Genomic DNA, 1,153,433 nt, shown 5'->3' with positions numbered 1-1,153,433 from the left:
TATCGTGCAGAAATTTTTGAAATTTTTGAAATCCATGTCCGTGTTTGGTAGGTGACTTATACTTTTTAATCTTGGGTTAAACTCGTGCCTGGCAATTGGACAGCTATTTTTATGATTATTTTAAGATATTAAGTTTACTCGAGATCAATGTGCTTATTCCTCGGTTTTATAAAATCAGATTATATTTAAACTTGAATACCGAAGGCCACTTGATATAAATCATGTCTTTTTGAGTCGCGAGTCACGACTGATCACTGATCTGCATCTCGGCACAATGGGTTTATCAAGCAGATCTTATGGAATGTTCCTTTATTTATAAAAATAATCAAAATATATCCGTGTTTCGGTAGGTACGTTGACCCTTCAGTACCGGTTGTTATTATTGGATAGCAGTCGTGAAGTCTTGTGAGACCTTATGAGAGTTGTACATATTCGGTGCGAGTTGGCTTATCTCTAGTAATCGCCATTGCAATAGCAGGGCGGAGCATGCATCAAGCCTCCTCTAATTATAAGAATTATTATAATTATTATTAATAATCAGCTTAATGCCATTCAGTTATCATAATTTAATTTGTCAATAATTTTATTTTATAAAAAAATGTTGTATTTTGCATACCTAATACAGTTATGACACACTGGACTATAGTATGTACATAATATCTGTGTAATAACTGTATTCTGGTAAACAAAGAATTTGAATTTGAATTTGAAGAGATTTTTGTCCAGCAATAGGAATATACAGAGTTGCAACCATTTCAACCTTCAATTTGAAATACAAAATCATGTAGAGCTAGACGCTAAAAAGCCTTAAAACCTAAGTCTAAATTTCCCAGTTACGAGACAGTGGCATGAGTCATGAGCATGCTGCGTGTCACGGGAGGGCCCGAGTCGCGAGTCACGATCACCCCGCCCTCTATTGTGCGAGCTTTGAGCTGTCTCGGTATTATTAAAGCGAATTCTCATGATCTCTTTTCGTAGGGCTGAGTCTAGGCGATTGCGGTACAGAAAAAGAGACTATTTGTCTGTGGTTTCAAATATTTTTTTCAATATGTTATGATATTAATACACATTTTTATTTAATTCTGTCTTTGAGAGATATAACTAAATTGAATGTTAACAATATAGTAGGCAAAGGAAATTGCAGAAAGAAATATAAGTTTTTATTTATCCAGAGGGAAAGTCAAAGAGATGAAAGCTGATAATATTATGTAGTTATATAAGACTTCTACAGTGATTCTACTGAGAACGATTTAAAGCCTAAACCTAAGTCTAAATTCCTAGTTTATGATTTTAGACTAAAATTATCGCGGAATTGAGACATTTTATTATGTAACGGGTACTCACGATATGCGTTTTTTATTGCCGATATTTCGACCCAGTTGCATGGATCGTGGTCACGGCGAAACTGAGGTGGAGGGGAGAAACCGTTGACAAGTACTAGTGGTAGATTAATCTATCTACCCTACGTCTAGTTCGTTTTTCTTTTCTAGGTTTCATATCACGACACACAACACTGACAATATCCTTACGCTCCGTACTTTGCACTATTTGTGACTTGCATAAACTAACCACTGGATTCCACGTTTGGGCTAACTTAAAACCATCTTCTCTATTGAAGTTCCTAGGATGTTTCTTGATCTCTATTGCTTCTCTTACTAAACGAGGAAAGTAATGACGCTCAGTGGAGATCACCTGAGGTTTGTGTAATTCAATCCAGTGGTTACAACCTGAACTGAGGATGTGTTCGGCTACCGCAGATTTCTTAGGGTCATTATTTTTTTTTTTTTTTTTTTTTTTTTCAAGGAACATATCAGCGCAGTCAAAAATAATGACCCTAAGAAATCTGCGGTAGCCGAACACATCCTCAGTTCAGGTTGTAACCACTGGATTGAATTACACAAACCTCAGGTGATCTCCACTGAGCGTCATTACTTTCCTCGTTTAGTAAGAGAAGCAATAGAGATCAAGAAACATCCTAGGAACTTCAATAGAGAAGATGGTTTTAAGTTAGCCCAAACGTGGAATCCAGTGGTTAGTTTATGCAAGTCACAAATAGTGCAAAGTACGGAGCGTAAGGATATTGTCAGTGTTGTGTGTCGTGATATGAAACCTAGAAAAGAAAAACGAACTAGACGTAGGGTAGATAGATTAATCTACCACTAGTACTTGTCAACGGTTTCTCCCCTCCACCTCAGTTTCGCCGTGACCACGATCCATGCAACTGGGTCGAAATATCGGCAATAAAAAACGCATATCGTGAGTACCCGTTACATAATAAAATAAATTCCTAGTTAACAGAGCACATGAGTCATGAGCATGCTGCGTGTCACGGGAGGTCCCGAGTCGCGAGACACGATTACCCCGCCCTCTATTGTGGTGCTTTGAGCTGTCTCGGTATTATTAAAGCGAATTCTCATGATCCCTTTTCGTAGGGCTGAGTCTAGGCGATTGCGGCACCGAAAAATCGACTGCTTGTTAAGAAGAGATCTTTGTTCAGCAGTGAGATATACAGAGTTGCAACCATTTCAACTCTCAATTTAAAATACGAAATCATCTAGAAATTCTAGAGAAATAGGGTCAAGATGAACGTCGGTCTTAAGTTAATTTCACTGAGAACGCTGTAAAGGCTTAAAACCTAAGTCTAAACTTACCAGTTACGAGACTACAGTGGCATGAGTCATGAGCATGCTGCGTGTCACGGGAGGGCCCGAGTCGCGAGTCACGATCACCCCGCCCTCTATTGTGTGAGCTTTAAGCTGTCTCGGCGCTATTAAAGCGAATACTCATATATATACTTTGCATATATGTATAAAGTAATGTTTTGTCTATTGTTTCAAAATAACTTCACTTATTGAACAATTCACGTCAATCGTTACCGGCATAAATCAAATGGGACATACCTTTAGTCAATTGTGTGCATAGTATGCAGTGTTGTACATTTATTATAATGCATACGCTTTTAATACTTATGTGATTTTCATTACTTTCACAACTCATTTTATCTTTTTTGTCTATCTGTCTATATCGGTTGTTTTTTGAAAAGAAATATATATTTTGAGCGATATTATTGGGAGAAGTAGGTACTATTTATTAAGGAGGAGAAAAAGCGTGCCAGTCAATCCGCGACTCAAAGTTATGCACAGATACATTAATAATTCATCATTTAGTAGCTAATGATAACTAATTTAAATATGTGAGAGTTTAAATCTGGAGCTTATAAATATAGTTTAATTTCAATGTCAGTCAAAAATCATATTTGTGAAATATTGCTTTAATTATAAACTTCTTGCAAGAGATGGCAGGATATATTAAATGCAAAGTAAGATTTGATTGATTGATGTCTGTGATTGATATATGGAGGTAGGATCCGTGCGGAAATTATAAGTTGTAGACAAGTAGATAGACATTTATAGGTAGGGTTTTAGATACTTTTGCAATTACAGATACGAGTATACCTCACATGAAGCATTCTACGTTAGGCCTTGGGGTAATTATTATTACCCCAAGGCCTAACGTAGATCGTAACGTAGATCCTAACGTAGATCGTAACGTAGATAAATCTACATCAAGGCAAGTAAATTTTTGTAAAGTTTTACTTTTGGATATTCATATTTCAAAATAAATTAAGGATTGTTTGTTATTTAATTCAGGAGCTAATCCACGACCCACCTGCGACCTGTGATTAGAGAACAGGAATGTAAAGCAAGAAACATGAAATTTTTACCAAGTATTGCAAACCAAGAAAAATATAACAAACGGTTAAGTTGTCTCACAAACGTCAACAATATCAAAAGTTTGGTGAACTCGTACTTACCATCAAAAATATATTCCACCGTATTACTCACCGAAAATCACCTCAAACATTTAACGCACGAATTATAAACATTTCTTTACGAATTCGATGAAGAATTTGAATTTAACTTCGTTACCGCGGCGACGGCAAGTAAATCACGGAACGTGAATTTCACCTTCACAAATTCCGAGGATTGCGAAATTGTTCCCTCGGCGAACAAGTTAAAGTTTTCAAGAGTAAAACGACTTCAGAATTTTTATCGACAAAATTACTACCGAGACCTTAAAGACTCTTTAAAGTCATTAATGTTAAAACTTTGCCACCATTGACAGCTTAGGGTAAAGGCGGCTTATTCTGAGAGGTTCTGAAATTTGAATGAAAATCCGAGGCACGTAAGGAAAATGTTGCAAAAAATTTAAATTTTACAAGAAGATATTTGACTAAATTCATAATTTATCACTCAGAGGACAGACCAGAGTATCAGACCATAAAGGTTTGTTGAAAGTTTTTTCCTTACATTTGTGTTATCCATGCAAACAACCATTGCAAGGACATTTAAAATATAAAATAGTTATAAGAATATCTTATGAACAAACTAAAAAAGGGTAAAAATAAGTTCTAATATGCGACATTGATTGCCAAATATTAAATATTTGTTTGGTTTCTTAAAGTGATGGTACTTTAGATATTGATAATATTATCCAATTCTTGAGTTGAGCAAACACCTAATCTCCGATGTTGTTTCTAGTTTTAGTAAAATACCGTGGAAATAGGTGCGCTTACCCTAAATAAAATCTTCAAGCTTTTGACGACAAGAGAATCAAATAAGGATAACTTAGGCGGTAATTTTAAGGATTTCCATAGTTCGTGAAGGCTTTGTTCGAGGTCTCAATTTAAATTGACTTGGTCACTTGATGCCAAAGTCGTGTTTTCCTTACTTTTAGGTGCATTACCTAGCATTATTCAAATATTTAAGGCCTTTTCCTCAACAGTTATTATAAAGTGCCGACTGTAATGCTATGTGACATGAGTATTTTATTTGTATTAAGAGAGTATACACATTGGATATATACACTTATATATACTAGGTAGTATGCCTAGTATATATACGTAGGCTCCAATGTGTATATAAGTGTATACTTATACGTGTATAGTTCCGTACCTCTTAACTCAGTCTCTAGAGAAAGAAATCTATCTATTTAATGTAAAATTCCTGATATTTTTACTCAAATAAGTTATATACTTATAGGCATAAGCTACAGTATCCATATAACATATAACATTACATTAAATACTTAGGACTTTAGGGGCCTCACTAGTCTATTTTATACGATCAACACATTCTTCACTTTACATTTACTTACAATGGCCTTAAGGATCTTCTCCGGGATTGTACAAAGCCAGCGATAAAAATAGACATAGCCTCATTTAATGCTAAGTTATTTAAAGCTTCGAGCCTATTTATAGAGGCTCAGGTCTCCACGACAAAGTAAGCAAAAAGTGATAGCGCTTTGTGAGAATAAACGACGTATATTTTACAGTCAATTATTCTGCTTATATCTAGATGACAGTCAGGTTCGGGAAACTTCAGAAAATGAGAACTATTTCTCGCCATTAGTGTCAATCAGACCTGATATGTTTGAGATTAGGGTTAAAAGGCAGTTGTACACTTCCTCGGTGTTTCGTCTTTATAATAGGTATAAGCAACAATAAGCAATAATATAATATAGAACATTGAGCTCATAATTGACGTGTATTGTGATTTTAAAGTAACTGCCATATTCTAAGCGCATATATAGATTTCATTGTGTGATAAACTGGTCAGTTTGGAACATTCGCAATAAGGTAAAAGCTTCACTGTTTTTGTATCTGTGAAAGATAATGTTAGTAAATAATGAACCTATTTAAATTGTATTCTCACATAAATGTTGTTTTTTATACCAATGTTATGAGTTCTTTAACTTAGATAAAATATTATGATGAATTGCTCGTTTTCATACCAAAACTATTCGTGCATTGACATTTAAAAAAATCTGTTATAATTGTTTTAATGGTTAAGTGCACAACATGCGGTCATTTGCAGACACTTCTATACTCAGTATGTACAGATACTAATGTTTTGAATAATCCACCTATTTAGTATAACTGTACTTCATGGGCTGTAACCGCTCCCACGCCATCAACCGAGCGTTTTTCTCAAAGACCCACTTAAACATGATGCTGTATAAATCAATCATTCCACTTCCTTTCGCTGGAACATGGCTTGTGTATTTAAATGATAGATTAATGCGAATAACAAAAAATATGGAGCACGTATTAGCGGTCGTTGTGGTGACTCGTCGCTACACGGTATACAGTTACTTTTCTTCTCAATCACAAGATTTTGCCCGTAATTAATGTAAAATAACCTGTATTATTATTGGATCGAATATTCTTTCGCCAAGAATTACCTTACACTAGATATAAAGAAATGTGAGAGTAGAGAAGAGACCGATGGCGAAGAAGATGCGTTATTAAAAATAGCATTAGAGACTGTGTGAGTAAGAAAAGAAGATAAGTAGGCGAAAGCGCGTTATTAAAGGAAGATATTATGAGGGATTACGCGCAAGTTAAGATAGAACATACCGAGGAAAATGGTCTATTGCTAAATTCGGGATAACGTAAAATATTCACTATTATTTAGACTTTTCTTCTTAGTCCAGGTTAGTTCTGTCTTGTTAGTATTATTTTCATGTTACTAAACCTACCTTATGAGTGTTTATATTGCATTACGTAATAAAGTTATTTTTTTCTACTTTCTTTCTTTAGAAGTTAAGTATATTAAAATTTACAACGCATTCAATTTTGATGCTTAGTAATGTATGACGCGCCTTATATACAGAAAGGATACTGAAGCAAAATTTTAGCAGAGAGACATTCAGAAGCAGAGAAAATACGGGGATGCTATTACAGTCAAATTCTGCATGAAGAATTTACAACCTTACAATAGACACATATTTCTACTTCACGGGGTATTGACCTTAAGGAAGGCCATAATAACTTAGGATATACCTACTAACGATTGTAATAATATCCTACAGCCGTAAACTTCGATTGGACACGCCGTCTGGCGGTGATTTTAAATATCTACGTGGTCTACGATATGCCTACTAAGGTACGATTTTTTTATAATATTGAAGTTGCAAGAAGCATTTAGGTGACGGTAACTGGTTACTGCTGCTCATAGACTGTTATCAATTCCGGATAAGATTAGATTCCTACCTAATTGAAGGTACCTAGACGGAGGTGGTAGACCCCTTTCTGTTTCGACTCCGGCGGCACCACCACCACACCTATTTCAATCTAATATATTTGCTGAGTTCTGGTTTGAAGGGAGTGACAAACTCTTCCGAGGTTTTCCAGCTTAGTCCTTAAGGTTAGCAGCGCATCTGTGGCTGATCTTAGATAGGAATACAATTCTATCTGGGGTTTACTACAGATGTCCGTGGGTGGCAGTAGCCACTTACAATCAGGTGGACTGCATGGTCGCCTGCTACTCTCATATTATTAAAAAAACTGTCTGTTGGTCTGTAGGTAGGCCACAGTTGCATGTTTACCTCTAAGGACAAAGTTTATTACATCCTTCAAAGTGTAACATAGCAACGTTTGACACTGATATTGTTAGGCAGAAACTGGTGCGGCGATGGTGCTTCGGAGTCGAACCACATAGGGTTCTACCACCGTCGACGTTGTCGTTAAATTTACCCCAAAGCAATGATGGCCTCGGTTTTAAAGTCCACCTCGGCACTTGGGGTTCGAGGTTCAAATACCAGGTATGTACTTTTGATTTTTCGAAGCTAATTGCGTATTAGAATTAATTACTATTCATCACACGTGAGGAATCCTATATGCTTGAATGTTCTTTAACATATTATACCTTATTATTATAAAAACTAAAAATACGACTGATTAATAATATCGCCTTTGTCACATCCACTTTCTCGACAAATTCAAAAACTTCATATGTTAAAATCCCTCAAGACTCAAAGAACGAGATATACGCAAACATTCCCCTCTGTAGTCGAGTAAAAAGAGTGTGTGTCGATGTACAGTAGTTATCGTAGCGTAATATGACCTAAAACAATCTCACTCTAACAGGGCCCCAGCAGTGGGACAGTAATGAGTGGACATAGAGAAGCTAGATACGAGACTACACATGTATCACGAGATCAGAAGCAGGATACTACGTATGTGTAGTGTCACGCGTCTAGTAATCTATAAATACAGATACATGAATTGCAAATGCAAATATTAATTGCTTTCAATGAAATCCATGTCGTGTTAGCAGCTGTTAACCTTAATCCGGTTAGTCTCTGTTACCGTTAAGTGCTTATTCTGTGTACATTAATTAAACATATTACATTATTTATTATCCATAATATTTCCATATGCCCCATTATTATTATTCCATTGCTGGGCTCGGGTCGGTCATAGTTAAAAGGTTTAAACCAAGTGTGAATTGTTACATTTCAAACATCTTTTACTTAAAAGAACTTTCTTTTACTGAACTCTCATGGATTCCTCAACTTTTCATATTATTTTTTTCGTGGGGAAACCCTGCTTGGACGCTGAGGATGCTTGCTGGACCTGTCTGTGTAAATCCTCATGGTGTTCTTCTGAACGCCCTAAGTTCGGACCACGGATGCGCAATCATATTCTTCCGCAAAATGCGTTGGCTTATACCTAGAACTCTGTACGGATTACCGGACTTCTTGTATATCCGTCAAATCGTAAAAAATAACTTGTTAAGCAATAAAAAAGTATTATTTTAATTTTACTACGTATAGATATCTAGGATCCGGATCACGATCGCCTACATTCCACAATTTCTAATTTCCGATACGGTGATCTCATATCAGTTTTCACGTCTCGCGCTCTCTAGGTTGACCACAGCCTACATCTAGGCCAAGGCATATACATTCGTTTTAACCTTGGCTTTCCAACTATGTTCGGTTAGCTGTTTCTCAGAAAGCTACAAGCGCGAACCATTACGTACGAGAATTGTAATGTACTCAACATTTTACGCTAAGGACGTCACTAATCTATTCTACACTTTTATGTAATGGAAATAGCTAACAGCAATGAAGAGTACATGTTGTTGACTGCAATATTAAATTAAGATTCAATAAACAGTATAACAGCTCTCTCTTAGACCCGAATTCAGCGCATGCTTTTATTTAAATTGACTTAAAAGAACATTTTTTTAGTTGCTTGACACTTTTTTAGCAAACAGTGTGTGATTAAAAACTAGTTAAAACTAGATCTAGTGATATCCCTAAGAACTCGAACCACTAAAAGTTCTACCACCGAATTAAATCAACGTCTATTTTTATTTCGTTTCTAATACTGTCCATGTGTGCGGGAACTTATAGATTGCTAACGCTTTAAGACGACAAGTATAAGTAGGTGTCCAAACCAGTACCACTACTCTATATTCATACGTAATTATACTAAAATGAACTTTTAAATTTGAATACCAACAGCCAACAGATCGAAGGCTTGCAGCGATTTCGAGTCTCGAGTATTTAATTATTAGTTGCTAGAGAACCGGTTATTTCAGTATCGCGAGACCGCCTGAACCGGCAGGACGTATAAAAATTTTATTAATATAAAAGTAATACGATGTTGTTTTCGGAACGTTCGCGAAATCGCACCGAACCCTAAACCGGTCGCCGCGGCCGCCATTATGAAAATTCGGCCATGTTGTTTCGCGAAAAGGCGGCAAGCGCACCTAACCTAACTACGCCGGCATCGGCGACCGTTGCCGTTGAGGTTACTCGAAATTCGAATTTTGAATTGTCATAGGATAGTTTGTCTGTGGTCATCGTGAATTTTGACTCGGTCATCGGTGACGTCAGCTCGGTTCGTGGCGCGAGAGGGCGGGGGTGGGCCCGGAGGAGTAGAGGGGAAAGGTGGGGTACGGGGCGCGGCGCGGGCAGTCGCCGGCCGCCGCCGCCCGCGCACTGCCGCGCGCGCTCTCCACGCACCGCACGACTCTAACTCGGTGGAGCCAGCCTGCGCCTGCGTCATACCGCCGGCAGACAAAAAACACAGTAACTAATGTTCTACGTTAAATACTCCTTCGCAAATGTAAAGGAATAAAATATCGATAAGTTAAAACGATTGGTTACTGTGTTTTTTGACTGCGGTGGAACTAGGGCCCTATTTATTAAAGTCAGTTCGAGTGTCCGAAACATTCGCGAAGTACCCGCCAAATCGAAGGAAACGTCAGACATGAACCGAGTTTCCAGGCCGGGATCACCGGATGCGTGGTCCGCTGTCGAGGTAAGTTCGTTTTTCCACATTTTGCTATCCAATTCGTTTAAATCTCATTTTCTAAATCAGTTTACATTTTTTCTCTTAAATCTATTAACGAATATTAATTCAAGTTATTTCCCGCTAATAATACTTAAAGTGATTCAAAAGCAATATTGTCTGAATCATATCTAAGTATACAGCATACGACAGATTTAAAGCTATTGGGTTTTTTCGGCGGTCCTTTGTTTTGCATCCGGGTTCGTTGTCTATTGCGGCCCACGGTGCGGCAGGCCTTGACCGCAACGAACTCTGTCTTATGCTTCACCTACAGTCATTCCATGTATCTCTTTCCTTCTACATAAAGTGTAAAAAGGACATGAGACATATTTGCCAGAGCCAAAAAATCATATGGCACTCTCCAAGTTTGAGGGTAGACGCACAAGCAATTTTGCACAAAGACTGGTTGATTTTAGAAAGTAAGTTTCTACTTCCCCGACAACTTAATGAATAAGTTGTGAAATGTAAGTCGTTAAGTATCATTAGGCCATTTTCTCGTTTCGTAACGTGAATGTGAGCACCTTCTCGATCAATCATTGCCGCGTCTGGTTTTGTAAGCGATTTTCTATTTCAAGACACATTATGTAACTTGGTAAATCTTACAATGATGAAAATGGTTATGATTTTTCCTGGTTGCAAATAAATTTAAAATTTTTAAACATACACAAATGAAATATAAACTGAATTTTATATAAATAGAAGTATAAGAGAAAAAATACTTGGGAAACAAAAATTTAAGAATCGTACGAGTTTTCATTTATTCTTTTTCATTGATGCTTCACTCTATTGATTCTTCCTTTACATTCTGTACCTAAAAAAGTACTTTAATACGTATTCTGCAAGTAATTTATAAAATATTTCATATACTATTTACTACTTTATACAAACACTTGTAATACAAACCAATAAATTGATAAGGCGTAGCGCGCGTTGATGTCTAACGTAGGGATAGCACGGGATTCGGGACCACTACGTTAAATAGAAGAAAATCTATTCCATACATCTGTAAACTCATTATTCCTGAAAGACTATTTTATATAATAAAAGATTCAATAACAAGTCCATTATTTATTTTCTTTGACAATTCATTCTATGAGATCTTATTCTCTAAAAACATATAAAATCCTTCTTTCTTTTTATATAGTTTCCCGCTACATTGCTTGTCACCAGCAATTAAATAGACTCTTATTAACATAAATTAACTAAAAAGTATTGTAATGAAAATATACCCTTAAACAACTGTATATGAGTTTTATATACATGTATATAAATTCATATGTAATTTAACACAAATAAATGCTTATATTCATACTAATGTTTCTTTAGTATCTGCTAGGTTATATAAAACGCACGGCTATTGGTTCAATGTATAAGGAAAAACTTCTTGACTTATTTAATTGTGAAGTCATCTACCAATATGTTAGAAGGTAATATTTACAACAAAACAACATGAATATTTCTTCGTCGTCTGGGTTTTTTTATGTTTATAATAAACTAATACGTCAGTGAGTGTGAATAAAATATAATTAAGTCAGTAAAATATATTTAATTACAAATGACATTTAGTATATTTGATAGTTTGGTTCTGTCAACTCGTAAAAGTAGTTTAGGGGTGGAATGGAGTCTTCTTAACTAGGCCTAATAATATTTATTAATATTTAATTTAAAAGTTCCAAAAAAAATATCTTGATTTTAGGCGGCAAACCGCAATTCACATAATTTATCAGTTTGCTCTTAAGTCCACAACTAGACATGGACTTCCTCTACAAAGAGGAGTTTAGTCTTAGTAATTGTATTTAGCTGAACCCACGACACAAGTTACTATGTAACTTTGCAGGCACACACTATTCTATATCCTCCGACGTCTCTTACAATATTCGCGGGAAAGGAGGTGGTGATGGTATACGGGAGCGACACCATACGGCAACTCGTGCAGGTGTTTAATGTAGAAGTTGCAAACGAGCATGCTTATCATCTGACGGTAGTGCTTACTGTAGCTCCTGGACATCTGTAATTACTTCCGGATAAGATTAAAATCCTGCCTTAGGTCGACCTCAAATGCGTTGCTACCCGTAAGGATTAAGCTGGAACAGATGAAGTATATCTTCCTTACTAAACCGTCCAAACTGGAACAGACCAGAACTTAACACTTCTGACATTAGGCAGAAGTCGGTGTAGCGTTATTTCTCCGGACTCGAACTAGAAATGGTTATAACAAGTTTAAATTGAGTAGTATTAAATATTAATTTACAGGAAATTTGTCACTGCTTTAACGGCGAAGGAAAATATCGCGAAGTGACTTGCATACCTGAGAGATCTTAAAAAAAAAGTTCTCAAAGGTTTCCTAATTCGCAATTGGCCAGCGCGGTGGAGTATGGCCTTATCCTTCTCATTCTGAGAGGAGACCCGTGCCCAGCAGTGGGACAGTAAAGGGCTGATGATAGAATTTAACAAACAAGACTTAGTTGCGCAAAGACTGCTACCTTTATGGACAAAGTTGGAACGGATTAAAATCAGAATACTGTAACGATGAATAATAAATACCTCTGCTATAAAACAGATTGGTCTGACAACCACCGCAATGATATCACAAATACTCTTACCGCAATTACGAGATAAAATGTATTACCCCAACTAATCACGAGTACTAAAGATATACAATACATATACTATCTATACTATATATAGTATAGTATATATTTATGAGTTATCAGTCAATGAGTATTGCGACATATCGTAGTATGATACACGACGGATTTTATAAATAGTATTACGTACGTGATTAAAGTGTTGCAAGCAATGAGTTACTATAATTTTATTAACGGCAAGTTTCCTCTTATGAGCCGTATGGCGCAAATTCAGGACAGGCTTTTGCGTTTTAAGATCGGTTGTCAATTCACTGTTCAAGGGAAAATAATTGTGGTACAATTGGCACTTTTTTGTCGCTGACGTTATCTGAAGCTTTTTTTTTTAATTTGAGCCTAACGATAAAGCAAACGTGCTACCTGATGGAAAGTAGTCAACGTCGCCTATAAACATTTGCAACACGAGAGGAGTCGCCAATGAATCGCCGGCTTTGAAGGAGAGCTCTTTTTGCACTTTTTTTGAAGAGCCTCATATCATAGCGCTCTGGGAATACCTCAGGAGGAAGTTCATTCCACATCTTGCACGTTCGTTGCACGGTCGTTCTTTCGTTGTGATGTGACGACGTTTCGTTGTCCTATTTAAAATATTAATCGCTCCCAAATTGGCATTTGTCATTGTCACAAATACTATGTTGCATTCAATGCATACGTTATTGCGTAATTATGTACGTAATATGATTGTCATTTTTTTTTAATCCAGTCTCAACGAATGCGGTGCGTACAAATACTACAAATATATTTTTAGTAAAAGAGGGTTAAACGCCATAGACTGCTTCCGAAACTTTTTAGAGCATTTTCGAATTTCTTTCTTCATGATGTGATTACTTCGCTGTTAAAGCAGGTGGTAAATAATTTAAAATACGTTATATCCAATAATAATAATTATACCCAATATCTCATATGCGTACCTATGCTTACAATAAAATCTTCTATATCTTCTAAATAACAAATATTGTAGTATCTATATATGAATATGAAACAATATTTGTGTTAAATTACAATATGATTCAGATCGCCAAAAAATTATGTATGTATCTATATACGTATTTAGTCTTGGTATGACACCATTTCTTGAAAAATAGTCGTTATTTTCAAATGAAATACTTCAATATTATTCGTTTTCTCACATTATATTGAGAGCCTTTATATGGAACCACCATGTAATTTAGTGATTATTTATAAAATTTATTAACCAACAAAAATTTATCCAAATATTCAGTGTACAGGCTAATTGCTTCGTGAGCGCTTGTTAACAAGGCTCCAACAATTTCCCTCAGTAATTGGAATTTCTCATCGAAACAGTGTTCGGGCTTATAAATTATCATTAGAGATCAAGATAAGAATGATTATCTCAAAAAAGGAAACGTCCCGTTACGCTATTGTTCAAACTGAGTAATAATATTCTTGGGGTCGAGTGTTCCAGTGTGTGTTAGCATTCAAATCCATATTTACATACTCACTGACCGTGAATGTGTATGAGTGTCCGTGTGAATCCACTCGTCGAAGAATGTGGCTGGAAAAATCTAACAATCCGTCAGGTGACCATGCTTCGTTGATTTTTTTCAAAACTTGTTAATATTGACTTGTTAAACTTACGAACAATGTTTACGGTTATAGGATAACTAAAGTAAATATTATTTTTCACGTTATATCTAAATTTAAATTGTGATCTATCTTTATACAGTATTATAAACAGTAAAACTGTTTTTTTTTCACAATATATTCACCATTTAAAGATCATTCTTTTTGGTTGGTCTTAAAAGAATATAGGAACTTTTTTTTAAGTAAGTCTGTTATTGATGATTTTTTAAGGATTGTGTGTGCGTATTTCTAGTTTACTTCTAGGATTATGAAGTGTGAATCCCAGTGTCGCATAACATTTATAATTAAATAAGCGTAATACATTAATCTTCTTGGATTTCTCACAGAAATGATGACTGCAACGGCGCCAGTCATTTGTAATATGTTGGACGTTAAGTGCATAAAAAGTATATAAACGATAGTTTTATAGCTGTGGCAACATTTATGTACACAGCGCATTATATTTATCTGGAACAGAGTGTCGTTAGCCGCGTTTCGCAAAGATGTTGCTGTTTCTTGCAATTCTCCTCACTGTGTCTCGAGTGCTTCACGAAAGCGTCTCCAATTTTTATTTTATACCTTTTCACTATGGCTACGTGTTGTTGGGCTTTTATAATCTGTTTTACTAATTAGGGGCAATATTACACTAAATAGCCTCAAATATGACGGAAAATGTGAATGCTATATGAACAAAAAGTAAATATTTAAAATGAGAAACGTTTTACCGTCTGCCACTAAGTTATGTGTATCAAATTTTGAAGATTTTCTTCGCGAATACCTAATGTCGATAGCTGTTTAGTAAATTGTTTAGTGCTCGTGGTTCAATGTACTAGCACTATTTCGTCTCCCTAAGAATTAGTACGTTCTCCATTTACATAGCCACTGACCGTGAATTTCTCGTGTGAAACCGACGAGGCGGCCGCCGGAACGTTCAGTGCCCGTACTGCCTTGCATCGTTTCGTTTACTTATTTCCCAAATTAAATTAGAAACCAGACCTCTTAGAACTTCCTGTATGGAAATTTAGTTTTTCGTTAACACCCGGGCCATTAATGTGTCTGACGTTGGAAATAATGATAGTAAATGTTTCACATTTCATGTCATTCGTAAAATGAGTTCTGTAATAGCTATGCGCTGTAATAAAATGCTTCTAGATTTAATGTACAAAGATTTATGATTTATATTTGTACTAAATGTTAATGTTATGATAAAATTGAGGAGTACATAAGTCTTCATTACATTTTTGACGATCAAATTAAAAGAGTTTAGAGTGTAAAGCTTCGGTTAAAACAAGCGTAGATTCGGTCTTAGGAAAACGTACCGCATGGTGTCCCTTCCTCGCTCCTCATAATGGGGTGCATTAGAAGTATGATCACGATCGTATACCGAGTGACTGTCTGAATATAGCCATATCTGCGACGGGATCGCGTCGGTCGTTCGCACGCTCCTCTGCCGCTACCAGCATGCACTTTTCACTCCTGTGCCATTACACACAAGGGCCATAACCGTTTACATGTGTCAGCTTAATTAAAACCGCGTAGTTTTATCGATTATTATTTTTTACAGTCATTAATAACCGCCGATGTATCAATAGAATCTTTGCGTGAAGTACGATGGTATATTTGTGAATCGTAGTCATGTATGCGTAAGTTAAGCTTCACGTGTGGGGAACTATTCTCTTTGTAGTTGAATTTCTATGATTACATGAAAGAAATACGTGATACTTACGTTATTTTAGTTTATTTTACCTAGCATGTTCGCACCTCCGTGCGAAATATTCAAATTCAAATTCAAATCATTTATTGCCTGATATTGGGTAGAAAAGATCGACGGTAATAGAATAGGTCCGCCAAATTCCACCTGTCAAGACATGCAATTAATATTATTAAGATTATTAGCAGTACGGTATTTATTAATATGAAGACTAACTTCTGCTTTATAGATATTATATTTGGTGCTCACATAAGTAACTCTAGACTATTTTAATATGGAACTAATTTAATTTAACAAACTTTGTGTACCACCAAATAGTTATATTTTGTATATGTTATCTCCTGTGTTTATAGATTGGTCTTAGCTGTAATTTTCGACTCATATGTTCTGCAACTGTGTTTAAGTAACTAAATTACTAAACATACCAAACCACTGTGAGTTACAATATTATATTATAAAAAGAATGTTTTTATTTATGTGAAGTCTACTAACACGCACTTGGCCAGCGCGGTGGACTATGGCCTAATCCCTCACTTTCTGATAGAGGACCCGTGTCCAGTGGGACAGTAATGGGTTGATGATGATGATGATTATTATTAAAACATTAATTAATTATTTGTGTTTTAAAAGCAATAGATGTTAGTTTTTTTCCTCAATTGAAAGCAATAACAATTTTTCTATGTTACCCATTTATTTCTCGACATACTTATAGTAAGCCTAAGTTAATCTCGGAAGCAACAGAACAAAGCATAATTCAGGCGGCTAATACATTTCAGAGAACTATTGACTTTACTGTTCCTAGAATCACGAACCCTTCAGCTTAGCTACCTGGATGTTAAGTTGAACTTTTTATGTCCGTCATTGTTAAGCTTTAAGCTTTGAGTGGATTTAAAATTTCAAACAAAAGGAACAATTAAAGACATAGAGACCTCTCAGAGTGTAAAGATAAAGTTCTATTATATGGTTTTGAATTGTTTAAGACAAAAGATCTTTTGGATTTAATAATAGGAGTTTAAAGTGCTATTTTTACACATTTTTATTACCAGTGTGGTCATTTTCCAAAAGGCGATATTTCTTTGGAGACTTTACTTATTTTTAAGTGCTTTATGAAAGATTATTACAATTGTTCGACGTAACAAAACTTTTCTCGAAAATTATAAATTTAATATAGAACGTGGCCACTATTTTGTGTAAAAATTGTGAATAACGCGAATTATAGTGTAAAAAGAACTTTTAAGTAAAGTATTATTTGAATGATTATTATGCTTTATGTGATATCGAACATTAGTGGTTTTATAATGCTTAACCTGAGGTTATCATTGTATTAACAATAATAGTAACATAATATAAAAAATGCTAAAATTCAAAGTAGTACTTAAAATTTAAACGCCATGACGTTAGTGATTTGAATAAGTTGTTCATATTTAATGAATAAATTATACTCGGAATAGGCGCCGAGGTATCTCACGTCCAAACGTATTAAGTTTTAATCGATTAATTATTTACATATCATGCGTAGAAGCCAGACTATATGATGAAGTATGACTCTGTACTACGTTTCTCAAATACCTACTAGCTATTAATATTTTTGATGTGAAACATCTATAGCCGCACGTAAAACCGATTTCTGGCGTGGCGACGCATGCCGTGTACAGTAGTGTGTACGGTGTGGCGACGCGTCGCCATGCGCAATCGAATTCAATAAATAGTCATCGTTATCTGGAAAAAAATCGTAATATTTTATTTTATCATTATGACATATTTAGTTCCTATCACAATATGTTCTTTTCTGCATATTACTTTTACAAAATAATGTCGATGTTTCACATCTGCCAGGCGTCCCGTGACGGCTCACATTTTTTTTAATCGCAATGTAGATTAACTTGAGCTGTCTGCAAAAAGAGGTAAGTTTAATAAACTTTTACGATTTCATTACGACGGCAATAAAATAAGTTTTTCATATTCTCGTATGTATTTCTTTTGAGAAAGTTTAGAGCAGTATTATTCGGCGGCTCCCTACAAGCTATAATTAAATGTAATTATCATGAACAATTTATAAGGACTTCTTTCGAGAAATGTGCATATTAATAACCACATAAAATTACCGGTCGTCGAGAATATGTATGTACGCTTTCGTAGAGGCAGATGTTGCTAGTGACTTTATTATAATTGTAGTACTTATGCACTAAAATAGTTAATTCTGTAAAATAAATAAATCTATAAAGATATTGTTTTAAGCATAAAATATATTTGTGTTCTGTTAGCAAAATACGACCATTTAATAACATGTTGATGTTTACTTGGTCTGAGCAAATTAGGAATGTAGTCTTACTACGAAAAATTGTATGAAGGTGGTAGAACCCTTTGTGGTTCGACTCCGGCGGCACCACCGCCACACCTATTTCTACCTAATAATAGCGGTGTTAGGCGCTGCTGTGTTCCGGTTTGAAGGGTGTGGTAAGGGAGACAGACTTTTCCGAGGCGTTCCAGCTTAGTCCTCAGGGGTAGCGGCGCATCTGTGGCCGACCTTAGGTAGGAATATCTAATCCTATCTGGGGTTGATTACAGATGTCCATGGGCGGCAGTAGCCACTAACCATCAGGTGGACCGCATGCTCGTCTGCTACTCCCATATTACACAAAAAAAAATGTTGTTACTAATTTAAAACAATGTTAAAACGAATTGACTGTCGTATAGATAATATCAACATTCCGCATAATATTTAACCTTCTACAAATAAAATCTTACGTAAATTTCTTCCCAAACTCCTTCAATATGACGTAGGTAGAATATAGCGTACAATTGCGTCTCAATTTACGTTGCCCGAATGTAAATTTGAGCTAATTTCTCCGGTTAGCGAGGCTAATGACTCGTGAAGCGCCAAGTAAGGTGGAATGACGGCTACATTAGACGTAGGCGGTTAGACAAAATGTGGGAACAAAGATTTAATGGATCGCAACGTTTTGAATTGGAGGATTTCAACCGCTGACGACGCCAAAATTAAAAATGAACACGGATCATTGATTTCGTGAAATTGTCGCGGAAATTGACGACTGGGCGGTGTTTTGTAATCTTTCTTTCCGGGATTTTTAGTCTGAGTTAATTATCGTGTTTTACTATTCATGTCTATTATTTGGAACCTCACTGACATGAAGAAGAAGAAGAATTTAAAAAGCCATAAAAATATTATTATTAATATTGTCAGACATTACTATGAGAGCTACAAAAATTAAAAGTGAAATATTGAGTTATAAAATTCACACGATATTTTAATGACACACACCTACGTATGTGACACGTAGCAGCTTGTCCTACCGAATTAATATCAACCGATTCATTCCGAGAATAAGGCGGCGGCCATCTAATATGCAAATGTACAAAATATTAATGATGAGCTCACGAAAATTCCAAAGTTATTCGTAGTAACTTCGTAGTTTCGGTTACCAATTAATTTGTAAGGACCGGATCGCAGGTAAGTTTCTTTTTAAAAAGCAGGTAGATGTACCAGTGTCGGACACCTGCCTTATCTTACCTTGCCCCACATGTAAATGTAGCCATGATCCCTTGAATCTATCGGTTTTCCCCTCTATCGCCCTTGCGTGCAATATGCGCGGGGGACAGGGCAGTCCACGCTAGACGGTCAGTCTTAAGCGGCCACCTGTGAGGTTTACACGGCTTTGTGTGTATTGATAGAAGTGTTATTGTGTTGTGGTGCATCTGGACGCCGGTTGAAGGTAAGGTTTTCTTTCTTTTTGCAAAGCCTTTGTGATTGTGTGACTTATTGTCAATGTTGCATTCACTCGCAAGGTGAGGTTTCAATTATTTTTTGTATGGATATCTACGTCCTTTATGACCCATGCCAGTACAAGGTGTCATTATTGTGACAAAAGTTTGATTATATTTTTGCTTTCGTACTTAGTACATCTGTCTTATTTATGCTCAAAAATTTTTATGTACTGTGTTGTCAAAAAGTTTACCTGTTTAATTATAACCTGTCTCATTGCTTTGTTAGTTTTAATTACTTTGAAGTTTTTATTTTATCAACGCTCTATTTGAATCCCTTTTTTGGCTATGATAGTACTTTTACGAGTACCTTCCATTTCAGACTTATTCAAGATTTTCAGTAATAGTTGTTGATAAGCATTTTAGATACTACGCCACCCCCAGCTTTCAATTAAAACTTGCGTTTCGATTTCACCGATTTATTTCGAAGTATAAGTAGTATGAAAGTGTTTTTTTGATATTACAGAAAATGGTATTATTTTCTGTAGGTATCTTCACACAGGATACTGTCATAACTATACTGTACTGTACTTACATACAGGTACATCATTATACAGGTATTTTGCGACTCCATTCACCTGCCGTTTCCTTCGCAAGCACCTGTGTCCCGATTATTTTTTATTCCCTGTACGTACCTATTTCTGCATGCTTCGCTCTTGTAGCAAAAAGTTAACTAGCTATTCGAAGTTGCTTGATCCTTTCAAGGTTACTCACGTGTTTTATCGAATGATAAGTGATTATTTATAATAATACGTTGGCTAAGCAAATATCTGAATGATTAATTTTCATTTATGTTCTAAAAACCGGTCTTTATGCATGTCATGCCTATATTTATAGGAATCCACGACATAATGAATATTAGTCTGGGGATAGTGTAAAAAGCGATACGGAAGATATACTGATATTATCTATTGAATAGAAGTGATCATTAGGAATCTAGCTATATACATATAGCACTCGAAAAGCTAAGATGTTTCGAATAAATTATTCAATATACTTATAATCGAATATTACATTTAAAAGCAAAAATTAAAGTATAGTAGAATTACGCAAATCATTATGCAAGATTTAATGATCAAAAAGTAAATGACCTGCTACTATTACAATCAAAATCTGTAGAGGTCGTCAAAAGCACCTGAATACAAATCACGATCCGAGACGGGAAATTATCATAATTTTGAAATTGTAATTAAAGCGGCAATTATAATCATTTGACGCGGCGACCGCAACCGACAGCCGTGATGCTAAGGGCGCACGCACACTGTTGCTAGGGCAAACTTCTGTCACTGTTTCACTGTAGTATTATTGTTATACTTGAAGGTGAAAAAACTAGCAGTAACTAAGTTAATAGACAGTTTATGACAATGTAGTATATACCATTTTAGTCTGATGATCTCACTGGACCGTTTCTTACGTTTAATTTTTGAGCAGGAGTATATATGAATACAGTTGAACTGCGGGAGGCCTGGACAATACTCTAACACGTTGCTGCAATGGAGTTGCGAGTCTGTGCTCTTGCACGGGTTAGCAACATAAAATTTTCAAATTTTTACATTCTTCCAGGACTGTTAGAGAATGCCATCAGGCATTAAGTTTGCCCTTTTGTACCATAACTTTACATTAGAGGTGCTAAAATAAATTAAAAAAAATCCAAAAACCTTTTTGGCCTTCAAAAAATAGAAAGTTACATTTATTCCGAGACAGTATACTCGAATAGAGGATTAATTATATATCCACATTTAACCAATCAGATTTAACGACTGCTATTTATTGATAACAACATTAACCGGAGGCTTAACAAGATCTAATTTAACAAGTAATCCAACAATAACAATAAACTAATTCAATGATAGCAATATAATCCAGTAATAACTTAACATTTCTCAGTATATCTGTGACTTGGGATCATTTCCGTTGGCGTGTAGGACATAATCAACTCTGTGGATGTTCTTCATAGGTATTTGTTCGAATGGTTGGCGTCATTAAGTAACAACCCTTTTATTCAGCAATAATCATCTATATATACATAGATAAGTAAAGATATCTCACCGCCTTGTAATTGACGAAGTCAAAAAAAATATCAAACAGCTTACGGGTTTCGTGCATGTACACGAAATTACGCACACACTCACGTAAAACAGTTTACGGTTTTTCCCATAACGTTTCCGACCGTCGTGGTGTAATGTACGCGGAAAAATGCCGACATGTGCAGTTAAAGGGTGCAAACACAGCACGGAATCTAAGAAAAAGCGCGGAGAAGTATCATTTCATTCGTAAGTGGTCTAAAAACTACATATTTTTAATATTTCACAAACACGAAAATACTAAGTGTTGCCAGTACCTTATTGTGAATTACTTTATATGTGGGAAATAACTTGCAAGTAAAATTAGATATTGATTATGTGTTTTATTTAAATTTAACAGAAATAATAGCTACGTACGAGTAACATTAAATTGAAATATTATAATATTATTAAATTATAATTAAATTTTGGAAATATTTTTTTCAGTCGAATCATAAGGGGTAAATAATAATAATAATCACCTTCAAAATATTCATACGTAAATATCGACGTAACTTTTGTGTCACTTTACTTTTGGAAGGAATACATTGTCTCTTTCTAGTCAGTAACTTAATCATGGCGGATCAAACACGAAAAATAATGAAACAATAATATCTCCTCATTTACTTGTGATTTGTGATTCCATGAAGCTTGTTTATTTATTTATTTTTTGATGTGAAACATCTATAGCCGCACGTAAATCCGATTTCTGGCGTGGCGACGCATGCCGTGCGCTTAAATTAATGCGATTAAACGAATTAAGTAGTCACGATTTGAAATAAATTCGTAAATTTTTCTATTTAATGAAAATAAATGTTTATTCAATAAATAGTCATCGTTATCTGGAAAAAATCGTAATATTTTATTTTATCATTATGACATATTTAGTTCCTATCACAATATGTTCTTTTCTGCATATTACTTTTACAAAATAATGTCGATGTTTCACATCTGCCAGGCGTCCCGTGACGGCTCACATTTTTTTGTTTAATTTGTACATTTACGGATTTAGTTAATCGTTGTTATAGCAATTGTATATTTTGTGTTTGTTGTTGTCACTGTCATATATTTTCTTCTGTGTATTTTTTGATAATTTTTAATATATTTTACTTTTTATTGCTTATTAGTTATGGTGTGGGTTGAGTATATTTCATAAATAAACATTACTTTCGTAATACATATTTAATTTAATCCCTTTTCCCTTGCTACTCTAAGCGCCTACTAAATTATACTACTAAGAAAACAATTCGTAATGTGGTGTAGATACAGACGACGGGATTGGTCATTTTATTGTTTGAATTCTTGACAAATAGAACCTTTTTAGAGAAAGTTAACGTATAAATAACGAATACTACGTAATTAACATAATTAATAAATACGTATGTCAAATATTTTAGGGAGACTAGAACGGAGACGTGGCAACACTTTATTATCACGCACACAATTCCAACTGTCAAAACTGGCTTCATTTACTTGTATGGAGTGAGTTATCTTTACTAATCTATGTATATATATAAAAACTATCCGACCCGGCAAACGTTGTGTTGCCATATAAATAAAAAAAATGTTAGGGTGTACAACCCTTATCACTTAGGGGTATGAAAAATAGATAGTAGCATAGTAGCCGATTCTCAGACCTACTGAATATGCATATAAAATTTGGTGAAAATCGGTAAAGCCGTTTCGGAGGAGTACGGTAACTAACATTGTGACACGAGAATTTTATATATAAGACAAATGTTTGTTTGTATGTCCTTTATGGAATCGTAAACTATGCATTTGATCATGTGATGATCTTTAGCACAGTTTTTGTACATGACCTCACGAAGGTGTCTGAGTTGGTACGACCATTTTTCGACAGATTGCGTCACCGTCATTCCAATGAAGGTACAAATTTTCAGTTATATGTATGAGTGATCGAAGATGTCATGTTATTTTTTTTAAAACATGGGTGAAGACGCGAGCACTTCTAGTGTACCATAATGTATAGCAAGTGTAATATGACTATGACCACCGGGTCGGTTAACCCTATAACATTATTAATTTATACATTACCTGTTATAATATGGAGTCTCGAACTAAAAAAGAAAGATAAAGCCCTTTGGAACTTGGCATTGAAGTATATTTACCATGCACTTTTGTTGACTTTCAGCGTGAAGGTTTTTTGTAATGTAGTGAAAGTGAACTTTTTAACTTCTGATACGACGACATTATAATTTATATTTCTAAAGACTTTTTCGTAATTCTGTGTGGAATTGTCGCGAGCTTTAATATATTGTTTGAGAGGCTATTACCACAGTTTGAAATATGACAATAGTGGTAGGAAAATTGAATTTCGGACTTGGACAAAATTGATTTTACTACATACAACTCCTCACCTATACAATCTTAATGATGATATTAATGAGCTCGCTAATGAATGAATCCATTACAAAAGCAATGAATGAACACTCCATCCATTATTACGATGCTATTGTAATCAATGCAAATGAAACTGTCATTGGAAACGAATTTATAGAGACGTAACTCAATATTAATTTATGGTTAAGCTTAGTTCTCATTTTAAGTCTGACATCTTCTTTAAACGTCGTGTAAACAATAATAAAGTGACATTCAATGACAATAAGATAAAACATTATCTGTATTGTAACTTAAAGGCAATGGCATACAATTTATAGTCTGTAAATTTTAAATTATTGTCTTTTACTGAATTATCTGTGGTTAAACAGTACAGCTTATATTATTGGCGGGAAACTTATTAATGCTATTTAACGTAATTTAAATCGGTTATTCAATATACACTAGCTCTTCTTGTAAGCGCTACTCACATCCAAACGAGTACAAACAAAGTAACAACAACCGACATCTAAATTTTCATTGGTGTTAAAAAAATCGTAGTTTACTAAAGTTATAACAAAAATCCTACATTCATTGCAATAAAACGAGCAGTTTAGGTACGCATATTATTATATAGGACTAACAAGTAAGCATAATTTTGTATATTTAAGTAGATTTAAAAGACAATAAAAATAAAGAAACCACAGATTACAAAGCCGATAATGATGTGGTGTTACCGCGAATACCTCGATTTAGAATACGAATGCGTTTTCCAAATTTAAATGGACGACGTGATTTGGATTAGGAATACGTCATGCAGGTGTGTTTTATATTTAACTCAATTTGCTACCCATCCAAGTAAAATCCACAGATAGAATTTAAATTGCCATTTAATATTAAAATTACGGCTCGGTAGCGTAAGTATTCTACGAATGGGATTAAAACGCGAAAAAAAAGAGAATTAAGATGGCTTAATTAAATCTGTCGACGATTTTCTTTAATAAAACATTTGATTTATTCTTAGTTCAAAGGAAAAAATACTTTCAATTGCTACTTGTAGCATCTTGTTAATATTCTTTTTGTATCTCGACTTGAAAACTCTCAACTTTAGTTTTAAGGATTATATTGTTATGCTTTTTAAAAATTGGATTTTTATGTTCTCAATATTCGTTATCTCGTTATTACTATTTCTAGTATTAAAAAGTAAGAATGTGTTTCTATTACGTTAAAAAGAAAATAGGTACCCATTACTATTCGAATAATAAGTTTAGTGCATGACAATACAATTTGGTCTATTAGTTCGACACAAAAAACTACACCAAGGTCTCGAACGCGCCTATTATTTTGCTAGGGCACGTGTCAAAGTATTTAAAAAGAAATATTAGGTGGTGTACTAAGTATCTTACAGCTAATAGACTAAAATGGTTACGATCGTGCTTTAGTATACGCCACGTTTGAGCATGGGTTCTGTTGGTAAATTATGTTAAATCTAAAAGAGTTATCGTATTTAAAGTCAGGTGTATTGATTGGCGATCTCAATGCTCCCGTTGTCAAACATTATTTGAGCACCTTTAAGGCAGATTGAAAATTAAACTAGAAAATGATGATGATAGAAAACGTAGATTTAAGGCACTGGGTTTTTCAATATCGAATGTTTCACTCGACAAGTATCCGTTCAAGGCATTTTGCTATTTTGCCCTCGAAAGAGCTTAAGCACGTGATAGTTACAAGCAAATTTTAGGCAAGGGTTGATCATAACTAATATCAAGCGTTTTAGTATCTTAGCCTGAGCGCCGCAAAAGGCTGTTCACAAACTGGTTCTCAGCAGATTGAATAAGCCATTACTTGAGTTTCTACATCAATTACAGTGGCCGTAAATGGGCACGGTCTAGTCTAGTCTAGTCGCATAAAATTTATATTGCATCGGCCGGCCCGAATTGGCCAATTATTGGCTGCCTCAACTCTGTGTGATGAAATGAATTCCTTTGAGCGTTTCCGATTGTGCTCGTGATTGCAGCTTCATCTGCAATTTTGTTCAATTTTCGTTTGATGGATGAATTAGGGCTTGCTGGATATACTGCGAGGTGGGCAGTAGTAGTAAATTAGTTTGAGTTTCGGCCGCCCAAGTTGAAAAACCTCATTTGTTTCGAAATTATGTTCCCGAAGTCTTTTAATTGTCGCTTGTATTAACTGTGTGTAGTCCATCATCGTTTAGGTTTAGATCATTAATTATATCTGATAAGGTCACTGCGCCCTGGAACATAATAGCTATCTATATTTCTATAGGGGTTCCATATGAATTGGATTATTTGAAATCAGCCACAGATGCCTTTCTGCTACTTATAAACTAAATAGGATCGCGTTGTCTTTCCACCGTTGCGCAGACCAAAACGAGGTAGTGTTTAATACTGTTGTTAGGGCAAGGTGTAGCGGAGGTGCCGTTAAAATACCTTAATCACTACAATTATATACATATTCTACGAGCTTACAGTTGTGTACGAGGTGTAAGATACGTAATGTTTAAGTAAATGTCGTGTAAATGTCAGTATGATCAATCTATGTATTTTGTAGTATTACAAATACATAAATTACGATATAATCTTTCATAATTATAAGGACATTAAAGGATTTAACCTCAATATTAATGTTATTATTATTAATAGTTGCTATTATTATTGAAGAATGTGTTTATGACAGTACACTTTGTGCTTACTTAACATGTAATTTAACACATTGTTTTGTGTTCTATGACTTTATAAGTTCCTGTGACTGTACTATTCATTCAATGGCATGTCCTTTTAAGTTGTATTTTATCTTTCGTGAATCATGAATTGAATGAAAAACTAATTGTATGATCAATTTTACGTAAATTGTGTAGAATTCATTTAAAAAGAATTTTAGCAATTTATCAATGTCATTACGGATTGGTATTAAAAATGCTGAATGACTTCAACGAGTGTGCATTATGATTTCATCTGTGCCATAACTTAGGTAGGGCGTATCCGAATATTTATCGATTACCGATACCTCGATAAATACGGGTAGGTGAGGAATTGCTAATCACTTGTCATTTAACTGTTCTCGAAATTAAAGCGGGTGTATTCGTCAGCAGGATGTCACGACCGTGGACGTTACGCATCTTGTCAATTCTTGTCCTTCGGCACGCGTGAAGTGTGTGTAAAAAGGTACGATTTGAATTCGATTCCGCTCACCGATTCTATTTGTATTCATAGGTGCGTACCGCGTTTGAATAAAGGTGTTTTTGTCGTTCCTCGTCGGAATTGCCTTGTGGGGACGTGATGTGAACGAACCGACTTCGGATGGATCGCCCGAGTTACGGTCCTTGCAGACTAGCTTAAGCATCGGCGTTGCGTTTTGGCGATTGCATTAATGCTGCATCGCGTTTGATCGCACATCGAAAATATGCTTTTAAGCTTAATGCTTTATGCGTTAAGTTTTAGCGCCAAGCGACCAAATGTAGCTGAACCGACGCTCAAATGTGTGCGCTGTATGCTTTTATATCATCGACTGTATAGAATTTGATCGTTATATGTAGCTCCCGAAATGCAGTTAAATCGTTTAGTCGATGCTAAATGTGGCGTCTGCTGGGCCCGTTACTTCGCGCCTGTCTAGACTGAAGTATTGTATGGTTGAATGGCCACCGTCAGACCCTTATTTTGTTCTGAATCGAAAGAATCTTATTATATTTTCAAAGTGAATTGCATTTTAATTTAATTTGTGATGTACAAGATAAGAAAGATGAAATATAAACTTGCCACTTGCCATAATACGGTTGGTATTAAGATATGGAGCATGGGTAGTTTTTTATAAATCTATTATAGTCGTACATTTGGGGTAGGGGTTATTTATATAATGAGAGTTTTGACCACTACGACCATGACCACGGCCAGATTTGGTAGTATTTGCACTTTTGTAACATTTGTTAAAAGTCTTAGTCATATAAGTTTCTTTACATTGCTACAAGCAAGTGATATCAGTATCTAATTCTTTGAGAAATACTAACAGTATAATAATGTAGTGCATCTCTACTAGAATAAATACGTATAATTTATGCTGGGTACCTAAGTATAGTCATATGACTATAACCGGTATATACCGGTTTATGTAAATTATACCGTTATAAAGTAATCTTAGCAGACTGAACGAATTCCCGATTTAACCTCTGTTTGAGCCGCTAAGAATAGCAGTTTGGTATTAATCTTTATAAGAATGATTTAATCAGGATAATCTCTACAAATCTAAGATTGAGCTATGTACTGAGGCGTTAATGTATCGATTAAGTTCATAGATTAGTAAAGATTACTCACTCCTAACAAGAAAATGTGCCCAGTTTTGAGAATTGAAACAGTTGCGTAAAAAAAATTTGCCACGTCTCCGTGCTAAAATGTCCCTAAAATATTTGAAATTATTATTATAAATTATTTAATTATCATGAAAATTACGCAGTATTAGATATTTATTCGTAAATTTTCTCTAAAAATGTTTTTATTTGTCAAGAATTCAAAAAAAGAACTTACTATAATAAGCTATTTGCGGCTTCATTCAATTTCAAGGCGGCGAAGTATCTTTACTAATCTATGATTAAGTTATATCTGAACACTTTTCGTTCCCTAAAGCTTAGTTAACATTTTAATTTAGATTTTTCCTGCGAGTGGAAAAGACTGCGACTATATCTAAAATTTTATTTTAAAAAACTGACTGACGTACTGGTACTAGAAATTTTACACTTATCTAGCACTAATAAAGATTTTTTAAAAGAGAAAATGGCATATTTTTTAAACTGAGTAAGTAAATATGTTAATGTGACATTGATATCTATAATATGGACTATCTTGCATAAAGTATAAGTGCGATTTAATAATAGTTTTATTTGTGAATATTAGGTGTGCTCCGATTTTCAATTGTTTATTTTTTTTCTTTTCAATGAAATGAGCATTGAAAAATGTAGGCAAATAGTAACTTGATATATCTTTTTATTCTGTGGCACTTAAAAAAACACTCATGATTTCGAATAAAGAATACTTGGCCAGATAAAATAAAAATGACACTACTACCAGCCAGACTTTTAGGTACAGTTGCATTTTTTGTGTTTTATTTGATTTGGCGAATAAATTCTTTTATCCAGTGAGGGTTCAGCCTGTTTGTCTAGCTATCTAGATGCAAATGGTCACGCCGGTGTCACGGAGAGCACGAGAGGTCGCTTCGTGACTGGCGGAGACAATAAAACACTTAAATTTAAACTTCGAACGCTAAAGTCACGTGCAAATGCTACAAGCCCTATTACGACGTGAAACGTAGCACACGTTGACGCGTAACTGAATGTAGACTAGTTGTGATTTTAATGTGCGTTTTTATGTTAAACTTTGCGTTAAATTTTACGTTAATTTTTTTTTGGTTTCTTAAATGAATTAATATAAATAAATATTACTTGTTATTGTAATTTACATATTATAAGCATTTCTGTATGTATGTATTTTATTAACATGATATGGAACACGCCATTTCGCGTAGAAAAAATCTGGCATAGTCTTAAACTTTTTAAAATAAAATCCCAGGCTTAGGATTGTTTCTCTATTAAGGCTGTATAAATACTGTTTTTGTCATTTGCTCTTTAAAGTAGCCAATACTTACTAAGTTGTTAGATTTGTTCTATACGTTTGGATCTTACTAAAATGTAAGAGTACAGTATCTAAATACAGTACAGTATCTAAATACAGTACAGTAACAGTATCTAAATATATATAACTCAAAATTGACTAGCTGACATAGTGATCTATCAACGCACAGCCCAAACCACTGGACGGATCGGGCTGAAATTTGGCATGCAGCTAGATGTTGTGACGTAGGCATCAGCAAAGAAAGGATTTTGATCAATTCTACCCCCAAGAGGATACAATAGGGGATGAAAATATTACTTCGTAACGCGAGCGAAGCCGCGAACACAAGCTCGTTCTATATAAAGATTGTCACAAAACGAAAGGTCTGATACCTGTGTAGCTGAACTCCAAGTTTCCCAATCCCCATTCCGCTCCGACCTCAGAATAGTTTCAAGATATCAAATTAGTTCGAAGGATTAGGGTCCACTTAGTTTCACCGCTGTCCCGAAGTTACTTGACGTTGAATTGTTAACGTGATACAGAATTGAAAACGGTTGTACAACTCTGTTTTGGATCTGGTTGTGTGAATAAAATATTATTGGCAACATTTCTAACTGTTGACATACCAGTGATAGTTATATAGTCAGTGTAATCGGGGGATTCAAAGTTAGGCATTAAAAAAAAAGAATTATGAATTGAATCCGTGGAACTCACCTTTGATTTTCTAAAAGTTATGTGTGTGTATGTGTATATTAGAATTAGAATTAAGTTATCCCTTGTTTAAAAGGAAGGAAAGTAGTGAGGAAACGTGCACGTTTATGAGCTCTAAAAAAGTTACAGGTGTATGAAGTCTACGAATCCGTATTTGTCCAGCGCGGTGAAGTATGGTCTATACGGTCTATACCCCTTTCACTTTGAGAGGAGTCCTGTGCCCAGGTCTTTACTACAACGGAATCACTTTAGTAATCATTTCTTGTAAGAGTGGTGCTAGGATTCAACCTTGCACCACTCTTACATATATCGTTCGTAGATTTGATCATATCGCAGAACAAATACATTCTAAATTTTAGAACACAATTTATCCGCCCTGCTATTGCTAGCCTAACTAGCATAGCATACTAACTAGCCAAGCACGATAATGCGAAAAGAAATGAAAACTGAAGCACAATTTCCTACAGCATTATCGAAGAAAAACCAAGGTTTCTTTCCAACAAGGAACGGGAGATGAATGCCTCCAATGAGAAAGCCAAATTGTCTAGTCATCATTAATGCTCTGACGATTACGGTTCATATTTCATATTATCATTTAATCATTTAAATTTAAAACTGCCTAGACCCTGTTACATAATAAAAAAAAAAAAAAATATATAATGATATCATCTTTGTTGAGACTGCCGTTAAATAATAATTATTTATTGCGATTCTCAATTAAAAGTTTAATATTAACATAGTATGCTAATAAATAATTATCTGATTTCATGAAAACGAATAACAGTAGGTATTACAAATAAATAATGCAAAATCTAATTAAATTCTTGGATAAGCAAATGTTTAATAAATAATTAAAAAATGTAGAATAAAAGTAATATTATCTTATACAAATTTATTTTTATCAACCCTGTCTCAGTTTTAAAATGAAGGGGTTAATGTAAAAGGGTTTAAGCATTTGTTATCTGTGAAATATTGCCTGACTGAACATAGGGGTAATTTTTCAAAGTTAATGTTTGGAGATAAGTAGATTGATTCTACCAATTTGTAAGGTACGAAAATATCCAGCGATTATTTTCCAATGAAAAAGTAGTTTATCGAAATGTAATTATACTAAATAATTTGAATCCGAGATTCAAATTATTTAATCACATTCAATTTTTATAAGTTGCCGGAATATAGTATATCCATTTATGATACTAGAAAATACATTTTTTTTTAAGCAAAAGCTACTCAAGTTATATAACCCATTTATTTAGTTCATGTTTAGGTTTTTCAAACACAATAAACTTATGGATTTTTGAAAATAGTTTTAAATGTTGTTACAAATAATTTCAGTTAATTACATTTTAAAGGACGTTATCACTGGCATAATCCAACGAGAAATAAGAAAAAGAAACATGTCATAGACAATGGCCGTTGTTTACCATAAAAATCCATCTTTTTACATAACAAAACCTGAGGCCATAGAATTCTCCGCAAGGCCGTTTATGGTCATTGCCTTCAGTCTTGTAAAGTAGACCGTGTGACGTACGAAACGCACATCTACATAGACATTTTGAACGCACACATACGAGTAATAAGACTTGGAATATCAGCAATTAAGGTGTGAAGTATTATTACTATACTTTAAGGTTATGTAGCAGGATTTTTTTTAAACTTAATCTATAGCAACTCTTTATTCTATCATTTTGATTCCGGTGAAAAAGTAAAAGCTAAAAGTCAAGAGGCTAAAGAAGTAAAAAGACGTATAAAAAGCGAGAATCGTAATTTGTTTCAGAATATTTCCTTCTACAGCCGTAGAATGGGCGCCATGACGGTAAAGTTTTTAACGTCTTTTCTAATATTATAAAAATAATCGAGATTCTGTTCTGGAGTGTTGTTTTCTCAATAATATTTCACAATTTGTTCGTCAAAAAGTACATACTAAATTTATTTTTTAAACGAGTATGACTTATGGAAATCTTTAAGAGGAAGGAAAATTCAGCTATGAGAGGTTGCATAGTTTGTAGGCCGCCGTTTCCTCAGTCATGGTCACGTGTGTGCCGCTAGAACAAGGTATTTCATTGTACATTAGGGTTGTTACGACATTTTTTGTATATTGGTTAAAGTTACTGTCGCGGTGTCGTGCGCTAGGCGATCATGTTATCAGGGTTGCCAAAAACACTTTTTTCTTCTGTCTGTCACGGTCACGTGTGTGCCACTAGAACAAGGCATTTCATTGTATATTAGGGTTGTTACGACTATTTTTGTATATTGGCTAGATTTATTACTGTCACGGTGTCGTGTGTTAGGCGAGCACGTTATCAGGGTTGCCAAAAACACTTTTTTCAGCTATGGCAGGTTGCATAGTTTGTTCCGTCGTTTCCTCCATCTGTCACGGTCACGTGTGTGCCACTAGAACAAGGCATTTCATTGTATATTAGGGTTGTTACAACTATTTTTGTTTATTGGCTCGATTTATTGCTGTCGCGGTTTCGTGTGTTAGGCCACCACGCTACCAGGGTTGACAAAAACACTTCTTCCTTGATTTTTTTCTTATGTCATCTTATGACTATATTCCCACTGTTGAGAATAAGATTACCTTTGTAATTCTAGAACGACTAGCGTAATCTTTGGCATACTTTAATGTTTTGCAGTGACTAGTTGTAAGTATGAAACTGCTTCAAAGTATCGAATAAGTTTCGGCTAACTTTGAAAGATGAAAATTCATGAAAAATTGCACATAGCGGGTAAACCTTTCAAGTAATATTGACTTCAAAACGAGGATCTTCCTTTCCTTCGTTCTTTTCTATGCACTAATGATTAAATTTTAATGTTCACACATATGAAATGTATTTTCTAATTAAATATAATCTTTTGAAGTACAGATGCGTTATATACGACATTTACATTTTCTCTCTGACATTTACATGTTGATTTTAATCCAAAATTTCCAATCTGAGAACCCTAGTTCTTACAAGCGTTTGTGAATGACGGGGCTCAAGTTACACTGGTCGGGTAAACAGAATGTATTAACGTAACAAAAAGGTTTCCGCGAACCCAACTCTGACGAATATCTTTACACAACTCATTCGCGCCTCGCCAATTGTACTGTGTTAGGTGCCATAGATGATATGTCGGATAGAAGTGACTCGTTACAAATATTTCCGAAATTGTTCTTGGTTCTTTCTCACCCTTATTTTGTGATGTTTTTACATAACATACGCTCTTTTTTAATAATTAGTGTATCTAATTCCAGCCTTTGCGATTTGTCAATTTCTGCCTGTCAAATTTATATCTATGATGATAGTCAAAATATTGGTCAGATTAATTATATTAAGTTGGTTAGTCGATTATGTCATAATTTGTAATACAAAATTTGTATATACAAATTTGGTATTTACACTTATCACACCATTTAGACTAACATAAAAAACTGACTGTTGAACGAAATAAATTTAATTAATCTCTAATCTGATTCAGATTCGGGAAAATGTATAAAGAATACGTATATTACTTATAGAGGTCTTTAGTATGTAAATATGGATAAATCTTGTTAAATAGAAGCACCATACGATTTATAGGTGTTTACCCACTCACCGCAAATTGGTTACGTATTCATTCGACCTTTGAACGTAAATTGCTCGTAGGTTTTATAATACCTTCTTGCTTAATGTACTGGCTGTTGATTTGATTTCTTATAGGTACTTTTATTAAAGGCGCTTGATAATTGGTTTGGAAGTTTCAATTTTTTCATCGACAGCCTATCGTACAAATATGCACCTACACCTACTTACCTGCATAATTTCTATATATCCATTGGTAATCGTTTTAATAAAATAATCAGTAATATTTTTTTTAAAGTCACAGTAACTTTTCTTTATAATGTTAAATCATAAAATAAATATAATCAAAGCGTTTTGTGTGGTTTTGTATTTTTCCGTGGTGGCAGTGGCCACTTGTCATCGATGGACTGCATATTTATTAGCTTCTTAAAAAATCATTGTATAAAACTCATAACGACAAAACTCATATATAAATATTTTATCTGCCTGTTCAAAGATACCATCTGCAATATGATCACCGCCCACGAATTAAAGCCGAGCTAAAAGAAAAGCTTAATTATAAGATCGCGTGGGAACGGTGCGCTCGCCGTGTTCCTTTAATTTTGCGATCGTGTTCCCCCGAGCCTCAAAGTAGGTTCACAAGAACATGCCCTTGACAAAGTTTACCGTTTCAAATTATTCTCTCTTTTTACATAATCGTGTTGTTTCTTAGGCGGCGTCTGCATTAGGCGAAATTGCGGTTTTACTGACTGACGTACTAAAAAGTAGATTTCCATAAAATCAATATACATAAGGTTAGTACCTGACTGACATATTTTTGGCTGCAGTGCACTATGTGTTTAGGCAGAAAATCTAACCTAAATTAATTAAATCCTTAATTTTTAAACTAGATTCCATTGTTCAAATTAGCTGTTAATATGCTAAATAATGCTGTAGATTTGTATTATTTAGATTTTTTGATTATTTTTGTGAGACTTTCATCAATAATCTTAATTTATTTAATATTTTATAATAGTATAAGCTGTTTTACGATTATCCACAGTTGAATCTTTTGATGTAATAATGAATACGTAATCAAAGAAAACAGTAAATGCACGTATAGCCTATCTGATTTAAGTGATTACAGACGTCTAATGAATACGTAATGTAGCTCTGATGGGCTTAATATGGATTTACGGTTAAATGTATTAACTCCTGATCACTAAGTTTATATTACTAATTCATCGCCCTCGAAACGAAAACCGAGCTGAGGGATGACGTCATTGCAGGCTTCTATCATATTAAAAATATTACTCTAAGCCAGCCGCATGCATTTCGAGCCTAAAAGCAAAAATATGCTGTTAATCTGTAATCGCCATGTACTATAATTAAGAACTTTGAAAATAAGCCTTTTCAGTATTTAGTTCCTGCTTTTAATTTTGATTTCGCTGATAAAATAAAATTGAAGTTGGTTTTTCAATTAACATTTAAAATCTGTGAAAGCGTACAGTATAACCTGATCGCCGCAAAATGATTCTATTTATATTGTATAAGACATGTTTTGGTTTATTTTTAAAAAATATATTTTCTCATTTCCAGGTGAATTCGAGAGGCCACCTGCCGTACCTGCCTCGCTCCGCAAGAAATGCAATTTATTTTGAAAAAGCAGGAAGAAAATTGTGTTCGTTGTGCGAGAAAAACTAATGACGTTAGAAATATTAAGTTAAGTTTGGTTGAACTTTCATATTATTGTTTTATTTTCCGTTTAGTTTATAAATATATATATATATGCATTAATTACAAAATTAAGAGCATGTCACCGTTTTTTTATGTTTGTCATGTATAGTGTAAATGTAATTAATACATTATTGTAATTGTAAAAAGCCTGTAAAATCAGTTTCATATTTATCAAGGCTTTACTTATATGGGAAACTAATCACCTGAAGGCAAATAAGAGAAGACAAAAGGGAGAACAAAAGAAACCTTAAGGAAAGTTAAATAAGAAATAAAGAAGAAGAAAGAAATAAAGAAGAAAGAAGAAGAACTACATGTAGATTGGCTTCTTTCTTTGGTTATCTAGCTGTATGAGTATTGAGACATCATAAAGCTAGGTTACCGGAGTTAGTGCCGTCTACGATACGACCGGTCTGCGACACGATTCTACGACTACGATAGGTCTACGACACTGTAGTTCTACGACTAGTCCAAGTAAAAAAATAGAGTAAAAATTGATCTTCTTTTCTTAATTATTGTTTATATTATATTGATTACGTTTTCAAAGACTAAACGTTTCTTTTATGGTGCAGAAATTTGGTGAAAATTGGTAAAGCCGTTTCGGAGGAGTGCGGTAACTAACATTGTGACACGAAAATTGTATATATAAGATATTACTTTGTGTAATAACATTTATGCACTCTTTGTTACTCTTACAAATATTGATTTTTTGTAGAAGTGATTCACGTATTCTGTCATCGAAGGGACGAATGAGCCGTTCAATTTCGTATGCATGTAGCATGTTAAGGTTTGTCGCTTTAGTCCCTTGTACTTGTGGAATTATTCATTAATTTGTACCGAATCGTCATTTTTATGTATTCCATTCACCATTTAAATAAAAATATGTGACTTATTTGTTTTAAAACAATGTATATGATTTTTAACGTCAGTTTTACATAAGTAAAGCGGATTATATATACGATGACTAATGTTTTATGCCGTTCTAGTTTAGAATTTATTGAACGAAATAAGTGAAAATGTAGTATTTAAGTATACTGTTATATATGCATAAATATGTTGTACGTTTTCTTAAGTTAAAAATAGTTTATATTTTTGAGTCCAGAATATGTTTCCCCCCGTATTTACTAAGTAAACGTATCTACCTATTATATAAAATAATATGTAAGCCTCAAAATTATACAAAAACTTACCTAATCCAAAACCGAAAAGGCCATAAATTTATACTTCAGACCAGAATACGGCAAACTTTTGTTGTAAAACAACTAGATCTTACTAAAAACCACTTTACAATTGTGACATTTTAAAATGAATACTCGTAAATTACGTATTGCTAAAAGATGTAACTATGCTGAGAAAAAAATATTACAAATCATATCACCAAAGCAATTATACTTGTTAAACAAATGAAAAATAGTTTTTAAGCAACGATTAATTTATAGCCGTGTAAACACTTGCACACGAGGAATGCTCGAATTGTAACAAAAAATTCAATGAAAATTCAATTAATAATTGCTTGTGAATCTTGAATATTTATGGACGACTAATTATCATCGGACCCTCTTTGAATTCGAAGTAGGCAGAGTACAAGCTGTTGTAAACTCTGAATTGGTAATATTAAGGGCTATTATAATGTGATAGTGGTTTATTTTATGGTTGCGACGAAGGGTTGCGATTGAACCTGAGATCGTAGGGGATTTCTATTTTCGGAATTCTTTAAAATATTTGTTCTCTCTCAGAAATACGCACCATTTTGGCCAAATACCACCAAACCAAAATCTGGCTTTGGCTGCAACTCTTAATATTAAGTACCGCTGCGCACAGCGAGTTCTAAAATATAAGTAGCATAAGTTACTCCTTATTACATCAACTCCCTGTCAATAAAAGTCCCGTCAAAATCGGTTCAGCCATTTCAGAGATTAGCCGGAACAAAGAAACAGACAGACCAAAAGTTGTAAAAAATATATTTTGGTGTTTTTTTACCGTATGTATATGCATGTAGTAAAAAGCGGTTATTTCAATATTAAAAACAGACACTCCATTTTATTTATATGTATAGGTTGGGTATAGTGTACTATGTGAAATACCTTCTATTTTTTTATTATCTTCTTCTTCTACTTCTATCTTTACATTACTTGAAATATGTCAGCAGCCAATTAAATCTATATTAGGGATAAAAATATAAATTGTTGCTGCGATATTTCAACACTACAGTTATATTGCGTTATTTCTTGGCTTTGAAAAGAATGTTTCAAGTACCTTTAATTTTTGAAACGCCCTAAAACAAAAGAAAGTAACAAAATACTAACTAATTTAAAATACGGAAAATGTCTTCTCAAAGACTATTAAAAGACAAAACTTAATACATTTTTCAGAAAAACGTTATAACGTACCGACTTGAACAAAGTAAAATGTAAGCTTAGTAAAGTATGTCAAAGGCATAAGCTTTTCATAAATAATGAAGAAAATATCATCTTTTCTGGCGAGAAACAGAATACAAAATAAATTAAGGTACCTTAAATTTCCTGAAGTCTGAAATTTATTCGAAAGTCTATTTAACTACTTTAGAGTTAGTGATACCTATTATGTAAATAAATCCAAAACTGAGGGTCCTTTTTAATATTTGAGTATTTTGATATATTTTAAGACCTGTTGAATTTGTGCTGATAAAATAAGTGATGATGTTTATGGTGCGTTGAGCGTAAAAAGACGCTTTAAAATATGGTAACGGCGTTACCGTTGAAAGAGTATTTTTTTTGTAATTGCTTTAATTCCTTTAATTATTTGTAATAGGTATATTAATCTATAATGTATTTGCAAAATTTAGAAAATAAAAACAAACCGTGTGACATACCGTTGCGTACCGTTTTTATGCATACTGTATTTTTTGTTGCTCATTGTTAAATTTTTAGGCGATGACCAATATATTGTCGAATATCTATTTCAAATATGTATACCGATTTTTAATGTTAATACAGAAATATTTCATATCAAAAGCTATTGTCTGGTAAATGTTAGTATTACTTTTTAAAATGTAAAAGTAAGAACAATGATAATAATATTTTATTGTCGTATACCGCAATGCGCTGCTGGGTAATGGTTGTTTTTGAATAATTTAAAACAACAGTATTTTCTCATTAGTTTGTTACTACGTTTAATTAGTTCTCAGCTGGTTCCCGTCTCGCTGTCTGTATTCCATAAGGATGGGAAATTATTTAAGCAGAAATTGTAATAAAATCCTCTTACCATAAATTCTAAGACGTCTTTTTTATAACATAGGAGTAGCAGAGTGATGAATATGAGTATCAGTATGAGTGCTGCTGTGTTTTTCATAAAAACGTTTTTGTTTTAGTTTTGGTCTGCTGACGACGACGACATAAAGTGTAATTGAATAAAATATGTTTATAGTATAAATATATACAGGATGTCCCGTAGGTACCACGACAAACTTGGAGACAAGATAGGGTCTGACTAGGATCGATAGTGCAGAAACGGTGATACTTTTACTAAAGATTTTTTTTCTCAGAGAGGTCAGACCCTAACCTATCTTCTCCAAAAGTTTGTCGTAGTATTTACGGGACACCCTGTATAGTGAATTTATAAATGAAGTTATTTTTTATTTCTTTATACCAGCCAATAGTGGAACATTATGGTGCCACTTGCTCCATAAATGTAATAACAGTAGTAGGAATTCGCGCTGCTGTGTTCTGGTAAGGGGTGTAGTAAGGAAAACATACTTTTTCGAGGTAATCCTGCTTAGTCCTCAGAGGTAGCGGTGCAACTGTGGCTGACCTCTGGTAAGAACTTAAACGTATCTGGGGTTGATTACAGTTGTCCATGGGCGGCAGTAGCCACTTACCATTAGGTGGACACGCTCGTTTGCTTCGTAAAAATAAAAAAATCGAAACATACAGTTAATTTTATATAACGAAACGAAGGGAATCCCATCTACTCGTATTAAAAAAAATATTACTCGAACAGTGTTTGCAAATAATTTAAACGAACAGTATTTTCCCATTACGGATTGCACAGCGCTTAATTAGTCGGCAGACGATCCGCAGCGTTCAAGCAAAGTGTTCAGCGCTGCTTTATGTATCATGAATTAATCTCTGGTCTTTCAATGTGAGTCGTGATGCTCTTTTGTTTATGTTGCTTATTAGTGCTTTATAACAACAACGCAGAACTGATGTGTGCGGTTTGGAGCGTAGGCACACATTCTTACGTGAGGCCTTCCACCTTAATTTTAGAAATAACATCCCAAATGTGGCCGATTTAATGCGCTATCATAAATATATTTGGTATTCATTAATGATATCTGTCGTTTAGTACTTCTGTACGTTAAAGAATTAATTCGGAAACATAAAAGGGACAGATATAATATAAGCAAGGAACACGTAAACCTAGTATTAGAATACATTAATTATAATATAATACAGCAAATTAAACAAAATTTTAATAATTTATGTATACCTCACTAAGATCTTTTCAGACGGAGCCGAGGTGCTAAGCTTGTTTATGACAAACCATGTAACGTGAACAAGAATATAACATTTAAATAAAACTATTTATAACGAAACGAATATTTTTACCTACTTTTCGCAAAATTCCCACTTCATAAATCTTTCGGACCATTTTTCAAAGTACTCGCCTGAAAGCGAGCAGAATTTTTAACTGAAAGTTATTTCAGGAACTAATGAAATTTTATATTTTTTCCATTTAATGTTCGGAATAATAATATTTGTGAGAGGCTGATGAAGAACTTTTTCGGTGTGGTCTATTTACGCCTGTAATCAATAAATCAATCTACCCATTTTTTCGTATTGAAGATAGAACTTTGACAATGTTTAGTAGGAAGTACTTGTGAAATGTTGATCAATACGGACAAAACATCGGAAATATTGAATTTATATTAATAAAGTGCGTTAGCAGGTTGTCGTTGATTATTTCTACCAAATAACGAGCATTTTCGGTTTGAAGACTGCAGCAGCTATACCTATATATGGGACTTTTAAACATCTTGTGTCCAGGAGAGCTGTAGTTACCACTTGCCCTTCACGAGAGTTGCATTATGAAGATTCTCCAATCTAAAATTAGTTCCATAAAAATGGGTATCGTAGTAGAAACAGTAGGTAAGCTTTTAAGAAATTAAGAAGTATGCTCCAAAGCAGTACGTAAGCTAATTTACCAGCGATATATTCTGTGCAAGATTGCATATTACCTTCGAAGGCAGTTCCGTAAAGACCGTATTTCTCCATCAACGTACAACGGAATAACCGTGCAATTGCGTATTTTGTTCCGGAAGCCTTCAGTATTTTCCGAAACAATTTACTAAGGTTAAATTCAGTCCCGACGGGATAAACGCAATATGAGCCCGCAAGAGCACCTCCCGTGCAATCTTCCTGGATCCCGTGATTGCTTCCTTTCAATTCGCTTGTGGCAACTCGCACAACATTGTCGGGCACTTGTATTGACGATTGGGAAATTAAGAGGTCGTAGGCATTATGATTAAAATTTACTGAGAAATTGACTTGTGAATAAGATATTGAAAGGTTTCGACATATATGACGAGAAATAAATAAATAATAGAAAAATTAAAGATCAATTAAACATTGATTCTACGACGATTGACCAAAAGTATAAAATTAAGAAGGAAAATGCAATGATAAACTAGTTTTCTCAATGACAAGTATAACGTAACACCTAATAGATTAAATTGAGAATTGCGAAAAAAATAATAATAATTAGAATTTAAAACATTGTTTTGCAGGAAATTGGCAACTATTTTACAAAATAGCTTCATATTTTATTCCCTTTTAAGGTTAAGCAAACAGGTATGCTAGAATATTGTACTACTCTAAAGAGTGATGTTCTATCATTAAGAAACCTCAAATAAATAGTATACTGAACGCGAAGAAAATACTACCATGACGAAGACTGTTGAAAATCATTGATAAATTATAGATATATTCTACTACTTAGTTTTTATAAAAGAAAAGAACTGAATAGTCTAATGAAAAATCCAAACAATAGAGACACAAAGTGGCTGCCAGCGGAGAAAAGATCTCGCCAGAGAGATAAGTCCCCCTTAATGAAACTAAATCGTTGGCACAGCCAGTTGTTTCTTTAAAGTAATTGAAATACGTGAGCTCAAGCACTTTGTGATGGACTTCTTTTTAACTTTGAATTAAGTTAAAACGAAAATGTCACAGTTTAAAAAACGTTTTTTAAACAACGCCTGATATTATTTACGAGCAACATTGACAGATAACAACAAGGCACTTGGTTTGAAAGCACAGACCCTTAGTATAAGTTTATACGTTTTTACAAAAATTACTGTTTTTCTATTTGTTTACGTATTTCCCATACATTTCCAATCAGTTCTGATACCGTCCCCTAGGGGCGCTGATTGGAAATGTATGGGCAAATACGTAAACAAAAACAGAAATTTTCGTAAAAATGTAAAAACTCATACTAAGGGTACTGAATAGACTAATGAAAAATTCAAACAATAGAGACACAAAGTGCCTAGTGGCTGTCAGCGGAGAGAAGATCTCGCCAGAGAGATAAGCCCCGTTAATGAAACTAAATCGTTGGCACAGTCAGTTGTTTCTTTAAAGTAATTGAAATACGTGAGCTTAAGCACTTTGTGATGGAGTTCTTTTTAACTTTGAATTACGTTGAAGTGAAAATGTGATTCAGTTTTTAAAAAGATTTTTGTTTCAACGCCTGATAATATTAACGAGCAACTATAACAGAATATAATAACTAGGCACTTGGTTTGAAAGTAAATAGCTACGTAGCCATATAGTTATTTTGATAGTGGTTGAACTCTTTCTGGTTCGACTTCGACGGCGCCACCGCCACACCTATTTCTACTTTATAACAACAGTGTTTTCTGGTTTGAAGGGTGTAGTAAGGTAAATATATTTTTCCGAGGCGTTCTAGCTTAGTCCTCATGGCTCATCTGTGGCCGACCTGAGGTAGGACTTTAATCTTATCTAGGTTGAATACAGATGTCTATGCTATTACATGCTCGCTTGCTACTTCTATATTATAGAGAAATAGTCATAAGGTTTGCCGATTTAAACAATCTAAATAACCTTTGAAATACCAAAACCAATTACAGATCTGATTTACTTCGCCAACATAATGCTCAGTGCAATATACGAGAAATCTACTCTATCAGCCCATAGAGTAGATTTCTCGTAGATAGACACAAGGATTTCCGATACGCGGTACAAAATCTAGCAAAGCTTGTTACAACGAGAAATTGTATTGGCTGTTCAGCGCGGCGCCTGTTGCAACATGCATGACTATTCTGTCTTCATAATATACTACCTGCTACTAGCTATAGGGCTGGATTTTAGAGAGGACAGGCGGGGCTACTATCCCGGTACTCCAAAAGTCAATGAAATATCCAAATGTTGACTGGTCAGTAATTTTTAAAACAAACGATACATTTTTGAAATACTTTAAAATAAGTTGCCTGTGTTTCTTCGTTACCCCAAAATCTCCAGTCCTCCAAATCTGGCCCAGACTTAGCTAGTCTGGGCCAGATTTGGATGGATTTGGAGTGTTATAAGAATAGGTATATTTATTATTTTTGTATATGTATATTTTAAAACATAAACCTATTTCATAAATATTCCTTTTTTATACAACATTGCGTTCACAAACAGAGCTATCCTCTGTTTGAAATCAAATTAGTTTTTCAGTACTTTCAGTACTCAATATATCAGTAAAGCGAATCAAATATTATCTTCACAATATTATTAACGTCACTAAATAAAAGAAAGTCGTGCGTCAATTTGTAAAAAACGGTTCGACCTCCGAAAACAGATTATCCCAACTTTAGTCTTTAATGTACTATTGGAAAGCCTTTGTCCACCGAAGGGTGTAAATTGAGTGACTTTTCGTCTTTCCCTAATTTCCTTTTCTACCTTTTATCTTGAAACACTCGACTGAACAAGAGATAAACATATCTTTGTGAGTTGCTCTAACGAAGTTACGAGGACGAAAGTTGAAAAAAGTTTTTTGGAACTAAGTTAGTCGTCGTCGCTTGATTGGGCGAAAATATAGTTGCTGAAGTTATAGAAATATTTTTCTTGCTTGTTCATTGATATTTAAGTGATCCGTATTTCCATAAAATATGTACCTATATCTAGTATAGGTAAACCTATGTATATGTACGATATGTAGGTAGTTACGAAAATATTTCTTATAATCACACTTCGTAATAAAACAATGAAGTTATAGACTGGTGTTCAAAGATTGACTCTTTGAATCGATTTGTCAAAGTTATGTGCGCATTAAAAATTATTTACTATATATACTTGCTATAATGGTGAAGGACTACATCGTGAGGAAACCTGCCCGCCTGAGAGTTTTAGATTAGCTTCTTTTACTAAAGCGAAGTTGGAAAGCTTTGTAACTTAGTATTATATTCAAAACAGAACAACTGAATTTGCAAAATTAATCGTGTATATATTTGATGTTTGATAGCCCAGTAGTCTGACTTAAGATCTATTATGCTGGGGATCTGGGGTTGACATCATGGGGGTTGTCACTCATTGTCTTTTACACATTACATTCTCTTTTACACATTACACATTACTTGTGTGTATTACAAATTAGTCATGACTTGCTTTAATAGTGAAGAACACATTGTGCGGTAACTTTAATAAATGAGAGTTCTCTAAAAAAACTGTTTCTACTATGCCTAAAATCCAATTTGTAAGTGCCCAGCTGTTGTTCTATTTATAATTCTCTTGTCATGTCCACGAGTCTCGTACCTAACTTCTTAAATGAGATTTCAATCAGCAATGAATTTATTACACCAAAGTCCGATACGGCACGAACGTCAATTGGAAAGGTCGCTACGGCCTGACCTTTCCGAGGACCTTAGATACGATCACAAATCTTCGTTTCGTGAGGACCTACTTGAACGGAGAAAGCAATTAAACTTACGTAATAGAAAATCGTCGATAATTGAAACTATTACTTTAATCATATTGTACCTAACTGCAATTGTACTTGTATATTTGTAATTTAATTTTGTGGGACCAAATGACATAATATTTGAGTTTAATAAGTAAAATCTAAAGTAAATAGAGTAGCAGCATCATTATTTGTGTGTGTTACACATTATTGATTATTCGCTAAAGGAAACACAAGCAAGAAATCTAAATGCCTGAGTTATTTTAAAAAGTGTTTCTATTGTGCCTAAAGTCCATGTACGTGCGCAGCTGTAGGACTATTTATAATTCTCTTGTCATGTTCACGAGTCTCGTACCTAACTACTTAAATGAGATTTCAATCAGCAATGAATTTATTACACCGAAGTCCGATACGGCACGAACGCGTCAATTGGAAAGGTCGCTACGGCCTGACCTTTCCGAGGACCTTAGATATGATCACAAATCACGTTTCGTGATTTCGTGAGGACCTACTTGAACGGAGAAAGCAATTAAACTAACGTAATAGAAAATCGTCGATAATTGAAACTATTACTTTAGTCATATTGTACCTAATTGTAATTGTACTTGTATATTTGTAATTTAATTTTGTGGGTACAAATGACATAATGTGTGAGATTAATAAGTAAACTCTGAATTAAATAGAGTAGCAGCATCATTCGTTGTGTGTGTTTGAAATTATTGATCATTCGCTAAAGGAAACACAAGCAAGAAACCTAAATGCCTGAGTTATCTTAAAAAGTGTTTCTATTGTGCCTAAAGTCCAATATGTACGTGCGCAGCTGTAGGACTATTTATAATTCTCTTGTCATGTTCACGAGTCTCGTACCTAACTACTTAAATGAGATTTCAATCAGCAATGAATTTATTACACCGAAGTCCGATACGGCACGAACGCGTCAATTGGAAAAGTCGCTACGGCCTGACCTTTCCGAGGACCTTAGATACGATCACAAATCTTCGTTTCGTGAGGACCTACTTCAACGGAGAAAGCAATTAAACTTACGTAATAGAAAATCGTCGATAATTGGAACTATTACTTTAGTCATATTGTACATAATTTTAATTTTCTTCTTGTATATTTGTAATTTAATTTTGTGGGTACAAATGACATAATGTGTGAGATTAATAAGTAAACTCTAAATTAAATAGAGTAGCAGCATCATTATTTGTGTGTGTTACACATTATTGATCATTCGCTAAAGGAAACACAAGCAAGAAACCTAAATGCCTGAGTTATCTTAAAAAGTGTTTCTATTGTGCCTAAAGTCCAATATGTACGTGCGCAGGTGTACGTCTGTTTATAATTCTCTTGTCATGTCCACGAGTCTCGTAACTAACTTCTTAAATGAGATTTCAATCAGCAACGAATTTATTACACCGAAGTCCGATACGGCACGAACGCGTCAATTGGAAAGGTCGCTACGGCCTGACCTTTCCGAGGACCTTAGATACGATCACAAATCTTCGTTTCGTGAGGACCTACTTGAACGGAGAAAGCAATTAAACTTACGTAATAGAAAATCGTCGATAATTGGAACTATTACTTTAGTCATATTGTACCTAATTGTAATTGTACTTGTATATTTGTAATTTAATTTTGTGGGTACAAATGACATAATGTGTGAGATTAATAAGTAAACTCTAAATTAAATAGAGTAGCAGCATGATTCGTTGTGTGTGTTGGAAATTATTGATTATTCGCTAAAGGAAACACAAGCAAGAAACCTAAATGCCTGAGTTATCTTAAAAAGTATTTTAATGTGCCTGAAATCCAATACCCCCCGGCTGTGGGACTATTTATAATTCTTTTGTCATGTCCACGAGTCTCGTACCTAACTACTTAAATGAGATTTCAATCAGCAATGAATTTATTACACCGAAGTCCGATACGGCACGAACGCGTCAATTGGAAAGGTCGCTACGGCCTGACCTTTCCGAGGACCTTAGATACGATCACAAATCTTCGTTTCGTGAGGACTTACTTGAACGGAGAAAGCAATTAAACTTACGTAATAGAAAATCGTCGATAATTGAAACTATTATCTAGTTTAGTTATGTACCTACTTGTAATTTTATTTTGTGGGTGTACAAATGATGGAATGATGTAATGAATAGTTTAAGATTAATAAGTTTATTCTAAATTAATTTGAGCTTTCAAAACTACATTGAAATGTAAGTTTCAAAGTTTGCTATATAAAAGAGAAACGAATTAAGTATTGAAGTAAAACTAATAATATCAGAATTTTTGGAAAAAATGAAGTTTTAATTACAAACACTCTTCTACCCAAGAATAATTAAATTAAGAAAAAGACGAGAAAAATTCAGTAAAACGTAAATTGAATTGCCCGAGAATATTACAGGCACAAATTAATTTGTTTGTAATGGGAATTAGATAAAGTTAATTTTTAGTATTCACCAATATAGGTACATATACCTGCATAGATATAATTATTTTAGTTCTAGTATATATAACATTGAATGAAACTAAAGTATATCTACACAATTTAAGACTATTCTTATGAAAAGGAACAACGTTTACGAACAACGAATAATACGTCATTATTTTTAAAACATTGACACTATGTCATAAGAAACGTATTAAACATTCGATTACAAATTTATATTTACTTTAAACAGAAATACTAGAAATCTAATATTTTGTATAATAAATCAATCATTATTTCCCCTAGCCGTCGATATTTCCTTGCGGTCGGAACAAGTGGTGATCAATTTAAAATTTGTTTTAGTAATATCGAAGCTTCCATTAGTTAGATTGGTAATAATTTTAATGGGCCCCAGATACTGCAGACGTGCTTAGAACCACTTCGGTGGCTTCACTCTTCATTAAGTAATGCGAAGTATTAAACAAAAATAAAATGTTAGTTACACAAATGCTCTTAGAATCTTATGTACTTCTGGTGTATGTAAATGAGTGTAGATTTTTCTGATGGGCGTTTTTCGGTCGATATGTAGGTATATTAGTAGATTAGCTTTAGATATTCCCCCTCTTAAGTTGATTACAGATATCCATGGATGGCATATACCATCAGGTGGACTGAATGGGTTTTATACCAGTTAAGACCGACAAATTGAGATGCAGTATTAGGTGGAATATGTTATATACTTAGCCTTTTTAAACTTCTTTTTAAGGCGTGTGGGTAACAGTTTTTGATTTATTTACAGATTTTTTGACGGCCGTTTCTTTATTTTAAAATAATAATTATTTTACGGTTTTTATGTTACATGCATGACGCTCAGAAGTCATATTTAGTACGTGTAATAGAAAATAATCTATGTCTAATAATTTAGTTACGGCGAAGGCAGTGGTGTGTTAAATATGCCAAGCTGTAACTGGTCACTTTTTTGGATTCAACTTTAGTCTTAGCAGTTCATAATTTAGAGCGATCCGAGTATCAAATGATGTGGCATAAAATTAGATTAACTTGTGAAGCTAAAAAGTTCACAATCTCATCAATCATTTTGGAGGTTTATCAAAGTTAGTAAAGTTAATTAATGGCACATCTCAGCAAAATAGTAACATGGTAGTAGTAGAAGTTCTTTGGTTAAATGAAGTCACGTGAATGCCCGTGTCAGACACGGGCTGTGCCAGACAAATTATATTCCTTGTTTTTATCTTTTAACAGGCATGGAGGTGGTAGAATCCATTGTGGTTGAAAATAGTTTGCTTGCTCGTCTTCTACTACTATATAAACGTATGAAACGTGTACATGCGCGGTTGGTTACGGAAGAGCTGAATACGTCAATATAAAATATAATTTCATGAGAAAACTTTTTAGTTTGCCACATGCGCTATATTTTAAATGTAAACCCTTACCATTACGTGCATGAAGCAATCTCTTATCGAATTCTCTCTTTAAATCCTAAATCGCTCATAACAACAACATGTGAATATAACTTAAAGAACATTTCGCTCACTTAATACCAACGCGTTGTTATCTAAACATCAAAAAGAAGTAATCAAAGTAAATAGCGGGCACGAGAGCCCATAACCACCCAACCCTGCTCTTGTTGGCTTGTCAACGTTAAAGCACTCTGAAATACCTGCAAACAGAAAACATAAAACCAAAGCATTGCCGAAAATGAAACTTTATTTCACAATTTTAAAGCTCGTTTTCCACTCCAACTAGAGGGGAATGTAGTACAGTGAAACTTGGTTAAGTGGGACCTGGATAAGTGAGAAACCTCCATAACTGGAACTCATGCTGAGGTCCCAACACTTTGGCACTGAATTACCTCTGTTAGTGGGACGAGGTAAACCTCTATATCTGGGATTTGTTCTTTCGATTTATCATCATAGTTACCTCTATAACTGAGACAGCGAATAAATTTTATATGCATAAACCTCTGTAACTGAGATAACATTGTTTGTTTACTCATTCTTATTCTACCCACAAATTCCACACGTAATTCCAAGTACGTAAGTACAAATTTTGAGCTTCAATTACCTTCAGTTTTAGTTTCGCTTTACTATCATACAGATGTTTATTTGAAAAATGTCAAAACGAAAGCTACAATCGTTATCATTACGTGAAAAACTAAAGTTAATATCCGTTTATGAAAGTGGGAAGACACGCGAAGAAGTTTGTGCCGAATTTAATGTGCCAAAATCTACTCTAAATAACCTGTATTCTCACCTCTATTAATGGAACCCTCTGTAAATGAGACAGATATTTATTTATACCTGTATATCTGAGACACTGGGTAAGTGGAATACCTCTATAAGTGAAACGACATTGCAGGTCCCTTGATGTCTCACTTAACCAGGTTTCACTGTATTAGAAAAACCCAACTGCAACATGTCGCGGACCGTAAAAGCTCTTTGCTTTATACAATTTTTCAACGCTACTCGTTTTTCTGAAAACAGAGCACGTGAGAAGAAAAATGATTTAGATTAAGTGCTGAGATGCGGCTACAAATGTAATTCGAAAGAGTTTTAAACGCTCTTTGCAATGCCGTAAAGCGGAATATGATAGGAGTGTGTAACATAAAAAGAGAGACTGAAAATTGCAACAAGCTGCTTCTTTTGTGTTTTTTTTTTTGAGAATTCAAATATGGAATTTTCTTTTGATTGGATTGGAGAGCATTGATTATATCATAATGATGGCAACAAAATAATCATCATCAAAACAGCATATAAACAAGAAAGATGGCACGAATTAGTTGTCAGGAAGTATACAATGGAGCTTAAGTTTCGGAGCAAATAATTACAGAGAAGAACAAAAACTCATATAAATTCTTTACTACCTATTCAAGATGTAACCTTTTTATTAATCTACATAATTTCTGTTCATCAAGGGTCCAGTTTTCAATTTATGGACAGAGAGACTTAATACGCTTGTCTAGACACAAAATCTTATTCCGTTTCCACAGTTTTATTGAGGAATATTCGCTGAAATAATAAAAATTCTCAGGCGAAATGTTTTCCATGAAATCTACCATTCATACACTTAATAAAACGAAGCCTTAAATGTTTCTTGGAAAGGATATGCTATGTGGGATATTTATCTACGTTATATGTGAACTACTTGAGTTTTTGTTTATACTCGGAATTGCTATGACTTGTTAGAAACTGTCCGGAGCCATCCTATGTGAGGGTCCTTTGGGATATAGACCAAGATGCGCATGTCAGCAAGATAATAGTTGGCAACTACGTAGAATGAGCATATTTGCGGAAATTGTAAAAATACGTTTGAAACATATTCGTCTATGCTTAAAATTTTCCTTGGAATCAACCATTCATATACTTAAGCTTAACATTTTCATTGTAATTTAGCGTTCATATGTCTAACAATAAAATGAGGCAGCAATTGTTTCTAGGAAAGGATAATTAAATACGAGTACGTTATAAGATTGGAAACTTCTTGGATCTGAAAGTTTGTCGTTAGAATAGATATGTTAGTTCTTAAAAACAGTCCGGAGCTAGCCTGTGTGAGGGTCCCCTGGGATACAGAACCAGATGCGCGTGTCAGCAAGATACTAGTTGGCAGCTACGTGGGATAAGCATAGTTGCGAAAACTGTACAAATACATCTGAAACATATTCGTTTATGCTGAAAATTTGCCTTGTAATCAACCGATCATATGTTTAACAATAAAATGAAGCCTCAAATGTTTCTAAGAGAGGATATGTGGAATATTATGTTCCTTACGTATGTATAGCTACGTGACTGCTTTGAAACTGTCCGGGGCTATCCTGTGTGAGGGTCCCTTGGGATACAGACCAAGATACACGTGTCAGCAAGATAATAGTTGGCAACTACGTGGAATAGGGATATTTACGTAACTTGCACGAATACGTTTCAAGTATGTCTACGGGTTAGTTTTGTCAGTGCAAAGATAAAGTTGTATTTATATGATATAGGAGTAGCAGACGAGCATGCAGCCCACCTGATGGTAAGTGGCTACTGCCGCCCATGGACATCTGTAATCAACCCCAGATAGGATTAGATATTCCTACCTGAGCTCGGCCGCAGATGCGCCGCTACCCCTGAGGACTAAGCTGGAACGCCTCGGGAAAGTATGTCTCCCTTACCACACCCTTCAAACCAGAACACAGTAGCGCTTATCACTGCTGTTATGAGGCAGAAATAGGTGTGGCGGTAATGCCGCCGGAGTCGAACCACAAAGGGTTCTACCACCTTCAAAAAGTTGTTGAATATTCAATAAATTAGTAAATTTAAATTGAGTCATTTGTGTGATTTTATCAAATTATCATCAAATATGGTCTTGACGGAAAATAATAAGTACAATTATAATTGATCGGTAATCCTTACTAATATTATAAATCCAAAAGTAACTCTGTCTGTCTGTCTGTCTGTCTGTCTGGTTGTCTTTTCTTCACGCCTAAACCACTGAACCGATTTTAATGAAATTTTGTACAAAGATAGTCTGAGGCTCGAGAAAGGACATAGGATAGTTTTTATCCCGGAAATCCTACGGGAACTAGGGATGGCGATCTAAGATCGATTAATCGGAGAATCGATCTTTTGGACCCAAAACATCGATTATTTTAATAGATATTAGTAAGGATTGATTCGTAAAACAATGCATTTGACCAAGTGATCTTTAGCAAAGTTGAGGTACGAATTTTCAGTTTTATGTATGTTAGTATGTTATATTATTTTCTTTTAGACGCGGGCGAAGCCGCGGGCAAAAGCTAGTATACATATAAGCGTCACATAATACTATGAAAAAACTTGAGTGATGTTTAATACTTTAAAAGTTTTTTTGCAGTTTCCATACTATTTACGACAACAATTTTATTTAATGTATAAATTATATAAATATAAGTGGAGCTGCGAGTAAATTATAAAATTAATTACTGAATGTCAGATCGGTGTAGCGTCCACTCTACGTAGAGTGGACTCTTGGCCGTCTGCAATGCCGATTTTGCACGAAATTCAATTAGTTATCGTGTAATTTCATTTCGTAAAACATCTGGAAAATGTATTAAAATTATTTTGCATTAAATCTCGTTTGGTGCTTTCGAAATTGTGTCAATTAATTTATAATTCTGTAATGTTTGCCTAAGCAATGTATATAAAGTTAAATAAATAAATAAATAATTATTTAATTTCATAAAATTTGCGTGTTCGATTAAAATATCACTTGTGGTCAGACAGTCCAGTGACTGTCTTATATGTTAACGAGTTTTTGCCCGCGGCTTCGCTTGCGTTACGACGTAATATTTTCATCCCCTATGTTATCCCCTTAAGGGTAGAATTGATCAAAATCCTTTCTTAGCGGATGCCTACGTCATAACCTGCATGCCAAATTTCAGCCCGATCCGTCCAGTGGTTTGGGCTGTGCGTTGATAGATCACTATGTCAGTCAGTCACCTTTGAGTTATATATATTTAGATATTTTATTCTTTGGTCAGACATACAATACACCCATACACAAACATACACATACGAACACAGCGTATACGCACGTACACAAATACATGCACATACAGACGACCCGCATAGCGAAGTGGTCAAGATACCGTTCTGACTCGGTTCCGGATTCAATCCCGGCCAACCAGAAGTCTAGTTGTTTGTGTATTAGTATTTATCCGTGGCACTCACGACGAACAATGAATGCAAAAAGCATTACTTATGCACTAAAACATGCACAACGTTCTAAAACAATATGACCACTATAAGGAAATAACGTGAAAGATAATATCAGCAATAAACGACTTTTGTGACTAATAAAGCTGAATAATATAAGGACTCCCATACATTTTTATTGACAAGCGTGGCGTCATCCGGAGTATTGTTGTCGTAAATAACGCATAATTCAATTGAACTGATGCGATTTACGATATTGCTCGTCTGGAACGGTTTAATGTAGGGATGTGAACGAGTGAAACAATATTTAGTAATCGAGTAATCGGCCTTCAACAAAAAAATCGATTTAAAATCCATTATTGTAGATAATTTTAATATTTCTTATAATAGATTTTTGATATGTGAGTCAAAATTGGCTGGCGAAAAAACGTCGTCAATAGGGGCAAAAATTTGAGGGTCACGCTCTCGAATTGTAGGTGTGCCCATTGCCATCGAAGCTCATTAAAATAATAGATGAAATAATCGATTTCTAAATCACAGATAATAAACAACGATTATTACTTTTTTTTAAATAGATTAATAAAAAACGATTATTATAAAATCGATTGTTTTTCACATCCCTAGTTTAATGGAGCTTCATAATTCTACAGATGTATTTGGTAAAATTTCGCTCGTTTCCAAATTGGATTAATAATGAATTTGGAGCGGTCGGCTCGAACGGATTTGTGCGGAATAATCAAATGAAATTTATGCTGGTGAGCCCTTTTGAATTTATAAGTTATCCGTCATTATTTTATAGCAGGTAACAGGGAATCCCACGTGAAGAGTTTAATATACAGTATACTCCGTTAGATATTTCAGGATTCATTTCAACAAAATATTTAACTTATTTAATAAGTAGTAACCTGATAGTAGTATAGAAGTAACAGACCAGCATACAGTCCACTTGAAGTTAGGTGGCTCCTGCTGCCCATGGACATCTGCAATCAACCCCAGACAAGACCGGACTTCCACCTGAGGACTGCCACAGATGCGCCGCTACCCTTGAAGACTAGGTTGGAATCCCTTGGAAAAGTATGTCTCTCTAACCACATCCAACTAGATGTGGTACTTGTGCCGTCGGAATTGAACCACAGAGGGTTTTGCCACCTTTAAAACTTGTTACTCGTACGATTCCAATGTTATATGAAGTTAGTTAAGAATGTAATAAACTGATTACTATTTTACTAAAAATATTAGTTAAAGTGTATAATGACTATTGATCGGTTGCATACAAGGTTGTTCCCCGAGAAGGACGGCGGTATGTGTGGTCGCATATCGTCGTGCCCACCAGACGGTGTGGCGAGCGTCAAGCTCACCTGGGCAGAGCCCGATGGGGCAACGCGCTAAGAGGACTCCGGTTGCGTTTCTTTGGAGATCCCGGAGTTCTCTACGCAGCGCCGAGGACGGCCACCGGGGGGGTTTTAGTGCGGTAAGAAACCCACATTACCCCGTGCCGCTCTCCCACGGCATAGGGTACCTTTTGAAGGTTTCCCCCTCGTTACCAAAAAAAAAAAAGGTTGCATACAAGGATTAATTACAAGTACGATCTTTACTGTTGAACCTTCACTTAGTAATTTGAGATGAATGGATGCGTAGATCTTAGTTACCGAAGATCTTGTAATAGCTATAGTCCTATTAATGTGTTAGACTGTAACCAGGCCGTTTTGTATATATTAATTTAGTTTAAATACTATTCTAAATAAGTAATATAACAAATAAATAAATAAATTGAATTGTAACAAAGAAATAAATTGAATTATTACTTTTAATGTTATTTTAAATAACGTGTTAACATTCATAATACTTAAGCGAGGTAATTGAAGCGTAGAGCTATGGTGGTCAATTTGTCTACAAAAGGTCCATTATACGAGTACGATAGTTCTTTAACTCCTGAAAGTCGGGAACTCGGTATAAGCTCGCATAATTAAGGTTAAGTTGAGGTTAATCTACACGGCTAACCTCTGGCTACTTAACAACATTCTTTCTCTGGGTATTGTGTAACACACAATTGAAATCAGGTGCTTATAGGAATTAAACTTAGTACAAAAGTACTACTTACTAAAGGAAGCTATTTTTTATGTAATGAAGTATATTCTCGTACTTCAGTAAGTAATATCATATAAAGAATTCATAAAAAAACAAATAATATCAGAATATATTCAAATATTTATAGTTTTATTTCATGTTTATACGTGTAAAAAATATGATAAGATTATTGTGTCGAAATAATAAATATTCATACGTATAATTCCAAGTCATTATGCAGTAATAACGTTGTACCCGTAGGCACCACTGTATTACGTTGAAGGTTGTCAAACTAAATGAAAATGCTGATTCATTCGCATTCAATAATTCAAGAACGCTTACGTGGCGTCTACGCGTGTCTACAGTTTTACTACGATGCTACGAGTCTACGGCGCAGGACATTAGGTCGTAGCTGCACTAGGCAATCTCCTCTTCGGGAAGGACGGCGGTACGTATGGTCGTATTCCGTCGTATATACAAGACGGCGTGGTGATACAAACTCACCTGGGCGGTGCCCGAGGGACATTGCGCTGAGAGGACTCCGGTCGCGTTCATTTTGAAGGTTTCCCCCTCGAGAAGAAAAAAGGCAATTTTTAGACTTATCAAAGTTAATTTGGAACATTTAAATCGTTTTGCAATCATAATAACCTTATGTTGTAAAAGTTAGATAATGACGGTTACCTAAATTTGTTAATTGTTGTTATTCCCTTTTAGCCAGTTCAGAAAAGGCTTGGATTAAAAGCTGACACAGGAATTAGTTCAAATTAAACCTAAAAAACGAGCTTCAAGTAGTAACTATAGAAATATTATAAAACTGCATTCAGATAGTCGTTATTAAACCGTTTAGCTTACAATACAGTTACTATACAATAGTTAACTTTCAAGACAATTTTCATATTATAATGTAATTTTTTATCTTAATAAGGTGGCGTTCAAGTTGTCGTGATACGCCTAGTGCGTAAGTAGCTTAATTTCAAGTAAACGATACATCGTTATATATTACGCTGTCAAAGCGAAATGTTGATGTCTAAATATATATTTATATATATGACACCATTATAATGCTACATGTAGTTGTTTACGAATACGTACTACTGAAATGTGAGGTTGTCATGTATTGGAGTTGGTGCTACCCATGCATACTAAATACTACCAAGTTTTTATCAGATTTACAAGTTAAATTAAGTTTAGTTATGGTATTCGATTTACCAGTTCTAATTATGCCATATCTTCCGTACAAATCAGTGATGATCATGGAACGATTACCATTTCAATCAATTAAGGTGATAATTGATAGGAATTAACGTTTAAAGATATTTTAATTGTAAATGACTAACTAACGTTTTAATAGTTTTAAGGTCTCATTTTAAATCTGAAATTAATCTGAAGTTAATAAGGAAATCCTAATTTATAAATTTCCTTAGTACAATATGAATCATATACGATTTCAGATTGTAGATGTTCTATTATTTGATGCCAACTTAATTAAACTATTAATGATGATGAATTAATAACCCCCATTGGTACTTAGCAATTTTATAAAGCTTTACTTTGAAATTTAAAAAGAGTAAAAATATAAGTATATTAAACAAACCATGTTGTGACTGAAAACTATGAACTAAAGTTCAATTCTAAGCACGATTCCTTTGTATTATAAAGTCTGCAATATTATTGTGGGTTTATACATTGCATTGTTATACGCTTAAGTTTCAAAGCTCGCTAGGAAATTCAATATCGAAAGTTTATAACAAAGAGTAAAATACAAGCGTAGTCCTCGTCTAGAAATCCCGTACGATCCCGGGCTAAACGGGATTTGCTGCATGCGGGAACGTTATCTGCGGGGGTTAGTGACTAACTGGCTCTTACTACGAATAAGAAAACTTTGTTGCTGCAATTTTAATGTCCCACTGTTGAGCATGAGTCTTTCCCCTAACTAGGAGTGGCTTGGACTTAATTTCAAATTCAAATTTGCTACTTCAACCATATAAAATTCTGCCCTAATGCGGATTGGCGAGTGTGTGATTTTTTGATCCTGCAGAAATACTGCTAGTTCGTTATCATGCATGTCATTTGATGTTGTGTGGCCACGGTGATCGTTTTTGTTTGTCTTTCTCATGGTCACGAGATCCATGCAATTGGGAGAGGAAAAGGCATAGCACACTGTCTAATGCGAATGTGCCATTACATGCGTCTGATACACACAGAATTTGATCCTTATAAGCAACACTATCCGATAGTAGAATAATATAGGGTGCCTTTTTTTCAAAATGTACTCGTTTGATTCCCGTTTAGAGAAATAGTTTTTTTTTAATCTATTGATGCAGTTTTAGTTTTTATCAAAATCGGCCTCCTAACTCCTTTCAGCATTTTTTGTTTATCCTTATAGTTTTGGATTTGGCCCTAAAGGCCCTTTTGAAAAATTCACCCTGTATATAAATCAATACACATTGTGTAAGTATAAATATATCTACCATAATATAACGGCACAGACACGGGACATGCCTGTGCCGTTATATTGTCTATTTATCTGTCATGGCCCGTGTCTGATACGTTTAATGTCTGTAGATATAAAGTGGGTCTCCGCTCAATTTAAACCGGTTTATTTACGAAACGTAAACAAAAAATAAAAGTAGAGTACAACAGTGTCGAAAGATTAGTGAAAGTGCTTTAATTTTACAGTCAATGCTCTTATTTCGTTCATTCGGTCACCCGCTCCGATAGCCGTGATCGTCTAGTGGTTAGGACCCTACGTTGTGGCCGTAGTAACCCAGGTTCGAATCCTGGTCACGGCAGCGAAAGCTGTCTCGGCGGAGCTTCTTTTTTATTGTTTTCTTTTTGTGGATAATATATTTGTTAAAAAGTGACTGCTGAAATTTCAGCTAAACATAAGAATCTTGTCTTTTACCCTTAAAACTATTATCATTATCATATTCTTACATATTTATCATTAAAAGTAAAGTTTTTTTTGTTTTCTATTTACTCGTATCTTTCTCCATTATACCGTTGATAAAGGAATTATTTTTAGGGTAATTTTGGATAAACTTCACCTTATTTGCGGTTGGCTGAGTCTATTAATACGGTTACCGTACGAATAATTTATAATTATTAATACGGGTACTGGACAAACAATTTATTATTATCCGATTCGAACCGGTAGATTTTGAGAAATCTCAAAAAAAGTACAAAAAAATTTTTTTTGAAATGTTTTTTTTTAATAACTTTAAAAAAAAAACCTAACCTAACCTAACCAATTGAATAAATGTACGAATAAATATATTAAAAAAAAAAAAAAAAAAAAAAACAAAAAAATAAACCTAACCTAACCTAACCAATCGAATAAATGTACGAATAAATATACTTAAAAAAAAAAAAACCTAACCTAACCTAACCTAACCTAACCAATTGAATAAATGTACGCATAAATATATTTAAAAAAAAATTGAATTTGTCACATTGTTTAAAGAAAAATAAATTGAATAAATGTAGGAATAAATATATTAAAAAAAAAATTGAATAACTGTACGAATAAATATAATTTATTAGTCCAGTACCTGTACAAATAGTCACATTGTTTGCGGTTTACCTTAAGGCTATCGCAAAAACATGTCTTGTTAAGCGAAACAAAGCAAAACCTTTGAAAACTGATTCTTATTTGTGTGGGAGGTTTGAATGAAAAACATTTTCAACAAACATGCTGACAAATGTTTCTTTGAGTAACAATGTCGTAGATTCTCGCTAGTGTGCTATATGATTTAGTAACAATGTCTTCATACTAGCGTTTTACTTAGCGTTAAGTGTATGTGCTTAACATTAGCGCCGTGTATGCGCATATCGCGACGACAGCTATGCGCGTACACGATGTAAGCGTTGCTGCAAGCTATGTTATGCTTACGTTCGATGTTGCTGCGTTTGCGCTGCGTGTACGACAATCCCTGTACCCTTACCATGAGATTTCAAAACATCCCACAATTTTAAGTTACGATAACTCAATCATTTATTCTGTTCCGTAGACTGAGTAAACGTTACAATAAGTAAGTGCTCAAGTCTTTTTGTCTGCTCACATGTTCGCAAAAAAGAGAGACAAAACATAAAGCGCCATTTTGTGAATTTAGACATTTAATGTAACGTTACTAACACTATAGTTCTGATACAATCCGCTAGGGGCGCTGATTGGAAATTGTATGGGCAATACGTAAATAAATACCAAAACAGTCATATTAGTCAAAACGTAAAATCTCATGGTAAGGGTACTGATACTAAGAAAATCAGTGTGAAGACACTCTATATTTTAATAACATGTTCTACGCAATAACTTAAATTTCATATTGTTGGAGTTTCAATTGTTATTGTTAGAACATTCGCGTATACCTAATGGGACTCTTCCTCATTAATAAGATCTTAGGATAAGGGTTATAAACTTATCAATACAAAATACGTTTGTCCTCCTTTACTCCTATTTTAATAACGTGTTTGTATTAATAAATTAGATAAATCATTTTTAAAAGTGGGAGATATATTTGTCGTTCAAAAAATGTTGGCAATGAAATCGAGTAATTGGAAGTTTGAGTTTTATATTCGAGTGTAATTCAAATTAAATTTAGTTTATTTGAAATAATGTTTCACGAGGGTTTTCACGTGAACTACTCGTAAATTAATTGAGCGCATTGCGGTAATCATTAATTCTACAATTTGTCGACAGGCACGGCAGGCGACTGTACGGCAAAACGGTAAATTTGTAATAATGTTTTGTGTCCCACCGCTAAAGACACGTTACCCCTCAGGATTAAAAGGGTTCATGGACACTACGTCAACAACGTACGTGTTGGCAGACTTTACTAGTTTTTGAGAATATTCAAAATTCTTCGTGAATTAGAGGTCTGAGTCCACTAGAGAGCTGCAGTGGACTGTAGTTGCAATATATTATTTTGTTTTATAGACACAAATCGTATAGAAATAGGCTAAGAACATATAAATAGGATTTTCTCTTTTGTCTCTCAACCGAATTAATTTGTACGATTTTATTTTTTAGCTATTGGCATACGTTATAGCATGATGAGTGTAAACATACATGTCTAATATAAAACCTAAGTATACTAATATAAAGAATTTTCGGCATGGAAGCATAGATGCTTTTCTAAGTAATGGTAATAACGTGATATGACTTTATAATTACTCTTGTAGTAATACCGCCATTAATATGTAGCACACAGCCTTATAACTCGTACACTTAACACAAGAGCAATATCCGCGGTACATTATGTCGTAAGTTAAACTAATGTGTGTATTCAGGCTTATTCGTGAAGAGAATTAAGCGGAGTTGTGAACATGGAGGGTACAATGCGTTATTATAAGGACGTAGGGTCGACTTAAAAGTTTAATATCTTTTCTTTAACTTTAAAAAGTATTCATATATTACTCGTACAACATAATTGCATATAAATTCAAATATGACCTTTATTTATTTGTGTGTAGAAAATATCGTACACTTTTTAAGAGGTAGAAATTTTGATCTTTGGTAAAATATAAGATGTTTTTCAAAATTAATTTAAATTAATAAATAGTTTTTACAACGTGGACAAGAGACGGTATCTCTAATTGAACTTATATAATTTTTATTTACAAAACTTTTTACAAATAATTATATCTCTGATATTTTCAGGACTATGACAATAATAATACGTACTTCTTTGTCAGAATATACTTTTGTTCCTCGTCTCATTAATGTTCCAGTTGGGTAGGTTTTATGTAAATATATTTCCAACCATTTCACTCCCATTATAGTGTAAAAGATATATGGTATAATTTACTGGGAATACTGTCTCCAGGCTCGTAAAACTGTTTTATCTTCGCAGTAAGTACTCGTCAGGTACTATGGGTATATTTGTAACTAAAATATCGATATTTATATCAATATTAAACAAAATGAAACATCGATATCTAAAAAAATAATATTTTATACAGTAATTAGCTGACCCGGCAAACGTTGTGTAGCCATATAAAAAAAAAAATGTTAAGGATGAACAACCTTTATCACTTAGGGGTATGAAAAATAGATAGTAGCCGATTCACAGTAGCGATGCGCGATTGTTACTAAAAACAATCGAATTATTCGATTGTTATTGTGTTCGATTGTATTCGAATAACTATCGAAATTCTTCGATTGTATTCGAATAACTATCGAACAAGCGAAATTGTTCGATTGTTGGTCGATTGTTCGATTGTTCGTCGATTGTTCGATTGTTCGATTGTTCGTCGATTGTTCGATAGTTCGATTGTTCGTCGATTGTTCGATTGTTCGATAGTTCGATTGTTGGTCGATTGTTCGATTGTTCGTCGATTGTTCGATTGTTGGTCGATTGTTTAGTACACGCAAAACTAGTAACAGCGCAGTCAAGCGATACGCGATTGTTACGTAAAAATGGAACTATCGAAGCTATTTGGTTGTTGGTCAACTATTTAGTATACACAAAGCTACTAGCAGCGAGGAGCCCCTAATTTCTGTGTTTAAGAAATCTGAGTCAGTCTTATATATTTGGTGGAGGAAGCGCACGTGCGTCGTGCACCCTTCCGCTGCTTCGTTGCATTACGTTATTTAATGGTGCGTCCACACCTTGCTTCTCGCACTGCTCACTGCGCCTCGTGGCCACACACTCTCACACCCTACTCGCGTTGTTAACATTATTTTTCTTCAAATATATAGTATTTCACCGAGTAATTTTAATGTAACTATGAGTACATAATTTTTTGTGATAACTTTTATCTATAATATACGCTAAAAAGACATATTTTATATTTTATGTTAATGTTTTTCTATAATATGCGCCATGGAGACGTATATTATATTTTTCAGATGACCTTTTTGAAAACGTTGTCATGAAACGAACTTAGGGGATGACTACGACATCTGGATTATCGATGATACTCCATAGTATTTGATACAAAATGATTTATGGTATAATTATTTCTCAACAATATATAGTACAATTGACTAAAATGTAATACAATACTTTACATTTTCCAACCAGTGGCAAGTGACGATAACTTTGCAACACGACGCACCTGCACATTGTCCTGAGCACACGCATGTGGCCGCGCGGTATAATTTGTATTCGGTCGTCGATTGTTATTCCAAGGTCGATTTTTATTCGTACGTCGATTGTTATTTCAAGGTCGATTTTTATTCGAACGTCGATTGTTATTCGTACGTCGATTGTTATTCGTACGTCGATTTTTATTCGAACGTCGATTGTTATTCGTACGTCGATTGTTATTCGTACGTCGATTGTTATTCGTACGTCGATTGTTATTCGTACGTCGATTGTTATTCGAACGTCGATTGTTATTCGAACGTCGATTGTTATTCGATTGTTTTTTTGTTACTACGAATAAATCGACAATCGATTGTTGATTCCGTCGATTGTCGATTTATTCGATTGTTTTTTTTAGAACAATCGCCCATCGCTAATTCACAGACCTACTGAATATGCAGATAAAATTTGGTGAAAATCGGTAAAGCCGTGTCGGAGGAGTACGGTAATTAACATTGTGACACATTGTGATAACATTTATATATAAGATAAGACTTGGTCGGCGAAAAAAAGTCGATAAATTAAAAAATATATATATATATATATATTTTTATAGCTTTGTATTTTTTGATATAATCAGAATATCGATATTTTAAGCCTTTAATATAAATATCGATAATTTCTAACCAATTTGCATCCTTACTCTTAGCATGTTGACATTTCGTAATGGCCCGTTACGTTAAAGCATCTTGGAAATTGATTATCTGTAAACCTTTTTGATGTAAAGTTGACAATATATGTAACTCTGTTTTTATTAATGTTTTTAGCGTATTAAAGCATGGTAAAAATGTGTTAATTGTAGTGTCTGATTTAGTTTTATATGAATAATCCTCAGCAAAAAGAGAGTAAGTTGTCCTGGGTGTACGTATGTGTCACGGAACAATAAAACTAAGTATGTATCTATATATTGACATCATTGTTTCCAGATTTTTGTGATTTAAAATACACTTAATGAATCCTGTGGTGAATTTTTCTTCCTCTCGAAAGCTAGATTGCCTATACGAATGTACTAGGCAAGTACAAATTTTAGGTATCATTTGGAGATTTTTTCTGGCGTCAAAGTTCACTCATATAATTACAGCAGTATCTTTTTTAATTATTTATATCTATTTTAGTAAATATTGTACTCGGAACCAATCAATTATAGTGGATCAGTTTTTGTAAAGTATTGCAATCCGATAAGTGAAAGTGTCACATCGAGTGCGATGAATAATTAAATTTTGGTCACTCTGTCACCCGCTCCGGTAGCCGTGATCGTCTAGTGGTTAGGACCCTACGTTGTGGCCGTAGTAACCCAGGTTCGAATCCTGGTCACGGCAGCGAAAGCTGTCTCGGCGGGGCTTCTATTTTAAACAAATAAGGTTTAATTTTAGAATGTGTAATCAATGTTTTTGGTTCCTTATTATTTTTCATTTTCTTTGCGTTTTAGTATAACCTAGTTCAAAAGATTCAATATTTTAAAACACATCCCACGTTTTAACATTGAAGAAATAATGTAGCGACCCGCGTCTACGCTCCGTAGACGACGAGTCTTTCTACGGTTGTATTATTGAAAGCTACGCTAATACGATTTTATGTACATGGTGGGTAAGACCAAGCTTATTTTAAAGTGTATTTTCTATACGATTGAAGTACGAGTAGTAAGTGTGCATGCAGTCCACACAGCAGAAAATGTTTACTATGGCTCATGGACATCATAACCAACCTTACACGGAACGAGAGTAAAACATGTCAATAATGGTTGTATTGCTACTTCTCAACATTGAGATGGCCTCATAATTCATAATTCTTTTTTTACATAATAATCATAAGAGTCAGCCAGCATCCAAACTACTAGCGAAACTCAAAAACGGCTTCATGTTAGAAATATGCAGTATATAGTATTCAGGTGGTAGAACCCTTTGCGGTTCGACTCCGGCGGCACCACCGCCACACCTATTTCTACCTAATAACAGTAGTGTTAAACGCTGCTGTGTTCCGGTTTGAAGGGTGTGGTAAGGGAGACAGACTTTACTAGGCGTTCCAGCTTAGTCCTCAGGGGTAGCGGCGCATCTGAGGCCGACCTCAGGTAGGAATATCTAATCCTATCTGGGGTTGATTACAGATGTCCATGGGCGGCAGTAGCCACTTACCATCAGGTGGACTGCATGCTCGTCTGCTACTCTTATATTATAAAAAAAAAGTATATTGTTGCGGCTGTACCTCCCCGGCCGAATTATATTGGAACCTTACCTTTTAAAATTATTTGTCATGTAATTCTCTATTATAAGTATTTTATCACAAATGAGGCATTAAGTAAATAATGGTTGTTATTAGGAAAAATAAAATTTAACTCTATGGCCTTGGTCTATGGTTCTTGCAAATGGCTGTCGCTGTATTGAGGAAGAATAAAGTCTTTACTAGTTTCAAACAATCGTTGTTTTTAATTTCGTTGCCCATAACCCAAGTGGTTATGGGCCCAGGATACTCTGAAAATAAAAATACAGAAGAAAGTTGCATAGAAAAAGTTACAATCGTATTTGAAAGAAATTTGACAGAACAAATGCAACATGGATTCCACGCGGGCAATGAATCTAGAAAAATTTGATGGAAATAATTTTCGTCAGTGGAAATTTCAGATAAAATGTGCTCTAAAAGCGAAAGGAATAGATATTTCGAAACCAAAACCTCATGGAGAGTGTACAGAATGGCTCAAAAATGATGGCATGGCAATGTTCATCATAACCTCTTCGATGGATTTCAAACAGATAACTCTTATAGAAAATTGTGAAACTGCCGCTGAAATTATGTTAAAATTAGAAACAATCTACGAACAAAAAAAGTGAATTGTGCAAAATGTTAATCCACGAAAAATTCTATCAGTACAAGATGTCACCATCTGACAGTATAGCTCAACACATTTCAAAAGTGGAAACCTTAGCTAAACAATTGAAAGAAAGTGGTGAAGCTATCAGCGACATGGCAATCATAACTAAGATACTGGGAACTTTACCTTCGAAGTATAGAGCACTGCGACAAGCATGGATGTCTTTGGATCCAAAACAACAGACTATTGTTAACCTAACTGCACGTTTATTAGATGAAGAGGCGAGCTTAGCAGGTGAAGAAGAGCAGGAGACAGCTTTCCTTGTTGCCAATAAAGGATGGCAAACAAAGCCAAAACAAAGTAAACAAGTAGCGAGTGACAGAAATACAAGTCAGAGTAATAAGTCAAGTAAACATAGGTTTGAATGCTATAACTGTGGTAAGAGGGGGCATTTCGCTAGAGAATGTCGTGCTCCTAAAAAATCCAATACTAGAAAACCTCGGCAAGAAGGTGCAGATATGTTAGCGTTTTATGTGGAGAATAATTCATGTAATACTGAAGAGAATATTTGGATTTTAGATAGCGGTGCCTCTGCCCATATGACTTTTAGAAAGGATTTCTTTTTGGAACTCTCTGAATGTAACCAGAAGACATTGACATTGGGAAATAAACAATGTGTGGAAGTATCTGGCATTGGAAAAGTATTGATACAGAGATATGTCAATAAACAGTGGGAGACTAGTGAACTGCATGATGTGTTATATGTTCCAAGTTTAAGAAGAAACTTATTCTCTGAAGGGGTGATAATACGAAAATTATACTCTATTGTGAAGAAAGACACAAGTGCACTGATTTACAAAAATAATAAGGTTGTGATGAGTGCAAGTATTAAAGAAAACAATTTGTACGAGTTGAATATAAAAACAGTGGTTCCAGATACATGTAACTTAGTTCAAAATAGTCAAAGTGATATGAAAATGTGGCATGAAAGGTTAGGACACATTAATCTTAAACAAATTAAAAACATGAGTGCAAATAGTGTTGTGACAGGACTAAAAATGATTGACAATGGACAAAGTAAGTTTGTGTGTGAAGCGTGTGCATATGGGAAGCAAAGCAAGTTCCCATTTCACAAATCTGAGCGAGGTGAACTACAGCCTGGTGACCTGGTTTATTCCGATGTTTGTGGACCTATGAGTATCTCGTCTGTTCAAGGTATGAGATATTTTGTACTTTTCAAGGATGCTGCAACGAGTTACAGGCATGTATATTTTATTAAACACAAAAGTGATGTCTTGGAAGTCTTAAAAAAGTACAATGCTATGATTAAAAATAAATTTTTGCATAATATCAGAATATTACATACCGACAATGGAACAGAGTATGTAAATAAAGCTTTTATTGAGTATTTAGACAGAGAGGGGATAGTTCATGAGCGTACTGCTCCATATACTCCAGAACAAAATGGACGGGCAGAAAGGGAAAATCGTACCATAGTAGAGAGTGCACGTTCAATGTTATATGCGCGTGATGTTCCATTGGAGCTTTGGGCAGAAGCTGTACAATGTGCTACATATATATTGAATAGAATACCCTCCACTCAAACTCCAAATACAACAGCTTATGAATTGTGGAACGGGATCAAACCACAATTAGGACATGTTAGGGTGTTTGGTAGTATTGGCTATGTTCATGTTCCAGATCAATTAAGAACAAAGTTAGAGAAGAAAAGCAGGAAAATGATACTTGTTGGCTACGACAACATCAACTATAGAATGTATAATATGGATACAAAGAAAATAACTATTTCTAGAAATGTAGTGTTTGATGAACATCATATTCCAAGCATAAGGAAAAATATTGCACAAATAAGTATTATTGATGAAGAAGATTCAAATATAAATGGAAGTGAAGCACAAGAATCTAATGCGCATAATAAATTGGATGATACTCTAGTGAATAGTTCGGCAATAGATAGTGAAGATAGCATGCTTAGTTGTGATGGGAGTAACACTGATGACCCTGACTATGAACCATCACAAGAATTGTTAGATACAACAGCACACACAGTTAATTTGAGACCACGTATCAATAGAAATTATGAAGCAAATCTTGTAGAGCTATCATTGCCTCAAACATATGCAGAGGCATTGAATAGTCCACAAAAGAACAAATGGTCTGAAGCTATCAAAGAAGAGTTGTTAGCACATAAAGAAAATAAAACTTGGACTGCAGTTAAAAGGTCTGATCAACGAACCCTTACTACGAAATGGGTCTTTACCTTAAAGAAGAATGAGAATAATGAAATTGTGCGCTATAAGGCTCGTTTATGTGCACGAGGATTTAATCAAATAAAAGATATTGATTATCAAGAAATATTTTCTCCAACAACCCGTTATGATTCTATTCGAGTTGTACTTGCTGTTGCTGCAAAGAATAATTTACGAATTCAACAGTTTGATGTAAAGACTGCCTTTTTAAATGGGCATCTTGAAGAGGATATTTTTATAGATATACCTGAGGGTTTGTCAATTAAAGGTGATTTTGTATTGAAATTAAATAAATCACTGTATGGTTTAAAGCAAGCACCTAGATGTTGGAACAAAACATTTACCGAGTTCTTGTTTAAATATGGTTTTGTCCAATCTCAGGCTGATCAGTGTATTTACATAGGCCTTTTTAATGGTACTAAAGTATTCTTAATAATTTATGTTGATGATGCCCTTGTAATATCATCAGATGAACAACTTATAAAAGAGATAATTGAATATTTAAAACAAGCTTTTCAAATTCAAATATTAAATTTCAAATATTTTGTGGGCATGCAAATAGAACATATTAATAACAATATATACATTCATCAGGAAAATTATATTAATCAGATTATTGAGAAGTTTTGTATGAGTGATGCAAATCCTGCTAACACTCCTGCAGATAGCAATGTTATTATTTCAAAGAATTCTGATGAAATTGTTGTTGATTTTCCTTATAGAGAAGCTATAGGTTGTTTATTGTTTTTGTGTTCTGTCTCAAGGCCAGACATTTCATTTGCTGTTAATGTATTAAGCAGATATGTAACCAATCCAGGTCCACAACATGTAAATGCTCTTAAACGTGTAATTAGGTATTTAATAAAGACTAAAAATTTGTGTATAAAGTACAGTGGAGAAAGCAATGATCTTGTTGGATATTCAGATTCAGATTTTGCTAATGATATTGATACACGTAAATCCACTACAGGATATTTGTTTATGATGAATGGGGGACCAATCACATGGTCCAGCCAGAAGCAGAAGACCGTTGCTCTTTCCACTACAGAGGCTGAATATGTTGCTGCTAGTGAATGTACTAAAGAGATATTGTGGTTGAAGCAGTTATTGTCTGATTTAGGTGAAAGTTATGATTGTATCACATTATATGTAGATAATCAGAGTGCCATCAGATTGATAAACAATCCCGGGTTTCATAAGCGAACTAAACATATAGATGTCAAATATAACTTTGTACGGGAAACCGTTGATATGGGTTTAGTTAAAATTAATTATGTTCCAAGTAATTGTCAATTAGCAGACATTTTGACTAAAGCATTACCCACTCAAAGTTTTACTTGTTTAAGAGATCAGATTTTATTTGATGTCAATTGATTTTTTTTTTTGTTATTAACTTGTAAATGGAGTTAAATTGTAGTGGGAGTATTAGGAAAAATAAAATTTAACTCTATGGCCTTGGTCTATGGTTCTTGCAAATGGCTGTCGCTGTATTGAGGAAGAATAAAGTCTTTACTAGTTTCAAACAATCGTTGTTTTTAATTTCGTTGCCCATAACCCAAGTGTTGTTTATTTTTAATTAAATACATAAGCATAACATGTATATATCTAATTATTGAGTTAAAAATAGTGTATTGATTAAATATTAAAGTGTATTAATATTCATACTTTAACAAAAAAAACATCATATACTTATTCTTACATGTGACGTTTATTTAAAAAAAAAAACGCGGAAAAAATGATCAAAATAATTGAACATGAATTATTTTTGAACGAAAAAAAGTGGCTAAAAATAAAGCTCCGCCGAGACAGCTTTCGCTGCCGTGACCAGGATTCGAACCTGGGTTACTACGGCCACAACGTAGGGTCCTAACCACTAGACGATCACGGCTACCGGAGCGGGTATCAGAGTGACCGAAATTGCTGTACATTATCGAGAGTATCAATACTTTCACTTCATCAATCCACTTCATTTCACGCTAATTTATTCGATTTTGATATCTTAATAATAAGTACATACAAAAAATAAACTAGTTCAGTTACTCTTTCTTACATAACTTTTTAAAGTATTAGCCTGTCAAATAAAGTTGTTGAATAAAATAAATCAAATCGGTTAAAAATAATTTAAACCCGATGTATTAAATATTTGCATTTTTTTATTACACACATTTTTTATAAATAAAAGCGTGTTACATTGAAGGAGGTAACAAATTAAAAAAAAACATTATAACACCTAAAACGTGTTTTGTTTGTCAATCACAATGCTGATGCCCATATTGGGTGGGTTTCTTGAAATATGTACACCGCCATTATGTTACAGCGGTCATATTGGATTGACAACAAAACTAAATTTATATGATTGCATTGTCACGCGTAATTAAGATACATGCTAAATTTCAGCTCAATCAGATACTGGGAAGTGGTTGAAGTTTAGATTGCAAGATTTGATTACAAACACCCGGACAGGTGAAACTAAATAAAAGCTTGTAAGAATTAAGTTTTGACAATAAAATGAAATAATTTTTTAATTGACAATATTTTTATAAAATCCTTAATAGTGGTGTATTTAAGTCATTGTTATATAAAAGCTGACAGACTGCATGCACGTTTACTATTTCAATCTTATAGAAAAATACTTTTAAGTTAGTTCGCTCTTGCGCATCACATAGGTAAAATCGTTAACGTAACTTAAACGAGCGTAGTAAGAGCCATATTGCACGTCTACGGAGCGTAGACTCGGGTCGCTACATTATTTGTTCAATGTTAAAACGGGGAATGTTTTTAAAATATTGAATATTTTGAACGTGGTTTAACTAAAACGCAAAAGGAAAAAAATAAAACAAAATCTGTAAAAACAACGAATATAAGGAATATTATTTATCAAATCCAACCTTAAAAAAAGAAGCTCCGCCGAGACAGCTTTCGCTGCCGTGACCAGGATTCGAACCTGGGTTACTACGGCCACAACGTAGGGTCCTAACCACTAGACGATCACGGCTACCGGAGCGGGTGACAGAGTGGCCGAAATTCTACATTATCGAGAATATCGATACTTTCACTTCACCAACCAATTTCATTTCACGCTGATTTGTTCGATTTCGATATCTCGTCAATAAATACATACAAAAAATCAACCAGTTCAGTTACTCTTTCTTACATAACTTTTAAAGTATAAGCCTATCAAATAAAGTTGTTAAATAAAAGCAAGCTATGACAACAAATTATATGCTTTTTCAATTGGCAGTATTTTTATAAAATCCATTATAGTGGTGTATTTAAGTGATTATAGTATCTGCTCCGATAGCCGTGATCGTCTAGTGGTTAGGACCCTACGTTGTGGCCGTAGTAACCCAGGTTCGAATCCTGGTCACGGCAGCGAAAGCTGTCTCGGCGGAGCTTCTTTTTTGCAATAATAAAACAATTTAAGCATTCATTATAAATTTGATTAAATATGTGTTAGTGATGTACGGGTAATGGTGGTAAAATGCAATATTATCTATTTTATTATCACATTGAAGGACCAAATAATTAATAGTGGTATATTGTTTAAACCGATATAACTCGTATAAATTTTAAAAGTAAAACTAAAATCTACTTTCAAATGACGTTCAACAAAATAGTCTTAGAGTTTATAAAATAAGTTCTCAATCTAACGTGGTTAATATTCTATAATATGAACCGGTCTATCTGTCCATACGAGCTCATGAAGCGAAATCGTAAAACATGAGAAAATGGTACGGTAAACATGTCTTCATGTTAGAATATGTATTTTCCATAAATCTAACAATAGAATAATGTTTTCCTTTGTGGCTTATTGCAAATTCAATTTTGCCAGAGACTGGAACAATTTCAGTATTTTCGAATATACGTTCTAAACTTTTACGGTTTAAGCTTTTAGTATTGAATTTTTAAGCTCGCACAAAGCTCTTGTAAAACAATGTTTGATATCATATTTGTGGGCATGAAGTTGCAGATATCAAGTACCTAGTCATTGTCTTTATTTTTATTATTATAGAAATAACAAACGAGTACGAAGTCAACCTGACAGCAAATTGCATCTATTGTATAGACAGTGTGTAGGGACGTTTATAAACAACCCTAGGTAAAAATAAGATTGCTATCGGGGGTTAACCACACATGTGTTATTACCCTAAGAACGTAGTTGGAACGCGTCGTATTGTCTTACCCTTCATCATCATCATCAACCCATTACTGTGTCCCACTGCTGGGCACGGGTCTCCTCTCAGAATGAGAAGGATTAGGCCGTAGTCCACCGCGCTGGCCAAGTGCGTATTGGTAGACTTCACATACCTTTGAGGTTTTTTTTTTATATATATCTCAGGTATGCAGGTTTCCTCACGATGTTTTCCTTCACCGTTTAAGCAAGCGATAATTAATTTCTAATACGCACATAAATTTGAAAATCAGAGGTGCGTGCCTGGGATTTGAACCTCGGACCGAGGTTCAAACTCTCGATCGAGAGGCCGCGTTTCTTAACCACTAGGCTACCGCTGCTTTTTACCTTATCACAGTACAAACCAAAACATAGCAGCACTTAACCTGATGTTATAAAAAATAGACGCGGTGGTAGTCCCGCAGTCGAACCAGCAAAACTTATATTACCATTAAATAGCTATGGCTATTAGCGCTTGGAGACATACATTATAATTGTATCATTATTGAAGGAGCAAGTGTGAACACTAATCTACATTGGAGCAGTGAGCAGGTGGTAGTCCAGACATACATTATAATTGCATCGTTATGGAAGGAGTAAGTGTTAACACTAATTCATACTGGAGCAGCGAGCAGGAGGAGTGAGCTTCAACCCGCCCCAATTAAAGGAAAAGAATTGTTGTGTCACTCGATCGCTCCTCTCAGTCCACAATAAACTATCATATCGCACGCATTTTTCTATTCCAATATAATTAAGAACAAAACCTTTGGATAAAAATAGGTCATAAATAAGTAAGAACATTTCATCAAATTATTTTAGTTATGATACCCTTAAAACTACAAAAAATACCTTACGTTTTGTCTAATTTGGTAAAGCATTGTAGATCACGTAAAACTTGGCAAGTAACAATTTTTCTACAACTATAAATATTATCCAGTAATGTAAATCTTTTAATAGATTGGAGCGACAATAAAATGCTAACTTATTACAGTTTTAAAGTGTTCCTGAAATTTGTTAGCTTGCCAATCGCAGTTCAATGGCCTCTGAGCCAAGTGAAGTTAGTCACAGAGCATATTTCAACTAGAAATGGTATAACACCGTAATTAATAATACCTGCTACGCTCGGGGCAAGTGTTTTCATATCCGGACAGGTAACAAATGACGTTGACAGATAACAAATGTACATGAAGCCTCGGTTGTTACCATTTCCGCTTTTGTACATGAAGATATATAATTACTAGCTGACCCGGCAAACGTTGTGTTGCCATATAAATAAAAAAAATGTTAAGGGTGAACAACCCTTATCACTTAGAGGTATGAAAAATCGATAGTAGCTACTAGTAGTTACTAATAGTAACTGACATTCTGACTCGAGAATTTATATATATAATAACCGACTTCAAAAAAGGAGGTTCTGTATTCGAGCTAGGTATGTATGTAAGCTTGTATATCTGCGATTTTCTCAGAAACTACTGATCAAATTTAGATGGAGTTATGTTCATTAATCTACGACTAAAGAATCTACTACATTCTTTTATTTAGACTAATTCTAGAAAGGCAATTCTATTTGGTATAAGTTCTATATTCGTAAATGTGTTTTTGTTGCCAATTGTATGATGAGGATGTAGTTTTGGTAGTAATAACGAATGAGTACAAATTACAATGCTATTCGAATAATTTAATTATACAGGCAATGTAATTAACAATACTATAAAGGGAATTGTATAAAATATTAGTATTCGTACAGATATATTCATTGGTTATATGTATATAAATAACTTTATTTAAATATTTAAGTGGTTCCATTGAGTTGATGTTATCTTTAATATACTTGTGCATTAATATGCATATGCAACATTAGTTAATACTAATGTTTAGTTTTATATATTTATTTACTGAACATAATTAAATATAATAAAACAAATTACAAATTATCATAAAAACAAAAAAACCCGAAGTAATGTACCGTAAATATAATCTAATATTATCTGGGGTTGATTACAGATGTCTATAGAAGGCAGTAGCCATATACCGTGATGACTGCATGCTCGTCGGCTTGTCCTATATTATTTAAAAACCGCACATACAGGAGAGTAGGTACATAATAGTGGTGGAGAAGCTCATAGGAGGTGACCTCAGGTCAGCCGCAATCCCTATATAACTACTCAAGGAAACCGGCAACGGTGACCAAAACTATCTATTCCTTCCAGCACATAGTCCTGGCTGAGCTTTGGGCTCGCCACTAAAATTCGGTAAACCTGTGTAGACCGCTAGGGCTACCAGTAACTACACAAATCGAAAAAAAAAATGGTGAAGAGTGACGGCATAAGACAGCTTCATGCCGTTTGTCGTCACGGCATACGAGTGGATTTTATTACCACGGCGCGCCAATAGATATTTCACATCAAAAGCCCCAGATATTGTACTATTTAAGTAGAATTTTGTATGAAAGGATTTTCAACAGAATCAAGTCAATTTATCAAAAGGAATATAATGTAAGTATTCGTAGTATTGAAGCGTGCTACAATAGATATGGTAATGCTGTCTAGTCTTGCCACAATCTTTTCTTAACTTCCAATTGAATTTTCTTCTCGACGGATTTTTTGTAGTTTAATTTATTTTAAGTTATACAAGTGATATTCAAGAAAAATGTCAAATGAACGTGACTTTTATAGTCTTTTACTCTTTTATTGGTTACCTGTAGTTATTTTTTTAATAGCATTATATTGAATTATAATTCGGGACATACCTTTATGTCTTATCTTAAGAAGGACAACGAACGATAATTCTATTAAGCTAACTAGTACCTAACATAAATAGCGTTAGTTAATTGTGAATGTGTACAATAGGCAACAGTAGTGCCACATCTATGTTTGCATTATAATATAAATGCAGAGGTGCTATGTTAACACATAATACTTCTGCATTTATATTATAAAAAATGAAGTTAAAAGAGTGGCTTACCTTACAAACATACGATGATCATTAACAAAATATTTTTGTTCTATGTAGGAACAGATATCTATTTGTCCACAGCCAGTAGTCACTTAACATAATTCATCATTCACATACAATAAAGGAGGCAAAATCATTGATTAAATCATGTACATAACAGAAATAATATGATTTAATTAATGAAAATGACAGAAAACATCACTTCATTAGGCTTCGGTCTAAATGAGCCACGTTACCGACCCGATATGTTCCCGACACGATTATTAATGAATCTAAAATAAACTTATTTAACGCTTATTGGCAATTTAGAAGTTAATTAATCATAGGCAAATGACTGCTGATGCAGTTTATTACCCCGCCGTTAGGCCGATTGGGCTACGCGTCGATTAAATTATTAATTGATGTTCAAGTAATTTTACATCATTATGGCTCTACCATACTGTAACTGTAAAATGTCCATTTAATATTCCATACTTATACCTATTATCCGTTTAAGTTGCGTATAAGGATCTATATTTATATGTGTAATTCAATATTTCCCATGAAATTTATCACATATTTTTACTTTGTTGTTATCAAGAAATCAAACATTAGCATGAAAATACTTTATCAGGATTTTTAAGGAGAACCTTAGTTATTTAATAATACTATCTACATAATGTATCAGTCAGCGACATCAGAATGTAAAGTAATATCATTAGTACTACCGTACAAAATAATATATATAGTTATATACCAATTTGAAAACCTTTACTGCACAAAACATAGGTGAACCTGAACGTAAGGACGCAACAACATTACATACGATGGGAAAATTCAAAGCTTCGTTAATCCGGTCAAGCATCGGATCGGACATCCCTAATGAAAATATCGGACCCACATCAAATTCCCAACATATGACCCTAATCGGACAAGAAAAATTACTCTTTTAAAGAGCCATTACTCGCGACCCACATTACGAGGGTTTGTTTACGGCGAAACCGTCTTGTGTGAACCACCCCTTTCTGAATTCAGTTTCAGTTGACGGGCGCTCGCCGTACAGTATGGACCGGTCTGTGGGAACGTACTTGTGAAAACGCGCGAAATAACAAACAACAAACTAATTTAAGATACAAGTGTAAACATACTTGAGTGAATCTGCAACGTTTGCGGAAGTTCGGCTGTATTTGTGTGCATTTATTTATAAAAGTAAATATAAACTTTTCGGACTGTTTGTGTAAATACTAGTTCGTATTTCTAGTTCTATTTTTCGGTCGCCTATTTCGATTTACGAAGGAGCTTAAGAAGATATTTTAATTAATCCGCTGCGATGGAAACCACTTGGAGTATTTACGGAATTCGCCACGAAAATTCGACTAGTATCGGATTCGAACGCCGGTAAGTCGAATTTTTAATTAATGTTAGATTGAGAAAAAAAACATTTTTATCGACATTATTAAATCACTTATTGGTATATGATGTGCCAGGAATTAGTATATATTTCTCTTTGTATTCATTTTCAGGAAATAGTTCCGGTTTAACTTTACCTCGTAATTTTATTGTCATTCACAGCTTAATTTTAAACCATTAAGATTTCTATTATTCTAAGTATTCGATGGCTTAGGTTACAAAGGTGGCATTATCAGGGTAAAAGAAAAACTCTGATCTTGCCGCTCAATCCATCTGTGAACAATGAAGAACACAAGACTATGTAATTGCATGCCAATTTGTATGATGACTATTACTTACACTACATACAAGTCCGCATACATTCTCACAATTTTCAAATGTAAGCTCATTTAAACTTTACCTTCTGAACGAAAAAGACTTACAGTTCACTCTTTGATGTGGTTACGGACTTGTACGGACTTTCAGCGTACGATGTACAAAGGGTACAAGGAAAGAGTTGATGAACTTTATCTTCATTATTTATATTTTTATAAGATTCTAAGTAGAAAAAAGCCTCTGCCGCCACGGGCATCCCTAACTAACTCCTTATAACAGCAGTTCTATAACAGTAAGTTATTACTTCTAAGAATTAAAATGTTGCACCAACACCCTTCTATCAACCAAGTTGCGGTGGTACCTTCTTGTTAAACTGTAATAGTTCAACAAGTGAAAATCCTGTCAAAGTCGAGTAATTTCAGAGATTAGCCGGAAAAAACAGACAGACAGACAAAAAAATGTATTCTGATACTTATATCAATATCGAATATACACTCATGCTCAATTAGTAAACAGGTTTTATTTTGACATTACGAACAGCCACTTTTATTATTTGTATAGATAATTTTATTTATTTGTAAAGATAAAAATATACTTTGATTTATTGACAAGATTCCAAATAAATTCGACATTTACAAGTGGCTAAAAATACTATCAATTTAATACGTAAGCAAAGTAATTTTATTTGAGCACCTCTGCAATTTGAATTAAAATGTTTGAAATCTGTGAAAGGTCCTTTATTATTATTCAAGTCTATCACTTTCATTCAATGTCTGTTTAAGAAAAAAAGAAATGGTTTAGATACTTAAATTAGTTTCCAATGCCGCCTCTAACAGAAAATTCAAGAGATGTCTGTCTTAAATTAAAATATTTATGTCCCAAAATCTTGTTTAAGTTTCAAGAGCATTTCTTTTGAGACTTTAAATAAATACAAATTCTAATTATTTTTTCCAACATTTCAGACGAGAGTAATTTAAAGAGGTTTTTAACACATTTTGAGAAGGTATTTTTATTAAACTCGTTTCTATGTGAGGATGCGGTGACTGGGTACATATTTTATTGTATAAACTACAGATCTATATAACGAATAATAATATACAATGAATATATAATATTTTTTTATTCGGATCTTTTTTCTATGTCGAAATATTGGTATAGTAAGTGAGGTTACGATAATTTTTCTTTTTAACATTAATTGAAATATTCTTGATATTTATTTGAAATATTTTAACATAATTACATCTTACAAGATTTTTGTATCTATTGTGTCTTGTTTATCTTAATATATATATTATTTGTTACGTTTTATGAATAAGTATCAGTGTTGACTGGTCTAATTTGGGATCCAGTTTGTGTAAAAGTTTTCATCAACTGCTCTTAGTGCCGAATAAAAACGTTTAAAAGTAACTTCCGTTCGCAGCTCTAAGCGCATTTATAACACCAGTATTCAAACAGTAATTGAAATTAGACCGTAATTAAAATGTTTTTATTAAAAGGAGGAAAACAACATATAAGAATTTGCATGTTTCCAAAAAATATTTTGATGGAGCTTATGTTTATGAACAAGTTTTGGTGTTTAATGTGCTACCAACCAATAATTAGACAAAAAAAGGTGCAAAATTGTTTTGTCTTTGTCCATTTATGATAACATAAAATAATGGGTAATGAAGAGAAAATACATAGTTTATTGATTTTGTTACGTACAAGTACATCCTTTAAAATAGTAGTTGTTTTTAATAGCAGCGATTTTATTAAAATTTACCTTATACCTTATAATATAAACCGTAAGACAGGTAATTGGCTAAAAGTATTCTACGAATCTTCACGTAAAATATTTTGATTTTGACTTTAATTTTCATATGTATATAGCAACAACGACCAATGCTTTGCCAAGTGGGCTTCTGTCCAACGATTGGCCACGCTTGACTATGACCACATAATTAAAACTTTACACAAAGGAGCTTTCCGTCCATCAGACGTATTGCATGTTGAAAAACTCATTGAAGTTACTCTACGAAAGCCATAAAACTTACGATCTCACCCATTAGGTCATCCGGCGCTACGTAAAGCTCGTTCTACACTATCTCTAAAAAAATGGCGTTTCTTTTTTTATTTAACAGATTAGACTTTTTTATAATATAGAAGTAGCAGACGAGCATGCATGGCATGACGATGGTAAATGACTCCTGTTGTCCATGGAAATTTGTAATCAACCCCAGATAGGATTAGAAATTCTTACTTGAGGTCGGCCACTTATGCTACACCTGAGGACTAAGCTGGAAGGCCTCAGAAAAGTATGTCACCCTTACCACACCCTTCAAAACGGAACACAGCAGCGCCTAACACTGCTGTTATTAGGCAGAAATAGGTATGGTGGCGGTGGTGCTGCCGGAGTCGAACCACAAAGGGTTCTACCACCTTCAAAAAATGTATATTTAAAAATGTGTATATTTCAAAATGGATAAACTCTACTACTATTGAGTTATTTTTTCCAGCATCTAGCATCTGGCGTCCGGTTTTTCGGCAATTCGGGGTTATCCGGCATTCTGGCAAAACGGCACATAATTACCTAATTAGCGGTGATAGCATAGTGTTATGAATTTTAGCGTTTTATTCTGGTGTCCAGCTTGTTTGATAATGATCCATTTATTGTGATACAACACTTTTTTTTGTTAAGATATTGTTACTACAATTACTTACAATGGTTTTTCTAAATTTCTTACAGTTTCGTTATCAATTTTACAAAATAACCTTGTAAAATAAAATACCGTATTGTAATATAAAATACCGAGTGTATTTACGTACCCACATATGTGATTGGTACGTGTCGTATCGTATAGTATCGGTCCGTAGGCGTAGTAGGCGTATTATATATCATACCTAAAAAATATAATTGGTTACTTTCTTGGTAATTTTCTGCATTTTTCTTTAACGCGCCAAAAGAAACATACCTTCAAAAATCGCTAGCTATTCATCGTCGTCCGTGAGTTCATTACTTTAGACTTTCCCAATATTTTCCATGACGGGCCCGCCTAAAATGCTTAAGATTTTATCCTCGTCGGTACATAACATTAATATTTACGATGTTTCTCTCAATACGGGAGTTTTAGAATTATTTCTTCATATTTCACGACACAAAGCGGCTTGACAAGTATCGAGCAGGTTTTAATGTATCATACTTTTTACATGTGTAGAAATATATTTGTAACTTTTTTTATAATATAGGAGTAACACACCATCTGATGGTAAGTAGGTTCTGCCGCCCTTAGACATATGTGATCAACCCAAGATAAGATTAGGTTCCTACTCGAGGTTAGCCACAGATGCGCCGCTACCTCTGAGTACTAAGCTGAAATGCCTCGGAAAAATCTGTATTCCTTATTGTATAGGTATATGCTGTTATTAGGCAAAAAAGGTGTGGCGGTTGTGCCGCCGGGGACAAACCACAGAACGTTCTACCATATTCTAAAGTTTCCTTGGGAATTAGCCAACAAAGATACTTTTGCAAGCGTTTTTTAACTTGCATTCAATTTTATACCAATTAACCCCAACCGATTGAGATGAACTTTTGCATAAACATTTGGTTTGGATGACAATGCATTATTAGATTCGTTGCGTCATTCTAAGTCGAATATGGCCTTAAGATAGCCGACCAATTATTTGTTATGCACTCCTATGTTATGGGTATGAAATGAAAGTTTCTGAAAATAATACAAACTTCTTTTTTAACTTTTTTAACATTTTGTTTGTTATTGAAGTTGCAGACGAGCGTGTAGTCCTGCTGCTAGTCACTGCCATCTTAAAATCCGTAAATATATTCAAAGAGGATAATAGTTCCACTTGAGGGCGGTCAAGGATACATTGCTTCCTCTAGAGAATTACCAAAGCCCCGCGTAAGCATTATCTTATAACCGTTCAAACGAGAACACAGCAGCGCGTAATGTTGCTATTGTAAGACGGAGATTGGCATGGGAAATAGAACTAAGTGACAGATGACACAAAACTTACGCCGTTCGTTCGTTCGTTTATATCAGAATAGCGTTTCTGAAAAAATGGTCTACAGGCCACTCTTGGTCCGCATTGACACTAGAATTAATCCTCGAAGATTTGCAGGAATTTTTACTCATTATTTTTATACTAATTTGGACGTCGACGCGACAGAAGTACCATTTCTTTACCGACTTCCTTCAGAGAAATATTACAGGAAAATCTTTTTTATTCAAGTGGCAAAATAATTTGCGAATTCATTCGTGGCAAGACAAAAATGTATTAAAGGGTCCATTATGATGAAATGTTTAAGAACCTAAGATCATAAAGCACAAAATTTTGCACATGATTTTTTTACGAGTCAGACGAGTATTAGGGAATATTTTTGTAGAGAAAACCTTTATGACGTTAAATCGGACGAAATATCGTAGAATAAATTAGTGTGAAAAGTTTCAGTATAGTATTAGGAAAACGGTTTATAGAAAATCCAGGGTCTTCCAAACATAGACTTAATTTAACGCTAGATTCTAGTGGCTGACCGATGGAAGAGAGGACGTGGGGTAACAGGACAAAGGCTTTATTAACTGCTTGGTCGGCGCTAGCTAAATTATAGTCTAGCCCGCCTTTATATCACCCCGGAGAATAATCTCAATAATAGAAAATTTAACGCTAGCAAATTGCTTTAGTATTTTACCCGTCCGGCGATAGGAACCGGTAGGTATTTTAGGTTAAACGACTATCGTTTGGGCAATTATTAAGTTTAGCGATTAAAGTGTGATTAACGCGACCAATAAAACGTCGTCGTTAACCCATTACTGACCCACTGCTGGGCACGAGTCCCCACTCAGAATGAAATGGATTAGACCATAGTCCTCCGCGTTGGTCAAATGCGTATTGGTAGACTTCACATATCTTCAGTAAGGTATGCAGGTTTTATCATGATGTTTTGCGTCGCCCTTAAAGCACGCGACAATTAATTTCTAATACACACATTGCACTTTGGAACCCCACGATTGAGGCCAAGTTTCAACTACCACGCTATCACTACTTATGCTTCTATTCTATGCACGTTTGCTACTTTTATGTTTTTTTTTTTTTTTTTTTTATAATATAGGAGTAGCAAACGAGCTTGCAGTCCACCTGATGGTAAGTGGCTACTGCCGCCCATGGACATCTGTAATTAACCCCAGATAGGATTAGATATTCCTACCTGAGGCCGGCCACAGATGCGCCGCTACCCCTGAGGACTAAGCTGGAACGCCTCAAAAAAGTCTGTCTCCCTTACCACACCCTTCAAACCGGAACACAGCAGCGCCTAACACTGCTGTTATTAGGTAGAAATAGGTGTGGCGGTGGTGCCGCCGGAGTCGAACCACAAAGGGTTCTACCACCTTCAAATTAAATGTCATTAAAAATTACGTCATTAAAAAGTATTTCGGTTTGTTTATATTTATATGTATAACATACATCTGTATGTAATTGTATGAATTTACTGTACACTCATTAAATTTCAGCACAAACTTTCCGGAAACTTTCCCTTTATGCACTGTTTGCCGCTTTTGTGGCATGAAATTACATTTTATAATTCGACGCCGTGAGTAATGATATTAATAGAGTACACAAATTATTATGTAGATATAATACATAAGGTGTATGTAATGTAAGTATTAACCTCAATTATGTATAATAACCTTTACTTAACAAGTTAGCTTCCGAATTACTTTTGAGCACAGCTACAGGTGAAAGCGGTAATAGCTTAGTGCTTAAACCGAGATTTAAATTTAGTCGAGGGGTCAAAAGTTCTAATTCCTACCTACCATTTCAAAATTTTGGGCTAATTAGGATAAATAATATCATTTGATACAATAACAGTGAAGGAATTAATCATGAGGAAACGCGGCTGAGAGTTCTTTGTGAGTTTTATGAAATCTAACAATTGACCAGCCTGTGACCTTTCACTAGAAAATAAGTCCTTTGTAGTATGAACTTCCTTATCTTTGTGACATTTGATTTGTCTTGTGAATACAGAAGCATGGCCTATAAATGTGATAACGCTTCAAATTTCTGTTGGTTGTGCATTTGAAGATACCCCTACAGATTTTACAAATTTATTTTAGTACCGATAAAACATATTTCCTCTTTGTTTCTGACGAGAACAATACAATGCAATCGCGCGAACACTGGCATGTAGGCGTTCGTTTGATTTCGGATAAAAGCCAATGAAAAAGTTTTGTCATTGACAAAGCAGTGTTTGAGTTAACGACGTGCATAATTTTATTCCATTACTAGCTTTACCCGCGGCTTCGCTCGTGATCAGTACCTTTACCATGAGTTTTTACATTTTGACAAATATGACTGTTTTGGTATTTGTTTACGTATTTGCTCATACAATTTCCAATCAGCGCCCCTAGCGGAATGTATCAGAACTAAAGTGTCAGTAACGTAACATTAAATGTCTAAATTGACAAAATGGCGCTTTATGTTTTGTCTCTCTTTTTTGCTAACATGTGAGGCAGACAAAAAAACTTAAGCATTTTCTTATTGTTACGTTTAGTCAGTCTACTGAAGCAAACGGCTAGAATAATGGATTGAGTAAACGTAACGTAAAATTGTGGGATGTTTTGAAAACTGGTACGGGTACAGAGGTCGTTGTCAAGTTGTTTTATCTATTCCACGGGACCGGTACTTTTTATGTATAAAAGTTACCCTATGTCCTTTTCTGGATTCCTGAAAACAAAATTTCATGTCAATCGGTTTGATTAGGGCGTGAAAGCGTAGCAAGCAAACACACTCACTTTTGTATTTGTTATATTAGTTAGGATACTGATAAGGTTATGATTATAATAATTATTGTACTGTTTATATTATAACATACTAGTTTATGTAATTTTATGGGAGTCAATTTCCTTGGTACATTCGGATTCGGATAATAAGGAAATGACGTTGAATTAAGTTTTTTAAACACGTTTTAAGCATGATAAGTGATTTATATCAGACTGAAATGTAGAGACCCAGGTTCGAAGTCCGTCCAGGCTTTCCAAATGAAAAATGTAAATATTTAATCTGGGAAGGCTTGTTCGTATACTTGTTGAATTTTGTTTACTTTGTAATGTTTTGTTAATGTATGTAATTAAAACTATGCAGATAATTTTAAAATACAACATACCCGTAAAATACTCGCTTAACTATGTCCTATAATATACGATATTTGCAATTGCATACGACACAAAAACTACGCTTTTCCCCATTTATCAAATCAGTTTCGCGTATATTTTCCTGTTATTGTTTCCAGAAAACCTCAGTCGTTAGATATAAGGGGGATTTTCACGAGTTTAGCTTTGTCGTTTTGGAAGCAAAAACTTCATTTCTTTTGTTCCAAGAATTAGTTAACCACGCCGAGCGTCGTTTGTTTTTAAGATAATTGACCATTTATGACGCAATGATCAGGATATTGTAGAATTGGTCGGTACTTAAGTAATTTACGTAAATACATCAGGAAGGAATCTAATTTTATCTGGGGTTGATTACAGATGGCTATGGGCAGCAGTAGCCACTTACTATCAGATGGCCTGCGTGCTCGTTTGCTACTTCTTCTTAATTATAAAAAAAGTTTTTCCTCAAAATGTTTTTTTTACTACTGCCGCCCATAGACATCTGTAATCAACCACAAATAGGACTAGATATTCCTACCTGTGGTCGGCCACAGATGCGCCGCTACTCCTGAGGACTAAGCTGCAACGCCTCGGAAAAGTATGTCTCCCTTACCAAACCCTTCAAACCAGAACACAGCAGCGCTTAACTGCAGCCGCCAGAGTCGAACCACAAAGGGTTCTACGACCTTCAAATGTAATTACAACCTTAATCTATTGCATCATTATCATTAAATCTACGTATCAAACGGTAAAGGTCAAACGACGTGATCATCCACGCAAATCTCTCGATTTCATGCGACATTCCGCGCTCAATTACCGAATGGAAATCCGGCTCATTTCAAATTCAAGCGAGCAACACGATTCGCAGATCAATAATGTGTTTCGTATTAAAAACACAGCCTCATACGTAGATGAATAAACAAATGGACGCCTAATGGACGGTTTGCATTACGGATAATTCTTAAATGTGCCTTGAAAAAGGATCGAAGATTAAATTGTAGACAACTGAATTGAGCTGAGTCATAACTGTCCGAGCTTAAGCAGATAGCAATATTATTTATAGACATGTTCTAAAATCTATTTGACTAACAAACTAAGTATATGACACGGCCATTGTCATATCAACCTGGTGGGTACAGAATTCCTCATTTTATTCCTGATCAATTAGATACGTTTAAATTCTTTGTGACTGATTATGATATACTTATGTGTGGGTACTCGGCCCCCTTTTTTCTTGTGAGTGTTCACTCATTCGTCCTATTACCTGACACAACAGATTCGGAACTCATGTTTTCAGATCGGACGAGTCCTTTATGTTCTGCAGAAGGTTAAAAGAGTCGTAAACGCGGTTATAACGTCACATTGTTGCAAGGAGTTCGTTATGCCTGGACCGTTGAGCTTGACTGAGCAAAAGAACCTTATTACGAATCTATATAGTTCGTAAATGCATGGCAGGACATTTTCATGTTGCTATTTAAGGGATAGAAAACGGCAAATAAAATATACAATAATGAAAAAGTAGCTGGTAAAAGACAAGCAACTGTAGTAGCTAATAAGTGGTCACTGCCTCTTATGGACATCTGTTTTTAAACCAAAAATAACATAAGATACCTACGTCTGTACGTGTATTAGATAGGTCTCTTATTTGTGGATACACAGTTGCGCTGCCAGTTTAGAAATACTTATTGTATACTTATTAAATACTTAAATAATATTTTTTGAAATACATTTAGAAATCTATGTATACAAACTTGTTGAACTTCAGAAGTATAACAAAGTGCTGCAAAGCCGAGAAAGACCTATTATAAGATCTGTGGGATCTCACTCGTCTCACTACCACTGCCACCCTTACCACAGAGAGTTTAGCCACATACATAATGCATTTTCAACCAGGAAAAACGAATTGCGCTGAAATATGTCAGCAATGCGCAATAAAATATCTTACATTGTCTCAAGGAAATTGTCTTCCCTGGTGCAGATAGCAGACATTCCATTTCAGGAATAAAGGGAATTTCGAATTGAATTTTCAGCTTATCTTTGTATAATTTTACTCCGTCCACTTTGAATAAATTGGGTTTAACAAAACGCTAAGATCAAGTTAGGGTTGTAAACTCGTTCGAAATGAATGAAATTGTGCATCTGCAAACTAAAGTTCATTTCTGACGAGTTAATGAGATAAGGTGAAAAATAGGGACTACAAAAATTCACTAAATTATAAATTAAATAAATAAATATGTAAATTACACTATGTGACTTCGCATAGTGGAATTTACCATTAAGTGAAAGTCGCGAAAACCCTAGGACGATTCTTCCTGTCAGGCGTGTTTATGCTCGCACTCGCGTCCAACGCGTTAGGCGTTTTTTTTTATAATATAGGAATAGCAGACGAGCAGTACCCCTGATGATCAGTGGCTGCTACCGCCCATGGACATTTGGAATCAAACCCAGATAAGATAAAATTTCCACCTGAGCTCGGCCACAGATGCACCGCTACTCCCAAGAACTAAGCAATGCCTAGGAAAAACATTTCTCCCTTACCACAGCTTTCTCCAAACCAGAATACAGCAGCGTTTAACACTGCTGTTATTAGGTGTAGCGGTGATGTCACCGGAGTCGAACCACACAGGGCCCTACCACTTTGTAAAAACTGTATTTTCGCAAACTATGTGCATATATGTACGAAATGATATGATGTAAGTCATGCGGCCCCAAACACGCGACTGTAATAGCGCTCTTTAAACCAGCTTTAACCGTTAATAATAATTCAGATAAAAATATAGAACGAAACCCTACACATGCGTGACAAACGCTGATACAATTTCCATCAGTATAATTAAGTTACCCAAACTCGTAATTAGCATAATCTGCGAAAATAAGGTGGAAAGAATCCGTAGGAAAATAAAAACAGAATCTAATATTTTTTGGGACATTAGCGTGAAGAAAATAGGCGTTCGTCTACTTTGTTCTTATTGAATTATGTCTCGTTTCCTTTGATACTATGTAGGTGCCTTGTTTGTTTTATCTTTCCGTGTTATACGAATAAATGAGTCCTAATGGCTACAAAAATTCTTATCAACGAGCTCATTAAAATTGAGTTATAGACTGTGTCGAGAAAAAATCTTCGAAACAGTCGTTGATCTTTAAATGATTTCGATTTGTATTTTTTTACCCGACTACATTACTTTACCCCTTTTTAATGTTTAAAAAGTCAAGTTTTCCGTTTTTATTATAATTTGAAATTGTAGTGGTAAATGAGTGTATAGTCAATAAAGCCTAAATAGGAACGGTTGTTAGTGTGTTTAATACAATTTTCAAAGTAGAACACAGTCACGCCATAAACTCCTTTCTTCATAGCGTAAAATGAAAATATTTCTCTCTATGTCTCGCTTTTCTAATAAAGTCGCTATGTGCGTGAAATATTTTGATATACTTAATAATATTTTTAAAGAAAATTCTTGACAGCGATATTGAAATTAATAAATATTTTTGCTTTTATTTAAACATTTAAGTAGCGAATGAGCATACTGACTACTTGACGGTAAGTAGCTACTGCTGCCCATGACCGACCCCAAATAAGACTAGATTCCTCTCTGAGGTTGGCCGCATTGCTACCGTTGAGGACTAAGTTGAAACGCCTCGAATAAGTATGTCTCCCTTACCAAACCCTTCAAACCGGAACACAGCAGCGCTTAACACTGCTGATAATAGGTAGAAATAGGTGTGGCGTTGCTAGGCAGAAATAGGTGTGGCCATGGTATCTTCGGAGTTTTTTTTTTTTTTTATAATATAAGAGTAGCAGACGAGCATGCAGTCCACCTGATGGTAAGTGGCTACTGCCGCCCATGGACATCTGTAATCAACCCCAGATAGGATTAGATATTCCTACCTGAGGTCAGCCACAGATGCGCCGCTACCCCTGAGGACTAAGCTGGAACGCCTCGGAAAAGTCTGTCTCCCTTACCACACCCTTCAAACCGGAACACAGCAGCGCTTAACACTGCTGTTATTAGGTAGAAATAGGTGTGGCGGTGGTGCCGCCGGAGTCGAACCACAAAGGGTTCTACCACCTTGAAAATGTTTCTATGTAAGTTATATATTTATTTAAGAGCATTATGTTAAGAGCTTATTTATTTAACTAACCTTATGACCTTATTTGTTTAACCTTTAGCTGCAAATAGTAAGTATATCTCACCGGCTTGATAACCAAAATTGGTAAGACAGAGTACGAACCTTCAGCTAGAGAATTTCCAATATCATAAATGGAAAAACGTCACGTGATCGATGTCACGTCAGCTGTACACGCTGAACAATTTTCTTATATTGAGGAAGTGCCAAATATATGCATACAGAAGCGTGAAGGAAATACTAATGTTCATTATACTACAAAGAGGTTAAATATAGGTAGAACAGACATCGCCATAATTTTCACACAAAATCTTTCATCTCGTTTCATATTGACACGATCTCGGCTTGATTGACTTTTCACGTACACTTCAGGAAAATTTCATTATCAACCCATCACCATGCCACAGCTGGGAAGTAGGGAATAAGTAGGATTTGGTCACAGTCCACCGCTGGCCAAGTGCGAATTGGTAGTGTTTCATACCTTAAAGGTTTCCTAAGCCTTCTTTAAGGTTTCCTCTCGATGCTTTCCTTTACCTTATTGACTTGAATTACTTGAATATGATTAATTATAATATGCGCGTAAGTTTGAAAAAACAGTGTGTGCCTACAATTTGAACTCCAGACCTTTCAATTAAGAGGGCGAGTTATAACCACTGCCGTTAATAAGGACAAGTTATTATCTAAGTTATTTTATTATTGGTATAATTCGTGGGTGATACTTTCCCTCCTTATTCTCGACCTTCTACTACTATATAAATATGTAGTTTCAACAAAGACATTCATGACTTTATTATCCTCTATATTTGGACGGGAGCGGTCTCGTCGATGAAGTTAGTTCGGCAATCTTCCCGACGGTTGATTGATTATTCTACGATGATTGAGAAATACCACTCGTGAGTCAATTTAATAAAAAGTGCATTAACGACTTTCACTGTAGGGAATGTATTGTTCTAAGAAAGTAGTTTAGGTCTTCATTCCAACTGATTAGGGTTGAGCCCGTAGGACTACCACTTTGGGGAAGTGTGGTTTGATATCACCAACTCTTACCTGCTCGTAGCGCTGTCTCTTAGGCCAGTATATACCTAAGAGACCGTCTATAATATCTGTACGGGTAATACGCAAATACTGATTATTTATATTTCCATATTTCATATTTTTAATCTTCGCTTTTTTAATATTGTAATCATGATGACGAAAAGATCTTCATTTCGCATCAAAAGGCGTTGGCGGCTTCCATTGAGGTGCGGCAACAGTCTAAATTAAATTCCAGATAAAATATATTGATTTGTCATCGAAAGTTATATCATCTACGACGTTGACACGACGTACGACGTTGACAAATTAATAATGGTGGCTGCCCACGTAATTTTGCAAATATATTCGATAAGCTGATCGAACCTTTAATAAAGTATAACTTCCATTATGCTATCACTTTCATTCTTTATTCTTTCAATGCTTATTTCTTCGAATAATATTAGAATTGATTAATCGGTAAGATTGTTGTGCTTGCTGGAAGATGTTTTTCTGTATTATTTGTGGGCGCGCCGGTAGGTAGATCTACAATGGTATTTCGATTCAACTAATTTAACCAATATTTATAAAAATATAGTTAAAATAATTAAATGAATAAGCGTTAATGCCACCATAGTAACAATAACACCCAAGCAAAACACCAAACAGTTCAGAGCACCACCGTGCCGTGCCCACTATTGGACAACTTCTGATCTGTTGACAGTTGCGCGCCCCTTTTTTATACCATGATACGGGTAGCCAATTGTTAATACGGAGCGGTAGTTCGAAATTAATATCATGTGATTTTAAAAACGGAATATTTATATATATGAAATGAAGCATTCTCCCACATATTATGCAGGTGCTCATTTATTCGATATATTCTATAACGCAATGATTATCTTCTCTAATATTGAGAGAACTAGAACTAGTCAATTAAATGAATTTGTTACATTCAACTAAGTAGGATTCGGTTTCAAAGCCGCTTTGAAACAATGCGCCTGATATCGTTTGAAACGACACAAACGCAAGTTAGCGGCCGAGTGAGGTGAACCGCAACTGGCGCGCTGCCAGCTCGTTCGTACGTGCCAATAAACCTGGGCAAACTTTGAAGGTTCATCGGAATATTATGAAATAAGCTGCTTATATGAATTCAATTGATGTGTCTGTCTGTAGTTTTTTAAATATTTGGCGTTTTGAAACCTTGTGATAATAAGCTGAAACAGGTAAAACACGATTCCTGTATGTATAAATGTTTCATATATCTACGTATATACTTTTTTCTGAAGGTCGTTCGGGAAATGAACATAAAATGGGCATTAAAGTAAACGATGCGTTTTCTCTGTGAATGTATTTTCACTAGAATACTTCCACAAATGTATATTATGCAGAGCCACAACAAAACGTAGTTAGAGTTAGTCATTGTATAACATGAATTAGTTGCAATCAACTTAGTAGGATTCGGTTTCAAAGCCGCTTAGAAAACAATGCGCCTGACATCGTTTGAAACGACACAAACGCAAGTTAGCGGCCGAGTGAGGTGAACCGCAACTGGCGCGCTGCCAGCTCGTTCACACGTGCCAATAAACCTGGACAAACTTTAGAGGATGGGAGTATCTATGTAGGTACAATACGCCATTTATGAAAACAAAACTGATTTTTTTTATGTTGTGTTAAGATATTTGAATTTTATAACCTTGTAATACTAAGCTTATATAAAAACTAGGTATCGCGTGGGTGCGCGAGCTGCAAGCAGCTCGCGGGGAAATGTCTTGTTTAGTTTTGCGTGCAAGGTTTTTTACAATTTTTGTTTCTCTATATTTATTGAAAATTTGTTAATTTTAGGGGTCGTTTGTAAAAGATGTGAGTAAATATTTACAAAATACCAAGAATTTGGGTCCTGATTTTTTTGTCTATAAGCCATACATTTTAAAAACATAATAAGGAGACAATAGCTTGAAATATTACATACAAAAATACCTATTTATAAAACTTGTTATTATGTCTATTAGTACATACAAACGCGTCATACATTATAAGGCGTTCAAAAATATACAGCAACTTGAAAAATTACATAAAATAGTTCATATCGACCCAGGAATGCGTTATTGCTGTTACTCCAAAAAATCTGGAAATACGTTATATACATATTTTTTACAGTAGTACAGTTACAGTAGTAGTATTTTAGGTATAAATTGAATATTATAATTACAGTCTTTGTTTAGAATATAAATAAATTGTAAAAAATTACGCGATTAAAGGGAAAAAGCGCTAGGTATACTTAAAATTATTTTATATCACGGCGTGCGTAAATGGACGTTTTACGCACGCTTCGCGTGCGCAAAACCCCCATTTCCGACCCCGTAATATAAAATTTTATACAACACGCGGACGAAAAATGTTTTTCTGACTCGTGTGATTGCAGTCCTCGCCTGCGGCTCGGCCTGCAAACTCACACTTGTCAGAAAAAAATTTTTCGTCCTCGTATTGTAATGTACTAGTTTCTACCCATTTTTTTAACGCGGGGAAATCCAGAAGAGCATCCATGAGGATTGCATATCAGATCAGAAGATCGGAGGAACAGAGGGGGTACGTCAGACTCTTACCAACTAAAACTCTGCGGCGTTCCTCAGGACGTTCAGAGGCGGGTCACGAGAAAACGTTAGCCGGGCCGTCTATTCGAGGCAATTGTCACAGTGATGGCACCTGGCCATCGACACCCGCCCGATCCGGCACAGATAATTCCAGAAACAACCATATACCTAAAGAATGTGTGTCCGACGGAAAGACAGGACGCCCTCGCGCTTACCTAAGCACTACTTCAATAACGGACGAATTGCCTCAATAGTCCTCAGGACGGCGCTAGGACGCACCAACCTTGAGTTCCACGTCTCGGTAACCCATTGGCGCAGCTCAGCTCTGTGTCTCTTCAGTTCCTGTCGCACTGGCGGGCGGCCAGTATCGGTGTGCTTCCTCGCGCTACTAACGTAGCGACGCAAAGGTCTTCGCTCCCAAATCCCAGGGCAAACTTCCCGCCAACACGTAGGCTGCCTCACATGAAAATCTACCCAAGGTCGCCGCCGACCTTAGGCGCTGAGGGGTCCATCCAAAGCGGGGTCCGACATTTCACCGGCTATCCAGGATGAATCTCAGATACGTCCGCAACGGCCTCACGGCGGTACGAACTCCGGAGACGACGATATGAGCATCCTGGGGCGGCGCCTTTCGAGGGCCATGCCATGAAGCATCGCCATGATCGCCATGAAGCACAGCCTCGGATTTTTCAAGATTTTTAAACACAACCGCCGTATGCGGCCCACTATGAATACCGTACTGGCGGTGACGCGCAGGAAAGCATCCCCAAGGTTTCCGCTACAGGCAATCATTAGGGATGGGGAGCTCTTTGCAGCACTCAGTTTTAGCCGATATTCCACAAGAGAGGACCCAGCATCAAACCCTGTGGAACTCCGCACGACATTTCCCGCCGACACCACCGGTCTTGGCCAGGGTATACGACCATACGCCTAAATAAGTAGTCCCCAACAATCTTCTCCGGGGGGAACATGTTGGCCATATCAAGTGATACCGCCAACATATCCTCACCCCGGGTAACTGTATTCTTCGCCAGGGACTTCACCTACTTAGGTATCGCCACCTATATAGGTTCTCTACGTAGCGTAAATAAGTACTAAGAAAGGCCTTTTGAAAATTCTACCCCTAAGAGGGTAAAATGGGCGATGTCACTTTTTTGAAATCCTTTCATTTTGAAGCAACTACTAAAAAATTTAGTATTGACTTCCTGGATGGGAACAAGGACATACCCATTTATCCCCTCCCTAAAAATAAACCCCGTAGAGGGTAAAATAGGGGTTAAAAGTTCATTTGAACAACCGTCAATTTTGAAGCGAACACTATGAAATTTTGTATCTGGCTTGCTGGATAAAAATAATGAAATTCTACCCCTAAAGAGGTAAAATAATGTCTGGAACTTTGAATTACTGAAGTTATATATTTTATAGAGCATAAATGGTGATTCTTTTTCGCGAAATAGTAACACGTGTTAAAAAAAGTTAACCAAACCTATCGAATAGTGTATCAAAATAAAGGAAATCAAAAGGAGATTACACGTACATTATGACAGTACAGTCTGACTAAATGAGTAGTGTTACTGTGCCAGAGTTCTACGCAAAGGAAACCGCTGAACTTTAGAGTGCTGGAATTTTACTCATAGGTTCTTTATATAGCGTACTAAATGAGCACTACGAGGATAAAATAGCCTGTTTAGTGATTTTTTAATTTAATTACTTGTTTTTTATTTTCTTTTATGTTCTAACCTAACCTAACCTAACAAATTCTACATACCTACTATATTTTTCTGTACTAATGTTACAAAAGTAAAAAATTATTTTTTTATCATGATTCAAATATATATAGTGATTGAAGGTGGTAGAATATTTTGTGGCCGAATAGACAGGTGGTATCCCTGTATCATCAGGATTAAGGAATTTGATATTGAATTGCAAGCTCAAATAACTTACTTTTATTAAGTTGAAAATAATTGTATATTAACAGGGTTGAGTAGGTTAAATTTGTGGTCAGTACATGGATGGGTGATTGCCACGTAATGTTACTTGTCTCCTCAAACGTTTTCGTTCTTTTGAATTTACGTTCAGCTGTGGGTTCCAGATGCTAATATATAAGTCTGGTGAAAACCTCAAAAATTATTGTTTAAAAATTAAAAGGTTTAAGTTATTGGATATCCACAACCACTGTTTTTCTTATATGAAGTAAAGGATTTACTTTACCTATTCGACTTTCGTTATTATATCGGACCATCGAATCTATATAACCTGTAAAAATCTAGACTGTATTTTGAACTTCACGTCAAATTCAATTCTGATTATTCTGGAATATCAAATTCTGGGAAGTAATGATAAATGAAAAACTAAAGGATAAGCGTAAATTTTAAGAATGTACATATTTTTTCATATTAATTTGGTAGTTAAGTTCCCGCCATTCATTAATTGATGAAATGACGCGAGATGTCTATCGCGTATTAACAATGTTTTTGGTCTAATATTTCAAATCATTCGGAAGCGGACGTTTTGTTCTTCTAGAATTTATATTTTTATGTTTGACTTAGTTAAGGTTATCTTTAGGACCATTATAGTAGATTTTCAACTTGCTCTGCGCGGAGTGTCGTTTAATACAAATGTAAAATTGACAATTTGCGAGTATGACTTTTTCAAGTAAAATCCTAGTCATTACTTAACAATGACATATGGAAAATCATATGTAACGTTGAAACGAAGTTGTAAACAATAAAAAATAATAAATTACATATTAATAAATTATCTATTTTTATTTAAAATATAAATCCTAAAAACGGCGGAAACTTAGTTGCCAACCTATTAGTTATACTAAGCCGTATGTCACGGTCATAACATCGAAGAATTAGTTGATTAACCAACAAATTCTTCAATGTTATGACTTATGTATACTAAGAATTAAATATAAGTCATATGTTATGTATAATCTTTAAGGATCAGTATGCCAATATATGAAAAAAAATATATATTTTCAGAATTTGATCCTTATAAGAGACACTATCAGGTAGTGAAATAATATAGAGCATGTATTATTTTTCAAAATTAACTCATTCGATTCTCGGCTAAGGAAGAAAATATTCTAAAAAACTAATGATGCAGTTTTAGTTTTTATCAAAATCGGCCTCGGAACTCCTTTCAGCATTTTTCGCTACTCCTTATAGTTTCGGATTTGGCCCTGAAGGCCTATTTGAAAAATTCACCCTGTATAGGTGTATCTGGAGGTTGCTAGCATGATCGGCTATTGGGACCACATATCATAAGCCAACGGTTGGTCAATGCTATCGTACTGAACTTTCGGCTTGGCTCTTCGCGAAAGGTCATGCAACATACCGGTTGACCCAGATACTCACCGGACATGGCCGTTTCGGTGTGAGTATCTAAACTGGATAGAGGGAGATGAGGGCCCAGTGCCATCATTGAGGACACTACGAGGATTCCGCATAGCACACGCTGCAGTACTGCCCAGCGAGGGAGTCTCAGCGACGGATCCTCGTGTCAAAAGTGGGACCGGACCTGTTTCCAGCGCCATTGTTGGATAGCTCCAAGATATAGCATGATTACCTGCGACATTGTCATGAAAACGGAGGAAGACGCCGAGCGAGCCAGGGAGCGCACAGCTCGGAGGAGGATTCGCCCGGACCAGAATAGGGTTACGGTATCCTCTGCCTGTCTTAAGAGGCGACTAAAAGGGGCTTTCGGGGTTGCGGGTGGCAACAGTGAGAGCTCGAACCGCCCGGGTTACGACCCTGGGAAGAAGGGCAGTATGTGTGGTCGCATACCGTCGTACACCAAACGAACTGGTGAGCGTCATGCTCACCTAGGCGGAGCCCGACGGGGCAATGCACTAAGAGGACTCCGGTTATGTTCCTTTGGAAATCCCGAAGTCCTCTACGCAGCGCCAAGGACAACTACCGGGGGATTTTAGTGCGGTAAGAATCCCACATAACCCCGTATCGTTCCCACGGCATAGGGTACCTTTTGAAGGTTTCCCCTTTTCTCAACAAAAAAGGTTTATCTTGAGGGAAGTATAATAGGTACCTTTTTATGTAATATATAGCAGACGAACATGCAGTCCAGACAGTAGCCACATACCATCAGGAGGACTGATAAAGCCTTGCACTAAAATAAAAATATTGTTTAGAAGAAACAGACGACGAAGATGTTGATGTATAAGAAGAGTGATAACGTAAGAGACAAATTAAACAATTATGAGATGAAAGGTTTTATGAGTTGAGTTGAGGCGTTAAAAAATCAGAAAAGTTTAATTATAACGTTTAAGTGAAAATTATTTAAAATTACGATCTCATTTTTTTAAGATTCCGTTATAATGTACGATTTTTTTCTTAAGTTATTTCAATTATATTTAAAACGTTAAAGAATTACATTTTCATTACCTGCAATAAAAAATAAAGTAAGATTTTAAAGTGTTTTAGTTTTAGACCAGATCCCTAAATACGTCATTTTATTTTAAAATTAATTTTGTTTATGCCACAACTTACAGCATTTTTTTCGCGTAAAAAAATAAACTCATCGGATTATAGCTTTTTAAAGTAACAATGACTTAAAAATATGATGTTTACAGCATATACGCTTCCCAAAAAAAGAGATTACATATGCATAGTGCATATTTTTTTCGTATGGCAACACTCAACATTGGATATTGTATTTTTTTACGTAACGATCATTTTAAGTAAAAAGTTTATCTTCTGTCAACGGTTCTCCCTCAACTATTCAAAAAGTGAAAATCATGAAAAAAAATCTTTATGCCAGTGTTGTCAGTTGATTAATACGAAAATGGTCAAATGTCATTACGGCATCATGAAAATGTCCAAATATACATCATAGATTATGGCCCTTCTTTAGTAAATCTTATATTTTAAACCTCTTTAATAACTCACAAAAATGTAGAAGATTATTACATTTTATATCCTTTACTTGAGTACATACAACATCCACAAAATCTGTTTCTCTGTGTCTGTTAATAAATAATTATAAATTATTGCGTAAGAAGAGAATCTAACATCTTACGTCCCTTCCCACTATGTGCATGGTAGGGCTACACTCCAAAAAGAATAATCACGAGTAAAATTCATATAGGTAACGTAAGCCACAAACAATTTAACTCAAATAAATAGAATACTCAAAAACTCAAGTCATAAATAATTTCAAACCAGTTATTGCTTTCTTAACATACCAATAAGTTAGCTAATTAAGATTGAATCATATATGTACCTTTTTAAACGACTCATAAATATATTATACGAAATATACTTATACTTATATACCCTGTAATCGATAACCATTACTTCTCTCCAAATAATTTAAACAATTTGACTTACTTTTCTTCTTTCATATCTTATGACTCTTCTATGAACTCTGACTATGAATTCTTCTCCTCCGAAATGGTAACAAGTGATTTAAATATTTTAGTGTTGAATGCCCAGTCCATTATTATTACATTCCAAAGACCACAGGTATTCTCTATTGTTTGATCCAATATAAACATGAAAACAAAAATAAAACTTGCAGTTAATTTTATTTAAAAATGTAACTAAGTAAGTACAAGCTGTAACCATACTTTTCCAATTGTTAGTAACGTAATGGACACTTAGGAATAACGCAAATAGAACAAAATTTCAATAACCTAATCCCTTTATTATTATTATACGGATAATATAATGTTAAACAATATAACATCGATAACTTTAAAAATCAATAATTACTTTCGAATATTATCAGCACAATAAGCCCTAGTATAAGCTATAAGCCATAGGACTGTTATATATTCGTAATATACGTATAAATATTTAACACATACTCCGAAACGTTAAGTGTTAAATGTATAACAAAATATTAATAATTTGAAGCCTGCAAAAGTTGCCTTATAATATTAAAGTTCTTCTAAATAAATATAACATTTGCTCATAACAACGGTACTGTCATTTTATATCTCGACTGTGTAAGTAAGAACTTCTTATATAGTGTTCTTATGATGTATATCAAAAAAAGGTAAAATGAGAACATAAATATTTGACCCAATCAAATTTCTGAAAACGGCCTGCTAGGCCTACATACTACTACATACCTATTTAATAAACTCAGATAGCAAACTTAAGACAATCTGTACCAACCAACATTTGTATCGATTCTTAATTTGTTGTATTTAAATATATCCAATAAATTAACTTACGCAGTCTTACGCAGGCGATCCGTCTGGCTAAATTGTTGGGGGTGTCTCCAATGAAAGTCTTGAATCAAGCTAGTTATTTTTATTTAATTCCAAGACCTCCACAAACATCGCTCTTGACATCTGCCGTTTCCCGCCATAATACCCTTTTTTTTTTTAAATCACGGGTACAGCGTTACAGCCAATTAAATATGTGGCCAGCATTATTTTTCGAGTGAAAGATTTTAAACTAATTTTAATTTAATTTATTTTTATAATGTTGAACTAACGCAGTAAGGTATAATAATAAATGTGACCTTACAATAAATACTAAGAAAAAATGTAAAATGGTGCCGGTCATCGTGGTGGTGGTCATTAAAGTGAGAGAAAAGCCTGAAACATTGCATACAAAAACGCATATGTATGAAAAAATATTTTTTTGTTTGACAATTTTGATATATTTTTTTTAACAAAATGTTTTTTTTTCAGACTATAAATACCTACAAACACCTCATACTTTGTAATGATATCAAAAGAATATAAGTTTGAAATATTACATGCATATGAACTTTTATATGACAACACTGATATAATTTTTCACCATAATATTCAAACTGTTAAAATCGACAAACACCTCATTAATTGGAATGACGTCAGAAGGAGACAGCAGCTTGAAATATTACATACAAAAATGCACATGTATTTTTTTTTGTATGGCAACACTGAAATATTTTTCCACAAATTTGTACAGTATATATGTACCATTAAACGCCTCATACAGAAAAAAATACATTAAATGGTGCCGGTCCTTAAAGGGAAATATTGCATATAAAAATACATACATATGAAAATTATTATTTTTTGTATGGCAACACTTAAATATTTTGTTACCTAAAGGTAAAGTCTATTAGTACCCACAATCGCGTCATACATTATAAGGTTGGCAAAAATATAGTAAAGCTTCAAATATTACATACAAAAATGCATATGTATGAAAATTATTATTTTTTGTATGGGAACACTGAAATATTCTTTTACCCAAATGTTAAAACTGCTAGTATCGACAAACGTCTCATACGTTGGAATGACATCAAAAGGAAACAATAGCTTGAAATGTGACATACAAAAATGAACATGTATGAAAATTATTATTTTTATATGGTAACACTGAAATATTTTTTCACAAATTTGTACAGTCTATAAGTACCATTAAACGCCTCATACAGAAAACTGACGTTTAGTGATGCTGGGAATGGTGGTGGTGGTCTTTAAAAGGAGACAACGGCCCGCAACACCACATACAAAAATACAAATGTATGAAAATTATTATTTTTTGTATGGCAGCAATAAAATATTTTTTTACCAAAATGTGCAGATTATTAGTACCTACAATCGCGTCATACATTATAAGGCAGTCAAAAATATACAACAGCTTGAAATATTACATACAAAAATGCATATGTATGAAAATTATTATTTTTTGTATGGGAACACTGAAACGTTCTTTTACCCAAATGTCTTAACTGTTAATGTCTACAAACGCTTCATACATTGGAATGACCTCAGAAGGAAACAACAGCTTGAAATGTGACATACAAAAATGAACATGTATGAAAATTATTATTTTTTATATGGTAACACTGAAATATTTTTTCACAAATTTCTACAGTCTATAAGTACCATTAAACGCCTCATACAGAAAACTGACGTTAAGTGATGCTGGGCATAGTGGTGGGGGTCTTTAAAGGGAGACAACAGCTCGAAACACCACATACAAAAATACAAATGTATGAAAATTATTATTTTTTGTATGGCAACACTAAGATATTTTTTAATCAAAATGTGCACAATATTAGTACCTACAAACGCCTCATATATTAAAATGACATCAAAAGGAAACAACCGCTTGAAATATGACATACAAAAATGCACTTGTATGAAAATTATTATTTTTTATATGGCAACACTGAAATATTTTTCCACCAATTTACACAGTCTATAAGTACCATTAAACGCCTCATACAGAAAACTGACGTTTAGTGATGTTGGGCATGGTGGTGGTGGTCTTTAAAGGGAGACAACAGCCCGAAACACCACATACAAAAATACAAATGTATGAAAATTATTATTTTTTGTATGGCAACACTAAAATATTTTTTAATCAAAATGTGCACAATATTAGTACGTACAAACGCCTCATACATTCTAATGTTACCAATACAAGACAACAGCTTGAAATATTACATACAAAAATACATATGTATGAAAATTAATATTTTTTGTATGGCAACACTAAAATATTTTTTTACCAAAATGTGCAGTCTATTAGTACATACAAACGCGTCATACATTATAACGTTGTCAAAAATTTACAACAGCTTGAAATGTGACATACAAAAATGCACATGTATGAATTTTATTATTTTTTGTATGGCAACACTGAAATATTTTTTTACACATTGGTACAGTCTATAAGTGCCATTAAGCGCCTCATACAAAAAAATGACGTCAAATGGTGGCAACAGCTTGAAATCTTCGATAATCCTGTAGAAAATGCATTTGTATGAAAACATTTTTTTTGTATATGGCAACATTGGATTTTCGATTTTTTACATAGGGTCCATTTCAAATAAAAAATATCTCCCATACATAACTTATATGCTCTGTCTACGGTTTCCGCCCAAGTACTCAAAAAGTGAAAATCGTGAAAAAAAATTCTGTATCCCAGTGTTGCCAGTTGATTAAGATGAAAATGGTCAAATGTCATTACGGCACCCAAAAAAAATAGTCCTGTGAAAAAAACTCATTAAAAATATTTCTCCTTCTACTTTTTACATTTTTGAATGAAAAGTTCCAAAAAATGTATGAACGATGAAAAAAAAAACTTTACCTGGCAACACTTCGAGCCGAGCTCCATGACCGCCCTGTACAAAGCGACGCGCTCAAATGTTGCCAACCTCAAAATATTTCACTTCGAAAAATGCATTTTTTCGTACATTTTACAAAATGGCTGACACAAGGTGCGCCATCTGATTTAAAAAAATTAGTATTGCCATATGATAAAATTGAGGATACATTCCGGCCAATAAATCAAAAATATCGAAAAAGTATTAATAAAACCACCGCGCTACGACCCCACAAACAAACCTCGAAAAATGAAAGATTTCAAAGTCAAATATCTCGGCGGCCATCTTGTTTTTCCATTTTTTTCTAATTTTATCGTAACAGTCGTCCCACAATTAGCCGAAAATGACACCAATCTCAGATAGGCGCGCAGAATAAAAAAAAAGTTGAAAATCGCAGGAGGGCCGCCATCTTGAATTTTGTATGTTTCCCATTTTTCCTATAACCACCATAATATACCGAAAAAATATCTCATACATTATTACTACCCCCCACCAATAGTTTAGGCTGGGCTACTCGAAATGTCAAAAAAGTGAAAAAAAAAATCTAGCTCCCAGTGTTGCCAGTTAATTTGGATGAAAATGGTCAAATGTCATTACGACCCCCCTGACAAATACCCATGTAAAATATTTTCATTAAAAATGTTTCTCCTTCTACTTTTTACATTTTTGAATGGAAAGTTCCAAAAAAAGTATGAACGAAGAAAAAAAAACCTAAACCTAGCAACACTTCAAGTCACGCTCCACAACCGCCCCATACAAGGCGATTCGTTGAAATGTTGCCAACCTCAAAATATTTCACTTCAAAAAATGCGTTTTTTCATACATTTTACAAATTGCCTGACGAACGATCCGCCATCTGGTTAAAAAAATAAATAAATCCGATTTGGTAAAATTGAGCATATATCCGAGAAAAAAAAAGAAAAAAATAAAAAAAATATTTAAAAAAACACATCAGTGCAACCCCGCGAACACACCTCGAAAAATGAAAAATTTCAAACTCAAGTATCTCGGCGGCCATCTTGTTTTTTCAACTTTTTCTAATTTCATCGTATCAGTCGCCCTCAACTTAGCCGGAAACGATACCGATCTTGGATAGGTGCAAAATAAAAAAAAAAAGTTGCCCAATCCAGCTCGGCCGCCATCTTGAATTTTGAAAGTTTCAGATTTTTCCCATAGACACGGAGGCAAATAAAAAATTCCACTCATACATCAAACCCACCCCCCACCACTCCTTCAGGTCGAGGAAGTCGATTTTTCGTAAAACTGAAAAAAAATTCCTGCGGCCAGTGTTGCCAGTCGACATCGACGAAAATGGTCAAATGTCATTACGACAGCCAAAAAAAATATTCCAGTGAAAAATTTTCATCAAAAATATTTCTCCTTCTACTTTTCATATTTTTGAATGAAAAGTTTGAAAAATTGTAAGAGTGGGGAGAAAAAAACTCAAACCTGGCAACACCTCGGACCGAGCCCCACGACCGCCCCGAACAAAGCAAATCGCTCAAACGTTGCCAACCTCCGAATATTTCACTTCAAAAAATCTGTTTTTTTCATACATTTTACAAATCGCCTAACAGACGACCCGCCATCTTGTTGAAAAAAAAAAAAAATCCGATTTGGCAAAATTGAGGATATATCCGAGAAAATTTTAAAAAATGGCAACAAAATATTAAAAATCCCAAGAGATACGACCTCCCAAAAACACCTCGAAAATTGAAAAATTTCAAACTCAAATATCTCAAAATATCTCAATTTCATCGTAACACCCACCTGAATATTATTCGAAAAAGAAACAAACATCAGCATAAAGTCAATAAATGAAAAAGTTAAAAATTTTAAATCGGCCGCCATCTTGAATCTATGGCATCTCATATTTTTCCCTTTGCCTCGGGGGGGAGAGGAGAAAACCCGCCATAGACAACAAAGTCGCTCCTAGACGGCAACATGGAGAACGCACGTCATTCCTTACAGGATTATATATATATAATAAGTGTGTAAAATCTGATTTTGTGTGTCTCTGAGTGTTTTTTATTTACTTTTATTATAAACACACACTACACCTATATATTTTAGTATCCATGGATACGAAAAGTAATGTAGGTACAATTAATGAAATGATGAATTTTGCTGGTTAATCTATGTGCACTAGAAATCCTTTACTCCATGTCTTTCCTGTTAATGGATATGAGACTAAAATACTACAACAATACGTAGCTAGAGTTAGTCATTTTATAACATGAATTAGTTGCAATCAACTTAGTAGGATTCGGTTTCAAAGCCGCTTAGAAAACAATGCGCCTGACATCGTTTGAAACGACACAAACGCAAGTTAGCGGCCGAGTGAGGTGAACCGCAACTGGCGCGCTGCCAGCTCGTTCACACGTGCCAATAAACCTGGACAAACTTTGAAAGAGCGGAATACGTACAATACCTAATCATTATATGTAAATAAAGTTGATGTGTCTGTCTATAGTTTTAATATTTGGCATTTTAAAACACCATACTGAGATGAAAAACGCGTTTGTTCATATTATGAGCTTTTGTGTGTTTTTTATTTGAAAACTTTATATATATTAACATCACATACTTTGTTCTACTCGAAAACTTATTTTAAAAGGAGATCTATGTCCAGCAGTGCGCCCGAGATGGAGTTATGGTACCGACCGCAACGTATAAGCAAGGCATGCAGTACGGCAGGCAACACGTTATTCTATTTATTATTATTATATAAATTATTATTAATATCATTACTACTGATCACCAGGTGGAATTCATAATAACAATAAACGCGTAATCACATGTGCGCATAGAAATGCAGTAATTAGCGCAAGTAAATTGAAGTGTAACCAAACGTTAATTGAATTTGCAATGCACTTACCTGGCTATTACCATAGCGTTCACATTACGTATTATAAGTTGATGATCACATGCTGAAACGGTGAAGAAAATAAACGTGAAGAACGCTACGTGCTTGAGAGTTTTCAAAATGTTCTCATGGGCGTGTGAAGAGACATACACTAGGCCAGCGAAATGGACTCTGGTCTGAGTTCCGCTCACTTTGAAAGAAGACCCATGCCCAGCAGAACAGAAATGAGATGACAAGATCATAATAAATCCGAGTTCTATAATCTTTAAATTAAGATACTCGTAATATACCTTACTCCTACAGAGTTGAAGCCTGTATCCAACAGTGGACTACAAAAATGAAACAACTACACTACACAATCATAGTATAATTCAAGTCAATCATCAATTTCAGCAGTAGTCCTAGTCGAATAACAAACAGAATTATCGTTATAATTGAATATTTCAATAGGAAACAGTGAAATTAATATTAAATACGAAGCTTAAGGTCAATGAAAGCAATACGCTTTGAACTTTAACATTTGTTTATTAATTTGTATTGAATTCGCAACGTTTGAATATATAATTAATTTTCACCGCATACCAATTTTCTTTATTTTACCTTATCGAGATACGAATTTCCTTTATTGTATTTACTGTTTATCAAGGGTCTAGTCTCTGCATATTCTCGTTATAAATTTTAAAGTGGCAAATATACACTGCGCACTGCCGCCCACTTCTCTCGACAATTCTATATAGAATAGGCTCTATATAGAGCAGGTAGAATCTAAGCCAATCACAGATGCTTTGCCACTCTTAAGGCTATCTTAGTGGCATATGCAAATCAGCCGGCACACTCTTCCATCGAAATGCAAGAAATGATTTACGCTAGGCATACGAGTTCTCGGTCAAACCACAATCTTTCAATCGTCTTAAATACAGTAAAAATCGTCTTAAATACGTCGCTATGGAGGAAAATAAAGATAGTGTAGGCTGAAAAGGCATTTTTGTTAATACCTATCATACACTTTGTTTCTTAGCAGTTTTTGTGGAGAGTCAGCTTGTGAGCGATCGTAAAAGTTTTATTGGCTCGGAAACTATGTAGTTCACACGCGTTTCGAAGATTCGGTGTCTATTTTCTTCGGTTATGAGTTTTTTCGCCGGAATAATGTGGATAGCATGCGTTTGAATAATGTATGGGATTCTTTGTTTTGAATAATAGGTGCCAGTTGTTCTTGCGATTGCGGTTTGTATTATGTCGCACATGAAGATGTGTAATCAACCCCAGACAGGATTAGAGTTCTACTAACAGATACGATTCTACCCCTAAGGAACATGTAAGAACGCCTCGGGCAAGTCTACCTTATCACATTCTTCAATATGGAAAACAACGGAGCTTAATACTGTTGTGTGAGGTAAACTAAGTAAGTAAAATGGACAATATTTTATTTAAACATAAGGCAAAAATAACTTACTAACGGTTTGAAAAAAATGACACGTGACGTGAGTGCATGCCAAACACACTTTGTAAAAAAATAGCTTGGATTCCATATTTGAAAAATACGCGCCGTATTTGTGCTCCATATTTGTTTGGTGCATGCATAAAAATTAAATTTTATCAATATCCGTTTTGTCAACTGGATAGCGAATTCCGATATGAGTTTATTGAATATCCGCTTAAAAGCTGTTGAAATCCGCCCTATTGTTAACTGTTGCTATGTGATCGTCGATTTGTCGAACGCTTTGTGTTATAAGCCCGGCTGTAACATAAATTAAACGCTGTTTCAATAGTATGAAACTGGTGCGTGAAATTATTTCTGTCTAAGCAGTATTAGGTGCTGCCGTGGTCTTGTCTCTGTAGTCCCGGGACCAGAATAGGGCTACGGTATCCCCTGCCTGTCGTAAGAGGTGACTAAAAGGGGCTTCCGGGGGTTACGGGCGGCAAGATTGGCAGCTCAAACCGTCCAGCAAGCAACCCCAGCAGATGGCAACGTAGCTGTGACTGAGAACATGTAGTAATGTATAGGAATACTATATGAGGTTGATTACAGATGTTTACAGTCCGCGCCAAACTGCTAGTCCGCTCTAAAGTTGTTGCTGGTGTAGTCATACAATTTGCTATGGCGACGCGATTCATTTCTATATTCAGGGCGGACTAGCAGTTTTACGTGGACTATAGCAGCTTACTTATTAGGTGGACTGCACACTCGTTTGTTACATCTACCTCTTAAAAAATGTTTTATAACTGAAACATATTGTATCACAAGGTAAATTATTCCCATATTAAATATAATATTGTACATACATTACGTTATTTATGTCAATTTAGTTAAGAAAATATTATGATTTTATCTGTAATTATTTTTTGAGTTATTTTTAAATTTTACAATTGGCCATGATTGCACACCATTGTAATAGAGAATGTACGAACTTGTTTTGCTGTAACTATCTTCGTGTACTACATTCTTGCAATAAATAAATTTTATTTCATTTCAATGATACCTTGAATGTCGTGACATGTAAATGGAGCGCTAAATAAATCTCATTATTGAAAAACACAAGAGTTAGGGATCTGGGCAGAGCTTATTCTACTGATTTGGAGTGGCAGGATCTGTAGTACTGTGGTTCCTCTCTACTTCGGTCACTTAACAATCGAAGTAGTTAGCTATCCAACTAAGTAAGTATAATCGCTTACTTTGTGTAGGCACGCTCCAACGAGACATGAGTTAATTTGTCGTTCACCTGCTAAATTGTCAATTTGTCACTGCTATAAATAGTTATTAGAACTACATGAATACCACGACGAAATCTACCAGTGCCACTGCTTCGTTATTATTAAGAAACTTGTTACCGTTATATAATTAGTAATTACTAGGTTTTACCCGTGACTTCGCTCGCGGTCATAGATTTTATCTATCCCTCAGGAACGTTCGTTTTTCTGAAATAAAGTTCGATAATGTATAACAAGTCTATTTGTGTTTAGGTATCTATTCGTTATTCTTACTATAGGCGGTGGTCCGTAACTAACTGTACACTAGTATCTCTTGAATATGTTGCCACCTTTTATGACTTTCAGTTTAGAATTCATTAAGTTAACGAAATAATCACATTTATGCGACTTCTCCTTTATGACTTTTATGCGACACAAATCTCCATGTGGGGTAAATTAATTACATTATTCGCTCGCCCCATTTGAAAAAATGTAGGCGTGCGGTGAATATTAAATTATAACTCCAAAATTTACGCCCCTCGTACAAACATGCCCGTTTACAAAGAGTTCATTTACGTGAGTTTGTAAGTAAAAAATATATTATTTGAGGTTGAAATCTCCGGTTTAACCTACGTAGAAGTATTTACGTTATAGAAGGTTGTAGTACGTATTGTATTGAAGGTGGTAGGAAGTAGGTGGTAGGTTTTATTTCCGCCCATAGATTAGTAAAGATTACTCACTCCTAACAAGGAAATGTAACCAATTTTGACAATTGAAATTGTCACTGTCATCTATTTTCATGTTTGAAAAATATTAAAAAAATGTAGTTTTAGATCATTTATTTTGAAACGCTATTTTTCCGCACTTTTACTTCGATTTCGTGTTTTTGCACCACTTAACTGCGCATGTCGGCATTGTTCCGCGTAAATTACACCATGACAGCCATTAAATGGCTTCCTTCAATTGCAAGGCGTTGAGACATCTATACTTATGTACGTTTCCGCCTAATAACAAGAGTGTTAAGTGCTACTGTGTTCGGTTAAGGAAGACATACTTACCCAACGCGTCAACGTTCATGGGCGGCAGTAGCCGCTTGCCATCATATCACTAATATTTACCGAATTATAATTCATCCATTTTACAATATAAAAAATAAAATCAACAAAAATGAAAATAAAATTCATTACTCAAATATTACGACCTTCCATTACAATACTGCAAGGTTCATGAAAGTCTCCGCCATTATCATTACGCATTAATGATTACTTTTTTCTACGGATTTTTCATTCAGCTGGAGAGGATTAGATTGAACAAAGAGATATAGATGATTGTTCGGTCATGGGGAAATACGTCGTAGCTTCGTAGCATCACAATAGAATATGTAACATGAATTTGTAAAAAACTCACCAATAATTCCACCTTTAATAATTAAAAATATTGTTTTTTAAATAAACCTATACAACTGTTTTATTTGCTTATGAAAACAAAGAGCATTAGATTTTAAAACTGCACATTTTATTTCTTCGTATTTATTTTTAAAATGTTTTCTTTTTTCTTTTTCTAAGCATTAAATCTACTGCCAGTGGTAAATAAAAAAAATAATATAATGTAAACGGATAAGATACAAAAGATTTATAACACAACAATTTATATAAACCAAACAGTAATATAAATTGCGTCGCCTACATACAACATTTGAAGGAGACAGTGATTCCTTGTAGATATTTACTGGCAACACTGTTATATAATCTGTGCACATACGTTATGATTATACTCGAAATTGAATTTGAATTTGGAATAATTTCCGGGTAGGTAACACCCCTTGATATGCGATGTGGTTTCGCATCCTCGTGTGGTTTTGTCCTAATGCGTACAAAGCTTCAATAATTAATACCTATAACTGCTTTCTAATTAATATTATAAAGGCTTTATGCATTGGAATAAGGAACAATCCTTGTTTTGTACATAGACAAGTTGTTGCGAGCAGATGTAGTCATACAATTTACTAGTGCGACGCAATTCATTTCTATATTCTGAGCGGGCTAGTTTTACGCGGAGTATACTACCGCAGATTAAAAACATTTAGAATTCCCATGGTACCTTAGTCGTTGAATAAATCTTGTAGTATCGAGACCGTGATGCACGCCGTTGCGTAACGTACTGCAGTAAAACTCAGCAGTTAGGAAAGGAGTGACATTTCATACGTAGTAGGAATCGTATTTTATAGTTTTATTCCTTGTCACTACGGCGGCATTACCCCAGCTATTTATTCGCCTTATAAAAGCAGCATCGTACGCCCGGGAATGGCTAAAACAGTATGGTAAGGAACAAATACTTAACGAATTGTAGTGGTCGTCATATTCGTCGTTCAGAGGATTATAGTCCACTGATGGTAAAGATTAGATGGTCTGTGGTACAGTCTAACTATATAGGTGTGAGTCTGCGCGATACTGTATTTTTGTTGGTGTCTATGGCATCTATGACTATGACGAGTCTTTGTGCAGAAACACACTAATTCCAATTTAGTTAGTGGTAAAATTACGCTCTTGTGACAGATTGTAGTATCGTGGTGAGTGAAGAGAGTAAAGTTTTTGTTTATTTACATTCTTAGAATTCAAACATTCTTAAGGATTCACTATTCTGCTGTTATATCCAATTATACAGTAAAATGTTGAATAATAAGATTTTTATAGTTATTATTGACGTCACGGTAATTGGCTACTGACGTCCCTGGATAACTGTTAGCAAGCCCAGATAAGATTAGATATATGAGTTCGGCCACAGAAGCGCCCCTACCCTTGAAGACTAAGCTCACCATAGAGAATCTCTAGTGTAGTTACACATTTATATCACACGAATGTAGAAATATATTTTCATTGCGACGTCGCTACGTAGGCTCAATCAAGCACGAGCTTTCAATAATAAATTGCATTTGTTCAGTGTTGGAATTTTTCTGAACTGCATGTGTCTGTAGTTTCAATTCAATAGGGATGGCCATATGATATAGGTTAATCGAAGAGAAATATAGAAATTGATTTTCGATACTAGAGAATTGGCATTTGATTTTTTCTGCTGCAATTCCATTTTTAGCAAAGTTTGCTTCTTATTGTACTGAACTTTTTTGGCAACCTAACTTTTATTTGTTCATTTGTTTTATATATGTAACCGAGGTCAGTGACATTAGAGAATCAAATAATGGACAAATATATATTACTCAAATTTCGATTTTCTTGTTTTCAATATATTTATAAAGGTCGATTGTTCATTTGAATTTAGGCCGACTTAGAAATCGATATTTCTAAAGAAGAATCGCCAGCCCTAGCGCACTGTGTATGTGGTATATGTGGAATATACACATGCAATTCGTCAGCAGATCGATACTACACAGATACTGAGTTTCGCTTACGCAAAACAGACTTCATTTGATTGATAGGTTTGTTTCGGATTTTGTGTTTATTGTTGGAAAATTTGATATGGTTTATTCAAGATATATAATTATTCGGAAATTCGGGTAAAAATACAGGCAAATTTTGTTCTTTTTTAATGTTGTTTAAAAACAAACTTTGCAGGGATCAACAGAACAGGCTCATGACCAATTAACCCATGTCTTTAGGTTATATAACATAGGAGTAGCAGACGATAACGGTACCTGCCACCTGGTGCCACCTGATGGTAAGTGGCTACTGCTGGCCATGGACATCTGTTATCAACCCCGGATAGGATTAGATATTCCTATTTGAGGTCGGTCACAGATGCGCCGCTACCGCTGAGGACTAATATGGAACGTCTCAAAAAAGTATGTAAGTCGGATGGTGAGAGACGCACTAAGTAATGGAAAATAAATAAGCATATTTGTCTTTGTGCATGAATACTCAAAAATACAAAGAAAGAAATATATAAAAAGGGGCATAAAGGACACAGATAACTTAAACCATGAATAACAACAAGAGTAGAAATAACATAAAAGCATAAACAACATAAAAGCGAACAAAACCTTGAAACTATGCAAGTCAAACTACGAGTAAATCGCATGTCCATATAGTTTCCATAGTGACTCAGCTATTCAGGCACTAAAACAATATATGTAGATGCGAATACCATTCATAATCATATATAAACAATTTAATGTGATGCATAAAATAGTTTCTGCACCAACTATCAGTTGAACAGGAACTGTCGTAAATCTGGCTATACATTATACGATCTACGCAATACGTCATAAATCAACACTCCGACATCCGACTGCTACTGATTACGCTACTACAAGTACGCAGATGTTTATTGCCCGTTATTATTACTCAATCTATGCAATTTTGACCTACCAAAGATTCAAATTTGACAATTTCTAGTACGCCGAAATTGCCAAGCTTGAGATGTACTTAGCAAAACATTAGATAATTATGATGACATTAGATTAATTATATTAAGAACATGCAAAATATCGACAAGGAATTATATACAACTTAATTTCATCAAACATTGCGTTTTATATTATTAATAAATTGTTAAAATTTTCCACCTTGTCACAGAGTTTTATCGAGCCCTGATGTGGAGACGAACGAGCCCTACCCCCTATATCTCCAATATACTATCCCAATAGGTATAGGTTTTATATGCCCTAGTACATAATAGTATAAATGGCCTTAAAATCTCGAAAAAAGCGCTATACGTATTAAAATTAGAAATAATAACTATATTCTTTGGTATTGAGTCTTAACTATTTCTTACCTTAGACAAACATCTCTAAGCTACATCGCTTCCGCAGCCAAATAATCCTAGGTCCTGTAATAAAATGTTCTTATAACTTTCAAAACTAATAAAATATTATTAACTTTGAAACTTTCCAGTTCTCGTAGCTCAAAACAATACACAAAGTACCTTCTATTACCCTAGAACTAAAACTAACGAGATCACAGGGTTGGTACAATACGAACACCGTGAGTCGAACTTTGAACACGTTCCTCTACATAATTAATCCGTTACAGTTTAAGGCTAGTGGACGGTGTACTATAACTAACTTATTAATATTGTTATATTATTATTCGCTACTTAAAATTTTTGGTTTAATTCGTTTTGAAAACTCTTTTATAGCCTACAAGCTTTTATGCCTCGTTGAGTGTCGTTAGCGATGGATTATCAGAACTTGTTTCTTATTTCGCATAAGTTATTACCAACTTTCTATAAGAAACTTTTGGGTGATTTTTTTTCTAAACCAAGAAACTTGAGCTGTGTTTAAGGATCACTTACTTATAAGTAGGTTTGTTGTTATAAATATGTATTACAAATGGTTGTGGACAATGAGAGCACCACTATAAAAATATAAGGCTTGTTTCTATATATTTGAATATCTTTATTTGAAAGAATGAATGTGTGAAATTTAAAGTATAAATTAGTTTGTTAGTACAGTTTAGTTACGTACCAGTATATTTTTGGCACAAAATCACAGGAAGAACTTAACGCTACGAAAATTGACTCAATTTGCCTGTTCTTATTAAAATTGCTTGACTGAGTGGATAATTGATTGTAATGTTACTTTTCACACTTAGTCTTTGTCTATTCTCCTTAAAACTTATTTATAGCTGAGCTATAATTAAACTTCTAGTATCAGAAACAATTATTCATCCTTACTAATATTATAAATCCGAAAGTAACTCTGTCTGTCTGTCTGTCTGTCTGTCTGGTTGTCTCATCTTCACGCCCAAACCACTGAACCGATTTTAATGAAATTTTGTACAAAGATAGTCTGAGACCCGAGAAAGGACATAGGATAGTTTTTATCCCGGAAATCCCACGGGAACTAGGGATGACGATCTAAGATCTAAGGGATATCGATTAATCGGAGAATCGATATTATTTTCTTACAAACGCGGGCGAAGCCGCGGGCAAAAACTAGTTGGTTATATAATAGTAATAAATTTCGTGAAGGACAATATTAATAATCCTTAATGTAAAACATTGCCGTTTTTTAGTATCTTAGAACCTCTAAACTAAATGATTGAGTATCCAAGTTTAACATTGTGTTGGTAAAGCGAATATATCTAGTATAGGTTTTAGTTCAGCTATTCAGATGTTATTAGCCCTTACAATGTTTCTTATGAGTCCCGACGGGTCGTGAACTGATAAATCTTAGGCCATAACTCATTCCGTTAAGACGCAGCTAAACAAAGCCGTCTCATTTACTTGGTATTGTAAAAAAGATTTATCATTTTCGTGTAGCTTAAGGAGATTGGCGAAACGAATCGCGGATTACATCTTTGTGGCTTAATTACATTGAATTGTAATAAGACATTTCGGATATGTTTATGGAAGTAAGTATTTTGGCTGACTGCCATGGTAATTCGTGCGAGTGCGAGTTAAATTGGTACATTGGGCGTCTTACCACCATGATAAATTTAACAGTACGGACTCTTACCGAACCTTCTAATTGAGGACTCTATATAAGGAGGAGGAATTATTGCGACCATCTCATAGTATTTCATCAGTTGAAATGTTGAATCATGTCGAATGGCTCTTGGATGAACGAAATAGAATAATAATTTTATTTTTAAGTGCCTTTAGCTTCTGAGTTTCTGAGTTGGCAATTAGATTCCCAGAATGTTTTCGGGTTTTTAATGAATACCTACAATAAAATGAAATTGCAAAAATATATTTATTACAATTCTACCTAAAATGATATAAGTTCTTGTCGATATAACCATATTCATTTGATTTTTTTTCTATGTGTGGTTATTAAAGAGAGCGATTTAAACGCGTGTATACAAGACGACTTTTTCAGTAATTTAGTAGAGATATAATGACAAAAGGACTGCGGATACACTTGCGCTCTAAGGAGGTAAGTAATACCCGATAGGCAGCGAGTGAGCTGACGACAGACAGTGATGTTCAGAGACAATTGTTAAGAACTAACGGCGACAATCGGCGACTGTTGGCGACAATCGTCGACTTGAACTGTCGCTCGTGTAATTAACTCCCTTAGTTAGAATATCTTATTTGTTATATTAACATTTAAAAATAACGTACGGTTAAACCCTTTAAATGTGTGTGTGTAACTACGAGTATGTATTTTTATGTGAAATGAAATTAAATGAAATATATTTATTTGTATAGGCCAACGACGGCACTTACAAATTGTCAGGTACAATATTTTTCTTAAACTACTACCGGATCGGAACGCGACCTCTATATGTATATTTAAAACCATAATACAACAACATATACAAACACATTAGCACTATGTAGATTGTAGGCTTATTGTAAAAACATTTGTACCAACTAAAAAGGTAATTAAATGAATTAATTACGTATAAACCGAATTGGTACCGTACTTATATTCGATTTCCTTCCAAACCAGCGGTGTAGGAAATGTATTCCGCTTCCGCATCAAGTGCAAATCTCACGTCGCAATAAACATTGATCATCTCCGTAATGCGTTTATATGAGCCGTGATCCGTCTTCCGGGTAACGTGCATGGTGCATAAACACTGCTGATATTCCAAGGTTGAGCTGTAATTTGGTAAGATTGTTTTAGGTTTTGGGTTTCTAAGTTAACTAAATTGTGATATAAGAAGAAGAATGCTTGAAATTAAATTATGACGAGCAAGATAAGAATATGCTTGAATAAGATTTTTTATCGTTTATAGAATGATTAAATAAAGCATCATTTCATGAAGAATTAAAAAAACACGACTTTTTGACTAAAGAATCAGACATACATACATACGCTCGGAAAAATTTACACAACCTGAGAAAAAGTTAAATAGACACATTTTCACTGATTAAAAATTTACAAAGACATTAATGAGAAACCAACCAACACTTTGTAACTGGAGACTTTGGGAAATACAAGTCTCAAGTTACAAAGTAATATAAATAAGTCTCGAGTAATCGACGATTGATTTACTTTGATTGCTTTGTGCGACCTGCCGAAGACATTTTAATATAACAACCCCTTTATATTCCGATGAAATGTCACTTACATTTTGTATGTTGTATGTTGTATGTTGTAACGAAACAATCAATTTTATTAATTGAAAACCATCATTGGCTACCTATCTTAAATATACGTACGAGTAATTATTAAAAATAATTTCTGCCTCATAACAGTAGTGTTAAGCGCTGCTGTGTCCTGGTTTGAAGGGAGACATAATTTCCGAGGCGCCTTAGTCCTCTGTGGGCGACCATCCATCCAATCCAAGTCTAATCCTATCTGAGTTTGATTACAGGTAGGCAACAGTAACCATTTAGCACCAAACTGCAAGCCCATTTGCAATTTCAATCTTTGAAGAAAATCTCTAAACTATAAAACCACAAACAATAAGGAAAGGTCAATATACAAAAACACAAACAAACACAAAGCACAAACAAGGTACAAAGTGATCCTAAGTCAATATCACAAAATAGTAAACGACCTTTACGATGGCTGGATTTAATGCCAGAATTAATAGCTAAAGTATTTCCTGATTCCCGACCAAAGTTTGCAAGTGGTTTTCTTGTACAAAGCTAGCGGTTAAAGTTCTCCTTCAAAGATACTTATAGACTTTGTTCAGAAGATGTCAGATTAATCTGCCTTATATTTCGGAATTTTAGGAGTCGGCTGATTTTTAAGTTCGTTTCATGGATAGAAAATTAAATGTAGAAACTTGAAATTCGACTGTGGGGAGGCTCTGCTGTATTGTTTGAAAGACGTGTTAGGATAATTGACTTGTGTGATTTGGACTTACATAATTCTTTTATATTGATTCTTGTACTCTACAAAATAGAAATTTAGAGTGTCGAATTAAAAATATTTGATATTATAAAATTTTATTTACCTACAATAAGTCAATTTCATTTTTACAAATGTAATGTTTTCAAAATAGAGACTACACGCGGTGTACTAGCCACAAACTCCAAACCTCTAAAAAATTTGGCTTGATTTGGAGAATAAAGAACTGGACTACAACCGCTTTTAAACCTGCACAAACTAAGTCAAACAATCTATCCACATATTTGAATTCGTAATGATTTTTAAGGTTTGCCACACTGATAGCGGTATAGTATTAATGTTATTTAGTGTACTTAAAAACTAAAAATAAACTCACGTAAGCAACTCAGTTTTTACTCCTTTTTGGCATTTTGATAACATTTAATTCATGTTTAAAGACGCGGATAGACGCTAACGAATTTACACGAAAGCTCAGCTGTACAATAAAGTTAACGACGTGTTCAAAGCTGTCGTTGTAATTGATGGCAATCACGTTGACGCAGGATTTAAAGCGCAACCAAATAGACGTCAATTTAAATTCCCACTCTAAATGGAATTTCTTGGTTGTTACAGTGTCGGGCAAATGACATGTTTCAAGGTATTAAGCTCTTAGTAGACATGCTACTTCTAGTATAGAAGATTGGCGTTTTAGTGGTTACATCGATGCCTCATCATATTCTAGCGGCTTGCTACGGTCGGTGGTGGTATCGAAAACGCGCGTTTTTATGAGTACCTATGTTAGTTCCGCGTTCAGACGCTGCAGTCAGTGCTTAAACTTTTTCAGTAACGTTTGATTGCTATATGTCGATCACCGTTGATCAAGCTAAAGTGACACACATACGCGGATCAAATTTCACTCTCAACCTTCCCCTAAAGAACTTCCAAAAGTCTTTCAAAAGTAACCTATCCCGAACATAGGTCCCAGAAATATTAACAAAGTTTCATGCTCCACGAAAAACAGAAGAAAACAACAATACAGCAGAACAAAAGGCTCATTTAATTTCGCAAACAAACAGAATACGTTACGTAAGCACCCACTTACTTCATTACCAGACGCAATAGCGTTACGTTGTACTTTGTATGTGCCATTAAATAATGAAATTGGAAATGCCTGTTGGTTTTACGGTTAAAATTTTCCGTGGAACCTACTTTACAAAGAGCATCCAGAAATTGGAAAGTCAATTTACGTATGTATTTACACAGGTATTTTTTTGTACACAGGTATTTTTGTGGGAATTAATTTTGAGTATTTACCGAGTAAAAAATACCTTAACAAAAGGGTATAGATTGACCCCACCTCACAGACATTAGCAAATTAAACTTGCCATGGGCTGGCCACATGGTTCGTAGTATGATATCCAATGGGTAAAAAATTCTCGAATTGAGACCACATCTGGGAAAAAGGAGTACAAGACGCTCCGACTGGAACGATAACCTGAAGAGGACGACGGGAAATCGCTACATCCAGACAGATTAGGACGGTCGGAATACCGCAGATTAGGGGAGGCCTATGGTCAGCAAAAGACTGCCAAAGCTGATGGTTGGATGTATAGATACACCCAATTGCTTCCTTGCAAAAGGAAAAGGAATTGGTTTATTATTAAAAAATAACTTTTAATTTTTTATGGCTACTTATTATTAATAGTTGACTGTAAAAATACTTACCTTCAATATACTTATTAATATATGGGTTGAGCAGACACTGACTGTAGACCATATATTACACGTCTCAAAGCATCCCACGCTGCAACGAAACTTCCTCAGATCCTTTGAGCTTAAATCACGTGGAAATCATAACGTGGTAGGGAAAATAGGGATGTTGGATAGTATAGATGGGCGATTTACAGTCAGATCTTAATTTGAACCTTTGTAGGTAGGTAGTGTTAGTGTTAACAGAATTACACAAGTAACCACGCGCGACAAGAAAAGCGTCTATCTGTCTATCTTAATTCATGTGTGCTGTACCCTTACCATGAGTTTTCAAAACATCCCACAATTTTACGTTACATTTACTCAATCCATTATTCTGTTCCGTTTGCTAAAGTAGACTGAGTAAACGTAAGAATAAGAAAGTGCTAAAGTCTTTTTTCTTCCTCACATGTTAGCAAAAAAGAGAGACAAAACATAAAGAGCCATTTTGTCAATTTAGACATTTAATGTTACGTTACTGATACTATAGTTCTGATACAATCAGCTAGGGGCGCTGATTGGGAATTGTATGGGCAAATACGTAAACAAATACCAAAACATATTTATATATTTTTTTAGTTATTTGTCAAAACGTAATAACTCATGGTAAGGATACTGATGAGACGCGAGTGCAGGGTTAACTCGAGCGACAGCGCCTGAAGTCGCTTTGGCCTAAATTCATGGTTGAGATACCATAAGTAAGTATAATTACCATGATACTTAAACCAGAATACAGATTTAAAACCTTATTAACAAGCTGTTACTTACTTACTGAATGCCATGCAAAGAATTATATTTATACCTACTTGAAATATTAACCTAACCAGATAAATATTTTTGAAACCTGGTAACATAGATAAGTAAAGATTACTCACTCCTAACAAGAAAATGTAGCCAGTTTTTTTTGAGAATTAAAATAGTTGCGTAAAAAAGTTTTGCCACGTCTCCGTGCTAAAATGTCCCTAAAATATTTGAAATAATTATTTATTTAGTATGTAAATTACGTAGTATTAGTTATTTATTCGTAAATTTTCTCTAAAAATGTTTTTATTTTTCAAGAATTCAAAAAAATAACTTACTAATAAGCCGTTTGTGGCTTCATTCAATTTCAAGGCGGCGAAGTATCTTTATTATCTATGCCTGGTAACATGAAATTATTAATATTAATAATTACTTACGAAATAACATGCGTAGAAATATTTACGTCTAAAAACTTAATTCATACTTTTTTAATGACGAGGCCAAGCACTCTTATCGCTAAGAGCTTTGGCAAAGCGTATGATTTTAACGATAATTTACTTAACTTTGACTTAAAAGAACTTTGTGACAAACTTGGTCGTCGACTATCACTAACGATGGTTATGGATGTTAGAGCGCGTGGTGCGTACCTCTTAACGCCTTAGACTAGTAATTACTAGGTCTTTTGATCTTTTGATATATTTGTAGGTTCCGTATCTACCTGGTAAAAATAGAATTATTAGTATTTTATTTTGTCTATGAACCTTATTGAAGTTTGATATGAATTTAATTTAATAGTTCATGGCTAATTAGTTATTGGAATCACCAACGATATTCATCACATCCCTACATTTTGCAATTATATAGGGGATACAAAAATGCTTTATTTATGTAATGTTATAATAATAATCTTTTATTTCAGAATTAATATAAATATAATTATTATAAATATAAATTAATCACAAATGTCAACAAATAAAATGAATTTAAACATAAATAAAATAAAATAAATTAAAATAAAATGAAGTAAAATAAAATATAGTGTTAATAACTATTTTACTCACGACTATGTTAGTAAATTACACTATGGAGTTATGAAATGCAGATTTTTTGGAAATAAAATATCCAACCTGGTTACGGAACTCTTTACTATCGTTTGTCGTCATGCACTTTCCTTCTTATTATAGGTTAATATTAATAATAGTATCGTTTCTTTAGAAGTAATAAACGGGTATCACTAATAGCTGACATCGCTAATAAAAAGTGATTTATGGCGAACCCATATCCATCACATAGGACCTAAAATTGTGTCGGTGAGTTAAAAAAATAGAATACTTTTTGTGTGATTTTAGAAGAACGAGTTTTTAAAACAACATGCATGATTTTTTTTTATAATATAAGAGTAGCAGACGAGCATGCAGTCCACCTGATGGTAAGTGGCTACTGCCGCCCATGGACATCTGTAATCAACCCCAGATAGGATTAGATATTCCTACCTGAGGTCGGCCACTGATGCGCGGCTACCCCTGAGGACTAAGCTGGAACGCCTCGGAAAAGTCTGTCTCCCTTACCACACCCTTCAAAACGGAACACAGCAGCGCCTAACCCTGCTGTTATTAGGCAGAAATAGGTGTGGCGGTGGTGCCGCTGGAGTCGAACCACAAAGGGTTCTACCACCTTCAAAATGAATAAATCATATGAGTCTGTAAGCGCTTAATTTTTGATTAAAGCAACAATATACAATAAAGGACCCTGTAAGCACAGACTAGCAAACGCAATTAAAACATTTAGTTCAATTAATGCGAGGCACAAAGTTCAGGTGAGCTCCTAATTTGACGCAATACTAAATTTAAACTTTCACGGCGAGATTTAAACATTTAAGATGACATCATTTATGAAAGTCTGTTTTAATATTCAAAGGTAACGTCTCTTTCGTTTAATTAGAGGATTTCTTAATAGATTTCGTTAGCTTTTATAATTTTATTACACTTTTATGCCAGGTTTACTTACTCGCCGAGTAGAGACGAATAGGAGCCAATACTCATTTGGGTATACTTGGCACTCGCTACGACGCTCTTTCGTCTTCCGCGGGGGTGTTTTTCAGCACAAATGAAAATATTATGTCCTCATACGCAACGTTTACATACTCATTATTATTTAACTAGTTACTCGGCAAATTATTCGCGAGTATCTAAATCTGGCTTAACGATACACTTATAATATGTGGATATGAAAATGAAATAAGTATATTATTTACTTAATTTTAAGCGTAATAAATCGTAGGTATGAATTCATAAAATCATTTCGGATACGTAGGTCACAGGTGATCATAGATCTGTACTAGGAGTCTATTTCTACGATTACAAAGAGAACCGAAAAATTCTTCACAACGAATAATATGTACATAATAGAGCGAATCTGTATACACTCCACGTGACCCTATACAGAATCTATCAAATTGTTAAGTGATACAATAACGATGCCTATCGTACTGCTACATATATTGTGTTAGGACTCTGTTTTTATCTTCGTCTACGGTATCTACGAGAAGCGTAAAATTCTCATCACAGCGAATAATGTGTAATAGAGCCTCCGTATACGGTCCAGAGCGTTATCTTCGTACGATCTTGTACGGTTAATCTCGAATGTTTGCAACAATAGTAAATCCACCTGCTTTATCTGCTGGAGGCGCCATTCAGTCCATTCGTTGTATTGGCACTTGGCCAGATTGGAAGCTTTTTCACTAGGGTTTGTTCATAGGCTGTCTAAAGAGTGGTTTTTATCAGTTTTCATTGTTTGTTTAACTAGAGCAGTTTTAGCGTAGTAGAAAAAAACTGAGCTTTTTAACCGTTGGCCCAGGGTTCATACCTCTATTTACCGTACCTACCGTAAAAAGTTTTCAAAGGTATGTGAAGCTGAACATGCACTTCATGAGCGTAATGAATTATGGCTACAACCTTTTTCATTACAAGAAGGCTGCGGAGGTTTCACCTGCGTTTAACAGCAGTGCTCAAAAGAATTCTAGTGGAATGCTACACAGCCTAAAACATTTGTCAATAAAAGACTACTCTCAGACATAAGAGGGTTCAAACAAACTAATATTCTGTTCAGTTTTATAATACATAGTAATTATTAGAAACGTATAACATAAAAAATACAATTAAAAGTAACATCAAACGTCGTATAAAGTACTAAGAGACTCAACTTCTGCAAAATCTCAGACACTTGGAATATTCGATACAAACGCCACAATTCCCAGATTAACATTTCAATGCCGGACAAATGTATACAACCCGACAATGTGGCCAATCACGCCTCGGAATAGGGCGTTCGAGGGAAAATGTGGCTGTAAATATCATTCAGGTTCCCTTAGAAAATGGTTTTCCATTAATAATGGCATTTTAAGTTATTAGCTTTGGTGTGACTGCTTTATGATGATTTTTTGTGGTTCATTTTCGTATACACGCAGGTATAACTCAAGTACATAATTATTATGCTTAGAATACACACATAATCTTATATATAAAATTCTCGTGTCTCAATGTTAGCTACCGTACTCCTCCGAAACGGCTTTACCGATTTTCACCAAATTTTATATGCATATTCAGTAGGTCTGAGAATCGGCTACTATCTATTTTTCATACCCCTAAGTGATAAGGGTTGTTCACCCTTAACATTTTTTTTATTTATATGGCAACACAACGTTTGTCAGGTCAGCTAGTAAACATACAATGATAGTATAATATTACCACATAATGCAAATGCAAAATGGTATAAGCTGTTACGCCCATCAAATAAAAAAGTACTTAATTTATTCCGTCTTTTATGTTTAAAACTTATACCAACTCGAATACATGTATGTAGTAGTACATTAAATTATTTCTAATTCTTGATGCTTTAAGTCGACACAAACTAATTTGTACGCTTAAAAGTTATTAATATAACTTCACTATGAAGGTATTTTAATACCCTCCAGTAGAGTGAAAAGCGTAAAATAAATAGAAATACATTTCCTCTGAAAGATAGTGAGCTTTATTCTAAATGCAAAGCAACAAGTCTCATTTATTAGCTCTTTTCAGCTACCCAGCTTTCTTTGTACGAGAACAGTAATAAACCTCCAGTTGTGTCCTTTACATCTTTTATTTAAAGTGCCCAAGTTTGTTTAATTTGGTAGAGGCATCACCTAAAAGCCGTTGTTTATTTTAGGAAGAAGTAAGGTTTAATTAATTAAAATAATTTATATCTTTGGTAGAACCCATGTGTCAACCAAAGAGAAACTCATCGTGAATCAGTGTTACGCTGAAAGTGAGTGAATGAATGAAGGAATAGTCATCATACCTTTCTTATGAGTTATTCCTATTTTTATTAATACAAAAATGGCTACAGTATCAATATTGTATTTTATTACTTCTCTCTCTCTCTCTTTCATAATTTATATCTCTGGTAGAATCCATGTGTTAAACAAAGAGAAACTATATAAATTAGTGATGCGCTATGGAGTGCGTGAATGGATGAAGGAATAGTCATCATACCTTTCTTATGACTTATTCCTATTGTTATTTATACAAAAATGGTTACAGTATCAATTTTGTATTTTTATTACTACTCTCTCTCTCTTACCAATATGACCTTTGTAGGAAAGAACTTAGAACTAATCACATAGTTATTACACTCCTAATACTGCAGACCTAATACTCCGCGAACGAACTGTTGAAAAAACAACATTGACACCTCTATATAAAAAATATAAAATAATAACGAAGACAGTTCCATGTAGAAAAATACAGAGTCGACGATAATGCAAAAACAATTTAGAAGTTAACAGCTCGTTGAAAGTTCAAGATAGCGGAGTCGGGCCACGTCGCGAAATTGTCTACGAAGTTTAGTTGGCTTTTTTCGCAATTTCATCACCCGGAGGACTTTGTACAGTTTAAGACGAATGTCAAGTTAATAGTCGTCGCGGACTGGATGATTAGTGGGTGTCTTACTTCGTTATTTTACACGCATATTTAATACTGTGATGTAATTACTATCTTATATTGTGTGTCCGTTAATCCATGTGACTGTCTTACGTACGTTTACGTTTACTTCTAAAGGCTGCATCTTCTGAATCATATTCAGTAACGGGACTTCATTTTCTCAAACCTTAAAGTGATATTAATTTTAGAACATCCTAACAAACCTAGGATTTCCTAAGCAGCATTAAGAAGAGGATATGAACAATAAGGATTTTTTGGAAAATTAACTTAAGAATGATCTAAACCGGCAGTGCGTATTTCACCACACTTTTTATTCTTATGCTACATATACAAGCTTATTATATTATGTTAATGATATAAATTCAGAAAAGAGCCGCGAGCTATGGCTCGTTATATGAACACTGTTGCTATTACGAGAGTAGAAAAATACGAGTTTTTATAATACACATTGTTCTGAAGTTCTGTAGTTTGAAATAAACACGGCATTTTTTTGTTGATATCAAAGACCTGTTATTTGCTATTTGATACATAGCAGTGAATTCACATTGAATACACAAATCGGGCACGTACGGGTATTGTTTGTTTTGAATGAAAACAACTGTTTGTTTGATAACACTCAACAAAGAGTAAACTGTAAGCGAAGATAAAGATTTTTTTGAAAATGGCACCGTGTCTCGCTGAATGATTATAAATAATGTTTCATAAAAACAATATGGATAATTACAATAATATTTTTTTCATAATTAAAGTACATAATAAAATAATGAAAATAATAAATTCAAATATTACAAAAAATATACCGAATAAAGTTCTATATATTTATTCCGAGTATATTGAGTACTAGCATTTATTATAAAAACGAATACCCGATACATAAAAAATATAGCATATGGTCACTCCCTCATTTTAGACGAATCCAACGCCACCTCATATGTTAAAATCCATCAAGCCGTTTGGGCTGAAGGACATTCCAAAAAATATGATTAAAATGTTAACGTTAATTATTGTAAGCAAGGAATATGTTAGTGAAATGAAAATGCAAACAAGACATTACAACACAAACAGTATTGGCAAACTGAATCTCATTTCCGTAACATTTACGTTTGAGGAACTGTCAGCTTAAGAAATTCGGCCGGATATTAAAATGTTAATCTCGGGATTGTGGGCTTTAGATTATCTTCATGACGATGTGGTTTCTTTTAACACGCTTTTATTAGCTTGGGTTGTATGTATGTATGTATGTAAAATAGTAACGGAATCTTTAAACCAGATTTCTATCCACTTTGAACATTCAGGTTAATTCGAAATTTTGAAAAATTATCAAAAACCTATGACTATACACGATTTTAATAATTTTGTACCATTTTCCTTATCAACATCCTCAGGATTAACGATTTTCGAGGCGAGAGAAAGCGCCTTAGAGAAAGTTCACGCAAAGTTACTAGATTGATTTTTAGTTTTGAATAATATTAATGTTATTTCCCTATAACTCCAATGTACTGAAACATATCTATAATGCCATCTTGTAGAATTATTTTTAGGATTCCGTACTCAAAGGGTAAAACGAAACCCTCCGCTGTCTGTTCGTGAGTCACAGGGCTTTATCTCTTAAACTGTAATAGATAGACACTTGATTTTTTTTACATACCATGGCATAATGATGGTCGCTATAACAACAAATACTAAAAATTAGTAAAATAAATATGGTACAAAAAACTAAAAAACACGCTTTTATGATAAAATCAACTAAAAAGTAGAAAATAATTTTCAATCTAGCAATCAATTAAGGAACAGTAAATAGTATAATTGTGAAAAAAGCGTGGGGTGCTCCACTTATCAGTTTTCGAAAAGCACCCCACACTTTTTCCACAATTATTCTTTTTACTGTAAAAGCGTGTTTTTTTAGTTTTTTGAACTATATTTTTTAAATAAAAAATGAGATTAAGGTTTTAAATAGAGTGTTGATGAAAGGCTTATTCTTTGACACTCACTGCAGCTCTAAGGTCTTGATGGAATTTAACATAAGACAGACAGTCAGTGTTCTGACTTCGGACACCAGCATTGGCCTGTTTCACACGGCACCTGCTGTATTTCGTAGACCAGCTAGCGACTATGTTTAATCACTTGCGAATTCTTGTAAAACTAATTGAACGCATTAGGTTAAGTAAATTTGTAATGTTTATTTCGATGTAAAATATAAATAAATTAATAAATATGAGGTTTCTTCTTTTAATACAGGAGTAGCAGACGAGCAATCAGTTCATTTAATGGTTAATGGCTATCGCCGCCCAGACACGGCTGTAATCAACCCCGGATAAGATAATATTCCTACCTGAGGTCGGCCGGATATGTACCGCTATCCCTGAGGACTAAGGTGGAAAGCGGAAAAGTATGTCTGTATTTATCAAACCAGAACACAGCAGCGCTAACTCTGCTGTTATTAGGCAAAAATAGGTTTAGTACCACATGTCGAACCACAAAGGGTTCAATTCAAACCAATTCAATTCTAGTTGGATTCATCTAAATTGTATTGTGACTATTATATTAGTACATTTTCAAGTACTTTTGCAACAGAACATGTAATTATGACTCTTCAAGGGAATTTTCTTAGGAATATCAACAAGGAAATAAATCAGATAAATTATTTGAAAGATGAGAGTCGAATAACTTTGTTGGGCTTAAATTGATGGATGGCTTGTGAAATTGCAAAGCTGAGACGTTTATCCTCTCTGTTTGTATCTGTGGTACGTACTTCTAAGGAAATTAATTTTTTAGAAATATTATATTATATTATGAAATATTATATTATGTAGGAAGCGAACGTTGTAAGCATCAAATTAAAGAGATAAAGTCTGACTTGGGGAGTGACTTTGCGGGCCGAAATAGATCATACAAAAGCTTTACAAATTTTATCATATGGCAAAATATTTCAAATGAAAGGACTTGTTCTAGGTATATTAAAACTATTTTTGTTATAGAACTACAAAAGATCATTTGAAAATTATTTTACAGAGTTAAATTTGTACAGAACCTATTCCACAGGAGCTTACCTCACATTGGCCCTGATTTTTTATTACGGATATTTTGTAATTCTGTTGTCCTGGGGGTTGATTGCAGATATACATGGGTAGTAGCGGTCTCTACCACCCGGTGTCATTACTTTACGAGCACCATTTGCTACTTCTATAAAAAAGTAATAAAACATTGATTGTCACTTCCCGAAACGTTACAATCAAACATTTTAATAAAGATCATCTTGAACTGTTTTTCCGTTTCTAATTCCCCATTTCCATTCGTGTTCCCTTTCTCGTTAACTCCGCGTTTCTGGAGTATCGAGGAAATGTTTAAGTTGCTCTTAATTTTAATCCCGAGGGTGCTCGAAGCACCTTTGAAGTGTATTGGACCGATCGTGGCAATAATAAATCAACCTAGCGGGTATTAAAGTTTAGATTATCTCCTGTTAATCTATATGTGGGAGAATGCTTCATTTCATATATATAAATATTCCGTTTTTAAAATCACATGATATTAATTTCGAACTACCGCTCCGTATTAACAATTGGCTACCTGTATCATGGTATAAAAAAGGGGCGCGCAACTGTCAACAGATCAGAAGTTGTCCAATAGTGGGCACGGCACGGTGGTGCTCTGAACTGTTTGGTGTTTTGCTTGGGTGTTATTGTTACTATGGTGGCATTAACGCTTATTCGTTTAATTATTTTAACTATATTTTTATAAATATTGGTTAAATTAGTTGAATCGAAATACCATTGTAGATCTACCTACCGGCGCGCCCACATATATCTATCCTGTTAATCTATATATATGTTATCTAGGTGAAGTACACTATAGTAGAATTGAATTTGTAACCTGTAATTCTAATATAAAGTGAAAGAAAATTTAGAAACCTAATTTATAAGATCGAATGTTTGTAAGTACTTTATTAATTTTTTTATTTACTCTTTATTGACCATGTTACAAACAGTGTGGTACAAAAGGCGGACTTAATGCTAAATAGCATTTTCTCCCAGTCAACCTTAGGGATGTGCAGAAAAATTGAAGGCGGTACAACTATACTAAAAATGATAATAATAATAATAACTTTAAGTGCTTAAAATATTTATTTAAGACGCGAATATTCAAAGCTAAAGTATAACATATCCACCATCATTATGAATATATTGTTCATGTTTTCAATAACAGCGGGTCTTCCCTCAAAGTGAGGAGAGGAGATATTTTTTTTTTTTTTATAATATAGGAGTAGCAGACGAGCATGCAGTCCACCTGATGGTAAGTGGCTCCTGCCGCCCATGGACATCTGTAATCAACCCCAGATAGGATAGATATTCCTACCTGAGGTCGGCCACAGATGCGCCGCTACCCCAGAGGAATAAGCTGGAACGCCTCGGAAAAGTTTGTCTCCCTTACCACACCCTTCAAAACGGAACACAGCAGCGCGTAACACTGCTGTTATTAGGTAGAAATAGGTATGGCGGTGGTACCGCCGGAGTCGAACTACAAAGGGTTCTACCACCTCCATAATGTCATAATATACCGCGATGGCAAGTGTGAATTGATGTAGTACACACACATTTACCTTTTTTGAAAAATTCTTAGGCGTATAGGTTTCCTCACGATGTTCTTCGATGATGATTTACCTTCATGTGTATATCATGTAATAAATAAATAATAATACGCCGATATATAGGGTGGCGCAAAATTAATCACCCTATTTAAAGTAAATATAAAGGTAAAGATTTAGATTGATAAGGTAATAGAAGAGATAAAGGTAAAGATTTCTATTACTCAAAATCACTTTTTTATTTTGTGCAAAAGTTATTCAAAAACAAAATAGGGTGATTAATTTTGCGCCACCCTCTATTTGAAAATCGGAACTTCGTGGCCTGACGAGGTGATGTCATCTCGTACACGAACCTGGGATTCCCTGATTGAGAGTCCACGTTTCAGCCACTAGACTATCATTGCATTACAAAACTATTACATTACAACGTAACATTTATTTACAAAAAAGTCTTTTACAAGTACAGTAAATTTACAGGTAATATTCGTTTCACACAAAGATCTCTAGTTTAAGAGCCCGTAGGGTGTAAATGGGGCACGTTTTCCTTTGCATATCTTAGCGATTTCATTACAGATTAACGTCATGGAATCCTTGAGACTGGAATGAGGTACGGAGCTCAAATGTTGTGATTTTACTGCCAGTATTTATACGCTCCATTTGGTTTTCTCATTGTACTGATTTATAATCTTCAGATTTAGAAATTAATTTTGACTTGCTTAAATAGGAAAGATAATATTGTGAAGAAAACTGGGAGCTATTGTTTAAGTTTTCACAGTATTCCAATATACACTTGGCCCGCGGTGGTGGTGTGTACTCCTTTCGGACGACCCGTACCCTGTGATACAAAGGGTGCCGATGTCCGAATGAAAACCTTTTCGTAAATTTTCCAAAACTGGTATGATTGTTTCCTAGTTGACCACATTTTTGAGCAGTTGACCACATTGGTCACCCTCCCACTATGTAACTACTTGCTATAAACTGTATATATTCGTTTTGATATAAATATTTTATACGGACTAAATTTGACTTACCAAAAGAGGTTTTAGCAACGCCTGTTGACTGAATGTAAATAATGCTTCTGGAAGCTTAGGAACTGGGAACAAAGCACCACCCCTCACAGTTATATGCAAATACAAACGAGAATGTTTCCAGCACGTTCCTGAATAAATCCGACGGAATAATTTGACTTATCGCTGGTTCCGTGTTGTAAAAATAAAACTATTTCTTCAACAAAGTTACAACTTTTTGTCGCGCTTAAAATCCCACTGAAACGTCAGGAGGCGTTCTTTTTATTTTTTATGCTAAATCGTAAAGTCGTCGAGCCAGTGTTTATATAAAAGTGAACTTATTATTATAAAAATAACACATCATGAAAATAACACAAAATAATATAATACTAAACTAAAATAATTTGAATAGTTTTCTAATGGATTTACCGTACTAGCTGTACACCTGTGATTGTGACGCCATTTGTATAAATAGATGTAATTTACCTCAGTTATCACGTGCTGCATTGAACACCTTAAATGTGCTAGATGCAAAGGTTCTGGGTTTTATCCCTGGTTAGACGAAAAACGAAATAATAAAAGATGTTTGAGACGTGCACGAAAGGTGTTAGAATTTTTGTGGTTTGCTGTGACATGGACAATGGACTGTCAGAATTATTGAAAATTCTCGTTTATTTGTGGAACAAAGAATGTTTTTAACTTTTAAGTACATATCATGCTACATGTACTCCAACAACTTTTTGAAACCCAATTATAGTGGACGTTATTAGGACCCATTACAAGATATTACATCCACAATAAAGTTTATTTTATTTGAACATATTATTGATAATCCCCCTTTGATTGTACTACCTACTCGTACATCTAACTTTTAATGATACCTTATAGTCGTGTGGTCAATCACTTCTACTATTCATCAATAAATAGAGACCACATGGCTTATAGCAAGAGCATACGCCTCAACTGATTCAGTGATTAGAATGTGAAGTGCGTGGATTGAACATGTTACCTGCAAGAAAGCCAATTGAAAAGCAAATTGGCCTAACATCGTACAGAATTGAATGGGCCTTCGCTTCAAGTCTTGAATAACGTATTGAGCCAAAAGCTTGTTCATTCGTCGAAATGGATTTGCTGTCACTCATATTGACTTCTATTTTGTGTCCTCTTATTCGCTTCATTGAGGATTTATTTATACGTTCATGTAGATTTGTTGATGTGTATTTTGCATGTTATAGATTGTAATTTGTTGAAGTGATATCAAAGGTTAAGATTAGCAAGAGCATACGCCTCAACTGATCCAGTGATTAGAATGTGAAGTGCGTAGATTGAACATGTTACCTGCAAGAAAGCCAATTGAAAAGCAAATTGGCCCAACATTTCGTACAGAATTGAATAGGCCTTCGCTTCAAGTCTTGAATAACGTATTGAGCCAAAAGCTTGTTCATTCGTCGAGAATGGATTTGCTGTCACTCATATTGACTTCTATCTTGTGTCCTCTTATTCGCTTCATTGAGGATTTATTTATACGTTCATGTAGATTTGTTGATGTGTATTTTACATGTTATAGATTGTAATTTGTTGAAGTGATATCAAAGGTTAAGATTAGCTAGAGCATACGCCTCAACTGATCCAGTGATTAGAATATGAATTGCGTGGATTGAACATGTTACCTGCAAGAAAGCCAATTGAAAAGCAAATTGGCCTAACATCGTACAGAATTGAATGGGCCTTCGCTTCAAGTCTTGAAGAACGTATTGAGCCGAAAGCTTGTTCATTCGTCGAGAATGGATTTGCTGTCACTCACATTGACTTCTATTTTGTGTCCTCTTATTCGCTTCATTGAGGATTTATACGCTTATGTAGATTTTGTTATGTGTGTTTTTTATCGATTGAAATCTATTGAAGTGTATATTGATTTGTAGGTTTTAGAACCTGATTGTACGTAACAACTAATTTCAGCAGTTCTTCTGCTTTGATGAAATGACGTGGATTCCAGTCGACTTATATATGGAGCGGCTGTCTTACTCAGCTTCAGATAGAGCTGGCAGCATTAACAACTTAGGAAAGAGGTATCATTCCAAAATTGAATTCATTGATGAGAAAACTATTTATTGCATAAACTCATCGTTGAGTAATGCGAATATCGATAAAGCATAAGAGCAGTTCAGAACATTCCAGCTTTTCGGAACAGTTCGGATATTCGGAACAAGTCAGATTTCGGAGCACTCTAGCTCTGAAAATAAATGCAATTCGGAACACGGCTCATTTATAACGGTTCCCGAGTTGACTTTTATCGCGGGATTGGTCTCTACGACTATTATTAATGATTTTTATACATACTTCACTTAATATTTCAGTACCCTTAGTATGAGTTTTTACGTTTTGACAAAAATGACTGTTTTGGTATTTGTTTACGTATTTTCCATATATTTCCAATCAGTTCTGATACAATCCGCTGGGGGCGTTTTTCGTGTATCTTTAAAATGAGTACAGATTTGTATTAAACATTGGAATCTTAGGTTAATATTTTGACACTAACAATAATACACCAAACATGTTGATTACAGGATAATTAATTAAATTTGATTAATTAATTACGTTTGTTTCAAACATCCATACATTATTAGTGCGTAGAGTGTAGTACACTACACTGAACTACACAGTCCTACGAACATCCAAAGTTATTGTTCCGAAAAAATAAAATGTGTTGATAAAAATATGCAAATAAAAGTAATTGATTGTACACCAATTGGTTCCAGTTTCGGTTCGTTAGCACACGATGTTCGTTTTGTAACGAGTTTTTCAATAACTTTCACAATTTATCTTATCATTCGAAATTTCGGTCCCTCTCTCACCCGCTCCGGTAGCCGTGATCGTCTAGTGGTTAGGACCCTACGTTGTGGCCGTAGTAACCCAGGTTCGAATCCTGGTCACGGCAGCGAAAGCTGTCTCGGCGGAGCCTCTTTTTGTATTTTAAAAATATGTATAAAGATTGTATTTGAATAAACCTCTATATCTAATCAAATCATTGGATAAACATAGATTTGTTTAATTGTTCTCATCACATTCTTCCTAGTAGGTAATTTATTCTCATACTTCTTAAAAATATGAAAATATACATATACCATATCATTCTATTAAAAGTCGTGTGAATGTTCATAATATTAATGCAGGTAATTATATTATTTATTTACTCCCTTTTATTTAAGAAACGGGCAAAATAAACCACGCCTTAAAGAGGCACATATCAAAAAAGTTTTTACAAAAATTATTTGAGAAAAACAAACTATAAATATCACTTTGTACCTGCTTAAAGCTCTCGTTTAAAGTTCACTATAACTAATCCTTTAGCCTCTAAGCGGATTAAATTAACTAAGATAGCTCGTTGAAGACACAAAGCGTCAGTAAGTAGGTATCCTATCTCCTACGAGACGAAGCTATTTTAATTCCTGTTCAAAGAGCTCTCAACTCGGTTCCCGAGGAACTGGTGCATACTGAAACTTCACATTTAACTTAGTTTCAAGACTGAACTGACCTTTGGATTGACTAATCAGGTTTGCTGCCACTTTTGTTACTTTCCTCTTAAAGTGTAATCTAATTTCCTATTCGGTCGGTAGTTAGAAAGTTTGTGAAAAATCTGCTACGTATTAAGTGATCACTGTCGCCCATTGATAAGTCGAACTAACCTTAACCAAAAGATGCAAACCAGTTTAAAATTATATAAAAGTGCCTTACATTTATTTATTTATTTTATTTATTTATTTACTCATATCTTACATCTAACATTACAGGGTTGCCTAATACGTTAGTGTACTTCACCTCAACCAGTTACAAATCTCCGATACGATTATATATTATTAAATTTAAAATAATTACAAATTAAAGCAATTACAAAACCAAATTAAATCCAATGAAATGCTTATTTACTTCTGCTAATCAGCAATGGTCCGCTACTCACGGTCAAGCATTACTCGAGCTGCTGCATTCGCTGGCTGCTAGTCTCATAGCCTAATTACTAACAATATGATAATACATTATACTTTAGCTTAATTTAGACTACAGTGTTGAAAATGTTCAATCGGATATAAGGCGTGCCAATTTAGTTTTCCAGGATAACAACGTATCTGTAGCCGTACTCAGATAGTACTACAATCTCATTTAAGCCTATTAACATTAAGCGTAAATTGAATATAAAGCGTAAATTGAAATAGTAACCTGTTATTTAATTCCCTAAAACAACCTTTCAACCTTATCATCAGGTTTAGTTATATAAATGTTTGGTGTTCCTAAGAATGATACAGTAAATACAAAGCGTGATAAAGGTCCAGTGTAGATTAATGGATTAATATATCGGCCGTCTGGCACAAATGGACAGAACGGGACATTTTTCAAGCGAACGCTGTCACGTTCTTACGGGACACGCCGTATTGGGTCCTTGATAGCGACGTTTTTTGTAAATGGCCGAATCTAAGATACTAATCCCTTTGTTTTCTCAATGTCCAAAGTCCCATTTAATTTCTAACTAATATTCCAATGTCCTCTAATATTTCGAAATTTTGTGAGTTAGAAACGAATTAACATGGGCTTTTTTTAAGAAAAACTAGCATAAGAAAATATACGTTTCTAATAATCTTTATAAAAGTCTACCAAATTACATTAAACTAGGCGATGCTCTACTTATATTTATACTTTGAATAGTGAAAGAAAATATCGTCCGAAAACCTTAACGTCTAAAAATAAATATCTATAAATAAAATCTTCAGACAGAAGCTCTGTTCTATATGGAGTTGGTTACGGAAGTTTATGAGTACAATGATGACAATGATGTATAGTGATGGAGCCACGGTATACAGTCACAAGAGCATTCATTTGCCACTACAATCTTACACGACACATGACCTTAACTTAGCTCAGCAGTAGGATGTCTTGAAGACGAAACTAAATTACATTTAGATACAAACGTCAAGCCGTCGAATCGAATCAGATATCACTACCTGGCCCTTAATCAACGGTATGTGGCCCGGATTATCTCCCGTCTTAATTGGCTCACGAATTGGAACCGTAATTAAATACCACAGGGCCACCGAGGACTCACACGAAATAAGCCTCTATGAAGTTAAGAATTAGAGTGGGTTCGGTGTCACAGATAATAAGTGTGTGTAAAAAAGGACAGGTCTGTCCGTGCATGATTGGATCCACTTGATAGATAGCGTTCTACTAATTGAAGCAAAACAACACGCTCCTAACAACAGAGGATAGAAAATGCTGTGTATAGATTTCAATTACAACGCCGCTTTTGTTGTGTTATCATTAATTTTGCTGTTGTTGTGGTTTTTTTCAGTATGATCGTAATGCCTTGTTAAGTTTAGCATCGACGCATTGACGTTTTGCAGTAATTATGTTAGAAGCATAAGAACCTGACATATAAATAATGTTATAATGTCATATAAATTTTCTGACCATAGGGGCTGCTGGAAGAAATTCCAGGTTGGAATAAGTAGTCCTTTGCACTACATTTCTTTTTAATGCTCCATTTCTTTGTCTGTGAACACAAATTTGTAAAATGAATAAATAAAATAAATAAACCTTTTTGCCATAGCTCTACTTTTTACTTTCCATTACTGGGCACAACTTTCTTGTCAACCTCAAAAATTGTCTCAATGTGGACTCTGTAGAAAAGGAAGATACGAATAAGTGGCCATCGTGTATTGGATGTTTTTATACAACCCAAAAATCTCACGCAAGGCTTAAGACCTACTGTTCCTACTGACCTGTTCCGGTTGTGACCTACGACTGGGTTCGAAGTGTACACACAAAATTAGGTATGACAGTGGTGTCGCCACAGTAGAAGCACATTTAAACTTAAGAAACTGTGCTCTTGTCCAACACCACATGTTATGTTCCCCTAAACATAATAGTTTATGCATAATCATTATATAACTTCCAACTTGTAACATAATATATACATAAATGAAGTCCAATCTACGCAGCTATCCAATATACAATAATTAAGCCTCTATATCCATCTGTATTTGACCTGCCATTGCATATTCAACGCTCGTGTGATCTATTTACGTTGATTGCGGTTCATACAAAACAAACTTGGTTACAAGTTGTAAGTCGAATTGAGTCTGAACTTGTTGAGGCATGTGGGTACGGCAAATATTGATCGAGTTAACACTATGTTCGTCACAGATAGGATCACAAACTTCATTTTCCTCGTGTCATAATGAGTAAGCCTTTGGGTCGCTCTCTACCTTTGTGTTGGTACCTTGATTGCTTGTGGGGAGGATTGCTTATTTTGAAAAAGTAAACCAGCATACTCCATGTGTAGTGTTAATTAACGTTCATGGATTATAATCCTTATATTCCTGCTTATATTAATAACATAAAATATTTTCTTGGTCCAATTTACAACTTTTATTATACCCGCGTAAAATCAAGACTCGCGCCAAGCGCGTTCTTTTCTTATTTTATGCTAATGCACACAATCTATAACCCATACAGCCTGTGACTATATAATTGGGCACTTATTATTATGAAAATAACTCAAAATAATTAATTAAAATAACACTATAATTAAATAATTAGAATATATTGCTAACAATATATATTATATTATCTTTATAGAATAACATATAGAATATACTATTGCTTTAAGACGGAAATGGATTTGGCTGTAACACTGCAAGCCTAAAGAAGTATACCGTTGCTTACTACCTATTTTAATATTATACTACTCACTATTTGAACGGTGGTAGATTATAAATTATAATTTAATATTAGCAGGTTATTAGCAACTCATGACAGTTCGTACTCTATTGATAGAGATGTTTTCACTTAAACATTAAATATTAATTTTATGTACCTACTTCCATTGCATTTTACTAATTCATTCGTTCACAATTCTGGAATGAGGGGGATTATGAGGGATTCAAATAATATTCCAAATGGAACGCATTATAATTTTCATTAATGTACTTAATCCAGTAATACCCAGTTTTAACTGGCCATTTTCATATCTCACAGCGGGGCACGTATCTCTCTTAACTATTGTTGAGAACCTGAAGCATGCAGGTTTGAAGAAGCTATATGTTCAAAGCTTGTTGAATAATTAATGATCAAAGAAACTTACCGAGTGAAGTTTGATGTTAATTATACGAACAGCTTCGTTGGAGCGATTTATTATTAAGATGTTTAGCAATTTAATTTTATACAATGATTGTAGTGTGTGGACTTTAATGTGTCTTCCGAAGCATCAAGTCACAAATTTAGCTAGTAGTGGTCGCATCATCATCACTCCTAACAAAGCTGGTTATGATATACACAAGCCGGCTTACAATTTGTTTCATTGAATAAGTTTGTACACAAACTAATCGCAATACACAAAGTAAACCATATGGTTTGGATGTGGGAAGTACCTACCATCACCACATTTTCTAACGTGGAGCAGTTCTTGCATTACAGTGCTAGGGTAGTGACGCCGGAATGACTTACGTACAAGGCGAACATTTTAGTCCTCTGAAGTAAGTATTAATAACTTGGGTAAAAAATCTCTCGCTGAAAATAAATCTTCAATGCCTGACTTATAGATCAAATCACAGGAAAATCCCCAAATTGTTCGGTCTGATAGAAAGCCCTTATAAAATGATCTCTACTCTCGCTTACTATAAGCCGTCAACAGTATAGGTGGGAAATATCGGGAACCGCAATTTTCTTTTCAGGTCGGGATAATAGAATTGATGGCGGGACGGGGAGCGGTTTGTGGACAGCGGGGGTGCGACGCTATATAGAAAGAGGATTATTAGTTCTGTTGATGTAATAATGGTTATAATGTGAGGAGTCGTTCTAAGAAGTTTTAACGTTGTTGTATGTATGTCTACACTAATATTATAAAGAGGAAAACTTTGTTTGTTTGTTTGTAATGAATAGGCTCAAAAACAAATGAATCGATTTTAAAAATTCTTTCACCATTCGTAAGCTACATTATCTACGAGTAACACTGGCTATATTTTATGAATATATTTCATAAATAGATTTTGAGGCGGTACAAAGTTTGCCGGGTCAGCTAGTAATTAATATACACTGCGATTCCGATCAGGTAGTATTTTAAAAACTATAACAAAAAAATTGAAAATACCATCGTAGATATATACAAACAAATATATTTCACTTAATTTCTAAATGAAGTCCTTCTGCATGAAGCCTCGGTGTAACAACGCAATTGTAATCAGCTTTGGGTAACATATTTTTTCTATATAGAATCATAGGTTAGTAAAGATACTTCGCCGCCTTGAAATTGAATGAAGCCACAAACAGCTTATTTTAGCAAATTCTTTTTTTGAATCCTTGACAAATAAAATCATTTTTAGAGAAAATTTACAAATAAATAACTAATTTACGTAATAATTACGTAATTTACGTAATAAATAAATAATTATTTCAAATATTTTAGGGACATTTTAGCACGGAGACGTGGCAAAACTTTTTTACGCAACTATTTCAATTCTCAAAACTGGGTACTTTTTCCTGTTAGGTGTGAGTAATCTTTACTAATCTATGTATAGAATTGATTACAGATATCTATGGACGGCAGTGACTACTTAACATCAAGTGGACGGTATGCTCATTAGCTAGAATCAGAAAATAATTTCAAGAATGTAAAAAATATAATATAAATTAATATTTGAATTATTTATTTATTACGCATTTTTTAATTAAGTAACATAATTATATATAATCTATCTATCTATTTACAAACTAAAAATATAAATTAATAATATTAATTATTTCCAAAATGGAAAGGTTTCTTTTGTCCTCGTTAAGACAACAAAAGAAACAGTGTTCAAGAAATTTTCCTTCAACGTTACCGAAGTGACAATTAAGACCAACAATGAGAACCAAGTGTGGATCTATATGAAAGACTATTAGTGGAAGTATTTTATTTTATATCAATCTGCCGCCGTCAGCCAACAACCTCACTTCAGAGTTCGAGACCCGACATCGCGAGAAGGGATTTGTCGGTTCATTTGTCTCCGTCCCCGCCGTCCCCTTCGGATCCGAAAAGATCCGTTAACGTGTCCTAATTCCGGTCTACAATTACTTATGTGGGTCACATTTATTTAATCTTTGAGAGCTTATGAATACTCACGTCATCATATTTTTTATTTGCTTTTTACGGAATCGAAGTAATTATTGAATATGTAGTCTATCTTTTAATATGTGACCACTGCCACATCCGGACATCTATAGTCATCCCTAGATTAAATTTGAGTCGTATCTGATGTCAGTTACAGATTCATTACTACCCTTGAAAAACTTCAATGGTTTACCTTGTACTGTCTCTCACATTCACAACTTTCAAATTAGAACACAACAGTTTTATTCTTAACACTGCTGTTATTAGGTGTGCCAGTGTTAGGCCACGAAGGGCTCTATCGACTATAAACATATTCGGAATATATTTAAAGGATCCTTTAGCTCTCTACTATCTCTTATCTTAATGAACGTAAAATATTTGGTTTTGTTGAAAGCAGTGGTTAGCAAATATCAGTAATCCGCTAATTATATTAAGTGAAGCGTGAAAATTAATTAGCAATTAGCAATTTCGTTTGTGAAACTTTCCTCCAATTATCAAAATTCCCGACCTCCATTGTCCGCATCCCGATTTTAAATTCAATTCGTTGTTTTAATCGTGTGTTTTATCACAAGCGAAATAAGACAAGCTTTATATGGTAGATGACGTTTTAAAGGATTTATATATATATATTTTTATAATATAGGAGTAGCAGACGAGCTGACGAGCATGCAGTCCACCTGATGATAAGTGGCTACTGCCGCCCTATTATAGCCGCTATATTATATTAGATATTCCTACCTGAGGTCGGCGACAGATGCACCGCTACCCCTGAGGAATAAGTTGGAACGCCTCGGAAAAGTCTGTCTCCCTTACCACACCCTTCGAACCGGAACACAGCAGCGCCTAACACTGCTGTTATTAGGTAGAAATAGGTGTGGCGGTGGTGCCGCCGGAGTCGAACCACAAAGGGTTCTACCACCTTCATAAGCTACCTTTACGGAGCTACTTAATTTTAAGTAACTAAATTTGTACAGATTACTGGAATCTACTTAGTTCTATTATTCTAATGATTGTTAAATTGCAAGATATCGAACGTCAGAGACTACGGGATTTTAAATTTCTCTATCAATCGGATACTACTATAATTATTGTTACAGTCAAGAGAAAATCACTGTCGTACCTCATATGAGAATTCCCAATGGTTTATCTGTAATTCACACTAGTTTGAATACAAATATTCAGGCCCCCAGAATACAAAAAAAAACATAGTACTAAGCTTAAGCACTAAGGCATTATTTCAATCTGCCTAGCGACGCACTTCTCTTTTAATCATCAAACACTTTTTTATTTCATAAATGAGTACATCGGTCAGTTATAATCCTCTTTATGAACCACGACCTTTTGCCCGCGGCTTCGCTCTCGTTACGAAGTAATATTTTCATCCCCTATTTTATCCCCTTGGGGGTAGAATTGATCAAAATCCTTTCTTAACGGATGCCTAAGTCATAACATCTACCTGCATGCCAAATTTCAGCCCGATCCGTCCAGTGGTTTGGGCTGTGCGTTGATAGATCACTATGTCAGTCAGTCACTTTTGAGTTAACTGTCACTTTAATTCAAAAGTGACTGACTGACATAGTGACTACGATTAGTTGATCAATACCCGGTCGTGGCCACAGATACCTCCCTAAAATAATGATTTGAATATTTCGCCGCCTGTTCGCTGTCTGTTTAATAATTGACTGGAATGGAAACGAATTGAATGCGTTACTGGAAATTATTTCTAATTTGCGCGGAATCATTATAATCATTCCGGATTTTCTGTACATTATGTATTAAATATTTGGCTGATATTTCTCTTTCAGTACTGTTTAGTAGGAGTCCTGTTTTAGCCCCTGACGTAAGTATAAGTATAAGTATCATTTGGAGATTTAGCTTCTTTCGATTTTAGGATGACTTGATCAAGAGTATATATAGAGTCTTTTATAGATAGTCAGTACTTTTCTAGTTAGAGACGGACATGTTCTAATAATTTTAATTTTTATTGTATTCAAACAGTTATGTTTAATATTGTTTCAATTTTTGCAACCATATTGTCTAAAAACATTAACTATATTTCATAACTGTTACATTTTTCAGAAAGCAATTAATTATATTTTTATTTATACACAAATTGCTCGTTTTAAGTTTCAATATTACGTATTCTATGCTAAAAAGGGTTATTTTATAAATTTTGCTCAACAAAACCTTCGCGATCCCTTTTCTGAAAGGTAAAAGGGTTTAACGTATAAACTAAGGCATGAATATGTGGTTTCTTTGTGTAGTAATTGGATTTTTGTATTTTCCTCTTCATTGAATTTGATACTTGATGAAACAGGTATTTTGCAAGAACGCTTATTGAAATATAATTATTTTTAGCCTATAAATCGTTAATTACTTATTGTCCCACAGTCTTTCACCTTATATATAAAATTCTCGTGTCACAATGTTAGTTACGGTACTCCTTCGAAACGGCTTTACCGATTTTCACCAAATTTTATATGCATATTCAGTAGGTCTGAGAGTCGGCTACGGCTCCGTCTGTTTTTTATACGCCTAAGTGACAATCCTTTGTTCACCCTTAACATTTTTTTATTTATATGGCAATACAACGTTTGCCGGGTCAGCTAGTAACCTATAAAATACAACCTATTTATACGGTATAATAGAAATAATATGTTGTCATGTATTTGTTTAACAATCGAAATGAATATTTAAGTAGCAATTCTCATAATGTTCCTCATAGTTTTGCATATAAATGCCCGATGCATAATTAGCATGTTTGCTTTGTATTATTAATAATATTTCGACTTATATTTTAACGACGTGAACCATATTGTATTCAAAATATGTTCACGATTATAACATTACCATTATGAAAGGTGGTAAAATCCGCTTGAATCAACTGGGGAGGCACTTATTTCTGCGTTTCATTGGAAGGGTTTGGATTCCGGCTATTTTTTTTAAAGATTAAACATTTATTGAAACAGTAAACATTTTGACAATTTTCATTCGTAAACAACTGCAATAGTAAGAACTGTGTCGCAGCCGATTACGCCCCCTCTGACCACGAAGGAAGTTAGTTCCAAAAGCTATACAATACGGATAATTATAATCTAGGTAAATATTCTATAACATGTATTACATTTCTAGAAATTGATACTTTACTAATACTGTTAGGATATACATATGAACACACTATACGGACCATCGTAGTCCTCAGGAATGTCAACGCATCAACAAAACGCAGGTAGAACCTTCTAGAAGGTTCTAGGACGGATGGAGTGGGTGACAGATGTATATGGGCAGCAATTACAACTTGCCTTGGATTGCAAGCGATTTTGCTACTCCAATCTTTGAAAAATATTTTCATGTCAGGCAAAATATATCTAAACGAAATAAAAATAACAAACTTAAGTTATGAACACAAATTGGTTACATGTCCACAATCATTTCATATCTAATTCAAAAAACGGAATTCTGTACCGCTACGTACTGTAGAATTACGAAATAATATACCTAGCTCTGATTTTCCAAATCCGTTTTCCCGTGTAATCTTTAAAGAGAATATCTATTTACTCTGCCAACGTTATCGAGCAAAAATAATGATGTGATGTGACATTCCGCGCCGAAATAAGCTCGGGGCCTCGTTATCAAAGAGCCTAAAAATATTATTTTAAGAAAATGTTTTCATTACCTATCTTTTTACGCGTATGTTTACTGTTTACGTTAAAATTTAAATGAAACAGTGCCTCACAGATTATCAAAAGTATAATGAAATGTAAATATATACATTTTTTGATCATAAATGTAAATACAACAACAATTATTTATACACATAAGTATTTATAAAGCACTAAAAATTAATAGTTATTACTAATACAAATAAAAAAGAAGCTCCGCCGAGACAGCTTTCGCTGCCGTGACCAGGATTCGAACCTGGGTTACTACGGCCACAACGTAGGGTCCTAACCACTAGACGATCACGGCTATCGGAGCGGTTACGGAGTGATTGAAATTGCTCTACATTATAAAGAGACTTGACACTTTCACTATTATAATGGGCAATCGTCGCGTGCTGGCAACGTTACACCAAGATGGTTATGAAATATAATTTTCACTCTCGAAATAAAATAACTTAACGATGTTAGTAAAACTTGCTATACCTGCCTCCGAACGACTACGCTATTCGAAGGTAATAAAAACCAGCAAGGCAGCATCAACTTACCTATTTCTACCTAAAAACAACAATGTTAACCGTTGCTGTATTCTGGTCTGAAGAAGTAGTTCAAACTTAGTTCTCTAAAATAGACAAATGTGGCTATCCTTAGTTACGACTTTAATAATATCTGGGTTTGTCGCCACCGCATTGGAACACTAATGTGTTGAGAACGACAACACGACAATAAAGTAATTAAGTTGTAAAGTAACAAAATAAATTTGTTCATCTGAATTTGCATATCATTTGTAAGTACAAACGCCAACACAAGTTCGCTACTAGCAATGACTCTATTATAAGGTATGTAATCCATTATGTGATATGTTCAGAAAATGTAGAGACATTTCACGTACTTCGCCACTCAGTGACAATGAGAAAGAGTTGACAAGATGTTCACTTACCAAGCTAATTAAATTATATAGGTTGTTGTTGTACTAATGTTCGTATTTGTAGGTAGTAGAATTGTTATGGTTCGACCGCCACCCTTATTTCGATGGAAGAGTTTGCATACTGACTGCCTTATATATGAGCCAACCCTTCTGGTCCTTATAAGTAGCAATGCATCTGAGATCGGCTTCAGGTTGAGCCCCTGTACTATATGAATTTGGTTTCAGGTAACCTTGTGCAGCAGATAGTGGGACATAGAAAAGCAAAAAAAAATTAGGGTTGCAGCAAACAGTATCAAGTCAGTGTAAAATGAGAGAAAGTATAGTCTAGTTAATATAACCCAGTCAAGTACAAAATACAATCGTTTACTCAATAAATGTTACGGTTACAAGCCTTTCCATTTTAGGCGTTTTATTTTTAAAATCATAACGTAATCGTGAATTTAAGAGGCAAAGATATCCGCTCCGGTAGCCGTGATCGTCTAGTGGTTAGGACCCTACGTTGTGGCCGTAGTAACCCAGGTTCGAATCCTGGTCACGGCAGCGAAAGCTGTCTCGGCGGAGCTTCTTTTTTGTATTTAATAAAGTATTCACCCGCGGTACCGCTTGCGTTCACGCCTTTTAGAGGAAATAAATTTAAAGATGTTTTTGACCCTTTAGTTGAATCCTACATATATTTCAAAATTATACCTAATTGTGGTAAAGACGTTTCGACTTAATCAATATATGTTGACGCTATACCTACTTATTTTATAATAAAAAAAATATAAAATATATCACAAACAATAACTAGGTAATTTTTTTATTTTTTATATTTAACCTAACGATAAGGCAGACGGGCTACCTGATGGAAAGCAGTCACCGTCGCCTATGCAACACCAGAGGAGTCGCCAATGCATCGCCGGCTTTGAAGGAGAGTTCTTTTTACACCCCTCTTGAAGAGCCCCATGTCATAGTCCTGAGGGAATACCTCAGAAGGAAGTTCATTCCACATTTTGCACGTACGCGGTAAAAATGACCGTGCAAACCGAACCGTGGAGGACCGCGACGGGTCAAGCTGATGTGGATGGAACCTCATCCTTCGGCGAGTGGTGCGATGAAGGAAGGGTGATGTAGGCACCCGATCGAACAGTTCCTCAGAACACATACCATTGTAAAGCCGGTAGAACACACAGAGGGAACCTATGTCCCTCCGCAGGCTTAAGGGTTCTAACCGATCAGAGATCACTGGGTCATTGACGATTCGCACCGCGCGTTTCTGTACGGAGTCAAGTGGGTTAAGCTGATATTGTGGCGCCCCTGCCCAGAGTTGCGAGCAGTACTCCATTTGGGGCCTCACTTGTGCTTTATAAAGCAAAAGGAGTTGCCCCGCAGTGAAGTACTCCTTGGCTCTGTTCAGGACGCCCAGTTTCTTTGATGCCAGCTTGCCTTTAACTTCCAAATGACTCCGATACTGCACGTCACACGAGATGTCAACTCCCAGGATCTCTACACTTTTACCAATGGTGAGCTGGATCCTTTGGAACTTAGGCGCTATGACGAATGGGGGTTTTTTAGCGGTAAACGCACAGACTTGTGTCTTCATGGGTTTGAACTCAACAAGGTTAAGACGACCCCATTCCGAGACCCGCTCCAGAGAGTTCTCGATTTCAGACACAAGTCGGATTCTTTTTTCTTCCACGAGTGTCCGAGAGGTGTTCGCACGGCCTGCGTACACAGCATCTCCCGTGCTATCATCTGCATAGCAATGAATGCTACCGGTTTGTAGCAGCATATCATTGATATGCAGAATAAAAAGCGTGGGAGATAGTACAGACCCTTGGGGCACGCCAGCATTAATGGGCTTCGTGTCAGAGCAGCACCCGTCAACTACGACCTTAATATGCCGCTCAGACAGAAAGCTGGCTGTCCATGTGCATAACCTCTCGGGAAGACCGTAAGATGGTAACTTCGCGAGAAGGGCTCTATGCCAGACCCGGTCAAAGGCTTTAGCGATATCTAGGCTTACAGCCAATGCCTCCCCGTTGCTCTCAATAGCCTGTGCCCATCTGTGAGTGAGGTACACTAGAAGATCACCAGCTGACCGGCCCTTGCGAAAACCATATTGGTGATCGCTAATCAGCTGGTGGTCCTCAAGGTACCTAAGGAGCATCGAGCATCGTACCTAAGGTACATCGAGGGACAATAGAGCTCGCCTGACAGCCTTCTGCGTAAAGCGAATATCCGGCATAGAACTCTCACACCGCGTGATGGTAGGCGGTGTGGCCCCTCTGGCATCGAGAGTCGAGTTTGAGGTAAAGAGGGTACCAAGAAGATCGGCTTTCCCCTTTGCTGTATGGGTCAGAGAGTCATCTGGTTTCCGCAGGGGCGGTAGTGAGGACCGACAGAAATTACCCTCGACAGCTTTGGCCAGCGACCAAAAGGCTGGACTCCCGGAGGGGTAACCAAGTAGCCGCTCGGGGGTATTTGGGTCCCTGCTAGCGTGTGATGATGCCCAGGTTTGGAAGGCCTCCTACTTAAGGCTTAGCGCTGTAGCACATACAGTACAGTAATACATCTATGATCACAAACCACACTGAAAATATTTTATAACACTCAGACAGTGGGGACAGAAATTTTCAGAATGACAATATCTTTTATGAAAGCACTTTGGTGTCTAAATATTTTACTTCATATTTTCATACTTCTAGTATTTGTATTTGTAAATTAGGTCGGGAATATGACGAATGTTAGGGAATTAGAGCCCTAAACATTGTAGAATGAGAGCAAATAGGAGCTTAAACTTACAAGGGAAGGTTTGTCAAACAGATGTGGATGTTTGTTTTGTATGCGAGAACCAACATTATCATGAATCTCTTCGGCTTAAACTGCGGTGTGAACAAGTAGAGAATAAGTAGCTCTAGAATTAGGTATGTCAAAAAATCCGAAAATGTTATAAACTACATTAGTGAAGGAAAACAGTATTCGTCTCTATATTTTGTACGATTATGTATCTCTATACTCAATCTTATATATAAAATTCTCGTGTAACAATTTTAGTAACCGTATTCCTCCGAAACGGCTTTACCGATTTTCACCAAATTAGGTCTGAGAATCGGCTACTATCTATTTTTCATTCCCCTAAGTCATAAGGGTTGTTCACCCTTAACATTTTTTTATTTATATGGCAACACAACGTTTGCCGGGTCAGCAAGTATAATAATTCTATAAGTAGAATTATTGAAGGTGTATGAATTTTTTCTGTGACCTAAGCTCTTCTCGCTCTGAAAAAAACACATTTCTTAAAATAATACGCATCCATGACAGTTTTTAAAAATCTTATTTTTATTGAACATGGCTCTTATAAAACAAAAATATAGAAGACAAATATTTTTTCCATATTAATTTCTATAACATTTGGAAAAATACCGCCAACATAAGGAATATCTTCGTCTAGACAGACAATAATAGTTCTTCACAAGTTTTGTACTCTTATTCTACAGTTTCATAAAACTTTCTTAAACTCCTAAAGTTATAATAATCGACATAAACTGCGCTTGTGGTATATAAGAAAACTAAATGAAATATTTTAGTTATATAACTTGAAATATTTAAAACTTACTTTTAAAATATGAAGATATAAAAGATATGAGATTTTTTATCATCTTTACGGTTTGTATATATGTTTTCGTTAAATAAAATTTGAATTTATTTGGTATACAAAATAATTTTTTAGTGTAGTTTAGAATATAACTTTTTAGTGGAACCCTAAATGGAAATATCGTTATTTTAAAAAAAGAGCCACTGTTAGCAGTACCGCGAACGGAAGCTCAAATAGAAAAGATAAACAAAACAGTAGCTCCGCCGAGACAGCTTTCGCTGCCGTGACCAGGATTCGAACCTGGGTTACTACGGCCACAACGTAGGGTCCTAACCACTAGACGATCACGGCTACCGGAGCAGATATCTTTGCCTCTTAAATTCACGATTACGTTACGTATTTAAAAATAATGCGCCTAAAATTGTAATGCTTTTAACCGTAACATTTATTGAATAAACGATTGTATTTTGCACTTGACTGGATTATACTAACTGTACTATACTTTCTCTCGTTGTATTCTGTTATACCCTTTTATATCCGACTATATATTATAGTGCGCTTGATTACCTGGAACCAACTACATATAGTAGGTACATGGGTTTTACTTAAAGCCGATCACAGGTGTATGCTACTCATAAGGACCAAAATGGTCGCATATGTAAGGTAGCCGGAATCCACATCATTCTCTAAAATGCAAGATTTTATCCACGATGGTACATACCTCAACCGTCGTACCATACTACTTCTACCATCAAACACGCGTATGTATATAATTTAATTTGCTTCGTAAGTGAACATCTAACTCTTTGTCATTGTCACTGAGTGGCGTACGTGAAATGTCTCTACATTTTCTGAACATATCACATAATGGATTACGTACCTTATAATACTCATTGTTAGTAGCGAACACAAGTACGAGTACAAATGACATGCAAATGTAGATGATCAAATTTATCTTGTTATTACTACAAATTACTTTATTGTCGTGTTGTCGTTCTCAACCCATTACTGTCCCACCGCTGGGCACGGGTCTCCTCTTAGGAAGGTAACACACGTGCGACACGAAGCTGTTTTCTGTGTATTACGTCAAATATATATGTCGTCAAATGATTTTTTAATGGCATAAAAATAGTCATATTTGAAGGTAGTAGAACCCTTTTTGGTTCGACTCCGGCGGCACCACCGCCACACCTATTTCTACCTAATAACAGCAGTGTTAGGCGCTGCTGTGTTCCGGTTTGAAGGGTGTGGTTAGGGAGACAGACTTTTCCGAGGCGTTCCAGCTTAGTCCTCAGGGGTAGCGGGGCATCTGTATCATCATCATATATTATTATACTACAAAAATATTAGAATGAAAATTAAGTATTTAAGTATAATAATATAATCGTAGTAATTGAACTGTGATTTTCCGAGGTTCTGAAACTACGCACGTTGTGTGAAATCATTGCTCGGTGCGTGAAATAGGGCTGGGTACGGAAAACCTTTTTCGATTACCGCCGAAGCAATTCATTCGTAACAATTCTGGGGTGAGGCGCGTGGAACAGCGGCCACTATACCGGCCTGATAGAAAGTTCCGAATTCGAACCCCAACTATACATACGACGATTATTTTAACTTTTGTTCTGGTCTGGTTACTTATGCTCACCTATGTGTATATTCATTTGATTTAAAACACAACGAGACCTTAAAATATTTTTTTATTAAAAGTTGTTACTAGTTTACTTTAAGAAATTAAAGTAAGTAATACAAATGCTCCCGTATTGGGTTATATAAACAGTTGATATACTGCCTTTTATAATATCTTGTTACAAAGTAATCAAACTTTTTGTGTAAGTGGTAGAGACAGGGCTTTTGTATTCGAAGCGAGAGTCTACAAGAATATATTGAAGAACAGAAAAACTTGAAGCAACTTCGTGAATTATAAATGAAAAATAAAAATATTGTGTTTTCAGGTGGACCTATTTTGACTCATTACATATTGATTTATGAAGGAAACATCTATGTAGTTTGTATTAAGGAATTTTTGAGATACATATTCGTAGTGTTTAAAGATCACGTGTGTACTATAAATAATAAGATAAGATAGAAAAAGATAAAATACTTTTTATTGCACACTTACAGTTGAATTTAAACAATAAGCAATGTACATAACAGGCCTATATATAATACTGGCATATGAATATTTGCATTTCTCACCCCATCAAACATTCCACCTTAAGAGTCCACTTCTGGACCCAGGCATCCCGAATATCTCGCATATCTCGTGCTTATTGGTGACTGCAGTAAAAAAATACTTTATGCTCTTCATGGATCAGAAAGTAATGTTGCGGTATGGTTTTGGAAACATATAAATGATACATAAACTTAAATATGATTATTGTTATATAACGCACCATAACCATTTCCGTTTCAAAAAACGTACCTCCAATCCTTTTTCCGTCTCACGGCTTAAAGGTGCTTCACTTCATTAACCGTTAACGTGTAAGAAGCTTGATATTTGACTCCACAAAATATTGCGACCCGCACTGTCATTTCAAATTCATATCAAAATAATTACAAGCGAATATGTAGCCCTTAAGCAAATACGAGTGGTGTAATTAAGACGTAAATGTTCTTGAAAGGTACTCATGTCAGTTAAACAAAATGATCCTTTGAAATGAAATGTCTTTTAGTGGTATAGACCTCTGAACTTGCTCACAAAGATAAGATACATAAAGTAAACTTACTTATACTTATACAGTTATAATCTTGTGGTGCTGTTTGTGTGATTCAGATTCTGTTATATGCCAAAAAAGCTTTTATATTGATACTAGCTGACCCGGCAAACTTTGTGTTGCAATATAAATAAAAAAAATTTAAGAATGAACAGCCCTTATCACTTAGGGGTATGAAAAATAGATAGTAGCCGATTCTCAGACATACTGAATATGCATATAAAATTTGGTGAAAATCGGTAAAGCCGTTTCGGAGGAATACGGTAACTAACACTGTGATCCGAGAATTTTATATTTAAGATTATTTTTAATTTTGACAATTCCGATGGTATGTATGGTAAGTGGTCACTGTCTCCAAAAAGCCGATCAGATGCGCTGCTACTGAGGACTAAGACGGTCGCCTCACCTAAATCTTTTTTTTTTTTTTTATAATATAAGAGTAGCAGACGAGCATGCAGTCCACCTGATGGTAAGTGGCTACTGCCGCCCATGGACATCTGTAATCAACCCCAGATAGGATTAGATATTCCCACCTGAGGTCGGCCACAGATGCGCCGCTACCCCTGAGGACTAAGCTGGAACGCCTCGGAAAAGTCTGTCTCCCTTGCCACACCCTTCAAACCGGAACACAGCAGCGCTTAACACTGCTGTTATTAGGTAGAAATAGGTGTGGCGGTGGTGCCGCCGGAGTCGAACCACAAAGGGTTCTACCACCTTTCAAATCAACTGGCATTCACACTATTCCACCGAAAAACAGAACTGCTTTACGCCTTAAATGAGTGTATTGTTGAAACATACTTGCTCTAGCACCTTTGAATTTTATTATATTATATTTTTGTATATCTATATTCGCCTCTTGCTTCTCTATAATGTATGAGCGAAAAAATATATAAAGCCATTTTTCATTACAACATTTACTGAATAAAGTTGCACCAACGCTTCGCTTTATTTTCTCAATTTTCTATAAGCCTTGCCGACTACACGTCTAATCGACTTTATAAAAAACACGTAACCTTTAAAAAGGAAGCGACAAGGAAAGTCTGGGCGTAATCCGTGGTGTTAGCTCTGTAATAAGATTTCCGTCGTGTACGTCGTACGTTGAGTTAATTAACAATTATGACACTTTAGGTTCGTACACACTAAGCGTTGAACGGAAACTAGCAATAGATAGATAGAATATTCTTTATTGCGTACTTCAGTAGATCATAACAATAATACAATTGCAATAGCAATAGTAGAATTGTTTTTAATAATTTAATAATAATAATTAATAATTAATAGTCTGGTAGAAGGAAGTTCGTTCGATGATCAATCAAAATGGCTGTAATGGTAGCAATGTAGTACCAGTTTTTAGTTGAAGCTTTTAGATAAATATTTGTTTTAAGAGATGGTAATCTTTCGCCTTTTGGCAGTAACGCGATACTTATTTCGAACTTTTATCAGTAGTTATAAACCGTATATTGCAGAGACACACAGTCAACTTAATAATCAGGGTTTAGCATTGCATTTGCGACTGACATCATATAGAGCTACAAATCTATTTGATGTTAATTGCTAATGAATGACTATTTACCATAAAATGCATTTACTACTTACGTTTTGTCAAAAAAAATAAACTCTTTTGAAAATAAGTCGGCTGTAATTAGTGAAGAAACGTAACGCTATTTTTTCCAGTGCGAAACAGGCTTAATAATTACGAGACGGTTACTTAGCGCATAATCTGCTATGGCACTCGTAAGAGAAAGTGCTCCAGTTTGGATAAGTCGACTAAATTGCGAAGGCTTTATATTGTGCTATAATACATTTTCGTGCCGTTACTTTTTACATGGGCCGCTTAGTTTCATTGAGGTGCTGTCGTTTGTGTAATTTGACCAAATTTCGAAGTCACCATTTTTTTCTGATGAAAGCAAGCCTCTGTCACGCTTTTTATTTCACCAGAATTTTAACATTGTAGCACTGTACTCGTTATAAAGCTGCTATCAACAAGTGCTCCGATAGCCGTGATCGTCTAGTGGTTAGGACCCTACGTTGTGGCCGTAGTAACCCAGGTTCGAATCCTGGTCACGGCAGCGAAAGCTGTCTCGGCGGAGCTTCTTTTTTTAAATTTAAATATTCTATCTTGTTCAATAACGTTTATATCAAAAAATTATTTTATTTAATTATATTTTTGTTTAAGTATCATTTATTCAAACAATAATATTATCATTAAGTTTAGCGATGCGACATTAAAGAACCCACAAAAGAAAATTTAACACAAAACTTTTGTCAGCTTATTGAAATTCAAATTAAAAAGAAAATTGAAAACTTCAGAAAGAAAAAAGGAAAGGAAGAATTTTGAAACAGAATTATTTCCAAGTGCGTAGATAAATAAATTGAAAACACTACAGAAATAGCCCAACAATAAATTAACACAATAATTATGTAGAGTTAGTTCGTGAAAGTAATATAGAAGTTATAATAAAAATATAAGTTACCAAGATTAAAATTGTGGGAAGACTTATTCGGAGGGAAATTGCTTCGAAGCCGACAAGTATGTCCCGTTACGAGCCCGATATTAAGAAAAATGTACCGCATTTTCGAAGTAAAGTAAAAATTACGTTTAAAATTCTTTGTTCTGGGACGTTAATGGAATAAATTTTGTTTATAAGAAATTTAAGGAAGGAAATAATTTATTGTTTATAAAAATAAGTATATTTTTATGCTAGCTTGGAAATACAGAATACGGTACATCTACGCGGCGATTGATAATTATAATACTATAACAGCTGACTTACATATAAGGTGATCATTGTAGTTTTCAGAAATAGCAACGCAATTGTGATCGGCTTAGGTAAAACCCCTATATTGAGTTGCTTACAGGATCATGGGTGACAGTGTTTCCTCGCCATTACTGTAGAAGGCATAACTGATCAACCATATCTTCAATTTGGTCCGTAAAATGTGTCTGAAACACTACATGTCTAGAGTTCTTTATATTCTACAATGTATGTATGTGTATCAACAGGCACTTGATCAACATAATGACCTATAAACCTTCAAATTATCATGTTACACCCGTCCAACCGAACTAACAATCAAACAACGATACGACGTGATCTGAAACCTACCATATCACATAATACGAAACAAAACAATTTTCATCATGATAAGTTTTCATGCCACTTTCATTTTCATTGCTATAAAAACATTGTCTTCACAGTAGCAACTTGATTAACAGTGAGCGTAATGTCGACGTAAACGTGAGCACATTTTAAAGAGACGTAGATAACAAAGCGCCTTGCTAGATTCATGAATAAAACATTCGCTCAGTTTTCATTTTTCTAAACATCTGGCAACCTCAGCTACCATTCTATGCAGACCTCAATATCCTTGTCTAGACGAGCGTCGATTCAATCGTAATAATAGCATCCGATTTCTTTGTATTCTTTCCACAATCATGCCCTGACTGATGAAGAAGACGCTTAGAGAATAAAATGAAATAGTTGAAGAATGAATAAATGGAAACTGTTTCTCGGAGCTTATTTATAGTTTTACAGTGAAACTACTGCAAAACTATAAATGGAAAAAATAACTATTAATTATCTGTAATCATCTTTGTGTCATCATTTGTTTAATCGGTAAATAAAATACTGTCCCTAGTGAGAAAGACTGAATTTGAAACATTGCTGTATGTAATTAGGAGACAAATAGCGGAAAAATGTGATATTATAATATGGTAAAATTGGGATTTTGTTTTGTACTCACCACTCTTAATAAAAATATGAATACCTCTATTTTTTATTTGCGAATGTCTTTCGATGTTAATATAAATACGATGTAAACACTTTCTGCAGTACACTCGCAGCCCCACACTGCATTAATATAATTGAGTTAGTTGTTCTATAACTGATAGAATTATAATAGGTACAAAACAAAATAGTTTCAGAATGTTGCGAATATTTCCAACGCATGCTCAACCATAATAATAAATTAAATTACAATAAACTATATAAATAATTTATCAACACATATTGCACTTAAAATAAATTACTGAATTCAGGCTTAACATTCCATTAAATTAATTGCAGCATAAATTAAAATTAAATTCCACTCTAAAATGCTTTTAAATTTCGAATCCTGTGGCGCGATTCGAAGTCAATGTTCTAGATTTATATTCAGATTTTCTCTGGCGGCAACTAATGGCGGGTAATACATTGTGTTCAGCCAGCATTAGTCGCGTGCACGTTCAGGATTGATGTAGTCTGCACAAAGTTGGGACAAATGTGCCAGCTTTAAAGTAACAACGTTATTTGTCAGTCTGTCACTAAATTTCCTAGCAAAAATCTATATATTTTTTAGTTTCCTTAAATCAATTTATTTATTTACTAAATATAATACCAAAGGCTGGCTGAAATCCTATACGTTGCGAAACGTCTTAATTTTTTTTATATTACCTGTATTGGTATCCCGCTCTTTTTTATCTTTACAGCAAGTGGGTAAAGATAATACGATACGCTGTATCGCGGTCAAACAACAGCTGCAAAATGGAGCCTATCTCCCTCTCACAAACTTCAATTAATAATGAATCAAGCAATTTTTCTATATCTGTTTTTCGCAACTTTTTTAACGATTGTTCTCAGTTGCTCTCGAGTTTTTTCGCCGCAGTACAATAGCTTTTTGTTTTGTGAAAAACGTACATCAATCGGACGAGATTGCTTGTTTAAGGTTAACATGAGAATAAAGGGAATGAACCAAGTACAATGATTGATTTAACTGCGAAGTTTACTTAGTATAATAAAAAGTATATAAAGCTGTGTGTATATTGGCTGTGACTCAATATTATTCTTATCCATTATACAGTAAAAACATTTTATGTAAACATGTCTTTGAAACTCTAGGTAAGTAATATCATAGATAAGTAACTAATCTATGTTGAAACTGTAGTACTTATTAATTGCTGCAGTACCGAACAGCTGTGTTTCTTAATTAATCAATTATAATACTATTGCAACCCTTGTCTGCAATTGATGGGTCCATCTGGATTTTTAAAAATTCAATGAACTTGCCATTTCATCGATACGAGCACATAGATTAGTAAAGATACTTCGCCGCCTTAAAATTGAATGAAGCCAAAAACGGCTTATTTTAGTAAGTTCATTTTTTGAATTCTTGACAAATAAAAACATTTTTAGAGAAAATTTACGAATAAATAACTAATACTGCGTAATTTACATAATAAATAAATAATTTTTAATAATAATTTCAATTATTTTAGGGACATTTTAGCACGGAGACGTAGCAAAACTTTTTTACGCAACTATTTCAATTCTCAAAACTGGGTACATTTTCTTGTTAGGAGTGAGTAATCTTTACTAATCTATGTACGAGCATGAAAACAAGGGTATCTTTAAATATTCTAAGTGTATTTTTATTTACGTTTGTAAGCGTCCATATTTGTACTCAGAAGTGCTAACGCATCCGTGATCACTTTTAGATACATTATATATGAAATTGTGGTAAATATTCATGAGCGGCGGTGATCACTTACCATCTGGTGTACTGTAAGCTCGTTTGCTAAGTCTTATAAAAAACTGCAGGACATTCTTATATTGTGTTACTATTAAATTAGAATATATATACTTTATTATGATCACGTATTTGATTGCTCTGTGTGACTGTTTAAAACTGAATACAACTGCTACCAAAAACAAAATGCTAAGCGCTACTAAGAGATTTTCCACAACTCTTGTAATTTCCAACGACTTGCTAGAATATTACTTTAATCATTTGTTTTTCTAGTTGAATTTCTCTATTTTAAGCATGATTCCGTCGACGTAAATGTGAGAATAAAAGCATCTTTCTAAGTTCATGAATAAAATAATCACTTAAGTTTTCATTTTTCTACCCATCTGGCAACTCCGTCTCGCATCTATGCAGACCTCAATATCCTTGTCTAGACGAGCAGCGATTCAATTGTAATAATAGCATCGGGGTTCTTTTATATTGTCTTCACTATCACGTCATTACTAATGAAGATCTCGCTTATTGCAATGATGAATGGTGATCGCATATTAAAAATAAAAAAAATAATGAAAGAATGAATGAATGAAAGTTTATATAATTTGGTCGAATTAGAATTAAAAAATATTATCTAAATGACTGATATGTCGATATTTACTTAGATATTGTTTTTTTTTTAGCAAACAATAATAATATTATTAAGTTACACAAAAAACAGTCCCACCCTTACATGGCAAAAACAAAAAATCTCAAGAGTCATCTCTCAATTATGTTATTGTATCTGGCTACTTAGTATTTCTTGTCGCGTGATCTGCACCCTTACCATGAGTTTTCAAAACATCCCACAATTTTACGTTACGTTTACTCAATCTATTATTCTGTTCCGTCTGCTTAGTAGACTGAGTAAACGTAACAATAAGTAAGAGCTCTACAAGTCTTTTTGTCTGTTCGCAAAAAAGAGAGACAAAACATATAGCGCCATTTTGTCAATTTAGGCATTTAATGTTACGTTACTAACACTATAGTTCTGATACAATCCGCTAGGGGCGCTGGGGCACAACGCACGTTTTTGTAATTATATTCTATACACAACTTGACAAGTTTTTGTAAATGTATATGTCGGAGAAGGATGGCTCTCATCGACATCATTGATAGAATCTATGGGTTTTGTGGGCGTTGTCATAGGGTAGATGCAGGCATAAATACAGTAATCACAGTATTTATTGTTCTTACGTTTATAACTTCGGATTTACAAAATAACTATACTATACTACTACTATTACTTTACAAACAAAGGATTTGAGCAGCAGGTTTAAGGTAGTGACTACACGCTCCAAAGCACAACGAAATAATGATCCACCTCGATCACTCACATCAGTTCTTATCCATGTTTCCCCACCGCGCCGCCACATACCTCGACTCCACTAGAGACCTCTTAAAGTCTCTGCTCTGATTCTAATACAAAAGCTATACAATACTGTTAATTATAATTTAAAGCAATTAACCCTTCGATTGATCAAGTACCAATAACATTACTAAAATACTAAAGTAACAGTATAGCTAAAGCTATATTAAATAACTCTGACTCTTCCTCCGACATATATGTAATATTGTTTGTTGTTCCAGTGTGGAGTAATGCGGTGCGATGTACGGCAACGTTAGCGATGCGGGCGCGGGCGAGCCGCGGCTGCAGGCGCACCTCGCCGTGCTGCTCGCGCTCTACGTACTCGTCTCCGTCATAGGGATCATTGGTAACTTTCGTAATCTTGTTTCATCCCAATAGATGAACACTGTTTCTAGATAAAACGTAGATAATCTCTGAAATATGTTATCTTGTTATTATAAAGTAGGAATATTTTTATGTTTTGGGTTGTAATGTAAAGTTTGAATTCATTTTTATGAAGTAGCAAAAAAGCAAGTACTCCATGTAACGGTCACAATACAGTAAAAAATAGGATTGAGGTAACCGAGGGACCGTGTCTCAGGGAGGGACGACCACAAACACGCTGCTGTCCTTAACTAGGTTACGAGTATGCCTTGTGTTAGTTTTACCACACTTCAAAGCAATATACACTTACCTTTTTCCAGAAATAAGATAGAAATACTCGTAGGTGGACAGTCTTACAGTCAGTTTTACAGAAATAATATAGAGATAGGTGTTGTCCTCAAATTTTAAATGTTCCACCATTTTGAAGGTGGTACAACCCTTTGTGGTTCGACTCCGGCGGCACCACCGCCACACCTATTTCTACCTAATAACGGCAGTGTTAAGCACTGCTGTGTTCCGGTTTGAAGGGTGTGGTAAGGGAGACAGACTTTTCCGAGGCGTTCCAGCTTAGTCCTCAGGGGTAGCGGCGCATCTGTGGCCGACATCAGGTAGGAATATCTAATCCTATCTGGGGTTGATTACAGATGTCCATGGGCGGCAGAAGCCACTTACCATCAGGTGGACTGCATGCTCGTCTGCTACTCTTATATTATAAAAAAAAAAAAAAAAAATTCTTTCATTTAATAATTTAATTTAAATTTAAGATCCATTTACTTATTAATTTTCATTGTTCTCTTCGTGAAACCAAAACCGACCTTGGTAACTTCCGTATATACTTGTTTCCTAACGATTTGTATGTCACGCAGTCTCGTTACAAACTTTCCTTTTAACTACCGGTTGTTTATCTCGGGTCGGAGTTTCGGCACACATTAACCTACATTTTAGATATGTGACATCGCCGTACTATCTTAGAACCTCAGATTTTGGGTCCCCGAAACCAATGTGTCGTTACGGCAGAAAACATAAAGTTTGTAATAGAATAGTCTGTTGGGATCTGTTTTCGAGATTACATGTGGATTTTCTTCTCGTCTACATGTTTTGCCGTTTTTATTTTTGAAGAGTATGTTAATTCAAAGATACTAACATGAACGAGTTCTTGCGTTTCGATAGAAGTGTGTGAAATACATTGTAGTAGGTTTGCGAGAGTAATTACGTGACTTACGTAAGTCACCAATCTTAGTCCTCACTAAACGCATCTTTGATGAGCATCCGGTCGAAGGTCGGCCGGTAGAATCACGGTCCAGGCATGCAGGTAGAATCTTTTTATGGAGTTGACAATGACATTCGCCTTCAGGTGGACTGCATGATCATTTGCTACTTTATTGTTATTACCAGACGGAGGGTAACGTGTTTCGAGAATATTTACGTCTTATTCTTAAATATTTTGCGAATAAATATTTTTAAATTGTGCGAATGTCACAAGTTATATTTTTAAACAGTCAGGGTTTTGTTAACGCGCTTTTATTGGCTTGGTAACTATTTGGGATGCATGATATAAAGGATAGTAATTTATTAATATCGATATCTCAAAAAAGCACTCTTCGCTTTTTTTTAATAAAAATATGTTTCGTTACACAAATCTTAATTCAAAAAGGAAATTCATTTTTCTTGATACTTGGATAATTTTATAATTAGTATTACAGTTATAATTTGCATACCTCTAAGAGGTGGAATACAGAGTACAATTTTGTTATAACAGCTGTATTTACCTAATAAATAAAGCAAAATAAATTATTTGGTATGATTCGATTTGATTTTCCATCTCTACTTGGGTCTTCAATAAAAGCGTGTGTTTTACTATTAGTAACTTTTATAAATCTTTAACAGAACCAGTAAATTAGTAAAGATTACTCACTCCTAACAAGAAAATGTAACCAGTTTTGACAAATTGAAATAGTTGCGAAAAAAACTTTTGCCACGTCTCCGTGCTAAAATGTCCCTAAAATATTTGAAATAATTATTTATTTATTATGTAAATTACGCAGTATTAGCTATTTATACGTAAATTTTCTCAAAAAATGTTTTTATTTGTCAAGAATTTAAAAAAAGAACTTACAGACAAGCCGTTTGTGGCTTCATTCAATTTCAAGGCGGCGAAGTATCTTCATTAATCTTTGAGCAGAACATAAAATGAAGTTGACCCCTAAGTCGGTACACAGGTAATGTGAGCCTAATGGCGGCGCTGGCGTCGGGCGGCGCGGCGCGGTTGCGCACGCCGCAGCTGCTGAGCGCGTGCGCCGCGGACCTGCTCGTGTGCGCCGCCAGCGCGCCGCTCGCCGCTACCCGAGCCGCGAGGATACACCACTTGCCGTGCCACGTCACGCATTATATTGAGGTATATGCTTCACACTTTCCCCCTTTTAACTTTATACGTGTTTTTTATATGTATAGATATATACCTATCGGAAAGGCAGACGGGGTTTTCGCTGGAAAGAAGTCACCATCGCCTATGGATATTTACTACACCAGAGGAGTCGCCAGAGCATCGTCGTCTTTGAAGCAGAGCCCTTTTTGCACCCTTATTGAAGAGCTTCAGTCAGTGCTCACGGAATACCTCAGATGGATGTCTTTATTTCTCATAATGCCTATATATTGGATGTCATAGTGTCATTACTGTACTACTGCTGGGCACGGGTATCCTCTCAGAATGAGAAGTATTAGGCCATAGTCCACCGCCCTAGCCAAGTGCGAATTGGTAGACTTCCCATACCTTTGAAAACGTTTTTTTTTCAAGATTTATCAGGTATGCAGGTTTCCTCACGGTATTTTCCTTAACCGTTTAAGCAAGTGATAATTAATTTCTAATACGCACATAACTCAGTACCATAGACCTATATTTTTAGATATACGCCTGTGCTTATTGCCATAGTGGGTCCGAACTTGAACCACAAAGACCACCTGCAAATTCTTTGACCTATATAATAGTTCTAGCCCGCTGACAAGAAGCGGCTGATTAAACGTTCAGTTCGAACGCGCACTTATTGCATGACTTGTCCGTGATCAGTCGTTCCCGGTGGCGGCGAGCACGCTGTCGCTGGTGGCGATGGCGGCGGACCGCTGCGGCGCGGTGCGGCGCGGCCGCGGCTCGCTGTGCGCGCGGCCCTTCCTCGCCGTCGCGCTCGTCTGGATCGCCGCTATACTGCTCGGTGAGGAACATGCCTTAGATATATAATTTAGATGAGAGGCAGACAGATACGTAGATAGCGCTATAGCTATAACGGTGCCTCTAATAGTAAAGCAATATTTGTACGGAGTAAAGTCTTAAGCCAGAACACTTATACAAAGCAAAGACTAAAATAACAGAATGCAAGATATATTTTATTGCAAAGGCAGCAATTTTATTAGAGAGTCTTATTAGGAAAACAAATCAATAATTAATAAGTAGAAGCGAAACCTAGTACCTATATATATTTTAATGCTATGTATGTAAGTTATCCAAAAGTTAGTAGCTTTTATTAAAATAATTCCGCATATGAGACAATTAAAAAATGTATTAGAGATAATGATATAAGCGTCTATATATAAAAAATTATAATCACGTTATTCCCCACGCAGGAACGATAACAGTGATAGCAACGTGTGCATCGTGTCCGCCTTTAGCAGCCGCACACGCCGTCGTCACGTACTACATCCCAGCCCTCGCCGTGGCGCGGTGTCACTGGGCGGTGCGCGTTAAGCTCACGGCGCTGTCGCTAACGGCCAGAGCGGCACACGGCGAGCTACCTCTCCCGGTGCCGCTGATCCGGCGCCCCACACACGTCATAATCGTCGCCGGCGTCGGGCCCCGAGAGCGGCGGGACGCTGTCGATGTTGGCGACGTACGGTCTAAAAAGCTGCAGCCGAGTTTACTGGGCCCGCAGCCGCAGACGTCAACGCTACGCTCGCGGCGTCGTCTCGGCAACGTACTCATCGGGATCGCGGCGATATTCGCGCTGTGCTGGTGTCCGCACGCGGGCATCGTGATCTGCGGCGCGTTCGGGCTGCACGCGCCGGCGGCGGTGGCGCAGTTCGCGCTGCTGCTGGGACACGCGCACTCGGCGCTGAACGCGGCGGCGTACTGGGCGCTGAACCGGCACGCGCTGACGGCGGCGTGCGCGGCGTGGCGCATCCCGCAGCTGCGCGTGCGCGAGGAGCGCCCGTCCTCGACTAACGAGGCGGCGCTCGGCGCCTTCCACCCGCGCCTCGCGCGCCCCGCGCCCTCCCCGCGCCCGCCCCCCTCCAGCTTTCTATATTGATGTCCGTCTATCTTCTAATGTAACATTTATGCAGTTAGATACTAGCGAACAATCTGAGTAGCTTGCCGAATGGTGCCGAGTTTGTAGACGACGCACACAAATACAGACATACAGACATTAGCGCTACAAAACTTGTGTGTAATGGACGAACAATGAAGCTAGCACCGAATACCCACGAGTAGGTTATTTACAACCGACTAACAACGAACAAGCGCGATTATATGTATGTAGAGTCGGTTATGAGTCAGTATTCGAATGTGGTTTTACATATTCATCATTATTCGGCAAATAATTCGGCGATTGTTCGCGAGTATGTTTGTGCATAAGCTCTGTCGATCTGTGATTCCTGTCTCTCAGTGCCTCGTATAGTCTAAGCGCGCTTGCGGGAGCGCTTTCGTTTCGTCGTTATAAACGTGATTGTTTGAGATTTTATGGAGATTAATATCCGTGAAGCAATAAAGTGTATGAAACACTTGTGATCGTTTTATTATCAGCCTTTATTTCGATATAAAAGTTAAGCACAATTCGAAATTTGGCAAACAATCGAATTTAAAACTTTCATAAGCGAAAATTTATTAATACTGATTTACCATTAATGAGCATTAGACTTATATATATGATCAAATTATTATAATTTGATATAAATTTCTTCTTCCATAATAATGTGAAACTAGCAACTTAATAATTTCACTGTAAAATGTACAGTCAGAAGAAAAGCAATATCGGAGATAAACGATGTATTCACTTAATAATTACCATTTTGCAATAATGTTTAAAGAATTTCTAAGACTCCTCATTGTAGAAATTTTATACATCGAAAAATATAAATGTAGATATTAAACTTTAAGAAAACTATAATAGGGTATTATCCTAACTAAACAAACGAGACTTAAATAAGATAATATTTTAACAGCTTGATTTTTTCGATCGATTTTTTCGGTAGATCGCAGTACATCTGAGAAATAATAGAAGGGTGTCGATTAGAATTCTGTCTCTTACCATCCCTTACACCAAAATACACTATCGCCTTATACTGTTGCGATAAGACAGAAATGAATTACTGAATTAAAATCAACGTTCTACGGAAACAACCCCAAACAAGAATAGATGCCCACTTGAGGTTGGCAACAAATACGCCTCTTAACAACCAAGTCATGACAAAATCACCTCATCTTCCAACATTTTGAATTCGACAACCTATTCTTCGATAAAGGTAAAAATAACCTGGAATGCCTCGAAAAAGTATGCCACCCTTACAACCCTTACACCCTTCAAACCAGAACATGGCAGCGCTTACCACTGCTGTTATTATAGGCGTAGTAGTAATGTATAAAAGGTGTGGCATTGTCGCCGAAGTCGAATCACAGAGGATTCTACCACCTTTGCCTTGCGGTGGACTTTAGAATTAGAATAGTTTGTGACAAGATCTACACATAACTACAAACAAAACTCCTATTCATGTAAAATTCATGTTTCCCCAGAGAATAACTTTAAACCTCATCTTAGTAATTCAGATCGGAAACTCCATACCGTCCCGCAACTTGACGAAGGTAGTGATGTTACTTCGCGACATTAGACATCTTATCTCTCATTTTCATCTTCGTTTACTATTGAAATCATTGTACTTCTAACTTTAGAAACTTTAGAATAACCTTTATCAATTTAATAAAATTAATAATTATAACAGACTTATAAACAACCAAGTCTGACAAAATCATCCATCTAACTTTGATCAGCACCCAACGTTTTGGATTCGACCGCCTATTCGATAAAGATACAAATAAGTACAAAAGTAAATATACTCAAAAATGCTAATGACTCTATATTAATATTTTTTGAGGTCATTTAGCTGGTATGACATTAAAGTTCGTATGGAAATAGGAAGCAAGGAGGTCGTCATAAAATGTCCGCTCTGGTAGCTGCAAAATTGCTGCTGACATGACAAAGTAGAGACCAATATATTTTATGATAAAATGATGTTCAAAATCTTTTGATGGATCTCTTTATTGACAGGATCTCCACTTAGGTTTAAAGAATTTATTCTCATACAAAACAGAGTTTCATTTACAATGAGATACAAAAAGAAATAATGATTACAAAAAAGCTTCTGCCTCTGGAGCAGTAAATTTTAGCAATATGTAGTAGATTAACTTAGGATACATTATTATATATTTTTTCTAGTTAATACAAAATTTTTCAGTTTATTTTTATACATTTTTATATTTTCACAATTTTTTATATGGTTAGGTAAATTATTATATAGCCACTTCAGTAGCCCTATGTGAGCCTGAATACATTTTACCAGCTATCCTGAATAAATTTATATATACTGGTTGAGCTCACGGACCAATATTGTAGCTCAATCGATTATCCTGTGTATACCTCAATACTTGCATACATAGTTTGTTTTCCTTATGTGACGGAAGAAACACGAATATAAATTATCAATAGATAAATACGGCCATGCGCACATAATATATTGAAGAAAGTTTATAACAATGATTTATCATGGAATACATAATCTAGTCTCTACATTCATATGTTTTATTACTGGACGCAATCATAAATGGGTAACTACCGCATCTGGAATAAATTGGAACGCCTCACATGTCAGTATTATTTCCTTACCACGACCTTAAAATATAACATACATTACAATATATATCACACATATGTTACAACAGCTTTACATTGCTGCTACAAGAACAAATACATGTGACAGTGGTACCATCACAGTCGAACCACGACGTATCTTTGAGATGACATCATCCTTATCCTTACTAATATTATAAATCCGAAAGTAACTCTGTCTGTCTGTCTGTCTGTCTGGTTGTCTCTTCTTCAAGCCTAAACCACTGAACCGATGTTAATGAAATTCTGTACAAAGATAGTCTGAGACCCGAGAAAGGACATAGGATAGTTTTTATCCCGGAAATCCCACGGGAACTAGGGATAGCGATCTAAGATTGCTTAATCGGAGAATCGATCTTTTGGACCCAAAACATCGATTATTTTAATCGATATTAGTAAGGATTGAATCGTAAACTATGCGTTTGATCAAGTGATGATCTTTAGCAAAGTAGAAGGTACGAATTTTCAGTTTTATATATGTTAGTATGTTATATTATTTTCTTTTAAACGCGAGCGAAGCCGCGGGCAAAAACTAGTTTCTGATAAATCCTATCTATATACTTTCCTTTTATGACAAATGACAATTTCTCTTATTATTGTGGGTGACGTTATCATATATACGAAGTCACAAGAAAAGCCTCTGACTTCTGTGATATATTACAGGCGCGGAGTATGTGACGGGCCGGAAGACACAAAACCTTGTTATTTTTTGTTCCAAATAACATCTCCGTACATTTATTCATGTGGATTATTACATCGTATTATAGAATTGAACAAAGAAAAGAAATAATGTTTCCAAATTAATACTGTTGATGGTATATTAATATGGTGGGTATATTATTAAGATTTTACAGTGACTTGAAACATACTTAGTAATAGTAATTAAATTATATGTCTTTCATTCCTATATTTTAAGAAAGACAAAACTAAATGAACAAATAATGGAAACTTCTAGTTTATTAGTAGTACTTATATGAGGGCGATACCTTATAGTGAAATTATTTTTAGTGTGGTTAGAAATTTAAGGAAAAGAAAAAATAGGGAATTCTGACAACATATTTTTAGAGATATAATTCAACGTCGCGTCGACGTTCCAATTTCAAGTTCTGCGGATACATCCTTCCAACAGATAAGCACATCGAACAGGTAAGAAATTAAGTAAGCGTTGACCTATTTCCACAGATTATAGAATGAAAAGGATTTTGATTTGAGCGCGCAGCCACTGGACTTAATCCACAGTGAGACGAACACCTGGTGAAGTTTAAGATTCAAAATACTGGTAATTCATTCACCAATTTCCTACCTATTTTTCTATTCATCCCTACTATAACTCCTCACCTAAAGGTTGTCTGGAAGAGATGGCTGGTCAGCGATAAGACCGCCTTTTGTATTATTTGTTAATTCAGTTATTTATTTTTATATGTATTTTCTTTTATTGGGTACAATAAAGAGTATTGATTTGATTTGATTATAGTGTACCTGGTACATATGTATATAAGTATTTCTAAAGTAATAGTAGTATTATTATAGGGCTCTTTACACTAAGTAGTGTCCAAAATTGTATAGTTAGGGTCCAATTCTATAGTAAAATATATCTATGATACGAGTGTTAACTGAATTCAAGAGGTCGAAACACAAGAATTCAGGGCCAAGAAAAGAAATATTCTCAAACACTGTTAGTTTATTGTTCAAAAAAAAAGAAAGAAATAAAAATTCCCCGTGTAACTAGAATAATAATAATATAATGCGCTCGAAATAGTATTCAATCGATCAATAGTTCAGTTCTGTATTCAGTGCTAAAACAGTCTGAAGTGCCTCACCTGTAAGTTTGTGTGCATATTTGGATAGTATCGTGATAAAGCTTATGTAAGTAGATCCATGATGAATACAGATTACAAAATTATGCGCTTTGATCAGTTCATGAATGTCGTTTCCATACTTCTGAACCACTAACATCAGAAAAGGTCAGTAATTTTAAAATTTGGGATGTTCTGACTGATGGATCTTGCGAATTTAACATATAAATTGTTAACTGATTTAACATTGTAGTATCGGAATTAACCAGTTTACTCGTGTTTCTAGTACTTCATTGCAATTTCAACTTAACTTACTTCTGTAAATTGTCGGTTAATATTTTTTTAATTACATGATTGACACAACATAATTAATAACTTCATATATAATATACTTTTACTTATATTTACTATAAAATATGAGACTAAGAATATGTTAATAAGAATTACAACAGAATTTAAGACAATAAACATCAATATTATAATTACTTAATAACTTACATTATTATTACTAATACATAGATAAGTAAAGATTACTCACTCCTAACAAGATAATGTATCCGACATTGGTTTCATTATCTTGTTGGTTTTGAGAATTAAAATAGTTTCGTAAAAAATTTTGCCACGTCTCCGTGCTAAAATGTCCCTAAAATATTTGAAATACTTATTTAATTATTATGTAAATTACGCAGAATTAGTATTTATTCGTAAATGTTCTCGAAAATGTTTTTTATTTGTCAAGAATTCAAAACTATCTATAAGTGACAAATCAGCCTTTTGGGGCTTCCTTCAATTTCAAGGCGGTGAAGTATCTTTACTGATCAAAGGCTTAATAAATAGCACATATTTTTTCGGTGTACCGAGTTGATAAAGTAACTAGATAAAATACATGGAGTCCTGAAGGGTCAGCGATAAATTCCCGTGAAGAGGGTTCGAGGCGTTAAAAGCACGTGATTCGGGGAAGATGGAGGATATAATGGCTTTGATATTACAAATTCTCTCCACTTGCGGGGAGCCTGTCACTTAGGTACGACTTAACTGGCTTGATTTCTGAAAGAGCTGAATTACACGCGCTGATTCATGTAGGTATATTTTAGTACCATTTTTCTTTTATTCTTTTAACAATTTAGAAACTAAGCCGATGAAGTTACGATAAAGATAATCTGTAAAGCCTTATATTAACAGTATTTCAAATTTATATTCTTCTGAATAATAATACATGATTAGTCATTTAATTATTATAGAAAATATATTAATATATTAAATATATTATTATGACGTCATATCTGCGATAACTGAGATGCGACCGTCAGTCTCGTTGTCAATTCTATATTGTACTCGAATATATAATTATGAAGTATGTACATTAATATTTTTTCAAATACTTCATTAAAAAATAATTAAACACTTTCTTACAATATAAAACATTCTATTGTAATAAAAAGTAAGACAGACGACCATAATTTTAAATTCCCTTGAAAACAATCAAGAACTTTCTCGTATGTCATTCTGAGACATGTTTCACTATCACAAAGATATTGAAACTGAAGACCCTATAAATGTTAATCGATTTCAGCCAACTGCAGCCGCGCCGTTGCGACAGTTACTGTCCAAACTTTTACTTGACAAGTTAGTTGAGAAATTGCGCCATATTCAGCACCTTCACACGAACAGCGTTCAAATTCGATACGAAGTGCATTTACTTGCGTATGAATTATATGTTGTAAAATTAAATGACTTGTGGAAGTCAGTATTCCATGAAAACCTTACCCTTCATCGGCGTAAAAACTTTGAAAAATATCAAAGTATTCCATTTCATGGCAATCGGCCAAACGACGTTAAATATAGATTATTTTAAATATACATCTTCTTGTTTTAAACAAAAACTGTTTTGAATTTGATCTACTTTGCTAAATCAATGTAGCGAAATCTATGAATGTCTGATATAAAATTTGATAGCGCATTTGGGTGACAAGAGAATTAATAATTTAATTTAAAATCGACACAACCGCTATACATCTGAAGCAGCCATTTTCTTGCAAAAAAATTACTTGCAGGTTCACTGAAGCATAAACCAATTTTCCAATTTAGTAGATTCATTGCATCATTATATTGAGTATGATCAATATTTACACTTCGGTAATCAGTGCTCCGATAGCCGTGATCGTCTAGTGGTTAGGACCCTACGTTGTGGCCGTAGTAACCCAGGTTCGAATCCTGGTCACGGCAGCGAAAGCTGTCTCGGCGGAGCTTCTTTTTTTGGTTTTTATATAAACATGCACGTGATTACACAATTATTCATATCTATAAAACAGTTCAATATTTTTTTATGCCACAATGTGTTTTTTTTGCAGTTTTCCAACACATTAATTGAAACTAAATTGATGCATATTGTTTAAGTTGGTAATTGGCTTAAGGATTCCTTCCTTTTGATTTACCTTTATTGACTTCTACTTTTTTTCCTGTCTTATTACCCGACTGCCAAGGAAGGGTTATGTTTTTCGCGCGTATCTTGTATGTTTGTCTTTCTTTATTTGATCCAATCTAACAAACGGCTGGATGAATTTCAACAGTTAAAGTGTCATTATATTTGTCTCAACGACCCGAGTGTCCTTAGATAGGTGTTAGTAAAAAAAAATCAAAATGGCGGATTTCTGGCGCGAAATAGTAACACATTTAAAAAAAAAAGTTAACCGAACCTATCGAGTAGGGTATCAAATGAAAGGAAATTAAACGGAGATTATAAAAACATATTTGTATATATATAAAACAGTAAGTGACTGACTGACTGACTAACTAAATGACTTTTTCATTTTTCAGAAATCAACGTACAGCCTAAACCAAGGACCTTACAGTTCTGAAATTTTGCACACAGGTTCTCTATATAGCTTGAATAAGTACTAAGAAAGGCCTTTTGGAAATTCTACCCTTAAGAGGGTAAAATAGGGGAAAACAGTTTTTTTGAAATCCTTTAATTTTGAAGCAACTACTATAAAATTTTGTATTTGGCTTTCTGAATAGGAACAAGGACGCACTTATTTATCCCCCTTCGAAAAATCAACCCCGTAGAGGGTAAAATAAGGGTTAAAAGTTAATTTGAACAATCGTCAATTTTGAAGCAAACACTATGACATGTTGTATCAGGCTTGTTGGATAAAAATAATGAAATGCTACCTCTAACGAGGTAAAATAATGACCGAAACTTTGATTTACTGAAGTTATATATTTTATAGACCGTAAATGGTGAATTTTTTCGCAAAATAGTAACACGTTTTAAAAAAGTTAACCAAACCTATCGAGTAGGGTGTCAAAATAAAGGAAATTAAGAGGAGATTACACATACATTATATAATATATCTTATATATAAAATTCTCGTGTTAGTTACCGTACTCCTCCGAAACGGCTTCACCGATTTTCACCAAATCTTATATACATATTCAGTAGGTCTGAATTTCGGCCACTATCTTTTTTTTTACACCTAAGTGATAAGGGTTGTTCATCCTTAACATTTTTTTATTTATATGGCAACACAACGTTTGCCGGGTCAGCTAGTACATATATACTCGTATATACACATCGAGATGACTGTCTGACTAAATGAGAGAGTTGCTGTGCCAGAGATCAACGCAAAGGGAAACCGCTGAACTTAAGCGTGCTGGAATTTTACACATAGGTTCTTTATATAGCGTAAATGTAATTATATTCGTAAATACACAAATTAATATTTTATAAATATTTTAACAGTGTACAAAATTTGTTACATTGTAAACAGATACCTATGAGTGATACTGATAATAATTAAACGTTAATAATTATATCCATTAACTTTAAAGTAATAGAGGAGTAAAATTAAATGAGTTTCATAAAGTTGATAGACGCCATAAGAAGGCTTGGGTTCTAAGCGTCGTAAACGTTTTACTACGGGAGTGTAGCTGTTGACAAGTTATTAAACCTTGTCATATAATTTTATTAAAATTTAGAATAACGTGAGGGATTTTTGTTATTTTAAACCTTTACGAACTGAATAGAATATATAAATAAATATATCTTTACTAGCTGACCCGGAAAACGTTGTGTTGCCATATAAATAAAAAAATGTTAAGGGTGAAAAACCCTTATCACTTAGGAGTATGAAAAATAGATAGTAGCCGTTTCTCAGACCTACTGAATAAGCTTATAAAATTTTATGAAAATCGGTACAGCTGTTTCGAAGGAGTACGGTAACTAACATTGTGACACGAGATTACATATATAATAGTGGTAATTAAGTCAACATATTTTAAGAAACTTATAAAGATATAGATATTTACGTAACGGATGATATCATAAGTTTCAGCTATATAGAATAGTATTATAGATATATTTTTTTTAAATATGTCAACACTCCCTGAATGAATTTTCTAAGTCTTAATATACTTCTGAGTCTCACGAAGTTAAATTTACAATTCCTTAGAATAATGAAATTTAGAAAGAGCATCTATAACTTGGTAATGTGAGCGGTGCCTCGGGCAAGTGGCCTTTACGTAAAATGGATATTTGGGATGGCAATAACAGTCTACCATACGCCGAAATGTGTGCTCGTTTATCCTTAAATACTGCAAAAAAAACCTTTAAAACGAAACAGCGTATTGTAGCGTTTTGGTCAATAATTTACACCGGTGACGCTCATTAACGAACCCATTTTTTGTTTTTTTTTCGCCCCGAATTTTTCAGTTGCACACTCGCCAGGCGCAATTTCAAATGTTTATAAAATAACTAGGAATATTTCAAAAATAAACTAAACTGATATGAACTTAATATTTTTTTCTTTTACACTCTGCTTGAGGTAAAAGAAAACATTATGTAACAAAACTCTACATGAAAGTAATCGAAATAGTACCTGTACTTTGAGATGAAATGCTCCCAGAAAGTTACATTAAAATTGTCGTTGCTTCTGTAAATAATATGTTTATTAACTTATGTTATTTTTGAAATTAATTGTTTTACGTAACTAATTGTTTTATGTAACTTACAGAAAAACAAAACTGTAATAACGCTACTCATAAGTCATTCTTTCCGGGTGTCACAAGTGGTTTTCCCTGAAAACTGGAACTAGAATTTATTGCACATATGTGAAACTCGATATTATTTCTTTTTATAAACATTATTTCCATCCATCATAATGAATTGAATCATCTGAGGTTGTGGTCGATGATGACAACTGACGATCGCCGCGTACGCAGATAATAAAGTGAAAGTATTGCAACTCTCCATAATGTAGAGCGTTTTCATTGACCCCTTCACCCGCTCCGGTAGCCGTGATCGTCTAGTGGTTAGGACCCTACGTTGTGGCCGTAGTAACCCAGGTTCGAATCCTGGTCACGGCAGCGAAAGCTGTCCCGGCGGAGCTTCTTTTTTGTTAATTTTAATGTAACACTCTATCTTATAAGTACAAAATACGTGTATTTTTTTATTTTTAAAAGTTTCCACTTCATTTGTATCATATTTTATTAACATTTCACGTAACGCATAATGAAATACCTTTTATTTTCACGAAATTAAAACAAATCTAACTTAATTACATGTAATTCATATGTTACTGTGATTTATTTGTCTTATTCTATCATGTAAGTGATAATTTTATATAGTTGAATAGACGTTTTATCAAAAAGGGACAATTTACATTGATTTCGGACCTTAATGCAAAATCCGCTACAGTCACTAGAAAATTTAAGTTTTTTTAAAAGGTAATTTCTTGTCAATACTAGCAAAGCTAGCTTCTCAACGATTTTCAACGAAAGCATCATTCCTTCGAAAGGTGTCCCTTGTGCCTGCGACGAAGCGGTTAGAAGGATGCTTCTTCCTCTCTTGCCTAATAAGTACCCCAGGGTATACTGGGTTCATTGAGAAAATCGCTACAGTAATGACACCTGTACGTCGGCTCTCGAATTACCCGACACAAATAACTCCCAAAAAAATATAACTGAATGGTACCTATAATTATGTGCTACTCACATTGGCGACTACTTCCTGAATATTACCCAAAATAATTCTATACATAGATGTCACTGGCAGGATATTAACATAAATAATTAAAACTGCAAAATTAAGAGCATAGCTAAACCGAAGCAAGTAATAAATACAATCCAGTAAATTGATTTTATCGTATTACAACCATTACATAGAAGTAGGTACCTACTCGTAATTACAAAATACACTTTAGAAAAGACGTGTGTCTGTCTATCCAAATATATTAATTTCGACTATTATTTGTATTGTTTCTCATATAATAAACTCTTTTCAAAGCCTAAACTTCATTTTACATACTTAAGTAAATCATTTTTGTATCTATCCGCCAATTTAGTCCTCTTCCAAAGGCTACCTCATAAAAAACAAAACCGTATTTAATAAACAATAATAAGTATTCACTTCTCTATACTAATATTATAAAGAGGAAATCTTTGTTTGTTTGTTAATGAATAGGCTCAAAAACTACTGGACCGATTTTAAAAATTGTTTCACCATTCAAAAGCTACATTATCCACGAGTAACATAGGCTATATTTTATATGAAATATATTTGATAAATAGATTTTGAGACGATACAAAGTTTGCCGGGTCAGCTAGTTTTACATATAGAGGAGGATTTTGTAAAGGATATCGAGGGGTAAACCATCGGTTTTACCTTAGTTAGGTTAACCTTAGTAGCCTTAATACATTCCTACATGTAATAATTCTTGGAATAATTTCATTCGCACCGAAGCAATTATTTAAATTAGTTCAATAGTAATTTTTACGTAACAAAGATAATTAGCGTTTATGATGTGTGTGTAAAATTGCTTAAGATTAAAAACAAACATATATACATGAAATTTAAAACTTAAATATTCCTCAATACCTAACTTATGTCATTACAAAATGCCACGCGTACTGTGCTTTACTGTGATGATAATCATCGCGCTCCAACAAACCAACGCTAGTAAGCGTAGCATCGCTTCGGGTCTAGTCCCGGTTATTGAACCAATGCAATATCTATCGATGATATCAAATGGATTGCCCAGCCGATTAACACAAATTATCAATGGAAAAACTGAAGAGTTTAACGTCATCCAATCCAAACCAATCCGATACCGAATCTATCGTTAATTTACGTTGATTTACAAAGGCAGTGTTAAAAGGAAACAAATTTAAATTTTGGTGTAATAAAATGTCCAACAAACACACTTTTCTTTTAATTTATTTTGGGTTTCGTGTAAATGTTTTAATTTAGATTTGTGCCGGTTTTATTTTATGTGTTAATATTGCTAAGTAAATATTGCTATATATTCTAGCACCACCTGAAGTATGTCAAGTGAGAGCGGGACCTAAGTACTGCCTCGTAGAGAACTCTGGTTATAGTCACGACATAAATATTATATTTTATTTACTTTTAAATCAATTTAACTATTTTTTAAGGTAATATTTTTTGTGTTGATTAGACAGACTTCTAAAAGATTTTGGTATTTAGGTATGTACCGCAACATTCTACATATTATGCATAGAAAATAGCTTTCATATCCATTGATGTGATAAGAAATAAATTATTACTTGCTATAACATTGAAGAAAAACATAGTGACGAAACCTGAACGCGTCAGAATTATGTTATAAGTTTTATAAGGTGTGTAAATTCTTGCGAGGCGGGGAGAGTAACCAGCGAACTTAATAAACACTGGAAAATATTTAAAAATTGAAGGTGGTAGAACCCTTTGTGGTTCGACTCCGGAGGCACCACCGCGACTCCTATTTCTACCTAATAACAGCGGTGCTAGGCGTGCTGTGTTCCGGTTTGGCAAGGGAGACAGACTTTTCCGAGGCATTCCAGCTTAGTCCTCAGGGGTAGCGGCGCATCTGTGGCCGACCTCAGGTAGGAATATCTAATCCTATCTGGGGTTGATTACAAATGTCTATGGGCGGCAGTAGCCACTTACCATCAGGTGGACTGCATGCTCGTCTGCTACTCTTATATTGTATACAAAAAAATTAAGCTTGCGAAATATAAATTAAAAAAGAAAATCAAATATATTCTTAGGTACGAAACCAATTGGGACGCAAGGGAATGTTACATGATGAAATGGTCCTCCAGTTGCCCAATCCCCGTGGGACTGAACAACTTCGAGGACTACGACACTTGTTACAGAAAATGCTCGGGATAGGCATAATTCAGCGCAAAGAGCTGACATGCAATAAAATAACAGATGTCAATTCAATTGAGCTTTTATTTTCAAATACCAATCACCATGCACTTTCCTTTATATAAAGGTCGGGAAAGAAAAAATAGTTCTTTTACTCTTTTGAGGAACTATAATTTCCCGATACTTTTTTGGAAATTTTATGGTTATTGTCAAATTGCCACGGCAAATATACATGAACATAATAAATAGAAACAGTGCAACATTGGGATAATTTAAAAGTAATTCATATTAAATTTATTTATTTATCATACTTGCGGTATGACGTAATTTTATGTAGCCTCTTACTAACCAGTCGTCTTTATGTTTGTTCTAGTTGTAATCCGATAAATAAGATAGTACCTTTTTAACCGCCAAATCCACATAAATAAAAATAATTAAAGTGTCTGTCCGTAGTTGCAAACTGTCGTTTACTAAAGATCACTTGAGTATTGGCACGATACCAAACATAAAATCACATATTTTATCTTCTGACTGCCCGTAAATCTAATCTAATTATCTTGGAAACGGCTGAAACAATTTAACAGGACTTCTCCCGATCCCGATTGTTCCGATGGACAAGCTAAAAAATAAAATCGGCTAGTTGCGAATCGGCTTTACGCACATTGTGCTATGCCATCGGTTCCCTTTCCCGTATCTGTGGTCCCAAATATTTTGCATTATATTATGATAGTGTTTACCAAAAAAATGTTTTCTCTAATTGTATCGGGGAGCGTAAATCCGACAGTCGCATATCAGTCGGAATCCACATCCTCCCAACAAAACGCAAGAGCTGCATCAAAAATGGGTGTGACAATGGTAAGTACCTCGCCAGTCGAACTATGTAGTATGACTTCCATTATTACACCGCATGAACAAAAAATGTCAAGGAAGTAGGTAGGTATATACGTAAGTACTTACTATAGGTACTCTAATATAGCAGAGTCTATGTATCTTGTAAGACTTGATCGTACATTAAATCGGAATGTTAAAATAAATATAGTTAGACGGATTTTATGTAAACTTTATATTATTTAAACTCGGGAAATATCTAGATATAACATTCTATAGAGCTATACCATCACACTATATCCCACTTGATAGTATTCTTTTCAGGATAACAAAAAAATCTAGGGTTGCTCCCAGTAAAATATGTTCTGAAAATAATGTAGGAGTATTACAAATACGTATTTTATGAATATGATTGTAGCCCAAAGGCTTAGATAGAAACAGCCTCGGGCAGTTGGAATGACAAATAAGATTTGAAAGAAGTTCGCTCGTGACCTCTGGGTAACATGTATTAGAAAAATGTAATTTTAGTAATGTGATCCGAACGAGATATGTTATGTATGTAAAATTGAAGGATAATATGGCAACTTATAAGTGATTTTCTTCCTACGATTTCTTACAGATGATATTTAAATAACGGGATTTTCGTTTAATATTGTTTTTATTCTATTGAAGGCGGAATCAAGCGTCCAAACCACCTGGTAACAACTCAACTGCCGCCCAAGGATATCAACTCTAGATTGGATTAGAGTCCTATTTGAAGTCAAAAAAATGCCCATAATTTTACTACTCGTGACTAACTTCGAGCCCCTTCAAGCATAATAAATATAATTCAAAAAACTAAAAAACACGCTTTTATGATAAAATCAACTAAAAGCTTTCGGTACTCTATTTCATTCTTTCATACATGCAGGGTAAGATAAGGATGTATGTTGATCTCTTTCTACTGAAAAACGGAGTTACTCACTGACAAACATACAAGTGAAGCTAATAAAGCGTGTATAAACAGCAGCGCTTAATATTGTTGTTATAACTTGTTAGGCAGAATATACATTCACGTACAGAAGGCGGTGTGGCGGTTGCCCCTGAGAGGTTGAACTGCAAAGGGCTCTATTATCTTTTAATTCTATATGTACCTACGAGAATGTAGCAAAATTTTGTTCACGTTAATTACAGAACACATGAGTATAATGGAAAATAATCATGGTTGCTTAAAAATTTGCACGTACATCGAGCAACTTGGAATATATTTTATATATGTATAGTTGTCGTAAGTTGTTGTAAGGTTAGCACTTGTTGCATTTCTTTACTAAAGAATACACGTAAAATTTTTAATTGATCAAAAATAAAATTACATTGTGAAATTTTTAATTGAAAAAGTGACGGAACATTTGCAACGATATTCATGCGTATAAATCAATTTAAGATAATTTAACATTATCCGATATATAAATAAACGTTAGTTTCATGTAAAATTTAATTATTGATAACCGTTATCGTTAAAATGTTGCGCATTACTTGCCTTATCTTTGTGGTAATGGTCTCGCTGCGTCTATCCGAGGCAAGTGAGTATTACTGACTTACATTTGTTGTATTATTTCTTTGGGCGAAATAAGAAAAACGAAATATACTAATGTAGAAATTGTTTCCTTCAATGACTGAAAATTTGAATTATTGTCATAAGAAACTATACAGGGTGAATTTTTAAAACGGGCCTTCAGGGCCAAATTCGAAACTATAAGGATTAGCGAAAAATGCTGAAAGGAGTTACGAGGCCGATTTTGATAAAAACTAAAACTGCATGATTAGTTTTTTAAAATATTTTTTTCCTTAGCCGGGAATCGAAAGAGTTCATTTTGAAAAAAATTACACCTCTATATTATTCCACTATCTGATAGTGTCGCTTATAAGGATCAAATTCTGGGAAGTAATGTTATGTGACAAATTATAGGAAAAGGAAAATTTTGAAGAAAATACGTATTGTTCCATACATTGGCATACTAATCCTTAAGGATTATACATAACAAATGATTTATGTATAATTCTTTAGAAACAGACATAAGTCATACCATTGAAGAATTTGTTGGTTAATCAACTAATTATTCGATGTTATGACTATGACATACGGCTTAGTATGAGAAAGTAATAGTTTGGCAAATAAGTTACCGCCGTTTTTAGGATTTATTTTTTAATGAAAATAGATAACTGATTAAATAGTAAATTCCTATTGTTTGTTGTTTACAACTTCATTTCAACGTTAAATATGATTGTCTATATCTCTTTTTTTAGTAATCACTTGGATTTGACTCTAAAAAGTAATTCTCGCAAATTGTCAACTTTACATCTGTATTAAATGAAACTCCGCCCATAGCAAGTAAATCTATTTTAATGGTCCTAAAAATAACCTTAGTTAAGTCGGACATAAAAAATATAAATTATTGGGAAACAAAACGTCCATTTCGAATGATTAGAAACATTGAGCCAAAAAAAATGTTTAAATTAATGAATGGCGGGAACTTAACTGCCAAATTAATATGAAAAAATATGTATTTTCTTAAAATTGAGGCTTTTCCTTTAGTTTGTCATTTATCATTACTTTCCAGATTTTGATCCTTATAAGCAACACTATCAGATAGTGGAATAATATAGAGGGTGCATTTTTTTTCAAAATGAACTCGTTCGATTCCCGGCTAGGGAAAAAGTTATTTTAAAAAAGTAATGATGCAGTTTTAGTTTTTATCAAAATCGGCCTCGTAACTCCTTTCAGCATTTTTCGTTTAGCCTTATAGTTTCGGATTTGGCCCTGAAGGCCCGTTTTAAAAATTCACCCTGTATATACAGGGTGAATTTTTCAAACGGGCCTTCAGGGCCAAATCCGAAGCTATAAGGATTAGCGAAAAATGCTCAAAGGTGTTATGAGGACGATTTTGATAAAAACTAAAACTGCGTCATTACTTTTTTTAAAATAACTTTTTCCCTAGCCGGGAATCGAACGAGTTCATTTAAAAAAAAATCACCTCTATATTATTCCACTAATTGATAGTGTTGCTTATAAGGATCAAAATCTGGGAAGTAATGATAAATGACAAACTAAAGGAAAAGCTTCAATTTTAAGAAAATACATATTTTTTCATATTAATTTGACAGTTAAGTTCCTGCCATTTATCAATTTAAACATTTCGCGTATTAACAATTTTTTTGGCTCAATGTTTCAAATCATTCGAAACGGACATTTTATTCCCCAAGAATTTATATTTTTATGCCCGAAAAATATATTTTAAACAACGAACGAGTTTGAGTTTTTATCAAAATCGGCCTCGTAACTCTTTTCAGCATTTTTCGCTAATCCTTATAGTTTCGGATTTGGCCCTGAAGGTCTATTTAAAAAATTCACCCTCTATATATTTTTAATACCTGCGTAACAGGTAGGTTATTTACTAAAATTAAAAAGAAAAACATAATAGATACGAATACATGCACTTTTTTTTATCGGAGAGTAATATGGCGCATGGTGGATTTCAACATATTTATGATATAAGGTACATTACCGCCCTTTTCAGCAATTTTAGTTTATGTATATAGGTATATGAGTTCATCGAACATATATTTTTTGGTTTTTATTTGTTTTTAGCGTCTGCGGAAGCATGTCAAACGGCAATAAAACACAATCATTGCGTCATAGAATATGCCTCAAAAGATCGGATAGCTCATACCGAGAAGTAAGTTATACTTTAACCATAATATAAAATTGACATCGCTGTAACTAATAGGATAATATATACTAGAAAATCTGGTGGCGTAGTTTATCCCTGTAGTTATGTCGATTAGTTTTGACAGTGCAGTGAAAGTTGTGAAAAATACACCCTCTATTCCACTTATATACTTGCCCGGTGACTTGTTTAATCTTTCATAGCTATTTTAATGTCGGTATGAAAATTATTTATTAGGATAACTTATTTGATTAAAGCATCCAAATTTTGTCATCCGCTCTATTACCATTACTAAATGGTGGCACCGCTCTATATGCATATTTAACGCTGAACACAGCTGTTATTAGAGAGAATTAAGAGTGGCGGTAGTGCCTCCGGAGTCCAATAACAAAGTTTTCTACCGTCTTCAAACTTACTTACTTATTTATTTATTTTCAGATACACATATAACACATTGTTTAGAAAGTGCACTGTTCTGCGATGGTCGACGGATTCTGAGCGTTGTCCACTACCCACAGGAGATGTGAACTTGTTCGATAACGAAGATACGTGTACACAAGAATGTAGTGGACATGCTTAGTATAATGTCATGAAATGTAATGTTATATGCCGTAATGATTTGTACAGTGTACAGTGCAAATTAGTACGGAGAATAGAATAACATGCCGTTTTGAATTATTATGTATCAAAATTGTATACCATTAACCACTATGTATTAGCACGTAACAATGATGTATTTCGCACGTTTCATTACTGCTAGATTGTCAGCTAAACATTACCTAATGTACATTGTAAATGATTATAAAAAGCGGTAATATTATGTAATTTTATTGATTAATAAAGGTTATTAATATTATTATTTAGTTTAACCTTGTATTTACCACGCATTGAAAAAAATGCGAGTAGATGTAGGTCCGTGCAGAATTCCTTCAAAATTTTATCCACGTACTTATTCCATTTCTTTTTTCTTAAAATTTGTTTTAACATTGCCTTGGTATAAAATGAATTGGTGGAATGACATCTTTAACAAGAGACGTGGACCCTTATGGATGCGTGAGGCACGGGAACGCGATAAATGGAAAAGTTTAGGAGAGGCCTACGCCAGTAGTAGGGATTCACCGGTTCTGGGGCACCGATTTTCCCCCTCCCCTCTCTATTCACCGGTTGTGGGGCACCGACTTTCCCCCCTCGCTTCCCCGTCCCCCCGCTGCCCTGTTTGCCACGATCGAGGGGCGAGCCCGGCTAAAAAAAAAAAAAAAAAAAAAAAAAAAAAAAAAAAAAAAAAAAGTTTGGTGTCAAAATGGGGGTTTCCGACCACGCCCGATCGATTGCACGCATTTATTTTACGCTATCTCCTTTGCTTACGAAGTTAGCTTTTATGAATAACGACCTCTAATTCATTATCTAATCACCTCCTTATCTCATTAAGCTCGCTATGTCCATATAACAATACGGACCTTACTTTTCTAATCACCACTCGCTGTCCTCACAACATAATAGGGTCATTATCACTGTGTCGTTAATGATGGGGGTATGCGCATGGTAATGCAATAAAAAAAACTTCGTATTGACATTGTTTATTATTTCCAAAACAACCTTTTGAACAATTGCGATACTACAATATCGTTTATCAATTTATCCTCACAAAACAGGCTTAAAAAATCTCTGAGTGTATTTCCATAATACATGTAATGCAAGTATGTAAGACTATATTCTCCACAAACTGAAGACCAATCAAGTTGTATTCTATATCTATTAAAATCCCAATGCTTTGCGTTCCTTCTGAAAAAGGCTTTGTGATGGCCTGTTGGTGGTCGGCCATATGAATCAAAATACCCACCGATGCCATTTCTGTCTATGTACATGCCTACCCAGTGAGAGCCTGGTTCACTGTCAGGGTCCAAATTACTTATCAAGTACATTGGAGTCTTAACGTATAGCGGTAATCGGTTTGCCGCATAGACATTGTTTTTCAAGCTACAATGAATTTTATTTAAATGCTTCTGAATCTCGATTGTATCCATTGTGCATGCCTACTTATCGATACCTCTGATAGGTACAATACACTATTTACAAATGCAGAGCAAAATTATCCAAACCTTATATTTAAAGGGATGCAATATGGTTTAACTCGAATGAAAGACTTCAAATAGGTATAATATATTACATTTATTAGGCTTTTACTTACATCTAAGTATATAAATTTATCTTAACTACTGTAGTCGACGGTTACATTTCGGTTCTTATCAATTTCAATAACGTTATCAAACTCTGCATACACTATACAATTAATAGTTTCGGTTAGAGTTGATTCAAACCGAACTTCTACCCTTACACTGCCATGCTTTATAAGATTCCAATGAGTCATGGAATTTGATGACAAATCAGGAGTTAGGTCAAACGCTAATAGGCAGTAACCTTTTGCATATTGCTCCCTAGATATTCCATTACCTTCATTTAGAAAATGTATACCAGTCCCCGAAAATAAAGTGTGATAGGCTGCAGTAAAAATATCATTCTCGAATGATGGTTGCAATGCTTTTGAAGGTATTTGTTGGCCATCAATATATAAACAAAATGTGTTCATAGCATAGTTTTCAAAATTGAATGGATTTTTAGTAAGACTTCCATTGAATGCTGTGTTGTTTACAAATCCAACTATACATCTTTTAGGTACTTGCCCCAGAAATTTTGCCATATTTTGCCTAATGGTATTGACACATTAGCTTGGGGTCATTACAAACTTAGATAACAACGGTGAAATATTGGTTTACTTGCAAATATGTTTAATGTAATTCTTTGAACTATATATTATCTTAATTGTGTTTATAAATGTGTATGTCTAGTTTATAATTGTTAGTTTGGTAATGTATTTCAATGTTTGTTCCTGTAAACCATTTCATGTATGTGTTCTAGTTTTAAGACAAATTATACTTGATTATTATAAATGTGTATTGTTCATTAAATTATGTTCATTGTTAAATAATACGTTGTGCAGTCAACTTGTTTTAAAAATGTTTCATTTCATTCATCCCTTTACTGCAATAGTTGCTGGTCCAAGTGGATGTGGAAAGTCACAATTCGTTACAAACTTCTTGAAATATGTAAAAGATATTTGTAGTACAAGTTTCGATCAAGTTACATGGTGTTTTGATGAAATGCAACCTTTATACAACTTGAAACTTGTTAATTACCATCAAGGTATGCCAGATCTTAGTATGTTTGATGGGAAAGGTCCCCAGCTTGTTATCATCGATGATCTTATGAGAGAATCGGATGGCCGCATCGTTGACATTTTTACAAAAGGAAGTCATCATAGAAATTTGAGTGTGTTTTATATAACTCAAAATTTGTTTCATCAAGGTAGAGGTCAGAGGGACATTTCCTTAAACTCGAGTTATATAATATATTTTAAAAATCCACGTGATAAAACACAGATTCGACACTTAGCGAGACAAGTATCACCTGAAAATACTAAATTCATGGAAGATTCTTATAAAGATGCAACGAAAGAACCTCATGGATATTTAATGATAGATTTAAAACAAAATACTAGTGATATATGTAGATTAAAAACAAAAATATTCCCTTCTGACTGTTACTGTACTGTATACTTACCTACAAAGGGGTTTAAATATGCAAAGCAACAAGAAATTTCCGTCATTTATTAATAATGTCTCGAACCTTGAAGACACATAAAAAGTTTTTAGAAGCTCTTCATATTCTTAAACCAAAATACCAAAAAGCACTCTTAAAATCCTGCAACGAACAAGAGATAAATTGTATTTGTGAATGTATCTATAACGTTTTACAAGGTAAAGTACAACTCCCAGAAAATGAGAAGAATAAATTAAAGAAATACAAACACTTACTTCGACAACTGGTGCGTAAAACTACAAACAAAGTCCGTAAAAATATTATAATTCAAAAAGGAGGATCATTTTTACCAATAATATTAGGTTCAGTTCTGAGTGCACTAGTAAATACCCTAACATGAACATGGAACACGCTAAGAAAATGTTACTTATAGATCCAGGTATAATAGAAAAAATTAATCAACAAACAATGTTAGACAGTCCCATGTCTAGACTGGATGCCGAAATGCAAAATATATTAAAAAGTAATATTGAAGATAGAGAAAAGTGTATTCTCTATTTACAAATTTTACAAAGGTACCTACACCATACTCAAGAAGACCGAAAACCTTATGAGTTACCTATTGTTACTTATTTTTCTGATGTTAATACTGGTGATACAGATAATATCAAAATGAAAATTGATAATAATAAACTGGAATTAGATACGAATAATAAATTTAATTTAAAGAAAGATTTTAGTGATATAAAACTACAGGAAGAAGCTAAGACTAATATAGTTGCTGAACAGACTCCAAAGCGAACAACAGTTGATATAAATGAACACGAAAAGGTTAACTCACCAACGTATACACCGAAACAAATATTGAGAGTGATACCTAAAACATATTTAAAGAAAGGTGAGCTGTTGCTAGGTCTCTTGTCTGATCACAAGGATAAAATTAATTGGGATGGCGAGGGTACTGTATTCATAGACAAAGTTAAAATTCCTGGAAGTAACATCATAGACTTGGTGAGTGATTTTATTAGACCAAGTAGAAAAATTGATCCAGTAGGATGGCAACAATTTGCAACTTTATTGAAAGATATCAATACACCAGTTACCTACCTTGGTAATACTAAAAGAACTGGCTTTATAACTCAGCTAATATTAGATGAGCATAAGAACTTTACACCTCGAAAAGATCCGAATTCAACACCAACTAGTACTGAAAGAGAAAAAGTAAAACCCAAGAAAAAATTAGTCTGGGAGAAATGGAGCCCTTATTAGAAATAAATAGTATTTATTATAACCCTTCTCATCCTGCTGCATTCGGTAGTATTAATAAATTAGCCAAAGCTATGAAAGGTAAAATGAAAAGAGAAGATGTAAAAGATTGGCTACGCTCACAAGAAACATACACATTACATAAACCTGTAACAAGAAGGTTTTCCCGTAACAAATACATACTGTCAAATTTCAATATTCTTTGGCAAGCGGATTTAAGTGATTTGAGAACATATTCTAAGTACAATGATGGATTTAACTTTATTCTTTGTGTAATTGATGTATTTAGCAAATATGCATTTGTAAGAGCTATGAAAAATAAAAATTCATTTAATATTAAAGAATGTTTTGAAAGTATTTTCATTGAAGCTAATGCAACACCCATACATATTCAGTCTGATAAGGGTACAGAATTTATTTCCAAAGATGTGCAAAGTTATTTAAAAAGTAAAAATATAAATTACTATACTACTAATAATCCCGATATTAAAGCAAGTATTGTTGAAAGATTTCAAAGAACCCTCAAAATGAAGATGTGGCGTTATTTTACACACAATAATACTTATAAATATATTGATGTTTTACAAGACTTGGTATATGCATATAATCATAGTTATCATTCAAGTATTAAAATGTGCCCCTGTGATGTTAACTCACATAATATTATGACTGTATGGAATAATTTATATGATAGAGATAAGAAACAAACAGAAGCAACAACACAATTACCTAACTTCCACATCGGTGACTATGTAAGAATAACCAAGTATAAGCATATATTTCAAAAAGGATATGAATCTAATTGGAGTGATGAAATATTTATTATATCCTCAATTATAGATCGGTCTCCATGGGTTGTATACACTTTGAAAGACTTACAAAATGAAACAATAAGTGGGACTTTCTATGAAAAGGAGTTACAAAAGGTATCTTATAATCCTACCTCAAGTTATAAAATAGATAAAATAATCAGTACGCGATATTCTGGTGTCAGAAAGCAAGTGTTGGTGAAGTGGAAAGGTTATCCAGATAAATTTAATAGCTGGGTGTTGGCCTCTGAATTAGAAAAAATATGATGAAAGAAAGTTTCTATTTAACATTGCTAAGTAACAGTTCTATGGAGTACTTTCCTGATAACAAAACAACGAAGTTTTCAACAAAATTACCAAAATCCTTAACGCTAGATGGGGAATGGTCAGTTGGAGTTGCCGAATTTCAATATCCATGTACCATGTTTACTGTACAAGAACATGAAAATATTATATATATTACAAAATCCATGACCATGCCAGGCGATCAAATACCATCCTTAGTATATTACAAGACTCATATTCCAGCGACGAATTATGACAACATAGATCATATTTTGGTAGCTTTAAATAATACAAAGGAAAATATAAAATTTCGTTATGATGAAGTATCAAAATTAGTTTGTGTTTCTGTTACCGATAAATCAATAAGATCAGTGAAGCTATCTCCTAAGCTGTCGTTTCAACTTGGGTTTGAACCTGACAGGAATCTCATTGAAAGAAACACAGGAAAGTGTCCTGCAAATTTACATTTAGGTCTACCATCACAATTATTTGTATATTGCGATATAGTTGAACCACAGATAGTAGGTGACGTCATGACTCCTTTACTAAGAATTATACCATTAGATCCAATGAAATATATTTATGGGGCGAATAAAATGCATGTTTTTTCACCTCCTCACTATTTACCAATCATGCGACGAGAATTTGACACTATTGAAATAGATATAAGGTCAACCACTGGTCAAAAGATACCATTTCAATTTGGAACTGTGTGTATCAAACTTCACTTTAAAAAACACAACAATGTTTTCTCATAATAATAATAATAATAATATGACTTGCCCCTACGAACATTATTATTCCCATCAAGCTGGTTCTGGTATTGGAGTAATATATAAAGGAGCCGCGTTTCAACGTGGTCATGGCATTGGCAGTTTTTTAGGAGGCTTGTTTAGATCAGTTTTACCTTTGCTTTCAAGGGGTGCTAGAGTTATAGGAAAAGAAGCACTAGGCGCTGGAGTTGGTATTTTGTCGGACTTAGTGAATGCACGACCCATGGAGGATTCAATAAAATCTCGCCTCAAGGACGCTAGTTCCAATTTAAAACGAAAAGTTGATGAAAAAATTGATAGAATAAACATGTCTGGATCGGGGTATATAACGAAGAGAAAGCGTCTTTCCTCACTCAGTGCACGCTCAGCTGCTAAAGTGAAAGCTATTAAAAAATTGGCAGTTTCTCGTGCCAACATAAAAGATATTTTTTCATAACTAATAAATTTAAGGAATTATGTCTTTCTTACATAGTCATTCTTGTGAATGTATAAAGTCTGAACTAGATTTATTTGCATTGCCATCAACACAAACAAGTATTGAAAATGGTATTTGGATTCATTACAAACCAATTTCGTCTCTTGCTGATGATGGACCAATAGAATTTCAAGTACCAGGATCTGGTGACGATTACCTAGATTTATCGCATACGTTAATACATATTAAAGCAAAGATAGTTAACCTAGATTCATCAAAAGTGAGCACACCCACAGTAATAGCACCAATAAATAACTGGTTACACTCACTATTCAGCCAGTTAGATGTATATTTAAATCAAAAACTTGTGTCACCACCTAATAATACATATGCTTACCGTGCTTATTTGGAAACTCTGCTGAACTACTCTCCTGCCGCAAAGAAATCTCATTTGACTTGTGGTCTTTGGTATGAAGATGCAGCTGGTCAAATGAACTCAACAGACAACACAAATCCTGGATTTCTGAAACGACAAAAACTAGCATCTGAAAGTAAAGAAATAGAAATGATTGGACATCTACATGGTGATATATTTAACCAAGAAAAGTTTTTAATTAATGGGGTTCAAATGAGTGTCAAATTAATTCGCTCAAGAGAATCGTTTAATCTGATGGGTTCTTCTACTGATATAAAATGTAAAGTATGCATTACGGATGCAACTCTTATTGTTCGTAGAGCACGAATAAATCCAACTGTACTCCTCGCACATCAAAAAGTCTTAGCCTCTACTACAGCAAAATATCCTATTACTCGAGCTGAAGTCAAAGTTTTAACTATACCATCAGGGGTTCAGGGAAAGACTCTTGACAACATTTTTCTGGGGCAAGTACCTAAAAGATGTATAGTTGGATTTGTAAACAACACAGCATTCAATGGAAGTCTTACTAAAAATCCATTCAATTTTGAAAACTATGCTATGAACACATTTTGTTTATATATTGATGGCCAACAAATACCTTCAAAAGCATTGCAACCATCATTCGAGAATGATATTTTTACTGCAGCCTATCACACTTTATTTTCGGGGACTGGTATACATTTTCTAAATGAAGGTAATGGAATATCTAGGGAGCAATATGCAAAAGGTTACTGCCTATTAGCGTTTGACCTAACTCCTGATTTGTCATCAAATTCCATGACTCATTGGAATCTTATAAAGCATGGCAGTGTAAGGGTAGAAGTTCGGTTTGAATCAACTCTAACCGAAACTATTAACTGTATAGTGTATGCAGAGTTTGATAACGTTATTGAAATTGATAAGAACCGAAATGTAACCGTCGACTACAGTAGTTAAGATAAATTTATATACTTAGATGTAAGTAAAAGCCTAATAAATGTAATATATTATACCTATTTGAAGTCTTTCATTCGAGTTAAACCATATTGCGTCCCTTTAAATATAAGGTTTGGATAATTTTGCTCTGCATTTGTAAATAGTGTATTGTACCTATCAGAGGTATCGATAAGTAGGCATGCACAATGGATACAATCGAGATTCAGAAGCATTTAAGTAAAATTCATTGTAGCTTGAAAAACAATGTCTATGCAGCAAACCGATTACCGCTATACGTTAAGACTCCAATGTACTTGATAAGTAATTTGGACCCTGACAGTGAACCAGGCTCTCACTGGGTAGGCATGTACATAGACAGAAATGGCATCGGTGGGTATTTTGATTCATATGGCCGACCACCAACAGGCCATCACAAAGCCTTTTTCAGAAGGAACGCAAAGCATTGGGATTTTAATAGATATAGAATACAACTTGATTGGTCTTCAGTTTGTGGAGAATATAGTCTTACATACTTGCATTACATGTATTATGGAAATACACTCAGAGATTTTTTAAGCCTGTTTTGTGAGGATAAATTGATAAACGATATTGTAGTATCGCAATTGTTCAAAAGGTTGTTTTGGAAATAATAAACAATGTCAATACGAAGTTTTTTTTATTGCATTACCATGCGCATACCCCCATCATTAACGACACAGTGATAATGACCCTATTATGTTGTGAGGACAGCGAGTGGTGATTAGATAAGTAAGGTCCGTATTGTTATATGGACATAGCGAGCTTAATGAGATAAGGAGGTGATTAGATAATGAATTAGAGGTCGTTATTCATAAAAGCTAACTTCGTAAGCAAAGGAGATAGCGTAAAATAAATGCGTGCAATCGATCGGGCGTGGTCGGAAACCCCCATTTTGACACCAAACTTTTTTTTTTTTTTTTTTTTTTTTTTTTTAGCCGGGCTCGCCCCTCGATCGTGGCAAACAGGGCAGCGGGGGGACGGGGAAGCGAGGGGGAAAAGTCGGTGCCCCACAACCGGTGAATAGAGAGGGGAGGGGGGAAAATCGGTGCCCCAGAACCGGTGAATCCCTACTACTTACGCCGAAGAGGCGACTACTATATTTAATATTTAAAATTACTTTTACTTACAATGTTTTGTTAGAAATAGTTTATTTGTTAAAAATCACTAAATATTTATTTTATAAAAAAAAGTATGTATAGTAATATACAAGTAAAAAAAGTAAATTGAAAGTTGCTATCTTAAGTAACATTAATTATAATATGTAAAGTATAGGATATAGTAGAAATAAAGGCTATTTTTATTTTATTTTATTTTATTTTATTTATGGTATAAAATACAATTACTTGAAAAATGCATAAATACAAAAACATAAAAATAATTCTGAATACAGTGACATAAAGAATGAAAGATCGCAATCAAATGAAGAGAAACGCAACCGAGGTCGGGGCGCGGCGGCTAATGGGCGGCCCGCCTAACTAATACATAGTGTCAATTAAAACAGAGACACTCATGTTAATGTTAAATATTTTTTAAATGTTTACTATACCTGTATATAATACATTATATATGAGCTTATTTATATTTGTAAGATAAATTATGTAAAAACTTGTGGAATAAACAATAAACTCAATTGTAAAATTATGTAACAGGTACAATAAATCCAACGGCAAAAAAAATCTTCACGTTATTTTTTATACTCTTTGCCCCATTTGTTTTATCAATGCCTCCTGTACCTTTGTACTATAACAATACTTCTATACACCTTAGCATTATTATCGTTTTTTTTTTTCATTTTGTCTCAATAATAAAGTAGGTAAAGTTCTGTTACCCATCTGCTCTGTGGCGTCGCGCCCTAATCCTAATCAAACGCAACAACGCCAGTGTTTTGTAGCCGTCGCGGCAACAGGCTGCTTTGACACCTAACATTTACAATTTGTACACTATTCTAGTTATCCACAACATAATATATTTACAAGTATTTGCGACACATTCGCTAGAGGATATAACAAAAATACCTAGCTGAAACAAAGAGGAATGGGAAATAAAGTTGTTACCTTTACAGAGCAGCAGCTGGAAGACTATCAGGTACGTGATTTAACATATGAGCTTACAAGTATAATATTGACGACTAGACTTTGTCGTGCAAAAATCCCTATGTAGATCTGAGTTCCGGTTGAGTTTCAGTCTTCAGTTATGTTCTTCTCCACCTATTGATATACTCTCTCATAATACAATTAAACTTAATTTCTTATTTAATATTTTAATCTTAGCAATCAATATAAATTCCAAGTGCGGATTTTAAGGTAAATATTACTTACAAATTCTATATGTCACATCGATGTTTTGTAAACTTGAAAACACTACTACTTGCTAGTAACCGAAAAATCTGTAGTTGGGAACGCCCTGAGTTTGAACTATAATTTTCAGCGTGGGTTGCTGAAATGACTATCTACAGCTAGACCTATTGTATTATCCCACCAATCGCAAGAACTGTACCTAAAGTAAAGTTTTCCGTGAAATATGCTCTAGCAGAGTTTTAACGCTGCTTATTTCATTGGTTTCTCGATTCATCTTGTACTTATTGTACTTACGTATAATTTCAACTATGTAATCAAAGCCTTTTTAAACAGGACTGTACATTTTTTACCAGGAAAGAGATATTAAGGTAAGATTGAGTAAATTACCTAAGTCATTATAACATTATTTCTCCAATAATTATTTCAATATTACACTGATATTTCGAATGAGAGGTAGTGATTAAAAAGCCCCGTGACCCGGTCGTCAAATTACTATATATAAATGTTCATTGGACAGACCTTCGATCTTTATCCATTTTGGATTCATAGCGCAAATGATCTATTTATACAAGGAACTTTATACTGTGAATTTACTTACCTATAGATGTTTGGTCTCATTTAAAGACAGTAGGTTTAAACAGAGAAACTCAGAAAAGTGAGAAAAACCAAATCACAATATTAATCCTCTCATGCGCATTGCACAGTTCGAGCAGCTCGTAATCAAAGTGCGTTGGCTCACATGGGGATTTTCCTCAAACAGGTTTTCTTCATCAGAATAACACATACAGCGTCTAACAACTGATGTATTAAAGAGTAATAAACTGAGCGCTTCATTGCTGCCTTAAATTAAAAAAAAGTAATGTTATATACTTAATAACATGTCAATGCAGAATAATAAAACCCATCAAAATTTATTCGTTTCAATTTAAATAACTTTATAGAACGATGTTTAATCTATTAGTCAGTTAACTATTTTTATACAACTTTTATATGTAAGTACCTAAACGATTTACTGTTCAATAGCAAAACCGATATTTGCTTATAATTTTGTTCCCCAATAATAATAACATATATCAAAAAGAGCATGGTATCTAATCTTCGGTATGTATCTGGCATAATAAATATTCGTTGTATGACCGTTAGATGTGTATTTATTTAGGGTTATATCCCTACCCTCCGGCAAAACTCAATTACAATAACTGCGGACGAGAATATATGCGATGAACGTTTTATTTTTATATATATATTTCTTATGTGCGTGTGTATGTCACTGAACTCCTCCTAAACGACTGGACTGATTTTGATGAAATTTGTTGTGTGTGTTCAAGGGGACTTGAGAATGGTTTAGATTCACAATTTAGTCCGTGGGAAAAGGGTTTTTCAATTAATTTTTAATTCGTAAGTAGTTGTTGGTTTTGGAATGTTTCACATTGGATTCGACAGACTTCGCTACCATCACAGTTTTATAGAATCGGAAACTATGCATTTCATCAAGTGACGATCTTTAGCAAAGTTTTTGTCCAAGAACCCACGAAGGTTTGGGAGTTGGTAAGACAAATTTTCGACAGATGGCGCCACTGTCATTCCAATAAAGGTACAAATTTTCTGTTTTATGTATGTCATATTATTTCTTTTAAATGCGGGCGAAAGCGCGGGCACCACTAGTCTTTATATATATATATTTCTTATGTGCGTGTGTATGTCACTGAACTCCTCCTATAAGACTGGACTGATTTTGATGAAATTTGTTGTGTGTGTTGTATACTTATATAAAACCACTAGTTTTTATATAAGTATAAAAAGATAAAAATCGCAATGATAGTATGTGTTTTTAAATACATGAATACTGTAGATATTGCCACTTAGGATCGATAGATAGCCCAGAGGTAGAGAAAATAATGTACTATAATGTGTAGTCATGAAAAGCTGTTTGGCATTAACCTACCTATAAAATTTATGGCTAAGATCTTTTTTATTTGTCACTCACTCTGTTATACAAGGTGTTGCATCAGACATGCATAGCTACTTATTGTCATGAACTAACTAAAACTATACCGTGTATGACGCAATACACAATTTAATAATCTAAAAATATACTTGTGAATTTTCCTTCTTCCGTCCTTTTTATATTGCTATATTTTTCATAAAAGATCCAATTTCTCACTAGCTTGTAAATTCCTACTGCGTAATTTATAAAACGAGTTGTGAAACAAGATCATATAAATTCCCACTCCGTAATTTAGCAAACAAGTGGTGAAACCGGACCCTTAATAAAATGAATGAAAGGAAAGTAGGGTTACCTGTAGGGTAAATGGAGATTGAATTGCCGAAATTCTTGATATAAATTACAACATTATTTGGATATGGGTATTTATCGAGATAAACCTTTTACCTGTTGAGTTTCAACCTATTGAATTTATTGTGCGAATTTTAGATAGTTCCTGTCATTAACTAGTTAGATTGTCATTAATTTAAAAAAAGATTGTAAATATTACAATCATTACAATAAACCACTCATTAAATTATACAGAGAACCCTATGTAGTTCGACTACGGAGGCACACCCGCCATACGTAATAACAGCAATATTAAGAGCTTCTGCGTCCCGCTACGAAAGGTGTCGTACGGGAGACATATTTTCCCAGGCGTTCCAACTAGTCATTAGAGACAATGCATCCATTACCAACCTCAAGCAGGAATCTCATCTTATCTGTGGTTAATAACAGATGTTTACAGCCACGGTAGCCACTTACCTTAGAGTAAACTCCATGCAGGTTTGCTATTTCAATATTATGAAAAACAATACTACAAAATCCTTTTTCATGGATAGATTACGTAGGTGCATAAAATATATCGCAGTATATTTCTTATTAGACTATATTTACAATAGGTTCACTTCAGTCCCGATGTTCTATCGACAGCGTTTATTGCTATCTGACTAGTTTTCATTTTCACTGTATCACAAAAAGGCTTTCCGAGAAACGTAAATATAAGTCTGTTCGAATAAAACACCGAACACCTGTACCCTTACCATGACTTTTTACGTTTTGACAAATATGACTGTTTTGGTATTTGTTTACGTATTGGCCTATACAATTTCCAAGTTCTGACACAATCCGCTAGGGGCGCTGTTTGAAAATTGTATGGGCAAATACGTAAACAAATACATAAACAGTCATATTTGTTAAAATGTAAAAACTCATGGTAGGGGTACTTCGATTTTCACCGGTTTCTAACAAATATATAGGGAAATAATATTATAAAGCCAACTAGCAATTTTATATTGTAGGGTCTTCAAACGCTTCAGAGAGGTGAACCCCGAACTTGTGCCGAAACGGATGACAGAAAACCAAGCTCAAACTATCGTCGTTCCTGTAGAGGAAATAGAGAAGCTACCTGAGCTAAAGGTACATTAGCAGCGTAAATAAAATAAATCAGCCAATGAATGTTTCTATTAACTTCAAATCCAAGAGGCCTGAATCTATAATGTGATTGTATCCACCATCATAGAATAAAGTGTTGTTAAGACATTCTTGTTGGTAATAAATATTTAAAACAATATTATTTGGTATATCGTATATCTATCTCACCCAGACGTGTATTTATTAACATTCTAAATTCGCTTCTAAATATTTCGCAATTAAATGTTTTCAGGAAAATCCTTTCAAACGCCGAATTTGCCAGGTGTTCTCCCACGATGGCTCTGGGAACCTTACTTTCGAGGACTTCCTCGACATGATGTCTGTGTTCAGTGAAGCTGCTCCGCGAGAAATAAAGGCCTGGTAAGTAGGTTTAAAATTCAGGTAAGAAGAAAGAAGGTACAATTAAGTGACGGAAAATACAGCAAATGGTTGATCGAAGGAGCGATAACCTAAAGGTCCAGAATTAGACCACGGCCATCCAATTAGGATACCAAGATAAGAATCCTAAGTACGAGTATTTATCTCTGATTTACTCAAAAGTTTTACATAGACATTACTTATCTGAGTTACCACGTTTGTGACGTACAGAAAAGATCGCATGGAAATCAAATTGCCTGAAATTAAAGAAAAAGTTCTCAAAGGTCTTATTAATAGAGGATATTTTGGTTAGCAGCTCTTTTTTACTAGGTAACTAGATACAAATATTTCTGCATTCTTTGATAAATGTAAGAAAATAAAAGCCATCTGCAAAGTTTTGTTGCTGGTTAATGTCGGGTCGTTGCGTTATCACGGTGTCCAGGAACCGCTACAATACTGCTTCCGACCCACACCGTCTTTTGTGTCAGTACCACATCTGAAACTTTTCCTTTCATTTCTATCTTTGTGTCATAGAGAATAGTCCGCTTATCTTATAAAGTAACTTATTAATACATAAATATTTGTTATATCACACATACTCGTAAATCGTTTGCTTTATCAATTGTGTATAACTGTATCGGATACATTTCGATGATTAATTATAATTGTATATACTTAAAAGCGAAACTACTTACTACAAATAACTGAACAAATCCGTGCATCCATGTTCTTGAAGTAATTAATGAATAGCAACTAAGCAACTTTATTTTCGGCAAATACAAGTACCTACTATAGTTTTTGCGGAAATCGTTAACAAATACCTTTCAGGTCTGAATCAACAATACTAACATTGGTCAAAAATAGATGGAGGTCAAGAGATCCTCAGTCAGTTCTAGACAAAGAATATTGTGCTACCACTATGAGTAATTATTTGTCACAGGTATGCGTTTCGTATCTACGATCTGGATGACGACATGTACATCGGGCGCGAAGACCTGCTGGAGGCTACGAGACTGCTAACGAGGGATGAGCTGCAGGCGCACGAGCGCGATGACATCGTGGCGAGCGTGCTGGACGAGGCCGACGTGGACGGCGACGGCCGGCTCTCCTACATGGACTTCGAACATGTCGTCGTCAGAGCGCCTGACTTCCTCTCCACCTTTCATATACGAGTTTAAATAAAGATACTGTTTCTTGTTATTTGTTTGTAGTTCCACTTACTTTTGTATTACTGATACACACAGTACCCTTAGTATGATTTTACGTTTTTACAAAAATGACTGTTTTTGTATTTATTTACGTATTCCCCATTTCCAATCAGTTCAGATACAGTGCGCTAGCGCCGATTGGAAATGTATGGGCAAATATGTAAACAAATACAAAAATAGTCATTTTTGTCAAAACGTAAGAACTCATACTAAGGGTACAGTACACGTCACGTACAGTGACACGTCTCTGTATCACGTGTCAGTAATGTTCATATTTGAAATGTATGTTATCTGAAAGGTTGACAAAGCGCCCACAGCGTAATACAGGTACAGGGTAGGTACACCTCTAACAAAACTGTTTATTCCACCTTTGTAAAATCCGCACTGTCGGCACAATGTAGCAATGCAACTTCAGACTATTCATTTTTTATAGGTACGGACTTACTTCTAAACTCAATAAAACTACAACAAAGATTATAGATAATTAAACTCTACTAAGAGTAGTTTCCGATAATTATAAAGGCAATATCCCTGAAACAAGATCCAACGTTCAAGTAGCAATTCATTGTTACGATTATAATTAACTTTATTTTATAACCAACATTATTGGTACACCGAGCGGTCTTAAAATAAAAATTTAATATAGCCCCAAGTTTAAGACGTCGTATAATTTATTTTTCGTAACAAAAACCCGCTTTAAACTTCGTTTGGTATACGTTCAAAAAAGTCTTCGTGTCGGATTATAGATAAAAGTTTTAGTAATTACGGAATTTATAAGGATTCAAAATAACACGTAAGTATTCTATAATTTATTAAAGCTAAAGAAAAGATAAAATAAGAAGATAATTTAAGTAGGAATAGAACTATATGAGAAAAATTACAATTTATGGATATAATACAAATATCCTAATGTAGGTATGACAATTAATATTTTCATAGACTATGAGCCCGTACATAGTTAAAAAACTAAATGTTTATACGCGTATCGTCTTAAATGTGCATAGTTATAAACATTCATTGGAAGAATGTTTGGCGAATACCAACAGGTCGCTTTAAAGGCCTTTGTAGACGGAATAAACAATTCACACGAAATACCACGATCAGCCTCCACAGCTGTTCCGTGTTGTTTAGGCATAAACGCTCACATTTGACCTATGAAATTCCGTTTTCCAGCTAAATTGCATCCGTTTCTGTTTTAAATATAAAATATACGAGTAGGTATAAAAGTAGACAGAGACTCAAATTTTTTCTCGTTTATATTGCATTAATTTTTACCTTTAATATCAACTATCTTTAAATACTTTGTAACAGCTGTTGTATGTTTTTTCCTAATTAAAATTGGATAAAGCTCACTTTTAAATTCGTACAAAGTGTCGGTTCTATCAAAATTACTTCAATAGGCATAACATGGAAACAATAAAGTTAATTATTACTTTTACGTGACATTCAGACATTGCAGCGAGTACCTCATTTGTCTTTTTCATAATAAAATATCTGTAAGTGCCTGACAAGTCGTCATGAAAAATGTGATAAGTAACATTACTCATATTATACCTAATTAGCTGACCTGGCAAACTTTGTACCGCCTCAAAATCTATTTATCAAATATATTTCATATTATTATAAAATATAGTCTATGTTACTCGTGGGTAATGTAGCTTTCGAATGGTGAAAGAATTTTTAAAATCGGTCCAGTAGTTTTTGAGCTTATTCATTACAATCAAACAAACAAACAAAATTTTCCTCTTCATAATATTAGTATAGAAAAGTAGAATAATTTAATATTGTCAAAGTAGTGTAGGTAATCAAGTAAGGTGAAGGTTGACGTAACAAGCAATTACTCCGGACTCTACGAGCACGTCCCTCTCACGACTACGTAAGTGATTCTCGACTGAACCAGAGTCAACGTGGGGTCTATCAGACTTTCCAAACGCGCAAACAATACATGTCTCTGTCAACCTGTTCTCTGTAGAAATGGGTTAGCTATGACCTTTAAGATATTACTTAGATTTAAAATATTATGAGTGTAAACAAAATTTTACGTTTGTAACCGGCCAGTATGTGTACGTCACTAATAATGAATATGTGTTACACTAAATTTATTATAGTTTTTTCTGTAAATTAGACACTATTTTCCTTTTTTAATAATTGGCTTCGAACGTAATCTTTCCATTAAAAAGTTAAAATTTTAAAGATGTAGACAAAGTAACGAGAATAAAATGAGAATCTTGCGTTTAATGAAAAGCATAGGACATGATCAACATAATTTCGAGATTATCTTGGGACGTTAAACGCAGACATAAATTTGTATAAGTAATAAAAAAATAAGTCTATCGTGAGGACAAAAAATAGGACCACTTTAATAAAACCGAGTTTCAGCACTTACCTGTCTCATTATTTTAGCGATGGCCCCGGGGACAATGTTGTCCTTTGCGCATGTATATTAAATTTATTAAAGCCGAAATGTTTGTACTTGGAATTGTTGAAAAACTAGACCAATTTAATAATTTAATAAATTATGGACGTAGTCACGTAGTGAACTCAACGCTGTTATAATTAAATTCTGGGGATATTTGAATTGGGGATCCTTTGCGTTCCGGTCACGTGGAACAAGAGTCCACTTACTCCACACAAGTGTGCAACATATAACTACCCACTAATCAGTCTAAGGGCATTATTAGTTTACTCTATCTCTATATCTATATTATCTCTTTTACTGATACGTAAAAATGTTGTCAAAAGGAAGACGTAACCGAAACCATCAAACCCCACCCACTACATATTATGGAAAATGTCTGTAAATGTAGCCACGCAAAAATATCCCAGATTTATTAATTCCTTTTTTGTTAATCTAGAAACCAGAGTAATTAGTTTTATAGTAGATAAACTCGCCATACTAAAATAAGTATTACCTACCTACATATAACTCGTACCAAAAACTCTGGAGACCAATTAGGTATTTCAATTTAAATGTTGAAGATTTGTTGTTTCACAGCAATAATTAACATTTTATACCAACTACTTATGCACGTACAAAAACCTTTTGCGTGTTTAATGTTTTTGCATTTATTTTTATCTATTCTATTCTTCTCCTGGTTTCTATTTCTTCTATTAAGAATGTTACAATAAACTCATTAAATTAAAAACTGTTTTAAAAAGTTAATATCTCGACTGAGTCGCTTACTGATGGCAGCCATGCATAGTTATATTAATTTCTTATAATAAGTAATACCTGGACGTGAATACCGTAAAGGTAGAGTGAATTAGAAGTTAAGTGAATATAGAGAGTTAAGTGAATTATGTCCACAAATTTTATTTTAGCGTGTCTGATTCACTAAAGCGCAAAAAAGAAAGATGTGTAGTTCTGTATCACTTCTCTTGGAAACACTGTTATTTTTTATGAAATCCTGCATTTCTTACGGATGGACATAGATATTTTCATTATCCTGACCGCGATTCTCGTCACGCACTCATTTCGTTTCTTACAATCATCGTCTCATCGAGTATTCAACGTAGGTATTGGGACGCGCCAAGTATAGTGTAAGTATACTCCACGCTCACTTAGCCACCTTATCAAAGCTCACAACTTGCTTACAATAGGCGATCGTGAAAGGTTCCCAGCGGCGTATGAGGGACGGAAATCGGATTTTTCACAAAGACCTATATCATGCTACGTCGAGGCAATGGAAGACTGAAACGGTTTAACGCAGCTTATACTTACCAACGTCAATAATATTAGGTATCGTAATATATAACTTTTATTGATTTGTATCTAAGATATGTTTATCAATGTATATAATTAAAGTAGGTAAGATTAAAGAAAGCTACTAAGTATTACATTATTTGAATCTTTACATTCTTTTTTTAAAAACAGCGAACTTACTCTTTACCAAATGATTAATTACGTAGGTATATTATTATATCACAAATTAAATCAAAACTACCATGGGACCTACTAAAAGTAACTGACTGCTGTGAGTGCTGTTAACATTTCCAAATCAAAAATTCAACCTAATTATTTGAATTAAAAAAAATGCACTAATATACGGAGCCCACTCCTATAGAAGAACGTAAACCATATTTCCCGCCGAATTCCCTCAATCATATATTGTGTAAAGCTCCATCTCTTGCGGGTTGTCGAAACTGTTTTCTTAATTAAGATAAAAACATAAAAACATTATAATCTGTATACGTTACTATACTCTTTGCATTGTAATAATACTGTCTTCATGATTGTAGATTTTTTTGTCAGTAAGAATATACTACAAACGATTAAGCAAATAAACAGCAATAATTATGATTTTGGTTTAAAACAGAAATTTAAAATATTAATTTATGTTTAGAGAGCACATTTTACAATAATTTGTGAACGCATTGCTTTCTATATTGCACGTGTTCTCTATGGTAGTTTGAAATTCTATAATCTATAGATAAAAAATTGAAGTTGGTTGGTACTTCGCTTTTGTAGTCGCGTTTTCAGCATTATCATGGCCAATATGCTGTTATAACTTGTTAATCTGAAATACGTGCCTCAGAATTTGTAACAAACACGTGCAGTGAAAAGACTATTAGATATTTTATACAATTATATGATTACCTGCCTTCATTTGACAAATTGCGCTAGACCGCATATATAAAATGGCAGCCCTACCACGTAGAATAATCAAAGAGACACAGCGATTGATGCAGGAACCCGTGCCGGGGATCAGCGCGGTGCCCAGCGAGACCAACGCACGTTATTTTCACGTAATCGTCACCGGCCCGGAAGACTCGCCATTCGAGGGTGGACTATTCAAATTAGAATTATTCCTGCCAGAGGACTATCCTATGTCGGCGCCTAAGGTTAGGTTTATAACGAAAATATACCATCCGAACATAGATCGGTTGGGGCGCATATGTTTAGACATACTGAAGGATAAATGGAGCCCTGCGCTGCAGATCCGCACGGTTCTGCTGTCGATCCAAGCGCTCCTGTCGGCGCCCAACCCCGACGACCCGCTGGCGAACGACGTAGCGGAGCTGTGGAAAGTGAACGAGAGCGAGGCCATCCGGAACGCGAAGGAGTGGACGAGGAGATACGCCATGGACAACTGAGCCCCGCGCGCACGCCGTGCCTACCCCACGCGCGACCACAAGTGGACAGATCAAACATATATATCATGATTTTAAGAGTGCAAGTTATGTTCACACCCTAGACCGAGTAACTTGTGAAGAGACTATTGTGGATAAAATTAATCAGGGCGGGCTCGGGCGCCGCCGCCGGGCGCCGTCGGGCCGCGCGTCTCCGTAGCCTCTGTCAGTCCCACAGACCATTGTTTACCCTCTCACATGTAGCTTCGTTATGATATTAGGTATGCATATTTTTTTACTATAATTAAAATAGCGAATATGAAATTAACTGGAGACTTAAATGTATATATTCATGGTTATCGAATTGGTTAATTTTATACAAAGGATATTGTGTGTTGTCACAGAGTTCGATGCCTTCGCAGGGTTCTTATCAGACAGTTGCCCGCTGCAAGACTTACTATGTAATATCAGATAAGTGATCTCTAGCGATACTGAATGTTTTGTTTCTTTTTTATGTCTTAGATTGTGAAAGAATAGTAAATAATTTATGTTTTCAGTGCTCATCCGCATCAACATGATTTACTCAGAATATTTGTGTACCGTTTCTGTCTTGTATAAAAAGTTATCACTAAATTGTATTTATGTAAATTTAATTTGGCTTTGTGAGCAAACTTTAAAATACATAATATACAAATGCTAACCATTATTTTATTTAAAGCAATTATGTAAGTGAAGGTAATAGGAGTTTTAGCGTTTAGTGATGGGACTCGGGTTAATGCATTTAAAGAATTGCACATCTGAACATTTTACTGCCTTAAATGTGATGGATTAACACAATGGTAATGAACCTAACATAGTGCTTAAATGTATTTTTACATATACAATTGTTATAGATACATTTAGATAATCAGACTTGAGGTAGAAACAAGAGCTGATCTGATGAATATTTGCAGCTTTTGTTTTGTTACACCCGCAATTAAAGGGTCTGTGATCTTCTCAGTACAAGGTTGTTTACCAAAAAAGATGTGAAATTTTATTGTTGAGATGTGTATTCTGTCTGTGTGTCCTGCTATTTGTCATCTGGAAAGGTTACACATTAGACTGTCATGCAGCGTTTCACCAACCTATATGAAAGTAAATTATTTCTCATTTAAATTCTAATTGTTATATTAATAAACCTTGTGTGCTTATTGCATAGATTTTAATTGAATGAAGTTTTTATTTCAATTTTTTTTCAACCAATTATTATTTCAGATGCTTATCTTATCTCTGCAATCTATTTGCAAAGCCTTGACCATGACATTTGACATTTATTTTCGTACGATTGATAGTAGATATAGGACATGGGCCATATTTCACTGATATTGATTGGTTTGTACATATATTGTTGTTATATAAAAGTAGTATATGAGTAGTCCACCTGATGGTACTTGGCCACTGAGGTCCATATACATCTGTAATCAACTGCAGATAAGATTAAGAGTTCAATCACAGATGCATTACTAATCCTACGGACTAAGAATTTGATAGGTATTTCTCTCTACTTACCTCACCTTTAGAACCAGAACACAGCAGCGCCTAATACTACTGCCATTAGGTAGAAATAGGTGTGAGGTGGTGCCTCAAGGATCAAATCACAAAGGGGTTTTACCACCTTCAATGAACTTATCAATGAGTGAATATAGGTTTTATTAATACACATACTACATGCTTCAAAATGTAGATACATGGAAACATATCTATGATTTTATGAAAGTTTTTCAACGCTTTTGACAAATTACAAATGAATAATGAATACACAGAACAGCTTAACATTCCCTTTCAATATAAGTAATAAAATTAAAGCCTATAAATAGAATTGCATTTAATAGAAGAAAAGACTTGGTAACATGTTACCTAAGAAGCTCTAGAAGTATTATAGGACAAGATAAACAACAATATTAACTTACTCAGTCTTAGACAATACTGTGTTATGCCTATTTTAGTAAAGTTACAGTACATAATGTTCATGTATAATATATTTCATTGTTTTTATAAAATTAACTAGCTGACCTGGCAAACGTTGTGTTGCCAGGTCAGCTAGTTAAAACGACCTGGAAACGATCACAGCTACGCTGCTACTATTACAGACTACGATTTTCACCTCACATCTAAGTCGTCTGATCGGCCAACAGCCCCATTGAAAAACTTAACACCATCATTTTAACTTGCTGACTTATCTCATTCCCCTTGACATTCAGAATATATTAAGTACAAACAACAAAGTGTTATTGATGGTTTATAAATAAGAAGTATTTCAACAATAACAGTCTAGATGACAAAAAAATTATACAGTACTGCCTTTTTGTAAGTGTACGGCATGTTTGTACAAAATAACTATTTTGTATTGGTCATGCCATACTTTGTACTTTTCTTGGTGTGAGGACTACACAACTACGCATGCAAGAAACAATCCAATTGAAGTTTTCAGTGCCAGCAGTAATCAAGGCTTAAAGTACAGAACTCTATATACATAAAAGTGTTATGTACCATTGCATAAAACAAAAATGCCGTAATCTTCGACATTATTTTAACGACGCGACTGTGGAGACCATTGCTACCTACTGTGATAGTAGAAACAATTTCCGCTGCATAGTTCCAATGGAAGGATGTGGTAAGTCGTTTAATATGAGAACTGTATCAGAGGAGACTAGGGAACTACTCCAGGGCAACCAAGCATCTGTGCTTAATTCTAAATATATAGAACTATTATTATTGAACTATTTACCGTTAGTTATAGATGTACATGGACTGCAGTAAATTACTTGGCATCAGATAATTGCCTGATTTATCAAAAAATATCAACAAACTATAAACAGTGGAATATTTAATGACTGTTATATTGATCCGTGATATCCTTGCTGTTTTTCATGATCTACAAAACAAATTATTCATCATAAGGATGGAGAAGAAGAGAGCTTTGGGTGCAAAAACCAAACTCCGTATGACAACAGTTCAAAGTCAAAACAGGTGAAATGGAAATTATCGATTTTTAAATCGATTCGAATCGAAGCGCATAGAATAGATTCACAAAAATATCATGGACTACTTAAGAAATATTTTCGTTCTTGATTTATTTTATTACTATAATAAAGGTCGCCTGTCTTTCGTGCCGAATATCGATTTTTAGGTAGGGTTCGATTCATGGCTTAGTATCAATTCAAAATCCATATTGGTTCAATAATAATCTCAGATCGACATCTCTAATAGGAGGCCATAAAGGTGCTAAGGTTTGATAAAAACATATTTTTAGTGAAACAAAATATAAACAAATATTCAACCTGAACTGGTATGATTTTTTTCTTACCTATTGAATTGAATGTTTACTTCTCGACAATATGCTTTTCCTATTTCTATTATGTAATACCTATCAGTTCTAGTTCGTTATAGCAGTGGGATATCAAAGATTTATTCAGGGCCACTTAAAGGTCATCTGTCTGAATAAGCGATTTCATTCAAAGCACAGTACAATCACAGTATAAGAATATAGATACAGTGTAAACTCCATGTAACGTCACTCGATTTAACGACAAACTCTCTAATGCGTCGAAAACAATTGGCGTAGTTGGTTTAGCTTGTATTCCATACAATGATACACTCTACATAGCATTACACCCACTCTCAATAACGACCACAATTAAACAAAAAGTACCTTTTAAGTTGCTAAAATTAGTAAAAACTGCGCACCTGTGTACGTTCTTTTGTCGCTTTATTATCCTAGCCCGCAATAAACTCGTCTGTCGGCATCATGCATACGAAACTTTCTAAGAAATTCGTTCTTTTGTTTACAAATTGGATTGCTTGCACAAAATTATTGGAAAATTACTTCCTTTGTCACCAAGATGCCTCAATATCAGAAGATATGAATAAAATAATTTAAAAAATACACCAAAATTACTGGTGCAGCAAAAGACGTCAGACAAAAATAACAAACTACTCGCAATAGCGTTCAAATAAGATTCTTTTTTATGTACATAACTATTAACACTAGACTGAAATAAATTTTTCTTTTTCTAATTCAGATTTTTCTTCTCTCCATTTAACGACCACTCTCTATAACGCCATAAAATGCACAGTCCCTTCAGTGCCGTTATATAGAGTTTACACTGTATTTGTACTGTGGTACAATTTAGTGCAAGATTTGCAGTATCTATTCTACATGTTAGTATACAAAGTTGTGTTCGACATTACCAATGAATATCTACAAAAATACACTTAGTAATTCTAGGCGGCTTAAAACGTTTAATTTAAAAATAATTTGCTCATTTCTGGCACAAAAATAAAACGGACAAGTACTTATAGGAACATCCAGATCTGAACGTATGACAAATGATGTTATTTAAATGTCTGTCTTACCGGGGATCGAACCCGGAATTTTGTATGGACGCGAGATGCCTGCCACATACGACTTACCGCGCCGTAGTGATCAGAGCATTAACATTAGGTACTCTTTTCCACTAATTTTCCTTACATTAATTAATAATTACAATGTTAATTAATTATTAGATATGTATAAATTGTACAAATTATGTTTTTTTTTTCAAATATTCGTGTACATACGTTACGTTTTATTTTCACTAAGGTACTTTAAAACAGGGCTATTGCAGCTGTTCACACTTTATCGTAAGTAAATACCGTTGGAAATAATTAGGACCCCATCTTTGGGTCTGAAGATCGTGTTAATTACTAAGTAGTCCATAGTCTACAAAGAATTAGAAATGTTACGGAAAATCCTCAGGATCGTAGGTGTTTTCCTAATGCAATAAAAGGAGCCAGTGATAGATATAATTTTGCACAATGATTTTCAAAATCAAGTTGATTCTGATTCTGTTGATCTGGACCCGAAGCAAGAATCATCATGCTCCTTATAATCTAAGAAAATATTGTTTAATGTGTACTTGTGTACTGAAATTATTTCATTTTAATTCGTGTTACATTTTGTTAATTAAAGGTAATCAGTAGGCACCTTACATTTACCTTAATTAAATGCAAAAAGTATATTTTTTACTTTATATACACTATTTTAAACTGGAACATCCCGACTGCACTTTGTTACTGACTATCATTGTGAATATTTAAATATAAAAATATAATGGTTAAGTTATAGTAGTAAGTGGCTTTTGAATTATCAGTCGTAATAGATACGCAATAAATAATAATACGATCGTAGTAATTAAAAATAAGTATGACTACGTCATTAGACTAGGTAAGTAAATCCCCAATGCACATTACTGGAAATTAATTAATGTAGGCTGGATTTTCAAATATTATTTCCTAATTGTTTATTATTTCTTATTTATTAGCTACACTTCCCAGTAATTATTATAAAATAATTTCCTTATGTATAGGCAGATTTTTTTTATAACTGGTTAAATATTTATAGGATTGAATATATTAAAGTCTGTTTACCTTATTCAATATGATATATATTCTTTATAACAAGTAGAACTTCGTTAGCCGTGAGATAAAAAGGGTTGCATTTTCTTATAATATAGAAGTAGCAGACGAGCATGCAGTCCATCTAAAGAAAAATGGGTACTGCTGCCCATGGACGACTGTAATCAAACCCGGATAAGATTAGATTCCTACCAATGTTATTTTATTACTATCTATGATTCCTATTTGAAGTCGGCGACAGATGCCCCACTACTCCTGCGGACCAAGCTGGATAAAGTGTCTTCCTTACCAAACCCGTTAACTGTTAAACTGATACCCTACTTTTGACATAAACTCAATCCAGTTAGTCATATTTAAAAAAAAGCTATTTTATAGCATTTAAATTTTTGAATTGAAATCAATCATTAATTACTGAAGGTATTCTTATGAGCCCTTTGGGAAAAAAACGAAAGTATTTTATTACAAAAAAAATCGACAAATTTTAATTAACACCGTTATTAATTTTGCAATACAATTTTTCAATACAATAGTAAAATGTACCAAGTTCAGGTACCAGGGTAACATAACTATCGAGGAGGTCATTTTTCCAAAGGTTCATATTATTATGCATCCCTCTCGCTCTACACATCTGCAACAAAGTGTGAATACAGAATGCAGTGGGTCTTTGCATATCTTGTATCTCACTCGCACTTTAGCGAATGAGTGAGACGCAATATGAAACAAATGAAATCTATTGAAATATTGAAAAACGTAACTACTTTTTAGTTTATCAGTTATCGTGTTATTTTATATGGTGAAAAAACAAATGTTGCTGTTAGATAAACAACTTTTCTAAATAAATCGAAAGTTACGACGATGATGCTGGTATTTAATAAGTTATGGAATGTTCGTTTAATTTTATGTTATCTATGAAATTATTTATTTTTTACATACCACTTTCTTTATTCGTCAAATTATTAGACGATATAAATATTATTTCCTGTCTACCTGTTTACTGTGGGAGCTGTTAGCAGTGGGACAAGACAAAGAAAAGAAAGCATAATTTGTTCAGTTTATTCTTAACTTTAATGCAGACTAGAATAATACTCTTAGAAATGAGAACAACAATAGTTATTTCACATGTTACAGTGTACCTACCATATACCAGCTTCACAATAAAAGGCTATTTATTATCTGTGTTCCTCAATGTAAATAAATCTTATTCACAACAGCTAGCAATATAAAATTACATCAGACTGTATACCTATATTTACTCGAACATAGCTCACAAGAATACTGAGCGTGACGTGAAGAAGGGCGTGACCAGTGTCTAATTCTAATTTCAAAATATGTAAGTAGGTTTTTTTTTTATATAATAAGATAAAACAATAACGTTTTGTTTTTATCTCTGTGAACAAATGTCAATCAATGTGTTTTTTTTATTTTGACATGAGATAAAAATTAGTTTGAATTAAATTTTGTTATGTGTATTAATTTTTTGATAGTTATTTTTGGTTGCAATAATTATATTAATCAGAAATAAATAAATCATTTATGGTAATTTGGCTGCCGTATGCCAATTTACATAACAACATGACGTAAAGTTATAAAATGCGATTAATTAGTAAAATTTACAGAAATTAAACACTGGCCGAAGGGCAAAAAATACAAAACGTACAAATAGAATAAGATAGAGGTACCTACACATTTGGAAAGCATTAAAACTTGGGATAGTATGAGACAAGCGGGATAAATTTTGTGGGTACTAAATGGTGTTATTACATTACAATTAGATAATGTCAAAATATGGATTTTTATACATAAATAAAACTCGTCCTCAGAGCGCTAAGCTTAACTAAGAACAGGACATATAATATAGGTTACATAGTAATGCTATAGCCACACTATAAAATTTACAAAATATGACATATCTTTTGAAACGCTACACGAAATAATGCTTTATCATTAATAATATATCCACTAATCAATTCTTTTATTCATCAATATGATCACTTGAGATTCGTGGTCTGAATTTGAGGTGCGGGTCGGGTACAAAAATGGTATAATGGCACACACAGTTCAAAGAATGAAAACGGCCTTTCCTTTCCAGTTTTTAATAATACTTTCACTCTTCATCTTTTTGAACTGTATGTGAATTACTTTTATGAATTAACGAACAAGTGCAAAAATATTTACTTAATGACAAGAGTTAAAAAAATAACAAAATAAAAATTTTCACAAACAAATGACTATTAATGGAATGATTATGACAAATGATATAATTATGAAGATTTAAAAATAAATATAAAAAAGTATAACGTAACAACTAAGGTGGCAACATTATGACAAATTCGAGACAAGTTATGGCAATACTGGCGTGCAAAAGTGCATTATTTTTATATCACTCTGCAGCCTCCATACAAACAAATATAACGATAAAATATCGTCGAAAGTTTTTTATCATCTAAGCAGATATGATTTGCGGTGATCCTCAATTTATAATCACAATCGTAAATTAATTATTAAGATGGAGTAGGTATGTATACAATGTCATGATAAATAAAGGAACGATCAGTTTTTTGGATTTGTCACTGATTCCATTGTGATATTACCATTAAAATATGACTTTTAAGAAATAAACGATCAGACCAACAGTTACCTAAGTACGTGTATGAAATGCGTTAAAAACTTAAGTTAATAACTTAATATTTATATTACGTTTAATGTGTAACAGATGCAAAAAACTGATCTTACAGATATACAACTTATGCTACCTTAAGTTAGCCACGTAAGCATTGTAAGCGTCTGTACTGAGACATCACATTCCTCTCGGATCACTTTGAGTATTTTGTTCGACAGCCAAGCTTATTGAGCCCTAGAACAACTTACAACAGAATTAAAAATTAAATCAATACTCGGACTTTATTACGCCACAAATAGACACGATGACGTAAGTTTTGTGGCTGTGGGGTGACTTATTTAATAAAATTATGAGGCAACCAATTTAATATTTCAGAGTGGCAGCCCATCTGTGATAGGATTAACCATATGTTATATATGGAGTTGATTACAGACATCTAGTCATAATGTAACCACTTACCATCGGATTTGCATATAACTTTGGTAGTGATAAAATGTAATTTAACCTTCACTTACATTACTACAGAAGGCAGAGATTAAGATACATTCATTTCTGGCAGTGATTCAAATGGTGACACACACTTCATCTTCATCTAGAAAGCGAACACTTGCATTGTTAAAGGGCTCAATGTATTGTCCTTATATATTTAAATATAAGCGAGACCGATACACACCTCTACGCGCAAACTTTTCAAGAACAACCGATGTTTTTAAGATAATGCACCAAATTATAAAAATAAACTAAAACCTAACAAAATGAGCATTATAAAACTTTATAAACAGAAATATATTTTTATTATCCTAAAACTTATATAAAATCTACAGATCTATAGTTCAAACTCTGAGAATAAAATAAAACTTAAACAAATCTGGCAATACATTATTAACTTTTGTTCTGTTTTTTAGTTTTAAGTACTTATTATTCGTTAGAAGGCAAGAATAATAATAAGAAATAAATGATATAGAAAATAAATAAAAAATACTGAACATTTATATCACAATTACGCGATTAGTTATATTATTTAATCTTGTATCATTATACATATTCTTATAGACAATTTGATGTTCATATTTCAAAATGCTTATTGCCGGAAACTATACTAGATTTATATTTACTACTAGTATGGCAATAAAATAATCGTAATTATTTATATATAAGTAGCAGTACCCTGGATATGACGCGGGTAGAACGTTGAACTGTACTAACGTGTTATTTACTTAAATAAATAATCGATGGGTTTAACAAAATCGAGAATTGAATCTATTTATCGATTTTATATCGATTAACCGATTTACCCCTAAATGTAGCTTAACGTCAAAAATGCCTTTCGAATGATAGCAGTGCACTAAAAGTATAGACACATTTGGTTTATTGTTCGTCATAGCGTTTGCGCGTAGGAGCGTTACCGGCGGCGGCGGGGCGGTTGCGGGGCGGGCGCGGGGCGGTTGCGGCAAGCAGGCACTTGTGGCGCTCAGATGAACACGGGGTTCTCCTGCCCCGTCAGCAGCCGGAACATCGACGTGGGCATCGTTTTCATTAGGATCTGAAATTTATAATTGTCATGTGTGAAAGAGGATTTCAATTATTGCCGATAAAGGCGTGTTACTGTATTTGTTGTATTTTTAACCGACGTGGTATGTAAAACACTTATGCAATAGCATAGTTACCACATAATAATTCGGAGAATTTGTTATGTAATTTTACAAAAGTACTAAAAACTGTAAAACAACAAAACAAAAACAACTTAGTTTAATTATGATAAAATCGAGCGACCTTTAAACCTTTATTATCAGTAAAAGAAAATATATTTGTATTTATTATTAAAGACACAAATGCATGGGTTGTACCCTGTCACAAGAACTTAGAAGTTCGGAGTATTTTACTTTCGCCGCATCGAAACACTTGTATAAATACAAAAATAAGGATACGTTTAGTTACTTTACTTTGTAAATTGTTATTTTTTTTAAGTTATTGAAATTGCTGCATTGATCTCAGAGATATGTCAGCGTGGATAAGTAACAGTTTTTCTCCGTGTTCGTGTGACAACTTGCTAGTGTGTGTTCGTACGGTGTGCACAGTGTGTGTGTGCGTTTGAGTGAATGATTGTCCGATTCCATCACATTCCTTTTTCTTTTCTGTGTCTGTCTATCAATTATCTGTGTGTGTTTGTGTCTGTGTCCGTGTTTGTGTTTGTGTGTCTGCCTGTGTCTGTCCGTGTCTGTGTGTCGGTGCGTACCTCCCCGACGGAGGTGGCGAGCAGGTTGACGATGCGCTCGTGCGGCACGGCCACGACGCTCTGCGCGTTGATCTCGATGATGCGGTGGCCCACGCGCACGCCGCCGCGCTCCGCGATGCCGCCGCGCAGCAGGCTGCAGATCTACAATACAAAAATATATTTCAAACAATATATATTTGTGACTTTATTCAGTAGTTTCAAAATATAGCAATAATTATAATATGGTACTGATCTTGATCTCGACGACGAGCGTGCAGTGCACCACCGTCACATTCACCACCGTCTGGTTCTCGGAGTTATTTAATCTTCCCAGTCAAAGCATCAAATGCATGCTGTTGGTAGCTTCTGACGGTAGGTTGTCGCCACCTACACCACGACCACACCTATTTCTGCATATTGACAGTAGTGTCAAGCGCTGCTTTGCTATGGTTTGAAGAGTGTGGTAAGGGAGACATACTTTTCCGAGGTATTCCAGCTTAGTCCTCAGTGGTAGTGGCGCATCTGTGATCGGCCTCATGTAGAAATATCTAATCCTATCTGGGGTTCATTACATATGGCCATGGGCGGCAGCAGCCACTTACCATCAGATGGACTGCATGCTCGTCTGCTACTCCTATATTATAAAAAAATGCTGCTTTTACTACTTTAAAATAATAAAAAGCTACTAACCACGCCGTTCTGCACGCTGAAGCCGAGCTGGTACTTGGTGTCTGGTCTCTTGATCTTGACCTCGACGACGGGCGCGCACGGCACCACCGTCAGCTTCACCACCGTCTGGTTCTTGGAGTTCTTGATGTACGTCTGGCACGTCGACAGCGGCAAGCCCACCAGGCTCACGCCGTTTATTGCTATTATCTGGTCGCCTGTGGAACGTGTGTAAGAAAATAAACTACTATCTACCAAGTTTTATTTTTAAGCTAGTTCTAAGACAACAGACACCCAATTTTTAATTCGTAAGTAAAATGACGTCAGAAAAGAGGCCAGGCGCGATGCTATGGCATAGATTAGTAAGATTAATCACTCCTAACAAGAAAACGTACCCAGTTTTGAGAATTGAAAAAGTTGCGTAAAAAAGTTTTACCACGTCTCCGTGCTCAAATGTCCGTAAATTATTTCAAATAATTATTTATTTATTATGTAAATTACGCAGTATTAGTTATTCATTCGTAATTTTTTTCTAAAAATGTTTTTATTTGTCAAGAATTTAAAAATAAGAACTTACTAATAAGCCGTTTGTGGCTTCATTCAATTTCAAGGCGGCGAAGTATCTTTACTAATCTATGTGCTATGGCGTGGCGCGATGGCAGACAACACTACGCCTACAGCGTCATATTTAGATAATTTTAGATTCGATTGTAGTCTTAAAAAGTGTGGAATTACATTATTCCTATATTATAAAATGAAAATATAAAATACCGGGCTATTCTTTATCAAAATACATATTCAATATTTATCCCTGCTCTACTTTACGTGGAATTATTCATTATTTTATTTTCTGTAATAATGCTACAGGTAAGTCATTGTTACAAGTCTATATACCACCTTCGAATTCTGTTTTAAAGTGTAACAATGGCACATCTTTATTATTTATCATAATAACAGATCAAATATTAAGTGCCCTATAAGTGACGAAATTATACAAATATATAATAGGTATAGTCCGCGTAAAATTGCTAGTCCGCTCTGAATATAGAAATGAATCGCGTCGCCATAGCAAATTGTATGACTACACCTCCTCGCAATAACTTCAGAGCGGACTATACACTCACTATTCTCCATATTGTAAATCGTTTTTTGTAGTTAGCCTACTCCGGCAGCTTCATATATAAGTGCAAATAAAAAAAATGGTTCTTACCAATGTTGAGTTGGCCGCAGCGGGCCGCGGCGCCGGCGGGCGCGAGGTTGGCGATGACGACGGTGGGCAGCATGGAGCCCCAGCCAGACTCCACCACCACCACGCCCAGGATCTCGCCCTTCGTCTTCGGCACCACCACCTCCTTCTGCAGCTCCTGGGTGCCACGCGCCGTTGTATTTACATTTTTGTAAGGGTTTTAAAAAAGACTAAAGCCAATTATGGGCGTTTTTGTTGTAAAAGTTAGAAGGATGAATTTCTGTTAGGCAATTATGCTTAACAAAAGAAATTAGTACACGGCATATGCAGTTAAGTAAATAACAAAATAATAATAATTATTATTTTAGTATGTCGTAAAAGCGATTTATTTATACAAGACGAAATATAAACACGATAAAATACAAAAGACATACAGAGGGCATATTATAAGTATTGGATGTATTTAAATTTCTTTACAAATCTCCAAGAAAATCTTTAATTCATATAACATTTCAACACATCTTTTCCTGTCCTGTTTATATTTTAAAGGTTGCTTTATTTAAAATTTACTAATTAATTGATTTTATTATTTAACATCAATTAAGTAAAATACAATCTTACTTGTATTCTATGATAGGTAAATTTACCATCGTTTTAGAGAATACAATTTTTAAATCAATTTAATTAAGTGGTTTGCCACGGTTTCACACTAATTTACATTTTTTATATGATTTATTTTCTCTTGTCCTTTTTTTGTCACTAATTCAGAAAGACTATAATTTCGCTACACCGACCGGTAAATTGATTTCTTATACTAAATGTCCAACAAGTTTTATAATTGAACCAACACCACCCACCTTCTTAGCGAACATCTGGAGCTCGTCCCCGAATATCTCCTGGCTGTTCAGCACCTCCTGGTAATCCATCTCCTTCACGAAGCTGTGGTCCTCTATCCCATTCGCCTTCAGGAACTCCATGTATGCCACCTGGAACGCTTGCCCGATCGACTGCGCTATGAACTGCGCCTGGAATCCGGTCGACACCTTATCAATTTTTAACATCATTTTTGTTATTTTTCTCTTCTAGTTATATGTATGTATGTATGTACTTTGTACCTACATATTGTTCTTAGATAATTTCATATATACGACAGGTTTTTATCATATGGACCTTAAAACAAAACAAACGGTCGAACATGTCTGGAATATTAACCGACCAATTTAAAAATACGTCAAAATAAACACAAAAGACCACAAACCTCCTCGCTTTCAAAGACATGGCATATCATCTTCGGCGTGCGGTTCAGCTTGGGCTGGTCGGAGTCGCTCTCGTGCGGCACGAACCGCCGCCGCGCCATCAACACGACCAAGTCCCCGATGTCCGCGATGTACGAGATGGTCCGCAGCGCGTGGTCCATCATGATCTCCTTCAGCTCCGTGTTCAGCACCATTATCTTCTCCGTCGATATGAACAAGTCCACCTCCGTGCTCGGCTGGTTCTCGCCTTCTGGTGCCTGGAGAATGTTTTGGAGCGATTGAGCTACAGATCTACACGTAATATACATATATTTGAGCAATTTTAGCAAAATTTCTACATTTAAGTTTTATCTACAATGTAAAAATGATAAATTGCGTTATGCGGGGCAATACTGACTTTTTGTACAAATAAAAACTCTTTAATTGTACTGTAGATGACTACACACCACTTGGCTAGGATAGGAACGTCAAATAATAGAGGTAGAATAATTGCCAATTGATTTCTTACATTATGTTTGATTACAACAATATATATTCATTCATACTTCGATTTGATACCCTGTGTCTTGGATGCTATGGACACAGATACAAACCCAGAATTATACTAAGTATTAAAACATACTGAGCGAACTACTGTTTTTGTTACTACGCCGATGAGGTAGCAAGTATTCACTGACTGCTCCTTTTCAAATAGTCTTAACGAACTTAACTAACTTACCTTACTAACATGCTTAGTCTTATTCACAAATATAAGTGTAACTTACCAAAGCCTAAAGAGAATCCAAGGAAAGCAAAAAGACAATATGTTAGAAATTAATATATTAGTATTGGTAGAAAAAGAATGGTACAATTAATGAGTATTTTAAAATATTGGCAATGAGAAAGCTAGTGTGATTTTAGTCGGTTTGAGCTACAGTAATCAAATTATAAGCCCTGCTCATGCAATTTTAACGTTGTTTCTATACTTTCCTAAATCATAAATCTGTTTGATAGATTACCTATAGGTATAAACACATTCTAGAATCTACAACGTGGTTTAAGTTTTCTTGTATACAAGTAATATCCGATTAATTTGTCAACAGAACCATATAAAATAAACAATGAAACCTTAAGATTGTAGGTGAAATCTATTTCTAAAACTGATACTTTTCATTTTACATATTACACGGAAATAAAAATTGAGTAATCTGACTATCTATTTTATAATTATATATTCACATCAATCATTTTTTTAAATTATTTGGCATTTCTCTGCCTCGTTTAAACTTAGTACTAACACTTTGGAGGTGCATTTTTCTTTTATCGGAAAACAGAAATGTGTTTTATCGAAATATATTTTGATGAAACTCGTTTCCGATTCTCTTTGTAGATTGCTAATAAATAATACATATGCAGGTATATAATTTTCAATTTGGGTCGTTATGTATCCGTTTTCAAATTAAATTCCAGTACAATTTTAGTTTCAAGTATATTTTTTTAAATTTAAAATAGTATAAATAAAATTAGCGCTATCAATCGCACACATCGCCATCATTAATATCATGTTTTAAATTCAGAAGGAAAATGCACCACCAAGGTCGACCACGCCTTGAAAAATTACATGACGTAGTAAGTGTAGCGTACACATGTACGCAACGTCCGTACGTATATACGTACGCAAAGCCTATAATATACTGTATAATGTTTTGACAAATGTCCATAACATTTTAAACGTAAGCAACACTTACAGTGTACCTACGTAATATTATAACACACATCCGTAACGTTCGCATTTAACGTTCAAAACGTGCGAACGTCACGTGTGTGTGCGCATCACACGTACGTGACGCGAATATAGGACGTTCGTGACATTCTTAAAGTTGTTTACAAACGAGTATTCGTAACAGCGTTGTATGCAACAACCTTGATCTTAGTGACGGCTTCCTCGACCATGTTCTTTTTGGGCCTCTTCTTGCGGCGGCGCGAGTCCTCGTCCACCTCGACCGAGCCGAGGAACGCGAGGCGGAACACGGCCGCCGGCGCCGCGTACACGCCCGAGTACGGGCCCTCGCACCCCCACTGCGGGACACACCGGCTAACCTCCCCGATCGGACCTCTCGCTCTCACAATTTACGTCACGTTTTACGTCACGCGGTGGAACGTCTTTTCTACTTTGTGACGTCATTTGACGGTTCGTACGTCACGTTTTATGTCACGCGGTGAAACTTCGCTACTTTGTGACGTCATTTGACGTTTGACAGATTCAGTATCATTGCAAGAAAGAAGTTTCACGTGAGTTTTAACTTGCTTTTGTTTAGCCGGTTTGCTTTTAACGTAATTGTGTGCAAGTTTCAATATTTCTGTTCATTATCATTTTTTGCGATTTTGAATTTGATTACAATGTTATGCGGTTATACCATGTTGAAAAAAGTGGCGTTGGTAAATATTAAACTTGTCAGATTAAATTTATAATATAATTTATTAAATTATAATTTATTAATTTTTTCGTAACGTAAATAATTATATCCAACTGCACGCAGTCAAGCAAAAAATAACGTTCGTTTTACATATTTGTGACAACTTCTTGAACAGTAACGCACGGCAGCGCGCATGCCAAATCGTTTCATTACTCAATGCGATACAATATTTGCGTACATACATAATTTGGAAGCGAACCCCAAAACTGCACACACAAGCCAATTAACACCGTCTGCGCAAAAGCAAGCAAAACAATCGGAATACATCACACAAATTGACAATGATATGTGAGAAGCGAGCGATCCCATCGTCATTATGAAAGCTAACGGAAATCAACGTTCACAGTATTATATTCGGTTCATGTTGTGCGCAGGCGTAAAGCTGCCGATGTCTGTGCGTACGTCGTGTTCGGGCCAGCGGCCGGTGTGAATCGGGTCACGTGGCATGCACCGTGCAATGGTATGGACGATACTGACAAGCTGAAGCACAGCAAAACAATCCTACTATAGATTAATTCCATACGAGATGAATACTCGATATTTATTTTAATGGACTAGCAGTAAGACAATTTCCTAACGTCGTTGGAATACCACCTGATGTTGAGGCTCTGTTCTGCGAAGATATTCAGCAACAAAAATCTCTGAGATTCATAAACGACACACTGACACACACATTACTTATTAGTTTACTCAGTTCATTGGTAGAATTGGTAATAATTTTTGAAATGATCTTTCACGCGGAAAAAGTAAAAAAATACCTATATAGACTACAGGCTTATTTAGATTAAAACATCTAGATGTAGAATAAATCGTTTATCATACGAATTACATTATACAAGTTACATACAAAAATGTATGGAGTTACACTATATAAAGATTGTTCTACCGTGGATGAATACATGCGACAATCGACTTTATCAAGAAGTCCAGCGAACCGTATGACATCTAGCGGCGATAAAAACTTACCATAAATATTTTAAAATACTTTAAACAAGGAATTACTGTACGAATGGTAATATGAACATGAATATAATGAATTATCTTTTGTAGTTCATAGAAATAGATTAGTTAAAAATACATTCCAAGTACTACCTAATTATGGTTAATTTTATTAAGTTTTATTTTACCTTTGTAGATTATGTATTTCCTATACAATAGGTACATATGTTAAAATTTGCCGTATCGTATGATTGAAGGAATGCCCATTTTCCGAGTAATATAATGTGTACGTAACAGAAATAAATTATCAGTAATTATTGTTTTAAGTTCAAGGAAAAATATTATAAGGAAATCGCATTCATTGATAATATTAGTTTGATATTCGACGAAATAATAAAAACTGAAGTAATAGGTCGAAAAATCTTACTATAGCATGTTTCTATATATTTTTTTGCTAATCGATGATCAAGTGATCAATATCGATGAGTAATAAACCGATATATCTATCAATTTAACTATATCAGAAATAGCCGGTAAATAAGCGTCTCAATTACTACTGTATAAGCAAAAGCAGAAACCTGGTCTATAAAAAAACTATAGAGCCGCATGCGTAAAGTTAAAATGTTATTCACTTTACATTTCCATACCTTTTATTTTACTTAAATAATGATACAATGTTTTGATATTGATTTAAAGTAAAATTTAAATTGTATCAATGTAAATTGATATCAATTTCAACTACTGACTTAGAAATTATTTTAATGATCATACTCATTACGATATATAAGATTTTTTTATTAAATTGACGTTCTAACTTCGCACGGAGTGATGATATATGATTAAGAATCCATATATCATCTCACTATACACAGAAATAGCGGCTGGTCACAGTTGTGTTGCCAAAAGCTAAGTTGGAGCACCTTGTAAAACTATGTTTACTTAGATAACACATTTTATGGGAATTATTTATTACATGTGACCATTTTATATTATGTTTTGAATCTGCGGTATAAGGACTTCTTGAAATCACACAAGCGACCATACAGTTTAGAACCTGGGACCCTTGGCGTATTTTCCGCACTACTTATTTTGGCAACTGACGTTGAACAATTTTCAAATTTAATACTTTTTAATGAATACTTTATTATGATGATAAAATGAAATAATGTAGAAAATATTTACCCCCTTGAAAATTTATCCGTGCTAAAATGGTGTGAACTCGACTGGAATAATCCTAACCCGCCCTTTAATGTGGATAATCTTGTTATTAAATTAATTCACATAAACTGCAGTCGGAAATTTGTCCAACGCAGCCGCGCATTTTCATATTTGACACACACATAATGTAGATTATAATGATGAAACTAATCGTAACGATGAGATTAGGTCAAAAAACAGCGGCAGTTCGTCCTGGACATCAAAAATAAGGGTGCATTCAAACAAGCAAGCGTAACAAGCATAGACAAACATTTCCAGAGGAGGCTAGCCGGCATACGGGACCCGACAATCTTCCTGGGTCGGTCGAGGGGTGAGGAGCACACTGAAAAAAATACTCTAGTGCCATGTCAATACACGGATTCCGGAGCCACATCACATCATACTGTGTTCCCATATCTCCACTATAGTAGGCGTCGGGCGTAAGGTATAGGATATCCCACTAGCATTCTCAAAAACTAAACCTAGCGAGCATGAAATCACGTATACTTTATTATTTACAATGTTTTAAAAGAGTTAAAAGTGTGACTGTGCTTTAATTGGCAGTCTTTTAGCATTTTAAATAGATTTTTATTAACAAAAGGGTACGGCATGCATACAGATTTTTTATATTAACAGACATAGATAGTGACAGACACGGACCGTAGCAGAAAAAATAATATTCTTCTATACCATATTTACATCTGTCGTAACACGGCCGACGACGACAGACACATAGTATAGACGAATATTATCTTGCCTGTTACGTTACGTGTCTGACACTCTCTGTGTCTGTAAATATAAACGAACTCAATCCTTCGAAAAATATCAACGATGCCTGCAATAGGTATAGACGTGAATTGAATCAAAATTATTATTAAAATTCGATGAAAAGCGTGTACTTAGTTTGCTTATAAAATATTTATCACATACGTGCGTGGGCGTGGAGTACGGTAATTTCATGCTCATAGTAAAACATCTACAAAATAATGGTTATGTTACCGATTCACACAGGCGGCTATCGGTCACTGCCTTACGTGAGAATGCCTGGATTTATATGTTTTGTTTTTTGTTATTAAAAACGTGTACCTAATAGTACATAATTAGAACAAGAATTCTATTCTAAAACAAAACTATAATTGTAAATATATTTTACAGTACTTTTACTGTACTTACTAAGTATTATTAGTATTAATGTTTTTAATATTAGTATTACAAAAAGGGGTAAAAACAAGTTAGATTAGTTTTTAAGGAAACAGTCAGAGGTTTAGTAAAACGGTAAATGGTTATTCTAGCATACGATATTATGGTTTTGGTGACACACGTTGAAAAAAACAGTTAACAATTTTCCTTCCACACTAAAAATAAATGCAATATTTGGTAATTGACTGATAATTATGTAATACCAAGTAAAATAGGGATATTTTTAAAACAGTGGAAATATCTGGAGGCACGGGTGTGCCCCCGCCAAGTCGAAGAAAAAAACGCTACAGCCGTACCATTCTTTTAATTGTATCTTCAGGGTAAGATTTTAAAAATCTTATTTCCCATCGTTAAAGAATTTCTTGAAAGATATCATTATACTATGTTTACAATTTACTCTATATATTAGTCAGTCAGTCAGTATTAGGTAAATAAATTTATAATAATTAATTGGTACTTATTAATAATAAACCAAAAAATAAGTCAAAATAAATCAACAAATAAACTTCAGTTCTAAGTTATTATAAGCTACGCTCAATAAAATACTTGAAATAATTAGTTCCTGCTTATTTTATTTATAATTTTCTTGTATATTTTGTAAATAAGTCCTTTTTTAGTTTATAGTTTATAGTTTATTTTATTACTTAAAATTTCATATATTTAGTAATTATAATTGTAAATAACATAGATAAAATGATAATAAATTCAATTGACAGAAAGTTCCTACGTATAATGAAGAAAAATGAAAAATGATTCAAAATAAATTACCAAATAAATTTCTGTTTTAATCAGTTCATATACCTTATTAAAAATTGTTGAAAATCCTAACAATATAAATCAACAAATAAACTTCCAGTTCATATTCCTTATTAGCAATTAACAAAATATGTACGTGCCTGTAAAAATCTATTAAAAACTTCATATTGTCCAACATAACCAACACTTAATTCTTCAACAAACAACATCACCGTGTGTCACCAACCCCAGCCCCAGACCACAGTCCACCGCCCCCACCAGCATACCTTGATCCTGGAGACGGCCTCCTCGGCCTGCAGCATGCGCGTGGCCTTGGTGGGCTGCCCCTCGCACGCGAGCTGCGTGGAGCCCAGGTAGCGCGCGCGGAACAACACGCCCTCGATCAGCACTGAGTGGTTCACGTCTATAAAGGAAAAAAGATGGTAAAACTTTGGAAATTGATCAACTTGTGTGTAGATTGAAGAAATAGAAAACGTCGGGGACGGAAACAATATCGTTTATCATCAACCCATTACAGTCCCACTGCCGGGCGCGGGTCTCACAAAATGAGAAGGATCCTTCACCGTTTAAGCAAGTGATAATTAATTTCTAATACGCACATAACTGAAAAATTAGAGGTGGGTGCCTGGGATTTGAACCTCATACCCCTCGACCAACAGGCAGAGTTTCTTAACCACTAGGCTAACACTGCTTTAAAAAATCGTTGTTGACGATGTTTTGAAATTTATTAACTTGTATATAGATTGAGTAGTAGATACACATTTAAAGGAAGTACACTAACACCTAGACCCAGTGGACGCAGCAAAACTCATCATATTTGATGATATGCAGTGATAGACTTTAATAATATTCATTGAAAATGTTACATATGAATTATTACTTTATTTACAGTAAAGGAAAACATCGTAAAGAAAAAAACTTCTGTGAGTTAGTGTACGTATCCTACCAATGTGCGGTGTCCATATAGTAACTTATATTTTAATAATGACTACAATTCCAGAATTAAGAACTACAAAAAAAGTCATTGAATTCCAAATTTCCGGAAACTTACCATAAGATTATCCAAGGAATGCACAGAATAAAATTAAGTATTTTATTAATAATTATTTATTTTATTTAATAATATAGAATAACGTGAAGATGAAAGGTCACACTTACCTTCTTTATTTTTGCTTTTCTTTTTGCCATCTTTGTCCTGGAAACAAAATAAAACATTGTACGTAGAATATATTTCGGTACAATTTAAGACATAATAGACATAATTCAATAAAATACAAGAAATAACGCTAGTGTTTATCCGTTTATCTTATGTATCTAAAGATATTGTTTAAATTTATACCCCACAGTAAATTACTAATTCTAATATACTGAAAGTTAAGTTTTTACTTTTTATAAGATTGAAGTAGTGAACGAATATGCAGTCCACCTGATGGTAAGTGTTTACTGCCGCCCATGGACACATTTGTAATCAATGCTAAAAATAATCCAGGGGGTATTTGACTACCTGAGAATCTGTCCGGGCAAAGAGGGTATCTTCGAGACCAGAATTTCCTTCTCATCGCCTTTATGTTGACAATGACGCCCGTATATGTGCGCCCGAGGGGGTAAGACATCCCATCATAGTTAGAACTCTTAATTAAACGAGATTCCAAAGGCTGGCCACGGATGCGTTGCTATCCCTGAGGACTTTTAGAGTTGGAATGTCTCAGGTATGTAACCTCACTTACCCCATCCTTCAAAGCGGAACACATCAGTGCTTTTATTACGTAGAAAGAGATGTGACAGTGGTCCTCCAGAGTTTAACCATAAAAGCTTCTACCACTTTCAAAATTTTTCGATGTTTATTAGTCCCTTTGTGGTTCGACAACAAACACAAGCAACTTTTATATAAAAAAAAACTGTTATGACGTCATAGCATACCTTTCCGTTGTGCAGCGCGTCGTCGTCGCGCGCGTCGCCGGGCTCGTGCGCGTGTGCGTCGCGCACGCTGCCGCCCGCCGGCATCACCGTGCGAGACTTCGGCTTGCGCCAGCCCTGCAACCAGCATATGATGTGACATCACTAAAGTCGTAGTCGTAGTAAGTCCTACGCTAACCACCACCTCAGCGCTCTTTGAACTTTCCAATACTTTTATTTTCCATATATTGTTGCGCTACGTTGAAGGAAAACATAGTGAGAAAACATGCATAATGATACATACCTTAAATATCTTTAAAAAAAATCTCAAAGGTATGTGAAGTCTATCAATACGCAATGACCTTAACCTAAGAGGAATTGACGTGTAAACGAACGTGTAGTGTAGGGGAAACTAGGGACACTTGATCCTTACGGGAGACTTGGTACACTGGATTTATAGAGCTTCTGTGAACACAATATGATCTTAGTGTGGCAACATTGGTTGTCTATGATACGTTATAACTTTCTAAACTTGATACTCTTGTCCAATTTGATATTTAAGCAGATGGCGGATGATTGTGTGTTTCGTGTCGCAGGAAAATATTTTTCGTAAGTTTTCATTTTGATTAAATAATTGGTTAGTAAACTTATTTTGGGTAAGTAACACTTTTAAACTATTCATTATCTATGTTTTTAAACGTCCGTTTCATAGAATAGTGTTAATAGTAGTGGATTTTTTTACAATATATTTTTATAACCACAGTATAGCTAGGGTACACTTGGTACACTTTCTTATGGGAGATATGATCCCCCCGCATCAAGCATCCTCTATTGATTATTTTTGAATAATTTCAGGGTTCAATATGCCTAGAGTATATAAAACAATAGAAGGTACAAGAAAAAAAAATATCAACCATAAGATTCTGTGATAATAGGAACATTAAGTAATGTTAGCTGAAAACATAGTTACTCGTATATGTGATTTATCAAAACAGTGGATATGTTGTTGTTGTTGTTTCTACTTTATCTACTAAGCAAATAAATCAATGATAAATCAATTTTTACATATTTTTTTTTCATTTTGGTATCATATGAAAATATAGGAGACTTATTTCCCTCAGGGGGGGGGGGGATCAAGTCAGACATGGGACACATGGTATACAAAGTTTTTGGGCTGGTTACAAAATTTATATACCGATATCATTAGCTTTTATACTTAGTATAGCCAATGAAATTCCACGTATTTCAGTACCAATATATCTAAAATCGGATCAATATTTACCAAATAGTGGTCAAAAAACAAAAGGGGGGATCAAGTGTCCCCAGTTTCCCATATCTGCTGGTAAAGTCACTAACGCCTATGGACATCTGTAATCAACGTCATATAGAGCACGTATTCTACCTGAAGACTGTCATAAGTTCATTGCAACTCCTGAGGATTAAGATGATAGCCTAATATATTAGTCAGCCGCAATCCATACCCTTCAATCGAAACGCAAGAACTGCTTCATGCTAGAAATAGCTGTGACGATAATATCTCTCAGATCGAACCATTCTTTCTATGCCTTTCATATTCTGGATGCGCACTTATACAAGAGACACTTATTAAGAGGTATTCCAATTTTGTGTAAGTTGCTTGTTCTATCAAGAAAACTGCATGCCCTTTTACTACTTCTATAGTAAGACACACACAAATGTGTAAATGAACGATCTAAGCCAATAACAAGAACCTCAATATTTTTTTTTTTATAACTTAAGAGTAGCAGACGAGCATGCAGTCCACCTGATGGTAAGTGGCTACTGCCGCCCATGGACATCTGTAATCAACCCCAGATAGGATTAGATATTCCTGAGGTCAGCCACAGATGCGCCGCTAACCCTGAGGACTAAGCTGGAACGCCTCGGAAAAGTCTGTCTCCCTTACCACACCCTTCAAACCGGAACACAGCAGCGCTAAACACTGCTGTTATTAGGTAGAAATAGGTGTGGCGGTGGTTCCGCCGGAGTCGAACCACAAAGGGTTCTACCACCTTCAAAAACCTTCAAAATTATAATTCATATACGCCTGGCCATGAATCGTACTTGGAAATCTTTACTATACATATAAAGCGATATATTGACCACGGCTCTAGTAGTAATTACGTCTTCAAATTATAAATATAAGTGATAATGAATAAGATTTGTGTTCTAAGCCTGTGTGTTTATATTACACTGTTGACACATGTAATACTTGCAGTTCTTGTAGTCTAAAAATAAGATGTAATATTTACATTTTATGTCACTTCCTTAGGTCTAAGATACCATCAATAAATGAAGTACTATTTAGTTAACAGAGCCAAATCCATGAGGATATAAGTATAAACGTACCATATTACAAAATCTAAAAATACTAAAGTTTTAACATTTTAAAAGAAAACGTATATTAAAAAAAATATATGTTAAAGCATTTACTTTTATTGGGTAGTAAAAACTCCATAAAACACCCATAAATTGGAAATGGAACCCATAAAAATATGAAGGAATTTCTCACATACTACAAAGTTATAACCAACTAACCCCGTCATTTTGCGCTGAATCAGTACAATCGTCATTCGGCTGTATTGCATCAACTTGGCGCATATCTTGATTGCCTGACGCATCAGACGCACCGTCAATGCCAATCAACTCATTAGTTTTTAAATCATCCACTAATTCTAAATCATTTATCACTTCACTAACGCTAATGTCGCTTTGGCATCCAATGTTTACATTCTTATCACTGTTCTCACTTAACTCGTTATCAATATGTTTATTACAGTTAGTATCAACGACCTTTTCACTTTCAACCATTTTTTCACACATATCGATCTGCGAACCGTCCACACGTTCAATGTTTTCGTCACAAACACTTGTATCAACTGTTTCGTCACTTAAAACTAATTTTATACGTTCCTCCTCGGCCATTTTAATGTTGTAATATTCTTTATTTACGATAGGGTTTCCATTACAAAACGGTTGCCCGTCAATACGCAGTTATCAGTACATTTGGTCATTCCCAGCGATAAGCTATCGTAAACACATGTGGCCGCGGAACGGGTTATGATAATACTGGCGGGCCGCCACCGGCTGAGCGCTGACTTAACACTCGTCATAGACTAACCGGTTCGTTTCCTATCAGCTGATTGTTTTAATTTAATTCTGTTGTTAGGAAATTAAGTCTTTTGGTACGTAAACCGACTGATGGATTATCCATGTCAACATGATTTTCGTTTTATTTTTGGCGATGTCAATCAATTCCTCATTTCTTAATATATTTGCTTATAAATGACGTCATTTGTAGATACGTAATTGTTGCATGGAAACAGTTTAAATATAAAGATTTAAAAAAAAATCTTAAACTTATTATATCAATAACTTTATTCACTTAAGGCTTTAGTTAGGCAATTTATCTTATTAACATTACCAGATATTTGACAGACAATATAATCTCTTAACAAATCAAATTTGTACGACATATTAAGATTCTCAAAAACTAAAAGTTCTAATAGGCATAAAACAAACGTAACACAGTAGGCAGTACTGCATTGTTAATCGTTGGCCAAGTGTATATCAGAGCAAGGTCGCGCGTGCGAGCATCAGTTTTACTGCGCGGGCGCAGTTCAACTGTACATCACGATATGCTCTACTGACTCATCGCTAATTACACAATTGTTTATAGTCGCGATGTGAATTTCATTGATGTAATAAGTATTATTTTAAAAAGAGGTGTTGTGGTAACAGTAATTTTAGATATTCAATTCATTATTAAAAGGATAAGTTTTCATTATAGCATAAACTTTATGTATTATAACATATGGTAACAATTTTTTTTTATATTTTAGATCAATATGAGTATCACGTGATGTAAATAACGAAAAACGAATTTATTGCGAAAACTTAATTCCAAATCAAGGTGCGTGCGCCGCGCGCAATTAACATATAAATATAATGAGCCTATGTGCGTGAGAATTATGTACACACAATTTTATTATTTCTTCACAACTGTAGTATTTTAACCTGCCGCTATCCATATACGTATTTAAAAATATATATTCACAGAAAAAGATTGATTTTGGTAAAACGAGTTTAATATTTTTCAATAAGGCGATGAAATCGATGTTAATTATTAAACTTTTTTTTAATTGATGCAACACGTCCTATTTAGCAGACAGTTTAAAATTTACAATACGGTCAGCTATGTAAGTACGAGTAAATCGAGATTATTCAATACAGACATAAAAACTCACTTTATCATCAAAGAATCCTTGGTCGTCTGTCCGTTGCTGGCCCAGAAGTCTGTCAGTCTCGAGATCAGTATCCGCTTCATCTGGAAACATTCAAAAGTAATTAATGTATAAAATCAAATAATTGGTCAAGTATATCAATCGATTTTCCTTTCATAGTATACTTTTAAAATGTATGATTTGGAAAAATACCAATTAATTGATTTTCTGAGTTTCGGATTAGAGTACTGCTATAATTATCGATTATTTCAGTAACTGTTTGAGCATAGAGGTGTTTTATATTTTGTTCCTCTCGATATTTATATTTTAAATTTTTATATTTCTATATTTTTACAAGAACCTACCTTCGTCGCCGCTAGCGGGTTTAATTTCCACCGATTCAGTGCTTTGAGCTGAAGATGGCCTTTTTCTGAAAGTTAAATAGTAGAACGTAGTATAAAATAAATCAAACGACGTCAGCTATTACGTACATTTCTGTTTTGCAGATAAACTATACCTCGGATAATTATTTTGTCATTTGGAGTCTAACAATCCATTATAGCTTAGGACTATGATGTTACTACTACTACCATATTTTTCTAATGATAAGAAGAAATTTTGTATCATATTTAAATACGATGATATAGTAAAATTTAAGATGATTTCTGTAATGTATTTTTATAATTCAACAATATCTATGTATATTTTGATAAAAAGCTGTTTCTTTCAATACAATTCGTATACCTGGGCGGATACACATCATCATGGGCGACGTGCGGCACGTGGTGGTGGTGCGGCGTGTGTGCTGAGTGCGGCGTGTGTGCTGAGTGCGGCGTGTGTGTAGAGTGCGGCGTGTGTGGCGCGTGCGGCACGTGCGCGTGCGGCGTGTGCGCGGAGTGCGCGGTGTGTGTGGAGTGCGGCGTGTGTGGTGCGTGCGGCGTGTGTGGTGCGTGCGGTGTGTGTGGTGTGTGATGCGCGAGCGCGGGCGCGTCGGCCGGCGGGCGGTGCGGCGCGGGCGCGGGCGGCGGCGGCGGCGCTGAGCTGCACGCTGCGGAATACAATTAGTAGATCAGTTGAAACTAGCTGTTATTTTTAATTGAGACAAAAAAGTAATTGTAAAATCACAGAAAAAAACTATTTTCAATATGGTCTTTATGTTTATGAACTGTGTGAAACAAAGTTTTTACTTGTATATTATTAAAGTGGGACCACTTAACTTAAGAAGGACTTTAGGCTGGGTTAAAGAACTTTTAAAAAATTATTATAGTTACGTAGTTATTGTTTTAAATAATTGTTTATTTGAACTATTTTCTTTTTCAACCTTAAGTTTAATAATTATGTAAGTTTATTTTTGCATATTACATACCTAATGGATCCAAAGAGTGTAAATCAGCATCAGTCAACAAGTGTGGGTCGCTGTTTGTTCCGTTATCTACTATTTCTTCAATAATAACTGAGGTATGTGTCTGTAAAAAATATATAACTTAATTATTATTTGATTTATTAATATTATATAGGCAAAGTAACGTTGCAATACAGTAGGATCACTTAAAAGCAAAGGAGACGTAAAAAGTTCCTTAATACAATATAGCAATGTACCTTGATTAATCGCAAATAATATTATAAATTAAATTTTGTTATTGTTTTGTTGCATTTAATTTTGTGGAACCTTCCTTCTCAGGTATTTTTGAAAATAGTTACCCACGTCTTTGGTCGACTTACATGATCACTAGTTTAGTTAAAAATATTAAATAAAATGTAGAAAAAATGTAGAAAATTTGTAGCAATATTTTGATGTTACCTGTATAGGTGAAAGTTGGTTATTATTGTCTGTGTCAGAAGCATGGCCCGACGAAAGTCCGTCTTCCACCAGCGGCATCTGCGTGCCCGGGTTGCGGGGGTCCATTGCAACTGTAACACAATCATTACGATGAAAATTTTAAGACAATTATTCCGTTTTATTAGGGAGCCTTTTCACTACATAGTATGTGCGATGTAATTAGGGTATGGGTGAGTGTCAAATCCGCCAGTAGTTACATGATTTTCATCGTACATTGTTGTTCATTTACATTGCCTTAACGGGCACCGGTTTACAATACACTATTCTCGTAAGAATCGCAAAACTTTGTTTAGATAAAAAAACATTTTCTAGTAGTTATTTAAGTACTATCTACACTCTCATTCTTATGCCCGCTATGTTGCCCGCACACATGTCCGGTGGGCTTAAACTGAACATCTGCCATGTTACGACCTTAATTTTTAGTTCAGACAAAGCGACGACGTGTCGGACGAACGCGTCGCTGGCGATAAGCGAGTCGCTGACGCTGTCTGTCAAATCCGGGCGTGAGTTACGCCGCTATGTACATGCCATCCATTCTTCAGTTTTTACAGCTCGTTCTCCACGCCCGCAGCTCCGACAGGCCGGCGGGCGGGAGCTGCGCACTGTGTACACCCACCTTTCAGCTCGGACAGCTCGTTCTCCATGAGCGCCAGCGAGAGGTCGCTGGCGGAGTCGCTGCCGGCGGAGGAGAGCGGCCGCGGGCGCTCGCGGCGCGGCGAGGGCGTGGCGGGCGAGCGCGACGGCGAGCCGCGCGCGCTGTCCGCCCGCAGCACCGACAGGTCCGGCGCGGCGTAGCGGCTGCGCTGCTGCTGTGGATTTATAGTCAACGTTGTAGAGTGCGTTTCATTGAATTTAGTAGCGAACGAGCATGCCATCCAAGAATGCCCATTATAAATAATTAATATATCCAATGCGTGACTATCAAAGTTTGGTGGGCGAAAATTCCATAAATTGATTAATTATTATTAATAGGTTAGTAAGCCCTCACTTTCACTCTTAATAAGACGAGATGATCGTTCATATCATGACGACGTTTAATGATCACGGTAAAATGATCATGAACCTTGCAACGGAGTCCAAATATCATCATTCATTAATCAAAAATGACTTATCGTGAGAATCGGTTAGAAAGAAAGAATTTATTTCGGTAAACATCAGAGTATACAGGCGAATTTTTCAAACGGGCCTTCAGGTCCAAATCCCAAACTATAAGGATTAGCGAAAAATGCTGAAAGGAGTTACGAGGCCAATTTTGATAAAAACTAAAACTGCATCATTACTTTTTTAAAATATCTTTTCCCTAGCCGGGAACCAAACGAGTTCATTTTGAAAAAAATACACCCTCTATATTATACTACTGATATTGATATCTGATAGTGTTGCTGTTGCTGGACAGCGAAGTCTTAGAAATAGGTTTCCCTTTTTACGCTTTGAGTACGGAACCCTAAAAAGCAACAAATAATGAAAACATAACAAAAACTAAATCAAAATAAAAATAACAGGATAAACACACAACGATAACAAACATGATAAAATATTTTATTTACCTGTAATCCTAGGAAGTTAGTATGGTTATTGGGTGCATGAGGCGAGGTGATGGTTTCCGCGTGCGGCCACTCGGTGTCGCTGCCGTCGACACCGTTCTCCGACGGACACTCCTGCGTCTGGCGCCGTAGCTCGTAATCCAATTCCTGGAACGTTGCGATACAGTTCTTACTCTTCGTGATTATATATATTATATTACATGAAAGTTTAAAGTGCCAATGTTATCTTAAGTTTAAAATAATTATTTTTGATAATGGAACCTCACTTAGGTTTGACAGCGGCGGCATCATCGTCACATTTATTTCTACCGTAGAACACTAGCGCTAAACGCTGATGTTTTGTTTGAAAAGCGAAGTAATTTCATTTTGAAAAGATCTTGGTTCTCAGTTATAGAAATGGTTGATCTCAGAAAATATTATGATCTTATTTCATTCAAGTATTGTTTGCTTAACAAAAATGATGAAGATAAACTAATCAGCATAAGAAAACAAAAAAAAAATAAGATGAATTTTCAAAACTAACCTGAAAGTTAACAATTTCATCGTTACTGTTGATCATTTGTTGTGCGGTGCCCCCCGGACACCTGAAGAACTCCTCCAGTACCTTCCGCGTTTCCGAGAACTCGTATAAATAGTCGAATGCAGCTGAGCTGGGCGGCGGCGTGGTGTCCCTGCTGTCTGTCATCACTCTCTGGAAGAAACGAGATGGAAATACATCATATGATCAACAGTTACATTTTGAATTATTGTCTGTTCTCTCAGAATAAAATGAGATAGCTCCTTAGATCAAAAGCCTGACAAAAATTACGTAGAGAGCGTAAAGAAGTTGAAAATACAAATCCAAGCAAGACAGTAGTAAATGTTGATGAAGACCAGTATCGTCAGTAATTTGTTAGTATTTCTATAATCAAGACCCTTTGAAAATAAGCTCAACATACAATTACCCTGTACCATATTAAAATTGCAAACCTGTGGAAATCCTGGTCTTGGCGATCTGACTTGGCTCTTTTGCGTTCCGATGCCGTATCTTCTCGGCGAGCCTTCGTACTCAGCTATGGGCAGCTCGCCTATCACCCTAGTAACCCTGTTCTTCTCCTCGTCCCCCGACAACCACACCCCCGTGGGGCTGGCGTCACTGAGTCTCACGTCCTCCCTGGAGGGCAGGGAGTCACTCCCATCACAGCTGAGTTCACTCTTATTGTTCATCACATCACTATCACCATTTTTCATACTGTCTAAAGTCCTTTTAACACTCATATCTATTTCATCGTCACTAGCATCCGGTTCCATCCTCAAACCTAGAGACACAGAATTCAAAATCACTGAAAATAAAAGAAAGAAAAAACAAGATTTTATGAATGTGGTTAACGGGTTAGGATGAAGGTTTAAACGTTTAGTAAACATCGATCATACGAAAAGCAATTTTGAAGTTAGTGCCAATATTGTAAGTATTTTTGTAACAGTTACTTGTATGACAAAAGTTCACTTAAAATAACAGAACGGAGGCGAAAAGGTAAAAGAAAACGAAAGCAATAGCGATGTGGTTAAAGCGAAGTTAGGGCGACATGAAGGTGAGAGAAAAGTAAGCAATACAACAACAAACTAAGTCACACATACACGACACGCAACTTATACCTACACGCAATATTTACAATAATTAAAAAATATATTATTTTTAAGTCTTCACTGAACAAGTAATTAAGGAAAACTTTAATTGCTATTTCTTGAACTTTAGACGTATTATAAACAATGTATACAAACAATTCTATTCTAAGTTAAATATAATATCGCTTATATTTGTCTGGCAACGCCTGTATAAACAGATTCAAATAAAATGGAAACTCCGATAGTTAGCGTGGAGTTCGAAACCCTCCATTGAAGTCTTCGAAGCCTCACTAACTTCATGCAAATATCAAACAAATTGAGTCATTTTGAATAATATACCAGTAAAGTAATCAAAACTTCATGATATTCAACTGATAGGGGTTTAATTGTCTGGCATTTATTTATTCCATCTCGTACACCGATAAATTATACTTTTATCAATCCCGATTCTTTTTATAATTTAATCCAGCAATGGCATATATCAAAATATTTCTCAATTACCTTTCCAATCGTCATTGTCATCAAAGACCATGACTTCCCCGTCCGCTACAACGGCAATGGGACTACTCTTGGTACTGACGTTACTAGTCTTATGAGGGTCTAAAATAGGAGAGCTGTTTTTAGGTATCCCCATGGTGCTCTGCTCAATAATAAGTTCTCTGTCCCCATTCGTGTACGTCGGGGACGTATGGCGCGATATCATCTTCTTCGGCTCGTTATTTATCCTGTGCAAGGATATCTGAAAAATAAATAACGTATTCTACATTATACACCAGACTGTTAACAATAATTGTATGACGATAAAGCAGAAAGCAATTAAAAAAATATTAAAATCCAGAGTTACGTTTTAAATTAAAAGTTTCAATAAGAGTTTCCGGAAATTTTATTAATTATTTAATGTCATGCACCACTGCAACTTAAATCACATTCTCATCATGTTTCTCGAACATATCGTACATCGATAGGATATAGGAATCATGCTGGCGAGACGTGCATCGAATACTAGTGCCAATGCTGAATACTTGCCTCATTGGGCAGGTTGTCCGCGTAGTCGACCGTGTCTTTGGTCAGCGCCCGCACCTTGTTCCTCATGTTGTGCTTGTGCGTGTTGTTATGCCGGAGCTTCCGCACCGCCTTCGTCCTGCTCTGGGAGTACAACTCCCTACCACCCGCTATTTCTATTATCCTAGTACATCGAAATAGAATATTTGCTTTAATTTCAAGCAGTCTGTTATTAAGCTTAAGCGATATTTACACAATAAAGTTATTAAAACATTGTCGTGTAAGTAATATAAATTGATTTTCATAAAATATTTATCGACATAATATAGATATAGACAGAGAAGTAATAAACAAAAACTAATAGAAAAACTTCGGTTGTCGAATGAAAACTATGAAAGCAGCATTAAAATAATTAAAATTACGTGCATACAAATTAATATGATTCTGGAATATTTGATGAACACACATCCATTATGAAGTTTACTAGGTATGTATGTATATCATCTTCCTTCGGTACCTGATACTGTTCGTGATCGAATGAGATACGCGTTTAAGTAGATAGAATTCTAAAATTACCTAGAGTCCCTCAATTTATAGGTGCCGCCCTTAGAGTTAAGTATAACCAACTGGCTGTCATTGCGATCTTCGTCAGAGGAGCCGTTGTTGATGTTATTCATGTCCCGGCCCTCCAAGCCGGAGTTCAGTCTGGAATGGAAAATAGAAAAGTTAAAATAAATTTATAATGTAAAGTTCGGATGGAAAAATAAAATATAATCCACACAAAAACATTGGAAATATTAGACTTATGAACTTCATGAAGTTTACTAAGCGAGAGTGTCGTAGCCCATTTCCGATTATTCAAAAATAAAACATATATAAGAAAAATACCAAAAAGTCGATACTAAACGAAACAACGATGAAGAATAATTATTAACACAAGGAAATAATTTAATCAACATAAAAAGGATACAAAAAAGATCAAGAAATTTGTGCCAATCAACATCGATCGCTCCGTGGTCGTCTTTAATTAGATTGATATTCTTAAAGATAAGTTCCAGCTAGCGGTTTGGCGTTCGGAATCTTAACTAGGCCATTACGAGGGGTTTGGCAATTGGTGCGGTGGAACGTCACGCGATACGGCGATTACGCTCCATTTCTGCCGCTCACGGGCTTACAATCCTCATTGCATCGATCGATGGGGTTACGGCGAAAAGCTCATTTCCACCTCGAAATTGTTCGTTTTTAGCGCTATTGCGCTAGTGTCGTGACTGGAGGAAATATAGTTTGGGTTGGGTAAACATTTTAGTTCTCGTAGATTTCGTTTAATTTGATTTGCTTTTGTGTTCCTCTATTAGCTTGTCGATATTAGCAGCATTTTTTGTGTTTGTACTAATATAATAAATTGAATTGTAAGAATTGATATGAAAACAAGATTGCGGTGTTCCAAACAATATTTAGAATACATTTTTTTCAGGCAACACTTTAATTTTCCATACCTACAGTAGGAGATGCTGGTATATATCACACAATGTATTGTTTCTCCAAACGGTGCAACACTCAACAGACATCTATTTTAAGCAGTTAAGCTTTGATTAAGAAAGTGCATATATTAGGGTACTTTTAAGCTACGGTTCAATGCTTGTATCTAAAGTAAGCTTTTGCACAATAAAGCTTTATTACATCAAGTACATACACACGCAGAGGCAGGGAATAGAAGTCTTAATTCATTATCTAGAAAGGTTCAGCTGGTGATCGAATGTAGAATCATCGGTTTTGAGGACCGGTATGGTACATACATACAAGTATGTATGAAAGCCAGTATGTTTATTGTTATTAAATGTGTACAGTAGGCAGTACCAATCATCAACAAAACAAGCTAACAGTAAGACTAACTACACACCATAAACGGGATAGAGATAAACGCAGAATTTAGAAAGCTCACAACATATTATTCCAAAGCATTTGAAGCAACAAACGGCTCTGCAGTCCACTTAATGCCAGTGGATACTGCAGCCTTTAGACATCTTAAAGCAATTACAGTTAAAACCGAAGATCGGTCTGAAGACGGTCACATATGCGAAGCTGCGTTGGAAGACTTCATATAAATAGGTCTGCCTACCACAACTATCAAAGCGATAAACAGGTAGACCGGCACTACAGGTATGAGGTAGACATAGGTGTGGAAATAGTGTCGACTTACACAGACCAGACAGATAGCCTTAAGATAAGCTGTTGAGTTTAGGACGTTCTTAATTCAAAACACAGCAGGAAGCTCTTATAAGGCAGATGTGACCATACAGAACAACAAGGAGTTCTATCATCATCGTCACATATAGAGTTTGCAGTGGCATTCGATCTTTTACCGTGTGCTGATAAAAGGCAGAAACATATAGCAGCTGTCAAGCCACCACGAGTTGTTCCACCTTCAACATGTGCAGTAGCAGTAATCAAAAGATCACCTGTCGTGTTGGTGCTGCATATTTTTCGGGCGACACTTGGGGAAGAGGCGCGTGATGCGCTCGCCGACGTCGGAGCCGGGCGTGGAGTCGCCCGCGCCGTCCGCCCGCAGCGCGCCCGCGCTCATGTCGCCGCCACGGTCAAGCCGCCCACGCCTCTACCGACAACACACATTACTTAGTTGACTGCCTAGCTGCCAGTAGGACCCACTGTTGATTGTGGTCTCTTAGCTTGCAGAAACGTGGAACACTGCAAATTGACTGCTTGTTTTTCCGAAATTCGAAACCCAATGTGAATTTCGGCTGTGCCAATTTTGGCCGAACTTGTTCAGGACCTAATGCCAAATCACTTGCTTCTCTACAATGAAAAATATCAACCAATTCAAGTCTGGCCGGCGTGGAGAGAATGATTTGAAGGTTGCCAAAACTTTTTGAACCTTCACATCAAAGGAGACCCAAGGCTAACAGTGAGGCAGTTAAGAGATAAAAAAGTATTTTTACATTTCGCAGAGAATACTCCCTGAAATTGCTTTTATTTTCAGATAACAAATTTTTGGCACCGAAGTAAAGGTCAGAGTTAGATGTAACGCAATAAAATTTCGAAAACCAATTGCTAAAGTATATAAGTCAAAACTACAATAACTATTATCATGGATAGCTAGTAACATGAGATAATCTGTTTCTTCTATTTACCAACGAAGTTCAATGTAATAAGTTTCTGAAATATTGAAGGCATAAATCTTTAACATAGACAAAGATAGAACGACCTTGACATCTACGAATCAACGTTCTAAAGGAGGACCTTGATCTACGAATCCGTGTCCACTAATCAAACATGGAACATGGCGTGCTGTCTCGTAATTTGGAACAAAGAAGTGACATACTCGTACAATCACGTTCGGTCAAGCGGACTAGACTAGACGTCATGAATTATTGCGACGACGCGCCGTATGGCTACACGCACCGTGCTGTATGTAACCCATGCAGTAACACCCCTACCGTTACATTCTCAGGGCTTTGCCTTGGATGTCCGTAAGTGTCAGTACAATAGAAAAGTATGCTAAGAAAACTGTAAAAGTGAAATACAATGCCTAATGGGGCAGCGACAATAGGATCTATTTTCATTACCTACAAATACATTTTTCCAAAAATATATCTGTGTTATACTTATGTAGCAAAACACATTGGTTATTTTCATTATACTTAACTTACTAAGCTTAACTTGTTATCTTAGCGAACGATAAGATCTTACATCATCATCAATTACTCTTGAATCGGTTAGCTCAAAAATGCTGTACAGCTGCGATCACTTTATTTGGTGTAAACAAACAAAAGTACAGCTCAAAAAGACGAACAATGAACTATAAGAAAGGGGAGTTCGCTTTGCCTACGCGACCGGGTCGGGCGGGGCGGCGCGTGCTGCTGGCACCAACTGTAACCGCTGCCAAACGCCCGATCGATACCAGATTCATTACCAGCACGCACTCACTAGACGAAACTAGTGGTTTGTTATACGATTCTAAACTTAACCCCGCTTAGATGAATGCAGTATTTAAAGGTACAATTACAAACGTCAGCTTTCTTTGCTTATTATAAATTCCATTGGCACTGAATGTAAACAGACCATGGCATCGGATGTATCTGAAGTAGCGAGCACAATCTAGTCGCTAGAGCTCAACTATCCAATGGCAGACCACCTGACGTTGCATTACTTGTTGTGTTACAGTTATAAGTTACATAAGACCCGGAACGTAACAATCTTTTACTATTAACTTAATATCTAATTTTAAATACATAATGTCAACTATAACATCGTTTTGTACTATTGTCCCTTTGCAACATTTAGTTAACAAAAAAAAATATGTCTGCGGTGTTATCTATTTTATTTTGACTGTTGTAAAGTAATGGCAACAGGACCGGAAGATAAAAAGCGGTGTCGCTTGGCACAGAGTGTAACCGGCAAAGTTACGGGTCGATACTACATTAGCAGCACGCCTACCCAATTAAACGAAGCCAGAAGTTTGTCAGCGCGAATAGACACGATGTTATTTACTTAACTGAAACAGCTACATTTGTTACAAATTAAGTTATCAATGAGACAAACATCTGTATCAGCGATGTGTCCCGTTCAAATATTAAAAATGGTTCGTGCATTAAAACGATGATTGGGTCTAATGGACTGAGAAATTGAGCACCCATGTAAAATAAAACTTACATTACATTTTGCTTTTTTTGTATTATATGATTTTGGATATGTCATAGGTCCTCAATTGAAGGTGAATTGGATGATTGGATGCTTAACTTGACTACAAGGTTCAATGCACAATCTCTTAAGTTAAAGTTTGTGTCAGTCTTTCGAAAATTGAAAACTAGCTAAATGTTTTTTATATTATGCTATTGAAGCACCAAAAATTTGATCACATAGAGAAAATATGATGTCATCGGATAAGATAATTTTGGCCTCGTATGTCTCATGACGAAGACGTCATTATTGGAGCCACTCGCAATTTTCGTGTACTACACGTTGTTCGCAAGTAACGTCGTAAACCGAAATAAAACGATATAGGCCAAGGCTGTAACTGGTTCCCGAGCAAGATGACAACACTTAAAACCATGCGGCACTGCCAAACTATGCGGTCGATATACATTACGATTGGCAGCACGCGCATAGCGGCGAACAACTTCAATAGAATAAGAAAACTAGTTTCAAATACTGCAGATTCGTTTGAAAATTTAGATGCTGTTAATACTTCGATAAAGCGTCGATATTATTTGATGGTTGATTAGAAGGTGCAGCGCTGAGGACGGCCACCGGGGGGTTTTTAGTGCAATAAGAGTCCCACATAGCCCTGTGTCGCTCCCACGGCATCGGGTACCTTTTGAAGGTTTTCCCCCTCGTGAACAAAAAAAAAAAAAAAAGAAGGTGTAATAATCTTTCGTCGTTCGATTCTGGAGGCAATTCTATTTTGTCTTATAACAGCAATGCTAAATGCTTTTGTGTTCTAGTTTGCAGAAGGCTACGGAAGCACCATCGCTACTTCTAATTCGTCTTATAACAGCGATGCTAAATGCTTGTGTTCTGGTTTGAAGAACACGGTTATGTAGAAAAAATATAGCGTATGCCAAGGCTGTAAGTAGTTCCCAAGTAAGATGACAACACTTAAAACAACGCGGCACTGCCAAAACTACGCGGTCGATATACATTACGAGGCAGCACGCGCACGACGCCGAACAACTTCACCGGAATAAGAAAACTCGGTTCAATATTGAAGATCCGTTGCAAAATTTAAATTCTGTTAACACTTTGCAATACCCTTGAAAAGGCGTTGAAGATACATTTTATTTGATTGGTGATTTGAAGGTGGTAAAACTTTTTGTGGGTCGATTCCATCAGCATCACCGTAACATCTGTTTCTATGTTATAACGGCAATGTTAAGCGCTGGTATGTTCTGATTTCAACGGGCATGCTTAAATAGATAAATTAATTTGAGGTCTTCCAATTTAGTCATAAGAGTTAGCATCTGTGTTCCATCTCAGGTAGAACTCTTGTGTTAGTGTTAACTGATCTCAACGGACCACATCAACCACTTACCATGAGAAAGACATCTAGTTTGTTATTTCATAAAGTACATACGATCACGAGCCTAGCAAACGCATTACAAACTTAAAACCGAGTATCACTTATTTCACAATCACAATATTATCAGCACGCGGGCGGAGTTGTACCACCTCCTTCACCTTAGGGGAGGATTTACAATACGGGGCATTTTTATTGCTTCGGTCGATACGCTAGCCGTCGGCGCCGCGTGCGATTGGGGTGATACTAATCTTTGAAGATTTGTTTGTTATACCTACTATATGGCACTATGAGAGCTCATTTCTCCCATACCTTACTTACTTTAAATGTTTGCTTGTTTTACGTGCTGCTGTGTTCTTGTTGTAATTCTGAGTATTTCTGAGGGGTAGCAAGTAATCTGTGGCAGATTTTAGATAGGACTCTAATGCAATTTGGGGTTGACTACAAAGTCCACGGGCGGAAGTGAGGTAAACTACGAGTATAAATGTTGCAAACTCGTCTGCTTTTTCTGCATTATAAAAATATATGAGAGAATAATCTAACAACTATTACTTTAGTACTTCATACCTCAAGTTATGACAATGTTGTTTATTAGGTAAGATTAATTCTTGTAAAGGAATTGTAACAGTTGTTCTAGATCCAAGCAATTTTCTTTCTACGGGATTGTCCAATCAAGTACAGCAGCATTAGGGCGGGCAGGGCATACGTTCACGATGTGAAGCACCGGTATTTGTACTATTTTATTAATTAACTGGAAATTGCCTCACGGTTAATTATCATCTTATAAAAGGTGCACTAAGGGTTTTTTGGCCGGTCTTCGGTTAAGAGTTTTGTCAATTTAAAAAAGTATTATTTAGGTGTTTAATGTATATTTGGAAATGAAAGCCTGACCTTAGAATCTATTGACTCACTGGTCGAGGAACAAACGGAAAGTAATTAAATTAAATTTGATGGAATTTAATTCGCACTTTGACTTCCAAGGGAGGCAAGAGATTGTAGGGGAAATTTGGTTAAAAGTGAACATTATGTTGCGGAGAATATGATCTAATTTGGAGAAAGTTCCTCTAATTGATGAAGGAAAGTGAGGGCGAGGACAAAGGTTCCTCAGGCATCTTGCACTTTGGCGTCTCTGTTGATTAAGGGACTAATTCCACTATCATAAGTAAAGCGAAAAGATGTCTAAATGGTAAATTCAGATTTTTCTATTTGTGAATATTTGGATATTTGTCTTTGTGTGTGTTTTATGGCAATCATCATATCTTAGTGTGCAGCTATGAGTGCAAAGAGCATTAATTATTAATATTTGTGCCAAATATACATAAATCAATAGTAAAAATACATACAACTATATAAAAATATTGACCTCATAAGCTTATACGGTCATAATTTCCAATGACATTTCATAATTATAAAAAGCCCACAATTAAATTTAAATCACAAATTAAAAACGCGCTTAATATAAATTTGAATTAATACTAAAATAACTAGAAAAATCATTAGTCTTTATTTCGCGTTTGACGTGCGTGACGTGACGTGCGTGCGACAAAAGTAATTTATCTCGATCAGAAGAAAGCATTATTATTTCATGTTCTTAGTTGAACAAAACAACTGTAGACATTTACAATTTTATTATAACAAATAAAACTTTATAATGCTTAACAGAAAGCCGAAATACTCTTATCATTACGAGCCATCAACGGTTATCCTAGGAGCCGGGTCATTATAAATTTAATGAAGGCAGAAGAATGGCGTGCTTGTCCCGTCCAGAAGTAATTAAAACCATTTATAGAATAGGCCTGTGGCTTCATTCCATTGTCAGTGAAGTTGAAGTCGGACTGCACGAAGCCACGAGCACAGCCAACGCATATTGTTATGTCATTTGGGAAGTCCTATTGTTTTACGTCACGAAAACAATGGGTAGTATAATTTTTAATTAAAATATTTGTTTTTCAGTCAGATAACTGTCGAGTGTTGAATTCATTGTTAAGTTGTATGGCCATTACGCTAAAATTTCCGGGTTCTGGAATCTGTGTTACAATTTCTTGACGTTTACAACTTTTTAATAGTGAGTAAAGGAATGGATAGATTCGACCGTTTTCACATAATTGTTTTATAGAATATGCACAAACTTGAAAAACATTGGAAGAAAGCTTTTAAAAGTACAGATGCTCTTGTGAGCATTGTTAAAGATAGTTCTATTAGGCGGATTTCAAAGCATTTGTGTTGTACTTCTTAACTGGAAATGTACAGAAGTTTCAAAATAAATAGATGTTACGTAATAAAGATTTATTTCTACAAAAAAACTATGAATCTTGTGTCATTAAAAATTCTTACTTATTTTTCAAGCAGACGGCGGTAATAATTTAAAACCATGCTATTTAGCATATCCTTTTTCGATCTACATTGGTATTATTAATCAGGTATCCTTATATCCTTTCGCTGCTCGCTTATCATAGTCAAACCAGAGCCTTAAATATTTAAAATGGATCCTGCAGAAGAATAGCGGACACTTCGCTTCGAGATGTAATTAAAACCCATTTAGAGACAGGCGCGGTGTTTCACACTTTTTGCCGGCCATTCAGACTACTACAGACATTGAATATTGCATTCACCGCTGGCTGTGAGAAACTTTAAGTTTTAAACAAATTCGGGAAACTTTAGTGCAGTGTAAAATAGCGAGAAATTTGTGTAGACAAGTGGAGAATACGAATGTAGATATTACCACTATTGTTCTTTTTAAAAATATATTTTTAAAGAAACATAAATATGAGATGGAGTTTAGTGCTAAGTAAAAAGATTTTGGTCTTGTAGTTGCATTCTTTTTGTGCGGGATTCTTGGAAGGTATCTTGCCCTTACATCATCATTATGAGAAATTCAGGAGTCCAATACTAATCACTATAGGCATAACAGTTATAATTACCAATGCCTAGTTCTTTGTCGAGATCGTGGTGTTCTTTCGAAGCCACTTACTACACGACACGGTGATACAGACTTATACATATTTTTTTAAAAACGCATCATCTACTAAAAACGGACTAAAATAAATACCGGACTTTTTATAAACAGTTTTTTATGATAAAAACGTGTTAAAGAATTTACCGCCTTTAACTATGTAACTAAATAAAGATGTACAAATTCGCACATATAAAATCAACCTACCGACATGACCACCAATTGGCCTATTTTTATATTTAATTTATGGAACCGTGATATGATTCCAAGCGTCCAAATGAAAAAATTGGAGGCAGAGCTTGATCCCATCCAATTAAGTAGAAATTATATTACCAAGAAAATTCTCCCAAAACATTATTGCCAGTACGAAAAATCCGACTTGCAACCGAGGATTACAAAAAATAATAATTTATTATGTTCTCTGTTGCACGATACAGATAATGAAATTAAAATTATAATGGCAACGTGAAATTATATTTCCGCAAAAACCGAGCAGATTATATGGACATTTTAATTTGTGCTTTTGAACCGTAAAATGAGAGTAACCTTGCTGGGCTCTTTAATAATTGAAAAATGTAATTTTGAAAGTGAAATAAGTGACAATACCAATCATTGTTTCTTTTTTTAGACATGGCAAATAAATGTAATGTAATATGTAATCTTACATAGATATAATACTACGTCTTTATTAGTGGTATATCTATGTATTCTTATATATTTTTTAGATTTTCATAGGCAAATAAAGATTTTGTTTCATTACGTATTCCCATTAAATGAATTTGAAAGGTCATAGAACCAGTATAGTTTGACACAGAGGTACCGCCGTCACACCTATTTCTAGCATAAAGCTAAGTTCTTGATTTTCGGTGGAAGGGAATGGATGCCAGCTTACTTACATATGAGGCGACCACCTTAGACCTCAAAAGTGGAAACGCATCCATGGTCGGCTTCAGATAGAAACCCTGTTCTATAAAAAGTATATTAAGCCCGCTCCACATTCTCGCGAGATTCTCGCGAGAAAGTGAGAAAAACCCGATTCGTATTGGCTCCACATTCTCGTTTCTCGTGTTTTTCTCGCGTTCTCGCGAGAATGTGGAGCGGCCTTTACACATGTCTATGGGCGCTATTGCCCACTTAATATCAGATAAACAACATCCTCGTTTCTGCCAATAAAAAATAAGTTTAAGGGAATTCAAAACAATTAAGCTCAAAATCCTCATTAATTATAATTACACTCTAATTACACCGAATTATACAAACCCTATTAATTATTTAGCGCAATTACAGAGCACAGTGGCATGAGTGACGTCACAAAGCCTTTCCAATTTGATTTATGTCACATGTTGCGTTCAGGCCGCGGGCGCCCGAGCATCCGGCGCAGATATTAAATTACGAACAACTGTTAGCCAGAAGACAAACTATGTATTGTACATACGATATCATGTTTCATATATCTGTAGATACAGGAATAAATTCATATTCTAGAAACAGCGCCATCTGTTAGCAAATAAAAAAATCAGGACAAGATACTTCGTTTCGTATTTATTCTTTATCGTGTTGGCGATAGCTATTCTACAAACGTTTTTATTGCGACCGCGTCGTATAACTTTTTTTTTATAATATAGGAGTAGCAGACGAGCATGCAGTCCACCTGATGGTAAGTAGCTACTGCCGCCCATGGACATCTGAAATCAACACCATATGGGATACTACCTGAGGTCGGCCACAGATGCGCCGCTACGAGTACCTCTAAGGACTAAGCTGGAACGCCTCGGAAAAGTATGTCTCCCTTACCACACCCTTCAAACCAGAACACAGCAGCGCTTATCACTGCTGTTATAAGGCAGAAATAGGTGTGCCGGTGGTGCCGCCCGAGTCGAACCACAAACGGTTCTACCACCTTAATTAAATTAAAACATTTTAATTGTATTAATTATGCTTAATTTTTTTAGATTTCTTTGATGATAACGATTGTAGATTGTCAAATAAGCTAGTTAACGAAACCGATTGTCTACCTTCTATAACTGAAGAGACAGACAGAGGAAATAATTGTATTATTTTTGTAGTGTACTCTTTTAAACAATAGAACAATATAACTATATCCGTGAAGACAACATAAAAACACATTTTGTGAAACATCACTGACTCAATAAATAACTGTATTTTTTCCGCACACTAGGCAGCTCTGTACCCTTACCATGAGTTTTCAAAACATCCCACAATTTTACGTCACGTTTACTCAATCCATTCTGTTTTGCTTAGTAGACTGAGTAAACGTAGCAATAAGTAAGTGCTCAAGTCTTTTTGTCTACCTCACATTTTCGCAAAAAAGAGAGACAAAACATAAAGCGCCATTTTGTCAAATCAAATCAAAAAATCAAATCCAAATTTTTTTAAATTCAAAATAGGTTCTTTACAGAGCACTTTTTGAACGTCAAACTACCACCACTTCACAAGGTGTTTCGTTATGGAGAAGAAGTCAATTTAGACATTGAATGTTACATTACTGACACTATAGTTCTGATACAATCAGCTTGGGGCGCTGATTGGGAATAGTATGGACAAATACGTAAACAAATACCAAAACAGTAATATTTGTCAAAACGTAAAAACTCATGGTAAGGGTACTGGAAGCTACTACTAAAACATGAACGCTAAGTAGTGCAGGAAGTACAAAAAGTATCTATCGAACAAACAATTGTTTCCGCAAAAGCGTTATTACCTTTGTTTCGATTATATTTTTCTTTTTAGTATACATTTGTAATTTCCTTTCCGCGTTTATTAATTCGCATTTTCCATTTCACAGACCCTAGATTACGCTGAAAAGTATTTCCCCAGGGAGTTATAGAGGCTTTGAGAGGAAATTCTGAGGCAGTCGTGACTTCAGTGAATTCGAATTGCTTGTGTCGAGATTTTAATAATTCTATCCTTAATTTGAAAGGGCTTTGAAGACGGTTATTATTGCCTGATTTTGTTTTTCGTGGGATGTTTTGCATTTGAAACAATTTGGGGTTGACTACAAAGTCCATGGGCGGCAGTGAGGTACACTATAAATGTTGTAAACTGTCTGCTTTTTCTGCATTATAAAAATAGTTGAGAAAATAATCTAACAACTAATACCTCAGTACTTCATACCTCAAGTTATGAAAATGTTGTTTATAAGGTAAGATTGATTCTTGTAAAGGAATTGTAACAGCTGTTCTAGATCTAAGCAATTTTCTTTCTACGGGATTGTCCAATCAAGTACAGCAGCATTAGGGCGGGTAGGGCATACTTTCAGTGCCATCTGTCTTGTGAAATCATTCTGTCTGGAATAAAAGTCTAACATGCAAAGAAGCCTTGAAGGTGGTAGAACACTTTATGGTTCAACTCCGGCAGCACCACCGCCACACCTATTTCTGCCTCATAACAGCAGTAAGTAAGCAGTTAAGCACTGTTGTGTTCTGGTTTAAAGGATGTGGTAAGGGAGACATACTTTTCCGAGGCGTTCCAGCTTAGTTCTCAGTGGTAGCGGCGCATATCTGGCCGAACTCAGTTAGGAATACCTAATCCTATCTGGGTTTGATTACAGATGTTCATGGGCGGTAGTAGCCATTTATCATCAGGTGGACTGCATGCTCATCTGCTACTCTATAACCAATCTTTGGTAAAGCCTTTTATTTGGTGTTGATAACAAATTCCTATGTACACCGCATTTGCAACTTGAATCTTCAAGACAGTCCACGTTGAAGACAGTCAATAACTACATAGACCGCTACTGTTAATTGTGTTTAAATTCCATTTAATCCAGTGTTATAATGACTAACTTTAAACTGAGTGAGCTTCAACAGTCAAATGGAGGCACTTAGTACTCAGAATTTCTAACAATTCAAGTAGTTTACTCACTTTGAGTGTTTGATCCGTTGCTCGCTTCAGCTCGGCGTTCTGCTTATCGAGAAACTCATAACAATAATCGAGATTTGAAGCACTTAGTACAAACACTTCAGATTATATGGACTCGAAGCCATTATACTTTAGTCTGATTGCCGATACTACAATCTAATCGTAATCTTAAATGAATACAGCGCCATCTATTGTTGCGTTTGGAGCAATGCATGTCGAGACTGAAGTTTTAACTTCTACCGCCAAAATAAATGTTGATCAATTTTATTATTGGAAATAAATAAATAAATTTTAAACCATTTTGGAGAAACGTTGATCGGTTCCATTTCTGGCTTAACCACGACGTCTGTAAGCATTTGTTTAAAAATCTATAAATTAAATGTATAATAACTTTACAATTTATCATAATTATGTTATTATTTAAGGGCTCCTTGACAGTTCTTATGGTGTCTATAAGGGAAGGTATTACTACTAGTAGGTTACCTTTTTGTCTAATAACTAGGATGAATAAAAGTTATACTGAAGTATATACGTATAGTCAGACTTTATAATATCTATAATCTGACTAAATAAATGTATAATCAAATTAAGATAAGTACACGAGACTGTTTAATGCTTATACCAGTGACCTAATTTCAATTAATTAGATTACCCAGTCTTGCAATACTTTACGTATGAATTAAACCTCGTTAAATAAGATAAAAACATTAAAGTTACCCTGAGAGATTTATAAAAAAAAATCTCAAAGGTATATGAAGTCTACCAATACGCACTTGGCCAGCGCGGTGGATTATGGCCTAATCCCTCTCCCTCTCATTTTGAGAGGAGACCCGTGCCCATCAGTGGGACAATAATTGGTTGATGATGATGGGTATATGGGTTTGAGACTTTGCAGCTAATCTGCGGTTTTATTCATCTCTTATATACAATGTGTATACATATATAATAGTTTTGTTTAAGGAAAAAGTTAACAGATATCACTGCTCTTCCACTATCCCTTTATCCCACTCTCCTCAATAAAAATTTACTATTGACTCACCACATACTCATATATGACGGCGCTTACAGCAGAGAGGTACGAGTAAAACTGTGTTTTCAAACTCACATTAGCAAGTTTTTCAAACATTAGCTTATAATATTTTTCAATAAATTACCCTATCAAATTCAAAAATTAATTTTCAAATACGACTGGCACTTCCAAATATTAGCGTCCAAATTTCAAACAAAAAAAACTTTTTAACATTGATATGAATGTAGATTCCTATTAATAACTTATTCGTTATTAATAACTTATTCGTTATACAAAACTTATTTGATGTTAGTCTTTGTTATTCAAATATCGAGGTCACGCTCTGAATGAGCCGGACTTAAATTGTATGGAATAAAGGTTATTATGACAAACTTTTAACTTTTATTACCATGAACCTGATAAAAGTTTGTTTTATTACAGTAAGTTTTATTATGCAAACGAGTATGTAGTTTATTCAACTGAAGGGGTTCCTGTATGAAAAAAAAATGTCAAAAAAAAAAACACTTGACAGTCACCATAGACCACCTTTAAACCATAACACGGCAGCGCTTAACACTGCTGTTATGAGGTAGACATAGGTGTGGCGGTGGTGCCGCCGGAGTCGAACCACAAAGGATTCTTCCACCACCTTCAAACTCATTTAACCTTTTGAACATTACCATTTCACATCAGGTAAACTGTATGCATCAGGATATAACGAGGAAAAGTCAATAAGCTTAATATGATTGGCCAAAGAAAGATACAATTGTATCTATTAGAAAGCAATAAACCTTATACTGTATTGATAAGGTTATTGCCTTATCGAACAATCATCATGCCGGATGAGTTACGCTTTTGATTAACTATGTATGAAATTCATCCAATATTTACTTCCCAGTATCGTTTTTATGTAATAGTTGCCAATCCGAATTCGGCCAGCGTTGTGGACTATAGCCTAAAGAGAGACTAGTGTCCAGCCGTGGGAAAAAAACAAGCACTGATGCAACCCATGTAATGATAAGTGATCACTACTACTCAAGGTACCTCTTGCCAAATTCATATGTAACAACTAAGAATGCATCAACAAAAAATAATCTGTCTTACTTCACCCTTCAAGCCAAAACACGCGACCGCTACATCATTGTAATATTATAAGGCTGAAATATGTATAACAATATATTTTTTTAATGAAAGCAAACATTAAGGTTTTCAAAATTACGACTCCAATATTGACTCGCTCAGTCGTGTCCAATATTGACATCCTTCTTTCATCCACATCCGCATTTTTTAATTAAGGAGGTCACTTGTTTGATTTGTTTGGCGTTTCTCCAATTCAATATTCCAGTATGGAACTGTGAAAAACAATTGGTTTATTAAGTTAGTTAAGTTTTAATCAATTCACGTTTCGCATTTTGAATATCTTTGATTTCGAATTGATGAAACAATATGTTGACTTTGACAATAACATACTAACGCTATTGTAATATCTTGTGTTTGGTATCCTTAAGTATGTAGGAGATACGTAGCAATGAAATTCCTTTTCAGTCTTACGCATAAGCAAATATAATATGCTCGCTGTACATTGCACGCGCACTATACACGTCCGCACTCGTCGGCGGCTATGAGGGAACTGAGTGACATATGCACTTGCCAGCAGGTACGAAGCCGTCAGTTTGACAGCTCTCGCACATACATCACAGAAATTAAAAAAAAAAATAAAAAAATACCTAATTTTTCCATCACGTTAATACACATGATTTTAACGTCGCCCTTAAATTCTGACCATCGACGGATGTGCAACCTTCAACCGCTACCGCTACACCTACTTTTGTGCTATAACAACGTTGTATAGCTTTTTATTTCTTTTCTAATTTGTTTGGTGTGATAAGGTATAGATAATAATAATAGACGTTCTAACCAGACCTTTCGGGCAGCAAAACGTCACTGATTAATGATAATGATGAAATGTTTTTGCCATTTGCCATCAGGTGGGCAGCATGTTTCTTTGTTATTTCAACTTCAGTAAAAAAGAGGCACTTCAATATCGTTCAGACTTTCAGACATCTGTGATCGATCTCATGTAGCACTCTTGGCTATGAACACTAACAGTATACAGTACACCACCCAAAATGTTTATTAAAAAAGTTCAACGTAACTATAAAATGTTCGCCCGTTGCCATTGCGTCGCCGGTTGTACTGGTCATAAAGGAGGCTCATTAGGGCGCGCGGAGTGGCGAACCAGGTAAGGCAATATCCACAAAACAAAGCTCCGGCGAGAAAATCTCATTTTATCACTTGCCTCATTTCTACACAACCTCGTTGAATCAACGAAAATTTTACTGTACATAAATGTACGTATACATTAAGTATGTACAATAATGTACATATATTAGGTACACGTATGTACGTAACTTTGTAAGGTGGTGATCTGCTGATATTATTTTTAAAAACTTTAAGCCACTTTCTCGTTCAATGAGTCAATTAAAGATTTATTCTTGAAAATCGAAAAAAACATTCCGTTTTGAACTTACATAATTTGCTCAAAATAAAAATGAAACATCGCGAAATTCTCGCAGTGCAAAAAAGATCGAACCTGCTTCAAGCCTCAGATGAAACAATGACAACAAACACCCCAAGCTCGTTCGGATCAAAGAGGAGTGACAGGAACGTCACGTGAGAACAAACGAGCAGACCTCCCGACCTCATTACAACACGTGCGAAGCGGATGGTACGGAAACGCCGCGTTTTTATGTATGTATATTTGCACTTCGATCTATCGAAGTATTAGAAGCAAGAAAAGGGGAAGGCAATAACTGATGATGAGCGATAACGAAAAACCATTCATTTTTTTTTGCGGGATCAATAGATGAAGTTGAACGACCACAAAAAGGAAATGTATAAATAAAAAAAAAACTGTAAAATTTGATTAATTATTATTATTTTTTAATTTAATGAAGACCAACCAAATCGTATCCACCAAAATAAACATAATATAGCAGAAGGTAATATGGGAACTGTATGTGCTAAAGGCTTATAAAAATAACAGATACTATACAATATTATTAAACCACCTTTCAGGCAAATCTAAACTCAGGTATTAAGTCGTTAAAACAATATGTAGCACTCATTAAAGTATGTATTTTGCTATTTATCCATAACTAGATCAAGCCGTGACATAAAACAAAATGGACGGAGTATAGCATCTTAAACTTTTACTGTAGTACTAAGTAGGTACACAAACTCGTCTCAGTGCACTATACGCCGCCGTATTTTTCGGTAAACTGCGCGAGGGCGTGAACTTTGAACAAGGGAACCCTTCCAGGGAATTTTGTAACACAAACTCCAACCAACAGAAATGTTCTGAACAACTCAATGTTGTTTTAATGATGTTACAATTTCAACGGGCCCTAACTCTTAACAATTTTTGGCAATCCTCCTCTTTCCGTGAAACTCGCGTTCAAAGAAATAAAATTTGAATTAACAACGAAAAATACTTTACGGCACTTTGGAAGAAAACAAAAACTCTCTTAAAACTTGTACACTAAAACAAGAAATTCTAAATAACCATAACATTAATACTAAAGAATTAAGATTGTACCCACCTTCCTTCAGCATTTTCTCTGCCTTATATCTGTAACAACAAAGAACAATTTTATAGATCATAATATTATTATTCATTTCTACGTTTTCACTACCAGTCCTATAGATTGGAATATTGAAAGCGACCAATCAAATTTAACTTTAAGTAAATTAATTTTAAACAAAACGATACCATGTAATCTATACGAGAGAAACCATATTTTAATTAACTGTAGGTACATCACTAAAATTATTAAATTTACCCCATAAAATTAAATTAGGGGAATAATTCCCTTTACAGAAACCCAGACCATTACAGTACTTTGGCGTAAATTGCAAAAACTACCTGATATTTCAGAAAAAATATATGGAATTAATCACAGATATTCTTTGGCGGTAGTGACCATTTACTAAGATGGGCTGCCAGCCAGTTTGCCACCAATATTATAAAAAAACTAACTTCAGAAATGAGTCATAAAAAATACAATGTTTGGTGCTTCAAGATTCCGTTGCAAGCCGAATGTGACATTTCCCCGCATTGGAAATTTACTTTTCGTAATGTTTACAATGTCATTAGGCATTAAGTTTATCCTTTGTAACCCTTAGCTTAAGGTGTACAAAAATAAATAAATCCCTTGGATTCCTTGTGGATACCACAGACATATGCAAAGACAAGCAAATATCCTTTCATACCTATTAAAACAAAGATTTGTTTTGTCCATAAGACAATATGGCTAGTCTAAGTACATAGCACCATAGTTCGACATTACTGTTGCAACTACTAGTAATGGAACCAAAAATCTACAAATATAAAGTTGGCAATCTTCATTGTAAGCGTAAAGTGCCAAACGATTTCGCTCTCACACACGGCGACTAGACTCCGCCACAGGGTCGATACATACAGATGGTCCATTGCGATACCATTGGCGGACAGACACACGAGATGCTATCTTTAATCTGAATGGAAGCTGTATTGCACTACTCTTTTGTGTTCGTTTAATACGTTTTGCGGAAGGAAAATACAGAGTTTGAATTTAATGAAAAACATATTGTAACAATAAGATTGTTAATCAAGAAGCACGAAGTGCGTTATCAATAATTTGCAAGTAACAAGAGAATAAAAAGTAAAAAGTAACGTGTATGGAACAAATATTTTTAAAACCTCAAACAAGTTTTCATCTCATTAATTTTGAAAAACCCATTCTTATTAAGTTATTACCGATCTGCGATGTTTCAGGAACTTCTGTATAAAAAAATAAAACTACTAGGTGTAGCTCCCAGTCAGTCAGCGTTAAAGTTTTATTAAGTAGATATCCTAACAGTACTAAAAATTTAGTAACACAAAACGGCCTACAGACCGGGTACCCTTAAACACGAGTACCAGTACATCTTTAATATAACATTTCTGTAGACCCATAAAGCTATCGTTATGTTAAATGGGCTGATACTCAAAGGACTGTCGCTTCCCTTTGTAATGTTCCAAGTTATACATAAAGGAACAAGAAAACAGCCTTTGATGCCGGAAAACGATTCTATCTCAGATTTAACATACTCCTAATCCGGAAATTATATTTGTAAAGGAGCATGTTGATTTATTCCTACGGCTCGAATCTCTTTCATATGTGATAAGGTTGATACAGTCTTTAAGATTAAAAGGTCCTCTATGTCAAATCTTATTCATCATGTGTGATAGAAATTAGCCTTTCTATCATCTATTTCTACGTTGTCCTAAACATTTTTATAGTTTTCAATTTCAATGCTAAAGGAATGCACTGGCATTACTTTTCTCGTACATGTTTTATGAGTTCTGTACTTTGAATAATTATTTGGTCATTATTAACACTAATAAACAGTAGCGGCTGGTAGCAAACTCTATTAACGCAGCTTAATCTTCATGAATTGTATAAAAATATAACAACAGTCACCGATTGTTCTTTTGTTAAATAATTGATCTGTCTATATCTTGGTCGACTTTGGCAGACCGCAGGGATCGAAATATACTAAGAATTACGCTTAAAATTGTCTAGGATTTCCAGGCGGAAATTAAAGCTCCCAATACTCAGGCGAGCGTGAAATTCCTACTTAATATATTAGAAAATTTTCATAATTTCCGAATTGCTGTCTTTTGCGGCCTTCAACTCATTTCCGATGTTCCCCAAATCAGTATAAAGGCAAACCGCTCATCGGTACAAAATTGGGGCATCCCACGACCTAATTCTCGGCAGTTTTACGAAGAACTGGTTCGCCAAACATCACCCATTTTAATAGAACTGATCCACCACAAACAAGGAACTAATAGCGATTCCATCCGCAAATTGGGAAACAGCTTTGAGGCATTTTCGGAAAATTATAATATATCGAAAAACAAAAATATCATAAAAAGTAATATGACGAATAAATAGAGAAAAATGTAGAGATATACATACATTATGCATTCTCCGATAGATATCGAGCGATTTTCGACGCAATGAACGGTGGAGTGATACACAGTAGTGGGACAAAAAGCTTTCAACTTTACCGTACACCTCGTTTCAAACTTTATTACCCTAATTTACATATTAGTCTTCAGGAGTAGCAACGAATGTGTGATCGGCTTTAGGTAAAACCCCTATATGGAGTATCTTATATAGATCCAATGTCCAAGGCTGACATCAGCTTGTTTTCCAAATCAAATTTATAAAAAGCAATCCGGTGTGGTAAGGTTCCCGGTAGATTTGGCACGAATGTACGACTAAGACTGGCACTATTTCTGGGCTAAGGAAAACAAGCTATTAAATTAAAACGACGGTGCGCGGTTGGAGGAATTATGACGTTAGTTCCAGGAGTTCGTTACCGTATTTCACAACTGTAATGCCGTCTTTATCTTTGCATTGTCTTTTCTCGTCTGAATGTGAGGTTTGAAATAACCAAGCTTCCAATCCAGCTTCATATACCCCATTAGCGTGTGGTCTTAAATTGTAAAAAATGTTTATATTGTTTATGGAAGGAGAGTTTTTATCGACGCTTCGTCTTCGTCCGTAAAAGAAACATTCTTACGAAGAAGTTAGGCTATAGACGTTTAAAAATAATTCTGTATTTTTACATTTAAGTAGTAGCAGCCGTTGATGGTAAATGGTAATTGCAGAACATATATAATCGACCCCAAATTGGTTTAGAGTCGTTTGAGATCAGTCACAGATTCTCAAATATCCGCAGATAGCAAAGAATAAAATTATAACGTTTCTTGATGTCCATGAGTCTTTCAGAAATTCTGCGCTACACACCCACAAGTTTAATTTATACATTGACAGTCAATTAGTAGATATTACTTTAATTAACTAGACACGACGCGCCACCGATTTTTTAAATTTATTAGCAAAAATGTTAAGTCACCTCGACGATGTAAAACACTGCACCCCGTACAAAAACCTTAATTATGCCATAACCCGGTCTCGGGTTACGTATCACGGTGTGACCGGGCACGCACTGCCATCTGTTGTGGGACCCCCTGCCATCATGTACAACCGCAAGTTTGTTTCGCCCAAACATGGACCGCATACAAAACCCTAAACAAATCCTGCTGCGTTCATTAATTAGCGAAACTTTACATGCAAATAGCCTTGTTATTTATAAATTATGTTATATTGACTTAAGTTTTAAGTTGACAAAATGTTAATCTTAAGTTTTCAAGTTAAACATTTTGATCAAGTAGCAAAGGACCATGCAGGCTTCTTGATAGTAAGTTGTCATGTACATCTCCAAAAAACTCTGTTAGAAAAGACGTTCTCCCTGAAAACGATGACAGATTGCTACTTATGGGAACTGAGATTTTCAAATTTCCACCGAAATACAAGAACTATTTCACTAGAGTGGCTGTAGTTCCTCCCCGTTCGATCTTTACTCGATATACCAACATTATATAAAAATCATTACCACTTAAAATAAATTAGACATCAATATCGCTGCAGAGAACAGAGTATCACGTATATTTCATAGCCGTATTCATGAAAATTCATGAAAAGTCACCTTATGTAAATGCAATAATTTGGCGCGTTTATACCGCAATGTAGTAAGTAGGCCCGGTTCACACGAGCCCTGCAATAGCTTCAAGTTGTTTGGCACCCGCCCAACAGGTAGGCATGGCCCACTTTCCAAATAAAATCATAGTGCTAAATAAATCAAAGTGGAGACCTCGTTGAACGCTTTGGAATGAATTGCAGAAGAGCGTATTTTTTTTGTATTCATTTAATTCGGTTCTAGTGTTGTATACATATATGCAAGTTATGTGATAAAAAGGTTTTACATCCTGTTTAAAATTTTTAATTAATTTGGTGATAAAATAAGGACGTATTCAAATAAAAATTTAATGCTATAATTTTTGATGTTAAGCTTATTTTTGTGTTGTATGTTTAAATGACGTATTAGTACATATGAATTTAGCATATCCCGTTCATATTGCATCGTTCATAAAATACATATGAACGATGCAATATGAACGGGATAGCATAAAGTCTAACTATGAAAATCAATACATAATTTAAAATAGATTATTTAATTACTTAAAGCCAAAAGAGTAGGTACTTGATTAGGATATCTCAAAAATAGGTCAAATTAATGTAGTTGCGTAATGCTTATTAGTTTATTTTTAATGCAAGTAGCCTACAGTCGTTTCACCGGGCATTCTTTTAATTCCGTCCAAAACACTTATGTGAATAAAGACCAAATTCTTATACAAAATGGGCCTCATAAAGTATTGAGATTTATTGGCTGATGCACTCCATGCTTCTAGATATACCACAAAAACTACAACGTTTCATAGAAATAAAACGCCACAAATAAGTAAAACATTAAAAGCAAATCGTTGTACTGTTGGCGTGAGTCCTAGGATATACGTCACGCTTCGGGGTAGCTACAAGCTACACAACCGTCAAGCTGAGGTCACTTGGCACCCTTCCAGCTAAGAAGCTGGAAATAGTGCATTATTTTATTCGACCCTTACACCTATGTCATAGAACGTTTAAGATTTAAAGATACTGTAGGGCTAAAACGTCAACACTCTCGTGAGAGATTTTAGCCACGTGCTGAAAGGTAGCCTTCCCATACCTTTGAGAACTTTTTCTCGCGATTGATTTCCTTCACCCTTAAAGTCGGCGAAAATAAATTTCTAATATGCACATAATTTCGAAAAATGAGACGTGTTTGGGATTCCAACCACGGATCTCCCGCTTCAAAGGCCAAATTTCAAACCATGAGGCTATAAGAGGTTTAACTACATACCCTACTATAATATTATACTAATCTAGATCTACATTAGAGTCTGGCTCAGAATATCTGGCGCCGGATCTAATGCTCGCTACTTTATATGCTAACGCTTCGCGACTCGCACTACATACATATGAGGATACGCGAAGAATTCCTACAGCTTTGTATATTGATTTCAGCTTTTTGTATACAAATAAGTATACAAAGGCGGCTCAGCGCTCTAAGCTCTGTCAGTCGTCAGCTTTAGGGATATGAGAACGATCGTAGTAAAAAGAAAAATAACAAAAAATACGCAAGAATAAATTCCTGCCATATGTGTTAAACCATTTATAATTAATAAAATAAGACATTTGTACCAATCTGCACTGAAGCCGCATCTATTTAAGTGATTGTTCAGTAGCATAAGCGACAAGACGATAGTTTTTACAACTCTATCGCTCAAGCGATAGTAGCGAATGGGTGGTTAGTTATAATTATTATTAATTCGATTATAACTGACAATTTGTAACTGTCGCCGTTAGCCTATACAAAAAATATATAAATAAAAAAAAAGATTCCCATTGACCATTATGTCCATGACCATACATATAATTAATTTAAGAGAGCAGCTCTGGCTATAAGTTTACGAAAGCATGTATCTATGACAATGTAAGTACGACACAGACGGGCAGATACTAACTATCTCAAAAATAATGAAGAAACGATTAAAAAAATCGAGAACACTTAACAAAATAGGTCGATTTAAAGTTGTAATTGGGGCGTGGTGATTGGCCGGTGTCCTGGCACATTCGTCACGCCTGGGGCCGCTACACTGGCGTTAAGCTGCTCGTTTGGCGCGCGGCCAGCGGGCAAGGGTTAGGACCAGTCTCCATCGACACTTGCACTCATAAGAAAATGTTAGTAAGGGCACAGCAGACACTCTACTTTTACCATCGGATATCAACGATTGAGCTGCTCCTCGGAAGTTAACTGTAGCGATCAAACGCTACCCGCACACATTATCATGCAGGTCGCAGATACATGTAGATGCTTGATGCAGTAACTGACCGCGAAAATCGCGATTCTTTAGTGCAGCTGTTATAACGCATATTTTTGATATCGTAAGCAATTGCAGCTAATCGCCAAAATTGAAGCGGTGCTGGAACCTCCAAAACGCGAATTGACGATACTACGAGTAAAAGCGAAATGTGTGCTACGGCCGTGAATGTATGATGAATGATTTGATTTTTGTATGTCGCAGTACCATCGATCATGCACGTCATCGTTATTTTGTTGTGTTACTAGTACTCGTATGATAAGTGTTTTTTTAAGCAACGCATCTATAACATTTTTTTTGGGTATGGTGGTGTAGGCCGGAGTCCTGGCACATTCGTCACGCCTGGGGCAGCTACACTGGCGTTATGCTGCTCGTTTGGCGCGCGGCCAGCGGGCAAGGGCTAGGACCAGTCTCCATCGACACTTGCACTCATAAGAGAATAAGTAAGGACTCCAGCAGACACACTACTTTAGCATCGGCTCGCGACGATTTAGCTGCTCCTCGGAAGTAAGATGTAGCAATCAAATGCTTTGATGCAGAAATCATTTTCTTGCAGGTCGCATCTACTTTTCGTTGCTCGGTGCAGTAACTGACCGCGAAAATCGCGATGCAGCTTTAGTGCAGTTGTTAAAACACATATTTTCGATATCGCAACCAAATGCAGGTAATCGCCAAAACATGATGAAGCGGCGATGGAACCTCCAAATTGAATGATTTGATTTTTGTATGTCGCGGTACCATCGATCTAGCACGTCATCGTTGTTTTGTTGTGTTACTAGTACTCGTATGATAAGTGTTTTTTTAAACATATTTTTAACAATTTTTTGGGCATGGTGGTGTAGGCCGGAGTCCTGGCACATTCGTCACGCCTGGGGCAGCTACATTGGCGTTAAGCTGCTCGTTTGGCGCGCGGCCAGCGGGCAAGGGTTAGTACTAGTATGGATCGACATTTACACTCGAAAAATAATGGGAATAGTAGGAGACTTTCCAAGTATGATTGTCGAAGGAAAATTGTTCAACATGTCGTGATCGTGCCGCTAAAACAAAATAGATTTTATATTTAGGCTAGAAAAATATTAGCTATAATCGATTGTGTCTAACTCAAGGATAGCCATTATAAACAAAAAAACTAATGAGGACAATAAAAAATGCCAAATATTAAGTGCCTATAAATACATTTTATTTAAGAAAATTTGAGTCCATTTGGCAATGATTTTGTTGAAATTATGTCACATATAATATTTTTCCTCTAAATGCGTCTAATAAAATATTGACTAAAATGATAAAAAGAAAGAAAAGATCGACAGTCTTATGTAACCTTTTAAGCTGAGGTACTTTAGTAGCTAAAATGGAAGTCTAGTTTCCAACAGCGATATTTCGTAAAACCATCGATTCGAAGCAATCCAGAAATAGCTTGGGCTAGACACGCGAGCTTTGTTTTATGGTATCTCACATTAAGTACAAGTTAGAACGCGAACTGACTTAAATATATAGAAATCTTGAAAATATGATATGACGACCCAAGTGGCGGCGCGGTCATCATACCGGTCTAACGCGCATAGGGTTCCGGGTGCGATCCCCGGTCAGACTGATATCTGAATGACGAATTTAGATATCTGTTCTGGGTCTGGGTGTCTGTGTCTGTGTCCCATTTTACTATCACAATATTACACGACGTAATGGAATTAGCTCTCCGTGCGAATTGTCTAAGACGTGCCTTTTAAGTAAAAGCTTTATAATGTTATGTCTAAGATACATTGCAGCAAAAATGTTTACGCTGCTTACTAAAGATTGATTTTGATCAAACAAATCCTCAGACGTAAGAATGACATAAATAATCCCATAAATCTGAAGCCATATTCAAACTTGAAATTAAACGTTAAATTTACAGGAAATCTATGTTTTTCTATTTAGGATAGGCGAGTACTGGTTGTTATAACAGTAACATATCATAGCGTTATAATAGCCTCACTTAATTTAAACTCACTAACAAAGCATTGTTGGCATGAATGTAGCGTCATATAATTAAGCGAGATTTATCACACATTCTGTTACCAACCTCACATCAAACAGTCCGCACACTTGCTTCGTGCCTTAAAACAAAATACTGTAAAAGGTACCAACATTTACCCAAAACAAAAAGATCCAAATGAAGCAACAATAACAAAAACAACACTACTTTAGGAAAAAATTACAGCAAAAGCTGCTCCTAAAAGGAAATCAGGCGTCATGAAGCACATCGACATTAAAAATAAAAGGTCAAACACCCCACACGAGCAAACTGCGCCGCCTCGTTACAGTCCCTCTGTGTATACACGTCCTAATAAGGCCCACGGTAACAGCACTTATCTCCTTTAAAACCCTTTAAATGAAGCAATAACGGGAGACAATCCCCCGTTCACATAAAATGTAGGTGCTGAAATGTGTCCCATTCGGAATTCAGCAAATTATATCGGGTTTCGCAAGGGATTTTTTTAGAATACGCGATGATCGTGACAGTCCGTTTTAGGACTTATGAAATTGCTTTTTGCTACCTTTGGCTCTTTATTTGGGGATTTAATTCCCTCTTCTTCAACGACGAAAACTCGTCTGTGCCATAGGATATGAGTAGTTTAGCCTGTCAGAATCCAAATAGGCCTCGTAAAGTCATACATATCAAACAGTCTTTTGTAGTGCACTGTTACAAGATCTCATCTGAAAAGGTATTTTAACATTAACTGCGTTTGAATATGCGTGTTCGTGACGCTTACTACGATCAATATTGTTAGGAGGTACTGCTACCCATCTCTTGGATTTAATCGCTTAGTCACCTCCTTTGATACCCGCGAGAAGAAACAAAGCTATTTTAAGCTAGCGATCACATAACTGATACATAGCTGTATAGACTCTGTATACTCGTGTACCTGAATCGTCATTATATTTAAGGTTCTATTCACACCCTCGCGACCCGAGATTAATTCCGGCCAGGAGGGTATTTGAATGGTAAGACTCGAAGGTCCCGGCATTTGTATACCAACTTCTCTTAGTATTTTCGTGACAACCCAGGAAATTAAAGTATGCATTAAGTTTAAATTTCTAAGATACAAAGAAAATAAAAATTCAAAAAAACTATTTGTTTAGAAAAAAAATATCTTCATTTTTTCCGCAAATGTGTTTTTTTTTTAATATTTAACGTAAGCAGATGAGAAATTGATTTAATATAATAATTAGTTTGAGACCAACCAATTCAATTTCTACAAACGGTTATTATATAAAACCAATTATGAAAATGTGTTCCACATCCCTAGCTATAGAATGCGTACGATCTGTTTGCCCAGTGCAAACCTTTTAGCTGATACGGACCCACATTAACACCTCGCGTTATGAAGTAATAACCAACGCCCCGTGACCATAAACAAACAAACTTCAAACAAGCGAGAAAATCAAAGAAATTTTAAAAATTAAAAACGCCGTCATTAATATTTTAAAAGGCTTTCCTTGAGAGGGTGAGGGTAAGGGAGACATGAAGGTTATAGCCACCTGCCGATGGCCGTTCTCGTTTAAATATTTTAAATGTGTGTGACGTCAAGGAATTTTAATGTGTTTTATTTTTATTTTTTGGCTGTCTTGGAGGTGATAAGCTAAATTTATAAATGAGGTGTGCAAAATGAAGACTAGTAACGCATTGGACAGACTTTGGTTAGAGGTACTACAGTCAAATGGTAATTAATGATATTATAACTTATAACACTTATGAAATGATTACATAGTTTCTTCACTGGATAAATAAAAGGAATATGACGAGTAACAATTATGTAACCAGGAATTATCATAGAAACTACTGCTAATAAATATAGGCTATGTCTCTACCACGCGGGTGTCCAAAAATATCCATAGAACATAATATATACAGAAACATACATCGTCAATTATCCCCAGAGAGCTTAGTGCGGATTGCTCTGCAAGATTAACACAAACAAAATTGTTATTTTTGATCTGTTTTCCAAGTATTTTCTCACTGAGGTCTCCGAGCGAGCAGCAAACCGGCTTAGCATTAAGCGCTCCGCTCTATTCCATTAAGGTCTTAGTGTAGCTGAAATGGAACTTTCTGTTAAAAACTGTGAAACTGTTATCGTGAGGTTGTTTCTTGTTATTCAGTTCGGATAAACCGTTTAAGATCGATTTTACCATTCGTAGTCTTATGAACACATTTGAATTATTGAGGATATGCATACAAAATTATTTTTGATAAAAGGGTTTTCAGTATTTATACTCGAAATATTGTAATATTTCTTTTGATAAGTCGTCCTGTGGTACATGAAGTTAAAGAAGTAGGAATTACAGTAGTCCATAGGCGGCAGTGTCCATTTATCATCGGTACATTTACAATCTAAATCTCGTTTGATACTCGAATCATACAAAAACAAATTTTAATGAACTATTTGTACATAAGCAGCGATGAAAAACCACGAAGAAACCGTTCCACGAGAAAATGAGAAAGTACAAAGCGCAATTAATACTAATACAAGAGAAATGATTGCAGATATAAATTCACCGGTTTACCGCAAGCAGAAATTCTCCGTCTCTCTCGCAAGGAAACCTGTTCAATTATGTAAAAGCTCCAGAGGCCCTTGATAAAGGTCCTGTTTACACTCGGCTTATGAATAAATATCCTGTTACGTGAACGGCTCATCGGGATACGCTATCGGAGATCGAGTTTTTACGACTTGTCTCATCTCTACATAAAGATACTTGTCTCTATCTTTTTATGTGTGTCCGTTCTGATTACATAACTCTATTTTTATATAATGAATTATTTATTTAGGTCTTAGTGTACATGTGGTGATGCTAGGTAACACATAAAATTCATGTTAACGGTATCGTGCATGGTTTTCGAAATTAAAACTACGATAAAAACTATCAGTCTCGAATACAAATAAATATAAATAAATGTACAGTCTACATAAGCGAAGTCACACGGATAGAACTTGCTGTAACTAAACAGCTAGATTCTGGGTGAAAGAAAAATAGTTATAGTTATAATATATGTAGGCCGGAACTTGGTCTGGTGCACTGTCGTGCGCCAAAATCTGCCTTTAATGCCCTTCCCCGCACATGATGGAAATATTTTTTTTTTACATTTCGACCACATAAATTTGCACTGTCCGTAAATAAATCACATTTTTGCAATTATTTCTGTCTGTCTATTGGATATTTTTTTTTAATTTTAAAGCCTGAGCCAATTTTAACAATACAATAAAAATGAAGCAAATCAAGCAATGAGAAACCGGCCAAATACGCCAAAAGGTCAATAATATTTTTTAATTAAAAAATGTCCCTGTCACTGCCAGGATTGATAATAATGAGTGAAGTGGGTCCGAGCAGACACAACATGGCAGCGGTGTGAACACCGATATATTATATGTATTTAATTTTGAATAAACTGAACTGACATTAATTTATTTATTTTTAAGAAATCAGGTTTATGCATTCGTATTATAGAGCCTATTCCTCAAAAGTATATAGAAATCTGTTATGATTTTTTTCGATTTATATCTTCAACAAAATCATTTATTTACAAATTTCATTAATTCTTCACATTCACATTTCAAGAGTAAATATAGTTAACTTATACTAGTTGATTAGAATTGAATAAAACGGTGATATATTCATAATTAAAGTATCCTCATTGATACTTTTTTACATTTTAACATTTACCACCATAGAACAAGTTCTTATATCCCTCACAAGCAACAAAATAAGTACATAACCTACATTCATTTGTTCACCAAGAAATCATTAATACTTTATCTTTGCATAGTAAGGAGTGTATTTCTCAAAGAACAGACATATGAGCGTGCACGAGAATGGAAACAGGCTTCATCTTGGAACAAGGCCAACTTAATACGTATCTGAGTCCTCTCTATACGCTGTAGGATGTAGCTCTCATCCCGAAACTGAACAGTAGATAGCTCTCGACACTAGATGCTGGGACTAGATTGTGCTATCCTGTAAATCTTGTATCTGTTTTGTTTGGGCGGTAATACACGAGCGAATTGAGTCGTTCATGTCGACGACATTCGCAAAATCGCCTGTCGCTGACGACAAACGGCGATAGTCGTTGATGGTTGCTTACGACAGGGGGCGACTGTGGTTAGGGCATACTGTCGATAGACAGCAACAGTCCCTGCCCACTCGCTACGTTGGTTTGCGACTTTCGCTGACGACTTGCGGCGATATTTGACGACACTAGGCGACATACGGCGATACGAACTGTCACTCTTATTTCATTTACTTTCAGTTTTAGCTAACGGGACGGGACGGTTTACTGATAATCTTTTTACCCCATAAAATAAACGAAGAGAAACACTATGATAACAACAGCTTTATCTCCATTCCCGTACCATGGCAAAAAAGACATTGGTCTGGAGGGCTACCAATCAGAAATATGAACAACAACACAACAGAGGTAAACCGAACCCCAATACCTTTCCAATCCCGCTTACCACTGATTGCTCTTTGAAGTCATGCATGAACACAATGCCCAGTCCATCTGGACGATTATTTTTTTTTAAACCTTTCAATCTATACCAGCTGTCCATTGACGCACAGATGAAGTATAGAAATAGACTCTTAGTGGACGATAATGTTTTTTTAATAAACAAACAAAACGTGTGGATAGGAGAAGTAAACGGGCATGCGTTGCACGTCGGTTCCACTTTCCACGTGGTAAGTGGTCATTCCAGTGGACTCCCTTGGATCTGTAACCAACTCCATATAAAGTAGGATTTACCTGAATTATATTACAGATACGTTGCCATTCCTTAGGATTCAAAGGTGGCCTCATATTTAAGTCATGGCCCCAAATGGCCCCAGGGTCAACCAGCATTCATTTCGGGTGAAAAGCAAAGCAGACTTGACATCGAATAATTTAGTGCCGCTGCAGTGTATAGTCAACCATGTAACAACAAATTGTCTTTGACAAATGTGTTGTTGTCACTAGGGATTGAGTCGAAACACTTCATATCGTACTGTCGCTGTCAAACTATGAGTTATAATTTAGTTATAGTTGTAAAATACTTACTATGTACTATTAAAAATAGCTTGAACTTATGTAGAAAAAGAAAGTCTAACGTAGCTTTTTCCACGTTCGTTTTATTGTTTAAGAAATAATATTTAAAAAAACAAAAGTAATTCGCGAAATATTACAGTAGGCACTTATGTCACACACCACAAAGCCAAAATATTAATTAAACTAAGCTTTGACAATGGAGCTTCACCCGGTGACGCGGTCAACGGCGCTTGACCTATGCAATGCCGAGAATATATCAAAACGTTACTAAGTAATATTTAAAAAAATAAAAGAAAAATCTCGTTGCCTGAAATTTGAGAAAAAGAAAGTCTAATTTAACTTTTACCGATTTCTTTTTATCTTAAATTATTTTTATAAAATACAAAAGTAATATAAGGAATATTACAGTAGGTACTTATATAACACACCACAAAGCCAAAATATTAATTAAACTAAGCTTTGACAATGGAGCTTCACCCGGTGACGCGGTCAACAGCGCTTGACCTATGCAATGCCGAGAAAATATCAAAACGTTACTAAGTAATATTTAAAAAAAATAAAAGAAAAATCTCGTTGCCTGAAATTTGAGAAAAAGAAAGTCTAATTTAACTTTTACCGGTTTCTTTTATCTTAAATTATTTTTATAAAATACAAAAGTAATATAAGGAATATTACAGTAGGTACTTATATAACACACCACAAAGCCAAAATATTAATTAAACTAAGCTTTGACAATGGAGCTTCACCCGGTGACGCGGTCAAGAGCGCTTGACCTATGCAATGCCGAGAATATATTAAAACAAATGTATAGCTATAAATAATACCATTTTCATTGTTAACTCACTGTGAAACGCTGTTTTAATATTAAATGATTTTTACTCTTTTGTTTAAAAATGAATCATATTTTTTTGCATGAAAAAACTTACATAAATATTGTTGGAAAGTTTATTTTAACAAACAATCAACGACATTGCTCGTATATGTTCAATATCAGGTTTCTTTTTTATAAATAACACACTGCCATATTATATTTATATAATTTATATTAGTAGTTTCAAATTCACAGTTAAAAGCTTTGAGGGTTGTGACAATATAATCCCATATTACAACAATTGATTTTTTTACTTTTTTTATTAAAACCTTGTTGCGCATTGTGGAAACATAGGATATACTTATGACTCACGTGTAAAATATTCATGACGTAAAGATGCCGGCTGACTTTCATAGGACGCGACTGTGGCGGACTTCAGATAGGACCTCTGTTCTATCAGTAGTTCGTTATAGATCCTTGAGTAGCAGTGACCACTTGCCATCAGATTAACTACACGCTTGTTTGTTAATTCAATTAAAAAACGTTATTTGTAGGTATAAATACATAACTGGATAGTTGGATAATTCATAGGTAACTCAATTTCTAGGCCACAATTAAGGCTGGATGGAACGGTGCAAGAGTGCTTGACACGCTTATCCTGCGCTGCCATATACCGTCGGATATATTCTACGGCTACAAAACTTTATTTCAAAAGTTCTTCAATTTAGCATATGCTTAGTTTACCTCGTAGAATACCAGGGTTAGAGACAGTTTTCTTTGGAATTGAATATTGGAGAACTCATAAAACGCTTAACATTGCAGCATCGCAACAAAAAGCTGCAGTACGTTGCTGAAGGATAACATTTTCTGACAAATAAAACTACTACATGACAGGAATCCTGGAATGAGATGGACATAGAAAAAATATAGCATAAAGCAAATCTTTAATTAATATTTATTTTAAAAACGTACATAGCTATTACAAAATAGTTTATGGCGTAAACTATTTTCTATCATAAAATAAGTGATACAACAATTAAGTTATAATAATTGAGAAACAATTATACACAAAAAAGTATTTATAAACGGTGGACCCTTTACATGCGGCGCTTGACCCTGCTGCAGCATCGAGCCAGACACATATTAACCGCGCCGAGCTGAATCCACTAACTTTGGGACGGAAGTGCTCTAATATGATAATGACGCAACACGTTCGGTAATTAAATAACTAAACTCGAGAACCAATTACTGAATCTCTGTCTCCTATTATTACAATGAAAGTTAGATAATTGAGCTTCAATTATGTCGCACACCAGTATTTGTAAACGCTGCAGGACTCTTGACACGCGCGAGGCGCTTGACCCCGCTGCAGCATCGAGCCAGATACGTATTAACTGCACCGAGTTGAGTCCACTAACTTCGGGACGGAAGTGCTCTAGCGTGATAATAACGGAGCACGTTCGCTAATAACAAAACTAAGACTCGACTCGAGAATTAATTACTGAAGCTCTACGCTACTCAAAGTCTGCATGAGAAACGTATTCGCCTCACGTTGTGTTTGATTAGTTTACATACATTTATACAACACAACATTAAATTACATTTGTTAATCATCAAAATATGCTTTAGAGCTGTACACGACATATTTCTATCTGAACCATTAAATAATCACAGTTTTATGGTACAGTTCGAATATTGTAGTAAAAAGGTTGCAGATATCTACAGGCTTTAGTTAATAGCGATTAACATCAGGTTAACTGCAAGCCCGTTTTCTCGTTACAGTCGACACATAAAATTATAAAGCTCTTACTCGAAAGGCACGTCTTACGCAATTCACACTGAGAGCTAATTCCATTACCTTCAGCAATATTGTGATAATAAACTAAGGTAGGACAATTAAATGCCCGTGCAACCATTCCAACCCTCCTTAATCAGGCCTTAGCTTAACATTATACACCAAACCTCACATTTCCTTAAACTGCTCCAAATAAAAAAGGCCATTCGTTAAGTCTATTTACTTCCCGACGTTTATGACCCAAAGTGCGTTAATAAAATTACGTTTCTCCTCCTGTCGCTTAATAAGGGTGACTTTACAAGTAGAGTTAATTCGTGTTAACGGCTTAAATACCTAAATTATCAGTTATTGTGCACAATGCTTTATATTTATTGGAGTAATTAATTTCTGTTTCTAATTTATCGCATCATTCTATCAAATAGTACTTCAAACAAATGCTTGGCTAGATTGCGGGATATCTAATCAAATATCAACGGTGAAAAAATAATTATGGTTATATAACATTCAAAATAAAGGATGTGGTTGGTTGACTAGGGTATCAACAATGCAAAGCCAATACCAATTGGAATATTGCACTAAATATTGAATTGTGTGATGTTGGGATTGGAAGCCCAATGACAAAAATAGTTCTTAAAGGAGAAAAAATAATAGATATAGCTGACGTCCCTAAATAATCCTCATATCAGATGACTTTTTGCCAACTACATACTAAAAAACAACTACAAACGACGAGTGAAGCCGCCAGCCAGAGCCAGTAAGTAACGTAAACGAGAAAGCTATTTATACGAAAAGTAAATTGAGTGTATCGACTAGATATAACACGGAGCTCTTCAGCCACCGAGAAATCCATGTATAAAAAGCTTCTGCAAACGATGTAGTCGATTACAACTCATTACTCTCCTTCCGGCTGACTAATCCGGAATAGCGATTCAATGACAGATAACTAAATGCCGCACAAAGGCCATTGGCTCGATGCTTCTTGTTCACACGCTGAATAATATCCGAGGATCATTAGCTAAAATAATCTATTATACCAAGAATAAGAGAAAACCTGTCGTTGTTATAAATAGATATGAAGCCAGATAGCATACTAAAAGTGTTTATTTGAGATAAATAATTTTATAAAAAACAATAATTGAACTAATTAAGAATAATTAAACTATTGTATGTACGTAATGTATAAAAATACAAAATTTAAACATTTATTTTTCATGATGAGCTCATTATTTTCCGAACCTAATAACTAGAGAAAAAATAACGGACTGAAACTCCAGAACAGGAGCAGATTAACGTCTGTACTTTAATTAATCAAGAGTGGATTACAAAATAATCTGTTTAAAAGGTTTCTCTAGTCTTAATCTAAAATGCGAAGAGAAATCGATCAATATAATTACATAGCATACTAAAAGTGAAATATATATAATTTAGTACTCGTACATATTTAAACAACAAACATATTTAAACTAATTAAACTTAATTGTCCCCGTTTCTAGTTACATATCACGTTGAAACCTACGAAGGTACTTAGGGACCGGAATCTGCGCCGTTATGGCGGTATGGTTCAGTATTTAATGCTATCTAAGTATTATCTCCTGCTTTAACATTACCTGTAATGTAATATATGCAAACCGCCATATACGTTTACCGTCCATTATAAAGTTCTGAATCTGCCATTGAAAAGTATGTATTTGTACCATCTGTGACAATGTTGATATTTGTCAATATCGATCAGCCTCAGCAAACATCATCAAATTGATTTTGGTGCAATTATTTGAAAGAAGAACCTTTTGTGGTTCTACTCCGGCGGCACCACCGCCACAACTATACCGCCTCTTAACAGCAGTGTTAAACGCTGATGTGTTCTGGTTGGAAAGGTGCGGCAAGAGAGACATACTTCTCTGAGGCGTTCCAGCTTAGTCCTCAGCGGTAGCGACGCATCTGGCCGACCTCAGGTAGGAATATCTAATTCTATATCTGGGGTTGATTACAGATGTTCATGGGCGGCAGTAGCCACTTACCATCAGGTAGACTGCATTCTCGTCTGCTACTCCTACATTATAAAAATATCAGGTATACCTATACAGATTAAGAGAAAAATCTCATTTAATAACATTCTCCATTGTAGATAGTTTGCGGTAAAACCACCTCCACTCTATTTCTGTAAAATAACGTTAAAAGCGCAAATGTACCTACGAGTACAATAACTCACAAAGAACAATGGAATCCTAGCTCAACAAATTTCATTTCGAGACAAACAGCGCGGAGAGGTTGTGATCCGCCCTCATCCTCTGGAGAATCCTCCTTATTTAGAAACTGTCCAACTTTACACGTAAATCAATTCGCCTTTCTCATTTTCTCAATTCCACGAAAGAATGGGGAAAAGTTAACTTTTCTTTTATTACTTTCATGGGAGTTGACACTTTATGGACCGCGATGTAATATTTACAGGTTTGCTAAAGTAAAGTAAAATAAAATAAATTGTCTATTGACACACGATATGGGTTAGATTCCCGATTGAGTGAATTGAAGAGTATCATTTTGAAAATGGTACAATAGGTACGGAAAACATAACGTTATCTTCAAATAAAAATAGAAGAGGCGGTAGTGTCGGTATGCGTATTCAAACCATGAATATTTATCCGACTTGTTTGCCTTAACAGCAGGATATAGTGCTTTAGCCTGCAAGAGATGCAAAAATAATAAAATAAATAAAAATCAAGAAAGAAATCCTATAGACAGCTTTGACATTCACCTTCATCGTACTAAGAATATAATATACCAATTTAATAGGACAATGTAGTTTATAAGGTGACTGTATATTTTGCACATACAAAAACTGATCTTCCAAATGGTACTTCAACCAATATTTCTGTAACAAATGTATCAAATCTCCTCACTTTGTTTACCGGCATCTTATTTAAAAATAACATTTGCGCATCTTATATTTTCTAATTAAAGTGAAAGACTAAGTAATTAAAGTAGAAGTCTTAAGTGCTAAATGCTTTCAGCGTCGGCAGCTTAAGAGTAATTTGCAGTTAAGCTGCCCGTTGCCGTCTTAATAATTCATTTCTTAGAGGCAAGGACAACACGGTATTATTATACGGTTGGTACACCTTGGGAAGTGCATTAAAATTGATTGTTGTGTAAATATGTAGACGGTTATATCTACACACTGGCTAGCCACATATGTATGGAAGAAAAAAGTAAGTAGCTTCGATTATGCTTGAAAGATAACAAAACATGAATTAACAATTAAAGGTAGTAGAATCCTTTATGGCTGTCCCTGTAGTTCCGACCCAGAATAGCTACGGTATCTGGTAGATTGCGTTCCCTGGAGATCCCGGAGTCCTTCCCGGAGTCATCCTAGTTTTCAGGGGTATCAGACAGGACTTACAAACATGTGGACTGGACTGTAAAACTTAATTAAGACCAAAACGCACCTGAAATCGACCACAAATTCTATCTTATTTAGTCTCTTGTAAAAAGAAGAATGAAGCGTTGAAATGAATTCAATGGCTTAGGAAGTTAATTTTTTTGACGGCATTCTTATTTAAATTGTCACCTGTTTCTTCACCAGTTGTTTTCATATGAACTACGGACAGCAAGCGTATGCATGTAAAAAAATCATATTGATCCTTTCCCCAACGTGCAACGACGTACAACGAAGTACAACTTCAAAAACAAACTACACTCACTTAAAATTAATTCATAGTAAAATTTACAGCGATAGAACAGCAACATTTTCCAACAACTCCTTAATCCGTTCTCATTACAATGCCTCAAAGTTCGCCATCGCATCCACTTGAACACTTTTCCTCTCAACAGCGCGCTAAGTTTATAATTACTCCGCAAAACAATATTCAAAGGCTAATAGAGTCAAGAGTAAATTATGCCCTACGAGTTACTTTTACAGTACTTAGTGCTTGTTGCTTTCTTGTGCGATTAAATGAACAATACTTGGAAATACGCCGTAAAAGATTGTTATTAAAGTAATAAAAAATCTCAGTCTTTATTTTACCTAAGTCAAACGTACAATTTGTTTTATATTCAGGGTTCATTGCAAGCCGTGGACATGAATCATTGTTTTTGCCACCAACGTGAAGAACTTCCTCCTGAGGTGTTTCCACCGTCCGTTCCGTTCAGAGCCCTACATCACAGCGTACCGCTGTATAGGGCTCTTGACGACTCTTCTGCTGTTGTAAGTATCCATGCCGAATGTGACTACTTTTAAAACGACGGGCTACGTGGTACAAGTAAATGGGCCACCTGCTGGAAAGTAGTCACTATCGCTTATTGCTAAAACCAAAGAAGCTAATGTATCTTTTTGAAGAGCCTCGCGTCATAGCAATCTTTTGTGGAAGAATTTATATAGTCCACATTTCGCATGATCGTGTTAAGAAACAAATCAAGTGCTAAGTGACCCGAAGCCATGCCTTCCTACACTCTTAAAGCCAGAACAGTAGTGTTGTAAAGTAATCATAGCTATGGTAGCACTGAATTTTATTAATCGAAACAATATATCGGAAATTAAATATATTTTTATCCTTCTAGTATGTGAAAACAATTGTTGTTTTACCAAAATGATTACTAAAATTCCAACAAACATAAACGTCAGCATTCAGTTCGGTATTTAATTGAAATGGAAATAAATAGTTTACAGTTCTCGCGACCCATGCCATGTAGTTTAGAAATTAGATTTTTAGAGAAGCTCTTTGTAATTACAAAGTTCTCAGACTACGGCTAAGTTTTAATAATGGTAGGATAGCTAAAACTATTTGTTATTCTAGAATAATCACGTCGATTGTTCCACTAGTTTTATTAACAGACAATGGAAACGCCGCGAACAAATTTAAAGTTTTACTAACGTTTGTAACAAAAAATGTAATTTAAATAATATTTTATTTATCTTGTCCTTGTTATATGAGATTGAAGTAGCCAACGAACTTGCAGTCCACCTGATAGTACTACAGGACCTGAGGTCTAAAATGGGTGCCTTATGTCTTAGTTCAAAATCTTGTTCCAAAATTTGGCACATAATAATAATTTAGTAAAAAGCTTATAAAAATATTTTTTTACATATTTTCGAATCCAAAAACGCAGACGCATTAGTTTAGAAAATAGCGATCACTTTGAAATCGCACACAGTACTGTATACTATTGTTTACATACTCGTTTATCTGTGCAATTGAAACTTCATGTACTTTAGATCACTTAACTGAAGATCAATTATTAACACTCCATACTAACTCTATTAGCATTCGTTAATAACTAAAACTTCATTACAACGCGCTCAATAATTCAGTTCGGATATAAGTGTTTCTGCCGAGAAAATGACGCCACATAGTTTGTAATCAAGATTTAATCTTCGATTAGTAATGCCGCGAGTCTTGCAACTTTCACCGCCCTCATCCACGTTAATCCTGATGCTTCGTGACTGATTCTAGCCGATGGATCACTGAGTGGCTTAGCGATAAGGGGCGCGATTTTTGGCCGCTCTTCATTTGTTTTGGACAGCACACCACTGTCTCCTGTCGCTCATCCGCGTGGCATGCTTCAGACGAGCCGCGTGGCGGAGTGGTCACCATACCGGCCTGGCGCGGGTTCGGGTTCGATCCCCGGCCAGACAGATATCTGGGCGGTCTGGGTGTTTGTGTACCTATTCGTTTTTGTGTGTGTCCATGGCACCCACGATACAGGGAATCTTAGTGTGGGGCTAAGTGTAGAAAGTGTTTATTTATTTATACATTTGTTCTTGTTCCTTGCAGTCACGCTCTTAACTGTCGCCTGTCGCGCCATTGCAAGGCCGAGTGACCATCAGCGACTCGTCGTTAATGGTCACCGATTAAGCCTGTTGTCAGCGACCGTTGCCGACTATCATTAACTGTCGCTGCTTGTACTCAACAACCGCCACCGACTGTTAAATACCGTAAGCGTAACACTGACAAAAACAGTCAGAAAATTTAAAGTAAAAATCCACAGCGAATTAATAACCAATAAACAAAAAAATATTATGAAAAATGTAGGTACGTCTGATAATGCGACAAGGCCCGGACTTTCGCCGCCCTAATCCAGGGTTCACTGTTGATTATTTATTTAATTTTTTTCATATCTCCCATCGGCGTTCCCCCAACGGGATGTCGCGGAAAATCTCATCTCATTTGGCAAAAATGGATCTGAAAAATAGGGATTGACTCCGACCGCGACTCAATTCCGCTGACATTTTTTATTTTCCGGTAATTCAATGATACAGCTTGTTGTTCCTCGTTGAAAGCTCGTATTGCAGGTTTTAACGTCGTAGCTTTTGGAAATAACGCAAATGGTTTACTTTTTCTGTGGAAAAATTCAATTCGCAAAAACGATTCTCAGAACTAAAGTTACGTTTTTGACGTGTAAACATCGTTAGAGAGAAATTCTGGTGAAATTGTAATGACAAATGTAAAATTCTGGTGAAATTCTAATGACAAGTGTAAATCTCCGTTAATATTAAGTGCATTCTGTATTCAGCAGCACAGTAAAATAGATCACCAGTTATTATCTGCACAAGTCGTTTAATTTCTTTAATATTATTATTCTTACAGTATAACTGTATAGAAACTGAAAGCGTGTGTGTTCTTGTTTAAATTACTTTTCCGTCGTTTATTTTTTTTACTATCATTTATTTATAACGCGTCAATTTCTTTTGCAGCTTTCCTTTGCGTTCAATATATGAATGTTGCGTTGCGTTGATAATTTCATTATTTGTTTAGGAGTTGTCTTTGCCTATTTACCGCATATTTCCTTCCATATTCTATGACCATGCAATGTTGATATAACACGGGAACACATTCTCGCATCCGGAACCGCCGACCTTGACTAGTGGAAGAGGAAAGTCGGGAAGGATGTACTAGTAGTGCATGGAAGTGTGAAGATACAATGAAGGAAATTAAGAATAGTGAAGGAACAAGTGGCAGGAAAGAAATGGAAATTGAAGAACTGTAGAACAAATATTTTCGAAAACATCATTGTTTTTTTTTAATCTACAACGAACTATAAGGCAGATTGTCTACCGGCTAGAACATAGTCACTTTCGCCTTTCACCTGCAACATCAAAAGAGTCGTTAATGTATTGCTGGCTTTAGAGGACAGCTTGTCTTTTTCCACTTATTCAAAGAGCTCCATGTCATAGCGCTCCGGCAATACCTCAGGAGGAAGTTCATTCTACGTCTTGCATGCTCGTTGAAAAACGTCATTGTGTTATCAACAGGTAATGAAAACAATTTGTTGTATCCTGATCAACAAAGGAAATCCGGTAAACAAGCAAGTACCTAACTTCAATCAGGTAAAAATAACGGACATCTTACACTTACAAACGATTCGATATTCCCGGTTCGCGACACAGCTCACTCTTTATCAACAATCTCGTTTCCTTACCTTCAAAATACCCAATAAACTTCAAAGACCTATTTCTTGCATATTACAGCGCCCGCCTCCATAACACACGATAAATTCGCCAGAGGCGCGTTAGATGTCACTACACGCGAGAATGAACGGCGGACGGAATTATGCATACATATAGGCTCAAATAAGGTGAGCGTTTTTTACGAAATAAGATTATACTTGGAACTCTTTTTCGGTAGTTCTTTTCGCGAAATAGCCGCTGATATATATGATGATGAAACTAGCATAACTCCGCCGCTTGTGTGGATATCAACTGATATAGGTATGAAGTTAAGCAGTATTGAGTTGCAGTAGCAGTTGCGAGTAAAGACCCATGCCCAGCAGTAGGGCGCAAAACAAAATGCAGCCATGTTATATATTGGCCTTAATCACCATAGTTAGAAATTCGCCTTAAACAAAATTATCAAGAAGACATCCGATCCTGTACCGCCGCCGTGCCGTGGGAACGCTGTCTCCGCACCACCGCTCCGTTTCCATCGTATAGTCCCGAACGTGGGAATTCACTCTGGGCGCTAACATTGCCCCAGCAAGTCACTTAGGATAGTTAGTTATAATTTAGGTTAGATTTAATCCAAAACATGTAACATTCTGTTTTGATTAAATACGTATATATAAGTAATTCGGTCTTTCTGTATCCTGGCTGCTGCATCCCGACGCATTATATAACTGCCAAGTAAATATTGCCATTGCAAATAGATAATGTCACCACAGTCAAAACAATCAGATTAATGATCAAAGTAGCTAGTAGGAACCGTAAATACTCCGTAGCTATTCCTACTTAGATAGCGACTTTAGTTTATTTTACAGCTATTACTGCTATGAAGTTTGTTATCAGCGGGGAACGCTTAAGAAATTAGCATAAGCTGGCGCTGATATGTTTATGACATGAATACCTTAGCGTTCGCGATCAATGATTGTAATACGTGCGACACTGTTGGCAGTTTACTATTTAAATTACAGTATGAATTTGTATTCAATAAGTATTTCAGATGCATTTAAATGTATTAAGATGTGTTTTGAAGGTGGTAGAACCCTTTGTGGTTCGACTCCGGTGGCATCACCGCCACACCTATTTCTGCCTCATAACAGCAGTGTTAAACGCTGCTGTGTTTTGGTTTGAAGGATGTGGTAAGGGACATATTTTTCTGAGTCGTTCCAGCTTAGTCCTCAGGAGTAGCTGCGCATCTGTGGCCGATCTCAGGTAGGAATATCTAATCCTAGTTAGAGTTGATTACAGATGTAGATACTTACCATCAGGTGGACTGCATGCTCCTCTGCTGTTTCTATATTATAAAAAAAAATACGTGGTGCAACACTGGGGGCACAGCCGCCACTACTGCCGTATCTAATTCTTCCAAACGTGTTAAGCTGCAGTGTTCTGCTTTGAAAAGTGTCATAATGAAGATTAGGGACACATATGAATGTAACGTTCTAATTTATTCCTCTGGTCGCAATCTGCATCGCAAGCTTGCTCGATCTCAGATAAGACTATAATCCTGTCTGGGGTTCATCATAGATACCCATTGGAAGGTATTTGACATTTTCCTCGTTTGCTATGCTCATAACTAAAAAATACAATTGTATTATTGATGTAATATTGTTGTATTAATGTTATATCTCAATATCAATGTTGGCTGCCATATCAAATCTTTACGCGAATGGTAAACATTTGATACCATGGCACAAAACAATGTTTTGGGGATAAATTCGTGTAAAAAATGTTTTGGGGAGAATTCTGCATAAAGTTCTGATGTCTTCATTTCGTAAGTACATGGCCGCGCAGTGTATTTAGTTTCGACGACTTCTTTTACAAAACGATTTAAGGAATGCCAAGATTAGCCCTAACACCAAACAAAGGTAGCTTCACACTAGAAAACCCCACACGTGTTGACTTTAATTTAACATGGAATCCACTAGAACTAACCCCTCGAGTTCTATATATCTTTCAAACTAAATCCCGCTCAACATAATAAAGATTCGTTACGTGTGACGTCCTGAGAGCGACGACCTTTTTCTATTAAAGTGTGGAAATCCCTTTATACCACTGTTGTGACTTAAATGTACACAAGTATAGTGTACACTTTCAGGGGATGCGGGGGTGGAGGGGAGGAAGTTTATATTATGATAGCAACACATGTATATTCTTCCTCACCTATGTTCGGTGATCACTGTCCTATGGTGAAACGATTAAAATATATATTATTTAATTTACCGTTAATTTAACGAAGTTCCAGGGAATAACTGTGGACCATGAAGATTTTTTGTCATAATTTTAGCAGTGGTTTGACTACGACGACGTCATCACCACATATTTCTCTATACTATTCGACTTCAAAAAAAGAGGTTCTGTATTCGACTGTATGTAATACATACATAGTGGTCGTAAGTATGTACTTATGTCCGCGATTTTCTCAAAAACTACAAATCCAATTAAGATGTAGTTTATGTTATTCAAAACAGCCGTGTTGTTTTGGTTTAAAGCATGTTGTAAGAGACGTTCCAACTTAGCAGAGGTAGAATATCTCATTTTTAGTACCCTGAATACACAAAACGGCTGGACGGATTTTAACACATGTGATGTTATTGGGTCCGTCTTGAATTGTCCGTGCGTCCGTTCTGAAACTGTGGGAATGACATAGACTTTATTTTACGCCGTCCAATTTTTTTAATTACTCTTTACTTCTAGGATGTTCATGACCGAACCGGCCGTACTGTCCGATATAAAATCAGACAAGTGGCAACCCTACTGTAATTATGTCAGAAAGTAGTTGTTTAGAGTCTTATATCATCGATAGTGTAATAAATAAATTATTACTGCAATATAATATTGATAACATAATTATTATGGCGACAATGCTGACGTGTGAGAGGTCGCACGCCAGGTTACGTGACACGTGTGATATCGAAGCGTGACACTTGAAGTTCAAGGATATACTTTATTACTTACACGAGCACTGGCAGTTAGACTTTACTCACTTAATTAACGTCATCCGTTTGTTGAGTTATCGGGTATTCCCCGTTATAAGTCTGAACATGCGTTTTTTATATTGCCGATATTTCGACCCAGTTGCATCGATCGTGGTCACGACGAAAATGAGGTGGAGGGGAGAAACCGTTGACAAGTACTAGTGCTAGATTAATCTATCTACCCTACGTCTAGTTCGTTTTTCTTTTCTAGGTTTCATATCACGACACACAACACTAACAATATCCTTACGCACCGTACTTTTCACTTTTGTGACTTGCATAAACTAACCACTGTATTCCATGTTTGGGCTAACTTAAAACCATCTTCCCTATTGAAGTTCCTAGGATGTTTCTTGATCTCTATTGCTTTTCTTTCATGCTCAGTGGAGATCACCTGAGGTTTGTGTAATTCAATCCAGTGGTTACAACCTGAATTGAGGATGTGTTCGGCTACCGCAGATTTCTTAGGGTCATTATTTACTATTAATCTAGCACCAGTACTTGTCAACGGTTTCTCCCCTCCACCTCAGTTTCGCCGTGACCACGATTCATGCAACTGGGTCGAAATATCGGCAATAAAAAACGCATATCGTGAGTACCCGTTACATAATAAAATGTACCAATTCCGCGATAATTTTAGTCTAAAATCATACCTTGTTAGCTTCAAAATCTGATATACCTTAAGTCCCTATTATACTTGCTTGAAGACGTAGGCGTGAATGAAAACTTACCTGTAACAAACATAATATATTATTATTAATTTAAAATTATAAAAAATGGTTAAAATATCATCATCACACATACTATAGATAATAGTTTTTTATTTTATTTTATAGTACCTAAGTACCTATTATACTAACTAGAAAGTGTTATTTGACAGGATCAAACTAAGAGCTGTTAGTGTAACTAAGATGTTTGACCACAAGAAGCGGCGACTGTCGTCGACATGAACTGTCGCCCGTGTTAGCTTCCTTAGATAAGATATTCATGCACTCGAAATATTTAATTGTTTAGTTACAGCCAAATTTACTTGCATGTAAATCTTATATAAGCGTCCCACTCTAGCCCTTCACACACGAATACCTCCCTATACCAGTCACTTCACTGTAAGCACTTGCACGATATCCTATCGATCCTAGTTTAACTAGAGCATCGTACTTACGATTTGCTCGATAACAATATAAAATCGTAACGTACATGAAATATAAGTAATAGTAGTTTGATGAAAAAATTTAGGACTTATCCCACTGTTGGGTTGAGTCTCTCCCCACAACTGATGGAAAGGGTACAGATTAGTGACCAACTTACTGTCGGATATTTTCAAATCACTTGTTTAACTTCTGGTATAGAATGATAACAACAGACCAACGGCTTAGCATGCCCTCCTGAACACAAATGCAGTTTTATTACTCCTATATCATACAATACTTTATCAGTATGATTTAGTGTAAGACAAGAGTATAATATCTAGCGTTATAAAGATTTAATCTTGAATCTACACTATACTGCAGCTTCCTTAGCTGAAAAGGTCTGGAACACGTGTTACTTTTTATCCTGTACTACGAAAAAGGGAGGAAAGTAGAAAGTTTTTGCCAAATACATCGCGGGCGACCAATATCGACGCTGTGTAATTACTTTCAGACCGACGGCAAGTCCCGACAGAATTATTAGAGCTGATTAAAAACTGATTAGTAATCGATTCCCCTAATTGGTTTATTTTTAGTGGCTTCTTTGCCACTCGCTTCAGTCTCCGTACACGGTATGTTTGGGTAAAAATGTATTTTTCAGCCTCCTTTGATACGGACATTTTAAAACAATACAAACTTATAATAAAAAAAGTTAAATTGCTTAAAAATAATTAACTAAAAAGGGAAGTAATGTAACTATGTCACTCGCACACAATTTAGGCAAATCCAACGACACATCATATTAAGATCCGTCAACCCATTTGGGCTACAAGGCGTGACAAAGAGTAAGACATATGTATGTACATACGCTTGAAGAAAAATACCCTGCGCTGTTGGATAAAAATAAATCGATCATATCAAACTCCTTTTTAAGAAAAAGTTTGAACAACAACGTTAACGACAACGATGAAATATCCTACAGATAACTAGATAAATACCACGAAAATAACATGAAAATACCGAAATTCCACTAGCGTGCAAACATGACAAATATTACCCGTTCTCATCGGCACCAATTTCAGAGAATCCAAGAATTATGAAAGCACATCACGGGGCAGTGTGGAGCGTAGATACATATTGATGCGAGCCAGCCATTAGTAAATGAGGCGAGTCATGGAGAATAATAGAGTTGTGCCGCAGCTTTGTCCGGGTATTAGAAAGGGCACAATCGAAATAGGTTGTGTGCCAACCCCGCATGCAGCGAGTCAATGACCGTGTTAACGATCGTAGGCATATCGTGCGGTTTCTACACACGGGGACAGCGGTTAGATAGCTGTTGAGTTTATATTTTGCCCGCTAAGTTCGTAAAAGGAATTTATTTTGCGTAGGTTCATCATTTACTCATCAAAATGCCTTTGCCTTTGTGACATTTGATTACCTATAGTTTGGTATTATGCGCCTTTTCATTTCGTATACTAAAATATTTGTTACACGTCTATATACAGTAAAAAACATTGTTTATACATGTCGTAAATAGTTACATACCTCTCTGTAACATCAAGAAGTCGACGAAGCTATCATTCTCAAAATAAATAATTAGTACATTACAATACGAGGACGAAAAATTTTTTTCTGACAAGTGTGAGTTTGCAGGCCGAGCCGCAGGCGAGGACTGCAATCACACGAGTCAGAAAAACATTTTTCGTCCGCGTGTTGTATAAAATTTTATATTACGGGGTCGGAAATGGGGGTTTTGCGCACGCGAAGCGTGCGTAAAACGTCAATTTACGCACGCCGTGATATAAAATATTTTTCAATATTTTCTATTCACCATTATAGTTCAAGTCATTGCCGCCCATCTACATCTGTGACCAACTAAATATAAATTATATTCTACCTGAAGCCGATCAAAGACCGCGTCTCTATTCCTGAGGACTGAAATCTGTTGATATGATTGTTTAAAAAGTTATCCGATAGTCATAACCGTGTGTCACCGTTTGCTCGCTGGGCAGCGGGGTGGACTGACGCAAGCAGACGCTTGCACCGGCTAGAGGACGTTCACTGTGCTATTATAATGTCATGCACGCTCCACTACGCCAATTGCATCGATCACCACTTGCTACAACAAAAAGGGTTGATTTTGAAAGATTTTTACATCAAGATACGTTTGTCACGTCATATTCTGCTAACTGTATTAAGTAGACCTTCGACCTACTTTGGTCACATTGCTAGACACGGGTCTCTTCTGACATTATGAATAGTTTTGGGTTTAGTCGACTCCGCTGGTATACTGATCACTAAAATTCGCACCATTTTTAGAACATTTTTATATAACTCTTATGTCGATTTGTTCGCAAAATATTTCGCCATAATCAAATAATAAATAATTATTTTATAATACGTTCAAGTATAACTTCGAATTTGAAATCACTATATCACTTACGTACGCAATCTTTAGATAGCAATCAAGTATTGAATAACTAGATGTAACCTTGTGTTTGCTGACAACGAGTCGTATCGGTTATAACGTAATCGTTGCAGATACTATAAAGGAGACGTTTTACGTAAATATGCAAAGTATTACTGTAAGATTATGTGTCCCTGGTAACGTATGTAACTTTAGATATAATTTCACAAGTTATGTTGAAAGGTGGTAGAACCCTTTTCCGAAGATCATACTTTTTCGAAGCGTTTCAGCTAAGTCTTCAAAGGTAGCGGAGCATCTGTGACCGACCTCAAAAATATCTAATCCTATCGGGGTTGATTACGGATGTCCATGGGCGACAGTAGCCACTTACCATCAGGTGGCCTGCATGCTCGTCTGCTACTCCTTCCTATATTATACAAAATAAAAACCCGTAGAACCATTCTAGTTTGATCGGGCATGTACCATCGCCATACCTATTTCTAACGTGAAGATGTTTCTTGCGTTGCGGTGGAAGTGTGACGGTGGATGTCGCCTGACTAACATACGAGGCAACCATTTTACTCCTCAAAGTCGTAACGCATTTGTGATTGCCTTCAGGTGGAACCCTTGTTTTATAGGGTTAAACATATCTTAAGGAATTACTTCATTCCCACAAGATTATACTTACGACAATATTATTAAATTTAACACACCGACAATGTTAATTATGTATCAACCCAGCCTTGAATCTGATTAAATGTACCGAAGATAATGCAATACAGACGCAATCGACTATAAATTACGTTCCCGACTGTAATAACTAAGCTAGCAAGAAGACACACACATATATATATACAGATATACATATACAGATGTATAACCGCTAGTGCCTATTTCCTAAGCCTTGACCGTCACATTTGACCTTTGCTATGCATGTGAAATGTCAGAGATTAATTGAATTCAGGGAGACATAGGGGTTCTAATTAAGTTCAATCAAATCTTGTGCACCAACAAATGCCAGAGTAGAGAGTATGACAACATATATTTAATTAATTATGTAAAACTTTCTTACTCCGAAGGGAATGTTAAGATGTTTAGCCTAATTATTTGGTAGTAATCGTTAAATAAGATCTTATGAACCAAAAACGTTCGATACGGGTGAGGAATTGACCCGTACATTCATTATTATACTCCACCATACCTATACCATGTATGCTTCAGTTCTGAGAGGGAAGTTGTGAAAACAGATATTACAGATAAACAGATATCGGAGTATAAATAGTAATTGCAGTGAGCAATTATATTAAAAGATCAGATTATTACGGTATCCCCTGCTTGTTCTTTTAATAATAGACAAAAAGAAATGCTTAAACAATAACTATAAATCTAACAGCTGAAAATTGTTTAGACAAGGAAAACTAACAATTTGTTTTGTGTAATCAATTCTTAAGTAGGTATCCTTACAGCATCATATGTAACCACGTCCCGATGAGACGCTATATAACTTCAACATACACCTAGTTACCCAAATCTGGAGATATTAAAGAGGTCGCCACTAAAGCAAATTGATTGCTCCAAACTCGGAAGTCACTTGGCACATTTGACCTCTTCAATCAGATGCACGTGAATGTCAAACACAGTTCAATTAAATTTAGATGGACCGGTTTAAATTAATTCGGATCAGATTAAACCGCAGATGGTAGATTGCAGGGTAAGACCAAAAGTTGATTAAAGTTAGTGATGTGCTGGATATTCGTATCCGCGGACATCCGAGGGAGAGGGATCTGTGTCAGTATTTCACGTTTCACTTTTTGGAAGCTCTCGTAATAAAACTCTTTTAAACACTCTTTGGGTATTTTTTTCCTTAAAATCACGTTTGACACGTTTATATTGCTTAAAATTCTAAATTATTTTTGTAATGAGTTACTTATACTGTAAGTAATAATGTACCAAATAATTACAAGTGCACAGCGTCAACTGTCACTTCAAAACCATTTTCACCAAAATTGGAGTAAAAAGTTGTGATCCGTATCACTATTTGCGGATCACACGTGATTCATAGACACTAATGATTCGTATCCACAGATCTACCCATGATCACATCACTAATAGAGTGGATCACTCCAATCCCTTGCGTCTCTTAACTAAGTTACTAGCGAATGTTACCTAGTACAATTTCCTCTCTAAGTGTTTAACTTTTCCACCACTAGAATTTCCTCAGCGATAGTTTAACTTTGTTGGTGTTGTCTAATACTCTTGCAGTTATATAGTAACTTAGAATATATACAAAAACCTTGCATAGGTAATCAAATGTAAAATGCTGTTGTTTACAACAATATTTTGCATTTAACAACAATACAAACTGCAACAATACAAACTGTTTGTGTTTGCAACAATACAAACTGATTGTTGGAAAAAGGAGCGAAAAGTAGTAGAAAATTTATGCTACCAATGTCGTGTAGCGGTCTTCAAATTTTACAATAAATTCTATAGCAGAATATTCCGAGTTCAAACCCCGCCGAAGCAGGCATCAAAATGATAAATTTAGATGTCTATTCTACCGTGACCACATTAAATGCAACTGGGTCGAAATATCGGCACTAAATAAAGTAGAAACCGCATATCGTGACTGAATAATCACAGGTGGTACCGCGGAGTTTACGTATATTAGTTTAACATCATACTTAGTAATGAGTTTTATTATACATTATATTCTATTACTGAAAGATTTTTCTACGCTACTACACTAGGATTCCCTGTGTCATTTGCGCACCCACGACACAGGACACCGTGCCCCAGAATAGAAATCTAAATTCATCGTTGAGAAAAATATCTGCCTGGTATGGCGACCGCCCCACAGCGCGGGTTGTCAAAATTACTGTAGAGTTGCAACTATAGGAAGGGTTATTTTACTTTATACCCACCAAAATATAAATTGGAATACAAAAATAAACCATGAGTAGAATCGAGTGCGCGCAAAGGGCCGTAATCATAGTGATCAGGGCCTGTGTACGCGGCGCACTCCGGCGGTGATTAGAGGCTACGTACCTCTCATTTACATACTAACAGAACACATACAATTTGCACGCTATTACTATATTATTTATTGTGTAAATGCGACTGTAAGTGTGCAATAAAGAGCACTATATTCTATTCTGGAGCACTGTGCGCCGTGCGGTTACTCGCAGGATACACAAGATAGAATACGTGATGACGGTTGAATCACGTTTCGAAAACTGGCTAACGACGATATAGGTATATGAATACAGTGTTGGTTCAAGATTTACTTACTGAAAATTTCTTGTGTGATCAGAGACAATGTGACTTCAAAAGTAAGTTACCACTTTCAATACTATTCCCGTTAAAATCATGTCGTAATAAGTTCAATTTTTTTAATAATTAGCCTAAAGAAAAGATAGTTATTTCAAAATTACATATACTCTATTGGTACATTTGCCGTTAAATAGACATTTTCATATACAAAAATGCGTTGGTAAGGCATCCAATTCAAATATGTGTCTATGTGTTCTCAATAGATAGATCAACAGAATACCCCAAGTAAAAAAATACTAAAAATATTGATCGGTTATGAATATAAATTATTTATTGGAAAATAAAAAATAAAACACTGATGTGCAGCTCAAAGGGCCGTAATCATAGTGATCAGGGCCTGTGTACGCGGCGCACTCCGGCGGTGATTAGAGGCTACGTACCTCTCATTTACATACTAACAGAACACATACAATTTGCCCTCTTGTTACTATATCAAATCACTATCTGGTTACTCGCAGGATAAACATGATGGAATACGTGATGATGAAGCAATCACGTTTCGAAGATCCGTAACGTAAGTATACGTAATGTTAGTCTATGGAAGATGGTAGAACCCTTCGTGGTTCGACTTCGGTGGCACCGCCACACCTTTTTCTGCCTCATAACAGCACTGTGAAGCTTTGCTGTATTCTCAGTTGAAAGGTATGGTACCATTACCACAGATATTTCCCTGGATATACATATACCTATTTCTACCTAATAACAGCAGTGTTAGGCGCTGCTGTGTTCCGTTTTGAAGGGTGTGGTAAGGAAGACAGACTTTTCCGAGGCGTTCCAGCTTAGTCCTCAGGGGTAGTAGCGCATCTGTGACCAACCTTAGGTAGGAATATCTAATCCTATCTGGGGTTGATTACAGATGTCCATGGGCGGCAGTAGCCACTTACCATCATGTGGACTGCATGCTCGTCTGCTACTCCTATAGGTATTATAAAAAAATATATATATACAAAGTGTTTCAGCTGAGTCTTCATGGATAGCAACGCATCTGTGACCGATATGTAGGATTGTAATCTTATCCATGGTTAATGACAAATATCCTTGTGGGGCAATGGCCACTTACCATTAGGTAGAAAGCCAACTAGTCTGCCACTTCTATCTTATAAAAATACGCTTTTCGTGTTACTGATACAATAATGTTTCAGAAAACGCAACATAGATTATACGAGTATTTCTTTGTGCATTTGTATATGTGAGTGCTGAAGTGGAATTGTGTAAATAGCTGAACGAATGTTATCGGCAGCCGTGTTAAGCTTAAGAGAGAATCTTTTCAAACATATCTTTTATGTTTTCTTTATATACTGTCGCGAACTGGCAGAACGTCTGATATTAAGCGCAAGTTATTCAGCCTATAGAGATGTCTATCTAGATCGAAACTCAAATAAGATAGAACTTGAAGAAGATTAATGACGTGTTGACGTTTGAGGACTATTTCTGGAGTTTAATTTAGAATACCGATAGGACGAGTCATATATCAACTTCGACACCATCGCCATACTTATTTCTGCCTCACAACAGCAGTGTTTACCGTTGGGTTTAAAGAATCTTTATTTTTTTCTCATAAGACATACATGGTCACTTAAAATGAGAAAACTTAAACTATTTACATAATAAAGCTGTGTCCGGGAGCCGTGAGTATTATATAGTGTAATAGTAATTTATGTGTGTGTGAGTGAGTCTGTCTGTCTGGCTGTGTGTGTGTGTGTGTGTGTGTGTGTGTGTGTGTGTGTGTGTGTGTGTGTGTGTGTGTGTGAGAGTGAATGAGTGAGTCTGTGTGTGTGTGCATGCGTGTCTATTAATTGCGTTGCTATGTCCTACTTTAATAAAAGCAAATCAGAGATACTTACATACATGAGGTCGACAAATTTGATCCTTAAAGAATAGCATCGTATTTGCAGCAGACATCGTATAAGACTCCAATTCTAATTTTGGTTTATTGGTATAAGATGTCCAAAGACGGTAGTGACCACTTCACTGTCACTGTCTGCATGCTTTGTTATATCAATTTCTTAAAAAATCCATAGGACTTTTTACAAATTGGAACACATGGGCTCCAAAAACAATGATACGGAGCAGTAACAGCAGGTGTAGTGGTGCTGGTGACAGTACCGCAGAACAACGATGAACTCTCACAACTTCACACCGTTGTAAGATATTAGTGGATAGTGGCGGACGTATTTTTGGCACAATATACTCATGAGGCATAAAAGCCTCAGAGCTTTCTATATCCTTTTAGTAAATTTTATACATTTAATATGAAATGTGGTGATACTCAACAAATTTTAGCCTTGATGTCATTATTTAATATAACAGTGGAATAAAAAGAATATATTACTGGTTTTGGCAATGCGTTTCGATTTCTTCTATATTTAGGCTGACCGTGGCAACGCCTTTCGATTTATTCTATATTTAGGTTGACCGCCTATTAGATACTATCGCATGGGCGATAGGGTCCTTACTATTAAGTCGCTTAAGCTACTGAGCGTTTGCTTATAACGTTGCCGTTCGGACATGCAATTTGTTGTTTGAGCGATCAACGAGCAATGATGAGTCGGCTACGCGTCGTGTACATATGTACAGTACTAAATACCAGCTAAGGAACTTTTGAGATCCTGACTGAGCTTTAACAAAGATGTAATCTTAAATCTGCCATTTGCTAAAGTTGTAGCCTATGGGCAGTCAGCCTTAAAATTAACAGAATAATTTAAATCTTTAGTAGATGATTAGCGTGGAGGATCATCTCACCAATAAGATGCACGAAAAATTTCAAATTTGATTCTCGGCTTGTAACTAGATGTAACTAGAGAAAAATGTCCTTGTAACTAAATAATAAATTAAAAATTGAAAGTGATAATCGAATAAGCGGAAAGCAAATTTATTTTACTCGTTGAATAATAACATCAATAAGAAACGTTAAACTACAGTTTAATAAATGCAAATAGCGTTTAATTTAATCGTACATGCAAAAACATGTTACTAGAGCGGAAAGCCGTTGTGCAGTTAAACGAAATGGTATGTAATTTGACATGTCTTGCAATCTTAGACTTTCTAACTGAAGGCTTAGAGGAAAGTTAGGAAGTGAAAGACGGTTATTATTCACGTGTAGTGTTCTAGGGAAAGGCTTTAAGATTAAAGATAATACCTTGAGATTTCAATGTAATGAAAGTAGGAATACAGTACAAATATCGAACAGTATGGAAACTAAGCCTAGTTGATAAAATAACTACTTACACTCCATTGAAGAACAAGGTTGTCACTATATTAGTTTTTAATAATAGTGTTGAGTATTTATTTCTATTTTAGCATTTCCTGTGCTATTATGATCAATCAATCGAATTGTAATAACTACATCGCGGAAATAAATAGCAAACAAATAGCAACGTGACCACTCCATTTGATGCGACACTCGCTACTGTAGCACTGCGAAAGCCGCTTAGGGGCCTCGTCGATGCGCATGTTTGTGTGAGTGTGCCGTTTCGAACGCTTTGTAGGGAGTTTCCATACTGTTCCATATTTTTACTGTGGTATGAAGGTGCACACTCTTTAAAACAACACATCAACGCTTGTATTGACTCTTCTGTCATAAAGTAGAAATATGTGCGGGGGGAGAACCTTAAAAGAAGGACAGAGAAGACAGATGCTGTAGATGTAGACTGATCCATCCATTGCTCAATAGTTATCGCGTCTCAGTAAAAGATATACCAAATAAGCTAATTTAAGAAAATATACACTTTCTTTATCATTTTATGAATAACATATTTTTTTACAATCGAGAAGCTATAGCTGCAGTATTGTGTTAATATTTATGCAAAATTGATTCAAACATATAATACATAACAGAGAAAGTGAAATAAAACCTTAACAACATCACCAAACCAATCACGACTCTTATTTATAAAGACAACCTTATTGATAACGACGAATAAATAACGTCATTTTAGAAAGTCAGTTAAAAGTACATCCGTACAAAAACCTCACGTAACCCCCAAACACTACCATTTTACCGCCAAATAATTTAAAGGTCAATATTTCCCCTCGTTTCACGATGACAATGAGGGGTCGCGCCTACCTACACGATAATTGCTTTAGCAAATCCCCCTCGTTGCCAAAACGCACGGGCACACACCAAATTACATTTAGCACCCGTATATACACTGGGCACACGTGACAATGGAATGGAATCTAACGAGACTACGGGAAGTGAATCGTGTGATCGAATAAAGTGATATAAATATAAATGCATTAACTGTAATATGTTATGTTTAAAATCATAGTTAAAATTGTTAAATCGTCTAAATGGTACAACCCTTTGTGGTTCGACTCTGGAGGCACCACCGCTACATCTATTTCTGCCTAATAACCGCAGTGTGGTCGTGGTTTTTTTTTATAATATAGGAGCATGCAGTCCACCTGATGGTAAGTGGCTACTGCCGCCCATGGACGTCTGTAATCAACCCCAGATAGGATTAAATATTCCTACCTAAGGTCGGCCACAGATGCGCCGCTACCCCTGAGGACTAAGCTGGAACGCCTCGAAAAAGTATGTCTCCCTTACCACACCCTTCAAAACGGAACACAGCAGCGCCTAACACTGCTGTTATTAGGTAGAAATAGGTGTGGCGGTGGTGCTGCCGGAGTCGAACCACAAAGGGTTCTACCACCTTCACCTGGGTGTTGGTGGTGGGTGGTACCTTTCTGATCAAATCATACTGGTTTTAACACCTTTATCGGTTAAACAATTGGTTTTTTTATACTTGTAGGCACACACTAGGATGACTTGTATCGTGAGTACTACAAAAAAGATACAAAAAAGTTTCAAAAATCTAAATTTACTATTACACTGGTCGGAAAAAATGTAGTGGCACTAAAACTTAAGGTTACTAAAACTTTTGTGATAATTTTAATGTAAAGTGAATTTTCAGACTAAACCACAAGTGAACTAACCGTGAGTTTTGTAAATAATTGCTTTTCCCCCGAGAAGCCAGACTTATACGTTTTATTTTATTCCAAATAAATCCCAACAACTTTTTATCCAACACAATAGCTAATCAATACGAATTCTCCTAGCTTATTGTATCCGAGTATACACTTACTTTGCCCATAAAATATACCATAGACTTCGCAGTATTGAGGCCTTGTCGAGTCACACGACATACATTTTCCATAAACCCACACACTATGCTCCTATTCACATGTACAACAACTACACCATAAATATGCTATGGTTAATGTGGTTAACAGGAAAGCTATTGACGCGATTGCGTTAGGGAGGCCAGCCTCTTGTGAGCTTTTAACAAGCTTTTATTTACCTGTCACACTGTCTGTCTGTAATTTATATTTTTTTATTATATTTATATATCTACTAGCTGACCCAGCAAACGTGTTGCCACATACATAAAAAAATGTTAAGGGTGAACAGCCCTTATCACTTAGGGGCATAAAAAATAGATAGTAGCCGACCCTCAGACCTACTGAATATGCATATAAAATTTGGTGAAAATCGGTAAAGCCGTTTCGGAGGAGTACGGTAACTAACATTGTGACACGAGAATTTTATATATAAGATATTTATATGGAAGTATCAAATGATCATGCAGTCCATCTGATCATAAGTGACTACTGCCGTCCATGAATATCTGTAATCAACCTGAGGTCAGGCACAGTTTCGGAGCTACTCGATATGTATATCTTCCTTACCACCCCTTGCAAACCAGAATATAGAAGGCTAGCCTACTCTGCTGCTATTAAGCAGAAGAGGTGATCGTGCACTGTTGATGTGGACGGCAAATCATTATAAAAATCGATTGTCCACGCAATTGTAGTTATACTCTCGTAGTGGTACGTGTGAATAGACACTGAACGGGACAAAATTCTAATGTGGATCCATTATACTATAATTCATTGTTTCAGTTGCTGGGTGCTGAGAAAAACAGTAAACTTAAGAACAAGTTCATAAAACCCGCAATATGACAAAAAGGGGTCTACGTTGTAATTTACTGTTTTATACACATACATAGCAGTGATATCCTAGTGGTTTAACAAACTCGGCCTCTTGATCGAGGAGTCCAAGGTTCAAATCCTAGGCACGTAAATACTTACCTCTGATTTCTCAAAGTTATGTGCGTATTTAAAATTAATTATCACATTGATAAGGGTACAGTACCCTTACCATGAGTTTTTACGTTTTGACAAATATGACTGTTTTGGTTTTTGTTTACGTATTTGCCCATACAAATTCCAATCAGCGCCCCTAGCAGATTGTATCAGAACTATAGTATCAGTAACGTAACATTAAATGTCTAAATTGACAAAATGGCGCTTTATGTTTTGTCTCTCTTTTTTGCGAATATGTGAGGCAGACAAAAAGACTACAGCACTTACTTATCGTTACGTTTACTCAGTCTACTGAAGCAAACGGAACATAATAATGGATTCAGTAAACGTAACGTAAAATTGTGGGATGTTTTGAAAACTCATGGTAAAGGTACAGGTCATGTGTCCTGACACGAGATTAGCATTTTTTACCCATCAAAAAAAAGTGCACAACACCGCTAAAGAAGTTTTTACTTCAAAAACCCCTGCAATACGACAAAAAGGGATCTTAGTTGATAAATTTACTAGTACATAATATGTTAAACGCTCTAGGTAAGGTTGAAAGGTCGCATACATTGAATTTTATGGCATAATTCAGTTTTGATGCTGTAATCAAATTAATAGCTTTCCGATACGGCCCTTTGTTTACGAATTACCTTTTATGTTGTACAACTGATACAGTTGGAAGGGAAACTCGAATAATTTTATGTTAGGTATGTCTTAGGAAAACTGAAAAGTAACAAAACAATTTTGTTTGCACGAAAAACAGTTATTTTCAAAGACCTGTTAAATGCGGGTCATAAAATAATTTCCATGATTTTCTAAAACTTTTCGCTACTGTTAGAAAATAGAAAACTTTTGGATCCTATTGGTAGAAGTTTTCTACGTTCATCCTTAAACTAAGATTCTATGTATTACTGAATGCTCACACACAAAGACGAGAGAAGACGAAGGGTGAAAACAAATTCGCCGGAAATCGAACCCGGAATCCTATGCGGTCAATATGAGTACACATGCATTTAAAAATACGCATATCTCAGTCAAGCCAACGTCCGCTCTATATCTAAAAATACTTTACGATTAAAATGTCAGTTGTATGTAAAATACATTATAGTAACCATTTACCTAAACACGTTTACATACGAAACCTGTGAAGGATTTAGAAAAGGAACGGAAAGGGAATGAAAGGTCATCTAATCTCTCGTCCCCCGCCATTGGCAATGGTGATGCATGTCCCATAACTAATTCCATTCAGAACTTCACCGAGGGCAGTTACCCCTCGGATAAAATATAGACTCGAGCGTGAGTCATCAATTCATACGCTTTCTCGGAAAACCCATGTTTGCAATGAAAATATTTATTCATAAGACTTATTGAATACATTTTTAATGCAGAACTGGTTGATCTTTGTGTTTTAAAATAATACATTATATATATTTCTATTATAGAACTTGTAGCATATATACATAGTCCGTATCAAAATTTATTCCAATTCAAAATCAAAGTATTTTTTTTTAAATATTGCATGACGTTTATGTAGGCTTATCCGTAACTTGATTTAACATTTATTGTGTTTATTTTATTTAAGCCGATCCACTGTATCAAAATTTATTACAATTTAAAATCAAAGTATTCTTCTAAATATTGCATGACGTTTATGTAGGCTTCTCCGTAACTTGATTTAACATTTATTGTGTTTATTTTATTTAAGCCGATCCACTGTATCAAAATTTATTACAATTTAAAATCAAAGTATTCTTTTAAATATTGCATGACGTTTATGTAGGCTTCTCCGTAACTTGATTTAACATTTATTGTGTTTATTTTATTTAAGCCGATCCACTGTATCAAAATTTATTACAATTTAACATCAAAGTATTTTTTTAAATATTGCATGCCGTTTATGTAGGCTTATCTGTAACTTGATTTAACATTTATTGTTTATTTTATTTAAGCCGAGCTACTGTATCAAAATATATTACAATTTAAAATGAAAGTATTTCTTTAAATATTGACGTTTATGTAGGCTTCGTTACCTTGATAGATAGCGTTATAAAATTGATTTTATATTCTGAATTCGCGAAACAAAGTCGCAGGCACAGCTCATATTTAAAATAAATTCCTTTTTGAAATTGGTACAAAAATTTTATCATTCGTAAAAAACGACACTCTATTACCTCCTACCTCCTTCAAAATATCAACGCCAAATACTTTTATATAAAAAAAATAAACAAAATGTCTTATAATCTAGTCTCGCTGCGGTGCTATACGTTCCCTTGGATAAAGTACGTCTTAGTTTCGACCCACCCCAGTGGGGTGGCACTACCCCTGCAAATAAACCCCGTATGAATCATCAAAATCACATAGACATGGAATTAACTTCTCCTGAATCATTTGATAACTTAGGTTAATTAATTTTCCTCGAAACTGCGAAGCTTTCGTACGAAGCCCGATCATTAAATTTCCGGATAATTGTCAAATTGGTAATGGAAATTAATGAATTAGAAACAGCTGGTTAACAAAATATAGAATAATGTAAATGTAAAAATTGTTTATGTCGATACCATCTAAATAAAATTACATATAGTATCAGTACCTTCCTCCAGCAAAGGTTTGCCCTAAGGTAATAGAATATGTTGCAGACCTTTCTCAATAGGTAATTAAGGGACTAGCAGCGGATTCTACAAGGGATAGTAGCAATTACATACATTACTACAATCTTCAGACAAGTGATAGAAGAGCAAATACTGCAGAAATGGAGTAAAAAACAGACATGGGTTGCATTGCCGCGACGGAACCACAAAACCTTTAACCAAAAACATCGGATAAGCTTCGGGAATAAATGGTCACCTAATCCTACGCTTCCCCTAGAATGCACCCGCACAACCCTCCTGTAATCCCTTCGCGGAGGGTGGATAACTATCCCCTGGCTAATCACAAACCCGCGTTGCCAGCACGAGCACGAATGAATCACCAATTCCAATACAATTGCAGTCAAAAATTCCGAGATGTGATTTTTCCAAACTCTATCTGATGTAGTTGGAGTTAGTATTTTTCTATCATATAGATGTGGCAAATAAGTATGATGTCGAGTAGTGGTAAGTGGTTACAGCCACCACTATACGGCGGAGATCGGCGTTTAGGCCATGTAGGCCCAGGGCGGATTATAAGACGTCACTAAACCTTAAAAACGATTTTTTCATCTGTCAGACGTGAAAGTTTCTTCGCGATGTTTTCCTTCACCGTTTAACAAGTGATCTTGATTCATTTCTAAATAAGTGCTTCATCTTTGAAAAATCAGAAGTTCACTTCTAGGATTCGATCCTCCAGTCCCCGATTTAGAGGTCGAGGTTCTAACATCAAATAGGTGTATGAAAGTCGATACATTTAAATTGCGTCACAAAGAACGTCCTTGATTACTATACAAGTACAACTACGCACGCATATAAAACAAAGCAAATGATCAATAGCATAATAATTACTTTCAAAACAAATATATGTTTTGGATCTAAAACATACAAATTAAAATGTGTCTTATAATTAAATATATAATTTGTATTTTTGTATTTCAATTTATTATCTTATTTGATTACCTAGTATTACTAAAAGTCAGTTCGAAAAACTCTAAGTTGGATCAACTTACTCTATCATATTCTTAACGAATTTAATCAAAATTAAAAAAAAAGCCGAATAAGACAAAATTAGGGCGCGTGAAACGATCATACATACATACATTTGCTTCAAAAACATTACATTTTGAAGGTGGTAGAACCCTTTGTGGTTCGACTCCGGCAGCACCACCACCACACCTCTTTCTACCTAATAACAGCAGTGTTAGGCGCTGCTGTGTTGTAAATTACAGAATTATACAAATTTAAGAGACTGAGACTGAATTTGAGAGATTGAGTCGAGGCGCTATCTTAGTTGTTAATTTTTTTTATTACCAAGCTTTTATTAGCTTGACCTGTATGTATGTATGTAAAGGAATCTTTAAATTCGATTTTTACCCGCTGTGAATGGTCCGATTAATTTAAAATTTTAAACCATTATCAAGGTATACACGGTATTAATAATTTTATCCCATTCTCCTCATCAGGATCGTCAGGAATCAGGATTAATGATTTTCCTTGTGCGATGTTAGCGTGGTCTTTAGTTTTTAATCTATAATTATGTTTTTAATCAAGGTCTGGGAAGTCTGAGCAAAGTCGTAAGTTACATTTTAACGAAGAAACGATTGTAACATTTCTCGGTCAGCTGTAAACCGAGACGTCGGTCTCTGTTCTAGTAATTACTTGGTTAACCACAGTGTTATGCAACCACCGACAGCAGTACGTGTTTTTATTCAGTAACAGATTCTTGAATGATTTTTATTCTTGTTATTTATTTAAGTGAATAATAATCGGCCAAGTGCGAGTCGAACTCGCACGCGGAAGTTTCGGCACAACCAAATTTTCTTTTATATGTTTTGTATTTATTAGTTTAGCAGTTATACAATAACATGAGTGTCTTCTTTTACCGTTTATTTGCTATAAACGAAAAATGTCAAAATATCGTTTTCTTGTATAGGGATGGGATGGGGACCCCATTATTTTAAGTGTTTTTTTTTAAAGCTGCCATAGCAGTATTAGCCTCGTGCATAAGAGGTTCGGGATTCGATCTTAGACACCTTTGGACTCGCCAAGTGTATGTGCATATTCCAAATTTAAACGTAATTATTATCACTTGTTCTAACGGTGAAGCATAGGTACTCATAACGACAAAATCTACATATCTGAGAGTTCGTTAAAAAAGTTCAAGTTTCCAAGAACTTGTGAAGCCTACCAATTAGCACTTGGCTAGATACGAGGCTATGTACTTCTTATTTCAAATCCCATGCCCAACAGGGGGACAATGTGAATAGTTGACGAACAAAATTTAAAAACTGAATCGTGAGTAAGAAGTTCAATTGATACAACACGTAGTTAGGCTACATTCAAAGAGAACACTTTAATGTACGTCTATCACCAATATTGCATAAATCTACAGAGATTTCGATTCACAGACATCCTTGAAAACTCGTGAAAACGACTTTCGAAATTTTATTGAACTCTTCACTACCAGTAATAGATGTCTTCGTGCATTTATTGCTTGCGTTCGTGACAAAAATTCAAGGAGGCGGCTGTCTAGCCAAAGCCTATTTCCCTTCTCAAAGGCTTTCCGAATTCCGAGACGTGACAAGTCTTTGAATCGCTCCACGTTGTAGGTATGTTACGTATACTTTTATAGCGCTTTGATTCCCTAGAACTGCCATGAGTTTTTCAGTAAGCGAATCTACGGTAAAATGATATAAGTGTGCAAATGTCTTCTCTTGTGAATCTTACTGCTATAACCAACATATTTGATATCTAATGTATACCAGTACGTAAGGTTGTAATGATAAAGTTTACATTTATATAACTTTGTATCCAATGTTCATAAGGAGCAGATTAAATGACGCATACACGTTACGATTACGAATTTATTAGTCATAAATTTGTACTGTATGAGAATGTACTAAATCGGGCTGTCCTTCAAATCCTTCACGAGACAGTTGCGTTGCTTACATAAACGTTACAGACACGTCACTGCTACTTTCCCCGCAACAACGTCTTCGGCCAATAAACGTCTGATCTGTCAACACACCAACCGTCGGGCCAATAACAGCCTTATCGACCTCTGAATAATTCACTTTAGTAATCGATTGAACTTACATCACATGGGCCGGAGTTCGCTTACAGGGGGAATCCATTCGCGTTGGTGGCGATCATAATCACAGCACTACACAGGGTCCGTAAGGTTATCGTTAACTTGGTTCACTGCGGTGGCGACGGGCCCCGGGTTACGTGTTAGTCCTCGGCGCTTGGGGGGCGAACTGCGACGGGCGGCGCGCTGCCCGCCGCGCATGCGTGGCGCCCTGCGTAGGGGATGGATTCGCATAATACTTGTGTCAAACCTCCTCGGTTGCCGAATTCCGATAGCGCGTTCGAAGCCCCAATTCCAGATGATACCAATGACGGACTTAATAGTGAACAATGGCGTTTCTTTAACACAGATCTTCAAGACAAAGATGTCTTGATAATATTAAAAAAACGACTTTCTATTAAACATTGAGTTCACTTACACTGAACAGCGCCTAATGCCGTACTATGGTTAATAAATTAAAAAGTAGTTTCTTAAAGCACTTTAATGAAATAGCTTTACGATAAAAGATTAACTAATAAATTGGAGATGGATAATAGATAAACAGTACAAATAAGGATTGATACGTAACATCGTAAGTAAACAGTATAAAGATCACAAATAAGACGAAGCTACGTATCTTTGTTTAGGACTGTCGTAACAATACTTATCGGTTACAAAAACGAAAGTTTCGGATTTCGAGACGTCAAACAAAACCCGACATGGATTGTAAAAACAGCTTACAGCGGCTACATGGAGATCCGGTCACTTTTCCCCTTATACATTACTTCCTTACATATACTTATTCCTTCCTTATACATGTTTAACATTACAAGGAATGAAATGTTTAGTCAACTGATGACTAATACGCGAAAAGGTTCTGGTAAAAGACCGATTCCCAAGGTACTTCGCCCTAAATGACTTTATACAAAATTGGAACAGAACATGAGTATATAATCCTATAATTAAGTCAAACTAAGGTTGTACATAATGCTAATAGTTTTCTACTCTTGAGGACTAAGTCGCATTTCGTGTAAGTGTTTAGCCTCATTATACTGTACAAATCGATTCGGAATACAATAGCGTTGAAAATTTCTAGTCAAAAATCCAGAATGGGTTCCACCTGTAATTGGTTACGTATTATATGACCAATATAGCAACTAAACACCTATTGGTCCTTTAATAATATCACATGGCATTCATAATTTCAAAAGTATACAATGTTGCGCGGAAGCCTTCAATTTTTACAGTAGCTACGAAGCATAAACATCTTTGAACGACGGATGCGAGAATATGGAAAATGCTAGCGTTTCTTCGCTGTGATATGAACATAATATCACAATATGCTGCCCCATTTAAATGTAGCACTTGGAAATATTAAGCCAGTTTCATGTTTTAAGTAAATGTAAGGTACTGTTTTGTTTTAAAAAATAATGATGAGTAAATAGTAGTATTATACGTATTAACGCCTGGGTAATAAGCAATCTATCCATTTTGTGTCTGTCAAAGAACCAAATTTGACAATTTCTACTTACTGGTAACATTGGATCGAACAATTATTAGCATCACAGACGTAAAACAGTAATATACGACATATAAGTTAAATGTTTTGCTATCTAATTGTTTAATGAAATAAAAAATAAACCAACACAAAAATAGTTAATCAAAATTAAAAATAAATTATGTCCATTTACTCAAAACTGATTTAAAAAAACTGTTTTGAACATCAAACTGATACTGTGGAGAACTGACGGCGCAAACACTCTGTAATAATAAAGTCATAAATATGCCATATCGAAATGAAATTACTAACTATTGTTCTTTCGTTCTTCATTAGAAAATTATCAGCGTTAAGCCAAGCAAAAACAAATATCCTACTATTCAAATTCCTATAGTCAGAAGCATCAAACAATTAATCAGCTACACATACCAAGTGTAATCGAATAGTACGCTTCATGAAGCAAAACAGTCTATTAAACGTCGATCCCACCCGTGAAGTCAATGGCCAGCAACTTGGAACTATTAGTCAAAGCAGATGTGGTTATTTGCTCTATATAACTCTAAACTCAAATAACAAGAATTACTCTAAAATTGAAACCGATACATCTGTCCATACAAATAAATATATAAGATGTCTTTATCTATCTATACTAATATTATTATGAGGAAAACTTTGTTTGTTTATTTGATTGTAATGAATAGGCTCAAAAACTACTGAACCGATTTTAAAATTTCTTTCACCATTCGAAAGCTACATTATCCACGAGTAACATAGGCTATATTTTATATGAAATATATTTGATAAATGGATTTTGAGGCGGTACAAAGTTTGCCGGGTTAGATAGTATCATTGAAAAATAAGTGCAATTAATAATTTGATTAATATAAGATCAGTTTTAATTATTGTTACTCTTCCTATCTGTACGAGTTAATCTTAAAAACCGCCGAGTTAACAACAACAACAACAATAAATTGATTACCAATTTCAATGTAATGTTTACAATAAGGAACTATGACAGTTTTTGTCATATAATTATTTTTATCAGCAAGAATATAAAAAACAATATTTAGTTTTCCTCTTCGCAAAAAAAAAAAATAATCTTTTTTGTAGATCTAATTCAGTCCCTGTAGATTCCATCTAGATCATCCGTCATCGTTCTTAGGAGCATCTTATTTCTTGAAACAGTGATAGGTCAATTAAGGCAATAGATATTCAGGACCTTTGAACAATGAATCTGGCTTACATTACGCTCCACGTAGCAGAATCAGCAGTCGAACATTAATTTGTTAGAGAATCGGATTCGCTTCTAGTAAACAGCCGATAGCCAATAAAATACAATCTACAACGATTAGTTAAATTAATCTAGAGCATTTCTTATTATTTAATACAAAATTTAGCCACGATAATTATAGTTGTAATTTTTATCCACGTAAAGATATGGGAGGATTAGTTCACAGGCTTGAAAGGTAGTTAAACTATGACTATGAAAGGTAGTATGACTGACTCCCTTGGGGAGGTATCATCGTTTTGGTGGTAAGGTGTGAAAGCCTGCTGACTCATATGAAGTGACTATCTTAGTCTCCAGTGTAATCTTATCTGGGGTCGAATACTGATGTCCAGCATTGAGTACTACACTCAGGTGGATTACATGCTCGTTCTGCAAGCAAAGTAAAATGTAAGTCAGCTACTATCTTCAACCTTTTACTGAAACGCAAAACCTATTTCACGATTGAAATGGATGTGGGTGATGATATCACTCAGTTGAAACCACACTGACCCTTCATTACTAAAATCATTTAATATTTTGGATTGGTTATGCTAATGATGAAATTCTGTATCGAATTATTGAGTCGATTACAATGGTGGCAGCTGAAATAGTACAATCGGGATTCAGTCACAACAATGCAATGAATGATTCTCTAAAATACCAAACATTTTGCGAGACTAACGGATGAAACAATGCAACCAAAAACACTGTTTCTTTGCATTGATTTGATTAAAGCTCTTGGTTATGATCGTCATTATAATTTTGAGCGGATTGCAGAGGGTAATGTTTTTCGAGTATGTATGAATGTGTTATTCTTTGGCTCCGGTTGTAGCGCAAACGGCTTGACTGATTTTAAGGGATGATTTGAATTCGTCTAAATTGTGGCAGGCTAGGCTATATTTTAATTAATGTTTTTTTTTGCCTTTTTAGGCATATAATAATAAAAATTGTTTGCTTTTATATGGCTTTTATATATATTATAATGTATACCAAGTACGCAATCTAGCCGACGCAATGCGAAATGCAGTCCGTGAACATTTATGAGGTTTTGTTCCAAATGAGAGTGCATTTTGAAAAATCCTTTTTTGTGTTTAATATTTTTGTGTTAAGTTTCACGCTTCTACAATTGCCACTTAGGTAAAACAGACACACAAACTTAGGCTTACCTATAAAAATTTAAAAAAAGTTATAGTTACTGAAACACATTGCTTACGATCGATGTGTATTCATAGTACCTAAGTTTTGGTGTTACTTCATTGAAATACTAACAACTACTTAAGCAGATAATTGCTCCTTAGCGCTATAGTAAGGTATATTTAATTCATGCTGGATCATTCTCCGAAACGTGTAGAAGCTTGGAAAATACAAACTTACGCGTTATCAAATTACGTTAATTAAATACTAATTTAATTATACACATAGGCTCTGAGTCTATGTACCTCATAATGTAAGATCCTTTCAATGCATTCCCAGTATATCTGCACGTAATTTCCTTATAGCGACAGACAGTGCGCCTGGAACGAGTAATTGTTTCATTAACTGACGTCAGAATGAAAAAACGGGAGAGCCTTTCATACTACTTCATTTCAAAAGGCCCCCGACCTACTCTTGCAGTTCATTATTATAGCGTAATAGTAACTCGGAAAACGCTCCAGACAAAGGACATTTCGAAAATTAAAAGCCGTGCGATGAGACCGGGAATGATGTGCCACAGTGCAACTGAGTGCAGCATGTCAATGACGTGACGGAAGTAACGTTACACGGCATATATATTTTTATCTATTAAAATTGAGACATGATTTTTTGATTGTATCTATAAAAGTATCTAATGATCTTACACGACATACATGCATGTTGGCATGAGTAATATATTTTTAAACCACCGTAATTGTTATTTTCGCTTACTAATATAAAGAAATGTTTCTAATAAAATTTATACAAAATGTAGATAGTAAACATCACATTTATTTAAAATTATGCTCTTGACAAATCAACCAACTTGGAATTTATTGTTTGGTGTGTGGTGTGGGACCAACAAACAATAATGTGCTTCTACGAAGATAACCTTCAACTACCATCACCAGTACCTACGGTTCTGGCGACGGCGCATACCTCCCCTGCTGCATAAAGGTTTACCTAGGTGTTATGAATGTAGAATAACTGCAAAATGCAATTATTCTGCATAAATTGTGATATTCAGCTAGGGACTATGCACTTTAAAAAAAATATAGTCTTTGAACGCATTGAAAATAGACAAGTGACGAGAGATATCCCACAACGATAACGACTAAATGTACGAGTATAGGATAGCAGTACTAAATCTGGTTAAACTTCATACTAAAATTTTATTTTATCGTTCGTAAGCTACGAACCGCGTAAAACGCTCTAAAGCATACGAGTGCTGCGTATCGTCATGGCGTCATATCGTGTCTATAAAAAAGATAAAATTTTCGAAAGCAACTAATATTGTACATATTGTGCCCTGGACAAATAATTTGAGATTACCGAATGTCAAGTAAAAGTATTGATATTCAGATGAAGCTCTGTAGTATGTAGTCATTTTCCTTTTTCATAATTTTCATCATTCCCTCGAGATCTGCACTATTTCTCAGGATAAAGTAATAAAGTTGTATATTCGCCCTATTAAACTCTCCAGAGCTGCCAAATTTAATGAAGATTGGTAGGTTTAATTACGTAGTTGACACGAAAAAGAGGAACAAATTACCTGACATTCTCATTTGTAATTTTACTAAGAAAGTAAACATAAACTAAATTAGTCAGTAATACAAAAAAAGAAAAAATATAATAATGAAAACTTTAGACAAAAAAACGCACTATTTATGTGCTTACTGATTATTTTACACTGTGTGCCCAGTTATTGTCGACCTGAATCTCTGACATTAAAATATAAAATTTCATTCCCGTATTAAAACTGTACACCGTTTTAGTGATGACAATCATTTTACTATTTTTGTATCATTATATTTCGTTTAACAGCCTATCATTATAAATAGTAGTAGCCTTGGAGATTGTGGTATCACCTACTTACATATGTATATTGTACCACCGAATGATAGAAAACACTATACTTAACTCGGTAAAGCTGAAAGAATGAACATTTTAGAAAGTTCCTTACAGTCAGCATTAAAAACATTTTTTCGAAAAATCACCCGCTTAGGGGATTGAATAAAGAAATAAGGGGTCGTAAGGAATGAAAGCTCGTTAAATTAGAAAAACATATATGGAAAATATCAACTTGGATACTTTACTCAATCATTTCAAATTATTGAATTTCTACATTTCCATAATCTTCAAATATGTTTATTACTTGTATTTTTTATATTAGATTTAAGTAGCAAATGAGTATGCTTTCCACATTATGATAAGAGATCACTGTAGCACATAGACTACTGTAACCAATTTCATATAAATCAAGATTCCACCTGAAGCTATCGCCTATTTGTAAGTGAGCTGTGTGTCAAATAATCTGACACAAATAGCAGTAAAAGCACAAACTCGTGTAGGAGTATAAGAAGCGAAATTTAATCCGTATTTAAGTCGCCAAAGCTGCACCTTGCAAGCTCAAATAGCGTAAGCCGTTAAAAAGCTCGCCCACAATCTCACCTACTTGAAAAGTCGTAACGGCAACTGAAATGAGATATTTTGCAGTGAACGATATGGGTGTATATATAGAAAAAGCTACATAGAATAGATTCCTACCTGAGTTCGGCCACCGATGCGATTCTCCTCTTGAGAACTAAGCTGGAACGCCTCGGATAAGTATGTCTAATTGTCTACCTTACCCTTTTTTTTTTTTGTTTTCGAGGGGGAAACCTTCAAAAGGTACCCGACGAAGTGGGAGCGACGCCGGGTTATGTGGGATTTTTACCGCACTAAAACCCCCCCGGTGGCCGTCCTCAGCGCTTGGTGGAGAACTCCGGGATCTCCGATGGAACACAACCGGAGTCCTCCGAGCGCGATGCCCCGGTCGGGCTCTGCCCTGGGGGAAGCACTTTACGCTCCTCCCGCACACCTGGTGTTTACGACGGCATGCGACCACACATGCCGCCGTTCTTCCCGGGGTTGCTCTCCGGACGGTTCGAGCTCCCACTCTTGCCGCCGGCAACCCCGAAAGCCCCCTTTTAGTCGCCTCTTACGACAGGCAGGGGATACCGTAGCCCTATTCTAGTCCCGGAACTACAGGGATATGTCTACCTTACCCATAGATTAGTAAAGATACTTCGCCGCCTTGAAATTGAATGAAGCCACAAACGGCTTATTTTAGTAAGTTCTGTTTTTTAATTCTTGACAAATAAAAACATTTTTAGAGAAAAATTGCGAATAAATAACTAATACTGCGTAATTTACGTAATAAATAAATAATTATTTCAAATATTTTAGGGACATTTTAGCACGGAGACGTGGCAAAACTTTTTTACACAACTATTTCAATTCTCAAAACTGGGTACATTTTCTTGTTAGGAGTGAGTAATCTTTACTAATCTATGACCTTACCACACCCTTCAAATCAGACCAGCATTTAACAATTCTGTTATTAAGTACAAAAAGGTGACAATGGTGTCTCCACCGACCACAAAACGTTCTCCCACCTTCAAACTATCTTTTTCTCACTGTAAAACCCCTGTTACAATCTTGTAATAGTTTCCCACTAAGTAATATCGTTTCCAGTGAAACGAACTTCCAATTTTTTCGCCAAAAATGCGGGTAGACAACAAAAGAATGAGGTCGGTACCGTGACAAAACCAAACCTCGTAAAGCAAAAAGTTTCTAGTTTGCTGGTGTTTTACACTAAGTAAAAGGGAATGGAGATAGCGTGGTATTAGATTCGGTATTCCGCGCCGGAGCAGGAGTTCGATTCCTGGACACGCAAATATAAGATTAAACAAAATGTACTTTGTTTATTTTGTATAGGTCTAAAAATTGTCATTTTGAAAATACCACCGGATCAAAACACAAGTTCAATTGAGACGGTATATTATGCTAATTCAGTTCCTGGGATTTGAACCTTGGACTTCTGCGAAAAAAATCCAAATTCATATAGACTGTCGTCTATAACTTTGGAAGCTGGAAAAACATTAAATCATTTCTATAATGTCTATATCGTTTTATGTAAAGCGTGAATTGTATGTTCCGCAAATACAAAAATCGGTAAATTTACGTAACTAAATAAAAATGCTTATCCTATTAAAATGTGCGTAATACACAAGGTGCGGTGGTTATATTGTTAGAATTTAGTAGAAATAACGTTGTAGATACTGGAAACCGTTCGTTTTAATATCAAAATCACCCCCTGTATACCAGAAGCCTGCACGAGGCAAAGCACGAACTAAAAAACGGTAATCGTAGCGATGAAACATTATAGCTTCGCAGGGCTGTCGCTAAATCATTGCTCTTTGTAAATATGTGTTTGTTGCAAAAATACAAAGTGATATAAAAATAATCTGACATTAGTGTGTTAGTTTAGCTTTAGAATATCACTTCTGTTAGGTAATAAGAACTACAGACCTTTTATTATTTTTTTCTCGAGGGGGAAACCTTCAAAAGGTACCCGACGACGTGGGAGCGACGCCGGGTTATGTGGGATTTTTACCGCACTAAAACCCCCCCGGTGGCCGTCCTCAACGCTTGTTGGAGAACTCCGGGATCTCCAACGGAACACAACCGGAGCCCTCCAAGCGCGATGCCCAACGGACTCTACCCTGGGGGAGCAATTTTCGCTCCTCCCACACCATGTAGTGTTTACGACGGTATGCGACCACACATACCGCCGTCCTTCCCGGGGTCTCTTGCTGGACGGTTCGAGCTCCCACTCTTGCCGTCCGCAACCCCGGAAGCCCCCTTTTAGTCGCCTCCTACGACAGGCAGGGGATACCGTAGCCCTATTCTAGTCCCGGAACTACAGGGAAAAGTACTACAGACCTACTAACACAAATAAATATACACTGTGTAAAAAAATTATAAAAGTTGATATTATTATAAACTTATAAAATAAAGTAGGTACGTTAAAACTACTTATAAAATACTGTTAAATTATAAATTATTAAATTTGCTTGTATATAATTCAGAAATGTATTCACAATTCAAGTATTCAACACAATTCTTTATTGACATGTATACATAACATTTTAAGATGCCATTCGATCATTCCCACAAGGTTTCCAAGCAATTAAATTATGATACAAATAATACAAGATACTCGACTTTTATGAACTCTTGCAATATTTTCTCAACTTGAAATGAATTATTCCCGTGGGGGTTTGAGAGTCCAATGACTTTAATAACTTGAAAGCATAAAAATATTTTGATTGTCCTTCGTCTGTCATTTTATTATCTATATACAAACTTATTTTGTGAAGGTACCTAGATAAAAAAATCATCAGTTAATTAAACATGGTAAATATTTCTGTAGTTGAAGTAGTTTCTGTTATTTATCAGCAAACAACTAACCAGCTAGACTCACCTTTTTTATTATAACTGGTGAACTTTGTAGTATGCTAGCAACATTGAAGAAATGATATTAGCAGGCAAATATACAAATCAGATATGTAATATATGTCGATAAATATAAATATTTTCATAAATACTACTTGCCCTACATTTCATACAATTTTTGCAATAATTGAAAATGATTTTAGAATTTAAATTATAGTAGAATCAGTAAGATATATAAAAGGAATATATCAATATCTACTAATAATATTATTTGCATACACTATGTTTCCAATATAATATTTTTTTTCGTAGAACTATTAACATTATTTATATTATGTGGCAGCCCTAGACCACGAGGGCTGCCGGTCGTCGGCCGGCCGGCGCCGTCCCGCCATCGATTCAGCACGCCACGCGATGTAGGCGACGTAGCATTCCATATAGGCCGCCTAACAAATACTAGGATTAACTATTACATACGTTATTCTTGCTATTCGCAGATTCAGCGGAAAAGTTCTATATATATTTAGGACGTTTAATATAAAGTAGAAGACTTATAATGGTCAGTCCAGTCCAATTTCGCGAACAGTTAAGTCCGCGAAATTGGTCTGGACTCACGTAGCCCAGGAACTGATTTTATTAAGGCGTTTTTATACTCACATCTCTGATGACCTCTTTTATGCTGCTTAACGGTATTTTATCTATATATTTCTAATACAATATATATTGTGATGTGTGTATTAGTCCTAAATTATTGTATTTTATTATTTTTCCCTCCTTTGTATAGACTGTTTTTTCATATCACTCATGTTGGAGAACTACGAATTTATATCACTTCTACAACTTTTTAAAGAATTATCTGCCATGCAAATTCCATCATCATATTTTCCTACTCTATTTAAACAAACGAAAATAACTTCTAACCCCATAACTTCTGTATTGTAATACCTTACACAGTGTTCTTCTAACTTCCTTTTTTAAAAACATTCAATAGAGTATTCCACGCCAGTTCCGTCAACATGATTTAAGTTGCGGCGGACCGCTGGACCCTGGACGGATGGCAATTATTTGACTAAATCCGCTACGTTGGCGTAGACGCAAACAGCTGCCTCAGCCTCTACGAGCACTCGCTCTACGAGTTTGTTCATATCAAACGATGAAAACTCAATATTCAAAAGGTTTAAAACACATTTATTTTAATAATTAATATCACTTTATTAATGCGGTTTAACTATACAAGGTGGTGCCTTTTTCGTGGTGGTAGCTAAGCTATGATGTATTAAATCACTAATAGGACTGCTTCATTATCCTTTGTTTAGCTTAGCTCACACTCCGGTAATTCCGTAATGTTTTAGTATGGAGGGATGCGCTAAGGATCGCGACTCGTGTAGCTAGACGCATATTTTCATAGCACATGTAGCACTTAGCCTAGCTTATCGCTGGTAGCTGCACTCTATTTTTTATGGAGCAATGTGGGCTAAGGATTGGAGCTACGGATGCGGGCTAAAGATCACCCGTGTAGCTAAGTATTATCATAGCACATTATTGCTTAGCTACCTCGCACATTAGTCTTATTTTTTTTATAATAAAGGAGTAGAAGACGAGCATGCAGTCCACCTGATGGTAAGTGACTACTGCCGCCCATGGACATCTGTAATCAACTCCAGATAGGATTAAATATTCCTACCTGAGGTCGGCCACAGATGCGCTAACCCTTGAGGACTAAGCTGGAATGCCTCGGCAAAGTATGTCTCCCTTACCACACCCTTCAAAACGGAACACAGGTGTGCTTAACACTGCTGTTATTAGGCAGAAATAGGTGTGGGGGTGGTGCCGCCGGAGTCGAACCACAAAGGGTTCTACCACCTTCATAATCACGCGGATTTATGTCCGTAACCTACAGTCTATCCGTGCCCGCGTGCATGTGTCTTACATGATGAGTGGTAAGAACTGCACGCCAGCACTAAGCCGCGTGACAGCCAAAAAGGTCCTTAACCCGCAGTCTTACCAAAGTTGAATATAGGTTGAAACCGTTCAAAAACCCTATAAGTAGGTAACAATGATAAACACCTGGATATTGCATAATTCCAATTGACGCTGCAGCAACGAAAATAGAATTACCTCACGAATCACGAATGCGTGGATCGCTTCAAATTAATCCATTCAGCGTTAAACCAATTTCCGCCAATCGATCTCGAATATTATCCGTTTATTAACGCTCTTTGCAAGTTGCTGCGGATATTTGCTTCTGTAGCGGGCTTTTTGAATATATTATAAAGGTAGCAAACGAGCATTCGACCTGGGGGCCAACCAACGTCTTTTAAAAACCATCTTAGTTCAGGAAAGGTTTATTTCAATATTGCATCAACTTTATTTCGTTGGCACAGTGATAGGTTACTAATAATTTTCCCGAACACACAAAAAGGTTCCAAGTTCGAATTCGAGAAGACGGAAATAAAATTATGATTTTAGAATCCGGATGATTGTTTTCCATGTGGGTGTTTGTCTACTCGATTGTGCCCTACCACACAAGGGACATAGTTAAGAACATACCATCTACGAGTTTACAAAGGGACATCTTCACAAAAGCTTCGAACCCAACAAAGCCAACTACGTTATGTTTCTTGTGAAGCCTAATGTATTTCGTTGAAGTATCAGTAAAACTTATCAAGACTAAATGTTCTCTTGACAAAACGGCTCAATTTGCATCTGTAATTTAGCTGTCTGTAGATTACACTGCCGAAGGTTCCCGACATAGTGGCCGTGATTACACGAACTTGATTACCGAGGTCTATGTAAATGTTGATGTTTGTGAAAGACTTATCTTAATAATATAGCCAAAATATCACATATTGACTAAGGTGGACATAGACCGGTGGTTGAAAGCAGATCTCTTAATCGAGTAGTCCGAAAATCGTATCCAAGACTCTGATTTTTCATTGAAAAACTATTATAGTATTAATGAATAAACTAGTATTAATGAATTTCTAATATGCTCATGCATATAAGAAATTCATTAATACTTGTTATCATGGAGAAGAAAAATATCACGAAGAACGCTGCACCTGCACGCCTGAGAATTCAAACAAATTTATACGGTCTTTGATGCCTACCATTTCGCTCCTGACTGTCGCCTGAATCCCTCTCACTTAGCGACGATCGTCGGTAAATTGTCTTTCATCAGTATGCTTTCAAATGTACCACCAGGCAAATACGGAGGCAAAATCTAGTAATTTAAAACAGTGCTCAATATGGATATCAGTTCCTATAATGATTCGATACCAATAAATTTAGTTGAGTGGGAAATAAATATAAAAGAAAAATAAATAAAACAATGAAAGCATTCCATTATGCAACAAGGTTCTATCTCTTAAAGACACACTTGCAAATTTCATTCGGGATCGAGTACCACCGACACGAGCGAACAAACTTTACATTTCCCTCGTAACATGTTGTGTTAAACACACAACATGTTTTGTATAAATAAATATGTTATAAATGTTTTACAACCACCATTTACCTGACCAGGGATTGAATCTGGAACTCACTTAATAGTCGATAAGGCGAGCATTCAACGACGCAAGACATATGAGACATATGAAAAAAATGCCGCATTAAAAATTCGGTAACAATGATTACGATATTATCGTGTTTTTGAAACACAAACAAACAAAGTATCAACGTGCATGCAGGTCACCTTATATTAAGTGGTCACTACCGTAAAGAAAATCAAAGGAAAGGAAGTTGCTATCTTTCAAAACTGAATCGCAATATCTGAAACCCTTAAAAGAAAAAGGGTGTTAAATGTTGACATTCTGTATTGATACTCTGTTAGGGATTTAAGTCTCTTTTAGGAAAGCAAATATTTGCATAAAACTTTTCACCAACTAATGTGTCGATATTTATCAACCTGTTTAATCATACTTACATTACTATTGATGTGATAATCTGAACGTTAATAAGTCACGTGGCTTAGTTAATTAACATAGTGTTAAAGCAGGAAGTATTTACATCCGATTAAGCTTTTCATGTAAGTAAGGTAAGTGCAATCTTTTAAAGAGGTGGTGTGATGTTAATTAGTGTTTTATATTTTAAATGATTGAATTTAATTAAATTAAGTCATTTTATGTAGAACTTTAAAGTTATTAGTAGTATATAGCAGTTTTAGCGGTGCTGTGTTCTAATTAACTTAGTTATCAGTAAGTTAACTAAGTCATCAGGAGGAGTAAGGCAACCATGGCCGACTTCAGTTCTTTTTGGAATAAATCGGAAATGTTCATGAGCAATAGGAAGCATTTAACATCTAGTAGGTTGCTTCATTTATTCATTATTAAAAAACTGAGCGTGAATTTAGAAATTGTTAGTTCATTTTCCAGATCGGAACACGACCTTGGTTCAAATATCTAACAAGAAATGGAACGTTGTCTTTTATTAATTTATTTTTAAATTTTTCAATTTATATTCTATTGAGGAGTAATCTGAAGGTTAATAAGTAACGAAGCTCTTAATTAATGTAGGTAGAGCGCTCCGGAGCGGGAGATGTGTTTACACGCGATTAAGCCTTCCATATAAGTGTATTGTTAAGGTGAGTGTAAATTTCTGCTTTATATCTATTATTGACTCGTTTCCCCGCGTGACTTTACCCGTGTCACCCTCTATGTACGGTTATAGGATTTTTCTCGGGAACTCCACATGTTTTAGGTGAAAATAGGCTATGTAATTAAAAATGTGCGAAAATGAAATAATCTTTCTAAGAATAATCGGCTTAGCTGATTTCAAGGTTAACCAGTAGAAGCAGCAGAAGTATAGATACACAAATAGAATCAATAAAAAGGATTTCCTTTTTTATATCAATATAGTAATTAAGTAATGTCTGTAAGAGCCTTTTTCGTGTCACGCGGACCCGCAAGCGTGATTCAACACTGCTTCTTTGCGACCCCCATGTGTCAGGCATGACAGGAAAATAATCTATGAAATAATAGGACGCGAATGATAAGCATATCCTCACGCGGTAACAAACCAGTATCATTAGAAAGAGTGTCCTAATCTCCCTTGTTTCCTATTTGTGGTTATTATATATGTGACACCAGGTGGACTGCAATCTCGTTTGCTACATGCGTAACAGAAAGAGTATTTTTTATACAATAAGCAACGCGAAATAACATTACTGTAATTATAGTGTCGCGGGAGCTACTCCAGCACGCATCACGCTCACACACACTCCAATCACCCCTCAGCCGCACATATCAGAGTTGCGTTGCTTTGCCACAAAATAATTACGACGGGCCCCAATCATACCGAACACTAAAAGGTAAATTAAAAAAGGCAATTAATTTAGGTACAATAACCTGTTAAAAGATGCGATTTCGTATAATATTTATATGAAAATCTTGCTTGAATACGTCGATTCGGAAGCTTTATTAACAAAAACTAAATTAAATAGTACCTAGATTACTCTACTCTTTTGTTTGTTAAAATGAAATGCTTATATATAACATATTTAAATTTGCCACCGCCTTAAAACTAGGACCATAATCCACATTATAGTATCTATACCATAGATTAGTAAAGATTACTCACTCCTAACAATAAAATGAACCCAGTTTTGAGAATTGAAATAGTTGCGTAAAAGAGTTTTGCCAAGTCTCCGTGATTAAATGTCTCTAAAATATTTGAAATAATAATTTATTTATTGTGTAAATTACGCAGTATTAGTTACTTATTCGTAATTTTTTTCTAAAAATGTTTTTATTTGTCAAGAATTCAAAAAAAGAAGTTACTAATAAGCCGTTTGTGGCTTCATTCAATTTCAAGGCGGCGAAGTATCTTTACTAATCTATGTATCTATACTATAAAAATTGTAACGAGTCGTATTTTCTCATCTAGTTTATAGTTCTCATGAAAACAATGACAACATTATTCTCGTTTTATTTATTTATGTAGATAAAGCGACACATAGGGACGAATACCTACTGCTAGCTTTTAGGAACATCAATTTCTTATGAGAGATAAAGATTTCACAGCTAAAATTGTTAAAGTTTCACCCAACAGCGAACTTAAGCGCCGTAAAGTTGGTATTAATCAAGCTCTTCTAATTGCGTCTAAGCACAGGCGTGAGCTATGGCTCCGGCAGGAGGTATTCGGTAAATGTCATTAGCGCCGGCTGACACACGAGGCATCCAGCACCTACGCTCCAATTACACTCTTAGTACCGGTGGTGCAAACGAGCGGTGTAGCCGCCGCGTTTTTATCTTGAAGACAATGCATACAGTATAATGAGACTTAAAGATTTACGACACTTCATTTTGTTTACTAATTATATCTGTAATCTAGCATAATAACTTAAAAATATAGTTTAGTAAATAGATACGAGTAAATATGTATAGATTGTATAGTATATATACTATTTAGTTATTATTGCAAACGAGTGATTTTATTGTAGTATTTGTAATTTTTTTGATATGGTTTATTTTTAATGAAAATATTCTTTAAGCTTTAATACAACTCAGACAGATTGAAGCAGTGTAGAGTACTTAAGTTGAATGTGTGTATAAATAGTGTTTGATAAATAAAGTTTTTCTTGTATGTGGAGTATTATAAAATACGCTTTTTATATACACAGCCCCACATACTAATCTATGGCCCCACACAAGAATTCCCTCCGTCACGGGTGCCATGGATACACAGACAAATACATAAATACTCAGACATAGAGCAGATATTTAAATTCATAATTCAGACGTTTGTCTGACCGGGGATCGAACCCGGAATATTTGCGCGTCAGATCAGTATCGTGACCACTCCACCACGCGTCAATTACACACGGATCCCACACATCCCTGGGAACCCTGAACAGTGCTACGAGCGAGACTAGTGGTAAAATAAGGTGTAAATAATGTATACAGCGTCATAAAAAACGTTATAAAACGCTCGTGTAAGACATCGAGGACGCGTTAAGGCGACGGGCTTTAAGTTTTTATTGTGGCGCGTTACTCCAATTACTTAAATGACTGCAATTCATCGCCGGGCGTCTCTATCCGTGGAACAATGAATACAAAACCATTTTTAACGCTGCGTTTAATCCCGCTGAGATGGACATTATTTTACGACGAATTTTATACGCGTATTGAGAATACGGAAAAGTGTACTAAACTTCATTCGCGTTATTTCTTTTCAGTTGGCATTTTTTGTTGGCATTCATCAACATCGTTGACATCGTTATCAATAATCAATCTGTCCATTTTTTTCTACTACAGATCTGTATTTGAAAATTTCTACAAATTAGACATTGTAAAGATCTTTGGTAGGAAAAAACATATTTGACAATGTCTACTTTAAAAAAAAAATCAAATTTAGATATTTCGTAGGCAAAACATGGCATAGATTAATCATTAAAAACGTAAGCGTTTATATTTAAAAGAAATCAATTTACATTGGGATACATGGGAATACAGCTTTTTTGTATGAAAAAGTACCAATGTAGGGTTGTCTGTTCACAAAAGGTTGGTTACAGATACTTTACTACTGAGGACTAAATTGCACTGCCTCGTGTAAGTATCTCTCCCCTAACACGCCCTTCAAACTAGATCACAAGAGCGCTTGTCACTGTTATTAAAGCCAAAATAGGTATGACGGCGGTGGTAACTTTTAAAAATAAAAAAATCGGTTGTCTGTAAAGTCGGTTTACTGACGATAGTTGAACGTGACAACGTCGTAAGAAAATACTGATGGAATGGTTGCATTTTTCAAAAGAAAAAATTAATTTTATTTGTTTGATTGATATTTTGCATGGATATAGAGAAGAAGGTAACTACGCGGAGGCCGATTGCGCCTCTTTGTCGCTCGCTTGCAATTCAAGCCTTAAATGGATCGCCTCAGAGCGAGGTAACGCCGTATGAGTCATGTTTTTTGGTGCGTGCAGCTGGCTCCATCGAATTATAAGACGTTGTCACATCAAAAAATAAAATAATAACATTATTATTTTCCAAAGCTAAAAATCAATCTAGTAACTTTGCCTGAATGCTCCATAAGCCGCTTTCTCTCGCCTCGAAAATCGTTAATCCTGAGGATATTGATAAGGACAATGGTACAAAGTTATTAAAATAGTGTATTGTCATCGGTTTTTGATAATTCTTCAAAATTTTTAATTAAACTGAACGTTCAAAGTGGATAGAAATCGGGCTGAAAGATTCCGTTACTGTTACGTACATACATACATACATACAAACGTACAACCCAAGCTAATAAAAGCGTGTTAAAATTCCTTTATTTCAAGCAACTAAAGACCCATATAACGTGTTAGTAACAGTTTACTTATAAGCTATGTTAGCACCTGTTATAATTCATTACCATTTATTAATTTTATTTCGAAATAGAAAGTATCGACAAATACTTCTACAACATTAAAAAACTGAATTCATACTTATTTTGTTTCATTTTTTTCGTAAACTTCAGTACCTATCAAATATTGCTTTTAAACGCAGAAAAATGGAAAAAATATGAATAAAACGTGAATAACATGTTTATTAAGAACAGGAACTGCCTTTTGGATGGCCATCGGCATCGAAAACACTTCGCATACGCGATCGCTTTTATCAAAGTACAGTACTTAACTATATTTCCGTTTCCGTTTCATAACGCATAAAACTTTTCAGGGATTTTATTGGAACTATTTTTACTTTTTCGTTTTTTAATCAGTACCAAACGTGTATAGTCCGCGCCAAACTGCTACTCCCCTCTGAAGTTGTTGCGGGCAGGTGTAGTCATACGAGTACAATTTGCTATGGCGACGCAATTCATTTCTATATTCAGAGCGGACTAGCAGTTTTAAGCGGACTATATGTGGTTATTGTCACACGTACCCATGTGCAGCCAATTTCACATAGGCCAGGGGTTCTATCTGAAGCCAACTACAAATGCATTGGGACTCCTGAGAGACGCCTCATATTTAAGTCAGCCTACATCCACTCCTTTCACCGAATCGGTGTGGCGGTAGTATTAGGTGGTAGGTACCTGTCTGATAGAAGTAAATAGTGTCGAAAATGTTACAGTTTATAATATCATAATCATAACAGAATTGTGCGGTTATTACTGCAATATTAACAGTTCAAAACACACTGATTTTCTAAAAAGGTGTGGAATTGAAAAATCGCAGTACATTTGTTCGATTCCCAGCTGAATAGCATCGAACGCTTCCCGTGTCCAATTAGACTGTAGTGTAAAACTGCTTTAATGAAGCTCCCGATCGAAAACAGTTTCATACTTCTTTGTTCACAGTTTATATCATAATGAACTGTACGTTTAGTTTTAACGAACTATTCAACGAGAACTTGGTGAAAAAACTTATCGTAAATTATTCTTTAAGATGTTATAATTTAGTTTGGTTTTCTTTCAAGAAGTATAGTATAAGCAACAGAAAATAATTCATTGTTCCGCCGTATAATTCAAGTAATTAATACAATAACTTACAACAAAAATATTAGGTTATAGTCTACCACACTAGCGAATAGGTAAACTTCATACATCTTTGGGAAGTTTTTCTTTGATAAACTCTTGGCAAGTAAGTTTTCTTATAAAGCTTCCTTTCACTTTTAATAGAAGTGATATATCATTTCTACGCATTACTTCGAATAATCTGAACATTTGCGCCTAGGATTAAACCTTGGAACCTTATGGTGAATGGCTGATATTATATTATTTACCCATCCATTTGGGTAGTAAGGCAGATATACTTTTCCGAGGTGTAACGACGCATCTGTGGTCGACGTCAGGTGGAAATCTAGACTTATCCAGGATTGATAACAAACGTTTAAGGGCGGTAGTAGTCAGCCTTACGATCAGGTGGACTGCATGCTTGTCTGCTATATAAAAAAAATATATGAAAAAAACTTTTTAAAATGCGACTCTTTCGCAGGTTACCTGCCTGGTTATTATCGTTTAGGTACACTTACATTGAAATAAACCTAAAATTACAAAAAAATAGTTAACATTAACTTAAAATTTTAGTTAACATTTTGATCTTCGTTTTTAAGTGAATGTTATTTACCTGAAAACCCCGACCTTCTCAGACATAGATGTTTACATAGTCTTAACACCCATTGTTTACTCTATTTGTGAGCTTAACTGAGTAAATAAACAGATTCCACGCGCCTAATTGTATCGTAACAGTAAATATTTATTGAAGTGAAACTTCTTTAGGCGCGCTACAAGTGGAAAAATATATTGAAACTATTTTTGTAACAAAAATATATTTCATTATTATCGGTTTATAGATATGATACGAATATGATATGATATGATACGCAACAATAATTTAGTAATATATTTTTTGTGATACATAGTTTTACTTTTTGAGCATATACAATAATACACACACAAGCACTTCTTTTTCTAAGACAGAAAGTTCTAACAAACGTTCAATCTTATATATAACATTCTCGTGTCACAATGTTACTTACCGTACTCCTCCGAAACGGCTTTACCGATTTTCACCAAATTTTATATGCATATTCAGTAGGTCTGAGAATCGGCTACTATCTATTTTATACCCTACCCCTAAGTGATAAGGGTTGTTCACCCTTAATTTTTTTATTTATATGGCAACACAACGTTTGCCGTCAGCTAGGATAAATCTAAAACATCAACCACTATAAAACACTTTACACACACAAACCGTCTCAAAACACTTCCAATTACGTTCCTTTTCTCAAAATTGCAGACATAAAACACTGTAGTCGGACAACATAAAAACGCGGTGACATTCCCCCGTTTGCCAGCTAGTTTCGGAGGGTGTAAATATCCCCCCATTGTGAGTCAATAAATCCACGTCACGCACACCTCCCGTTAGCGGCCACGTTATTCATAAAAATTCGCCAAGTACGTCGAACTCGCACATGGCGGGTTCCGTACCACCAAATATTCATTATATTTTACTTATTTTTATAAAATAAATAACCGTATAAAAATGTGTTTTATTGTTCTTATTTGTATTTATTATAGTATTAAATGAACTAAATAATTCAACTGTCTCTCTAGTACGTTTTAACAATTAGATCGAAAAATGCCGAAAAATATCTGTTTGTTGTATGAAGACCCCATTTAATATTCAACTTTATTTTATTTTTAGTATTTGTTGTTATAGCGGCCACCATTATGCATCCTCTGTAATCCTCTATAAAATTTCAAGTATCTATCTATTACGGTTTCAGAGATAGCCCTGTGACAGACGGACAGACAGTGAAGTCTTAGTAAGAGGGTTCCATTTTTACCCTTTGGTTATGGAACCCTATAAATAACGCGATACTCTGTTGGTTTTGAAGTTGAAACAGCGTACATGACGTATCAGTAACATATTGTTACTGTTAAAACCACACTGTATTCTCGCTAATATTGTCAAAGTTTGACATATTACATCAAGAGTTATGATTTATTGGTTCGACCTTTACCCATGGCGGGGAGAAGCCTGGAGCGCATTCCACCACGCTGTTCTAATGAGTTATTTTGACAAGTTTTAACAATTGGGAATGACGACATCCTAGCACTTTATTTAAGTGTATTCCGACACGTAATATTATCCAAAAGCTAGTCACTAGTGGTCACCCATCCCACTTCCGACCGCACCCGATGTTGCTTAACTTTGTTGATCAGTTACACAATCCACGGGTCGCAAAGAGCTCTGTCCCTGTAGTTCCTGGACCAGAATAGGGCTACGGTATCCCCTGCCTGTCGTAAGAGGCGACTAAAAGAGGCTTTCGGGGTTGCGGGGGGCGGCAAGCGTGGGAGCTCGAACCGCCCGGCTAGCGACCCCGGGAAGGACGACGGTATGTGTGGTCGCATACCGTCATATACACCAGACGGTGTGGTGATACAAACTCACCTGGGCGAAGCCCGACGGGACAGTGCGCTGAGAGGACTCTCTACGCAGCGCCAAGGACGGCCACCGGGAAGGTTTTAGTGCGGTAAAAGTCCCACATAACCACGTGTCACCCCACGGCACCTTTGAATATTTCCCCCTCGAAAAAAAGGGTCGCAAAGAGCTTTGAGATTTCTTACGGGAACAAAACGCATTCCACACCTTTCTGCCTCAGTTGACGACGATATGACTTCTGTATCAAGTAGTCTATTTGAGAAAATGATGAGATTTTGAGAAATGAAACTTTAGTTACGAATAGATTGTATTAGATCTATAGACAGCTGACAGAAACGTGAAAAATTGCAATATAATACAGGGGAGAGCTAAATGATCTTTTTCCACCACCAATGTTCGGTAGAAACAAAGACCGGGTGTTCTTAACTGGCAGGCAAATTGGCAGGAGCGACGTCTATTGGACAAACTAAATGAGAAAATCAATAGCCGTAGACGCAGACGGAAATAATTACCGAAACTCAGCGGTTTCGGGAGAATTTTACCTATAATCATTATAAGAAGCAAACGGACATACAGGCAATCTGGTGCTCACCGTAATAGTCCTAACTAAACATTAGTTAAAAGCGAATAAATAAAAGCGAATGAGAATTAAAACAAAAAAATAATAAAAAAAAAGAAACGCTTTCTACACTCACAGCCCCACACTAGGATTCCCTGTGTCGTGGACATGGACACACACATAGACAAATACACGAATACCCAGACCCAGGAACAGAAATCTAAATTCATCATTTAGATATCTGTCTGACCGGGGATCGAACCCGGGACCCTTTGCGCGTCAGACCGGTATGGTGACCGCTCCGCCACGCGGGTTGTCAAGTTTGTTTCTTTGTTACACTTTCACGCCTTAATTACATAACCCATTGTCATGAAATTTTGTACACACGTTGTCAGGAGTGCAGGAAAGGACATAGGGTACCTTTAATCCAGAAATATTGTGTCGTTCCTTAGGGATAGATAAACGTCTCTGAATACGAGTGATGTGTAGGTAAAAGCTAGTTTCTTATAATATTCAAGTATTAAACGAGCTTTCTGTCCATCTGATGGTAAGTGGTCATTTTCGTCACACCCGTAAATAACTCCATATAGAGCATGGACTCTGTGTGGTCTTAGGTGGTTGCCTCATATGCAAGTCAGCCAGCATCCACGCCTTTCCGCCTTCTTTTATGCTAGAAATAGATGTGTCAGTGTTACCTTCCTGATCGTTCTACTGTCGAATACTACGTGTAGATTATGGGTTTTCAAATAAAACTCCAACTTGAATCTTCAGTTCTTTTCTTCTTGTTTTTATTCCGAGGCGTACACACCTTTCCATACAAAAGGGCGAGCTTAAGTACTTATTTTGGGTACCGCAACAGGCGCAGGCTCAGTCAGCAACCGCGTCCTATTGCCGTCCCTTTCTAACATAGCCTGTCTTACTCTTACAATTCTATGCTTACACTCTATTGCTATCCTACTCTTACATATCTATTCTTATTACGTAGGACTTATATCTATTGCAATAAAATGTCTTATTTACATAGTCTTAATTACATACACAAGTTACATTAATCAACATTTACATTTAAATTCTTAGGCCGTTGTCGTCCGTAATATTCTCCCCCCGGCGTAGATTCTTCGAAGCCTCCTCCATCTGAAGGACGGCAAGCTTCGTCGCTGGCCTCTGGAACACACCTCCCTTTGTGCGGACGTCTGCAGACCGGACGATGCCATCAGGTCCCGGGTGAACTCGCTCGACGACTCCTCTCGGCCAGGTATTGCGGGGTAAGGCGTAGTCGACCACAATTACGAGATCGCCTTCCCGCAGTTGTGACGCCTGTGCGTTGGACGGCCCCCGCGGAATGAGCGTAGGCAGGTACTCTCGCAGCCATCGCTGCCAGAACTGGTCCGCCAGTGCCAGCGCCCTTCTCCACGTGCTGCGGTCCGCCTCGGTGCATGGCCCCGTCCGCGGTAGCCCCGTCGATGAGCCGATGAGGAAGTGATTCGGCGTTAGTGCTTCCTCGTCCTCGGGGTCCACGGAGACGTGCGTGAGCGGTCGCGCGTTCACGCTGTACTCGGCCTCGGTGATTAACGTCTGCAGTACCTCTTCTTTTGGCGACTTTTCTTTGAGCGTGGTGCTTAGTGCGGTTTTTACTGAACGCACTAAGCGCTCCCAGGCTCCTCCCATGTGTGGCGCCCCCGGCGGTATGAAACGCCAGTCGGTGTTGTACTGCAGACCGTAGTCCCATAGTGCTGCGATCCATGCTCCGTATGTATTTCTCAGTTCGACGTCGGCCCCTCTAAAGTTAGTGGCGTTGTCGGAGTATATGACGCGCGGCCAACCCCTTCTGGCGGCCATCCTTCGCAGCGCCATAACAGCTGAGTCCGTAGAGAGCGACTGGACGATCTCTAAATGAATGGCCCTTGTGGTGAGACAGGTAAATAGTGCACACCACCTCTTTTCGTGTCTTCGTCCGATAGTCACCGTTAGGGGCCCGAAATAGTCCACGCCACAATAGGTGAAGGCGCGGTGCCCCGAGTCCAACCTCACTTTAGGTAGGTCTCCTTTCGGTGGTGTCGTCGGAGTCGCCTTGTACACGCGACAGTATTGACACGCTCGTGCTACTTTCTTGACTGTAGGCCTCAAGCGCAGTATGATGAATCGTTGACGGAGCTCGTTGACGACTCGTTCGTTATTCGCGTGTCCCGCCCGGCGATGATAATGCTCGACAAGCAGGTGAGTAAAGGGATGCTGCCCGTCGAGTATTACCGGCTCATTAGAGTGCGTTGTAGAATAGAGCGCACCTATACGGCCTCTTGCGGTTATTAGCCCGTCGTTCAATACTGCGTCGAGCCTTTTAAATTTGCTGTGTCGTTGTAGCGGCTGGTTGTGACTTAACCGCGCTAAGTCTTTGCTGAAGGAGTCCCGCTGCGCGCGTTGAAACCACCGTCGTTCGGCCGCTTCTAAGTGTGACACTTCTAAGTGTAGAGTCTTGTCTCTAGATCGAAGCTTCTCGACGAATAGCTGAGTAAGTGCCGTCGCCCTTATAAGCTTCAGGTAACTGGAGAACCTTCTAATGTCGGGTAATGAGTCGTTGCGGTCCGAGTCCTCTTCTGAGACGGTGTAACACGTCTCCCCGGTCTCTTCACCTTCCCCGTTCTCCGTAGGCCAGTGCTCTTCTGTGGCTCGTAGGAATTGCGGTCCCGTGAACCACCGGTCCCGGCTGTCGATCCCGTCGGTTTGAAGCCTGGTCGCATCGTCGGCTACGTTGAGTGTTGTAGGCACCCATCGCCAATCCTCTGTATGTGTGAGCTCGGCGATCTCAGCTAGGCGATGTGAGACGAACGGCGTGTATTTTTTCGTCTCGTTTCTTATCCACTGAAGGACGGTGCGGGAGTCACTCCAGTATATGACTCGTTTGGGTTTCCAACAGCTGTGCTCCCTGACTATAGTGTTAGCCATTCGTGCCCCGATTAACGCAGCTTGGAGCTCCAGTCTCGGAATGGTTAGTAACTTCAGTGGAGCCACCTTCGCCTTGGCCATTACTTGTATTGTTTCTATGTGATCGCCGTGTGCGATCCTCCAGTAGGCCACCGTAGCGTAGGCTTGCTCGCTTGCGTCGACAAACACGTGTAACTCGATGTGAGTTTCCGGCGTTACGTTGTAGCTATAGCACCGCGGTATTGCTAGTGCTGAGACATCTGGGAGTCGCCTTATCCACTCGTCGAATAGGTTAGCGTCTTCAGATGGCAATTCCTGGTCCCAATCAACCTTCTTGAGCCACAAGCGTTGTAATATCATCTTGCCGACGATCGTATATTGACTGATAAGCCCCAGTGGGTCGTACACCGACATAACCGCGCTTAGGGTTTCGCGTTTAGTCGGTGCTCTCAACCGCAGTCTGACCTCATCGGGAACCCTCTTGATGTCAGTGTTGAAGGTGAGGGTGTCGGAGCTCGGGTCCCAGCGCAGCCCCAATGTCTTTTCCTTCTGGTGTGCTGCTAACTTTACATTCGCGCTTTCAGACTTCTTATCTTCGGGTATGCTAGCTAAAACTCTCTTGCTATTTGAGTTCCATCTTCTTAAGTTGAAGTCCGCTTGTTGATGGATGTAGGTAACTTCGTTCACCATTTTAATAGCCTCCTCTTCAGATGGGAAACTGTCTAGGTAATCGTCCATGTAGTGTCGCTCCTTGACCGCCGTGGCCGCCTCTGGGTATTTACTTTCATAGTCGACGGCGTTGCGGTTTCTTACGCTGTGAGCGAGGTATGGCGAACTGCTGGCTCCGAATATCATGGAGACCATTTTAAATCTTCTCGGAGGGTCCGTAGGCTTGTCCCTCCATAAAAACATCTGTGCCGGTTGGTCCTCGGGTCTGATTTTAACCCTAAGGAACATTTCTTCGATGTCCGCTGTGACGGCGATTCTCTTTTCTCTGAACCCGAACAATATTCTTGTGAGTGAAGCTAGTAGGTCGGGTCCTTCTAGTAGGAAGTCATTGAGACAGACTCCCTTCACCTTAGCCGCCGCGTCGAAGACCATTCTAACTTTTCCCGGCTTGTTGTGATTGGTGACGGCGAAGTGCGGCAGGAACCATTTTACGTTGCTATCCCTTTCGCTGCCGTCGCATTGCACCGCGTAACCCTTTTGTATAAGGTTAGCGATCTGAGCCGCGTATTCCTTTTTAAACGCCGGCTCCTTAGTCATCCTCTTCTCGAGCGTGTGTAGTCTCTTAAGGGCAGACTCGTAGCTATCTGGGAACGTGGGGTTATCTATCTTCCAGGGCAGACCCACTTCGAAGTGGCCGTCCTTTCTTGTGGCGGTCGCTTCGAAAATGTCGTTGGCTCTCTTCTCATGCTTATTAATTTTTTCTTTAGTCGATACGCCAAGCGAGTCCACGTCGAAATGTGACTCGACGAGCTTCTGTAGTTGGACGTCGCTCGCGCAGATGTGAAGTACGGCCGCCTGGTCTTGATAAATCGATTTCCTGGGTACCGACCCGTGCAGTACCCATCCCAACTTCGTTCTCGACGCGGCGGGTTCATTTCTCTTGCCGGCGCGCAGCTGTCGCGATATTATTAGATGCCAGTTGTCGGCACCTATCAATATGCGAGGTCGAGCTTCTCCCTTACTGATGCTATCTTGTACAACTCGCAGGTGCTTGTACCGTTCTAAGTTGTGCGGTACGCGTTGGTGATGTAGCTGTAGTCCTTTTACTGTGCGGGCTGTCACTAAGTAGGCTTCTTGTTCGTGTACCCCTTTGACACGAACCTTGACCGCTTCGCTGTCGATCCTTCTCTGATCGTTAATACCCCTTATGTTCAGAGGTCGATTCGGTCCGCCGTTAGTGAGTTGCTTCGCTAATTCTTCGTCTATTAGCGTCACAGTAGACCCTTCGTCTAGGAGGGCGTACGTATTTACCTCCCCCCGTGGACCGCTGAGTTTCACCTCGCAGGTTTTGAGCAGTACTGATGTAATAGGCGACCTCCTTGTCGTGACGCTCATTACTAGCGCGGCTGCTTCGTCTTCCCTGCCGTCGTCCGGAGTGCTCACTGTAGTCGTAGACTCCGTTACTTTTTCTTTATGTAGTAGCGCGTGATGTTGGTAGGTACATCCGTGGACTCCGCAGGCCTTGGCTTTGCATGTGAACCTGCTGTGCTTCCTTTTCATGCATTTGAAGCACATCTTGTTGTCCTTTGCCCACTTCCATCGCTCGTTGACGTCGAGTGCTTTGAGTTTATCGCACTCAGTAGTGTAGTGTCCCCCAGTTGGACACATGAAGCATTTTCTTTCTTCCGGTTGACTTTCCCCCGCAGTGTATACGCCCTTGGTAGCAACCCGCTTTGGTGCTACTTCTCTTCTGACGGGTACCGGAACGCTTCGCTTCGTTGTGTGGGTGTACCTTATCATAAGGTCCGCTTCGGCCATTAAAAACTCGGAGAGTACTATCATTTCATTATCTTCCATGATGCGTGCTTCGTTATTGGCTGCGTACTCCGCCCATTTGCTTATGAGATGAGGACTCAGTTTGTCCATTACGTCTCGAACGAGTAGCGGGTTTCGTAGGTAGCCTCTTCTATCTATACTTTTTATCGTATAGACAATATTTTGAATTTTCACCGCGAACTCATACAGATCGGTGCTCGCGCTCCCTAATTTCGGGATCTTTTTGAGCTCTTCCATGGCCCGATCTATTATGAATTCCGGTCTTCCATATTTCATCTCTAATGTGCGCATGATGATATCTGGGTTAGATGCGGTGAATAGCTGTGACAGCACGGTTTCTCTCGCTTCCCCTCGCAGGCTGTTTCGCAGTCGAAGGAGATTTTCCGTTGGAGAGAACTTAAAGAGTCTTGTAGAATCTTCCATGGCGGCCTTATACGGTAGCCACTCGGCGACGGCTCCCGTGAATATAGGTAGTTCCGCTGTTTGGCGAGGCAACGGTCTTGAGGCGACTAGTTTTTCTAAGGTGTCGGCTAGCCGTTGAATGCCTTGGAATTTCGCGTTCTCCCCCCGTTGCTTACTAACGGGAGGGCGAACCTCTTCCGGTTCTTCCCTGTATTTCGTCGCCGTTGGTTGTTCCATGCTTCTATCCACCCAGTCTTGTACCCTTTCGTTGCATGAGCTCGCCGCATATTCAGATTCGGCTTCGATTGCAGTCATTTCGGCGGCTAATCTCGATTTGATTAGCTTTTCTTTCATAAGTAGCCGCTTCTCTTCTATAGCCGCGAGTTCTTTCTCCGCTTCGTATTGTGCCATCTTCATACGTGCGTCGATGCTTCGCTTTGAAGTGTTACTGCGAGCGGTGTGTGCCGGCGACGTAGGTCTCCGCACCGGCGATGTAGGTCTCCGCACCGGCGATGAAGTTTCACGCCTTGGTGGCGTGCTAGCTGGTCGTGCAGGTGGCCCCATGACGGACGTCCGCGTTGACGTCGCTGGTGCTGTCTCTCTCGCCCCTTCTGGCGGAGAGTGCTCCATCCTTTTTTCTTGGGAATTTCCTGCGACCGTCGACGGCGACTGCGGAGAATCTTCATAAATTCGGTGTAGCGATGGCCCTGGCGCACCCTTAGCGCCCGGGGCTGCTTCTGACTCGCTGTACCCCGATTCGGAGCGAACACGACCCCTTGTGTTCATTGCGATCGGCGTATTCATCTTGAGTCTTCTTTAAATCCGGCTTCTCGAAGGACCAATGTAGATTATGGGTTTTCAAATAAAACTCCAACTTGAATCTTCAGTTCTTTTCTTCTTGTTTTTATTCCGAGGCGTACACACCTTTCCATACAAAAGGGCGAGCTTAAGTACTTATTTTGGGTACCGCAACAGGCGCAGGCTCAGTCAGCAACCGCGTCCTATTGCCGTCCCTTTCTAACATAGCCTGTCTTACTCTTACAATTCTATGCTTACACTCTATTGCTATCCTACTCTTACATATCTATTCTTATTACGTAGGACTTATATCTATTGCAATAAAATGTCTTATTTACATAGTCTTAATTACATACACAAGTTACATTAATCAACATTTACATTTAAATTCTTAGGCCGTTGTCGTCCGTAATACTACGATAACTACGATATGTTTATATTTAATAATATATCAAGTTTACAAAATCACAGAAAATACTAATCATTATGAAGGCAATGTCCGACCACTGCAAACAAATCTCTCACAAGAAAAACTTTTCTCAATATATACTTGTGAGTATTAGGATTTTGTATGTATTCACAAGAAGTTATCCCAAGTAAAATCCACGAGTAGACGGAAGTAATTATCAAAACTTCCGCGGCGTCATCCAGTCAGTCGTTTGGGCCAAACTCCAAATACCTCTAGAATACCCCGGGTTCAGGGGTCAGGGACCCAGACGCAGACGGGGGGTTCCGAGCTCATACGTTACAATCCTTAGTTTTTCCACGATCAAATAGTTTCCCTATAGTGTTTAATGCCCTTTACTAGGGATGCCACGCTATATCGTAATTTCGATATCTCGCAAAGTATCGATATAGATAACGTAGATAAGTATTATGGTATAGAAAGAAAATTGTAAACTATCGATATAGAAAATTAAAAACAATGCTGAAAAAAAGGTCTTCAAAATTGATATAATATTTGTAAATTCAAAAAAGGAAGGTCCTCTTACTTGACTATTGAATTATCAATAATAATTAAATATCACCTAAAATTCTTAATATTCATACCGATAATTAATATTTTAGACACTCGATATAAATATCTATATTTTTATCGATAATATCACATATTTACATCCCTTTAACTGTAAGCGTAAATGATTGCGTTTTAGAACAAAGAGAGCGAAATCTCCCGAACAATATTAATAAAGACGTAACAGACGTTATTATCGCGTTTTGTTTAATATATTTATTTTTTATGAACTTGTAGTATCTAACGAGCACACATTGCATCTGTTGGTAATTGACCGTCGCCCATAGACAACCAACAGCAAGAACTATGTCCTATCTGAGGATAGACTTACCAAGTCTTTGCTACCCAGGATGACGTTGGATCGCATCGTAAAATTATTCCTGTTCCGGGCCAGGCCTACCCAAATGATTAGAAGACGAATGCCATAAATGTTGCAAACAATAACACTTCTACCTATAGTAATTTTAAAATTTTACTATCGGAATATTTAAATATATTTACTTTCATAAGAGTATCTTCATAAAAATATATCCATCTGTAAGCAAAAACAACCACAAATCTCCTTCAGGAAACATGTTCTTATAAATCAAGCGCTATCGATGTTTATCTAGCGGATCCAATATAAATCTTTTTACGGACCTTCGTATTTCCATTTTTCCACACTTTTAAAGCGCTTCATCGTTTATTATTGTCACGAAGATCACTAGTAGCTGACAGGAGGCAATGGAATGAAAATGCGCTGTTATTGAGGCGAACTGGCGGCAAAATGGAACATTAATAAACGTTATAAAGACCAGACCGCGTCTGGAAGCCGAAATTTTAATTCGTAAACGACGCGCCATTTGATAAAAAAAAAACTCTGCTATTTTTACGTCGACAAAACCGGTATTTTCAGTAAACTTTGCCACATAAATGTGTCCCATGAAACTCGATATGCAGTGTTGGCGAACGGCTAACTTTTCGGAACATCCCATTCTGGTCTCGCGACTTCCGAGTTCCGACTTACACCGAACAATACACCTATGGTATTTCCAAAAATGCAAAGCCAAGCGTGGAGAAAACAGTTGTATTTTTTAGTCGCGGTTGAAAGCTTTGTTCGAAAACAGAGCATGGCAAAAAGAAAACAATACGACAGTTGGTAAGCCATACGAGACAAAATAAGACCGCTCTGGGGTCATTAGGCTCGAAATACTTTCCGAGATTTGGCGGTCTTTGTGCTCCACATACCACTACTCACTAAACGCGTATTGGGGTTATAGCAAAAAATAGCATCATGAAATTATTTACCTTAAGTTCATAAAACAGGATACTCTTATTTGTGGTAAACGTTCAAACAGTGACTTAATGACGATTTTCTTATACATTCAAATACACAATAGTTTTTGTATCACTTTCTACGAGTATGTTTGTTCCATAATTGCATTACAATTTTAGTAATAAAGCTTTGCATTACATTATGTTCCGGTCCAAGGTTGGCAACAGGAGCGTTCTACCCCTGAGGACCAAGTTGGAAAACAAAGCACACACAAAACATCTGATATTGGGCAGAAAAATTTGTGGTGGTGGTACCTCAGAGGTTCTAACACTTTCAAATGCATACAAAAACAGATAGAACAACTTTCATAATTTAGTATCCCTTGAATCGAACACGTTATTGCTCTACGATCTTATCGCCACATTTAACAACGAGGAAAACTCATCCACACCTATTTATATGTCCTTTTATATAGCTACGTACCAATCGTCGAAACCTTCTGATCTGGTCGGATAATTGCGTTCCATTCTAATCCGGCCAAGTCATTCCGTAACGATATTTACATCGGGAAACTTTTTGCTGATCACAAATGCCGGGCGTGTGACGTAAGCAAGATGCCCAAGAAAGAAATATGCCGGTTCACGGTACATGACGGGAATATTAAGTGAGACGCCAGACCCTTCGGTCTGGGTCTCGATCCTAAGAACCTCCTTGAAATTATTATAATGCGCTTTTTGTACGTCGAACGCTGGTTAAAATTCGCTGATGCGCCGAGTGGACTAGCTGAAGCGTTAGTATGTTGCGAATATATAAATCCACTCCATTTTATTATGTAACGATCACTTTCAATACAGGTTTTAAATAAAGATACGAGTAACAAATTTAAAAAATTACCTTGAATAGTTATATATATATTTTTATAATATAAGTGTAGACGAGCATGCAGCACTTGATGCATGCACCTGATGGTAAGTGGCCACTGCCGCTCATGGACATCTGTAATCAACCCCAGATAGGTATAGATATTCCTACATGAGATCAGTTACAGATTCGCCGCTATGAAAAATGAAAAAGTATGTCTCCCTTACCACACCCTTCAAACCATAACACAATAGCGCTAACATCGCTGTAGGAGGCAGAAATAGGTGTGGCGGTGGTGCCGCCGGAACCTAACCACAAAGGGTTCTACCACCTTCTAGTTAGTAATACACGTCTTTTTTTAGTGATTGCCATCAAGTTATTCTTTTTTCACATTTCATTATACACTTTCATTTATTTACACAATACAATACCTCCATAACTTGGTTGTATCAATTTCTATATAGAAAACAACTAAATAGATTATGACGTTACTTTCCCGGAAATCCTAAGGTAAACGTACCTATTCATTACTACTGTTCGTCATTACTTCTTACTACGAAGTAGTAATTCTACGTAAATACCTTTTTTTTTGTTTACGAGGGGGAAACCTTCAAAAGGTACCCAGTGTCGTAGGAGCGACACGAGGTTATGTGGGATTCTTACCGCACTAAAACACCCCCGGTGGCCGTCCTCAGCGTTGCCAAGAGGACTCCGGGATCTCCTACGGAACGCAACCGGAGTCCTCTGAACGCGTTGCCAATTCGGGCTCCTAGGTGAGCTTCAGGACTCAAAACACCGTCTGGTGTTTACGACCGTATGCGACCACACATACCGCCGTCGTTCCCGGAGTTGCTTGCTGGACGGCTTCACCTCCCAATCTTGCCGCCCGCAACCCCGGAAGCCACCTTTTAGTCGCCTCTTACGACAGTCAGGGGATACCGTAGCCCTATTCTAGTCCCGGGACTACAGGGACATCTACGTAAATACCTACAAATCATGCTATAAAACCTATATTTATCTGCACACTACAATATCACAATAAACAAAATTTTACGAATGTTTGATGTTGAAAAGACTTAAATCGATGTTGATGTCACATTCCCGGAATTAATAAGCCTTTTACAGGAAATGACGTACCTATTTATCATTACTGTTCGTCATTACCATTAATTGCAATTGGTATTCCTACGTAATCACCTACAAATCAGGATATAGATATAATTATTTGTATACAACGTTTGTATTTCTTAATTAAAACTCAAAATTTAAAAGAAACTAGCAACTTTTGGAGAATGTTCAAAGTTTCAAAGGTTGCCGACCTGCTGCCCAAAACAAAGAAACAAACCTTGTAATTTACAAATGAAATATTTCACAAAGAAAGTTGAAAAGTTTCAAAAGCGCTAAGGTAAAACAGTCTTGTAAAAATTGCCAAGTGCGAATCGGAATGGACAAACACACAAATGTTTAAATTATATTAATTGTTTATGTGTCAGCTACTTATTACGATAAAAATTATGATTAAGAAATCATCTTTACATTGAAACGCAAAAGACAATGCCACATTAAAAGTTTATATGTCAGCAATTTATCACAATTAAAATTATGATCAAACCCGAATAATCTTTATATCGAAACACGTAACAGAAAGCATCACAAAATATCTCAAAAGAAAGACAAAACTCAAAGTCACCGCAAAGAAATACATAAACGGAAAGCACCCTGGGCGGCGACTAACGTCGTCATCACAATCCCACAAACTGTTGCCGATTGCAATGGCCGCCATATCGTGATTTCCCGGGGGACTGCGGACTTGGAATCGTTAGAAAACCGCTCGTATCGCGTAAATTTTATTAGAGGCCGCTACTCATTTAACATTTTGGAACATAAAGCATGTATTCCAGGCATCTAGAGGTCAAATTGAGGAATATAAAGCATGTATTCCACGTATCTAGAGGTCGAATTCATATTGGTATTTTATAAGATACTAGAAAACAGGAGTAGGAAGTAGAGTATTAGATTTGGAAGATGGTAAAACTAATAGGGTTCGGCCAATCACCACAACTATTTCTAAAGTGAAGTAGTTCTTGCATTGCGAGGGAAAGTTGTGGATGCCACTGACTTACGACTTACTCGTACATACGGCTTCGAGTAAAGCCCGTGTTCTATGTGCAGTTGTTCATAGGCGAAATTAACAATTAGTCATTAGGTAAAGTTCAAACTTATTTAGTTTCCTAATCCTTCCTTTTATATTATAAATATTTCCATTAGTCTTCAGATTAAATTCGTTGTAAGTTTCAGGAATAGACTAAGTCTTATCTTTATCTTTATATGAGTTTTGCAGAGCAGCAGTATGATTTCCCGAGGGCCAGATGCGACATATGAGCATGAAGTCGTGAGAAAACTTCACTCTCATGACGTAAACATATTGATTAGACTCGATTGCATCTTAGGTTTGCGGCCTTTGTAAAACAAAGTTAGTCACATCCATGTCGTAATCTAACAACTTTTCATACAATATTAATAGCATGACGGTGGAATATTGTCATCTTGTCATGGAAATCTTGGTAATAATTTTGAAAGCATATACAATTTACGGATAACAGGTTACCTACAAAGGGCTTTGGTCAAGTTCTTACCCTCGTGGGTTACCCTCAGTATAAAGGTTAAATATGTATATCAGTATTAGTTGACGATGAGATGACTTCGATCTTGCGTCGTCATGTAACGAACAATCGAACACCATTTTTCGACCTTTGAACCATTTTAGAAACTTACATAAAATTGGACGAATTTATAGTTGTGGTTGCTATAAATCCAGAAATCACTCATGAATGTTGCCTCAAAATCCCAAAACAGCTCGAGAACGTGGAGCCGCACTGGAACCATCGTAATTAATATTTATCGATGGGAAACTCAAGCTGCACTTCCTAGTAAAACTACGCTATTCTTCGGCGCAGTGGCGTGCGATAGCTTCACACAGCAATCGCTGGAAGTTATCTGCCGAACTGATGAATATTTCATGCGGCACTTTCGAGAAAACTAGGCACAAACGCAACGTGTACTACAATTTAATATCGTTTTAATCGAGCGATATAAGCTAATTTTAGAGCGATAAAGTTCTGTCTTTGATCTTATTATGTGATAGTAGCTATTTTATAGGTAGTGTATGGACAGTATGGGATATTGGTCACCACGTGCTCATCAACGCCAAATTCGAAACGGACAGGAGCCCTGTTTGAAGTGTATCATAAATGTATCACACAATCAAATTCACATTATATCTATTCTATGTATTTATAGACGAAGTTTCGGTTTCATTAGAAAGGGGATATTAAAACTAGACACATAAAATAGAAGACCTTCAGTACACTGTAGCGTATTCATTTCTACATGTCTCTCATATCACCGTCATTTACCAATTACAGGGATACCTACTGTTGCAAACATATTACCAATTATATATTGACGGTCACGTTGCAAATTTTATAACACATAGGCATATTCAGTAAGTTCTAGGTCCAAGACTGAGTGAGGAAGGACTGAAGAACACTCCAAAACAAAGTTCCACTGACAGTTACGGGGGTACAGTTTAGTTAAAATTTGTAGATAACCATATCGAAACAGGGTTATTAAATTCCTTGAATGTTTATAAAACTGTTGCTAACCAACAAACATGTTAAAACCATAAATAAATTAACGATTTATTATTTCTTGATAAAAGATTAGGCTCCATTTCATGGACCACACATATTTTTTAATCGTCCTCTAAAACATGTAGGTAAAAGTATTTTATATAGGAGTATATTATATAGGAGTAGCAGACGAGAATGCAGTCCATCTGCCAATAATTGGCTAATGCCGCCAATGGACATATGTTATCAACCCCACATAAGATAAATTCTTACCTGGGATTTCAACCTCGGACTCCATGATTGAGACGTCTAGTCTCAACTAGATAACCGGAATACGGCGCTTATTGCGGTCGTGTTAATGTAGCCAAATTCCTGCTTCCAACTTTCCGATCAAATGGATTCCGGACGATATATTGGATTTTTGGCACCACGCTCACATAACCATAGGAAATAATATAATACAAGGAATGAATCAGTAAGTAATTGCTTATATAATCTTAAGTTCTATGATGTCGATCGTGGATATATCAGAGATAAGTATGTGAACACCCGATTTGATCACAGGATCTGATGCTTATATAGATCAACAACTAAAATACCACAGCTGAGCATACGACTGCCATAGAAGATGGAACTATGGCATAATCACCCTAACTGATCAAATTAGTGACCGAATTAAGCTACAACCAATATCTTGGAAGACTAACGCCCGTTAGAAATGATCAGGCTTAACTAATTTCTGTCCACCAAGGTTTGAAATTTGACATTTTTTCTAGAGAATAATAGTAATATTTTAGAATTTGGCGTTTTCGGCGTTAATCGCCTCCTATAATATACATTGGAAACGAGAGAGTGCTATTTTAAGTCAAAGCTAGATAATATACCACATTGAACACTTTAACACATCATCATCATCATCATCAACCCATTACTGTCCGGCTGCTGGGCACGGGTCTCCTCTCCGAATGAGAAGGATTAAGCTATAGTCCACTGAGCTGGCCAAGTGGCGTATTGGTAGACTTCACATACCTTTGAGTTTTTTTTTATATATCTCTCAGATATGAAGGTTTCCTCATGATGTTTTCCTTCACCGTTAGCAAGTGATAATTAATTTCTAATACGCACATAATTTCGAAAAATCAGAGGTGCTTGGGATTCGAACCTCGGACCCCTCGAGGAAGAAGCCGAGTTTCTTAACTACTAGGCTATCACTGCTTTAACACATAGAAATGATAAACGTAAATGAAATAATAAAAGCAGACAAGAAAGAGAAACTGAGACGGCAGAAAATACGAGTATGAATGAGATTGCGTATTTAGGTTAAGAAACAAATAAGACAAAGGTCAACAAGTTTCCAGCTCGTTTCATACGCAGTGTGGAACTGGGAAAGCGGTATGAAACATATTTAGATTTTAATTACTGGCGTTAATGTAGGCTTCATAATGATTAAGAGCATTTCTTTTAATAAGTTAGCAAAATACGAAAATAACATTTTGAATACTATCTTGTTGCTAATTCAAATGTTTAATATATATATGGAATGTATATATATGGAAACTAACAAATTTACATAATGCCGTCACTATCAATCTCGAGGATTCCTAAAACTCTTGAGATGATTTATTAACAGACAAATAACAATTGATTATGTTCAAATTCTTTCGACACATTTATAACTGAATACATAAACCTAAACATTTTAGATTAGCCTACCAAAACACCTCCACAGACACAGAGTGCCTCCAGTACATTACTGTAATCTAATGAAGTTATGAAGTCACGATAGTACGAATAGTGCGAGAATTTAAAGTTCCTAGCTCTTGAAATAACCCAAAAGAATCCTCACAGACAAGTACTCTCAAACCTCGAACCGTGAATACGCGAGCGAAGTACAGTTTGGCGCGACGCCAGCTTACAAGCAAATATCCTTGCTCTAAGCACTGCGTGTTATCCAAAGTGCAAATTTTATAACTCCGTGTGATCCTTTCAGACTGCTGTAAATATCACATTTGTTACCAATGACTATTATCCACTTAATCCTTATTCATAAGTCTCTGGCAGTGTATTTTGTACTTCGTGTCTTTGTCTATTTCGTGATATTTCCACTGTTAAAAGAAAAAGGTGTCGTTACATCAAATTGTTCATTTTAAAATTTGACAGGACCCTTACTGGGTGGAAAGCGACAACTCCATCTCCACGCCTATTTCTAATTTATAACAGCAGTGTTAAACGTAACAGCGTGCAATTCAGCTGATAGTTGATTAGATAGCCTGAATTTAACTTTACCATTTTTAACACCAAACTCAGGAGAGCCTAACGCCACTTTTACATTAGTAGCACACATATGTATTTTAATGTTTATAACGCCTGGGGTATAAAAGGATACAATATGTTTCACAACAATGTTTATAAAGGACAAATAAATCATTTATTATTTTATTTTCCTTCCTGTATCATCTGCAGATTCACTAAAGCTTCATAATCGTTGTTATAATATTGAATGTTTACTTAACGCGATGGTTCTATAAAATGGGAAAACTAGAACCACCGCTCCCGATCTATTATGGATCTCGTGAGCATAAATTCGTAACGAGTATTTGAATTGCAACGAGTTTTTGTGTGGACCGATCATCAATATTCAATTTTGTCTTTTTGGTCCAAACCCGTCATGCGTACGAGCTCTGACCTGCAATCATTTTTTGCGATTCAAAATTTCATCAGCGTATGGATGTGGATTTAAATTCCCATTATTTGATTTCAAAACAAACACCGAATGAATCGAAATAGAAAGCGTTCAACGAACCGATTTTGGTTGGCAACGCGATTGATGCACTGACCGGAGTACTATAGAAATGCAAAGTTTTGCATCTGGCCTCGATATAGAGTTGATTAAATATATTTAAATATTTAAACATAGAAATAAATTTATTTGTGATATGTGATTTATGATTTTATGTTATGATACAATGTAATTTGTTTAATGTAATAAACCATAATCCCCATAAAACCATATTGGAAAAATTTAAAGTGAATTTACATTATAATAATTTATAATAATTTATTTTAATAATTTATTATATACAATATTCATATATGAGCGCATTCTAAGAATTGAACTACCATTCTCTTAACTTAAAAACCTAGACTATAGCGATTCCCTCTACAATGGAGCCAAGTTCGCTAAGAAACTTAGCAATGTGACAAACACATTAATCAGGGCTAGAGCTTCCTATTCGCCGGTGGTGAAAGCCGAAGAGCCCTCAAGGCACAAGGCACGCTCGTTTATAATGCCACGCACGCAACTACGTCGAGATGGCTGCCGTCATATATTCGTTTTTATTACGTCAGATGAATGTATTAAAGAAATAATATGCCTATTCTAAAAATGAAACGACTATTTATTTCTTTTTTCCTGTTTTCTCTCGCTTTAAAATAAATAACTACTTGAACATAGATATATAAGTAAACATAATGTGTATTTTTACTAGCGAATATAATAGAAGCTTTATTACAAAGAATACAAGCTTATTAAGATTAAATTAATAGCAATTCATCAAACAAGATAATAAGCATATAGTTTTAGAAGAAAAGTACCTAATGCAATATTTTTGAGATGCCATAAACCCAGACTAATGCGATTCATTCTACAATGGAGCCAAGTTCACTAAGAAATTTAGCAATGTGACAAACACATTGATCAGGGCTAGAGCTTCCTATTCGCCGGTGGTGAAAGCCGAAGAGCCCTCAAGGCACAAGGCACGCTCGTTTATAATGCCACGCACGCAACGTCGAGATGGCTGCCGTCATATATTCGTTTTTATTACGTCAGATGTATGTATAAAAGAAATATGTCCATTCTAAAAATGAAACAACTATTCGTTTGAATTGTTTTTTTGAGTTTTCTTTCCCTTCAAAACACATAGCAACTTGAACAATTTGAACATAGGTAGATAAGTGAATGCAATATCCTTTTTCTTACCAATGATTACAGCAGAAGCTTTATTACAAGGTATAAAAGTATACTAATATTCAATTAACAGCAATTCAAGAAGCAAAATAACAAACATGTAGGTTGAATGAGAGAAAGTAATGCAATATTTTCGAGATGTCATAAACGCAGACTATAGCGATTCTTAGAGCCAAGTTCACTAAGAAACTTAGCAATGTGACAAACACATTAATCAGGGCTAGAGCTTCCTATTCGCCGGTGGTGAAAGCCGAAGAGCCCTCAAGGCACAAGGCACGCTCGTTTATAATGCCACGCACGCAACGTCGAGATGGCTGCCGTCATATATTTATTTATTGCATACGTGCCTCCACTGACAAATGTGCATCATTGTGGATTTTAATTTATAGCTCCATTAAATTATCTTTCAATAAATCAGGCAATGATTCTTATTCTCATTTATTCATTACCAATTCATTGCTGGTCAATAAATTGTTATTGTAACTAATTTAATTCACGACGTGTTCGTATATTTTTACAATATGTTTTAAACAATAACGTTTTGCATCCAGATTGTTTTTAGATAAAATGGAAAAATTGAAATTCTACCCAATACTATTGTTTCGAAATATTACTGTTACGGACATTTATTTCATGTTTTGACAGAGTTTGCTCATGTTCTAAAATATCTACAAAAATTTGGGACAGGTATATCCATAACAAAATGACGTCATCAAAGATGCGTCACTACGAAGAAAATACAAACACAGAATTTTCCTAACATCCATAAACAACGAAAGACGTATACGGAATCCTGAAATAACTGCGATCAAAGTAGTGCAGTATATGCAGCGTGCAAAACAGCAAGTCAGCAAATTAGGGTTGAAATTCGCGCAGTCGCACTCACCTTATTAAATTCTGCATTAGCCCGGCGCAATAAATCCAAGTGTCGTGTTGCGAGGCGCCGGAATGTACGGATACGAGAAAATGGGAAGACTTGAAAAATGCTAATTCCTTCAGGGACCAATATGCTGCTGTCTTTAGCTAAGCCTTAAACCGGTTTGATAAAGATGATTAATGTTGTACACATTAACAATGATGATGTTACAAGCAATAATTTCTTTAGCACAGCTATATTTAATAAAGATAAAGCACTGTAAAGGAAAATGTAAATTAACGTTAAGGTATGCTCGTTCTATTTACAAATCCTTTAAGTTGATTTAAGAAAGATTACTGATGCATCTTAAGAGTAAAATAGTGATAAGATAAACCACATATTGCTGCTATATAATCATTTATAAAAGATGGATACCCTCCTGGGATTCTAATTCAGTTCCCTCTGAGTAAAGAGGGTTACGGCTAACACTGTACATTTTCATGCATTTATATACGTTTAGACTATGTTCCAACACTTTTCAAAATAATACCCCATGGTTACACTATACAACAGTAACGTACTCTTTTATTTATTGAATACCTATAACAATACAGTTAATCGTCGACTACAATACACAAGCACTTATAAAACCAATAACTTCACTGGAAACAATAACAACACTAAATATCGTCGGATCGACAAAATAGCTAATCTAACAATGCTTTTATTACCAACTGCCCGTCATGAAGCAACTGATCCAGAAAAAGTATTTTGTAGCACTCAAAGTTTCTCCGATGTATTTTCCGCGCCATCAGCCTCATTTTCCCTTTTCATGAAACTGACAAAGTATCGACTGGTGCCTAACAAAAAATGGCCTTAAATAACTGAAGGATAAACCCGCTCCGTATTAACTGTTTACAGAAGCCGATAAACATTTTCTTCAGTATTTTTTAGGGACGAGAACAACTTTGGTTTAAGCGTCAGTTATAACAATGGTCTTTACTTTTGATTACCAATTATCTTTAACCACAATATTATAGTAAGCTCATTTTTTAAAACCCAAATTTAAATTTGTTTTTTTTTTGTCTGTCTGCAAATACTAGCTTGAAAACTGGTGAATCAATGGGACTTTCATAAATACTTGCTATATTTGGTGTAGATCCATAAAACTGAGAAGTAAATAACGTAATAATTGAAAATCCGTGAAAAATGGATTCTTGAATCGGGAGTAGACGATAATGTAAATGTAAGAGCGATTGATTCATTGACAGTTGAAATACAAATGGAACCAGTCAATGGCTGAATCGATGAAGTGCAGCGCCGACGTGCCAACCGCCCAAGCCGCAGATTGGCTTCGTTTAGGAACATCAGAGTCCAATGCCTGGAACACAACTGATATAGACTGTATGTACAGTAGGGTGGGTTGCATCATGTAACTTTAACGTCTACAAAAGCATAACCAACCGTCAAATCAATGGTTAAAAAAATAATTAGTTGCACCATTTTAGTTGACGTTGAAATTACGTCATAACTAACACTTAAAATTAACCTCTCAATTTCGATCGGTCAACTTCCCTATCTGTGAATTTCGAATAAAAATTGCGGTGACAGCGACACAAATGACGTTAATGACAAAGAAATTGGTGCAACACAGAATTTTTACATCCCACCGCTACCGTCAATGTTAGTGTTATATTTAACTTTAACGCTAACTTTAAACGGGCTTTCGATGCAACCCACCCTAAGAGTATTAACCTCACTATTTTAACAACCCTTCATTAACATAAGCTTGCACCTATCGCGTCAGTTTGCTATAGTTAGCTCAAGTTTATGCAAATTACTTAGTTGGTTTAGTACACTTAAGTTAAATAATGGTTTATACGTAGCCGTAATAAGTCACACGCTTTTTTTTAAAACTCCAGAACAAAATACCTTATCACCAAAATGGTCTTGGTGTTCCATTTACATATTATACAGAATTTGAGGATTTACAAGTTTATATAGTTAAGAAACGATTTTATAAACTATATAAATGGGATAAAGTTAGTACGATTACAAACTATTAAAATGTTATTGTTTATTATTATATATTATACGATAATCTGCACTGACGACCATCGCCGACTGACGCTAGCAGTCGCTAACGATAGACGGCGACAATCGGCGACGCGGGCAATTGCTGGTCTATCAGTACCCTTAGTAGGAGATTTTACGTTTTTACAAAAATGACTGTTTTTGTATTTGTTTACGTGATTCCCAAACATTTCCAATCAGTTCTGATAGTCCGCTAGGGGCGCTGATTGGAAATATATGGGCAAATACGTAAACAAATACAAAAACAGTCAGTTTTGTAAAAACGTAAAAACTCATACTAAGGGTACAGAGATCTATTTTTCCGCAGTAAAACGATAAACAAAAATTTCAAGTGTCTATCTACTACGGTTTAAGCGGTAGAGCCCTGTGACAGACGGGCAGACGGACAGACAGCGGAGTCTTAGTAATAGTTCCGTTTTTACCCTTTGGGTACGGAACCCTAAAAAGTAGCTACCTTTATAGCACCAATTTTGTGCAGCAGCATTAAATCAGTGTAAGTGCATTACGTAAAAAATAAAGGCTTTAATTTTCCTCGTTGTCAGTGGCTCAATGGCGTTGATTGGCTTCGTTTATGAATGTCAGATCGGTTGGTCGATAGAACACGTGAATGATGTTATCAATTTTGTTGTAAAATTAATACTGTGGATGAAAATGTAAATTCCCTCTCTGCATTTAAATTTCCATAAAATGTAAGCACTTTTTATGTAGTAGGAGTAACGAGGGAACGAGGGGCTACTAGACACTTGTGGTAATTTTTCCGCTTGTATAGTACTAGTATAAAGCAGTGATAGTCTAGTGGTTTAAACTTGCTCTCCAAATCGGGGGTTCGACGTTCGAATCCCAGGCCACTTTTGAATTTATGTGCATTTAAAAAAATAATTATCACCTGCTATAAAGTGGGGGGAAACATATTTAAAAAAAGTTATCTAAGCTGTCTACCAATTCAAGTCTAACCAATTCACCCCGCTGAAATTGCGAATTTCATTTTCATGTTTATTGTAGGCACACATTTCATCCGGGTAGATTATAAAAATAGGTGAATAATTTAACATCTTAATTAATACTGATTACTGCTGAAGTTTTAAAATTATCATCATTCTTGATTCAACTACCCTTATTTTGAGTGGTGAGTAGAGTTAATCTCCCCTTTGGTGGAATAAAACATTAGTCTTATATTTATCTAAAAATCCTTGTACTGTTAATAGGGAACTTGGTATATCAAGCAAAGCCGAGGGCTTCAATCCTTTGCGCTTATAAAGGTGCACCCGTTACACGCAACAGATAATGAAGCCCCAATTACGTGGAGCCCGTGTCAGTACATTTTCCTCTTGTTTCGATGGCTTCTAAGGCCATACCAGGATAATTCTTTTACACATCTGCTCACGAAAGTAGACTAGATTGTCTTAGCGCGAAAAATTGTTCAGTGGGAGACATGTAACACGCTGAAACGCATCTTTTAAATAATTAGAAGGTTTCACATTTTCTTACATATCTGCTCACGGAACTAGACTAAATTCTTTTACCGTGCAAAAACGTTCAGTGGACATATGTGACAATCTGAAATGCATCCGTTTGTAAATAATTAGCAGGTTTTCCATATAATTATATAAGTACAACTGAAAACGATGTGAAATTTCCAACTGCTATTCTCTCTAGCCTAACATGCTTAACTGCAAAACTACAAATAATCTGTTATTAAAATATTTAACTACATCTATATGTTGAGCTGACATTCTGGATATCCAGTGAGTACCCATTACACATCAAAAAGAGTCAGTAGTTTCTAAGAAGTGACTTGATAAAAAGTGACATCTACTAAAAACTTTTTCGCTAATGTTATCTTCATCCCCAAGGACTTCAAGTATAAACTTAACATATAATGAAGCTAACTACGTAAAGCACTCCAATACACTACTCTCATACCCCGATGACTCCTGGGCGGAGCATAAGTTTAATTCCGCGTGTGATAATATGCAAATCCATTCATTATACACGCGCAAGCTGTGCGCTGTATCGTACCGCCGAGATTCATTAAGACGAAACGAACGATTTGTAATGATGATGTAATTGGTTTAGTTTGGTGAAATCTGCATGGTGAGACGGGGAAGAACGGTTACAAACGTAAGGGCAAACGCTTGGTACTTAGTTGCTCCGGAATTTGATCCCGGCGTTTCGGATCCTGTAAGGTTTTACCATGATAACCAAGCTTAACACGAGTTTACGAGGGAAAGATCCATTAAGTGTTTAATTATCCTCCCGAGAATTACGATATGTGTACCGTTTTTACGGCTACAATACAAGTACGTACAAAATGCTTTCCTAGAATTAAAAAAAATATGATTAGGTACTACCTTCAAACACAACACGCTTAGCACTGCTGTTATAAGGCAGAATTAGGTATGGCGGTGGTATACGAGTTGTAACTCAAATGATGCTACATCTCTACCTATATAGGAGTCTATGTTTTTATAATTAAACACCGCTACAGGTTATATTACAGCTGTCCCTGTAGTTTCGGGACTAGAATAGGGCTACGGTATCCCCTGCCTGTCGTAAGAGGCGACTAAAAGGGGGCTTCCAGGGTTGCGGGCGGCAAGAGTGGGAGCTCGAACCGTCCGGAGAGCAACCCCGGGAAGAACGGCGGCATGTGTGGTCGCATGCCGTCGTAAACACCAGGTGTGCGGGAGGAGCGCAAAGTGCTCCCCCCAGGCCAGAGCCCGACCGGGGCATCGCGCTCGGAGGACTCCGGTTGTGTTCCATTGGAGATCCCGGAGTTCTCCACCAAGCGCTGAGGACGGCCACCGGGGGGGTTTTAGTGCGGTAAAAATCCTACATAACCCGGCGTCGCTCCCACGTCGTCGGGTACCTTTTGAAGGTTTCCCCCTAGTAAATAAAAAAAAAACAATACAAGTACCTACAAAATGCTTTCCTAGAATTAAAAAAAAATTAATACCTAGTACCTTCAAACACAACAACGCATGGAGTTGTAACTCAAATGATGCTACATCTCTACCTATATAGGAGTCTATGTTTTTAAAATTAAACACAGCTACAGGTTATATAACAGCATCACGTACAGAAACGGGGACGCTTCAACCCCGCCGCGTTTAATTAAAACGAATTGTTCGCAATAATACACTAATTGTTCCAACGATGTATTTCAGTTAGGAGGCTCTTACTCAGGATTTACAGTAGTACCTGTATCTTGTCTCTAATAACAACTTACCTTGTATACGTTTTAACTGTTTACTATACTGCTATTTAATGGAGATAGCTGTCAGAATTTGCGATACTTACTCCTGAGGCCTAAGATGGCCTCAGACGACGTCAACCGGCATCCACAACTTACACCGAAACCCAAGAACTGCTTCACGCTAGAAACAGGCGTGTCTGTGGTAACTGCAGTCATAATAACACTACCACCTTCTACGACCTGTACCTAATACTTTTACACAAACACAAACCAATACAAGTCGTACAGAGTTGATTAATGCATTAAATTGGAGGCACGTGTCGCCGCTCGTCGTGTCGAGTCTGCGGTGACTCGCCTTACCCTCAGATAACGCTAATTGGAGCGATGTTTTGCCGTCTAATTATCTGTAAATATAATATGAATGAGTGATTGAATTTATCTTACTTAGTAACAGCGATAAACATGCGCATCGTGAATTTGCCAGGAACGTGTAAGAAATTTTGAGCGCGGTAGCCTATGGCCAATTTGATAGACTTCACATACTTTTGAATTCCCTTGCCTTCTCACTCTGGAGAGGAGCCCCGTGCCCAACAGTGGGTTGATGATACATAGGTAAGTAGGGTAATAATACGATAATGTTGAACTCAAATATAATATCTAAAGGATTATGAAAAACACTGCAAACTTTGTGACTTCAGAATTACACTGGTGTAAAGCTTTCAGCACAAAGGCTTTGAAACGTTCATAGCACGAGATTAATATAATCCAGCCGTCAGGGACACGAGAGGCTTTTGCAGCGCTTCATCCATCGCGACCCACATATTGGAGTAGCCGCCTGTCAACGCTAGATAGAGAGCAAGCTATACATTACAATAGCTTATTCACAGAGACTGTGCACTGCACGTTGTGAAGCAAGATTTTTATTAATTGCCTTTTATTTTTACCGACCCTCAGGGGATATTGTAATAAGTTTGGAATCCGATTTATGGAGGCATATTTGGATTATTTTTCAATACTGTTTTTTAAATGTGATGTGTTGTTATTTCTAAGGACAATTTGGAGTGCCTCATTTACACTAATATTGCTGTTAAGGCAAAAGCTGTGACCGTGCCCCCTTCGTGGTCGAACAACGGAAGTTCTTGGCTGCAACCGTTTTGATATACCACTGCAGGGCACAGGTATCTCCCCATAACTGGAGGAGGCCTGAAGAACACAGTATCACGCTCCTCCGATGCGTAGGTATTGGTAGAGAGGGTAAGTATAAGTAAGGGTTAGTGTATTCAAACAGGGTCACCGGCTTAACGTACCATACAATAGGTACTATACAATAATAATAACATATTCTTTTACTTTAATATAAAACAGATAACCCAATTTATCATCAAATACGTACGTGTCCCGTTAATTTTTATGAAGTTCTGAATTAAATGCATATTCTCCCGATATAATTAACATATTACCATTGAGTATGTCACCCGCAGTTCCTCCTCAGTATAATTTCATAGCGCCGCTTTGAGAGCGTGCGTATGATGTTAATGTGTGGCCAGATTAATGAAATCATTTGCATGTGACATATACTTATAGACCAGGGTCGATAATTTTTAAAACCAATTAAAATCGTAGTAGGATGAAACCCATTAGAAAAGGAGGGGAATATTATAAAAATGAAGGGAAAAATAATTTACGGGCGATCTGAGGTCGGGAAGGGGATGGGGGTGAGTCTTTAAGGGTAAAAAACGGTTTTTCTCGATTTCCGGCAAAACTAAAAGTCCTATCGAAAAAAGTCAAATGGCAAAGTTGTAGGTAATAAAAAGATCTAAAACTTTTGTATTTACACTTTTTTCACATAACCTCAAAATTTATGTGAAAAATTCAAAAAACCAAGTTTTTGGTTTTTTATTTTTATCTTTCACAAAAAAATTTTTTTTTTAACGAAATTTGGCGAAAACTTACCTTTTTATGTTCCAAATACGCTGTAATTTATTTGATTAAAAATATTTATTTTTTCACCTTATTTTGAATTAATATCGAAAAAACACCCTAATTTTCAATCGAAAACTCACCCGTCAAAATATCAGCTTTTTTCAAAAAGTTGGTATGTTTTCTGTTCGTTGAAATCTCTACTTTTTGATGGTGAAAAAAAAAATATATGTTACTATAGTAAATCTTCTCAGAAAATGCAAAAAATAAAAAAAAACTCGAACTCGAAATTTGGATTTGAATTTGAAATTTGGAAGTGCTGGATACCACTAAACGACTCAAAGCTGCTTTTTTTATTTCATACACTTGCTTATCATCTGCCTTATTGCAGATGATACAAACAGATTCATCCATACTGATAATCTGAAAAGACAGAATCGAATTAATAATGCCTTCACTATTTTATCGTGAATATACCCCCATAAAAAAATATATTAAAGAAATAAATGTCAAAATGTCTAAAAAATATATTAAAAATCTATTTAAAATGTATAAATATATAAAAAATTTGTATAGTAAATATATTTTTAATAACTAACTTTTGGCTGATTTTCAAGTATATTTCATATATTTTGGATACTTCTGAAATATATTTGAAATGTAAAAAATATATATGAAAATCGGCCAAAAGTTTGTTATTACAAATATATTTATGATATATATTTTTTATAGATTTTTAAAATATTTTTTATGTATTTTGAAATATTTTTTTTTCCATGGGATTAACTAAATTTGTTTGTGCAAAATTAAGGAGACTATTATTTTTTTATCTTGTATTAAAACATCATTTAATTTCAATCTTTAGGTTACGTTACGTTAAGTATACTATTTTTTAAAGAAAATATTACGATTTTTATGTTTGAGTTGATTGATACAGACAAAAATAGATATAGTAATTACCTTCCTATGCAGATTCGAAAAGTTTTTTTTTTAAGTAAACTTGTCACAATTATCTTCAAGAAACTCAGCGTGCACGTGTATTTTTATAAACGATGTTGTATATTGTACTGTATTTCGAATACTGGTTAGGCTAACGGTTGTAACAGCTGCTACGAAATAGTAGGTATGTATGTAGTAAGACCCAGACTCGCCTAGCCCCTTTCCCACTTCTCCATGAAATACCTTTTGATGGGCTACTATTTTTCGTAGGTCACTCAGGTATATATTTTTTCTTAAAATAGTTATAAATAGACATCTACGCATATAATTTAAAGAAGATTCGACAACTTTCTCCAAATATTGTAAATGTCTTATTAAATATTAATTTTATTAACTGATTTGTTTGTTAATTATAGTAGTATATTCTTATTTGCAATTTTTTTATCAATGTAACATGTAATCTAATGTTTTTCGAGTAATTAAAGTGGTAATTTTAATAAATAGCTCAAATTTTTTTATAAAAATTAAAAATAAAAATCGAATTCGAGTTTTTTTTTGATTTTTTACATTTTCTGAGAATTTACTATAGTAACATATATTTTTTTTTTCACCATCAAAAAGTAGAGATTTCAACGAACAGAAAACATACCAACTTTTTGAAAAAAGCTGATATTTTGACGGGTGAGTTTTCGATTGAAAATTAGGGTGTTTTTTCGATATTAATTCAAAATAAGGTGAAAAAATAAATATTTGTAATCAAATAAATTACAGCGTATTTGGGACATAAAAAGGTAAGTTTCCGCCAAATTTCGTTAAAAAAAAAAATTTTTTTGTAAAAGATAAAAATAAAAAACCAAAAACTTGGTTTTTTGAATTTTTCACATAAATTTTGAGGTTATGTGAAAAAAGTGTAAATACAAAAGTTTTAGATCTTTTTATTACCTACAACTTTGCCATTTGACTTTTTTCGATAGGACTTTTAGTTTTGCCGGAAATCGAGAAAAACCGTTTTTTACCCTTAAAGACTCACCCCCATCCCCTCCCCGACCTCAGATCGCCCGTAAATTATTTTTCCCTTCATTTTTATAATATTCCCCTCCTTTTCTAATGGGTTTCATCCTACTACAATTTTATTTCACTTTTTATTATTTTTAAAGGCTTCTACCCTAGTCTATTATGCCTCATCTGTTACGTTTCATTGTACGCTTCTTTAGTGCGACGACACGACACCGACACCGACACTATAGACATAATATAAATAGATTATTTCGCGTATCAAAATTGAAAACAACGCTCGATGAGATTAAATAGATCTACTCATTTACAGATAATAAATTGCACAGTCTGATCTGGGTCTTGGTGTTGGGGAAACTGTCATTGTCCTGTGTGTAATGGAGCAGAAATATAAGTCATATTCATAGAAATAAAAAACAATAAATGTTTAACTCAGGCATCAAGATTGGCAACGAATCTGTGAAAAGCTTCAAGTAGAAACACTGTTCTATATGGAGCTGTTACAGATGGCTATGGGCAGCAGTGACTACTTATCATAGGAGAACTGCACACACGCTTGCTAATCCAATCTTCAAATAATTGGATTCAAATATACTTATGTATACACTCACTTAATTCAAATCAAAACATTGTCAACGAAACGATGTATAATTTAACAAATGGAAAGTCCAAAAATTATTGCTATTGATTGTTAAAGGAATAACTGAGAGAAAGTAACGAGTTTCTCGGAGGCCAATATCAATATTGTCTCGGTAATTTCTCTTCTCAGAACAACTTCTGGAGTTTCCATCGTGTCATTCACAAATACAATACCGATTATTAACAATTTATAATCTAGAAAGCTTACTAAGTTTAAAGGTAAATCAACAATACCTATGTAATTTTTGTTTAAAAAAAATGTGTAATGTGTAATAATGGTCGAAATCTCTATCATCCCAGGTGAATGGCCATGCACCAAAATAACAATAAACAAATATGTAGGGAAGAATAAATCTAATGTCCCCTATGGATCTCAACATTTTAAGTATATTACGTGCGAAACCAGCTAATACAGTTTCCAAGATAAGTTGTAGCGACAACTTTTGAATGACGCTTTGTAGGCAAATTTTTCAGGATGTCAGAACAAAAGTGTGTTTTATTCTCATCATACCTGATGTTTATTGCTATACTACAGTTTCCAAAAGCTAAGTAGATCATGTTATAGCGAATATAAACAGATGTGAATATAAACAGAACCATAATTTAGAAGACAAGCGAGCAGATGAAGCATGTCGTAATTTCCCTCTATAGATTAAGGCCTTGGCGGAGTTTCATTAAGTCAGCTATCATAGACGTGTTCTACTCCGCTGAATTGCTTAGATTTATAGCTTCAATACTGACAAGCCGAAGAGCTCGGTAATGTAATATTAATTTAAACAAACACGCAAGCGTTCACGTGCTTCTATCCTCATTTAACACTGCTGTCATTGTCATAAGGGAGGGAAGACAGGATTCTCTACCACGCTCCTTAAATGCGAACTAGTAGATATACCCACCCGGGTCGAATGTTTTCAAACTACTCATAAGTCCATCGACACATTGTATATGATAGAAAAAACAAATAGTACATATATATGTACGTATTTAAATAAAAGATCTTGCTTATTTAATTTACATACCAAATAATGCAAACACTCCTATTATAATACGGAGAAAGAGGCGACCGAAACTACATTTTCGCAGTCATTTCTCTTTGCCAGTAATGTCTAAAACAGCCGAACAGCTTTACGCGGAAACAGGTAAAATTATTATTGCAAATTATATTTTGCGAGTTATATTCATTTCAGCAAATGTGACCTGGTAACGATTGCAAATAATTATCAAATTGTACTCAACTAATTACAAATCCACAAATGAGATGAAGCAATATTCGTAAATTCCCTTTATAGACTAAGAGCTTCTGAATTTCATTTAGACTATCAGAAGACAGGGCTTTACGCCGCATAGGTATCGTATGCATTTATAGCTCCAATACAATTTGTGGAGGGCCGGGTTGGCGCAGGAATGTCGCGACGTGACGCCAGAAGCCGCCATACAAAACTATAAATACGAGGTTAGAAGCAATAAAAATAGGCAACGAATAGCGATAGTGTATTTTTGAGGAAATTCATCTAACTTAATAGTTAACATAAGGATTGGCCCATTCTTGAAGGATCACACAGAGATTTAACATGGAGTGCAAATTCGACTTATAATTTCTCTGAAGTAGTATTTTGCTGGTTCTGTAGTAGTAAAGATCACCAATAAATACAACTAAATGTTGTTTTTTAATTCTATTTCATTTTCCAGCATAGAGTTATTAGGTAACTTCTGTACTGATGACTCTATTTTGAACTTCATTAATCAGTGATCGCAGGGAAATATGAACTTATGTAATTTTTAACTCTTGTTCTACCTTTTTCCCATTTTCTACCACATTGAAAACAGTAAGAAAGATAGATACGACTATGAAAATGATATGAATATAGAAAAACTTAGAGCATCTCAACATAAACTCCCAGGACATAATAACAGAAGAAATTTCGTTTTGTTTAAAAACGTCGAGCATGCAGAACAGCAGGACTGTCGTGTCTTGACGCCAAATGCACAATATGCATGTAGGTTGCACATACATTACTAGTACGGGTATATGCTATAAGTTGTACGTAGCATTTTATTGCTAACGTGCCGTGGAACTGCCGTCTTATAGCTTGACCTATTTTAGAATGAGGTGTAGAAAGTATTAAGGCATTAGCATAGTGACGGCGCCGCACTAAATATGCATTACAGAACCGGATATGTGACGTGTACATTACGAATACGTAGTGCAATATTCAGATAGTTTGATGTGAAGTTTCCAAGAACTGGTAATAATAGATATTATTCATGTACGAGGACAAACAACGATTGTTTATCAACACGCACTTTAAAAGCTTGATAGACCAATGTTTTTTTTATTCTGAGAGAGAATTCGTGCCCGAGGGACAATAATAAGTTAATAGTAGAAGATAACAATATCAAAAGGGTTGCAGCTAACTGGACGGTTACGTGACTGTTTTTGTAAAATCAAAGTCCGTTCCAAAAAAGATTAATTTTAGAGCCGGCAGCCTTCTTAGACAAAGAGCTTTTATCATGAAACTTCTATGAGAAAAATATTGTCTGAATGCCAAATAAAATGCTACTTAGCATTAAGTCCGCCTATTGTACCACTTGTTTTTATTGGTCAATAAAGTGTAATAAAACAAATAAAACAAATATGCTCAACTGCCAAATGCTCAACATTCTTAATAAGACTTCAGTAGGGTGCAAAGAAGATTTTGAGGCAACGCAATAGCTTATAACCCCCAAAATAGTTCCTGTTTAAAAGTTAAGATAAAAGATCCATGCATGGAAGTGCACACGAGCGGAGCCGTGCGAAATTCGTACTCAACGGAAATGTAAGTAAGAATTACCTTAGCACTAAGCTTGAGTGCGACGCATTGCAAAACCGGCGGAGCGTCGACAATAGCCAACAAACCTCCGCTCGGCCAGTCACTCAACTACCATATAATCAACTTTCTTCATAAGACTTCAGGAGGGTGCTAAGGGTTTTCGAGGCAACGCAATAGCTTATAACCTCCAAAATAGTTCCCGTTTAAAAGTTAAGATAAAAGAACCATGCACGTGCACACGAGCGGCGCCGTGCGAAATTCGTGCTTAACGGAAATGTGAGTGAGAATTTCCTTAGCACTAAGCTTGAGTGCGACGCATTGCAAAACCAGGCCAGTCCCGCTGCTACTTTTCGGAAATCACGAATTTCTTATCGAGATTGGACGAAATTCAAGCAATGTATCGAATTGCTTGCTGCTGCGGAATTTGATCTATTCTGAGATATTTCCTTGTTTTACATAATTCAGATCTTTTGTGTTCCTCAATGTGTTTTTTATAACATAAGGTTTAACGGCATTTATAGTTTATCTCCATTTCACCAGACTCCAAACAATAACACACTTTTGTGGTATACAACTAAAAGACAGAAATGTAAGCGGTATAGATACAACTAAAGTCGACTCGAAAATCTAGTAACGATATCATAACATGCCAGAAAACTTCGAAATTAATTTTATATTATAATGAAAGAATATAAAAGAATTAAAAAACAGTAAACAAATTTATTTTAATGTATTGTAAAAGGAATAATTTGCATGATATTTATAATAAAACAATTTATTGAAATGTCCATTTTGTTTGCCAATTGCCGAAGGGCTATTATAAAACAAATACATTTTATGTAATATAATTTCGTTTTACTTCATTTGATAAATTGTTGTACGAAACATTTTATGTTATTAAATTCGTTGCTATTTCAAATCTCTTTGAACATAAGTGTGTTGGGAATAATTCAAATGAATTGAATGATTACAAAATCCCTTCAATTGTCGCCCAACGAGGGACACATTGGAGCACAAGCATAAATGACTAAACATTATTACAATGATCTTGGAAGTCGAATCGTTTCGTTATATGCATGACATGGAAATCATTAATCAGGCATTAATATATGTCAATACATAACAGTGTACGTTGATGAATGGATGGATTAAACAATTCGTAGAGTAGCGCCCAGCGTGGAGTGTGTTCGAGCGTAAATGATTTATTGTCATCAACCCATGATTATCCCATTGCTGGGCACGGTCTTCTATTAGTATAAAAGGGAGTTTTAGACCATAAATACGAATTATTGAACTTTACACTCCACTGAGAACATTTTAAAATAACTCTTATTGCCGCCGTATTTCAAACTTTAGACAATTACAATCATTATAAATAATGCAATGCGAAAATTACACTATCGTTCATACCTAAATCATTGATCAGGTTATCTTACGAGAAATGATGTTCTTAAAGAGGAATTCTAAAATACATCTGTAAACATGTGATGGCACTAAATCGGATAAAGGGATTAAGGCAGCTTTTACTGGCGCCCAACGTGGGACCTACTCAAGCATAAATGACTAAACATACCGAGGCACATTTCAGTCCACGCTGGAAATTTCTCCTTCGGATTTCTGCAGGATCAAACATTCTCAATTCTTTTTAATAAATCACTCAAGCAACTAAGTAGGATTACTTTCAAAAGATTTCAGGTTCCTTCCATACCGATAAATATTTGAGAAAAGCTTGAGCTATTGGGTAAGTAAAGCGTAAATAAGTTTTACGCTTCAACAATTTTTGGAGGTAAGGAATTTTATAACATACTGTTTTAGATGATGTAGGGCAAAGTATCAGAGAATATCAATTTCAGAATGGAAATATTATTAGGATTTGAATTTGAAAATTATTTTTATTCTGTGTAACCTTATTCTAAAATATAATAAAAATTAGTAAACTAATAATATAATATTCATAAAATATAATTTTTACCTTCATTAAATCGTAAAGTAACTAGAGAGCCAAGAGAAATTGTTTACAGAAAGCGAGTGATCTTAATCCAATTAACACTGAGGGCTTATTGCGTTAAGATCATTAATTAATTTCTACCTGAAAATCGTACAAATACTTTTACACCAAGTAAAAAAAATATGGAAGTGGAAAGAAAATTAGAATGAATTAAAATATGAAATATTAATGAAAAATATTTCGATTTCATGACTGGCACTACTCATGCCTACACTACACATCACTATACTACTCATTAGAGGTGCGCATTATATATCACTGAAGTGAAAAGAGAGAGATATATCTTTTCAACTCAGTGATATATATCACTCTTTTAGCTCAGTAACTCACTTTAGCTCAGTCGCTCTGTAAAGATATAAGCGACATTTTATATCAGTATATCAGAGAATTAGATCAAAATGTTTTGACAACATTTTTGATTCCTATAATTAATACAAAACTGGCAAGAAATTATATATAAATTTCACAGCCAACACTATTTGTATATCCCTATTTTCATATTCTTAGCAAAGAAAAAAGATTTTAATTAGTGTTTAAGACGTAATGCATTTGACTCGAATCAGACTCTCTCAGTCAGTCGCTCATTTGACTCATAACTCACTCGCGAGCGAGTATAAAACTGTTGAGTTGAAGAAGATCTTATATCCGGAATCGTATGAACCTATGAACTCAACCATGTGACGCGGATATAAAGATATAATTCAAATTCGTCGGAGTTGATGAGTGATTAGCTCTTTGGTGAAGATATATATCTTTTATATCACTCACTCGCGAGCTACTCAAGTCTACTACTCATATCTATATAAATAAACTAGAACATAGCAGCGCCACACTGCTGTTTTAACAGAAATAGAAGAGAATTTTTCTAATAGGCCTTCATGGCCAAATCCGAAACCCGTGCCCAGCAGTGGGTTGGCAGGTCGGCAACTAAGTTCCCGCCGTTTTTTTAATAAAAATAGATAAAACGCAATGTCAAAATTCGATCTGTTATTTTATGTTGCATTTCTACAAGCTAATTTTGGAAACTGTCAAGCCTATTTCAATTTCATTGGCATCGGTTATGCTCTAAACGGATTGATGGATTTTACCCTATGAGGTGTCCTGTGTGTTAAGATCCGTTTAGTCGCGCTTACTTGGGTACATTAAAATTCAACATCATTAAAATTTCAACTAGTAATGATAATGAAACAGAAACCAGACTGCTTTAAAATGTAACATTTGTCACTGATGATGACCTACGATATCATATATGTTTACCCGTCAAGTCAACGGCTTTAGGGCGTGCCAAATAATGAGACATACGTTCATATACACGCAAAAGCATTACTCTCTATAATCGAATAAAAATCAGAATGACGTCCATAAAGTATCTTCTACTAGTTAATAATGTACAATTTTACGCCCAGTTCAGTAACATTAATCGCATCTGTTCAGAAACCTCATTGTGCTAGTAAATAACTCCTCTCTTCTTTACTACGCTTTTTTAAGTAGCATCATTGTTTACTGGATTTTTATTGTTATCTGTCACTATTCTTCCAGCTTACACAAAGGCAGTCTGCAGAACTTTAGACTTAAATTCTGCGTTAATGACCTCTCCAGTACGAAACGAGATAAATGAACATTAGTCTTTTAAGGCATGAAATTTAAAATATTTTTATATTAAAATTGGGAGCTAAAATAGCTTTATCTTTTTTCACTTTATTCGTTAAATATTTGCAAATTATATACAATGCATTTTGAACTATTGTGATAGTTGTTGAGGCGCCTTTCAATCGAGGGGACCGAGGTTCAAATCTTGCACCTCTGATTTTGAATGTTATGTACGCATTATAAATAAATGATCACATGCGTTAAAAGATCAAGGAAAACCTTGTGAACAAACCTGCACTCCTGAGTTTAAAAAAAAGTTCTCAAAGTTGTGGGATGCCTACTAATGCGGCCAGCTATGGCCTAATCCTTCTTCAGTGAGTAGACTCGTGCCCAGTAATAAAGCAATAATTGTGATGATCCAATGTAAATTAATAATAACTGTCATAAGTAGATAGGTATAACATGGGGGTCTGTGAGTAGCTTTAAAATGTAATATGAAACGTTCAGAATATGACGCTTACAGTTTCGCTGACTCAGCGAGTTACCGTGCACATTCAACTTTGCATTCGATTTTCATCAGATCGGATCACGAATATTCCAACTTTGCACGAAAGCTTTACCATGCATCAACTTTAACGTACGTGATATTAAAGCCACACGTGAATCACGCCACATTAGGATTTCTTCTCATGCGGATCACGGTACACAGACACACCAACATTATATACACATCTGCACACACGTGCAAATAGAAGCCTCAAAAAAACAAAAATGAGTGCATTGTAAATAATATATTAAAATTATATACTTACAAACTTATTTACTTTTGCATAATTTCATTTACGAAACTGCATTGATATTTGGTCCGTAAAGGTTTATGTATGAAACTGAGTGTCTCAAACGCATGCCGTAGCTATAGATTAGTAAAGATACTTCGCCGCCTTGAAATTGAATGAAGCCACAAACGGCATATTAGTAAGTTCTTTTTTTTAATTCTTGACAAATAAAAACATTTTTAGAGAAAATTTACGAATAAATAACTAATACTGCGTAATTTACATAATAAATAAATAATTATTTCAAATATTTTAGGGACATTTTAGCACGGAGACGTGGCAAAACTTTTTTACGCAACTATTTCAATTCTCAAAACTGGGTACATTTTCTTGTTAGGAGTGAGTAATCTTTACTAATCTATGGCCGTAGCAAACATTAATTTATCTTCTTATACCATGTATATTAAGATATTTATTTCTACCGTAATAGAACCGCGCAGACATAGGTCATGTCTGTCAAAATATTGCATATCTATAGTAAAATATAATTTTGTCTGACGCGGGCGAAAGACTGTCATTGAAGTGTAAATCAAACTTTTTTTTATTTTTTTAGCACTTTTATTTCTGACGAATTGAGCACGAACTTATCAGCGAATTATTAATAGATCAAAGCCAGTTGCCATATAATTTCATGAAAAATACTCTTAGCGCTTATAATTTCGTCCACGTCTATATTCCGAGTTGGAAGTTTGACAGCAGACCAACTTTGCATTCATAACTTTGGATCGGATCAGACCACGGATTCGAACTTTGCCTTACCGCAAGCTTTACCTTTCGACAACATACTGGTGCTGTATTTTGGGTAGTAGGGTGTCTAGGACAACGTCTTGTGCTCACTCTCGACACAGCAAGATATTTTTATGCAACTCGCATAACTGTAACTTAACAGTATAAAAATAAAATAAAAATTAGGCATGTGCTTGAACTATACCATCTAAGAGTCCTGGGATTCGAATCACGGAACGCTGGAGAGGCGGAATTCCAAACCATTATGCTATCGCTTAAAAATCCCTACAATAAGCCTGCCACCATCTTTTTAAAATCGTCATAGTTCAGTAAAGTTTTAATTAAATATTGCATCAACATTATTTTGTTTCGTGCCATGGCATCCTTAAAACTATTTTGTTTATTCCTGCCGAGTAATGTAAAAGAATGACTAATTTGTCTATTTCTTATCCAAAAGGAAACAAGACATCGAAACAATAGTTTCGATCTCTAATCTTTTTCGTACCACGGTCTTGATTGTGTTCCGTCATACACAGTTAAACTACTTAAACCCTTATTCATTTATCGCATAACCATTGTATAAAACCAACGGAAATTGTCATATTTGAAAGTTAAAGAATGAATAATTTCGATCGACATAATACAAAACTGTTTATTGTAATATTATAAAAACAATCTTACTTTAACGAGGTCGTGGTACGAAATATCAACGTATGATTAAAATAATAACGTTATAAGAGATGGTAGTAACCCCCCAGGTATCATCTGTCCCAATATACTATGTAAGCCAAAATAAATCTTTGTTTTTTTTACTTGCTTACACAGTAGAGAACACGCAAAGCAAACTCCTATTTGCATTCTATACTGGCGTTGTGAATTTCATTGATACAATTTACAACAGCGGCGTTCCCGCAGAGGAACTGCAGGAGTTTTACCACCTTCCTGTCGGCGATTGTTCTCTGATGCTCGTATAATTTTATATGAAAAGTTTCGCACCAGGGATGTACTTAGCTCCGAACTATCGGATATGCGAAATAAAAATCTATCCGAAACCATAACCGATATAAAATTTCGTATAATTCTCGATAGGGGGCGGAGTTTTAATGAGAAACGTTTATAGTAGTTGCACGATTCGTTTAAAAAAAACGAATCATTACCTTTACATTATATTTCCTTAAAAATCTAATATCCGAAACTAAAACTATCTGAAACTATCAGATAAATCGAAATAATTTCGTATCCGTAACCGTATCTGAAACCTGTATACCGACTGCGGAGAGTAACCTATTTCGAGCGTATGCATGTACTATGTATGTGTCATTCTTTGGCATGCCCTCCAGTCCAAAAGGCTTGACATATTAGTAACATATGAGGAATTATAGATGTCGTCTAAATTGAGAGTAACATAGGCAATAATTTTAAAGAGTCGTCGAGAGTTTTTATTCTTTATCTGTATCGTATCCAGATCCGAAACTACACATCCATACATCCCTATTCAACCCGTCGCTCACTGCTCGCACATATCGTTCAAGTTGTACCACGCTCCGACTCCGTCACATAAAACTTTTTATCGGATCACGAATTCTGAGTTCACGTACAAGCACGGTAGCGTTTCAATCAATGACAAACGGGAGCTAGCAGATATATTTATTGACGAAAGTACCGTTTCGAATAAATCAAGATTAAAATAGTGTTTTTATGGAACTTGAATATCCCGAATAGTAATAATTAAAGCAGTAATAAATCCTATAGAACTTTATTAAAATGTCAACTACCAATTTCGAGAAAAGTTTAAAAATATATGAGTAAGTAAGTCCATTTAGTTAAGATGAAAATAAAAGAATATCCTTTCTTTGCCTTGATAGCGAGGATGGCATAGGCGATTCCTTATGGCGTATTGTTTTCTTTTTTCAGTCCACCTGATGATAAGTGGTTACTGCCTCCTATGGACATATGTAATCAATCCAAGGTAATATAGGCATTCCAAGATTAATATGCGGATGCATCAGAAACAAAAGTCGCATGTGTTCTAATACTTTATTGATTTAGTATATAACAGAGTTTGGGCACATAAGCCACGATAACTAATTTTGCTACTTATATGAAACCTGCATATAACTTCAAATTTCGCTTCGCATCCAAACTTTCAGGTAACTTCACGTTAATCTGAAAGTGCTACAAAAGCAAACATAGGTAGGTTTGCATATTTGAACCGTTGAAAGTAGTTTAATATGACGTCATGACTTAAATTTATTTTCCTAACATTCCCGCGCGATGCAGCTAGTGTTCACCTCCATACAGAGTTTCAAGATTGATATATTCGATTTAATCCTATACTACCGCATTTGAAAGACAGATTCTTTCTATACGTACTATTCGTATAGACACATAAAGAGAATATAAATTTTCTTCTATAATAAAAACTTTTCATATTATGGTCATTACATATGGACAAAATTGCAATGTCCTGAAATTATAGATAGTTTTACTTACACAACATGATGCTTTACTTTTAACTTTGAATAGATTAAGGAATGTCCTGGTAATCGTACTTAATTTTATTTGTTTTACCTAAACCACAATAACGTCATATTTATTTAATAAAGTCTACTCTCTTCTCTATTTAATAAAGTCTCTCTTACAGTTTCAATCAAGTAATGTACCAAACATTCCAAGAACTGCATTCGGAATGCAAGACACGTAACGTATAAATTCACCTTAAAGTTATTTCGTAATGAACGAAGAACTAATTGACTTCGTTTTCGTCATGGGGTCTTAAAAAAATGTAAGAGAATTTAAAGTTCATTATAATAATGGTAAAAATAAATGTAGAATGTAAATATACGACTTTCTACAATAGATTTATACCGTCGTTAAAAAGGCTCACAATACAAAGAGTTACATATGAAACTGACTACAGTAAACGTACAATCGTAATGAAAGCAAACAGGAGAGCCGTATGAGGAGAAAAGTAATCCCCGCCGGCGATGCGGGATAGGGATGAAAAAGTGTGCACTAATAAACCAAGACAGCTCAACTCGTGCGAAATTTAATAAATATACTGGGAACGGAGCATCCGTCTTCACAACCATTGGAGTCCGAAACGTCCGCGGAAGCAACAAAATGTATTGACAACATAAACCAGCTTCGACGACTCCCTCGGGATTTTAAATCGCATCCGAGCATGCATCCTTGTTTCAAACAAATCGCTCGAGATCGGGGCGGAGTGATCGAGTTATATGAACCGTGAAACGTATCCTTGGTCGCAATATCATAAATACGGACACTGGAGCGGGAAGATAGGTTCTGCCGTCACTTTATCCGATAGAGGAAACTCTCAACGATGCTTCAACAAACTGAATATATTACATGTTAAGGAACAAGGATTGTGGAACACTGTTTGAGATGAAGCTTCGTATTTTAATAATGGAACTACTCGTATCGTAATTTGACGAACGCTTTATCAAAACCATCCTTAAACTAAGGAATGGGAGGTTAAGACTTTTCTATCTAATGAAAAGAAGAAGTAGATACATGACAAGTAAATTCTTGACTAAGGAGAGTTTCCAGTTCCACGTTATAATTCATCTGCGAACACCGTACTGTCATTAAAAGACGCGGCAAACACTAATGAATTTACATGAACAGCGAAGCTTGGCAACGCCGCAACTTCGCCGTGTGTTGAGAATGTTGAGATCCCTAACTGATTTATTACACGTCAGCGCAAACAGGCATTTTATTGCCTTATTTGGGGGAACATAATTAAGTATACCTACTCAAAAGTTGAATCATAATGATGTAACCGGTTTCTTTGCAGAAACAGACAGGAATGAAACAGGAACGTCAGACAGACGTAAAACTGTAGTTGTGGAACAAAGGTGGAAAATTTCCGAATTCACATAGCGTGCAGCATATCTACGAAAACTTGCAAATGATATCCGAGTGTCTGCATCGCACCGCGTGATTTACGCGACGTCGAGGAACGGGCGACGCATACTTATGAATTTAATGAGTCTTGAGAACAAATTATGGGTCTGCGGAACTACGTTAATAGCGCGATGGTAGTTTATTAGGTTGCTTGAAATTATAAATTAAGTGACGATGTGTGCTTAGCTTATGGTTTATTAGTTAGTAATAAAATGAAGCATTTAGCTTAGAAATAAGAATGATAAAATGGTAGAAAAGTGAAAAGTTTTATTGTCTTGAAGAATAAATAGCAAAAGTCGGAAAAGTATCAAATGTGCACAATTTATTATATTACTATTTATTATTGTGAAATATTTATACAATTATCTTACAATTTCTTTCCCACGACACCTCATATTATGGTAAAATTGGTCGATTGGATTGTAGGGCGTAGAAAAAAAAAGATATATAAATAGGTACATATGCTACAAATACATTACCCTCCGCAATTGGACAATAAGCAAAGCTCCGCAGATTGTACATAAGAAAAAGATTCCAGTCCAACACCGAGTTCCTTAGCACTGTGGCTGCCAACAGCTACACTGCAGAGTTTATTAAGTTCCCGCGAAGCTCTCCTAATCGGATTACTGAGACATTCTTGTATTTTATACGCCAAGTTACGAGCTGACACAGCGACGCGATTAAATTGACAATTAAGATGGATAGATGCTGCGATCCCTGAACACTAATGAAATGGAACAACTTGCGTCAAACTTGCTTCAGACTGAGAGACTTCCTTAGCTGAAGGGCGTTCAAAGTTTTAGTGTTCAAGTTTTAAGCGCTAAAAATGTTGGGTAATTTTGAGAAAAACTTTAAAGCTGTATACAGTTAGGTATTCTAACTGTATACAGCTTTAAAGTTTTTATAAATTTAGATAAAAAGTAATCTAAGTTACCACTTTTGAAAATTTTTAACTTAAATTCTGCAGTAGGTATCTACTAAACATCTTCAATTAATAACATCATTTACCTTAAGGTTCCTAAACTGATTTCTTTTTCAATATATGATTGCTATATCAACATCTTCAACAACTTAAGCTCTGCGTAAGTTGTTTGTAACCTTTTTATACCCCATGGTGGTACAATAGGGGTAGACCTAGAGCAAACTTAACGAAGCTGCTCCAATGCAGATTAATAGATAATGTGACCAGGTCATTCGATTTAGTTTATTATTCACATACACGTCTCCTTAACTAGTTCAAAAAGTGATCAGATACGCACAAAACTTGCTAATAAACAAAATAAATCAGTCAGAATAGGTCCATCCATTTGAGAAATGGCTTTCAAACCGCAATTTGGTGTTTCCGAACTCAGGAATAAAACGTTAGCCGACTTGAATGGAACTTACGACTGTCTGGCCGCATGACGGGGAGAAATATTACCGCAGACGGGTATTATGACAAAATTATGTACCATTCATTTATTTTCCAAGATCCGCCGGATAAGATTTGCTTAAACCGAGACAAGAAGTTTTAAGCATTAGATTTGTAAGTCCCTCTTTATATTTAACAGTCAAGGTTTCGTGTCAGACTAAAGTATAATTTTGCCTATACAATATTTGGAAAGGTATGGCCTGTGTCTGCACAGTCGCGCTACATTTCTTTTTTTGTACGTTGTATAAAATCATATTATTTATCTGACACGATCCGTGTCTGACACGTTACATGTCTGTAACATGTAGATGTATTTAAATGTAGCTTTATATAGGACCTTCCCAGATTTAGTCTAATAATTGGTTGAATATTAAACTCATGTTTTTATTTTACCTTTGTTAATAACAATTAAATATCTGACCACACTCTACGGAAGTTTTTAGACAAGTCTTGAATAAACCGAAAGTGTCTAGCCCTCTCTGGATTACAGTGGACTAGAACTTGTTACAATTTCCAACCCTTCCATTTTCCTGTCAGTTGGGCGATATTTTCCTGTCGGGAGTTTTATTTAGAGATTCAACGCCAGCAAAAATGGGAGGCTAAAAAAATATACCTTGTAACCCTAGTGCTTATATAAATAGCCAATATATAGATACAGAAGACCTCTTCGCTATTGAGGGCATAAAACCAACTTGATTCCTAAAAACTTTCGAACTTCAAAATCAAAATTTTATTTGTATGAAATCGAGTTAAAAATTCTTTAGGTAGATATCTTATGTCAAAGTAATATAATTATTCTGGTTTTGGTTTTCAAACTTATGTCATGGTAGACTTATCTACATTTCATGTCAATCCCGTTAGAAGAAATTTATAACTGACACAATAAGGAAAGGAACTCCTACCTATGACGCCTATAATCCTAGATAAGAACCTAAGATTGGTTACAAATGCGATGCCGTACCTAAGGGCAAAGTTGTGGTATTGCAGTCGACCACGATTAATCTATACCTACTATATTTAGAAATATTTTAGACTTAATATAGTAATACATTTAATCTTCTTGTATTTAGTTCGAGATTAAAACCATAATAGTATAACAGTTTGTTAATAAATTTATCATCATAATAATTACGCACGACAATTCTCGAAAGCATATGTAACCAAAATTTGATGGAAACTGGAATTCGACCGCGAATTGAACATTTGCTACTGCAATGGTAACCGCAACCGCAGATCAGGATATTACTGCCGTTTCTCCGGTTTGATCCATTTCCAATACAAATTGATCGATTTCCATATAACATACTGCATATTGCAACAAATTTGACCTTAATACATGTCAATTTTTTAATATTTATAATCCAGCATTGTATAAATGTTTTAATTCATTATATTTTTTTTATTAAAAGGCTACAAATATGCAAATGAGTCAAAAACCAATGTTCAGAAGAGCATTCATAAATATGCTGAGAAAATTATGCCTGTGTGCGCGTGTGCCTGCATTTGCGCCCGCGCATGTGTGTGCGTAATGTGTGTATATGAATATAAATGCACATGTGTGCCCTTGTGCGTTCGCGTGTGCATGTATATACACAGGCTTACGTCCTTGTGCATGTATTTTAAAGGCGATTTCAAGTGAACATTATCACAAGGCGTTTCTGCATGCGTTCTTGCGTACGTATATCTATGAGTGTACGTACGATCTTATGTACGTGCGTGCGTGCGTTTGTGCTTCCGTGTGTATATATACATATGTTCGTATGCATCATTCGACGTGTATTTAAAGCATTTTCAAAATTTCCTATCTTAGTGTAAAGTCTCGCAATCGCAAGTTTAAATCGCGCTATTCCGGGTTACGGGATACGGCAGCGCAAACCGATTGCACAGTAGGTTTACAGCAAACGCGTTGAAAAAGGGAAGATGTTCAGTCAAAATGATCTCAAGGCAATCTGTTATTGTGTGGTGAGCGCGATGTGGAATGTGTTTGCATATGTTACTGCATGCGTTTGTGCGTACGTATGTGTATGAGTGTGCGCCCGTGCTTGCAGCGACCGTACACACGTGCTTTTGTGCATGCGTGCGTACGTGTATATACGTAAATATATATATCCTTTTGCATGTATTTAAAGCGTTTTAAATTCTCCTATCCTAGTGTAAAGTCTCGCGTTAAGTTTAAATCGCGTTATTCCGGGATACCACACAATACAGATTAGCTGCGTTACGAGCTATCTCTCGCCGGCAGCGCAAACCGATTTCACGGTAGGTTTACAGCAGACGCGTTGAACAAAAAGTGGCAATTTCAAGTGAAAATTATTTCAAGTGCTACGTTCGTGAGTGAAGCCTTATACATTTATTCCGTACAAAATATATCGGTGTTTAAAGTTCTAGCTTTTATTTCGTCGAATGAAATAATTGCAAGCAATGCAAATTATATAGTAAACCTTTGTTCTGTGAAAGCAAACTGTATTTTACTAATACTACCTTGCTTCGTAATAATTACATGAGGAGTTTCTGTCAATAATAATGGTGCAATGTACACCGAAGAAATAATGGTTTTAAGTTTTAATCACATTGTTCCATTAGTACATCACAGCGTGAGGCCATTTATAAGAAAGGTCCGATATCCAGCTCTAGAATCCAAAATCATAATTTACATATCTGCTTATCGAAAGCATCGAAACTAGAACCCTTGAGCGTCTCCCTTGCATTTGTAATTAAAAGTAAACTAGTTTTTATTATTTACTCTGTACGTTTCTGTACATCTAAATTACAAATTATATCAAAGTGAATTGCGATTGCTCTATTGCTCAATACATGGCGCTTCACTTACTCTTAAAACACGTCATCAACGATTCTAAATTGAAAACCATAATCGCCATCATCCTTATTCCTCCATCAAGTTACAGTTTCTCTCGGTACAGGTACCGCAATATTTTTACGGTCTACCCATGAAATCATAATAGATTCCTTACGAGCTACTATATCTTCCGCAGACGCGATCCGATTTCACAGCTGGTTAATTTGAAATGGAAATGGCAATTCGAAACAAAATCGCTTAGTGAACTATTCTTCTCCGTTTATCCGTGTTTCAATTGCAGTGGCTGTTATCTACTATTATTATCTGACTGCATTTCGCAGGATGTGAATGGGCTTTTTAACGATGAGTAATCGTCGTGGATCCCCTTCAGCTCTCCCGGGCGTAATGGGTATGTCTCTTACCGACTTAACTCCGCGGTGTGCCTCTGGTCGCTCGATGACGGTTCACGAGAAGCGTTAGTATAAAGTGACTGGCGTTGCTAAGTCACGTCCCGAGATGTAGGGCCCCTCCAGTGGTATCCCTCTTTAGATCAGAGTCGCACGTATACACGATATCTCGGGCCCCACAGACGAACAAACCGTTTAGTTGAGCGGTAATGATACCGGTCTGACGTGCAGAGGGATCGAGTTTCTATTCCTGGTCAAACAGATATCGAAATGATAAATTTAGATTTCTGATCAGGGTGTTTACACTGTCCATCGTCTCCACGTCACAGGAACCTACCATGGAAGGCCTTATTTATGAATTCCAGGAATTGATTTATCCCACTATATGTAAAATGAAATTGGTCCGTCGACACATCTACCTTACTTCTAACTATATCTATCTATATCTCAGCAAATAACGTTCTATCAGGGACTATTCGCAAACATACATGAACGTAAGAGAAGCATAGCAAATAACACACATGGGAGCCGATCCGTTTGAAATAGGTCGAACAATTTTCTTTTGCAACGGGTGAACTACTTTCATAAAAGAATATAGACTAATTTGTGTACCATTCATATTTTCTTATGTAGCTAGCAAAAACGTTATGTTCTCGTGTGCACTGTTATGTTACGTAATGAACATTAAGAACTATTTGATACAATTGATAAATAATCTATTGAATTCGATACATGTTCTTTTTTAATTTCAGTAATGCAAAAGCAATTTCAATTCTTTATCTAAGGTTTTCAACAGATGCGTTTTAGCCCTGAAGATTAAAATTGGAAACCGTCTATACGTTTCGAGTACGTGTTTCAGCAGAATACGGCAGCATTTTAGAATGAAATAATAAAGAAAAAATATAAAATAAATATTTTTGAATAAGGCAGAAATAGGTGAGGCGGTGCGACCGCAGTCGAACCACAGAGTTATACCACCTATATACCGCCGCATTTCAGAATTTGATCCTTATAAGCTACATGATCCAATGGCGTAATAATCCAGGCTGTTTGTTTTCTTCAAAATTAACTCGTTCGATTCTAGGCCAGGAAAATAGATATTTTTAAAGTCTGAATACCCTGAATATCATCCACACCCACTTGAAAATGTTATATACATATAAAATTCTCGTGTCACAATGTTAGTTACCTCCTACTCCTCCTTAACGGCTATACCGATTTTCACCGATTTCAATTTTATATGCATATTCAGTAGGTCTGAGAATCGGCTGCTATCTAGTTTTCATACCCCTAAGTGATAAGGGTTGTTCACCCTTAACATTTTTTATTTATATGGCAACACAACGTTTGCCGGGTCAACTAGTATACTATATTAACAAAATACCAATGTGTTTTTATTTTTTAGTTCCATCACATAAATATATCCCATCTATACAAACTATACACACAGACATTGCCTCACTTAGCTTAATCACGAGTTGTGAAGGGTTTTAACAGTTTACGTTCCATTTGTTCTTCGGATAATAGAACCACTATAATGGACGATTGGCCCGGAGTTGATTTATTGTGGCTGTTCAGTCCACACGGTCGATGGACAATGAGTCGATGAACAAACAAACTTTTCATTAAATTGCTTTGTTTAGACAGTAGCAAGGCTTAATTGTTTGTATTAATCTATCGACTAACCCTCGCAATTTTTTTGGCAGTTGTGGAATACACACAAACTTTAAGACTATTGATTTTTCTTTACTATTGAAACGCCAAAAATATAGCAGGCCGGAAGAAAGTATAGTTCTTCAATACGCCTGAGCAGTTTCCTGAGTATTTTCAAAGGTGTGTAATGTCTAGCAAATTATTATTAGTAGTATCTGTATCGTTTGCAGTCCGACTCGTATTTGAGCATCGCTGTCGATTATATCCATCTTACCATACTCAAGTAAACCAATTTTGCAAGGATTTAGGATGATAACTATATTTTTTTGCTACATTTCTTTAACTAAAGGTCTAGAATTACCTGAAGCTGCTCCAATATCCATGAGCGAAAACACTAATCGCATATATTCAAAATCATTCAAATTAGATTCTGTTAAACAATCAAAAGTAGCTGAAGGCGATAATTCCTTAACAGGACAGTTTCCCAGTGTTAATTAGGCGGATAGTCCGTTAATGGAGCAAACAGATTGCGCTTACGGCGATGTGTACGATGTGTACACATCGCTGTACACACTGACCACATCAAAAGGCTTGCAAATGTGCGTGTACACGAACCAGGTGCCGATTCTGTACACAGAGCTCAGAACGCACAGGCACTTGTTTTCACAGTTGAAATAAAGACTAAATAAATAGCGACAACATTGTGAAAGCTTTTTTAAGGGTACTATAAAACTGCGCCGTACTATATAACTAAAATGAATTCCTGCGAAGTGCTTCCAGAATGATGCCATGGGGATTTTAAAAAAGGTGCGAAAATTCCATGAGATAGTTCATCTCACATTTTTAGCGTGTAGTTACGCTAATCGCTAAAAATGTGAGGCTAAAAACGCTATCATTCTATGGCGCGCTCTACAACCAAAACGGCATCTCAGATATTTACATATGAGATGTCCTTAAATCAAATCTAAATTGTCTAAAATAAGCTTTATAATATGAACAGATGGGTTTTCGTTTTTCTAATAATTCTGTAGTTATCTGATTATGAAATATCATCCTACATAAATGCATAGAGCGATTCTTGGGAGTAATCTGGGAAAATGAATTTCCTTTGTCAGATTATTACCTATACCCGTACGAGACTAAGGAGATTGTCATGTGAATTCACAAGCTAATATACCTTTTATACCGTTACTACAGAAAATGCGATATTCAAAGCAATCCTGTTAAATATATAGGGATTGTACCTCGTAGTTGCGCTGCAATGTTATTGCTAGTTGGGTTTATATAACCATAATATTCTCTCGGTGGGTTTACTATAGAAACTCAGCTGCCACACCCATTTTCGTCTTATGACATTACAGCAGTGTTAAACGCTGTTGTGTTCCGCTTTGAAGGATTTGGAGAGAGAGGTATATCTATCAGAGTTATACCAACTTGGACCTCAGGGGTTTCAATTCACCTGTGGCCAACCTCAAGTTGTCATCTCCAGATAAAATTATATTCCATTTTATCTGATTACAAATGTTCATGAGCAGCAGTAACCACCTAGCATTAGGTGGACTACACTGCTAGTTAGTTACTTCAGTGTAAATGAGTATTGAAGACAGTTGCAGTTCCACTGCAGGCTGCACTACCTACTCGTATGCTACTGTATTCTATAAACAAGTAACAAAAATCTCACAAAACGTTTCAAATCAACGACGTTAAATCCACAGGGACCATACCTGATAGCTACATTGTTATTCACTACCTGGGTAACCCTAAACCACGGACCGTAGAGCGCTCCGAGACAGAGTTTTAGTGATGGAAAGCGATTGGACGCACAATTTGCTGCAGCCAATTTCCGCTTCCGACTAAATTGAGGCTTTTGCTCAAACATTTCATTTGGTCCAATGTAACGTGAGAGTAAAAAACTTTTGCCGGGGTTTCATTACGCGGTTGGTGGTAGAACCTTTCGTGGTTTGACTGTAGAGGCATCGATGTTACACCTATTTCTGGTTTAAACTGTGATATGTTCGCTTTTGAAGGGTAACGGAAAAAACTAGGCGTTTCAACGTAGTCCTCAGTTCAGATACAATTTTACGTAACAAAAATAATTCAGTAATTTGGCGTTAATTACGATGTCTGGCAGCCACTGTGATTAAAATACTCTATGTTCATTTACTACTTTATAAAATGGAACAATCCAGTGAATTACGGGTTGGGTCTCCGGTCAGACAGATCTTCAGATATACTGCTGTGTTCCTATTTTATTTGTGCTAGCGAAAACTTACCGCTAAGAAACGTTCCAATATCATCATCTTTAAGCAATGCTATAAACAAATGCCCATGGGCAATTACTTTGATGAAATTCATCAAATAACAAGGATGCAATACTTGAACGGCAAAGTCGAATAGTTTAACCGTAACTGTGATACTTACATATCGACATACAATCTCATTAAGCCCAGTTAACTTCCTTTTGACATTCTGCATTTCAAGGTCTAGCGCGAACAACCGTAGCGATGTCGACGTTCGACAGCGTATCGATATCGTTAATGCGAGGCAATTACGACCGGTCGCAAGTAGGCGAACAGGATACCGCGGTCGCGTAACTGTTTCTATAATGAGAACATACTTTGAGGTACTTACTTCAGTTTAACGGCCTAATAACAATGATTTTACATCACAGCGTATGGCGTTTATTCTGAGGTTCACGTCAGGTTGAGTGGTTAATGAAGACAGTGAGTCTTCATTCGTGTAAGTTCTCTGAGAATATACTTTGAGATACTTACTTAAGTTCAACGGCCTTTTTTTTGTTAACAAGGGTAAAACCTTCAAAAGATACCCGGTGCCGTGGGAGCGACACAGGGTTATGTGGGACTCTCTTACGGTGGTCGCCCTCAGCGCTGCGTAGTGCACTCCGGGATCTCCAACGGAACGCAACCGGAGTCCTCTTGGCGCGTTACCCCGTCGGGCTCCGCCCAGATGAGCTTGCCGCTCGCTTTACCGTCTGGTGTGCACGACGGTATGCCTCTTGCCGACCGCAATCCTGGGAGCCCCCTTTTAGTCACCTTTTACGACAGGCAGGGGATACCGTAGCCCTATTCTGGTCCCGGAACTACAGGGACAAAGTTTAACAGCTTAGTAACAATTTTACATCACAGTATAAACGACATATGTGTTTATACTACAAGATTCAGGAGAGGTTGAGTCGTTGAGTGGTTAATGAAGGCAGTGGGTATGTATAGCTCTTGATAGTTCTAACTAAAGTTTTTTTACCCGACTGCCAAGGAAGGATTATTATAAAAAATTGTTAGACTTAAAAAATTGTTTGGAATATTCTATATGCTATTGAAAGAGTTCTAAAGTTAGCATCTCCCTCAAGAAGATAGAAGTCCGTGATAAGAATAGTCCATTGATATCTAGTACATCTCATGTTAAAACAATTAATGTTGACAGCCCTAGAATATTTATTACGATCACAACATAGAAAAAAAACTTGTTAATAAACAAAATTGATTAGACTAGGCTGTCGTCTAGAAAACGTCTAAAGAGTTTGTTTACCACAATGCTATTTATAAGTCTGAAACAAATGAGAACATAGTTTTATGTATTTTTTGTACAAATAATGTTTGTCCTGTAGAGGACTTTTTATCCCATCGGCCATCCCTAATTTTAAACTTGGACAAGTTCTACAGAAAACATAAATTCGCAAGAATAATTAAGTAAGTAAGAATACTTACGAGTAAGAATGCTCACTTAAAAATAAAATACAATATCGAATTTCTATAGCTACTTTTAGTATTTAAAGTAATTTTCTATCATACCTCACGAAATCTAGCTGTTGAGCTCTCCAACAGACATGCACGATTATAACTTTTATTTTAAAGCGAATATTACTGTCAGCGCCAGACCAGAGCATTAAAGAAATTTTAGTACGATATAACCAAGCCTCATGCACGTCAACCATTTTTCAAGCTTCTTCTTTTTGTAGCTTAGTAGCAAGTAGTCACTACCGCCCATTGACATCTATAAACAACACCATTTAGAACACGTTCTACCTGAAGTCGATGAGGTAAGTTACAATTTCTAAGGACTGGACCTAATACAGCAGGCATCCACACCGTTTGACCGGAAAGCAAGAATGACTTCACTTTAAAAAGGTGACGATGGTACCTCCCCTTTCGAACTACACCAACTCGTTATACCACCATTCATTTTACAAAATACATTATATACAACTTATCCTTTGTTATAAGTTATAAGTATACAACTTATCCTAATATATATTTTGAGCAGGAAGTCCGAAGACGCTCCCAGCCGCCTCCCATCCGATCTTATCTGCATTATACACACGCCATTTCCACAATATCGCTCGCAATTTTTCACTGTAAGCGAAGGAATTCATACCGTTATCGTGGACATGATTCCTACATTAGTAGAACACGCTAGCCCTGCTATCCGGGTTCTGCCGGATATATTCTCGTTTGCAACCGGCCCGAGTATGGAAGCAAATGTTTTCCGGGTTTGAACATTTGCTGTGAAAACTGCTATCTATTACAGATAGCAGTTTTCACGTAAACGATGTTTCCGTAACGATGAAATTCGCATGAGGACCAAAGTCACCGACATAGCTCTGAAGGCTAGCAAGTTGAAGTGGCAATGGGCTGGCCACATCTGTCGAAGAGCCGACAACCGCTGGAGTAGACGGCTCTTGGAGTAGAGACCGCGTCTAGGCAAACGTAGTGTGGGACGCCCTCCTGCAAGGTGGCGCGACGATCTGCGCCGGGCGGCGGGAGCTAGTTGGATGAGAAGAGCCGAAGACCGGGCTCAGTGGCGTACCTTGGGAGAGGCCTATGTCCAGCAGTGGACTAACGTGGGCTGAAGATGATGATTACAGATAGGCGACATAATTGACGAGAACTAGGTCGTCTTGTGTCAACTTTTGGCTGTTTTGTGTGTTGCGAAGTAATGATGAAATCTGGAGTCTAAGTTTTCCAGTGAGATAAGTTTCAAAGTTAGAACGAGTTTATTTCGACATTGTAGGACAGCTGCACATATACCTTAACATATTAAAACAATTCTTTCGGGAAGGGTGTAGGTGCCGTCAGACTTACATGAGAGGACCATCATTGTGAAATGTTGCAAAGCGTCTGTAAACACACACACAAGCTTCAGGTAGACAGGTACTCAGGTACTCCGTGGGTTGCAGATGGACTGTATTCTTTTCTACTTCAACGTTACAAAAAGGTATATAACTAATTATAAAATTGAACCGTATATATGAGGAAATTTATTTTGAAGTAGTTTCTTCATATTTGGGTTTCATCACAACCTGACTACCTAAAGACATAGTTAAAGATACTCGTAGTTGAAATGTAAAATCATGGATGTGACAAATTGAAATGTTAATTTCAACAAGTACCTGAGCTGACAAGGTTTTAATTGAAATTCTTTAGGCGAAATTCATTTACATGTATACAGGAACAAGTTCTGCACAATTTCAACAATTTCGACATAGATTACTAATTATGGATATGGATCTTATCAATTTTACTTTTAGGAATAAGGAATGAGCACTTTTTGTTGCAATTGAGTAAATTTAAAGCGCGACAAACGTCTTAAAGCAAATGAAGCTTAGCCGTAAATACCTTAATTAGTCCCGTAACATAAATTGATATTAATAATTAAAGATTACATTTTAAAAAATGTAATGTTTAAAAACATTTTAATTAAACTTGTTTGTATGCAGGAATTGTATGTATCAGCCGGCTTGTTAATTATGCTTCGAGTCAGGGCCGGATTTATAGGAGGGAAGGTAGGCTACTGCCCTGGGGCCTTCACAAGACAGGGGCCTCTACAAAAGAAAATAATTTGCAACTTCAAATGGCCAGAATAAAAAAAATCCAAACAGTATTTTTTCGTATTTTTACCGACAATATTTACAACTAATTATTACATTCTTTCCTTTGTTGAAATTATTTTTCTTGTTGGCAATAATTTTTTGAGGGAAAGAATTGTTCATTTTATTCGCAAAACAATGAGGGTCCCCCACTACTTCGTTGCCCCAGGGCCTCCAGTCCGGCCCTGGCTCGATACACGTTACCACACCATTCGCTCTTAAAATAAATGTCATGTTTCGCATGACAAATAATTTTATGCATTACTACCTATAATTGAACAGTAGGAAACAATAACTTGATTGTATCACATTACATTAAAATAGATTGTAACAAACCAATTATATTGTAGATTAATGTTATGTTGATAATAAACATAATGGCATACTAACCGGTACTGGTGTATTAATATTCTTGTACTCATATACTTGTAATAATTATGATTTGAATTATATATTTATCCTCCAACTTTATGTTCGCAATGTAAATAAAATCGATTTAAGATTTTATATACCTCTTTTATAAGATTGATGTAGCATACGAGCACGTGCTTGTGGCCTACATAGTCCATCCATCCATCGTTCAGCATCTTAATGTCCACTGCTGGATATAGGCCTTATAACTGGCGCCACTCCACCCGGTCCCGTGCCCTTTGAAGCCAAAGGTTTCCTGTCGTCTTCTTCAGGTCACCGGTTCACCTGGTCGGGGGGCGGCCTGCACTTCTTTTGCCTACACGTGATCATACATAGACATGGTGGTGGTAGTCCACCTGATGGTTAATTGTCACTGCCGCCCAAGGACATCTGTTACCTTTCCATATCGCACGGAGGTTCGACCTGAAATCCATCACAAATGCGTGTGCAAGGAGTGCCTAAGGACTAAGATTCCTCATATTAAAGTTAGCATCAATACCTTCCAAACGAAAGAATTACTTCACACAAAAAATATAAAAAAAATATGGTGACAGTTAAGTACCTCCCCGGTCGAAGCAGCTAAAGTTCCCATTAAAATTTGATTTATAAGTAGACCAAACTACAAATCGCCATTTTTATCTTAACTCTCTTTACTTTACTACAAAGACGCCACAATTCACGACAACGTTAGCTAACGTAACTGGCAGTAACACAAAAATACTGTTAATGGCTTAAAGGCGTTTAAAGCAATCTCGGCTAAACGAAAAATGCAACCCGACGAGTTCTCGAGCGAAAGCAACGAACACTTGATAAAAGCCGGTTAAAGATACGAAAACATTCGTAATTATTGTTTATTCTCGGACACAACGCCGACGGATGCAAATTGGGCCGTGCCAACTGGGAATTACGTTTTAAATTTCAATTAAAACGAGCAGTAAATTCGAGGAACAAGCAAAAAGGGTGGAAAGGGGGCAATGGAAGGGTCCTAGAAATAAATGACGGCGGAAGACTCAGCGCGGACAACGGCCCGTCTGTAACTAGATTACTCCGTGCAATTAGCTTTCGGAAATGTTTTGTGGAAGATAAAACGGCGCAGAACTAATATTTTCGTAGCGACTTTATCCCTTCTCTGAGATTAATCTAAAAATTCCTTCCTGACAATGAAAAACCATTTTTATAAAAGCCAATTTCTATTCTGCCCTTATATTACTTATTATAAGTTTGTTAAGATCTAACGACTATTTTGCAGTTAACAATTTTCAACAGACTGAATTAATAACAGTCATTCGACCTTTTTTACCTTGAGCACATTAATCTACTGGGACTTGTATAAAACAAAAGTTTAAAGTACCTCGAGTAGTATCACTTTGTTTACGACACTTCTTCTTTTGAACCACGTAATACAATATTTATAAAAGGATGTCGCCTTCGTCGTTAATAACTCCCAGAACAAAAGAAGCAAATTGAAAATGGAGGAAAACGACAAAACAAACGAGAGAACGGGAATTAGATTCAAAGGCGATACCGCTCGCTATCGTTCAGAGCTTTGACAAAACGAAGTTTGATCCAGGCTTTATTAGGGTCCGAGATGCTGTGAGATCCGATCTTGAATTCCCCGCAGTAGACGTGCTAATCCATATTTCGAATCCTCAAATCAGACTTCATTTAAACTATGAAACGTGACTTTGATTTCAGATGCTGATGGAACTGAGGGAGACATAACAATCTTAAATAGTAAAAAAAAAAAAAAATTTCAACAACCTGGCAGTTCTTAAACTTTCTTCATTAACCAACTTTTTTCTCAGGAATTCTTGGAATAGCAAGACGTGGGCTATTCAAAAAAAATTCTGTCTGGGCCGACAGATAGGTAATATAAATTCATCAACAAAATACATAATGAAGAAGCTCTATCATAAAATGGCTCTGTAATCTTAACTTAGCTGTAGCTTAAACGACTCGTTTTCAACTTTTCTGTATTCATTTGTTTCGTTAATCAGTTTTTGAGTCATGTAGACAATTTTACAAAGTTCAAGAAAATTGGTCTTAGCCAACGTAATATCTTCGAGACTGCCCAAAGCACGTTATACGGTAAGGTTGCGCCAGTCAAAGGCCTACCGGGCAATAAACAACTTTGTTACCGCTAAAGGAAATTGAGATGCCATTCCACCCTTGTGATTTTCATACCGCCTTATACAAATAAGTTGCGTTCAATGATCTGTAACAGGGTAAGAATATATTTCTACCGCAGGCCGTTATTTTTCGCGCTAATGTTTTTGTGCAAAAACCTGAGAAATTGAAGGTCGCTTCGTAACTAAATGGTTATCTTAGACTTTGGCTGGACCATCACAAGCACATTTTAATGAATAAAATACTTTGCTGTTAGATTAGCTTTAAAGGAGATAAGATTAGCCATTAGATGGTGACGGACATTTTAATTGTCAATACTCATTTTCGATATAGTCGTAACCATTACAAAAATTTGGTAGGTACATATCGTTTGCTAAATTAAAAGGTTCTGAAGATCATCAAAGATAATAAATAAAAAATCTATTACAAACCCTCCAATAAATATCTTAATTATAATTTATTTGATAAAGTGATTGTTGTTGACCATGGCGCAATCCCCACAATCTGAACTGAATGCTATCATGTGTCAATTCTCTAAACTAACTTGATTTATAAAAACATAAACCCAACTGCTTAAAATATCCCAGTATTCCAATAACGAATAACGAATACAATAACGAATCCAACACCTCATATATTAAAAAATGCGTCAAGAGTTCAAGACGTTTGAACTGTAGGTCATACCAAAGAATGAGACATACATACATTTACATTATGCTCGAAAACCCTCTGCCGTTGAGCAAAAAAAATTCTATTTCTAGCGCTGCGATTAAGGAAACCGCCGTTATTCCGGTTAAGCGGCGTCATCTGTCAATTACCCCGAATCGATATCCCTCGTAACCTTCTTTCGGGATGCATTAGCCGGTCCATTACTGACGCCTCCAGTCTATCAGTCTATGATAAATGAATTTCTCAAGCCGTCGAAGCTACGAGTGCACTTCTCGGAAGGCGAATTAAATTTTTGCAGTACAAATTGCGAACGGAAAATCTACATCGGCGTTCGCTTCGACATAAACTGTTAGTGGAAAGGCATTTTATGTGACACCTTTCACGGTGCCCCGGTTTATGGGCCGCCTTTTACGTAGATGTTGGTACTTACGCTTCTAAATAAATGTAATGCAGTTCCAACTAAAAGATTTGAAATGTCTGCACATTTCATAGTAAAACTTACGTTGAGGTTGTGCTAGTAAAAAACTAAAATTATTCTTCGTTATTTCTGGAGTGCGCGAATCCTATTTCTGGAAAAACTGAATTTGCCTCTTGAACAAAATATTGTAGAATACAAAGTTGTGCCGATTTGTTTCTTAAGAGGGTGAATCATATTTCTGGAAACAAGATTGAATCTGCCTTTACTGAAGCATACCAAATTCTACTTTTATTAAACAGATGTGAAATAATGTATGATATGAACCTCTTAGAAAAAAATACAAAAGATCCGTCATATGACATGGTAATTGACATCATTTTGTGAGGAGACCATGCCCAGCAAGGTGCAACAGGTTGATGATAACGTAATGAAATATTGTTAAAATCTTACTAGTGTAAGTTATGCTTCAAAACAATATTCCATAAGACTTTGTTTATCCCTTATTTTAAATTTCAACAACGTTCCTTGACTAATAATTTTCTGCCAGTTGTTAACTTCAGAACCTTACATTGCAAGGCAATTTAACTAGAACTTTCGAGGACAAATATCCAGCAATTTCCAGAATGGTCCCACAAGCGATCGGCCGATACAATAATCTTCTCGGTATTAGTCAACTGTCAGCAACAGGGTCGCTGTAACTTCGCTGAAATAATTTACTGCGGCAATATTTTTGACATTTCAACTGGTATATTTGTGGCTATAAAATAGTTGGACTCGAACAAATATTTTGCATTTCACAGTGGTTACTGATCGTCGTGTAATGCCGGCGTGGCGTTGAATAATGATTGCTATTATAGTGCTATTAGTGAGTTTATACTGTCAGATATAGATTGGTATTGAATGTTTGCATTAATCAATATTGTAACCCTTGTCACACTGCCGACCATAGGTCATCGGTCAAAATATGAAGGGTTATATTATAAATAATGAAACCACACAATTCACACATTTTTTGCACAATACACTGCATACAATGCGATGCAATGCAATGCATTCACAATACGTATTGTATAGCGTTCTCCTGATTGTTCTAATAAAAATGTGGACAGATGATCCGTTGAAAGGATTTCTTTTTACATAATATATTGAAATTTCTTTTATACCTAAATAGAAAATGGACTGTGAACGATTGCCAATCATTTTCCAAAACGGTCAACCCGAGCTACAGTAATCCCGCATAAAATTTCTCACCGATACCGCTCTAGTACGGATTTAATCCTTTGTTATAAAATATGAATGAAAATCCATAAATTTCCAGCTCAGTTTATTACTGATTTTAATCCTATTACTCATCAACTTTAAACAACAACGTGAAATATTATAGTTTTCCAGTATTTCAAATCATCTGTAAATAAAAAAAACCGAAACTGTTAATACTGAAAATCCAACAAGTCTCATGTTGGATTTTCAGTCGGATGTCAAAAAAAGACAAACACGAATGGGTAAATAAGTATCATAGGCTGCACTGGAATAATAACTTTTTGAACTTTGAACTTTGGAAGAGCTACTTTTTGATTTTTTTTAATTTTGATATTACCACCGTCACTCGTATTACAAAGACTGTTGAAAATTAAACTTAACCCACGTAATTATAATAGCTGTAAATATAATATTTACAACGCAAACAAAAACAAAAAGAAAGTAAAACCTACGAAACAGCTTTGCACTTTATATACTGGAGATCATAACAATAAAATATTTGCTGATCGAAAAACGACATCATATAGCGAGACTCAATCGTATGAATAAGATATCGTATATATTGAGGATTGCCTAGATTATTTACGATAGGAATCGGATCGTTTGGGGAGATAAAACAAAAACATGCGGCGTCCAGGAAGCCGTGATAAATAAAGGTGGGCGAGTGTAAGAGTGAACAGAAAGCCCATAAATCAGACAATGGCCGAAAGAAAAGGCAGTATCGAGGACCGTGGCCCCACGTGAGACAAAAGATATCGAGACGGTTGCCCTTAAGAACACCCTGATAAATGGTTCGCGTACTATAACGAATAACAATAGAGGTGTGAGCTAAGGAGGTATAGATTGCGATTTTGTCAAAAATACCACTTCTGTGGAGTGTTCTCGAAAAGTCTTTAAAATCGCGAAGACGTAGCTTATAATGAAGGGAGCGGACCCTTTCAGTGGGAAGGGACGAGGTGGGGAACAGCTGCGGTACGAAATGAGTGATAAAAGTAAAGCGATTTCGCCGAGTTCGTGACCGGCAAAAATATTAACGGTCCAACGTTATCGATTCGTCTGGAAGGTACAGTACCTTAGGAAATAACTAATTTCAGTATTGCTTTTCACGTTTAGTTATTATTGTTTCGGATTGTCTCGATTTCGAATTGCTTTTGACGCTTTTAATCAAGCAGTTACTAACTCTTGACTTTAGATATTAAAAGGTTCTAAAAGAAATCAAATCAAATCAATTTTTTTATTCAATATAGGTTCTTTAGAGAGCACTTTTTGAATGTCAATACAACTACCACTACTTCACAAGGCGTTTCGTTATGGAGAAGAACAAATAAATGTACTTGTTGTTTTACAAGTTTTGATTAAACTTACTTTTAATTTGTATGTTACAAACATTTTGATCCTCACATACATACGAACTAAACTTTAAAGCAGTTCACCCCAACCGACTGAGCTGAATTTTTTCATACACGTCCGGTTTGAATGACAATTCAACAGTGACGTCATTTTAAATCCAATATGGCAGACGCCCGAAAGTAGCGGACTAATTTATTTGTATGTGCCCCCATGATATGGGTATCAAAATTAAATTAAAGGGTTATGGGTGTGCTCATAAGTGTAGGAAAACAATAATATGTTATTAAAAAGATCGATTTCCTGTATACTAATATTCAAGAGGTTGAGCAAACGTACATTTACACCCGAAAGCATGAACAGTTTCCCTGTTATTATCTTCGTTCAATCACCTTCCTTTCATCTCCTATGACTTCCATCCCTTTCATATGGAATTATCACTAAATTGTATCCCTATTGAACATAGACCAGAAACTCCACACTCCATATAATTGGTGTGATCTATAGCCATCCTGCGGTCCTGATTTCAATGATTGTTCTCCGAAGAACAAATTTGTTCACACTTCACCGACTCCTTTGTGGATTTAAAGTGCTAATAGCGCGATTTTAGATCAGTAAGTGGATGGAATGGAAATCTTTTTGTTCTCTAACGTTTAAGTGTTATTAAGGAAGCGTTTATATAAATGATAGGAAATGGTAGAATTTCCCGTGGTTCCCCTAGGTGATCCGTACCATCAAGATTATATATCATACAGCATCAAAACTGAACTATACTGTAAAATTCTATGTGTGACCTTTTAACCTGTACTAGATTGCTCAATATATTATGGTGGAATAAATTTACCAACACAGTGTAGTGATTGCTGCATTAAACATTTTAAAATATGACTTTTCTATTTAACAAAACTTTATAAATTGAATTGGATATAAAAGTTAATTAGCAAACATGATCCTTTAATATCCCGTCCGCATAAACAACACAGAAATCAGCTAACCAAAAACCTTAGCTTATAAACAGGAAGCTGAGCAGAAGCGATCCATTACCGTAGAGCCACGCAACCAGTGAGCCCTGGATTGGATATAAGTGCCCATTAGCAGACATGATCCTTAATATCAGTTGGAAATAACACCCGCTCGCATAAATACCACTGAGATCAGCTAACTGAAAACTTTATCCCATAAACATGTAGGTGAGCACAGAAGCGATCCATTACTGTGAAACCACGGAACCAATGAACCCTGTATCGACAGCTTTATTGACTGCGGGAAGTTTAAATACTTATGAAAGTTATAAGGGAGGATTTAATAGGTATGAGTATGAGGGAGGAGCAGATGAACTTCGGGAGTTTCTATGAAGGAACTTTACAGTTCTAATGAGGAAAGACGATCTGTTAAATATTCCTAACTTTATTGCTTTGAAATTTTACTTTTAAATACAATAATACCATTATCATATTAACGGGTTTACTAAAAAAAAGTATTTCATTAACATACGCCCTTCATTAAAAAAGGAAATGCTAAGGATTCAAAAATCAAGTACATAACTTTTCTTAAAGGTTCGGTTGACGAACATCGAATGAAGATGAATGAAGATATGGTAAAAATTGTTATCTCCTTGAATAGTTACAAGACCCAATAGGAGGAGCGTGGAATTTTTTTATATATTTTATATTTTTTTAATATCATAAAATAACTTACATGAATCCCATTAATAAGTGAAGATGTAAAAGAAGCTCGAGACAAAGAAGAACCTGGAACAAAACACATTAAATTATTAGAAGTTAAAAGTTTGAAGAGTCTTGGAGCCAGTTGGCATCTATAGTTTGTCAGGGGAGGTACCACCACCACAATTTCTATCGTAAATGAATTGTTTTAGTGGATGTCGGCTGACCTACTTACGAGGCTATCATCTTAGTCCTCAAGATTGGCAAAGCAACTGTGATCGACTTCAGCTAGAACCTCATATGGGGTCGATTAAAGACGTCCAGAGGCGGTGTACAACATTAGGAAGGTCACATTCTACACATAAAAAATAAACATAAAGAAAGTAACTGAAAAGACGAGATATATAAAAAGAAAACAATAAATCCTTTTCAAATAGCCTTTGTATTTGTTTATGGCGCAGTAAGCAATTCTCGGAGTCTATGGGCGAATAAATTTGGGAATGAAACTGATAACTGGATCCGACGAATGGCGGTCGGAAAAAATAACGGATGCTTCCCTTCAGCGAGATAACGTGAACCCACAGGCGCTGAGACTGCTCGTTTATGTCGTTTTAATAACAGCTTTTATTAAAGTTAAATAAAATACTTCGCAACGGAACCTAGGTACTGCGAAAAATTAAAAGTTTACTTGGTAATCAATATTGTTATCAGGCTTAGACAGTGTGTATGGCAGACTAGAAATGTTTTACCACTTTTGAAAACATACAAAATATTTTTTTATACTTACTGTTTAAACATTGGCCAAAGCCGAGAATCAATACAGGTACCTTCTCTGCATGACAAACCGTTATAGCGACTACAAAATCGGAGGGGTTGTCTAAAACATGGTGTCTTGAGCTTAAGTATAAAATACCAAGCGATCGTGGTATTATCCAATTTTACTAGCAATACGAAATTTCATTCGGTAGCAGTTTCATAAATTTTCCGGTCAATTATCCAAATTCTGTTTTAAAACTGTGCATACAGTCCATATGACAGAAAAAGTTCTATTAATAAGTAAATGTTCAGACCTCAGCGCTCTCACGATGAGGAGGATTTGCCCGTCTTGTCATAACCTAAGGAATATTTCGCAAAATTTAATAACTTCTAGCAAGGGTTAAGCGCCCAGCTAAATCTGAGGTTGAAAGCTGGCTATCAAGAGCTTATACACTGGCAGCTTAGCTTCATCGGGGCAGCACAATGTATCGACAGAGATTCGAGAGCACAATGGACGGAGAACAGACTGACCTACAATTTAGGCTTAGACTACAATGGATTCACGACCGCACTTCACCACAGTATGTAGATTCTTCATTTACTCTACGTCAGCTACGATATCTGCTTAATAAAAACCTATGTACAGGTTTCTTGAGTAATCTAAATGAATAAGAGTTTTTTAATTTGACATTTTTTCCTTATTTTTCTACACTTTTTACTTAAAACTTTCTTATCCAAGTTTATTCAGCAACTCTTAAATAATTATTTCTGCAATTATTCTTGCTACTTGCATGTCCAACAGACAGCTGTAATCAACCCTAGATAGGATTAAATATCGGAAGTCGGCCACAGTTGCGTCGCTACCCCTGAGGAATAAGCTGGTACGTCTCGGAACAGTATGTGTCCCTTACCACACCCTTCACACCAGAACACAGCAGCGCTTAACACTACTGGTTAATTGTACATGGTAGTGTTTATAAAACTTGAATTTCAGTTGTAGAAAAGAACTTAAACTTAAATACTTCTTTGAAAGTAATGAGCCGAAACACTTATTCACAGTTCCGTGTTGAAGAGAAGGAGCTTTACACAGAATGAGGTCAAATAAACCTTTAAGTTTACAAAGTAGAGACCCAACTAAATCACTTTAGCGCGGTTTTAAATCTCGAGACTTTATATTTCTTTTATTCTGAAAACAAAGTAGAACAAACGAAGAATGAAACGAAACCTTTTGGTATTTAATTGCAACGACATTTTAATTCTTGCCAAATAAGTTTTGTTTATTGAGGAAGTAAGAAACTATATCATTGTGTCGGCATAGAAGAATAAACAAAAGTATAGGTAGGGCGTCTGCCCTACCTGCCTAGGTATTTACGTAGGTAACTAGGTAGGTAGATATAGTTTCATTATGAGTACCTAAGCTTATCCTTACTTACCAAATTATTTTAGAAGTTAAGAAAATCACATCAAGTAACTGTGTCTCTAAAGTACATTTAGTCTCTGGCTAAAGTATACATACTTGTGAGGTTAGAAGTTAGAAGTTTCTAACACGTTTAAAATATCTTTACGTAACACCATTACGTGTAGTTTCCCGATAACGTGAAAGAAAAACATACAAAAGCAGTCATTAACCTCACAAGTCACACATACCTACCTATTAAAAGTGTGCAATCTTTTATTTTTCTTTCATATTACAAAGTTTTATAACTTTATAATTTTATAATGATTAAGGTAAACATAAAACCTAACAGTGTTGTAAACCTGCTTAAGCCTTAACTTTAACAGGAACATTCCGGTTAACTACCGGTATAAGAGAGAAAGTAAACATCAAACTTTTATTTTTATTCAAGCTCGTCCCGGGAACTAAGAAAGTTAAATTATAGATTAAAAAGTTTGCGAATCCGGTTCCTACAACTACGTACTAGTTGCTAAACTACAAACTGAGTTACAGTAACAATGTAGTACCTAGATTGCACTAGTAAGAGTAAAGTTAATATATTACCGGACTTGATGTGAAGTACCGATTGAAAAGTCCTAGAGAGCCTAATTTCAAACAATTTAGCTCAATTTGAGGGGTCTAAGATTTGACTTCCAGACATAATTTCTGACTTTTTGAAGTAATGTGCGTATTAGAAATTAATCCTTACTTGCTTCAATTAAAAAAAAATACATCGCAAGGAAATCTCTGAGAGATTTTTTAACAAAATGCATAAGGAATTGCAATGCAAATATTTATGCTTCGAAATCCAAAACACGTATGAAAGTTCTACATAACCTTATCAAGGTTGAATTAAGAATATGTTATAGGTACTAATAGGAGTAAGACAATAATAATATCATCCGATATTTTGTAATACAGATAGTTATCTGTGAGTAAGTTTACTTAACGGGCCAATAACTATTTCAACTGATGTGTTCTGAATAAATGATTCAGAACACAAACCAATATCACATAGTACCTATAACTGGAATTAAAGCTACAAACAGACTTCCAGTAAACAAAGAGGACTTAAATCTGTAGCTTGTAGCAAAGCCTGCTTTAATTTATTACCTGTTTCTGTCGAGGGTGAAATACGGATTGAAAATGTAGTGTACCCGAAACTTTGAATTTGCTCAGTAACCGCTTACGGCTTCTCTTCAAATATTCAGTGCGTATTATGAGTATATGATACGCTTAATTCAATGTGTCTCGCCTAAAGAGTAATATGGGATTTGCGAACAAATAATACTAGAGTTAAACAATGTTTAACGCTCTTTCTATGTTGGTTTCGTCTTGTCAGGCAGAAAACTAAATAGAGAATAAGATATTAGAGTAATAGGTCTGGATGTTTCAGTAATTGTATATATTTTTTATACATACAAGAGTAACAGACGAGCATGCAGTCCATCTGATGGTAAGTGGCTAGTGCCGCCCATGTACATAAGCAGAGCTAAGCGTTGCTGTGTTCCGTTTTGAAGATTGTGGTAAGGGCGACAATCTTAACCGTGGCGTTCCAACTTCTGTGCCGACTTCAGTTAGGATTCTAATCTTATCCGTATTGTATCTTATTCAAATATTATATCACTTACAACCAGATGGACTGATTGTATTAAAAATATACTGTTTAAGTTTATAATATCTTACTTTAGGAGTAACATAATCAAACTACTTTGTAAATCTGCACTACAAACAGAACAGTTTTCCAAAGCTTCTGCGTAAGCTCCAATCTACAGCAGAGCTTTGCTGTCGAACTTACTTTGCAACTTGTGCTACAACCTCATTATTACTTTTTGTGCATAAACCAACATGGCAATTTGCAACGTTGAATTCCTCCCAAAGTTGCAAAATTTAATTTTCCCGGAATATTAAACTATATTATGTTACATTTTAATATGCATCCGGATATCGGCAATATATAAATTAAAAACCGCGTATCGCGAGCATCCTATAGGTATATTAAAATGTCTCAATTCCACATTAGTTAAAAAATATTAGTTAAATTTATAATAGTACCTTTGTAGTAATACGGTCACCTTGGTATAAATTTCGAAGTATAAAATTTACATTTAAAATTGAGCCGTAAAATGCCATATGCCACAGATGTACATGACGATGTACACAGACTGCGAAAAATACAAATGCACAGAAATATCTCTAGTAAAACAATTTAGACGGGTTTAAAGACAGTTTGGTTAAATTAAAATAAGTAATCTTCCAAAATGGATAAATATATTTCATTACATAATATCACTGAGTGCGTTACCAAATTTGTCACCAACGCAAGGAGTAGGTACTGTACATAACACGAAAGGTTCAGCGTGATTTCCCCCTTTCATTAACCTTTTTACAAAATTGAAACTGCAATTGCATACATTGTCACCAAAATGTCATCTAGCGCTTAGAACTCCTTAACTAATTGTGTCCGCACTCCACAACAACAAATTTTCCTCGGGCACTTGACTACGACAACAAACTTCGCTTAGTTACGAAGTTTGGACAATGTGCTGAGCACGAAGCAGTTTCTCAAATGCATGTTAAATGAGTTTTTAAGGTTGTAGTAGCACGTACAACTATCTACCCCAGATAAGATTAGAATCCTACCTAAGGTCGGCAACAGGTGCGTAGCTAAGCTAAGGATTAAGTTGGAACGCCTAGAATATGTATGTATGCCTCCATTAAAACACTGCCACACCTATTTCTGCCTAATAAAAAAATGTTAAGGGTGAACAACCCTTATCACTTAGGGGTATGAAAAATAGATAGTAGCCGATTCTCAGACCTACTGAATATGCATATAAAATTTGGTGAAAATCGGTAAAGCAGTTTCCGAGGAGTACGGTAACTAACATTGTGACACGAGATTTTTCTATATAAGATTATTATTTTTAACTCTACATTTAACAACGACTTTGTTGGAATATAGCAAAAATCCAAGCCTCTCATAATGTATAATATTCAAGTAGGTTGTATATGATAAAGCTGGCAGCTGAAAAACATATATTTTACTTCTTCTGTTTTGTTATTTCTGTCAATGATTCGATATAATAAAACATTTCCGAACAGACTTCATTTAACTAACGTATGTAAAATGTTTTTGTTCTCAGTTATTGTCGAATGCATGAAATGAAATCAGTCTGTTTGTTTAGGTTACCTAGGGGTAAGCCTTCTGCTCTAATTTGGTAATATTTGTGCGATCCAAGCCTAAGGCCTCATAACAAAATTAAATAAAGAACTTTTGGGCATTTTTATTACACTCTGTAGTCATTAATTCTAATTTAGCCTGACTTATGACATTAGCAACAGGCTGTAATTGAAATTTCTGGCATATCTCGAGTTGCGGCATACAATCTCAATAAACTGGTTTGTTTTAAGCGAAATTAAAGGTCAGAATATGACTTTATATATGAAAGATCTTACTATTACAAGAAATCACATAAATCATAACATGCAAGATATATATTACAATGTTTAATTATTTATCTAATAAGAATAACGTCATCTTATTTCCGATTTAATCCGTAATTGACTAGCCGTCTTTGGAGAGGGGATCTAACTCCAACATCATCATCAACCCGTTACTGTCCCACTGCTGGGCACGGGTCTCCTCTCAGAATGAGAAGGATTAGGCCATAGTCCACCGCGCTGGCCAAGTGCGTATTGGTAGACTTCACATACCTTTAATATATTTTTTAAATCTCTCAGGTATGCAGGTTTCTTCGCGATGTTTTCCTTCATCGTTTTTAAGCAAGTGATCATTAATTTCTAATACGCACATAAATTTGAAAATCAGAGGTGCGTGCCTGTGTGATTACTAACTCCATCAGCGGAACAGTAATGGGTGACAGGTCGTTCATACTCAATACACCTTTATTGCCTACCGATTCGCACTTGGCCAGCGCGGTGGACTATGGCCTAAATCTCTCTCACTTTCAGAGGACACACGTGCTCAACAGTGGGACAGTAATGGGTTAACGACGACAATTTTATCAATATCTACTTAGTACCGAAATTTTAAACATGAGATTATCTTCGCATGCATATCTATGTACAATATATAGGCAATATACGTAATCAAATCTGTGTTATTTCATAATAATTTCATAATAATATAATTACAACATAACTTTAAAACTAGTTTTTATTCCTAAAAATGTATTGAAATTCAGTCAACATAGCTTGTTTTATTTTCAAAGCATCTTTTTAGCTACAATTAAGAATAACAACAACACGACGAAGTACTTTTTAAATTGACGACAATAATTACTAATTAGCATCCCGTCGTATATATTATAAAACCTTTCAAAAGATGCAGTAAGGATGCAGTACTGTTTTATGCACAAAAAGTAATACGCGCAGTGCCTCGTTTAAAATAAACAAACTCTAACGAAGTGTGCAAAATAGGGTATTATAATAAAAAGCACAAATAAGCCACCTGCGGCTAAATGGCTTACACTTACGTACAGCATAATAATAGCTTTCTGAGCACCCTTCTACTCGAATGACGTAATTTTCTTGCTTACAGAAATATTTCGTTTAGTTTTTGTGCAAATTATTTTAAGATATACGAAAGTAGAACACAAGTAGACCAATATGTTTGTGTATATCTATACTAATAATATAAAGAGGAAAACTTTGTTTGTTTATTTGATTGTAATGAATAGGCTCAAAAACTACTGGACCGATTTTAAAAATTCTTTCACCATTCGAAAGCTACATTATCCACGAGTAACATAGGCTATATTTTATATGAAATATATTTGATAAATAGATTTTGAGGCGGTACAAAGTTTGCCGGGTCAGCTAGATATAAATAATATCTTTATACTTAGCCTTCTATGTTAATACTTTATTAATTACCTATATAAATATACATAATAATCAAGTTAAAAGTAAACAGGTTTGTTTGTGATATAAATGGAATATTAATATTGAAACATACAAGATAATTAGCACTAATTAATAAATGCAACTTGAATATTTTATTACTTCTGTACGCAATCATATCATTTCATACTGCAATTATTTTTACATTCATATATTTTACTCATGAGGTTATTGTTAATTATTTTTCACTTCACTAGAAAGTAAAAAACCGTCAAAAACAATCGATTTTTATTTTAACAAGAAACAAAAACTCTTTGTATATATAAACGTTCTATGATTCATCACATGTGCAAATAACTCACTGTAACTTTTTTGAATCAATGGTCCTTTTTGGCTGTGTATATCTTCGTCGTAAAAGGTTCTTCGAATTTCAAAGCAATCTCGTAAATCATATGCACTATAAGTGTTATGACCAAACCCGCTGCTTTTCCCTGTAATAGCGACAGTCCAAGAAACGTCAACGTGGACCCTCGATACATTGGATTCTGGCAAATGTTAAACGGGAAATCTGTCACTCTGTTCTTCATCAATATCCCGAAGTAATCTCCACAATATGTTCCAATGATACCCAACTGATACATGGATGTCAGAACCAATATCTGGCCTAGAATTATAAATATCGCTCCCAATGTTTTCGCGATATCATTCTCCAACACCATAGACGCGTCCTGCTTGCTCATTGCCTCTTCGAAGTAATAATGCCTCACCATTCCCAAACTGAAGATTGTGAAGGCTAATATATAACATCCCCTTTTCGGATTCTTCGTTAATTTCGTCAAGAAGTGCGTGTAATATTCCAATCTGGAGACAATATTCCAAAACATGGGATTGAATATTACGAAGAAGAGCGAAATCTTGAAGTAGGAATCACAGAAGTCTATCGACGACACTAAGTCTATCGCCGACTCGTGAAACTTGTCACACTTCTCGACAAAAACTTTCATTGTGGAGGTTCACGCGAATTGGTTTGGACACGACTGGGTCAAGAGCGCGGATTCGCGAGTAGAAATACCCCTCGTGCATCATACGTGACGCGATTAGACATCATACGATGCCTAGTTCCGGGATATACTCTCTGATTATTTGTTTGACCAATCACAAAGCGTGTATTGTAGGGTAGAGCGGGGAGAAACAGTCCATGATTAAAGGAACAAAAAACAGAGACAGCTGTTGCGGTGGTAACGTTAATGGCCAAGTAAAGAGTTCTACCACCAGAATAAGGACAAAAAAATATGTTTTTACCTGAATCGTACCTATATTGAAAATTATGGTTTACCTATGAAATATAAAGTGAGCAGTTACAATGTATGAAAAAACGAATAGAAATAAAAATTCTAAACCGAGCAGAGAATGAAAGATTTATTTTTAAGATACAAGATAAAAGATAAAATTTTCTGGACAGAATATTTTAGAAAAAAAATCGTTTGATAGAAACAGAAAAGGGGTACTGAACAAAGAGATCAGAGATATTCCAAAAAAATCCAGACGTTGGAGCAGAAAATACGCAAATTGTATGAAAATTTAAAATGAAACGTTTTTTTGCGATTATATTTTGTATAAAATTAAAATAATTTCAATTGAAAAATAGACTTTGGCCCCAGTGTACCCTTCTTAATTAAATCTCCTTTATAATATAGATAACAAAATAGATGTAATAATCACGAAGTCAAAAGTCAATCACGCGGTGTGCGAACGGTTCATTCAACCTCATTTATATGACGACATTTAATTATTAGTTATGAGATCGAAGTTACCTTTGGAAGTTACCTTTGGAAGCCAGAGTCCGCTCTGAATACAGAATTGAATCGCGTCGCGACGCTCGCAACAACTTCAGAGCGGACTAGCAGTTTGGCGCGGACTATATCTGCGCTACACCCATTTCTTTCGTAAAGCAGTTCTGCGTTGTGATGTGGATGCCAACTGATTTACTTTTTCGGCGACCATCTTAATCCCCAGGAGTGGCATCTGTGATCGGCTTCAGGTAGACACTGTTTTATATGGAGTTTATCATAGGTGTCTACGGACAGTACTGATCACTTACCATATAGACTGCAAACACGGTTGCTAATTCAGTCTTATACAAACATATTATATTCAAAAAATCCAAGAATTACTGCATCATGAACCTTTTAAGTGTGGGGCCAGAGGTCCATTCATAACTGTAGTATGTGTCAATTTAGTATCGATAAAATCTAAATTTTCCAACAACAGTTAAATTTAGAGTAAATTTTCCAACAACAGATTTTTTATACCAAACTACTGACTTCTACAATTTACAAGCTGCTTAAGCACAAGCAGCAGACAGCAAAACTTTGACCAGATTAAGTGTTCATTTAGAAACATACTTCGTATTGAAATACAACACGACGGGGCCCCGACAGTAGGAACTGTGAATTTGACAAATGTCGAGTACACACCAATCAAGGAACATACTCTAGCGAGAGCCAATGGACCGTGAACTCGCCCATCGGGTGCAGGCGCCTGTTCCACGTGCAGAGTAAATAACAGCTGCTGTATCAGCTAAGGGAGTTAATAAACGAGCGACAGTTCAGTCGCTGTGCCGATGACTGTTGCTGCCTGCCGTCAACATGTCGCTCGTGTGTTACCTCCTTTAGCATAGAAATACTATTACTGCACATAAAACAAAGTATATACTTTGTATTGCCTTCGTTTAGACTTTGACTATTGAAATATTGTCGACAAGTTTGAAACATTACCGCATAATGTAGCGTTTTAAAAAATTATTTTTACATACCTTCCGCCTTACATCTAACAGCACGTAACCATGATATGCAATTTGACATAAGCTTCATCATCAACCCATGACTGTCCCACTGCTGGGCACGGGTCTCCTCTCAGAGTGAGAAGGATCAGGCCATAGTCCACCGCGCTGGCCAAGTGCGTATTGGTAGACTTCACATACCTTCGAGTTTTTTTTTTTTTTATAAATCACAGGTATGCAGGTTTCCTCACGATGTTTTCCTTCACCGTTTAAGCAAGTGATAATTAATTTCTAATACGCACATAAATTTGAAAATCAGAGGTGCGTGCCTGGGATTTGAACCTCGGAGCCCTCGATCGAGAGGCCGCGTTTCTTAACCACTAGGCTATCACTGCTAAGCTTAGTTACTCGTAAATTATCATACGACTATGTCTTCCTCACACCTAATTCTGCCTTATAAGGGTTAAGCTTGCTATGTTCTTGTGTGAAGGGTATGGTAATGGAGACATCATTATCCGAAGTACTCCCACTCAGTCCTTAGGGGTAACAACCTAATTTTATCTAGGGTTGATTATACTTATCATCAAGTAAACTCGTTTGTTACTTCTATTTACATTATATATATAAAAAGCTCTATAATAGAACATGGTCCTTCTTCAGCTGAAAACGTACTTCGCAAACACAAGCCTATCCCTGATCGTGTAATCGAAACGAGTGTAATCGATCTACGTATTGAAATATAAAACGGAACGTAATCCAATGGAGTCGCGACAATGGCCGCGCGAACACCCGTTGTAAATCTTCCTTTGCGGTGCCAATGCCAGAAGGGCCACCTACCTATAGTTACAGCTCCATAAGTGTATTAGTATTGAATTCACGTTAACGATTGTTATTATAATTTTATTGTCATATCTTTACTACTTTGATTATTGATAGCGCTATTCAATAGCGATTCTTTGAGATGGAAAGGTAAGATGGGCAATAAATCTTAAGCAGCAGCAATGCTGATGCTATATGAGAAATGGGTAATAAACAGATTATTGAATGACGATTGCTTACCACATTAAAAGACCAAAAGATATAAGATCCACTGTATGTATTATAGTGCATTAATGCCACGTTTATTACATGAAATGTATCTCCCATTTTTCGATTAAACGTCTTTGAGCTTGAGTAGATATACTACCCAGAATGATAGATAGTCACTCGACATGGTAGACATAATTTCATTCAACAATACCTGCATAGTTCCAGATTCGAATCACTGCCAGACTAAATACAAGAATATAAAATTCAAAGCGTTACAATTGAAGAACAATAATATGAAAGTAACAATACAAAGAAACAGATATAAGGGTAATTTCCTTTATATCGTACAGCAAACAGAAATAAAGGTACTATCCTTTGTAACGCACATTAGTATCATATTACCAACCGGACTGCTATAGGTAAACCCATCACAGCGCGACAAGAATTCGCACTCAGAAAGAATGATTAACAGGGTGAAGCGGCCGAGTGAGAACCCTATCCTCGAAGGGAGGAATCGTATTTGTTTAAATACCCATCCATCATGTCGCCCTCAATATAAAAGTTATTTTGAAACACATTCCCTATACAAAGCGTCTAAACACATCGTCTCACTGTAGGGGATAAGAGTAAATGGTATATTTTTATAAATATTGGGCGAAGAAATTGTCAACTTCTTGAGACTCTCATCAGCTCCTGACTATCCCATTCTGGGCATGTGTCTCCTGTCAAAGGTTTGGGCCATCGCGCTTGGTATGTACAAATTGATAGACTTCACACACCTTTAAGAACTTTTTTACCCCATTACAGTATTTATATATGTCCCATTCTTTGGCACGCCCAAAAAACAGCCTAATGGATTTTAGCACATGATGGATTCTTCTAAACATGAGACTGACATGGTGTAAATTTTATGCAGTCAGTTTTTTGTATTTTTTCTCTATTTTTAATTATTCAATCGAAAAAATATAATAAATATTTTTTCGATTGCGGTTAAACCTTACCCTACAGCACTGTCAGTATCAGTTAATTCAGAGATCCATTCGCTAAAAGGTTTTCGCAAATGAACCGTGACAAAAATGAGGCGAAGGGTTGCTAAATTTCATCTGATAAGTTGAGTGGTGAACATTTTTACAGGCTTTTAAATCTATTTTCCTAAAAGTAAAATTGGTTTTGTGAGTGCCAGGGATGAGGATTTTAAAAAGGTTGTACGATTAGTAGAAAAAGTAAGTTAAGTTCCAACATCAGTCTAAATTTATTTACTAATTATTATAATTGTAAGCTGTTTATTCCTAAAATACTATTTTATATAATAAAAGACTCAATAACAATTCCATTATTTATTTTCTCTGACAATCCATTCTAGGACATCTAATTCTATAAACCCGAGCTCTAAACAATATAATATCCTTCTTTCTTTTTATATAGATTCTCGCTAGATTGCTACTCACCAGCAATTAAATAGACTCTTATTTACATTAAATAATTTAAAAGCATTGCGATGAAAATATACCCTTACATAATATAATCAAAGAACATTTTATACGGATGCAAACTTACTTAATATTAACGGTTTTTTTTTATAATATAGGAGCAGCAGACGAGCATGCAGTCCACCTGATGGTGAGTGGCTACTGCCGCCCATGGACATCTGCAATCAACCCCAGATAGGATTTGATATTCCTACCTGAGGTCGGCCACAGATGCGCCGCTACCCCTGAGGACTAAGCTGGCCGCCTCGGAAAAGTCTGTCTCCCTTACCACACCCTTCAAAACGGAACACAGCAGCGCCTAACACTGCTGCTATTAGGTAGAAATAGGAGTGACGGTGGTGCCGCCGGAGTCGAACCACCACGGGTTACTCATTAATGACTAATTTTCCTATATATTTACTATTTCTTACAAAAGCTATAAAATAGTATGATATAGGTCAGAATTAATGAAAAACTTAGCAAAAACATTGGCCCAAAATATCCTATTTTGAGAACACTAACAACTGCCAGACATCGAGAAAATAGGATAAGAAACAGAACAATATCTTATAAGGAGATAACAAAAAGCTTACATCTAACTTTGTTATTAGGTCTCTATCTCCCTTATTGTTGTAACATACACTGCTATTATTTCTTTGGATATTTGTTCAAATTAATACGCCGAATTCTATCAAAATGTTTTCCGAAGTAAAAACAAAGTTTTGTTTTCATACTCAAAATATTTGAGTTAATGAATTGTATACAGCTCGTTGAATCACAAACATAGTTACTCAAAATGTACGTAAAATTAAGCAATAAACATATAAAAATTGTTGCAAGTTTTTTATATATGTACACTAGTATACACACTACTTAGTATACATTTTTGCAACTGGCCAATTTTATTTAAAAGATATTCAATATCATTATAACTCACCCAAATATCCTAGTCTGGATGAGTTAAACGTTCTATAAAGAAAGATGCCATCCAGGTATAACTAATAAAGTACTTCTGGTCAACGGAGAACGTTGGCCAGAACAACTTTATTGATACAACCATTGAGAACCTTTTAAAGACTGCTACTATAATTGTGGAAGGTGAACACAAACATCCACCAACAGGACGACCAGTGTCTGTCGAATAGCCGAAGCTATCCAAATTAATTGATCATCGTTCGATTAGTGGGTTGGCACCCTAAACTGTCTATTTATATTTCATCCCTAAATTAGAAAGACTTTCGAATACGTGAGCATTTTATTGGCCACAAAATTAGCTAAATATATCTCACAGATTCTAAAAACAAAGTTATTTCTGCGGTCGCTACACTCCAAACGCGGCAACAAAATCGCTTAGCCACTTCTAACACGAAAAGAAAATCAAGACTTCTATGCCTCGAGGCAGATTTAAGGAGCCAGCAAAACGTTTTCATATTACCTTCGTTAATAAAACACACAATAATTTATATCATAGAATTGAACACGCACCACTCCGCATTACGAATACGTGATCAAAATATTGTAACGACAAACCGAATTTTGTATTCAGAACCATAACAATAAACAAGGTAAGCGTTTGGATAATTTAAATTTAATGCGTATATTTTTTCATCTTCATCCTTTATAATTTTGCGATAATAAATCCTATTTATTTGACAAGCGGGGTACGGTGGGCGAATAATTGCGTTTACAGGTCGTTATGGTATTAATATTTCTATAGATACTACTTTCTATTTTGCTCTGGGTTTGTAAGTGAGTCTGCGATTAGCCTGAATGAAATAGGGAGGGGTCCTTGAGATTCGTCTGGAACTAACAGGCACTATTCATTTGTAAGACGACAATAAAGATTCGTCTAAATGAAGATATATAATTTAATTCGAAGCCGCTACAGCTTCTGTAAGTCAGACATGATAGGATAAACAGAAGTAAGTCATACAGATTATAAACCGTGTTTATAGACAACAAAAATACCAGAAGAAAAGTGATAAACGAATTCGGAAATTGGTACCATAATCTAGTGAAAATCCCATACGAACAATATGTATTGAATTGTATGTATTGAAGGTGGTAGAACCCTTTGTGGTTCGACTTCGGCGGCACCACCGCCACACCTATTTCTACCTAATAACAGCAGTGTTAGGCGCTGCTGTGTTCCGGTTTGAAGGGTGTGGCAAGGGAGACAGACTTTTCCGAGGCGTTCCAGCTTAGTCCTCAGAGGTAGCGGTGCATCTGTGGCTGACCTCAGGTAGGAATATCTAATCCTATCTGGGGTTGATTACAGATGTCCATGGGCGGCAGTAGCCACTTACCATCAGGTGGACTGCATGCTCGTCTGCTACTCTCATATTATAAAAAAAAATGTAGCAAACAAGATAATTCAAGCAGCTTAAAAAGAAAACACTACGTTTAACTGATCCCAGTATGTCTGGATTAGACGTACATGGCGTTAGTTCGCTCGCTCGTTAAGTACATAAAACAATCCGAAATCGAAGCTAAGCTCGTTAGTCCAATTAGCACTGCAATCCGGCACAGGTTGGCAACAGCGTTTGTTGTAGCGAATATATTTTTTCGTTTAACTAGCTTGATATATACGGGATGGGTCGACAATGTTGCTGACGACTGGACGAACATGTAAAGTGTGATTTTATTCGTCAAGATGAATGTTATGAAAGTATATCTATAAGAAAGTATAAAAGAAGCGTTGTTTTATCTAATGGCTTTTGAAAGATACAATCAGTATGGTTCGAGGAGGGCACTGGTAAGTCTTTTTCTACCGTAGACTAGTTTTACAATTATGAAGGGTGTGAATGCCGGCTGACTTCACATGAGACAACCATGTTTGGAGTGCCAACGCAAAATTGATCAGCAAGCTATATTATAGAAACACATCTACCTCAAGCCACAAACTGCAGCTAGAGCTTATGTAGAGGTTTAATTCAAAAGCAAGTTCTATGAATTGTGGAGATAGCGCGTTCTGAATGTTAACAGCCTCTCGGAGGGAGATCTATTCTTGGGGTGAATCGTATTATTCGGTGTAACTTTTACGACGGGTTTATTTAGACATTATTTATTGTCGCCGGCCGGGAACCGCCACCTGCCTCTCATATTTCGTACCAATTACTTAAAGCCTTATTCGTTTTGTTCAGATAGCTGGCAAATGAAAATTCTCCGAAATAAATTATAATAATGATCTTTCTTACGAGCGATAAGGATTTTAATTAAGGAGATGTTTACCTTACGCACTTTTTGATTTAATATAAACTTTATGTTGTGGAATACGATAACAAAAACGCAATAACGTTTATGCAGTAAATAAGAAGGAGCCTTAAATCTCGGCACAATATGAAGGACCATAACCGTTTGGCCAAGTGCCTGCCGAACTCGTTGGCAGCCAGACGCAGTAAGAACACAAAGTATTCGCATATGCCATGAGAGTATGCGTTGCTTAAATGCGACGTCTAGCAATGAAACATTAAAGAGGTAGTAAAATACTGCCACAATATACAAGATGCCATTGAAATAAAATGTTACATCTTGCTCGCGTCAACCTGCTGTGAAGTGCGCACATAATTTATGCGAAGGGTTTCGTTTAGGAGTCGTTGTCCGGAAAACATAAAACCTTTTAACGTCGCCTCAACACTCCAGAGATATATGTAGGCACTTACTGTCTGTTGCTGTTCAAATTCCATTAAACGAATTGTGGACATCAAACAGAGGGGCATTAAAAAATGTTACTGTCGGAATAAAATACCTAACGAGCCGATGATTTACAAATGAGACTGGAAGCTGACCGTTCAAAACTCGGTTTAATCCATTCGATAAGTTTAAGTGCTGCTCTCGCTTAGAACGTGTCGCTTCAACTATTAATCTTGCAGATGTTACCCGAAACAATTTATTACGCCGACAGCGAAACGTTAGCCGCGGCGGGAGCAAATTGGGACGTCGAGATTAGGAGGGTCAACATACTTACAATGCGCGGTTTAATGTTAAGATGGATTGAATAGTACTGCGAGCTCACCTGGCAAACTGCGGACAAAAGGTCTAACGTGAATATTCATAAGCCCATAGAATATGATGGACTAGTAAAACGTGAAGCGTTAGCCTAAGCGAGATAAACTTGTTTGTGAAACTCATGATGCTTCTCATGATGGATCAAGTTAACGGACACTCGAGGATCTCAGCATACGTACATAGTTTCCCCGAGTCATGTGTGCACAATTAAAGTTCTCGCTGAAGCTGTACTAACGCGCCGAAATCCTGCTTTGTAATGAACTCAAACACGAAACTAATGCCAACACTCCAATATTAATTTACTAGCTGCTTAGTCACTCCCCAACTATACTAGTCTGAACAAAAGGCAATTTTGGCGCACCAAATACGGCAGGACCACTACCAAAGAATAAAATCATATGGATTCGCAAATGATATCCGTAAATCCTTACTTGCTAATAAGATGTTGAGCTTTTTCGACAAACTTAGTGAAGTATACTTAATTACTTATGACCGCGAATAACAGCGGTTCGGGAAAGATACAAACAAAGAAAAAAAGGGATCAAAATGTACAGTCTAATGACGAAAGTTTGACAAGCCTAACGAAGCCAATGATTGATGAGAGATATAGAGAGAGTGGATGGTTGTTCAGAAAATCAAAATCATTTCATAATTAACGACCTCTGATTCAACTTTGATTGAAGGTGATAGAACCCTTTGTGGTTCGACTCCGGTGGCACCACCGCCACACCTATTTCTACTTAATAACAGCAGTGTTACGCGCTGCTGTGTTCCGTTTTGAAGGGTGTGGTAAGGGAGACACGCTTTTCCGAGGCGTTCCAGCTTAGTCCTCAGGGGTAGCGGCGCATCTGTGGCCGACCTCAGATAGGAATATCTATCCTATCTGGGGTTGATTACAGATGTCCATGGGTGGCAGGAGCCACTTACCACTCTACTGCTACTACTGCTACTCCGATATTATAAAAAAAAAAAAACGTTTTCGTGTCCCACGCGCATGTGGCACGCATGACATGAAAAGTATATATTACACGTTAAGATGCATATTGCGCGCGTGAGGCAGGGGCACGCATGTGGGCGCACAAGCGTGTGTATAATCCGCGTAAAACTGCTAGTTCGCTCTGAATATAGAAATGAATCGCGTCAGCATAACAAGTTGTATGACTACACCTGCTCGCAACCACTTCAGAGCGGACTAGCAGTTTGGCGATAAATATACATCCGTGACAAGAAAAGCCTTAACGATGTATAGTCGTCGTCGATTATGGATTTATAACATTACTGTTAACAATATGCTTTCGACCTCGTATGAAAATTTCACTGCAAATTTTGTCATCTCCCATGTTTTCTGTTTTATTACGCAACCTTATTGCGATTTTATTGGGTAACAAATACAATGTGTGTAGCAGTTTCCGACTAGCATTCTCGAGATATAACTCCTTTAAGTTGTCTCAGTTGCATACGTTTTATCTTTTGAAAAATTGCAACATTATTTTGCAACTGTATACGTACTGATACAATAACTACGATTCTGTAACGACGCTTACGGGACCGAATACCTTTGTTGACTTCAACAACTAGAAGATTGAACATATATACTGAATAATGGTATATTATTCTGCACACGAGTAAGGTGCGATATCTCTAGCGTTACTTTTTATGTAACTGCTCCTTTTTATGTCTATCAGATATCTTTGTTATGCTCTGTATTATAAAAGGCTATATTTTTTCCTTACAAGGTGTAACATTTATTTTATCTAACGGATGTCATACTCATAGACTCTGAACTTCGATCCATTATTGTTCCACTGGTGGACTCTCTTTGACTAATGTTTTTAAGGCCATAGTCAAAACACTTTCTAGAACTTTTTTTAATTTTCCAGCGCGTAGATTTTCTCTCGATGTTTAATTCTAAATAATTTCTAATACTCACATAACTAAAAAAATACTTACTTACTTTGGCTTCCCCGATTGAAAGGCAGAGTTTCTACCAGCAGACTATCACTGCTATCCTAGACTCTATTTTATATTAATAGCCTACGAGTCCAAGCAAGGAATTCAAAATCTTTATACCTAATACGAATAACCAAATGTAACATAACGCATTTTCCCCGCACAAAGTCTGACGGTGTCGCGAACAAGTCTAGTGGATAAATGCCTGCGCTGATGCCAAGGAACAGTTATTGACGTCTCGAGACGTCATAGAAATGTCGACGCCACTACTTCCCTGCGAAACAACAGGAGCGACGGAAAAATGGCGACAGCGCATCAAAGACACTCGTACTTAGTTCTGAAGAGTTCGACTGTTCGCTAAGTAGTCAACTTGTCACATTGACGACGAGTAACGAGAAATAAATTAAACAAGAACTATGAAAGTAAATAAATTAGCGGTGATCTGGCCCGACAGTGCTCCAAGAGTCTAAGTTCGCGTGCAAGATTTTGAGAAAGCTTTGATAGCGTGATTCAGAAACGTGACGTCATCTCTTTATGACTGTAGAAAGTCAGCATAACTAGATCTTGTCAAAATATAAAATTATTTTTATTTTGTAATTTACACATTGAAACAGGCACAATTTGTTTAAGTGCCCTTTCATTTCAAAATCTTTACAACAGTGACAAACCTTTTAAATTAAAAATGTCAATTTCGTATTTTACTAAAAGTTATTGCGGCATGTTGTGAAATTCCATACGCAGATTAACCGTCTTTTTACGTACGTTGAATGTACGAATTTCACTCAAACAAAATGGATGAGTGAATGTTTGATTTGACAGCTCCTGTCAGCCAAATACGAGAACATGATGATATACGTACAGAATGAACGTGACTGTGAATGAATCCCTTTATTTATTATTTTCCTTTGCGGATAATAAAGGTACGAAGATAGCTAAATATGCATATACCTAGAAAATATCTTGTAGCATAACAACAGGGTTCATAAAGGGTTATAGCTTTTCGTGGTTAGTGGACTGGCACTGGACGTCACTGGAATGGGCTGGCACTGGAACTGGACTAGGTTAACGGCCCCACCTATTTCTGATATAAGTGTGAAGTTTTCCTTAGGTTGGGTTATTATAATCAGACAAACTTTATTGCATGTATAGCGGTAAACAGCTATGTCTATGGTCTATGGTCATTTTTCGTCAGTTTATCTGCGAATTTTGAATTTTCCCATGGTTTTACATCTTTACGTTATATTAACATATTAATTATTATTTAATATTAATATGTTGAATTTCTAAATTTTATCGTTAAACTTAAGTAGTTTTGAACACCTAGCAACGCTAAGATTGATAGTGATGCTCTTATCACACGCACAAACAAGTTTATCAGACTACCATAAGACGTTCGTTAGTTATTACTTTACAATAAGCCTTCAGTAAGACAAGTACCCACATGTTTTTATAATATAGGAGTAGCAGACGAGCATGCAGTCCACCTGATGGTAAGTGGCTACTGCCGCCTTTGGACATCTGTAATCAACCCTAGATAGGATTAGATTTTCCTACCTAGGTCGGTCACAGGTGCGGCGCTACCCCTGAGGACTAAGCTGGGACGCCTCAGAAAAGTATGTCTCCCTTACCATACTCTTCAAAACGGTACACAGCAGCGCTTAACACTGCTGTTATTAGGCAGAAATAGGTGTGGCGGTAGTGTCGCCGGAGTCGAACCACAAAAGGTTTCAATCTAAATTAAGCCATTTCACCGTGACAATATTGCCTGAATATAGATCGCTCTATCTACTAAATTGACCACTAAAGGACTTCAAGAGTGCACTATCGATATTAAAATTGCTACAATGGAGGATCACTTATGAATGTTTGCCCGAGCCATGATCCATATTTGTATAATAAAGTTATGCATGAAAATCATTGCAAAAGTAAATAACTGTGGTATACAATTTAGGCGTCTTTTTTATTTGCACTAATTTGCAAATAAAATAACATTTTTGTTTAAAATAATATTTTTGTGTGTAATTTAATTAACCTGAAATTTCGACAATTTATCTGGTACTTTTTGTAAGAATTTAATAATCCACAATAATTCCTTACTACACCAATGGATAATGCTAAACCATATTAACGTAACATAAGGCTTTACGTTAGGTTCCACACCGGAAGCCTATTTATGAAGTTCCGTTTCAGGACCTTTCCGTTCCACGTCCGCTCTGTTAAATGGACCTTTGAGTGGTATCTAATAAATAATCTGTTTTCCTAACCGCTTGCTAATACTATTACATCACTAACCTTATATCTTTGACCCTTTTAAATAATACTGTCACTATACAAGCTTAGAGTCGTTCAATAAACAACGATCAGTCTAAACATGCTTTATCAATTACTTCGCTAATTATACATAGGTCATAGGTTATTGATACAACTCGTTTATGAGAAAATTAGTGTACTCGGCCACTCGGGTCCATATCCGTATCTTTCGACTTGGAACCAATGACAAACACAAAAATATATTTAATTCGGTTGAGAGCAGTACCCTTACCAAGAGTTTTTACGTTTCGACAAATATGACTGTTTTGGTATTTGTTTACGTATTCGCCCATACAAATTCCAATCAGCGCCCCTAGCGGATTGTGTCAGAACTAGGAAATCGTATGGTATCGTACCAATACGTAATCAAATACCAAAACAGTCATATTTGTCGAAACGTAAAAACTACTGGTAAAGGTACTGAACACTTAGACATTCGATTTATAAACAACAAGATTATTGTAAAAAAACTTACATAATGTTTGCTACTTAATCATATAACAGTGGATTTTCATCAGCAACTAATGTTTCGTTAGTAAAGAAGATTAAGTTGGATGAACTCTTGCTACATGCAGTAGATTGGATGCACTCGTGGCAAGTGACAAACGACTGCAGTCACTCAGATCCTGTAAACGATACCGTACTGAGGAGATCCATACAAGCGTAAGTCTTTTACCTCACCTCATTGTACATATAAATACTTTTATAACGTATCCCCCAAGCCGACTGGTCATCGTGGGGGAAAATGACCACGACCCTCTAAGGAAGAATTGCATCACATACAAAAAAGCAACTAATATCTACATAGCTACCCTCAATGCTAGATCATTAAGAACCCCAGAAAAACTTTTAGAACTCGAAACTGCTTTAGAAAATCTAAATTGGGATATACTAGGGATCAGCGAAGTAAGAAAACTTGGAGAAGGTATAATAGACAATGGACGATATATTTTACACTATAAAGGTGAGACACTAGGAATGCATGGAGTAGGATTTCTTATAAAAAAGGACATGGTGGACAAAATAGATGAAATCAAAGGAATTTCGGAAAGAATAGCTGTTCTTAATATAAAACTACCTACACAGAAAGACTATACATTGTGGACCATAATCCAAGCATACTCACCAACCGAATCTAACAAACCCGAGGATATCGAAAAAACTGAAAATTTCTACAGACAATTGCAAACTACTCTAAATAGTGCTAACAAGAATATCATCATAATGGGTGACTTCAATGGACAAGTCGGACTATGCAATAAGGGAGAAGAATACATAATAGGGAAACACGGATGCGGTAAAAGAAGCAATAATGGCATAAGACTAGTCACATTTTGTTCTGAAAATAAACTAAGCATCCTAAATAGCTTCTTTAAGAAGAAAACTGCGAAGAAATGGACATGGGTCGCCCCCAATGGATTGTACAAGAACGAAATTGATTACATTTTATCGAATAATCCGAAAGCTTTTAATGATGTAACTGTAGTCAAAAATTTAAACTTTACACGGACACTTTACACGGACCATAGAATGGTTCGAGCAACACTCACGGCTGGGAATATAAAGAAAAGTAGGAAGTTCCACAATAAATATATAACTCCTATATTCACTGGGAATAGCGATACATATCTGGATAACCTGAACAGTTCATTAACTAAGAAAATGAATAGAAATATACCAATCCAAGAAAAATACGACAGGCTAGTAAATATACTTAAGTCAGAAACTAGAAGTACAAATGCAGCCAATAAAAATATGATATCGTTAGAAACTCAAAATTTGCTTTACGAAAGGAAAGAACTTATAAGCAGGAACAAATCAAATATAAACCGGCAAAAAATTACTGAAATTAGTAAAAAAATCAATGAGCAAATAAGAAAAGACCGAAAATCAAAAAGAATAAATGTAATGAAGAAATATATTGAAAGAACGGGCGGTATTACAAAAGCCATTAAAGAATTAGACCAAATAAAGACGTGGATGCCAAATATGCTAAGAAAGGACGGAAATCGCACTGCAAAAAGATCTGAAATTATTAAAATTGCTACAGATTACTATCGGAATTTGTATCAGAATCACAATCTAAAAAAATCCGCGACAGAACAAACAATAGTAGAACAAGAGGATCCACCTGACTTATTAAAAGAAGAAATAACCAGAGCTATAAATTCCTTGAAACGTGAGAAGGCTACCGGCCCAGATCGAATTACAAACGAAATTCTCAAAATGTCAGTATCAGCCATTACTCCGCATTTAACAGAGCTATTTCATGAAATCATAAGATCTGAGTATATCCCAGATGACTGGACGAAATCAACAATAATACTGTTGCACAAAAAAGGGGACAAAGGTGATATTGGAAATTATAGGCCAATAAGTTTGATTTCGAACATCTACAAGGTATTCTCCAAAATACTACTATCTAGAATTACCAGGACTCTCGATGGAAACCAACCGAAAGAACAAGCGGGTTTTCGAAGGAACTATTCCACTATAGATCATATCCATGTAGTAAGACAAGTTATTCAGAAATACCAAGAATATAACAAACATTATTACTTAGCTTTCGTTGATTTTAACAAGGCTTTCGATTGCTTGGATCACCAATACATATGGGAAGCACTAGGTAGGCAGGGTGTAGAATCAAAGTACATTAGACTTTTAAAATATATTTATGCAAAGAGCACTGCAATTGTAAGGCTGGAAACAACAGGAGAGGAATTCCCAGTAGGCAGAGGTGTCCGCCAGGGCGATCCGATATCTCCAAAACTATTTTCTGCGGTTTTGGAGATGATTTTCCGGGCCCTGGATTGGTCCCAGAACGGTCTGAATATCAATGGGGAAAATCTCAATCATCTTCGTTTTGCGGACGATTTGATCTTATTCTCAGAGTGTCCAAGAAATTTAGAGCAAATGTTACAACAGTTGTCGGATGAAAGTGCTAAAGCCGGGTTATCAATAAATACAACTAAAACTAAGATAATGACAAATTTCATACAACACTACATATACATATACTACACGAATAAATAACCAAGAAATAGAATATGTAAATGAATATGTGTACTTAGGACAACTGATATCGACATCTAATTCCATGCAAAAAGAAATAGAAAGAAGAGTCACAAATACTTGGAAAAGATACTGGTCTCTAAGTGAAGTTATGAAAAACAATGAAATACCTATAGCATATAAAAGTAAAATATATAACACGTGCATTTTACCCTGCTTGACGTACGGTTGCCAAACATGGGCATTGACAGACCGGCTATGCAATAAATTAAATGTATGTCAAAACGGAATAGAAAGGAGTGTAATCGGAGTTAGGAGAAGAGACAGAATAAGACTGAAAGAAATCAAAAGCAAAACCAAATTTAAAAATGTACAGACAGGGTCGAAAAAACTTAAATGGAGATGGATAGGGCATATGTAAGAGAAAAGGAAGAGAAATGGACAAGATCTATAACAGAATGGTACCCACGAGAGGCGACAAGAAAAAGGGGAAGACAATTGAAACGGTGGGAAGACGATATTAAAAAGATAGCTGGCCCACGATGGATCAGGATAGCTAAGGATAGAGATGAATGGAAATCTTTAGAGGAGGCCTTTGTCGGAAGACAAGCTGCTACAGGGGAATAAAGTTTGCCGATTTTAAGAAAAAAAAAAAACAAAAATAATAACAAAACATTTAAAACATATACATGTGTAAATTTCAAAGTGTAAAACCTCAAAATACTTAGTTTGTAACTTGTGCAGTTATAAAGGCTTATTTTATTTTTTATTTTATTTTATAACGTATATCTTATACATGACAGCGAAAAATGCAGCGTCACATTATAAAACTAGCACAGTTATTTTTACTTATCTTGGTATTCTCGATATTATTTCCTGCGCTTTATGTAGCTACACACTTTACATTTGAAATATTCAAGATTTCTTTATAAATAATGAAATTGTTTAATGTAAATCGTTAAATGAACAAGGTGACACTGAAAGCAAATATCCCAAAAGCTTTTCTTTACTTTTAGGAGCATTTACAGCCACCTAAATGGGAGTAAGTAAATACAACGTCTGCATAAAAGTCATTCTTCAAACAGAACTCCTTTCATCACCTGCACTGGCCTGTAACGAGCCTTAGCAGAAGTGACAAGAAAAGGCAAACGGCGGATCTGGGGCGAGAAAAGCAGGAATGATAATGTAACAAATGCTTTTAAAATAAGAACCTTTTTATAAGAAAAGAAAAATCACGAGCCACGGAAAGAACTAGAATTCAAAGTTTTTTTACATCTAAGCTGGAAAATACTTGGTAAATGGAAATTCATGCAAAAGCAGTTCTGCAAACAGAATTCTTTCATTTACTGCACTGGCCTGTAAGGAGTTGTAAGAAAGGCAACAGCGCGGGCGGATCTAGGGCGGGCGGACGCTGAATAATGGCTTATTCAAATTTAACGCAGACCGCGGCAAAACGATCGTACAACACCTGCGCCGGGCGTAGAAACTTTTAGGAGTTTTCCTCAAACGTTTTACTGGTCAGTATTGTAATAATTCCATGGGCGTATGTTACATGTTTTACTCGTAATATATTTGGACGTATAATTTATGGGGGTCTGGCATACGACACAATTTAGATATTGTTACTGAAAAATAAGCTTTAAAAAGTGAATTTTGATATTGGTGAATTTAACTGATGTAGACAATAAAATATACGTATAGTCTTCGATTGAAATTAATTATTAAATACTAAGAGGGTGTATAGTTACTTATGGTAATTTCAAAGCCATATTTTTTATTTGGGTGACATAATAGACCACGGTGTGGATAAGAGGTACGGTGCATGGTTTTTTTAAAATATGACCAAATTAAGTTCAATCGGCTTTACCCCAGCTCCATTAGTACCCCAACTAATCATATATGGAGATGTAGGTATGTCTTACAGAATCGTGATATCTAGGCTCCTTTATAATCTTCTTAGCTCCATGGCGCATCTATTATTCAAATGTATACGACTAGGGTACTACGATCAAAGATATTAAATTATTCTACACCTCACATGGCGACGTTCAACGTATTTGTGTACGGGAATTTACACTCAATTTTGTATCTATGTCCTTGAGTTATTTGGAGACTAAGGCTGATCGCCCATTGGCTACTGTAATTTAAGCGTCCGTTATTAATAATCAATCTATGAAACATTTTGGTTTTCTAAGTCGATATTTGACCATTAGTTCCTACTAAAAATTATCAAAGCATCGTAGCCAAAAATTGGATAAATTGATCATACGAGTACCTAAACGTGCGCTAGTGATTAAATAGTGATTACGCGATTGTCAATTGTAGCTTAGCGACTATACAGATACGTAGACATGTTGATAGATTTTTTTAACATTTTTTATATCCGAGAGGCGGCGGCTTAAACAATTGCACAGTAGCTTACACAAGATAATAACCTACGCAACTATCGCTCACTGTCGGCCTAAACAGAAAAAGCAATATACAACTTCTTTGACGGCATTATCAAGAGTAATCCGCAATATTAAAATGTTTAACGTTGTTGACAGAAATTGGGCTACTTTTGCCAACCAACCAGAGACCCATATCATATCTTTTACAACAGCTCACAATCCCCCGCAAACATTTCAACTCAAACCCTCCCAAAAATTTCTCCACGCTTTCAAGGACATTAAGTAATATAAAAGTTTAAGGTATATTATGATGTCACGCACGTCTGATACTGGTAAACAAACCAATTAAAATTAATGCTCAAAATTAATGGTGTAATTATTATCGACATTCAAATGCAGCTTTTGATTGATAAAACAAAAGAAAGAATGAATTTTGGCAAAATAGTTGGCTTTAACTATATTTTTTTCTCCATAAATAATAAGTAACATTTAAATGAAACTAATGTTTCTTTAAATATTATTTTTAAATTGTGACATAACATAAATATAAACTAGAATATCATTTATGTTACATTCTGCAAAATACCATTACACTAATAGTTAAACGAGATAACATTTTCAACAAAAGAATAAGCTTCCTGGCGCTATCAAATTACGTACTGACCCAGCTAGTTATCCAATATCGACAATAAACTTCACAGCAGGACATCCCTTTGTTCAGGCAGCAAGTGGATCGTCATAGGAAATTGAAAATGCCGTGCTGATAGCTTGTAGGCGGCTGTGTGGCCTAGTTAAGAAAATATCCACACATTTTCATCATTTCACCTATTTAAATGCTTTTGAATATATTTCTTCGTGACCTTACTATTTCACTGACTTGTGACGTGTTACATGTTATTTTTATTATGAGACTTTCGCTTTCACGTTGGCATTTTTCGTCTATTTATTGCAGACGCTTATGCAGTGCTCAAAATATTGTGACACTATTCTTGAAAACATTTACTTTCTTCACAGTAACAACTCCTATCTAGTGCTGCTATTTTATGCTATCCAGTAACATAATATGTTATCCTAGGAACCGTTTTTTTTAACACGCTTTTATTAGCTTGGGTTGTACGTTTGTATGTATGTATGTACGTAACAGTAACGGAATCTTTGAGCCCGATTTCTATCCACTTTGAACGTTCAGTTTAATTCAAAAATTTGAAGAAATATCAAAAACCGATGACAATACACGATTTTAATAATTTTGTACCATTGTTGTAGAAAATAATTTTCAATCTAGGAATCAATTAAGGGACAGTAAATTGTATAATTGTAAAAAAAGTGTGGGGTGCTTTTCAAAAATTGATAAGTGGAGCACTCCACACTTTACTTTAGTTGATTTTATCATAAAAGCGTGTTTTTTAGTTTTTTGAACTATATTTATTAAAATTAGTCTTAATTAATATTCTGGTCTAGTGCTGCTTGGAAAATATATTGTACAGGCTTTTAAAACTTTCCTATGGTTTTAGGTATATTAATCCTTTTTTTCTGTGTAAGTAGACATACTAATGCTAAGTAAAATCTCCAATAAATACTTACTTACATATACAATTCGGAAAGACCTTGGCATAAAACCCAAACATCGAGCGTAAGTGACAAATATTATACATATCTTACATAACTTATATTTGTATGGAATAATTTATTTTTGTAATATGTAATGGATAGTATAGCTGGCCGGAGAAATTCTGGATCTGGATAGTACCTACTTGGACACAATCGATTTCTTTTAAACGCCATTAATTTAGCCCATACAACCGTCATAAACAAAGATTTTGAAGAGTGTATTTAAATCCAATCCTAGGTGTGTAGACATGCACCTATCACATATGCTATATACAATACGACAACCAATAAATACTACTTCGACAACTAGTCGAATCGATTATTTCGTCTATATACTTAATGATCGCCCTCATTCTGCCATATTTATTATCCAGTATTCTACTGTATTCTATGTTTATTCTATGTTGGTAGTTCAATTTTATTCATCCTATTCTCTATTTAAACTTCTCAATCAGACCGGTTATATCGTAATGAAGGAAACAGCGCGCATTATTGACCATTCCACTTCAATAAATGAATAGAACGAAATCTGAGGAACGCTTTTTCCATCAAATTAACAATAAATTACGACCCGCTAATGCTTTATGTCATTACGGGGCTATTAATCAAAAAGCTTGGAATGAGAAAAATACGTTTCGACGTAATAAGTATTTGTGTATACAACACAATCGTTAGTATTATGATGTTTGCAATTTATATCATTAAATTGTCCATTAGTATGCAAATAAATGTGATGACGAGATTGTAATAAATCGAGTTAAATGTTCATTGCTTTATTTTCATAATATCGAATCGAATATCGTTTACGACGTGATTACGACGTACTTTTAATAAACCTATATTTAATGATTTAACCGCATAATATGTTCTCTTTTTAAAATCCTTCGGATTTCAATTAATTTAGAGTATCTATGATTAGGGTAGATAAGAATGAACAAAAGTGTACGACAATAATAAAACTATTTTTAAATTGAGCTAGCGCTAAAACTCGTAATTTTTCCTTTTAGCACACTTTCTTAACTTAACTTAACTTAAAGTTGCTCTTGATGTTATTAAAGTTTGAAGGACAAATCTAGTCTTAAATTTTCTTCAGACATCCATGAGAAATTTGAACTAAAATTCAATTACTTAAATTACCCTATTCTTTCAATTGCAATTATAGAATTACCAATATATTTTTAATGTACCTATTGTATAGTGTAACAGAATATTACCTACATTATAATAGTCAAAATGGTTACACGAGGTAATATAAAATAATTAATTTGTAATTTTTAAAGATAAACTACTAAATTTCAACCTCTTATTGGCAAGTTCTTGTGTTGTAACTCATACTAGAGGCAGAAATACTTTCGAGTCCTGCAGGTGCTGAAGAAAATCTAAGGTTCATTATGCATATAAATCTCCTATTAATATTCAATTTAGGTACACTACAAAATGTTTAGTAACCAAAAAGGCCACCACATTTTGTTTTATTTACTAACAGTTTTGTAAATATTTAATAAACAAAGAGGTTTGTTGGTAACAAAATGGAAAATAACTATAAGTGTCCTCGAAAATATCAGAATTGACAGGGCTACAAAGTGAAAATATCTTTTAAGGATCCAATGTATTTTGGAGCCTCTTCTTCTGCTTAACATAATATCTTGTGAACTGGTGGTAAATTTATTGATGTTCAAAAGGGTTCTGTAAAGGATCCATTTTTAATAAAATATGTTGTTTTGACTTCGTTTCATTTGAATGTTCTTATGTATCTCCTGAATGGATAATAATATAATTGATGATCAGCATAATATAGTAGTCACTGTTTGCAGTTGACATACTTATCCTGCTCAAGCAAATATTTAAATAACAAATTGAGTGCCTACTATGTGTTATTTATCTTTCAGTGCATCGAGAGCAGTTAACATAAAGTATCCTAGTGTAGAAAGCACTGTGTAACATAATCACAAAGACCCAATCACAGATGTGTTGCCACAAAATGCAACTGCTTCACACTACAAGAAGATATGGTCATGGATATCCTAGTACCTCTTTCTTACTACCTACCAATCTTCTAATTTCAAATATGGATTCATTAGTTATATAATAAAGAGTATGTAAATGTATCCTTCCATTTCCACACTAATTATATTTATTATTCACATATTGCAACAGTAACAACTGCAGTGAAACTGGTGCAGTATCTAAATGAATGTAATGGTTTATATATATTAATATAAAATCATCATCAATTTGATTCTATGAGAATTGTTTACAGGAGTGTTAATCTGGCAATGAGCAAAACATTAAGGTTAAAGAAAAAAGAAAAGCATATTTCTACTTCAATATTGCATACCACCTTGATAAGTTAGACCAAAACACAAACTTACAATATTCAAGCACTTAGGTAATATAAACTAGGTAGTATAATATACTACTACTACTTCTACTATACTAGGTAGTATATATTATGTATACCATTAATGATAGCATAATATAAATATTTTGTTCATTTATAATGTCAACTTTATTTTAAAATACTATATATCTCATTGTATATTTTACAAGGGTTTGTTCTTGTTATGTTGTGTAGACAAGAGAGTAGATCCTATTTATATGTTTGATTGTTTATAGACTGATATTCTTAGTTAGGTAGTAATATTCCTTAAACCTTTTCAATCCGCGAGAGTAATGTATGTCAATAAAGCTTATAAAATACTTGTAAACATTCTTCTTTATTCATTGTTGGCTTGTTATACAATTTATTATCATGGAAGTTAACTTTAGACTGACTTTTACGTAGCAAGGGATATGTGTTAATTCAAATTAAGAATTTCAGAGCTCTTTAACAAACAAATGTTTTTAATACATAAAGCGCTAAGAAATCAATAGTTTCCAGCCAGGTCACAATGTCAAAGTATGAATTTACGCTACTTGATTATAACGAATTTTAATGCATACGAATGTGTATATTAAATATTTAATTTCTAATATCGGTCTGCTGTTACTGTTCGTGTCTGTCTGCACTACTATGTTACTATAAACTTACTTTCAAATCCCCTGCAGCCGGTACACTTCGTCTAATATTGAATGGCACAAAATGTCAACAAAATATTTAAGCAGCACTTAAAACAAATGCACGACACACTTGTACTTATATCTTCTCAATGTTTTTGTATTTTATCAAACGAAACAGAAACAAATCGCGATTACAAAACACTTGCGAAACAAACGAAAACCAACTACGGCGACTCTACTGGGCAAACGAGTGCAATGACATTTTTAGTGCGGATTGCCATTGAAAAAAACGGAATTCTTCGTCATTAATCCTTTGGACTTTAATTTTAAAACCAAGGCGATTTATAGCATTTTACCTTTAAATTTATAGTGTTTCATTTATAAATATGATACTTTGTACACATAATCTACATATATATAGATTACTATACATATACGGCGTATGCAAGTTTAGTAGAGTGGGGTAAAAAGGTAAAATTGTTATTCAGTAAAATGAATATTTACAGAGGTTCTTATTCAGATATTTAAAATCAAACTATGTTTAATTCAAACCGTTTAATTAACAGTTGAAGGTGGTAGAACCCTTTGTGGTTCGACTCCGGCGGCACCGCCGCCACACATATTTCTACCTAATAACAGCAGTGTTAGGCGATGCTGTGTTCCGGTTTCAAGGGTGTGGTAAGGGAGACAGACTTTTCCGAGGCGTTCCAGCTTAGTCCTCAGGGTAGCGGCGCGTCTGTGGCCGACCTCAGGTAGGCCTATCTAATCCTATCTGGGGTTGATTACATATGTCCATGGGCGGCAGTAGCCACTTACTGTTGGACTGCATGCTCGTCTGCTACTCTTATATTATAAAAAAAGTATTAAAACTTTATTTCATTATGTATTCACATAACAAAAATGTTACATTGGCAATACTTTTCAGGTATTTCCTTTTTATGTATGTAATTATCCTTAGTTCTTTACAATATAAAATATTTTTCTATTGCCTAAAGGCTTTTAACTTGTATCTCATTAAAGCTAATAAATAACAATAATAAATAGCTTCTGAAAATAATTATAATTTTGAATTTGTAGATCACAGCATTGTAGGATTAACTATTATTAATCATCAGAAACTGGGAGATACCATCATAAAATAATTATGGAATAATTCTACAGATTATACTATACTATATTATACTAATACTATTAGTTTACTAACTATATCTGCCAATGTTACTATTATTTTATCACAAGTGATAGCTTAGCAATTATAGCTTAGTTATAGTTTATTGTGCTACTTTAGAGACAATAGCTAAGATACATCATATTATAATTTATTACAACATCTATAAAAAATCTAATAATCTCGTTTCTTAAGTATTATTATTTCTCTAGGAACATTTTTTTGTTTATTGATGTCTAATAGTCTATATTCAATGATTACCTACTGTATGGTATATTCCAACTTCAGAGGACAATATTACAATAAAGTTATATCCTACCACTTGCATATCAACCTTTTATACATTTTATTGAAGACAACTAGACTCTAAATTTAATTATATTTCTATTAATAAAAAATATAAATGCAAAACTAGTTTCTGTCTTAATCAATTTGTCCTATTATCACTTTGCAATACATTGTTATAACCGATTAACCTTATGATATGAACATATTCAATAAGCTGGTTTAATCTTTCAGATATTATACTGTTGTCAAGTACATAAAATACCTAGATATTTCTATATAGGTACATACTTAAAAATTAAGCAGACTTTGGTACATCAATATAAGGGAATACACTTTTAGGAATGATATTTACAAGCAACAGAATGGAGGTCCTCTTGTAAAAACTTTGAACTGGATACATAGATAAGTATGACTATGACTGGATATATAAATTACAAACACTGAGGCAATTGCAATTTTCCCCAAGTATTATCAACTTGAGATATTTTAAAGTTAAAATAAATACTAACTAGATTAGGTTTGTAGGGGTAAAATCAGAGGTGGGGTGAAACATTAGAATTGGCTACATTTGTTCGCCATACTTTATAAAATGGGCTGACGAGAAGATGATGACGATGTGTATGATATTGGCAATTTTTTAAAATATGGCCATATAAGTGTGCAATTTAATATGGTTTTACCCACATGCCTTTTTACCCCCAATTAACCCTATATATGAGTATAATTGAGCTATACTTACTTAACTATTTACTAAATAAACATGCTTAACTATCTAAAACAATAAAAAATATTACACATAAAACAAAATTAGGCAAAATCTACTCCTGTATCAAGTAAATCCCGTATGAGTACAGTTGCTTTACGCGGCAGAATACGCAAAATGTGACCGAGGTATAACAGATGTTTAGGTACTGACGCTTCTGGGTAGTTCCGGCGTACGCTCTCCAGGATCGAGGCAGCTGCCTTTTCCGGTGTTATTGTGCCGAAGTAGCTTGGAATCCTGCAAATGCATAAAAAATATAATATACACGATGGTTTTAAAAAACTAATGATGTAGTTTGAGCTTTGATCAAAAAAGTTTCGTATTTGGCCCTGAAGAAGGCCTACTTGAAAAATTCACTTTTTTGTACAATATGTTGGTTACTTATAAAATTAACATATTTTCTACACCTATAAAATAAACTGATGTACTATGTATGAAATAAAAATTAAAAATAAGGAATTTAAAACTTACATCATTGATTAATCTTATCATAAAAATATTTTTATGAAATATTAACATGAAGATCGCGTCTCAATAATTCAATAAATAACAGAAGGTAGCATACAAACATTTAGTATTAATATTTAAAAAATGATAAAGTATATAAGTAATACATACTTCAATCGCAAGTCTGAACTGTCTTCAACAATGAATGGATAGATATGTGTTAGGGTGACATGAACACCATTAATTCTGCTTATCCTGAGATCTTCCATCAGAGATTCGGCTAAGCCTTGAACAGCAAACTGGGCTACACTGAGTGGCATCTGATCCTTAATGTAGCTGAGGCCTGCTACAGACGTCAGAGCCACTATATGACCGTGGTTCCTTGATTTCATGTCTGGTATAAACTGATCAATTAGCTGCAAATAAAAGCATATTTATTATTTTCCATAAGCGCTTTCCATAAGCGCTGCTCTAATTTTTTTTATTTAGTTATTTATTTTACTACAAAAAAGGAATAGTAGCTAATCTAATATATAAAATTCTCGTGTCACAGCTTTCGTTGCCATACTCCTCCGAAACGGCTTGACCGATTTTGATGAAATTTTTTGTGCTTATCCGGTATCTATGAGAATCGGCCAACATCTATTTTTCATCCCCCTAAGTGATAAGGGTTGTTCACCCTTAACATTTTTTTATTCATATGGCAACACAACGTTTGTCGGGTCAGCTAGTAACATTATAAAAATCTTTTAAACTTACATTTCTGTTATTTAAAATTTACATTTTATACAAACCATTGTAATGAGTTCATGTAATATTATCATTATGATTCACATAATATTATGCTCAGATATGTATGTATTATGCTACATACTTACATAAAAGTAAGAAGTCAAAGTGAGATCCAAGGTAGCATGAATATTTTGCGGCGGTTGAGTCATCAGAGACCTGGGGCTGGGGATGCCACAACAATAAAACAGCATGCTGACATAATCTATACCACTCAGTTGCATTGCCAGGTTAGCAATATTCTCCCTCTTGGTAACATCACATGTAAAGCTGTAGGCCTCGCCACCCTGTTGGTTTATTTGTTCAACAGTCTTGTTGTTGTTGGTTTCATTAAGGTCTACGCACAGTACAACAGCACCGAGGTCAGCTAGCTGTATGGCAAGCTGCTTGCCTACTCCTCTTCCTGAACCAATGACCTGAAATTTAAAATGAACACTTATAGTAACCATGGCAGTGACGGCAGTGTTTAGAACAGCTTACACCTCTGATATTTTAATATGTTGAAATTAATTATTACTAGCTTAAATAGTGAAGTAAACCAGCATGGTAAACTCACCCTAAACTCTACTTACTCTGTGAAGAAACCCACACCAAGCATGAGATTGATGATGACTTATTGTAACATGGCATAAAAAGTATATAGTAGACTAAAAGTAAAAACTGTCTAATAGGACATCTAATTGTATCAATAAATTAAGGTAAACTTTTGTTGATTAACGACATAAGTTCTGTGTTATTTAACTGATTTATTTACTATATTGTATGTTACAACTAAAGAAACTAAAACAAAACAGAATTTTACCATAGCTGTTTCCCGTGACAAAGACTTCATGGGAGGTGGACGGACCATCTCATACGCAGCCTGGGCGATGGCATACATGGCATTAACAATAACCCATGCAAGGTCCACCATCAGAATGCACATGGAATACATCCTCAGCAACATGTTGATAGGGAACATAGGATTAAGTACTGTGCTTAGAATATTTGATACTGCGTTTGAAGCCTGGAATAAAATAAAATAAAATAGAAGTAATATTATATATATATATATTTTAATATTTGTGTAAGTTTGTATAGTCCACGCCAAATTGCTAGTCCACTCTGAAGTTGTTGCAAGCACATGTAGTCATACAATTTGCTATGATGATTCATTTCCACATTCAGAGTGGACTAGCAGTTTTATACAGACTATACTAAATATATAATAATCAACAGTATATACTATTCAAACTCCTAAAGATATTTACTACACTACATTACAGATACCAACGGCATTTTGATTAAGCAAAAAAAACTAACTACTTTACAATAAAAAGTATTAAAAATAAGTTAATTTAAAGCTCACCATAATTTATACACGAGAACACCGCATATCACCTGAAAAAATAAATATTCCGAGTGTTATTTATGATATATTGTCAATTAAAAGGTAGATATCCTTTAAAACCGTAATCCTACTTTGAAAAGAAATTATTAATAGTTTAAGGCGAGAACCGAAAACTAAGAACTGTTGCAGGATAAAAACTAAATTTGAAACTTCAAGGTGCAATGTGCATGGTCGATAACCTACAGTGATATCCGATTAACTTTGAAACAAGGATAGACGAATTGATTACAGTAAGATTACAAAGATAGCAGACGTAATCTAAAGCTATATTAAATACAGTCAATGTCAACGTTTATTTATAAAATAAATACCTACCTTTCGATAGATACAAATACAACACACAGGACAATGCACTTGCAATTTTATTTCATCCAAAATTTTATTACAGTATAACTGCAACCACAGAAAATTACAAACTCATCGAGTACATAGAGCGGAGCGAATTAGACGGAAGTATTTTCCATACAATGCTTAGAGTATGTTATAATATATCCACCCACTACTGATTTGTTTTATTGAGATCCGTGATGGAGAGATAAAATTAACCAATCAGTTGACAATTGACAATTTATAAAAAGCGCCAAATCAGCTGGTTCCGCCGGCCGGCTGATCACAGAGTATACTACAACCTGACATTAAATAAAACTGAAACGGCCGTGTGACGAATATCGGTCCGATATCTGTAATCGATTTAAAATATAATAATTCATATAATAAGGTATACAATATATATATGTATGTTAATACATGAGAGGAATTAATGCCTCGCATACAAATTAAAATTGACGAAGATTGTCCTATATAACTTGTGGTTAGAATGGAAGTTTTAAGAACTTATCTAAGAATCGTTATGCCAGATGCTTCGATCAAGAATATGAATATCGTTAGTATTGTCGATCGAAGGCCAGATGACTTGCACAGTTTTAATTTTAAGAATGCTTTTGACGATTTACGTAAATAAAGCTGTTTGAAAATATATTCTGTCAACTATTTGTAACGTTGCTTAACACAAAAGCACTTATGGCACGACTGTTGTTATTAGGTAGAAATAGGTGTGGTGGTAGTGTCTCCCAAATGAAACCTCGAAGGCTTCTAATCGGTCCGATAATACATCCGGTTTACTTCAGATCCGGGCTCCGGCTCTACGGCATTGTCAATCAATCGCACATCTCTATTCTCTAATTCGCAGTATGACATTGACATAAGACATTTGTCATTCCCATTTTCGACTCAAAGTTCTCAAACTCCAAAACAAATTTCGTAAATTGGATTTGTTTACTATTCCTACTTTATAGTTAATTCCTATTTGTACAAATACAAATTAAAATATTAATGTTCTAAAAATCTAACATGGCATTTGTATACCAGGGGGATCCAGAATTGGAAGCCAAAGCTAAGAAAGGTACGTCTCTGAAACAATGTATATTTCAAATTTGTCTCACAGTCACATACACTTCATTTACATATATTTTCAAACCTTACAGCCGCAGAGCGGATATCAGAGAATATGCATATAGTCGCCAACGAGCCCTCACTAGCGCTATATAGACTTCAGGAGCATGTAAGGAAGGCTCTGCCGCCCATGGTGGAGAGGAGAGTAGAGGTCACGAAACTACAGCACGAATTGCAAGGACGGTGTTATGATGTCGAGTATGCTCTAAGGTAAATATCTTATTTAAAATGAACACTTTTTTATGTGGCCATATTACTACATTACATTGTTTGGGCAGTGCCCATTGTGCTTGTTTGAAGTCAAGAAGCATTTTATTCTTATAAAAAAACATATTACAATCACTTACAGTTTTGATCTTGTAGTAGATTAAAAGAAATATTATAACAACTTGTATATTTTGTGTAAAAAATATTTACATTTTATTGGAATGCTATATTAGATTTATGACATTAAGAAGTCTTGAACAACACATTTAAAATTTTAAATTTCTGAATCCTAAATAAGTCAAATGTTTTTCCTTTTCCCTTTCAGTGCAGTGAAATCAATGGACGGTGCTGCAAACAGCTTCCAGAACATTCAAGACATGTTGAAGCAGTCTATATTTTTAAAACAACAGTTAAAGTATGAGGAAGCAAGACGAAATAAAAAAGACTCAAGTTCTGTGTACAAACGTCTCTCGGCTCACATTGTTCTTGATTTGCCTGATCTGTCCGACTTCTCAATGGTCCGTGAGACCACGAATAGGATAGAGAACATGATGGCGCATGCTAGGGGCTCTAATGCTGAATTGCACAGGTCTCATACCACATTGCACTAATGGGGGAAGAAAATGTTTGCTTATTAATCCACTGGGATTCTATTGTGGTGTGGGTGCTATGCACACAAAGATATACAAACAACATATCAATACCTTAATTCGCAAATCAGCCAACTCCACTTTTTGTCAAAATGTTTTTTAAATATTTCGTAATTGGCGTTGAACGAAATCAAAATAAATAAAAAAATATTTTGACAAAAAGTGGAGTTGGCTGATATGCGAATTAAGGTATTGATATCCTAAAAAGATACTTAAATGTATCATTAAAATTGGGGCCTGGGATTTAACCTGGAATTTCATGTGAAATCAGTATTATGGCTGCTGGGGCAAGTCATCATTCATTGCACTAACTATAATCATTGATTCTTCATTCCAGTGTAATTATCAAAGTAATGTGCATCATCATTTCTTAAAATTTGACTATATCTAAATATAATTCAATAACTGTTATCCAGAAGAATTAAGTTATTCTAGAATGTAATTAATATGATGAATTTTTTTTCTAGAAATTGTACTATACCAGTAACTACGGCAATTAATTTTTGCCAGATATTTTAATTTATATAAATGGCAGTTTATCTAAAGTAAACATTATCTTAGAAGAAGAGCAACTCATATTCTTGCTTATTAAAAATAATTGATTCTTTTCGAATCTCAGTGATCAAATGATCTCATAATGTTGATTAGTAATTGACATAAATTAGCTTTTAGCTAACTAGCTAGCTAGCTAGCTACCTGGATAACTATATAATATTGTTTTAATTAATCTAGGATTGTAAAGGAAGTTTTATTAGTAAAGGCATTAAATAGTGAACCATGCTAAATGCCAAGTTTACATTAGCAGACTTTGTAGTTACAGTGCATAAAGTATTTCTTGCGTGAAATAGTTATTTTGTTTTGGCGGAAAGTATGCAGATGCTGGTACACCTTAGCCCTCAGACGTGGTAATGCCTCTTGGTGCGCCGCTACCCCTGAGGACTAAGCTGGAATGCCTCAGGAAAGTATGTCTCCTTTCAAACCAGAACACAGTAACATTTAACACTGCTGCTACCACCTTCAAAGTGGTGGCAGTAACCACTTTCCAACGGGTGAACTGTATCCTCATTTGCTATTCAAATATTACCAAAAATTAAGTGTAGCGTGTCTTTCAGTATTGTATAACTACTTTCTCTGTTAATGTAAACTTGAGAACCATTCAAGAGCTTGCTTAATGTCTGTCCTACATTCATATTATTTGTATGATGTGTAAATTGTATATATGCTTTTGTATGTAAAACAAGTATTAACCAGTATTACATATTATTTATTAAATCTTGTCAATCATCACAACAATCTTTATTATTTAAATTAACTAAAATACTACTAACTTATTATAAAATAAAGCTTAGTTCACAGCTTTCGCTTTCAACCAAAACCTACAAGAATCATCTTGCTTAAAATTAACAAAACATGCTTACAACAAAACTAATCTAAGGGCCTTTTTCTTGTCACGCGGATCTGTTGCGTAAATTAAGATTGCAGTCGCCGCAACCCGCGTGCATGAAACAATATGGTCTAAGATCCGAAGCTAAATCGAACTGGACCGAGCTGATAATAGAATGAAACTCATTTTATAATGAAATTAGTACATTGGGTAATACATTAAAAATGGGTTTGCTAAAAAAATCCTGGACAGGATAATTTTAATTATTTTTTGAAAAATTAAAATTTAATTGAAAATTAAATTTTGCAACATCAAGATAATAAGAAAATTCTATTCTGAGTGAATGTTAAAAACATACAGAATGTGCAGGCTTTGGGTTGCCTATTATTTACGTGGACGAACTACTGGGTTGTCAGGTATAAACAGGTATTTCGCTGGCAACTACTTTCACTCATGATGATAATAGATAAAATTTTATATCAGTAGAAGCGCTGTTTTATTGTGAACACGTTGATATAGGGTTGTCTGCAAAATGAAAATTAATTTTTCAAAAAATAATTAAAATTATCCTGTCCAGGATTCTTTTAGGAATCCCATTTTTAATGTATTGCCCAATGTACTAATTTCGTTATAAAATGAGTTTCATTCTATTATCAGCTCGGTCCAGTTCGATTTAGCTTCGGATCTTCTACTAATACAAGTGACACTCGTGTGGACCGAAACCAACTCGCGTGACAGGACAGAGGGCCTACATTGAAATGTGGAAGGTAGCTCAAACCTTTGTATAGGTGGCGCTAGCACTCTGATAAGACTACCTAGCATCAAAAAATATTTTATGATAATTATCTGTTGAAAATAACAGACCAAGGCAGTTCCTTAAGCTTGGTTATATAGTATTTCTTCTCGAACGGCATAAGTGCTTTTAACTTTTCCTTCGAAGGCCGCACCTTGGGTTTATGTGGCAAGAGGCACTTAAGGCACCAGGACTTTGGTTTTACGGCTACTTTCTTACCCGTCTCGTTGATAATGATTGTGTTGTATATGTAATCTATTGGGATAGCTGATACGACATATGAGTAGACCACATGGTGATCCGCTTGTAGCTTTTCCATCTTCTCGAATATAGTCGCCCAGTTGAGATCGCTATCCAATACTTGTATATTGACTAGGACCTGTTGAAAGTTTGTATAAAATATGACTTTCAGTTGGGTATCTACTGTTTGAGATGGGGACTCACAATTCAAGAAGTACGGATCAATTATGTTTTGGTGTGGATTGGTGACTGTTTTGATTTTGCTAACTTTTATCTTACATTTATATTTTAATTCTTACTATGGTTAATACTGAAGTCCAAATTCAAAGATGAACCAAACACAAGCATTTTAATAAGTAAGTTTGAAAGATGCAGAAACAAGATGAACAGTGTGGATGCTGGCTGCAGATACATATAAGGCGAATCTTAGTCCACAAGTACCTATAGCGAAGCATTTGTGATAGACTCAACTCAACATAGAACTAGAACTCTTGTTCTTTATATTTTATAGAGATGGTTACTTATGTCCACGGGCGGCAGTAAGCACTTACCGTGCGTTTGGCCGTTATTTTGAAATAAGTGTACCAAACTATATATATATATAGCCAGCTTACATAGTAACATTGCAAAGGAACTATTCAACCTCAACGAAGTAGGTACCTCAGTGGAGTCATTGATCGTGAAGCTTTTGAAGTACTTCGCGAATATTCTCGTGACGTCCACCTCATATTTGAGATGCACTACCACCGTGTAACCCTTGGTACTGTACCGCTCCACCAAGTTGTCTATTTGGTCGATGTCGTATATGTGACCGTCCACCAGAATGGCCAAACGGTTTGTCACTGGCATATGACTTTCCACACTGAAAAAATTATATACTTTTTATATATTTTAATTACGATGTGTCTATAAGCGCTAACAAGTGGCGTGGCGTTGTCGTTTTGTTCGCTGTGATCGACGACAACTTAGATCGGCGACGAAAGTTTTTGTAGGAACTACTAATTTACAAAATGAAAATCTATTTTGTAAGATTTTGCCAAAATCCAATGCTTCCCACAGCATGTCATCCCTTTATAAGACGTTATAAAATGATGGAGATGACGCAATCTTAAAAGGTAAAGATACAGACAGCTACGGATTCTAGCTGTTATTGAAATTAGAAAAAAAAACACATTTAAAATTTTTCGTGATCGTCTTAACTGAGATTTATGTAAAGACTAGCGGACCCGTTGTGTTGCCATATAAATAAAAAATGTTAAGGGTGAACAACCCTTAACACTTAGCGGTATGAAAAGTAGATAGTAGCCGATTCTCAGCCCTACTGAGTATGCATATAAAATTTGGTGAAAATCGATAAAGCCGTTTGGGAGGAGTACGGTAACTAACATTGTGACACGAGAATTTTATATATGTATAAATTAATCCGCGCCAAACTTCTAGTCCGCTCTGAAGTTGTTGCGCTCAGGTGTAAGCAATGCCAAGAGCCAATGGGGTCGAACACAACTACAAACATATACTCCGTAGCGACAGCAAGGGCATTCTAACACAGCTATGTACCCGCGGGCGAGAGCGCGCAGCGGAGGGTGCCGGGGGGGGGACGGGACCCGCGCTGTTTTCATCCTGCTAATATCTACAATTTGCCGTTGCGACGCAACTCGTTTCTATATTCACAGCGGACTAGCAGTTTTGCCGTTCTACCTGCCAGATGACGTAAAGATAGCGTGACCACGTCGTCTGAGATGGTAGAGGATGTAGTACATGGCGCGCCGGACGGAGTACTTCTGGTAAGCGGTGGCCTCGTCCAGCACGATGACGGGCGGCGCGCCGATGATGGCCGCCGCGAAGTTCACCCGCTTGCGTTCCGTCGTACGGAGACGGATGATATACGTGTCCGATAAGTCGTGGAGCTCTAAGAAATAGGTTAGGTTAGGTTAGCCTATTATAATATTTTTACCCGACTGCCAAGGAAGGGTTATGTTTTTCGCGCGTATCTTGTATGTTTGTCTTTCTTTATTTGATCCGATCTTACAAACGGCTGGATAAATTTCGACAGTTAACGTGTCCTTATATTCGTCTCAATGACCCGAGTGTCCTTAGATAGGTGTTAGAAAAAAAAAACAAAAAAGGCGAATTTTTGGCGCGAAATAGTAACACATTTCAAAAAAAAAGTTAACCGAACCTATCGAGTGGGGTATCAAATGAAAGTAAATTAAACGTAGATTATAAAAACATATTTGTATATATATAAAACAGTAAGATGACTGACTGACTGATTAATTAAATGACTTTGTCATTTTTCAGAAATCAACGTACATCCAAAACTGTTCAACTTAGGGTTCTGAAATTTTGCACATACGCTTACTATATAGCGTAAATAAGTACTAAGAAAGGCCTTTTGGAAATTCCACCCCTAAGAGGGTAAAATAGGGAAAAACTGTTTTCTTGAAATCCTTTAATTTTGAAGCAACTACTATAAAATTTAGTATTTGGCTTTCTGGATAGGAACAAGGACACACCTATCTATCCCCTTCCGAAAAATCAACCCCGTAGAAGGTAAAATAAGGCTTAAAAGTTAATTTGAACAACCGTCAATTTTGAAGCAAACACTATAAAATGTTGTATCAGGCACGTTCGATAAAAATAAAGAAATTCTACCCCTAACAAGGTAATATAATCACCGGATAGATCTTTTATAGGTCATAAATTGTGTTTTTTTTTGCGAAATAACACGTTTTAAAAAAATACCAAACCTATCGAGTATGGTATCAAAACAAAGGAAATACTCATAGGTTATTTATATAGCGTAATTTCGCACTACGAGGATAAAATAGGATAATATTGTTTGAACATCTTTTGATTTTGAAGCAGATACCTACTATGAAACTTTGTATTTAAAAATAATGAAACGCCTATTTCACCGTTTTTGGAAATTCTACTTCAGCCTGTTTAGTGCAGTCGGGTTTTTGATTTTTTAATTAAATTACTTGTTTTATTTATCAATGGCGTAGGAAACTAGAATAGTTTCCTCAGGACCTTTCCTATATATAATTTGATATATAGGAATTGCTTTCCTAATAGCCTATGGGTTTTCTATACCTAACTACTGTCAAAGGTAGGAGAGGAAGGAAGAATTTTCATTGCGGATTGAAAAATCAAAATGCTGTTATAACTATTAGTATTAAAATCCTTGTTGTTAAGTATTTAATTTATAGTTTTAAAGTTTGACATTTTTTGCAATAATTGGTCGAGTTGCTATACTATCAAACCAAAAAGCAGCACATACTTTGCTAATATTTAAGGAAAAATACGAGTATATGTTCTAGCCCTGGCGATGCTAACAGTAGCTCTTTCATACGACGGTCACCTACTTATTTTAACTGTGAGCTAATCAAAATAGATAGATAACCTAAAGCATCTATATATTTCATGAGTTCTGTCTTCATATGTTCCCTAGGGACTCCGCGTAGTCTCCCAATCATCTCCAGAGCGTCGTACACAGTCATCCAATGCGGCAAGGAATCCAGTTCACAGCTTAGAGACACGTTACGGGAATACTGAAATAATTCGTGTAGAAAATTGATATGTTTTAACGTTGCATTAGGTTGTTAATTTATATTTTATTTACACTATATAATATTGAATTTATATTTTATTAACGAAATTTATTACAGTATTATCGATTAATTATTAATTTATACCCTTAAAATTTACTGTTGATAATACGAAGTGAAAAAAGACATAGTTCTCTGTTTTTAGGTACTAAACAAATTAAACAATAAACTGACTTAAGTTGATTAGATATACCTGAGGTCGGCCATAGATACGCCGCTACCCCTGAGGACTAAGCTGGAACGCCTCGGAAAAGTATGTCTCCCTTACCACACCCTTCAAAACGGAACACAGCAGCGCCTGACACTGCTGATATGAAGCAGTAATAGGTGTGGCGGTGGTGCCGCCGGATTCGAACCACAAAGGGTCCTACCATCTTCAAAGTAGATACAGATATATATTTTATAATGATGGTGGTGTAAACAATTGCAGAATCTTATCTCCAATTAGTCTATTTAGGTACATACGTTTACTAAAATTTATCACTTCAAACTGTAAAACACCTTAAAGGATGACGTAGACGTACGTGATAACATCACTTACCATATAAGGTTGCATCTGTAACTTCCATTTGGACATAGCCCACAGCTGGCCTTCGCTGGGCAGCAGATGCCCAGCCAGGATCTGGCACAGGTGATACCTCCCTTGATGCCGCAACCCCGACAACGCCAGCGCCTCACCCTCGCTCAAACCGAAATTAACGTTTTGTAACACATACCGCCCCATGTGCTTGTATGACACGTTTTTGGCAAGAATATAGTTGCCAAAAGTGTCCAATTTACCAGCTGGGAAAAATGATTTTTTTGTCAAGTTTTAATACATTGTATCATAGTTACTTGAAATTTACGGAAAATTTAAGTAGTTTGTGTTCTTACAATGCTGTGGTAAAAACTTGGACCTATCTTGATTTGCTATTGTATATGTAAGTATATTAAACTTACATCCTTAAGATCTTAGTAGTTCTACCCACCCAATAACATTTTATCAGCTCTGATGACTTTTTGAATGAAATTTGTGAAAAATATCATTACGTGGGACTCAAATAAAAGGTCCAAAGAGAATCATCATTGAATGTCGTTACATTGACGACTTCTCTAGTTACAAACGTCCATAGGCGACGTTGACATTATCCATCAGATAGCCCGCCTGTCTTCGTTAGATCTGTCTATATTAAAAAGATTGGCTACGCGAGATTTACATTCTTCCTTGCTATCTCAAAAAAGTTTTACTAGTAGCAATAATTAAGAAAATGACACAAGATAAAATTATACAAATATTCTCACGAGTGCGCTGTTTAGTCCTCAGCTCCATCACCTTATTCTGGACGTCCTCTTTCTCATGTTTCACACCTAATGCATCATCTTCCATAGACTGTTTCTCAGTGTAGATCCAGTGAGACGCAATGTACTTTAACGTTCTTTGAAAAACTTTGTACTCCCATAAGAGCAATAGAGTCGTGTACACCAACGCCGTCGTCAAAATTGCGTTTATTTCCATCATGACTCCCGTATCCCGGGACCAGAAGCTCTTTCTCGTGAAACATTGCTGCAGTACTCCACATTTATCTAAAATAACGAGAGATGTCGAAGTTTACTTAATTACATGATATACGAAAAATAATTTCAAATTTAAATAACAAACACGATATAGATATTAATTAGGTACATTGAAATACAAAAAAAAAGAAAAAATATATAGGTACGCGACAAACAGATAACCTCTCTCCTTTGGGAAGTCGGTTAAGAAAGAAATCAAATGGGGGTAAATATTATATCAAATCGTCATTAAATTGTTTTGAAATCAACTTGAAAATCAGATGGAACGCCTGATATAGCTCTGTATAATAAATGTAAGTCTGGTTTGCACTCCTTCTTGCTTCTCACTGAGCTTACATTTTACCCCCCGCTAAACAGGGTTGGTATAATTTTAATGTTGTCTCATTATGGTATATATAATTTTATAATATTATATTATTATGAAAGAATATTAAAAATCCGGGGGGTATTCGCCCCTTAGAGAATTTGCCCGGGCAAAGAGGGCATCCTCGAGACCCGAATAATCCCTACCCACCCCCATATTGCAAGCGCTGACGCGGCATATGAGAGACCGGTGGGTATGAAGTCCCACATTGCTTGCTTATATTTTTTTATTTTAACATCTAGTTTACTTATTTCGGTTATAATGAGAAATAAATGCCGTAATTTTTAATGCCGAAAATACATAATTAAAATTTCTTTAGCGAAAGTCTATCCAAAAGTTAGTTGAACACATTAAAACTAACCACAACACTTATGTAGAGTTTTCGATGTGCAGAGATTCTTTCTCTTGAATACAACACATTCGCTGTTGTAGAAGAATATTTCCTTAATCTTGACGAAAGCGTACGCCATATTGAATTGAGGGGAGAGGCTCATGAAATGCAATACGTAGTTCAGTGCATTCCCATAAAGCAGCTTTGCAACCACTGTGGTTTCGCCTAGAATATAAAAATTAGTATAGCACCCTTGTGACCTTAAATTCAGAAAACAGATTTTAGGTATTTCTTTTATGTTTTTGTGTGTATCAAACCACATTTGGTATGCGTGGCGGAGTGTGGGCTATTCCAGGGGTTCCCAAAGTGTGCGCCGCGGCGCCCTGGTGCGCCGTAGAAAGTAAAGAGGGGCGCCGTGAGTCGATCCTCTAATTATTGGACACCACAAATATTGGCGTTTTGGTTATCGATTCAAAATGAATATCCAAATTTAACATCCAAAGCATTAAAAAAATTCATTCCGTTTGCAACATCATATCTATGTGAAGCTGGGTTTTCAGATGTAGCTGTGATAAAGAACAAATATCGGATCAATGTGGAGCAAGAAATGAGAATACCAGTGTCAAGTGATAACTAAGCTCACCCTTCACATTGATTTGACTGAATAAATTGTAGGTGGTAGAACCCATTGTGGTTCGACTCCGGCGGCACCACCGCCACACCTATTTCTACCTAATAACAGCAATGTTAGGGTGTTCCGGTTTGAAGGGTGTGGTAAGGGAGACATACTTTTCCGAGGCGTTCCAGCTTAGTCCTCAGGGGTAGCGGCGCATCTGTGGCCGACCTCAGACAGGAATATCTAATCCTGTCTGGGATTGATTACAGATGTCCATGGGCGGCAGTAGCCACTTACCATCAGGTGGACTGCATGCTCGTCTGCTACTCCTATATTATAAAAAAAAATATATCGTATTTTATTTTTGTTATCCTCAAGTCTTCCTTGTTGTTTTCCGTTTAAATTATTTTATAATAACGTATTGTACAATTTCATATTGTGGTGTTTTAAATTCGTTTCGGTCAACCTAAGTTAACTACTATTATTGTAGTTACCTATTTCTTTCGACTGTCTTCTTCAAATAGTTAGCTAGGACAGGGCACAGGGCGCCGTGAAAGAATATTAAACTTGTAACTGCGCCGCGGGTTACAAAAGATTGGGAACCCCTGGGCTATTCCAAAAACCATTCCATGAGCAGTGGATTAAACATAAGTAATTATGAAAAATTTCGAAAACCTCATTCTGATGTATTACATTATGCCAGTTAATAATTAATTCATTTATTTATGTTCCTATTCCAATTGCCAATGTTAAGTTGACATTTTTTAAATCGTAAATATTTATTATTTAATATTTTATATTACTTACCGAACAAAATGTTAACAATCACAAAAGTCATAGAATTGAGTGCTGACCATTTACTCAGGCTGAAAAGGTAAGCCTGTGGTATGCATCCTATTCCATAAAACGTCAGCATAAAAGGAATTATGACTGTAAAATGATAAAATCAAAATTGATCAAAATATTGGCATTAAAAACTAGGACATCTCCATATGTAGTTGAAAACAATTGATTTCATATTACTGTGGCACCAATACCAAGATCTTATTGTGGAGCCAGACATGGTACGTAAAATTTTTGGTTAGTTTACAGCCTTTATACATTGCATTAAAATTAAAACATGACTTTAATAAGAAAATGATGAAGTATTGATATAAACTTTAATGGAAGAAATGTCTCTTTGTAAATATCTCTTTTACATTAATTTACTCATAAAATACATGAACGCACTTTTTAATACAACTTCAGTATATGTACCAATTTATAAATAATGTGCTTATTGTGGTATCTATAACGACTCCAGTCAAAGTTCCCATACCAAGATCCATATAATTAAAGTGAGTCGGTGCAATCAGGAACATGAGCAGGATCATGACAGCGGTCATTATCACCACCAGCATCCAATACAGCACCAGGTCACATATGTACAGTGTTATCCAGTAGCTGACCGGCGAAAAGTCAAACGCATTGCTCTATAAGTAGATATGAAGAAAAGCTTATTTTCAAATTGTTCAAGTATTTAAAAACACTGCAGAAATCGTTTTTAAAAATTCAACCAGATTTTAACTGGATTTGAACAATAAACTTCTTTTATACGTGCACAGCATATGGTTTGTTACAATTGAAAAATAAAATCAAATCATGAAAATAATAATAGCACATAATGACGATACTGAACATGCTGAACATACGAGGATGAACTGATAATTCTGGGCCAAACTAAAACTTTGTCTCTAGTACAATGAGATAAGTTCTTAATAGATAAGTACTTTATAGAGCGGTATGTACTCACCTGAGTATGTCTTATAAGTCCATATTCCTTGGAAGGCAGAAGTGTTATATGAGAAATCGTTAATATGAGAAGGACTTGAATCATTAGAGGAGGTGTGGCAGCGTCACGTAACCACTAAAATGAAATGCAACGACAAATCGAATTGAGACATAAGCATGGACATTGGGCATATATCATTTTATTAGGATCCTGTTGAACTTGGGGAGACAAAAAATCCATTTCATTCCCAGGGCAGTGCAAAACCACGCCAGCGCTTTGGAACTCTACATTATACTTTAAATAGATATGATAAGTTAATCTCCTAGAAACGTACCGGTGTCAAATCCAATGCGAGAGGGTCATCAGTGACCTCAATAGTGGCATCCATCGAAGTGTAGTGCCTGATGAGGGCCATGTGGGCACGAGCTATTGACCGCGCAGCAGCTCCGTCGTCGTGATGCATTGGACTGTATAGAGCTAGGACCTGAAGATGTTATTATATTTATATAATACAAGTAGAGAGCATGTAGGCCACTAACGCCCATTAGTAGGTACTACATAATCGTAATTATTTTTAGCCAACCGAAGTATAAAATTTGTCAATTTTTGCATAGAAAAAATGACAAATTTCTAATTTATTAATCAAAAATTTATTATGATTGCTTATTTAATGACATCGTGTAAAGTGATATAAATAAGGTATGGTTAAAGGACATATGAGTTACAATGAATTCTAGCTCACACACCAGTCAGTACATATGATGGTAAATGGAAATCATAGCTTAAGTAAACTACACTTTTTCTATACGGTAAAAATAAGAGGATTAAAATGAAAAACCAACATTTAGGGTTCCATTATCATCAGTGAAAACGTCCATTCCATAAGCGAACATGTAGACATAGTGCTGAGGAGAATCAATTGCACGTGTAGCCAGATACTCTGTTATGCTCTGAAAGATCAAAACTTTTTTTAATAAAATTTAAATTTAACAAAACAAAATTCAAAATGCACTGAGTAAAAACATTCTTACTTCATTTTTTGAAAGAGCTGTGTACCCCATGTTCTCTATTTCCTTCTCTGTCGCTCCCGTTTCTGATAGAACGTAACTAAAATATTTTTCAACATCATTCAGCAATTTTCCAAGAGTAACAATTTCGGGTACAAGTGTCATATCAATGTATACAATTAATATACAGGCAAGATTCCTTGAGAAACTCCTCAAACTCTATGGTATTTGTAAAGTTATAAAAGCGCGAAGTGCCAAAACATAATTATTTAGTATTAATTAATCATTGTCTTCTTATATGTGTTCCTTGTTAAATTTTAAGAATACTAACGCATTTGCAACAGATATGGCGTCTCTGGAATTTTCTAAACGTAACACTAAGTTCGTCTTCTGCTCTAAGGCCTCCACTGTCATTACCTTAAAGCAATTAAAGCAATATGTAAAATGCAGGTTCTAACATTTCATAATATAACAGCAGTGTTAGGCGCTGCTGTGTTCCGTTTTGACGGGTGTGGTAAGGGAGACAGACTTTTCCGAGGCGTTCCAGCTTAGTCCTCAGGGGTAGCGGCGCATCTGTGGCCGACCTCAGGTAGGAATATCTAATCCTATCTGGGGTTGATTACAGATGTCCATGGGCGGCAGTAGCCACTTACCATCAGGTGGACTGTATGCTCGTCTGCTACTCCTATATTCTATTTAAAAAAAATTCAAGGGTTAGAGCTCTTCGTGTTTCGACCATAGAAGCACCACCACCACATAATCAGCCTAATTAATTATTCAAGGAATTTCAATTAGGTCCTCAAGGGAAGTTAGGAACATTTTTGCTGTTTATAAGAGCTTTTTAATTTTTATAATTACCTGTCCATGTAATAATATTTTTGTTGCTTGATCTTTTTCCATATCACTGAGCAATTTGGATAATGATAAACCGATAAATATACCAGCCAGGATAGCAGAGATTACCTGTGAAATTCATCAAAAAATTAATAACTCGCTGCTGCTGCGAGACTTAACTAGGAGTGGCCAAGGAATTATTTTAACATCTGTTTGATTCGTACATCGTGGTACCGCGATACGGTCGGTACAGTGATACTGTCACACATAATTTTGTAATTTTCCATATCACGGGACATACAAAAGTATTAAAAAGCAAAATTCTAATATGTCCTATAGGCAAATCTTCCAAACATAATTCGCATCCCCGGCAGCACTTTTAGACTACGGCACAATTTTTACATACCCGAAAATATAAAATATTATTACATATGTGTACGCTGACTCAATTTCAAACTAGCACATTTTGTAATCAATCTGAAATATCTAGATTTATAGATATATATATTTACAGATATTGGTAGGTATACTTAGGCAAGAGATGATATATTATTAGGATGTGTGTCCTTATAACAATAAAAAATGCGCTTACCGTGACAATCAAGTAAAACCTGTAGTAGATGTAAAAGGTAATATATTTCCAAGCAATGCTCTTCATGTGTATATTTCCAAACAAGCTTACATTCCTTCTCCACGGTGCAGAATCTAGATAAATAGGATAGGATAAATACATGAATAACGAAGATATTTATTTATTTTTTAACCGACTTCGAAAAAGGAGGAGGTTACTCAATTCGACCGTATATATATATATTTTTTTTTTTTTTTTTTTTTTTTTTTTATGTTTGTTCGGCGATTTTTTCGCGATGCCGCGACCGATCGATATGATTCATACACCATTGTATGCGGCTAGTTTCACAAGGGGTCCCATTTCGAGGAAATTTGAAAATTTCCGCCAGTTTTCCCGGAAAATTGGAAAAACCAGATTTCATATAAACTTCAATAAGTCGAGTATTTCTTAACCAATTTCAATGAAAGGGTGTTTCGTTGCGGTACTTTCCTACCTTAACGTTAGTATACTCTGATGATTAGAATTTAAGTTATGGGGTGGAACTCATCATCACTACCCCTGCTTTTTACATATTTTATGACAACTTACCTTCTGCCCACTCAATTCTCATGAAACTTAAAATGAACATTGAGTATCTAGGTTAACATGATATGATGGAAAATTTAACCTTCAACTCTTTAACCCTGGTAATGCAGAAGTGCCTCCTGCCTCAACCACATAAGTTAGGCATTTGGAACTTATGGATATTTAATAAAGTCGATAAGCTGAGATATATGATGGAAAATTTGACCTTCTACTCTTCAACTCTGATGATGCAGAGGTGCCTCCTGCCTCAACCATACAAGTTAGGCATTTGATGCTTATGAATATTCAATAAGGTTGATAGGTAGAGGTATATGATGGTAAATTTTTCCTTCAACTCTTCAACCCTGATAATGCAGAAGTGCCTCCTACCTCAACTATACAAGTTAGGCATTTGGAGCTTACGAATATATGATAAGGTCTTTAAGTAGAGACATATGATGGAAGATATGACCTTCAATTCTTCAATCCTGATGATGCAGATGTGCCTCCTATCTAAAGTATATAGAATAGACATTTGTTGTAATGAAGTTGCTCGACAGAGATATATGATGAAAAATTTGACCTTCAACTCCTTAGATCTGATGATGTAGAGGTACCTCCAGCCTAAACCACATGAATAAGCTATTTAGTGCTTTCACACATATTTTACAGGTCCTAACCAGGTACATGTAATGAAATAAATGACCTCAACTCTTCAACTTGACAATTACTTCTTACAAATATAAAATATGATTAATGAATACGTTGTAGTTTTTCTTAACTATTAATTTAAGGTAAATTTGACCGACTCACTCGCAGAGTTTTACCACCTAGTTTGATTTATTTACTTTTCTGTTCCAACCTAATCCAATAATATAGTAGTATATAGTATCTCATATAGCCTCGCCTATAGTGTTTCGTATTGAATTGGTTAGGTTAGGTTGGAACATATAAGACAATGTAAAACTAAGCGAGAAGGGCGCGGTAGCGCCCTGCGAGCGGGTGGGTCCAATCCGTATGAATTCAGACCTTACCTTTATTCATGATCACCTTTATACAATTTTACATAATATTAATACAAACGTTAGCATATCATCACTAAAAAGGGTGAAAAAAAAAAATTTTAACAAAAAAATAAAACCGACTTCTATGTCACTACACAGTAAAAAAAAAATTTTAACAAAAAAATAAAACCGACTTCTATGTCACTACAAAGTAAAAAATAATTGAAATAAATGTTGGTTTAGTACATATTTCTGAAGTCGGCGCTCAATATATTTCGTTTGATAACAGCGTAAACAGCGTGTCCAATATGAGCGCCGACTTCAGAAATATGTACTAAACCAACATTTATTTCAATTATTTTTTACTTTGTAGTGACATAGAAGTCGGTTTTATTTTTTTGTTAAAATTTTTTTTTTACTGTGTAGTGACATAGAAGTCGGTTTTATTTTTTTGTTAAAATTTTTTTTTCAATTCATTTATTTCTGATACTTATGGTTCTTTACCAGCGATCCTTCGTAACGCTTGTCTCGATAAATCGTGTGAAGTAGACATCTCATGTCCTATAACCCTTGACTGATGAATAGCCCTATAGGTAATTAAAATTGAAGAAATAACTTTACAAAATAAATAGAATTTAAAATTGAAGTAATAAAGTTTTAAAATAACAATAATTTTACCTTCAAAATATAAGTTAATAGTGAATTAAAAGATATTATTGAAAAGCAGGTATTTTCAAGCAAAACTCTTTACCTGTTACAAACTTCTTCAGAATCTGGCAAACTGATATTCATGGAAACGATGCCATATTTATCTGAATTGTCAGTTAAATCTTTTATTAGAGCTGCAGCCACAGAGGTGGGACTCGCCGGTAATCTCAGGATCAGCAGAGAGCCGAGATGAGCTCTGATAGTCGCATTTGCTTTAGCGGCTCGGTCTAGCAATTCCGCGATGGCCTCCACATCAGTGGGACTGCCGTACCGGAATGTTATACGCACACGGTATTCACGACCTGCGCAAAGAATATATATATCTCTCTGTTCAATTCTTGTCAGTGACAAATTTTCCATGCCTATATGCAATTGCATATTTTTAGACCCAAAGGTTTAAAAGCTAAGCATTGAGGTAATAAATATTAAAGCCAAGTCGATTCATTGGTATATTATTCCTCGTCACACTTTACTCACAGAATATACAGGCCGACATACTTTGTGAACTCTAATTCAACCCACGCAGTACATTATTTTCTATTATTACCTTTTAAGTTTAACGATGGATTCTGCAGATATCAGGGGATGTTACCAAAGAATAGAAATTTTAAAACAATATATAACTGGTAGCAATTGATAGAGCTGAAGCTATGTGCATATATCATAGTTACCGTATTTAAAGAACATGTAAGCAGGGGTCCCTCCGAATACTAGTACTTTGCTGTCGAAAAGAAATACTCGATCAGCAAACTCCAACTTGATACTGGACAAGCAGAGTTTGACAATGGTTAAATATTGTTTATGTTGCTGAAAACAATAGCATTCATAGATTTCTCAATAAGACTTTTGGAATTCATGATTATTTGAAAAAGCTATAAAAAGTTTCTTACCATGATCTTGTCTTTTATAACTGACACATAAGTTGGTTTATCTTGAAAACTTGGTATCAGAATAACCTGAAAAAAAAGAAAATTTCATACTTACCTAATTATACTTAAGTACTATAACATCAGAACGTTCTTCTATGTAATTTTGTTTCTAATGCTTCTTTATTTATTTATTTATTTATTCTTTTGAAAGTCATCTTCATACATCAACTATACTCTGATTCATAATTAGATGTCCAAAATGTAAACAAAGGTGTTGACCTATCAAGAAAATACGTCAGAAATTGTAGTTTTTATTTTTGTCGATATTAAAGTAATACAACAATAATAAAATAATAATCTAAATAAATTAAGATTAATTCACATTTTCTAATAATTAAATCACCTCAATTTCGTTCCATACAGTAATAATAATAAAAAAAAGTTTATGGTAGAAAATTAAAATGTGATAATGGTAACACAATGGGAATCCAAGACATTTCTTGTGCTGTCATTTTTAAGTTTCGTAACTGATATTATTCATTTTCGTGATTGTGATGGAGCTCTAATGTTTTCTCGTTTACATAACGCGTTTGTTAAATTGTGTATATTTGTTAAATTTTCGTTTTTTGTTGAGTTTGTTAAAGTTTTTGTTTCTTGTTAATTTTGACAGTGACATTTCTTTGTTTACATTTTGGACACCTAATTATGAATCAGACTATAGTTATTATATTATGATGCCGACTGACTTACATAAGAATAGGCAACTGAGGTCTTAATGCTCAGAAATGACAACGCGTACGGTAGAATTCCTGGTTTATATGGAGTTGACTACTTACTAACGTCGATGTGCGGCAATGACCACTAACCATCAAATGAACTGTATACTTATTTGCTATTTATCTTATAAAAAGTTTATCAGTAGTCTTTCATACCTTTGGTTCCAGCAGAATACCTAGAGCCCAGCACAACTGCGCGCGGTAGTATTGGTCCACATTGCGCACATACTCTTGCCTCACTCCCTCCAGATCGCAATCAGTTAGGAGTCTCGTTAGACGGACGTGCCCATATTCGGTTATGTATTGATCGGATTCTTGCCATAGACAAATCTGCAGGAATAAGTAGATACATAAGATTCTTTTTTCCATTTGTCAGACTATACTTTTGTTTTTCACTTTTATTCCTAAGAGGTGAAATTATAATGAAATACTAGATAGCCGTTAATACGATCATCTCCAAGATTAATCCGAATAATAATTCAAATGATAAATTTTGACATCTCGCAAATAAAATCAAATGATGAAAAATTAGAATCAGTCACTTTTTAGGAGGGAACATTCTAAAAGTAGTAACCGGTAGGGGAGTGAATAAGGTTGTCTTGGGATTCTACAACAGGTTTTGGAACTCCAGGAAACGCCTTATTTGTGACTCATGCGCTAGCGAAATGTCCATCTCTTGCCGCTACCCAAGTAGGACTGACTCGAATCGACGGACTGATGCAATCTCACATTTATTATACAAATCGTGGGTAGTTTCTATACGCCTTCATATACAAACGATATCACAAATAATATTGATATTTATGTAAGGACTCCTACGGAATTTTTGTGACCTAAAATGTCCTAACATTTTCTTACATGTACTAAATAGTAGGTAGGTACTATATTAAAAACATAGACAGCTAAAATACTTTATAAGGATTCCACTATAATTGTAACCTAACAAGAATCTGACTGTAATACATACTCCAAGAAACAAATTGATATGCTCCTCCACGGTGAGGTCCTCGACGAGGAAGTTGCTGCGGTGGCAGTAGCCCGTCATGTGCGGCCGCGTCATCAGGTTCTTGCCGGCCGCCATGTTCTCGCCCAGGATGTTTACCGTACCCTTATCGGGGTATGTTAAGCCTGAAAGGATTTATATTTTCTAATATGGTACATTTTATTTTTTTTATAATAACCAACCATAGATATGTTAGATATCTCACCGCCTTGCAATTGAAGGAAGCCACAAATGGCTTACACATACGTAAAATGGCTGACTGTTTTCCCATTACGTTTCCGACTGTCATGGTGTGTCATTTACTAACAATGCCGACATGTGCAGTTAAAGGGTGCAAAGAAAAATTGCAGAGAAATATCGTTTCATTCGTAAAAGCTGTAAACACTACATTTTTTAAATTTTTTTAAACATGAAAATAGATGACAGTGACAATTTAAATTGTCAAAAATTAAAAAGCACGCTTTAATGAACAATTGCCCTAGAGAGTAAAAAATAATTTACAAACAACAAAATCATTACCTAGAAAATATTTTTCATACGGGCGACAACGCTCAGTTTGACATTGCGCTGTAAAATCTACAGGCGTTAATATAATAAGTTATTTTCTGTTTTTTTTTTCATGATACTGGACAGAAAATCAGGATAATGTTATAGACATACAGGTGAAGCTTATATAAAGCGTGTAACGAAAATATATGTAGCATGTTAATCCATCGAAAACTTTCAGTTTTGTGGAAACATTCAGATTCTGAACCTTTATAAAAAAACTAAAAATACATTTTTTTAAATATTTTTAAAACTACTAAATATCATTCTTACATGCCACCAAAGTTTATTTTGCGATAATAGGGCAAGGTTTGTGCGATTCGTCTTATATTTAAATGAACTAACCTGTCAACAAATCTTCAACAGTGATGATCATCCGTTGCTGTACTTGTTCAGCGTACAGCATCGTGAACTCCCCGCGGTAGATATCGAAGGTTACATTGTTCAGTACAGTATCGCCCATTATAGTCTGAATTCAAATTATTTTCATTTTAATTGCCTATCTAAGTTTATAAAATGATTTCAATTAAGTTACATCTACTTTTATTTAATCGGCATAAAAATACGTCGTTGTCATCGTCAACCCATCACTATGCCACTGCTGGGCATTGGTCTTCAATCAGAGTGAGAGGCAATTAGGTGACAGTACTGACAGTCCACCGCCCTGGCCAAGTGCAGTTTGGTAGACCTTACGCATCTTTAACATTTACTCTTAAATAATTCATGCGTGTAAATCTCACGATTTTTCCCTCACCGTTATAGCAACTGGTAATTAATATCTAGAATACAAAAATATAAATATTATATTATATACCTTAGTAACGTTACGGAAACTAATAGCTTTTGCAACCAATTCGTCCACTTCCTGCAACTGTTCCCGCTCTCTCCCGGTGGGTGTATCTAACCGACGTAATCTATTTAAATCCTTTAATTAAAATTTAAATAATTAGATTTACATTGCTCAGTACTTATTTTAAATTCCAGAAACACTTTTACAACAGTAAAACATATCGCACCTCCACTTCCTTAAATATTATAGATTTCCAAGACACTTGGCCTCCTATAGATCTCTCTTTTAATGTCCTTTGCATAACCATCAATACCCCGAAATAGAATAGTATCATTACAATCCAAGAAAACAATATGAATATTGTGGAATGTCCTTCACCACGGATGTTGGCCAATTCTGCAAAATAATACGAAGCGGAAGTATTTATAAAGAAATTAAAGAATCTGCGTTACTATAATGTATAAGATTAGACCACTCATTGATTCAGCTATCTGGATAGCAACCTCATACCAGTAACCTGGATTTATCATAATAAAGATGAAGAAATTATAAATAATGCGAAGAAGTTGCAGAGGAGGAAATTAAAATAATTGCTTAGTTTAACTAACCTGACTGTGATCTTATTTTGAGCGTTAAAGTTAATTTACTTAAGCAAAACCTATATTATTATAAAGCAAAAACTTTTAGCAAAGCAAAGCAATTTTACTGAAACCAAACTCCTAAGCAACTTTAACACAAATAAATAGAAAAAATACTCACTCCCCGTTTGCAAAAGAGCAAATTCGTTAAACCCATGCACGAGGCCTAGAGGGGGTATAATAATATGGAGGATGAACGTCAAAACTGGATGTGTATCGTCAACCCGGTGGTGCACTAGCAGCTCTGCTAGGAAGGTCTGCAGGAAGGTGAAGAGCGTAGTCCAGATGCAAGCAATGAGAGCTGAAACGAAAATAAATCAATTAAGAAAAAAACAATAAAGAATATCTAGCAAGTTGGATATATTATAATATATGGATTATGACACCATTGCAAAATGAGAACGGTTTAGATTAAAACAATAAGCAAATAAAATGCGCATTTGAACTTGATAAATGTTTAGATTATAACGACATAAAGGCACCTATGAACTGAATGGAATGTTTTACCACAAAATAAAACTTACTTTCCAAATATCTGAGCAATCTTCTGGAATTTAAATCCCGATTCTCCATATCTAAATTTACGATAAGAGGTCTCAATTTACAATATATTCCACAACTAAATAAGGAGCCACAAAGTATTATAATCTTAAATTTAAAACCCTATCGTACTATACGTAGGTAGGTAATCAGAATCAAAAGCAACCCACCTCGATTATGAAACATGGCCATGATGAGCGCGAGCATGATCATGAGCGAGGTGTACGCGAACACGAGGATGAGGGTGTAGAACAGGTGGATCCAGCGGAACACCAGGATGAGCGTGATGGAGCCGAGCACGCACGCGGGCAGCGCCGTCAGGCACGCGTACACCACCCACGCCACGTACATCGAAGGGAATGATACGTCACGAATACGGAGGGCACGCTGCCGATAAAAGAAATAGGAAATACATTACAATGATTTTTTTTACAATATAGACGTGGCAAACAAGCATGCAATCCATCTAACTAGATGGCAGAACCATTAACTAGTGGCTACTGCCGCCCATGGACGTCTGTCAACTCCAGATAAAATGAAAGACCTCCCTAAGTTCGCCACAGACACGTTGTTGCCCCTGAGTTCTAAGTTGCAATGCCTAGGATAAGTGTGTCTCTGTTATCACACCCGTCTAACCAGAATACAGCAGCGCTTAACACTACTATTATTAGGTTGAAATAAGTGGAGCAGTAGTGCTGCCGGAATCGAACAACAGAAGGTACAACCAGCTTTAAATCTTCATCCATGCTCCTGCGGTCTAGTTTGACGGAATACTTACTTTGTTACTTTAATCCTCTTTATTACGTAAGTATTGCTAGATTCGCTACCATATTTATTCTTGCTGCATTGTTTTTAGTATTCTTTAAGCATTTCAACTTCATCCTCAGAAAGAGTAACGCCTACGACCGCCCTCAGTCAGAATCGAGGTAGAATAGGAGCTTGCAATTATTTAGAACTTTTATCGCTTGTAATTTGCACTCACCTTAAACCTGCTGACCGTCTCCGTGACCACCAAGGCTTCAGTTTCCAGCACCGGCGGCAGCAGCGCCATGGTGAAGCACATCAGAATATTCGAGATGGCGCGCCGCACGCGTGACTCTTGCATCAGTGGCGACACTGGCATTGATCTAAGACTTATCTGGGAGAAAAGTTTAGAATAGCAGATTAGTTTTGTTGTTGACTCGTACAATGATAGGCAGGTGCACATATTGGGTTAAACTTCACAGCTACTATACTACCCGTATAGCGGAGCGGTCCCATACCACTCTAACATGCAAAAGGTTCCGGGTTCGTTTTCCGGCCTGACAGATAATCAAATGACATAGTATGTATTATATTTCTGTGTTGTGTCTCAGTGTTTGTGTATTACTATATGTGTGTCCTGTGATACTCACGACACAAGTAAAATCCTAATGAATGACTATAAGTATAGTAACTGAAAAGTGTTGGAAATTAATGTTTCCTTTACATGTTAAGCGTTCTGCAATCTGCATACAAATAAAAAAAATACTGAAATAACTCTACAATCAGATAAATCCACAAATGTGTGCCATATTGGTATGCGCTATGATTATAAAGTAAATGCAATGCAATGCAAACACTTTCATTATAATGTTACTTTAAGGACGATACAAAGTACATTGGTAACAGACATAAATGGCCCTAAATATTATATTTTAATAAATAGAATGAATTGCAGGAGGACGAAGATACAACAACAATACAAGGAAGATTTTGCAGCGATATTCAAGTTCTTCGAAATACAAAACGACATTGAGTTACCGATTAGTAAGTAACACGTCAACCATATTGCGTAATTACGTGTCATTGACCTACACAGATACTGCGTTCAATTACCTGATATTGGACAATAATACGATAAAAGATTGATTGAACAAAAAGTTTGTAATTATTAAACCAAAATCATTTCATTTAGGATTATAATTAAGTTTAAGACAATTTTCTCTTACATATTAATAGTTTGTAAAAATAACTCTTGTTTCAATTTAGTAAACCTACTCTTACGCGTATACGCGTGCGGAATTTTGAACTTTATTCCGTGGCGCTTAAAGATTAATTTATTCCCCCGATATCGTAACCTCATTATACATGATAATATATTCATGAACAGAATACAGTACAATGGTAAATATTTTTTTTTAACATTAAATTTTTATTTGTCAATGTCTTCCTTAATTTCATCAAAACATCCATAGCCGAAATAGCTCAGTTGGGAGAGCGTTAGACTGAAGATCTAAAGGTCCCCGGTTCAATCCCGGGTTTCGGCAAAAATCTTTTTCGATATTTTTATTATTTTATAATTCACTAAAATACAGTTTTTGATTTATATCTTTTTTTTATTGCCAAAAAAAAATCTAAAATTAACAAGAAAACACAATTCCATACACAAGTTAATATTTTTATTCTTAGTATTTTAATAAAGAATATCATTAACTACATTAATTAACTTTTCGATTTTTCCTACACTTTTTTTTTATGCAGGTACATTAAAGGCCAGGCATTATTCTACCACAGCAAAGTATTTAAGATCTCGACTAGAGCGTCCCCTATGAGGTTCAAAAATATCCTTCAAGTTGTCACCCATCTTTCACACTCACCAATATTCATTATATTACAAGTGATTTCAAAAAATAAAAATAGCGCGTACTTAGACATTTCCACGTGATTTACCTATATTAATTAAGATGATATAAACCAGAATCTTTCAGATATGCCTAATAGTTAATAAAGATAGAGTTGAGATAAACCAGAAGTCTACATCTATAAGAGTTACCTCGTAGTCGGGCTGAGATTCGCTGACGTGCTCCAGGATGGCCTTGCTGACAGCCAGCTGGACTGCCAGGAAGCCGCTGCGAAGGTGCGAGTTCTGGTTCGAGGTGTGATCGAGACACGTGGCGTAGCGGGCGCGCTCTGTACTCCGTATGCTGAACCTCCAGATGTTATTATCCTAGGATGTAATTATTTAAATGATTTAATTATGGCTGTTTGTAGACTTACGTACTAATGCTTATTTAAATGAGGCTGGTCACTTTGTCTAAGAAATGAAATAAAATGGAGTAACATTTGAAAATAGAATTCTTTGTGTTTCGACTCCGGCAACACCGCATTGACCATAGACTTATATTTTTTTCGCTATAACATTGTATATCTATGGCATAGATATTCGAGTATTTATAATATTATAAACTTATAATATACAATGAGGCATTTTAATGACTTAACGTGTTGTTTTTAAGAAAACATACCTGTAGGAAAATCAACAACAATTTCACTTCTCATTGAATCGCGATGTGTTAATTGGCCAATTAAAGTGTACGTCTAATTGACTTAGTAAAGGATAACTAGGAAACGTAATAATGTTGTCGATTCAGATTTTATCAGCTCACAGAAATATTTAAACAAAAAATTGATATACTGTTTTATATAAAAACCTAAAATTGAGTTCAGTTAAGATTCTTGTCATCGGAGTATCGACGACTTCTTCTTTTTCTTCTTTCATTCATTCTTTTTTTCATCTTCTTATCATGGACGTTTGCAACTATTAAGAAATAAAAAGTTCTAACCGTAGGTCCCCATATCACCCAAATAACAGGATTCTTCATAGAAGTCCCTCTGGAACGGTTGTACAACAAATCATTCAGGTCGTCTTGCGTTTGTGCGCTTAGTATTTCTGCATGTAATAAAGTTACTATAATAGTAAATGTATACATTAACTTATAGCTATCTTTTTGCTTTCCATGGCTCCACAACTCTATCTCATGGCTATAGCCAGCAGCCAAGCAGAAGTTCTTGGGAATTTTGCTATTTTCTCATAGGTACTCAAGAAAATATCTACTATAGGAAACCGTATCTATTATTTTATTTATTTTTAGTATTTGTTTAGTATTTATTACAATATTGTAAAGACTAACATAGCAAAAGTAAAAAGATTATATATTTCAGTAAAAATCACAGGTGTTGCTGATATTTAGAAAATCATACCGAGTCCCAAGAGATCCGAAACTCTCAGCATAATAGTTGTATACGGTGGAATACTCGGAGCATATCCTAAAACGTTCTTGTTTTGTAGAGTGGCTAGGATTGCTCGAGAGCTGAGGGGTGGTCTGGGTTCCACTTGGAGCGGCGTTAGGAAGACCGGCTTCGCGACGAACACCGCCACAAGGAACAGGACGCCAGCGAATAGCGTCTCTACCAGCAGAAGGCGCCATCTTCGTCTGTGGGTAAACAAATATAAATAGGAGTAGGTATAAAAAAATACACAAAGATCAGTTGCATTGCTAGGCTGACTTTTGGGAAGAAGGATGAAAAATGTACGATGGTTGTAATGACTTGTATTTTCGTCTCTTGAAAGTTATCTTCTAACGACCATTGACTATGATGTCTGATTATCATTTAGAAAATTTAAGAATCATACTTAATCCGACATCGAAATTTTGTTTTGCCATAATTAGGAGAAACTTCATATTGCTATGTGCCGTTTTGTGATGTTCTTATTTCATTCCAATCCCAAAGTAGCTATGAACACTTGGATACATCATCATTTTAAGTTAATCTTCTTAGGAAGCCGCTGGATATTATATTCTAGAGCAGCCATGACATGACATTACTTGATCTACCTTATCATAATTTCGGTTATTAAATTGGGAGGTACAAGTACAATGAAATAATTTAATTGGTATGATTATTGGCGGATCACACTTATTTAATTAGCAATAATTTTGATGCAGCTGTTAATATCATTTAGCGAGTAAATATCGACAAGGTTAATAAAACCCGAACAAATAACGCACAATACTTCAAAGTTCAAGGATTTGACAATATTTCCTTGATAACTTATAATATAAGCTAAACTAATCTATCCCTTTGCGATGGTGGAAATTTCTGAAATTCCGACACATTGAGACGTTCATATTACACCACCTTCTGATTTATATACGAGTCATAGATGTATTACCTACGAGTCAGTACGAGTAAATTAAAACTACTCTGCTCTCTGTCGGGGCTCTGAGGTTTGAATCTCAGTAGTTATGTGTATTAGAAATCATTATAAATAGTAGTAATAAAATACACAAGTTTAATCTATGAACGAAAAATTACTTACTGTCTTTGCAAGTAAGACTTCCATATTAAACTATTGACGTGCTGGTAGAAACGATTTCGCGTCGATTTTTTTGTTTCTTCCGTAAACATTTTATCTCTGTTTTTGTAAGAGATGATATAAAATCACAATACACATTCTGAAAGTAATATTTTATATATTGACAATAACTTGAAGTTTTGCAGTGACGTTGATTAAATACGTGAAAAATAAAATACTTACCTAGGTGGAAAGATTTATTATAAACGAACTTGTAAAATGTTACATACGTACTCGTTATTCAGGGTAATCGTAATGGTTATTCAGGGTAATCATAGAGGGTTACGACCTATGGTTTTTATATACCTAACTTCTATAGATGTAGAAAACGAGCATGCATCTGAGATTAATTGGCCACTGCTGCCCATGGACATCTTATAAAATCATCGCTTTATAATTATAAATTTAAATTATAACTTTTAAGAAAATTAATTCCAGTAGTATTAACTATAAATCGTGAATGTCATTGACCAGGCAAATGAAAAGCAAATATTTTTCAAATTCGTCTACAAATACATAACCTTTAGCTGGAAATCTCCGTCACTAGGTAATCCCCCGAAATTGAGTGCGAAATAGACTAGGGCGTGTAAATAACAATTTATTTGAGGCTGTTAGTAAAAAATAAAATTTATGATATATTAAAAGTCTATACGACAATACATAAAATATAAGTACCTATAAGGCTTAATAATAATTATTATATTATAACACTATTTTTTACATTAAAATGAAGACACTATTTTTTACACAATCTGTTTATTTGCCTATATGATCAAAATTATAATAGGGATGGATTATAAGAAATGGGATAGTTTAAATGATGAATGAGCCCTTAGTTTTAAATATCTTTAATAACATCTTTATTACCTAACTTAATCCATAATATTATTATGTCATATTCTAGTACACACAGGAATGCATTATCTAAATATTTTTTCTATCGGACTTGTCCATAGTTTGTATTTAAAAGAGTTTCATAGTGGAACCTCAATCAGAGATCATTAATTGCAAGAGGACGGCTGCAAAGCAGACCAGCCTAGGATGGACAAACCCTACCAGCTTCCTTACACCAAAACACTTAACAAAACCACAACGCCTAGGTCATTTTGACAAAAAGTACACAAACGACAATTCGATTTTAATGTATGTTGACATATGTTTTGTGGTATTTGCCGTGCCAATACAGACAATTAATACGTACTTACGAAGTAGGCAGTTTATAGTACATGTATTGATATATAAATTGCGGCAATTTGAAAACGGAGCAACAGTACCTACAGCGCGTTCGAACAAGATGGCTCTCATGAAACTTGTGTGCTTCCTAGCCCTTGCCTTCTGCTTGGCACTTGCCCATGGAGGTATGTATTTTAATGTAATAATTATTTAGTTATCTAAAATAAAAATATTAGTGTGATTGTTTAACTCATGTTTAATGTTGAATATGTGTTTGATTTTAATGTTATAATGTCCAGAAAAGATATGTAAATAAGGATAACATTTATTAATTAACAAAGGTACTTTTAAAAGTGTTGTACCGAATAAAATTAGCGTTGAATTATATGGTTTTAATTTAATATAATCAGTAATCTATAAAATATTGTCAGTTTAACCGTTCATTCTTTGATATGTTAGGCTAATTCATACGTAAAAGTCTTTATAATATTTTCATGGTAAAAAAATGGCTGGCCAACTACTAATTCGTAGACTTCACACACATTTGAGAATTGTTTTTAGAACCCGCAGGCGGGTTTCCTGTGCTATATAGATAAATGTAGTGATTATGGGCACATACCTATTTTGTTACCCTTTGACCACTCGCAAGTGCAAGATACAGCCAATATAAAAATCAAAAAAGTATTTAAGTTTAATCAATCCCAAAATAATATTGGACCTGTTGTATTTTTACTGTTTTTATGCATTTTTTGCCGAACAAAATATGCAAGCTGCAAGTTGTAACGATAGCAACATAATAGATATAGACGACCCGCGTGGCGGAGCGGTCACCATACCGGTCTGACGCGCAGAGGGTCCCGGGTTCGATCCCCGGCCAGACAGATATCTAAATGATGAATTTAGGTTTCTGTTTCTGGGTCGGGGTGTTTGTGTGTTTGTCTTTGTGTGTGTACATGGCACCAACGATACAGGGAATCTTAGTGTGGGGCTGTGAGTTTAGAAAGCGTTATTATTTTTAATTATAGCTTTTTCTTTCATTCCAGCGGTTCGAGTAGCTAGATCGCCACAGTTCGGAGGCGGTGGGTTCAGTCAAGCGAGCGCACAAGCGCAAGCAGGCGGGTTCGGCTCCCGTCCTAGAATATTCGGACCAAGGCCACCTATATTCGGCGGATCTGGCTTCGCAAGACCTGGACCTTCGATTAGCATCTCCAGGAGTATTAGCATCGGTGGCGGCGGCGGCGGCGCTCAATCCAGTGCTGGCTCTTTCGGAAAATAGAATTTTAAAGACCTTTCATTGTACTGTGTTTTGAACTAAGTACTTATTAAGCTAAACACCAATCATTGTACCTGTATACTTACAAACAAAGTTTTAATAAATTCGAAGAACATTAATGAATTTGGCAAGCCAACCGAAATTATAAATTAATTGTGATGGATCAAAAAAGTTTCCTAATAAAATAAAATTTAGTTTTTTTTTGTAAATAAAATCTGTCTTTTTTATCTTATGTGCCTACCTCCTCACCTCGGATGATTTTAGTCACTATCACGACAATTTTAAGAGCAATGGTAGTAATTATATCAGTGAAAGACTGAAAATTATAATATGACCTACAGACATAATTTTATATCTTATGAGATAAAGGTAAATAAAGAATTCTTTGTAGTCGTATGCAATGGTAATGCAGGAATGATTCTATTCTCTATTTACTCAAGCAATAAATATAGGTACCTAATTATTAAAACTTTGAAGATTTTTTATTGATCAGAGTTGATGTCGTCAAAAAAAAGTTGACACACGAACAGATAAAACTCTTCTTTGTCTATAAAAACCTTTACAGTCAGAGCCTGATGCGAGGAAATACAACTCGTAGCGCAAGTCCATAGAATTTTTTCGCCATATATCAATGCGCAAATCAGACATTCATTGTACACGTTGGACCGTGTTATTCGGGTCATTATTGTATTATTATAGCACTATTAAATATATCGTATACACATCGAGAGAATCGCTTAATGCCTCGAGTGTCGATTATCACATTTTCAAAAGATAACTGACTTCGACAGATAAGTAACGTAGCACCGAACACTAACAAATGTGTGTTATCTAGAGATGGGCAAAACACCCGGTTTAAACCTGGGTTTAAACCCGATAAAGGGTATTTATTTGGGTATTTAAAAATGATTTCATAAAATCTGTAGAGAGTTTTTAAAATAGTTCAAATATTTATTGAATAGATGTACTAGAAGTTTCTACGGTATTTTCAACGTTTTTACATTTTTTAATGTTATTTTTGAGGTTTTACCCATTTTTTTACCCGACTGCCACGGAAGAGTTATGTTTTTTGCGTATATTTTGTATGTTTGTAAATCTTTTTAATACATTCGGATCTGGTTGGATAAATTTCGACAGTTAAGGTGTCGTTATATTTGTCTAAAATATCTAAGTGTCATTTTTTCATAGATAGGAGTTTGAAAAAAACTGAAAAGAGTTACGAGGCCATTTGTGATTAAAACTAAAACTGCATCATTAGTATTCATTAAATTCTTTGAAAATCGGGGAATCGAACGAGTTCATTTAAAAAAAAATCACACCCTGTATAATTCCATCATCGCATAGTGTCGCTTACGAGGGTCAAATTCTGGAAAGTAATGATATATGACAAACTAAAGGAAAAGTGATATTTTGAAAAACTAATGCAGTTTTAGTTTTTCTCAAAATCGGCCTCGTAACTCTCTTCAGCTTTTTTCGCTGATCCTTATAGTTTAAGATTTGGTCCTGAAGGCTCACTTCAAAATTTCGCCCTATAATAAATAGTTTGTATACTGTAGTCAGAGGACGACATACTTTTTATCAGGGAAACATACACGTTTGCTGATACAAGTCGAACTCACACAAGGAGGGTTCCGTACCACCCAATTGTCATATATTTTTTCATAGCAACCATAGAAGTAAATGTCTTGTGAAAATTTGAACTGTCTACGTATTACAGTTCAAAAGATAAAGCGAAATATGCCGAAAAAAGCGGGTCCTTGTATAGCGTCTCCCATTTATTTTGACGTTTTTTTTTATTTTTAGTATTTGTTCTTATAGCGGTCACAAGATATTAATATAGAATAACAACGGGACGTGGACATTGTTTGAAATTTGCATCCAAAGCATAGGCTGATTGGCTTCTTACTTAAGTCTGCATCTATAATGGCGTGATAAAATGGCATTTTGGCGCTGTAAATGTTTTTTTACAGTCCATATTTAGTACAGTATCATCATCAAAGTAATAATTGCGCTTAAAAAAGGATAGATATGCATGAAAATAGTAAATACCCGAATAAAAACCCATTTTCGGGTTTATTTCTTTCCAACGACCGGGTAAAAACCCGGTTTATTCCCGATGGGTTTAAACCCTCTGCCCATCTCTAGTGTTATCACAACGATCGCGGTGACCAGCGCATACGACTCACTTGTTCTAGTAGTACTGGTGTACCTATAATTACTAATAACAATTACAAAGTCAGTAGACAGTAATTTTATAGTGATAATGGATTTATATTAAAAACTTTTTAAACATTAACATCGCAGAAAATTATTTCATTTGATATCCATATAATAGGGGTGTATAAAAATAATTGAGACGCAATCCTGGCTCGCTATATATGTATCTATATGAAATTTCGGAAGGGGCACCAAATACCTATGACTATTATATCCGAATATGGTATTAAGTGAAAATATAATAAAGAAGAATTTAAAAAAAAATGCCTCTCTATTGAATTTGGTATTTAGTCTGTTAGAATAGGTGTAATGGTATTTTAATAGAGGCATTACTTTAACAAATGATTTAACTACAAATAGAAACTTATTTTCCTACAAAGCATACTGTTACAGACTTTCTTAAATGAGGTATCCAACGATGTTAATAGCAGTTTCAAAATTCAAAAAGGTTTCAGAAAGGATTTTTAGTGTCCTATTTAGAACTAGCTACGTATGATTTGGTTAACAATATTATAAATGATAATGTAAGGTTGTTTATTTGCTAGACTTTCACACCGTAACTACATAACCGAACCGTTTGTAAAAATGTACTCACGTTGTCAAGGGTTCAGAAAAGGACATAGAAAAAAAAGTACCGTTCCCGAGGGACAGATAAAAACCTCCGAATACGAGCAAAGCCGCAGTCTGAATATTATATAAATATTATAATGGTATAAATAAATACGTTATAGAATGTGTCATAACTATCAGACAGAAAATTGATATACGTTGAATAACTTATCTGAATTAAATGCAGTAGAACCAGTAGTTCCGATTTTTTTTTTCAAATTCAATTTTTCTATTCAAAATAGGTTCTTTACAGAGCACTTTTTGAATGACAATACAACTACCACCACTTCACAAGGTGTTTCGTTATGGAGAAGAAGCGGCGAAAGAAACTCCATAACACACATCTTTTAAAAAAAAATGTTTTTTACAATGTTAAACTTAACCTAATGGTACATGTGGAGCTGGAACTACTTCAGACCACACCGTTTTGTCAGTCAAATAATCACTTAGTTTATAGTACGCTTTTTTACATAGCGTTTGTTTAACGACATGTTTGAACTTTTTTTCTGTGAGATTCAAAATGTGGTCAGGTATTTTATTGTAGTAGCGAATACAGTTACCCATGAAAGATCTAGCCACCTTGCATAATCTATGTTTAGGAATTGATTCAGTTAGAACTCCAGTTCTATATACAGTTCCATGGGCGGCAGTGAATAATATGATCAGATGGACTGCATTGCTTGCAAGAATAACAATCTTACGCTGCTTATACAGTCAATCCCCTGGATTATATCGTATAGTCCCCTGCTATGACTGCAAGTGGAGTTATGCTATTTAAATCAGTACCTGCCGCACTTAGAGATAAATCTATTTAAAGAATCAGCAAACGAAAACTACATACAAATCTCGGCGCGTCTACGTCAAGAAACGCATACAAAATCGATTACATAATCATAAGGCTATGATATCATTTCTCTCCGGTTTTACCATACTAACTTTAATGCAGTGTAAATAGATCGAATTTCCTAAAAGGAGTGCTATGTTTGTGATTTACATTATCACAGTGTCTCGCTGATCATCCAAGGACAGTGTTCGTGGAAAACGGATATTATCACTTTGCATCCAGTGTGCCTATAAAATGTAAGATGATGTTCCACGTCTGTCAGAAGATATCGATACAACATGGTCAAAGCAACGGTTGTTTGTGGGTTACTTAGCCTTCTGGCTGTCCAGGGCGCTGTTTTAAGCAGTGGAGGTATATTTCTACGTTTTGTTACGATTTTATATACTATAAATATTAAGAACAGTTAAATTAAATTCAATTTAATTCAAATGATAATTAAAATTAGACTATTATTAATGAGGTAATGTAAATAAGTTAACGTAGAATCCATATGATGATTCATAAAAAAATGTTTGATATTTTCAGACGTTCCATTACAACGAGTAGCCCGTTCTCCTCACTGTAGCGAGTGTGACCACTTCGGGCCCCCGCCACCTCCAGGCCCTCCTCCTCCGCCACCACCGCCACCAATCTTCCACACTCACCAATGGACTGGAGTTGAGAGAGGTGCCGATGGTAGTAACGGTGTGTTCAGCGGAGCAGCTGCAGCAGCGGAAGGCGGTCTTCAAACAACAGGAGAAGCGTTCTCCTTGGCTTCATCCGGAGTAGGAGCTGGCTTAGGTGCTGGTGCGGGTGCCAGTGCTGGGGCTGCCGCTGGCGCTGTAAGTGGCACACGCTCTGGAGGAACATATGGAGGTGGAGCTGGTACGGATCTTTCTGATATCCAATCTACTCAGTCTGCCTCTAATGGATTTGGACAAAGAAATTCTGGTAACTTCGGCGGTGGTCATGCATTTAGGTCATTCAAGGAATCGCATTACACTTACGGAAGCAAACATTTCGGCGGTGAAGGCGGAAGTTTCCAGGGCAGTGGCCAAAGCAGTGGTTACAAGAGTGGAAGCCAAGGCGGTGGTTACCAGGGTGGTAGCCAAGGCAGTGGATTCCAGGGTGGAAGCCAAGGCGGTGGTTACCATGGTGGCAGCCAAGGCGGTGGTTTCCGGGGCGGTAGCCAAGGCAGTGGATTACAGGGTGGCAGCCAAGGCAGTGGTTTTGAGGGCGGTAGCCAAGGTAGTGGATTCCAGGGTGGCAGCCAAGGCGGTGGTTTCCAGGGCGGTAGCCAAGGCGGCGGTTTCCAGGGCGCTGGCCAACAAGGCGGCTACCAGGGCCATAGCCAAAGTGGTCGTTATCAGAGCGGTAGCCAGGGCCTTGACCAAAATATTCAACAGACTCAATCTACTGGGTTTGATGCTCAATCAAGCGCCTCCGCACAAAGTTCTTCGGGAGGAAATAGCGGCAGTTTAGGAGGTGGTTACAACCAAGGCCACGGATCAGGTTTTTCCGGAGAGCGTCGAGGTCATTATGGCAGGTTGAGTGCCGATAAAAGTTCATTCTCAAGTGAACAACGGGGCGCTCAGATTGGATCTGCTGGTGAGGGCAATGAGCAGCAGTTGCAGTCTTCAGGACAAGGCGGCGGAGAGTGGCAATCGGGATCTAGTTCTTCTGGGTCTAGTCAACAAGCAAATCTAGATACACAGTCCGCTCTTCATGGGGCCCTAGACCTTGCTTCGCAGGGCGTGCAGGCCGCTAAACAGGCCCAACCCAGCGGTTGCAGCACTTGTGGCAAGAGCAACTACGCTCTCAGCAACGCTAAGAGCCACAGTGGTAACGCCATCGCTGTTTCCGTCGGCGGTTAAGACTATTGTACCTAAATCGTATATTTTATTGTGTGTTTAGAAAAACGATGTGGATAGATTCGACCTTATTAATATAGAATGTTTAAAGTTTTGTTTTGGAGTTATAAAATATATTTTTTATTATAAATCGTTTTGTATTTCATTGTTAAAATATGCCCATAATATTACTGGAAATAAATCTCCCCAACGGTACCCCATGTCTTTAAATTTTGACAAATATGTTACACGTTAACATGATATATAGTTTCGGTATAAATAAAAATATCTTCTCATATATTATTTCTAACTGTTAAGTATAAATAATAAAGTTTACTAATAAAATATTCAAATGACAGCGAATTTCTTATCTTAAGCTTTAAAATCTAAATCTGCCAAATTCTTATAGTTTGAATCTGCTTTATGAAATAAGTGACCTTACTTATTATAGGAATATTAAAATCAAAGTCGAACCAAATATAAACATGAAGCGAACCTATCCTTAAACGATTAAAGGTTCCAGACCTTTAATCGTAAATAATCGTAAAGCATAGATTAGTAAAGATTACTCACGCCTAACAAGAAAATGTACCCAGTTTTGAGAATTGAAATAGTTGCATAAAAAAGTTTTGCCACGTCTCCGTGCTAAAATATGCCTAAAATATTTTAAATAATTATTTATTTATTATGTAAATTCATGTAAATTACGCAGTATTAGTTATTTATTCGTAAATTTTCTCTAAAAATGTTTTTATTTGTCAAGAATTCAAAAAAAGAACTTACGATAATAAGCCATTTGTGGCTTCATTCAATTTCAAGGCGGCGAAGTATCTTTACTAATCTATGTCGTAAAGTAATAATTTATCGCCGCAGAAAGTTTTGATAATTATATTATTACACACTTTCAACTTCCTTTGTTAGTTATGTACGAGTATGTAAGAACAAATCTTGCAAGTTACATTTGACCTACTTACCGGTATCCGATTGAACTGAAATTTTGCATGCAGTTTAGTTAAGATGACAATGCATGATTAGATTATTGACGTCAATCTTAATACAATAAGGACTATTTTGGACGATAGTGGAGTGACTATATTGGACGCCACATCAAGTTGATATGGGTACCAAATGAAAAGATTGTAGAAGAAGAATACTAAAACCAAAATGAGTTTACTAAAATAGTTGTTTTTAATATTTTAATGCAAATATACAGGGTGAATTTTTCAAACGGGCCTTCAGGGCCAAATCCGAAACTATAAGGATTAGCGAATAATTTTGAAAGGAGTTACGAGGCCGATTTTGATAAAAAATAAAACTGCATCATTACTTTTTTTAAATATCTTTTTCCCTAGCCGGGAATCGAACGAGTTCATTTTAAAAAAAATTACACCCTCTATATTATTCCACTATCTGATAGTGTTGCTTATAAAGATCAAAATCTGGGAAGTAATGTTATGTGACAAATTAAAGGAAAAGGAAAATTTTGAAGAAAATACATATTTTTTCATACCTTGGCATACTAATCCTTAAGGATTATACATAACACATGACTTATGTATAATTCTTTAGGACTATACATAAGTGATAACATTGAAGAATTTGTTGGTTAATCAACTAATTATTCGATGTTATGGCCATGACAAACGGCTTAGTATGAGAAAGTAATAGGTTGGCAATTATGTTCCCGCCGTTTTTAGGATTTACTTTTTAATAAAAATAGATAAGTGATTAATCAGTAAATTCTTATTTTTGTTGTTGTTTACAACTTCGTTTAAACGTTGACTATGATTTTCAATATCTGTTTGTTAACTAATCACTCGGATTTGACTCGAAAAAGTCATTCTCGCAAATTGTTAACTATACATCTGTATTAAACGATAGAGTTTCGTATAATGTTACAATGGTACAAGTTGAAAATCTATTAGACGACTATTAGACGACAGGACCATTAGGTCCTGAAAATAATCTTAACTAAGTCGAACAAAAAAATATAAATTCTTGGAGAACAAAACGTCCACTTTCGAATGATTTGAAATATTAGGCCAAAAAATTGTTAAAACGCGAAATGTTTAAATTAATGAATGGCGGAAACTTAACTGCCAAATTATTATGAAAAAAATTGAATTTTCTTAAAAATGAGGCTTTTCCTTTACTTTGTTAGTTATCATTACTTCCCAGAATTTGATCCTTATAAGCAACACTATGAGATCGTGGAATAATATAGAGGGAGTTTTTTTTTCAAAATGAACTCGTTCGATTCCCGGTTAGGGAAAAAGATATTTTAAAAAACGAATGATGCAGTTTTAGCTTTTATCAAAATCGGCCTCGTAACTCCTTTCAGCATTTTTCGCTAATCCTCATAGTTTTGGATTTGGCCCTGAAGGCCCGTTTTAAAAATTCACCCTGTATAGTATAGAATTACTTCGGTCTTACATTTTAAAAGATACTTTCTACACTCATTACAACATAATATTAAGATTATCTGTGTCATTAATGCCATGGACGCAAACAAAAACAAATAAACAACACCCAGAACAGAATCCTAAATTCAACGTTAATATGTCTGGTTGGCCGGGGATCGAACCCGAAACCAGCTGCGTATCAGACTGGTTTGTTGACCGCTGCGTCACTTCACTCATCACATCTATAAACATTTATTACGGGAGCACTTACCCTTAAATATCTATGTATATCTATAGTTTATTAATCTATATACAGTGTACACACCTACAATAAGAAATTTACTTATACGGAAAAATACGATACATTTTAATATTTAATTTACATAATGTTAGGCGTTTTATATCCTGTGCCTCTTAAAGCGCATACAATTCACTAAAGTTCTTGAAATCTCTGTGAAATATATTTAAGTGCAATGTAAATATATACATAGGATAAAACTATCAGCAGTGCTACCTGCTGTAAACGTTAATAGTCTAGTGGTTCGCTCGCTAAAAATCGTCTGAGGTTCAGATCTTGATAGAAAAAAATATTACTTGCTTAAACGATGAAGGTAAACATCCTGAGGAAATTTGTACACCTTTAAAAATAATAATAAAAATGTTCTCCAAGGTATGTGAAGTCTACCACTGCGCACCTGGCTAGCGCAGTAGACTAGGCCTAATGCTTCTCATTCTGAGATAATTAATTTTAGCAGAAGTTCTCTTATTTATTTTAAGTCAGTTGATTAATCAGTCCGTTTTTACATGAGATACGCAAGGATAAAGGCGTAATATTAGCAAAGTTTTATATTATATAATTGGCCAATTGCAAGTCTAACTCGCACATGGACAGTACCGTACCACCAAAAAATTAATTATTTTTTTATTTTTACTACTTGTTTTTATATCTACCCATCACAGTTCAATAGATAAAGCGAAATACGTTAAAAAATAACGGTTTTAGTATTTGTTCTTATATTGGCCACCATTATACATACCCTGTAAAAAAAACAAGTGTCTATCTATTACGGTTCAGGCGATAGAGCCCTGTGACAGAGGGACAAACAATAGGGTTCCGGTTTTCCCTTTTCCATACGGAACGCTTAAAATACCACCTTTATGCGAAGAATATGCAAACGGAGTCGCAAACACGACTTTGTTAATAACAAAGCAATATAGACCATAGGCAGATGTGATTTTGATATTATACTTACATTTAGATCTTAATTCAGTATCAAGGTTTTGTTTAAGTTCAGATACTTTTTTATTTCCAAAATAACCAATGCCAACAATAGATACTAATCATTTGAACGGATGCTAGAAAATCCGGGGCAAAATCCCCCACAACCGCGGGTTTTATTATCAAACAGATACGTAATGATCGCATAAAAATAATAACAGAGGTTTCGCACCTTCCGTTTTAGTATACACAACTTTTTATCACTTCGATGTGATGTAGGAACTGATTCTTGGTATTTTCAGTCAATTTACCCATCGTATCAACAACGGGGGTATAAAATTGTAAAACATACTCGATATTTGGATTCACATCGAATCATCAAAATGTGGCGGACAGGCGCGCTCTTGTTTACGTTTTTCGTTTGCGTCCAATTCTCCTCGGCTGTTGTTAGAAGTAAGTACAGAAATATCTAGTTTAACATACTTTAAATCGTTCAAAGTTCAATCCAAAGTTAAAAATATCACTTCACATAACATTGGAAGAGACTCTACATTTTTAGTACATGCTTTAAATCACAGGTTTAAACAATTTAAATGGCAATTATAAATATTTTAGAATTAATAAAATTATATTTTGATAAGATCAAAAGCTACATCGTTTAAAATTAAATCATTTTGCATTACAGGTGACTTTAAACTATTAGAACGGTTAAAACGCTCACCGAATTATTGTGGGCCGTATTGGGCGCCACCGCCACCTCCGCCACCGCCGCCGCCACCACCATACTGGCCGCCTGGTCCGCCTGGTCCACCGGGTCCGCCACCATTCTGGCGACACCGCCACCACGATCACGGATATGGTCGCGCTGAAGCCGCCGCTGCAGCCCAGGCGGCGTCCGCAGCACAGGAGTCCGAAGCGCAAGCTGCAGCCGCAGCGCAAGCAGAGGGTAGTGCGCAATCCCAAGCAATTTCGGCCGGTGGCGTGAACCAAAATGGCAACGCAGGTGGAGGTTTCCCGTGTACGACGTGTGGTGGCTCCGGCAGTTCAGCTGTCAGCAACGCGAACAGTAACACAGGGAACGCCATCGCCGTAGCTATTGCAAAACCAAATTATTAAACTTTATACTTTACAATACATTAAGCTCAATTGTTAAATCTGTTAAGCTCGATGCTTAAGGACTGTTAAACTTAATATATAAGTTCCAACATAATATAACTTATTATTGCCCTTATACCAACCACAATGTGAATTGTGAAAACCTGAGAGATTACTATTAAATATAATCACCTATTTTAATTCAGATTTTAATTGTCTTTGATAATTTTGTTCAGTTATTTATGAATTTGCTTTTGTAATACATTTTACTTCGATTCGTTATTTGAATGATTTTTTTGTTAATAAACGCTTGTTTTATCATTTTTCTTTTATTTCATTCATCAACTTTAAAAGCTTTGAACTAAGGTAAAGTCACCTAATGCCGAGGGGTTCTGAAATTGGCACCAAATTCCGTGGTATTTACAAAAACGGCTTTTATAAACTATTTACGAACTCATTTTTACTGAAAGGTATGTTATTTGATAGATAATTTATCACTCTATTGTCATACGGCTATCGTAATAGTATTATGTGTATGGTTTTTTAAATAATCGCATAGTTTTGCTTTAGTGCCTCCAACAAACGCATGCTTCATACATTTTGGGCCTCATGAACGTGAATGACACGATTTCTCAAATAGTGATTTTTTCAATAAATATGCATGTGTGGGATAGTGTTTCGATGAAAACATTATATTGATTATATATGGAATCAATAACATTTAAATATTGTGCTTATTTCTTAACAGATAATAGTAAAAATAAGTTTAAAAATACAGCGGCATTAGGTGCCAAATATTTTGGGCTGTCCCTTAAAGCGAGGTATACCACGGAATAACAATTTCATAGACTTGTTTTTAATTTCAATTTTTGTAGTTGTTTTTATGAATAAGCATGTTGTGCTTCGAATTTGATAAATTTAATACTCAATTAATATCGAAATCATTTTCCGAGGTACTGCATTGTACTGCATTACCTAATTATATAATATCAAAGATGACCTATTTATGTACTTTCCTAATTTCTTCTATGGGACAACTAAGGAGAGAAAATGTAGTTCATCCAGATATCAATGGAATATTGAACAAGTATTTTATCTTATTATGTACATATTTCAATAAAGCATCTTTCTGCCTCTAAATTGTGTAAAAGTCTGTTATTGTTTAATAATCGGAATTTGGAAACGTGATTTTTAGTTATGAAACGCAATTCCGATGTATATAAATCGGAATTAGGTTATATGGGCACATTAATCCGCGGCATAATCGCAAAATACTATACAGGGTGTTTAAAGTTTTCATCGGTTTTTAAAAAAAAACATCTATTGTTTGTATCAGTAATTCACTTAATCCTAATTAATGAAGAATTAACATTGTCATATGATTTTAATAGCTATTTAAATAAGAACTAGAACATTTTACGACATTTTCATTTGATTAAATTACCCAAAACAAAATAATTCTATGAACCTGATGACGATATTCCATATTATTATTATTTCTGGTGTACGATAATAAACCCTAGTATAAAGTACACGAAGAAGAATGTCCAAAATTGTATTGCAGATACACGAATCTACTGCATTTTAAAAAATACATGATATACATATACTGTAAAAAAGTTTTATTTCGGCAGCTTCCCTTTAATCATAGCTAAGAACACTTTTGATAAAGCTACTCTTTAAATAATAAAAAAAGAAAATTAAATCAAAATTGAAACTAAATTCAATAAATAACATTTATTTTTAATAATTTTTATACACCATGTAGGTGTCGTTCTATCTCTTTCACACCCTTATTTTGCGTACTCGGAATTAGGAACCAAATACATCGGAATAAGGATTTTTACATCGGAATTAGGGTTTTCTGACTTGGTTCATATTTATTTGAAATACACATTTAAATCAATATTTAATTGTAAAATGTCGAGTCTATTTTAAGAGTACAGATAATAAAGCTTCTGATAAAATTATCTAATTCATTATTAAGCCGTAGTAAATGCTTAATATCTGACGCTCTTTCTAGTTTTGGTGAAAATACCGCGGAAATAGGTGACTTTACCTTATTTATAAAAGTAGTATATAAAATAATCATCATCCCATTAGATTTTCCACTCGGAATACAAATATTTAAACCACACTGCGTCATGCTGGTGGTACGGCAGGCTTCACTCAAAGTTTACTTAAAGCATGTAATAAATTTGTAATACACACATTGCCTTACATCGAAAAACCAATGGTGCTTGAGATGTTAGACTGGACCCCCAAAGTGACAAGCAAGAATTAATATTAACTGTAAAATATCCAATCAATCATTCTATTTCCGATGAAAAAATAATTTATTATTAGGCCTATCATTTTAATCGCAAAATCTTTAATTGATTTTAACTTCGGTCGAATCACTGTTGCGATCCGCCGCGAGTTCAAGTTCACATGATTGAAGGCTGTTGGGATTCAATCCACTACAAGTTGTAATATTACAGGACGATTAAAAATATAACTACAATAAATCTTTAAAATGTTGATCACTAACAGCCATCGACGTATGCTATTCGTAGATTATAGATTTTTATCAAAAATGTGGGCCTATGGTGGGCCGTAAATGGGTAGCTGCAATTTTTACACTAACAATATTAAGTTAGTTTTTCTTTCAATTTCGAATATTTAGTACTACTTATTAAGAATTATAAGTATTCAGTTATTTATTCTAATGTTTACACAGTGTGCCTTCTCTTAAAAGGTTGGATTTGTAAAAAATGTATCTTGCCTTATAATGTAACCTACATTACATTACCTATTTAATATACACTACGACGTTAAAAAGTATAGCATTAAGTACACACTAACCTTTAAACATACGCCTACTTAGAACCTTGCGTCAAAAAAGTAAAATTGCCAAATTATGCTAATCTATCGCGTGATTTGTCGCGGAAATTGGGAAAACCAGAATTGATTCAATTTACACTTCCGCTATGCAAATAAATAATTTTTGTATTTATAACTTTTATATAATTACGCTGTAGTTAAGTTACCCTATTAAGTATATCATACGTACTGTTGTAACCCATTGCGTCCTACACTTAAATAAAAAAGCAGTAGTTAACAATATAAAAATAAGAACTGCTACTGTTTAGATGATCTTTTTAAGAAATCACAGTTTTAACCACCAGTCTGAAATGGAGTATAAAAAAGTAAAGACGCCAGTAGGTACTCAACGAGCACATAAGTTCCTATGTATAGTAAGTAGATAGGTAGCTACTTTTACTGGAAATTTTACCCAAATCTTCTTAAGAATGACAGGAAAATCCGTGTTACCTAACACATGTATTACGTCAAAATTTCCATTTACATCCGGATTTTGATAATCAACCAGATAATTAATAGCCCAATATACCATAAAAGGTATTGTTACCAAAACAGTAACTTAGCACTTCCGTGGGAACCTCAACGGATTCAATGTCTTGCGTGGGGGCCGACCTCGCATCAATTTGTATAAAACTACTTTGGCCCGCAAAACATCAACATATTACAATAACGGGACTATCAGATCAACATGGCAACGACTTATCTCACCTTACCCTACATTCTCGTCATCTTCGCTGGATGGATTGCCAACGCCGAAGGTTGTAATTATTTTGTTATCATCAATTTATTTAAGGGACTCAATTTAAAGAAAGAATGTGTGGTTGAAATAAGCTCCAAGTTTTTGCTAGGTTCAGAGAACGTTACTAAGACATATATTTGATAATTAGATAATCGATGGATATATCGTAAGATTTAAGATGATTGTTATTTTTTAAATGAACGCAGTGACAGGTAGCACCGCTCCGCTCTCTGGTGCCACGCATATCTGCTTTGAAAGAATATGGCAGTATCGTCGTAGCACTGTTATAATTTAAAGTTTGTTTAATTAATAGTTCCAACTCAATCCTCAGGAGTGACACAATATTTTTAATTGCTAGCACGATGTGAAAAAGCTTCCTAATATAATTATTGCCTAATAATTTCCCTTCACGTTCTCCAACGTCTGTGAAGTCTACTAACCCAGCATTTAACCGGTGTTCTGGACAATGGTGTCAACCATTCTCATTCCATGAGATCCGTTATAGTCTATATCCCTTAATAGCCTAAACTCCAATTGGGAACGTATTTTTATCAATAATCGACTGTTCGAACGATCCCATCTTATGATCTACATCTTTATGACTTGCACCGTTAGGATATGAACCATGATGGGCAATAAGATGCAATAAAATTTTATGACCTATCTGTTGCAAAATCGAATTATATTTTTCGATTGAATCAATACGAATAATCTATTTTGAAATGGAACCAGAAATTGATACAAAAAATAAAATATTACATTTGTCTGTGTCTTACATGTGTGTGTAGGAAGCTTATTATATGAAGCACATTTTAGTAAATTTTATCATAACAATTAACTCATACTTTTCTTGCAGAACTGTTAGCAGAGAGTAGTGCTGTGAGCTACCATCGACAACCACGTCACTTAATCCAGTCGAAACTGTGCTTCAAATTCGGTGTTTGCGGAGGGGGTCACAACCAGGGCTATGGCGGTCATCAAGGCGGGTATCAAGAGGGTTATGGTAACCAGGGAGGATATCCGAATATAAACATTGGCATCAGTCAATCCCAATCGTCTGCGAGTGCTGGAGGTGGTGGATATGGCTCTGGCTACTTCCCAAACAACTACCAGTATAACAACCACAATAACCCAGGATACCCAGGATACGCGGGGTACAACAGACCCGGGAACTTTGGTAACGGATTCGGCTCGTACAACAATCAATTCAATGGCAATTACTACGGTGGAGGTCCCCAGAGTGGTGGTTACGGATTCCAAAGACCGTACGGCAATGGCTTCCAAGGACCCTTCGGAAACTACTATGGTGATGGATATGGTGATGAGAAACCTGTGTACGAAGACCAGGAAGAATATTCCCGATCAGCTAAATCGAAAGACTAAACAAATATAAGTCCTAGCGTTGTCTGTGATATCAAATAAATTAATAAATAATGTCTCTTTAGTTTTAGGTACTAAGTTGTTATTTTCTTTACTTTCAGTAATTTTTGTTGTTTAAGTTTTTATGTACATCTGTGTACTTTTATAGTTTGATTAACAAAAGTTTCGTAATTAAAGGAAATATAAGCTAAATAAGTCCATCTTTTATTTAATTTTCATACATTTTAAGTATTATTTAATCTGATACAATTGTATTGAATTTTGTTTATACTTGTACTTTGTATAGCATAAGCATCAAAAAATAAATAATTGTAAATCTCGACCAACTTCAAAATCCATGCCGTCACTGAGAAATAATGTCTAGCTAGTTTATAGTTTTACAAAAAAACGAAAAAAGTCAGTATTTCTGTTGACGACAAGATCCTTAGAACATAAGGAAACCGCTTCTAATTTGGGTCAATTTATAATTTTATTAATTACAGCCGTTTTTGGTCAACAGGACCACTTAATTTAAAAGCCTTGTTATGATAAATAGGCTATTAATATTCGCGGTACCGTTTTAATACATGACTAGTATGAAAAGGTTTTATCATGCTATGTTTATATCATCAATAAAAGCTAATAAGACATTTTACGATCTCGAACTATTTGAATGAGTCCGAGATCATAATTTATAGTTAGCTGATATTTTAAATATGAGAACGATTGTTGTGTATAATATACATATGTACAAATAATAAATGTAAATCGTATAATTTGTATTGTATTTTCGCAAACTATATAAATCTACCAATTATATTGGAGCAGAGTTGTGCATTGTATTCCAGGCGTCCCCTAGCAGGCGAAAGATTCCTGCCCAACAGTATGCTATGTTGTACCTACAAGTAATAAATAAAAACAAATGACAGCAAATTGAAAACGGTTACCTAATGTTAATCAGAAAATCTTCAGTAGGTATATAGTAGTCCTTACAAAAATAATACTGTAAAAAATCCGTAGAAAAACACCAAATTTTATTTAATCAAAGTCTTTCCAATCAAGCACAAGTCAAACTCTAAATAAATAATCCACCAATTTTTTTGTTTATAACGCTGATTAAATATTTTTTAAATTTTATTCTACCCTGTTTAAAGTATAAAATCTATGACCAGCCATGAACCAGCCTGTTTATTTTTACGATCAGCATTAATTACGAAATGATTATGAGAATCCTACTTCGCTTGTTAATTTGTACGTAATTGCTTTATTTGTCAAACTAGCTTCTGACACCGACTTCATTCGTTGGGACGACAGTAACAATACTGTTATTATCAATCTTATTTTCAAGATCTATGAAACAGATGTATTTCACCTGATGATATATCATAAAATAATATCTAATTTTTCATCAAAAAGATGAGAAAATTAAAGAAACTAATGAACGAAAACTCATAACTTATTTTAAAGAAAACGATTAGGCAACGTAAATGATCTAAAAAGTTCTGTATCCAATCCAAAAAATATATAGTGTTAAGACACAAATGCGTCCTACAAACGTTTATATTTATATGATGAGTTAGAATTTTATTGTATCAGAGCATCCCGTCATCAAATCTATTTACCGTAATATTCTAGATAAATTTACGAGTGTCAATGGCTTTAAATGGATCTCTGTGATTCTTAAGTGGGGGTATCTTCCCACTATATATACTCGAAGAAATGATTCACAATCAATCTTATCTGCCGGCGAAAGGTCCCTCCAAACTTTCTTTTATATAAAACAAAATGGCGGCTAAGCTCATAATTTTAGTTGCGACTGTCGCGATCAGTAACGCGGTTCCCGTTTGGATGGGTGAGTCGATGATCTAATCGTAGTTCATTCCTACCAGAATAATTATGCACAAACCAATATTTTAAAAGATACAGTCAATTTGTTTGCTCAATAGAGTATTAATCTTCATTATGCAAATTTGTTACTTTATTAATACGTCCTTTTTATTTCCAGGTAATGGATATATTCCTGGCGTCATCTATAGAACGGGTCGTTCGCCCAACGTGGCATTTGGTTTTGGATCTGGTTTTAGTAGTAACATTGGAGGAATCAGCCATTCTACGGGCATCAGTTCTTCCTTCCAAAGCGGGGACGCCCAGGCGTACGGCGCAGGCTTTGGTTCATCCAACGGCAACGTCTACGCTAGAGGGATAGGATACGCTAACGCAGCGCCTTATTATCCATTCAACCACCAACAAGCAGTAGCATCCGCCTTCAACAATGGCTTAGGCCGCTCATTCGGGTCAGCTGTCTCGTCCGCTCAGAACTTCGGCAACTTCGGCGCTGCAACATCATCTGCACAGTCGCACGGCGGATATGGATCTGCCGTATCAGCTGTTCAAGGTTTCGGACCCTACCAATCCGCCGTGTCCTCAACTCAGAATATCGGCCGATCAGGATACGATTCGGCCGTATCTAGCGCTAATGGATTAGGCTACGGTTCAGCTGTGTCCTCCGCTCAAAACGGCGGAAACTTCAGATCTGCGGTGTCCTCAGTACAAGGTCATAACGGCTTTGGCAACTACGGCACAGCTGTGTCCGCAGCTCAGGATGTCGGTGGATACAGAGCCAGCACAGCTCAGACTTCCCAGCAGAGAGGCCTGTCCTTCCAGAACAGCGGTGCCAGCAGCATCAACGGACCAGGCATCCAAGCCGCTCAGTCCCATGCCGTTAATACCTTCTAGAAGACATCCGCTTAAATTATTTTTTGGGAGCCGAGAAGTAATTACTAAGTAATTACTTTTAATTTTAAGTAATGTAATACGTAATAGTTAATAATATAGTAGTAGTATTTTGTAATAAGTATAGAAAGATATGGAGATGACTGTCAAACACTTATCTCAATATCTTTACAATGTAATGTCAAAGCACATTAATAAAAGACTGTCCAAATATCTGTTTCGTTTTATTTATATGTTATATTTAAATCCATATTTTTAAATTAAACCCAACGACATACGCACTCTTAATAAATCAAAATATCTTACAAAAATAAAACTAAAGTGTCACTGAGATTTTAAAATAACTGTCATTTTCTAAATCCAGTATTTATTATCTGCAACATACTTATATATTTTTTATTTTTAATATTTCTTCCGTTTTTGTAAAAAGTGTTTGCGTAATGATTAAGAAATTGAATATCTCTAAGTACCTATTACATGTAACAAATTCTACACGCTTGGAACACACACAAATTGAGTGCCCTCCTTTGTGTGTGTTTCGCACTCAACAAACAATTAACAAATACACACAACGTGCACATATAAAGATAACACATTTATAATTGAGTATAATTAATATATAATAAATATGATATATCCCATAAGTTTTATAAAATGAAATTATAAGTATTTTATTAGGTATATTCTGGGCAGAAAGCGTTTAAATCCCTTTGCTTTCATTGCACGGGAGATTATTACAATCTTTCATAATATTGTTTTATTATTATACGCCCAATGATATAATACGTCTATGGGTACGCCTTACACTTTATTTTCAATTATTATTTAGAACACATTCTTAACATGTGTCATTTTATTCCATATGTGGTTTTGAAGTTTCCTAACGGAAATGAAAGTTGGAAAAATCATGACTTAGGTACCTTTTGATGATGAGGGAGAAAAGCGCACAACCTCTTCCACTTTCGCCTGTGAACACATAATACGAGTATGTAATATTGTACATAGATCAAAGCTGTTTCACTATTGATTTATAAATTTGAAAATGTCACATGCCCAATGGACTAAGCCTTATGATTAAACATAATATACGAAATATTAAAATAATACAATAGTGTGTTTATGTTTGTTAATAATGTAGCGTGAAAGATTACATTGAAAATTATCTTACGTTAATATTCTTATATATAAAATTCTCGTGTCACAATGTTAATTACCGTACTCCTCCGAAACGGCTTTACCGATTTTCACCAAATTTTATATGCATATTCAGTAGGTCTGAGAATCGGCTACTATCTATTTTTCATACCCCTAAGTGGTAAGGGTTGTTCACCCTTAACATTTTTTTATTTATATAGCAACACATCGTTTGCCGGGTCAGCTAGTTTACTTATGATAATACACAGTTTATAACAAAAACTTGTGTTTAAAAAAATAAAAGAATGCGAAAACCAACGTTCCTTTTTCACAAAAAGGTATAAGTTCCTTCGAGTGATTTTTTTAAAATGACGTACATTATTTTGGAAAAGTTTTAATTATGAATTTAAATCAACACATAAAGCCATAATATATTTAATTGTTTTACTTTCCATATTCTTTACGAATCCTTAATACGAGATATGGATATGGACTCGGAGATACGTTAGGCTTTATATTTTATATTAAAGGTACGTATAGAGCAAAGACCAATACAAGATGTCCCCTTAATTTTGTCATTTTAATACAAGTTGCTCTGCGGTTTCACCCGCGTTTAAAAGTATAAACAATTCGAATTTTTTAGGGTTTTAATCTTTTGCGCTATACCTAAATTGTTTGTAAGAACAATAAGAGTAAGAGTTTTTAAGAAAATAAAAGTAGCTTCAATTGCTCCTTATAACACTAGCTTACTGCTAGTGAACAGTTTAACAACAATGTTAAGTGCTACGTATAGTTCTGACATGAAGGGTGCGGTAAGGGAGATATATTTATACGCAGCATTACTACTTAATTTTCAGGGATAGCGAAGCCTCTGTGGCCAACCTCAGGTAGGATTGTAATCCTATCTGAGATTGGTTATAGGCGTTCATGACCGTCAGGTAAACTACAAAGTACAAACTTATTAACTACTTCAATATGAAATATAAAAAAGAAAACTATATTTTATTAGATATGTATGTGTGAATTTGCAGTAATAAATGTATATGTGTCAATAGCATGTTATGTGAAAGGTATACAAGCGATAACAAAAGCTTTTGGTTTTGCACATATACTAGCTTTATACGACATAAACCGCCCATAAAGATACAGTTAGAGGTCAAGGTGCTGGCACCACGCAAAAAATAGGTACCGACCACTAGACAGAGTATAAATATTTGCCGTGGGTTTGTGCGATTTTGGTAGAACTACTCGTAGTATGGTTTGACCGCAGAGGTAGGCACCGCCGCAACATCTACTTTTAGTATGAAGCAGTTTTGATGCATACTATGCATACCCTTCCACCAAAACGCAACAACGCTCACTACCATAAAATAAGACTAACTTAGTCCTCAGGAGTTGTAACGCTCTATGACCGCCTGGAGGTCTCCTGTTGAATAAGTAGATTGCTAGAGAAGCCCATGGGCGGCAGAGACAATTATCATCAGGTGGACTCTATGCTTGTGTTCATGCACTCCATGTTACTTAAAACCTTTAAAGAAACTTGACGGACTACAACATGACTCGTCTAAATTAACAGATGAACACGCATATTTTTTTTATGTATACTGTATTCAATAGTTCAAATACAGCATAAGAAACACAGATAACAGCTTTTAAAGCCGTATCCATCGAATCATATCTTAATAATAGAGAAATTAAACTATAATTCAGTGTGTGCAAAAGGATCTGTTGTCGTTCTATCGAAATTTATTACGCTTCAAGTTTTTGTGTCCCAAACTAGTAATTTAAAAGAGAGATATAAATTGGGATTCGTTGAAATCATTTGCATTTGACTCTCCGTTGGCACCATGGCGACACTTTCGCGTCTAATCCTGTTTTATGTGATCCTAATGATAAGAAACGCCGTTAAATCAGGTATTTGATATATTTTTGTAGTTTTCGCTTACATTGCTTGCTATGAACGACTGACAACTAATATAAATGATATATGGAGTGATGACTTAGATAAAATAGGCATGGATGTGACAACGCTTTGTATTTTTTGTGCAAGCCGTTGTGTGATAGGTTTTATTAAATTATCCACCAAATGATGTTTAGTCATCGTCAGCATATTAGAGTCCCATTGCTAGGCTACTCGTCTAGAATGAGAAGGCTAGGCTATAGTCCTCCGTGCTGGCCATGTGCGAAATGGTCGACTTTACACACCTTTGAAAACTTATTTTAAAAGATTCGCAGGCGTATGGTTTTCCTCATGGTGTTTTTCTTCACCATTATATCAAGTGATCATTAATTTCTGATATACACATAACTTTGAACTTCAACCTCTTCATAAAGAGGCGTTTTGACCATAAGGTTATCACTGCATTTTTATTATTATATTTTTTCAGAATGAGAATGTCTCGTAGAAAAGTCTTGTATGGCCAATGGCTATATTGGGTGTTTTTTGTCAAAGTGCTTTTTAATGCTTATAAAATAACTAACAAATTTAAATATCATTCATTCAAGTACCGTTAATAATAATAACTAATTAGAAAACGCATCTGTGAACCCTATATGATATTAGTTCCTTCAAACTCCTTATATATAATTTAGACACGAGTTTATCTTACGAACAATAATAATATTGCTATTGAAATATCCTCAGTATATCTAAATAATATATCTAGACGAGCTCCTGACATTTCTCAATTATTATATAAAATGTTTTTTTAATAAGTAATAAAAACGGAAAGTATAAACTAATCCTCTAAATTCAACAAGTTTTAAATTTATAATATTAAAAACGGTTTTGTTTTAATTTCAGTTAAACAAGTAATATCTATACTTAATTTAGAAGTTTATTTTTTATGTCACAAAACAGATAACTATATTATACGACGTTCCTAGCTCAAAAATCTGTCTCATCCTAATAAACCCCAAATTGTTCCGCAGATTCCGTTAAACCTCAAAATGTATTTGAAACAAAAACATTTCGCTCGAACAATGGGATAGTGGGCGTAGCGAGCGTCGCTGAAATAACATCGAGGAACGGCAGGGTTTCGTCCGTGGGAGGGGTCAAATTCTTCCCAGGAACCGACGCCAAATCGGACAAAAATTCAAAAAGCACGCCGTGGACATTTTCGAAAAAATCTGATGACGGCTTTACAGTGGGTGCTGTTCAAGTATACCCTGGAGCCGTGTCAGTGGTGTCCTCAGTAAGTTCCGGAAACACAAAAGACCACGGAAACCTTGGACAAGTTAATCCCTTTAATTGGCCTCCAATGAATACCTTTATGCCTCAACCGGGAATTTCGCCACGATCCAATATGTATTCGATGTTCCCGAAAAATGTCTTCAAAAATACGGATCCGGGGACACCAGACTTTGATAACATGTGGTTCTATCCTTCTTATAACCCGTTTTTAAATATGTGGCAATAGATTAATTAATTATAAGCTTAATATATATTTACGTTAATTAAATTTATTGTGATCTTAGATAGGTATGTGATACAATAAACGTATGTTAAACAGTGACATGTTTTATTTACCTACAATATACATTTATTATGTACGAAGCATAAGTATAAATTTTATAGTACCACAGAGGCATAATAAAAATAAAAATAAATTACAAGTAAAAGTATAAAGTCTTTTTAACCACTTCGTCGTTTTTCTAGCGCAAATTATTAAAGTCATTGAAAGACTAGAAAAAACCCAATACCAAATAGTTTTAGTAGTAAATATAAGGAATGCGTCGAATAATTATATTTACTACAATGTCACAGTTCAAGGAAAGTTTAGTTGTTTACAAGATACTATATTCTAAAACTAAAAGCCGTTCAACCTTTTTTAAACCCTCTTTTGGGCAATGATGTCTTACTGGCCCCATGCGTGGATAAGGCGTAGGGCATACTCTACCAAACTGCTCCAATACGAATTGGTGAAAACTAACAACGGCTTGTAAAAGTATATAATATACACAACATCAAACCAGACCGACGACAAAAACAGCCTCTGCGTCACAAACAACTATATTCTACATGATTATAATTATATTGTTTTGTATTATGATACTATCTCTTTCGCCTCTCTCCCCACACGGCCCATTAGAAATCGCACGACCTGTGTCACTGCGTTATGCAACTGTATCGCAGGGTCATTCCGACCTCACATTTATTAATTTAAGTACCGAACGACCATGGAAATATTTTAGTATTATTACAGCCCACACATAACATATTTATTAACTTAAAATAAGACATTTATTCAATTTCAGCAATTTCAGTAGGAATTCCACATATTTTTCAACTTAATTTAAATTTAATGGAGGAGCAAAATGTTTATCAAACCAATATATCTCTACTACGTTTAAGTTACTTCTACGTCTGGTAGGTACTAATAAAATGAAAACTATCTGAACCGGTTTTATGACCCATAAATTTGCCATTTAATCTTCTGCGGATAAACTTAAAAATTGTAATTTCATTCGGACTTTTACTAAAAGGCTTCCTGTCAATTGCAGAATTGCTTTTTTTGTAATCTTCGTGATTTAAAAAACAGAATATTCCTCGTAAAACCGTCTACTAGTTGGAGAAATGGTTGGATTTAGTGACAGAAATATTTATCAGGTAGATAGAGTACCTATAATTATTCAATTATAAAATTCTAGTCTAGGTTTTTGTACCGCTTGAAATTATAATCTTAATTTCTTGCCGTACAAAACCTTGCCGCAATCAGGCTCGCGCCATTATCAATTACTAATTCACCATTTTATTTCACTTCGTTATATTAAACTATAAACATATTTTATGGCAGGTATATTCAACATCGTATTGAAAAGCTAATAACAATTAAAAATAAATGTTGAATGCAAATCGTTTAGAATAATGCTTCAGAGGTCCCAAGTCATACCGCGTCAGTAACACTCGTGGACCGGCGGAGTGCACGCGTCAAGATGCGTGCCGTCCTCCTCCTTGCACTCTGCCTTGTCATCGACCTCTGCGTCGCTGCACCGCAGTCCAAACTGCAGTTCTCTAGTCATGGTAAGGTTTTTGTTATATTAAACTTAGAGCTACTTCTTTAGGCGCGTTAAGATTGATGGGTGAAATTATATAACGCGGGCACTGTGCGAATATTGTCAGCAAAAAGTTCTTAAGGGTTTATTTACAACTTTAGGCATAGAGCGTGTCACACACATGTAGTAAACGAAAACTATAATTTTCGTCTACTACTACTAAGTATATTAAGTACTAAGTTTATATGCAACGACACAGCCGCAAAAACACGGGCCATGCCAATTTAAATTGTCGAAAATTACGATTACATCACTATAGGACCTAAGATTATTAATTATTGGCTACGCTGTAAAATAATTTATCGTCAAAACTTTAAAATATCACTCGCAAGTAAACTAGAGTAACGATAGAGGGCTTTAGTGTTTTAGATTACTTATAAAATTACTGTTATCGTAATTTAGATTACCTACTAAAGATTGACACACGGGACACTATTTTTGATACCAATTTAATAAGCATCTACCTAACCTAACTTCATTTGGATATCACTCATAAACAAGCTACCTACTTAGGTCCATTGTTCTTTTCTTTAGTGACCTCATAATAATATGCGGAAATCGTTTTCTTTGTTTGCCTATTTAAATGTTGTGTAACTTTATACCTACTAGTGATTCACTATAGATAATTAAAATAAGCTATTAAGCAATACTAGAAGACTTTTTGCGAATATTATCGTTTGGGGAAATCATGAGTCACGACTTCGTAATCTCATCCTCTCATATATATTATTCTGCTACTCATAATTTTAACAATGATAGAACCAAAACATCTTAGATCTGAGTTACAACACATATGTGATCGGTTTCAGGAAGACACTCTATATGGACTTGGTTAAGGATATCCATGGGCGGTAATGACCACTTACCATTGAGTGGTTATTTTAAAAAATCTTTCTTCCCCAAAACATAATCTACAATTTTAAATAAAAAAATAAATAATAACAAAATTAAACTTATAAAATAAACCGTCGTCCAAAGCCCTTTCTTGTGGCTTAGTGCCCAGAACACTGGCAGCGTTACCTCGTTGAATAGCGAGGCTAATTTTTTGTGCGAAATAGATTATTAAATTAAATTATTATTTAAAATTGTAGATTATGTTTAAGTACTTTAATTATTTATCGTTTCTGTTAAACAAAAAAGTAAAAAAAAAAAAGTAAAAAAGTAAAAGTAAAGTGTTGTTAAGTAAAAGTTATTTTAATTAGCTAAAAAAAATCTTCCCTAAACAAATGATATCGCCACTGATTTATAACATGTGATAATAATGATCGTAGACTGTTTGTAATGCATGTTACGGCAAGGTTCAATTACTGACTGCATAATGAAACATAGTGTCATGGACTCATGGTACATACTCTACTATTACACGAAGTTGTTACTTTATAACAATTTATGGACACATTTCTTACTCATTGTCAACTGTCAAGTCTTGGACAATCTAATGATAAATTTAACTAAAATTAAATAATTATTATATACGTTTCTCAAAAATACATCCAGAAAAACAATTTCGAAAAATCACAACAAGGAAAAAATCGCTTAAAATCATTAGCATAAATGATAAACAATCTTTTGGTTTAATTTGCATATAATATAGCTAAGCTACAGACGCTAAATTACATTTTTATTACTTATACTTAAATTATCATTTTAAAAATGTACTTGAAAAATTAAATGAAACTTAAAATGCATCTAAGGTACCTACTTCATTTGAACAAAACAAATGATTGTTTTTCTACACTTCAGTATTTTTTGTTGAAAGGGTAAATGAACCTGCAGGCGTAATAAAACTTAAAAGCGAAAAAAATATATGTTCCAGTACTGAAACAAGTATTCAAGAGGACATTACTATCTCATCTTAGGTTTATTGGTCCGATGACTTGCACTCTTCTATTTAACAGGAGTGCAGAAATAGTGCACGTCAGGGTGATTAAAATAAACGAGTTCTTTACAAGCGGGGGCGAAAGTTAAAAATAAAATAAAAGTGGCTCAGCTAAGTTTTACCTATTAAAAGTAGTATCTAGAAAATCATAATAAAAAATTAATTAAAAAATGTCATTAACAATTTTATTAGGTATATTTAAAAAAAAATAGATTTGGGAACAGAAGGTTAAATTGGTAATTTTAAGTGGTTTTTTATTATTCAAGTCGGTGTCATAAGTGACATATTCTCGAATAAGCAAATTTACAAGTGTAGGGCAGCGAAACGTAGCGTGAGCAAACATTGCAAATGATTCTCGCTATTGCAATGTTTCAAGTATTGTCGGTTTTTAGCGTACATCAAGGTATCATACATACAAGGTAGCGTACATCACAAACATTTGCGTAGTCTCCTACACACTAACAGGGTCAGCCGAAACTAAATCATTAAAATTTTATAAAGCTTCACGATGAGGAGCAAAAAAAATAATAACAAAATTAAGATAAGATAATAAGATAAGATTGTTTATAAAAGTTTTCAAAAGTTTTCAAAAGTTGTTTAGAGACTAATAAAGTAAAGTCATAAAGTTGAAGGTATAGAGCATAAAAAGTATGTCATAATTAGAGTAGGGGTAATGCATGTTGATTCCTTAAATATTTAAGGACCCGTTACTCATTTATTTAATAGTAAAATAATCTTATTACAGATTCCATGTCTCGCATGAGAAGAGTAACGAATGCAGTTTACCCGTACATAAATACGAATATACCAGAGCAGTGCACCTCAATCTATGTGATCGTGGTCATTACCAACTTGTCCTACTTACCACGCATTACGCTTCGCTTTGAACAGGCTCTAAAAGAAATAAATCGAAACATGCAAAACTAGTCGCCAATGAACGCTTAATGATGCAACTGTCTGTAACGATGCAAACGAAACGAGCTCAGTGTTGGCAAACTGGCTCTATATTTCAATATACAGCATACTGGATCATAATATTAATCTGTTTGTGTCTGCTACAGTGAAACTAGTATTATAATATGGACTTAATTATAAATACAAACCATAATCTATTTTTTATAATATTAAAAAATCAACGAGCATGGAGTTAAGTGATGGTGACTACTTTCAGTCACGGACATGGATATATTCAATTCCGAATAAGATTAGATTCTACCCTGAAGTTGACCACACATGCGAAGTGTCAGAACTGAGAACCAAATTAGAAAACTTTGGATATGTTTGTCTCCCTAACCCTCCAACGCTAAACACAGCAGCGTTTAAAATTGCTTATAAGGCAGATATAGGTGTGGCAATGATGCCTCAAAAGTCAAACCACAAAACGCTATATCTCTTTCAAAATCATAAAAATTAACCGTAATTCCGGTAATTTTCAGATACAGAGGAGAAGCCGTTCATCGAAGAAGTGATAGTGCAGTCAGTGCTCCACGTCAGAAGCCCGACGTCATCCGCAAGGCAGTCCCGCACCAACACACAGACGAGCCTCACAGATGGCGCTAGAGTCGCGGAGACGAAGAACAACTAGCTCTACTACTTAGTATTAGACATTTCTACTTAATTCCATAAGATGCTGTTAACAGTGTATTCACTAGTATATGTTAAGTAATCATGATTTTAGAATATTTTAAGCAACTTTGAGTACATAAGAGAACATAGAGCATCATGAGGATAGATGCTCAATCCTAACCTACATGGCTAACATATGTATAATGTAGAAAAATGTTTTTCATTAAAATCAAAGGGGGTTACACACTACATGACATAAAGAGATTGACAAATATGATGTAGAGCTTTAAAGCGCAAAAACCTTCGCCATATTATATAAGCACCATCAATTAGTGTTAGTATAAACTAGGTCAATTTAATATTAATCTAAGAGTAAATGTAACAATTTTATACACGACTATGCTTAGTAGATAAACAAAGACGAAAACAAATATAATATGTTATTAACGAATTAAACAGTCATAATGTTTTCAGTAACAGTAAATGAAACATACCCTTGTTGTTTATATACATTTATATACAAATATATTATTGTTTTATTGATACCTAAACTTTATTATAAAATATATATTATATAATAAAATATATAATATAAAATATATAAAATAATTCATTTAAAAATGACTTATTGAATAATGAAACATTAATGCATGCATGCAATTAATCAATGCAATACCTAATGAGGTATTTTTTCTAAATAATTGCTAATTCAATCTTGTAAAAAATTAAACGTAATCTTTTACCTTTACCTCTCAACTTAACTAATGAGTAAATTACAAGATTGAATTAGCAGCCGAGCATGCAGTTTGTCGTCGTTTGTCGGTTTACCTGAAAGTTCTTGCCACGGACGTGTAAGATGTGGAATGAGCTTCCTCCCGAGGTATTCCTGGAGCGCTATGACATAGGGCTCTTCAAAAAAGGTGCAAAAAGAGCTCTCCTCTAAAGCCGGCGATGCATTGGCGACTCCTCTTGTGTTGCAAATGTCCATAGGCGACGTTAACTACTTTCCATCAGGTAGCACGTCTGCTTTATCGTCAGGTTCAAATATATATAAAAAAAATGCAGACCATCTGGTAGTCAGTAAACACTGCTTCTACCTTTTTTTTTTTTTTGTTGACGAGGTGGAAACCTTCAAAAGGTACCCGACGCCATGGGAGTGACGCCGTGTTATGTGGGATTTTACCGCACTAAAACCCCCCCGGTGGCCGTCCTCAGCGTTTCGTGAAGAACTCCGGGATCTCCAACGGAACACAACCGGAGTCCTCCTAACGCGATGCCCTTCTATCGGGCTCTGCCCTGGGGGAGCAATTTACGCTCCTCTCACATCCCCTGGTGATTACAGCGATATGCGACCACACAAAACCGATGTCCTTCCCGGGGTCGCTTGCTGGACGGTTTGAGCTCCCACTCTTGCCGCCCGCAACCCCGAAAGCCCCTTTTAGTCGTCTCTTGCGACAGGTAGGGGATACCGTAGCCCTATTCTGGTCCCAGTACTACAGGGACAAAACACTGCTTCTACCTAAAGCCGATCACAGATGCGTTACCACTCCTCAGGATTAATTGTCGCTTAATATATAAGTATGCTGGCATCTATTCCACCAAAGACAGAAGTGCTTCACACTAGAAAGAGTGTGGCGGTGGTATTTTCGGTTGCACAATACTGGCTCTACCAAGTACCTTTCAAAGATAAGAAGACAGCGCCTTAACTCGAGTGTTAGCAAAGTTTTAAATAAAAATCAATGCAATTTATTTAAATATGAAATGGAAACCAAGTATAATTAATCTATTGTTATTATTTACAGAAAAGGTTATCATCATCATTCACAAATTATAGTCCCAGGTTTAGGGATGTGGTTTTTCTCAGAAATGTTTAAATATGAGTACTTAAGGCCCAGTAAGTCTTTATTAAAATTTGCAAGAATACCTTTGTTTAATGAAAAAAATATCAAAATAGAAGATTTATTTCTCCAATCTTCATAAATATATACTCAGACTTAGGTATTTCTAAGTGAATTTTAGTCATAATTTCATTAAACCTTTAATAGTAAGCGGCAATTTAACCCTTATTCTTTTTATAACCTATCAAGACGACAAATCTCCATAACTACTGTGTATTTGTAAATTTATTACATAGTAGGAGACTTGCCGTCTCGTGTTTGGCAAAACGTGCCCTACTCGAACACGGTATGATATGAATAATAAACACAGTAAGTACAAAACTACTGGCAGAGTAAGTAATGCAATATGCTGATATAAGATCAAAGTCAGTTTGAAGTTTGTATAACGCTTTGTGGTTCGACTCCGGCAGCACCACTATACCTCTTTCTGCCTAATAACAGTAGTTGTAAGAGAGACTTAAGAACTTATATGATGCGTCCCAACCTTGTCCTCAGGGCCAACCGTTGTGGCCAACCTCATACAGGGATTAAACCTTATCTGGGATTGATTACAGGTGACCATGGGCGGCAGTAGCCACTTATCGTCTGGTGGATTCAGTTATCCTTAATCATCTAAATATCCTATTTATCTACTATACACCGTTGTCACTCCATATAAAACAGTAGTTTTACCTAGAGCCGATCACATTTAAGCACTAACGCCCCTGACATTCGCTATGCTATTCCTATAAAAATATGTATAACCTGGAACCCTTTGTATTACTAGGATAGTATAACTGCTTGTGGTACCTACCTAACCAATATTTGCATTCGTGTCTTCTGTATACCGTTTACAAAAAGTTATAGAATGAGATGATGATCAGACAACGTTGCGGCTCCTGTTTTGGACTAAATGATATAAATTTTAAAAGTATGATGTAGCAATTTGATAAAATGAAGTTAACAGCTTTATTATATTATTTATCACATGCGCAAACGTGAGGAAACTTACATGCCTGAGTGTTTGAGAAGCTTTCAAGGGTGCGCAAAGTCTACTTCACAATTGGCCATCGCGGCGGACAGTGGCCTAAACCTTTCTAACTCGAGAGGAGAACCGTACCCACCAGTACGACAAATGGTTTGACGACGATATAAATATTATAAAATAACGGAGCCTTTTTTTACAACGAAGGGGAAACCTTCAAAAAGTACCCGGTGCCGTGGGAGCGACACGGGGTTTTGTGCCATTCTTACCGCACTAAAAACCCCCCGGTGACCGTCCTCGACACTGCGTTGAGGGCTTCGGGATCTCCAAAGAAACGCAACCGGAGTCCTGTAAGCATCTTGCCCCGTCGGGCTCTACCCTGGTCAGTATAAAACTTGCCAAACCATCTAATGTGTACGACGGTATGCGGCCACACAAACCGCCGCCTTTCCGGGGGTCACTTACCGAGCGGTTCGAGCTCCCACTCTTGCCACCCGTGACCCCCGATGCCCCCTTTTAGTCGCCTCTTACGACAGGCAGGGGATACCGTAGTCCTATTCTGGTCCCGGGACTACAGGGACAAAAATAACCGAGCCTACATTTTATTGAGCGAGTGATTGCAATGAATCAAAATTTAGGAGCCTTAAGTAGCTATTGTTTATTGACTGTATAAAAAAATGGTATAGATCAGATATACATCATTTTTTACAACTACACAGAGGGATATAGGACACCCCTGAACGGGATTGTGATGTAATACCGACAGTAAGAACTTTAGGTGAGGTAAGATTGGTGAACACAAAGATGGCGCTTTCTATCTCTTAGATTGATTCCCTTATTTATGTCATGGGATGTCGAGGGAATGGTAGGTACTATACATATTTGTCCACATTCACTCGTACAATAATTTTCTGTACTTTTGAAATCAGGAATATATAGGTTTTTTAGACCGACATAGCACTAAAAACCCATGGATGAAACATATAGAATATAGTCTTAAAAAATCCTACCATTTAGAAACCACGCACAAACACTTCTATTTATTTACATAGAAACAAAGCTAGCCTATCTAGGTAGGCGTAATAAGACGCCATGGAATTTTAAAATCGGCTTGTATGATAGATTAAAAAAGTGCTAAACCCGATAATAGTATTCATAGAGCGGGACGCGCTTGGGCACGACAATGAGATGCGCACGCGTCGCGCATAACGTCCACCGCCACATACAGGCTGAGCTATTTGCATACCGCGCTACAAATAACCAAATATAAACAGCATTAAATGTACAGAACAAAACATGGTTTATTTTTAACAAATTAGCTGTTTTAATAGGAGTAGCATAACGTCCACCGCCACATACAGGCTGTAGTATTTGCATACCGCGCTACAAATAACCAAATATAAACAGCATTAAATGTACAGAACAAAACATGGTTTATTTTTAACAAATTAGCTGTTTTAATAGGACTAGCATAACGTCCATCGCGTATACCGCGCTACAAATAACTCCAAATATAAACAGCATTAAATGTACAGAACAAAACATCGTTTACTTTTAACAAATTAGCTGTTTAATAGGAGAAGCATAACGTCCATCGCCGTATATACAGACTGAGCAATTTGTATACCGCTACAAATAACTCCAAATATAAACAGCATTAAATGTACAGAACAAAACATGGTTTATTTTTAACAAATTAGCTAATGTTTTAACAGAAGTAGCATGACGTCCACCGCCACATACAGGCTGTGCTATTTGCATACCACGCTGCAAATAACTCCAAATATAAACAGCATTAAATGTACAATGTACCTACAGAACAAGACATGGTTTATTTTTAGCAAATTAGCTGATGTTTTAACACAAGTAGCATAACGTCAACCGGGATAATTACAGGATGTGTTATTTGCATACCGCGCTCCAAATAACGCCAAATATAAACAGCATGAACGATGTACAGAACAAGACATGATTTATTTTTAACATTTGTTTTTTTTTCGAATTGCGTAGTTTACTGGTGGCCCTAGCAGCATCTCCTTCGCCGGGTTTTGTGGCGAGCCTAAAGCTCGTCGGGAAAAGAAGATTATGGGCTGGAAGCGAGGGATGGTTATGGTCATCATTTCCTAGACCGTCCACCTTCGCTAGAGGGAGGGAAGATTGCAAACCCGGCTTTTGCCAGAGTCCTAACCATCTGACTCTTGTTGTACAGGGATTACGGCTGACCCAAGGGCACCTCCTATGACGTCCTCGGAACTAAAGAAAGGGTTGTTTCACCGTTAAACATCGTTTAATACTGTGTCACTGTCGCTCTAAGACACGCCTCTCTATGTCCTATGATATCAAGAGTTCTACTGAATTACAATAATGCTAAACACGCACTATTTTCCTATATATATTGTTTTTTATGGCTTAGCCAAATAATTATTTAAAAAATACTTAAAAAAAGAGTTATAATTTATTAAATCCGTTTTAATGTATTTAATGAAAGGATGATATCATGAAAGCTCTAAAAAATATCGAATTATTTGTTTAAGACTTCAGCGCTATATTTGGAGTAGGGTTTCTGTACAGAGCATGCTGTAGAAATGTCCAGAATAGCCATATTTGAATACAATCAGTGGCAGGCTGGAGGAGCCGCCCCGTTAGAGGCGCGCGCGCACCATCAACGATTACTTATACCATGCGTATGCGCGGAATACGGTTACGCATAGCATATAGAAGGGTACAGTAGACAGTACAAAAAATGAGCAATGGTAGGTATATTAATTCTATGAAATGATTTGGGAAATAAAATAAAATTATTTTACAATTATGTTACTTTTTCACCCGATTCAAACAAACTTACCTCACAGTGTCCTAGTGACGGACAAATAAGATTATGGATGTTGTTCTTGTTTAATGAATCAATGGTGCTACTTTCGTGGCCCCATTAACGCCCAAAACTCTAGTGCAGGATTGATAACAAACCAGGCAAAAGTACACACAAAATTTATTGCTTACAACAGAACAGCCATTTTTCAGTTACGAGTAAGATACAAATTTAATAACAACTGGTGACACGAAGAACTACCAAAACATACTTATTTACGCCATATTATTTCAATAACACCTAATTCCCCCACTGTTACGTATGTTCTATGACCACAGCTTCTTAGAACCGGCCATCACGCGATTTTCATGCGAGAGTTGTCATTGATTTGTTGTAATGTCCATTTTTCGCGAAATCTATTCCGCGGATAAGTCGACACATCTTGCCGAACTACTTTGTTGTGGAGTTTACGACCAGCTCAGAAGTCACGTACATTCAAATTGGTGATAGGTTACTCTTTTCCACAATCGAAAAATTTAGTCAATTATGGGTACATTGCACTTTGGTGAACGATAATGAAGTAATCGATCGATATAGGTACGAAAACACGTGTCTGTTTGGATATGAACACAAGTTCTTTGTTAGAAAATAAATGAACGATTTCTTTGAAGACTGCTGAAAAATATATAAACATTTTTTTAAAATTTTATGCTCTTCGAGGCATTTCAATTAAGTTCTCAGGGAAAGCAGTAGCACTACATACCTATTGCGACTCTAATCTTATCTGGGGTTGATTAAAGATATTCATAGGTGGTAGTATAGTCACTTACCATCAGGTAGACTACATGCTCGTTTGCATCTTCTATATTATAAAAGAAGAAAGTTAAGGAAAACAATGAATCAAAACGACGAAATAGAGCAATTAGGAAGTGAACCATTTTGCAAATGATGGAATATTTTATTCGCACTTAAACTACAATTGTAACACAGGAAATAAAGTACATAACCTACAATTTATTCAACAATCCAACGTGACCTTGCCACAAATCACTGAACGACGTAACCCTTGTAGCGTCCAAAATGTAGCGCCATTCCATCCATCTTAGTCTAAATCATTGGAAGAGCGTAGAATTACAATATCAAACGCTTCCGTAAATATGGCAGTTAATTGTGTCACCACTTTACAAATGTTTTTTTTAACAGGCATATAGTCCACTTGATACCCACTTGCCACCCATGGACATATATTATGTAATCAATCCCATATAGGATCGGTGTCCTATCTGCAATCGGCCACCGTTGCGTTGCTACCCTTCAGACTATGTTAGAATGCCACGCATTAAGCGCTGCTGTACCTACTCTGGTTTCGAGGGTATGACGAAGGATAGCCTACTTGGGACGAATATCGTTCTCTGTAGAGTTGCCACTTACTTTGTAGATGGTAGAACTCTTTGTAGTTCACCTATGAAAACACTACTACCTGTTTCTGCCTTATTACAGCCGAGTTATGCGCTGAAGTGAATTTTAAGGATGATAATGGCTCTTCATTTACCTACTACAGAGACACTTATATGAGGTTTTACAATCAATTCTTTAGGAGTAGCGCTGGAATCGATCTCTGGTAAAACTCTAATCATATCTGAGATTGATTATCGACATCCATGCCCGGTAGTTGCCATTTACCATCATGTGGACCGCATATTCGTTTGCTATTTTCCTTAATACAAATAAGATGTAAAAAATTACATTAATAATTTGCATCTGTATAATATTAGGAAGATCTCACAACATGACAGACATCTGCAAATGATTGTGCAGCATACAAATATATAAAATATCAGATGTCAGATGGTGGTTCTGATTTGATACAGATTTTGTCTATTTCCTGTCCACTACAATATTTGAATATGTAATGTACCAATGATTGAAATTATAATAGATAATAATCATAAATTAAAATGTGTCGAAAATTTAAAATAGTTCCTATTACTAAATATAGGACATTATCTTTTGAAATACCACCCATTGCCACGCTGGCCAAGTGTGCAGACTTCACTAAATTTGGGAAATCTGCCGCTTTCTTAATTTAATATCGTGTCTCTATCAAGTTGTTTTCAGCGACATGATTTACTTTTTTAAAGAAAAAATATCGTCTGTGTCTAGAAGATAATCTTTAAAAATTTTCTCTTTTTTTCAGGGCATTCGATTCTTTCTAGTCTGGAAATCTATCACGGTCAAAAAAAAGTTCCTAGAATCCTATACTTATTTCATATTTCCCCTCATACTCCTGCTGTATAGACATTTTTTTCACATAGGTATTTGATGATTCGATTAATCCAATCAATTATTTATCGATAACATTTTCAGACTTTTAAAATCTATCACTGGTACATAGAACTTAATAATTAAGGAAATATATTTTACTTATGTCTAGCCTTCTAAAAATATTCAAATTAAATGTATGTTACTATTGTATTAGGTACTCGTATATAAAATAATACTACCATTTACATACAACCAAATTGTTTTCTAGTCAAATGCCACAATTAAAATGGACGGCATAGTCCGAAAGGTTCGAATATTTTAATTTTAAATAATTTCAATTGCATAAATAAGTACATGAAAACACCTGCCTAGGTAGGTGTATAGGCAAATATTTGCATAAAAAATTAATGAAATATTCATTACCTAATTGGTCGTAATACCTATTGTCTAAAGGCAATTTATGGCACAGGAGTCACAAAGCTCCATTTTTTTTGTAGAATTCAGAACGACCTCGCCAAGGATTTATATTCTGCCATCAGTTTGCAGCTGTTCTTACGAATTTATTTCATCGAAGAACAATAAAAAATCGGGAGACGCCACGCGCATCTTAACCAATGCTGAATCAATGAAGTCATAAATTAAAAATGTTGCGACGCGTCAACCTCAAAGCTTCCGTCCAGAACGTTGACAGACTAAACAAATAGGCTCCTAATCCAAGACAATTTTCAGTTACTATATCAACAAATTGAAACTCCGACTACAAGCGATGGGGTCCGAAATTCGAATCCCAGGCCTCACCTCAACATGAGACATCGCCTGAGATTTTTCAAAGTTATGTTAAGTAAGTGAACTTAATTACGAGTATCTCTTGCTTGAGGCAACGGAGAATAGAAACATGGTGCGGAATACTACACTCCTGAGTTCTTTCATAAAATTCTGAAATATGTGTGAACTCTACCGAAAATCTAATACATAAACCCAAGAACGACTAATTATTTTTTTACGCACCCAATTACGCACCTCTCTGATATGGATACCAAATGAAAGGGTTTTCTGAAAAGAATAAAATAAATAGAATAGCGATACTAAAAAGCTTGTTTTAAAATCTTTTTTAATTATTTTTTTTTTACAGACTGACACTTAAAATTTATTAACATGTAATATTTTCGGAGTCTATTTGATTCCTTCGCGTGTGACCAGGTATTCCCGACAACAATGCGTGTATATTGAGAGTAAAACCCGATGTACATAATCTATTGTGAGTTGTTGACGACTCACGATGATATAATCGCCCAGGTTTGGTGCGCGAATGCGTCATACTCATAACTGCACGACGGGAGACTTTGATTGTAATTGGAATTGTTTTTTGTCATATTATTGTATATTCGTTTTTATTTAATGGAATGTAGTCTGTAGTCCTTTTGAGTCAGCTAACATTAAAATTATATATATGGGAGACATTGGAGTCATGACTCAATAATGCCCGCACATAGTGGTTTAATTTGCTTTATTATTTCGTATGTATGTAAGGGTCAAATCTTTCAACTGAATTTTAAACCAGTTAATACCCACCAATTAAGCTAATTTTCCGTACACGTTTATTTTGGATGACCCATGATCCAATATGGCGAACCTCCCAAGATCGCTATTCAGTCATTTCTTATGCACCTCCATGATAAGGGCGTCAATTAGTATCAAATAAAACGAGTGTTTCATTATAAGACACGTTATTCAAAGCTTGTTTTAAAAAATATATTAATTTTTATTTCATAATCTTATCTTTAGTTTTGAACATGTTTTTATATGCGCAGCCTAAGAGGTTCACGAGTAGAAAATGTTCAGAGTAGTAAATAACTGCGTTTTTAAACCATTTCTTAGACACCAGAAGTTTAAATTAACAAATAAAGTTACAGTTAGTTTTAAGTTTAAATAAATAAATAAGTAAAGCAAATATTTGTAATCAGGTAACTTATTGGCGATACGTTCGTTTCATAAGGAGGTGCTTTAGCTGCGGCCTGCAAGTGTCGTCATTTCGTCCAGAACCGCTCGTCAAATAAATTTGCTAAACGTGACCAATTTTTTAAAAACTTCCAAAATTTTTACCGTTACTATGAAAATAAAAATAAACAAATTACCATTATATACTGACAATCTTCTATTTTTTATTCCATATAGAAAGGAGGAATTTTATAAGAGGCGTTATTTATCCCTATCATATTTCTGATCCAGTTTTATATATTAGAATTATATTAACCTTTATATTCACCATATATATATTTACTACTAGCTGACCCGACAAACTTTGTACTGCCTCAAAATCTATTTATCAAAAATATTTCATATAAAATATAGCCTATGTTACTCGTGGATAATTTAGCTTTCAAATGGTGAAAGAATTTTTAAAATCGGTCCAGTAGTTTTTGAGCCTATTCATTAAAATCAAACAAACAAACAAAGTTTTCCTCTTTATAATATTCGTATAGATAATAGGTGCCAACGTATCCTGGATAATAACACAAATTAAGACCAGGTGGACCGGTGACATGTAAGTAGGAGTCGGCGGAAACCGCTGATTTAGAGAGCTCGGCAACGATCGGGGTGACGCCAATTAGTAGAGGGCTATGTCCAACAGCGGACCTTAAAGGTTGATGAATAATAAATTAATAACAATGTGACTATTTGTACAGGTACTGGACTAATAAATTATATTTATTCGTACATTTATTCATTTTGTTTTTTTTTATATATTTATTCGTACATTTATTCAATTTTTTTTTTCTTTAAACAATGTGACAAATTCAATTTTTTTTTTAAATATATTTATTCGTACATTTATTCAATTGGTTAGGTTAGGTTAGGTTTTTTTTTTTTTTTTTTAAATTGATTTCGAACGGGCTGATGGCGATCGCCGTCATTTTTTGAGCTTAGTTTCTAAAATCGATCGGTAGAGCCGTTTAAAAGTTATTAAAAAAAAAAAATCAAAAAATTTTTTTTTGTAGTTTTTTTGAGATTTCTCAAAATCTACCGGTTCGAATCGGATAATAATAAATTGTTTGTCCAGTACCCGTATTAATAATTATAAATTATTCGTACAGTACCTGTATTAATAGACTCAGCCAATTAATAATATATAACTTATGATTATCTGTGACCAATATTCCAAAAAATATAAAAATAAATGGTAAACATCAAATATAAAATAGTTATTTAATAAAATTCAAAGGATATAAGTTATACGTTTCAATTAATAATAAAATGCATGATGTAAGTTTTTTGTAGAGGCTATGTGATTTAAAAAAAGAAAAAAAAAAAATTCAAATTATTTAACTTTTCTTTGGGCTCCTAATAAAAATGTGTTCGAGTAGCCTACACATACAAACATACCTATTATTCTATAACTTATAGACGTTAACTAATCTTGGCAAAGGTTACACAATACATTTAAAAATACACCACAATCGAACAAATATATCAGATCGATCTACTAAACAGGAAAATAAACAATAGCGTTTGTTCGCTCGTCTGGCCCAAGATGCATTGAACGAACCTAGTAAATAATAACATTGATCGTGAACTTAGGCACGTATACTCGTATCGAGTAAATGCTAATTTCCAGAACAGGACAACACAAAGAACAGGAAAATGTCGGATCTGTCTCACATAGAGCACCTAGCAACAGAAAATTCCCTTATTTACACATTTGAAATTTAAGGTAGCACCTATAGTGTACCTACTCTGTTACAAATTGAACATAGTAAGTTTACACAATAATGCCACGCCACAAATATCTCTGAAATATGAACGAGGTTCGGCATACTAATGCCCGAAAACTTTTGAAGACTACATACATACCAGTATTTCAGTGTTTCCATGCGTTAAGCTTTAATGCTTAAATCGTTAAGGTTAGTATTTTCAAAGGCATATGAAGTTCTCGTCGCGGTACTTTCAACAAAGGTTTCGTCTATCCTTTTTTTATTTGACAGCAAAGAATTGATTGCTGAGTTACATCTGCAGCTAGCTCGCCTATGTTCATTTGCGCGTACGTGACGTCAATGCCGTCGATATGCATTGAATAGGCGGCCAGCCATTCCTGGACGAAAGGGTGCGACTTTGACGTCACAGTCGTTGGAAAGTAGCCCGTGGGACACAATCACAATACCTTGGCTATATCCAGAGACGATGGCTCACTGGTGACCCGATTGCATTCTCATGTTAATTTTTCTCAAGGCTCTTTAAGGGCTGGCGGCGGAGTCTTGTTGATTGTTATGGTACGCGATTCTACTGAATGGAACTGTCCACTCAATTACGTGAATATGATATCATCGACCATATGAAATTAATTATGAATAATTGATACGTTTGCAGACCACATCCCCTCGACGGAGCTTAGTTTTACAGTGAGGAATGCATCTGATGAGAAACAAATACTGTGCGAGATATAGTTAACTAAATTCAGTAACTAAATAATTATTTTACATACTTAGGCTTCTGGGATAGCAACACTTATTTCTAGAATATTCTGTTTGGATTTGTTAATATAATGACTATGATTTACTGCTATAACAGAAGATTCTAAGATCGATTTACCACTTTTTGGAGTTATTTATTTTAAGGGAAATATAAGTTTCTCCCTTCCAAATAAGACCCCTGGAGTACTCACGCATTTGCAATAAGTTTTAAATAAAATCAAGTTGATTAAGCACGTTCGCTACATCCACAATAACGTCGAATGCTACTGATAACGTCTTCCAGTCTTTTTCCTTTTATTCAAGAGGATAACTTCGCCGTATAAAGATAGGGCGAACCCTTCGCATATGATTTGCATTTAAACGCTTACATTCAAAGATTGAACGTCTATCTAGCTTGCAATTCTTGGAAAAGCTTTTATTGCACGAACAAAAGTAAATGTGATCTATATACAGTATTTGCTATTAATATTGCTAATACTTTAGTGGCAAATTTTATGCTAATGATGGTATTAGGTGCTAGGTAGATTCTAATGTCGTCTAACGGATAAATTGGTATTGGTTCTAGGTGTGATACCTGGGTGTCCATAACAAACGTTTTTTGTAGGTTTATGAGCAAAATTGGTTATACGAGTATAAAAATATGCCACCTAAATCCGGGCAGGCTTCATTGTGGCTCTTATATTTTCCGTGAAAAGTTCGAAGTAAAAAGTACTTAGAAATACTCTAATATTCAAACGCATCATATTAAAGCTTCAACTCAATCAATTTATCACTTTTTGGAGTATACGAACACAAATAAATTAAACCTGAATTCTTATTTCTAATGATTTTGTGATTTTAACAACAAAGCCACAAATTCAAAATTTGTTTCATTTACAACATTTCCTCGAAGCGCGTGTAGGTGTAAAGACATAGACAGATGATCTAGACGGGTGTGCTACTAATAGTGGAGTAACGGTGGTATTAGGAGGTCCTTGCTCCGCTATCGGGCCATCTCGGCTGACGGCCGCGCCGCAGCCAGAATGTCTGCCGAGGTACAGGTGCAAGCCACTGCACTCGTATTTACCACAACATAAAATACCTTTTTATTTTGTATCTTTTTATTTTGTATCATTGCATTACATTTTGCTTACACTTTTCTGAGACTCTACATCGAAATAAATACATTTTATTGTCAGTCTGTAGTTTAAAAATCACTCCAAATGTTTTTAAGTTAGATCCAGATGATTTATGTTTGTAATATTTATATTGCAATATCCAGAACATAAATATAGAGTACGCCGCGCCCAAAATTTTGTAAATAAATCACTACTTCTCAACAATGACACTATGTATTAAATTTAACTTAATTGAACTTAGGTAATTATGAATATGATAAGAGACAATGGAGACACTAAATTTTTGAGCATTGCTTTAAAAGATTCTATCTCGAAAAACTAACAAGGATTTTTATTCGCCTTATAATTTACTGGTATGCATATTAATGCGTAAACAAAACATTTTACTTTACTAAGTCACCTTACCGTCAATTGCACTGATTGATTAACAGAGATTTATCGGTATTAGATTTATTATTGCTTAATACTAGAGTTTAAATTCATTGCGAGTAACGTTAGGTTAGGGATTTGTTGCAAATAAATGCAATTTCTGGTAATAATTCTGAAAACGACCCAAATTAATATTGCTTTCTACGTTTATTGCCCTACAATGGGATACCTTGTATGCAATGGATGATATGAAGACAAGAGCACAAGCTCGACCTAAAATACCTTTGCTGCTTTGTTCACAATTGGTTCGACCAGGAATATCAGAATTTAGAAATTCCATTATATGAGGAAATAAAAAGACTCGTTGGAAATATTTTAGTCGTAATACCACATCAAATTGCGCTTCTACATATATATAATGAATATGATATAGCGAATAATACTATCCCTGTAAATATATCTTATACATAAAATTCTCGTGTCACAATGTTAGTTACCGTACTCCTCCGAAACTGCTTTACCAATTTTCACCAAATTTTATATGCTTATTCAGTAGGTCTAAGAATCGGCTACTATCGATTTTTCATACACCTAAGTGATAAGGGTTGTTCACCCTTAATATTTATTTATTTATATGACAACACAACGTTTGCCGGGTCAGCTAGTATACATAAAAGAATACCTTTAAACTTTTTGGGAAAAATCGACTAGAGGGACATAGATAACCTGCAGCCATACACAAATATTTATTAATTCTGATACAAAAATGAGGAAAAACATTGTTGACCTAATTTATTCGCCTTTACAGCGCGCAAAAAATCATGTTTACATTAAATATAGAACAAAGAAAAATTTTGAGAACAAAGAAAAAATATTTTGGTATCCTGAGGCTTCAAACTCAGGGTGTGTTTTTCTTCCGACGCCACACGATAAAAGATACTTGTCATTTTCAAACTACTACTACTACTACTTTACTACTACTTTCAAAATAACTAGATTTTCGTGACTACTTGCAATTTTCCTATAATATGCTATCGGAGCTGTAGTCAAGAGCCATAAGAACCACAATCAGCTCACTGATCAGTCATGTGTTTTGCACCAACTTCAAACGGGCACGCAGAAAGCTAATCGCGCATAAAGATGAAGCAAAACTATATTTCACGGAGCCCACGCGAAACAAATCAAATGTTGATAACATCGGGACGGGAGCATCAAGTGAATCGCATCTAGGGTTGCCAGATGCTTGGATTTTTTCTGGATTTCCATACGCGACATACGTTGTGTCGTGTAGTAAGAAAGTCAGTAAGTAGTAAGTAGAAGGCTTTCCAAATCAGTCCTCAGTAGTAGCAACGCGTCGGTAGTCCACCTCAAATAAGACCTTATCTTATCTGAAATTGATTATAGAAGCTCATGGATGACACTGTGGTGTGGTGAGCACTTCCTATCAAGTGGCTCGTTTGCTACTCACATAATATCCCATAAAAAAGTATGGACAAATAAAGAAACATTTTTTTTTCCATATAAGTACTTCTCAGGGATCAATATTGGAGCATTCAGTGATACCGAATGCCAATTACATGTAGCAAGTGAAAAAAAAAGTGTACACGTATACTATTTATATAAACGTATTACCTGTTTATTTCACAACAAAGTTGTGTAATTATTTTAATCTTTATCGTAACTTTTAGATTTCCAATTTTTTTCTTGTAATAAAAAGTTACTTTTTGATTTGTAATCATTAGTTCCGCCGATAATCCCAAAATCTAGACTTTCTAAAATTTACCCCGGTTATTTTATTTATCCCATCAGGCAACCCTAACCGCACCCCAACCATACTAATGCCGTACCTTCCGGCACATATCTCACTAGGTTCTTAACGCAAATTTGACTGTTATGACCACTTAGCGAGCTACACCGTGGGCATAGATGTTATCGGCAGCTCTCGATGGTATCACGGGACCCGTGTTCGAAATACGAATCGAATCTGTGTACCTAAAAAAATAAAATCGAAATGTCTATTTGTAAATCCTTAAAAAGCCTTTTCTATGTTTCAAATTGGTAAATACCAATACAAACTTTTACAATTAGGTAATTATGGATATCTTATTCCTGTATTAGGCGTAAGTAATATTGCGAATCCATTGTAATTTAGTTTTCATGGAATTTACACTGAAGGTAGTCTTTACACGGAGTCTTGTAAGGTATAAGCAGTATGGTTTGATTGGGGAGGTACCACTTCCGTACCACGCTATTTCTAGCGTTTCATTAGAAGGCTGTAGATGCCGGCTGACCTACATTTAAGGTGACTATCTCAACCCTAAGGAGTAGGAACGCATTTGAGAGAGCTTCAGATAGTACCACTCATCCATTTGGAGTTTGATACAAGTGTCCATGGGTGGTAGAGACCACTTATGAGGTGAACTCTATGCTTCTTAAATCTTATAAAAAAATATTATAGACTACTATCCCTGCGAAAATCAGTCGGATTTCTGAATGCAAAATCGAAAATCCGATCGCAAGTGCACACAAGCAAAGCCACACGTGCGAACTCGTATACACTAAACTTATACCTTAATGTGTGTCGCCCGCCGCATATCATTATGCATATCTAGTTCTCGATGCCCGTTTTCGGGAATTTGGACACCTCCGTCGACGTCTTATGAATGACTTCTGTGCGACCTTTTTCTTTTAAATTTGCTTCGAATTCATCGTAACTGGGCCGGTTTTTGCTTCTTAGTTAAACACCTGGCCACCGGCCAGTGTTTTAATGTATTATAGTACTTACAACTTAAGTATGCCGTAATACAATTTTTTGCTTATTTTTTGTATTAAGACGCCCGCCCGCACACATTCATTAAGTTAGCTTATATTTTTATATAAGTAGCAACTGAGCATGCAGTACGATCTGATGGTAAGCGGCCTCTACTGCTCATGGACATCTGTTATCAACTGGAAACTATGTAAACCTCGGCTAAGTATGCCTCGCTTACCACACCCTTCAAATCGGAACGCAGTAGCGCTTAACACTGCTAGTATTAGGGAGAAATAGGTATAGCGGTAGTGCCTATAGCAGTGGTATATCACCTTCAAAATCTACGAAAACTCTGAATGACTTTGATTTTCTTGTACTAGCATTACACTTGAACTCTTTGTCAAGTCAGCGCCCTCTAAGGAATTCCACAATAAACATTTCCCCAAGCCATTAAACATCGCAAGATCCCATCGAATGGGTTCCACGAAGTGCTCAAAACTGCGTAAACGTATCAGGCGGGTGTTATAAATCGTCATGAATGAACTGCTTGCCGATGCCACGCAGGGCGTAAGGGCACCCACGCATAATGCAAGTTTACTTTGCGCCAACTTTGTGTGCTAACGTCTTGTCTATACGACACTTTTAGGGTGAACTTCATAAATACTTACTACTCTGAAGATGTAATATATATGATACTTACCTCAGTGATTAGACTCCGGCGGCACCACCGCCAAACCTATCTCTGCCTCATAACAGCAGTGGTAAACGCTGCTGTGTTCTGGTTTGAAGGGTGTGGTAAGGGAGAGATACTTTTCCGAGGCGTTCCAGCGTAGTCCTCAGGAGTAGCGGCGCATCTGTGGCCGACCTCAGGTAGGAATATGTAATCCTATAAGGCTTTGATTACAGATGTCCATGGGTGGCAGTAGCCACTTACCATCAGGTGGACTGCATGCTCGTCTGCTACTCCTTATATTATAAAAAAAATCATAAGTATTTGAGCGAAAATGGAAAAGCTAAACTAAACAACAACACATTAAAACTATTAAAGACGCAAGTATTCATCTATGCTTACAAGAGCTTTCAAAGCTCTCACTAGAGATGTTAAGTTAAATGTGCATTCAAAATATTTTTGTAATTATCATAAAAAAAATTGTATGATGAGACCTAGTGTGAAAAAGTCTTTATGCTTTATATTTTATGTTCGCACGAATGTAAGCATGATGTTCAAAATGTAGAGAAGTTATGTGCTTGCGGCTTTTATTGAACTAAAGGCGACGGACCAATTCGGGCGAAGCATGGAAAAAAAGGATAGAAAAATGACTTTTCAACTTTCAATGACTTTCATAGAGGTCTCATGTAAATATTCAAAAATATTACCATTTTTAAAAGCTTCACAAGTAACATATTATATGTACCTATAACCAACAATATACAAAACCGAGGATCTACTTGAAACTAATAACAAATGAAAACCACACCTTTCCAACGAAGCAAACTTCACGCTAAAAGTAGGTGTTTAAAAACTGTTTTTAAAATCAAGTTTAAACTTAATTCAAATCCAAAAGCCGTAGTAAAAGAGATAGGTAATGATGTATTGCTAATACTCGGCGTCGCTTCATAAATATTAACCACTGATACCAGCACTAATGGTGTATTTGTATGATAAGTTTGTACGATTAGTGGAACCCGAGAGATAGTACCTATTTGTGCTATCTGATAAACATTTGAATGGATTGAACCAACGAAATAATATAAGATGGATTGAGTTTATGGGAGGACGTGATAGCTTTCTACACTCACACTCGCAGCCCCACACTTGGATTCCCTGTGTCGTGGGTGCCATGAACACACACATAGACAAATACACAAACACCCAGACCCAGAAACAGATATCTAAATATCTGTCTGGCCGGGGATCGAACCCGGGACCCTTTGCGCGTCAGACTGGCATGGTGACCGCTCCGCCACGCGGGTCGTCAGTTTATAGGAGGACGTGATAGCTAGACTTCAGTTTTGAAATGTGTACAATACAACTGAACACCACACAGTTTCTGTGTTCTTTGTTAGCATTTTTTTATGAAACAGAAGAAGTCGACCATCTTTATGTTTACCTGTTAATAAGTCACTGCCGTCCATGAAAGTGGGTAATCAACTTCAAATTGGATTGAAATTATAACTGAAGTAAACCACATATGCGTTACTACCCCTAGACTTAGTTTTATCTAGAAGCGTACGGTTATGTTATATTATTACAACGTTTACACCACAACTTAATATAACTTTTAGTATGTTTTTTATTAACCATAAATGGATCTATACATTATAGAGAACATAAATACAAAGAGCTCTACCACCCATTCCATACCAAACCATGTCCCACTGCTGGACTTGGGTCTCCTTTCAGAGTGAGAGTGGCTTAGCCCACCGCGTTGGCCAAGTGCGTATTGGTAGACTTCACACACCTTTGAGAACTTTTTTGTCTTTTTGAAAAATACTGGTCGGAAGCCACAAATTTAGTCACAACCCGTAACAATGAGTCACATGTGCAATAAACAAATCTGGGATGTAACAGTGCAGCGGGCCAGATAGATGAATACGTGTCGAGCATTCACCGGCCTAATAGGATGTCCAGTCCCCTAACGGTTGGGGAGCCTCCGAATTCTGTAAAATGACGGTGGCAACATGCGCGGGCGCAGGCTCGGCCGTGCCCTGCATCGCAATGAGACCAGCCAGACTGGAGTATATAACGCGACGGCTGCCCCTAGCCAACACTGACTCGATAGCAGCTTGCCGCACAACACCCTTCGAACACAAAGGGTATCAGTGCAATCAGAGCGAAATGAAGGTCTTCTTATTCGTCCTTGCTTGTGCCGCCTGGGAGGCCAGCGCCTACCCCTACCCCTACTATGGCGCTAACATGGATACCTGTAAGTAGCTGAACTGTTACGAAGTCGTGTAAAGGTCAATTCACGTGTTAATTCTGAACTTGAAATGCCCTTTGTATGTCGACTTTATAGTTTTTATAAAGTTCATTTTGACTATTATGTATTTTTATAACAAATTGGAAACAAGCATAAAAATTTAAAAAAGATTAATAAAAAAGGACACGTCCACTTAAAATCGATAATTTATAAATTCACGTTACAGTATAGAAAATAAAATATATTTTGTTTATTTGGCAATCAATATAATTAGTTACACATCTGGCCAAAAACTACCTAATATAATAATAAGTATTAATAAATAGTATACAGGTTTCAGGGAACCTTTTATAATTTAAAGAATTATAACAGGGTATCTTTTTCACAGTTTCATATGGCTCCGCCGACCGCGGTATGGTGATGAGTCGCTACTACAACCCGTACTACAGCAACCCTCGCTCCGTCGGCGCCGGCATGGCCGCCTTCATGTTCAGGCCGGAGGACCAGTACCAGCCCAGCAGCCAGTACTACTCGCCCGACAGGCGCCGCCAGACAACCCAGGAGAACTACATCCCCCCGCAACAGAACGAAGTCTACTACCCCCAAATACCAGATCAACTGCCCGAACAACAGCCTGAGCGCGCAGAGCAACCCGAGCTGAGCCCGGCCACCGGGACCCTGCCCACGGAGCTCGCTGACCCTACCGAGAAAACTGAAATCGCCACTGTGAAGGCTACCGCTGTACCTGAGATCGTAGAACCCGAGGTAGAGGAAGTCCAAGAACCTCAACCTCCCAAAAAGAGAGTGACGAAGAAGAAACAGGTTAAGCGCCCAGAAGAGGAAGAGGAAGCCGTAGAAGAGGAGCATGCACCGAAAATACCCACTGGTGCCTACTTCCCAATGTTTTTCGGATGGGGAGGAAGATCTGGCGGCGCTCCCGGTGGCGCCACGGCCATCGCCAACGCCTTTAGCACAGGTCGTGGGGGCGTAGCCACTAGCCACGCGACGGCATACGGCCCACCGAGACCAGAAGCTAAGCTGTAAAACGTTCAATACTATTATAGTTTCTTTTTTCAAGTTAAACGATAGATTAGTTACCAACACGTTTGTTACGGAATGATTAAAGCCAGCACCATCTAGTGAGTAAATTGTCAGTTGATCTCGCTTGTCGGATATCTTAACGAAGACGCGCGAGGAATAATGTTGTAACATCATTGTGATTATACCTCTGAATAATAGATGGCGCTCAACACAATAAGTGTATCAGCAAGTTTTAATGCAAAGTGAAGTAAGATTTTTCAAAAAAGGACAATAATTTGGGATTGTGACTAAGCCGAATTATTTTAAACGCACCTAATTTTAAGATGCCATGTCAATACTTTTTAAAGATTATAAGATTATAAAAATTGTTGAAATAATTGAACCTTTTATTATACATCAGCCTTTACGTTACATAATATATCGAATAATTTAGAATTATTAATTGACATAATTGTAAGTTATATACAATTCTAATTATAATTGGATGTGATCGTGGTTACTCATTTAATAGCAGAATATCAACTCAGAAATGAATTACGACTTATTGACCCATTAACTTTACCGGTACAATTATAAAAGGACGAACAATTATAAAAGCACATAACAATGTAAAATGAATACAATAATCTAGTTGTAGTACCTGTGTTGATTGGCTACTTATAAAAAAGTGTATTGCACAACACGGACTTGCATTTCTGGTGACTAGGCTGTCAACTATTTTAAAATTAACTTTAATATTTTTTGGAGCTGGTAATAGATAGAATGACAGGTGAAATGCTAATTTCATATTTCGATTTCAGAAATTTTCCGAATATTCTACCTTTACCTATTTTTGCATGAAAATATTATATTGCATAAAGATTCTGTCAAGAATTTTCTTCAATAACATAGACAAAAATAAATCTATACGCTTTTTGTAATTTAGTGTCTTGCACATAAGTATTACATAACTGTAAAAAAGGCACTTACTTATTTTATAACCACAAAAAGACTAAATATTCAATTCAATAAACTAACACGTCTAATTAAGAAAAATATATGTAGACATTTTTATGGTAAACACTATAAAATTTCCTATGACGTTATTTTACATCTTCAAAACCTGTTCAAAGCACTAGAAAACATTTGAAAACAGAGTAGACATTATAGCCAGTTCATAAAAACTTGCCGACAGATATAATTATATACATTTGTCACCAGAAAAAAAACGTAGTGCTAAATATCATAAAACACCATTTAATGCAAATCTGGACGTACATACGGTTGCAAAGTAGGTATCCATGATTGACTTAAGAGAGCAAAAAAAAGTTAACAATTTTAAATAGGAACCATTCAAAAAGCAAAAGTTACAAATTAGAGTTTTTCGCAATATATGGGCGCAAAATAATATCTAAGGGTGACGTGGGCCTTTTGACGATCGATGTCTTTACAAAATGTAGTTACCTAGTTAGTTAAATGTAGTTAGTGAGTGTAGTAATTTTTACTTATATGGGTATAAGTGAGTATTAAAAATGATTTATTCTCTCTATAATAATTATATTAAAACGGAAAGATACTCACGACTTACTGATTAATCATCGTAGACCCTAAACTAATAAAACCCAAGCTAAGCTAGAACCTTGTAGACAATGGGCTGATTTTGTAGGAAACCATTAAGGAACGGTTTTTTGATATGACACCCTCAGCCAATTTTGAAGTACACACTATGAAAATTTGTAATACGCTTAGTTATAAATAAATAAACACCTGTTTCAATACCTTTGGAAAATCAACTCCTGAGGCGGCTAATTAAGGGTTATTTTTTATAAGTAGAAATAGGAGTATGTAGTCGTAGGTACGAAGACGGGGCTAAAAGGTAGTTAAATATATTCCATAGTGGAACTTATATAATATATGACATTTTTTTTTACATAATATAGAAGTAGAAGACGAGCATGCAGTCCATTCCTGATGGTACGTGGCTACTGCCGCCCATGGACACCTGTAATCAACCCCAAATAGCATTAGATATTCGTACATGAGGTCGGCCACAGATGCACCGCTACTCTGAGGACTAAATGACTAAGCTCAAACGCCTCGGAAAAGTATGTCTCCCTTACCACACCCTTATAACCAGAACACAGCAACTTAACACTGCTGTTATTAGGCAGAAATAGGAAGATAATACATATAATATATATACATCTATGGGCCTTTATATCATAAAATTCTTCGTTTGAGAAAACACCTGTTACCATTCCGGGGCACTGCACCCGTAATTACGGTTTTTAGAACCATAAAAACCTTAAGCAAAAAACCCGCAGTTAGTAGTAGTTACCGCGAATACATTAACTTTAACAATTACGCTAACTCGCAAAAACTTGGTTTTTGTTATTCTTAATAACGCTTAGAAGCATTGTTATACATTAAATAATTAAATATATCGATCTTGTCAGTGTATGAAAACTTACTTAAGCAAACACGTTTAATTGGAACCTTGACCTGTCTGAATCATTATTATTTTTAATACGATTTGAAAGATAAAAACGAAACATACTTAATAATATATCCGTATTTTAAAAAGAGCTTTTTTTGCACCTTTTAGAAAGGGGCTCCCTTATAGCGCTTCGAGAGTACCTCAGGAGGTAAAGTAATAAATAACAAATAACATGCGTACCGAACCACAGAAGATCACCACAAATCTGTTTGAAGTGGACAGAACTCCATAATTCTATGAGTGTTATTATGAAGTAAAGGTACCTACCACTATCTAGCAGTGGACATTTAAGGGATTTGGATGCTTATACTTAAAAACCATGTACAACCTACCTGAGGTTAGCCACAGAAACCATGCTATCCCCGCCTCTAATGGAGTTTTCGGAAAATTCTTTTCTTTTGGAATACCACCATTTGGATATAAGAATAATATAGACGCAGAATTCTACGAGACTACGTTTTTTTGTATGTTTTCTGCAGCTTCTAAAACAAAAAGTTAAGTACGTATTGAGAGCTGTTTTCAGCATTTCAATTAAAAAAAAAATTGAATATGTTCTTGAATATATTTATTACGCCAATGTGGCAGCCAACTAGCTTAGTTCGACGTTTGATAATCTACCCAATCGAATGACGGAAACATAAATTCATCTTACTTTCTTAGAATTTTTATATTGTTTACCTCCATAGATTAATACTTACCTCCTTTCTTTCTTTTGATATCCGAGGTTTTCGATGAGATCCTTAGAAGTTAAAACACAAATTACATTTTAAAGATTTAAAGATTTAAAGATTATTACACTATTTGAATTTCATTATTTGAATTTCGATCAAAATTCTCTTCAAAGTATAATACACAAATCTGTCGTCATTTCTTGCTATTTTTGCGTTACGTAAATATTTTTACGTAAAATGTACGCATATATATAATAAAAATATGAACACTACCGCCAATTTTTCACTCACCGGCGCCATATTGAGAATTACAAATAATGTATATACTATCTGTGAACTGTCACTAACAGCGACTTACAGCGCCAGGTGGCAGAGTAAGGAACTAAATTTGAAAGACATACACAAGTGGTTTAACACAGACACAACAGGTCTATGGGTTGAACGTTGTCACATTTTTTTTTTTTTATTTTGTGACGTATTGTCAAATGTCAATAGCCGTTTGGTAAAAAGGCTAGACTGGTAATTATACGGCCTGCGACACCAACATGCAGTATTCTCGAGAACCTTCAAACTTGTTTAGACTTTTAGACGTATAAAAAATGATGCAAAAAGTAGGAGTGCGTAGATATTATTATAATTGTCCAATAATGTTCATAATTTTGGGATTGGCTGCTGCCAGTATATATCCACTATCCCATTGTTGGGCTCAGCTCTTATGTCAGAGTAAGAATTTAAGAAGTAATCTATGGCTTCCTTCATACCAAAGACTTCAACTATACATATAGTGGCAATAGACTGAGCATGGGGAGTAAATGTGCCGTCCACGAGTTATTACCAATTGGTAGTAAATCGATTTGTAATATTGTTAACTCTCACTGAATCATGTTGGATTTTTGATAGCTTTATTTTAAAACCTAGCCAATATATTTAAAAATTTCTTCACACACTGGAAACCATTACACCGAGTTGTGAAACTGTCATGTCAGTTTCCTTGGTTTTTCCTCCGCCAATAATCGTGACCATTAATTTTAATACGCACACCACGGGCCATCGACATAATATGAGATAATGACCATTTATTTAATTCACCAACGTCTCTTCTTAGCGTCACAGATTTCCGTAGAAAACGAGATCTATATTGGAATCATGTTTTTTGGTGGTAAGTATGTGGTAGAAATGGATGGCCACAGAATATTAAAGCATTTACTTACGCATAAAAATAAGGAAAACTGCCAGCTGGCGGTTGTGTATTTTTTGCTGAAATTATTGCTTGTAATAAGATGAATGCTGCTTATACTTAGGTAAATTGCAATGAAACAGAACTTTGAAACTTGCGTGCTATTCCTATTCCTTTTTATTAGACTAGCTTTTACCCGCAGCTTCGCGTGCACTCAGAGGTTTTTATTTATACCTCGAGAACGGGACTTTTTAGGAATAAAATGTACCCTGTCTTTTTCTGAACCCCACGAAATATCAATTTCACGATAATCAGTTATACATATAGTTAGGGCGAAAGGGTGTAGCAAACAAACAAACTCACATTCGCATTTTTTTTATATTTATACCTAAACGATGAGGCAGACGGGCTACCTGATGGGAAGTAGTCACCGTCGCCTATGGACATTTGCAACACCAGAGGAGTCGCCAATGCATCGCCGGCTGTGGAGGAGAGCTCTTTTTACACCTTTTTTGAAGAGCCCCATTTATAACGCTAGTTAGGATTGTATTTTTTTACGTTCACATTTTATTAACATTTCAAAGAAGATTATCAAATAATTTCATTTTAATTACTTTAACATTTGCTTCAACCTTAACCTAAGAATACTTCCAACGAAGTGAACAATAATATGTACCCGGATGTGGTATTTTTTGCATTAACCAAGATGCATTTATCATGTTCGTGACGATGCTATACGCTTTGGCGTACTACGAAGAAATATGTAGGCGTTACGGCCTGGGAAGGACTAATAGATCAAAAGATCTGCCATTCTCAATACTAACTTAACGTAAGCACGCTATCTCCGTTTCTTACCAGTTAACTACATGGAACAATTCATATTCTTGCATCACTATCGTTAGGGGTATCTATGAATTGTCTGAAAAAAATAAGGGTGGGGTGGGGTAGCCAAATCTCACCCAATCTCACATAGGAGAGGGGGAAAATCTCGGAAAATATCACTTAGCTTTTTCCCTAATAAAGAAATACTGTAAAATTGCGAGAAAACTGGGTAAATAACATATTATAATGTAGGCCACCCACAGTTGTTGGGAGTGTCATAAATATTTTTACCTTATAATTACCTCACTATACTAATATTTGTTGTTACTAAACTGTTAAAGATTCTGTAAAGTCTAATACTGTAAGGAAATCCCACGCCATAATTTTACCAAAACAACTTTGAATATTTGTGAATGGGATTTCCCAGTGTTTAGTTATTCTTAATTAGTCTTACATAGATAACCCGACGATAATTTTATTATATCTTAAATATTTTTACATATCGTGACAAAAGTAATACAACGTAAATCTGAATGTGCGAAGTATCTAATATAGTAATATTTTATTGAAATTATACTTCTTTTGGGTAAAAAAGTTTAACTTCATACTGTAACTGTAATATTTGCATGGGAAATCGCGCAGCGATGCAGCGATGTAACAGACGACACATTTTCTTACCATAGGTCCATAGGACAAAGTTCCGCGTGCCGATATAACACACATTTTTACCGGACAAAGTCGCACCGATAACATAGTTATTTATAATATTGACTTCCGTTCTTACTCCTCGTTTTTAGTTAAGATTTGTTTGTTGGAATGATATTAAATTATCATTTTTTTAATACGCCAAAGAAGTTTACTTCTTACCTACGTGCGTAAATATGTAGACGCTTTTATTATTCTTACTATGTAGGTCACAAAATAGTTGCAAATACTCGTATATCAAGTGTTAGAATACTGACAAGGTTGAAACTTTATTAATATATTATCTGTGTATCTAATATAAGATGTTATAATAAATTGTACCATAAATAATTTTATCGCATTTATATGATGTTCGTTTCTTACTTATTTCAATGAAGATCTAAGGAAGTATAGACACAAAGCTATAATTTGAAATTAAACGTAATAAACAACGGTAATTATCGATACAAATGATACAAAGCCATAATTATTATATCGCGCCTACTCAAGACTAGTTGTTCATCAACATGGTAGTATTACTACCAATTAGTAAGAAGTAATTTAAGTAGGGACGCAACTATATACCGAAATTTCGATAATATCGAATCCTAAATATATTTTTGACATTTCATGGAGTACTAGGCTAGGACTAGGTCGGGTCGTCAAAATGTAGTAATCTTTGAAGTTTTTAGGTAAAAACTTCCCTTTACCTTTTTATATCTTATAGTATCGATACATCGACACTACAGTATATAATTTTCAATATTATCAATCATTGATATTTTCGTGCCTGCGATATAAATACAGATATTTATACCGACATTTTTAATTAATTATCCTTTATTTTTCTAATTAGTTCTAAGTACCTTTTACGCCTGTGACTAGTTACTTTTATGAATTAATCGTTGTTTTACACTAATTATATTTTAATACATAGGGCAAATACCATTCGCTAATGTAAAAAGGTGAAATAGTTTTTTAATAGTTCTCTCAGAGTGAGAAGGATTCGGCCATAGTCCACCGTGCTGGCCAAGTGGTGGTTGAGAGATTTCACGCACATTTATGATTTTTAGGATGTCTCACGCAGGTTTCGTCAGGATGGTTTCCCTCCCTATTAGAGTAAGCAATAATTATTAATTTGTAAAAAATAAATAACTTGGAAAAAAATCTCTTTTTGGACCTTTTCATTATAAGGCCGAGCTTCAATCACTAAACAATGAGCATTTTTTCAATACGAGGAAAATGGTTGAAATATTTTTTTATCTATAGTATTTTTATTAACTTTAAAATAAAGTCCGCTGTTTCGAAGATAACCTTTGTGGTTACAAAACATGATAAGTTTGTTATTATTAATTAGAAGTTATGTGGAAACGATAGAGATGTTTTCTAGAAATTGATTAAATTCTATTTATTTGCAGATTTTCTCTTCCAATCGGGTTGTACAAAATACAAACAAAAACTACAATATACTAAGAATAAGCGTAACTAGGATTTTCAAACTAGATACAGGTTCATTAATTAAAGATAACCTTACGAGTCACAAGCCCATTACCCATGACTTCATCGGAAATCAGTAAGAATGCATCGTCTACGTTTTCGAATCCGCTCTATTTACGCTAATATCGTAAATAATTAAATTATATCTACAAATAAATTAAATTGACTTATCTCACAGATACGGGAATCGTAATAAATATTACATACGAATGTGTGTTTGTTTGTCTGATAAATTTTTACTTTACTAAATAACTTATTATCGTGAAATTTTGTACACATATTGACAGTAGGTACTAATCTATCGTGGTACCGAAAAAGGTAACTTTTTATTTTATCTCGAAATAAGTACCGAAAAAAACAGATTTATTTTATTACTTTGCCCTGTCTTACCCAGAAAACTTGAAGTTTGAAAGTGAAGAATCGTAGGTTCGTAGGTCGAGGCCGATACCACGACCGGCCAGTTATTTCTGCCTAATAACAGCAGTGTTAAGCGTTGCTATGTTCTAGTTTGAAGGGTGTGAAGACCTCAGGCCAATCTTATCATATTTGGGGTTGATTACATATGGGCGGCAGTAGCTATTTACCATCAGGTGAAGTCGCTCGTCTGCTACTCCTATATTATTAAAAAAAATCATCCTTATAATCAATGGCTCATCATTTAAAAATTAGTATAGTCTGCGCCAAACTACTCGTCCGCTTTGAAGTTGTTGCGAGCAGATGTAGTCATACAATTTGCTATGGCGACGCGATTCATTTCTATATTCAGAGCGGACTAGAAAATAAAAACATAATGATGTACCTACAGATAACAGTTAGGTTTTAATAGTGCATATTGCTGTTCAGTAAACAATAACATACAATGTCAAGGCGAGGCGAACCTTGGAAATACCCCGCTAGCGAATTGATCCTATCTTTCTAACTTTTAACTGAACCGCCTCCTAACAATATTAACAAAAAATGCAACCGGTACATCCGAATTATTATTAACCGGCCGTGGGAATGTGTATGCGTAATATAATTATTCTGTCAGTATGTTAAATGATTTGCTTGTTAATTTGTACAGATAAAACCTTTTTTTTTTCTTCTCGAGGGGGAAACCTATAAAAGGTACCCGACGACGTGGGAGCGACGCCGGGTTATGTGGGATTTTTACCGCACTAAAACCCCCCCGGTGGCCGTCCTCAACGCTTGTTGGAGAACTCCGGGATCTCCAACGGAACACAACCGGAACCCTCCAAGCGCGATGCCCAACGGGCTCTACCCTGGGGGGGCAGTTTTCGCTCCTCCCACACCATGTAGTGTTTACGACGGTATGCGACCACACATACCGCCGTCCTTCCCGGGGTCGCTGGCTGGACGGTTCGAGCTCCCACTCTTGCCGCCCGCAATCCCGGAAGGCCACTTTTAGTCGCCTCCTACGACAGGCAGGGGATACCGTAGCCCTATTCTAGTCCCGGAACTACAGGGACAGTACAGATAAAACCTAGTCACGCTACGCTGAGTCTCAGGTTCCCCATGTAAACTTCGGGATACATAAAACACTCTTATATAGAAATTTAACATTTAAAAAATTAAGTCAATCTACGTACCTGGGGAATCTTGGACCTGACTGAGAGGCCGCGTTTCTACCCAATGCTAATTAAAGCTGAATATTTTATTTCACATTCAAAGTTCAGAGCATCCCATTGCACAGTTTTCGCCTAAAACCATACAGAGGGGCGATGGACATTTTTAGTTTAAAGTCACCCCTGTAAAGGGGTTACATTTTAAATAAATGATAAATTTTACCACTTCCATCATAGTGGGTAGTTGTATTAAATTTTTAATTACATTTCTTCTATCATTATAAGATTGATCAAAACAAAAAAGCTGAAAAACAAAATCCCTACTAACGTAAGGATAGAGCTTTAAAAAGTATAAAATAAGAAATTTTAAATGAAAACGTTATGCACAATAAAATAAAATATTGTAATACTAATAAATGAGACAAACAAACCCGCGATCAATGAATAGTGAATGATAAAAAACCATATGATTTCCCAGTACGGAGTTGTTCTCACAAACTCGTTCACGATTACGTAGCTTTTATAAAGTAAAGTTGTATAAAAGGATGCTTATTTTCAAATTGTCTACAGTTAAGAGTTAGCCAGCGATGAGACAGTTGTACATCTTGTTAGGAATAGTAGTAGCCTTCGGCGATGCCTCAGGTAATTTCTTAGTGCAGTACACTCCTTTATACATAAGAGGTCATATTTACGTTTATAGTGCATAGTTACTATAAATTAAATTTAATAACAATATTAATTATATATTCATACGGCTTATAATACTGGTTTTTATAGTCTATGAAATTGTTAGGTTCAAGTTTATGGTTCTCTTTAGTTTATACGGCAATAATATACAACAATTATGTAATAAAAACTTTTAAAAGACTATTTTGATATAATTAACGTTATTTTTTAACTTGAACAAGGTGTTTGAGCAATTAATACAAAAACTCTTTAACTGCTTATAAATTAAGTAGAGCTCAATGAACATTAGTGTAAAAAGTGCCGTTTTTATAATTTTATAAATATGTATATGAATATTGGATCCTTTTTATTTTCAGAGCGAGTTCGCCGAGGCTACGGCGGAGGCGGCGGTGGCGGTGGCGGTGGATTTGGATTTGGCGGTGGTGGCGGTTTCGGATTCGGAGGCGGTGGCGGCGGCGGCGGAGGGGGCGGTCTTGGCCTCGGAGGCGGCTTAGGCGGCGGCCTGGAAGTTGTAAAGAGTGGTGTACATGATATTCTCGGAAAAGTTGGCTCTGGCTTCAACCATCTCGCTGGTGGATTCGGAGGAGGACTCGGAGGAGGCGCTGGAGGTGGACTCGGAGGCGGTGGCGGAGGAGGTTTAGGAGGCGGCGCAGGCGGCAGTGGCGGAGGAGGATACGGCGGCAGTGGCGGTGGAGGATACGGCGGTAGTGGCGGTGGAGGCTCAGGCGGAGGCCTAGGAGGAGGCAGTGGCCTAGGAGGAGGCAATGAAAAAGTTATATACACAAAGTCCAATGATGGCAAGTCTGGCGGATTCGCATTCACCGGTTCGTCTGACAACGGTGGTTATGGAGGTGGCGGCGGATACAGCAGCGGTGGTGGTGGATATGGAGGCGGCGGTGGAGCTGGCTTCGGCGGAGGCGCCGGTGGAGGGAACGGTGGAAGCGGCGGCGGTGGCAAGGGAGGATACGGAGGCAACGGTGGCGGAACCGGAGGCGGTTTCGGCGGTGGAGCTGGCCTCGGAGGCGGCATTGGCGGAGGAGGTGGTGCTAGTGGCGGATACGGTGGTAGTGGCGGACACGGAGGAGGCAACGGAGGCGGCTCCGGTGGTGGTCTCGGAGGAGGCAATGGAGGCGGCGGCGGTGGAGGCCTTGGAGGAGGCAATGGCGGCGGTGGTGGCCTCGGAGGAGGAAATGGAGGCGGCGGTGGATTAGGTGGGGGCCACGGTGGCTCAGGGGGTTTGGGCGGCGGCGGTAGCGGTGGCTTCGGTGGATCTGGGGGTTTTAGTGGTGGCCTCGGAGGTGGCGCTGGAGGAGGTGGTGGATTAGGAGGCGGTGCTGGAGGTGGTCACGGAGGAGGTCATGGAGGATCAGGAGGGCTCGGAGGAGGCCATGGAGGACCAGGCGGGCTCGGAGGAGGCTTTGGAGGATCTGGTGGATTTGGGGGAGGCCTTGGAGGTTCAGGTGGAAGCGGAGGAGGCCATGGAGGATCGGGTGGATTCGGAGGCGGTAGCGGTGGCTATGGAGGAGGAAATGGCGGAGGAGGCGGTGGCGGCCGTGGTGGCGGCGGTGGTCTCGGGGGCGGTCACGGTGGCTCAGGCGGTTTAGGCCTGGGCGGAAGCTTCGGTTTGAGCCTCGGAGGTGGAGGCGGAGGTGGCGGAGGACTCGGTGGAGGCCACGGCGGATCGGGCGGTCATGGCGGCGGTGGAAGTGGCGGTCTCGGGGGCGGTCTCGGTGGCGGCCTTGGCGGAGGCGGTGGACTAGGGGGCGGCCACGGCGGATCTGGCGGATTCGGCGGCGGTGGAAACGGAGGTGGTGGTCATGGAGGATCCGGTGGCTTTGGAGGTGGTGGCTCCGGAGGCTACGGCGGCAGTGGTTCTGGAGGCGGTGGCCCTGGAGGCTACGGCGGCAGTGGCTCTGGGGGCGGTGGCTCCGGAGGCTACGGCGGATCTAACGGTGGAGGTTGCGGCTCCGGCGGATGCGGTGGCTGCAGCACGTGTGGCGGCGGAGCACACGCCAGCTCTGGAGCGTTCGCTTCTGCCAGCGCTAAAGCCTCCGCTTCAGCTAGCGCGGGAGGTTACGGACGATAAGAAGATTTGCTCAACTAAGAGTGACAGCTACTACATTTAAAGCCTTAAATAAAGATCTGCTTGTAGCTAAGAAAACAAAATTTAACGCCATTTTATATCTCATTAAAATAGGCAATTTATACTCAAATACAAAATTAAGATCGCACAAGTTGCCATAATATCTGTTATCTGTTAATATAAATAAATGTAAATCTTTCAATAATGACTGTGATCGACTATTATAATACATAGGATTAAGTTATGTAGATAATAAATAAAATTAATGCAAGTTTACGTCGTGTTCTATTATTATCATGTCCGTGAACCTTAGCTCATTTTAATGGCAGCATCTTAGTTAAAATATTATAGATAATAGAGAATAACTATTATATCTCCTTATTGAATCGTTAAATAACATCGTATAATGTATGTAATCTGTAAATCGCGAGAATAGTTGTTTGTGAATTGAGGATATTAATAATTGAGGTCTGAGCAATATAATTATACATAAGCGTCATTTTTAGCGTTCCCTACACAAAGAATAAAAACGGAACTCTGTTACTAAACCTCTGCTGTCTGTCCGTCCGTCACAGGGCTCTATCTCTTGAATCGTAATAGATACACACTTTCAATGTATACAAAGTGTGTAATTTGTATGTAAGTGAATTTTCGAAATAATGTTTTTTTCTTCTTTCTATTTGTGTATTACTATGACCTTATAACAACAAATACTAAAAATTAAAAAGATAAAAATAAATTTAGATACAAAAAAGGCATTTTTTGTGGTTTTACGACTTATCTATCGGACCGTAATAGGTACATTTTAAATTTTCACAATGCATTTGAGTAGTGCGTCCTTTACAGCTGATATTATAACAAATATATGTATACTCAAATAACAAATATGAAAATGTGTGGTATGGAACTTTATGTATTCACTTACTTGGCCAATTGCTTGGATAAATGAAGTATGTTTTACAAATTGTTTGGTGTTTCAACTTTATTTGTTAATATTTCAAATTACTCTTGCCTATGTAAGACCGTAAGCCGTGCAGAAAAAAAATAGAAGAATTTTAGAGTTGAAGTATTAACTAGGATTGCAACTCTAATCTAACCGTGGGATGTAAGTAGGGTTTTGGCCACAGACCTGAGGTGCAATACAAATACAGGTCTTTGGTTTTGACAAAACAAATAAATCCAATAACTAGCTAAACATACATACGTACTTGTTCTATGAAACAGAAAAATCGTAAAAAATCTTAACTAAATGCCAAAATATCTTCATTTACATTTTCTTATATTTTACGTAAGCAAATACATACAACATTTTTAAAATAAAGTGTATAATTTATTTGTCCATAACGTGAGACTTCATAAAAACGCGGTATCTTAAATCTTAATTAACTTTAAGATTGAAACTCGCAAGTTATTATTGAATTCAAGTTCCTTTTTTACAAGTTTTTTTTTGCATATCTAATAAATATTATACATAATAAAGAAATAAGTCGTAAAACCTGAATTTAATATAGACTTAGCTTGGGATTTTTTATAAATTAGTCAATTTGTTAAGATTCGAGGATCAAAAAAGCATGGAGTCCACCTGAAGGTCAGTGGCCACTGCCACGGACATTTGTAATCTCCAGGCAGGGTAGGAGGCCTCCATGTAGTCTACAGATGCTTTGTTACCCCTGAGACCTAAGTTAGAACATCTAGTGCAAATGTCTCTCTTACCACATCCTTCAAAATAGAACTTAGCAGCACTACACTGCAGTTATAACGCAGAATAGGTTCCGGAAGAGCTACGCTCGAGCTACGATTATGCCACCTTGTAATCATTTATTTTAATTTTATCTAGAACAGACTGTATATAAGGATTTTCCAAGTGGTCATCACACGGCAAAATACTCACATTTTTAAAGTTAATATTACGAGTAGGTATTATCTCAGATGAATTCATTTTAGATGTTTCCTTTACAGTTTTTGTTGTCGTTAGCAAATTTTGTTCATATTATTATATACTGACAATCAATTTACTGTGTCTTTAGTTGATATTCCTTGTAGAACCTACCTTCTAAAGTACCTAAAATAATTAGGTATGCAACCCAAGTACCTGTTGCGGCAAATCTGTATCTGAAGTGAAGTCATGCATTTAACTGTGTGTGACTGTAACCTTTAAATAGATTACTTCTATAAAGTAAAAATATAAGTAAACTGCACAATACTTTTGTATGTGTGTACGTGCGTAAAATTAGCAATCGATTGGGCAATCAACCTGATGCAAAGTGGCAACTACTGCTCATGCACACCTGTAAATACAGATCAAATAAATAAGTTGGCATTTTACAAGCTTTTTTGTATAATATACGAGTAGAAGTAGCAAAGGAGCATGCAGCAGATACTTACCACCTGAAGGCCTACCACGTTTTATTTCCTCCTTAAAACAATAAAATATTCCGTCATACACAGTTGAACAAACTTAAACCCTTATTAATTTTTCGCTTATCCATTGTATAAAACCAACTGAAATTGTCATATTTTGCTGAAAGAGTTTAATTTCCTGCAAAAAAAGTAAAAGTATGATTAGAAAATATTGTTTTAAGAGATGGTAGTAACCCCCCTGATGGTAAGTGACAACTGCCGCCCATGGAAAATTCTAATCGACCCCAGATAGGATAAGAGGCCGCCAAAAGAATGTCTCCCTACTACCTTTCAAACCGGAACATAGCATCTCAATTATTGTAAGTTTTAACAAATTATCCACAAATAGGAAACCTTTGTTAATACATCGATGACTTCAATAACCACGAGGTCTAAGGTATGACCTTTTAGCTCCTCGGCCTATAAGAATGGATAATAAAACATAGTACTTACATTACAATGATTTGCGTATTAAGTAAAATACCATCGCATTTGCGTTTCTTAATAACCCGAGCATTTATTTTTTCACACATTACGCTATTATATATGGTAGTCACCATTTCTGAATATTTAAGTGGATTTTCCTAATGAAACGTTATAAGAGAATTATGTCATCATTTTAAAGTCAAATTATTTTGTAATTAGTCGTGGCCTAATAAAAAATAGGTTTCTATTTATGTTAAAGACTATTTTATGTTAGTTCTTTTTTCAATATGCTAAAGTAGATCGAACAATTTTGCTTTTTCTCGTGATCCTATAGACAATAATCTATTAAAATTATTGAGCACTTAACACTGCGGAGTCGTTCGGTGCTTCCACCACATAAAATAAATTTATAGAAATAGAAACTTTTTAAAAACAAGCTTTTACTAACGTCAAATTGAAGCGTCCGTGATATTGGATGACGTCACTAATGTAACCATCATGTATGATTAAAATCGTGTGTGTAAAAATTATGTATTAGGGTTAACTGGTTCAAAATTCTCTAGACTCTCTCATACATATAAACTAACAAAATAATTTAAATAAAAGCTGATCGGGCATCTGCAGGGAAAATTCCCATTCATTTGCGTCACATTCTCGTCCTGCTTTAATTACTCCACGGTGGAAACCCTACTCACATGTTGCAGATCACTGAATAAAAAACTATAATCAAGGCATTGTTATGGCAATAATGTAGGGGAAACCGGTTTTTATGCACATTTTGTATATAATAGACATTTCAATATCTTGATCGTTATTTTTGTCGCCGTTTTTTAATTAGTAATTACGTTGATATTTATTCATTGTTTATCGATTGTCGTTTGAAATTATTCCAAGCACTTTAAAACTGACATTTAACATGTTTATTAATTTATTTATTGTATGAATTCAAAAATATTAGGTAACCGAGACGCACGGCTATGCTCAGGGTATGCCAAGTTCAGGGTATTGAAATTACTGCGACTTAATTGTTCACTTTTAAACTAAAAATAAAATATAAGATGGCAGAACCCTTCCTGGTTCCGTTCCGGAAAATCTGTGAGAACTACTTACGTAGTAACTATTTATTAATCTGTGGAAATACCAACAATATTAATAAACTGTGTCATATTAAACTTCAGACGCGGTATGTAGGAGTCAGCACCAGGTGGCAGAAAGTGGAACTAAATTTAAATGACTAGGCTAGGAAAGTTCTTAAATGTTATCAATCTAAGTCATTTACCTTCCTATTCGGAATATCATTCAGGCTATTAACTGCTTGGCTAATTATACTACTTGGCTGTGTCGTATACACTATGTTTTATTTATGTCAATAATTTTATATCCGTTCTTAACAGTGCACAATTAAGTCAATTAATTGTTCTAGTGGAAATATTATTAAAAACAACAATTAATATAGTTCATAACATGGTAAACCTATTTACAAGTGTTATATTTTTTATAAATGAGCACAAGAATAATAGATACTTAGAAATAAATTATTTTAGTAAATCCCATACATCTAACAAGAGCATGGCACGTTAATTAATTAAACGTTCTATTAATAATGCATGAACAGGTATTATTTTACTATGTAGGTAAATACTTGTACCATTCACGTGGCCGCAATGAACAATTAAAGTTGTTTTAAGACGCTCCCTCACCGGAACATTTTTTATACAACATACAATTTGCTATGGCGACGCGATTTATTTCTATATTCAGAGCGGACTGCAGTTTCACCCGGACTATACCTGATGTTGTAAGAAGTAGCTTAAGCTACATTGTTGTAGAATACGAGCTAGGGTTCCGTGTAAAAAATCCTAAACTCTAATGAAACCCGGGAGACTTAGCTCGTAAACTTATAAAACTACCTGTCCTAACTGACTGGCTGATTCATTGCTAAGTCCAAACTACTGCATCGTGGAATTGGATTAAATTTCTTTTATAATGGAGACAACCCCTAAGGAAGAATTTTTGACATTCTATCTAAAGGGATTATATATGAGGTTGTATCTACCTACAGTTAGTTTGAGATCCGCCAATTCTGAAACAAGCTCTATGACATTAAATATTTGCCTTACTGGTTAGAAATAATGTAACATGGAATTATGACAAATAATATATTATAGGATTTTCAAATAACATCAAAGTTCATTATTATAAAATATCCTTTTTTGTTATCGAGGGGGAAACCTGCAAAAGGTACCCGGTGCCGTGGGAGCGACACAGAGATATGTGGGATTCTTACTGCCCCCGGTGGCCGTCTTCTGCGCTGCGCTGCGCTCCAAAGGAACGCAACCGGAGTCCTCTTAGCGCGTTCCCCGACGGGCTCCGCCCAGGTGAACTTGATGCTCGCCACACCATCTGGTGCGTACGACGGTAGGCGTAGGCGACACATACCGTCGTCCTTCCCGGGGCCACTGGCGGGGCGGTTCGACCTCCCACTCTTGCCGCCCGCAACCCCGAAAACCCCCTTTTAGTCGCCTCTTACGACAGGCATGGGATACCGTAGCCTTATTCTGATCCTAAAACTACAGGGACATTAAATTAATAAAATAAAATAAAATAAAATATCCTATAAGTACATTAAGAGCAAATATACAAACATACTTCGCAGGCGTTTCTATATACATTTGTATTTCAAATATTTTTTGGTTTACTTCAGTTTAGCGTGCACAACTAAAAGTATTTAGATTTTTATGTAGACACATTTTATGACTTTCTAGCAGTAGTTACTTAAGATTTAAGCAACGGTAACACCCTATTATAAACAATATCGTAAGGAAACGCCACAAATTATGTTCGATACATAATTATAATAATAATAGGTCTTTCTTCTTCTGTATATTTTATAGCAGTACCTATCAAGAGCAGTACTTTTTTGTCACACAATATTAAAGTGTGAAAGCTCAAGGATATCTAGGAGGATATAATCCACGAATATTTTCTAAATGGACAAAGACTATATCTAACATATTACAATTCGCGATTTCTGCGTAAGATTTTTAGCGCCTATCAATATGAAATAGCAAATACAAGTTATGTATAATATACTGATATCAAACATCAAAAAATATCAGAATTACATACATTCCATTGAAATTTTTGTATTTAAGTAATACTGTAATACATTATAATAAAGTGACTTTTACAAATATCGATAATTGATGAGTGATATCAATATTTATTTAAGACTTCTCGATTGTTAAGCTTCTAAGTATAATTTAACCTTCATATAATATCAGATTATAATACAAAAGACGATAAATAATATTAGACAAATAAATTATTGCTTGTAACGATACTTTCAACCACCCGTCAAACCAATAACAAATGATTACAGTGAACTATTAGGTATCTGACACACAAAAGTGATTCAGCCAAGTTCGGTAAATAAGAGGGCGATACACCAGCCAGTGTGTAATTTTACGAACCATTTTGAGTCACTATTAAAGTTTTCATTCGTCCAAAAACTTAAAGTTTTAATTGAAAATAATTTAAGTTATATAAATTTAGTCCTACAATTAAAACCTAAAAAGTTAGAAATCCTATATCAAAGAAAGCAACAAATTATTTTGTAAATGAAATACGTACCTACATTCCTACATCATCATCATCATCATCATCATCATCAAACCAATACTGTCCCACTGCTGGGCACGGGTCTCCTCTCATAATTAGAAGGATTAGACCATAGTCCACCGCGCTGGGCAAGTGCGTATTGGTAGACTTCACATACCTTTGAGATTTTTTTATAAATCATTTCGCAGTTATGCAGGTTTCCTCACGATGATTTCCTTTAGCGTTTAGTAAGTGATAATTTCTTATACGCGCATAACTTTTAAAAATGAATGGTGGTGCCTGGGAATTGAACCTCGGACCCCTCGATCGCGAGGCTGAGTTTCTTAACCACTATGCTATCACTGTTCAATATTCCTATAGCTTCAATTTTACGCGACTTTTTATAACTTGGCATCTTATGGATATTTATTAACTTGGCTCTTTTTTCACATTTAAGTTTTTTTTGTGTTTCTATTTATCAATTCACATTCGAAGAAATATTATGCGGAAGCTTCGATTGTTTTGAATTGCTTCAGTATTTCCAGCTTCATTTTATCATTAAGGCTATCTACTAGATTTGATTGGGCATTAAAAGGACTAAGGATTTTGAAAGTAAACAGTTAAGGCTTTTGTTTTTGTACTGCGCATTTCAGCGATACCGATATCGGCTAAGATCTACGTAGTTTTAATTCTGAAACATTAATTCACTGTTCATTACTTTAATGAGGTATGTTTATAGGTATACATGCATTTCCTAAGTATTATTTTTAAAAATTATCTTCTGAAGAGAACCCTAACATATATATTTTTTAAATTGGTTTAAGTTGTTGTTTTCGAAAAACATTATCTCGTTATACAGTAGGTACTTAGGTTGTAATTCTCAGGTGCACAAAATCCGTATTTCTTGAGTTTTTGTGACATTGTTTTCAATTTTTTAAGAACTAGTTTTTGTCACGTTTTTTTATGATTTCAAAGATTTTTATAAGATTTTGTTATACGTGTATAACACACACTACTCACCTTTTTTTTACGAGGGGGAAACCTTCAAAAGGTACCCGACGACGTGGGAGCGGCACCGGCTTATGTGGGATTTTTACCGTACTAAAACCCCCCCGGTGACCGTCCTCAGCGCTTGCTGGAGAACTACGGGATCTCCGATGGAACACAACCGGAGTCCTCCGAGCACGATGCCCCAATCGGGCTCTTCCCTGGGGGAGGAGTTTACGTCCTCCCACACACCTGGCGTTTACAACGGTATGCGACCACACACACCGTTATCCTTCCCGGGGTTACTTGCTGGACGGTTCGAGCTCCCACTCTTGCCGCCCGCTACCCCAGAACCCCCCTTTTAGTCGCCTCTTTCGACAGACAGGGGATACCGCAGCCCTATCCTAGTCCCGAGAGTACAAGGACAACACACTACTCACCTAAGATTACACATTGTTTCACATTCTTAAAAAATGCAGTATGTATTAAAATGTGACCAGGGTGCACTTTTTTGAGATTGTAATTATATTTGTGACATCATCATGTTCAGTTTAGGTAGGTACTTTTACACTTTTATACTCTTTTTTAGGTACTGACCGCGTTAGTTTTTGTATAAAATTGTGGTTCAGATTAGTTAGTACTTATAAAAATACGTTAAACGCTTGGGCGAGTACGACTCACGTTTTAAAGATGCATTATAGTGTGTTGTACCGGTTTTGAACGCTAAGGACAAAATTCCAATTTTGTGTCTTTCGTAATTTATAATCAACCCAACTCTACTAATAGTAGTATGGGTTTTTTTTCGAGGGGGAAACCTTCAAATGGTACCAGACGCCGTAGGGAGCGACGCCGGATTATTTGGAACTTTTACCGGTGGCCGACCCCAGCGCTTCGTGGAGAACTCCGAGATCTCCGAAGGAGCAAAACTATTCTAGTCCTGGGACTACAGGGACATGCCTTTAGCATACCTAAATGAAAAATTCTTTAAGCAGAACGATACTTTTTCCGACCTGGACTACGCCACTATTTCTATGGACATATTATTGCTCACGCTAAGATGAAGACAGATTTTAAACGCTGAGAAGAACACAGAGATTGGATAATAATCGGGTTGACAACAAATAGGTACTGGATGATTCGACTGCGGCGACACTATTACACTGCTCCTGTGTTGTATTTAGTTTGAATGATGTAGGAAGTACTGCTTGCTCTCTCCTGCAAGGGACGGAAAAGTTAAATTTTGTTTAATTTACTTTTGTTTTTTCTCACTACGGAATTTTACTGGGTTTTCAAAGCGATTATTCATCATAATGTAAAAAAAAGGGGGAAACCTAAAATGTACGTTTCGTGGAGTCATGAATATTTGATTATTCGTTTTATTGTAATAAATGACCTGTCGTAGGAGGCGACTGAAACCCAGCGAAAACCCGAAATTGTGGAATGAGCATAAAGCTCTACCAGGTAGCACCCGAAAGGGTGAATCGCCCTCAGAGGACTCCGATTGCGTTCCGATAGAGAAAACGGAGTCCTCTACGTAGCGGTGTAGACGGCTACCGTGAGGTTTTAGGGGGTGAAAATGCTACAAAATCTGGTATCGCTTCCACAACATCGGATGCCTTTTAAAAGTTTCTTCCCTCATCAACAAAAATATGGTCATGACTGTAGTGTCCCATCAGTAAGAATAAAAAAAAAACATGTAGAGCCAAAAATACTAATGAAAAGGATTTATCAACACCGAGCGTATCCAGCGTAAGGGAGACATACTTTTCCGAGGCGTTCCAGCTTAGTTGGCGCATCTATGGCCGACCTCAGGTAGAAAAAACCTAATCCTATCTGGGGTTGATTACAGATGTCCATAGGCGGCAGTAGCCACTTACCATCAGGTGGACTGCATGCTCTTCTGCTACTCCTATATTATAAAAAAGTATCCAGTCATTGTACGGATGACCGCTGGCATTTTATTTCCGTGCTTCAGAGATCTCTAATGAATTTTTTACCCTAGAGTTTTTAACTCAAGTACGTGAGATCATTTATGTGTATATGTAGTTATGTACTAGACATAAAGAAAAATATTATTTTTACAGCTGTTTATTAGATTTTATTAAGCATTGCATTGAGTTGATCAGAACAAATGGTAATACACATAATGTCTCTTAAATTAAACAGTGCAACTACACATGCCCCTCTAGAAGTCAGGGTTCGATTCCGAGGACCACAACAATGTTTAATGAAGTTAGTCACGTAGTTTATTTAGTCATCAGGGGTAGCAAAGCATCTACGTCTGATCCCAGGTAGGAATCTGATCTTATCTGTGGTTGATAAAAGACGTCCATGGCAGTGGCGGACTAAAGTCGTCGGAGGCCCGGAGCGAAAAGTTGCATGGAGGCCCAGTGAAATAATTTCGCCTATGATTCGGTGGCCCTTATTTTTGACTGACTTATACACATTTCATAGATTGTTTGGTTCTAACGACCTTTTTCTAGCAACTGTGTTTGGAGGGCCCCCAGGATTAGAGGCCCGGGGTGAACCGTGCCTTCCCCAACTTCAACAGATGAATGCACGCTCGTTTGTTTTTTCTAAAAAAAGGTGGTAGAACCCTTTGTGGTTCGACTCCGGTGGCACCACCGCCACACCTATTTCTACCTAATAACAGCAGTGTGTTAGGCGCTGCTGTTTTCCGGTTTGAAAGGTGTGGTAAGAAAGACAGACTTTTCCGAGGCGTTCCAGCTTAGTCCTCAGGGGTAGCGGCGCATCTGTGGCCGACCTCAGGTAGGAATATCTAATCCTATCTGGGGTTTATTACAGATGTCCATGGACGGCAGTAGCCACTTACCATCAGGTGGACTGCATGCTCGTCTGCTACTCTTATATTATAAAAAAAAAACCCTAAATGTAGTGCCAGATCGTTGGCTAACTTTACGTGGTTAAAAGGTTACAGATATATGTAGAAGGGTATGGACAATCAGGCGGCCTGCAATCCCATTTAACACTTACAAATACATACAACACAACATACAAGAAAACAGTTAATGCACAAGACACAATGATACTGAGTCACCGCGAGTATTGTATGCATTTAACTTCATAAAAAGATTTATTACTTCGAAATGTAAAAACCTTGAAGTTATATTTGCAGCGAAGTGAATATTGACTGTCTATTAACTGTTATGTGCGAATTAATAGGAGGAAAAATTGTAAGAAATAAATCAACAACATTTCGTAGAAGTAGAACCAACTTAATGCAAGTAATTCGATTGTCTTCCACGATCTCGTAATAAAAAGTTAAGGGGAGCAAAAAATGGTTGAGGTTTATCCCCAAACAAGTATGTATAACTGAAGTTTCAGTTTTATTTTCAGTGTAATTAGTTCCATTAAAATACACGGATAAATAAGATTCGTGAATCACTTTGATATTTTATTTCAAGGTTAATATTTACTTTATATGTAATAAAACACTTGAGATGGCGGCAAGAGAAAAGAAAGTTTTTTATTTGACAAGTATAACTTGTTACAATAGATGGCCTCAGTGTGCTAACTTATTTTGATACCACAGACAATATATTAATAGACAGATTTAACACCCCCACTTATCAAAATAAAGTTAACTTACATTTAAAAATTTCAGATACAAGTAACTAATTTATTACATTTTTGATAACCCTAACATCTTGATGAATTTGTAATGTTTTACACTGCAAAGGCTTTTAGTTAAGACATCTGCTGGCATCTCAGAAGTAGGTAAATAGGTAACCTGAATTAAATTTTTTGCTATACATTCTCTAATGAAATGATGCCTTACATCAATATGTTTGGTTCGCCTATGATACAAAGGATTAGATGCCAATTTCTGAGAACTTTGGTTATCACTTTGTATATGGACTGGTTCATTATTTATAATTTTATTACAATGGATTTCTGATAATAAATTCTTTATATATATGGCCTCTTTACTTGCTTCAGAGAGAGCCATATATTCAGCCTCGGTGCTGGATAACGCTACTGTCTTTTGTTTTCTGCATTCATAAGATATAACACTTCCAGACAATTTAAACATATAACCAGTATATGATTTCCTATCTATTGCACATGAAGCCCAATCAGCATCTACATACCCCTCCAATTTACTATTACTTTTAACATATTTTAAACCATAGTCTTTAGTTTTCTTTAAGTATTTTAACACTCTTTTTAAATGTTTCCAGTGAGTTTGATCATAACAATTGTTATACTGGCTGAGAAAACTCACTGCAAATGCTATGTCAGGACGTGATAAAACACTCAAATACATCAGAGCACCTAGCAACTCTTGATATGGATATTTCTTACAAATTATACTACTCTTTTCTAATTTTAGATTCTTTTCCATTGGAGTATCTGAACAAGCACAGTTATACATATTAAATCTTTTTAAAATAACATCAACAAAATCTTTTTGATCTATACTTATTGAATCTTTCTTTACTGTTACATTCATGCCAAGACAATGCTTTATCTGGCCCAAATTTTTAACTTTAAATTTAGTACTTAATTCATTTATTAATTTATCACATGTCTTTTTACAGTTAAAGAATACAAAAAAGTCATCAACAAATAATGCAATGTAAACTTTAACATTTTCATCGCATTTCATGAATAAACATGGTTCATACTGAGACTTGGTGTAACCCAGTTCTAATAAACAAATTTCTACTCTTTGATACCAAGCTCTGGCAGATTGTTTTAAACCATATATGGCTCTTTTTAATTTTAACACTTTATTTTCACAGTCAGGAAAATTTGAACAAGCTGGTATTTCCATATAAATTGATTCATTTAACAATCCATTTAAAAATGCAGTAGGTACATCTAAGTGCACTATATCTAAATTTAAGTCTACACTTAAAGCAAGTAATAATCTTAAGGTGGAATACCTGAGAACTGGTGAGAATGTCTCGTTGTAGTCCATACCTTTTTTCTGTGCGAAGCCCTTCGCAACCAACCTCGCTCTGTACCTTACTTTACTGTCACCGCTACACTTTTTTTTAAAAACCCACTTGCACTTAACTACAGTTTTATTCACTGGTCGATCAACAAGTTCCCAGGCTTCTCTATCACTGAATGATTGCAACTCTTCTTTGATTGCCTGCTGCCATTGTTCCTTTTCTGGTCCACTGGTAACATCATTTAGTGAAATCTCCTCACCGGGTACTTCATCTGTGACACATAAGTTTGAAACACCATAGTAGTCTGGTTTTCTCCTTGTGCGCTTATTTGACACTTCAGAATCTTCTATATTGGAAACAATTTCTTTATCATCTGTCATAGCATTCTGACTCATAAATACTCTCTTCTGAGTCATGTGATTGATCTGGCACATATGTTTCATCAAGGCTATCTTCGGTTACAGAAATGGATTTTTCAATAGAACTATCCTTCTGTTCATCCCCCACTGACTCCTGCTGTTCTACAACTCTTTCCTGTACAGGTATCTGTGTTGTCATGCTGTCACAGTCTTTCTCCATGACTACAACATCTCTTGCCACTGTAACAGAGCTTGTCTCAGGATCATATAGTCGGTACCCCTTAACATTCTCAGAGTAACCAACAAGATACAGTTTCTTTGCCTTTCTGTCCCATTTCAAACGTTTTTCCTTAGGCACATGTACCATGACCTGACTGCCATAGATACGAATATGGCTGACATCTGGTTTTTTACCGTGCCATAATTCATATGGGGTATGCCGATGAAGACCTGCAGCTGGGGACCTGTTCTTCAAATAAACTGCAGTATGAACTGCCTCAGCCCATAACTTTTTATCAAATTTGGCATCAAACAGTAAACATCTGGCTTTTTCAACTACTGATCTTATATTACGCTCACTCATTCCGTTTTGCTGCGGTGTATACGGATTGGTTTTTTGATGTATAATGCCTGTCTGCTTCAAATAATTTTCCATTTGTGCTGAACAAAACTCTCCACCATTATCTGTCCTCAATATCTTTATTTTAGAAGTTTTCTGGTTCTCCACAAAGTTTTTAAATTGTTTGAAGTATGTAAATGTTTCATCTTTAGACTTTAAAAAATATACAAAAGCCATACGACTATAGTCATCGATCAATAGCAGAAAATATCTAGCCCGTCCGAGAGACTTATTTTCCATAGGCCCACATAGGTCAGCATGTATGATATTCAGAACCTCAGTACTGCGTGAAGAACTGACAGGAAAAGGCAGTTTTGATTGCTTTCCCTCACAGCATACTGTACAGTTACCTTTATTTATTTCTGCCTTATCGTGGAATGATAAGCCTTCCACAGCTCCATCTTTCATGGTATTTAGGTCACCACTATTTATATGGCCAAGACGTCTATGCCACGTCAAACTAGAAGTCACTGCAGTAGCCGCTAACAGTTGTTCTGACTTCACAATGTTTAACCTATACACTCCATTTGTTAGGTTAGCTTCTCCAATGCATTCATTTCTTTGGTTGTAAATATGGCACACGTCTTCTTTGAAAACAACCCTGTTGCCACTAGATATTATCTTGTTAACTGATAATAGATTGGTAGTAAGATTTCGAATGCACAAAACATTGTTGACGTTCACCTGGTGTTCCGAATTTCTGACTCGCATTGTCAACTGCAAATCTCCGGAACATATAACTGGCATACTTTCCTTATTTGCCGCTACTATATCTCGAGTTTTTGTGTCGTAAGAAATATTCTTTAACATGTTTTTATTCGACTCTGAAATAAGATGACAACTAGAACCCGAGTCAATGTAGAAATCTCTGTCACTAAAATCACCGGTCAGAAACATTGCACTGAATGCATTATTTGTTTGTTTGTCTTTATGCATTTCTGTAGAACGACACTGATTTTTGTAATGTCCTGGTAACTTGCATTTATAACAACGTATGTTTTTCACCGGCTTCGCGTCACTTGAGTGATTGACGTTTGACGTTTGTGTTCGTTTCCCGCCATTTTGATTTGAACACGAATATCGCTGATTTTTGTGATGTGATGTACCTTTTGCAATGAATGCGCCTTCGTTTTTATTTTCAGTATCTGCACTCATGTCTAGTAATTTCGTCTTTATAGCGTCTGCACTTATTTTCATTCCAGAATGTTCAATTGCCATAATCATTGGCGCGAACCTATCTGGCAATCCGGCTAATAAAAGTGAACCGACCCACTCATCATTTATCTCAAATCCTGTGCCTTTTAGCTTTTGAGCTGTATCCACTAGCTGGGTCACGTATGCAGTCATTGAATCAGAATTTTCGAGTCTGATTGAGATCAATGTTCTGAGAAGACTGATGCGTCGTGTGAAACCAGAATCGTCGAATAAAGATTTTAGCTTTACCCACAAACTATGCACCGTATTTTCGTTCTTGATGTGTACGTATAATGAAGGGTCGATAGTCATCACCATCTTAGCTTTTGCTTTCCGATTGTCCTGTTCTGGTAACGTTGCACTGTTTGCCAAGTCGATTCCTTCCAGAATGAGAAAATTTTCAACGGCGAATGCCCAATCATCATAATTGTCTCTTCCTTTGAGCTTTGGAACATTTAATGAATAATTGGCGGCCATTCTTAACTGTACTGTATAAAGACTAATAATTACTGATAAAAACGAAACTCTGGGATCATAACCTAATAAAACACTTGAGATGGCGGCAAGAGAAAAGAAAGTTTTTTATTTGACAAGTATAACTTGTTACAATAGATGGCCTCAGTGTGCTAACTTATTTTGATACCACAGACAATATATTAATAGACAGATTTAACAATATGGATGGCTCACATCTTACGACGAAATTTTAACTAACCTAATTTAACTAAATTAAAGATACGTGTAACTTAAATGACAATGCGAAAATATGATATTGCCAACTGGTTAGAAGTTAGAACTGACCCTCTCGATCAAGGGGTTCCAGGTTCGATACCGGGCACGCAACTTTATTTTTTTTCAAAGTAATATACGTATTAGAAATGTTATATCGCTTGCTATGATCAAGGAAAACATCGTGAAGAAACATACACGCCTGGGAGTTCTCAAAGATAAGTGTCTACCAGATCGCACTTGGCCAACGCGATAGACTATCTTGATATAAGTACAGGGTGTTCCGTAAGTAAACCGTTCTCCCTAAATTTGTCGTGGTACTTACGGGAGACCTGTATACAATTTGTTACTAAGAACGATAAATAAATACCTGTCTTAAAACATACTATATTTCATTTGTACTGCTTGAAATTAGCAAAAGTAACATTTTCTCTCAGTAATAAATACGAAATACAATGAGCTGGCAATGGAACACAATAAAATGTATTTATACAATTGAAATACAAAATAAAGTACGGAAATAACAGCTTTAGCGGGCAAAGAACTTCAAAGGAACGTGCGGCTGGAAGCGTGACTTTACCGGCTATTTTTTATCTGTGCGACTTGCTGCGTCACAATGGTTTACTTACCTGTACAACAGACTAATCATTTGAACAGATTAAAAAAAATGACTTTTAGTAGATATATTTTATTCTATTCGTATTTTCGAATTCATTTATGCTATTTGGTTACAAGTTTTATATTTACTTAACTTGCTTTATTAGAAATTTTGCAATGAAATTTTAAACCCCAACCGATTGAGCTGAAATTTCAATATGGCGGACGCGCCAAGATTACAGACCAATTATATTTATGCACTTCTATGATATGGGTCTCAAATAAGGATTACCTGGTAAGAATTAAAAAATAATGTAAAAAAAGTTTTTTTTTAAATACTCTTAAATATTTTTAACTGTACGCCGTACTGCATCACAATAGTTTCATTGCGTCACCTTGCCTGTACAAGTGATTCATTTTAACAGATTAATAAAATGTAGGTATTGGATGTATTTTTAATTCGCATTCGTATTTAAATTTTATGGGATATTGCACGCTTTTATTCTTGATGGTACCACCGTCATACCTATTTCTAGCGTGAAGCAGTTCTGCGTGCAAGTTGCAAGGGTGTCGATGCTGGCCGAGCCAGCCACTCGGCCGGTTTGCTACTCAACCTTATACAAAAACAACAGGTTTTTTTTTACAAGATCCTACCTGAGATGAATTCTAAATGTCCGTGAAACACTAATGAAGAAATGTAATGCAAGTTCATTTACTCCATTAAGATCATACAAAAGTTCGAGTTATATTTAAAGTTATAATCATAGAAGCCCCCGATTTTGACGTAGCAGCCACAAACGTCCACCGATGTTATTTAACAACATACACTTTTTATGCAGCCACGAAGCCGGTGCTCTCCGAATGATTCAATACCAACAAAAACTATCGATCGGCGCGCAATATATTTATAAATAGAGACAAAAAATCTTTACGTGGTCTGAGGGTTCCGCGTTAGTTTTAATTGAAACAATGGACATGGCTGTCATTTCACTTCCTAGCTGTAAATGTGACAAAAAGTCATGTAATAGTCTAGTCTAACTTCAAATAAATAATTTGAAAAAAAAAAATACTTAATGCTTTTTACACTCATAGCCATGGTAACACACCTAAACCCAGAACAAATATCTAATTCATCATTCAGATTCCTGACTTGCCGAGGATCAAACTCGTAACCCACGGCAGCTCAGATCAAAGATGAACACTCCACCACGCGGTCTAAACGTTGCAGCCAATCTCAATGTCGCAACTTATACAAATACATACTTGAAATTACGAGTATATCATAGTCGTTTGTATTATATCCGATCCCCGATACCAAATTTAAATTTACTAAGCGCTAAATTAAATTTAAAGTAACTTAGAAAGTAGACACTTAATACATCCAATGCAAGGTAAAGAACCCTTCGTGGTTCCAGTTCTTCGTGTGATAAATGCCCTAGCCCTTTCAACTTATTCCTTAGGGGTCAACTTATCTGTAAAAGACCTTAGGTAGAACTATCTGAAGTTATTTATGTCCTATCTTATATCTAAAGTTATATATGTGTATAGTTATGATGTCCATGGGTGTTAATTGCCACTTGTTTATGATTTGCCAATTATTTTAAATATTATTTTAAATTTGTGCCAATTATTTTAAAGATTAATAAATTAATGTCATATATTAATTTATTTTAACAGGCTGTTTTTAATGTTTTTATTTTATTCTACTAACTATAATAGATATCTAACAGTGAAATGCGTGCCTGGGATTTAAATCTCGTACCCTTCGATCAAGAGGCCGCATTTTAACCACTAAACTATCACTGCTTATCATGAATATCATATCAACCGGATATATCTTTAATTTTATCTGTGTAAATAGTGTTTAGTCTATTGTTTGATTGAAATAGCAAATAGTGCTAACAAAGTGGTACTTACGTTTTATTTGCATTTATAGGATTCAACATGAAAATTGGCTACGCGGATTTAAGTTTATACCTACGTGTTAGGTACTTCACCGAAATAAACAGACGAGGCAAATCAAGAAACTCCACCTACGTTTAGTATATCAAAACAATTACATAACAGTTCTCTGAAATGGCACACATAAAAACATGTTACAATTTCTATACAGCAGATAGATAGATACAGCAGAATTATTATGAAAAAACAAAAAAACCCGACTGTTAAATATAGAGACGAATCCAACGACTATTCACATATCATTAGGAAAACCGAAATCTTGTTTATTTGTCTTACAGTGGCTTTGTACAGTGCCAAAAAAAATGGAAAACAATTGAAATTATTTAGTTGACTATAATTTTAGATTTCTTTAATAAACACTGTTTTCGGCGGCAGACAAGATTTTAACTACTTTTTCGGTTTTCGTAATAAAATCCGTGAAGCTGTTTGGGCTGTAGGGCTCGCCAGGAATGAGAGAAACCTATAAACATGCCTACGATCGATTGACATTACCTTCGACAGTCGGTTAAAAATGATAGCAACCAATTAAACAATTGACAGCTTATTTGAATTAACAGACAGGTAGTTCAATTATCTTAATATGTTTAGATTTATCAGAGTTCAATAGTTAGTTTGAATGCCGCCGCATTCGACGTAGACTTACTTCCCGCTAACGATTGAATCTGTTTCAAGTCGCCTATGACTTCTTAGAAGCAAGTAGTAAACATTGTGGAAACATGATTTATTCCATTTTGTTTATATGTTTAACTTGCCTTTTCCGCCGACTTCGTTCGCATTGTCAAACAATATTTAACAAGATTGGACACGGAAAGCCGAATATTAGCTTAAAATGACGAAAAGACTTTAGGATTATTTTTATGTAAATATGTTTTAGTGCTCACTTACTACAATTAAAATAAACTCTATACTTATAATATTTTCATTTTTATGATGAAACAAAGTATGCGTGTAGTTATTTAATTTTTGGCAAATATAATTCAGGAGATTTTCAGAAGTCTATTACTTATAAAATATAGATACAAGAAATTGCGTATTAAAATGCCCAACTTTGCACATATCGCCAATTCACACAAACTCACTCCTTACTAAAGTAACTCATTCCTAGAACAAAAAAATAAAAGTTTACAAAGCCTTAGTGTCTTAGAGCTTGGTATCTTAAAACGATCTTCATTCTGAGTCCTCAGAGCCTTGAGATGTTAATTACATCGATTACATCCCAAACTCGTTATTTCATTTGGCTAGTCCGAACCTCGACAGTACTGAACAAAAACTTATGCGTTACAAAAAGTGAAGAGTATTGTAAACATTTGCCCGCTCATGACATAAGCAAGTTTGTATATAAGCCGAAGCCGGGCAGTGTGGGGTACAGTCCAGTCGAGATGGCGAGACTATTGGTACCCGTGTTGGCCCTGGGCCTCGTAGCTTGCATCCATGCCGCACCAGGTACGACAACTCTTTATTATACAGTTTTGTTTTTATTGTAGTAACTACCTGTAATTTTTACTTAGTGATTTTAAGGCTTTCAAAATTTGACTTCAGTAGCTTAAGCAGAAACAAGATAATAAAATAATTTGTTCAGTGAATTATTTTTTGTCTAATTTAAACTTTGTAATTAAAAGTAGTATTATTAAGCATTTAAAATTTACATAGTTTCGGTACACTTTACGTAGAGTTCATCAAGTCTCTTTTTTCACTACAGGTTATGGCGGCGGTGGTAACAGTGGTGGTGGTGGTGGTGGCGGATTTGGAGGAGGCGGCGGCTTCGGCGGCGGTCACGGAGGCGGCGGCGGTGGCGGCCACGGAGGCGGTGGTGGCTTTGGAGGCGGCAGCGGCGGAGGTGGCGGTGGCGGTCTAGGTGGTAATATTCTTTTCCTATTATTAATCACATATTATGGAAAATCATTATCAGCAAAAATATAATTTTACCATTTTTTATAGGTGGCCATGGAGGCGGTAGTCTCGGCGGCGGTGGTGGCCACAGCGGCGGCCTCGGTGGAGGAAACGGCGGTGGATTTGGCGGTGGAAATGGTGGCGGCCTCGGAGGTGGACATAGCGGTGGCCTCGGCGGTGGAAACGGTGGCGGCTTCGGAGGCGGAAACGGTGGCGGTCTCGGAGGTGGACACGGCGGTGGCGGCGGTCTCGGAGGCGGAAACGGTGGCGGTCTCGGAGGTGGACACGGCGGTGGCGGCGGTCTCGGAGGCGGTCATGGCGGTGGCGGCGGTCTCGGAGGCGGCCTCGGCGGCGGTAATGGTGGACATGGCGGTTACGGAGGCGGTGGCAAATCCAGTGCCAGTGCTAGCGCCAGCTCCCATTCTAGTTCTGGCAAAGGAGGATACGGGTAAACATTTAGTAATCTTATATTTATTTAGTTTAAACGTAATAATATATAGCTATTAAGTACGAATATAATATGAGTTACCGACCTACCTGCATCAATTGCATATTCTTATTGGTGGATTATCAAACTGCACAAAAGAAACCTCCAAGGACGATATAATTATAGTAATGTACATATGCAAGATGTAATTTTGTTTGACATTATGATGAGTTACTTAAATCATAGAAAAAATGTAGTAGTCGCAGCAGATCCCAGGATGATTTACTTTTGGAACAAGTTTTTATACCATCCATTGGTTCTTTATTATCGTAACCTCACCTCATTAATAATCTTTTTGTTACAGACATTAATAAACTATGAATAACATGAATAACAACTGAAGAAGCTCCGTGTCAACTAAAAGAAGGCTCAATGTGATAAATAGTTATATATTTCGCCATAAATTTGTACATATACGTATGTATATAACAGTAATAAAAACATAAAATTTATCAACATTATATTTTATTTTCTTTCCTTAATCCTTATGATTGCAAAACCACATGATTACTACGTCCGTGTTCTATTTATTGAAAATATATATTTTATAAAATAGCTAATTATTGGGACGAGTGGTTTCTGTGCATAAAAGATTATTAATCTTAGAGTAACTACATAATTGAATACGTATTATTGTAATAATACACTACCAGTGTAATTCATCTATTCTGCACCATTCGGGGCCATTTGAGCGGCGTCGTGGCTTACCTATTCTCCAGGTCTTTCCAAGTTTCGAGGAGAAGTCCGAAAACCTTTGCAGCCTTTAATAAGTACTAATTATTTTAAAAAACCGAAAACCCAACTGGCTATACATTATAGACTTACTTACTCAATAATCCTACAACACCGTATATGTTAAACTTTTGGGCTGGTGGGCATGTCGTAGAATGAGACGTAAATAAATAGGTACATACGTGAAAATCATTACCGTAGTCGAATAAAAAATCAAGGCTCAAGAAGAATATTTATGTCGTTGGTATTTAGAAACCCGTTACGCTTTAAGGCGAAATGATAGCCCAACGTCCTTGAGAATCGAACACGACACGGTAGGCAGTAAGCGGCCAGCGATTACTGCCTCGCGCGCACGCGCACTCCCCCGAAAGTCAAAGAGTATTTGAAACAGATGCGTCCGAAGCATTTTTGTCACCTATGGACTTCTATCGTCATAAAACGATTGAATGTAAGCAGACTTCAAATATTTGCAGTGCTTATTTCCTGAATAGAATATTGTTTAGTAAGTACAGTTATTGTTGTAAAAGTGAAATTGGAGATTTTTTAAAATTCATTACTAACCAACTACTTCTTTAAATAAGTACTAAAATTAGGAAAATTTTAATTTATTTTGTGAAAAAAATTATACCGCTTGTCTGTGACGTGACCGGGAGCCGGTTGCACAGTGAGTGAAAGGAACCGGTGCCACAGATGCGCCATATGCGTTTTTTAAAAGGTACACTTTTTTATTGTGCTTATTCTAATAAAAAACTGAAATGTGGAAATAACATCTTTATTGAACGTTTCGTTAAGACCGTTTAAAAACAGTCTTGACAGTACCATTCTATAGCTATCGTTTATTTTAACATTTTTAACGTTAAAATGGCATTTTCTCCATTTTATAGGGATGATGACAAGGGTTCTAGCTATTCGACGAAACATCACGAAGCTAAAATAAAAATCTTAAATACATTATACGAACAGAAAGTCACTAAATGTTCTTGTCTTCATTATGAGTATCAAAAAAACGTGAAAATGGCCCGATTTCACGGCTGTGCATAGAAATCACATCAAATCACTATGAATACGATAGTTCTCTTTTTGCGGAAACACTGCAGTTTCGTTAAATCAATCAAAACTCGCTAAATTTTAAATCCCTAACCAAAGTAGATTCTAAATACAGAGATTCATCTGTATTGCTTTGGTTAGAGTTTGACTTCCATATATCTTTTTTTTTGTATCCTTTTTCTTCAACATTATGATAATAGTTTAAGTTACAGGTACTTTTTTTTCCTTCTGTGTTTTTTTACCCGACTGCCTAGTTACCCGACTGCCAAGGAAGGGTTATGTTTTTCGCGCGTATCTTGTATGTTTGTCTTTCTTTATTTGATCCGATCTAACAAACGGCTGGATGAATTTCAACAGTTAAGGTGTCATTATATTTGTCTCAATGACCCGAGTGTCCTTAGATAGGTGTTAGTAAAAAAAAAAACAAAATGGCGGATTTTTGGCGCGAAATAGTAACAAATTAAAAAAAAAAAGTTAACCGAACCTATCAAGTAGGGTATCAAATGAAAGGAAATTAAACGGAGTTTTAAAAAACATATTTGTATATATATAAAACAGTGAGGTGACTGACTGACTGACTAACTAAATGACTTTTTCATTTTTCAGAAATCAAAGTGTAGCCTAAACCAAGGATCTTACAGTTCTGAAATTTTGCACACAGGTTCTCTATATAGCTTGAATAAATACTAAGAAAGGCCTTTTGGAAATTCTACCCTTAAGAGGGTAAAATAGGGGAAAACAGTTTTTTTGAAATCCTTTAATTTTGAAGCAACTACTATAAAATTTTGTATTTGGCTTTCTGGATAGGAACAAGGACGCACTTATTTATCCCCCTCCGAAAAATCAACCCCGTAGAGGGTAAAATAAGGGTTAAAAATTAATTTGAACAATCGTCAATTTTGAAGCAAACTTTATGAAATTTTGTATCAGGCTTGTTGGATAAAAATAATGAAATGCTACCTCTAACGAGGTAAAATAATGACCGAAACTTTGATTTACTGAAGTTATATATTTTATAGACCGTAAATAGTGATTTTTTTCGCGAAATAGTAACACGTTTTAAAAAAGTTAACCAAACCTATCGAGTAGGGTGTCAAAATAAAGGAAATTAAGAGGAGATTACACACACATTATATAATATATCTTACTCGTATATATAAAATTCTCGTGTTAGTTACCGTACTCCTCCGAAACGGCTTCACCGATTTTCAGCAATTTTTATATACATATTCAGTAGGTCTGAGAATCGGCCACTATCTATTTTTTTTACACCTAAGTGATAAGGGTTGTTCATCCGTAACATTTTTTTTATTTATATGGCAACACAACGTTTGCCGGGTCAGCTAGTACATATATACTCGTATATACACATCGAGATGACTGTCTGACTAAATGAGTGAGTTGCTGTGCCAGAGATCAACGCAAAGGGAAACCGCTGAACTTAAGCGTGCTGAAATTTTACACATAGGTTCTTTATTAGCGTAAATGAACACTACGAGGATAAAATAGGATAATATTGTTTGAACATCTTTTGTTTTTGAAGCAGACTACTATGAAACTTTGTATTTGGCTTTCTGGATAAAAATAATGAAATGCCTATTTCACTGCTTTTGGAAATTTTACTTCAGCCTTTTTGGTGCAGTCGGGTTTTTGATTTTTTAAATTAATTACTTGTTTACTGGAGCTTGACTTCCGTATATCTTCTTCATTTTCTTTTCCTACAGTTTTTTTTTTTTTTTTTTTGTGGCTTGCCAGATTTATCGTTATTTTCTGTACTCGTATGTTTTCGCTTTTCTTTATATTTTTTTTCTTCGATCGCGCTTTGAATGTACTGGGGATCTCTTATTTTCATATTTCGTGGGAACCTGGGATCGACCAGTTCTGGAAGTAGACATCCTGTATAAAATGTGCATAATTTTTCCTCCATTTCGTTCGCCCAGAAATTATCGTCTTTGAGAATCAATTGTGTCTGTAAAGGCCGATCCTCTCCCGTCCAAATGCCAAGCAAACCTTTTGGTCTTTTGGTTATATGCAATTGTTCCTGTATTTGAAAATACCAAACATGCGTTTTGTTTATAAACATCTCTCCTTTATTAATTTTATAGAACGGTATTTTCTTTTTCTCTACAGCTTCTCTGACATTTTTATTGTATGCTGTTATAGGGCATTTAATTTCGACAATAGTATCAGCCCCAATCAAGCCATCGGGTGTGGCTCCAAGAAATTGAATTACTTCGTCTACAAAAAGCCCACAGGGTACAATTTGGACATTCAGTTGTCTTGCTAGCAGATCTAGAGTGACATGTTATATTCAAAAATATTCAGAGTCCACTCGCAATTAGAACAATATTTAATTATAATTAACTATTTAAGAAGAGTTTGTACACTAATAAAAATATTCAGGTGTCTACTTACTAAAACAATAAAATCTAAATATTTACAAAGTTATTTGCACACTAATAAAAATATTTATATTAAAAACGTCCAAGCGTTGTACCAAATGCACTGTCTGAACTGTTTGCTCTTTGACGCAAAGTGTAGAGAGCGGAGCGCGCTGACATGTGACACAACCTCCCCGTGCGAACGCTTGGGTAAGACTGGCCCACGCGTCTGAGACAGTCGCGGCGCCATCCGCGAAAGAATAATATGGTATTATTGATTTAATAGCACTTAAGTAGTCATTTTGCAAAAATTTAAACTTAAATTTAATAAAGCAATAAATTGTCTATAATAATGTAAAATAAAACATTTAAATCGCTTCAGTCCTTTGGAAGCAGTAAGCAAATTCCTGCAAATATATAGACGATATAATAGATTTTTTTTCTTAAAAACCACCAAAAATAATGGTAAAAGTAAACTTAAAATTTGAAGTTTATTATATTATGCATATTAGGTATATTTTATTTTTTAATTTGATCAATCCGTCTAGTAGTAGTAGGCCTTTAAAGAGAGGTCTATGTCGTAGTTTGGCCTATCCTTTCGCCTTAAAGTTGCTTTGAATCCTAAAACAGTCCTAAGTAGAACTGCAAGCATATATTTCGTAGCAACATAAGGGCATACTAACGCAGCTACTCGTATGTACCCGTAGGCGAGAGAGAGCAGCGGACGGGTGCCGGAAGGGGTCCCGCGCTCTCTCCGTCACGCTAATATCACAGTATAAGGATACTAATATCTACTATTCGATGTGATTCGTTTCTACATTCGGAGCGGACTAACAGTTTGGCGCGGACTATACTTAGATTTAATAATTACTAATCTATGGGTTTAATAAATAAAAATAATTACTCTTTCCCAAAAAAGGTATTTCATTTTAGTGTAACGCATTATCTTAACGAACCTGATAGAATACACTTACGGTGAGAAAATAACAGACAGACAGTTCAATTATTTTTGTATTGAGATAATTGTGATAATTTTTTCAAACAGGTCAATATATTATGTACCTACGTAAGTTGCTCGCATGAGGTGGAGTTGCGTGGACTTATTTCCCACTAACGATCTATTCTAGTTTAATTCATCTATGACTTCTAGGAAGCAACTATTAAGTATTGTAGAAACTTGATTTATTGGTTCTTGGTTACACATACATACATATAACTACCTTTAGCCCTCCACTTCGTTCGCGTCTCAAGCTGATACTTGCGAACGAAAATGGACGAATAATTTATCGACTACAACCTAATGAATCATCACATTTTTTGTTATTTTAAAACCCTGATGCGACGAATTGTAAAAAATCCTTACTGCTCATTTACTTTGAATAAAAATACTACTATTCAAATTCTATAACGACCTAGACACAACGATCGTGGCTGTTTATGAAAGATTTGCTGACCACCTAATTAATTGTAGAGTGGATTATCCTAATCGGTGGTGGAAATGGATATCCATCCACTTAACATTAACAGTATATTTAAGAGAGGGAATATCACATCACCAAAGTTTCTGCATAATTATATAAGACGTTGCAAAACGCATATGGAATAAACAAACATATTTTTCTATACAGGCTACTCATCAATTTACTAGTCCTTTTGTAATTAATCGTACATTTTCAGTACTAAAACTATCCAACGGGCATATAATCTATATGAAATTAAGTATACACTGCATGTATATAAACCTCTACTTAATTTGAAACTTTTGATTACATCAAATCATAAGGAGTTGTAATACTTGCGATCCTTGTACGAGCTCTCTGAGTACGTTGATTTGAATGAATGTGCTTAATTGGGAATGTTCAATGAAGTGCTGCTAACTAATCACGTATGGTCATTTTTCAAAATCTGTAAATTCCGTAACTTAAAATAGAAGTCACAAGTAAATTAACCCTAATCGTACTCCTGAACGACTACATTACTGACGACTAAGGGATCCATTCATTGCGACGGAGACGCAAAAAAGCCCCTTTGCGTGCTAGACTTTTAGCCTTTCCAATTGCACACATATGTCCCATCTAACATGAAATATATTATGTATATGTACTGTAGTAGGTCAACCTCCGATAAAAGACATAGATATTATAATTTATTGTTAAATATAATGCTGGAGTTACAATATATTTTGAATATTATAAGTTTACATATTCAGGAAAACCTACTAACAAAAAGCAAATTACTTATATAATTAATTAGTCTTTATTGTGAGGAAAACGTTCCTTACACCGCGCAAAGGAATAAAAAATATGATCAAAATAATAATAAAAAATAAAAAGTTCAAAGCCTATCTTAGACCTACTGAACTAGATGTCGAGCGGTAAAAATCACATAAACATTTTCCCGCTCATGACATAAGCAAGTTTGTATATAAGCCGAGACCGGACAGTGTGGGGTACAGTCCAGTCGAGATGGCGAGACTATTGGTACCCGTGTTGGCCTTAGGCCTTGTAGCTTGCATTTACGCTGCACCAGGTACTACAATTATTTTACAATATAGTTTTTATTATAATAGTATTTGGAGGTTAATATCAGGGCCTTAGCCCTAGAAAGGGTTGGTTATAATATAAATATTTGACAAAAATACACGATATTCGTTCAATTTAAACTGTATAAAAGTTTTATTATTGTGTTTTAAAACAATAAAAAAATATTACAAACTTATGTAAACGGTTTAATCATAGATTGGTAGGTTTAATCAAGTAACTATTATGACTACAGGTTATGGCGGTGGTGGTGGTGGTTTTGGAGGGGGCGGCGGTTTCGGCGGCGGCTTCGGCGGCGGTAGTGGAAGCGGTGGTGGTTATGGAGGCGGTGGCGGTTTCGGAGGCGGCGGCGGCGGTGGTGGCGGTCTAGGCGGTAATTTTTCCAATTATTTATTTTATAATTTTATAATGCTTTGATATATGTATATAAACAAATAGTTACCTACGTAAAACATTTTTACGACAAAACTATCACAAGTTTTTTTCCATAGGTGGTCATGGTGGCGGCGGTAGTCTAGGCGGCGGCGGCGGCGGCGGTGGTAGCCAGGGTGGAGGCCTCGGTGGAGGAAAGGGCGGCGGCGGCGGACTCGGTGGAGGAAAGGGCGGCGGAGGTGGTCTCGGCGGTGGTCAATCTGGAGGCAGCGGTGACGGAAACGGTGGTGGCCTCGGAGGTGGAAACGGTGGTGGACTCGGTGGAGGCAAGGGCGGCGGCGGCGGACTCGGAGGTGGAAACGGCGGCGGAGGTGGACTCGGTGGTGGTCACTCTGGCGGTAGCGGAGGAGGAAACGGTGGTGGCCTCGGAGGTGGAAATGGCGGTGGACTCGGTGGAGGAAAAGGCGGCGGCGGCGGACTCGGAGGCGGAAACGGCGGCGGAGGTGGACTCGGCGGTGGTCACTCTGGCGGTAGCGGAGGCGGAAACGGTGGTGGCCTCGGAGGTGGAAATGGCGGTGGACTCGGTGGAGGAAAAGGCGGCGGCGGCGGACTCGGAGGCGGAAACGGCGGCGGAGGTGGACTCGGCGGTGGTCACTCTGGCGGTAGCGGAGGCGGAAACGGTGGTGGCCTCGGAGGTGGAAATGGCGGTGGACTCGGTGGAGGAAAAGGCGGCGGCGGCGGACTCGGAGGCGGAAACGGCGGCGGAGGTGGACTCGGCGGTGGTCACTCTGGCGGTAGCGGAGGAGGAAACGGAGGTGGCCTCGGAGGCGGCAATGGAGGTGGACTCGGTGGAGGAAAGGGCGGCAGTGGCGGAGTCGGCGGTGGAAATGGCGGCGGAGGTGGGCTTGGCGGTGGTCAATCTGGAGGCAGCGGAGGCGGAAACGGTGGTGGCCTTGGAGGCGGGAAAGGTGGTGGCCTTGGAGGTGGACTCGGTGGCGGAAACGGCAGCGGAGGTGGACTCAGCGGTGGTCACTCTGGCGGTAGCGGAGGCGGAAATGGCGGGAGCCATGGAGGTCACGGCGGTGGTGGCCATGGAGGATTCGGTGGTGGCAAATCAAGTGCTAGTGCTAGTGCTAGCGCCAGCTCTCAGGCCAGTGCTGGAGCCGGAGGTTACGGAAAAGGAGGATACGGGTAATCTTTTAATTAATTTCTACTTTTACAATATTCTATGTGGGGTATACTTATAAGGGGCGTTCTAGGAACCCAACTCTCTCCCTTCTCCTAGTATAGACGAAAATATTTATACAATTTTTGGGAGGCGGCAATTGAAGTATCTCTACTTCGTCTAAAAATTTGAGAAATATTTCTCCTTCACCAACCGTTTTTCGCCGATTTATTCGTATAAAGGAAGGTAAAAATTAACTCTCACTCCTGGGTACTACCTCCCTCCATAGACTATAGGTTTTACATAACAGTAATATTTTACTAAAAGTTTATTACGAAAAGACAGCATAAATTCTATAATAATCAGATAAATATCTACACATTACACATCATATTTTTTTGGTTCTTAGAGAATATGAAGATAAAATAATTATTACGTACAAAAATAATATAGACATTTTTGTAACATTCTTAACCCTGATTCATTGTTATTAATAATATTGTGGTAACCTCACCTTATTAACGACCTTCTTGTTTCAGACGTTAATCAACTATGGATAAAGACAACTGAAGAGTGAAGACGTGACGTAATGATTAATGTGATAAATAGTTATATATTTCGCCATAGTAGTACCTATGTATAGAACATTAAAAAATAAATGTTTTTTTTTTCTAATGTTATGTTTCATTTCTTATTCTCAATCCTTATAATATCTATTAGAACACAAGTAATTAATTTAAAAAACCAAAAACCCGACTGCACCAAAAAGGCTGAAGTAGAATTTCCAGAAGCAGTGAAATACGTATTTCATTATTTTTATCCAGAAAGCCAATACAAAGATTCATAGTAGGTGTCCGCTTCAAAAATAAAAGATGTTCTAACAATATTAACCTATTTTATCCTCGTAGTGCTCATTTACGCTATATAAAGAACCTATGTGTAAAATTCCAGCACGCTTAAGTTCAGCGGTTTCCCTTTGCGTTGATCTCTGGCACAGCAACTCACTCATTTAGTCAGACAGTCATCTCGATGTGTATACAGGGTGAATTTTTAAAACGGGCCTTCAGGGCCAAATCGGAAACTATAAGGATTAGCGAAAAATGCTGAAAGGAGTTACGAGGCCGATTTTGTTAAAAACTAAAACTGCATCATTACTTTTTTTAAATATATCTTTACCTAGCCGGGAATCGAACGAGTTCATTTTGAAAAAAAAAATGCACCCTCTATATTATTCCCCTATCTGATAGTGTTGCTTATAAGGATCAAAATCTGGGAAGTAATGATAAATGACAAACTAAAAGAAAAGCCTCAATTTTAAGAAAATACATATTTTTTCATATTAATTTGGCAGTTAAGTTCCCGCCATTCATCAATTGAAACATTTCGTGTATTAACATTTTTATTGGCTCAATGTTTCTAATCATTCGAAATGGACGTTTTGTTTCCCAATAATTTATATTTTTATGTCCGACCTAGCTAAGGTTATTTTTAAGTCCATTAAAATAGATTTACTTGCTATGGGCGGAGTATCGTTTAATACAGATGTAAAGTTGACAATTTGCGAGAATTACTTTTTAGAGTCAAATCCGAGTAATTACTAAAAAAAAGAGATATAGAAAATCATATTTAACGTTGAAACGAAGTTGTAATCAACAAACAATAAGAATTTACTATTTAATCAGTTATCTATTTTCATTAAAAAATCAATCCTAAAAACGGCGGTAACTTATTTGCCAAACTATTACTTTCTCATACTAAGCCGTATGTCATAGTCATAACATAGAATAATTAGTTGATTAACCAACAAATTCTTCAATGGTATGACTTATGTCTGTTTCTAAAGAATTATACATAAATCATTTGTTATGTATAATTCTTAAGGATTAGTATGCCAATGTATGGAAAAATACGTATTTTCTTCAAAATTTTCCTTTTCCTTTAATTTGTCACATAACATTACTTCCCAGAATTTGATCCTTAAAAGCGACACTATCAGATAGTGGAACAATATAGAGGTGTCATTTTTTTTCAAAATGAACTCGTTCGATTCCCGGCTAAGGAAAAAAATATTTTAAAAAAGTAATGATGCAGTTTTAGTTTTTATCAAAATTGGCCTAGTAACTCCTTTCAGCAGTTTTCGCTAATCCTTATAGTTTCGGATTTGGCCCTGAAGGCCCGTTTTAAAAATTCACCCTGTATATGTACTAGCTGACCAGGCAAACGTTGTGTTGCCATATAAATAAAAAAAATGTTAAGGGCGAACAACCCTTATCACTTAGGGGTAAAAAAATAGATAGTGGCCGATTCTCAGACCTACTGAATATGTACATAAAATTTGGTGAAAATCGGTGAAGCTGTTTTGGAGGAGTGCGGTAACTAACACGAGAATTTTATATATAAGATATATTATATAACGTATTGGTCAATTCCATTTAAGGTCTATAAAATATATAACTTCAGTAATTCAAAGTTTCGGTTATTATTTTACCTCGTTAGAGGTAGAATTTCATTATTTTTATCCAACAAGCTTGATACAAAATTTCATAGTGTTTGCTTCAAAATTGACGGTTGTTCAAATGAACTTTAACCCTTATCTAACCCTCTACGGGGTTGGTTTTTCGGAGGAGGATAAATAAGTGCGTCCTTGTTCCTATCCAGAAAGCTAAATATAAAATTTTATAGTAGTTGCTTCAAAATTAAAGGATTTCAAAAAAACTGTTTTTCCCTATTTTACCCTCTTAAGGGTAAAATTTCCAAAAGGCCTTTCTTAGTACTTATTCACGCTATATAGAGAACCTATGTGCAAAATTTCAGAACTGTAAGGTCCTTGGTTTAGGCTGTACGTTGATTTCTGAAAAATGAAAAAGTCATTTAGTTAGTCAGTCAGTCAGTCACCTTGCTGTTTTATATATATACAAATTTGTTTTTATAATCTCCGTTTAATTTCCTTTCATTTGATACCCTACTCGATAGGTTCGGTTAACTTTTTTTTTTAAATGTGTTACTATTTCGCGCCAAAAATCCGCCATTTTGATTTTTTTTTTACTAACACCTATCTAAGGACACTCGGGTCATTGAGACAAATATAATGACACCTTAACTGTTGAAATTCATCCAGCCGTTTGTTAGATCGGATCAAATAAAGAAAGACAAACATACAAGATACGCGCGAAAAACATAACCCTTCTTGGCAGTCGAGTAAAAATCAGAACGATTTTAATGAAAATACATGTTTTACACACACATATATTTTACAAGATGTTACATGTATGTATGTAAATATGCTTTTTCATGAATAATGTAATATAGATTTATAAAACCATGTAACATAAGTTAATAAAATTGTAGATGTTACAAGATTACATTACATTAGACGATAGCGGGATACATTAGTAGTTCATCATCAACCCATTACTGTCCCACTGCTGGGCACGGGTCTCCTCTCATAATGAGAAGGATTAGGCCATAGTCCACCGCGCTGGCCAAGTGCGTATTGGTAGACTTCACATACCTTGGAGATTTTTTTTTATAAATCTCTCAGGTATGCAGGTTTCCTCTCGATGTTTTCCTTCACCGTTTACCAAGTGATAATTAATTTCTAATACGCACATAACTTCGAAAAATCAGAGGTGCGTGCCTAGGATTTGAACCTCGGACCCCTCGATCGAGAGGCCGAGTTTCTTAACCACTAGGCTATCACTGCTATTTAGCTAGTATACATTAGTAGTTATTTGTAATTAAATAATGATTTTATGTATGAAAAAACACGAGCAGGAAATTCGGTAATATTTTATATAGGTACTTTAGTAAGTAAATAATAGTAAATATGTAAGATTTTTATCGAAAAAATTGGGAGCCGCTGGGAACTGTCGCGGGCCGCATTTTTTATTATAAAAGTAACAAATGCCTACAATTCTTAGGCTTTACAATGTTATATGATAATAACCTTTGTAATTTTGTTATGATATGTAATAAAATATTATATACCTATACAGTTAATGGCTAATCTTACTTAATAGGCGCTTCTTATAGGAAACTTTTGTCGGTAACTTGCATACATCTTAATAAAACTTTTCTCTTTTTAATTCCGAAGTCAATAACGATTACAATACAACGATTATCCCCAGTAGTACATGTAACTTAGCACACTTAAGGTACACATTTAATAATGCGGTGGCCATAAATAATACGGGAAAAGGTCTTGCCCAATGCAAGACGGAACATCAATAGCAGTACCGAACAAAAACGTCATGTAATGTGCATGTAGTGTCTTCGCCATTCTCTATACTATGTATGGGCAGTATGGGTAATCTTTTCGAAATCCACACTGAATTTAAGAATGGTAACGTCGCGGGGTTGCTGGGAGTTCAAGCTGCCCTCTGAAAATAAGCCTCTGTCCTTTTATTAAAACGTCTGCTACCGCGGGCGCAGCAGAGGGTTCTGGATTCGATCCCTGGCCAAGGAACTGAACGATGAATTTAGATATGTTGTCTGTGTGTTTATATTTAAGGCAACTACAATACTGGAAAGCTTAGTGTTAGGCTATTGAAACAGAAAGCGATATACCTACGATAAAAATAACAAATTCAAAAAAGGTGCATTATATTGTCAAATTATGTAATTAATGTAACCATTATGTAATTTAGGTTTCATCCGTTAAGGAGTCAGGGACGCCTGTCCACTGAAAAATGAGTGACATGAGAATACAAAATGTAGCCGTGATACGAAATACAAATGTCGATCATTACACCTACTACCGAACTACCCGCGTATTATTTAACATACTTAAGTCTATTTATTCAATACGATTTATTTATTTTATAACTAGCAAAAAGCGCAGCTTTATAAGGGCTCGCGTATCGTGAATGGTATATTCAGTTTAAGATCCTAAATCAAACATGATGTGGTCACTTATTAATTAACAATAAATTATTAAATCTACCTATCGTCAGAAGACCTATGAAGAGCAAAGCTACCTTTGATCCAGAACCAGAACCACTTTAAATGCTTGTGGTGGATAACTTATATTAGATCCATTTTTTGGGATTGTAATTTTTTTGCGATTTATCCTTAGTATCTTTTTACTCTTGAATTTAAACTCCGCCTTATTTAAATACTTATAAAATTATTGCGTCTAATTTGCAAAAAAATTTTTAAGTATATATAGGTATAAGCTATTGTGGATGTCTGAAACGCAGTACATTATAAGCTAATCTGGGATCGTTACCAATCAACAAGATGGTGAATGACCTTTATTATTCTCTTCATGTCGATTTGGGTCATTTATCAGTGAATGTTGAATTCACCACGACTTCTTTAATTTACTAAAGCTCCGAGGTATACATTCCGTAAAGCTGCGAATGAGCTACTAATTAATTCTATTAAAAAACATTTTTATCAATTGTTAAATTAACTATTAAATTTATGAATTAAATTAATGAATTATGTGTGTGGCCTGCTCAATTAGTTTTGTATTTTCTTTTATGTTTCTACCTAACATAACCAATTCTATACAAAACAGGAACGAATTTCCGTAAATTACAATGTGATAGTTGCTAAATTGTAAATTTGTCACTGGGCTTTTTGCCACAAACAAAGTATTTTTGACGATGGAAATGGAATTTGCGGATGGATTCTAAACGGGTAGTATTTAAACGAGTGACTGCAAATAAAAGTTTTGAATGACAAAAATAATGAATTTTGGTTATAGTATTACTAGGGAGCAACTGGCTGCAAGTGACGAGAAATCAACAGAACAGCAACTTACAAACATTAATTTGAGCGACCTAATATTTTTCTAAGTGTAAACATTACGTCCTGCGTCTTATTCAATATTTAGCAAATGTTTTTTTTTTAATACTGAGCAGCATTTTATTTTAAATGAAGTGTTTCGAATACAAAAATTACTTTGAAAAATACTATGATAAGTAGAATATTGTGTGCTCAGGTCATTGATCATGAATAAAGGTAAGGTCTGAATTCATACAGATTGGACCCGCTCGCTGGGCGCTGTCGCGCCCTGCTCGCTTCGTTTTATATTTTCTTATATGTTCCAACCTAACCTAACCAATTCAATTACAAAAACCTAATCTATCTTAATACTAAAGTTGCCTCCCTATATTTCCAGTCGCTCACTTAGTAATGTAGTCGCGCAAGTTATTAAAACAGTATGTCATTATCAGTCGCTAAGTTTTTTTTTTATTTGATCGTTTTATAATTTCCCACTGTAAACAAAAACTTAGATTAATCGGATATGTGGAGTTTTTGAAACTGCACTGCGTCAAAACATTTATAATTAACAACGAATATTATAAAGGGGAAAGTTTGTGAGTATGGATAGATGTTTGTGCCTTATATTAATCGGATTTGAATGAAACTTTACAGTATTACAGTCTATAAGTACACCAGTATAACCTGGAGAATACAATTCATAAAGATATGGCTATACTATACTTAGTTGTCAGAGCTATATTGATGTACCTACCATACGATGATACGTAAATTTTATATGAATGGATTAATAGTAAATAATTAGATACATTTTCGGTACGCATATTGTAAATAGATTAACTTTTTCTTTGACACTAAATAAATCGGACGGCGCATCTGTGGCCGACCTCAGGTAGGAATATGTAATCCTATCTGGGTTTGATTGCAGATGTCCATGGACGGCTGTAGCCACTTACTACAGGTGGACTGCATGCTCGTCTGCTACTCATATATTATTTTAAAAAAAACTTATCTGAGGCGTTCCAGTTTAGTCCTCAGGGGAGCGGCGCTCCTGTGGCCGACATCTGTTAATTACAGATGTCCATGGGCGGCAGTAGCCACTTACCATCATATGGACTGTATGCTCGTCGGCTACTCCTATATTATAAAACAAAGAAAAACTTGAAACAAAACGCTTTTAAAATACACCGGTGAAACCTCGGTGAAACGCTGCCACGTTAGCATTTTCATATTTTTGATTGACATAATTATGTCATAAATGTCTGCATTCATCATGACGTTTTTTTTATTCTGCCATTATTTAAACAAAAATAATCCAAGTCATACAGCCATCAATGTTACACTAAATTTAAATTTGATAAAAAAGTGTTTTCTTTTTGTGTACAAAACCTTATTTCAATCGTGTTGGTCCAATCTAGACATGACCTTAAGTAACTATGTTAAGTTTCAAATTTGTAAGCCCTGTAGTTTTTTCAAAAAAGGGATGGAAAGCTTGCAAGATTTTCGAATTATAGAGGACTCGCTTCGCTCGCCCTAATAAGTGTTAACGCCATGATTAATATTATTCAGCTTATACTCGGCGAATAGGACTTACCTTATTTGCAAATGAATGTTAACCAGCTACCTAGTAACAAATGTCCATTAAACACTTAGGACCCTTTCAAACTAGACGATTTGAATCAGACTACAGCCGCACGACAACAAGGCGTTTATTGTACTGCAAATGGACGGTTGCATTTTTGTACACAAAATTGTGACACGTGGCAACCAACATGCTCTGAGGTCATTCTCTAAAAATAGTTGTTTGTTTTTTTTCCCAAGGATCTATTTTCGTAACTAACATTGTTATTTTGGGCATTACAAAAAAAACTTATGCAACCAAAGTTGTAGATAATTCAATTTGCGACTAAATGTTCTTAAAATTTTCTGAGCGACGAAGATTTGCCTGATAGAACGTGAAATCAATTTTCATCCCTTTTTCAAAATGACGGCCGTGGGACATGAGTTACGACCCAACAAATAAGGATTCAGTTTTACTAAATGTAACATTATTTTGAGTTAAACCGCCCGTGTGAAGTAGAACAGACGTCCATCTGCACTCCGGCTCGAAACGTCTCAATTGAAAATGCCCTAAACAGTATTATTACGTAATTTTATTATAGATTTAAATATCATAGATTGATATAAATAGATCCCAAGCTCACGGAAGATTTTAATCAAGTCTCAACTGAATCAATTAGCATATCGTGACATACGTATGCTGGTCGCAATATTATGGTGCATTATTTTTAATTAAAATACCATTCTTATTTATCCTGGTTAACCAATCGCCCTTGGTACTAACCGGCTTAGTACTTAAAATAATTGTACAAGAACATAAACGATGACGACCCAAGGTGTTCGCTAACCAGAAATATAAATTAATTATTAAAAGCGGTCTTTAAACCCGCGTTTCCCAACCTGTGGTCCGTGGACCCCTGGGGGTCCGCGGTGTCATCTCTGGACCATACATAAATCGCTCATTAAATGCAAAAGGGCCGCATTGCTGCTTTTTCCAACCACATACCTTTGTGAAAAGGCATTCCTACTCTTGTTTATATAAAAAACAAATACAGAAACAGATTACAGGTAGAATCTGATTTGAGATTACAGCTTAGTAGCAACATCAACCCGAATATCCCTGATTTAGTTGTAAAAAAGCAACACCAACCTTCACATTAATTTTTTTTTCATATTTTCATAATAATCAGTTATAATTATCTTTTGTATTTGTTTTTTTTTGTATCTGTAATAACTAAAATAAATACCTAATCCGTTTTTTTTTTGCTGTTTATTTTATTAAGGAGGTCCTTAAAAACTGTGTTTGATTTCCTAAGGGTCCGTGGACTGAAAAAGGCTGGGAAACGCTGCTTTAAACTATTACTTTTCTGAAAGCGATTGCACGCAGTTAGTTGAGCGATGAAAATGCAATGCATGCAGTGCTAAGACGTTTGCTTTGCGATACCATAACGCGACCGAACGCAGCTAGTCGCCAAAACATGCAGCATCATAGCAATCCCAAAAAAAAGAGATATATAGACGTAGCAGTTAAATTAAGATGGACACCTTTTGTACTATAGCATGAACATTAAGCGTTTTTCAGACTCTTCTTTCAGAGGTTGAGACCTGGAGGAGTCATGGAGGAGACTGCACTGAAGGTTTGCACCTTTTGAAGGTGTTCCCTCCGTCTTTAAAAAAACCTCCCCTAAGTAAATAAAGAAACCAGAGCCTAGTAATGGGTATCAGAAGGATTACAACCGAATTGACAAAAAACGGCTTATTAGAAATACCAGACAAACACTTGTCATCACTAACGAATATACATTACATTATGTTAATAGTGAAGATTTATTATTGTAAACATATTCCCGCTCATGACATGAACAAGTTTGAATATAAGCCGAGGCCGGCTAGCGTGGGGTACAGTGCAGTAAAGATGGCACGACTATTGGTACTCTTATTGGCCTCATGCCCTTCGATCACTAATAAGAACCTCATGCCTCATAGCTTGCATTCATGCCGCACCAGGTACTACAATTATTTTATTATATCATTTTATTTTTCACAGGGACTTCAATTTCATGTTGTGAGCCTTTTTAATTTGACTTCGGTAGTTAATATGCTTCATGAAAGGTATTGTAAAATCAAAAATATACCTATGTAATCTATTCATCTAAAACTTTTCTACGACTTAAACTCTATAATGAAAAGTACTTTTAATATAATTGTATTTAAACTTTACTTAACCCAAATTCGGTTTTAAATTGTTTTATCAAGTATTTTTTGTGTCTAGGTTATGGTGGTGGCAGCCACGGAGGTGGTAGTGGAGGCGGATTTGGTGGCGGAAGCGGATCCGGCTTCGGCGGTGGTGGCAGTAGCGGGGGGAACAGTGGCCACAGCGGCGGTGGCGGTGGCGGTAGCGGAGGCAGCAGTATTTTCTTATAATAGAGAAATAGCAAAAGATAATACAGTCCACTTGAAAATAAGTGGCCACTGCCGCTCACGGACATCTGTAATCAACTCAAGGTAGTATTCAAATCCTACCTGAGGTCGTCCACAAGTGCATTGCTACCCTGGATAACTTAAGTTGGAATGCCTCTTCGAAGTATCTCCCCTTAGAAAAAACTGGGCATCGGGGCATTTTTTTTTTGCAGAAATAGATAACCTCCGCAATTGAACCAGGATTTTAGACTATTCTTATTACGATTTGGGATAGATATAGAAGATGAAAGTGAAGCCATTACTAACATTTATAATTAATAAAATATTTAAAATAACAATAGTATCCTTTTTTATTTGTAGGTGGCGTTGCAGGTGGTGGTGGTTACGGTCACGCCAAAACAGGCATCACTTACCACTAGAGATGGGCAGAGGGTTTAAACCCATCGGGAATAAATCGGGTTTTTACCCGGTCGTTGGGAAGAAATAGGGTTTAAACCCGAAAATGGGTTTTTATTCGGGTATTTACTATTTTCACGCATATCTATCCTTTTTTAAGCGCAATTATTACTTCGATGATGATACTGTACTAAATATGGACTGTAAAAAGACATTTACAGCGCCAAAAATGCCATTTTATCACGCCATTATAGATGCAGACTTAAGTAAGAAGCCAATTAGCGTATGCCTTTGATGCAAATTTCAAACAATGTCCACGTCCCGTTGTTATTCTAGAATATAATATCCTTATGCCCCTATAACAATAAATACTAATAATAAAAAAACATCAAAAATTTTCAGCATATTTCACTTTATCTATTGAACCGTAATACGTAGACAGTTCAAATTTTCACAAGACATTTACTTCTATGGTTGCTATGAAAAAATATATGTCGTCCTCTGACTACAGTATACAAAATATTTATTATAGGGTGAAATTTTGAAGTGAGCCTTCAAGACTAAATCCAAAACTATAAGGATCAGCTAAAAAAGCTGAAGAGAGTTACGAGGCCGATATTGTGAAAAACTAAACTGCATTAGTTTTGCAAAATATCACTTTTCCTTTAGTTTGTCATATATTACTACTTTCTAGAATTTGACCCCTGTAAGCGACACTGTGCGATGATGGAATAATACAGGGTGTGATTTTTTTTAAATGAACTCGTTCGATTCCCCGATTTTCGAAAAAATCTAATGATGCAGTTTTAGTTTTCGTTACCTCGTAACTCCTTTCAGTTTTTTTTCAAACTCCTATTTATAAAAAAATGACACTTAGGTATTTTAGACAAATATAACGACACCTTAACTGTCGAAATCTATCTAACCAGATCCGAATGTATTAAAAAGATTTACATACATACAAAATATGCGCAAAAAACATAACCGTTCCGTGACAGTCGGGTAAAAAAAGTAGGTAAAACCTCAAAAATAACATTAAAAAATGTAAAAACGTTGAAAATACCGTAGAAACTTCTAGTACATCTATTCAATAAATATTTGATCTATTTTAAAAACTGTCTACAGATTTTATGAAATCATTTTTAAATACCCGAATAAATACCCTGTGGGAGGGTATAAACGGGTATTTATCGGGTTTAAACCCAGTACTGGGTTTAAACCGGGTGTTTTGCCCATCTCTCTGAGGAGATCGAAATAAAGCATATGGGGGAGTTGGGGGACAAGGTCAATCTACTATTTTATTAGATTAACCTTGTAATATCTGTACACATACGTATAACATATAATAATGTCTATACTATACATGTGCGTATATGTATGCAGTACTTAAGTATATATACTATACTATACTTAAGTATACAACAGTAATAAAAATAAAAATATTTGTCAAAAAAATAAAGTTTTATTCAATTTCCTCAATCCAAGGTCTTACCTTTCCTTTTCCTTTCCTTTAAACATAAATGTTTTTAAATACTTTTATTGAATATAAATCGAGCCTCCATTTAGTTGACACAGAACGTCGACGACGTTGACTGCCTTTGTTCATGGTTTATTCGCGTCTGAAAAAAAAATGACATGACGTTCTAATAATCTGCTAATAATTAATACTGCTAGTCATAGATATATTATCCTACTGGCGTATATGTATGCTGCTAGTAATTAACGTTATTATCGGTCTGTGATTCGAATCCTGAGGTACCACCGTCAAATTCTTATAAATATCATGTGATAAGATTAAAAACCTGTTATAAAAAAGAAAAAATAAATGATGACTGTAAACGGTAGTCACCACTCATCATTACCTAATGATGCATGCTCGTTCGCTACTAATTGATACTGATACTTATTATAATTATTTATTACACTGTTTGTATGGTATCTTCTGCAAAGTTTCATATTTTTGTGCATTTTCATAAGTTTTATACGCAGATAAGTACTTTATAGAATATAAATCCGTGCGTAAGGGCAAGTATATATAGAAAGAAAATTTCTTAAATGATTACCCATATCCTCCGTATCCAACTTAGTCCCCACCTTCGGGGCCGCCTTAATAGCCGCCTCCGTAGCCACCGTTATGTCCGCCACCGTCACCACCATTATATCCGGATCCGACGCCACCGTCGTTATGTCCGCCACCGTCACCACCATTATATCCGGATCCTTCGCCACCGTCGTTATGTCCGCCACCATCACCACCATTATATCCGCCTCCATCGCCACCGCGATATCTGTCTACGTCGCCACCGTTATATCCACCTCCGTGGCCACCGTTATATCCACCTCCGTGGCCACCGTTATATCCGCCTCCGTGGCCACCGTTATATCCGACTCCGTCGCCACCGTTATGTCTGCCTCCGTGGCCACCGTCACCATCATTTCCATGGCTATCATTGTTTTCGTAGTTACCTGAAAATAAAAAAAAATATCTGAGATTTTATTTATTTTTTTACATTATACAGGGTGAATTTTTAAAACGGGCCTTCAGGGCCAAATCTGAAACTATAAGGATTAGCGAAAAATGCTGAAAGGAGTTACGAGGCCGATTTTGATAAAAACTAAAACTGCATCATTACTTTTTTAAAATAACTTTTTCCCTAGCCGGGAATCGAACGAGTTCATTTTGAAAAAAAATACACCCTCTATATTATTGCACTATCTGATAGTGTTGCTTATAAGGATCAAAATCTGGGAAGTAATGATAAATGACAAACTAAAGGAAAAGCCTCAATTTAAAAAAAATACATATTTTTTCATATTAATTTGTCAGTTAAGTTCCCGCTATTCATCAATTTAAACATTTCGTGTAATAACATTTTTTTTGGCTCAATGTTTTAAATCATTCGAAATGGACGTTTTTTTCTTCAAGAATTTATATTTTTATGTCCGACTTAGTTAAGGTTACTTTTAGGACCATTATAATAGATTTAACTTGCTATGGGCGGAGTTTCGTTTAATACAGATGTAAAATTGACAATTTGCGAGAATGTCTTTTTCGAGTCAAATCCGAGTGATAACTAATCAAAGAGATATAGTAAATCATATTTACTGTTGAAACGTATTTATAAACAACAAACAGTAAAAATTTACTATTTAATCACTTATCTATTTTTATTAAAAAATAAATCCTAAAAACGGCGGTAATTTACTTGCCAAACTATTACTTTCTCATACTAAGCCGTATGTCACGGTTATAATATCGAATAATTAGTTGATTAACCAACAAATTCTGCAATAGTATGACTTACGTACGTTTCTAAAGAATTATACATAAATCATTTGTTATGTATAATCCTTAAGGATTAGTATGGCAATGTATGGAAAAATATGTATTTTCTTCAAAATTTTCCTTTTCCTTTAATTTGTCACATAACATTACTTCCCAGAATTTGATCCTTATAAGCGACACTATCAGATGGTGGAATAAAATGGAGGATGTATTTTTTTTCAAAATGAACTCGTACGATTCCCGGCTAAGGAAAAAGATATTTAAAAAAACTAATGATGCCGTTTTAGTTTTTATCAAAATTGGGCTCGTAACTCCTTACAGCATTTTTCGCTAATCCTTATAGTTTCGGATTTGGCCCTGAAGGCCCGTTTGAAAAATTCACCCTGTATAACATTACTGAATTTATTCGATGTTAAATATTATATCTATGTTATTTACAATTATAATTACTAAATATATGAAATTTATTGTGTACGTCTGAAATTTATCTGATATTTTATTGTGAAGATTAATTTACTTATTTTTTTCATAAATTAAGTACATTTGATTGAATTGAATTTTTCATCTTCATTATGATCCTAAATCACAACAGAAATATACTATGTATTGTTACTATAGCTATATATTGTTATTGAAATATTTCTAAAATTGTCGCATGAAGATCGACCGCCGATAGTCGCAGTCCGCAATCCCTTTTGACGTTAGCGCCCGAGACAAATCTACCTACATTTACACATACAGTCTGGACCGCCCCAGCTCCAGCTACCGCTTCCGCCGCCCCAGCCACCACCGCCGCCGCCCCAGCCACCAGCTCCGCCGCCGACACCACCGCCCCAGCCACCAGCGTGACCGCCCCAGCCACCACCGCCGCTCCAGCCTACACCTCCAAGGTCGCCATCACCGCCCCTGCCAAAGACGTAGCTGCCTTTGCCGTCCCTGATTACTTTGACAAAATCTGTGTAGAGAGAAAATACATACTTGAATTATACATTGCACTGAATTTCTGTAAGTGTTAGGTAGAGTTTAAATAATACGCAAAATTTTAGAAAAGGTAAAAAATATGATATTAAACTTGCGGATAGCTATGGTAATGGAAATACTCGTATTTATATTATAAAAAAATATATATTACTTGGTATTGCATGGATGCAGGCTACGAGGCCTAGGGCCAACAAGGGTACCAATTGTCGCGCCATCTCCACTGTACTGAACACTAAACTGCCCGGCTTAAGTATAAGTTTGTTTACGTGTTTCGGGAGCCGGAAAATGTCTACAATACTCTTCCCTATCAGTACCGCGTGAGATAAGACTGTTCAGTGGTACTATTTTATCCATATTGTGAACTAGATGTGCCCCGCCGTTTCACCCGCGTTTAAAAGAAACAGGGGCACAGCTAGTTCTAAAATATAAGTAGACTAAGTTACTCCTTGTTACATCAACTACCTGCCTATAAAAGTCCCGTCAAAATCGGTCCAGCCATTTCAGAGATTAGCTAGAGAAACAGTCTGTCTGACAGACAAAAATTGTAAAATATGTATGTACTATATGTACCGTAGGTATGTATATTCATATGCATGTAGTAAAAAGTAGTTATTTCAATATTAAAAACAGACACTCCAATTTTATTAATGTGTATAGATTAAATAGCTCGTAAGGTTAAAGAATTTTAGCGAAAAAGGTACAAATCCGTCGCATCGATGGGGGAAAAGGGCGCACGCAGGAGATAAACTCATTAAATCATAATGTTTACTAATTAGGTATGTTCATTTGCCTGTAGACATTGTAACTTATTTTCTTCGCAACATTGCAAAGATCTATCGGTTTATAAAATTAGGTATTTTTATTTTTCTGATTTGGTACGTACGTAATGAGAAAAAAATAGTATAATTACGATATTTTATAATTATAAATAACGTAGGCAGTGATATCAAATATGCATTACTATTATTAAAGGCATCTTATCGTGATGACCTTAAAACTATGCGTCAGAAATATTTAGGTAATTTGAATAAGACGAAGTTTATCTAAGTAGTTTATTTAAACTAATAATAATTTATGCCTGTTTTGGATGTAATGTTTTCCTCATGAAAGATACATTTTTGCGACGTTGACACTTACTTATCGTTATATTATTGTCGCTTTTATGCTAATGCTGACCGTTTTAAGAGCTCATGTACCTGAACTAAGGTTTCTCCGGGGTTGGTATTCGATAGATGAACGAATGCACGGCGTAGCTAATTGTTACGAATGTACGTCTGTAATATTTAAAAGTGAAAACGAACATAATATTTACAACACCATGATGAGCTGCATGGTACACTAGCCACCATACCATTCTGGGTTGCGGATGCAAGGCCGGCCAGGCAACTGAATGGGTTTAGAACTCTGTTCTGGTCTGAGTCTTTGCGTACTCATCTTTACGAATATCCGAAGCACCTACAATACTGGAAAACAGTCTTAGGCTATAGGAATAAAACGTGTAATTCTTTAAAAACAACATTGTATTCCTAGATAATACATACTCACTTAATATTGTCAAATCATGTACCTAATTAATGTAACCATGATGAATTTGGATTACCTACCTATCCGATATGAACATAGATTGATATGAAGTAGGGCCGCCTGTCGACTGAAAAATGAGAGGCACAGTTATGTATTTGTTGTATAATCTGAATTTGTTTTTTTTTTCTCATTTACCTACTTATCTCCTTACTCGTTTTTTCATAAATTAAACCTGTAGCGAATTGTCTATTTCATAGTATACCTATTAGTAATACTCAAAAAACATTTTTTGTTAACTTTGCTATTTGTCCATAAATCAACTTTATACGGATGCGCCAAGAGGACTCCGGTTGCGTTCCTTTGGAGATCCCGGAGTCCTCTACGCAGCGCTGAGGACGGACACCGGGGGGGGTTTAGTGCGGTAAAAGTCCCACATAACGTCACCACGTCGTCGCTCCCACGACGTCGATACCTTTTGAAGGTTCCCCCTCGTCAACAAAAAAAAAGGCAAGAAGAAAAATACCTACTCAAAATATTTTTTATGAAATTAATCATGTACTATTTACAAATGATAGGTAAGACATTAATTAGTTTCGTAAAACATTAACGTATACTTACAGCATACTGTATACAGCATTGCAGGCAGCCCTTAGGTAATTGGCATATAGGACACCCATCACACCGGGCCGCCGAAACATAACATTTGACACGGCCGTGTCGCTTCATGGCACTGAAAGTTAATTTGCCTAGTCATCTCCATCCTGTTGGCGGTCATATAAAATGTCCATAACAGAGAATTTCGGAACATTGATTATCAAGTCAGTAAAATGGAGGGCAAAATAAGTTTGTTAATGCTTGCGCTCCTCGCTACTAACGTGGTCTCCATGCCTGGTACGTAGTATTCCATTTTTATTATTTTTATGAATAAAGTGCATTGACTTGAAGTAAAGTGTTCACTTCCATCATTGATCGACTATAAATACAGAAGATGGAAGTCCTAATTCAGGCCGACTACAAACTTCGAATATCTCTCTTGAAACTAGAAGTACCTCTCTAGTGTGAAACTGTCTCTCTTAGGTAGGTATCTGATATAGGTACAAATATGAACACAGCAGCGTTTTACACAGCTATTTTAAAAAGAAAGCAACAATAACTGTGGCGGTGGTGCTACTGATGCCTAACTTTTTGTGCTATAGCTATGTTAATTATTTTCTCAGAAGGGAAGTTAAAACGTAATTACAATGAAAATGAGCAGAGTGGCCCGAATGGCTACGAGATCGGGAGCGAAGAGCGGGACGCGAGTATCGAAGACAGTGTACCCTGTGCACTCTTTGATAACAGGTTGAGTATGCCTTTTTGTTTTTGTTTTTTTTCATGTTTTAATTTATTTATTTTCGTAGTAAATTATTTACAATATTAACCTAATAGAAATACAAAATTATTAATAAAACAGGATTTAAAATAGTTATGTATGAAAAATAAATTAAATATAATAAGCTTCATCCAAATTGCTGTCCTTTGGTAGCATAGATTAGTTTGGTAGAGTCCCCAAAACGCTCCTTTTTGTTAAATGCTCCTCATTATACTTACTAAAAATATAATGATAACAAAGCATGATATTGTAGTTCATCAGATGTTAAGTAGGAATATAGTACTTACGCATTTCTTTACTAAATATTACACAACTATATGTAACATCGATTAACACAGTTTTGGATATTTCACAGACTTTAAAGACATTATAAATCACACAACAGTCAATCCCATGTAAAACATACAATTAAATCCCATAATGATAGCTGTAATAGAATAAAACTATTTCTTGAACCAATTTACAACTTTTATTATTCCCGCGCAAAATACAACTCTAAATTCAAGAGCGCTCTTTTTCTTTTTTATTCTAACTCATACAGTCATACCAGCCAGTGACTAAAAATGGGAACTTATTGTTATAAAAATAAAAATTATAAAAATAATCATTATAGTAACGCAAAATAATTAATTAAAATATACTATAAAAAAGAATTCTAACAATAGCAACACAGGAGTAGAAAATCTACAAAATTTCGGACGAAATTTGGTCTGTAAAGACCAGACCCTCCAGCTAAACGAAACAACAGACAGGGAAATTAAGACGACCTGCAGGCCACGCAGTCCAAGCATACATTTTTACCAACTTTAAACCGCCTTCCTATTTGTTTCCATATACAGTGGCAGTCGAGAACACGGTTACGATCCCCATGAACACCAAAACCACGGGTATCGTAAAGGCGTCTCTACGTCTGTGAAGGCGGCCGCAGCGGCATCCGCGTCTTCGTACAGCTAAATAAGGTAAGACAATAGTACCACTTCTAAACGTTTCATACAAAAGTTTTTAATTTGCTACTGAAAACTTTTACATACAAAATTTAAAATGGAAGTTATTTTTCTATTTTTCAGGCTGGCAGTTATAACGTTTTATAAGTGTCGAGAATCTAAGAATGGCAACTGATTACGGAAAAACATTTAGTATAAATTTTACTCACTATGACGTCATAAACACAACAATATATAGATTTAAGATAGATTAAAAAAAATAATTAAACACTTTGTATTGTCTTTATGGTGTTGTTTTTTTTAATCAAATTAGATTTTAGATATAGTAGAAGCAAACGTCCCCTCACCAATAGACGGAGTGGATGTCCACCTATTGGTTTTTGGCGACTTGCAACCATGGACATCTACATCTCCCCAAATAGAATTAAAGTCCTAACTGAGATCGGACACAGATGTTTTGTTAACCTGAAGAGGACTTGACGGCTCTGAAAAGCATGTCTCCACAACACGTCGTCATATAAATATATCTCCTTTTACGACAGATTATTTAGAAACTTCACCATCGATTCCAACATCTTAAATTTATGATGCAAAGAAAACAAAACGATATCTCAATAAAGTTTTTATTTACAAATAATTAAAAAATACGTGACGCGGGTCACAGTAACAAATCTACAAGGTTTCATAGTTACACTTATTATGTTACAATATTTAACATATAATGTTAACCTTTGAATTCGTAATAAGAAATACAGGATTATGAAAATAAGGCAAACAACGTGAAGTACAGTCACAACAAAATGTATATAAAGTTTCTTTGCTACAAAAGCACTTCAAAATTAACAAGAACTTCGAATGTAATATGCAAACTTGTCTAGAATATTTTTCTACTCATATTAAGGTGTCAAATTCAAATGAATTTTCCAAAACTTGAATTTACATATAAGTAAATTAACATGCACTATTTAAAATGACTACATACATATATGCAATATTTTCATGATCACTTTATTCTATGCAGTTTACTCGACGGCAATAACAAGAAAACGCCATATTTTGTGATGCTTTCTAAACTCATCTAATAACAAAAATAGTTTTGTATATATTGTGAATTGCTGCCCAAATGGGATTAACTTGTACATCAGCAGTATAAATTTGATCGCGAAATGATATTGTATGACGGCATGTTCCACTTAACGGTCAAAACGACATAGGTGATATTGACCCTCGCATTCACATGTCAAATACAACATAACACAAAAGCGCCGTATCTGATCAAGCAGTTAATATTCAAGTCTATATAACAGACCAAAATTTATAAAAAAGAATCACGTCGTATTTCCATACACTTGCTACATAATTTTAGCAAATATTACAAGAGAACAATATGCACATTGAAAACAGTCATTATGATCATCAAGTGGAACGCCAGGAGAGGTATTATTACAACAATATTTATTACAACTAAAACATAGACTAGTAGCGTTGTGTTCACTATTGCCGGAGAAGTTACATTTACACCTAACTACACTTATTTGATTACTAAACATACAGCAACAAACAACAAATTAGCTAGACGCTAACATTGAGACACTTTAAAAGATAATTATAATTATGAACAATAAAATTCAAAAACATTTCCTAAGACGAACATTTTATAAATTAGTTGAAGAAGTTACATAACGAAGCGTTAGTTTCGCGTACGTATTACGGCGCTAGCAGACTTGCTACTTTTAGCATCAACGTTTCGCGTTTAAACGATGGAATCGATGCTGCGTCACGTTTTGACAAATTCCTGCGTTCAATTGCAGTATCAAAATCGCACGTTAATGTATTAATGCGTTAATGCATTAAAGATTCGCGTTTAACTCGTTCAATTGCCATTGGTAGCTGCGATCGGCGCTCAAACGTATTACGTTTGATATATATGTAGCTTATGCCAAACACCTAAATCGTTGTTCATCGATGCTAAAAGTAGAATATCTGCTAGAGCCCGTAGAAAAACACTAAATATCTTACAAAATAATCATTATCAATACGAATTGTGATGTCCGATTTAACTTCACCTTAAGATGGCACGCTCCCTACAAAAGCATTCTAACGCTGATTTTCTACATAGACATGCCGCTTATTATGATTAAAATGACGATTAAATATTATGCAAGTATAAAATTTAATGTAAATTTTTACTAATAAAAATTGCACAATAATAATGCACAAATTACAAAAGTTAAGTATTAATAATAATAATTTTCACTAGGCTTTATATAAGTAGACATTAAGGACGAAGAATTAAAAAAGAAAAACAGAACCTTAGCATGCAAGTGTGATAAAATGTGACACGTTAATTTCTCCTTATGCAACATTTACATACTCGCAAGAAATACGCACGATACCTTGCTGAACATTAACGCACAATAATTTGCTTCGCGCTGAAACCTACGATCTGCGGAGATTGGACGAGCATCGTAGCGAATGGCGAATACACCCGATGGGTTTATTCGCGTATTCACCTGTTCTCAACAATTATGTAATCGTTGCATTTGACGAGGACAAAATTATATAAAGTTTTAAAAATATTTTATTTGTTCAATTAGAAAAAGTGAATTATTTGTCATCTTATGAAAAGAACACGCTTGCGTTGTAATGCGTTGTATCAAATATTGTGAGGTAATTATTATTTACTTAGTTTATTTCTATTATCATTAATATTGTTCGTTTTGATTCGGCAGTGAAGTGTTTTCCTTGAATATTATTATTGTTCTTAAACAAAGTCTCAAAATACAAATATAAATGTATTTATTGCACATGCAAAAACTCAATAAAATGGAATTACTACAATAAAATTTAATATACAAATTACGAGTTAATATATCTTTTATAAATTTATAATATAACGTTTAAAATATAAGTAAAACGTGATAAAAGATCACAGATCTTGTAATGTTGGGGTGATTATTCCTATAACGTGTCGCCGGAGCGGCCCCTAAACCTAATATTTGTAAACCAGCCATAATAACTCTAATTTTACTAAAACGTTACACACGACCCAGCCTTTTATAAAAACAATGGAAACACATCCATCTGAAACTATACACAGTAATACTATTTTAAACTACAAATAAACAATTTGGCTTGAATAATATTAACAATATTTATGCTATTATTTATTTTTTTTGTGATGCAAAAATGTATAAATATATTCCTGGTTAATCTGAAATATATCAAAATGTATACAGATACAGTTTATAGTTTCAGCGAGTGTTTGAAACAAATATTTAATAATACAAAAAGAACGTATAAATTGTATAGCATTTCATAATATTAAAAATAACATCTTAACAGTCTAAACAAAAATGCTTACATTCCGCGCTAATATTATGTGATTATATGATAAATTCAATAATATGTACAGATTTTATTATAATTTGTAAAAAAAACTTTTTTACTATACTAATATAAATGTCTAATCACTAGCCATGTAATTCGCAATAATAATAAAAAGGATTAATCTAAATGTTTACTATATTGTACTGGTGTTTTTTCCAAAATTCCTTGTGGACGTATGACTTTCACGTAAAATATTGAAAATTTACTTCTTTTTTAATTATATTTAAACACTTTTATTGTACAAAAATATGCGATACTTAATTTGTGGCATATACCTGCAAACAGCAGAAGGCATATCAAAAATATTTTGATACAGCATAGTAAACATTTAGTCACTGTAGTCAGTCCCGTTACATGATTTAATGTAAAACACTAAAATATTTTAGATTATAAATATATTATAGGCATTTACCAGAATAAAGCATTCGTATTATGCTCTGAACTGTTTATTTACAACAGTGCCATCAAACTGCCAACGGCATTCTGATTATTTACTAAAATAATTATTTGTCTAAGTTAGCTGTTGTAATTGTATACACAATTATTATGATGATATTTATTAATAATATCGCAATATTAAAAACGGGAACAAAGAATAGAAATTGACAAAATGCCAAAATTAACGCCGTCTATTATAAATTAGTCTTTTAAACACAAACTCATACACATATTTTATTTTAAACTCGAAAACTATTATTTTATAGATAATTATTCAAAAAGTGAAAATATAAAAAAACATTACAATATTATTTATTTCATTCGTATAATTAATATAAAACTCAAAATTGATTTATTACGTCCTCTAAATCTGCATCTACATAAAATTCTTTGTAAAATTGAGCGCATATTACATTTAGTTAATACAAACTAGAATAAAAATGCATCAATATTATTTGAAATGCAAACGTTGACATTTATCATTTGTTTAATTGTATATAAATTATAATTTATTTTTATGATCATATAAAAAGCTATTAACATTTTAAATAAGTAGATAAAATAATAATTGTAAAGAATTAGTAATGTAACATGATCAATTTTTATTAACAAACCCCAATCATGGAGTAATAAAAACATTTCATAAGGTTTCTTTATCTTTTTGAAGAAAATCTGTAAATAAAATATATAACAATATATATTTATTTGCTCCTAATTTATTATTGCATTATTTTATCCCAAAAATTTAAATATTAAAAATATATTTTATAATTTTCCGTTATAATATTTTAGTTAATGGCGATAATATTATTTCGCGTAGCATTTACATATTGATGATATAATTTACAACACAAAATGAACGATTAAAGTATAAGACAAAATAATTGACATGGAAACACCATGAGACGCAGAGAAAACGTTTAAAACGATTAAAATGTCTATACGTAAAGTCTTAAAACTAATTTTTCGCTACTGTGATGCACTCATATTCGGGTTCATATGATTGACATTCAACTTCATTTAAAACCATCACTCGTATTACATATTATAGGGGTATAAACAAGTTGTGGGTCAATCCTCATATCTATTTTAAAACGTGATTTGTAATATTATCATTAAGATAAAAAACGTTTAAAGCTGCAACTTGAAGTTCATATTATTTACCGTTGTCTGTGAAAGACGAAGGCTTAGTTCTTTATAGACGGCTCCACCTTTACATAAGCGTTCTGGGGGATAACTTAATTTTGGAAAATAGAATATATCTCGTTGTAATTATTATCCAAGTAACGTGCGCGCATGCGCAGCGGCGAGGTGGAATATTGAACCGGGATGAAGAGATTTGCATTGTCTAGCACTTTTGGTTCCGATGTCTTTAAGAGTCAGATGTTCACGATCCAATTACAGTGTCGCGGTCTAAATAACGTTTTGTAATCTTCTTATTTTGGATTTGATAGACTAAATAATTTCCGTGTTGTAGCACTTTCGATCCAGACACTATCCTACCAAGATATTTTATTCATAGCGCTTATATTTTAGACTTTTTGTCATAGTCCGAGAAAAATGTTGGCATTTTGAATTTGATTACACGTGGGACTTGTACGTGTGTCAGAGCTGCGTGCCGGTGCGCGGCGGCCGCAGCGGCGAGTGCTCGTACACAACACGAACGAACTCACATACACACACTCGTACAAACACAATAGTTGGAGCATTGAACTCGGACACACAGATTTTCATTTTAGAGCGGTTTTGGTTAGGACGTTTTCAAGACCCAGATGTTTGATTGGTAGTTGCAGACGCATTATGGAGTGACGGCCTAGATTTTGCTTTGTAGCACTTTTATTTCGAAAGTTTTCGAGACCCAATATCCACCAGGTCACACACAGAATGATTGTCAATATGGATCGATTTTATTGGATCCAAACCTATAGATTTCCATTTTTTATCACTGTAAGTCCGGTCTACACGTGCGACTCGTACGTGTGTCAGAGCTGTGTGTCGGTGCGCGGCGGCCGCAGCGGCGAGTGCTCGGGCGGCGCGTCGCCGGGGTTCATGTCGATGCGGCCCGCCTTGCTCCACACCAGCATGTCCATTATGAACGCGAGGAACATCAGCGCCGCGGACAGACCTGCAAAACGGAAGTAAGGGGTTAGTTATATAAAAATGTCTGATTTTTCACGAATCGAATAGGATGTTAGTGCTTTCTGCTTTTTTGCCCTATCACTAGAGTGTAAAAAAGAGTATGCTTTATCCTGATTTGAAGGGGGGCGATGAGGCAGATAATAGGGTAGAATAAGTTTCCTTCTACGCAACAGAAAGAAATTCCGGGAGACGGAAAGGGAAATAACAACTGATCTTCCGACCCAGGATAAAACAGTAGGGCATCAAAGAAAATTCTACCACGTCTTCCTCCAACCCCCATGACCAGACTCTAAATCAACTGTGACAACACCACGTCCATTTTTGTTACAAATGTCGTAGAAGAACGTAGTGACCTCAGTCACTGGACCACGAAGATGAAGATACAATAAAGATGTGCCTGAGGCGGTCGTTGTCGTACCACCTGGCACAATACGTCGCCAAACACGCCGCTCGCGAACTGGCTCGCTACATACACGTACCCAGGAAGAAGTGCCTGAGGCGGTCGTTGTCGTAGGACGCGCAGACGGGCAGCAGGCCGCACGCCGCGTCGCGCAGCCGGCACGCCGCGTCCACACACGCGCCGAACACCACCGGGCACGGCACGTTGCCGAACACGCCTATCGCGAACTGGATCACGCCCATCGCCATCGCTTTATCTGTGACAAAAATTAAAATAAATAAGTATCAATAACATTAATTAGTTACATTTTATAAGACAGAGAAACATGACGGAGAATAGTGTAATTATACTTTTTAGATTGTCCGTCAGTTATACCAGCTTTCAGATGCAATTAAATTAATTTTGAAATTGGTTTCATTAAATCAGAAATAATCACAAAAATAACTTCCTTTCAAAGGGACTGGTTCTGGATCTGTAACCAAAATTAAATGCCACACGCGGCGTAACAAGTATTTACTCCAAAACATGAAATGTACATAAAAAGTTACTGTGGATATTTTCCAAACACCAAGAGATGGCGCGTCTGAATCACGCTATCAAAGTTTTCTCAATATTTGCAAATATATAACCTATTTTTTTCCTATTCCCTATTCTAGTCCTAGCCCTATTCTAGTCCCGGAACTACAGGGACAGTGCAAATATATAACCTACAAATTGAAACTGTTGAAGCACAGCCGCTGCCCGGTTATAGTTACGGTAACTTTGTCAAATCACCGTGTTTATCCGTGCACCGTATGATGAGCAGCACGGCGCCGACCTCGCCGCTCGCGTGCACGAACATGACGGCGGCGAATATCGCGATGAACGCGACGAACTGCGAGCACGCGCCGCCGCACTCGCCGCTCACCGCCACGCCGCCCGCGCCGCCCACCACGCCCAGCGACGCGTTGAACAACTCGTAGCGCTCCAGACTACGCACAAATTTGTTTGTTGTCATTATAATAATAGTTCCTATTTTTTATTACAATTACAATAATTTATATTTTTTATGTATATCCCAGCATTTGATCCTTATAAATGACACTATCAGATAGAGGAATAATATAGAGGGTGTATTTTTTTTTTCAAATGAACTCGTTCGATTCCCGGCTAGGGAAAAAGATATTTAAAAAAATTAATGATGCAGTTTTAATTTTTATCAAAATCTGCCTTGTAACTTCAGCATCCGCCTCGTCCTTTCAGCATTTTTCGCTAATCCTTATAGTTTCGGATCTGACCCTAAAGGCCTATTTGAAAAATTCATCCTGTATAATATACAGGGTGAATTTTTAAAACGGGCCTTCAGGGCCAAATCCGAAACTATAAGGATTAGCGAAAAATGCTGAGAGGAGTTACGAGGCCGATTTTGATAAAAACTAAAACTGCATCATTACTTTTTTAAAATAACTTTTTCCCTAGCCGGGAATCGAACGAGTTCATTTTGAAAAAAAATACACCCTCTATATTATTCCACTATCTGATAGTGTTGCTTATAAGGATCAAAATCTGGGAAGTAATGATAAATGACAAACTAAAGGAAAAGCCTCAATTTTAAGAAAATACATATTTTTTTACATTAATTTGGCAGTTAAGTTCCCGCCATTCATCAATTTAAACATTTCGCGTATTAACAATTTTTTGGCTCAATGTTTCAAATCATTCGAAATGGACGTTTTGTTCTTCAAGAATTTATATTTTTATGTCCGACTTAGTTAAGGTTACTTTTAGGACCATTATAATAGATTTAACTTGCTATGGGCCGAGTATCGTTTAATACAGATGTAAAATTGACAATTTGCGAGAATGTCTTTTTCGAGTCAAATCCGAGTGATAACTAAACAAAGAGATATACTGTTACTTTTGAACTGTTACGTTTACTGTTGAAACGTAGTTATAAACAACAAACAATAACAATTTACTATTTAATCACTTATCTATTTTTATTAAAAAATAAATCCTAAAAACGGCGGTAATTTACTTGCCAAACTATTACTTACACATACTAAGCCGTATGTCACGGTTATAACATCGAATAATTAGTTGATTAACCAACAAATTCTTCAATGGTATGACTTACGTATGTTTCTAAAGAATTACACATAAATCATTTGTTATGTATAATCCTTAAGGATTAGTATGGCAATGTATGGAAAAATATGTATTTTCTTCAAAATTTTCCTTTTCCTTTAATTTGTCACATAACATTACTTCCCAGAATTTGATCCTTATAAGCGACACTATCAGATGGTGGAATAATATAGAGGGTGTATTTTTTTTTAAAATGAACTCGTTCGATTCCCGGCTAGGGAAAAAGATATTTTAAAAAACTAATGATACAGTTTTAGTTTTTATCAAAATCGGCCTCGTAACTCCTTTCAGCATTTTTCGCTAATCCTTATAGTTTCGGATTTGGCCCTGAAGGCCCGTTTTAAAAATTCACCCTGTATATTTTTATTATAATAGAAGCAGCCAACAAACGTACAATCAACCTGATGTAATGCCGACAAATTGTGTTTTTTTTTTAATATAATACAGTAGTAGCTCCTGACGCCCATGGACGTCTGTAATCCACATCAGATATGATTAAATTCGGCCACAGGAGGAGGTTTCGGAGGTCGGCCACAGGTGCGTTTCTACTACTGAAGACTAAGCTGGCATACCTCTGAAGTCTCTCTCACCACCACACCCTTCAAACCAGAACATAGCAGCGTTTAACACTGCTGTTATTGGGCAGAAATACGTGTGGCGGTGGTTCAATACTATCTTATAGCAATAGTACTTATATTTTAACGACAAATCATAGATTAGTAAAGATTACTTACTCCTAACAAGAAAATGTACCCAGTTTTGAGAATGGAAATAGTTGCGTAAAAAAGTTTTGCCACGTCTCCGTGCTAAAATGTCCCTAAAATATTTGAAATTATTATTATAAATTATTTAATTATCATGTAAATTACGCAGTATTAGTTATTTATTCGTAAATTTTCTCTAAAAATGTTTTTACTTGTCAAGAATTCAAAAAAAGAACTTACTATAATAAGCCATTTGCGGCTTCATTCAATTTCAAGGCGGCGAAGTATCTTTACTAATCTATGCGACAAATATTATAACCTCTACGAACATTTGTAATATCAAATCATATTAATAGGATCCTAGAATAATTTTATATATTTATGTAAAATTAGTGAGATTTCATCACCTTTCATCAGGTAACGATCCATTCGTTGTAAACACTATTATTATTTTCCGTTATACTATTTGATTAATCGCAATATACAATTAATCAACAAAACAATTGCACATAAAACTCGGAACATTGTCCCCTCACGTGCTGATCGCCTTGTCCCCGCGCGCGTTGCCGTCGACGCACGTGCAGTTGTAGTACAGCCACGTGCTGTTGTCCAGCTGCAGGCTGCCCATGCAGCCCGCCTGGCACGGCGATAGGTATGTGAAGGAGTCCTGCAAAAAAAACAATAATGGTTTTAGACAAACATACATACGTACACAGACTCGTGCGCACGCACACACGCACATACGAACGTTCGTCGAACGAACGTACTAGTCGACCAAGCAAACTAGGCGAACCGGTGGAATGCGGTCTCCCTCCTCGAGTATAGCCCCATGCCCCGCTCACATCCTAGTACTGTTCGCAGCTAAAGTCTCATTCTAACAATTCACATATAATTTTTGGGTTATATTTTTTGTTGTATTGTTATTGTTATTAGTTGTGCATAATTATTGTTTCTTAGTTATTTAGTACGTTATTTGTAAGGTTTTAACTGTGTCGTGTGCTAAGACAACATTAAAATGTGGAAAAGTAATACTATTCCTATGAATAGTATTACTTCGCCATCGAAGAGGGAACAATGATATAGCGAGTTTTGCGTTTTACATTTTTTTTTTTGCACTCATTAGTTTTCGTAACAGTCGTTAAAGTATAAATTATAAGACAAAAATTTAATAAAAAATACAATTTCTATGTATAAATCAATATTTCACAACAAGTTATTATTTTTTTGCCAGCGGTACGCACAGCGCTTTCGAGTGACGACACGATTGACATTCGTCAAGTTGGCTTGATCATGCCATACTACTCATGCAAACATACACACATGTATGCATACAGCGCGCTTGAGTTGAGGCACGCGCACACATGTCCACGCACACACCTACGCAGTTTTAAACTAAATTTCAGTTTGTTAGCTTAGTTTTCTGGAATGATGGTAGAAGCAACAGTAACAGTAACAATTATATTTATCCTCGTGTATCGTTATATTCTAATTAAAAAGCTAACGCAGAGGCGCATGGGAATCTCCTACTCAAAAGTAACACAGCATCTATGGCTAATTTCATGCAGGCTTTCCTTGGTACTGAACTCACGACTGTTATTATAAAGAAAACGGTTGTTAAACCTTTGAATACATCCGGCACCGATTGACTAACGTATGCCGCCACCAATACGCATTAAACCAGTGTGGATAACTAGGCTCCAGGTCTTCCCCAGTTATGGAGCGAGACCCGTACCCATTAGTATTACGTTCTAAAAGGTAACATACATATATCTTATAACTCACCTGACCACAGACAGGACTGTAGGGTGCGCCATCACACTGACAATCCGAGCTGCAACTTAAGCTGCTATTTATGCTCTCAGTGTTCAGCAACCTGAAGTTCTCCTCCGGACAACTCACGAACATTAACACTACCATGCCTGGAATTTGTAAACGGTCATAATTATTATATTATTTTTTCCAGATACATAGATACACCTTTCACCCATTTTAAAGGTTGTAGAGCTAATATAATTCGACTGACCATCGGTACACTTATTTCTTTCGGAAAGCAGTTCTTCCGTTGTAGTGGAAGGATGTGGAAGCTGGCTAACTTATATATGAGGCGATCATCTCAATCCTAAGAAGTGGCAACGCATTTGTGATTGGCTTCAGATAGAATCATTATCACATATCGAGTTAGTTACGGTTCTCTATGGGCGGCAGGAACCGTTTATCATCAGGATACTGATCAGGAACTGAATGCTTGCTTGCTAAATCAAACTTTAAAAAACCTTTCTACGTTTCTAATACTATCTGCCTTTCTTGCCCTTCACCTCTCTTTGTCTATCTCCCATCTCTCTATTATCCCTCATTCCTCCCTTCTGCAATATATCTCGCTCCTCTTTCATCTCTTTTGTGCCTTATGTTCGCTCTCCCTTTGCCCCCACTCCCCTCCCCTTCCGCGCTCACCCTACCTCTCCTCCCCTCTCCCCTCCCCTTCCTCACTCTCTCTCCTCTCCCCTCCCCTTCCGCGCTCACCCTACCTCTCCTCCCCTCTCCCCTCCCCTTCCTCTCTCTCTCCTCTCCCCTCCCCCTCTTCCCTCTCTCTCTTTGTCCTCTCAACCTCTCCCGCTTCTTCCCTCTCTCGCTCATTCTACCCCGCACTCCCTCTCCCTCTCACTCACCAGCGCTATAGATAGCGGCGGTGGCGGCGGTCCAGGCGGCCACCTGCCGCGCGGTGGGCACCACGCGCAATATCACCACACCAGATGTGATGATACCCAATCCCATCACGAGGATACCGCCCAGACCTGAAATCAGGATAACATTCATATTACACAACAATCCTGCAACTGTTTAACATTTGTAATTAAATTATACTCAAAGACAGTGATAGCCTAATGCAAAGGAAGTGATAGCCTAGTGGTTAAGAAACTCGGCCTCACGATCGAGGGGTCCGAGGTTCAATTCCCACCTCTGATTTTTCAAAGTTATGTGCGTATTAGAAATTAATTATAACTTGCTAAAAGGTGAAGGAAACAATCGTGAGCAACCTGCATACCTGAGAGATTAAAAAAAATCTCAAAGGTATGTGAACTCTCCAGTACCTATAGAATAGAACAGAAGTAGAAGTCTCTACGTAACATTTTTTCAGAATTTGCGACTATTTAGAAACTTAAGGTCGGAGCTCACATCCAGCACGTATTTAAGATTGTGCGCGTATTACTATTATGCACCTCACGAATATATATCTGTACCCGACTTCTATAATTAACTTGTATTAACTAATTCCAAAATACGATACTTATCAACACCTCAAAGAAAAAAGACAACTGCTTCAAACCTACTAACTCGCATTTTGCCAGCATAATAAACTATTCTTCTATTACCTTTTTCACGAGGATATCAGTTTCTAGCAATGAAATTATGATGAGCTGTCCAACGATATAAACTACTCTCCGTATAACATGTTTTCACGGAAAGATCAGTATCTAGCAGTGAAATTATGTCGAGCTGTTTTGTATTTATTACCAATACTGCGTTCATCGTAGTACCTCACCCGAGACAAGGTTGGCGTCGTGTGTCGGCAGCCGGAACTGCTTCTCCAGGTATTTGGGTAAGAAGCTGTAGACCCCGCTCACCGGCATCAGGTGCAGCACCGAGCTCGCCGTGCGCCACATCAGGATGTCGTTTGTCAACTGGCGTTTTATCGTTGCGAAGAAATCTGCGAATGGTACGAGTGTTTTTTATATATAATATAGGAGTAGAAGACGAGCATGCAGTCCACCTGAAGGTAAGTGACTACTGCTGCCCATGGACATCTGTAATCAACCCCAGATAAGAGTAGATTTCTACCTAAGGTTGGCTACAGATGCACTGCTACACTAAGCTGAATGCATTGGAAAGTATGTCTCCCTCACCACACTCTTTAAACCAAAACGCAGCAACGCTTAACACTGCTGTTATTAGGCAGAAACAGGTGTGGCTGTGGTGCCACCGGAGTTAAACCACAAAGGGTTCTACCACCTTCAAACCATGTGTGCAATTAGCACAACAAAATACAAGAAAATAGGGACGACACACATATATCTGTAGACAAATCAGGCGCTCTAATTTAGTCATCTAAGATAAAAATCCGTGACTATATTCCAATAGGTAGGTCTATTTATGGTCTGGGCTGCTATTTATATTCGGTATGTGATGCAGGGAATTTAACATCAGACTGCAAGAGATCATTCGCCCATTGCTTCTATCAAATCACATAAAATAATATTAATATAAATAACTTCAAACAATATCGTTAATGCAATTAACGAAGTATACCTTTAAAGAAAGGCTCGCTCTTCTGTTTGTTCTTTTTGGGCGGCGCGGGCATAAGGTTCTTCTTGATCTGCCGCGGGAAGAAGAACATGAACACCGACAGGATGACGATGAAGCCCGCGATGAACACCATACCTGCGATCGTATAAACCATCCATTACTTCTTCTATACCATTAATAAAACACGAATTTTCATAGGAGCTTATCGTCTAAATCAATCCTTTTGCCTAACAAATAATGTAAAATAACAATATGTCGATCTAAGATAGGTAAAACGTTGGATAGATTAAATATTAATAACGGGCGTAAATAAACAATGTTTTATAACTCATTACCCTAAACATGTAAATGGAACAAAACTCTATTTATTCACTTTTAACAAAAGGTTGGAACTCTTTTGAATTTTATGAGACACACTAGGATAAAACGCATTACAAAGCCGCTGGCAAACTTTTAACAGATTCATGGAAATGTAATAAAAATGTAATAAATCCACTACACATCCGCTCTGTGGGGCTCGCAAGAGAGGAATCGATAATATAATTAATTTCTGTGGTTACAACATAAAGAGGGATAATAAAATTTATAATAATTAATTATGAATAATGATTATATTAATAATGTAAAATTATTACACTGTAAAAATAATCGCCATACCATCTAAATTAAGGAAACATGAAAGAAGGCTGTAATAATAAAAAATTAAAAAATGCACAATCAACATTGCCCGATTCGATTTTATATTAGTCATATTACCCGAGCGTTTTTAATTATGCGTCCATTTCTTTCTGCGTCATTTATAGCTATTATGAAGTGTAGTCCACAATATATTACAATGGTAATGAATATGCAAGTTGACCTGTGTATAAGGATCAAACAAGTAGAAATATATTTTAAATCTCATCTCTCAATCTTAAACATAAGTGGACGTCAACACATCTTGCTATTGCAGATCCAACTCCAACATAGACCCTTCAAACAACAATTCACAAACACACAACACAACACATACAAACTTTATCTGTAAAGATTTTAATAAATTATTATTATAATTTAACTTTTAAAAGAAAAGCTGAAAAACAACAAACTGTTCAATTACTTTCAGTAGGCACATACCGCGTTTATTACTCACGCATGATTCCATCGTTAATACACATTAGTTTTCATTAGAGTTCCTAACGTGAACCGAACGTATTAGTGGCAAACCATGATAATGCGAATCGTCTCAAGCAATCAAAAACGGACGTTCAACTTGCATCGTGTATTAAACCACTCAAATCTTTGTTGCCATTATCGTTGCTAGAATGAAGCTAATGAATTCGACACACCTTGCCGAAAATACTATTATTCTTGCAAATACGTGCAAAGAAATCCATATCGCACGCGAAAAAAATCGCTAACAAGCAAATAAAGCAAGAATACATAGACGACCACTCATCCATTGTTTATACAACCCATAAGCGCCTTAAGGCCTAAGATATGGTATATTCTAATTATGCCAATTATTAAGGTAGAGCAAGAAGCAACTGTAATTTCGATGAGTAATCCCGGGGTATAATAAACTCAAGATCAAAAAATAGTGCCGAATAAAGTAATAAACAATACTGAGATTCAAATTTGTAGGCTCTAGAATCTAAAGCTTTCTGTAGATCTAAACATGAATTTTAATACCTAGAAAGTAGATATTAAAATTTCCATACTTTTATTATATTTTGCACTTGGATCGTGTTAAAAAATAAGCATTTTTCAAGAAATCGACGATTTTATAACAATTATAACTCGTATGTGCCATGTTGATAATGAAATCATTGAATATTCAGATAGAGCGCTAGTGATATCGACGATCTAATAATAAAGTCGATTTAAATATCGTGTCACGTTTTTATCCATCGGAATCTTATCGCGAGATAACAGCCACGTTGAGGTCTTTGGTGTTACAAAGAATCTCACTTATACGAAACGAAGAAAAAAATAGAGAACCGGAGTCGAATAAATGTACATATTTATTCGAAGTAAAAAAAATGATTCAATAGCGGCTGCTGATCCTTTTACCCATAACCTATTTCATTTTTCATTCTTAACTACAAATAAATATGATACATTCCTCCCTAAATACAAAGAGCTAAAAATAACTCCAAGTCACCTTAAAATGTACGGAAATGGTTATATTCGCCAAACATTTAGGTCCGATAGATCCAAACAGAAACATTTGCGCGGTTACAAGGTCGCCCGGTCGACGCTGAGTCAAGGGCGTTCGCTAGACGTAGTACATAGGTACCAATACAATTTAAATTGTTAACGCTGCTCCGGCACCAAATAAAGAGACGGCCGTTTGTGTAGCCCGATGCCAGCGCTTAAACAATAACAGATAAGACACACAATGAAGCAAATAGGGAAACTACGAAAGGAGCAAGCGCGCCCCCAACCTCTTGACATAGAACCGACAAGAGGAGACGAAGGTCGGCGCGAACCGGTTTAAAAGTAAAAGTGAGCAAAGTGGCGGTCGCGTGTCCACCCACTAAATCCTCATTACGGGCAGCGATGGCATAATTGTCGGCAACAAGGCACGCAGCCTTGGCCGTGACCGTCGGTGGATAGAGCGCTTATTTTAGCTGTGGTGACGCGGCGTGATGTAACACGCATTATGTAACGTGGAGCGTGCGCCGGCGGCGTGACGGAGCGCCGAGACACCGAGAAAAGCGAAAGCCGAGTGAAAATTGCATAGCGTTGCCTTGACAACGCAACAGCCTGACCAACCTATACTTTTCGCGGCTTTCAAACATACCATTCGATACAGCTATCAAAGCCCAAAACAGATTATTATTATTTTTAATTCGAAGATCACCTGAAAATAAAAACAGGACCCTAATAATAAATTCGTCTCAACGACATAATATACCGCACATAATTAATTAATGGAGAACTTGTTTAAACGCAGTATTTCACAGTGCGGTATTCAATTTCGTATTAACCATATCATTTTCCATCAATTGATCTTAAACAATCAGCTGCGAAACGACAAGAAGTATCGTGTGACACGCTAACGTTAACAAGTAAAATATGTATTAAGATGTACTCGTAACTAAAGATAACAATTTCGATGATCTTGAGTATAAATTCCTTAACCCTTAGGATAATGTAAAGGTAAGCGATAAAATTCACAACAAAATACAAATTATAGCAGTATAATCTTCAGTAAATGAACTAGTCGACACTGAATGTGAATTCAATATTATTAGTAGCCACTTCAAAATACGAGATAAAACTGTCGTATATGTACATCAGAAATAGTAGACCCGATTCGAATAAAGGGACTATTAAAAACTTATTAAAATTCAGAGATCCATTCATAAGCTTGTGGCATTCGCACAATAAGGAAATACGCGGAAACCGTTCGACGAGCATTCGCGAATTCAGTTTATTGCTAGTCGAAGCACGCCTGACAAGTTTTCTACCGCAATACGCAATGTTCTAAACAAACACCAATGGATTCCGAACCATGCCCTGTAAGCATTAGAGATTTTATTGTTATTAGTCACTTGCAAATTTTACTTCGTGGTCATACGCACGCATTCGATTGGTACTTGGGTCACGTGCGTGCTTTCTTCGTGGATTTTGTGCGCAAATCTGAACCAATGGTTTTGTAACGGTAAGTGACAGTTCCGCGATGTGTATTGCAAAATTCCAGGACGCCGATTCTAAATGTTTTGCGACTAAACTAAAACACAATGGACGACAAAGTTGCTTATTATATTCTGAAGCTGCTTTACGTAGTGAACTTTTACTCGAAACTATATACATTTAATTTAATGGAAAAAGATAAGCTTGCTACATGTAACAGAGTAATAAAATAATTTTAGTCTTAAACAACATTGTAACTGCATCAGCGTTTTGCCTTTTTATTTAATCAAGTGCATCCTAGATAACAGTTTTCATACAAAAACGAATTAACGTAATTTTTTCTATTCTCATCGAAAGAGAGTTCGAGCATTATAAAGTTAACATAAATTCTTCTGAATGATTTTCTTTAAATATTACTTAACTTACATCTATAATTCTTCAATTACATTCATGTACATATACATCTATCTTCTTCAAATTATATTTTATCATTATTTGTTCTACTTACCCAGCCACCAGGCGCCAACCCATCTCGGATCGCTCGAGTCATAGCCAGGATTTGTACGGGGATCAACGTACAGTCTGGTGCAGAGGGCTCCAAGCAAAAAACCTAACGCAGGTCCAATAACCCTGATTCCAATAGTGATAGCTGAAACAAATGAAACAAAAATATTATACAAGGAAGAACTATATAGTCCTTATTGCCACATGTCAAGCACACGTCAATTAATAATGTACCAATATTTCATATGTCATTTCTTCTGCTATTAGGTATCTAAACATGCTCAAAAGTTGTATAGATAGAATAAGGAAAACATCTACATTGTCTGTTGTATATACTAAATAATAATATTTCTCGGAATAAATTAATTGTTGTCTGATATCATTATATTGAAAAGGGCATTCTAGCTGCTCTCTATGTAACATTTGACCCTTCCACAGATAAGTAAGCTATCAAACAAAACATACAAAGACACAAACGTTTAATGTTTATGAAGACAGCTTCTGTCAAATAATCTGAGGCATCTTACAACACTAATTTAGGTTCATGTAATTTAGCCTTCTAAGAAACTGACATTCATAAGAATACGACCTGTTTTCGTGGTGGTTATTACGGCACAAACAAACAAAGAATGCGAGGCATCAGTAATTTTATTAAAATATTACAAGGAAACGTGAAATCAAGAATCATTGATGTAGTAAATATTAATGGGCATAATGAAGCCAGCGAAGATGGTAATTATGCAAATGAAGCTGGTCACTGAAACGCAACGGACACCACTAGTTGATCTCAATAGGGCTAGGAGGGCTCGGGGAGAACTAATTGAGGGTCGTTCACCCGACAACGATAAATTATCGTGAGACGGTCGCGACTTACTGCACTACCCCTAGAAACAGCTTCGTGCAGAAAATAACAAAAGCACAAAAGCCTTTAGCACAGGAATTTACCTTAAGAACGAGGAATATTGATTATGAGTAACGATGCAAAGGTCATTGACATTCAGCTGTTCCACTTTTTCGATATAAAACTGAAATCTATCATAATAAAAATAACTAAGGACCAGCGAAGGGTGACTGACCGAAAGACAATCAGGTACTTAGGCCCCAAATGTAATCGTTCGCAGAAATCGACCGCAACGGTTGCCAAAAAACACGCCGAGCGCTTTTGGCTCGCGTGCTTCACATCGAAAGGAATATTAAATATACCTTCCTACTATCAGCGTGCACTTTTGTAATAAATAATGGCCTCGTCAGGATCGTTTTTCAAAAACGAGACGCAGCCGCTGCTCGCTTCAAGTTTTTATTATCTCGTAAGTATTCGTAACACACACGGCAACTCACGCAAATGTAACATTGGAACGAGACGAACGTGGTATTGCAAACTCATTTTAGATATAATTAAGACCCATTTTTGTTTGCGTAATACTCGTTTCAAGTTAATTTTGCACTTTGGCTCTGTGTACCGTCGCGTCTACCGGTTCGGACGCATCATTAAAACATTCAAGTACTGCATCTTCGTTACAACATATTGATTTTAAGTGACAATTACATCATCATCAGTCATTACTGTCCCATTGCTGGGGTCTTCTCTGGGACTCAGAAGAGTTTAGGACCTAAACTTAGTGATAACAATAAGTTTCCTAATAAACAAGAATGACGAGTGGTTGTGTACAATTATCTCCATCTGGGATTATTAATATTTACATTTACAAATGATATAACTAAAATACGTCTATTCCCGCAAAACACTTAAATACAACTAATAAATCATGATTATCAATGTGATTAAAATGTTGATTAAACGATGAAAACAAACAAACAGGTATGAAGACAGAATGTAGCGACAGAGATGATAACCTTGCTGCGTCCGCTATTGTAAACAAAATCATCCAAGTCGTAATCAGTGTCAATAACATTTTATAGCAGAAAAGGAAAGACGTTCATACCGCGAAGACGTACTGCTAAAATGAACACAATTAGTTTAGAGATAAAGGAAAAAATGCTAATTTTTACTACCAAACAATTCTCATTTATTGATAGTATGTACCTGTAAAGATGATAAAAATGCATAGTCTCACATTACCGTTGAAAGCTGATTTTTATTATTTTTTAATAAGACATTAAACCTTAAAGCTCACCAGATTTCTGCCAATGATAATCTATATTAAAATAACAAGATATTGGAATGAAATACATTCGGCATGACATTTACAATGCAATTAAAGTAATCCACGGATAGATTACGAGCGTCAGATTACTAGAAACTTGTTGCTAGATCAAATTTTCGATTGTAAATATTGAAATTAGTAACATAATTTGGTATTCAATGGCAGAATAATTTTCGTAGTAGAAACAATTGGCTACTTGACACTTTTTGGGAAACTGTTTTAATGAATTCATATACGTATTATATATGCCTTTCATTGATCATTTTTTCGAAAAAAGGGCTATTTATTAATAAAAAACATATTTTTATTACGGTAAACGGAACGTTACGCCAAAACAGGCGGTCAAGTGTCATTTCGTAGCGTGACGTCAACACATTGAAAATATAGAAATAAACTTCGACGCTACACATACTTCAGGGGAAATCTTGGGAATTATTTAACTTTTATTAGTACAATTGCAAGAATGTCAAATTACAAGGCGTGTGCAGTGACGATGTGTTCAAGTACGATCGCTAAATATCCTAACAAATTTGCTTATACAAGTTCCTAAACCCAAATCTCATAAACGTTAAAGAACTTGCAGATTCTTATATGTTTAAATCCTCTGTTTGCAAGCAATGACATTTTATACTATCTATGTAAGAGAAGTATTACTGAAAAAAAGGAATAAATTTAGTAACTCTAGAGTGATTCGTCAATTCCAAATCATTGGAACGGGACGTAATCAAAACAAAACAGCAAGTGGAAGTATTCATATATTATATAGATGTCTATGATAAGAATAGAATTATAAGACGTCTATGAGAATTCTATTTTAAGGGCCCATTCTGTAATTAATAGGACACAATTAAAATATTTCATGACTGTGTTATTATTGATGGTGCATGTGCACTGATTAAGTTACATGACTGTATAATTAAAAATACATGATTTGCTAATATTAGTATTTTATTAACCGATTTCTTTGTTTATTTGGTTTATATGGTTCTATTAGTGAGTACACACAGTAGAACTTTTGTATATATTTATCATATGTTACAGTTACAATAATTACTACAGAATTACAGATCACCTAAGCTAAATTTTTGTGCTGCTTGCGTGTCTGCTTTTCTTCATTACTAAAATTATTTTCCGTAACAAATGGATATATATTTTTATCACTGACATTTTCAGAATTAAATTGCAATGCAATAATAGGAACTGTATGGTCATTTTTCTTCCTTCATCTTGTTGGGTAGGTTACGCAAGTAAAGAAGTACTATTTCCCGTGTACTTTACTTTATGTATTTCAGACTGGTGCCCACTTTCGAAACTTTTGGCTCCTCACATTGATGTACCTTGTGTTCAGGACAACTTTTACTTTTCATGAAACACAACTTGCCTTCCTCTTAAACTGCACATACTCTATAACGTCGTCACTATACGATTGTCGGGATGATCTGTAAATATAAATATAACCAATTAATAACCTTAAAACAGTTCACATAAGAATATAAGTATATTTAAAAAAATCTTAATAATCACTTGAAGACAACCTTTCTTCTGTCTGAAGTCAGTTAAGAAATGTTTTAATTGTCCGATATGATTAAATGTAAATATAAAGAATGTTTTACTTACGTTGTTTATTTGATATTTCCATAGGTTATCTCACGGAAGTTTTTGTATCCATTTTGATTTATTGCACTGCATATATGGAGATTCTTTAAGCAGGTTCACGCTATCAGCTTTAATATAGTATGGCTTCATTTCGGTTCACAACATAAATTCAACCAACTCTAACAGCAAACGATTTAATTATTATTTGTCTTGTTTGGTTTCGATGTAGTGACGTCACATGACATTTGAGGCAGCACTGTCGCCGTTTTGGGATTTAAAATCCACAGATAAAAAATCGAAAATTTCTTTTTAAAATTTAAAATACTTAGAACGTATTAAAAAATAAACGAAATACTGCATAATTTATGTTTACTTACAAGCTATCATACCCAACATATTTCATATTTTATTGTTATAACTGTCAAGTACCCAATTGTATGTATTGTTACAGATTTATTTGTTACAACTCTGACTGTAAAACGGTGTTCCAATCCATTTTCTTAGTAGTAGTATTATATTTTATCAAATTCAAGAGTGTTTCCCATTAAAAATATTTCTATCCCTTTTATGGATTACCAAAATCCACGTATGCCAAACTATTTATTGCCGGTCTTAGATGAAACTCAAATGACCTTAAACATCATCAGACACTCTACAAGGAACTCTGTTTTATTAGTTGTATTAACCATCAAAATACAAACCGACAAAGTGAGTATATGATACCAACATATGTACAGTGACATGTCTGGTCATTGCACTCATATAGAGAAATAGGTTTTGGAAGTGTGACTAATATCCATCCGATGCGTCTGACGTCGCGACGAACCCACCTGTTTAAATAATATTTGCAAATGTTGCTGTAGTTTTTAAACTAAAGCAAAACATTAAGCGACGCCATAACCAATTCGTAAAAACAAAGCAGATGACAAATATATAGCTTAAATAAAAGTGAACGTCAATATATATACGAAGTTGGACAACCAACTTCCGCTTTCGAAGGTGTTTGACTATCACAAAACAGCATAGCAACACACGTAAAAACGATAAATAATATTTTACAACAAATAGTAAAGAAATAATTGTCGGCAAAGCAACACTGCCCTTTTCTTTTTGGTTGATTACTTGCGAGATTCAGAATGAGGAAAAGTCTCAAAGAGATTTGGGACACAGTTCAAGTTATAGCAGAGTTGTTGTCGCCAAGCACAGCTCTAAAAGTAAAAGTCGCTGAACTAGTAAACGATACACCGAACATTCCGAATGAATCGGTTTCACTGCAACTCATATCTAATCTGTTACTCGTAATCTAATCTCACAGGTCGATGATGTTAGGAAACTGACCTATGCCAACCACCGCAACGACTGATTACAGGGTAATGTGATAGCTCGGCACGCAAAAAAATGCATAAGTGCACTACATTGCAGCGTGGAGTGTAATCATTGAAGAACGCTGATTGCTCACGCTACATGAAACTGAGTATCTATAATTACATATACAACTTCGAAACTCTTTTTAAATTAAGGCAAAGCAATTTTTCCCCCGTTGTTTATACAGCCAATAAGACTACCCAAAAATTTCGCCGACCGCATTTCGCAAGATGAATTTCCAGCAAACCGAGCTGATTCACGTGGAGGAAAATTATTTTTTGGCAACCGCAACCGAAACTGGTTTAGAATGAAGGAAACAAGCATAAAAAATACACAAAAGAAGTAAACATGCAAATTATATAGAAGCAGTAAAAATAGTTGCAAAGCATTTTGCGACCCTGGAAAGAATTTTCATCACAACTGACGACCTATGTGCAACTGCTCGAATTAAGGTTTGACTTCGCTATCAAGCTCAGTAGTATCTTGTTTGATTTGAATTGCTTATCAAACACAAACAGGTGCGGCTGCAATTTAAACAAGAACAGGTTCAATAACCTGCAACCTGCTGTTACGCTAAGGTCTCGAGTGGCAACGTGGCGTGCAACTAGTTACATCCTGTCTCGCTCGGGCGCATTATTGATGACGAGTGGTCTTAACGAACATTGTCTTAAATCTTGCTACTTTACAACAGTAATGTGCTACGCTATTTGAGTTACGAACTTTTATTTATTTCTGAACAACAGCGTCATAAATTATATCTGTGGCTGCAATTATGTTATCAGAAAGGATGTCCATATGAGGCCACTATGTTAGTGTGACGTTTTCTGGAAATTACTATCACAATGGAAAGATTTTCCAGACAATTTGATGATTATTATCTATTAGAATCTAAGATAGAGATATCTAAGACTTACTTATGATAGAAGATAATTCTGCAAAAATTATCGAAGACGATATGAAGTTCTTGGCACTCACATAGTATACGGAGGTCGGCGGGCCATCTTGAATCATGAGTAGATCAGAATCTTGTAACGAGACGCCAAAAAATGTCCATAAATCAAACAAACGTAAAAAAGATAACATTAACGACATAAAACAATTAATAGATAAGTAAACAGGTTAGTACGATGAATTCCAAAGAACATTCTTTTCCGTGTCAATAGCGCCGTAAACCTACAATCGACACAGAGTAAATTTTATGAAACGCAAACCGAAACGGCCGTAAGGAATCCGCCGAATAACGAACGCATGAGAACGTATGCGTAAGTGAACCAATTTAGACACGAAACAAGCGACAACGAGACGAAACCAACATGACGAGACATCCCGCCCCACTGACACAAATACTGACCACCGCTGAAATAGCAAACGCGAAACGCAACTAACATGCACACGATGCATCTGACACATTTCGTCAGCTAGACGCCGCACGCGCATCAAATTTAAATGGCTTCAATTTATACGGCAATTCCCTTGCGTAACCTCTTAGATCATATCGGCATTAAACCATTTTTGCTGGGTCATCTGTGTTTTTTACTCACTTACGATGGGATTTTTTTATTAGGACAATAGCTATTTTTTCTGTTCCCACCACTATTTGGATTACCATTTATCATTAGAAAGTATTTCTTCATTAACTCCCACTATTATTAATAATCATCGTAAATCAAAGTTTGTCTATCAAAACTCCAACTTTTGTTGCCAAAAAAAATTGTATTAATAGATTACTACTAACGGACTTTAATGAAATAGTAGGCAGAAGCATGTACAAATATAATCCACTGAGTTTGAATCATGTAATACCTGGAAATATAAATACGACTGCAAATTTAGCCACAAAACCACATCATTATAATTCAGCTATTATGCACTCAAATATTAAGAATCACCCATAAAAACTGAATGAAACGACCGAGTTAGAAACTCAAATTTGCATATGGCATTATCCGACATTCAAACTTTCTTGAACATTATTAGTGGGGAATTCCCTTTGCCTTTAAAATAGCATCATTAATAGAAAAAACGAAACCGAATCAGTGATAAGAGAAATAAAGTAATCAAAATCATAATGATTTTTTTTATCAGATGACAGACAAATAATATCTATATTGGATTTACTTTGATTAAGCAACTGATAGATAAAGCTTAATTAAAAAGTATCCCTCACTTCATTATTACAATTTGTAATTTTGAAAAGCAATCGAACTGTACAAAATTTATCTTAACAACTAATAAAACGCGTAATAGCGGTTAAAACGGTTTTATCTCACGAAATAAATCAAAATCACGCCCGCTACAATTATTACGCAAAAGAGGGCAACCCTAATCTTAAGATTATGATAACACAGTGCGTAAATAACTGACGAGCACCGCCAATAAATAGGGTTGAGACAATTAACATTATAATGTGAAAGAATAATAACGCCAATTAATAAATTAAGAAAATATGATCATTTACTCGGTGATGTAGAATAGGTTGCATAAGAATGATTGTGCTGAAACAAAAAACAACTTGTTACAACGAACAACGAAGTATTCTAATGATTAGTATGTCATTTTAAATGTGACATTGATTGATGACATTTATATTTTTATAATGTAAATATTTTCAATTGGTGTAAAAATTAAATTGCACTTTATTTATATTTTTATGTGATTGGAGCAACAAGTGACCTCGCATTACACCTGATGGCAAGTGGTCACTGCCGCCTATAAACCTATGACGACATGGAATACGTTCTATCGAAACCTCTTGACAACACAAATGTCGCTTGATTGTTTACCGGCAACCTCACCCTTCCACAGAAACGCAGAAATATTTCACGCTACAAATTAGTGTAGCGGTGAACGCAACTGACTCTACCTTTAAAATTTCACATTTAAAAAGCACCTTTTAAATTTTTAGATCCGCAAAAAAATCTTCCCCGCGACAACCCTATTAAAATCCCAAATTGGGTCAACAATCATTACCACAAATTGGTTTTAATTGCGATATAAATTAGCGATTTAGAGCGTCTCGGTCAGTTTTCGTCGTATAAGGGACGCCGCGTGACTTGCCCGCATCAATTATACGTTACACGATATCTGCGTGACATCTCCGTGCATAATTTATTGCAAATATAATAAAATGAGTTGTACTAGCAGTTGTACGAGCAGTGATAGCCTAGTGGTTAAGGAACACGGCCTCTCGATCGAGGGGTCCGAGGTTCAAATCCCAGGCACGCACCTCTGATTTTCAAATTTATGTGCGTATTAGAAATTAATTATCACTTGCTTAAACGGTGAAGGAAAACATCGTGAGGAAACCTGCATACCTGAGAGATTTATAAAAAAAAAAATCTTAAAGGTATGTGAAGTCTACCAATACGCACTTGGCCAGCGCGGTGGACTATGGTCTAATCCTTCTCATTCTGAGAGGAGACCCGTGCCCAGCAGTGGGACAGTAATGGGTTGATGATGATGATGATGATGAGTTGTACTAAAACGTTAGTATATATTCTGCTTTAATAAATCGTGTTAAATAACAATGGTTTAGTGGAAGACAACCGCAGTGAAATATTTACGTCCATAACTAAGTAGTGAAATATTGTTAGGCAAGCAGTTAGATTCCTACCGTTTTTAAATTGCTTTAAAAATGCTAAATATTTTTAACCAGTAAAAGAGCATGCAGTCTATCTGATGTTAAATGGTCTCTGCCACCCGAGGGCATCTGTTACCAACTCAATTTTTAAATAGGCTCTACCTGTAACGGTTTATAAATGCGTTGTCACTTTTGAGGACAGAAATGCTCGCCAACACATTCATATATACGTACACATTTCCGTCGAAAAAGAACTGCTTCATGTTGGAAATAGGCGTAACTTTGGTATCTGCCCGATCGAACATAGTGGCTCTACCATCTTAAAAATAACTCCTATCACTCTAGATTCTAATATTTAAATAAAAGAATATCATTAATTTCATTCAGAAATCACAAATAAATATTTCGATTTTAATTATTCGTATATTTAATTGGAAGCTCGAATCTTGCCGAACGCACATTTGCTTTTTTTGGGTCCTCACCAAAACTCGCAACGCCTCTTATTCTATTTTTGTTTCCTTAAGCTGAACAAAACATTCAATTAAGATTCCAATATTCATGTTATCTAACCAAGACGTTTTTATCGTAGGAATTAAAAGTAGGTAATTTGTTTAATTTAACATAAAAATTAATTATAAGCAGCGCCTATTATTAAGTAAAAATTACTACTCATGTACAGTATATTAGTATAAATTATTTGTATTAATAAAACTTGGTAAGTTATGTCTTATTGGAAGAAAATAAACTTCTACTCCCACTGTATCGAAGGTCGAAACGTAGCCCTTACTTCCTGCGGTGTCATTTACTGCACTTATCACGAGCGGCAACTAGGGCACCAACCTCACAGCCCCTAACATATTACTTACATGACCTTTAATCGAAATGGCTAAGAAATGGAAGATTTTTTTTTTTTTTATAATATAAGAGTAGCAGACGAGCATGCAGTCCACCTGATGGTAAGTGGCTACTGCCGCCCATGGACATCTGTAACAAACCCCAGATAGGATTAGATATTCCTACCTGAGGTCGGCCACAGATGCGTCGCTACCCCTGAGGACTAAGCTGGAATGCCTCGGAAAAGTCTTTCTCCCTTACCACACCCTTCAAACCGGAACACAGCAGCGCCTAACACTGCAGTTATTAGGTAGAAATAGGTGTGGCGGTGGTGCCGCCGGAGTCGAACCACAAAGGGTTCTACCACCTTCAAAGATAATAAAGATATTAAATATAAAAGTTAGCTACTCAACTAAACCAACTAACCAGCTGAAGGAATTGACCATCATGAGTCCCAGGATGCTTTGGGGCTTTAAGCTTCGTCGATTGACGATTGTAACACACAAGCAAAGATCGACTGTTTTTTCAGAAATTTATCGCAATCAAATGGTACAATCCGCACTCGACTGAGCGTCCGTTACAGCAACTTTTTGACGATTGGTGCAGCGAATGAACATGAAATACGCATCATTAACTAATGTCGTCGCTAAAACATCTATTTTAGATACCGTAACCGAACGCAGTAAATCGACAATAAGTGTAGCAGCATCGATGCAATCGCCAAAACGAAAATCGCCGTCTAAAACTTGTCTGCTAGGCATCCATCAACATTTATTCAAAATTTCATCAACAAGTTCACCTTTACGTGCTAGTATTAAATATTGATTTTTTTTTTTAAATATAAATAAAAATAAATTTCACCTTCAACCAGATAAAGTATCTTATCAATGTCACGTTCTGAACACCGACATAAACAAAACAGGCGTGCAAAACACGTGGTCGGGAAAATACAATCTTCATCTATACGTGATAAATGATCGGTGTTTCTCGTTTAATATTTTTTCTAAAGTGGAAATGAAAGGAGCTTGCCTCAGATGAGTGTCACTGTAGTATTTTGACATCTTAGCATCATAAAAAAGAAAATATGACTGAAAATTTATTTTACCGGATTGTAATGTAAATTTTCATGATTCGTAGTAAAATATCAAAGAACTTTCGGGCGCAACTATTCGGGCGGTCTTTGACGGATGTGTAGAAAAGACTAGTAAATACAAAAGCCTTACATTGTAGATTTATAAAGCAGATTAACTTGACACGTAAGGAAGATGACACATAAAGAAGTAAATGGAGCGACGACACAATCGAACCACAAACAGTTTACAAAAAAATCCTTTCTTAAGTTTAATATACACTGACCACCAACTAGCTACTATATATAAAATGAAAAATGAAGGCGTAGACCATTATATTGTCGCTAAAGCTACAAAACAGTTCAAGTTCCTGTTTGGTTAGCCGCTCGAGTGACCAATTTGTTGTTTGAGCGAGCGACGAGCGGTACTTGTTTATTCGAAAAATTGTAAACAGCGGACCGCCTATGTGTATTTGTACAGACACAAGCTTGAACCTCCAAATAGTCACAAAGCAACTTTTGAGATGCTAACTAGTTGCATAAACCACAGCTGAATCGCTGACTCTACCAGAAGCTCATGAGATTGTAATAAATAGGGAGTCAGTTTTACAGGAAGCATGACCGAGACTTAAGGAGAACTCTACAAATTGTACGACGATTTGGTAGGTACAGAATTATTATATATCAGACAAAACATGACACATACTACAAAAAACTAGTTCTTTTTCTGCTCATCAAACATACAAGCAACTACGTATATTTTTTGTTGTAGTTATGATTAATTCTGTTTATTGCGAACCCATAGTGTTATGCATGTTTTCTTTGAAACCGATTAAGACAAGATACTTAAAAACTAATTGTTGCATGATTTGTAGATGGAATAATACTGCTTGGCTTAATATGATAAATTACGTACTTATTGCACGCTTGGCATTTGCCGCAAGCTCAAAGCCTCAAAGAAACTTTTGGCTTAATTTGGGAAATCAAAAACTATAAGCGCTTGCAAACCTACACAATATAAAAACACTATCCACACGTATGAATTTATGACAGCTTGTTGAAGTTTGGCAAGATCGGGGACGTAGCATAATAATTATGTCTTATCATTCCATTGCAACACTTTTAAAACCCAGTTTTGCAGTGTCCACAATTATAACACCTAAAAAAATTTACACCTAATATTATAGAAAGTACTATGATAAAACAGACCGGACAAACGGAAGCCATAAAAAAATCACACTCTATATAATATAGTGACAGTTATTTATAATTGTGATAAACCTTATTTCCTATTTGGTATTTTTAGCTATTTAATAAATTCCGGAAACGCATATCGCAGATAACACGGGAAAAGTAGTGGGCAGAGCTAGTTGTTACAAACTAGGCGTCCTTTCAAACTGAACTTTATTTCGGCATGTCAATGACATTTCGTGTAGGTACTAGGCACCCACACTTTGCGTACTATGCAGACACAGGTGTACAGGTGTACATACTCGTAACCTACGCATTTGACTAAACCTTGGCGTTATAATGAAAATAATGTTTACTTTTAACCATACCTAATAATGAATCGGATTATTTACCGAAACGATTCCTCGATAATTTATTAGTGAGGAAGAAAAATAGTAACTGATATTTTTAAATTTGAATCGCGAACACTTTAAAGGATAGTAATAATCGAAAATGATTCTTGGAAGCAGTAGATATGCCATAGTATTGACACATTATACATTGGAATTCAAATTATACATTTTCAAGAACATTCAAAGGAAAGCTACCTTAAAACTCTGCAAAGTCTGCTTTATTAATAAAAAAAATCAAACGATTAAAATCAAACGCAATTGCTGATTACATTTCGTCAGATACATATATTAAAGTAAAGGGGAGTCAGACATATATTATATTTTCCTGTCCGGCTAAACAAATCTTTTTCCGAGCTCAAAATGATACAATGGGAATTTCGAGCGGGCAGGGAATTAAAATCAGGTGAAATCACGTATATAAAATGTCAAAATTAAATCGATTAAAACAATTATTGTCTACACCTAGTAAGATACGTATGTACAACTAGACAATTTTCCCGTCCGGCTTGACCAAACTCGTTTCGAGCGCAAGCAGAAACAATGGGAATTTCGAGCGGGCAGACATTGCAGCGAGCATCGGACTCGCAATAACATACGCACAATTTATGCGGCTCATTCAAAAGGCCCCTTCACAGCTTACTAGATTTATTGCCCTATTGGCTACAACTTGAAATTGAAATCTTAACATCTTATGCTAAAGAAACTTAAGAGATTTTTATTTTTTGATAGAACAAAGAATATTTATTTGAAATGAAGACTTAAAGCGAAGACCTGAATTATTAATCTTTCTTATCTTTACATTAAACATATTTGTTTTTTTTACACAAATAAATGCAATGGAAGTTTCTCTGCGGAAATTGTATTTTAAAATGCTTATGTCACAATATGCCTCTTATAATAGGAATCGTGGTAAATATATTTGTCAGTGCGCGATAATATTGAATTTCATAGATTTGAGCGCTGCATCACACACATAAATTTTTTCGTGCGTAGTTTTTCCTACCGGATCTTAAATTGACTGACTAATTCGGAAACCATACACAGAATTTCCTCGAAGAGAACCGCGGATGATGATTGTTCGTTTTTTTAATATGGAGATTTTTTAATAAGTTAAATAACTCTAAAGCAGATATCGTCGGCTAAATCATACCTACTGCATAATATGAATTTCATATTAACGTAAACTTAACGTTTCTCGCCGACGATAAAGCAAGTTTAACTGTTTTTAGCATCATACATATAAGTACAAATATTTATCAATACGGGAGCATAATCAAGCAATTTATAACGTTACGCTTAAAAGCTTGAAACGAAAAAAGCTCACGCCACGATACATTGCCGTATATAAAAGGAAATCATGCATTACCGGCACACCATCTGCGCAAAGTGCGGTGAGTTATTAATAAAAGATGTTTATCGTGCCTATATAATGGACCAAAAAATTATGAAACATTAATAATAACCGGCTCATATTTAACAAGAAACTAGCACTCCGTCCGAGACGCTGTCCGGATTTATGCGTATGAGTTTTCTCAACTACAATGTATTTCGTGGAAAAGAAAATTTATATGTACATCATGTTCTAAGTAATATATTGTTCTACAAATATCAAACTTAGCTTACGCTTTTGAATAAATAATTTGCTTTAAATGTCGCATCCTAAACACTGTCCCCGGAAATCCTAATCGGAAAAGCAAATCCTATCCCCGGAAAATTTATGACATTTAATGACAATCACATCAAAATCAGTCTAATCATTGTCACTATCTTTGATCTGCCAAAGGATAGATATATTAAAAAGATCCTGAATGTACGAACAGCTTCACAATTTTATAATTTAGACAATCATTTCGCGGAAAACATCGGCGTAACGTAATGTTATTCGGCCTTGCGGCGTCGACAATCCAATTATTATTTTTTTCGGAACCAACAATTACAGCACTATTATCTTATATGCCGTGGCACGGCGTGTTACAAAGATAAAGAGATTCCTTTACACCTCGACGGTTCATGTTTTTGTAACGCGAACCACCATTAATATGAATTATGAATATTACGGAAGAATAATCCTGGGAATTTAAAGGTCGCCCCATGTAAGGTGGTCGTTGCAGTGCGCGGGTTAGATGCAGATAAAACGGTCATAAAAATCACGCTCTCGGATCACAAAATATTACGCACTAGCCGACCAGTGCCCACTTCGTTGAGTGTTAATTATTTTTTTGAGATTCAATTATGTTGTGAGGACTAATAGAGAACAACATTTTTGATGATCATTATGTTCTGTCTGTACCGAACCGTATAGGCAGAGCACGCCGGGTAAAGCATCACACACATGCCATTATTATCTCTGAACATAAAGTTCAATCATAATAAAAAATAGTGTAGCTTTTTGACTGAATAAGAATTTTCATGATCGGTTCAGTATTTCCGACGATTAGCCCTTACAAACAAACAAACAAAGTTACAAACTTTACCTCTTTTAATATTAGTATAGATTAAAATACAATGTAAAAGTAACGCCATCGTAAAGAGAGTAATATATAAAACACGGTAATGGCGCAGTCGCCGTATAATAAAATCCAAATAAAACTCAAACTAAACTTAGCCCGTGCAAGTAGGAAAGGCATTAACGTAACGTTTATCGCCGACGTCTAGAGATTTCGTCTCTCATAGCTTCTGTATAGTTTACATACCTATAATAATTGCAATTTAATGTAATGGTCCGTAAATCGAGTAAACAGAAATTAACAGAATAACATATAAAACAGGTTTATACGCATATAGTGCTATAGGTACTATAGGTTTTTACTAGTAGCTTATGTAATCATGCATTTTTAAGTTCTCTGAGGGATAGAGTTGCGGTTACATTAAATGTGCAATAAATAGTTGATCCAAAATCACAATATGTCATTTATAATCGACCTATAAGAAAAATAGGTACTATAGTTCTTTTAAGTTTCATAATTTCTAATTCATAAACGTAATGTCTGCCTATCGATAGCGGTATGGCTCCACTAGAGCTCACTATTACTATGATGAATGATGATCATGAACTTTTTTACAATAAATTGTTCGTATTAAACTTTAATCTTATGTTTATCAATAATTATTATAAAGGTCGTAGATTGGTAAAATACATCAAATAGTTCACTCCTAACAAGAAAGTGTAACCAGCTGTGAGAAGTGAAATTGTTGCGTACATAAAGTTTTGCCACGTCTCCGTACTAAAATGTCCCTAAAATGTTAAAAATATTTATTTATTTATTACCCAAATTACGTAGTATTCGTTATTTATACGTACATTTTCTCTGCAAATATTTTTTATTTGTCAAGAATTAAAAAAATAACTGACAAATCAGCGTTTTGTGGCTTCATGCAATTTCAAGGCGGTAAACTATCTTTCTATTTTACTTATTAAAGATAAAAGTAATATAACATTTATTACGTGTATGGCAATTATCCTTAATACATAGATGTCCAATTATTCTGGTCACATACAGGTAAGTCTTTATTTTTAAAAATTTTAATACGTTTTTTAACTATTATGCAAGAATAACATTTGATTATAAATGTCATTTATTTTTTGTATAAATTTCTATATATATATGTATCTTTTATCCTTTAGCAATAAAGGTAAAAAATTAATGAAGTACCTACACAAAAACTTACATTTTGATGTTATAACAAAAAAATGTTTTATAATAGAATTTCCCCGTGTTTTAAAATGTTTTATTTAGCTTCAGTTTAATAAAAGTGTTCAAATTAACTTACCCATATATAACGGCGATTGTCTACTGCCGACGTTGTCGTCGACGTATGGTATACCGAGTGTGGCAATACCAGTTTGTCCAACACCCACAACCAGGAGACAGACGAAGAGCCACGGTATCACCACGGCGGTTATGGAGGAGCGGGTGGCGGTGCTCTGTACTTGGGACTCGTCACACATCGTGGTGTTCCCGTCGATCAAGCAAACCGGCGCGGCGCCGCCCCTGTTCGAGTCCAAGTGCACGTCCAGCAGTTGCGTGCCGTACAGTATGTGCGGCAACACGCAACCGATTATGCCCACGGCTAGCACCAACATCATACACGCTATCCACCTCGGCCGGTGCCCGCGGCCCGCCAGGTAAGTCAAAAATAACGCTGTGCATATCTGCCCTATCTCTGTCGCCGCCAACAACGTCCCCGTGGTCTTTGATTCCACTTTAAATAACTTCTCCACGGTTGTCGTTACGCTCACGAAGTATGTGAGGAACATGCCCTGCAGAACCCATCCCGATAGGAACACCAACATGAAAACTCTGGTAGAATGAAACGCGGAGCGGGGCACGGGCTCCTGCGGCGTGGGCAGCTTGCAGTCGAGGGAGCCATTATTGTTTCCAGTCGCTAATCGTTCCTGTTCCTCTGGAGTGGCTTCAACGCCTTTCATGGCGCCGTCCTCCGGTACGGGGTTGGTGGGCCCCGCCTCCCCGCCCGCTGAGACTGTAGTGACGGTGACAGCTCTGCAACAATAGAAACGTAAATTAAAATAGGCTTAACAATACTACTGCACATTTTTGTATGCATTTAAAATCACTAATTTAGCGAACTCACGTCATGATCGTGACCGCGGCTAACACTTAATACTAGACCACCCCTAATACTTGTGGAGGCGATAATTCGAGCGGAAACGGTGCGCACGCGAAGCTTCGCTGAACGCTTCCTGATAACGGAACCGGCACGGAATGTTGATCAACGATCGCGAAAACGAGGAGCGAGGTGGACACGCCGCGGGCGACTCGGGCGCATACTTTTGGGAGAGTGCTCAACGTATAGCGGCGGCTATGGTGAGGAGTGGAAGCTGCGTGCGCGCACACAGCCCGGCGCAAGGAGACTGCACCATGCAATTGCGGCCGCAGCGCACTGCACCCGCTGTGCCCGCCCCTCGGCTTCTCCCCACAGGGTTTTTATTGGCCGCCTATCCATTTTTTGTGCGGCACGCATTTACACACGATGAAAGCCGTCTGCACGCCGCCCTCCTCGGAAGATTCCCTCTCGCCTCGCCACTACGGAATGTCTTTGTCTCTTCGACGTCGCTTTTTAAGCTCGTCTTTATTTACATTTTACATACAATTCAAATACAGGCGGACGTGGAAAGTTTTTTTGATCTGGCTCTCTTTCAAACGCTCCATTCAAAGCGGAACGTGATTTCCTAAAAATACTTTTCGGTCACGAATAATTTATGAATGTAGAATACGAACGGCACCCAGATATCGATTATTAAATTGCAAGCGACTCGTTACGTACTTACGGACACAGAGGACGCAAACGCTAGATTCGCAATAACAACCACCGTGGAATATTAATGAGAGCTCCTCGTGCGGTTAACTGGACTTGCGAAACACAGCAGTGGAGGCCGATGACCACCGACGACACGGACGGCTCACGCCGGACTGCTCCCCATCGGCCAGTTCCCAAAGGTATGTTATTAACGATAACACTAATGGCCGTAGATTTAACCAACACAAATATTCACGAGATGAGTATTTTTTCACGACTGCCGATAAGTGGAATATATTGGTAACTGCATTCTGAGATAAGCACACATAACTTGTGCAACGGCCGGACTATCGTTGAATCCCTATCGCTCTAGTGATAACGGGACGCGACAAATAGGCAGACTACTTGTAAAGCAGGTTACTGGCCGAACAACCTTAAACAGAATGTCCTATTTGCGTTGGCGCACCATCAAACAAAATCTTAACACTAAAAACATTGGCAATTACTCAAATTAAACATAACATTAATATTCATGATCTTGAAATTTATCCTGTGGATACCGTGCAAAATGTTGCATTAAAAGCAAAATTACGATCGTGTTCTTCTGAATAATTGTATTTAAATTAACTTTCACTTTCCCTCTGCGGGACATAATTATGAAGACGCCAAGATTACTATACTTGAGCAGTCAGTAATAATTGACGTTTATAGCTTGGATAATGGTTGCAAATAAAAAGCAGTCATTTATATGTTATTGGCGTCACATAGCGCTGGACCCTTCCTTACCTTATGTGCTCTGTCCGTGAGGCAAGATCTAATTCGTGGGAATGTTGTCAGTTTCCAACCCAACAATCGCTACGACAATTTCGACGCTTCGAATACAATCACGGACAGTTTATTTCATCCGAGAAGGCGATTGAGTGGCAATGAATCATAAGACTCCGGCGTCAGAGGGCTTATTGGTACGAATTGAATAACTATCGTTTCGACACAACAACCATAAAAAGAAGTACATTTAAATTTAACGCTCGTGTAGACGAAATCGGATAACAAATTATACGTGTGGCAGGAAACAAGAAGATTGCTCAAGTCGCGTCATCACTTACGATTCAGTGACATTCCAAAATGAAGAAGGATCGAACGATCAAAAATAACTACACCGTCGACCCACATCAAAATTCGTCTGTTTGTCAGCATGAAAATACAAAAAGATACTGTTGGGACACAAATAAGTCTCGGCGTATTCGGGACAAACGTATGGACTCATACATACGTTTTGAAATTCATATCGGCTCCTGCGCACGTCATGAGGCTTTAAGACAAAACACACGGATAATAACTCTTGAATCGAATTCGACACAAAAAGATACGTTTTTTACACTCAAAGATTTCGGGAAAATGAACCGAAAAAAGATAAAACAGATGTCAGATCTTGCGTGTTAATAATAAGAACAAACCGATAATGCTTTTTGCTCTACAAAAACAAAACAATAATAACAATGAATCCTTTAATGAGCAAAAAGGAGAAAAGAACAGCAATCGCACCAGCACCTATACATTAAAACAACAAAACGGTTGCATTCTGAATAAATTATACTAAAGAAGTTAAATTAATTAACTATTTATCTCTATCGAACTTTTATGGGTTTTGTTTAATTATATATTTATTTATTGAATACAGTTTGCAATGAAGATTGCGCTAAAATAAACATGAGGGTATGTTTATATTTTAATTTTAAAATTTCTCCAGATTTTTAAATTTTTAATAGTATTCGGTATATAGTATTTATAGTATTTGTTGTTGGGGAAGATACTTATTGATAATATCTATTTATTGATTTTCGATAATAAATTTGTATTATGCTATATTTATACATCAGCCGCTTAAAATCTAAATTTAAGTTTGACATATAAACTATTAAAGCCAGCCAAGAGAGAGTTTTTCATTACTGAGGATTCCGTACTTATCAAATTATTGCCTTTAGTATTTGGTTCGGGATCCTTAGCGCGAACCGGACTCCGAACAAAGTTCGGAACGATGCGCTTTTAGTCCACATCATGCAATTCCATGTCACAAGACATTAAACATATGATATGACTTTATTTACTCACTAAACTTTACTATACAATACAAAAACAGATGTGTTATCTATAGAGAACCTATGAGCAATAGTGCAGAGTCCCACGTTAAAAGTACCTTTAACTCGTACGACACGACATTAAGTCATTACGACCCGATCACTCCTCTCACTCACTGGATGCAAATGACTGATATGACCGCATCAATTGTCACTTTGGAAAACATGTGAAGATGAACACTCTTAATAAATAACTCGAAAACAACTAGTGTGGCTCATTTATATTAATTTTAATTTTTTGTTTAGTGAGGATGATTTGGCTTCGTAAGCAAGATATGCTATTCTTGAACTATTTGATAATATATTTTAGTAATCAAGATACCGTTCTGAAGCAAACAAGCGTATTGGTTGCAGGTCGTAAAGATCGAAATTTAATCGTCAGTGTGAATATCTATCATTTTATAAGTGAGAAGACACGCGGTTAAGGCGAAGAGCAGGTATATACTGCCGATGACACCAAACTCGGATAACTTTCTTTACCAAAGCGACTATACCCACGCGTCAGTCGCAAGTCGTAAAGGTCAAAAGCTAAACTTCAGTGTGAACATCTATTATTGTATAAGTGAGAGGACACGCGGTCAAAGTAAGTAGCAGGTATTTACTGCCGACGACACCAAAATCCGATAACTTTCTTTACCAAAGCGACTATACCGGCGTAGCAGTCGCAACTCGTAAAGAGCAAACGCTAAACGTCAGCATGAACATCTATAATTGTATAAGTGAGACGACACGCGGTCAAAGTAAGTAGCAGATATTTACTGCCGACGACACCAAAATCCGATAACTTTCTTTACCAAAGCGACTATACCCGCGTGTAAGTCGCAAGTCGTAAAGATCAAACGCTAAACGTCAGCATGAACATCTATTATTGTATAAGTGAGAGGACACGCGGCCAAGGTGAGTAGCAGGTACCAAATACCAATGACATCAAAACCTAATAACTTTCTTTACCAAAGCGACTATAATCGTGTGGCATTCGCAAATCGTAAAGATGAAACAATAAACGTCAGTGTGAACGTCTATCATTCTATCAGTGAGAGGACATGCGGTCAAGATAGTAGCAGGGACGAAATACCGATTACACCAAAACCTAATAACTTTCTTTACCAAAGCGACTATACCCGCGTAGCAGTCGCAAGTCGTAAAGATCAAACGCTAAACGTCAGCATGAACATCTATTATTGTATAAGTGAGAGGACACGCGGTCAAGGTAAGTAGCAGATATTTACTGCCGACGACACCAAAACCTAATAACTTTCTTTACCAAAGCGACTATACCCGCGTAGCAGTCGCAAGTCGTAAAGATCAAACGCTAAACGTCAGCATGAACATCTATTATTGTATAAGTGAGAGGACACGCGGTCAAGGTAAGTAGCAGATATTTACTGCCGACGACACCAAAACCTAATAACTTTCTTTACCAAAGCGACTATACCCGCGTAGCAGTCGCAAGTCGTAAAGATCAAACGCTAAACGTCAGCATGAACATCTATTATTGTATAAGTGAGAGGACACGCGGTCAAGGTGAGTAGCAGGTATCTACTGCCGATGACACCGTGCCCTCGAGATTAATCGCTAATTTATATCCATCTTTATGTTGGTACTCCATTTGCAAACGACTTACGTGACGAAGACAAATAGCTTTTTTGAATTAAAAGTCGATTTGATGAGGCACTCGAGAACAATGCGTAATAATGTAATAATTGTAGAGTTTAATTATATTATTCTAATTTATTTTACCAAGTGCTAAAACACTTACACACACTTACAATTCGCATTGTAGCGGTTATAATTCATTACACTCAAAGTCAAGTAGTAATGGAAGTGATCCGAGCAGTGGACATAGAAAAGGTTGTAGCGAAATCCCATACTTAACATTACATAACATTTTATCTGTACTTCTAGAAATTACTTATTTGTGCTCGTAAATTATAATATTTTTTTTACGTTTTTGCGATTGTTTAAATTAGAAATGATTTTTTAGATCAAATTGTTTTAAAAACATTCGGAAAGTAAAAATCGCAACTTTATCCTTTATACATATAACAAATTACACGTTTGCACAATTTGTTTAACTCCACATATAAAGATAAAACTTTTAGCGTACCAATGCTCCACCATGATGATAGTAACTGAAAATTTTGAAAATCTAAACTCAAAACTGCACCATGCGCCTCCTCATCAATCAGATAAAGTTCATTGCTATCGACGCATCATTATTCCGGTGGCCGTTATATTAATGGGCGTACAAGCAATAAAGTTCAATTGCATTCCGCCAACGACATTATAAATTAACGGCGCGAGTTGCAGCTACCAACTTTTATGATCATTGGCAAAACCACTGGCTTTAGTGTCGCGAAAATGGATAACAATTAACATAGGCTACTCTATACTTTCTTGAATCTTCTGCTGTGTTCTATGCCAGTGTTTTTCAAAGTGTGAAAAAAACAGCGGCGGATTGCAAAACCTGTACATGGTGGTCGCGTTACCGTAGTTCAAAAAACACTTTTGCTAGGAAAAGGAAAAATAAAAAGACGATATGATGTGAACGGTGCATGCAATGCATACGCATTTCAAAAATTATGTGAACGGGGAACAGTAAAATGCCTTGCTCTCATCCTGTAAATATTGTAAGAAATGATTGCCGACAAAACAAACAAATGAAACAAATCGGTATTTAGGAAGTATAATTACGACAAAAACTGTCAGCGCAAGTTAAATTTAGCCGAGCCATTCACGAATCGGCTCATTAATATTTACTTTCAGCGGCGATTTAATTAATCAAAGACGCTAAAACGGGCGATGGTCTGTTTGACAGAGCGATAACCACATCGCTGAAATTATCGTCGGGCTGTCGTATCGATTACAAATATCATTTACGAGAGTAGTTTAACCAGTGATAGCGTAGTAGTCAAAACGCGGCCTCTCAATCGAGGGGTCCGAGATACAAAACCCGAGCAGATTTTTCAAAGTTATGTGCCTATTATGTATTGGTTATCACGTGATTTCACGGTGCAGCAAAACATCGCGAGAAACCGTACATACCTGAAAGATTACACAAAAAAAGGTTCTCAAAGAACCAATTCGCACTTGAACAGCGTGCTGGACTATGGCCCGATCCTTCTCAGTCTGAGAGTAGACCCGTGCCCAGCTGTGTGGCAGCGAAGGCTTGATGATGATGATGATGATGATTCACAACTCGTCTCGTTAATATTTACTTTCAGCGGCGATTTAATTAATCAAAGACGCTCAAACCGGCGATGGTGTGTTTGACAGAGCGATAACCACATCGCTGAAATTATCGTCGGGCTGTCGTATCGATTACAAATATCATTTACGAGAGTAGTTTAAGCAGTGATAGCGTAGTAGGTAGTCGAAACGCGGCCTCTCAATCGAGGGGTCCGAGATGCAAAACCCGGGCAGATTTTTCAGTTATGTGCGTATTATAAATTATTTATTACGTGATTTACCGGCGAAGGAAAACATCGCGAGAAACCCTGCATACCTGAAAGATGTCACAAAATTGTTGTCAAATGTATAAAAAGTCTACCAATACGCACTTGACCAGCGCATAGAACTATTATAGCCTTATTCTTCTCATTCTGAGCGGAGAACCGTGTTTAGCACTGGTACTGTGATGAACTGATGATGATGATGATGATGATGATTCACAACTCGTCTCGTTAATATTTACTTTCAGCGGTGATTTAATTAATCAAAGACACTAAAACCGGCGATGGGCTGTTTGACAGAGCGATAATCACATCGCTGAAATTATCGTCAGGCTGTCGTATCGATTACAAATATCATTTACAAGTGTAGTTTATATTTTTACAAGCTTTTATTTAGTTTCATTATTAATCAAAACTAGCTGTTCGCGGCTGTGGCGTTGGCTTTTGGATTTTGGACTTTGTTGTTACAATGTATGCGTAACTTTTACTTGAAACTTTTTATTTACTAGAAACGATTATAAAAGTAATCTCATGTAAGGTGATCATTTCCCCTCACGGACATTTGCCTGATCTGGGATCAAGCCAGGATGCGTAGGTATGTCAGACCGCATGATCACTCCGTGGATTGCCTCCGTGGATCCTGTCTATGTAATATTTACGTTCTAGAAAAACAAATTAAATTCACGCTTCTACCTATAAATTCAAAGTAACTGTTCTTTTGTCTTATTATTTATCTCATAATTTAAACTTTTACCAAAGTATAACCTCCTAATACATTATTTCGAAGAATTTATGACTGCACCCCTTTTAATTTCCACTGCTAGACACGAATCCCTCGCATAACTAGGAAAGCATTTATACTTAGAGGAGATATACACTCCACCAATATGCAATACAAATACTTCCCAGCTCCCACAACGCACTCAGGAGTCCAACTTAACGAACGTATTAATTAAGATTCAATTAGTATTTAAAATTCATATTCGGTACACAGTTCAGATACCTAGGAACGGGTTCCAGTAATTGCGATCGAACGTGTACTTAACGATCACGATTATTCAGAACTCACTAGTTATACCAGGACACGCTATTTCAGAATGAAAATGCAAGCAAATTTGATTTAGCAGAAGCAAGATAAAAATAAACCTTTGTAACGCAAACTGCTTCATTATGATGTTACATTGTACGCTAATTGTTGACTGACCTACGAATTGAAATCTTATGAGTAAGTCTTCATGGTTTTATAATCAAAAATATACTCTTAACACCATCTAACAACGTGTTATACATATTTAAGTTTTAAGGGTTTGGTACCGGGGACAAACATATACGAGATAGAGCATTGTGAAACACGGACAAACAGCGCAGGCTTAGTAATAGGCTACCGTTTTACCCTTTCGGTACGGAACCCTAAATAGCCCAAACCTAAAAAATCAATAAGCCAAAAAAAAAAACAACCTACAATAAATTCGAATCGACCGTCAGCAATTTAAAATTTAATCTTTCAATTTACAACTCTTGGACATCACAAATACTTTCTTCGTGCACTAAGGACTAAGAATTACTTAAATGCCTAATACAGTAATGTATGCGAGGACCGCAGACGATCACAAATCAACTTTGATTGGCTGGAATCCTGGGCTAACTGCGATTGATGCAATAAAAATATGCAACTTGCAGACGTTGCTATATATAAATCTTAAGTCGAATGCTTTGAATGGTTATTTTTTTTAAAGTCGCAGTAAACGAGTATGCAATCCACCTGACGGTAAGCGCTGCTGTTCATAGAAAATTACTCAAAAATAGTAATCCTACCTGAGGTCTATTAGAAGTATAACAGTCCCTAAAACAAAGTATTTGTTGCCTGGAGATCGATATTTAATGATATGATAAGACCGCCAATTGGACCTTTGATTATTTTTAAAATTTTGTATTTGTTACTATTAATTTGGTGTAAAATAAAGAGTTTTGTATTGTATTGCACATTTTATATTATGATACCTTATACCCTTAACACCTGGATATCCTGTGCTATCAGGGGTCCGTCATAGATCACAGCCGTTTATATATAACAGGGGCCACGAAACATAAAATTAAATGCATGCTTATTGAAAGTGACGGCTTTCAAAAGATCTTTTAGGCAACTCTATATATTGTAAGTAATACAATGTAACTTGAAATTACAACTTGTTTACACTACTAACTAATTTCTCAGGCAGTCAGTCAAAATCAAATCAAACTATTGCAAAATCGGACTGTCGCAATGTTAATCAACCGCAGTCGACAAAGCTTAGCCCTTGCTCGCGTGATCACGAATTAATTTGCAAATCAAATTCCAATTAATGCTGCACGCGTTCTTAAAGAGACGAATTGACAAACGCGACTTGCACTGCACTGTAGGGTTGGCAGCTAGTTAGTCACGACGATAAAATATATTTTAATTCGATACTGCCAGTAATTTAATAGTTTCTTCGTTGTAGGCGACGCCAATAGGCGACGCCGACGGTAGCTAACCTACCCTCCTGAAGATTCAAAAATCGTGGCATAAATTTTCGATGTAATTTGCGTTCACAAATATACTTTTATGTGTAATTTAAGGGTGATGAAAAAACAAGAACTCTATATACCCCAGGGCCCAGGATATCTCTAAAATATTTGAAAAGTTCGTAAATTTACACACACATTGGCACATTTGGCCAATCTGGTCAATTATGGACTAAACTTTTCACACGCCCATATACAGTAAAACGTTGCGAGCATGTACGCTTTATAAATATAAGAGACTAAAACTAGTCTACCATGTTTGGATTTGTCGACAAGAGACCATGACCTGTAATTGCCATATCGCATTTGGTTTTTACTTAAAACGCTATCACTATGCCAGCCCTACTAGTCCAGACTACCCTTCGTTCAGATCCGTGTCGAGCTGCTGTTGTCCTCGCTGGTCGTGATTCAGAAACGAACACTACATAAACTAACGTAAAGCTATTTAAACCTAAGGCACACTGAGATAATTTACACAAAGAACATAAAAAAATCTTAATAAATTAATTTACTTATTTATAAAACGGTTGAAAATTTTCGCGTATCGATTTTGAATGCCATTTCAATTTAATTTGCAGTTATCGACCAGTTTTATTTTTAATATCATTCGGCTGGCCATAAATTTAATGTTGTAAATAAACAAATAAATTATTAATCAAAGGATCAATAGTAACTACCAGCAGATGTTTGGAGTGCATTTAATCAGTACGCTGGTAATACCCACATAAATATATGTATACAACACAGAAGCACGTCGAGATAACGGAGTGATTTATCTCGTTTGATAACTATGCGAGTGATTACTTAGCGAAAACAGCTCCAACTCACACTCGATGTAACCTTAACCGCTTTTTTTTTTATAATATAAGAGTAGCAGACGAGCATGCAGTCCACCTGATGGTAAGTGGCTACTGCCGCCCATGGACATCTTTAATCAACCCCAGATAGGATTAGGTATTCCTACCTGAGGTCACCCACAGATGCGCTGCTACCCCTGAGGACTAAGCTGGAACGCCTCGGAAAAGTCTGTCTCCCTTACCACACCCTTCAAACCGGAACTCAGCAGCGCCTAACACTGCTGTTATTAGGTAGAAATAGGTGTGGCGGTAGTGCCGCCGGAGTCGAACCACAAAGGGTTCTACCACCTTAAGCTTTAATTAACTCATAGACGACTTCGCTTAAATAAAAGTAATCATTGTTTTTATACTTCGAAAACCATAAATTGAAACAAAATATACACTATGTCTTACAAGTCCCGCGAAACCCAAATAAATTTAAACATTAACACAAAATAAGAATCTATAGGCAATAAAACGTATCGAATTGGTATCGAAACTTATTAAGTGAGAAAAAGAGATAAATAAAGGATTGCGATTAAAGCGAATAATTTATAAAGGGGCGGTTGTGTGAATAAATCTTTGGAGAGGTGGGCACACATAAAGCAGCATCTGACAGGAGACGCCCTGCGGTGTCCTGAGCTGATGGAAGATACACAAACGGCAACTGAATTCCTCGTTGCAACATAAGGACGAAATGGCAATGCGTTTGGCGTTAGTCCAAAAAGAAAGTCGCAAGAAACCTAAGCAACAAGAACTTGTGCCAAAACTTGCGATTGGTTTCTTTTTAACAACCTTTTTAGGGTTCCCTATCAAAATGGTAAAACGGAACCCAATAAGGTATAGTACTAATAACTAAGCATTCCTCTGTCCTTCTGTCACAGGGCTCTCTGTAAACTCTTGAATCGTAATTGATAAACACTTAAAAATGCTTGAAAATAAATGGGTCGTCATACAAAATACTGCTATTTATTGAACCGTACTAGTTAGTCAGTTTATCTCAATGTATTTATTTGTATGGCTGCAATGCCTGCACTGATAAAAAAAAAACTAAAAACAAATGAAAATTTGCTGCTACGAAACCCTCCTTATCCTTCGTTCGACTCATCCTTGCCAATTATTATAGTGTACCAACACTCATTAAACCTTTGATATTAACTGGACATAATATAATTTCCTTCACCTGCCGACCGACTTGCGCAACGTGACATAACCGTTCCTTGACATTGTTGATCTCATACGCGATGCGTGCCAAAGTCGTTACAATACTGGTAGCTGTGTCTATCTAACGATGAATGCCTGAAGCGATAAGAACATGAACAACACATTCCCTTTTAACTCATTTCGACCCTTGGTCTACTTATACAAAGTCATTTAGTTGCTAGATAAAGTTGTCAATCCTTTTATTCATTTGACCTTTTTCGTGACAATCATTATTCTAGAACATATCTTCAGTCCACACATAGTTCTAAAAAAAACAAGCATGTTTGACCAAATTAAATATTCGATGAAGTGTTATGAAACGCGAAATGTATCCTAGATGAATCAATGGAAAACTACAAGATCGGACGCACTGGATCGTTCCTGACAAGGTCGTACAAATCACAAGTACTACCAATTTGACACCACTCACCTCCAGTTATTGAACAAAGTGGAACGTGTAAATGAAGAAGCGATACGCCACCCTGCAACCGTTTAACAAGCCTCACCAATGATGAAACAGATGTGATGTTTGAAGGTAATATTCATTCAAATTTAATAAATCATACGCGAGATAAACTGTCGCGTTTATTTTAAAGCCACTGTAGGCATCCACTATTCCAGTATCATGTGCAATACATCATCGACTTTTGACGTTCCGATCGATCGACCCGATTTCGTTATTCAGGTCACGCTGGCTACTACTAGAGCCGATCGAATTTGCAAATCGAGTCTGAGCATCTAATTAATTATTATGTCCACATAAATATACTTTGGGTATCCTATCCGTTGCTAAATCTGTCGTCGAAACCAAATGAATGCTAGATGGAAATTAATCACCCGAAACCTACCGGTTGTAAGACTGGGCGTGAAATGAGATGTGAAAGTGATATGACAACAATCATGAAATTCGGTTCAAAGGGGCGGAGTAATAATAATACAGTCGTATCAGAAACGCCTCCGGACTGCGGACTGTGGGATTTGCATACAACGATTGCCTGAATTCGCATGGAGAAATCTCGACACACAACTTTTTAAGAGTCCACGAGCATTGTATGGTTAAACAGAGTTGTTTCCAATTTTGTTTGGATAAGCTCAATATTTTAGGGTCAACGTACGGATGTTTCGAGACGTGAAATCGATAACCACGCTGAGGTTATGTGCTTCGATGTAATTTGGAACTAGGAGTTACGCCGCACAAAATTTGCTTCTAATTCTCTTAGCTATTTATTCATGTGAAGATGATTTTGATTTATTTTCTTTTTTTTTAATTAATGTCATCAATCCCTTTCAATCACAGCAATATTCAAATTCAACTTCACATTTACAATCATTTACATCATGTAAATGACTGGTTTAACTTTGTGGAAAAGTCTTAATAAAATTATAGTAAAGTTACTAGGAGGTAAGTAACACGACGCATTATTGTCACAAACATCACACGAAATTATGCAAAGTTATCGCCGCACATGCAGCACAAGAAATAATTTAAGGAACTGATGAAAGTAAACAAAAAGTGATAGTTGGATACCGATGACTTCCGACAGGTGTGATAAAAATAAATAAAAGCTGACTTTGAAGTATACTCGTTGTGCTAATGGACACAGCTACACGGATACGTCGCGTTAAGATAAACAAAGTGCTTACACCTCACAGGATATTGGTTCCATGCAAAGACATTCAAATATTATGTACTCAATCTCTTTGGCGCCATATTACTCTTGAAATATAATCAACCTGTGGAACTTTTAAGTGACGACAATAATGAAAGAATACAATAATAATAGAAACGAAGACCGTTTTGTAAACGTATCTATCAAACATTGTTTTCAAGTTATTCCTCTATAAAAATCAAGCTCTGAAAATCGTCAACGACAAACTCTTATCACTAGACCTCGAGAATAACATGTCACTAATGGCACCATTAACAAATACGAAATAAAAGCTCTTGAAGACTTTTATCAGATCCATTGAGAAACATACGAAAATGTATGAAGACTTGTCACCATGTGATATAAAAGATGTGATCTTCTCGGAAGAAAAGGTGAGGTCTCGTAAGTGTTGTTTTACTTTGGTTACCAAACAAAGGTCTGGTAGTAAGAACGACTGAAGAGGAAAATAAAGGATTCGCGCAAACACACTCATAAGCTTAAAGGCGGCGGTGACTAACAAAGCTTGTGTTCGCAATAATGTACCTGTCTTTTGAGAACATATTTTTCATACTCTCAAGCTTTAGCGAATATTTTTTATCCCAACAGGATGAGTAACAACGTATAGTCCGCGTAAAACTACTAGTCCGCTCTGAATATAGAAATGAATCGCGTCGCCATAGTAAATTGTATGACTACACCTGGTCGCAACAACTTCAGAGCAGACTAACATTTAGGCGCGGACTATAACAGTATGATAATGAAACATAGCTGAAAAAAGTAAGCAAATAAATGGTTGAAACTCTGTTTATGTTACACTGATAAACACTAGACTCAACCTTGATAAAGCAAAATGAACTATTCTGCAATAAGAAAATTTGAACCCAACAGTTTACAGAATGCAATGAGTCAATATCATCATTAAATAAAAATGTTCAACTTTCATTCCAGACACTCCCTCAAATTCAAAATGGCATTAAGTACCATCAATCATATTTGATTTGCTTATCTCTTCTTAAAAGCATTACTTTGCAAAATACACCACGACGCATTTTATGATTATTATCAAATTCAATTAGAATATGACCTTTCCTGGTCATTTCAAGACGTATTATGGAAGTGAACTTTGTCCTTACAAAATAAGGATTTAAGTTACATTGATAAATAGATTACATCATACATTTGACACTTAATTATTATTCATAGTATATCTCGCGGAATAAATAACTATATTATAGATAGAAGACAAAATTACGTAGTTAATGTAAACCGAACTCAGACAAAATAATTATATACGGAACGATACCAATTTGGTAAAACCAGGTAATCATGTGGTGAGATAATCAAATTGTGTCTTATTCTAATGTTGTATTCGGCAAGTAGATAGAAGAGAATTGTAGAGTATTTTTAAAGAGGCTTTAATGAAAGTCATGTACAAATGGACGTGCCATCGAAACCAAAAAGATTGAACATGACGAGGATATGTTATTTAGTTGAGGTGTACTGCTAGCATCCAGATTCATAATGAAATCAGCTAATACGAATTAAAAGTTGCACAAATATTTGGACTTTCAGCTCAATCAGTTAGGTAGTAGTTGTTAAAAATTTAATTGCACCATTAAACCCATATACAATAACAGCAGGAGAATAAAAAGCTTTTAAATGTACAAGAAAAAAGGCGACCCAAAACATGAGACTTATAGGCTGTTCTAACCTTACTGTAAGCAAATTGTCTCACATCTGTAAGGTCGTTATCGCCTGGAGACAAAATTTCAAATACTTTCCATTCGCCGACTCCGGGGTTATCTTCGGATCACGAATCAACGAACCCGTTTGGACGGACATTTCACTGGCAAGGTCAATAATAAGCGACCAAACGTGCCGCCTTGAGCAAATGCACGAATCACACGTACATAGTTATGATAGCTCGTTGAAACTAAATAGAATTTGACATGTCTAAATTTAAAATTTGATTGATCGTTCCATTTCTCATTACTCCTTGCTCAGGCTTTTTATGTCATTTTAAAGGACATAATTCAATAGTTGATTGAGAAGTAATTGTGTATTATTGTATCAATTATTTTTATTATTACAAGTAGGTATTTTTCGCATTCAATCATATCTACTTAAATAGGTACATATATATTCAAAGCACGTACACGATGAAAACGAAATAAAATGAATAATTTTCTGAGTAGACTACTCGAAAATATTTTTCTTGATACATTTGCCAATAATTACACAGTGTATTAAACAGTAATATTTATATTTAAATTTACGAACGGTACATCGCAATTCACATATAGTTTTGATCACCATATTAACTAATATTTTCTTGAAACCGCAAATCTGCTTAACGGCAAATTGTATAAAGAAAAGTTCATATTTTTTGTAAGTGACGATATTGTTAAAGACATAAATAGGCCGTGATAATGAAATAAATGGTGATAAGTAATCTTAAATTTCACAACTTATAAACATGCGTTATCTTCATAATATTATAATATTTTTTGTTTGGAGTTCTTAACAATACATTATAAACAAACTATGTGAACGCTACATCGTGTTGCTAAGGAGGTAAAGAAATAATTATATGTAACTGTGGCAGAATCTAGCTATAAGAGTCGTAACTATCGCAGGATGATTATACACTGTACACGAGAGTAATATAACTCCAGAGTACTCCAGATATTGATGTGGTCACTAAAAGGTGTATCAGGAACATAAGTGCTTGTTGCATTCCAATCAGGACTTTACAATCAAAAGAAGAAGTTAAATTACTATTTAAAATAAACGAGAAAGCAAAAGTATTTCAAGATTGGAAGTACAGACTTAAATGGAAGATATCTCCATTACTCATCTCAATGAAGCAACAGACGCTGTTACACGAGATATTTAAGATACTCTTACGAAAGCAATAAAGAGTCACAAGAAGCCGCAAACTAAGCTGCAAGTAATGATATATACTTTCCTAGAATCCGAGCCCTTTTCATCTACATCCATAATTAACATCAGTAAAAACAGTCAATGCTCAAGCCGAGGACAAAACCTGGTACTCATTACACGAGCGACACAAAACAACTGGTGTGCGGCACAATTACGTGTAAAAAAAAACAAACAACTTGCTATCTAGTCAATAAACTAACCGTGTTCATTTACACTTGATATAAATGTTTTTTATGAAGTAACAAACGAGCTTGCAGTCCAACTTTTTATTTTATTTAAAGTACTCGTAGCAAAGGAACTAGCGGGCCATCTGACAGTAAGTGGTTACTGCCACCGATGGTCGTAGGTATTCAACCTCAAATAGGATTGTCATACTTAGGAAGTAAATGAAACGATTTTAAAACATAAAGAATAAATAATTCTGTCGTTGGCACCAATACTATAGATCTCTGCAAATACGATGTCGATCTACCATATGCTTCTATGAGAACTGTATTGGTGTCAAGACATTGTGCATAACATTAGTTTTTGCAAGGATTTAATTATAGGGTCGTTTTCTTAAATCTTACATTCAGAAAATTTTCGAAGTTTAATCTTAAAGGCTTGTTAATGCTACTTCACCCGCAGTTGTACTCCCCATCAACAAGGTACATATATTTAACCTTTACATAAAATGACACAAATCAGCTACATTGTCATACGATTTACTTCTAATAACACCCAATAAAGTGTTTAATACTAAGTAATAATTATAGCACCGATTCGGTTCATAAGCAGTAAAGACGTGACCCAAATAACGCTTAAAAATCCTTGTATACCATTTGTGGTATGTCCACTTTGGCATTAAGGTTTTGGCGTTAGGCATTAATCTTAACGATCAAACTATGTATAAGCTCGGTAAATAGTTTCGTTATCTGCACAAAAATGCTTTTAGTAATGCAGTGGCTAATGACAACCATAACGTAGATATAGAGAACCGAGAACGTTAACCGAAATTACACAACCGTGTCTCCCTAATACGGAAGGTAAATGCAACAGCCATTCAATACCTACTAAATTGATATCTCTAGATTTGAACCAACATTTTTGCTATCTATAAGCTATCTAAACGTGTAATAATGTTCGTGGACTTTGCATGAGACCATCTCACATAAAATGAATAATTTAATGCCATAATTGACCCACCATTTTTCTTAAATTTTGAACTATTAAACAATGATACACATCAAAGAATGAAAAATAGCAATGCAAAAAATGGTATTAATTTCTAGTAGCTATGTCGAAGAACTAAAAATATATTTTTCATTAAAACTGACGAGAATTCCGGACAATTACTACGAGACGGAGCACCCGGCCGGCGACATTTAGCCTTATCTACATAAAAATGATTTATCTGACGATCAATATTATCACACAACACTGTCAGTTATAATATATCATAGCAATTGAAGCGTTTATCATGTAAAATGATATAGAGAATCCTTCACAAAAAGACAAGACGCATTTTTACCCCTCAAGTACAAGTTTATTTACGATGACAGGAAATTATTGAATCGGATTTCATTGTGGTTTCGTTCTCTTCACTTACTCGTTGATGATATTTATTTAATAGTACATCGTATTCTTCGGTTTCGTGTTCGCAATCATTATTTTTTTAAGATGCATCACTGTAATAACCTACGAACATTGTTGCTATTACGGCTGTACATGAATGTAATTTGTGACAGCGGCATGAACGTCATTAAAGCTTACTAGGTCGTTGGTTACTTCAACTAAAATATCGCAATAAATAGTGACGAGGTGTTTCAGTACACAATCGCTTGATATTCTTTGAATAGAACACCCAAAAAAATCGGGGCATAGGTATATTTTTTGCTAAACAATCACCGCGTGAATGGCACCGTAGTGGTACTATTTAATGTGACTACAGTCGTGTAATCTCTATACATGAAAAAAGGCCAGCCTACACCGGCCATGAACCACGAACCGATTCCGGAACCAAGAAAAAAGAGCAACTAACAAAATAGCTGTTACTCGACCCACATTAGTAACCTCGTTGGGGCGAAATCGCAATGTAATTTCGCGACTTACATTTTTCGGAACACTTTTACTTTGGCCCCGGAGCGGCTACAGTTGGTTTCGGTGATGACACAAATTTCTCTTTCGATAACTTGTTCGCTTAAGTCAAGAACTGTAAAGAACTCAATTGAAAGCCCTACAATTCAAAGTTAATCCACTTTAGAGGAGGGCAAAAAGTTCAAGTGCAACACATGATGCTCTTGAAGTGAAGATAATATTTTCTTTACAAATTTACTTACAAAGGAAAGGCTTTCTCTGAATATCGTTAAACATTTAAATATTTTGGTAACAAACCAATACCATGAATGTTTAACTCAGGTAATGTTGGAATTTTTAAATATTTAACATGACACTAATTTGAAGAATAATATAAATTACAACAATAAGAATTTCTAGAGATTGAATTTTAAAATCAAGATTTTTGACAACCTTTTGCACTGTGTTTACCTCTAATTTTGCAACGTAAACCACACAAGTGGACGAAGTGCATGTACATGACAAAGACTTTCGCTCTCGAAAGTAGTCACTTCAGACTTCAGCTTGAAGATGTTTTTTCGAATTTTATACGTAATAAATTGCACCGTCTAGAATAGGTATTCGTTGTGACATGTTTTTGTCACCCCAATCATACAATGTGTTCAACATACAACATTACATAGGTACTTTAAACGGAATTGTTAGGATTAAGGAATACGTTTCGATAACCTACTTTTGTTTGGTAATACTAAGTTCACATAAAATAACAAGAGGTATTTTACTTGATACGAAAATTACTTCGCTAATACTACACTACTTACGTAAAACATGTTATTATATACCTCAAAACTTTATAAGCGGAACCAATATCAAGTTATTTACACTATGTTTAAATCTAATAAAAACCTCAAGTTCATGACTATAATAACATTTTATATAATTATGATCAAAGAAAACGTTAGAAACCATAATTTCGACTTAGCAACAGCAGTACACGAAACCTAGTTAGAGCTGGCGAGAAAATTGCCCGGAGAAGAACGCGTAGCCAAGCCGAGAGCGAAACTAATATAAGCTAGTCACTCGGTGGATTACTTTCATTTGTTTGAGATGCCGAAAGTGGACTTTTACTTTCTGTATAGAAATATATGCGTTATTGAATTACTACCGCAGTAGAGAATACGAATGCAGATTGCCGATAGCTATACGTTCACTACACGACTCTATTGCGGTTGCGCTCGAGGTCCGTCAATTGCTTCAGCTTCATTGAAACGTGAATGGAAGTCCATAGCATGTCTCCTGCGAGGGTTTAGTTTTGCAGGCAGATCCAGACATGCTCAAATCTATCAGAGATGGCCGGTTGCTCAAGCCGTTGATTTATCCTTTAATACCAATTTACTTATTCAAAACCTTGAATATAATAATTCTATTCACTCATTTATATTTTGCCAAGATCATTTTCATAATAGCAGGCAGGTAGAGGTATAATTGACGCGACCGAAATAAACAGTCTTACTTTTTCAGACATCACTGTCATTCAGAAATACGTCTAAAGTGGCAGACGGAAGGGCGATATAACTTTGTAAAATAAACAAATTGAAGCAAAAACCCGTGAAATCCAACTCCCGAATCAAAAAACAAGACATGAGCTCGCAATAATAAATTCTCTCAAGCTTATTTAATGTGCCTTCAATGCGATTTATTCGAGCGAAATGACCAGCAGACCGCAGTAGGACATTGCACCATATTTATCACCTATTCCTTTGTAGCAAAAACCAGCCGAGGGACAAGGGATGTCGACCATTATTCGCTTGTTACACCGCCGATGAGCAAGCGGCACGCGATAATAGATTTGTTAAACAAAGTGACCAGTTAACATGAATCATTTGGATAACGAAGGTTCATTTGATTCAGTTTCTCCGCTTAAGGACGAGAGTAGTTTAGGCTCATTTCTGAAAGTGAAAAGTAACTTGTAGTAATAAGAAATACACGTAAAAATTGAACTCCCGAGAACATCGTCCAGTTATTCTTCTTCGTCTACCGTCTACGTCTTCATATCTCCATTACCGATATCAGATGAAACGCCAGTCATATTTTGAGTTATTTCCTCGGACTGCAGTGACCATTTACCATCAGATGGATTGCATGCTCGTTTGCTACTTGTAATTAGTAATTTAAAAAGGTTCAAATGACATATCGTTGATTAAAATGTTTAGCAAACACCAACACAATTGTAATTACAAACTGCTGACAAATGAAAAAATCATCAGTATCATCATCATCATCAGCTGTAAAATCATCAGTACCAGCACCGTAGCGAGTCAAGCCGTTATTTTTTCATAGTTTCATGGTTCCCTCGATACTCGTCAATGGTGGAACTGGTCGCTTAACCCCAAGAGGCAGCACGACAGAAAAACGACAACGAACATGTTGGTATTTCAGTAGATCCATGCCCCGTCCCGGGAGGGTAATGTACGAACAGGTGAACATTTCTTTTTTCCTTTTTAATTATACATTTTTGTTCCGAGAGTCGTCGTCCATTGTTAATGATCCGTGAACTTTAAATAATCAATTGCACGATGGCAAAAAACGTTTAGTAAAGGTAGAATTGTGTTATTTTTAAAGAAACAAAATGGCAGACTCTCCGTTTTAAATCTTATATATAAAATTCTCGTGTTACAATGTTAGTTACCGTACTCCTCCGAAACGACTTTACCGATTTTCACCAAATTTTATATGCATATTCAGTAGGTCTGAGACTACCATCTATTTTTTATACCCCAAGTGATAAGGGTTGTTCACCCTTAACATTTTGTTTTTAATTATTGAACAAAATTGTTTGTTTTTATTTTTTATAATGTGGCATTAAAAAATACATAAACCCCTAAATTTTTACCCATTTATCACTAACCCATATTTTTTAATAGCCATTTCAGTAATTTCATCATTTTTCATACCGCTCGATGTGAGATTTTTTTTTTTTTTTTTTATATGGCAACACAACGTTTGCCGGGTCAGCTAGTTTACTTATAGTATAATTTGTTATTACTTTGGTGAAGATATCATTACAGATATTAAGACTTAGTACAGTTTATTGACCCGAAAAGTAAATACGAAAAGAGAAACTTTACGAATTTACTGATTTAATAATCCATATCAATGAGTTAGATAAAATAGATAATTAAATATATAGATAACACTTTGTTATATTACCGTGATATGGTAACATTAGGTATGATTACTTTGTGCACACAAAAGACTATCCGCTCGGTATAACGACGCGATAAGCACCGAACCACCCACTAAACAGTGGGGCTGGTCCATTTTTTATACTTGTTCATTATATTATAATGTTTTAAATAACATTATACTATTATGAATAAATATTAAAAATCCAGGGGGCATTTGACCACCTGAGAATCTGCCCGGGCAAAGAGGGTACCCTCGAGACCCGAAATTCCTGCCCACCGCCCTTATGTTGACATTGCCGCAATATATGTGCGCCCGGAGGGTAAGGGTCCCAGCGAACGAACAAAAGACTTAGGCTATGGCACACCAGAGATGGAGTTACTACTAAATATACCTTATTTAGTAGTAAGCAATTTCTTCCACAACCATATTCACCTTAAAACAGCCTAAATATGTTAAGTGTTTAATTATGATCTCATTTTAACTTTCAGAGTTAACGCTACAAAGAGACAAACATTTAAATATTATATTATTAGGGTAATTATGAGCAATGAAATAAACCGAGTCACAAAGCGAATAATTATATCGACGGAAATCTCATTAATGTTACGAATATAGAAAATTATGTCAACGTCGTTCGCCTACGAGAACTGGTTGGACGAAAGCGAAACTCCTCTAATTACTTTCATCGGTTCGGAAACCACTGTTAAGCTTGGCTCACAATTTAATAGAGTATTTAGTATACATTATGTTGTTCATGAAACGATAGATCAAAAGATAGATTCTGCTGGTTGTTTCCAGGTTGAATAAAAAAATATTGAAGTAGTACAGGAACATGCAGTTAAGCTAATTAGAGTCATGAAGTCCCTGCCGCCCATGGACATTTGTAATCTGTATTCAACTACACATAGGACAGCGTCCATCTGAAAGCGATCGGAGATGCATTGCCACTCCTGAGAATTAAGGTGGTTCGCCACATATTTAATTCAGAATTGACACCTTTCCACTGAAACGCAAGAACTGCTTCATGCCAGAAGATGTGGCAGTTGTATCTGCCCAGTTGAAGCATTAAATTAGACTCCAATCGTATCTGATATTGATTCCATACATGCGTCGTTATTACTCACCATCAGGTGGACTGCATGCTCGTTTGCACTTTTAAACTATACCGTGATGACTCCACAATTACCTATCACTTATCATTATAATGTATGGTACACCACCATACCACCACCATTATTATCGCTGGCTGGACTCCGAAATTTATTAGTTTTATTCAACGCGTAAAATGGACCGATAAGGTAATTTTATAGGGTTAAAAAAGATAAAAATAAGTTATAGGAAAGTTGTACACCATGTGACTTAACTTCACAGTTGCATAAACTCATTGTTAATCGAATATATAAGTACTTAATATTTACAGTGCATAATCTATTAACAACTCGAATTGTCCCACAGCTGGGCACAGACCTATCTCCATAACTGTGGAAGGCCTGGAGCCAACTCCACATTGCTCCAATACAAGTAGATGAGGTTAATCTACACCCTTTATATATGTACTTGTTTACCATGCACGTACATAAGGTGTGTTTTTTAAATGTAATATAGGTGGTATACTGTCATAGTAATCATTACATCATGCTGAGCATCACTATAAACGTAAAGTAATTTTTTTGCCATAATATATAACCATACAATTTCCAGATAAAAAATATCTTCTGATATATGACCTAACAAAACGTGGCATGGTTTAGTGTACCGAAAATTGATTTGTTGACCAATTTTCATAACTTTCTATTCGACCCATCAAAACGGCCTGTCAAACGAAAGCCGCCGTACAAATGCGATGGAGTGACACTTTTGATAAACGTGAGCTTTATCGCTTAAGCTTGAAAGCTTGTCAATTGCTTAGACCTGCCGATAGCTCTGACCAGGAAGTTTTTCCAAGGGTCTTATTTGTGTAGAAGATAGCACTTTGTGAATATTTTCATCAAATATTCAGAAAGGATTCAAAGCGGGCATGACCTGCACTTGCACATGAAATCTTCTCTTACCCTGTCCTTTCTATCCTTTCTTTGATTCCATTTTATTTAACCACTATTGTAATGCAAATAGAACCATGACTGGAATGGTATGGCATGGGAATTTTAAATAAAGGTGCCACAAAGCTCTCCTTCAACGCCGGCTATGTACCAATAAATACGCTCTTCTGGTGTTTCAAATGTCCATAGGCGACGATGGTTGCTCACCATTAACTCATTATTGCTATACCATTAGATTTTTTTTATCATAACTTTTTTTTATTTTGAAAGACTTACGCCGAAAACTTAAGTTTACATCCAAGTTAACTAAAGCAATGACTTACACTCCTAATCTATTAGCCACTTACACGCAAGCTAAGAGAGGATCGGTTTAGAAAAACACAAGAGCGGTGAACAACCGATAAGACGAACGGCCACGGTTATCTCCGGCGATATTAACTGAACCGGCAAGAGTTCGCGGCTGTGATCCTTATCGTCACAGACACGCGACGGCGACGCCACCGACCCTATGCAGTATAATAGATGTTCGAATCGCGTGTCTGGTTAATTAGAATTCCCAAAAAATAAGGGGTTGAAGTAGAAAAATCAATTCAATTGTATTGCTTGTTTGTTATTTGTATATAAATGATATTTTTTTGATTCTGTGTTTAAATATGTAGGGTTCATTCGTTCTGGTTAACATTCTAAACTACTAAACCGATTGGATTGTCTTTTGTGAACTTATGAACGTGCAAATATGTAATTGTTTTTAGAGAGAGCAGTTGTTTGGAAGTTATTAATAGACGCATTTTATCTTAGTTTGCAATCATTCTAGAAGCTCTTTGAAACATAAATACCCATAGTCTAATATAGGTATAATATTTTTTGTGTTATAGGTATTTAAATTCAAGGTCCACAACCAATATACTCAATAGGAAACCTGTCATGAGATATCAACATAATAAAAATCTACGCCATCTAAAATAGAACCTGCCACGTGCGGTGGGCCTGCGCATTAAGGAAGCTATTGCACGAACGATATCCTACGACTGTCGCTAGCGACAGCTGCCAACCGTCGCCGACTGTCGTCAGTGATCGACAACCGATCACGATCGCTAACATTAAGCGATAATCGAAGGCAACCGATGATCGACAGTGATTGTTGCACCGATGGTCACCGACTGCAGCCACTCGCCAGCGACTGTTCTCGACAGTCACCGACATAAACAATTCTACTCCTACTTAAAAATGTTACTTTAAGCGCCGTGATTCCACTGGCATGCACCCCTCGAGTTTTCGATTTTAACACACAAGCCCTTAATATTTCCTTGTTAAAAATTTCCTTACGTCATTCTCCTCTATATGCTCCTATTTATATGCTACAAAATTAACACTTACAGTTCTCTTCTAGATTAACGTAAATTAATGGCTTTTCGTTTTGTATCATAGTATAGTAGTTTAGAAGGGTTGAGATTTTTTTTAGAATTTATAGGAGGATTACATAAAAATATTACAATACTGATCAAATACTTTCGCTTGTAATCTAACTAAAGTTAGTGACGAGCGTCACATCAGACCATATGTGTGTTACACATTACTGCGCACCACTTCAAAGCTATTATAGCCATGATAAGGCGAAAATCTTTGATAAGTCTAATATGGGTCAAATGGGATGTCGACACTCAACCATCGCTTGTCATCGAGACTAGGGCAAAAAGATTAAATATTAAGGGCCATAGAGCAGACAATGTCAAAATTTTCATACAAAAACTTTCATCTCGCTTCAACTAACACCGTCTCAGACTGATTTGAAGTTACATACGAGTATATTTCTGGCAGACTTACCATTAGGTAAAAACTTCTACCTATATGACACTTGTCCTTCCCATGTCCAGTTTAATGCTATTATGTAGTTGAATGACTTTGAAAAGCCCTAGCTTTCAAATGTGCTAAATATTTATAGCGTTCGCTATTTGAAAACAACATTTTTTTGGATTCCTAAATCCTATTTTAAATTTTCTCATTCCAAATTCATAACTCCCACTGGTTTCTCCGCAAGATCTTGCTCTGAGAATAGTCCTGCCCAGCAGTGGAACAGTAAGAAGTAAGCAACGTATGCTGTAGGCCTTCTCCTGTAGGCCAATAGTGGAACTGTGGGATCCTAGTCGCTTGTACCTAATTGTGTTTTTTTTGTATGTGACAATAATATTTCTATGTATTTTATAGATAAACGCATATTTGTGCCGAATTATCAAAAAATGAGGAATTATCGATAAAGATATTTCATCGGATATAATCCACATCTGATGTTGATGATAATGATCTAGTCGTGTATTCTACAAATCCTTAAATATGAAATTTACATTTTTCTCAGTAATATACCTTCACGTGGCTATTAATGTATTGTGTGCTGTGGACAGCAATACAAACGAAAACACAAACACTCAAACTTTGGATAGGAATCTAACTTATCATTGATATATTCCCCATTTCCCAGTCGGGGATCGAATCCGGCACCGTCTGTGTGTCACTGTGGGAAAGTACCGTGGCCAACAGATGACATAAAGGGGTGGCACCCAATATATGTAATTTATTACGTAAATATATTTTGAGCCTTGCAGTTTGGTTCTTACTTCAATAAGTATAAATAACGTTTTGACCTTTAAAACCCAGTTTGAAATGTCAAAATTTTAATCATCTGCCTTGAGTTTTGCGTAGTTTCCATTCGCATTTTGTTTGTGTCGACTTGACCTAATAGTAATTTGCAAGAAGAGAAAAAAAAGCTTTTATACAATAACACATGACGTATTTTTTGACGATTGTAATGAACTATTCCATAATTATATTCCTACCTGAGGTCGGCCATATATGCGTCGCTATGCCCTGAGGATTAAGTTGGAACGCCTCTGAAAAGCATATCTTCCTTACCACACCCTTCAAACCGGAACACAGCAGCGGAATTTAGGTAAAAATAGGCGATGGAAAAAGTCCAAAGTATAATCACATACAAACACCCATATGTATCCAGTCCCAGAATCCTGAAAATATTTTACTCAGAAAACCTTACGGGTCATTCAACAAACGAAATATAAATCTGCGGACAAATATCGCAAGGAATGGCCAGACTTAACAGATAGATACATCTAAGTTTGCCAATTAATTGTAATCGTACTACAATGTCTATTACATCAGCGATACAGAGCCGAAAAAGATAAAGAGAGCTATATTGTCCAGGATACGTGCGTCACTACTGAAAAGGAAAGGTCAATCGTCTAGAGGTCGCAGGGAGACGAGATGAAAACGCCACTAATCTGAAAAAAAAAAATTGTAGCATCAGTAAGCTTCCAACTTGTTTATAATAATGTTTATAATGTTTTTAACGTAATACATGAAATATTTGTTCATCAAAAATGGTAAAGATTTTTTAACAATCTTTTTAAATATATTAAAAACTAAATATTTCTTTGAAATGCTCATAAACCTATTTCTTTCAAGCATTTATTTTGTTATTGAAAGTTCGTCAGCTTTGAACGAAAAATTACGTCAAACAGTATAAGCCATATATGAACGACAATTTTAGTTCCTCGGGAGTCGGAATGCAACTGTAGGGCTCCGGTGACTCGCAGCGATGCTTAGGGCAAAGGCTTTTCGAAATTGATATAGTAAATTAATATAATATGTGAGTAGTCAGAAGTGACATATATTTTCTTTTAAAAAATACAATAAAGTAAAAAAAGATAAAAATATATAAAAACCTATCCTATTTTCAGCCAGCAGCCTGAATCGCCGACAGCAACTATGATCGGTTTTCGGTAGAAACCCTGTTCTTTAGTTTGCCCGTTTCCTACTTCAATATAACAAAAACGTAAAATGGCTTTAAATGTATCGTAATCAACGCGTTCAAAGCTTCTAGTAAAGCTTATCGTTATTCACACACAAACGTACAAAACTCGTTGCAACAAAATGCTTCTAAGAAGCGCATGAGCTTCTTAGAATCTAGTCCTAAAGGACGTAACATTAGGGATCATACTCACAATGGCGCGCCAGGAAAGGTCGTCCGTCTGAAGGGCAACGGCGACGGATGGAGTTACTCTTACAGAAAATTCTATCACGAAATATAAAGACGACTTGACTGAACGGTCACTATGTCGGTGTGATACACTGACGATGCCGGATTCAATCTCCGCCCGGGTAGATATCTAATTGATAAGAGAGTCATTTCCTAGGTCCGAGTGTTTGTATTTCGTATGTATTCGTGCCCACGGCACCCAATACAGAGAGTAACCTTGTGCGGGTATATGACTGAGAAAAAATGACATTTTATATTTAAGGGTTTGAACATTAAACAATAAGATATAATCCACATTCTATAAGATATCATCTATTTATTTAAATCGGCACAATACAAGTATACGCTAATCGATAAAAAATACATAGAAATATTATTGTCACATACAAAAAACTACAACTACAAGCGACTGTCCCACCACCCACAGTGTCGATATATACCGACATCCGACATCGGATCGGATAGTGTGCAAACGCACTTATAATCGTAACACGTGTTCATTAAAAAATTGTAACCGATATTTTTTTCACATTAGCTTTGTTTTTTAATTTAGAATGCTGTAGTATTCAAGGGCAGAAGGTTGACATTGAATTTTAAAACAACTAAACTAACTAAAACTATATGCACCATATGGTTTTAGAAGGGCTCATAAACTTTCGATTGACACGATGTTAGTTAATTAATATTTAATAATATGTAATTATAACTACAATTATAAGAACAATACATCCTTATTAATTATCAACATCTAAAGCTTAAGAGGTCTTAGCCACCTAGGTTTCAAAAAGTCTTTTAGGTCTTAGACCAACCAAACAAAAATACGCAATACCTAAAATGCTTCATTAATGACTACCAAAATAACTTTATTTTTTTGTGATCCTATTAATATGAGATCAAAACACAAAACTCGTTTATATATCTGTCAATCTGTCTGCACGGCTAATTTTGGAAACGGCTGAACTGATTTTAACGGGAACCACACGCAGAGATGTCCATTAACTTTTCAAGGAATATATTTCAAGGAACAACCTTTTATGTAACAATTAAAACAAAAAGGAACAAAAACCCACGTTAAAAAACACACATGATGATGACCAGTAATAAATTAGCCACATTACACACCAAGAAAGGATATAAAAATGCTCATTTTGGTCTTATGAAATTCTGATGTTGGATACATGTGACCCGTAGATACTAATAAAACAAATCTAACGATACTGTCTTCATATGTATATTACATTGATTCATCAAAGCGTTAATCCTCGACCTTTAGCGTTAGCATTTAGCCTAATCCTCGAGTTAAAAAAATTAGGCGCATGTGTAAAAATACTCAAAAATCATAACTGTTCACCTGGCACACACGGGCGAATATAAAAAAAACTGTACCTTCCAAATGTTGTTGGAAATATATGCGTAAATTAAAAACCGTAACATCACTGCGCAAATAAACAATTAATACGAATTAAATTCAGGTGAACTCTCCGATGTGGTATCGTAGTCATACGAATATAAGGAGGTCGCCACTTTAGATAAATTGACGCAAACATTACGCGTGTAAACCGCTATTATTTAACACCCTCGCGTACAAATATTGTAATCGCAAAATTTAACTAATAAGACTATTGCGCTTATTACGGCGCCAATTCTTGTAGGCAGAAATATTAAAGTAATAACACTTTAAGTACGTAGTAACATATATTTATAGGTATAAGCTAACACACCCATATAAGAGACTTCAAATACCCTCACTCGGTATCCACTCATCATATAGATACTTGGTTGTTGGAAATCTTACTAAAACGTGATAATGATTATCACTGATTTATCAAAGGATCCTTCTATTAACCGATATGGTGGAACAGTCCTAAGAGATCAACGTATAAAGTTCATATATATCTTGATCTTAAGTTTAAATACTGTTTGCAGTTTGCACCTACCTAACAGCATACCTGCATAAGCTTTATATCACTTCCTCTTTCCCGTACATGTCATAAGAGGCGAATAAGAGATTTAAGTAGCAACAGATTCGCAACGGGGTATTATAAACTTACTCTACTATTGCCACAAATACACAACTAACCCTATAAATTACAATACTCTCCTTTCTATAAGAAGCCCGTCTATTAAAGATTGATATTTTTTTAATAAAAAATATAACATAGAAATAAAAACACAGGCCATCTAATGGAAAATAGTCAGTCTCCAATGTATGACCTGTATAGGGGATCTCTTTTGTGCCTTTCTGAAAAGCTTCATGTTTTATCTTCGGGAACACATCAGTAAAAAGTATAAAATTTGTAGACGTTTTTCACAAATGTAAATTGGAATACTGAACAACGATTGTACCACCAACTTTTTCGTTATGAGGTATTTGCACTTGAAACTAGTAATGTTTACAAGTTAGGGGTTCACAATGGTGCATTAAGGCTCGGGGGGAAGAGGTCGACCGTCTAGAGGTCGCAAGGAAAACGTAGGCTGTACAGAGCACTACCTACAGAAAACTATACTACCTACTGATTAATATTCAAGTTTACACACATACTGCTCTTTGAGAATTCGTTTAAAATTGCATTTGCAGCTCTAATAAATAGCGCAAATATTCATTTTAACGCCGAAACAATTAAAAAATAAGCAATATCGGACATTGTCGGATGGGCTAATAAAACTTAGCAATTAAATAGTTTAACGACTGAATTTCATACATGCCAATCATTTAACCTGCTCGGAGACTTCACGGAAGCTGTGAGAACAATTTACAGTGGTTATCCATTAATTGTGCCTTCTACCCCCTAAACCGAATCGGATCTACGTGGTGGAGTGCATAACATGTTGCTCCAAATGGCACCAAATAAACTGGAATCCTCCAAACCTCATCCAGTTGTCAATAGTTTCGTGGCCAACAGTAGTCAGATGATAGATAACTACATTACTAATTATAGACAGAAATAGTTTTGTAGTTGTGGCACCACCACAATGGCACCAAAACTTCTATAATATTATAAAAAAAATATTTCCTAACTTGCATGGAATTCTGCAAAGTAACATCTGAACCTATGAACTAGCTATATAATAGACATGTAACTAAACCGTTATAAAGATCATATTACGCTTGTAAATACTACTTAATATACATAATATACACACAAACCGCAATAAATCATTGACAAACGCGGAACCAAACAAACAAGTGTACATATATACTCCTCGCTCTTGACTCTACAACTTTTCGCACCATGTTTTGATAATAACGTTAACATGTTTAGAGGATTCAGTTTCAGACCTAAAAAAACGCCTACACACGTTTAACACGTGTGTAGTACACGTACTAGTAATACAATAGTAGTACTACAATGATTATATTTTTTTTGTTTTTATTTTTTTATACTTATCCAATTCTACAAATTGGACCACGATTGCTCTTTCGAATTCGCCGAGACTAAAAGACAGATAAGTACATAAAAAATAGGATATAAAACAGATAATAAATAAACCACGTCTACATATACTTTGTGTTATTTAATACACCTGTATCCGCAGACAAGAGAATCGTTTTAAGCAACGACCATTTCAAATTAATTTAGTGGACAGTTTTCTAATCTCGTCGCATTAGTTGCCAGCTTTGTATTTTTTGTGCAACACGTCTCCAAAACGTACCTGGGTGGTACACACGTGCAACGATCCTACCACTGATATGTTAATTTTACGATGGCAGCTTAAAAAAGATTCCGACCGGTTCCGTTTCGAAATGGAACGCAACAACGCAAGTGACATAAAATTACGACCTTCGCGTACACCGTGCCTCTAATTAGGGCCCCAGCAGACGTGCTACTTTTCGCATCTGCGATCGACGATTTCGCTGCTTTTTGGAACTAAGCAGCGATCAAATGCTACGCCTCGAACACGATTGAGCAGCGGCCGCAGCTACTTTTGACTGATGCAGCAAATGAACCCGAAAACGCGATGAATCAATGCAGTCGCTTTTCGATATCACGACCGTACGCTGCAAGTTGCACAACGTGACGCAGCTTTATTGCAATTGCCAAAACGCGAATCGCCGATGCTAAAAGTAGCATGTCTGCTAAAGCCGTTAGGAGGAGCGCCACCGAAACAAGTCGGTGCCACAAATGTCAAACATTACGCTTAAAATTGACATGTTTCAATTACATTAAAGAGTTAGTTCATTTTTCGCGTAAACTTTTTACGACTCTATCACTTCTCAATGACATGCGAGAATTTACGATCCGTGTATTTTTCCTCCCACGGACCTAATAAATCTAAAATCATATATTCAAGTACAGCCAAATTTGCTACAAAAACATATGACGGAATGTTTTAAAATATCTAATATATTTACGCGCGAACTACAATTAATGGTACTTAGGTTTTATCACTCACTGGCACAGATTAGTTAACCACTTGCATGCACATTGAGAAGAAAAGTTATGCCATCGTAATAGTATGTCGGCGAGTGTAATACGATAATCCGCAGAGATACGACATCGTAAATTTTATTTTCTAATGACATCTAGAAACGTTTACTGTAACGTTCGACTGAGGAAGTTTTGAAAGTGAATATTTGCATACATTTCATATCACCTGACGTAATATCTTAGATAGTGTTCGAACTGGTTTAGATAGAGGAGATCTGACTTACGTTTGAATTCGGCGTGACGGCGATCCTCGCGCACTTTCGTTGCGAGAAGGATTTTGGAACGAATATAGTTAACGTAGTGAAACGTCAACACAAGAAGGATCACAAAATAATCGGTAAACTGAACGCAGGCGGGTGCGTCGTCTCGCGTGCAAGCCGGGAGCGGAGTGCCGGCGTGCGGCGTCGCCTCTTGTAAACAAATCGCGCTGGTGGGGGCCCCGCCAAAAAGCCTGGCCGAATCACTCCGTTCACTTACGTCACACGCTACGTAGGTAAACTGCCCACTTGGCGTATCTGACTCCGCTGCGATGATCCTTCACCGTGTTTCTAGAGCAATAAGCCTATTTACCGGTTTCGGCGGAAGCGTGCCACATCGTTGTGGATGCTCACTTCTCTTCTGCCTTCATTAGCCTAAATAGGAAATGATTACTTGAGACACAGAAAAACGCAAGGCGCCATATCTATACATTAATATGAGAAGAAAAAACTTTGTCCCCCATTTTAAACACATTGCGCACACGAGGGACTATTAGATTTGACATAGTTAAATTATACATCAAGAAGGAGAGCAAGAAGATAAATTTTATCTATAATATGTGTTAGAAATATATTAAATTAATAAAGAAAATAAATCATTAACTGTGTATGTTTATTATTGGATCATTTTCAAATATTTCACAAATTAATGCAGAGGAAAAATACATACAAAAGCTCAGGAGTAGATAAAAATTATATAGAACATTTCATTGCTTTAAAAAAGCACTATTTTTTTAATATAAAAAATAGTCAAAACTACAGTTTATTTTAATACCTAAAATAATATGACCTCATTCCAGAACCTTCATATAAATAACGGTAGGGTAACCTAGTATTGTAAATATAGGTACATATATATTGTGTATCTCTACATATTGCAAAAAAAATTACAAAATATATACCTAGCTTAATGGAGCTTAAACGTAAACTTCAGTAATATTACTATTTCAAACACATCTACCGAACCCGGATATTGTCCTCCGTTTAGTTGAGTACCTGATTTGAATAATTTTTACCTAGAGTTTTTATTAGACCCCACAGTTTTAACATATTAAGCGCTTGACAACGGGGCCACCTCAAAACGACTTAATATTATGTAAGGCGGCAAACACAACTTTTCGAAATTCAAAACCTTACATTATTTACACATCCCTACCTAAGCGGCAGACTGAAAAATACTCAAGGAAATAACTAGAGAAGGATATGAATTTCAGAAGATCTCAGATCTTTCACACAAAAATCCTTATGTAGACCTAAAAGATGACAGAAAATTACTCTTACTAGACTCTACATTTAGACATGTCTCCAAAAATTTCGAAATACAGTATGTCTATCATAACATCCCCTGTATAGTTCTCATAGTCATCCTATACACTTCGCATAAAACCACGCCACATACTCTGGCGAAGAGATATTACCTATACCAAAACGTTTTCAAATTCATAAATCAATAATTTTCACAATTATTAATATTTCGGCATGACCACAATCTACAACCTAAATAAGAGCAATAATAAATTATTCAAACATGGGCTCTTCAAAATAAATGCAAATAACTCTCCTCCAAAGCCGGTGCATGCACTGGCGACTACTATGGTGTTGCAAATGAACATAGGCGACGGTGACTGTCCTTATTCCATCAGGTAGCCCGTCTGCCTCATCGTTAGGTTCAACTACAAAATAACGTAACATGAACACCCGTTACATAATAAAGTATATCAACAATTTATCTCACTTTATATAATTTCTATTAGATAATAATTCTACCTCGTGCCTGTAAGTAGAAGATATTACAAAAAAATAGACGCAAAACAAAAGCGATAAAACTGTACGCTTATTTATAAAACAAGACGAGATATTTACGCCGCCTTTAGAACAAGATGACACCATGTTTTCTGAATGGCAAAAATATGTTCATCACAGCGTATAATGTCACCGTGAGATAAGATCGATAGTGGGTGACAAATTCTTATCACAAGCCATATTCAAATACCAGAAAGACACAGAAATACATTGTAAAAGGAGAATTAAACAGAGAACTACTTGCGCGTCTCATTTATTTATAAGAATTTATTATGAATGGAGTTCGAAGGATCTAAGCCATTTTGTATTATCACTGTCTATGTTTGTTAATTAGTTATTACACCAATACGTAGATTTTCTACTTTTCAAGGTGCCGATAAGCTAGGAAGACGGCTGCTGAATTCTCCACTGCTTAAACATAGAGCCTACGTCACTCCCACAATTTAAACGAATCCAACAATACCATATATATGTTCAACATATTAAGTCCATTAAGTTACGAGTATATGTGCTGCAGGGCGTGCCAAAGAATTAGACATAGATACAATGGATGCTCAAACTGTCCAGCAAGCGACCCCGAAAAGGACAGCGGTTTTGTGTAGTCGCATATCGCTGTATGTACCAGGGAATATGAGAGGAGCGTAAATTACTCCCCCCAGAGCAGAGCCCGATAGACGGGCATCGCGTTAGGAGGACTCCGGTTGTGTTCTGTTGGAGATCCCGGAGTTCTTCACCAAACGCCGAGGACGGCCACCGGGGGAGTTTTAGTGCGGTAAAAGTCCCACATAACCCGTCGTCACTCCCATGACATCGGGTACCTTTTGAAGGTTTCCCCCTCGTCAAAAAAAAGATACACTCTCAAAACCTCTCCAAAACGAAATTATCCTCTGCAGTCGAGTTAAAATAGGAAACATTTTTGAATTAACTCCTGAGTAAGCATATCTAATATTATACCTAAACCTAACATATAACTGAAAATGCTTCTATTCATAAGGACAGATAGATAAACCTTACATAAGTTATTTTGTCTTGAAAATAGCAACAAAAACGACCACAAAAACCAATGACGTCAGCGGGCACCTTGTTGTAACTCAAAGTTATATTTACCATATCATTGAATTTCACATTTATCTGCGACATTCATCACGAGAAACTTTGTAATAGAAAATTGATATACATATATGCGTTGCAAAGATCCACATGAAATCATTATGAATATTTTTGTTCTTATCATGAAAACTGTACAATGGTATAGTCCGCGTAAAACTGCTAGTCCGCTCTGAATATAGAAATGAATCGCGTCGTCATAGAAAATTGTATTTCTCTGCCAGCTCACAACAACTTCAGAGCGGACTAGAAGTTTGGCGAGGACTATAATGTTATCACTGACAATGAAATGACTTGTGCAGAAGTGAGGAACTAGAAATCTAAGTTACTACTTATACTATTGTATCTATTATTTATTTATTTATTTATTTAACTGTTGTGCCGACGAAGTAAACACTAATACATTTTATTAGGCGTCGCTATACAATACAATTTTGGTGAGTGTCACTTCAATTATGGGCACAAACTACAATTCCCAACACTATAACGAATAACAATACATTTTGAATACAAAAATTATGATAAGAATTATTATTAACATTAATTACAAATATCGATTTAATTACATTATAATGTTAAAGGCAACCAAGAAAAACACAAAAATAACAAAAAACAAAATATGGATTTAATTAAATTACATTTTACAATTTATACAATTTTATATAAATAAAATGTCCAAGAATATGTGAGCATACAGTTCAAACAGTTATTAGTTAATTAATATACTTATACATAAAAGAATTGATAATTAAAAAAAATAAAAAATGATTGAAATAATTAAAAATATAAAGGAATTATCAAATAAATTAGATTAATTACATTATAAATTAAATTATATTGGCAGATAAATTAAATTATAAGGAATTATAAAGTATCATCATAATAAGGAATCATAAAATTTAGAAATTGTTAACCAGTTAAAAATATAAAAATATAAAATATTATACTAGTAAGGTGTAAGGGAGACATGCTTATCCGAAACTTTAAAACTTCGTCCGAACGTTAGAACTAGCAAACTACCAACGTATCTGTAGCCAACTTCAGTAGGGGTCTACAGTTATCTGGTGTTGATAACACATGTCCATGGGTGGCAGTAGCCATAGGAAAAGCCATTACAGACTCGTTTGCTACTTCTATATGATAAAAAAAATTTAGTCGGTGTGGGTTTAGCTGAAGGGTGACTAACTGATAGAAAACACTCTGACAAATAGATATTTGCAACAACTTTTACAGTCCTAGAGGAGTGACTAATGCATCGCTAGCTTTAAGGAAAAAATCTCTTTACACCTTTATTGAAGAACTTATATCGGAGCGTTATGGGAATACGTCCCGAAGAAGATTGTTCCACATACGCCGCATATGCGGTAAAACATATTGAATGCATGTAAGTTAGAATAAAGTTTATTCTGAAAATAGACAGACGTAGCGATATTATTTATTTATACACCTAAATGTTCCCGAAAGATACACACTTAAATATGGACTTACGAAACGGGTTTTGAAAACAAAAACAAGGTATTCAAAACAGCTGAATATGTATGAGATAAAACAAAATAGGGCCCCGAGATGAATTTCAAAGACAAAATGATGAAAGTCAACATCAAGCGCTGTTGTTATTAGGGTTGCCACTATTTTGTGAAAAAAGTGGCATTTCTTAAAAGTTTTTTTTTTATTTCGAAAGCATTGCAAAAAGATAGTAAGAACACCGGAGCTATTAGGTATATCAATGTCAACAAATGAGACATAATCTATAATAAGATAGTATAATTAATGCTGTTTATTTCTAAATTATATACTTACACATGAACCTAAGCTAAGACTACATTACTTTCCGAAAATATATAATTCGCACTTAGTACTATAATTTCCCTGCAATATAGTCAATTGACTAAAATATAGTACAATACTACAGTACGGGTGACAGCCCTAGTTGTTATTCAAATGGTCCCAAACATCGGTGACGACTGGGTGGACAGCGTTAATATTAATGTGGAATATAAAGCAGCTTACTGAAACCGTTTTATATATGACCATTTCGCTGTTTTTTGGTTCGTTGCTTACCGGTCAAGGCTTGCTTTTCGCGGAGATTGGGCATTTCCAACAGGTGTCAGGGGTACGGGAATTTCGGAGAACAGTAAATGCCGAAAACCTAACGGTTGTCAAAGCTTATCGATAAATATACAAGTACGTATGTAGTAAGGTTTGCTGATGATAGGCAGCTCTGTTTTTTGACAGATTTTGCATATTTGACAACAAGTTGTGCGTGTGGATAGTGTCAAGTAGTAGGCCGTAAGACTAAAGCTTTCAACACTCCGGCGTCATAGTAGGATTTTATTTTGAAGGCCCATATTCCTAACAAACAAAAAACCAGAGTAAATAAAAATATACTCACAACTATTGCATAAAAAAGGCTTGAAAACGTAGAAATTTGACTACTAAGTTAAAACGAGCGTAGAGTTATAGTAACCACTGTATGAGACGAATCATTTTTTAAGAAATGTGTAATGCCACATAATAAACTACACACTTGCATGAAGGTACCGTAACCGTGACCACCTATTGATCATTTACTTACATAACCACTATCATTGGCTCTTATCAATTAAATGAACCCGCCGAAACGATAAGTGATATTACAATAATAGATAGTAGTACAATCCGATAAATATATAGGGCAATAGGCATACATTTAAATTATCAGATTTTCACAATAACACATGTTTTGAAATGCTGACATTAGATACATGATAAGAAGTTATATTTAAAGTAGTCACTCAATAATCTCGAAGTTTATTAAACTGTTAAAGAAACATGTGATTATATTAAAACTACCAACGATCTTAACAGACTTACCAAAGACAGCTTAAATTATTCCGTGAGGTACTTTTGCTAGACCCCAATTTTCGAAATAATTTTTATACTGAATACCTAGCGATTAGGCAGACGAACTGAGTTACCGGATGAAAAATAGCCATCGTCTCCTAGTACGTTTGCATTTTCAGAAGAGTAGCTAATACATCGCCGGCTTTCGAGGATAGCTCTTTTTAAAGAACCCCAGACAACTTCAGAAAGGCTGAGTAAAGAGACACATAAAACATATATGTCGCTCAATTACATTTTTCGTCCCTTTTCCTTAAACTATCACGGGACTCTACAATCTCGTTACTGGGCGCAAACCCATTCCCTAGAATCGTGATTTCTCGAAGTCCGGTCATTTCAATACTCCCTAATCACTAGTGGTCGGAAACGGGAAATTGAAACAGATTGTCATTAAATTTATTGTAAATGTCGAATTCATATTTGCTTGAGTAAAAGCGTCCGTTCGATAGGGTTGTGCGGTGAGAGGATCTTGCTGAATGAGATAAGATCCCAATTAGAGGTGATAAGTATGTAAAATAAGATTGACCTTAGAAGTAGTGACAGCCTTGTGATTTGAAAGCCTTTTAGTCTGACGGTCCGATGCTCAAACTCAAAGCATACTCATTCATACCTATGATTTTTGACGTTAGGTGGATATTAGAATGGAATTATCACTTGCTTCAATGGCGTAGGAAAACCTTATTTTGGAAAACATTATCATATTATCCACTTATATTTTAAATAGGCTATTAATATAAAACTTTTTCCGACCCTTTTTATTCCTAAGAGTAATCATATCGTGTATAGTCTCATATTAAATTATCGTGTCACAATGTTAGTTACAGTACTCCTCCGAAACGGCTTTACCAATTTTCACCAAATTTTATATGCATATTCAGTAGGTCTGAGAATCAGCTACTATCTATTTTTATACCCCTAAGTGATAAGGGTTGTTCACCCTTCACATTTTTTTATATATATGGCAACACAACGTTTGCTGGGTCAGCTAGTAATATAGTCCCCGCCAAGTCGGGCAAAACTAAAAACCATTATTTTCCCGAAGTTACATTTTTCCTTAAGACATTACAAACAAAATTATCTTTGTTACACGCAGCAGCCCTATCAATGAATATATTGGCTCTGATTGGTTGAAGTGATTTTTTGTAACGTTTCTCGAGAGGGCAATTCGCAATGTTAATAATGACAACAGAGCCTCCTCGAGCTGAGGCGCGTGTATCCAATGATGATGAATGGACCTTCTGCAATGACAAGATAATAAACATAACGCTCACCATGTAGGTACATCTGTTTCCTAACGTTTTTTGATAACGTGACAGCTGTTTTTTGCAAACCGCTTTTTTATTTGATAACCATCTAAGTACCTAGTTCGGTAAAATGCATGATGATGATGTTCTCCATAGGATAAGGAAACCTCCCACAATATACAGAAACCCCGTACCCAGCGGTAGGGCACAAAAGGGAAACCCTTTGCCACCTACACCATATATTTCGCCAATCGTAATGTAAAGACTCCGAAGTCATGTCAAATAACATTAAAACCCCCTTAAGGAGAGTCAAATTATCTGCATCAATGCGTTACATCGCAGAACATAAAATATGTTGACAACAAACTTACATGGAAAACAATAGCTAAAAACTGGTTTACTCTAACTGAAACTATCGATCCGGTGACACACATCCATATTAATATGCGTGCATACGACCTATTTTAATTAAGTAATAGGAATTTGTGATTGTGATAAGCTATCTACATTCGTAATGCTCGTGCTCTTGCGCAATAAACACAAAAACAAGGGCACCTCCCACATGCAAATATACACAATTTGTTTGTTAAAACAAACACGGCACAATCTATGAGTTGCACGTAACAATTGAATTATAACTAGTAGGTTTATTCATGCGAAACATATTCGCATGCGTGTATTTAAGTGTGTGGTCGTCCTCAACCTATTACTGTCTCACAGCTGGGCTTGTCTCCTCTCAGGTGAGAGGGGTTTAGGCCATAGTTTTCTGCAATGATTAGTTAATTTCAAGTACCATTGAGAACTCTCAAAAAGATTTCCCCGCGATCTTTTCCGCCACAGTTTAAGCAAGCAATGGTTCGAGATGGGTAGCAGCGTCTCCTTGTGAAGCCAATGCAACCGAGCACGATTATTGCAAAATGGTCTTATCTAGGAAGACCTCTAATGATATATCAATGCCCTACTTACAATTTAAATTTTCTACATTGTTAACATATAAAATGAAAAATATGATTTCTTCTATGAAGTGAATTAGTAAAGGTCTAAAAAACCACATCTGATTTAAGGCTCAAAACATTTCCTTATTATTATTTATTTCATTTCATTTTTTTTTTATATTTCCTTACAGACTCAAGGCTTCATTGCATGTGAAATGATCGTGCCTTAAGTATACGTAAGGTGTTTAAAAGGTGATAGAGCCAATTGGTTTCGACCAGGGAAGTACCAACGCCAGACGTATTCTAGCGTCAAGTAGATCTGTATATCAGTGAAAAAATGTGGATGTCGGCTGAATTATATATGAGAATCCCCAAGAGTGGGAACGTAATTGATCGGCTTCTGGTAGAGCCTATTATATAATTATGGAGGTAGACACAGAAGGCGATGGGCGGTTGAGACCACTTACCAGGTGGACTGCAGGTTCGTTTGCAAGTGTCTTATAAACAGTCGACGTCACATAAACACATAGTTAGTCGTTGTAATTATATTATCGCCGATTGCAAACAATGTTGCACGCAATTAAGTTATTTATTCAGCTCATAATAAACAAACGCGATATGTGAAATAGATACGTATTGTAGCTAATAAACATATAGGTATCTATGTAACATTATATTGTTGTTTTGATGCTAAGTGACCCACGTGACACTGGGCGGGTATTGTTTTAAGGTGGTAGAACCCTTTGTGGTCCGACTCCAGCGGCACCACTGCCACACCAATTCCTAATAACAGTGTTAAGTGTTACTGCGTTATGGTAAAAAAGTAAGTAAGGGAAATATACTTTTCCGAGGTATTCCAACTTAGTACTACCCTCAGGGGTAGCGGCGCATCTATGGCCGACCTCAGGTAGGAATCTAATCTTATCTGGAGTTGATTACAGATGTCCATGGCAGCATACTCATCTGCTACTCCTATATTATAAAAAAAATACACAAAATGTAGTTATTTTCACATAACAAGAGATTTAAAACATAGGTAAAAAAATGGCATCATCTTCCCTAAATTTTTCGCTTGATATAAAGTCATCTCTTACCTATTTGCTCTATCAATTTCTGGCATGAGGGCCTTCATACATCATACAGACTCCGATGTAGAGTAGGGTCACATTATTGATATATCAACTATAACCAGTTTGTTAATTGGCGTAGGACCTTGAAATATTAGAATAATGTACAAAGACGCCTATTGCTTTTAACTTAGTCATATGTATGAATATTGGAACATTTAATACTATATAGGTATAATATAATATGTAAATTCTACTTTTTATATAAAAATTTTTGGTTAGCAAATATTTATTTAAGCTTATTTCTCAATTACTATCAGCGTGTATCTTTTTCCACCTTTTAAAGTATAATAAGGTACCTGATATATTGTATGTGTAATTAGAGCTGTAATCAAATATCAATATTATAAATCATAAATGGTTAGATTTCTTTTTCATATAAGTTGCCTGCGTTGCTATAACGATTCGTAATTTCAAATTTCGGAAAGTACGTACCTACAATCTACATATCGAAAAATATATCGTCCTGCTCGTAACAAAACAAAAGTAATATATCGTATGATATGTACAAATTGTACAATCATAAAAATAGTGGTCGAATACAGCCTTCCACAGCGCAGGAAAGTGAGACTTGTCGCGCGGTAAGACAAGTCGGATGAGGTAACGTAACGCACAAGCACTAGCCGCTCACCCGTACGCACTCACTTTCGTTCGACGTGTTTCGACGCAACATCGCAACGCGGGAATTTGCACGGAGTACTTGCATTTCTCTACCATTAAAATGTTAAATCTAGTTTATGAAGCATCTTGTAAATTTAAATTGATTTAATATCCAAGAGCTAGCGCTTAAATTGTACCCTGAATTATATTGTGTTAAACTTGCTACAACTAAAAGTAACTAAATAGTTTTGTGAACTTTTGGTACTTTGAGTTGTAATAACTTTGGAAACTTAGGCAATATGTAATAGCAGATATTTTTGACTGTTTACCAATGCATGTTAAATATCCCAATACTGCACTTATCAGCTAAAGTGCACTATATTTAGAGGATTTTGTCTTCGACTACAACTGGATGATTTCACACAGTATGATATTTTCACAAAGTAAAATATTAGATAAAATACTAAAAGATTTTCAATACCCATTGCATATGCAGTTCATACAGTGAAAGTCTACCATAAATGCCCCACAGACTTATATGTTAGAGACCTAGTTATGTTAAGAACTTATAGTTTCTAACAGTCACATAAAAAGTGAAAAGGTCTTACACACTCCTTCTCCACACCATTGCTATGACTAAGTTCTAAAGGTGGGTATGATAGATATATTTAATAAGATTTTTCAATCTTTCCTATAGAAGATAAGTGAAGTAAAATAAAGTAAGTGAAATCTTTACTTACTTTTTATTATACAAAAATAGCAAAGGAACATGTCCTTCTGGTGGTAATGACACTACACATGGGCATCTGTAATCAACCCTAAATAAGATTTATATCTTACATGAGGTTGGCCACAGATGCCTCACTACACCTGAGGACTAAATTGAAATGCCTTGGGTAAAGTACATCTCCTTTACCACTCTTTACAGTTGCATTATAGTGACACCACTGACATACAAATTCGATCTCTAGAAAATGAGGATAGGATTTGAAGGGGATCCACAATATCTTACACATATGTGGTGTCACATTACAGATAGTTATTTACGTCAGCGCTTATCAATCCCAATTAAGATTGAACAGCATAAAGATAAAATCCAATATTGTCACTGATTCAATTATTAAAATGTTGCAGTGCATATTTTTACCCTATCTTATCAGCAGAAATTAAATAATTCACGGAGTCCAGATAATGAATAAATTAATAATGCCTAGAATATTAAATAATACAAAAATATGTAAAAGTGAACATCATAAAGGCTTAATAAAAAGAAAATTGGATTTAGTCTAAGAATGATATTCTTTATGCAAAAACCACAAAATGATGTAGTTATTACTCAATCCCATAAATTATGGGATTCTATCACATCTATTAACAAGTCTATCATATCACAGATACAAAATTATGAATCCTTAATTATGACCAGTCTCAGAATTAAATATTAAAATTAAAACCTACTTCTTTACCTCACACTAAACATTTGAAACCTGTTTAATTATCTTTTAATATCTTTAATATAAAAAGTATAAAATAAAGTCCTTGAATAATAATTATTGAGTAGTAAACTGGTGACCAGCCAGTTTAGTTTTTGGCCAAAAATTGACTGAAACCTAAACCTTCGCAAAACATGAAGGAACTATCGGGTAGCATTCAGCTTTACTCGGACATCTGTTTCGCAGGTATTTCATGTCTACTTGACCTTTATTACGCCGACAAACCGCATCTATTAAGTTTGTGTTTGTGTTAGAATTTTAAGTTTAAAAATTAACATGAATATTTCATCTATGTTCAACTACTTAATAAAAAACATAAATTCATACAGATAACTTGTCGTAGTGCCCTTACAGGTCTGTAAATCTCTAAATTTCAGGGAATTTTTTTCATCTTCAAAAGTCAAAAAAAGTTTTAGTTTTGGTTTCCACCGAAACAAGGACAAGAGTAGATGGTTCAGATTCGGTTTCGGCTGTAAACCCTGTGGCAGCTAGACACTAATGTATTTACATGCGTTACATCGATATTATTAATTAAAAATGTAACATACATACCTTATACAGATGTAGACAGTGTGGTGCAGATAATGATCACATTACTTTTACTTTCATACGTAGTTACCGATCGCTACGGACGGATTGCGAGCCTTGCACCAACTTATACGTAACCACGGCTAGGACGACACCAACAACACCCAAAATAATACCACTATAACCGAATTCTAATAAATTTGCTATTTGTTTTAAATTACTAGACACCACTTCGCTCAGGGCTGAATTGAAAACTAACTCGTTACCGCAACAAGAACTCATTACAATTAGCTATAACATCGAATAATAAAAGGAAAAACATTTGACACTAATATTTCTCGCCGTAAACGGCTTTTAAAACGATTTAATTATAAATTTGACCTAAATAAAATATTATCGGCATGTAAACACCTGAGAATGACACAATTGATTTGACAGATAAATAACTTGTGTTACCAGACCACTATTTCAAATTAACTATCATAGATGTTAGGGTAAATTTAAAGTAACTTGTTTAAAATAAGTTTCGAAGGGTTGTGTTGTAAATTAAATTACCTTATTTAAAGCCAAGCCGACAAAATTTCAAGGATTGCCTAATTTAGATGTGTAATCCGTTTCATTCTTGTTTGAAACAGTGTGGATATATATGTTTGTCTCTTTCTACGTTACACCTCAACTTTTCGTGTTACACTTGATTTTACTCCTCATAAAATTTCCGTACCGGGCCTTATAACTCAAATCGTTTCTTAAGAAGTATACTCCAATAAACTCCAATATTTTTTTCTCATTTAAACTAAAAAAACTGAAATCTTACCTCTGTGAGTCATTTTGCCCACACCTTCATAAATTACTATACTCTTTGCCCAGACAATAAACAGTAACTACAGTTGAAAATTTCAAGAATCATCTCCTGAAACTGTCCGAACAATACCAGACTTTTAATCTTTACAGAAGTAATTTATCATTTTCATATTAATTAATGTGTTGTGTTTAAAATATCCCTTGCAGTTTTTATGCTATTTTGAGTCTGTTTAAACTTTTAAACCCAGGATGTAGTAAATTTGATTATATGTAGTCGAGGTTTTACTATTGTAACTAACAACACATTGTTGTAGTTCTTTTCAAGGCAAAGGGATAAAATTACAATAAGCCATATCTTAATGTTTTACGATATACTATGCCTACTTTATTTATTTGTTCTACATTGTATATTTGGTAAATAAGCATTTAGTTAAAATTTCGTTTATACAAGTATTAATTAATCTATGAAAAAGCATAATTTAGTAAGACTTGATAAATGAAACCAAATATGTAAGACATAATTTTATTAAATTGAAAACACAAGTCAAATAAATATTTTATTACAATTCACATTAATAATTACAGAAAAGAAATTGAGTCTACTTATATTACTATAAACTAAATGAAATAAATGATCTGTATATACCTACCTAAACAGTGGGAAAATATTGGAGATAATCAACAAAAAATATTGTTTATTTTGTATACTTTTGCACAGCATTATCTCATAATGCTTTTTCAAAGTATTCCATGCACAAGATACAAACATCACAAAAACTAAACATCTAATAAGTACATAAATGCGTCAACTTTGGAATTTTGCCTTGTATAAGACAGTACAATTTCAGGGATTTAATCATTTTGACCAAATCTATGCCTGAAATGAATGATTACACAATTGTCACTAAATAATACATTTATAGGGTTTACAGGGCCAATAGTTCCAGGTCAATGATTATTACATAATATATTTTATTTGAGATGTAATCAAATCATATTAAAATCGATTGTTGTAAATTAAGCAAACTTAGTTACCTATAATACTTAAATGTCAACTTAATTACAAGTCAGTGTGATTGATCTATTACAATATCAAATTTTAAAAGTAAATTAATGTTACATTATAGAAATAAGCTTAAAGCATACTGCTTCTTTTCTTAGTATTTGGTGTTCACTACGTTTGTACTCCTCTGTAATTTGTGACAGATCTAAATCTCCATCTAAAACTAAAACCTGGAACAAAAATAAAATAAAATTAATCTTGACAATAAATTAGGGAAAATTGAATATTAAATATTGGTATTGATCTGAGCTATATTCACAACTCTGTATTCTATTTACTGCTGAAATGTAAGCCTAGGGTAGCACTTATGCACTATGGTGACATTAACATTGTTATGTATTATTACACCAAAAAATTATCTCTAACATGTGTTCAAAATTTAAATTTTAAAAAACTGATATAATTGGGCAAACCAACTTAACATGTTCAATGTGGGTTAGGACCTATTCATCATGTACCTATAGGTAGTTTAGAGATCTTACTGTATATTTTCTCTGTAAAGGGGGCATTTTTTTTTAAACAAAAATACATAAATACATCTTATTGTATACAAAACGAATATCTGTTCAATTCAGGTCCTACACTGAATGTGTTGTTAATGACCAAGTTAAGGTCAAGTAATAGTACATCACATTCAATTGCTTGCATAAAGTAAATTACATGTCACTCAACTACTTGACTTACAGTCATTTGAATACTTAACTGTTTCTGTTCAAGAAAATATTCCTACTATGGAATTATGATTCAGCAAGTGTAACATATACTTACTTATATATTTCAGTAATAGTACTAAATCAATAGTAACAATAAGACTTACTGGTGCAGGGCATTCTGCATGTGTTCTATGAACTAGCCAGTCTTCATGTATCTTGTGTAGTTCTTCTATATATGATAAAGGCACACACTGCTCCTCTGATCTTGCTCTCTTTTTTATCCGCTCGTACACAACTGACGGTGTTGTCTTTAAATAAACTGTGGACCATAAAAATAAGATATAAGCAAAATTAGTCACTAAACTACCTATCTTTTTAAAAAAATATTTTTTTAGACAATAAAACAGGGACTTGTAAAATTTGTAATAGAAAGAATAATATAGCCAGTTTGTTCACTTATTAGGAAATTAGATACAGAAAGATAAGGATAAAGTACAATGAGCATGATTAAATGTTAGTATGAAGGCCGACTAGACTTCTACGAATTAAGATAAATAGTATAATATTATGTTGTTACACACTTTTCATAATGAAGTTATTTGCTAACAGTTACATATCTCAGATGTGTAGCCTGGATTTTCCTGGTAGACTGATATACAGTCGTGGTCAACTAATTAGGGACACTCTTTGGTTAAACCGAATTGTGAATTTATTTTTATTTTCCAACGAGTCTAAACCATATTCCATATCTCTTACATGTTAGTATAATTAGTCATTTATGTGCCCGATTATACAAACAATAACAACTTCTTAAACATTAAACCTCTTTACAGTATAGCTGATAGATTATCGTAGTGCTATTTGTTCAAATAATACTGGCTGGCCATTTAATTAGGGACACTGAGATATTGCGTTCTATTTTCAAAATTTGAATCTCAATACTTTTTTACTTATTGTTTCGTGGTAGTTTTGGCGGCAATCCCGATATTTTTTTTAAGTTTTGAAAAATATTTTGAAGAAAAATGGGTAAAAATAAAAGTTGCGATCCAACACTACGAAAAATTATCATGAAGTTTGCTGTCGAGCATGGTTGGCCATACTGAATTTTTAGATATTGAATTGATAGCAGAACATTTAAATTGTTCAAAAACTATGGTATACAATGCAGTGCAACATGTCAGACGCAATAACACAGATTTAAATGTGCCCAGAACAAAAAGATCGAGAAAAACAACTCCGCAAGAAGATAGAATGATAACCAGGTTAGCTAAGAAAGATCCGTTTCTAGGCTCTATTTTAATTAAACACGAAGTGTTTGGGACAGACGAAAGAGCTGGTGTCTCAGCGAGGACCGTTCGACGACGTCTGGTAGAAGCAGGGTTGTTCGGAAGAGTGGCTCGCAAAGTACCGTTGTTGAAGAAAGAACATAGAAATGCTCGTTTGGCGTTTGCACGTAAATATGGACATTGGACCTACGCCCAATGGCAACATGTATTATTCTCTGACGAGACCAAGGTTAATTTGATTTCTTCAGATGGAAGGCAATACGTACGGCGTCCAGTAAAAGCGGAAATGAATCCAAGATTCACAAAAAAGCAAGTGAAACATGGCGATGGAATCATTAAAATGTGGGGTTCATTTTCTGGATGTGGAGTGGGACCTGTAAGGATAGTTCAGGGTTACTTAGACCAACATCAATACAAGGCAATATTGGAGGAAACGATGCTTCCCTATGCTGAGGAGCATCTCCCTATTATATGGACGTTTCAGCATGATAACAACCCGAAACATACCGAAACATATGAAGCTTTTTGTGAGGCATGGGCAAACATTCCTGTCGAAACATGCCAGAAACTGATAATGTCTATGCCACATCGGTGTCAAGCGGTAATTACTAACAAAGGTTTTGCTACTGGGTACTGATTTTACTGAGTTTTATTTAACTCTATTTTTCATTATAGTTTACTGTCCTTAATTAAATGTCCAGCTACAGAATTATACCTTAAAATTGAATATATGTTCAACCTTTGATATTAAATACTTTTTTGTATTTATTTATTCTTTTATTTACAGCCATTTAAAGCATAATAATCGGACCAAATTATGCAAATAATAGTTACTGAGAAATCAATAGGGTTTATTATTTGTATGTACATAACCTGTAATTGTTCTTCACTATCTTGCATGTCCCTAATTAGTTGACCACGACTGTATGTGTATTCTTTAATATAACTGAACAAGATAAGACCAGATAACCCAATTTAAATTTACAAACTGGATTTTCTAATAAAATTATCTGAATCATCTATCTTCAATGTTAAACATGTTACAATAAGTAATAACTTGTTTATAAATTTGTAGTAACTTAGCATTATAGTCCAGGATATTACGGGGTAGTTATATTTCAAAAATACAGGGATAGACATCCTAACGGGTCCTCCTTAACATTAAAAAACAAATTGTAATTAATTATTTCTTAATATGAAACTATATCATCCTTATTAAGTATCTATCTACATCATTGCTTTAGGCAACTTTAATCATTTAAATTTAACATAAAGTCATTTAAATTGAATTACTGTGGAGTACAAACCTATGAGATCAGCTTCAATAGGCAATTCTTTATTCATAAAGTGGAACCACTCATCAAGCACAGCGAACTGCGCCGGATGGAGCGTGCCGGCGCGCTTCATGTGCTCCACGAAGCAGTAGCGCGCGCTGAAGATCGACCGCTCCATCAACTTAACTGGCGTGGTCGTGCGTCGTCGGTGCATCTCCCACATCGTTAACGACACGTACGCTTGGAAAGCCATAGCCCATTTAGAAGGATCTTTGTACATCAAGTCCTGAAACGTAACGGTGTTCCACGTGAAAAATGTATTATTAAACATTGAGCAATGTTTTGTAATATACATGTAAAATAACCCACCAAGAGATTCCATCCTTTAAGATTTCGCCACTCTTCAACAGGTTCTGTTAGTAAAGTTATATCGTCAAACTGCCGAAAATGTTCCAAAAACGTCGTTTTTCCGCTTCCTATATTACCCTCCACGAAAACGGTGAATGGTTTCACATTAGGGACACTCATCTTGTGAATAAGCTTCCTGCCCAGTCCAGCCACTACGACAAATCAACAGAAATATAAGATGTTAAGATGCCCACAACACAACACACTTCTCCAGTGAGTTGACGATTTCCCGCCTAAATTGACCCGCTTGATTGTCCAAAAATAACAAACAAGGCGCCAAGATATAATCTGTCAAAAAATTAGTAGATACAAGTACCTTTAAAATAAATGTATTGGATTCGTCCTCTAAACATTGCAAATTCATATCATTAATTAAATTAAAAAAATAAAACAAATTTTAACGAAACAAGGGATTTTAAGTGGAGTTTTCAGTAATAAATTTATAAGAATATAAAAATAAGAGCTTCATCAATACTTCGTAATTTTTTTAACACAGATAATATATTGTAATACTTGATTAACCAAAATTACTACTATATACAGCCAACAAAATTTAAAATATATCAATTACATGAAATTAAATAATTAAATAAAAAATGTCACAAATTAATTGTACCCTGAGTAAAGTTTAATAAATATACAAACGGATCATTTTGTTTAAATAAAAGAAAATTTTGATCTGTTAAATAATAGGTACTTATTAACTGCTCCTTAGAAAATATTTTAAAAGCGAGGTGGGCTCTAGTATTATGCTTATTTTAAAGCAAGCAGAAGAGTAAAACAAATAAATGAATCAAGTTTTATAAAAAAATAGGAAAAATACCTGCAACCACGGAACATTTTTTTTTTGTTTCGTGCTAGCAACGAAACATTTAGTACCGCGAAAATTGAATGCACCAATGGGATGAATCCACGAAATCCATTGACAATATTCTGGTACTATCTTGTCGATGCTAAAGAATTACGGCGAAAAAAAAATTAATTGACGTGTTTGTTTCATCGTGTGTTGTGCTGTGGGCGAATTATAATTACGTGCATATCGTTCCACAAGAAAGAAAGTCTTTTATTTTATATTTTTAAACATAAGGTAGCGTAAAATTAACGAAAATGTTACAGTGGTATTGTATAGGTAAGCTTAACTCAAGTTTTGTAAACATTTTTTACCGTGTAATGTTAGTTCATGGTATTTAGTTTCTAGCACCGGTTTGCTGATTTTACGCTTCTTACAGGTATTTTAGTACTAGCGGTAGGTTCCCAGGCTTTATACGACTCGTCTTCGGACGTGGTCCAGCTATCACCAAGTAATTTTGAAAGATTAGTCACAAATGGAGATGAGGTGTGGATTGTAGAATTCTACGCGCCATGGTGCGGTCACTGTAAAAACCTAGTCCCAGAATATAAGAAAGCTGCCAGAGCTCTCAAAGTGAGTATTTTTTATAATTTATCAAATACACATTTTACACCCTATGTAGTCATCTTATTTTGTGTTTGAGATAGTAAAATAGCAATACTGTTTTTAATTGTTCTTTGTATTGTCACGTTTACAATCAAATATGTTACAAAAAAGCACCCCAATTATTAGTAACCATTACATAAAATGTATGGTGGGCTACTTGTGTAATTTCCTTTGTTAAAAGAAAACTGAATAACAAAAATTATCCTGCAGGAAGAGTGTTTCTAATAAACGAAAATTTTCATGAGTAGTGCCAACTGGTTACACTAGATTGATAGCCATGTGTGAGGAAAATAAGCGAGAAGATACCCAACTCTTAAATGTCAGCTGCAATGCAACAGCTGCAATTTAGACAATTTTTAAATTATAAGAATTTTTGTAAAATATTTTTTTTAATTTTGAAACATCACATAAGGTGACACTCACACAATACAAAATTACCCGAAAATGTTACTATTCTTAAGATAACATGTATTATATTGACATACAATTTGTTACTTCTCAGGGTGTAGCAAAAGTAGGTGCAGTGGACGCAGATGAGTACAAAGAGTTTGCTCAGAAGTATGGGGTCTCTGGCTTCCCCACAATCAAGATCTTCACAGGCAGCAAGCACACTCCTTACCAGGGGCAGAGGACTGCCGAGGCATTTGTGGATTCTGCTATTAAGGCCGCTAAGGATAAGGCATACAGCAACCTTGGAAAGAAAGCCAGTGGATCGTCCGACAAGGTAAAGATTCTAAAAAAGTTTCAAAATGTGTTAAAGAACTATGCTTGAAGTTCAGTTGAATATTATTTTATTCTCATTTATTTATCATTTTTGAACACTAAGCTAAGGGTTATAAAAGAAATGCTAAATGCCCAATGGTATTCTCTGCCAGTTATATGCTATCTATTAGTTTGAATGTATTATGGATATACACCATGTGAGTTAATAGACATTTATTATCAAAAAAAAGTCATATGTGAGATTATATGGTATAATATAAATATAATACAGTTGTTACTAATTTTACAAATGAGTCATTTTTCAAACTGAATATTTAAGTGAAAATGATTAGCATAAGTTTGAAGGTTGATAAAAAATACTCATAAGCATAATACTTAATATAACTTACATTTAATGGTATGTCTTATTAAATATATTTTTCATTTGGATCGGGATGATCTGTTACTAATCTACTTAATACTAGATATTCAAATATTACATAGAAATCCTCCTACAATTTAATTTATTGTATATAAGCAACATAGTGTATAATAGTCATTTATAAGATTAATTACACTTTCATCAGAAAAACAGAGTTTATGGTCATGTTATCCCATGGAAACGAATTCAAAGAACAGAAGCATTAAAACAAATTCTTGCACCACTCACTGCCTCACTAAATAAAGATAAATATGAGATATTGAAGAAAAATCTATTCCGAGGAAGATTGACTGATAACCGCCCACCTAAGATCATTAAACTACAGCGTTCCTTAATACAGAAATTAAAAAGCATTCAAAATTTACAGCTTTATTATTTTACTTTTGCATAAATATAATTATAAGCACATGATTCATATTATGTTATAAGGTGAGAACTACAAGCAACCTTCAACATGATTTGACTTCTTAAATAATTTCGACAAAGAAAAATAAAGAGGTATATTCTATAGGTATGTTTAATGTAGTAACGTGTTTACAGCATTTCAGAAAATAAAGTCATACAATACATGAATACATAATTCTAGAAAATTTAATTTTGTATTGTCTATGTTGTAATTTAATCTAAAAACACTAAACACTTATTTAAGGTTCGCGTGCGCAAAACCCCCATTTCCGACCCCGTAATATAAAATTTTATACAACACGCGGACGAAAAATGTTTTTTGACTCGTGTGATTGCAGTCCTCGCCTGCGGCTCGGCCTGCAAACTCACACTTGTCAGAAAAAAATTTTTCGTCCTCGTATTGTAATGTACTATTTTGTGTTCTATTTCCTAATCTGCACAAATAAGTTAATTTGAAGAATCTATATGTTTATACAAAACAATTGCTACCTTCTATCTTAATATGGTTACTCGCATAATGCTGAAACACAAAAATTTATTCTTTGTATTCTGTGTCTGTCTGTAGAATCTAATTTTAGAAAGTACTGAACAGATTTTGGCGAGATTTTCACTTAACATTGTAACACGGGTTATTTTTGACCACGAATTAATTTGTTGCGTAAAAGCATTTATAAACCTAGAGGCAGGCACGTGGGCGAATTTGCGCCATACAATGCGAACATCAAACAAATATTTTTAAATTATGTCCGCAATTTATTTTCGTAAAGGACGGGGCAAAAGAAATTGAAATCCAACTGATATGAGTGTCATCGTACGTTACCAATTCCAAATCGGACAAGAATTTGAAAACAGAGGGACTAATTTATATTTCTCTACTTTGCCATTCCCTTCGAACCAAAATGTAATACATTGTTTCGAGGTAGAAATAGGTATAGCAATTATATCGTCGCATTGAAAACAAAGATAGTAAAACCTTATAAACACTACTTAACAAAGTTCAATAAAGTTATAGAGATTGAAAACACCATAAATTATCACACAAATTAACTTATCAGTTATTAAACCATGAAGAACGGGCGTTGACCCTTATCTTATCATCTCGTTTCATTTATAAACATAACAAGCATGCTATAAGTATCATAAACTATTTCGGTCCCGCTAGTAACGCAAATTAATTGAATAGTTAATTTTTCCCTCGATATTAGGCCAAGATAGCTCATTATAAAGGCGCGCGTAGAAGTCAATCATGGATCGTAGATATTATCAAAAAGCCAATCTTGTTTGATTGTTTATTTATAACTTTAGAATAATAGATTGGTATTTTGTTCTAAAAATCATCTGAATCACTAATAAGAATTGAAGAGATTCAGAATAGCGCAGTTCTTTCTGAATAATAAATGAAATTCATTCAGTCATTTATTTAAATGATATTAGAGGTTTAGCAGTAAAAAGTACTTTAATACGAATGTAATTGTAATAAACAAATTTTATTTAAACACATGTGAATGTTCTACAAAGACTTTTCAGTCACAATACCTTAAAAGTTACGTTAAATGTTATCATATTCATACCTCTACGCCAACGCTGTGACAAAATTGTGGTCGACTGCGCCTACGCATCAACTCTCTCTCTTCTAGATAATTCCCCAGCCATACGATTGGGACACGTCAGTTTATAAAGAGGCCGTATAACTGACCTTTTAGAAGCCTTGAAATCACCCACATGGAGAATTATCGATTGAGCTTATACATTTAAAAACGAACTGTCTGATGAAATCGTAAAAATATTTGGTCTTGCAGCTAATACGATAATATTTCTTCCCATTTCCGAGGTTTCCAATATTTCGAGCTGACAATTTTCTTAATTACAGAAATAACTTATCTTGATATATTACAATGTTTGCTTCATTTTAAATTATGTAAACATTTATACACTATTTATTTTATTAATTATCGTAAAAAATGGAAATGATATAGCAAGTAAGCATGCAGTATCTATACTTGATTATAAAATGTATTACTGCTGCAGCCCAAACCATTAAAGAGGGGTTCACACGGCGCTGTACGGCACGATTATTGTTCGTTTTAAAATAATAAAATTCACCGTAGTGGAATATATCAAATTTTATGCGCCACTGCTTCTACGATAACATTTGCTCTGCAAAATCTAATGCCATGTGATCCGAGAGTTAGTTAGGGTTCTGCCTAAAATGATTTTACATTTAATTAAAGCTTAATCTTGTTGCAGTCTGACGTGATCACGCTGACCGACGAGAACTTCAAGGAGATGGTGCTCGACAGCGACGACATGTGGCTGGTTGAGTTCTACGCGCCGTGGTGCGGTCACTGCAAGAACCTCGAACCGCACTGGGCTAAGGCTGCCACTGAGCTGAAAGGCAAGGTGTGTATACCATTATATCTCTATGAATATTATTATTGAGAAATGTCTACAGTACCCTAATGGGTACTGTAGACATTTCCTGTAGACTGTAGGTAATCCTACATTTACCTACCTAACTAACACAGTACCTGTTACCTCAGATTAATATAAACGATAGGGAGTGAGCTACTGTATGCCGAATAATATTCTAAATTATTACTCTAAACTTGAAAGTTGACATGTAACACAAACATAGAATTATAAAGATAAAGATAAATAAAGGGTAAAAAAACGATTACTCATGATTGGAAACTAGTTTTTCATTCCAGCTATCAAAGCCTTATTGCAGCAATATCTCCTTTTGCGAATTAACAAGTAACATGATGAATTTAATAGTTAGCAACTTGGAAATTTAAGTGATTGACATTTTATTTAGAATATAAAACAGGAAATAAGGTATAAGAAATTATATACATATACACATATTACTTGGATTATCCCACTAGTTTTTCCGTTAATTAATATTTTTCGATAAAGATACTATTATTTAAAGTAAATTTAATAATATATTCTGTAAATATGTTCCCTTTTCACAAGGTGATTGTCAAAAATGATTTTTTTAATAGTAAACTTCATAGCCATCATGATTTACCAAAAATATATACCAGTTAAATAAATGAGGTAGTTATTTTAGAATAATGAAAATAAATGTAATAGTTTTCAGTAAATAGTAAAATTCAACTGTTACTATAATTATACACGCATTTACGAGCCAATTTGTTTATGTATTAAGTTTAAATCTCATTATACAATTTACAAATGTAGCTGAGATATGCTTTATTGGAAACACACCTTCATACATTCACTACCATACACGATCATTAACTTCCTTATTCAAAATTCTGTTTTTTTTTTATTTATTTAAAAAATTCAAAAATTGTTCACATATACTACAAAGATTTCACCATAACTAACTGACATACAACTAACCTGTCATCGTTTGCAGGTGAAACTTGGAGCCCTGGACGCCACGGTGCACCAGGTGATGGCGTCTCGCTACCAGGTGCAAGGCTACCCGACCATCAAGCTGTTCACGTCGGGCAAGAAGACCAGCGACTCTGTGGAGGACTATAACGGCGGTCGCACCTCGAGCGACATCGTCACCTGGGCGCTGGAGAAGCTCGCTGAGAATGTACCGGCTCCGGAGATTATTCAGGTATAATTTTGTGTCTTATAATGGTTGTAGAATTTTTCGTGGGTCGACTGTACAGGTTCTTTTTTGTCATATTGGAGATAAAACGAGCATTGTAGTTGTAAGTAGCTTCGCCGCCAATGGATGTCTGCCAGCCATAAAATCATATTCCTACCTGAGGTTGGCAACAGATGTGGTCTTGTCCCTGAGAATGGCAGTCACATACTATAATTTTGATTGCAAGCTGGTTTAAGGTTTAATCTTTTAAAAATATACATAACTATGTATTCAGAAATTCAATTTAAAAGTAAGACAATTAGGAATAAATTAGCTTGCACTATTACAAAGTACTTGTCGATTCTTAATAAATACCTAAAAACTAAAATTAATTTTGTATAATCTATTTATTAACTATAAAAAAAATGCTGTTACCTTTTTAGTTTTGTGTATAACACGGTAATATAGATACCTAATTTATACCAACAGTTCAAATAAACTCTCTTTTAAACTCGCGTTCGCTACATTCCCGTGATACCTATGTCTTTGATTTTCGTACAACAAACACGCAATCATCATAACACGTTTTATATTATTGTTTTGCGAAACTCATATCGATAAACATACGTTGTGTTATAAAAACATGCGTATGAAGTGATTTCATGCATTCATTTCTGCTACTGTTTACTTATTTAAAATGCCTGTCTGTAACATCAAAGGAAGTGATGTTCCCATTTCATAATAAGTCTTATTATATTAGTTCAATATGAGATGGAAACCCTCTTAGTACTAATGTATGAACGTAAGAAATAATACTTCCTTGGCGTAATTACTAGAGTATATATTTTTTAAAACAAACTTTTAACTGAGACCTTTGTCTTTTATTGACGCGTCTGGGATTAAGATAAAGGAGCCCAGGAACAGGCGGACAGACAGCAGAGGTTTATTAATAGGATCTTGATTTTATCTTTCTTTTTGTAATAAAGGATTAGCAGACAAGCATGCAGTCTGATGGTAAGTGGCTACTGCCGCACATCATCTGTAATCAACCTCAGAAAACATTAGATTTCTAACCTGAAGTCGGCCACAGATACGCCGCTACTACTGAGAACTAAGCTGAAATGCCTCGGAAAAATATGTCATCCTTACCCACAACCTTCAAACAACAACACAGCAGCGCTTAACCCTGCTGTTATGAGGCAGAAATAAGTGTGGCGGTGGTGCCGCTGGAGTCGAACCACAAAGGGTTCTACTACCTTCTAAATTGATTAAAATGAGACAAAACGCGTGTTAGTACATAAGATTTATAAATTCGTCCTGATTTTTATTTAATATTTAATGCATACAAGCATGCAGTCCATCTGAAGGTACGTGGCTACTGCCGTGCATAAACATCTGTTTATCAACCCCATATAAAATTATATTCCTACTTGAAGTTGGTCACAGAATTATGTTGAATGCCTCTGAAAAGTAATTCTACACCACACTTTACTAACCTGAACACAACTGCGCTTTACACTGCTGTTATTAGGCAAAAATAGGTGTGGCGGTGGTGCCGCCAGACCCGAAATTCAGAGAATTCTACAATTCTTCATACAATAATTACATATGCCCATGAGCCACAGTGGCTCAGTATTATTAAATCCCGTTTTTACCCTGTGGCATAGATTAGTAAAGATTACTCACTCTTAACAAGAAAATGTAACCAGTTTTGAGAATTGAAACAGTTGTGTAAAAAAGTTTTGCCACGTCTCCGTGCTAAAATGTCCCTAAAATATTTGAAATACTTACTAATTTATTATGTAAATTAAGCAGTATTAGTTATTTATTCGTAAATTTTCTCTAAAAATGTTTTTATTTGTCAAGAATTCAAAAAAATAAGTGACATATCAGCCGTTTGTGACTTCATTCAATTTCAAGGCGACGAAGTATCTTTACTAATCTATGCCCTCTGGATACGGATCTATGAAATCTTAATAAAAGCATGTGTCCCCAGGTGACGGACGAGGCGGCGATGCGAGCCTGTAGCGAGAAGCCGCTGTGCGTGGTGTCGGTGTTGCCGCACATCCTCGACTGCGGCGCGCTGTGCCGCAACCAGTACCTCACGATGCTCGCCCGCCTCGCCGACAAGTACAAGACCAAGATGTGGGGGTGAGTGATGGACGGACGACTGATCGCGATTTTGACGGAGAACTGTTGAGCCCGCTCCACATTCTCGCGAAAAACATGAGAAACGAGAATGTGGAGCCTATACGATTCGGGTATTTCTCGCGAGATTCTTGCGAGAATGTGAAGCAGGCTTTACACTTTGGGCGAAAACGTGAATTTGTGTTACGGAGCCGTAGAATACCACGGCACAGCGATGTGAATTTCCAGGACATGCCAGAAAAATCTACATTGTACACAAGCGCTAAGAAGCTACAAAGTATTGCACTAGCTGATATCCTTGTTAAAAAATATATTACACTTATAAGTAACTGTCACTTGTGTTCCACTTGATACAGTTTTTTTATGACAACTAGCACAGGCTTGGTTGTATGTGCCGTTTTAAATCTCAGTTGTTATGTTAGCATTTAATCATCGTAGGAGATCCGCTGACGATTTAATTGTGATAAAATTTAAATAAGACTCTTATTTAATTTGGAACTAGATTATCTCATTCATCATCATTATCTCACAGATATCAGTCACCACAAAGTATTCAATGTGTTATTGTCAGCGCCAAACTGCTAGTCCGCTCTGAAGTTGTTGCGGAGGTGCAGAACTAGCAGTTTTAAGCGGTCCATACATGTCTACATTAAACACAATCATTTTACTCAAGAAACAGCTTAGCAAATAAGTGTTTGGTTTCACTAACAGAACTGCACCATCGTTCTGACATAAAACTGCAACAAGGATAATTATTACTATATTATAACGATATAAAATACTGTTTTGCAGATGGGTTTGGGCCGAGGCTGGCGCGCAACTGTCTTTGGAGGAGGCGCTCGAGTTGGGCGGCTTCGGCTACCCCGCCATGGCTGTCGTCAACGCCAAGAAACTCAAGTTCTCCACACTCCGCGGCTCTTTCTCCGAGACTGGCATTAATGAGTTCCTTCGGTTAGTCAGACCTCCACTATTTCATCCCTGCCTTATTGCAACAGATTCCAAATTTGTTTACTACAAAATATAAGGAAAAACCTAAGCTAAGGTCGAAAATGCTGCCACTAATCAGTACAGTCACCTTGGCCCTTGTTTTTTAAATCGTCATTTAAATGACATGTTACAAAATATTATTAGAACTTGAAATTAGTCATCCAATTTGGACGAGATTGTTTGTAAATTATTTATTTATGAATATGAAATTGATAAATATAAATGTTTACAGGGACCTTTCCTTCGGTCGTGGTCAGACTGCGCCCGTCCGAGGCGCTGAAATGCCCAAGATCGCCAAAACCGAGCCTTGGGACGGCAAGGACGGGGAACTGCCTCCAGAGGAAGACATCGACCTCTCAGATGTTGATCTCGAGAAGGACGAGTTATAAGTGAAGTGACAATTGAAGTATTAGAACTATTCTACAGTAATTTCTTCAGTTCTAAGCATTTAATATCAGAATGTGATGGTACTTAGCAATACTACATAATAGAGTTCATTCCGTTTTTGTGCAATCTGTAACTCATAACAGGTCTTTTTCCAGTGGTCAAATCACAGTATTGTGTCATATTTTATTAAATCAGAAATACCTTATATAATTTCTTTTATCTATGTCTTCAAAACAAATTATTTTTGTGCATAGCCCAGTGGACAAATAGAGAGATCTACTAATTCCATTTTAATTACATAAATAATTTAGAACTGTTATTCACACCTTGTGAAAAGTTTATATTTTTGTATTCTAGAAACTTTTATGTACGAAAAATCACAATATACTTACTATTTTTCTCAAGTTTATAACATAATTGTGTCAGATAAGTTATCCGTGTTCTCAATTATTGAGTAGGAATTTGTGACTTGCTTGAATAACTTTTACATTTTAAATATAAGTAGGTAATATTGGAGTTTATTGATTTACAGTAATTTATTTTGTAAAAACAGACTGAATACCATCATGTACTTGAGGCTGCCATTCTTCCATTGTGTAAGTGATTTTTAAGCATTTAACATGATGCAGCCAAGTTTGGATAGGTTTATTAAATACAAATAAATTTTTACTACAATAAGAACGTTTGATTTTCCCCCACAGCAATCACAGTATTACTATGCAAGTATTAAGTACACTAAAACTCACTGACTGAAAGAAACAATTCTGTGAGTAGAGACATGCCACGTCCCTGCAGTGGTAGCGTATGGCTCAAATAATAAGTTATCATTATTAACCGACTCCAATAAAGGAGGTTTTTCAATTCGAGCGTATATATTATGTTTGTTCACATATAACTTCGTCGTTTATAAACCGATGAAGTTTTTTGTTAGAAATAAAAGTTTTCCAAGGTCCATTATATGAAAATCAGGGTCTGATGATGGCAGACCAGAGAAATCAAGGGGAACTTTCATAAATCGTAGGGGCGACTAATGCGTTAGTAAGTTTTTTCATAAAGTATTTTTATTTATATGAAGAAAGAACGAAGTTCGCCAGGTAAGCTAGTATTAAAATAAACGTTAGTATCAGTGTGTTAATGTCATCACAAAGTAAAAAATATTTGTATTTTTATGGTTGTATTTTTTTATTTAAAATATTTGTATGGTAGTATTTTTTTAATAAAATTCTAACATGTCACTTGAAAATGATTGCCATTTGCTATTAGGGTGCTTATAGTTGTTATTCATGTACCTAGTAACTGTAGCAAAAAAACTATTTTATATGTAAGATTATTTAATATATTTGAGCATTATATTAATACAATTCGAGTTACTGGAAAAACACTTAATACTAACTAGAGTACAACAATCATTGTTTACTCTCATTAAGATAATACTGATCAAACAAAAGAACATCACTTGAACAAGTGATAAAAATTAAGGACACATCTTGATGACACCATTAACACTAGAAAGACGGCAAAATTTAACTACCTACTAAGACGGCGGGCGGTCAAATGACTGCAAGTACTCATATTCAGAAAATGCTTTATTTGTATAAAAATGCTACTATGAACTTTAATGATTGTAATATAATGCTCATAATTTATACTATTTAACATATCTAATTGCAATTTTTACATTAAAAAGTTTTAATTTCATTACAAGAACCACAAAGTGGCTTTTTACAAGAATAACATACTTTATTAGTTTTATTTTTACATTTACTAATATAACATTCTCGCCCTTTTCGGTTCTCTTGGATAATCGGTAACGAAGATTGAGAAGTTGAAGGCATAGGTTCTACATATAAAGGATCAGAACCGGAAAGTACTGTTTCAATTTCATTATTTCCACTAAGTGCACTCGCCAAATCCAAAATAAATTTTCTCAGTTTTATTTTTATTCCTGTAAATTTCTTATATATAATGTAAGAATTGATTCCTACTAGATCTAAAATGTTAAAAAATTGTTGTACAGCCCTCCATGCATCAGCTAAATTACATTTGAAATTCCTTCTTGCAAATGATGTAGATCCTGCTTGCTCAGTAATAATATTCTGTCGAGCCCGACGACCAGTTGGAGTTGATACCGTCTGAAGTGCCCATGTGGTCCCGTCTGTAGCCGTGTAATGGCGATCCTACTCGTGAGCAGTACTGGCAAGCAAACGGTAACCCCTACCCCTGCCACGAACACGTTTATTGTTATTAACGTAACGTAAATTCGAAAGGGGTACCTGATCTTCTGGGTCAGAGTCTGCACTATCAGAGTTCGAACTAACAGCAGGTAACACAATGTCATCATCGCTGTCAAGTACTGCAATTTCAGATTCACATTCCGACTGATCATTTGGTAGGTTTTGCAATAAATGAAGTATTTCGTTATTATCTAGTCTTCGAGACATTTTTACACTAATTTATTCACAATATTCTAAATAATGCGTACTATATGAAGGCAGTTACTCTAGCGACTGACTAATAAAACATAACCATTCACATGTTTACAAAAACACCCTCATATTACAATTATAATCAATACTTAAGTTACAGCAGTCAAATGACTGTCGCCGTCTTTGTCGGTATATCAGCACTTTAAAAGGTAAATAAAGACCCTGAGAATCTTTTGGTCATGAATTTTTAGGATTCTTTTCATAATAATAAAAGTCACAAATTATCAGTAAACTTAGTCAAAAAGTTTTGGAATAAACAAACTTTTAAATTGAAAATCCGGTCAAATGACTGCTCCCGTCTTTCTAGTGTTAAGCTGGAATTTTACCTATGCTATTCTGGCTTAAAAATAGGGCTGAGTCACACAACATAGCTAATTAATATTGACCATGTTTTAAAGCTTACAAAGCAGAGTAATTGCAACATTTTTAAACATTGTAAGTTCCGACTGAAATATGAGTAATCCTTTTGTTTTATGCAATGTTGAATATATCATCTTTCAGACTAAACTTGCCACATTTAGTATAGAATTGAATATATGTTAGAGATAGTTTTGAATACAGCATACAATAATTTGTACACATGGCATTGTGTGAGTAATAGGAGGATATACATACATTTATCTATGGTGTGAGTTATTTCTAACAAATACACTGTATTATGACAATAAATTTTTTTTGGAAAATGGGTAGGCATATTCTTCTTACAAAACTACTATTCACCACTACAATTCTTGTCTTGAAAAACCAGATTATCTATATGCATTAATCAATAAAATGTATAGCAAAAGGAAGAATAGTGATTTTGTTTTTTTCCTTACACTTATTGCTAGAAATTACAAAAATGGCTTCCAAATATACATCGATATTATAATACTGGCTTAATACTACAATTTGAACACATTGAACAAGTCATTATAGGAATATTCAATTATATTATTTTGATTGAAAATTGGTCCAAACAGTCTTAATTCTTCAAGGTGTTGTATATAGCACCTTCATTTTACAATAAACATTTTTATTTAGATGCCTAAAACATAAAAATACATACAAGGTAGTATGTTAAGTGTGTTCAACTGGTTTACATCACAACCTTAACTTTTTGTTAAATCTAATAAATTGTAAATAGGCAAAAAATTGTATAGTAGAAGCCTACAAAGTTGGCAGTATCTACATATCTTGTAGTCATTGCTATTAGTAACTCCAAGCAATTTTGTCGTCAATCTTAATATCTGAAGTTCGAAGTGAAGCCTGCACAGATATTGCTAAGGAACTAATCAATTTACAAACACTACAAGTCATCTAATATGAGATACATAATTTTACCTTAATAATTATCTGAGACAAGAGATACCATATTTGTATCCCTTAAGTCCATTTCACAAGTCTAATACTTTAATACTAAGTCCTATTACATCAAATTAAAAGAAACAAATGAAGTATAATTTATAATTCATGCTACATTGGGCAATCCAATCATATCATATTTCCTGGTCTTCTTGCACAGAATGGGATAGCATATAGAAAAGTAGTACATGCCAACAATAGCCATGATAAATGATACAATAACCGTGACGATGCCCCACGCTGACAAGCCAAGTCCTCGTCTAGCAGTGTTCTGGCCAGGTAGGCTGCTGCTTGCGAGTGTTTTGGGCTGCACTACTTCTTTGTTCTTACTATTGTACTGGCTGTTATAGGCCCTGTTAGCATGGTTTCGTAACGCTTCACATGCGAACAATTGATTCAACACTGCAATAAAACAATAGAGATTAGTTAATAAATAACACACTGAGAATACATAGATCAGTCAAAAAATACCACGATCACAAAATGTATGCTTACCAAACAACATGAGACTAATTTGAAAGATTTTTAGTTTAAACATCGTTATTTTTGTCTTTTTGGAATGAGAGTCAACAAATTAATGTTTAACGCGGTCTTCAACCCGCACGCTTAACTTGTGTATCGTTATATGGTGAGTTAATTCTATAAACTTTAAAGTAAGTTTACGAACAATTCGTTCTTCAATCCTAATAATACGAGATTATCCCAATAACAGCTAAGCGAAACTGACAGAATAAAACTTTAATTTTATTTGAATAAATAAAAATTCTTTCAAACGCGATAATTTTTATTCAATTGATTGACGTTTCCTGTCAGGGCGGTGCCTGTCATGTCGGCTTTCACGCTGTTAAAGTAATTTGCACATTGTTGACCAAATATTTGTACTGTTATGGGAGAAAAAAATTGCTTCCGTTTTCAGTATTTGAAGTTATTTATGAAATAACTTTAATTTAAAACAATACTTGTAAGAAAAACTAATCATATGTATATTTTTATTATAGGTAACCAAGAGTATAAACGTATTTCCGGTTTTTACATTCTACATTTCTACTGCTAGCGTGTACTTCCGGTAACTCGGCGATTGACTGCGTTGTCAAATGTCAAAAAAAATGTTACCGGCGATGGCTAAATTAATTTGTTGTTTTGTATTCCTACTTTATTTCTCCATAAAATCTGAGAGCGCAAATGTAGATACAATATCCAGTGACATTAAAGTTAAAAATGTGGATCGCACGATCGATATTTCGTCGCAACTCGTGAAAATTGCATCGAAGATAACCTTCGAGAATACAGGGCGATCACCGGTTAAAAATTTCTTGCTGGCAGTGGAGGCGGCGGGAAAGAGCAATCTTGCGTACATCGGGGCGAAAGATAGCACCAGTAAAGATATACGAGTGACAGAAACGACAGTGAAAGGTCATGAAAATGTTTGGTTTTGGCGTGTTGACTTGAAGGAAGCCGTTAACCCGGGCTCCTCGGCGATTATTATGTCAGAAGCAGTATACACCAAAGCGCTCATACCTTATCCTACAGCAATTTCACAGCAGGAGGACCAGCTGGTCAAATACACTGGTAACTTGTACTTCTACTCGCCCTACTTCGTCACAACGCAGAAAACTAGCGTCAACGTGAACACGAAAACCGTCGAATCCTTCACTAAAGTGAAGCCATTTAACCAAATTGACGGCACTATTGTATATGGACCTTATTCAAACATTGGTCCGTTCACAGATAAGGAATTAAGTGTACATTACAGAAACAACTCACCTTTCCTCACCGTGACTCGTATTGAGCGACTGATCGAAGTTTCACACTGGGGCAATATAGCTATTGAAGAGAAAATTGAAGTGGAGCATACTGGAGCTAAGCTTAAGGGTCCATTCTCACGTTACGATTACCAACAAGATCACCACAGTGGCCCTGCCAGTGTCAGATCATACAAGACTATTCTGCCATCATCAGCATCAGATGTCTACTACCGTGACACCAATGGCAACATCTCGACATCAAACATGAAGGTTAAGAAGGACTTGGTGGAGCTGGATCTGAGGCCTCGGTACCCATTATTTGGTGGCTGGAGGTCCCATTACACTCTTGGATACAATGTCCCCAGCTATGAATACTTATATCACTCTGGAGATGAATTTCTTCTCAAGATGAGAGCAGTGGATCACATTTTTGATGATATGCAAATAGATGAATTAGTCACTAAGATCATTTTGCCAGAGGGCTCCTCCAGCATTAAGTTGAATATGCCCTATTCAGTGACAAGGCTGCCCGACAGCTTGCACTTTACTTATCTGGACACAACTGGCCGTCCAGTCATTTCATTCACTAAAAGAAATGTGGTGGAAAATCACATACAAGATTTCCAAATTCGCTACACATTCCCTCGAATTCTAATGTTCCAGGAACCATTGTTATTGCTTTGTTTCTTCTACATTCTATTCCTGGCGGTAATTATTTATGTAAGGTTAGATTTCTCTATTCATAAGGCTGAGCATCATAAGGAGTAGGTACATCATAATGTAACTTATTAGTTTGTGTTGCAATGGGATAGGTTATATTTATATCAATAAAACATATTGGAAAATTACTGTGTTGAATTTCAATAATAATGTGTATTGTTTTGTGTTTAAATAGTTATATTTGTTCACAGTTCATATAACATCTGTGTCAACTTTTATTTTATTAAAACTGCACAAACCATAAAATAATTATGAATTTAATTGACCATATATATTTTAATATTTACTATGGTAATACTTAACATAATTGAGAAATAATCTTTTGTTTTTTATTGACCATTTAAAACAACCTGGTTTACCAGCTACAGTAATAACACAGAGAGTCCTATTTATCCTACTTATTTCAACCAATATGTATACAAAGAATAAATTTACTTATCCCAATGTATAATAAATTTAATTATAATAATAATATTTTATAAATAACACAATAAATGTTAACTATCACATTGCTTTTACATTTGTGTAGTCTCAAATGAATGTGTGAAGGAATAAATGTTTTCTGCATTGAATTTTTAATTCAATGAATAAAGTTAATAAAGCTATTCTTTTTATTGAAATTAATTTTTTAGCATCCTCCTCAAAAAGCACCTAACCTATTTGGGTAGTGAAATTTATAATATAGATCTAGTACTAATACTAGATATATGCATCTATATTATTATGCATTGTCTGTTATTATACATAATATTGCATTGTCTATTGCATATAACAGATGTTATGGTGACCTGTCACCCATTGCCATGAATACATGTGTACCTCATTATGGAGTGTTGTGTAGATTACATTTTGCACAAAAGTAACTTCCGCAGCAAAGTGGATTACTACCTGTTATAAAAACTTAATAATTTAATGGAGTGTATTGATAATACAATAGCGTTATGAAAAGAGAATATAACAACTACTATGTAAGTATGTTTGTTTATACTATTCATCTAAAAATATACATAGTTGTGAAGTTGTGATGCATTTTATGTAAAAGATATGACATATGTAAAAGATTGGCATTAAACAAAGATTTAATGGCAGATTTTATATAATTTTTCTATTGAAAAATATTTATAATCTATTTTACTCTTTCTGTAGAATTATCTTATTCACTGTTATAAAAATAAAGAAAGATATAATCAATATAATAAAAAAACAAAGTAATATGTAGTTTAAACTTTTATTAACAGAAGAAGTGGGAACTTAACATAAAATGTACAATTAAGTAAGTATTTATAGTACAAAATTAATTTAAATAGTTAAATACATACAGCAGAGACAGTTTCTTATATTCTACCCGAAGTTGATTAGATACATGAATATTTAACTTATACTTTCATAAACATGTCCATTATAATTCATACAACATCAATAATCAATATATTATTTTATTGAAGTTTTAAGTCTTCAAAAAGCGTTCAAATATTAAGTAACATTCATATTGAATATAATATCAATTTATTTTATGCGACATTTCTACAGACAATCCAATTTATAGACCTCTTAAGAAATTATTTTCGTTAGAGATTCTCTGTAATACAAAACAAGCTGATGCACTCATCAATGATTTGGGTTTTATTCAACCTAAGGCCGTTGTTTAGAAGTGGTCACTACTTGAACTTTTTCGGGTTAATAGCGACCTAGAAGACTAACAAAAAAGTACCATAATGTACTATATTGTGAAAAAAAAAACTAAGGAACCATAAATAATGGAACTGTTTTTTTAACTTTCTCAGAATAGTGTGTCAGCCAAGATAAGGGCAAGGGGCTGGCATTGCAATTATTTTAAGTTGTTTGTATGATGCATTTATTTCTTTTGGTGGGTTTATAATAGCAATACTCCACTAATACTATTATAATATTGTTATTGTGGTAAAATATGCTCCAAGACAGTTGTGGAAAATGACTATGTCCACCAATAAGAAAGAAGCAAGCTTTAGTATATATACCTATGATTTGTATCATGGTGGTTGTAGCATAGACATACTGATGTTTCACTATAAATTGAACTGTCCATAGACACATAAACACTATAAAGCCCGCTCCACATTCTCGCGAGAACGACAAAATCCCCGATTCGTATAGTCTCCACATTCTCGTTTCTCGTGCTTTTCTCGCGAGAATGTGGAGCGGGCTTAAGGTAGAGTTCATCTAAATGCCATATTCGGAGAGTTTGAATCTAAGCACGACGGGAGCGCTGGTGCAGGGCAGGATGCCGTGCTCCGTGACGACGGCGGTGATGAGGCTGGGCGGCGTCAGGTCGTACGTCAGGTTCAGCAACGACAGGTTCGGATGCGACCGCCAATCCTTTAGTGGGGAGTTCTCGTCCGATTTGTCTATTAGGTCGTCTGGGTCACCTGTATGATGTTATTGGCTTATAGTTACCGTTATATTATTATTTGTAAGTAAACATGATAAATGGAGATTGAATAAATACAATAAGAGATATTTTTTATCGGTATTTCAACTGAGTGATAAGATGTAGAAGTATTTGAAGTAAAGCTGCTATTCTTTCTGGGATTGACTAGATGTTTATTTGTGGCACTTATCTAATAGCAATCGATATCTGCCCACTCGTTGAACTTGTCCCTCACGACTAAGCGTCACGGGGATATATCGGGGAGTCAGAGTATAAGGAGCATTATTACCAGCAGTGTGGTATATATTACATTATTATTCCTCACCAATCTCATTGTAAACGAACGCGTCAGTCTGCACGAGCTCGCTGATCTTGTGCGTCTCGCAGGAGACTAAGCTACACAGGGATCCAGAACGGAATCAGCTATAGTCTAAGTAGCAGATAATTTCTCACCGATCTCATTGTAAACGAACGTGTCGGTCTGCACACGTTCACTCAACTTGTGCGTCTTGCAAACGGCAAAGCGTCAAGATCTATTTGGGAATCACTAGTGTGGTAAATATGGCATTATTATTTCTAACCGATCACATTGTAAACGAACGCGTCAGTCTGCACACGCTCGCTGAACTTGTCCTTCACGCAGGCGACAAAGAGTTACAGCGACCTATTTGGGAATCATCGGTGTGATACATGTTTTAGTCTTACCAATCTCATTGTAAACGAACGCGTCGGTCTGCACGCGCTCGCTGAACTTGTGCGTCTCGCAGGCGACGAGCACGGGCACGTTCCGCGCGCGCGCCACCAGCGCCACGCCCGCGCCGCCCGCCGCGCCCAGCACCGCGCCGTTCGCGAGCAGCGAGCACGCGCCCAGCAGCACCTTCTGCACCTGCACGACCAACACAATGCTTTCAGTTCACAATATTCTGTCTGTGGATACGTTCCACTTAACGCTTGCAAGGATTTGAGGACTTGCTGTATTTTCCGTCAAGACGTGGAACCACAGAGAATTGTATCATCTTTAAAAAACCATACGAAATTATATTTACACTAATACATGGCGTAGGTCATCTTTTATATTATTTGTATTTTTTTGACATAAAAACATTTCTGTTAAATGGTTGTAACTGAAAATTTACACATGATTATTTCATATCTACAGATATGAAAGATGCCGTCTGGCATAAATAATTATGCTAGTTATTTTAACTTTGAAATATGAATGAATGTAGACAAAAAAATGTAACGTGAAATTTCCTACACAACAGTATATGTAAAACAATATTTTATAATGTGACATAATTATGGGGTGTAGCATAAATTATGGATATGGGGCAAGTACTAACATACTACTCATATAATTTCATAGTTTTTAATTCACAAATGTGATTAAGTACTTAACTTTCTTATAAAATTTTGTAAAATTCAATTACGTTTAATTTCTTTCCTACTTACCATAACGCGTAATCGTCGCGTTTAGTTTCGTGTATTAAAACTGACCGGAAGGAGCGTGTGAAATAACACTAGCGTGTACAAAACCAACTCACATCCCCCATGACGTAGGAGAGCGCGGCGATGTCGACGTAGCTGGCGGGCAGGCCGCGCGCGCGCAGGCGGCGCAGCATGTCGCGCGCGCCGCCCGGCGCCCGCGCGCCCGCCAGCGTCGCGCGGAACCGCACGCCCGCCGCCCACGCCTCGCACAGGATGCGCTCGATCAGCGACGAGCTGCAACAACACGCACACGCACTCCTTACTTATGTCTGCCCTGCACACTGGATCCTGCACAGACACACCGGACTGTGTGTGGCAATAGAGCTGTGCAGTTTTTGAACCTGTGCAGGCGATCAGCGTAAGATCACAAATTAAGCCCGCTACACATTCTCGCGAGAACGTGAAAAAATCACGAGAAACATGTGGAGCCGATTCAAATCAGGTCCACATTCACATTTCTCGTGTTGTGGAGAATGTGGAGCGGGCTTTCACGAGCCTAAACGTCAATACGACGCCTCGCGATAGACAATAAATTTTCACTTTTGTCGATGATTAAAGTAATATATTTCTGGTTTCCGGCAAAATTAATATATTTCTTTTTAATTTGTTCTTGTCTTTAATTTATTTTATATATATTTTGTTAACCTTCAAAAGGTACCCGGTGCCGTGGGAGTGAAACAGGGTTATGTGAAGTTTTTACAGCACTAATACCCCCGCGATAGCCGTCCTCGGCGTTGCTAAGAGGACTCCGGGATTTCCAACGGAACGCTACCGGAATCCTCTGAACGTGTTGCCCCTTCGGGTTCCGCTCAGGTGAGTTCAGGGCTCGCCACACCGTCTGGTGTTCACGACGCTATGCGACCACACCGCCGTCCTTCCCGGGGTCGCTGGCCGGCCGGTCCGAGCTCCCACTCTTGCCGCCCGCAACCCCGGAGCCCTCGTTTAGTCACCTCTTACGACAGGCTAGGGGATACCATAGCCCTAATCTGGTCCCGGAATTACAGGGACTACTGTAACATTTTGATACCTACATGCATGATGAACACACGCAGACGTATATACAGTACACACGTCAATAAATGTACAGGTAATGATAATTGTTTATTTATAAAATATTCCATTTCAACTGAGATATTCTATGTATGTTATTATTATCATGTCCATTAAACTGAATAAAGCAGTGTAAAACTAATTAACGTAAATGCTATTATGATAATAATGAGTAAATAAGTAAATAATAAGATTTCTCCATGATGGTATAAAAATAAACATATGTTACAAACACGACCTAATATTATCTTATTAGTGTTCTAAAATAGCTCTAATGAAATAGAGTATAGATACTCCAAACTAATGAATAAGCTGACTAAAGTAAATTGCCTGAACAAAGAACGTACCATCCATATGTGAGAATGTTATCTCCAGTGCAGATCTTCTGGCGGACATAGATGCTGATGGCCTCGCCCGCCTTGTCTATCTGATCGTGGATGTACCTATCAATCTCCTCTTGCAGTTTCTTCTTTGCCTGTAAAAATTTTTTTTCAGAGGTAGTGAAATCCTATGAGACTCCTGAAGCATGACAGCCTTATTAATTTTAATTATGCTTTATAACAGCAGCATTAAATGTATGTCAATTCAAGGTGGTAGAACCCTTCGTGGTTCGACTCCGGAGGCACCACCGCCACACCTATTTCTATCTTATAACAGCAGTGTTAGGCGCTGCTGTGTTCTGGTTTGAAGGGTGTGGTAAGGGAGACAGACTTTTCTGAGGCGTTCCAGCTTAATCCTCAGGGGTAGCGGCGCATCTGTGGCTGACCTCAGGTAGGAATATCTAACCTTATCTGGGGTTGATTACAAATGTCCATGGGCGGCAGTAGCCACTTACCATCAGGTGGACTGCATGCTCATCTGCTACTCCTATATTATAAAAAAAAGGTGAAATAGCTACACCAATATAAAAAAAAAAATGTAATTTTAGGGTGGTACAGTTCATTTTATCAGAATGTTAGGTCTGCCTGTCTGTTTCTTTAGACTATCTTAGAAACAAACAGTTTTGATTGGAAATAGTATTTTTAATAATTAAAATTGTCTTACAATACAAAAAGACTACATATTAATTTATTACAGCTTATATTGTTAAATTATTTTTGAAATAAAAAATATAACTTCTAAAAATAAAAACCGGTTATATAATATAAGAGTAGCAGATGAGCATGCAGTCCACCTGATGGTAAGTGGCTACGCCGCCCATGGACATCTGTAATCAACCCCAGATAGGAATAGATTCTTATCTGAGTTCGGCCATAGATGCGCCGCGACCTCTGAGGACTAAGCTGGAACGTCTTGGAAAAGTATGTCTCCCTTACGACACCCTTCAAACCAGAACACAGCAGCGCTTAACGCTCCTGTTATAAGACAGAAATAGATGAGGCGGTGGTGCCGCCGGAGTCGAACCACAAAGGGTTCTATCTTCAAATCTTTTTTGGTGACCCAAAATTTTACTTATTCACAAGATACTTACATCAAACTCATCCACATTATTGGGTAGCTGGGTTAGTTGCCGCCTGAAGTGTTTGACCGCGTTGGTCTCCGAGGCGGTGGGCTGGCGCATGGAGCAGAGGAAGTCCACGCTGGCGGTCAGCTGCGCCTCCAGCCCGCGGGCGAACTCCGTGCGCGCGGGCAGGCTGTAGTCGCGGACCATCTGGGTATGGATACTGACGATGTGAGACTTTTCTACGATATAATTGCTTAATTGATTGATAATGGGGTAAATCTATTTTGTTGACAAAAATAAGATGATTATTTATTAGCAGAATTTTTCTCAATTAAAATGTTGGGGCACTATCTTTATATGTATATGGTTTCGGAAGGTGTACTAACTTAGACCTCAGGGGGAAAAATGCATCTAGGATCGACTTCAGAATGATTTCTGTCTGAATAAAATATTATATGTAAATAGTATAGAATATATATAAATCTAGATTACTTCAGGTCATTTACTACTTTTGTTTCCAAAAATAAATAAGAATTTATTGTTATATTTATGTTAGTATATAACCTTTTTAAGCGCATCAAGTAACGCAATGCATCTTGCATTGGATCCAGATACGACGTGCGACGCCAACTGTACGCCCAATTTGACTACAGCAGGATGTAAACTGAAAAAAATATAGTTTCTTTAACACACCACATTGACCACAGTGTAACATTTATAAAAAAAAAATGGAAGAATTATTGAAATAACAGCTTTTTTAAAGACACTCACATAATTAACTGAATTCTAAACCAAAAAGGAAATGTTTGAAAATTACATTTGCTTATTTAGACTAAAGTTAAGTAGACATATGATAAACAGATTTTAGTATTACAGATTTAATAAAAAGTGATATTGGCTTCCTTTCTCTCCTATAATATTGTGCATGAGGGAGGAATGCTGTTGAAAATAAGTAAATATTATAATCTTCATTTAAGTAGAAAATAGTAGTAACCTACGATGATGAAAAAGTATTATCATAGGTTATTAACTCTTTGGTAATGTTTCTGATTTATTCTTCTTGTCAAATATTTAAAGAAATAAAGATGTGTCTGAGCTAAGAAAATAAGATTTTATTATTTAAAGTATTTCACGATCCTATATTTTAACAAACGCATTGGCAGAGATACACTTGATCTAGTAAAATTAAGGCACTTACTTTGAATTAATGGGAATATTTTTCAAAAACTCCTTATCTTTCTCGACATTTAAATGCTGGAACCAGCCCACTTTTTGGACACTTTGGACTTTTGGTTTTGCAATCTTGTCAACTGTTTTTGGCTTAGGAGATTTTTCCTACAAAAAAATCATAGAACATTAAATACAATTTGTATCCCTTAGATAAAAATTGACATTATTTTAGTATGAAACTTTTGAAAAACGGGTCTGTAGGATACATAAATTACATATTTTTTGGCTCACTGTTAGGGAATATGGCTATTCACCTATTCACGATTGGAGGGCTTTTTCGTTTTGTAGCACTTTACATTTGGAAGTTTTTGACATTAACCTGAAGTGTATTGGTTGTTCAAGTTTACATCAAATCTAATCTAATGAACACACATAACTAACCTCCTTCACCTCTTTGCTTTTAGCGGGTTCTTCTTTCGCCTGAGGTTGGGTTGCCACCTTCACTTGAGCTGCTTGTTTCGCCGCCCGCTGCGCTTCTTGCTTCGCCCGTCTCTCCGCTCGGAGTTCTGCCTTGCTTTTACCACCACCTTCTGCCTGAAAACATCAAAAATATATTATAACTGATTGTAAGTCTCCTAATAATTTCAGCAATCTTTTATAGTACATTCATAGTGTGTTTTAACAGAAGATTCGTAGATCTTAAATAACTTTGAAAAATTTATAATGTTCTTTCTTTCATGATTAGAAATGTGTAATATCAGTTATAGTCTTATATATAAAATTCTCGTGTCACAATGTTAGTTACCATACTCCTCCGAAATGGCTTTACCGATTTTCACCAAATTTTATATGCATATTCAGTAGGTCAGAGAATCGGCTACTATCTATTTTTCATAGGTTTAAGGTTGATCACCTTTAACATTTTTTTAAATTTATATGGCAACACAATGTTTACAAGGTCAGCTAGTAATATCTAAAACATACATGACTTTGAAAAGTTACTGGTAATTTAAATATAGGGCCAAGCCCATACTTCCAATATTATAATCCTAAATTCATACACTAAGCGTTAATAGTCATAAATACTGAAAATTCTACATGCTTCCTTTAATGTATCAGTATCAGTAGCAAGGTTTATCAATAGTCCTTACCTTATCATCAGTGCTAGGAACTTTTACTTCAAGTGCAACCTTTCCTTCTTGCTTCGGTAGTGTATCTGCTGATTTTGCCTTGCTTTGAGGTGGAATATTCTCCTTAGATTTTATATCAATGGCTGGTTCAATTTTCTCAGGTTTTTCTGCTTTATTTTCTGTTTTATTGATGGTGGCTTCAATTACTGGTGGCACTTTCTCTTTGTCTGAAGATTGTGTAGCTACTTTAGGTACATCATCCTTTACTTCAGCACTGTCACCTTTAGCGTCATTTTTCTTTTTGGCTTTTTGTTTGGCCAATTTTTTTGCTTCTCTGGCTGCTTTAACATCATCTCTGGACGTTGCAGATGCTTCTGTAGAGGTATTTTCGGCTTTCTTGCTCAATTCTTGCTCTTTTTGAGATTCCTGCATGTCCTTTGATTTACCCATGTCTTGACTTATTAGTTCTGGTTTTTGGATTTCAGTCACAACTGTAGGTAATTTCAGTGCTATATTATTGATGTCCAAATTGTCAGGTTTTGTGCGATCATTAATCTCAACACATTCGGGTTTGAGTTTTTGATTTTGAATCAAAATATTATTTTCAGTTCTTGATTTATGATTTTCATTCAACAGATTTTCAAAATTAGTTGGGACCTTTTCAATCAAAATTGGGTGTTCGGGATAAGTTTTCTGATTTTGTATCAGTACAGTATTCTCAGACTTTATTTCCTTTTTTTCAGTCAAAACGGGTTTCTCAGATTTCGCTTGCAGTTTTTCTGTTAAAACTGGAACCTCAGGTTTTATGTTTTGACTATCAGTCAAAATTAAATTCTTTGATTTGGATTTCTTCTTTTTACTTGGTAGAGGATTTGAGCATTCAAAAGTGGGTTCAATGGATTTTTTTTCAATTTTTTGCTTTTTAATTACAGAACTAGAATTCTGTTTTTTTATGTGAACATGATTATCAATTTTGGTTTCATGATTTTTGCAATCATGAACCGAGCCATTGGATTTCTGTTTAATGGTTAAAACCTGGTCATCGATTGAAGCTTTACGATTTTTGGTTATAGGATCCTTAGATTTTGGCTCTTGGTTGTTATTCAAGATTGTCTTCTTGAAAATAGAATTTTGAGTTTTGTTAAAAACCTGGCCCTCACATATAAGTCTTTGATTATCATTTGACACCTGATTCTTCGCGATAGGCTGAACTATAGCTTTTTGAGTAATGCTTTTACTCGGCCCAGTGTCCAATACAACAGAAGTAGATATACTCTTGTAATCCGTATCTATAATAGGATCTAGGATCCCAGCTTTTGCAGCCTGCAGTTTCTTCCGCCTAAGTCTTCTCCTTTGAGATGCTGATGGTTTCAATTCCTCAGTTAAGTCTATTTCTTCCTGAAATTGAAATAAAACACAAAATGCAACATCATCATCAAATTTATAATCTTCTCTCACCCAAATAATTCTTCGCACACAATTGGGCCTATGATCTCATTTTAATTTTTATATGAATACTATGAAACACGAATTTCTACATAATGATAAGATGTTAAAAAGTTAGCAATGATTTTAACTAATGAATTACTAGATAAGATTGAAAGTATTACACTTACAAAACTTTAATTAGACTGATATTAGGAAGGCAGAAGCAAGTTATAGCTGTAATATCAAAAATTGTGAAAGTTATCACATTCATAGAACATGCAATATAGAAGATTGCCCAGGATTATTTTCACATAGTATATATTATATCCTCAATAATGAAGGTTTTGTTATAACATTGGAGTAAGAAATGCAGTCCACCTGATGTTAAACGGCTACTGTTGTTTGAGGATGGCAACAGATGCTTTGCTACCCCTGAGGTAGTCCTCAGGGGTAGCGAAGGGTAGCAGTTAGAAAGCCTCGGATAAGTATGTCTCCCTTACCAAACCCTTTAAACCAGAATACAACAGCTCATAACACAGCTGCCATTATTCAGAAATAGGTGTAGCAGTGGAGCCACTGAACGAGAACCAAAGAAGATTTTACCACCTTCGAATGCAGAGTTCTAAAACTTGCACCAAATAAAGATCTAAAAATCAGTCTTGTAGCTTTCTTTTACATGAAAGTAATATAAATATAGCCTTAACTAACATACAAATGCCAATTGATTCAGATTTCAAAACAAAATGTCTAAGTTGCATGATTATTATTTTCATGTGTCACTTCATTATTGAGGATGTATGTGGCAACTGTTGCTAACAACTGTTGTATTATAACCTATAATAATTGCATCAGAAACTTTGTGATGTCGATGATATATATTAATATCATAAAATCTAAAATACCTTAGACAAACCCATTGCTGCTTGTCCTCGGTAAGCTAAAAATTAAAATAGATTATAGAAAATGCTTGTCACATCAATAAAAACTGTATTTTCGTATTATTCCACAATGCCAAGGTAAAAAATAACTTACCCTAAATTGTCTGCAAAACAATGAAATACTTTCTACTCGATGTAAGAATATATTTAGTTTGAGGAGCCTGCGAATCTCAAGTTATTATTATGTATAAGCAAATTGAAAACAATGAATGAAAAATATTCTAACCACAAAAAAGTAAAAAGGTTGTTTTACAAATCAATGTCAAATTGTCAACGTCAACTGTCAAAAATCAGCTCAAATTAAGTGCCTCAAAGAAAATTAGTTTTCAATCCAGCATTCGAACAATCCAACAGCACGTTCCATTGCAATCATCACAGAACACCTATACTCCTATCATACAATCAGCACTTCTAGTTAATGGATTAACCATTTTATGATATTTAAAAGAGTAATTATATTTATTATGATCAAGCAATCGATAGATTGCATAAAAAAAGACCTATGAAATATTGAATGCAAACTTATTAAATTTTGTTCATCTGTGCTTTTTAATCTAAAAATATTGTATTTAGGAATTTACGATAGTGTTAAACTCTTATTAAAATCTAACATTGGGCTAAACTACTTTTAACGACAAAATACAAACGCATGGTACCGGCAATTTACATCGAGGGATTTTCGTTTAAAACAAAGGCTATATTATCACTTTATTTATTTAATATTAAAATGGTACAATATTTATATGAATGCGAATTAATTAAACATAATAGGTAATCATCTATTTCAATGTAACTCATCAAGTTTATATTTCTAGGTCCAGTAAATTATGTTCTCTGTAATTTACTAGATTAAAATAATGGAGATGTAAATACATTTTCAAATTTGTACCACAAATTTTATAAAAAAATATTTACACTAAAGCATAGCTCAGCTTAGACCTCGCGGGCTAATATAATATATGATTTTTTATAAGATTGATGGACGAGCTGGCAGTCTAATGTTGGCAGGTGGTCACTGCCGCCCATGAATTCCTGTAACCAACTGACCGAAGCTGATCACAGATACGTAGCTTCTTCTAAAGACTTAAGATGGTCAACTCGTATAATTTAGCCGGCGTCCACACCTTTTGCAAAGGTTGTTTACAAAAAACCCATTGTACAGTATACACAGTATTTTTGTTACAGGTTCCATCGTATTTAATGTGTTACTACATGGTTACTACATAAAACATATAACATATAAGTTAGCAATATATTAAATATTAATACCTCGTATCAGAATAAATGCATAATACTTAACACTAATAAAATATATCTATTAGCTATCTTATACTTTTAAAATATTTTAATGGTAATATTGCTTATCATTTAAAACATTTTTATTTATATTATTATAACTAGTCTGGATTACGAGTATATTTTATAGCTGTTTAAATATGCGCATATACTACACTTAAAAATGCAATTAATGTATTTAAAAATAAGTTTGACAAGAATATGTTATTGCTTATTCATTTATAAAGGTCATAATTAAATATTCTTAGACATATTTTATTGATATATACGTGCACCATAATTTGGAGACGTAGCAAATACATAATAATTAGCTTCATTTTTATCTATATTGCAATGCTTTACATAATATTCTGCACGTAATTTTTCAATGTAATCTGTAAGTTTATCTTTAGGACATAAAGCTACAATACAGCCGCCCCAGCCAGCACCGGTAAGCCGGGAATGTACATTTAGTTCTCTAGACATATCAACTAAGATATCTAAATTTTTATGTGAACATTCGAACAGGTTTTTGAGACTTTCGTGACTAGCCGACATTAGTGATCCTAAGATTTCGAGAGTGTTATCGTTGCCCTCTTTGACCTCAGTATGTCCATTGGTGCCATTAGATACAGATAAATTTGTGTTTAACTGCAAGCAAATTTTTCGAAAATTCTCCACCCTTAACGCTTCTTCATATACGTGAAGACCTCGTTGTTTTAATTTAAATTCCGTCAAGTATTTCGTATTTGGCGTTGAATAACGATCATTTAATTCTTCTCCTGTGATCATTAGTATTTTACACACTTCATCTTTTGTGTATAGGTCTTTCGGCAGATATTTATTAACAAGGGTAACCATTTCTTCTAGACTTTTATTCCCAAGTTTTTGTACTTGACTCAACGTTATGATTGTTTCTTCAGTAGTTATTCCGATGGAGATTGCTAGTATTTTAGCGGCTAGTCTACATTCCATAACACGTCTGTTATAGTCATTAGTAGCAGCCTTGTTCGCTTCCGCTAAACTATGTGCGACAACAAAAGAAGCATCTTCCGGGAGTGCTACAGGAGTAGCATTAAGTGGTTGCCAAGTTATATACTGTGCACTATATTTTTCAGCGAGGAAAGCTATAGCTTGGTCCATTCCTCCGCCCTGGGTGCCAATGTATCTTTCGCTCCTAGCGCATAACGAAGCAATCTCCGTTTTATTTAATTTAGCATCTTGCGCGTGAAGGAAAGCAAGACACGCCGCACTCACGAGCGCTGATGAACTAGATAATCCAGAGGCTGGAGGTATATTACCATCTACGTACAATCGGATTCCATTGTACTGTTGCTTATTCAAATGTTCAAGTGCTCCCTTAATTCCACAAAGAACATAATTATACCAGAACGGCTTCCCATTAGAATCTGCTTTGATGTCGATTGTTTCGAAAGATTTTATGTCTATGTCGACCTTATCGTACTTACTGTTTGCATTGCGAAGATAAAGTTTATGTTCTGTTATTACACCCACCGCCACTAATATATCTTGCTCTATAGCCATTGGCAACACTGGGTATCCGCAGTAATCAATATGCTCACCAATTATATTAACGCGTCCTGGAACTCTGGCGAAAAATGATGGTTTGCACTGAAATTCTAGGGAAAACCTTTCTCCCAACTTGTTAATTCTTTCGTTATTCGGAATACTTAAAATTAATACTTCATCGTTCCTCGTATTTTCGCTCATGTTTGTTGTTACTGCGTGAACAATATTTGTAAACAATGGAACTACTTCACTCTCCAGTTGCGAGTTTACGACTGAAACTTTTATCAGCTTTGAGTTTGTATGAACCCACTCACTTTTTACAGAGTAAGCGATTGTTTCACAAACGAGCGTTGTTATCTATAAATGTTGTTCAATGTAACATTGATGTAAACACGACTAGAAAAACTCCACGGCCCTCATCAGCACTTCACGAGAATTTATTTAGTTTTGAAGCACAATATAAACTTTTTGGACAATGTATTTTGTGACTTTATAATACAGCGACTAAATTGAAACCAAACCTTTTTTTACGTTAATTAAATTAGACATAACCTAAAACTACATTTACGGACCAATATAGCTTTGAAATGACGTAGCTTCTGTTCTGCGCCTGATGAAGTGGTGATACAAATGTGTGCCGATGTACAGTTATGCATAGATAACAGGTTTTAAAAATCACCTACTCAAGCCCATATAAATAAGTATAATAATATACGAATGATATTAGCAACGATTTAGGTATTTTAACTAAACGTAAGTGGTTATCAAGATCAAGAACTGAGTTGTCCACCATCTTGCTCATAAAATTTTATGACCCCTCCTTTAACAAAAGATTATTCAATTAACGAACCTGCATGTTTTTTTAGACGTACCTACAAAGAAATGACTGGTAAAATGATTGGAGAACATGAGTATGTTATATTATAGCTGTGACCCAATTTATATACCTACTAGTTAATCAAATGATGACTATCAATCACTTATATGATAGTCAATTACCTTCTACAAAAGTATTAAGTGGATATACACGATTATAAGAACCACTCTGAAGTGGCAATTGGGTACTTGACAGTTATAACAATAAAATATGAAATATGTTGGATATGATAGCTTATAAGTAAACATAAATTATGCAGTATTTCGTTTATTTTTTAATATGTTCTAAGTATTTTAATTTTTAAAAAGAAATTTTCGATTTTTTATCTGTGGATTTTAAATCCCAAAACGGCGACAGTGCTGCCTCAAATGTCATGTGACGTCACTACATCGAAACCTGTCGATCACATCGAAACCTGAAGTATGTGTAACGTCGAAGTTTATTTCTATATTTTCAATGTGTTGACGTCACGCTACGAAATGACACTTGACCGCCTGTTTTGGCGTAACGTTCCGTTTACCGTAATAAAAATATGTTTTTTATTAATAAATAGCCCTTTTTCGAAAAAATGATCAATGAAAGGCATATATAATACGTATATGAATTCATTAAAACAGTTTCCCAAAAAGTGTCAAGTAGCCAATTGTTGACTTATATTCTAACACTCCGAATTAAATAGAAATAACAACTTATCTGTAGAAATATTTTCTTACAAATTTTATATGATATAGACGAAAGCAAATATTCTTTGTGAAAATAAAGGAATTTCAGTAGATCACAGAATAGTTTCTCTACAACTGTCCTCAAAAAGTGGGTAGTTTAATTAACTCTTTTTCTTTAATTAAGCAATTGTATTCTGATCATCCGAAAAGGATTCTAGCGATATTCAATCTTGTAAAGTGTGAACATTTTATGTAGGTATATATCAACTAACTATAATATCAACTATTACTATAGTTGTAGTCTGGTGATGTCACACTGTTTATCGCAAATAGAAACATTATTTACGCCTGTGGAGGCGTGTAATTGCCTGAACAAAAGCTATGTAATATATATTATGTTGTATGATGTTTGTACTGCTATTTCAAATTTATTGAAGAACAAGGTTTCGAGTAATGTTTTGAGATAAGAAGTAGAGTAAGGTCTTTCACTGCACAATATATATATATATATATATATATATTATAGATAAATACATAAATGTAAATATATTATCTTCGATTTGCAACGTTATTAATGCTGAATGCATACATTAAATCTCTGGTTTAATCAAACCATTATCCGAGCAACCTGGCTATAAGTGGTCAGTGCCATTCTAGGGCACTAATAGGGCACTAAATAACGATAACGTATAAATCCACTGAATCCTTTCTAAATATATAGTATATGAAGTTCATTACAAAACAACATGGAAAGCTCTCTTGAAAGAAATTTACCTTTCCAGCACCTGCCCAATATGATAAGGTACTTTACGCCAGCATCTTTAATCAGAAACACATACTTAATAATGTTACAGCGGCGATGCAAAATCTAAACATTACATAACAATAACGCATATCAGGTATTATTATATTTTGAAGGTGGTAGAACTAAAACCCTTTGTGGCATAACCGGCACACGTGTTTTTGCCTCATAACAGCAGTGTAAACCGCTGCTGCGTTCTGGTTTGAAGGGTGTGATAAAGGAGATATACCTTTTCGAGGCGTTCCAGTTTAGACCTCAGGGGTAGTGGCGCACCTGTGGCCGACCCCAAGTAGGAATATCTAAGCGTATCTGGAGTTGATTACAAATATCCATGGGCGGCAGTAGCTACTTACCATCAGGTGAATGGTAAGTAGGTAAGTAGCTCCCATATTATAAAAAAATATATCATTAAATAATATAAGTGATAATCTTGTATAAATAATGAATATAATCCTTGTTATTAAGATATTTTTAAATCATCCCATTATCATACAATAATATTTATGGTATTTTTAAGGATAAACTAGCAACTTTTTTTGTTGACAAAATCCATTCCGTCAAAAATGACATATTAAATTATCTGTGCTAACGTTACGTACGTGTTGACAAAAAGGCAAACAATTTTATTTTTCATTTTATAAGCGATTATTTCAGAAATTTAATAACTTATCGCTTTTTAATTGATTAACTATGCGCTAAATCAAATGTTGAGTACAATGGCGACTCTCTTAGATTTTAAGAAGATTTGCCGCGCTTGTTTATCTGACTCTGGGCCGCTGAAGGAATTGTTTACAGTTTGCTCAGCTGAGGTGTTTAAATACTGCACATCTGTTGACGTGAGTACTAAGTTTTATTTAATAATTTTCGTACGCTGTATTCGTTCCTTAGAATTGTAACTGCCTGGCCAAGGAGAAATATAATGTTAATGTTTGGCGCCATTGCGTTATGAAAACAAAACATTATTGTTGATCAAAACAATGGTCAAGGCTGGTTGGGCAGGGCGCCAATGATTGTGGTCTTGACATTGCTCTTGCAGTGGCTCTGCTGCGGCCACGGTCATTTTATGAGGCCAAATATTGGGACAAAGGGACAGGCTTTGTGAGGAGGTGTTGTCAATTTTTTTGTTTTCATAATCCCATATAAGATTTGTTGGTTGTTATAGGTAAGGAGTCAGTGTATAAGACCCAAATATGAAAGTGTCTTGCCTTGTTATACTTAAAACAATATGGCTATCATGATAGCACATTTGTTAAACGTAGCCCTTAGAGTATAATGAAAATGAATAGATATTAATCTTTCTTCCAGGTGTTAGAAGCTGATCCGTTACCCCAGTTGATATGCCAGACTTGTGTGGACTTGCTGAACAAACTGTATTACTTCAAACAAGTGGTTGTTAGATCCAACATCATATTGAAACAGCAATGTAACTTGCAGGTAATTATAATTCAGTTATATTATGAAACATAATAATAACTTTCAGTAGAAAGTTATTATTATAAGTTATTAGGTAGCTTTTTTTGGAATATTTAAGTAGAGTAAAATATACCGCTACTGGTATCCACAGCCATCGTAATTAGTCTTAGATAGAATTGAAGAGCTACCTAAGGTCCATGATAGATGAGTTACTATGCCTTAGAACTAAAATGGAGTAATTCATATGAGATTTCTACCATATCATACTATACTACCTACCATATAAAAGGCTTATAATAATATTTTTATCGTATGCCTTTAAACTTTTCTATGTCCAACTTTCCAGAGAAATGAAAGGAAAGAAAAATATTATTAAATTACTTTACTGGAAATAGGCATAGTTTACATCCTCCAATTTTTATATAGATAGATAGTGTAGTTCTTATTTATTTTTTGTAGGTGAAACCAGAAGGTCATCAAATAGCATTATCAGAAGGTAATGAATTATTGGAAGTGAACATAACAGAAGTGAATGATGAAATGGCGATGCAGGAACAACACATACCCATTGAAAATATTGAACCACCTAAAGTGAAGTAAGTGTTTTATGATCAGTTTTGGGTGATTAAGACCAATAGAAAAGTAATAAGTAAAAAAATATTTGAGAAAATATATTCATATTGGCTGACTGACTATCTAGATGTGATGACCATCTTAGCCGTGAGGAGTGGCGACGCATCTGATCAGCCTAGGCTGAATCTGTTCTATATGAATGTTGGGTACAGATGTACATGGGCAGCGGTGTCCATTTAACATCCTCATACTTCAATCGTATTATTATCAGTTTACATAGTTGTTGTATGAATGGAAATATAGGAGGAAATGCACATATTCATGTTCCCTCATATCTGCATTTCCTCCTATATGTGATCAAGGAATAAACAAATGTGTCACTATATTTATAGCTATAACTCGAATATAGAATTCAAATAAAATAATAGATAATTCAAAACTGTTTCTTTTACTTATGCTTTACAAGATTGTAAGCATTGAAGTGTATTTCATGTATATATATATTTTTAATTTACTTATAGAACTCTATTATAATATTTAATTTATATTTAGGTGCTTTGAAATTACAGGAGAAGACGACGTGGTCCAGCGAGAATGGTGGAGCCAACAGCAAAGAAACGGGAAAGGATGAAATGTATGAAGTGTGGGAAGAATTTTCAGAAATATGAAAACTTTGAAGCGCATATGAGAAGTCATTTTGGTAAAAAGGTATATTTTGATTACTTTGCAAATAGTAATGTCTCACTAAGGGGCATGGGTCTTTCTGAAGCGCTCACTATAACATAACATCCTAGGGTAGATTGATGGTCGTAAGGTGGTATAATCCATGCCAAACTGCTAGACCGCTCTGAAGTTGTTGCGAGCAGGTGTAGTCATACAGTTTACTATGGCGACGCGATTCATTTCTATATTCAGAGCGGACTAGCAGTTTTACGCAGAGTGTACAGTTTAGTGGGCAATTTAAATATTCTTCAAAACACTTGTTTTTACTCAATGGATGTTATATAAACAGGAGTATGTACACTTTTATTCGTGGTTAACGTTACGGTTAACGTGTTTTTTTACTACTACCCTTTCTTATTGAATATTAAATCATTATGACATCATGATGTAGCACCCAACATTAGAGGGGCGGCCGACTAATGTTACATAGTACTGACAGTTCTATTGTAGCTTCCAACCGATACGCACGCGCTCCACGTTCTCGGTGGTTTAAATATAAGCTAATCATTAAGTGTGAGCTAATAGTGTTTCTTTCTGGCGTAACAATTTATCTCCTCGGTCTCATACCTACAAGCCACCTGTATTTTCTTAATAGATAAACAATCTGAAGAGGCTCGTGCTGTATCGCAAACAATAAATTCGCTCTACTAAATATCGCTAAAGAAATCTTAATAAAAAATAATGAAACAACTGAATAAAACCTATTCCAGCCGGACATAAAGTGTCAACACTGTGACAAGACGTTCCTCACCCTCCGCAACCTGAACAGCCACGTGCGAATACACACGAACGTGCGCAAGTACCAGTGCCTCACGTGCGGCAAGAAGTTCGCCTACCTCAACGTACTGAAGAACCACGAGCTTATACACGCTGGCATCAAGAAACATGCTTGTCACCTCTGTAATGCTAAGTTTGTTCAGGCGTATAATTTAAAGGTTTGTTTCTATATCCTTATCTAGCACCGTAGACCCTTCATTCATCCGATAAAGATTCGCAAGTACCGTGTGGCAAAAACTATGCAGATACTCGCTGTATCACGAGCTTATTCACGTTTCCTGATATCCACGTTACAAAGATTTATAATGTCGACTTCGTTCATGCTTACAAATTAACCGTTTGTATTTATATCATTATTTAGCTCTGCAGACCTTTTTACCATGAATTATAAAAAATAATCCTCTCTCATTACTTTTCTAATGTAATCCTTACTAATGAAATGCAATCTTTCCAAAATCGATGTTATTTATGCCAAAAGAAAATTAACTAATTTTGTGTAGTTGAAGACATTTTTGTACATATTTAATTATAATAAGAATTATTATTATTATATATTTCAGACTATAGATTTGTCCATATTAGTACATTTAATGTTCGTTCCGTCCCCAGATGCACATAGACACGCATAATAAGGAGAAGAACTACGGCTGTTCGCAGTGCGGCAAGAAGTTCGCGCAGCCCGGCAACCTCAAGACTCACCTCATCCGACACACCGGCATCAAGAACTTCGCGTGTACACTGTGCGACATGAGATTTTATATTAAGGTTGTTTACACACGTATTCACAACTGTATAATTTAATTTAACAGATTACATTGATCCATGTGTGTTAATAAGAACTTAAATCTAGTATTAGTAAGTATTATAATCATTAACATTTGTAAATTATTTAAAAAAAATCAATATAATATTAGTCGGAAGCGAAAGTGTCGTCACAGGACTTAAGATATCCCCAGATTAATTTTATTAATTATATTAGAGTAGCAGATCATCTGCTGATAAATGGCTACTGCCACCCAATGGCGGACTAAGATCGTCGGAGGCCTGGGCGGAAGTTGAGTGGAGGCCCCCAGTGTAAAAAGTTTATTTGGTTCTACATAATTACAAATGGCCCAAAAATACGGTGACCGGTATTATTTGGTTCTGACAACCTTTTTTTCAGCAACTGTGTTTGGGGGCCCCCAGAATCAGAGGCCCGGGGCGGACCGTCCCTTCCACCCCCTCCCTTCCACCCCCTCCCTTCAAACCAGAATACATCAACGTTTAACACTGCTGTTATTAGGCAGAAACAGGTATGGTGGAGCTGTTGTTGGAGCCGAATCACAACAAAAAAAGTTATCTATTTATTTTTATAAATGTCCGGATGTACAGAATTGTTTCTTTTGGGAATTCATTTAATTATATTAAGGATTTTTCCCCCGCAGGCAGACTTAGTGAAACACATGCGATCTCATTCGGCGGTTAAACCATTCTCGTGTCAATTGTGCGAAAAGACTTTCAAAAGTAGAAGTTTTCAAGCAATACATATGCGGACACATACAGGTATGTACCGGTAATGCGATCTTGCTTTAATTAGTCTTCTTTTTGTGTTTGTGGTATTCATGTAAAGATTAATAAAAGATGGCGCTACACATATCAATAGATTATTAAATAATATGATAATAATTTAATTTTGTAAATAATATACTTTTGGCAGAGGTAGATCTTGTGCTAGGATAGGTGATTATGCTTGGGGAACGACTATGCTTCGAGTCTTGGTTCGGAGCTCGTATTTTTCGATACTTCGATAGCATGATTGAAAAATATTTCAGAACTAGTAGCGCCATCTCTGGACGAGTTTACAAACGTCGTGACATACTAAAGTTTGCTACGTCATGGCCGTACTTCGTCGATATACATTTCTTAAAATAAACAGATATTTTGCACTCAATTTTAGTGCTACAAACCATATTTTTATGATTATCTGCTAAGTAAAAGTGAAATATTTATAGTTAAGTAGTGAGTAGTTATATAAGTAAATTGTCAGTGGCGGACTAAGGTCATCGGAGGCTCGGGCGGAAAGTTAAATGGAGGCCCCCAGTGTTAAAAGTTCGCCTGTGATTAGGTGACCTAGTTTTTTCGCTGACGGAAACACATTTCATATAGATTGTTTGGTTCTGACGACCTTTTTTTAAGCAACTGTGTTTTGGAGGCCCCAACAACATTCAGAAATTATATTAATCCCCCAAGATCGGATGCCCGGGCCAGACCGCCCCTTCCGTCCCCCCCCTTTCCCCCTTAAGCCGCTAGAGTAAACAGAATAATGTATATTGTATTCTAGGCGAACGTCCGTACGCTTGCGACCTGTGCCCCAAGCGGTTCATGGCGCGCAAGGACCTGCGCAACCACCGCATGATCCACACCGGCGAGAAGCCGCACAAGTGCCAGCTGTGCAGCCAGGCCTTCATTCAGAAGTGCGCCCTTAACCGCCATATGAAGGGCCACGGTAAGGACGAGTTACTGCGGCCACCCGACACCCTCAACGTACACTACGCACCCTGGCACCAGGACGCGTGATGTTTGCTCTACGATGTTACCAACCCAACGTCCAATTTTTAGTAGATACGTCTATATTATATATATTAGGTATGTACGAGAGTTGAGTTCTTGAATGTCTGAACACTGAACAATGTTTAGAAGACACAATGCTATGCAACTAACGTCCTTTATTAATAGTCCTACGGCCCTGGAATTAGGACGCGTGACGTTTGCTCTATGATGTTACCAACCCAACATTCAGTTTCAACGCTGCCTCCACACGCCTCCACACATCGGTTTCAGAGCGCATGTAACCGATCGAAAATATTATCGGGTCAATTCTCCTACAAATTTGACAATTAAGCACTTTAAATTGCCCTACCCTCCTTTTAGATTTGCCAGTGTCGGGTAATAACACACATGCACAAATAATTTAATTTGTCTCAATAATATATTGAAATATCATAACATAATTAATTGTATCATAGCTATTATAGCTATGTTTATCACTAGGATCCTCAGGGATTCACATGCGCAAAGAACAAATCACCTTAAATGTATGTCTTCGACTTCACACCAGCAACAGCAATATAAGATCAATATTTTTGATAATTGAATATGATAAATTGAATATTAAATAAATGTAATTTCTGAATGTTTTATTTAATACCTACTAAATGCAAATTCATAATATTCTAATCCACAATCACTCAGTAAATGAGAATATTTGAATGTAATGTTTTCAGCTAATAAAATTTGTTTGAAACAAATAAAATATTACAGAAAAATCGTGTGGTTGTAAAAAATGTCAATTTAAATGTATAAGAAATCAAATTGGTTAAATACACAATGTTATATTAATTTGTATTATAGTTACTGTGCTAATGTATTGTACATATAAATTTATGACAGTGTGAATAATGAAATTATTATAAAAAAGAGAGAATTATAAATTAAGATAGTATATTATATATGTTAATGTCACAGACAAAGTAACCACATAGAGTCCAAATGCAAATTATAATTTTAAAATAAATAAAGCGAAAGTCATTCTACTTGCACATTGATTTCAACACAAAACGCAGAATTCAATCAAAATCTGTAAACTCAGCCTCATTTGCGTAATTTGTAGATTTAGTAAACAATGTATACTTACTTTTCCGTTATTGTACGTATAATGATTAATTATTACAAATAAAGTGACTCTATTTGAATACTTTGTCCATGGTAAATATACTTTTACAAATTTACCAGCTGATAGAATCACGGATCATGCCATTTTCTATGAAAATAAAATACTTTAATTTTACTTCAGTCTTTTATTTAGCATACTAAGTCTTGTATAAAAGGAATAATATACTTTACACTTTCACAAAACATCTTTTTTATTCCATTTTGACATTATAATTATATTAATTGTTCATTGCATTATTGCCCATATAGGTTATGGGTGTTTTATTAATTTGAGTTCATAATGTAATATTAATGAAATTGCTCACTGTCCTCTGTTGTGCATAAAATTTATAATAAATATCATAATTACTTATTATACTTTAAGTGGTAACAGGAACAGGAATATTTCTATCATGTACTTTCATATGTCTATTTAGAGTTCCACACTGGGTGAAGGCCTGTTTGCAGAGGGAACACTTGTATGGTTTTTCCCCAGTGTGAACGCGATGATGATCCTTCAACCTCTTCTTAGCCGCGAAGGTCTTAGGGCAATAGATACACGAAAACGGTCGCTCACCTGAGTGAATTCGCTTATGTTCCACTAAAGTACTCTTCTCTCCGTACGATTTGAAACAAATGCCGCATTTGTGTATTTTCTTCTGTTCGTGTTTTAGCAAATGTTTCGCCAAATTGGACTTGTCGGTGAAGGGGTAGTTGCAGATATTGCATATGAAGCGTCGACCCATGTGTCGCTTCGAAATGTGCGCATTCAGCATAATCTTAGTAAAGAATTTCTTCTCGCATTGTTCACACGTAAATGGTCTTTCTCGATTCTCCTTGTGAGTTTCTAGATGAGTCTAAAAATATTTTTTTTGTAATTACAATTTTATAGTTTATCATATTATTTTTTAAACACTTTTTTATATTTCAAAAATAGTAATGAGTGATTTTTAAACTATTCTATAATCGTGTGAATTTATAATTATTTGTGTAATTAATAATAAATAAACGATTAAAATCAACAATTAACTCACAACACACCTTCAAGGTATAAGCAGTGGAACAACTTTTTCCACATACATGACAGACAAAAACCTGCCTCTCCTCATGTGTCTTTAGATGCATTGTCAATGTTTCCTTACTTTTGGAGATCTTCCCACAAATCTTACATTTGAGATGTTTCAGGTTCACTTTCGTATGATTACACATGTAATGACGCCTCAAGCCACTTGGTGTCATAAATGTTTTGGTGCAAGCAGAACATCGGATAGATGGCTGAAATTGTAATAAGTAATGGTGGTATTACCATTAAGTTAATAGTTTTAAAGATGGTAGAACCCTTTGTGGTTCAACTCCGGCGGCACCACCGCCACACCTATTTCTACCTAATAACAGCAGTGTTAGGCGCTGCTGTGTTCCGGTTTGAAGGGTGTGGTAAGGGAGACAGACTATTCCGAGGCGTTCCAGCTTAGTCCTCAGGGGTAGCGGCGCATCTGTGGCCGACCTCAGGTAGGAATATCTAATCCTATCTGGGGTTGATTACAGATGTCCATGGGCGGCAGTAGCCACATCAGGTGGACTGCATGCTCGTCTGCTATTCTTATATTATAAAAAAAAAAAAAAAGTTATTTGTTAATTTTCACATAGAATAGTTTTTGATATCCCATAATTTAATTGAAATAGAGTGTCATTAATTATAAGTACAGGTTAATTTGCCTTATCAATTAAAATAAAAATTTTATTACCTTGTTAACACAGGGTTTATTACCTCACACTATCATAGAGGTAAGCATATGGCCATAAAAATAGCAATTACTTTCAAATTAGTGGAATATAGTTGTTCTGTGTTTCGATTAACTTACTACATGTCTATGTGCTAGCTGACTTACATATAAGGTAACGATCACAATCTCCAGGAGTGGCAACTCATCTGTAATTGGCTTTAGGTAGAACCCATTCCATATTATGGTTTTGGTTCAGATTCCATTGGGCAGTAGTGAACACTTATCATTAGAAGGACTGCAAGTACTTTCTTGTATAGATGAAGTTGAAGTTGTTTAATTACATACCTCTTTGCTGTCATGTGTTAGCTTGTGGACTTCATAACTATTTGTTGAATGAAATCTTTTGTCACATAAATCACAACTAAAATATATTTTAGTTTTCTTAGCCTTGGTTTTGGTTTGAGTTATTCCATTTTCTTTCAGTTCCCTCTTAAGCCTAAAAAGCCTTCTCTATAAAATTTTATAACCAAATTGTAGTGAGTAGTGATATATCTTGTACATATTAGGTATAGAAAATAAATACAAACCTGCATATAATATTACCTTTTCTGTATCTTCTTTTTTTGATTGACAACTGGTTGGGTTGGCTGGATCGTTTTGCATTGCAAGTCTGGAATCTGTTGATCTGGCAAAGAAAATTAAATATGCTATGTAGTTACTATACAGTGGCATTATTGTCACATCTATGTGTATCTAATAACAGCAGTTTTTTTACTAGTGGCTCCCATTTGAAGGTATTAAGACTAACTTTGTTAGCAGTGTTCAAACTTAATCATTCTTAGTGGTAATAAATAAAGCATTTGTTTGTCAAGTTGACTTCTACTCTATTATTTTATTGAAGGTAGTGTGCACTTAACATCCATGTAAATGGCACACATTTTTCTAATTAATAATATGCAGCATTACAAAGGATTATTAAATATAAATTATATTTATTTTAAATAATTACCTTCTTTAGAATCAATGAATATGGGGCAAGGCAATTCATTCACTGGATCATTTATAAGGGTTTCTTCAGCATCTGGTAGATTACTATCAGAATTGTCATTAGTGTGGTCAAAATTATCAACTAGACTTGCTTCTAAATCTGTATTACTAATGTTGTTTGTCTCATCGTTTGTTTTTATTTCAGGTGTAGAATAGAAGCTTAGTAGTTTGTTTTGTGACTGTATGCATGTTTGTTTGAAATCAAAGAATTTCAATAAGAGGTTGTAGCATACATTACAAAGTGCTCTGGGCAGCTTTTCGTCCTGTGTGATCTGCGAAATTTAGACAATTATAAAGTATTCAAAATATTTTGAATTAGTATGAAACTTTCCAAAGCTGGGAATAGTATTTAATTATTTTCCAAAACCACATTGAAATTTGAATATAATTATTCCAATATTTTATACCTCATAATGAGATGTACAGGGAATCTTAGAAAAGGCAGATACATTGCAATACATCATTTTTGCACCAGTCTGGTAGGTTTGCAAGGTAGTAGAACAACCTTCTCAGTTCTCAGGACTAGTGACGTATCTGTAATTGGATTCTAGTAGAACCGTTATTCTATACAGAGTTAGTTAGTTATGAGGGTGGTAGAACCCTTTGTGGTTCGACTCCGGCGGCACCACCGCCACACCTATTTCTACCTAATAACAGCAGTGTTAGGCGCTGCTGTGTTCCGGTTTGAAGGGTGTGGTAAGGGAGACAGACTTTACCGGGGCGTTCCAGCTTAGTCCTCAGGGGTAGCGGCGCATCTATGGCCGACCTCAGGTAGGAATATCTAATCCTATCTGGGGTTGATTACAGATGTCCATGGGCGGCAGTAGCCACTTACCATCAGGTGGACTGTATGCTCGTCTGCTACTCCTAAATTATAAAAAAAAAAAAAGTTACAGACACAAGGGTTACAATTACTATATCAAGTGGAATAAAACTGCAACTTCGGTCTTATACTATGCTACTATGGTACTTGTAGGTTACAAAAGGCCATGGGCAGCAAAGATTATTAAGCTGACCAGAAGTCTATATGTTTTTTAAAAAAATGACAAAAATGTAACTTACCTTAATTGATGTGCAGTACCAGTAGATTTCGGGAAATACATTCTCATTTAAAAAATATGTAAATGACTCTTTTGCTGCCATACAAGCACGACATAACTTATCGTTTGACATATTTTCCGTTTAAACTTTATTATTATTTATAAGTTCAGGCTGGGATACTTTACTGTTTCGCAAAATAAGCTTGCTTAATCTTCGAAAAGGTGCCTTACGATTATATATGTAATGTACTTATTTTACTACCTTATTCCAATAGGAAAACGTTTTTTAATTTAATAGTAATAAATGAATTATCGTTTATTTTGTAGAATCATAACAAAAACAATTCTAAAACTTGTAATTCTACCCGTTTGGTATTGTTGTGGTTGTTTCATTTGACTTTGACAATTTATTTATTGACATACATGACAAAAGTAGACTTATAGTCTGTGGAGGCTACGAGCCTTCTTATAGATATAATTGTCTATGTTTGTAGCCTTATATTAGTGTAGCCATCTCTTCGATCACTAATAAGAGCCATCTCCATCAAATCTTTCCCTTATTTAAGGTTTTTTTGTTTGAGGTCAAAACGAAAGTATTTGGTAATATTTTTTCGTAATGTCATGAAGTGGTTCTTCGTGGAATAAATATCAGAGAAACTGAAGTTTTCTCAATATGGGTGCGCCATTTAGCAACCTGTTTTTGGAGATTATCATAATTCCATATAACACATGTACATCAGTATTTATTACTATAGTTTAATTTAATTACTGATTATTTTTATATTTCATTTGTACCTTATAAGTAAATAAACATGTAAATTCGTGATCCTAATTAGACGGTTAGCTGCGGATTTTTGACTTGATTTAGTATAAATGTTTGTTATTATTTTTAAGTAAATTTTAATTTGTTCGTTTATCACAAATCATGATGAGGATGAGGAACAGGATGAGGTGGAAAAATAAACAAGTATAATAGAAACATATAAAAATATATTTCACATTAAATAATAATACAATCTTAAGTAATACATCTTATAACAATTAAATTATAAATTTCATACTTTCGAATCTTTAAAGTTGCCATGGAATGTTTTTTATCTTTAAACCGTCACCTTACAATCTTAGATAGAAATATTATAATTTTTTTTATCTTAGGGAATAAACAGGGTAATAAAAATACTGTGTCTAAGGCATATATTATGGTCTAAAGCTTCAATTTCATCTCTGTGTACGACAGACTTACTTGATGTTAAGGGTACCTGCCGTTTTTCCAAAATAACTACTTTGTTGCTATTTACTCTGTTGTGTGTGTAAAAATAAATATAACCGCACCCAATTTCCCTTACTAACTAAAAATAACAATTTCATAATAATCTCTATAAATAAAAGTAGATTTTCAATAAGCTACCATCTCTCACTTTGTGAATATATTTCATTATATGATAATCTCATAATTAATCAAGAATAATATAAAGTAGATAATATATAAATGTAGTCATAATATTGTCAGGAATATAGTTAGTGTTCCGTAAATTTATATTAATGCGTTCGAGCACATAAAGAGACCAATACAAAGTACAAATGACATTACATACTATCTAGTTCACTTATAGAATATCGTAATTTTTATCCGTACTTGCAGGATGTGTAACGGACTTGCTCCTAATTATTATAATTATCAGTAAGTTACGACGTAGAGTTAATAAAAATGTTAAAAAAGAGCTGTCCTTCAAAAAATCTATAGACTTTTCACACGGTAGCCTGTCAATCCTTTATTTTTTTATTTTCAAACAAAATTTGTCCCCTTGGTCCTTATAACCTATATAATAAAATATGTTTATTGTTGTTCTATGTGAAGTATGTTTGCATCTTCCTATCAAGATGATAATGATAATGTCAATTGGTGTTTAAGATTAAGCTCACACCTTCAATCTTAGTTCTTAAGGTTTGTCCTTTAATGAGCTTTAAGGTTTTAAATTGTTCAAGGTTGAGCCTACAGCTTCCCAACTTAATCATGTTATTTCTGGCAGATGTAGCTTAAATCCTGCCCGCTTGTTTCTCGTTATGAAGGTGTAGCTTACAGCTTGCCCTGCATGAAGGGCTTGAGGTACTTGTGGAAGGAGTCGTTAACGGGTTGTGCGTTGAGCGGGCTGCGCATGGCGTCCTCCATCAGCCGCTCGTACGCCCGACCGTCGTACGCACCCAACGCCGAGTTTAGGATCTGTTGAATTTAATCAAATTTAACAAAAGGACCATTCCAGACCAGAATAAACATGTACAAATAGGAAATATTTGACCAAACCACTTGTTGTAAGGAGAGACCTGTACCCCGCAGTGGGAAATTTATTTGTAGTAATGAATAGCTAGTTATGGAACTAGCTATTCATTAAATCATTGATTTTCTTCAAATCAGTACACAGCAGCGCTTAGGAAAAAAGTGTAGCAACCTCCGAATTTGAACGCGAATTAAATATAAACTTACCTCATCTTTAATATCGAAGGAATCTACGAGTCCCACAGCATTGGGGCGGAGCTTCGTCAACAGATCCTCATACCAATTTTGTAGTAGCTCGATATCTCTTTCTGAGATAGACGTGAACTGAAACAGAGATAATAAATGCATACAATAACCCAAAAGTTACAATACTTTTTTTGACATCAGTATAATTTGACATATCTGTATGTGCACAGATGTTTGTTTATTCCAGCTTCTGCTTCACTTTCGTGGACCTACCTACCTTTTATATCTGAAGGTTGTAGGAGAAAGGATAAATTTATACAATTTTCATTTCGATTTGTAAAATAATGAGAACGGGATTGGGAAAATAATGAATATGGAATGACTGCTCAGACAGGACATTCCTGATAATAGTAACCTGGTACATAACCCGGCCTTTCCCATATAAGGCCGGGTATCTTTACGACTTTTTCCCCCCAAAACAAAAAAATCCAGTCCCACTCACCCTGAGCAAGTCCCCAACATACTGCAACGCCCAGTAAACGACGTATAGATCAACGAGCTGTAGGAGCACCTTCTTCAGCGCCGGCGACACAGACTTCACTCGCTCCTCGGTCTCCTTGTGGTACGTCGACAGGATTATCGCGCGGCAGTGGGCCTATTTTATAACATTATAAAATTAAATGAATTAACCAAACATTTAATTAAAATAATTATAATAAATTAATAAAGAATACACACACTATAATAAAACTACAGAAGGAATCAAAGCAGCACCAGTAAGCTGATGAAATGTATCCTTTAATATACCAAATAATTATATCTTATTATGGAGTTTCTTATTACTTTCCTTGGTAATTTATTTGAAATCAAAAAATAGTAGTATAAATAATTTATTAGAATAGAACACCTACGAAAGCGTGTGATTTAGAGAAATTTTACAATTAATTCTTTTTATTTGGAAAAGTAATATCTTGCAGTTACCTCTGCGGCCTCGGTGAGCTGAACGGAGGTCATGTTCCACGCGTCCTCGTAGCACATGCCGCCCTTCTGCCGCTTCTCGATCTGCGCCACGCACAGTCCGATTTTTCTGCAAAAGGTATATAAAAGGTTAATTTTATTGTGAATTTAGTTATACGGAATAGTATATCTGAAAAAATCAAATTTGGAAATTTACTATCCTGTGAAGTGTCGGGTGTTGGTGCCAGTTGAATGTAAAAGGTCTTTCTATATGTGGATTTTCAGCGCTGTTATAATAGAAATAGGTGTAGCGGTGGTGCTTGCTGAGTTGAACCGCAAAGCGTTCTTATAATATAGTGTGGCGTGCCCGCCGCCAGGTGCCCGGCGCGCTGTATTTTTTTAATTTATTTTTTTAATATTATAGGAGTAGCAGACGAGCATGCAGTCCACCTGATGGTAAGTGGCTACTGCCACCTATGGACATCTGTAATCAACCCCAGATACCATTAGATATTCCTACCTGAGGTCGGCCACAGATGCGCCGCTACCCCTGAGGACCAAGTTGGAACGCTTCGGAAAAGTCTGTCTCCCTTGCCACACCCTTCAAATCGGAACACAGCAGCGTCTAACACAGCTGTTATTAGGTAGGTGGCGGTGGTGCCGCCGGAGTCAAACCACAAAGGGTTTTACCACCTATACACTATGTACACTCACCCGGCGGCCACGCGGCGGAAGCCGGCCACGATGCCGTCGACGGTGCTGTCCCAGGGCGGCGAGCGGCGGCCGGCGGTCACGCTGCCCAGGTACGCCACCGTCGGCGTCAGCGCGTTGCCGCCGGCTGCCTGCTGCCACGCCTTCACCAGGTATCTATGGAGAAAACATATATTGTAATTAATTGACAATACAATATTAAAAATATAATAAGAAAAAAATGCAACCGAATTGTATGTCACTAAAAACTAAAAAATAATTGAAATAAATGTTTCTTTAGTACATAGTTCTGAAGTCGGCGTTCAATATATTTCGTTGGGTAACGGCGTAAGCAGTGTGTCCAATGTGAGCGCCGACTTCAGAAATATGTAAAACCAACATATACACGGTCGAATTGAGAAACCTCCTTTCTTGAAGTCGGTTAATAAAGAAAACGTTTTACGCCGATCTTACTCGTATTTTTTTCTTTTTCCCTTACCCGTCTTTGCAAACATGTATTGGCGTTTGTAATATAAAGACACAAGTACATGTAATATATGCAAATACACGGGTGTTTTACTTTGTTTATCCAACTTCCCATCACTCGCCCATTTCACTGCGAAATGAGCACGTTCATGTAACGTTGCTTGCGTGTGCCCCTCCTTTCGTTATTCACCTGGCGGTCTGCAGCAGCATGACGGTGTTCTCGCCCTCGTATGTGCAGGCGGCGGTGACGTGTCCGTACGTGGTGGGCAGGTTGGAGGCGAGCATGTACCCGTGGCCGCCGCACGCCAGCCGGCAGCGCTCCACGCCCGCCGCCGCCTCCGCCGTGCTCACCGCCTTCAGGCAGCACGACAGCGCGTGCAACTGGAATAAAAATATTATTTAACAGCCATATACGTTAACGATTAGGAAAAATATAGAAAATCACCAAGCGACTCTTCGAGCGAGAATTATGGAGACAGATCACGTGATCAGTCTTTGTGACAATTGTGTGTAGATATTTTATTTATAATGTAAAAGCAGCGTACATTCCACTTAACTAAAAGTAGCCCTTTACCACCTATGGACATTGGCAATGAACCCTGTGTAGGATTAGAATCTTACATTGACGCATGCTCTGTCTTTCTTGTAACATTATCTAAATAACAGCTTTGACGCGGCTGTTATAAGACAGATCAGACCTTAGTATGCAGAAGTAGGTGAGGCAGCGGTGTTTCTGAAATTGGATCAACGAAGTTCTGCCACCCATTGTCAAAATCTATTTAATTCAAGTAAAACTGACCTCGGGCAGCCTCTCCAAGTCGCCGGCCTCGAGCTCAGCGGTGACGTTGTTGTACATCGTCCACAGCCAGTCGGCGGTGAGGCGGAAGGCGTGCACGGCCGCGATGCCCACGAACAGCTTGTGCTGCTGCGTCACATAGTCCAGGATCTGGGGCTCTGGCTCGCTGGGGGAGTGTTCACGTTCATGTCACATGTTCCGTTATAACTTAAAACTAACACTAAATACACATAACCAGAATATTGTTAAGTATTAGTTCTAAAAGTTTTTCACGTGGAACGAATGAACGAAAGAATGAAGGAAAATAAGTCAGTAGGAAGAAATACGAAAGTAAACAATATGGCAACAGATGAAACGCGAAAGAAGTAGCGAAATTGAGATTCAGCTCTCAGGGATAAGCCCTCAGATACAATAACAATAACGCATTTGTTGTGAAATAGGAACTTTTCTACAATATATATTTTTTTGTAACATGGAACGAGAGTTATTCACCTACCATTCATTCATAAATGCGACGCGACTATAACAATGATTTTTGACATTAAAAAGGCTAGCACATTCTAGCCTACAAACAAAACTCACTTAGGTTTCGGTTGCGACTGCCTGCGAACAGCGGAGTACCGCGTGGCGATGGTGACCGCCTTCGCCATGTAGTTGCACATGTCGTTCACGATCATGACTCGTACGAACATCATCGTGCCGTACGTTAGCTTCGAGCTCGGCGCGTTCACGTACGTACCGTCCTGTATTAAGTGGAAATAAATATTTTAAATAAATTAATAAGCCTTTTTACCCTCGTAGCCCCGCAGTAATTTCCTGTGTGTCATGGACACACACAGACAAATGCACGTGCAGCTAGATGCAGAACAAATATCTAAATTAATCATTCAAATATCTGTCTGGTTGGGGTTAGAACCCACTGCCAATCGGTGTGGTATCGTGACCGCTCCAACACGCGGCCCGTTAAATGTTTCCCTGGTAGTTCAAATTTGCTGTATTTTATAATTTAATTCTTATAAATATATCCCCTATATTGTTTTTAGTAAAATTTAAATGTTTTTCTGTTCGTTGGATTTGATTAAATTTATTGCCCTTTTCTATATGCACGATATAAAGTCTTAATAAATCAGTTTTTTTATTTGACTCGGTGCATGTGTAGTCTTAGAAATTGTGTAAAGACTGTTATCAATAGACTGTAATGAAATAGAGTACAGGACCGTCTGTTATTTCTATAATAAAATATATTCGTTTCCAGCATTCATAAGTCAAAACGAAATCCTACCATTAAAATAAAAAAAATCGATTACAAACATATTCAATGAGTATCGTACAAAGTGCAAAAACCACAATTATTATTACAACAAATATGAACATAACATGTCTTTGTTTAGTGACGTGAGCAGTAACAATATGCTGACCCCAAGAGCAAGGTAACTCAAGTAAATAACGTTGTTTGAATATAATCATATTCTGCATATATAATTATTTTTTTATCTATATGTATCTATGCTTGAACTCATTTTCTTTAATTTATCACTTTAATACAATCTTATTACTAACAGACTTAAAAACAGGTTCTTAATTCGTGTTTTTGTTTGCAGGGCATATTACTCTTGAGACGTCATTGTCAATACGTTACCCCTCAAAATACGAGGGGTTTAGGCACCATGCTGGCCAAGTACAAATTGGATGACATCACACACCTTTGATTTTTTTTAAAGAAATCTGGGATGTAAGTTTCCTCATGATATTTTCCTTTCCTGTTAAAACAAGTGATAATTAATTTCTAATATGCATACTACTTAATAAATTCAAGGTGTGTGCCTGGCATCACTAGGCTATTACTGCTTGTTATTATTGTTGGACAGTTGCTGTTAAAACTTATTCGAAATCTAATGGGCAGTTTGAAAACATCCTACATAGGATGGCCAGTAACCGGCACCTTTTCCCACCAAGCAGCATTGAAACAGCGTGTACGACTATGCTCCATGCTTCTCATGGGGAAAAACACCGGTGTCACAGTAGGACAAAAACGAGTGACAGCGATGTATCAATTTTCATTAAGTAAATTAAAGATTAGAAAATTTCTCACCTCTAAAACCTTAGAATTCTTCATAAGCATATGATCCCTGGGTATTCTCACTTGGTCGAACCCGAGGAAGCCGTTGTTAGTGCCGTTCATGCCCAACTTAGCGCCAATCTCGCCCACTTTGATGCCCGGGAGGGGCATGTGGGTTTCCTCGTCTCTCAGCTGGACTATGAAGGGGTGGATCCCGTGGCATTGGCCCTTGGTGTAGAGCTGCGCCATTACGATGCAGTAGTTAGCTGTGTGCGCCACTGGTGACAGGAAATTAGGAGTTACATTAAAGTGTGGTTTGTTGATGTACCTTGAGTTGAGAGTAGCTAACTCTTAATCAGTGGCGGACTTAGATCGTCGGAGGCCCGGAGGAGGAGCGGAAAGTTGCATGGAGGCCCCCAAAAGTGTAAAAAGTTTATTTGATTTTACAAAATGACAAACATGTCATAGAGTTATTCGCCTGTGATTTGGTGACCTGTTTTTCCCTGAGTGATACACATTTTATATGATATTCTTTTAGGATCGGAGGCCCGAGGCGCACAGCCCCTTCCTGTACAGCTCATAATTCTATCTTATAACAGCAGTGTGCAGAGCTGCTTTGTTCTGGCTGTAAGGGCGGTTTGCTGGTAAGGCAGAGATTAGCATGAGCATTCCAGTTTAGTTCTTAGAAGTAGCACAGCATTTGATACTTTTATCCTACTTGCGTTTCATTACAGGGGTCTAAGGGCGGGAATGACCACTTTCTGTCAGTTTAAACGACGACCGCGTGGCGGAGCGGTCACCATACCGGTCTGACGCACAGAGGGTCCCGGGTTTGATCCCCGGCCAGACAAATATATGAATGATGAATTTAGGTTTCTGTTTCTGGGTTTGGGTGTTTGTGAGCGGGAGCGGGACTGTGAGTGTAGAAAACGTTTTTAGGATTATGCATGAACTATCATTGTTGTGATAGATTTTAGTTTCAGGCAGCAAGGCATTTCAATTTACGTGAGAATAGTAATTTCGTTGGAGTTTGTTACAGGGGCCCATGAGGAGCAGTGATTATTTACATCCAGTGGACTGTATTCTGGTTCAAAACGTAACAAGACATATAGGAAGTGAGAATAAATATTCTGTAACCATATATAAATAAGGTGAATAGTATCGTTATGTAAGCGTGTATTTAGAAGAATCGCGAAAGGTATTATCAGCTATATAATTAAGTATATTACAAGGTACGTTACATTAGCTATATAGTGGAATACAAATCATATCGATAAATGACGATCAAATCACATTGCAATAGGATACGATTAATGAACGAATTGTTATTTTATCATAATTTTTATTATCTTTAGCAAGTAGGTATCAAAGATAAATCTAGAAATAGCTTTGTTTTCAAAACTAAATATTATTATTAAACAATGTTAATCTTTAAATATATAAATGCTAGTGACTACACTTCTAGTGTTCAAAAATTTAGTTTACCTAATAACTTCAAGGTACACATTCTAGGTTTACACATTCTTCTAACTAAGTCTTTCTGTACGGTACATTATGCCTCTGTATAATGTGTAACAATCTCTCTGAATCGGTGGTAACCTATTAGTAGCTAGGTTTATCTATTGCAACAATCTATCAACAAAACCCCTACTTTTTGCAACTTTTGCAAAAGATGCAACTGCCTATTTAAGTCAGCCATTCGCAGGTTTTTGATCACTGTTCGGTGAAGGAATGGGAAGCGATAAATGGGGATCAATTCATGCTTCTTTTTTGAATCTTAAATATACTATCCTGGTGAGTTTTATAGGCTTGCAAATAAGTTCGATGAAGCTATAAAAACTGTTAATTCGCTCGAGGGAGCGAATTCTAGAGCGGTCTGGACCATGTCTGTTATGTAGGCACCCAAAACTCGATTTTAAGCATAATATTACAGTACTGCTTCACTGACTGAGCATTCGCTTGTAATGTAACATCCACTTAGTTTTTAAATAGATACAACCGATTTTCTCACGGATTCTCTCTAATTACTGCAATTTAATTAATTGTATTATTACAAGTTTTGCATTGTAATGCTTGCGTCTCCTCACTCAGTTATGTAATACTTAAAGTATGTGTAATACATCATTTCTGTGTGTGATAAAAAGGTGCGAAACGTTGCTCGAATTACAAGCATGACCTCCAATGTTTTTTTAGTAAGTCAGGTATCTAAATATGTATGTAGGTATGTTAAAGAAAATATGCATGTCATAATGATAATGAATTTCATGGTTCCTTGAGCCTTGAGCTTTGATTCATCTAAAGTACACATCTAAGTGTTAAATACTAGCTACAAGTTAGGTACTAATGGTACTATGAATGTTACAAAAACACAATGAATTTAATACTTTGTAATATATTAGAAATATGTATATATTTCTAATATATTGCAGTTTGAATTGTATGGACTCATGCCTCCCATGGCACAGGCCTGCCAAATAATTATATTGTTTAATCATAATAAAAACGATTGTGATTATAATATAAATGATGGTGATAGTATAAATTGAAATAAATTTTGAAGGAACCAAAAAGGGTTCTACCCCTTTTTGGTTCGACTCCGGCGGCATCACCACCCACACCTATTTCTACCTCATAACAGCAGCGTTAAATACTGCTGTGTTCTGGTTTGAAGGGTGGTAAAGGTGACATACTTTCCTGAGACATTCCAGCTTAGTCCTCAGGAGTAGCGGCGCATCTGTGGCCGACTTCAGGTAGAAATATTTGATCCTATCTGGGGTTGATTACAGATGTAGCCACTTACCATCAGGTGATCTGCATGCTCGTCTGCTACTCCTATATTCTAAAAGAATATGGTCGCATTTCTATGCTATACTTACATCCGCCGGGCCACCACTTGTACGAGGTGAGTGTAGGGCTGTGCAACACGAACTCCTTAGTAGTGGCGTCGTATGTCGCGGTGGTCTCCAGTCCTCGGATAAAGGTACCGTGGCCCAACTCCGTCTGATTATTAAATTTATTTAATAATACCGTAATTGATGCTGGCAAAAACATTGGCTATTTTGTTTATTACAATGTACCCAAAAATACAAGTACCAAGTACCACACGAAATTTGTTTAAGATTTAATATATGTGGAATTTATATAATATTGATGTAATGAGCTTATTAGCGTTCTTAAATTTAATTAATGCTATTAAACTTAATAGCGTTAATTAATTTCATTACAAGTTTTTTTAGACTAATTGGGTAGATACGTGTAATTTAAAATAAATTTGAATAGCGAAATATACTGAAAGAAATCACTGATTGATTTCGACAAAAACTCACTATTAAAAGTAAAATAAAAGTAAAATTAAATGATTTCATTTCGGTGAAAGATCATATTCCATTTTATTGCGCTATCTTAAAGAGTCGCTTAAGAGGATCAAATTCTGAAAACTAATATAATTATGACAAACTATTAGATCACGCCCATAAACAGTGTTTAAAACTAAGATAAATCGGGAATACTTACTTGAGCATATGTACCAATAATGCTCAAATTGAACGCTCTGCCGATCCAGTACGCCTGTTGCTCCACCGTCCCTTGTCCCATGAGCGTCGGTATAAACATCACGTAGTGTAGCGTCAAGGGTGATCCGTCGCTGAGGATCGCTGACCCCAAGTTACCTCCCAGGACTGCCCTGATAATTATTATCAATTCATGTTTATTCAACAGTCCTACAAGCAATATAAAGTGTAAGTGATAGAAAATATATTTTCACTCAAAATTGACAGTTATATTCTCATAGGAATATCATAATCATTTATTCATTTGTCAGTAAGGATTACAATATTGGATGTTTACACTTTGGGAATAACGCTTACTATACCAAATATTAGTGTACAAATGATATATAACAAAATTTCTTATACCTAATTAAAATTACAACAATTTTATGTCAAATTACAATCAAACACCACAATTACAAACAGTTACAAATTACGATAAATAATGAAAAATAATTTAAATTTTGTTATTGTTGGATTAAGTTTAAGAATAAATATTACGTTAATGTCTAGTTTTTTAATATGGATCCTGTTTTAAAAATTTAATCTGTTTCAAAAAGTATTCTACTCTACAGTAGATATAAACAATAACGAAAATAATTTCATCTAATTATCTCAGAATTTTTGTTTGGAGCCAAAATTTAAATTGTGGTGACCCTAGTCAAAACCTGTTTTATATAAATTTTCCTCTACTATGTTAGTTACAGTTGAGTAAATATTTTTAAGTGCTTGCAGTTATATGTTCAAGTTACACTCTAAGTAGATAGTCATCAGTGACAACATCATAGGTCAAAGTCCATGTGTTATTTCACATTGTCTCCTCTTAGATTGCCAAAAGTTTACAACATAATCTACAAAGCTGCTAGCCTAATGCAGAATTATAAATTTCACACACCTTTGTGAATTTTTTAGAGAACTCTCTGCCTTGTATGTTTCTCAACCCATGTTTTTCTTCATAATTAAACTCATGTTATAATAATTACTTAACTGTTTTTTGAGCATATGCAATATATGTATATGTATGCCTCGTTCATTGACACAACCCTACAGCTCAAACAACTTGCTGGATTTTAACATATGAGGATTTGTCTTAATTGTAGTAGTAAAATAGACTGCATTACTGCCATTTATAGGTTTTGTTTTAATAATAAAATTACAAGTTTATTAGTGGCATATTATTTAAATTTAACCCCAGGAGTTAAGTGATAAGAAGCCAAAATTCATACAACAAGGTTTTTATGTATTTCTACTAAATAATAAAGAGTCCCCTTACATATAATTCTCCATTCCCGCATTCTCTTCCTCCTGAAGCCGCCTGATCATCTTGAAGAGCATGCAAGCTTTCTTCACTGCCAGTTCATACTTCTCCTTGTGGCTCAGGTACATTGATGGTACTTCTTCATGATGAATGCCTTCTTTGAGTAGCATGTCCTCTGGAAAAATTTATACAATTCAGTAATTTTTTTGGGAATTTATTAAAGGTGTTTCCTTATGTTTATTTGTAATTTTTTGAATTGAAATTTAAAATATTGTGTTTTTTTTGCCTAATGTTCTTTCTCTATTTTATTTGTATAAGATTGAAGTAACAAGCAAGCTTACACTCCACCTGATGGTAGGGTAGTCCCTACCATCAGGTGGAGTGTAAGGCCATGGATATATGTATTTAATTCCATATAGAACTGGTGTTTTACCTAGACCTAATCACAGAAGCATTGCAGAAGTCTTGAGGACTAAGATGGTTGCTTCATATGTAAATCAGCTGTAACTTAAAAGTGAGAAACGTACAAGAGCTCCATTATTGATTACCCTATTTATTGAGACATGTTGTATATATCGAAGAGAATATATACAGTGTGAATTTTTCAAATAGGCTTTCAAGGCCAAATCTGAAAGTATAAGGATTAGCGAAAAATGGGTAACCAATTCTTCAATGAAAAATAAAATGAGTAAATAATTATTTTATGTTATAATCATAACATACGACTTAGAATGATAGAGTGATAGGTTGGCAACTAAGTTCCCGCTAGTTTTAGGATTAATTTTTTAGTGAAAATAGATCACTGATTAATTAGGAAATTATTATTTTTTTGTTATTTTAAAACTTCTTTTTAAGGTTAAATATAATTTTCTATATCTTTTTGTTTATTAATCACTCGGTTTTCACTCGAAAAAGTCATTTTCGCATATTTATCATTACTTCCCAGAATTTGATTCTTATAAGTGACACTATCAGATAGTGGAATAATATAGAGGGTGTATTTTTTTCAAAATGAATTCATTTGATTCCCGGCTAGGGAAAAAGTTATTAAAAAAAAACAAATAATGCCCTTTTCGTTTTTATTAAAATTGGCCCTGAAAGCCTATTTGCCTATTCACCCTATGTAATCTCTTTAACAGGGACATAAACTGAAAATACCACATCTATTTAAAGTTCAACAACATTATAAGTTTTGTTTTCATATTTGACCTAGTTAACTCCATGAGTAGGTAGGTATCTAACATAAATCTTTGAACCTCTTATCTTCACATATACATACTTGGTATATCATCGAGTTTTATATTTTGTTAATTACAAAATTATACTTAATGAGAGTAATTTTATAATTTGATTGTGCACTACAGAACATATTAATAGAGATAAACATTATGTTGCTTGTTTTTCAAAACTTGAAATAGATTAAAATGCAGTGTTTTTCTACAAAGGACTAGTTTTTGCAAATAAATAAAAATGTTAATAACTTAAAATTTACCTATATATCTGTATATTTTGGTTGCCATTATTATTTATCCAATAAAGTCTTGGGTTTAACATTTTTTTTATTTTAGTTTAGAATAGTAGCAGTTAGCAAAGGGCATATAAGAATATTTTAAATGAAAAGGAACATTTTGAAATAAATTACACAACATAATCGCAGGCGTTATGTAGGCCGTAGGTCGGTAGATCTTTCCCCTCTACCACTCCTACTCTTTGTACTTCCTTTAAGATAAAAAAAAACAATGTACTTCACTAATTAACACAACAACAGAGATATTAAACGAGAGTTATTTAATGTTGTATTCACCAAAATGATTTTAATGTATTTTTTAATTTTAGTTTAGAATAGTGATAGTATGTTTATAATTAGGCATAATATGTGTACATATAAGATGAACATTCTAAATGAAAAGAAACAGTTTTGAAATAAATTACACAACATAATCGCAGGCGTAATTATGTAGAGGCCGGTTGGTCATCCCTTCCTACCACTACTACTCTTTGTACTTGCTCCAACATAAAAAAAACGATGTACTTCACGAATGAGCATAACAATAAAGAGATAAAACAAGAGTAATTTTAATGTTGTATTTATCGAAATATTTTAAAAAATAATAAATGTACCTCTTTTTTTCCGTTCCTCAGTTTTCTTGGCGCCGCCATCAATCCAGTTGATCAGCTCGGTAACGTTAAATGTGCACTTATGCCTCTCATTTTGTAAATCACTGTTTACTTTTCCGCTCGACATTTTGTACACGACTTCACTAGAACAGCACTCAGCGACTACGATTATCTTATGAAAGGTTCAAGCATCCGATGCTTGGGTCGTTACGTAGCCAATACGCAACCAACTCGCTTTCCTGTATCCAAACTTGTTTCAGAAAGAGCGCGCTAACTCGAATGACGCACGATCACTCGCTGTTTGCTACCCTATCAATAATTAATTAGTACTATCGCAGTACATTTTTCTGATAATTCCTCCAGTTGATTTATCACAATAACAATTATCTCTTTGAAACAAAATCAAAATTATAAAACGATAATAATTATGCACGGTTTGCAAATCCAATTATTTTAGGTGTACGAGTACTGATATATAAGATAATTTATTAGTACTTTAAGAACTTTTCTTTGTGTTTCATAAAAATAATTATTTCAAAATACTTCATAATTATTATAAAATAACAATGTCGTGTTGTCTTCTTCAATCTTTATTTACGTCACGTCAACTCACGTCATCTCGTATGTCAACGTCGTTGTCAGAATTATTGGCAATAACAAATAATTGCCAATCGTCCGAAAACTGAAATGTAAATTAATCATCCAATAAGTATATTATTCAAAAATTAAGCTAGATGGTAACATACAACAATTAACAATAATTGGATAAATAAGAAGCAATCTCCTGTGTATGTAATGTAAACTTTAATGTGGCAGTATATAGCCACAGACAATATAATTGAACTGAGATTACTGAGAAACGTAGCAGCCATAAACAAGGGCGGCCATATTTCTTTCTTGTGTGCGTTGGATCTCACCCTGTCGAGATGAGGTTAGTTTTAATAATTAAAAATACTAGACTGTGAATTTAGTAGATAATTACGCATTTAATATGATTTTCGATGTATTTTTTATCCATCCAATGTGTTTTTATATTTTGGGTAATCAGTTTAGCGTGGTTTTGTAAATAATGTTATCGACTCGCAAAGCCATGTGGTGTTCAAGAATATTTTTTCTATTTTTTCAGTTCCTTAAAGCTGCAGAAGAGGCTTGCAGCCTCTGTTATGAGATGTGGTAAAAAAAAGGTGTGGTTGGATCCAAACGAGATCAATGAAATCGCCAACACCAACTCCAGTAAGTATTACCAGGACATGCTCGATGAAAGCGTTGAGTTAGCTACTAGAAACTCATTGTCCGGTCATTAATTTAATATGTTTTTTGTTGTATTAAAAATACTGGAAATGTTAGGAAGTAAATTTTTTATAAGCATGTGTATATTTCCATATTTTGTCTACTGTGATGTTTAAAAATTGTAGTGTCTATCATTTCAATATAGCCAAAAGAGTGTCAGAAAGTGTTGAAAAGCTTTTAAAACGTATTTACTTCATAATGATTGTAAATAGAAAAAAAATGTCCACCTAATTTTGAATAATACAATGTAGGGGAATCTATAATGTTGTTATAAGTTATAAATACATACAGTAAATAGACTTGTCTATCTATGTTAACTGGTTGTTCTTATTCATGAACATATGTGACTAATTACAAGACTACCCCAAATACTTTATGCAGGATTTACCCGAGAAGTATTTCAAGATTTTTTCAGGATTACATCTATAATTAACTATGGTAGATGAAGAAATATAGAGTGTAAACAAAATGAATATCCCATCACCATCAGTGCATCTTCATCTATTTCCACTTATACTATTTTAAGCTACTAAGCCACAGTCCATCGTGCTAACGTAAACATTGGATGTTTACTTAATAGTACAATACATTGGTTTCCAGGACAGAACATCCGTAAGATGATCAAGGATGGTCTGGTCATCAAGAAGCCAGTAGCCGTGCACTCGCGCGCCCGTGTCCGCAAGAACACAGAGGCCAGGAGGAAGGGTCGTCACTGTGGTTTCGGTAAAAGAAGAGGTACTGCCAATGCGCGTATGCCTCAAAAAGTAAGTTTTAACTTGCCTTGTGACTGATTTTACAGTTTTATATTTTTATTATTTATGTAGGTACTATGTATAGTCCTCGCCAAAATGCTATTCCGCTCTGAATATAGAAGCGAGTCACGTCATAATATGTAATTGTAGATATTAGCGGTATGAAGACAGAGCGGAATGCTTCCCACACCTGTCTGTTGCCTGTTTTCACCTACGGGAACATAGCTGCGTTAGTGTGCTCTTACTGTTGCTATGGAGCTAAGCTTGTGGTTTTGTTCGTCCGTATTGGCTCTCTGACTACCCCTGCGTGCAACAACTTCAGAGCAAACTAGAAGTTTGATGCGGACTGTAGGACTTAAAAAGTGGTACAAATTATGTATGAACATGGTGGTAAAGCCAGCATGGTTAGACCAGGGAGGTATCACTACCACACTTATTTCTAGCATTATGAAGTTATTGCGTTTTAGAAGTTGGCAGTAGTCACTACATACAATTAGGTGAACTGCAATCTCATTAACTACAATCTTATAAAACAAGATCTAATGTTAGATAATCATGAAGATAAATATTAATAAAAAGATAAGGTTTTTTGATCTACAATATCTACAAGATAAAGAAGCTTTAAGCAGCATTAACCATATATTTGTTGTAGGAACTATGGGTACAAAGACAAAGGGTACTCCGTAAGCTGCTGCTCAAGTACAGAACGGCCAAGAAGATTGACAGGCATCTGTACCACGCCCTGTACATGAAGGCGAAGGGTAATGTGTTCAAGAACAAGCGTGTGCTCATGGAGTACATCCACAGGAAGAAGGCTGAGAAGGCCAGGACCAAGATGTTGAGGTGAGTTCACAAGTACTTTTTAAGGTGGTAGAACTCTTTGTGGATCTTGCGGTACAAGCGCCACACCTATTTCTACCTAATAACAAGTGTTCAGAGGCATTCCAGCTTAGTACTCAGGGGTAGTTGCGTGTCTGTAGCTGACCTCAAGTAGGAGTCTGATCATGCTTGTCTGCTACGAATATATTACAAAAAGAAAAGAAGAAGTACTATGTAGTGTACTAAGTAGTCAGGCATTTTCCCTCCATATCGTGGCGTAGCAGGTAAATCGGCAGGTAGTATTTACTGTTGACAATAGGTAACGCACAAATCCGCCTTTATAGCCTCTTGTTTACAAGTTTCCGGAACTTATCACTTTGCGCATCAAAACTAGTAAACTTGTCTCCTACTCTTTATTATAAAAAAGGGTACAACTATATGAAAGTTTTCCAATAACAATGTGTTAATATTTGTTTTGGTGGGTTTTCGCCACATATCAGATTTTCGTTTTCGTGGAGAATGGAAGTGACACAATGGTTAGGATATTTAGGGTGATATTGGGCATATGCACCATTAGTTAATTTTTTTAACTTAACATTTACTTTATCACCTAAAGCAGCGGTCGGCAACCTTTTAGCAGGCAAGGGCCACTCAGTGGCAAAATAAAGTAAAGGCGGGCCGCACTTGTAATATAAAACCCCTGAAGCCAAATAAACCTGTATAATTCATCAAATCCCATAGAAAAAATGAAAACACTCTTCAAATTGTTAAACATTCGCGAGCCGAGCGAAGCGTGTTACACACTATTGACTATTGGGTTGTTTGCGGTTCGTTCATGCATTTTTGATATTATTAGGACTTATTTACAAAAATTTCACGGGCCGCACGTAAGACGTCCGCGGGCCGCATGCGTCCCGCGGGCCGTGCGTTGCCGACCGCCGACCTAAAGTGACCTAAAAAATATTAAACTACTATTTTTTTTTTAATATAAGTTTTAAGTATTGTCAGAAACATGTCTATTAAATGGATTTTAAATATCAAATACACTATGAAGTAGCTTTTTTGGGTAACTTTATTAGTATAGATCTAGTCCTATTTTGTGATGTTTGTCTGGAATGAGACATTCTCTTCTGTTTTATAATATTGATGTAGCAAATACGCATGCAGACTACTTATGGTAAGTGGTCACCCGCCCATGAATATCTGTGATCTTCTCCATATAGATTCTGCACTAAGCTCATCACAGTTGTGTTGCCACTCCTCTCCATTAAGATGGTTATGTTACATGTAAGTTAGCCGGCATCTACACCCACTGAAATGCAGAACAGCTTCATACTGAAAATAAATTTGGTGGTGGTACTTCCCTGGGTGAACCATACCAGTTTTACAACTTGTTCTATATGGATAATATCCATCGAAGTGACTTTCTTCTGAGTTTCTTACAGAGTGACATGCAGGAAATTATCTTTACACCTTACACCTTTGAATGTTTTTGTTACTGATATTTAATGTTAGATTTCAGAACTTTTTAATAATATTGAGGTAATAAACAAGCATTCAGTCCACCTGGCGATAACTCTCAACTGCCGACCTCGTTTTGCCGCTCGCCATGTCTCCCTTACCACACCTATCAAACTGGAATACAGCAGCGCTTAATACCGCCAATACGAAGCATAAAAATGTGTGACTCCATATTTAAACCCACAAACTATCTTAAGGTTTAATTAATATCATATTTTGTCCACAGTGACCAGGCTGAGGCCCGTCGTAACAAGGTGAAGGAGGCCCGCAAGCGCCGTGAGGAGCGCATTGCTGCTAAGAAGGAGGAGTTGTTGCAGACCTTCGCTCGGGAGGACGAGGCCGCCGTTACCGCTAAGAAGTGAACACTTACCTAGTTAAGAAAAAAAACCTCCAATAAATTTGTTGGATCAAACAAGTGTTTTATTTACAGCTAATCTAATCCTTTAACCAACCTGGATGGTGGCATGTTGAACATTTTGTGCAGGTTTAGTTTAGAAGGCTTTAATTTTCACATATAAAATTAGCATTATTATCGTTAAGCATATAAGCAGCTGAGTTCATTAACGGAACGGCATGGCAGAGGATTTTTTACGCGAGGTATAGATGATAACAATATGAAAATAAAAATGAAATTAAGATGCAAGGCATGCCTGATATATCACCGCTTTGTTTTTGTACTGGTGATCATCGATTTTATATTGTTAAGTTTTGATTTTAATCGTCGCATAAAACATCATCGGTAATCGGTAATTTATCAGTGACTTCCTCTCGTATATTAAAAAAAATAATCGGATAGTTTCTATATACTAAAGAGTGAAGTTCTCTTCTTTTTTGGTTGAGTGGGTGCACCCCTTGACTGAATAATATCTTGAGCCAAGAATGCACTCATTTTAAGGCAAAGGCAACATTTTTTTGAATTTAAATAGTTCTAAATACATCTACCGCCGCCGCCGGTGAGTTGTGGCAGGCCGCCGCTCGACGGTCCGCTCGCAGCACCGCCCGCTCCGGCCGGCATGTAATAGTTAACTAATAGTAATAGCTTGCTAAGGTTTGTCATTAATTTCTAATACGCACGTGCATTACAAAAACTAGAGTTGTCGAAGTTAATTCTGCTAAGCTGTCATTTTATTTAATAATTCTAGAATATTCAATTTTAAATTGAATTATGAAATAAACCCTGGTGGTTTAATCTATAAATAAATTAATGAATTTTATTTTAATCTATACTTAAGATATATTTTAAGTATAGATTAAAATAAAATTAGAGATTAGTCATGTTTGTAATTATTCACGAGCTGTGCAGGCACAGATTTCGCGTGATTTTTGATTGTAATGTCTATGTTTAACGGCATCTATCAAGTTCACGGTGCATCGGTGAACTGAAATTCTCTGCTCGGCATATTATTCGTCGTGTAATGGTAGAAAAATTACTATTGACTACATTGTAAAAAGCGTACCAGTGGCCCTGACAAAGGGCATCAGAGGAATACCGTGGGGTTTTAGCCGCTAGGAGTCCGGCATATCCTCTCCGCTGCCCCTGCGGCCGAGACGAACCCATGGAGGATTTCCCCACGAAAAAAAGGATGCGGATGCGGATTGCGGACTATGAATATATTGTAAATCCATTTAATTCAATTTAATAGTTTTAGTTTAATGCGATTTCAAACACAGACAAACACTAAAAAAATGCTATGGTTACGTTTTTTACCCTATAATTCTTATTATTTTTTTGCAAATTTATTCGATGTACAGATACGCGAAGCCTATATTCATATTATACGTATAGAATAGTACAATGATGTTTACTAAATTATCGATAAACTAATTATTGAAGTTAATGGAGATGAGACATCTTACTTTGCATTTACATTCTACAGTAACTAAATTACTCTAGCGTTAACTCTAGCTACAATGAAATAAAGATTAAGCATCGCTGTTGTTAAGTGTATTGAACTGTTTCACATTGTTTTGTATTTAATCTTATTATCATACACTTCAATATGTAAAATATGACCCTTAACCCTATGACTGTTTATAGTCTCCGATCCGGCAGCGTAATTACTCATAATATCATTTAGTGTTTTCCTTTTTACAAGCTTTAATTTAATTTAACTTGTTATTAGGTTGTATACTCTGTATCAATTTTTACCACAAAACCTTAATTACTCGTATACCAAAGACTGTGTCAGAATGTTTCCAGAAGAACGAAGAGGAGAACGTATCGCAGATTGCAATTGGCAGATACTCAATCATGTTTAACACGACAAAAATACTTATTGCCAATTGGGAGATTATTCTTTTTTATCTCTGTAGTTTATTACGAGTATAGGTACTACAGTTTTAGGTCAGTGAACTTTTGATCAAGTGATCAAAGTTCAGTGGTAAACAATGTTTTAAGTCAATTTTGTTTCGATAATTTTGCCTGATGCCTAAAGTGACAATAGAAATTTGCAAACTGCTCAGGATTTCACAGGCATACAATTATTGCAATCCTGTACCTACCTAATTACCTATTGTTAGTTGTAGTGTGATATTTATGAATATGTGACGACTAGAGCTCATAGCTAGTAATAAGTACTTACATATATATTATTGTCGTTTGACAGAGTTTAGAAATAATTTAATTTGATTAAGTTCACACCCTTTTCTTTACGATAATACAATAAAATATCTACGGGTGAATGAAAATTGATTATATTTTTTGTCGACCTCATAGATTAGTAAAGATTACTCACGCCTAACAAGAAAATGTACCCAGTTTTGAGAATTGAAATAGTTGTGTAAAAAAGTTTTGCCACGTCTCCGTGCTAAAATGTCCCTAAATTTTTGAAATAATTATTTATTTATTATGTAAATTACGTAATTATTACGTAAATTAGTTATTTATTCGTAAATTTTCTCTAAAAATGTTTTTATTTGTCAAGGATTCAAAAAAAGAACTTACTAAAATAAGCCATTTGTGGCTTCATTCAATTTCAGGGCGGCGAAGTATCTTTACTAATCCATGGTCGACCTTCACGATTTTAGAATGTCATTACTCATTATTAAACATCGGCAATGCTAATATTCTTTGTATACTTCGAATTTTAATGCAGGTACATAATATTTAGTACTGCCAAAGCAAGTAGGTACACCGACTTTTAGACACGTTTTAATCTTTGTAACTTGCAATAAATTTGCCACAATTCTTACATGTCAACTTAAACATAATTTTAGAAATTAATTGAAGTATCAACACCTGAAATACTGTTAACGGGGTATACGCAGGAGCTTACTCAACCCCATTCATATAAATGTGACGATATCACCGTCTATCGTGAATCGTCTACTAAGAGTATTTGAGCGTGATTGCGTCACGATCGCGGTTTATTGGGTTTGTGTCGTTTTAAGAAAGGCTGGTCAGTCTCGTAGCGTATCTCATCAGAAACAGGTTCTCGTGTGTGAAGTTCATAATGGTGAAAGTCAACGAAGATCTGCGGAAAGAAAGGGACAGATGTACATTCAATATACAAGAGCTCACCACCTTGGTAGATGGTGACCTGCAGAAGACCTTGGATCGTAAAGAAAGAGGTAATTTAATGGAGCAAAACTCATTAATGGGTTTTCAAATGAGTTAATGCATGAATGAATGTTATTATTTAGCGCATTGACGTGTATTTATAAATTCAGTTCAGGTTTAGGGTCAGAAATGAATGGAATTAATGTAAATGCAAAATTATTTTTCATTTATTTATTTGAACAGTAACTTAACACTTTTTATTATTTATTATAGTGCTAACTAATATGATAACATTTGGTGTTAACACTATTATACTTAAAAACTTTTGGGCTATTGAATTCTAAAATTTAAGGAAAAATTAAAAATGATGTTTTGGGTTTCTTTATAATTCTTTAATCATTAAATGTTGCTGAGGTTCGTGACATTGATAAATAGATAATTAATCATGTAATACTTAACATAAATTATACTGCCTCCTAACGTTTGAATGACCTCGTCACCGGTGTTTGTCTTAAAATTACCTAATAAATATTAAAAAATACAATACGTGTTTGAATGATGACCTTATAAAAGGATGCAGAGAACAGAGATAACATTATTATTGTAATTATTATGAATGTTCACGGCAATAACGGCCCTTTATACGTAATTGTAATTTGTATACAACGCAATAGTCACACAATTCATATTTTACTAACATTTTCGTAAGATTTATATAGGTACGCATTTGTTTTATTTAAAAAATATGAGAATCACTGTAAATCATTTTACAATAAATAATATCTGTTATTTAAAATTCGTAATTTTACCGTATTGATAGAGTCAATGCTACGTTCTAAGGGTAACTGTTTTTTTTTCATATTATTAAGATACGGAATAAATACTACTTAAATATTATACTTTATACTATAAATATAAAATATTATATTCCTAGTAGCCTTCAAATAAAATACAAAAACAATAACATTAACACAATCTGAGGAGTTTTGGGTACTTAATTGATAAATTAATACATAAGATTAAAATTTATGAAATATTTGAAAATAAAATAAAAATATGATAAAATAAGATTAAAATGATAACCCAATTTGTAACAAAAATATAAGAAATATGAGTACAGCAAGTGTAGCGTCTTTAGTTCGGAGACTCTACGTTGGACTAGTTTGAACTCTACTTTTCATTCATGCACTGAAAGCAACACGAATACAATTTTTAATCAAATATTATTTTGTTACGTGTGGACTTCAGCCACGAATAACAGAGTCTTTCGGCGGCGAGCGAAGTATCAGGTCATGTGAGACTTTGCCACCAAAATGCCTGAGGATGGCAAAACTGCGTATAACGAGACTTAAGAAACTATCCTTCTTATATTTCCTATGCGCGATGCTCTTAGATTATTTAATGGGCAAATTCCTCTTGAGTTATTTACCTAACTTTGTTATAATCGTTGTAAGATCACCGCAAGGAAATGCGCAACTTAGATGTTTTTTTTTTCAGAAAATGTAATGCTTAGTAAGCAAGATGTCCTCAAGAAGGTCCCAGATGAATACCTAAGTCACAAAGAGAAATATGAAAATGCGATCCGCGAATCAGTAATTCTGTTTGGATTAGTGCGTCGGATGCAGGAGGAAGGCAAAACAACTATTGATAATTACAGGTAACTTCTTACGCAATAATTATAGGTATCGTCGCTTTTTTTTCAGTCGCAAAACTTTAGGCTTAGGCAATGGACTTAACTTATATTATTTTAATTTATAAATACCTCATACCTGTAAGAATGAGTAATTGAATCTGTAAGTAAATTGTAATACCCAATATACATGAAAATCAGAATTAAATAAATTAAATTGAATGTAGAATTACCTACTTACACGAAGCTTGACAACTTGCGTCCATGGGAAATAATAAATTTTATCGATTTTTTCTTCTGGGACATCTGTAATCAACCCCTGATAAGATTAGCTGTATATCTGAGGTTGGCCACAAATGCTTCGCTACTCCTGATTACTCAGCTAGAATACTTTGGAAAAGTATGCCTTACCACACCCATAAAACCAAAATACAACAGCGCTTAACACTGCTGTTATGAGGCAGAAATACGCGTGGCGGTGGTGTCGTCGGAGTCGAACCACAAAGGATTTTACCTTCATATTACCTTATAGGCGACAGTGTTTATTTGTCATCAGTTGCATTGTATCCTAGTTTGGTACTGAACTTTTATAAAAAATAAACAATACTAATTAAACGTTACAGAGATGTGGTCGGTGGTCTCCTCGGATCGTCGACAACACGAGACGGGTCTCCGCTGGGCTTGCACTATATTATGTTCATGCCAGCTATTCTGAACCAGGGCAACGAGGAGCAGCACGCCAAGTGGTTGCCAAGAGCATGGAACTTCAACATTATTGGTAGCTATGCGCAGGTAACATCACCAAATTACGTCAGGAGAGTTATGTGATCATCTTTGTGGCAACTCGTAATCTTGATGTAATTAGTTAGTTTTGGTTAGTTATGGGCTTTGAAATTTATTAAGAAGTGGCTTGATGTATCTAGACATATGTGGTTTCGATACATTTGTCTGTTACTACTGGGTACCTACACAAAATATGAATAAATCATAGTAGCTTTTACACAATCACAATAGTTTTTTAATGAACTGTTTTGGCGCGTCACAACTAACTTAACTTAGTCTTGGTTCCAAAGGTTGAACACATTTGTTTTGCAGACGGAGTTAGGTCACGGAACATTTATCCGAGGCTTAGAGACGACTGCGACATACGACCCTTCGACACAGGAGTTTGTACTGCACAGTCCTACTCTCACTTCCTACAAATGGTGGCCTGGGGGAAGTGAGTATACTCATCTAAATCTTTCACAAATGCGTCAAAAGTCATGCTGGACTGACTTGTTTTCGATCTAATAAGATATTCAATTTTCCTTAGGACTATACTTGTATAACTTAATTTTTAAACTATAAAATGGTGTGGAATATCTGTTGTTGTTGTGTTTACTACTATCCATGGTTGTGCCATCATAGTCGACTGAGGACTAAGTACCTATGACGTGTACCACCATCTTTCAAACAATGATAGAGCAGAGCTTAAGTAAATAGTTCCTTACTAAATATCGAAAAGGTGCATGGTTTTTACATTTTAGTGGGCCAAACAGCCAACTACTGTATCGTCGTGGCCCAGCTCTACACCAAAGGTCATTGCCACGGCATCCATTCCTTCATAGTACAAGTTAGGGATGAGGAAACCCATATCCCTCTCCCAGGAATTAAAGTGGGAGAGATCGGAGCCAAGTTGGGCTTGAACGCGGTTAACAACGGTTTCCTAGGGTTTGATAACGTCAGGATACCTAGAACACATATGCTAATGAAGCATGCTCAAGTTTTGGAGGTACGTGTAGATTACAATCGATATTTATATTTAATTATATACGTCAATTATATAATTGGCGATATAGCCAAGTCCATGCTGGCCATGTGTATAATTATTTATTTGGTTCTATATTAAGTAAATTAAACAACGTCATGAACAACGACATCCAGCAAATTTTATTATAAAGTAAAGAAAAAAAAACACCATAAATATACAATAAGCATGTCATGATTAATTAAATTAAGAGTTATAAAAATAACTGATAAATAAATAATGCACATTATAAAATAAAATTTTAAATGGCGATTTTTGTTTGTCTTTATTTCTTTTGTCCCATACACACAAAGTGAGCCAATAAATAGAATTTCATTACAACAAGTTATATATTAAATAAACGTCTAACAAGTACGGTTTTTTTTTGTACAATTGTTTTAGTAAAATAACCACAATACATTTTTTTGTAGAGCTAGCACAAAAAGTTCACAAAAAATCACAGTTCGTTTGTTTTTATTCATTCTTAAATGACTTTAGAATTATTATGGTAATCCATTTCCTTTTGTTTCCTCAATTTATATACATGACTTTTTTGCATTATTTCGTACCGCTTGGGTAATATCGAGTTTTTACTTTAGGTACTCCATTCCACTAGACTTCACATACCTATGAGATTTTTTGTTTTAAAAAAATCTCTTAGGTACGCAGATTTCGATGTTTTCCTTCACCGTTTTAAGCATGTGAGAATTAATTTCTAATATGCGCATAAATTAGAACAATTGTAAAACTAACCATGATTGCAATAAAGTATTGAGTATTGAGTAAAACTGAGGTGCCTAGGATTTGAACCTCGGACCCCTTGTTCGTAAGGCGGAGTTTCTAACCATTAGGCTAACACTGCTTTTTTTCTAGTATTTATTGATACTTGGTAATTTTGAGTCTTTCACCAGGATGGAACTTACGTGAAATCCCGGCACAGTAAGCTGAACTATGGCGCCATGGTGTTTGTGAGGGTGGTCATAGTGTTCGACATGGTCAACTACCTCTCCAAGGCTGTTACCATCGCGACAAGATTCTCGGCTGTGAGACGACAGTGTCAGATGAAAGCTGGGTAAGATGTGTGAGAATTTTGATGTGAAACATCTATAGCCGCACGTAAAACCGATTTCTGGCGTGGCGACGCATGCCGTGGTAGACGACGCATACGCTATACGATGGTATATATATACAGTCTATATGCAGTAGTGTGTACAATGTGGCGACGCGTCGCCATGCGCAATCGACTGTGCGAATTAAGTAGTCACGATTTGAAATAAATTCGTAAATTTTTGTATTTAATGAAAATAAATGTTTATTCAATGAATAGTCATCGTTATCTGGAAAAAAATCGTAATATTTTATTTTATCATTATGACATATCTAGTTCCTATTACAATATGTTCTTTTCTGCATATTACTTTTACAAAATAATGTCGATGTTTCACATCTGCCAGGCGTCCCGTGACGGCTCACATTTTTTATGTTCATAGGACTGGAGATCATCTACTACATGAGTACACCTGATGTTAAGTGGTACCTGCCGCCTAAGTAGGGTGTCTAGAGTTCTAGAGTATTCTAGAAGGTGGTAGAACTCTTTGTGTTTCGACTCTGGTGGCACCACCGCCACACCTATTTCTGCCTAATAACCGCAGTGTTAAGCGCTGCTGTGTTCTGGTTTGAAGGGTGTGGTAAGGGAGACATACTTTTCCGAGGTTTTCAGCTTAGTCCTCAGGGGTAGCGGCGCATCTGTGGTCGACCTAAGATTCCTATCTTATCTAATCCTATCTGGGGTTAATTACAGACGTCTATGATTGACCGGCGTGGAGCAAATTTAACTAATTATGACGCTTCCGAACGAAACACGTGTAATAAGCTTTGGAGCGGAACACGTTGGTGGTGGTAAAGTAAAATATTGGTCTATTTTATAATTATTTATTATAAAATAAAATATATGTACAAGGACACGAAACGTTTGTGGGAACGTGGGTATAATGTTTGGTTTCACTATCATACAATTATGAATAGCTGATTGTTGCGAAGTAGTTTTTATTCTTACTTTATAGCATGGATTTGCGCAAAGTAACGCCTGATACTATTAACTATTTTCATTATAGAGAACCAGAATGTCAGATACTGGACTTCGTGACACAGCAACACAAGATCTTCATAGGCATCGCAGCGTGCCACGCTCTGAGGATAACGGCAAACAAGCTGTGGGACACTTTCCACGCTGTCAGTGAAGAGCTGGTGGCTGGAAACCTGAATAGATTGCCTGAGGCAAGATGTCCAAATCTTAAGGTAGACTTCTGAGATTGCGGACGGAAGGATTGTGGTGCGCGTCAGTTGTATCGGTCGCGACTCTCGGAAGTCCACCTATAATATTTCTATTTCAGAGAAAATAGGTATGACATAACGTATTTATAAGTTAAGAATGTCTATATCCTACGGTTTTATAACCTAGAATCTTTGCATCACTCAAACAAACCAATCAAGTTCACACATAAAAAGCTTTAGGCCGTCTGACAAAATATTTCAAGTACCTATCCTATACACAAGAGTAGCTAATTTGGCACACTTATTGCGTTTAGTACAAAGCAGAATTTCTGTACAGTCTTGTTATTGTCGGCGTGTCGTTAAATTATTGAAATACCAAGATTATTAGCACAAAAAATCACATTCACAATTACGAGACTGTGCCTGATCTTTGAGATCTAACCTGGACTTTTGTCTTGAGTTTTGAATAGCAGTTTATAACAATATTCAATAATAATTGTACGTGTAATTACGAATATTTTCTACGTTATAAACCATGTTATTTTTTCTTACTTTACATAAATAAAACATATAAACATAAATATATAATAATCATGCATATTATAAAAATCTAAATGGGAAATTTTATTACATATCAGGATTTTCCCATCCGATGATAGTGTAGAAAAACTAAGGGATTTTAATGCTTGATAAATGACAGCCTGGCTAGGGGGTCAACTGTTTGATATTGGAAAGGGGACGTAATGATGATCATTATTATAATGTCTCGTAGCAGTCATAGCGGTTGTAGCTCAGCCTCTTAATCGAGGGATCCGAGGTTCAAAACCCAGGCACGCACCCCACATCCCACGCATCTCTGATTTTTCGAAAAACTTCTGTGAAGTGTTTCAATTCGTCCTTAGCCAGCGCGGTGGCCTGTGGCTTTATCCTTCTCATTTTGAGAGGAGACCCGTGCTCATCAGTGGGACAGTGATGGGTTGACGAGGATCATAATGTCTACCATCCCACAGCTTCACGCCCTAGCGTGTTGCCTGAAGGCGGTTAGTACAGCGGACACAGCGGCGTACGTGGAGCGCTGCCGGCTGGCGTGTGGTGGTCACGGCTACATGCTGTCCTCCAACCTGCCGCTCACGTACGGGCTGGTCACCGCTGCTTGCACGTATGAAGGGGAGAACACCGTGTTGTTGCTGCAGACTGCCAGGTATGACGTCCTTGATTAAATCTTCTTGATGATTTGCTATTGATGAGTTTTGGACGAGATATTTTTAATCCAATGTTCTTGATGAAATGTTTTGATGAGATATTCTTGAAGACATTTTCGAATTAAGATTTTTTTTTAATTAATTATATAGAGATGTTTTTTTTGTGTTATACCTATTTGTGAATTATAGATGTTGTGGGTGCTTAATAGATAGTGAAAACTTTACATTTATCTCCTTACCTGCATACTCCTTTACTATTGTTACAATAAATCAATAATTTTCATTTGAAATAGATTCTTGGTGAAGACATGGCAGCAAATGGACACAGCGAATTTGACTCCCACAGTGATGTACTTCAAGGAGGCCAGCAGCAAAGGGTTCTACGACAAATGGCAGAACTCCGTCGAAGGCATTATTCGCGGGTTCCAAGTTGTGGCTATGAGGTATGTTTTGTTATTTTAAAGAGTTTAATACACTTTAGAAGAATATCTGAAGAATTGACTAATTTTGTCTTCGACATCGGGTTCATTAATACGTCATAGGATCGCGAATGTTTAGGGTCGTTATGATTCAAAACTTTCCGATAAGTCTATGTAATTTCCATTGTGACCTTACATATCACGAAACATGCAAGAGTTGACGAAGACGACTTTAAGAGATTTTAAAACACCACAATTGCCTTTTATTAATTAAATATTTAATATATATAAACGTATTATCTAATAAAATCCGAGTAGTGGCTGCCTCACAGAAAGCTTATAATACATGTACTCGTATTACCATATTATTGCTCAACTTGGCATTGGCAAGTGTCGGCATCTTACAGCATTAATTCTACTAATGAGGAATTCGATTTATATTTCTTAACATTTTGTCTACGTAACTTACATATCTACAATTCACTTTGTATCGCAACGCATTTAGTGCAGATATCTTGATAAACATTCGTTATTTTTATATATTAATTAACAGGAAAGTTGAAACATGTGTGGAAACTATGAAGGGCAGGGCCGCGTCAGGAATGTCTCTCGAGGACGCCTGGAATCAGACTTCCGTGCAATTAGTTTCAGCTGCAGATGTAAGTATTATTCGTGATTACATTAAATTAAATTATTACAAGTACGTGTTAAATCATTTGTTTCGACCTCCCGCTAATCGACAAGAGATGGCGCCACGAGTATTCTGAATCACGCTATCGAAGTTTTCTAAATATCTGGCATATATGCAAGTTCCGAACTGAGACTGTCGGAGCATGGTCGCTCCCCGGGCATGACCACCTAGCTCGGCGGGAGATCTCCCTTTGCCAAACATTTTACTTTCACTATTTATATAGATTTTCCTGATAATGGTTTGAAATTCGGCCTCGTTTACATTCCACAAATATAAGTCTGATTTGTCGAGATTGAAATTGCGTTACGAAATCATTTGATTTAATGTTAAAGTAAAACATCCTGAGTAAATCTCTGCTGTCTGAAAGTCGTCTAAAAAAGTTCTGTCAGCAATAAGACAGAAATGGGTCAATGATCATTATTTTAGCAAAGGGAGAACTATCAGGTGAGTTGATCATGCAAGGGGAGTGTCTATGTTCCGATAGAATCAGTTCAGAGCTTATATATGCAAGTTGTTAAGAAAACAGTGTCACTATCCCTTGATGAGGAGCGGAAAGTCGTCACAACAATGATAGAAATTTTAATGTGACAACGTCCTTTTGTTTTAGAAGAAGTTAAGTAAGACTCATTAATTACCGCTTCTACTTCAGGTTTTCTTATGACAAACCACTACACAAGTATAGTCTTGACTGTATGACTTTCAATTATCAGGCACGTAGATTTCTTCACTATGTTCTCTTTAACTGTACCTACATCTTAGAAAAATCTTATTGTTTCAGGCTCATTGCCGAGTAATTATCCTGTCTACGTTCTATGAAGAGGTTGTAGAACTAGCTAAGACAACATCGCCAGAGCTTAAGACAGTTCTATTCCAACTTGTGGACTTGTATTCCCTCTACTGGGCACTGGAGAAACTAAGTGATTTACTTCTGGTTAGTCATCTACTCTTGATTAATAAATAATTATCCTGATGTATTTTATATAAAAAGCCATGAGTCCAATTTTTTTTATATTTTTTAATTTGTTATTACAACATTTATAACGACTATAAAAATACGTGCGTAGTCAAAATTTTACCTGCTTTTTGTCCTGTATTGTTTGTTGTTTGTTTGTGTGTTTTGTGTTGTGTGTGTGTTTTTGTGTGTTTTGTTGTTGTTTTTGTGTGTTGTTTGTGTAGTGAGGATTTTTTTTAACTTTTTATATATATTCTTAAAACTCGAATGATCAATCAGAAATTTTTATTGGTTTTCAGTATACGTCAATATCTCAAAAAGACGTGAGTGATCTTCAAGCAATGTATGAAGACGTTCTGAGGAAACTCCGTCCGAATGCAGTTGGTTTAGTAGATGCGTTTGATATTAGAGATGAAGTAAGTATTTTATTAGTAAGTTTTTTGTTACTCGTTGTTTCCTCTATCAAAATCCTTTAAATCCTAGGGAATTGTAGCATGTACACATAGACAAATAGAAGGACATATAAATAATTTGTTATAATTTTTATCAATTTCTTACAAATCAATTTAAGAAGTGGTAGAGCCTCAAAACAGCAGTGTTAAGCGCTGTTGAGTTCTGATTTGAAGGGTGTGGTAAGGGAAACATACTTTTCTGAGGCGTTCCAGCTTAGTCCTCAGGAGTAGCGGCGCATCTGTGGCCGACCTCAGGTAGGAATATCTAATCCTATCTGGGATTCGTTACAGATGTCCATGGGTGGTAGTAACCACTTACCATCAGATGGACTGAATGCTTATCTGCTACTCCTATATTATAAAAAGAACAGGGAGGTACCCCTCCCTTGACTATAGCTGTGCTTAACTTAACAATGTTATTAATAACAATACTTGTTTATGACTTGCTACTCTACAAGTTAATATTTTTGGTCTAAACGTTGAAACAATAGCGGAGGAATAATTAGGTAGCTAAAGAGACTAAAGCTCACAGAACCATACAACAAATATGATGAATACAATACTCGATTATGCGGACCTCAGTCATATCGCAAGTCATTCGCGATTCCAGACTGCCAACCTTGATCGATGTTGCTCCACGTTTTCGCGACGAATATGCACTTTTCAGCTATATTAGTGCTGCATCACGTTTAACGTGTTAATTTGCGTATCGAGTGTCCAAAATTAGTCGCTACCGGCGTACAAATATGTATGTCCGGGATGTAGCGTTTGCTGTATCTAACTTCCGAAGAACAACTAAATCATCGAACATTATCATCATCATCAACCCATTAATGTCCCACTGATAGGCACAGGTCTCCTCTCAGAATGAGAAGGATTAGGCCACAGTCCATCGCGCTAGCCAGGTGCGGATTGGTAGACTTCACGTTCCTTATAATGTTTTCCTTTACCGTTTAAGCAAGTGATAATTATTTTCTAATACGCACATAACTTTGAAAAATCAGAGGAGCCTGGGATTTGAACCTCGGACCCCTCGACCAAGAGGCTAAGTTTCTTAACCACAAGGCTATCACTGCTTTTTATCGCCGATCGCCCATGGTAAAAATGCACGATTGCTGGGCCCATAAAACATCTTAAAAGCAGTTCGCAAATTATTAAAAAAAGTATTTCGTACAACGTTTCACATTGTCGTGTCGAATGACTAAAATAAAAATAAATACCTAACTCAAGTAATTAAATAATCATTTTCAAAATGCGTCATTATGTAATCATTAAGAAGTTCAAGAATTTTATTGTGAGCATTTATGTTTTTGCGTAGGTATTTAACACTATTTTGTTGCTACTGACAGTATTTAAAGTCGCTTCGATTTCAAGCACTCTCAACTATGAAGGTTTAATCAAGTCTAATTACCTAGACGCAAATTATCTGCTCTCAATGATTATCATAATTTTCAGATCAAATTACACACCCATTTTTATCATTTTACAAAGCTGTGATAATTTAATAGTTAGTTAGTCGGATAGCGCGCGGACCCAAAATTAGTCTTGGCCTCCGACAATAAGAGCCTCCATTTCGGTCTGTCCTGCGCCGTCTCCCGCCAATCTTTTACGCGGAGGTCGCACAGGTCCTTCACCACTTCGTCTTTCCAGCGAAACTTGGTGGGGAAGATAAATTTAATAGTTTAATTGTATTATTGCGTTTGCGTAGTACCTTCGCGCATAGCAGATGCGCCGCTACTTCTGAGGACTAAGCTGGAATACCTCGGAAAAGCCTTGCATGTGTGAAATTTCAGCGTCCCCTTAAAACGTGCCGCGGGCAATGTAGTTTCTGCATATGAAGGCGGACACTGAATATTCTCATGATTAGTGGTTTTTAATTAGAAAACGCATTGTTTTAGATGTTGCAGTCAACTCTAGGTTCCTACGACGGTCGGGTGTACGAGAGGCTGATGGAAGAAGCCATGAAGAGTCCGCTCAACGCGGAAACCGTCAACGATACCTTCCACAAATATCTTAAGCCCTTCATGCAAGGAAAATTATAGTAGGCTATTGATACATTGATCTGGAAGTAAAGGGCTGTTCGGTGTCGTCGAAGACAGTCTACTATGTACAGTCAGCTTCATTAGTAGATGAGCAGATCAAAATTGCAAAAATAAAATGCGACAGAAGTAGCTGAACAACGTATATGCAACATAGCTAATGCCTTAGTGGTATGATATGTCATTGTACAGTTATTTTGAGACTATAGTGTCATGTTCATCTACTTTGGAATTTTTACTACGTTTATCTAATTATGGTGCTAGTTGTATTTCGCTAGGTACTTATGAACGTTAGGGTGTATAGGTATTTTTGAAACCTTAATATGTTCATCTACTTTTGGAGCTGGCTGTATCTAGTAGCAATAGTTCGAACATGGAAGAGAAAAGAATGCGTTACCATTTAGTTCAATTACCTAAAGTAAAATGCTCTACATAACGTTATTATATGTGTGACTTTCTCAATCAATAAAAATATGAGAAATTTCCACATTTTGGTAGTTTCATACTGCTATGAAACTACATACATTTTGATAGTTTCGTACTGCTATGAAACTATCAACGTAAATAAAAATTAAAAATAAAATATTTTATTCAAACTGCATTCTTTACTAAAATATTTTTGAACGTCAATTGATACACCACCACTTCGAAAGGTATTTTAAAAATATGTATAATTTCTAATTAGGAATTTTAACTAATTATTGTCTATAACGAGAAGCGGGTTAATTAATTTTTGTGTTAATTAAGTAAGTACTTTCTATGCATATTTTGGTTATTAGCATTATTTCTTTGTTACTAGAAAAACTGAGTATTGTAACTATTCTAACAGTATATTATAATTATTACCTGCTTTATAACGATTTATGAATACTAATAAAATGTTATTATAGCGAGCCGTGTTAGGGTAAAATATAAGTAGCATAGTAAAATCGTACAAGTAAATTGACTGATAGAAAATCGAAATACTCATGGACATGAAGGTGGTAGAACCCTCTGTGGTTCGACTCCGGCGGCACCACCGCCACACCTATTTCTACCTAATAACAGCAGTGTTAGGCGCTGCTGTGTTCCGGTTTGAAGGGTGTGGTAAGGGAGTCAGACATTTCCGAGGCATTCCAGCTTAGTCCTCAGGGGTAGCAGCGCATCTGTGGCTGACCTCAGGTAGGAATATCTAATCCTATCTGGGGTTGATTACAGATGTCCAGGGCGGCAGTAGCCACTTACCATCAGGTGGACTGCATGCTCGTCTGCTCCTCCTATAATATAAAAATAACATGGTTGACAGGGAAACAAAAATTAGGTAAGGGAATTATTATAAAAGATATATGTAATGTATATTAAAATGTATTATAAATATATATTATATGTATGTACACAAATATGTATTTTAAGTCTTAGTATTAAGTGGTAGGTACCCTGTACAAAAGGCACATTTTTTTATATTTCTTCTTTTTCTAATTTTATAATTGTGCAATAGAAATGTTCGTTATTGTTAGTTATGTTTTGAGAAATGTTTTGTTAATTTTAATTTTGTATTTTTTTAGTAAATAGAATAAAACACTTGAATTTAATTTCTTGATACAATAATTGATAATTTTATTTCTTGATACAATAATCTCTTTTGTCGGTATAGTAAATACTCTGCGCTAATATAACCAAAATATTACTACAGCCAGTCATAGATAAAGTGAAAGTGCTCATAATAAAAATCGTAAGCAGGTTCAAGAGAAACGTAAAGAATTGTAGGCGTTGATCTTACGGCTCTACAGTTAAAATGCATGGTAGAGTTGCTTATTTAACAATTGGCGTGTCAAAAGCTAGAAATATAATATTAATGAGGTATTTAATTCACTATTCTGTATCGACACAATAATAAAAAAACACGACACACTATAAAATGGAAAATAGCTGACGAAATAAACATTAATAAAAATAAATCACCCAGTAGTAAAAAATCGACCATAATCTTATTTTGTTTTTTCAATTTTTACTAATCGGCACTTAAGTTGCCCAAATGCTGCAAAGAAAAGAAAAAAATGTTTTGTATTTCCTTCTTTAAATACCTAATAAGTAATTCTTATGTAGAGTTTTATCTCTATAAAATTATTGGGTCTGCTTCATAAACGTTTTTTATAAAGTAACTAATTTTTATTTAAGAAATTAATAATTTATTGATTCGACTTCAGCTTTAATTACCTTCTTTGTGTACAAATTAAAAAGAATATTTAATTATTTTTAATTTCTCAGTAAAACTTATTAAGTTTTTCTAATTCTGTCCCCCCAGGCTTAAGTAAAAAGAATTAATATAATAATTAGATGTCATAAAACTATTAAGAATCCATTACTTAAACTTTTATTACCTTAATATCAGCGAGATAAAAATTAAGTTGCTTATTAACACAATTGTATTGCTTATTTACCAACTGACGTTTACATTATGTTTGGTTAGTTACATTATCTCTTGAATGACGTGAGGTCGTTCGTCGCGTTATTCAAAACAACTAAAAAACAACAAAAAGTATAATCTTGGTCGAAGTGTTCGTGTCAATGTAGTAAGGTTAGTTATTACCTATTAATAATACCACAACTAAACTATTGCTCTACATAACTCCTATTTGCTATGTTTTAGAGGTTATTACAATTATTTTCGTAGTAGTGTACTGTACAATTCTGTATGTCATAATAAACGTCAAACGTCTGGGGATATCCTTGTTTGCATGGCATGAGCTTGGTAATCTGGTCCAACCAGTACAAGTGTTCGCACGACCATCGTAATTTGCGAATGTGATAACAGATGCCGCTGTTTACAACAAATTGTTATTCATATAATGTGATCATTAAAAAAAGGAGACAGGAAAAATGAAATAAAATTAGAGGTACAAAGTAATTTACAATAGTTCAATTTGATGCTTTGTTACACAATCGAACTAGCTATAATATAATCTTATCATGCCAGTCTATTTAGCTCTCTCAATTCTTAAAGATACATATCGTTGACCTTGACTCTTATGACTCTTTAAATCATTTTGGCAGCCGTACAGTAATTTTATGTAGAAATCGCAGATATTTGGGTTTAAAATTATGCTATATCATTGTGACAAAATCGGGTTTCAATGTTTATGTACAACGAGCTTTTGCCCGCGGCTTCGCTCGCGTTACGAAGTAATATTTTCATCCCCTATTTATGAGTGCAGTGATAGCCTAGTGGCGAGTGCAGTGATAGCCTAGTGGTTAAGAAACGCAGCCTCTCGAGCGAGGGGTCCGAGGTTCAAATCCCAGGCACGCGCCTCTGATTTTCAAATTTATGTGCGTATTAGAAGTTAATTATCACTTGCTCAAACGGTCAAGGAAAACATCGTGAGGAAACCTGCATACCTGAGAGATTTATAGAAAAAAAATCTTAAAGGTATGTGAAGTCTACTAATACGCACTTGGCCAGCGCGGTGGACTATGGCCTAATCCTTCTCATTCTGAGAGGAGACCCGTGCCCAGCAGTGGGACAGTAATGGGTTGATGATGATGATGATAATGATTTTATCTCCTTGGGGGTAGAATTGATTAAAATCCTTTCTTAGCGGTTGCCTACGTCATAACATCTACCTGCATGCCAAATTTCAGGCCGATCCGTCCAGTGGCTTGGACTGTGCGTTGATAGATCACTATGTCAGTCAGTCACCTTTGAGTTAAATATATTTAGATTGAACTCCATTTGGCGAAATTATTAGGCGAAAATTCTGTTAAAATGTATTAAGTCAGTTCTTAAATAATTCGCTCGATTTACATTTTTAATACTGATTATTATAATTATTATCTAAAAATACGAAGAACAGTATAAGCGAAAGGAATAATTATTTTGATGTAGATCTTTTAGATTATTAAATTATTAATTTAAGTATTGTACTTAATTATAAGTTATTGTTCTAGTGACAAATGTCTTCTATGAGAAATAAAGATCTTACAATACTGTAAGTTCCATTAATTATATAGACCTTAATTCAGATGTAGAGTGTTGTTCCGCGTTCCATTCTTTGCAATAATTACGCATTTATTATTAATATTTTATATTTCGTTCATTATTATAAGAAAGTGGGTGACTGAAACACGTTTATCAGAAATATTAAAGTAGGTACCTAGGTTTAAAGTTTAATGATAAACTATATTAATGGATTACCTAAAGCTTAATTTTATGTCATAATGATAAGATTAAATCAAATATTTTTTATTTAATTAATAGTTCTTCAGTAATCTTGTCATTTCAAAATTTAATGAAATAATGGTAGGTTCGGCTTCGATTTCGAATGGTAGGTTCGATTGAGCTTCTCAATCAGGGGGAAGTTGAATCATTAGAAATAATTATCCCTTTAACGGGGAAGGAAAAACATCACCAAAAAACGTACAAGTATAGCAAAATCTATTTTGAATTCATAAATAATAAATTTAATCACATTCACATTTTCAAATAAAATAGAATGGCATACCTACCGCTCCAAAATTTATAAAATATACCTAACCGGTTGTTGGCTGGAATACCTTTCATTATTGCATTGTATTTTATAATATACAACACTAATAGAATTGACTTTACGTTTCAGTGTGATCATTGGAGATAAAGATATCAAACAATAAAGATATAATGAAGCAATATACAGTATTTATATAGAAAAGATTACATATCTTTAGAGAGTTACGGTATCATAAAGATAATTCAATGAACTGTGTGTGTATTATATAAGAAAATAATATTTTATTTTATGAGTTACGATATAAACGTAACGAACTAAATACATGAGTATTCTATACGGATATATACATTAGAATAAAAAATACACAGGGCATTATAATGGCAAAAGTTAATGATGATTTAGTTAAAGAAAGAAATAAGTGTACATTTGATATAAAAGAACTAATTCATGTTATTGATGGTGGTGAAGAATATACACGGGAAAGAAAAAATGTGGGTGAGTACAAAGCATATTATAATTTAATTGTATTCAGTCATAATACCGAAGAGGATAAGCTACGCGTTCCACAAGGTGTTTGTTTTTTTTTGTTTTGGCACTTCGTTTTTGTACTTATATGATTAACGATATAATGAGAGTATGAATAATGTCAGCAGTAATTGAGGATAATCTGTTGAGTATATGAATTCTTATTTACTTTTTCTACATAAATAGCAACTAAAACTAGTGTAAAACGTATAGATAGCATCTTCAAGCACATTGGCTAATTTTTTTTTTGTCCAACTGTTCCTGTAATTGAGGGAGGCCTAAAGCCACCTGTAAAATACAAGTATGTGCCTAAAGCCCAATCCACCATATATCTCATTCGTTGTGGTGAAGATGCTCAATATGAATTTGCAGAGCATGGAAACTCAAATTCGAATTTGAGTATCCATTCAATGCAAAGCATGAAAGCGCATGCAAAATATGTATACCTAGTCATTAAGTTGATTCAAATTAAGTTCATTTAAGTATATTTAAGTACATTTAAGTAGTTCGAACCCGACATTATTTTTATTATTTGTGACAACACATTATATTTATAACAAGCTATTTTTTTAGAGAATTTGGTGCTTAGTATTGACGGGCTGAAAGATGATGTCCCAGAGGAATATTTGAGTCACAAAGAGAGATATGAAAACTCTGTGCGCAAAGCGAGCATTCTATATAAGTTTTTTATAGACTATCAGAAGAAAAATCCGAAGTCTCTCGAGAGGTAGGTAAAGGCATTTATTTTCCAAAATAGATATGTGACATTGAGGACATTAGCACCTATTGTATATGGAGTTTCTTTGCCGCTTCTTCTCCATAACGGAACACTATCTTAATTTGTGGTAGCCTATAGATATCAAAAATAATTTTGATATCTATAGGATATAATTAAATATTTTGATTTTGACATACTGCGTTTTGGGGCAAAGCAAAAAAAGACAACTAAACATTTGTTAATAGTGCCCCCGTAGGTATTCGTTTACAACATAAATCTAGTATCGTCATGTTTATCTAGATTACATTATTATATCGTGATCACAAGACTAGGTTAAAGTCTAAAGTCCGGACTTGAAGTTTTTATGCAAATAATAAATCAAAATGGCCGTGTTTTGCACGCAAATAACAACGGATTAAAAATAGAAATTTACCGCTTCGTTGGGTGGTTTGCTAATATTGCGCAGAATGTGATTTTAAATCCTTACCAATATTATAAATCCGAAAGTAACTCTGTCTGTCTGTCTGTCTGTCTGTCTGGTTGTCTCTTCTTCACGCCCAAACCACTGAACCGATTTTAATGAAATTTTGTACAAAGATAGTCTGAGACCCGAGAAAGGACATAGGATAGTTTTTATCCCGGAAATCCCACGGGAACTAGGGATGGCGATCTAAGATCGATTAATCGGAGAATCGATCTTTTGGACCCAAAACATCGATTATTTTAATCGATATTAGTAAGAATTGAATCGTAAACTATGCATTTGATCAAGTGATGATCTTTAGCAAAGTTGAAGGTATGAATTTTCAGTTTTATGTATGTTAGTATGTTACATTATTTTCTTTTAAACGCGGGCGAAGCCGCGGGCAAAAACTAGTACAATAATAAATTTGCTAATGAACAAAGACAAATAAGAAATTAAATAACTGACTTACATTGCTTAGGTGGGGTCTTTATTTAATAACTAGCTTTTGCTCGTGGCTGCGCCCGCGTCACATTAGTTTTCCAGGGTCAAGAGTAAGAAAATCATTAACTTACACATATATATTTTTTTTAAGAACTGGCCCATCACACATATTTAAGGTGCAACATGGTGTGATAAAGGACATATCTCCGTTCATGTTGCACTTCGGTATGTTCCTGCCGACTGTTTACAGCCAGGCGTCGGCAGAGCAGCAGGAACAGTGGCTGAATCATAAGCCAATGATGATCGGTACTTACGCACAGGTGAAGTGAAACTATTTTAGATATAGCTGTAGAAAATAGATCTGTGAACAATGGCATGGTGCTCTTCAAAAAAGGTTTCTCTTTTTTGTTAGCGACTCCTCTGGTGTTACAAGGTAGCCCGTCTTCCTTAGGTTTAACTATAAAAGGTGGAGGAGAAAGAACAGGGGTAGACTAATTACATGAAATTCAGTCTCATATGTTGGGAGTTTGTTGATATTTTAAGCACGCATCTCTGATTTTTCGTTGCTCAAATGTACAGAATGAACAGCAAAATCTTTTAGGAGTTTAGACGAAAGTAGATTTCTAAGGGCTTGTTAATTGACAGAAAAATATTTTCACTTATATCTGTATTCCAGTAGCATAGCACCGATGTGTTTTGAAGTAAGGGATTAATTTAGTTAGTAGTAATACCTTATATTTGATTAAATGTACTTAGAGCACGCAGTGCAAAATGATAAAAAATGTATTTTGCACTTGATTACACTTCAGAAACTGATAACGTTGTGTTTGATATAGTGGGTCCAGTCCATTATTCCATAGGACTTCTGTTTGTCTAAGATGTTTCTTGCGTAACTTAAACATTGATGGAGCAAATGAAGGCTGATGTACATATGAGGCGACCACCTTAGCTCTCAGGAGTAGCATTGTGTCTGTGATCGGCTCTAGGTAAAAACTCTGTTCTCTTTGAACTGGGTTACAGATGTAGATGGACAGCACCCTTTGTTGCTACTTTAATCGTATAAAAAGCATGCCTTTGTAATTAAGATTGTCTTTGAACGTATGGGGGAATCATAAATATATCAATGATTCGAATATATTTTTAGACAGAGCTTGGACATGGGACTTTTATCCGAGGATTGGAGACAACGGCGACGTATGATCCACTGACTGAAGAGTTTGTATTGAACAGCCCCACCCTTACTTCATATAAATGGTGGCCTGGTGGATGTGAGTGATCAATTCGGTGTAAAACCATGTTTCTTTTCATTTTACCTTAACTTACGGTAAATTATAATTATATATATTTATTTCAGTGGCTCAAACGGCCAATCACTGTATTGTGTTGGCCCAACTCTACATAAAGGACAAATGTTATGGAATTCATCCCTTCCTTGTGCAAATTCGTGATTTCGAAACCCATATACCTCTCCCTGGAATTAAAGTAGGAGAAATCGGACCGAAACAGGGATTCCAGACCGCTAACAATGGGTTTCTTGGTTTTGATAAAGTAAGGATACCCAGACAAAACATGCTGAATAAAAACTCTCAGGTTTTAAAGGTAAATTTAAGTTGATTTTTTTTATTTAAGTTAATTTGAAAACTTAGTGCTGCTAGAAAAAATATGTATCACATCAACCTCTCAGCACTACCACCTATTTACAGCTTATAGTTTGGCATTGCATTCCTAGTCTAAGGAAGAAAACTTTCCTTTTTTGTCATTGTCTTGTTTATTTGTATTCTTTTGTAAGTTCTCAAAGGAGCATGAAATGTACCAATTTACTAATACTTAGCCAGCACAGTAGATTATGGCCTAAACCCATTTCAATTCAACTGGACATCCGTGCCCAGCTGTGGAATAGTTGTGGGTTAATGACGAGCCTAATTGCTGCTTCTTTGAAAATGTAATGTTGATAATGTTCTTACAATTACAGGATGGTACCTACGTAAAAGCAAAGAGTGACAAACTAACGTACGGAACAATGGTTATGGTGAGAGTATACATTCTGTCAGATGTGGCGTACGAGCTGGCGCGGGCCGCCACCATCGCCGTCAGATACGCTGCTGTCAGGCACCAGTCACAACCAAAGCCCGGGTAAGATTGTAATTGAAAGAAAAAGAAGAAAAAAAGTTTATTCCATACTTAGCACTACAGTGAAATTTTAAAAATATGCGAAATACTAATTAATTGAAATATTCCTGTGATAATAATACGCTCTGTGAATCAATGACTCTTGTTACTGGTTATCTTAAACCTGCAAAGGTTATAGGTTCGATTCCTCTCAGATAGGTACAAAAATATATATTTCTGGGCTCAGCACGCACAACACAGGGAAACAAAGTAAGGTTAGTGGAGACAGTCATCGTCATCAAATCGTTACTGTCCTACTTTTGGGAAAGGTTCTTTTTTGCAGAGGATTTAGGTCATAGTTCACTGTTGTTAAAATAATTTCTATTTTTCAAGGCAACCAGAGCCGCAAATTATAGATTACGTGACGCAGCAACACAAGCTGTTCATAGCGATATCCACGAGCCATGCGTTCCGTGTTGTTGGACGCTGGCTTTGGAAGACCTACACAAATGTTATCGCTGATATCGGGAAAGGGAACATGGACAGCCTGCCAGAGGTGAACATTTTGATTCATAGTAACCTCAGTTCTGCCTGCTTTAAAATCTTACGCATCACACACTTTCACATATTTTAATAGGTTGAAATGTAACTAAACTATGTAGCCGTAACAAACAAAAATAACAATTTATAGAAGACATACTTATGCGATATTTTCCAAGGAAGGAAAGTTTTCAAAATTGTCCAAACATGTAAAATTAACTGCAGTGGACGATATTTTCTATCAGTAAATGTCATAGGTGCAACTAAGAATACATCATGGAGAGCTGCAATAGCACTTACCTATGATACGTATATCACATAGTTCGGTATCACGGTAAAGCATTTCTGGACGCAATGAACTTCTAAATCTTGCTAGTTGCATGAAATGCTCTTTCTGGTAAGTATCTAGAAATCTCACAGCATTCTTCTGATCCCCAGCTCCACGCTCTATCGTGCTGCCTGAAGGCGGTCTGCAGTTATGACGCAGCGCGGTGTGTGGAGCACTGTCGCATGGCGTGCGGCGGCCACGGCTATATGATCTCCTCGTACCTTCCCATCTTATACGGCATCGTCACCGCCACTGTCACGTATGAGGGGGAGTACACTGTGGTGTTGTTGCAGACGGCTAGGTAGGTTGAAGTTTTATTGTAGTGTAAAAATAAAAATGTCATTGTAACTAATTATGTAACTATTGTTATAATATGATGATAGATTTATTATCAACTTGATCCTGTCCTTTAGATACGTACGAATCTCTTCTTAGAATATGTAGGATTAATATTTCCAACTTCATGCTGGTAAAATTTAGTACACTATCTATATTTAAGGACTCTTACTTTAAAGTGTTTTTTTGTTCTCACAGGACTAGTTTGAATGAAAGATTAACTTAAGCTATGTCGTATACCAAAGACAACATATTATAATGTTTCCAGGTATCTTATGAAATCATACAAACAAGCATTACAGGGAAAGCCACTCATGCCTACAGTAGCATATCTGGGTCAAATTCTCAACAATCAAAAATGGGAAAATACACCAGAAGGAGTAATCGATGGTTTCAAGGCGGTGGCAGCGGGGTATGTGTTTTTTTATAAGATTTAAGTAGGAATCGAGCATACAGAAGTTGCTAAAATGTTCTAAAATAAAGTGTTTTTTTTCTTGTTATAAGAATGTTTTATTCACATATTCAATGTCTTTTTACCGATTAGGAAAACCAAGGCAGCTTTTGATGTTCTTGAAAGTCATATTATCGGTGGCAAGGAATTTGAAGACGCTTGGAACTTGGCTTCTGTGCAACTTACATATGCTAGTGAGGTAATGTTACAAAACATTTTGATATGTGATAAAAAACCAGGCGAATTCTTGATGTACTTAAATGATAACTGTACTTTTATTTATTTATTTATCATTGGGTTACACCAACAAAGTGAACACTTATACATTGTCTAGACATATCACACTGAACTTAAATTTAAGTGTCAACTCAATTACAGGTGTAAACTACATTCTGAAAGCAACTACGTACTAAACATTAAATAAAATGATTGACAAAAAAACAATATTGAATACGACAGGAACAATAACAATAAAATTAGGAATTAAAATAATAACATTAATACTCTAAGTAATTCAAATTTCATGTCCAAATTACTCAATTTATTATAATAGTAGTAATGAGAATAAAATATTATGTGTAAAAGTTAAGTTGTTTTTCGATATTTACAACTATCAAGTGCTTTGTAATAGAAATTGTTAAATATCTATCTATGGCAGTGAAATTTGGATACGTAGGTAAAAAGTCTCGTCTCATTGTTCGGTTGGATTCTCATACCTTTTAGAAATGATCATAACGACATACATTTACATACATCAAGAAGATACATTTTGCAGCTATGATTAAACCATGCTGCTGTCTTAAACCATGAAGAGTTCTTATGGCCTTTGATTATGATTATAGGCACACGCTCGTGTGGTGCTGTGCGAGATGTTCTGGAAAGAAACTCAACGTATTTCATCCACTGTATCAAGAAACTTGGCGTCGGTCTTGCTCCAAGTGGCGGAGTTGTACTTAGTTTTCTGGGTACTCGAGAAACGAGGGGATATGTTGATGGTAAGGATTAACGTTAAAGTAGCCAATCAATTGATATTAAAATGAAAGATAACAGCTAATTTACAAAGCTATGCAAAAGTATATAAATATTGTTTCAACGTAATCAATGTACGAGTACAAAGCAAATTAAAGCTTGGGAAAATTTACGATATGGTAAAGGTCTAGTAAAGTAATGGGTGCCAAATATTTTTTCTTTTGACACTTTTACCACTGTTATAGGGCAGTAAGTAATTAAAATTGTTATGTAAATAAATAAAATTGGTTAATTTTCTTTTCCAGTACACAAACATATGTAAAGAAGACGTAATGAGACTGCAGCAGAGATACGAAGAGTTGCTAGCGCTCATCAGACCCAATGCGGTTGGATTGGTAGATGCCTTCGATGTGAGAGACGAGGTAATTTTTTCGAACTTAATTTTATTTCATACATATGTAGTTAAGAAAACATATTTTGTGTTTGTTTGATAATGCGAGAAATTTAAAAGAGTTGCGTTCATTATGATAGGACTTTAAAGATGGGAATCCAAGAAGTTAAAGAAAATATTGGAAGGACGTCACGCGTGGAATCTTGCGTAATAGATTAATTGCTGTCTTGGAGAACTAAGTTGGAAAGCCTCATTCAAAATATGCTTCCCGTAGACTCTTTAAATCGGTACACAACAACGGAGGACTATTGAGTGAAACCAAAAATAGTTTTGGCTTTACTCTGGAAGTCAAACCACCGAAAATTAATGACGCTTGTACAAAATTGATTTCTTTATAACTTTTTAACCTACAGCCAAAGTTGTCAATAGCATAACGGTATGGGGAGAAACGTTTATTTAATTAACAGATTATATACTTGCCAGATTCTGCGTTCCACCTTGGGTGCGTATGATGGTCGTGTGTACGAGAGGCTGATGGAAGAGGCTATGAAGAGCCCCCTGAACAAGGAACCTGTCAACCAGAGCTTCCACCAGTACCTCAAGCCCTTGATACATTCCAGGCTCTGAATTAAAAGTAGAATCTTTTAGTTAATGATTTTAAGGTCACAGTGAATGGTTTAAATTAGTATTGTGATATAATTTTTTCATGGATATTTTGGAGAATTTATTTACGTACCTAAAGCATTTTCATGTTGATAGTCCAAATAAAGTTAAAAATATCTGAAATATTTGTAGAAATATTTTTAAAGAGTTCCCATACAAATATTAAAGCTTTGTACAATACCTGAAAATAGAAATTGTGAACAAATTATAAACTACTTAAGTGGAAAGCAAAGAAAGTGTTATCGCGCGATGAGGATGTATTATTATTTTTGGTGTCGTTCTATACTTTTACAATTTTATTATATAACACATGTATAATTAAAAGTAATTCGTTTTATTTTTATTACCTTCTTGTCATCTTTGTTATAACCATTTTCATTTGATTTATACTTTGATTAATTTACATCTTTATTAGCATAAGTATACTAATAAAGTTATTAATAAACTTTCGTTAGTTTCGATTATAACATAGATAAAATAGTATTTAGAGATAGTTTTTACTTATATTGCTTTGGTTTTGCACAAGACAATTTAAAAAAAAATATGACGGTTTCTTATTTAAAATCAAAAGATTACAATATCCTTGAAAGGTCAAGGGATTATCAAATCGGTAGACCTATCAGAAGATTAATAATGCCGTAATTTACAAACAGCGTCGATACAGTATTGCATACACGGTATTCCAATATTATAGGTACATGTTATACACGTCACGTTATAAAAGTCTATTAAGCTATCTTTTTTTCTTTTTTTGCGCCCAAACGAATATGGAATAGGGAAACTGTTTGCGGAGGGAGGCAGGTGCATGCTCAACGCACTTAGTGCCACGCCCAGGCCGCGACGACGATGCCTGGAGGGTGTAGGACTCATCCTTAAGGGATGCCTACATCCCAGGGGACTCTACATCCGACGTCGGACAGCGACCTCTTATTCGGGAAACAAGAGGCGCTAGCGGTGCTCCATAGGGGTGTCATCGGTTCAAGACTTACCTCATCGGGACGATGATCATTATCGGAGAGAGGCTCTCCCCTTTGGGCGGCCAGAAGGTTCTTCAGGTCCGAAAGCTATCGTTAGAAAAATCCTTGGGACGGTGAACAAATACTCTTTTTATATCCTGAATTTAGTAGGTACTTAAAACTGGAGGTTGATGAAATATTGAGAACGGGCTAATAAAATTGAAATCTGCAGACTGACATTAATGATCTATTAAACTTTCAGAGCAGATTTTTCAAAAAAAAAATTCCTCCTTACAAATTTAATTCTTTAAATAAATAAAAGTTCGTCTGTGACGAAATTCAAAATATTCTACACAATTAGCTATTTATGCATAACGCTGTCCCACTTGAAAGAATTACAAATATGTTTTGATTGTCCACAGAAAGGAACTGTAATATTAAAATAAGTAGAAGTTTGTCGATACCAGTAAGCACTCTTTACCAAATAGTTTTCTAATACTTTAAGTGTCGTTTCGCGACGTTAGAAAATTGGACTACAAGAACACGGCTTAGACAGCAAGGAAATCGTTGTAATACGAAATTACGAAATACGAAATTACGAAAGCGGTGATAAATTTTAGCCTTCTAATGCCGCTTGCCTATACAATGACGTGCAACATTTTAAATATTTATCTATTCCAATTTCCATGTAATATGCATAATGGTAAATAACTAAATGACACCAAGGCACGAAGTAATTGGTCAGTTATAATTATTGATTGGAACGTACAGGTGTGATTTGGTGAACTAGTAGTTGACAAAATGACAGCAGTAAATGATGATTTGGTTAAAGAAAGAGCTAAATGCGATTTTGATATTGAAGAACTGACGCGCGAAATTGATGGCGGCGAAGAATTAACCATCGCGAGAAGGAAGATGGGTTTGTTAAGTTTTCGTATACTTAAAACTTATTTTATTGTAACACATTCGAAATTCACATGAAAAGAATAAAGGTACTTAGAATAATAATTGTGCTGACGAACCATCGTTCGTAGGTGTGACAAATGATGGAGAAGAAAATGGTTTCCTTTCCACGTAAAGATAATACATACAAATAATGTGTATAATATGACAAATTAAGAATTAAATTTGTGTTATTTATTTTAAAATTTTGTAAATGTTACTTTGAATTTTCTCTCTATACATGATCTATCAAATCAGTCCAAAAGTATAAATATTTATTTTCCAGAAAATAAAATTTTAAAGGCCAAGGAATTAAAAGACGACGTACCGATTGAATATTTGAGCCATAAAGAGAAATGTGAAAGTCATATTAGGAAAACGTGTATTATAATGGAACTTACGAGAGAACATATAATGGAGAATCCAGAGTATATAAACTACATGTAAGCTAGTTTTTCAAATTCATTTTATACTTTTGTATGGTATAATCTTGCAAAGATGATAGAAACCTTCATTCTTCGACTCCAAAGACACGGTGCATTATTACGAATTATTATGAATAAAACGCATTGCGAATAAAACTATTACCAATAAAAATGGTATTATGTTATTTAAACATTTAATGGTACCTATACTAATTTCTAATAATGTTATACGTATTTGAACATTGGACATTACATTATTAATTAAACTCATACATTTTAATTAACTCGTGTAATAAGAAATTCTGTATTAATTTATTTAGTTGTTTCTAATAGTTTTTTTGTAAATTCAGAGGCAATATATTACCTATTTGGAATAGACGGTGATGAAGTTACTAATAATCATGTGCTTTTTACTTCTCTTAAACAAAATTCAAATAGGTAGTCCATCCGAATATATAACTGCGGTTGGTCAAACATATATTGGTTTAAGTTAGTCATCGTGGCGCAAGCGTCTCTTTTCTCACTCTTAAAAATTAGTTTTTTTTTCAAAAATATTACAAAATGTATGATTCGTCATCAATGTTGCGCACCCTATGTTGGTTAACTTTGTTGATCAGTCATCCACAAAGCAACCTTATTATTGACGATAGTGTTGTAAATAAGATAATTTAATTTATTAATTTTCTGTAATGATTATGGTCAAATTAAGACCACTATAAAAATAGCAAGACTGAAATAGGCGCAGTGGTGGTGCCAACGAAATTAAATTAATCTACGACGAAGACCATACTACTTAATAAGATTTACAAAAAGTATTTTTTAATTTTTAGGTACGTCCCTTCCAGAGTATTTAGAGTTCATAGCGCGGTGCTCAAGGACGCCAATCCCGTGTTAGGCCACTTTGGCATGTTCTTACCGAATATACAGAAACATGCCACACCTGAACAACAGGCTGAGTGGTTAAAGATTGGTTGGCAAACTATTGGAACATATGCGCAGGTAAGGTAGTGAAAGAAATGAGACTTCTATAGCAAAGATATGCGAAGCCTACCAATCCGCACTTGGCTAACGGCGAATTATTGGTCTTTGTAGCCTAATTTTTTTACTGGAGAACTGAGAAAATAGTTTTAATATGTAAACTTAAAACTTCTTTAAAGCTTCCTCACATGTAATTCAGACATTTCAAATCCATCAATTCGCATGTTATTGTGGTAATAACCGAATAAATGTTTTTAATGCTTACGGGATCAACTTGAGAAACCCTTCAATTTAGGAGAAATTCAGATAAATCCGGATGAAAGGACATGTTCTATTACTTATTTTTGTTTATGAAATTTGTGTTTATTACAGTCTGAGCTGGGACACGGATCGAATATTAAGAGCTTGGAAACAACCGCTACTTATGATCCTGAGACTGAAGAGTTCATTTTGAACTCTCCAACTCTTACTGCTTATAAATGGTGGCCTTCAGGACGTAAGTAGGCGCAAAATCTTGTGCTTTGAATTTGTATCTTTTATATTTAGATTTTCCTATCATTCTTTATTGAAGAGTCTGTTCGTACATATTAGTACATTAGTTGTATAAAGAAATAAAGGTCCTTAAAGTTTTTGCATACACGCTCTTCTCTTCTTTCTTTTATCTCTTCTTAAATAACTCTTAAACTCACATGCACTTTTTTAATCGTTCAACTGTTTTCCTCGTGAGGTTCCTCCGGTGGTCGCGTGTTTAAACGAGGAGATATTGACGAATCGAATATATAAAAAATGGGTCGTCTAAATATTTAAATCCAATGTGTGTGTTTCTTTCTAGTTGGGATCTTGGCTAACCATTGTATGCTCGTGGCTCAGCTGTTTATTAAAGGCGTGTGTTACGGCAATCACTTCTTTTACGTGAAAATTCGAGATCTTGACACGCATATGCCGTGCCCGGGTGTCAAGCTTGGGGACATTGGACCCAAAGCGGGCTTGCATGCCTGGAACAACGGATTTCTTGGTTTTGATAACCATAGGATCCCGAGGAATAATATGCTTATGAAGTTCACTCAAGTTTTGAAGGTTTGTATGGTATATTGCAAGTTTAAAAAATATTAAATAATCTGTACTGCTGATCTTTAAGTGGACCTTAGAGATTGAAATATTTTGAAAAGTAATAGGGAAGTAGAAGATGTATTTTTATTTAAATGCACAGTGCGTAGTTTGGAGGAGTTTTTCATTTATTATAATCTTTTACAGTTTACACAATTCTATATACACAATAACGCATTAGAATTTTTATTTCGAAATTTACAAATAATTGTCTTCTTAGATTCTTCTTGTGTCTTCGTAGGATACACATTACACAAGCAAATGCTAGATTTTATAAGTTAACAAAATACTAATTCCATCACAATTAATTTTTTAGGACGGAACCTACGTGAAGGCAAAGAGTATACACGACAAGATCATGTTTAGTAACATGACTTTTGTGAGAGCGATGATATTGTCAGACATCGCGTACGAACTGGCCAAGGCTGCCACCATCGCCATCAGGTACTCGGCTGTGAGGCGACAATCACAGATCAAACCAGAGTAAGTGAACATTTCATACACCAAATATCTTAAGCTATATTAAGTGTGGTAGAATCCTTCGTGTTTCAAATTGCACGACTGTCGTCATTTTCTTCATGATCTCTAGGTTAGTAATCCTACCTTTGAACAGAATGTTAGTCAGCGGTTTCCCCGTTTTTTTTAAAAACACGAATAAAAATACTTACACTGCCAAAATGTTAAAAGAGTTTACTTACGTGTTTTATTAAGTTAAGTTTACAAAAGTACGGAATAAGACGGCGGAAAAAACAATTGTAGGTAATTGTAGTTAATCGTGTGTTTAGTATAGATAGATATTAGAGTTTGTGTAAAGATACATCGATAATTAAATAAAAATATTTTGCACGTTGCAGTGAACCGGAGGTCCAAATATTGGACTACGTGACACAGCAGCACAAGCTGTTCATCGCGCTGGCAACGAGCCACGCGTACCGGGTCGTGGGCCTGTGGCTCTGGAACACTCACAATGAAATTAGTGAACACATCGACAGTGGGAACCTGCGACAATTACCAGAGGTAAGTGAAGGTCTACATACGAAAGGATCGACGCTACCGATACAGGCAATGGATATTTGAAAATACCTTGAAGACTATTATTGCCTTACATGAAGAAAGTGTCAAACCACTACTGGTTAGAAATTCGGCCCTTCAATCGAGGGATCCGATGGTCAAATTACAGACACTGTTGATTATTCAAGTTATGTGATCATTTGAAATTAAGGGAAACATCGTGGGGAAACCTGCATGCTTGAGAATTTTTAACAAAAGTTCTTAAGGGTGTGTGAAGTCTACTAGTTTGCGCTTGACTAGGGCGGTGGACTATGGACCTGAGAAAATAGTGCCCATCAGTGGGACAACAATGAGTTGAAGATAAAACAGATGAGAAAACAACAATTAAAGAGCAAGTAGCCCGCGTCTACTGCCAATTCTAATTTCATACGTTCAGCATTTTTCAGTTACACGCCACAGTATGTGGCCTCAAGGCCATCAGCACTCGGCAGGGCACGGCGTGCGTGGAGCTGTGTCGGTTAGCCTGCGGAGGCCACGGTTACATGATGTCCTCCAACCTACCCAACATATATGCTCTCACAATCGGCCCTGTCACCTACGACGGCGAATATACTGTTTTGTTGCTGCAGACCGCTAGGTACTTCCATCTATCTACATCTATGTATTTTACATCTATATTATTTACTTTAAAACATGTAGTCCACCCAATGTTAAGTGGCCACTGACGCCATTGGACATCGCAATCAATTCCAAACAAGATTGGAGCCTGAGGTCGGGCAAAAATACGTACTACCTGCTACTCCTGAGGATTAAGTTGGAATGCCTTTGATAAATCTATCTGTCTGTCATACTCGTAAATGAGTATCTTAAATTTATCACTTACTATCAGTTACTATTGCACTGATATTCTTATTAGGTATTTGAATTATACATTACATTATAAATAGATTAAGTAGATTGTAAGTGAATTTATGAATTCTTAATGAGAATAAAGTTTCTTAAAAACTTAATTTTCGACGACGTAACCAAATCTGCAATCATATTTCAAATGGTTAGAGTATTCCATAACTGGTTTAAATCACTGATTCTGCCGCAGGTATCTCATGAAGACTTACAAAGAAGTCAACGAAGGGACAGTCACAAAATCTACGATATCGTATTTAGAAAAATACTTGAACAAAAATAATGAATTGAAGTGGAAAAATACACCCAATGGTATCATTGAAGGCTTTCAAGCTGTGGCCGTCGGGTAAGGAGATTCAAATGTATTACTAGGATTGCTCAGTTTTTGAAATTCCCTTAAAATATTTTTGGCGCGCACACATTCTATAGACATACTCTATATTATGCAGTTAATATATTTGTTACAGGAAAATAAAGGCAGCATATGAGTCCATTGATAAATACTTAAAATTGGGTAAAAGCTACGAAGAGGCTTCGAACCTGTCTTCCGTGAAGCTTGCCAGCGCTAGTGAGGTAGGGACGATATTACTAAATAATTAACGCCAATAAAAACATTATAAACCTTATTGGCATATCGCTGCTTTGCAAGAATAATGGCACAAGTCAAAAAGGTAATTTTCCAGGAGAGATAGTTTAAAATTAAACAATGTTTTGTTTCGAAATCTTTTATTTAAATTAGAATTAATGATAAATACAGCTATAAGTAGTTATGTATATAACCACAGTACTGTTAGGACACATTAAAATAGGAAATAGTTGGGATTAAATTGTATATTATTCTTGCAAAGCAGCGATATCAGGCGACACGGCACGACACACGACATCGTATAGAATCGTGTCGCGTCGCGTCGCTGTAGCATGTGGTGTCGTGTCGCGTAATTTTGTAATATTTTTTTTAAATTTTGTGTTTAATAGTTTCACTTTTTGCGCATATACATTGTACTCTTTGATTCACGCACACTTTCTTATTTTGCATAAATTATTTTTAACATATTTATGTACTTAAACACATAAGTTTCTTAAGTATTTACATAATACATTTGTGTCTCTTATGTGTTTACTAATAGAATAAAACTATTTCTTGATCAAATTTTCAACTTTTATTATTTCCGCACAAAATACAAACGTCAAGAGCGTTCTTTTTCTTTTTTATGCTAACTCATACAATCATACCAGCCAGTGGCTATATAAATGGGAACTTATTATTATAAAAATAACAAAAAATAATTAATTTAAATGATACTATAATTAAATAATCTAAATATATTACTAACATAACATACACACTTTTGTCGAATGCTTTAATTTCAGGCTCACGCACGTGCGGTGATGTGCGATATCTACTGGAGGGAAACGCAAATTAAACTGATGACTGTGTCGGCAACCGTTGGCACCGTGCTGCAACAGCTAGCTGAGTTGTACCTCACGTACTGGGCGCTGGAGACACGCGGTGACTTCCTCCTGGTACGTTACGAGTATATTTATATCCCACGGCGCAGTACGGGTTTTCCCTCACAACTATGAAGGACCTGAAGACTGGGGGAGACTTGGAGTCAAATTTTACTTATTATAAATAAATTGGGACGTCCTTTTATAATTTTAAAATTAAATTTTATAAAGTTATTTCAAATTCACCATGTAACAAGATGGTTGGTCTCGGTAGATGGTGATATTCCTGAGGTCCAAATTGTGCGACTGGCATTTTGAACATTTTAACAGATGGTAAACCTTGGATCAATAGAGGTTGTAATTGAAATTTAAATTAAGTTCCCTTTAAAAATACATATTGAAATAATTGAATTGAACTTAAATACATTTTCTTCCAGTACACTAACATTTCATATCAAGACATCGAGCAATTAGAAGAGCGATACGAAAGATTGTTGGCACTCATTCGACCAAACGCTGTAGGAATTGTGGACGCGTTCGATTTTAGCGATGAGGTTAATTTTCATATAATTTATTAATTTCTTTCATTTAGCTACTACTATAAGCAGTGATAGCCTCATGGTTAAAACTCAATTCAGTGACTTTTAAAGTTTAAAATGAATTCACTTCCATGAACAGTGAAAGAAAACATCTCGAGGAAACCGTTACGCTACAGAGCTCTTTAAAAAAGTTGTTATGCATGTATAAACTGTAGCGCTAGATTACCTATAGTCTAAACCCCTAATTTTCTTAAAGGAGATTGGAGAAGGAGACAGGAGCATTGGCACCTATGGGTTCTCAATCCCTTATAAGCATCTGGATCAATTTCATGTAATACTCGCGTTTTGTTTGGCTTTATAATGGATACGAAGTGGCTTTTTTAGATCCTCGGTTCAACCCTGGGTGCATACGACGGTCGTGTGTACGAGAGGCTGATGGAAGAGGCCATGAAGAGCCCGATCAACGCTGAACCTGTCAACCAGACCTTCCACAAGTACATCAAGCCAATGTTCTTGAAAAATAAACTGTGAAATAGTTATACTCGAGGGTATTAAACGTTTTATCTGTTTTACCACCTTTTTGCCTTACTTTTTGTGGTCTTTAGAAACAGTACCTCAACTTTAGTTATTTGGTTTATTGCTGCAGTTGGTATATAATTTATAGGTTCTTCAAAATTTGTTTCAAATATTATAATTAAAAAAATATTAACTACCGCATAAGGTACAATTTTAGGACGCAAGAGTGTAATAAATCTATTTTTTTAATTCAATAAATATTTATGGTTGTAATAAAATATATTTTTGTAAATTGATGATTATTATTTATTTTATAAAAACTGATCGTGTTTACCTCGGTAGACTTCACGATATCATCAGATCTGTTCCAAGATTTCAAATTATGGTATTGTCATTTAAATTACGTACATGTACGAAGTTTTACTTCGGAACGACACTTCAAAGTAGGTAAAAATTGACTTAATAAATTGTATTACTTTGTTTGCTAGTTAGTTACTTACTTGTTTTTTTACAAATATAGAATGATATTTTTAAGTGTGTAACTAGGTAATAATGTGATTTAATACTGCCTGACACCTTGTGAGTTGGTAGAAACCGTAATTTAAATAAAAACTCGATCATTACGTTTTAGTTGGTTTCAGTCCCTTTCATGCAAAAACGGCCTTAACTTTTTTTCTTCAACTTTAAATAGTAAGTGTGGTACCTTTTAGAAATCTCTATTAACTTGACATATTTTTTTGCGCAATGTACACTTATAGTCCAGTACATTTTTTCTTCAACGCGACGAGTCAAAGTTGAGGGAAAAATAGTAAAAAAATTAAAATCTAAAAATATCCTTATTTTTTTCATGGTTCCTTTACATCTATTAACCAATTTACATTTCAATATGATAGACCAACTATCCGATAGTATTTAACAGAAAAAATAAACACTGCATTACCAAATTTGTACACGCAGTTAACGAAAGAAGATGAAGAGGGCTGAATTTCTCAAAAAATCTAAAACAATTGATAGTGCAAAAACGGTGACACTTTTACTAAGGTAATTTTTTTTCCCAGAGAGGTCAGACCCTCACCTATGTTCTCCCCAATTTTGTCGTGGTACTTACGGGACACCCTGTATATATGAATAATAATTGGATTTTTACCAGCGGCCAAAAGTTAATGAAATACATAATTATGCTGTTAGGGGCCCCGCATTGTTACTAATTAAAATCAGTTTAATAATTCAGTTTAAATACCTACAATTATTATTCTACTGTGTATCGGAATAGTCGACCCACATGTGGAGGGTCTTAGCACTATAATTTATCTGTAAAAATGAGTTTTATTTATAAAATGAGAAAAATCAATATGATCATGAAATCTTAATGTAGAATCTTAATATGCCCGTATCAATATCTTAAGGTGGTAGAACGCTTTGGCTGCGACACTAGAGACAATACTTATTTCTCCTTAATAACTGCAGTTATAAACGCTGCTGTGTTCTGGTTTGAAATGTGTAAAGGGAGACATACTTTTCCGAAGCATTCCAGCTTAGTCCTCAGGGGTAGCGGCACAACTGTGGGCCCAGCCAGAATTTTCATCTTATCTGGGGTTGATTACAGATGTAAATAAGTGGCAGTAGCCATGTACCATCAGGTGGTCTGCATGCTCGTCTGCTACTCCTAAATTACAAGAAACATGAATTTATCATAATAATATCTATACCTACTCAATTTTGTACTTTATACGGTTGATAAGTTTCGATATAATTCCAGATTAATGCAACTAGACGTTTATCTGTTCAGTGCACTGAATTTTCAAGCCCGGGTCCATTGTCTTGTTGAAAATCTTATTTAAATTGGTAACAAAGGCAAATAAATTAAAACAATTAACGTAGTACTTTGTAGTCGAGTTTTAGTTACATTACAGTGTTTTCTTAATATTTTCTTGTTTTGATGTAAGTATTATCTATCATTTTGTCCGTTTTTATAAGATAAAAGTATCAACAGAACATGCAGTCGACCTGTTGGTAAGTGACACTGCCCCCTGTGGACAGCTCCATATTATAACTGGGGCTCTCCCCACCGATCACAGACGCATTGCCATTTTTTAGGTCTAAGATGGTCGACTCATATCTAATTCATTTGGTCACATTAAAGTTATTTTTACTTAGCAAATATAAGAAGCAAACGGCATACCTGTAGTCGTAACAAGCAGACGAGTAATGTTCACGTAAGATGTAGGTACGCATGAGGTACGCATAATGTTCTAGAAGTGTAATTCCAACAATGAAATTGTTAATTGCTTAAAATTCATGAAAATGCAATAAAAACAAACTTAAATTAATTCAATTTAATATTTACGTCTTCCGTTAGTTAAATAATTAGCAAGTCATGTACCAAAATGTGTTATGGAGTTTCTTTTGCCGCTGCTTCTTCTACTTCTCCTTGTGTATGAAGTTTGTAGAGGATCTACTTTGACTAAAATATTTTTGAGTTCAATCAAATAATATATGTGCTTATGTCTTATAGTGGCAATATGATTTGGATTTCTAGTCAAGTAGCCTATTCAGTTGTGTATACTGGCAACTGCCGTCCAATTTATTGTAAATGGATTACAGTTAGCCACTTTGCATTGACGTTTAGGATTTTCTTTTATCTCAATGTTTTATATTTGGAGATAAAAAAATCTACTAGGTGAACAGTAAGGAGGTCAGTGAAAAGTACCTGCACTGGTAAGATAGTACCTACATATTTGTCATTAACATATTATTTAGTAAATTAAATCCCATGTATAAAAACTAGTCGGTGCGTGTGTAATTATAATAATAACTTCATTATTATTTTAACACCCATACTTCCGAATAGGAAGGTTTTAAAGCTAGTGAGTTGCGGAATTTTCTAAGTATTAGTAAACAAATATATAATTAAATGTCTATACCTACCTACTTACATTAATATTCTTTTAAAGTTTTAAACAACAAATGAACAAACAATCCATCTCATAAGGAACATTTAAAACTCTATAAAGAACTTTGGCTCTACTTGAAGCTGATGACAGGCGCGGTTCTCCTGACGACTAAAATAGCCATCTCATATGTAAGTTCTGCATTAACACCAACACTTTACAATTATGAGAAATCCAAAGACATTTTATTCAAGGATCGTTAAATCCAATTCCCCAATTAGGGTTCAAGCAATCATATTGGTCACCTGATGTAGTAAAGTAGAGTATCCACAAGTTACCTATTGAAACGAATAATTTAGTTTAAAACGAATTAACATATAATTCCTTAGTACCTTGCTACACTTATTTCTTATTCAGTTGGAACGAAGCATTCGCTGAGTGCAGAAGTAAGGACAAATTACAATAACTTTGCAAAAATACTACGTGCATTAAACTAGTTTTGCAAAACTTTGATCAGGAAGGTCGGGAGGGTAAAATGACAGTGACCGGTTTGGAAGTCAATGAGGATCTAGTGAACGAAAGAGCAAAATGCAATTTTAATTTAGAAGAAGTCACCAATATTATAGATGGCGGGAGAGAAAAGACGTTGCAACGGAAACAGATCGGTAAGTACCTTTAATTAAATCTATTTCCGTAACTACACGAATTGTTTAGTACAGAAACATTCGTCTTATAACAAAATATTATGTGTAATGTTTTTACAAATAAATCTATACGTATATCTGTACTTACGTGATAGTAACAATTTTAAAATCCATTACTTATTAAGACTAAAAGTGCTATAAATTTTTGAAACTTAATATTTCCTATTTTTTAAAGTTATTTCTTGTTAGATATTCTAAAATCTAAGGTAAATAACAATGAAAGAGGTAAGTTTAAGTTAATTCAGATTTTTTGCAGTGCTAGAAATAAAACTGTAACCTTGATATTTAAATATGTAATGATATAGGTAAATAAGTATGCCTGTTTGTTTGCATTCATTCTTGAGTGTAAACGTTTTTCGTAATTAACTTAGTAACATTTAAACCATTATTTGAATGAAACATATACGAAAGTTAAACAGTTAAAAAGTAAATTGATTAAGTAATTTATTGTACTTTGATTTAGGGCTTTGATCTTTTTATAACTGCATTTTATAAAATAAAAAATACAAATTAAAGTAGATACAACAATAATTAGTCGCAACGACCCTTGCCCCGCAGTTTAAAAATTCATATGCCTGCCTTAGCCTTAGCCTTACGCTGTTTGTCCACCAACCACCGATACCAAACCGATACCGATAATTATTGACTGCGTCGAAGTAGCGTACATAAATTTACTATAGCAGCTTGTCCACCGAACGTCCGTCACCCGAGCACCGTCATCCCGGCCGCCGATATTCCGAGTAGATCGGCGTGACCGCTAGATCGGCGCCGAGTGTTTACGGGCCTATAAGCCGGCAATGTAAAACACATTGGAACTTGTCCATACACAGCCGTCACACGAGTGACAGCTGGAACGAAATAACCCGCCGATATCGGTCGCAGTGGACAAACTATCGCCGTCACGACATAATTAAAATCGGCCCGAAATAATCTTGTTCGCGGTATCGGCTCGGTGACGGTGCAGTGGACAAACTATCACCGTCACGACATAATTAAAATCGGCCCGAAATAATCTTGTTCTCGGTATCGGCTCGGTAACGGTGCAGTGGACAAACAGCCTTAGCCTTGTTAATCATCTGATTATCGAAAGAGTCATTTCAATGACATTTCCATTTAGAGAGCGATTATTATTATCATTTAATACTGAAGGACAATTCATGTGGATGACCGTCGCATTGACCGCATTTGTGGCGGCCTGTTGCTAGCGACCGTCGCCCACTGTCGTCGATTTTTGCAGTCCAATCTCACTGATCATCAGCGACCGTCGCCAAATATCATCGCCGAAGTCATCTAATCTATGGCCGAAGCAAACTGTTTCGCATGTATTAATTTACTGTCGCTCGTGGATTTCCTCTTCCCTACCTCTCTTAGATATGAATTGATTCATTTACAACAATAAGTTAGTAAACTTCGCTACAATTATATTTACATAATATATGAGATGTCGTTCGAGTCGTCTCAGTTATGGGAGAGTCATAGGCTATAAGTTTTTGACGTAAGGTGCGTGGAAAGGGTGGGACAATTTATTAAAAATATCAATATGGGTATCAAATGAAATCTAGGAAACAAGCCATTTTTAATACAGTCTTGGGTTTTGAACCTCGGACGCCTCCATCCTCCGGTTGAAAGACTATGTATCACTATGTACAGGCCAATATTTTTAACTAACCTCCCAAAAATAAACAGTATTTGGTATTTTATTTTCAGAGGAAATCGCTTTAAACAATGATGCGTATAAAGACACGATTCCTGAAGAGTGTCTCAGCATGAAGGAGAGATATGAGAAGGCTATAAAGAATTCTTGCCTCTTTACATCAGTCGTGAAAGAAAAAGTTCTGGAAATCAATGGAATGGAAAGTCTTGGGTGTGTTTTGTAATCATTCTCAGATTTTAATTTTATTTTTTAGTTTTAGAATAATTTAATAGTCCTTAGCGTCCAATTGAGCTTGTGAGTTAAAAAAAATAAAGAAGTTTAAAAAATATTACATATTTTTAGGATTGAAATATTAATTGATAAAAAAAGTTATAATGGACTGTTCTTTATACAAAATGATTAATTTTATAAAGGGGATAGGACATTTATTTTCTTAACTTTTTATAGCGGAAAAGTAAAATTAATAAGGACAGACACTTTCGTCACATAATGAACGGTATTGTATGCAGTAAGGGTTATTGCACTCAATCTACTCACTTAGTATGATGCTTTGTATTATTATCCGTGGTAGGTAAACGAAATAAGCGTTGTAGGTAGTCGTGAAACAAATGTAGTAGATCGTGAATATCTAACTTTTATATACTTGCTTAGTCCTGCTTATATTTAGGTTCACGATAGGCACAAATTTGGTCAATAATTTCCCTCGGTACTTTATGTCAAGCTTTGTAAATCTCACCTGCGGGTCAGTTGGCGGGTTCAGCAGCGGTAGCCACCGAAACCCGTAGAAAAAATTAGATTTATAAATATATTGACAATTTGTCAAATTATAGCTAGTTCAATGACTTTAAGAAAATCAATCGTCCCCTGAGGATTGACTTGGAATGCCTCGGAAGAGTCTCCCTTACTCTCTTCTTTAAAACCTTATTTATCCTGATACAGCACTTAACACTGATGTTATTAGGCAGTATTAGCTATGGCGATGGCTGTAGAGTAGAGTCGAAGCACTAAGGAAACTATAAGTGAAATAAAGCTAGTAAATATCCGAAAACTGTCCCCGTAACACCTAAGCGTAGTAAACAGGTCAATGATTAAAATGCTTATATATTCATTGAATGTGTAATCAATGAAAACAACGAACAACTTCAACCAGTTAACAATGTGAAATGTTTCTACGTAACATACTTAGATATAAAATTAGTTTTATTTTGTTATTTTTTATTTTATATATATTTTATTTTGATTTTGTAAGTAGTAAAAATGTTGTTAAGTAACTAAGTATGGTAGTTTTAAAAAATATGTAAAATATCTAAGTAAAATTCGAAGTCGCAATTTTAATTGATATACGTTTCATTTTATATAAGTAACGTGGTCATTATTATTTTAATTAAAGTGCATATTTTAAAAGTAATTAGCGTATTAGTGAAACATAAAAATACATAAAAGAGCATGATCAAGTAATCAATAATTGAATATGGACAATTTCTGCTTTACGAAGATTTTTGACATTTTTAGGCTTGTTTGTTTAAATAAGAGAAAGTTTCTAAGTAAGAAAATAAGATGGTAGCCTCTGTTCTTCCTTTTCCAGGTCCCCGGTGTTACGGCATACCTCTGAGGCGTACTTCAAGGAGATCTCGCCCTTCCTTCTGCACCTGGGTATGTTCGTGCCTACCATTATGGGTCAATGCACCCCCGAGCAGCGCGACTACTGGCTGCCTAAGGCTCTAGATTTCCAGATTATTGGGGCATACGTGCAGGTGACTGGTACTAATCGTATAGTTTTCAGCTTTATATGGCTATTTGGGTCTGATAACATCATCTGATGGTAAGTAGCAACTACCGCTATTAAAAATGTATGAAATTGACCTCAGATAGGATTAAAGTCTTATCTGTGGTTGGCCAGAGATGTTTTCCTACTCCTGAGGACTTTGCTGGAACATTTCAAATCAGAGCACAGCAGCGCTTAACACTGTGCCAGAAATAGGTGGAGAAGGCGGAAGAAGTTGGTAGTGCCTTAAGAGTTAAACCACAGAGTTGTATATTTTAATTAAACTCAATAACCTCCCCTTGTCTAACCAAGTCATCGCATCTATGATTACTGGTATCGATTAGCTAGTTACATAAGTAATATCGAGGCCTAGCAGCTGATAGTTTCACATTGTGAATATTCACGAGCAATATCTACGTCTGTAATTAATAATAAATTTCGTATTAAAAATTATTTATAACTTGCTTTAACGGCAAAGTAAATGTAATGTGGAAGTCTGTTTGAGAGGTCTTTAAAAAAGTTCTCAAAGGACTCTCCGCCTGACACCAGTACTTGCCACGTGATGGTGGCACTTGGATCTACAGCCCAAACCAGTTTCACTTTGCGAGGAGACCGGTGTCCATCAGTGGGACAGTAATGTTTAGAAGACGCCACTAATTAGTAATATGGATAACACCTACAATCTAGATGCCCACTAAATTCAGGGTATTTTTTACTCCACGTTACAGACAGAATTAGGTCACGGTACGTTCATCAGAGGCCTAGAAACGACAGCCACATACGATCCCGAGACAGAGGAGTTCGTTCTTCATAGTCCAACACTAACCTCCTATAAGTGGTGGGCAGGTGGCCGTGAGTATACAGTAGTATTAATTTTATAGGTGAGAAAATACTCCAGGTTTCCTTAGGTGTCTCTAAACCAAAAACTACATGATGAGAGGTCATTGTCAGTCCTTAAACATTGCGTGATCACAGATGCGTTGCTCTTCTGAGGTAGAATGCCTTGAAAAAGCGAACGGTATTACCACACTCTTCAAGTCACTGAAGCGCTATTTTGATATAAGGCAATAATAGACATTGATTTAAGGATAAAAGTATATGATACCAAGTTACCATACAGTAATATTTGGCATACGTTATGTTACGTACTAAATTGAGATATCATCCACAATGATTGGTCTATCGGGATTATCGAGATTAGTCTATTGAGATATGATAAATATTTGGTCGATCCAGCGATTCCTTTCAACATGTTGAGGATATAATCAATATCCCAAAATAATTTGTTATTTCTATTTTTCCAGTTGGAAAAACTGCGAATCATTGCGTAGTGTTGGCCCAAATGAGCACCAAAGGAAAATGCTATGGAATCCACCCTTTCATAGTGCAAATCCGGGATTTGGAGACACACATGCCCCTCCCCGGGATAAAAGTAGGGGAGTTGGGACCCCGGATGGGATACAATACGGCTGATAATGGTTTCTTAGCGTTCGATCACCACCGGATACCCAGGCAGCACATGCTCATGAAGAACGCTCAGGTTGAAAAGGTAAGATACACCTGGCAACTTGGTAAACTAGACATTCTATACTCATGGCCTCATGGGGCGTCACCCTATTTCCTGCATTCATTCATCATATTATATTGTTATCGAACCTAGACCACTCGATGTTGAAAGTGGTAGAATATATTGAGGTTTGACCGTGGCTTTACCATCGCTTATACCGTCTATCGTATCGTAGTTGTGTGATGATGCTGTGTTCAGTTTTGGAGTGTCTGGCAAAGGATATATATTAAGAGGCTTGGAACTAATTCTATCACCTCCATCAATCCTCAGCGTGATTGGATCGGATTCTTTAGTTATTATCATTATGCCTATTGTCTGAAAAGTTCTCTTAAGGATACTTAAATCGAAAACTAGACAATGTACAAAAAATATTTGCCAAGAACAACTAGGAGATCAGCGAGTACCTTCTTACTAACAATACGGCAAATATAATCATAGGTATAGTTATTTGTTCAGTAGTCTAGTCAGTCGAAGATTCAAGGTCAAACTGACATTGAACAACAATGAATGAATTTAGCATGAATAGTAGGGGACAAAATGGCATTTTAGACATAAAAATATGAAAGAAATAGTTTATAGACTATATAGTTCATTTTTATATAGAAGTAGTAAACGAGGATGCACCTTATGGTAAGCCGTTACTGCCACCCATTCACATCTATAGCCGCAATAAAATAATATTTCTAGCCGAGATCGGTTACAGATGCGTTGCTAGACCTTAGGATTAAGTTAGAATGCCGCAGCTAAGAATGTCTCTCATACCACGTCAAAAGCAAACACAGTAGCACTGAACATTAGACAGAAATAGGAACAACGCTGGTATCTTCGGAGTCAAAGACCCAGAAGGTTTAATTAATCTTTAAAATCCTACAGGATGGCACCTACGTGAAAGCAGCAAGGCACGAGAAGTTAACCTACGGGACTATGGTGTTCGTAAGAGTGACTTTAGTACACGATGCAGCATTCAACTTGGCTAAGGCAGTTACCATCGCGGTCCGATACTCCGCTGTCAGGCGCCAGTCGCAACCCAAACCTGAGTGAGCATCACATTCGTTGTAAAATGGTTACTGGCACCCTTGTATAATAAGAAGAAGAATATAAAGTTTGAACGATCATTTTTGCCGCGTACGTGCAAAATGAAGTATTCCCTGAGCGCTATGACATGGGGCTCTTCAAGAGGGGTGCAAAATGAGTTCTCCTCCAAAGCCGGCGATGCATTGGCGAATCCTCTGGTGTTACAAATGTATAGCCCGTCTGCCTTATCGTTAGGTATAAATATAAAAAAAATAAAGCTACCTATTCCACCATTTATTTATTTACCAAATATTTTCATTATCTCTAAATATGCTGAATGATAACTAACAAGCACTATTATCATTCAGCATATTCAGCGAGAATCAAAATATTTTTAATATGTAAGACTTATTATTCACAGACGGCATAAGTACGGCTTTTGTTTAGTAAAAGGGTTTAGGTTAGGTTAAGCCATCGCGCTAGCCAAGAGCGAATTGGTAGACTTCACACACCTTTGAGAACTAACTCAAAGTTACGACCAAGTCCTTGATCAAATATAGAATACAGGAACATAAAAGTTCGTAACTGATAATGAATGATGTTTTCTTGGTATAAGCTATTAAAGAAAATGGTCACAACGTTTATTCCAGTGAACCAGAGCCCCAGATTTTGGACTACCCGACGCAACAACACAAGCTGTTCATCCACATTGCAACCTCGCATGCCCTGGTGCTGACCGGCGAATGGCTGTGGAGGACCTTCACCGCCGTGCTTGCTGACATGAAGAAAGGAAACGTTAATAATCTTCCAGAGGTAGGAAATTCAGTTTTGGTCTTCCTTTTAATGATGAAGGATGCCTTAGTTTGATTGTGCTTACACCACCGTTTCGTATATCGCAACTTATAATCAACATGACACATAGAAGTAGGCATGATTATGCTGTTTCCCAGATAGTAGGAGGTGTGAAATGAGTTTTTTTTTTACTTTTTTGGTTATTGATATACTATATTGACACTACGAAACTATAAGTAACACCAAATTGTTTGAAATCACTACAAACTTTATAAGTCACAATATATATTTCGTTTTGCAGCTGCACGCTCTGTCGAGCTGTTTAAAGGCAGTTAGTACATCAGATTCTGCGCTGGGTATAGAGGAGTGCAGATATGCGTGCGGCGGCCACGGGTACATGATGTCGTCCAACCTGCCGAGTATCTATTCGTATGTGGTTGCCACCAGGATATATGAGGGGGATTATACTGTACTTCTGCTGCAAACGGCTAGGTATGTTGATAATGGCTTAGGATAGTGTCGTAAGGAGAATTTGAAAGGTGGTAGAATCGGTACAGTGCGACCAGAGAACATCATCGCCTCACCCATTTCTAGTTACGAGTTATGTGTTACCATTACCGGCTGATTTATATATGAAGTGACCGTCTTAGTGTTCAGGAGTGGCAACGCATCTGTGATCGGCTTTAAGTTTTACCTGTTCTTACTCGCAAATATGTAAGAAATCGGTTTCCAGCTAAACGTTGAGATCACTGCTGGCAAAGTATCCGAAATCAATCCCAAATAGAAGAGGAGTGCTAGGATTGATCACAAATACTTAACTGTTTCTGATGACTACAAAGGAATAATTCGTGAATCTGTGGAAAGTTCCGAGGTACCTATGAAGATCCATTAGATGATTTAAAATGGGGTACAGCGCAGTAGCTTTAGTGTATTTTACAGAGAAACCTTGTATGACTTTTGCAAAACAAAGGAACCGGTCTTATTTCTTGTATATTTTAGTATTGTGACTTTGTATTGTATTGTGACTTTCACGTGTAAGTAACTTGTGAAAGTCACAATACAATTAGTACTTCATACAGTAAAACAGTATTTTTTACTAATATTCCAGGTTCTTGGTTAAAGCCTGGGAGCAAGCACAGGCCGGAAAACAATTAACACCAACCGTTGCTTATTTCTCTCAAGCGCTTAAAAACGGCAAAGAAACCTGGGATGGATCTGCTGAGAGTATCATCAAATCTTTCCAGAGAATCGCCGCTGGGTGAGTAGATTTTTTTTATAATATAGGAATAGCAGACGAGCTTGCAGTCCATCTGATGGTAAGTGGCTACTGCCGCCCATGGACATCTGTAATCAACCCCAGATAGGATTAAATATTCGCACCTGAGGTCGGTCCCAGATGTGCCACTACGCCTGAGGACTAAGCTGAAACGCCTCGGAAAAGTATGTCTCCCTTGCAACACCATTCCAACCAGAGTACAACAGCGTTTAACGTTGCTATTATGAGGCAAAAATAGATGTGGGGGTGGAGCGGCCGGAGTCGAACTACAAAGGATTCTACCACATTCAAAATGCAAAAAATATGGCTTTATACCTATTTGCGAGGCAAAACATTAATTTAGCATCATAACTGTGTAAGCCGATGATATTTACCATGGAAGAATTTATTGCTAATTGGTATTTTATGCAAGATTAGCTGTATTATCGTAATACTTTCAATAAACAAAGATAATGTTGTGTTGATATACCAAATACTCCTGGTTAATATATGAGATAATAATGATTAAATACGTAATTATGTGGTTATCATTCAGATATTCTGGTACTATTATTCTGATTAAGAGATAACGCATCCTCACTGATTTGAATAAAAACATTTTTTTTTAGAAAAGTATCAGCATGTGTGAATAATATAAAAGAACACATCAAGTCTGGTATGAGCTATGAGGACGCATGGTTGAAGACCACGGTGCAACTGGTGGCCGCTGCTGAGGTGAATATTTGCCGTTTCAAAATTTGGAATAAAATACATAAAATTACTATAGCTCTGAGAGCTTATTACGTAGATGTTAAACTAAGGGACTCCTAATGAGGCATGTAATTGTTTTATATCTAGAGGAAATAATAAAACTAAATTGAGTTATGACCTCATGAAGTTGGATGGAATCCGAGGGCTCATGACCAGTTGTGGTGCAAATTCGAGTAGGCCTATACCCAGCAATGGAGATATTTGTAATTATCCCAAGTGATAGTCGAATCATGCAATCTGAAAACAATCACAGGTGCGTCGCTGCACGTAAAGAAGAAAAGTTTGATCTCACTGAGATGCAGATATAACGGCATAAGTAACGGTTTTCAGGCACATTGTCGTACGCTCATATGCAGCGTATACTGGGAAGAAGTGACGCGACTGACGGCTTCCTCCAGCCCCAACGTGAAGATTGTGATGACGCAGCTGTCCATGATCTATCTGGTCTACTGGGCGCTCAGAATGACTGGAGATCTGTTGAGGGTTAGGAAACAAGAACAATAATCCTTTTAGAATTTTGTTTTCGATTTATGCTGAGCGACATCCTGGGTCCGATTTGCTACAACAACAACAACAACAACTAAACATTACGCGTGTTACTGCAGACTACATTCATTTGCGAAATTCGACACATTTTTAAAAAATTAAAAAATACCAGATATTATAAAGATAAGAGCTATAACGAATAATAATACAGCGAATAAAACAGGTTGCCAATGTTTTGAATACCTTGTGTGAATTATCAAAATAATATAATTTCAGTATACATCGATATCAGAAAAGGACTTAGATGACTTACAGAGGAAATATGAAGAGTTGCTGACTTTGATACGACCAAACGCCGTAGGTCTGGTAGACGCATTTGATATAAGGGATGAGGTAAATACAACTAATATCCTAACGTTCCTTTTGCTACGAATTATTTATAATTCACAGGTTCATAATTATATGTATATCGAGGAAGATACAGTTCAATAGATAGTCTGAATTCGGCGGTGATAAAAGTATTGGACACAAATCATGCTGTGATCTAGCAATCCGTCGAAACGTAGTATTTTTAAAAATTCTGATTATTTTTCAATCAGCAACTTCAAGACTATTTAACCGACATTAAGTTTGACTTTGTAGTGATGTTAAGGTTGCTTATAGTTTGATGTTAAAAAGAGATGGTCCGTCTAAACATTTTAAAATAAATTGACGTTCATGTTTTCAGATCCTCCGCTCATCACTAGGTTCGTACGACGGCAGAGTATACGAGCGTCTGGTGGAGGAGACGACGCGGACTCCCTTGAACGCTGAACCCGTCAACCAGAGCTTCCATACTTACTTGAAGCCGTTGATGCAAGGGAAGCTGTAGATACAACAATGTGACGTGTGGCAGATAAATTGCGCGCGTTATAAGATCGGAAGAAGTAATTAATATTTCCATAAATCCATAAAAATTGGATGAGTTTGAGAATATACATAGATAGCGGTCAAATACAGAACCTCCTTTTTTGAAGTCTGTAAAAATGGGCGCATTCATGTGATTTATTAATTTATATCTGGAGGCACGGTAGTGCCTCCGCAAGTCGAACAAAAAAAATAAAAAAGCGGCATGATGTCTTGTTTCTAGCCATATTGTGTAGGTGTTTTTCGAAAGATGGTAGCACCAGTGTAGTGCGACCGGGAGTACCACCGCTAGTAGTAGTAGCGTGAAGCAGCTCTTGTATTTTGGTGGAAGGGTATAGATGCTGGCTGACTTCGAGGCGAACTTAGTCCTCAACTGTGATGTTTGATCGGCTTCAGATAATAACTCTGTTCTGTATAGAACCCTAAACAGATGGTAAGGGTACCGTAACCAACCGGTTTACATTACCCTTTCCATGAGTTTTCAAAACATCCCATAATTTTACGTTACGTTTACTCAATCCATTAGTCTGTTCCGTTTGCTTCAGTAGACCGAGTAAACGTAACAATAAGTAAGTCCTCAAGTCTTTTTGTCTGCCTCACATGTTCGCAAAAAAGAGAGACAAAACATAAAGTGCCATTTTGTCAATTTAGACATTTAACGTAACATTAAATGCACTGACAAAATGCACTGAAAAAATTACTGACACTATAGTTCTGATACAATCCGCTTGGGGCGCTGATCGGAATTTGTATGGGCAAACACTTAACAAATTCCAAAACAGTCATATTTGTCAAAACGTACAAACTCATGGTAAGGGTACAGATGTCCTTACAAATAGACTGCAAGCTGTTAGTTACTTCTATAATATAATTTATTGTAATGACCAATAACAATAAATTGAGTCTTTAATATTTAATGGACAATTTTCTTTTAAGTCTGAAACTGTATTACAGGGATTAATGTAATGATTTTGTTTATATAAAAGCGTGTATGATCACTATATAATAAATGTTTTATTTTAAAAGGCGTTTCATTGTTAGGCATTCCTTTTTTAAAATCATTAAATTTTCATTTAGGGTTGTGTCAGCGTGACTTTATTTCTAAGCTATTTTTTGTCACATGAAAGCATATTTGAGTGTTTGTATTTTCTGAAAAAAGCATTTTCAGGTTAAATGTTTACTTGTAATGCAAACTTTGTATACACTCCGAGTAGAGATGAAGATGAGATGAGTACACGAGTAGAAGTATGTAAATAGGTTACTTGGGTGCATTGTCAGTATTCGTGGACTCGATTATATATTGTTCACCAAGTTACTTGGCATATTGTTCGTGATAATCTAATGGCAAAGGTACGAACACAAAATCACTTGTCAGCTCGTACCAGGAGGGCCTCCTTAGAACTCCTTATCACTATCAATGAGCTAATATTATCACACCAATTATACTTTATCACTACCTTAATAAAACATAGCAAATAACGTATTGAATTATATAACAAGATATTGCCCGTGACATCGCCCGCGTTAAAACGATAATTTAAATTGTTGTGTGCATCTCGCAAGTAGATCAAACTTAACTACGACTTTTTTTTAATATTAATTACTTATGTATGGAACATAAATATGTTATTTTAGTGAAAATAATTGTAGTATTAATATTTTCTCCGGACGCTGGTCTCGTCTCAGAGAGAGAGGGTCTAAAGCTATAGTACCGAGCTATCCAAGAGTAGATTGGCAGACTTTACACAACTTCGAGAATATGTTCACAAGAATTTTTCGGCATTAGGGCTTCCTCAAGATGTTTTCCTTCACCGCAAAGCAAGCGATGTCTGTCTAAACTCTAAAGATTTGAACCACGGACCCTTGCTGCAGTCAGCGAGTTCGAATTTTAAACCAGGCTATCACATACTTCCACGAGTACCCTAATAATAATATTATAGTAAAGATAACGATAACATTTATACAATATCTACATACAACTAAACAAAATTTACTTTTTCAACTTAAGTAATAGTTTTACGTAATTATAAATATCACTTATCAGTACCATCACTAGCAAACATTGCTTAGATAACGGTTTATTCAACTTGGCTACTTGTTTCTCTTTTTGTTTGAAATATTATATTAAATGTTAGTCTGGTTCGTTTTTGTAAAGAGGTATCTTTACAAAAACGAACCAGACAAACGTTTTTGTAAAGATACCTCTTTACAAAAACGAAATTGTTTTAAAGGGTTCGAATTTCATAAACTTCGGAATAATATATTATTATACCTACCCTGTGCTTCAGAAATTTCGCAATATTTGTAGGCGAGGGTAGATTTTGTTTTGCCATAGAAACAAGATCTTGACAATGGCGTCATCTATTTGATTCAAAAGTTATTCGTTATTTCAAGTTTATTGAAATCGGACCATTTGTTTCGGAGTCAAGTGATTCAGATTATTGAATGTTGAAAACACTGTAATATTTTACCTACGTGTTTGGGAATTCATAAATACTAATTCGGACTTGGGTGTGTAATCTAACGATGATGCTGAAATAGGTAGGTATCGGTAATGATTCATTTGCAATTCAATTAACCCGACAAGTTACCGTTTAGGTACACACGAACTACCTTCGCCGATTTAATTTCCTGCTAGTTTTCGTAACTAACTACATACACTAAAGTATACTACGCAAGTATCTGTCTGTTTGTATTTGGAATACTTCGCAAGTATCTGTCTGTTTGTATTTAATGTTAATCTCTGAAGGTTCTCGTAAAAGTCAAGATGGGGTTCCAAAGATTTTTTTATTTTATCATTTTTATTAAGTGACTAAAGAACTTCTTACTAGAAAAAAACTGAGATGTGCCGAGACGCAAAGCATATGTGAATGAAACCAACCAAGCAAGAACCAACTGCATAATTATAGAACAGGGACTCTACCTGAAACTGACTCCAAATACAAAGCATATGTGAATGACCAACCAACCAACTCCATAATAATAGAACAGGGGCTCTACCTGAATCTGACTCCAAATACAAAGCATATGTGAATGACCAACCAACCAACTCCATAATAATAGAACAGGGGCTCTACCTGAAACTGACTCCAAATACAAAGCATATGTGAATGACCAACCAACCAACTCCATAATAATAGAACAGGGGCTCTACCTGAATCTGACTCCAAATACAAAGCATATGTGAATGACCAACCAACCAACTCCATAATAATAGAACAGGGGCTCTACCTGAATCTGACTCCAAATACAAAGCATATGTGAATGACCAACCAACCAACTCCATAATAATAGAACAGGGGCTCTACCTGAATCTGACTCCAAATACAAAGCATATGTGAATGACCAACCAACCAACTCCATAATAATAGAACAGGGGCTCTACCTGAAACTGACTCCAAATACAAAGCATATGTGAATGACCAACCAACCAACTCCATAATAATAGAACAGGGGCTCTACCTGAATCTGACTCCAAATACAAAGCATATGTGAATGACCAACCAACCAACTCCATAATAATAGAACAGGGGCTCTACCTGAATCTGACTCCAAATACAAAGCATATGTGAATGACCAACCAACCAACTCCATAATAATAGAACAGGGGCTCTACCTGAATCTGACTCCAAATACAAAGCATATGTGAATGACCAACCAACCAACTCCATAATAATAGAACAGGGGCTCTACCTGAATCTGACTCCAAATACAAAGCATATGTGAATGACCAACCAACCAACTCCATAATAATAGAACAGGGGCTCTACCTGAATCTGACTCCAAATACAAAGCATATGTGAATGACCAACCAACCAACTCCATAATAATAGAACAGGGGCTCTACCTGAATCTGACTCCAAATACAAAGCATATGTGAATGACCAACCAACCAACTCCATAATAATAGAACAGGGGCTCTACCTGAATCTGACTCCAAATACAAAGCATATGTGAATGACCAACCAACCAACTCCATAATAATAGAACAGGGGCTCTACCTGAATCTGACTCCAAATACAAAGCATATGTGAATGACCAACCAACCAACTCCATAATAATAGAACAGGGGCTCTACCTGAATCTGACTCCAAATACAAAGCATATGTGAATGACCAACCAACCAACTCCATAATAATAGAACAGGGGCTCTACCTGAATCTGACTCCAAATACAAAGCATATGTGAATGACCAACCAACCAACTCCATAATAATAGAACAGGGGCTCTACCTGAATCTGACTCCAAATACAAAGCATATGTGAATGACCAACCAACCAACTCCATAATAATAGAACAGGGGCTCTACCTGAATCTGACTCCAAATACAAAGCATATGTGAATGACCAACCAACCAACTCCATAATAATAGAACAGGGGCTCTACCTGAAACTGACTCCAAATACAAAGCATATGTGAATGACCAACCAACCAACTCCATAATAATAGAACAGGGGCTCTACCTGAATCTGACTCCAAATACAAAGCATATGTGAATGACCAACCAACCAACTCCATAATAATAGAACAGGGGCTCTACCTGAATCTGACTCCAAATACAAAGCATATGTGAATGACCAACCAACCAACTCCATAATAATAGAACAGGGGCTCTACCTGAATCTGACTCCAAATACAAAGCATATGTGAATGACCAACCAACCAACTCCATAATAATAGAACAGGGGCTCTACCTGAATCTGACTCCAAATACAAAGCATATGTGAATGACCAACCAACCAACTCCATAATAATAGAACAGGGGCTCTACCTGAATCTGACTCCAAATACAAAGCATATGTGAATGACCAACCAACCAACTCCATAATAATAGAACAGGGGCTCTACCTGAATCTGACTCCAAATACAAAGCATATGTGAATGACCAACCAACCAACTCCATAATAATAGAACAGGGGCTCTACCTGAATCTGACTCCAAATACAAAGCATATGTGAATGACCAACCAACCAACTCCATAATAATAGAACAGGGGCTCTACCTGAATCTGACTCCAAATACAAAGCATATGTGAATGACCAACCAACCAACTCCATAATAATAGAACAGGGGCTCTACCTGAATCTGACTCCAAATACAAAGCATATGTGAATGACCAACCAACCAACTCCATAATAATAGAACAGGGGCTCTACCTGAATCTGACTCCAAATACAAAGCATATGTGAATGACCAACCAACCAACTCCATAATAATAGAACAGGGGCTCTACCTGAATCTGACTCCAAATACAAAGCATATGTGAATGACCAACCAACCAACTCCATAATAATAGAACAGGGGCTCTACCTGAATCTGACTCCAAATACGTTGCCACTCAGAGGACGGAGAACTAATATTGTCGCCTTATAAAGAGTCAGCATCTACATCTTTCTACCAAAAGACAAAAACAGCTTCATGCTAGTAATATGTTTAGCGGTGGTACCTTCACGGTCAAACCTATTGGATCTATCTTTCTACCACATGTACCACTTTTTAATAAAATCGAATAATTTATGGTATTATATATTTATCCATAGGCATTGTCTTTAAACATTTTAATGACTAACAACTGCCGCGTGCATTCAATTAGCTTGTAGTTATGAGTAGTTACAACACTCGGTGTTGTAGGTTCAACGTTCAATACATGTTTATTTAGGTATCTGATTATACGTACTTAGTAACAGTGTGCAAATGACTACGAATTCGCGAAATAAAAGAATATATAAAGCTTATCGTGAATAGTAAATTATAGCGACTTGCTATCAGTAATTTAGTAAACTATCTATGTGACAGCAATGTTTATTAATAAGTTAGTGCAGTAAATTTAATAGTGTTGTGAAGACGTGAATGTTCAAGATGATATCGAAAGTAAACGAGGATTTGCAAAAGGAGAGATCAAAGTGTACTTTTAACACTGAAGAGTTGACTAACTTTTTAGATGGCGGGGCACAGAATGCGGAACGAAGACGAAAATTGGGTAAGTTATATTTTTTAATATGTAGTTAATAGTAATTAATAGTAAGTTAATAGTAGTATTTATTTTGTAGAAATAATAAATTACTTAACATAAATGAGCTTTAAAAAGATAGCAAATGTATACGAATATTTTATACGTTTGCTTTCTTGAAATAGAAAGTTAGAGCGCCTGATTAATTCTTCCTTGTAACTAGCCTACAATACAGAAAATTGCTATATGCCAGCAATGGGTGTAAGAGTGCTGCTGTAGGAGCTGCCACAGGAATCCCTTTAGTTTAAATTTCTTGTAGATATCTTAAGAATTGAGCCTTGTATTAGATGTCTGCTATTTTGATAATACAAGTAGGAAATTAAGTAATGTTATTAAAAAAAGGGTGTCTGTGCTGTCTACTACTTATATTCATATATAGATATCGAAAAAACTGCAATTACGGTTTTTCTGAAGCATTTATAAATACTAAAAAAGATGTAATGTAAAATGTAAAGAAGTGTCTAATTATTTAGATACAAAAATAATTTTCAACGATCTTTAACGCCTGAAGCTTTTTACTGTGCAATTGTTGTTACTATTAATTGTAGATTAGAAACTTTATGTATTAACGTTCTACTCTTCCAGAGAATAAAGTCCTTAGTGTACCGGGCATCTTAGATGAAGTACCCGAAGAGTATCTCAGTCACAAGGAGAAATATGAGAACGCGATACGTAAGGGTACTTTATTGTACAGAACGTTGGAAGCCGCGCAAGATCCTACGCAAGATGAGGATGATACTGTGATGTAAGACATTCTACTCTCTATTATATTACCAGTTATATGTCTTTATGTTTTTTTAATCCAACTCCAGGTAGAATTAGATTCCTTCCTGAGGTTGGCCACAGATGCATTGTTACGACTAAGGACTAAGTTGGTACGTGACATGAGGCAGTTCTACGTTTCGATGGAAGGCTTTCCTGCTCCACACTAATAATTACTTATAATTAGACTTAGAAATTGGTAATAAGTGGTGGATGACACTTTCCTACCCATATCCAGATATCCTACATTACAACCATGTACCAGTAGAATGTTATTACCTTAAATTTACTTATTCGTTGTAACTTTCTGAACGATATTTCAGATTACATCTCCGTAGTACAATTACCACAGCAGTGTTTAGAGACTACACTCCATTCGGAGTGCACTTCTCTATGTTCATACCGACGTTACGGAACCAGGGTGATGAGAAGCAGCGAGCTTATTGGCTAGAAAGGGCTCTCAAAATGGAGATCATTGGGACATATGCGCAGGTTAATCATTTTTTAAAGCTTTTATTTAGCTTACCTGGTTAGTTAGTGATGAGAGGATCTAATGTTACGAAATAATTTTACAACAGTTAACCCGAAAAAATAATCAAAAATTAAAATTTAACATAAATATTTTAAAACTCAGGGATTTTCCTTGATTAACTTGTCAGGCTATTGTTGAAGCATGCGAAGTCTAAAATTGAATGTTCTCTGAACGTATCAAAATGTAATTTTCTTAGTTTGCAAAATAAAAAAAAAACAATAGAATGATTTGCTACCCATTTACAGTATTTATACTACCACCGTTACCATTCACACTACAGGCTGAAGTGTATTAGAAAATATTTTTTGAACTTAGACTTTTTTATTTTCAGACCGAACTAGGCCACGGGACTTTTATAAGAGGTCTGGAAACTACAGCTACGTACGATCCTAATACCGAAGAATTTGTTTTACATAGTCCAACTCTTACGTCATATAAATGGTGGCCTGGGCACTGTAAGTTTCAATGGTTGATTGTTGAAAAAAAATATCGACTATACAGTCCATATACTATTCATCTTTTTGAAGTGGGTTATGCTTACGGACTTATTAAGACTCATCTTGGAATTACTATCATATATTTATATTCACTTTGTAATATGTACTTTTCAAAGACCCATTTGGAGTCTGAAGCTGTTTGGTGCTTAAGTGGAAGGGTGTGGATTCCGCCTGACTTATACATGAGGCGATCATCTTAGCTTAAAAGCTTGTATGAATATGAATGAGTATGAATGTACCATATCGAGCTTATCAATAATTATTGGGAGATCATAACCACTAGATTTTTAATCCAAATAAATAATTTGTATCCTTAAATCTCAATTTTATTTCCAGTGGCTCATACTGCCAACTATTGCGTTGTGATGGCACAACTTCACACACAGGGCAAGAATTGCGGTATCCAGCCGTTTTTGGTGCAAATCCGTGATGAAGAGACCCATATGCCGCTCCCTGGCATCAAAGTGGGTGAAATAGGCGCTAAACTCGGTTTCAATACTGTCAATAATGGTTTCATCGGTTTTGATCACGTCAGAATACCTCGAGAGAGGATGTTGATGAAGAATGCCCAAGTGTTGAAAGTAAGTAGCCTATGTGATTGTGTGATTGTGCTATGTGATGTGATAATAACACACACGCCCGTGTGTGTTATTATCGCTTGTTCTTTGTTAATTTGTGTTAGTATTGTAAATATCTTTATCATAATTAATTGTTTCCTTTAAATTGCTTTAAATTATTATGTAATTGTAATATGTAAATGAAAAATGTGGAATGAACTTCCTCCTGAGGTGTTCCCTCAGGACTATGACATGGGGCTCTTCAAGAGGGGTGTAAAAAGAGCTCTCCTTCATAGTCGGCGATGCATTGGCGATTCCACTGGTTTTGCAATATCCATAGGCGACGGTGACTGCTTTCCATCAGGTAGCCCGTCTGCCTTATCGTTAGGTTACATATAAAAACAATCATGTGGCAGTAAGTGAGCAAATATATTTTGACCCCACATAAAACGTAAAGATTCGCAACATCTATATGGCGTTCTAACTTGCACAAATGTAATATAATTCGTTAATACAATCATATCAAAACTATTATCGTTAAATCAAATACTTAAATAGTGATGTGACTTTTAATTAAATACGAATTCATTACTTTTTTCTCCAGGATGGAACATTCAAGGCGTCTCCAAACAGCAAGTTGGCGTACGGGACCATGGTATACGTCAGGGTGCTGATCGTGAACAATGCTGCGGCGATCTTGGCTCGTGCCGTCACCATAGCCATCAGATACGCCGCCATAAGGAGGCAGTCGAAGCCCAAGCCTAAGTATATTTCACATTTGTATTATGACACTTTTCTTCTCTTACTTAGAAATCTTTAGGGAATTTTGGTGAAATCTTTCTCTGAGCCCATTCTGGGTCGAATGACCTGATGAGTAGTTGCCAGGGGCTCAACAATTAAAGGGGTCCAATTTGCTTACCCATAGAGTTAGTCAAAAAATCGTTGAGAATTTCAAACCTAATAATTATAATTATTTTCGTAGAAATAGACTCACGATCTTGTATCCGAGATTGATCCGAGACAGTTCAACAATATTGTACAGTTAGTTAAAATATTTTAGAAATATTTCATTACATTTTGCAGTGAACCTGAACCGCAAATCTTGGACTACGTGACACAGCAGCACAAACTCTTCATAGGAATCGCTACAAGTTATGCATATACGATATTCGCACGTTGGTTATGGAATGTGTACACCAAAACGACTAAGGACATGGCAGCTGGTAGATTGGATAACTTGCCTGAGGTAAAGCATACTTAATTATAGATAAAATACTACATTGGCACTATCACTAAAGTTTATAAGAGTCAGTGGTTTCGCTGTTTTGGTGAGGAGGTTGCTTAGAAGACTGCTATCATCTTAGCAAGGAAATATTATGTATCTGAGTTTTTTCCTCAAATATATCTCGTAATTTTTCGATATACAGTTTTTATTCAATTTTGGAGCCCACGATAGATTCTTTCGAAACATCTCGTGCTCACTATGATTTTCTAATGAAGTAAGTTCATCAAAAGTTGAATCTGGCTTTATCAAACACGAACACATTAGCCATATCTAGCATGTGGTAGAATAGAAGTAGTGGTACTATAGCTGACAAATTGTACCTTTAAACACATTTTATTATAATTTCAGCTTCACGCTATCGCTTGTGTGATGAAAGCACTAAGCTCATCAGAGTCGACAGCGTTGGTAGAACAATGCCGGCTTGCGTGTGGTGGTCACGGTTTCATGCTGTCCTCCAACTTCCCTCAGCTGTATGGTATCGCCACCGCCACCTGCACGTACGAAGGAGAGAACACCGTTCTTCTGCTGCAAACTGCTAGGTGCGATTCCTTTATGATTTTCGTTCGTAAAAGTTTGATTCTTAAAATTTTATGTAAAAGGACATTTAGGACGTTTGGAATTGAGTGTAAGTACTAAATTGGAATTATTGAAATTCGTATTTATTTTAATCGAAAACCAACAAATTCCAATAATCAACCCAGAGTTTTGATTGACAATAATTTTTTATTTTTATATCTTTTTATTTAATTAAAAAATAACTAGAGGGTCAAAAGAGCATAAGGTTTCAAAAGTATATTTGATCATTTTACAGATATTTGGTAAAGACTTGGAGCCAAAAAGAAAAAGGTTTGCCACTAAGTTCATCAACTGCTTATTTAGCAGAAAGGAGTCTACCGGAGAAATGGGACAGTTCCCTCGATGGAATCATCAGAGCTTTCCAGAGAGTTTCTTTTGGGTTAGTATTGAGTCTTGGAAATGCTTTTAGATATAACCTGGTAAAACTGAATTTTATCGTCATTATAACACTAATATATAACAAATGAATCTTAAATAAATTATTTAATACTATATTAAATTATTCTTATAGGAAACTAATAACTTAATCCTGTCAAGTAGATCTGCGCGCGCAACTTTTTTTCATTCGAAAAATTCATTCTCATCTGTTTTTCATAAAACCATGTTAAGAATGTAACTTGTCCATGTTAAGAATTTATTATTTTATCTTTCCATTGACCATCATATGGAATGTAAAAAATGATGCTTACTAAATTATTATTTTCAGTAAGCTGTCCAACAGTGTATCAAGTATGGAGCAGTATGTGAAATCTGGAATGTCCGCTGAGGACGCTTGGAACAAAGCATCAGTACAACTCATCGCCGCTGCAGAGGTAAGAAAAAAAAATCATAATAAGGTAGAGTCTATACCGGATTTATCTAGTATCTGCACGGCAAAGTTATTTTTGTCAGAAGGAACCTGTATTTTATTTCATAGTTTGGCAAAGGTTTCTCTTACCAGACATATGTCCATTGTTCATACCTGAAGAACTGTGCTCCACTTGCGCAATCTTCTGTTCATAACTTTGGTAACGTGATTCTCCGGAATCCATCATCTTTTATCGAGCACTAGTAGATCATTGGCAGTGATAACCCAGTGGCTTAAACTAGGCTTCTAAATAGGAGGATCCGAGGTTCTAAAAAAAGTTTTCAAAGGCTACCAATTCGCACCTGGCCAGCGCGTTGATGATGAGTAGATCATTGACATAAAATTAACATTTCTAACTATTATGCTATTCCCGTTTTTTTTTTTCAAAAATATATTTATTTCTTTCAGGCTCATGGCCGAGCAGTACTTCTCTCAGTATACAAATCCGAGATGGACCAAAGAGTTGCAACGTTATCAGCTCCCCTCAAGACTGTTTTGATGCAGCTCGTCGACTTGTACTTCGTGTACTGGACTTTAAGAAATATGGGAGATCTGCTGCTGGTAATTATAATTTTACTAATATGAAGGTGGTAGAACCTTGTGGTTCGACTCTGGAGGTAACACACTTATTTCTGCGTCATAACTGATGATATGACTTTGATGAATGTGTGATGTGAAAAATACTCATCTGAGGCGTTCCAACTTAGTCCTCAGGGGTAACAAAGCATCGGTGGTCAACTTCAAGTAGGACTTTAATCGTATCTGGGGTAGATCACAGATTTCCATGGGTGGCAGTATCCATTTATCATCAGGTGAACTATATGCTTGTTTGCTACTTCTATTTTATATAAAAAGACCCAAAGCCAGTAGTGAGGTAGTATAGATTTTTTGCTTTGTTAGCACATGGACTAGTTACTAGTTGTTAAATATCTTATCTTAGTTGAGGTCGCGATCTGATCCCGTGGTAACTAAATTGAAAAAATAATGTAACTGACAATTGGCTCCCCATCATGAAATACGATTCATGCGGATATCATTACTGCAATGCGAATAATGATAACGGTACAGTGATCGATGTTATGTTTACACTTTTTGTGGTAAGGTCATTGAGACCATAGAATTTAAATCTAGTAGAAATGACGATGCCTATCGTTCGATAATAAAATCCGTTTGCAAGAGGTATACAATCTGATCGCATAATAACAAAAAAATTGCGAAACACCTCATGCCTTCTCATAGAAATACGAAATGTAAATTGAGAAGTTTAAAAAAATATACCTATTAGCTGTATGTATAGAAATACATTGTAATGCTAAATTAATTCCAGTATTTTTTGTAAAATATAATGCAAATACATTTTAAAGAAATTATTATATTTATTTTTGTTTATATCTATTTTAGTGTAAGTCTATGATTGCAACGGAACGGCAGTTACACCTTATGTTTGGACCTCACAAATAGCCTATTGTTGTCTGTGGTCGAATATCAGTTACATTTTCAGTAAAAAACATATTCTAGTCCGAATTGAAAGATATACCTAGTTCCTTATATAATAAACCCGTTTAAAAATAACCTCAACATAATAAAGAAGAACATATATTATTTAGATTTTTACATAATAATATGCAAAACATTTTTGTAATGAATTTCTTTTTAAATGACCGTAAATCTATTATTCCCATAGAATTTATGTTATTCGATTTACAACTTTTAAATTAAACATTCTCAAAATGAAATCATAAATTTGGTTATTTGGAAGTATAATTCATGTGTAATAAATTACTAGAACATAACAAATTAAGCTGAACACTTTGCATTTTATTGCAATAAACAATATTTTAGTTATGTTATTTTTATTCCCATCTAATTAATAGTTTTTTTATAAGATACTCGTATAAGTGTCCTTTACCACACCCTTGAAACCAGGGGTAATGCGCCCTTAACTTCCGTTATGCCTAAGGCAGAATAAAGTGTGGCAGCGATCCCTATGGTGTCGAACAAAAAAGAATTACCATCATCAATGAACCACATCAGTAATAATGCATTGGAAGGTATCCTTAACAAAATGGCTACAACATGCGTTAACGTGGTATAGGTATCAATCACGTTTGTTCTTGTAGTCTCGGGACAAGAATAGACCTTCGGTATTCCCTGCTTGTCGTAAGAGGCGACTGAAAAGGGATTTCCCACGTTGCGGGCGGCAAGAGTAGGAACCAGAACCGTCCAGCCAGCGACGCCAGGAAAGGAGTGCTCTTTGGGTTGGAAGGAGCGTAAGTTACTGGTTCAGGGTAGATAGAGCTCGACAAGGGCATCGCGCTTGAAGCTCTCCGGTGGTGTTCCGTAGGAGATCACGAAGTACCTCACGTAGCGGCCTGAGGACGGCCACCGGAGGGGAGTTTTAGGGGATGAAAATCCCACATAACCGGTAGTCGCTCCCACAGCTCGGGGTACTTTTTGAAATTTTTCCCTTTTGTCAACAAAAAAAAGGTATCTATATCGCTCTGTGATTTCGTCACTGTAAATGACAACATAATATGATACTGACGTGGGGACTGGTCGATAAACTAAAGTGATACAATAATTTATTTATAAAATCAATTAACAAACGTTAATGTTTTTTTTATAATTTATTTAAATGGTTAATAAATAGCTTTTTTTAAATGTATTATAATATTCGAGAATCTAGATAGATTTTCATGTATCAACTTTTTTTTTGCCAAAGTGTTTTGTATAGTCAAAGAGACAAATAAAAAACCGACTGCCTTAAATGAAAGCACTTTCAATTCGTGATATATTTTATCGGTCCGAACTTTTGTGTTATTATAAGGCCCAATGTTTTGCGCTAACAATGGGTGATCTGTTACCCATTGACCCAATTGCGAATTTTTAAACGGCTTCGAAGTTTGGTATCTGATATTAACCTCCGAGATAAGGTCTTTGAAACAGTTATCTTTACGCGTGTAGGGTTACCATAATTTCATACCATAATACCATAATGAGACTTCATTAATTTTTCTATCTATTCAATAAAAACATTTAAAAGTTTATTAAAAAAATCGATTTATTTATATAAAAAGTAAACGATTTTTAATGTTTATAATATGCTCTCTATAAGATGTCACTAGATTAGCTAAATAAACATAATAACTTAAGACAGCTACAGGGGGGTTACTACTATCTCTTAACACAATATTATTTTAATCATACTTTTACTTTTTTTACAGGGAATTTAACTTTTTAAGCAAAATATGACAATTACAGTTGGTTTTATACAATGGAAAAGCGAAAAATTAATAAGGGTTTAAGTTTGTTCAACTGTGTATGACGGAATACTTTACTGTTTTAAGGAGGAAATAAAACTTTCCTGAACTATGATGGTTGTTAAAACATGGTGGTAGGCCCCCAGGACCCTTAAGTAGGGACTGAATAAATTAACCGACTTGGTATTACTAGATCTCACAACATTTTACGTTGGAAGAACTGAGTTGCGAGACTTGTTTTTTTATAATTTATGATAAAATACCTATATTATACTATAACACAACTATGCAGAGAATAGATTTTTTATGAACAAGGTATATATCGGATGGTTCTTAAATGTACATATTAGATAGTTCTCAAAATTCCGGACATGTCCCGTATAATCCTAACATTTGGTCAGCTCACACGGGTCGCTGACCGCGTTTGTTTCGCACAAAAAATAATGGACTTATTACTTCCTTCAGCTGTCATTTTTGATAGATACGGCATACTTGGGCTCAGTATAGTTTCAATCGATAGTTTTGACCTGTATTTCGTTTGGGGAACATAGCCATAACAATGCAAAATATATTTTTATCCGATTTTTTTCATAGTTTTGCTTATTTTTACATAGAAATGAAAGATGTATACTTTTCCACTAAATTCGAAATTAAGAGAGAGATAAGCCTACTTTTCATAATCAACATCTTAACCGTTTTCGGCTGACTTACATAATTTTCTAGCGACTGTCTTAATTCTCAGGAATGATAACGCATCGAAGAACAGATATCATAAATGTCTATGGGCGGCAGTCACCACTTACCATTAGGTGGACTGTATGTGGTCTGGTACTCCTATACTATAAAAAGAAAATATATTTTTTTAAGAACGAGGGCAGTAAGTTTACAAATGATTTCTTGTAAACAAACTTACAATTTTAGTTTATTCGTGGACTTCAAATAAAGTATTACTCATATGTATTATAGGTAAAAATCTATTATCCACGATACAGGTGTGTTATTACGGGTATTAATGTGCTGTTTTTGCAGTAATGTATACGGTAGAAACCTGTTAGGTAATTTTTTACACAAGTAGATAAATAATAATAGAGCTTGTTGATGTTCCGATAGTTTATGAGAATATTGATTCTAAATAACCCGCTTGTTCCACCGCAGACGAGGAAATATTATGTTTTAAATCTTAGCTTTACTATTACTTGGCTCATTCGCTGAATAATTAAATACAATAAATAATTTTCCGTGAATTTTACTTGTAGTAATAATAGTTAGAGACTCGAGTATTACGCATATTATAGATTGAAATGTCAGTGAAAATACAGAAAAACAACGTTTCTATAACAAATTCATATTTATATCGCTTAAAATTAACTCATATTATTATGTCTATAAGTTGTGCTTTCAACTTCAAGCGTAGATGGCCACAATAGTGAAGAGTGAATAATTATAGAAGGTGGTAGAACCCTTTGAGGTTCGACTCCGGCGGCACCACCGCCACACCTGTTTCTACCTAATAACGGCAGTGTTAGGCGCTGCTGTGTTCCATTTTGAAGGGTGTGGTAAGGGAGACAGACTTTTCCGAGGCGTTCCAGCTTAGTCCTCAGGGGTAGCGGCGCATCTGTGGCCGACCTCAGGTAGGAATATCTAATCCTATCTGGGGTTCATTACAGATGTCCATGGGCGGTAGGCGGTATCTGGGGTCCTTTGGTACTTGGTTTTTATTCTTATTAAGGGATAGTGATTGCTGTCATATTTATATTCATATGTTTACCTACATAAGAAGCTTATATCCTTGTGTTTATAGGGATAAATATTTCCATCGCTTCTCGCTTTAAAATAGTGTTAGAACCAAAACCTTATAACATGTATATTTTATAGTTGCTATGTGATTCCTAATTTATGGATCTATTTTAACGAATGAGATCACGCCATAAAACTGTTTAATATATTTTTATTATGATACCTTCCTGCCAAACAGGTTTCCTTAAGAGGACTATGAAATTTTAAGAAGGTTTTGATTTATTAATATTTCTTTATTTTATTTCTTATGCTAATATGATGGGAGAAATGGATTATTATCATTAATCTTAATATATTCCGTGTATATATGACGTAGGATATGAATTTTTAAGTTCGTGTTTATATTATTTGAGTTTTTTATAAGTTTTTAGTAGCAAACGAATGTGGTAATGTGGTAAGAAGATAACACAGGTTTTACTACTATGGGCCATGGCGATGGTCAGCTTATATGTGAGTCAGCCGGTTATTCACACAGTTCCATAAATGCTAGAACTGCTTCTTGTTAGAAATAGGTGTGGCGGTAATGCCTCGGTTGAACAATAACAATAAAATTGTTAGATATTTTATTGCAGGAGGTAAAGAATTATTTTAAAATTAAATTAGAACATTTTCATAAAATAATTTTGCAACAATTCACGACTACGATTTTTGATCCGTGGCGTAATACTGTTAAAATATGCAGTTGTATATATGCTATGATGGTTTTTAGAAGATCGTTTCCTTAAAAGGACTATCCTTAAAAGGCGGTAGGCTTCGACGACATGGTGGTGGAGTTAATACGTATAACTATTTTTACCGACTTTGAAAAAGGAAGAGTCTCTATGTTCGGCTGTATGTATTTTTTTCTAGTTCACACAACTTTCTGAAGAAGATGTGAGGAAGCTTCAGCGCAGATACGAGGACCTTTTGGAGAAGATTCGGCCAAATGCAGTGGGCCTAGTAGACAGCTTCGACTTTAGGGATGAGGTATAGTAATTTAAGATGCCTATATTTATTTAGAAAACGACGTAAGCAGAAAGATATTATTATTATTTTGAAATTAAACTAGTCTCGCAATTATTTATGTTTGATTTTTTTTTTATAATATAGGAATAGCAGACGAGCATGCAGTCCACCTGATGGTAAGTGGCTACTGCCGCCCATGGACATCTGTAATCAACCCCAGATAGGATTAGATATTCCTACCTGAGGAACACAGATGCGCCGCTACCCCTGAGGACTAAGCTGGAACGCCTCGGAAAAGTCTGTCTCCCTTACCACACCCTCCAAACCGGAACACAGCAGCGCCTAACACTGCTGTTATTAGGTAGAAATAGGTGTGGTGGTGGTGCCGCCGGAGTCGAACCACAAAGGGTTCTACCACCTTCAAAAGTGTAAATATTTTATAGTAAAATGTTTACTATACTTCCAGTAAAACCTTTAACAAAAGTCAACCTAATTCAAAAAAATTGTCAAAAAATATTGGAGGTCGAAATTAAATTTTATACAAAAGCTACAAACAGTGCGGGTCGGGTAGCGGTGTATGGGTTAAACTATTTACGTATCTGGGTTCTACATGCGCAAAAACTTTTTATTTGACATGAGTGACAGGCGTGCGCCGGCGCCGCGGACGCACGCTGATAAATCTAATGTGTTTATCTTTATAATTACTTTGAGATACGTAGACTACTCGTATGTAAGGAGACCAATTGTCGTTGTTGAATTTTATCCTGAGTTTTTATTACAATACTGTAATATGCTCTATAATGTGTAAATTTTAAACTATGACACTCCGTAGAATGTATGTAGAGTTTTGTAGGGGTTTCCTAGATTTCGATTCGTTTATTTTATTTTATTTTATATAGTTTAATTACGAGCTTAAAGTCACATGATGGTAAATATTCACTGTCGCGTTCAAATTCAAATACTTGACTATAACCAACTCCACATTGAACAGAGGCCCGGTCACAGATGCGTCGCCACTCCTTAGTATGAAAGAGTCGCCTCAAAAGCAATGATGTAAATACTTTTACTACTTGTATAATTGCTTATTAGTAATCAGGCGGCATCAACATCCATCCCCCGAAACGCAGGAATTGTTTCACGTTTGAAATATGTGTAGTGTTACCTCCACACATACTTCAAGCAACCATGCTATTTTTATCGCTTTTATAATAATATTTTTATTTATATATTTAAGGTTCTACATTCAACCCTGGGAGCGTACGACGGCCGAGCTTACGAACGTCTGATGGAGGAGGCGATGAAGAGCCCCTTGAACAAGGAACCAGTCAACGTCAGCTTCCATAAATACTTGAAGCCGTTTATGCGTGGACAATTATAAAGTAATACATAAAATAAAATCCTGGAATAGTTTTCAGAAGAACAATAAATGAGTTAAATTTTGTATGCAATTACTATTACATTAAATAAGTATTAATATTGTGTGCTTAAAAATAAATGTTACGAATTTACTTGTACTTTAAATGTTACTAAAAGGTAAAAATTACAGTAAGTTAACAAAAGGGAAAGGGTAATTAACTGTAGTAGTTTAAAAACAAAAACTTGTGTCATAATTGTTGGAACACAAATTTACAATATTTGAATAACATATTTTTTATTTTATATATTAAACGGTGTGTAATGTATTAAGTATTATTAATAGTAGTATTATTCTTATTTATTAATGTATTTAAATATGTCAAGTACTTACATTTTACAACACTATACAATAGCTTGATTATATTAATTATGTTTATTTTTTTACAAATTGATTTGATGGAATTGACAAAGTTATATAGCATATTCAGTGTGTTATTTTCCTTGCAAGCTAGTCAAAAGGGTATTTTTGTAGAGATATGAGAGATATAAGACAGGGTATGTAATGAATTCAATAAAAACATTTTGTAATGAATAATTCAGATCGTTTATTTTTCGTTCAGAATAAATAGTGCTTACAATTTAAGAATAAGTTATATAAATAAATAATTTAAGACTTGTGTCTATAGGCAAATACGTCATGACAAGTTTTCGCTTCTACCGGAAGTCGTCTTGACGTGGTTGCTGGCCAGTAAGGCTGCTTGCTTACAGGCTCTGAGCGTTGGCATGAGCGGTGCCCATCCCAGAAGTGTTAGCTGAGGAGTTGATCACCTTGTAGCCAGTCTGCAGACCGTGGCTTCTGGCGGAGGACGCAGCGGAGCCAGTGCCAGTGGTGTGAGTGTTTACGGTTGTGCGGGATCCGCTGTAAGGAACGTAGGATTTCAGGGTTCCGTAAGTAGCTCCGGTGTTAGCGGTGGAAGCGGCTGATCCGTATCCGTTAGTGTTGGCGGTGGCCTGGATGGCGCCAGCACCGTTGACATCAGCAGCAGAGTTGGCTGTGCCGTAGCCATGGGTGTTTGCGGTGGACTTGATGGAACCGTATCCGTTGACGTTAGCGTCAGAGATAGCTGAGCCGTATCCTTGGGTGTTGGCGGTAGACTTGATAGCACCGAAAGCATTTATGTCGGCGGCGGAGTTCGCTGTACCTTGTCCATTAGTGTTGGCCGCGGAGTTAATTGAGCCGTAGCCTAAGTTGGTGTCGGCGTGGCGGTGCATGTATCCAGCACCATTGATGTTAACATGGGAGTTGGCGGCTCCGGAGCCCTGGGTGTTAGCGGTTGTTTGCGCAGTACCGTAGGCGTTGGTTTGGGCAGTAGACTTGGCAACACCTCCGACTCCAGATTGACTGTTAGCGTGAACATTCTCATGAGCGGGAGTGTTATAATAGAGACCGAAGCGCCAGCCCTTCTTGGCTACTCCATTGTTAAGGTTGGCATCGGAGGACGCGGAACCGAACCCTTGAGTGTTGGCTGAAACGACAGCGGATTCGTGACCGTTGACGGTGGAGGAAGCTGAGCCGTATCCTCCATTCGTTTGAGATTGAGACGAAGTCTGGCCAGTTTCACCTTGCGACTTGGAAGAGGCGACACCGTAACCTTGGGTCTTAGCGGCGGTGACCGACGATCCGTAAGCGGTGTTGGCGTTCGAAGACGCAGTGCCGAAGCCAGATCCGAAAGTGTTAGCGTTGGTTGCGGTAACTCCGTAGCTTCCCATGCCGTTAGTTTGAGCCGAGGATTCAGCTAAGCCTGAGCCGTCACTCTTGACCGAGGAGATAGATGATTCAGAATTGCCGTTGACGACAGCGTTGGATTGAGCAGCCACGGCACCAGGGGCCAGCATCTCGTAGCTTCCTTGAGAGGGGACTTCGAAGTTCTGTTCGTACGAGACAATGGTTGCTGGGGCGGGTACAGCATAGTATGTGGGAGTCGGTGCGTTCTGGGCTTCAGCTACAGCCTTGGCACCACCGTATGTGTTTTGGTCATCGTAAGCATGAGCTTGGGCGACTAATTGACCAGGGTAGGCTTCGCCGTATCCGTTTCTAGCGAATTGGTTGTCGCTTATCGCACTGCCGTATGCCTGGACGGCATTACCGTCGATGGTAGCAGACCCCGTGGCTCGGTTCCCGCCATAAGCTTGCCCCATGGAGTAACTGCGTCCATCGCGGTATATGTAACCTGCAATAGAAATAAATATTAAATAAAAATATTTCTTATTGATTTCATAGTACAAAAATAAGGAGATATTTAATAAAAATATTTAATGGAAATCTTTGGTGAAGCTATGTTCACCGGAGGGTTCCAGGTTCCATTCCGTCTAGGTATTGAAATAATAATTATCTGTGCTGGATCCGATGCTTATTAATTCTGTATTAATCGATCTACAACTAATGTAGTGGAAGGTAAATAGTGGACAATTTTCAAATAAATATTTATATTAATTTAAAGTAATATTATTTTTTGGATTGATTCAATTACAAATTAATAAATAGTAAAAGTTGCTTACCGTTTATGAGGACGGGACTAGAGTGGCACAGAGCGAGGCAAGTCAGAGCGACTAGGAGTCTGGAGGCCATTTTGTTAATCAGATGAGAGAAGACGATTGAATGAATGTAGTGAGAGCATTTCCCCGCGTTTATATACTTAGATGCGCGACCACCACTCCTCGTGGCCCATAGCCGTGAACTTCACCTAGAAAAATCGACAGTCGTAAAGCCTGATATATTACGGTAGATTAATGGCGAGGTACGATCTCGGTTTTTTAAGATGAGGGAGCAAGGAGTTGCATGACTGGATAGATAGGTTGATTAGAAACGACCTAGGTGCAATGACCCTGCAGTTTATTTGTATGCACGTTTTCGGTTCAATTTAAACGGTAACATGTTTTTATAGCTTGCGAAAATAAGTACCTACGTTAAGTAGACCTAAGGAGCAATAACATCGTTTCTTTGATTAATTTTGATTTTCACATATTCTTTAAAGCAACGTCAAAACTAAACAATAATGATACCCGACCTTAAGGGTAAAGTAAGGGTAATGGTTTTAATTGAGGGTTGTATTACGTAGTAACTATTTATTAATCTGTGGTTCTGGTGCAGTGGTCTTAATACCGGATTTATATAAAGGTATTTGTTCCTGGCACCCAAAGGGTATCTTATTGTGTGTGGGTAAATCAAAACCAAGATAATTGCAATGTTTCGAATCTTTGGATGGCCAATAAACATGACGGCAATTATTTGAGCCTATTTGGTTTTTCTTACAATAGATATGTATTACATTTTACTATAAGTATACCTAAGCTACTAAGTACAAAATGAAATAGAGCTTAAAACTTTATAAATTTTGAATGCTTTCGTAACATTCCAAATTCTAATCAAAACTATATAAAATACGACTTATTATACTTTACGACGAATAGGTAGGTGCAGTCGCTATACCTGTCTGATTACGTAGAGAGTTCCGGGTTCAATCCTGGCAAAATAAATATCTAAATGATTTTTTTTGTTTGTATAAAGTACCAAGTGAGTAATAGGTACTTTATATTAATTACAATCTAGCCTAATTTAACACTAATGAGTAATTCTACGCTAACTTAAACTGCTAAATAATCATATAATGATGGTCCTCTGACACAGCACTTCTTTGTTTTATCACATAAGGGAATAGACACATTGTTCTTGTGTTCATCTAAATGATGAATTAAGATTTTTGTTCTGGATCTCTGTATTCGTGTATTTGTTTGTGTTTGTATTGTAGAAAGTTTCTTTTATGATTTTTTACTATTAGCTATAGAAAAGGATAATCATATTCTCCTGAATAAAAACCTCATTATTGACTAATAAACTTAACAGATGGTCAAAATATTGTGTAAAATTTAATATCCAAGAGAAGCAATACAGGATTCCCAATTAGTATACAAATTGTTCGATAATTGGCCATAAAACCAACACAAGATAGAACGTTTTAATGGCTACTCTACAAACATTGAATTAATTCCAGATTTCCTTCTAGCTTATAAACTTTCTATTAGGTTGACCTTAAGGTAATAAAATGTTTTCGGTGTAAATTGATATTTTATCTTACATTAAATAGTTTCGAGGTGTCAGCGAATATGTTTTAACATGTTAAAATGTAGAGAATGTCCGTCGAAAAAATGTCGCTTGTTTAGAACTGTTTTTAGGGTTTAGTAACCAAAGTCTGTCTGTCTGTCCGTGTGTCCATCTGTCACAAGATTCTATCTCTTGAACCTACATAAATAGACACTTGAAATTTTACATACCGTGCCTTATTATGGCCGCTATAAAAAGAAGCTAAATAAAAAAGTAAAATATTAAAGGGGACTCGTACAGAAGAAACCGGACCTTTCTTTATTATTTATGATTTCGATAAATGACATCTTAAATATTATAGAAAAGGACATCCAATTCTAATAAAATATTTTCAGGTTTTGTAGCTGCCTTACAGCTTACTAGGGAGGGGGGACGGGTAGAAACTTAAAAAAAAATATTTTCCCGCCTATATTAAGGGTGGCGTCTGGAGCAGCTACCGCTTTATAGTCAAATCAAAATCAGTTCAGCCCTTTTTATGATTAGCCAAAAATACTTCGACTATTCAACGTACACAGGGGATTTAAAAGTACCCTTTTTATCAAATTTCAAAGCATATTTATTTATTTATTAATTTATTTACTAAATCCAAAGTTTGAAGAGATTGCAACCTAACTTCGATTTTCTATGTTTATGGCTACACATATAGCGTATAGTTTGATCACGTACTAGGACAAAGGTCGCGGCTAATTGCAGCCTAAATGTGCGATGATGGTATGATGAGTTACAAATTTAGAGGTCGATACCTTAGTTTGATGTGCGCTATTAAATTAGAATCTCAACGAATAGCGGTATTTGTAATATTGGTACAGCCACATTATTATCCAACCATTTCTTTAGTTCCACACTTCTATATCCTCTTACTATTTTTTTTTATTGTAGAAATTGCATTGTGTGGACTATATATCTACACGATAGGTGGCCTTTAATCATGAATATCTGTAATCAACCCCAGATAGGATTTTCGTCCTACCTAATGCCTGTACTAAGGCTTTACTATCTCTGAGGGCTCAGTTGAAATGCTCGTTTAAATCGCGTTCTTATCATGAATTTCAGACTAGAACAGCAGTTTTTATAACTAGGCAGAAGTAGGAATAACTGTGGGTTCTCCGGAGTTCTAGCACCTTTTCAAAGGAACCTAAGAGATCTTTTCTCCGACGAGATATTGTAAAAAATACTTTTAAGTATACTATAATAGCTGATATGGTAATTATCAATCAAGTATGTGTTAAAATAAAACTATTTCTTCAAAAAAGTAAGAACTTTTATTCCCGCTCAAAATAAAACTCAAACGTCAAACCACGTTCTTCTTATTTATTATGCTGACTCATAGAATCTTACCAGCCTGTGATTATATAAATGAGAACTTATTATTATAAAAATAATATTATGAAAAGACGAAAAATAATTAAATAAAGTAATTTAAATAGATTTCTAACATATGTGACCAACTTTAGAGAAATTCCACATTTATTAATTTTATTCAATGCGGGTAGATGTTCAATGTTCAATCCAATAGATGTACCGTATACTAATTTATTGCTTCATTTTTTTTATAAAAAAAAAAACACAAGTAAACTCGCAAAAATATGGCGGATATTTAGTGTATTAGGTTATATTTTGAGTCTTTTTATATTTTCTAATAAAATGTAAGATTAATTACATCCTTAAGTCAACAATCTTCGGAACAACACAGTTGGAGGCAGCCAGGTAAGTTATAAAATTAATGAAGCCAAATTAATTAAAAAAATACCTATTTAGAGCAAGATAAGGCAACTAATCAATAGTTTTACGATCTAAAACCTGTATTCGTTTTATTATATAATTATTTTAATTAACACTAACGGTACATCCACTTTAATAAGGTTGTTGTCAACCCATTACAGTCCCACTGCTGGGCACAGGTCCTTTTAGGGTGAGAACGATTTTAAGCCATATACCACCGCGATTGCGAAGTGCGACTGTAGACTTAATTCATTCGAAGGTTTTCTTAAGAATTCTCTTGCGTACCTACAGATTTCCCCACGATATTTTTCTTTGCCGTTAAATAAGCAAACTTGAAAAATCAGAAGTGTTTGCCTGGGAATCGAAGCTGGGGCGCCCCGATTTAGAGTTTCTAACCAACGATTAATGTTAGCGCAATGTAAAAGTCGGTACAAGTATCTATAAACGACAATTATGCTTATCAACAAACATTCAACAGACTTAACTGACGTATCCGTCATCTTTCTAATATTTTTGATAACGTTTTTTATAATGAGATTTTTGTTTCCGTTTCCTTTTTATTATTCAAATGTACTTTGTAGGAAAATAGCACGCAAGCCACCTTTACTGCCCAATAATATTTGTAGTAGGTATATATACGTTATTAATGCTTCAAAGTAATACCCTGCAAGTACGAGTATGTCTCAAACTTCAAAATACAAAATATGTGTTTTGAAGGTGGTAGAACCCTTTGTGGTTCGACTCCGGGAGCACCACCGCCACACCTATTTCTGCCTAATAACAGCAGTGTTAGGCGCTGCTGTGTTTCGTTTTGAAGGGTGTGGTAAGGGAGACATACTTTTCCGAGGCGTTCCAGCTTAGTCCTCAGGGGTAGCGGCGCATCTGTGGCCGACCTTATGTAGGAATATCTAATCCTATCTGGGGTTCATTACAGATGTCCATGGGCGGTAGTAGCCACATATAATCAGGTGGACTGCATGCTCGTCTGCTACTCCTATATTATATAAAAAAAAACAAACATTGGTGTTTCATCTAGGAATATTTAGAAAAAGATTCCACCCTACTCGGACAATGATGGGCTCTACCATTTAATTATTGGAGTGCTAGTCTAGTTGTTTATTCAGAAAGTAATTAAAAAATAACGTAAGTATGTTATGTTATTAATTTTTCCAATGTAATGGAATATTTTATAGTTTGAGTCCACACACAAAGCACCACCGCTATCTATCTTATTCTGTCATATAACAGTAGAGTTAACCGCTACTGTATTCTGGTTTAAAGTACGTAATAAAGTAGAGACACTTAAGTAGGATATTTGGACTTGGTCCCTAGAAACAGGAACACAAATCTTATCAAGGGTAGATTTTATAGATGTCCATAGAATATAGTGGCCATTTAGTATTAGGTGGACTGCATACTCATTTTTCTTTATTTAAAGTGGTGTAAATAAAATGGTGTTAATAAATCTTTTCAATTAAAACTTGCTGATAGATCTCTCGACTTGGTAACATGTACCATATTTGACTTTCTCTGTCAGCAGCTCTATGTTTTGTCTCTAAGTCAAACGAGCTTTTTTGAGGAGCAAAAAATAACTAACACGTCCGCGACGGTCAGTTGAAGTGTCGCTTAATATTATCCTATGTGTATAAAACTCGACCAGAAATCTGACTACAGAGTAATGTTACAATAGACATGCTGCAAGCCGGTTTTTTGTCGCCAACTGTAATAACTCTCAGGCCTGGAATTCTCCCTACAGATGGTGAAGCTTGCAATCTTAACAATGAACTTTTTAGGTAGCTTACAACAAGATTTTTAACATCGCTCTTTGAATTTCTTCATATAGATTTAATAGCAATAAGCGTAGCAAAAATATCACCATATTAGAATTTTAGATACTTACAACGTTTTTTACTATGTCAGGATGAAGCCATGTTGACGAGACCATTATACCACAGTACAAATATGGATTATACCAAGATTACTTAAATAAATAAGTGAGGTTTACAGCTGTCGTTAATGTGGAATTAAAGGTTTTTATGGTGTTCCAACATTTTTAAATATTTTTGGGCGGCCAAATTGTACTCATTCCAGGGGCGACCGGTTATAGCATAGACCTTTTTTGTTGACCTATTTGCAGAGGGCGTCCCGAACCTCTGTCCCGCGACATAGAACCCCATGACTTTCAAAAGTTTGCCCACACTAGCTCTATATGATCTCTACTCTACACACTATGCAAATAACCCAAAATCCCAAAAGTGACTGTGGTGCGTCGATTAATTATATCCACCGTTTTGATCCGATATCTAATGTGTTTCGCTGAAAAATAATTTATAGAACACATTTATGCTACGAAATATCATTAATACACGTAGACTTTTTCTAAGGACATTAAAGAAATATACTACTTCAGCTTGAGGTTGCTAACCCTGAGAACAGTGACCTTAAAATAAATTGATTTATTTACAAAATGGAAGTAGCACGAGCATGCAGTCCACCTGATGGTCACTGCATGTATGTATGGACTGGAGTATGGACATCTATGGTTAACACCATATAGAATAGATTCTACCTGAAACAGCCCTTAGATGCGTTGCCCGACGACTAAGATGGCCGCCTCATTCATAATGTTTTACCGAATGCAGACCGGCTTCATGCTAGAAATTGATATGTGGCCGATGGCGGTAAACAATAGTATCACTGCCACCTTTTTTATAGATTTCAATTTTGTCCAAAAACGTGGAATTAAGGAGCTAAATAAATATAGTTCACACAACTAAAAAAACGCTTTTATTATACTATTTACTGTTCCTTAATTGATTCCTAGATTGAAAGTGTATTGTCATCGGTTTTTGATAATTCTTCAAAATTTTGAATTAAACTGAACGTTCAAAGTGGATACAAATCGGGTTCAAAGATTCCGTTACTTGTTACTTACATGCATACATACATACCTACAACCCAAGCTAATAAAAGCGTGTTAAAAACGGAAAACGTGCTGCAAAATAGTGTTTAATAGACCCGTTGACATTTTGGTACCATGCTCGTAATTACTTAAAGAATAAAATCTTGGAAAGCAGTAATTGTACAGGGACACATTATAAACGTGTCGGTTTAACTGCAGTGGCACCAACGTCACACCGGTTCTCTACTTCTACTTTATAACCCTAATTAATAATTATAATTTACCCGTGTCAAAGGTGCAAAAAGAGCTTTCTTTCAAAGCCGGCAACTCCTCTGGTGTTGCAAATGTCCATAGCTGTCGGTGACTACACTCCATCAGGTAGCACGTCTGTCTCATAATTTAGGTATAGATTTATTTTAAAATAATAAATGCGTAAAGTTATATCGATCGTAATGGGTTCTATCGATTGGGAGATTTATATGGTATTTATAATCCGTTATTTTTACTTTCTAATAGATAAGTAAATGTTTTAAAAACCTACATAAATTATCATTAATATTTCGAACAACAAGTAGTAATTGTTGATCGACGCATTAAAAACTGAAGACTAAAACTAATTGGTTCTCCTGCACCCTTGTTTTGAGGCAAGGCTAGATTCGCTAGTACCTAGTAGAAAAAAAATATTGTAACGGACAATTTTGTGAGTTCCTCTGTAGGCTGTATGTATTTTTTGAACAAAAGTAATCCTTATGATATATTTTGTAGGTAATCTGGTATCTATATCAATTAAAAATTACCTTCCTTTGGTCATATTTTCAAACACAATGTGGTCTAATAATATTTCTTTCTATTAATTTATTATTTCTTAAGCGTTTAAAATGTACACGAAGTCAGAAACCACGCGATCGGATCGATAAATAAGATAAGTTATAAATAATCACAACCAACTTTGTAAGTGTGACGTAGCTATACAGTAGATATAAATATTTTTTAACAGAACTAATAAGTCTTCGGTAGTATAGTGGTCAGTATCCCCGCCTGTCACGCGGGAGACCGGGGTTCGATTCCCCGCCGGAGAGATTCTTTTTATTATTTTTTATTGTTTATTTTTTTTTATTTTTTCTTAATTCATTTGATAAGTGGAAAAAATATTAAACAGTAACAATGATATTAACAATTTATGATATTTTTTTCTGTTTTAAATATAAATAATACTTTACAAAACTGATGGCTACCATATTTTTATATTAAATACATAACAAAACATCCTCCTTTATCCAAAGTAGGTATAGTGATTAGACAAAATGGTTTTTTGCATGGAAATAGCAAAAGCAACTGGCTTCTTTGTTCCCAAGCTGTAAAAAAATCGCCTCAATATAAATATTACTTATGTAGACAAATTATATTTTTTGTAACTTTGTAACAAAATTTAAATAAAACACAAGATTGTATATCCGTAAATCATTTTCAAGAAGTGACAGCATTAAAAATGCATAGATTTTTTTTATAGAAAAATAACGGACAGCCATAGAGAAAGTGCAGTTATGACAAATGTCGTGCAATTAAACATTTCGCGAAATTGATTTCTCACGTCACCAAACCAGTTATTCATTAGTGGGCGGTTAGGTACAACACTAATTAATTACTTTCGAATAAATAACCAATTTGACAACCAGTTTAAATTTATCTTTCGAACAGGACTCGTTTAGCAGTTTGATGTCAATCTTGACTTCCTGTTTTATTAAGAGCCGTGCGAGAAACTATCGAGATTTGGGTAAATGGTAATGGTTTAAATGGTAAAAGTAGCCATTATGGGATAGTAACCAACGAGCGTCAATACGCAATCCAGAGTTTAATGTTACACTGCATGTTAATTCTCCTAGTTCATGTAATCTATGGACATTGACAAACCGACGGCAATATATGTGGCCTACCGTGGTTGATATCGTCACATATTTTTAAGGATTTGTAAAATATTTTTTGTCGTTGATAACCTAACATAATCTGAACTTTTTGATCTTATGTTTCATACTATGAGAATTATTAATTTCGGCTATTAATACAATTTATAAAACAAATTATAAATATCATAATGTAGTTATTATTACATGAAACAAAATAACATGAATTATAAAATAAATTTAACGTATATTTTATTGTAAATTCGTTAGTTAAATAATAAAATAAAACGTAACGAAACTAAATATACAAAAGTAAACAATAAAAAGAATTTGACAGCGGTGGGATTCGAACCCACGCCCTTTCGGACTGGTGCCTAAAACCAGCGCCTTAGACCACTCGGCCACGCTGCCTCTGACGATCGTATGCGAAATAGTTTTATAATTTTTAAGGTGTATACACACGTGACTCAACATAACGGGACATACTGTAATCTTTGTATAAACGATTTTACATTACAATATTTATGATATTTATAGATTAGTGTATTCTAGGTGACCTTATTTGATATTAGATGTTTTTGTTAGTGTTTTTTGCATTATTTGAACTGTTACTTGGCCTCATGCATTGGAAATTAAATGTAAAAGATGATATTAAAATTGTAATTATTTCATTAGTTTTCTTAAATGTTGTTTAAGTTAATTACATTTTTTAAATTGATATGTAAATAGTGTAAAGAATTGAACGCGCGTTTTACTAGTTGTTTGTTTTTTATGTTATCTGTGGTTTTCGTGCTTGCCAACCTAACCTAAAATCATCGCGGCAAGTTCTAAAATCAGTGAAAAGGTATTTACTACTCAGTTCAAGGTAGGTTATATTAATTATTCATTTATATTGTTGCTTAATTTTGGCAATTTATTGATATGACCATAGGCGTTAAGGTAATTAAATAGAATCTTTTCATATAAATAAACGATTGCTAGCGGATCCCTTCTTTAAATATGGTTAAATACGATATAATAAATGAAATTGTATTATAGATGACGAACTTAATTACTATTATATTTAAGGTTCCATTTATATTACCTTAATATTTCAACAATAAACAAAAAAAAAATTAAATGTATCAGAACATTTTAATTAGAAATATATTTCCGGCTAGGTGTATACTGTATATTCAAAGAATACTTACGCAATAAAAAAAAGAATAATAGCGGGCAAGGAAGACAATGAAGATTATGTATAGTAGAGGTCTTACAATTGATTAAAAGTTGGATTTTGGTGTTCCATTGAATTGTACTTTTTACTTTTAGTTTTTTAAGTACCTATTTTAATTTTAATTCAAATTATACTTTTCATAGACTAATCATAGGTGTGAACTCTACTTTGTATTAAATAAATACCTAAAATATCACGGAGTAAGTATAAACGTGATGATTTATCTATTAACTCTCATCTTGTTTTTTTTTTTGTTTGACCATTTAAGTATTGTGTAAACATCGAATTGGGGTATTTGTTTTGGTCAAAGCTTGTAGAAGGTTATAATACCAATGTCTGTTTAAGTTAAGGGGAGGAAGAGGGGAAGAGTTTTACTTATGTTCGCTGACATGGTGGAAAGGGGGAAAAAAGTAACATAAAAATAACTGCTTACGGAATTCTCGAATACGTAATGATATAGCTTATAGCGTAATATGGGCTGCCTAAGCCTTAACGTATAGGTTTTAAGTATGATTCCTCGAGTTAATCTCACAAGAAAAAGGAATATTTTGGACAAAAAAAATAGTCAGGCTCAAATAAAATAAAACAAAGTTTTAATTTACACCTGTGGGTATAAATAAATGAAATTTCTTAAACGAAGGAAATAAAAAGGAATATAAAATAAATAAAACAACACAATTGTTCATATGACCTGTATATTTACCTAAGTGTAAAGGAGCTTATTTACAAGGTGGACATCAATATGTTTATGCCTACCCTTATTCTAACTGCCTTATCATAAGCTAGTCACATGAAAACAATAAAAATATACTTCTGCGAGTGACGGATTTATTTATAGTTTTTATCACTACCTCTTATCACTTCACGTTGCAAATATACCAAAGCTATGTCTGTCTTTTAATAACGCGTTTTATTAAAAGTAATAGTGCAATTTGTTTGATGTTCACATGTTATTCTTATGTTAATTGCACCCCAATAATATCCGGAGAATGATCATTGGTTTTTGGGGTTAAACCAAATACAAACATATTTACTTTCAATAATATTATTATGCAAAATGATTTTTTAAATGATAACGGTTTGTTAAATTGTAATTTGCTTACTGATAACCAACGACATCTCAAAAATATTACTTGACGCTATTTTTGTAACAATAAAAATGGTATAAATAACAGTTATAATAAATCTTATAACAGTTTTAATTAAATAATGTGGTAATGACAGATTATAAAATAGATTTTATCAATAATAATCTTAAATAAGATTAATATTTGTAATGTTAATTTTTATTAAAATTATTATTAATTATGACGAAATATTTGAGATTATCAGTTTTATTTGCATTTAATCAGTGTGTAAGAAGTAGTGATATAAACGAATTTGGAATTACAATTTCTGCATATTACACTCCCTGTGTAAATAACACTGCTACACATGTATGTAAAACATCAAAAATTTCATCATCATAGGATTGGCTATTTGTACAAAAATATATTATTAGCTACCAAATAATAATCAAACAAAATTCCAATCCTGTTTGTCAGTAAAATAAAATAAATAATAAGTATAATTTATACATCTTGTCTATGATTAGAAAATGTTTTCCGTATGAAAGACTGATTTATAAAAAATAAACGAAATATTAATAAAATGAAATAACGGAATTTTATTATGTTAATATAGTTAATGAGGCCTTAAAATGAATATATTTTCATTTTAATTTCACTCTAATATGTTTTCCTATTTTGGAGTTTAACATTGTAACATACAAGATATATGCATACTGTAAAAACATGAGATTTACTGTTTGTGTCAAGAAGTTTCACTAAATGCATAGAATATTGTTGTTACATTGAGGCGTTTTGTACATGGATACAATATTAAATATCTTAGGGACTAGCAGTGTACCCTCAGCTCTATTATTACCATGGCTGCACCTTAAGAGTAAGTCTTGTGACATAACTTTATTATTATAATGACAAATCAAATATCAAGGCCCCATAGCTAAAGTGCTTTAAACTATAAATAGTAACTTAATCGCACTTCGCACGGCAATTGTTATTTTGAGGCCCTAATTGATAATGTTGTTATTCAGATTGTATTGTTACCACAAAGGCGTTTCTGGCGCGCCATTTTGTATGGAGCTTAACAATAATTATAGTAAATTGACGTTATATATAGAGACTTAGATATGGTAAAGGGCTAGTCACCAAGATATCCACCACAAAGCGCGTAACATTTCGAAACATTAAAAAGCAACTAAGTTAGCATTGAACTAAATATAGTCCATTATGTATTAGTTAAAAAACATCAAAGTATTTGGTTAGGGAATATTACTATTATTGTATAAATTACTCAGTTTAGTACTAAAAGAATTTACAATTACAATTTACAGATCCTTACACTAGGTGAGGTTTTAGGTATTTTGCACGATTATTTAATTTTTAAATATTGATCATAGAGGAATGTTTCTTGATATTGCCTGCCATTATAAGACTTGAACTGCAATTAAATATTAATTAATCTTATTAACTCAAATATAAATAAAAATATTACTATCCACAACGTGAATCCATGAGGTGCGTGGTACAGAGGTGATCAAGTGTATCTGTATGTCATGCGAAGGATTCCGAGTTTGTTCCTGCGCAGATTTCTAATTCACCTGTTTACGTTCTTGTTACCAAGGTTACAAGCACGTTACAAATTACTGTTATTTTTTGGGAATCAAAAGTATTTTTTTACAAAAACATTTAAGTGCAGCACAAATCCATATAACAGTTAATCAATAGAATTAATTGAAAACTACACTTCTAGTGAAATGTCCAATACGTGCTTCGTTTCAAATATTTTTTACACACGAAGATAGCGAGTTACATTAAACGACTTAACATACTACGAATTTTAATTGTTTAAAATTTTACGAAACATTGAATTTTAAACGTTATAATAACACCACTATCGTTTCAATAACGATTATTTAAAAGTAATTGACAAGCTTATTGCAATAAAAAATACATTCGAAAATGTAAAATAAACAATGATATTTTATATGTCTAGATGGATCGCCGGACTCTCGATAGTCCCGCATAATATAGTTCAAAATTGGAATAAATTATAATTGTCTGTGGTACCATAGATAAAAATAAATAGCTAGGGAATAGTGCATCCGGTAGTTAGCACACACATTTCGAATATCTATAGATCATTTGTTTGTGATTTGTTCCATCATCCGATATCTAAACATATGCAATATCTTTGTAAAATAAATTAATAAGCAGTTGAAAATGAGCACGTCTGGTTTAGATTTTAAAAGTAATATTATACAGAAAATGGCACGAATGGTCACAAAATGGAGGACAAACGCGTGAATAAAAATTCGTTGCACAACCTATTCATAGAAAATATTAAATGTAACTTATAATATAGCATGACAAGAACAAATAAAACATTATATTAAAACAATAAACACATTCAATTCCTTACTCAATTCATAGCCGAAAACCGGAAAATATACCAACAAAATTAGTTGTACACATAAATAAAATAAAGTAATGATATCTCCAAATAATATAAACTCAATATAAGTGTAGTTAGGATGACAGTGGGTTGAAGATATGATTATATTAAATTTACATAGGAACAATATTATATTTACGAAAAGTACAAAAATGGATTTTGCAATATATAAATTATACAAAAGCGCAGCATATAAAATTCGATGCCAGACTTTATATTTTAGATCTACGTTTATATGCGTTACATGTAATATTAGTAGTTACATATTGGGATGTGATTTGCAATAACCACATAATATTGGTTACACTAATGTCACTATAATGTCACTACTGTGGTTAGAGACGCTACATTTTTCAAGATAAACATAATTATTATATATCCTAATTAATATCCGGCATCGAGGAAACGAGAAAATGAGTAGATAATTCCTATTTTATAATTATTTTACACATCATAGACATACAAAGGATATGGACGTGTCCATAGACTAATTCGAGATTTTTTTTTAATCTACGCGAAGATAATAAAACTAATGCGTGATTGGCAATATACAGTTGAAGAGGAAGCGGATGGCACATTTAATTTTTACAGAAAACATTATACAAGATCTTCCATTCAGATTCAACTATAGATTAATGATACCCCAACAACACACAAACCACATTGGTCTCAAAAATCGAGCTATCATCTTTAAATGAAGGGACAAAATAAACTCCTATTGAATGACGTACACTTTCTAGTATTACATCAGTCAAGTAGAACATATTCTAAGTCATTTCTACTCATTATATTATTGGTCTCCATATTATGGCACAGTTCTTAATGCCAATCAGTATATTACTATGCAGTCTGAGTTTTCAGTATGTACTGCAGCTGTTATAGTTCACACGAGACTTATTCGTATAAAAATCATGATGTACTTAGGAGTCTATTTTGTCATTTCGTTTGTCTTCAATAGATTAAGACGTATAAAGATTGTCACATGACTTATAAATATCGTACATGATATTTAAAAAAGTTGGTCTTAACATTGATATTACAAATTTTTTCAAATGTTAATGCAAATTACATGAATAATTCATAAAGTGCATATCTCGATTAATTTAACAACGTGATAGTACGTGGTTTGTACACTTAATAGTACAATCAGTACATCTTGATATTAAAAACGGATATTCAATCGATAATTTATGTTTTCGTTATAAATACGGTCACAGAACAAATTTAGCCACGTCAGAAAATATTTAAACAAAAGCGTGTAACGAGTTAATTATAACACGCATAAAATTTTAAATATGGAATCCGCTCGTTGGCGGGAAACGTTGTCTTTGGTCTTTCGGCCATGTTTAATTTATAGTGACGTTTAGTAAACACGTGGCATGGTTTGTTCTGTGTCGTCTCACGCGTAGAATTCGCGGTTATTATGACCTTTCCCGTACGATGCGGCTGCAGGGCTCCTCTTGGGCTCGTCCAGCGCGTACGATCCCTCGTCCTTCTTCCGCATGCGATACACTATGAACATCACTACCAAGATGGCGCATAGCAGGCCGACTACCGCGCCGCCGATCACAGCTGGAATGGCAAAAAATAATGATAAATTAGAAATATACTTTTAAATATGTCTGCAAGACTCTGTAAGATTGTAAAAGGAAAGTGCATTACTGAGAAGTTTAATTACTTATAAACTAGAAGTAGATACATAAAGTTAAATTACTTGTGCTAATTAATTAATTAATTCCTTTTAGAAGATCACGCTATAATGGTAAGTTTGTAAATACACATAAAATTATCTAACAAAATCAGGGTGTCAAAATTCTAGTATATTTGTTTATATTCTCTGAAATAAATGATAAAATAAATAAAAATAAATTTGTCTCTTAAAAATATTTGTTTATTTTTAAAAGTTGGAAGTTATTTTATTATCTTCTTAACATGTGTGCTTTATGTCTGTTATTAATTAATTGGCCATAACGTCACTTTAATACACGTGGTACAAACACATTTGTGATCACCCTGATTTATACGTCGACTTCTTTAAAATCCGAGATATGCCTGATCACCCATGTCTTAGGATGGCAGTGACATTAATTCATGCAGGAGTAGTAGCCTGCTGGTATCCTACTTCACTTTCATAAAAATACTTGTCGTGAATACTTATTCGACACGAATAGAAATATAGAGAAACTAAGATGAATTTCATGCAATTATAATAATATTTGTCTTCACAGCAAACATTTAGACAGAACAATACTGACCAGCTAAAATGCCAGGCTGTGCGAAGAAGCTGGTGGCACGGTCCTCTGGCTTGGCGTTCATGATGAACACGACGTTGTCGGCCGGCCGCGTCTCCGTCTTTATATTTGTGCCCGATTGGTCCTGGTCCTGGAATTTTATGAAAATAATCATTAACAACATTTCTTACAAGGGTTTTCCAAAAATAAAATTATATTTATGTTGATAGAAAATGTATGTACTTGATTGGAGAAACTATTAAGATGACGCGACTATATCACATGAACCCTTTCAATTTCGGCACAAGGTATAAGTATGTCTTCCTTGTATTGTTTTCCTAGGCTATTGCGAGGCCTTCAAATTTAGTGTTCATGCGTAGCAGTGTATACCTGGCAAAATTAGGTGGGATTCGAATCCTATCTTGTGTTGATTAAAGATGTCCATGGGCGACTGTGGTCATTTACCATCAAGGAATGATAAGCGGCGTGTCTATTAAAAATGAGTCAAGTAGCTATCATCACTACTTTAAATAGTTTGTTAATTAATTAATAAATAATTGGTCTCAATCCAACAAGTATCTCTGCGCACTCTATAGTTTGTAGCCAGCGTTTTTATTCATGAATATTGCAAGAGATCGTTATGCGATTATTTGTTTTTATTTTAATTAAATCTTTTCAGGTTGTCGCCAATAGCCATGCTGACCTATATGTTTTATTTTAGTTGACCTCAATCTTTTTATGATTAAATAAGTCAAAAAATCTATAGAGTTTAGTTGATTTTAGTTACTTGAGAAAAATCTGTACTCACCACAGAAGGATTGAGATCTTCTCCAGATATGCTGATATCGGTCTGGTCTGGGCGCGAGGGTTGCTCCTCCCCCGCGCCGCGTGGCTCGTCCACTCCTTCGTTACCTTGGTTATTATTGGACGGGACCCCAGCTGGAATGTCATTAAATATGTCTATTATAATTAATTCTTCACCTAACGCTTTTCGAAAAGCTTAAGTACTCTTCATAACGGTAACGGCATTTGAGAATGTACTATTTTTTTCTTTAATGAGAACATTGCAGACATAGACGTTCAATATGTTTAAATACAATTACAACACAATATTATACGAGTACATCATTAATTTGATAAAAGAGAACAGATGTATTGAGTATTAATTAAGGAAATAGTTCATATAAGAGGAAAGTATTAGTTTAAAACACATAATATATAAAATGATGACGAAGACTTAGACATTTGTAATACGTTTAGTATGTTAGTTATTTTTTGGATTAATTTGGATTGGAAGGAACTACACATTAGCATGATTCGGATCACAATACCAAATGAAACAACGACAAACGATGGGTCTAAAAGTAAAGGGGATTTACTTTAGCTATTACGAAATGGAAAGATGAAACATTATACATTTTGATTACCAATGAAAGTTCAACGGCTTTAGAACGATAGTACAAGACATGCGATACAGACACTTTAATAGATATGATAAAATGATAGATAATAGTTTTCGGTAAACGATGTTTAAGATTGACAATGATAGTAAACATGCAAATTATGAAGTATAGGATACAAAGAAAGCCGTCGAATACTTACCAATTTCCTTTGCAGAATGTATTTAAGTCAGTAAAGATACCGTTAATAAACTTACAGACAATTAATAGATTAGTATTAGAACAATAATTCTGAGTAATTAATAGAATACCAGTCACCACGCGTAATGAACGGAAACTGTGAAACATCTACAAGTAGGCAAATAAATGGCTAAGTACAGTGATAATAACAATTACAAATTCAAGGTTGTGTCACAGTTAGCCTCTGCCTTTATTAGAACGTGACGCCTCTTACACGATTAATGCAATTTAATTACTCGTTGCCGTAGCACAAAGTATTGTTAAGCAGATAACAACCCACGTCAATATAACCAACGGTTTGGTTTATACTAACGGTACGAATAAAATTATTAAAAAAAATTGACAAGTGTTCTCATTCTATTGTTTCATTGATGTCATCATTGCCAAATTTGTTGTAGCATCAGTGACTCGTTATGGACAAAGAGTTTGCAAACCGGAAATTCTGATATGGACAATGGAATCCCTGATATTAAAAAGTATGATAAACATAGCGTGAACGTTAAATCGTTTAAAATGTTTGTGTAAATAATTTCCTGTAATTCAACATGTTTAATTAAACCGATAAGAGTATTCGTAAATTCAAATAATTTCAACGATTTAGCGTTCCAAAAATTAAAATAAATTGCAACAAAACTGGCATGCTTCAGCCTCTACTCACGACTATCTACATCGATCTGCTTCACTAATGGCGGTAGGATTGGAGGTTCGGTATTTGAAGCCGTGTTGTCCGGGGTGTCCGGGTTGATCGGGACTTCTGGGTAGTCCGGATAAGACGGCTCGCTAAAGACGGTGGTGCGGGTCGAAGTGGGTACATAGTCTTCGTCATCCTCCGGTGCGTTGGGAGCGTCACCTGATCCTCTACCGTCTTCGTCGTCCGGGCCCGGGCCTGGCCCCCAACCGGATCCTGAACTCTCGTCGCTCTCTAGGCCAGATCCATCGTCGTCAATGAAGACGTCATCACGCTGCACGTAAACCTGTGTACTTTCTGTTGGTGTGCCTCCTGCGACAGCGTCCTGGAATTGAGAAATTTTAAATTAATTTAACTTTATAATTTTAAAATTTATTTAAAATCTAATAGGAATAAATTTATCCTCTATAGCACTGATAAACCACGACTTAAATAAATCGATAATTTTAAATAGGTATGTATAATATTTTTATTTCGCCTGTGTTGATATACTGTTAGAGCTTATAAATATAACGCCAATTTGTATGAATGCATTGGTAAAACCCCGAAAAAGAACACAAAACGTTGAGAAATGCATAAGATTGTCGCAATGCAAGTCTATATACCTATGCGTACATCTATAGGTGCATCGCAATGACTCACTGTACTTAACTCTTCTGGAACACGAACACTACAGACACTTAATTAACACTTAAATTTCTCGTAGGACGATATTCACAAAACACCAATTAGTCACGACATAGGTCTATGCACAAAAACGATAATAGAATTGCGTTTCTGTCTACGTCACCATGAATGGGTCAGCGGATGAATGGGCGAAATAGTGCAGATGGGTGCGGGGTCACTCACCTGTATTTCCAGCGAAGTTTTGGTTTAAAGTGTGTTTCAGAGTAGGCCTGATAGTGTTCTTGATATGATCTGGCCGGTTAAAGAGATTTTGGCAGTGTTCTCTTTGGCTAGCGTGGTTGTGTAGAGCCGTGCCGATCGATAGGCTTTAGAGGGGTGGGGTCGAAAGGGGAGGCGCAGGCTGTAGACCGGGTTCCCGGCAACCGCCAACAGATGCCAGGAATGCGGTTTGTGGACGTTCGCCAACGAAATACTTCGCGTTTCGTACACTAGAGCGCGCTGTGCTACTGTTACAATTTCGTTGGGTAGGAACTATGTATGTATATTATTTTTTTTAGATGATACGTATAAATAATGATGTATAATGATACTATAACTTTTTTGATACAGTAATTACATAAAAAGTCAAAAATATTCGTTCCAAGAATACGCATTCAATTTATTTTCAATTCCATTTATTAACCAAAAATTGCTATCCCAACTCGAAAAGTACGTGTGATTGTATTTATTTTGTGATTGTCTGCTGTATGATCTTGGTGTATAATAATTATAAGTTTACAAAACTATACAGGTATTTTAAAAAACACTTATTAACATTTTTTTAAGCGACAAATTAAATAACGTGCGCGTAATAATTATGAGTATCAGCTGTATTTTTAGTATATAAGTAACTATTGTACGTACGCAAAGAGTCAAATGGTTTCAGGTTCGATTCGTATCCGGGTAGATTTCTGTTTTGGTCTGGACCTGGATAGGTCTGTAGGTATGTGACATCAAGACTAAGAATATACATATACAGATAACGTTAGGTGTTTTCTGTATTATGAATCTGTGTTACCAATTACAAAAATATATTATATTTTTATGATGTAGGTATGCTTACTACAATAACGTTGCTGGTCAGAATTATTTCATATACATACTCCATCATACATCTCTTACTCATACCCTTCAAACCAGTAAACCCCGCTTCACACTGCTATCTTAGATTCATAGACAGTTGATATGATTTTTTTTATAATATAGGGGTAGCAGACGAGCTTACAGTCCACCTGATGTTAAGTGGCTACTGCCGCCCATGGACATCTGTAATCAACCCCAGATAGGATTAGATATTCCTACCTGAGGTCGGCCACAGATGCGCCGCTACCCTGGAGGACAAGCTGGAACGCCTCGTAAAAGTAAGGGGGACACCCTTACCACACCCTTCAAACCGGAACACAGCAGCGCCTAACACTGCTGTTATTAGGTAGAAATAAGTGTGGCGGTGATACCGCCGGAGTCGAACCACAAAGGGTTCTACCACCAAAACGTGTACGACATACGAGTATGTACGTCAAAACAACTTTCCCATGTCCAGTCTAGTGATCCTATACAGTGTAATATCGTTGGATACTCCTAAATAGGTTAAATACCTAATACAAACTTTTTAAACAGATTTTTTATAGGTCCAAAACATAAAATTTCTGAAATATTAAATAGGCGTGCAGTGCTCATGTTGAATGGTCTGGAAATCTGACCTCAATTAGGTCCAGCGTTCCTTCAGGTCGGCTGACTAGTGATTAAGCAGGTTTTTAATAAATATTGAAAAATCGTTGTAATAGGACTGAAGCATACTAAGAAAATACTGAAGCATAGATTTCTGCTTACTGGCGTTAATCCTTTCAATTGCTATTTTCCACTTAGTTTCTTATATTTATTTTTTTAATATTGAAACAAACGAGTATTCAGTCTATGATGCATGAACATCTGTAATCAACCCCAGATAAGATGTGACTCCTACGTGTGGTCGGCATTGATACCCCTGAGGAATAAATCGGAAAAATATGCTTCCCTTATCACACCTTTAAAACCAGGATACAGTAGCGCTTAACATTGCTGTTATTAGGCAGATATAGGAATAGCTGGGGTGTTTCTAGAGTCGAAGCACAAACTGTTTTATCACCTACAAAAGGAGATGTTTCAAAATGTATGGGCTCCCGGCCACCTTTTGTACAGTATACTAAAAACTAAGAAAACATGCAAAGAACAATTCGTAGTGGTTCATTTTCTTCAAATCATGTTCGTTTAATTGTTAAAAAACAACAATTATCACTTAAACTTGCAACACAACAGTGGAAAAACATCATGGCGGTAGTGATTACCGTAATAATGTCATCTGTCATTCTATTTTAACTTACTATATACATTATATACTTTTTAATATATTTTTTAAGCGATTGGGCGTAGATATATAAATATTGTATTGTATGTATTGAGAAACAATACCTATATTTGATAAACATTAATTATATTCACTTTCATAAATCTTGACTTAAAACAAACATACCAAAATAAGTACTTCTATACCAATTTATTTTAGTTAAAACATTTAAGTGTGTAAATAAAACAACTTTAACTACACATTTAGATAATATTTTATTTATTCTTCACTTCAATGTATCTACATTACTTATTCATTTTCAATATCTTCCTTCATCAATATTTTCATCCAATCATGTAGCAGGTTCTGTAATATCCTGTGACGAGCTCAGCCCAAACATCAAACAATGATCATAATGTGAGCGCAACTACCTACGAGTACGGTTCGTTGCCCAGCGATGCAGTTGCAATAATAACTGATTATTTTGTCATCCCAAGAATGTCCTTGTCTTGCTATTGTAATTATCTAAAAAAAGAGGAATGTAAAAAGATTAGCTTCCCTAGTTTAAAATTATTAACGATTCTTTCACGATTAATACAACTAACTGATGTATATTTTATTACCTGATGATATTGAATCCTTGTCAACACAATCCACAGCGATCGCACGAAATTACAAGAGTCCATAAAACATAAGCTGGGTAAACAAGTAAGGTAGAATCAGTCCAAAATCGTAAGCAGCACAGAGCAGAAACATATTCAGGATTGAAATCGAATCTTCTCACCAGTACATATTTATTCAACGTTTACATTGGAGTCCACTATTATATAATATGTATATATCAACTTTTACACATATCAAATTGACAACTTCTTCTTTTTCAATTTGACATGTCACTTACATCTATAAAACCAGATACTATTTAAAAGTAGTTTTGTTGTAATTATTATAAATAATTAATTAAATTCAGAAATAATGACGGGATACACAAAACAAAAGCCAGGTTGTAAAGTACTGAGGTAACAATAACTTTACGACAAAAACAGCGAAATACAGAATTACCGACATCCAAAGAGTATAGTAACCTATGTGTGGGGTACACATAGGTTCCCTGACCGACATCGACATTGGCCGGTTTGAAAACTTGACATTGACAGTATCCCGCCATATTTAATATTTCAATGAGGAATGCTTATTTTAAATATTTTTAAACAGGAATACTTTAGGTTATCAAAATATATGTGTATTTTTCTTCAATTATACAAATTATTCGTGTTTTTTAGATATAGTGTACATGAGATGGCCGAAAATGAAACATCTCCTTTAGTCAAAACTCTTAATGAGCTGGTAATATTGTAAAGCTTTATGTTCACGTGTGTTAATAATAACAAAATGGGTACGAAAATTTCTGATTACCGCGCGATTTCCATAGCAAAAGCCGGGTATATCCGGTAATGAGAAATATTATTTATTGCACCCGGGTAACGCTGGACCGACCCGGTTTCACCCGGTTTATTACTTACCTGTGCCTTAATGTTATTTTCTCATGTTTTATTCGGACCCCGTTAAATAATTCCGTTTTGTAAATGTTGCTTTTGTTGTGATGGCCAAAATTTTTGTGAAATGTTGCTATAATCCGTTAGTTAGTTAGGCATGGGTGTATGCCTAACTATTGAGAGATGGCTCACTAGATAATGTTATTGATGTATTAGCTATGAAGGAGGTATAAGTTATGTAGCACCATGAGAGTAATTGTATGTTTCAGTGGAAATAAAGCCATCACAGGTAATAGAATAGATGCGCGTTTTTGATTTATTACTTAATGATGACCCATTATGTTAGGACAATACTCTACTGGCCTTAGGTTAGGCTACCATTTTATACAGGCCTACGTCTCTAAGCTATTACCAAATTGGAATACGATCCCAACTGAGTAAATCCATTAGAACAGTATGATAAGGATAAGGGCATAGTTCACCCTCGCTGGCCTATTGTAGATTGGTACTTCAGTCCAATTTGAGATTTTCTAAGAACTTTCAGTCATGTACTTTCCCATGATCTTTTAATAATATACCTAATTTCTAAATTCGCTTCAAATTATCACAATAGTAAATCTACTCTATAACATGTAGATGTACCCCATTCATCCCTAAAGTCTTCAAGGGTGCCAAATAGACGCTAACACGTTATGTGCAAACAAAGGGTGGAGATAATAATACGGCGCTCGAGAACAAAGGTAGTCAAAAGTGGGGCCTCTCAGGAAATTGATAAGTGGACTTCTTAGCGCTGCCTCTCATGTGAGAGTAAAGGCATTTTGAGCCATTCATAAATAAATTCGTCCTTTGGATTGTACGTTAAGCTGTCTTCTAATATTATTTAATACTTTTGGAGGCCTTATCGTGTATACTGATCCGCATTGGAGCAGCGTGGAGTACGTACCTGGCCTTCACTGATCCGATCCAGTAGTAGTTTAAAAAAAATGTTGTAACTGACAATTTGTAAGTGCCGCCGTTGGTCTAAACAAAATAAATATATTCCATTTCATTTCATTTCATATGGGGAGAGATTTCTTCCCAGCGATGGGATAAAGAGTTGCAGCCATGGATATAATTTAATTGTAAATGTAAAAATTGTACATAGTAAATTTCATTATTAAATAATTATTATTTTGCAAAAAAGACGACTAACAAAAAATACCTACCGATTGGATAGTATGTCGGTCAAAGACGTCAGGTCGGACGGCAATTTAGTTTGGTGTCGATTACAGCTGCCTATGGACGGTAGCGACCTTACTATCACGTATAGCATGTTCGATTGTTGCTTCTACTTCATCATTATTAATTATCATAATTATTAATGCTAACACTATTATAATTTTAAGATTAAGTTAGTACGTCTTTCTATTTTCGCTTATTTACCTGATTACGCTGATAGGTGAAGTTAGATTTTGTAACTTAAGCTATATAGTTTGTAAGAAGGATATAAGCAATGTACAACTGGTAAATCGGAATAAATGAAAAAGAACTGACTGCGTAGATAGGTTTTATGAATGCAATATTGCACTATGATACTAAAATATACGGTAGCGCGTCACCGCTCAACAAGCCCGTCTGAAGAGGCTTTTAGGTGTCACACTTAGCTCTCTACATTCTGTCTGTATGTACCTCTCGACGTGTCATTGTTGGGTTTTTACTATTCAAAAAGCTGTGTTTTTATGAATAATTCCATTTTAAAGCAATTGTGAGATGTTTTTTTGTTTTACGTTTGTGTTTTTGGTCTATTTGTGGGTCTGTAGGCGGATCTTATTTGGCATTACTTAATGCCTCTTATAATTAATTTTAATTTGTTTTTAGAGACACTTTGAATGATGTAGTTCTTAATATAAAGGGTTTTTTAATTATCCCGCGGAACCCTAAATGTTTTATTTCCAAGAATATACACAGATATAAAATAAGAAGGATTGCACAAGTAAGAAGAGTGAAACTTCATTTGAGATGACGTCAAAATTTTAAAGTAGTTAACAAAATTAACCTCTACGTTTTTTAAATTTTCAAAACCTGTTTATTTTTCATTTGTAATCGTGTTTATTGTTTTCTAGTTGGTTCATTTACAGATGAGTGCCGATGTCACATATGACTCAGTTAGGGACAAACCCAAAATGCGCGTCAGTATTGACTTCATCATTAATCACATTTCATACACGCATAAAACATATTTTTTCCTTGATAATGTTTTGATGTGTATTATGGAACTAGCAAACAAGCATAAGCGGTGACTGTCGCCCATGGACATGTTTAACCAACTCCATATTAGTGTGCAGAACAGAGGTTTTACTTGAAGCTAATCACTTGCTCCTTCTAACTCTTCCTGAGGACTGAGTCTCATGTGCACTGAGACTCCTGAGGAGTAAGGTGGTCGCGTCACGTGTAAGTCAGCCGACATACAAACTCTTCCTCCGAAACGCAAGAATTGATTCATGTCTCTCTTATCTTCATATCTCTAATATTTGTGGCAGTGGTACGTCCCTCATAATCTAAAGCCTATACGAACGAAGTCGCGGCCGCAAGCTAGTACTGTTCTTAAAAACATCTTCACAATATGCCTTGAATATAACAAACATTTATATTTCGGAGCAACTAAGTTGCATACGCCTGATTATACTTTGAGATTTTTTCGGTAAAATACAGCACTTATTTCGCAATAAAGCGCTGTAAAGACAAAGTTGGCCGCATAATGGGCTCTATCGCGCCACTTGTCTGTGATTGTAAGTATAACTAGGGATGCATTGATATATCTGTCGATATGATACCGATATTGATTTATCAAAAGTATTAGCGATACCGATGCGCTCACTGCAGTTTTAAAAGGTGTTAAATGTAAAATTGTGGTTTAAGATAGAAAATAAAGAAACAGACGACGAATATTCAATAACTAAACGAGATTTAGCAATTTCTTAATATTCTACAAAAATATTTTAAAAATTCTACTAATTAAACGTTTTTATAAAAACAAATTAAACAAAACTTGTTTTCATAAATATTAAGTGAAGGCTCCGGTTTGCGCGTTAACAGATTAGATGACAGATTACATGGAATTCAAAAGGTATCGGACAATATGTGTCTCGGCAAACTAATATCACCGATCCGATATATCGATATCGGTATCAGATGCATCCCTCAAAACATAAATTTCCATGCGACCGACGCCCTAAAGCTGCTCAAAAAGTTAAACAAAGCTCTTTGTGGAACCTTTAAATATGCGATGAATTTTGAAGTGGCAAAGGCTCTGTTTAAAATGTACAAAGTTTAATGGAAATCCGGGTAGCTAAGGGAATATTAAGAGGATAATGGCGTCATATCTATGTAGGTGCGAAGACTTGGGTGGGTCAAACTTTGTAATCGAAGACCTTGCCCTTACTTAGCGCTTGGCTGGTTTTTGTTTTTTATAGCCATAAAAAGGGTAATGTATTTTAAAGTACGATAGGACGTGCTAAGTAACTTATTAAGTTATTTTGGATAAACTTCAGTCAAGGTCTTCACTTCAGGTCAAACCTGTTATAACACATTTGTGATCGGCTTCAGGTAGAGCTTGAACAAATTATTACCAATTGCTAATAACACATGGATGGATTTTTCCCTCTATATCCGTGTCTAGGGTCAATGTACGAAGCATTATAATAGCTTCCAAAGACATTAACCTATGTAGTAGTATCTACCGATAGGTAATACCTACCTAAGTTTTTTTAAATATTTTTTAAGCGAAGGTGGTAGAACCCTTTGTGGTTCGACTCCGGCGGCACCACCGCCCCACCTATTTCTGCCTAATAACAGCAGTGTTAGGCGCTGCTGTGTTCCGGTTTGAAGGGTGTGGTAAGGGAGACAGACTTTTCCGAGGCGTTTCAGCTTAGTCCTCAGGGGTAGCGGCGCATCTGTGGCCGACTTCAGGTAGGAATATCTAATCCTATCTGGGGTTGATTACAGATGTCCATGGGCGGTAGTAGCCACTTACCATCAGGTGGACTGCATGCTCGTTTGCTACTCCTATATTAAAAAAAAATCTTATAACTTGTAATGTGCGTACATGGAGACAATTTTTTTACAACATTTTTACAGCTAATTGTCATACTTATTACGTAAACGTATTACTATCCTATTATCTTTATTACACACGCATAAGATACACATCTCTTGGAAAAACAAAGTTTAATTATCAAGGGTACGTCCAAGCACTTGTTTGCTGTCCTCAGTCTGGGGGAACTCATTTATGAGGATAAATGAGCTCATTCCAGCGAAGTTAGCTCACAGACAACCGTCGGAAGTATAATTTGAAACCTAAGTTTGTAACTATGTAACTTCTGTCATATGTTCACTTTAGCATGACTTGAATGAATTTCTTGTGACTACTACAACAGTTTATACCACTACAGGTTTAAATTTCGAAATATGTTTGTAAATATCCAATTTACATGCACTAAGATATGAACACAGTCAGAACATATATCTACACTAATATTATAAAGAGGAGAACTTTGTTTGTTTGGTTATAATGAATAGGCTCAAAAACTACTAGACCGATTTTAAAAATTCTTTCACCATTCGAAAGCCACATTCATCATCATCAACCCATTACTGTCCCACTGCTGGGCACGGGTCTCCTCTCAGAATGAGAAGGATTAGGCCATAGTCCACCGCGCTGGCCAAGTGCGTATTGGTAGACGTAAAGCCACATTATCTACGAGTAACATAGGTTATATTTTATATGAAATATATTTGATAAATAGATTTTGAGGCGGTACAAAGTTTGCCGGGTCAGCTAGTCTTAAATATTTTTTTTTATATACATCAATTAAAAGAAATTAGCTAAGTTGGGAATTGAATCAGGATTTCTCTATTTGATTGTTGTCAAATACGAGTAGTTTCAAATATGTACAATATAGACATTGGTAATCACTGATCCTAATTTAGGTTTTTCATACATGGCTTTGCGACTCCTACGGGTTAAATCGAAACGCATCGTGTAATGATCGTTATATTTTACCACATTCTTTGGATCAGAACACAGCATTTATTGAGCAGAAATATTATTTCTTTTGTTGTTTCCTTAGAACCACGGCGGGTTTTGCCACCTTACCATTCATCAAAGTCAAATAGAAATGAAGTCCTATAGTATACCTAATGAAAGAGACCCAATGTTTTATCAAGGTCCAACCTTTCTGAGCTAATAAACCGTCTTCAAGCAAGCGTAACCTAATCTGACATGATCTAGGCAGACGACCCAAATGCTGTACAGAGATTGGAAAGATAGGACACTTGGGCGTGTTATTGAATTTCTTTTGTACGTTATTTTAGATTTATTTGTTTGAACTGAAGAGATTACATAAATAAGCCCAAGAGAGAAATATGGGCACTGTCTTAAATTAAATGCATTTTTAAGGGTGGGCCAATATATTTAATTATATACTAAATTAAATATCTAGTACAGACCCTCTTTCCATGAAGATTCCATTTAAAGTTATTAATTTGTTTCCAAGATTAATAGTATCAACAACAGATCAAAGCTAGAGTATTGTAGTTGTTTTAAAATCACGTATATGTACCTATGTGCTTAATACTTTCGAATAAACCGACATAAAATGAGATAGTAATTATAGAGACCATAATTAAAGATCAATCTTTACAATTTGGCCAGAGAACAGTGTAATCCAAAATCGAGTAAATACTTCCAGAATTCACTGCTCGTGAGTCGGGCTAAACAAGTAACACGAAAGTCTATTTGTTGAACGAGAATTTCGGCAAAAAATCCTCCAAAACTTCTACAGCATCCGACTGTCCTAATTCCGAGACCCGAACTAAGCTTGAATAAAAAATAAGAACAATACAAAGTACTCATACCTACGGGAACTGCGAGGGATGCTGGAACTTTGTCTAGGGATGTGGGTGAAAGGTTGTATCCGATTTACTGGAATTATAATAACTGCTATGTGAATGTTTCAGAATCAACTGATTATAATATTACTTCTGTACCTTCAGTATAAGTTTTACGTTTTGACAAAAATGACTGCTTTCGTATTTGGTTGCGTATTTGCCCATACATTTCCGCGCCCCTAGCGGACTGTATCAGAACTGATTGATTGGGTACTGAAGACGTGTTTTAAGAAAGGCAAGGGGAAGTTTTTTGACCAATAATTACGCGGAATTGATACATTTTACTATGCGACGGGTATTTTCATTATTACCGATATTACAGCCTAGTTACATGGATTGTGGATTTTCGACGAAACTCCACAGTTTAAGGGATAACTGTTTCATTATTACAATCGATATGATGGACACCTGCTTGCTCACAATGCACAGGATTAATGCTATCATACTGGGCAATGGTGAATTGATCATTAAGATTATATGCATCTCTCGGGAGTGTATAGTTTCTGCATGTCTGTTCGAAGATCACTTCCTTCAAGGTTAGCAACGTATTTGTGATAGGAGTTAAATAGGAATTGAGTATTCTAATTTGATCCCCTTTTTGTCTTCTTTTCGAATCTTTCTTTTCGATTGGACTGTATAATTTTTTTATTGTATCAACGGTTGATTGGTAGAGTATATCGTTAGGCATTGTTTGAGCTTATTGAAATAATTATGTAATAATAAGTAAACAAACAGATTTTCATACTAGCAACAAATTCAGCTTTTTAGAATAGTTCTGCCCTACCAACGGGAATTTCAAAATGTCCATACCGTTGAATGATTTATAAATCAATATCACTCGTGTATTCGCAACGAATGTCACGCTCAACTCTATCTCAATGGTTGTAAGGCACGTAATTGCACCCTCATGCCAATTAGGCGCTGTAACGTCTTCGTGACTGGTTCAGAAACGTTTTTACCGTTATCAGAGGCAATTTTGCTCGCTCCATGCGCACATTTTTGCTCTCGCAGCGATGTTTCGACAATATTTAAATTTTTGTCGTGTTCTATCCATCACGAGTGTATGGTAAGCGAAGATTATGATGATGACTTTTTTAAGACTCAAGTGGCAAATGAGTATGTAGTCTATCAGCTGGTAAATAGTTGCTGCCGTCCATTTAAAATCATCTGTATATAAAACAAGGGTTCTACCTAAACGCAATGTGACAAATTGCGTGGCTTCCAATGAGGACTGAGACTTTTGCTTCATAAGTAAGTGAACCAGTATCTATTCTTACGTCTCCATCGAAACTCCAGAACGATATAAATAAGTGTGGGGTACCACCAATGTTTTGGTAATAATCAATCAGATAAAACAACAATTAATAAAGGGAGAGTAACTTGATAATAAGTATGTTCTTAACAGGAAAACAATAAACCTGATATATCGATAAGATATCAAGATCATTGATTAAATAAGAGAAAACATCCCGCGGGGAAAAAGTGTCAAATGTCACTCACACAATGTAACATGGTAACGAAATACATATATACATACATACATATATCTCGTTACTTGGCATCCGTGAGACAAGGCCCCTACTTGGGTAGTACATGTAGGTTAAGATCTTGAAGTCGCTCCAGGCGAAAACACATTAGGCACGCTTACAGTAGATACCGTTGAAGGAACATTTTGTTTTATATATTTTTTTTTTTTTTTTTTTTTTTTTTTTTTTTATTATATAATATATGTAGAATTCGAGACATATTTTCAGGCACTGTCATAATGGCCTAGTGAATTTATCGGAGTGTAAGAGACTGAGTTATTTAAGAAAGTAGACGTAGAAAACGTTCCCTTTCTTGATGCGAATTGTCCAATAAAGGAAAGAGGAGGGTAAAATGCAATAACGGCGCGTTCACGCGAGGTCAACGCGACTGTTGGGGCGGAGTGGCGCCCAACGCGGGCCAAGTTTATTTTTACATTCCAGCTAACTTTCCAATTAGTCTGAGAAACAGGTGAAATAGTGAACATTTTTGGGAATGCAGCTCTTAGTTTATTTTTATCATCCAACTTTTAATTAGTGTTGAGATACGAGATACCAGGTTTTTAGACTATAAATATTGGACGCAGGTTTCTTCTCTCGGAAAATGTGAAACAGACTCCATTGTATCTATTGCTATTATCTTTGATAATGGGTACGTAGTTAATGGACACGTTTATTGGAAGTTAATTGGGAGTAGGTATAATGATACTAACTATCCCATTGTAAGAACTGGAAAATTGCCTTAGATAAAGAGGAAGTTGCTCATGAAAATTATTTACATAAGAACCAATGGTGTTTCATTCAAAATCCTATCGTGGACGGGTTGATCAGAATGAATTTGGGAAATCTTGAAGTTTTAAACCGTTATAACAACCTGAAAATTCGAATTGTTTTGGGGCTGAATAACTATTTCATTTAAGGACTATTACTGGCATGGCAGGTAAACTGAATGTTTCTTTTAGTAAAACTTATGTTTGGGATTTAATCCAGAAATGTAACTGATGACTTCCTTACATAAAATCCCATAATCGCTCCTGCCAGTCCCGAAGACTACTTAAGAAAATACATCAGTTAGTGTAACCGAGAGCCTAAGATAGGAGTCTCGACCTAATTTAGGTGTGTGGGGCCGGCCGTTACCCGCGTCATTGTCCAAACGCCGTCATAACAGCGCGGCTTATGTGTTAAGATTGCACTCCGGCGTTTGAGGGTTAATTAGTTTCGTGATGTTGGTACTACGTAATTGTATTATAAGTCGTTTAATTGTTTAACTTAAGCTGTAGGTATATTATATGTTATTATTATTATAGATTTGTTGCTTTATTAATATTACTGTTGTAAGTAGTAAAAATTGACATTGTATTTAAAATAAATTTGCAATCCAAATTGCAACCAAGGTTTAAGAAGGACGTTTAATTGGTGTAAGACGGTCATAACATTGTGTTTTTTAAAATAAAATCATTCAATAAAATGTTTGATTTAATACGAGCGATGATGTAATACTCAGTAAGAAAGTTAGCTCGAGATACAAAAAATGAGACTTTTAATTGGATCTTGGAACAATGAATGGCGTGCTCATCTTTTATATAATTAGCTCCTTATATAACTAAAAGAAAAATATACATAAAGGTACATTTATAAGGGAACATTTCTGAGATTATATTAAATCTTATCTCGCAGGAATCCTTGATACGAAGGATCCTTTCGACTTAATTTGGGCGTACAGCGCCGGCCGTAACGCGCATCGTTGGGCCCAAATGGTGCCATAACAGCGCAGCTTATGCGTTGAAATTGCACTCCAGTATTTCAGGTTAATTCGTGACGTGATGTTGATATTATCTTGTAACAGTGATATTTATTATTCGACACTTATAACCGTCCCTGATACAGTTTGTAATAAGCCGATGAAAGTAATAATGCTTACGCTTAGGTATATATCCGGTTCTGAAAGTTAGTTAAGTGATGTAGCTAAGCTTATTAAGATTTGAGATACTTTAGAGTAAGATAAATAAGGAAGCTGCGGCTACACTATATAATGTTGTGAATCTTTAGCTAATCCACTAAACTATAAGATTTTTTTATGAAATATAGAGTTCTAAAATTCTTAAGAAAAAATGTTATAAGTAACTTAACTTATAATAACTTCAGTGACAGATTTTTCTTATCGTATCAGCTTCCTTCTTCTAGATAAATCTTTCTACAAAGCCAGTTATTTAAAGTATTTTACAAATAAAATATGGGTAATAATTAAAAAAAAAACATGATAAAAAATGTATCCAAAATGTTTTTATTCTTATTCGTCGAGATACATTGATACGGGATCGATACGATATCATCTTGACCTGATTCAGGCGCGTGGAGTCGTTACTGCTCCGCTGGACCTAAATGCCGCAATAACAGCTCAGCTTACTTCTGAGATTACACTCGAATAGATTGCGGAAGTTAATTAATTTTCGGGCGTTGGGACACGTGCTCTAGATACGCTCAGTATCAAATTATAATATAGTGTAATGATGTGTAATTATACAATTGTTATTTGTGAAGTAGTTGTTTATGTTTTAGTATCAAATGTGGCCCTATAAGACAAATATTTCGATATAACAAATGTTTGCATTTCATCGTTGGATATAACAAAGGATATGAAATGTTGTAAAACTGAGTAATTTCTTTGGACGTGTCTTCATTACGTAGTGATGTCAATATATATAACATAGTTGCTTAGTTGAAAGATTTTACATTTATCGAGTATTTTGAGGGTAGATATATCACAAAATTCTGCATTAAAAATATCTTTTAGTATTTAACAAAAATAAATAACGAAGTCTGATAGGAATTAAACTTATATCTTTTCGTATTTCACACAAAAATTACACAACACAGTCCGCGTTGTTAAAGGCAGAGCAAAGCCAGCTCGCAGCGGCACAAAAGAAACAACTTCATGGAACGAACACTATGTCCGAATTCACTGACACCGCAATAAAATAAAACGGCTTCCATGGCCATAGGTGAACTTTTTGCAGTCAACCAACGGCGCAGTTACGGCGATATCTGCCATCTGCCGCCCACAGTTCAGTCGACACTGCATATTGAACGGTACAGAAAGTTAGCATTAGTCAAAGTAGGAAAAGTTCAGCGTTTTCTGCAGTTTCGATCGTCGTGTAGAAAAGTTTTTATTTTCAGTTGGGTACTTTGAACCCGGTATAGCTTAAGTGTTAAATGAAATGATAATTGTTAAAGATAGTGAAATTATATAATAGTTAGCGTTCCATGATCGAAAGACAATAATATACAATTGCAAGTAATACTCGCAAAATTGCATGTTTTAAGGAAAGTACTTTTGGCACATACTGTGATTCCAATGGAAATTTTACAAATGTATTGTTATGCACCTAAATGGTGCATTTTAACAATGCAGCTGTAGGTACATCCAAAAGTACAAGTGAATTTTAAGTATTAAAAAGTGTATATCCAGAATTCAGTGTTCAAAAGTCATTCAACAGAGGATTATGAGAAAAGGAAAAAGATAGAAAGAAAGATCCGATAGAAAGATGAGTGGCAAAGGAAATCCGTGCTAGAACGCTATGACGGCTTGAATACCATCGACTGGGATTATGCAAGTGTCGGGTAAAGCCTTGCTAATTGCAGTTACATCTAGAGCTCTAACATTGCAAAGTGCACTGGTTTTTGTACGGCCAGAGCTACTTTGCCTCCTTTGAGCCACGAATGGGATATTGTGCCAATAAGTAGAACTACACTGAAAAGTCTTTTGGTCTTTTAAACCTACTCAGTTAAGCGTCATATGGGACTATTCAGGGTTAGCAATGGAAATTATTTACAGAAAGTACATAGTAGAGAGTAGGCAAGTTGTTGGCTATTCCTAAAGATTTCAAAGAACAACTTGTTATATGCTACTTAAATACGATTTGTATAAATTTTAAAAACTAATTTGTTTGACGATATTCAAACGAAACTTTCATATTATTAAAAATTATTACCAGTATGAATAAGACAACTATCTATTTATATAAACAGTACTTAACTACTTGACATATGTATATTGTGTAAAACAAACCATATTTGTTTAAAATACTGGTTCTTTGTCCATCTGGTTTATCTTTTTATAAGATTTTTATTCTGAGTTTCATTATATATCAAAAGTTTTAAAAAATCTTGTCTCTATTTGGAAATATCCGCTAGAGCTAACAACATGAATCCGAGGAGCTAACAAAATGTAGTTACGAGTACACTTCTCAATACGTTTCTAAAAACGAACCGGATAACAGTGAAAAACGATTCGGAACCTGGGAGCTCGAAGCGAAAACATTTTTTTTACATTTCCCGCCCAGATATATTGTCTTTACAGAAGGCCGTAGGTCTGATTTATGAGTAAAAGATCGTGTCATAAATCATCCACACCCTCTCCAACGTAGTTCGAAAAATTGTATGGAAAAAGAAATTAAAATGGCCGACGAGTATTTACGGCGGTGTCAGCCGCTTCATCCTCTAGTTATTAATTAATCTGCCTAATTAAATTTTGGCTCCGTTGTCGGAAACTACCGTTTTTCAAGTTTGTGTGACGCTGCAGGAAAGTTTGACTGCGCTGAGCGGACAACTTGCGCCAATATCATCAACCCTGATTAAAGTTGAATTAAATTTACTAGAATTTTACAGTTTTGTATGAGAAACATTGTAGCTTTCATTTTTAGAATCCTTTACTTTTAGTCCTTAATCTTAATGTTTTTTTCTCTTATCATAATAATTGTAATGCTTAGTAAAAAAGAGGAAACAAACAATAACTTTCTTCTTTTCTGACTTTTGAATGAAACAGTTAAGTCAAATATTATTAGAATTGACTTAGTTTAATATTAACAGATATTTTAATTTGTCACAATGACGTTGTTTTTGCGGAATTGTAGCAGTTGAAAATCCAATTTGTGAGCAACAATATAATCAAAATCTAGTATTTCATATGTAGTACAATTTATCTCACTACATTATGATTTGGGACAAAAGGTAAAAGAGAAAAGAAAGCATGACAATTGAACTAATAGTAGATAATCTTAGTCAAATATTTATGATTGATGGCAGAGATTATCACAACGCTAACAAATCCAGGCGCGAAAGGGGACTGCAGAAGGCATTGAAATTTGGCTCGACAGTCAAATATTTGCTGTCTGTGTGTACTCTACGCTTTTTATAAGTCTGGGCGGATAGCACACAATATCCGACCTAAACTGTTGGAATAATGAAATCGAGTTAGTTTACTCGAGTTTTGGTTTAATGACGAGAACTACGTTAAATTTAGACCTTGAGTACTTTATATTAAGAAGTTGTACAATTTTTGATCTTTTACGTTTAGAATTCTGGGTTACAAATGTGCAACACATTTGCCCGCCTGCATGGTTTTAGTCATTACCTATTTGATTCCTGAAAGTTTACATTAAAACAAATTTAAAGGTATGTAAAGTCTACCAATCTCTGGCCAGCGTGGTCGATTAAATCCTCAGTCCTTCCGAGCGGCGGCTCGTGCTCAGTAGCATTACCATGAGTTGGCATAGAAACGCCACTATAGAAATGGTAAATAGAAAACTATTGTCATTTTGCTAGTGAATAACATAACTACTATCGTTACGGTATTTCTTGACAACGTCTGTCAAATTAATGACTCATGGGACCGAATTTGTATGGCAATAGATCATAATGACATTCGCTAGCGATTTGATTTCGATAGGTTTTTTACGTATCGAGTTACGCCACTACGGATTTTAGTTCTCCGAGTAACCACCAGAGGCGCTGTACAATTTTTCATACATTTATTTTACGCAGTCGCTAGCGAGTAATACTTTTGTAAACTCATGGTAGTCCTACAGCAATGGGACAGTATAATAATAATCTACTAAAATTTTGCATTATTGTTTTCAAATTGGTTTTAACGGGTCTAAAATAAAAAAAACTTTTACTTTGATCATTTGTAACATTTTCAGTTCCATTGGCCAAATACGCGGCTCTGGCAGTCACTTTGATTCCAAACATTTTTCGATTCACTGCCGAACTTGTTCCCTTCCAAAATTCCCTTTGAAGTGTTAAATTTTCTTTTTGGCCGATCCATCGTTAGTCAGTCATTTCGCCTTTGATCACGGTTTTTGCATTTTGCGGTGGAATTGAAATTCTCCAAGTTAAGTATAGGTTATCAAATCATTCCTTTTTTCCACATTTCGATGGCGTTTGTAGGTAAAATTTTGTTTGTCACATTTTACCATTTTTTGATTGCGCATCAAATTTTGTTTGTTTCTATACTTTATCTTATATATAAAATTCTCATGTCACAATGTTCGTTACCGTACTCCTCCTAAACGGCTTTACCAATTTTCACCAAATTTTATATGCATACTCAGTAGGTCTGAGAATCTGTTACTATCTATTTTTCATACCCCTAATTGATAAGGGTTGTTCATCCTTAACATTTTTTTATTTATATGGCAACACAACCAGGGAACCGGGTCAGCTACTTTTGTATAAATTTTAATAAAAAGTATATACCAAACTAAAGTCCATTGTTTATTAGTCAAAGAAAAGTCACAGGGCATGAAGTGCATGAAATATATGAAGCCCTACTTCTTAAAGCTCAGATCCTGACAAAGACAACAAAATTAAAAAGAATAATTTTGTACATTGAATAAGTCTAATACCCGGAAGACTGATACTAATACCTATTAAGGGTTTTGTGCGGCGGTCCGTCCCCATAGAGAGTTCCGGCTTAAGCAAAACGAATTTGAGAAAAAATCCCCATTTACTCACGTAATTTTGAGATTTCCCGCGACCAGGAAATTTGAAGCACATTGTGTTATTAACTGAATACAAACAAGGGGATAAATGTTGGATCTTCGTAAAATTATGTACTTAAGTATTCTATAACATTAATTTTATTTTATTGATAAAAATAAAGATATTTTCTAAAGGTCGTATTTGTGTACAGCCAGTGGACGATGGAAGTATTCGAAAATTCCCTAATAAATTTAAGATGATATTAATAATCATGTTTATGAAAAGTTATCATCGATACACATTAGAAATTAAATAACCTCTTCATATTTGTGGTATCAAATAATAATTTAAAATAAATAACCAGCTTTCTACACTCAGAGCCCCACAGTAGGATTCCCTGTGTCGTGAGTGGGTGATTTGACGGGTGTGGTAAAGGAGATATACTTTTCCGAGACGTTCCAGCTTAGTCCTCAGGGGTAGCGGCGCATCTGTGGCAGACCTCAGGTAGGAATATCTAATCCTATCTGGGGTTGATTACAGATGTCCATGGGCGGCAGTAGCCACTTACCAATAGGTGGACTGCATGCTCGTCTGTTACTCCTATATTAAAAAATCCTGTATCCTGTGTCCTGTATCCTGTATCCTGTGTGTGTGACATTCTGTGCCACTGATGAGACTTCAAACTGATAATTACCTGCAACAAAAATGAAAATTTAATCAACATCGGCCCGCCAACAGGTAATGCACGGTAATTTATTGGATATGAAGGATGTTTATCAATCAATTTACGCATTGATGCATCACAATTACACGAAGCTTTTGCGATAACTAATGGGAAATTGAATGTGATTTTAATGCGTTTAATTCCGTAAAATACATTTGACTGCCTGACAGAATTTAATTATTATGACAATAAACATAAGAGTTTAAGACAAACAGTCTGAAAATTAAAGACATGTTAAATATGTATTGTGATACTATAAGTGGTGGTAGTATTTTTTTGGTCGGAAAGTGGAATCGGACCTTCAATCCTAGGTATATTCTGGTTTTTCAAATTTATATTTATTTTAAAATTGTCAATTTTTTGGCGAAGGAGTTTCTTTTATTTGTACTGTGTATAAAATTATATATTCTTAAAAGCTCTCGATAAATTTCACAAAGATACAAGTTTATCCATTCGCTCTTTTTCAGCGGGGACCAGTGCTAAGGGAGACAATAATGGGTTGATGATAAAGGTTAAGTTAAAATATAAGGCCAAAGGAACTATGACCTCATTTTTAACCCGCTTAAAAAGTAACACTTCCTCCCTATTTAGTTTCTGAAACTTACTAATAACTTTCCCGTTCACGCGATCGACCGTGAAAGCGTCCTATAAAAATCCATGTTGATGCGTTCCTTTGACAGGACTTTAGGGGATAAAAGGGAGTTTCTAAGAAGCTTTCACTTCGTTATTATGTAGGCGTGTTTGATCAAAATGATAAATAAGCGTGTCTTTGTATCTGGGACCTGTCACACTGTAGACGTTGTTTGTTGCGATATGTGAGAGGATTCTTAAAGTTTCCTTTGCTTGGCTTTTTATCAACATAATATTAAAATGTTGACACTTCTTGGGCGCTAAAACTGGTAGGTCTTCGTAATTTGAAGTATTTTAATATATACCTTAAGTTTATGACTTAAGGCATATATTAAAATACTTCTTTTACACGATTTATTTGTTTTTTTAAGTCGCACTCGTATACACGTAGTATTTATTATGTTGATATGATAGTCCTGGGATAGACGATCCTGGGATCCGATAGGTGGCGCTATTATTTGTGGACAAAAATTACTCATTTTTTATTGAAGAAATTTGTATCATTTTGGATGGCGATGTGATAGCCACAAATTGAAATTAACATTTTCTCAAGTTATTCGACAATTGACCCAATCAAAATGGAGTATAATGATCGTTTCTGTAGAGAAGCAAATTGCAGACTAATGAGCACAGTCCGCACAGCCTCCCGCCAAGCGGAGCGGAAAAAGGGTATAATGGCTAAACGAGATGAATTATGTTATCATTATAATTAATTTCACCGAAAAATATATTGTTCTGTAGATATACATTTTTGAATTTATTTTGTAGATAATGCCTATTTTTGAATTCAAGCGAAACAGTTAACTTTATTATAGTCGATCTTGCTACAAAATTTTTGAGTTCTAAAAATGATAATCTTTAAACAGAAAAGTTATATCATGGGACCTATTTTCTGGTGGTATTTTACTCGTCCAATTCTATTACTGTCTAAGATAACAGTGATGACTGAATATAAGAAAGGATTAGTGTCATCTAGAGAGAAAGTGATTACAAAAATGAAATCAAAATCTCCGATTCAGTTCAAGGACCCACTTAGCATTTTATTATATATACTACAAGTTATGAAAAGCGTCATTTAATACTTATAACATGATCACATTTTTTTTCCTAACGTTACTATTTTATGTTCCATTACGAATCATTTGAAGGTGGTAGAACCCTTTGTGGTTCGACTCCGGCGGCACTACCGCCACACCTTTTTTTCCTAATAACAGCAGTGTTAGGCGCTGCTGTGTTCCGTTTTGAAGGGTGTGGTAAGGGAGACATACTTTTCCAAGGCGTTCCAACTTACTCCTCAGGGTAGCGGCGCATCTGTGGCCGACTTTAGGTAGGAATATCTAATCCCACCTGGGGTTGATTACAGATGTCTATGGGCGGCAGTAGCCACTTACAGGTGGAGTGCATGCTCGTCAGCTACTCCTATATTATAAAAAGAAAATCATATCGAATAAAATCCGTCAAGTTAGTAACAATCCAGCTAGAGATACAAATAAAGCTAATGAGAGCAATCCGCATGGCTTACTGCCAAACGAACCTGAAAAGGGCGTAATGGCTGGAATAAAATGGATGCTGTTATCATTATTGTTATAAATCTGTGATAGTGTTATTTAATAACGTTATGTATTCTTTGTGATTTTTCGCGAATATTATCTTCGTCAAAATTATAAATTGCGTAATAAATAATATTAAGAAGTCAGTTATAATAAATTACTTCGTATGGTTAGTTCAATAAAATAAAATGATAATACATATACACCCAGATACGATTAGATATTCATACCTGCCAGGTCAGCCACAGATGCGCCGTTACTCCTGAGGACTAAGCTGGAACGTCTCAGAAAAGTATGTCTCCCTTACCACACCCCTTAAACCAGGACACAGCAACGCTTAACACTGCTGTTATGAGGCAGAAATAGGTGTGGCGGTGGCGCCGCCGGAGTCGGACCACAAAGGGTTCTACCACCTTCAAAGTAAATTTCAAATAATATTATTATACATGTAATCTAACTTACAAAATGGGATCATTTGAGGTCACACGTGTTGCCTCCAACCCTACGTAAAGAGTTAACAAAGGGCAGTCCCTTGTTGGGCGCCAAACTTTCAACTACTTTGAATAGTCTATATGTCCTCTCGTATTGCCATCGACAATCGAACTTTGTTGAGTATAAAAGGAACGTCAAAGTTTCAACGACAATTTCAAAAGAAATTTGTTTTCAGCAAGTTATATTGAGATGATATCTGCAGTGAAAGTTCGGAATACATTTACAGTAAGTTCTTTATTTGTTCAGTGTTGAAAATGGAAACAATAACGGGTTTTGTTGACGATGATGATATGAAATAGCCCTGTAACGATACTCTCGTTTGAATTTTCCGGGGGTCCGGGGTTGGAATTCTATGCCTACTATTATTGGAATTCAGATGTAGTTTAATTATTACTTGCTTAAAGTACTTAAAACAGTAATTGAAAACATTGTCAAAAAACCTAAACGCCTAAGACTTAAAAAATGTTTTCAAAGATCCGTAAATATGGACTTGGCCAGCGTGGTGGGCTATGGTCCTACCGTTGTTACTCTAAAAGGAAACACATGCTGAGCAGTGGACCAGTAAAAGTTGATGACTATAAAAATCGTGAAATAAGACAACTCCAGAATTAAGCAGTCTTTAGGAGCAACGCTAATGCTATAAAAGTCAAAGACAATTCGCATAATTCCATAGTAGGAGACAGCCGGAATTTTATTTAGGAGTGCGCATTCTTCAGCGTGTTGGCAGAGTTCCGCGTCAGCAATATTGAGATTCCTCTGTCGTCCCGTCTCAAGAATTATGTTACTGGGTCAAACATATTTGTGAGAGTCGGATGTATTCCGAAGATTGAGTGATCATTGGCGTTGAGCTCTAAAGTCTATAGCAGCCAATATTGGCTATACGTCGTCCAATGTCGCCGATACAATATGTATGGCAGATTCTGGATCAAGGACTAATATATTCCGTTGACGTTGAGCTCTTGAAGTCTATGTTGGCAGCCAATATTGGCATGTCATCCAATATCGCTGATACGACACGGTGTGCATCGTAGATTCAAGAATCTCTTGTACATACATTGCATTAATCTTTTAACAAGATTATAAACTAATAAATGCATATTCAGTGCTTGGGTTGGTTTTCTGAACTGTACTTATATAATTACATTACATCGCTTGAAAAAAAATAATAATAAAACAAACAATTAAAGAACTTGATAAGTACTCTTTTTGAGAATTAAATCAAACTTATCTAGATTAACATCAGTCTATGAACATTAAAAATATAATATTGCGTTGCAAGTGAAAGTTCGCTTAGCATAATCCCAACCCAAACCACTGGTGTTGCGTTAAAATTGCGTAGTCAATATTCTAAATCCCAAGTTCAGCTAAGATAATTTACTACAAATAATTTAGCATAAATCACCCTCCCTCGCAGCCGGGAGTGACAAGTCCTGGCCGCACTTATCGTCTACCCACAGAGCTCTAATTTACGGCCCACCTAATATAAAGAGGATTGCCGGACATTTATTTGACTAGACAAGGAAATGGTACTTTGGACCCCCATTTTTGGGTGATGAGTTACTGAAATTAGTTAGAAGAGTGTCGTCAAAGTGACAAAAATGGTAAATTGACTTGGACTTGACGTTAAGTGATCACTCCCGTTTATTTATAAGTGTATCTGCGTTTTAGGCATAATACTAGAAGTCGTAAGATAGAAGATAGAAGTCATAGGAACATAGCTCTCCATGTGAACTAATATTTCATATAATTATATGTATATTAGCACTTCTTCGGTATATAAACTATAACTATGGTAAATTTCATACTCATCTGTCCGCGTAATTTTCGTAAAAACACGTGCAAAGTTTTTGCTTCACGTATTAATATGCCTTATAATGCAGACTCAAACCGCAGCTTTGCATTGGCGTTGTAAGACAAGAATTGTGTTTCCAGCACGAGAATTTCCACTATAAAAAACGTTCCAAAGAAGGATAAATGTATATTTCGTATAACAAAATCAACAAAAAAGGATATAAGAGTATAATGACGAGAGCGAATAGTGAAGAGCAGAACCAAGTTTCTGACGGCATTGGAAGAATACGGCATAAAAACATCGTAAATAAAATTGGGTTAGGTTTTATTCGAACAAGGTCATTCCGCGGGTGATATTTCGCCAGCTGTAATTCAAAAACGTTGGATTAAATCGACGCGAATTAAGGGGACAAGGTAAATATAAAAAATCCGGCAGGGATTACGCAAATTTCCCTTGTGGTGGGCAGAAGCGGAATAATAATGGAGTCGGGATTTAAGGGAATCCAAACGACGTTTTCGAGGTGCCTTTGTTGATAAATTACAGTGTTTTTTACTAATGGACGCCGTTTAAGGAGCATTTTCGCATCGTTGTATTAAAGGGAGATTTTCGGATAAATCGCCGGTCGTCAAACGATGATGGGAATCTTTTGTTCTGAAATCTTTTATTTGTAGCAATTTTAATATTAAATTATAAACAGAATTTTAAACATTTTTAAGTATTTGTGCCCATCAGTATTTGTATGTATCTTCTTCTATGAATACAAGCAACTTAAAATATATTCTGTTTAATATAAAATAATTATGATGCATGATTGAAGGAAGTATTTTTATTCACGCATTTTAGAGTAATGAAATTTGGGTCAATTTATACTTTTTATGGAAAATAATTATGTTATTGGATTACCGCAAAAATGCTCTATTTCTATTTATCTATTTTTATCCGAAAAAAATATCAACCTATGATCTTCACGCACAATAGTTTTTTTTTTTTTTAAATTTTACTCTGAAGATCATCTCCCTATCCTTCTCTCCCTCCTCCATCTCCTCCCTATCTTCCATTTCTGAGCCATGAAGCGTCATAAACATAATTAGTTTCTAACATTCTAATAACCCACGTAGGGATGATATCTTAATGAAGTACCAAAACACGAATAGTTCATTATATTTCGTCGCACGGGTGCCCGTGGGTTCGTTAATTAAGGACATTGAAGCTGAAAATTGACTCGCGCTATGCATATATGATAATGGTGTTTATTCGGTTTCCTTTGAACGGTATACTAATTTGCGTTGAACCTATTTTCATCTGTTATTACGTTAGAATATGAGATTCGTGGGATTTCTACGTCGGATTTGGTATTAGCTATGGAACGATATGTTGAAATCGCATTTTCTAGTATCGAGCCAAAACTATCGTGTTAGTTATCGATATTCTTCTAACTCCAACAATTTGGAAATGTATGACTGACTCGTAAGGCATCCTGGATTCGATCCCAGCCAACCTCAATGATGATTTTAGATTTCGTTACTACCAATTTAAAAGTACTCGTAGACACAGTATTTATATTTCTCTCTTTATCTCAAAATACATCGTTGCATGTTTGCTTTTGATGATTTACAAACAATTTTTTTGAAGTTGTAACAGTCATAACAGTAGTTTACTGTATAATAAATAGTAAACAGAACGGTCCATACATTTCCGCCATTATTTTTGTGATAACAGCGACTATTCGGACAATGGAGGAATTTGAATAAAATAATAGTTTGGGTATCGCTTGCCACATGTCAAAAGGGTACAATGGAACTCGGTTTGCTTTATTTGATGGAGGGAGCAGTCTGCCTTTACAAACGAAACTTTAAAACAAGTTCAAGTTATCGTCGCAGTGAGACGGAATTAATAGAGTAGTGTTCCGATCCGGTAGTGAGAACTGACAATTTGTAAGTGCCTTCGTAGGCCTATGCGAAATAAATATACGGCATTTCATTGGACTTCGGGTCCGTGCTGAAAAAGCCCCGATCAAAAAAGTTAAAATATACAAAAAACTGTCAATATATGAATTTATATAGCAAAGTGTGATTTGCCATACACATGGATCTAATGCGGGTATGGATGGATGGATGGATCTAGGGCGATATGGATGGGCGTAATGCGGTGTCAGGTTAAAATTTGGGGATAATTACAAATGATTAAAAATAACGTGGCTAACTTTTTTTTTACAATATAAGAGTAGCAGGCGATCATGCAGTCCACCTGATGGTAAGTGGCTACAACCGCCCATGGACATCTGTAATCAACCCCAGATAGGATTAGATATTCCTATCTGAGGTCGGCCACAGATGCGCCGCTATCCCTGAGGACTAAGCTGGAACGCCTCGGAAAAGTCTGTCTCCCTTACCACACCCTTCAAACCGGAACACACCAGCGCCTAACACTGCTGTTATTAGGTAGAAATAGAACGTTCTACCACCTTCAGCAACGTGTCTAACGACACCTCTTATGTACGTCACGCTATTTAAACTGTAAGGCGTGCTATAAGACATACATACAAACACACTCAATAAACATTACCCTCCGTAGTTGGGAAAAATCTTACCCGTTAAAACAATAAAACTGAAAACCAACGGAACGCCACTCCGTGCTAAGGCGCTAATGCACTGAAAGTTTTCTGATTGTGGCTCGTCAGATATAATGTTTCCGGGTACGCTAAAAGGGTTTTATTGAAAAGGGTTTAACTGTACTACCCTTGGTTAAAAGTGCCATAAAGGATGATTTGTGAAGGTCCGTCTAATGCAATGGTTCTCAAACTTTGCGATCTACTGTACACTTTGAGAATCAACATTTGGAACCGGGGGGAAGTTTACAGTTTCATATAGCCGAATCAAATAGGGTATATAAAAGGTATTAAATAATCGGCGTGGTGTAATAAAAAGGTTTTGATTAAAATTTTAAATATTAACAAAACAAAATAAAAATAAACCCTCTCTAGTAATTTAATATCTCTTTAGATAGGCTTTAGAGAGAGGCCCTTTACACCCCCTTGTGGCCTAAACCGAGCTTACTTACAAGGAAACATTTACTTTATTTATTTATTTATTAAAATTACCAACGGTTGTTACATTTACATGTGCCACCATAACTTAAGAACTAGGAATACAGTTAACAATAAAGTATGCATAATCACTTATAGGTGAGTACCAAAGACTCCTTGTAAGCATACAAAAAAGTGAAACGTAATTATAACAATAAACAAAAGTACAGTTTCCATTTTTTGTTTGTATTTGTACTCTAATTAATTAATTAATCTATGAATTGACTAATAAATACTTTAATGTATGAAAGACTAATCTACCGTCTTCAGCCTTTTTTTTAATTTAGCTAGAGACACCTGGTTAATATCCATATTAGGATACCCACTGCATCCATTGTATATACGGACCATTCTACATACAGGTTAATTGGAACCCAAAATAGTCCTTCGAAATGGAATTACGAACAGCTGAAGAGGTTTACAAGGTTTACGAGGTTTACTTTGAGAAACACTGATCTACTGGACCAGTGAACAGCGTAAACAACGCGAATACCTATCTACCTTCAAAAACATTTCGAAACTTTCGACTCAAGTAAGACCATCATAATTTATTTCCCAACCATACTTGGTAAGACATGATTAATAATTAAAACGTTTCTAAGCTTTTAGTGGAGTAGTTAATTCTTGTTGTCGTTTCCAAGTATCCAATTATTTATAAGACAGGAGTGAATTACGGTGAATTATGGCGCTGTTTTAGGGCAATGCTTAAGTTATAAGCGATAGCGTTTTGTTACTTGTAATAAAATAATTGCAAAAAAAATCATTTGTACTATTGGACATTTATAATATAATCAAGCAGATAAGATCAGATTCTTACTTAAAGTTGGCCACCGATGTGTTGCTACGCTAACGCAGCAGCGCTTGCGTTTCTTTTCATTGCTTTTGTTAGGCAGCAATAAGAGAAGATGCCAATTCTAATTCTTGCAAATGTTTTCAAACAGCTCTAAAGCCTACGAACAAGTTTTACGACTGCTGTCCCAAGATAACAACTGGGAGAGGCAGCTTAACGTATTTTCTGAAGGTCGCGTGAAGTTTAGCCACTGCCGGTTATTCAACTTCCGAAAACGCTCGATAACTACAATCTGGCCATGCATATACACGTGCTTAGGTTCGTACATCGTACAAGACACAGGAGTAAAATACTACAATTTATTATTACATATCCTTTCAATTTAAAGTTGAATTAAAAAAAAAAATACAGGTAAAATAATAAAATTATCGCTTTTTTATGCAAATCGCTGTTTCTCCTAACTTGGACAGAACGTCGTACAGGTTAACGCAGTAATTAGAATCACAAACGATGCACACCTGTGGACTGACAAGAAGTGGCTTCAGAACTGGGCTTCATTCGCTATGACATACGATATTTTGCGCCAATAACGCGCTATAACTTGTTCAAAACGTAAACTTAAATGATGCACGAAAAAGGACCTTTCCACTAGGAAAAACTTGGAGTTAAAGATCAATTAGTTTTCGATAACTCGCTTCCCTATTACATTCGCTTCTCATTTAAATGAACAGTACCCTTACCATGAGTTTTTACGTTTTGACAAATATGACTGTTTTGTTATTTGTTTACGTATTTGCCCATACAATTTCCAATCAGCGCCCCTAGCGGTATCAGAACTATAGTGTCAGTAACGTAACAATAAATGTATAAATTGACAAAATGGCGCTTTATGTTTTGTCTTTCTTTTTTGCGAACATTTGAGGGAGACAAAAAGTTTATCGTCACTTGAGCACTTACTTATTGTTACGTTTACTTAATCTACTGAAGCAAACTGAACAGAATATGGGATTGAGTAAACGTAACGTAAAATTGTGGGATGTTTTAAAAACTTTTCGCCATATGCAAGCTAAAAACGCGTTATACACGTTACTCGTATATGTTGTGAATTCATTATTGTAATTTCACTTAGAAACTAGCCTATGACCCCTTTGCTTGCGAATTTCATGACTGTGTTTTTTAATAAAAAAATAAATAAATAGCATTTTTAAAAATAATCAATTAATGACAATTGATAGCGACATTTCAATAGGCAACCTGGATAATTGTTCTTAATATATTAAGTTCCAATTAAAAAAACATGAACAAAGAAACCAATCAGGTTTCTAAGTTAAAAATAAACGCGATCGACCGCGTTACGCATATGTCATACTAATTCAAGTCCCTGTTAAATGAACATAATAATTTTAAGGAATCTCAACGTAATAATACCCTAAGAAAACCGCACGCTCACACGATTGTTTGAGGAACTCATAACTTCTGGGCGCGCCTTGTTTCAGAAACTGGTATGATAAATGTTGGAACTTTATTGAAAGGCACATGGGATATATTTACATAATTTCTTATATATACGGACTAACGAAGTGACTGTCATTTTCTAGGAAGCTTATCTGTATTTTACCAATACAAATAATTGTTACTTTAAAAACATTTGACTAACTTTTGTTAATTTATTTGTCATCAGGGGTCCCCTGATGACAAATAAATTAACAAAAGTTAAGAGATAACTTTTGCACTGTGTTGCAATTTTCCAGAATTACAAAAATATATCTTCATTCCTTCTTTAAGAAGACAGCGGGAAGCCGTTGTATTTCGGATGTATTAGTTGGAGTTGTTTTTATTAGAGGAAGTCTAGGCCCAACAGTGATCCTCAAGAGGTGGTAGATGGATATATAAATAACTCGATTCAAGCGATTAAACTTCCATTTAAAATGATACTTCACACTATCACTATATACATAGTGAAATACTTAACACTTTAATTTTCTTTTGGGATTAATAAATAACAATGGGAAAATCTTGCCAGACTTAAAAAACTGATTACCGTAACTCTATTATATTAATAGCGATCACGCCTTTTAAAGCAAATTAATGAATAACAAGAAAATGCTTCTAAAGGGCTACAATTGAGCCTTTATCCCTTTGTAGGACGAAAGAAAGTACACAATTTTCTCGGGAGGTAAAAAGCCGTTCGAGATTTCTTAGACGCGTCCCTTCAATATGATTTGAATAATACAAATAGTTTTGGAATCGTCCTCTTTATAGTTGGAGCGTGGAGGGAATGTTAAAGGTACAATCAGTCCCTTTACGCAGGCCCTAAAGCACTTTGAAGACAAGGAATTCGGTTTTTATAATAAAATGTTTGTTTTATTGGTACATTTCAAAAATATCTGGGCTACTTCAGATCTTTTCTGTTCATAAAACGATGAGACTTCAACATTTCTGAATACGAATACTTTTGAATACATATTTGTGCACATGTTGTTGCTAATTAACTGTACCTGTCCACATGCAAATATTTGCGCTACAGTTAACGAAAAGACGGCTAAGGGTAACCCATTTCTCTTACGAATGGACATGGACTTTGAGTTGGTGCGATAAGCTGTACATATATTTGTAATTTGAATTTAAAAATCAGACAACATGACAAATTTGTGTTCAAAGTTTGCTAACATGCTATTTGCTTATGCCATACTTCGCGATATATTTGCTCAAAAATTTGTGTACTTGGATCATTGGTGTATTGGCGAAACACTCATGAACATGGACTCGTGTGCTGATTGCGCTAGCACAAAAAAAAATATAATCGTAGAGATTAGAGGTCGGTTCATATGTGCATGACGTGTTTGTGGTATCTAACGACAATATTATAAATACTAATACTTTTGTACTAATATGCTATGTCAAGACATAGACACAGTTAATTTGTAATACATGAACTTCCCTCTCAAACCCATTCTTGGCAAATCTGTAGTGAAAGTTTTGTCAAAACGGCTTCAGTAACTTCCAAGATCTACAAACAAAAATTAAAAAAAGCAGTTATGGCATCTTTAAGCATCAGAGTAAGCACGTTAGTCAAAATTTAACATCAACTTACGTGACTTACGGGTGGTACGTGTTGACTCGCCACTAAATTATTTTAGGTGCACTAACTCACGTTAAGCTGCATAAACATTTGCGACACATTTGTCATAGCTTTTGACATATTTGTGCTAATAGCTAATAGGCGAAAACGTCATTATTGATATATAATAAAGTGCGCTAAAACGATACAATTATATGCTGCAGAAAATGTCACCGAGATCAGTCAATGTATAGATGACATGTTTATGGTATTTACGAGTACAGTAAATATTTTCGCAATAACAGCAGTCTTAGTGCACCTTTATTCAACGCCAAACTTTCCAGACTTAAGGACCTACATAAAATATTTATATATAAAAAGGCAGGCGAAACTCAAGGTTCAGGTTTGGTAATTAGTCATCAAAATGAACAAAGTAAGCATGTTAGTCAAAATTTAATATCATCAAACATTTAACAAAGCGCCTTAGAAACTCTTCTAAATTGCCTCCTCTGACTAATGTCACGTACGCACGTGCGTCCGCGTCGGCATCCGAGATATCACGAAGGAGTTTAAATTAAAATCTTGTAGGAAATATGGTTCTCATTTGTCGCGCGCGTGTGGTGATTCAGGTGTAATTTAAGCGCCATTACATCTGCTAATCGTGACTTACGGGTGGGACGTGTTGACTCGCCACTGAATTGTTTTAGGTGGCATATATCTTGTCTACTGTGCAGTTGGCTGCATTATTAGTGGAAGCCTTCGTAGTTCGACTTTGAAGGCACAATTACGAATTTTTCTGTTTAATAACAGTGGTGTTAAGCCCTGTTGTATTCACGTATGAAGGTCATTGTAAGGGAGAGACATATATATGAGGCTTTTCAGAGATTCTTAGCCGTCAGAGATTTGGGGAGGAAGGTACAGGTTAGTGGCTAACCGTATACGATGATTTCAAACGGCCCCATGAAACCACCGAAAGTAGGCATCAAATGGTAATAACCGGAACTGTCAGCTTAACGCACTCACGAACCACTCAATTTTTACTCTCATTTTATATTCCATGCTATTAGCTTATGATCCATGCTATCCATGCGCCCAAAAAAGAAAATTCTAGAAAATCCCTTAAATGGAGCCAAATTACAAATTATTTGCATTATCCAAGTCGCTAGGGCTTCATTAAAAAGGTAATTAGTGGAATTACCGTACCTGCTCAGGTCTTATAAAAGTAGATGACAAAGTGAAATTAAAAATGCCTCAGAGGTTCAGCACTGATCGTGTCGCAATTTGGAGGCGAGAACACGTAAGCAGGTGGTTTTAATTACAAGTATAGAACGAAGGAAGCATTCTTGACGTATCCCTTAGCTGCCCAGAGGCACAGCAGTCACTCGACGTGTCTGCTGGGCAGTGAGTTCCAGGTTCGATTTCCGACTAGACAGATTTATATCTACACTAGCTGACCTGACAAACTTTGTACCGCCTCAAAATCTATTTATCAAATATATTTCATATCATATAAAATAGAGCCTATGTTACTAGTGGATAATGTAGCTTTCGAATGATGAAAGATTTTTTAAAATCGGTCCAGTAGTTTTTGAGCCTATTCATTACAACCAAACAAACAAACAATGTTTTCCTCTTTATAATATTAGTATAGACGACGAATTTACATCTCTGTTCTTTGTCCGAGAGTTTGTGTATCTTTATATATCAACGGCACCCACATAGGTAAACCTAGTGTTGGGCTATGAGTGTAGAAAGCGTTGTAACAAAAGGGTTTAAAGATTTTAGGTTAGATGTTTTTTTTGCCTGACTAACTGAAAATAGAATATACCAAGTAGCATTCTCCCTTGAAGACTAAATTGAAGACCGAAGGCGAAACGGCTCTAAAAGTAGATCACACTATCTGCATTCTTCAAACACACCACAAAGATTGTTTTGACGGAAATAAATCAAGAGATGATGCCGTTCGAACCACGAGCTATCATCAACCTTACCTATACGTAACAAAGCATCTATAATATAGATAACGAATGGCTCAATACATTAGACGGGAGATTAGCTGACTAATTGGGCCTCAGCCTATTTGTGTAATCTCGGGTTAATTGGATTGCATCGGTCAGGTGGAGTTTGCTGGAAAACCTGAATAGAGGTCAGTTAATGCCCACAAATAAATGAAGCCCGTGTATACAACGTTTATTCATGTAAGTTTTTTCATGTAATTTTGTTGAATCTATCTTTTCAACGTTTCTGAAAGGAGACCGACAATTTGCTTTTCATGTGTTACTGCTTTTTGTGGTAAGTGAACCACAAAATGTATAACAAGCCGAGATATGGTTCATATCCACTTCTGTATATCAGTTCAATGCGAACTGGCGCACAAAGGTATTGGGTTACTTGCCAAAATGTCTTGGATGTTTTTTATTACTGTTGAATTAGGAAACGAGCATGCATGTCCACGTGATAAGTGGTAACTGCCGTGACCTAGACTCATCTGAAATCAACTCGACATAGTACCTGAAGCTGATGGGTTGTCACTGTTAATGGTCACTTCCTCCAGTCATTTGGTTGATCTTCGTTATGCTTCTTCTAACTGATCCATCAGTAATAAAAACAATGTGAACATATGTGAGATATTATAACGATAATAAAGCAGCTATTAATTGGTGTTAGCGCAAAACAGAACATATTATTGTATAATTTGCATAATTGTTGATTGCTAACATAATATTCAGTTCTGTTTTAGTGATGAATCATTAATTGGGAACCGATTGATAGTTATGTCTGACATTAAATACATTTGAATAATTGGGGTAATCGAGATATAATGGATTTATGGCAATTTGGTGGTTAGAATCTTTGTGGTTCGACTTAGGAGGCAACACCGCCATTCCTTTCTTTTCTCTGCCTTTTTAGCAGTATTCAGCGCTGCTAAGGTCTAGGGTGGTACGGGAGATATACATATCCGAGGTGTCCGATTTGGCCGATCTCAGACAGTACTTCAATCTTATTTGGTTTGATTACAAATGTCCATGGGCGGGAGCGGCCACATACCATCTGGTGGATTGCAAGCGCGTTTTCTACTTCTATATTGAGACTTCGTCTGAAGGTTCGTATGATAAGACTGTTGGGAAAGAAAATCTTGGAATACAACAAGGCAAGGCATAGATTGTATACATCAAAGACTTGATGTATAGCTTGATGCTTTTTATACACAATGAAGTAAGCAATGGTTATTGACCGCGATATCTTTAATCCGCCTGAAATTTGAAATAACTTACGAAAAATATGGGAAGTTATAAAATACTACCCAGACACAAATACTCATTCGATACGCACACATTCAACAAAGGAAATGGCAAAAGTCGTTACATTTATGATTATCTCAGGCCTAAAATAGTATCAATGAATATCCATATAATACTCCTTAAACGTAAGATACCAGATACAAAACCAAGATGTACAATGGCGGCATTATTGGGGCTCCGTTGAATTCCCGGATTAATCCCGTGGGAGAATCGAGGCTACCGGCGATGTTACCTGCCCGAATTAATTTTCCAAAATGGTTCATTTTGTAGGGAACCCCTAGGGTTTGATACATTTCAAATTACAACAACGCCACTTAACCATTGAGGATATTTCGGGATCGGGGAATATTTAGGTGGGCGTTCATTTGTACCTTATTGTAGGTACAATTTATTTTAATGAAATAGGAGTATTAACTATTGAGATGATTAAATAACAGATTATTAAAACGTGAAACGTTTAATTTAACACAGTTTCGCTAGACAATTTGAATAATTAAATTATTATTGTTAAGATACTCTAAATGTTACAAATTTACTAAAATGTAAATGATTATTAATATTTCTCACTGATGAAAATAATGATATTAGTGAGTTTTGCTGTTGGTACTTAGGTATTGTACCATTATACAGCGCTGTGGGATAAAACAGTTGTGACGGTGGTACTGACGTAGTCAAACGCTGATTATTGCCACCATCCAGTAAATAGTCTTAATTATGTAATAACTCTATCAGATAATTTCCTATAATCACTATAGGGTATAATTTTCCATCATTAAACCCGTACATAATATTAGCAAACAATGTCAATATTATCATCATTATTTCTCATCTAACGTTGTCTTTTTCCGGGACATTGCAGATGGATGCGTCGTTAAAATAGCTGGCTTGATGACACAGAAACTTACTTTTATTCTATGTAATCTAAAATATAAGCTAGTAAGGACACGTTTAAATATATTGTTCAATTAACATTAAAGTAGCGATGATATTTTATCCTTACAAGAATCTAACCGTGAATCTCATTTTAGAAGCCGTATCTAATATTACATTGTGGCGCAGATCTTGTTCTGATAAAAACTTGCTTAACTTGCTTAACTTCGGTATAGTGAATTTGCGTGCTGAAGTATTCCTGAACCTGTACGCAAATCTGTGTTCAGAAGGCATTCATTACTAGTATACTAGTAGTACAATACTTCATTCTAGTATGTTCCTATTCACATTGGACCAGTGTGTTGTAGTATTTCCTTAACCTCATCAAATGGCGCTGAGATATGTTTCCAGTCCATTAATACGTTAAAGCAATATTGCGTTTACCGAATCTTCTAGATATCATACTTAGTCTTGATATAAAGCACAAACTACCCTATCAAGAACCTATTGTAAATTCTTGGCACAGCCACTTATTCTCTGTGCTAGATTTATTCCGCAAAACGACAATGATGGAGCTATAAGCAATAATTCTTCACCGCAATGTTTACTAACGCGTTGTGAGCAAATTCGGTTAGGACCCGAAAGAAATATAAATGGCCATAAAGTAAGGGGTCAAAGGGTAACCGCTGTCTCTGCGGTTTGCCCTTTCATAACCAGTCTCACTAACAGCGATTAAAGTAATTAAAGGACAATTTCCTCTCTTACGTATGTTTTATTAAATCCATGATCTTGTGAGTTAAGGAAATCTACATTTCATCGACATGCCTGATGTCATCATGGTATACGTATCCAGGCTTGGTCAACTTGGCGAATCCAGAAAACCAACATGCAAGGACTGAAAGCCAAAACTGCTTTATCTTTAATTTAGGGAATTGCCTGAACTAGGAAATAACACGAACCTCTCACCATGACTTGGAAATATGCCGTCACTAGATCTCAACTGTCACTATAAAAGCAACAATCAGATATCATCAGATATTCAAACTGTTATTCGTTGGTACTGTGACACCCCCACCCCTAATGTTTAGTTAATTCCAACCTCAACACGCTACTTAACATCAAACATAACACAAAAACAGTAGAACGTTTGTTTTGCTTTCACGAAAAAGAGGATAATCGTTTTATGTACACAGTACACCCTATTAAGGGACAGGAAAATAAGGCTAAAGATGTTAATCTGATATTATTTTGTTAGTCGGAGACAACATAACGTCTTTACTTATTAAATGAGCCCGACGAATCATTTGTTAGTATTTCCTTCTAAGTTACGGTTCTATTATGAAATCTCTTTTTGATGTTGCTTCAGATTATCCGGCTTTGATATTATTTGATATGTGAGGAAGTTAAATCCTTGACATACCTAAATAATAAATTAAATAGTTATATTAAAAGCAAAACTAAAGTCCACATATGAGCAAACTGATAGAATCAATAAAAAATCATACTGAAAACTTCATAGAGTTTCCGCTCGTAAAATTGAGCGAAGTTCATTGTAAAAGGTAACTTAAATTCCGCGACTTCAGTCGTAAAGGCACTGATGCGAGCGTGCATTTGCGAGTGGCCCGCGTTGGGCGCCAGCAAACTTGGCCGATCATTTCACGTGAACTTTATCTCTCGACCCATATAGCTGAATTGTGAATTTATTTATAAGTGATACGAATATGTATTTTAAAGTTACGGGAATGAGATATGGGTGTGTTGAACTTAATGTTTAAAACATATTATTTTTAAGTGCAGAACGAAAGATGCAATAATGTACTAAAAATACAATGCTTTGTTGAAGATTCAGTTTTCTAGAACGATTTTTTTGTAAAACAGAATTTAAAAACTGAATATAAGATTATACAAGATGAGAAGTATCCGGTATTTCCTAACGCAATACTCTCCGGACCTCATTCGAATGCAATACAGGTCGCACAGCAGATTTTAGTGTCTGTATTCCTTTGCATTTACAATGAATTTATATAAAATAGTCTTTATAAATCGCCTAGGGGAAAAATTGTTAAGAATTTTGTCCGGGAAGTCAAGCAAACATACAAAGTAGATACTTAAACTTATGATCAGTTATATTTTAGTCTTGATTAGGTAAAATAATTTATGTTTAAAAATGTTTTTAGAAACAAGCTTTTTGCTGACGTCATTTTATTTTTCATAATTTCTCAGTTACCTTTTCTTTTAATAATCATATGATGGGAGTGCTTTAATAATTAGTTCACCAATTTGAGGCATCCATTGTGTGGGATTTAGAATGACATGACTAATCCAATTATGCATTGCCATCCAAACCAAACACATTTGCAAAACTTCAGCACATCGATTGGGGTTAACTAGTTCGAAATACAGTTATAAGAACTAATCCTCACATAAATACGACCTAATAAGGCAATTTAAATAAAATAATAATAACAATTACAAAAGAAACAATCTGTGAATATTCAACGCAAAAACGTATGCCTCCTTAAGAACCTTCAAATTGAGTTTCTTTATCAGTCTCCTAATGATTGGTTAAAATATTCAGTAATACATTTTCCTTATCGTTTTCAGCCAAGATCGCTTAACATCTGTATTATCCGGCATGGGAGAAAAGTACATAATATTTTCTTATACGCTGACAGTATCATTTATGGATACAGGAAAATGATGCTGCACGACTAAATCTCTAAGGGCCAATTTCTCTGCACATATACATAAATTTATCTCGAGCTAAAGGAGTATAAGAATAAGATGCTGTGGCAATTTGTTCGTTATTTTTGTCTTCCATAAATAAACTTTATTTTGTATGAATATATCTATGTAAATAAATAAAAAGTGTGCGTTTGTGGGTTTTAAAGACTTGTAATGCTGAAAGATGATTAAGAGATAACATTTTAGCGGACAGCACCGCATACGAAGTTAGTCAAGTATCTGCTAAACGAGTTTAGATCAAAAATTTTAGGGGATGACTATACGTTTTAGGTCTAGCTAGCGATACCTTTACGATAAAAACGTTGTTATATTAAAAATACCATTTAATATTTTATTATTCCATAAACTTTGTTTACACAGGCAGCCAGGAATATTCTAATTAACGCAAAGTCCATGAGATTTTGCGGGGATGCTGCCCCTGAAATTATCACATCAAAGGGAATTTGGGGTCGGCCTTTCGGATTTTGATTTACATTCAAAAAGCGGGCTTGGCAAGTTTTAAGCTGTGACGTCACTGGGTCGACAGCCCGTCCCAAACCTTTTGTTTTTGTGCTGAATCGCGGGAAATTAGAATTGTCTTTATGATAGCCAGCGCTGCAGCGCTGAACTGGGTTACAGTTATTTGATCTAGGAAGCCTCATTGTGTTAAGCAAGATATTGTCAGCGTCTGACGAGAGAGCTTATTATTTAAAGCGCTTTAAGATGGAAACAGTTTCAAAAGGCTTACAAGTTTCACTTTTTATGGTTAGTGCCTGGGCGTCCGAGTTTTATTCGAAGTCTAAGATACTTAGATTAATTTCGGTTAATAGATATTTAGGTAAATATTCTTATGTTAATTCATAATAAGTTACTACCATCACAACATCTACTTCTAATTAATAATCGCAATAAAGTGCTGCTATATTATGATTTGAAAAAATTCGAAGAATATAGCAAAACAAAGACTTATACGAGGCATTCCAACTTAATATTCAGGTGTACCAATACATCTGTGGTTATCCTTAAATAGGACCCCAATCCTTTCCGAGGTTTATTACAGTTATCCATAACCAGCTGTGACTTACGTATCACATGTACCTGCTGCAAGCCCGTCTACATAGGGAGAATATTCTATCTATCCACTATTTGTTTTGTATTTATTTTAAAAATGCATGTATAGATAACAACATTCTTTTCTTGTAAGACAAACGAGTATGACTGCACCATTAAACAAAGAGTTTGTAGACGCTTTATTCGTTTGTGCGCTCAAATGCAATTTGCATCTGTCTCGTTGTTTGTCATTGTTCGCCCGTTTCTTTAGTTTGTTTTTTTTTATCCTCAGCGCAGGTGGGAAGTGGGAAGTTTGCGCAAACATTGTTAAGACTAAGCCGTAATTTAGACGTATCACTTTAGAATATTTATTCGACTGTTAGTGAAGTAAGGAATCCAATTGTACTCATAGATATCAACAAAAGTATTGCAGGTGATCTGATAATGAACGCAACACACATCAGCCCACTGTTTAGTTACTGTTAGGCTGGTCTCCTTTCAAAGTGAGGTTCCTAGAGCATAATCCAATGTGCTGGACAAGTACGAATACTAACCGCACCTTTGATTTTTTTTTAAGAATTCTCAGGCTTGTTTCCTCACGATATTTTCCTACACCGACAACGAAGAATAGCATTACTTAAGTAGCGTAATTGTCTTGCGGTGCACATATGCTTAAAGGCAAAGATGACAATGATGTGACACACAGATTTTCCTAGTGTATGTTTCAGGTCTGGCAGACTGCGATACCATATACTAAGATATATATTCTGAGTCGTTGTATTAGTTAACTTGTGTTTCAATAACGACAGGGTAATCTAAAGCGTGGGACTACGTAATTTTAATATTGCTGTGCCAAAGACTTTCTGACAGTTTAAATATGTTGTTTTTGTGCACATTTGCAAACAACGGTATGTTTGAAACTCCTAACGTGTTAGTAGCGTAGGTGCCAAGCAGGAAAAGTCTAAGCAAACATCGTTGCCTTGAGATTTTTAACGCGTTTGCAAACAGGAGCACCGTCTTCAAAGCTACCAATAAATTGTGAAGCAGTGTCTTGTTTTTTACTATTTATTGTAACATAGTAGTAGCACACGAACTTGCAGCGTGCAAGCACCTCATGGTAAGTTGCTACCCTTGCCCATGGACATCTTTAATCAATCCCAGATAAGATTAGGACGTCCTAAAGACGGCCACTGATGCGCTGCTACCCCTGAGTAGTTCTCAGAAAAGCTAGAAAGCCTCGGAAAAGTATGTCTTCCTTAACACACCTTTAAAAGCATACACGTAAGCCCTTAACACTGCTATTACGGAGAAAGCGATATTGCGGTGGTGCCATCGGCATTGAACCACTAAGTTTTACCACGTTCAAATGTTTTAATAACCTATGAACAAATACTTACGTAAACTGGTATCATACTCATTATTTATTAATGTATTCTTCAATTAATGTATGGAGTTAAGTAAGGACTGACGCGACTGAACTAGAATAATAATCATTCCAACTTCATTTATAATTTATCCTATTTCGTCTTGGTTTGATCCTAGCTTAACGAGGCAAATAGTTCAGTTGCCAAAATAAATTCTTGCTTATTAAAATATTTTAAACGAATTTTGCATATTGATACGAAAATAATGTCTGTCCAACTTTTTAAATAACCTTTTTAGTGTATTTGCAGAGAAATTGTTCAAATATATTTCTCTGCCTGAATTTTAGTTCCAAAATATGTATAATCCGGAAGTCTATGGACACATTAAATGAAATAGGTAAACGTTGCTATTTCAAACAACGTTTAACGTTACTATCACAAGTAACGTTATAACGTTACTAAGACAAATAACGTTATAACGTTATTAATAAAACGAAATATATCGTGTACATCCCGCCTAACAGGTTCGAAGAATATCGAAATAAAGGACGACACAACCTTCATAACGATAAATGCGAATTCAATTTCGTTAACAAAGAAAAATAGCCGACAGATTAATTTTTTGGAGATAATAGAATATTTTTAAAACGTAACTCTATAGGCATTTTAGGTAACATGAAACAAAAACAACGGCATAACGTTACTAATGTAAATAACAGGTAACGTTACGTTATTGATAAAACGAAATATACCGTGTACATCCCGCCTAACAGGGTCGAAGAATATCGAAATAAAGGACGGCACAACCTTCATAGCGCGATGAATGCGAATTCAATTTCGTTAACAAAGAAAAATAGCCGAGAGAACAATTTTTGGAGAAAACTTGTGAAATTGCCTTTGAATAAATATTTTTACGCCGGCGGGTACTCAATCGTTCGCTAAGTAGTTGATGTGTATTGACGTAGACAGCTAATGTTGTTTGAAAATATTGGGTACTTTTTTAGGGTTTCGTACATAAAAAGACAAAATCAAAACCCTATAAGTAATTCTTCACTGTCTGTCCATCTGTCACATGGCTCTATGTCCTGAACTGCCCATGTGCACAGTTTCTCCATTTATATTTTAGAGCACTTTATTTAGTTCAAAGTGTGTCCTACTATATTTTTTTAACAATAAATACGAAAAATAAAAAAGGGAAAATAAAGGGGGCCATGAAACCGTTACTTTTTGGCTTCTTTCGGTTTATTTATTGAACCCAAAAGAAGCCAAAAAATTTGGGGATCTCATCAGAGTACAACGCTAAACAACATATGTAACAATTGTTTCTACACCACCTTTTGCGAAGGAAAATCTTTGCTGACTAGACTCGTAGTTGTCACAATAAACACTAAAATTAAGTTAAATTAATTTACCAAAAAAATGTTAGTGGTACGGATCCACCCACGTGTGTCTTGAACTCGCACTTAGCCGATTTCTCTTTTGTGTTTCTTTACTTTGACAAGTCGTTTTCTTTACAAATTAAAATAAACATGACGCTTTTTCCAAATACATAAATTGAGGATTCTCTGTGTAGAGATTGTCACGGACATATATAAGGCTCAATAGGCGGAGACTGAGGAGGGGCTCCAATCATACCTTAGTTCATTACAGATATCCATGAGCGCTAGGTACTGCACACCATCAATTGGACTATATTACTAGTTCTGCATTATTATATACTATTGTACAATCCGAGTAACATAAACCAATTATATTAATTCGAGGTCCGATTGATCGAAACTCCCTCAATTTCGGTATGTTGAGTAGGTAAGGGAGGTAATACATGTGCGACAGTGAACTGATATACTGACGATGGGCCGCGACTGACGGCAACCGTCAGTGACGGTGGTCGGCTGAGGTAGCTTGTCGTTAATAACCGTAGTCGGTCGTATGTCGCTGACGACAGGCGGCGACCGTCGACGGCAGTCGCTGTCAATGGTCGGCGATAGTGGGCAATTGTCGAAAAGTCTCAGTGACCGTCTGTCTTCGCCTAGGCGACAGTCGACAGCAGTTACAAGCGGTCGCTGTCGATGGTCGGCGACAGTGAACAATTGTCAACAGAAGTTTACAGCGACCGTCTGTCTTCGCCTGTTGTCAGCAACTTACGACCCAATACGGTCGTTGATGACAAAATACGTCAGCCAACAACAGTATCTGACAGTCGCCGACTGTCGCACTGTCGCACGTTCTGTTGTCAGCATAGACTGTCGCCCGTGTATCAACTCCCTAAATTTAGCTCCATCTCGCCTCAATAATTCGGTCTTACGTTTCATGCAATTCCAACAAATACGTTTAGTATAATTGAATGTTGTATTTCCTCGCTCCGTTACATACATTCTAGAACATGTTTGAACGTCTGAAAGGCAGAATTGATAAGGAATATGAAATTATACTTTTTATGAAATATTTAATATAAAATTAGCAAATTCGATCCGATCATAACTAGTTGGTACCTACAGACCTGTATTTGATTTAGTTACAAGTCTGTGTCGTTACCTCTGACTAGCTGTAATTAAGTACGAAAAGGACTAAAAAATATCTAATATTGGTTACAGTCGCGTTATTACACCTGAGGACTAAGCTGGAAAGCCCTACAAACCTCAAGTCATAACACAGTAACGTCAAACACTACTGTTATCCGGTACTGTTATGAGAAAAACAAAAAAATATTAATGTATTTTCAAATAAGTTATTTTTTAAATTTCGAAAAAATAAGAACAAGTAGAAATGTCTTATTCTTACAGCCAAATACCGAGAGCTGGAAATATTCAATTCCTTAACCAAGACAGGTGGGAAGATATTGGTATCTGCAAGAATTCAGAGGCTCAAAAATCATGATATATACACGCTGCAGAACTGCCTCACTACGACTGGGTAGGCGATAGGCGAGAATTGTTATGTTTTGCATCATTGCCGCCCGTGATCTTAGTTATACAAGTAGAACATAAATGCGGGCGGAGAGAACGGAATTAATATTAAACATATGGAATCACACAGAGTCGTAATGAACACCGACACCAAAAATGATGAAAACTAAATTGCTCTCGTATATTACTGCTTCACCACGGAGTATCTGCATGTCATGTTGTAACAAAAAGAAGGAGTTCAAACGTTTACCGCTTTACATTAAGATAAACAGTAATAGAAAAGATATGCCCAGATTGAAATTTCATATAGGTAGACATGTAATGTTAATATCTGTTCCCTAAGAACATGTCAGAACTTTCGTTTTAAATATCTTTTTGTATAATTACCGAAACTCCGGGAAGTCGAGGTTGAAACGTTGGAAAAAATCTGGCTACCTGCTAATAGTGAGACAATTACTCAAATCGGAAGACACGAAACGTCGACTGGCGATAAATCAAAGGGGATGAAATTTAAAATATTTCGCCGCAAAGCTTTTAGCACAAAGAGTAATCTTCTAAAGCGAACAAAGTAACTGTGGTATGAAGGCGGGGTAAAATTTATATGAAAGTGGTAAGGGGTGACTTATACATACGATACGACGTCTCATCGTGGCACGTGACGACATCGTGTAGCGTTGGGGTGTCGTGCCCTGGAAGTCTACGGCGTGCATCGTAAATATATGACGTTGTGATAATTTGTAAAAAAAGTTTGCTTTATTTTTCTTAAATTAATTATTATCGTTCATTGTGAAAAAGCGATGCACTGAATTTCCATTTCCTACTGTTTTAAAATACTAAATATGCTATAACCGGTTTTTTCATTTCGGTGGAAGGGTGGGTGCCTGCCTTACATATGTGAGGATTTGAAGCGCGTCTACGATCAGCTTCAGATAAAACCCCAGTATTATATGAAGTTGGTTATCGAGTTTATCGGTGGCAGCGACCTTCAGGTAGACAGCGTGCTCAATTGCTATTTAAATATTTCAAAAATATACACACAAGTTTTGTATCACCAATTTTCACGATGCCGTGATTTTTGTACTTCACATATGCCCACGATACGACATTACAAGGTTACACGACGTAGCCACGACACGACGCCGTATCGTGTGTGTATGTTGGGCCGTAACGAGTTTGAATTGTTATGTATGGTCGTACCTTTTAGGTTTTTAGGTCACCGCTCCAGAGAAGTGTTTTAAGGGTGTTTTTTAATAAGACTGTGGCTGGAACTAGGAAGTCGTTAGTGCAAGTGTTACTTTAATAGAACTGGATTCTTCGTTCTGTGTCTTTATTTTCTTGCATGCTTAAAAGAAACTGGCTCTAGAAACATCTAGAATTAAAATTGTTGTAATAATAAGCTCGAAATTACTAATTTGATAAATTAGCTATTTTGAAAAATATGTACCAGATATATTTGAGATGTTTAAAAATGATGTTACTCGTATGACAATTTCTAAACGAAGATTTAGTTTTTTTTACTTATATATAAAGGAATTATTTAATTATATCATATTTTACAACTCCTAATATTACTATAGTTGGAATACGAATATTAATTTAGCTACGACTAAATAAAAAAAAACTGTAACGATTACGATAAGCTTTTAACTCTCTGCGCATTAAGTGTCTGTCAAATAAAATAATGCATACATATGTCTACAGTTTCTTTAATTGGAATCTTGTCTAAAGGCTTTTCTCAGACTGTCTTTAGTACTTCTAGCTAAGACATTCGGGCCCAACGATGAGACAATCAACAATTCATGACAAATCAAATGCAATCAAGATAAACCATTTTCAAACTCAATCTGCCAAATTGCAGGCGTGTTACTCACTTCCGGTGATAAATTATTACTTTATTACGGTCATAAGGAAGGACACTCGAGGAATTAATTAGGCATGTCCAATAAACTGGGTACAGTTGGGGAAACAAGTGAAAAATGCGACGCAAAGTGTTGCGAGAATTGTAATAAGAAAGTTTATTATTGAGGAAGGTTGTTGAAAATAATATTTTTTGGAGAAACTTTTACCACGGTTGCTACACATTCTGTTGGTTTAATATGATAACTATTATACGAAGAAGCATTTAGAAGTCAGTGACATAAGTGATTAGAAGAAACAAAGTTAGGAGATAATATTATATACTCAATTGCTAAAATATATAGCACATACCACAATTTAGATGAATCCAACGACACCTCACGATAAAATCCGTCAAGCCGTATGGGTTGCAGGGCGTGCCAAATAATGAGACATACATACATATCTTTGAAGAATATTAACCTCTGCAGACGGGTAAAAAGAAAAATCTTTATGAGACGCAGTAACCAATATATTAGGATTTTTATATAACATAATATTAATACGATATATTACAAGTCAAAGCAATTTTAAATTTTTATTTATAATATAAACGTCACAAGATTTTTTTCAAACGGTTATTTACCGTAAAACCGAAAACAAATGACAATCAAAAACAAGTTACATTCCTACCCATCAAAAGGTTTTCTTCGGAAGGCAAACAGTCTCATATCTTAAGTAATTATGAAAATGAGGTCTTCGCAGCGGCCCAGCGACAATATAGTGCCGGGACCTTTGTCCAGGGGAACAAATTGTGGAAATTGCAAACATAACTTTTTAAATATGTGTACCTTTCGTTTCAAATAAAATGAGCTGTGATTTTAGCTTGTCCTTAGGTATGTGTTTAATATCGCCGCAGCGGAATCCTGGATTCGATTCCCGGTAAATCAAACATGTAAATAAAGAAATTAGATTTCTTTTCTGAGTATGAATGCTGGGTAGTAAAGAAACATAAAAAAGAACAAAAAAGTAAAACACACACATATTTGTGTACAAATGGCATTAAAGTGGGTGATTAATTTAACAATAGGTACTTTTAGTAGGTAGGTAGGTACTACCCTTAGGACTAGTTGTACTTTGACTTAGTATTTTCAGGCAAACTATACGGTTGAGAGTTCTTTAAAAATCTGAAAGATGTGTGTTTACCAATTCGTACTTGGACAGCGCGGTGGACTCTGTCTTAATCCTTCTCATTCTGCGAAGAGACTTGTGCCCAGCAGGGGAACAGTAAGAGGTTAAAAACATAGTATTCAAATATGATAATGGTCAAAAGATTTCTTCATATTATACAAACAAAAAAGAAAAAGTAGTGTTACTAAAAGAAACTTAAAAGATAGACAGCGGGTTTAAAAACGGAATCGCGCTTCAAATATCTCGAATTAAGTAGAAACGGTGATTCAGACGAAACGAAACGAGCCCCTGTTACCTTAAAGAGAAAGGCCGGAATACAAAAAAAGATGAAAAAGATAAAAAAAGATAAAAAGATGAAAAATAAGCATTCAACATTTCCGTGGCCGTGCCCCAGTTACATTCAATTTGAACAGCAAACAAACTGTCTATGGAGGTTAGCCAACGCTTTCAGAAACATTGTGTTTTAATTATATCATACATGGGAGATGAAACGTTAAAATTCCCGTTTTTATGTACCCACCAAATTAACGTGTTTTAAAAAGATAATTGCTTTGTAATCATCCCGTTTTTTATTATTAGGGTGTGTAGTTTCAATATAGATAATTAGGGTAAGAAAAAGATCCTAAGTTGGTACAGTGAGCTAGTAATTGATATAAATACAAAAAACCAGACTGCTTAAAATTAATTAACCGAAAAAGAGAAGTAATGTCTATGTCACTTCCTCAATTTAGACGAATTCAACGACACCTCATAATATGGCACAATATTTCAAGCCCTTTGAGCTGTAGGGCGTGCCAAAGAAGAAGACTTACAGCATACACTGAAAAAACATTACCCTCCGCAGTCGGGTACAAAGCGAAACCGAAGCCTAACAAACGTTTAAAAATTTCAATCCTACTCTACAATTCCTTACAGCACTTACATTGCTACAACTGTCTTACAATTTGCTTTGTAGTAGGGATGGCGATCTGAGATGGATTAATCCAAGAATCGTTCTTTTGGACCAAAATAATACCTCACTTTAATCGATCTCAGTTCAATTCAGTGATTCGAAGTTTCATCTTAGAAAATCGAAATTCGATTTTTTCGAAGTTGGTTGAATATTATCAAATGTGTTATAGACATTTTGTGACCTCGATTATTGTGTCTCATTATTTGTGAAGCAATTTATCACATTTCGATTCGAATAGATTCAAGAATCGATCTTTTTTGGAAAGAATCGCCATCCCTACCTTGTAGCCTTCCTGTAGCTATATAAAATTCAATGTTCTGTAAAGTGAATGCATCCATAATATAGTTGTATTCTACATTTGATTTTATTGCCTTCTCAAATATTCCGTCTGTCCTATTGTTTATTTCTGCATATTTGAAACCTCGCTTGGCTCGCACTGCGATATGTCTGGCAGCCATTTTGAATTTTTTAGAACTTCCTCCCAAATAGTGTTCAATTGTACAATGGAAATAGAATGTTAAATCTGAAAATGAGAACTGAATAATTGAACAAGCATATACCGGGTGAAATTTTCAAATGTGCGTGAATCGCGAAATCTGGAAGTAAAATTGCATTATTGCTTTAAAAAAATATATTGCCTTAGTCGGGAATCAAACGAGTTCATTTTCAAAAACCTACACATCCTTTCCCAGGTCGGTCGATTCTTGGTTGGGGCATAGGGTTAGGGAAACAAATAAAAAAAATATTTATTATAATTTTCATTGAAATCGGCCTCGTAATTTTTAGCATTTTTCGCTAATCCTAACTTTAGGATTTAACTAATAATTCACCCTGTACCATACCTATAACTAGATGTTCTATTCCAGCTCATATTCAACTTGGTTGTTAGCAAGATAATTTAATTGGTTAAACCGATACCTTACATTGTTATACATTAATTATATCGTAATATAGATCGCAGAATGTATACTGGTAACTTAATTGTAACTATTGCAATGGTAAGTTGTTAGGGAAATAATGACCAGGAAACTACTAAAATGTAAGTAAACAAAAAAAAAAAACAAAGAATATAATCTGACAAAGTAATCATAACTATTAATAGTAAGATTCGTAATAATATGGTCTATGCCTGAGCTAATATATAGAGATAATATTTTAGGTAAGGTTTAAAAAGTAATGTAGAGTAAAAGATAGATTTAACTTTAATTTCGGTGCTATTAGACCTTAAAAAAATTAAAAGCGTGATAAAAAGTAGCAGCCAAAACTAGTACAGGTATTAAAAAAAGAACAAAATCCACACCGACACAAATTGAATCACTCATTTAATTATACAGCGCTAGAATTTAAATTTTCCAACTGGCGCCCACAAAGCGGGTAGTTTTATTGGGACCCGCGAATCGATGTCCGAAGTCAAATGTTTTATTCATGCCACTCGTTTTACACTTACAGGGGGCGCCACTGTTGCGCAGTTAGTTTCCAGTTAGTAATTTATAACAAACGAATGTTGTATTGAGTATGTTTTGCATTGCATAAATGTCCTAATTATGTGATTACGATGATATAATTGTACTTCACTGCATAGTCTCTTCAATGATAATGTTGACATGTAGTACACCGCCAGTCGTCAGCCTTGTGTCACGTATATTCAGAGCTAAAAACCTCGAATTCAAATAATTTAAAACAATATCCAATCTACTTATAGCGCCCCCTACCGGTAAATGTCATTATCGTTTTTCGTGCAGCCTGTGTACATTTATGATTTTTCAAAATAAGAAATAAAATAAGTAATTTATAGTAAAAATTGTTAATTTATAACAAATATTTCAATTAATAATTTATAAAAGACGTAGGTGTGATATATTGTGCAGAAAAGTTACAATGGAAAATAAAGAATTTTGACAAAATTATTCTGAAGACTTGTACTAGGCGGCCATTACGAATGCCGTCGCAAATTGAAAATGTATTATTTTCATTTATTAAAGATAAGATGATAATCTTATATATTCATGAGGAATGACAAGGTAAATTTTTACATATATATTTTTCCAAGCAAAGGATTTTTAGATTACCATATTGTTCTGTAGCAAGGAATTTGACGTCTTATGTTCATTAACTAAGCTTGTCACCTATTTAGGTGATCTCGCTTATTTAAATCCTTATATAAATCTCGCTTATATAAAACTATGAACATAGAAATAGGGTGCTATTTAGCCCCTTGCATGGGTACTAACCCGTCTATACTGAGTATTTACTCACATAAAAGAATCTACTATTGAGTAGAATATACGTAAAGGGTATTCACCCGTTCAAATAAGGTTATGACCCTTACATATTGGATATTTACCTACATTACAAGAAATAGGGTGCTATTTAGCCCCGTTCATGGGTACTAACCTGTTTATATTGAGTATTTACTCACATAAAATAATCTACTATTGAGTAGAATATACCTAATGGATATTCATCCGTTCAAATAAGGGACCCTTACATATTGGATATTTACCTATATAACAACTATAACAAGATACTACTATTAAGTAGACGGATACAACGGATATTCACCCATTCTAATAGGGTATTATGTCCTTCACATTGGGTAAATAACCCATATAACAAAATACTAATAATCAGTAGATAGACACAACTATTACCATCGAGTGGGTGTAATGATTTTAATGAATGAACATTTTATTGAAGAATCATTCAGATTAATAATGTACATGATACAGGATATAGAGATGACAATTTATATCCTTTTGTAATACTCTAGAAGAACCTAAATTTGGTTTAACCATTCATAAGAATTTGGTATCTAGGTAGATCAGCATATTAAAGAGTAATTTACTAAAGGAACTATCCATCTATCTAGATGGTGATAGATAGACTAAAGGAAAAAATAGTTTAAAGGAAGAACACTAGCCTCTAGGAAACTGTGGGACGGATAACACATCATTAGACTTTAAAAGTTGCACAAGTCGCAGTTACTATTGTAGCTGTAAAGAGTCAAAAGCCATGCCACATCAGGTGAATGCTACTGCTCTCGAGCATTTGACATGATTGTTTCTTAATAATTTTAAATTATTTGCCTTTATAAAGATAATTTGCTATCAATTATCTTATTACTGGTGCTGGTCATTTATTATGTATAATAAATAATAAGAAGAAATTTCATAGTACAAGTACTGGAACAAATAATCAGCAAAATGGTTTAAGAAACAATGATTGTTCAATTCATATATATATAGTACAATATTTTATAATAACAAATATAACGAAGATATTTACACTTCATCCTATGATAAACTTCATCCAAAAGTTTGAGATACTCATACCAAATAGGGTCATTATCTGACTTACAACAAGCCTCATGCACAAATACCTGTGTCACAGAAAGGCTTGATCGAAGTTTCCTTTGGAATAAATCTTCAATCACAACAGATTTTTAGGTGAGTGGTTAATAATGTGGTCGATTATAATTATAATTTTAAAGACCAGTTGTAACAAATAACTATTGACCCAAGCTTTGCAAGTGGTTAGCTTTAAGAGTATTTGTATAAACACTTAAACTCATTATTCTCAAGGAATGAAGATTTTGTCAAAATATACTCGGTATGTATGTAGAAAGACTTCTCACATCAGTGGTAACATATTGTTTACTCTTAACCAATTTTTTACTTTACCAACACCTGATGATGGTGATGTTGGTTTATATTGAATATCTTGGTCTTAATCTTGAGCTTTAAATAAAGCCTGGCATTCCACTCACTACTTACTATTGTTTTCAAGAATGCATATTTGGATACTAATTCATGATTACCTTAAACAGTGTTTACATGTCTATGGTTAAATGGAAATTATATGCATTTCAAGTTCTTTCCTTTGGTTTGAGCAGAACACTATATTTATGTTAATACTAACCTTTTAAACATATACAAGACCATACATAACTGATTAAGATCTAGGGACATTGTGTCAGTTATATATTTATATAACATAGTTCCTATTTGAAATGTCATAATAATGGACAAGGAACAATAACGACACTTAGTAATTTAGGATCATAGACATAACAAGCTATATCATTCTTTAGGATTTAATGGTTACTTAAAAGATAGTTCGATAATTGGAAATAATACAACTGTTAAGGTTGTTCATTGTATTATACAAGCAATAAATAAATAAAAAATCAAATTGCTTTACCATTAGATAAAAGATTAAAAATCAACACAAGGGTGAAATAAAAAGAAAAAAAAAAATAATAAAAAAAAAAAAAAAAAATATATATAACAATAATATTAAAAAATAAAAATTATAATAAATGCAAAGATATGTATATATAAATATAACAATTTTAATAATGTTTATCAAAATACTATCCCTCTTACAGATAGATATAATTACAGGTGGTAGTTGTCATATTATTTTTATTATCGGGACACAATCAGTTATGTAACATATGGTCATTATTCTCGGTATTTTTGTTATTTGATTTAAATAACAAATCCGATCAACTATTTAAAGTTAAATGCAGCGTTACTTGTGCTTAAAGATATTTTTTCAATAATCATCTTCAACACGGTGAAACCCTAATACGTGTAGGCAACTCCACAGTTATTTCATATAGAAACAGCATGGTGTTTAATACCCACATTTAACCGTAATATCAAGGCACATATTGGATTTATTGAATACCCAAAAAATGTTTTTATTTCCCTAATACATTCAATAATTTCAGAATGAATTTGCTATCACTAAATCAAGATTATACATTGCGAATTAACACTTTGAAGGTTTTTAAATAGATTTATTTACTAGGAAACCTACAAGAAGTATGACTTACATGTCATGACTAAGGTTATACTATTTAAATGGAAATATTCATTTTATTTCTAATAAAATAATTGTTGTTAAAGATTATCTCTGAACGGTTGGGGAGTTTGTGGTAGTACCAGACTGGTCCAGACAGTCCTAAAAAATAGTGTTAAAAAAAAAAAAAAAAAAAAAATTAATAAATAAATAAACCTTTCATTTTGGAAGGGTTGTTTTTTGGGTCTCATATGAATTTAAAAAAAAAAAAAAAAAAAAAAAAGATCTAAATCCATTTGTTTTTCGTCAACGCTTTACCCTGTATGTTACTCGCTTCCTCGAGGAGCGTTTCGTTTCTATACACGAATCTCAAGATTTTGTTGCTCTACAAGCAATGTTAGACGCAATAATGAAAACGTGATGCTGGTGCTTATAATATTTTGGCCTAAACAGTGTAAATAACTAAATCTATCTGTAGACTGGTTACAATATTCTTTTCATTTTGATATATATATATCTAGAATTATTTTTGTTCTTAAAATGCATATTTAGGTTTTCTATCCTCCTTATCCCAAGTATGCTATTACTTGGGATAGTTACATCTGATGTATAAATATTTTTAGCGAGTTAAGTGTAAAATATTATATATGTATTATTTAATGGAGATGAAGAAAAAATACTATTTACTTTTTTTTGGTTATTGTAATTACTCATATAGTAAAAAAAAAAAAAAAAAAACAATAATAATATATAAGTAATATATATATAAGTAATATATAAAAACAATAGATATCGTATATATTATGACGTTCACTTGGTGTAAGCCCGTGAATGCCATTATTACTACCGATTCGCCTACATCTGAGTCGAGACTTCTAAAAAGTATACATAAACATAATAATAACATTATTGTATATTAACCAAATTGCTTGGCGGAAGATATTGTATATTAAATTGCCACATGAATTTAAACCTTACTATAACCAGTGTTCAAACAATCTAGTATTACCATTATTTCATAGTAATCATAGTATTTGTCCAGCACATCCTTAATAAAATTACCTAGATAGGCCTAGTAACACTTGAGAGTTACAAGAATAAGTTTATTTCCTTTATGTGATCTTATAATACAGTGACCTCCCAGACGACAGTTTCTAGATTTTATCAACCACGGAGGATGATGGCATTGATATATCATTTTTTACAATACATACCATTAGAGAGCACTCATTACCACGCTGCTACGCTGACGTCTAAACATATGAGTGTCAGTTAAGACCCTCTTAGAAGGATAGCTGAATGGATCAGATCTAAGTTCAATTTTGTAGTAGAGACGTTACATCAAACGTATACTTGATAACTGTAATTAATATTTAAATAGATATATTAAATTAGGAATTTTAAAAATAATAGGATTTAAATGTTTTTGTATTTTGTTTAATAGGCTCGTTATTTTACAAATCTCTAAACATCTACATGTCAACATTATCATTGAAGAGACTATGCAGTGAAGTACAATTAGAAATTAAACGAACTTACCTAAGTGAAGTTCCAATTTCAATTGTACGAACTGCATAGTCTCGAAATGATATTATAACCCACCCACCCATACTTATATACGATAAGTATTACCCATAATATCATCTATGTTGTAAAATAATCGAGCTAATGAACTTACATCTTGACCCCAGGATCTCTAAACTTAATGACATTTACCGGTAGGGGGCGCTATAAGTAGATTGGATATTGTTTTAAATTATTTGAATTCGAGGTTTTTAGCTCTGAATATACGTGACACAAGGCTGACGACTGGCGGTGTACTACATGTCAACATTATCATTTCGAGACTATGCAGTTCGTACAATTGAAATTGGAACTTCACTTAGGTAAGTTCGTTTAATTTCTAATTATGTCACTGTTAGTGATTTACGTTTTTTTTGTATAACACAGGAGTAGCAGACGAGCATGCAGTCCACCTGATGGTAAGTGGCTACTGCCGCTCATGGACATCTGTAATGAACCCCATATAGGATTAGATATTCCTACCTGAGGTCGGCCACAGATGCGCCGCTACCCCTGAGGACTAAGTTGAAATGCCTCGAAAAAGTATGTCTCCCTTACCACACCCTTCAAACCGGAACACAGCAGCCCTAACACTGCTGTTATTAAGCAGAAATAGGTGTGGCGGTGGTGCCGCCGGAGTCGAACCACAAAGGGTTGTACCACCTGAGTTTATTCTCTTGCGATAGGTTTACGTTTGGCTGTAATCTTACCCTATGTTAATTCAGTTGTAGCGTAGGATGTAGCACGCTTGCCTAGATAAAGCCTATTCACTCAAACAATTTAAGATTGTATATCATAAAAAACAACGAAGGCGAGAGTGAGTTCCATTCGTTCTCATTTCAACTCACTTATTATAAACCAACTAACAAAACGAAAGACACTTATATCCGTTTACCAAAAATAAGCAGGGTAGATTATTCTTCAGTTCCGCCTTAAAGACTTGTGCTCAATTGTGGAACACAAACCAAGTATGCTTCAAAATAGTTCAATTGCAATTTATAAGATATTTATCTAAATATCGTCTCATTTCGTAATTAAACCGTGGAACCGTTGCATTGCTATCCATATTCGTTCGTCCGTCTTTTGATCTTGTACAGTTCTAAATTTAACTTAGCAGCACAAGCGTCAGTCACATTGTAGTTTAGGGGTGGCAACACGTCTATGAATAAATAAATAAATGATCCACTTTCCAGAGAAAAGAGAAAAAGACCTAAAATATTAAACATATTTTACGTTATAGACTTAGAATTTATTCGCTACGATTTTATAAGAAACGATTTCATAAGAAATTTGAATGATGAAATAATAAAAACTTACATTTCTTGAGAGGTAAGAGATCATTAAATAGCTTATTTGATCGTTTATTATTATAAACAGATGAAAGATCAAAGAAAGTCACTCGCTTTTGGAAAATATTCCCTCACAAATTAAAATAATCAACAATTCTGCGATACGAAAAATGGCGGACAAAGTTACAGCCAAATGTATTTTACTGACAGCTGACAGTTTACTCGCTTTTTAAATCTCAGAGTAAGTAAGCCGTATTGAAATTAAAATTGAAGTTTAAAATTATTTTTGACGGAAAAATATATGCAATTTACGTCTATCCTAGAATTTTCTTATATACTACTTTATAACTATAAAGTACAACAAAATACACTACTTAAATAACTAAATCGACGTAGTGGAGTGTGATAAAACGTCAGTTCTACCACTATTAAATTGAAATCAATTAAATTGTCCGCTATTGAAATAGTATTTTTCCCGTATATTACAAGCAAATAACATTACTAATTACGATTTAAAGGTAAAAATCCTTTTTTCAAGTAATACTACACAGCCCGAGGCGAGTTACTTTGTTCCCAGTTACGGAGGGTAAACATGGCGTGCGAACTGAAACAGTTCGGCGACACCTGGGGAGCTCGTGCTTAATGAATTCATTTATAACGAAACTCCATTGTTGGGAACAGTGTGATAAGTAGGTTGATTGTTAAGTATTGCATATATTTACACGAGACGTTCTAACTTATTACTCATTACGACAATAGCATTAACTGTCTATCTGCTGATATAAAAAAATATTTTTGCAAAAAAAAGTAAAACCGCGTATCGTATGTATCCGTTGCATATTAAAAAACTGGTAACATTACTTATTACGTTTTTTATTAGTAAATCCTTTTTTACCTTATACTTTGCCTTAGGTATACCTATAACACAGCCCGAGGCGAGTTACTTTGTTCCCAGTTACGGAGGGTAAACATGGCGTGCGAACTGAAACAGCTCGGCGACACCTGGGGAGCTCGTGCTTAATGAATTCATTTATAACGAAACTCCTTTGTTGGGAACCGTGTTATAAGTAGGTTGATTGTTAAGTATTGCCTGTTAACTGTTTTTGAATATAATTGCGGCAGACTTTCTAACTTTGTAGTTTTTACTCATTACGACAAAAGCATTAAATGTCTTACTGCTGATATAAAAAAAATATTTGGCATAAAAAAGTAAAACCGCGTATCATATGTACCCGTTACATATTAATAAACTGGTATACAGGGTGAATTTTTCAAATAGGCCTTTAGGGCCAAATCCGAAACTATAAGGATTAGCGAAAAATGCTGAAAGGAGTTACGAGGCCGATTTTGATAAAAACTAAAACTGCATCATTAGTTTTTTAAAATATATTTTTCCCTAGCAGGGAATCGAACGAGTTCATTTTGATTTTGATTTTAAGTATTGCCTGTTAACTCTTTTTGAATATATTTACCAACACGTGCGTTCTAACATAGTCTTCATTATGTGAGTCGGATCAAGTTGACACAGCTAAGCCTTTCACATAAGTAGAGATAATTTTAACTTCGAAAATCAAAGAAATTGCTTAAAAATACTGGTGCTGATTTGAATTATATTACCCACGTGATGAAATCCGATATTGGTCAAAATTATATAAATAATGGATTTGTGCTGATGGATACAACAGCAGTAAAGGTGATATATCATACGATTTAAAGAGAGTAATTCTGTCCATTGGCGTAACACCTTAACATTTAAGGCGAGCAAAGATATGAATAAAAAATAAAGTTCTACCTTTAAATTTCAGTTAAAGGAAATAAGGATATAACCCAGGGGTTCCCAATCTTTTGTAACCCGCGGCGCAGTTACAAGTTTAATATTCTTCCACGGCGCCCTGTGCCCTGTCCTAGCTAACTATTTGAAGAAGACAGTCGAAAGAAATAGGTAACTACAATAATAGTAGTTACCTTAGGTTGATCGAAACGAAATTTAAAACACCACAATATGAAATTGTACAATACGTTATTATAAAATAATTTAAACGGAAAACAACAAGAAAGACTTGAGGATAACAAAAATAAAATACGATATTTATTCAGTCAAATCAATGTGAAGGGTGAGCTAAGTGATCTCCGCGCAGTTTTTCAAAGCGGGGAATATCACTTGACACTGCTATTCTCATTTCTTGCTCCACATTGATCCGATATTTGTTCTTTATCACAGCTACATCTGAAAACCCAGCTTCACATAGATATGATGTTGCATACGGAATGAAAATTTTTAATGCTTTGGATGTTAAATTTGGATATTCATTTTGAATCAATAACCAAAACGCCAATATCTGTGGTGTCCAATAATTAGAAGATCGGCTCACGGCGCCCCTCTTTACTTTCTACGGCGCACCAGGGCGCCGCGGCGCACACTTTGGGAACCCCTGATATAACCTAACACAATATAAATATTCATCAACATTTGGTTTAAATATGTTTCATTGGCAATTTCGCGCAAATTTGTAGTAACGGTTCCTAATTAAAGCAACAGGCCCAAATTAAGATGTTTACGGAGGTTGAACACACAATATTCGGTCCCGAATAAATACTACTATTACGTGCAAATATTTGTAGCGGATCCCGTTTGTATCTACGTCTTAACTTCATGTTATTATTAGGGAGATTACATTATTATACGATTGACAACCAGCGAGCGGCGACATTCGGCGGTAGTTGCAGTAGTTGACTGTTGACTGCCATCACTTTAGCCTTTAGCCACGGACCAATGGTGACTGGCGACGGGTGACGACCGTCGCTAACGGTCGCAGATCGTCACGGCAGGCTCAGGTATGTATAGATACTTCAAAGTAGATATTTAATCTAAAGCAAATATTACCAATGTTTGATTTAACGAGTCTCATTTGTAATTTCATGAAATTTATAGTATAAATTGTTAAAGTGACGCACTGTCACACAATGTCGCAACCTGTCGCCGGCGACTACCACCACTCATCGTAGGAAACATCCGGCAGCAATTAGGTTGCTGGTGCGGGCGTCGTTCGTGTATTATGAGTAGCTCGTGTGTTACCTCCCTTAGGACAATCATACCTGAAACAACGAAATCGTTACATAAAATACATATCAAATGAAGGGAAACTATATTCGGTGGTAATAATAGCAGGACCGAAGAGGATGATATAAAATGATAGAATTATAGATTTATCAATTCAGTTAAATCACTCTTACATATATCCAAAAAAGGCTGCAGCAAAATACAATAACTAATTATCATCATTGACTTATTTTTTTAAATTAACTAACATCATGGTGTACCTAAAATAGTAAACGCACAAAATGATTCGTAACTCTTATCTTACGTTACGATATATCTCCTAAAAAGTGCGTCCAAAAAACAGATAAAAACATGAGTAAACAAAACAACTTTTGGCAAATATCAAAATGGCGGTGTATGATTTAGTGGCGTGTGCTGCGAGCCTCGATACCAACATTAACGGCCGCGTCGCCGTTTGCGCCATTTGTTACATAAATCATTTGCGCCTATATTGCGAACGTCAGCACTTATGGTGACCTTTCTTGAACTATTATATCTTGGTATTAAATTATTACATTGTCTTTTTTATAAAAAAAAAAAAAAAAATATATTTATCGTTGCATTTTAACAAAATTGCACCTAAAAGTAAATAAAAAAGATGTAAGTAAAATATAATGAAAAACCTATGAATATTTCCTACAAAGTTAATTATCATATTTTAATAACAATAACCAATCATTGATCTTCTTTGATATAAACCAAAATAATTATGTATACAATAAATAGTTAAATAAGACGCATAAATAATTTCTCGTAACATTACATTACGTTACAAGATATGTTCTAATAAGTGTGTTCGAAAAAACAAGCGTAAACGGAGCAACTTTTGGCAAATATCAAAATGGCGGTGTATGATTTAGTGGCGTGAGCTGCGAGCCTCGATACCAACATTAACGGCCGCGTCGCCGTTTGCGCCATTTGTTACATAAATCATTTGCGCCTATATTGCGAACATCAGCACTTATGGTGACATTTCTTGAACTATTATATCTTGGCATGAAATTATTAGCTTGAATTTTTACACTATAAAAAAGATATTATATTTAGTGTTTTGTTACATTACACCTTCAAGTATTATAAATAAAAAAAATTGCATGAAATTTTCTACAGAGCTAATCATGATATTTTACTTACTAATTATCGTAACATTGTTTTCCTTGAAATAAACTGGCATCATTTTGGTCGTGACCATTAAGTTAATAGACGTAACAATATTTTTTGTGACATTTATGTTATGAGATATTTCGTAAAAATGCGTACATAAAACAAGCGTAAACAGAGCAACTTTTGGCAAATATCAAAATGGCGGTGTATGATTTAGTGGCGTGTGCTGCGAGCCTCGATACCAACATTAACGGCCGCGTCGCCGTTTGCGCCATTTGTTACATAAATCATTTGCGCCTATATTGCGAACGTCAGCACTTATGGTGACCTTTCTTGAACTATTATATCTTGGTATTAAATTATTAGCTTGTTTATTAGATGTAAACATACATTTTTTCTTATCTCTTATCAGTAAAAAAAAAACAAATTTTATTCAACGTTGAATCTTTAAAAGTATCTTAGTACACACATTAATTTTCTAATCTCATTATTGTGCGAATTAAAAATTAATTATATTAATTGTTTCAATGGTGAAATGCTTAAATCCTTCTTATAACAACAGAAGGCCTGTGATAAGCAGTGGGGTAATAAGTTTATGGTGCAGATACCCATAAACGGTAGTGAAAACATATCCCTCTACCGGAATACTAGTTATCTACCTTTCATAAAAAGGCAGGCAGTGTAAACAATAAACATAACAAAAATATAAATAAAAACAACACAATAAATTCCGCCGTTGTACTCGTAAATATAAATAAAGTAACGTCGTCTTAAGTAACAGGTTCACTGCAATAATTCACATTAGTTGCGAAAACAATAAAATGCAAAGGAAAACTTAGGTGCAATAATTCTTTTAAATACAGCATTCTCGCTCACATTTGCAGTAAGCTAGACATCGCGCCATAAAAACTGAGCTGAAAACTTTATTCCTTCGAATTCGTAAAGTTCTTTAAGCCAGCGAAGCGCGGACATGGAAAATTATAGCGTGCTTTACTTAAAATATGGTTTAAGGTGGCTCTTTGTGGTTTGGAAGTGTCAGGATCATGACTGGGACTATTTTTCCCTTTTTTTATATTTGAACCTGACGATAAAGCAGACGTGACCTGATAGAAAGTTGTTAACGTCGCCTATGGACATTTGCAACACCAGAGGAGTCGCCAATGCATCGCCGGCTTTGAATGAGAGCTCTTTTTGCACCTTTTTTGAAGAGCCCCATGTTTGAATGCCTCGGGAGGAAGCTCATTCCACATCTTACACGTCCGTGGCAAGAACGTCCGTGCAAAGCGAACCGTATACATAGTATTTATTGTGGACGGTTTTTTTACTTCCTACTGCTGGACACGAGTCTCTTCTGAGAGCTTTAGAGGTGGACCACGCTTCATCATGTTCTTCCAATTGATAGCGAAGAAAGGTACAGATACAATTTTTAAATCTATGTAATTATAAGGTTTCGTGGTCAACCATTATTATTACATCTGGTCACGAGTCTCCTCAGGGTGAGAGCAGTTTAGGTCATAGTCTACTATGCCAGACAAGTGTGGATTGATAGACTTCACAAATCTTTGACACCTTTTTTCTAGAACTCTCACTTACGTGTATATCAAGCAGGAATATCAGAAATTTGCTTTTACTACTGTATTCCCTGTAATATGCAAGATGGGCAAGATGGCAAGCGAAATAACATTGATACGTCGGAAAATGTGTGTTGATAGAAGTCATGTGAAGCCGCAGTTCTATGATCCTCTAATCAACCCGATGTAGAGAATAATACTACCCTAGCAGTGAAACACAGAATAAATTCTCTCTTTAATATAACCCAATAGGGCAGTGATAGCCTAGTGGTTAAGAAATTCGGCCTCTCGATCGAGGGGTCCGAGGTTCAAATCCCAGGCACGCACCTCTGATTTTTCAAAGTTATGTGCGTATTAGAAATTAATGATCACTTGCTAAGCGGTGAAGGAAAACATCGTGAGGAAACCTGCATATCTAAGAGATTTATAAAAAAGAAAATCTTAAAGGTATGTGAAGTCTACCAATACGCACTTGGCCAGCGCGGTGGACTTTGGCCCAATCCTTCTCATTATGAGAGGAGACCCGTGACCAGCAGTGGGACAGTATTGGGTTGAAGATGATGATATAAACCAATACCAAAATCCGACTAGTAACAATACGTAGTACCTAAAAGGAATTTCGTTACATTAAAACAATTGTTTGTGGGATTATGCGGAATGGGTTGTGACCGAGAACGAGTAATAAATCCATTTTATATGTATTTCATGCAATAAAACCGTAACTAACTCGACTTCGTGCGTTGAATGTATTATGGATAAGCAATTCGTTCGTGGAGTTGAAACAACTTCGGTATCGTTATGTTGTATGTACCTACTTACATATTGAATGTGGGAATGTAACGAGATTGAAATTCGTAGAATTGTTTAGTTTGTGTACATTATAAAGTTAGTATTTGTTTGTAATTTTGTTGGCGTGGTAATGAAGTATATCTAGGAAAGTGATCGAACTGGGTAAGCAGTAAGGGCTAATCTAATAGGTCCGAAAAAGTTTTTGTTCAAAATTTCATACCAGGTGATGAAATTACACCGTAAATTGATGAACTTAAATCTTAGCGCTTATTTGTATATTTAAAGAACATCTATGAACAACAGTGTTTACTGCTTTACATAAAATAACTAGTTCGTTACGTTGACAAAATAGTAGTAGTACAGTCAATTTAAAAACCTTGGTAAGTCGACATTAACTCAACAAAATTTCATCGAAATAGCATGATATTTGGAAAAACAACATTTATCTTTAAGCGACTCCAAAAAAAGAGGTTTCATTCGACCACCATGTATGTGTGAATGTATGTCTGCGATTTTCCCAAAAACTACCGATATAATTTGGATGAGGTTTTGATTTATTGAAAGCTTATTAACATTTTACCCAATAGCTATCATTATTATATATAACACATTATTCATAAAGAGACTAAATAGAATATAGTCTTTGAATTATTAATAATATCTGAATGCTAGTCCCCAATCGCTTAAATAGACGATCTAGAGTTGTATCAAGAATGTGGTCGTTTCAATATTGTCTTGGCTCGCCGCTACGGTTCCATTCTGTGAATAATTGTCTCAATATCCGGCTTTCTACCAACACGATAGGCAAGTATTAATCTATACTTATTTATATGGTTCAGTGTCTATTTGTAATTCTAGAATACTATTTTGAGTTACTACGCTACGCTCATTTAACTACGTACTAAATCATAAATTTAAGAATTTTAGCATTTGATAGCCGACCTTCACTAGTTGGAGAGGCACCGCAAGAAGAAGAAGCATTTTTTAACGATATAGGAGTTGTTAACGGGTATTTCATTTGATAGTAAGTGGTTACTGTCATAGACATCTGTGATCAACCCCAGATAAGATCTCGATTTTCCTTAGAGATCCTTATATCCCCGAGAGGTAACATAGCTGCTACCCCTGAAAACACCTCGAATAAGTACGTCTTACCCTTACCCTTAGCCTTGAAAACAAATCGCAGCAGCGCTGAATGCTGCTTTTATTTATTAGGTGGAAAATTGTGTGGCGGTGGTGCTTCCGGAGTTGAACTACATAGGGTTTTACCATCCACAATACTGGTTCTAGTAGCTTTCATGAATGGTTTATTTTTTATAATATAGGAGTAGCAGACGAGCATGCAGTCCATCTGATGATAAGTGGCACTGCCGCCCTTGGACATCTATAACTAACCCCAAATAGGATTAGATACTCTAGCTGAGGTCGGCCACAGATGCGCCGCTACCCCTGAGGACTATAACTTTATCAGGTAACCTACAAACAAGTAATTCATGAGTAATTTATTGCATTGGAGAAGCAAGCCAGGTAAGTTATATAATCATTTGAAGCAGCTTCGGAATCCGGAAGCAATGCAGGTAGTGTTTTGGCTCGCCACTGGAGTCCGGTGTATAATCTCAATTTCCGCCCTCAAATTCCTATTAAACCTACAGCCTGATAGGGTTGGTCATAAAATATATTGTAGTTGTAATATTAAATAAATTGTGTTTTGTCCGTGATTTCGCAAAACTTTCCTAAGGGTACAAATTTATACGATCGATACTGAATTATATAAATCTAATATGTTAATTATTAAGTATTACACTTTTTTGTTTGTCCGTCTGCTCATTAGAAATTTAGTAAACTGAACAGCAATACTGATTATGCTAGTCTCACGTCACTTATACACACATGCCTACACACATGCGCGCACACAGACACATACAAAAATAATGATAGAGAGAAAGAAAATATAGATACACATACACACTTTACCTTATATATTTTTTAATTTTAATTTTTATGTTTTTTTTTTTAAATCTTACAACTTGACATGAGTGCACACCATTGTAATGGTAGAATGTACAAACTTCTATTGCTGTAACTATCTTTATGTACTACATTCTTGCAATAAATTTCATTTCATTTCATTTCACTTATACAAACATCCGTGTTTCAACTGACCAGGGATCAAACCCAGAAACCTCGGCGTATCAGACCGGTTTAACTAAACATTGGACCATGTAGCTGATAACTACAATAAGACTACGACAATTAATATGAATCACAAATACAATAAATGAATATTCTCAAGAAAGTTTTATGTTAGATCGAATCATCATAATCATCATAATTTGAAGGTGGTAGAACCCTTTGTGGTTCGACTCCGGCGGCACCACCGCCACACCTATTTCTACCTAATAACTGCAGTGTTAGGTGCTGCTGTGTTCCGGTTTGAAGGGTGTGGTAAGGGAGAAAGACTTTTCCGAGGCATTCCAGCTTAGTCCTCAGGGGTAGCGGCGCATCTGTGGCCGACCTCAGGTAGGAATACCTAATCCTATCTGGGGTTGATTACAGATGTCCATGGGCGGCAGTAGCCGCTTACCATCAGGTGGACTGCATGCTCGTCTGCTACTCTTATATTATAAAAAAAAAAAAATTGAATCGCTCATAGTTAAGTGTAGCGATCATGGCTATCGATTTGTCATTGGTCCCAAGCTTGACTGATCCATGGATAGGTAATTAACGGTTAACGCGGTTTTATGACGCCACCTTGCTTCGGATGGGCCGTTAAACTGTCGTGCCTGTCGTTAACTCTCGGCTTCTGGGGAAGGAATGGAGGAGATTTACCACCTTTAGAGTTTTCATTACTTATTAATTTAGTGTAAAAATTCATAAATAGTTTATTAAAATTTAATTTCATCAATTTATTTAAATAATTTATTGTAAAATAAATAAAATGTTTTAGTACCTATTATAACTTTGTGTGTTTTTATGCTTTAAGGTATAAAATTGACGACTGCGTACTGAAATAGTTTCCTTCAATCTGACATGCAGAGGTTTCCTGCTTCGATCCCCGGCCAAGCAAACATCTAAATTGGGTTTCAGTGTTTACGTACTCGTCTTTGTTTGTTTTGTTGCGTAGGCTTGTTTATGAGTGTATATACCTTTTTTGTACCTACATTTATCTAAAAAATCATAATTTATTTGTTGTCACTTACTCCTTTACCATCTTTATAATTAACGTATTTCGTCATTTCTAAACGTAAATTTCTAAAAAAACATTTTCATATGAATTTCAGTCATTCTAAGAAAAATATTTCTATAAAAAATATTCTTGAATTTCAACCAGTAGGTAAACGTGTTTATTACTAAAGGACTAACATGTATATACATACGGGTATACAATCCCAACCGGGCTTTTCCAGCCGGTGAGCATGTAACGTGTTAATCGTTTTTGCCAGGTACGTTACGTTGTAAGTTATTAGCCGGAACGTTACGTAACCCTTCCCTGCTGTATTCACAAAAAACAACTGTTTCAGGTAACATTATACCCTGAAATTATTTGCTTATCTATCAATTGATTTATTATATATATATTATGTTAGGAAAGTTTTATTTAACTTATTATTAATTCATAATTTAAGATTTTCTGTTTTATTTTGCTTTTTGATGAACCTACTGTTCTCACGCTACCAGAACGAGTATACAAGTATTGATGTTAAAATTCATCAAAAGATTCAAAAAATCACACACTGAATGTATTAGAAACATATGATATGCTTTAATTTAGGCGCACTTGGCTAAAAATAAAGCTTCGCAATTTATACTTAAATCAATAAAATGTATAATTCATAATTAAAACAAACGGAATAAATTAATATTTGAACGTATTATTTTGGCAGCAACTTAAGGGTTAATTTATTGCGCAAACGGATAAATCCTTTAACCCTCTGAAGGTTTAAGAAAATTCTCCTAAGGTGTATAAATCTTACCCGAATATTTTCAATTTTCGGGTTCAATGACCTGTGTCATCCTATCAGTTTACCGTAAACCTATTTGAAATATTTAAGGATGCAACCTTCTGAAAAGGGAAACTATATGGATTTACCAAAGATAATGTAAAAATAACTTATTAGATAGAAATGAAATTTTAAGTGTAATTATTTATTTGATGTGTTATTTTTGTTATGTTATAGTGGTCGCCAAACATAATTCTCTTTACTTCCGTGACTGTATTTAGTGATGATTAACGGGTTAAGTCCTAAAAATATATTAAAGGATTTTTCTGGTACATTAAGGGACTTGGTAGAGGCGCTCTTTGAACTCCTCAGGGACCGCCGTTTTGATCGGCTTCAGCTATCACTAACGTTTTAAACAAGGCTATTTATCGGATGTCTATGAATACAAAGTAGTTATTTTTAATAGATTTGCTTTATGGAGATGAATTATTCGATTTCTATTTCTAGCCTTACCCTAGAAGTACCCGAAGAATATATAAAGATGAAGCCTTATAAAAAATCTACCCATAATTTACATCTTTGCCATGGATCGAATCCGGAGCCCTTAACGTGTCTTATATATATCATAACTAATATGTAATGTTACAACAAGACATAATTACATATTAAAAAGCGTTATTTGACAGTAAATAACTGTATCCTTGCTAAACTTGTACGGGAACTCGGTCGAATTTACCCGCGCGACTGAATTCATATGAATTTCAGTCATGTTGCATACGTAAACTACTCGAAAACTAAGTTGCTCCAACTTAACTCATATCGCGGCAATAGGCGTTCCAATTACTTTCAGAATAAAGTCTTACTTTAGTGTGTTGTATGACAATAAATATTAAGTACAAGGACAGGTGGTAGAACTATGTTGTTAGACTCCGGAGGCACCACCGTCATACTTATTTCTACCTGCTATTATTAGCAATGTTAAGCGCTACTGTGTTCCGCTTTGAAAGGTGTTGTAAGGAGACATACTTAGCAGAGGCGGTCCAAATTAGTCCTCAGGGGTACCGGCGTATCTGTGGCCCACTTCAGGTATGAATATCTAATCCTATCTGGGGTTGATTACAGATATCCATAGGTAGCAGTAGCCACTTACCATCAGGAACTGCATGCTCGTCTGCAACTTCTATATTATTAAAAAAGGTGGTTGAACGAAGTGGTTCGATTTCGGAGGTACCACCGTCACACCTATTGCTGTCTAACATGAAAACAGCAGCGCTCAGGAAGGTGTTACAACTTAGTTCTCAGGGGTAGCAACGCATGTGTGGCCGACCTCAGGTAGGATTTTAGCCTTACCTGGGATTGATTACAGATGTCCATGCGCAGCAGTAATCAATTGTATGTATACCACAATCAGGTGAACTACATCATGCTCATTTGCATATTTATATTAAAAAAGAATATGTTCAAAAATATTACCCTCCACGTTAAAAAAATATAATAATAAAACCGTTCACTCAGTTTGTAGCGCAGTTTTGATAGCTAGTAAACTATGCTGCATAAAATGGGGTGGGTTTTCTCTTGGAGATTAAATTTCAGTAAGCTGAAAACTGAAATTAAATTACAAGGAAGCAAAGAACGCTTGTTCCGGCTTCGGAGATTGCGACTGATATTTTCTGTAACAATATTGTGTTGTGCTTTATTTTATATTGTATGTACTGTAAGTGACGTTGATATTGAGAGGCAAACAAAGCATAACATGTAAATAATATATCTTATATATAAAATTCTCGTGTCACAATGTTAGTTACCGTACTCCTCCGAAACGGCTTTACCGATTTTCACCAAATTTTATATGCATATTCAGTAGGTCTGAGAATCGGCTACTATCTATTTTTCATACCCCTAAGTGATAAGGGTTGTTCACCCTTAACATTTTTTAATTTATATGGCAACACAACGTTTGCCGGGTCAGCTAGTTTTCATATACATTATGAGCATACATATTTTTTTATTTTATTTTTTTGATATAATTGTTTATTGCAACAAACTTTAAATCTACATTACATTATTTATAAAAAAAAAAACATATTTACAATAACTATATTATAACTATATATATGTACATAATAATATATACAAAAAAGGGGAATAAAAACAATAATCACTATAAATAAAACAAACCATCTAAAATTGCCGTGTGAGGCATGGTTCCCAAAACGCTGGCGGCGTTCCCTTGCTGCACTGCTAGGCTCAATCTTTGGGCGAAGTAGCCGCCAGCTCTTTGGTCACCAGAAGCGAGGACAAGTCTGGTCGACATATCTGACATGAAATTCTTCATGTCAGATGACCATGGACCCATTGTCTCTACTGCAAGCGCCGCAAACAAATAATTATCCAATATATTACTATATTTGCGGCGCTTTAGTATCTGGGCATGGTCGGCTGCAGCCCCAGCGCTCACAGAGGTATTACCAACGTGAGATGGGGCTAGAGTGTCGACACAGGTCGCGTCCCATACCAGGGGTCGTCCGAGACTCCACGGCACCAAAGTGATACCATCGGGTCTCTTGCCATCGTCTCTGAATAGACCAGAAGGTTCCAGTGTCGCTGGTACAGAAACGGTAGCAAGAGCCCGACGAATAAGATCGTTAAGAGTCCCGTGACGATAAAGCCGACCGGCACTCCTGGTACAGGACAAGCCATGCCGACCCAATGTGTCCACCGCCTGCCCACACGGACAAGAGTGAGACTCGCATACCTTGGCACCGAGCCGGAGACCTACAGAAATTCTTAAGGTAACTGGATCCAGCACGGTGCCAATATTACTAGACGGTAGCGCATGTAACCAATAGCCTGACTCGCTTTGGGCAACAGCTAGTAAACGGGCCCTATCGAAGTTATCCGAACATCGTTCAAGAAGGCAGGCAAAAACAGATTTAATTGCTGGCATATCCCAAATGTATTGTTTAGATTTGTCTATAATTGAGGTATCTTCAGACGGAAATAAAGCACTCCAGGCCTCCGTAGCCTCCGACATGTACGCTACCCGAACATCATCCATAGAAATGTTTAAGATGTCGGCGATGAGGGTAGTCGTACTATGACAAGAGGCCAGGAAAGCCGGGAGCGCCAAACTTTCCGTCCTGCGGATACCTATGCCACCGAACTTAATCGGAAGAGTTGCCTGCATCCAGGAACGATCATCAAATTGTAAATTTAGAATTTTGGACACACAATTTTTTAATGATAAGTCTAAAATGTGAGTAAACGTAGGAAATTTCCAAATAGGACAACAACGAAGTAAGTACAAGAATTTATTTTATTAAATTTCTGTGTTACAAAAGCATTGTTAAGTGCTAGTCTTTCTAGTTTGAAGCACCTTTGGTGACAGAGATTTACACGAGAAATGCATTAGTGTGCGTCCGACTTCAGGTCTTCCCTATTTGGGGTTCAATCCTTTTCAATCTTATTTTGGTAATTTAATCTTATTTTGGTAATTATGATAATGACAAAAACAATGGGATTTAATTATTTAGTTGCCTATGTTGTTCATCACGGGGAGTAATTAAGAAGCGCTTCTCACAGTCGATCAAAACGTTCAATCTAAATGTTAATCTAATCTAAATGCTATTTAGCATTAAGTCCGCCTTTTGCACCACAACTTTGTTTTGGTCAATAAAGTATAAATAAATAAATAATCTTTAAATTAAGTGGAACAATAAATAAGTAAATTATAAAACATATTTTACGAAGAACGCTACTTCAGTGGTAATTCTCGAAAAAATTTAAGAATTTACGAAGAAAAACACATTTCCACCACAAGCTTTACATATCCACTTGAAAATAAAATATGGCGCCCTAAAAAGATTTAAGGGTACATTAATTAGGCGTGCCCCAAAGCTTTCCATGCATATTTACATTACAAAAACGAGAAGCAATGTAACGTTGAAAAAACAGAAAAAGCGAAATAAAATATATTCCCTTTTTGGTGGGCGTACAAAAAGTTTCTCCGTAATTAGATACAGTATCATCCGGGGTATTAAAATTTATTGTCTTAGGGTGCGGTTATAGAGATGCTTGTTTATGCTGCCGATATGCAAGTGACTTTTAGATAAGGAAATAGTATTATTGCAGTATTAGGATTCACTTTATTTATTTATTTATTTAATCTTCATCGTTTAACGTTCCTGCTAAAATATTGCATAGAAAAATATGATTATGTCTGTCACTGCTCTGTCTAACACATTCAATGTCTGTTGAATATATAACTGGACCTAAGACCCCATTAAATAAAAAATAAACAGTATTATAAGTAACGAAACGTCTCTATAGGAGGAATATCTCTGCATTTTTGCGCGATCTTTAGATAAATAGAAGTTTAAAAGTTCTAAAAGGCTGACGATGGCATCGTATTATCGGGACAAATGAACCAATTAAACTTGACTTAATAAATCTTCAGTTAATAAGAAATTCGAGATGAACTTGATTCGACGTTTATATTTTGATGGAACGTTTATAATACAGAATTATGATTTTCCATTTAATATTTTTATTGTGTATATATTTATAAATATTTTCTTAGTTATACTTTAAATAAAATCTTTATTTATTTAGTTGTTTTTCAATCTTAATATAATTTGTATCAAATATAATTAAACAAATTATTTTTACTGACAGTCGGCGCCGAAAACCGGCATCTTTCTTGACTGACCCTTACACAAACTCGCTTCATATTTGCTCAAGTGCTATTTATTTTCTTTAGTACATATTTTATAAAAACTCGCGTAAAAATATTTTACAACGCCAATTGGAGTCTTTGTCCGACCGCAATTTAACTTTTATTTTATTTGTGGCTTTCTACTTTCTTTAATTCTTTTGTGACTTGGATTCTGTGTAAAAATAATATTACAGTTAGTATCTTTTATGTTCTAAATAAAAGATAAACAAATAGCGACGTTCCATTAAAGTAATGTTGTATTTTTATGATGTATATTCAAGTGTAATTTAATAGAAGAAAGTTTCAGTGACTTTCAGTTTATCTCGAACTCCTATGACGTAACAGTTTAGACTTTGTCTTAAAAATATTTATTAGTGTGTATATCGATTTATTTACTAATTATTAAGCATCCAATGTACGAGTACATGTACATCTAGTCTTTGTGTGCATAATTAACTATTAAACGTTGCTACTGTAAAATTAAAATAAAGATGGTAGATTCCGCTTGATAGTCAGTGGCCATTGCCGCACTTGGACATCTGTAACTAACTTCATATGGAACAAAGGTTCTACCCGAAACCGATAACACAAGTTTTCCTACTCCTGGTTACTAATATGACCCTCTAAGTAACTTTTAAATAGTGCAATTTATAAATATGAAGTTTAAATTCATAAACTCATTTGTTAATGAACTTAAATAAAGTCCAGCAGCAAAAAGTAACGCACGTTACAAATAAGCAGTACAAAGATTCAATACACAATAAACTGCATGCTACGAAGTGCTACGAACTTCGTAGCAGTGCTACGAACTAGTTTGAGCTTTTACAAACTTGTAGCTACAGATGGATATCTGAAATTGGAATTGTACAGTGTTATTGCTATTATGTAGACAAATGAAGTATTTAGAACTCATGTGACATTATAGTTCCAAGTTAAACTTTTATGAGGCATCTCAACTTAGTTTTTTCTTTGATATTCTGATTTGTGCGTTTGATTATGGTTATGGACGATTGTTAGTGACAATTTATCATCAGATAGGTGACATAATCGTTTGTTTTTTTATATAATATACGCGTTGCAGACGCGCATGTATTCCACCTATTGGTAAGTGCCGCCCATGGACATTTGTAATTAACCCCAGATAGGATTAGATGTTCCTATCTGGGGTTGGCCACAGATGCACCGCTACCCCTGAAGACAAAGTTAGAACACCTCGGAAAGTATCCCTTATCACACACTTCAAACATGGACACAGCAGCGCTTAACACTGCTGTTAGTAGGCAGAAATAGGTGTGGCGGTGTGCCGCCGGAGTCGAACCACAAAGGGTTCTACCTTAGAGATTTCATATAAACACGTTACTCAGTAGTGTTTGCACGGGTGACTTGGTAAATCTGGCATGTTAGCACACTCGGGGACACGTGCACTCGACAGTGTCTACTCCATTAATATGCAAAACGTCAGGAAGCAATTTGAGATGCTATCACGCTCATATTGCCAACTTAGTGCTGGAAACTAGTTTGATACTCTTGAGACAGGCTATATCTTTTCATTATTAGGAACGGTTAGGAAAATGTTATAAGGATACATGAGCATCCAAAAACAACTCAAGAATATATGCTATACAAATCCACACCGACTAAGTTGGAAGTGGAAGACGCCTCTTTGAAGTAGGTCTTCAAATTGGTGTCTTCCACTTTTGGAGGTGGAAGATGGAGGAAAAAAAATACATATTACGTATTCATACGTGGCAATTGACACACATTGACATCTGTACTTAACCCCAGATAAGATTAGATTATTGTATCTTCCGTACCACATCCTTCAAATCAGAATACAGCATCGCTTGACACTGCTGCAATAAACTGGGTGACTGCAAAAAATAGGTGTGACGGTGGATCCTGCGGCGTGGAGTCTACCATCTTAACAATTTGAGGAAGACGTTAAGAATGAAAACAATCACAGTCGACTTCATAAAACATGGTTAATGCTTCACTAATAGTTCAATACAACTGCAAAAGAAGCTCAATCAAATGCTTTCTCGAGGGACGGTCGGGTGAACTGTATCGTATAGCAGCTGCAGATCGATACCTTAATCAGTTTACGCGAATGACGTAAACAATGCCCGGTTTACAATAGAAGTATCTTGTTCTTAAAGTAAGTAACAGACGGTAATATTCACAGATAACCGTGGTACAACTTAGTATGCGAGACGTTCCAACATATCAGGAGTAGCAAAGCTTCTGTGGTCGACCTCAGGAGGATCCTTTCTGATGCAGATGCGACCTATCATAGGATGGACTAGAAGACTGTCCCTCACACGAAAAGTCTTGAGTTTGGATCCCAGGTATTTATTGATTTTTAAAGTTTTTAGCACTATTTTTAAATTTAACTCGTGGGTTTATTCACATACATTGATTACTTATCTTTAATTAAATGTATGTCCTTAAAACTATTGTGCCAGTGACAGTGCTAAATGTATTTTACTACAGTTCTGGTCACAATTTGTACAGAAATAGGCAATAGTCACTTGGAGTGGTGGATGTTTCCAAAATATTAAAAGGCATCGACAATAAAAACAATATCATAATCCATAAATTAACGTTCATATTGTTCAACAATATATTTGAACGAGTAACAACATATTAGAACGAGTAACAACATATTTGATTGTTTTACGAGTACTAAGAGTAAATAAAGAGGTTTACACATGACACTTTCGATTAAAGATTGGACAAGCGTGCCGTATCGGATTTTACGGGTCATTGGGCGTTCTGAACGATGCATTAATCGTTTAACTGACTCGAAGTAAACAATGTGCTTCATGAGATAGAGCCTACTATAGTAACATGTCGAAGTTTTACCGTCGGAATTTTTAAAGTGTAAATCAAATAAGTTGCGCTATGAAGGACCACAGTCCTTCCAATGGTGTGTGGCCACTACCGCTGATGGGCGTCTGTAATGAACCCCCGATAAGATACAGACTTGACGAAGTTCAGCTGTAGAGGCATACGTCCGGATTAAGTTGGAACACCTCCGACAAGTACATATCCTTTACCACACCCTTAAAACCGGAACACAGCGACGCTGAGCACTGAGGTAATTTAGCAGAAATCGGTGTAGCGGTTGTACCTCCAGGGACACCCCACAGAGGGTTCTACGAACTTGCTACTTTGAGGAGTGGGTGTCCATAGCTTGTAAACGACGTCACACCGGAACACAGCAGCGCTGAACACTGCGGCTACTTGGCAGAAATCGGTGTAGCGGTAGTCCCTCCAGAGACACCACAGAAGGTTCTACGACTTTGCAACTTTAAACAGTGGTTGTTTACAAGCCCTTTACAGGCATCGACGTTAAAGGCAAAAATAAAAGTCCTAATATACGCCCATCATTTTCAACAACATATTGATGGCTTTAAGAGCAATAAGAGTAAATAAAGAGGTGTACACATGACACTTTCGATTAAAGATTGGACAAGCGTGCCGTATCGGATTTTACGGGTCATTGGGCGTTCTGAACGATGCATTAATCGTTTAACTGGCTCCGAGTAAACAATGTACTTCATGAGCGATACGGATCACAGTGTAGTAACATGTTGGGACGGTTTTGTTATAGTAACTTTTTTTAAATTTTGAAATCAAAAGATGTGCCAAGGATATGAGTTTCGTTAAAAGGTAAAAATTTGTATTATCGTAATTATACATCTTAACCAAACAAAAAAAAATAAAAGAAAATCATTTCTGGAAGTGCCCTTTCCAACCTCGTAAAGTTAGCGATGAACAATACTAAATGATAATCAATTGTATTATAACTGTTATGTGATTATTTTACTACAATTCACAAAATTATTTTTTTCCATATGATTATTTTACGACAGTATTGTTTCATTTCCTACTTTTAATACATATATTCTAATATCTTATATATAAAATTCTCGTGTCACAATGTTAGTTACCGTACTCCTCCGAAACGGCTTTACCGATTTTCACCAAATTTTATATGCATATTCAGTACGTCTGAGAATCGGCTACTATCTATTTTTCATACCCCTAAATGATAAGGGTTGTTCACCCTTAACATTTTTTTATTTATATGGTAACACAACGTTTGCCGGGTTAGTTAGTCTACAATAATATGCATAAGGTAAAGCTATTTAAATTTGATTTATTTATGTAGATGTACAGGAATTCCAAAATACTACAAATACATATGTATACACCTAATGACCCAGGTATTTTAAGTTCAAAAATTATTATTACAAACATCTCATTAGAAACTAGGGCGGGAAAGGCAAACTCAGAATACTCAAGTTTTAATTATAAGTTCAACTGCCCCATTCCAATTCGAGCTTTGAAAATGTTGCAACTTTGACCGCGGTCTCTCGAATATATTTAAAGGGCTCTTGTCTGAGTATGGGTTCTAACCACAACTACATGCCTACTTGTTTTATATTTATTTATTCATTTATTCATTCAACTAACAGTGGTACTTCGTAAAATAAGTATAATAAGAAGTACTTACTTATACTTTTTATTACTTGTAGGAATTTATTTTAAAAAACTCGTAAGAAGAGTTAATCTAAATGTTGTTCTTAATAGTTCTTGGAAAATACAAAACTTTTTAATTTTATTTCTTTAACTAACCTTCGAAAGTTTATTTTGACAATACTCTGCTTCTCATTCGGTGTATGGTAAAGTAATAAAATACATTCAGAAAATAAAACACATTTTCGTCATGCGAAACTGGCTATGACGTGGTAATGAACATCGCGGCCGCCTTGTAGCGGTGGCGTTTCAATTTCAATATAAACGGATTCGCGTTTCATTTCTTTCTGCGGTCGACAGTCGCTTGACAGCGGCTGTACCTCGTAATTGCTTCCGGCTGAAATGTATTTTTTGAAAATTTATTACTTTTTGTATTTGGAAATGCTATGGGAAGATTTATAATATGTTATTCATTTGTTTTTAAATCTTATTTTGTCCTAAGGAGTGGAAACTTTAAGAGGACATTTTTGCAAACTTTTCACTTTTTTGTATTTATTGTCGTCATAGAAAGACGTTATTTAATTCAACGAATACTTTCAATAACAGAAACAAGAGTTCAAAATACATTTCCATCACGCGAAACTGGCTATGACGTGGTAATGAACATCGCGGCCGCCTTGTAGCAGTGGCGTTTCAATTTCAATATAAACGGATTCGCGTTTCATTCCTTTCTGCGGTCGACAGTCGATTGACAGCGGCTGTACTTCGTGATTGCTTCCGACTGCAACGCTCTTCAAAGGTATTTTTTTGCAAATTTATTACTTTTTGTGTCCGACAATTCCATAGGAATGTGTATAATAACCATATTATACACCTTCCTATGGAATTGGTATATACGAGTACTAATATGGTATAATAATGTTATATATTACTTTTAATATCTATCTTGCTGCTTATATGGTACGAACAGTGTGGCAACTTCTGTTTGATATCCAAAATTATTTTGTCAAGCGAAAGGTGCGGATGTCGGCTAACTTGCATATAGGACGATCATATTAGGCTTTAGGAGTAGGTAAACCATCTATGCTCAGCTTCAAATATATTTTTTCCATATGAAGTTAGTGATAGATGATCAAGAGCGGTAGTGTCAGCTTCCATTAAGGTGCACTGCAAGCTTGTTTATTACATCAAATTAAAAAGAAATAACACACTTCTAATATGTAAAAATGCATTTTCACAAAAAGTTTTAAGAAATTTAACCAAGACTCTTGATAATATAACAACGTAACTAACCGTGTTTTGGGCACACAGCACACGTACCTACACGTAGTTAAGCTCTTGAGCACACAGCTTACAAAACAGTAATTTCGTAGCAAAGCGCGATATGAAGTTGCCAGACAAAAATAAACGGTACAAAGTTGAATTTTAATAAGTTGACGCGTCTTATGAAGAGCTGGTGAACGATAAACGACAGTCATACTTATTAATTAATAAATTAACAAATTAATTGAAATTTTATTTTTCCGTAATCATATTAAAATATGTTTTTTTTTATACCGAAGGTACGTAATATATTTAACGTAAAAATATGAATAACGATGAAAAAATATAATTAAAAAATCAAAAACCCGACTACACCAAAAAGGCTGAAGTAGAATTTCCAAAAGCAGTAAAATAGGCATTTCATTATTTTTATCCAGAAAGCCAAATACAAAGTTTCATAGTAGGTGTCTACTTCAAAAACAAAAGATGTTCAAATATGTAATATTATCCTATTTTATCCTCGTAGTGTTCATTTACGCTATATAAAGAACCTATATGTAAAATTCCAGCACGCTTACTCGTAAGTTTAGCGGTTTCCCTTTGCGTTGATCTCTGGCACAGCAACTCACTCATTTAGTCAGACAGTCATCGATGTGTATATACGAGTATATATGTACTAGCTGACCCGGCAAACGTTGTGTTGCCATATAAATAAAAAAGTTAAGGGTGAACAACCCTTATCACTTAGGGGTAAAAAAATAGATAGTGGCCTATTCTCAGACCTACTGAATATGTATATAATATTTGGTGAAAATCGGTGAAGCCGTTTCGGAGGAGTACGGTAACTAACACGAGAATTTTATATATATAATATAATATACATATAATTTATATATACATATATATTTATATATACGAGTAATTTCCTCTTAATTTCCTTTATTTTGACACCCTACTCGATAGGTTTGGTTAACTTTTTTTAAAACGTGTTGCTATTTCGCGAAAAAATCCACCATTTACGGTCTATGAAATATATAAATTCAGTATATCAAAGTTTCGGTCATTATTTTACCTCATTAGAGGTAGAATTTCATTATTTTTATCCAACAAGCCTGATACAAAATTTCATAGTGTTTGCTTCAAAATTGACGATTCTTCAAATGAACTTTTAACCCTTATTTTACCCTCTACGGGGTTGATTTTTCGGAGGGGGATAACTAAGTGCGTCCTTGTTCCTATTCAGAAAGCCAAATACAAAATTTTATAGTAGTTGCTTCAAAATTAAAGGATTTCAAAAAAACTGTGTTCCCCTATTTTACCCTCTTGAGGGTAGAATTTCCAAAAGGCCTTTCTTAGTACTTATTCACGCTATATATAGAACCTATGTGCAAAATTTCAGAATTGTAAGGTCCTTGGTTTAGGGTGTACGTTGATTTTTGAAAAATGAAAAAGTCATTTAGTTAGTCAGTCAGTCAGTCACCTTGCTGTTTTATATATATACAAATATTTTTTTTATAATCTCCGTTTAACTTCCTTTCATTTGATACCCTACTCGATAGGTTCGGTTAACTTTTTTTTTTAAATGTGTTACTATTTCGCGCCAAAAATCCGCCATTTTGATTTTTTTTTACTAACACCTATCTAAGGACACTCGGGTCATTGAGACAAATATAATGACACCTTAACTGTTGAAATTCATCCAGCCGTTTTTTAGATCGGATCAAATAAAGAAAGACAAACATACAAGATACGCGCGAAAAACATAACCCTTCCTTGGCAGTCGGGTAAAAAACATCCAGTATGCACTTGATATAAGAAAATTCTGTCATTCAGAAAACATAATCAGTCAGTCAGTGCTTTATCTTTATTGACTGTTAAATAGAACTTAAATAAAAGTTAGATAAAGACAAAGTTTAAAGATGAAATTTTTAATGAAATTTTTGGGGTCACTGACTTAAAGTTTCTTAATGCAAGTAGTTTTTACGAAAAAATATGTGTTTTCTTAGATTTATAGTTAGATTAGTATATATACTTCGCCGCCTTGAAATTGAATGAAGCCACAAATGGCTTATTAGTAAGTTCTTTATTTTTAATTATTGACAAATAAGAACATTTTTAGAGAAAATTTACGAATAAATAACTGCGTAATTTACATAATAAATAACTATTTCAAATATTTTATGGACATTTTAGCACGGAGACGTGGCAAAACTTTTTTACGCAACTATTTCAATTCTCAAAACTGGGTACGCTTTCTTGTTAGGTGTGAGTAATCTTTACTAATAATATTTTCTGAAGTAATCGCTAAGGATACGTTCAAGTACAGTAAGGTGGCTTGTTAAATTAAACCTGACTAAACTTAAATTAAAGTTCCGTGAAAGATGGCGACTCACGTCTCGAGAATATTATGAAGCTTATGTTTTGTGGTACGGTTACGTAGTATCTTGTTAGTTACTTTATTCTGTTTTAAACAAGAAATATGTTTAATTTTCATTTATATTTAAATCAATAATATACGAAAGTTAACGCCTTCTACACTCACAGCCCCACACTAGGATTCCCTGTGTCGTGGGTGTCATGGACACACGCATAGACAAACAAACACCCAGACCCAGTAACAGAAAACAAAATTCATCATTTAGATATCTGTCTGGCCGGGGATCGAACCCGGGAACCTTTGCGCGTCAGACCGGTATGGTGACCGCTCCGCCACGCGGGTCGTGTGTCGGGTCGAAAATGGTTACTCGGTTGTAACAACTTGTAAGGAATAATGTTCTACTTTTTACACGTATCTGGATATTTTAAATGTTTTCTTAGTTTTTAAGACTGGGGATGATTTTGATATTTTTCATCAGGGTTCCTTGAAGAAGTTCATTTTTTCACCATCATAAAATGAAATGATACGCATTTATTTCTTAATACAAATGACTAAGAATTTTCTACACTATCCACTAAATATATTATAAGCGATTTTATATAGCTTATTTTTATTAAAGACTGTTATAATTATAACCAATTCAAGTAATTAAAATATCATGATTTATATTGTGAATCAATTAATTTAAAATAAAAACCTCATAGTCTAAAAATACACCCTACCTTTAATAACGGCAACGGTATTAGCAACAAAAAATGGCGTAAAAATAAAACTACGCTTAAAGCTATCAAGTTATCAGGCAGCTTTATTCTGGTTCAATTAATTGCGGTAAGCGTTGCAACCCCCGGTTTTAATTAAGCAACCCCGGACGTGGCGTGGGAAAAACGATAAGTAGTCCTGTTGGGAAAATGATCAAATCGCTCTTAACTATTTAAACGTGAGATTTCGTTTAAAGTGACGTAAAATTACAAATGTTACGTGATTGGTTTTAACGCCATCTAGCGTCATCTCATCGAAACTGGAATACTGGTACTCTAAATGAACTGATGGCATTATTAAAGTGGTATAATTCGGTTTAGTGTCAATAGTAGAAATTTCGTATCCCAAGAAACATATGTTATTTAAGTATTTGAATATATATGATTTGAAATGAAAAAGATCCAAATAAAGTCAACTTAATATTTTGAATGAAAGACAATTCGATCGAGAATTCTTAGGTTATTTTAAGGACTAACTTCGAAAGCTGTAAGTCAGTACCTACGTATGGCCGTTAAAAACATAAACCCTATCTTGGCGTAAAAGGCGAAAACAAATGGAGTAAAAATAAAACAATGATCAAATCGCTTTAAACTTTAAACGTTAAATTTTGTTTAATAGTGACGTAAAATTAAAAAGATACGTGATTGTTTTAACGCCATCTAGCGCCATCTCATAGACACTGATATACTGGTACTGTATTATATTAATAGATGGCGCTATTAAAGTGTTATTGTTCGGTTTAGTGCCAGTTAATATGATGGACGTATCTGATTATGATTGCACATGAATAAATTCCAAATAAAGTCCACTTAACACTTTGAATGAAAAACATTCGTTCGAGGATTCTTTGATACCGTTAAGGATTAAATTAAATCGCTGTAAGTCAGCAGTGCCTACGTATGGCGGTTATCCTGCCTATATTTAATGAAATATAACAATAAAATACTCGTAGTAAAGGAATGGAAGGGATTCTTAGACTCACAAATTAAACTTATCCTTAGAAATGTATTCATCACCTTCGCTACTTACAGGTGATCTCACATATTTATTGTTGCGAAAAACATTTAAAAAGGAACATCATCCTGAGATCGGTTAACCAACCCTTCTTAGAGGGTTTTAATTAAACCAACCCCGACGTCCCCTAAGCGCCTTGGGGACTGCGTTGTGGGATACCGATAAGCACGTCATCTACGATATATACAGTTTATTTATGACAGAAAAACTGAAGGATACTTCGTCTTTTTGTAATGAAAATAATAATATTACAACCAAAGTTTAAAGGTGTTAGAGTCCGTTGTGGTGCGACTCCGGCGACTCCATTTCTGCCTAATCATAGCGTTGTTAATCATTGTGTTCTGGTTTAATAGGTGTGGTAAGGGAAACATACTTTTCCGCTATTACTAGTGTCCACTAGTAATATCACAATGTCATTAGTCGAAGTTCCTTTACACACCTATTTCTGGCTTTCAAGCCCTCAAGCAACGCTGTTTTTTGGATTGAAGTGTGAAGAAATGGAGTGACAGTACCCTTACCACGAGTTTTTAAAACATCCCACAATTTTACGTTACGTTTACTCAATCCATTATCCTGTTCCGTTTGCTTCAGTAGACTGAGTAAACGTAACAATAAGTAAGTGCTCAAGTCTTTTTGTCTGCATCAGATGTTCGCAAAAAAGAGAAACAAAACATAAAGTGCCATTTTGTCAATTTAGACATTTAATGTTACGTTACTGACACTATAGTTCTGATACAATCCGCTAGGGCCGGTGATTGGAATTTGTATGGTCAAATACGTAAACGAATACCAAGACAGTCATATTTGTCAAAACGTAAAAACTCATGGTAAGGGTGACGTGCGAAATTACTCCTCTGATGTTTTTCTCAAAAACCCACCTATGGCCGGGCCTTGCTACAATTTCAATCTTATTTACAATTAATTTACACGTCCTTGGGCAGTAATATATAAAATACGCTCATTGCTCCTTCAATTTCACGAAAAGTAACTTCAAAACAAAAGTATATTACATAACAACGGAAATCGCATCCAGGTAAGATCGGATTGTTCCCGAGTTCCCGGAACCGAATCCGCAACTTTCACGAACTCATTTGAATGACACAAACTGATCAAAGAATTCATAAGGTCTTTGCTTCCTGATGCGTATGAGATTTGGTAGTATTTTGGTTATTTTTTTCCTGAGATAAAGTATGTATTACATGGTTGTTAACTACTTAACCTTTCATGTTAGGGGTTGTGGTCATAGTCCACTGCACTGACCAAGAGCGAATTGTTGAAATAAAATATATTTATTTTATATAGGCCTATAGAGGCACTTACAAATGGTTAGTTCCTATTTTTTTCCTTAAACTACTACCAAATCGAAACGCGACCTCAACTGAGAAGATCCTCTGTTTAATGAAACTCAGTGGTTTATCTTGTTAGACTTCACATACCTTTGAGAACTTTTTTTCATAACTCTCTGGCGTATAGAGTGTCTTACGATATTTTCCTTCAACAAGCTAGTAGTAAAAAATTTGTAATGCGTACATAAATAAAAAAAAGGTCCGTGTCTGGGGTTCGAAGCTCGGACCCCTCGATTGAGTTTCATCTACTAGGCTATCAGCGCTTACCTACTTGTACACATATTAAAATTTAACTAAGGATGTTCATGTTTCCGACTTGCGGTTACCTACATCAAAATTTTAATTATACTCGTTTGTAGCAGTGTAGAGGATTTGAAAATACTCATTTTAATTAATCCGTGTTAGAAACTTGTTCGACCCCAACCGAGTAACGTGTAGCGAATAAGTAGAGAATGTTTGCTTGTTTCAGGGTGCTAATACAATACGGGCAGTTGACGTCGATGACCTTCGTAATAGTTGCTGATTATTGCCAACTTTCGACGTTAATTATAGTAACTTGTCGACAGCAAACTGTCGTCGACTGTCGTAATCTGTCATTAGCGACCGACGGCAATCATCGTCGACATGGATTGTCGCCCGTGTCTTACCAACCTTTTTCAAATTCGTATATTTGGCGAGACAATATTTTTCTCAAATGAAACATCTATCAATAGCCGATAATATTAATGCTAATTTAAATCTAGAAACGATGTTAAATGTTGAAAATTTAATAAAAAAAGTATTCCGTGTATTGCATTTTTAATTCCCATTAAAGCAGGTATAATAAAAAATATCGCCTAACACATTATCGTTCAATATGAAACAGGTCATTAAATTCGAACCGAAATTTTGACTAAGCGGTGCACGGTCAAACATTCCAATAGCCAAAATAATTTTGAAACTGTATATTCCCAGAAGATTAACTTCGAACAGGAAATTAATGGCTATCAATATTAGATTGCATTAGAATATGTTTTCATATAGTGAAATCCATAGCAGGGAAGTGGATACATAAATATTAAACTATGTTCATGAAGCTACCCTTTTCTAGCGTGAAGTAAAGCTGCGTGGTCTGAAAGGGTATACATTCTTACATATAACACGACCATTCTCATCCTCATAATAGATTTTAAGTTTCTTCTTTCATAGGACTTTAGGATTGAAGGTGGTAGAAGTCTGTGTGGTTCGCTTTCAGCGGCACCACCGTCACACCATCTCCACTGTTTTGAAGGGTGTGGTAAGGAAGACACTTCAACGCATTCAAGATGCCTCAGGTAAGAATCTCATCTTATCTAGGGTTGATTACAAATGTCCATGGGCGGCAGTTCCCACTTACCATCAGTATTTTTAGGGTTTAGTATTGCGTTTCTAGATTCTAGTACCATTGCTTTGTATTATAGGTACCGTAGACACAAATACCCAATACACATCTACTGTTATTTAGTATATTCCGGATTATCCTATACCGTTTCAATTACCGTTACTATTTCAACATAGCTTTGGATTATTTTCCCGCAGAATTTCGGTTTCGAATACGCATAGTATAGCAAAAATTTCACAATGCTTTTAAATACAGTTATATTTTTCAATTCAATTCAATAGCTAGTATATGATACTAAAATACAATGTACCAATAATCCTCTTACACGAGGATTATAACATCTCTGTACATTGCCACAAATCCCTCTGTATACGAAATATTTTGATATTTTTGAATAAAACAAATACTAGTGTGCAGTCCACCTAACGGTAATCACTACCGCCCATGGATACCTATATTCAACTCCATATAGAATATCCTACTTGAAGCCAATCAGAGATGCGGAGCCACTCCTGGAGTCTAAGGTCTTATATTATGTAAGTCAGACGTCCTTGACTTTTGTGGTGCCGGCTTACTTCTTTTTTATAATATAGGAGCAGAAGACGAACATGCAGTCCACCTGATGGTAAGTGGCTACTGCCGCCCATGGACATCTGTAATCGAGCCCAGATAGGATTAGATATTCCTACCTGAGGTCGGCCACAGATGCGCCGCTACCCCTGAGAGCTAAGCTGGAACGCCTCGGAAAAGTATGTCTCCCTTACCACACCCTTCAAAACAAAACACAGCTGCGCTTAACAATAGGTGTGGCGGTGGTGCCGCCGGAGTCGAACTACAAAGGGGTCTAACACCTTTAGTAATCAGTAATCAGTATTTATTGCATAATACAGGTGTTTACAAGGTTTTTGGACGGTTTTACATTTCTCTGTAGTTACCCAGTGGGCATGCAATTTTTTAATAAAACTAAATCTAAGTATATTTAAGACGGTGTAAATATAATTAAATTAGATTAGATTAATATAGGAGAAAAATATTACATTATACTTTGACTAACAATTTATTCAAAATTTGGTTTGCACGGATTATTACGTAACATTATTTGAATTTTACGAGTATTAAGTACGTGGCCGATCTTCATTGCGTGATTGTGTTGTCATCGCGACATAATGGAATCAAATTTTGGGACGGCTAATATTTGTCTTTACAAGTGGCGTTAGTAGGCTTATTAAGGAAATGAATTTATTTTTTTGTAATTATTCGTATGGAAGTGTTTTTTTTTTAAATTTACTATATCATTATATTTTTATTACAGCTATAACTTTTAAATTAAGTTCCTATGCACCATATTGTTTAAATTTCATGTGCGTTTCCGTATGCTTACTGTCGTAATAATTATCATTGGATAACGGTTGTTTAGCCTTCTCGAAGGACTTATCGATCGTTTGAGTATATCCTGAAAAATAATCTGTGATTCCACCAATGGGCATTGGAATAACGTAGTGGAGAATTTTTTAACAGAAAAAGATAGCAGGAAATCCAAAGAAAATTATTAAGAATATCTGTTGTATTTATTACTTACGTATTTTCATGTGGAACATATATCCTACATGTTTATTAAAAGTACAATCTACAATGTTTAACATAATTTGCCTCGGTTGAAAACATCATAAAGTCGCGAGGTTTCCTCACAGTTTATGATCTATGAATCGTCGTAAAAACGTAGCGGCGATGAAATTTATTCTTCATAAAAGTTAATTTGAAATGTCGAAAGTGTACCTGCAACAAAAGAAAACGTTTTATTAGCATTGTATATAAAGATAAAATAATATTTTACTAATTATAATTTATGTATAAGTTATTAGGGTTTTGACATTAGTTTTTTAACCTTACTTAATTCGGGCTAAAACACAGCCGATATTATTGTAAGTATTTCGTATATGTATGAAAATAAATTCAAAATCGGGTGAACCGTTTTCAAATGGATAGTGCACTTCAAACCACAACACAGCAGCGCTTAACATTGCTGCTATTAGAACAAGGTGTGGCTGTAGTGAATGATGGTAGCTTATAATTCGTATATATATATAGATTCCACGGAAACACATACAAATTCTCAGTTACATTTTTAGGGTTCTGTACCCAAAGGGTAAAAGCGGAACCCTATTACTAAGCCTCCGCTGTTTGTCCGTCTGTCGCAGGGCTTTACTCCTGAATCGTTACACATAGACACTTGAATTTTTTACAGATATTTTACAGATTTTTGACAGATACATATATAAGGAAGGATGACCGCAGCAACAACAAATACTAAAAATTAAAGAGGTACATAAAGTCCTTAATAATCTCCATATTAGTGACTAAGTTAACGTACAATTGAAATATACATGTTATTTACATAACATCTTTGGTATATAAATTATTATTCATATGTGTGTGTTGATCTTTGAAATTAATTATATATTTATAGTATTTATACCTGTATATATATTAATACCTATTTATAAAACCCTTATTCGTGCTATTATGAGTTCTTTAAAAAAATGTAAATCCGTAATTGGCTGTAAGAAATACTTTATAAAATATGTGTTTGTATGATTTTGAAAGCTGTGGATTTTGTAATAATAAAATAAATAAATTAATTAATTAAAACGTTGAAAACAAATGGGGGTCCCCATAACAGAAACAGCTATTTTTCGGCGTTTTTCTCTTTATCTTTTGAACTGTAATAGGTATACAATTTTTGGTGGTACCCTCCGTGTGTGAGTTCGGTTTGCACTTGGCGAATTATTTTATACTTGTACCTTATTTGAACGCGTAACGTTGTGAGTTTCATTGGTTAAAAAATTGTGTAGCGCGTACTAATTGAACTTTTACTATTATTAGTAACGTAAAATTATTTCTAAGTACGAAATTACACTCAACCGTAAAACGGTTGAGTGTAATTTGTTTTATTACTTCATCAACCATATTGTTCGGTTCGTGTCCTGGATTTTATGAGTAACGACTGCGTGCTCGATTCTACTTTATTTTCTTAGAAACGATGTTTAATATTTAATGATGTTGTTATAGCTGCCACCGTTATGCCTCCTCTGTAAAAAATCATGTGTCTATCTATTACAGTTGCGGAGATATAGCCCTGTGACAGACGGACAGACGAAAAGACGGACAGACAGCGAATGCTTAGTAATAGGGTTCCGTTTTTACCCTTTGGGTACGGAACCCTAATAAAAACGTTGAAAACAAATGGGGGTCCCCATAACAGAAACCGCTATTTTTCGGCGTTTTTCACTTTATCTTTTGAACTGTAATAGGTATACAATTTTTGGTGGTACGGAACCCTCCATCTGCGAATTCGATTTGCACTTGGCGATTTATTTTGTTGTAAGTTTCATTGGTTAAAAAGTAGTATAGCACGTACTAATTGAACTTTTACTATTATTACTCACGAATAAAATTACTTTTGAGTACGAAATTACACTCAACCGTTTTATTTTATTACTTCATCAACCATATTGTTCGGTTCGTGTCCTGAAACTTTATGAGTAACGACTGCGTGCTCGGTTCTACTTTATTTTTCTTAGAAACGATGTTTATTATTAAATGGTGTAGGAGTAATGGAAAATTCTATTAATGTGGAATAGTTCTGAAGGGTGTGGTAAGGGAGACATACTTTTCCGAGGCGTTCCAGCTTAGTCCTCAGGGGGTAGCGGCGCATCTGTGGCCGACCTCAGGTAGTAATATGTAATCCTATCTGGGGTTTATTACAGATGTCCATGGGCGGCAGTAGCCACTTACCCTCAGGTGGACTGCTTGCTCGTCTGCTACTCCTATATAATATTAAAAAACTGCTTATTTGTAAAACGGTAATATTTGTAGAACTACAGGATTTAAATGCCACGCACGCAAATCAGTTTTCTGAAGTTGCAAATATGCGAATTAGATAGAAATTAATTGCATTTTGAAAAGTATTAGATAGGATTCTAATACTTTTCAAAATGCAATTAATTTATATATTCTCCGTGATTCGACTCCTGAGGCACCATTATTATTTGAGCTTTACAAGTGTATATTTATATGTAAAAGAGTATTAAGGTAGACACGCGTATACGGGGCGTTCCAACTTAGTTATCAGGGGTAGCAATGCATCTCATCGTTTGGTAGGAATGTAATCGTATCTAGGAATGATTACACATATCCATGGGCGGCTGTAGCCATCATCATGTTGGATTATTATTATTTCCAACTTCTATAATTAGAAAAGGGACCCTAAATACGCAAAACTTAACTTTTATTAACATTTATTTACACTTTAAAGTATTAAAAGCGGTTTAATAGCAGAAACTTACAAAAGCACCAACTGACAACGATTGCTCGCAGCTTTCAATAATAGCTTTTTCTTTGAAAGGACAGAATTACGTATTTTTATCTCGACTACGTTTCGTTTGTGGGAACTTTTGTGTTTTTATTTCTTCGTAATAATTTAGTAAGCAAGTTTCATTTTTTTATTCCGTGAATTTTGTATTTTTGTTGTATTCTTCTTTATTATATATTTTGCAATGTGGCGTGGGGTGCTCCATTTATCAGGTTCGAAAAGCACCCCACACTTTTTCCACAATTACACTATTTACTGTTCCTTAAATGATTCTTAGATTGAAAATTATTTTCTACTTTTTAGTTGATTTTATCATAAATGCGTGTTTTTTAGTTTTTTGAACTATAATTATTAATAATATACGTATTTAGTTGTAAATATGGAGGTTACCATTATTATTTTAAATTAAAATTTTAAATAAAAAACTATCCTTATTTGTCCTTTTCTCTTTCCCATGCATAGGTTGTCTGGAAGAGATCGCTGCTTAGCGATAAGGCCGCCTATTGCATACTGTTTTAACCTTAATTAATACTACTGTTAAATTCTACTTTAAGTGTGCAATAAAGTGTATTCTATTCTATTATATTCTATGCGTAGTCGTATAAGCGGAATGTCACTGAAAAAAGTAATAAGGATAATTTAAACTGGAATGATAGAAAAAGTAGGAAAAGTGTTGTGGAATTTGATTTGCGTTGGAAATTTGAAAGTGATGGTGAATTTGCACGGTATAATTAATATATCAACCATAGCTACAAAAACTTTAATGTTTACCACTAGTTAATAACATATCAATCATATCTACAAAGTCTTTCAATGCAAAAGTTTTTAAATGAAAAAGTCTAATTGAAACCTATTCAGGCGTACTTTGGGTCAGATTGTAACAATCAGACAAACCATAAAAAGCCTAATTGTGACGCTGAGCTACAACATACGCATGCACCATGCATGCAATCGAAACTGAATGCATAAAGTCATTACGTGCCTTGCCAAGATCGTTTAGGGCCGCTGCTCCGCTTAAACAGAGATGCAGACTGATAAAGGGCATAGAAAGTCAATGTGAACTTAACTCGTCTTCAGCAAAGACTCACTTAACATGAGGTGGTTCGCGAGCTGGCTACCTGTCTTATTAATGGGTCTGGGTGTTTTTGTCGGTGTGTGTGTCCATGATATTCACAACGAAGTTGCATTTCTCATTTCATGTATAGTCCGTTTTTTTTATTCTCCATAAGGAAACACCTTGTGAAGTGGTGTTAGTTGTATTGACTTTCAAAAAGTACTCTGTAGAGAACCTATTTTGTATAAAAATGTTGATTTGATTCGATTTGAATAAAATATAATAATTTATATGTCCCGTTGGGCACGGGTTCCCACAACTGGGGGATGCTTAAAGAGTTCTTGTCCACACTGCTCCATTGCGGATTAGTAGATAGATATCTGTTTATAACTAATTCGTATTGAATGTATTCATATATCACATCTATAAGACTTTCTACCAATATACTACAAAGTAAAGTTTTCCTCTTAAATTTAATTACGTTAATTAAGGAGTGCAAAGTGAATGCCTGTTTGGTCTATTTAGGGTGTTTCTGTATAAATCCCCAAACACTGTCGTCGACACTCCAACCTCATGTATGGCTCTGAAACCAGCGGTTTTTAGGATAAATTAATAATAAACATTATTTAACTTGAATTAATAAGGCAAATCTGCAAATATCATTATTACGAAACTTTTTTTGCAAAGGGCTCAGTGTCGTCCAGATTGTTTGTCTTGGCGTCTTTGCAAAAAAATATTTTACACTTTTAGACGCTATAGTCAACTGACAACTTTATAATAAAAATGAGACAGATATGTCTGTCATGTCTCATAATTAGATAATTCTTTTCTTATCCAAAATGTAGTTGAATAAATAGCTTAGTTGAATATAAATGTAGTCCAGAGCATAGTATTTGAATTTTAAGAAAGAAATCTTAAACTATATCAGGTCAAACCTTAATTTATCTAAGGTATATCATTTCATGACAATACGAATTGCAAACTATTAAAATAAATTCCACAAATATAAAATGATTCTCACACTAAACGTACTAAATAAGAATATCTAAAACAAAAATAATTAACACCAATTTCTAACCTTTAATTGAATATTAATCAAATCGCCACCGCTAACTTCGTGGCTCGACTGAAACGTTTATACCAGTCTTATCCTACAAGCGGCGTCCAATATAAATTAGCTCGCCACCTAATCTGTATCCCGGTGCAATAGGGTCGAAAATAGTGTAACAATAGCTGAGTGAATCACGTAGTAAGTGTACTGGTTCGGGTCCTTGTAATTTATGCGGTTCTAGCGCTTCGGCGCAGCTAATACGGATTGCATTCGCTTGCATACATGTTGTATGTAGATTTCGTCAGTTCCCATTCACACGTACTAATAGTTCACTGCAACAATTTGGTGAGTGAGTGTTTTGTATGAAAGTGCCACAAGTTTTGTACCACATAGTTTTGCGAAATGAAGATGGGCGATTCTATTGTACGGTACGATACGGGCGAACTATACGTAGTGTAAATTAGTAGTAAGACTACCTGATGGTAAGTAGTTACCGGCAACAATGCATCGCCTGTTTTATCACCTATTTTGAAAAACCACATCCTAGCCCTCCAGGAAAGGCTGAGGAGATTCATGCCATCTTGCACGATTGTAGTAACATGCGTAGCTTGCCGATTTGTCGCTGCCGTGTGGTACGTGTGAACAGACACTCCGGATCACAGTATTCGTGCTCTGTTCGTTCAGTAATGTGTGCACTGAATTAGTGCTTACTTCGGGTATTCCTGTGAAATGTGCTAAGTGGATAAATCTTGGATAACGCGCCTAATTGAGTGGAGCGGAAAGTAATTAATTGCGTTTATTCACAGTGAAATAATACGCTTAAGGAGAAATTTCCGGGTGTTTGTATGACAAATTTTGTATGAATATTGTAGTGCGAGTGACGAGCATGCAGTCCATCTCATGGTAAGTGACTATTGCCACCTATGGACATCTGTAATCAAGCCCAGATAAGGTGAGAGTGCTACCGAAATCGGCCATAGATGCGATGCCGTTGATTACATTGGAACGCCCCAGATAAGTATGCCTCCCTTACCACACTCTTTAAACTAGAACAGTGCCGCTAAACCGCTGTTATCTGTCTGCGGAGTCGAATCACAAAGGGTTTTACCACCTTCAAAGATAGAAGGCGTGCGTAACCTCGGCTCGTGTAGGGAGGAAAGACATCTACACAATTAAGCGTTACACAGTGGCGTTAACATTGGGATGGATGGCGTAGGTATACGTAGAGGTATTAGTGAACACAAAATTCAATACAAACTTTCATCAATTAAATAAACCAATCAATGAAACCAATTTAATATATTTTTTTTATTTAATTTTACTACTGATAAAAATGGTTGATCATAAATAGATTATTAGTGATCATAAGCCCCAATTTAAAAATACTAGCCGAGGAGCATTTTTGTTATTTATTAGACACAATGTTACTATGTAACCATGTCATTTTGTTCCACAATAATGTATTCCTAATTACCAAAATGGAATTATTTCCACATTAATATCAGTGAGGTCGTTACCGCTTAAATTACGTGTTTTGGTGCTAAAAGGTCCATTAATACAATTAATATTTAAGTACACATTAGGAGCAGGTTACAAAGGGCTCGTATATCATATCGAACACGATATGAGTACTCAAGGGAATTTTGTAAGTTTTGGATTCTGATACCTATTTGTGCAAATTGTGTCTTCGTGTATCAAGTACAGTTAGATAGAAACTGGAAACAAAAATAAGGCTACATATAAGGTTATATAATAAAACATATCCTTCAATGGAGCTTGACATGCGTTTATATGTATCAATACAGCTTAACATTAAGTTTGACGTCTTGTTTATGTGGTAAAGTCTAAGTGGAAACAAGAAACTTTAAGACTTTTTTACACCACCTATTTACACATCCTACCTATTTGTATCCCACCTATTTATATACATTTTTTTACAATATTGGAGTAGCAGACGAGCATGCAGTCCACCTGATGGTAAGTGGCTACTGCCGCCCATGGACATTTATAATCAACCCCAGATAGGATTAGATATTCCTACGTGAGGTCGGCCACAGATGCGCCGCTACCCCTGAGGACTAAGCTGGAACGCCTCGGAAAAGTATGTCTCCTTTACCAAACCCTTCAAAACGAAACATAGCAGCGCCTAACACTATTGTTATTAGGCTTCAGAAAACTCCCTATTTTATATGAAGGTGCTTACAGAAGTCCATAGGCAGACTTACCATCAGATGGGATGCATGTTCGCTTTCTACTACAATCTCATAAAAAACATATAGATACAGTAAAATATTATAAAATGTTCATTCCATTTTTCAGGTCAAGGTGAACACATGACAACGCTGAGAGGCGAATATTTGACAGGAAACGAGCTGGGCAGTCGCTTCGCATCATATTTCCTGTCGCTGTTGGTATTGCATATTTTTAGAATTCCACCTACATTTTAGGATATCCAATATATTTTTTAAATATTATCGACCAGCATCTCGTCGCGGTTTTTTATATAGATCTGCTGTAATTATCATATTTATATATATCTACATCTATAAAACTAAAAAACTATTTAAGTTTACTTGGTCTAAATGTTCTTGATTTGCTGCAACTCCTGTGCATTAGTGTTCACTCTCTGCTGCTATGCCCACAAGTAAAAGAGGCCTAGAACTTACTCCATCACACTGCTCCAATGCGTATTAGTGTAGACGGTAGGGTTTAGTGGCCAATCGGATGTTTATTTTATCACGCATAAGGCCAGTAAGTTTGAACCGTACGACCGCAGTCCCCTTATTTATTACATTACTATTATTACATATTTATACGCAAAACCGCGATAGTAATCTAAAGTACTCTACAATGTACATTGAAATGTACAAATAGTTCATTCCAATCTTGTTCCAATTCACGCAATCACGTAGCAGGTGCTACGGCGTAGCTCCTAATGTAGCAAATCAAGTGAACGTAGACGTCGTAGAACGTCAACAGTGTTAACTTCATTAGGTGGCCGGCCCTCCTAACTACGTTAACTTGTAGTGCTTTAGCCCTTAAGGGAATACTAATTATTCCTTGTAAACTGAAACACCGAATAAACATTGGTTTTGAAAACTCTTCTGTGTCTAAATACTACTTTTATGATGGGAAATAATAACTGTAGTTTTTGTAAGAAATGATCATTAGAAGTGATCATCTAACTTGGACTGCATGTTCGTTTGTATGCATGCTGCTTTAAACCTTAAAATATAATATTTTCATTGCTTATAATTTTCTTATTTATTTTTGTTTACTTTCTTAGGCATTTTTTTGCATCACTAACTAAATGTTACAAAGTCCACGCAATTTTGGTATGAGATAGACTACCTCGGTTAGTAATCCTCACTGAGAGATGAAATCAGGGCTTAGTGGAATAGTGATAGCTTAATGATAATATTTCGGGTTATTAATATTAAGAATCATTTACATCTACGGGTATAGAGTTTGTCAGAAGATTAAAATAAGATTTTGTCTGTCATAACCTTTTTTTTTTGTTCACGAGGGGGAAACCTTCAAACCGACGGTACCCGATGCCTTGGGAGCGACACAGGGTTATGTGGGACTCTTACCGCACTAACCCGGTGGCTGTCCTCGGCGCTGCATAGAGGACTCCGGGATCTCCAAAGGAACGCAACTGGAGTCCTCTTAGCGCATTGCCCCTTCGGGCTCCGCCCAGGTGAGCTTATCGCTCACCGCACCGTCTGGTGCGTATGACGGTATGCGACCACACATACCGCCGTCCTTCCCGGGGCCGTTGGCCGGGCGGTTCGAGCTCCGACTCTTGCCACCTACGAACCCAGAAGCCCCCTTTTAGTCGCCTTTTACGACAGGCAGGGTATACCGTAGCCCTATTCTTGTCCCGGAACTACAGGGATATGTCTGCCATGACCTGTGTCTATCACGTCCAATGTCTTTACATATAAACGGGATAATCCTCTACTAAGGTTAGTATATCGATAATATTATACACTAATTGGCTACCATTATGCGATTAGTACACACAATGAAACGTTCAACTACCTGTAGTGTAGTTCATTGTCAGTGAGAGCACAATAAGGATTGGATTACTTCGTGAATGGAAAGCGATTTACATTCATGATGCAACTAACCATTCAGCGATATTCATATGCGATGAAAATGTACAGGCGATGCGTAATCCATTCAATTATCAGTTTATATGTATCAAGAATTTAATATATGGAACTATAGATCATTGTGGAGATTTTCATAAAAAACTTTATTCCACTTCATTTGGAGTTTCTTGCGCCGCTTCTTCTCCAAAGCGAAACATCTTTCGAAGCGGTGGTAGTTTGTTGACTTTCTAAAAGTATTCTAGATGAATCAATTTTGAATAAACAAGATTTGAATTTAAATTTGAATTTGTCACCACCTTTAATTGATTTACGTTTGACAAATATTTTAGAAAAACTTGTTACCAATTGGTAATAACTTGTGGATGACAGTTTTTGTCCCTACATACTCTGTATTACTACGTAGACGATTGACGAAACTTTACGAATATATGTAGAGAGTATAACTTTAAAGAAATCGCACAGTAAATATATTAATCTTAAAAAAGTTTTAAAAAATCATGTTGCTTTTCGTACTTGAAAAATAATGATTGCACTTCAAGCCGTTCGCCATACTAGATTTAGAATGACGTCACTAACCTAATCATGCAATTTCATCCACTTAAAATTCAGATTTCACCCTCATTTACATACAAACTAACAAGGCAAGTTTAACAAAAGCTTGTAATTACACATTATTGTAAAACGGAGCCAAATATGTACATAAATATACAGCGTGTAAAAAATATCACTTTTGTATTTGACATCTCCCCATTATTATTTCATGGTGACCTGACAGATGTCATTCAGACAAGGATTAGGGTTTGGTCCCAGTTTTCAGGAAACTTCGTCTAATTTGACAGGCAAGTGAAGTTTGCTGGGATAGACAAAATATAATATACTGCGTTAATATAAAAACCGACAAATTTTGTGCGTGTGGCGGTTTTCGAAAATAGTCGTTTTAGTAACATGAGTGATTTTGCAATTTCCGCAAGTAAGAAGCTTTAATTTTTACGTAAATTTAATGTAATTATGACCTTAAAAACTATGACTTATGTTATTTGTTAAAAATATTTTTTAACATTTTTATAAGAAATAATATGCAAAATTTTGATAAATGTATTCGTTAAAATTTTCTATTTCTTATGTAGTTTTTACAACCTGGCAACATATATAGTATACAGTGATTTTCTTGTAACAACCACAGACAAAGACATAGATACATGGCTGTGCTCGGACTATTATCACACCGCAATGCCGTGGTTCGGGTTCGATCTCCGGTCTCTCGTCTGTTTGATGTCTAGAGTTCTATATGACACCTAGATATTTGCCTCTATTTAAATAATTATTTAGACACCACTTTATTATTTACTAAATATAATAATTTTATAATGTAACAAACGCGTTTTTGCTTTTTTTTATCACATTTTACCATTACCATACTATTTTAACTCGACTACTACCTACCTATATTTAATTATAATTAACTTTAAATTTAAAAATATATTTGTACCCCAAATTCCATATACTTATTGAAAATTCCTGCTCATTAATCTCTACAATTTTACATGAAAGCAGTGCTACATTCATTTACAAATACAACAACCGTAGCACCTCGTAGCTATGTGTCACAAATAGAGATGGGCAGAGGGTTTAAACCCATCGGGAATAAACCGGGTTTTTACCCGGTCGTTGGGAAGAAATAGGGTTTAAACCCGAAAATGGGTTTTTATTCGGGTATTTAGTATTTTCATGCATATCTATCCATTTTTAAGCACACTTAAGTAAGAAGCCAACATAATCTGTCTGTGGCAGTCGGCTTAAAAAAGTAGATACCTCAAAAATATAACATTAAAAATGTAAAAACGTTGAAAATACCATAGAAACTTCTAGTATATCTATTCAATAAATATTTGAACTATTTTAAAAACTGTCTACAGATTTTATGAAATCAATTTTAAATACCCAAATAAATACCCTGTGGGAGGGTATAAACGGGTCTTTATCGGGTTTAAACCCAGTACTGGGTTTAAACCGGGTGTTTTGCCCATCTCTAGTCACAAAGTACTTGATTTGCTACATCGCTAAAGTTGGCGTAGCGTGATTGCTACAACACTGCTACGAATGCTAAGTGCCCTTTGATCTTCCAGTGTAAATGAAGGCTTTGTTAACTTTGAGCGGCCAGTGCGTTGTTGCTTTGAATGAGACCTTTTTGTTTTTCTGTCTAAATAATTTGTTTGTAAACAACAAATTGGAATGAAATATTCACTTTGATAAATTTAAGTGTAAACGTTAATTTTAAGCTCCAATTGTATTTCTTTATGTATGTACATTATTTTACATGTTCTCTAACTATAATATGTATGTGTTAACGAAAAAAAAACAGTTTGACGTAAGCAATATGCATCACTTTAAAAAAGAGCGAACGATATATGCTTCCTATAAAACAATATTTTGGTTCATTGCAAAAGTTAGTGTTCGAAAAATACTTTTTTTTTACATTTTAAAGATTTCAGTATTATTCTTATAGTGTTTCTAGTACAAAAACTTTGACAAAATTTTGATTTCTTGTCTATTATAATTCAAACAATAGAGTTCAGTGCCAGAGGAACAGACAGGGAGACACACATCGGAGGCCTAATAATAAATAATAATAATAATAACCCTTCTACCCTTTGGGTACGCAACCCTAATAATCATACTTTGTTTGTCACGGGCATTACTAACAGTACTATTATTTTTAACGGGATAAGAACAGGATCGATAAGGCCTGAGAAACTCGACACGTGTCGTCGGATTATATCAATGTGAAATTGTTTTCTGCGATCAACTTGATAAAATATATTTTAGTCTGTTTGCTTCATTATTCAAACTATATTTTTATCTAGATTTAGGAAAGTTACATAAACATTTACGTAATAAGTATATATATTTTTTACGTTCACTAACGAATTAATTAAATCTTCAATGTATTTTTTTTCTTTTTCTCAGAAAATAATATTGTATCACTGGCAATTAAAATTAATAAACTATAATTGGAATGTCGAACTGCAGGATGAAATTTGATTCCGAAACAAGTGTTTTTTTAACCTTCGGATTCTTACTGTGATATTCACTTAGCATCGTGTTGGACTAAGGCCAAGAACCCTCTCACTCTGTGAGGACTGCTGTGACCAGCAGTGGGACATAGTTGCGTTGACAATGGCGAAATAACAAAAACACAAAAAAACACCCAGAAATCTCTCCTTAGCTACATCTATCCACTTATTATACTCTAACCTATGGTTATGACATGATCACTTAGCAACCCGTCGTCAGAGTAATTGAGTAACAAGTTGATCATGTATCTTGAGCAATTACTAAACGCTGCAGCGGTTCACGTTCAGCGGACTAGCAGTAATAGTGTATAACTAGTAGTTGGATTAATTCAGTTACCAATCCGTCAACTCTAACTTAATGCAGGATTTCGTAATAGAAATAGTTAAATATTGAAATGTGTCTATAATCAAGCAGAGTATGAGTTGCATAGTGCTATCCTGTATGAAAATTGAATTTGGGTAAGTATTGAAATTATAATTTAACTGTGATGAACTATTTTGTTAGACCAATTCGTATAATACATGTATAATATGAATGTATGGTAATCTGTTAAGTTTTATCGCCCGTGTCAAATTTAACGGTTTTCGAACGAATTATAATTTTTGTAGGTGCTTATCTATAGGACTCCGGTTGCGTTCCTTTGGAGATCCCGGAGTCCTCTACGCAGCGCCGAGGACGGCCACCGGGGGTATTTTAGTGCGGTAAGAATCCCACATAACCCCGTGTCGCTCCCACGGCATTGGATACCTTTTGAAGGTTTCCCCCTCGTTAAAAAAAAGTCTAGATGTGGTAACACATCAAGTTAAGGATGAAGAGTTGTTATTTTACACTGTGAGTTCTTAATTACTTCATATCATATAGAAGTTACTCTGCTATAACGTATTCACGTATCAAACAGTGCAAGCATTGCTATAAAGCCCACGAAACTACATCCAAGTAAAATACATCAAAACATTACATTATACATTTGTTTAAACAGGATAATTCACTTAGTAAATTGGGAATCTAGTAAACTTAACTACTCAAGTGATACTATTTGCAGTGTAAACCAAGACGTACATAGCCGGAGGCGTCTGATCAGAACATCGTGATGTATTTGTTCCGAAGATGTAGCACGTAGTTAGTTGGAACTTAGTTTGATCCGATCCTATTCTAATGTCTTTAAACAAGTTTGCAATTTGTAAACCAATTGTGTAGCGATAGTTTTAAATATATTCATATTTTTTCAAATTATTGAAATAATCCTCTTCCTTAATATTTTTGACAATATTTGCACGTGCTTCCAAGTTTTAATAGGAAAACTTGGTTTCTAACTCCGCTCATTAGAACTGATATTCCTTAGTTAGAAATTACTTTTCGAGACACTGAATCCTTAAATAATCCTATTTCTGGTTTATGTAGGAGCAGTTGAAAGCGTTACTTGGTAATGGGCAATGTACTGTATGGCAGTGTTTCTTAAAGTGGGCGAAAACGTTCCTTCGTAGGCTCTAAAAGCCTACTAAATAAACTACATCCAAGTAAAATACATCAAAAACATACATTCCCTTCATTTATTTAAACAGGATAATTCACTTAGTAAATTGGGAATATTGTAAACTTGATACGCCAGTGATAACTGGGAATCTTGTAAACTAACTACTCCAGTGATACTATTTGCAGTGTAAACCAAGACGTACATAGCTGGAGGCGCCTGATCAGAACATCGTGATGTATTTGTTCCGAAGTTGTAGCACGCAGTTAGTTGTAACGTAGTTTGATCCGATCCCATTCTAATGTCTTTAAACAAGTTTGCAATTTGTAAACCAATTGTGTAGCGATAGTTTTAAATATATTCATATTTTTGAAATTATTGAAATAATCCTCTTCCTTAATATTTTTGACAATATTTGCACGTGCTTCCAAGTTTTAATAGGAAAACTTGGTTTCTAACTCCGCTCATCAGAACTAATGTTCCTTAGTTAGAAATTACTTTTCGAGACACTGAATCCTTAAATAATCCTATTTCTGGTTTATGTAGGAACAGTTGAAAGCGTTACTTGGTAATGGGCAATGTACTGTATGGCAGTGTTTCTTAAAGTGGGCGAAAACGTTCCTTCGTAGGCTCTAGAAGCCTACTAAATAAACTACATCCAAGTAAAATACATCAAAAACATACATTCCCTACATTTATTTAAACAGTATAATTCACTCAGTAAATTGGGAATCTTGTAAACATAACTACTCCAGCGATACTATTTGCAGTGTAAACCAAGACGTACATAGCTGGAGGCGCCTGATCAGAACATCGTGATGTATTTGTTCCGAAGTTGTAGCACGCAGTTAGTGGGAACTGAGTTTGATCCGATCCTATTCTAATGTCTTTAAACAAGTTTGTATTTGTAAACCAATTGTGTAGCGATTGTTTTAAATATATTTGTTTGCAATTTGTAAACTAAGTGTGCAGCGATATATTCAGGTATTTAAAATTATTCAATAAATCCTGTTCCCTTATATTTTTGACAAAATTTGCACGTGCCTCCAAGGTTTAATAGGAAAACTTGGTTTCTAACTCCGCTCATCAGAACTGATTTTCCTTAGTTAGAAATTACTTTTTGAGTCACTGAATCCTTGAATATTTCTATTTTTGGTTTATGCAGGAACAGTTGAAAGCGTTACTTGGTAATGGGCAATGTACTGTATGGCAGTGTCTTAAAGTGGGCGATAATGTTCCTTCGCAGGCTTTAGAAGCCTACTAAATAAAATACATCATAAAAATACATTCCCTAGATTTATTTAAACAGGATAATTGACTTAGTAAACTGGGAATCTTGTAAACTAACTACTCCAGTGATACTATTTGCAGTGTAAACCAAGACGTACATAGCTGGAGGCGCCTGATCAGAACATCGTGATGTATTTGTTCCGAAGTTGTAGCACGCAGTTAGTGGGAACTTAGTTTGATCCGATCCCATTCTAATGTCCTTAAGCAAGTTTCATTCGCACAAATTTCTAATCCCATTTAATCTTAAGAGGGGCTATTAACTTTATAATTATCGATGTCGCATCTAAGCAGTGACACCCTAGTGGTTAAGAAACTCGGCCTCTTGATCGAGGGGTCCGATGTTCAAATCCTAGGCACCTCTAATTTTTCAAAGTTATGTGCGTATTAGATATTAATTAACCCTTGTTTACTGTGATCAAAAATATCGTGAGGAAACCTGCATAACTTACATATCATGGAATCAATGGCCTGGAATTCACACTCAAACCTCTGATTAAGAGGAAGTGATTCAAAACACTAATCTACTACTGTTTAAAACTGCAGATATAATAAAAAGTTCAAATGAACTTAAATTAATGTAAGTTGCCAACAACACGACGAATGTAGTTAAAACTAAAGCGATAAGCCACAATTATCTTAAACGGCGTAGTTAGCTTACAATCTGACTTACTACCGACTCGGGAATTCGTCTTTATGCGGCAACATTATGTTAATTCGTCAAGTTACAGTACTGAAAGTTATCCAATAACTTCGTGCAGCGAATTAATGAACGGTATATTAATTGAATGTGAAATCTGAGAAAGGTTCCGAAGGTTATCTTGTCAACGGTGGGTGGAGGTGGAGGTGAACGAACTTAGTCATAGGACCAGGACGATGAACGAAGAAAAATTGCTACATACCTCTCAGATTACCTTGGTTTTACGGACTTTAAATTACCAAATGGAGCATATGCCCACGAGTTCCTTCGCATGGTCTTTGAGTTATGAGCTATTTTTTATGATATCGACGACATCGACCTCTGTAATCAGCCCCAGATAGGATTAGATATTCCTATCAGAGGTCGGCCACAGATGCGCCGCTACTCATGATCTACGAAGTAGGTAGGTAGTACTACGCCTCGGAAAAGTATGTCTCCCTTACCTACTACACCCTTCAAACCAGAACACAGCAGTGCTTAACGCCGCTATGAGACAGAAATAGGTGTGGCGGTTGCGCCGGAGTCGAACCACAAAGGGTTCTACCACCTTCAAAACTAAGTAGGTTAGTATTCATAATTTAGTTAGTTGAAGTAAAATGTATTACATCAAATTTTCATTGAAAAGCGTCATCAAAATAGACTTTGATATGACAGTTTTCTTGGAAACCACTGCTAGAAATTGAACTGCAAATAACTAGAATTTGTAAATCGAGTATGAACCGATAGTTTCAAATTTATTGTCTTTGAAATTATTCAATAAATTATGTACATGACAAAAAGAGGATCTGTTCTTCCCTAATATTTTTGACAAGAGTCGCACGTGCCTCCAAGTTTTAATAGGAAAACTTGGTTTCTAACTCCGCTCATTAGAACTGATATTCCTTAGTTAGACATTACTTTTGGACTCACTGAATCCCTGAATAATCCTATGTCTGGTTTATGCAAGAACAGTTGCAAGCTTTTCCTGATAATGGCAATTACATAGTGCATGAAGATGTTCCTTAAAGTGGCGATAACGATCCTTCGTGGATGCTAGAGATCAACTTACAAGGACCTCATTGTTTCTATAAGTGTATACATAAAAGTTTTAGAAGCTTTGGTGTATGGAATATGTAGATCATGTGGTTGTCCTTCGGTAGGGTTTCTGTTATATCGAAGAGTCCTACCTGACATCAATCGCTATTGAAATAGGTGTGAAAGTGTCGCACACAATCGTGCTCACACACATACATGCTCAGAGAATAGTTGGTTTATCAGGAAAAACTAATTTTGTACAATATGACGAAAAAGAAACATAAATAAATAAGCATAGCAATCGAATACAAATAAAGACGATGGCACTAAGCCTAACTAAGATGTTAATAAGGACAGCTAAAGTCGAGAGCACTTAACCTGCCTTAGCCGTTAATTACTAAGGAACTTTGGCCATTTGCGATCCCGCTCAACTCGAACGGAATTCCCCAACTTGAGCTGTACTGGAATGCCTCGCCATACCATTCAGTCCGCGCCATAAAATACGACTTATTGAAATCCAAATTAAATTCCGACGGAATATGGAAGTTTTGATAAAATTCCCAACAATAACTTGTCCCTTCGAATTGATCATTCCAAGTTTTGAAGTACATTTGACGAAAATGAAGCCCATTTCGATCTTAATTAAATAACAATTCAGTTATAAGGCGAGAGGATTAATGTTTTCGGAGGCAATTGAATTCGGGCGCAGGTGTTCATGAATTCGCATTTCAGCGCAAAAAGCAACAATGGGAAGCGTGGCGTATTGTTACACGGGATTTTCACGGGAGTGCCGACGTTGCTGGAACGAAATTAAAAAGTTGACGCCGAATAAAGCCGGTACGGACAAAAGTATCGACGAACTAACAAAATAGACTCGTAATAGGCAATCGCTTTTTATACGCCTAACTGAGGTTGAACGTTTTTCAAGCGATGGCTCAGCGGCACCAAAATACTAGTATACGAAGGTCAGTATTATAAGGGTTTTCAGTAAAATAAATCTTATAAAAACAGTTATGTATTGTAAGTCAAAATACACAATAATTTTCCAGTGCTATATACGAGTCTAGAAGTGTAGAAGAAGTCTAGAAGTAAATAAATGTCTTCCCTTGGGAGTCCATTTGATTCTTTGTCAATGGTCGGAACTCGAGAGGTTCATCATGCACTGAACTTTTCCTCCCAATCCGCCCAACTTTAACGCGTAACACGATTGTAATGCCTCTGAGTATTCGCTGGAAACATTTGAATGGCTCTTTATTGCATTACTTTCTTCACTTTCGTTCCTGATTTTCATTTAAGTATAGATAATAATAGATTGTAGTTTAAAAACTAAAAACCACGCTTAAATCGCACAAGCACAAACGTTAATCCTGATTCCTGAGGATCCTGATGAGGAGAATGGGATAAAATTATTAAAATCGTGTATTGTCATCGGTTGTTGATAATTGTCCAATTTATTAAAAATTATAAATCGGACGGTTCAAAGTGGGTAAAAATCGAGTTCAAAGATTCAAGATACAACCCAAGCTAATAAAAGCGTGGTAAAAATAAAGATTTGAAACTGGCTGTGTGATTTTCAAATACTCTTAAGGTTGACTTATACCTGTAATTATTAAGTAATTTCTGTCAATCGTCAAATTTCGATCTTTGGAAAGCAAACATTGGATGGATTGGTTATTAATAAGGGGCAAAACATAATCAGTGAGTGTCCCAAGCCCAAAAATCATATTTTACTTATAGTTACACGAAAAATCAGGAAATCAACCGACGATGCAATACAGTTAAAGTTCAGCCATTGTTTCACGAAAATATGATGTGATACAGTCCATCTCCGTTAAATCTGGCGTACCGCGCGGGCGATTGAAATGAAAAGCGGGCGAGCGACGACAATCCAATTTGGCTTTCGCTTTGTGCATGTATTACAATCACGATCCAACTGGCTACGTGCTGTAAACAAACGTGTGACGCTTGGCAAATTACCACTGCCCAAAAAGACTCCATCTAGGTATAGAGTTATACAGCGGACATTGCCAAGATTTTCATTTTTTTTATATAATATAAGAGTAACAGAGGAGCATGCAGTCCACCTGATGGTAAGTGCCTACTGCCACCCATGGACATCTGTAATCAACCCCGGATAGGATTAGATATTCCTACCTGAGGTCGGCCACAGATGCGCCGCTACCCCCTGAGGACTAAGCTGGAACTCCTCGGAAAAGTCTGTCTCCTTACCACATCCTTCAAACCAGAACACAGCAGCGCCTAGCAACGCTGTTATTAGGTATAACTATTTATTCCATATAGGAATATCTTCACATAAAACAAATCACTGAAAAAAATATATTTATTTATAAAAGCGGAAAATTAAATGCAGTTAAAGTTCAGTCATTGTTTCACGAAAATATGACGTCATGGAGTCCATCTCCGTTAAATCTGGCGTATAGCGCGGACGATTGAAATGAAAAGCGGGCGAGCGACGACAATCCAATTTGGCTTTAGCTTTGTGAATGTATTACAATCACGATCCAACTTGCTACGTGCTGTAAACAAACGTATTTATCCTTACTTATGTTATAAATCCGAAAATAACTCTGTCTGTCTGTTTGTCTCTTCTTCACGCCTAAACCTATGAACCGATTCTAATGCAATTTTCGTAGAGTCCATCTCCGTTAAATCTGGCGTACCTATAACGCGGGCGATTGAAATGAAAAGCGGGCGAGCGACGACAATCCAATTTGGCTTTCGCTTTGTGAATGTATTACAATCACGATCCAACTTGCTACGTGCTGTAAACAAACGTATTTATCCTTACTTATGTTATAAATCCGAAAATAACTCTGTCTGTCTGTTTGTCTCTTCTTCACGCCTAAACCTATGAACCGATTCTAATGCAATTTTCATAGAGTCCATCTCCGTTAAATCTGGCGTACCTATAACGCGGGCGATTGAAATGAAAAGCGGGCGAGCGACGACAATCCAATTTGGCTTTAGCTTTGTGAATGTATTACAATCACGATCCAACTTGCTACGTGCTGTAAACAAACGTATTTATCCTTACTTATGTTATAAATCCGAAAATAACTCTGTCTGTCTGTTTGTCTCTTCTTCACGCCTAAACCTATGAACCGATTCTAATGCAATTTTCATAGAGTCCATCTTCGTTAAATCTGGCGTACCTATAACGCGGGCGATTGAAATGAAAAGCGGGCGAGCGACGACAATCCAATTTGGCTTTCGCTTTGTGAATGTATTACAATCACGATCCAACTGGCTACGTGCTGTAAACAAACGTGTGACGCTTGGAAAATGACCGGGGCCTAATCTGTTAGTATCTGTAGGGCGTGACTTGCCATATTCTGATAGGCAATGACATAATTCTGTCGCTTTTGTAAATGTCTGATGTAAGCAGATTAAGTTAGCAAAGTTTGCTCAGATATTTGGAATTGAATTAATATTAGATATCATATTAGACATGTAAGTACAACAGATATTAACAGACATATAAGAATATATTATTTTCTATAATATTCACAAAATTTTCAATTGATAAACGACACTTGAGTATATATAGCAAGATTTAAACTTATACGATTATGTTAGGGCCACATATTTATAACGGATCAGATTTACGAATATTAGAAAAGTTGATATTTTTTTTACAATATAGAAGTATCAAACGGGCATTCAGTGACGGTAAGTGGATACTGCCGCTCATGGACATCTGTAATCAACTCCCAGATATGACAAGATTCCTTTGTAAGGTCGGCTACAATTGCGTTACTACCACTAGTGACTAGATGGAATGTCTCGGATCAGTCTACCTTACCACACCTTCAAATCGGAACATAGTAGCGCTGAACACTGCTGTTACGCAAAACAGGTGAAGCCGATGTGCCTTCAGAGTCCAACCATAAATGATTCCATCTTCACATGTAATTAAAGTATTTTACGAAAAAAGGAAACAATAACAAAGCTTATATAAACGTCTTTAATACATTCCATTTTCAACAACGTATATTTATATAACGCCAAGACAATTTTTCACTTGGCAAATATTTGGCAAAGTTCAGAGGCATCATCATTCTCGTCCGAATGCGAAGTCGTTTCAACAAAGCGTTACAAAAACATCACTTTACGTTCTTTCAAAGTTTCCGAAATGATTGATCGCCACGGAAACGCTCCAGAAGTGGGTACCGCAAGTTGCGAAGCCATTAAAAGCCAGTTCAGGAATATTAGCGATCATATGCTACTTTATGGTATAGAACGTAACGTAACGTTGCTCTCAAGTGGTTTTTGTTTTTATATATAATATAGGAGTAGCAGACGAGCATGCAGTCCACCTGATGGTAAGTGGTTAATGCCACCCATGGACATTTGTAATCAACCCCAGATAGGATTAAATGCATAACTTAAGTCTACCACAGATACGCCGCTACCCCTGAGGACTAAGCTGAGATGCCTCGGAAAAGTATGTCTCCCTTAGCAGGTTTGAAAGGTGTAGCCTTCAAACACACAGCAGCACAAGAACACAGCAGCGCTTGACACTACTGTTAAGAGGCAGAAATAGGTAGCGGTGGTAACGCCGCAGTCAAACCACAAAGGGTTCTACCACCTTTGGGTACTCAAATGAACCATGTACAAACTTATACAAATAAAATGTACTTGAATTGTCTTTTATGAAATTATAATAGTATCTAAGCAAACATGTAATCTAGATGACCTTAAGTAGCTAATGTCATAGATATTATGCTCCACTGTTGGATACAAGTGTCCTTATAACTGGGAGAGATTGGTGACAACAAATTAACTTACAATTATGGAAATGGAGGCTTTGAACATCTGTAACCAGTTCCAGATTAAACAGGGGTTTTACCTGAAGCCGATCATGGATTATTATTATTATTTGCCGTCGCTGACTACTATGATAATATAGTAAGTTACGATAGTAGGCAACCGGTATCCATTTCCTTCTACTGAAAAGTAAGAGGACTCTATAAATAGGTACAGCTGTGGAACCACACAGTCCCCATCAAATTCAACATGTCCACGTGTTTCTCTTTAGTGATCTGTCAGCCTATGTCGGATGTTACCAAAACATCCCTTGGGCGTCCGATAAGATTTAACGACTGCTATCCATTTGAAATAAGGAGTGTTCGCGGCTTAACTTGCATTCCGAAGTACAGCATTAAACAAAATACACACCAAAACTAATTCATCAAAATACGAAACGTTGCTAACTTTATTATATAGATCGCTTACGATTATCACAAGTTGCATGCCTGTGCGTCTCTCATTATTTCGACATAATTTACTCCGAAAATCGTTTGATTTTTATCAAATAACCCCAACACAATAGCGAAGAGTCGTATAACTTCTTTTGATTGCGACCGTAAATAATTCAGGCGTCTCATTTCAACTTGATTTTTCCTGTTCAAAGATATTCTACTCACTTTGAGAATGGAACATCGTCAAAGAATCTAAAGACAGTTGGAAAATTTATATGATCCTTATGATATCGCAGCGAAAAATTCGTGTTTGATTGTGCGCATAATTTTATAAATGAACATGTTTTGATCATATATTTAGTCTTTTTGAAGAGAAGAATTTTTAAAAATCCACCCTAGTAATAATCTACCTTTAGACATGTGGTTTAAGCTGGGGGTTATTTGTGTCAGTCAGTGTTACATTATACAAAGTAGATAACAATAGATAGAAAAATATATTTCTAAGATACATAAAATGTGTAATAATAATCAGAATCCCTACGTTCAAATCACGTATTTATAATGTTTTTAACTGATAAGCGCTGCTGTGTTCTGGTTTGAAGGGTGTGGTAAGGGTGAGATATTTTCCCTGGCATCCCAACTTAATCCTCAGGGGTAGCGGTGCATCTATGGCCGACCTCAGGTAGGAAGGTCTAATGCTATCTGGGGTTAATTACAGATGTCCATCGGCAGCAGTAGCTTACCATCAGGTGGCCTTTTTTTTTTTTTTTTGTCGAGGGGGAAACCTTCAAAAGGTACCCGACAACGTGGGAGTGACGCCGAGTTATGTGGGATTTTTACCGCACTAAAACCCCCCCGGTGGCCGTCTTCTCTCACTCTTACCGCCCGCAACCCCGGAAGCCCCCTTTTAGTCGCCTCTTACGACAGGCAGGAGATACTGTAGCCCTATTCTAGTCCCGGAACTACAGGGTGGCCTGCATGCTCGTCTGCTACTCCTATATAATAAAAAGAGGTGCCTCCATGTTGAAACCACAAGGATTCCACCCACAAGGGTTCAAAAGCGTATTAACGTAGAGTCATATTTCACCCTCACTTATCTCGTACAAGTTGGAAATGAGTTTAACACAACTAATTAACTGGGTACACTCCTGTTTGTGTTTCATCAACATATCACATACAACACGTTTGATGTTTATTTCAGTTTAAACTGTCTTACGCATATATATTTCGTTAATTCTGTACTTATGATTGTTACAGGCACATGGCATTGATCCATTTATATTGCTGGTTGTTAATACTTTACGTCACTTATTAAATACTTTTCTATTTTATATTTTAGAATGTTCAGTCTTGCTTGGAGTTATCAAATGTCAGCTGATATTTGCAATGTCTTTTATAATGGAGATATGATAAAATCGTGGATAAAGATGTATTAATGTAAATGTTGATGATTATGGAAGAATATATTGTATATCTGGAATTCCTTCTTAGCGTTTTCATATGATATAGGCATATAATTAATTAATTACCCATATTAATTATGGGGTAATTTTACATTTTATAGCGTAAGGTTTCATTAATTAATTTTAAATGTTAACATTAGAAAACTTTTTACGCGAAAAATCATTAGGGCATCATAAATAATTAGCCGTAAAAAACAGAATAAAAGGAATTCTTAAGCAGAAAGCTTATTATTATGTTAGGGTTTTTTAGAAGTATTCAGTATAAATTAGCTATTAATTAGTTTTAGAAGTATTAATTAGCTTAAATTAAAATTAAAATTAAAACTTAAATTGGAAATATGAAGGATGAAAAATGAATAAAAAATAGTGGGGATAAGGTAGAAGTTATACTTCTTTGGCGTAATTTAAAATGCCAAAATAATTAAAAAAATATTTGTACATTTCATATTACGTAATAGTTTAAAAAAAATATATCTTTTCCCTCAATAATTTAACTGCGTGTTTTCGTTGCTTAATTTCTTCATGTATTTTTGAACGTCCATATATGTTCGTGATGATGAACGTCCATATAGGGATATGCTGACTACTTATAATGATATTAGTATTGTTCACTACAAGTATAATAAAAAATAGATTAAACTATTATTCCATTGTACGCTAATAGCACTAGTACTAAAGTATATAGGTCACGTATAAAAGAAGAAATAAGGCATTAATTTGAAGCAGCCTGTCCTCATAACTTGCGGCTTGTGACTAATGTGACCATACATCTAACTTTGGTCAAGACTTCGCTTTTGGACTAATTTGCCCATCTGTCCCAAGAATATGTAAAAATGTCCCGCTCTCTTATATAAACCAATCAAAACACCTACATCCATAACTGAAAATAATTTGAAATTAACTTGATACTGAACTTTTTATAATAAAAACGACTAACAAAAACCAAGTTTTTCTACAATATACACCACTCAAAACGTCCTCCCGCGAAGTTGTTGCGACATGTTGGCGATATGGCGGAACTTCGAACAAATTATTGCAGCACCACATTCGTATCATAGTATTAAAATACCACCAAGCTTCCTACAAAATTTTTAAATGTCCCACGTTAGTCAGTAATATGGTCACACCACTCATAACGTCCTTCCGCGAAGTTGTTGCGACATGTTGGCGATATGGCGGAACTTCGAACAAATTATTGCAGCTCTACATTCGTATTTGTGAGATAACTTGGAACTGTAATTTTTGGCTAGTTAACGGATACGTTATGCCGCAATGGCGTAAGTAGTTCAGCTGCGATTACTTGTCAAATTAATAGATACTATGAGAGGTGACATACCACCGACAGTAAGCTAAGACACCAGCAACAGACGACAGTCGACTGTAGTCGGCGGTGATCGATGACGATATCTCGTGACAGTTTGCAATCGTCGTCCAACAGACGACAAAACACGATCGCAAAATTGGGCCCCGCAGGTCGTAAACAACAAAACAAGAGTTTTACATGAAATAGATCACAAAGATCACTTCAAAACAGAAGACAGACGCACTTTTGACAAATATGACTGTTTTGGTATTTGTTTACGTATTTGCCCATACAATTTGCAAACAGCGCCCCTAGCGGATTGTGTCAGAACTTGGAAATTGTATGGGCCCATACGTAAACAAATACCAAAACAGTCATTTTTGTCAAAACGTAAAAACTCATGGTAAGGATACTGTTATAATAAGTCATAGCGATAATAAAGTAGAACTAGTGCGGTGGTAAATGCAGAACATAGCAACGCTTAGCCTTGCTTCCATATTTATAACAAACGTGTGACGTACACCTTTTTAGGTGTGACTGTAGTGGAACCAAGGGTTCTACCACAATTTGAACATGTTCTAATAATCGTTAACGTTATTTCATTTTCTTCCTTTCCGGTATTACCCAAAACGGATTAAAATAAATAAAAAATACTAAACAATGAAACGAACAAAATAAGTATAATAAAATTTAATTTAATTTAATTACAAAAAGCCGGTAAATGCGGTCACTAGTGAATGCTTGTTTAATAGCACTTAGCGACGACCCGCATTTAAACGTTTTACGCTTGGCTACATACAATTTGGGTTCATTTTATAAAATTCATTTGAAAATATTGTATAAGACATAATATAATTCATGTGTAATAAACACTCGAGTCATTGATTTTTTTAAAGTGAAAAGGACCAAAGGACTAAAGGGCCCAAGGTCCTATTGCTATCCACGTCGTCGTAAGTGCTTACTCGCTCATAGGTTTCTATAATCAACTCCGAATAACCTTAAGAGTTACATCATTAAATAACAAAGTAGCGCTTAAAACTACTGTCGAGGGTGCGTGCGCTTTCCTGTCGCGCATGTTTACGTTTGCACGCGTGGCACTTGCATCCTGTAGCATGCACACGCTCGCAGGTCACAAAGAGTTTGCAGCGGGTTACTGTTCATTCATTTGCGGTGTAAGCACGCGTGACAAGAGAAGTGCCCAAATAGGTGTGGAGGCGGTGCCTCTGGCTGTAGTCTGAATAATAGTTACAAAATAGCTTTCCTTTAACTCTATTGGATCCGAATCAACGATCTCAGTTGAGGAGCTTCGGCAACAAACTCAGTGGGTTTGTCGTTTATTTTTTCTTATGACTATATTTTATGCTTTGATTTTAATTTTTTTAAAGCGATCATTTCTTACATAAAGTTAGTAAGAAGCTAGCTTCTATAATTCAGTATCATGCCTTACATTTATGTGCGTCGGTTACTTTCCATAAACTCCGTCAACTTTATCGCTAGGTTTAATTATGTATAAACATATAACAAGCGAGTCTTATAAATTGAACTTGTTTGGAGTCGGAAAGTGCTATTAATGTCGCAGGCAAAAGTATGAGTGGTCGTTAATAGTACTTAGCCACAACCCGCGCACTCGAGCATGTACGGAAAATAAAAATTCGTTTACTGACACTCTGCTTCATATTTTTAGTATTTTTATATATTATTGTGTCACCCGCGTTCACGCTCGTGCATTGGTTTTGGTTATGGCATGGGGACATTAAATATTTTTTGGGAAAATTAGCTATGTTACTTACAATACCTACCTAACAAGACCCTATTTCTAAGTTTTAAATATCTGTTTAAATCGGTTCAGCAGTCACTAGTTTCACATCACAAACTGAGACAAAAGTAAAACGCGTCATGTCATTTATATTTAATTATGTTTGCATGTGAATGGTATTCAGAATATTAATTACGATTTTTTAAAAGACATTTGTACACAAATTGAATTTTAGTGTTTTACTTACATATTTTTAGCTTTGTTGGCAGATTTTTCTCTATTGATTGAACCTACCGCTTGTCGGTCGCTCAAAAAAAATAATGGTACGGTCATGCCGCTTTTTTGCTCAACTTGGCGGGGGCACTGCCATGTCCCCAGATTGTACGTCCAGGTGGCAACAGCGTAAGCACTGCTCATTTTTGTGTCAACTGCCTAAGCAATTATCGCTCAGGTGACAGTAGCCACTGTTTGTTCAGCCTAAGATACCGCAAAGTAACTTGTAACTATGTAACTGTACCTATAATGAGAAGATCATTATAAATACATTTACATCAAATACCTAGTTTGTTTCAAATACACTTAATATTTGCAATTCATAAAATCAGCGTACATTCAGCGCAAATGACGCTTTCGCGTTATTTGTGTATATAGTTTAAAATAGGTCGAATGTTTTAAACCTTGTTGATGTATTTCCACGAGTGTTTCAAACAGGTAGAGCTAAAGGTACTTAAAAGTTTATATGAAATGTGGTTCTGACGTATCGTTAAGTAATTTCAATTGAGCACTTTTCAGTATATTCATAGTGTTTTAAAGCAATTGTGTTTTATAATAGCTTTGTAAAGCGTTGACATACTCTAGTTAGAATCATGAGAGATATAACGTGAGGCGTTTTAGCTTAGTCCTCAGAAGCAGCAAGATAGTTGGGCAGACGGCAGAGAAAATTCTAATCCTTGTTTACATTGATTTTACATAACTGTGGACGTTAAAGACCACTAACCATCAGAATTACATTAAATGACATAAAATGAAAATTGTTTATGTTTAAATTTGCAATATGTCCTTACAGATGTCTGCAATCAACTAATTTTGGTTCACACATGCATTGCTACCCTCGAGAACTATATTACAATAACTCATAAAAATGTCCAACCTTTACCATATGCATAAACGGCTAAAGGGTCTATAGCCTTATAGCAGCAGCGCTAAGCAATTCTGTATAAGGCGGTAGGTGTTTCGGCGGTGCCACTAGATTCGAACTGCAAAGGACCATTTTTGACCTCAAAACTTTTAATTGAATCGGTTTCCACCTAAACAAGCTATGTTAATTATATTCTGGGAATAAGTACCGTCGAAAGAATTATTCTACTTTGTTCCAAAAAACAAGAAATTACTTAGCGTTTTAAGGTTTTCACTTCCAAGAAACGCGGTTAATTATTTTAATGTTACCGAAACAAAGCGGTTAGACATTCTAACATAAAACTTTTCATGCATTTTTTTGTTTTCACTCATAGCGTTTTAACTTAGTTCTTAGAAATAAACCTTCAGTCACACGTGTAATTAAGTGAAGAGGAAATGGTGGTAAAACCGATTCTACCTGTGTAACATAAAATAGTTCAGCAAATTTATTACGTTTTCACTCATAGCGTTTTAACTTAGTTCTTAGAAATGAACCTTCAGTCACACGTGTAAGTAAGTGAAGAGGAAATGGTGGTAAAACCGATTGTACCTTTCTAACATAAAACAGTTAAAGCAAATTTTTGTTTTCACTCATAGCGTTTTAACTTAGTTCTTAGAAATGAACCTTCAGTCACACGTGTAAGTAAGTGAAGAGGAAATGGTGGTAAAACCGATTCTACCGGTTCCAAAGGCACCATCGTCAAGCCAATTTATGATTTATAACTGTAGCAATCAATATTACTTTATTTATAGTCGTAAATAAGGTCGTAGTAACACTAATACGAGGCGTTCTAACTTAGTCCTTTAGGGTAGCAACGCATCTGTAATCGACCAACGTTGGACTTTCATCATGTTTTAATTTGAAATAGAGTTTGCTATCTCAATTAAATTGAGGAAATATGTAATGTAAAAATTATATTGTGAATTACAGAACATTTCTGTATAAGAACAAAAATCCCTATATCACTCCCATCATTTAGACGAACCCAACAACGCTTCATATGTTCAATATGTTAAAATCGTCAGGCCGTTCGCCCTACAGGGCATGCCAAAGAATTAGTAAATGAGTATTTGCGTGTATGAATATGGATAGTCACATCTCTATAATAAATAACATACATAAAGACACTAAAGACAGTAGGGCACAAAGGGAGTGCCCTTAACGTAACCTCAGATGTCGGATTAACTTTGTCCTCGCGACCTTTGTACTGGATTAACAAAACCACTACTCTAACTATTTAAAAAATATATATTCGAATTTCGTAAAACACCTTTTGAAATACTAAACTTATTCAAATACTAAATTAGAAGAAGGAAACACGACCACAGCTATTTCTGCCTAATGAGCAATAGTGTTAAGCGCTGCTGTTTTTTTTTTTTTATAATATGAGAGTAGCAGACGAGCATGCAGTCCACCTGATGGTAAGTGGCTACTGCCGCCCATGGACATGGACATGTAATCAACCCCAGATAGGATTAGATATTCCTACCTGAGGTCGGCCACAGATGCGCCGCTACCCCTGAGGACTAAGCTGGAACGCCTCGGAAAAGTCTGTCTCCCTTACCACACCCTTCAAACCGGAACACAGCAGCGCCTAACACTGCTGTTATTAGGTAGAAATAGGTGTGGCGGTGGTGCCGCCGGAGTCGAACCACAGAGGGTTCTACCACCTTCAAACTTTGAAAATTTGATTGAAAACAAATAAGAAAATCAAAAAGGTAACCAAAGAAGATATAGAAATCAGAAAATAATCTTGACGTCTATTTACCTTTATTCATACTGATTATATTACCTTTCTGAACGAAGGTCAGGTAATAAAGAACATATAAAAGGGTATTAAAACACACTAAAGGGTACAAAGGGAGCGGTACCCGCTTAACCTCAGAAGTTGGATTAACTCTGCCCCTACGACCTCTGTACTGGTTTAGCTAAATCGCTGTTCTTGCAATAAAATTACTTTATTGGAATTAAAATTGTGTGAAAAGACGCGTGTATGTATATGTATGTGTGTGTGTGTGTGTGTGTGTGTGTGTGTGTTTGTGTGTGTATAAGAGTCATTTTCTAGGTTTTAATTCTTAATTTCATAACTCTATATAGGTTTCTGCAAGCTTTTATTTAACTAGCCTTGTTGGTATTCATGTGAGGGTAAAAATATACCAAAAAAGCTAAAAACGTTTTTACCAAAAATGTTCATATTACTAGGGCATTTAGAATAACTTAAAATAGGATTTTTGTGCTTCTCGATTCAAATTACAAGCAGTTCTGATTTTCAACGTATGTTCATATAAGAAGTTATTTAAACACAATACTGTTATGAATATTAAAAAAATATTTAACGGTGATGGAAAATGTCGTAGGGAAGCCTACAAGAATCAAATTTCCCCTAAAAGCCTATAATGGATAGTATCGTAGCATACCTAAGTAAATTCAAGGAAATCTTTGCCCAGCTGTTATATAGTGTGTTTTTATGTATAATAATATTTTAATTTAGACAAATCAAAACGAAATTGAATTTAGTAGCAATATTTTACAACCGAGTTCACAACTTTGCCCGTAACACAAACACGATTAGTTTCGCAATATGAAAATACACAACACATGGCCAAACCACAAATTAAATTTATTTCCTGATTACAACACATAGTTTGGACATCCCGGGGATTAAATCACTGAATCGTAGCTATATGAGTCAGATTGTAAGCCAAATGTAGTCGTTTGGCGTCCTGTTTGTGTTATCCCAGCCACCCTTATTTACTCGTATTTATTAGTAGGACATAACTACGAAGTCTACCGGATTTTAAGTGTTTAGTACTCATACCTGGTGGTAGAACCCTTTGTGGTTCGACTCCGGCGCCACACCTATTTCTGCTTAATAACATCAGTGTTAGGCGCTGCAGCGTTAGGGTGTGGTAAGGGAGACATACATTTTCGAGGCGTTCCAGCTTAGTCCTCAGGGGTAGCGGCCGACCTCAGGTAGGAATATCTAATCCTATCTGGGGTTGATTACAGATGTCCATGGGCGGCAGTAGCCACTTCAGATAAGATGTATCTCTTACCACACCCTTCAAACCAGATAATAGCAGCACTTAACAATGCTATTATTAGGCCGAAATAAGTATGGCGGTGGTCCCGCTGGAGTCGAACCACAGAAGATTCTATCCTTCACCGTCAAAGTTCTATTTCTTCAACCTTAATTACCTAAGTATTTCCTTCCTCACGTTACGAAATAAAAAACTCAATACATTATCTGTTTAACGACTGCCTTCTACCTTCAACACTTTTAATCCATCGCACTTAAATACTGGCCTACCTTTCCCTGTAACGTCAAAAGAACCTTTATCCCTTGAAATAGAGCGCTTTACTCCCTACATATAGAGTAATGTTGAAAGGTATGCGAAGTCGTACGCCGTTTGTCCACCGCGACCGTCACCGAGCCGATACCGAGACCGAGATGACGGCGCCGAAGTAGCGGTACATACATTGAGTATAGCCGCAAGTCCATCGCACGTCCGTCACCCGAGCACCGTCATCCCGGCCGCCGATATTTCGAGTAAATCGGCGTGACCGCTAGATCGGCACCGAGATTTTAAAGGGCCGATGTGCCGGCAATATAAAACACGTATGAACTTGTCCATACACTGCCGGTCTATACATATCGGTTGCGATGGACAAACTAACGCCGTAAATATATTAAAATCGGCCCGAAATAATTCGTTCTCGGTATCGGTTCGGTGACGACGGCGGTGGACAAACGGCCGTAGGACCCAGCTGAAGCAATTTCATTAATGGTGCCTTATCGGCTCTCGATCGGCGTACTGATTAAGGCGTGTCTGCTGCCATAGACCACATACACTGCTTTATAGAAATGCCATGCGTATTTAGGTAACGTTTCTAAGAAATGCCTTTGAGGATGCTTTCTGTTTATTAAATGTTTGAGTGTGGGATTTATATATTTCAGATTGAGACGAAATGTTGTCATTATAAACAAACCATGCTGAAGCATACCTATGTCTCTTATGGCGAGTGGTAGGTTCTTATTAATAAACTTTTTTGTCAGTCTCTTACTTAATTAAAAGACGTCTGAAAAAACATGTCGATTACTTTTTAATAGTTACAACCTCTAACTGGCCTCTGAAAATGTAATTATTAGGTTTTTTTTCACATACATGAACTGAGGGTGTTTTTAACGCATGAAATACTCGTACGTTGTTTTATCCAAAATTTTCGATGGACTTGCCCGATAATCAACGGTAATGGTTATGGATTACCTAACCATATAGAGACAGGTTTACAATTTAACACAATTTAATATGAATATGGAAGGTTGAAATACCTCTTTTCATCGACCTATTTCCAGAGAGCAGCTCGAATTTACGGCCTACGACTTTGTTGACATCTCTAAGTTTTGGCACGTAACTTTACAAAAGCGACACGGCCTTAGGCTAGCTTGAAAAAATGAATTTGACAGTTGTTATAAATAATTATAATTATTTTACGGTGAAACAGAAAAAGAAAACAAATGATCTCTATCAGACGAAAGCTTCTAGCTCATTACCTATGTAGAAATGTCATGCATATTTTCTATAAAATTCCATAAGAACCTGACATTTCTATTGAGTATTATGTCTACAGCCATGTCGAAGGCATTACGGTATCTGATCCAGAAAGGTTAGGAAAAAGCCTTTGATTGTGATTGTAATGCTTTGCTTAATCTGGGATCCTATGCGATCTTCCAGACATCTGCTTCTTAGGGAGATTTCGTAAGAAATTCGTGTTCACATTGATTACATTCGAACTTCGTTTCAGCTACTTTATATTTTCGTAGTAGCAAGGATCAAATGAAATTAAAACATTTTTGTTTAACGTAGCTTCTTTATAGAATTCTCTTTTAACGACACTAACCAATTAATATAAACGCTTCGTTAGGAGTCTTGTTTATACAGAAGAATCGGCGAAAGTAGGTACATATCTACCATACTGACAATTCTACCAATTATGTTGAACTGAATTACCGTTCAATAAACGTAGGCACTAATATGTTATTTTTATATTAAAACCAGCATTACTCTCTAAGATCGGTTTTCAAATCAGAAATGTAGATGACTTAAACCATTGTGTGTAGGAATTCTAATTCACTTTTGTGATAAGCGTCTAAAACGTCACGTTTCAGTATTTTTATAGCACGAATTTAATTGTTTTCCTTTCAGTGATCAATGGAAGTAATACACAAGCGACTACAGACCTGTACAGTTTTAAGGGTACTGTATTTGTTTTGTACCCAACCGGTCTGTGTAAGCCACTCACGCCTACAACGATCGTCGACTATCACCGCCTGTCGTCAGCAACCGACAACTGACTGCCGCCGTCCTTCACCAACAGCCAGCAAACGTCGGAGATGGTTTTCGACACGAATTGACGCTCGTGTAAGCTCATTGTGACACTCCCTAGGTTCTACCGATATTGTGACGGCGGTATGTCTAGACACATATCGCCATAAACACCAGTTGTGCGAGAGGAGCGTGAATTGCTCCCCCTAAGACAGAGCCCGACAGGGACATCGCGATCGGAGGATTCCGGTTGTGTTCCGGAGTTCCCTGAATTTTCCCTGAGTTTTCAAGTGCTGAGGACGGCCAATGGGGGGATTTAAAACGATAACAATGTAACATAACCCGGCGTCGCTCCCTACGGCGTCGGGTACCTTTTGAAGGTTTCCTCCTCGTGAACAAAAAAGGTTCTATCGAGATTGTAGCTTATCCAAATTCGAACTCATGTTGATATTTCAGAGAATAGCACCACAGTAGTCAATACGTACTAAATGGCCAGCAATTATCGTGATAGCATCCGAACTGTTCGAAGTGATCCGGTGTTGATAGCGCCTTGTTATCCTAATGGCCTCACCATATATAATTTCAATAAACAGATCAATTATAGCTAAAACGTAAACATAATCTTATTTGTATTATTTACTTCATTATTATAAAAATACCTTATTATATTTGTTAGGATATGTGTATGTTCAATAGATAAAGCGAAAACGCTGAAAATAACAGTTCAATGCATGGCGACTCCCATTTATTATTTTAATATTTAAGGCCTTATTATTTTAAATATGGTCTTGAAGCGTTACAAATGCCTATCTATTAAGGTTCAAGAGAAATAGCCCCGTGACGGACTGACTGACTCTCAGTAACAAGGTTCTCTTCTTACACTTTGGGTATGGTGCCCGAATGACAAAAGTTCTGTCAGCGTCGAGCCGTGTTCTCCCAATTATGAAGACAATCTTCATTCTACAGAATACCTCTATAAAAACATGTATGAATAAACATACACCGGAAAATATTATTCTCCTGGGGCAGTGAAATAAAAAGTTAGTCCTGACTAAGTAGTCAGCAATTATCACGATATCGAAGTGGTCCGTCGTTGACGCATCGCCGCTCGTTATATTAACGACGACGCCATCAATCTTAACGCCGTAATGTTTCCAAGCTTTATCAGGCTTTTAAAGATAATAAAAATGCTTCCACGTAGTTGATTGTAGGTACCTTATAAAGTAACTACTTGAGTAGTATTTAGGTTTGTTATCGAACATTACTTAGATGATTAAAAATAATTTTATAGAATAACGTAAACTAAATGAATAGATTGTAAAATGAAATTGATACATACATTAATGTTTTTTGCTTCCAGCTAACAGGACAAACATATTTTGGAGAACATACCTGTAACAAAAAAAATAAGTTAATATTAAATAACTGATTAAAAACAAATAATAAGAACATATTTTGGAGCTAACATTCATTTACAAATACATTACAATTTAGTCCAACAATTTAGTAGCAACGAATCAGTGACTTCAAAGTATCACTCCTGCTCTATATAAAAATGGTTACTAATACCGGCAGTGACTGATAAACATCAGATGAGCTTCATGTTCGTTAGTACTATAAGATAAACAAGACCTTTCCAAAGGTTTACTAGAGCGTACACATTTCATTCGCTTACTATTCTCTGAACACAGACAATAACGAATATTTCGAAAATGCATACAATATTTCTGTTAACAACTGGGTCGAGTGACTTCTACTGTCGCATTGTGAAAGGACAATTAAAGGATCGACTGAACACTAAATTGGATCGGGAGTAACTCCGAAAATACAGTACGGAATTCGAAAAATGTCACGCGAACCCCGATACGTGGGAACGTGAAATGGAGTGAGGGGTAGCAGACATGCTACTTTATGCATCGGCGATTTAGCCGCTTTTCGGAAACTATGCTACGATCAAACACTATACTATGCAGATGGTCGATCACAGATACTTTCAGACGCGAAACAGCAATAGGATGCGACGTAACATTAATGGAATCATTAAAGCACGCGTGTTAGAGACCGTTAATACTTGTAGCAATTCGCCAATACGTGTTTTTCTTAACATAAAAATAGCATTCAATCTATTTAAAGGTGGGTAACATTTAAGATTTAAGAGTTCGGCCACAGATGCTACTCCTGAGGACCCCCTGAGTTAAACCACCTGGGATAAGTATGTCTTTAGTATATCCTTAATATAGCATTTTAGGCAGAAAAAGATATGGCGGTGGTGGCTCTGGAGCCCAATTACAAAGGATTCTATCACCTTCAAACGCGATGCAGCATCGATGCAATCGCTAAAACGCGAATTACCGATACTAAGGTAGCACGTCTGCTAAAGCCGTAAATAAAACTGGAATAAAAACGAAAAGTCCCGTAAAGTGGGTGTCGTCAATACGTTTAACTGTAACTGCATTTTTCGAAAACTTTTGCGCTCATGTTTCATGTAATTGGCTTTTGCGCAGCTCCATAGCTTCAACAGGTTAAGGCGAACCTTAATATTGACACAAGTATTCAGTACCCCTACCATGATTTTTTACGTTTTGACAAATATGACTGTTTTGGTATTTGTATTGGTTCATACTATTTCCTATTAACTTTTCTGGATTTAGTATGTTAGCCAAGTTTTTTATCCTGCTTTTTTGATCCTCCGAGGTATTCAATTTTCGCTGACGAAAACCACATTCATAAGCGCAAACTTTCTTCGGGAAAATAGTTATTATGTTACCTAAATGCGACATACTCGTATGTCGTCAAACGTGTTAGGCCACTGAGCTGTCCAAGTATGACTTAACCCCTTGAATGATAGATAGATAGATATTCTTTATTGCACACTTCAATAGATCATAACAAAAGTACACAACTATGAATGACCTGAACCTTGAAACCCTCTTTTTTATCTCCTAGGCAGGCATTTCCTATCGATGTTTTCCTTCACCGTTAAAACAATTGATAATAATTTTCTAATACACCTCAAAAAATCAATGGTGCGTGCCTGCGATTCGAACCGTAGTCCCTCCGATTGAGAAGACGACTCAACCACAAAACTATCACTTTCCAACACATACGACATGCGATAAATATGTTAACGCGTTTTTGATGTTTGTCCGTCCTTGGTTTTCCAACCGCTTTCAACTTGGATAGTTAGATCTCACTCCATAACAGTTTTATGTTAAGACTGCGTCGTGAAACGACACTAAAATCTTTATAGCCGCAAACGTCGAGATTTCATTTTCGCGTTGTCAACTGCCTGTGTGTTTATCTTTAAAGATCTGAATCTTTCATTGCGTCGGTGAAAAAAAGATAAAAGGAAATTTTATTCGCATTCTTGATACATACTGAAGCAACTACTAACAGTTGCATACATTATGAATCGTAAATTTGGGAATCATAAATTATTACTAAGGATTATGTGTTACATATGACATACATAACGAATCAGAATATTATTAAAATTATTTATGGGAAGTAACGTCGCATTAAAATATGCGATAGTCGCAGCTTGTGTAGACCTGGGGGCCTACCACCATCTTTTAAAAACCATCATAGTTCAGGAAAGTTATATTTCCTCCTAAAAACAGTAAAATATTCCGTCATAACAGTTGAACAAACTTAAACCCTTATTAATTTTTCGCTTATCCATTGTATAAAACCAACTGAAATTCGCATATATTGCTTAAAAAGTTAAATTTCCTGCAAAAAAAGTAAAAGTATGATTAAAATAATATTGTGTAGTAAGTGTAAGATGGTAGTAACCCCCCTGGACTTACAAAGCTGAATAAAGTAGGTCAGTAGTAAGATGGTTACCCGCTAGTGGTTAAATTTCACGTGTGCTCCCGAGCTTTGAAGCCGACTGTTTAACGTGACCAACGGCTTAACGTGCTCTTAAAGCCAACCCATTCGTTGTTATCCTTGAAAAATAGTTGTGATGACTTATTTGTCATCAGCCTAATTAACTATTTGAATTTTGACATTTTTGAAGATATAGATGAAGAGGATAGATGGATGCTTGTTACTTTTTCGCGGAAGATCTACACATTGGATTAAACTCCCAGATAGTTTATAACCCGAAATACCATATAGGATATTTTACCGCTCGCTAAAGGAGACCCATGCGGAGCTACAAGATAAATCTTGTAACAGTAATAAAAATAGGATTTGTAATTTACCCCGTGTGATAAGCTTAATAGACTCTTATCCCTTTTAAATACCAAATGTACCACTTTTAAGATACCATATGTTCAGTAATTTTCAACAATCAATTCGATATCATAATCCAATCTTGAATATACAACGTTCGGGATTGAAAATAAGTTCAACAAAGCTTAATACTAAAAACCTAAGAGTGGTGAACATGTGTTTATTTAAGCGCTTGAAAGGAAACGGATAGACATCGAAATCGGATTTGTGGAATCGAATGGTTCAATCGATTACAATACGAGTATCGCTTGGCCGAGCTGTAATCGAGGCGGTCAGTTCCCGATGCGATGTGTTTGTATGTCGTGCGTGGTGTATTTAAGTTGCTCATGGTATCCGCGATATTATTTATGTAATGTGATACATCTTTGGTTAAGAACGAAGTTTCTTATCGCGGTTGGCTGTCGGAGTTGAATGGTATGAATTGTGACGTAAGAAAAACGCGTTATGTCCTCTCCATGCGCCTTTTTTTTCTACTTTTCTTTTTTTCGAGCGTTATGCGTGGTCGGTTGTATAAGCTTAACATATAGTATTTTATGAAATTTGACATATGACGCAACCACCTTATTCCTCAGCAGTATCATGCACTCAGCTTCAAATAGAACCCCTATACTATATGGCGTCTCTTATCACCAGGTTGACTGCATGCTCGTTTGCTACTTAGAGGAAATTTCACTTTATTAACCAAGTCCATCAAATGACATTTTTTAAAACATTGATTTTTTTTGTAACGCGACATTTTTTTTAATATAATAGTAGCGGACGAGCATGCAGTCCACCTTATAAGGTAAGTGGCTACTGCTGCCCATGGACATGTGTAATCAACCCCAGATAGGATTAGATATTCGCAGCGCATCTGTAGCCAACCTGAGGCCACAGATGCGCCGCCACCCCTGAGGACTAAGCTGGAACGACTCGGAAAAATATGTCTCTTTTACCACACCCTTCAAACTAGAACACAGCAGCGTTTAACACTGCAGTTATTAAGCAGAAATAGGTGTGGCGGTGGTGCCACCGGCGCCGAAGCACAAAGGATTCTAAATAAAAACAAGAATCAGAAAACTGTTATGTATAGAAAGATATATTCTTCACGTAGGCCTGTCCTGTGCATCAATTTCAGTGTAACATGTGAACATTGATTGAATTCGTAATATCGTGAATTTTGATTTTAATTGTTCACTGATTTATGATGACATTCGAACAGATAGATGACTGTTTGTTGCTATATGTCATGATATGTGCGGCGTTTGTACAATATAGGGGTGAAATATATGTATGCTGTAGGACTACCATGAGTTTACAAAAGTATTACTCGCTAGCGACTGCGTAAAATAAATGTATGAAAAATTGTACAGCGCCTCTGGTGGTTACTCGTAGAACTAAAATCCGTAGTGACGTAACTCGATACGTAAAAAACCTATCGAAATCAAATCGCTAGCGAATGTCATTATGATCTATTGCCATACAAATTCGGTCCCATGAGTCATTAATTTGACAGACGTTGTCAAGAAATACCGTAACGATAGTAGTTATGTTATTCACTAGCAAAATGACAATAGTTTTCTATTTACCATTTCTATAGTGGCGTTTCTATGCCAACTCATGGTAATGCTACTGTACATATTTGTATGGAAAATTATACACGTGATTTACGAATTTGTTTTAATAAGAGAAATCATATTTGAAAACTCGCATAACGGAATGGTCACTATAACGGTGTTCAACATAGAGGCTTTCCTGGTTTTATCCTCGGCCAGATAGTTATATAAAAAAAAAAGGATTTGAACAGAAATAAAAAATATTTTTTTGTCTGAGTGACGTCCACGACAAGAACACGAAAACGTTAAAAAATAAGATTTGGGATTTTTATGTAACCCATCCTTTTCCCATTCGCACGCAATAATGTTTAACTTTTTAAAAATATTTCACTCTTTTATCGTTTTGCCACATATGACAAATTCGCAACATATGAAAAAATCCTTCTTTTACTATAGATATATTCTGACCAATATGAATAACTGCGAATATTTTTTATTTTCAAACGGGAAGTATTTTTAATCTGTTTGGCGCGGTCGGCTATTGTTTCCATTTATTTAGTCCCGACCGCCCATTTTTCGACGCGACCACGATCCAAAATTCACAAAACTTTTTTAGCGAACTCCATCTGTTCGCTTCAGCAATTTTTAGTTGTATCGCTACGATATTGCTCACTAAGGCAGGTGACACACGGGCGACAGCGAGCGACATGAGAGATCGATTGTGTTGGCGGTTGACGCCATTGGTCGTTGGTGAGTGGTGGCAGCCGAAAGTGATAGCTGGTAACGAGTCGCGACACTCAGTAACGATCGTCAACTGTTGTCACTTGTCGTGAGCGACAAAGGTCGGTTGACGGTTGCAGATGACGCCTGTCATCTATGGTCACTAGCCATTGTTAGCGGTTGCTGGTGGTTGGGGGCGACTGACGGCATCGATTGTCGGTGTGAGCTGTCGCTGGTATGTTGATTCCCTTACCTAATGGATTTAAAACAATGTGGTTGTTAAAAAATCTACACATTGGAAGTTTAAAACTGAAATAACAGGGATAATCCTGTTTCCAATCCGCTGGTTTGTGAATATCCAAAAGTAAAATGGCAAAAATGTGTAAAATTAAAAAAAAATATTATTCTCGAGAGGTTAACAACAATTGTTACTTCTAAAGATAAGGTTTAAACGCAACATACCTATGCCTAATTAGTTTTTCTACGCGACTTTCAAATTGAATTCTATTTCAAAGGTAGGTTGATTTAAGTGACGTTAAGGTTGAGTTAAGTGAAGTGACTCGTTGTTTTAAGTGACGGTATGTGATATGCCCTTTTAATTATTTTGGCGTGTTTTGGAAAACCTGGTTCAACTTTAGAGTCGAACAAAATTGTGCGCGACGTGACTTATTTATTCTTAGTATTCACTTTCATTTATTTTAATAAAATGTTTAGTATATCTTCTTAGCTACGTGGTAATAAAATACTTCCGGAAACGTGTGCACACTACATAAAATGTATCATCCACTAAAACACAGAAGTTACTACAATGTTTCTTTCCCCGTAACATTTCCTTCCAGATGCTCTCGTATATTTTATTATACGCACACAACTTCCAGCGTTACTTCCAGCCGTTACTTTTCAATCCCTTAATAGATTTATTGATTGTACGAAGATACTGTAGATCCTTTTAAAAGTTTATCTTGTATTACCATCGTAAAATCATACTCATTCATATAACAAGCAAATAGGTCACCTACTAAATCACATGACGTAGGAAAGATTGATAATAGGGATTTATATGTATGGTTGAAATTAATGTTTCAATACTCTTAAACTTAAATAATGCGCCTTAAAGTAATATAACATTATTTTTAGCAAAAAATAAAAATATGATGACAAACAGTAAATATGGAAATTATCCAAATTTATTTCTACTAGTAGGTATACGAGGTGAATTTTTCAAATGGGCCTTCAGGGCCAAATTCGAACTCGACAGTAGCAACCAAACAAGTAAAGGCTATCGGTTTACAAAAAACAGTGTTTATTATCGTTGAAATATCAATTTGTATATGGTGTAAAAAACAACACATTACTATGGAAAATTAGCCAGTTTTTATTACCATGTTGTAAACATAGCAATGTGGATACAATTGTCATTAAATTTAGTAAGACATATTTTACAATCTTTATCTTTATTGCCAAAAGGAAGAACAGTTACTAAGCATCTGTATCGATGCCTTATAAATCTTGTCAACATTAGTCACGCAAGATATCTTACGATGAAACAACGCGAAGGAATTGTCCAATGATACATTACATAATGGGAGTATAACAACACGAGCAATCAAACAACAACAATCAATCAATAACAAGATAATTGTGTCTATCCGAAGGTTAGAGGGAAGTAATCGCTATAAGGAGTCAGCTTATTTTCCAATAAACATGATTATTATTGAAACAAAAACCCGACTCCTTAAAAATCTAGCCTATGTCACACTCGCAATTTGGACAAACCCAACGACACCACTATATCAAAATCGGTCAAGCCGTTTGGGCTGTAGCGCGTACCAAAAGAGATATATGTACATACATTCTTGAAAAACATTACCCTCTGCCGACGGGTAAAGAAGCGTGTCTACACTCTAGTATTATTTTATTGTTATATGAGCATCATGGTCTATCTGCATGCACGCATGTTACGGACACATCGTGTATAAAATTGTAATCGTAAAAAAACATATGTAAAATAAAGTCGTGTTAGTTACACTATTTATAACTCAAGAACGGCTAAACCGATTTGGCTGAAAATTGGTGGAGAGGTAGCTTAGAACCAGGAAACGGACATAGGATACTTTTTATCCCGTTATTCAGCGTTTCCGTGGAGTAATTATAAAACGTGGTATAACAAAAACGCATATGACATGGAATAAAAAAAAACAATTAGGGAGAAAAAATAGCATTTTTGTTTTATTTATTTTTGTAATATTCCTTTAGGATATACACGTAAGCCTTAACTTACGTAACACAAAGGGAGGCAAATTTCAAAGACCATTTAGTCCTGACGATATTTTTTGTTTATTGTTAGATTTCTTTTTAAAGCAGGTGAAACCGCGGGGCACAGCTAGTTTTTAATATATAGCCTAATTCCTTCCTTTCTAAATAATATGAAAGAGCTAACTTATTACTAATTTAAAACATTAAGTAGAAAGATACTCATTGAATTAAAATATGTAAGTAAAAGTCTTGATCTCTCTGCGAATAATTTCAGTAAGTGAATTAATATTCTTAATGTAAGTTTCTCAATGCATCTGATTTTTAATGTAAGTGATATTTTTTTTATTCAACGAAAAGATCTCATCTAAATCGGTTAACTATCATGACGAAGTAGTTACACTTATCTAGTTTATCTATATGGATGTTGCTACATATTAGCAACGCATTTGTGATCAACCTTAGGTCCTAAGGACCTTAGTCTCCTATCCTGCCAGGGGTTAGATACCATGAGGTGCCCTACATATCCCTTTTTACTTTTTAAATATAACAAAAGATAAAACATATTGTCTTCTAGTACAAAAAATAATAATAACCGTTATTTATTATAAAAACATAATCCTGACTGCTTAAAATTAAAGCCAGTGTTACTCCCACAATTTAGACGAATCTAACGACACCTCATATGTCAAAATCCGTCAAGCCGTGGCATGTCAGAGAATGAGCAATACATATTCTCGAAAAACAAAGCCTCTGCAGTTGGCTAAAAAGTTTAATTATTATGTTATTGCGTCAAAACTGTCTGGCGTAGCAATTAATTTGTCGCTCCAACAACTTCATAATACGGCCTTTATAACACTAAAACAGATAAAACGGTTCGTTTGTACACTATAACAATCTAAAATTCGGTAGCCATCTGCTACATATCGCTACAGCGATCAGATTTGGATTGTGTACATATTCTACTGAAACTCTGTAGGGTATATTGAAAGCGCTCCTCAGGGGTTATAACACATGTGTGAATCCTAACGGTTGTCGGCCTATGACATTTTCACGCCTAGTTCCTGATTTACTCGGCCAGTGCTTCATTTTGCTACAGAGATCCGATTTTAAACGTATGGATTATTGGATCCGTTGGATTGCAGCATTCTGTTAGTATGTATGATATATCCAACTTGCTCCTCAGGGGTTATAACGCATGTGTGAATCCTAACGGTTGTCGGCCTATGACATTTTCATGCCCAGTTCCTGATTTACTTGAGGCCAGTGCAACATATCGCTACAGAGATCAGATTTGAAAACGTATGGATTATTGGATCCGTTGGATTGCAGCATTCTGATAGTATGTATGATATATCCAACTTGCTCCTTAGGGGTTGTAACGCATGTGTGAATCCTAACGGTTGTCGGCCTATGACATTTTCACGCCCAGTTCCTAATTTACTTGAGGCCAGTGCTACATATCGTTATAGGGATCAGACTTTAAACGTATGGATTGTATTGTAGTAGTCTGTTAGTATGTATGATATATCAATTTACTCCTCAGGGGCTATAACGCATGTGTGGATCTTAACGGTAGCCGACCTATGTTATTTTATCGCACAGTTACTAATTTTATTGGGGTTAGTGCAATATGATCGGCCACAAAGCAACTCCACGTGCAATTTGGATTTTAAGAATTTTATCTTCAGAAATGTAAATTGAAATAACCTAAAAAGTATTTTTATTGGTACTGTCAGTAACAATTTTTAATAAGCGATTACATAAAAAGACGCTCTCACAGTTACCTTATAAACTCAATTCTTTCCTTATAAGCTTCATTAATTATTATCATTAGTTTTCCAATTATACATTTTTATCAATGAAACCAAAATACCAGGAACTTCCATAAGCTTTTCAAAGCCTTGTGAAATTTAATCAAGAACTAATACGTTCTCGCTTCGGCTTAGAATGCTTACAATTATCATGTAAAGGCACCGTTCCCAGCGATGGGATAGATATACCATGACATTATTTTATTTGTTTTTTTTTATTATAAAAAACATCGACATTGTGAATTTATAAATATTTTTTAACTGTCTATAGAAATGTATTATTTATAATGATAGTTAATAAGTGTAATTGGTGCATATCCGTTCTTCTTAACATTAAACAATAAATAAATAAATAAAATAACCCCTGAAAGGATCGGTCGACGCCACCCAACGGATTCATCAGACCGTATTAACGGGTTAGCGAGGCGATCAAATTGGACTAACACTGTTATCACAATGGTGCTTAAAGCGCTTTGTGGTGCAAATTAAACATTTTGTTTTACAGAGTAACTGTACTGGATCATAATTATTGCAGCTTGATAATGTTAAATTCTGTTAAAAAAATATTTTGTGTAAGTAGAAAAAACATACTCTATTTAACTCGATGTTTCAAGCCATAGTGACTTTATTATTATGTTAGTAGAAGCTTTACTTTAATTAAGTAAATGGAACTAATATGTTTTGCTTCGACATTCATGGGAATATAGAGGACTTTGTAATAAATAAATTACTGAAGGTTAAATAATATTTGGAGTACGGAATTTTATCGGCTAATTGTAGACACATGTAGTAGCTATTTAGATACAATATTTTGATATCAGTAGCAAACGCTTTTTCCTTCAAATGGCTATTAAAAATTGGAAGAAGAGACGTTTTTGTCATATTGCCGCTTTGGCTTATCATGTAAATTTATATGTTTATTCACGCAAAATGGCGTTAAAACAAGTTTTAAAACAAAGACCATAAAATAATTAACGTGGAATTTGAGGGTGGTATAATCCTTTGTGGTTCGACTCCGGCGGCACCACCGCCGCACCTTACTCTGCCTATAACAACAGTGTTAAACACTGCAGTGTTCTAGTTTGAAGGGTGTGGTAAGGGAGAGATTCTTTTCCGAAGCGATCCAGCTTCAGTCCTCAGGTGGATTGCATGCTCGTCTGATACTCCTATATTACAAAATGTACGACATTTATTAAATATGTCTATAAAAGCGTCATTTTGTAGCCGCCTAAATAAATTCTAAAGTAAACCTTGGCAAGGCATCTCCAGCTATGAAATTAGGTCGAGATACGGCACATCGTAAAAGTGTACTTGCCAGAGATAAGCCAGGTTGCCAGGAGCCATTTGCGCTTCAACTAGGATGTAGTGTGGTTATAGAGGGGCCTGTACTCAGTCTTTAATGCCTTTCTAGACGTATTGGATTCTAACTTGTTTACGTGTTGGGTAAGGCGGCCACCCACAACTGACGTTTAAGATATAGCGGCCACAGACGAAGGCTGTATTAATTCTTTGACGTTTTGATTAATAGATTCTGTATTGTCCCAATACAGACGTACTGACTTTTATATTCCACTGCCAGACCACCTATGAGTGTCTCCACTCCAAGGGATCAGGAGTAAAACTTGAAGCCAGGTGCATTACTGCCATACTGCTCTAATATACATGTAAGATTAACCAAGATTGGAGATTAACCAAGTTAAAATTATAAGACCTCTGAGAATTGTCAAGTTTTTTTTAATAATATTGAAATAACAAATGAGCTTGCTGTCCATCTGATGGTGAGTTGGTAAAGAAACCAATAATTAAATATAAATAAAGTGTGCCGAAAGAAGTAAGGCGTCCGAACTTTTATTCTCAAGTTTTGTGATCGACTTGACGTAGCTCCCATATTATTTGGTTGATTATGGATAACGAGATAACGACAATAATCCCTCAATATGAAATTCCGACTTAAAATTGTGTTAAAAATATTTTAGTGTCCCCATCAAGCAACACTAAAATCCTCAGCATTACGTAAATATAATTTGAACGAAAACCGTCACTATTTATTAATCTGTGACACCGTCGAAAATTCCACTAAAGGTACCTGTTAGAAAAGGTTTGAGAAACGGTGGTTTTTAAAAGGTGTTATACCGTCGAAAATTCCGCTACACTTGATATAAAAGGTTTGAGAAACGGTGGTTTCTAAAAGGTGTTGTCGTGGCAAGTGAGATAAGGGAACGCCAAAAGCCATTTACGCCCCTAGGATTTACTCACGCGAGTTTCAAAGCACTATCTCCATTATAACATTGTAGATTACAACGATATTCCTTGTTAGCATATTATAATTAGAAGCCAACACTACACATATCAAGATATATGAACAAATTAACTGCGTTTACTTACGTATATATTCAATAGATACTATACCTACTTACATTTTTTAGTACGTAGCACGTAACTAGGAAAACTTAACTAAAAGTAACTTAAACTAATACTTTCCTGTGCAAGGGCTAAAAGTTGTACTTTTTGGTATTGTGTTTTCAGTAGGGTTTCTTTAAGAAGACCACTTACAAGATGGGATAGTATAGGATAGTCCTCTGGAGAAACAAGACACCCCATGTTACTCCTAAGGACAATGGGAAATAGGGCGTCAATCCTATTACGGTACATCACACGTGTGTATAGGTAGAGTCTATTTAACAATTTTGTTACTAACATTTCATGAATCCTAAATTGAATTACAATATTAATCTATTTTATTCTAGAACTTGTTTTGAGCAATGAGTGACGTGAAAATAACACGAAAGCGTTAACTTGATAAGTCGATAACATGAATTAAATAATAAGGCTGCTGTCACAAAGTAGTTTAATTCAATTTGTATCGCATAAGGGCTCGAACACAAAACTGCGATGCGACGCGATGCGAATTCGCAACGCAGAAAATTGCGATGCGAATTGCTGCGATGCGATATCGTGCGGCGTAGCGTCTCTCAGGGTGACCAACAACAACAACCACTGTGCGATGCGAATCAATTCGCAAGTTCTTGCGATGCGTCGAGGGAGCTCGCAGATTTGTGTACGAACCCTAAGTCCGTTCGCTATCTATAGTCAGGCAAACTTTTATGTGCGTGTGGCATAAGGGCCAGTGGCCATCATAATGTTGCTAGGTTGTCAAAACTGCCTAAAATAGAAGAAATATAAAGATTCTATTTATCAATATTTAACATGACAAATTTCTGATAATAATTTTGTTAACAAATAACCTAAGATCAAATTTTTAAGATTTTATTATTTCAATTAAGGTAAGAACTTGTTACTTAGTAAAATTGAAAAATCCGTCATAGCTAACAACAAATGACTTACCAAAAATCGCCAGACGCACAGAAAAGTTTGTCTGAATATCGCAAAATACTATATCATGAAGACGAAAATCTATTTTCCACCGTATCCATGTCCGTCATAGGTGTTTATAAATAGGCACTAGTGGAATGAAATTATTCCACTTCCAACAATCAATATATTGTCCGCGGGGGAAATCAGTTATTCATAGTCGTTCGTCATTTCAAACTGACCGGTTATATTGAACTGTGCGTCAAATAATTTGATTTTGCAATCTGAAGATAGCGTGCAAATTTTACTGTAAATACTTTTATCTACCAATTCTGATTCTCTTATTAAGAGAGAAAATTTATTAAATTAAATCAAATAAGATTCATCTCTAATCCATCCCATCTAATCAAAAGTAAGTGTAACCATACAATTACAGTCAAACTACAAACTAACTCAAACAAATAAGTTAAAACAATCTACAAACCAGATCACAGCTATAACAACAGAACTACCTACTTACATCGTACAGTGATAGTCAAACTACAATTTAACTCACAACTGGGGTGAGTTTCATTTAACATTGTACATTTATCTATTCAGAAACAGTGAAGGAAGGCGACAGAAGTGATTCTACTCTCCACCGCAACCGCACGTCAACACAAGGTTACCTGTTACTACTATACAATGTCAACAGTTGACTTTAAAATGTTACCATATTTCTTCATCATTATTACCTATGCTCCACTGTCGGGTACGGGTCTTCCTTCAGAGTAAAACGTGGACAAGTGCGGATTCGTAAATGACCCTTTCTATTTTCGCAGCTTAAAATTATGATCCCCTGTATCATCCGTGCTATGGATACTCAAATGAGTACATAAACACCCAAGCCCAGTAAATTCATGTATTAAATATCTGATTGGAATTGAACCTAGAACCCTCTGTTTCAGACCAGTATGGTAACCTTTTCGCTACGGGGATCGTCAATACATAAGCAGATACTAAAATATATATAAAGTATTAGCCTAAAAAAGTACAACTAATATTTTGACTTATATTCGAGAAAAAATAGTCAACGTAAACTATCCTTAAGCGGATTAGATAAGTATATCAGCGGCGCTCTTGAACTAAAACCTGAATAAAAACTGATTTATCTGCGCCAATATATCGCCGCCTATCTTAATAGAGAGCTTGTCTCAATTTATTGGCTCGCAGATTATATAAAGATACAGATAATATACAGTTTATGTCGTAATCTATATCCGGGGGGCCTTTGCTTGGGGGCTGTGTTATAAGTACGCATAACCGTAATAGAAGAGACCTAGTGGTAAATGAGCATCGTTCGCGAAGATTTCCACTACCAAAAATCCTAATAACTTTTTGATTTACGTGTGGGTTAAAAGTTGTTAGTACCCTTGTGTTTTGAATCTAGGGCCACAAATTCAAAATTACTTATTCAAAATTGATTCATATAGAACTCGTGTTGAGCGTCAATACAAAATCTACCACCGCTTCGGAAGGTGTTTGAATTCCAACGCTGTTATATTCCGGTTTGAAGGGTGTGGTGAGAGAGACATATTTATTCGAGGCATTCTTAATTAGCGCTGAAGACTAAGTAACCTTACTATCAACCGACGACCCGCGTGGCGGTGCGCTCACCATACCGGTCTGACGCGCAGAGGGTCCCGGTTTTGATCCCCGGTCAGACATATAACTAAATGATGAAATTAGGTTTCTGTTTCTGGGTCTGGGTGTTTGTGTATTTGTCTCTGTGTGTGTGTCCATAGCACCCACAATACAGGGAATCCTAGTGTGGGCCTGTGAGTGTATTTAAAAAAAAATAAGCCAAAACAAATCAGCATTCGACACTGCCGTTCTTAGGCAGAAGATGCCTAGAGCCAAATAACAAAGAATTCTCCGACAGCAAATACGAATTCTTACACATAGAACAGTTATGACCTGTGAATAAGGTCAAATGTGATCGATGATGGAAATGAATTGCTGTGCAGACAATACTTAGACGGATTTCTATACGTTTTGTTCGTCTTTGTTTCTTTTCAATTGTTCTAAGTGTAATGCTCTGCGTCTGTGAGCACTGTGGATTGTATCGTGCAATATTTCTACGAAAATATTAAACTTTCTATACAACAGTAACGTATCATATATATGTATATATATGAGGACAATAAAATAATATATTATTATACGATCGAGAGGTCCGAGGTTCAAATACAGGCATGCATATCTGATTTTTCAAAGTAGTGTGCGTATTAGAAATAAATAATCACTTATTTTAACGGTGAAGAAAAACATCGTGAGGAAACCTACATAAATGAGAAATTTATAAAAACAATCTCAAAGGTGTGTGAAGTATACAGCAGTGGGACATAAAGAGTGGTTGACGATAATAAGGCTTATAATTAACTTATATTAACATATAAAGATATACAAACATGTAGACTCAGATCAAATATATATCTAAATTGATTATTTAGACATCCTCTTCACCATGGAGTACATAAAAGTTGTTCGCAATTTCCATGATTAGGTTGTACAAAAGACAGAATTGTATTATTTATTATAGATCAAATTAAGCTTTAGGATTGGTGGTTATTTTTGATTTTATTGAAAACATATATTCCATATTATTTAATTTTATTTTTACTACACTTCAGAGGGTAATGTTTTACCGTCCAAACAGCTTGACAGAGACGAGTATGAGGAGTCGTCGTATTCGTCTAAACTGGGGAGTAACCATACTCTACATTTTAAAGCAATCGTCTTTTTGTAATAATAGCCAGTATTATAATTAAACATCAACAATTAAAATTCACAAGAAAATTTCAAAAACTAAACGAAGCATAAATAAACAACCGCTATCTTAAAGCTATTTACCGCGGTTTTGTAAAACCGAAAACCGTTTTCGGGGCGATATCGAAAATTTAATATCCTGCTGCGATGCAAAAATTAACCTGCGGGGGACACTAAAGGCTGAGGCCGCTATTGGAGGCTTCTATTCAATGAGTTTATCTTATGGGCGTTACTGCGGTTTTATGGCGCGGACGCGTATATCTTTTTCGCAGTGCCTTGGAGCGAACAAGAATAGAACGGTTTTTGTGCGATAAAAGTCTTATTTATGCAGTTTTGATCGACACTGTACTTATGAACACATATTGTCGTTATAAAAGCCATATAAAGTTTTTACACCAAAAATAAACAATCTGCCTGCTTAAAATACGTAATTAACTGAAAATGGAAGTAACATTGCTCAATATACCTAGCCTAAGTCGCTCCCACCAATTAGATAAACCGAACAACATCTTTATATATTTTTGGGTTTGGGTTATAGGATAATAGCCAAACCATATGATTTGTTTTTTCTTTTTGAAGACTTGAAACGCCTAAAACATGTTATTTCTTGCAAATAAAAAATCATGTTTATATAAAATGCTTACTAAAGAGTAGCCATCTTTCCTGTTGTTACAAATATTGGAGCTACATTTTCAATACGATGTCACAAATAACATTGCATCGAAATGAGATAATGAGGTCGCGATCCGATCGTATTGGAAGTTAAGAAAAAATATTTTAAGTGACAACTTGTAGTGTTCTCCTAGGCCTATACAAAATCAATATATTTCGTATTGTGATCGAAGCCTTCTTGAAGGTAGTCATGTATAAAGATTGTCACATATACGGTACAGAGTAACGATATTACAATTACACGTAAGTAGGTACACACTAGTGATTAGAGGTATTATAACTATTCCCGTTATTAAACTGTTCTTGCTGAAGTCTCCGACCAGAATGCCGCTCTCTGTTAACTCGAGCGTCGCCATGATATCATCCCCACTTGACATCCCCACTGCATCTATGTTTAAACTGTAGTAATCAAATGAGTGACTTATTATTTTAAAGTACTAATATAAAAATGCGATATCGTTAATATTCAAGCTTCGTATTAACGATGATAACAGTATATAGTTATATAGTTTAGTCCCATTATTGTACAATAAGTTCATCTATCCTTCTATAATTACGGAGGTTGGTTCGCCACTTTTTCTCCATAACGAAACATGTTGTGAAGTGGCGGTAGATATATTGACGTTCAAAAGAGTTCTGTAAAGAATCTACTTGGAATAAAATATTTTTGATTTGGTTTGATTTGATTTGACATATTCATAATCTAAATATATATAACTCAAATGTGACTGACAAAGTGATCTATCAACGCACAGCCCAACCCACTGGACGGATCGGGCTGAAATTTGGCATGCAGGTAGATGTTATAACGTAGGCATCCGCTGAGAAAGGATTTTGATCAATTGTACCCCCAAGGGGATAAAATAGGGGATGAAAGTTTGTATAAATCTTGTTAGTTAATAACATTACTTCGTAACGCGAGCGAAGCCGCGGGCAAAAGCTCGTACATCTATAACTATAAGGCAGACATACTTTTCTTAGACCTCAGGGGGCGCACTTGCGGCCGACCTCAGGTAGGAATATCTTCTGCCGTATCGTCCTGTGTCGTCCCACTAAAGAACAGCCCATAAACTGCTCTAATATTACTTCAACTTCATAAAAACTACAAAGTTCTATTAAATAATACATTAAGTAATACATATTAGATGCTACATTAAGTAATATTATGTTGAAGAGTACACATCGACTCACAACGTATATCTTTCAAATAAATTTCGTTGAGAACTTGTGAAAATATTTGAAGTTTGCGTTAGTATTACTGGCCTGTTTTTGAGTAGGGTTCTAACGTATGATCTAGGTCTGACATTGTCTGACCTATGTTTCCAACAACAATTGCATGTTTTCATTGTATTTTAATATAATAGATGTAAGAAAATGGAATAACATGTATGAAATTTGTATAGGAGTTTTGTTGAGGAGTCTACTGTAAATAATGTAATGTAAAGTAATACTTAGAATAGAATTTGTGTTATGTAGAATAATGTGTACACACATTGAAATGTTAATAGAATCTGAAGTTCCTAATTTATGTCTTATGCTGATTTATGAACGAGTACATATTAGACTGTAATTACTATACTCATAGTAAAGATACTTTGCCGCCTTGAAATTGAATGAAGCCACAAACAGCTTATTATAGTAAGTTCTTTTTTGAATTCTTGACAATTAAAAACATTTTTAGAGAAAATTTACGAATAAATAACTAATACTGCGTAATTTACATAATAAATAAATAATTTATAATAATAATTTTAAATATTTTAGAGACATTTTAGCACGGAGACGTGGCAAAACTTTTTTTCGCAACTATTTCAATTCTCAAAAGTGGGTACATTTTCTTGTTAGGAGTGAGTAATCTTTACTGATCTATGACTATACTTGATTCTTTATTGTGGAGCGGGCGGGGGCCAGTGCGCGAACATACCTCGGCGCAGACGCACGCTCGACCGTTTTATAATTTATAACTATTTTATTACGATATATTATCGCTCTTACCAGGACCGGGTTCAATTGCTGCATAATATAAAGTCAGCTTGCTCTTCGAACAAATCCAAACACATCACAATCTCGATCACACACATACTTCAATTAACTATAAATATCACACACACCACTATATTTGTAATAGTGTTAGTATAGTCCGAAGGTACATATCCAAGTTGGAACGCCTAAGTTTATTGTTAATTTTCGTTGAGATCGTCTAAAGGGCCTAATACTCATATTTTTTCCTTAGTATCTGGCATGTACCAATCGTATAGTCAAACACATTGCTTGACTTTTGTGCACAGGTCTTTACAACTGGCGATAAGGAAGAATATTCGACTATTCACTTTTTTGGATCACAATCATAGATTAGTAAAGATTACTCACTCCTAACAAGAAAATGTACCCAGTTTTGAGAATTGAAATAGTTGCGTAAAAAAGTTTTGCCACGTCTCCGTGCTAAAATGTCCCTAAAATATTTGAAATAATTATTTATTTATTGCGTAAATTACGCAGTATTAGTTATTTATTCGTAAATTTTCTCTAAAAATGTTTTTATTTGTCAAGAATTCAAAAAAAGAACTTACTAAAATAAGCCGTTTGTGGCTTCATTCAATTTCAAGGCGGCGAAGTATCTTTACTAATCTATGATCACAATACTTAAACTGTTAAATAAACCTTATTTAATTTCATAATTACCTATAGATATTTTATTGTGGCAACGAAAATGTTGTATAACTTAAACATTATTTTCATTAATAAGCAATTCTGCTATTCGTTTCAGATATCCAAAAACAACAAAGTTTTTATTCGTCCATAACAATCACAGTTCACAGAATCCAATTTCGGTTTCGAGAACAGAATTTTATATCTATTTCCAAAAACCAAACCGTATAGCAACACTAATTGTCGTTCTCGTATTTCGAGAAAACCGATACACGATGCGCTCACGAGACCTCAAGGGGAATACCACTCCATCTCCAGCTCAATTGGATCGCTTGGCTCATTCGGGTCGTATTGGTCCATTCGGATCGTTTCGGCTCATTCGGATCTAGTGTTCCGTGGTTACGGCTTGGCGCACCGTAATAGGTTGTCGTTTGACATAGATCCTGAAAGTACGTCGCTTAATTTAATTACCAAATAGTGAGACAAATTGTATTCGGTGGAAAGCTAACGATGCCGTATTAATGTTTTAAATTTAGTTAATTTTAATATTCGGTTGGTAATAATAATAAGTTATATATTTTAGTAGTGGCCTAATAACTGTTAAAATTTACAATTACACTTAAATACTCATTTTAGTCTTAAATTGACAATTATAATAAGAGAGCTTAATTTATTTTAAATTATGTTTTTGAACACAAGCTTTTAGTAAAGCTATTTGGTTTTCGTATGCCTTTCAGGATAATATGCCCGCCATCTTAGGGCGTCGACCATATTTGATTTAGAACGCCGTTGCTAAGCTAATGCTTTATTGCCGTAAAAAAGTTATCTCAATTTGATCCGCACACGAACTAATAAATAAAGTTAAATAAAAGTAAAGAATATATCAGAGCTGAGTTAAGCGAAAATAGAGAATTTACAACAACCGATCCACAACTTCCAAACAAAGCCATCGTCAACAAGTGATCGAACTCCGTCAGTATCGCGCCTACTTATACGCTTGTAAATGGACTTGTAATCAAAAAAGTTCCAACCCCAGATTCCCGAAACGCAATATAAACCGACCCGGGGAGCTTCAAAGCGTTTTAGGGTTCCGTACGAAAAAACTAAAACGGAACACTTATAGGATCGTGTGTCCATGTCCATCAGTCACAGCCATATGCTTTCCCCTGATACAAAGACGAAATTATGACGTAAACAAATGAATTTTAAATAGGAGAGTAATTTTTGGGAGCAAAATAAAAAAAAAAACAATACAGGTCGCAAGCTGTATCGTGTGGCATATCAAACGAAAGAGCTTTTGTATATCATTTTTTTTTTTATAATTCAACAATTAGTCTTAAAAGAAAACAGTAAATCCCTCTGTAGGATACGCATCCACCAGACGGGCGGATGGCTTTAATCCCACAGCTGGGACAGACAGGAGTCTGAACGATCGAAAATCTAAAGACGATGTTCGCACTAGCTGTAGGCCAAACAGATCAGGCACATACACGGCACGTACCTTAAATCTGCATACAGCCTCGATGACTCCCACCGGCGATAGTTCACAAGCTCGATGGTTGATGATGTCGGGTTCTGGGATGATGGGGTTCGAAATTTTTGAAGAATAACGGATTCGTTAGCAGCGCGCGCGCGTCCGATCGGTGTTCGGTTAGGAGACGTTAATACGAATGTGACGTTTGTGACGGCCGTGTATGACAGGTGAAATTATCTGTCATCCGTCACTGTCATGACCATAGGCGAGATTAGAACATCGAATTAGGATTTGTATTTGATTGTAAACAAACACTTTACGGTAACGGAACACCCTCCATATTGCAATATTATGCGAACAAACTTACATTTTCAGTTGGTAATCATATTTTCAATTTGGATCTGATTTAAAACAACATCTGGGACGTAGGTAAACGTACGGAACACTCAATACTCGAGTTTTACTCGTACTTTTCCGTTTTTTACTCTCAAACAAGTCCTGCGGCTAAATCGAACTTAAATTGAAGGGGAAGGTAGTAAATTGATTCCGATCGGTCAATACCTCGTGGTTCGCAGCGATATTTTCTAAGGACACTAACAGTATTGAGTGTTCAGGCAGAAAGTTTGTAATGCCTTTGAAGGTCTTGTTACTTTTACCCTTTGAGTCACATCGCTCAATGGTTGGGTTTACAAATACTGTTTTTTGAACGTAGAAAGCTTTTGATGTTTTCCAAAGCATACTTCTGATACTGATCTGAAAGAAATCGTTTTGCCATAGTTACCGTACTTCACTAAGTGTGTTGGTGTGTTCAGTATATTAATATATTCGTAGGAATACTCTCTTACTAGCTTTTAACTGTGTTGCAATATTCACGATTAGAGGAATAGTGGTGTCATCTTAACCGACGAGAATGCCATAACTTGTTGAAAGACGTAACATATAGGTGCAGCTTAATGCAAACAGATCATTATTCAAAAATAAATAATCAAATACAAAAAATAATTGATAAACATATAACAAATACAACAAAGTATTTACAAAGGTAATGCTGTAAAGTAATACATTAGGTTTTGCAGTAAGAGCCTGCGAAATGGTTTGTAAAAACAATTAACAATTTTTATTTAAATATCGTATGTATCGAATTCTTGTTCACTTTGCTGTTTGTACGCTTTGCTGTTAATTAATTCGCAGTACAGCAACCTCTATGAAGAGTGCTTTAGCGAACTTTAGCGGGAACGTCGTAAGTTTGAAGAAGCTCAGAAAGCTTTTGTCTTGATGTGTACTTGAAATAGAAGTAGAAACTGTGTTGGCGGTTTTTGACCTCTGACTAAATGTTACGGAGTCATTGTTCATAATTTTTGTTTTTTGTTGTTTTCATTTTAAATGTAGAAATTGGGTACATTTCTTACGAAGTTATCAAGGGTTATCGTCCTATGGTCCCAACCAATTGCTGTTCCATTGTTGGTCTTCAAAGTGAGAGGAGCTTAAGAAATAATAGATGTTGGCCAAGTGCGGATTGATAAACTTCGCATATTTTAAGATTTTTACCATTGACCATTGACGATAATATAACGAATCCACGTACGTGAATAGGAAAACCGCAAACATTGGAATCGAAACCAATCATCCTATGGAATTTTCAAGCTTTACACGTCGATATAAAACTACGTTTTAGATTACATTTCGTATAAATCCGCCTACCCGTTAATGACTGCAACCGAAGTCTTGCTACGATTTACATTAGAGATATTATAAAATCGACGTCAATTACCGTCCCAGTGCTGAGCACAGGTCACCTCTCAGAATTAAAAGGATTAGCTCATAGTCCACCGCGCTGGACAGTTCACATACCTTGACATCTTGACCTTAACACTGATTGTTAAGCGTTGCTGTATTCTAAAATGAAGGGTGTGGTAAGGGATACATTTTTCAGAGGCATTCCAGCTTAGTCTTCGGTACTTGTCTGGGGTTGATTGCAGATGTTCGTGGGCGGCAGTAGCTACTTAACATCAGCTGGGCAGCATGCTCGCCTGCTACTTCTACACTATATATAAAAATAATTTATCAGCACATATATAAATCACACTTATATGAAACTGAAACGTGTGTGAATGTAGACACTTGAAACATGTGGATAAATACTATGAATATGAAAACACTGAACAGAGGCGACGATGATGCCAACTTGCGCGACTAATAGAGGTTCTATTTCTATTTTGTTGGTAGCTTTTGTTTTGAGACTGCAACCGCTGCAACTTCATACTGTAACTTTTGTGTGACGAATCTTCAAATTTTACTCTCATCATATTTTCATAACGCGCCTAAAGTAAAAATAATAAAAGTATAAGAAATATAAAGAATAAAAAACTATTTCGCCCAAAATCTTTCAAATCTACTCAGTCTGGTGTCTCCGTGAGCTTAGAAAATTGCCATCATTAATTAAGCAGACGTTATTCTTATTTTTCATTTAAAGTTCCATGAACGGCTTGCCCTTTGAGCAAGGTTAATCCAAATTGATGGGTCTCCGTTTACTTGGAGTAAGGTAAGACGCTTAGCGAAATAATTTTACAATATCCTTTATCTACGTTTATTTCTCTTTAATATTAAAATGCGATAATACCCAATTCTATTATGGTTTTATTTATCTGCACTGCTATGAAATTATTATATGTAAATATGGTAAAATTAGGAAAATAATGTAAATGAGTCCTTTTTATATTTTTATCTAACTACCTTAAAATATTAAAATGATTAGATTTTTATGAAAACACAAATTCAGTCCTAAAAACAAATGACTAAAAAAGGAAGTAATGTAGCGTATGTCCTACTATTCATACTAATCAAACGACACTTCAAAATATGTTAAAAACCATCAAGTCATTTGGGCTGCCAAAGTAATATACATACTCTCGAAAAACATTACCATCGACAATAAAATAAAATGGCATACTCACCTACTTTTAAAATACTTTCAAAATCGTTTCAGTTGTTGAATATTTTTGACAAAAGCGAGTATCAAACTTCAATGGAAAGTTTTAATTAACTGCAACAAACCTCTTCCAGTTTCATCGTGAACAAAGGAAATATCAATTCCAATTGCCGGTTTGTTACTTTGTTTCCGTCATACAATATTTTTGGAGCATTTAATAAAGGAATTAGGGTATGGGAACCACTCCATAAATACTGAGGAATAAAATGAAAAGCGTTTGGACGTGTGCGATCCTTAGCCATGACACGAGGGCTTAGGGAGTAAAAGATGGGATTCTTTCGCATAGAAAGCATAGACGGAGTAATGAATAGAATCCTTATATCATCATTTTTCATGTGGAAAAGGATCGCTGATTGACTAAGGATATTCGAGGACTAGAAATGCCTGAAAATAAATATAGGCTGACAATGAAATACGAATTTTAAATTGAGGCCTGATCCTATATAACTTATTATTACCCGTGCAGGGTAGAAGATGATATAGATAAACGTGAAGGTGGTAGAGTCCTTTGTGTTGGCTCTAGAGGCATACCTATTTCTGCCCATTAATGGTAGAGTCAACCGTCACTATTCTGCGGTTTAGAGGGTGTGGTATTTATTTCCTAAGCGTTACCACTTCTCCTGGTTCTAGTAACGTATTTGTTGATTACAGATGTTCATGAGCGGCTGCATCAGATGGACTGTGTGCTCGTTCCTACTTCTTTATTATAAAAACGATCCAATTTAATAATAAGTCATTTATGTCTATCTGAAAACAGCTTTTAGCATAACCCATCTCAATTTTAGAGGTACCATACATCACTAGTGAGTGCTAACTTAGCGGAACACGTCAGCGGTAGGATGTAACATCATCTATCAACTGCTAATGACTCGCTATGCTTGTTCGAATGTGTTTGAAGGTAGATAGGAATTTACCCCATAATCCACGTGGTTCGGCTATTAAGAGGGTTCAATTTCAACCAGGTAGATTCAAATAATAATAAAATAAATAAATAATAAAAAAATGATAAATATTAAATCTTATATATATAAAAGCGAAAAGATACTCACGTTCAAAACGTATTAATCAAGGTTTTGACTAAACTACTGAAGCTACAATCACGAAATTTGAAATATAGTTTTATTTTATAATGTAGATGCGCACTAAGAACGGATTTTTTGATACTCTACCGATAAGGGGGTTAAATGGGGGTTGAAAGTTAGTATGAAAGTCCGTCAGTTTTAAAGCAAACTGGATGAAAATTGGGATTTAGCTTTCTGATTTAAATTAATAAAAATCTAATCTAAGGGTTTTTCGAAAATCAACCCTAAAGGTGGTTAAATAGGGGTTGACAGCTTTTTTTAAATTTTGCCATTTTGAAAGCCAGCACTATGAAAGTTAGCCATTGCTTTACTGGATAGATATAATAGAACTTTAGTTCTACCGTTTTTGGAAAATCAAACCTTATGTGGGTTAAATAAGGGTTGTAAGTTTGTATGGAATTTCCCCAGTTTTGATGTAAACTCTATGAAAATCGGTATTTGGGTTTTCGATTAAAAATAATTAAGTACCTATTTCACCATTTTTGGAAAATCAACCCTTAAGTTGGTAAAATAAGGGTAGAAAGCTTATTTTAAAATTTGCCAATTTGAAAGCCAGCACTATGAAAGTTAGCCATTGCTTTACTGGATAGATATAATAGAACTTTAGTTCTACCGTTTTTGGAAAATCAACCCTTATGTGGGTTAAATAAGGGTTGTAAGTTTGTATAAAAATTCCCCAGTTTTGATGTAAACTGTATGAAAATCGGTATTTGGATTTTTGATGGAATATAATTAAACACCTATTTCAACATTTTTGGAAAATCAACCCTTAAGTTGGTAAAATAGAGGTTAACAGCTTATTTTAAAATTAGCCACTTTGAAAGCCAGCACTATGAAAGTTAGCCATTGCCTTACTGGTTAGATATAGTTGAACTTTAGCTCTACCGTTTTTGGAAAATCGACCCTTATTTGGTTTACATAAGGGTTGTAAGTTTGTATGAAAATCCAGTTTTAATGTAAACTTTACGAAAATCGGTATTTGGGTTTTCGATAGAAAATAATTCATCACCTATTTCATTGTTTTTCGGAAAATCATCCCTTAAGGTCGTTAAATTAGGGGTTGCAATTTTATTTCAAACTTCGTTAATTCGGAAGCAAGGACTATAAAAATTTGCATTTGGCTTTCCTGTTGGAAATAACAGAACTTTTTTAACACCATTTATGGAAAAACTACCCTTAAGAGGGTAAAATAGGGGTTGAAACTTCGTTTAGAAGTCCGCCGGTTTTTAAGCAAAGTGTATGAAAATTGTTATTTGGCTTTCTGATTGAAAATAACAGGACACCTATTTCACAGTTTTTGGAAAATACACCCTTAAGGTTATTTAATAGGGGATGGAATTTTATTTTAAAATCCGTTTATTTGGAAACAAGGACTGCAAAAATAGGATTTAGCTTTCTGGTACTAAATAATAGATCTTCTTTAACAACGTTTATGGAAAATTTACCCTTAAGAGGATTAAATAGGGGTAGGAACTTTGTTTCGAAGTTCGCAGATTTTAGAGCAGAAAATAATAGAATACCTATTTCACCGTTTTTGAAAAATTAACTCTTAAGGACGTTTAATAGGGGATGGAAATTTATTTTAAAAAAACGTTAATTTGGGAGCAAGGACTGTAAAAAATGGTGATTAGCTTTCTGGTTGGGAATGATTGAACTTTTTTAACACCATTTATGGAAAATCTACCCTTAAGAGGGTATAATAAGGGTAGAAACTTCGTTTAGAAGTCCGCAGATTTTGAAGCAAAGTCTATGAAAATTGGTATTTTGCCTTCTGGTTGTAAATAATTAATATATCACTTATATTTCCATTTTTTGAAAATCAACCCTTAAGGTTGTTAAATAGGGGCTGGAACTTTATTTTATAATTGGTTAATTTGGAAGCATCATTATCATTAGACTCAATGAAGCATCTATAAAAGGGTGTATGCATTATGCCTTTCTGTTTACACATCTGTTTTAGCATTTTTAGCAACTCAACAATCAACCCCATTAGAGTACTATAAGTAAAGGAAGTTTCTTTAAAAACTGTTATTGAAGTTACTTCATTTGGCGTGTCTGGAAAAAGAACGGAGTGCAGAGAGGTTTAGTGTAGGGCGAAATTCCACGGGCCGTCGTAACATATATTTTTAACATGGGAATGTATTGTGCGTGCTGAAGTGCAGAACAGTGTTTTTTTGGGGTTCCGTACCTAAAGGATAAAACGGAACCCTATTACTAAGACTTCGCTGTCTGTCCGTCTGTCCGTGTGTCACAGGGCTCTATCTCTGGAACCGTAATAGATAGACATTTGAAATTCTTACAGAGGGTGCATAACGGGGCCGCTATAACAACAAATACTAAAAATAAAAAAAAGTTGAAAACAAATATGTTGGACCCCCCCATACAACAAACTGCTATTCGATATTTTTCCAACTAACTTTTGAACCGTTGGAGGTAGACAGTTAAAATTTTCACAATGTGTGTACTTTAATGGCTGCTGCAATATTAAATACTAGAAATTATAAAAAATGAAAATTTTGGTTCCGTACAACGAAAATTTTGAAAAACCCTCCAGGTGCGGGGTTGACTTGCACTTGGCCAATTATTAGTAACGCGCAGACCCGCGGGCCACAAGGGAAAGTCGCGGGCCACACACCACCCGTGGGTGTCGGGTTGCCGACCGCTGGTGTTGAATATTATCTTTCAGAAATTTGCTGATAAAGTATGTGTATTGATGCATATGTAAATAAGAATGTTTTTTAAATTCTTCTAAGGAGGTCAAAGAAGTGTTATATGTATGTACGCGGGAATCTTTTAGGTTCGAAGTTAGAAACGTGAAATTTCAAATAAAGTCTATTCAGACAAATAGACGACAACATGGACGGGTGCAAATTTCATATAAGTGTAAGTTTATTCAAATTGGCCTACTTTGGACACACTGCGTGCCAACATTTTGTCCTGCCGTGGGCTATGGTTGTGGTTATGCGTGGATTAGTGATGGTGATGTGGTAGACACATAGACCTTGAATTACAATTTTGGGTTAGAACAGGGCTACAGTATCCCCTGCATGTCGTACGAGACTAAAGGGGGACTTCTGGAGTTGCGGGCGGCAAGAATGGGAGCTCTAACCGCCCAGCCAGAGACCTTGGAAAGAACCATTGTATGTAAGGCCCCATATGACATGGACGGTTCCTGTGGAATAGTGTAAATAATAATTATTGTATCCTACATGAAACTTATATTTTAAAGAAAGTTTCATTACAGTCCACTAATTAGAGTTTTAGTGTATGTTTCTGTAGAAAGCTTGGCCAATTTAGGTACACAGAGACGAAAAAAAAAGTTTTTAATAATTAAATATTAATGCTACTTTATCGTTGAAATTGTTAAAGGTACAAGTGTACGATTAAAGTTATTTGTATGTCATATCATATTTTTTTACGCGGGCGAAGCCGCGGGTTCTGCTAGTAATAATATAAAATGAATAAGTGTTCAAAGGTGACGGTGTCTCTGTTCGCGTGTTTATGGTATTATATATATTTATAATATCGGAGTAGCAGACAAGCATGCAATCCACCTGATGGTAAGTGGCTACTGCCGCCCATGGACATCTGAAATCAACCCCAGATAAGATTAGATATAGGAATATCTGATATAGGAATATCTGATATAGGAATATCAGGTAGGAACCTGCCACACTATCGGCCACAGATGCGCCGCTACCCTGAGGACTAAGCTGGAACGCCTTGGAAAAATCTGTCTCCCTTAGAACAATTCAAACCGGAACACAGCAGCGCCTCACACTGCTGTTATTAGGTAGAAATAGGTGTGGTGGTGGTGCCGTCGAAGTCGAACCACAAAGAGTTCTACCACCTTCAATTCTGAAAGAGACCCACAGAGTCCCGGTTTCAGCCCTCAAAAATTAAAAAAAAAACCAACGCTTAAATGATTTAAGATTTGTGTATAGCCTACGCGAAGTACGAAAGCGACATTTCACCTTAAATATTTAAATATTTTAATGTGTTTAAAAAAAATGATATAATAGCAATCATTCAGAAGAAAATATTTCACTAACTTTACAAACTTGAAGTTCTTTAAAAACTCTACAGAAGAGCGTATTGGGAATACCTCGAAAGAAACTCATTTCACTGCGCGGTTGTTCATAAAAATATCACAAAGCGGTCACTTAACTCAACCACTTGACCAAAGAATGTGAGTTATACAGAACTTCAATTAGTCTTTTTTATGTGTATGTTATTAAACAATATTTTCGTACTACTATTAGTGGGACACAAGACCACAACTAGTAATATGATTGCGCTGGTAAAAGATTCGTCTTCTTCTTATTCGTCGTTTTCTTCATTTTTGAAGGTCGTGCTCGTTCTGGTAAGCCTCTGTGGATGAGTTGACGAGCTGCTTCCATGCTACCCTGTCTTCAGCTTGTCTGAGAGCAGTTGTTACTGAAAGTCCCTTAATTTCATCTTCTTCTTTCTTCTTCTTCCGCCTACCTTGCCCACCACAACCAGCTTTTCAAGGTTGTCTTACTGTCTTAGTGCTATCTGGCCAAAGTAGGTTAGAATGCGTTGGTAGCATAGCGTGAATAACCAGATTTTAATTTTTAGCTGCTGGAGAATCGACTTGTTGGTTCTTTTAGCCGTCCACGGTATTCGCAACATTCTGCTCCAGCACCACATTTCGAAGGCATCGATATTCCTGTCTACAGCTCGGATCGTCTAGGACTCAGATGCATACAAGAACACCGAGAAGATTCGTCTATATTGTGGGAATAATATAAACATAAACATTGCTTCACTTTTCAGTCAGGTTTTCGCTTTATAATAATTACTAGTTATACCACCTGTAGTCTAGTATTCCGTATCGTAGGTGCTATGATACACACAAGTCAAGCCAAAACAGAAATCTAAATTGAACATTCGTATTTTTGGATCAAAAAAAATACACCGAGCGTGTAAAAAAATATTTAGAAAAGTAAGATTCATTCCATCCACATTTTTAATATAATATATTCTAAGAACAAAACTAAAGCTTTCAAATATACAAGATTAGCAATGAAAATGAAAGTCCACAAAAAATGAACAAACATAATTTAAAACAAACGATATAATTTAATGAGAAAGGTTAATGAACCCATTCCCTGAGAACTCCAAACGTTGACAGACTTGACTTTTATTATTTGCTGAAGTTTTGATGACCTCATAATTTATCTGAGCAATGAAAGTTAAATAATTGTCGAGATAAAACAGCTTCGTTTACATAAAGAAGTCGGTTTCATTTCATTCTATGTAATACTTATTACAATGACTAGTAATTATTCACAGTTTGTTTAATTAAATATAATATTAAATTCAATATAAAATATTTAAGCTCTTTTTAGTAAAGGGCAAAGGCTTTAGGGAGACGTCGGTCTTCGTTGAGAAAACTTCGATAGCGTGATTCAGACATGTAGCTGTCTCTACCGGCATTAGTTCAAAATATAAAACTTAAGTACCTATCTAATGTTAAGGAACTTTTAGTACTCCTAATTTTCCATTGAAGTCGTAGGAGACTAATATATTATTTCCAGGATTACTCTGAATTGCAGGTGCCATAAAAATATCCCAGTACCCCTGATTCATAACAAAAATTTAATTCGGGAACTTTCTAAGTGAACCATGGTGAGTATGTCACCACGGATCATTTATACTTAAGTTTGTGTTAAATGGATATTATTATTGATTTAGTTTATTTACTTTACACCTATTTGCATAACAAACTACGTATATCTTAACTATTGTTAACTATATTACGTACCGACAAACTGTTTGATTATGCCCTTACAGGGCCCCACGTTTCCCTAACTTAGTCAATACATCGTATGTCCATTGTCCAAACCGCAAACTTGTCAAAGAATCCTTTGTACGGGAAGGGTCTTTGTAAACCGTGGGTACTAATAGTTTATGCAGATTCGTAAAGTTTATGTAAGGGCCCCGGTAATCCGATTATAAGGGAGCGTCTTCGTGATATCGAAACTGGCTTGCGGACTTGTGGTATTGTCAGCAGATTAGCGATTTTTTTTTTTTTTTTTTTTATAATATAAGAATAGCAGACGAGCATGCAGTCCACCTGATGTGGCTACTGCCGCCCATGGACATCTGTAATCAACCCCAGATTATTAGATATTCCTAGGAGGAGGATTAGATATTCCTACCTGAGGTCGGCCACAGATGCGCCGCTACCCCTGAGGACTAAGCTGGAACGCCTCGGAAAAGTAAGCGATAATTCGTAAAAAAAATAGTTTTACAAGAAGTTTTATGAAGAGCAATTGTCAAAAGGCAATAGCTCTCTAAGTAAAGCATTTGAAAAATCGTATTAATCCAAATTATTAATTTTGACGACACAATTTGTGTAGTATTTTATTAGTTGTATACCGTTCAGTTTTAACCTATCTTAGTAAGGATTAGAAGGCTTTCCATCGTGGAAGGTGGTTGATTACAAAATCGTTACTACCTCTCCAGAGTTCTCTGAGTTTCAAACACGACGATTTTACTAGTTATTAACCTTCAACGTATTCGATGTAAACTCAATTTGTTTTACATTTATTCACATAGTTCGTAAGTCACATCTCGTTGACTGTACAACAGCTTCCTTATAGACCCTCGGTGAAGCTGAATTAACTTTAATACCGAGATGAGCATGAGATGAAATTTTAATTAGCACATTAGCATAGCAATTTACTTTAATTGTTGTGGAAATAATTATAGACAAATGTTCCTTGTTTCCATGATATTTGAATGTTAAAAACAAATAACTATAGATAAGATAGTATAAATGGAAGTAAATCATCCCTTCAACGATTTAAATGTGGTAGAATACTACGTGATTTCACTCTGGAGGTACCATCGCTACTGTTTTTCTACTCTTGTAAGCAACTGGAGGAGAAGAAACAGTGTTAAAGTGGTATCGTATTCTGTTTTAAAGGGTTTGGTTAGGACAAACATATAGTAGATAACTAAGTATGTTTAGCTAACTTCAGATGGTATTTTAATTTTATTGTAAATTGAATACATGGCGACCTATGCTCAGGTAGAAAGCAAGCCGCATAAACCAAAACAATTCACATTAGAGATGCGTGGTGGAGCATACCCCATAAATTCACCGATTCTAGGGACACTAACATATACAGTAGTTTGACAGAATTGCAAAGAACGTAGCTTAGTTTAAATTAAACACATTTCAAATCACTAAACATATAATATCTAACACAATACTCTCAATACAGTCTCCGAAAACACTTAGAAAGATTATTGATATGACCGAAGTTATACAGGACGTAGAAGTAAGCGCCACCTGATACTAACACAACACTGCTCAATAGGTAGGACTCGTTAGCTACGGTCATGATACACGTGGAACTTAGAAACAGGAGCATCGTGAAGGAATGGAACATCAGGTACCAGACGTAGTACTTCATTACAGGACGACGTTGCTTCATGAAGCTGATGATGAGGACTGACGTAGCAACGGAGAGCTGAACGTAGAGTAATCCAAGGACGAATTCTGCTACAACGCTTGTGATATCCTCTAGTGGTTTGTCCTTCCCCATCGCGAGCAGGAGGAGCACAGCAGTGAACAACACCATTGGTAGCACAGCTGACACAGCTATCAGGATGAACGTCTTGCGCACTTGAGAGCATTGTGAGCATGGAATCTCTTCGGAATCGTCGATTAGGATTGTCATCTTCATGTATAATGTTTATATTTATGATATGAAAATAAAAGTCATATTGACTGCTGTCACTGCCAGATTACCATAGAGTTAATTTTTTTCGCTGTTATATTCTATATCTTGAGCTAAAACTTGACAAAGAGTTTTATCGTCATGACGAGGTTTTGTTTCCGATTCTTACCTCTTATATTTGTCCCTCTCTCATTACACCCTAACGAACTATGTCTAGACTATCTTTCTTACAAGTCATATTTAATTATCTGTAAAATTCTGTTTTATTCAGGTTTAGTTTTGTAAGTTAGTATTATGATATTATCTATATGTATATTCGATATAACTTACAAAATTAAGCAAATCTGTCATATGGATATTAGTATTAGCATACAAAATTAAAAAAATTCTACGAAAAACTAAATTCAAAACATTTTTTTGTACTATGATTCGTATTAACCATACTACCTTTTGTAAGTTACAATATTTTTTATTTAAAAAGGGTTTTCATGTTCTTATTTCACAAACTATCCGTCACACAGAAAATTTGTTAAAACAATTATTACCACAAATTGAATTAGCTACAACTTTTTGTCGTAAAACCAAAAACAACAAAGATATTAACTATTATTATTAACATTTTGAAACATTTTTTTTTCTTATAATTTTTTGCGAGTCTTCCATCAATTGCAACGCAAATGTAACATTTCAATGGACTAAATGCAATATTGTAGGTCCTACTTACATGGATATATAGTCGTATATCCATATACGAGGCGATCCGTAGCAGACGTTGTGTGAATTACAGCTAGGTCTCGACAGTGCATATATCATGACCACGCCAGTCCACATTAACTGAACTCATTTATGAGCTAGTGATTAATAATATGCATGCAGTGTCTGCTAATATACTGCTGTTTCTGAGAGAAATCTTGGAGTAAATTAGTTAGGTAGTCTCTAAACTGATAGCACTTTCTACCTTGTATAGGAATATATTTTCTATATTCATAGCCACTTATTCGGATAATTTTGTGAGTGCTATTGACTCACACAAAGTTGAGTAGAAAAATACACTAGTCTAGAACATATCCTCTATATTGGCGGCTTGCGACCGACATGGTAGACCGGTCACCATACTGCTCGGATACACGGTTCCGGGTTCGATCGCCGGCCAGACAGATATATAATGATGAATTTTTGGTTTTTCTAGCTCTAAGTGTTTGTGTATTCGTCCTTGTATGTCCATGGCACCCAGGAATCAGAAAATGTTCATAAGGTCTAATTTTCTGACGAAAATTTGCGACTACTATCGTATGATAACAACCAAAGCCAACGATTTTATATGCCTTCCGAAGTACATAAGTTCACACTAAAGTAACCACTAGTGGTCACCCATCCTATTGGCATAAAAAAAATGCAAACTAACACAAGACGAACTTCTAAAACCTTTCTACTGTAGAATAATATACCTATTAGAATGATCCGTCTGACCCTAGTCTGAAGGTCTGAGCTCGATCTATCACAGACGCTGTATGAATTAGAACCGCTCGTAGGTCTCAATGTCACATTTATCATGGGCCACGCCGCACCGCATTAGCGACTCACAATTTATATACTGGCCTTAAGATATGTACTATAGCATACCTTAGTCTATGTAGTCTGTCTAGCTAGTAATGTTAGTCTGATTTGGAAAGTATCTACTTCAATTCGCGGTGTAAGAGTCAGATGAACGTATGTACAAAAAAAACAAAAATTGGTTTCTTTTTCACAAAACCGTCCACAATGTAGTCTTTTATGAAATGGCGAAACAACGTAACGCTATATTCAATATTTTTATTTCAACTACTATATATTATCTATATTAATGAACTGGTAAAGTTTGAAGTGGCGAATTTTCACACTATTTTTGCTCTCCTGTAAAATTGACAAAATGCAGTAGGTACGTTCATCTGACTCTTACACCGCGAATCATATCAGAAGTAATAAGTGCATGTAATACTTACGCGTAGGTGGAATAAAAGTTCTGTGGTGTTTGTTGTAAGTTGTTTAAAGAATCAAACAGAAAACTTATCTAAATTTGATAGATTTTACTCATATGGCAGGAAGGTGAAAGAACCAGTAAAGTTGGGGAAAGAAGTAATAGGTTGAGTAGCAGACGAGCATGCAGTCCACCTGATGGTAAGTGGCTACTACCGCCCTTAGACATCTGTAATCAACCCCACATTGGATTAGATATTCCTACCTGAGATCAGTCACAGATGCGCCGCTTCCCTTAATGACTAAGCTGATACGTTTCGGAAATGTCTCCCTTACCACACCCTTCAAACCAAAACACAGCAGCGCTAAACATTGCTCTTATGAAGCAGAAATAGGTGTGGTGGTGCCGCCGGAAGCGAACCACAATGGGTTCTAACACCTTAAAGGTACGATAGGACCGGGGTTTTCGCTAGAAATAAGAACGGTAGCAAAAGCAGGTCTACATTTTTGTAAAAGGGTTTGAATATCGGATAACTAGACAGCCATCTTAGTCCTCAGGAGTGGAAATGTATCTACGAGCATCTTCAGATGGAACTCTTGTTCTATATGAAGATTGTTACCGGTGTCCAAGAGCGGCACTGACCACTTAACATTAGATGAACTGGATGCGTACAGCTCCCTAAACGACATTTGGCCTGACGAAAGATCTCTCTTTGCGAAAAGAAAATAACGTTGGCCCATTATTAGGTTATTATTCAGGTATTATATTTCTTTTGAACGTAGGGTACATTCTCTCTCAGCTATATAAAAGGTTCTCTTTGACGTAGGTTACACAAGACAGAGCTCAAACCTTGTATAAAGAGACGCAGGATAAACTATGAATATAGAACCTACATGAAGCCAATTACCAATACCACTAGCGACGTCTTAATTGGATTGCTTACTGTATATATACTGAGGTAATTACTTATCTCACTTATCACATTCATAAAAGTACAAATACTAAGAGAAAAGTGCTAGCAGGGAGGAGGACGCATGAGAAGCGTTATTTTTTTAGGAAATTCTAGTGGCTAACATACTTGCAATCCACCCAATGGGAAGTGGCGACTGCCGCCCATTAATATACATACATTGACCGCAGAATTAAAGTCCCACCTGAAGTCGACGACATGTGCCTTGTTACCCCTGAGGACCACGTTGGAAAGCCTGAAATAAATGTATCTGCCATACCGAATTCTGGTGCGATGGAAGAAGCCAGGAGCGCTTAACATGTTGTTATAAAAATCGAAATGGGCTTTGCAGTGCTCCCTTGAGCAAGTTAGTAGAGTCGAACTACGAAAGATTCTACCAACTTTTAAAATGTATTTACTTATTTATGTTTTACTAATTTCACTATTCATGTGATCTATTTACTTATTTTTTATGTAAAAACATGCACGTAGTCCACCTAATCGTGGCTACTGCTGCCCATTGAATTTTTTAACCAATCCCAGATACAACACGTCTTCAGTCGTACTAGAGATACGTCGCTACCATATTTTGAATGCCTTGTACAAATGTACAATTCACCGAAACCCCCACCCATCAAACTAAAACACAGCACGGCATTTACTTATTCACACTTTAACCCGTGAACGTTTCATATGTATGAAGAGGGTTTAGTTGTGTGGTATCACAGACATGGATGTGACGTCAAACAGAATAATACATTTGTAATAAGTTTGACCCGAATAGCGAGTCGAGTGTAATTATGTAGCAAATATTTTACGAGTCCAAATGACGTAGACATATACCTTTATACTGAATAATTACTATTTGATGTAAATATTAAATAATCACTCTCTGTTTAATATTTAGTTTATAGTAATTACGCTAAAATACACTAGGTCATATTAGAACGCCGAAATAATATTAGTAAACGGTTTCGAATTTAAATTATTGAAGGTGGTAGAACCCTTTGTGGTTCGACTCCGGCACCACGACCGCCACACCTATTTGCCTCATAACAGCAGCGTTAAGCGCTGCTGTGTTCTGGTTTCAAGGGTATGTAAGGGTAAGACATACTTTTCCGAGGCGTTCCAGCTTAGTCTTCTGGGGTAGCAGCGCATCTGTTGCCGAGGAAGGAATATCTAATCCTATCTGAGGCTGATGACAGTTTTCCATGAGCGGCAATAGCCACTTACCATCAGGTGGATTGCATACTCGTCTGCTACTCCTATATTATATAAAAAAATAACTTAGTTTAGTAACTTAGTTCTATGTTATAGAAGTCATCCACACATTCAAAAAGAATAGATTTAACTCTATAATTTAGATTTAAATCTAGTCATCTAGTCGATAATCTAAGAGATGACAAAAGAGCGACAATGAATTAACAGAAACGATAATTCATATCGACGACTGTTGGTGACGGTCCCTGGCTACAAATGACGGCCATTGACTACTGTTGGCGACAGTTGCTGGCGACACACGACGATAAACGTTGCGCACCCACTGATAACTACTTTATTTACATACATACTCTTTACTTCGTCGATTTCCAGTTTTCTACTCACGCATGTGAAATGTAACATTCTTCGCAATTTAGTAAAGTTGATTACCTGTAACAAGGAAACAAACAAACTCAACATCTACTTCTATTGTCAATTATCATACATGCAATAATATTAAATAGTTGAACTTTTTCTTCTTTCAAAAATGTAGATATAGGGAGACCATGTCTATTTCGCACTCAAATTGTTAAAAATACGCTTTCTACACTCACAGTCCCTCACTAGGATTCCCTGTATCGTGGGTGCTGGACACACACAGAGACAAATACACAAACACCCAGACCCAGAAACAGAAATCTAAATTCATCATTTAAAAATCTGTCTGGCCGGGGATCGAACCCGGGTCCCTCAACACGTCAGACCGGCATGGTGACCGCTTCGCCACGCGGGTCGTCGAATTCTTTGAAAGCCTTCATTCAGTTGGGTCAAATTCCCCGAAACAAAAAATCTAGATACGGGACTGGCGGCAGTGACCACTTAACACATAACTTAAATATGGATTAAGAAGATAAAGTCAAAAAACAATGAGATTACATTAATTTACGGGCTATTCAATGAAAGATTATAATTAAAAACAAAATAAATCGTCGCAAATTACGCCGTCCTTAACATGTTGGGTTCGTTGCCCGTGAACTTATCGTGATCGAACCAAAAGACAAAACTATGACAAATAGTAATCAGCTACATAAAATAGATATGGGTCTGCTATCTTTATATTTTTTCAATCGGTTATCAAGAAAGAAACATATTCGTCTTCATAGAGAAATATAAATGAAATATTTTAAAGCTAAAGAAATAATAAATTATTAATTGAATTAAGAGATTAAATTAATCAGACACTTCCGATCACATCTAGCAGAAAATATATTATTGATGATAGCGGTTGAAACTCGGTCTTTGAATGAACCCCAAGGTTTAAACTTTAGGCACGCAATCCTGGTTTTTCACAGTTATGAGCGTATTAGAAATTAACTACCGCTTAATTAAACGTCGAAACAAAACATAGAAAGAAAATCTATACGCCCAAGAGTCCTTTAAAAAGTGCTTAAAGGTTTTTGAAGTCTACTATATCGTTAAAGGCGTGCGTCGTGGACTATGGCCTAAAGTCTCCCAGTTCGAGGTCCCAGCAGTGGGAAAGTGGGTTGCCAACGACGGTTGCAACACAAAAATACGCAATATTCATTAAGTACACGCACTTGATATGTCCTTAGCCATCATAAATTTTTACTTCATTGATAATGAGACTTACAATTTTATTGGGCAGATTCCAAATTACAAATTGTGATAACAGCGGTAGGTAGTAATAAATATCTGTCCCTGTAGTTCCGGGACTAGAATAGGGCTACGGTATCCCCTGCCTGTCGTAGGAGGCGACTAAAAGGGGGCTTCCGGGGTTGCGGACGGCAAGAGTGGGAGCTCGAACCGTCCAGCAAGCGACCCCGGGAAGGACGGCGGTATGTGTGGGCGCATACCGTCGTAAACACTATATGGTGTGGGAGGAGCGAAAACTGCTCCCCCAGGGTAGAGCCCGTTGGGCATCACGCTTGGAGGGCTCCGGTTGTGTTCCGTTGGAGATCCCGGAGTTCTCCAACAAGCGTTGAGGACGGCCACCGGGGGGGGTTTTAGTGCGGTAAAAATCCCACATAACCCGGCGTCGCTCCCACGTCGTCGGGTACCTTTTGAAGGTTTCCCCCTCGAGAAAAAAAAAAAAAAAAAAAAAAAAGGTAATAATAAATATTACAGTGTTCACTCCTGCTGCATTGCATTTTAAGGGTTTTATTATTAAGTAGGTACTTATAGTTACACGTATGTACTTAATTTTCTTACATGGGAAATAATAAAATGTTACTATTTGTTTTTAACTAATATACCTTGGGTGTGTGAGAAGACAAATTTTAACAATAGTATATAAGTGTAAATATTGCGTTAATATCAATATTATTATTGTAGGATTGTGTATAATACTCGTACTAACACGTCTTTTTAAAATGTTTTAAATTTAATGACAAAGTTTTTATTTAATATCTATCTAGATATCATAAATCTCGACACACGAAAATGATGTCAATTTTTATTTTTGTTCAACAAACATAAAGCTAGGCCGTATTCATATTGTCCCTGTAGTTCCGGGACCAGAATAGGGCTACGGTATCCCCTGCCTGTCGTAAGATACTAAAAGGGGCTTCCGGGGTTGCGAGCGGCAAGAGTGGGAGCTCAAACCGCCCGGCCAGCAACCCCGGGAAGGACGGCGGTACGTGTGGTCGCATACCGTCGTGTACAACTGATGGTGTGGTGAGCATCAAGCTCACCTGGACGGAGCCCGACGGGGCAACGCGCTAAGAGGACTCCGGTTGCGTTCCGTTAGAGATCCCGGAGTCCTTTACGCAGCGCCGAGGACGGCCACCGGGGGGGTTTTAGTGCGGTAAGAATCCCACATAACTCTGTGGCCACGGCATCGGGTACCTTTCGAAGGTTTCCCCCTCGAAAACAAAAAAAAAGGCCGTATTCATATACTCTAACATAAGTTTGTGTGCGTTTTATCATCTAACATTGTGTTAAATTCGACCAATGTTAAATTCGACAAATGATAATCGAATCGAATTATGAACAATAAACGTATACCAAATAAATATATTTATAGAATCATTGAAACAATTAATTGCGATAACACACGAAGCATACGCTTCAGTGCAACATATCCAAATACATTCGTATTGAAATAATACCCTCATTGCTATTTAAGTTAAAATATAATTATTACAGTTTAAAATAATACACGCCAAACCGTATTCAATTTCAACTAAAATAGCTGTTAACACACGTAATTACAATCAACTGGATCATTTGGAATTAATTTTGCAAATTAAAATGTAATTGTATCACTCTTATAGTTGTGGACTCAACAAGTATATAACAGATATTGTTATCATTGCATTAAGTGAATTTTATTTGCATCTGAAAGTAGGTGAAATTGAACGGTTGCATTCAGTGGTGGCAGAACCCTTTGTGGTTCGACTCCGATGGCACCAGCGCCACTCCTATTTCTACCTAATAACAGCCGCGTTCTGGTTCGAACGGTGTAGTGAGGTAGACATACTTTTTCGAGGCGGTCCAGATTAATCCTCAGGGATATTTATTCGTATTTGGGATTGATTACAGATATCCATGGGCGACAGTAGCCACTTACTATCAGGTTGACTGCTAGCTCGTCTGCTACTCCTATGTTATGAAAAAAACCTGTCTAGTTGGTTTTAGTAGTCCACTGCTGAACACAGACCTTCGCCGCTCCGACCAGTCCTGACGCCTTTAAATCCAATGTTTACTTGAAGGTATGAGGCTATCATGCTCTTTAGTCAGAAGCGGCCTGTTCTCTTTGTGCTCAATTATAGTTTCTTTTGACTCGTAGGTTAGCTGTCCTACGAACAATGTGGCCTGATAATTGCAGCTTTAGACGCGGCTATGGACATAATAATATATGTGTCTGGTCCCGGTCCTTGTCTGGTCTGTTAGTATGGTTCGACTACCATCGTCTTTCCTGTTTGTAGTCTGAAGCAGTTATTGTGTTTCAGTGGAAAGATCTGGATGCCAGTTCATTCACATTTACGGCAACAACCGTAGTCTTCAAAAAAGGCAACACAAGGAGAATTACTATTTTCATCCACGGGCGGTGGCGGCTACGCACTTATTTATAGTTTAATCTTACAAAACGATTATTTAAAATAGGAATGATTTATCATTAAATATTACACGAAACGGTTCAAAAATCTCAAGTAAGGTTCATTAAAGTAACGACGCTGAGCGGGCTTATCGAGCGATTTGCTAAAGGTGTCGACGCCGTCGCCAAATAGCTTTTCAAAAGTCGATTGCAGGTTACTGCAAGCTCGATTTCATTTCGGTTATAAGTACCAAAATGTTGATAGTGGTGTGGATTTTAACTTTTGTAGGAAAAGGAGATTGAATACTTTTTTTAATTTTCTTAACACATATTTTTTTAACATTTCATATTGGATAAGATATTTTGCTCAATAGTGTAGGGACCACCGCTGCACATGTTTTATCCTTATCAGAAATTTTGAATGTTCGTGAGTTCTGGCTTGAAAGCTGTGTAAAGATAGAGACTTACACAAACGTTACGTTCCAACTAGTCCTCACCGGTACAAAAGCATCCATGGCTATTGCTATGGCTATTGGCAGAATTTTCTGTAAGGGATTAAATTCTAAAAGAGAGAGGTATGGGGTCCATTTCATGAATTAACTGGACGTGAGAGCACTAATGTAGCTAGTGTTGCGGTGCTGAATAATATAAGACAGTACCTACACATTCGTTAGCTAACGAAAAGAGTGGTATAGAAGGTCGAATTAAAGCTGAAAAGTATCTATGTTATTTCAGTCAACTTTGAGGACGTGAGAACATTGAATATAAGTACGAAAGCGTTGATTTAGTTTAATTATTTAGAACCAAAATAACGTTGACCGAGATCTCTGTTGAAAACACAAAATTCATATTAAAATTTAATAACATCCAATCATTTCACGAATTATGTCAGCAAAATTATTGAATTTCGAATTCTTAAAAAAAGAACACAGTTACAGCATTCATTAAAACGAAGTCCGGAATCACTGTTAGTTACAACTGGCAACAAAAAGTAGCAAATAAAGCTGGTTAATTGGAATGTCTTCGTGTTGTAATGGAACGTTTAAGTAGCAGTATTAAGTAAACGTAGAAACAGTATAATTAATAGTACTGTGTAACAAAGAAATACCGTTCTTCTAGTCAATAATTATATTGACTAGAAAAGAACGGAAAAAACGTATTTACGTTTCGTGTAGTATACACACAAACCTGTACCCTTAGTATGAGTTTTTAACATTAAGACAAATTTTGAAACGGGTTTATTTCTGTCCATAATTTCATATTAGTGCTTCATTCATTTTTAAAAGCCAACATTTAATAAATACTTTTGTAAACTGAATATAATGAAGAATATTTTATTTATGTAAAAATTATAAGCTGCTACAGTATTTTTCCAGTCTTTTTGTTATAAAATCGTGGAAAGAGACATTTTAATTAAATTATTTTACATTAAATTAAATATTATCAATACGCATTACGCATGACAAAGTTTCATCCCCTACTTATTTCCCCTGGGGTAGAATTTTCAAAAAGTTTGACAGTTCTCACATATATTATAAAAAAAAACTGAAAACTTCCATGCTTCTAAACGTACAGCTAGCCCATCAGCTAAGTTGTACGTTATCTGTCAACTACACACATACATACACTTCATACATTTTTTTTGCCTAAAACCACCAAATTACTTAATATAATCTTAAAAATTGTAGACAACGCTACATACAGTCTTGAGATGCGTTCAAGACCGCTCGGTAAATGAATTAAAACTTTTAATGGCGGCCAACTGAACTTCAGTACGAAACAAAGTTGCGTCTATAAGTAACAAGAAAACTTGTTCGGTTGAAGGCATTGGATACGTGGGAAAGTTATTTGGTACCCTACAAGTGAATTTTTGAGAATTTTCTTCTAGATTCTACGTGACGTCTTTTTTGTTGTTAGATATTCAAGATTGGCTACTTACAGTTACTTTCTTCAAAGACTGAATTAAAGAAAAAGTCATTTAACAAATATCTTCTTTATTGAATGACCTTATTCAATACCTGAGCAGTAAAAAGTCAGTAGTGGTAAAGAAACTCTTGATCAAGGGATCCGAGTTTCAGGCACGCATCTCTCATTACGATTAATCAAAGTTACGTGCGTATTAGAAATTAATTATCACTAGCTTAAAAATGGTGAAAGAAAACATCGTGAGGAAACCTGCATACCTGAGAAATCATAAAAAAACAAGTTTTCAAAGGTATGTGTAGTCTACCAATCCGCACTTGGTCAGCGCGGTGGACTATGACCTAATCCTTTTCATTCTGAGAGAAGACCGTGCCCAGCAGTGAGACAGTAATGAGTTGATGATGATGATTCATTACCTATTACGAAACAAATAATGTTCAATATCAGAAAGTTGTGAAAAGTACAAAGTTCAAAAACAGATAGCAGTTTTATATTTTTATTATCCATTCTTCTTTATCGTAATTAAATTTATTGTTTTATGATCATTATGTCTTACTACGACAGCTAGGCAGATAAGGATTATGAAAATAAAAGTGATTAAAATCAATAAAACAATGTTGTAGTAAATTACGCAGCATTGTTTGTTAAAAGGAATGTATAAGATATTATAATATATATTTTTTTTATTATAATATCAATAATTAATAATTATTATGAAATATTACAAAAATAATATAATATATGTGTCCTTCGTCACAATACCATAGCCTCATAAAAAGAAAAAAACATACAATGGCAGTCTGACGAAAAGAATCTGTCAAGTGCAAAGGCGCGAAACGCCACAGATAAAATAACAATAATCAATAGATTTATTTTAATTGAACGTCAAAGATTAGGTTGTCCGACAGGTGATTAAAGATTAAAAAATATGGAAATAACCTAACAATGTTTTTTCTAATTCCTTAAAATAGTGAATACTGTAGCGTAATTTTGGAACTCCTTAAAATCTTAAATTCTTTAGCTGTTAACCTACTCGTAGCTCAAGAATCATAACTTTTGAACCGCAAATAAAAAATACTTCAAATCTTTTTTATACACGACACTAAAAACACTTTTATTTTATAACACAAACCGTCATAACATAACTGTAGTTTAATAAAAACTACAATCAAAGCAATAGCTATGTCGGGTCACGTCCCAGCTCTCAGGGAGGTCCAGCAAAAAGCAGATTGGACTCTCCAATCGGGACTATGATTGGTGTGTGCTTTTTGTCCCCGGACAATTCTGAGTTCCGTTGTAATCGTATCTGTCGCTTTTTAGTTACGTCTAACTATCTGTGATTTAATTAACCGTCTTCCCAGAGGAGAGGTTTGTCCTAAACCTACATACCTATGTAGATATTAGCATACATATAGACAATTAGCGAAAACATTATAGAGCTATGCCGTGGTGTGATAGCATAGAGAAAAAAAAGTATTTATGGTCCCGTCTATTTTTAAGATGAAATAAAAACATATTTTTTGAATTCGGTTCCAGTAAAAAAACATAAAAAATCGAATCGAGAACTTTTTGTCTTTCGAAAATTTTTGAAAAGAGTTTTTAACCACTGCTCGTGTTTGACTCCGAAGGCACCACCGCTCAGTATTAAGCTTTCTTATGTTCTACTATGAAGTGTTTGGTAAGAGACGCCTATATGACGCATTTCGAGTTAAGGGAAGCAGCGCATCCGTCGCCGAGCTGAAGTAAATCACTAATCCTATCTCATGTTGTTGTATAACGCCCGTAATGGTTCGTTATCAAATCAAATCAAATCATTTTTTTTTTACTTCAGACCACACCGTTTTGTCAGTCAAATAATCACTTAGTTTATAGTACGCTTTTTATATAGCGTTTGTTTAACGTTATCATCAGGTGCAATCAATATCAAAACTGGAAGCTAGAACTTCCAACTTGTAAACGTATCCAAGACATACGCAGTCGCAGACACAAACTAGTCTAGACAGTGAACTGAGAGGAATAGCGTGCTTAAGGAGACGAATGTTCGCGCACTATTGAAGTTCGCGGTTTAATAGTCATTTATTTAGAAACTGTTCGGAAGTTCGCAGCTTTTATCATTGTTGTCGCTGCACGAGAGGTTCCAAGTGAAAATTATTTACTAGCAGAGTTGCAGTTACTTTTATTAAGCTACTAGCATATCTCACGGATTCGCCCGGTTTTTATTTTGTTTCGATATTTTGACAAAACACGCAGTTTATAGAACGTACACGCTAAAATGATTAACCAAGATTTCTTAGAAATAGACATGATTGATTTTAGTAGACAATATTTTAACAACATTGTCTTATTCCCAATTCAGTACTAAGGGATGACTTTGAAAGATCCTTTTGTAATACTTATCTAAAGTACGCAATTAGGGCTCGACAGTTTTGCCGGCAGATTTTATTTTGCATCCATTACTATTTTTAAAACACCTTGTGTAGCATTTGCTTTAGTACCTCTATCAGGCGACATCACATCATTAACGCATCGTTCGTTATTATGTTTGATATAGACCTAAACCTAATATAGACCTAGATCTAAAGTTAATAGAACTATTTTTATTTCAACCATAAAATGAAAAATGTCACATTACTTCTCGTTTTTACCAAAAGCATTTTCTGATCTTGATCAATAAAACACTTTAAAAGAATTATTGCCATCTTTTAAATCCTGAGTATTTCAAATTAAGCCACTTTAATTTACAGTATCAAGCTGGGGACGCAGTGATAACATCTTAGGAGTCGAGTAATGAACTTCATCGCCTTAATAACGCCCCCTTATGGATAAAGGTATTTAAGGATACTCCAGTAGCACTACCATGAGTTGGCATAGAAACGCCACTATAGAAATTGTAAATAGAAAACTATTGTCATTTTGCTAGTGAATAACATAACTACTATCGTTACGGTATTTCTTGACAACGTCTGTCAAATTAATGACTCATGGGACCGAATTTGTATGGCAATAGATCATAATGACATTCGCTAGCGATTTGATTTCGATAGGTTTTTTACGTATCGAGTTACGCTACTCCGGATTTTAGTTCTACGAGTAACCACCAGAGGCGCTGTACAATTTTTCATACATTTATTTTACGCAGTCGCTAGCGAGTAATACTTTTGTAAACTCATGGTAGTCCTACAGGAGGATATGATACTTTTTACTTACTTTAAGCGAATAAGCGGTGGGCAAACTAATTTTGGTTGAACTGATGATTTTTTAGATATATGCTGCTCATATGTAGTATTCAAGTAATATTGAACGAAAGATCTTAAATCTAATTTTCCGAAAAAAAAAAACATGTTAAGTCTTTTTTGCTCGAGAAGGGTCGATTTGTAATTATGATACCTGTTGAACAAGTGACCAAAATTTTCAGCGATTCCAAACAACTTTATCGCAAGTCTTCATTCTTTCGTGGTCAAACAAGAGGCTTTAGTGTAGAGGCGTTTAAGAAAACGCTTGGTACTAAAGCCGTAGGAGAGATTACGGCCTCCCATTTAGGAGCCACAAAGGATAATCACCTATAATTATCTTAGTATTTAAGTAAGAGCCTTACTTAAGAACCGCAAGATATAATTAAGATAATCGCCAGTATCAATTAGGTAAAATAGCTCAGTATCAGTAAAACCTACATTTCGTATAACGATTTAGGCAAATCGAATTAACATTAACTTTTTTCAGTTGACAAGTTTCACAGTTTGATGGTGGTAGAACCCTTTGTGGTTCGACTCCGGCGGCACCACCGCCACACCTATTTCTACCTAATAACAGCAGTGTTAGGCGCTGCTGTGTACCGTTTTGAAGGGTGTGGTAAGGGAGACATACTTTTCCGAGGCGTTCCAGCTTAGTCCTTAGGGGTAGCGGCGCATCTGTCGCCGACCTCAGGTAGGAATATCTAATCCTATCTGGGGTTGATTACAGATGTCCAGGGGCGGCAGTAGCCACTTACCATCAGGTGGACTGCATGCTCGTCTGCTACTCCTTTATTGTAAGAAAAAAAAGTTCACAAATGATGTCAACACTTGTTTATATAATTTTTGAGAGGTTTTCTAATATGAAAAAGTCCCAATAGCAATAGCTATCTATATGAGTACTAGTCTATTATATTTTCTCGCTTTCTTTACGATCCCGCAAAATATATTAATTCTATAATTATTATTACTGTGTCCAAACAGCGCTTTAAGGAAAACCGTACAAAAGTTTCCTAATGACTAAATAACGCGAACTAAAATTAAAAAATATACATGAGAAAGTTCTTGAATTGGTATATTTGAAACGAGCTTTTGTCCGCGGCTTCGCTCGCGTTACGAAGTAATATTTGCATCCCCTGTTTTATCCCCTCGGGGGTAGAATTGATCAAAATCCTTTCTTAGCGAATGCCTACGTCATAACATCTACCTGCATGCCAAATTTCAGCCCGATCCGTCCAGTGGTTTGGGCTGTGCGTTGATAAATCCCTATGTCAGTCAGTCACCTTTGAGTTATGTAGGTATATTTAGAAGTACGTAATTTTTGTTTTGCGTAAAGTACCCTTGGTACAAGCACGCGTTTGCTATCAAAAACACCATAAAACAGGATCAACTGATTTCCGCATTCAGACAAATTATTCGCAATAAAGATATGCGATAATGCTAGTTTATAAATATTTGCGAATGGAAGATACATTAAAGATTGGTCTAACATTAGAGCAAACATGTTGTGGGTATATTTTATTGCATCAATATTTATTTCTTCGTTGGTGGGCCCTAATAATGGATATACGGTAAACAGAAATTTGCCGGAGGAAGAACCTAAGGAGATTTTTGATACAGTGAGTTCCTTGAAAGTAATTTAAATGTTTACGCTGGTCTGATTTGATTGCTTAATTAAATAACGATAGGTAACGAAAAAGCTAAAATGGGTTTTAAAAAGTCGAAAGTTTTAACTAATAGTCATTAACTATTATGTTTTACAGATTTTTATTCTTGACTGTTTACAAGTGGATCGAATTTTGCTTTTATATACATGGTATACATAAAGCGAGATTACATAGCCTTGGCGAGAAGATTTGAATCGTAGTAACAGTATCCCTTTGCGGTTTGACCAATCAACCTGCGGTTGAAATCAATACTACCCTGACAAAGGAAGAATAAAAGTAAAAGTGTAAAAGAAAAATGTTGATTCAATCCGTTTAAGTAAAAAAAAAAATAACAGTCTATGACATTTTGGGCAAAAATAATAGTTTGAACCTTCTTTGCCAATTTAGGCTTTGTGAGAGATAAATAAAGTGCAATGAAAAAATAATAATATTTTAGTTAGTTACTCAATTAAAATAAACAATTAGCCACACTTGCGAAACTTTACCACAAACATTGTTTAAACGGAAACAGATAATGATAATACTTTGCGATACTGTGTACTTTCTTATCGGCTCGTCGTATCTGTTCATCATCAAAGAAAAAGCGGTCTTTGAACTCGGAGAGATTAGCTTTGTTACGATCGTAAAGAAATATCTTCTGAGTTCCATATAACCAAAGTTAACTGGAAGAAGATTTTACAGAAAACTAATGAGAGTTTATGTTTACACGAGCGGCTTCGCTCGCATTACGAAGTAATATTTTCATCCCCTATTTTAATCAATTCTATTTTGATACCCCCTTGGAGGTAGAATTGATCAAAATCCTTTCTTAGCGGATGCCTACGTCATAACATCTACCTGCATGCCAAATTTCAGCCCGATCCGTCCAGTGGTTTGGGCTGTGCGTTGATAGTTCACTATGTCAGTCAGTCACCTTTGAGTTATATATGTTTAGATGATGTAGTAGTACTTTAAGTTCCGAATTCCAAATTCTCTACCATACATAATTTCGATAAATTATCTATCTCCCTTGACTGTTTGGCTGTTTGGCTGTTTGCCTACTATCCTTTGCTAGTCAAAGAAACAATTATTTCAGCAGAATTCTCGATAGAAATAGCCACTTTATCAGACGTATCAGCTACTTTTTCCGAAAAAGTAATTTTTGCCTTAACATTTTCACGAAGATAAATAGAGGCAAATACTCATCCTTACTACTAATACATATTATGATTTCACAGTATCAAGCAATCTTAGACGAAGGATATCCAGCCGAAACTCACCACGTTACAACACCAGATGGCTACATTCTGGAAGTCATAAGAATACCCCACGGCAGGAACCAGACGAGGAACAACGCGCCCAGACCAGTCGTTTTCATGATGCATGGGCTATTAGCCGCCGCAAGTTCTTTCGTTATTCGAGGATCGGAATATAGTATAGGTAAGTGTTTAATAAAGTCATGCGATTTCAAGGTTTCTCCAATGCATCAAGGTTTTTCGAAGGAATGGCAAGGTTTCTCCAAGGAGTGTACCAGCTTCAAAAATAAAAATTGTATTTCCTGACGGCAAGAACCTGGGGGAGTGAACCTGGAGTGCCTTCAGCCTGTTTAAAATAACTACTGTTCTCCCAGTGATCAAAATTCGTATATACATTCAATGATACATTTTCCATTCTTTTATTGGTAGCATTGTAGTTCGTCAGTAATTACTATTATTAAATAAAAAATATTACCAAATAAGAAAAAAACAAATCTTTTAACTTTCTGTATATGGCTGGATGATTATTTTTGTTACCATATAATTTTAAATTTAATTATCAAAAGTTTAACTCGGCTTTTCAGCATATCATCTTGTAGACGCCGGTTTCGACATCTGGATGGGCAATGCCCGCGGGAACCATTTTTCCCGCTTCCATATCACACTGGATCCCGATCATCCCGAAGAAAAATTCGACTTCTTCGACTTCACGTTCGAGGAAATCGGAATGTACGACCTTCCCACCATGATCGACTACGTTCTGGAGAAGACGGGAAGAGAGGAGCTACACTACATCGGGCATTCACAAGGAGGAACGGCCTTCTTGGTCCTTTCCACGATGAGGCCTGATTATAATAAGAAGATCAAAGCAGCTCATCTGATGGCAGCTGTGGGCTATCAAGACCACATGCCCAATGAACAACTTATATCGCTAGCCAGACACGTGGATGCTATTTATGTGAGTAACCAAATTCAGATCTTTATATCTCTAAATTTCTCACCAACGTCATCTAGACGCACGGCTGTGCGTCCACCAAATTCAGGGAATGCAATACGGCGTATGGTTCTTGAGTTTCGTGGACAAAAAATGTAATTTAATCAGAAATGGGAATCACTTATGTCCACCGAACGAACACTTTAATGACCATGTAAACGTTTTTTTGTAATGGTTATTGTAATCTTGCATTTTTTGTAGTCTGCACTATAACATTACAACGAGCACATTTTAAAAACGACCGATGGAAATCATATATCGAATTAATATAACATGCCATATCTTCAATAAGAAATAATTCTAACATTTTCAGGCCATAGCTCTTCTGCAAGGGCTGGTGGAATACTTCCCGTTAGATCAACTGTTTGAGGAAAGGCGATCCATTAATCCCGATAATTGCTTCGGGGACACCAAATACAAAGACATGTGCTATTTATCCGGATCCAGGGGACTTGTAGTAAGATTATTTTTTTTATTCTAATCTTTGATATAAAGTTAGGTCAGTTCAAGAAAAGAGTACAATATGACGGAGAATAAATCCTAGTTAAAATTAATTGCGGATGATACACTTTGAGACTAATCCAGTAGATAGGGGTACACTCTCTCTTACCAAACGCTTTAAACAAGAATGTAATAGTTTTCCACCACTACTACAAGGGGGAAATAAGCGAAGCAGCGATGTCACCGCAGGTTTACTGTGAAAAGACCTATCTACTTTAACCATGTAGGATTACAAAAAAGCTCAATATTTGAGTAGTATTTGGTTCCCTTGAATAAGATATAAATAATGTTATAATTGATATAGTTTCACGATATCATACATTCATACACACAACGAATACTACACCGAAATAGAAGCTTATAATTACTTACTTAAAAATAACCTTAACATTGTCAATTTCGCAATCAATAAGATAATTCGTAATATACTTTATCTTTAACAATAAAATCAATTACGTCTACTTTTATTGTGTTTATCGCTCTATCAGTGTGAAAAGATAAACTGTATTTGATATGCAAATATTTTGTAGGCCTATTTGCTATACATACCAACTTAATAAAGAAGTCTTTCCTTATATAAAAAAAAAAAATACCTACGAGTGGTGAATACTATGAATAAAGAACTATAGATGCAGCACTAAGAGATATTTTTCATAATTTCAGAGTGACGAAACAGATGCAAGTTTATTACTAGCAGGCGCATCACTAAAACAGATAGCGCACTACGGTCAGAACATAAGAGATATAAAATTCAGAAGATGGCACCACGGAGACGCTAAAAACATTGAAATATACGGAACTATTGATCCACCTATATATGATCTAAATCAAATAAGTACATACGTTACTATGCATTACTCTCTTAGCGATACGTTGCTAGATGAAAGAGATGTTATTGCTATGGTCAACGATATACCAAAATCGAAAGCACGTAAAGTGGAAAGAGAAAGTTTTCTTCACGAAGACTACGTCACATCTAAAGATGCGAAGGAAATGGTGACTGATTTTATAATTGAAGATATTTGGAAAATCGAAGCCGGGTAAGCATTACTGATGAGAATTTTACTGAAGTCTGGAAGAAGTATTCTAAGAACGTTTCAAACTTGTTTCGTTATTATTGAAAATCTAAAGAATCTATTGGCAATAAACGAAATAAAAGTTGTTAGTCTCATTCCAATTGAATGATTAATGAGAATGGATTATTTTTTTAGATTTTTAACGCAAAATAGTTACGAGAAATAAGAAACATCACGAAATAAGTATCAATTAATTTTCAGACTCTTGCTAAAGAAAAAAGCGCTAAGAATCAAACTAGATTAGATCATAATTGGAATTGGAAAATATGGTTATTCAAAATCCAACAAAATAGCAATACGTTTTCTGGTCTACTTTTCTTCCAGATACAATATACTTTTTGAAGTAAACATATATTTTATAGTAATAAAACCAATGGTTAAAGTAGTAAACATATAAATAATCATGAATATTTTTGCTGCCAAATACGGTTGAAATTTTTCATAATCATAATTACACTTATTACAGAAACTTCGACGATTGGGACAAAACTCCTGTAATTGAAGAAGACAAAGAAGAAGAAGACAAAGAAGTTGAAGACAATCCTGGTGTTACTGAGAGTCCAGGGGAAGTCCCTAGTGCCGCGTGTGGACTCTCGCTGACATTAGTTCAAGTTTATCTCATTGCTTGTAGTTTTTATGTAGTTTTAAGGAAATAAATGAAGATCTTATGTATGTATTTATATTTAAACACTTATTTATTACATATTTTAATAAATGTTAAGGAATATAGTTTTTCTTGGTTTTCCTAATTTCGTCTAAGAGTTCGTACAGACGTGCATAATTCGTAAAATTTTATAAACCTACAGCCATCTTACTCCTTTGTTATAAGAAATCACATTTAGACTGAGGAAAAAAATGAGCATTTAGATAAACAATGATGTCATTTGGTAAACAAGAAAATCTTAGAAAAATACATCCCAGAAAAAGTGACATTCAGTGACTTCAAGACTCATTCTGAAATAGTATGTTTGCATACTAATTATACTGGTACTAAAAGGAAAAATACAAACAATAAGGAAGTAATTAACATAAATAAATTGTACATATCTGTAAATTGTAAATAATATAGCCACCGTAGGTAGTTACAGTTGTAGGAGATCCCCGTGCCCAGCAATGGGACATGAATTGTGTTGCAGTGTTTAGTATTTCGATTTTTATAAAATTCTACCAGAATACAGATACTTACAGGACATTTATATTGAATTATATTGAAGGTGGTAGAACCCTTTGTGGTTCGACTCCGGCGGCACCACCACCACACCTATTTCTACTTAATAACAGCAGCTTTAGGCGCTGCTGTGTTTCGTTTTGAAGGGTGTGGTAAAGGAGACAGACTTTTCCGAAGCGTTCCAGCTTAGTCCTCAGGGGTAGCGGCGCATCTGTGACCGACCTCAGGTAGGAATATCTAATCCTATCTGGGATTGATTACAGATGTCCATGGGCGGCAGTAGCCACTTACCATCAGTTGGACTGAATGCTCGTCTGTTACTCCTACATTATAAAAAAATATACTTTTTTTTTAGATTTCGGGTCTAATTTAAATGCCTGGCTTTGACAGTTAATGACACCCGCAAGGAATCCGGGGCTATGACTACAAAAAGAGTTATGTAATTAATAAATTATAATACGAAATGATATGTTATGTTATCATCACTGTTATAAATACAGAGTAAGGTTAATAGTAATTAAGACATAACATAATTATTATACAAACAAAATATAAAACGATAAGCGGGTGAATGTAGCAGTCAATATTGACCCTTTTTAATCTGTTCACGGAATTTGGTAATAACAACAGTAAATAATAGTAAAATTATCAAAACAACTAACGCTCATATCTAATATTCATTTTTTACATGTAAAATTACTTTTATTTTTATTTTTATTAATCTTATATAATTCTCGTGTCACAGTGTTAGTTACCGTACTCCTTCGGAACCGCTTTACCGATTTTCACCAAATTTTATATGCATATTCAGTAGGTGTGAGAAACGGCTACTTTCTATTTTTCATACCCCTAAGTGATAAGGGTTGTCACCCTTAACATTTTTTATTTATATGGCAACACAACGTTTGCCGGGTCAGCTAGTAATAGGTATAGAATTTAGCCAACAAGCAAGCTCCTGATTATGACTTCAATCCTATCAATCACAGATAGGATTGAAGTCATAACTGCGTTTGGTCACAGGTGCGTTGTAACCCTTGAGGACTAAGTTGGAGCGCTTCGGATATGAACTGACATATCCTTCAAAATGAATACAGCAGCGCTTAACGTTAGCGTTATGAGGCAGTAAGTGGTGCCTTTGGAGTTGAACCACAAAGGGTTCTACCATCATCAAAGTTTGATAATAAATCAAATAAGAAGCCAAATACTATGAACTTTATGAATCATGAATGATAGCGTTGTGGTTGGATTGGATATACCATTATCTTATTTTCAAACGACAGATGTATTCAGTACTTTTACCATGAGTTTTCAAAACATCTAATCCAATTTTGAGTTACGTTTACTCAATCCAATATTCTGTTCCGCTTGCTTCAGTAGACTGAGTAAACGTAACAATAAGTAAGTGCTCAAGTCTTTCTGTCTGCCTCTCATGTTCACAAAAAAAAATAGACAAAAACATAAAGCGCCATTTTGTCAATTTAGACATTTAATGTTACGTCACTGACACTATAGTTCTTATACAATCCGCTACGGGCGCTGATTGGAAATCGTATGGGCAAATACGTAAACAAATACCAAAACAGTCATATTTGTCAAAACGTAAAAACTCATACGTAACGTACGTAAGTGTAAAGATATTTTTTTGTTTGTAAAACGCACGGTTAGTCTTTATATGGTCTTTTGAAGACGTTTTTGGGAATTCATATGAAAGCTTTGAGCAACAATGTGTGCGTATGTGTTCGTGCGTGCGGATATGAGTGCGTGCATACGAGCGTTAACGAGTGTGTGCGTACGCGCGTAAGTGAGCGTGTAGGGACGTGCGAGTTATTATGCATGTGTGTTTGCGTGCGTGCAATGTAGAATGTGCTGTTTGATCAATAGCGTCGGTAATGAACTTTAAAATTTACGGAAAATAGCTACTGATAAAAAATAGTCAAATGACATTATCATATAGGAATTTATATTTTACTACTGGCAATTTTATAGCCCGCTTTATGATACCAAATTATGATCAATTATTTATTAGACCACAAGCGTAAATCGAATTGTTTTTAAATTATAGTTAAGTAACAGATGAGCAAATATGTAAATGGCTACTAACGCCTCTGGACTAAAGAAATCAGATATTGGAATCTTGCCTAAGTCGGTCACAGTTTCGATGCTACTCCAGAGGGCTACGTTTGAACACTTCGTGTCTTCCATACTACGCCACAACACTGTAGCGTATATAGTATAGTGACGTATATAGTATGTGGCGTATATAGTATAGACTTATTTTGTTTTGAAAAGCACATCAAAAGACAAAGTTAAGTACAATTTGGTACAACAACATGACAACTTCATATTGATGTAGCGCTTAACACTGCTATGTCGACGCTAAACGAGGTGTGTCGTAGGTGCCTCCGAAATGAAACCACAATCCTCAATTGTAGAAGGAGTTATAAAACTAATACCTTTACGATGTTTGTGTCATACCAGTAGCAGGAACAACGTGAATAAACACGGAAAAATAACTTTGGAACAATAAACTATATCTCGTAAATAATCAGACAATATAGTTTAATACACCCTATAAACAAGTTGTGAAATGTGCGAGTTGAAGAAAATTCGCATGCGATTTTAGCTTTTAGCACCATACGTCGTAATAACAAAACTGCTTCCACATATTTTACTCGTATGTTATATATACAGTTTTTTTAATTGCCTAATATAGATATAGTTTTAAGCTGAGATAATTTCTTAATATAAATGGTGGATACGGAAAGAAAAAGACAGATTACAAAATGTTGCGGCTTTTTACTTTTGTTTCTGTGTTCTTGGGCGCGTATTGCGTTTTGGAGGGGATAAGTAATACTGAAAAAATATACTACACGGTAAGGATTTTGAAAGAACAAGTAACACTAAGGACTGCTTAAATTTGTAATCAATATACATTACATAAATCGACTAAATAATTGACGTGCGTATTTTCTGGGCTACTGTAGGATTTCTTTTTTAATCATAAATCGACTATTTAAAATCGATTTAAATATTTATTTACAAAATTAAAAAATAAAAACAATTAATCCAGATAAATGCTTATCGTATTCTTAAAGTTTTGACTTTAAATGTAGGAAATCTTAACTTTTGTTAACACTTCGGGTTTTGTAAATACGAAAATAAAAGTTTCGTGTTTATTAAAAAAAGTAAAGGTACTTTCCAAATAAATATTTGCGAGACAAAAAATTGTTAGCATTAACGGGCGTAAGATTATTTTAAGAAAATGAAGCAAATTATTTTATATTATTATGAAAGCAAAGCAAAATACACTACTCAAAGAAATATAATTATACAATTTTGTAACAGAAAGAAGTGATAGAGGCGGAGGGTTACCCAGCTGAAAAGCACCATGTGGTTACCAAGGACGGGTACATTTTGGAGATGCACCGAATCCCGTTCGGGAAATCATCCCCGAACTCCAGAAACAGGCCAGTCGTGTTCCTGATGCACGGAATTTTAGGCGCTTCTAACTCATTCATTTACCTGGGCCCTGAATATTCTATCGGTAAGATGTTTTTACGTGTTTTATAATATATGATTAGCCAAGCATGCAGTCCACCGGAGGTTAGGGGCTATTGTCGTCCATGGACATCTATAATTAACCCTAGATAATAGCTGAGGTCGGGCACAGTTGCGCCGCTACCACTGGTGATTTAGTTTGAAAGCGTCAGAAAAGTACGTCTCCCTTACCACTCCCTTCAAACCAGAACTCAGTAGACCTTAACACTGCTATTATTAGGAAGAAATAAGTAGGGCCGAGGTGAAGGTGTAGAACCGCAGAGGTTTCTATCACTTTATCTATAAATAAAGTATTATTAATTTGTCGGTAAATATATTCGTTCTCACTCTGAGTTTTTAAAAAACCGATAGAAAGATTAATAGATTATTCTAACTTCGGTTCTCCATTATTTCTCGTCGCATTAGGAAACAAAGAAATTGTTTATTTCTTTCTTTGTTCAATACGTTATCTAGTATCCTTTGACAATAAAATGTTATGTTCTCGCAAATAGAAAATAATTCTCATTATTATATCGAAATGAAATTTACCCTTTGTCAGACACTCGTCTTTATCAATCGAAGAAACATGACAAATTACAAAATATATCAATCAATAAAACTTCAATTTCTTTTGTTAACAGCATACAATCTCGCTGATGCTGGATACGACGTGTGGATGGGCAACGCGAGAGGAACGAGGAACTCGCGCCAGCACGTTTCTTTGAACCCAGACAGGAACAAGAGCTTCTTCGACTTCACCTTCGAAGAAATCGCTCTGGACGACCTTCCGTCCATGTTCGATTATATGCTAGCACACACAGGACAGCAGAAGTTCCACTACATCGGCCACTCCCAAGGTGGCACTGTGTTCTTGGTGCTGAATTCGATGTCCAGTGCGTACCACTCGAAGATCGCATCAGCTCACCTGTTGGCTGGTGTGGGCTATCAGAAGAACTTCCCGAATTATTCGCTCAGGACCTTAGCACTTTCTGCTGATGCGCTATATGTAAGTTGGCTTGTCATCTATATTAGTATAAGATATGTTCTCTTCAAGATTACTATTTCCTTAATTAACATGCACGTGAATCACGTGACATTGACTTTTTGTATTCTTATAAAAACCCTATATAGTTTGCAACGCGAAATAGTTCTGCGTTTCCGCGGAAATGTATTGTAGGTGCTATCCGTCATAGGGCTACGATATCCCCTGCCTGTCGTAAGAGGCGACTGAAAGAGGGCTTCCAGGGTTGCGGGCGGCAAGAGTGGGAGCTCCAACCGTCCAGCAAGCAACCCCGGGAAGGACGACGGTATGTGGCGTCGCTGCCACGTCGTCGGGTACCTTTTGAAGGTTCCCCCTCGTAAACAAAAAAAAAGGTGCTATGTTAAACAGATTTCTGATGCGTTGCCAATAGTCTACTTAGATGATCATCTCATATTATGTAAGGCCGGCATTCACAAAGATTTATTTATCATACATTAATGTACATGGTTTCTCTTATAGTTGTTATTATAAAGACTTTATAAAGTAAACATACACGATTAACATTTAAATAGCAATAACCTTAGAAGATTTTAACAGTGTTTTAACAAAAGGGTTAAGAAATTTCTGTATGCACCACAAGTCTCGTGTCTCTTCATAAAGGCTACAAGACCACTGATAGTTATCCCCCTTGCCAATCAAAAGCCTTTGTAGTTGATTTTATACGAGTCTGAACTTTTATCTTTACGACGATTATTTATCCCTAGATTACGTTAGTCATAAACGAGGATATTTTTTATCTTTTTAAGTACCTATACCAGAGTAGTATATATCGTCAGAGTCTAAATAGTTTTTGGAAGCAATTTTAATGATGTTGATAACATATGGTACCTACATAGACACTTTTTCAAAAATAAATATATGGATTATGAATATGTTATGGCCATGTTTTTGTTTCAGAGTGTACTCTGGTTAGGAGGTTCCGTAGAATTGTATCCACCTGGATCAACTGCTATGTTCGGAAAATCTGGTTCAAGGGGTTCAATTGACGACCTTTTCGTAAGTTTGATTTCCTATATTTTACGGTACTATCGAAAGATTTTACAAAATAATTGTAAGATGTAAAATTTCATGTATAGAAAATTACGTTTATGTAATTTATTAATGACAATTATTTTTTCTATGATTACTCTTCAACCATTCGTTAAAAATATCCAAGATCTTAACCAATCATGATGCAAGAATATATTTGAAATTGTAATGGTAAAACTTAACTTCAGAAAATAGCATTTCTTGACTAAATAGTTAACGGCAATATTTTTACAGGGAATCGACACATCATCAGGCCTTATTGCCGGAGCGGCTACAAAGCAGATAGTGCACTTCGGTCAGAATATCAGAGACAAGGCTTTCAGAAGATGGGACTATGGATATGTCCAGAACTTGGTGAAATACGGAAAACTCTCTCCAACCTCATATGACCTCAGCAAAATAAATATTGACGTCACACTTCATTACAGTCTTAATGACGCATTACTCAGTGAATCAGATGTATTGTTGATGGCAAAGGACATGCCCAAGGCAACTGCTCGTAAAATTTCCAGAGATTCCTTCACCCATCTGGACTATGTTACCAGCAAGGACGTTAAAGTATTACTCAATGACTACATCATTCAGGCTCTTCGGAATTCATAAGGAGTTTCCAGTGCCCTAAATTGTTACAATTAAATGACTGAATTGTGGATTAATTAGATTTTATTGGATTGCTTTTAAATTTACACATTCACTTTACAATGTTCCCCAGAGTAGAGAGAATAATAGACAAGTGTGTGACACTTGTCTATAATGAAAAAGACATAAGATGGAAGGCACGAAATTTAAATTGTACAGATAATATATTTTACTTTACCATAAATACAAAGCTGTTTTAGTTATTTCCTACAAATGTTTAAATTTTAAATTTTATTTTTCACTGCCCAAGCCCAAGTACATATTAGTAAAATTTCATTTTGTTCTAAGTGAAGATAGAGAACAGTATCAAACTAATGTACGTCGAATATTTTGTCTCTACGTATATTGTCTCTATGTATATAGGCTTGCGAAAATCTGTTAACATTAGGTGTGGATCTCAACTAGAGCTCGCATTGTTCCAAATAGAACGCATAAAACTCCAGTTAGAAAAAACTCGACCACATTTCTAATCTTCTAATAAGTTTTGGAGATTTTTACCTGAAACAAAAAAATAATAATATAAGTTGCGAAGAACGGGAGAAACTAAAAACATCGGCAAAGTAAAATGTCTCATGTGAGGCAAGAGGGTATTGTATCTTTAATCCGGGCAAAATGAGAGGATAACAAAGCATTCCGGGATTATTCAGTACATCCTAAGCAAGCGATTATCCCTTACCGAAGCTGACTAGTCACATGTACAAACAAAATATTTTTAATATCTGGAAAACAGGTTTGCCGAAAACATTAGGCAAGATTAAGCGCTGTGCGTATGTTATTTATTTAGTAAATGGATTAACTTGGTTTATCATTGTTTTTATATTAGTAACCTTAATCCCTAATGCCTATGTTTTAAAGACTAGACTTTACTTAAGACTTTTATATTATCAAATTACCGTAGAAACATTACTTCACGGAATCGGATTATAATTTAATGCACCTAATGTTAAGCCAGTACCCTTACCAGGAGTTTTTACGTTTCGACAAATATGACCGTTTTGGTATTTGTTTACGTATTGGCCCATACGATTATCTAGTTCGGACACAATCCGCTAGGGGCGCTGATTGGAATTTGTATGGGCAAATACGTAAACAAATACCAAAACAGTCATTTGTCGAAACGTAAAAACTCCTGGTAAGGGTACAGAAATAAAAGGTAGATTAACAAGGGTATTTATGCTGTTTACTCTGGTCTCAGTCATGTAAATTTCCAATAAAGTTGCAAATAAGCAATTAATAAAAATACACCTGTATCATTAAGCTAAGTGATTATGTCGCTTATAAGGATAAAACTTTACGAAGTAAACAATCTAATATGGCAAACTAAAGGAGAAGGCTCTTGTTGATCTTTTATCAATTTTCCGAAGCAAATGTACAAAATTGCGAAGTAAACAACTCCATTAGGTAATGCGTAGCAAATAAATCACGATAGTTATTATTCATACATTTCGTTAATAACATGGTAACATGTTTCAGTATCGTATCAGTATTTCCAGAATAGATAAATATAAGTACGTGTGTTTGTATGTAGGTATACATAAACAAGATTGCTTTACGTACATATATATATTCTCAGCTCCATTCCTTTGAGGATTTATCATTTCTTTAGTATATAAACTTGTTTACTAATATCTGTAATATTGGTAAGTATTCCGTAGTGTAAAGCAGTGATAGCCTAGTAGTTACGAAACTCGGCCTCTTGATCGAAGGATCCGAGGTTCAAATCCCATGGCGCACGTTTGTTTTTTTAAAGTTATGTGTGTATTAGTAATTCATTATCACTTGCACAGTGAAGGAAGGAGTTGCATACAAATCTAAATGAAAAATGCAGAGAAATCTAAAAAAAAGAAAAGTTTACACACTTGGCCAGCACGGTGGACTATGGCCTAAGCCTTCTCGTTCAGATAGGAGACCCGTGCCCGACAGTGGGATAGTAATGGGGTGATGATGATGATTCGTCAATAGTATTTGCAATATTACGGATATTTGTACATTGTGTGTATTTGTATATGTGTATTTTCGCGACTTACGCTGAGTTCCGGTAACCTTTTTGCGAGCTTGGCCTGCAGCACGGTATGCAAAACATTGTCCGTAAAATAGTAGGTATATTTATAAGTCGAAATTTTTATTTTTTTTATTTTTTTGTGTTTTTTATGTGATTTTGTATTTTGTCATAATGATTGCTGTAGTCCTTGTTTTCGTGAATAAACGTTATTATTATTATTATTATTATTCTGAGCCAGACTTCGACTACTTATACCTTTATCATTTACCTGTAACATAACTTGCCGCACATTGTTACACAGATTTAGCATGACAGGCAGATAAATCACGGCATTCACGTTTAATAGACCCGTGTCAAACTGAATTAATGATGGAGGACCGACCCGCGACCTCTGATCACAGATTGCATTTACCTCGACTTGTATCGTATATAATAATGTATGAACAGGTTGATAAGCGTGTGATTTAGTTGAGTCTAGAATATATCATAATGAGTACTAAGTGGAATGTTTATTTACCTATTAATCTCTCCATATTTTGTATCTATACTCTACCTACGCTATTTATAGTTTTTCAGCAAAAAATATACTCAATCGATTAGGGCGAACTGTTTTACTATTGAGTTGCAAGGTTTGATATTTACAAACATACGAAGTAACTAGGCAATTAAAATAAAAGTAATAAAAAAATACAAATCTGTCAGTATTTTAATTATATGAGTAAAAGTACCACCCTTGAGTTAAAGTTGCATATTTCCAGCATTTCCCAAAATAAGTAAGTTAACTGACTTTTGATGAAGTCAGTCAACTATAATAGAAGTAAGAATAAATTGAATTCATCAAAAACTATCACTGTAACTGAAAGGACCTAAAAATCTATTGTTGTGTCTGACAGTCGCTAAAAATACACTTCATTCATTAAAATTTCAATGCCATGCCTTAAAAGAGGCTTATGTATTTCAAGCGAAGGCTCTATCTGAAGCGGAAGGTTGTTCTGATTCGTTCATAATGCAACACTTTGTCCTTCAATCCTTATTATAATTTTACGATGTTGCTACGAAGAATCTTCAAGGCAGGTTTTCCTTTATATAAAATGAAAATGTATTTTTTATTCTAGTCTTCCCGCGTTACGACATTTTTATATCAAAACTAACTCTATTGTCAACAGTATTAACATGATATATGTGGATTAATTTGTATAATGAACAAAAAATATAAAATGGCACATTTTATTTCTTGTTCAATATTTATTTCACATAAATCAACGACATTTTGTAGAGTGATAAATTTAAATTTAATATTTAGTTACTTGATTAATCGGTTCTTAATACGTAATTTACAATTATTATTCACAATTTTGTCATTTAAATAATTATATGTGTATGGGGTTGATAACAGTACCCTTAGTATGAACTTTACTTTTTTTTTACAAAAATGTAATTTTTTGTTATTGTTTACGTATTTCCCATATAATTCCAATTAGTTCTGATACAATCCGCTAGGGGTGCTGATTGGAAATGTATGGGCAAATACGTAAACAAATACAAAAACAGTAATTTTTGTTCAAACGTAAAAACTCATACTAAGGGTACAGATGTCTATTGGCAGCACTAGCCACTTACCATCAGCACTGCATGGTCGTTTACTACTGCAATATATTAAAAAACTTACAACCTATAAAATGAATGACCGTTTCTGCGTCCATTATATAAATATCTCTTTGATTCTCATCCATAATAATGCTTCGTCCATTCCCCGTTATTATTTCACAATGCTCGTAAAATACTCTGAAAGCAGCGAGATGGCAAATAACAATGGAGGTGTATTTTCTGCGAATTGATTGGCTCCGTAGCATGGCATGCTATGCTTTAAGATTGCATGCATATCTGATTTTTAATAAAAAATACGTTTTTTATAATATTGAAAAGAATAACATCGTTTTTATCAAATACAGCGACTAACTACTTTACAAGTATAAGAAATATTTTTTTAATGAAGAGTTTAAAATAACTTTGAGAACTTTATTTAGTAAACGAAATTTAAAAACATTTTATATATGATTATTTACTTCATTTAATATCGATATCAATTTTATTTAAAAAAGAGACCTTATAAAGTACTCGTATCTCGTATCAGCACATTATCATATTACCATCAAGAATAATAATATACTCCATAATTTGTGCACGCGGGAAATATAAAAAAAACCTCAACTAATTACGTTAAAAATACTTTAAGATACTTTAAAAACAAACGCGTTACGCTTTGTCAAAAGTCTAATGTAATACAATGTTTCTAAGTACCTTTTTCTAAATAAATATAAGTGGGCGACCCTGTGCTCTTTTAGAATTCGCTTACCCAGTGCCTAGTGCGGCATATTTCAAGAACTCGTTCTCAAAGGACAATATTGTGTCAATTCGGGCATTCTCAAACACATATATCTCGAACCTAAGTACTGTTTAAATGGAAATCCTTCTTTCCAACCCTGTAACCAAAACGTAGTGTCGAATTTTCTTTGAAACGAAAAAGCTAGAGACGTGAAAATGGAGAACCTTATTTCAATGAAGTTGAGTTTATTTTCGAAAGAGACGTCTTGGTTACTTTTTGATGCAAAGGGGAAAAAAATTAAGAAGCCTTTGTTGAGAACAGATCCACACAGGCGTTTGAATCCTGAAGGATATAAAATTGATTTCTTACCCCCGTTCCATTGTTCTGAGGGTTCATGGTTCGAATTGTAGGAATTGTAGGCTACATCTGGATTTTGAACTGACCTAATGTATATGACCAAAGTAGTCTGTTTTTTATTAAATTGAGGGAAATTTAAATATCTTACCACACGTAACCATATTAGATTGTTGGCGTTCTAAAAGAGTTCTTAATCAAATAGAATAAATGAGATTCGAATTAGAATACATAGTAGGAAAATTAGTGCTATAAATTGAACTATCAACTATAAATCATGTGTAAAGAATTCCTCTTCAAAATGTTATTACTGAACACCCAACGGTTTATACTGTGCGTCTTATGCACGTGCATAGTAGAAAAACGAACGTAGACAGAATAATGCTTTAAGTACACAGAAAAACAAACATACGTTTTATTGTATACAGATGTTCAAAAACTCTTGACGACCAATGCATCTTAATCATTATCTGCACTGAGACAAAAAAATATCAGAAAAAAACGAAAATCTATAAGAAAGTCATATAGCAAACTCGATTTTGTTACCATGCCACAATATATATAAATAAACAGAACAAAGTCCATATTAACAGGCTGAACACGTCCGTCCGTTCGTCCAACAATGGACTATGTGAGCTGATTGCGGGAATTGGGGGATATTGAAGGATATTGTCTTCAATGAATACCGCCAATCTGATCTGAGAATGATATATTAGTCTGTCTATACTTATTTTTGTATTTTTAGGAAATATATGCGCGTGTGTCCATCATAAGTAATATTAAACCACCAATGGATGTCACTCATTAAGTCCATACAAATCAGAGTGCCCATCTGAAATCCATCAAAGTGATGTTGTTACTCTCGATGTGATGATGTGACGGTCAAACGCGTAGAATAATAAGCGCCTTCCCTTACACAAAACTACAATGCTGAGGTCATCCACAGATGCGCCGCTGCCTGAGGACCAAGCTAGAACGCCTCGGAAAAGTATGTCTCCCTTACCACACCCTTCAAACCAGAACACAGCAGCGCTGCTGTTATGAGGCAGAAATAGGTATGGAGGTGGTGCCGCCGGAGTCGAACCACAAAGGGTCCTACCACCTTCAAAATTACCTTTTGATCTAAACCTAATCTAAAAAATGTACTTGTTTCTACACGTGATACACTATCTAAAGAGACGTGATCCGCATCATTGGTTCATGTTTATCAGGATTCCGCTCCGCCGCGCGGCCAGGTAAGTAGGGTCATCGATTTATTATTATCTTTACCTGTTCCTCGGCTACACTTCAGTGCCTCTAAAAACTCGGGAAAACTAGTGACACTAGTGCTCCTGATGTTTGCTCACTTGTTCTAACAGTTTAATGTCTATTTCGTGAGGTCATAGTTATAGGGGTGGTTTCAAAAGACTGGTATGACAGGCTAGCTATATCACTAGCTAACTAGCTATGATGATGATATGATGCTCTATCACATCAACCTATCATTATCTCATTGTTGGGCACGGATCTCCTCTTAAAGTGAGAGAGGTAAGGCCATAGTCCCGCGTTGGCCAAGTGTGAGTTGGTAGACTTTATATCCCTTTAAAATATTTAAAAACCCCTCTCAGGTTTTTTAAATTTCCTCGCCGTTATAACAAGTGATTATTAATTCTAGCACGCACATAAGTTTAAAAAAATCAGAGATGCGGGATAGGATTCGAACCTCATATCCCCCATCAAATAGTTTCAAACACTTTCAGTTATTAAACCACGCTTATATATTTTTCCATTCAAAAAATAAAATGAACTATTGAACGACTTTAAATAAATTATCTTGGAGGTGGCAACCCTAGCTTCTTTCCACAAGCGGTGGATATATAGAGCAATATTTCAGGTAAATTCGGCTATTACTCTAACAGGTCGGTTTTCTTACCTTTATCGATGTCTATTTTATAAATGGGAAATTCAAATTTCTGAAAGTGGAGATAATTTAAGTTCCACATTTTGAAAGTTTCGAGTGTTTATTAGGTCGGAACATTTATGGCATAAAAAATCTTTTTTAAAGTTCTCTCTTAACCATTATTCTTTTACTACGGAGCCAGTAATAGTTGTAATGTTCTCTACACTTATCTCCACATAAGCATTCTGTAAAGATCATAGGTCGTACGTGCCCCTTATATGATTATCATAGCCGTGACCAGAAGGTACTTTCAATGGGGCTTTCAACCCCATTCACCCTTAAAATTACAATACCAGATTTCAACACCCCAATAAAAATCCAGACATTTTATTTTGTAACGGGCACTCACGATATGCGTTTTTTTTAGTCTAAAATCATATATAAAAAAATCCAGGTTGTATCTTGGTTGTGATTACCAAGGACATAAACATTCTGATCAAAGAAATCTGAATATAAATGTGTATAAGAATTAAATGTGTACTTCACCAAAATAGGAACCCTATCTATGTCAGATCTTATAGTGGACATAGCGCCATGTGGATCTTTAGTAAATTGGTAGAGATGTCTATTTCTAAAGAGTATGATTGGCATTTCGCACGCGAGAAGGTCGTTAACAGGAGTGCCAAATCATCTGTGTAACCTCATGAAAAATCATGCTATATTTGTATTAACAAAGCGTATACTTTCAGACTTTACGGTAAACAATTGCATTTGAATCAAATGCAAGTTTTGAGCAAATGTTCCATGTTATGTGCTTCGATTTCAGTTGGCTTAATGACGAAAGAAAACACGAAATCTACGGAAAAGTTCTACGTAAAGACCTTAATCCCTCTTAACCTATCTAAGCTCTAGTAGTTAATTAAGAGTGGATTGGTAGGCTTAAGTTAAGGTAGTATAGCACTGCTACATTCTGTTGAAAGACGAGACAAGTAAGACTTCATATGAGGCGTTTCAACTTCCACCACAGGAGAACTTGAGAAATGGCTCATTTGACATATATATTTCGATTTTTCATCCGGATCTACAGATTAATCTTGGGCTATTCTTAGAAAAGACAACGGAACAAAATCCAGATAAATCATTTTATCCCAGGAAATATGACACGTAACAGAGAGAATAAGCAAAAATAAAACCACATCCATGTCTCATTTTATTTCCGGACCTCAGCATCGGAGCCGCAGACGACAAACGAAACCAATTTACGGATATCGGTACCATAAACTATCTGATACGTTGATACTCGTATCACGTACTTCACTAGTCATAGATATTGCGACTGTGACATATATTTAGGACAAACGGATCAAGACAGATAGAGGGCGTTGCTTTCACCTTACCGTACCTTAGGTATGAGCGAGGTAGGTATAACATTGGATATACAAAATATATAGTACAACCGAAAGTCAATTATAGTTTAAAACATTTAAAGTTTACAGATTATGTGTCATGCAATATTTTTGGATTCCAGACGAACTACTACTTTGCAAAATTATATCAAAAAAATGTAAATTTCACATTATGTATAACATATTATTATACATATTATAACAATAACAAAATTGTACCTATAACTAAACAGCAGTCTTGTTATAATTTCAATATTTAAACCGATAACGGAAACCAAATCCAATTTTGGGATGAAGCCAGAAACTATTCCATACTTTAACACTCACGGCACGTATCTGATCATCGGCCAGCGATATTAGGGTTGGTGACACCCTGTATTCAAGGGAGCAATGTTTCCAAAATATATTTTTATTGAATGGTCATTTTTAATACAGTGACTTTTGGTCCATTTTATACGTCACTATGACTTCTAATTGGATTTAATGGAAAATGTCTATAGCTATATAAGACAATAATTACGAAAGTGCGACATAGAGGTCATTACTAAGACTGAAGCTAATTAATTGACACCTATCAATCCTATTAACGAAGCAGAAAGGCACCAAAATACGTGAGGATATATTACGTACATAACTAACCAGCAATTCTTTAAGGTCTGAAAATTTACCCGTAAGTGGAGGAAAGGGGGTAACCAACCTCTAAATAAAATATACTTAATAGAAATATAGAAACATTATTAATAGAAATATAAATTAAAATAATATAAAAGCTTCATTTATCGAATCTGTGTTATTTCCTGCGAAGAATACCCCAATCGATTACACGATGATCGTAACGCACCAGTGACGCGGGACGAATAGATTTTGGTCATTAATTACATTATGTATACGAAGATATAGTATTAGTGTTGTTGACATTCCTCTCTGTTATTATCGTCGATAAACACTATGTATACGACATCGACAACTCTATATGAATAGTTTATATATCAATTTTGATATATTTTTTTTTTTTTTTTTTATTCAGTGAAAAGGCTTTATCGCCAATGCGATTATGGCGCCTTGGTGATAACAATTTACATATTTCAATAATTAACGACTATTAATCAACTTAAATATTTTTTTAGCATCCTCCGAAAGCGGGTCCGAGAGTATGCTGTTACAATGTCCAATAAGTTTTATGTTTAATTTAACCTCTTGTCTCATGACAATACTGCACACATTCCATTAATCTATGGTATATGTCATCGATATTATTACAAAACTGGCAATATGCAGAAGTAGATTTTCGCATCAAGTAAAAATATTTATTGCATGGAATGTGTCCAGATCTAAGTCTCAATGCTGTAATAGTAAGGCGTGCACTCAGCACTTTATTATCAATCCAAGGATGTTTAGGTGGATGTGGTTGGATCGTACGGTACCATATTCCTTTTTCTCTCGATCTTTCATCAAAGTATTCTTTCCACAGGCTACGAATATCATATTTTAAAGTTATCAGGTAATTTTGAAAAGAGGGTGTAAACTTAATTTTATTTCCGTCACATACAGCTTTTTTAGCTAGCAAATCGACCGTCTCATTACCTTCTATACCAATATGGGCCGGAATCCATTGTAAATAAATACATTTAGAGTCAGCTTGAAGTTGTAAATACAGCTTAATTGTGGCATAAGCTACAGGTAATCCTCGAAAATTCGAAGTACACCGAGCTAGGTGTTGAAGTGCGCTTCTTGAATCCGTTAATATAACAACATTGTTATAATTCATTGATTTTATATACAGCAAAGCTTTGTAAATAGCTATTAATTCCGCTTCCATTATAGATATACTGGTATCTATCTTATATTTGAAAGAGATATTTGATCTGAAATCCAAAAAAGCTGCCCCAATTCCTTGACTATCTTTGGAAGCATCCGTGAAAATTTTCTGGCAGTTTAAATATTTTTTATTTATGTAATCTATGCATCTATTCTTCAGTGTACCTGTTTGGTACTGTCGTTTAGAGCTACTGATTCCTTCAATATCGATATTTATAAAGTTATTTAAGGATATACTTGAAACCCATTGTTCAAATGAAAACATGCCTAATATAGATTCTGAAAAAATTGGAAGTGATTTATACGTCAAATATATTTGTGTTAGTAAAGGCTTTTTTTTCCTGTTCCAATAGCTATTTGACACCTGTTCAGCTAAGTTAGTTATTAAGCTATAAGAAGTGTTATTTGTAACTGATCTGGTTTTAAACCAGAACTTTCCCGCCAGATAACGTCGACGTAAATTTAAAGGACAGAGATTAAGTTCACTCTCCATCACGTGAATAGGAGTACTCCTCAAAAAACCGCCAATAACTCTCATAGCTTGATTTTGGATTTTGTCTAATTTTACTAAATTTGATTTACAACAAGTGTCATATAAGAAGGAGGCATAATCTAATCTACTTCTAATAATACTTAAATATAATTTACGTAAATGTTTTGGATGGACTCCCCAACTTGAACCCGATAAAACTTTGAAAATATTTAAAAATCTGGACATTTTTACACATAGTTCGTTAATGTGTTTATTCCATTTAAGCGAGCGATCCAACCACATTCCTAAATATCTTACAGTATCCACTACTTCTATATTAATATCTTTAAGTTTAAGTGTAACATTATTTCTTCTATGACCTCTTGAAAAAATACATACTTTAGTTTTTACAGGTGATATATCTAAATTAATTTTATGAAACATTTCATTTAAAATATCTAAAGCACTTTGAATTTGATTTTGAGCATCAATCAAATTATTTGATGTAGCATATATAACATAATCATCTGCATACTGTGAAATATTAATATTACCCAATCTAGGGACATTCTTACATATATCTATTGTCGCTACATTGAACAATAGTGGGGATAAAGGATCTCCCTGTGCAAGTCCACTCCCTGTACTTCTAACTACTTTAAAATCCGCTCCTTTTATCATTAGAAACCGTTCATTTAAAAATGCCCAAAGATAATTACAAAGTTTAGCTCCTAGTCCCAGATTGTCCAATATAGATAAGAGGTAAGATACGTCCACATTATTATATGCGTTTTCTAAGTCTAAAAAGCAACCAACTGTAATATGATTTTTAGAAAAGCCTATTTGAATATTTGTTATTAAATCAGTTAAGTTATCCACGCACGAGTGACATTTTCTAAAGCCTTTGGTTTCATTGGAAAATAAACAATTGTTTTCTAAGTACCATTCCATTCTATTATTAATAATAGCATGAAATATTTTGCATAGGCATGATATAAGGGAGATAGGTCTGAGTGATGATACAGAATTAGAATCCCGGCCTGCTTTTGGAATAGGTACAATGCGAATTTTACGCCACTGAATGGGTACAAAACCAAGTGTTAAGAACATATTATATAGGTTTAGTAACATTTTTTTTCCAGCGATAGACAGGTTGTATAACATGGAATATGAGACATCATCAAAACCTGGGGAAGTATCTTTAGACTTTAAAGATTTTTCTAATTCTACTATTGAAATATTAGCTTCTAATTCAACATTTTGTGATCTAAAAAATGGTTTAGACTGGCTTACAGAGTCGGGTGCAATATTACATAATAAAGACTCCGCCGAAGATTTTTCAATATTGTGCTTTGTCGATTTGTATCCTTTTAACCATCTCATTCGTTTCCACATTTCAGTAGCAGAAGAAACTTCATCAATCGAAGAACAAAATTCGGACCAGTTCTTGCTTTTAGCGTTTCTTAATAGTTTTTGAGACTCGCGAGTCTTTTCATTTAATTTTTCTAAATTATCCGGTGTTGGGTTTTTTCTAAAGTTTGATTGTGCTAATCGTCTTTCAGCAACAGCTTTCGATAACTTTGGGGTCCAATATGATTTTGGTATAAATTTAGCATTGGGATTGAGACAAACCCTAATATATGGGATACTTGCATCGGCTGCTTTATTTAATACATTAAGAAAACTATCATACGCTTTTTGCGGATCATTAGATAAATTTAATTGTGAACATTCTTTTTCTACGATTCGGAGATATTTTCCCCAGTCGGCCTTTTTAAAATTACGTCTTTTATTATAGAATGGTTGATATTCAATAGATGTTGACATTTTTATCATGAGATGATCGCTACCCAAAGATTCATTAGTGACTTTCCAACTAAACTTAACCGCAATATCCGATGACACTATAGTAATATCCGGCGCAGATTGTTGTAAAATGCCATTAACTAATTTTAATCGAGTAAAACTTCCGTCATTTAATGTAACCAAATTATGATCAATTAATACATCACAAATTTGGGTACCTCTAATATCCGTTTTATTTGACCAATTCGAATGGTGGCCGTTAAAGTCGCCTAGGATCAAAGTTTTTCGGTTAGAGACTGAGAATATAAACTCCCAGTCCATAGCAGAAGTCAAAGCAGTTGGTGGACAATAAATTGAAATTATGTGTTCAATGAGTTCGCAATTGGAAATCTTAATATGCACCACTTCAATGGCCGAATTGGGACTTTGTAGTGGGAGTAACTGAGCACCGAAAGATTTATGACTTAATATGGCAACACCCCCATAAGAGTCTGCTCTGTCTAACCGGAATATATTATAATCTTTAAAGTTTAAAGACACTTCCGGACATAGCCAGGTTTCACTTAGAGCAACAAAATGAATTTTTTCCTGACATAAAACTTGTTCAAATTCCACCATTTTAGCTTTTATGCTGCGCGCGTTCCACTGCAAAATGTTTATATCGACTTTACCCATAATTAAACAAAAAGATTTTGCATAAAAGGCAAGTTTGAGATATTTTTCAATAGCCATGAGATTGTCCACTCTATACATATTTTCACAACTTTTTCAATTCGACTCTTCAATGGTTCATTCCTCTGACAGAAAATATCTTTAACATTTTTCAAAAAATTAATAAAAGTTACGTCTACTTGTGCTCTGCGACTCCTTTTTCTTTTTTTATTTTGCTCATTATCGGGCGTATCACATATACTATTTTCCGATTCTGTAGAAGTTATCATCTCATGTAAGTCAAAATCCTCTAAATTTTGTTTTTGCTTTTTCTTCCTCTTCGATTTATTAGTTTGTTCTGTCTTTTCGTGTGTTCCTTTGGTTTTATTTGCAGAATCTTTTTTAACTATGTTAGAAGTTGAAGCAATCTGGGCGTATGTAGGAATTACATTAGCAGGTTCGGAGGTGACAAAAGGTCTCACGTTCGAAGAAGTTGGAGTAGGGTTCATATGTAAACTTGTATCTCTTACCGGCGAATGTGAAGCCTCATAAACAGGTGTCTGGGGCGGTACATACATAGTAATAGCTTTTCTATATGAGACATTAAATTCAGCCATTAACTCCCGTATCTTTTTTTCCTTCAAATATTCGGGACATTTCCGATTTAGCGCCATGTGTTCGCTTGCACAGTTAATGCACTTATATATGGTTGTATCACAATTCGCATGCTTACCTCCACATTTCGGACAATATATACGTTTAGAGGGGCACATTCTCAAAGTGTGTCCAAACCGCCAACATCTGGAACACTGAGTAACCGGGAAAATATATGGATCTACTTTAATTTGCATATCGTAAATGAAAATATAAGGCGGTAAGGTAGGGCCCTTAAACCCAACTCTTACCGACTCGCTGTCAATCCAAGCAACTTCTCCTTCGGTACGACGTTTAAGTCTCTTAACATTAGCTACTTCGCTAGAACTAGTGATCGATTCTAATAGACTTTGTTCCGATAAGTCTAACTCAATATTTTTGATAACTCCATAAGATAAACCCACCTCTAAAGGACGCTGGAACCTCCACCCTAATGCTAATAAATGCTCACATTGAATTAGGCGTTCTGTATTCTGTTCACCACTTATTTCAACTATAATTTTATAGGGGTTTATATATTTTACTCGAGTTATATTCGATATATTTTGATTTTTAAACAATTTGGCTAAAGAAAATTGCTTGGGGAATTTTTCATTACAAGTTATACTGATTTCCACAATCTCACGAGCATCTCTTATTCTTTTTTTCCTATTTATTGCTTGAGTCCATGCTTCTTCTTGCTCCTCCTCTCTACTTCTTTTATTTAATCTACTTGGTTCGGTCATCGTGTCTTCAGTCATCTCCTGTTCTAATATATTTTGTTCATTCTCTTCACATATAATATCTTCAACTTCTTCTACCTCGTTATTCAATTGTAATTCTGTATTCATATTGCAATACGGTCGGAACTCGATTGAATGAACCGGCCCAATAAAACGGGCCGGCGGCGTAAACAACTCCTCACACAATAAATGCAGTGGGACGCGTCTAAGCGAGACAACCGTCACTCGATCACTGCAATTTTGATATATAAACTATTACTATGAAAGTAACAAATGTCGATTCGAAAATATCTAGTAAGGAGAAATTATCAAATTACAATATTTGGTAGGAAAAATAACGTAAGTTATGTAAGTAAGTAATGAATCAAGTAGTATACTTTGTATACATTGGAGTCTAAAATTTACGAATACTATCGAGTTCGGTCATGCAATATCGATTAATTGAATACAGCGCTTATTCCCATCGAGAGCTTTTAATCGATTACATCCAGCCGCAGTTTGGAGGCGGTAATGAGGCGTGACGAATTGATTTCGTCATTAATTACATGTGTATACATGTGCATACTTTATTACATACACATACCCAGCAATGTGCAAACTTTTCTATTGCATACATGCGTAATCGTTTTTATTAGGGAACAATAGTAATAAGGGTGGGTGCAGACCGAACATAGGCGTGGCGACGTCTAACACACACGCTATCTTCTATTCTTTCTACCTGTATACATTTAAACTACTTTTTATTTTAATACAGATTTATTTTACTGATATTAATATCAGTAAAATAAATTTTTTAATAATTTAAATTATCAATTTATTTTTGTTGGTTACAAATATTATCAAACATATCGAACTTTAAAACATGTTCAAATACTTTTGTAATTTTCAATTGTATTATAATAATTATATTTTTAATGAAAATATGTGTCGCCATCTACCTTGATAAAATGTTTCTAACATTAATACGGAAAATATATTCTTATCGATCTGTTTCACATCTGCCATGCTTCCTTCAACGGCTTAGGTTTTATTTATGTCATTTACTACGTAATTCTCTTGAATGCAGATTATTGACAGTATTGTATTATTGACAGTCTATTATTGACAGAATAATAGACTCAATCATAAGTAGACAATAGGAAAACTGACAAGTTATCTTCAGTCAAACATCGATTAATTAATCAAATGTAGCGTTAATTTCCGCCGAGAGTCCTTACCCAGCTTCAATTACGTAACAATAATGAGGCATGACGAATTGATTTCGGTCATTAATTACAATCTGTATTGTATACATACAAATACACGCCAGAATCTTGGCCGATATTGATTTGTTTTATAATTCTGTTGTTCTTCGAAATATACAAGTACACAGGGAATAGAAGTCAATTATATAGTGAGTATAGTAATTTCCACGCTTGAAAAAACTTGTAAGAAAGTACCTTAAGTAATTAAAAGAAAGAAAGAATCTTCGTCATTCACGACGATTGCAATATATAGTGCAAATTTGTCGTAATAAAACACTTGTAATCTATCTATTGTATATAATATGTTAATAAAAAATATTTTAATTAAAAAAGGTAATACTGGTTACAAATATTGAATCATTGAATGAATTCCGCGTTAATTCCCACTCAAGGGAACCTTAAATCAATTACTGACAGCCACGATAACGTGGTCGTAATGAGATGTGACGAATTGAATTCGGCCGTTAATTACAATTTGTACTGAGTTTTATCTACGGAAAAGTTGTTTATTTTTATTTATAAAAGTTTAAGTTTGCAAAACTATGGAAATGGTTATTAACATTTTCACTAAATATTAATATAGGTACTACATGTAAAAATATTCCAAATTTTCCGAAAAATATCGACTTCTTGTAAGAGGACACTGTCTTATTTTTAATCTATTTCATTTGTTGTTATGCTATAGTAACACTGTAATTTTATTAAATGTCTATCTACAACGGTTTAAGAAATAGAGCTTTATGATAAATGGACAGACAGCGGAGCCATTGTGATAGAGTTCTGTTATTACACTTCGAGTACGGAACCAAACTAGTTATTTACGATAGGTACGCCAATATTTGCGATTATTTACGATCGACTTGCACAATACGATACGAGTAAGTCGCAAATACCTCATGGTACGGCTCGTGCCAAATATCGACTTATCAATTAATGCCACGTTAATTCCCGCCACGAGCACTTTTAATCGATTACCGCCAGCAACAATTACGTGGTAATGAGGCGTGACGAGTTGATTTCAGCCATTAATTAAATTCCCGGTGCATAGTACACTGTTACATGAGCTATGTTTTATAGGACTGCAGAGGGTAATGTTTTTCGAGTGTGTGTGTGTGTGTATGAGTATGTTGATTTCAGTCATTAATTAAATTCCCAGTGCATCATACACTGTCACATGAGCTATGTTTTATAGGACTGTGGAGAAGAATGTTTTTCGAGTGTGTGTGTGTGTGTGTGTATGAGTATGTTGATTTCAGTCATTAATAACATTCCCAGTGCATCGTACACTGTTACATGAGCTATGTTTTATAGGACTGCGGAGAGGAATGTTTTTCGAGTGTGTGTGTGTGTGTGTGTGTATATGAGTATGTTGATTTCAGCCATTAATTAAATTCCCAGTGCATCGTACACTGTTACATGAGCTATGTTTTATAGGACTGCGGAGAGGAATGTTTGCCGAGTGTGTGTGTGTGTGTGTATGAGTATGTTGATTTCAGCCATTAATTAAATTCCCAGTGCATAGTACACTGTTACATGAGCTGTTTTATACGACTGCGGAGGGGAATGATTTTTCGAGCGTGTGTGATTATGAGTGTAATTATGTACGTATGTATGTATGTCACTGGATTCATCAAAACTGTGACATGGTATGTTCACATATTTTAATTTTCTAGTTTAAGTATGGTTAAAACTTTACCATATGATGATAATTAATTCGTTAGTGATACAGGAGGATGAGCTAAAAGAATAATATAAGAAAAAATGTGATTAATCTCTAAAACTTAGATAATGAGTTTCATCGTTGGCGATAGTGATGGGAAAACTGGTAAGGCATTTAATAAGTAAATTTTGGTCCACTGCTGGACATGATTCTCTAACGCGTTAGGAACGTCTAAACTGTACTACATCACGCTGTACCAAATAATACACACGCGTGTATAAAAAAACATTCCTCATTTCAATTGGTTGTTCCACCAATCAATTAGACCCCATCATGTTCTAATCCCAAAAGTAACAGCGTCCCTTAACAGGACACTGTGTACGCACGTCACGAGTTCGCAGTGAAATATTACGCACTATCGGAAACTCAGAGTTCGTTAGCGGTAGGGGCACTCCACGTTTGGATTAACCAGGACTGTCCCGATATATATACAATTAAAACTGGCGCGCACGGATGCATTTTCGGGTGTTTATTTAAAAATCGCATGAGCAACAATATAGGCGATTTTTACACGCGGGAGGCGGTCGCAGGCGTGTTTGTACGTGGCGGACGCCCGCTCCAATATTGCATTGTATTAATACATACCAATTTTTGTACGAACGCACGCTATACGCACGCACATAGGTACAGTTTAGCGCGCTAGTTTTAGGGAATACCCTATTATCTTTAACTTTCTTTCTAAAACAAGTAAGCTCATAATCACGTTCAAATGATGGAAATTACAATTTGGTGATATTTTTTCTACTGTTTAAAAGCATGCGTCCGTAGTCCACCTTATTTTAAGTCATGATCATAAAAACTCTTATTTTATGTCTCGCCGAGACTCTAACATGGATAGAAACAAACCTACAGACAGTAGCCTAATCACAGTAAGTAACCGGTACCGTATTAAATTTAGTCTTCTCTAGAATGAATTGGAATTGTAAGTAAATGCGATAATAAACTTTTACGACGAACACATTACAAATTAAATGTGGAGTAAAGAACTTTACGAACATTAATTCGTTAATGTACGTAGAAAAGTTAAAAGCTTTGGCCACAATGCGGTTTGTGAGACGAAGTGTAATTACATGCTATTGTTGAACTCCGGCTAACTTAACCATCTTACTGAACAAATGCTTATACATATTTTACATACGAATGGAGTCTAGACAAAGACATTCAGAAGGTGACCGGTATGTATATATCGACCTTTACTTTCGTAAGTCAAAACTTATTTTTGAATAAAGTACTTCTAAATAAATCTATACTAATATTATAAAGAGGAAAACTTTGTTTGTTTGTTTGATTGTAATGCTCAAAAACTATTGGAACGATTTTAAAAATTCTTTCACCATTCGAAAGCTACATTATCTACGAGTAACATAGGCTATATTTTATATGAAAAATATTTACAAAGCTTGCCGGGTCAGCTAGTTTAGTAATAAAATACTTGTAAGTAAATTATTATTTTACTTGTAAGACTAATAGCCAATATACTATAGTCAATATTCATCTAATACCTAAGACAGTAAATAAAGGTCCTTTCGTTTTAAAAACATTATATTTTTAGGATTTTTTTTAGTTACAGACAAATTTATATTGATCATGACTATCTCATGACTGCTTCTGTCTGTCTATCTTTGTCTTTTTTAGAGTCTCAGAGCCTCAACTAAGCTTAGTTTACTTTACAGTTTGCAGTTAGTTGATCACTGATCTCTGCTTGGCCTAAAGGTAGAGAATGCTCATTGCATTAAGCCGCCTTTGTTCCATCTTCTATATATCGATACCTTAATTCGCAAATCGGCCAACTCCACTTTTTGTCAAACTGTTTTTTTTATTTATTTTGATAGTAAATGGAGTTGGAACGAAATCAAAATAAGTAAAAATTTTTTTTTTGACAAAAATGGAGTTGGCTGATTTGCGAATTAAGGTATCGATAAAGAGCAGCGTTTCCCAGCCTTTTTCAGTCCAGGGACCCTTAGGAAATAAAGCGGGGTTTTCACGGACCCCCTTAATAAAATAAACAGCAAAAAAAAACGGATTAGATATTTATATTAGTTATTACAGATACAAAAATCAAACAAATACAGAAGGTAATTATAACTGTTTATTTTTTGCAACTAAATCAGGGATATTCGGGTTGATGTTGCTAATAAGCTGTAATCTCAAATCAGATTCTACTTGTAATCTGTTTCTGTATTTGTTTTTTGTATAAACAAGAATAGAGAATGCCTTTTCACATAGGTATGTGGTTGAAAAAAGCAGTAAAGTGGCCCTTTTGTATTTAATGAGCGATCTATGTATGGTCCAGAGATGACACCGCGGACCCCCATACATATACTCGCGGACAACAGGTTGGGAAACGCGGATATAGAGAATAAATAAATGTGTTTTAGTACTTTTTTTAATCAGCATAATATACATGTCTCACAAGTCTAGAGTATCATGGTTACAATACTATAAGGGAATCGAACCTCGCAGTAGTTGCAAGGCCTAGCTGAACCAAAGCGTACGTGATGGGAATATACCGATCCTATCTAGAGGATACATTTTAGCGGTATCCTGAACATTTGGTTTATTTATGCCTGGAATATTGTAGGATTTGAGAGGGGACCTTGGGGTTAGGATCGGAAATTTGAAACATTTTTTGTGTAGCTATTCGTCTGAATATGAATGTACTGCTTCTTAGTAGCTACATTTATTATATCTTTGAATTTTAAATAGTGGGGCACAGATGGGTTTTTATTGGATAAAACTTAATGAAACGCCTCGTCCCCCTTCAAACCTGCACTTAAAACTGCCGTCTGAGTCAATATTATCTTTAATTTTAAAATAAACTATATATCAACAAAATGAAACATGTAGTCTTTTTAAAAACTATTAAATACTAGTTTTTGCCCGCGGCTTCGCCCGCGTTTAAAAGAAAATAATATGACATACTAACATACATACTTCAAACAGAAAATTAGTACCTTCATTGCAACGAAAGTGGCACCATCTGGCGAAAATTGATCGTACCAACTCTGGAACCTTCGTGGGTTCATGGACAACAACTTTGCTAAAGATCATCACTTGAGCGAATGCATAGTTTACGATTCAATCCTTACTAATATCGATTAAAATAATCGATTTTTTTGGTCCAAATGATCGATTCTCCGTAGGAATTCCGGGATAAAAACTATCCTATGTCCGTTCTCGGGTCTCAGACTATCTTTGTAAAAAATTTCATTAAAATCGGTTCAGTGGTTTAGGCGTGAAGAAGAGACAACCAGACAACCAGACAGACAGACAGACAGAGTTACTTTCGGATTTATAATATTAATATAGTAAGGAAAGTAAGGAATAAGGATTGAAAATTCCTTTAGAACATTTACTAAGAGAGTATATAAACTCAAATGGGTTTTACTACGTATTTTTAGTTTCTATTCTATTCATGTAAATTTAATTCATCTATTGTAGAATATTTAGATAAACTCCAAAAATGTCCACAAATGAAATTAATTTTACAAAATATATGAGATATAACAACTTTCAGCTAATTTTGATATTACAAAATGTAGCACAAACTTTTTGGAAACCTTACCTACATGTAACTCGGGATTTTAGCTAACGAATATAAAAAATATTTAGGCAGTTCCATTCGCACATCTAAAACTAGGTTAATACAAAATGAGAACACGTATCTTACACTCTTTCGTAATCTCTCGTTTTCAACATTTTCAGCATTCTTAGTTATTTTGTAAGTTTTTGGAATTGGTAGAACCATTTGTGGTTCGACTCCGGACGCACCACTGGCTGTATTTCTGCCAAATAAAAGCAGTGTTTAGCGCTGCTGCGTTCCGGTTTGAAAAGTGTGGTAGTTTTAATGAACACCAAAAATCTTCTCCTATTTTTTTGCCTTTGAAGATGCGAAATGGTCCTTCGAGCCGGACAAAAACGAACAATCATATAAATACGTATTGTGACATATATACTGGGTATACCCGGCGATGCCTCACCCGATTGAGATGCTTTACAGTACTGTGTCATCATGCAAATAATGACGCGAGAATTCAACGAAACGTGTAATCGTAACGTGGTCCGGAACCGTCCGGAACGCACGTGCACTGTGCACTTGTGCACGATTCCGGCTTATTCGGCGACTCGTGGAAATTAGCGACACCTGTTGGCCGTTTATTTCAGTGAAATTGTAGCGTTTGGTAAAGGTGAATGTAAGGTTGCCTTTCCACCAGAGCTAATGTATGCATTTGTGTCAAATTTCTGACATGTGACAAAATTTCTTTGCATGAGCATCCAATCCTATTGATGGATTCAAAACACGTCCTTTGCTAAGATCCCTCGCACATATCCGTTGGGAAAGCTAAGCATAAGAGCTTCTTTCCCAAAGTAAATTTATTTAATTTGGTTCTTCACTCGGACATTCAAAAGCTTGTTATTTTTTTATAATATAACAGTTATCGTTTTAGGCCTTAGGAATCTTGTAGGTAAAGAATGAAAATGAACTTCCATACCATATTTACCCAAGAATAGGAGTCACACCGGCCATAAACCCATGGAAATATAATAGTTATATAAAATATTATTAGCTTACAAACATAACATTTTTACGAAATAGGGGCACTCTCTTTTACTACACTCCATATACCTTAACACAGCTATTGCTATTATAATGCCATTACTGTAGTTCAATGACGTAAAAAGTTTACGTCATTGAACCTTTAAAAGATTCCAATTAGCTGCTAATGCGAGAATATAACAGAAAATCTAATGAAAAGGTGGCAGAACCCCTCGTGGTTCAACTCGGTAGGCACCACCGCCAGCCCTATTTCTGCCGTACAAAATTTTAAAGACGTTTTTTACACGCACAGCCCCACTCTAGGATCCCCTGACCTGGGCGGTATACAAGCACCCAGACCCAGAAAACAATAACTTAATAATTTTGATATTTGTCAGACCGACATCGAATCCGGAACCCTCTGCGCGTCTGACTGCTTCGCCACTTCATCGTATCAGCAATGTTACAAGCCCAGACCCAAGACAGAAATAATGTTCTGGTATTGTCGCCTTCCAAAATTGACGTGAAATTCTCCAATGCTCACATAATGTACATATCACAATGTAACGTAACGACCGGAGCCGTCTACGTCTATCGATTACTGACGTGACGCGGGTCAGCAATGGAATAATGGCGTCACGTGTCACTTCACGTTCCAGGAAGTGTATCGTTGTTACATAACCTGCTGATGTCTGCGTGGTGTAGTGGGAAAATTCCAGCTTAATCTTTAATAGGAAACGAGGCTACTGCCCAAAGACATCTGTTATCAACCCCAGATGCAATTAAAGTACTACCGGAGATAGGCAACGGTTGCGTTGCTTACCCTAAAGATTAAGTTGGAACGCCTCGGATAAGTATGGTATAAACTTACTAATAAAAAAATTATTTGTCAAATATATCTTTATATATATATATATATATTTCTTCTGTACGTGTGTATGTCACTGAACCTAAACGACTGGACTGATTTTGATGAAATTTGTTGTGTGTGTTCAAGGGGACTTGAGAATGGTTTAGATTCACAATTTAGTCCATGGGAAAAGGTTTTATTTAATTAATTTTTAATTCGTAAGTAGTTATAGAATCGGAAACTATGCATTTGATCAAGTGATGATCTTTAGCAAAGTTGTTGTTTAAGAGTCCACGAGGGTTTGGGAGTTGGCAAGACCAATTTTCGACAGATGGCACCACTGTCATTCCAATGCAGGTACAAATTTTACGTTTTATGTATGTCATATTATTTCTTTAAAATGCGGGCGAAGCCGCGGGCACCACTAGTTTCATATAAATTTATAGCCTATGTTACTCGTAGATAATGTAGTTTTCGAATGTTGAAAGAATTTTTAAAATCGATCCAGTAGTTTTTGAGCCTATTCATTACAACCAAACAAACAAACAAAGTTTTCCTCTTTATAATATTAGTGTAGATAACAATAGTGTCAAGCGCTGTGTTCTGGCTGGTTTAAAGGCAATAGTAAGTTTTTACTTACACGACATTCTAATTTAATGATGTGAGATTCTCCTTAGGCAGAATTTCGATTCAATCTGGGGTTGAATATAGATTAAAGGTTTCCATGATTTGTAGTGGTCATTAACCATTAGATGGACTACACGTTCTTTTGCTAATTCTATATTTAAAAAAAAATTACATGGCCTTATAAAGTATGCGTAAACACAAATTGTAATGGCGGCCATATTGTTCTGTAAAAATAATCAATGCAATAAACGTTACGAAGTGTTAAGTGCTTTATTGCGAAATTGATTCCGCAAACGATAAATTAATACGACAGATAAATAAAATGTAAATGTCTGTTCGCTTCGTGTTTTCCACTTTTCAATATTTTCTGTCGCATATTCGGATGTTAAAATGAATGCAGTGCAAATGAGGGGAGAAATAATATACTTGCCTTTAAAATTATTTAACGCTAAAACAACATTAATTTAATTACTCGCGCAGTCCTTTACTACTTACTTTATTAACTTAATGTCCAGCCAGTAATTACTTATTTTTAACACGCTTTTATTAGCTTGGGTTGTACGTTTGTATGTATATACGTAACAATAAACGGAATCTTTGAGCCCGATTTCTATCCACTTTGAACGTTCAGTTTAATTCAAAATTTTGAAGAATTATCAAAAACCGACAATCTGGAAAAAGTGTGGGGTGCTTTTCGAAAATTGATGAGTGGAGCACTCCACGCTTTTTTTACAATTATACAATTTACTGTTCCTTAATTGATTCCTAGATTGAAAATTATTTTCTACTTTTTAGTTGATTTTATCATAAAAGCGTGTTTTTTTAGTTTTTTGAACTATATTTATTTGAAAAATATAGTCAATCAGAAGTTAGAAAAAAATCACACGAAAAGAAATTAAATTATGTAACAGTATTTTTTCCACCCATTTTAAATACTTCTGGTACTATCTCTGGCAATTATAAGAAACAAGGATTTTAGGTCGTTACGAAAATAATATTTCATTTTCATCTCCATCCGCTGCCAATTTTAATATAGTAAATATATATATACTTACATTTATACTACTTATTTATATACTTAATTTAATGTATACAATGATAAATAACGAACTTAAAATCGTTGAAAAGTATGCTCATAAAATTATTTAATTTTTGCGTAGTAATTCCCAACTAATACGTAATCTTTTACACTAATTTAAATTCCTATATCTATATGTCATCAACAATCCCTATATAGAAGTGGATATCCCATATCCCTACAATTCCCTCAGCAACCGAATCACATAGACCATTGTCGGTCAAACGGACGCACGTGACCGGTTTGTATATATCCATTGCAGCTGGATTGTTTCTTCACGGTATATGCTCTGGGGAAACGATATTGGAATATCGTTATATATCGGTACATGAAAAAATGTATACTGGACATAATGTGTATTGGACACAATATCGAAAATGATATGGCAAAGTCCTAATTATGGAGATTGTTTCTTCACGCTATATGTTCTGGGGAAACGATATTGGAATATAACGATATTCCAAAGATATATAACGAAATATCGATACAGGCAAAATTTGAAACTGGACAAAGTGGGCATAACATGTATTGGACACAGTAACCAAAAGTATATTGTACGTGTATCTGTAATCAATCTAAAATAGGGTTACAGTCCTATATAAGGTCTATGAAACGTTTTATATAATTACTACCTGACCCGGCAAACGTTGTGTTGCCTTATAAATAAAAAAAATGTTAAGGGTGAACAACCCTTATCACTCAGGGGTATGAAAAATAGATAGTAGCCAATTCTCAGAGCTACTGAATATGCATATAAAATTTGGTGAAAATCGGTAAAACCGTTTCGGATGAGTACGGTAACTAACATTGAGACACGAGAATTTTATATATAACATTTCTTTCCTACTATGTAATAGTATGTCAAACTAAATACAGCAGGGTATAACACTGCAGTTATACGATGGAAATAGTCAAGGCGGTGATGCCTCCCGGTTATTCGGCTTTAGAGAAGGGTTTCTGCCTTCTTCCTTATACCTCTAAGTTCAAAAGATTCATGTAATTTATATTTAGATTCGATGTTCTTTACATAGAGTCTAACCTAAGTATTTGCTAGGAAACTAGAGGATTGTCTGTAATTCCGGGATCAGAATAGGGCTACGGTAACCCCTGCCTGTCGTAAGAGGCCACTAAAAGGGGCTTTCGGGGTTGTGGGCGGCAAGAGTGGGAGCTCGTACCGCCCGGTTAGCGACCCCGGGAAGGACGGCGTTGTGTGTGGCCGCATATCGTCGTAAACACCAGATGTGCGGGAGGAGCGTAAACTGCTGCCCCAAGGGCAGAGCCCGATAGGGGAATCGCGCTCGGAGGACTCCGGTTGTGTTCCATCGGAGATCCCGGATTTTCCACCAAGCGCTGAGGACGGCTACTGGGGGGTTTTTAGTGCGGTAAAAGTCCCACATGACCCGGCGTCGCTCCCACGTCGTCGGGTTTGAAGGTTTCTTTCTTGTAAACAAAAAAAAAGGTAACTGGGGGATAGCCAGTAACAATAATAATTAATGTTCATTCAATACGTGCGTAATAAACCTCAATTGAGTTTACTCATTACACCCATTTATTGTGTAACCACTTTATATCTATGAAATCGATTAAATTGATGTGGTTAGTGGTCACATATTGCGGTGGTTTACCATTTTGTTTATTGATAACTTTGTATTTTTGCCGCCGGGACATTTAAATAATAATTATTAAAAATAATCATTTAAAGGTGGTAGAACCCTTTGTGGTTTGACTCCGGCGGCACCACCGCCACACCTAATTCTGCCTAATAACAGCAGTGTTAAGCGCTGCTGTGTTCCGTTTTGAAAGGTGTGGTAAGGAAGACATACTTTTTCGAGGTGTTCCATCTTAGTCCTCAGGGGTAGCGGCGCATCTGTGGCCGACCTCAGGTAGGAATATCTAATCCTATCTGGGGTTGATTACAGATGTCCATGGGCGGCAGTAGCCACTCATTGTTGTTATTTTGGGCACATTTTTTACATTTTTAAAATGTTATAGTCCTTATATTACTTTTCACTTCTATTAAATTGCGTCTATGAAAGTGGAATCAACAACATGAGTTAGTACCAAGTTTCAGCTAAGTGACTGATAATCAGGAAGTTAAAAATTGTCTCCATTCGGGACCCCATGTGCCACGCCTCTGGCATTTTGCCAGGCTTGCCACCCCTGCGCCTAATACAAGACATATCTACACTTTATGGTAATACGTTAGTGAAATAAATCTTATACGAACATAAAACTGCGCTTATAGTACTATTTAGCTCCGTTGCAATTAATTGATGGTTTTATGAACATGTCTGTTATCAATTAGAAAAATGTCAATTATTTATAAAAAAATATCCTCAAATCCATTAAAAGATAATCATTATTAACCATGGCATTTATACCCCCAAATAGAATTGAAGTCCTCACAGAATCATTGTAATCTTTAAAGACTAAGTTGGCACGATTCACGTCTTCGATACTACATTCTCCAAACAAGAACAATTTTGCCTCCAGGTACGAATCCCGAAGGGTTACATTGTACTGTAAAAAATAAGTGACTACTATTTGTTATAAAACCCGTAAAATGTAATTTTATGTTAATGAAAACATCATTCACTTTAAAACAATATAAAGTTACGTCCCACCGTAAACAATAGTTTCGACCATGGATTTACCTGAAACAAAAAGGTAATATTTCATTAATTTTAACTCGTTGTATTTAATTACTATTACGTTGAAGTTCAGATATATTTTTGTGTATAATCAGTTTGCGCGTTCAAACATGCGGTAAAAAATTTAAAACTACTGTTATTTAGCAGTAAGTGTTGCAGTGGTACCTCCGGACTCGTACCACAAAGGGTTCTACTACCTTTATTACACTATAACCCCTATATTAAACAAACACCGTGAAAATAGTTCTCAACAGAAATCGATCGGCAACCCACCAAGCGATAATGCGCCTTACTATAAAAGAACGATTAGCAACTCGGTCAGTTTTTGCCTAGGTTGGATCGAGTTTGAAGACATTACCTTCCGAAGAGGAACAAAGACCGTGTGAGTCTGGCGCAGTTTTTGCATCTCCGAAGTTCTTGAAGTCATTATCGTTGTAGTGATTCGAAATTGTTTAGCATACAGCTTTTATCCACTGTTTAGCTCCTGAGGGGATAGGTACTTTTCAATAATCCAGGCGAATTGTCTTTGAAAGTTACATGCTTATGGATTCACCAATTCACCTTTGTTCCGATACAACAAAATAACGTGACGGTTAGTTTGTGTATGGGGTTTTAAAAGTAAAAACCACCAAGGAGAGAAAATCACCAGAGATAGAGATTCCGTGAAAATTTTCAATAATAATGTCATACGTAAAATTTCCTTAAATATTTTACTTCAATATTTAAGGAAAAATTATAAATTGAACACACAAATTATCTTGCGATTCAAACCAAAACCTTCATTTCCTATCGCGCGTGTTCACACCCGCACGCGTGCCCTATCTACACGCATGAATTGATTCGCTGCAGTCCCTTCGAGACCCGTGTATGTGTGTGTATGAAACGATAGGATGTAAGAGACACGCGGGCAGGTGGGACGCGCGTGCAAGCGTAACACGCGTGACAGGGAAAGCACTTCAAGAACCGAAAATATTATAATTTGTATAACCCAGAATTTATTTATTACAAAATGCCCATTTTGTATACGAGTATTATGTTTTTTACAATTTTATTGACCAAGCGAAATAAACAGGTAAATAGAAATCTCACTATTATAAGTTACAATTTTAATTAAAACAGTTACACATATGTATATGTACAGACACCGGAAGGGCATCCTTCGAACAATCGACGCGGTCCCAACACGTCCACGGAATCACTATATCCGTTAATTTCCATACTAATACAAATGTAACAATCATTCTCAGAAAAGATCCAAGGGCTTATTCAATGGAATATGTTAAAAATAACTATCGTAGCTGTCTATAGCTCTGTATAATAAAGGTATGTGGTTTCAGTTTGTAGAATCCTTCGTGGTTCGATTACAATGGTACTATCGCGATTTCTGTTTAATAATTATAATTTGACGCTACTAGGTTCTTGGTTAATTCAGATATTTACAACTATACATAATGAATAGTGCACGCCATTAATAATAATTCAAAAGTGGTAGAATTCGGACGGTCACCTGTGACTTCATTATTATTGTATGTATGCTGTGTACAATAGATACATAAATTATTATAAATTAAACATTTATATACATACATTATTATAAATTAAAGATGCATACATTATTATAAAATAAACGATTATGAATACAGGTGGTATGCAGTGGTGGGGATGTGGAGAGCGGCATCTAGCGGCGCTAGAGTAGCGCGTCATTCTCGCTCCATACGCCGTACGAGAAGGTCACACGTGGACAGATTTGTATTTTATTTATGTCAACCAGTACAATTGCCATACCCATTTCTGCATATTGCTATTTTGGTTCCAAAACTGTGAGGCCGAGAGGTCTAACTTCACAGGCATAGCAACGATTCTGTGGTGTGTATACAGTTTTGATTTGGTTACAGGTGACAATTGCGACCAGTAAAAATCACGTCGAATGAGTGCTTTGCTACTTATATTATGCAAAAAGTACATATTTAGTTTCCTTGCTTAAAGACTAATTTTAGATTCGAGTGGCTGAAGCGTAGGCTAAAATTTAAATTATACCTACAGTGTCAGAAAGCCCATCATTAATGCATATTTATGAGTGAGGGGAAAAATCTCGACACACAGTCATTAGTAAGGCATTACAGGTTTTGATACAAGTGAAGGACGGGGAGCGTGTGGAAATTTTAATCTTCAAAAATAAATTGTTATTTTTTATGCGTATTTAAAAATGTTGATTTTTTTATTTTTATTATTCTTAGACCCTAGAAACTTAAATTAGTGAGGCCGTCTGCGTGACATTAATGATAAGTTTTTATTTCTTTATTTGAAGAAGTGAACGGGCAACTGGTTAAGGGTGCTTTCATAAAATTTTCAATAGAAGTCACCTATTAAGCTTTCAATTGTCCCCATCCGAGCTTAAAGTAGCTTACGATCTATCCACGCCGTGGCGCTACATGCCCTTCAATCACATAACTTATAAAGTTAATATAAATTTAAATTAAGCTGAATTAATATAAAACGTTTACTTTCTAAGACTTTACAGTTGACATTTTCCGCTTCCGCTCATGCCTTGCGGTCTCATAACTTACAGGGAGCGTGCTCCTGACGGGGCCACGCCCTGCCCCGTAATAAATGTATTGGATATTGTGCTTTCTTTCTGTTATCAATGTTTGCCGAACAATTTGTTCCATTACGCGGAATTAACTACATGTCTGTCTCAATTTACGAGAACGCTATTAATTTTTTAGGAATTGCCTTGGGTATATTTTTAGTAAGATTTTTTTATTTTTGTCAGATACTGGTATATTATCTACGATGGATATATAGAGCAAATTTTTCTAGTGTGCGTGAAAGGCTAAATTCAAAACTATAAGGTATAGCGTAAAATGACGAACTTTACATCCCCATAACGAGAATGTATTAAAAGCAAGTACAGGTATAGTAATAAATCTTCTAAGCCTAGATACTAACCTTATCAGGCTTGGAAGGATATTTACATCAATATACACACTATCCATAATATATGGTGCATAGCTGTAATCCGAGCTGAAGCCGCAAAAAGTCACCTAAACAAGGTTAAACGGAAACCTACAAGTACTGGGATAAGGGTTATACATAGTTCATTAACTAGGACTCCTGTTATAAGTATGAAGGACAATATGAACATTTAAATATAACTAGACACAAAATGAAGGCAAGATAATCACAGAATGGTAGAACGTTCATAGTTCGAGTCCAGAGACTCCACCGTCACACTTATTTCTGCCTAACAGCAGTGTCAAGCGGTGCTGTGTTCCTGTTTCAAAGACTTGGTAAATTGAGAGAAACCTACATGGGGCGTTCTATATTTTAATCCCATCCTGAGTTTATTAAAAATGTTCATGTGATGATCATGATTTCGATCGTTGCACGATCGTTTGCAACTCCAAAATTGTATAAAAAATAATACGCGTACTTAAAGGTAAAAGGGCCTATAGCTAAGGGTTAATAGGGATTTATGCTGAAAGGGCACATATTTTTTTTTTCCATTCGGTTTGAAATTATCTGAAACGTAAAAATTTTTTACGTTTCAGATAATTTCAAACCGAACTAAAAATTTTTTACGTTTCAGATAATTTCAAACCGAATGGCAAAAAAAAAATTTTTTATTTGCCCTTTCAGCATAAATCCCTATTAACCCTTAGCTATAGGCCCTTTTACCTTTAAGCACGCGAATATATCTATAAGAAATGGAACCCGAAACCTTCCGTATAGCAAACTGGTATGGTTCCGCTACGTGTCGCCAAAACTTTTACAACCATGAGATCAGTACTTAGAAATGGGATAAAGACAGTAATAACAATATTGGCAAAGATCGCCCAATGGCCATCTTGAATGAACGTCATAAAAACAAATTGAGTAATAATAATAAAATAAGCAAATATTGCGAACGTGCTTCGTAAGCCGTCGATGTTATTACCGATATTAAGCGAAGTCCGCCATTTTAGGACTCGCTGAATTAAAACACGGTATTGAATACAGCTTTGTAAATTCAGTGTAATTAATTCGTCAGGCAAATATTTGTTTTTTTTTCTTCATAAATATGGTGTATATTTATTTATTTAATTAAGATGTTTTAATTAAGACTCAGTTACGATTTTTTTTTTAAATACTCGAAAATATTCGACGCAAATATGTGAGTTTACTCAGGTCTACAGGCGACGGTGACTGGTTTCCATCAGGTAGCCTGTCTGCTTTATAGCTAGGTTTAATATATAAAAAATGTATTTAAAGTGTTAACCTTGTAAAAAAGGTAACTATATCTTTATTTAATACCTCCGCGATTTTGTCATTTCATACTAGGTATGATGTAGATTGTACATTTATATTGATTCCTTAGACTTAAATAAAAACAATGCCTAATGACAATATGTTTAAAGTTCGGTATAATTAATTCCTAGAATGGCTGTTTTCCCCAAAGTATCGAAAAGATATTTTGATTTACCCAGTCTCTATATTTGAAGAGAGAACTGTTAAACAATCTCATTTCAATGGAATAATACTTCTATTATCTGAATATTGTTTCGTAAAAAGTCTAATAAAATATCTCCGAGTATATGTGACCTCTAACATTGATATCTAAATTCATTGACCATTGGAATGACCAAACTTTAAGAAATACATATCTGAATAATTTAAATGTTTTTATTACTTTAAAAGTATTTTAAGTTAGTGATATAGGTATATCACTTTTGTACTATTTTAAATATAATAGAGTCTACAACAATAGGTCCCAATTTAAAAATTCCCATATAAAATGCAATTCCAAAAAGTACTAAAAATAAAAACCAAAACCATAAAACAAACATTTTACGATCCCCGCAAAACGGTCGCGACGGGGTATAATAGGAAAACGGTCACCGAACTTCTCGTTCACGTTTAATCGGTAGAATTTCTAATTCCCAGAAGCTTTTATTACCGACCTTCATGTCTGTAATGTGTTTTACTGATTCGATTTATTAACGTGCCTAATTCAATATTACTTAAAGCAGCGCTGAAGAGAATTTGAACATAACGTTTACCTACAACTAACGTAAATGTTAATTTTAACTTGTAAAAAATATTAAATTAAATTAATTAATTATTAATAAAAAATTAAATTAATTAATTATTTATTAATTAATTATTTAATTATTTTAACTTTTTAACTTTTTTTTTTTTTCTTTTTTTTTTTAATGTTTTGGTTGAAATTCGACCATAATCGTTATTGAGAATTTGAAGTTTTTATTTTATTACACTTACGCTCGCCAATAATTACGAAATAAAAGAAAGGAAATCAGTTAATAGGACTCTATGCGGTTCGTCACCACCGCCACATGTCTTTCTGCCTAATAACAACAGTGTGTAAGGGAGATAAACATTTCCGAGACATTCGAACTTAGCCCTCAGGGGTACCTGAGTGAGAAACCTAATCTAATTATCCACACTAACACCAGATACGGTGTTGAAGGCCCCAAATATGGTTAAATACTTAAGTGAGATCGGACACAAATGCACTCGGACACAATACCCTGGAGGATTAAGTTGGATTGCCTCGTGTAAGTGTCTCTTCTTTACTAAAACCTTTTTTTTGGTTTACAAGGGGGAAACCTTCAAAAGGTAGGTACCCTATGCCGTGGGAGCGACACGGGATTATGTGGGATTCTTGCCGGAGTAAAATCCCCCCGGTGGCCGTCCGCGGCGCTGCGTAGAGGACTCCGGGATCTCCAAAGGAACGCAACCGGAGTCCTCTCAGCACACTGCCCCGTCGGTCTCCGCCCAGATGAGCATGACGCTCCGTCTGGTGTGCACGACGGTATACACACATACTGGCGTCCCCTTCCAAACCAAAACCTACAGACCAAAACAGCACCGTCAAACATGCTGTTATTAATAGACGAAACCGGAAAAAATCTCCTGAGATGCACCGCAATTTTCCTCTCAAATGAAATATTCCATTTCAAATTTTCCTGTTAACCAAACACGTTTTGGGAATTACGGAGAGTTCGACCGACCTTTAATTGGCAAATTTCTAATTTCCCAAACGCAATTCTATTCAACCTTCGTATCCTTTACCAATTATCTAAGGCCTGTTTGTTTCGCAGTATCGCAATATTATAATAACTTTCTTGAAAGAAGATAGAACAAAGAGTAAATATAATTAACATTTTGTTTATTTCGTTTATGGTCCATGAATTTTTAAAACATAATCTAATTAGGTTTCGTCTAAAACACTCATTCTAGATAGTTTTTCTGAGAACTTGAATCAAATGGCAATTTTATAGATTAAGTAGCAAACTTTTAATTTTGTTTTCATCGAAATATTGTTCGAAACGAAAAAGATTTGAAAATAACAGAAATAAAACGGAATTTAACCGAAATTGGATTAATGGCATAGAAGAACCAAACTTGTAGCATGGTATTCAAATAAAATAATTATTATAATCACTATCTTTTGCGACGAAGGAAAGTATTGTGAACAAATTTGCTTATTTGATAAATCTTTAAAAATAAAAGTTCTAAAGTTCTATAGTCGCCCTTGGCCAGCGTGGACTATGACCGGACCGTATCGCTCGGAGGGAAACCAGTGCCCGGCAGTGGGGTAGTAATTGGTTGCTGATAATAATGTTTTTCTATTTACACGCAGCGCTTTCGCATACAAACCCTAGCTTAATACAATCAAGCTGATAGCCCAAGTACTTGTCTCCAAAGCATAAAAATGGCGTTAATGCATTTGAAATTCAGATGGCGCAAAACAAACAAAGAACAAAACAATTTAAACCGGGGTTTCTCGAGAAAACGCGAAAGTGACACAAAGGGACCCAGGAGTTCTAGTATACATTAAATTAAATTTCTCACTGTATGATTTCGAAATATATATCAACTGTTTACTAATTTGGATACATATTGCTCATTTTCAGAACTAACATTGAAAAGTTGTATTTATTAAAATTGAACTGTAGTCCTCACGTCCACGTTGGAATAATATGCTGTTATAATGTACTCTTACCTATTCTATTCCATTTATTTAATGCGCCTTAAAGATTCTTTACTGTTCCTAAGAACAGTGAAATCATATAAATCCTTACAAGGAAATGCATTCCAGCAACTGAAGAAGCGACCGGACCCTTTATGAGGTCTTAAAAAGAACTTCATTTTGGAAGTGCGAGATCCGTAACATACGAGTAGTAGGCAGTTGTTCAGAGGTAAGTATTTTTGAAAATCACTGATTGACGGCACAGTAGCTCATCGACCAACGTACCCTAAGATCTTAAACCCTCTCAGTCGCTTTTACGACTCCGTTGGGAAGAGAGGGATTGCCCAATTCCCCGCACAGAGGCTGCACTATAATAAAAGTCATTGATCCATAAAACCTTCGATTTGAACCTGGTTTCAGTTCAAATATATATTACATTCCGATTTTCCTATTTCCGTTTTTGAAATACTACCGCAGCCCGACATTATTTTAGCAACGAACCACCATAAATGATTTGTTCTTTTCAGCAGAATTTAGTTGTATTTATTTTGACAAACAAAATTCTAAATGCATCACATACATTATTAACATCACATGCGTAAATTAAATCTTAATATACCATGTTATGAAGATAAAAACCGATGGATATTATTATCCTTACCTATTAAAATTCGCAACGACAACAAAAGAAAAAAAAGATAATGCTAGAGCATCAATACATGGACCTATTTATATGACCTTTTATGATTTATCTAAAACATATCAGTCTCAGTATCACAGTTACAATAGGTCAACTCAAGCCAAAACAAGATATAAAAAAAAAAGACCAAAAGGAAAACAAGTATTTAAAACAGAAAACAATTAAATTATGAAATTTTAAATCATGATAATGGGCCATTCGCGTCGGAACGAATGTTTGCATTACCGGACCGGCCGATAAACTATGAAATCGGCGGCTCGTAATTGAAAACAAGCAGAAACGCGCAAACAGCAATAAATCAGAATACTCAGCTTTTCAATCAACAGCTTGTGAATTGAAATATATTTTTATCTGCCGATATATCGAAATGCACTCGGAAAGCCACTATTTTCACACGTAGAAAAATGTATAAATAGGATAGGATTGATTTTTTTGCAGAATGACCAAGTCTAAAATATCTGAAGTTTCCACAAAGCTATTTATTTACGCTATGTTATGCTATCGGTACTAAACTTGCAAAACATATCTGAAATTCACGCAAACACTCGTTCACCGTATCAACTACTTTGCAATCGGTCTTATTGGGTGTCTACCGCTGATGGATTTATGGTGGTAGAGCATTTCGTAATTCCACTGCATCAGCTCTACTACCATTCTTGCTTCTGCATCTTTCAGCATGGTCTATTGCGGTAACTCATCAGATAAGTATTATCAACTTAATCCTCAGAAGAAATAACATGCATTCCTTACTTCAACTTCAACCTTTGTGTAGAACTTCCATGTTCTTCCACTTCGTCTTCTCACTTAACTGCCCTCCTTTAATACAGCTTATCCATTGAAACTTACCGTAAAAATAGTAGGAATGGATTGTATTTTTTCCGTCAATCTGAAACTGCCAAGCCAACTGCCAACGTCTGTACCTACTCTTGAAGATGTTACCTTTCACGGGGGCTGCGGAAATCGGATTATGCACTTCAGGTTTTTCCAACGAGGGTTCTAATCTACGCTGCCACTTCACCTTTACTTAACGGAGTTTGCATACAAATAATGTTTTTGCAGAGAACAGCTGAGGAGAAAGAGAATCTATCCTACTGATATACGTGTACCTAGTGAGGTTTTTTTTGTTTGATTGTTATAGAGCAATCGTTTAACATATTAACCTTTAAATGACGAAAATTAACGAAAGCTACAAATATGATAAAGATTCATTTGTCACATAAAGATAAATAAAATAAACATTACAATTTAGAAGTAATTCAGCTTGAGAAATGGGTTTATCACATACACTGCGCGTAAATAAAATAACTTGTAAGAAATTGCCTAATAAGATCCTCTGAGATTTTTGGTCAGTGTGATTTTTTAAAACTGAATATTGAATGCACAATTACTTGACTCAGCTCTAACGACTAGACTACTTAACTGGTAGACTAGTACTAGTAGTCTAGACTAGACATATCTAACGATTGAATTATTTGACCTAAGTTCCACAGAGATGGCTTTATAAAAAGTCTAAACTAACTTTTGTCCCCGAAATATTCAAAGTCATTGGATGACTCCTTTGAAATCTGGGACAAAATTTCAACACCTTTCAATAAAAACAAATTTTAACAACACCTAAGCCAATGAAATGCAAGTACCTATTTTATACAGTTCGGTAATTGTACAAATATAGAGATAACACGAACAAAAACGCAGGCAGAAGTAACGAACTAAATTAGTTACAATAATATGACACATTTAAATAACCTTATTGACATCTTGAAAGATATTAGCGTAATTATCATAGTATTTGTGCAAAATAATCGCAAGGAAAACAAAATTATCATGAACTACTGACATACTAACAGGAAATAATAACGGAAAAATATTTAACGTTAAAAGATTACTTTCCTGATTAAATGTGATTTTATTAAAAGTACAATTATTCTCCGGAATGGCTCCGAATTTAATATGCCTATATCCAGTTACTTATTAATATAGGCCATATTTTTGTGACTTTGATAAGCTTTTTTTCCTAATAGCGCGTAGGTATATTTCAAATTTAAAAGCTCTTCGTTTACCTGTCCAATAGCAGTGATAGCCTAGTGGTTAAGAAACTCAGCCTCTCGTTCGAGGGGTCCGAGGTAAAATTCCGCACGCACCTCTGAGTTTTCAAAATTATGTGCGTATTAGAAATTAATTATCACCTGCTTAAACGGTGAGAGAAAACATCGTGAGGAAACCTGTATATCTGAGAAACTAAAAAAAAAAGTTTTCAAAGGTATGTGAAGTCTACCAATACGCACTTGGCCAGCGCAGTGGACGATGGCCTAATGCTTCTCATTCTGAGAGGAGACCCGTGCCCAGCAGTGGGAAATAAATGGATGATGAAAATTACCTGTCCGAAAAATCTTCATAATCCGCTTCAGCCGTTTCCAAAATCAGCATGAGTAAATTAAAAAAAAACTACTTTTCAAACTTGACGCTCCTACATAATCATTGACATGAGTTCCAATTCCTTAAAAGATAATTTTGAAATCTCAGGTCTCAATTGAGTTATTTTTTTGATTCCGTTTTGCATCAAAAATAAATACAAAGTTGAAATGTAACTATTTTGAAATATATCAATATCAAAAAGTATATTGGTGACAAAGGAACAATTGCTGGAATGGTATCGTTTCCACGAATGATATTTGCATAGGGGATTTAATGGAAACATCGATTACAGCCTCCAGCTCGTTCATGCGAATTGTGCATTAACAAACAAACATGTGTATTTTTTAGTTTTTGTGTGATCACGAATTCTGTGAATGCCTTTGTGCCGTTTTTGAACTTATTCGCCTATATTATTCTATTATATTTTATTAAATACGTGTATGGAATTACGTAAATTCCTATATTAATAAAATAATGCACATTTTAATGTAGTCTTTTATGTAGGTAGTCGACATAAATTAAGCTTTGCCAGTGCTATGGCTTAACCATGTTTGAAAGGATACCCGTGCCAATCAGTGACAAATTAATGGAATTAAGGTGATAACAACCATACAATCGACTTGATAGTAAGCGCAATCTTACCTGCTGAAATCTGTAACTAACCATTATTAATATTCTATCTAAGGTCGGCCGAAATTGTTTCTTTACTCCTCCGAAATCACAACTTCTCATACTTTATCCTTGCCTTACCACATGATATCAGAACATGGCTTTTAAAATATAGATATAGTTACGAAAATTAAGCAGTCTATAAGCGACTTAATAAAAGCGTTTAGAAGTTAAAACTTTAGCAAACTCATAAAATCTTTACACGAATTTGTCATGGAATACGAGCGTAAAAGTTTGTCATTTTCATTCGAAAGTTCAAGTTTATGACAGAGTCACGGGTCAAAAGTTTTCCATTAGTGAAACATAAAGCATGTGTATATGAAAGTTTAAAACAATTACACTTTAAATATGCAGTCTCGAGAAAAGTATAAAAGTATAAGTGAAACTACAAATGCAAACAAAAATCACAAAAGATATGCTTTAGCATACAAAAATCGTATACGATATTCTCATTTGTATATTTCGTACTACATATAAAGTTCTCCGTAGATATTCTCTTAATTTCCTCAAACGTAGTGTAAAATCTCGCACCAAGTCATACTCGTACTTGTATTCTGCATAACTTTCAGAGTGCATTTTTATCTGCAGCTAAAGGATGAAATGCAAAATTTGGCTCAGTTGCTCTATTTTCTGTTTTACGCCAGTCCTATAAACCTCAATTTTAGTGAAGTTTTCAATTCAGCTTTTATGGAAACTTGTTTTGTGAAATATAATACATGTGTCCTATTTATTGCATTTTTGTATTCTTCTCTTCCTCGAATTATCTTGTACTGTAATGCAATAACTTTTCGCAAAATCGATTTAGTATAGCTCTTTAAAGTATCTTTCTAGGGCCTAAGAAGCAGATACATACTTCTACTGTAAGTCTCATCCTGAAGCTAAGTAAATCGAGACAGAATCCATGCTGATGGAAATCACTGAAGGTTATATCTCAAAGTTCTAAAAAAGATAGAAATTTGTTTACCCTTTTAATAATTAAAGAAGCGTGACTGCTTTCAAATATTTATGTATTAAAAACCCTTTATTATCCTCAGCAATAAATAACTAAACGACACAAAAGGTCTAGCAAAGCGTTACCTGATTCCAATCAACTCCTAAATAGGTGTATGCAGGAACACGGTTTATATGTAGCTGCATTACATTTAGCAACTTTACATGAAAATTCTCAGACGTGTGGAGCGCAGCGAGGAGTAAATTCCCATTTACTATCTGGGAATATTCGCAGCTAGTAAAGTAAAGCTCGGGGAATTCCCAAAGTAAAATTGCGAGTGCACTAATTCTGTTAGCGCAAAGGTTTCATTAGGATTTTATTAGTGAATTTCGTGGCGTTGTTCCGAAAATGCAGTCGCAAGCCACCGCCGCGCATAGTTCTGGTATCGTGTTTTCTTAAATGTTGTTTAGACTTTAATTGTTTCATTTAAAATGCCAAGTTTATTGGAATTCTAAAATGTGTACTCTAAGGTTTTGAATTTAATGCTTTTAAAAACTTAGATTAGACATTAAAACGCGCAGAAATATATTTTTATCGATGATAGCTATAGTTTTTAACCTTCGATGTAAAAATAGGCGTATCTGTGCAATTGTAGCTCTCTAACAGATGGGCCAATATGAGGGCGGTTGTTTTTTATTTGAAAGCATGTCTTATGGAATGTCCCTAGCTATCTTTGAAGAAAACCTGATGAAACGTTTGAAGGATATCATCTTCTTTTCCTCGAGAGTCGAAAAGAAAAAATAATGACTTTTAAAATTATCTACATATTTAAACTACATTTTAGAACACTTAGAACACATATATTAATAAGTTATTTTTACAAGTGTTATGGTATATCTTTCAATCCCCTTATAATTTCCCATTAATAATGTGGGTTAGCTAAATCCGTCCGCTTAGAATTAGGTTACCAAGAAATAAATGATCAATGTCAGCAATGTTCGTAGCGTATCAATCACGGACGTTCGAACAGCGCGACGGCTGACGAGCTTTTGAGCGAGATTCGATACGAGTTCCCCCACCCCTCGGTGTTTTGATAGCTATAAGAACCAATATTAATGTGGGTAGCGCGGATATCTAAATTTAATATGATCGTTATTTAGTAATTTGTTCTTGATATTAGAAAGTGCAAGTCTACGTTTAAATAATATACTGATTCGTGGCGGAGTGGTCCCCGTTCAGGTATGTTACGCAGTAGATTCCGGGTTAAATCGCTTGATCGATATCTAAATGATGTATTCCTAACTCTATCTAGATATGTAAATGAAATGAGTCATGGCAAATTTCAAATAATTTCGAGTTTGTTAAGAATTTTGATCCGATCTCTAGTCAAATAGAAATGTAAGTTTTATATATCTAGGTAAGTCTGGTTATATGTGTGTTTGGAGGACTATGTTCATAAAATCCACAATATACATAATCCTAGCGCTGTATTATGAATGTGTTTATTCACACACATTTACTCACGCTAATTTCACTGAAACAGAAATTTAGACAAAGCCGGTGGAATTGCAGAACATTTCATATCATTCAAGGTCTCGTTAAATTCCGGGAAACGTGCAAACTTCTGGAGCGACGGAGGATAATGAGTAACAATCCTCCGGCTTACATCGGACACGGATATTAATTGGCTATTAAAAGTTTTTAACTAAAGTGTAGAACAAAGGGTTTTATTTTCTAACATACCCTTGATTTTTAGTCATGTACTCAAAGTAATCTATTTTTCAGTACCGTCAATAGATCAGTAATTTGCAACGTACTAACTATGAAAAACTGCACCCATTTGAAATTTTTCAAAATTTTGAGTGTAGGTTCTTAAAATCGTACTTTTTTCATTAAAACTCTTATAAAATTATATTTTTCTTTAATGTCATTTAGAGCTATAAATAAATATAGTTATAAATATAAATATAGTGAATAAAGCGTGGAGTGCTCCACTTATCAATTTTCGAAAAGCACCCCACACTTTTACCACAATTATACAATTTACTGTTCCTTAATTGATTCCTAGATTGAAAATTATTTTCTACTTTTTAGTTGATATTATCATAAAAGCGTGTTTTTTTTAGTTTTTTGAACTATATTTATTTTATTAATTTTTAGTATTAGTTGTTATAGCGATCATCATTATGCATCGTCTGTAAAAAAATCAAGTGTCTATCTATTACGGTTTAAGAGATAAAGCCCTGTGACTCACGAACAGACAGCGGAGGGTTTCGTTTTATCCTTTAAGTACGGAATCCTAAAAATCATTCTACAAGATGGCATTATAGATATGTTTCAGTACATTTGAGTTATAGGGAAATAACATTATTATTTTTCATAGCTAAAAATCAATCTAGTAACTTTGCCTGTACGCTCCATAAGGCGCTTTCTCTCGCCTCGAAAATCGTTAATCCTGAGGATGTTGATAAGGACAATGGTACAAAATTATTAAAATCGTGTATTGTCATCGGTTTTTGATAATTTTTCAAAATTTTGAATTAAACTGAACGTTCAAAGTGGATAGAAATCGGGTTCAAAGATTCTGTTACTGTTACGTACATACATACATACAAACATACAACCCAAGCTAATAAAAGCGTGTTAAAAATACCTTCTCCTAGAAAGAGTCAATTTTTCATGTAAGCAAAGATAAAAAAGAAAGGAATACCTTGATGTAAACTGCAGGTATTTTACCTCCAGCGTTGTAGAGCTATCCTATGCACCTGGTCTCCTAGAGCATGCTCGTCGCGTTATTTAGCATATTTTTGTACTTACGAGCGTTGCTTTTGAGAACCAAGTGGAACGAGCCCGCCGCTTTGACCCGGGCGCGGGTCATCGCGGTCATGAACAATGACGTCATCAGTGTCGTTTCAATCACGACTACAACGAATGCACACTTTAAGTGGAACGGCAAGTGTGTTTTTATCCATAAAGTGGAATGCGGGTATAATAAATACAGGAAAACGGTTATAAAAATCATTTCAATGAGGTTAATTAACTTATTAGTTTCTTGTCAAGATTTAAAATTGGAAAAGTAGTCAAATAAATAAAATCGTTTTCGAAAAACATTAAGAAATGAATCGCTTTACATTGATACATATATACTTGACACCTTTTGAAGTTAGTCGGGTCTTTATAGAAAACAGCAGATTTTAAGTTTTCTTCTATCGGTAAGTTTCCCTTTGTGTTTCAATTCCGGAGGCACCACCGCCACAGCTATTTCTGCCTAATAACAGCAATTTTCAGCGTTACTATGTTCTGGTTTGAAGGGCACGGTAAGGGAGCTATACATTTCTGTAGCCAACCTTAGGTAGGAAATGAATCTTATCTGGGGTTGGGTTATTACAGACGTCAATGGGCGGCAGTAGTCACCGTATACTACTCCTATATTTGAAGAAAAAACACCTATGATAATTTCTCCCCTATAGATGTACTCCCTCCGCCTGCTACAGCCTTTTAAGACACTCGCAACCGTAAATCAATCTGTCTATAGGGAGTTACACCCTCGCTGGCCCTACTCGGAGTTCTAAAATATTTCACGTCCATTTCTTTATATTTACTTTAAAGTTAACCAAAGATTTAAGTCACAGATAAGAACTTAATGTGATAGTTGTCATTAGTTCAGGGAATTCACTGAAGTGCAAATGGATTTTTTCGTTCTATTGTTGTTTAAAAAGTTAAAAGTGTTAAGCTCTGTAAGAACATTGTTATACATACTTCATGAGGTGAAAACTAACAGAACACTATCCTTTTTCTTTTAATTTCCGATGAGTTTTTTTTTCACAGAATCTATTCATGTTTAGTCCAAAGGCTCCAGCCTCGTTTTTTTGGTTATGTATGTCCTCCCTAACAAGACATAACATACATAATAAATAATACTGTTATTTACATCTTAAACCAAAGCGCATTTGCAGTGTACAAATAAACCTACAGCTTTTTCAATGAAACCATCTCTAGTATGAGCCACGTAACATCTGTCATAAAACAGAGAAATGCAGCTTCTAGCACAAGAATGTGATACGACCGACAGTATCACGATACTTATCTTGAAAAGAGACGTTTAGAACGAAACGCACTTTGCTTCGCTTTTAATGGAATATACGAGTACTACTACTTATGTCTTGCTACTGTGATACTGGTTCGAAGAGTATGGAGTTAAATTGTTATGGGTATTACGCTCCATTGCGAAAAGTGTGTCGAATTAGGGTTATTAATTTCATTTTTGTTACAATTTTAAGCCAAATAGTGTCCTAAAAATACTAATTTTTAATTTAGAATTTTCGTACGGCAACGTAAACCTCCATTTTGTAAACAAGTGATGTCATTGCGTTAGTAAATACAACGGATTGACACAGGACTCGAAACATCTAATGTTTATTATCGAAGTGACGTCACCAACAATAGACGTGTTCACAGAAAATGGAATATCTGTAGAGACACCTACAGAAATTATTATTACAAATTTATAATTCATATGAATCTTAGTCTAAAAATCTTTTCAAAAGAATATATTTTAAACGTGGAATTAAACTCATGTCTTTTTAGATGGTAGTACTATTATTATTATCAAAGTTTTTGAACTTTTTGGACTAATACACGTACAATATGGAGAATACGTATAAATATGGAGAATTTAAATGTTCTCCCATCGTATCCCTAACTTGCATCTCGTAAACATTTTCAATAACTGAACTATAGATGCTCTGGTGCATTCAGATTATATTGAAACCTGTGTTTACGCTCCGTTCTGATAGAAATGCAAATTTAACTCTACGTCAAGTGTACTATGCACACAAATCTACGCTATTCATATGTAAGTGTTCTTAGGTGGTCGTTGTTATTCAAATGCCTATGTGTACTTGTTATTAAATATATTTTATTTGTTTTGAACTTTCTTTTAATCCCAGTATCTGTCAATGCGCTAGACAATCCTTTGAAATAATATAAAATTTAAAAAAGTTTTAATTTTGACTAGCATTAAAACGAACTGAAACAGTATTATAAAAAATACTAAGATAAATACCAAGTTCGGATTATTTGAAGAAAGAAAGTACCTACATATATGTAAAATAAAATGAGGATATACTGTGATGTATATTTTTATTCACAGAGCATAGTACAGCACTGAAACTGTTTAAATTTAAAAATAAAGGACTAGTTCTAACTTCGTCGATTAGCGAATAACGGTAGAGCAAATATAACAAATATTTTTTAGTTCTTAAAAAAATACTATTTTATTCAGGTGTAGACGATTGGCTACTGTCACGTTTGTTATACATACTTGAACCTTATCTGATGACGTCTATCGCTTCTACCTCTAACTCAGATTTGGCTTTGCAAGAACCCCCGTCGCGTCCAAAAAGAATTTCGTCATCGACTTTTTTTCGCTATGTGCTAAGAATTGTAATATTATAATGGACTATTACCGTAATCGAAGTACAAGTAATCAAAATTAAATTTAGACGGTAACTCCACAAATTCATTTGTATATTATATCGTTCTCGTTTGATGACAATGTTAATGAGAATGTTATTATATCCGATGATCTCATTGATGATAGTATCGATGAGATTCTATTTAATAAACCTCATCTATGTAAAATAAATAGATTGGCATTATACAGAATTGCTATTAAATTGAATCTGATTTTCATTTGTAATGTTATGAACATTGATTTATGAAGTAAGCAAATCTAAATGTATGTAAGTGAAATAACTGATCGACTTCGGATTACGTTCAAAATGCCAAAATAAGAGTGCTAAAATACATCTTAGAATCAATGGTAACGATTATAATATGGCTCAGAAACACATTGATATTAATTTTCTTTGAATATATTTCGCGAACTTGTACTTTATACGGGTTCCATTTATTTAAAGTCTATGGCAAATTGGTATTTAAACGAAAGAGGCTACAGACATTTTTTAAATGAAAAATAAATTTACATCGCTTCACTTGAGCTGTAGAACCGGTTGCTTAAAATTTACAGTAATGCACGTAGGTGTTGTATGAAATAAAAATATTGTAAGCTCACCAGACTCTATTGTGAAGGTTAAGTGAGGGGTCGCAACCCTAAGGGCATGTTAGTTCCCAGGGGATTAGAGTAATAACAGACATTGTAAGGTAGTGCGACGACCCGTAAAAACATACTTATAAATTCTTGTTGTAACTCATTTATGTGGTCCATGCCCATTGGTAAAATAAACATGAGTTGACTACTTCCCTATAAGAGGGATTCCAAGGGTACATTATATGACAAGCAGATTATCATGTAAAACATTGGTAAGTTGCTCGCTTGCAAATGAGACTGTTAAAAATGTTCAGTTCGATGTTCGACTTTCATCTTGTAGAATAAAATGAGATAAAAAAATATGTATGGGCAGCTGTAGCCGCCTACCATCGGGTAGGCATCATGAAATAACATGCATACCTATCCAATTAAAATCGGCTCTTTCGTCTTAATTAACGGAATAAATAACTGATCACGTAAATGAAGGTATTTACGTGATCAGTATTTCTTCCACTTACCAAATGTCGACACATTTCCAATCTTTGAAGGCTGTAGATTTATCAAGTTCCTCAACATTCCTTCCTGTTGCACTTACCTAGAACAAAAAATAAATTTGTCAAAACACTAATTACGTTAATCAAATTTTATGACAATGAAGAAAAAAATTATTAATAATTAATTGTAATCTGGGGAATTATTCACTATGACCTGATTACCGGATGAGTCAAGTAAATTCACTTACCTCCTAACTGATATTATACAGAATACCTATAGCGTTATAAGTGAAAAAAGGTCCACAAACTGCCCCGCGTGTGCTAAAACACGTCTACAACAGTTATAGTAATATCCCTATGAAATAAAGCTCCCTTAATTGATTCAACGCCGTAAACCACAAGCCTATAGAATTTATTCATAATATTAGCCACCTGGGCTCCACACAGGTATTATCGCCTCTCCCGTAAATCGCGTGTTTATTTACGACCTCAACAAACGCCGTAAAGACGTTTCGCCCACATATAATTGTTTACGCTCCCCGTACACATGGATTTTTACGACAGGAATGCGCGTAAAACTTGTATAATTCTACTGTACATATATGCAATAAATACCTGTGGGCGCGCCGGTAGGTAGATCTACAATGGTATTTCGATTCAACTAATTTAACCAATATTTATAAAAATATAGTTAAAATAATTAAATGAATAAGCGTTAATGCCACCATAGTAACAATAACACCCAAGCAAAACACCAAACAGTTCAGAGCACCACCGTGCCGTGCCCACTATTGGACAACTTCTGATCTGTTGACAGTTGCGCGCCCCTTTTTTATACCATGATACAGGTAGCCAATTGTTAATACGGAGAGGTAGTTCGAAATTAATATCATGTGATTTTAAAAACGGAATATTTATATATATGAAATGAAGCATTCTCCCACATACCATATAGATTTATGTATTAAATGCGTATATGACTTATAAGATTTTTTACGTATGTATTTGCCATTTAAACAGGATTCGGTGTATTCTTAGATCTTTTAAGTGACGGAACTAATAAACCGTTATGAAAATTTATTGACATTAATCATTTCATCCCGTATTTGTAGGTTAGCTTTGATGGACAACATATTAAAGGGGTGAAGTTTCAAAAATCCATTTTTAGTGCTCATCAAGTGACTTTTATAAAAACATTCTAGATGTTAATTTTTATGTTATCTTTGGTCATATCTAATATAGAGGATTATTAAGTAGAGTTACATTTCTGAATCGTGTTATGTTACGAGTCTTTCTTTCTAGAACTTTACTGTATTTTGTTTTTATTCTTTACCATTTTAAATTAGTCGAAGTTAAGATCATAATTTTAAAACTCTATCAAGCATCACAAATATAATGTGTTGCTTTTCGTGAGTAATAAGTTAAAACACCTTATGTATTAGCATGAATTATTACCATTAAAACCGCCACACAGCTGCACAACTGTTGAATTTCGCACGTTTCGTAAGAACTATTTGCGCCTACATTGCTTAGAACATTTCAAGAACCTAGCAATAAATTCCATATTCCATAACATTCATCCATTATATTGGCCACCTGGGCGCCGTACATCGTATCAGCGTTTCGCGTAAACACGTTACTTTCATTCGCGGTCCCAACGACCGTAAAGACATTCCGCCCACGAAACCCTTATTATCTGTGTGTACTTTGTGTTCCACTAAGGGACGTAAGCGATGCGATAAATATATAATACCTTTAATATAAATTAAATTTTACATAGGGAAAAATATTCTAATCATTAAAAACAATGCTATAAGTTTTGGGTGATATTAGAAACATATACATGTTTTTCATAATACTTGTATTATTTGTGTAAGCAAAGATAATTTCATAAGCTATCTTTATCACACAAATTTTCACACACACAGACACACAGAAAGTCATTTCCTTTACGTTGTGTTTCAGTTCATTTTGCCAGGAGTAAGGATACAAGATTAAAATTAATTTTGCAGGAAGCCACTGCTCATTTCTCAGATTTAATCCCTTAGTCGCCTATGACATCTTGGGGAACAGAGTGGTGCTATTGGGGTTAATAACACGGCAAAGTTACAAGCATCGAATTGTAAAATGCAAAATTAGACATCACCTAAGTCATAACCTAACTATATGTTTAGATTAGGTTTTTCATTGTGGATGAATTAATTTAAAAAGACTTTTTTCATTTATTTCAAGTTGAAGTTTTATGGAGTTTCTTTCGCCGCTTCTCGCCCATATCGAAACACCTTCCGAATTAGTGGTACATTTTTTTAATCAAAAAGAATTCTGTAAAGCACTTACTTTGAATTGAACTGTTTTCATTTGATTTCACTTGATTAGTATCTCGCTATCAGTAAGACTGGAGCCTACAGCCGTTCTGCCCACAAACCCTTTATTGTTCTATGTTTACGTTCCCGGTTTATTCTTTGCTCGTTTTCTCATGAATTTTATTGGCCTATGAATATAAGAACCCGGCTAGTGGTTACTTCTTGTTTTGCTCAAGATTTGGCTGTAATCGGCGTCTTAACTTTGATACGTGATAATAAAATATATGGGATGAAATGTGGCTACGTGATGTTTGTTCTTTTTTTATTGTTTTCCCTATATTTCGGCAGTTTTTATTTTTACTTCCCCAATTATGGAAGCCTATTTGCACAGCCTTGGAATGTATGAAAGGTTGCAATTTAAAAGTACTTTTGGCAAGTATCACTTTTCAAACAGAAAATTAAAATTCTTTAAAATTTAACACATCAAATTACAAAACGTGCCAGGCATTATTCTATCATAGATCTCAGATGTTGCAAATTATATAGATTATTTACCAGGAGCACAGATATTCTACCTTTGTTCGATCCTGTGATACACCAATCAAACTGCAATTGTTTCTGTATAATAAATGCCTCTTAAGCGACAGTGGCCACTTGCCGTTAAGTAGACAGTACTTCTAAAAAAACTTGAGTTTATAACTAAGAAATACTACCATATGCTCATATACCAAAATAGGAACATAACAACTAAACAAACAAACGCTGCAGTAATCCAAGCGCTAGTTACATCCGAATATCCAACTGTAAGACAAACAGTGCGATCGCAAACAGAAAACTTTGCCAGTTCGGCCATAACTTATGTATGGACCGATGCTCGTACCGACTGTGCGTGGAACTTTACGTATGGATGAAGTAACTGAATATTAGCTTGATCTGTATGAATATATATATGTATCTAGGTATGTAACGAAATCTTTGATCTCGATTTTTACCCACCTTGAAGATCAGATTATTTAAAAATTTTGAACAATTATCAAGAACCGATGACAATACACCATTTTAATAATTATGTCCCAATGTCCTCATGAGGATCATCAGAATTAACGATTATTCCTCCGGAGACGCGGCCTAATAAACGTTGTCTACTTTACCGACGGTGTAGAAGTAACTTTAAAATATATTAAAAAAAAAACCGCCCTTTAATAGTTTACCAATGTAAAAATTATAAAAATATTCCTAATACAATAATAATTAAGTGAAGACTGTTAATTTTCTTAATACCAACATTTGAATATAACAAAAACAAACAAACGTTGCATTAAAGTGCTAGTTACATCCGAAAATCCAACTGTAAGACAAACAGCGCGATCGCAAACAGAAAACTTTGCCAGTTTGGCCATAACTTATGTATGGACCGGTGCTCGTACCGACTGTGCGTGGAACTTTGATGAAGTAACTGAATAGACACTTAATATGGACTAGAGACTTAGACTCTTAATACTTATCGGTAATAGAACTAGTTACTAGTTTTTATCCCGATAAGTTGTTTGTAAGTAAAGGTCAAACCGAACTTTTGTTTTATAATATAGAAGTAGCAAATGCAGTCCACTTGATGGTGAGTAAGTTCTGACGCCCATGAATCTGTAGTCAACCTCACATAGATAAAAGTCGTATCTGAGGTTGACCAGATGCGTTACTACCTTTTGGAGATCTGTAACTTAATCGTCAGGGGTAACAACGCTCAACAACAATTTCAGATAGGAATCTAATCTTATCTGGGGTTGATTACAGACATCCATTGTCAGCAGTGGCTACACGCTTGACCTCTACTCTTATATTAAAACTTAAACCTTTAGTGACAAAAGTGATTTTTATAAGAATATCCATTGAGGTCACGTTGAAAGCTAAGCGTTTTCGAGCTGCTATGTTTGTTGTATATGTGGCGTACCTGTGTGTGTAGCGCACATTTCTTGACTGTTGTAGGGTAACCATCATCACAGATATTTTTCACGTGTTTCAAGGTATATTTTTTAGGATAAACCAGTCAATGTTATTATTTTGTATGAATTCTAGTTTATGATGAAATACTGCCGTGTATATCTGTAATTGGGATTGAAATCATGTCTGAGATTGAAATTGAACTGTCGTAAACCTGCGAAGGCGTAGTGAGCGCAAGTGCTGCCTGCACGCTAGGCACAGCCTGAGGGGCAACGCACTCGAAGGACTCCGGTTGTATTTCATCGGCGATTCCAGGGTCGTCTACGTGACAGTCGACTAACGGGGACATTTTTATGGGTGAAAATCCCATATAAAGTGGAGTCACTCCAACGGGTGACTTTGCTCTTATAAAGATTTTCTCCCTTGCTAACAAAAGAAAATGTGATTAACTTTAATCATCTAAGCATAATAGGACAATCCTTCAACAAACACAACCCGCGCACCCCCGACACACTCTCGTATGTAAACCATTTTGTGTTTATGCGGAGGATGGGGAATAACTTTTCTTATTTCCTTTGTTCTACAAGCAACGTTCCCACACATGTTGCGGCGTTATCCTTTAGATAAATTTACGAGGAAAACAGGGTTCGCAGGGATTTTCTAGTAGATTATCCATTGGAAACTCATCTGGGGTCAGCTCGTAATATGTGCGGGGTTGGCGAAAATAAATTATTTCGCGAAAGGACTTTATCCCCAATCTTGTATGAAATCTTGTAAGATTGCGTGAAATATAGCGTGAGGAGGCATGTGAGGTTTAAATTAACCTTTTATGAGTTTTCAGTTGTGTGTATATTTAGGCAGTAGCAATGCATTGGTAGCCTATTGCTTGAAACTCATCATCTCAATAGGGATGGAATCCCAGAGATGCATTTTCATCTGATTTTTCAAAGTTCGGTATGTTTTATTCGAACCTTATTATATTATTAATTAACAGTTTTCTATCACGTATAGGAAAATATCGTGAGGAAGCCTACAAACCGAAGAATTGTTAAAAATAGGTCAAATTTTCAGTAAGCCAGCTCTATCGACTATAGACTATAACCTAAACCCCTCTTTTGATAGAAAATCTATGCTCAGCAGTGAATCTGTATTAAGTCGACAAAGAATATTTAACATCTTATGGGTATCAGCTTCATAAATTACGAAGTTCTTGTAACTACTCACCAGCACAATAGTGCCTTCAACGCTCATGTCCCACGGGACTCCACCAACAGGGGAAGCCTGGAGCGAATTCCATCAATACTGCATAGCGGATTGCTAGAGATACGAGTACGTACACGTTAGTGGCAACCCATATTGAATGTTATAAACAGTCCGGAAGGCACCCAAATAGTTTAAGGACTACATAGTTTATGTAGTTCTGCCTAAATTTTGCTTTAGATTTACGTAATATGATTCACATCATAATAAACACGGGGTTTCAAAAATCTTACTGTATATTTTACCACGCTTTTATTAGCTTGAGTTGTATGTATGTATGTAACGGAATCTTTGAACTCTATTTTTACCCACTTTGAACGGTCCGATACATTTAAAATTTTGAACAATTATAAAGAACCGATGACAATACACGATTTTAATAATTTTATCCCATTCTCCTCATCAGGATCGTCAGGAATCAGTATTAATGATTTTCCTTGTGCGATTTTAGCGTGGTTTTTAGTTTCTATTAAATTATAATTATTTATTTTAGCATATAGTCACTCCAACAATTTTGAAGAATCCAATTTCACGTATTATATTAAAATCTGTCAAGCCGTTTGACATGCCAAATAATGAAACTTAAGTAAGCTCAAAAACATTACCCTCCGCAGTCGGATAAAAAAAACTTTTTTCCAAAGCTGGCAACGAATTAGCGAGCCCTGTGGTGTTGAAAATTTCCACATGCGACGGTACCTTCCATCAGAACTCGTCTGCCTTATATTTAGGGTTATAAAAACAAGAAAAATATAAAATTCCTACCGCATCCCTCACACATCAATGCACGTTACAATAATCGCAAAACCAGCATCTGGCTAAAAAAGGAGCTAGCGAACATTTTTGGGAAACATTTGAATGAAAAGTTTAGACAAAAGAGCACATGCAAAAAATGAAAACCGACGGATATTTTTCGGATATTCTACATCACTGTTCATCATCATCAACCCTTTATAACTCCACTGCTGGGAAAGGATATGCTCTTGGCATGAGAAAGGTTTCAGGGATCTGTCTACCACACTGGCCAAGCTGGCCGCGCTGGCAAGTGCGTATTTATAGATATCACACATGTTTGCGAAATTTTTGAGAACTTATAAACATGTGTCTACATACGAAAACATCGTGAGGATACCTTGCCTAACGATGTTTTTCTTCGCCATGTGAAAGACATCAAAAAATCAGAGGCGCGTACCTAGTTTAGTTATCTAATTTGAATCCTGGACTCATAGTACGAAAATCCGAAATTTTTACCACTATGCTTGCTTCATATATACCTATAATATACACCACTTTCAACAAAAAAAGAATCTTGTAACGTCAAACCGAGAGTAGATAGACAAGTTTTCCGGCGTGGAAGCGGTGCCGGCAGATTTCATTTCCCGTTTCTTGCGGAAAATATACATAATGATATTCTTTATAACGTCATACTATGCTGAAATACAGTGACATTCTGATGGGCTTCCGTATATTTGCTACCTTTTTGTGATTTTTTGGAGTTGCGTAAATTGTTGAGTTGGGGTTGGTTGACCTATTTTCGTGAATTAAATTCCGTTTTCTAACGCCATGGTGCGAAAAGCATTTCCACGAATTGCGTTATTAATGAGATAATTAGTAATTTAAGATACTGTTTATTCCAGTCAACAATAAATAGTAGGTATATTATGAAAATAATAATCATGATAAATTATTAAATCTAAGTTTTCTTATAATAAAAATATGAATTAGGATTATAATTTACAATGATATAAACGTTTATTTTCACCATAATAAAACTCCTGGTTAAATTCGTTTAACTGAAATTTGTTTGGAAAATACTACAAAAATTACTAGTAATTAACGTAAACGCCTTATGAAATAACAATAGCAATAAAACGTATATGCGTATCATATTTATCAGAATCTTATCGTACACTAATATATGAAAATGAAGACCTGAAACTTTTTATACTTAGGATTAAATAAAAAAAAGTGTATACTTATTGTGCCACTAGGATTGTTGGATAATCTGCATAATAGGATTCGAACCTCCTCCTAGTGTGATATAAATCCATGTGATAGAACCCAAATCCATAATAGGATTGTGATAGAACTTTAGAAATTCATTCAGCCAGGCTATAAGCGATGATATACGTCTATTAAAAACTGAACTCACATTGATGAACTCTATAACACAACAATATAGTTTGCCAAAAAATAGTTCCAGGTTCAATCCCTTGACAGACCTATAACTGATGTAAAATACAGAGAGTCAGTAAAAGCATTATTATCATATTTCAGTTCGTTATAACAAACATTATAACTGTACCTTAAGGTCATTATACATTTAGTAGGTAGGTAGCACGCAATATAGGTGGTCATAAATAAGCCTAACACGCGTCCACTACACAGGGCCATTCTAGCAGCCATTCCGGCCACCGCTCATACAGCGTTTGACCCTAAACTTTATTAAGAACGGTTTGAGAACCCTAACAATATTACGGTTCTAGAAAATGAACGGCCATAACACTTAGCGTTACGTTCCTTGTCGGTAACAGCTGTGGAGTAAAGTACTTGTGACATCGCGAACGAGGAACTATACAGGCTGAATTTTTGCATCATTAGATTTTTTAAAAACTTTTTTCGTAGATGAGAATCGAATAACTTCTAAATAAAATAAAAAACACAGCCTGTATATTACACCATCAGATAGTGTCGCTTATAAAGAATAAAATTGGAGCGTATGTATATCTTATTCTTCGGCATCCTAAGTGGCTTGACGGATTTACTTAAATGAGGTGTCGTTTGATTCATCTAAATTGCGCCTACATCTTAAAACAGTCGCCTTTCGAATTTCATAAACATGAAACATAGCTAACTGTATCAGGCGTTACTTTCCGGAAATCCATGCTATTAAGTTAAGGTTAAAACTACTTCGCAACAATCCGCTACAAATACGTATGATGGTATTTATTTTAAACCATGCAGTATGTACCACCCTCCCTCCCACAAAGGATATGTGCAGATGCAAAAAAATTAAAAATATACACCACCATACATACCACCACCAACACGTGTTTCGCTCCAAAACGGAAGATGATCAGGGTAAGTTGACTCTACGACGGTTAATCGTTAAGTGATAAATCGTTAACCGAACGAACTGTACCCTTAGTATGAGTTTTTACGTTTTTCCAAAAATGACTGTTTTTGTATTTGTACGTATTTCCCATACATTTAGAATCAGTTCTGATACAGTCCGCTGGGGGCGCAGACTGGAAATGTATGGGCAAATACTTAAACAAATACAAAAACAGTCATTTTTGTACAAGCGTAAAAACTCATACTAAGGGCACTGATCCTTACAGTTAAGAAATACAGAAAGCTACGTAACCACTAAATATAAAATACAGTAGGTAATAGTGCCAACCCTTGCATAAACAAGCTGGCACTTATCGCAAGTGTCGAGCTGACTTTCACATCATAAGATAGCGTGGCACCACGAGCTGGGGTTATCGGCTGTACGGAGAAACGTCAAGTGCTTTACGTAGTCTATTTTCTTCATTGACATTGTAACACTGACGTAGACATGATTGACTTATAAACAAGATGGTTACTTAAGAATGGAGGTGACGGAAATTGAGATTGTAGTTTATGTTACGTTAAAAATGGTAAAAGCGTTTCGTTGTCGTGGGAGATTCGAGGTTAAATATATTTTCACTCTTACACGAGAATGTGGAATGAAGTTTTACCGGAACAATATAACATGGGGCTCTTTAAAAAGGTGCAAACAGAGCTCTCTTCCAAAGCCGGCGATGCAGTGACTGCTTTCTATCAGGTAGCCTATCTGCCTAATCGTTAGATTGACTGTTAAATATAATGTGACTTTGTGTAAAAAACCAAATCAATCTACAACTATTTTTGTAGCTTTCAGATAGACAAATTGAAGCTGGTTTTTATGTACAAAGATTTCTGTGGAAAGTCTTACTACCGGGTTATCACTTTCCACGCATGTTAAGTAACAAAAAACCAAATTAACAAATTAATAACAAACAACTTTCTAAAACTACTTGCAACTTGAAATAAACAACATTTATGCAACACAGAAATAAATCTAAAGCGTCGTTTGCGTTATTCAGAAATAGTTATTTTAGTTTAAATTTTGTACTTCAAAACAAAAACATGTTTAGGAAACGATGGTCATAATGCTTTGCTAAATATTTCAGAGTTTTAGCAAACTATTACAATGTACAGTTTCATGTATTTTAAAATATAAAGTATTTTAAAATATAAGGTGGGCCACAGATGCGCCGCTACCCCTGAGGACTAAGCTGGAACGCCTCGGAAAAGTCTGTCTCCCTTACCACACCCTTCAAAACGGAACACAGCAGCGCCTAACACTGCTGTTATTAGGGAGAAATAGGTGTGGCGGTGGTGCCGCCAGAGTCGAAGCACAAAGGGTTCTACCAGCTTAAATATATATTGATATATGTCAAAATAAATTTAATCAGATGATAGTTAATTACTCTACCTTCTAAATGTCTCATATAATAATCTTTATACTCTGACTTATTCTTCTTTCTTAATAATCTTAATACCTACTCTGACTTATGACTACTATCACGCCCTTCATACTCACACACAACAGCGACACACTTCTGATATAAAAGAAGGTGTGTAGACCAGGGCAGATATTAGCCACGAAGAGTTAACTTTATAAATAAAGCTGTTACAATCGCTGTTGCAACACCAGAGGAGAGTCCAATGAATGCTCTATTTGCACCTTTCAGGACACATTATATAGTTTCCTAATGTCACGATTTGCACAATTTCCTGACTGTTTGGTGCCAACTAGCCTGTTTCTAATTTGGAGTCATGCCAATGATGACATTATCATAACTGAACCGGGCGACTATGATATACGGAGGCCATACCGTTTTCCGTAATCTGGTACAGTTTATGTCGCAATAATCACAGTCAGGAGTCCGGGATTCAATGCCAAGACGGGCAGAAAGTGGTAATTAGTAGTTGACTGTACATCAGCAGCAATAATTTAAACAACTTTGCCGGGCCCTTTCGGTGCTTCATTCTATTAATGTGAGACTTGTAAAACGTTTTGAAAATAACGAGAGTTAAGAGTCACCCAACCATCAGCATTTAAATTCCACTGTGGGATAGACACCTTCTGATTTTACTTAATTCTCAATTATGTGCTTTGTTCTTGTGTACTTCTGTGTTCTTCTTTGCTGGACCTTCTTCAAGTTATCAGTCCATCTAATCAGGAAACAACCTAAGCTGAGCAAAGATGTGGTAGAAATCCGTAAATCATGGAGGACTAGAGCTAAAGGATTTGCACTAGGTTACCACTGTTTAGTCTACATTGGTTATGGATATAACCAAGAACCGAATTCCCTAGAAATGCCATTCTGGCAAATGCCCTGCCCTCTTGTCAGCCAAGCCAAGTCCTAATTTGGAGCAGAGCCAAGCGTAGCAATAAACGAACCTTCTCCTACCGAAGACGTTTTCTATTCGATTTAACGCTATAATCCGCACGTTTTAAGAATACATCCTTGCAATATGAAATAGTCATATCGAGTGGTCGTATTTAAAATGGAAGCACTATCGTAGAATAGAATGATGACGTATAACCGTAAGATTTTTTTTAATATAGGAGTAGCAGATCAATATGCAGTCCACCTGATGGTAAGTGGCTACTGCCGCCCATGGATATCTGTAATCAACCCCAGATAGGATTAGATATTCCTAGCTGAGATCGGCCACGGTTTCGCCGCTACCCCTGAGGACTAAGCTGAAACGCCTCGGAAAAGTAGGTATGTCCCTTACGACACCCTTCAAACCAGAACACAGCAGCGCTCAACTATGCTGTTTCTAGGCAGAAATAGGTGTAAGATTAAGACATACTTCAGCGGAATGAAAATTTATTGGTAGCTAATGTTCATAACTGCCTATTCGGCCAGTTAAAGTGACGCTATCATACGACTCTTGCTATACAAAATCTAGTAACATTTGAAGTTAGCGGTCTACGCTTATAAACGTTTTATCCTTAAATAGATCGCCTGGAAGAAACCATTTAGAGACAACAGACGCTTATAAACGATTAGATATAAGTACTAGATTATTTTTAATGTACAGAAGCCTTACTAAGCCCACGCCGTTCGTCCGACCGTCCTACTAAAGGGCTAAATCTTTTGAAGTGTAATAAGTACTCGAGAGAAATTCATAGAATATGTGTCATCATAACAAATATTCTAACGATATGAAAAGTGCAAAATTAAGAATAATCCAACGAACAGCGACTTGCTGCTCTGTTTCGATTTCGTAACCAGGTTAAAATCCAATTTTATTCAATTTTAATTTATTTCAACTTGAAATAATGAAAAGAAAAAGCAATTTAAATGATCAGATTCAACAACACAGTTTAGATTATGATCGGATCAGATGATTCAGATTTTAAATTTGCACAAACAAATTAAAATAATTTATTATATTTAATACCGAAGAATCTATTCTACGTTCAGTATATCATTACTATCATATTCTAAGTAAATTGGCAATTTTCCTTAAGACCTTCAAAACAAGCTAGCAAATAATACACACAACTGAACATAGTACCTCTCATTCGAAGCCGATAAAAACGCGTGTTCTCACGAGCGTACGTGCTTGCTCCATATACGGGCATCGGTAGACAAGTTCAATTGGAGCAATGCCAAGGTGCTTTCCGTGTGTGAGCGTGGAGCGGTGGAGCAGTTTATATGGAAATGACGCTTCACACTCACCCACACTAGGACTCTGTTGCGGGTGCCACGGTCACAAACCCAAAAATATAACATAACCATACCCAAAAATACAAACCCAGAATCTAAAATCGTCTTTCAGCTGTCCGGCCAGGGATTGAACCCAAGCTTTATCTAGATCGGTGATCGATGATGACCAAAAGGTGACCGAGTGCAGCCACTTGGTTTGTTTTATTTTATTGATCTTACCTGATGGTAAGTGGACACGTCTTCTCCACATCCACCACTTAAATGCAGAACTGCATGAAGCTATTAAATAAATGTGGCTATGGTACCTCCGCGGTCCATACACGGTTTAATAAATTATAGTATTGGTATGTTTTTATTTTAACCCTCTTTTAACTGATTTAGGCTGCTGCTCTACAGCTTGATTAAGTATGATACATAGTTACCCCCAAGTGCACCGACCTGTGCACCAGTGTAATAAAAAATATACACCAGCAACGCTTAAATAAACTCGATAAAACAATTTAAAACACGTTCTAGCCCTTTCTATGCTGGGCCTAGCCTTAATTTGGAGCACTGCCAACGTGACACCGGCGTGAGCGTAACACTTTGGAGCAAGGGGTATTTTAGGGATGATATAAATCCTATCCCTATAGGTATATACATATAAACACCATACATGAATTTTATCCTTTCTTTAATTTTCTATACTAATATTATAAAAAGGTAAAGTTTGTAACTTTGATTGTTTGTTTGTTTGTAAGGCCTAATCTTCGGAAGTACTAAACCGATCATGAAATTTCACAATCAGAAAGCTACACCACTCAGGAGTGCTATAGACCATATTTTATTATGATTGAACAAAAAGAGAGCTAAGCCGCGGAGAGACAGACTTTTCCGAGGCGTTCCAGTTTAGTCCTCAGGGGTAGCGGCGCATCTGTGGCCGACCTCAGGTAGGAATATCTAATCCTATCTGGGGTTGATTACAGATGTCCCTGGGCGGCAGTAGCCACTTACCATCAGGTGAACTGCATGCTCGTCTGCTATTCCTATATTGTTACAAAACTACACATACATTGAAATCGCAGATACACATCCACAAAGAAATACAATTTGCAGAAACAACAGATAAAATAAAGATATAATAGGTTCATATTTTAAAACATCGGTTATCACATAACAATAATATTCTCGAATGACCTATAAAATTTTATTCCACGTTTTAATTATAACACGGTCTTGAAAGTAATTGCTCATAAGAATAAAATGGTTATGACTTCATTTTATACCAAGTACTTCATCTGCTAGGTTTTTATACTTTCGCCATAAAAAAATAAACGAGAATAAAATGATAGCATCATCTTTCTAAATTAAAAGGCATATACTACCATGAACTAAGCGTCTTTTATTTGAAACAGATAAAAAAAACAGAAAAACTACGCATTTTATTAGAACCTAGTTCGGATACACACATAAATGTCGACGCTTAAAAACTATTAATTTATTAGGGTTCCGTAACTGAAGCGTAAAAACGAAACCCTATTACTAAGCCTACTCTGCTTGACCGTCTGCCACAGGGCTTTATCTCTAGAACCGTAATAGACAGAGACTGAAATTTGTATATTTATGACGGTTACAGATATAGAGCTAAAAACAAAATAAAGATAAAAATAAAATAAAGATAAGAAAATGAAATTGAAAATGAAAGTTGCACGGTACTTAGATTGCTGGATCACGACATAATCTGTGTCCATCATAAGTGCCGATTTCAGCAGTATGTACCAACTTATATTAAAATTGTATTTCACTTTGTGGTGATACTAAAGTCGGTTCTTCTTTATGGCATCATAATTATAATTTCCATCTTCAAACGATAATTATTATTTTTTTTTTTTTTTTTATAATATTGGAGTAGCAGACGAGCTTGCAGTCCACCTGATGGTAAGTGGCTACTGCCGCCCATGGACATCTGTAATCAACCCCAGATAAGATTAGATATTCCTACCTAAGGTCAGCCACAGATGCGCTGCTACCCCTGAGGACTAAGCTGGAACGCCTCGGAAAAGTCTGTCTCCCTTACCACACCCTTCAAACCGGAACACAGCAGCGCCTAACACTGCTGTTATTAGGTAGAAATAGGTGTGGCGGTGGTGCCGCCGGAGTCGAACCACAAAGGGTTCTACCACCTTCAATAATAATAAGGACTACACAGCAAGTCATTTTTATTTTACAACAAAACATAGCTATACCTACCCCTAAACACCACGAAACAAATTACCAGGGCCTCATATATTATTCATGTTTGTAATTTCTAAGAAGCATCCAGTTGCGAAGCTTATTATGAGAGCGACGTCATTTCCAGTGGCGAATAACAAAGTACTGAGAGATTTGAGAGCTCTCTCAATTTCGAAACGGACTTTAATATTCATAAGGCAAATAAATCCGCAATGAGCCGCTCGGAACGCCACCTACAGGGAACACGCTTAACTACAAATTGTACACTTTAAATTTTAACTGTTGTAAGATCGGCAATAATCTTCTTGAGGCGAGCAATAATGGCCTAACAAAATCAATGTTAAGCGCTGCTGCGTTCCGGTTTGAAGCGCATTGTAAGGAAAACAGTTTTTCGAAGACATCAAGACATCATCATCACCTTCTCTGTAGTTGATTACAGTACTTACCATGAATTTTCAAAACATCCCACAATTTTACGTTTACTCAATCCAATATTCTGTTACGTTTGCTTCAGTAGACTGAGTAAACATAACAATAAGTAAGAGCTCAAGTCTTTCTGTCTGCCTCGCATGTTCGCAAAAAAGAGAAACAAAACACAAAGCGCCATTTTGTCAATTTAGACATTTAATGTTACGTTACTGGCGGTATAGTTCTCACAATCCGCTAGGGGCGCTGATTGGAAATTGTATGAGTAAATACGTAAACAAATACCAAAACAGTCATATTTGTCAAAACGTAAAAACTCGTGATAAGAGTACAGATGGAATATAGCCCAAAGGGTTAACATATGAGGTGACGTTGGTTTCGTGTAAATTGTGAATGACATAGGCTACATTGCGTCATAAATATCGAAGTAGCAAACTAGGATACAGTCCATTTGACCGTATGTGGTCACTGCTACCTATGGACATTTGTAATCCATGGCTAATCCAATACTATAACATCTTATATATAAAATTCTCGTGTCACAATGTTAGTTACCGTACTCCTCCGAAACGGCTTTACCGATTTTCACCAAATTTTATATGCATATTTAGTAGGTCTGAGAATCGGCTATCTACTTTTCATAGCCCTAAGTGATAAGGGTTGTTCATCATTTACATTTTTTGGCAACACAACGTTTGCCGGGTTAGCTTGTATTATATACAATTACTCTAACATATTATATACACACAGATTTTAAAAGTTCGGACATTAAATACATTTTATGAATGTGATAGCTAATTTTGTCGTAAAAGTGTTTTGTTGAACTCTAGTCCTCATATCGTCAGTAATCGAGGTAAGATTAACTTATGTTTTGAAATTAAGTGCTCCCACACTTAGATTACATTACAGATACTGCATCAAGATGATAGCAACCGTCAGTTTAATTAACCAACTTAGATTAAGTTACTCGTAGATACCGAATCGCAACATGCATAATTAAGAGTGTGCGCGCAAATGTGTGTTTGTGAATTACTGTGTATCTATCTATGCGTACGTATATTTTGACTGTCATTTTGTATAGAACTTAAATGCTACCTGACATGGGTCACAGATGTACCCCTGAAGTCTTCTGAACTTGAACATCTTAGGTAAGCTGCCTCTGCTTTATCACTCAAGCTTCTATAACGTTTTAACCATTTAGATTAAAAGTGTTTTTATAATATAGGAACAGACGACCCTGCAGTACACCTTGCGTCAGCGCTTAACATTGCTGTTATTAGGCTAAAATAGGTGTGGCGGTGGTGCTGCCCGAATAGAACCACAAAGCGTTCTACCACCTTCTAACTACCAGGGCTCTACTAAGTTGAAGGAATAGATAGTGTTAAGACATTGTTTGAACACAACCCTCAGGGGGTAGCGATGCATCTGTTTTCGACCTGATAGGACCTTTCTTACAACCACGGTCTACATCTTCTAGAAACCACGAGACCATTTAAAACAGGTGGACTCTATACCTGTTTATTACTAACGACGTAAAAGTAAGCAGTTTATTTATTTAAAGCTTATAAACTCCTCTGTGCCCTATAAAACTTAATAGCAAACACTATCGACAAATAAACCTTTATAAACATCTAGTGTATTTACGATTTTCGTTTAGTATAAAACCTTGATCAGGAGTTAAGAAACATTATATATTCAAGAATTTCTCCGAACTTTCTCCAAAGGAATAAAGCGAAACGTACATTAAGGTGTAAAGATTTAGCACGTCTGGAAAGTTACATACGTAAAATTTCGTTCAAATGAAGTTTCACTTTGATTACTTTTTGAGTCTTAAATATTTCCAATGCAAGTTTTCAGTACTGAGTTCGTTTGAGTCGATTTCATAATGATTATTTTAAATAAGAGGTACCATACTTAAATTGTAAATTTTCATTTGCGTATCTTAATTATACATTAATGTTTGACGTTCTTTATTTAACATATAATTTACTTTATGTCACAAATAGATGTCTCTGTACCAAAATTAGAACACGGTGACGAGATTTTTTACTGGGCATATATATACCCCAAAGAAATAAATATCAGTGCTCATTTGGAAAAGTTGTTTCATTGCGTTTGCCCCCTTTGGACCCTTGGACATTATTTTAGTCCTTCGAGCCGGATGGATTTCTTACTTAACTGATCTTCACTGAATATTAAAAGCTTTAACAGGGAGCAAGCTACGTATTTTGTACACAATAAAATTTACTACACATAAAATTACAATTGAAATTTTTACAAAATATTTCAATTTTTCATCTTTTATCTTTTATCTTTGTGCATTCTGGGCATTTTGCTCCTAGGTTATTATACCATTGGACACTTTAATCTTTTAATTTTTACCTTGATATTGTGAGCGTTTGACAATTCAATATTTGGACAATTTTCTCTTTGGACATTGCGCGCTTTGGACACTAAAGTATTTGGACATTTTGCGCCTTGGACACGGCACGCATTGGACATTTTGCTCTTTTAACATTTTGCGTTTTAACAATATTCCCAGAATCCTTATCTACCACACATATAACGATCTACAAGAAAGTTGAAATAAATAAACAAAGTTACTCAATAACGTAATTTCATTCCCAGTAAGATGTTTAGAGATAATAACGTTCACATCTCGCCTCCTCTCCTAATTTAATCGGCTTTATGTAAAAAAAAAACCTTTTACGTTCTTCACGAGAATTTATAGACTCTTATTTTGTGCGAGAATTTGACGCTAGCGAATTTTCATGTTTATAAACTGAAACGAACTTAGTTTGTGCTCTAATTTATTTCTACTCACTTGAGATTTACATTTATGTCACGACGAATTTTTGTTTATGAAATTGAAAGTTGCGATGAGGTCTGTGTGTGGCTCTGAGTGTACCTAAGGTAAGTGGTAGACTGACTTTATAAGGCGATTTAAGTCCTCTGGAGCGGCAATGCATCCGCAAACTTCAAGAACCCCTGTTCTATAGTTTGTTGTGATCTGTAGATATCACTGGGCGGCACTGACCATTTACTTTTAGGTGGACTGCACTGTTCTATTTTATAAAAAATAATGGTAACCCATAATCATATATCACCCATCGGTATACAACTACTACTTATTAGCGTTCCAATACAGTCTTTAGTGGTAGCGACGCATCTGTATCACCATAGTACAGATCTGTAATGGTATAGATCAGGTTTTATGCGGTTGATCACGGCCGTCAATGTAGCGCGGATGAAGACCCACTCGCTGTCATCCGTCCAATATCCGCTCGCCCCACGTTGCTAAACGTCGAGCTGTGCTTTACCTGAAGAAACTTATAACCGTTGTATGTAAGATTTGGCAATAGTGGAATGGAACTCTTCTAGAGCACTTTTTTTTAAGAGGGCAGCGTTTTACTTCCATTCCATAGTAACTATTGCGGGCCAAATATCTCCCAATATATTCTAACGCCTATCGAAAAGCACTTGGCATTTTAAACAAATAAAACGACTAAGGTAACAAATAAATTTACAAATATACAAAATAGTCGCGAAAAACATGTCCCTTACTTGGTAGTCGGAAAAAACACAAGAGTCAACGACTACTGTTAAATCATAATGCGTAAGCATCGCGACGCCGCGTGCAGCACGAGATGGCCAGCTACCGTGACATCCACGTAATCGATTGCTTTTTGCAACTCGCGAGAAACTTTCCGTCAGGTGATGTACTATCACCCTTACATTGCGGTGCATTCCAGCAAGCTAATAAGTGTAAGCGCGTTGAATATTAATCACGTTATTGATATAAAGATGCATTTACATGATCAGTGACTTGATCTTTGGTTCCTGAGTCGAATCCAATATTTTTTCATTATCGTTGTTTATCTGGGAAATAAAGCATGATTAATCATTTTCTTGATATTTTTCATTACTATTTTTATGTAGGTTTCTTAAATTAATTTATTTTCTGCTTTCACATCATAATCAACTCGGTATTTTTCAACTGCTGGTCACTTTTTTCCTTTAGGACTAAAATGAATTTATACCATAGTCCATCACGCTGGCTTATTACTGGCAGACTTCACCCACCTTGTTGCCAAGGTGGGTGAAGGGTACCTTTGACAACTTTTTAACGGAGTACTCACAAATTTTACGTAAATTTAGAAAACGGAACCTCACGTACACACCTCAACGAAACAAAAAACAGGACTCCTTAAAAATCCATTACCAAATCAATTAACCCATTCCGTTGTTAATTACAGGGAATATTTAGCTCGTTTTCTGCTGTAACGGCTTCGTTACAACGTTATTTCGCGGCGGTGCGTGCGCCATTTGTCTCACCCTGCTAGACGTTGAATAATAACGCCAACATGTTTGCAAGTGAGTTTTGTTTCCTTGTTTATTTTTATATTTTTCTATGCAACTTGGTAATTTTACGCACTGGCCCTTAAACTGATAAATACTTTAAATCAACAAGGCATTCGCAATCAAAATGTTCAAAATATAATTCTTCCGCTAATTAGATTATTTTTACACACGATCTGCAATTGTTATCATAGGCATCATTACACTGATAGAATGTAAATAGACTTCATCTGTACTAGTGACCGACCGAAATTAGTTATATTATTAATTAGTTATTTTACCGAAAAAGAAACTGAAACATCGGTCAGTCACTAATCTGTACTTTCTCGCCTTATTCACGTACAATGTCTCATAATCTCTGCACATCATCAATACATAATTCATTAATTCAGCGTAAATAATACAGACTACACGCCTATTCACCTATTCGTCTACAAGAAGTCCATTCATATACATAGATCTCTCCGAGAAAGACTGCCATAAGCCATTTGGATGTGTTTATTTGTGACCGCAGTACATGTGAATAATTCTAAGAGACACTCCGACCCGAAAAGATATTTTAACTCATTAGACATCCTATTATTTCAATCCACGCCTCCTCCTCTATTGAATTATCTTATCTAGATTAACCCCCGACCCGAAGAAGGGGAGTTATTAGTATAACGTGCGTATCTGTCTAGCTCTTCAAGTGTGCTGATCTAGATTGAAACATCGTCGTCAACACATTACTGCCCCACTGTTGGACACGAGTCTATTCTTAGTCCACCGCGCTGACCAAATGCATAATGCGTTTATTGATTCGATCGAAAGTTATCTTACTCTTTAGGTAATGTGATTAGATAAATATTTTCAGCCTTTTAAAGATCGTCATCTCTTTCAAGTGAGAGTCGGAGCTTTTATTTTTTTCTTATAAGCAAATATTTTATTACGAACACCTCCCCAAATTTATACCCCGATTTAGACAACATTTCACACCGACTTGCGTATCTCTCGAGTCAATACAACCAAGGGCAAGTTCTCGGAACAGTGTGTAAATTTTTAATGCCGCCGCCGCGCAGCAAATACTCCATCAAGTAAGTACAGCTGTTTTACAAGAGTTAACATGCTTCTTATACACGTAAGTAACTTTAAACTGTTCATTCGTAAACTATTTTTACACGAATACTATAGCATAGCATGTATAATTTACCTTTTAAATCATAGGTTAGAGTTTAATATAGTATCTAGACAGAGGGATAATAATACCGTGCGAAATAAAAAGCGCAAGAGATTTGGCCGCTAGTAGTCACCCATTTAATTTGCCGACCGCATTTAGTATTGCTAGACTGTCGTCGATCGGTTAATGTATAACTTATATATCACAATTACTATTTTATTAATGTCAGTCAATACATTATATTCACTTTACCTACTGTCCTGTACTTTCAGTTGCATTTATCAATATTATTAATTTTCTCTTTGTTATAGTTTACAACGAAAAGAAGCTCATAATTACTAAAACAAGAGTTTTAATACTATATTGTTTAAATATAAAAGTCCGAGTATACTTCAATTAATTATTGACACTGCAAGCTTTAAGTACTCGTAATACGAGCGCGGTTCAAAGCATCGCGGACTCAAGTCGCTGTTACTTCCTTAGACAGGTTAAGTTATGTTTTTATAGGGTTCCGTGCCCATTGTAATTAGAGGTTGTTTGTACATATTTATTCTAGTACGGTTTAAATAGGGCTATTTTTATCCGACTGCCAAGGAATGGTTACGCTTTTTCTATTACATATTGAAATACCATAAACATATTGAGAAAATCAATATAAAATAGGTACTTGTATATTTCTTCAATGCAGATTCACCGTCAGTAAACACTTATAAATAAAAATTGTACTAATTATATATTTTATTAATTATTAATAAAGTATAGTGCTGGCTCATTACAACACAATTAACAATTTAAGTTTAAAAGGTCTTTGATGAGTTTTAACTCATCATAATAGATTGATCACTCCTAACAAGAAAGATTTTGTTTAAATAAGGAAGTCATCCGCTCCGCTTACTTCAGAGATTCTCTGAATTGGCCGAACCCTTAACTTTAAGTTACGGAGGATTTCAAACTGTCCTTTTACTTGCGCAGCTGCCTTCCGAGACATTATTTAATCAATATGACAAACTTTTAAGCTTAAAGTCTTAAAGTGTATTACAGTATCCCATTTTATTTTTATGTAAACCTATGCATATACATGTGTACACAAGATATTATGTAGCAGTGATAACCTACAGCTAGTAGTATGAAATCTAACACTAGGAATCTAGGGTTCAAATTGTAAACCCAAAATTTCAGAATACTCAAAGTTTTGGGCGTGATGTAAAATAAAATTCCACATACTTTAACTATATAGGAATACATCTTGGGAACTTCTACATGACAGAGTTCTATCAAAAAAATCTCAAAAGCATGTAAAGTTTACCAGTCCTTACTTGGCAACATGGTGGACCTAAGCCCTTAAATGACGTAAATGAAATTATAGGAAACAAAAACTTGAACAAACAATACCGCACTGCTATGTAATGTTTTACATATTACAGATTTTAAAAGCAACATTTAAATATAAATAGCCTTTTATAGGTCAAAGTTACATGGCGGGTGTCCATAACCATTGGCAGAGCGTGCCAATATTTGGCATTTTGGATATCTTCGGCCATATTGCGTTCCGCGGTCGTCGGTTTGCCACAAATTATGAGCACTGGTTGACGACCCCTGACATTCCGGGATACGCTTCCACCACGCTTGGCCCATTCGGAAACCACGGGTATGTGATGTAATAGTTATGTAGTAATTTGGCTCGATACGGCTTTGTTATTTCAGCAAATAAAGTAAATGTAAACAATGATCATAAGCAAAGAAACTTAGTTTTGTAAGCTACGAGTAAGTTGTTATCCTTTTTGGAAACGGTTACGCAATTATACATACTCGTAGTCATTTCGTCTTTACCTCGTCATACATAACTTTTTATTTTGTACAGACTTAACCATAATTATAATCGTTTTAACAATGATGAGGTAACTTTCAAGGGGCAGTAGAGAACATACCCAGTTTTTCTATAAAATAAATAAGTTTTATATAATTTTTCTAATGGTTTTCTGATTGTATATTTAAGAAGTATAATAAAGATCTTAAACTGCATATATTTGCTGCTAATATCGTTGTCATATAATAAAGATATTTTAACATAATATTACAAGTGAGAGAAATACACATTACCAGACATTAACACAGGTCATAATTTAAAAATCCATAATAGTATTTAAAAAAATCTTATAAAAGCGCTGAACATTTAAACTTCTATATAAACGAACCCGGAACATTCGCTGCCACTGCGTCAACTATTATCTTCGGAAGACAAGCAGTCTCATTTCGGAGCCTCAAATACCAGCACTCTAAGCGAAATTAATATTCGCCTCGATTTCAAGTAGGAATTCAAATTAGCGAATAGGAGTTTATCCCATTTCATAAACGGAGTATTTAATGATAAGATTAAAGATGGTTAATGGATTGGTTTTACTTACACGATTGTTTTTTAGACGAATAGGTTAAAATTTAACCTCTCAATCTGGGTGTCCGAGGTTCGAATCCCAGGCAACTCTTGACTGATTAAGTTATGTGCATGTAAAAAAATTATTAGCACTTGCATAATTGCGTTAAGTAGTCACTGCCGTAAGTCTTGTGGAAACATCAACTACTCCTCCATGATATTATACAGCTGCAATTTATACTGTGAGGGAATTCAGAAGAAGTGGACTTTAAGATAGCCACCGAAGTTATATTTCAATGGTAACATAACCTCCAAAATATTGATACTTTGCGACAGTATAGTATGATCTACTGAAATTGCGGCCTATAGTCAACCCCAGATAGGAATAGTCCTACTTGGAGTGGGTCTTAGATGTATCGCAGCCTAACTTACTCCAGGTTAGTCGTCTCAAATTTAAGTCAGCTGGAATCCGCACACTGTCCACAAAACGCAAGTACTACAAACTAGATATAGGTGTGGCGACGATACCTCCTCGGACGAACCCTTCTCGTTCTACCTTTCAGTGTGTGACGTCACACTTTCTATAGTCGACCTCCTTTGAAATCCCTCGAAATCTACTATTTTCATTCAATCAGTCAATTAGTCACTAGTCGTAAGTTGGGTGACAAGGGACTAGACAGACGCACAATTAAAACCCGCCCCGTGATAGATGGACACCAGTCTAATATACTGTGAGGAATTCAGGAAAGGAATGTTCTTTTGTTACTTCGAATTAATTGAAGAAAATAATACACAGAACATTTGTTCCGTGACATTAGAAAATATGATATTCGAATTAAAATGAAATATAAAGGAAACAAAATTTACGACAGTAAAATCATAACGTATCAAGCACATATCAATGGATTATCAATGGACGACCCGCGTGGCGGAGCGGTCACCATACCGGTCGGACGCGCAAAGGGTTCCGGGTTCCCCGGCCAGACAGATATTTAAATAATGAATTTAGATATTGATTGAATTTAGAATTTGGATATGGTTCTTTTCTGGGTCTGGGTGTTTGTGTATTTGTCTATGTGTGTGTCCATGGCACCCACGACACAGGGGATCCTAGTGTGGGGCTGTGAGTGTAGAAAGCGTTTATTTTTCATACCAAATTTATATCTGGAGTAGCTGCTATACGCAGCAGCATCACTTCTATATTATATTATATAATATATAAGGGTTTATACAAATAGAATATAGATGTACAAATAGAATAATAAACCCTTATAATCACTTTGCATTAGATAGGCATAATTACTTAAAGAGCCAAGTCACACCAAAAATTTCATATTATTTCAGTTGTTACATACGTAGGTAATTATTATACCCGGAAAGGACGGCAGTATGTCTGGTCGTAAACCGTCGTATGCACCAGCCGGTGTGATGAGCGTCATGCCCAACTGGGTTTAATGCGGTAAGAATCCCACATAACCTAGTGTCGGTCCCACAGCATCGGGTACCTTTCAAGGTTTCCCCTCGTAAACAACAAAATGACATAGTCAATAGACACTTCTAAAATAATAAATGCCACCCGTAGACACCAGTAACCAACAGTAACACAAGTTCTAAAGTCATCCTGTTTGTATCAAGGCACTTAACGAGCCATGAAAGCCAACATTAACTCCTACGAACTCCACCGCCTAACTTTCCCGTCTTTGTGCAGTACGTCTGACGCACGGCGGAGGACTGCCAAAGGATGTTTCTTGGAAACGGCAACTACGGACCGTGAAGGAATAAGTTTGGACCGTCCAGACTTCCACGCTCATAAATTATATTAGATTTATTTAAAAAACTTACAACTAGATACAAAATGCTACGGAACCCGATATTTGGTTGTTATACGGAAAACTGACAGGCGAAAAAAGTTAGGCGAATAATTAATTCTTATTTTGCACAGTTATATTATCTTCTTTTGAAAAAGAAAAGTTTAAACTTACTTTCCTAACTACATATTCTTCATAAAGTAAGGTAAAGTTTAAATACTTTTAAATTGTAGTATGCTTGAATTTAAAGGAACAAACTAAAATGTAATTACAGGAGCGTTTCAAGTGAATTCCAAGAAAACCATTACTCTCGTAGCAAGCTGGCAAATGGCGGTCAGTGTTGGAGACAACTCAATCAATGCTGCGGCGATCAAGCCGAGGCATCTGGAGCGATCGACACTCAGACTAAAATATCAAGATAAAGCGTTTGAAAAGTGAACTAGTATAGTATACTTATTTCTTAACTGAAGCAGTTTTTGGTGCAAGGGTATGTAAGTATATATGAGGCGATAATCTTGGTCCTTGGACTTGAATATGTATGTTACAGATCTCAGATCCTATATTGAGTTGGTTACAGATGTTGATAGGCGGCAATAACCAATTAATTTTAAAAAAAGTAAAAAAATGCAGGATGTTTTGGATTGGACGGGATTTTTTTATTACTGTGATGTTAAGCTTTTGCATGAATGTCATATGAGTAATGTAATTCTTTTATTTAAGTGAAAATCAATGTTCGAATCAAATCGTGTAAGTTCAATTTGACCCACTTCCCGGTATCCGATTGAGCTTAAATCTTACATGCGTATGAAAATAGGATATGTAATATAATAAAAATTCAGGGCAACATCATACACGACGAGGACACTCCGCGGAAACCGTCCATGGAACACAACGTTAAATCGTCTTTGACGCAATCAGTCCACAGCCATCTTCCGCCAACCAGCACATCCTACGTCGCTCAATCATGTGCATGCGCCGATTTTCGTATGACGCATGGTGCTTAAGATGCGATGTAGAGCCATGCCAAGTTCATCAAATTTGATTCATGCATGCATGTGACGGATGTTTTAAAACCACTCATGACCTCTAAATTGGCCCACAAAAGAGCTAGTACATTATGCATACTTCATTAAACGGGAAAACGGAAAACAAAAGATATAAATCGCTATCAGTTACGCCCTATTCACTATTTAGCCGTTACTGACCAACAAAGCTATATAATTATAAATAAGCAATAAACATATTATTAATACGTATCATTACTGATCCTAAATAGAATAAAAAACATATCTACTACAAAATCATTTCACTCGCATCATATTTATATGATGGTTAAGTTTATATGATTGTAATAATGGTGTGGCGAAAAAGTTGTTCGAAATTATGGTAAATAAGGAAAAACTCTAAATTAACAATATTTTTTATTAATAATAAAAATATTATTGCAAGTAAATTACTTGCCAACTCAAAAAATCTAATGATTTTCATTTAGTAACTAGACGTATCAAGATTTTTTTAATATTATTTTATTCAAAAAATGCAAGAAAAAAAATTAATAGTCGAATAAACGCTCATACTCGAAGTAAGAAACTACTTTTCCATTGATAAATTTCAATGATCTAATTAATGCAAATGAATATCTACAAATATAATTCAACTTAAACCAGTTATTTAATTATTACCTTGCTGTTTTCACGCCGCCAATTTTTATTTTTTAATTACTCAGCCATAGATTAGTAAAGATACTTCGCCGCCTTGAAATTGAATGAAGCCACAAACGGCTTATTTTAGTAAGTTCTTATTTTGAATTCTTGACAATTAAAAACATTTTTAGAGAAAATTTACGAATAAATAACTAATACTGCGTAATTGTCGTAATAAATAAATAATTATTTCAAATATTTTAGGGACATTTGAGCACGGAGACGTGGCAAAACTTTTTTGCGCAACTATTTCAATTCTCAAAACTGGGTACATTTTCTTGTTAGGAGTGAGTAATCTTTACTAATCTATGTACTCTGCTTATAAAATGTTAATTATCTACGGAATGTTATTAGTGGGTTTGGTAAGACCATTAGTAAAAGGCAGTTATCAGTTAGACCCTATTCAGAGCTTAGCCTAAAGTAACTAAACTAATTAATCTGCCTTGATCCCATCAGAATGTATGGATAGTGCCTGTAGGCTTTGTCTTTTAACTCCGAGCGAACGGAATTCGTGGAAATGGTACCATTATTCTGTGTCAAAGACAAAACGAACATATATTGCGCATTTTATACGCATACGAGCTTTTGCCCACGGCTTTGCTCGCGTTACGAAGTAATATTTTCATTCCCTATTTTATCCTCTTGGGGGTAGAATTGATCAAAATCCTTTCTTAGCGGATGCCTACGTCATAACATCTACCTGCATGCCAAATTTCAGCCCGACCCGTCCAGTGGTTTTGGCTGTGCGTTGATAGATTACTATGTCAGTCAGTCACCCTTGAGTTATCTATATGTATGTATAAGAACCAAGTAAAGATAAATGGTCACCGTTACGTATAGAAATTGGCAACACTTCATAAATCACCAAACATCTTGATTAAGCATTGAAAAGAAGTTTTCTTTGCGCCTAGTATATTTAATTTTAACTTTCTCGTCAACTTGTTGGGATGAGAAACCTAAAATTGATTAGTCGCAAATGCGTAGTTTCTAAGAACTTATTCAAGATGTTTGTATGATTTATTTACTTTTATAAAAGTGAAATAGGTTACATAGGTTATTAGGCATTATGCACGTCTATATTTTATTAAAGTAAAAAGACTCAAAGGCTCTGACTTCGAAGAATAAAAATAGATGGATTCTGTTGAAATGTAGAGTTCAGTGGACACTTCGGACCGTGTCAGTTTGGAAAACGGTGTCACATTTAAAAAGAGCGTGAAAGAGACCAAATGCCCCAAGCACTAACACTTCACAGAGAATAAAATCGGCGTGAAATCAGAAAATGCCCAGAATATAATATTTGTTCAGAGTAGGTTTCCGGTTGGAAGCGATTCCTTTCAATCCGGCACTTTATCGGCTCTGATATCGTCGGATTTCTCTAACCTGACCGGACCGACCTAGTTGAAATGTTTTATGTCCTTTGTGAATCTATTTCTAGCGTTGACCTGTTTAAAGATGGTTTTGTGCAGTTTCAACGTGATTCAATATCCTCGACGTTTGTATTGATAGCAAAATTCAGAGTTGTTACTTGATCCTAATACAAAACCAAGATACGAGTACATTAATCTATTATCTTCGGGATGAGAATACCGCGTGGACCTATGCATTTTGGTCGATTTCACGTTTAAGAACGATCCTGAGAATTTAAGATTTTGGTAGGCAATTGCTTACTTCGGCTATGTATAATATCAGAACACTTTCAAATAAGTAGCTAAAACCATTCTCGAACTATCAGGCCTTGTTAAAATCAAATAAAGTCACTATCTCAAGATCTAATGAAGACATTCGATTTAAGCATACAAATTCATATTCGCAATTAGATATAAATGCACACGATCATGTAACAGGTAAATACTACCACATACAACTCAGGGTCACCTTCAAACAAACCCAAATCTGCATGATTCGATACCGATTTAAAGTACAGTGTCATCACTCATCAGTACCTATCATTCACAGTTCATGGCTGACAAATGACCCTGACATTGCATACAGTTCCAATGCCGTACGCCTTAATACATTATGTATGATGACAGCGCAAAACTCAGCACTCGGTGGTTCCCATACACTATCATTGTAACACGAGTATCTTCTGGTTACACAATAGGCTTCCCTTCGCATAGTTCAGTAGTTTTGACAGCACTGGATTATACACGAATATCAGCAACTTCTCGTACTCATATCTATGAATATTTACAATTTTCATTAAAACTTTGAATTTACCTAAATACTTTAATTTCGAAGGTTAATCTGTAATTTAACTTGGCGGTGCCCCAATGTACCAAATATAAGTTTCATAAATAAATCAAATGATCTCATTTGGAAATTATGAAGCAATTACCTTCTGTACATTCATGAAATTCTGAAAACTATGAAACATTTTTAATTTTAGGTAAAATTGTGTTACCATCTTCGAAAACATTTTATTGTTAGTCTTTTCGTTGTGCAATGTACATCAATTTCGCTTATGAATTTTGACAGCGAATTGCGAAAGAGCCTTCGTAGGAGCTTGTGTCTTCCGCACACGCCATAAGGTTTCTTTTGTGTACAGGCAACAGCTGGGTAGTTCTCATCGCCTGCTGCCACACCTAGGGTACTCGGATCGATAGCCGTGCGTGACTTGTACTTCGTCCAATTCTCAATATTAAATGTAATATTCGAAGTTTGTACGGAATGTCAATGAGGATTCCATGCTACATGACATGCTCATTATGTGCTGGAGGTTAAGGATCTCAAGCATGCGATTCTGCACTGAATAAGCGAAATCTAATTCTTGGGTCTTGTAGGTTCTACAATGACACGGGTATTTTGGTAATGGGGTAAACTAGTTGGAGAAATGAACAAGAAGGTCTCTATTTACAAGAAGACGTTTTATATCAACATTCATTGAACGTATCGTGTCAGACAAGTTATGACTGTCAATACGTTATATGTTTCAGAAGCGTGGATGATGCGTTTAAAGCATGTGATATAAAGTTAGTATGTAGGGTTCAAGGGATAGGGCCCTTCAACTGTCGGACAGACAGCAGAGGCTTAGTAATGGGGTACCATTTATATCATTTGATTATGGATACCTTTAAGATACCTACTGTATTAACAAATATCAAAGTATTAGATCAAAATTGTGTAGTAGGTATCTGCGGAAGAATTGAGCTTAAAACAGGTTTCTCGGTATTTTTCTTGGCAAAAAGATGGAGACCTAAATGCTACACGTGACTATGCATTTACTTAACCAGATAACAGCTGCATAGTAAAACAAGTTCAGTCTACTTTGAACTGAATATTTTCTAGCAGGAAATTGTCAAGTTATGTAACTTGATCAAAAACATGCGTTTGATATACAACTTTACATAACATTGCGTTTACGAGTAGGTATATTAGTGTGTTATTCAAATTTTTGAATGGTCTACTTAACAAAAATGTATAGTTGTTTAGACATCTGTATCAACCCCAGATAGATAAGAGTCACAAAAGTCGTATCACATTATCTGGATTAGTAACACTGATACCCAAGTCTATTGTAAGAAATTCTAACTCCGTCCTAGCGAATAACAAAATATCATTTTCAACCGAACTCAATAAGCTATAATTCTACTCATTATCCATCTCAATTTCTTTAAAAATTACAAATTGAGTAAATAATTGTGGAATTATTGGTAAAAGTGGTAGACACTTCAAATGTTGATTTCATATCCCTGAAACTTTGACCTAGACAATAATGTTTCATCATTGAACCCTAGCATGATCGCAGATATCATGAGAAAACAACGTGCATTAATTCGAGCACGTAAGCATGCCCGCGGCGATTGTCAGAATCGAATGATTGGATAACCAGCCAATGATGTATTGCGCTCGTTTGCAATCGAAATACACCAGCCCGGCACTAATTACATGCGGGATCCGTTTGACGTTGATACTGCGCGAGTGATGTGCTTATCGTGCATGCATTTGTGTGGCATATTTAGATGATCTTGCAGTATCCACGTTGTGAGGTAGACGTGTTTACGAATGATATCTATTGACATTGACACCTATAAGCATTCCTCAGGACGGGCTTCTTTTTGAAGCTGATCATAGACGCACTCTTGACAACTAAGATGGTTGCCTTATATGTAAGTCATCCACACATTTCAAAAACGCAAGAATTGCTTAACAGTAGAAATAAGTGTGGCGATGGTACCTCAGTCATACCATGCAACTTTCAAGTTTGGGACGATCAGCATTGACTATGCTAAGTTACAGAATATTTACATTTTGTAATATTTAATGTGTGTATAACACATATGTGTGTAAGGTGTTGTGTGAGTATCACTTAATTATACCTATCCATTATATCGGGTTGTCGATACTAGAACCCGACCGAATGAACGAGATCAGATCGCTAGGTGCAAAAGCAATTAAGGACGTTGCATACAGAATGATTAATATGTCCCAACAGACTGTCAGCGCTTGCTAAGTATAGATAAGATACAGGAATTGCTCTAGAAACACTGACGCTCATTATTAATAAGCAATCTATTCCATGTTTTGCCTACTAAAGATCGACATTTGACCATTTCTTCAAACTAGCCATTGTCAATTTTCAGTATATAAAAATTGGATGGATTGATTACTAATAACGTTAGGCGTTAATAGTGGGTTAATAAATGGGTAGACTAAAGTTTACTGTCAAACAAGCACTTTAGAGGGAATTGAACTCAAATATTTTAACAAAAAAAGATCCTGTCAGTGATTTCGAATACTGTCGCTTTCTTACTGCTTGTTTCATGAACAATAGCATAAAGAACTGCTTTTTATTTTTGTCTGGCTTTCTATACGGATCACCTTGAAATTGGTTGACTCGGTTCCAACAACACTCAATTAATGATTTTGACCATGATGCTATTAATCCTTAAAATATCTAGGATTACATAAAACTTTTCATTATGTCTCGGTACTTAGGTAAGTGGTTAAATCTATGAACACCGTTATCCATCGTCTTTACTATATCCTTTATTTTATTCTGAAAAATCACTCATGCCCCCCCAATCGGGCAATAATATTGGCCGACCTAATAAGTACTCAAGAGAAGAAACGAACTTGGCAATTATAAAACTAGTGCAAGAATACTATCCTTCACCTCAAAGAGTTACTTCAGGTTCCCGTTCAAAAAGAATCGAGAAAATCTCAGCAATTGTTCAAGTGCTACGTAGAAAGTTTTAACAGTCCTTTAAATCTCGGGTTCGATCCTCGGGAACACAGGTTTTCAATATAAAACCATCAGCTCGAGTTATAACTAACACTCAAGTTTTCCCACTTTATCCATTATAAATTGTGGAAATTAGGAACATGATAGAATAAAACTAAGGGATGGAGCTTAATGCAGTATGCATAAGCATTTTTGAAATAGATTCTAAAGTAGAATTTATGTTTGATTTAACATAATACACTTGCCTCTTCGACATAAACCACCATGATAACCTTCAAGAGTTTAAATTCTATCTTATCTTATTATCACGATAGTATTTACAGGTAGTATGGTAAAATTATTGGAATTGAAGAAGTTTCTAATGAGTTCACCGAGGCATGCAGTAGTAACAATTAAATTTGTATTAATTAACAATGAACACATGTAAGAAAACCTACTAACCTGAGAGATTTATAAAAAAAATATCTCAAAGGTATGTGAAGTCTACCAATACGCACTTGGCCAGCGCGGTGGACAATGGCCTAATCCTTCTCATTCTGGGAGGAGACCCGTGCCCAGCAGTGGGACAGTAATGGGTTGTTGTTGTTGTTGACATGTAAGTTCAGGCATAAAATTAAAAAAGAATTCTAACGAATTATATGGAAACAACAAACATTTGAAAGTATTTATAGAATGAAATACGCAATATTCGCTTTCGTTACGCCTCATATGTATAGGAAAAAACAAAAAAGCTACACAACTCTGAAATCTTTCGTCTGATGTCACGTAACAAACTACGCGAAATAATGTCTTCATCTCATGACCGAAACACACTTCGTGCTTCCATAACCTAATTTATCATTTCGTAACGACGGGGGAAAACGCGTAAGAAAATCTGTCCAAACACTGAAACAGTAAAGACAATGACAAACCACTCCATTACTCCGATTAAGGCACTTGTTTTACTATCGAAGAAAATATCTTTTGAGGTCTTTCACCTTTTCTCATCCATAACCATTCCGATATATTGGTATCCTACTACAGTTCAGTAATAGTTATGTGTAGAAATTACTCTGATTAAAATACCTTAATTAAATAAAATCCGCTTACTTATTTACATACCTTTACGTATTAAAGGCTATGGAAGAATATAAAAAGTCTTGCGGTAATAGAGCACTAGCACACTATCGATTAAAGTATAACAACATTCAGATGCTATGTTTTAGTAGCAGCAGGTATAGATCCTAGAATGCTCTTCAAATATGACATTACTTTCGAAAAATATCATTAGCAACTAAGAACTCGCTTGTCGCTAGCTATTTCGAGGTAAGACAAGTCAAGGAAACATCATGATGTTCCCACGATCATCAATCGCGGAAAACTTCAGTACAATAAATTGCGATCCAATAAGTGTGATGTTGTTTATTGACAGAAAATATATGTTTTTTGGGAAAATGTCGCGCTGATCACATTACGCTGTTTATGATACGTTTACAATATAAATCTCTGCTGCTAAAGTGTATGTATCTAATAGAAATAAATGTTTCAGTATATTTGAGTAACTTTATTGGAATCTCTACTATCCTCACTCCATCTCTAATCGTGGACGTCGTCAGAGGTCAGTCTACGAGATGGGCTTCATATGATGAGCCACTGAGATGTTCTTACCTAATCCTGAGAGATAGTCTTCTGATTATTACTACTCAATTTTACAATAAAAATTAAATTTTTCAATAAATAAATACAAATTGTGTTTACTATCGTCAAAGAATGTGATCTTTGCTTATCATTGCAAATCATCATTATACTTCTTCATTTCCATATGGTACTAACCCAACTATTTCTTCATATCGTCGGGCCATGCTGTATTTTTTAGAAACGCAAACAAAATAGCGAAATGTTGATGTTTTGCCAATGACATAATAATGTTCAGTGCGAAAATAAGCCCACATACAATGCCGACCCGACATTGTTTGTGAAACTGAAATAAAATGTTTTATAATGAGCGCAAAATTTTTTCGACGGAAATAATATTGTATTATGTAATACTTTTTATCAGAATACAGCTAAGTTAAATGAAAGGTTATCATTTTTGCATGATAGTATATTTAACCGATATCTCCGTAACTACTCGTTGTATTTTGAGAAATGAGGTATTATTAGAATTGTCTTGCGGGTTATAACCCTTATAATATTGTCTCAAAAGGCTTAAAAAGCAGTGATAGCCTAGTGGTTAAGAAACTCGGCCTCTCGATCGAGGGGTCCGAGGTTCAAATCCCAGGCACGCACCTCTGATTTTTCAAGTTATGTGTGTAGTAGAAATTAATTATCACTTGCTAAACGGTGAAGGAAAACATCGTGAGGAAACCTGCGTATCTGAGAGATTTATAAAAAAAAAACTCAAAGGTATGTGAAGTCTACCAGTTCGCACTTGGCCAGCGCGGTGGACTATGGCCTAATCCTTCTCATTAAGAGAGGAGACCCGTGCCCAGCAGTGGGACAGTAATGGGTTGTTGATGAAAAGGCCTGAAAGGATGAATAGCCTGTATGACAACATGAATTCCAAACATGACGTTATTCGAATACAATAACTTAAAATGAGATGTTTCAGTTCTTTCTTGCTTATAGTTTACAAATATGAAGCGGGACAGTTTGCCTTATATGCAGTATTCGAACTTTGGAAAGGTGGTAAATTTCTGTATACTTCGATCGAATTACGCCTATTTCTAGAGTAGAGCAGTTCTTGCATTTTGATGGAATTGGAATATTACTGATGCCGATTAATTTACATATGAGATCACCAACTTGCTCCTCAGGAAGAGCATCGCATCTGTAATCGACTGAACTCTCGTTGTAATGCAGAAACAATGATATTAGTTCCGGTACCATCTCTCTACAGAGGAACTGGGCCTAGCAACCCTACATTGCGATGGGTACATAAAACAAGAATCTTCGAATATCTTAAACAAATTGCGTGGGTACAAAAAAAGGAAAATCGCGGTCCATTGAAACATGCAGCTCTTGGAAAAACAGACTAAAATGTGCGTTCCCCACATTTACTTGGCAGGAAGCCCACGGCAAGAATATGTGTTACACAACTCTGGTTTCAAAGTCCTAGTAATAAGAGCTACTTTTGTTCGCATATACAGTTTCCTGGCTACGCCTACGCCACTAAGTTTTTTCTTGGCAGTCCTTATCAAGTACGACACGAAAATGTTTTAGAATTTATTCTGCTAGTTTAGTTTCTAATAGCCACTATGTCAAGGTAATTGTCCGTTAAAATTATGTGTGATTCTTTTATTGAAATAAATCTTCTTTAGGCGCTTGTTGAGTAACTCAGATCTTTAACGTTCAACAACGTTCAGAAAAGATACACATATATTTGCTCACTCACTCTTTGATGCAGTTATCAAGTACTTTTCTGGTTAATCAATTCACCATTTGGATATTAATGCCTTACCTGAAAATAAAGAAAATATAATTAAAATTTTATGTAAAAGTCCGATCCGAATGATAGAAGGTATCAACAAGAGGATCGTAACGGGACTAATTTTGGAAATTACCGAACTTTCAAGGTGTCATGTTTTAAAATTAAGCATTTTATGGAGCCTAACATTATGTTTTTGTGTAAGAATCTAAAAATTAAACGTGGACGTGCGTAACTGCGTGATAAAGCTCGCTACTACAATCCTTTGTCAAAGCCAAAACTCAATCAGCGTCCATCATCCGGTTATGTAGTTATGTAGGTGTGATCTGTACCAATTAGTGCAGTAAGTCCCTCGGAAAATTTTCAATATCCTCCCCATTATACGATCGGCAATAAGGGGGATGCGGACGCAAGGATGTGTATATGAAAATAGGGACAAACCAAACGAGAAATTCTGAGTATTAGTCTTAGAAATCTAAGTTATTGAGTACTATGTTTAAATTATGGAAGAAGAAGGAAATGCAATGAAATGAAATAAAGTATTATGTATAGGCCTAGGGAGGCACTTACAAATTGTCAGTTACTATATTTATTTTTCATATTACTATTGGATCGAAAATAGTGTTTTGCGAATTAGATATCATGCAACAGATTTTTTAGAGAAATAAACGAAAGGAGCTGGTAATAATTGTTTTATTTCACAAAATAGTGGTACAGTGATATCCAATTAAGGAATATCCAGAGAAAAGAGTCCTCTCATAAACGCATATTTCCTAAATCAACAGTCCGGGAAACTCAAATAGCATGGATCACCCAATCATAACCTCTCTAATTCGATCCCAACAACTCGTAATCAGAGGACAAACGAACCTTTAATCGAACAGAGCCGAATTTTCGATATTATTGATGGGGCTTATCGATTCCTATTCGCATTTTAATTAAATTGCCAATGGATAAAAGCTTTTATTAAAGCTTTTAAAGGTAAAGCTATTAACGAATTTGATTTGCCATTTATGTGACCCATTCATCATAGGTTCTGCCTGCGTGGATCCACTTGACTCATACAAGTAGTGGACATAAAGGGACGATTTTCTTTTGACCATACGGCAAATCGGATAAGAGTCTTGTCTGAATATATGGTTCTGAATGTCAGCCACAGATACGTTGATGCTAGGGATTAAGTTAGAATTCCACATATACTCGTATATAAGACTTTCAAGGCAGACCTTTACGCCATATATGGAAGGAAAGGAAGGAAGGAAGGAATGGAATGGGTTGAAATTAGTAACATGACCAATATGGACGATTGAGTCAGTATATTGTCACTATACGGGTCCACATACAAAGCTGCGGACTCAGTCCCTGGATAGTCATGCTCGGGGGCTCATTTTTGTGGATGTCAAAAAAACTAATGATATATGAAATTCTGGTGCAACCGATGCAAGATGCCAAAATTAATATTGCAAGGCTTACAACGACGTATGCAACGGCTTATTAGTGTAATTTATTTAATCTGGAAATACATCTGATGTATCTCAAAGCTGGATAAAATCAAGTACCCTTGAAAAGACGAGCAATTGGAAGTGGCATTGACATTCTCACTGGGACTGCGCCAGCGCTTCCGGGTTCGATCCAGAAATGTGACAAACAAACAAATTTCTGCTCGAGCTCGACTGAATTTCTCTATCCGCAACTAAAGGTGACACAACTAAATGTTGACATCCATCATCAATCCTTTAATGTCTCATTTCTTGGCACGGGTGGAATGACACACATAATGAGAAAAGTTTAGGTTAAGTTCACCATGCTTGAAAATCAAAACTTTAAAGTTCTGCTGAACACCTGCTGGGCGTATTTTTAGAATAAGTACAGAGTAATCATTCACACACCGGGGAAAAATATTTTAACCAACTTTTCAATATTTGTATTTAAATAACTTAAATAAACATATAAACGTTCTTTCAATCTCCTAGATATTTCTAATAACTCACCATAAAGACGATAGCATATTTGCTTTAGAAGGATTTAATATACTACATTTAATTAAAAAACTTCTCAATATAAAAGATAGCTCCTTTGAAAATGTTAAGTTTATTAAACTCTAGAGACTAGATGTTTATCTTATTAAAGCATACGGTAAGGACTGAAAAATTGTGTTAAGAATAAAGATGGAAGTAAAAAATGGGCTGCACTCAGCGGTAACACTACAGGAAGGAAAACAAAAGATGCTGATTGCATAAGACTGGTAATTAAAATTTCTTTGAGTTAACTACTGCAGACAATGTAGGACAACTTGCGAAGCTTTGTGCTAATGTATAGACATTACACAGAACAATACAGTTCTTTACAATGTTTTATTATGGAGTAAAAGTTTATAAACCTACAAAAACATTGCGCCAATTATGCAGCATGCAGTTTTTTTTTGTTTTTTTTTTAGCAGTTTAAGTTACCTTAGAATTACTTATTGATCTTTTATAAGACTGGAACGTAATTAATATAAAGTTCCCTACTTATTGGTTATTTTATACATGCAAAAAATATGTGAAAGTCAGCTGGCATTTACACCCTTCCACCGAAAAACAAGAAGTACCTCACTCTAGACCGCTATGGCAGTGTACCTCCCTAGTCGATATACTGGCTGTACCTTTCTTTTCATTTATTCCTTCGCAACTTTATGACACTCATATAACGACAAAGTTTAAACAACAACAAAGTTCATTTTATTTTGCCGTACTTACACAATGCATGGAGTGCTAATGCATGTTCTGTTTTAAACCCTTATGCTGCAGAGGCGGTGCACTGAGCACTACATAGTTACATACTACTCGTATACAGTTAAAATGGTGTGGTGGCTAAGGTTTATTATTACTTAGTTCTCAAGAATAGTGATGCATCTTTGATCAATACTGCCGCAGAACTTAATTCCTATTTTAGGTCATTATAGTAGACCATGGACGATGATCTTCATCAGGTATACTCCAATTTTGTTATTCATTAGTTTCATTACATATCATAAAAAAAACTTAAACGAGTTATTCCAACTAAATTCTAAGATAGCTACGTTTTTGACCAAAGAGTTTAATTTTAAATAGATTGCTGATCTATTAAAGCTACTCAAGCTCATCAAGCTACTCAAAAAGGAGCAGCAAAATTGTTGTAAAAACTAATGCGAAAGACAGATAGTCTTTACTCGACGGTAACAAATTAAAGCGACGAACTACGGGCACAAAGGACGCTGATTGCTTGAGGCTGGTAATTAAAATTTCTTTGAGTTAACTGCAGACATTGTAGAACAACTGGCATCTCCGGGCTAATGTATAGAACAACGTTGCTTTAGATTTCTAAGAAAGTATTAGCTTAATAAATGTAATGGATATTCAGGTATTAAAAGTGATACATATTTTGGTTAGGTTAGGTTCGAATATTATCGAACGTTAATAATCATTCTACCCTTCCGTTTCCTTTCAACGTTTATATATGTAAAATGTGAATTAGTATAGTTGCAGCACCGTACTGTCACCAGATTTATCCCTGCCTAATAATAACAATAAAAGCCTTGCTCTATCCTACTTTGCAGAGTGTTGTAAGACAAACATATATGAGCCATTCCAGCTTAGTCGTTGACTCCAGCGGCAACACCGCCACACCTATATCCGCTAATAACAACAGTGTTAAATGATTATGTGTTCTTGTTTGAAGGGTTTGCTATAATTTTAACCATTTCCACTTGTCCTCAGAGGTATCAATGTGCCTGTGACCGGTCTCATCATCATCATCATCATCAACCCATTAACGTCCCAGTGCTGGGCACAGGTCTCCTCTCAGAATGAGAACGATTAGGCCATACTCCACCGCGCTGGCCAAGTGCGGATTGGTAGACTTCACATACCTTTGATTTCTTTTTTATAAATCTCTGGTACGCAGGTTTCCTCACGATGTTTTCCTTCTCCGTTTAGCAAGTGATAATTAATTTCCAATACACACATAACTTTGAAAAATCAGAGGTGCGTGCCTGAGATTTGAACCTCGGACCCCTCGATCGAGAGACCGGTCTCACGTCAAATCTATCTGAAGGAAAATCAAGATGACGGTGACGCATCGAAAATACGAAAATACGAAAGATTCTACCACCTTAAAGCCTACGTGGATTTCCCCCAGATTAATATAAACGTCCGCAAATCTCGCCAAGTGGTCAACACTTACACCAGCGGTCCATAAACGTCCACTTTTACGATCGCCACTTTGACACTCGCACACTTGACGGGTTTTGTCGCTTCGAGTAATAAACTCTATCCTGCTCCGTTTGCCATAACTAGGTGAGGAAATTTGTTTGTAAGATTCAATTGTTGAATAGCATAAAGGTGTAAAAGCGGCATAATAGTGGTAAATAGAAGAGTTTAAAAAAATGGTTAAGTATGTGTTCTGCATTTTATATCCTGCGTAGTGTATTCCATATTTATGTTTTTTACACGCTGTAAGTAAGGTAAATTTTATGCGCGTTATCATATTTCGGAAGAAACGTTAAACTCTATCTTTCTCCTGCTCTCCACATTTTAACAACATAGATACTATACTGTGGCAGACTTCGCTCTAAGCTTTTTTTCAGTAGGTAGTAGGCGTTAAGCACTAAAACAAATACAGACTTATATTACGCCATGTATTGACAATAAGCTGCATCGAAAAGTGGAGTTTCAATATAAAGCATTAGCCTAATCTGTCATTGAATAGAGACGATCATGCACTTTTACAACTAGGTATCAGATACGTTTTCGCTACATGCAAAATAATTCACATCGCGACCTACCAATAGACATCGTAACGACCTCAAGTAGATTGAGTTCCGTCGGCCGGCAATATTCCAATTAATCCAATTTAAATATCATTTGAGATCGTTGCGGTATCACTACATCTGCACGTACAGAGGAACTAACCAAGGAGACTAAGGGCTAACACATACGTGCTATACAACGTCGCAACACGTTGCCGTGTAACAATGAAACATCGTCAAAATCTACTTTACGTATCGTAAAAAAACACGATTCGATGTCGCATCGCAGTACGATGTATAACTTTTCAATACAATATTTGAAGACTGGAATATGGCGATATCGTCGATATTTCGAGATTCAAATCGTCATAGTACATAGTAGTGACCGAATACCTTTTGTTGAATTATAAAGATACATAAAAGAAAAAATCAAACTTAGAAAATACTGTAATAGCGATACCGAATTGTCGACAAATTTTAATACACACAATTATTTTTTTTACTTTATGTTTATCTAATACCAAAAATATATTTAACACTAAAAGTAGTACTGATAAATAGATTCTTGGTTTCTTGTTTTAATTATTTAATTACAGCTATCTTAAGTCGTAGAATCAAAATCAAGATTACCAAATCCATTTCCTGTAGTTACCAAAAACACTACAATTAACACACGCATTTATTTTAGCTTTTTTTTAACAATCATTAATTATTGAACCTCAAACGGTAAATTTTACATTTATATTATTACAGTGGACGGCCAGGTTATACTCGTACACGGTTTCAGATTGATAAATGGCCGGGTTTATCTCCTGCGTACAGTCCGCGCGTCATGCGTCACGCTGGATTGGTACAGTCGGTTTTGATTCATATAGAAGGTTTCGAGGATTCGTTTTATTGTTTGTACGGGCCGCTTGGCGAAGTACCATACGGGACTGAGAGGGTTTCGGGTTTGATTCCCAGACAAGCTTCGAAATTAATTTAGAAGTCTGTTCTTGGTCTGGGTCGCGTTCGTGTATGTCAGAGGCCCCCGTGATGCAAATAATCCTAGGTATATAGGTAAGATTAGAAAATCATGAAATGAATAGAAGTTTATGTAATAAAGCTTACATTTACACGAGGAATTCCTACTTACTCGTAGTCCTTAGGTAGCAATACGTTTGCTGATCTATATGAATCTAATTATATTGATTATTGAGGCTGATGTGTCGCTATTAAGTGACCATTTTTTTACGAGGGGGAAACTTTCAAAAGGTACCCTATGCCGTGGGAGCGACACGAGGTTATGTGGGATTCTTACCGCTGCGTAGAGGACTCCGGGATCTCCTAAGGTACGCAACCGGAGTCCTCTTAGCGCGTTGCCCCGTCGGGCTCCACCCAGGTGAGCCTGACGCTCGCCACACCGACTGGTGTGTACGACGGTATGCGACCACACATACCGCCGTCCTTCCCGGGGCCGCTGGGTGGGTGATTCGAGCTCCCACTCTTGCCACCCGCAACCCCGGAGGCCCGTACAGGTACAGGCAGGCAGGAGATACCGTAGTCCTATTCTACTCCCGAAATTACAGGGACGCTATTAAGTGACCTGTAAGCTCGTTAGCCATGTCAAAGTTCATAAAAAAACGGAAAACTAATAGTAACTACATAATAATATACCCTCGTGTTACAGAAACTACGGGTTACGTCCTCAGCAACGTACGATCAATAATTATAAAATTGTTATAACCACATTTACACAACTCGTTAATTTCAAAACACAACAATCATTCATTATGACAATTATATATTCTAAATTGGAGTAATTAAGTCCACACGGCGGTTGTTTGTTAATTTGCGACTAACGTTAATTCACTGATTGATTAGAGTTTATTATTATGTCTGATTACAATAAATTATAAATCAAATTTTCGGAGCAAAATATTTATTGTTTGAATGGTAACGCACTAGTATGCTATGCTATGAGTAATATGAGCATGTATGTTTGCAAATGTTAGCTAGAACTGATTGTGGACCGACTCTGAAGGCACCGCTGCCATACCTTTTTCTGCTGTATTCTGGCTAGAAGGATGTGATAAGGTAGATGTTAGAGGCCGACCTAAGGTAATAGTCTTATCTTATCATTAGAGATGTCCACGTGCAGCAGTGACCACTTACCATCAGGTGGACTGTAAGCTTATCCTTCCACAAAAACATAAAAACTTGTTCGTGTTTGACATAGATTTGACGGCGACATCCCCCCAGTCGAACGCAAATCGTTCTACCACCTATATATTTACGTCATGTTTTTTTATTATCTCCGAAATATTTCACTGAAATAAATATTGTTGGTAATATTACCCGCCATTACCGCTGAAATCCTTATATCAATTCATATCACTGAACAATGATTATAGAAATACTCGTATAAATGAGACACAAAAGATCTTTTTACTTTAGCAATAATATTTCCGTTAAATTTTCGCTGACCAAATATTTATTATTACGAAATCATTTCAGCGGTAAAAGATTTTTCGAATTTTCCGATTGACCCGGCATGTATCACGTTAAATATAAAGGTTGACTACCCCTGCCACCGACAGTTCTGAACCACTGGATACATCGCAAAGCTGTTTCAATCTCTGTCAGCTTTTTCAAAGTGGACTCCCGTACCATAAATTATGTCCCAGATTACCTCCACGGGACGTTTTATCTGAATTGAGGCGAATGAGCCTACAGTGCGTAGGGATGTGAAACGAGTGAAAAAGATAAATTATTTAATAATCGATTTTTAGTTCTTCAAAATAAGTCGATTATTAAAAATCGCTTATTATTGAGAAATAATCTTTATCCGATATTTGAAAAAAAATATATCTTAAATTGTAGACCGCACGTTACTGTTGACTCATTAAAATAAATGATTTGTAAAAATATTCAATTATTCTATCTTGGAAAGCAATTAATAAAAATCGAATATTACACATAAATAATGAATTACTTATTATAAGAATCGATTATTTTTCACATCCCTACGAAACTGACAGACTCAGGGATATTTAAACTATTGCTTGTTTTGTGTATGACGTAGCTAATTAAGTTTTTCAATTCGTTTTAGAATAGAGCGAACGAAAGTGGAACAAGTTTTTCACTTTGATTCAGTTTTCCAGAATCGTCCTACTTCTGACTTTGCAAAAGTATTTCTTTAGCATAATTATTTAATAGATATAATACTTCCTATAAAGAAATTTTGTCATAATATTACAAGGAATAATTCATTATTTCCAAGTAAAAGCCTGTATTACAATTCATATTTCATAGCCATACAAATCCCGTATATTTAGTCAAATAGAAATAGATTTTTAAGGATTGTCCTGTTCACACCAGTGGTACGACTGACAACGACTCGTCACTCGTTACTCGTCAATGATCCAACAAGTCCTTAACGGGAGAACATTTCACCCATTGCCTACAATGGGGCAACGAGGCGTGACTAATGCCAGGCCATTACCAGAGTATCGTTTACAGGGAAGCGACCCCATCTGTAGGTGAGGTGTAAAGGTTACGTTCTGCCAAATTTACTGACGCATCAGGCCTCGTCAAGCTTTATTTGCAATTCCGTCACCTTTATTTTGAACAATTCAACCCCTATATATTTACACAGAAACTCGGTTCGGGGATCGGGTCCCAAGCATGCACGCGTGCTTTTTCGGATCTATGTGCCCTTTAGGAATTTATCACATGAATTAACGCTAATGCTGACTGCCCATTGTATACATACGCTCGAAAAACATTACTCTCCGCAGTTGGGTAAAAATTACATATTGCACAGAAGTGGATCAGGGATGGCCAATAAAACTCCGGGATTCCAGTATATTACACATTATGTCGTTATTTTAATTATGATAACACAAATCACTGTTTAATTATAATACAAACACATTCGGGCAGCGTAACGCCCCAATTCAAGACTTGTATCAATCTGCCTTTCATTTCATAATTACCCTCTTTATATAGGGAATGTCGGAACCGATACTAAATAGATATTATGATATTTATAATATATGTGAAATTAATATTTGTTAATATTTATACGTACAATATATTTAAGTATCAATGTATTATTATTTTTATTTTAACTATTAGTAACTGATATTTAATTATTATATTATAATAGTATGATCTTGTAACGTAGTGTTGCCAGTGGTATTTTGTTCATATGTTACCCTTTGTCAAGTGCCGCAAGTAGCAAGGCTCGCGTACACTCATACATTATGTATGGTACATATGTATACCGATTGCGGTTTAAATCGATTGTGCGGTTTGATACACAGGGAAACGCACTACCAATGCCTTTTGATTTTAATACTAGGAAAAAAATGTACATATGAAGGTGAGGTCTAACCATATTGACAGAATTTTTACACATACTCTGATCTGAATGAAATTTGAAATTTGTAGTAGAGGAAATTTAATTTTAACTGTCTTAAAAAGATTGATCAAATTTTACCCAAAAATTTTCAGGTTTATGCGTAAAATTTAAAACTATCTACGTAGACATAAAACCAAAAATAATGTATGCTATTCGAAAACAACGGCTGTGTTTGTCTCGTAATGGTTGTAGTCTATTCTGAATTTGCGGTCTGTGGTACCGCCCACAGCAAAAGACATTTCAATTTATGACATACTCAAACATACATACATACGCAAAAATACATACATGTATACAAAATATCAAGCTTAAAATTAGCAACCGCAATCTCAAATGTAAAAAATAGTTTTTAACTAAAGGTGTTGTTTTTGTGTTGTAACATTTTATTTATAAAAAGTGTGGAGTTCTTAAAAAACAAAAAAAATATTTTACTAGAATATTAATAGTTACCCCACAGCATATACCTTAGAGAGCAAGGCACATACCTTTGAGATTTTTTAAGTTTGTTCTTAAGTGAAATTATGACTTGCTTTTGCGGTGAAGCACAGGAACTTTACCTATAACACGTACATAACTGGAAAATCAGTGTCTATTAGTATAATTATATAATGTAGGAGCTTCATAGTCTATATCTCTAATTTGCAATTAAGCTGAATATTTGTATCCACCCCGTCGGTTTCTTATTGCTGGAACGCCTGATATTCAGCTAGAATTGCAATCTAAAATGTACAGAATTTTAACAAGAAATTCTCTACTGTCTGAGTATTTTAGAATTCGAAGGAATTTTGATAAAATACCAATGAAAATCACTTGAAATCACTTCAACAACGGTTATTTTCTAATTCAATCCCTTTCACAAAACGAACATCACCAAAAATAAGGATAATCTTATTTACCACAACGACAGACATTTCATAATGCAATGTAAATACTAAAAAAATCTATACAATACAAATACAATACAAAGCAAGTATATATTATTTTTTGGCGAATGAAAAAGTAAAAATATTGATATTTTCTATATTGTAACCTCCACACATACGCAGTCACACACATCGTAGTTATACATACACAAAAAGGTAACACCCACAGCATACTTGGGGTGTGTAACGACGACCCGTGTGGCAGAGCGGTCACCACGCCGGGTTCCGGGTTTGATCCCCGGCCGTACAGATATCTGAATTATGAATTTAGATATCTGTTCTGGGTCTGGGAGTTTGCGTATTCGTCTCTGTGTGTCCACAGCACCCACGACACACGGAATCCTAGTTTATACCTACTAGAATGTTTGTTAAATACCATGTGGGTATATTAAAAGTTATAAGCTATAAGTTATTCTATATTACGAGTAGAATTAAAACTGAAAAAGTTTGAATAAAATGAATATTGTAATTAGTTCTAGGAAATTTTCTCATTAGCCCAAGAGTAATGTTACGCTTCATCTTTGTTCTTTCTTATAAGGGCCGCTACACACTATCCTTGAGTTTATATAAAATTAAATATATATGTGCAAATAATAATAAAATAATAGAACAGGTTCTTTTTTTCTGAAGAATAAATTATTTTCATATTTTAGTAAAAAATAAACCAAATATAGCAGTTACATTTCGAATTGAACTTTTATAGTTTTCCAGCTAACATTCGATTTAAATACTAAATTCAAATAAGAAATATCCACTTCTTATTAAAAATCACAAATTAAAGTTATTCATCGATTATTTTTCTTTATTCCCAGATCAATAAAAAGTTAAAACCACCGTGTGTAATAACCCTAAGAAGCACGTGGTAGCGACTAGACGACAAAATGGACACGATTTTTATCTTTAATTACGCCCCAGAAGAGTATTTTAATGGGGTCGCCGTTCAAGCAATTATCACCTTTGTTGCTTAGCGCCGGGTATCGCTTATCAGCTGCTTTCATTTAACTGGACTCGATCAAAATTAAAATATTTATAACAGTTATTTTCGACGACTTCAAAGAATGGAGAGTTTATAGATATTATAACCATTATCAAAACTGTAACATCGTTATGTGTTATAAGTGTTCATTCGCATAAATCCTCCTTGGCGGGCGAATTTTGAAAAATGTATTTTTAAGTGTCATGTAAGGAAATTATGCAGTTCAAGTAGTTTTCTGTTAAAGGTAAGACGGAAACATCTTATGAGATTTTCCAACAAAAATCAACGCATCAATGGTCAATCTCAGATAGGAGTCCAATATTATTCGGGATTTACATGTCCATGGTCGCTAGTAACCTTACCATCACTGTCAGCTCATTTACTACTTCAAAACAAATTCATGGCGGATATAATTTACATATAGACAGAATATTTCCCCACGCCTATATAATACCTATATATCAACAATTAGAACATTGACCTTACCGTTTACGTACGAAAAATATTGCGTGTACAGAACAATTTACAATAAACAACACTAATGCGAACTGGGTGAAAAAACTACACGCAACCAAAAATGCCTAAGTGTTGCAATTTCACGCCTTTTACCAAAATAGCAAAGAAACCGATGAAACCCAGTAATGGATTCCGAGCGCGAAAGTAAATGTCGATTACCTCATTATTCATAGATATATGCTGATACTTCGCAGATATGATTAATGTACAGTCGGCAAAAAATCATGAAAAAGATACATGATAATTAAATAAAAGTACTTCAAAGTATCAAAGTATAAAATATTTTCAAAGTATTAAATATTTTAAGCGTTTAATAGATTTCCTACGATTATATGAACTCAAATTCAATATGAAAAAAACTCACAATCAATAATTAAAACTACTTATGCCCTATTCTAACGTGAAGAAGTATGCGTTTCGGTGGTGGTGGTGGAGGGTACTGGCAGACTTATATCTACTACTACACCTATCTAAGCTACATATTATCTGTGAAGGTGACCATCATAGTCCTCAGGAGTCACGTGATGTGATCTGCTTTAGGTAGACCAACTGCTCTGTATGAAGTTGGTTACAGATGTCCATTGGCGGTAGTAATTTACTATAAGGTGGTATGGTCCGCGCCGAGCTGCTAGTCCGCTCTGAAGTTGTTGCGAGTAAGTGTAGTCATACAATTTGCTATGGCGACGCGATTCATTTCTATATTCAGAGCGGACTAACAGTTTTACGCGGACTATACACACTTGTTTGCTACTTTAAAGTTATATATAAAAGACTAGACATATTTCCTCCTTTAATGATTCCACGTTTACGTTAATTCAATGTAACTAAGTTTGTCTCAAACGTATGTTGTTTTATACCGCGTAGGTCCCCAAAGTAGAATGTAATAAAACTCTCGTTAAATTCCCTCCCCAAGTGGTTACGTGAACCGAAGGACAGAAATAGGGATTCAAAATTGAATATTTTAGCATCTGTTACTTGGTTATTGAATTGTAATGTAAAATGTTTATTTATTGCTAATATAGGTATATATTGTAGAGATTGGCATGCAAAATTTCAGCATATTGTATTGTGGAGTTATACGTTTTGGGTACGATCAATCCAAAAGATAGATCATTTTTAGAGTACATTCCTAACAATACATTTTTTTAAAACAATGGGTATTGTCACTTCATTAATGAAGAAATGGTTCTAAAACTCCATATCAAAACCTGACATATTTCTTACACAACAAAAGTCATATATGCTATCTGAAATTCTATTTGTAATATTAAAAACTGAATTGTTTTGAGTGGATATTCAAATAAGACAAGAAGTAACATAAGCCACTTTATACTACAAAATATCCAAAATTATGCATCGCAGGTTAGTGGGAGCGAGTTTCATTATTATTAGGGGTTACTTTCCCCGAATACATTGCACAAGGAAAGCATCGGTGCTATACTCTTAAGACCCTGGATCTTCCCTTTAAATTCACCCAGAAGATTTTAGCGGATGATTCGTAATCTCACATAATCCGATCTTTCCCACAGCGTCAGATATCTTTAGAAGAATTCTCTCCTTACCTCTCAAAAAAAAACTCGTCTTAATTTAAATACTAAGGCTTATTTTGTCAACGGTACCGGGTGTCGGCTTCACGACGTGCGTGTTCCGGCATCGCCGGCGATTTATTGTAGCGAGAAAAAGTTAATCGAAAACGATTCAATATTTATAAGCCGTGAATCGATTCATGAGTACGACAGTAGTTACATGTTTATAATGTTACACGATCCTCATACATGATTTTGCGGAATTAAAACAGGACCAAATGTACATTTTGTTTCCCGTTGTAATATATTCACAGTGTTGTTATTTTTGTAATACTCATATTTAACTTGTGAAGTGATAGTTTATTTATGAAAGAGATAGAAATATTAATGTTTTGAACCGACTTCAAAAAGGAGGTGGTTATCAATTCGGCCGGTATCTTTTTTTTTATTTTTTTTATGTATGTACACGAATTACTACGCCGTTAGTGGACCGATTTTAATAATTATTTTTTTATTATATAGAGTCGGCGCTCATATTAGACACGCTGTTTACATCGTTATCCAACGAAATATATACATTTATTTCAATTATTTTTTACTTTGTAGTGACATAGAAGTCGGTTGTATTTTTTTGTTTATTTTTTTGTATTATATTATTAAATTACAGTGGTTAATAAATAAGTCTACCTGATTTGAAATGGTCCTTCCCGCAATAGACTGTATGTACCTAATCATTTCTCAGATTAGATTCTCTCTGATGTCGATCACAGATGATTGTTGCAAGTCGCAGTGGTCTCGATGTAAGTATCTGCGTGGACTAAATTTATATATGAGCTTTAGATGAATTATTTTTAGTAATTTCAATTTGTAAAAATATATGTGTAGCATTAAATTAACACTTAAAATATGTACACGTACGACGTAAATTCTATTAATTGTGTATTCTAAGCCACATGTAATTGATTTATTGCTTCAAAGTTCAATGCCATTCAACATTTATTAGGTGTGACGCGATTTATATATTGTGTACTGTACACAATACATGTCACCCGGTGGCTTATAAATTATTTAGTATCGGTTGCATTTCGTGCTGTCACCATATAAGCATTGTTGTAACACGACAGACGTCACCCGATTACTTACAAATATATCTGTTAAATAATAAGTAAAATATTATTGGGAAAAAAATTGTTATCGAAATCGATCTAGTTTTTTTTTTTAAGTGATTGCAGTGCTCCTGATGGCAAATGGTCACTGTTGCCCATGGACATCTGTTACCGATTTCTTATATCCGATTATTACCGAGAACAAGTTCCACTTAAATCTTTCACAAATGCTTTGCCACTCCGGAGAAATAAGTTGGTTCCTTATATGTAAACCAACCAGCATACGTATCAAGGATACGTATGCTTCATTCTTAAAATTGAAAAGGCGGTAGTACCATCTAGACCATATCACACCTACTGACTCTTACACCTTACAAAATCATTTTACGTTTAATGTAATGGCATGGAATAACTTATCTGTGAAATCTTGAACATCGACACATTCGTTTCAAATTTAATCTATCTACATAAATATCATCTTCAAATGTAAGCCAACTCTAAATTCAATCATTCAAAGATACATACAAAATATATATGGATGTACCTATATTGTAACATAATCTGATACTCGAAGTTTATTTCCAACAGACTCTAGCCAAGGGCACGATGTAACGTAAGCCTTTGTCTGTATAAATACCATGCTTATATACAAACAGCGTCTATTTGTCCGTGTGATTATTGCTTACGTACTTAAGTTTTTTTTTTTTATACTAAAGGAGTAGCAGACAAGCATGCAGTCCACCTGATGGTAAGTGGCTACTGCCGCCCATTGACATCTGTAATCAACCCCAGATAGGATTAGATATTCCTACCTGAGGTCGGCCACAGATGCGCCGCTACCCCTGAGGACTTAGCTGGAACGCCTCCGAAAAGTCTGTCTCCCTTACCACACCCTTCAAAACGGAACACAGCAGCGCCTAACACTGCTGTTATTAGGTAGAAATAGGTGTGGCGGTGGTGCCGCCAGAGACGAACCACAAAGGGTTCTACCACCTTCAGATTATTACTATACTTACGTGGTACGATAAGTGAAGAAAAGGTTTTTTACGTAGAACCCTAGAACCCTTCGTTGTTCGACCTATTTTCTGCCTTATAGATTGCTGTTAACTGTGAACACATCAACACTTAACGCTACTGTGTTTTTCTTTGATGGATGTATGGAGTAAATAAATGGAGTAAACGGAACTAGGCAAGTTTAGACATGAAAGTAAGTGTAGATTGGTAACCTCTAATTAAACTCCAAAAGAACACCATTCCTCTTTCCATCTAAATTCGAATTTTTATTTTTCTTGTCAAGAATACGACTAGTATGTAGTAGCCAGAATTATCTCCTAAGCGAATGATTCTTGATTTTTTAGAGTGTAAAATAATCAAATTAAATATATTCTGACTTGATAAGAAATGTTACATTCATTTATAGCAAAATTAAGCTACGAGCAAAGTCACGGGCACTAATTAGTATTCCTGAAGTAATCATCTAAGCAAAGTTAGTGCTTTGAAATCCAACTCTGCTTTAATCTAATTTTCCAATTTAAGTTACATTTCGAATACTTCTTGAAGATAAGAAAGTATAAACTACTAACAATTTTTTTTAACCGACCTCAAAAAAGGAGAAGGTTTCTCAATTCGACCGTATATATGTTTTTTTTTATGTTTGGCGCTCACATTGGACACGCTGTTTACGCCGTTATCCAACGAAATATATTGGGCGCTGCCTTCAGAACTATGTACGACACCAACATTTATTTAAATTATTTTTAGTTATATTTTTTAGTTAGTGACATAGAAGTCGGTTCTTTTTGGTAAATATTTTTTTAGATGATTGAAGTACCAAACAAGCATGCTTTCCACCTGATGATAATTGGTCACTGCCGCCCATAGACATGGACTAACTCCATATAGAACAGGGGTTTTATTTGGAGTTAGTTACACATAGGGCTACCTTCATTTCCGGGACTAGAATAGAGCTACGGTATCCCCTGCCTGTCGTAGGAAGCGACGAAAAGGGGGCTTCCGGGGTTGCGGGCGGCAAGAGTGGGAGCTCGAACCGTCCAGTAAGCGACCCCGGGAAGGACGGCGGTATATGTGGTCGCATACCTTCGTGAACACCAGATGCTGTGGGAGGAGCGAAAACTGCTCCCCAGAAAACTGCAGATCCCGATCGGGGCATCGTGCTTGGAGGACTCCGGTTGTGTTCCGTCGGAGATCCCGTAGTTCTCCAACAAGCGACGACCACCGGGGGGGTTTTAGTGCGGTTAAAGTCCCACATAACCCGGCGTCGTTCCCACGTCGTCGGGTAGTTTTGAAAGTTTTCCCCTCGTTAAGAAAAAAAGGGGTAGCCTCATATGTAAGTCAGCCGTCACCCAAACCCTTTCACTGAAACGAAATAACTACGGATACTTACGGACCAATACTTAGATGACGAATGTATACGGTAAACCTACACGGGTCTAATAGCCATTCAATGTTTCGTTACGGATGGTAAGAGAAACAAATTGATTATTTACATTATTTACTTTAATTAACGATCATTACTATGCAATACAAAGTGTTTAAGAAGTAATACAGTGCACCTCTGCTCTGGCTCCTCTCATTTTTATGCTCATCTCATCCTCATCTCTATATTTGCGTGTACTGTAGAGTTTAAATATATAGGGCTTTTGAGAGTTTAAATGTATATAGAATGGGCATTGTCAAGCTTTTCATACAAAATATTTCATTCCGCTTCACGGGATACGGGAATCTCATCTTACATGATTCACGTTTGATATATATCTCAGAACAACTTATTACCAATTAGTAATAAGTAGTAGATTACATTTTAATACTTCTTTATGGACTTCTATTGACCCATTTTACGGTATCGATACTTCGCACATACTTGTTTCATCAATATTGAACAGTTAAGGTATAATTAGACGATAAAAGTACTGGTCTATTTTTATCACTACTTATCACATTGGAATGTCCAAAACACAAATCTTGCTTAAACTCAAGAAATTGTATCACTAACTAACGAAGCCATTAATAATCTGTAGCGTAATTGCATATCGCAATTAAATAACTAAAGACTATCGCCAAAATTGGACGACATTATCAGATTCTTGTTCAGCAATGTTAGACTTTCGCTACATCGAATTGTAATTACTGGTAGAATCGCATAATCGCGAGAAACATGCGATCTTGTAATGAATCAACCTGGAACTAATAATCTTGAGCTTGTTAAAACAGATTAGTAGAAACAAACATTTCCATGACTCACGGTTTCTTAACCTAGAACTAAATAAACGTATAAATTATAAAATATATTTTAATGTGACGTCTATGTAATACATTTTTATAATTACAATTCGTAATTACAGTATTACATTTAAGGAACGTTTTAATATGAGACGGTATTGAAATACAATTTTATTTAAGGTAGTTACATACAGGGGACGGTGAGCGAATTTATGAGCGATAGCTCATGATGACGAATATCGTCTTTTCGATGCTCGCTGCCAGTTGTTGAAGACAAGATGCAACAGACGATGACAGTCAGGGACGATCGTGAATATAAACATAATCTCATAATCGGTTCGACTCCGGCGGCACCACCGCCACACCTATTTCTACCTAATAACAGCAGTGTTAGGCGCTGCTGTGTTCCGGTTTGAAGGGTGTGGTAAGGGAGATAGACTTTTCCGAGGCGTTCCAGCTTAGTCCTCAGGGGTAGCGGCGCATCTGTCGCCGACCTCAGGTAGGAATATCTAATCCTATCTGGGGTTGATTACAGATGTCCATGGGCGGCAGTAGCCACTTACCATCAGGTGGACTGCATGCTCGTCTGCTACTCATATTATAAAAAAAAAAAAAAAAACGTATTGACCTTCCTTATTAATATGTTTGAAAAATGCCTTATTTATTAGTGTTAAGAATTGAGCTACTGTTAATAATTAATTTAGTTTTGTATGACATTAATATTTAAGGCGGCAGAAGTCATGACCATACGTTGGCGTGACCACTTAATACTCGTATAAAAAGTATTCTAATTTTTAGGTGACTAGAAATAATACCATTCTGGACGACTTTAAAAACATTTATGCACATTTTGCATAAACTCAAGCTTATGTGGTTCGGGTGCGAAAAATATGTAAATTCTTATATATAAAGTTCTCGAGTCACAGTGTTAGTTACCGTACTCCTTTACCGGTTTTCGTCAAATTTTATATGCATAGTCAGTAGGTCTGAGAATCGGCTATCTTTTTTTGATACCCCTAAGTAATAAGGATTCACTCTTAACATTTTTTGATTTATATGGCGACACAACTATATGTGGTGAGCTATATGTAAAAACTTAAATATTCTGAATTTCTGATAGTACAAGTCGTTGATATGCTACACAAATATAAAAGAAACATGATAGACGGATACACGTATGACAAATAGATTACAAATTCGAATATTCTAACCGTGTTAAAAAGTAATACACGATACCGTTACGATAATTTATGTCCATATAAATGTCTACAGTACATGTTAGACGCGTGATCGCCAAATCGAACGTTCCTTGTGCCAATGCGTATGTAATGTGATAATGGATGTTATAGGAATTGATTTCGCATTAACATTAGCATTTTATTATTATATGTGCAACTGCTGAATATAAGTCGTTAGCGTTTGATCGGGTCTAAAGCTTACCACGTCGTTTTAATTCAATTTGGTAAAACTACCAATAGGTAAAGTCTTAAGGCCGATCCATTTCGAAAGTTTTGAAATCATTTAACTACCAAAATTTAACTGATTGTTATCCAATGACTGCAACTGGGACCGTTAGGTTTACGTGTCAAAGTCCGGAAGCATTCCTAAAATTTTGCCACAAATGGTCAACCATCTAACACCACACCGCGACAGACGTTGTACGAGTATATTGTTGTAGATAAATCATGAGCTACACAAGAAACCTATGGTTCAGCCGGATTTATCACCACCTCACCCATTTCTAGCTTGAAGTAGTTCAGCGTTTGTTTGGAAAGGTGTCGACGCCGGCTGATTTACGTAAGAGGTAGCCGCCATACTCATCTGAAATGGTAAGGCATCTGTGATCGGCTTCAAATAAAACCTGTCCTATATCCAGTGACTTACCACCGGGTAAACTCTAGGCTAATTTGCTAGTTTAATCTTATTAAAAAAGCCGGTCAATAGCCCCGTTTTTTTCCGATACAATACAATTTCCTAATTGCTACAAGTAAGAGCTCAGTAAGTAAGAGGTCAGTGGCCTTTACTTTACATGTTTCTTCATATGCTACTTTAAAAAATACTTATTTGATGCATGATATGCTCTTTGTCATGCCAGATGCCAACTCGTGCATGTGCACGCTAGTTTTAAACATCGTGCGCTATTGTTTTTGCAATTGAAATGCCTGTTGTTAATGTCCACTACAGTCTACAGGTAATCAAACCTGGATACTGGAATTCCTCCAGACTTTGATCCCATATACATTCTTAAATATTTAAAGATTGCATATAATAAAAAGAGATACATATACGGAGATGCATACATAAGGCAGCGATGGACCAAGGTTCGAAACCAGGCAGTCAAGGCACGCACTCAATACAGGAACCTCTGATTTCTTAAAGTTAAGTGCGTATTATCATTTGCTATACCGTTGAAGGAGATCATCGTGAGGAAGCTAAAAGCCTGAAAATTGTCTAAACTCCTTTCACTCTGAAAGCAGACCCGTACCCAGCAATGGGACCGTAATGGGTCGACGACGACAACGACGTATAAATACGAAATGTAAACGTAAACGAAAAGAAGAGAGAATACGAAGAGACTGAATATAAAAAACATAGACAGACTAAAGTTCTATATTACTTCCACAAAACCATTTAAAAAGTGACACGTTGAATTGGCGGACGCTGTCAATGTACAAAATTTTCACCCGCCGACACTCGGAACGTACTGAAACCCATGCAGCCAGCGTGCGAGGGAGATAACGGCCATCCCCCATCGATTAGCCACGCAGAGTGAGACTGGAAACATACGGGTCGAAATTTGGGTATTTCACGACGCAGTTTTTTTCGTTTTGATATTCATTTTTAAGTTTTAGCAATAATATTGTACATATTTTTAAATATTGTCTTCAGAAAATTTTAAGTTAAGTAGCAATCTATATATTTTGTAGGTAAGTACTTATTTAAGTTGTACAATGTATTATTTATTGTAAGTATAATATGATCGCTTCGAATATGGTTGAAACTAAAATTTAAGCCGTTAAGTATGGAGATTTACAAACAGTGGTATAACTTTATTTTTGTCAAAATTCTGCAACCAAACATCAACAATATTACCATCGTCATCTCATGCTAAATTAACAAGACAATACAAGCGCTTATTACGCATTATTATGTTAGTCTAACATTCGCATGTATCAAACTGGGTCGATAATACGATTATAATAATGTTACCCACATGTTATTAATATTCAGCTCACTAAATCACGACATCGGTACATGCGTCGCTGCTAAATTCATTGAGAAGCAACGCCATAATGAGAAGCTAATTAGTTTACAGATGTGCGTAGCCGGCTTCCGGCGCGAATGTAAATAATGTTTTATTTATGTACACAGTCATACTACTTAAGTAATATATTATATTGAAGTCACGCTACCGAGAATACTTAATAAATCGTAATGCGTATTTCGTATTTTGCTTCTTTATTTAAACGTACTTTAAGGAAAATTAAATGTGATACGTTAAATGGAATCTTACTTTTAAATTATTATATATAAAATTATTAATATAATTATTATAATTATTATATATAAAATATTTAGAAAAATAATAGTGTGTATATGAAAATATGTCCGTAAATAAAATAAAAAATAAGTTAAGTGCTTAATGTATTTGTAAATATTTCCTTAAAATGATTTTTATTGACAATTTACAAAATTATTTATTTCAAATTTTTAAAAAGCAATAAAAATATACCTATGTACTATATTATCAGCTGTAAACCTTCAAAACAATGATCTTTGCATGAAAATATAATGTCTGTATTTAAAACACTCGACTTTATTAAATGTCTGGAATTTTCACAGATAATAAATAATAGCATTTCGTTACGCAGTATTTATTGGCGCGTTCTTTATTTCTATTTCCTGTGCATTCATTTTTCAAACGTAAATTTTTCAAGTAAATCAAAAAGTAAAAGTAATAATATTAAAATTTTAATTATATTTAGCACAAACTGTCGCACACCTTATTATCCCGTATGTTTTAGCAGTCTATTGTGTGACCCATGTTTTACCGTCAGGCCTTTAGAGGAAAGAAAAGTGATTAATCGACACTTTGCCGTCCCTCCAGCGAGAATATTGTACAGAGTAAAAGCTAAAAGCACACATACATTAATTATAATATGTATCTACATGTGAAAAAATATTAATGTAAAAGAATAAAACTATATCTCGATAAAATTTATAACTTTTTAATCCCGCGCAAAACAAAAGTTTAACGTCAAGACCGATTTTTTTTTCTTTTTTTTTATGCTAACTCATACAATCGTACCAGCCAGTGACAATATAAATGGGAACTTAAGATTATAAAAATAACACATCATGCCTATATCAAAATATAATTAATTAAAATAGTACTATAATAAAATAACTTCAATATATTTCTAACAATGGATTATACTAATAGAATATTAGTGCCAGTTTCTCAAAAGGGGTTGGATATCTCTTCGCGTATATCAATAGAGGTGGGCGCCATAATTGTCAGCGGCTGCTTAGATTCTGTATCTGAATTGAATTTGTAATTAAACAAAATTGCTCGTAGAATCGAATCGATTTACGACAAGACACAAGCCGACCTATGACATTAATAATAACAGATACTTATCTATTTCCAGCTCGTACACAGACATATTCGTAAAATAATTTCACTGTTTTCAAAAGTTTATGAAGGTGCATAGAGCTAAAACTTTGAGAAATTCTGTCCAGTCCGATTAGGTTCTTTTAGAATTTAAATGACATTTTTAAGCGTGGTAAGACATTTCGAAGGTGGTAGAACCCTTTGTGGTTCGACTCCGGCGGCACCACCGCCACACCTATTTCTACCTAATAACAGCAGTGTTAGGCGCTGCTGTATGCCGGTTTGAAGGGTGTGGTAAGGGAGACAGACTTTTCCGAGGCGTTCCAGCTTAGTCCTCAGGGGTAGCCGCTTATCTGTGGCCGACCTCAGGTAGGAATATCTAATCCTATCTGGGGTTGATTACAGATGTCCATGGGCGGCAGTAGCCACTTACCATCAGGTGGACTGCATGCTCGTCTGCTACTCTTATATTATAAAAAAAAAAAAAAGCTCACAGTAATGAATATCTACATTTTAAAATTTGCATGATACCAAAATAAAAGAACTGTTTTAATATATTCTACAAGTATACAGGCTAATCTTAAAAACTAACGAACCTTTGATAACATTAACATTAACAATTTATAAATATTATATTGATAAGACATGTTATTATAACGACAATTAGTTAATAGCAAACTACTTAAGCTGCCGCCGTGACTGATTTGACCCACATTTATGATAAATTAGATAATTCTAAATTCGTTATCTCAAAATATGTCAAGAAAAATACGACTGTTGGTAATAAATACGCTTTAATTAAAAGTTAAGACAAATAAGTATTCTTACAAAAAAGAAGGTACTGCGAAAAGAAAGTCATCGTGGTACAAATAAAGGAATAATTTACATAAATTTGCAAACCTAACTTTGACGCCCGAAATCCGCTGAAAGAGTTCCCGAGTCTTATTTGGCGGGGATTACGTTGAATACATAAATTTAAATCATAGATCTGTACCCTTACCAGGAGTATTTACGTTTCGACAAATATGCCTGTTTTGGTATTTGTTTACGTATTTGCCCATACAAATTCAAATCAGCGCCCCTAGCGGATTGTGTCAGAACTAGGAAATCGTATGGGCCAATACGTAAACAAATACCAAAACAGTCATATTTGTCGAAACGTAAAAACTCCTGGTAAGGGTACTGCACAGCTTCAAATAACTCTGTCCATGTTGATTTCCGTTTTCATCTTTAAACCATTATAGTCCCACTGTTGGGCATGGCATAGCATCCAGAGGTATCCCAAAAGAACTATGAAGGGAGAAGGGTCCACCCCCATAGCAAACTGAGCGTTGATCAACCTTACAAACGTTCAGAAACAACACTCATGCGTATGTAAGCAAGACTAAAATATTTATTTACAGATTTAATTAAGAGTAAAAGTGACAACACTTATATCTTTATTTCATTCAATAAATTAAATTTAACATACTAAAATACTTCGGTTCCACAGTGCGTTTCTAGTTCTCTACGGTTTTTCTATGGTTGAATAGTTGGACGGCCCGACTCGATCTTACCTGAAAAAAAAGTTATGTCTTAGTAATGACAAAGCTTTCACAAAAAAATTATAAAAACTAAACGTTGTTTCACTTTTATAAAATTAGGGTAAAAGTTTGTGAAGACGTCGAAATATTTATTTTTATAAATTAACTTATAAATATCTTTTAAAAATCAATTAACCTTAACCTAGATTGAAAAGTTCTAAATAAAAATTGTAGGCGACACGGAGCACACACACGGACATTTTCTTTTTTTATTATTTTACGTATCTAAAATAATAAGTTAATAAACATTTATTTTTTATTATTACTTTTTATTTTCAAACATACAAAATTATAGATACATTTCATACTGGCATAAAATAAAAAATAAGTTCATAAAAAAGAGACATTTTAAATAGAACGTAAGAAAAAACAAATGAATGCGCATGGAGCTCCTGCCAATAAACCACGATGAAAATGTTAATGCGCAATTAATTTAACGCTTATTGAAAAATTATAATTCGGTGAGTGTTTTTTACAGATTGATAAATTAACGAATTGTTTATTGCTATAAGCTTTAATTGTTGTGTGATTGTGTTACATTTCAATAAAATTTAAATTAAGATTCTATTTAATTATTGAAATATTAGCAAAGAAGCATTAGGAATTATTTTCCTTCTTGCAAGCATCTTGCAAGTAATATAATATTTTTCGATTCGTTTTTTCTAAGGCATGAAACCTATATTTTTAATAGAAACGATATTTTTTCTTCTGGTACTTTAATAAGTAACTAATCTATGTTTTAATCCAATACAATATTAACTGAACATTAGCTAAGTACAGTTGCTATGCTATTTATACAACAAAAACCTTTTAAATACTCCAATACAAACATGTATCGCTTTTGGGAGTGTCGTTAAAAGCGCAAATGACGTCATTTGCGACCAAGTTCGGCGAAAACCGTAAAACAATGATAGCTCATAAAACTTGGGCCAAGGTAGAGCCATAAAACGAATTGAATTTTTAACCAAATCGAGCATCGTTTAATGTTGTTTCTTAAAATTACAATTTTGTAAAAGGTTCTGAGGCCCATTCAGATAAAATTGAATGGAGGATACATATGTGCACGAAAAATCTAGCTTCAATATTTTTAGCTTAATGCTTGCTAGTAATAGTTCAATTCTTAAGTCTTTCTTAAATACTGAAAAGCATACATTAAGAATCTACCTAACTTTTAATTAAAAGGACACATAAATATTTTTTTAATAATAATGATTATAATTATTAATATATTATTAATAATAGCAGTGAGTTTAGAATTTTTACCACGCTTTTATTAGCTTGGCCTACATACAGGCCAAGCTAATGTGTATGTAACGGAATCTTTGAACCTGATTTTTACCCCCCTTTGAACGGTCCGATTTATTTAAAATTTGGAAAACTTAAGAAGGACCGATGAAGACACGATTTTAATAATTTTATCCAAATGCACCTCATTAGAATCTTCAGGAATCCGGATTAACGATTTCCTTGTGCGATTTTAGCGTGGGTTATAGTTCTTAAACTATAATTATTAAATATTATTCCACTTGAAATTATAATTGAGTATTTATTTCAGCTACGGTTTGGGTCGTCGATGACGTTTTTCTACGAAATCTACAAGACAAATCAGTATTATTATCGTCAAGAACAAGTCGATAAGAAAAGGAGAGTGAGAAACTCACGAGTGAAAGTTGCTTAAAAGTTTCAAATATCAGATTATTGTTTTTGCAGTACGTTTTTATCAACAGATATCGGTTAGTCTGACAAGGTTGGAGGTTCAATTCCAGACACATAAATATATAAATAATGATGGATTTATATTTAGCAGTGTTCGGAGTCTACACGTAAGCAAACTTAGTCTATGGTATCCACGACACAGGAAATCTTAATGACGATAATGATGATATGAGAGGCAGAGTGGAAAGCGTTATTCCTTTGTTTTCCTATGTATTCTGTGTGCTTAGACTAGATGATCTTATAAACTACTGAACAGGTTTTAAAAGCAATGTTCGCAAAGTTTAAATGGAGTAACATAAACCGTACTTTCACCCCGAAAATCTAGAACTTCTACCTTAAATCATGTCGGTGTAAGAGAGTATAATAATTTAGACTATATATAAATTTGTTTATTATAAAACAGCTACATATGGTAACGAGATCTACTTCCCGCGAAGGGCAGAGCTCGCCGACTTGTCGGCCTCTATTTGCACATCTGGTAAGATCAGCCGGTTATTTTCATAAGCTATCAATGAACTTATTTTATCGTACACAAGATAGTATGTTTATGTTACACTTGGTTATTGTAACGTACGATATAGATGGCAGGAAGCAGAAACTTTTTGGTTCACAAGCGGCGCTAGATATAATAAAACAAATAGTCTTATAAGATTACTTTTAAGCTCTTCAAAGAAAAGACCATCGTAGTCTTTAAAAGGTGCAACGCATTTAAAATTGATTTCATTTAGCAGTTAAATAGCTAAATAGAATAACTATTCTACATGGACTTTACTACAAATATCCATGGGCGGCATTGACTAGCTACTAAAGTGGTCTACACGCCTATTTGCCACTCATATTTGACTTTTGTAATAAAACGGAATTACACCCAAGTCGCACCTAAAGAAGTTTTACGTAAAAAATAAAACCGCTACTATTTTCGTTTACAATTACAATGCTATTCCACCGTCACGCTCTATACAATCCGGCACCTAACTTACACTTGGCATTGAGCAATCGCGTTAATTAATTCATTAATTTCATCGGCAGTCACGTTAAGGAAGCGACCGTGTTCACTTCCCGATATGGTCGGCAAGTTCATTCGATTATTGGGTATTACTTACACAATCACAGGAAATAAACTCTCTCTGCATTGACTGTTACTTACCGTTACCATGAAACGAAATTATAACTGAGTGCATCAAATGAAGTCAAATTAAAAATGTTACTGAAAGTTATTTTTTCTCAGAAAGCTATTTAAGGTCAATAACGTATCACCTATTACACCATCGAAGATTACTACTTTAGACCAAATTTTCGAGTGAATAACCAAAGATATTACACATGAAAGTTTTAAAAAGCACATCGTGCAAAATAAAACATAATAATATACTGCCGAAGAGTTAAATCCTATGTATTGGTGTGCGTATGTCTTACTAAAAGAAAACAGTACACACACTCAAAATTTTGCCGTTTTCATGAACGCGACTACCAATCTAGATAAACTATAGTGGTATGACCTTTTACATTTTGAAGAAGTTGAACACAAATATATGTCGGAGAAGGACGGCTCTCATCGACATCATTGATAGAATCTATGGGTTTTGTGGGCGTAGTCATAAGGTAGATGCAGGCACAAATACAGTAATCACATCATTTATTGTTCTTAACATTTATAACTTCGGATTTACAAAATAACTATACTATACTACTACTATTACTTTACAAACAAAGGATTTGAGCAGCAGGTTCAAGGTAGTGACTACACGCTCCAAAGCTCAACGAAATAATGATCCACCTCGATCACTCACATCAGTTCTTATCAATATTTCCCCACCGCGCCGCCACATACCTCGACTCCACTAGAGACCTCTTAAAGTCTCTGCTCTGATTCTAATACGAAAGCTATACAATGACTGTTGATTATAATTTCAAGCAATTAACCCTTCGATTGATCAAGTACCAATAACATTACTAAAATACTAAAGTAACGGTATAGCTAAGGCTACATTAAATAACTCTGACTCTTCTTCCGTCATATATATTATCGAGTTATCGAATTTATAAAGCAGATGTAGCAAAATATTAACATTAGCAGTAAATTTTGGTTCGTCCAACATAATAAAATACAGTAGCATTCTCAACGCAACAGATTTAATGTCTCGTACATTTTAGACCTAAACCGCCCTTGTAAACAAAACCACATCGGATTTAAGCAGTGCGCCCGTCTGAGACAGGATCTGGTCTGGAACGAGTCCAAATCCACCACAATTTTTATCCGTTGCCAACACTCATCGGGAATTCGGGAATTTATTCCCACTTAAGATGTATTCTACAATAGGGTTTTGTTTAGTAAATAAGTTTCAAATAGAGTTAGGTTAGGTTAGCCTAGTAGGTCTTTAAAAAATCTCAAAGGTATGTAAAGTGTTCCCCTTTCTGTCAGATATGCCGGTATAATGTCGTCCCAATGAAGAAGCACTCATTAAAATATGATGCTTATGATTTCCACGAAAACAAACGCAAATAAATACGTGCTTCATAACATAAACCAAGTTAACAAAATACCACAATATTTTACTAAGAAAAAGTCGAAAAAGATGTCATCTTGCCAGAAACAATGGAGCTAGTTAAATATGCTAAACTAAGTGTCATGGACGACCTCTGAAGTGATACAGAAGCACTGCCTGCACTGTATAAACAAAACTTCATTTCTGTGTTACTTCATGACACGAAACAAAGAGAAATATGTTTTTCTTTTTTATGTCCCCGTCAAAAATGTATTTTTCACTTCCACTGTTGAGATTTTTTTTCAGTTTTTTTTTACATGGAAACCGCTGTTGAGAAATGTACATTGAACGATGTTAAATTGAAGTAGAGTCTTAACTTCGTACCTAACCCATTATCGACCCACGGCTTATTGATTTCCTCACATTGTTTAATTATAATGATGTTGATTATTTTAATACGTAAATAGGCAAATTTAATAATTCAAAAGAAAAAAATTGGATTATAAAAATATGTGTGAAATAATTTTTTACCCAATATATACAAAATCTAAGTTATAATTTAAGCCCTTGACGAAGTTCCAATATCTTTTTTTTTAAATACCCAAAAAAAAATTGTGTGTCATCTTTGAGTGTGTTAATGTCACATGGAACACTAGTATACGACGTAAGTATATGAGAGTAAAAAGCGTTATTATTATAACACTTTAACACTCAAATCAGTACACTAATGACCGTTTCCATTCTGCACCGAGTCATAGTAATTTGTCAACGTCGCTCCGGCGATCTAATGGAAATTTAGTGTCAACTGCCGACCATCCGCGATAATTACCGCCGATTGTTTCAGGCCCGATTGGGTCTGGAAATAATCAAAACTAACCTAGATTATTTTAAAAGTAAAAACTACCATCGATTTCCGTACGTCGTACAAGGCTTATCATTTTTAACTCAGATGCTCTAGGTACGTGAATAAGCTTAATATGTAGAGTTTAAGGAGAAATAAATAGGTAACTACTTTGTCATTATATTCAAATTATATATTATAAATTCCGCCAGTTTTTATTCGGTTGGGTCATTGCCAAGGTTAACTAGAAAGAGGAAGACGTATTTTTTATATAAGTAATAAAAATTGTAAAGGAAAACCTGAAAATGTTCTATTATAGATAAAAATATATTTATTTAATTTTATTTTATAGGTATGACGATGTCATATCTTATACTTTTTGTTGCTCTTTTATACCTTGATCCCAGCAAAGACAATCGTGTTAACAAAGCTAACCCTAAAATACGTACGACAAATTTTACTCTAGCGCTAGCGATCAGTCAACGTCGCTTTCGCTCGATCTGGTGGATATTTAGCGTCAACTGCCGGCCATTCGGCGGTAATTACTGACGATTATTTCAGATTGATACTGCTAGGTAATACTCGTACATATCTCCGTATAAAGCACTCACAAAAATGGTACTAAAGCAATGACATAAAAATAAAGAAACATACAAAAAATACTAAACTTGCTTCTTCTTATTCTCGAGTTCAATTATATTGTTTAATGTAATTAAACTGGCAATTACTCGTAGCAGGTAAAATATTATTCCTATATTTATTTTCTTTTGACTTCACTTACGCCCTTTACAGTGACCTTCTAGTAGACAAAATTATTAATAACGGATGTTAGTAGATAAGCATGGTAGTAACAGAGTTAACCCTAAAATACATATGACTAGATTTACTCTAGCACCACCGATCAGTCAACGTCGCCTCGCTCGATCTAATGGATACTTAGCGTCAACTGCCGGCCATTCTGCGGTAATTACTGGCGATTGTTTCAGATTGATGCTGGTACGCAACGCATATTTCCGTATTTTCCAAAAATATATCGGAATATATAAAACTCGTTTTTACATTTCTGTCTCCTCATAAATTAAGAGGATTTTGTTGGACTGCGGACACTCACATAAACTGAAATGAAAGGTGTTTATTTTTATGTTATTACAAACTATCAATTACAGTGTAACAATCCATAATTGGTGGACTACAATTTAAACATTATTTACAGACGAAACCCATGCCCGTCAGACAGTACGTAACTATTTTACATTCAATATACCCCCAATTCCTTTGAATCTCCAATTATTACAAAAAAACACCTAAATAATGTCATTATTCGTTCAAAGTTTATCTTTATTCAACTGACCTCAGTAAATCGTATTGTATGAGGACGCGCTTAGGGTTTCTTTTATAAAATAAAAGACTGGGATCCTTTTTACAATTCTTTGTTTAGTTATTGTGTACTTCTACTACTTGTATATTGAAATGCATTATAAGAAAAATGAATATGCAACGTTACCACGAACCGACAATGTAACTGTATTTTCTTTGTTACACAAATTGACAATTAATCTCGCTGTGAAATCTCTAATACAACGTAATGTAAAGGCTTTTATGCTATATACTATACTACCTACTACGCGTCATTCACTGCGATTTATTTTATAATTTAGGTATTTTTCTAATCCTCTGTATTTTAGATAAGTAGAGCAGTGATATCCAAAATGGTCGATATCAAACCTCGGTAGTAGACCACTACATCCGAGAAGTTGGCTTAGAAATAATAAAAAAAACATTCGACGGAGATGAATTTGAAAAAAATATAATATTATCTTGGCTGTGACTTTACCCAATACTGACAAACATCTCAAGACGTCTACGTGACAAAAAACGTTATGATTTGTGGATTTTAACTTAAATAACAATTATTTTATTGGACACTAGCTGACCCGGCAAACTTTGTACCGCATCAAAATCTATTTATCAAATATATTTCATATTAAATAAAGACTTATGTTACTCGTAATGTAGCTTTCAAATGGTGAAAGAATTTTTAAAATCGGTCCAGTAGTTTTTGAGCCTATTCATTACAATCAAACAAAGAAACAAAGTTTTCCTCTTTATAATATTAGTATAAATACCTAAATGATTACAAAATAACACAGCATTTTGTTATATGTTATACGAATGTACTTATATCTCGCTTTTAAAATGTATCAGTAATGTATAGGTAAAACATCCTCTCATGCTAAGTAGTAAACTATTGAATAAATAGACCCACCCCTGTTCGTACTGCAGCATGTACTTGAACTTTAGTCGGCAATCACGCACACAGGCGTAATTTGTTAACTTTAGCAAGTTATACTAATGCAACATAACGAGTACAGGTGCGATATATGGCACCTATTCAAGTTTGAGACTAATGCGTAGAGCACACGACATGTAAGATTCTTGTATTAATTGATACCACAGATTGATAACATTTACAAAAAAAGGTTTTATATCACGGCGTGCGTAAATGGACGTTTTACGCACGCTTCGCGTGCGCAAAACCCCCATTTCCGACCCCGTAATATAAAATTTTATACAACACGCGGACGAAAAATGTTTTTCTGACTCGTGTGATTGCAGTCCTCGCCTGCGGCTCGGCCTGCAAACTCACACTTGTCAGAAAAAAATTTTTCGTCCTCGTATTGTAATGTACTATTTTAAGGTAAGCTTTTTAGTAACGTAATTTTTGTTTTCTTCGTATAACAATCTTATTCTTCTCAGTAATATCTTTATTTGAAACCCAAATCATAGCGGTGCATAAAAAATAAGTCCGTCATCTTGGGGCGTCTGCCATATTGATATAACGTCAATAACACCAAACGTGTATTCAAAATTTCAGCTTAATCGGTTGTCGTTAACTGGTCTAAAATTCAGGTACAAGATTTGTTCCTTACAATACAAACTAAACTAACAAGGCAGGTTGTATAAGCTACTTATGAAAGATACAAATATTTTAGATAAGGTATATATGGTGGAACAGCGTTCTCTATTTATGCCAATTATTCAAAATACCGAGTAGTCGAAGACAATGGAATTTAACAGATTTAACAAATTGGATTAGCTGTAACTAATTGATATTGACTCCTCAATGCCAAGTTGTAAATGGTTGCGCAAGGAGTCAAAATAAAATATATTTTTCATAGAATAGTTGATAAATATAATATAATTTCAATGCAATTTTATACATTTTGAAAGATGGTATCGATTCCATTGGGAAGGTATTTATTTCTAGCGTAAAGCAGTTTTGCATTTTGGTGGACGGGTGTGGGTGTGCTGGAGGGCTGGCTGCTTTACATGTAAGGTAACCAATCGACTATATTAGTCCGCAGGAGTGGCCACACATCTGTGATCGGCTTCAGATAAAACCTGTTCTCTAAGGAGATGATCAAAGATGTCTATGTGCGGCAGCGACTAACCGTTGTATGGACTGCAAGGTCGTTTGTTATGCTAGTCTTATAAAATGCAAATATGAAATTGCTTTACCGGTCAAGAAAAGCGGTATAATATTTTAGGGTGTATAAACACTATCAATTCACACCAATCAACATTCTTAATGAAAACCTCGCTAAGAATCGGCACAGAGATGTGCTAATGAATTTAATATACTCGTAAAGCACGAATCGCACACATAAACATACTTAAACCTATTAACAAAATCTCATTAGCACTCCTTCAAACTTTAATAAGGATCTTTCGAAATTTCATTAACTTGGGCTATATTTCATTAGTCGAGCTCGAGATTACTCCTAGCTAATTACGATCACATCTGTCCTTAAGCGCAGAATTCCCTACAAAGGGTACACCTACGTAAAAACAAAGGCCGCCAAAAGCTCTGATAACGTTAATTAATAACTGCGGGATCAGCAATTAAATCCCGCGGCATAGTTGGCGGGAATAATGTGCGTCACGCCTGTAATTATGCGTCACGGAGTTTGGTGCAAGTGATAAGCGACAACGGAAACATAATTTTAAAAGTAGGTACTGTTTAATAGTTGAAACGTGTTTTGGGATTATAATTTCAAATTTAATTATTAAAACTTAATACAATGATGATACTAATGATATTTCCTGTAATAATCAATAATTACAATTAAGGAACCTACGACAAACAAATGTATACCGCAACATATTAAGTGAGCTTTGGTAAGAACCATACATGAGCGAACACGTATTTACACGACTTTGCGATCCAAAACCCTTTAATTATGACACATTAAATCAAGATACAATTTTTAGTTTAGACAAGAGTTATCAGCGATACAAGCGACGAAAATAAAACCATTTAATATGAATCTTTTTAAACTTTGTGTTTATATTTATTTAAGTCACAGATTAATAAATAGTTACTACGTATTTAAGTACACACATAAAAGAAAAAAATATCAATTTTATAGCTATTATAAAGTACATTTTATTGCTGCTTTATGGTTGAATGTTTAATCGCCATTAACTTTATACTTGAATCGGGGCGGACGTCCGAAGTGACAAATTACAGCGCGTTGAAAAGACATACAAAAACCCCGAAGCTCGTTCAACTCAGCTCGCTTGTTCATAACGAGGAACATACTTTTCAAAACATGAACCGGGTATCTCATCGTGTTACCTATGTTCATGGATTTTTAATGGGATTTCGGGAAATGTTTTATATATTTGTTTTCGTATATTTGAGACTGCGTGATTTGATATGTTGCAACACACACTTCCTATTTTTTACAGTTCGTTAATTTATTATTTTGGCAACTGCCAGTTCGCTAGCGTGCTATTCGATGATAAATTTTAAGAGTTCCGTAGAGAGGTTTATACCTACTTTTCTTGTTTTAATACGTTTAGCATTAAATTAACATATCCTGTACATATGAGCCATTTTAGTGTATGAATATAGAGCATTTATGTGACCTTTATGTTAATTAATGTCAATAGTATTAAATTAATGTAATCATGATACAAGTTTAAATGCAATTGTGATTCACGTGATTTCAAGAAATTGTATAGATTTTAATATTTTATGGTATTATACTAGAGAGCTATTTATAGATACAAAACCCCGACTACTTATGTCACTCCCACAAGTTAGTTTTAGAGAAATTCAACGAATGAATGACAACGATGAACATACGTTAAAATCTGTCAAGACATTTGAGCTGCAGCGCGTGTCAAAGAATGAGACAAACATAGAAACATATACCTACTATATACGCTCGAAAAACATTATCCTCACAGTCAACAGTCGGGTAAATAAATCAACTGAAATATATACTTTTTCTTTTCCAACCTTCGATTTCTACACAACCGGTGGCGCTAACTAAAAAGTAAACTCCAAAACACTAAATCCAATAATCAACTATGTAGCGGCCGGAAATTAAGTAGACGAAGGATGTAATGTATTTATCCATCTTCCTGGTCGAGTCGATCGGAAACGACAGTCTGCAATGCTAAGCAGGGATAGCAGACCTTAAATTGGATTTATTATACAGAAAAACAGGATTGCTTTTTTCGTTCAAAAGCTTTAAGTATGCTGTATGATTCTATGGAATTTAACGTTTACATATGTATTGAAACGTATTTTTAATTTACAAGTACTACCTAATTATGCATATTTTGTTTCGCTCATTGGGCTTTTTCCAAGTATCTGTATGAAGGTTACATATAAATGTAGGTAAAATTAATTCTTCTGTTTCGAAGAATCCATTTTCCGGTATAATTTTTCTAATAATATGGTCCGAGGATCTACTGATTGTTGTTGATTCATCTTTAGACGCTTTAATATTGCTGCATCAGAAGACTATGTGGAATGTCTTTTGAAGATAATTAATACAATATGATTTATGAAATATTACTATATGTAATACGTACATAGAGAAATAGTTTTAGTTCCACGTGGATCTTGAACCACAATTATCACCTATCCTACCTAGGGCTTATTCATCCATTGTGGCAGTTAATCCTCTCAAACGACATTAAAAACAACAAACAAATTCTTACTATTTAAGGCCGACACAACACAGGTAAGCCTTTAATATTTAAACTAAATTATAATCCTTAAAACAACAGAGAGGCATAAAGCGTAACATAACTTTATGTTTAACGTAGGCAACTGTTAGCCCAATCGATCCCACCGTAATATTTAGTAAGGGTTTAGCCCGAATTGATTCTACGAGACACTTTCATCCCTAAATTCACTTTCCAAATACTTGCGAAGGTCAAATCTTTATTCAAGACTCGAATAACGCTGGAATATAAAGCAATAATTTCAGACCTCTAAGCAATTTTACTTCAGTGGCTGTCAAGTTGTAAAATCGCTTTTAAAGCTTTCAAAGGTACTTTCGAAGTGTAGTGGAACAGAAAATAAATTTTGATCAAAGTTGTTCACCACATTAAATCAATAGTCTACTGAGTAACTTTCTAGGTATTTTAAAGGTTACTGTATCAGTACTACCACGCCTACGTTAATAGAGAGATTGGGGTAATTAGGTACATTTGGTGTTCCAACCTAGTCTTATGAGACGAGATGGAGCTCGTCGGGTCGTGTTTTACTCGTTACATTGAATTTAATACTATTTTATGAGGAATTCATGTTATAGGTCTCTTATCTTACTATAAAATACTATGTTGGTCACATCGGTTCGGTCTCGTGTGTTCTATATGAGAGTATATAGCTGCAGAGATCACAGAAGACAACCGGAGAACCTTTCAACCATCTTTTCAACCATCAGGTGGATTGCTTCATAAAAAAATAGATGTTATACCGCACTTTAAGTAATTAAGCATGAAACTAACTAAGCATAAAATTATATGTAATATGATCATGACGTTGAATTGTTTGAATAAATTTTCTTCATATGAGCCTTATAGTTACAATTCCAAGAATGAAGAAATAAGGGCGCCTATAATTACAACTTAATTGATAATTACAAATGCGGATGTGTTATTGCAATGAATTGCTACTCAAGAAAGGAAACTTGTCCGGTGGCCTCCATCTGTTACATATATTTATGATCTTGAATCTTATCCCATCTACTACGACTACGACTTAAGCTTCAAGTATTTTCAACTTTAAGTCGTCCTCAATATGGATAATATTATGTTTCGCATCAATTATAAAATATATATTTTTCTTGTAGTAATTAATATATTAACCTAAATGTTTCAAAGTTCTATTTAAATTGAAGCAATAAAATTACAGATGGTTTGGTAATTCCAAGTGCAAAATTATACAAGGATAATCGTATCAATATTACGGTTAAAAAGGTAGTGGAATCAGTAACTATACGACATTGCGATATTTCGACCGAAACATTTTGCGTTTTAGTAGATGCCAGCTGACTTATATTAAGCGAATATCTTCGTCTTCAGGAGTGACAATGAATCAATAGCCAACTTTGGGTAGAACTGCATTCCTATATGAAATTTGATACTAATGTCCATGGGTGGCAGTCACTTCTTAACATCAGTCGGACTGTATGCTTGTTTCAATCTTATAAAAGATAGGTGCGTATTATGTAAATGAACAAACGCTAGTGGCTAGCGAATACACATTTTAAGGACGGTATAATTCACCTGCTTCTGCCCTATAACAACTGGTTTTAATCTTAAGTCCTTGCAGGATTTTCGTAGGATATTTGTCGTATTTGGGACCATTAACAGGTAGTGAACTCACATAGGCATATACCAAAGCAGAGCAACAGGGCAATTATATTATTTATCGTTACGCCCTTTAAAAAGCTATGTGTTCTATGTCACTTTATCACTTATAGTAAGTACCTAAAAAAACTACCTACCTACCTATCCAAAGAACTGAGATGCAGCTTTGTAATTATTAAATAGGAGCCCGCATCCGAACTCGATTGTTTGAGACCTTGTATCTAATTGGTTTCACATACAACTAACAATGAAAACTCGTTTCTATCTGGTTTTAGAATTGTATAAAAGTTCTTTGAAAGCACTTCTTAATGAGGCCATAACACTAACTACTTTTTGTTATACTATTTAGTATTTAATATATATATTTTTATTTTATTCATAACATTTTCATCATAATCGGTGGATATTGGACCACCGAACAAACGTGCAGGCCACCTGATTTTAACAGATCATTGCCGCCGATGGACTCCTTTAATTCACACCACATAGAACTGAGGTTGTACCTGAAGTCGATCATAGATACGTTGCCAATTTTAAGGACTAGGAGGTTGTTTCTTATTGAAGCCAGCAAGTACGATATCTACAATTCTGCACTCTTCAAACGAAATGTAAGAACTCTTTCAAGCTTGAAGTGTAGTGTTCGTATCTCACCGGTGGTACCATATTACTTTTACGATCTCTCCTTCTACCTACCTACTAATAAGCATGTAAGCTTAAAATACAAAAATCACAGACAAATAATTCTCTTTTGTGTATATCAAGTGGAAAGACGTATTATTGCTTTATAAACTTTTTTGATATAAATCATGCTTCCTAACCTAGCACTATTTGGTACCGGCTAAACGCCTATTGTCACTCATCATAGAACTCTTCCGGAAGGGTCCCGGAACACGTCCGGAACTCCGGACGCACTCGCAGTCGCCCGCAGAGCGCGCAATCTCAATAACTTAACGAGGAAGTTGCCGTACCAATAAATAAAACAACCAGTGACACTTGATTGAGTCTTTAATTACGCTAATAAACTACTAGGTGCGTGACGAGATTATCTGGTGGGCGGCGTTTGTAGAGATACCGTTTATTATTATTGTACCCATATCCTAATAATATAAGCAAACGAGTAAACAATCTCTGTTAAGGTGGTGCCACCCATAATTATGTAAATATATTCGACTCTTAAAGAGATTGCTGCCCATATAAACAAAGAGTAACTTCGACAAGTGTTACTGTATTTCACCATGGATCAAAAAAAACAGATTTTCTATATATTAAAACTATACACGTAAAAGTAGTACAGTGGTACACTTATGTTGTAAAGCAGAAGTATAGCACCTCCAACGTGTACATATATTTAACTGTTTGATTATGTTTAACTACTATGGTAAAACAAAATTCTAGCAGTTATAGTAAGTAAAAATTTAGTAAAAGTAAGTCAGCATATTAATGAAATATGTTTCATATGATTAAGTATTTCACTAAGTATTGATTATTTATATTCACATACGAAACAATGTTTCGAGATGGATCTATCAAATATCGGTATTCATATAACCGCACCTAAAGACAAATCTAGAACTAGTGTTCGAATGACTTAACGATCTAGTCACGACTAACAATAACTTAGCCGAAGACAATGAGTCCTCTGCATATTTGCTGAGATGCGAATAAATACATAATAAGATGATCTTATACAAGGTTGCACGTGAACAGCCAGTAATGGATGCTTAGAACATAACACTTAAAATCAGTCACTTATTAAAATAGAACTTTAATTTGAAATTCAAATTTATGCCGTTTTCATTTAAACAGTTACGACGATGATCATCCTGATTTGTTTTGATGATCATTTGCTTTAATTTTGTCAAAGAATTAAAAACAACCACTGGCGTGGTTAAGCCAATCACTCTACTAGAACAAAAGTACGTACGAGTAACAGAGGGTTCGGGATCGATCCCCGGCCAGCCAGTTAATTAATTAATGATTTTGGATTTCTGTTCGGTGTCTAGGTGTTAATGTTCTTGTATTTGAGTCCGTAACACCCACGACACGAGGAATCCTAGTGCGAGCCTACAGAACCTTTAACTTTCCCTTATTTACACAAACCACTTTCTACGCCTACTAGAAATAGTTACTCAGATATCAATAACTGAGTAATGTGATATCTATTTTAAACTACAGAATCCGGTAGATTATTATAGTAAGTTTATACGAAATATGCGTATATTATTAACTAACTATTGTAATATCTGTCTGAGTCTACTCAAGGGCATTAGTTATCGATAGGGCATATATTATCAATACATGTAAATATCTTTATCACTCTTAACATTATTTTGTACCTATTGTGCAACGGTTTCTTATATCTATTTCTAATTCTAAGAACGTTATATACCTAGTAAATAACGTAATAATAACATTCCTTCACTTTTTTTTTAATCAATTCAAATTACGAATTACGTCACTAAGTTTTGCATATTTACAATCATAAGTAAGGTAAGGTGGAGCATGTTAATATCGTAGAAATATGCATACCTACTTTATGCGTTCTCAAGTAAATAGTGGTGCCAAAGGCAAAGATAATCGCCCACAAATGACACGTCAAGAATATTTGATATCGGCTACTGAATAGATGTCGATACGCTGCAGTGGCCACTTACCACGCGGTAAACTATTACTGATTTTCTACCATAAAAATGTCGTAATAATCATTAAAGCGCATAAAACTTTTCTTACATTTCCAGATTAAATGCCAACGCTTTCCTAAACGTATATATATCATGCAATTGATTATTAATGTATCAATGACATGCACGAGTTTTTGTACGTAATACACGTACTAATTCGTTTTGTATTACAATCAATGTAGATAACGCTGATTAAACGGCGAATCGCAATAATCACGACACATTGAAAACAGAATATGCGATAAAAAATGTGTGGTTTCAGATGTTACGTGCGTGCTAGCGTCGTATTAGTAGTATCATTTTGTGTAATAATCCTCTATAAATGTCTGATTTTTACTATCATAGTAATTTATGAAAAACATTTATTGCATTTATAAATTTAAAACGTCTAGTCTGCGTTATGTCTCATTGCTGAGCACAAGTCTCTTCTAACGACTGGAAAGGGTCTAAAATACTCTCTTGTATTCACCTTTTCCAATACGGATTAGTGAAATAAGTTACTGAAAAAATCCTTCCGTACCTTCTTCTACCAATCGTAAATAGAAAGCTGAAAGACGTTGTATATTTTCATATCAGTACTTAAATCTTATTCCGACAAGGCAATTATCCATATCCAATGATTACGATCGACAACTACGATTTGGATGTGGTTCAATTTGTATTCAAAGAGATTTCACGGGGTAGGTACCCAGTAATACGGTTCACACATTGTAAGATCCGTGCCTTTGTATACTAATATTATAAAGAGGAACACTTTGTTTGTTTGATTGTAATGAATAGGCTCAAAAACTACTGGACCGATTTTTAAAATTCTTTCACCATTCGAAAGCTACATTATCCACGAGTAACATAGGCTATATTTTATTGAAATATATTTAATAAATAGATTTTGAGGCGGTACAAATTTTGCCGGGACAGCCAGTACTGGTATAAAGTTTGAATCCATAAACCATTTCTATACATTTTAAACAGTTGCACGTGGCCTCCAAAGAAATAATTCAGCCACTAGCACTCTCAGATCCAACTCCCGACAACGGCTGACGTTGCTTAACTTTGTAGAACAATTACGACACAAGCCGCGGGCCACCGCGCTTCATACAAAATTATAATTAAACTTCAGATACACAGTACAATGGTTATTTTATTTGTTGTTAAGCTCTGTATAAGCTACTTATAATTACGTAGACTGGTATGTATAATCCTTAATAGGATAAAACCGACACTGCCATCGACCTGCCAGTAGGTAATCCTATTTATGCGTTCAAGCTGAAACAACATTTTATGACGCTATACTAGGTATAGTCCACGTAAAATTGCTAGTCCGCTCTTGAATGCTAGAATTGCTAGAATTGAATCGCGTCGCGATATGAAATAGCAAATTGTATGATTACAATTTGCTCGCAACAACTTCAGAGCGAACTGGCGCTTTGGCGTGAGCTATACTACAGTATACTAGGAAGGTAGTACGTAAAGTATAATTTTAATATGGAATTGGTAGTAACAAACAAGAATGCAAAGTATCTGACGTAAATGCCAACTCTGGATATCTGTAAACGATTGCGAAATAAAATTTTCGAAACAGTGTGTAATTGCGCAAACCTCAGCTCGGTCACAAATGCTACAACCCATAGGAACTAAACTGAATCATTTCCTCTTTGGAACCAAAAACGATCAACGCTTAACACTACTATTGTCAGGAAGCATTCGATGTAGCTTTTTGCCGCCGCAGTTGAAACATGAAAGGATAGTAATTTATAACCCAGGATGAACCTAATAAAGCCTAAACTGTTTTTAATACTGTCTATTTAGATACTGTTAACAAAACATTCACTAAATTCGCAGATGTGAAGTATCACTTTCAAGCGGAAACGACGAGTTGTAACTATTTGACTCTGTTTAGAAAACGTGAGATCCCACTCATCAAAGTGGTTCTAGCGTGCATAATTAATTAAAGCGATATAAAATACCGCTATCGATCGAGTGGGTGACGCTTCATGCCGATTCCCTTCGTCATACACAGGGCCGGATTTAAAGGGAGAAAAGGTGAGCATACTTCCCGCTAGTAGAAAGAGGCCCCCACGAGAAATAAAAAATATCTAAACTTTGACCGTTAAGCAAGTTTTACGTAATTTTATCCAAACTTTTTTTCAAAATTTACCTACAATGATTTGGTGAAATAGCTTTATTTTTTGTCAATACAGTTTTGAAAGCCTTGACGAAAAGAAAGATCTTAAAAAATGCTTTAGTTAGGAGCCTCCTCTCTTTCATTGCTGCAAGGCCTTCCACACCTCCAAATCCGGCCCTGGTCATACACTTCAAGGTTGTTAATTCAAAGCGATAATATTTCTTGAATGAAACACTTGAGCTAGAATCAAGAACAAATGGTAGAATAAACGCTTTCTACACGCATAATCCCACGCTGGTAGGGTGTGGGCGTGGACACCTGGTGCGTTATATTATATCCAAATACAATACATAGATGTTTGCTTAGCTAAGGTTATACGTAGAAGTATCACGTAAGTCGTCAAAAGTTTTTAAGAGTTAACAATATTTTAGAAACAATATCTAGAATTTGTCCTAACATTAGCAATTATAATATACGTTCATCGATCGGTTTCGTAATTTGCTCAAAATAACTAATACACACTTTTTCATTAATCTACATACACAATTATAAAAGTTAAATATCTCTTACCCTGATTATTAATTAATTAATAGTTGCAAAAGTTTATAAAAATAAGAAGTGATTATAAACTGCATAAGCTCAAGAATGTATTTTGGTTTCATCGCAGGTATAAGATCCATAAAATTCAATTCACCAAGAAAACATTAAAACGTGTTTAATTAAACAAATTAACCAATATTAATAAGAATTTGTTTGATATGCCGTATTTCCAATAAATCAATATATTTAATGGGACGCTTCTGTATTACAAATTATAACTAGTTGCGTACTACTCTCAATAAACGCAATGTCATAAATTAATAGAATCGTTCTAACTGCGTGCGCGAATGGGCGACCACAGAACTAATCACGAATAGAAATCCTCCCGCAACCGCAAACACGCATACATTTCAAATATGAATGTTATCACGACATCTATATAATCAATATTGATTATTAAGACCAATGGACACGATTTCATCTGATTGCGTCTTATATTTTTATATATAAACCCATACAGTATTTTATTAATTTGTCATGAAATGAAGCTTCCTTTGTTCCTTCAAAAAGTTACAGAGTTCACTTTTTAAAAACCAACTTAGAACATCTTATTTTATAGCGCATCCTTTTTTCAAGCTTTTCAGAGCGGCAACAGCGTTCACATCCGACATCTACAGTTGAACGGTGCACAAAGAGTTCCAAACAATAAGCTCTGAAATGGTAGGATTCTAGGTACTTCTACATATCGTCTATAGGCGGCCATCACTTTCATTAACTGCTGCCTATTAATACATACTGATCAATTTGCAATTGTGTTCAGTGCATTGAGCCCGACGTCGGCGTGTATTCGATGCAAATTCACTGCGCAATGTATTGGAGTATTACGACTGCTGTAGACAGCTTTATTACCGCACGATATTCTTTTTAAGTAATGGAAGCATCAAACAGGCATTCAGTCCAATGGATGGTCATTGCCATCCAAGAACATCTACCGAATAGGGCAGGAGTCTTGTTCCAGATCAATAACAGATGCGTTGCTACTACTAAAGTCTACCTGAATCATATTCGTATATCTACATTACTGCATCCGTCATACAATAACACAGACAGAAATAGATATGTATATAGAACTGTCAAAAATTGAGCTTACAACTACATTTTAGACTTCGTCCATATATTTTTTTTTACTTTAATTAGTTACTTCATTTATAGAAGCTTTTACTATGATTAGAAGCCAAACCGAAGTTTTACACATTACCTAGATATTTGATCATTAGGCTAAACACTCTATATCGTATAAATTAAACCTTTGAATCATCACATATTAAGGCTATACAAACCACATATTGGGCTATACTCAACTAACCTCGGTTAGTTCAAGGAAGCAACACGATATTCGAGTTACTGGCCGGCCTTTGGAACCCTATCTCTGAGGACTCACTCCGAGGCCAGAGCAATATGCAAGTTTACTAATGTACTCTAAACTTCGTAAGAACTTGAAGGTAATTTGTCTCAAGGGAAACGTCAGATCAAATTTCTAGAACTAGTTGCTTGGATCGAACGGTGGAGCGATATTACGGTAGATACGAAACATTATGCTATAATTATGCCGAGGTACTACATTTCTTTGGTATTCTTAAATATTCCTTTAGTTCGTACAAAACAAATTGTTTACTTCTGCCTACACGATGCCGCCAAGGACTGAAACTCTGTCAAATCTGCTTGCTATAATCTGGAGCTATTTCTCCCTCGGCGAAGTTAGACCATGTATAATGGTAGTAGGACCTTTGTTCTCCATAGAATTTTAATAAAGTCCCCGTGCAAGGGCTCCAGCATTTTTTTACAGTATCTATAATAAACAATCTGATATAAATCTAATCTAGACTTTATCTACCGTCGAATACATGCACTTTATTGCATGGGGTTCTTCAAAAATGGCGTTAAAAGAGCCCTTTAAGGGTAACGTGTTGGCAACCCCTCGGGTGTCGGAAATGTCTACAGGCGTCCCTCACTATCAGGTGGCCCGGCTGGCTGCTTGCCAACCCTCCTTTTTAAAAAGATTTTCATAAAACATCCTTCAAAGAATTATTGATTGGTTGTTATGTAAAATTTTGAGATAGAAAAATGCTTTTGCCGATCTTCTAGTTTTGCTTTCACTTAACTCTACTAATTCAAGGAAGGAACATCTAAGTTACTAACTAGTTTGTACAACCCTATCTTACAGATTCGCCTGAGGTCAGAGCTGTATGCAAGTTTCGTAAATTCTGTACTCTAAACTTCGTAAGGAGTTGACTCCGGGAGAAGACGTCAAAACAGCTTTAAGACTTCCTCTCAAGTTTTTAACATTTATGTAAGAACCCTATAAAATGGACAGCATGTGAGTTGTTCTTTGCCAAAAACAATGTAGTTTATGTAATAGCATTTCTTGCTTTATGGTGGAATGTTCCTACTTTACTTACTTTTTACCTAAATCAGATGACAACGGAGACACGGGTACCGACCACTTCGGCATTCAAGTAGAATTTTTCAAGTCGGATACGCTCGATCAAAATGAGCGAGCGTGGTATTAAATCGGGCACTGATCCGGAAACACGATCGTAAGAATTCTCGAAAAGATATCGCTCAAGAGCAAATGAAACGCTATGCGAACGTATATGTAGCATAGAAACTATGCTTACGAGGCAAATAGTAACAAGAAAAGAGTAAGTAAATAAGATATTTGCAGGAAGCTATGTAGTATTTACTGAATAAGTGGATTACTCAGTTATTACGTTGTTTACAAACATTCAGTATAGGTTTGGAACTTTTTGTGAGTTCAATACGTATGTGTCATGTAGATAAATAGATCAGGCAAATTATATTTTATGTATTGATCTCATGGGTTTGGAATCGTACTTGAAGACTGTCAGATGACTGACAGTCAGTTCAAGATGAATAGAAGTAGCCGTTTTGAGCTACAACTCTTTGGTGCAGTATAACTTATTCCTGTTACGGAGATATATATATTATCCGTTGATAACATTTTTTTCTCAAGGAGCAGTTTGTCTATAATTTAAAGTGATGAACAAGAATTCTAATTAAATGAGCCGACAGCCATAATGCAAAATTAGATATTCCGACATATTATTAGAAATACTAATGATTAATGATTAGCATTAAAATGTCGATAATTAAGTATGTCGTGTTATGTCTGACCTTTTACGATTGTTACACAAAATTAAAATAGTAATTAGCTTATCTGTTCTTCGGCTACAGTCTTATGGATTTAACCTGAATTTCGTTCGTATTTTTAGAGAGAGTATGTGTAAGTTTAATGATAAGATATTTTACGTTTCTGTATGTAATACTTTGACAAAAACACTGAAGCTAATGTAAACTATTTATGACGTGACTGATTACTTGTAACTAGTTGACGTCACGTTCGCGGTAGGAACCACAATGATCAATACAGACGTGAGGTCAACTATAGTAGTGAGGTGCAGACGCGCTAGAAATCAAGAAGTCCTTGTAAATAAAACGTTCGCTCCAGATCACCGATAGAGGATCTCAAAGTCTACAAGTCTTCAAAGAATAAAAATATATCAAAACCCAAATAACCAAATCAAGGCCTAACGTATTGCAAATTGACTTTGCAACTGTTTGCATAGTAGACAGACTATCACGACAACTACTAATACACGTGTGAAATCAACTACGCACATTTATTTTACTTTTTAAACGTAGGAGTAAATCTTTCTGTAGTATCTTTCTGTAGTCACTGCGTATTTGGTTTAAGCAAGCGATGACTTCCGGGCCACCCAAATCTAACAATAATACAATTACCGGAAAGGAAGTAAGTAAATGGTAGAGATTTATTGCAATTTGTTGATTCTATTATCAAGACTTATTATAGGATCGTAAATGGTAAATGTTAATATTCTAGATACCTATAATAGTAGATATTATTATGTTGTGTATGACTATGGAATTTAACAGGTTTTCAAAATTCTGCCACTTTGTTAGATATCTTCAGAACGTCAAAGAGGCACTCAACAAGATCATTTTTTTAAATATCTACACTGCTTCTTGCCAACGCATGAAAATGCTTTTCATAATTTAACCCCTAATGGAACCCGCCTTATTATTTAAGATTGCTTATATCAAAATTAAGTTTCAAAATCTGAATCTGAGGTGTAACCAAATTTTCACACGCTCGTAATATGCAGCGTCAGTGTAGGTTGAGAACCGTGGGTCTAGATGATAGAGACGGATGCGTCTAGTTAAGCGCCGTAGTGCCAACAGCAAATTTGCATTGACACAACAATTGGACTCGTGGAGCCAATGTTTCGGGTGCCTCATGGCAGGAACTCTTCCTGTATGGGGACATACGTCCAAAACAAATATGTATCTAGTCATATCAACAAGAATGTAGGGAAGCTTTATAAGTTGTTATTATGATCTCCTTATCTTGCAGGTATATATTGCTATATAGGTAAAATAAAAGTGAATTACAGAATGGCGGCTTTTTTTGCCTTTTGCTTATTTTCTATAAGTTTGCGCTAATTTGGATACATCTACTTTCGTCATAGGCGTGCTTGATATAATAATTTTCAAGCCTAAATTTAACAATTGTTCATACATATCTATGATTGATCATAAAAATATTTTTATTTTCCATTATATGTTTTAATATAAAATTTATTGCAAAATTTGCAATTTATGTACTTAATTGTTAAAATTACCTTTAAAACATATGAACTAAGCTATCTGCGTAGTTAGTAAAATATAATAGGATTGATTCCAGCTCTTTTTATGTCCCGCTAGTGAAAATGTTTCTTTCCACGACTGAGGGAGAAAGAACTAACATCATATCGTTAGTCTAGAGTAAATTTCTTGTAGGTGTAATGACTAAATTAGCGGATGTATTTTAGTGGCGAGACAGCCCACAAAATGCAGACAAGATAATGACTTCTTACAAAATCGTAAGCGGCTCTGTGACTCATTGGCAATTATGGGTACCTATCTACATACCCTTTGAATTACACCATAGACAATAAATATTTTGTAACTGTTTTATGTTCTTGCAGACATGGCCCATCCTTAGTCATAGGTAGATACTTATAATATAAGTACCTATATTATAATGATTACAACACTTAGATACATTTCAATATAAAAAGTCTTGATGCGTATCATAATAATATAAGGAAATATAACTTGTTTTCGTAACAAATTTTAGCCAAGTTTTTCATAACAGTAATTTTATAAGTAGTTGTTTACAAATAGAAATATAAAATGTGATTAATAAAATAAATTATTACTTAATTTTATTATTTTATTATTATGCATATACATACAACTTATGTGATTTTTAGAATGCTAAGAATCTAAACTAACAGGGATAATAAAAGTGAACAAACGCATTAAACTGCATTACGAAGTTTCAATTCTAATGAAAGCCATACGACAATGAAGTTTCACAATATGAATCTGGCATTTAACAGCTGTTAAACAGATGCGAGGCAACTTTGCCTATTGTTATGATTTATATTTACAAGCTACATTCCGTTATAATCTCCATTCAAAGAAAAAAATGTTTTGTTCGGCCAAGGTCTTGTCTATGGATATCGTTTTGTAATCTGTCGTCTGTAGCTTTGTTGCACTGCTTTGTTTTTTTAAGTTCTCCCACGATGCGACGTGTTTTAAGATATTTTAGTTCAATATTCAAGAAATGCTCTTTTTATAATCTTACAGTATAGGTAAAAAAATGTATCTTAAAATATCAATAACAACAGATACCCACCTATTTAATACGATATGAGTGTTCTCTTTCCAAATACCCCTATGTTAATACCAATTATAAACTTCCGAATGAATGAATGCGAGCCCTGTCTGAAACGAATGCAGACTCAATTAGGACTCGTCTAAAGGAAGCAATAAGGATATAAATTGAAGTCGTCGAAAGACGGAATATGATATAAAGCGCGCACCACGCGTAGCGGGCACCGTAAAAAAAATAAAGCTTATTGCAAAAGCGCTCTTTAGGAGTATTCTACTACCTATGACCAAGCTAGCTAAAATAAAATATAAGTGAACAAATAAATGATAAAGGTCTAAAATTCGGCCCGTCATGCTATATGCCTGGCTACAATTCCTATGCATTCTCCCCTCTACATTTATGACGCTATGGGGAAATTACTTACAACATACTTGCTTCAATGATGAAGAAAAAAATCATGAAACCTGCAGTTACCTTTGAGAGCTCAGTAAAAGAAAACTTCTCAAAGGTGTATGTAAAGTTTATTAATCCGCACTTAGCCTAGCTTACGCTAATTTCTGTCCGCGTCTTTTATTTATATTTCTGCTTATTTCGTTACTGGGAAATTTTTACTCGTTTACTTGTCCGCCGTGAGACACCTTGGTCAGAAACACAATAACGTCGCAGACAATCCCCGCCATTTTATTTAACATGTGCCTTAACTAAATAGAGGGTTATTTTTATGCCAACTGCCAACTCCTATTTCTCCTCATCTTATTATTATGAAGGTAATATAAAAAAGAATTTATTTCAAATGTACGATTTTATTTATTACACAGTTTACTAATCTATGACCTAGCTATGCAACGCATGTTCACTTAAGCATTCAAATTCCCTGAATAATATTGTATTTTTAATCATACGAACTACTTACTGATATATTATAAACATCTTTGTAATTATCAGAACCTAAAGTATCCACAGACCTGTATTGGTGAAAGTATCCTTCACGTTTACCATCTTTAAACAGTTGCCAATCCTTTTAAAGAACATTCAATAAAAGCATTCGTTTATCTTAACTGAATGCTTAATGAAGTCTTGACCCTTGTGCTCCGTGCACTCCTAAACACTCCACTGACTAATAACTTCGCCGCTCGAATGAACGAAAATGTTTCTTTTGAACTGCGGCAAAGTATTTATTTTCCATCGGTGAGTTCAAATATTTACTAAAGTTTCCTTTTGCGGAGTTTCCAACCCAAAACCAATTAGCACTCGAGATACAGTCAGTTTAATTTGTACAGAGTTAAAAGCTAGACGTTTGGTTTAAAGCTGCCTTCACACCTACTATGTATCATGAAAAAAATCAATAAAATTGTAGCTAAAAATGACAAAAATAATAAATATACGGCAATAATTAAGAAAACATGCACTACGATTCTTATAATTGTATATATAACATTTACAGACAACAAATTTAATATACGTAGACCGTCCGTTTGCACTATGTATAAAAATGCATCATGAAATATCGCTTCCAATAAGTAGCTGTGACGATAAATGTTCACTTGTTAGCCCAAATGAATGTTACGTGATGCCAAAATTATTATGCTTCGCAATTATGGTTTTTGATTTAGTCTGTTATGTTTGTAAAAAGTAGATGGTAAAGTTCCTATTAACTTATCAAACTCACATTACATACGTGTCTTAGGTATTTTACCGCCCACACCTAGAAATACCAAATAGTAGTACATAAGGTTGTATATTTTACCTAGATTCTGGATTCTATGGCGAATTGTTTCCCATGACCGAATGCCAACACCGCAAATACCACTTTGGCATTAATTTAATATTGCCACTTTACAACCGATTTATGTAAATACCTGTAAATGGCATTCAAAAACATCCGGTAGACCAAAACGATGCTTATATGATGAATAGCTATGATACCTTATTTTATTAATCTTACAGTGTCTTATTCTTATAACATTTAAAAGTATTTTAACAAATTTAAATACGTTCGTTACACGTAGCTTAACAATATTGCTTAAAGGCAAAATTAATTCTATACCTATGTGAAGAGACTTATCCTTTGACAAAGGATCTATCTATCTTTAGAGTCTTAGAGAGCGATATGCTTGATACGTGATGATTACATACTATATATTATAGTTACAGATTTCTATTCAGATGAATCTCATGTATTCATTTCAAACAGAAGCACACCATACTCTCGTTGGTTGATAACCTAATCTTATATCATCATCAGCAACCCATTACTGTCCCACTGCTGAGCACGGGTCTCCTCTCATAATGAGAAGGATTAGGCCATAGTCCACCGCGCTTATTGGTAGACTTCACATACTTTTGATTTTTTTTTATAAATCTCTCATGTATGCAGGTTTCCTCACGAGGTTTTCATTCACCGTTTAGCAAGTGACAATTAATTTATAATACGCACATAACTTTGAAAAATCAGAGGTGCGCGCCTGGGATTTGACATTTACTTACATAATATTTTTACCTTATTACTTATTAAATATAAATATTAATTCAGGAATACACTAAGTTCTCAATTTTAACAATATTATCAAGAATTATTTATGTAGTTGTAACCACATTCCTGTTGCCCTCTGATTTCAACCCTCTTCGAAGAAACCAATTATTTTACGGGAGGATGAATTATTTAGGTATTTCTCGCGTAACTCCTTAGTGGACCATCTTAATTATACAAAGCCCTTTTTGTCCGCGATTTCTATGGGAATTAAATAACAATATGCAGTGACGAGTGTTCATTTCGGAAAACATAAAGCCTATATGGTTCGACAGGGAAGGTACATCTAGCATGAAGAAGTTTTACATGTTGGTGGGAGAGTGTGGAATTGTGAATGCACGCCGACTTACAAATGAAACGATCTTCTTAGTCCTGAGGTGTGATAGAACGGGTCTGTGATCGGTTCAACCTGTTCTATGGTAGGTATTATCAGTTAGAGGTGGTCACATATCGATACATACCTTAATTCGCATACCAGCCACCTCCACTTTTTTTTAAATGTTTTTTTTTATTTATTTTGATTTCGTTTAACGCCATTTATTATCAAAATAAATGAAAAAAGTGGAGTTTGCTGGTTTGCGAATTAAGGTATCGATATGTTAATGGCGACAATAAACACTTATCAACAAATGGATTGTATGTTCGCTTGCTGGTTCAATCTTATACACAAAATTTAGGTGAAGAACGATTTACTACAAAATGTGTAATAAAATGTGTCTATTAAAAAGCAATTATGCAGCCGGTAAAGACTCCCGTTGCAGGGAACACCGGAGATAGATGCTTCCTCTGCGTAAGAGTACTATTATCTAAGAAACTATGTTACATACAGATTTGATAAATTCTATGATAACATAATTTCCTCAGGAACAATACGTACTAGGTACTATATAGCTATTCCATTATTTAGTAAGAATTAAAAAATGTATATCCCAATGATTCCCAATTCTTTCAATGCATTTTTTCTTGAATAGAAAGGTGGCAGGAAAATATTATTCAAACATTAACCTCACGTGTAGAGTACGTGAGGTTAATTTTCGAATAATATTTAATCGCAAGAGTAGATTTTATTGAGTCGTTTCGGAAACTAAAATGAAAGACCATACGTACTAAGACTCCAGTTTTATAACAGCAGTCAGCACCACCATTACCTACCTTCTGCTTAATACATACTATGAAATATAACATTACTATTAAACTTATTAAATTATCTACCTGTTAAAGAGCCCTGATAACCTGCTTAAAATAGAAAACAAAAACCGCTGAAAATGTTATGCATCAGCATATTTTCACACAACCGCTAGGAATCTAAGTAATTTGGCGAGAACCTGCAAGCTTACTTCCATCGAAATCAAATTTAATTGCAACATAAGTTAGGATTATATCCGAAGAGTTATCCATCTGTGGGTGGACTTGTTTCATGTTAGATACACAAGTTTTTGAAGCCGCCATATCACAAGAACACACAAGTTCACATTACTTATGCTTTAATGTTGAATGCGGTTAAATCGTCAGCCTCGCCTACGTCTATTGTGGAATATTATTTATTATTATTTGATTAAATAAAATATGACTGCCCAAGTACCCCATATTGTTTTGTTGCAAGATTTTATTATTTAACGTAATGCTTATTTCAACTTTCAATATATTCACTATTTTATCGTTTAACACTATTTGACCAAGAAACAATCAAATAAAAGTTTATTATACGGTAACATCTGTTCCCGCATATCTTTAATATATTACATTAAGGTGAATAAGCCAACGATTTTGTTAAGTGTTAATATAGACACGTGGTTAAAAGACTGACGAGATACGAAGAATGAAATTAAGGCGAAAAGAGGTACATTACGAAAATATTGTTACATTTTTAAGATGTGCTTGTGTTACATTTTTAAGATAATTTTTGTTAATTTTGACTTAAAATAAAAATCAATGGCTTTAATTGTACAATTTAAAATATAAAGGTTCTATGATTTCTTTATTCCGGCCGCTTATAGTATTGTGAGCGGAAGAATAAAATAATCAGACATTCAGTGACTTGCATACGTTTATTTCCAAAACAACAAGTTTTAAAACATGAATGCGATGCGATGCTTCGACATCGCATCGCCCACCCAGAGTGATGGAGCTGATCTTTGTTTATTCTTCTAGTTTCGTCATATTTCAAGTACGCTTGGTGCTTTTTTTTAATTAAGAATTGCATCATGTCGTCTCCTACGTAAAATAATTTTAAAAAAAGTCCAAAAAAATAAGGATAAAAATAAATATTAAGCACAGCGTATAACAGGTAGGTAATATTATCAGTTTATAAGTAACAAGTTTTTAAATAAGTAACAAGTTTTATTGTTAGTTAGCATATTAATAAGTTTTAATTTTCCATTAGAATTAGAAATAGATTATTATGTCTTCGTTGTTTTCTTTTTTGTTGAAAATAGATCAAATACATTCTGTTGCAATCACTATAATTTCCGACACGACACAAATTATGTTTACAACGACATAGACTACATGATTTAGTAATTGTAAAAATGGATTACGTTAGCTAATTAACCACAATTAAGTGCGTGTGCGTGTTCATTTACTATGATTTTGCATTTTAGTAGCGACCGTACTGTAATTGTATGCTGCATGCTGATTGCTTATCACGTTAAGGTATAACATAGACTATGCGTAACTAATGTTGTCAGGATAAATTAATTATCTAGGGAATATGTCCTAAGGCTGTCTGCACACGTGTGTAGAATTTATTCGTATAATATACATATAAATAATAACTTATTGAATATTTTATATATATGTATAAAATACATACATTTTTTTACGTAATCTGTCCTAAGGCAGTCTACGCACGTGTGTAGTAGTGTGCACGTATAAACTCTAATAAATACTGGAGTAAATTGAAGATTAGTGTGTATAAGATATTCAATAAGTGTTTTTACTGTTCCGTTTTGTCTTAGTTTATTGAGTAGGTACTATTAGGATGTATTTACATCTACTGCCAATTTATCAATGACTAGCTTATATATCAACTACGATGTACTATTGGCTTGCTCTATACATTTTCATAAAAGAAAAAAGTTTAGATTTTAGAAAAGAATTTTTCTGTTAACAAATCTATTACATCTGATAGAACAATCTGACAGAACATCTAGATAAGAACAATAAGAATATAATACGTATATGCCTGAAGAATTTGTGTTACGTAAAATTTGTGGCATTTCACGCTTAATCTCCTTATCCTACTATGATACCTGTTTTCCGTGATCAAAATAGACATTCAAAATATTAAATCATAGAGCAGATAGATGCTACTTTCGAACGTAACTGACCCTCAAAGTAAATGTAAATATCTATAAATTTATGAAATATTTATATTTTTTTAATATTTAGGATCTACGAAAAAGCCGACACAGGATATATTTATATCCGTTTAATGAACTAACCTAACCTAATCTATAAATAAAAGATAATCTCAAGAGGGTCCATTTGTCTGAGAGTGCGTGCTAATCTCGATCCAGCCTACCTTAGTACCAAACATGTTTTGATGGGGTAGCTATTCATTAAATAAATTATAATAAATAGAACATCTACCACATATAATAAATGGAACAAATTTATTACTACTTTAAAAGCATTTTATATAGCGATACACTTAAATTTCGCTACGTTTTCTACGTACCGAATTTAAAACGTCGTAGTTTTCGTTTTCGATTCTGTATTTATGTTCTTACAATACAGACAATTTAGGAAAATCATACATTACAGCCATTATTTGTAGGCAACTGTAGAATACAAATGAACGTTGATTGAACTCCTCAAACTTTCACGTGACCCATTTCTGTGAGTCGTGACCGTACAAATGAGATACGGCAACTAATTAGGTTAGGTTCAAAGAGAGCAACAAAAGTTACATAAATGTGTTACTCGTTTACAGAGTGATATTAGGTAAGCTTGACCTTTATTGGGACTCGAAACACGTGGTCAGTGGCTCAAATAATCATCTGTTGATGTTAAGTAAATCCTGTTCTTTTTAGGATAACTTATCGAGGCATAATGTAACACAATATTTATCTTGAAATTTCTTTTTCTTTTTAACCGACTTCATCTTTTATGATACCACATAAAGTATATCAGTAACTAAGTAGTAAATACGTAGGGAAGTATCTACTCAATAAGAGTGATTTCCGCATAAAACAAATCTCTGGACTAGTCGCATACTACTCGTACTTTCGAAATAAACGTTAAACGGAGATTGAACGAATAGTTTTATTATGAAATGAAACGAGTGTTACTGTACAAACAGTGCATGGTCCACACAGCTGCGCTTGACCTGACGGGTTTACCACCAGTCTTGCTTTCTCCCTACCGTGGGCGTCGCGGCCTCGTGCTCCCATTCATGTGCATGATCTAATCGTGTTTACACTGCACACACGATACGATAGCTAGCGTGCCGTGTAACAAAAATAACAGACAACCAATCGATGGGAAGCGATCGCCGATAACGATTGTTTACCTGCCGATTACTGCACGTTCAAGGCGACGATAAATAATACGGTCAATTTAAATCCTCCGACACGCAGGTAACTCTAGCCGTTACATTCTCGGCATTACAGGACACTTTGGATTGCACTAGCCGACCGACGTACTGTTGACATTGAAAGTTACGCAAGAACTCTCATGCAACTTCTGTAGTTTTGAGACACGGCAGACTACAATACCGGTCTGTCGCACCCGTCTGCCGGTTCAACAAAAAGCCGAAATGCCGCGTGTAAAGACGGTCCCCCTTACCTCTGTCGCTCGTACGTATCCTGCGAGGGCTACACAAGACAGCCATAGGTATATCCTTAACTGCATCACAACAAATTAAACAGGCCCCGTCGCTCTAGCAGTGTTACACCTCACTTCTATATCACGGCACAAAACAATTTAGTGTTATGTTATTTCACTAACACTGTACACACGGTCACAATAATGCGCGAACCGACATGCGACGTCGATTTAAGTTTGTAGTAAACTGAGCGGCGCTTGGAGCTCGCTTCGGAGCGTTGAAGGCGCGCGCCCCGCACAATGCTCGCAGCTAACTTCGTTGATGTGGGCCGTCTTTCGGTCGTCGCCCGATGGTCGATGAAGCTCTATTTCGCGTTACACATTCCGATTTATTACATTCGCTCTCACCAAACGGTAGAACAGACTGTTGTGTTTAGTACTCGCGTAACAGAAATTAACTTCTCATCACTTTGCACCGCGCGCATTAATTAGCGGCTTCGGTCGGTGCCCTTATTATTGCCTCTACTGCAACTCTGCAACCAGTAAGGATCGCAGTTGTTCTAAATTTGTACAGGGCCGGCTAGAAATAATTTCATTTGCTGGGGCGTCGACCGTCTGTAATATGCCTTTGAAGTAAGGGCTTTACACCACAATGGTGCCGTATTATACACAACGTTCAATCATATTCGTAGACAACATTGCATAACAACACACTATAAATATTAAATACAAACATAGAAATTAGGTACCCGAAAAGTTTTTGACCTAATGAATAAGGCACGACTATCAGTATTAGTATTCGCTGACATCCTGATTTCTTATTAAAATAGTTCTCTTGGTAATATAGGCATAAGCGTATCTTACATGACATTAGTTGTTTTATACAAAATTTTGGTCTAACGCTGATATCATAAAAAGCCAGCAAGTTATAAGTCGCGTATTAGGTAAAGAGCTTGCACGCAATCTTTCTATTATCTACCGGTCATGGGCATAAAGTAATTAAATTTAATTATATAAAAATATATGTAAAAACTTGTCTTCAGTCTCACCTAGGGGCACCAACACCTAAATTGCCGAAGCCAGACAAAATAAAAAAAAACCTTGAATTTGGTTAACATTCATGATTCTGTTGAATAAGCATTAAATCAGGCACATTTTCAGGAGTAGAGGTACCTGGGAAGTACCAAGTACTCTTGAAAATGTCCCGAGACCGAGACCGAGAATGTACAGTTCCGAGACCAGAATAGCCCATAAATATTCCATGCCTGTCGCAAGGCGACTGATTGGGGGTTTCCAGAGTTTCGAGCAGCAAGAGTGTGGCCACGACTTCGAGGAGAACGGCGGTACATGTGACCACGTACACACCGAACGGTGTAGCGAGCGCCAAGCTCACCTGGGCGAAGCACCGCCAGGCAACGCGCGCCGAGAGCTGCGGTTGCGTTCCTTTGGATATCCTGGAGTGCTCGAAACGCCGAGGACGAGCACCAGGGAGGTTTTAGTACGGTAAGAATCTCGTATAACTTTGCGTCGCTTCTACGTCACCGGTTACCTTTTGAAGGATTTCTGCTTGTCAAAAAAAAGGCACTCCTGAAAATAGGCTTTTTCACAAAAAGCAACTAGTTATTAGGGTTCCGTACCCAAAGCGTAATTTTTTATAGCTCATTCGCGGCTTATTTACAAAAATAATAATTTACTTAGAAACATCAACATAAATTGAAAATAATATTACCGAATACAGAAAACAAAATTACCTCATATTCCATGTCTTTCATTTCAAAATAGCAAGTGGCAAGTGAGTGTTAGTGCCGGCCGCCACCTGATTTACATAAGAGGCGATTTTAGTATGCTAAGACCACAAAAGTGGCAATGCATCTGTGAGTGCTTTACGTTGACTGTCTGTACTACATGCAGTTGTTATGACTAAGGGCGGCGGTGACCACATACCGTCAGGTGGCCGGCGAAATAGTTTACCTTTTATGATATATCACCTACTATAGTGCCACTCTCTGTCTCCACAAGCCACGAATTGGCTCGTTTTATTCTTGACCTTGCATATCATTCTTAACACTATTGGATTTCAGGTATATTGCATAAAATTGTAAAGCTACATTATAATAAGTTAATAATAAGCACAAATATTGCATTAGGGTAAAACAAAGAGACTTTATTTACGTACCAATACGGGGACTATACGTACCTGTTATCTTAATATTAAAGTTAAAAATCAGTTTCAGTTTTAATGTTTACCAGGGTGTCTCCTCGGATATTTTTCAAGCTCATTATCTTGCTGCTTCTAAAAGTGCAAATATATGATTTTAAATTACATCCATATTTCTAAAAGTAAAAATTAAGTTGTAAAAGGCACTAACGCAACATAAATAGAAGAAATGTTTCATTGCGTAGGTAATATATTAGTTCTATGGCGTAGGCAAATAATTAATAAATTGTAATTTTTGCGCCTTTTCATTCTCTTCGTCCAGTTTTAAAACGCACAGTAAAATGCGGAAGACTAGGTTTTTGTTGTCATGCCAAGAAAATAACAGGTTAATCAAAGTATTTTTTGATCACAAACAAAGTTTTATTTATTTAAAACTAGGATAATAATTTTGTAACTAATTAACAAGAAAAGAATTATAGCTAAAAATATACACAAATAATTTAATCAAAGTAATTATTAATTATCTGTACGAGAAATGGAGCTTCGTCTGTCAAAATGTACGAAAACTATTATGAATTTGGAACAGAAAACTAGATGTCGCCACTTGGATATACATTATACAGCGACATCTATTTTTGGATTCACTCTTTTTAATAACTCCACAATTATAAAATGGCAATCATATATTTACGGATGCATCCAAAATTATGAAGTTTCAAAATTAAAATAATGTTTTATAACTTTATAACTTATATAAGTGCATGCTTAAAATGCACACGTCTGGTTTCGACTACTAAGATATTGTTATTGCTAAATTTACATTCACATGATCGATATGAATTGTGGATTTTTTTTATGTATAACATTTATATTTGTTGTAAAAGTTAAATGCACAATGTACTGTAGTACTTGTAATTCTAGCTTAGACTATATAATGTTAAACTAACATGGCCCATTTAACTGTAACATTATAGATTCTACTAGTAAAGATACTTCGCCGCCTTGAAATTGAATGAAGCCACAAATGGCTTATTAGTAAGTTATTTTTTTGAATTCTTGACAAATAAAATTTTTTTAGAGAATATTTACGAATAAATAACTAATATTGCGTTATTTACATAATAAATAAATAATTATTTCAAATATTTTAGGAACATTTTAGCACGGAGACTTGGCAAAACTTTTTTACGCAACTATTTCAATTCTCAAAACCGGGTACATTTTCTTGTTAGGAGTAATCTTTATTAATCTATGACTATCACGAGGTAATAAATCATATAAGGCAGTTTTGATCTTTTGTCCATAAAACTTTGGGTAGATTGATTGTATAATAATCAATCTATCCAAATAATAACAAATGTATATAAATTAGACATCTAATAGGAGTGCACAAGGCAATAGAATCTAAAGGTTACTAAAATAAAACGACATTACTTGTTCGTATTTTTATTTCCCAATACTAGAGACTAAACAAAATAAAAGCGAAAAAAAATGAATCAACATTAAAAATAATCACACATTTTATAAGTTTGCCTTATTCACTGTATGTTTAAGTAATATTACTTTGCTTGTGTACTACTAGTATGTATTACATTCACTTTTCATTCATCTCAGCCATCTGTTCTTTGTGGCGCCTGATCGCATCCTCGTGGCGTTTGATCTGCTCTTGGTGGAAGGAGATCTCCTTGTCCAAGTGACCCTTGATGTTTTGAAGCTGCTCCTTTTGCTGTAATGAAAATACAATAATTTTACTGTCTAATACTAAATAAATTTTATAAAGTAACCAATATTTATTTCAGTACTACGGTAGTATCTATATACTTTATGAAAAAATTATAATGTTACTAAAAACAAAAATTTAAAAGAAAATTGTAAATATAATTCAATTGAGTACTTCAATCAAGTTCTATTTGATTGAAGCTTTAGTATATAAAACTTTGAAAATATGTATAGGTATAAAATGTTTAATGTTATGTACATTTTCAGTTTATACTAATTACAGTTATAAATAATAATGAAATTTTTCCTTATAAAATGAAATAGCAATAATTTTTTAAATGGAAATAACACAGTTCACCTTGTTATGTCATTATCAATGCCCACAAACATTATAATATGTTGAATAAATCAAGAAGTTTAACTGAATTCAATCACATATTAAAAAAACATATGTGATTGCTGAAATCTTTGGAGGTCACTAATAATTAGTCTCACAAAAAATATTATTAATAACAGTGGTAGTAGTGTGTGTGGCTTGGAACACCTTTGTGTTCCACCTTTACGATTATAAGTCAAGAACATTGTAAATTATCAGGGTACTAAGTGGCTTGTAGCATGTGTGGAATTCTATTTTTACATGACATGAAGTACCTATATGTATGTTATGCTCTTTTCAACATTATCTGATAGAAATATTTGTTAAAGTATATTTAAAAATGTATTATTTAGAAATTTAAAATGTGAAAGTTCAATTATTTGAATATTGAAATGCATGAATTATGTGTTAAGTTAAGGAAGAATAAAATAAGGTAGGCCCTGAACAGTCTTTACCACTGAGATTTTTTTATTTAACTCTATGAAAATTTATGCTAATTTGAAAATTAAGTAAGAGAAGTCACACCACTTACTATCACTTAAGACTATTTTTCAGTAGTGACTGTGTCTGTCTGTCTGATGCTAGCATATTTAGACATTGGGTTGCTAATAGCGGCTACTAATGCATTTAAGAGCATTTTTAGCTATAGAATACTTCTTAATTTGAACTGAGCTTCAATTTGAATATTTTTTTATTGATTTTCTTATCACTTGATTATTAGGCATATTATAAATATGACCAACCTTCTTGTAAAAGTATTCATCTTCCCTAGCAGCTTCCATCTTGCCGAAGGCGCCACCAGCCTCGCGGATGGCACCACCGCCACCGCCGCCCTTACCAGCACCAGATCCTGGCTCTCCGGAATACATTCTGGAAAAAAATAACACATGACGATAAATAAATGATATATTGCACGACTGTAAAAAATACAATATACACATATCAAAATTGTGTCAGTGTAACAATATTTATTAGTAAAAATAGTAGTATAGTCTGCGTAAAACTGCTAGTCCGCTTTGAATATAGAAATGAATTACGTCGCCATAGCAAATTGTATGACTACACCTGCTCGCAACAACTTTAGAGTGGACTAGCAGTTTGGTGTGGACTATATAAATAATTTCAGTGTATGGTTAATAAAAAAGACCAAAAAACATCTTTTAAATTGTAAAAAATAAAAATTCTTGCCCACAAAAACATTGTTTTCCTGCAGTAAACATGCAATCAAATGATTAACAATGACGTCGCACCAAATGGATGAAACCGATTCAATGTAAATTTGATATACAGTCAAGTCTTGATGGTATAATAATGACTTATAATATTTCTTTATATAAAACTGTTCAATATATAAATGGGTAAAATGAAAAGGATGATTTATATGCAAAGCTGAATATTATAAAATAACTTACATTTAACAACAATACTTACTATACTTATATGAATATTAAAGCACAAAGCAAGGCAAACAATGAAAAATATATAGAGACTGCAAATTGAATCAATAACACAAGATCACTGATATGAATCACTTTTGGCAAGCATAGTAATCTTATTTGTACTCTATTTTTAGACAAGTGTCTATGATGTTCATAAGTACGTCTTCTGCAAAATCATGTTTTTATGGTGCAACATATCCACTAATAGGACTTTTAAAATCATTAATATAAATAAATGAAGACATTGTGGAAAATTCCACTCTGACATGATTTTGCATTATAGAAAACTGTTTCCAAAACAATAAAATGTCTTATTTAAGCTACACCGCTGCTGCTCATCATGATAACTTATTTAATTATAGAGACATCCTTTTTTAAAACTAATATAATGTTAAATAATCATTAACAGTATTTTCTACGAAAATTCCAAGTTTTAGTTATTTTTTAAAGATAAAGAGATGTGGTCATATGTTGATATGCAATTAGATCCAACTATAAAGGATTTAGGCCAACAAGCAAAAGGACATAACAGTCAGTCAGTGTATTGTTTTGGTTTTACACTATTACTGAACATTCTCAGTAATTAGTATGTAAAAGTAAATTAATTTCTTAGTAAAGTGGTATACTTTTTGTATTTAACATAAATAATGTATATTGGTGTTTATTGCAATAACTTTATTCGATTGAAATAAAACAATTGCGCTGCTCAAATCTAGTAAGCTGATAGCTGGGGTTATGCAAATACTATGAAGGGTTTAAAGCATTGAAACTACATACAAATGTTGTATATACATAAATATATTGGTAATCATAATATACAATGTAAATATTATAAGTAAATACAATATTTGCTTCTACATAACACAAATAAAGCGTTAAAGTGTGCAAGGCAGCCCAGATATACTACATATAGGATTGCGTAATCTCCCCAAGCCGGTAGCAGAAATCTCACCTCATATTACAAATCGCTGGCATTAATGACGATCGTGTTCTAGCTAAGAAACTCATGACTATTCCAAAAATAAATGCGCTTAAATATCTAATGCAAAAATCTTATGATTACTCGAGAAGAATCTTTCTTGAAATTATCTTGACATTACAAAAAGATAATAAATTTTTGACGTTATTGACAAGTTGGCCTATGCTTGCCACATAAAAATAAAAATACATTTTACAATACTATCATAAAATTGAATTTTTCAATTTAAATAGTATATTATTATAATGAATATCGTAATAAAATTGATGATATTTAAACAGAAAGTAGGATTTCTTTAACTTTCTGAACATAGCCTTTCATAGACAATAAAGAAATCTGCTAAGATGTTGATGATCAACTCAAGTATGCGGCGGGAAAATTCAAAAATTAAAATGGCCTTATGATATAAATCTAATAAAAACAACTTATTTCGATATTTCATATATCTGAAGTAAAGACTTACGCCATTTCTTGTTTCTTAATCCAAAGAACATGTTTAAGTCTCTGCTCAGCTATTATCTTGTTTAGTTCTGCTGTTTCTCTCATTGCCCTAACAATTTGTTTCTCTTCTTTCAGTGCTTCCATTTTAATTTCTTTCTCTGTAACTGAATATCTGTAAATAAAAAAATATAATTATAGTTTCGGTTTTACATTGTGTATTTAAATTTACAATTAAAATGAATGAGAATATTCCAAAATAAACACCTTAAGAAATCACTGAATTCTCTATGAAAATTACTTAAATTGTAAATTTCATTGGCATACTCAGTGTCAGTGGATGTGGATGCATTTTTTGTAGTATTATCATTTTCTTGAATGTTGATGACTTCATCCTGAATGTCAGTCTCATTGATTTCCAAGGGCATTGAGGTTGATGATGCAGAGGAACGCAGAGTATTAGATTCAATGGACCTATTTTCTTGTGTATCCATGTTGCTGTTGAAGGAGCTGCTGCCATTTGTCTGATTTATATCTCTGAAAGAATATAATCATAAAAGCTGATACTTATGCTTAAATTTTTAGAGATTAAATTGTTTCTGATGACTAATGTTAAAAAGCATTGCCTATTTATTAATAGTAGGTAATAGATATAACACCAACTCATATATTTTGATGGCTAAGTACTTACTAATTATTATTGCTAAAAATGTAAGTATTTCATAATAGTTAGCTACTAATGCAACATTAAAGTTCTATAGTCATTTATGCTCATTATTATAATTTTAAGCATAAAATAAAAACGAATAGATACGCAAGAAATTAATAGAAATTAAAACCATTTGGTCATTATTTGAATACTTTGTACTAGGTAATTTGTACAAAGGAATTTGCAAAATTTTAATACATTTTAGCTTGAATATTTTAACATTGACGAATTAAAGGAAATATAAAAAGAAGTTGTCACTTACTCGTCAATCGTTTCTGTCTTAATTTCGACATCAGTGTGCATTGTAGTTTCATTATTAATTTCATTTTCCAGCTTCAAGTCAGCGGCGTTTTGAGATTCTAAAATGTTACAGACCTCCTGCGACTGCTTAGTACATTTCAGTAGCGACGCACCATTGAGTATTATCTCCTCACGGGCTATACGTTTCATATTCTGCCATTGAGTTTTAACTTTCTTAATCGAAAAACCAGAGAATTTAGTGCCAAATCTAGCTGCTAATTGATATAATATCTCATTCCATGCAACGTCTTTTTCTTCCGAATGATTAGGGCCGTTGTTACTCTTAGTAACGACCACTTCTTTACGTTCCCTAATTAACTCCAACAGAAACTGCTTCTCTTCCAGCGACCAATTAGGTGTCCGAGACCGGCGGCTGGTAATCTTCCCCATTTTTCGCGACACCTCTCGCGGGTCGTGATTAATTTTTTGCAACGTTTTGTTGCACGCGATGCACTCCAAAATTATCGACATTCCACATTTAGAAAAAAATGAATGCTGCTATTATTTGAAAAACTACGTTTTGACAGTTAATAACTTCGTCAATATTTAATTGAGTGCCTACCGTTTAAGAACTATTCAAATAATGAGGTTTCTTTCAGAGAGCTTTGATTAATTGAATTAATAAACATGAATTTAACATTCAAAATCCACGAAGCACTTTTTCCAAATTATGAAGATTGAAGTTAATTGAATATGTGATTTCCGTTTTGTTGTTAAATTTATACATTGTTTTGATATCTGTATAGAACAAAATCTTTTCATCACGTAGGTACGGTGTTCGTTAATTATATACTTAAGTGTAAGTCATGAAAATAGTTGATCATTTTTCCTGATAGTGCTTATGAAGTGAAGTGAATATAAATAAAATAGACCGGCTAAATTATTTTTACCTTCACATTTAACTTAAATTTTGGCGTAGGTATATTACTTTATTTTGTACTGGAATCCATAATTTAGTTGTATACAATTAGGCGTAACTTAAAATAATAAATTAGATTATGTTTCACGGTATCTTACATAATATGGATTAGGTATATATATTATTTGGATCTAATATAGTTCCTACGATTGTTAAGTTTTTACCTTTTTAGACAGTTATAGAAAATACTTGTGTTATTGTTTAATCTTTAAAAAAACAATACCACAAGTAGTACAAGTAGTTTCCCACTCCCATATATACAATTATGTATGTTTTATTAGTGCAGTTTTCATTGAGATTAGATGTATTTAATGTTACACTACTTTAGTGACATCTAGTAGAGGATAAGTGTATTATAATGCCTTCCCCATGGTATGGGTGGCTTTACAGATAGCTCACTAGATGGCGCTAGCATGCTCATAAATTAACAAACGAAGACTAAATAAATAACCCTTTAAAGAAGTAAGGACGTACACATGAAAGAGGTGAGGATCCATTATATAATTTTAAATTCTTAAGCATATATTATCATAAATAGAAAAAGAAAAACTAATTTTTTCAGTCTTTCTTTTTTGTTTTCCAGGGGGAAACCCTCGGCACTTTTCCGATACCGCACTAAAATCTCCCTGGTGGCCGTCCTAGGCGCTGCGTAAATGTCTTCGGGATCTTCAAAGGAACGCAACTGGAGTCCCCTTAACGCGTTGCCCCGTCGGGCTCCGCCTAGGTCAGCATGACGCTCGCCACATCGTCTGGTGTACATGACAGTATGCGACCACACATACCGCCGTCCTTCCCGGGGTCGCTAGCCGGGTGGTTCGAGCTCCCACTCTTGCCACCCCGCAATCCCGTATGTCCCTTTTAGTTGCCTCTTACGACAGGCAGGGGATACCTGGGATATTCTGGTCCCGGAACTACAGGGAGATTTTTTTCTTTCAATCCTACAATTAATATATTTTATTCATATCCGCTAACGTTCAGTAGGTAAATCATGAAAAAAAATGCTATTTAGAGACTCGCACTTTTTCAAGTATAATATTATATTTAACTTTTTAGGAAGGACAATATTTGAATTATTTAATGCCAATTTTAAGGTAATATAATTTCATTCATTAATATAAATATAAATCCTAATGGCATACTATAAATTATTCAAAACATGTAATTAGGTACGTCAAACATATGTTAGAATATTGATTTTTACCTCTTTATCATCTTAATTAAGTCAAAGCAGTATATTATTCTTGAAAGGGTTTACTTACCTGGTTTAATTTAATTCTTCTATAAGGCAGAAATAATGAAGGAGCATGGGAAAGAGCCCATAAATTCTTATATAATTTACTCTTAACTTAGTATTACATATTTTATTTAAAAAATATTTATTATCTGATATTAAGGTAGATCATTACCTATCTCAAGAATGTAGATCCTATATACGTGGCTACCTCCACGGCCTTAACGGTATCTAATTACGAAATAATAATTATAATGACATTATAAGGGCTGGCATTGCAGCCAATGTTATGAAACATCTCAGTTCAAGAATTTGTATCAGAAACAAGTTTAAATCTCAAATTACTATTTCATTATACACGGCCGAAAACCTTGTGCAACACGCGAGGAATCATACCACAGACAACATTTTTAAATTTAGTATTCGACTTTCAAATCTTCTTCGATTTACGCGGGAAGTTAAGAAATGCAATAAAATACTTAAAAAAATGGGATTTAGCGCAATTAAGGTAATGTTGCTATTATTCCAGGCCAATAGAAACCCTAATTTGTAATTTAATACCAATAACTCAGTCGGCCGTAGAGACTCGTAGGTAGCGCGCGTAGCCGTTGACCTGTTGCGTGCGCGTCCCATTTTTTAAAATTTAACCAAGTTTATGAGAAGTAAAATTAATCTGTGAATCTATTACAGTAGTTTTGTGTTATCTAATTTGATGGTACAAGACGCATAGTGTTACGGCAATCTTCAGCTACATAGTGTGGATCAGTGGATTGCTTAATTGTTGTGAAACTTTTAGTACTTTCATGGTAAGTTCATTTTAATCATATAGCGATTTTATTCTTACTCAATTATATTATATTGTACAGACAGTTTTTAAGCTTATTTCATAAGCTTAATGTATAAAGTGTCTTCATTTTTCGTAGCTCTACGGACTACACAAAAACTCATGGAGTGTAGAAGCTTGTTTGAAGCTTTTTTGTATTTTTTAACTATAATGCCTGCTCCTTAGTTTTATTTAAATTATTTTATAAGTGTAATGAAATATTAGTATCAAATAATGGTTTATTTTATGGATTTTTTTATTTTAAGTAATTAGTACCTACTTTTTATATTTTCAAAACAAGCCTAAGAATATTACGTCATAAGAATTTTAATGACATACGTACAACTAATAATGACAACATAAAAGAGTCAATCACACAAAAATTACAATTATTTTAATTATAGCTTTAATTACGTGCACTTTCACGTCTTCATACACGACATGTAAATAGTTAGTGTTAATTATATCTATGGCGTTTATTATATCTACGGTAAAACTAAATATGTTTTAACTGACATTACAGTCAGTGCATGAATAGGTAAGTATATTATTTTAATTTACATTAATTATTTTATTGATATTAGGTATTGCAATCATACGAGTAATATCTAAACTTTAGGCCCTACCAATAAATAAAATAAAAGTCTAACGAGTGTTAAATTGGTAACCGGTTTATGACTTAAATGTGGAGGAACGTGAAGTGCAATACCCATTCAATAGATGTGTGTCTTTTTCAAGCGAAGGCTTACTAATCAACTTTAGTTACCTTTTTAAATTGAATTAATTATTTCGTCTATGGTTATAGTGATGTAGCTGATAATTTTGATTTCAAACATCGTACCTAGCTTTATTATTTTTACTGACATAAATATATTTTGGAGCTCTTTCCTGGAGCTCCTTCTTTGAATAAAATACGTTTGTATAACTCTAGTCTTATATTGCACATGTACCTCTCATATCCTAACCTTAGAAATGGGATATGGGGTCCACATCAGTGTATAGGATGTATTCCGGCTTAATAGCCTTAGTTATTTTAAAGTTATTATATGACGTACGAGAATATAGGTGGAATATAAAAATGTGATTAATGTTTGGAGCAGCTTTTTATGTTGAAGAGTCACAAAATATCATTCTAGATTTGTTTTGAGGACGTCAGCTTTAGATAAAACACGTGTTCTATAATAAGTTAATTTCATGTGTCCATGGCCGACAATGATCACTTATCGCCAAGTGGAATGCATGCTCGTACATGCATGCAAGCAAAAAATATACATTATAGTTTCATATTGGTTACTGTTACTGGTACTCAATTACAAAATAATATTTAAAAAATATGAACATCAATTACATAAAATAATAATTATACAAATTGAATACCAAATATGTTTTCAGTAATTTATTTAATTCAGTAGGTTTTTTCCGTAACAATTGACAGCGCCAGCCTCAGCCACTACGGCGCCAGGGACTCTCGGCGCCTTTTATTAATATAATTTTATTATAATTTAACATATTTATTTTGACACTTGATAGAACGCCGAGACAGGTAGACCTCAAACAACACGTGTGAGCGACCTCCTGGGCCATAGCGCCACGGGAGACCCGTCTCTCATCGAAGCCGTTTGATAAATATATATTATTTAAAATAATTCGCCAAGTGCAAGTAAAATCCGCACCTGGAGGGTTCCGTACAACCAACATTTTCATTTTTTTTAATTTCTAGTATTTAATATTGCAGCAGCCATTAAAGTATACACAATGTGAAAATTTGAACTGTCTCCCTCTAACGGTTCAAAAGTTAGTTGGAAAAATATCGAATAGCAGTTTGTTGTATGGGGATCCCTTTTTGTTTTCAACTTTTTTTTATTTTTAGAATTTGTTGTTATAGCGGCCACCGTTATGCATCCTCTGTAAGAATTTCAAATGTCTATCTATTACGGTTCCAGAGCCGTGTGACACACGGACTGACGGACAGACAGCGAAGTCTTAGTAATAGGGTTCCGTTTTTATCCTTTAGGTACGGAACCCTAATAAGTAGGGAACGTGTAAAGTTTAGCAATACACTATCAAATAGATGGCATTTCGTATGATTGATTGTCGACCCACATTTTCCCATAGGGCTTTCAATCCAAGTAGGTAAGAACTGCAGATGATATGTCAAATGCGTAGCTATCCCTTCAAACTAGTGTTTAAAACTGCGTTAATATTATAAAAATCTAGACTAAAATTACTTTGACATCATTATTGATAATTGTTACCCTTAGACTAGAATTGATCGAAACTGAAATACTCGTAATTAGTGTAACTGAAATTAATCGATGATAAAATAAAGCTATTAGGTATTTGCAATGCCCCAGCAGTGTGGATACACGAACTAATACTTCAATTGTTGGAACTTAATTATTTTATGCATCGGTAATAAAGATTTAAATTTGAATCACACTTACTTATACTTACTCACATACTTATACTTAAAAAGCACCTTTCCAGTCTTAAAGTGAACGTGAAAATATGAAATTGTAAAAATTACATTAATTTGTGGAATAGGTCGTTTTGTCAGAACGGGAAGTATTTATCTCATCGAATGGGAATTCGGATCAATGGATATTGAACTAGATCCGAGCTCCGTGTAATTTGCTGTCAGACTCCCGAAGCGCTCATTCCTTACTTACTTACTTAAGTAACATTTTTGGGAAGCGTTTGAAGAAATTCAATTTTTGTAAGTGCATATACCTTGACTTGAATCCATATAAATTCATATATACTCTCATATGGATATTTTTATAGGTACGAGAACCTACGGCTGTAACCAAGTTCATTTTCACTATATTAAATATATTCCTTAATTTTAAATGAATTGTACTAATATATAAAGAAGTAAATCTGTTTACATAAATTTACTTCACAGTAGCACCGTGGGTATAATGATAATGTTCAATGAACATTGCACTTATTTCCGACTTTAAGTATTAAGTTACATGCAAAGGTACCTACCTTTGCACATATATACCTATATACCTATAGAAGTCTCGGAGGCTGCATAGCTCTTAGAGCAGAGATACTCAAACTTGCCCCAAACTCAAGTGCCCAAAACTGTCAAACAGGACAATTCGTAACAGTAGGTACTGTCATTTGGAAATAGGTGACCAAAAAAGAGGTCCTCCTATTTCTACCTTTTTTCTTTTATTTCTTTTCTACATAGTAAATGAAAGAGGACATCTCTCACAACCAGCTTTAACAACCCCAATTTTCTTTAAGACATTCTCTTTCCCCTGCCTTCAGCGTACACTTTGAGAAAGACTGCTTTAAAGTATTTGTAAGCCGACACCAGCTCTAGGTATGTTACATTACCGACAGTGAAAAGTCGCTCGACCTCGCCTCACCACAACTTGGAAATTTGTTTGTAATAAGACGCATAATTATGTACGTAAACAATGAGATAGAGGGAAATCATTATAGGTACGTCGATAACGTTGTGTTTCCAAAACAAATGAAAGAGCTTAACTAAATTATAAATTTGGATTTCTGTTCTATATGGGGACGGCTATGTAGGGCCTACTCGTCTTTATGTGTGTTCAAGTTACACCTGACGTAAAGTCCCAGTGTGAGAATAGTGTTATTTATAGAATTAATTTCTTAATCATATCTGTCTAACAAATACTTCCAATAAATTTATATTTCTCATATTACACTATTGTTATTAACTTTATTAAGTCCTTGTAAGTAGTTTTGCAATTTCATTCAATTTTATAAGACAGAATGTCATAAATAAAGTACAATGATCGCTAATTGTTACAAGTTTACAATTCTTTAAATTCTATCATTACGTATTCGGGCGGAAAGAATGGTCCTTAATATAAAAGGGCTCAATCATGATACTTCTTAAGCATGCTCTTTCAATAGGAGCTACTTTGTTGGCAATTGCAGATTAAAAGCGAGAGTAGTAATAGTAATGCGTAGAGAGGTCACAAATCGGAAATACTTTTTATAGCCATTTTAATTATCCAAAACGAAAGATTTCACATCCATTTTGTGTACGTCTTATTTTTAATAGACAGTGTTATGAATTTTACCACACGCCTTCAATCAATGTTGTTGAATATCTGTCATCTACTTTCAACATTCTTATTCCGTCCCTTACGCAAAATTCTTTCATAGCAGATATTACTTTCTTAGTTTGTCATATACGTAATAGCAACTACCTACCCGAATACTACAAGTAACTACCTGCGAAGTTTTAAAGGTTTGATATTTCTAGGGCTTTTTAATCAATCAATACCTCGGTTTGGGTAAGATATGTACCTAAATATACAGATAAAGGTCAACCCTATATAAATAAATAAGACCTAAATATTTTGCCTTTACAAAGTATGCAAGTTTCACTGCAGTTTTTACGTAAATGTAGAAAATTCCACGAACCGCTTTAAAGACCTATTTTGGTTTCGAAAATTATAATTTTAATTTACAGTTTCTGTAAAAGTAAACAAGTAATTATTATAAAATCAAAACCCCGACTGCTTAAAAATAAATAACTGAGAAGATACTGTAAAGTAGCCTACTTATGTCACTTGCACAATTTAGACGAATCCAACGACATCTAATACGAGTATGTTAAAAGTCGTTTAGGCTATAGCCCAAAGGCTATAGGTTGTAGGGCGTGCCAAAGAATAAAAAATACCTCAGGATTGTGGTGAAAGCTTTTGGATATTTTATGAAATTCATTTTTAAATTAATCGGTAATGTCACCCGATACTTCCAAAAGCTACAAATGATCAGAAACACCTTTGTCTGCATGTAATTTAATTTAGTGTAATTTAAACAAATTACTAGCAATTATTTACCATTTCACATCTTAATCCAATTTGCTTCGATAGATAAGATAACAAAGATATATCGCCAGCCTTCAATAATAAAAAAACTTATATTGTATAAATTTATTTTTTGTATTCTCCAAGATAAAGCTTATCTACTCATATGTCCATTAAGTCTAATATATTTTTTTTATTAATCAAGGAGCTTTTTTTTTGTACTGTTTCCATCATGTCGTAAATAAAGCAGGTATATAAAGAGCTAAAAATATATGTCCGCCTTTTTGATGTATATAATTTAAACAAAATTTATTATTTTACAGTTTAAGGCAATAAAGATTAGATATCAAAGACAGATAGCTAGGTTTTACTCAGACATAATATTTTTCATTGCACACTTAAAATTTTGGACTAAGAAACTTACTTAACAAAAGCTATAATGACGATACGGTTTATATAAATTTGAAACGGCCGAAATTGATATGAAGGTTGACATTGAATATTAAGGCTTATAAGAACTTAACATACCTTCGTGTTGTATTAAGAATCACTATGGAAAAGTATACAGATGAATAGGAATCTAGTATACACATTTAAATACCTACAAAGCAAAAAACCTAATTTACTTATAGATAGTAGGTATTCTATATTTTAGTATAGTAGTAGCAATAGTAGTAGTAGTAGTAGTAGAGTTTGACTACATATTTCGTTCTATTCCATAAATCAGGAATAGAAAATACCAAGCGAACAGTCTATCGTGGGTTTCGAATAATATAATCGTTAACGTGACAATACTCAAATAATCTGGTTGTAAAATATGTATTATTTTAAAATATTACATGAAATTATGTAAACATAGTGGATTAGGTATTTGTATGGGAATTTTATGTTAATATCAAGAACAGGTGCTAAACTTTTTCATAGCAGGTGTTATGTTTTCAAGCAATAAAAATTGCATTGTAAATGATGGGTTAAATACTGGTTAATCAGAGTGTTATTGATTTGTATCCAGGATCTTGATTCTGAAAACAATTGCATTTTCCAAGTAAATTAAATATTTGTTCCAGTTCTAAAATCACTAATAATAATAGATGGGATAACTGAGATAAATCATTTATAAACAGTGATTTTTCTGTGATTATTTACATAGTTGAAATGTGTTTTTGTCCACAGTGTCCAATGACGTAACAAAATGAAGGATCTTAACCTGAAGATGCCGACCCGGAATGTCCTGACGGGAGCCGTGGTCAATTGGGAGGACGACGAGATGGCGGGCTTCGGGGACACGCCGGAAAACCTCACGCTGTCGTGGAAGGACCTGTCAGTGTACAGGCGGAAGAAGCATCAGACCAGCATGTGGCGGTCGCCCACGTACGAAGAGGTTAGGGTCCTGCATGGAGGTAAGATCCAATAACACCTATTTCTACCGTGCAAGTTCGTTTCTGCGGTGGCATGTAGATGCCAGCTGACTTACATATGAGAGGACTATCTTAGTCCTTAGGAGTGGTATCGCGTGTATGATCGGCATCAGATTGGACCCTTGTTCTATATGGAAATTATTACCTACAGATGTCCATGAAGGGCTCTGACCACTTACCATCAAGTGGAACATTACAAAATTTCATTGAAATAAGTCGAAGAATTTTTAACGATTACCGTGTACCAACACATTAACATGAAATAGGTATTGAAAGATATTTAACATACAGTGGTGTTTGGACATATAAACCAAGATGGGATACTTACACCCATCGTAGAATAAATTAATAAGACGATCATATTACTTTTCTACGTAAAGACACTTAACACTTCCTGTACAGATATGTGATGATACCATAGATACAAGATTGTGCTGTTTTACAAGAAAAAACGCATTTGTATTCATAGTTTCAATTAATTGTGTCGTTAAATGTGTAAAACTTGAAGAAAAAGTAGCCTTAAAATATTTAATTATCGTATAAGTAATTAATATATAGTTAAGTATCTAATTATCATATAAGTAACATTAAGATTGTGTTTATAACAATAAAATTTTAGTTTACTTTTCAAATATAGGTACTTTGTAAATGAATTATATATCCGCCTCATATAAAATATTATGTCTATAAAGGAAGCTATTTCGCCACATTTTTTTTTATTTTTACCGACTTCGATAAAGAAGAAGTACCCGCTACCTACTATGTTCAACATTATGTATTTTTTCCTATTTAAATACGAATTTAGACTGGAACTGCTTGTGGGAGAATGCTTCATTTCATATATATAAATATTCCGTTTTTAAAATCACATGATATTAATTTCGAACTACCGCTCCGTATTAACAATTGGCTACCTGTATCATGGTATAAAAAAGGGGCGCGCAACTGTCAACAGATCAGAAGTTGTCCAATAGTGGGCACGGCACGGTGGTGCTCTGAACTGTTTGGTATTTTGCTTGGGTGTTATTGTTACTGTGGTGGCATTAACGCTTATTCGTTTAATTATTTTAACTATAATTTTTATAAATATTGGTTAAATTAGTTGAATCGAAATACCATTGTAGATCTACCTACCGGCGCGCCCACATCAGAATCGGGATAGGATACGCCCTTTTTTTTATTACGTAATAGTTTTAAAGTAACGGTAACAGAAGATAAATCAACCGCGTGAATAGGAAGTGTTCTACTGAAGAATTTATCGTGGCTGTACTCCTGACGACAGTTTGGGACGCGCAATGGAGGCGATATGGACAAGGCTTTCGACATTGGAGGAGCTGTGTGTGAAACACATGATGAAACCGGTTGCGTGAGTAACGTGTACGGTTTGTCTAAATATTGTAATAATTTTATGTGCATTATTTTAGCAAGCGTGTGAAAGCAACCGCAAGCTTGGGTACCGCAAGCTTGGGTATGAAAATTGAGGAGGTGGAAGGTGGTTAGCATCATCCATGTTAACTGTCTACGTAATTAAGACTCATTTGCGCCGAGATTCATTGGCGAACGATTGGCGCTCCGGTATGATCAAACCAATGGTTTTTATATTTTCGATTGTTAAACTTGCTATTTTTTGCTTTTTGAAAGTTGTTAAAGATTATAAGAATCACTAATATGAAAATGTTTGGTTATGCGCGAAAAAATTAACAATCATACGTGTAGGTACCGACATTTTTTTAGAAATGTTTTGGCTTTTTAAAATATTCGAGTAATTTCAACTATGCTTTTCACAGTTTCGTTACTTATAGCAACGCTTTAAGAGGCGATGCTCAATAAGTAGATGAACAATGATCATATTGTTTTAAATTATTGCGCTGCAAAAAAATATTTTACGATTGTGAATACAAGTTCTGATATCTACCCTTTTGTATGTACCTATTCGTTGTAATCCATTTAACATTCTTAAATTAACTTCGTCTTAAAATAAAACTAGTCACAATGAAGATTATTATTGAAGTAAAAGGTTTGATAAATCAGGTAGCATACTTTTTGCCATCGCAATTCCATGGCCGTAAATTTCGTAAGTTTTATTTCTAGTTTCACCTGGAACACCGTGATAGTGAGATATGTATTGTGCTCATTGAAAGGTGTACTCTCAACCAGCGCTTGTCATTTTTAGTAGGATTCTATCTAATAATATTTACCTAGCGCTTGTTCCCAGAATCTGTAACTAAAATGAAAGCTGCTTATTGGGGGTTTTGTAACAACACTTGACTTGTGATGGCCGTAGACGTGGACCAAAATTGAATGAAAATGTAACATTTAGATTCTGGTGGTGAGTCAGTAAGTTGTTTATCGGTAAGCGACTTTGTGCTCTTACAAATTTGTGTATTTAAAGTTATTGGTTATTGGTTATTGGTTTATAAAGGTTACAAGTTGCGAAGGATACATTAAGGTAAAGCTGAAGAAAAGGGAGTTTGGTAACGTTCGCATCACCCCAAATGGTGTATTGGACTAGGCAAAAAAAAAAGGTGAATTAAGTTATAACTTATTAATAAACATTTAGTCTTCTGTGTTTTTAACATTGTTTTGTGACATAATGTGTAACTATTACTTGCTATTCACTTTAAAAATTGCAGAAGTAAAGAGAATCGAAGCTTAGCTGACTGTAGAAAAAAAAAACAGTTCCTATAATGGTGCAAAGCTGTAAGCATTTTGATCGGTCAAATGTGTTTAAATGTTTAATTTAATAAAGACAATTCATTAGCCTCGCTCGGAGTCGATCAAGTATTTTTAATAATAACTTAAAGTTTGAACTTGTTTTACAGTAGTTTAAATTGTTATTGGATCTTATTTCTTATTTTGTGTCATAGTAAATAATACCTTTCGAGATGACGTACATCACGATCCTAGACTTTACGTGTGGTTATATTATGTTGGTACCTTTAGTGAATACTTTAACAGTGGTAAGTCAACTATACCATCATGTAATCTAGCTAACAATCTAAATGTTTTAATTATTCATTGACATAAGGAGTTTATTGTTATTTTATTTAGTTTTGTAACTGTGTAGATGACGACATTACGTCTAGATATACGGCTGTGGATATGACAAATTCAGAATATTCACGCACGCAATGTTTATATTATACGAAGCAATTCGGCGTGTTTTTCTCCTATTCATAATTTTGTCGTCGTTACACTCAAGCAGATAAAGGTTATAAAGGTGGTAGAAACTTTTATGGTCCGGCAATACCAATACCATACAGCAGTGTTAGGCTCTGCTGTGTTGAAGATATTGATGGGCCTCAGTAGCCACTTACCATCAGGTGGACTGCATGCTTGTCTGCTACTTCTAAAATTTGGTTTAAAGTTTTTGTGTGTGAGCGAATATTATGTATAAATCAATCCGGGACGAAATAACGGTATTTGTAGGTATACTTATTATTCTTGCAAATGGTTAATTACAATAACTTTTGGAAGTTATTCACATTTGGTGATAACAGATACTGTAACGTGTGTGTTATATTAAATTGAAATAGGTAATTCTATTATTATCAGAAATTGTATTGGAACTTGCGGTTCATACCAGAAAATATTCGTTATTATTTTGTGTTCATACTGTTTCGACCGCTGTTTGTTATTCTACTAATTAAAATGTATATCTTTGCAGATTTATAAGTCAAAGTCAGGTTCGGACGAGCAATTATATACCTACTGCAAGTTCTGATAAAATTCGAAAAATCGAATACTGCAAAAAGAAACAGAGACAAGAGTACATACACTACTGTCAAATTGGACTCTGCAATGTGTGATCATTATTGTGTGGTAAAGACTTTGTTTGCAGCAATGCCTATCGCACAAACGAAGGTAATTGTAAAATTCAAGGTAAAAGTAAAATGATATAAGGTAAATAATATAATGAAGGTAGGATGACTCCAATAACTTTTTACGTTTAATGACCTGGTTTTCGTTGTAATGTAACTGTGGACTTCAGAGTGTTATTTCGTTGGCATTTGACGTCATCACATGAACGGTACGAACTATAGCTCATGTTATGGTAAGGCAATAGTATTTTAATTATTTTATTAAGAATAACGACCACGGAGTACTTGCTGCTCTGATATTTTCTTTACTGTATGTAAAGTTGACATTAAAACTGTTTTGAACGTGACAATTCACTTTATTATTATTTTCACACATTTGTGTTGTAGACATTAGGTTTTTCGGTTTGAAATTAACTTTTACTTTTTTATTTTTATGCTTGTTACAGCTTATTTGTTTACAGTTCTAAATAAGAAAAGCACTCGTGCATGGTTTTGAGCAGGTCTCGAATAGTTTCTTATAAAATTCTGTCATAGTCAAATGAGCTAACTTAAAAGGCATTAATGATTTTCAAGAAATCCTGTCTGAGATAGTCAGACACATTATAACAAATTCGGTAAAGGAAGACATCGTGAAGAACTACACATCGGGAAATATATTCTCAAGGGTATCTGGAGTCTACCCAGTGTACGTTTGGCGATGCAGAAGACTATGCCATAGATTTAAGCGAGCCAAACGAAAAGATCTGTAGATTTTACTCTCAAACCATGAACGAAACGCGGAGCTCTCTCGTTATATCGTTTATAATTATTGACTATACATATAATGTAATGTGTTTTCAGACTACGAGAACATGTGCTATGGAAAGTAAACTATTTGGACATGTCAGATGACTGTGAACCCTGTGAAGCAATGACAGTATCGACAGTCAAAAATCTGGTAAAAACTTTTGTTTCTCTTGAGTACCTGCGAACTTTGGAACGGTATGTGGATTGTAAGTTCAGTGTTATCGGGATTGTCTTGCATATCGATGATTGTCTGGCCAACAGTCATGTTTATGTTTGATAATAACCCGAGTGCCATGTGACTTGGCAATTCTTTTCAGGGAATAATCAATTATGTACGTACGTTATGTGACTTAGCGAATTTATGATGTCATGTGACTTGACATCAGCCATGTGATTTGGCAATTCTTTTCAGATAATAATCAATTACGTACGTAAGCTATGTGACTTAGCGAATTTATGATGTCATGTGACTTGACATTAGCCATGTGATTTGGCAATTCTTTTTAGGAAATAATCAATTATGTACGTACGCTATGTGACTTAGCGAATTTATGATGTCATGTGACTTGACATCAGCCATGTGATTTGGCAATTCTTTTCAGATAATAATCAATTATGTACGTAAGCTATGTGACTTAGCGAATTTATGATGTCATGTGACTTGACATTAGCCATGTGATTTGGCAATTCTTTTCAGGAAATAATCAATTATGTACGTACGCTATGTAACTTAGCGAATTTATGATGTCATGTGACTTGACATCAGCCATGTGATTTGGCAATTCTTTTCAGATAATAATCAATTATGTACGTAAGCTATGTGACTTAGCGAATTTATGATGTCATGTGACTTGACATCAGCCATGTGATTTGGCAGTTCTTTTCATGTGACACGACCATTTATTTACACTATTAGACACCGGTTATGGGGTTAACCAATTAAAGTCACGTGTTTTGTGTACCATGAGATTTGGCTTCTGTGGTTAAAATTGAGACTATATTATCCGCGAATCTAAAGTAGTTTATCCACTTCTTTAATATTATTGAATTTGATTTTTTTAAACTTTTGTTCGCGAGCCGTAACGGCTGCTCGTCAGAATGGCCGTGTGGGAGAATGCTTCATTTCATATATATAAATATTCCGTTTTTAAAATCACATGATATTAATTTCGAACTACCGCTCCGTATTAACAATTGGCTGCCTGTATCATGGTATAAAAAAGGGGCGCGCAACTGTCAACAGATCAGAAGTTGTCCAATAGTGGGCACGGCACGGTGGTGCTCTGAACTGTTTGGTATTTTGCTTGGGTGTTATTGTTACTGTGGTGGCATTAACGCTTATTCGTTTAATTATTTTAACTATAATTTTTATAAATATTGGTTAAATTAGTTGAATCGAAATACCATTGTAGATCTACCTACCGGCGCGCCCACATGCTTTAAGTTTAGGTCACCTTACTGGGGGCACTGATCTCCCCACAATTAAGGGAAGTCTGGAGCATATTTCACCAAAATAACCAGTAATAACCATTCTTATAACTAATCTTGCCACTATTTAGTAGGATATAACGTGTAGTAGTAATATGATATAATAGTATGAAGATATAATACCGATTTCGATGGGCGTAGCTGAAAACGAATATATTATTAACTGTCGTAACAATAAATGTTATCTATATTATTTATTTATTTATTCAACTTTATATACATAGCTTAGGCAAACATAACAGACTTTATCTAATTCGTTTGTCAAGCTTCTCGAGAAATTCCCCTGCCGTCCTGCGAAATACGGCAATTGGTGTAAAAAAAACATCTACTGCTGGGTTCCAAGTCAGTAAACCGTTGAGCAGTGTCACTGCTTTAAGCAAGGAAGACTCCTTCCCGAACGAGAGCCTACACTTTGGTGTTGCGAACAGCTTCCGTCTTCTCGACCAAACGTAGCCGTCTGGGACGTTCAGCATGATCAGCTCAAGTACTGTTGGGTTATGCAGCTTGCCCCTAATAAGTTGTACGACATAGTTTAATAAGGCAACGTCACGTCGTAGTTCCAGCGTGTTATACCCCACCATGCCTATGTTTGCATTATGTTGAAGACAACGTACGCATTTCGTGACATTTAACTTAACAGGTTATAACAGCGATGTGTATAGTACCTATTCATACATACCACAATACGCCACATCGACACAGCGTTCGCGCGCGCATAATAGGAAAATTCATAGTTTTCTTTACACTGACCATATATCTTCATGCAAATCGATACGGACGATACTGACTACATTTCTACAACGCAACAACTAGCAACAGTGCACATGAGAAGTCGGCCACTCTATATCAAAAACAAGTTTTGTAGTCACCGCAAAGCTACAAGATGCTGCAGCAATACTTTGCACACGTAACAGCTTATCCTCTGTCGGTGTGGTGTGTGTGAATGGACACTTATTCTACGTGTTAAAACGACAGATATAAGATTTCATGCTTTACGGTTTTATGTGAAAACTGTTTTAAATAATGCAATAAAATTATAATGTGTTATTTTATCTTTTTTCCAGTTAATGGCGTGGTCTCGTCTGGAAACTTAGTAGCTTTAATGGGTTCAAGGTAATTAAACAACATTTCTTAGTTACAAGGAATCCGAAAAATAGATAATAAATTGACTTTTAATTACATAGACAATAACATTCTTTAAAGGCGCCAGAACTCGTAGGTATGCCCTATGTTTAACGAGAAGCAGTTTTTGTATTTCGATGGCTAGGCGGATGTCGGCTGACTTACATTATATCTTGAACGCGCTTCAGGCTTCTACGGAGATAATTTCAAATATCCATATGCGGCAGTGAACTGCATGCTCCTCAGCTATACTCTAATCTTATATAAATGTGGTAGAACACATAGTTCTACCATACAATACAATACTTATAGGATGTGGCCTGGATAATATGATGTCCAAATACACGCGTCACACGAAACTGTATTTTAATGTTAATTTAATTACTTACTTATCTATTTCCCACGGCTTATCTTAGTATTATTTACTTTAAACTCCATTTCTCACGCTTCGCGTCCGGGGTTTGAATTCAAAGGAAGTTATGGGTAGAAATTATTAAACTTGCTTTACCATGAGTAACCGAGTGCTGGAGCTTTTTGTATTATTTTTCTTGATTAGAGTTGTACTGACATCTGTGACCAACTTCATATACTAGAACTGGAACTCTATATAGAATATCTACCTGGCGCCGCAATACTTTTCCACAGAAATACTACGCTAGAAATGGGTGTGGCAATGGTACCTCCCTCATCTAACCGTATTGGCTCTACGACCTTTCAAAATAATCCTCCAAAAATAGTCTCAAAATCTCGAACGAGTCTTCCTCATGTCTACTATAAGATTTCCGGTACCACCGAGACACACAACGACGATACAGCTCTCTGAACTTAAATCTAATGCATTATTATCTTTATGTGAGATATAACCTAGAACTTTCGTATAAAACCGGTATGGTGACCGCTCTACCACGTGGGTCGTTATCATACATCAGGCAGTGACTCTACTATGGTAACTTTGTATTGAGAAACTTCTTTATGTTTGTTTTGATATCTATATTACGGGCCGTTTACCTCTTTTAACCTTACATACGAAATATTCAATTTAGAAAATATTTGGACGGAGATGTTGAAACATGAATAAATGGTTTAAGCGAAAAAACATGCTTTAATAATCTGCAACTAATTAGTCAACAATAACTAACAATAACAATAACACCTTGTCTCATAGTACGGCTGAAAACTACCAAAAACATTACTTTCATTCACAACTTCCTGCGCCAACTGGTATACCTACAGAGGCCCATATGGCTAACATGATGTTTTATCTTCGATGGCATACAGTAACTTTTGTGCTAACGAAGTATTTTATCTTTAGTGGAGCCGGCAAGACCACTTTGCTCGCCGCAATCAGCCGCCGAGATAAGAGCGCGATGACGGGTTATCTGATGCTGAACGGGAGGCTGGCTGGCGCTGACCTCATCGCGAGGATATCTGGCTTTGTGCCCCAGGAAGACCTGGCGATCGAAGACTTGACTGTCGCTGAACATATGGAATTTATGGTGAGTACCCGTAGACGGAGATATGCATTAGTACCTACGATTTTCAGGATGTTTGAATAGTAAATGTAATGTAATCCTCTACATGCCTATATAAGTAATGTCAAAATTGAATTAATCGTTGTGAAATTTAACCTGGACAGACAAACAGCAGGCTTAAAGTTGTTTGAGCATTAATAGTCCCCAAACATTTCTATATATCGGGGCTCTGGGCCCGTACCTCCTGTGCCCTTAGGGTAAAGATGGAATAGCTTATTAACCTTAGCGTGCTCTTCAAACCAGAAAACAGCAGTTAAACAGTTATAAACTACGAGCTTTTACACGCGGCTTCGCTTGCGTTACGAAGTAATATTTTCATCCCCTATTTTATCCCGGTATAGGTAGGTATAGGGGTAGAATTGATTAAAATCCTTTCTTAGCGGATGCCTACGTCATAACATCTACCTGCATGCCAAATTTCAGCCCGATCCGTCCAGTGGTTTGGGCTGTGCGTTGATAGATCACTATGTCAGTCAGTCACCTTTGAGTTATGTATATTTAGATTGTGAGGGTAAAGGCTAAAGTGGAGCCTCTAGGATCTAGAGTCAAACTGTAGGGTTGTATCTGTAAAATGTTAAGGTATTTCTACAACACCTTTCATGTTGGAGACAACTGATCTGTGGACGATAAACTTTACGCTATAAGAATCGGAAATTACTGTCTATTATCAATCCATTATTGTCTTCTATTGTAACAGTAAATGCACCATTATGGATTATGACATTGTCACGCTTGGACATTTATTTTATTATTGGGATTGGAAAATTAAAGACTACGACTACGAGTGCTAAAGAACATGTTAATTCTATTCTAGAAAAAAATGCCTTACTGCTCTATTTGGCTACTTTAGTGACCAATTTAAGAAAAATATGCGTACATTAATGTCTCCATTAATGTTACTACCTGTTATAACGATTTACAAAAACGTTATTTATTTTTTATATTGACATAATAAAACATTTATTTGTAGATTGTATTAATAATGATGATTGTAGACTACAAAATGATTATTGGTAATTGGTACTGTCTTAAATCGTAGTAAATATGTTTTGATGTAATTGACGAGATGATAGACATTTTTAATCAAACTTGTATGAGATAGTTTTCCTTTAGTATATCCAAACAAAAATTTTGTCAAATGAAATCTATTCTATCAATCCATCTTACTCCCGTTAGTAAGTAATAATTTCGAATATAATACTGGAGTTCGAAATTTGACAAGATTTGCCTAATTGTCAAATTTCTGACTGTGGTAGGCAGAAGTTAGTTAAAATTTATTTATAACGGGAGTTGGTGGGCTCCTATGCACAGCTATATATTATAAGTGTACAACGCTGTTTAAGTTCTAATGAACATATTCAAAGTAGAAACGACAGATATAAGTTTTCAATATGTATGAGACGACGCACAACGTTAACAAGATGTTATCTAAAAATATTCTTAAAAATTTACTCGTAACGTGATCATTATGAAATCTGACCCATTTAAATGGTAAAAACTGTTCGGATGCCGTCATTGAGAAAAAAGCCATCGTTATACTAAGTATCATACCTAATTAACCCAATAAAATTAATGAATAATGAATGAACGCGCGTTTTATTGGATTCATGGAAATGGTCAATGTCATTATAAACATTCTTACAAAATTGTGTACCTACTCTTAAACATACCAATCTACTACAGCCTATTGTGTATAATAACATGGCTTATAAATATATCCATTATTGTCCAACTGCTGGGTATACTCCCAGAATGAGAAACATTAGGGCACAGTCCGCCGCGCGGGCTAAGTGCGAATTGGTAGATTTTACACTCAAACTTTATTTCAATTTGGTATGTACTTTCAGGCGTGTAGTTCCTCTTGAAGTTTTTTTTCACCGTTATAGCTAGTAATAAATAATTTCTAATACCACCTTTAATAAATAATTATTAAAGGTGGTGGTTAGTTTAAAGGTGGTAGAACATTTGAGGTTCGGCTCCGCCAGCACCACCGCCACACCTATTTCTGCCTAATACCAGCAGTGTTAAGCGCTGCTGTGTTCCGTTTTGAAGGGTGTGGTAAGGGAGACATACTTTTCCGAGGCGTTCCAGCTTAGTCCTCAGGGGTCGTGAAAGTAAAGGGTCTAAATAAACAGACGCAAAAATAATATGGAAAGGCGTTAGAATTCTTTCTGGGTCGACTCTTAAGGCACCATCATCATTTCTATTTCTGCCTCATAGTGGCATTGATAAGCGCTGCTCCGTTTCGCTTTAATGGGTGTAATTGCGATATGCAGGTATGAATGTAGTCTTATCTGGGGTTGATTAGAGATATTGTTGTTATTGTTGTTGTTGTTGTTGTTGTTGTGTGTACTTCAGTATTACAAAAAAATCCACAAAATTAGCACAGCAAGCACACCCAATCGGCGTATAGGGTTTTTTGATCTTGGTCTATTTTCTAACTTTGTTTGCTTGCCTTTGGATTTGTTTGCTTCTCTTTGGATTTGTTTGTGCCCCCCCCCCCCCATATAATAATATATAACATGAATAGTGGACATCATAGACATTATGAAACAATTTTATACACTCATCCATTAATTTACATTTTAATACAAATTTAAATAGTAATTCGTATTCTCTAATCTTATCCATTAAAGGTTCGAAAAATCATTAACTTTGTTATTCAGGCAAAATATATTCGATCCTTGAGTTCATTACACCCATCGACGAATTGGGTCTGGTAACTTTAGTCAAGCGTGAGTTTAACGAAATCCGTTTGTGAACAACATAAACACTACTTGCCGACTTTACGTTTCATATTCTTTGCGGGGTTATAAAAAGTCCAAAGAATAAATAATAAGCAAATCAGTAAATATAGCTGCAAAGACCTAATGTCATCATGAAAATATATAGAGTTTTGCTGGTAGAAATCGTAAGTAATCTCTTTTTTCTAAGTATCTCATAAAATATCATTTCATCAAAACAACTGCGAAACTCGCACATACAGATACAAAGAGAAAAACGAACATCTATAATAGTCCTAGAACAGATTCTTTGCGTGACAGACTCCTGCTACCGCTCCAATTGCTCTTGTCACCATGACGTCTTGCCTCGATATTGCATAGAAAAGTTCAAGCAATACGATGATGTCATTATTAGCATGGTGATTCGCGTTTCAGACATCATGGCCCACTGCAGTAATCTATCTTTTATTTTATTGAAAATATAATTAATCTTTAAGTTTTTATTTAAACTGGAACATTTCTTAGAACCTTTCCAACATATTTTTTCACTATTATAATGACTGTTATTCTTGGATTCCTAAATTCTGTCACCTATTCTACGTAAAAATGTCTCCCCAAGGCTCGTCTAATGATGGATAAGCGATCAACCAGCGCAGCGCGGGCGAGGCGCGTGCACCAGCTGCTCGGAGAACTCGGTGTGGTCAACTGCAACCGCACTAAACTGAAGGCTCTATCCGGCGGCGAGAGGAAGAGGGTGTCTTTGGCTGTACAGGTATGTTATATTTGTAATTTTCTAAAGAGTAGATTTATCTATTTTTTCTTGTTATCTTAAAAAGATTGACGTGATTGGAAATTTTCCTGAAATTAAGATAAAAAACTTATGAAATAATTATAAATATAAGTTATCCTGCAGTTATTTGTGAAGATATTTGTTACTTAAAAATCCTATAAATATAATAAACAAATATAAAAATAAACATATTTAAATATGAATAATAAATATCGCAGAGATGTTGTTAATAGCTAAATATATCTTTTTTTTATATAAAAGAATAGTCAAATATCGCGAAACAAATTTTTAGGTTTCTTAATAGCGATCGACAGTCAGTCGTTGTTCAGAAAGTAATTATATTTTCTATATTCTCTAATTAAGGATAAAATCCAAGTGCGGAGATTAGAACCTTGGATAATAAGTATAATGCTTAAAAGTACTAGTATAAGGCAGAAAAAGCTTAGCGATAACAGCGCTACCAACGCTGGTAAACTGCAAAATGTTCATGCACTTGAAAATGTAATTAATAGTACAAATACAAATACATTTTTGATTTCTACAATAGATAACTTTGTAAAAACTATTTGAACTTTTAATACGTACCTACAACGAACTTACGAATGATCCATATTGTTCATTCACTGAAAAGCGCGCCGAATCTATTTGTCTAAATGACAGCTAGGTAGTGCTGGTCGTCAACAAAAGTGATGTGTCGAACAATAAGTAAGTAAGTAAAAAATCCAAACAGCTACTGAACGACCCGCCGATCTTATTCTGCGACGAGCCCACAACGGGGCTGGACAGCTCGGCGGCCAGCGCCGTGGTCTCCAGACTGCGGCGGCTGGCCACCGGCGGCAAGCTCGTCATCTGCTCCGTGCACCAGCCCGCCTCGGGCGTCTTCGAGCTGTTCCATCAAGTGGTATTGCTTGCGAATGGAAGAATCGCGTTTCAAGGGACTATTGAGCAGGCCGATCAATTCTTCGCTTCGTAAGTACCTTAAAGTATATATTTTTTTTGGAACCGGAATTTGTTATAGTCCGCGCTAAACTGCTAGTCCGCTCTGAAGTTGTTGCATCGTAGTCAGAGAGCCAATCAGGTCGAACACAACTACAAGCTTATACTCCGTAGCAACAGTAAAGGCACACTAACGCAGCTATGCCCCCGCTGGCGAGAGCGGGCAGCGGAGAGTGCCGGGGGCGTCCCGCGTTGTCCTCGTCCCGATAATATCTAAAATTTGTTGTTGCGACGCGACTCATTTCTATATTCAGAGCGGACTAGCAGTTTGGCGCGGACTATACCAATGTTACTTAAGAGTTACCAATGTTAAGTGTTTCATGCCTGTGGCCATCAGAAACCAGTTCACACGGAATTTCACTTATTGATCGGTGACAGGTGACATGTTACTAATTCTGACAATTATTGCCTGTTAGTAATAATCAATCTATCCAATGTATTGTCAATCAATGGACGTCTTTAACAATTACTTCTACTTCATACTAAAATTGTCATATTTGGTCGTGATCCCTGAAAAATTATTACGGACATAAGTTTTAAGACTGCCTGTACGCAATTAAAGTCACCTTTATCAAAAGCTAACTGTAGCATATCTACATGATTATACTCGTAGTTGGATATAATGTGGACGACGACGATGATGATGGTAAGCCGTCAAAAGGCGTAAATACTCAAAAATATCAAACGTGTCAATCAAAAGATGTGTTTATTGAAATTCGCTTTTAGTGCATTTACAAACAGACATACCAAGACATTTCTTTTATATTATGCGCTTATACGGCTTATGTGACTGTCACTCAATATGCATCGTGTTATAATAGTAGAAGATCCGAAGCTAAGTCGAACTGCACCGAGCTGATAATATAATGAAACTCATTTTATAACGAAATTAGTACATTGGGTAATACATTAAAAATGGGTTTGCTAAAAAAATCATGGACAGGATAATTTTTTTTTTTTTTGAAAAATTAATTTTCATTTTGCAGACAACCCTATATCAACGTGTTCACAATAAAACAGCGCTTCTACTGGTATAAAATTTTATCTATTATCATCATGAGTGAAAGTAGTTGCCAGCGAAATACCTGTAGTGTTTATACCTGACAACCCAGTAGTTCGTCCACGTAAATAATAGGCAACCCAAAGCCTGCACATTCTGTATGTTTTTAACATTCACTCAGAATAGAATTTTCTTATTATCTTGATGTTGCAAAATTTAATTTTTAATTAAATTTTAATTTTTCAAAAAATAATTAAAATTATCCTGTCCAGGATTTTTTTAGCAAACCCATTTTTAATGTATTACCCAATGTACTAATTTCATTATAAAATGAGTTTCATTCTATTATCAGCTCGGTCCAGTTCGATTAAGCTTCGGATCTTAGACCATAATGATATCGACGAGAATTGTTATAATCGCGGAAGCTCCACACAAACCTGTTATAAAGAATGTGTAGAAAAACTAATATGGGAATATAAAAGGTTCTGTGTTTTCTAATTAGATTGATTTTTAAATAAATGTTGTTGTGATGATATATTATTATTTAAATAAAAGGGAAATAAAACTAAATTATGATATTATAAACTAGATAAACCATTTTTATTGGAATTGCTTAAATTGTCATAAAATTATTAATTTAAATATATGTTAAAAATTAATATAATTATTACATCCTCTTGAATTTGAGAGTATGAATAATTTCCCATAACAGAAAAGCGCATTTAAATAAAAATATTGTATTTTTGTAACATACGTTATTATTATGTGCGAAATGTCATATCATTTTGTGGTCGCAAAAATACCGTATAATAATATGATATATTAATACTATACTTTTTTTAGTACGCGAATAATATTTTGAAGATCCTAGATTCAAAACTTGGTCCACGGTATTATTTTTATTTATTTAAAATTTATTGCAACACCTCTTAAAATAAAGGTACAAAAGGGCAGATGTACAAAACAACTGAGACCGTTTTTATTTTCATAATTATAATGAAAAAATTGTGTTTATTTAATTTAAGTAACTCAAAGTTATGAAATTCATACTGCAAAAAAGGCGGATCTGTAAATGGAAATCTAGTAGTGAATATATTGAAATGAGAGATTTATATGTGAATATTCCACATATTTTACATAAATATTCATATAATTTGATAAGATATTCAAATTTTAAACTGTTTTAACTCGCGTAAAATACTCGTATCATATAGACCATGTGACCATGTATATAACTTTAGCTACATTTATTATAATTTCTTTTTCTTTCAATGTATGTCGTGTTTTTATGTAAGACGCGCTAACAATGAATCTATTTTTTTAAAACATTTTCACTATTGTTTTTCCTTTGTCAGTTTTTAATTTAACAATACCTGGATAAATATGATCAAAAACAAATTTTCCTTTTGTTTTCTGTCCTTTAAATGTTCAACTCTCTCATATTTTATAATACTACTAAATACATACCCTACAATTAACTTTTTTGACCTCTTGTATATCTTCAATTACCCCTTGGGATATGGGAACGAAAATCTAACACGACCTGTCTATCAAACATGAAAGGTTGATTATGATGTTATGTCCAAACATTCATTTTAATGGGATGAGCCTATTCGATTTTTTGTCAAATTAAACCCTCGAATTACTTTGTGTCATAACATTCAGTATGTTTCTCATTCAAAGGCAGTCATACTCGGTAGGTAATGTGTGTAGTACATTTTTGTCTATTTGCAAAGATAATGAGAGCGACTCTACAAATCGTATTTCCATATCCGTATGGCATATTCTTTTCACTTACGACATTAAAACCGTTTAAATCGCAGGGAGTCTCGGATTCAATCCCCGGCCCTATGCCTTAGGAAAAATTAACTTCCGTGCTTTTGCCTGTTTGTGTTTTTGTCTTTGTATTTGTCGATGGCATATACGATAGGAATTCATACGAAATGCAATTAGTGAACAAGGCCTATGTAAATAAAAAAGCTTAAGAAATAATGTGACTAATCTATTGTCGTAGCCTCAACTTCAAATGTCCAGTAGGCTTCAATGCAGCGGAGTACTACGTGAGTCTCTTAGGCATTGAAACAGAGAAAGAAATGGAAAGTCGAGAGAGGATCAGAAGGATTTGTAACGAATACCAACGGTCCGACATAGCCGTGGCCATCGAGAACAGAGTCGGCGATGTTAAAGATGAAATTGAATATTTCAATGGAACTGTTGATGAAAAGGTAGATAAACTTAGTTTAGATTTTTGCGTCAAGTATAAACTCAAGGAAGGATATTATTAGACTTTCTCAAGTAGAGTAATAGAGTTTAGATTATTCCTCAAGTAAACGGAAGAAATTGTATAAATATACACCATGATAACAAAAAACAAATAGTTAGTCCAGCTCATTTTAAATTGTTTTCAAAGTTACTAAACTACATACTTAGATAGTCTTTCTTGATACTTCATATATTTACGCTTTTGTTACTGAATTTATTATTTCAAATGTTTCTCAAAGGTCAAAAATTTCAATCCAGCCTGTTTCAATTTTTATGTACGTTTTTGTATGATTTCTTCCATATGTTTTACTAATGTACATTTTTATTTGATTATACTCATTGACATTTTCCATTTTAGAATGTGCACTTCGAACGCTATCTAACCCTGTAAGTATAACACTCATTTGAATAATATAAAATAGCTTTTTAATAAAATTTTCAGAATTAAGATAATTTTAATACCAGTAAAGTAACAAATTAGTTAATCTACATTCTTATGCAATTTACTATTTTTTTAAGAATCACTTTATTGTTTTAATTTCATTTGGTGCTTTTAATTTAATTTAATAGCTATTATATTTTAATCTCTTTTACAGAGTTAAGGTGAACTATTTCGTACAATTTTACTGGTTAATGTGGAGAAATATATTGTCTATAAAGCACAGTAAAAATATATACATAGCTGAATTCTTGCTATTTATGGTAAGTCTTTCAAGAATGGTTTTATTAAACGTGTCTACATAAAATAAACATATTATTAAAATATGTCTCCCATTACTATGTAAATTTATTCTTATCGCCCGTTATTTATTATAAATCTACCTAATTTTAGTCTGCCAAGTATCGAAATTTGATTATTAGGCAGAAATTGTTAGAATTCAATTTTCTATCACAAGCAATCTTATTTCTCTGATAGTTTTATTTGGATCTTCTGATGTGTGGATCAGCTGATCTACAGCAATTTACTTGTAAAAGTTTCTTTCAATTTTGTTAAATCAAACTTAATATTTTAAATCAAATTTTGTACTAACATTTTTTACAATTAAAACTTGCTTCTACATTCGGAATCTTTTTCCATAGTTCGTGGGGCTCATAATCTCTATTCCTTACCACGGCCACTTCCAAGAGTTGGACCAGCGGGACATTCAGAACGCAGAAGGTCTCTTATACCTGACGATAACGGAGACCATCTTCCTGTTCATATACGCGGTGTTCATCACGTTCCCCAGCGAATTGCCCATATTGCTGCGGGAAACTGCGAGTGGGTTATACGCGCCCTTCCCGTACTATGTGTCGAAGATGATATTCTGGGTAAGTAGCATTTGTGAAACCTACATAGTATATAACATTTGTTTTTTTTTTAATGTAGCAGATAAATATGTCTTAGTTAAAATGTCAGAATAATTTGACGACCCGCGTGGCGGAGCGGTCACCATACCGCTCTGACGTGCAGAGGGTCCCGGATTCGATCCCCTTCAGACAGATATCTAAATGATGAATTTAGATGTCTGTTTCTGGGTCTGGGTGTTTGTGTATTTGTTTCTGTATGCGTCCTTGGCACCCACGATACAGGAAATCTTAGTGTGGGGCTGTGAGTGTATAAAGCGTTTGTTTGTTTGTTTAAATTATTAAAGCCAAGTAATAGAGTACCAAAGTATGTGTTTGCTTATTCAAAAATTGAAATTAAAATATTCTGGAGTATATCAACAAATGGTGCACTATGGCGATTTCACAGAGCAAATTGTAAACGAACTTATATTAAGCATTATCTAAAATTTAATTTATGTATTTTCGAAGTAACTATTATGCTTTTGGGTATATTAATAAAACCTTTACTTTTTTTTCTGAAATTATGATTATTAATAATAAAAATAAAGAATCTTTTAAGATAACTTCTTTATGTTCGATTTATGGTGCGATCCGTGACAGAAACATCCGAGGTGGTCTAATTCAAGAGATCTATAGCTATAAGATCTTTATCGTTATTAATTCGCAAATTCCTATTAACTTAATGGATATTGTAGAATCGCCACGATTATATGTTTAACAGAATAAATGAATAACTATTAATTTTATATCGAAGGCTTCATAAATCAATCACTGACCTATTTCTATTACTTGATAGACTAGCCTAGTTAGACTTCTGTCGACTGAGTTTCCTTATTAAATTTCCTAGAATTTAGGTTATAATAAAGTATGTTGCAATTATTGCATAACGTGTACTTTATCACAAAATCGGAAAGACGTTTGTTTGGATATTTTCGGGTAGAATTTACAGTTCTCAATTAGGTTAAAGATCTTCATAGTTCGACTTAAGAAGCACCAGCGCCATATCTTATTTCTGCCTCCTAATAGTGGTGTTGAGCATTGCTATAATCTTCTTGGAAGATGTAATGAGTTAGAGGCACATATACGAAGCGTTTCTTCGGTGACGACGTACCCATATTGGACCTTAAATTTGATTTGGAGTTGATTACCGATGTCTTAGAGCGGCAATGTCTACTAAAATAAGACAATTTAATCAGATGCTTGCTGGCTACTTACATGTAAATGGACTCGAAAAGTCAAGGTCACGGAAAAATGGAAGACTTTAAATGTCAGAGATGCTGCAAAATCATTCCCAAGCTTGTTAGCAAATATTGTCTTGGCTTGGTATTGGATGGCTTGGTCCAGTAAAATATTATGGTTTCACAGCAAGATGGTATCTAAGAAGTAGGAGTCTGAATGTGGTATCTAAAACCATTTGTTGGTTCGATTCCTGATGCACCGCCAAACCTATTTCTGCTTAATAACAATCGTGTTAAACACTGCTGGGTTTCGAGTTAATACTGACGGAGACGTACTTATTCGAGGTATTCCAACTACGTTCTTAGGGGTAGCAAAACACCTGTCACTGTACTGAGGGAGAACTCTAATATTGTCTTGGGTTGATTACAGATATCCATAGAATGTACGCACCTTTTTTTATTGTATACGAGTAGCAGACGAGCATGCAGTTCACCTGATGATAAGTGGCTACTGCCGCCCATGGACATATGTAATCAACCACAGATAGGATTAGATGGGACAGGAAGGCCACAGATGCGCCACTACCCCTTAGGACTAAGCTGGAATGCCGAGAAAGATTATAGTCCTCTCTTAGTTAAGCCATAGGAATTAACTAAGAGAGGACTAAAATCTTATCTGGAGTTGGTTACAAATGTGGCTGCGCACGTCAGGATGTGGACTCTTTTTTTCAAATTGTATAGTTACTGGTAGCCCTAGTGGCTTGCACAGTTTCACCGGGTTTTGGAAGCGAGCCTAAGGCTCATGCGGGCTGCAGACTCTGTTCGTTTTATACTTCTACCTTAAAATATATAGCCCTATGTCGGACGGACAGACAGCGAAGTCTTAGTAATAGGGTTCCGTTTTTACCCTTTGGGTACGGATCCCTAAAAAACGTCAAGGTTAAGTACATTCCAGTGACGCATCGAGACAATTGCAGATCCCGCGGGCGATAGTGGAGCCGGTGCTGTTCGCGACGCTGGTGTTCACGGTGGCGGGGCTGCAGGGCGGCTTCATGAACTGGCTCGGCTTCAGCTTCATCTGCGTGCTCTGCGCCAACTACGCTAATGCTTACGGTAAATTTATTAACTATTTCTTTGGTATCCTCAGCGTTTTCGAAAGTTTTGTCCGCAGTAGAAAATTGTTTACACAATTTATTTTTAACATTTATTGATTTAACGGAATTATTGGCAACATTTTTGGAAACATAAGTACAAGCAACTCCATAATCAACCCTGTAGAGATGCATAGAAATTTTGAAGAAGAATAATAATGAAATACTTAGATAAAAATATTTGGATGATCCAAAGTTCAGCAAAACTAACGACTTAGTCATTATTGAATACACACAGGATCGCCGCAGTAGCTTCGTAAGGTGGTCCGTAATCAAGATACAACATACATATAATACGATATTAACCCAAAAAATAATGATCGAATCTTTCTCTACCTGTATCTAATATCTATAGACATTTTCATTAATAGACGCAGAACATAAGTGTTAGTTAAATATAGAATAGTAGGTGTAGAGTGTGTATCTTGAAAAAATAATATATTTTTATGCATGTTACTTTAGAGATTTATCTGATATCGACTATAAATATCTTAAAATTATTAAGTGACTGGATATTAATATTTCTATGTTGTAATTGACTGGTTGTTGACGTGTAACAGTGAAATATAGAAACAACTTTAATTTTTACTTGTAAGTACCTATTAATAAATTCGACTTTGTATAACAAGGAATGGGTCTACAATACAAAGTCGTCATTGAGAAGATCACAAAAGCAAAAAAAAGCTTTAAGAGATTCCTCTTTTTTCGGACAGTGAACTTATAAGCTTCTCCACAAATCATAATTGATGTCTAAACTGGTTTATTATGGGAGTAATTTCACCTTCAACGGTTAGATGTAACGTTGCATGAATTAATATTTACATAAAACTAATCTACTCACGATTATGATTCATACTATTTAGGACGTGTTACGTGTGCTATTATAATTTTGCTTTTGGTTTATGTATGCTTAATCATTCACCTGTTTCATTACTTATATTCTATTCGTATTGTTTGCAACAACTACTTTCTTATAACATCTCATCGCATGATCTCCAGAATATTTTTCTCATTTTCATATTTAATGTCGGTTGATTTTTGGTTTGAAATGTTGTCTTTCTACCTGTCATTATCCACCTTAATAACCAGGGGCTCTTAAATTTATAAGATTGCCATTTTTCCTCGTATTCATACTAACCTCATCTACCATCTATTATCATTTCTTCCTTTGTTCCATTGATTCTTCTCTTTCTCAACTCTTTAAAATTTCGTATCACAATCATTTGGTGGTTGAAAAACGCGTATAATTGGCTGAAAATTTGAATTCCAGGCTCGTTCCTATCATCAGTGTTCGACAAAATGGAGACCGCGGCGCTCGTGTCAGTCCCTTTCGATCTAGTCGGCACCATGTTTTCTGGAATCTATCTTAATTTAGCCAGTGCTTCTCCTTACATATCCTGGCTCAAATACATATCAGGGTTTTACTATGGTATCGAATGTATTTCTATCTTGCAATGGGACTCGATCGAGTCGATCAACTGCGTTAATATCAAAGGGACGCCGTGCATCAAGACTGGCCCCGACGTCTTGAGGAAGTTCGGCTTTGCTGAAGAACACTTCTGGAGGAACTGCGCTTGTCTCGCCATTATGTACCTCACTGCGCATACTATATCGTTCCTTATGGTCGTCAAAAGGAGTAGAGGAACCCCCGTTTACTAGATTCGCAACCGTTTTGGCTTTTTGTCCACGTATTACGAGATGGCGGTCCAACAATGGTTCCGGATTCCGCAGTTTAGCAGAGAAACGTTAATGATAATTTAGATGATTATGTTATTTAGGGGATTGTACTTGTATGTGTCAATGGGACCCACAATTCAGGGAATCCCGGAGTAGGTTATGTGTTTAAAAACTTTTTATATATGAGAAATGTGCTAATTTAGATGTATTGTGAATTACATCTTCTTTTTAAATGTGTTAACGTTATGATTGCATGTTGTCTATTTCGTGTGATAACTTTGTCCTTTTTATAACTGTTTTTTTAAATGTTAATAACTTTTTTTTATCTAATTATTTCATTAATTATATAAATTGTTAAATAAAAAGTATTTGATAAAACATACACAATACACATACATTATTTATTATCAACGAATTACTGTCCCACTCCTGGGCACAAGTCTCCCCTCAGAGTGAGTAATCTAATATGATGGCCAGGTGTGGACTTGTAAATTATACACTTGTTTTTATGGAAGTCTCAAGCATGTCTTCCTTCGGCGTTAAAATCAATTAACTTTAATTGAGCACATGTAATTGAAAAATTAAAGATCTAGGATTCGAACTCCGGCATCTTACCATGAAAGTTTGAAATTAATACAATATAATTATATAATACATAAAAAACTACCAATAATCAACACATATAAGCATTTATATAGTTTTATATTAATAAATAAGTATGATATCATAATATTATATTATGCTACTTTCCGCCACATTCCACCATATCACACACGAAAGAGACAAGTACGAGTAATATACTAGGTTATTGTTATTAATAAAAACCAAATTCATCATATGTTGTTTTATTTCTAATTTCTATTAATTATTTCTCACAAAATCATCATCATTGGCAATAAAAATTAAAATATATAAATATTAACGCGTTATTCAAGGTCGTCATTAGCCGTGCACTTCCTAGGCAAACAGATTAGCTATTTAAATTTGTTATCTGCGTCTGAGTCTAGATTAGGGTTGCCAACTCTCGAAAGTCACCCGGGAGGAGATTAGCAAATCGAGGACAAGGGGGTGGAATTTTGAGAATCGCATATACTTTTATTCGCATATATTTACATTGTTTTCGAGCAAGTTCTTATATTTGAGGAATATATACAACAAAATAATAAATAGTACATACTTATATCAAAATTGCATCCATGCGTTTTACTAGTCTGCCGGGCATTCCGAAAGGGTTGGAAATCCTAGTTCAGACCCAAAATCAATTGTTCTTATGTATGTCTAGTGTACAGTGTTCAGAGTAAATAGCGATGAGTAACTAACAGAATCTAGTAATGAAAGGTAGAAAACAAATATGCAAGTTTATTTTACGTAGTGATAAATAATTATATGGTTATGTAAATAATAAAATTGGTTAAATTACCGCACTGTTCACACAAAGTACAATTATTCCTATTATATAATTTAGTACAAATAATTTTGAATCCAATTGCGTGTATCCTTTGGTATCTTAAGTACTAGAGATCTGAGATCGATTAATGGAAGAATCAATCTTTTGGGTCAAAAAAATTGATTATTTTAATCGAACTCTAGTAATGAATCGATTCAGTGAATCTATCATCCTAGCAAATCGAAAGTCGATATTTTCGAAGTTGGTTAAATATATCAGTGCTTGTTTGGTCCTGATGATCATTTTTTTTTCGCTATATTCGCCCTTTTATAACTAAAAAGATCGAATATCGATTTTTGGAGAATCGTTTTGGGCGTCGATTTTTTTGTGAACCGATTTATTGGAATTCGATTCGAATCGATTCAAGAATCGATATTTTCCGGAAAGAATCGCCATCCCTAACAAGTACGAAGATTATTTCTCAATTTTCAGTCTCATTACAATGAAATCTACATAAAAGCCATTATTCTAATGAGTCTTTCTTGTCAGATGATAAAAAGTGCGTATGCTAAAATTATATTTCCTCAATAAAATTGATGTACTGGTATCCGATTCATCTCACGAATTGCTACATCCGCCCTATAGGCAATATTGGACTGAATAAATAAATCTTAATGTCAACATCACACGGTTTATAGGATCGTTATTAGATAATTCACTTATCCATTAGGGAGTTCCCATACTTGTTAACGTGAAATCGACTCAAACCGGTTCGTAAGGTACAGACAGCAAATATTAAGAAAGTCAGTGAGAATGAACATCACATAGGCTACAGTCAAAACCATTATTCAATGACAATATTATGAAGAAAAAGAAGGTGAGAAATAAAAGGCTAATAATGTCACTTATTAATGATTTTTAAATAGACCCGCTTAAAACTGTTGTATGACAATCGAGTGCTGACAAATGTGGGGACTCCCTAATCTACTTGATCGAGACTATTACTTTACAATACAATCGGATTGTGTTCCCACGCTATAAATAAAGTTGAATTCCGAATAGCGACACGGATTAGACTATAATAGAGACAAGCCATAAATTTGAGTTACGTGTCAAGTATATGGATATTATAATGGAAATATGTATAAATTGACAATAAATTAGTTTGTTTAGTGGAAATTCGATGTTTTTGCCTGTTAAACGATTTTAAGGGGTCTGATGGAAAATTACACCATTCGCTATTTACTTTATAGCCATTGTTTATGGCATAATTATGTAGAGCCGCTGTATTCTAGTTTGAAGGGCGTCGTAGGGCTCGTATAATAATACAAAAGGTTCCCAACATGATTCCTAGAGATAACAACGCAATTGCTTAAATTGCGTAATTAATTCAATTACATTTGAATTTAATGAAGACGAGACAAATTGCATACTTGTTTCCTACTTTTATTAAAAAATGTAAAGGCAATCGAAAGCGTTATCATACTCTGCCGCTAGACAACCTAACCGCAATTGAATGTTAATGTTCATATACATTAAACAATGGAAAATTTTAAAATAACAGGCTAATACATTAATTTTATGACACTTACGACTAGAATCGGTTCCACTCCATGCGCTACGTACTAATTAATTTATTTTACGTTCATTTGCTTCACCCGGATTTTAAAATGCATATCATATCTACCTAGTGCATTTACCGATCCTCTGATATGAGCTACAATTGTTGTCATATCTGACTAACTAAAATATTTGCTAAAACCTGGCCACCAGACCACATCACACAATTTACATAATTTTATAAGATATGAATTATGTGAATTGTGTGAGCTGGTCTGGACGTAGAATCGCACTAAAATAATAACCAGAGCGACTCTGTCTTTTATAATGTTTTGCTAGGATAAGGCTGTATACACACAGTGAAACGACTTCTATTTTTTTAAATAAATCATTTATTTCCAGGTTCCTTCCTCTCCTCGACCTTCGACAAAATAGAAACTGCAGCGCTTATCTCTGTACCTGTGGAGTTAATCAGCATTATGTTCTCCGGCATATACTTGAACTTGGCGAGTGCATCGCCACGCGTTGCCTGGCTGCGTTTCATATCAGGCTTCTACTATGGAGTGGAAAACATCTCCATTCTCCAATGGAAGATCATAGACAAGATCAACTGTGTGGACATACCCGGAGTGCCGTGTATCAAAACTGGAACCGATGTGCTGAAAAAATTCGGTTACGCCGAAGAACATTTCTGGAGGAACTGCGTATGTCTCTGTGTTATGTATTTTGGATTGCATTTTATTGCATTTCTCATGGTCATAAAGAGAAGTAGAGGTACGCCTGTGTACTAAGTTTAAAAAATTGTGTAATTCCGTTAAACACCTACCTACTTAGTTCCATTTTTTGTTATAAGGAGATAAAAGAAAAAATGTAAACATGTGTTTTTAAATTCTATACTTATATAGGTTGTATTTGATAAATGAAATCTTTTGAATTTTTTAGTTTTATGAATAAAAAAAAGTTCCATGCTATTTCAATCGTGCCGTTTTATATTATATTTTTTAACGGGACCAATGACTCTAATTAAGATGACAATTAGAAATAAATAATTAAAAAGTGGAAAATTAAAATAATATTCTCAGATATCTTTCAAAACAATGATAAAGACAACTTCATATCCAAAAAATATCAGATTGACACAATACAGATACCTACTTCAAGATTTATAATCACAATAATAAATCACATGAATGCACGACACTTGAAATAAGCAAAAATTTGCAAATTTCTAATTTTGGTTACAAAAAAAATTGTTAAGAAAATAATTATGTGCGTTATAGACGACGATCGTCTATTCGAGTGGTATACAGACAAATGGACGAGAAAAAGATATTACGACGTTTATATTGAGAAGACTCGCTTGCTTAAGGCGACGCCATACAAAAGTATCGGTTATTAGCATAATAGCATTTATTTTAAATCGAATATCATATTTATGATTTTAGACTAAACTTATTACGGAATTAAAACATTTTACTATGTAACGGGTACTCATGACATGCGGTTTGTTAGAACGAAAACAGTTAAAAAAAACGAATACCAACTATTTTTGAAGTTATAATTCTTTTGGGGCGTTTGGGAAAAAATATGCGATTAATTTTTTGTACAATCAAAAAGCATCTAACAAAACATCACCAATTGGTCGGTAAATAATGTAAGTTTAGCAAAAAAAAATATTTTTAAGTAAAACAAATGATACGTCAAGTTACTTATCGTGTCAGGTTATTTTATATGTTTTACATTTCTTTGTTTTCTATTACTTTTTGCGCGTGTACATAATGATACATGCACTCTTTTTTGTCAAATACACTTAAGAAGTATAACTTCTTACGTGCGTACATAAGATTATAGTATAGTACACGCAAGGTTTTTTGTAATACGGAAGTACGATTTAATATTGTGTGTGTTTGCCAAATACAACTTGGATGTAAAATAAAACAACGATTTTGTATTTCAAATATATTTTGTACAAAAATATACAGTTTATTAATATGTGTAGCCTTTTCTTTCTTCTCTTTTTAATCCAAGGTAACCTAAAATACTCCAAACTATAGTAACGAATAATAACCCTAAGGAATCTTGAAAGACAAAATCCGTAGAGTATCCAGTTTCTATTAGTACTGAGGCGCCATCTTTGTAGCAAATTGAAGTAGAATTTGACGGGCAATCTGTAAAAAGGCGAATTTTCTGTGAATTTTACTTGAATGCCAGTTTTATCCCCTTACTTGCTATGTGTGTTTTTACTGATTCCTGATCACTAAATATTTACTAAGCTGACTTTTTTGAACATTAAAAATTGTTTGAAAATCTTTTGTCTTGTTTCTATGGTGTAACATACAAAAAAGAAAAAGATAACCTTAGGTTGTATGAATTAATTTTAATCTGAATTTTTCCAAGAAAATTTTAGATCTTTTTGTTTCAGAAAGTATTTCTTCTCTACATATTATTATACGATATCTCTGAGAACGACATATAAAAGTACTGAAATAGTATGATCGTTTAGTATTCGTTCTAATACCTACAAGGATATTTTGATCACTCGTAGGTCCTAGTAGAAAACGAGAGTTGGTAGGTAATAGAAATCAGGTAGAGTCCTGCCTAAGGTCGACCACAAACACGTTTATATCCCCCGGAACTAATTTGGAATGCTGCAGATAAGTATTCTCTCTTACAACACCCTGTAAACCCTGTAAACCCTGTAGACCACAGCAGCGCTGAAACACTGTTATTAGACAAAAATATGTGTGGCGGTCTGGCAGTGGTGCCTCCGGTCTCGAACGGCGGGTAATTGAAAGTAGTAGGACCACCTTAAGGTAGTTAAATCCAAATGAAATTATTTTATTATTCGCACAACTTTATATTACTAGTTCTTCAATTCTTTTAAATTTCGTCTATCTAATTATATAGATTCAGATATAGATATAGATCAAGTCGAGTCACGACAAGAGATTTTTAAGTATATTCTTAAGAATTTCATGTCATGTTCACTAAAGATTTAATGAACTATAATTCACTTTAAAATTGATTTCGATATCCTATTTCTTACACTTGTATCTAGTCAATAAAAGATTAGAATTTCAATAAATAATGGCTAACATTTGATATTTTAATTCCAAACTGTGGGAAAAAAGCTCAGTGATTACTATCTACTAATCCGGTTGGATTAGAATTAGTTTTATCTATAAAACATTTACATAAAATTAGATCATCCGTAATTTAAAGCAATATAAAATGTATTAATGCAAAATTTTTAGAAGCCATTTTTAATCTACATATAATTTTATTAAATGTATAGAGGACATCTGATCCTAAACTTGAATTTTAAAGCTTTTTTTCATTTTATTAAAATTTCACACAAAGATTTGAACGAATTTTAATAATAACATCACGGGTGACAGCGGTAACAGAAAAATAAGAAATTATAATTATTTATAGAGCTGCAAGAGTGTGAGAATAAAATGCTTTGAATTATTTATACGCGATAAAGACAAAAAGAAACCATGACTGGCTAATTACATCCACAACGAGTCGTGGACATAAGTTAGTTACTGTATAGAAATCTCGAAAGTTCGAAATTTTTCATAGAAGAAATTGAAAGTCCTGCATATACTAATGGTTATGCTAATTGAAAAATAAATAAAGTAACTGGCTTTTCAGTTGAAATTTACCACATTTAAATAACGGTAACTATTCCTTTGTCAAATTAAATTATTATAATATTGTTCATTAATATTATACGAACTATATTAGGAACTGAGTTAGTTAACGTTAGGCTTATCAATTAGCTATCTACACTTTCGAAAATAAAACAAAGGGCATCGCGGGTAAAAATTGGTCTTCCCATTAATATTGTTTGCAGAAATCAAATGCACTGGACATCCGCTTGCCATTTATTAACATACAAATCGATGTACCAATTTTCTTTAATCTCAAATCTAGATCGTTAATTAAAGAAAACATTAATTATACATGCGATATTTACAATTTTACATTTTAATTTTATAAGCAACTTTTTTACCTATAACCTTTTATCATATTGTTCAAAAAGGCAAGAAATTTATTAAAATGTATTGTTTTATACAGGGTGCCTGGACATCAATGTCGGAGACGTTAATGGCAAAAGTAGCGTTAATTTTATCAAGAAATTCTTCAAATACAGAATTTTACTTAAATGGTACCCCTTTGCTTTTCCCCTACTGCCCATAGACATAATAAACTATCGTTGCTACTGCCGGAATAAGGAAATATTCTTAATTTAAATTATCAAACATCTTAATGTGTTTTAGTTGTATGTATAATGTTAATGACTTATGTTAGTGCATATTCTGGAGTAGTTGCGGACAATTAAAAAACAGGTCCATGATAATAATTATTTTCAGTATTTTCGGTCACTTATTGTAATATTTTGTTAATGTTTTAACAAAGGTTGTTTTATTGCCCATATGTTTAGCTATGAAATGAAATGTATTTTGACCTTAAAAGACTTAATTAAAAATACCTTAAAAGAGTAATTTGGTAGATATTAGGTAAGTACCAAATTAAAGCACAAGTTCGCACTTCGGTAATAAATGTAAATAACTACCACTTTATAATAAGAAGAGAAAAATAAAAAATAATCGGCAATTTGTCGATAAAATTATTAATTAAAGGCTTCAGTATCAATAACCAGACACTCTGTATATTTTTTGTTGCAAACATTCGAGACAATCGCGACATTTGATGAGATGGAGACAGGATCAAATTTTATGTGGTCGTTATGATTGTTATTTAATACTTAGATAAAGCTATCTCTCTAAAATTCGTCGTAATGGATCGAGATTTTTTTTAAAAGGCGAACCTAACGTAGATCCGTTCATTACCTTATCAAAATGTGGCTTAAATGGCCCAAATCTTCGAAGGAAGTTTTTTTCTTTATTGTAAGCTTTTTTTAATAGTAGGTGCTACGCCGACATCGTTACTTTGATATTATGTATTGTAAGGTCACGTTTATTATTATTTTTTATTGCATTATATCAAAATTATAAAAATAAATATTTTTAATAATAGATCAAAACCTTTCACTCGAAATAATGTTGGCCACATGTACCTATTTAATTAGCCGTACTCATAATAAAAAAAAACAAAAGGGAATTATGGCGGGAAATGGCAGATGATGAGAACGATGGAAGTCTTGGAATTCATTAAAAATAAGTATTTGGATTTAAGTATTTTATTGAAGATACCAATGCAGCCAATGCGATTGCGTGCGTCGAACTGCGTAAGTTAATTTATTGGTTCAATGTGAAATATTTTTAAATTACCATCGCATGGACACATGTACTTGTCAACTTAAAGATTTCCCGAGTTAATGTTAAAAAATATATAGTTTCCCCTAAGCAGCCTTCAAATAAATATAATGTTAAACTCTACACTACCTTTTTATAATCAGACGGCCATTTTTTTGCTAAATAAAAATAAAGCGCAGATAAATGTATTGAATGACCATATTGATATAAAGTTTTAGATTACTTCCCGAATATCAAATTCTGCATAAATGGTTTGCGATGCAGTGGGTTTACATACCTACTCGTAAATGTTGTCTAGCTTCGATACAGCCTTGGGACTAATAAAACTAAAGATGACAAACGATTCACCACTAAAATAAGAGAAAAGTAATGTAAATATTTATACAATAGTGAATGGGACTGAATGCCTGCATTTATTTATTATATGTAGTGTTAATTATGTATTTAAATTATTTTAACATGTATTCAATATTTTTCTTTTTTAATGAAAATTGAGAATGTATTAAGTAAAATCACTTAAATTATCTAACATTTTTTTTATAGAAATAAAAAAGCATGCAAGAGGCAACTACCGTTAAACCTTGAAACTCTATGCGTCTCTCCCTTGCCATTTCTTTAAACCAGAACATAGCATACATAGTTCTGCCTAACAACAGCCATGTTCAAGAGCGGTTGTGTCCACTTACCTTCAGGTGGACCGTATAAAAAATACAACATTTACCTATATAATCAATCTGTCGCCAATAAATATTGCTCATCGCGTCCATTCCGTAGTAAAAGTGAGAAAAGTACTTGACAGGATATAGCCAGGAGGGAAGGGAAGATATCCTGAGGAAGGCCCCTGACATGAGGAACAGGGGAAGATCAGCGCATGGCAAAACATCTGCCATCAGACGAGTTGACGTGAACAACGCTGCCATGCCGAGACCTGCGAAAGAGCATATTTTTTAAAAGTAAAAAGAACCTTTAGAGGTTGACTACCACACCAATTTCTGACTGATAATAGCAGCTACAACGGTATGTCCAAATATATTATAGTCACTTTCCGTTAGATGGTGCTAGTGTTACTTTTTTCGAGTGATATCTCTATTTCCCTTGTAAAGGTTACTCTATGATAAGTTCTTCGTGAGATCGTAGGTTGCTAAATAATATTGCCACCTTTAAAGTACATAAAATTATATTATACACATGATATACGATTATATTAGATCTACGTCTATCATGGCTAAAGGTAGATCATTAAAGAGACTTCACACGTCTTCGAGAGCTATTTTTAACTCTGAATCATGTAGATTTCCTTAAGACGATTTACCTTTATCGTTAAAGTTTGTAATAATAAATTTATTATATAAAGTTATTTCTAAATTAATTTATAATATCTTACCATAGGCAGTAGAAGCGATTGCCACAGCAATCAGAATGACCACGAAATCTAACGCGGTCATCAAGTGGTTCGGAAGGTGTACTGCCAACGTCACTATTATCACGTACGTCACTGGCCAGACAATGCAACGTGGTATCTGGAAATCATGGACAGTTAAGTATTAAAAATGCTTTAGAAGCTAGTATACTACGATAACTATAGAAATTCATTATGTAGGACTATAAGAACACTTATATATATAAATATAGCATTTAATTCAAATAAATTTGCATTAACACATTTTTAATAAAGTATGTATATTCATTACAGAATTATTTTGCAACGTCAATAATCTATTGTGTTTTGGTTATGGGAGCCATTTTCTTCACTAGTTTAGCAGTCCCACTACTAGGCAACCCACCTCATTTTTAATGAGATTTAAGTCCACAGTCCACTGATGTGACCTATGTTCTAGATTTATCAGGCATTTATATACCTTTGAGAGTTTTTCGATGAATACTCAGAAGTGAATACGTTAGTGATACTTATAGAATAGACTTTATCTTTCCAAGCCTATCGAATTTCCGTCAATTCAGTCCAATGATTTTTAACGCCTCACTGATAAGTACTGACACTGTAACGCCTTATTGGGCTTCTATTTGGGCGGAAACCCAACAACTGATGACGTTTAGTAAACCATCTTCATTTCACTATGTTTTCGAGTTCAGAGCTAATAATAATGTAAAATTTGATTATATAATGCAGATAATATATGTCAGATTTATTTAATTTATACAGTCCACTTAGCACTAAGTCGACTGTATACTTTAGGCTAATTAAGTACATACTAATTGATTTACTATTGATACTAAATAATGTAGTATAAATTATATAATTGCTACTTCCGGGTGTAGTAAAAATTCTAGACTGTATTTAAATAAACTTTTTAATTAAAATAAAAAAAATAAATAGTTTTTATTTTAATTGCGCTGTTACGACTTCCTGTACAAGTCCCATTATTGACAAGATTGCGATCTATTCGTTGATTTGACACACGTTAATAAGATCTTATCTAGGTATATCACACTAATTGGAATAAATCTAGTGTCATAATTAACGACTCAATATAATTTATGCAGATATAATTAGAAAAGTTCATGATAATCTATTGACTCCTTTAAGATACAAATAAGTATGATTGAAGTGTCAGTCGAGCTTAAAATAACCAATAAAACAAAATATCTAATGGAGACCTGTTTTTTGATGCCTGTCTGCTATCTTTGAAATGACACAAACAAAATGGACGGAACTTTAATTTAGGAAGTTCACTATTAAGATACGAGTGACAAGGACTATTAACAGCCGCAAGTAGGTACATTTAATATTTTTCATTAAATTTAAGTAACAAACGTGTATACATGCTGGGTATCTAATGGTAAGCTGCCACTGAAGCCCATGGGTGTCTTTGAATGACACTAGATTAGAGTCCCACCTGAGGTCGGCCAAAAATGCGCAACTACTTTTGAGAATTAAGTTTAAATTAATAATTTATCTGTATGTCTAAACAAACCATCAAACCAGAACACATAAGTGCTAAAGAAATTTATTACCCATATGACACAAATAGGTATGGCAATTTTTGCCACCAGATTTCAACTACGGTGTTTTTACAACCTTCAAATTAATAATGAAGCGTAAAAATCAAACATCAAATTCGATATTCGCCTATTAATAACTCGACATTACGAGCAATAAAAATATTTACCTAAAGCTAGCGCCACAAAATATAAATTTACGCGTCATATCTACCCATACGGACACTGACGAGTAAAGATACTTCATAATAAGTGAGAGAATGCTAATTAAGATTTTGATGAGGTATTGAGGCGAGGCGTGATTAGTTAATATAATGATGACGGACGGCAAAGAAACCAAAACAACTGAGAAAAACACACGCTTTAAGGTGATTAAAAAAAGAAAGCAGCCGAAATAAAGGAGTATTCAGATAAAAGTATCTACAAAGCCGTAATACAACTGTAAGAAAACTTTATCACATCTACTTTCAATTTGCTTTATAACAAGTAGGTAGGTTATGATACCAGCGGACTTCCAAACTTTAACAGAAAGAGCTATAAAGTCACTATAATTTATAGGCACCTCACAAAAATATATTTTAGAAGAATATGGAACACATTATTATTTATAGTCTACAAATATTCCTTTTTTGCTAATAAACTATTTCTTAATTGATCAATTACGTCAGCATATGCACTATTAACGTTTTGAGACATCACATATAAATATTGTATAATACTTAATACGAGTAGATAGATTTAGATAATACGTCATAAGTCATAATATTTTCATAAATAAATTAGATTTGTGTTAAATTAAGCATTTAAAAATGATACCCAAAATATTGTAAGATTGATCTATTTAAAATTGGTGCGTTTTTAATAATCAATCTATCCAATGTTTTGACTCCTAAAGATTGACATTTACATTACAATTACTTACAAGTTACCTACTTTAAAAGTTAAAACTCAATCATGGGTCAGTCCAACTAGGCGTCGTTACATATTTTTACTTACCATAATATATGTAGCCCTGCTATAACTATTTTTTACCGAGTACATAAAATGTCAAATATCTATCTCGGATAATCTAGATGCTATTGATTTACTATAACACAATGATATCCATTACATATCAAATGTTTCGTGCATCGCTTGTTCTAATGACATTAAGACTTAATCTTTGAAATTTGCAATATAATTACTGTGTTACATGACAGGTCTAACATTTCAATGTAACACTAAAATATTCAATTACAAACAAAGGTTTATGACCCGTAACAATCAAATAACCCTTTACTATTTTACAGGTAGATGCGCGGCCTCATTAAATTCGATTTACCAGTGGAAAAATCTCGACCCATCCAAACATTCTGGACCATTCTCAATTCGACGATAGAGATTAAATAAATTAACCGGCCGACCTGACTGGTTGGATCATGGTTAAATAGCTGAGGTGACGCCTGCGGTCACAAGTCCGTTTATACAGATGCTGATTTCAGTATCATAAATAGTAAAGTAAATTTATTCTGTCTTTTTAATAATAAAGGAATAAGAGACATGACTACGGCCACCCATGGAAAACGGTAATCAATCCCAGATAAGATCAGATTCCTACCTGAGTTCCGCCACACATGAGCCACTACCCCTGATTACTAAACTGGAATGCCTGAAACGAACTACAAAAGGTTCTACCACCTTGATGTCGCTCTAATGCTAAATGATTGTTTATAAGCAAATACTAAGCTGGCTAAGCTGGTAAATACTAGCCTAATATTTGTTTTCGTCAACCCATTATTGTCCCACTGCTAGATACGGGTATTCTCTCAGTAAGAACGATTAGGTCATAGCCCACCGCGCTGGTCAAGTGCGTATTGGTAGACTTTACACACCTTTAAGATATATTTTTAAAAGATCTCTCAGGTATGCAGGTACCTCACGATGTTTTCCTTTACCTTCGTGTGATACTCGTAATATTGCACGACTCATGATGCGAAGCATCAGAGAGTGCTTTACGATCGAAAAATTTTTTTCGCTTCATTTTGGCGGCTATTTTTATTATTATAGCCTTGATAGTTCACGGAATCAAGATATTTTGCATACTATTGTCGAGATAATTTAATGGAGATCAATTCCATACTTTTTAAAATTTGATTTACTGCAATAGAATTGGAAAAAAACACCAAAATAGGTCAATAAATTTTCCTGTCCGTCATGTGTGAAACCTGAAAACACTGTAACTTGTGAAAAAATCCATCATTTGAGTTAAAAAAAAATTTAAAAAATTCTAATCGACGATTGTAGGTCACTGAATGCGAATGATTAATTAATTCAGTGTCGTTTAATTGCAATTAATAAAAAACGAAAACTACAAGACTGTATATCTATAGATATTATGTACATTTATTCCACCAGGGGCGCTTGTGCAGTACCTTCTTCCTACTACAACTGTTTTTTCGGCAATTAATTTTGAACGACTTAAGTTTTTTTTTTTTTTATATTTCATAATTAAATGAGCATTATGAGTCGTGCACTTTTGGATTTTCCAAACTTTATTTCTTAATACGCACAAAACCTTTCTGTTAATAAAACTAAAAGTTGTCGATTAATATAATTTTACTAAGGCCTGCGAAGTTGGTATAAATTAATTAATATTTATATAATTTATTAGTGTCGGAATTCGGCTACGCTATAAATCATCAGAAAGTCGTTAACGCATTAAGTTACCCACACAGTTTGTTTAAAACCGGATGAATGCAATAAATAGTCGTTTTACAGCCCGAGAAAAAATGGAAGAGATGGAAATATGTAGCTTTCTCTTTTTGTTCTCTTTGCCACATCCGAACTAATAATACTGCCGTTAAGACTCCTAATTAGTATATTTTGTATGCTTGGTTTTATGAAGGAACAACGCCTACACATAGAGGTAGGTACTAAATTGCACGCTGATTGATGGCCGTACATCAGTACCCTTACCAAGAGTTTTTACGTAAAAACTCATGGTAAGGGTACAGACGTCCGCAATCCGCGGCCCGCGGGCTTCCTTCGTCACCAAATCTTAAACACGATCTTAAGTCCGTCAAATACGACCCGCCATTGCCTGTTTAGCGTTAGGAGTCTATTTCATCACCTTCTCTTTGATCCCAAATTACCGGGTTCAAGTCGATAAATGTAAGCAAGTTGATTTTAAGTATAGTTTAAGTTAAGCCATAAATTTGAACTAAATTAGGTTTTTTTTCAGATATCATAAAATTTTATTATAGTTGTTTGTATGACCTTGGCATTGTGAGAAGTTGCTCTACTGTGAATATTGTAATAATTTATTGATCATAAATAATATCTTTAATATAAAAATGTATTTGGTTTTAAAAACGACCTGAATATATATAATATTCTACTGCAGTTATTTTTAAATAATACAAAATTCAAAGGTAAATAATTTAAATGCTAGTTTTTTTCTACACTATATAATCTAACTTTTTTTTGTTTACGAGGGGGAAACCTTCAAAAGGTACCCGACGACGTAGGAGCGACGCCGGGTTATGTGGGATTTTTAAACCTTACGCTCCTCCCGCACATCTGGTGTTTACGACGGGATGCGACCACACATACCGCCGTCCTTCCCGGGGTCGCTGGCTGGACGGTTCGAGCTCCCACTCTTGCCACCCGCAACCCCGGAAGCCCCCTTTTAGTCGTTTAGTCCCGGGACTACAGGGACAAAGGGGCAGCAACGAACCTATGACCGACCTAGGTAATGACTATAATGCAATTCAGGTCTAAGTCACACATGTAATTATATATTTTCAATTGTTCATAGATGGCAGAGATTACTTCACATCAGACTGGCTGCATACTCATTTGTTACTTAAACTTAATAAAAATAGAATTTACCATCAAGGTAACACTTGACGTAATTTATTTCAGCTATTACAATAATAATAATAACGGCTGACCATAAAATACTTACAATACTAAAAAAAACAGAGACATAGTACGCCGAAGTGCGATACACTCCAACCTCTCGTTTGAACAGTCCAATTTCTGCTTCGAAGGTGAAAAGGGCGTTGTAGGACAGACTGAAGGACACCTCAGAACAAACGAGCCACAGGAATCCTCTTAAGTCTTGAACACCACGCTGCGTTGTACCCGTGATGCCGATATAGCATGTTCCCATTATGAGTGAAGATATTAGCTAAAAAGATTATTTTCTAAACAAAATCGTGAAGCAAATATATTTTCAAAGGTGCCCTTAATGGCTCGATTTGGGAGGGACTACATCAACTTTCTACCCCCAGCGTCATTCAACATTTCCAAAGCCTCCGACGAGCTTAGTCCGCCACTGCAGCAACGCCAAATGCGTTGCTGCAGTGTCTGAACTTAGCCAGGACTCTTATGCCCATAGACGGCAGTTGCTACTTACCATTAGGTGAAATGCACGTTCGATTTCTCCTCTATAATATAATCAATATCCATAAACCTACAAAAATTAAGCATTCATATCTTAAATATATTGTTATTGAGGATAAGTCGCTCATGTTTTTAGTCTAATTTGACAGCGCTTTAGTAAACGTTAAATAACGAAATAAATAAAACAAAACTCGTTGTACCGTGCAAAATATTAACTGGATCAAGCAATTCTTCAGGCTTCTTTTAAAGCTTAAGGAACACCTCCATAATAACAGTTGTACCTGCTTGCACCAATTTCTTTGGCGTCTAGAACAAAATACGTGGGTAAGTTAAAATATGCATCTTTTATTTATCCCTTTAATTCTGATAATTCTATCTTATGTGCATACTAAGTTATATTTTGATAAATTAATCGGTTCTTTAATGAAAATATGATAAGTATCTACACTTAAGAATTCATTACATGTTTTTAGAGATGTGGGGAGTCATGTTGCTCAAATTAAGACATATTTTGAGACATGAAAGAATAATTGGTAAATACTCTTACTAGTTTAGATTTTCAAATATATCTAATAAGCACATAGTATTGAAAAAATACATAGGTCATGCGATATGAACCTCGGACCCCTCGATTAGGAGAACGAGTTTAACTATTTTTATAGCAGTCTCATTCTATTATTTTTGTAGTAAGAAGGTACATTCTAATCCACAGTCTGGCTTTAACAATATAAGCAAATCCGAAAGGTGTATCTAGTAATAATATCTAGTAATAGTAATAATTTTAAATGATATGTTTAACGGTCAAAATAGTGAAACCTAATAGTATATTGTGTGTTATAAAGTTATTAACGCTTTACAACCAATCGGTTATCACGCGCTTAATATAATATGCCATAATTTATGGTATATTATTCTTCAACCCATCATTTCAAACTCATAATTTTTATAAGATGTTTCGGTAATGGATTTGAGTGGCTAATCGAATTGTGATTATAATTTATTACATTATATTACGTAAGTTATGTATAAGACCAATGCACGATTGCACATTAAATTTGTGAACTTTAAAAATCGATATTTAAAATTGGAAGACCAATTAAGAATAATAAAGTATGGAGGATAAAAACCTTGTTTCACAGGTTTCTGCTATATTGTATAAGATTTAAGTAGCAAGTAGGCTACATGTAATGGTAAAAGATTATTGTCATACATTAACATTTGTAATGAATTCCGTGTAGAGCAGGGATTTCATGTGAAGTCGATCACAGATGCGTTGCCACTATGACTATGATAGTCACCTCTTCAGCTGGCATCCAAGCCCTCTCATCGAAACGCGAACTACTGCATGCTGGAAATAGGTGTGGCGGTGGGCGGTGATACCTCCCCGAACGAAACTCGTTCTACCGCCTCTCAATTAGACATAAGTGGAACTTTATTACTTATATCCGTAACATATAATACTTGCATTTGGTATTGCGGCATGATGGGTGTGTAGTTGGCTTCATAAGAGCGGTTGAGATTGTTTTCCATTATTCGTTCTATATAGTTTCCGCCCCTAGTGCCATCTGATACTGCCCTTATGTAAAACTCCGCTGGATTGTAGTTTTTTGGACAATGAAGATTTATGCTAAAAAAGACAATAAGTAGTTAACAATGACTTCTCGCAAAAAATAACCCAAGGCATTATTTTTTAAATAATATCACACATGACCGTCATTGTGGTGACGATTGATTAACTAAATGACGACGTCACTTCGATATTTTTATTAAGCGTAGCTTACATTTGTTCTAATCAAATAAAATGAAACAGGTAGAGAAAGACTGTAAATTTATAATATAAAATTACTTCAAGCGCTACACAGGGCATTGAACTATCCTTTACCTTTCAAATAACTCCTTGCAGTCATCTTGAGATCCGTAGAACACGATCTTGCCCTCAGACATAAGCGTGATAGTGTTAAACTCTTTGAACAAGTCGGAGGAAGGTTGGTGGACTGAACAGATGACGATTGTACCCGACAAAGACAACTTCTTCAGCACTCCGACCACCAGAGCAGCGTTGTAGCTGTCCAGACCAGTGGTAGGCTCGTCGCAGATCAGCACTTGAGGACTGGACAGTAACTAAAATATCTTTTTAAAATAAAAAAGCTTGTCGGATCCATATTTTTGTCACCGAATAAGGTATTCCTTATGCTACTTTGCTTGCTCAATATTTTTAGTACCCCTAGATAGATAAAAATTATTACAGGTATTTGCATACTAAAGGAGACGATGCTAGATTTGATGGAGAGATATGATTGCAACAAATGTGTAGAAATTGTACTAATATTGTGTTGCATATTGTGGTGTGAATAACTATTCATTATACAATGTACCAGGATTTATGGGCGGTTTGAACATACGAGTATATAATACAGATTGACCACTAACTTGTATCCTCTGACAACTTACATGAAGTTTGCTTTAAGAACGTATACATCAACTTACAGATGACGTCAATGAGAGTAATCTTCTCTCTCCGCCGGATAGGGATTGGATGCGAGTATCCACGTGCATTTTTAGTTTTAGCTCGGTTACCAGAGCGTTCAGTTTCGTGCTGTTTGCTGGCTTCTTTACGCTACCTAGTTGCATTTCTGTCTGAAAACATGTCTTTAAATAACATAATATTTTAACTTATAGTACGAGGATAACGCGAGTTATGAAATGTTTACAAAGTTCAGCTGTATGGACAAAAAGCTAATGAAAAAGCACATACATTTATATTACAAGTTTATTTGGTTGTAGAACTCTTCGTGGTAGAATAGCTTCGGCACCACCGCCACACTTATCTTTATCTTGTGACAGCAGTGGTACACGCTGCTATGTTCTGATTAAAGTTTGTAGGGGAGCAGAATGATACACGGAATGCCTTCTTATTAATAGTTCTTATTATTAGGCTCTAGCGGCTTGAGGAGGGGGCGGAAGGGGCCGTCCGCTTCGAGCCTCCGATCCTGGGTGGCCTCCAATGTGTATAAGTCAGCGAAAAAAAAAGGTCACCGAATCACAAGTGAACATTTTACACTGGCCTCCATTCAACTTTCCGCCCAGGGCCTCCGACGACCTGAGTCCGCCACTGAGTGTAGGATTAATATATCTTCTTCAGTAACAAAGAAAAAATAGAGAAGACTTTGCATTGTTTTATGGAACCTATCCTTAATGGTAAAAAAAAAAAAAAACGCTGTCTACACTCACAGCCCCACACTAGGATTCCCTGTATCGTGGGTGCTATGGACACACACAGAGACAATTACACAAACACCCAGACCCAGAAACAGAAGCCTAAATTCATCATTTAGATATCTGTCTGGCCGGGGATCGAACCCGGGACCCTCTGCGCGTCAGACCGGTATGGTGATCGCTCCGCCATGCGGGTCGGGGCGGGTAGAGAGGCTATTGTTTAAACATTCTTACCATAAACACCAAATGCTCCATCACAGTCAAATTCTCCATGAACATGTCAAACTGAGGTACGATCTCCACAACGCCGCGTTGAAGCTCTTTCACGTTGGTACCGTTTAGTGTAACGCTACCCTTTGATGGAAGGGTAGACCTACCCGCCAATGCTACGAGGAACGTCGTCTTACCAGAACCACTGTCATTAAAAATATGCAATTAATAGAACCAAAAATATTGTGATGAATAAAAATAAAGATTATGTTTATTTGTCACAAAAAGGTACTGTTCAAATGTAGAGGCCACGGAACGTAGAATATTTTTTTATGATTAATAACAAGTTGAAACTTCGTGAGAAGCTTTTTTTTCTGAGACGCCCGACCTATTTATTTACGAAAATACTATGTTATTTGATAAAATTACCTCTACGGTAGCTACTAACGCGTCAGCAATAATTGCGTTATCTACCTTGTTGAAGCCATTGCTCACAAGCTGTTTGATTTTATTCGAAAAAATCTATCGGCATATCGGCTAAGCGTCTGCCTCATAAACTAGTACCTAAATAGACGCCGAACAGTATTGACAGTCGCGTTAACCAATACTTAATTCCTAGTTTCTCAAGAAATAGCTGCCAATGGGGGATTAGTCTAAAATTTCTCGTTGTTTTCAATTTCTAGTACGCAGGATAAGATTACTAGTGTAGGAGGTAGTCAAAGTTCAATCTTTGGTAATAAAAAATAGATAGATTGATTATTCATTTATAAATGGAGTAAGATATCAATGGTTGATTGATTGATATGTTGGTTGAATGGTTGAATGGTTGAATGGTTGATAGATTATTTTGCAAAATAAGCCACAATGACTTGATTTAGATGGAGTACTTCGCCTTTCGTGAAGTAGGCCATTATTGTAATTACAACAATGTAAGTTGTAACACGACTGTATCGTAATACTTTTATTACGGCAATCCAAGCTAATCAGTGTATGTTACTATGGAAATTATTGCAGATTCATTTAATCACCTTGGGGAAGGTTAGTTTGAGAATATGTTCATTGTTCTGAAACTATGTGCGCAGCAGGAAATCATAAGTGGCCCAGTTTATTTGTATGATAGTGCGCAAATATCGTATATAATACGTTTGTAATTAATATACATTATATTATGTAATAGGTTTGTAAATAATATGTATATCGTGGGTCACATTGCAGTCCTACTATTCAACTGAGAAGATTTCAACCATAGTCCATCGTAACCAAGTAAGGATTAAGACCAAAACTTCAAGTACCTAACTAGATGTACTCTACGAAAGAGGTCGGTCCGTTAATTGAAACTCTAAACTTAGTTTTTGATAAGTAAATGGCAATAAAACTAATTTAGGGAATGCTTATCTAATGTAAATAAATATTTTGAGTGTGTGCGTGTGAGTTGCGTGCATGTATGTGCGTGTTAGACATAACAATATAATTGACTGTACTTGCCTGGGGCCAATAACAGCAACAAATTCACCAGTTTTCATGTGTCCCGTAACTAAAACAGATAAATATTTTTTTCGTCAAAGAAACTGTTACTCTATATAATATAAGTAATAGACGTTTAAGTGACAAAACTTCTACACCGATTTCAGACTGACTTTTAAGTTAATAAATATATTATTAACAAATTACCATTATTAAGTATCAGGGTCTTAGGTTTGGTGGGTTTTCTTCGCCACCAGGGCTTCTCCTCCGGCGTCCAAATTGATAATTCTTTAGCCTCTATAACTACTCCCGTCTCTTCTAAAATATGGTTCTGAAACTCCATTACAATAATTGTACTTTATTAACTAAGATGTAATATCAAATTCTGCCGTGTGTGCGATCTTTACGGATACCAACTTATTTATCTAAGGTAACAACGCATCTATGAACGACCTTACTATTTGATCCATTGGTTATACAATAGATGCCATCGGGTGCCATAAAATTATGGGGCTACGTAAGGCGTCAGGTGAACTGTATAGCTCTTTGTTTCTCTTCTATAAAATTATTTCTACAATACATCGTTAATAAAAATATTGCAAAATTACGTTAAAACACACATTGTCAACGTAAAGAGACCGACTCTACACTTTTTAGTTTATTTCCGTTTTGATTTGAAGTACTTATATGAAACAATTATGAAAATTTTACCTTAGTTAATTCCATTTCTGATTTCGCTCACAAAACACTCATTAGACACTTATAACCTATATTTTAATCGAAACTAAGAAAAACAAAAACCCTGCATCTACGCACAACCTAAGTTCAGAGCGTTTCTGAAAGACTGTTTAAGTAAAGTGCAAGGAAGATAATTACTATTTAAATTTGATAACACGAGATAAAAATAATCATCTATTTGTAACAGAAGACTCAGTCATCTCGTCTTGTTTGAGTGAAATGAGTAAAATGTAGCTTTATTCAACACAAAGAGTAATTCTTTGTATTTTTAACGTCTGTCTTAAATTTGTATCATTTGAATGCAGTGATTCATGTTCTGTTTACATCAAATGGCTACTTTTTAAATGAATCACGATAAGTGCCTAATTACACCGTTGCAACGTATTTAGCAGATTAGAAAGATATATAATATGTTGTGGCGCGCATTTGGAAATGTTAAGTTACTGTTGTTACTATACTGATTTGTAAATTAAATAGTTATACTAAATTTTCATTATATTTGGGTTATATTAAGGCCAAAAATCACGAAAGATACCAAATGTACAACCCAATAAGTAGTTTTTGCTATAAAATTCCAAAACTTCTGTTTACTTATATAGTATATGATTTCTATAAGCTTCTTGGAATTCATCCTTACGAGGTGATCTACGATATAACCATATTGTAGAGAAGTTGTACGAAACGCCGCTTCCTTGAAAGCCGGATAAGATCAGCACTTAATATCGTACCGACAATAATATTTTAGATTCCATGGAGCTTCTGTAGGTAGAATATTTCAAATATTGCAGCGCTTTAGGCTGACCGTCCATTAGCTAGTATTGCTTGAACAACTGGTAGCTTACCGGTAGTTAAGGCGACTGTCAAAAGTTGCTCGGCGACTATTTAGTAGTTTTGGAGTTTATACAGACGTGTTGATAATCAACTGGTGGTGACAGATTTTTGTATAGAATAAGATATGTGCCGCTCCTTGGTTAGTCGGTCAAAAGAAATTGGACACCCGCAGCGGTAACGACTTATACAACTTGTCAGTAGTTTAAGCATCAAAATGGTAAGCTTCTATCGCTCTAGCTATAGTAGTCAGTAGTAGGTCATAAGTGTTAATTAAAGTTTTAACTTTTAGAAATAATATATTTGAAACGATAAAAAATATTGTTGACATCTGAAATTGTAAGTGACATTTTAAAAGTTGTTAAGTGAATATTAATCATAATGGATATCGTTTATAACTTGTTAGCGTAATATATCATTGAATAATTACTATCATAATCAAAAAAACATGACATCTAGCTGTGGACTATTTAATGAATCATAAGCATACAATTAATAAACTAGATCGTTTGCAACTCATTAAGTTTAACTCATTAAGTTTATTAGAGACACATTTTTAATTACAAATTCCTCAAAAATAACGTCATGTTTATAACATTGTGTTAGATCCTGTGTCATTCCAATTCCCTTTTATTTTTACGTCAGGCACACCTCTATATTATTCACTCGTAAACGTAACTTAAGCAGAGATAACCTAGTGGTTAAGAAACTGGGCCTCTCGATCGAGGTGTCCGGGGTTCAAATCCCAGGCACGCACCTCTGATTTTTCAAAATTATGTGCGTATTAGAAATAAATTATCACTTGCTAAACGGTGAAGGAAAACATCGTGATTTCCTCACTGCAAACCTGAAAGTTTTTAAAAAAAAACTAAAAGGTATGTGAAGTCTACAAATACGCACTTGGCCAGCGCGGTGGACTATGGCCTAATTCTTCTCATTATGAGAGGAGACCCGTGCCCAGCAGTAAACGTAACTTACAAGTGGAAAAAGGTTACAAATTAATAAAAAGAAAAGAATAAATAAAAAAGAAATACAAGTATACCTGGTCTATATTTATTATAATGCAATATTTTCAAAAAGCTACATTCACAAAACTTTTTGCTATGAAACGAACAAAAAAAGCTACGCAATTCTGAAAAAATGTATATAGAACGAAATATGCCTAGGTATAATTACCTAGATACAAAGATATTAAATACTCTTGGTTATAAAGGGGTAATTGTCAAGATTTCCATACAAACGCATTCATTCCGTTTCACACTAACACTATCTCGGATTGATTGACGATTAACATAATAATGTAAAAGAGATCAACTTAATACTAATTACTAATAAGTCTTAGATGACACCGTTACTCCTGATATCCGGTCTATTACTATTAATTATATAGTTGAATATCTATAGTCTGTCTGGTTATACCGTCATTGAGTACGGTGTACGGCATTCAACCTAGAATACCTATGTACTTCTACAACGAATGGAAAATAAAAGTTGCACAGCATCCTTTGTACACATGTTTTCATTGTGTCTGCGTTTGCGTTGCAATTACATTATAGTGCTTTCCCTTATCTCGCCTTGCCTCTTGTACGAAGAACTAAGAGGCTCTACGCCAAAATGTTCCCGCATCATAGTACTATGAGCAATAATTCAAATGTTAAAGGTGTATTGTAAGAATAGTAGTTCTGTACATAGGCCCTATTTATATGTACAGATTGAAAAACTTTTATATACATGGTACGCTCGATACGATATGATTACTTATATTTTACCACAAGCCTTGTTCGACAAGTACGATGTCTATAGTATAGATATAAATGCGTAATTCGTAGGTGGGTAGAACCCTTTGCAGTTCCACTCCTGGGGCACCACCGTCATACCTTTTTCTCCCGAATAACAACAGTGTTAAGCGTTGCTGCGTTCTGGATTGAAGGATATTATATTAGGTTATTTAATTGTAAAAAACTTAATTTTTTAATTTACGAATTTATTTTAATTTAATTACTAATTCAAAATGAGAACCCCACTTGCAGTCCAGTAACGACATCTACTTGAAGATAAATTTAAATGCTAACAACGCCATCTATTAGCGAAGCGCTGACATAATAGTGTAACAATAGTTTCAATGATCTTACTAGAATGAATGTGTATAAAAAAAAGATGATTTAATTTCTGTTCTCATATACTACGGACCCCACACTGGCGTCATCCAATACCAAATAA

The 1,153,433-nt window shown here is 35.3% G+C and overlaps 39 protein-coding genes and 15 non-coding genes across 68 annotated transcripts; 35 read left to right on the top strand and 19 right to left on the bottom strand.

Annotated features, from left to right (window-relative positions):
• The first annotated feature begins 57,690 nt into the window (after positions 1-57,690).
• On the top strand, positions 57,691-57,762 carry TRNAH-GUG (transfer RNA histidin (anticodon GUG)). The gene has a single exon. It is a non-coding gene; the product is annotated as a tRNA-His (tRNA).
• A 5,543-nt stretch (positions 57,763-63,305) lies between these two features.
• TRNAH-GUG (transfer RNA histidin (anticodon GUG)) lies at positions 63,306-63,377 on the top strand. The gene has a single exon. It is a non-coding gene; the product is annotated as a tRNA-His (tRNA).
• Positions 63,378-68,950: 5,573 nt separating this feature from the next.
• TRNAH-GUG (transfer RNA histidin (anticodon GUG)) lies at positions 68,951-69,022 on the bottom strand. The gene has a single exon. It is a non-coding gene; the product is annotated as a tRNA-His (tRNA).
• Positions 69,023-70,057: 1,035 nt separating this feature from the next.
• On the bottom strand, positions 70,058-70,129 carry TRNAH-GUG (transfer RNA histidin (anticodon GUG)). The gene has a single exon. It is a non-coding gene; the product is annotated as a tRNA-His (tRNA).
• A 305-nt stretch (positions 70,130-70,434) lies between these two features.
• TRNAH-GUG (transfer RNA histidin (anticodon GUG)) lies at positions 70,435-70,506 on the top strand. The gene has a single exon. It is a non-coding gene; the product is annotated as a tRNA-His (tRNA).
• Positions 70,507-75,296: 4,790 nt separating this feature from the next.
• Positions 75,297-159,265, top strand: NGR-A17 (neuropeptide receptor A17). Of its 2 annotated transcripts, none has more exons than XM_073091000.1 (5): positions 75,297-75,637; positions 154,355-154,479; positions 156,716-156,891; positions 157,561-157,702; positions 158,112-159,265. In XM_073091000.1, the coding sequence occupies exons 2-5, from the start codon at positions 154,374-154,376 to the stop codon at positions 158,789-158,791; spliced, it is 1,104 nt and encodes a 367-aa protein (XP_072947101.1). In that variant the 5' UTR covers positions 75,297-75,637; positions 154,355-154,373; the 3' UTR covers positions 158,792-159,265. The 2 variants fall into 2 exon arrangements, with proteins under 2 accessions (XP_072947101.1, XP_072947109.1); XM_073091008.1 differs by lacking the exon at positions 75,297-75,637 and adding an exon at positions 152,083-152,106.
• On the top strand, positions 130,079-130,150 carry TRNAH-GUG (transfer RNA histidin (anticodon GUG)). Its single transcript has one exon. It is a non-coding gene; the product is annotated as a tRNA-His (tRNA).
• On the bottom strand, positions 140,249-140,320 carry TRNAH-GUG (transfer RNA histidin (anticodon GUG)). Its single transcript has one exon. It is a non-coding gene; the product is annotated as a tRNA-His (tRNA).
• Positions 141,407-141,478, top strand: TRNAH-GUG (transfer RNA histidin (anticodon GUG)). Its single transcript has one exon. It is a non-coding gene; the product is annotated as a tRNA-His (tRNA).
• Positions 144,795-144,866, bottom strand: TRNAH-GUG (transfer RNA histidin (anticodon GUG)). The gene has a single exon. It is a non-coding gene; the product is annotated as a tRNA-His (tRNA).
• On the top strand, positions 149,227-149,298 carry TRNAH-GUG (transfer RNA histidin (anticodon GUG)). The gene has a single exon. It is a non-coding gene; the product is annotated as a tRNA-His (tRNA).
• A 6,107-nt stretch (positions 159,266-165,372) lies between the features above and the next one.
• Positions 165,373-165,444, top strand: TRNAH-GUG (transfer RNA histidin (anticodon GUG)). The gene has a single exon. It is a non-coding gene; the product is annotated as a tRNA-His (tRNA).
• Positions 165,445-168,510: 3,066 nt separating this feature from the next.
• Positions 168,511-168,582, top strand: TRNAH-GUG (transfer RNA histidin (anticodon GUG)). The gene has a single exon. It is a non-coding gene; the product is annotated as a tRNA-His (tRNA).
• Positions 168,583-186,354: 17,772 nt separating this feature from the next.
• On the top strand, positions 186,355-191,672 carry Cib2 (Calcium and integrin binding family member 2). Its single transcript, XM_073082273.1, has 5 exons — positions 186,355-186,504; positions 187,050-187,084; positions 190,005-190,122; positions 190,370-190,497; positions 191,435-191,672. Exons 1-5 carry the CDS (start codon positions 186,454-186,456, stop codon positions 191,670-191,672), a joined length of 570 nt encoding a protein of 189 aa, XP_072938374.1. The 5' UTR covers positions 186,355-186,453.
• A 4,442-nt stretch (positions 191,673-196,114) lies between these two features.
• On the top strand, positions 196,115-196,815 carry Ubc13 (ubiquitin conjugating enzyme E2). The gene has a single exon (XM_073090955.1). The coding sequence runs from the start codon at positions 196,341-196,343 to the stop codon at positions 196,794-196,796; it is 456 nt and encodes a 151-aa protein (XP_072947056.1). The 5' UTR covers positions 196,115-196,340; the 3' UTR covers positions 196,797-196,815.
• An 8,972-nt stretch (positions 196,816-205,787) lies between these two features.
• Positions 205,788-403,768, bottom strand: LOC140755751 (uncharacterized). The gene is made up of 25 exons (XM_073091065.1): positions 403,526-403,768; positions 372,911-372,963; positions 246,308-246,336; positions 231,287-231,439; positions 229,404-229,532; positions 228,852-229,011; positions 228,327-228,564; positions 227,190-227,518; positions 226,744-226,911; positions 226,224-226,367; positions 225,293-225,485; positions 224,638-224,747; positions 224,203-224,302; positions 223,581-223,884; positions 223,202-223,266; positions 222,861-222,940; positions 217,858-217,894; positions 216,966-217,102; positions 212,054-212,209; positions 210,154-210,408; positions 209,753-209,920; positions 208,920-209,073; positions 207,734-207,927; positions 207,065-207,205; positions 205,788-206,371 (listed from the first exon to the last, which is right to left on the bottom strand). Exons 4-25 carry the CDS (start codon positions 231,409-231,411, stop codon positions 206,300-206,302), a joined length of 3,459 nt encoding a protein of 1,152 aa, XP_072947166.1. The 5' UTR covers positions 231,412-231,439; positions 246,308-246,336; positions 372,911-372,963; positions 403,526-403,768; the 3' UTR covers positions 205,788-206,299.
• Positions 403,769-405,373: 1,605 nt separating this feature from the next.
• Positions 405,374-413,063, bottom strand: LOC140755716 (epidermal retinol dehydrogenase 2). Of its 3 annotated transcripts, none has more exons than XM_073091029.1 (6): positions 413,045-413,063; positions 408,298-408,329; positions 407,752-407,955; positions 407,039-407,365; positions 406,332-406,576; positions 405,374-405,950 (listed from the first exon to the last, which is right to left on the bottom strand). In XM_073091029.1, the coding sequence occupies exons 2-6, from the start codon at positions 408,298-408,300 to the stop codon at positions 405,758-405,760; spliced, it is 972 nt and encodes a 323-aa protein (XP_072947130.1). In that variant the 5' UTR covers positions 408,301-408,329; positions 413,045-413,063; the 3' UTR covers positions 405,374-405,757. The 3 variants fall into 3 exon arrangements, with proteins under 3 accessions (XP_072947130.1, XP_072947112.1, XP_072947120.1); XM_073091011.1 differs by lacking the exon at positions 413,045-413,063 and adding an exon at positions 408,655-408,923; XM_073091019.1 differs by lacking the exon at positions 413,045-413,063 and adding an exon at positions 408,840-408,876.
• LOC140755734 (BLOC-1-related complex subunit 8 homolog) lies at positions 409,546-411,251 on the top strand. The gene is made up of 3 exons (XM_073091042.1): positions 409,546-409,741; positions 409,824-410,001; positions 410,324-411,251. Exons 1-3 carry the CDS (start codon positions 409,690-409,692, stop codon positions 410,607-410,609), a joined length of 516 nt encoding a protein of 171 aa, XP_072947143.1. The 5' UTR covers positions 409,546-409,689; the 3' UTR covers positions 410,610-411,251.
• LOC140755742 (ATP-binding cassette sub-family A member 17) lies at positions 412,806-436,401 on the bottom strand. The gene is made up of 32 exons (XM_073091055.1): positions 436,285-436,401; positions 435,165-435,397; positions 434,747-434,853; positions 433,957-434,130; positions 432,145-432,300; positions 431,333-431,549; positions 430,744-430,923; positions 430,211-430,380; positions 430,009-430,119; positions 429,540-429,663; positions 428,613-428,773; positions 427,802-427,975; positions 426,891-426,956; positions 426,672-426,807; positions 426,044-426,302; positions 425,797-425,879; positions 423,746-423,858; positions 423,178-423,282; positions 422,651-422,736; positions 422,344-422,419; positions 422,155-422,262; positions 421,647-421,796; positions 421,334-421,447; positions 420,860-421,013; positions 420,349-420,471; positions 418,956-419,150; positions 417,958-418,239; positions 417,218-417,459; positions 416,472-416,619; positions 414,764-414,974; positions 413,726-413,927; positions 412,806-413,204 (listed from the first exon to the last, which is right to left on the bottom strand). Exons 1-32 carry the CDS (start codon positions 436,371-436,373, stop codon positions 412,875-412,877), a joined length of 5,079 nt encoding a protein of 1,692 aa, XP_072947156.1. The 5' UTR covers positions 436,374-436,401; the 3' UTR covers positions 412,806-412,874.
• On the top strand, positions 433,378-433,450 carry TRNAF-GAA (transfer RNA phenylalanine (anticodon GAA)). Its single transcript has one exon. It is a non-coding gene; the product is annotated as a tRNA-Phe (tRNA).
• A 6,132-nt stretch (positions 436,402-442,533) lies between the features above and the next one.
• On the top strand, positions 442,534-444,289 carry LOC140749203 (uncharacterized). The gene is made up of 2 exons (XM_073082252.1): positions 442,534-442,787; positions 442,962-444,289. Exons 1-2 carry the CDS (start codon positions 442,715-442,717, stop codon positions 444,287-444,289), a joined length of 1,401 nt encoding a protein of 466 aa, XP_072938353.1. The 5' UTR covers positions 442,534-442,714.
• Positions 444,290-448,220: 3,931 nt separating this feature from the next.
• LOC140748450 (uncharacterized) lies at positions 448,221-449,002 on the top strand. The gene is made up of 2 exons (XM_073081257.1): positions 448,221-448,339; positions 448,572-449,002. The coding sequence occupies exons 1-2, from the start codon at positions 448,270-448,272 to the stop codon at positions 449,000-449,002; spliced, it is 501 nt and encodes a 166-aa protein (XP_072937358.1). The 5' UTR covers positions 448,221-448,269.
• Positions 449,003-452,531: 3,529 nt separating this feature from the next.
• Positions 452,532-453,965, top strand: LOC140748434 (uncharacterized). Its single transcript, XM_073081256.1, has 2 exons — positions 452,532-452,601; positions 453,439-453,965. Exons 1-2 carry the CDS (start codon positions 452,532-452,534, stop codon positions 453,963-453,965), a joined length of 597 nt encoding a protein of 198 aa, XP_072937357.1.
• Positions 453,966-455,684: 1,719 nt separating this feature from the next.
• LOC140749193 (uncharacterized) lies at positions 455,685-456,696 on the top strand. Its single transcript, XM_073082243.1, has 2 exons — positions 455,685-455,793; positions 455,947-456,696. The coding sequence occupies exons 1-2, from the start codon at positions 455,727-455,729 to the stop codon at positions 456,675-456,677; spliced, it is 798 nt and encodes a 265-aa protein (XP_072938344.1). The 5' UTR covers positions 455,685-455,726; the 3' UTR covers positions 456,678-456,696.
• A 29,031-nt stretch (positions 456,697-485,727) lies between these two features.
• LOC140755639 (uncharacterized) lies at positions 485,728-487,291 on the top strand. Its single transcript, XM_073090945.1, has 2 exons — positions 485,728-485,879; positions 486,262-487,291. Exons 1-2 carry the CDS (start codon positions 485,792-485,794, stop codon positions 486,915-486,917), a joined length of 744 nt encoding a protein of 247 aa, XP_072947046.1. The 5' UTR covers positions 485,728-485,791; the 3' UTR covers positions 486,918-487,291.
• Positions 487,292-496,338: 9,047 nt separating this feature from the next.
• On the top strand, positions 496,339-498,852 carry LOC140755624 (uncharacterized). Of its 2 annotated transcripts, XM_073090936.1 has the most exons (3): positions 496,339-496,448; positions 496,850-497,587; positions 497,690-498,852. In XM_073090936.1, exons 1-3 carry the CDS (start codon positions 496,394-496,396, stop codon positions 498,577-498,579), a joined length of 1,683 nt encoding a protein of 560 aa, XP_072947037.1. In that variant the 5' UTR covers positions 496,339-496,393; the 3' UTR covers positions 498,580-498,852. The 2 variants fall into 2 exon arrangements, with proteins under 2 accessions (XP_072947037.1, XP_072947029.1); XM_073090928.1 differs by having other exon boundaries at positions 496,850-498,852.
• An 18,804-nt stretch (positions 498,853-517,656) lies between these two features.
• Positions 517,657-519,204, top strand: LOC140755610 (uncharacterized). Of its 2 annotated transcripts, XM_073090918.1 has the most exons (5): positions 517,657-517,814; positions 518,071-518,229; positions 518,310-518,486; positions 518,541-518,709; positions 519,053-519,204. In XM_073090918.1, exons 1-5 carry the CDS (start codon positions 517,751-517,753, stop codon positions 519,057-519,059), a joined length of 576 nt encoding a protein of 191 aa, XP_072947019.1. In that variant the 5' UTR covers positions 517,657-517,750; the 3' UTR covers positions 519,060-519,204. The 2 variants fall into 2 exon arrangements, with proteins under 2 accessions (XP_072947019.1, XP_072947009.1); XM_073090908.1 differs by having other exon boundaries at positions 518,310-518,709.
• Positions 519,205-525,373: 6,169 nt separating this feature from the next.
• LOC140748418 (uncharacterized) lies at positions 525,374-527,660 on the top strand. The gene is made up of 4 exons (XM_073081255.1): positions 525,374-525,388; positions 525,684-525,812; positions 525,967-527,011; positions 527,525-527,660. Exons 1-4 carry the CDS (start codon positions 525,374-525,376, stop codon positions 527,560-527,562), a joined length of 1,227 nt encoding a protein of 408 aa, XP_072937356.1. The 3' UTR covers positions 527,563-527,660.
• A 10,911-nt stretch (positions 527,661-538,571) lies between these two features.
• On the bottom strand, positions 538,572-539,552 carry LOC140749177 (uncharacterized). Of its 2 annotated transcripts, none has more exons than XM_073082233.1 (3): positions 539,433-539,552; positions 539,156-539,384; positions 538,572-538,711 (listed from the first exon to the last, which is right to left on the bottom strand). In XM_073082233.1, exons 1-3 carry the CDS (start codon positions 539,541-539,543, stop codon positions 538,695-538,697), a joined length of 357 nt encoding a protein of 118 aa, XP_072938334.1. In that variant the 5' UTR covers positions 539,544-539,552; the 3' UTR covers positions 538,572-538,694. The 2 variants fall into 2 exon arrangements, with proteins under 2 accessions (XP_072938334.1, XP_072938326.1); XM_073082225.1 differs by having other exon boundaries at positions 539,187-539,384.
• Positions 539,553-543,535: 3,983 nt separating this feature from the next.
• On the top strand, positions 543,536-545,468 carry LOC140749168 (uncharacterized). The gene is made up of 4 exons (XM_073082214.1): positions 543,536-543,774; positions 544,101-544,224; positions 545,095-545,214; positions 545,323-545,468. The coding sequence occupies exons 1-3, from the start codon at positions 543,711-543,713 to the stop codon at positions 545,207-545,209; spliced, it is 303 nt and encodes a 100-aa protein (XP_072938315.1). The 5' UTR covers positions 543,536-543,710; the 3' UTR covers positions 545,210-545,214; positions 545,323-545,468.
• Positions 545,469-545,806: 338 nt separating this feature from the next.
• LOC140755592 (solute carrier organic anion transporter family member 74D) lies at positions 545,807-623,205 on the bottom strand. 3 transcript variants are annotated; one of them, XM_073090887.1, is made up of 11 exons: positions 622,800-623,205; positions 578,788-579,518; positions 562,829-562,969; positions 558,703-558,834; positions 557,939-558,103; positions 557,064-557,189; positions 556,180-556,316; positions 554,934-555,064; positions 552,341-552,537; positions 551,646-551,822; positions 545,807-551,152 (listed from the first exon to the last, which is right to left on the bottom strand). In XM_073090887.1, exons 2-11 carry the CDS (start codon positions 579,443-579,445, stop codon positions 551,010-551,012), a joined length of 2,007 nt encoding a protein of 668 aa, XP_072946988.1. In that variant the 5' UTR covers positions 579,446-579,518; positions 622,800-623,205; the 3' UTR covers positions 545,807-551,009. The 3 variants fall into 3 exon arrangements, with proteins under 3 accessions (XP_072946988.1, XP_072946996.1, XP_072946979.1); XM_073090895.1 differs by lacking the exon at positions 622,800-623,205 and adding an exon at positions 611,026-611,200; XM_073090878.1 differs by lacking the exon at positions 622,800-623,205 and adding an exon at positions 579,610-579,904.
• An 880-nt stretch (positions 623,206-624,085) lies between these two features.
• Positions 624,086-628,734, bottom strand: LOC140755582 (deoxynucleoside kinase). Its single transcript, XM_073090867.1, has 5 exons — positions 628,577-628,734; positions 628,222-628,412; positions 627,886-628,138; positions 625,457-625,611; positions 624,086-624,809 (listed from the first exon to the last, which is right to left on the bottom strand). Exons 1-5 carry the CDS (start codon positions 628,611-628,613, stop codon positions 624,693-624,695), a joined length of 753 nt encoding a protein of 250 aa, XP_072946968.1. The 5' UTR covers positions 628,614-628,734; the 3' UTR covers positions 624,086-624,692.
• Positions 628,735-629,226: 492 nt separating this feature from the next.
• On the top strand, positions 629,227-639,036 carry CaBP1 (Protein disulfide-isomerase A6 homolog CaBP1). The gene is made up of 8 exons (XM_073090859.1): positions 629,227-629,389; positions 629,490-629,683; positions 630,219-630,440; positions 633,513-633,665; positions 634,651-634,860; positions 636,830-636,984; positions 637,774-637,932; positions 638,201-639,036. The coding sequence occupies exons 1-8, from the start codon at positions 629,368-629,370 to the stop codon at positions 638,355-638,357; spliced, it is 1,272 nt and encodes a 423-aa protein (XP_072946960.1). The 5' UTR covers positions 629,227-629,367; the 3' UTR covers positions 638,358-639,036.
• Positions 639,037-643,237: 4,201 nt separating this feature from the next.
• LOC140755560 (dolichyl-diphosphooligosaccharide--protein glycosyltransferase subunit 1) lies at positions 643,238-645,270 on the top strand. Its single transcript, XM_073090856.1, has one exon. It carries the CDS (start codon positions 643,280-643,282, stop codon positions 644,696-644,698), a length of 1,419 nt encoding a protein of 472 aa, XP_072946957.1. The 5' UTR covers positions 643,238-643,279; the 3' UTR covers positions 644,699-645,270.
• A 980-nt stretch (positions 645,271-646,250) lies between these two features.
• eIF2Bdelta (eukaryotic translation initiation factor 2B subunit delta) lies at positions 646,251-656,079 on the bottom strand. Of its 2 annotated transcripts, none has more exons than XM_073090845.1 (11): positions 655,800-656,079; positions 655,670-655,704; positions 653,361-654,737; positions 652,660-652,803; positions 652,238-652,374; positions 651,604-651,703; positions 651,067-651,246; positions 649,943-650,070; positions 648,602-648,779; positions 647,763-647,943; positions 646,251-647,055 (listed from the first exon to the last, which is right to left on the bottom strand). In XM_073090845.1, the coding sequence occupies exons 2-11, from the start codon at positions 655,682-655,684 to the stop codon at positions 646,850-646,852; spliced, it is 2,646 nt and encodes an 881-aa protein (XP_072946946.1). In that variant the 5' UTR covers positions 655,685-655,704; positions 655,800-656,079; the 3' UTR covers positions 646,251-646,849. The 2 variants fall into 2 exon arrangements, with proteins under 2 accessions (XP_072946946.1, XP_072946939.1); XM_073090838.1 differs by having other exon boundaries at positions 652,651-652,803; positions 655,800-656,070.
• A 322-nt stretch (positions 656,080-656,401) lies between these two features.
• Galk (N-acetylgalactosamine kinase) lies at positions 656,402-659,213 on the bottom strand. Its single transcript, XM_073090826.1, has one exon. It carries the CDS (start codon positions 658,709-658,711, stop codon positions 657,257-657,259), a length of 1,455 nt encoding a protein of 484 aa, XP_072946927.1. The 5' UTR covers positions 658,712-659,213; the 3' UTR covers positions 656,402-657,256.
• Positions 659,214-661,412: 2,199 nt separating this feature from the next.
• LOC140755530 (uncharacterized) lies at positions 661,413-667,504 on the top strand. Its single transcript, XM_073090819.1, has 8 exons — positions 661,413-661,687; positions 662,157-662,285; positions 662,724-662,860; positions 663,407-663,545; positions 664,271-664,495; positions 664,947-665,102; positions 665,762-665,879; positions 666,658-667,504. Exons 1-8 carry the CDS (start codon positions 661,556-661,558, stop codon positions 666,891-666,893), a joined length of 1,272 nt encoding a protein of 423 aa, XP_072946920.1. The 5' UTR covers positions 661,413-661,555; the 3' UTR covers positions 666,894-667,504.
• Positions 667,505-668,153: 649 nt separating this feature from the next.
• On the bottom strand, positions 668,154-672,243 carry LOC140755521 (uncharacterized). The gene is made up of 6 exons (XM_073090809.1): positions 671,861-672,243; positions 670,761-671,070; positions 670,355-670,436; positions 670,097-670,247; positions 669,069-669,302; positions 668,154-668,884 (listed from the first exon to the last, which is right to left on the bottom strand). The coding sequence occupies exons 1-6, from the start codon at positions 671,969-671,971 to the stop codon at positions 668,408-668,410; spliced, it is 1,365 nt and encodes a 454-aa protein (XP_072946910.1). The 5' UTR covers positions 671,972-672,243; the 3' UTR covers positions 668,154-668,407.
• Positions 672,244-673,589: 1,346 nt separating this feature from the next.
• LOC140755509 (acyl-coenzyme A oxidase 1) lies at positions 673,590-686,816 on the bottom strand. The gene is made up of 13 exons (XM_073090801.1): positions 686,215-686,816; positions 684,109-684,268; positions 682,801-682,969; positions 682,164-682,287; positions 679,321-679,565; positions 677,811-677,971; positions 677,232-677,394; positions 676,623-676,813; positions 675,971-676,123; positions 675,281-675,386; positions 674,802-674,954; positions 674,321-674,437; positions 673,590-674,059 (listed from the first exon to the last, which is right to left on the bottom strand). Exons 1-13 carry the CDS (start codon positions 686,336-686,338, stop codon positions 673,916-673,918), a joined length of 2,010 nt encoding a protein of 669 aa, XP_072946902.1. The 5' UTR covers positions 686,339-686,816; the 3' UTR covers positions 673,590-673,915.
• A 269-nt stretch (positions 686,817-687,085) lies between these two features.
• Positions 687,086-691,008, top strand: RpL19 (ribosomal protein L19). Its single transcript, XM_073090792.1, has 5 exons — positions 687,086-687,142; positions 687,338-687,444; positions 688,102-688,265; positions 688,906-689,096; positions 690,820-691,008. The coding sequence occupies exons 1-5, from the start codon at positions 687,138-687,140 to the stop codon at positions 690,953-690,955; spliced, it is 603 nt and encodes a 200-aa protein (XP_072946893.1). The 5' UTR covers positions 687,086-687,137; the 3' UTR covers positions 690,956-691,008.
• A 2,916-nt stretch (positions 691,009-693,924) lies between these two features.
• Positions 693,925-707,103, top strand: LOC140755490 (acyl-coenzyme A oxidase 1-like). The gene is made up of 13 exons (XM_073090781.1): positions 693,925-694,163; positions 695,590-695,749; positions 696,346-696,514; positions 696,818-696,941; positions 697,249-697,493; positions 698,420-698,580; positions 699,623-699,785; positions 700,793-700,983; positions 701,278-701,427; positions 701,957-702,062; positions 702,873-703,025; positions 703,346-703,462; positions 705,397-707,103. Exons 1-13 carry the CDS (start codon positions 694,046-694,048, stop codon positions 705,538-705,540), a joined length of 2,001 nt encoding a protein of 666 aa, XP_072946882.1. The 5' UTR covers positions 693,925-694,045; the 3' UTR covers positions 705,541-707,103.
• Positions 707,104-707,959: 856 nt separating this feature from the next.
• LOC140755481 (acyl-coenzyme A oxidase 1-like) lies at positions 707,960-718,267 on the top strand. Of its 2 annotated transcripts, none has more exons than XM_073090757.1 (14): positions 707,960-708,094; positions 710,130-710,495; positions 711,099-711,252; positions 712,302-712,470; positions 713,295-713,418; positions 713,505-713,749; positions 714,123-714,283; positions 714,653-714,815; positions 715,238-715,428; positions 715,732-715,875; positions 716,008-716,113; positions 716,757-716,909; positions 717,189-717,305; positions 717,758-718,267. In XM_073090757.1, exons 2-14 carry the CDS (start codon positions 710,378-710,380, stop codon positions 717,899-717,901), a joined length of 1,989 nt encoding a protein of 662 aa, XP_072946858.1. In that variant the 5' UTR covers positions 707,960-708,094; positions 710,130-710,377; the 3' UTR covers positions 717,902-718,267. The 2 variants fall into 2 exon arrangements, with proteins under 2 accessions (XP_072946858.1, XP_072946867.1); XM_073090766.1 differs by having other exon boundaries at positions 707,987-708,089.
• A 965-nt stretch (positions 718,268-719,232) lies between these two features.
• Positions 719,233-726,998, top strand: LOC140749160 (acyl-coenzyme A oxidase 1-like). The gene is made up of 13 exons (XM_073082205.1): positions 719,233-719,812; positions 720,122-720,278; positions 721,091-721,259; positions 721,611-721,734; positions 722,071-722,315; positions 722,662-722,828; positions 723,200-723,362; positions 723,803-723,993; positions 724,453-724,605; positions 724,727-724,832; positions 725,631-725,783; positions 726,146-726,262; positions 726,632-726,998. Exons 1-13 carry the CDS (start codon positions 719,695-719,697, stop codon positions 726,776-726,778), a joined length of 2,010 nt encoding a protein of 669 aa, XP_072938306.1. The 5' UTR covers positions 719,233-719,694; the 3' UTR covers positions 726,779-726,998.
• Positions 726,999-730,083: 3,085 nt separating this feature from the next.
• LOC140755464 (acyl-coenzyme A oxidase 1-like) lies at positions 730,084-741,560 on the top strand. Of its 2 annotated transcripts, XM_073090739.1 has the most exons (13): positions 730,084-730,319; positions 732,066-732,222; positions 733,598-733,766; positions 734,506-734,629; positions 735,082-735,326; positions 736,218-736,381; positions 737,009-737,171; positions 737,452-737,642; positions 738,259-738,408; positions 739,035-739,140; positions 739,507-739,659; positions 739,939-740,055; positions 740,390-741,560. In XM_073090739.1, exons 1-13 carry the CDS (start codon positions 730,190-730,192, stop codon positions 740,531-740,533), a joined length of 2,013 nt encoding a protein of 670 aa, XP_072946840.1. In that variant the 5' UTR covers positions 730,084-730,189; the 3' UTR covers positions 740,534-741,560. The 2 variants fall into 2 exon arrangements, with proteins under 2 accessions (XP_072946840.1, XP_072946847.1); XM_073090746.1 differs by lacking the exon at positions 730,084-730,319 and having other exon boundaries at positions 732,072-732,222; positions 733,598-733,665.
• A 4,628-nt stretch (positions 741,561-746,188) lies between these two features.
• Positions 746,189-759,144, top strand: LOC140755455 (acyl-coenzyme A oxidase 1-like). The gene is made up of 13 exons (XM_073090728.1): positions 746,189-746,548; positions 747,164-747,323; positions 747,664-747,832; positions 748,204-748,327; positions 748,706-748,950; positions 749,531-749,691; positions 750,010-750,172; positions 750,560-750,750; positions 751,023-751,166; positions 751,494-751,599; positions 752,043-752,195; positions 757,541-757,657; positions 758,871-759,144. Exons 1-13 carry the CDS (start codon positions 746,419-746,421, stop codon positions 759,012-759,014), a joined length of 2,007 nt encoding a protein of 668 aa, XP_072946829.1. The 5' UTR covers positions 746,189-746,418; the 3' UTR covers positions 759,015-759,144.
• Positions 759,145-759,606: 462 nt separating this feature from the next.
• LOC140755451 (uncharacterized) lies at positions 759,607-761,653 on the bottom strand. Its single transcript, XM_073090714.1, has 2 exons — positions 761,552-761,653; positions 759,607-761,223 (listed from the first exon to the last, which is right to left on the bottom strand). Exons 1-2 carry the CDS (start codon positions 761,619-761,621, stop codon positions 759,755-759,757), a joined length of 1,539 nt encoding a protein of 512 aa, XP_072946815.1. The 5' UTR covers positions 761,622-761,653; the 3' UTR covers positions 759,607-759,754.
• A 7,132-nt stretch (positions 761,654-768,785) lies between these two features.
• On the top strand, positions 768,786-768,857 carry TRNAD-GUC (transfer RNA aspartic acid (anticodon GUC)). The gene has a single exon. It is a non-coding gene; the product is annotated as a tRNA-Asp (tRNA).
• Positions 768,858-770,010: 1,153 nt separating this feature from the next.
• Positions 770,011-770,090, bottom strand: TRNAL-UAG (transfer RNA leucine (anticodon UAG)). Its single transcript has one exon. It is a non-coding gene; the product is annotated as a tRNA-Leu (tRNA).
• Positions 770,091-771,573: 1,483 nt separating this feature from the next.
• On the bottom strand, positions 771,574-1,090,278 carry Sdc (Syndecan). Of its 2 annotated transcripts, XM_073090696.1 has the most exons (5): positions 1,090,034-1,090,278; positions 778,941-779,295; positions 777,451-777,581; positions 776,667-776,793; positions 771,574-775,983 (listed from the first exon to the last, which is right to left on the bottom strand). In XM_073090696.1, exons 1-5 carry the CDS (start codon positions 1,090,097-1,090,099, stop codon positions 775,811-775,813), a joined length of 852 nt encoding a protein of 283 aa, XP_072946797.1. In that variant the 5' UTR covers positions 1,090,100-1,090,278; the 3' UTR covers positions 771,574-775,810. The 2 variants fall into 2 exon arrangements, with proteins under 2 accessions (XP_072946797.1, XP_072946804.1); XM_073090703.1 differs by lacking the exons at positions 778,941-779,295; positions 1,090,034-1,090,278 and adding an exon at positions 778,245-778,843.
• LOC140747969 (lipase 3-like) lies at positions 943,925-948,562 on the top strand. Its single transcript, XM_073080643.1, has 6 exons — positions 943,925-944,052; positions 945,318-945,519; positions 945,920-946,293; positions 946,643-946,786; positions 947,494-947,870; positions 948,373-948,562. The coding sequence occupies exons 1-6, from the start codon at positions 943,936-943,938 to the stop codon at positions 948,560-948,562; spliced, it is 1,404 nt and encodes a 467-aa protein (XP_072936744.1). The 5' UTR covers positions 943,925-943,935.
• LOC140747961 (lipase 3-like) lies at positions 950,798-955,285 on the top strand. Its single transcript, XM_073080632.1, has 6 exons — positions 950,798-950,871; positions 952,261-952,301; positions 952,427-952,618; positions 953,253-953,617; positions 954,551-954,649; positions 954,917-955,285. The coding sequence occupies exons 1-6, from the start codon at positions 950,798-950,800 to the stop codon at positions 955,283-955,285; spliced, it is 1,140 nt and encodes a 379-aa protein (XP_072936733.1).
• A 3,322-nt stretch (positions 1,090,279-1,093,600) lies between the features above and the next one.
• LOC140755431 (uncharacterized) lies at positions 1,093,601-1,098,633 on the bottom strand. Its single transcript, XM_073090668.1, has 5 exons — positions 1,098,093-1,098,633; positions 1,097,389-1,097,658; positions 1,097,147-1,097,296; positions 1,095,009-1,095,135; positions 1,093,601-1,093,896 (listed from the first exon to the last, which is right to left on the bottom strand). The coding sequence occupies exons 1-5, from the start codon at positions 1,098,599-1,098,601 to the stop codon at positions 1,093,765-1,093,767; spliced, it is 1,188 nt and encodes a 395-aa protein (XP_072946769.1). The 5' UTR covers positions 1,098,602-1,098,633; the 3' UTR covers positions 1,093,601-1,093,764.
• A 2,053-nt stretch (positions 1,098,634-1,100,686) lies between these two features.
• LOC140755422 (protein scarlet) lies at positions 1,100,687-1,134,114 on the top strand. Of its 3 annotated transcripts, none has more exons than XM_073090652.1 (12): positions 1,100,687-1,100,788; positions 1,107,082-1,107,308; positions 1,114,486-1,114,534; positions 1,115,856-1,116,039; positions 1,119,418-1,119,570; positions 1,120,319-1,120,557; positions 1,123,599-1,123,809; positions 1,124,205-1,124,233; positions 1,124,443-1,124,548; positions 1,124,927-1,125,157; positions 1,127,331-1,127,466; positions 1,132,531-1,134,114. In XM_073090652.1, exons 2-12 carry the CDS (start codon positions 1,107,101-1,107,103, stop codon positions 1,132,917-1,132,919), a joined length of 1,935 nt encoding a protein of 644 aa, XP_072946753.1. In that variant the 5' UTR covers positions 1,100,687-1,100,788; positions 1,107,082-1,107,100; the 3' UTR covers positions 1,132,920-1,134,114. The 3 variants fall into 3 exon arrangements, with proteins under 3 accessions (XP_072946753.1, XP_072946741.1, XP_072946732.1); XM_073090640.1 differs by lacking the exons at positions 1,100,687-1,100,788; positions 1,132,531-1,134,114 and adding exons at positions 1,100,840-1,101,086; positions 1,128,775-1,130,015; XM_073090631.1 differs by lacking the exon at positions 1,100,687-1,100,788 and adding an exon at positions 1,100,841-1,101,086.
• LOC140748402 (protein brown) lies at positions 1,134,113-1,149,990 on the bottom strand. The gene is made up of 11 exons (XM_073081254.1): positions 1,149,855-1,149,990; positions 1,149,669-1,149,717; positions 1,148,208-1,148,388; positions 1,147,245-1,147,394; positions 1,146,640-1,146,878; positions 1,146,230-1,146,384; positions 1,144,958-1,145,061; positions 1,144,318-1,144,542; positions 1,138,798-1,138,933; positions 1,138,135-1,138,341; positions 1,134,113-1,134,296 (listed from the first exon to the last, which is right to left on the bottom strand). The coding sequence occupies exons 1-11, from the start codon at positions 1,149,988-1,149,990 to the stop codon at positions 1,134,115-1,134,117; spliced, it is 1,764 nt and encodes a 587-aa protein (XP_072937355.1). The 3' UTR covers positions 1,134,113-1,134,114.
• Positions 1,149,991-1,153,433: the final 3,443 nt, after the last annotated feature.

Source organism: Epargyreus clarus, unplaced genomic scaffold, assembly GCF_041222505.1.
Source record: "Epargyreus clarus isolate Ecla_fem2 unplaced genomic scaffold, WU_Ecla_fem_2.2 ptg000003l, whole genome shotgun sequence".
Lineage (NCBI taxonomy): Eukaryota > Metazoa > Arthropoda > Insecta > Lepidoptera > Hesperiidae > Epargyreus > Epargyreus clarus.
This window is presented reverse-complemented; position numbering and strand designations above follow the sequence as displayed.

Coding starts and splice junctions, on each gene's coding strand:
- LOC140748434 (XM_073081256.1), top strand. CDS start 452,532: ATGGCAACGACTTATCTCACCTTACCCTACATTCTCGTCATCTTCGCT. Junction 452,602..453,438: donor ATGGATTGCCAACGCCGAAG/GTTGTAATTATT, acceptor CTTTTCTTGCAG/AACTGTTAGCAGAGAGTAGT.
- LOC140755742 (XM_073091055.1), bottom strand. CDS start 436,373: ATGTTTACGGAAGAAACAAAAAAATCGACGCGAAATCGTTTCTACCAG. Junction 430,381..430,743: donor TGCTCTTTTGCAAACGGGGA/GTGAGTATTTTT, acceptor ATTATTTTGCAG/AATTGGCCAACATCCGTGGT. Junction 426,957..427,801: donor GTATTCTGCTGGAACCAAAG/GTATGAAAGACT, acceptor CTTTTTTTTCAG/GTTATTCTGATACCAAGTTT.
- LOC140747961 (XM_073080632.1), top strand. CDS start 950,798: ATGTGTGCGTATGTGTTCGTGCGTGCGGATATGAGTGCGTGCATACGA. Junction 952,619..953,252: donor GGGCCCTGAATATTCTATCG/GTAAGATGTTTT, acceptor TTTTGTTAACAG/CATACAATCTCGCTGATGCT. Junction 954,650..954,916: donor GTTCAATTGACGACCTTTTC/GTAAGTTTGATT, acceptor ATATTTTTACAG/GGAATCGACACATCATCAGG.
- LOC140755560 (XM_073090856.1), top strand. CDS start 643,280: ATGTCAAAAAAAATGTTACCGGCGATGGCTAAATTAATTTGTTGTTTT.
- LOC140755422 (XM_073090652.1), top strand. CDS start 1,107,101: ATGAAGGATCTTAACCTGAAGATGCCGACCCGGAATGTCCTGACGGGA. Junction 1,114,535..1,115,855: donor GTAGCTTTAATGGGTTCAAG/GTAATTAAACAA, acceptor TTTTATCTTTAG/TGGAGCCGGCAAGACCACTT. Junction 1,124,549..1,124,926: donor CTGAATTCTTGCTATTTATG/GTAAGTCTTTCA, acceptor CTTTTTCCATAG/TTCGTGGGGCTCATAATCTC.
- Ubc13 (XM_073090955.1), top strand. CDS start 196,341: ATGGCAGCCCTACCACGTAGAATAATCAAAGAGACACAGCGATTGATG.
- Galk (XM_073090826.1), bottom strand. CDS start 658,711: ATGAGCGAAAATACGAGGAACGATGAAGTATTAATTTTAAGTATTCCG.
- LOC140749168 (XM_073082214.1), top strand. CDS start 543,711: ATGGAGGGCAAAATAAGTTTGTTAATGCTTGCGCTCCTCGCTACTAAC. Junction 543,775..544,100: donor TAACGTGGTCTCCATGCCTG/GTACGTAGTATT, acceptor TTATTTTCTCAG/AAGGGAAGTTAAAACGTAAT. Junction 544,225..545,094: donor TGTGCACTCTTTGATAACAG/GTTGAGTATGCC, acceptor TTCCATATACAG/TGGCAGTCGAGAACACGGTT.
- LOC140749193 (XM_073082243.1), top strand. CDS start 455,727: ATGGCGGCTAAGCTCATAATTTTAGTTGCGACTGTCGCGATCAGTAAC. Junction 455,794..455,946: donor CGCGGTTCCCGTTTGGATGG/GTGAGTCGATGA, acceptor TTTTATTTCCAG/GTAATGGATATATTCCTGGC.
- LOC140749177 (XM_073082225.1), bottom strand. CDS start 539,543: ATGATAGCCATGGAAATGATGGTGACGGTGGCCACGGAGGCAGACATA. Junction 539,385..539,432: donor ATATAACGGTGGCCACGGAG/GTGGATATAACG, acceptor GTGGCGACGTAG/ACAGATATCGCGGTGGCGAT. Junction 538,712..539,186: donor CTATTAAGGCGGCCCCGAAG/GTGGGGACTAAG, acceptor TTTTTTTTTCAG/ACGCGAATAAACCATGAACA.
- LOC140755431 (XM_073090668.1), bottom strand. CDS start 1,098,601: ATGTCGATAATTTTGGAGTGCATCGCGTGCAACAAAACGTTGCAAAAA. Junction 1,097,297..1,097,388: donor GAATTCAGTGATTTCTTAAG/GTGTTTATTTTG, acceptor TTTTATTTACAG/ATATTCAGTTACAGAGAAAG. Junction 1,095,136..1,097,146: donor ATTAAGAAACAAGAAATGGC/GTAAGTCTTTAC, acceptor ATTTTTTTCCAG/AATGTATTCCGGAGAGCCAG.
- LOC140755509 (XM_073090801.1), bottom strand. CDS start 686,338: ATGTCGAGCGGAAAAGTAAACAGTGATTTACAAAATGAGAGGCATAAG. Junction 679,566..682,163: donor CAAGTGGTGGCCCGGCGGAT/GTAAGTATAGCA, acceptor TCCTGTCACCAG/TGGCGCACACAGCTAACTAC. Junction 676,124..676,622: donor ATGCTGCTGCAGACCGCCAG/GTGAATAACGAA, acceptor TTTTCTCCATAG/ATACCTGGTGAAGGCGTGGC.
- LOC140755751 (XM_073091065.1), bottom strand. CDS start 231,411: ATGAGCGCGGGCGCGCTGCGGGCGGACGGCGCGGGCGACTCCACGCCC. Junction 229,533..231,286: donor ATGCAGCACCAACACGACAG/GTGATCTTTTGA, acceptor TTTCCATTCCAG/ACTGAACTCCGGCTTGGAGG. Junction 225,486..226,223: donor CTAACTTCCTAGGATTACAG/GTAAATAAAATA, acceptor ATAAATCCACAG/CAGCAGCGCAGCCGCTACGC.
- LOC140755716 (XM_073091029.1), bottom strand. Junction 407,366..407,751: donor TGTCACGGGAAACAGCTATG/GTAAAATTCTGT, acceptor TTTAAATTTCAG/GTCATTGGTTCAGGAAGAGG. Junction 405,951..406,331: donor AGTTCAGACTTGCGATTGAA/GTATGTATTACT, acceptor ATGCATTTGCAG/GATTCCAAGCTACTTCGGCA.
- NGR-A17 (XM_073091000.1), top strand. CDS start 154,374: ATGTACGGCAACGTTAGCGATGCGGGCGCGGGCGAGCCGCGGCTGCAG. Junction 154,480..156,715: donor CTCCGTCATAGGGATCATTG/GTAACTTTCGTA, acceptor GTCGGTACACAG/GTAATGTGAGCCTAATGGCG. Junction 157,703..158,111: donor GATCGCCGCTATACTGCTCG/GTGAGGAACATG, acceptor TTCCCCACGCAG/GAACGATAACAGTGATAGCA.
- LOC140755624 (XM_073090928.1), top strand. CDS start 496,394: ATGAGACAGTTGTACATCTTGTTAGGAATAGTAGTAGCCTTCGGCGAT. Junction 496,449..496,849: donor AGCCTTCGGCGATGCCTCAG/GTAATTTCTTAG, acceptor TTTTATTTTCAG/AGCGAGTTCGCCGAGGCTAC.
- LOC140755521 (XM_073090809.1), bottom strand. CDS start 671,971: ATGTCAAACGATAAGTTATGTCGTGCTTGTATGGCAGCAAAAGAGTCA. Junction 670,437..670,760: donor ATTCATTGATTCTAAAGAAG/GTAATTATTTAA, acceptor TTTCTTTGCCAG/ATCAACAGATTCCAGACTTG. Junction 668,885..669,068: donor CCACTGCTTATACCTTGAAG/GTGTGTTGTGAG, acceptor AAATATTTTTAG/ACTCATCTAGAAACTCACAA.
- LOC140749203 (XM_073082252.1), top strand. CDS start 442,715: ATGGTCAAAGCAACGGTTGTTTGTGGGTTACTTAGCCTTCTGGCTGTC. Junction 442,788..442,961: donor CGCTGTTTTAAGCAGTGGAG/GTATATTTCTAC, acceptor TGATATTTTCAG/ACGTTCCATTACAACGAGTA.
- Sdc (XM_073090696.1), bottom strand. CDS start 1,090,099: ATGCAGTTAAGGATATACCTATGGCTGTCTTGTGTAGCCCTCGCAGGA. Junction 776,794..777,450: donor AAGATCTCAATCCTTCTGTG/GTGAGTACAGAT, acceptor ATAAAATTCCAG/GACCAGGACCAATCGGGCAC. Junction 775,984..776,666: donor ACAGCCTGGCATTTTAGCTG/GTCAGTATTGTT, acceptor TTGCCATTCCAG/CTGTGATCGGCGGCGCGGTA.
- LOC140748450 (XM_073081257.1), top strand. CDS start 448,270: ATGTGGCGGACAGGCGCGCTCTTGTTTACGTTTTTCGTTTGCGTCCAA. Junction 448,340..448,571: donor CTCCTCGGCTGTTGTTAGAA/GTAAGTACAGAA, acceptor TTTGCATTACAG/GTGACTTTAAACTATTAGAA.
- LOC140747969 (XM_073080643.1), top strand. CDS start 943,936: ATGTTGTGGGTATATTTTATTGCATCAATATTTATTTCTTCGTTGGTG. Junction 946,294..946,642: donor GACACGTGGATGCTATTTAT/GTGAGTAACCAA, acceptor TAACATTTTCAG/GCCATAGCTCTTCTGCAAGG. Junction 946,787..947,493: donor CCGGATCCAGGGGACTTGTA/GTAAGATTATTT, acceptor TCATAATTTCAG/AGTGACGAAACAGATGCAAG.
- LOC140755455 (XM_073090728.1), top strand. CDS start 746,419: ATGTTCAAGATGATATCGAAAGTAAACGAGGATTTGCAAAAGGAGAGA. Junction 746,549..747,163: donor GGAACGAAGACGAAAATTGG/GTAAGTTATATT, acceptor CTACTCTTCCAG/AGAATAAAGTCCTTAGTGTA. Junction 757,658..758,870: donor GCTTCGACTTTAGGGATGAG/GTATAGTAATTT, acceptor TATATATTTAAG/GTTCTACATTCAACCCTGGG.
- LOC140748418 (XM_073081255.1), top strand. Junction 525,813..525,966: donor CGGCGGCGGCGGTGGTGGCG/GTCTAGGCGGTA, acceptor GCGGTAGTCTAG/GCGGCGGCGGCGGCGGCGGT. Junction 527,012..527,524: donor TACGGAAAAGGAGGATACGG/GTAATCTTTTAA, acceptor TTCTTGTTTCAG/ACGTTAATCAACTATGGATA.
- LOC140755490 (XM_073090781.1), top strand. CDS start 694,046: ATGGTGAAAGTCAACGAAGATCTGCGGAAAGAAAGGGACAGATGTACA. Junction 695,750..696,345: donor ACAACTATTGATAATTACAG/GTAACTTCTTAC, acceptor TAAACGTTACAG/AGATGTGGTCGGTGGTCTCC. Junction 699,786..700,792: donor ACCTGAATAGATTGCCTGAG/GCAAGATGTCCA, acceptor ACCATCCCACAG/CTTCACGCCCTAGCGTGTTG.
- LOC140749160 (XM_073082205.1), top strand. CDS start 719,695: ATGACAGCAGTAAATGATGATTTGGTTAAAGAAAGAGCTAAATGCGAT. Junction 719,813..720,121: donor CATCGCGAGAAGGAAGATGG/GTTTGTTAAGTT, acceptor TTTATTTTCCAG/AAAATAAAATTTTAAAGGCC. Junction 721,260..721,610: donor CTATTGGAACATATGCGCAG/GTAAGGTAGTGA, acceptor TGTTTATTACAG/TCTGAGCTGGGACACGGATC.
- CaBP1 (XM_073090859.1), top strand. CDS start 629,368: ATGTTACAGTGGTATTGTATAG. Junction 629,684..630,218: donor AAGCTGCCAGAGCTCTCAAA/GTGAGTATTTTT, acceptor GTTACTTCTCAG/GGTGTAGCAAAAGTAGGTGC. Junction 634,861..636,829: donor CGGCTCCGGAGATTATTCAG/GTATAATTTTGT, acceptor ATGTGTCCCCAG/GTGACGGACGAGGCGGCGAT.
- LOC140755451 (XM_073090714.1), bottom strand. CDS start 761,621: ATGGCCTCCAGACTCCTAGTCGCTCTGACTTGCCTCGCTCTGTGCCAC. Junction 761,224..761,551: donor TAGTCCCGTCCTCATAAACG/GTAAGCAACTTT, acceptor TTTCTATTGCAG/GTTACATATACCGCGATGGA.
- LOC140755530 (XM_073090819.1), top strand. CDS start 661,556: ATGTTGAGTACAATGGCGACTCTCTTAGATTTTAAGAAGATTTGCCGC. Junction 661,688..662,156: donor AATACTGCACATCTGTTGAC/GTGAGTACTAAG, acceptor TCTTTCTTCCAG/GTGTTAGAAGCTGATCCGTT. Junction 664,496..664,946: donor TTCAGGCGTATAATTTAAAG/GTTTGTTTCTAT, acceptor TTCCGTCCCCAG/ATGCACATAGACACGCATAA.
- RpL19 (XM_073090792.1), top strand. Junction 688,266..688,905: donor ATGCGCGTATGCCTCAAAAA/GTAAGTTTTAAC, acceptor TATTTGTTGTAG/GAACTATGGGTACAAAGACA. Junction 689,097..690,819: donor GCCAGGACCAAGATGTTGAG/GTGAGTTCACAA, acceptor TTTTGTCCACAG/TGACCAGGCTGAGGCCCGTC.
- LOC140755481 (XM_073090757.1), top strand. CDS start 710,378: ATGGCAAAAGTTAATGATGATTTAGTTAAAGAAAGAAATAAGTGTACA. Junction 712,471..713,294: donor TGATCGGTACTTACGCACAG/GTGAAGTGAAAC, acceptor ATATATTTTTAG/ACAGAGCTTGGACATGGGAC. Junction 714,816..715,237: donor ACATGGACAGCCTGCCAGAG/GTGAACATTTTG, acceptor TCTGATCCCCAG/CTCCACGCTCTATCGTGCTG.
- LOC140755464 (XM_073090739.1), top strand. CDS start 730,190: ATGACAGTGACCGGTTTGGAAGTCAATGAGGATCTAGTGAACGAAAGA. Junction 736,382..737,008: donor CAGTCGCAACCCAAACCTGA/GTGAGCATCACA, acceptor CGTTTATTCCAG/TGAACCAGAGCCCCAGATTT. Junction 738,409..739,034: donor TTCCAGAGAATCGCCGCTGG/GTGAGTAGATTT, acceptor ATTTTTTTTTAG/AAAAGTATCAGCATGTGTGA.
- eIF2Bdelta (XM_073090838.1), bottom strand. Junction 648,780..649,942: donor AACATTCTCACATATGGATG/GTACGTTCTTTG, acceptor GTGTTGTTGCAG/CTCGTCGCTGATCGAGCGCA. Junction 647,056..647,762: donor GTTCGTTTACAATGAGATTG/GTAAGACTAAAA, acceptor AACATCATACAG/GTGACCCAGACGACCTAATA.
- LOC140748402 (XM_073081254.1), bottom strand. CDS start 1,149,990: ATGGAGTTTCAGAACCATATTTTAGAAGAGACGGGAGTAGTTATAGAG. Junction 1,148,389..1,149,668: donor GTTGCTGTTATTGGCCCCAG/GCAAGTACAGTC, acceptor TTTTAATGACAG/TGGTTCTGGTAAGACGACGT. Junction 1,146,879..1,147,244: donor TACTCTCATTGACGTCATCT/GTAAGTTGATGT, acceptor AAGATATTTTAG/TTACTGTCCAGTCCTCAAGT.
- LOC140755639 (XM_073090945.1), top strand. CDS start 485,792: ATGAAGGTCTTCTTATTCGTCCTTGCTTGTGCCGCCTGGGAGGCCAGC. Junction 485,880..486,261: donor TGGCGCTAACATGGATACCT/GTAAGTAGCTGA, acceptor TCTTTTTCACAG/TTTCATATGGCTCCGCCGAC.
- Cib2 (XM_073082273.1), top strand. CDS start 186,454: ATGGGAAATAAAGTTGTTACCTTTACAGAGCAGCAGCTGGAAGACTAT. Junction 190,123..190,369: donor AGAAGCTACCTGAGCTAAAG/GTACATTAGCAG, acceptor AAATGTTTTCAG/GAAAATCCTTTCAAACGCCG. Junction 190,498..191,434: donor CCGCGAGAAATAAAGGCCTG/GTAAGTAGGTTT, acceptor TATTTGTCACAG/GTATGCGTTTCGTATCTACG.
- LOC140755610 (XM_073090908.1), top strand. CDS start 517,751: ATGGCGAGACTATTGGTACCCGTGTTGGCCCTGGGCCTCGTAGCTTGC. Junction 517,815..518,070: donor TTGCATCCATGCCGCACCAG/GTACGACAACTC, acceptor TTTTCACTACAG/GTTATGGCGGCGGTGGTAAC. Junction 518,230..518,309: donor TGGCGGTGGCGGTCTAGGTG/GTAATATTCTTT, acceptor CATTTTTTATAG/GTGGCCATGGAGGCGGTAGT.
- LOC140755582 (XM_073090867.1), bottom strand. CDS start 628,613: ATGTTTAGAGGACGAATCCAATACATTTATTTTAAAG. Junction 628,413..628,576: donor CCAATACATTTATTTTAAAG/GTACTTGTATCT, acceptor GATTTGTCGTAG/TGGCTGGACTGGGCAGGAAG. Junction 628,139..628,221: donor TTAAAGGATGGAATCTCTTG/GTGGGTTATTTT, acceptor GTTACGTTTCAG/GACTTGATGTACAAAGATCC.
- LOC140755734 (XM_073091042.1), top strand. CDS start 409,690: ATGGCATTTGTATACCAGGGGGATCCAGAATTGGAAGCCAAAGCTAAG. Junction 409,742..409,823: donor GGAAGCCAAAGCTAAGAAAG/GTACGTCTCTGA, acceptor CAAACCTTACAG/CCGCAGAGCGGATATCAGAG. Junction 410,002..410,323: donor GATGTCGAGTATGCTCTAAG/GTAAATATCTTA, acceptor TTTCCCTTTCAG/TGCAGTGAAATCAATGGACG.
- LOC140755592 (XM_073090878.1), bottom strand. Junction 562,970..578,787: donor ACAATCGCCGTTATATATGG/GTAAGTTAATTT, acceptor CATTTGTTTCAG/CTATCACTATTGGAATCAGG. Junction 551,153..551,645: donor CCTCAGGCACTTCTTCCTGG/GTACGTGTATGT, acceptor TCCGTTTTGCAG/GTCTGTCCGCGGCGCTGATG.